The sequence below is a fragment of the Lithobates pipiens genome, unplaced genomic scaffold (assembly GCF_037356315.1).
Source record: "Lithobates pipiens isolate NorthernLeopardFrog02 unplaced genomic scaffold, aLitPip1_a1.2 Scaffold_8, whole genome shotgun sequence".
NCBI classification, from domain to species: Eukaryota; Metazoa; Chordata; class Amphibia; order Anura; family Ranidae; genus Lithobates; species Lithobates pipiens.
Genome location: NW_027507903.1, coordinates 431861127 through 433014559, shown reverse-complemented (window position 1 = coordinate 433014559; position 1153433 = coordinate 431861127). Strand labels below are relative to the sequence as shown.

The 1153433-nt window shown below is 43.4% G+C and overlaps 3 protein-coding genes across 6 annotated transcripts in view; 2 read left to right on the top strand and 1 right to left on the bottom strand.

Annotated features, from left to right (window-relative positions):
- FLT4 (fms related receptor tyrosine kinase 4) overlaps positions 1-351182 on the top strand; it is a 354612-nt gene extending 3430 nt beyond the window's left edge. Inside the window, exons 2-30 of the mRNA XM_077474315.1 lie at positions 155777-155873; positions 190316-190587; positions 191134-191243; positions 194372-194534; positions 195725-195864; positions 207122-207293; positions 209656-209773; positions 213771-213946; positions 221434-221596; positions 228419-228560; positions 246494-246602; positions 247112-247471; positions 249958-250104; positions 253164-253295; positions 260257-260363; positions 263777-263912; positions 268000-268104; positions 271334-271447; positions 297387-297475; positions 308022-308166; positions 309530-309624; positions 312943-313065; positions 318514-318625; positions 318746-318845; positions 325297-325402; positions 327479-327618; positions 336849-336969; positions 344534-344619; positions 345806-351182. Coding sequence (XP_077330441.1) covers positions 155777-155873; positions 190316-190587; positions 191134-191243; positions 194372-194534; positions 195725-195864; positions 207122-207293; positions 209656-209773; positions 213771-213946; positions 221434-221596; positions 228419-228560; positions 246494-246602; positions 247112-247471; positions 249958-250104; positions 253164-253295; positions 260257-260363; positions 263777-263912; positions 268000-268104; positions 271334-271447; positions 297387-297475; positions 308022-308166; positions 309530-309624; positions 312943-313065; positions 318514-318625; positions 318746-318845; positions 325297-325402; positions 327479-327618; positions 336849-336969; positions 344534-344619; positions 345806-346025 — 4100 coding nt within the window. The 3' untranslated portion in view covers positions 346026-351182. The remainder of the gene's footprint in view (positions 1-155776; positions 155874-190315; positions 190588-191133; positions 191244-194371; positions 194535-195724; positions 195865-207121; positions 207294-209655; positions 209774-213770; positions 213947-221433; positions 221597-228418; positions 228561-246493; positions 246603-247111; positions 247472-249957; positions 250105-253163; positions 253296-260256; positions 260364-263776; positions 263913-267999; positions 268105-271333; positions 271448-297386; positions 297476-308021; positions 308167-309529; positions 309625-312942; positions 313066-318513; positions 318626-318745; positions 318846-325296; positions 325403-327478; positions 327619-336848; positions 336970-344533; positions 344620-345805) is intronic.
- A 93564-nt stretch (positions 351183-444746) lies between these two features.
- RNF130 (ring finger protein 130) lies at positions 444747-997603 on the top strand. Of its 4 annotated transcripts, none has more exons than XM_077474313.1 (9): positions 444748-445582; positions 588067-588261; positions 684004-684254; positions 757485-757556; positions 811908-811990; positions 844542-844638; positions 906786-906990; positions 916282-916375; positions 996817-997603. In XM_077474313.1, the coding sequence occupies exons 1-9, from the start codon at positions 445345-445347 to the stop codon at positions 996818-996820; spliced, it is 1239 nt and encodes a 412-aa protein (XP_077330439.1). In that variant the 5' UTR covers positions 444748-445344; the 3' UTR covers positions 996821-997603. The 4 variants fall into 4 exon arrangements, with proteins under 4 accessions (XP_077330440.1, XP_077330439.1, XP_077330437.1 ...); XM_077474311.1 differs by lacking the exon at positions 996817-997603 and adding an exon at positions 942604-942818; XM_077474314.1 differs by lacking the exons at positions 916282-916375; positions 996817-997603 and adding an exon at positions 942604-942818 and having other exon boundaries at positions 444747-445582.
- A 34758-nt stretch (positions 997604-1032361) lies between these two features.
- On the bottom strand, positions 1032362-1141908 carry LOC143964527 (parathyroid hormone/parathyroid hormone-related peptide receptor-like). The gene is made up of 13 exons (XM_077474304.1): positions 1141814-1141908; positions 1094120-1094240; positions 1092715-1092819; positions 1092477-1092601; positions 1092229-1092323; positions 1091912-1092083; positions 1083249-1083402; positions 1060075-1060135; positions 1054862-1054928; positions 1049150-1049244; positions 1046514-1046655; positions 1044641-1044682; positions 1032362-1034279 (listed from the first exon to the last, which is right to left on the bottom strand). The coding sequence occupies exons 1-13, from the start codon at positions 1141901-1141903 to the stop codon at positions 1033980-1033982; spliced, it is 1569 nt and encodes a 522-aa protein (XP_077330430.1). The 5' UTR covers positions 1141904-1141908; the 3' UTR covers positions 1032362-1033979.
- Between the last annotated feature and the right edge of the window lie 11525 nt (positions 1141909-1153433).

Here is a 1153433-nt window from a genome sequence, read left to right as displayed (position 1 = left end):
TACGAAAGGCAAATCCACTTTGCACTGAAAGTGCACTTGGAACTGCAGTTGTTCTAAATCTAAGGGGTAGAGCTGAAATGAGTGGAAGCTCTGCTGATTTTATCATCCAATCGTGTGCAAGCTAAAATTCTGTTTTTTTTTCCTTGCATGTCCCCCTTGGATCTACAGCGACTGCACTTCCAAGTGCACTTGCAGTGCAAAGTGGAGTTGCCTTTCGTAAATAACCCCCATTGGGGGTCTTTGATTACACATTTCTCAAAATTTTTCAATCTCTATCGTCTTTCTTTCTGAAGCTTCATAAAAATCTAATTTGTGATTTATCTATCTATCTATCTATCTATCTATCTATCTATCTATCTATCTATCTATCTATCTATCTATCTATCTATCTATCTATCTATCTCTCTATCTATCTATCTAACATAAAAAAAAATTAAATTATGATCAAATTGGCTTATAAATTTCGATCTCAGCAACGACCATTTTGAATCTTAGTAATGTTTACATGAAAATCTTTTGCTATACTCGATTCACACATTTATTTATTATACCCCTATTTGTCTTTACCAGACCTCAACATTTTTGTCAATCTGCTAGAAAATGTGTAATAAATTTTACATGGTCTTTACTTTGTGTTTGAATTCCAACCTGGGACCTATAAAGACAGCTGCTAACCCAACTACTGGGCATAATTAGGAAAGAAAACCCAACATCCCCAAACTCAATGAGTAGTAACCCCCAAGTTTACTGTGACTTTATTGGCAACTTATCTATAAAGTCCCAGTAAATATTTAAGGGTTACTACCTTTTTTCATCAAATGAAAATATGGCAAGGAATAAACTGTTCAGTATTCATTTTTCACAGGCTTGACATCGGTAGAATCAGATTTGTTGCTACATCACTATTTCGCTTTGAAATGTTCCTACAAGCAATCCATTCTGTCTCACACAGGGCAACCATTATATACCATATTACCAAAAGTACATGAACATTAATGGCATCCCAGTCTTAGTCCATAGAGTTCAATATTGAGTTGGCCCACCCTTCAATACTATAACAGCTTCAACACTTCTGGGTAGGCTATCCACAAGGTTTAGGAGTGTGTCTATGGGAATGTATGACCATTCTTCCAGAAGTGCATTTGTGAGGTCAGGCACTGATCTGGATGAGAAGGCCTGGCTCTCAGTCTCTGTACTGATTCATTCCAAAGGTATGAGGTTCAGGAGTCTGTGCTGACCAGTCAAGTTCCTCCACCCCAAACTTGCTTCTATGTCTTTATGAACCTTGCTTTGTGCACTGGTTCAAATCATTTGGTGGAGGGGGGATTATGGTGCGGGGTTGTTTTTCTGGGGTTGGGGTTGGCCCCTTAGTTCCAGTGAAGGGAACTCTTAAAGCATCAGCATACCAAGACATTTTGTACAATTTCATGCTCCCAACTTTTTGGGAATAGTTTTGGGATTGTCCCTTCCTGTTCCAACATGACTGTGCACCAGTGCACAAATATTCTCATAGACACCACACTCCTAAACCTTGTAGACAGCCTGCCCAGAAAAGTTGAAGATGTTATAGCTGCAAAGGACAGACCAACTCAATATTGAACCCTACGGACTAAGACTGGGATGAAATTAAAGTCCATGTGCGTGTAAAGGCAGACGCCCCAATACTTTTGATAATATAGTGTATCTACTACTATATGCAATCTCTTGCCGAAGAGATACTATTCTTGAGTAATGAAATGTATATTACACTGTTTACTACACAAATGACCTGTCTTGTCATGTAACAACTGTTACAGATCACTCTTAGTCAACATTGACACAGCCAGTTACTCTTGTCAAACCACCAGTGCTATCTCTTCTAACTATTCTACCCACTCTCAAGTCATATTATCAATCTGATCTCTATGGACTCTCTACCCTACAAAGGCATTTACAAGCTACAGTATGTTGTTACTAGCAGAGAGTGTATGTATTGTATGTAGTATACATACATATAGTACAGTGATGGCAAACATTGGCACCCCAGATTACCATGATTATCATTACCCATGATGCCCATGCACTCTGCAATGTAGTTGAACATCACGGGAAATGTAGTTCCAAAACATCTGGGGTGCCAAGTTTCGCCATCACTGATATAGTATATAATTAAGCCAATTAAGCAGTTGATCAAAGCACTACTAGTACTTCCTTTATTTACAAGTTGTGTGTTTTTGCTCATTTGCAGAACATTTGCTAAACATCTAATTTGCTAAACATAAAGCTGCATTTATCTTTTACATACTCTCTTTAATGATGTTCTTTCAGCACCTAGGAGGCTTATCCACATAGTGACAACAGATTACAGTACATGACTACATTGGGACCCAACAGCAAAATCATTTTGAAGTGTTTTGTTGAATTTATTGTAATATTTTTGAGCAGCAGATACATGGTATGGAAAACAAGAGTAACAAGTACAGCTACTGAAAAAGCACAAAAAATAATATTGTGTTATAACATAGCATTAGAGCTCCTTGAAGTTGTAGTTGCTCCCTGCCTCCAACAGTCAATACATATCTAAGGCCAGTATATTCTGACTGTGATACTACCCTCCATTATGTCCTTAGAATCCTAATTCAATTCTTATTACCTTCAAATTGTATCTAGTACATGAGTTCAGTAAAACAGAACATAAAAATGAGACAGTAATCCCCCGATCCAGGTGTTTTTTTGGGTAGAATAAGACTAAGAGGCCACTTTATAAAAGGGGGGGGGGGGGGGGTTGAGCTTGTTAAATGGACTGTAAACGTGGTTCTAAGGGTTCAAGGTTTTTTTTACCTTCACACATGAACCCTAATACTTCCTCCAGCGATGTGCATGAGAGCCTCGGCTGTCGGGGGACTCTCCCTCCTCATTGGCTGAGACAGAAGCGACAGCCAGTGAGCCAATGAAGAAAGAGAGGGCGCAGGGCCGATCCATTGCTCTATGTGTGAATGGACAAGCAGAACCATAGCTCGAGAGCGAACCTGATTGGGTGCTACCATTGCAAGCTGCTTGCTCTGGGGGCACTTGGCAGAAGGGAGGGGACCCAAGAAGAGGAGGATCGGGGCTGCTCTGTGCAAAATTTCTGCGTGGAGCAGGTAAGTATGACATGTTAATTGTTTTTTTTTTATTGTCTTTAATATTGCTTTAAGTCGCAAATTTATACAGGCATGCAGATGTCAGATCTCAGTAGAAACTTCAATCAGGTGGATTAGAACACCTGTCCCAATCTCTTTTTTTTCTTGAGCCAAGTAGCACATCAGCATTTGCTAACATTGCCCCCTTTCCTCTATATATCTAAAGGTGTTACAAAAGTAGCTTTGAAGGTTATGAAGTTAATGTGAGAGGAGGGTGATATGCCAGTCACACGCTGAAGACCATATTTAAAAGTCCAACTTCAGGAATTAGGCTACCCTATTCTTAAACTGCCCCCCCCCCCCCCAAAATGCATTCAAGTGTTACTAAACCCACAACAGTAAAATTAGTCAGTATAACGCATGCTTGTTATACTCACTGTGGAACCTAAGGGTTTAATCTTCTGCATTGTGTAAAAAGGGTGTTTGATCCTGTCTTCTCTGATTCTCCCCTTCTTTTACTGCCCCTAATCCGTCTGGTGATATTACAGAGCATTGGGGGCACTCTGCACATGCTCAGTTTAGGAAGCATTGCTAGATTTTTTGTTTTTGTTTTTGGGAGGGTGCATGTCATATGCACAGGGCCAATCATCACTGTCCAGACAGAGGATCAGGGGTCATACAGCCTCATATAGGACAGTCAGACGATAATGAAAACTCCTCCTACAAGCTTTAACCAGTGCTCGGCCAGGCACTGATGGAAGTCGCAAGACTGCTATAAAATGTTGATGAGAAAAGGGATTTAGCAGTTTATATTTACTAAAATAATTGCATTTCCATGTTCTGTGTACTGTGGGAGATCAGATATAGTGAATACAGGGTCCTTGGTTTAGTAACACGTTAATGCTTGTTAAGTCTAGAAGAGATGAAAAGGCTGTAATACTCATGTTACTCTCGGTCCAGCCAGCTCCAGCACACTCCTCTTTTCCCTCTAGTTAGTTTTCTGGGCTGTGGGTAGTTTTGCAGCATCTTCATGAACAATGCAGGGATATTAACCCTGCATTGTATGTGGAGAAGGCAGAAGTGCCACAGCAGCCAGGAGTGCCTTAGAGAAGAGGCTTCACAGGACTGTTCACACCACTGGAGGAAGAAATGAGGCAAGGATTACTGTATTTATCGGCGTATAACACACACAGGCGTATAAAACGCACATTCATTTTACGAGGGATTCAGGAAAAATTTTTAATTTTAAAGAGGGAACTTTGAAACAAAATAAGAGTCAGTGCCTATCTGCAGCCTCACAAGTGCCATCAATGCAGCCTCATCAGTCCACATCAATGCAGCCTCACCATTGCCATAAATGCAGCAGCCTCACCATTGCCCTCAATGCAGCAGCCTCATCATTGCCATCAATGCAGCCTGATCAATGCCCATCTGCAGTCTCACAAGTGTCATCAATGCAGCCTCATCAGTCCACATCAATGCAGCCTCACCATTGCCCTCAATGCAGCAGCCTCACCATTGCCCTCAATGCAGCAGCCTCATCATTGCCATCAATGCAGCCTGATCAATGCCCATCTGCAGTCTCACAAGTGTCATCAATGCAGCCTCATCAGTCCACATCAATGCAGCCTCATCATTAGCCTCAATGCAACAGCCTCCAAATTGCCTTCAATGCAGTAGCATTACCATTGCTATCAATTCAGCAGCCTCACCATTGCCATTAATGAAGCAGCCTCACCATTGCCATCAGTGCAGCCTGAGCAATGCCCATCTGCAGTCTCACAAGTGCCATCAATGCAGCCTCATCAGTCCACATCAATGTAGCCTCACCTTTGTCATCAATGCAGCAGCCTCAACACTGCCCTCAATGCAACAGCCTCACCATTGCCTTCAATGCAGCATCCTTACCATTGCCATCAATGCAGCAGTCTCACCATTGGTATCAATGAAGCAGCCTCACCATTGCTATCAGTGCAGCCTGATCGATGCCCATCTGCAGCCTAGAGGCGACAGGGAGGGGGGCGGGACAAGCACAGACAGATTACATACAGTGAGAATCTCCTATGATAGACAGAACAGTGGTCCAATGGCGGCCCAGGAGACGGGACTTCCTATTATAGTGGCTGCCAAGTAAACAGAAGATTCTCAGTGTATATAATCTGACGGCGCTCGTCCCGCCCCTCTCCCTGCTCCCTCCGAGGCAGATAAAATTGAAGTATTGGCGTATAACATGCACCTGCTATTTGCACCCGATTTTCATGGTGAAAAAGTGAGTGTTAGTACTTTATACTCCTGCAACCCTCGACTGAATGAGCAGTTAACCCTTTGCAGTGGGGGAAGAGTAGATTTAATTAATGGAGTTAGGCTTTAAGGAATGTAAGATGTGAATTGTTAAGGATACTGGCAAATTTCTGATTACATTAAGTTGTGCATTTGGCTTTTAACTTCAGTAAAGAATTAGAATTGTTTTTTTCAAGGCTGCTGCTAGACTTTGTCTGCCACAAGCACAACATTTGCCATTTACTGATAGTTGGAGAACATATCAATTTTAGCATGGATTTGGGCTATCTAAGGATCTATTTTTTTTTTTTATAGGAAATCAAAATAGTGAGGTGAGAAGGCAAAACAGTTCAGTCCAGAATCCTATTGCTATTGGGCAGGACCACCAAATATGCTTAATTTTACCATCAGAATCAAAGACACTGAAACCTGTCATAGAGGAATAGGGATGAAAGTGTGGAGGTGGGCTATTCTGATGGAGACTCAATATCATCTCTACATAACCTTATAGGCAAATTCTATACTAGTTGTATGAAAGAGCATTTAGAAATTAAAATCCATATTAATACCCAGTCTTCAATGAGGGCCTAAGAATGGTTTGAGAGATAGGATGGGGAGTTCAACTGTGAATAAAGAAGGAATATTAAGTCTTCTAGTCACATATGTTCAAAGAATGGTTAGCAGAATCCCTGCAACCCATTAGAGAGGAAAGTCAGTGGCAAATTTGAATACATCTTAAGAATTCTGTGGCAGAAGGGTGTGCCAGATCTGTAATAGTTTCCCAAGTGTCGGGTTTGTGGGAGTGGAGGTGTTAAGCTGTGTAAAAGTTATGTGATAGCCACCATTTAAAGCAGTATTAATCCCAAAACCCCAAAATGTCATATATTGCAGTTTACCAATCATTACATGTGGTGACTGCATTTGTGTTCTGTTCTAAGTGATTTTCCCTGGTGATCTGGCCATTAACACACCTATATTCACATACCCCCACTCTGGATGAAGGAGCACAGGTGCCTCTTTGGACAGCAGCATTGTTAAACTGGAGGGAGGGGGTGTTAGATGCCCTAGCATTTAACATGCCCCACACTTTATAAGCAGTTACAGCAACATTTTATTTCTTTTGAAATAAACGTTTTACATAAAAGCTGACCATTAAAAGGACCTCTGTCTGTGGTAAATGGTTTGTCTCATCCCTGTAACTGCTATGTATACAGAAGAGCTTGTTCAGTGGAAAAAGAACAGGCTAATTGGCCAGATTACCGAGTGAAAATAAGGGAAAGAAAGCCTAAAAGGAAAAATGAATACCGCCACCACATCTAAAAATTGGTAAGCTGCAATATAATAAACATTTGCTTTTGTATTTAAAACCACTTTAAAGACAGGATTGGAGGTATGAATTTCGGAGGGATCCAGGTGATAGAGGCATGTGCTATGGCTGATCCATAGAAGGTTTTGTAGTTTATCTAAAGAGGTGGTTTGGTTTTGACATGTATTATGGGCTGCTTAAAAAAATATTTTGATATAGTTGGGACAGCCAAACCGCAACTGATGATGTTCTTAAACATTGTTTGTCTGGAAATTATAGAGTGATTTTGATGCAAAATGTAGGATAAAGTATAGCTTTGTATTAATTGGGCGGCGATGTGGGCACAGATATTAGGAGTGTATGAAAGTAATCTAGCAGTTTGGGGAGGATAGCCATTTAGTAGCATAAATGGGGCCAAACAAGGGGTTTCTATGGGATTCCAAAATATTTAGGGTTTCTCAAATTCAACAAAAGCAAGGATAATCATTTTTTTGTGTTTAGGGAATTATAAGTAGAGGTAAGTTTAGTGGCGTGGTAATCTAGGGTAGTGTGTGCCCAGGCTTGGAACTTGGATTGGTTAAGTTGAAAGACAGAGATAAAAGACAGGTTATCTTTAGTTTGGAAAAGGGATGAGAATGTAATATTGTTTGGGAAAGGGTAAGTAAAATATTGGATGATGTCCCAAAGAATGAAAAACGCTTGGGACAGAGCTAAGCAGAGAATAAAGATAACTGTAAGCGCAAAGAAAGTGTAACTGTAAACATATAAGTGGGCGGATAGGGCAAATAGTTGTGTTTGTCCATAAAAGATCAATACTGTATGATGATTGGTGGCTGCTGTCCTCAGAGAAAGCCAGCTCTGTACACAGGTTAAGAAAAAGGGAGAACACAGGAAGCGCCATCACATGTTGCAAGGGGTCCGCTGTAGATCCAGTGGCCACCAGGAAGTTGGCCGGAACCAGCGTGGAATGCAAGGAAATGACGCCACCGGAAGTGGAGAAGCAGGTGGCGCTTCCTGTGTTGTCCCTTTTTCTTACACTCTGTCAGTAGCTCACTGGCAGAGATCACCATAAGTGCAGAGCTGGCTTGTGTATATATATATATATTTTTATAAATGGAAAACCGTTTTACACTATCCAGAGCCTTCTTTTATTTTATTTCCTGCGGATGGAGAGAGGCTAGCAAACCACAAAAGTTCCAAGAGGGGAAGGGGGATTCTGTGGGTTCATAAATGTGTGTAGGACCTCTGTGGATGCAAGATCTTACCATCTGGTGAGTAAGCAGTTTGATGGTTTGGTTGAGGTCAAAGTTAATATATGTCTGAGATCTGTTAGCACTAGCAGTTCCTCTGGATAGTGGACCGGACATATTACACTAATAGTACATTAGAGTATATATTCTACTAAGTTTTTAGTGCAATTTAAGTTTAATATAATGAACTGTATATTTTGCTCCTTTTTTGCTAGATGCTTTTTATGTGTTAGCACAGTTTATTGATTGGTTTATTGAAGTAAAATACAGTACACAAAGATATAAATTTTATCATGTATATTAGCTACTTCTATGAGCTTGATATTTGGATTTTCGAGGATCAACATAGCAAGTGGTTTAAGGATAATAAATAATAATAAATAATACAATTGATGGAGGAAAACGGGCAATCATGCCTGGTGCCTGTTTCTCTGGGAAGGAATTGTGGGGGGGCTGAGGATGATCCTGCATATGAAACTTTGGCAGTGGGAAAGGTATAACAGGCTCAGACTCTAGAGAAGAATTGACATCTTTAATTTTATTAAAAGTGGTGGTAATCACAGGAGAAGGTATGAAAATCTAGTTGTATGTTTAGTGAAAGAAGAAAGCCTGGTCTTTGATGTAAAGTATAGATAAGGGCAAGGATTTTTGCAAACAACTTAATGTCAGAATAAAGAAAATGGAAGTGGGATTGGCTGTAAGTATGTTGTTAGGGCTTCCAATTTTAATAGGGTGGGGGATAGGGAGTATTCGAGGTGCCTTGCTAGGAGAGGTCCTGGTTTTGTGGCTGAAAAGTAGAATTTTTCATGAGCAGAGTTCTTTTTCACTTTTGTCATTTCAAGTAAATTGAATTCAGTCTGAGTAGCCTCAGGGTGGTTTTTGAGGTTTGGAGATGGTGAAAGTTTAAATGTTTTCTCTTGGTCTGCTAAGAGAGAAGTTTGATGTTGGATGGCCTTTGTTTTTTCTTAGCACAGCTATGGTGATATTGGCTCCTCTCAGGCAGGGGCGGACTGACCATTGGACCACTCGGGCACTTCCGGAGGGCCTCATGCCACTAGGGGGCCCCATCAGGGTTGCCAGCCTCAGTAAAACAAGGGAAAGTATGTAAAAATCTGTGTTTTTTTTTACATCTGTCTCTCAAATGTCCCTTACCGACATCCTTTTTGATCTAAAAATCCCGAGATTATAGCTGCCCCACCTCTCCAGTACCTTCTCAGCCAATAGAAACATGTCTGTGTATACTGTGTGATTGTATACTGTGTGTGTTTGTGTATACTGTGTGGCCCCATAATGTCGTATTGCCTGGGGGCCCCATAATCTCTTATTGCCCGGGGGCCCTATAAGTTTTCAGTCCGTCCCGGCTCTCAGGGTTGCTTTATGATCTACCCAGACAATAATAGGGGAGTTGCTGGTTGCAGAATTGTTTTGGAAATAGGACATGAGATCATCTTGCAGATAAAACATCTGAAATTGCGTGTGAAGACCAGAGTTTGTCGCTACTGGACTCATCCATTAATTGCGCAGCGCAGGATATTTTTCCAACATGTATGTACAGCTAGTGGTGTATTGAAATGGATCGTGGGCTCATTAGGGGTATATACAGTGGTGTGAAAAAGTGTTTGCCCCCTTCCTCATTTCCTGTTCCTTTGCATGTTTGTCACACTTAAGTGTTTCGGAACATCAAACCAATTTAAACAATAGTCAAGGACAACACAAGTAAACACAAAATGCAATTTGTAAATGAAGGTGTTTATTATTAAAGGTGAAAAAAAATCCAAACCATCATGGCCCTGTGTGAAAAAGTGATTGCCCCCCTTGTTAAAACATACTATAACTGTGGTTGTCCACACCTGAGTTCAATTTCTCTAGCCACACCCAGGCCTGATTATTGCCACACCTGTTCACAATCAAGGCATCACTTAAATAGGAGCTGCTTGACACAGTAAGGTCCACCAGAAGATCCTTAAAAGCTACACATCATGCCGAGACCCAAAGAAATTCAGGAACAATTGAGAAAGAAAGTAATTGAGATCTATCAGTCTGGAAAGGGTTATAAAGCCATTTCCAAAGCTTTGGGAATCCAGCGAACCACAGTGAGAGCCATTATCCACAAATGGTGAAGACATGGAACAGTGGTGAACCTTCCCAGGAGTGGCCGGCCGCCCAAAATTACCCCAAGAGCGCAGCGACGACTCATCCAAGAGGTCAGAAAAGACCCCACAACAACGTCCAAAGAACTGCAGGCCTCACTTGCCTCAGTTAAGGTCAGCGTTCATGCCTCCACCATCAGGAAAAGACTGGGCAAAAATGGCCTGCATGGCAGAGTTCCAAGGAGAAAACCACTGCTGAGCAAAAAGAACATCAAAGCTTGTCTCAATTTCTCCACAACACATCTTGATGATCCCCAAGACTTTTGGGACAACATTCTGTGGACCGATGAGACAAAAGTGGAACTCTTTGGAAGGTGTGTGTCCAAGTATATCTGGCGTAGAAGGAACACTGCATTTCATAAAAAGAACATTATACCAACAGTAAAATATGGTGGTGGTAGTGTAATGGTCTGGGGCTGTTTTGCTGCTTCAGGACCTGGAAGACTTGCAGTGATAAAAGGAACTATGAATTCTGCTGTCTACCAAGAGATCCTGAAGGAGAATGTCCGACCATCTGTTCGTGTACTCAAGCTGAAACGAACTTGGGTTCTGCAGCAGGACAATGATCCTAAACACACCAGCAAGTCCACCACCGAATGGCTGAAGAAAAACAAAATGAAGACTTTGGAGTGGCCTAGCCAAAGTCCTGACCTGAATCCTATTGAGATGTTGTGGTATGACCTTAAAAAGGCCGTTCATGCTCGAAAACCCTCTAATGTAACTGAATTAGGACAATTCTGCAAAGATGAGTGGGCCAAAATTCCTCCAGGACGCTGTAAAAGCCTCATTGCACGTTATCGCAAATGCTTTGTTGCAGTTGTTGCTGCTAAGGGTGGCCCAACCAGTTATTAGGTTTAGGGGGCAATCACTTTTTCACACAGGGCCATGATGGTTTAGAATATTTTTCACCTTTAATAATAAACACCTTCATTTACAAATTGCATTTTGTGTTTACTTGTGTTGTCCTTGACTATTGTTTAAATTGGTTTGATGTTCCGAAACACTTAAGTGTGACTAACATGCAAAGGAACAGGAAATGAGGAAGGGGGCAAACACTTTTTCACACCACTGTAAATGGTCTATGAAGCATTGTAAGCAATTGCAAGTTTTTTTTTTTTAAATTGTGGTTTTTCATCATTTGCTATAATTTTTAAGTTTTGTAATGTGAAAATCAAATAGGGCAACTTCAAAAACACTTCTAAACTAAAACGAAAGACACGTTTGGCGTCTGAAACGTCAGAAACGTCTGCGTCTGAACTCATTTTTTTGCCTTCAAAGAAAAGCCTCTAAACGCAACTGCCTAAAAACGACATAAAATTAACCTGTGTACGTGTACGCATAAGATAACATTGGATGAGTTCAGGGGCAGCTGAAAAAAGCATCCAACTGCCTCCAAACGTCTGTTTACCAACAGCAGTGTACATGAGGCCTTACTGTTCTATCTTTATCCCCAAGCACATTTGCAGACATTTGGATCTGTCCATCTTACGATGGAAAATCATCCCCGATGTTTAGACACTCATTATTAGTCCAAAAATGTCACCGAGCAAGATCAACTAGACTCTGGCTCCCCCCTACAAGAGATTACCTACAACTCTCTTAATGCATTTAGGCAAGGGACTAAGAACAAACAGAGGAACCAATATCTGCAATTTATTTTCAGATTATTAGCTCTACAGAACTAAAATCTCCTTAATACTGAGCATCTGGATGACATTTCACACAGACTTTACTCTCAGGATATATGAAAAATACCGCTGCTAATAAGTTAAAAAAAGAAATTGCATTAGAGCATCAAACAGAACTTATCACTTACCAGATGTTCACACAACACTCCCGAGGGACTGTAGCTTATGTTATTTTGTGGATAGCCTGTGCTATATCATGGGTTTCACTGTGGCTTTGCAGCACTGTCTAAATATATGCTGTACACTGTGCTTTCAAGTCTTGGCTGTAAGGTGCCTAGTAAAGATGGAAAGCAGTACATAGTCTTGTCCACTAGTGGGCGACAAGTGCAGCATCCATGAATTTCAGGCTGTCAAACAAACGAGAGCACTTTAGTATTATGATAACGTTTGTTTGTGTTGAGGACCCCAGCTACTTTACAAATAGGTCCTTGTTTAATACAATTTGTATTATGTATAATACAAAATGCACTATTTAACTTTTTCTTTAGCATTATTACAGATTTTTATTTGTTACGCACAACAGGTTAGTTTTCCGTTTATTTTTTTTTTAGTTACATTACATATTGACATAATTATTTTTATGTTCTGTTTCTTAGATTGTTATTCTAGTTTTAAATGCTAAAGGATGGCTGTATTTTTGCTCTTAAAGCCTAACTCCAGCCATTGTTTTGTCTTTGTGTTTTTTTGTTATCTATAGGTAGATACAAAACACCAATTAATGCAGATGTGTAAAATTTAAATTAAAAAATTATTAAATGTATTTTTGAATACAACTAGAGTGAGTACCTGAATTTTATTTGATTTTCACCTCTTGTAATCCTTGTTTACAGTAGAACTTTGGAAAAGAACTAGGGGCCAAACAACTGGGCTGCTTGCAAATAAGATGACAATAAATGTGTTGATAGGAAACATATCCAGTGTCGTGCACCCCTACTTGCATTTTTGTCAAACATGATGTGCAGGACCCCTTACAGCTGCTGCTTCTCCATTGACTACACAGACTGGCTGCACACATCTCCAGGCCAGAGCCATTGATAAGGGGTAGCATCTGCCCTCTTGTATGGAGCCCAGACCCATAAATTCAATAGGGGGGCTCAGAGCAGCAGGAGTGGGTGCAATTACTGGAACCATTCCCCTTATGGCCCTCCCTGTGTTTACAATGCTTCAGTTTGTAAACAAATAGGGAGCTTCTGTACAGAGCACTACATGTTCTTCACTCTGCAGAAAGAAAAAAAACATGACTGAGGGCTTATTCAATCACAGGTATTCTGGTTGTATGTATGAGTGGTTTGTTCATGCATCTGCAGCTGTCTGTTAGACTTGGTTTACTGTTCCTGTCAGCTAGGCTGTATAGGACTTCATGATTTCTAACAGCTGCCATGCTCCAGATGATAAAAAGAATGCCTCTTCTTGCTGTACTGGCTCCTGCCCCCATGTGAATGAGCCATCAACAGCCTTACCCTCTTCTATCAGCATGATCTTGCATGCAAATACTTGGATATGTGGTTGCCACCATACAGCTGCAGCCTATCTGGATTGTATGCAAACCCCTATGCTCTTTGGCACACAAGTATACAATTTTATGGAGGTTGTACAGTCCTCTGAACCCCTGTGAATTAACCCTAAACAGTTTTCATATATATTTGTTTTTATCTCTCTAATGCCGCGTACACACGATCAGAATTTCGGCCAGCAAAAGACCGATGAGAGCTTTTCATCGGAAAATGCGACCGTGTGTATGCTCCATTGGAATTTAGCTTGCCGAATTCCCAGCAGCAAAAATTTGATAGCATGTTCTGAATTTTCCTGATGGAAAAACGTTCTATCGGAAATTCCGATAATGTGTATGCAATTCCGACGTGCAAAAACTCACGTATGCTCAGATTCAACTACGAGATGGAAGCTATTGGCTACTAGGTATTGAACTTCCTTTTTCTAGTCCCGTCGTACGTGTTGTACGTCACCTTGTTCTTGGCCGTTGGAATTTGGTGTGACCACGTGTAAGCAAGACAGTTTGAGAGGAATTCCATTGGAATTTCCGATGGGAAAACCATCAGACCTTTTTCGACGAGAATTCTGATCGTGTGTACGCAGCATAACAGTGGCGGCTGGTGCTAAAAATGTTGGGGGGGGGGGGGGGGGTGCAAGCAAACTGATAAATTCTGAAAAAAAACCATCAATTGCAGCCTCACTGTGTCCATCATATGCAGTCACTGTGCCCCATAAAATGCACTCACTGTGTCATCAATTGCAGCCTCTGTACCCATCATATACAGCCTGTGGGCATCATACATCCTCTGTGCCCATCATATGTAGTCTTTGTGCCCATCTTATGTAGCATGTGCCCATCATATGATGCCTGTGCCTGTCATATACAGCTTTTGCCCATCATATACAGCATGTGCCCATCATATGCAGCATGTGCCCGTCATATGCAGCTTCTGCCCATCATATGCAGCCTGTGCCTGTCATATGCAGCTTCTGCCCACCATATGCAGCCCGTGCCCATCTTATGCAGCCTGTGCCCAACATATGCAGCCACTGTGACCCCCCCCCCCCAACCCGCTCGTCCGCCATCAGACTGGAACTTACCCCATGTACTGGAAATGGAGCGAGTACAAAGAAGGGCAACTAAGCTAATAAAGGGTCTGGAGGATATTAGTTATGAAGAAAGGTTGCGAGCACTGAACTTATTCTCTTTGGAGAAGAGACGCTTGAGAGGGGATATGATTTCAATTTATAAATACCGTACTGGTGATCCCACAATAGGGATAAAACTTTTTTGCAGAAGTTAGTTTAACAAGACTCGTGGCCACTCATTAAAATTAGAAGAAAAAAGGTTTAATCTCAAACTACGTAGAGGGTTCTTTACTGTAAGAGTGGCAAGGATGTGAAATTCCCTTCCACAGGCGGTGGTTTCAGCGGGGAGCATTGATGGTTTCAAAAAACAATTAGATAAGCACCTGAACGACCGAAACATACAGGGATATACAATGTAATACTGACATATGATCACACACATAGGTTGAACTTGTGTCTTTTTTCAACCTCACCTACTATGTAACTATGTAACCATAACAAATGCTCAGATATTTAGATTCTTTAGCTGAAACCCATAAGCGCACTGACATATTCTGTATATGTTGGCTGTTGTTGCATGGTGGCTGCAGAATCACAATGATTCAAGACCCAAAATCTAATATCTAAAATGGATAAACAAAAGCTAGTTCACAAGAGATTTTTCAATAATTGCTAGCAGTAGTATAACATTTTTGGATATGGTTTCTCTATATTACAGCAATTCTATACTCAAAAATCCCTCTTCATTCACTAGTGTACTATGCAAAGAATAAAACAATATTATGACCACACCTACGTGTTCTTGTCTGAGCCAGTACTGAGGGTGTTCTGGGCAGGAAAAGGGGGGTGTTTATTTCAACAAAACCAGCATGTGGAGATATTCCCATCGGAATTTTGGAGAGAAATAATAAGCCAGTCAGCTGTTTAATACTCTCCCCTTTTGTTGATGGAAAAATTCCCTCCAGGCTAGGCAAAAACATTGCAAGGATTTTAGCAATTTTAATTTCTTACCTGTGCCTGCTCTGTAAACAGGCCCTTTCAGTAACCTCCGCAGAAAGCTCTTATTGCTATACATATAGGGGCTCATTTATAATGGAAAAGGGATATTGCAACCAGCTCTCTGCTATTGCATACTCGCTATTTAAAAAGTTCAGGCCATAGTATGCAGCCTAGGGTATCTAATGGAGTTGTCTCTGCTTAATGCAGCAGAGACCACTCCATTATCAGAGGAGATATGGTCCGGTTACTTTGACAGGTGATGTGACATTCTGTTTTTCTATTTTTTATACACTTCTTTTTTTATACACCTCTTCATTCATAACTATGGCCCTCTACCTGCTTTAGAGTCATAAAGCCAGTTTCTGACCAAACAGCCGCTTCATCCAATCCAAATGGCTGTCAAAATACAGCAGCAGATTTGTCCATCAGTGGTGTATAGCGTGGATAGAGGAATCCGTTTTCATCACATGTTGAATCTCCCATCAGGGGTGGATCCAGGGGGGGGGGGCAACAGGGCAATTGCCCGCCCCCCAAAATATCACACTGACTGACATGATTTCATTGTCAGTCACTTGCAGGCTGCAGTGCTGCTATGCCCGAGTCTCTCTCTCTGTCTCATTAGAGATCAGCAGCGCAGGGAGAGAGACTCTGGTGTGTTACATGGTGCCGCTGGACCAGGAGGAGCTAGTAGGTGGGTGGAGCTGAGCCGTTGGCTTGGCAACCCTGCACTCATTGCTAGCGCCTGGGCCGCCTGGCGTCTAGCAATGAGTTATGTCATTGAGTCAGTCACGTGACTTACATCGGACTCAGAGTCTCAGACTCAGAGCCAACATGACAGGAGCTGCCTGGAGGAGCGGCACTGTGTGGCAGAGGCAGAGCGCCAGCAATCTTCCTTCTATGCGTCCGCCCCTGAGTGTGTTGGCCCCTCCCACCTGCAGAACCTCCTCCCTCCATCTTGTCCATACACATCCCAATCACTCACACTGAATGCAGGCCTCCGCCTCTGACATCAGGAAAGTGAAGTGGCAAGTGACAATCGGCAACAAATCACAGGTGACATGGCAAGTGGCAATCTGTATCTGGTGGCAGGTGACGTGGCAAGTGACAATCCGCAACATGTGGCAAGTGACGTGGCAAGTGACAATCTGCAATGTGTGGCAGGTGACGTGGCAAGTGACAGTCGCAACGTGTGGCAGGTGACGTGGCAAGTGACAGTCGCAACATGTGGCAGGTGACGTTGGCAAGTGACAATCCGCATCTGGTGGCAGGTGGCATGGCAAGTGACAATCTGCAATGTGTGGCAGGTGATGTGGCAAGTGACAGTCCGCAACGTGTGGCAGGTGACGTGGCAAGTGACAGTCTGCAACATGTGGCAGGTGACGTGGCAAGTGACAATCCGCATCTGGTGGCAGGTGGCGTGGCAAGTAACAGTTCGCAACGTGTGGCATGGTGAGTGACGATCTGCAACTGGTGGCAGGTGACACACTCGGGGCTCTCACTGATTCTGCATTATGGTGAGTTGAACCATTTCATTTTATAGAACATTCTATATAACAATGTAATAATAGAAATAATGCACTTCCAACATCCTGACACCATATTAACCATGGTGCCGGGATGATTGAATCGCTAACACCAGCCATGTCCCCAATAAATTTCCTGCAAAAAAAATTCCTGGCAGTGCCCCTCCCGAGAGTAGACTCTGGATCTGCCCGTCTCCCATTCGTATATGTTGTCACGTTGTGCATTAGAGGGACATCTTTTTTGAATGGGAGGAATCTGTATGATTGGTCAAATGTACAAAACTTTTGCCAAGTAAAAAAAAAACTCCTATAAAGGTATTTCATTTGTGTATTTACCTGTTTGACTGCAGTGCGGTTGTAACTTTTTATGCTACAGTTACAGGGACCTTTTAGTATCACCTTTAGTGATAGGTAATTTTTGCGAAAAAAAATATACAAGCTCATTCCCTGATTTAATTTTCATGTATAGGAATTGTAGAGATTGTAATATAGTAATACTATGAATGTAATATGCTTGCTACATTCCATTGAAAAACAGCAGGAATTTAATTGAAAATATTTTTTGACCAGAATGATCACCAGAATGAAAATTAACTATTAAAGTAAACAAGACAAAAAAGGGATAGTAAATTAACAAAAGGAATACATGAAAAAACAATAGTAAATTGAAATCTGTATAGCATTAAACTATTTATTTTACTCCAAAGGTTACAGAATGGTAGCGCCATTCAAAGCAGTTATTGTTCCCTGCAAGGGGCCATTACCTAAATCCTTACCACTAGGGTTTAGATTTTGACTAAATTATTTATCTACAAATTTACAGTCTTCTCCACCATTCATTGTTTTTTCATTTGGTTTATTAAACTGCTTGGATTAAATTGGCTGAAAAAAAATCTATTGTTTTTTTTTTTTCTTTATTTTGAGGGTGTGTTTTTTTTTTGTTTGTGTTTTTTATTTTATTTAGGATCATTTTGTATATTTCAATACTTCTTTTTTTTAAAGATTTTAAACATATAGCAAGACAGAATGGTACAAAACAGTGATACATTATTCCAAGTTTCATATTAAAAATTATTTCTAAATTGTTACAAAATCACCCTCCTCAAAAATAAAACAATTATGATCATCTATCTTGTATGGATATGTCTCCAGAGTTTTAAATATCAGTTCAAAGTTCAGTGGTTCTTGAGGGTGTCAAAAGGAGGTGGGTGGGAGAGATCACCTAGATTTCTACCATTCCTCGATTAGAATTGTTGGTAAGCAAAAATAAGAAGTCAGAGTTAAAGAATAGGGGAGAGTTGGGAGTTATAGAGGTTTTTAAAAAGGATAATGAGAGACGGGTGGGGGGGGGGGGGGATTAGAGTGGAAGGTTAGAGTTAGGGTTGGGTCCTCGTCAGTTTTCGTTATTTCATTTGGTGTTCTATGTGTTTTTATTTGTCTTTTTTTTTTTCTGTGCAAAAAATTCAAATATTCAGGTAAAGGAGAAGTCCCTTTTGACCCAGATGCAAGCAGGTCTTTTTCCATAACCCTCAGGAACCATTTATAAAACCCATTGCAGTCTTAACAACTACCTTCATTTCTTCTTTCCCATTAATTCCAATGCAATTTGCTGGAATGTAAGGTCTCATTATCACTTATCCATACTTTACCTAACCACACTCTAGGTTAAAATTCAGGAGGTAGTCAACTAACCCATCATTATGCTTTTTGGACTGTGGTGAGAAACCCACAAAACAACACAGTAATAGTATACAAGCTCCATGCCTATAGTGTTCCAGATGGGATTCAAACTTGGAACAGAGTTCCTTCCTACCATCTGCAGATGACTAATACAGAGCCAGAAGTAAAATTATGCAATTTGGCTTTAAAAGGCAATTCCTGATCTTTTTTTTTTTAATGATATATTATGTTTTTGAAAAAGGAATGGGTTCTTGCGGCGTACCCAAGAAAAAGGACATGGAGGTCATATGATGCCCCCATGAGATGAAATGTGCATCTCATGGGGGCATCATATGACCTCTATATGATGCCCCCATGAGATAAAGTGTGCATCCCATTTCAAAGATAAAGCTCTGCAATGCCACATGGGGAGCATAATAAATGTACTTCATGACCTTGGAGGCAATAGCGTGAAAAAAGAAAAACATTTCAAGTGCTCCTTGCAAAGTGGTTTTCCCTTTAATTCCAGCAAGTACAGGCTGTGCCTGTGCATTAATATTACATTTGAGTTTGAGCAGTGCACTCCATATTATCCCTATGCTTCCTGGCGAGTATTATATTGCAGAGTTTTGTGAGTCATTGAATCCCATCTTGTTCGTCATGTCTTGATATATACACCCTAGGCTGCAATGCATTCTGAGTCATTCGCGGCCATATGGATTACACAAAGGTTCTCTTTGTCCATGAATGCCTTTCTGGTTTGGAATTCTATAGTGTAATGTCATGAGTAATATTGGATGCCATATTTTCCTAGGTCATACAATAAAATGCAAACCACAGAATATTGTCTAATTGGGGTGCCTGCATTTTATATAGAAATTGGTTTATGAAAAAGTCTTATATTCAAAATCATTCTTGATTATATTTTGTTTATTCAGTTCTACTCAGTCTTTGCTGTATGTTTGATTTAGTGCATATTTTTGAAATAGTGGGACCATTGTTTTTCGAGATTATTTAGCACTACCAAAAAAGTTGGCATGCATGTAACCCATAGCAACCAGATATGTGTTCAGGTAAGTCAGATCATTGAATGATTAATTTTGATTGGTTGCAAGAAGATTTTGCACTTTACAGAAAGCGATTTGTCTTGCAAAGGGCTTGTGTCGATGGCACCCATCAGTTTGAGACACTTCAGAGATCATTCAGAATTCAGATGCATATCATCATAGACTTAAATAGGAGTGCAAAACCCTCTTAAGGCAAACAAAAGCCAATTGGCATAGGTCCTAAATATGGTCATTTGTAAATAATTTTTCTTTTTTGTTTTTGAATAGAGTAGAGAAGAATTATAATCCCTGTCAGTTTTTAATTGCTATCTGTGCCATCTGTATCTCTTTGCTTTTCCTGGTAACTGGACACTGTCACTGAAACAAAGGGTAATGGCAAATTCAAACTACCAACAAAACAAGGGGTAAGGGTAAATCTGTCAATGAGAATGCCTATTCTGGTGATAACTGTCTAAGTGGAGTACTCCCCTAATTTTGTGGTAATTTATTTTTACTTCTTGTTGCATTTCTGAGACAGGAAGTGAAGGGAAATCTCCCAATGCAATGGAAAGAGCTTGTAGTTTAGGGCTCTCCTACAACTCATAGACCAAATTCGATAGCTGCTGCAGCTACAACAGATGGTACCATTGTGAACAAACAATGCAAAGTTACATAAAATGCAACTTTTTGAGGGAATTAAGTACCCATTGGACACAAAACAAAAAATACATTTACGAGGGTATTAGCTCTTCCTAAGATGAAATACATAGCTCGATTTATGGCCAATTCCTGCTGAAAACACCACCCGACTCAAAGGTGGGAAATTATCTGCCAAAGGCCGCTTTCACACAGGGCTGTCCGTATTTAGCATCCGCTTGCTCAGCGGAGATCGCTCCGTTGATGCCCGCTGACCTGACGGATGACAAGTCCGTCTCTGCACTCTATGTGGGGATTGGATAATGGACCGCCTGTCCATTTTCATCCGATGCGATCTGCCTGACGGATGGAAAATAGGGTTTCCATCCGCCTGGATTTTTCGGAGCGGATCAGATTGAGGCGGATCGGATTTCAGCGGACATGTCATCGCTGACATCGGTCGCTCCATAGAGCTGTATGGAGTGACCATTCAGATCCGCCTAAAAAACTGACAGGTGGATCTGAACGGTCCGCACATGTGAAAGGGGCCAAACAGCCACTACATCCCATCAGATTCAGTCACTGATTCAGGCAGTTTAGCATGGATGAGGGAATCTTGTATAGCTAGCTTAATCCAAAATAGATTAAAAAAAACTTTTGTCTGCACACACAGCTTAAATCAGTTAGTCATTGGTGCTGAAACTATGGGCATCACCCAGGTCTGCCAGGTACCCAGATAGCAAGCAATTGAGCTGCAAGTTTGAAAATGACTTTCTAAGCTATTGCTTCAAAAGACATTAAAAGGTCTGCAGTCACCAGTGATACACCTCCATCCCTATATACATATGCAACAAAAGAGAGATCCGCCCTGGGACTTTAAATGAGGTGGTCACAGTTAGCCACTGAGTAACAACTGTTTCCCCCCAAAATAAGACCTAGCGTTATTGTTGGTGATGGCTGCAATATAAGCGCTGCCCCCCAAATAAGCCCTACCCTGAAAATAAAACGTGCAAGGACTTTAACTAGGGCTTATTTGGGGGGTAGGGCTTATATTGCAGCCATCACCGACAATCAAGCTAGGTCTTATTTTTGGGAAAACAGGGTATATATATATATATATACACACCATCATCATATTACAATTCAAATACAGTTGTGCTCAAAAGTTTGCATACCCTGGCAGAAATTGTGACATTTTGGTATTAATATGGAAAATATGACTGATTATGCCAAAAAACAGTCTTTTTATTAAGGATAGCAATCACATGAAGTTATGTATACAGTGATCTCTAATGATCGACTTCTGTCAGATAGGCATGTCCACACATGGTTTGTAATTCAGCCTGATGTCCTAAGTCCTAAAACATATAACAATGCTATCAAGGACCTATAAGACCAACATCATGAGATGTACAGGACTGATATAGGACTGACATGGTGGGATTTATAGGAATGACAGCGTAAGACTTATAGGACTGATATCAAATGACTTATAAGACTAATAAAATAAGATGTATAGGACTAAAATCATATGACTTCTAGTGCTGACATCAGAAGATGTTTGGGACCAACATGTTAAGACTAAAGGGACTAATAACAATTTAGTATTTGTAGGACTGACATCATAAGGCATATAGCATTAATTTCAAAGGACTTGTAAGACTAACATAATATGATGTATAGGAATGATGTCATAGAACTGACATTATAGGAGTAAGAGGACTGACATCATAAGACTTATAGAACTGACATCATAGGATTAAGTCCAGGCTCCATTCAAGTTTTATAAAGCTATGCTGGCAGACACAATTTAGTTCTGATGTTAATTAGGAACAATTCCATATTGAGCAGCTGCTTGAAACTCTAAAAAAGAGACTCTAGAATGTATCTTTTAATTATCTAACTATTTAAGGGATACAGAAAAACATTTGTTTAACATTTACAAATATGTTTCTTCTCTAATATGTGGTCAGATTATGCTGCATTTATATACAGTTTATACCTAATTATAATCAAAAAGTCATTGTATAACTTCATAAGAGACCACTCAGACATCATTATATTATTTGCTTACATTACCAGTGTCAGTGTGTATTATTTTTAAGAAAATAACACAGGTATTTTGGTTTATACAGCATAGCAATCAAAATCGCTCAAGCAAATTAAATAGGGTAAATGAGAGGTTCTGAATTCAGTATGGTAAAACATTGCGGTAGCCTGTAACTAAACACAGCCCCTAGTCTACCCTGTACCATGCTAAATACACTCTTTTGTCCCCAGTGCCAGTGGAAGGCTGAGCAATCTTCATGACAGCTGTGAGTATTGGTTATAGGACAGTGATGGTGAACCTTGGCACCCCAGATGTTTTGGAACTACATTTCCCATGATCCTCAACTATACTGCAGAGTGCATGAGCATCATGGGAAATGTAGTTCCAAAACATCTGGGGTGCCAAGGTTCACCATCACTGTTATAGGATAATAAGAGCTGATGTTCTAAACAGTGGATATTTGATAAATTCGTAATACTTAGTTTAAAGCTCATTCATTTTATTTCAAGTATTTACTATATGTACATTCACTTACGTGGAAACGGTCATACCTGCCAAAGGATTTGTATTTTTATCCATCCACCTTGGAGATTTTCATAACTCTGCCTACTTGCTACTGCAGTTAGGCAACACAACTAGGTCAACTTCGAGCACACAGACTTTGATTGGACAGTGAAGGAGCAGCAACAGACTAATGGGGTCATCTCTCTGTTCTCTCTTGTCAGAAAATAAGAAATCGGGACACCTGATTGGCCCTAAGTACTGCCCTACCCTGTATGAGTGCTCCATTGGTATGACAAAGGGCTACAATCAGGTCAAATCCAGGTATTTACACTAGTTGTATTTCAAAAACATTTAAAGTTTTTTTTCTAATACATACTTAAAGTTGGCGTATAAGGGTGGTGTCACGCACCTGAAGGCTGAGCCTGACGTGCAGAGGTAAGGCCTCTTATACAACCCCGGCTCAGGGACCACGATGTTGTAACAGTGGCAGCAAGAGCGTGGTGGTGTATGCGTGCCTGGATCATCTTCCGTATGGTGGATGTGTCATCAGGGTGGACCAGAAGGTTAAACAACAGGCGTTGGCAGGCCAGCAGATTCCAGGCTGTTGGCAGCAGGCAGCAGGGACCAGGCAGGCGTATGCAGAGAAGAAGAGACACAGGATGCGTGGTCAGGAAAGCTGGGTTGGTAACAAATGATCAGATGTAATGATCAGACGGCAGGCAAAAAGTAGTCAGGGTACAAGCAGAGATCATCAACGTTAGTTCAGGAAGATGAGCAAGAGACAGGAAGCAAAGTCCAGATACAGGCCAGGGTCAAGGTAGAAGAGATTCAATGGAGTCAGAGGCAAGCCGGGTCAAACACAAGAATAACAGGATCAGGTTTCAGGAACACAGGTACTGTACAGTTGCAGATCAGACAGCAAAGCATTAGTGCAACTGCTGCACTTTTACCATGCCTTGAAAAAGTATTCATACCTCTTTACATTTTCCACACTTTGTTACCTTACAACCAAAAACTTAAATGTATTTTATTGGGATTTTATGTGATAGACCAACACAAAGTGACACATAATTGTGGAGTGGAAGGAAAATCATAAATGGTTTTCACATTTTTTTACAAATATATGTCTGAAAAGTGTGGCATGCATTTGTATTCAACCCCCCCAGAGTAAATACTTTGTAGAACCACCTTCTGCTGCATTTACAGCTGCAGGTCTTTTTGGGTATCTCTCCACCAGGTTTGCACATTTAGAGTGTGACATTTTTGCCCATTATTCTTTGCAAAATAGCTCAAGCTCTGTCATATTGGATGGAGAACATCTGTGAACAGCAATGTTCAACTCTTGCCACAGATTCTCAATTAGATTTAGGTCTGGACTTTGACTGGCCCATTCTAACACATGGATATGCTTTGATCTAAACCATTCCATTGTAGCTCTGGCTGTATGTTTAGAGTCATTATAATGCTGGAAGGTGAACCTCCGCCCCAGTCTAATTTTATTTTTTTACTCTAACAGGGGTTCTTCTAAGATTGCCCTGTATTTGGCTCCATCCATCTTCCCATCAACTCTGACCAACTTCCCTGTCCCTGCTGAAGAAAAGCATCTCCACAACATGATGCTGTCACCACATTTCACAGAGGGGATGGTGTGTTCAGGGTGATATGCAGTGTTAATTTTCCACCACACATACTGTAGCGTTTTGCTTTTAGGCCAAAAAGTTCAATTTTGGTCTCATCTGACCAGAGCACCTTCTTCCACATGTTTGCTATGTCCCCCAAATGGCTTCTCCTAAAATACACTTGGGACTTCTTATGGCTTTCTCTCAACAATGGTTTTCTTCTTGCCACTCTTCCATAAAGGCCATATTTGCAGAGTCACAACTAATAGTTGTCTCTGCAGCTCCTTCAGAGTTACCATGGGCCCCTTGGCTGCTTCTCTGAATAATGCTCTCCTTGCCTGGCCTTTCAGTTTAGGTAGAGAGCCATGTCTTGGTAGGTTTTCCGTTGTGCCATTGTCAGGTCACCTTGAGGCGAGGTGACAGATGCACACCGTAGGGATCAGGAGTGCACCGCAAGGTTGTGGACCCGACAGCTGACTGCTGCGGATGGGAGACAGGTCCCACCGGGTTTAGAGCATAAGATTCCCTGGGGCGCGGAGTCTAAGAGCCAGCAGGTGTTCACCAGAGCCTCGAGTGGTGAGGATGGACTTGGCTGCAACTGGCTCCAGGTCGCGACCCCCAGGGTCCCTCAGCTCACACCCACAGTAGGCAACAGGAGGATAAGGATGGTGAGGGACAAAGCCAAGGTCGGGGCCACAAGCAGACAGAAATAGTCAGGGACACGCCAAAAGGTCAGGATCACAGCAAACAGGGATAGTCAAGACACGCCAAAGTCGGTAACGGAACAACAGAAGAGCACACGGCAGATAACAGGAAGCCAAACACACAAAGGAATACACAATGGTTGATCAGCACTGATGGCCTGCAGTGCACAGGTTAATATAGGGCTCCCTGATAGGGCCTGGGGTGGAGCCATGCTTAGAGGAGAGGTTATAAAAACCACCAGGTGGAAGTGGCTGGCCTCTTAGTCTGAACACATGAGGGGAGGTAAGCAAACACAGGAAGATCACTGCATAACCATGACAGCCATAATCTTTCCATTTTTGGATTATGGATTGAACAGTGCTTCATGAGACATTCAGAGCTTGGGATATTTTTTTTTATAACCTAACCCTGCATTAAACTTCTCCACAACTTTATCCCTGACCTGTCTGATGTGTTCCTTGGCCTGTTTGTTCTGTTTGTTCACTAAGGTCCTCTAACAAACCTCTGAGGGCTTCACGGAACAGCTGTATTTATACAGCGATTACATTACACACTGGTGGACACTATTTAATAATTATGTGACTTCTGAAGGCAATTGGTTCCCCTAGATTTTAGTTAGGGGTATCAGAGTAATGAATACAAAATACACACTTTTCAGATATTTATTTGTAAAAAAAAATTAAAAAACATGTATCATTTTTCTTTCACTTCACAGTGGTCACATTTGCTTAGATGCTACAGTAAATCTGAGTTATGAATATTTGTGTTTCATTTAACCAACCAGTAGAAGGTTTATTACCGCTGGTGAATGCGGGGGGAGTATGAATATTTAGGGAGGACCATGTGAGCCCTCTTTTCCCGCCAGGCTGTGGCCTGGGGAGGGTGCATGTGATGTGAGCTGCTTTTTCAGGCATGCCTGCCTGAAGATGCCTATGTGCGAATGTGTTTGTAGCGGTCCTGGTCTGGATGCAAGTTGGAGTCCTAGTTGGTGCTGGTTAATACTCCTACAAAAGATTTGGCAATGGATGGAGCCCCAGTTGGTGCAGGTTGACTCTCCTGAAGAGAAGATATGGTTGCTTCTAAAGACTGCTGATACCTCTGAAAAGGTACGGGTTGCCGGTTCCAGCTTATAGGCCCTTTTATTTGTACTAGAGTTTATTGTTGAAGTCTAAGTTTTCAGGTTGGTAATGGTGTTTTGAATGTTCTTTCCCTTCTCTCCTTGGAATTTGAGTCAGTAAACTATTCACATCTAAAAGGGACTGCCACCCATCTGTTCACTTTTTCCTCTAGTGCCTTAGAGCTACATCCTGAGGTGAATTGTCAGCCCTCTCCATCTTTAGGGGTACTGTACCTACCTCCAGGGGTCAGTGGGCGCTACATCAGAAAATAGTGTCTAAATATGAGGCATGTGTATTCCTATTTGAATCTTGGTGTGTCTTGTGTCTTTCTTACAGATCTGTGCAGTAATCCAGCGTGATCTTTATGGTGGAAATTATAAGCTTTTACTATAAGCAAATAATTCCATGCGCTAATAAGCACAATCAAATCTTGACTGCAATGATCTGCTGCTTTTATTTATACTGTAAACATGAATAACAAAGGTGGCTTCAAAATCAGCCAATCAGACACTTGTATTCTTTCAAAAGAACCAATCACACACGTATATATTCAAATAGAATTCCAGTAATGGCATGTGCAGATGGTCGTGTGCAGAGCCATGTGACCAGCTTCTTGTGAGACACAAAGTGTCTCACAATTTAAGCACTACTTACAGGGCTCTGAACATGATCGTGTGCACATTCCCACCGCTACCAATGATGCGAGCCGTACTCTATCATTGCTCGGTGGGCCATGGTTTTTGTATGGTTATGCTATTGTTCCCATGTGCACAGATCCATTTGCTAGGATCGTTAATGCAATCGCAACACAACACCCACCCTCCCCCTTTTCCTGGCTCTGATCATAAGCCCCTCATGCACCCGAGGCAGTGACCAGGAGTGCCCATTCATTAAATCAGCCCTATGCAGTGCACCACACTGCACTGTACATGTGTTGTGGTGGGCTGTGGTACATCATGAGAATTGCTGTATTGTGCAATGCATTGAGGTGTAAAATGAAAGGCACTGCAATGCAATGAGTTTGAGAAAGCTCTAAAAATACTGGGTCATTTTTAACTAAGATCAGCATGGCAAGCACCTACTCTTCTGTGCCAAAAAAAAAACAGTGCCAGGATGCTGGGACCCAAACTCACTTTACTTAATATTATAAAATTTTGCTTCCAAGAAGCTGAATGTCTCCCTCATATACAGTATCCCATAAATAAAAATTATTTGCTTCATAAGTTGCTGCCATGATGCTGATTTACTAGCCTATTATTTCCTCACAGACCTTGCTTCAGTACTATCTAGGGAGTGTGCTTCCTGTTATCTCTTATATTACCTTGTACATGAAATGTACAAATCGTGTGCCGAGTATTACGTTATTCCTGTTTACACGCGTCCATGATTTTGTGCCCTTTGTTCTCTTAGCTGAGTTCTTTCTCATTGTTTTCAACAGTATAAGTGCATTGTGTTACAGCATACCTCTATTGCCTTTATAAACTCAAGAAAAATAGCTAAACACACATTAAAATTGCATATATGAGAATTGTGTTACGTGCAAAAATGTTATTTATTATTTTTTTATGCCTTTTAGGTTCCCTGAGCATGAGATCTAGTTTGCCTTAGACCATAGATGGATGAGAGGACTATGTGATGAGGGGGACTCTGACTATGTGATGGGGGGGGGGGGGGCTGACTATGTAATGTGGGGGACTCTGACTATGTGATGGGAGGATTTTATATGAAGTTAATTTCATCAAGGTAGTTGTGCACATTGTCCTAGGCTCAGGTCTCCCATTAATAAGTCACATTTCCTCTTTTCTACATTTTAGTCTGGGGTATCCTTGAGATTTTGCATACTTTTAAAGGTTACTGAGACTTAAAAGGTAAGAAGTGCTGCTTTAGACTAATAGTGTGTCTTATGCTAGTGAAACTCACTTTTTGCCCTCTCCCTTCTCCTCCGACAGCCCACTCACCATGAAGGCGGGTACAGTCTCTACTCCTCACTGCAGGTGGTGCTCGACTGAAGCGACTACGCAGAAGGGGAAGAAAGTTGTGGGGAACTTGGTTCTTCTATGACTTCCTATGGTCACAAGGAGACTGCTGGCGCCCCATGTAACTTCAGTGGCCATCTTGGGTCAGACAGAGTCTATTTAAGACTCCTGTTCCTGGGTTTTGCGTGCTTTATGCGAGTGGCTAGTGTAGGGACAGGTTACCTGTCTGGTAGGGACAGTGCTTAGAAGTAGGGAAAGGTTATTATTATTATTATACATGATTTATATAGCGCCAACAGTTTTCGCAGCGCTTTACAATGTATAAGGGGGGACAACACAATTACAGTACAATACAAAAGGTACAGGAGAGCCCTGCTCGTAGAGCTTACATTCTAAAGGGAGGGGGTGGTGGTACAAAAGGTAATAGCTGCAGAGAATGATTTGATAGGGGTGGCCCGGGGACAGTTGTTAGGTGGGTGTGGGATAGGCTTCCCTGAATAAATTAGTTTTCAGGGATCTCCAAAATGTGGACAGGGTAGGGGCTGATCGGACAGACTGGGGCAGGGAGTTCCAGAGAATGGGAGAAGCTCTTGAGAAGTCTTGAAGGCGAGCATGAGAGGAGGTAACAAGGGAGCTAGAAAGCAGGAGGTCCTGGGAGGAGCAGAGGGGAAAGGTTCTGAAGAAGTAGGGACAGTGCAAGTACTATGTCTACCTCGCTTCAGGTGTGGACCGGCTAGGATGGATGCTACTCCTCATTACAGATGCTGTTGGCATCTTTCAAGCCTACAGAACACTGTTACAATTCATACGTGGCTCCGGACGGTCGTGCCTTCTTGCAGGGCATAGTTGTATTGTGTCGGACATTCATTCAATATATTGCTATTGCCTGTGTTTACTGCCCGCCACACTACGCTGCACCTTGTTTAAAAGCATATCTCCGGCTTCTGCCCACAGAGTAGAAACTCTGCATGCATGATTTCAACTTTCAGCTGACATGTGACATCCCAGTGCAATCAGAAAATCAGTAATTAGTGGGGGGTTTGGCAACTTAACCTGGACTGCCTGTGTGAAAGAGGACTAACAGAGTCACAGAAGCAGTAAGAATCCGACAAAACCAAATATTGGGTGCTGTGAAAACAACGATGCCTACAGATGCTGGCTTTTATATCAGCAGCAAAAAAAATGGCTTTTCATTAACTTTACAGTGCAAGAATAGAATAATTCCTGACATGTCACATTAAAGCAATAGAATGATTTTTCACAACAACTCCAACTTTATAGTTAAATACAACCCCTGAATTCAAATCATTGATTTTGCATAGGCTAATATGTCATCAGTGTTTTGCAGATGAGAGAAAACATTTCTCCTCTTCTCCATTGACAAGACTGCTTTGTTACATAAAGTGAGAGGCTGCAGCAGCAGTTGATCTGTCTTATGCCGCGTACACACGACCGGACTTTTCGAGGGACTAGGTAGGACAGTCTTCCCGACTGACTTTTGGCGGAGTTCCGACAGACTTACCGAATGAACGGACTTGGCCACATACAATCACACCAAAGTCTGATAGATTCGAACGTGATGACGTACGACCGGACTAGAATAAGTAAGTTCATAGCCAGTAGCCAATAGCTGCCCTAGCGTCTGTTTTTGTCCGTCGGACTAGCATACACACGAACGGATTTCTCGGTCCGGCGGAGATCCGGTGGAAAAATTTAAAACATGTTCTATTTCTAAAGTCCGCTGGATTTTTGGCAAGCAAAGGTCCGATGGAGCCTACACATGGTTGAATTGTACGCAGCATTAGAGATTTGCTAACACAGCCAATTAATGCACAGACACCAGGATTTATATGACCGCTTCATATATGAGCTGGCATATCAGTGCAAGAAGTAGATAGTGACTCTGGATGATTCCTTGACAATGATGGTGCTGTCCTTCTGAAGAGATAAGCAGTTGAAAGCACAATCAGGGGAGAGTACTCTGATCTCTGCAAGAGGTAAAAAAAATAACTGGAAGTGTTCCATTTACACGTTACCTTCCATGCATGCACTTAAAGCAGTAACCAAACATGTGTGGCAACTGCATAATGTGCAATGCATCGCATACTAGCACATTATGAAATACTTTACCTTAGAATGAAGCCCTCCACCGGGCATTGCCATCGCTGACAGGGCTTCCATCTTCCCCCAGTCTTTCTTCTGGGTTCGCCGGCTCCAGCTGTATGAGTGCCCGGAGCTGTGATGACGTCACTCAGCTTTGGCACAAAGCTCTGAATGTCCAGTACGGTATGCCGGACCTTCAAAACGCATTGGTCGAAGAAGTCACCAGGTTGCATCCAGGGTGAAAATCTTCTAAATGGTGCATGTTTAGGAGATTTTCATTTTACCTACGGGTAAGACTAATTATAGGCTTACCGGTAGGTAAAAATCACAAAGCGGACTTTACTACAGCTTTAACATAATCATTTATCCCATGCTAGATCCACTTTAAGTCCATATGTACATAATGTGTGCTATAATAGATTCTGTTCCAGAAGCATGATACTTTACACATCCTTTGCTCTACACACTGAATGAGTTAATGGAACAATGTATTGTAACCGGTTCCATTCCTCATCATATGCTCAGCTCTGTGACCTGTTTGTATTGTTTGTTTCTGATATGTGCTGCAGCCATAACATTGGTGGGCTGCACACAGCATTATATAATATTTACCTATCGGGCAAAGGGTTAACTGTGATGCATTAGGTAATATGGTGTGGGGGGGAGGGGGTCCCGTGCCAGGCTGACCATCCCTGATTTTTATTGGTGGAGGTCATGCCTAGTGCATGAGAAAAGAAAAATTGGCAGCTGGAGCGGATGTCCTGACCCCCCCTCCCCCTTTCTTCCTGCCACCCCTCTATCCCAGTGCTTTATTTAGCCCTCCTAATGGACAGGAGGAATCAGACAGCGGAATCTGTCACTGCCTGATAACAGATCAGGGACCCTTCTCTGACAGAGGGACACATAAGCTTTCAGTTTGTTAGCTATTTTTTATAGTCTGTGTAGACTTCAGCACTTGTTTGTATCCATTTGTAAACAACAAACTTAGTTAAAGGGTCAGTCCACCTAAACTGGCATTGTATGTCTTGGTAGATGCTACTGGGTTTGATTATACGCTTCAAATATCTTAAAGTAGTCATACAAGGCTTGATTTTTTTTTGTTCAGCCTGTTGACTGAAGGAGGAAAAAAATAAATAAAAAATCGGTAAATTCCTTTACCCACAATAAGCAGTGTAGATGGAGAAATCTCTACTGCCGACTATTGTATTTAGGCAGCCGTGGCACCCACAGCTGATTACGTAGTTTTGGGGCCAAACAGTGACTGCATCTGATGCAAGCAATGTTCAGCTGATCATTTTCCACCTAATCTTAGATTCATTCCTTTTTGGCCCCTGATAAGAAAAAGGCTTAAGCCCCATACACACTATCAGATTTTCTGCTGATTTTTGTCTTTAGATTTACCAAAACCATGTAGTGCAAGGGCCTGCCTGATTGCATACATATTGAAACTGCTAAGGTTTGACCTCATATTATATGGTTTTGGTCAGTGGCGGAACTACCGCCATAGCGACCCATGCAGGCGCTATGGGGCCCGCAGTCGCGTGGGGCCCGCAAGTGGCATACTAACTGGGGGTGGGGGGTGGTCCGCACTGGGTGGCACACGCTGCGGGGATGTCAGACGGCGTATGAAACAGTGACAATGGGCAGACTTGGTAGCAGCAGTGGCAATGTGTGCAGGGAGATCCCAGCTCAGGTGGACTGAACCATCAGGCATAAATATAGGGATGTCGGCTGTACTTGACACAATGCTGTGCATTACGTTCTAACAGCCCAGCGAGTACAACTCCCCCCCACCCCCTCCACAGAAATGGAAGAGGCTGCATCGGCTCTGCTCCCTCTCTCCCTCCCCTCTGTGTCCATCCAAGCTCCGTGCAGCCGTGTGCTGTGTCTGAAAGGAATGTGGGGGCGGGAGCGTTTACAAAAGTAGCCGACAGCTACAGAAGCTAGTGTGAACATCCTGGGAACATCCAAGTGAGTTTGCAGCACTATCACTGTGTCTGGACTCTGCCCTCTCTCTCCCAAATCTTTCTCTCCCCCTCTTTCCTCTGTTGTCCTTCAGCAGAATCTTTCATTAACTCTATCCAAAACATTTTCTTTTAACCAGCCGATACTAATAGATGGCCACATCATGTTCCTTTAGCCATGTTTTTCACTAGTGCAATCACAGACATTGCATGTGATTCGCACCACATTGCTGTGCAAATCACATGCAATGTCTGTGCAATGCAAGTTTAGCCATACAAACTGTATGGCTGAAATCATTGCATTCTCTCCAAAATGGTGCAGGACCCTTTTTTGGTCTGCACTGGAATCGGATCGCATGGGTGTTCACACCTATGCGATCCCATGCCTGCACCATTTCACAGTTCGCACTGTGATCTGCAAACTGATCTGGGGATGTGAGTAACTTTACATTGACCCCCGTAGCAGCTTGCAAAGGGCAGTGTGAACCTCCAGAAAACGACATGCAATGCAGGAGTCCGCACTAGAATCGCGCTGATTCCTGCATTGCATATATGTGAACCAGGACTCGAGTTGATTCACACTGATGCACTGTGGTTCAGTTGCAGTGATGGTGTATACAGATTTTTCCCGCATTTAACTCCATTTCCACTACAGTCCCACAGACTTCTATTAGGTTACACATTTTGACAACATTTTCTGAAAGCGCACCAAATGTCCGCTATACTGCAACTTTGGTGTGCTTTCAGAAAACACAGTAACATTATACAAACTAATAGAAGTCTGTGGGACTGCAGCTAAAAATGGGGATAAAATGCAGAAAAAACTGCGTGTACCCCAGAACTGCGAAAAACTCCAGGACAGCAATGTGAACTCAAAGGCTGCAGGGTGCTGAGTAATATAAAGGGGTCCAGAGATGCTGTGTAATGTAAAGGGGTCCAGAGGTGCAGGGTGCTGTGTAATGTAAAGGGGTCCAGAGGTGCAGGGTGCTGTGTAATGTAAAGGGGTCCAGATGTTCAGGGAGTTGTGTAATGTAAAGGGGTCTAGAGGTGCAGGGGGTTGGGTAATGTAAAGTGGTCCAGTGGTGCAGGGGTTCTGTAATGTAAAGGGGTGCAGGGGGTTGTGTAATGTAAAGGGGTCCAGTGGTGCAGGGGGTTGGGTAATGTAAAGTGGTCCAGTGGTGCAGGGGGTTATTTGATGTAAAGGGGTCCAGAGGTGCAGGGGGGCTGTGTAATGTAAAGGGGTCCAGTTTTGGCGAGGGGGTACAAAGTAGTGACAAAGAGATATTGGGGGATGCAGAGGTATGCGGGGGCACAGGGGGTTGTTTTTACATTTTAAAGTGGGGGGGGTGCCAGATATAGGATCTGCCCTGGGTGCCAAATGCTCTTGGTACCCCCCCCCAGGGCCCGGTGAGGATGAGGAATGTAAGTTTACAGTTAAGCCTCCCAGGCCCTGCGAGTCCGGCCATGTCCTGACACACGCAGCCGCATACAGCAGGAGCAGAGAGCAGAGTGGGTCAGGCAGAACGCTTGAGAGCGCCTGTGAAGGGACATCGTTTTCAGCACATGAGGAGGCTCTGGAGTCTGAACAGGAGGTAGGAAAGGAGTGGGAGACTATCATCTTTTTTTTGTGGGGGGGAGGGCCCAGTACAACATTTTGCTATGGGGCCCTGTGATTTCTAGTTACGCCCCTGGTTTTGGTAAATCTGAAGGAAAAAATCAGCAGAAAATCTGATAGTGTGTATGGGGCTTAAGACTCGCTGACTATAAGGCTACACAGCTACACGTATATGACCCTAAAAAGGTTCTAGACTTGGCCTCATAATTGTGGTTCCTTTCATATTTCGCTCACTGACATAGCTAAAATATTTGGCCTTTCATCAGCAATTTACTGTATATGCATCACTCTTTATACATACTTGGAAAGCATTAATCCAGAGGGGAAAAAGTGGAAAGGAGGAATCAAGGTGAGGGTGTGGTAACTACAGGGATATTCCTGGCAAAATATACCACAATTAATTCCAAATATAATAAATCCAATTACAGGACAGAGTCTGTTGTATTGGTGACTATAAACAAGGTTTATTTCTGACCAAACAAAAAGGAATTTTTAGCTGTTATTGTCTACTTACACAACAGAGCACAATCCAAGAGTACTGAGTGTTACTGCATACTTACACAACAGAGCCCTTGAGTACTAGGTATACAGTAACCCCCTTTACAGAGGAGGGACTATTATTCCATCACATTTTATGACAACATCCTATGGTTGAAAGTGAAAATTGTGGATCATAGTCGAGACAACAGTTAAAGCCTAACTCAGGCAAAAACCTTTTTTTTAGTTTTGGATGGGAAGAGTAAAACCTTCTACCAAGTCACTGACTATCCGGTCTCAGTTGACCTTGCCTTTTTTCTGCTACACCTATCTGATATCCCTGTTAAGACTTAGCCCTTGTACACACGGTCGGACATTCCGATGGAAAATGTACGATCGGACCATGTTGTCGGATAATCCGACCATGTGTGGGCTCCATTGGACTGTTTCCGTTGGAATATCTGACTGACAAAGTTTTAGAGCTGGGCTATTAAATTTTCCAACAACATGATCCGATCAGACTTTGTTCAATCGTTTGTAGAGAATTTCGATCGGACAAAGTGCCACGCATGCTCAGATCAAATTCCTAGACCAGAGCTATTGGCTACTAGCCTGAACGTAGCCCCGTCGTAACGAAAAAACGTCATCACGTTCAGAACGATCGGATTTTGTTGTTGGAATGTCCGACCGTGTGTACAAGGGCTAACAAGAAATAAGTCCTATGCCATCTGCTTAACATAGGCAAATCCTGCATTTCATTGGGATGGAAAGACCCACACCCCCCTACTATCTCATTGTGGTTCAACAAGGTGGTGGACATAAACACATTGGAAGACCTGGTGCTTTCTGACCTGAATAGACGAAAGCTATACTCTAAGGCCGCGTACACACGCGGGGACTGTTCGCCCAACTTTGTCCGCTGAACAGTGTTTCGGCGGACAGTCCGCTCGTGTGTGGGCTTTCAGCGGACAGTTTCAGCGAACAGTCCGCTGAACAAGGTTTTTCGGAAATTCCGAAAAACTGTCCGCTGAAACTTTGTTTCAGCGAACAGTCCCCTCGTGTGTAGGCTTGTTCGTCAAACTAAGTTCCGCGCATGCTCAGAAAGGATTTACACGCCGAAAGTTATAATGCAGTGTATAGGACGTCGTATTTTTCGTCCCGTCGTACGTGCCATTCACGTCATCGCGCACGGTTTCAGCAAACTGTTCGTTCGTCGTGTGTGGCCATGTCCGTCCATGCTAATTTTGAGCGGACTGTTTGCTGAAACTGTTTGACGGACAAAGTTGGGCGAACAGTCCCCGCGTGTGTACGCGGCCTAAGATATGGGTCTACTGGAATATGTTTGTTTTTTCCAAGGGCAAGGCTCTTTTTAAAACTGGTTCTGTTGACTGTTTTTTTCACCAACCTTTTCCCCGTCCATATAATACCAGTATTGCACTGTTTTGACCCTTTCCCCTCCCCTAGTTTCCCCATCTTCCGTCCCCCTTTTTTCTCTTTTCTTTTCTTGCTTCGCTCTTTTGCTGCCACCCATCCTCTTCTGTTAAAATAAAAAAGAGATGTCTTACCCGTGTCTGAGTCAAGGTTCAGCATTTGGGCAGTCTGACTGTGTAGGGCAATCAATAATAAATCTAGCCTGTGTCTTTTCCATATGTGACTTCTATGGTGTAATTTTTCTTATTTTACTGTTTGGCCCTTTTCGGATACTGTTTGTTGTATACCTAATTTCTAAATGATATATTTGAAAATATAAAATTTCTACAAAATTTTCATTGCTGCTTGTGACCAGGGTGGGGAAGTTTCACATTGCTTGCTGTCCATGTGACAGCAGAACAAGAAATGAGGGGAGTAAAACAATAATAAACTAGCAGACATTCTAACCCATACAAATTTTACTGAAGAAAAGTGTTTTGTTTACATCTTTACCTTAATTGGAGAAATTTCCTATCTTCTCCTGATGGGACAATGGTAAATCTCAACAAGTGGGACTAACAACAAAGAAAAGAAACTCAATAGGTTTTCCATTCCTTCTACACACACAAAACTGAAAAGAAGCTTTGGTTGGATTTATGCACCATTCAAACATTTTCTTCAATGAGTTGTTTAGCTACTGCTTTCGTTTTCTCATTCAGAGAAAGGCATTATGCAAGTTTTCCATTCCAAGTGGAACATTTTGCATAAAGGCATGTAAAGAGTCATAACATAGTATCCCAAGAATTGTTTCAACTTTGTCAAGGTAGATAAACATGTCATGCTTAAGGGCTCATACACACCATAAGATAATCAGGCAAAAATGTTTGTCCGAGGAACGATCGTACGATTTTCTGATAGCTTGTACACAACTTCCGACAGCCGATTATGACTTTCTGAATGAAACTCCAAAATTTTTCTCGTACGGGAACAAAACAAACTATTTTCGTATGAGAAAAATCAGTAACGAAAGGCTGCGAATGATCAGAAACAATAAACAACATAAACAGCCTTCGTCCTATTAGAATTTTTTGTACATTATTTCCGACTTTCTGTGAAACAATGAGGAAAATTGGATGATCTTTACCCCCACGCCCCCCCCCCCCCCACTTTAGTCTTTTGCGGTATCTTCATAGTTTGCTGTGCAATCAAAACAAACAAAATGTGAGCACATCCACTGTATTTACTGTGAATTTTTACTCTTATCTGCAATAGAGGTGAGGGGTGAGGGGGTCCAATACGTCAAAATAGCAGGGGAGCAAAGAGTTATAGTGATTGGTAGAGTGGAAATGGAATGGGATTTGGGGGAGGGGGTAAGTTATTAGAAATGGGGCTCTCATGGAAGGGATACCAGAATATGTAAGTAAAATGCATAACAACTCTGGCTTAAAGGTGTCCAAGTGGTAATGATCGACCCTTGGTTGCTATAATTTTTAGCAATTGGTTAGGGAATCAGACTGTGTGGCATTTGTTTTTTAATAACAAGGTGTTAATTAATCCATTCTTTTACTCAATAAAGGGTAGGAGAATTGAAGGGGTCTTTACTGCATGATTTGATAGGTGATAGATTCAAGGTCAAAAACATTTGATTTTGCCATGATGCATGTGGTGCTTTAATGAAAACCTTTAATAAAGATCTTCCCCCTCTATCATGCTGATTATTATTATTTAAGGTACTTATATAGCCCCGTCAATTTACGCAGCACTTTACATATACATTGTACATTCACATCGGTCCCTACCCTAAAGGAGCTTGGAATCTAAGGTCCCTAACTCACGTTCATATACTAGGGCCAATTTAGACAGAAGCCAATTAACCTACCAGCATGTCTTTGGAGTGTGGGAGGAAACCGCAGTACCCAGAGGAAACCCACGCAGGCACAGGGAGAACATGCAAACTCCAGGCAGGTAGTGTCGTGGTTGGGACTTAAACCAGCAACCCTTTTTACTGCTAGGTGAGAATGCTACCCACTACACCACTGTACCACCCACATCCATTGGCTCCAGCCTGTATGCAGAACTCTGATTTGCATGCTTGCTCCAGTAAGCTTCCCTTAAAGTGTGGAAGCCAGGAACTGCCAGACAACTAGCATTGTCGGAAGCAGATCAGCGATTGCAGCCCACATATTTCTCTCTGTATTGGTTTCCTTTTAGTAAATGTCATCAGAAGGATGACATACTGCTGACTTTAGTCACAGGACTGCCTTACGGATCCCATGCCATCTCCCTCATGCCTGGATGAGGGTCTTAGACACCTGGAGAGTCACCCCCCATACACACAGATAAGCTTGATTTTCATTTTTATCTTGTGAGTGTACTACATACCTTGCGATTAAAACTATGCGCTAATACTGCACTGAGGTGGCACTTCCTATGTTTTCCCCTCCTTCTTAATAGCACTCGATAGACTTATATAGGGGCCATCTCCTGATACAGTAGGTGGCCTCCATAGAGTCTTCCAGGTGTGGTCAAGAGAAAGAAGATTTCGCCCCCTCAGGTGTTAAAGTTTACTGGGACCTATGGTTGTCCAATTCAGGTCAGTTTAGTTCAGAGAATAGGAAGCAAAGAACAATGGTATTTTATATGAAATAAAAGCTTTCCTTTGTAGGAAAGGACTACGTTATGTAAATAATGTATTTATCCCTGTGTTTATAATATAATTATCTTTTATGACACTACTGTTTTTTTGCAGAGAACAGTGGAAGTGGTTGATATTTTATTACAACTGAATGCAATCCTATTTAAATACTCATCTTGAAAAAAATGATCGTACATTTTCTGAAATGCTGACCTATTACAAACTCCCACGCATAAATACATACACAGACATGTTTAAAGATGATACCTAAAGAAATCCTGTCTCGGAAGCTATGGAGCAGCTGAGAAATTCCAGAATAATTCCCGAAACATCACTAGTGAGAAGGCAGCAGGCAGGAAGGACAGATATCTTAATACTTGGAAGGAAGTATAGGGAGAATATATATATATATATATATATATATATATATATATATATATATATATATATATATATATATATATATAGAGAGAGAGAGAGAGACAGAGAGACAGAGAGAGAGAGAGAGAGAGAGAGAGAGAGAGAGACTAAAACCTCTTTTAGCCTTATAACCTTTTACTATGACATTTTGGCCTAAAAGTCATATGTAAAGTGCATTGACCCATAGCAACCAATTAGGCATCATGTTGTATTGTTCTGACTTCACTAAACTGGTAAAACATGTTCTTGATTGGATTCTATAGGGAACTAGATATCACTGTTCTTGGCAATATCTTATTAAGTAATCCCCTAGACCTTTATGGTAATCGCTTTTGACTTTACAAATGTGCAGCTGCGTTCCATAAAATACTGCAAAGTATCAATGACTGCTGACAATTTTCAGAAGGCTAGCATACAGATGCAGGATGGATTTCCTTAATATATGTGTCTCCTATGGATAATAAGATTCTATAATTATTGTACCTTTGCTAATCACAGTTTACACTGACAGCTCTATTCATCACCAGAGACATATTTGCTAAGCCAAAGTTGGCTCAAAATGGACTCTATGAATCTTTTATAAATAACAAGCTGGATTCTTCCAACTCCGATGGATTTACCTAACCTGTGTGATAAACTATACTAAAAAGTTTATACAACATAAAATAGGTGTATTAGCCTTTTATTTACCAATCATGTAAAAAATTGAATCATCAATGAATCTCCCCTAAGCAGTCAATAATATTCCAATGGTGTCATGGCTCTTTTTTATAATCTAAGGGAATTCCTCTTTGCAACTTAAACTCAATCAGTGTATTGCTATGCTAAATGTGTCCTAGCCACCCTACATTGTATAGGAAAATTACCATGTTGTCCCACTCCCCCAGCTAAATATACATTTAGAATCATATCAGTAAAAAAGGGGAGGGAGGGGTAATGTGGCGCTATCCAGGGAAAACTCTATACTAAATGCCCAAAAAAATATATATAATTAGCAATCAAAGTAGGCTATTTAAAAATCATTATTATCGTAGGCTATTTAAAAATAGAATCATATGTTTTCTTTTTCCAGTGATGAAACTTGGATTGTTTGATAATTTGGTAACAATAGAAGCTGCTGGAATAAAAAATGGGCAAGCATAGGAGTGCCAGAGCAGTGGTGTTATTAGTTACCCTGTGAGCTCAAGTGGAATAGGAGACCAAAGTTTGACACTGTGAGGGATAGCTTTGTAAAAGCACCACAAGCTTGCATATTAATTCAAAAACACCAGAGGCTTGCAATATACATCTTTTAAAAATTTTAAAGCCTGGCACCATTCCTTCAGACAGAGAAGTTATTTATTTAATGATACTGGGACTGCCATTACGCTTTTAACACTTGTAGCAGTTAGTTATACTCATTTGGACTTGTTCTGTAATGTTGAAGATGTGTCATAGCTTTTCCAAGCCACTCTTCATAAGTGAAGTGGCTTGGATAAGCCTTGACACATCTTCAACATTACAGAACACGTCGAAATTATTGTAACTAACCGCTACAAGCTTTGAAAATGTAATGGCAGCCCCAGCATCATTAAATACAATGCTGGCACTCAGAAGCTACAGTTCATTGAGGGAACCATGAATGCCATTATGTACTGAGGCATACTGAATCAGATCATGATCCCCTCCCTTCAAAAATTGTGCCGTAGGGCAGTATTTCAACATGATAACGACCCCAAACACACCTCCAAGACGACCACTGCCTTGCTAAAGAAGCTGAGGGAATGTTGATGGACTGGCCAAGCATGTCTCCAGGCCTAAACCCTATTGAGCATCTATGGGCCACCTTAAACGGAAGGTGGGGGAGCGCAAGGTCTCTAACATCAACCAGCTTTGTGATGTCATCATGGAGGAATGGAAGAGGACACCAGTGGCATCCTGTGAAGCTCTGGTGAACTCAATGCCCAAGAGGGTTAAGGCAGTGCTGGAGAATAATGGTGGCCACACAAAATATTGACACTTTGGGCCCAATACATTTTCACTTAGGGGTGTAGTCACTTTTTCTGCCCAAGAGGCAGTGCTGGAAAATAAAGGTAGCCACACAAAATATTGAAATTTTTGGCCCAATTTGGACATTTTCACGTAGGGGTGTACACACTTCAGTTGCCAGCGGTTTAGATGTTAATGGCTGTGTGTTGAGTTATTTTGAGGGGACAGCAAATTTACACTGTTAAACAAGCTGCACACTAACTACTTTACATTGTAACAAAGTGTCATTTATTCAGTGTTGTCACATGAAAAGGTATAATAAAATATGTATAAACATGTGAGGAATGTACTCACTTTTGTGAGATACTGTATATAGACCTGCTTTTATAGGTTTAGAAGTGACAGAGTTTGGCTGGGCTATGTTTACTGACATCAGGGAGGTATTTTTTTCTAAAACCTTTAAATAATCAAACTAAAAGATACATAGTTAAATTCCGTTTATAAGAAATTGAGAGATAGACAGATAGTCAGCTAGAGCAGTGTTTCTCAACCCTTTTTCAGTCAAGGCACCCTTTAAAATTATGGAAAATCTCATGGCACCCTTTACAATTATAGACAGTCTCAATGTACCGCATAGGCCGCCCAATATTAGAGGGGATTTCTTCTTGCAAAGCAATTACACTTTTACACACAAATACCAACTAGTATTCCAGTGTTTCTCCTCTTCCTCAGTGCTGATGGAGAAGGGCAGGGTACGGTCAAAAATGAAGGGAGAGGGGAGAAAGTAAAAGCCCCAAAGGGTGGTCCTTGGCTCTAAATGAGAAGAGGGAACTAGCAGCAGTTTAACCTGATATAATCTTTATTCAAAGGTAAATTTAGGAAAAAATATAGTAGGCAAAATGGCAGGAACAATAGGTAATTGCACACAATGGAAAGATAAAAAGGACTATGTTGTCAAACTTAAACACATGCTCATGAGCTCAGCCAATGCCAAGACCATCCGTGCATGTCATGAATGTGGCATGTATACCGTCACATTTCACCTACTGGTACCGTAGGTTTCTTCAGGTTAGGGCCAAACAAGGATGCTGTGCAGGCGATCAACACCCTTCTTATAAACACTGAGGACATCACTGGTTGATAGGACACCAGTGGCTGGAAGGTTGAAATGGTGCTTATTAAAAACCTCTGGCTTTGTGTTACTCAAAGGCAGTCTTGATCCACCTGCTGGCTTGGATACATTTTTGGGCACTTTGCCAAGGCAAACCTCACTGTTCCCAATAAGATAACCCAGGCACAGGACAGCTCTGACATTTCTGACATGATCAAAACACTTCCGATGGTTTGAAACGGAACAAAAGGGAGCAAAAAAGAAAAGATCATTGTTAGGGTTCACATACACTTTACCCTTTACATAGTCTCTCACATAGCTAAAGTGTTGGAAAGGTTCTTATGGTATGTATGATCCCCTTTAATTTATAGTGATTTAATATATCTATGGTTAATCCTGTAGTAGATTTAGATACTTAGTATGTACATGCTTACTTTAAAGTTTTTTTTCTGTTGAGAAAAAAAATGCTTTGCATAAGGGCGTCTGTCACATTTTATACAGCGGGACAGTCTTGCTGTATGTCTGGCACTCAGAAAGTAGTACCGTGAAATTACTTCAAGCCTCCTTTGGAGGTGGATGGCAAGGCTTGCCTGCTCTCAGCTTCCTGTAGAGGATAACACCAGTTTCCAAGATGTAATGGATCTTTATTAAAGAGGAGAATTTGGCTTGCAGTCGCTCCCTGGGCAGATTGGCTGGCACAGAGGGATTTCATCAGTAGGCTTAGATTGCAGAATGTGAAATAAGATCTCACTGTAGACAATGTAGACTGAATGTGAATTTGAGGCCTCAGCAGCTGCACACAGCTAGGGTATTAAACAAGATGGAGGTCGTACTGTCAGGACATTTCAGTCTAGCCAAGATCACAGGTGGTGTTTTATTTTTGGGAAAGTTTTGCTATTCTATTCTCCTTCACAGTATCACATACAGTAGTCTAAAGCACAGATTTTATTAAACTAAAGAAACGTCTACTATTATATTTAGACTTCTAGTTGTGAATTCCTTTAAGAAAATACAAATTCTGAGATTTGTGTGAACAAAACAGCATTCCTAGCTTTCCTAAATACTAGATTGTGTCTTCCAGAAAGACTGAGAATCATTTTTATTTGTTATAAATAAGTGTAAAGAATTAGAATTTGTCCTCTGAAATAATAATTACCTGTATTCCAACAAGCAATTTCAATTGTTAGAGTGGACCTAGCATCTCATATATTAGATCTATTAGATATATATTATATATCTCATATAAGTCAGTAGCCCATGAAAAGATTAAATGGGAAAAAAAACAGCTTTTTGCTGCAATACTCACCTTTAACTCAGGGCAGTCTCCTGTTGAGCTTTTTCTTCACTACTAGATGTCCTCAGTCTTCAAGGTGGAAGGACTGCCTATCTCATTCATTCAACCCTTAGCTCAGTGCACAGGCCGTCATACACTCACCCCCTAGGGTGGCGTCATCACGTTGTCTGGGTACAAAAGATTACTGCACTGAACAATTTATGCGAATGTCATCCCAAGTAAAAAATGTCTACATCCTTTGCTGGAGAAGAGGAGAAACCCATGACATCATCAGATCAACCAGAAGACCTTTGGGGAGAAGCATCAACATATACATATATATTTTTATAAAGTCAGGGAGGGGGGGGGGGTGCATGCTAAGTGTTGTGTGCAAAACCTACCGCACGCTATCAGTTGTTTTTTTTTCCCAGTGGGTTGAATGAAAAAAAAGTGACAGCTCCTAACAATCCGATCTCCCCCACTGAGCTATTGTTTTTTGACAGGGGAACGCCTGCAGCCCCCCCCCCCCCCGCCAGAACACTTCGGTCAGCGTTCTGCAGCAGGTCAGCTGCTGGTTTTCCAGCATGCTCGTTCAAAAAACTGGCCAATCCGGCTGCCATACACACAGGTCAAATGTTAGCCAGTTTGCTGGACAATTCTAGTTGGTAGGGATTCTTGGTTGCTGCGGTTTCGGCCCTCTGCATGCCTAGAGTTGGTGTTTGGCACAGGAGATCCTCCACATGGAGTCGGCAAGGAGCCATCTGACCGTCTACTTCCGGTTTCCAGCTGGCTATGGACTTCCGGTTCACAGCAGTGGTATGGGGGCTACGAGATGGTACAAAGTCCGAGCTGACTAGCTGTGGTGGTAATGTGTGGGGCACGTACACCAACACAGAGCAGCCCTTGCTGCTGCCTCTCACTTGTGCTACAAAATGACAGTATTGACTAATTTTGGGGAAGATGAGGAAATTATTATTCCTGCCTGCAGCAGATTGATGACATAATCTCAGCCTAGGCAAGGTCATTTTTCTAAAGCTCAGGGACTACTTTTATGCCGAAAGGTACATCATGTTTTGAAAAGTATAACTGTTGCTGTGCATTGTAACATAAAATTAATGAGGGGTAGAGTTTAACACCAGAAGCTTGAAGGAAAGAAATTAACTGTATAGTTTCTATGACACATTTGCTATATGTTGTGTGAATTGTCAGTAGCAATACTGTCTTTTTCTTTTCATGCACAGTCCCATAAATGTTTTTAGAGTGAAGTAAATTGGCAGGAGTCAAAGCTTAGACCCAGTAAGTTGCAAGATTCCTAACACATGCAATGTGATGAAATCATCATTTTGCAGAGTATAATTATTCTATTATGTTTCACAGACTTAGTTACGGTTGTGAGCCTGCAAACACTGTACTTCATTTTACTAACTTGAAGACATCCCTCGCCGTCTCTTTGAGCTAATAATCTAGTCTACAGTAACATTCTAACAATTGCATAGAACACATCAATTTAATTTAAAAAAAAAAAAAAGAAAAAGAAATACAAGTTGTTCAGATATAAAACATTTGTAGTTAGTTTTTCCTTCACTTAGCATATGGTTAGGGAAAGAATTTGTGTGGAATCTTATATTCCTTTTCCATCTTGATGATCGGTTGTATTGTGGATGAGAGTGATACATTGACCTGCGTGTAGCTGTCATCTATAAGTTGTGTTTAAAGGTGCAACTGGCAGCAAAAATCCTTACCTTCTTAAACTTTCAAATTATTCATCAACACACAGGTTTTTGTTTTTCAAGCCAACCCTGTACTGCATTTTAAAGCCCGTCTCCCAGTACCTCCTACCATACCCACACAGAACAAAAATACAACTGATTTTATCTAACGTGCATTTTCTGCAGTGCCACTGCCACCCAGACCCACCAACCTTATTGCCTTCCCTTGTTTTGAGACATGATGACTTTGGCATTTAAAGTCTTCGGACCTTGTAAGAACCTCTCTGGTGGATTCTTCAACATCATGTCCGCATTTAGCTTTATTAGGTAGAAAAGCCTCTTTATTACACATTTTCACTGCTGCCTGACACTTCCCGATTTCATGAATCAAAAATAAACTGCGCTAAAATAGAAATGTGAATAATTGACAATGAAAGTCTACATGCGTACAAAGCAAGAAAGCCCATATAGTGACGTGATATCTGAAGGATCCCTTAATCGTGGCTAATTTCACCAAAAAATCGTGACAGTTCAGAGAAACACCTCCACCTTCTATTACGGATTTCTAAGCCCTTGTACACACGGTCGGACATGATGACGTTATTTTGTTACGACAGGACTACCTTCAGGCTAGTAGCCAATAGCTTTGGTCTAGGAATTTGATCTGAGCATGCGTGGCACTTTGTCCGATCGGAATTCTCTACAAACGATCAGACAAAGTCCGATTGGATCATGTTGTTGGAAAATTTTATAGCCCGGCTCTAAAACTTTGTCAGTCGGATATTCCGACGGAAACAGTCCGATGGAGCCCACACACAGTCGGATTATCCGACAACACGGTTCGATCGGACATTTTCCGTCGGAATGTCCGACCGTGTGTACAAGGGCTAAGACACTTGTAGCTTTATACCCAGCCAGGGCATTTTATCATCCAGGGAGATCGCGCTATTAAGCCTCCACCTCCCAATGGACTCGATCACAGAGGGGTTCCAAGATAAGATAAAGCCTCCATAGTGTAAAATATCACCAGTAAAAATGTCTTGGCAGAAAAAGGAGAAATCAATACTCAAATTCAAGCTTGGAAGATGGATACCTGAACCACCTTTTTGTTTCTGTGGGGCAGGCCTTTGGGCACAATGTACACCACTCTGGAGTGGAGGGGTAATGTAGGTTCCATCCACCTTTCAGTCCTCGCCTTGGTTGGGAGATGACAGATAAGTGAACAATAGGTAGGCTGTATCACACCCGTCCAAGCTCACACCCGTCTGACTAATAGAACATGGCTGAGCTCCAACAACTGCCATCCTTTTGTTCAGAGAGCGCCCTTACTGCTCTCTGAGGCAAACTCACTAGACAGGGGAATGGTAGCTGACAAGGTTTTACCAGTTAGGAAGCCGGTCAAGGAAAGTCAAGCCCCAATAACAATGTGAAACTAAATCAAGAAGGGATGCAAAATAAAATTCTCTGGCTAATAAAGGTAGCAGCTTGCACCTTGCGATATGTAATGTTTGTTAAAAACTTAAAGGTAATGTAAAGTCTCAAAATGTTTCACTTTAATGCATTCTATGCATTAAGGTGAAAAACCTTTTTTGCTTCAGAACCCCCCTTTTTCTTACCTGAGCCCATTCATTCCAGCGCCATGCATGAGCCCAGAAACTCCAGTTGCTGGCTCTCATCTCATTGGACAGATTGATAGCAGCGGGAGCCATTGGCTCCCGCTGCTGTCAATCAAACCCAGTGACACTGGAGTGGGGGGGTGGGGCCGAGTCCCGCTGTCTGTGTCAATAGACGCAGCAGCAGGAGTAGAGAGCGCACCTGCATGGGTGTCCCCAGGGAAAGAGGCTTTCCATGGGGGCACCCGATGAATGGGAGGAGCCAGTAGCATGCCAGGGCACCCCAGAGGAGGAGAATCGGATGTGCAAAAGCCTTGTACGGAGCAGGTAAGTATAACATGTTTGTTATTTTTATTTTTTAAAATTCAAACCTTTAAAACTTCTTTAAAGATAAAAGTTTAAAATTGAATATGGGTTCACTTTAACCTGAAAAATGGAAAATAATGCAACCATCACAGCTAAGGACTGGTGAGCTGAAAGAGATTTCATTTATGTTCTCGAGTTATATCTTTTTATCATAAAATAACATGCTTGGCAAAAGCTTTGCTAGATTCAAAATAGCAACCAGTTAGGAAAAAAAGTGTTTTCTAATGAGTGCCAGGCAGCTCCACATTGTTGAAAATCAGACAGGGGCCTGCCTTAGAATAATTAATGAAAGCTTGTGAGTGTCCAAGAAGTATAAATATTCTCAGGAAGGTATATTTAAATTAAATTCCATCAAAATGGCCACATTCACTAAATCCATCTAAAACCTTGTTAATGGCCTCTTTATGCTGCTTTTGAGAGTAATAAAATAAAACTTGTAAATGTTTGTTCTTATAAATAGAATAGGCTTTCATCATACCATTTCTTAAAACATGCAGCACTTTAAAGCTATACTTTGAAATACAATATATACATATCTGCTATTCCATAAGGAATACTGTGGTTTTAACATTGTTGCCCTGCCGTAGAAAGCAAACCAGTCTAAACAATTAGTGCAATACACTCAACCTACTTTCTTTGATTCCTTGTTCTAAATATACTGTCATAATACATATTATTGAGGTTAGATGGTAGACCTTTAATACCCAACCATCCCCTAGAGATGAGAGAACTTTTAGAAACGTATTGTGCCCGTACTTTGCTGAATTCTCCATTCATGGAGCTTTATGGACTTTGATGATGTTCTAGAGACATCAAGTTTGGGTAGCAGCATTGGGGTAGCAACAACTAGTTGGAGCATAACAGGCACGTTTTTTTTTCAGAATGTCTTAAACAGCAGAAATTGGGAAGATTGACCTTACCAGCATAATTGTGCTGATAGGCAGATATGGATTGATGTTGAGAAGCTTGAGTGGTCTGCACAGAGCTCCTTGGGGGTGAATTGGAACACTGATTGTTAGTCAGGTCCACTTGTCCAACATTGCATTGGTTGCTCAACTTACAAATGCTCTTCTGCTGCTGTCTTCACCATCTGACAATCATCTCTTCATTGGATGCACCAGTCAAACTCCACTGTCTCTTCAAGGTAGGTTTGTGGCAAGCCATGGCTGTGGGATTCAGGTAGGCACACCTCTGGAGTGGGGGAGAGAGGACTATTTTAGCTTGGGACAGTAAAGATAAGTAAAACTGGGCATACACTGAGCAAACTTAAACTGTTCCTGATCAACCAGCCAAAATTTGCTTTGTGGGTGGCTCTGTCAGAACCCTCCTATCCTGCATCCTTAAACTACAAAATCAAAGAAGTTAAGTTGGGTACACACGGGCTGAAAATCATCAGAAAATGGTCAGTTCAGCAGGGACTGCCCAACTTTTGGCTTGTGTCTGTTCTGCAGAAGCCAGTATCGAAACCGCTTCTATCGAATGGGCATGCTGTAAAACCAACATCCGATCAGCACTGACAACAAATGGCTGCGAGCACAGATCAGTATGTACAGCAGGGAAGATAACTGCACTAACATCACTTGTGTTAGTACAGCGATCTCTTATTTTTTTTTTCATTCAGCCCACTGGATTGAACAAAATAAAATGTCTAGTGTATACCCTTCCTTAGGTTGAAAAGGGGCAGAATCCAATCAGATGCATCCATTGTTTGGTTATTCTGACAACCCCTGATGCCAATAGCTAGCAAGGGAGTTTCATTATTATGTGTCATATACCACTATTTCACAAAAGTGAGTACACCCCTCAGATTTTTGTAAATATTTTATTATATCTTTTCATGTGACAACACTGAAGAAATTACACTTTGCTAATATGAAAAGTAGTGAGTGTACAGCTTGTATAACAGTGTCAATTTGCTGTCCCCTCAAAATAACTCAACACACAGCCATTAACATCTAAACCGCTGGCAACTGAAGTGTGTACACCCCTACGTGAAAATGTCCAAATTGGGCCAAAAATTTCAATATTTTGTGTGGCTACCTTTATTTTCCAGCACTGCCTCTTGGGCATGGAGTTCACCAGAGCTTCACAGGTTGACACTTCCACTGCTTCATGATGACATCACGTATCTGGTGGATGTTAGAGACCTTGTGCTCCTCCACCTTCTGTTTACGGATGCCCCACAGATGCTCAATAGGGTTTAGGTCTGGAGACATACTCGGCCAGTCCATCGCCTTTACCCTCAGCTTCTTTAGCAAGGCAGTGGTCATCTTGGAGGTGTGTTTGGGGTCATTATCATGTTGGAATACTGACCTGCAGCCCAGTCTCCAAATGGAGGGTATCATGCTCTGCTTCAGTATGTCACAGTACATGTTGGCATTCATGGTTCCCTCAATGAACTGTAGCTCCCCAGTGCTGACAGCTCATGCAGCCCTTGATCATTATACTCCCAACACCATGCTTGACTACAGGCAAGACACACTTGTCTTTGTACTCCTTGTTGCAGCCACACATGCTTAACACCATCTGAACCAAATAATAATAATACGTTTTATCTTGGTCTCATCAGACAACAGGATATGGTTTCAGTAATCCATGTTCTTAGTCTGCTTGTCTTCAGCAAACAGTTTGCGGCTTTAATGTGCATCATCTTTAGAAGAGGCTTCCTTCTGGGACGACAGCCATGCAGACTAATTTGATGTAGTGTGCAGTGTATGGTCTAAGCACTAGCAGGCTGACCCCCTGCTGGCAGCATTAATATGTCTATTTCCCAAAGACAACCTCTGGATATAACACTGAGCATGTGCAATCAACTTCTTTGGTCGACCATGATGAGGTCTGTTCTGAGTGGAACCTGTCCTGTTAAACCACTGTATGGTCGTGGCCACCGTGCTGCAGCTCAGTTTCAGAGTCTTGGCAATCTTCTTATAGCCTAGGCCATCTTTATGTAGAGTAACAATTCTTTTTTTCAGATCCTCAGAGAGTTCTATGCCATGATGTGCTATGTTAAACTCCCAGTAACCAGTATGAGAGCGATAACACCAAATTTAACACACCTGCTCCCCATTCACACCTGAGACCTTGTAACACTAACGAGTCACATTACACCGGGGAGGGAAAATGGCTAATTGGGCCCAATTTGAAAATTTTCCCTTAGGGGTGTACTCACTTTTGTTGCCAGCGGTTTAGACATTAATGGCTGTGTGTTGAGTTATTTTGAGGGGACGGATAATTTACACTGTTATACAAGCTGTACACTCACACTTTACATTGTAGAAAAGTGTAATTTCTTCAGTGTTGTCAGATGAAAAGATAGAATAAAATATTTACAAAAATGTGAGGGGTGTACTCACTTTTGTGAGATACTGTAGCATGAATGGATGGAGGAATCTAGGATTATTTTTTCATTCATCCTGCAAAAAAATCTATTAGTTTACGGCCAGTTTAAGTAAGGAAAGCACTTATTTTTTGAGGCAGCAGTTAAAATGCTGATTTGCTTACTGATAGGAACAGCTCAACGGAGGCAAAACTTTGGAAGTTCCCTCATCATTATGAAAAATGTTCAGCTATGTGCCAGAAACGTACAGTGATTTAGTTATTGCGTCTGGCTAGTTGATTTAGTTTTAATTATATTTATAAATAAAATAAAGTAAAAAAAAACATCAAACAAGAGTTTAATTTCCCTTGTCTCCTTTGTTGTATGTCACAGAGAGTGCAAAGGGGAAAGGTTGTTTACAGCGCGCTACTCCCATTGTCATAGGAGTCAAAACAGGCAAATGTTAGCTTTGTGCATGATTGCCGATTGATAGGTGAGCCAACTACACTGCAAAGACTGTTTACAATATCAGCTCTAAAAGTGAGGGGGGAAGCGCCTCATTACATCTCTAATCAGGGACAGTAATGAGAGGAAGATCAAAATCAAAAAAGCTTTCGTAGAAGACAATCAGTTTACGGATTCACCTTCCTGTGATTCTTTCTCTACACCCTCCTACTTACTGGAGAGTGGTGGGATGTGACAAATTTTACTATGTCTCCTTGTGCGATCTCTGTAAAATATCAGTTTGCAATAAAAAAAAGAAAAAACAAAAAGGGAACCATTGTTTTGTCTATGGCCTGAAGCTGAACTCCAAGCAGAATTAAGGCCCGAGCCTCTTTCTGAGATTTGTTGTTTACAAGTTAAAAAAATTTTTTTTTGCTAGAAAATTACTTAGAACCCCCAAACATTATACATTTTTTTTCCCTAACACCCTAGAGAATAAAATGGCGGTCATTACAATACTTTCTGTCACATCGTATTTGCGCAGTGGTCTTCCAAACGCACTTTTTTGGGAAAAAAATTCACTTTTTTGAATTAAAAAATAAGACAACAGTAAATTTAGCCCAATTTTTTTTTCATATTGTGAAAGATAATGTTACGCTGAGTAAATTGATACCTTCAAAATTGCACCCGCTCGTGGAATGGTGACAAACTTTTACCCTTAGAAATCTCCATAGGCACTAGAATTATTGCTCTTGCTCTACTGATCGCAGCGATACCTGACATGTGTGGTTTGAACACCGTGTTCATATGCGGGCGCTACTCACGTATGCCTTTCGCTTCAGGGAGGGATGGGGCATGTTACCTTTTGTTTTTGATTTTTACACTGTTTTAAAAAAAAAAAAATGGTGTCACTTTTATTCCTATTACAAGGAATGTAAACATCCCTTGTAATCGAAAAAAAGCATGACAGATCCTCTTAAATATAAGATATGGGGTCAAAAAAGACCTCAGAACTCATATTTACACTAAAGCTAAATAATTTTTTTTAAACTGTCATTTAAAAAAATGTCTCTTTAAGAGTTTCCGCCACTTCCATCCTGCAATGTTATGGAGACGGGGTGGGGGCCTTCATCCCCTCACTCGTCTCCATGCCCAGCAAGGGTGAAGATCTGATTGCCTCTGCCGCTGCCGCCGCCTCCGGTTAGCAGCGGAGGGCACCAGTGCACAGCGGGAGGGGGAGCCCTCTCCTGCCACCGATAAAATGGATCTTGTGGTAAATCCTCTGCAGAGACCACTTTTATCTGAAACCGGACCGCTCACTGAAGAAGAGGATACCGGTGATATGGCAGCTAGCTGCTGCCATAACAATGATATTCCTCTTCAAATTACCGATGTATAACGATGGTGTGGCGTCCGGAAGTGGTTAAAAGACTCAAGTTTTAATTTTTTTACTTTGATGCAAACAGAGTAAGTTTGTGAATTTGACCTGGTATCAACATGTGCAAATCCACTTGTACAGCAGAGCCCATGCTGGGAGAGAGAGAAGCAGCACAAGGAGTCAATCAGTTGTGCTGCAGTGTTCATGTGCTAACACGGACCATGCTGGAAGAATACCAGATCTACTGGCAGGATGAACAAATAATAAAGGGTGGCAGAAGATGGATCGAAATTCAGACACTTCAGCAGGGACTGGCCAAATTTCAATCCATCTATGCCCTTGTACACACGGTCGGACATTCCGACAACAAAATCCGTCGGATTTTGTCCGAAACGTGTGTTGCATACACACGGTCGGACAAAGTTGTCGGAAAATCCGATCGTACGTAACGTGACAACGTTATTTCGTTACGACGGGACTACGTTCAGGCTAGCAGCCAATAGCTTTGGTCTAGGAATTTGATCTGAGCATGCGTGGCACTTTGTCCGATCGGAATTCTCTACACACAATCGGACAAAGTCCGATCGGATCATGTTGTCGGAAAGTTTTATAGCCCAGCTCTAAAACTTTGTCCGTTGGATATTCTGACGGAAACAGTCCGATGGAGCCCACACACAGTCGGATTATCCGACAACACGGTCCGATCGGACATTTTCCGTCGGAATGTCCGACCGTGTGTACAAGGGCTAAGAATGTTCTCACTTGAGAAATGTTACTCTAAAGATCAACGTCCCTTGAACAGGAATGTTGGAAAATTTTCATTTGGTCAGCGCCTGCAGCCAATGGACCGCAACGCTGATCAGTGTATCTGACAGCGGAAACGTCCCCGATGTCAGAATACTGTAGCAAAGCACGCAGGATTCCTCCATTGTGTGGATGGGGGAATCCCTTTATTTTTCCGTCATTCTACTGACCGATCCAAAAAATGATCCGTCCACGTCCAGCCTCATGCTAGTGACAGCCAGCAACATATATATAATCATTATATTTATATCAGTGTATTTTCCGTATGCCAAATTGACAATGCCATCATACATGTTTTATGTGTTGTTGTGCCAGCTGTGGCTAATCAGTGACAGTGTCTAATAATATCTGATAGCATGTCTCAAAATAATCAAGCATGTGTGTCAATATTCGAAGTAAAAAATTGTTCTAAAACGTACATCCTTACCACAGCCGTGTAAATACTGTAACGAGGAGGGGCAGATAGCGAATAGCACCGCAGGAGGGAGAGAAGAGGTAGATATGTATGGACAGATAGCACACCACTATCATTCAATACATGAATGAATTGTCATGCAAATCTTTTATTTATTTGGCTAAACAAGCATGCACATTGGCGTATTTTCCCCTGTTCACCAATCCTTGTAGGCTCAATTCACAAAGTCAACAAACCAGGATAAGTATGCTTACTAAAAAAAAAAAAAAAAAAAATGTGTTCATTTTTTTGTGACAGATAGAGTTTTCTTTTGGTGGTATTTAATCAACAATGTTTTTTTTGTTTTGTTTTTTATGAAAAAAAGACCAAAAATGTAAAAAAAAATTAAAACAATTCGTAGCTTCTGTTATAATGTTTTGTAAATAATAAATTATTCTCCTGCACTGATGTGTGCTGATGAGACAGCACTGATGGGCACTGATAGGCTGCACTGATGGGCACTGATGACATGGCACTGAAGGGTACTGATGGGTTGATACTGATAGGCAGCACAGATGGACACTGATAGGCGGCACTGATGGGCCCTGATAGGCAGCACTTATGGACACTGATGGCCGGTGTTGTATCGAATACTGTCCCCCGTCAGATAGTGTCTGCCCTGTACTGCACTTGCAAAGTATGGAGGACAAGGAGACGCCAAAGGTCTCCGAAGATGAACGGCGCCTGCGCACTGAGTCCAGGTTCATCTTCAGAGACTTTCAGAGTCTCCTTGTCCTGCGTATTGCGCAAGCGATATGCCTACACAGTACAAGGCGGACACTATCCGATGGGGGGGACAGTTTTTGGCAGAACACTGGCACTGATGAGCAGGTATAGATGGGCCCTGAAAGGCAGCACTGACTGGCATCACTGATGGTCAATGACTGACATCAATAATGGGTGCTGATTGGCATCACTGCTCGGCACAGTGCCCTGATTATCTGTCCAGATCTCCCCTGTGAGGATACACCACTGACTGGCTCTCCTATCTTCACATGTTGTCAGTGTGAGGAAAGGAATGCCAATGACTGGACCTCCTTGTTTACATGTAATCAGCTGTGATGGGACACAGCTGATCACATAGGTAAAGAGCCTTGTCATCGGCTCTTTACTAAGATTGGGGATGCACCGTGTCCCAGGGAAAGAGCTACCATCGATTGCCACGCTGACTTCATATTAAGGAATGAGAGAGCCGCTGCCCAGCTGCCAATTGACAATATGACAGGCAATCAATTATTAGATGTGGTGGCTGCATTAGTTATCTTTTTTTTTGTCTTTTTTCCCTGTTGATCTGACCAGTAATACACCTATAGGGCAGCAGCATTGTCAGTCTGTGGGGAGGGAAGTGTTAGAGGCATTGGCAGATTTAGATACACTAACAAATTGAAGCCAAACTCAAGCTCACACTACAGTTACAGCAACAAGTTTTTTTTCTTGTGCAATAAAGATTTTACATGGATAAACAAAAGCTGATCATTGTAAGCACCCCTGTAAGTGGAAAATGGTTTGTCTTAACATGCTTAACTGATACATTTGCAGGACAGCTTGTTCTGTTGAAAAGCTACAAATTTAAGGGTCATACACACGTTGAGAATATCTGACGATTAATCGTCCGCTTTTTTTTTTGGTAGTCTCCATATCGAAAATATGGTTACTCAATTTGCAGGAGGCATGTATATCCTTATAGATAATCACTATGGCTGTAGTTTAGCAAGAATGAGAGTGAGTTTTCATCAACTTTTATAATAATAAATAACAATAATAATAATAAAAACTTTTTATTATAAATTCAGTATTCCATTCCATTTGTTTAGATGTTGCATTCATTATTTTGCATAATTCGTAACTTCGGGTAAATTCATATTCGTTACATTCACTAACAGCCAAATTGGAAATTAAATCCAAATGCCTATGTGTTAATAGTTAGTTATTATTAGTTTGTTAGTCAGTTATTCTGTTGAATTATCGTATTTTTCTTCTTATTTTTTGAATTTACGAATTGCGATCATAACGAATGACCTGAAAAACGAAAAAAAAAAACGAATTAAACAAAAGTAAAAATGAATGAATTTTTTGGCATTACACATGTCTATATTGTAGTGTATTTGTAGTGTATTTACAGATGAAAACTGTACTGATTAACCACTAGTTGACCAGTCGCCGTCATTATACTGCGGCAGGTCGGCTCGTTCCCACAAATCGACATAGCTGTACATCGGCTCTTTAAACAGCTATAGCAGGCATGCACGTAGCTGCCGGGCGCGATGCGCGTGGCTGGCGGGCGCAATGTCTGCTGGCCACCCGCGATCATGAGCACGAGAGCCAGAATGGGGATTTGTGTGTGTAAACGTACAAATCCCCATTCTGACAGGAGAGGAGAGATAGATCATCTGTTCCTACTAATTAGTCTCCTTTTCTAGTCAGTCCCATCCCCCCACAGTTAGAAACACAATTGAAGGAACACAGTTAACCCCTTGATTGCCCCCTAGTGTTAACCCCTTCCTTAACAGTGACATTTACACAGTAATCATTGCATGTTTATCGCACTGCTGTATAAATGTCAGTGGTTCCAAAAATGTGACAAACGTGTCTGATCTGTCTGCTGTAGTGTCACAGTCCCACTAAAAATCGCAGTTCGCCACCATTACTAGTAAAACAAAAAAATAATAAGAATGCCATAAATCTATTCCCTATTTTATAGACGCTATAACTTTTGCGCAAACCAATCAATATATGCTTATTGTGTTTTTTTTTACCAAAAATATGTAGAAGAATATATATTGGCCTAAACTAATGAAGACATTTCTTTGTTTTTTTGGATATTTATTATAGCAAAAAGTTTAAAATATTGTTTTTTTTTTTCCGCAAAAAATAAAGACCGCAGAGGTGATCAAATACCACCAAAAGAAAGCTCTATTTGTGGGAAAACAACGACATCAATCTTGTTTGGGTACAGCGTTGCACGATTGCGCAATATTCAGTTAAAACGACGCAGTGCCTTATCACAAAATTAATGCGCCAGACAGTGCCCATAACAGTGCCAATTAATGCTAATAACAGTTTCCCCCTAATGGTGCCCCAGCCATCACATCGAATGCCCCATACACACCATCGGACTTTCCAACAACAAAACTGTGGATTTTTGTTCGAAGGATGTTGGCTCCAACTTGTCTTGCATACACATGATCACACAAATGTTGTCCAACAATTACAAACGTAGAGACGTACAAGACGTACGTGATATCTCCATTATGAACGCTAGTTTTACAAGACCGAGTGCGTCCGGCTCGTAACTAAATTCCGAGCATGCATGGAATTTTGTGCGACAGACTTGTGTACACACGATCGTAAAGTCCGACAACAAAATTTTGTTGGTGGAAAATTTGGGAACCTGCTACCCAACATTTGTTGGCAGAAAGTCTGACAACAAATGTTAGATGGAGCATACACGCGGTCGGACTTTCCGCCAACAAGCTCACATCCAACATGTTGTCGGAAAATCCAATCGTGTGTACAGAGCATTAGAATTGGTAAGCTGCAATATAATGCTTTTTGGTATAATACCGCTTTAAGAATCAAATTCACTGCAAACTTTTTCAGTTGCTAATTTGGCTCAGTGTATGACTTACAGATGTCTTTCTGAAAACCACAGTATTTTTACAATCTGACTTTAATCACGCAAAAGAAATTGTGTGTATATAATGAATATCTCTGCTGTTTTGGCAGGACAAATACATTATTACCGCTCACCCCTTGAATTCAGCTGTCTAAAGGACCTACCTGGTATTTGACACACCCCGGCAAACACTGGATCTTGGTATGGGACCATGTCAGGGTTAGCTTGGATGCACAGCGATGTTTGTTGAGGGCTTCCGCTTGACTTTCTCTGTTCTAGAAAACAAGTCAAACATCAGATGCTCCCAGCACAGCACCCCATGCTTCTGACTAGCTGACACATAAATAGAACTCAGTGGGATATAGGCTACCATCAAACAATGGTGTCCTGATCCTGTTTTGTATCGTAAGTTTGCCTTTATGCATAACAGACCTGCTGTATTTTAAGCCAAGGAATTCTATAAACAAATGTAATTAAAAGCCAGATCTATTTATAGGAATTGACAATTCACGTTCTATAATCCCCTAAAGAATTATAATTTTTTTACTGTAGATGTTTTCTCAGTAATGCCTTATACACACGACTGGTCTTTCCGACGGACTTTCGGCGGACTTCCGACTGACTTTCCGAACTAACAGACTTGGACACACACAATCACTTCAAAGTCCGATGGATTTGACCGTGATGACGTACGACCAGACTAGAATAAGGAAGTTCATAGCCAGAAGCCAATACCTGCCCTAGCGTCGGTTTTCATCCGTCGGACTAGCATACAGACAAACTGATCTTTCGACCAGACTCGAGTCCGTCAGAAAGATTAGAAACATGTTCTAAATCTAAAGTCCGTCTGATTTTTCGACAGCAAAGGTCCAAGGAAGCCCACACACTATAGAATTGTCCGACGGATTCGTTCCGCCGGACCTTTGCTGTCGAAAAGTCCGGCCGTGTTTACACGGCATAAGAATTAGTTCCTACTCCTAGGGTTAGTGTTACCAGATTTGTTTTTCGCTTTACCCAGATACATAGGTGAGATATTGATAAGTGATGTCATCTCTATTGTCAATACGATGTGATATTGCAACCAATATGTTACTGGTCTCAGAAATTTGTCTAATGTCCCATCCCCTTTGTGTCAGGCTCCATTCACACTTGAGCTGAATTTCTTTGGCCATTTTTAATGGCTTTTTTTGTGTTTGTACAAGCGTTTTTTTGCAGATGTTTTTTTTTTTTTTTTTTTAATGGAGCCCTAGTTACTAGCGGAAAAATTGAATATGTGCATTTGTGCATTTTTACTGCATTTTGCAGGCATTCCCATTGAAGTTTATTGGAGTCAAAAATTCTTGAAGCTTATAGCTCAAAAGAAGTTCATGTGCTTTTTTAAGCTACAAGCTTCAAGGTGTGAACAGGCACAATTGAAAACCATGGGATTTTGGATGTTTGGTATTTTACACCTTCAGGCTGGGTTTACAATTATGTCATATGTCAAAATCCTCTAATCTCTTTTTTCTGTAATATTCTGTGGAATTTTTCAAGCTTTTCAATCTAAAGATTCTTAATGTATTTATGAATACAATATACATTTTACATTTATGTGTCTATATACACCATTTTTACATATCAACTTCTGGCTATCATTTATTAATCATATTTATTAATATTATTATCGTCATCATTAAGATCATGATTACAGCCATTATATTACTATGTGCATTATCTAGCTGTAAGTTGAATCTATTTACTAACTGATATACTCATCTTTTTTTTGTCTGTTCTTATAATTTGTCTGCATTAAGTCCCTTCACTTACAAAAACCCTTTCTTAGATCTAGAATGTACTTTATGCGACATATCTGTCACATAAGTCAGCGCCTAGAGGCGATTCAGTTCGCATTGTGCGCTATACAAGTATTTCATTCATTCATTCATAAGTAGCTAAAAATACATCTTAGCCCTTGTACACACGGTCGGAGATTCCGACGGAATGTGTCCGATCGGAACGTTTTGTCGGATAATCCGACTGTGTGTGGTCTCCATCTGACTGTTTCCATCGGAGTATCCGACGGACCAAGTTTTCCAAGTTGTCGGTAAAATTTTCCAACAACATGATCCAATCAGACCTTGTCCGATCATGTGTAGAGAATTCCGATGGGACAAAGTGCCACGCATGCTCAGATCCAACTCCTACACCAAAGCTATCGGCTACTAGCCTGAACGTAGTCCCGTCGTAACGAAATAACGTCATCACGTTCTGAACGATCGGATTTTCCGACAACTTTGTCCGACCATGTGTATGCAACAGTTTCGGACAAAATCCGTCGGAAAAAATCAGACGGACAAAATCCGACGCATTTGGTTGTCGGAATGTCCGACCGTGTGTACAAGGGCTTATGTTATGTTTTGTTGTAACTACAACATGAAGAGGCTGTCGGGGCCCTTCAGAGTAACCCTCTAGTCTAAAGGGTGATCTCCGGCCTAGGGCTCGGGTACTGGTGCGTTCCTCCAGAACACATAGAGGAATACTGTCCTGGATGCACGGGAGCAGGTGTGAGGATAGTGGGAGTCAGCACATCCAGGAGTTCTGCAGTCTGGGAGGACTGTGCGCAGTAGCCAGGAGGGCTAGTGAGAGAGGCAGCTGCAGCCAGGCCGGCTGGTAGTGCCTGAAGAAGTGGTTCTGGGATCAGTAGCCACAGGTATATAAGCTGGACACTGAACTTTGCTACACTACCAAAGCGGCCATGGTACCTGCCTGTAAAGGGCTTTTGCTTCAAAATCTGACTGTTGTATTTTTGTTGGATTAACTATCAGTGTGCAAGCTGGGATATCTGCAAGCAAGTGTGCCGGAGGAAGCAGTGGCGTGTAAATAGGGTGTATATATGAAAGTTGTCCCTCAAGAGTTGTTCTAAGTCAAGTGGGCATCCCATCACAGTTTTCAGGCAGGAAGGTATCGTGAGATATGTAGTCCTTGAAAATTGAAAGTAAACGGCAGAGAAGAATTGATTGTTTAGTCTTTGGGAGTAACTCCTGTAGGAAACTTATAAGAAGATTGGAGCCTTCTATTGTTTACCTCTCCTTCTGAAAATGCTCAAAGCCTGGCTGCCACGCTAACCAAATATTGTTAGTCTGATCTGAGAAGTTGACCAGGACCAATCATCCATATTAAGGGCTCCGATTTCACTGTGTTGCATGCTTTTCTTTAAGTCAGTGGCTTAAAATGTGTTGAAGACAGAGGATCAGAGTTAAAGCCAGGCAACTAGCAAATAGGTCATCAATGGCAGCAACCAAGTTTCACTCAGTACGGGTTTTCTTTAAAATTTGGCATGAAGGAACCCCTTTATATAGTTATTTACTGGTCCAAGTGTTTTTTGGAAACAAAGAAAAGGTTGCTTTGCATTAAGCAAGCCATTTTTCTCTTGTATTTTTATTAGGTCAGTCCAAGCACTGCTTTCAAGGCCAACGGCTTTCACATTCTTGTGCCAGTTGTTTAAATAAACATGCACAACCAAAGAAAAAATAATAAATATGTAATGTCGAAATATATAAACTGTCACACATGCTGCTACGGAATCAGGTGTTTCCTTTGAAACACAGATTTTAACCTCTTCCCGCCCGCCCTATAGCCGAATGACAGCTATAGAGCAGGTGCTTTCGTCCGGGAGGCCGTTCCTGGATGTCCTGGTGTTTACTTCCGCAATGCGCGCCGCCACGGGCGCACATCGGGGAAGTTTTGTGGAGACAGAGACAGGCAAACACAGATCGCTGTAAACGGCCAATCACAGCGGCCGTTTACAGCGCGATCGGCGTGTCCAATGTGAGATGATCTCATATGTAAACATATGAGATCATCTCTCAGCGCCGCTCTCCCTCCTCACACAGACAGCGTGTGAGAGGGGAGAGATGAACTTCTCCAGCGGCCGTGGGAAAATAAAAAAATAAATAAAAAAAAGTGCCATCCGCCCCAGTGCCATGCTCCCCCAGTGTCATCCTCCCCCAGTGCCATCCTGCCCCAGTGCCATCCTGCCCCAGTGCCATCCGCCCCAGTGCCATCCACCCCAGTGCTACCTGCCCCCAGTGCCACCTGTTAGTGCTATCTGTCCCCAGTGCCACCTGTTAGTGCTATCTGTCCCCAGTGCCACCTGTTGTCAGTGCCATTTGTCCCCAGTGCCATCTGTCATCAGTGCCACGTATAAGTGCCATCTGTCATCAGTGCCACATAGTGCCATCTGTCATCAGTGCCACATATTAGTGCCATCTGTCATCAGTGCCACGTATCTGTGCCATTTGTCATCAGTGCCACCTGTCAGTGTCACGTGCCATCTGTTGTCAGTGTCACGTGTCATCATAGCCACTTATCAGTGCCATCTGTCATCAGTGTCACGCGTCATCGGTGCCACGTATTAGTGCCATCTGTCATCAGTGCCATGTATTAGTGCCACGTATTAGTGCCATCTGTCATCAGTGCCACGTACTAGTGCCACGTGTCATCAGTGCCACGTATAAGTGCCACGTGTCATCAGTGCCACATATAAGTGCCATATGTCATCATTGCCACGTATCAGTGCCATCTGTCATCAGTGCCACGTGTCATTGTCCTGGTGCTCCAGGGCCTTCAAAAGTGTAATATGTAGCCAACAAGTAAGCCCTTGTACACACGGTCAGAGAATCCGTCGGAATGTGTCCTATCGGACCGTGTTGTTGGATAATCCGACTGTGTGTGGTATGTATCGGACTGATTCCATCGGAATATCCGTCAGACCCAATTTTCCAACATGTTGGAAATATTTCCCGACCAACTGGTTCGATCGGACATACTCCGATCATGTGTAGAGAATTTTGATCGGACTAAGTGCCACGCATGCTCAGATCAAATTCCTACATCAAAGCTATTGGCTACTAGCCTGAACGTAGTCCCATCGTAACGAAATTACGTCATCACGTTCTGAATGATCGTATTTTTCGACAACTTAGTCCGACCGTGTGTATGCAACAGTTTCGGACAAGATCCGACGGACAAAATCCGACAGACAAAATCCGACGGATTTGGTTGTGGAAATCTCCGTGTGTACAGGGGCTTAGAGATGTTATTTTTTGCTCCTAGAACACATGATGGCACTCCCTGCATGTTGGGCCTCTCTATGTGGCCAGGCTGTGAAAAAGTCCCACACATGTGGTATTGTAATACTCAGAAGGAGTAGCAGAATTTTTTGGGGGGTGTCATTTGTGGTATACACATGCCATGTGAGAGAAATAACCTATTACAATGACAATTTTGTGTAAAAAAATTAAAAAAATTAAAAATCTTAATTTTGCAAAGAATTGTGGGAAAAAAATGACAACATCAAAAAGCTCACCATGCCTCTTACTAAATACCTTGGAATGTCTACTTTCCAAAAAGGGGTCATTTGGGGGGTATTTGTACTTTCCTGACTTGTTCGGGTCACAAGAAGCGAGATAGGCCACCAGTACATCAGATGTGATCAATTTTGTGCGATTTGCACCACAGCTTGTAGACTCTCTAACTTTCACAAAGACCAAATAATATCCACTAATTTGGGTTATTTTTACCAAAGATATGTAGCAGTGTAAATTGTGGCCAAAATTTATGAAGAAAAATTAATAATTAGTATAATTTTGTCACAGAAACAAAGAAATATGCATGTTTTTCAAAATTTTCGGTCTTTTTTCATTTATAGCGCAAAAAATAAAAACCCCAGAGGTGATCAAATACCACCAAAAGAAAGCTCTATTTGTGGGAAAGAAGGGACAAAAAATTCATTTGGGTACAGTGTTGCATGACTGAGTAATTGTCATTCAAAGTGTGAGAGCACCGAAAGCTGAAAATTAGTCTGGGCAGGAAGGGTGTTTAAGTGCCCAGTAAGCAAGTGGTTAAATTATCTAGCAACTGTAGAACAGTATTCATGGAATTGCCTCCTAGGAATTTATTTTAAAATGCAAAATTTGAAATATGACAGTTCAGTCAGATGGAGAAGCCTGCAGACCGATCCTAAGTTCAATGTCAGAACAACAAGTCAAACAAATGCCTTTCACAATATTTACTGCCGTACAACTGTTTAGACAAAGGCAGGATAACACCTCTAGGATGGGTCTTGGTCTTGTTTCTTTGGATTACCATTTGTCTTGGCAGGTCCCCAAGCCTGAGGCTTCCCCAGACTGTAATTCTGTCTGGTCACATCAGCTGTCATTAACCCCATGCTGAGAGCAGCTTAGATATTTTCCTGCTGACATTCAGCCCAGTGGAGAGCTGGGATGTAGGAGAGCTGGGATGTAGCAAAGCTGGACCAGAAATTGGAACGGACAGTACAAGCCCAGTTTCCACAAAATAAACAGCCACTGCTGGGCCAAGTTTAGGGAATTAATTACTTGTCCAATTTGCTAGAGGCTCGGCATTCTAACTGCTTCCCCAATGGCCAATTGTCTGTCTTTGATTTCACAGAGTTCGCACCATGTATGACATTTTTGAATATTTGTCAGATACTTTCTTTTTTCAGGTCTCCTTTTTTTTTACAGCCAACAGAGTCTCAGATGAGCTGCATGGCAGGTTGCCGCCCTTATGTTTTTCACTAACACTCTATTCAGAACCGCTGTTGAAAGTAAAACCTATATTTCTTAGGGAGATGACAGCCAGATTTTCTTACAAGAACATTTGCGTTTGGGAGCCAAACCTCAGTTGTCCATATTTTTATGAAGATAAAAAGTGTTTGTAATAAATGAGAAATCTGTAATACGCATATTTTAGAGCACATTGTTTGTATGGTTTGCAAAAAAAAGGAAAAAATAAGTAAAATATTGCATATTACAAATTACTCTGCAAGGAACATACTTTACGTGATTTTAATATAATTTATTTCAGTGGGCATGGAAGTATTAAAACATATGGGTTACAGAAAACCATATTCCACAGCCTGCATTTAAAGTGCCTGTCTTAACTATAACCTATATTAGTGCAAATAAGAAAAGTATCACAGTCATACTCAATTTTCTCTGTCACAATTGCACTAATACGACTACAATCACCTCACCTATAACACCTGTATTAGAGGATTCGTAGACCAGATTCCTTTTTGGGCAATGTTTCTGCTTTTCTTGCATCCCTATTTGTCCAATCACAATCTGTAGGCTATTCATAGACAATGGGACATTTAAGGGGTATAATAATCATTAAACAGGTAGAAAGGTAATACAATTTACAGAATTCTGTGCAGTTCACTGTGGAACGAGCACACAACTCTACATATGTAGGAGGCCGGTAGTAATGTATTTCCTGAAGCCTGTGCTGTGTAATATCCTTTCTCTCTCTCTGCTTCCTGAATCACCAGTCATATTCAGACTTCCAAGTCACACTTAAATCAGCATGCCTAGACAGAAAACTGAAGTACGCATTACATAGGCTATCATCCCTAATGTATCTTATACGACAACTATACTTTTAGTGAATATGTCCTTTAATGACTTTTCCCACTGCCCTGACAGCAGCCCACCTGGATTAATACTCACCTTCCTCCCTAATGCAGCAAACATTTGTACAACATGGTCCTGCACAGCTCCTCTTCATGTTGTTCGTGCACATTGCAGCCCTCTTCATTCCTATGGGTAAGTCGTATTCATGGCAATCTCCAGTGGTTTCTTGGAGTATGGCTTACCTAAAGGAAAAAACAGGGCCATGGCTTGCATGTGTTGTATGAAGAGTTACCATGACACCATCTGCCTGGAGTTTGCATGTTCTCTCTGTGCCTACGTGGGTTTCCTCCGGGTACTCCAGTTTCCTCCCACACTCTAAAGACATGCTGGTAAGTTAATTGGCTCCTGTCTAAATTGGCCCTAGTATATGTATAAATGTGTGTTTGGGACCTTAGGTTGTAAGCTCCTTGAGGGTAGGGACTGGTGATGTGACTGTACAATGTATATGTAAAGAGCTGCGTAAATTGACAGCGCTATATAAGTAACTGAAATAAATAAAAAATAAATAAGAGGAGCTATCGGGCACCATGTCAGAGGAAAGATCACTGGATCACAGAGGTAGTTAAGTACCTCTAATGTTTATGGTTTAATTTTCCTTTATAACTGGAGTGTACCTAATTGTGGCATTCTCAGCTAAGGTGATCTGACCAGCTACAGATCTTCCCACAAAGCTACATCAAAGCTGTTCTGAGTACATTTGCTGTAAGACCTTGAGTAGCCCTAAGAATTCTGAAATCACCCATAAAGAATATATGATATGAATCTATGGTAAGATAAAATTATATCTGACATGGCCTGCCTTGTCAGAGGGCAGATGGGACTAAAGAAGGGGTAGTATTCTATCTTTATTCTCTTTATGCATTCATTAGGTTTGAAAATGAAAAATAAAGAAAGAATTGCTACAAGTTTTCAGTCCTTTTGCAGAAATCTTTCACTCCTTTATCCAGCTTTGATTTTGTAGTTATTTCAAGACTTCTAAAACAGCAATTTTCCTAGCAGAACCTTGGTCACTAGCGAGGAGGCAGAAATGAAATGAAATGACATCTAGGTTCAGGCAGTGAGAAAGTGATGCCCTAGGAGAGGGTGAGTTAAGATTTATTGAGACATGGGTGTGGACAGAGTGAGATCAAGTTGTGGTCAATTTAAGTGAAAACTGTTCTGACATACAAGCTATGATCAGAAGGAAAACACAAATGCCTGTGTACACTAGCCATAAATGTATGTGGCTATCAGCATCATGCAGATGTTCTCCTCAAATATGTTTAGGGCTCTTGGTCATCCATTGTTTTTCCTGCTTTTCACATACCCAGCATAGCTAAGCAAATTCGTGGTCATTGCGATCTAACACACTTACATCGTGACACAATGTAAGTCACATAAGTGAATTTTGTGACACAATGGAGTCACGTGTCCTTTTTTTCACTGGTGCAGGCAACCCAAAAACGCACCAGAAACGCACAGCAAATACATCTGAAACACAGCAAAATTGCAGTAAAAATACACAAGTAATTTTCCTACAGGGCAGTGTGAAAGTACCTTCAGATTTCCTGGTACTGTCCCAGTATTCATGAGTTAATGTACAGGCATACCCCACTTGTAAGTACACAATGGGGTTTATTTACTAAAGCTGGAAGGAGCAAAATCAGGCTCACTTCTGCATAGAAACCAATGAGCTTCCAGGTTTTATTACCAAAGCTTAATTGAACAAGCTGGGTTTAGAAGCTCATTGGTTTCTATGCAGAAGTGAGTCTGATTTTGCACTTTCCAGCTTTAGTAAATAAACACCAATGTGTACTTAAAAGTGGGGTATGCCTGGATATGCCAAGGCATTTCTGCTGTACATGCACTTTTCACAATGTTTGAACCCTTTAAATACAGAAAACACATAATTATTATCTGCCAGAAATGCATTCAGCTTCCTGTTTTCCTACAGTGCCTTACTAGATTAAAATAGCAAGAAATGGTGTCTGCTCTGCCCAGTTGTTTATTGGTAACCTACAAAGTCAATAATCCTCAATTTTTTCATCTTCAAATCACGGGCAGGGGATGGGGGTGGGTGTTTTGTAGTTCAAGATAAGGGAGGTAATGGGGGGGGGGGGGTGAGGGAATTAAACCTGAAATAACACAGGTAGCCCTTGTACACACAGTCGGAGATTCTGACAACCAAATCCGTCGGATTTTGTCCGTCGGATTTTGTCAGACGGATCTTGTCCAAAACTGTTGCATACACACGGTCGGACAAAGTTGTCGGAAAATCCGATCTTTCAGAACGTGATGGCGTAATTTCGTTACGATGGGACTACGTTCAGGCTAGTAGCCAATAGCTTTGATGTAGAAATTTGATCTGAGCATGCGTGGCACTTTGTCCGATCGGAATTCTCTACACATGATCGGAGTATGTCCGATCGGAGCATTTTGTCGGAAAATATTTCCGGCAAGTTGGAAAATTTGGTCCGACGGATATTCCGATGGAAACAGTCCGATGCAGACCACACACAGTCGGAATATCCGACAAAACGCTCTGATCGGACACATTCCATCGGAATCTCTGATCGTGTGTACAAGGGCGTAGAGTGAACAGCACAGCTCTAAATTTCTGGTATTTTTTGATATGGAACGGATATAGCAAAATAAATATATTCAACAGACCAAAAGAGAGCAAATAATGAATAAACGTTGTCTGCTTTTAATTGTGAGTTGAACATTGTTGAGTTTAGTAGAATGGCATTATGGTTTGTTTTTTTCTTGGAAATGTTTGGCAAAAGTTGGATTCTCTTAAAGGTTTAAATTAGTTTGTCCTATGTAATGTTGGCAAGTTGACTATTTTCTGCTGGAATTGGCTGGCAAAAAACGCTCTTTATTTCAGTCTTGGGAGGTACATGTGTATGCTTTTTTGCATTACCGCTATAGATACAGATGTGTATAATCTATGTAGTGCAAATCCCAGTTCTATCTTGTTGACCAAGAAACACCTGTTATGATCTTGCATTTAACATCATAGATAATGACCAGAATATGATAATAATTAGGGGCAACAGAGTGATATGTAGTGAGAGTCGAGCTTGCCATCCGTTACCTCATTGGACTTAATTCTTCTCTCTTACCTCAATGTGCTTCTGATTTTGTCATACAGGTTAGATTAATGTCCCCTGAAACAAAAAGGCAAGAGATATTAAACTTCTAACTGTGTTACAGTGATTTATATTTTAGTCCTTATTCCTTGTACCTTATCATCTGGATATCCCCCAAGGTAACAGGGTCTAGCTGAAAGCATTCATAAGTTCAGTAAAAAGAAAGCCTAATCTGTCACTGAAAAATGTCATTCAACACTAAAAGCAGAAAATATACTGTGCTTCAAGCACAGAAAATGCTGAGATGTGAGGCCATGAACCTGCAGATTTAGGTTTTAGAATTAAACCTTAAAGCAAAAGTTACTGTTTCCACATTTTTGTAATCTGGTACATGTTTCCTGTACAATAGCCATTGTCTCACTTATATTTATGCAAAGGGTACCGCAGGGCCGGGACAAGGGGTGGGCAGGAGGGACGGCTGCCCCTGGCACAATGGTTTATTGCAGGGGTAGGGGGCACCCTAACCCTAACCCTAAGGGAAAGGGGGGGCGCAGTTTGGCATCTTTGCCCTGGGCGCTGGAAGACCTTGTCCCGCCACTGGGTACAAGTGCTTGTTTGATCAACTCCTATGTTGAAAAGGATCACCAAGCATGCTGACAGTGCAACAGTACGGCTACGTGAAATGACACTAATGGGGTGTTTAAGGCCACTTACCATTGTAGCATAATGGCCCTTTGCTCACCATGTTCAAGTGCAGGTGTGGGGTCCTTTAACTCCTTTCCCTGCAATCCTCTTGGTTCCTACAATCCTCTGGACTCCTGGACCCAATAAGTGAATATAAGTGTCCATGGTTTTTCCACTCAGCTGCTCAGAGAGACCATAGCTGATGAGGCAGAAGTTAATGGGCATGTGATCTGCACCAAGGTGTATGGTTCTCCACTATAAGTCCCAGTGTGCAGGCAGCCAGGCAGGAGCCTGATTAAGTGCAGCTTCTGCGGAAGACCTAGCACTGCAGAGAGTACTGTGCCAATTGCTACTAGAGTACTGTGTTTCAAGTTGGGTGGTCTTGTGTCTTCTGTAGCCTGCCTGTGGTACCATCCCAGAGATCCCTCCAGCTGTGTACCCTCTTCTACCTCAGATGCTAGAAAAAAAATATTCAGCATAATAGAAATACCATATGTTTAGGATTACATGAGGATTAACAAATACCACAAATATATTCTCAGGTTTATATGTGTTATAAATACAGTGTTAAATACAGGGGCGTAACTAGAAATCACAGAGCCCAATAGAAAAATGTTGTATGGGCCCCCCCCTCACCCTCACCCAGGGGAGGATCCAGAGTCTAGTCTTGGGAGGGGCACTGCCAGAAAATTAGTTTTTTTTTTTGGGAGAAATTTATCGGGGCAATGGCTGATGTTGGCACTTCAATAATCACAGCACCATGGTTGTTTTGGTGTCAGGATGATTGAAACACATTATTTATATTATTACATTGTTATAGAAAATGAAATAGTTCAACTCACCATAATGCAGAATCAGTGGGAGCCCCGAGTGTATGTGTTGCCATCGTCGCCTGCCACCAGATGCAGATTGTCACTTGTCACAAGTTGCGCATGGTCACTTGCCACGTCACCTGCCACCAGATACAAATTGTCACACATTGCAGATTGTCCATTTGCCATTTCACCTGCCACAAGTTGCGGATTGTCACTTGCAGATTGTCACTTGTCACAAGTTGCGCATGGTCACTTGCCACGTCACCTGCCACCAGATGCAAATTGTCACGTGTCACGCGTTGCAGATTGTCCATTTCCCACGTCACCTGCCACAAGTTGCGGATTGTCACTTGCCACATCACCTGCCACACGTTGCAAATTGTGCACTATCATCTACCACATATTGTGTATTGTCGACTTCCCACATCACCTGCCACAAGTTGCAAATTGTCACTTGCCACACGTTGCAAATTATCCACTTGCCACGTCACCTGCCACCCATTGCCGATTGTCCACTTGCCATGTCACCTGCCACCCATTGTGGATTGTCCACTTGCCACATCACCTGCCCCAATTTGCGGATTGTCCACTTGCCACGTCCCCTGCCACACATTGTGGATTGTCCACTTGCCACATCACCTGCCATACATTGTGGATTGTCCACTTGCCACATCGCCTGCCACACAATGCGGATTGTCCACTTGCCCCATTACCTGCTACACATTGCGGATTGTCCACTTGCCACGTCACCTGCCACATGTTGCGGATTGTCCACTTGCCACATCCCCTGCCACACATTCTGCATTGTCCACTTGCCACATTACCTGCCACACCTTGCAGATTGTCCACTTGCCACGTCACCTGCCACAAGTTGCAAACTGTCCACTTGCCACGTCACCTGCCACACGTTGCGGATTGTCCACTTGCCACATCACCTGCCACAAGTTGCAGATTGTCACTTTCCTGCTAAGGTGGGGAATGGGGATTGTCACCTCTGTTTCCCAGTCTGAGATGATGTAAATTCTCTGCTGCCTGCACAGTGAGTGAGGGTAGAACTGCCAGGAAGCAGGGCGGGCGCCGGGCGGTGAGAGATAATGTCATCTCTCTGTTCCGCCACCTGCTGATTGGCTACCCACCTAGCCTCCCAGCTGGCAGCTACCCCCGCTGCCGGGCCACCCAGCTGCGTCCACTCGTACAGTCAGTGTGACTGTACGAGCGACGAGCGGACGGGCGCTTGGTGGCTCACCCGCCACCTGCTCACCAGGCCCTCCTTGGCTACAGGCCCCATAGTGCCCATGTTATGGGGCCTGCAGGTCAACTTCTTTAAAGCTACAGGCACTGTACTAGGGGCATAATCTTAAACTTCATATTAAATGGAACTCTCTTGACGTGTTCAAAGTTGCATCCACTTATGAAAGAGCAGATGAGGGAATACGTAGGACAAAACATAGGGAAAAACAAAATATGAGCTCCCAAAGGGATGGCTATAATGGAAAGAAGCACAGCCCATATTGCTATAGCAAATAACTACCACAGTAATGGTGAAAAACACTGGCAGCATGCTTGGTGTTGAAGAAATTTTGAAGATGGTGTCTTTCAAAGGCCTCAGAAAGAAGCTGCAGTGAGTGAAGTTTTGATGAGCCCCCTATCAAGAATAAATAGGTCTCTAGAGCATTCCTAATTTATAATTGCTCTTCTGACACAGTCTGAGCCCCTACACTTGAGACCTTAGAATAGTCGCATGAGCTCTATGGCTGCAGTTACACTCTTGCACAAGATTTAAACTGTGCACATGCAGGTCTGAGGTCCTTGGAATTTGTATTGGTGATTGTAGGATGATGGTTGATGGGGGCTCTAAAACTGTGAAATAAAGCATTTTTATTTGGGGTGGTGAGGATCTATTGTTGGGGCCAGAATGCAATGTCAAAAAAGTTGCCAGAAAAAAATGTTCTCACCAGATTAAATTCCTTTAGAGAGCTATTGAATTTTGTTTTCATCAGTAACGTTCAAATGTATCACCTGGTCTGGTTAACTTAGCGGCAGTTCCAAAAAAAGTCATCTGCTTTCTTATCCACTATTTCATTTGTGTGAGACTTGGGGGTTTATGTATTCATCTTTTACAATGTTTTTAAAGGTTCACACATTTTTTAAATTGTATTTAATTTGTATCTTGGAAGAAAAGTTGCGTGAATTTTGGGTGAAAACATTGGTAGCCCACTTGTGTTTTGTTATGTTAGATTTACTAACATTTCTTTACCTTTTATATTTTATCATTAAACCTTATTCTTATCATAGCTTAATTGTGTTGACGTTTTCAGCTTACCATAGGTGATGTGTAGGGATGGGCTTGATATTTAAGTCAAACATAAGTTTGACTCGAACATCAGCATGTCCGCCCGCTGCAGAGCGCCTCATAATGCACTGCAAGATAATTGCATTGACGGCTGCTGATTGGCCAAAGCATGTACCTGACCTGGGCCAGGGTCATCCGGTTATGTCAGCAGGTGGCCCCACCCTTGCCAATATAGCAGCTGTCAAAGTCAAAAGACAACATTCATTTTTTTCTATTTTACGGGTCCGTCGTGCAGCATGATTGACGATGGATTTACATAGCGGGACCCTTTTTTTTTCTGTTTTAATAAAGGAATTGTCAAAAACTGTTTCTTGTGGATTTTACTTTTTTACACTTGTTTGGGAGAATGGGTAGGGGTGCAATGTACCTAATACCCATTCACATGGGGGGGGGGGGGACCGGGATCCTGGGGATCTTCCAGATTCTGGTAAGTCCCCTGCCCGCAGACCCTGACAACCACCGGTCAGGGTTGTCGGGAAGAGGCCCTTGTCCTCATCAACATAGGGACAAGGTGCTCTGGGGTGGGGTAGCGCAGAGCCCCCACTGCTTCAAAGCACCCACCCCCCCATGTTGAGGAAATGGGGCCTGTTATGGTTCAGGAGGGGGGGCACTTGCTTGTCCCCCCCATCCTAACCTCCAGGCTGCTTGCTCGGATAAGGGTCTGTTATGGATTTTGGGCGGACCCCACGGCAATTTTTTTTATTTTAGAGTCCCCTTAAAAAATACATACCAGACCCAAAGGGCCTGGTATGGACTGGGGGAGGGACCCCATGCCGTTTTTTCATTTATATTGCCAAGAGCCGGCAATACATTACAGCAACAAGTTGAATGGGAGTACACACAGGGATGATTACTGAAGTCACACTGTATTTGGTAATCATGCACAATGCATTTTACATCAGCCTCAGGTGAAAAGTATTCTGTATGAGGAAGCCTGTAAACTTCCAGAACCACAAATTGTAGGTGCAGAATATAAGGGAAGGTGACATCATTTAAAAAAAGTGTAAGGTAAATGTGTGAGGGCAAATGAATTTAGGAATATGAGTGGAATGTATTTATGATTTATTTTTTCTTCTAGTGTAAAGCAGTTTCAAGAACTAAAAATAAATCCTCATACCTAGTTGTCACTCAAAAAGCATGATTAAATAATTAAAAGCATACAAAAAAATCAAAACCACACATGAATCAAACAAAAAAAAAGGAAAGAAAGGTCTAAAAGAAAATCCGTATGTGAAATCCTGATTTTATTACATATCAAACATATCAAAAATAAACTGTGAATCTACTACAAAATAATCAATCATTTCACAGTCTATTGTGATATGTTGAATTTTCATACAGATTGTATATTATATCATTGTTGCCTTTATTTTGTCAGATTTTTTTTAAACAATGTTCATTGTATTTACTTGTAATTATTGCTTATTTTGACCATTCAGGGAAAAGCAATACATTTGTATTAATGTCCCTCTACCCTGGAGCACATACTTACTTTTCTCTCACTCTTGTACTTTTATGTTAAGCTGCTGAGAGCAAACTAATTACCAGGGACTTTCTGATATGGAGGAGCATATGACTCACTAATGTAACAATGCTGGTGCTTGGCGATTGGTCCAGGCCTGTCACATGGTGGCAGGAGAGTGTATGTACAGTACAACAAACATATGACCTTTGCTCTGCATATGACATTAGTTAAAGCATAAAGAAACCAAAAATGAGATATATTGCAGCTTACCAATCCTTAGATGTGGTGGCTTCATTAGTTTTCTTTTTTTAGGCGTTTTTTAGTATTAGAGTGCCTCCACTCTGGATGGAGGAGTACAGGAGCCATCTTCAGACATCACCATTGTCAGACTGGACGGAGGGAAGTGTTATGCCCCATACACACGGTCAGACTTTTCGACGGCAAATGTGCGATAGGAGCTTGTTGTCAGGAAACACCGACCATGTGTAGGCTCCATTGGACGGTTTCCATCGGAATTTCCGTCGCACAAAAGTTGAGATCTGGTTCTCAAATTTTCCGACAACAAAATCCATTTGCATAAATTCCGATCGTGTGAAGACAATTCGGAAACACAAAGTGCCATGCTTGCTCAGGATCAAGCAGAAGAACAGCACTGGCTATTGAACTTCATTTTTCTTGGCTCGTCATACGTGTTGTACGTCACCGCGTTCTTGACATTTGCAATTTCCAACCAACTTTGTGCGACCGTGTTTATGGAAGACAAGTTTGAGCCAACATCCGTCGGTAAAAAAAACCAGGGTATTTTGTTGTCGGAATGTCCGATAGTGTATACGGGGCATTAGATGTACTGGCAGATTAAGGCCGCGTACACACGGGCGGACTGTATGGCCAACTTAGTCCGTCAGACAATCCGACAGACAGTCCGTCCTACTTTCGAATGAATGGACTTGACCACACACGATGAACAAACAGTCCGTTGAAAGCTTGCACGATGACGCGTACAGCACGTACGACGGGACTAGAAATCGGAAGTCCAATGCACAGCAATGCAACCTTTCGCCGTGTAAATCCTTTCTGAGCATGCGCCATACTTAGTCCGTCCAACTAGCCTACTCACGAGCGGACTGTCCGCTGAAACCAAAGTTGGACAGACAATATTACGGAAATTCCGAAATACTTAGTCCGCCAGACTGCACGCTGAAAAAGTCCGCTGAAGCCCACACACGAGCGGACTGTCCGCTGAAATGTGTTTCGGCGGACTAAGTTGGACGGACAGTCCTCTCGTGTGTACGCGGCTTAAGATACACTTCAGTTAACAGTTTATAAGCAGTTACAGCAAACTGTTTTTTTTTTTCCTTTTTCGATAAAGGTTTTACATAAATAAATAAAAGCACCCGTCAGTGTTAAATTCTTTGTCTCAAAGCTGTAAATAATACATTTGCAGGAAAGCTTGTTCTATTGAACAACAACAAACTTATTGGAAGGATTAAAATGTGAACATAAAATAAAGACAGACTAAAAAAGAATACTAATGCAGCATCAAATTTAAGAACCGGGAAGCTGCAATATAATAAATGTTGGGTTTAATACTGTTTTAAAGAACCTTACATGCATTACATTGTTTCTCAAATAACATGTATTGGTATACAGTATAACGCTTTAATAATCCTTAGTCAACCTTAACCAGCCCTCATTAACACCTTCCTCCCCTTCTCCACTTAGCTATTATTTTTCTGTAGTTTTCTTTTTATATATATATATATTTTGTATTTCATTTTTTATGCATTTTGTTTGTTACTTTTATCCATGTTGCATAACAAGAAAATGTGCAAAATTGAAAGAAAAAAAAAGCTTTGCCAAGCTTTGTACCAGAAACATAATTTTAGTGTTCTTTTAAACAGGATAATTTAAAGGAAAAAAGTGAATACTTTTTATCAATGGTAATTTTTTAAACTAATACTAATCAAGCTTAAAAGAGTTGTAAAGGCAGAAGTTTTTTTTATCTTAATGCATTATATGCATTAAGATAAAAAACCTTCTGTGTGCAGCAGCCTCCCTCAGCCCCCCTTAATACTTACCTGAGCCCCCTCTCTGTCCAGTGATATCCATGAATCCCTTTTCCGTGTTGTCCGGGACCCTCCCTCCTGACACAGCAGCAGTGTCATTGGCTCCCGCAACTGTCAATCAAAGTCAGTTAGGGAATCAGGGGAGGTAGAGGGAGGGGCAAAACGACAGATCCTTGTCTGATTGGACACACGGAGCTACAGCTCGGCTCGGGTGCCCCCATAGCAAGCTTCTTGCGGTGGGGGCACTCAACAGGAGGAAGGGGCCAGGAGCACTGAAGAGGGACCCGAGAAGAGGTGGAACTGGGCTGCCCTGTGCCAAACCAACTGCATAGAGCAGGTAAATATAACATGCTTGTTAAAAAAAATAAGAGACTTTACAATCACTTTAAAGCAACGCATTTTCTAACCATTGTGTCTCTGATAGCCTTTAACCATTTTAGCTCTGGACAAGAGCATTTCTTACATTTCAACTAGGAGTCTGTTTAAGCCATTAAATTATCATTACATAAGATAACACAATAATACACATATCTTTTTTTATTATTTTTTTGAGGAGGGGGGTCGAACTTTCTCATGGCAGTATTGTTTTGGAAAAATAAATAGTTTTTTATATAAAATGATTTTTTTTTTTTGTTATTGTGTATAAATTCCATAAAACAACATTGCCATAAGTTAAACCCCCCAAAAAACAATGTTTTTATTATTAAGTTATATTATGTAATGATACATCTATGGCCAACTAAAAAGACTCACCATTGAAATGTAAAAATTGCTCTAGTCCATAATGGGTATACAGGTGTGCTAGCTGAAATAGTTAAAGGATATCACCGACGTAATTTACAATGTCTCAGATTTCCACCATTCGGAGAAATTACTTTTCCAATACATTTCTTTGTTCATCCTCTGGTCACAGGATGTGTCTGCTTTATCACGTTTACTGGAGAAATGGCAATTCATTGTGACATCTCACCAACTAATGTGGCATTGGGGAGACCATGATACGCATGAGAGTGTGAAGATTGAGATATATTTATGGAGGTTAAGCAGAACATGTGGCTCTCCTTATCATAATCTTCAAAATGTCTAGACAATACTATTTTTTTTTTCTCTTTGACAAGTATAAAATAGAGAAATTTTAGACTAAATTTGGGCAGCCTGTAGAGTAATAAGTTCACACTGCCTGTGTTATTTATGTGTCCATTGACCTGCAATAAAACATGCACAGGAATTTTACCCACTTGAGTAGCCTAATCATACGTCATCAGAAAGACTTTGATGTTCTCACAGATATCAAAATGCTACTTTATTTTATCTAACAAATCACTTTTGGTCAGATAATTTTTTTATTTATTTTTTTAGCAGAATGAGATGATATTTTTGGCCAGAAAAGTTTAGGTATCTATCAAAGAGTTGTTAAAGAAGGTTTATTCTAGACCTCCTCTAGGTACAATTAATTTGACCACACTCATTTTAGTTTTCCTTTAGCAGTTTTGCTGCGCTTTTTGAACAGGCCGCAGTCTACTGGGTCCTGTGAAGTGTCCCAGAAGGCTGTGGAGGAAGGAGGGGGGGCGAACTTCCAGCTCAGTTCTCCATGGCAATCTGAGCTGGAAGTGGGAGCAGGGGCACCTGTAAAAAACGGGTACCCACCAAATGTGTCAGCAGACAAGTGGTGGTTACCCTTTTGAGTGGCGCTCCACTTTAAATCATAATTGCATCACTATGTTTGAGGTGATTATAACCGTATTAGTGCATTAGCAACAAAAACAATTGAGTACCATCTGTGATACTTTTCTACATTTTCAGGACAAGCTTTTGGGGTGTACCTCCTTCGAGGTCCAAGAAGTATTCAGTTAATTTACTTGCATCAGTATTAATTTATTAATCTTGTGTAGTTCTACAGTCTTGTCAATTAGGAAATGTTCAGATATTCGCATTGTCATCTAGTTTCTTAAAGACTTAGTAGGTATAGAGGACTAAGATGGGACAGGGTGAGTTCGCACTATGTATCCTGTTTGCATTAATATCCTGTAAGTGTATTCTATGTAAAGCAAGCCATATATTATGCAACTTTCTTTCCTTCAGCCACAGATTGAAGGAAAGAAAATCACTTGGGAATTCCTCCCACTGCATTATTGTAGTCTGACAGCAGGAGGTTTCCCCACTGTCAGAATACAATGATCACTGACAGTGGCTATAGCTGCTGACAGCGATCACACAAAAAAACCTAAACGTCTGATCGTCTTCAGTACCACCAGCGTTCCCATAGATGGACCAAAGTTTGGCCGGTTCCTGCTGAATTTTGATGGTCGGCCTTACTCTGAACAACCAAATTAAATAATAAGATAAAAAAAGAAAAATGATTGAAAGCTGTGTAAATTCCTAGGGCTGCCCATACATGTTCCAGTCTAATTGTACCATTTGTGTAAAATGTATTTTAAATTATAGTAGAAATGTACCTAAACAATGCAATCACTATACAATGGATAATATGCAGTCAAGTAGGTCCTGAGACTACGTATTAAATCTGAAGAAGATATTACAGTTTATCATTAGCTTTAGGCAATCATAGTATGTGTATGCTGCCATAAACTGATTTCCCTGGACATACAAGACAAGTGTACTTGGAATACTTATACCAAGTTCCATGCACTATTAGAGGAAATGCAGCCTTAATAAAGAGTCATTTTTCATTTGTGTCAGCTCTAGGTGCAATAAACTGTATCATCCAGATTCTGATTGATTTCTATGTGTTACCTCATTTACAAATTAGGATTCTTTATTGAGTAAGGCCAATTTAATCCCTTGGTATGTTATCATCAAGCATGTAATTCTAGGTGTATCTTGTATAATAAAACAATTGTCCAGAGTTAATTCTATCTTTCTATCTATATTCTATCTATAATTAATACTGCGAAGTACAATGACATCACTCCTCATGGATTTTGTAGAATAATAATTCTTTAAGTCAGTTTGAAATTGAGTTTTTCCCTTGACATCGTCACGTAAAGAGCTCATGGTCCACCGGGACATTTGTGCTTACTCTGCGTCAGAAAAATAAACTAATGTTGGCTTCATCCATACAGGTCATCCATTGCATTTCTACAAGACTTGGTGACACAGTTATATGCATACAATGATGTTGTAATGGTAACGTGACTCTTGACTAATCTCTCTTGAATCTGTGATGCCTCTTAAGACCAAATCATGCTAATTGTAGCAGAACATTTCAGGGCTTTTGCTTACGTGATTGATCTTATATGCTGCGTGATGTGAAATCTATATGTATTACAGAGGTAATTGCATAAAGACTGGGAAAGGTTTTATATTCTCTAACTGCTTTGTTTTGTCTGAAGACGCCAGGTGTTCCAAAAAAAAAGACACTCACACAAATGTAAAGTTATTTGACAAGCTTCTTCCTGAGCACCGTTCTGAACCAAAGAAGAACAGGGATATATTTCAGCATCACGTACACAGCAATATTTCACTCTTTAAGGCTAAATGCCAGGTAATATCTAACGTGAACATTTGTATTTACCAAAGCGATTTTTAATTCCCTCCAGCCACCTTTTTGATTCATGCATCTCTGCCAGACTGCACAGCCCGGAGACGGATACCGCTTTCTCTGTTACAATTAAAGAATAACTAAACCTAAGACAAAAATTTCTTGCCTAGGCTTTAATACTATTCAAATAGTAATATTTTTAATAATTTTTTTTTAAAGATCCATTTTTATTACTTACCTTTTTGTTCCATGAAATTTGCATGGCCGTTCTCGTGGCAGCTTTTTCTCTCGGTGGGTTCATGCACCTCAAGTCCCTACTGAGGACCTTAGTCTGCAGTGTGGGTGAACGTTGTCACAAGGAGAAGTGTCTTACTGGCAGGATCACGAAGTGAAATAAAGGAAAAAGTAAACACATAGTAAAGGAAAACAAATGCAACAATCTCATCTGTGGACTGGTACTCTGCAACATATTAAATGTTTTTTCTTTTTTTAGTATTTTTGTTGGGGGGAGGGGGGAAGTTAGATATACTTTAAAGCAAAAATTCAGCCAAAATTAGCAAAGATAAAAAGCACTATCCCATTAGGGCTCTATTCACAGTGTTGCATTGCGTACATTGTGTTAAAGCAGATAACTAATTGTAGAAAAAGGTGCATGAAGCATTTCCGGCAGCTCACAGCAATACCCTGCAAGTGTAATGCGCATTACCGAAGTGTAACAGTATGACCCCTGGCAAAAAAATAAAGAGCACAAAACCAGATTTTGCTTCAATATTCTACTTAGGGCACACTGGGGCGGCGGTGTGTCAGCAGTAAAGCGCCACTAGTTTTTGTGACGCTTTACCATCGTTTTAGCAGCACTTTTTGGCATTTCGTGCTTTTAACCCCCGCTTGTGGGTGAAAAGGGTTAAAAGTGCACGCAAAGGGCCACTGCCAAAGCACTTTTCAGGTGCTCCGGCAGCGCTGCCCATTGATTTCAATGGCAGGGGCTTTTTAGGAGCGGTGTGTACACTGCTTCCGCAATGCCCCAAAGTTGCTGCTGGCAGGACTTTTTATCCTGTCCTGCAAGCACACCGCTCCAGTGTCAAAGCATTCACACTGGAGCTGCAGGGGAGGCATTTTTCAGGCTCTTTACAGGCACTATTTTTAGCCCTTTAGCTCCTAAAAAAATGCCTCAGTAGGAAATTAGCCTTAAATCCAGAGATTTCCAACTCGGTACTTTTTTCTGCCACTAGATATCCGCAGTCTGAAAGCCAGCATTATTCAACCCTTTTCCACTAAGCCCAGGTGATCCTGGACCTGCCCTAACCTGTGACTGAACAATAAAAGGAGAAGCAGCTCAGTGATGAGCTTATCTCTCTCTCGCTTTCATTTTTCCTCCTATCAGCATGCTTTTTGTCAGCACAGAAACTGATTGGTTCCTTGTGCTTCTTCTTCCTCTAACACTCCAGCTCTGCTATACTAGGACTGCAAAAGGCTGATACTAGGTCAAATATAGGTAATTACACCACCCACATGTAATATTTTTTTTTTGATTACAGAGCTCCATAGTTAACAATTCTGCTTAGTCTTCTCTCTCCTCTTCCCAGCATGCCCCTTGTTAACACATGTACATATACAACAGGGTTTAATTGATTCCTAATGCTGGCCCTTCCCTCTCCCATGCTGATGTGTGCAAATAGTGACAGCAGGTTGATATCTAGACAGATACAGGCACTTATTGTATGCTAGCTAACTTTAAGAATACAGTCATTTATTTAAACAGAACTCACGTGATATCTCTTATATCTTACTGGAGTTATTGTTTAAATTGACTCACTCGCCAATGTGAAAAATTAAAAAAAACACACCCTGCAAAATTAAAAATGCATGCTTAACTGTTGTCACTGTGTCACCTGTGGAAAAACGTTGACTGTATTTGACCCATGTGACGTGATATAATTAAACCTTGTTTATTTAGGATTTACAAAGAGAGTGCTGGTGACTTCTTTCCCTGCATTGCTTACCTGTCCCGACACCTGTGTCTTGGATATATCTATATAGAGACTTGTAGTCTAAGAATGCTCACTTTATCCACTGCTTGGTGCCAGGATGAGACCACCTACAGCAAACTGGAGAGACTCCAAACAAGTGGTGACATTATACATCAACATTCAGGTCTTTGTATGTTAATAAAACATTAGCTCTTTGACTTTATTGCAACATTTCAAAACCATGCTCTAACCCTTTATTAAACTAGGCACTCCTAGCCATGGCTTGGATTGTTGGTTTATTGTTTTGTACAGTGGATTCTATGCAATAAAGCGAAAGCGCTAATACCTTTAAAGTAAAATAAATGGACAAAGACCTGTGTGTGGTTGGATTAGATATCATCTATATATTTAATTCCAAAAACTAAACTTGAAGTTATTAGGTACAGTATCTCACAAAAGTGAGTACACCCCTCAAATTTTTGTAAATATTTTATTATATCTTTTAATGTGAGAACACTGTAGAAATTACACTTTGCTACAGTGTAAAGTACTGAGTATACAGCTTGTATAATAGTGTACATTTTTTATCCCCTCAAAATAACTTAATACACAGCCATTAATGTCTAAACCTCTGGCAACAACAGTGAGTACACCCCTAAATGAAAATGTCCAAATTGGACCCAAAAGTGTCAATATTTTGTGTGGCCGCCATTATTTTCCAGCACTGCCTTAACCCTCTTGTGCACGGAGTACAAGAGAGATTCACAGGTTGCCAATGGATTCCTCTTCCACTCCTCCATGATGACATCACAAAGCTGATGGATGTTAGAGACCTTGCGCTCCTCCACCTTCCATTTGAGGATGCCCCACAGATGCTCAATAGGGGTTTGGTCTGGAGACATACTTGTCCAGTCCATCACTTTTACCCTTAGCTTTACCCTCAGTTCTTTTATACTGTGAAATACTGAAGCAGAGCATGATCCCCTCCCTACGGAGACTGGGCTGCAGGGCAGTATTCCAACACGATAACGACTCCAAACACACCTCTAAGATGACCACTACTTTGCTAAAAAAGCTGAGTGTAATAGTGATGGACTGGCCAAGCATGTCTCCAGACCTAAACCCTATTGAGCATCTGTGGGGCATCCTCAAACAGAAGGTGGAGGAGCGCAAGGTCTTTAACATTCACTGGCTCTGTGATGTCATCATGGAGGAGTGGAAGAAGACTCCAGTGGAAACCTGTAAAGCTCTGGTGAACTCCATGCCCAAGAGGGTTAAGGCAGTGCTGGAAAATATAGATGACCACACAAAATATTGACACTTTGGGCCCAAATTAGACATTTTCACTTAGGTACTCACTTTTGTTGCCAGCGGTTTAGACATTAATGGCTGTGTGTTGAGTTATTTTGAAGGGACAGCAAATTTACACTGTTATACAAGCTGTACACTCACTACTTTACATTGTAGCAAAGTGTCATATCTTTTCATGTGACAACACTGAAGAAATAATAAAATATTTACAAAAATGTACAGGGGTGTACTCACTTTTGCTAGATACTGTATATAGTCTTTGAAGACATTTATATGTGACAAATGAAACTGCAGTTGAAAAAAAAAAGCTGCCCTGGAAATTATGTGAGAATTTTGGCCACTGTGGACTAAGGAAGCTATGAACAGTATTTCCCCCCTAGCATGCCACATAATGAGTGCTCACCGGCAAGACGTCAAAACCAGACACACAATCAATGACTTCAGACAGGAGATCCCCTCAACGGCTGAACTTCTCCTGACCTTCATTAAACTAAATACTTCAACATACAATTGCAGGGAAAATAAATAAATACACAAACACATAAAGGAATTCATCCATAATACTTGAGGGGAAAGAGGTGAGGTAGCTGTGACCTGTACCCTGGGCAGAAAATTAATTACGAAATTCTTTGCAGTTCCTCGTTAGAAGGGCAGGAGGGAGACAAGATGGATAGATTCAAAGACAGACAGGAGAATGCTGGGAAGTGAAAGGCGGACATGGGACGAAAGTTAATAGTTCAATATTTCCTAGTAACCTTAAGAGAGATAATAATGCCTATTCACTGGTGCTATGTTATAGATGATGTTGTCAATTAATTGCTATCTGTGCTTTGACCTGTGAGCAATGTCAGCATGTCACAATTTATTATCAGATTTGTCTGTGCATATGCCATGTAACACCAGAGAGTGGGAACTAGCAAAATACAAATAATAAATCATGTTAAGTTCACTATAGTGGCCAAGGACAAATGGCAGGTTTTGACTGTTCTTTTCACCTGGCATGCACAATCACTATTTAATATAGCTAAAGGCATTTATGTGGCATAAATTCCATAAATAAATCCAGTGCAGACAGAGAATGCAAAAAACCTATAGTCAAAAATACCTTGGAAATAGGTTATGCAGGTCATTCTCAGGCTGACGGATGACCAGATGCCAGATGATCCAGAGGCGTTTCTTCTTCACCTGACAAGTCAATAAAACGCTATAAACGATTACTTCTAATACATTTGCTGAATGCAGCTAAATCTTGTATCCCAATTTATTGGAAACAAATGAAACCTCCACCACTCAAGTTTTACACGTTTTATGAACACTAAACCATGGAGAAAATTATGGTGGCAGCTAATTCTAGAGAAAAACAATTTCAAAAGTCTTGGTTTGATTGGATCATGTTCACTTACTCTATGAACTATTGCTTCCTAATGAATAAAAACTATCTGAGGCTACTCGCAATTGGGCCTTCTTACTGACCCGGCTCAGCACTCCCTAAGGATCTCACCTGCAGATCTCTTTTCTCCCCATCCTCTAAATCAGTGGCCATCAACCCTGTCCTCAGGGCCCACTAACAGGCCAGGTTTTATGTATTACCTTGGGGAGATGCAGACTAAAATACTGCAATCACTGAGCAGCAAATAATATCACCTGTGATGTTATCTTGCAAGCCTGGCCTGTTAGTGGGCCCTGAGGACATGGTTGATGACCACTGCTCTGAATTATACTCTCTCCCCTACCTTTTATTTTTTGTTTAATATTTTTTTATTCCGGTCCCCTATAAAGATATCTAGATTTTACATCTTTAGATTGAATCATTTTAGCCCACTGTAGGCTGAGCAACAATCAGGGTAGGTTGCCTACCTAGTCTGTTGTTTCCCGATGTCCAATTTGACAGTATTCGCAGAAATACCTAATACTGCAATGATGCCCGAATCTAGTGCTCAGTTGTGATTGACTATTGTATATCATGCAGTTCCAGGATGGTATAGGTCAATAAATATATTGTCAAAGTTCATGTCTGCTTGGCTGTACCCTTAAAAAAACTGAAAATAAAGAATTAAAATGAAAAAAACTTTAAGTGGCTAACTAAAAGCTTTCGGCACATCAAGGCTTCTTCTTCAGGTATTAAGACAAACAAAAATGACAAAATACATAAATAACTAATGTATTCATTTACTGGAGAAGGAGATTTAGAGGTCCAAAAGCTTGTATTTTTTATATTTTAATTAGTATTTATCCATGGCTGACATAGTATGTCATCTTTTTGTTTGCTTGATCCAAAAACAAGACTTAGTTCTTATTTTAAGCACAGTGAGCAGTCATGAAAATCTTTCCATAGCCCAGTGGCCAACAGCACTTTCTGAACCAATGGTGTACATCACATGGAAAGCCTACATTTCAATTTGCATGCAACTCTTTCAGACCTTTTAGCTACATATCTGGTTGTTAGTGTTCCTCTAAAGCAGAAATTGAGTTATTGTTTGTGAACTCATGTAGGGAGGAGCAGATGGGCTGAACGAAGAGATGCTCAGATTTTAGCTTGTTAGGCAAAGGAGACAGAGAGAAAATCAATCTACTCCCCCATCTACACTAAATATTGTGTGTGGAGGAATCTTCATTGTCTCACAGCTTTAATTTCGACTGATTTAGCAGGAATAGGCCACAACTTCAGCCATCTATGAGGGCCTTGAGGCACTTTAGCTACATATCTGGTTGTTAGTGTTTCTCTAAAGCAGGAGTTGACTTATTGTTTGTGAGCTCACGTAGGGAGGAGCAGATGGACTGAAAGAAGAGTTGCCATAGATGCTCAGATTTGAGCTGGTTAGCCTATAGAAGACAAAGAGAAAGTCACTTTATTCTACCATCTACACTAAATATTGTGTGTGGAGGAATCTTCATTGTACTCACAACTCTAATGTTAACTGATTAAACAGGAATAGGCCAGAACTTCAGCCATCTATGTGGGACTTGAGGCACTTCTGCCAGCTTTCGGAGGATGCTTGACTTGCCAACAGGGCCAATTAGATTAATTATTTTGCTCTCTTTGTTGTTTTATCTTATGATATATTTCTCAGTTCACAAACAGAAATATTGATTAAAAGTGGAATTATATTTCACATAAAATGGGCATTTGTTGATGGAAATTTTGGGCACAGCGTGACTGTATGTTCGGATTACACACGATTTAATGTGCTCCCCCATGACTTCTATTAGAGCATGCATTTACTAAAAGCTAATCAAAGATGTAGCATGCAGAACTTTGATGCGCTTTCATGAAAACACACGGTCTAACTGAAGTCATTGGGAGCACACCTAAATGTGAGGGTAAACCATGCATACAATCATGCTGCACCCAAACCACAGCACACCAGTGTGAACCCACTCTTATTTTATTTTCATCTTAAACATTTAATTTACTTTCTCTACATAACAGACATTTCCTTGGTACAAATAGCTATCACCATTATGAAGCTACCAGTATTTTTATGAGAGATAACTTATATATTATTCTTTGCAAATTGACTTTTACATACAAACCACCCAATAAAAACTATTAAAATAACCTTTTAAGTAAATGTGCCATGATGTGTTTGGTTAAAGTATAACTAAAGGCAACAGTTTTTGATAGGGTGTATAGGGATTAGAACACCTGTCAGTTTTTATTGCTGTCTGATCCCCATTGGGCAGACTCATCCTCTCTATGTGTCTTGTTTATCATTATCAGCAAGACTGAAAGTAAAAGAAGAATCCAAATTTTAGGTTGTTAACTGAACAGTAATAGAGAGGAAATGTTCCAATGGGGGCACTTGTTCTGGTAACCCTGGTGACAACCAGGGATTTTGTCACTTCCAGTTTTGGCTATGGGACAGGAGGTGTAGGAAAATCTCTCCAATGAGATACAGTCGGCAAAAAAAACAAACTTAAAAGGATTAAAGCCCTCTCTTACTCTATTAAAAAATAACAAAAAAGTTTTGCCTTTTGTTCTACTTTAATTGAACAATTTGTTTCTGATCTTAAAAAATCAAAGAAGACATGGTATGATCAGTGGGAGAACTACCAGGATCGCCCCTGCAACTGGGCCCTGCTGTTCCCCCACTGTGGGGAGCCCCTGGACGGCCAAATAGTGCTAGGGTTTGGACAGACTCAGGGGGCGTAATGGCCGCGTGGTAACGTTTCTAGGAGGAGGAGGATAGGTCAGCACACACCAATCCTGCAGCCACTCTCTGGCTGCACTCCCATTCAGCTCTCCATCAGGTGGAGCCCGCCCCCCTGCCAAGCGAATGTCTCCATTGCCGGCACCATTTTGTTTAAGTCTGCCCATATACACAGAGTGGAGTTGGTTTTCAATGAAATGGTGCCCAAAACTACAACTATGGGACAAATGTTATTTAAGAATGAGATAAATTACACTGAACAGGTGGGTGATATGAAGAAGGGGAGTGGGAGAGCTGGGAGGAGAAGAGAAGAGGATCAAAGATCAAAGCCAAGGTCTGCCTGAGCCTTTCCTACACCCGAGTAATGAAGGAGTGGAGGTCAGTTTGACAGCTCCAGCCAAGGCATACAGAGTTTATTGGGGGGGTCACTGTGGTCACCAGAGCCCCCTCCACCCTTTACCTCAAAGTCTGAAGGATTCCCCCAGTGCAAGTGGAGAACTCTGTGGACCCTGATGTAAAGAGGAACTCTGATGTAAAAGGGAATGCTGCGGACCATGATGCAATGGGCAACGCTGTAGACTCTGATGTAACAGGATGGGCCACCTTACATCAGAGTTTCCCTTTACACTTGAGTTCACAGCATTCACCCTTACATTATGATACACAGTATTCCCCCTTACATCATGGTACGCAGCGTTCCCCCCTTTCATCATGGTCCGCAGCATTCCCTCTTACATTAGGGTCTGCAGAGTTCTACCTTATAATGTAAGGGGGAACCCTGCAGACTCTGGTGTAACGGGGAACTCTGATGTAAAGGGGAATGCTGCAGACCATGATGTAAGGAGAACCATGGTCACCGGAGCCCCCCTTACATTACAGTCTGCAGCGTTCCCCTTTATATCATGGTCCACCACATTTCCCTTTACATCAGAGTTCCCCTTTACATCAGGATCCACAGAATTCTCCTCTTCATTAGGGTAAACTGTAAGGAAGAACCCTACAGACTCTGATGGAAGTGAGAACTTTGTGGACTGTGATAAAGGGGAATTGTGAAATCTGATGTAAAGCGGAATTCTGCAGACCCTGATGTAAAGGGGAACTCTGACGTAAAGGGGAACTGGGAAATAAGGGTGGGGGTGTCACGGGGGGCCCTTCATGCTTTATTGCACCGGGGCCCAAAGTTTTTAGTTATGCCTCTGGGTATGATAACTACAACATGCATTATGCTTGGAAAGCTTTTGCAATCAGTGGTTTTCTGCAGGTAATCACTGAACAACCGTGTATATGAAATAACTATAGCTGGAACAGGTCCGCCTTAATTATACATTTTATCATATATATTGAGATGATATACTGTAGCTATTTAAAAACTGTCTATCAGGAAATATACTGTAAATATACATTATATGCTGCTTATATTATATACTGTACATTATATACTGTACATATACGCACATTGTATATAATATTTTACACTATGCTCATTGCACAGCTGTCAATAAATAATCCAGTTGCCAAAGATGTAAGATGTATTGTTGCCCATACCACCCAACATAATGTATATCAATTTCAGTTTTTTTGGTGCAAGTCATATAATTACTTTCAGCACTATATTTGTGTCCTTCAATTGTTATCTTTCTAATTATAATACCCAAAATTCAAAATGTTATGTTTTCTTGTTTGGAAAGTTAAATTATGCACTTAAACTCAATTTTCTTAAAAATACATTTTCATAAACAAGTAAGTTAAAATCTTTACGTCAGAGTGGGAACAGCAGATGATCTCTGTTATGTGCATAATTCCATGTCTTAGTTTACTAAGCATATTTATTGCCTATTTAGGCAATTTTATGATATGGAAGAGTTTGTTTACTGTATTATGCCAGTTGCCCAGTGCTCATGAAGTGTCCTTTTTGTAACACACGAGGCCTTGTCTCCTGAATACACAGTCCAGCAACATCCTACACCCACACCCCTGGCTTGTTTAGCTGTGTTGGCTTGCTGATCTCCTCTACTTCCTGCTCTTGAGATAGAGGATGGCTCAGCCATCTGTGCTCTCTACTTCCTCACAGAGACTAACAAGCTTAGGATTGCTTCCGCTCTGCCGCTGGTGGTCGAAGAGCCCTTTGCCAGAGACACGCATGGATCACAATGAGGGAAGCTGTGTCTGTATTTTCCCTTCCTTTGGAAAGCCCATCAAGTTCACCATGCTGCTTTTACAGTAAAGGGTGTAAGGACATGTCAGGCATTCTTGTGGAGTCAGGGTGATATGAGTCAAGTCAAGATTACAAGCTCAAGGTCCATTTTTTAAGAGAAGCTGAATTCAAGAAGCTATGGGATCTTGCTGAGTTTCTTGTGTTTATTTATTTTATTTTTCACCATTTTAAAACTTTTTTGTTTTACAAAATGCAATTTTATCCTTTTTTTAAAAAAAAATGAATTTTCCTTTTTTTTGCTGTTTGTGTCCTTTCAGGTAGAATTTCCTTAACTTTTTGTCCCAGAGATAAAGCAGGAAATAAAAGGAGACCTTTCCAGAAAGAGGGAATATCCTCTCTTAGACAGCCATCACCCTAACAGGTTTTTCCTGTTGTAAGATTTCCCCACAACTCCTTTTCCTGTGACAACTGATACATTTTGAATTTCCCATCAACATTCTACCTAGATTTTAAAATGGAACTTCACCCTTGGGTTTCATTTTGCATTTATTGCCCTTTTGCCTTTTTGCTTGGTTATGCTCAAGTAACAAGCCTACATGTCCAGCAAAGATCCTGCTATGATCTGTCACTCCTCTACCCGCACCACCATCTTTTTTCCTTATGTCAATGGGAGATGACTGTCTCTTTCAGGTTTTTAAAGCTGGCCTCCTGATGACATGCTTCTGGGCCCACCCTCCTCCAGCCGCTCTCTGTAAACTCCTTGGATTTCTGACTTTCCTTGGAGGGTGCGGGAACAGAGTAAATGTCAGGCAAGAATGACAAGGGGCAGGTTGGAGCAAGAAATAATAAAAAAAAATGGTAAATAAACAAAAAATGCTTCTTAGATTGTGGAAGGAGGTGGTTCCAAAGATGCTTTTTAGGAGTGAAGGTCCTCTTTAAGTTTACATTAGACTAGCTACTTTAATCCATTAAAAAGCTGAGCACCCCTCAACTTCAAATGTAAACAAATGTGGATTTCCCTCACATCGGAAAGATATCCTTCACTTCTTATTGTGTCTACAGGATAGGAAGTGAAGGAAAATTGCCCTAAAGAGGCACAAAAAAGCACAAACCTGACAACACTTTTATCACTTTTCTACTCTATCCAAAATAAAAAATGTATGTGTCACTGGAAGGCCGATGGTTCTGTGTCAAAAACAGCTCTCTGTCCCCACTAATGATTGGTAGCCAGCAGGATGGGCACCAAATCATGTGTCCATTAAGACTGCCAAACACAATGGTCACAATGATTGCCAATCCTTCTCAGCCCCCGGGCAATCAGAATCTTTTAAAGATATACAGTTAAGGCATTGTTTTAGAGCACATGTGTCAAACACAAGGCCTAATCCAGCCCTCCAGGCCTTGTCATATGGCCCTCGCACCCAGTTGTGCAGCTGGAACTTCTCCACTTCTCACCCTCCGCTCCCATCTGTTTTTACAGCTTTGCTCTCAGAGGCTCCCAGATCTAACAGATCCCTGCACGCACTCGCGGTAGGGTCAGATCTCCAGAATCTGAGGGAGAGAACAGAGCCTCCTACACAGGGAGGTACTAGAGCCAGGCAATGTAGGGGAGAGAGATGTGAGGAAGCTTTGGCAGGGTTGGGACATTTTCTATAGCACACCCCTAAACCCTGCACTCTGTACATAGCACACCCCTGAAACCTCTACATATTGCACTCCTGAATCCTTCACTCTGCACATAGTGCACCCCTGAAACTTGTATGTAATGCACTTCTGAACTTTGCATTTTGTACTTAACACACCCACCACCCTGCAATCTGTACATAGCGCACCCCAGATACAACCAGCCCTTTGAGGACAACACCACCACCGATGCGGCCCATGATAAAATTGAGTTTTTACACCCCTGTTTTAAAGGGTAGTTATGTTTAGAGTTTATGGAAATGTTAAGTGTTAGGTAGGACTTTAGTGCAGGGAATAGGTTTTTAAGTAAGTATTAGGGATGAGCCGAACACCCCCCGGTTCGGTTCGCACCAGAACTTTCGAACGGACCCCACGTTCATTACGAACGTTAGAACCCCATTGAAGTCTTTGGGACTCGAACGTTCGAAATGGAAAGTGCTAATTTTAACGGCTAATATGCAAGATATTGTCCTAAAAAGGGTTTGGGGACCTGACTCCTGCCTCAGGGGACATGGGTCAATGCAAAAAAAAGTTTTAAAAACGTCCGTTTTGGCGGGAGCACTGATTTTAATGACGATTAAAGTGAAAAAAAAAGGTGAAATATTCCTTTAAATATGGTGCCTGGGGGGTGTCTGTAGTATGCCTGTGAAGTGCCACGTGTTTCCCGTGTTTAGAACAGTCCCTGCACAAAATGACATTAAACGGAAATAACACCATTTAAAACTGCTTGCGGTTTTAATGTTATATCTGGTTCCTGCAATATGGTTGAAAATCATTGAGAAAAATGGCATGGGTAGCCCTCCCTGCCCATTACCAGCCTATTTGGGTCTTGTACGCATATTAAGGGGAACCCTGTACCCATATTAAAAAAAGGAAATGCGTGTGGCCCCCAGGCCCTATATACTCAGAACAGCAGTATACAGGCGGTGCAAACAAGACAGGGACTGTGTAGGTTTGTTGTGTTAAGTTGAATCTGTTTGTAATTTTCAACTGGTACATTTTTAAAGTGTAGCTCCAGTCAAAAAAACTATTTTTAAGCTTTTTGGAAAACATAGCGAAGGGTTATCACCCCTGTATAATTTGTTTTGTCGTCCATCTTTTTTCATCTCACTTGCTGCTGTCTCCTTGCGTTTGCAAGTAGGAGATGTTTGTAAGTTGGATGTTTGAAAGTAGGGGCCTGCCCTATATGCTCTGCAGAAATGGCGGAACAAGGTGTTGGTTTTGCCACAACATTGTAAGCCCTCAAAGTGACTCTTGGTGGGCGCTGGAGCGCCCTGCTGTGAACGATTATATCAAGAATTGTAATTACATGCCATTGTTGAACAGTGGTAGAAAAATTGACCTTTGGTGGTTGTGGTGCTGGTGCCACAACACTATAAGTCCTCACCGTTACTCTGGGTGGGCATAGGAAGGGGCCCTCCTGTGAAATATTATATCAAGAATTGTAATTACATGTCCCTGTTAAACAGGGGCAGAAAAAATTGGCCTTAGGCACTGCTGCTGGTGCCACCACACTGCAACCTCTTCCATATACTCTATTTTTTTTTGCTGGAATTAGCCCTGCTGCAAAGCATTGCATCAAAAATTGTACTTAAACGCCCCTGTAAAACAGGGGCAGAAAAATTGGGCCTTAGGCACTGGTGCTGGTGCCACCACACTGCAACCTCTGCCATATACTCTAGTTTTATTGCAGGAATTAGCCCTGCTGCAAAGCATTGCATCAAAAATTGTAATTAAACGCCCCTGTTAAACAGGGGCAGAAAAATTGGGCCTTAGGCACTGGTGCTGGTGCCACCACACTGCAACCTCTGCCATATACTCTAGTTTTATTGCAGGAATTAGCCCTGCTGCAAAGCATTGCATCAAAAATTGTAATTAAACGCCCCTGTTAAACAGGGGCAGAAAAATTGGGCCTTAGGCACTGGTGCTGGTGCCACCACACTGCAACCTCTGCCATATACTCTAGTTTTATTGCAGGAATTAGCCCTGCTGCAAAGCATTGCATCAAAAATTGTAATTAAACGCCCCTGTTAAACAGGGGCAGAAAAATTGGGCCTTAGGCACTGGTGCTGGTGCCACCACACTGCAACCTCTGCCATATACTCTAGTTTTATTGCAGGAATTAGCCCTGCTGCAAAGCATTGCATCAAAAATTGTAATTAAACGCCCCTGTTAAACAGGGGCAGAAAAATTGGGCCTTAGGCACTGGTGCTGGTGCCACCACACTGCAACCTCTGCCATATACTCTAGTTTTATTGCAGGAATTAGCCCTGCTGCAAAGCATTGCATCAAAAATTGTAATTAAACGCCCCTGTTAAACAGGGGCAGAAAAATTGGGCTGCTGGCATCACCCAGAACCAAAAATGTTCTTCCAACATATCAGCGGAGGAGGAAGAGGATAGACAATCAACATAACAGGACAGTCACTCAGCATCAGCATAGACAGTCTTGAAGGGATGTGGTATTTCAAAAAAAAATATTCGGTTACATCAGCTTCAGGTGCTTGGTAGCTGTGGGTGATCCAAGACTGATTCATCTTGATGAAGGTCAGTCGATCAACTGCTTCGGTGGACAGGCGCACCCTGTGATCGGTAACAAAGCCACCAGCAGCACTGAAGGTGCGTTCCGAAAGAACGCTGGATGCAGGACAGGCCAGTAGCTCAATTGCATACTGTGCAAGCTCTGGCCAGTGATCCATCCTCAAGACCCAGTAAGCCAGATGATTTTCGGTGGGAAAGGTGTCCAAGTCTGACCTTGCCCCTAGGTATTCCTGCACCATGTAAATTAGACGCTGGCGATGGGTGCTGGAACCAATCATACCTTGGGGCTGTGGACTAAAAAATTGTCTGAAAGCATCAGTCAGACGGCCACCTTCTCCACCGCTCCTTCTGACGATGCCTCAGCAACACGTTGTCCAGGACCAGGAGTTTGTAACCTCCCAGTCTCTGGGAACGCGTTGCACAGAGCTTTCTGCAAGGCCTCCCGGAGATGTCTCATCCTCTGCTCCCTCTGCGATGGCAAGATAAGGTCGGCAACCTTACCCTTGTACCGTGGATCAAGGAGAGTGGCCAGCCAGTAATGGTCCCTCTCCTTGATCCGAAGAATACGAGGATCCTTCCGCAGGCTTTGCAGGATCAGGGAGGCCATGCAGCTTAGGTTAGCTGAGGCATTCGGTCCGGAGTCCTCTGGGTCACTAAGGACAACATGATCCGCAGCTACCTCCTCCCAGCCACGTACAAGTCCACGTGTTTCTTGGGACTGTAAATCATCCCTATAAGACTGCTGCTGCTGATGCTGATGCTGAGTGCCAGCCTCCACCTCCATGCTGACACAATCATCCTCCTCCTCCTCTTCCTCCTCCTCATCCTCTTCCTGTGTGATGGGTGGCACAGCAGGAACACTGTCTGGATAAAGGGGGCCTTGAGAGGCAAGGAAGTCCTCCTCTTCCTGCCTCTGTTCTGCCTCAAGTGCCCTGCCCATTATTCCACGCAGCGTATGCTCCAAGAGGTGGACAAGAGGTACAGTGTCACTGATGCATGCACTGTCACTGCTCACCATCCTTGTGGCCTCCTCAAACGGTGACAGGACAGTGCATGCATCCCTGATCATGCCCCACTGGCGTGGTGAGAAAAAACCAAGCTCCCCTGACCCTGTCCTGGTGCCGTAGTCGCACATGTACTCATTGATGGCCCTCTGCTGCGTGTGCAGCCGCTGCAGCATGGCCAATGTTGAGTTCCATCTGGTGGGCATGTCACATATAAGGCGGTTCTTGGGCAGGTTCAACTCCTTTTGGAGCTCAGCCAGACGAGCACAGGCATTAAATGATCGGCGGAAATGCACACAGACTTTCCTGGCCTGCTTCAGGACATCATGTAAGCCGGGGTACCTGCCCAAGAACCGCTGCACCACCAGGTTAAGGACGTGAGCTACACAGGGCACATGGGTCAGTTGTCCCTGTCGGAGGGCGGAGAGGAGGTTGGTGCCATTGTCGCAAACCACCATTCCTGGCTTAAGCTGGCGTGGCGTCAACCACCTCTTGGCCTGCCCCTGCAGATCTGACAAAACATCCGCCCCAGTGTGGCTCCTGTCCCCCAAACAAACCAGCGCAAGCACGGCATGGCATCGTTTTGCCTGCGTACTTGCGTAGCCCCTGGAGCGCCTACGGAGCACCGCTGGTTCTGAGGACAGAGCACTGGAAGAGGCCATGGATGAAGAAGAAGAGGAGGGGGTGGAGGAGAGAGGTGTGTCACAACCAATAGTAGCATTTTGGAGGCGTGGTGGCGGAACAACCTCCAACACTACTGCACCTTGTCCTGCATCCTTCCCAGCAGCCAGAAGAGTGACCCAATGGGCTGTGAAAGACAGGTAACGTCCCTGTCCATGCCTGCTGGACCATGAGTCAGCGGTAATATGCACCTTACCGCTGACCGCCCTGTCCAGCGAGGCAAGGACATTGCCTTCCACATGCCGGTAGAGAGCCGAAATCGCCTTCCGTGAGAAAAAGTGGCGTTTGGGGACCTGCCACTGAGGAACCGCACATTGTACAAACTCACGGAAGGGGGCTGAGTCTACCAACTGAAAAGGCAGCAGTTGAAGTGCTAGCAATTTAGCCAAGCTAGCATTCAACCGCTGGGCATGTGGATGGCTGGGAGTAAACTTCTTCCGCCGGTCCAGCAGCTGGGGCAGGGACATTTGCCTGCTATAATCGGACGTGGGTGTACCACTAGCAGAGTTCCCGGAAGCACTTGGCTGTGACACACCTAATTCTACACCTTCATTCCTCTCAGAGCAGGTTTCAGAGAGGACTGAAGGTCTAGTGGGGTTGGAGATGCCAGCTGATGAGGAGCAAGGAGAGGTCCGCTTTGTTCTTTGGTGTGGGTCTTTGAGGTACGCTTGCCAACGAGCTGCATGGCAGGTCAACATATGTCTGGTCAAGCATGTGGTGCCCAAGCGGCTGATGTTTTGGCCACGTGAGATACGCTTGAGACATATGTTGCAAATAGCAGCGGTGCGATCTGATGCACTCGTCTCAAAAAAGGCCCACACCAAAGAACTTTTAGAATAACGCGCAGAGGAAGCGCTCTGCGCAGGCGGAGCTCTGCGGTGTGATTCAGTCGGTGTGCTGCCCCTAAGCTGGCCCCCGGAGGGCATCCTGCCTCGTTGGACATGTGCCTCCTCCTCCTCCTCCTCCTCCTCCCTCCTTCCAGGCACCCACGTGGAGTCAGTGTCCTCATCATCCCCTCCCTCTTCATCGCTGTAGCAAACCTGGCAGTATACTGCAGCTTGTGGAACATGACTGCCAGATTGCTGTCCTTCTTGAGCATCCCCTCTCTCTGCGCTCACGCTACTGCCTTCCTCTAGCTGAGTGTCATCATCAGAGCCCACCAAACACTGGGCATCCTCCTGGAGCATGTACCCAACACTGTGCTCAAAGAGTTCAGGAGACTCCTCAGGAGGACGTGGTGGGTCTAGGGAAGGAGTCACTGATGATGACATTGAGAGGAGGGAAGACGATGCGTTGGCAGCTGCTTTGCTACTACCCTGAGACTGGGTGAGAGAAGATGAGGAGGATGAAGAGGGCTTGGTCATCCACTCTACCAAGTCGTTGGCATGTTGCGGTTCAACATGTCCAGCTGCAGAAAAGAAGGACAAGCATGTCCCATGGCCACGTGCTGATGACAATGCACCGCGTCCACGACCAGCACTGTTGTCTCTAGACACAGAGCCTGCTTGCCCTCTTTTATCGGCTCGCGCCTGTCTGCCTCTCCTTGCTGGCCTTCCAGACATGGTAATGGCCTGAAGGGAGTTGGGTAAAACAGTAGTTGGGTAGTTTATATTGTGCTGGAGGCACACAACACCCACTAACTCCTGCAGATGCCTTTTTTATAGAACAGCAGAGATAAAGGGGTATATACAGATGTATACTGTGCTATGCTGGAGGCACACACAACTTCCAATAACTCCTGCAGATGGCAATTGGGCTCAAATAGAGAACAGCTATGTAGGTGGATTATAGCGGTATGTACTGGGTACAGAGCACGCAGACAGCACGCACTATCTCCTAACACTACTGACTGCAAGCTCTATTATTAAAGATGGATCACTAGCTATATAGGTGAGGTGAATATCACGGTGTATACTGCGGTCAGGGCACGCAGACAATAACCAGAAAACAGCAGAGATAAAGGGGTATATACAGATGTATACTGTGCTGTGCTGGAGGCACACACAACTTCCAATAACTCCTGCAGATGGCAATTGGGCTCAAATAGAGAACAGCTATGTAGGTGGATTATAGCGGTATGTACTGGGTACAGAGCACGCAGACAGCACGCACTATCTCCTAACACTACTGACTGCAAGCTCTATTATTAAAGATAGATCACTAGCTATATAGGTAAGGTGAATATAGTGGTGTATACTGCGGTCAGGGCACAGACAATAACCACTACACAACAGCAAGATAGGAAATCAGCCAAAAACGATCGGTGTGTACTGTGTTGAAGGTACACAGAACACCCACTGCTTCAGATGCCAAAACACTACACGAGGCCGCCTCAAAGGCGGCCTTATATAGTGTGGGGCGTGCACTACACAGCCTGAGCTATGATTGGCCACAGGCAGGATGCCTGTGGCCAATCATGGCTCTCCTCGCTGCTGGCGCTGCGATTGGCCAAGCATGCGGGGTCACAGTGCATGCTTGGCCAATCATGAGCCAGCAATGCACTGCGCCATCGCAGTGCATTGTGGGCCGTGCGCGCCACATGAATTTTGACGCGAACGGACCAAGAGTTCGGATTTCGCCGAACGTACGAACAGCCAATGTTCGAGTCGAACGTACGTTCGACTCGAACACGAAGCTCATCCCTAGTAAGTATTATGGGAACTGCAGCAAACCACCAAGTAGCAACAAGAACAAATGTATCTCTCTACACAATATCACAACAATGTCAAAAATGTAATGTCAGCTCTTCGATGGGAAAAAAATCTAGTTTACTTGGAATCCTGTCATACACATGTGGGAAAAAAAGAAGCTGCCAATAAACCATATGCTATCCATGTTGTGGCAAGCTCCAGCATCACAAGGCTACTAATGACTGTTCCTAAAGCAGGTCCAACGCTACAACAAAAAATACTTTTATGGGCCTGTTTGTGTATTAGCAATTTTCTCATATTCAGGAACAGATACAAAAATAAAAATGACTGAAACCTATAGCCCTGCTGAAACATTTTATCTAGACCAACATTCTGTTTTTAATATGACCTTATTACTTAGAATATGCAATAATGTTTATGCTCATAAGGAAAAATACAGGCATACCCCACTTTTAAGGCCTCATGCACACGGACGTTTTTACAGCCGCTTTTTTGAGCGTTTTTTGCAGCTTAAAAACACCTGTCCATGTTAGTCTATGGCTTCATGCCCACCTAGGCGTTTTTGAGCTGCAAATGCATAGGCGTTTTTAAGCTGTAGAAAAAAAACAGGACCAGTGCGTTCCGTGGCGCGGAGCTAGAGCTGTAAAAACGCGAATCGTGGTAAAACGCGCATAAACGCGTAACATATTTTCTTTGTTTTCTGAGTGCTATAGCCAGGAGATGTGTTTCTTTAAAAAACGCTACTTAACGCTAACGATAAAAACGTGCAAAAATGTGCAAAAACGCCAATGCAAACCCGGTAAAAATCGAGTTTTTAACGCCGATTTTTCCAGGCGTCAGAGCTAGCTTTGCAGCCAGTTTTTTAAAACGTCCGTGTGCATGAGCACTAAGTATGCAATGGGGTTTATTTACTAGCTGGAAAGTGCAAAATCAGGCTCCCTTCTGCATAGAAACCAATGAGCTTCTAACCCCAGCTTGTTCAATTAAGCTTTGGTAATAAAACCTGGAAGCTCATTGGTTTCTATGTAGAAGTGAGCCTGATTTTGCACTTTCCAGCTTTAGTAAATAAACCCCATTGCGTACTTAAAATTGGGGTATGTCTGTAATTGACTGTTAAAACATTGTTTACCTTCTTTCTTTGCCCAACAAAGTTGTACTTATGGTAAAAAGAACTGTAGTGCTATTGGTGCTGTTCTTCAATAAATATTGGATACCAGATGACCAACTGCTGCATTACAAATGACCTAAGTACTCTAAAATGGTAATAAGAGGGTAATAAGATTCCAGGTACTTTCAGTGTCAGGGGTAGTTTTTTACTCAAGGTGAAAAAAGGATGGGCATCAGCTACTTTAGTAAGTTCAAAACAAGAACTGTGAATAGACAAACAGGAAGCATCTGAAATACATAACAGCTCTCTCAGCATGCATCACTAGGCCCCCCCAAGGCTAACTGATTGGCTAGGTCAGGGATATGCAATTAGCGGACCTCCAGCTGTTGCAAAACTACAAGTCCCATCATGCTCAACCTCTGGGTGTCATGCTTGTGGCTGTCAGAGTCTCGATATGCCTCATGGGACTTGTAGTTCTGCAACAGCTGGAGGTCCGCTAATTGCATATCCCTGGGCTAGGTCATTAAATATTCATAACACAGAATACCACCTCTCCAGCACAACCTGCTGGACCATGCTCAAACAGCAAGTGGCAGGGAAAATTACACCCTATGCTGATCACTGCTCAGGTACAAATAAGCTGACTACAGCCCTCTGCTTCTTACAAAAGCACAAAAATACAAAAAGGAATTTAGCAAAAATACGACATCCCTACAGTTGCGATGCAGGGAATGTTCTGCCAGTTATGGTGAAGATTTGATTTTTTTGGGCATAGTTTGAAGTTGTAGTTTACTAACGTATGTTTACTGCCCATTCAGGGATAGTCAAATTCCAACATGGAAGAACTAGTTTATTGTATTATGTGCCAGTCCTCAGCAGCCCAGCCCTGTGTCCCCTTGGCATTCACTAGACCTTGTTTCCCATTTCTAGTTTTGCAAGCATATTTTTAGAAAGCAGCATTTGTGGATACGGTATGTGCACAGTCTCTGTTGCACTGAAATGCTCTGATTAAATGTATGGTTGTGTCCTTAACTTACATAGTAAACCTGTTGTCATTGAAAAGCTGGCACTTCTATTACTGAATGTTTGTTTTGAGTCATCTTTGGAAGCAGAACTTCAACCAAAATACCCAGATACAGATTATTAGGCCATTAAAAGATAAAATAAAAAATCAGCTTTTTCTGCAATATTTGCCTTTGGCCAGAGTTGTCCACGCAGTGCTTCATTTCCACCAATAGATGTGCTCAGTCTGAAGGCCATCATCATTCAACCCACTTCCTCTGAGACGTTAGTATTATATATATAATTAAAAGAATTAGTATTTCATCATTATTATAATCATCCTCTGAGCCCAGGCTGTCATTGACTTGTCCAAGCCTGTGACTGGACAGCGGTGGGAGAGGCAGTACCGATGAGCTCATCTCTTTCTCCTCCTATGATCATGTTTCTTGTCAGCATATTAGCTGATTGGCTCTTTGTGCTGTTTCTTCCTCTCACACTCCAGCTGTGCTGTACAAGGACTGTGAGAGGCTAACACCACGTCAAATTCAGGTACTTACACTACTTGTATGTACCAAAATGAATTTAATGATGTATTAATGAATACAGCACTGAATTCATTTGTGTCTTTTACATGTGCTTTGAGATCAGCTTTAAAATAACCACTAATAATGTAGCCAAACAAATGACAGCAGAGACTCACCAATCACTGTATTTCCAAGCAATGGGGGACTTGAAGGCTCTGGTAATTACAGTGTTCACTTCTCAAGTCTTATACAATATCTGCCTAAAGTTCAGATTTAAAATGCCTACTGAAATGTGGCCATAACCAATCACACTATTCTTAAGCAATGGAGGTCTGGCAGGATGTGAAAATGCAGAGCATACTCAAAACAATATTTATCCAGACCTACCTGTTTCTTATCATTGTGTTTTTAGGATCTTGAAAGCAAAATACAAAAATGAAAGTGATCGTAAAGAAGGTTTTTTTTTACCTTACTGCATTTTATGGGGCTCGGGAGTGAGCACACAGGAATGCCTAGATAGCAAGTGGCTTGCTATGGGGGCATTTGGAGGGGGGAAGGAACATGAAGCGCAAGTGGGGGACCCGAGATAAAGAGGATGGGGGCTGCTCCGAGCAGGTAAGTATGCCATGTTTGCTATTTTAATAATATAAAAAAAAAAAACTTTACAAACACTTGAACAAATGTATTAACCGTAGATAAAGTAAAATGAAAATAGGATGAACTGATCCCAGTCTTTACAGCAGATGCCCACAGGCAAAACCCTTATTCACAGCCTCACAGATATATTTTATTGGCTTGCAATAGTGTGGGATCTGACACTGAATTAAGCTGCCGAGACAGCTGGAAATGGATGCGTAATTTAGTCACAGCTTATGACTAGGGTCAATTTACATCTTAATTTGAAACACATAACTTGTGCTCCTGTAATATTGAAAATGAGATTTTGTAAATAAAATGGTCATGCTGATGGATTATGCTACCAGAATTTAAGTGTGGCACAGTTGATAATGATTTTGTTACACAGTGGTTTCATTAGAAAAAACATATGTCTATCAGACTTAACGTAATTGTAAAGTCTTGGGTTTTGTTTTTTTAAATAACAGACATGTTATACTTACCTGCTCTGTGCAGTAGTTGTGCTCAAAGCAGCCTTGATCCTCTTCTTCTGGGGTCCGCCACTGCCTCTCCTGGCTCTAGCCCCCAGCTGAGTGCCCCCATAGCAAGCCACTTGCTGTGGGGGCACTTGAGTGTCCATAAGACACTGGCTCTGACTGACAGCAGCAGGAGCCAACCTACAAACAGCACTGCATGTGGCACAGTAATTCTATAGAAGACCTGCAGAATCTCAATACGGGCAATAGAAGCATTTAGACATGTTTTGTTCCTGGCACAGTTCTCAGTAAAAGTGGTGGGCTCAGTGTGGCAAGGAAAAATCTTCCACATTCTATGGTGGGGAGTGTCACTTAGCCGAGTCCGTCAGACAATTTGATCATGTGTGTGCTCCAGCGGACTCTTTCTTCCCCAGTTCCTGTTGGGAAGACCACTCATCTGTATGCTGGTCCGACGTACCAACTACGACACAACGGCAACTACAGCACCTGCCCGCGAGAATGTTTCCAGCGAGATCGTGCTAGTTTTCGGCTACAGGGTACTGTACACCAGGCCCTTAGGTCTGTTATGGATTTTAAGGGTAACCCCCTATGCCGAAAAAACGGAGTGGGGTCCCCCCAAAATCAATACCAGACCCTTACCCGAGCATGCAGCCCGGCCGGTCAGGACGAGCGAGCACCCCTCCCGAACCGTACCAGGCTGCATTCCCTCAACATGGGGGGTGGGTCCTTTGGGGAAGGGGCGGCCCCCCCACCCCAAAGCACCTTGTCCCCATGTTGATGAGGACAAGGGCCTCTTCCCGACAACCCTGACCATTGGTTGTCGGGGTCTGTGGGCGGGGGGCTTATTGGAATCCGGGAGCCCCATTTAACAAGGGGGCCCCCAGATCCCGGCCTCCCACCCTATGTGAATGAGTATGGGGCACATCGTACCCCTACCCATTCACCTGGGGGGAAAAGTGTCAATAAAAAAACACACAGGTTTTTAAAGTAGTTTATTAGGCAGCTCCAGGGGTCTTTTTCCGACATCGGGGGTCTTCTTCCAACTTCTCCGTGCTTTTTGGTTCTTCTCGCCGGGCTCCTCCGCTATCTTCTGGTCTTTTGCCACTCTTTTGCTAGTGGAGGAGCCCGGATTTCTCCTTCGTCATCGCCGGGTACGATGTATCCCATACTCATTCATAAAGGGTGGGGGGGCCAAGATCTGGGGGCTCCCTTATTAAAGGGGGCTCCCAGATTACGATAAGTCCCCTGCCCACAGACCCCGACAACCAACGGCCATGGTTGTCGGGAAGAGGCCCTTATCCTCATCGCCCCCCCTCCTGAACCGTGCCAGGCCACAGGCCCTCAACATGGGGACAAGGTGCTTTGGGGTGAGGGCCACAGGGCGCCCCCTTTCCCCAAAGCACCCACCCCCCCATGTTGAAGGGCATGCAGCCTGGTACGGTTCAGGAGGGGGGGGCTCACTCTTCCCCACCCCCTTTCCTGGCCAGCCGGGCTGCGTGCTAGGAAAAGGGTCTGGTATGGATTTTGGGGGGACCCCATGCCGTTTTTTCGGAGTAGGGAGTTACCCTTAAAATCCATACCAGATGACGGGGCTTGCAAGGTATCAATCTCGCAGATGAAAGCGGCAAGATTGACTTCTTTCTCCAGTCCCGTCGTACCTTTAGTCCGTATGTAGGCAAGTCCGTTCATTTTGAAAGTCCATAGGACCTCCACCAAAAGTCCGACGGGAAGTCCGTCGGACCTAGTCCGCCGGAAAGTACATTCGTGTGTGTGCAAGTCTGCTCGTTTGTAAAGTCCGGCGGACCTCCGCTGCAAAGTCCGGCGGATTGTCCGCTGGACCAAGTCTGACGGAAAGTCAGATCGTGTGTAAGCAGGATTAATGTGTTGGAGTACTGTGCAAAATGAATGCAGGGCTTCAATGCATAGATGTAAATAAGTCCTTAGCCACTGCTTTGATAAAGGTCAACTCCTCCAAACTGTTGTACTTTTTTATAATGTCATTTTCTTACTATAATGACATGACTGCAAGAAAATTTGATTATATGCGGGTGTATCCCAGGATGAGATAAATATCCCCACTTGAATTCCCAGTTCTACTTAACCTGTTACCGTCCATGTACCACATATGTGCAGCAGTAAAGGGGTGTGTTATGTGTCATGGGGTGTTGAGCGCGTGCTGAGAGCGTGCTCACTGACAACTCTCAGCCTACACATAATAATGATCACTAGCCAGTGAAATGGGCTCCTTAGCTTGTGACTAAAACCCCTTCCCCCATATCCTTTTCTCCACACTGGAGAAGTCTGTTAAAAAAAGTGGCAAAATAAATACAGATAAATAGTTAACCACTTGCTTACTGGGCACTTAAACACCCTTCCTGCCCAGACCAATTTTCAGCTTTCGGTGCTCTCACAATTTGAATGACAATTACTCAGTCATGCAACACTGTACCCAAATGAATTTTTTGACTTTTTTTTCCCACAAATAGAGCTTTCTTTTGGTGGTATTTGATCACCTCTGGGGTTTTTATTTTTTGCGCTATAAATGAAAAAAGACCGAAAATTTTGAAAAAAAGCGCATATTTCTTTGTTTCTGTGACAGAATTATGCAAATTATTAATTTTTCTTCATAAATTTTGGCCACAATTTATACTGCTACATATCTTTGGTAAAAATAACCCAAATTTGTGGATATTATTTGGTCTTTGTGAAAGTTAGAGAGTCTGCAAGCTGTGGTGCGAATCGCACTAAATTGATCACATCTGATGTACTGGTGGCCTATCTCGCTTCTTGTGACCCGAACAAGTCAGGAAAGTACAAATACCTACCAAATGACCCCTTTTTGGAAAGTAGACATTCCAAGGTATTTAGTAAGAGGCATAGTGAGCTTTTTGATGTTGTAATTTTTTTCCCACAATTCTTTGCAAAATTAAGATTTTTCATTTTTTTTTTCTCCACAAAATTGTCATTGTAATAGGTTATTTCTCTCATGTGGCATGTGTATACCACAAATGACACCCCCCAAAAAATTCTGCTACTCCTCCTGAGTATTACAATACCACATGTGTGGGACTTTTTCACAGCCTGGCCACATAGAGAGGCCCAACATGCAGGTAGCGCCATCATGTGTTCTAGGAACATAAATTATACATCTAACTTGTTGACTATTTATTACACTTTTGAAGCACCAGGACAATGACATGTGACACTGATGACAGATGGCACTGATACCTGGCAATGATGACACTTATACGTGGCACTGATGACACGTGGCACTGATAACAGATGGCACTAATATGTGGCACTGATGACACGTGGCACTGATAACAGATGGCACTAATATGTGGCACTGATGACAGATGGCACTAATATGTGGCACTGATGACATGTGGCACTTATACGTGGCACTGATGACACGTGGCACTAATACGTGGCACTGATGACAGATGGCACTAATACGTGGCACTAATACGCGCCACCGATGACAGATGGCACTAATACATGGCACCGATGACGTGTGACACTGATGACAGATGGCACTGATTAGTGGCATTGATGACACGTGACACTGACAACAGATGGCACGTGACACTGACAGGTGGCACTGATGACAAATGGCACTGATACGTGGCACTGATGACAGGTGGCACTAATACATGGCACTGATGACAGATGGCACTATGTGGCACTGATGACACATGGCACTGATGACAGATGGCACTTATACGTGGCACTGATGACAGATGGCACTGGGGACAAATGGCACTGACAACAGGTGGCACTGGGGGCAGGTGGCACTGGGGGCAGGTAGCACTGGGGGCAGGTAGCACTGGGGTGGATGGCACTGGGGGAAGGTAGCACTGGGGTGGATGGCACTGGGGGCAGGTAGCACTGGGGTGGATGGCACTGGGGCGGATGGCACGGGGGAGGATGGCACTGCTGGGGGAGGATGGCACTGCTGGGGGAGGATGGCACTTTTTTTTTTTTACTTTTTTTTTTTTTTAACTCGAGGCAGAACGGCTGCTGCTGCAGCCGTTCATCTCTCCCCTCTCACACTGTCTGTGTGAGGAGGGAGAGCGGCGCTGAGAGATGATCTCATATGTTTACATATGAGATCATCTCCCATTGGACACGCCGATCACGCTGTAAACGGCCGCTGTGATTGGCCGTTTACAGCGATCTGTGTTTGCCTGTCCCCGGGGGACACGGCGAACACAGAACTTCTGCGATGCGCGCCCGCGGCGGCGCGCATCGCGGAAGTAAACATTAGGATGTCCAGGGACGGCCACCCGGACGAACGCGCCTGCTCTACGGCCGTCATTCGGCTATGGGGCGGGCGCGAGGTGGTTAAAGGGGTTGTAAACCTTTGTTTTGTTTTTTTTTTGTTTTGTTTTTTTGTTTTTAAATAACAAACATGTCATACTTACCTCCACTGTACAGTTTGTTTTGCACAGAGTGGCCCCGATCCTCAACTTCAGGGGTCCCCTGGCAGCGCTGGTAGCTCCTCCCCACATCGAGTGCCCATGTTGAAGAAGGCTCTCCTACTTCTGTGTACATTCACACAGAATGCAAGTCTAGGCCCCGCCCCCTGGCACCTGCATCATTGGATTTGATTGACAGCAGTGGGAGCCAATGGCTGTGCTGCTATCAATTTATCCAATCAAGAGCCGAGACAACAGGCAGAGAGGTAGAGCGCGTCTCTGCCGAGGCAACGAACGGGCTCAGTTGAGTAAAACGGGGGGCTGGTCAGAAGTTTTTTCACCTTAATGTATAGGATTACAACCCCTTTAAAATGAATGATTTTGGTTAGTGTCTGTAGGTGTGTTTTAGAGCTGGTTTAAACTTCCTGCACAGTAAAACAATGTGTTGTGTCAGTTCTGGCCAGCTGTACATTGTGCGCAGAGTACTGTTTACTTTTTTTTTTTAAACTTAACTGAAATGTCACAATGTAACATCTCATTCATTTCTATGTGCTGCAGCTCAGCTGTGGTACATAGAAACACAAGGAGAAACAGCTGCGGGTGAGTTTCCCATGTGGGATAGAAAAATGCAGACATGTTACAGATTTCTGCACCACACCGCAGCTCACCCAAAGGCTGCATTCAGTTATGAACGGACCCATAGAAAACAATTGCTTCATGTGTGAAGCCCTTGTTCACACCATGGTGCAGAGACGTCAGTTTTTCTGCATGGGTTCTGCAAGGGCTCAAAGAAAACAATGGTTCTCTATGTGCCCTGTTCACACCACAACATTTTTTTCTGCGCAGGAATGTGCAACGTGTATGCCGTTTTCTGCAAGAAAAAAAAACTGACATGAAGTCGACATTGGTGTGGACAGGGCACATAACCAATGCATGTGAAAACTCACTGAAACGCACATGAAAACTGATGTGAAACTGCTGTAGCTATACCCCTGTGGAGGTTGCTGAATCTTCCCTGGGCCTCCCTGTGATTATCCTGCAGCCAGACACTTGGGTATTTCCACATGACCACCCACACACTCTTCTGCTCATTATCCAATGACCAGTCTAGGGTGTTTGCTTTTTTGTATTTATTAGTAGAACTTGGATAGGAGAAGGGATTAGTGAGATACTCCAACTTGAACTATGCACAGATGAGGATAACTCTCACTTGGCCTCATTAAATTGAATTGAATAGCAGACTCACTGCTAAACCACACTACAGTTGTATGGGAAAAAAAGCCCTTTGCTTGCTCTGGCAGCAGACTCAATTAACTATAATTCTTCGGGGCACTCACCAGTATCCCCTTTGGCTGACACCTGTCCACTGACTTAACTAGCTTGAAGGGATGGCCCTCAAAGAACAGGCCCAGAGACGCAGATCTGTACTCACAGTAGCCAGGAACAGATCCTTCTAGACGCATCTCCCTCCTAGTCAGCTCTGCAGGACATCTCGATTGCAGCTTCTGTGGCTTGAGCCCTCAGGTCGGCCACCTGAGCCAACATGGCATCCTGTACAGAGGAGGGGCAACAGCCCCCTCCATCTGGGACCCCGCTCTCCAGCCGAAGCCCCCCGAGCACATGTGCTCCAGGCATATATACAGTCACCCAGCATGCCTTGAGGCACCTTCCTCTGCCAATAACCAGGGCTCTAACTATGCCTATGCCTACCTAGGAAGGTGCTACAATGCTGTAAACTGATGTCTCTGTAAGTGAAATCTACGCAGTTTTCCCATAATTTTTCATGCACGTATGGCGTGAACAAGCCTTTAGAGTCAAACTTTGCAAAAGTCAATGATTATTCAGTTGACTTTTGTTGAAGGAGCTGGGTGGAAATTTGTCAGCCACATAGTAAATACATCCAATCAGATGCAGCCACTGTAGCCACTGCCGCTGCTGGTGCAAGCTGCTGTCAGAGTACTATAGCCACAGATTTGTCTATATGGGTGGAGGGATAAATCTATAAGTGTATGGTCAGTGCAAGGCCAGCTTTAGTGATATATATATATATTTTTTTTTTTTTACAATTTTGGTCAGTTGATAAAAAAATGTAAATCAGGAGATATCCATTAACATTGAATGAAAGCTCAGATTGTCCTCAACAATACAGTGTATAATTCACCTGGATAAGCAAAGCAGTTGCAAAGATAAGTACAGTTTTATCAACATATGCAAAAGTTTCTGTCATTAAAGTGACACTACATTCTGGTTTAAAAAATATATTCAAGTATGTATTCTCAAAAAGTGTACCTGCTATTGCTCTCAGCCTCCTGCAAATCCCTTTTTTGGCTTCTGTGATCTGACTCCTGTTAAGAGGGGGGCTATGTTCATTCTCCTTTGTCCGATACCCATGGTCCTATTGTGTTCCTGAGATGGATAGTGTAGTGTGCATAAAGCAGTGCATATAACTGAATCTAACTGCACTACTCATTCTAAACAAAGGGTGAAGAGGAGAGGTTCATGTTACAAGGAGGCAGAAAAACACAGTAATGATTTTATTTAAAAAAAGTAGGACCATTAAACTCCCTGGCGGTATGATTATGTCAGATTTTTTATGCTAAAAGCAGTACAATTATTTTGCATGGAAATTTGGCGTTTTATATTGTAGGTCTGTAATTCTTAGCCCTTGTACACACGGTCGGAGATTCCGACGGAATGTGTCCGATCGGACCGTTTTGTCAGATATTTTCCAACTTGTTGGTAAAATTTTCCAACAAAATGCTCCGATCGGACATGCTCCGATCGGACATACTCCGATCATGTGTAGAGAATTCCGATCGGACAAAGTGCCACGCATGCTCAGATCAAATTCCTACACCAAAGCTATTGGCTACTAGCCTGAACGTAGTCCCGTCGTAACGAAATAACGTCATCACGTTCTGCACGATCGGATTTCATGACAATTTCGTCCGACCGTGTGTATACAACAGTTTCGGACAAAATCCGTTGGACAAAATCCGACGGATTTGGTTGTCGGAATCTCCGACCGTGTGTACAAGGGCTTAGGAATAACTCACTTAAATCTGTTCAAGCAAGAGCCTAGTAGATATCCCAGGTATGATAAAGTTTGAAACATGAAATCATAAATTATAATATAATAAATAACTATAAATAAGTATTACAAATAATAATATAATAATAATAAAAAATGATTCACTAATGTAATCAAATCAAAAACACTGAAATTTGCTCAGTTGTAGAATTGTCGTCACTTTCAGTATTTGATGACGGATTTCCCCACAAATCACTATCGCTCAGTTCTGCAAGTGATTCTAATTTATTATCACTGTTTTCTAGCTGGTCTAAAACCACTTTTGATGTAAAGGGACGGTTTTGGTTGTTATGGACAATCTCTAGTTTCCAGGCAGAAAGGACAGTATTTATAATATAAAACTGCATGCAGGGCGTTGGACAAACCACTAGGGACACAAGGGAGGTGAAATAAATTGATATGGTAATGTAATCTGTAAGATTAAAGTGTACTGTAAATGTAATGTTTTTTTTTACTTTTTGAATTTGGCGCCATTCTCTGTCCCCATGCGTCACAACACTCACAAGCTCGGCACTGTAATAGATCTGCCGGATGACAGCTCGCACACAGAGCGGGGAGACATCGCAGGATCCTGGGGACGAGGTAAGTAAGCTCTTCCTGGATCCTGTGATGCGATCCCAAGTGTGGCTCCGAGTTACCGCTTTTGGAACTGAAAATCCACCCCGAGGCCACACTCGGGAATATCGTCAGGGAGGTTAAGTAGTGGATGTGTATGGATTATTTTCAGAGAATAAGTATAACGTTTAGTGTTACTCTAACCCAGGCGTCTCCAAACTACAGCCCTCCAGTTGTTCAGGAACTATAATTCCCATCATGCCTAGTCATGGCTGTGAATATCAGAGTTTTACAATGCCTCATGGGACGTGTAGTTCCACAACAGCTGGAGGGACATAGTTTAGAGATGCCTGCTCTAAGGGATTAATGATAGAAGGTGGAGCTTTCTAAAAAATGATACCATTGCTATTGTGACATAAATTCTTGTAGACTTGCAAAGTTCTTAACAGGTCCACTTTAGGGATTACACTAGCAGCACACCAGTGTTGTCCTGTGGATCATTAGCATTTTGACCAACCACATGCAGACACAGTCAAAAAGCGATTTTTTTATGGCTTATTTATTACTGAGTTTCATGGTCTGCCTGAAAATCTGCTTTAATGTTTCTCTTTTAAAAAGTCTCCAAAGACAGCATAGTTACCGCCTAAATTATAGATTTGATTCTTTTAAACATGACTTTCAAATAGTGTTATCTTCAATGGATTTTAATTGGCATTGCTAATGTTTGGCTCAGCTCTGTGGAAGGAAAGTGAAAAGGCCTTTGGGACATAGACAGAGGGGAGCATCATTAGCTTAAACTCCATCCAGGGGATCTAGCAGATGGTGCTGACAGCAGTCTCTGAGAGGAGGTCTGCAGAGCGGCCCCAGTGACCTCTCCACTCCACATCCCTGATACAGGCCGTCTACCTCTGGCATGCAATGGCTCTGCTCTTCATGTGGTGAGGATGCAAAGAGAGAAGGCCATAGGGGAGGGGAAGCAGAGCAGAGTTAGTGGAAGGAAGGAAGGACATGGAGACCTAAACACAAAATGTCCGTCTGGCAGTTGTAGCAAAGGCGAGGGACCTTGCAACAAGAGGAGGACAGTGTGCAGGGAGGGTACGGAAGAAGAGCGAAAACCAACCACAGAAATAACAGGAAACTGCCTGAGGAGAGGACACAGCGAGTATCTGTCACTTCCTGTACAGGGAAAGTGGAAACCAAGGGGGTCTCTGCTGCAGTAAATGTAAATAACCTAGTATAGACAGATGTTTATCCAGATTTAGACAGATCAGCTTGTTGGCAGGAAGGTTCCAATTTAAGCCTCTTGCTATGTTGATTAACCCACAAAACACAGAAACCATTTTTCAAACACACAGGGTTCTTACTCATAGCAAATGTGACCACATACAAAACAAACAGACTTACAAATATGAAAGCTATGAAAAGTTTTAAGAAACAGCACAAGAGTTTTCTCACCATTTGGCCTGTGAAGGCCAGCTAGATTAGGAAATGCGTGTCCTAATTAACCTTTAGGGTCCATTTCCACCTACATGTTGGGGTAATGCATGCTTTACTGTAGAGCATGTTAATGCACCAGACATGCATAAGTGTGTTGTAGTGCCATTCACTCCCATGTGATGTAGTGCACTGTAATACATACATTACTATAAGTAGTGCCTTTCCATTTTCTGGTCTGTTTCTTCACTAGTAGTGTGTTGGAAGCCCATTGAAATGAATGGTGTCATTCTCTTCTCCCTGACGCTTCAGACTGTGTGTAGGCCCTCACTGCCCTCACATACATTGCAGGGCTGTTTTAGTGTGTTGGGAGGCCCACAAAAGTCAATGGGAGCACATCAAAATATATACTGTATGACATGCAGTTTGATTAGGGTTGCCACCTCATCCCTTTAAAACCAAGCACATATTAATTACACTTACATTTGACTCCCCCCCCCCTTTTTTTTTACATGAGCTTGATCTGATCCAGCGATGTGCGCAAGTGCAGCGACTCCCACAGCTGTTTCTCTCCTCATTGAACAGTTTGATAGCAGCCATTGGCTCCCACTGCTGTCAATCAAATCCTGTGGCACAGAAGCGTGGGAAGGGGCTGAGTCCTGCTGTTTATGTCAATGGAGGCCACAGCAAAAGGAGGGGCCTGGATCGCCGGCGGGGGAGCCCAGAAATAAAGGCCCGGGGCTGCTCTGTGCAAAAGCATTGCACAAAGCAGGTAAGTATAAATAGGTTTGTTATTTTAATACAAAAAAAAAAAAAAACCTTTAGAACCACTTTAAGGTGGTAATTAAATTCACTTAGTGTCTTACCTGTATTAAATTAGCCCCAGAACCTGTGTAATTTATATGTGTTCGATTTTACAGGGATGAGAGGCAGCCCTAAGTTTGATGTGCTGATAACAGACTGTTCACTCCAATTCCTACATTCAAAAATACACTGGAAATGCACATCCAATCATTTCAACACGTGTCATGACACATGACAATGACAATCTGTCTAATGTTACAAAAAGCACTTCTATGCAGACACAAGAAGTGACTCTGGCTTCTGAACATCTTCTAGATAGAGACAGGGTCACTACAACATAAACCTGGAAGTTTAATGACATGATGAAAAGGACTAATCCTAACCATACACTTTACAAAAAATTGGCCGCAATTTGGTCATTTAGACAGTTAGTTTATATATAGTACTTAGTTCCATGCAGCTAGGTGCTCCTGATGTCTAGTTATGAAGTTGGACCTGTATGGCAAACCTCACAACACAATGGATGGAGACAGATCCATCATAATTGCAGCTTGTCTAATCTCTGAACACTTTCCAGAGACAAGTGGAATGCAAAGGGAGAAGAATGTGTATATATCTTCTGTCTATGCATTGCTCTTTCCGCAGCTTGCCTCGGGAAAGTGCTCTAAGCTGAGACAAGCTGCATGAACGATGGACATATTTCCTTCCAAGCTGTTTTGCGGATTTGCTGTGCAGGGAGGGTAGGGAGACAGGGCAGACATTGTAACTAGACTTGGGAAGTCCACATGTACTTTATCCTATAGAGGGGGGGAAAAAATGTAAAAAAATTGTAATAGTTACCACGTACACTAATACATTAACAAAGCGTAAAGTTGTGCTTGGGCCCTAAAATTCAAGATTAGTTGTCTCCTAAGTCTCCCTATTAGTCATTTAGGCTGCCCATCACATTAGTGAACCAATAAGGAGATTTGAGAGCACTGGTCAAGCTCTGCATTTACAGTAAAAATTGAAATTTGCCTATATTTCTGAATCTGTTGTGCTTACAGAAGATTACCACTGCTTATGCACTTTTATCATCTGTTCAGTTTGAATTGCCCAGGTTTGTGACAGGTTTACTCTAATATATTATGAACAACAAGAAACAAAAAAAAACAAAAAATTTCTATTGTATCTATGTACGCAGACAGCTGTTTTCCCTCTCCGATTATGTCTCACTTTCTTGCTGGCCAAAAAGAGCTTTATCATTTTTCATGTTTTGAATACGAACGCTAAGATGCTTGTCAGACACATAGCCAACACTTGTGTAGCACGCGTTGTACCTCGCACACACACTCACATTTTTATTAGCGGCATGAGGTCTGTACATGTTAGAGACCAAATGACTACATTTTTCTAAAGCTAGCTCAAGTATTTGGCAATACATATATACTAATGAAAATGGGAGAAAATATCCATATCTTTCTGACACATAAAATGTGTGATTAGTTTGGTTACATATTGTATAATACTTCCAGGGCAGAAGAGAAACTGAAATAAAAGCAATTGTGTAGTGTTTGGTTGATGTGTCAGTTGTCTTAAAGTACACCTGTCGTAAAAGTATTAAGAAGGTTTGCTATCGCCGACCTTCTAAAAAAATTGTAGTTGTTTGGTTTGAGTATTTTTTAGAAGCTTAAATATCCACCTGGTGGTTTAAATTAAAAAAGTTTTAGCTACATTACTCAAGATGTCTTCAGCCTTACGGGCTGAATAATGCCTAGCATTAAGACAGAAAAATGTGTTTTGTTTTTTGGTTTCAGATATATTCATTATGTTACTAATTTTATTTCATTATGGAATTTGTTTCATTTGGTTTCATAATTCATTTAGTTTAGTTTTCTTTTTGTTAAATTTAGTTATGTTTCCTTTTAAATTTGTTTCATTCATTCATTTTACATTAATTACAACCTTTCAGAAGGATTAGAATTCGGATCGGTCAAATTCAAATTCTGGGCCAGGAAGCCGCGTCCTGAACAACCATGAGTCATCATCTGTCAGCGGGTTTCCCCACTGACAGATAAATGTAACGAAAACAATGCCGGCAATTGCCCGGCAATAGAAAAATGCTAAAAAAATGGTGTAGGGTCCCCCCCCCAGTCCATACCAGACTCTAAGGCAATATAAAAAAAATACAGCGTGGGGTCCGATGGCAGCTGGTGCTTTTTTGGGTAGGGAGTAAACAAACCCCCCTTTTTGTTTGGTCAGTCAAACCCCCCCGTCGCTCGGTCAATCGACAAACAGATCCCCCGTGCCGCTCACACGTCTGCCCATCAGTCCCACACTTACTCCGTCCAGGTCGCAGCCAGCTTTGGTGGCTTTACCCTGCGTCTCCTCTGTGCCTCCCTCCTGCTCCCGGTACCCTGCATGTAGATCAGGGTATCTACATGCAGGGCATGTACGACTGAACTCACACTGCACAGACATCGGATGTGATTGCCACCTGTGGTGCGGGAGCGTATCCGATGCGATATATGAGATCGCACATATGTGAACCTAAGCTGAAAAGTGTTTCCAGGTGCTCTGCCAGTGTACAGCTTGCCAGTTAAAATGTGAAGCAAGTTAACAGACTTAGACCCCTTTCACACTGGGGGCATTTTGCAGGCGCTTTAGCATTAAAAATAGCGCCTGTAAAATGCCATAAAACAGCTGCTCCATTCACTCCAGTGTGAAAGCCCAAGGGCTTTCACACTGGATTGGTGCGCTGGCAGGGCATCAGAAAAAGTCCTGCCAGCAACTTCTTTGGAGCGGTGAAGGAGCGGTGAACTCATCGCTCCTCCACCGCTCCTCCCCATTGATGGGCCAGCACTGCTATACTGCCGGAAAAACGCTGATGCAGGGGGGGGGGGGGGGTTGCGGATGGCTTTAACCCCTTTTCAGCCACTAGCGGGGGGTTAAAAGTGCCCTGCTAGTGGCCGAATAGCGCCGCTATAACGATGGTAAAATGGCGCTAAAAATAGCGTCGCTTTACCACTGATACCCTAGGCAGCACAGTGTGAAAGGGCTCTTCTAATTCAACACTGCTAAAGTTTTGTGGTATCCTTGCTATCTTAGCTGTCATGTGACCAGTATGTTGGCTATGATCACATTACAGCTGGAGGCTTCAGAAAAATGAAAGCATCAGGCTACAGTGTTCATCTGCGGTGTCATCTTTTTAATAGGGTAACTGCCAAATACAGTTTCATTATGAAAAATAATAAATCATTAAAAAAATATAGAAAAAATTCAATTAGATTTTTCCTTTGCTGGCCTATAATAAAAAACAGAGCAGTTAAACAGCATATTAAATAAAAAGCCTGATATGTTATTTAAAATAGGTCCAAAGATTGATTTATATTGTAAAGCGCTGCGTAAACTTTGGCGCTATATAAATCTTGAATAATAATAATAATAATTTAGTTTATGATCTTATTATCAAGGTAACTGATGCATACTTATGCTGCTGAGCACCAAGGTATCAATGACCATTGATAATGAAGGGGTTAAACCGTCACTCATTGACCTGCTCCCATAGTGGACCTTAGTTTACAGAAAAAGCTGTAGAGTTTTCCAGTTGGAATACTTACACATATTGCGAGTTTATTTAGTTTTGCAATGTTGCAGCTTATATAGCCTGCATATGTATGGGCTATAAAACTCTTTTTCTTTAAATCTCCCTTTAACATGACAGTTATCTGCATTAAGGTCTATGTTTATTGAAGTGCATAAACTGAACTCGTGTGCCTGTTTCCTGCTTAAGTGAGTGCAAATCTTTTCATCTATCCAATCACACATCCTTATTTCCAACCTGTCAGCCGTCCAGCTCTGTCTTCCATCTTGCTGCGGAGTGCGGAGGGGAACTGAGCCAAGGAATTCAATTAATTGGTGTATTTATTATACTTTTATCTTACTTTTAGTAGAAGATATATATACATACCACCATGTGAAATATGTGGTCTTCCAGTATACTGATTTTAGACTGGTTTGAGGGGCTAATGGGATCATTGCCTGAATGGCAGCTAAATACAGTAGATGTAAGTGGGAGAGTAGACTGGGAGATCTGAATGTCCCTGCTTCTTCTCCCTTGCACTTTGAAAGTGACATATATGAGGGAAAAACATGCATTTGGTCTACTGAGCCTAATCCATCATAGCTAATGATAAAAAAAAAATTGGATTCATAGGCACTTTTGATTTCCAGCGATAAAATAAATGGGCAGACTATATGAAAAGTAAATCAGTTACAATTTGATAGTGCTACCTAAATCAAGGCTTTGTCAGTGATAGGAAAAAGAGATGTACAGGTTGGGTGATCCATCAAGATATGTCCCAGTAGCAGTTGAATTGGTGAAGATGTATGTTCATTTTTTCATATGTGAACCTACCGTTGTCTGACAACATCAAAGGAACCCTTGCTTTGAAGTGGGCCTAGTGCCAAATATAATAGTTCATGGTAAAGCAGAATTTCAGGATAAAGCCAACTAATCATAAAAACACTTCCTACCCCCTCTTGTCACCTAGTCTGATGAACCTGTGTAAGAAAAATGTATATACTTACTGTACATATTTGCAGGTCATGTAATTTCTCATGTGTAAGCCAGCTACAACTGCAGGGGAGAGGAGAGAGTGCACCAACAACGGATGGTATTGTCTGAACAGAGAAATCACTCATAGGCTTACTACAGGCATACCCCACTTTTAAGTACACAATGGGGTTTATTTACTAAAGCTGGAAAGTGCAAAATCAGGCTCACTACTGCATAGAAACCAATGAGCTTCTAACCCCAGATTATTCAAATAAGCTTTGGTAATAAAACCTGGAATCTCATTGGTTTCTATGCAGAAGTGAGCCTGATTTTGCACTTTCCAGCTTTAGTAAATACACCCCATTGTGTACTTAAAAGGGGGGTATGCCTGTATGGGCCATTCATTTTTTGTCTACACTCCTTCCTCTCCCCTGCAGCCATAGCCAGATCACATGACTGGACCAGAACAGCCTGAAAATAGGTAAGTATACAGAACTTTTTTACACGGGTTAGCTAGAATAGATCATTGATGGCAAACCTTGGCATCCCAGATGTCTTGGAACTACATTTCCCATGATGCTCAACTACATTGCAGAGTGCTGGAGTATATGGGAAATGTAGTTCCAAAACATCTGGGGTGCCAAGGTTCGTCATTACTGGAATAGGTGTTAGGAGAGGGAAGGAGCATTTTTTAAGAATATTTAGCTTTACCCCGACTTTAAGTGCATGCATGTTAAACAGTGTGTAAGGTTAATACTTATGCCCTGTACACATGATCTTGTTGTCGGAAAATCTGATCGTGTGTGGCTTCATCTGACTTTTTCCGTCTGAATTTCCGACACATAAAGTTTGAGAACAGAATCTAAAATTTTCCAACAACAAAATCCGATCATTTAAATTCCGATCGTGTGTAGACAATTCCGACGGACAAAGTGCCACGCATGCTCAGAATAAATTACGAGACGAAAGCTATTGGCTACTGCCCTCTTTATAGTCCCGTCGTACGTGTTCTATGTCACTGTGTTCTGAACGATTGGATTTTCCGACAACTTTATATGACTGTGTGTATACAAGACAAGTTTGGGCCAAAATCCGTCAAAAGAATCAGACGGATTTTGTAGTCGGAATGTCCGACCGTGTGTACAGGGCATTCTAGGTATTAGTTATCTCTTAGAGATTACTGTACTTTCTCTGAAAAATCCCTAATTGTTTTGTCTAGAAGGCCAGAGCCATCTTTGTTCAGGTATCATTCTGAGTCAGTGTCTGGATAGAGAAGTGACTGTGTTCACAAATGTCTCAGACAGACCAGCTCCCCTGCAGCCTCTCCCCTTATGTTAACCTCCCTGGCGGTATGATTAGTTCTGGTTTTAGGTGCTGAAAGTGGTACAATTATTTTGCATGGAAATGTGGCATTTTATATTGTAGTCCTGCAATTCATAGGAATAACTCACTTAAATCTTTTCAAACCAAAGTCTAGCAGACATCCCGGGTATGATAAAGTTTATAATATAATAAATAATAATAACAATTATTCAATAATGTAATCAAATCCAAAAACACAGAAATTTGCTCATTTGCAGAATTGTCGCTGTCATTAGATTTTGTGTTTGATGACGAATTTCCCCACAAATCGCTATCGCTCAGTTCTGCAAGTGATTCTAATTTATTATCGCTGTTTTCTAGTTGGTCTAAAATCACTTTTGACATAAAGGGACACTTTCTGGTTGCTATGGACAATCTCCAAATTCCAGGCAGAAAAAAACTGTATTTATAATATAAAAGTGCATGCAGGGCATTGCACAGACCACTAGGGACAAAGGGTGTGTGTATTTTTTTATACAGTACTGCAATCTGTAAGATTACAGCACTGTGTGTGTTTTGTGTGGTTTTACTTTTTTTTAATTTGGCGCCGTTCTCCGCTCCCGTGCGCCATAACGTCGCAGGGAACGGAGCTTGGTGGCACTCAGGCACTGTGTGAATCGAGCGGAGGACAGCTCGATCACACAGCGCGGAGAACATCGCCGGATCCAGGGGACAAGGTAAGTAACTTCTCCCTGTATCCAGCGATACGATCCCGAGTCTGGCTCGGGGTTACCGCTTATGATAGTAAAATCCCAACCCGAGCCAGACTCGGGATAACCGCCAGGGAGGTTAAGGTTACTCTGCGTAAATGTATAAGGTCTCTTTCACTGTCAGTTTTTTAGGCGGACTCGATTGGACCATCCATTTTCCCTTTATGGAGTGGCGGGTGTTTATACCCACCGACATCCAATCCGATCCACTAAAAACAGAAGGATGGGGATTCATTCCCCATCTACAGTATGTAGCGGATCAGATGGCAGTCGGGTATAAATGGACAGGCGGTCTGTTTATATCTGGCCACCCATAGAGGAGAGCGGGCTGTGTCTGTGAAGTGTTCCGCTTCCTCCTGCAGAAAGCTGATGATATATATATATATATATATATATATATATATATATATATATATATTCATATACAGTATATATGTATGTAAAACATATGTAAAAACTGCTTATTATGTTAAGAGGTCTGCAAATCTGGTGAATGCACGGTAGAGTGGGAGAAGAAGGAGGTATTTATTATCAAAGTTGTCGTGAAACATTGGTTTATTGTGAATTATTGCACAGTGAATAGGAAAGAGGGACTTTTTGCTTGGAACACAGTTTACGGATTGTAGGAAACACTATGGGGGTTATTTACTAAAGGCAAATCCACTTTGCACTACAAGTGCACTTGGAAGTAAAGTCGCTGTCGATCCGAAGGGGGCATGCAAAGAAAGAAAAAAAACAGCATTTTAGCTTGCACATGATTGGATGATAAAATCAGCAGAGCTTCCCCTCATTTCAGAGCTTCCCCTCAGATTTAGAGCGACTGCACTTCCAAGTGCACTTGCAGTGCAAAGTAGAGTTGCCTTTCGTAAATAACCCCCTATATCACTTTATTTATGATATTTTGGGAGAACTTGAAATATGTTTGCTTTTGTGTTTCTTGCAGCACAGTAATATATTTAAGTTTCTGTTCATTTTATTTTTAAAAACGTCTTAATCACTTTTTGGATAGCTTTGCCCAGTTTGAATATATACATTTAATATCCAGAAGGATATTTGTGTTCAGCAGCTGGGGTGGTGCATATACATATGTTTGTGCAGGAGGTTCAAAATGTATTTCTTTTCTATTGGTTGTTGATCTCTCTGTTCAGGTCTATTACCTGTTTTAAATGATAATTAAACACTTTTTGTATGATATGATCTATATATGTAATAAATACATACTGTATGCAGTAAAACCTTGCTAGCATAATTTGTTCCAGAAACATGCTTGTAATCCAAAGCACTTGCATATCAAAGCAAATTTCCCCATAAGAAATCATAGAAGCTCAGAAGGTTCGTTCCACAACCATTTATTCATAAGTCCTTCAGTTTATAGTCCATATAAATAGATTATAGCCATGCGATAGGTTGTGTAACCATAAAATGTCCATCCACATATTGCAGCCTCCACAAGGGGATTAGAAGCAAAATCCAGCAGGAGCTACAGAGTATAAAAGAGAAGAGAGGCGCCTCCAAGTGTAGCAATATGGTTACATTTAATGAAAGTACAATATTTAGCAACTCACATGGTTGATGATTAAGAGGCACATCTAAGTATGCAGGGATCTGGTAGAGCTGCACGATTAATCATTAAAAAAAAATCTAGATCGCCAGTCTACCCCCCTCTCGTTTTTTTACACAGCAGTTTCCCAATTCAGTGCAGAGTTCTCTGCTTACAGCCAAATGTTGTCCAAAAAAAAACAAAAAACAGGCAGCCTGCCAAGTTTAGCTTAGGCAGAGATACAGAGAAATATTGTAACAATTTAGTTCTTTAGATCAAAGGGATGAACTTCAGTCTGTAAATGAAGTCAGTTTAACCACTTAAAGCGGACCTCCACCCTAAAGTAGAAGGTCCGCTCATCGGAAACCCTCCCTCCCTCCGGTGCCACAATTGGCACCTTTCAGGGGGCAGGGGGTGCAGATACCTGTATAATCCAGGTATCTGCACCCACTTCTGGGACAAGCTAGCTGCAGCTTACCTGTAGCTACACTGGATATCTCCTAAACCTGCGCGGTTTAGGAGATAACCCTGTATTTGCATGTGCCAACGTCAACGGCACATGCGCACTTAAGCAAATTGAAGCAACAGCACTGGAGCCACGATACATGGAAGTAACCCCCGGGAGTGAAGCCGGCTGCCAGAGCGGTGAGCGAGGATGGCTGTGGGGGCTTCGAACTCAGGTAAGTATTCCATAAGGAGCTAGTATGCTATGCATACTAGCTCCTTATGCCTTTGTCTTGCAGGTTTTTTTTTTTTTTTGGTTTTGTTTGGGCTTTACAACCACTTTATTAATACAATCCATATAATCCCTGGTGATACTCCAGGAATAGTCAATTTTTTTGGCACTTTCTGTTAAAAGATAAAGTTTTGTCCCTGGATGCCAAATGTGCTTCTGAATTATCACCCTATCACATAGGCTTCTGATGCAGAATGGAAGTGGACATTCCTACACACATTACACAGGCATGGTCCATAAATGTTATCAATTATGGAGAAATTATATCTAGCTATTACTGTAGCACATGTAGACAGAATGTGGCTGCAAAGAGGCTGCAGAAGATGAATAGCAATGAAATGCAACAAAGAATGAAAAAAGATGAAGCCAAATATTTTATTTGAAAATATGTCAATTGCTATTGAAACATAGGGGGTTATTTACGAAAGGCAAATCCACTTTGCACTACAAGTGCAAGCGTCTTTTCACCTATGCTCCAGTGGTCGCAGGTCCTCTTATATCATCAGGACCAATGCAGAGCTCGTAGCCCTGCATTGGACTTGTAGACACCAAGGAATAGTCCACTGCCAGAGCATAGAGCAGAGAGCAAGATTGCAGAGGAGCAGGGGGTCAAGTGCATAGAAAATGTTTTTTGTGGCCCTTTAAACCTAAATGAGCATTTAACCCTTGCAGTGCAGGGGTGGCCCCACTACAAGAGGATATCCCTCCTTTGCCCATGGATGTAAGTTGTCTGAATATGGAAAATGTTCTATAATGTTCGGAACACTAAAATAAACTGCATAACAATTACAGTTATGAGCTAAGTGTGGAAAGAGGAAGGGGGGCACCTTTATTAGAACATGGAAACTTTGGATAAACCCATCAAATGACTTTCATTTTCCCCACCTGCCAACATTTTTGACAGTGATGACGGACCGGAAAGCCTCCCGACATACAGCATTTCCTATTATTTATAATGCATTTCTGCTGAACAACAGTGGCTAAAATTATTGGCTGTTGTGCCTGTGTTTTCTTGTGAAATCTTTCAAACAAACAAGTTGTTTTAGCATTGTGGAAGTACACAAAGGATGTGATTTTATTTGTTTCTTTTTCTTTTGTTATTGTTTTTAACTGAATTGTGTTCACATGAAGGTCTTTTTTCTTGTCCCAATGGGTTCAGTTCACCGCTCAATAAAAGTTACTCCATTTGCATCACCATAACTTTGGCTGTTTTCTATTATTAGAAAAAATTGTCCCTGATTCATTAACAGGCCTGGACTGGCCATAGAGCACACCTGGTATTTGCCCAGTTGGCCTGGGGCCGCTAAGTCGCAAGTCCTGGCAGGAGCGGCATGTTGGTGACTGGGCCTCCCAGTGGGAGGTGGTTGAGGATCGAATGGGGCTGACGTTGGGTGCAGTCACAGCTCACCTCCCACTGTGTGGCCATGCCTGTGTCTCCTTTCCCGCTGCAGCATGAAGATTTGTGTTCTCTGCAGGGCCGTCTTTAAGGCAGGGCAAAAGGGGCAGCTGCCCTGGGCCCTGTCATTGTTGTGGGGCCCAAAGCAGCTGCCTCATACTTGCCAACTATCCAGGTTTAAATTCCCTTGTCCCTTGAAGTTGTATTCCTGTGCTGTGTCACAATATCTCAGTGTGAAGTGCTGGTACTAATGCTGCCCAGCTCTGCCCTATTGTTGTGTGCAGATGACTCACCTGCAGATCCTATGTTTACATGTAAATAACCGGCATTCATATGTAAATAGCGGTAACAATACCAAGTAAATAGCTGCGGCCAGCGGCATTGGTATGCAAATAAAGGCGGCATTCCTATGTATATCATGCTCCCCTGCTGTGAGGAAATGATGTGCTGTAACCTCTATCAACTAATCAGTGAGCTGTAATGGGTGATGTAACCTCTAGCAACTAGTCAGTAAGCAATGATGATATGCTGTAACTGCTGGCAGCCAATCTCAATTGCTGCCTGATCTGATACAGAAAACAGATTTTAAGTCTAGCTGCTATTTATTGTATGTCTCAGAGTAGGTGGAGAGGGAAATTGCATGGGGGGGGGGCCCCAAGAACATTTTTGCCCAGGGTCCAATCTATACTAAAGACGGCCCTGGTTCTCTGCAGCAACTGCGCAGGCTTTGGATTCAGGCAAAAGGAGCCAAGCGCTGAACTAAACCCAAAGAGGTAACTGAACTCAGTTAACTCCTTACATACCGAATGGTTGGGGGAGACACAGGCACGACACAAGCTCGAGCACCTTGACAGTCAAGCAGGGACACAGTCACGAGTCATCATTATTAACATTGGGGATACACGGGGATACGGGATTTCGCAACGGCTGCAGCCAGGTGAGGATGGAATGGGAATCTGTCAGTATTTGGGGGGGTTGGGGATGTGTCAGTGGGGGTTGGGGGTTTGTAGTTAAGGTGGGGGTAAGGGCAGTAGATAGGGGGGTTTTGTCAGTGAGGAGGTATTTTGGGAGGATGGCAGTTGGTGGGGTTTGCGTTGCAGTGCAGGGGACCTGCTCGGTCTAGAATGCCCGTGCCTGTTTTTTTGTTGCAGTCCAGGCCTGTTCATCAAAATGCAGTTTTGTGTAAAAAATGCCAAATAGTGCTTATAGCACAAATCTTCAGCTTGTTTTAATATGCTATCTAGCACCATTAAAAATAGGAAAGCAGTTTTCTCTACAATACTCACCTTGTCCCCAGTGCTGCATTGTTTTGACGTTGTTTTCTGAGTTGGATGACCCTCCACTATCATCCAGCCTACTTCCTGTGACTCCAAGAGTCAATCCAAATGTAGTCTCTACTCAAATTACTCCTAGACTAAGTGCCAATCATTACATGACCACTACAACGCCCAGGAAGTAGACCCATCCACCGCCACCACAGAGGAAGACATTTTGATGTCACTAGACTGGCCCGATGAGTACAGGAAAAATAAATGTTTTAATAGATCCTAAAGGGGCTTCAAAGAAGGGGTAGTGATAGTGGGGAATTCAGTGTTCCACTTTAGGGCGTGTTAAATTGACATATAACATTGATTTAGAAATCACTTTAGCATGCCTTAAGCCTGGGGTTCTCAACTCATCCTCAAGTACCCCCAACGGGCCATATTTTCAGGTTTTCCTTTACTTTGCACAGCTGCTTTAAATCAATATAAATGATATGGTATTGATAAGAGCTATCTAACGGAAGTTCCCAAAACATGGCCTGTTGGGGGTACTTACTGAGGCTGAGAACCACTGCCTTAAGCAACTTGATGCATCAGGGCTATTGCTGACCTCCTTAAATTGTTATTACTTTGGCGTCATCCTTATTCTGCTGCTTCAATACAGTAAGCTAATAGGCTGTTGGTTAATAGTGGTTCAGGATTGCAAACTCTCCAGTATGTACCACATAGTTAACCAGGGCCTGTAAACAACATTTAACCTAATGTAGATTCTTTTTTTTCTGTCTTACCTAATACAATTTTCATGGATCTATTCAGGTTTCTCATCAGACTTCACTGAACCTTATCGGATTGAAAGGGGAACAAAATTCAGATTATTAGGTCTTAGCCCTTGTACACACGGTCGGAGATTCCGACGGAATGTGTCCGATCGGACAGTTTTGTCGGATATTCCGACTGTGTGGGGTCTACATCGGACTGTTTCCATCGGAGTATCCGACGGACCAAGTTTTCCAACTTGTTGGTAAAATTTTCCGACAAAATGCTCCGAACGGGCATACTCCGATCATGTGTAGAGAATTCCGATCGGACAAAGTGCCACGCATGCTCAGATCAAATTAGTACACCAAAGCTATTGGCTACTAGTGTAAACTTAGTCCCGTCGTAACGAAATAACGTCATCACGTTGGATTTTCCGACAACTTTGTCTGACCGTGTGTATGCAACAGTTTTGGACAAAATCCGTCAGACAAAATCCGACGGACAAAATCCGACGGATTTGGTTGTCGGAATCTCTGACCGTGTGTACAAGGGCTTAGATTTTCAATCAATCTGAATATTTAGTAAAAAAAAAAAATAAAAAAACATAATTTTTAACAATTGACTAATAGGAGAACTGCTGCCTTAGAGGAGGTCAATAGGGAACTGCGGTACTTAACTATACTATAGCTTGTTCCTTCATACTATCTCACATTCCTTTACTAAAAGCTAAAGGCCAACATGTTGGCACCCTGACTAGTACTGTATTCTAGGATCTGGGCCTTGGCTCACACCATGACATTTTCTATATTTTTCTATAAGCTTTCTTTGGAAGTGATCCATTGATTTGTTGCCTTCTACCTAATATGGATTTAGCAAGTTCTGATCTGTATTTGTGATAAGCACATTATACGCACATTATACTTGCCCCCCTGGGGGAACCAAAGCACTGTATTATTTTGCTTTGACATCAGTGATTAAAAGCAGCGGGGTTTCTCAGTAAAGATACAGAGCTCTGCATTGCAGCTACCCAGTAAAGGCATTGGTTGACAGCATAGGTGTGCACAGCCTATTGCATTAGGGTGTGCACCCCAAAGTTCAAACATTATTACATGTGTGTGCTTGTGTGTATATATACTGATGGTGTCACCAGAGCAATGGAGGGTGTCAGTAGGTCAGAGATTGGTGTCAGTAGGGCAGTGGACAGTATCAATGGTTTTTATCTATTATTTTTTTACACTTTTCTTAGGAGCCCCGTTAGGGGGCTTTAGTGAAATACCATGGCTCTAAACAGGGGGAATCTGTGCCACACAGGGTGATTAGAGTGTACCTAGGCACACCTGGCACACCCTGTGAGCACGCCTATGGCTGACAGTGTGACTGGGAAAGGTCAGATGGCAAGGTACAATGAAGAAACATAAATGTGGTAGGGATTGGCAATATGTGCATGAACATTTGGTCAGTCCAATCCAATAAATCAGCAGAAAAATAACCTAGTGCACAAGGCACGGTATAACCCCTCTGGATTTTAAATGACAGACCAAATGTATAGTAAAAGATATATATTTATTGTTCACAGTATGGTGTAAGATTCAAATAAAATACAAATATCAAAAAAGTTTGTTGAGAAAAGTAGACTAACCCAGAATGTTTGTACAGGGCAGCTACATTTCATGTCTATCATGTTTTTAATGTCTACATCTCAACAATCGTTTTTGATATTTGTATGTTATTTGAAACTTACACCATACTGTGAACAATAAATATATATCTTTTACTATACATTTAAAATCCAGAGGGGTTATACCATGCCTTGTGCACTAGGTTCTTTTTCTGCTAATGAAGAAACATAAGGTGCCCTTGGGTATGAGATGATCAAAAAATTGACAGATAGAACAGCAATCTCATGTGTAAAGACATTTGCATACAGACCAGGGTCAACAAATTTAAATTGGTTGGACAGGTTAGAAAACCTAACCTAAGCGCTTTTATTTTATGTGGCATGTCCCGATACTTCTTTATAGGCTCAAAAGCCAATCCAAGTGCTCATTTCATGGCACACAAGCATCTGGCCTAAGGTTGACCAGATTTTGAAGCTATAGGGAAACAGAATGCATACCAATGCATACTAGAATGTAAAAAAAAGAAAAGAACAGAATGACCCTGAGGGTTTTGGAAGGAGTATGTGTATAAGGGTGGTTTTAGTATAAGGATTAGGATCATTGGGTAAAGGCATGTGCCTTAGCCAATGAAAGAGCTGTCTTTCAAAAAGAAACCATGAATAGTGTAAGATTTGTCTTTTTTGCATTTGTAACCTGCTAACTATTTGTTTGGTCTTTATAAACTACAGCAGTAAAGAATTTCAGAAAATAGATGTACTCCCCTCTATAAATGGACACTGCTGGACTGTTGTACAGAGCTGACCGGATAGAGACCATTGTAAATATTACATGTGGGTATTCTTGATGTGCATAAAGTACACACTGCATGTGCAGTAATAAGATGAGCCCAAGTGCCAACCACAGTGCCCACCCTTGATTTAGCATATTCATGCATAACTGGCAGCTTCTACAGCTCTTGTTACCTAAACAGATTTCTGTCAGAAGACTTTTGAGTACTATGAGTCACATAAACCATTCCACAGAGAGCTGTGTCATCTACCCACAACCATTTTCCCTTTAGTAGGAAGAGAACAGAAATAACTCTGGGGACACATAATTCAGTTTGTGGAGGACTGTACCGAAACTTCATGGTGGCCCAATTCTTGCCTTTTTAGAGGACTTTGTTACTGTTGTATATTGTGTGTATAATAATATGAATACAGCATTGTTTTTTTCCCTGGTGTGACAGGGATAGAGAAGCCCCGCTATAATAGGCACACTGATTTTCAAAATAGATTAAAATTAATATTCCACAAATTTCAAATAACTACTTTGTTCTAAGTATTATGGCCTTCCTCGCCTCTAGCTCATAACCAAGTAATCAAGGCTTAAAACTCTGTGATTGGTTGAGATGGAGATCGTGCTGTCACGGCCCTGCCTCTCCACCTTGTCCAATCAGAGAAATTAATTGAGAAAATGCAAAGCATTCATTGAATGGCACCTATGCCAAGCAAGCAACCCCCTTTGGTTATTTAGCAGCAGGGCAACCACCTGGCATGGGATCTGGAAAACAACAAGGACCTCTGTAATGGCGGCAGGTTTCTCAGGGATCCCACAGGTACAGTATGAATACATAATTACATTGGTCCAAGCTTGGGCAAGGTAACTATGCAAAAAAAAAACATACCTAGAATTTAGTTTAAAGTTAACCCAGAGTGAAGGACATGCTCCAAAATTTTTTTCACCTTTAAAATCTAAACAACAGCTAATAGTTATTTATGGCTTGCAACAGAGTTAAATTTGTCATAACTATTAGTGGATTATTGAGTTGCTTTTTCCTGCTCTTTTCACTCATTGAGCGGGAAGAGGACACACCTGCAGGAATCTTTCTGGCAAAATAATTTTTTAGGTCAACCTGTCATCCTCACCCTTCCAGTTCCTTTTACCTCACAGCTTTAGTAACTGCCATCTGCTAAGCCTAAGAAATCTAATAAAAACATTTTTTTTAAAAGTATACTGGAATATGAATGTCAGTCTTTGGCACAGCAGTCTACAACAGAGCATGCTTGTAAAACCACAAAACTAAGACAGGATTAATGATAAATGTCCATAAATCTAAACATATAAACAGCAAATAGTAGCATTTTAACAATAAAGAGATATAAAAAAAAAAGCATGTTGTCGAATAAATATGTAGGTAACGATTGCTAAACTGCTTCTGAAAATGTTAGCGTCCTTTCACACGGGCGGTCCGCCCGGCAGACTCCACTTTGCTCAGCGGGAAATCAATCCGCTGATCCCTGCTGAGCAGGCGGATGACAGGTCCATCTCCACTCACTGTGCAGAGACGGACCTGTCAGAATCCTGCTCTCCTCAATGGGGAGATCAGATAAAAATCAAACTCCTGGAAAATAGGGTCACCATCCATCTGGATTTTACAGACAGAAATGGATCGGATAGCAGCGAGTGTCAGGGGGCATGTCACCACTAACATCCGCCCCTCCATAGGGCTGAATGTGTCCGATCAGGTCCGCCTGAAAAGCTGACAGGCGGACCTGATTGGACAGCCCGTTTGAAAGGGGCCTTAGATTTTTAGTGTTTGTATATTAGGATGCATGTTGCAATCCATTTGTACCATGTCTATACAATATTCTTCAGAGTTACCAAAACTACAAAATGTGAGACCCTGCCTAAAAAATAAAAATCGAATTACCGTATTTATCAGTTTATAACACACACCGGCGTATAACATGCTCCCCAATTTAGGAGGGGCGTTTCAGGGGGAAAAAAACGTTGGTATTGGCAGGATCACCGTATTATAATTAAAGAACAAAAGGAAAAAAAATGCTGCCACCACATCTAAAGACTAGTAAACTGAAATGTATAAAATTTTTGTTCTAAGATATAGAGAGAAAACGTTTAGAGAGAATAGGGAGAGAACGTTTGATTTGCATACTTGCTGGCAGTGAGTGATTCAACAGTATCTTTGAAAAAGTGAAATATCAACCCAAGGTGGAGAGTAAAAACATGACACAAAAAGCAACTGTGTATATTTACCCCCAACAGCTAAATGAAGTTTATCTAAATGTCATCATCAAACTTGCTGTCTGATAAATACAGAAGACGGTATTTGTCATTTACAGTGGAGGCTGATGGTTTTTTTTGGGGTGGGGGGCGGCAAACAATCACCCCCCCGAGTTGGTTGGTGGCACCTCCCTGTTCCGTCAGGCCACTCCCCCCCCCCCCAGGGTCTTGTGGTCGTTCGATAATCCAGCACTTACCCCGTCTCAAATTCTAGGGGTGACAGGCGGGTGTCTCCTCCTCCTCTGAGCACAGAAATTCAGATCAATCACAGCTGCAGTAGTTTGAACCTAGCCTTATTTAAAGTGGTTGTATGCCCGACCAAAAAAATAAAAATAAAACCTGCAAGGCAAAGGCATAATGTGCTAGTATGCATCGCATACGTTCTCATTATTTTTTTATTATTATTATTATCATTATTATTATTTATTATCATTATATTATTTTATTACTATTTCTGACATCAGTGGCTGCATGCAAGGTGAATATCTCTTAAACCGTAAAGGTTTAGGAGATATTAATTTTGCCTACAGGTAATGCCGCGTACACACGACCGGACTTTTCGATGGACTAGGTCCGACGGTCTTCCCAATGGACTTTCCGAACAAATGGACTTGGCCATACTCAATCACACCAAATTCCGACGGATTCAAATATGATGACGTACGACTGGACTAGAATAAGGAAGTTCATAGCCAGTAGCCAATAGCTGCCCTAGTGTCGGTTTTCGTCCATCGGATTAGCATACAGATGAACATATTTTTCGACCGGACTCAAGTCCGTCGGAAAGATCTGAAACATGTTCCGTCTGATTTTTAGAAGCAAAGGTCCGATGAAGCCCACACACGATCGAAGCAGATTCAGTCCTGTCGGACCTAGTCCGTCGAAAAGTCCGGCCGTGTGTACGTGGCATAAGCCTTATTATAGGCTTACCTGTAGGTAAAAATCAAAATGCCAATTCAATATGTATATGTAAAATGAGCTTGATCTAAATAAGCTCATCAGTATATGTTAATATTTTAAAAACTTTAGTTTGTGTACTTCACGTTTCAAAACCATCGGCATGTAGCTATTACAGCTCTTCTGGGAAGGCTTTTCACAAGATTTTACAAAGTATCTCTGGGAGTTCTGCCCATTCAGCCAAAAAAGCATTTGCAAGGTCAGGTACTAATGTTGTAGGAGAAGACATGCTTCACAATAAGTGGTATCCCAGATCTGTGCCATGAGGTTGAGGTCAGAACTCTGTGCAAGCCACTCCAGTTCCTCCACACCAAACCCATCAAACCATGTCATAAAGGAGCTGGCTTTGTGCTCAGGGGCACAGTTAAGCTAGAACAGAAAAATAACTTCCCCAAACTGCAACCAGAAAGGTCAAGTGCACAATTGTCTTAAATATGTTTGTATGTTGTAGCATTAACTGTATCCTGCAATGGAAACCCCTGAACTCAACAATTTTGATTTGCGCATACTTTTTAACCGTATAATGTACAGTAAGGTGACCAGATTTTTAAAATGAAATCTGGGGACATATTTTTTTTTTTACTAGTAATGGCAGCAATCAGTGACTCATAGCGGGACTTCGATATTACAGTGGACAAACCGGACACTAATGCCGCGTACACATGACTGGTTTTCCCGTCAGAATAAACTCCAAACGTTTTTCCGACGGCGTTCCACTGAAACTGTCTTGCCTACACACGATCACACCAAAGTCCGACCGTCTAGAACTCGGTAACGTACAACATGTATGACGAGACTAGAAAAAGGAAGTTCAACAGCCAGTAGCCAATAGCTGCCGTCTAGTAGTTTCTTCAGAACATGCGTCATTTTTGGTCCGTCGGAACAGCATACAGACGAGTGGTTTTCCCGATAGGAATTGGTTCCATTGGAAATATTTAAAACATGTTCTATTTCTAGTTCCGTCAGAATTTTCTAAAAAAAAAAAGTCTGATGAGGCCCGATGTGCTAAAAATATGCACTGTCCCTGTACTAAGGGCAATCAATGGGTTAAATGTGTGCCAAACAAGTGTTTTCTCACTGTGGGGCAGGTGCTTTTACTAAGGGAAGACATTGATCCCTGTACCTGCTTTGCAGGAACACAGGATCAATGTCTTCCACACTGAAAGAATGGCAAACTGCCTTGTTTACATAGGCAGACCACTAGGCGAGTCCGCCTGATCCACTTATTGGCCCTGACACCCAGAATTGCAGGATCACATATATAAGTGATCCTGCGCAGCACGACCCCCCGTAGCAGTAAATCTGCTATCAGGCAATCGGCAACTGGTTAAGATCATCAACATTATGATAACTCACAGGCAGCAGGCACTCTATCATGGCTCTGGCTGGCTCTGTCACAGTGTGCCGCATAACATGGCTGCTGGGTACTGATTTTGTTAACTTCTGACCAATAAGCGCCTGCTGCCTGTGAGTTCTGATACCATCCATTATGCCATAGAGACAGACACACTGCGATGTAGTCTATTCACAGACACCCCCAAAGCACACCTGTGTTGAAGCCTTGAAGGCACTGGCAGCCACACGATTGGATCTGCTTCCTCTCTATTCCTGCTGCTGGACATCATCAGCTGAGCTCAGCTGCCTCTCTCTGCCCGTCGCCGTCTCCGCCGGCGTCGCAGCCTCTCAGGTCTCACTCTGCGGGCCCCGGGTACTACTGGGTGGGGAGGGGAGGAAAATTTCTCTGTCGGGAAAGGCAAGGAGATAAGCAAGCAGGCAACCGGCCGGGATTTGAGCCAAGGCAGAAGAAAATGTGAGCAAAGCTGAATTGGCGTGTGTCGGTAACTGAAGAAATAGTCCATCTGCTCTGACTAGCAAATCATCATCAGAAAGGGACACAGATAATGGAAAAAATACACCCCCTAAGCTAGGAGGAGTGGGGTGTGTAATTCAGATTTATTTATTTTTTTATTCTGCACTGACTGTCTTTGAAAATTGCCCCAGCTCCTGTTGAAGTCAAATCCGGGGACAAAACTGGGGACAGACTTGATCCGGGGACAGTGTCCTCAATCTGAGGACTGTCCCCTGAAACCGGGGACATCTGGTCACCCTAATGTACAGTATGTACATAAGGGCAGATATATCTGTTTGTTACCTACTCAATTTCTACTTCCTGGTTTCTTACCACATTGTAAGTCTGTGGCCACTTTCACCCTTTTTTTACAAAGCATTTACGTCTGCATTTTTATGTAGCACTAACCCCCGAAGGAGCTGCTGGTTATTTTTGGGCTTACCGTTACCTTCCGTTCTGCTTGTTGCATGTCTAGGGGATGTCCCGTGGTAGTTGGAAAAGGAAGTTCAGGTACTCTTAATGTGAAAGTCCAAAAATGGTAAAGAACTTGCTTACTTTGACTGCATCCAGAGAATAGCCATTCGCAGCTGGATGATCACTCAAGTTGGACAGTCCCTCTCTCACAAGGCCTAGCAGCCAGCAAGGTGCTTACTCAGGAACAACGTCGTTGTTGCAGAACGTGTAGGGAAACTAAGCTTTAGAACACTGGTAGGATACCTGGATCTTTCAGCCTCCTTGGTGATAGCCACAAGACCGGATTCTCTTGGTTACTTCAGCCCTTCCAGGCTCTTGTTAAGAAAACCAACCCATGCGTGGTGTTCTTCTAAAGAGTCCTCCCCTGGAATGTTTGAAGTACACTGGGTCTCTCCCCAACCGGAGACGGCACCCAACCATCTTGGAATCCTCCTTTAGTTTCCTTGCCTCTGGCTAGCCAGCCCCGAGACATTAAAGTCTACATTTAAAATTATTTTTTATGCATATTTTGGTGTTTGTTAAATTCACACTTTTTGTTTTATGCATTATGCAAAAATAGAGAGAACAATCTTAAATACAGATTTTTTTTAGGATACAACTACATTTAAAATGCACAAAACCCCATGATATCAGATCGCATAGCAGAAGGTGTCAGCAGACTCCGTAGGGCAGAATGGAGTGTCCAATCAGGTCCACATATATTGTATGCATTTTTGTGCATTAATCATTGATTTCAATGTGCCCAGCTAACCAGTAGACATGTGCAATTTATTTAGTTATTCAGCATATTCGTTCATTTGGAAGCATGCGAATGAACGAAAGACCCTTTGATGATCGAATACGAAAACAAATTGTCATAAAGTAGGAAAATCCGAAAGAAACAAAAATACAAAAGAACGAAAAACGATTCAACCTACAAGTTTAACTAATCGATTACATTCGGATAATTTATTTTCATATTTTCTATTATAATTAAATTATTAACTATAGTTTTTATTATTATTGTAACTATTATTTATTATTATAAACTACTAAAATTATAGGTAAAATGGCTAAAGTCAGTAATTATTCTATTCAGGTCTCTGTGTCATTGCAGCTAATTTGGCACAGATTAGATTTACATTTTTATTGGAATTTCGTTTCAAATTTGGCTGTTAGTGAACGTAATGAATACGAATACATCCGAAGTTATGAATTATCCGAAGTAATGAATGCTGCATCGGAACGAATACAAATGTATCCAAAGTTACAAATTATCCAAAGTAACAAATGCCGATCATAACGAATGATCTGATAAACAAAAAATAAATCAATAAATAAACAAAAACAGAACTAAACATATTTTTCGGTAGTGCACATGTCTACTAACCAGTATCAATACAAAAATGCTACATGTTCTTTATTTTTTTTTCTACAAAAGCTTCAGCACATAAAAGTGAACAAATCACAAAGTAGTTACTGATTTTCTGGCCATAATATACATTTTACAGCATGAAAACACTTAAAGGTGAACATGCCCTGTGAATTAACTGACTCAGTGAAAGTAATGCTCTCCAGAAACAGGATGGCTAATACAGTAGCCCATTTGATGATTCAGACTCAATGCTAAGAGTGAAATTAGGCTGCAGCAAAGTTTGGCTAAAAACCTCCAAGCAGAAAAGATCTGTCCCGACAGTATGTTGCAGGGAAGGTCCGCTGTAGGCAAAAGTATTGGGATGCCTGCCTTTACTCACACATTTATTGGCATCCCAGTCAGTGTGTAGGGTTCAATATTGAGTTGGCCCACCATTTTCATCTATAACAGCTTCAACTCTTCTAGGAAGGCTGTTCACAAAGTTTAGGAGTGTGTCTATGGGAATGTTTGAACATTCTTTAAGAAGTGCATTTGTGAGGTCAGGCACTGATGTGGACAAGAAGGCCTGGCTCACAGTCTCTAAACAGGTCTAAATCATCCCAAAGTTTTCTATCAGGTTGAGGTCAGGACTCTGTGCAGGCCAGTCAAGTTCCTCCGCCCCAAACTCACTCATCCATGTCTTTATAGACTTTGCTTTGTGCACTGGTCCAAATCATTTGGTGGAGAGGGGATTATGGTGTGGGGTTGTTTTTCAGGGGTTGGGCTCGGCCCCTTAGTTCCAGTGAAGGGAACTCTTAAGGCATCAGCATACCAAAACATTTTGGACAATTTCATTCTCCCAACTTTGTGGGAACAGTTTGGGGATGGCTCCTTCCTTTTCCAACATGACTGCCCACCAGTGCACAAAGCAAGGTCCATAAAGACATGATGGGCGAATTTGGGATGGAGGAACTTAACTGGTCTGCACAGAATAGGCAGCGAGAATTAGTAATGAGAAGCTGAGCAGTGAGGGGCCAGGCTGACAGTACAGTATAGAATGTTAGGAATTATTTTCCTCATCATGATTATATTCCTTCAAGCAACTTCCAGAGGATCACCTTGGAGACAAATCAGAAAACCTGTAGACCTCTACAAAACCACTGTTTGCCTTCCCTAAAACTGTTTTTGATGGGTTTTACACCTAGATTCATCACCAACGGATCTATTAAATCTTGCGTGACAAGTATTCGTATCTAATAACTTGATATGAAGAACCTCATTACCTCATACTGCCCTTTAGACTGACACGCAAATCAACTGTGCCTTCATCATTATAAAATATGCCTTTCTAAAGGCAGAGAGAGGTGTTAGCCACACGCTTGAAATTCTCTTCTAGCATTGGGAATTAATGAATCAGAATTTCATACACGGTCAACATCAACTGGATAGAGCCTCCATTGTTCTGGATGTGTACGTAATCTTTGATCATGCTAATGATCTTTCATCTAGAATGTTTTAATGGCCCCTGCGGGTTTGCTGTCAAACATCCATTCCCTGCCTCGTCCATAATCTACAAAGCGCAGGATAGAGAGGTTACAATAGTGTGTTTGACATTTTGACGTCACTGGGGTCCAGCCCTCCAAGCACGCAGGTTGAAGATTTTATCATGCTTCCTTTGGTACCAGCATTAAACTGTCTAAAGTTTAATATTTCAGGAGTTCTTTCCAGATAGCTTTATAAAGAAAACATTCCTAGGATTGCTGGGGTCCTGCGGTTTCTGATGCAGCAATGTGTCATTTATTTTTACATAGGGCTAAGGCTGACAATTATCTTTATATTGATTGTGTAGGAGCACTATTGTCATGAGAAACAAGTGTTTATTCTTAAAGGTGACATAAAAATCATAAATGAATGCAGCTCTGTAATCATCATTACTACATCAATAAATGTATTTTTAAATATAAGCAGTGTAAGTAGTCGAATCTGACCTAGTATCCACCTTTAGCGGTCCCTATACAGCAAAGCTGGAGTGGAAGTATAAGTGGAAGCACAGGGAATCAATCAGTTTATGTGCTGAAAAGAATCATGCTGATAGGACGAGAGAGCAGAGTGACAGAGAGCTGAGAACACCACTGTGCTGTTTCTCCTTTCATGGTCCAGTCACAGGCTGAGGGTGGGTCCAGGACCACCTGGGCTCAGAAGAAATGAGTTGAATGGTGCGAGCCTTCAGACTGAGGACATCTAGCAACAATAAACATATTGCAGGAATAAAAATACCGCAGGGCTATCTCCAGACTGACGTTGAATACTGCAGCAAACAAAAAAAGAGGGAGAGATGTAGGCCAATCTAGATACATGGTGCCTTACAACCAAAAAACAGAGTTCATATATATAGATAATAAATGAAAGTCATATAAAGTCCACAAATCACAAAAGTCCAATGTCTGATCGTCTGAGGCTATTCACTTCACTGGGTATATGGAGGGTTTACAACCACTTAAAGTCCTGCATGCTGCATCTCTGGCGTGCCGTCTCAAAAGTGCACCAAAAAGGCACCTCCTATTGAAATCAATGGGAACACATAAAAAATGTGCCATGGTGCATTTTTTGTGTCACGTGTCAATTTTTTCTCAGATGACCAGGGATGAAGATGCATGCAAAATGCATCTAAAACACAAATGCATTATGCTGAATTTCAAAGCAATACATTAAAAACCAGTAAGCAATATTAAAAAACACATACCATGTTTTTAAGCACACCCATGTAGACGAGCCCTTAGAGAGTTGTCACTGAGCAGGTGTCCCTACTGGAAAACGCCATCTTGTTCTGGTGAAAAATCAAAACTTTTGGATTTCTCTTCACTTTCTGTTCCAGTAATAATGGTAATCAGACTCCCAGAGAGTGTAAATTTACATGACAGGGACTCTAAGAGCAATAAGAGTATACCAGGGGTTCCCAACTTTCACAGTTTTGGCTGTGCATACAAGTTAACTCAAGTCAACACAGGGGCATGTCATGGAAGATAAGGGTAACCCATCTACAGAGAAGGAGGGCCTTTTGTGCTTTAGAGGAGTTTAGGAACCTCCCGGTTCCCTATAAGATGTACCAAAATATCAAATATTATTATTGTTATACAGGATTTATATAGTGCCAACAGTTTGTGCAGAGCTTTACATAATAAAGGTAGACTGTACAGCTACAATGCAATTCAATACAAGAGGAATTACAGGGCCCTGCTCATTACAGCTCACAATCTTAAAGGGAGGTTTAGCTGATACAAAAGGTAATATATGTGGGAGATGAACTAACAGAGAAAATAAAAGTTTGGTTGTTGGGTTGAGGAACAATAGGCTTTTCTAATGAGATGGGTTTTCAGGTAAGTGTAAAAGTGGATAGAGTAGGAGATAGACAGATTGGGGTAAGGAGTTCTAGAGGATGGGAGAGACTCTGGCAAGCATAGGAGGAGGTGATGAAGGAACTATAGAGCAGGAGGTCCGGGAGGAGCAAATAGCATGCTTTTTTGGTATTTTGAGACAAGGTTAGTGATGTAGATGGGGGCAGAGCTGTGAATGGTTTTATAAATTGTTATTATTTTGAATTTTATTTGTTGGGCGAGTGTAAGCCAATACAGGGATCGGCAAGGAAGGGTAGCATACACTGAACTGTTGGTAAGGTGGAAGAGCTTTACAGCGGCATTAATGATAGGCTTAATGATAGGCTGAAGGGGGGATAGCCTGGATGTACAGTGGTGTGAAAAAGTGTTTGCCCCCTTCCTCATTTCCTGTTCCTTTGCATGTTTGTCACACTTAAGTGTTTCGGAACATCAAACCAATTTAAACAATAGTCAAGGACAACACAAGTAAACACAAAATGCAATTTGTAAATGAAGGTGTTTATTATTAAAGGTGAAAAAAAATCCAAACCATCATGGCCCTGTGTGAAAAAGTGATTGCCCCCTAAACCTAATAACTGGTTGGGCCACCCTTAGCAGCAACAACTGCAACCAAGCGTTTGCAATAACGTGCAATGAGGCTTTTTACAGCATCCTGGAGCAATTTTGGCCCACTCATCTTTGCAGAATTGTCCTAATTCAGTTACATTAGAGGGTTTTCGAGCATGAACGGCCTTTTTAAGGTCATACCACAACATCTCAATAGGATTCAGGTCAGGACTTTGGCTAGGCCACTCCAAAGTCTTCATTTTGTTTTTCTTCAGCCATTCGGTGGTGGACTTGCTGGTGTGTTTAGGATCATTGTCCTGCTGCAGAACCCAAGTTCGTTTCAGCTTGAGTACACGAACAGATGGTCGGACATTCTCCTTCAGGATCTCTTGGTAGACAGCAGAATTCATAGTTCCTTTTATCACGGCAAGTCTTCCAGGTCCTGAAGCAGCAAAACAGCCCCAGACCATCACACTACCACCACCATATTTTACTGTTGGTATAATGTTCTTTTTATGAAATGCAGTGTTCCTTCTACGCCAGATATACTTGGACACACACCTTCCAAAGAGTTCCACTTTTGTCTCATCGGTCCACAGAATGTTGTCCCAAAAGTCTTGGGGATCATCAAGATGTGTTGTGGAGAAATTGAGACGAGCTTTGATGTTCTTTTTGCTCAGCAGTGGTTTTCTCCTTGGAACTCTGCCATGCAGGCCATTTTTGCCCAGTCTTTTCCTGATGGTGGCGGCATGAACGCTGACCTTAACTGAGGCAAGTGAGGCCTGCAGTTCCTTGGACGTTGTTGTGGGGTCTTTTGTGACCTCTTGGATGAGTCGTCGCTGCGCTCTTGGGGTAATTTTGAGCGGCTGGCCACTCCTGGGAAGGTTCACCACTGTTCCATGTCTTCGCCATTTGTGGATAATGGCTCTCACTGTGGTTCGCTGGCTTCCCAAAGCTTTGGAAATGGCTTTATAACCCTTTCCAGACTGATAGATCTCAATTACTTTCTTTCTCAATTGTTCCTGAATTTCTTTGGGTCTCGGCATGATGTGTAGCTTTTAAGGATCTTCTGGTGGACCTTACTGTGTCAAGCAGCTCCTATTTAAGTGATGCCTTGATTGTGAACAGGTGTGGCAATAATCAGGCCTGGGTGTGGCTAGAGAAATTGAACTCAGGTGTGGACAACCACAGTTATAGTATGTTTTAACAAGGGGGGCAATCACTTTTTCACACAGGGCCATGATGGTTTGGATTTTTTTTCACCTTTAATAATAAACACCTTCATTTACAAATTGCATTTTGTGTTTACTTGTGTTGTCCTTGACTATTGTTTAAATTGGTTTGATGTTCCGAAACACTTAAGTGTGACAAACATGCAAAGGAACAGGAAATGAGGAAGGGGGCAAACACTTTTTCACACCACTGTAAAGGTAAGCCAATGATGGAGTTTCAACCGTCAAGGCAAAAGTTAACCAGGGAGTGAATTAGAAGCTTTGTGGTGTCGTTAGTTAAGAAGTTATTTCTGGAGATGTTGTGGAGGTTGAGGTTACAAGATTTGGACAGTGACTGGATGTGGAGCTGAAAGGAGAGTTCAGAGTCCAGGATTACACCTAGCACGCTGGCACTTGGGAATTGACCAATAGGCATGCCATCTATCTTGACGAAGAAGGCAGGGAAAGGGGCACTTGGGGAAAGAAATATTAAAAGCTCAGTTTTTGATAGATTGAGTTTGAATAAGTGGTGTGACGTTCATTCTTATTCTAACCACTTTTAGATATATCTATTCCTTTCCATAAATTACCTTTGGATAACCCTCAGTTTTGCAGCATCCCTCCTAGACAAAGAGCCATCAAATGCTGAATATTTTTCTCCTGACCAAGTTGCACCCGAGGATCTACAAATATTTTGCTTTATTAAATGTTATTGCATTGGGGGGAGATTTCACTGAAAATGCTTTCATTTAGTTTTGTATCCACAGGGCACATATTTCTGCTTTACTGCTTGTCCTCCAAGGTCACCTTTTACAAACAGTCGTTAGCATTGTGCTTGTGTTGGGATAATACAGGTCTTGGAGGATTACTTAATGTCTATGGAACATGGACAAGAACGCAGAAGCTTCTTATTTGTGTCTCTAAAGCCTGAGATTACTTGCTTCCCTTTCATATTGTGTTCTAATGTCTGCTGTTCCATATGAATTATCTGCTCATTTCTTGGTTTGGCAGACCTAATAATTGTTTTCAGTTGTCTTTTTTAGTAGAAAAATGGCAACATACGAAAGAGCATATGAACATACAATATATGTTAGGTCAGTGACATACAGTAGCTAGATATTACAGTGCCTCAATGCTGAATTTAAAGAAGAACCTTCTGGTATTGAATCCTGTGCTGCCTTATGAGCCTGGATTGATATGTTCTAACCCTACTACCCACTGTAGAGAGGCAAGGCTGACGTTTAATGATAAACTCTAAAATCAAAGGGAAAACAACTACCGTGCTCTAGCTCTTGGTGGTTGCAGTTCCTATTGTACATTGTCACTGTTTGATATAAAATTGAAAATCACTGCATTCTAAATGTACCTTTGATCAAAGCAAATGTAAAAGTTCTGACTAGATGGTATCTGGTTCCCTACCATCTTTCAAACCTTTACTTGACTACACCACTATGCTTCAGGGGATGCCACTTATATGGTACCATGTATCACATATGGTGGGAATGTACTAGACTATGGAGATTCTGGAACATAGTCTTTGCCTTGCTAGGAAAGGTTACAGGAAGCCCAGTCACCACATATCACTCTATTGACGAGCCGCTATCTTGATACTGCTAGAAAGTATGTCCGGCATCAACATCAACCTTGATCGATTTGGACGTCGGTAAACATAAGTGCATTCTTGTAGGTCCAATGAGGAGTACAAAAAAGGAACGCAGTCTCTAGTGGTGAGGTCAAATTCATGGGAAGTGGGGTCCTGTAGCATTGGAGAGGAGGTGGGGTTAATCCACACGTAGTCTGCCATGGAGTGTGTCAGGAAATGTATATTCTTTATCCTCTTGGCAGCTAAGTTATCCATAGCCAGATCAAGAAAAAAGACTTCTTTACCCATTCATTTTCCAATGATTTTGATTATTCTTAACAAAAGACTTGCTAGCATAGTTATTTAATACCAGCAAACCTTTTGGGCTCACTACATGCATGTTGATCTTTAATTTTCTTGGTCTTCCCATTTCGCAAATCATTACAGCTCGTCTGTAATTCTCTTCGTTCTCGCCCCCCCCCCCCCCCTTTTCTTTTGCCTTTTTTTCTTTGTTCTCATTATTCCTTCATAGTTCCCTAATTCCTTTACTACTTGTTTCTTTGATCTATTGTCTTGGAATTTGTATAACGTGCTGATTGTGGCATTGTTATCTGCTGCAGATAGATGCTTTCTATTAATAATTGTAGTATCCTTCAAGTCAAAGCTGAGACTCTGTGGTTATGCTTGTGTATATAGTCTCTGAGTTGTATCTATTATTAATGTTGGAATGTCAGTAGATACTAGATGTAACAATGTTGACTGTATGTTCTTCCATGATCATCTTCTTTATTTAGTTTTTTTCGAGTTTTTTTTTTTATTTAAAATTCTCAGTAAAAAAATGTTGAAAGAAAAATTGAAAATCACTATAGTCATTGGCTGTAAATTGAACCTATCATTAAAATGTATACTTTAACCTCTTGACCACTTGGAAGATTTACCCCCCGTCATGAGCAGGCAATTTTTTGCAAATATGATTTTTTGCGTTATTTTAACTGACAATTGTACGCACATACATTTTTATTAATTTTTTCCCCACAAATAGAGCTTTCTTTTGGTGGTATTTAATCACCTCTGCATTTTTATTTTTTGCTCTATAAACAAAAAAGGACCATCAATTTAATAAAATAAAACAATATTTTCCACTTTCTGTTATAAAACACAAATAATAGAAAAAAAAATAAAAAAATCTAATTTCTTCATAAATTTAGGCCAATATCTATTCTGCTACATGTTTTTGGTAAAAAAAAAAATCCCAAAAAGTGTATATTGATTGGTTTACGCGAATGTTTTTGTGTCTCTACAAACTATGAGATATGTTTTTGAAATTTTTATTTGTATTTTTTATACTAGCAATGACGGCGATCGGCGACTTATAGCGGGACTGCGATATAGCGGTATTGTTTATATTGTGCATTGTGTGTGCTGCTTTCACTAGTACCTGCTTTGCAGAGACACAGGATAGGTCACTTCCACCGTGTCAGAACTGAAATATGCCCTGTTCACACAGGTATATCTAATTTCTCTGTGTGTTACTAATGATTGGCGGGTGCCAGAAATCCCCGGGATCTGCTCATTGGCTTCTGCTGTGAATCATCACAGCAGATGCAGCCCGCTGGAGGTGCACATGTGCCCCCTGCAGGTAGAAGTGCAGAATCCCATATATATATATATATATATATATATATATATATATATATATATATATATATACTGTGTGTGTATGTATATATATATATATATATATATATATCCTGATCCTGCCCACAGCTGCCACCCTGTAGCAGTAAAAGTGCTATAGGGCGATCAGCAAGTGGTTAAAGAATTCATGGGGGACAACTCAGTATCACCAGATCACATTTTTGGGGGGGCAAAAAGTACCATAAAAAACCTACTCCCAAGCAACATTATGAAAATAAAAGCCTAGTCCAGTGATGGCGAACCTTGGCACCCCAGATGTTTTGGAACTACATTTTCCATGATTCTCATTCACTCTGCAGTGTAGTTGAGCATCATGCGAAATGTAGTTCTAAAACATCTGGGGTGCCAAGGTTCACCATCACTGGCCTAGGCATTCTAGATCTCATAGTGTCTGGCTCAGTCAGTCAACACTCAACAGCATTGTTCGAAATTCACTTCCTTAAAGACTGCAAAGAGTCTATTAATAGCAATCTGAGAGACCCAATTTGGATGATAAAAGAAGTAATCTAGAAGCAGGGCCTGCATGTGTAATAATATACATATGTACTTACAAACTTTATATAGAAACAAGTTTAAAAAAAAAATCACACACAGAAAACCTTATTTATATTACAGAGACCTTATCAGGTCCTGAAACAAAGCCAAATTACACTCCTTTTCAGAAGAAGTAATAAATTCACCTCTCTGTTGGTCGACATCTTCCAACCAACCTCCATTCCAGTGTTGAGCATCATGGGAAATGTAGTTCTAAAACATCTGGGGTGCCAAGGCTCACCATCACTGGCCTAGGCATTCTAGATCTCATAGTGTCTGGCTCAGTCAGTCAACTCTCAAGAGCATTGAGGGAAATTCACTTCATTAACCACTTCAATACCAGGCACTTATACACCTTCCTGCCCAGACCAATTTTGAGCTTTCAGCGCTGTCGCACTTTGAATGACAATTGCGCGGTCATGCTACACTGTACCCAAATGAAATTTTTATCATTTTTTTTTCCCACAAATAGAGCTTTCTTTTGGTGGTATTTGATCACCTCTACGGTTTTTATTTTTTGCACTACAAATAAAAAAATATCGAAAATTTTGAAAAAAAATATGTTTTTTTGTTTGTTTCAAAACTTTGTAAATAAGTACATTTTCTCCTTGACTGATGGGCAATGATGTGGCACCAATGAAGTGGCACTGATGAGGAGGCATTGATGAACACTGATATGTGGCACTGATGGGCACTGATAGGCGGCACTGATGGGTGGCACTGATGGGCACTGATAGGCGGCACTGATAGGCGACACAGATGGGCACTGATAGGTTGCACAAATTGGCACTGATAGCTGGCACAGATTGGCATGGATGGGCGGCGCAGATGGGCATGGATAGGTGGCACAGATGGGCATGGATAGGCGGCACAGATGGGCATGGATAGGTGGCACAGATGGGCATGGATGGGCACTGATAGGTGGCACGGATGGGCACTGATAGGCGGCACAGGTGGGCACTGATAGGCGGCACAGGTGGGCACTCATAGGCGGCATTGTATTATGTTATACTGTACTAATGGATGCCAATCAGTGCCACACAAAAATGCATGCCAATCAGTGATGCCCAATGTGGGCACTGATTGGCATCCATTATGGGCACTGATTGGCATCCATTGTGGACACTGACTGGCATCCCTGGTGGTCTAGGGAGGATTACCTTTTCCCTGGTGGTCTGGTGGTGTCCTTGGTGGTCCAGTGTGGGCATTCTCGGGGGGGCTGTGCTGATAATCGATCAGCACAGACCCCCCCTGTCAGAGGAGCAGCCGATTGGCTCTCCTCTACTCACGTCTGACAGACGCGAGTGAGGAAAAGCCGATCACCGGCTCTTCCTATTTACACTGTGATCAGCCGTGATTGGACACGGCTGATCACGTGGTAAAGAGTCTCCGTCGAAGACTCTTTACCGAGATCGTAGTTGCGGGGTGTCAGACTGACACCCCGCAGCAAAGATCGCCGCGATGCGCGCCCCCGGGGACGCGCAGCGGCTCGAAATCCTGATCACGTCATATGACGTCCGATCAGGATTATGCAACCACTTTGCCACCGTCAATTGCCTATAGGGCGGGCGGCAAGGGGTTAAAGACTGCAATAGCAATCTGAGAGACCCAATTTGGATGATAAAAGAAGTCATCTAGAAGCAGGGCCTGCATGTGTAATAATATACATATGTACTTACAAACTTTATATAGTAGCAAGTTTTTTTTTTTAAATCACACGCAGATAAGCTTATTTATATTACAGAGACCCTGTCAGGTCCTGAAACAAAGCCAATTTACACTCCTTTTCAGAAGAAGTAATAAATGCACCTCTCTGGAGGTCAGCATCTTCCAACCAACCTCCATTCCAGTGCTGCATCCTAAATAGGACATCTTTTAGCCCTTGTACACATGGTCGGACATTCCGACCTCAAAATTTGTCTGATATTTTCAGACGGATTTTGTCCAAAACTGATGTTGCATACACACGGTCGTCAGTTGCCAGAAAAGCCGATCGTTCAGAACGTGATGACATTCGTTCGTTACGACGGGACTACGTTCAGGCTAGTAGCCAATAGCTTTGGTCTCGTAATTTGATCTGAGCATGCGTGGCACTTTGTCGGAATTCTCTACAAATAATCGGACAAAGTCCGATCGGATCATGTTGTCGGAAAATTTTATATCCAGCTCTCAAACTTTGTTGGTCGGACATTCCGACCGAAAAAGTCAGATGGAGCCCACACACGGTCGGGTTATCCGACAACACGGTCCGATCGGACATTTTCCGTCGGAATTTCCGACCATGTTTACAAGGGCTTAGTGTTTGTGTATGCTGTGGTTCCATTCTTTGACCCCATCTAACTGCTCTGTGCTGCAGTGACATAGAGGTTAAAGCAGGGGTCTTCAAACTATGGCCCTCCAGTTGTTCAGGAAATACAAGTCCCATTATGCCTAGTCATGTCTGTGAATGAGTTTTACAATGCCTCATGGGATGTGTAGTTCTTCAACAGCTGGAGAGCCATAGTTTGAAGATTCCTGGGTTAAAGGATAGAACCTCAGCACAGGGTGGGGGAAGACTTCATGTTGAATGCTGAAGAGGCTTATTGAGGCTGCTGCACTGGGCACAGAGGAATTGTAGGAGACCCTGGTCTTGACTGAGTTGAGTATACTCCTTCTTCTCTTGCAGGAGATTACCATTTGCATGTGTAGGGATCTGGCAGGGTCTATTTAACTTGATCTGTGTACATGTATAAAAAACATATTAAAACATTTTTCAATCTCCTCTGAAACTCTTGACATTTACATAGTGGAGAATTGCCACACTTTGCGCCAAATTTTCCTGATATCACTCACTGTAACCAATTCCCCTCTTAGCCTTTACAGATTTCCTGCGTGGAGGTGGATCGGTGGTTCATGTAAAGCAGCACAGCTTCTTTGTTAAAGCAGAATTCCATACAGACAATTTAAAACATGACAAATGTTAACGTTAACCCTGATAATCTCTTTCAATCCTTCAATTTTGCATGCTGCTACCATTGATGCATAAGAAAAATGATTTGGTTAATTTGGCTGCGTATAAATCCTTCATGTTTGTTTTCAACACATTTTCTGGGAAGCCCAAAAATTACAAGCTCACTTAAACTGTTTACAATAATTCAATCAGTATCGATCGGTAAAATAAGCAAAAATTAAAGTGAGTGAAAGAAATGCCCACTACTGCATACTGTGCATTGTATTTAGACTCTAAATGATGTATGGATCTGGGGGAGCTCAATGAGAAACGAATCTAATGTGGTACTGTACATATTAAAAGTTTTAATAAACATTAAATTGTATTTAAAGTATAAAAAAAGACACAACTTTTTTTTTTTTTTCATTTTAAAGTGGATCTTACCCCCCAAACAGAAAAATTTGATAGTGCATGCATTACTGTATGCCCATCAATAAACATCACATAAGCCTTTTCTTAGATAAAAACAAACTTTTTTTTCTTCAGAGCCAGGTTCCCCAGAGGTAGTGGTGATGTGGCCCGTCCCTACAGGTGTACCCTAAGAGGGTCACGTCATCACTGCCCTCCAGGCAGACCTAGCCCGATGATCCATGTGGGATCAGGGAGGGTTACTGAAGAATAAAAAAACCATGCAAGATTATGTAAGACGCATTAGATTTGGCGCATACACCGTGCATAATCTCTGGTGGCTTGGTGCTGAACAATATCATATGCTTCTATACCAGGTTGCTTCTATACATGAGATCAGGAGTGATGTCATTGGTGGACCTGTAAAAAAATAAAAAGAAGAAGCTGACCACAATGGAAATTTTGAAAATAAAGTCATAGGAGAGGAGGAAGGAGAAAAGTGAAAAGTGGCGCATTAGCATGAGAGATACAGAAACAATTGGTAATTTTATGTATATATACACAATACAATGATAAGGGTATTATCATATGGGGGGGGGGGCACTATAAACAGAGTGAAGGGGAATTATAGCCCCTGCCTGTTTTTTTGCCTTCTGTGCACCATTGGGGAGATGTCTCCATCACTTCCTGTCCCCATAGCCAAAACAGGAAGTAAGAAATATCTCCAAATTGAGGGAATTCCTGGTTGTCACCAGGGACCAGAACTAGTTTCCCAAATGGATGATTTCCCTTCTAATGCTTTTCTAGAAAACTGTAAAAAGAACAAATAGTGGGGGTGAATCTCCATAACAGGAATTCCGTCGGGAAAACCATCAGAGCTTTTTCCGACCAAAATTACGATCGTGTGTACGCAGCATAAGTGTATAAGCTAACATTTTCCGCCGAAAAAGTGATTTTTTTTTTAGTTTGCAGTTTAACCATTTTTAACCAGTGCCCAGAGCACTTTTTGCGATTCAGCACTGCACCGCTTTAACTGACAATTGCGTGGTCATGCGACGTGGCTGCCAAACAAATAGAGCTTTCTTTTGGTGGTATTTAATCACCTCTGTGGTTTTATTTTTTGCGCTATAAACAAAAAAATAGCGACAATTTTGAAAAAGGCGCATTATTTTTTACTTTTTGCTATAATAAATATCCCCAAAAAATATTAAAAAAAAAAACATTTTTTTTTCCTCAGTTTAGGCTGATACGTAAGGGAAAAATGTTTGATTCCACGCAGTGGAAATTTTAGGTACCAGCAGGAAACAAAGTTTAAATAAATGTGTGAAAATTAAATCAAATAAATAAAGAACTGCTGCCCCTACTGGTTACTTCCACCTGAGTGGGGTAAATGAATGAGAAAAAAATGAAAGTAGGTGTGGCACTGTTCATTTAAATTATCTTAAAATAATTGGTAATATAGTGTATAATGATGTGTCTAATACAATTAATTAGTGTATCTTATGAAATTCATGTATTAAAGCTCATACATACAAAAAAAATATATAAATATATAAAAATGCAGAAAATATAAAACTAAACAAAATTAACTCATAAGAAAAAAATGTCCATAAACATGTGAAAAAAAAGTGCAAAAATAATTACATGTCTCCAACACGAATAACCAATAATCCAATATTATTATAAAAAACAAATGATAAAGTTCATAGTCCCAATGATAATTTTGCTGGTGCTGATGCTTTGTGCTGGTGAAGGACCCCACCGCCCCCCCCCCCCCCCCGTTGCTCTATTTCCTCTTGAAGGGTGAACACAGCATACGTGGTTTTTTCGTGCTCCTATTGTGACTGCACTCACCAGAAATTACTCCCCCTCCAGGGGTATGAGACATTCACAGTTTTTGCCACTGTATAGCACTCTAGAAGTTGCCCACTCCTAGGTATCCTGGTAATATTTCACTTGTACACCATACAAAGGAGAGAAGGATCCCAATAGTGTAAAATTGTAAAAGACCTTGTTTATTTATCAAAAATGTGGAAATGTACTCACATTTACCATAAAACATAAAGGCATATACTGCTGATACTGTCGCCGACAACCAGAAATGACGCAGGAATGTCTGTTGACTCCGCTCTACTAGTTTCGTCATGCTGACGTCTGACGTATTCTTCTACATATTTTTGGTAAAAAAATCACAATAAGCGTTTATTAATTGGTTTGCACAAAAGTTATAGCGTCTACAAAATAGGGGATAGTTTTATAGCATTTTTATTGATCTTTTTTTCTTTTACTAGTAATGGTCGGCGATCAGCAATTTTTATTATAACTGTGACATTATGGTGGACATATCGGACAATTTTGACACATTTTTGGGACCATTGGCATTAATACAGTGATCAATGCTAAAAAATTGCATTGATTACTGTTAAAATGTCACTGGCAGTGAAGGGGTTAACCACTAGGTGGCACTGTAGGGGTTAAGTGTGTCCTAGGGAGTGATTCTAACTGTGGGGGAGGGGCTGTGTGTGACACATCACTGATCAGCGCTCCTGATTAAAGAGGAAGTAAACCCTGATGGGTGTACTTCCTCTTTCATTCCCTGCAAAGGTAAAGCATAATGGACTACTATGCATCGCATAGTAGCCCATTATGTGTCACTTACCTGACACAGGAGCCAGCGAAGTCACCGCTGTCCCCTGTAGTCCGGCGCATCCATCTTCTCTGTGGGTCTCGCCGTTCCGCCGCTGTCATTTGGCGAAGCCGCGATGATGTCACTCCCGCGCATGCGCACAGGAGCCGACACGCGCAGCATATCGTCGTTGACGGGTGCTGCGCAAAGTGCGTCTGCGCGCCGCTGTCTACAGGGCATGTGCCATAGACAGCGGTGCCTGTCTTTTCGGGAAATATCTCCTAAACCGTGTAGGTTTAGGAGATATTTCTTGGACCTATAATCTAGGCTTACCTGTAGGACAAAGAGAGAGCTGATAAGTGTTTGATTTTTTACCATAGATATGCTTTAAAGTAGACTTTCAAGCAAGGTCCGCTTATTTAGTATGACCATCTCCCTCTTGCTAAAACATTGCATTAACCGCTTCCCGACCACCCCACGCAGATATACTGTAGCAGAAGGGCATGTACAGGCAGATTAACATACCTGTACGTTGCCATTTAAGAGGCTGCTTGCGGGCGTGCTGCCGGGAGCTCCGTGACCTGCGATCGTCTCGGTGAGGCAGAATGAGGAGATGCTTGTTTACATTAGCATCTCCCCGTTCTTCCTCACCATGAGACGATCGCAGGTCACGGAGCTCCCGGCAGCACGCCCGCAAGCAGCCTCTTAAATGGCAACGTACAGGTATGTTTAGCAAGAGGGAGATGGTCATACTAAATAAGCGGACCTTGCTTGAAAGTCTACTTTAAAGCATATCTATGGTAAAAAATCAAACACTTATTTCTACATTGTATTTAAAATATTTTTAGTTTGTACACTTTTACACATATTTACTTCCTTGAATTTGGTGACATGTATTCACTGTGCCCTGTGAACAGGCACTGCTGTGTCACACATTTTACAGAGCTTGCCCCTTGAACTACAGAGGTGCTGAGAGGAGGAGTTTCAGGAGGCAGGTGAGTGCAGGAATCACTGCTTGCAGGCAGCAAGGTACCATGGGATATGTAGTCCTTAGACATTTAAAGTAAACAGCAGAGGAGAAGCTGCAAAGTATGTAGAAAATCCAAAATGTTGTGGAAAGAGATGACAGGCAGAACTTACAACATAAAAGGATATTTTTTTTTTCAAATATGCAAATATTTCAAATATAACTTTTGTCTATATCTTTATTACAATGCTGATGTTATAAAATGAAAAGTGTATGCTGTAGCTACTGTATATATTTTCTTTAAGCAGTTACACAGTGTAGTTGCAGTAGGCAATCCAGAGGCATAACTAGAACCTTCAGGGCCCCAATGCAAGAAACCATCAAGGGCCCCCTTCCTTCTATCTGAGCCCCAGGCTCCCAGTTCTGGGAGAGCGTTCATGGACATCCTCCTAGAACACTGCCTCCCGCATGCCCCCTGGGGCTCCTGTGTGTGCACCAAGGGAAATATGAAGCCCAGTAGGTGAATGATCAAATTCAGATGCTTCATTTCACAATTCCCACAGTGCACACATGAGGAGAGGGGTGGGAGAAGAAGAAGCAGATCGCCTCTCTCCTCTCCTACCCGTGCAAGGGAGGAGGGAGCTGGGCTGTTAGTGCAGGCTCTGGGCTGTATGAGAGAGACGCTCTCAGCCTAGGGCCCTGCAGCCAGCAACCACACGGGGGCTCATTAACAGTAGCGGAACTCCAGGGTACGGATGAAAGTGCAACCTTTGCGACCCTGGTAGTTCCATCACTGAGGTAAATACACATTTAATTTATTTTAGCAAAAACAGTGAAAAGCAAGCATGTAAAAATATAAAAGTCATATCTAAAATTATTTTTAGGTAAACACAGTAATAACTCAAATATGTGCTCACTTAAAATACATTATGCTTTTATTTTTAAGTTGCCTTACTTATATGACAAGATCTACAGTATGTTGCACTTCAAACATCACCTGACTGTATGTTTATTTTGCCATAATGGAATGATTTACATAATGTATATGTATTTCTATATACTGTATATATTAAGAAAAATTAGGTGATGTTTCAAAAGAGGATTTAAATGGTCATTGGAAACGTAATCAGACCAGGTGGCCACAGGAATGGCTTTCAAATGTAACAATATATGGTTTATGCTGAAAGTGGTTTTCAAAAGAATGTGAAATATTTTCGTGATGACAGCGAGAATTTCTGTGGTAAACTATTGGGAGCATTACAATAATCCCCAATTCGATCAGAAAATGCTTTGCTTTATTTGAAGTACTGTATATGTACATCTAATCATTAAAATCTCATATAAGCTTTAACAGGTAATGTAATTTCAAAAGCAATTTTTAATATGTTTATTTAAAAACGTAATTTGTGTGAATGGAGGAACCTGTTTGTTTTTCTTTTGTTTAGCCAGCGACCAAGCATGCATGTTTATGTGAATGAAGAAGGGAATAAGGACCATAGCCAGAAAGCTCTAGCACCAACCTATCATGGGGACAGTGGTAACTAGGCAAAAGCTATCCAGCATTAATCACTAAAAATACAAATATTAAAAATAATAGTAACAAAATGTGTCAGTTACCTGACAACCGGAAGTGACGTCAGATGTTGATGAAGCTGGTGAAGCACCATTTGCTCAGCCTGTATACTGTTATCCAGTGGCACTGGCGGCACTGGCAGCACTTTAGAATACTGAAACAGGAGTCGTTTGATGAAAGTTGTTTTTACAATATTATGATATGCAAAGTTCATTCTTTTACTTTAACATATATCTGTGGAGCAATGTGAGGTGAAGAATTGGTAGCCTATGAACTTGAAGAGTGGTGGTGGATCCCACAATAAAAAAAGCGATGGGTGCCAATCAGTAACATGAGAGGCATATTGGGTTGGTCAGTGCTTAACCAGAAGGGAGTGGTATGTTCACTACAGTCACGTGATGCTTGGAAAATACACTTAGTGGATATTGAGACAATTTTGGTTTATTATTGTCACCCATTCACGTGTGATGACACAGGGTGTTTTTTTATTATTATTATTATTATTACTGTCAATACTTTATTTATAATGATTAATGCTAGAAGACCTATTTATTTGAGCACAGCACCTCCTTGAATTGGGATGTATATTCTAATTTGGTATATGGGAACTTGTTTTAAGTTTTTAAGGTGGCAGCAGTGGATTTATTATTAATATTTTTCTAGTCTTACGCGTATATAGATTTTTTTTTTTGTGTCGCAGAGTTTACTATTTGGCTTAATTGGCCAAAAGTATTCAGGATAACCAATCGCCATTTCTGCTAAGATCTGTAAACTGATGATGTGTTATATCTGATGGTGCCCACAAAATTTAAAGCACTATTAAACACAAAAGCAAACATTTATTATATTGCAGCTCACAAATTCTAAGATGTGATGGCTGCATTTGTTTTGTTTCCAGGCTTTCTTTCTTCTATTTTCATCTGGAGATCCAGCCAGTAAGTCCGTCCTCTCGCATATTGTATCAGTTTACAGAGCTGAGACAAACTGTTTAACCACTTGAGATCCGCGCTATAGTCAATTGACGGCTACAGCGCGGATCTCCTTTTCCGGGACTACGTCTATTGACGTCATCCCGTGTACGAGCGGCCTGCGGCCTACGGCGCGCTCTGTGATCGGCGAGTCCATGAGACTCGCCTGATCACCGATCCGTGCAAGGGGTCGATCCCGACCCCTTATCACGTGATCAGCTGTCAGCCAATGACAGCTGATCAGGTGACATAACGGAGCCGGTAATCGGCTAGTATTCCTCCTCGCGCTGACAGCGCGAGGAGAAAAAAAAAAAGCCGATCACCGGCGGCCGTGATCGGGACATCAGTCCCGATCACGGCCAGCAATGCAAGCGCCCACCTGCCCCCTGCCAGTGCCCACCTGCTGTGCCACCCTAATAAAAAGTAAGTGCCCCCCGTCAGTGCCACCCAGCAGTGCCCATAGTGCCACCCAGCAGTGCCCACAGTGCCACCCAGCAGTGCCACCCACAGTGCCACCCACAGTGCCCACAATCTGCCTCAAAGGTGCTGCACCCCAGTGCCGCCCATCAGTGCCCAGCAGTGCCGCCCATCAGTGCCCAGCAGTGCCGCCCATCAGTGCCCAGCAGTGCCACCTTTCAGAGCCACCTATCAGTGCCACCTATCAGTGCCCATCAGTCCCATCTATCAGTGGTACCTATCAGTGCCCATCCGTGCCACCCATCCGAGCCACCCATCCGTGCCACCCATCCGTGCCATCTTATCTGTGCCCATCGGTGCCGCCTTATCTGTGCCTATCGGTGCCGCCTTATCTGTGCCTATTAGTGCCGCCTTAACTATGCCTATCAGTGCCCAGCAGTGCAGCCTATCAGTGCCCACCAATACAGCCTATCAGTGCCCACCAATGCAGCCCATCAGTGCCCACCAATGCAGCCTATCAGTGCCGCCTAATCAGCGCACTTCAATGAAGGAGAAAAATGACCCGTTTGCAAAATTTTATAACAAACTATTAAAACATGATTTTTTTTTTTTTGCATCTTTTTTTGTTTGTTTAGCAAAAAATAAAACTCCGAGCTGTAACTAAATACCACCAAAAGAAAGCTCTATTTGTGGGAAAAAAATGATAAAAATTTCATTTGGGTACAGTGTTGTATGCCCGCGCAATTGTCATTCAAAGTGCATCAGCGCTGAAAGCTGAAAATTGGTCTGGGACTGAGGGGGGTTTAAGTGCCCAGTAAGCAAGTGGTTAACAATAGCAGGGGTGTCTACAAGGATCAGCTTTTATTTATTTATGGAAAACTTTTATTCCAAATGGAAAAAGACAGTTTGCTGTAACTGAATTTAAAGCATGATCTGAAGTTTGGCTTCAATTTTTTAGTGTATTTAAATCTGCTACTACATCTAGCATACCCTCCCTCTAGTCTAACAATGCTGCTGTTTGCTGCACCCACCGCGTTCCTTCATCCAGAGTGGGGGTACTCTAAAGCAAGAGGCGTGTTAAAAAAAAGAAAACAAATGCAGCCACCACATCTAATGATTGGTAAACTGCAATATATTAAGTTTTTGGTTATGGGTTTAAAACTACTTTAAAATTAAGCATCAATGTGGCCAAAACAGGTAGGATCAAGCACTAATTATTTCAGGCCTATGGGTACCTTTCACTTCTCATTTTGGATCTTTGTGTTGAAATCACATAAAGGCTTATGATGGTGGATGGACCAGTACGTGAAACCTCATTAATCTCCATTAGCTTGCTAGCTGTCATTGCCAGGCAATTTACACGTAATCTGAACTAGCAATTAGGAGATTTTTTTTATATACAGCTATAACAAGATGTCGTCATTCTTGGCTCTAATATTCCAAGCCACCATTAACCAGTCAGTGACAAGTTCTTTAATTTCACAAGTGTCAGAATTTTTCTAACAGGAATGAAGTGTATTTAACATTCCCTTCTAAAAATGTATATAAGGCAAGAATTACATTATGTGCATGGAGATTGGCAACGGGCAGCCTAGAGAGCAGCTGGCTTTAATAGAAATTAAACCCAACTAATTTCTGAAGCGGTGTGTGGCAGAGCTACTAAATAGAGCCTTTTCATTAAACCATACCTGCCAAACCACGTATTCCCATGCTTGACTTAATAAATCTGCTTTGTATTGGTTGGCACTCTGTGTAAGTCTGGAAAACATCCATCCTTCTAGTCTATTGCCTGACTCATGTTAATGCCACATATTTCACAGGTGAGAGGCTTTTTGGCTTTTATCGCCGCCCTGTTGGCAACTAGGTTGTAAATCTATCTAAGCATAGGTGAATTTTTCCTATCCATTTCAGCATTCACTAGTCATAAATCCAAAGTACTGGCAAGCTAGATATTGTCATGCAATTATTTTTACTGGTGAAGCAGTTAAAGTCTTACTTTACCTTTCCTGACAAATTTGATTTAGCTGGGACTTGATACAATAAGCATTACCTAATTAATTTGGTTAAAGTATATGTAAACCCAGTAAAAAAAAAAAAAAAAAAAAAAAAAATCTTGTGCCATCTTTGACATGTCATTATGTAATTTTAAATGTAATTTCTCAATATTTTGAAACCTACAACCCTAACCTGTTTCCATTTAAAAAATATCAGGTGTCCATGAAGGCACGTCTTGTTATGGGGTGAGAATGCTGTGTCTCTGGTAGCTAATCACGAGTTATCAACCCATTACATGTGTTTCCAAAGGAGATTATAAGCGAACACGATGACACATATTGCACAGTCATGTTCCACTGCTATCACTATTAAGAAGCTTTTCTGGTTCAATAACATGAAGTCAGTATTGGAAAGGGAGATCAGCAGAACTGAAATGCAAAAAAAGTATTAAAAAGAGTTCAACACTGTATTTTATTAAATAATAAAACATCTGGCAATTACTTTAGAAAACAAAGTACTTTCTAGTTAGAATTGCATCTATTTAGTGCAATATAGGTGACAATTAAAGAGGTAGGAAAGTCCTTAAAGAACAAAAAAAGTCCACCTGCAAGTTAATGCTATATTGTGCTCGTATTCACGTTATGGCATACTTACCTTAAAACGAAGCCCTCCAGCAGTGCGCTATCACAGCTGCCAGGGCTACCATCTTCTTCCTTCTGGGTTCGCGGGCTCTGACTGTATGAATGACCGGGCCGCGATGATGCCACTCCCATGCATGTGTGTAGGAGTCACGGCCGCAGCATGGAGCTCTAAAGGTACACCATGGTTATGCTTTCCCTTTAGAGTACATGCACCAGTGACATCACTGACTGCATCCCGTGTGAATATCTCCTAAACAGTGCAAGTTTAGGAGATATTTACTGTACCTCCAGGTAAGCCTTATTATAAGCTTACCTGGAGGTACAAGATGAAAATTTACACATTCGAAACTGTGGAGTCAGTTAGCCTTTTAATAGCCCCCATTCATCTATATAAAACCTGGCAATAATGAGACATTCCGGGCCCATTATTTATGTATATTCAATTCTAAAATTTAAAAAAAATGCCATGGGGTCCCCCCCAAATCCATACCAGACCCTTATTTAAGCATGCAGTCCAGCATATCAGGAAAGGGAGGGGTCGAGGGAGCACCCCCCCTACTCCCCCACCTCCTGAACCATACTAGGCCGCTTGCTCTCAACAATAAAGGAACTGTCAAAAACTGTGTTTGTGTTTTTGTTTCTATGTGACGCTTTTTTTGATGAATGAGTAGGGGTACAATGTACTCATTCCCATAGGTGGGGCAGGATCTGGGGACCCTCTTGTCAAAAGGGCCTTCCAGATTCTGATAAGCCTCCAAACCGCAGACCCCCACAACCAAAGCTCAGGGTTGTGGGGCAAAGGTCCTTATTCCCATCAACATGGGGACAAGGTGCTTTGGGGTTGGGGGCATATCCCCCCTGCCCCAAAGCACCCTCCATGTTGTGGGTATGTGGTCTGGTATGGTTCAAGAGGGGGCACTCACTTGTCCTCTACCTTTCTGACCTGCCAGGCTGCATGCTAAGGGGTCTGGTATGAATTTGGGGGCGCTCCACACCATTTTTTTTTATTTTGGTGTGGGGTCCCCTCCAAATCTATACCGGACCCAAAGGGCCTGGTATGGATTGGGGGGATCCCATGCCATTTTTTTTTAAATTCAGCTGTCAACAAGGAACCCTGCTGACTCATCAGTTGTTAAGGACACAGCGGCTGGCTTCCTGGCTGACTCCTTAGCAACCAGATATATACAGTGTTTTTAAGGGAAAAAAACACTTGCATTTCTGGTGCGATTGCATTGAAGGCTATTACACGCAAAATGCAATCTGCTGTGGGAAAAAAGTCCCTGACTCTTTCCAAAAATACACCGTGTTCCATGGGAGACCATGTTAAATGGACTGTAGTGCGTTTTTGCAAAACTGAAAATGCAGAAAAAAGTGCATAGGTGTGAACGTAGGGTCAAACTGCCCCTTCTACCATTAAACTGCAAAATGCCTCCAGACTGACATGGACACCGGATGCATTTGTGAACACAGGCTAACTGATTAAAAAAACAAAAGTCATGGGCAAGTAAGGTATGCAGACTCAATATATTGCCAAGTTTTCTGTTAAAGGACTGTACATTTAAAAAAATATCATGGTATAAAGATACCAAAGATCTTAGAATTAATGGATGCAGAGACAGGTTCACTTTGAAACAGCAGGTCTATTGCATAGGGCTGCAAGTACATCATTAATCTACTTTACACTTCTGTTTTCCATCACTGAATACAACTGGCGTTGGTGTTGAAAGTTTCTCTCTGGTTCATTTAGCCAAAATCACACAAAATGACACATATTCAGAAAAGCCTGGGAAAAGTAATAAAAACACAGCCTGGGTGCCTTGATTTGGTAGACAAGAAAATTACTCTTCAACAGAGAAATCACATGTAATGGATGGAATAATTCCCTCTTCCATCCAACATACAATGTCTATTAGGCTTTCCAACAAGAGTCATTAGCATCAGACTACATTAGTTGCAACATTCAAAGCCTGTGCCACAGTGGTATTTTTGACGTGAAACATTCCCCAGGATTGCTGCCTAAATAAGAATACAACTTTGTTTAACTTTCTTAAAGATGTTGACACAGATGGGAGTTGGAGAGCTGTTTTACTGGTGAGGACGTAGCTGCTCAATTAGCAGATATAATTTGAAACATTAAAGCTTAATTTGAGAGATATGTTTGTTTGACTATTATGTTTTCTTTTTATGCCTCTTCTTAGATCTTGTAAGCGGATATATTTCGACCCCGCCTGTTCTTGACATTGTAACTGACGATCTTGTGATCAACGTGAATGACACATTAAGTATCACCTGCAGGTAAGACAGTATGGATGGGAAAAGACAGATTCTTGCTTTCATTCTACCATTGTTACATATTTTAGGTTAAAAAAAAGACACAAGTCCATCAAGTTCCACCAATAGAAAAATAAATAAACAGAATAAAGAAATAGAAAGCTTCCATATACAGAATCCTATACCTACAGTTGATCCAGGGGAAGGCAATCAGATATTCCTTGGATAAACAATCCCTGTTGCAATATTATATTGCATTAGGTCAAGGAAAGGAAAGCTGTGAATTGGCTGATACAAGTACCGTATATACTCGAGTATAGGCCGACCCGAATATAAGCCGAGGCCCCCAATTTACCCCCAAAAAAACTGGCAAACTTATTGACTCGTGTATAAGCCGAGGGTGAGACATGCCTGTCCATCCCTGTGTGTGTGTCCGTCCATCCCTGTGTGTCCGTCCATCCCTGTGTGTCCGTCCATCCCTGTGTGTCCGTCCATCCATCCCTGTGTGTGTGTGTGTCCATCCATCCATCCATCCCTGTGTGTGTGTGTCTCCATCCATCCATCCATCCATCCCTGTGTGTGTGTGTCTCCATCCATCCACCCATCCCTGTGTGTGTCTCCATCCATCCACCCATCCCTGTGTGTGTGTGTGTGTGTGTGTGTGTGTGTGTGTGTGTGTATATGTGTATGTGTATGTGTATGTGTGTGTGTGTGTGTGTGTGTGTGTGTGTGTGTGTGTGTGTGTGTGTGTGTGTGTGTGTGTCCAGCCTACCTTTGTCCCGAGCCTCCGTCCCGTGCCTTGCCTCCTTGCCTCCGTTCCGTCCCGTGCCGTGCCGTGCCTTGCCGTCGTGTCGTGCCTTGCCTTGCCTCCGTCCCGTCCCGTCCCGTCCCGTGCCGTGCCGTGCCTTGCCTTGCCTTGCCTTGCCTCCGTCCCGTGCCCTCTTCGGCGGCCATTGTAAAATTCAAAAGCCGCGCCTCCTCCTTCGCCTGTGATAGGCGGAACACTGAATTTCCCAGCAGCCTGTGTTCCGCCTATCACTGCCTTCGTATCATCCTCGTCCGTAGTACGAGGATGATACGATGTCCGTGATAGGCGGAACACAGGCTGCTGGGAAATTCAGTGTTCCGCCTATCACAGGCGAAGGCGGAGCCGGTGGCGCGGCTTTTGAATAGAATGGCCGCTGTCTGTCTGCTCGACACGCTGATCGAGCGGGCAGACAGCGATGACTCGAGTATAAGCCGAGGGGGGCACTTTCAGCCTCAAAAAAGAGGCTGAAAATCTCGGCTTATACTCGAGTATATACGGTAACATGGTCTAACCTTGTTTCAGTTACTGATGATATTTGAATTGTGCACATGCTTAAAAAAAACAGTGGTGGACAAAGCTAGCAAAAGCAAAAATAATTTTTTTTTTACCACCTTCTTTGGAAGACATTTATTCATTAAGAACAGCACAATGACTAAATGGTTAGCACTTCTACCTAGCAGTACTAAGTCATTTGTTTCAATTCCAACCACAACTCTACCTGCCTGGAGTTTTGCATGTTCTCCCTGTGCCTGCGTGGGTTAACTCCTACACTCCAAAGACATGTTGGTAGATTAATTGGCTCCCATCTAAATTGGCCCTAGTGTGTGTATGTATGAATGTGAGTTAGGGACCTTAGATTATAAGCTTCTTGAGGGCAGGGAATGATGTGAATGTGCAATATATATGTGTAAAGTGCTACAGAGTTGATGCTGCTATATAACTACCTGTTATAAAAAAAATTCTATCACACAGCAGGGCAATGGTAAGAAGCAGAGACTATATGTGCAACCGCTTTACTACAAGGTTACAGCTTGAGTCATAAATTTCTCCCAGCTACTTTAAAATAGGACTAGGACAAAATGAAATCTAATTCGGAGTACTTCTTAGGGGAGAAGTCTGGGATTGCAAAAAAATAAAAACACATACTCAACTCCATGCTGCAACGTCAGTGTGACATTGCAGCTGTCCCACACCAAGACTGCTTATCAATCAGCTCTTGGTCTACATGGAGTGAAGAACAGTGACTGTCAGTCAATGCTCTATGTTCTTCTCCTCCAAGCTAGGAAGGAGGTGGGCTTAGCTGAGTCCATCTCAAGGCTGCATGCTGAAAGGTGGGGCCAGCTGTCAATCCGGTGGACAGGTGGGTCTTCACATATTGTCGGGTTCCTTCCCAAACTTGGCGCAGCTCTGCCTTGTCAACTGATAGCAGACAATAGCCTGCTATCAACTGACTCTGGGTCATAGGAGTACAACAGTAAGTTGTATATAAACAACAGACAGTGGTCATGGGGGCTTTAGATGAGGCAAGTCATTTCATGAAATACAAATTGTGTAAAATAATAATTTATTGCATTTTCCATTACATGAACTCGATTTCAAACATGGTGCAGACTTATAAATTTAAAAAGCCAACATGGACACAATCAGTAGGTACATCAATTCAGCTTGTAGTAATATAGATAATATTTCATAAAAGGGTAAGTAGTAAATCTCATTTCATAGAAAGGCACATGGTAAATCTCAAAATTAAGCAAATAGTAGGTTGTAGAAGAAGATTTGGCTATACTTCTTTTTAAATTATACACCTGGTAAAAATGAAATTTATACAAGAAAGGCCAGCAATCCAAAATATTGTAGGGCAAACAGAAATTATTTTGCAAGGCACATGCCTTTGAAATGTTGCATCATTTTTTGCTTTCTGATGAAGTAAAAGAGTGTCATTACATATTTTTGGAGTGCAACTTTTCCTTACATCAATGTTGAGGATGGGACGTCACCCACAAACATTGAGATGAAAGGTGTGTATGGGGGCAGACCTTGGACACTATTGTGAAGAGTAGTAATCTGTCTCATCTACAGTGATAAATCTTTGCAAATTTCTCGCAGTTGACTTTCTGGGTTTACAGGCTTAGGGGTCGCAAATATGTTGTAAACGTGTGGCTGAGTCTACCAGAGGCAGAGAGGCAATCATATTTGCCTTTAACTGTGTCACTAATTTTTGTATAAATAGATAGATAGATAGATAGAAAGATAGATAGATAGATAGATAGATAGATAGATAGATAGATAGATAGATAGATAGATAGATAAATAGATAGATAGATAGATAGATAGATAGATAGATAGATAGATAGATAGATAGATAGATAGATAGATAGATAGATAGATAGATAGATAGATAGATACTGGTGAAGAGCAAGCTTTTTTGCCTTGAACTCTCTTATAGTCTATAATATCTACCTGGGTCAAAATGTAGACAGCCCTTCGTGTCATGCCCAGGTGGCATCATGAAAAAATGTAGGGTGTGTTCTGTATGATTTAGAGCCAATCAGTGAAGGTAGCACCTGCTGCCCAACAACACCTGGGTATTACAAACTAGGAGAATAATGGTTGGGACATCATGAAGATTGCCTCCATGTAACTTTCCGAATATTGAGAAGTGCTGAGCACTACTGTGACAACAGTATTTAAATGAAAGCAAATTGATCATGAAGAGATGTAATCATTGTACGTGTGGATAAAATGATTATTTCTGTCCCTTTATATAACACAGTTGTACTAACATTTTCCTTATATGGAAATCCACGTAATTTAAACCTTTTTACTTCTCTTTTTTTTGGAACACAAGCCCTTTGAAAGTTGACCCCATCCCTTAACCTGTTCCAAATTTCACAAAAAACAAAGCATTTTGAGCATAATGGATATTTTTGATACATTTTTCCTTCAACTCAACACCTGGCAAAGATTTATAAAAGCCCCTAAAGTGATATTACTGGCAGGTCAAGTACTACTTTTACATCTATCTATAAACAAATACCTCAATATGTGATTCTTGGGATATGTGAAATCATTTAGCAAGTGCCTTACATGAAATATGATCATCTGCTAATGTGTTTTGTCGGTTTTAGACCTTATCACTACAAAGTGCAATGACACTCTGTAACTCATATCAACCAAACAGAAACCAGCATTTGGCCTTTAAGAGAAGTCAGAAGAATCCCATTTCTATTGGTCACTGTGGTTTTATGTTATTGCCATGCTTCACAACTTGCCAGTATGTGTATCTAAACCCAAAAACAAAAATGAATATGTCACAGCTTCTTAGTCTCTACATTTGGTGGCTGCATTCATTTTATTTTTCTAATTTGGTTTCCTTTCTTTTCACCTATCCAGAGAATTGCACACTTCCTGTCCCTGGGTGAATATGCACATTACTCCACTGTATCTATGGAGGGAGCCATGGCTGTCACCCAGACAGGAGTTCACATATGTCTGCCTTCGTTTATCACACAATTACATTGGGGTTGGGAGATTAATAGTTTATAGAAAAGATAAAAAAAGTATAGTGTTTATGGCATCCAGTTCAGCTCACAAACGTTATGAGGGCATTTTTGGCAAGAATGACAGGTATTTTCTGTACCTGTTAAAATTTGTTTTTAAAAATCTGAAAACTGAAAATGAATGCAGCCACAAATAAGGATTGGTAAGCTGCAATAAATTACATTTAGGCCAGGTTCACACATATGTGAATTGCATGTGGGTTTACTTGCATACAATTCACATGACATGCAAGAGTGATCTGCTGTCAACGGAGCCAGTTCACACTTGTCCAGGGCAGCCACGGTCCAGATTGTGCATGTTGGGGTCAGGTTCAGGTGCGGATTCAGGCAAAAATTCGGACCTGAATTGCACCTGCATCGGTGAACAAGGACGCATCGGACCCCAGGCATGAACCCACAGACGCACAAATGTGAACTTGGCCTGATGCTCTTTTGTTTAAGTGTCATTTAATCAGTTTGGTACCAGTCGTTTTTTTACCCTTTTTTCCAGACTGCAGCAATTTTCTGAATTTAAAGAAGAACTGTAGGCAAAATGTTTTATTTCATTTTGGATAGGGTAGAGATATAATCCCATCAGATTTTTATTTTTTTCACCATCTATGTCTTATTTTGGAGATTGCCCTTCACTTCTTGTCCCATAGCCAAACTGGAAGTAAAAAGAAATCCCTCCAAACTAAGGGAAGCTCTTGGAAACCCCCAAGTCACCAGAACTAGGGTCCCAATTGGAACCTCTATTACTTTTCTGGGGACAACCTCAAAATTTTCCTAACTTTTACTTTCAATGATAATGGAAAACAGGACCAATCAACAGGGTAAATCTCCTTAACAGGGGCATAGACCCCACTCTAATCTATCCAAACTTTTTGAAAAAAATGTGCCTTTATTTATACTTTAGCTATGAACCTTTTGAAGGGCCAATACGGCATCTATCTAAAATATCTAAAGTTCTGCAATGTTTTACTAGTGCTGTTAATTCCAGTTTATGATGACACTAAAATGAATTCTCTGATGCAAAGCACAGTGAAGTTATTCACAAATTAAATTAATGAAAACATGTTATTGTGCTATTTTTTACCAACTATAAGGAAAAAACATACAGTAAACATAAAAATTGTATTAAATGAAAAATGTAAAGATGGCGCTCACATATATGAATACAATTTGAAAAACAGCACCTATTAATAAACAAATAATAGTGATTGATGCTCACATACATGTACTGTGAACTCATGAATAACATAAATGAAAAGGGAATGTCGTTAAGCAATATATTATATACTGTATACAGGTGTGGCTCATAAAATTAGACTATCATCAAAAAGTTAATTTATTTCAGTAGTTCAATTCAAAAAAGTGGAACGCAGCTATTTTATCATCTATCTATGATATATTTCAAACATTTCTGGCTTTTAATTTTGATGATTACGGCTTAAAGCTAGTGAAAACCCAAAGTTCAGTATCTCAGTAATATGAATATTACATAAGACCAATAAAAAAAGGATTTTTAATACAGAAATGTTGGTTTAGTGAAAAGTATGTTCATGTACAGTATAGTATGCAGTCAATACTTGGTTGGGGCTCCTTTTCCATGAATTACTGCATCAATGTGGCATGGCATGGATGCGATCCAACTGTGGCACTGCTGCCGTGGTATGGAAGCTCAGGCTGTTTTGATAGTACCCTTCAGCTCATCTGCATTATTGGGTCAGGTGTCTCTCATCTTCCTCTTGACAATACCCCACAGATTCTCTATGGAGTTTAGGTCAGGTGAGTTTGCTGGCCAATCAAGCACAGTGATACCATAATCATAAAATCAAGTATTGGTTCTGTTGACATTGTGGGCAGGTGCTAAGTCCTACTGAAAAATGAAATCCGCATCTCCATAAAGCTGGTAAGCAGAGGGAAGCATGAAGTGCTCTAGAATTTCCTAGTAGATGGCAGCGCTGACATTGGACTTGATAAAACACAGTGGACCAACACCAGCAGATGATATGGCTCCCCAAATCATCACTGACTGTGGAAACTTCACACTGGACCTCATGCAACTTGGGTTCTGTGCCTCTCCACTCTTCCCCCAGACTCTGAGACCTTGATTTCCAAATGAAATGCAAAATTTTCCACAGTCCTTGACAATTTGGAAAGCCATATCATCCCCAACCCAATAAATGAAATAGGATTAACTCCAGTTTAAAAAGGTGAAAGAAACATGTATTCAAACAATCCAAAATCAAAAAGGCAAATAAAATTTTTTATGAAATATGAAATACCCAAAAATACTAATCCTGCAAAAAGCAGAAATATTGTCGTATCCTAGATTGGTTCTGAAACATGAAGTATAATATGGGAGCTAGTTGCAGTGAGCACAACATGTATTGCAGCTGCAGCCGCTTCATTGGGAGCAAAGTGCAAGTGGGGGCAACATTGTGGAACTTTTATACAATGTATGGCCCCACAGAAATGGGAGTGAAAGCCATTCCATCTAAAAAATATGACCCAGAAGTGTTCCCCTTGTTGGTGCTGATTTGTTTTTTGAAGGTCTTTGTTGCTGTCTCATTAGGGGGATTTCCTCTCTATAATTGCCCTGGCCACCGAAGTCAATGCGAATGAAAATGAAGGTAGATCCAAAGGTTTGACTTAAGAGATGAAAACTTCAACAGTGGCCAATGGTTTCTATTACTGTGTCGATTTCTCTTACACTTGAAAAAAATATCCTCTCCCTTCCTGAGTCTGCAGGGCAAGAAGTGAAGGGAAATTTAATTAATCAGATACAAAGAACAAATTATTTTTAACTCCATTTCAACTCCATCCAAAGTGAAAAAAATAAGTTTTTGTTTTAGATATACTTTAACCACTTGACCACTGGGCACTTAAATACCCTTAATAACCAGACCAATTTTCAGCTTTTGGTGCTCTCACATTTTAAATGACAATTACTCAGTCATGCAACACTGTACCCATATGAAATTTTTGTCCTTTTTTTCACACAAATAGAGCTTTCTTTTGGTGGTATTTAATCACCGCTGGGTTTTTTATTTTTTGTGCTATAAAAGAAAAAAGACCGAAAATTCTGTAAAAAAAATTTTTTTTCTTTGTTTCTGTTATAAAATTTAGCAGATTAGTAATTTTTCTACATATCTTTGGTAAAAATAAGTACAAATTGTTGGATATTATTTGGTCTTTGGGAAAGTTATAGAGTCCACAAGCTATGGTGCCAATATCTGAAAATTGATCACACCTGAAGGACTGACGTTCTATTTCAATTCTTGAGACCCTAACATGCCATAAAAGTACAAATACCCCCAAATGACCCCTTTTTGGAAAGAAGACAATCCAAAGTATTTAGTAAGAGGCATGATGAGTTTTTTGAAGTTGTATTTTTTCCCACAATTCTTTGCAAAATCAAGATTTTTTTTCCTTTTTTTTTCACAAAATTGTCATATTATCAGTTTATTTCTCACACACAGCATATGCATACCACAAATTACACCCCAAAAAACATTCTGCTATTACTCCCGAGTACGGCGATACCACATGTGTGAGATTTTTACACAGCGTGGCCACATACAGAGGCCCAGCATGCAGGGAGCACCATCAGGCGTTCTGGAGCACCCAGGACATTGCTGACATTTCTCTACATGTAAAAATCATCATTTATTTGCTAGAAAATTACATAGAACCCCAAAACATTATATATTTTTTTAGCAAAGACCCTAGAGAATACAATGGTGGTTGTTGCAACTTTTTATCTCGCACGGTATTTGCGCAGCAATTTTTCAAACTTTTTTTTTGGAAAAAAAAGTTTTGTGCTTAAAAAAAAACAAACAGTAAAGTTAGCCCAATTTTTGCATAATGTGAAAGATGAAGTTATGCTGAGTAAATGGATACCTAACATGTCACCCTTCAAAATTGCACATGCTCGTGGAATGGCGCCAAACGTCGCTACTTAAAAATCCCCATAGGCAACGTTTTAACATTTTTTACTGGTTACATGTTTTGAGTTACAGAGGAGCTTAAAAAAAAAAACAGTAAAGTTAGCCCAATTTTTGCATAATGTGAAAGATGAAGTTATGTTGAGTAAATGTTTTGAGTTACAGAGGAGGTCTAGGGCTAAAATTAGGGCTAGAATTATTGCTCTCGCTCTAACGTTCACTCTAACGTTCGCGGCGATACCTCACATGTGTGGTTTGAACACCGTTTTCATATGTGGACGGGACTTATGTATGCGTTCGCTTCTGTATGCGAGCACATGGGGACTGGGGCGCTTTAAATTTATTTATTTTTTATTGTTCATTTTACTTTATTTATTTTAATTTGACATTTTTTTTCCCCAAAAATAAAATTTTTGATCACTTTTATTCCTATTACAAGGAATGTAAACATCCCTTGTAATAGGAATATGGCATGACAGGTCCTCTTTACAGTGAGATATGAGGTCAATAAGACCCTGCATCTCACCTCTAGGCTGGAAAGCCTGAAATAAAAAATAAAAAAGATTCTGGCTTGGATCGTATTGGCGAGTCGGTAGAAGCACCGGAGGGCAGCGAGGGGGGCGTCTATGGTTGGGTATTGCAGGGTATCACCGACTATGGCTGGGTATCTCCGAGTATGGCTGGGTATGGCAATTTATGGCAGGATATTGCAGAGTATTGCAGAGTATTGGCGGGGTATTGCAGAGGATTGGCGGGGTATTGCAGAGTATTGCAGAGTATTGGCGGGGTATTGCAGAGTATTGGCAGGTATTGCAGAGTATTGGCAGGTACTGCAGAGTATTGGCTGGTATTGCAGAGTATTGGCTGGTATTGCAGAGTATTGGCGGGTATTGCAGCGTATTGGCGGGTATTGCAGAGTATTGGCTGGTATTGCAGAGTATTGGCGGGTATTGCAGAGTATTGACGGGTATTGCAGAGTATTGGCGGGGTATTGCAGAGTATTGCAGAGTATTGGCGGGTACTGCAGAGTATTTGCTGGTATTGCAGAGTACTGGCAGGCATTGCAGAGTATTGGCTGGTATTGCAGAGTATTGGCGGGTATTGCAGAGTATTGGCTGGTATTGCAGAGTATTGGCGGGGTATTGCAGAGTATTGCAGAGTATTGGCGGGTATTGCAGAGTATTGGCTGGTATTGCAGAGTATTGGCGGGGTATTGCAGAGTATTGGCGGGTATTGCAGAGTATTGGCTGGTATTGCAGAGTATTGGCAGGGAATTGAGGGGTTAAATTCCGTGAGCAGCGATGTGGGCACTGCAGATGCAGCCCACAGCGCTGCTGATGCCGATCTCTTCCCCCTCCGCTGTACCAGTCGGTACAGAGAGGGGAGGGCGGTTTGTTTACAAGTGGTCACTCCGTCATTTGACGGAGCAATCACGTGGTAAACGGCCGCGATGAGCGGCCATTTACCATGATCCGTGATGCGCCTTGTCCACGGATGCTCTTGAGTGCAAGACCCAAGGGGACACGCGAGAGCAGAATTCTGGGAGGCCGTTAATTAACTGCCTCTCAGAGTTAAACAACCGCCCTGTAGCTGTTAATTGGCTATGGGCCGGTTGTTAAGTGGTTAATCTGTGAAACTATTCTAGGCTTTACTATATTCTGTACATCCTGGAGGCTTGCTACCCCAAGGTACCACAGCTGCAGATATTTACCTTACATTCATTCTTCTCCAACCTTGTCAGTCAGCAACCAGGAGCGAGGGAGAGTTAATAATGAGTGAAGTCACAACATTACTGTGTGGGGGGGTACCCAGCTACTTTTCACTTGGCTGACACTCAAAGCATACAGGTACTGTAATTTGCACAGATGGTGGCCTTATGCCTCTTCTTCCCATTTTCCTGGTCACCAGTTCTCACAATTAACAATTAACCTACCTGGAGTACCTGAGGTATTCACAAACGTGGGCCCATGTTTGATACATGGTTCAGAGGGAGGCTTTAATAATCTAGCCAACCAGCCAAGGCGCATGAATGTGTGGGCTCGGGTCACCTGATGCATGCTGCACCCTCAGGTTCACTCTCACCATCAGGTGGGGACTCCTTTTCCCCCTTTACCACCAACTCCAGAGCCAACCAGGTTTACATTAGTAAAACACAAAAGTCACTCCATTCGCCAGTAATAGACACTCTTCTTCATTAGATATTTACATAGATTTATATAGCTGCACTGAAATGCATTTACTTGCTTAAATCTGCAATTAGAACGTAACAGTCCAAATAAAAGCGTTAGTATTCTCCAAATATTGGTTTATGGTTAAGATCTATAGGCATTTGGATAGCTTGCGGCTTTAAGCAAAAGATGTTTGCACCTTCACACAGTTGTAGGCAGGTTGCCTACTGTGAGTTAACTAGTTCAGCTGCCCAAGTCAGGGAGAAGGAGTTAATGTTTCACTCCCTTCTTTGGACAAGTGTGTGGGCTTTTTGGGGTCAAGCCTCCTGTGTTTTACTTAAGGAGAGGGGTCCGGGTCCCCAAGAGCGGGAACTATCAATGAAGAAGGTTGCGGGAAGAATAATAAGCACTCATGGGGCCCACTATGTGCTGTTCCTGGGAGTAAGGTAAAAGAGGACACTGGACTGGTTGAGTGGGCACAAGCTAAGCGTGTCCCCCAATACAAAAATCTTCATTACAAGTGTGTAGTGACATGGGACAAGACATTTAACTAAGGAACCCTGTATATTACTGCTGCACACAGGTGGCTCATCTCTGAGTCAGGGAACTGCCTTAAAGTTTGATTTTTAACATGATTACAGGCCTTCAACTGGCCCCAGGCATTGGTGAGCATGCCTTCAGGTGAAGTATACTTCTATGCCCACTGGTGCAGTAGACCCTCTTGCACGGAAAAAAGGGGACACACTAAGTTCTCTCTCTCTCTTGCAGGCCTCTGCCCCAGCATCTCTGTCTTTACAGCCACATTCCTCATTCTCCTATTGCAAACTCCATATATGGGATCTTTCTCCAAGGTGGGGAGAGTGAACACCCGCCACAAGCTTTCTTTTTCTCTCTGTCTCTCTCCTAGAAGAGCTCTAAGCCCAAGCTCTACCCACTTTATAAAGGGAGACCCACATGACACTCCACCAGTGGCAAGTGCAACTCTTATGTGGACCTCTACTTGTCTACAACTTATTAGCAGCCAGGCAGTGTCCTATGGTGCGAAATTAAGTACATGATTCCCAATAATCAAACTGACTGGAGAAGAAACAAAGGGAAGGTAAATATGCAAAGTTGACGGAGACACTATTAAAGTAAGCTCATTGCGCTGCCCTGCATGGACAATGTACAGGTTTACTTTAAATGTTTAAGACTTTTTTTATTATTATTAAAAAAGTATGTTACCCAAAACTTTTCTTGACTTGCATGAATGAGAGAAACTAAAGCATTTTCTCCATTGTGCTGTGTTGACATTGATTTAATCATTACTATTTTAAAAGTCAACTGCTTCTGGGAAAGATTTGGATACGTTTATTTTTCTTTGTAACATTTTTTACCATAGAAGCCACATAGTTTAGCAGCCAAGGATCTAAAAAAAAAACTGCTCTTGGTAGTTGTGCCTGTTGCAGATGGTGGAAGCATATATATCTGCATCCACCAATCTATCTATCTATCTATCTATCTATCTATCTATCTATCTATCTATCTATCTATCTATCTATCTATCTATCTATCTATCTTTTATTCAGCAGATCCAGCTCAACTCTCCTGTTGGTTTATTGCAGTCATTTGGTGTTAATTCCTGACCACAGAAAGTGTGATAAATAAGAGTGTCACAAGTCTATGATTGGTCCAGTATAGATTTATGAATCTGTACCTGTATAAACTAATCAGTTATAACATAGAAACCCAGCTGCTGGTGATGCAACACGCCCTAGTGTTTCTAAATATGAAAACAATAAACCAGCACTACATTTAATAGCCTATTATAATTCTATAATATTGTAATAGGGGTTTTCACTATAATGTTTGCATAATGAATTAACTGTAAGGCTGATTTCTTATTTTTTATGAATCTGTACCTACTGATCTTTGATCAATTTTAATAAATCTATACTGGCTATCTCCGTGAACCCTTAAGCCCTGTACACACGGTCGGAGAATCTGTCGGAATGCGTCTTATCGGACCGTGTCGTCAGATAATCCGACTGTGTGTGGTATGCATCGGACTGATTCCATCCGAATCTCCGTCCGACCCAATTTTCCAACATGTTGGAAATATTTCCCGACCAACTGGGCCGGTCGGACCTAATCCGATCATGTGTATAGCATTTTGATCGGACCAAGTGCCACACATGCTCAGATAAAATTCCTACATCAAAGCTATTGGCTACTAGCCTGAATGTAGTCCCATCGTAACGAAATTACGTCATCACGTTCTGAAAGATCGGATTTTTCGCCAACTTGGCCCGACCGTGTGTATGCAACAGTTTCGGACACAATCCGTCGGACTAAATCCGACGGACAAAATCCGACGGATTTGGTTGGCAAAATCTCTGACCGTGTGTACAGGGGCTTAGAGCTGTATGGTAGGGAGCTGTGGAGATCACATCAGATCATGTAAAGCTGATGAATAGGGAACCCATTTCATTTATCTGTAATCAAACATCAGACCCTTTTCTTGCTTTTAACTAAAGTTGACCTAAAGCTTCGGAACCACCTTCCCCATGCTAACCTATGATCATAGAGAAAATAAATATCTGGGAATTAATTTCTTATACTCATTGGACAGCTGCTCCAGGTCTCTGTCAGTCCAGGGTCCAACTATGGTTGGAGGAGCTGTAACATTTTCACTTTTATAATTGAGAAACAGAAGAGCTTTTGAATGGCTGTTTTTCTCTCACCAACAAGTCTTTATGCCTAAAACATGTCTTATTAATAGTTACAAAACAATGAAAGGATACAGTTATCAATATATAGAACTGTAAGAAAGGAATATGTAAATGTTACATTGAAAATTACTTTTAGAGCTTGACAATAAATTATGTCAGACAATTTTGGTGAAAATTTTCTCCCATCCCCCTCCTGCTTGACTTTATTTTGTTACAATAGCCAAAAAATTGCAACACGAATCTCAAAAATGTAGTTCCAATAATTTATTATATTGAAAAATAAATAAAATAAAATTTGTATTAAATGATATGTCTAGATATGTTTACTGTTAATTCTAGGGATTTAGTTGGCATGTCTTGGTATTATTGCAAGGGTTCCCCTCTGGGTTAATTACATTTACATTAGTGTAAAATGCTAAACATAGAGGTTTTACATTTATCAGAAAACTGGTAAGCTCACCGATTTTGGTAGTAACTTGACATCCCTTAATTTTGTCAGAGCTCTATAGGTCAGCCTAACATACAGAGACATCAACCTGAGTATGAAACTCGTCTGACCTAAGAATTTTTTGGCTGTTTCTGCCCTCAACACCTTCTAATTCACTAATTTAGAATAAGAATAATTTAGAATAAGCATGCCAATTAGCATGTCAGTGTAAAGTCAGGACTCATGATCTACACACTTGGTCCCGGTGCGTGCTTCTCAAAGGGATAAATCATTTGGACTGACAGCTAGCAACTACATTTTCAGAAATACAGGTTAGCACTAGCAGCTTACATTCTCTCTGTGTAGGTTCCTGTTATTACTTTAATGATGGCACTGTAGCCAAAAGCTCCCTACACTCCCTCTTTTTGGGCATTATCATGAAATTGTCTTGCATATGTGCAATTTAAAGCTTATATATTTAAAATAGAACTCCATGCAAAAATAAATACCGTGTTTATTGGCGTATAACACTCACTTTTTCACCCTGAAAATTGGGTTCAAATGGTGTGTGCGTGTTATACGCCGATACTGAAATTTGGGCTGTTTAGGAGGGAATGGGGAGGAGCCATCAGATTACATACAGCGAGAATCTCCTGTTTACTCAGAGACATCTGTAATAGGAAGTCCCGTCTCCTGGGCCGGCATTGGACCTGTGTTCTGTCTATCATAGAACTTTGTATTAAAGAGGCTGCTGAGTAAACAGATTTGCGATGTATGTAATCTGACAGCACTCGTCCCGCCCCCATCCCTGTCCCTCCAAGGCAGCAGTAATCTGAGGTGAGGCTGCAGATGGGCACTGATCAGGCTGCATTTATGTCAAAGGTGAGGCTGCATATGGGCATTGATCAAGCTGCATTGGACAATTGTGAGGCTGCAGATGGCATTGATCAGGCTACAGATGGGCAATGGCGAGGCTGCATTGATGGGCACTGACCCTTATTTTGCTTCAAAGTTCCCCATTTAAAATTGAAGGTTTTTTTCCTGAAATTTCCCTCCTAAAATGAAGGCGCGTGTTATACGCCTGTGCGTGTTATGTGCCAATAAATATGGTAGTTAAAATATAAAATAAACAATTAAAGATAAACTAGCAAATCTGACCTTTTCTGCATTATTCACCTTGAGTCTAGAGATTTGCCCTGCAGTTACCCTGAAGACACGGCTGTATCTTTCAATGTCTAAGCTGAATTTGGACATCTACCTGCCCTGGGCACACAGGAGACATTATGCCCTTTTTTTTTTTACAAGCGCCAACCCTTTTGTCATGTGATTATTTCAGTAAAAATTACTGCAAAAATGTGTAAGTAAGTACATTTTACCTTTACAGAACAACAAATGAGCAAGGAGAGATGATTTCAGGTTTCTGAAACCATAAAAAAGTCTTCTGACTACTCCCAGCATCACTGTGCCCTTGTTTGCCTATAATTTCCATGCTGAATTCGACCACAAAGGAAAAAACTGATCACAGTTCATACATTTTAAAGCTTGGTGCTGCACCTTCTGACCTTGTTTCCCTAGGCACTGGCCCACAGCATAGTAAATACAGCTCCAGCAAGGGGTTAGCAGGGAGTATATGGGATGTATTTTAGTCAGCTGATATGCAGATTTGTAACAATATGTAATGTGTCCTGCGGGAACCTCCCTTCTTCACTACATGTCTGTAGAGAGTCAATGACTCCTGTCAAGGCTGGCAGAGAAGTACGGAGGTGAAGATTTTGGACCTTCAGACCTATATAAAGGCCCTCTAATATGGTAGCCTAAACTGTAGGCTCTATGCTAACTGAATTATATGCGTTATCTACATTCGTGAGCAGTTATAGTATTTTTTTTGTGAAAGTTATATCATTATCTTAAAAGTTATGTAACTTAATGTTCACAATTTTATAAAATGCATAATTATGAAGTTAATTAAAAGACCTTGTCAGTAAACATGAACTTCAGGTGCTCAGATTCTCCAAAACAGAGCCCTTGGCTTGCTAACTGCTTTCTGATCCTAGACTCAGGACCTAATATCCCAGAGAAAAAAAAAGAAAAACATTTCACTAATCATTTATGCCTGTCCAGGATCCAAGGTGGAGGGCACTGTTTTTCCAGCTCAGTAATAAATTGAATTTGAAAATGTTCCCAGTTTTCTTTGGAAGTATAACGCTAGATACACTAGGTATTGAAAAGTTTACTTTTTCGGAACTCATCAAGTGTGAGAATTAGTTCTGATTTCACTTTCCCCAATTTAAACAATATTCTCTTTAACGGCTTCATGGCTAGATGGTGGAAATAGCGTTGAATTTTTTTTCCAGACCATTGTTCAAAATGACAGCTCGAATTCAAGCTGGTGCTACGGTTTTGAGTTGAGCTGTAATTAATGTGTACAGTATATCTGGCTATTTTTACTTTTAAGTAGAAAAGCAATGGATTAGAACCTCTGTCTTTTTTTTAAATTACTGCCGCCTATGTCCCTGCTGGGGGATACATGTCCGTTCTCTGTATTTGTCCTAGTGGCCATTGTCATGGAGCCAAAAAGTGATGGAAGATCCAAATTGCCATGGTTGTCAATGGAACAAAGATAGAGGGCAAATCTTTCAAATCAGGTGCTTGTTCTGGTGACAGCTCTCACTGTTTCCTGCTTTGTCTTTGGAACAGAATGTGAGGAGAAATAGCCCCAAAAGAAAACAGACAGCAAAACAAAAATTAGCAAGGACTCTATCCCTTCCCTACTCTATCCAAAACTAAACATAACATTTTTGGATACACGTTAATTCTTTTTTTGCATATATGAAGATTTATTTGCTCCTAAGGAGTTGTTTTAGCTAATCTAAAGCATACTCGCAAAGAAAGTTATAAACCAGATTTTACATTTTAAATCCAATAAAATTTTATAATGTTGGAACACATCCATTGTGAAAAGGCAAGCCCAGCTCCATGTTCATGAAGCTAGGGAAACTTGCCCTAGGAATGTGGAATAGTCATCTGTATTACTAACTACTGTACTAAGGAACTACTATGCAAAGCGGGACATAATCAAAAAAATAAGCAAAAAAAAACTTTGAATGGTTAAAAAGTCACTATAGATACAAGTATTGTATATGAAAGTTGAAGACTGTAAGCAGTTTGGGAGTTGTTACGTAACAGTCAAAAAGTGTATGGATAATGCAAAATTATAAGGATATTTGAATAAAATAAATAAAATTGGCTGTAAGCTTCTTATCAATTTGTTGTTTGCTCCCCGAAGTGCAGAAAAAAAAACAAAGATGAACGCAACAAAAAATTCTCCAGCATTGGGCTCTATATTATATTTTAAAGCTACATGCCTAGTCAAAGTGACTCACCTCTGTAAGATGCAGTCCTATTGTAGTCAGTGGGAGTACCAACAATGTGATATGTATTGCAATTTTTTCCCCCCATAAGGTATTGCAAAATGTATAGGTATAGAGTAGACTTACTTGTGAGTTGCCCCCTAACCTCTCTGAACTCTGAAGTACATGCCCAGCTTCCTGCCATTGGTGGCATCTTGAAAACTCCCTTTCAAGATGTGGGTAAGGAGCAAATTACCAATGTGGGGAAACGCCCTAGTCAAGAAATGGGGGAATATTTACCTGACAGGAGGTGGGGGGTGAGCTCCCTGTCAGGTGGTGGGGCAAATACTCACTGTCATATATTAAGTAAGAGCTCCCAGTCAAGAGGTTGAAAAAGAGATCTCCATCAAACGGTTCAGGAAGAGCTCTCAAAAAGTAAGGAACAAGAGGTGATGAAGAGCTTCCTTACAAGAAATGGGCAAAGATCACTATGTAAAGAGGTGAGAGTAGGCCTCTATGTCGAGAAGTGGGGAAGGGCTTCCTGTCCAGAGGTCAAAAGAGAAGCTCCCTCTCAAAAGGTGGGGAGAGCTTTCTATCCAGAGATGGGGGAGAACTCGTTATCAAGTGTTGGGGGAGGATCTTCCTGCCTTGAGGTAGGGGAAGATCTCCCTATCAGGAGGTTGGGTAAGAGTTCCCTTTCAAGATGTGGGTGAATCACTCCTTATCAAGGTGGAGTAAGAACCCCCCTCCCTGTCAACTGAAGTTAAAAGAGCTCACTATTATAAGGGGGGGGGGCTCCCTGTTAAGAGTTGGGGAATGAGTTTACAGTTAGAAGGAAGGGGGGGGGAGTTCCCTATCAGGAGGTGGGAGAAAAGCTCCATGTCAAGAGGTGGGGGTAGAGCTCCCTTTCAAGAGTTGGAATGGGGGGACCCTATCCAGAGATGGGGGAAGAACTCCCTATCAAGAGGTAGAGGAAGAACTCACTATCAAGAAGCGGAGAGAGAGGAGCTCCCTGTCAAGAGGTGGGGGAAGAGCTCCCTGTCAAGAGGATCAGGAGGTGATCAATAACTTCCTGTAAATTGGTAGGGTAAGAGCTGTGTGACAAGAGGTAGGGAACTGCTTGTCAAGAGATGGGGAAAAGCTTCCTGTCAAGAAGTGAGGGGAGAGTAGCTCCCTGCCAAGATGTGGGAAAGAGCTTCATAACAAGAGGTTGGGGAAGAGCTCCCTGACCAATGGTGTAGGGGAAACTCCTTATCAAAAAACAGGGAAAAAGCTGCTTGTCAGGAGCCTGGAGAACTGCAAAAGTCAAGCAGGGGACTGAACCTGCACCTTTCCACACAAAATGGAAATATTAATTTATAAAAGGGCTCTTTGATAAGAGACATCTCAAAGAATCACTCTATTTATATAAAAATAATTCTGCTACAAACATAAAACACATTCATTTTATTTTTGACAAAAAAACCCTTACAAAATGCCAAGTGAAAACATATGGAACAATTTTGTGTTCCTTGGCAATACCCTGGAGCTGCTCATTATGGAAGTCAATGCTACCACAGTATAAATTCACATTAACAATACACTGAAAAACAATGACACGACAAAACAGAACATTGTAAATGCATTTTCTTTTTTTTGTTTATAAAATCCATTAGGGTTTTTGGATGGCATGTCTAAACCACAACAAGTTTAGAGTTCCAGAAGGCGGAAACCTTGGCAGCCATTGCAAGGCAAAGTGACAGAGAAAATGGAGCACTATATCTTTGTGTATTTATGCCTGGATTTACTGAATTATTTTAATTACTATAAAACCAAGGTCATTTTTAGGGGGAGCAGTGTTAAATAAAATATCCAACCTTACTCCTGATCTATGCATATATTAATGATATTTCTCCCCACACCTCTCTTCTGTGCTGTAATATCTTTGAGAAGATGGCATCTTGTGCTTTCAGTAAAAACTGAGCAAAAATGTAACAACTTAGATTTTTAAACAGAAATAGTAAAACACTTTTGTATATAGTAACATGCTCAGCAATTGGAAGCTGCCATTGGTGGCAAGGAGTGCAACGGCTCGGTGTGTTTTTGGCATAAGAATTTTCAAGCCATGTATGGGCAAGCTGGTTGTACAAGATCTATTGATTGACTTGTGTACAACTAATCTATCAGGTTTTCCCAAATGATCAGTGCTGCCAGCTATAGCTGGCAGCACTAATCATTTGGGAAAACCCGATATATTAACCTGATAGAATACAATACCACAGTGTGAAGGATCCCCCCATCTGTCTCAAATGTGTGGATTGGGGAATCAGATCTTTTTTTCTTTTCGTTTAACCAGGTCAATGATCAATGTATGGGCTGCTTAATGCCATGTACACACGTCGGACTTTCCAGCAGAAAAAGTCAGACGGAATCATTTCATCGGATATTCCGATCATATGTGGGCTTCATCTAACTTTTTTTTTTCAAAATTCTGATGGACCTAGAAATAGAACATGTTTTAAATCTTTCTGACGGAATCAGTTCCTGATGGGAAAACCGTTCATCTGTATGCTATTCCGATGGACCAAAAACTACGCAAGGGCAACTATTGGCTACTGGCTAATGAACTTCCCATTTCTAGTCCCGTCGTACGTAATCTCGTTCTAAACGAACAGACTTGGATGTGATCATGTGTAGGCAAGTCCGTTTCAGCGGAACTCCGAAGACCGCCAGAGTTTATTTTGATGGAAAAAACAGTCATGTGTACTTGGCATAACACTACCCTCTCCAGGCAGTGGTGCTGTCCAAGGGGGTTCCATTGCGCCTCAATAGGTAAAAGAGCCACCCTAAAACGGGAAAAGTGTTACTAGCCGGATCACCAAGTGAAAATAAAATGCTATAGCATTCTATGTTTTTGTTTTGGATTTGATACAGCTTTATCCAGTGGCTGGGTAAAGGGTATGCATATGGTTAATACATTGAAAATGTCTAGATGCAATGGGGAGATTTACTAAAACTGGTGCACACAGGATCTGGTGCAGCTGTGGACAGCAATCAATCAGCTTCTAACTTCAGCTTGTTCAATAAGGCCCCTTTCACACGGGGCGGATCAGTAATGATCTGCCCCGTGATGATCCACTCGCTCAGCGGGGATCGCTCCGTTGTCCCCGCTGAGCCGGCGGCGGACAGGGCGGTCTCCGCACACTGTGCAAGGACCGCCCTGTCAGCTCTCCGCTCTCCTCTATGGGGATCGGATGAGCACAGACCGTCTGTCCGTGTTCATCCGATCCGCTCTGCAGACGGATAGAAAAATAGGATTTTTGTGGATGCGGACACCCGCTATCCCATAGGGATGCATGTATGTCCGTATTTCATCCGCATGTATGAAAGGGGCCTAAGGCTTTGACAATAAAACCTAGAAGCTGGTTACTGTGCACAACTGCACCAGATTCTGTGTGCACCAGTCTTTCGCAAATCCCCTATTATGTCCTTGTATTTTACATGGGAAATATTTTATGTAAATAAAATTGATTATTAAATGATAGAAATTGGATTGGATTGTTTCTGTAAATTAATGACAACTTTATCCACTGGATACCCAGGCCAGTTATGACATTTCTCTCCTACGTGTAAAAATCATATATTTTTTGCTAGTAAATTACACAGAACCCCCAAACATTATATATGTTTTTTTTTTTTTTTAAGCAGAGACCATAGAGAATAAAATGGTAGTAGCAAATTTTTATCTGATGATGTTGCGCAGTAAATAGATACCTAACGTGTCAAAAATTGCGCACGCTCTTGGAATGGCGCCAAACTTCAGTACTTGAAAATCCCCATAGGTGACATTTTAATTTTTTTTACAGGTTACATGTTTTGATTTACAGAGGAGGTCTAGTGGTAGAATTATTGCTCCCGCTCACGTTCACGCTGATACATCAGATGAGTGGTTTTAATGCCGTTTTCTTTTTACTTATGCGTTCACTTCTGCGAGCAAGCACGTGGGGACAGGGGGCGCTTTACATTTTTTTATTTTTTTTGTTAATTTTACTTTCATTTTTCTAGTTTGATGCTTTCTTTTTAAAAAATTTTTTATCACATTTATTCCTATTTCTAATGTAAACATCCCATGTAATAGGTATAGTGCGTGACAGGTCCTCTTTACAGTGAGATCTGGGTTCAATAAGTCCCCAGATCTCACCTCTAGGCCTCTAGCCAAGGCGGCAGCATTTTTTCAAACGATCATAAAGACTCTGGGGACCATTTGGCCCACTGGAAATCTCTATGATCAACATCTGGCACCAGCAGATCCCTTCTCCGGCTCACCAATCGCACAGGTGAGTCGGTAGAACAGCGGGAGGGGCATTTTATAAACTCGATGCGCAAAGGCTTATGCGTAACAAATATGCCAAAGAAGCACTGCACGTTTAACACAGTATATATCTGTGCGTTACTGCACATTTAACGCAGTACATATAAGTGTGCTAGGGTATGTTTAATGCAGTATATATCAGTGCACATTTAGCGCCGTACATTTGAGTACGTTACTGCACATTTAACGCAGTATATTTTAGACTGTTACTGTACATTTAACACAGTAAATTTCAGTGTTAGTGCACATTTATCACAGTACATTGCAGTGCATCAGTGCAGTTTCACTGCAGTATATTGTAGTGTGTCAGTGGAGTGTGTCTGTATAGTAAGCACCAAACATCACTTTCCATTGATTAAAGTGCATCCCCGTACACATTTACACATCTTTATTACATTTTGTTAATAGGTGCCCCCCCCCATCATATCTGGGAAGCCAACAAGTAGAGGCAGGCTTTCCCATGGCACTGTGAGGGGGCCAGCAGCGTATGCATCCACTGGCAATGTTGGATGTGGTCCATCCTCAGGCAGGGCATCATTTCCTCTGTTTAGTTAGGTTGCCTGTGCCATCCAACCACAACATGCAGAGGAGGTGGTGGACTGGCTTACTACTAAACCATCATCATTCTCCTCATCCTCTGTCACCCAAGCAGAGACTAGTGCGCAGCCCACTGCAGCTGCCAGAGTGGCTTTTTATGCCTCCTTGTCCACAACTACTCCTGCCATAGTCCCAGCATCAAACATGGAGGAGTAAGCTGAGTTATTTGAACACAACATCAGCCACTTGCTCCTTGAGGATGCACAGCCATTACTTGATTCAGATTTTGGTTCTGAGGTTGAGAAAGGTAGGAACATGAGCCTACAGAGAGGCGAGAATACTAGTAAACAACAAATTGGCAGTCATGTTCCCCCAGCCACAGCATATTGCCAAGTTGTCTTCAGTGATAATGAGGATGGAGGGGATGATGATGAGGCTTCTGATGCAACTTGGGTACCGGATAGAGCAGAGGAGGGAAGTGAGGGTGAGGCACAGCTATCATGGAAGAGTAGAGAGCAGCCACCCTATTTCACCAGATTGTGGAGCTTTTATCTCCCGCCCCACGTCCCACAGATTATTTGTTTGAGCCTTTTTTAGAACATGTGCAGCTGATCGCACTGTTGCAATTTGCATATTTTGTCTCAAGAACACCAGGCGTGGCAAAAACACCAGCCATTTTGGTACCATATGTTTGACAAGGCATTTAACCTCCCACCACACAGCCCGTTGGCAAGAGCACCTGAAAGCCACACAAAAGGGAAGCAATTCTGCTCCTCCTCACTCCTCACCTTTCCAGTCTACCCCTGCTAAACCTCATGACCTTTCAGCAACTTCCGCTAACAGGGATGGTGGTATAGCGCAGGGTGTCCCAGGTACTTGAAGCACATCTGCCAGTAGCACATCACCAACTGTAAACTACAGCAGGGAAATTTCTCTGACCCATCTGCTGCAGCAAAAAAAAAAAATACAGCCACTGCCGCCCACATGCCCAGCATCTAAATTCAAGCTTGTCAAAGCTGCTGCTACTTTACAACTCCTACCTTTCGGTCCGGTGGATTCTGCCCCCTTCTGTGAATTTGCAGAAAGTGCTGTACCACAATGGCGGGTTTCCAGTCCCTATTTCTTTTTATAAATGGCTATTTCAGCTCTCTACGATCACGTGGAAGGCAATGTTGTGGCTTAATTGGGCAAGGCAGTCAGCCCCAAGGTCCACATTACTGCTGACACATGGTCCGGAACAATATAAAATATATTTTGTTCACAGCACACTGGGTAACTCTACTTGCAACTCGGAAGGATGCAGAACAGAGCTCAGTGTTGTACCCTAAGTGTCCAGGGGGCTATTCAATGAGTCAGGCTGAAAGGTGCCATGCAGTGCTTCAGCTGGTCTGTGTAAGGTATAGGAGCCACACCTAAGCAGAGATTCTGGCAGCTCTGCAGGGGCAGGCCCAGAGGTGGTTCATGCCACACCAGCTGAAGCCAGGAATGGTGGTGTGCAATCATGGCACAAACCTCCTGTCCACCCTTAGACAGGGAAAGCTGACACATTTGCCATGCCTGGCATATGTCCTCAATTTGGTGGTACAGCATTTTTTAGATAGGTACCCTAGTCCAAGGTTGGAAGATCAGCTGAAGCAGGCCAGAAGAGTCTGTAGCTATTTCAGGTGGTCATACACAGCCAATGCTCAGTTGACTGAAATTCAGCGGGAATTCTGTCTGCCCGTTAACCACTTGATTTGTGACATGCCCACCAGATGGAACTTGACTTTGGTAATGCTGCAGTGGCTGCACATGCAGCAGAGGATTGTCAACGAGTACCTGTGTGAGTAAGGCACAATGACAAGCTCAAGCCGGCTTGGCTTTTTTTCCCCACACCAATGGCTGCTGATAAAGGATGCATGCACTGTACTGTTGCCATTTGAGGAGGCCACAAGGATTATGAGCCGTCACAAAGCATACATCTGTGACACAATCCATGTTGTGTTCCTGCTGGAGCAGACTCTGCGTGGCATCATGGGCATGGCACTTGAGGAGTTGGAGGAGGAGTAAGATTCTTTCAGCTTTGGAGGCATTGAAGCAGAGCAAGACATACAGTACGTTACACTTAACGGATGGTTTTCCATCCCCAGAACCCTTGGGAGTAGTACGTGGCTGGGAGGAGGAAGTTCCAAATATTGTAATCCTCAGTGACCCTGAGGAGTCTGCTTGTCATGCCTCTGTAAACTTGAGTTGCATGGGCTACCTCATTGTTCAAAGCCTGCGAAAAAAGACCCGAGAATACGTGGCATCAAGGAGAAGGATCACTTTTTGGCAACCCTCCTTGACCACCATTACAAGGGGAAAGTCTCGGAACTCATCCCATCCCCACAGAGGGAGCACAAGATGAAATCTCTTGAGGACACCTTAAGGAGAAGTTTATGTAATGCCTTTCCCAACTCTGGTAGGTTACAGTCTGGTGGAAAACGTAATTTTGAGGCTTCTGTTGGTCAAAAAAAGAGCGGTGGAGAAGGGATGCCTTTCAATTTTTTTTTAGTTCTAGGCGCCCAGGGCTGTAAGCTTCCACATCCCATTGGCAGCATCTTCAGAATATGATGGGAGATTATCTAGGGGCGAAAACAGATATGGAAAGCTTTCCAGTTGGCAATCCACTGGGTAATTGGGTCATGAAAATAGACCATTGGCCAGAACTTGCCCAATATACAATAGAGCTGCTGGGCTGCCCTGCATCCAGCTTTCTTTCTGAATCGCCATTCAGTGCTGCCAGAGGTTTTGTGACAGATAAGAGAGCATGTCTTTCCATAGAATCCATGGACCGGCTGACATTTATCAAAATGAAACAGTCCTGGATTAGTAGCAGCTTTAAAGTCCCTGATGCCGAAGTGCTTTCTGGATCTCGAATCTCTGAAAGACTGTCTAGGCTGCCTAGCTTTATGGGTGTTTATTTCATCTGGAAGAAATGTTTTGGTGTTGGTTTCATGGGCACAATTAACACCCAAGGGCCAATTTTTATGCACCTGTTTGACAAGTGCATATCATTGCAATTTTTGACAGCAAGGCCAATTCTTGCTTTCATCAAGAGTACCTCTATATACCTCTATAGGGTTACAGTGTGATGGCACCACCAATGCTCCTCACCTGTTTGACAGGTGTATATTGTTGCAATTTTTGACAGCAAGGTCAATTCCTGCTTTCATCAAGAGTACCTCTATAGGGTTATGGTGTGAAGGCAGCACCAACACCCAAAGACAGATTTTTCCACACCTGTTACTTCTATCCAAAGTCTATGAAAGAGACGCCAGAATTTATCCAAAAATCTCTAATCTTGTTCCGAGTGCAATAAATTGTGGTATCATCACAGAGACTGTCTCCCCATGCCGTTGTTTATATAAATAAAGAAAGCTTAAATGGAAAATGTAATTTTTTTGGCTATATAATATTGCTGCAGCAGGCTCTACACACAGTACAGATGTGGCACATTACAGGCAGACTAAGCCCCCCTCCAGGCACTAAATTTAAAGGAATTTTTCATTTTTATTGTTATTTCTCCATTTGATGGTTTCACTTTAAGCATCAGTAAATCACTGCTCATTTAAAAATGATGTTTTTTACAAACTTTTTTTTTTTATTGATACAGTACATGTCCCTCAGGGCAGTACTCAGACCTACATAACCAGTGTATGCCCAGTTACTTGCATATAAGCCTTCAAAATAGTCACTTTTGATTTTTCCATCGGGTCCCATAGACTTCAATGGGGTTCTTTATTCAGTTACAAACTTTTGCAATATCCGAAAGTTCTGCCGCAAACTAAACAGGGGGTCATTCGACCCATGTCTAATAACTATGCATATACCATACCTATGGGATACCTTTATAAGCTGGATATTACTGTAGTAGGCACTGCTACTCCAGTGCTCTGCACTAGCTTTGGGGTCCCATGCCGAGTGAATGTTCTGCTCCACTATGAACACATTAGGTTGCCTGCTCAGCATGGGCACCATTGAGAGAATGCTTTACATTTTTTTAATGAATGCAAAGCATTCTGTAATTGGTTGAGGTGAAGAGTATGACATCACCACCCCGCATCTCCACCACGTCCAATCAGTGAATGCTTTGCATTCATTAAAGAACCCTGAAGTTAGGGGAGATCACTGAAGTAGCAGTGCCTACTACACTGATTTTCAGCTTCTAGAGGGATCCCATGGGCATGGTATATGGATAGTCCAAGCTGCACCATTGTGAAAAATGGCATGCCTGGAATTCTTCTTTAACCACATGCCAACCAGCACCCGATGATGTACGTCGGCACAATGGCTGGGAAAATGGGTGTACCGGTATGTCCCTTTTAAATCGCGGCATTGTGGGCATGTCGTGACCATGCCTGTGGGTCCCACAGACTTGATGTCCAACGGGGGCCCATGATCGTGTCACAGAGCGGCAGAACAAAGCATTTCCCTGTTCTGGCAAGTGACATGACAGGGATCTACTGCTCCCTGTCATCGGGAGCAGTGATCGCTGTCATGTCAGTGGTAGCCCATTGCCCACACAGTTAGAATCACTCCCTAGGACACACTTAACCCCTTGATCGCCTCTAGTGTTTATCACTGATCACTGTATAAATGACAATGGTCCCAATATAGTGTCAAAAGTGTCTGATGTGTCCACCATAATGTCGCAGTCACAATAAAAAATCGCAGATCACTGCCATTACTAATAAAAACATAATTATAATAAAAATGCCATAAATATATCCCCTATTTTGTAGACACGATAACTTTTGTGCAAACCAATCAATATAAGCCTATTGGGATTTATTTTTATTTTTTTTACCAAAAATATGTAGGAGAATACATATTGGCCTAAAATGAGAAAGAAATTAGTTTTTTTTATATATTTTTGGGGGATATTTATTATAGCAAAAAGTAACAAATATTACTTTTTTTTTTCAAAATTGTCGCTCTTTTTTGGTTTATAGTGCAAAAAAAAAAAATGCCGAAGTGATCAAATGCCACCAAAAGAAAGCTATATTTGTGGGAAAAAAATGACATAAATTTTTCTTTGGGTGCAACGTCGCACTACCACGCAATTGTCAAAGCGACGCAGTGCCGTATCGCAAAAAGTGCTCTGGTCGGGAAAGGGGTAAATCCTTCCTGGGCTGAAGTGGTTAAAGGTGCTTCAGGCTAAAGATTTTACTACAGTCACACAGACACATACTCTAAGGCCAGTTTAGATCAAATTTGATAACGTCCCAGTGTGTTTTTAGAGTGTGGCATAAAATCACTGAAAATAATCCACATACACACATACAAACTCCATGCAGTGTTCTGACTTAGCCACCATGTTACCCTTCAGAGGTGACATGCTATCTACATATTTTCCTTCATATAAACCCCCTCTTTTATGCTGCAGTGGAAAGAGAGAGTGATCTGAAGTGAACTTTTTTGAAAATTGGCACATTTACAGAAGAAAGCCCCGAGTTCAAATAGCTTCGCCTTTCATTCCACAGACTCTGTCAGTCACTAAGTGCATTATTCATACAATGTCTGCGATTCACACGTAACCTATTCCAGCATCTTGCTTGTTATTGAAGGTGGGAACCCTTAGCTGGAGTCGAGGGACCTTATTATATTCATTCCTAATCTAGGGTGGCTGTCGATATTGTTTTTCTCCCCACTAAGGAACTTCAGTGGAAGTAAGCCAATCGTCTCATCTCTCCCCTCTGTTTTCCGATTCAAATTTGATGCCTATAATGCTTTCTCCTGCTTCTATAATTAAATTCAGCTGCACCATGCGATATCATAACTGCAGACCACCCCTAAAAAGACTGGATTACATTAACCCTCTTTACTGTGAAATCAGTATGGTGCAGGTGCCGTATGGAGATAACGAATGTTCATCCAGCAGAAAAAATAGGATTCCAACCTGCATGGGGGGGATATTTTTTCTTATTTTTAGGAAAATATGTAGCCTGTGATTCAGTCGTGAATTTGGAACCGCAAAGTCCTGATTCAGCATATAGTCTTGGTGTGAGATCAGCTTGAGTTCCGAGAACATTTTCATTGCTGGCGAGGAATGATCGGGCTGCTGCGGACAACACTGGATCAGCTACTTTTCTCTGAATGTTTTCTCTGTATGTCAATTCCCTCTAAGGTCATTAAAAGTGAGATGAAGAGTGAATGTGAAATGAGGAATTGTTATTAATTTGATAGGATTTTACATGCCTTATAAAGTGATATATCACATGGTATTGAAGTTTTGACTCTAATGGGTTCATGCCATAAGGAAAGCACAAAGTAGAATATCAAAAAGGTGCCACTGAAAGCTGTAATAAACAAATGTCCTAAATGTACAAAATAAAGAGCTCTTATACAAAATGTACCTCTAGTACCCTACTCCTGTGCCCCAGAACAAAGGTTATTTATTTTTAATTACTGCTTAAAATATTATGTCTTTCAGTGTTTGTAATCAAACTATCAAACTATAGATTTAAAAAGTACATAATAGAACAGGATGTGACAAAAGAAAGGCTACATCTTATAACGAAACAGTATTGTCAGTTAGCGGAGCCATATTCCCCATGCAGTTATTCTCAGTGTGAGGCTTTCAACACAAAAAAGTCCCTGAAAGTCCCCGCTCATTTAGTGAGCACCCCCTCTCCCCTCTCTCATCTTTAATTCCTTGGTCAGATTTGTAAATAGAAATATATATATATATATATATATATATATATATATATATCAGGGATATGCAATAAGCGGACCTCCAGCTGTTGCAAAACTACAAGTCCCATCATGCCTCTGCCTCTGGGTGTCATGCTTGTGGCTGTCAGAGTCTCGCTATGCCTCATAGGACTTGTAGTTCTGCAACAGCTGGAGGTCCGCTAATTGCATAACCCTGATATATAGGATGGTGAAGGATGGTGACCTCGCATTTGCATATATAAAAATATAGGATGGTGAAGGATAGTGACCTCACATTTGTGTAGGCTACTGGACAGAAGTTGGAGTAAGGAAATATATATTTCCTTACTCCAACTTCTGTCCAGTTGCCTACACAAATGCGAGGTCACCATCCTTCCAATGAGATCCTGGAGGCAAACACTACTGCAATGTGCTGTAACATACACTTCCAAAATTATGGGTACTTGGAAGTTCAAAGGATCTCATTAGAAGAATGGTGATGTTTGTGCAGCAGATTAAGATGGGGGAGGAAACCTCACTGTATAGGTGTATCTAGCATATGGAGTGCAAGGTCCACTTTAATCACACTCCCCACTGTTATCCTAACACTCTCGACCTCTTCCCCAAAATAGAACCCCCTGAAGTGAAAACTTTGACCCTAGCACAAAGCTAACCTAATCTAACTTAAACAGTACTGCTGTGCACATACCTTCTCTGGCCTCAGTGAAATGAGCACCAAAAGATCATAGACCTGCACCTAAATGGCACAGCTATGATAAGCCCCTTTTAAAAAATCATGATCCGATGCAGCTGTAGTTTAAAGAGGACGTAAACTCTCCCACTCTGATGCTTCTCTTCATTTAGTCCATTATAGTAAGTAATTATCAGACTATAGCCACTATAATCCAGCCCAAATCGCATATTACATACTGTTTAAAGAAACTTTAAAAAACTTGTTTCCAGGGGTTAGGCAGCACCATCTTAAGTATTGTTTTCTTAGTCCACGGTAGAGTGTATTTACGCCCTTACATTGAGCACTTCCTGTACTGTTAACCAAGCCTCCTTCTCAAAGCAACGTTTCTATGGCAACCCTGCTTCCCTGTTCATAGCTGACTTGTTTTATTTCATAGTATTTACTTGTGCCGATGTCTAATGTTTCCCTTTGTCAGTCTTATCAGCTTCAGCTGATAAGACTGCAGTAATGGCCAAGTTTACACTGCATGTCATGTCACATGGTCACATGGTGTGTAAGAGGAAGCTCTGAATGATTCTGAAGTCTCCTGGGAGTTCAGGGGTGTGCAGTAGGAAGTCCTGATAACAGATAGATAAGCACATAGAGAATGTGCCGTAAATCAGGGGAGATCTGGGCATGCTCAGTGACTTCATTCTAAAGAACAAAAAGGATTACAACAATACTAAGCAAGTAAGGAGATATCTACAAGCAGTGTCCATTAGGGTTTTTTATGCTGATTTACATGGGACAAAGTTGTGGGGGAGGGTTTACAACCACTTTAAATATACAGCTTATAAAGCATGCAGTAATCTCATTCATGCCCATGAGCAACCGACTCTTCTGTAGCTCCTGAAGTTAAAGCTGAGCTACAGACAGATATAAGAACATAATTCAATGCTGTTGTGTATTCTTGCAATAATAATCCAGTTTACATACAATTAGCAAAAATCCTTGAATCTTACTTGATACTAGTCTCTTAAGCTGGCCATACATGGGTAAAATGTGTGGATGGAGAAATCAGGTCAGTATTTTGAATTCAACCCATGTCATTGTATTCTTACAGTGAGGAGACTTCCCTGCCATCAGACTACACTGATCAGTACTACAGTCTATAGCATACAGCTATGACTGAGCGAAAATATACCAACAGGGCAGTTAATTAGAAGTTCAACCACAATGGACACACATTTGTAGCTCCCCTTTTTATGTTTTGAATCATAGTTGACTTGTGAGCCTTAAAGGAGTTGTAAACCCTCAAGGTTTTTAACTTTAATGCATTCTATGTATTAAGGTGACAAACCTTCTGTAGTGCAACAGCCCCTCCAGAGCCCCCCTTTTACTTACCTGAACCCGATCATTCCAGCGACAAGGATGAGCCATTGGTTCTCGCTGCTGTTAATTAAATCCAGTAACACGGGATCCATGGGGGCACCAGGAGTGCCGCTGAGGGACCCCAGAAGAGGAGGATCGGGCCGCTCAGTGCAAAACCCTTGCACAGAGGAGGTAAGTATAACAAGTTTTTAATTAAAAAACAACAACTTTACAACCCCTTTAATTGGTTCATGGGTTTACTGCAGGCTTGTCAGGCTGGATGACTTGAAGAGGCAGGTCTCTGGTGCCTCCCCCTGGTTCTGGAAGTTTGGGGAGATTTCTAGAAGCTGGAGGACCTAGGCCTGGAGGGTTGATCTTTATACTTAGGGGAGCTTGGCCAATTCCCAGGCAGTAGGCCTGCTGGGTGGCTGAGCCAGACCTTAAATATAGATGAGTCATGCCAGCAGGAAAGTTGAGTGGAAGATGGAGTGCTGAGGAGCCTGTCGGTGGCCTTGGAGGGGAGCCCCTGGTCTTGGGGGGGGCTCTGCCTCAGGCTGGAGCTTGGGCTGGCTTGGTAAAATCCTGACAGCAGTGTGGTTTGAAAGGAATCTTCCCTAAGTAAGCAACGGGGAGCAGGGAGGACAGTGTGAGTAGACCAGCACTCTCAGTGATTTACGGGAGGAGAGACTGCTACATGTAGCAAGCCTTTCTGGAAGATAGCTTTGTGCTTAAGCTTTCCTTTCCCTTGCCCTGGGAGATCTTTGGAACAGCTGGGTGGGCTGGGGAAGAAGCAGCCAGATGGGCTTGTAGTTCCTGTAGTTAGTAGAGCTGCGATCAGTGTCTACAGTGGGGTTGGAGATACTCCGGTACGCAGCTTACAACACTTGTGTGCTACTTTCCAGAAGGCTGAGAGTTCCTAGTCCTTAAGGGGCTCTTGCATTTTTAATAATCAGAGACTGTCAGTGTTCAGGAGGGAAACAGTTTTGAAGAGTGTAAATAGGGAGGAAGCTGTCCCTGTTTTTATTACAACCAAGCTGGGCATCCCATAATTCCTATTTCCCATCCAAGTTATTACCACTAATAAAACAACAAAAAGAAAGCTCAAAGACTGTTCCTTGTGTCTGGAACAAAGTGGAAAATGCCTGCTGCCTGGCTGTACAAGAGTGGGGATCCCAGTCATCTGTAACCTCTGCAGGGGTAGTGCTACACATGAACCGAAATTTGGCTAGTCCCTTCTGAACCAGACAAATTTTCGATCCATGTATTGCCAGCTTTATTATTCCTTGCACAGCAGCACTTAGGCTCAATCCACACTAGTACAACTCCAAAGTTGCAAGATTTCCAGTGTGACTTTGGAGTGCAACTTTTATGCAACTTTATACTCTGTGGCACTGAAGACGCAAGATAGTCACATTCAAGTAGTGCAGGAACCCTTTTAATGTCTCTGTGACTTTAAGTTACATAGATTGGAATGGGTGCCATTGAACTCAATAGGCTGCAACTCATCAAGCAACTTTGTGTCCAAATTCGCATGACAAATCACTCTAGTGTGAATGGAGCTTAGACTGGAAGAGGGAGAGACAGCCCTAGGAACTAATCAGGCTTTGTTACATGCACAAGTGCTGATATAGAATATGCCAACAGGAGAAAAGAGCAGACAGTGCAGAGACAATCGCTTATCCATAAGCTGATGCTCTTCCATTGTCCAATCAGCAGGCTGTAGAAAGCAGGTGACAGCATTGCATTTGTTAACTCTAAGCCCTTGTACACACGGTCGGAGATTCAGACAGAATGTGTCCTATCGGACCGTTTTGTTGGATAATCCGACTGTGTGTGGACTCCATCGAACTGTTTCCATCGGAGTATCCGACGGACCAAGTTTTCCAACTTGTCCGTAAAATTTTCCGACAAAATGCTCCGATCGGACATACTCCGATCATGTGTAGCCTACTCCGAAGGACAAAGTGCCGCGCATGCTCAGATCAAATTCCTAGATCAAAGCTATTGGCTACTAGCCTGAACGTAGTCCCGGCGTAACGAAATAACGTCATCACGTTATGTACAATCAGATTTTCCGACAACTTTGTCCGACCGTGTGTATGCAACAGTTTCGGGCAAAATCCGTCGGACAAAATCCAACGAATTTGGTTGTCAGAATGTCCGACCGTGTGCACAAGGGCTTAGAGAGAAAGTAGTGTCACCTTTTTGGCTTTGCTTACTGGCAGAAGTATGTGAACCACAAAAGTTGAGGGACAGATTTTTTTTTTATACCACTGTAAGTTCAATTTTCCACAGCCACTGTTTAGATTTCATATAAAAAACGTAAAAGATAGAAAGGATACAGTGGGCCTTACAATTATAAGTACACTTGTCAATTAGGGTAGTAGAGGTCAGATCATTCACACAATGGCAGTGATTCAGTATCAAGCATGTATCCCATGACCCAATATACATTGTAAATAGAGATAGCTCAACTCATCCCACTATTTAGTGGTTAGTATCCTTTGGCAGTGGATACAAATCCTTAATAAAGAAGCTCGGGCAGCTGCTATCATAATGAAATTGGACTAAGAGAGGGATCAATGCTATAAGGCTTGCTCACTCTGTAGCATGCTCAACCCGGGGGGTCTCAGTCCACTTGTGCTATCCTATAAAATTGATGGACAGAATTTCAAATTCTTTTAAAGCTAAGGCTAATTTCACATGGATAGCAAGGGGGCAGTAAAAGCAAGTGGTTGATCAGCTTTTTTACCGCTTCCTGATTGCCCATCTAGAAGCGGACATTGTGCTGCCTGGGTGAATAAACATTGCTACACCCATGTGTCAATTTGAATCAGAAAGCCCAAGTTTGGCCTGTGGTACTGCCTGTCAAACTCTCTCATGTAAATGAATGGGACCATGATGCAACCACAAGCTAAACGCTTGGCCTGCAGTTGTAATGGGGTTCTACAATACAAAATCACCATTCAGCAGTAAAAAAATAAAATAATCTCCCCAAAAAAAAAAAAAAAACAAGCACCAAGAGGCAACAGTATTGTCTCCTGAACACAGTTTGCTTTTTGGGGGGTGGCAAACACTGCTGCTAGTGCGACCTGAGCCCAAGATAGTGCACACGTATGTATTTAACTGCTTGTCTGGAGTTCCGCTTTGTTGTAAACCTCTGTATAGCAGGTACCTAATGGCAGGAAGGTGACAGTAACCCTTGGCAGCTACTAAAAATAGTTTTTTTCTGTGATTTGACTTTGGTAACTTGAGTTATGAGATCTACGGGGCCTGGCACATCAGCATTGCTTTTTGTGTTCTTTTACTGAAAGGTTTCTAATATTTTTATCAAGGCACAAAACAATATACTTAGGTAAAGCTATATAAATAGTAATTGCCTTGGTTGATAAAATTTGCAAGGCTTCTAAAGATTTTTCAGCTTATGTGCAGCATAAAGTTTATGAACGCAAACAGTTCTTGTGGATAGTAGCTGATCAGGATGAAAAACTAGGTTTACTTACAGCATGACTGATATTTAAGGTTTGTGTGCATGCCAGTTTTTCAGCCACCTACAGGCATGCTATATCCTTTGGGACGTGAAGAGATCTCTGGATTTCCAGTTATTGCAGTCATTATCTATCTATCTATCTATCTATCTATCTATCTATCTATCTATCTATCTATCTATCTATCTATCTATCTATCTATCTATCTATCTATCTTGTATATATATATATATATATATATATATATATATTTATATTTATATATAAATTTGATCTTGTGAATGTTTAGCAAATATCACAATCACTGCTTTACAAATATATCTGTTAGTGTTAACTGCTTAGTTGTAATGTATGTCATTCCAGGCCATTAATGATTGACGTACTGACTGCAGCAGCATCTTTTTGTTTTATCTAGGGGACAGTTGCCCCTGCAGTGGTCGTGGCCAGGAGGTAGTATAGAATCCGATACAAAGGAAAAGGACTCAGAGTTGGAGCTGAGCAGCCCAAACAGCACTAGAAAGGTCATTGTAGAAGACTGTGAAGCTACGTCCAGTAAGCCATACTGCAAACTCTTCAAATTAACAGGATCCCTTGCTAGTGATTCAGGATCTTATTGCTGCCATTACAAATATATCAAAGCTAAAGTTAAAGGCGCCACTGCTGAAAGTGTTCATGTCTTTGTACAAGGTAAGACAAAAATATTTGAATGGTTTATTTCCCCTGGGTTCCCTGAGTGCAAGCAGGCTTTTGTAATTCTTCCTAAGTATAGGCAAGCTTCTCAGGATTTGTATGTAATATGTGATTCAGCACTATATGACACCAATCAGCTTATTATACGATTCAGGGCCTCTAGAAATGAGAGCATTATGAGAAGTCTAAATCATATCACCTTAATCTTTTGCTTGTCTCCATAATGGATATGGTGAGGGATAGTACCATAATTTAATCAGGTGGGAATTTTACGGCTGAAGTAGACCAGTGATATAAAAAAGAAAATAGTTGGCACTAACCACCTACATTTGTCCAACCCAAAATACCAGGTAGACAAACTTTGGACATACAGTAAGTAACAAAAATGTGAGCATGAAGGTGTCTACTCTGCCTTAAAAACACATCAAGCCTTCCAATGTTGTGCCTGGTTCTGACTTCCTTCTTTTTCTGAAACATTTAACTTTTGTGGACTGGAACTTCACCTTCCTGACACACATGCTTTTTTTTCCATTTTCATTTTAGATTGGGAACGGCCATTCATCAACCCAGTCGGAACTCTTTTAATAAATAAAAATACTACCAGAGTCCCATGTCAAGTGTCCATTCCAGACCTAAATGTCACTCTGAAAACGGTATGCAATAGTACATCTATCTGTCTGTTAACAACCTGAGAAAATAATAACCCTATTATTATAATCATGTCTTTATCTTTATGATTATAATCATCTGACATCAATGAATAGGTAAACTTTGAAATCACTTAGGCCAGATTCAGAAGTGTGTATTGTGATAATCAGCAGTATATCTGCAATGTACAGTATTGTACAAAACAAAAGTTTAGGTGTGCAATAAAATGGTAGTTAAGTTGTGTTGAGACCCCAATATCAAACTATGAATTATAAAGTGCAAATGCTGATGTACAAAAAAGCTATAATGATCATAGGTGAAGGTTCAATTTTTCATAAATCAATTATATCACAGAAAGTGCAAAGTGCAAGTCTAATCAAAAACACGCCATAATAAGTGTGATAAATAAATATATGTGCATATGACAGGGATGTAGTCAAAACAATATATCCATCAAACAAGCACTTAAATAAAGCCATAAAATTATAACAGAGTCCAAATAGTCCTTCTGGGTGCAATAAAAGTGCTCTTTTAGTGTTCTATATGAAATAGATCCCAGATAATCCACCACTTGATTTCCACCCGAGTGCAGGTGCAGACGAACAGGCTGCTTACCAGATCCTATGATCCCTGTGGAATCAAATTCTCTTAGAAGCTATCCCCTGTGAGTAAAGCCGCAGCTCACTCCTAGGCCAGTTCACAGATTTCCCGATGGTAGTAAGTCAATGCTCCAACTCAATGCCTTATGCCGCGTACACACGGGCGGACTGTATGGCGTACTTAGTCCGTTGAAACACATTTCAGCGGACAATCCGCTCGTGTGTGGGCTTCAGCGGACTTTTTCAGCGTGCAGTCTGGCGTACTAAGTATTTCGGATTTTTCGAAATTCGGTCCGTCGTACTTTGGTTTCAGCGGACAATCCGCTCGTCAGTAGGCTAGTTCGACGGACTAAGAATGGCGCATGCTCAGAAAGGATTTACACGGCAGAAGGGTGCTTTGCTGTGTATTGGACTTCCTATTTCTAGTCCCGTCGTACGTGCTGTACACGTCATCGTGCAAGCTTTCGACGGACTGTTTGTGCATCCGTGTGTGGTCAAGTCCGTTCAGTCGAAAGTATGACGGACTGTCCGTCGGATTGTATGATGGACTAAGTACGCCATACAGTCCGCCCGTGTGTACGCGGCCTTAGGATCATCGGTTGCCTTCTTCCAAAATCCTCTATTCAGTGAGGGAGTAACAAAGCTCACAAAATACCAGAGGACAGCTGGACACTGTCCTCCAACTTCCACTAGGTACTCTACAGCGGGCTCCCCAGAACGACTATTTTGACCCTGTTATCATTTTGTTACTATTTTTAAGTGCTTGTTTGATGGATATATTGTTTTGACTATATAGATTTATTTGTCCCAATTGTTGTGGTGTGTTTTTGATTAGAATTGCACTTTGCACTTTATGTGACATAATGTATTTATAAAAAATTGAACCTCACTATCATTATAGCTTTTTTTGCACATCAACATTTGCACTTTATAATTCATAGTTTAATATTTGAGTCTTTTATACCTGCAATCAATTGGACACAGCACAATTTTATTTATTATTGTTTATGTTTATGTAGTCCAGTGTTCAGCTACTTTTTATTGCAGCAGTCTTGATATTAGTAGCCAAGTGTGAGTCCCAATTTTTTTTTTCAGGTAAGGTGTGTTGAGAACTTATTTAAAATGAATGGGCTTCCTTACCATAATGCTAATGTTAATGATAATATGTCAACAGAATGCATTGTTATACACATGTAGGGCTAATGATTAAGCACTGATTCCAGTGTGAAACGTGTCTACCTGCTTGTCCCCCACTGTACTTGTTCCATCTGTCATTTGGTTTTAATGTTTATGCTGAATAAAGGGGATTGATGGAGAGCAGCCATCATGATCTTCCTTGGCTGCCATTATGCAGCATGCAAGCTGGGCTGGCACCTGACTTGAGGAGTTGTGAAGGGATCAGTAGAGCCTACTCACCTGGAGCAGTGAGTGATGACATGTATAACACAATAAAAATGTGTGAAGCGAACCTTAATTCTAATAGTCCCCTCTTGCTGCCCCTATACTCAATAATCTGTATATATACTATGTTGCATCAGGTGACACTCCTGTCCTTCTCTTATGTGACTGTTGTTCATAGGCCCCAATAGCACAAGTGTATGTCTTTTCCATTAGGACCTATACAGAACAGGTCACGCGTGTGCACAAGCACAAAGCCCCTGCTGACTCGAAGGAATACAGGATCCACACTGAGCGCAAATCGCCCTCTTATTAATGTTCAAGGGGAGGGAAGGCTGTTAGGCCTATGTGGTTTAGGCACAATCTTCTCAAGAGTTCACTGACTATTAAGCTCAAGAGATTGTAATCGTAAAGGCAAAGGGATTATCAGGATCAGAGTGTTTTCTATCTATTAGAGAAACTGTAATCTTTAATCATCTGATTGTAACCATCTCCTTACCAGCCATGTTTGTTTTTCCTATTGGTACAAAGTGACACATACTTTAGAAAAAATTGATTTGGATTGTTGGCATAGCAGAACATCATAGTTGTACATATGTTTTTTCATATGTTGCTCTTGGCATTGGGATCTCAGCTTGTTAGCTTTCAGAGGTGGTTCCAATAATCGGATCACTGGGATTAGGCACTCTGTGGGCATTTTTTTGTTAAAGGATTTTACAGCCCTTTTTAAAAATATAGGCATCTAGCTTTTTTTTTTTATTATTATTGGTTTTTGGGAATAGAGATGGGAAGCCTAGAACATGCTAGATTTTTATTGCTGCCTGTGTCCACTTACAAAATTTCACCTCATTAGCTGTTCCAGTTACCACTTGGAAATTGAGGAAAGTCTGCCGATTGGGACAAAAGACAGTTTCAACCCTTTTGCACTTCAACCTAAAAATAAATAAGTGTTGACTAGTGTTCCCCTTTAAAAACAATAATTAGGGGACAGGTGAATGGGAGAGCTAGAGAAAAACCAGAGTAATGAATAACATGAAATTCATCATTTTGCTTTAGTGGGAGTATCCAGTTAAAATGGTTGATAAAGCTCTTGATTTAAAACAACATTCATTTATCTATCATGTGTTTTATTTTAGCATACTTCTGTTATTATACCGGATGGCAAGAGTGTCTTATGGGACAACAAGGAAGGAATGTTGGTCCCTGCCGACTGGATAAGAGATGCTCTTATGGTACAATGTCTGACAATCATTGACAAGAAGGAATATTTGTCAAATTATTTCTTTGTCCATTTTATAGGTAGGAATTAAAGCAGTTTATGCAGATACCAGCTTCAGCCAAAACTGTTTATTTACTTTTGGATAGAGCAGGTTAGGGTTAGAACAACTGTCAACATATCAAAATGGTGTAGCGCTTTTTTTTTTTCACTTATACAAACATAATTGCTATTTAAATGTTACATCATTATTTTTCTATTAAACCAAATATTGATAAAAATTAATTATAATATAATTAAAGTCTCTTTAAATTCCTTGTGCAGTGCTTCTATTTTTTCAACACCAATATGTCCACATGAATCCTCCAAAATCATGTGTGACCACCACCAGTTGTGCTTTCACCTGGACTCCATGACCTTACATAACATACAGGGTCGCAAATAGCTTGTGTCCCCCAAACGTGGACTTATCTCACGTAACTTCATCAGGTAGAATATGGGGGGGGGGGGATTTAAGTTATGTGACCCTGTGACAAAATGTGTAGAAGCAGGGCTTGTTGGATGACATCACAACGTTCAGGATAGTGTGAAGGATTACACAGAAAACCACTAATGTATACAAGGAAGAGTGTATATGTTCTACGCTGGCTCTATTTATTGCATTCTAGCACCCTTGTAATGTGAGTGTTATTCTGCACATTGGGAATGAGTTAATAACATTTTAAAAGGATAAAGCGCTATTTTAGTATCTCTTTTATATATGTGCTGTTGAGTGCAGGAGAGAGCGGAAAATGCTTTAAAGCTTTAAAACATATTTCTCTTTTAACGATAAAATAAAATTTAATTTGCAACCATTACAAATATTTAATTCCTGTGACTCCAGCATAAGTAAATCAATAAATAGTCCTATAATTTGCACATTGCTTTTTATGCTGCCTTATTTCACAAGCCGTTTGATTTAGGCTTGGTTCACACTAAACACGAATGCAGCTGACAGCAGGGGACCGGTGCGTCCCTGTTCTCCGTTTCAGGGACAAGTCAGGCCCACATTTTTGCCTGAATTCGGACCTGAAATAAAGCCAAAGACACACAGGACCCCTGTGCAATCCGCTCTGCAGCCGCTCCAGAGATGTGTGAACTGGCTCCATTGAGAGCCAGTCACAATCTCATGTGATGCGAAGTGGATGCGGTGCAAATTCGCACTAGTGTGAACCCAGCTTAAATTTTTCTTGAATACTACAATATATTTATAAATCTTTACATTTATTTATAGGTTATCATTTCTATAAGATGTACCTGTCTCCTAAGGACACAGTGGAGCTGCTAGTAGGAGATCAACTTGTACTGAATTGTACTGTGATTGCTGAGTTTAATACTCCAGTCTACTTTACTTGGGATTACCCTGGCAAACAGGTAAAAAATATCTATATTTCTAAACTGCCACAATTAAGTTGTTATCCCTGATTAGTGAACTGTATTGTTTATGTATGTCTATATACTGTACATACACACACACACATATATAAATATACAGTAAACTTATATACAGTATTGTAACAAATGAGAGAGAAAAATGGCTATTAAAGTGGTTGTATGGTCATTTTTTTAACTTTTACCTACAGGAAAGCCTATAATAAGGCTTACCTGTAGGTAAAAAAAATATCTCCTAAACCTGTACGGTTTAGGAGATATTCCCCTCGGTATGCGCCGCTGACTGCAGCGGCGCATGCGCACAAGGGGGTTCTCTCCGTGAAAATCCGGCAGCGCTCGTGCGGCCGGACTGAAATCTCCCGCGCGCATGCGCGGGAGTGACGATATCGCGGCTCCGGCCACTCACAGCGCCGGAGCCGCGATACCCGGAAGAGACGCCGAGGGAGCATGTCGGCTCCCTCGGCGTGGATCGGGCCAGATGTCGGGGCCTCGTTCTAAGGTAAGTATTTCATAATGAGCTAGTATGCGGTGCATACTAGCTCATTATGCCTTTTGCTTTGCAGGTTTAAAAAAAAAAAAAAAAAAACATTGCGGGTTTACTACCGCTTTAATAAAAATCAAGCCCTAACCCATAAAACCCATAAAGCAATATATTTTCACATATCTGTAACAGAATTATCTGTCCAGTTATTTAAAGGTCAATAATGGGATATCAGATCACCAGCAAAGTTCACTGGTGTGGTCAAGACCTGGGATCAAAGTTAACCCCAAATAAATATACATGATAATAGAGTGACTAAACTATCAAATTAAAAGGAACTCATTCAGAATGAATGCTAGACCTTGGGTAAAATATGAAAATCAGATGCTCTGAAAGAGAACCACATAGATCGTGGTCAGACCCCAGAAGAAGTGGTATTCGGCTACAATAATACTGGAGCTCCTTTAGAGTATCTGTTGATAATGGATTAAGTGTTGGGACATCACTGGAGTTACACTCTCAGTGGCCACCCAGTCTAGGACACGGAAGGCAATGTTCCTGAGAAAAGACCAGCAGAAGTTGTAAGCAGCTATTGGGTTGCCATCACATGGCTGGAGTAGGGGGTAATTGGGCCATAGTGTGCAAATATGATGTACAAAGGAAAGAACTCATCCATCCAGAAAATAAGCTAGATAAATGCTAGTAAAATAAAAACAGATGCTACGTTTGCCATCTATTGCACAAGTGGTCCCATTTAACTGGCCCTTGTAGCACTATCTCTCTCACTGATACTTATGGGGCACTAATCCTCCCACTGACAACAATGATGGGACCTTATTTCTCAAGCACCATTAACCATTCTTCCCAATGGTACCAAAGATGTGGCACTTTTGCCCCCACTGAGACCAATGTTAGGGAACTACTTCTTCCTCTGAGACCAATATTGAGGTACTTTTTCTCCCCTTGAGACTAATGATGGGGTACTATTCTTTCCCTTGAGACCAATTCTGGGGCACTTTTTCTCCCCTTGAGACCAATGATGGGTACTATTCCTTCCCTTGAGACCAATTCTGGGGCACTTCTTCTACCTTTGAGACCAGTTGTGGGGTACTTCTCCATCATTAGAGACTAACGATGGGGTAATATTCGTCCCACTAACTTCAGCGATAATCACAGACACCAGGTCATTTTTTTCTCCCACTGATCAATAACCTTGGGTCGTATTTTTTTCTCCCACTGACCACCAACTTTGGGTCTATAGGAAAGTAAACTAGCTTTTTTGTTTATAAAGTTTTGGAACCCCTGTACTACATTAACTGCTGAAAAATACCAAGAGATATAGAACTGAGAGAAAACAAGGTAAGGGAATACAGATAAACAGATGCAGGAGGGTAAAGGAGAAAAAAACATAACTGAACAAAAGCACAATAACACCCCTGGCATGTTTAGAGAGTTTGCATATCCTGTTTTGTATCGAGAAAAGGCTAGTAATTCAGAAAGCAGTTAATGTTTCTTTTTCTAACTACTAGGCATGCTATGATGACTGGAATATTATACTGTCATTATAAAACAATCTGGTAATTTCCTGTGTACTGGTAAAAGTGAGCATAACATTTGACAAATGGAATATATTGAACACAATAGGGGTCATTTACTATAGCGCCGATAAATGATCCTGCAGTCCTGGAAAATAGCGCCAAATTAAGGCCAATTAAGACTTCAACTCTCAGAAACTGGGAGCTAATGCAAATTATTATTATTATTATACAGGATTTATATAGCGCCGACAGTTTACGCAGCGCTTTACAACATTAGGGTAGACATTACAATACAATACAATTCAAGACAGGGGGAGTCAGAGGGCCCTTCTCGTTAGAGCTTACAATCTAGGAGGAAATGGAAAGCAGCGCTATTGCCAGCAAACATGCTATCAGATCACATATGCGGGAATAGTGGATGTCAATGGGGCTCAAACCTGCGAAAATCCAAAGCACTCACTGAAGGCGTATATGCAAGTTCTTTGCCATAAGTGTATGGGGACCTGGGTCCTGCTCCAGGGGACATGTATCAATTGGGATTTTTTTTTTTAAAAACATCCGTTTTTTTCAGGAGCAGGGATTTAAATAATGCTTAAAGTGAAACAATAAATATTCAAAATTCCTTTAAATATCATGCCTGGGGGGTGTCCTTAATATGCCTGTAAAGTAACGCATTTTTCCCCGTATTTATTACTGTACCGCAGCAAAGTGACCTTTCTAAAGGAAAAATGTAATTAAAAATTGCTTGCAGTTGTAATGAATTGCCGGTTCCCTACAATATAGAGTAAAAATCATAGAAAAAAATGGCGTAGGTTCCCTCCACCAGTCTATATCAGGTCCTTCAAGTCTGGTATTGATATTAAGGGGAAGTCCACACCAATTCTTTAAAAAAATGGCGTAGGAGTCCCCCAAAAATCCATACCAGACCCTTATCCGAAAACACGCAACCTGGCAGGCCAGGAAGGGGGTGGGAATGAGCAAGCGCCCCCCCCCCCCGAAACATACCAGGCCACATGCCCTCAACATGGGGAGGGTGTTTTGTGGTCCCCCCAAAGCACCTTGTTCTCATGTTGATGGGGACAAGGGCCTCATCCCCACGACCCTTGCCCTGGGTCTGCGGGCGGGGGGCTTATTGGAATCTGGAAGCACCTTTTAACAAGGTGGCCCCCAGATCCCTCCCCCTATGTGAATGAGTAGGGGTTCACCAAAAAAGTAGTGAAATGTGACAAAAGACAATAGCTCTATTGCTGTATATATTTATAAAAATTGTCTTCTTCTTTCCCCCCGCTTCTTCCTCCGATCTTCCTTTGGTTTTCTCCTTCTTCCTCCAACTGCTTCTTTCCCCGCTTCTTCCTCCATCTTTCTCCGCTTCTTCCTCCAGTCTTCTCCATCTTCTTCCCCTGTTTCATCCTCCAGTCTTTCTCCTCCGCCGCTCCCGCGCCGCTCCCACCGCCGTTCCCGCCGCCGTTCCCACCACCGTTCCCATTGAACATTCAAAAAAAGAACATCCTCCGATGCTGCGATGGCGCTCATGATGATACTCCGAGACCCCATGACTCTGAGTCCCTTGTGACTTCAGCATCCGGGGCATGATTGGTCAGTGATGTCAAAAAGGGACGGAGTCTCCTATGTCATCTGGCGGCCATGCCCCATAGTTATATATGAAATGTGCGCTATGGAAGCAGACAGATCAGCTGGCCGCAGCGTCACGGGAGGGTCGTTGTTTTCATGTTCAGCGGGTCAGTGGCGGGAACGGCAGAGGCGAAAGACCGGGGGATGAAGTGGGGGAAGAAGAAGCCAGATGAAGATGGAGAAGACCAGAGGAAGAAGTGGAGGGAGATGGAGGAAGAAGCACCTGGAGGAAGAAGGAGAAAACCGAAGGAAGACCGGAGGAAGAAGTGGGGGAAAGAAGAAGACATTTTTAATAAAGGAATTGTCAAAAAACAGCTATTGTCTTTTGTCACATTTCACTGCTTTTTTAGGTGAATGGGTAGGGGTACAATGTACCCGATACCCATTCACAGATTCCGATAAGCCCCCACCCGCAGACCCCCACAACCTTCGGGCAAGGGTTGTGGGGATGAGGCCCTTGTTGATGGGGGGGACCTCAAAGCACCCTCCCCATGTTGAGGCCATGTGGCCTTGTATGGCTCAGGAGGGGGGATTTTGGGGACACCCCTACAAAATTTTTTTTATTTTGGCGCAGGGTTCCCCTTAAAATCCATACCAGGTCTGAAGGGCCTGGTATGCACTGGGGGGGGGGGGGAACCCTACGCCATTTTTTCTTGGTTTTTGAATAGCTGGATTTTTGGAATTCCACTCCATAATATTTTTGAATAATTACATACCATTGCATACATTTGAAAAGATAAAATTATGGAATAAACCAAACTGATGTGCATTCACTAATTATGCTGCAGAGTACAATGTATGTTTTCAGGAGGTGATACCATTGGTGGGATTCAAACCCATAGCTTGAACCTTTTGAAGGCAGCAGGGCATACCACTATACCATGGAGCTGAACACAATCATACATAGAAAATACCATTACTAATGTTTGATTGTTTTCATTGTATAGAATAATGTTTTGCATTTGAGGCATTGATATTATGGTACCAACCATGCTCATGTGCCATTGGCTACTGAGTAGAGATGAGCCGAGCACCCCTGGTTCGGTTGGCACCAGAACTTGCGAACAGGCAATTTGTGCGAACACCGTTAAAGTCTATGGGACACTAACATGAAAAATCAAAAGTGCTCATTTTAAAGTGCAGTGATTTTAGTAATACTTAAAGTGAAATAATAAAAATCGTAATGGAGTGTGGATTGAGTGACCTCAATAGATCCGGCACCTCATCCCTGATACACAATAAAAATGAAATATTCCTTCAAATATCGTGTCCTTAGTATGCCTGTAAAGCATATTTCCCATGTTTAGAACAGTACCGCAGTAAAATGACATTTCTATAGGAAAAAATGTCTTTTAAAACTGCTTGCGGCTGTAATGTATTGTCGGATCCCAGCAATATAGATAAAATATAGATACGAGGCCACTTGGGTCTGGTATGAATATTAAGGGGAACGCTGCATGAAAAAAAATTGCATGGGAATCCCCAAAAATCCATACCAGGCCCTTCATGTCTTGTATGGATATTAAGGGGAACCCTGCACTAAATTTTGAAAAAACAATGGCATGGGGGTCCCCCCAATCCATACTAGACCCTTATCCGAACACGCAACCTGGCAGGCTGCAGGAAAAGAGGGGGGACGAGAGAGAGCCCCCATCTCCTGAACTGTACCAGGCCACATGCCCTCAACATGGGGAGGGTGATTTGGGGTCCCCCCAAAACATCTTGTCCCCACGTTGATGAGGACAAGGGCCTTATCCCCACAACCCTTGCCTGGTGGTTGTGGGGGTCTACAGGTGGGGGGCTTATCGGAATCTGGAAGGGGCCCCCAGATCCCACCCCCTTATGTGAATGCGTATCGGGTACATTGTACCCCCACCCATTCACCCAAAAAAAAGCAGTGAAATGTGGCAATGTACCCAAGACCTTTTCACATAGGATCTGGGGGCTTTCCAGATTCCGATAAGCCCCCCGCCCACAGACCCCCACAACCACTGGGCAAGGGTTGTGGGGATGAGGCCCTTGTACCAACCAACATGGGCATAAGGTGTTTTGGGGGGACCCCCCTCTTTTCCTGTGGCCTGCTAGGTTGCGTGCTCAGATAAAGCCCCATACACACTATCAGATTTTATGCAGATTTTTTCCTTCAAATTTACCAAAACCATATAATATGAGGTCAAACCTTAGGAGTTTCAATTTGTATGCAATCAGGCAGGCCCTTGCACTACATGGTTTTGGTAAATATGAAGACAAAAATCAGCAGAAAATCTGATAGTGTGTATGGGGTGTTAAGCTCTTGTATGATTTTTGGGAGGGACCCCCCATGCCATTTTTTTTACTTTTGGCAGGGGGTCCCCTCCGGGTCCTTATAAGACCCGAAGAGCCTGGTATAGACCTGGGGGGGGGGGGGGGGAATGCAGTTTTTTAGTGTTTTTTTTTTTTTTGGCTGGCATTTTTCTTTTACTTTCAGTGGGGAAGCCACTGACAGCTTATGACTCATTGGTTGTCCTGGCCCCCCAGTTAGCAACCAGCTATATACCATTTTAAAATAAGAACCGCAAAACACATAAAAAATCGCATCACAAATGCAACAGTTGCATTTTTGATGCCGTTCCATTGAGATCTATTACACGCAAATCACATGAAAAAAGTCCCCGACCTTTTCCAAAAACGCACTGGCCGCAAACGGATGGATGAAATACGGACATACTGTCCGCATGTGTGAAAGGGGCCTAAGGGAATTTGATAAGAAACGGCGTCCATGGGATAGCAGCAGGTGAATTACAAAGACTTAGGCTTGATTCACACTTGGCATTTTGCAAATTTTCTCTGCAGAACGTGCTCCATAGGAAACCATGTTAAATGGGCTGTAATGCAAATCTGCAAAATGCAAAAAGCACTAAAAATGCATAGGTGTGAATCCAGCCAAAGGCCCAGTTTGACCTCTCGTTCACACTGACAGCGGGAGGAAATCATGTGAATTCAGCTGAACTTACACGATTTCATTCCTGCATGCCAGTTCCAACTGCATGGGGAATTCCAGAGACTATTAGATTATTTGGAAATAATAAAAAGCACAAAAAATTGTGACTCATTTTAAATTTGCATCAGCAATGGTATTGTTTGTGGTTTGTAAAGATGTGAGTTTTGGTAAAGATTGTTGCGAGATGGAGAGTAACAAGTGAAAGTGACAGAGAAAAATATATTTTACCAAAACATGAAAACATTAGCATTCTTAAAAAGAAAATAAATTAGGTAGAAGCAACAATTTTGCAACGAAAATTTATTTCTGAGAAAGATACATTATATCTCAACATTAAAATGATTTATTTGGGGAAGTTACAATTGCACCAATAGAATCAATGGTTAAAACTTAAATTGGACTATAATAGCGCAGATTTTCACTCCCAAAAAATTCTCTTTAACACAGCGCTCATTGTGGTATTTTCTATAGCGCCCTGTAAAAAAGACATTGGAGCTAAAATGAGAGCTATTTGCCAGCCTGAGCATGCCTAGTTGTACAAAAACAGGGAATGTATCTCTTCTCAGACTTTTAAGCACCTCAATACAGTGCACTTACACCCCCTTCCTGACCAGACCAATTTTCAGCTTTCAGCGCTCTCACAGTTTGAATGACAATTACTCAGTCATGCAACACTGTACCCATATGAAACTTGCGTTCTTTTTTCCACACAAATAGAGCTTTCTTTTAGTGGTATTTAATCACTAGTGTTTTTTTTTTCGTGCTATAAATAAAATAAAATTTTGTGAACAAAAATTGCTTTTTCTTTGTTTCTGTCATACATTTTTGCTAATTAATAATTTTTCTTCATAAATTTTGGCCAAAATTTATGGTGCTACATATCTTTGGTAAAAATAACCCACATTAGTGTATATTATTTGGTCTTTGTGAAAGTTAGAGAGTCTACAAACTATGGTGCCAATCACTGAAAATTAATCACATCTGATCAGGCCTTCAGTACATCAGGTGTATCTCATTTCTTGAGACACTAACAAGTCAGGAAAGTACAAATACCCCCCAAATGACCCCTTTTTAGAAAGTAGACATTCCAAGGTATTAAGTAAGTAGCATGGTAAGTTTTTTTAAGTTGTAATTTTTTCCCACAATTCTTTACAAAATGAAGATTCTTTTTATTATTATTATCTTTTTACAAAATTGTCATATTATCAGGTTATTTCTCACACACAGCATATGCATACAACAAATTACACCCCAAAATACATTCTGATACTCTTCCCGAGTATGGCGATACCACATGTGTGAGACTTTTACACAGCCTGGCCACATACAGAGCACCAACATGGAAGTAGTACCTTCAGGCGTTCTACAAGCAAAAATGACGCATCTCATTTCTCAACCACCTATTACACTTTTGAAGGCTCTGGAGTACCAGGACAATGGAATTTCCCATAAAATTACCCCATTTGGGAAAGCAAACACCCCAACGTATAATCTGTGAGGCATAATGAGTCTTTTGAACGGTTCATTTTTTTCAAAAGTTTTTTGAAAATGTGGAAAAAAATGAAAACGCATTTTTTTTTACACAAAGTTGTCAATTTATAAGATATTTCTAACACATAGCATGTATATAGCAAAAATTACACCCCAAAACACATTTTGCTACTCCTCCCGAGTATGGCGATACCACATGTGTAGGACTTTTACACAGCCTTGTCACATAGAGAGGCCGAACATTGAAGTAGTACCTTCAGGCGTTCTAGGAGCATAAACGACACATCTCATTTCATTCCTACCTATCACACTTTTGAAGATCCTGGAGCACCAGCACAATGGAATTACCCACAAAATGACCCCATTTTGTAAAGCAAACACCCCAACGTATAATCTGTGAGGCATAATGAGTCTTTTGAACGGTTCATTTTTTCCAGAAGTTTTTTGAAAATGTGGAAAAAAAATGAAAACGCATTTTTTTTTACACAAAGTTGTCAATTGATAAGATGTTTTCCCCATGACCCCATTTTGGAAAGCAAATACCCCGACGTATATATTCTATGAGGCATGGGCTGCAAATAGGTACTCGGGTACTCTGATGGGCTGCAGATAGGTACTCTGGAACTCTGATGGGCTGATGACAGGTACTTGAGTACTCTGATGGCCTGGTGATAGGTACTTGGGTACTATGATGGCCTGGTGACAGGTACTTGAGTACTCTGATGGCCTGATGACAGGTATTTGGGTACTCTGATGGCCTGGTGACAGGTACTCGGGTACTCTGATGGCCTGGTGACAGGTACTCGGGTACTCTGAAGGCCTGGTGACAGGTATTTGGGTACTCTGAAGGGTGGTGATAGGTGCTTAGGTACTCATATGGACTGTGACAGGTACTCGGGTGCTCAGATGAACTGTGACAGGTACTCAGATGAACTGTGACAGGTACTCGGGTACTCAGATGGACTGGGACGGGTACTCGGGTACTCTGATGGGCCGTAACAGGTACTCAGGTACTCTGATGGGCCGTGACAGGTACTCGGGTACTCTGATGGGCCGAAACAGGTACTCGGGTACTCTGATGGGCCGTGACAGGTACTCGGGTACTCTGATGGGCCGTGACAAGTACTCAGGTACTCTGATGGGCCGTGACAGGTACTCGGGTACTCTGATGGGCCGAAACAGGTACTCGGGTACTCTGATGGGCCGTGACAGGTACTCGGGTACTCTGATGGGCCGTGACAGGTACTCGGGTACTCAGATGGTCTGTGACAGGTACTCTGGTACTCAGATGGTCTGTGACAGGTACTCGGGTACTCTGATGGACTGTGACATGTACTCGGGTACTCTGATGGACTGTGAGTGACAGGTAATATGAGGGGTGGTGACAGGTCCTCTTTATTGGGGGGCAATCAGTGTGATTGGTGTACACTGTAGGTGGTAACGAGATGTTACCGTAATCTCCTCCTCACACATGATCGGTGTGTGAGGAGGAGAACCCGGTAACATCTCGTTACCGCAGTTTGTTTACATTTTAGTGATCAGCTGAGAAACGATCACAGCCGATCACGTGAGTAAACAGCCAGCCAATGGCTGTTTACCAGCGTCGGTGACGAGCAGTGTTCCCGGGAGCACGCCGCCACCGACGTGCGCGCGCGCCATGCACAGTGGGGGTGTGACCATCTGTGATCGGCCGTGACTTCATCACGGCCAATCACGTGGTAAACAGCCACAGCCAATGGCTGTTCACCCCCTTCGGTGGCGAGTGGTGTCTCCATGACTCGCCCCCACCGAAGAAACAGGGATGTGCGCGCACGATCGCGTGCATTCCCTGTTTAAATGGGAGGACGTCATATGACGCCCTCCTGCCACAATAGGTGCGCCGCCTGGCCGTCATTTGATGGCTGGCGGTCGGGAAGTAGTTAAAGATATTTCAGTGTAGAAATCACGTTTTCACACAGTGTAAAAGCAGATTATCTTGAAATAATATACTGCATATTTCAGTACCATTTAGACAATTATATCATGCTCTAAACATTATTTCCATGTGCACTACTCCAGGTTTTAGCAGAGTAAGGGTTTGGGCACTATTTGGTTTCAGGGAACTATAGTAAATTCAATTTTGGGAGTATTTTTTTTACTAGCTCTATAGTGAATACAGTTTTAGCGCTAATTAGTGCTAATTTCCAGTAATTTGTGCTAATTAGCACTGCAGCGCTATAGTAAATGACCCCCATAATTTTGAACAATTCAGAACCCAAAATGTTCTTGAAGGAAACCTATAATTTTGAGAAATGTGTAGGCTGCCATGGTTGACCTTATTAAAATGTCAGTTGTATAGCAATATCTGACTTCTATACTTTATATATCTCTGACCTGTAATGAGCATGCAACTTGTAAAATTTAAGACGGATTTCCTGAATTGCATAATTGTGTGTTAAAGCTATTGGATCAACATGACAACCAGATAATTAGCAATTTCAGAAGGCAAGGCCAAGAGTAATGTTATTTGTTTTTTCTTTAACCACAGCAAAAAAAAATACCAGTTAATCCTGGCAGAAATCTTGTGAGCTAATAGCTGTCTGTGCTCTCTTCCTGAACTGCAATTTCTCTTGGGTGAAAAAACATTTCCTCAATATTTTATGGAGAAGAATAGATGGAAAGTACTGTCCAAGAGTGACAACACTGATCCTCCACAAATCGGCCATTGTGTGAAACTTGTCACACAGAACAGAAAGTGTGTTACTGGTGGGATTAGAAGGTGAAAATAAAGGAATAAAAGACAAAAAAAAAAAAAAAAAAAGCTCGCACAACCACAATCACATGTATCATACTGCCTTGCCGCAATTGCAGTTTTAGGGGGAAGGGGCAGTGGTCAAGGGGCAATAAAGCCATGGCTCAACCACCTACTCCACCCATGTGAACAGGGCTGTGATATATGAAGCAGAAGGTTTGATCTGAGCTGCCAATGAAAACCTTTATCTCTATAAAACAAGGACAGCTACAGTTTTAGTAGTTACTGTGGACAACCTTTCTTCTTTTTACATGTTTTAAAGTAAACTTAATTTTGATATGCTTTAATCACAAATAAGAAATTAATGCTGCTTGTAATCCTTTCAGATCAATCGCCCTGTAATAGAGCAGTCCGATCGTCGCCCCCAGAATGACCACACAGAAATGTACAGCACTCTTATCCTGCCTGAAGTAACTCAATCAGACCTCGGGAAGTATGTGTGTCATGCAATAAATGAGAATTGGCACCACCAGGAGAGCAACGAGGTCATTGTGCACGGTACAGAATGAATGGGACAGTGAACAGTGCGGGTTATTATGTAGTCGTATTGTAGCTAAATTACTGCAGAAAGAAGCTCCAAGGGATCAAGCTTGGAGAGCATTTAAAAAATGTTTTATGTTATATTTACCCAACATAACAAAAAAAAACATTATCTGGCAGGTAGGCTTCTTCTGCTTTAAAAGTGTCTGCCTTACTTGCCACCAACATTTTTTGAATTTATACAGGCGGAGATTTACTAAAACTGGGGAGTTCAAAATCTGGTGCAGCTGTGCATGGTGGCCAATCAGCTTCTAACTTCAGCTTGTTCAATTAAGCTTTGACAAAAAAACCTGGAAGCTGATTGGGTTCTAAGCAGAGCTGTACCAGATTCTGCTCTCTCCAGTTTTAGTAAATGAACCCCACAGAGTTCATTTGGCATGCCTTTGATGCCATGATAAAGAAATTCCAGTGCACATGTGCTGGAGTTCTGGTATGACCAATCAAGATGGCCAAAGTCACCCAAAATGGAAAAAGACCATGCATCTGTAGATCTGAAGCTTGAGAAGTTTCTGTTTTAGCAACTGTATTATAGGGATTATGAAGATTTTTCTCTAATCCATTTTAGATTTTTTTTTTCTTTGGAAGTTAACCATGCAGGTATTGTTGACTATGGATAGTGAATAAATCAAATGGAGTTGTCTCCAGAAAAGTGATAGAGGGGAAATCTTCCAAGGTGAACGCTGGGGGGCTCAAAGGGTTTCCCTTAATTTTCAGGGATTTCCTTATAGTTCCTGTTTTGGCTACGGGACAGGAAATGAAGGGAAATCTCCCCAGTGGGACATGGATGGCAAAATAAAAATTGAATAAACCTTACTATATCCAAAATTAAGAAAAATTAAGTTTTGCCTATAATTCTACTTTAACCTTTACATCCATTAATTGTCAGTGCAACTCAGTTTATACGGGGCACTAGTGTGATTTTTGTTCTAGAACTCTGTAAATCCAAATTGTTGGCAACTACTTGTGTCTCCACGTGTTTTCAGCTTCTGGATATCTCCAAAATTATTTTACCTTTCTTGGTGATGAAAAGTAGGGACTGCAACATAGAGTCATGTGACATAAACCCCTGTGTGTCCACTACAAGTTCCTCTGGTGTGTTATTTCAGTGATAGGCAAATATTTATTAGGTTAAGATATGTTTAATTTACAAACATTTCCTAACTTAAAATTTGATTAGCATATGTGTTAAATTAGTATGATAATTAGATACACTCATAAATACCCATGGCTCTGTGGAATGGCCAGTGGGACACACTTGGCTGTCTGGAATGTTGACTGCAATGTGTGTGTGGTTGATCTGGTTATTGTCCTAATGTCCTTGGTCTGCTACAGTACACTCGCAATGACTTGTAAAGCAAACATGAATTATTCATTGATAATATCATAATTATTCATTCATAATATTGTACTTTGGCTGACCATACATTTTCTAAACTCTGCACTGAACGCTCAAATAGATAAGGTTCTTGCATCTTGTTAATTAATGTTTTGCTATTGAATTATATACAGTTAGCCACAGGAAGTATGTTATATAGTTATATTATCTGTATACGCTACATTTACATGTATCTATTCATGTACAAAGTACCAGAGAAGATGATGGTGCTATTTATTGAACAACATAATAATTAATCATCATGATAGGTGACTAGTTGTGTCAAGCTTGAGATTTTCTTTTTTCCTAAATCCCAGACAGAATAAAAAATAACAATATTTGTACTATATAATAATTTAATCATTATTAAAGATTATCTTCAAGAAATGTAAAGCAATATTTAAGTTACACATATTTCTATGTAGTTCTTCTTAAGATCTGCTGCTTTAATCGCTTTGTTAGAATCATTGGTCCATGTCGCCAACACAGTTCTGGTCCCTGGCTCCACTTTTGGTACTCAAGAGATCCCCTTAGACGTTCTATTGGTTTAACTGTCTTAATTCAAAAAATACAGAACAGAGTTTTGGCAAAGGATTGTATTGGCAGCAAGTGCTGATTTTATAGTGGGAGATCTTAAGAAGTAAGTATAATTGGCAACTGCACTTCTGCAACTTTATAGTTTCTGAAACTGTATTTTACAGTTTGATAACATATCCAAACCTGAGTTCACTTGCTTAGCACAGTGCTGTCAGTCAGACACTGTAAACATCACTACTAGAAGGAGGATTATAGCGTGATAAGTCCACATTTAGTATACTAAATATATTTAAACTGTGGATTTATCTACTTGTCTTTAGTTCAACCTTAGTCTTTTGTGGGGTGTTTATTTACAGAAAAGTTAGACTTTGATTTCTCACTTGCTGTTTACTTTCTTTTCCTACATAGAAAATCCTTTTATCTCTGTGGAAACAAAGGAGGACACACTCATTGAAGCCACAGCTGGCGACAAGATGGCAAAACTGCCAGTGAAACTCACTGCCTATCCAACTCCAACATTTCAGTGGTATAATCAAAAATTATTTTTATTTACTTCTTTGCCAAAAATATGTCCGCCCACTATTACTGGCTAAAATACAGTATTCTCATTCAAGGGATGTACATTTCTTTAAAAGCTCTCACCCCCATTGTTGTAAACCAGTTTTGAGCATTCTGTAAGGACCAATTGCTTAGTGTTGTCTTTGAAATGAAGGGAGTGTTTGCAGCCTAATAACTAATAATGTAATAACAGTATTCAGTATGTTTACTTTTTTCAAATCTTTATATTGTTCTCCATGTTTGCATTCAGGCTAAACTATCCCAAAAAAAAGGGCTTTGACAAACACTGCTGGGCTATTTGAGATGTTACTTCAACATCTTATAACTAAGCTACTGAACTCGAGCTTAAATTAAAATATTATTTAAATTCCCCACGTCATTTACCTCTAATACACACCTGTTCTACAGAACTGCACTCCAATAAAGTCCTCTGTGAGATCCAGTGCCCCTTCTTTTCCTGGGTGTATGATGCCCAATGTCCACTTCCTGTGAACCTAGACTATCATGGACATGGGTGGAAAGGTTATTTTTACTAACCTTAAATGTCAAAATGTCATGGTCCGAAGCTATATACACATGAATATGTTTTATGAAGAGAAGATTTTTTATTTTACCTACAAATATAATTTCAGTGTTTGTTTAGTTTAGTTGCTTGTATTTGGATTGATAGTACCGTCTTCTTGTATACAGTATTTTGGAGACCAAATTGATGACATTGGCATCCCTAAGTTTCCATGTGCGCTCAGATGTCGCAGTCATTTTGTCTCACATGCCCTAGTGGGCTTCCCATTTATTATATGTTACAGAAAAAGGGACAGAAGAACCGAGGCTCTTCCTAGCCCAGCTGCAAGACAGTTTGGAAGCAAAAAATGACATCTTGGCACAATAGCCCTGAGACATAAATTAATTGAAAAGACAAGGGGTGATTCACGTCTCTGAGACCTACCCAAATTTTAAATATTTGTTTTTACTGGACTAACCCCTTACCTCTTACCATCATCAGTCTGCTTATTTTCATTCACCAGCACAATGTGCTGCACTATATTAATAAATGCCCCTCCTTGGAGAGGCTCCAGCCCACACTTGGGATTCTCAATTCCTGCCTTCACTGACAGCTCCACTCTTCACTGACAATGGGGAACCAGTCAGAGTGATTCCTATAGATATCTATCTATAGATATAGATAGATATCTATATATCTAAATCTATGTATCTATATAGTGTGACGATCCGGGGTGATTAGGTTCAAGTGGTGCATGCACTTTTCCAGAAACGTGCCACTCCAGACTGTGTTTTTAGGGCATGGCAGCCCACTTTTATTTAAAGGAAACAAAAAAGTTCAAACAATAATCTTCCCTCTCAGGGGGTTCCACCATCACTGTATAACCAAACGATAGCCTCCTGGCTTACTCACTGTCAACTTCGTGCTGTTTTGGTAACAGGCTACACCTGTCTGCTTCAAACGTACACACAGACTGCCACATGCAGTCTTAGTCTTGTACACACGGTCGGACATTCCGACAAGAAAATCCGTCGGATTTTGTCTGACGGATTTTGTCCGAAACTTGGGTTGCATACACACGGTCGGACAAAGTTGTCGGAAAATCCGATCATTCAGAACTTGATGACGTTATTTCATTAGGACGGGACTAAGTTCAGGCTAGTAGCCAATAGCTTTGGTCTAGGAATTTGATCTGAGCATGCGTGGCACTTTGTCCGAATGGAATTCTCTACACATGATCAGACAAAGTCCGATCGGATCACGTTGTCGGAAAGTTTTATAGCCCGATGGAGCCCACACACTGTCGGATTATCCGACAACACAGTCCGATCGGACATTTTCCATCGGAATGTCCGACCGTGTGTACAAGGGCTTAGACTCCGAGACCTTCTGTCTCTTTCTCCTGGAGCCGTCTCCTACTGGAACCCTCCTGACCAGATTGCCTGTCTGCTGGGCGGAGCTTTCTCCAAGTCTGAGCACTGACTTCTTTTCCTGGCATGTTTATGAACCCAGTCCACAGGTGTTTAATTTGTATTCCTGCCAAAATCAGGCATATACTGCTTATATGTACCTGTGAGATGGGGTCGCATCTCCACAATAGTTATAGATATCTATATCTATATAGATATAGATATCTATATAGATATATATATGTTATTATGTTAGGTATGACAAAATAAGCCGACAGAAACTTGAAGGTGATGGTATTCATCTGTTTAGTACTTTAATTATCAGATATTTCAGTAAAAACAAAAATAATGAATTATGGAAAACATAGAAAAATATTAAATTGTGTATTTAATTTAACAGCATACCATTTAGAAGACTTATATGTCTTTACAATATATATACTTACAGTCAATTAAACATGAGTGCTCTCCTCCAGCAGATTCCACTCTGCTCCATAATACAAAATGCCAAAAACCAGCGTTGCACTCCAAGATGTTTAATTAGGAAAAGTTATTTTCCACACATTATGGTACATAAGAGCCTATTTGAGGAAGAGAATTTTGGGCATTCCTGCCCTTCATCCCTTCATCTTAATGCTTCTAAATTTGGCTTGGGCTTCTAGGCATTAATGAACTCAGGTCACAAAAGGGTTAAAGCTGCAGTTCAATGCACAACCCTTTGCTGTAGTTTTACTCAGTAGATGTGCTGTTTGATGTACTTTGTTTTGCTGACATAACATTTGAGCTAAATAGCTACAATTTTTTTTTTTTTGCATTATAGATATTATTTTGCTGTCTATTCTTTCTATATGTTAAAGGGAAACTCCTAAACTATATTATTGCATGGCATATACAGTAGTTACACAAATGATTTTTAACTTAACATTTAAAGAAAGAAAAATTACCTTTCCATCTCAATCAGTGGAGGCTGTGATTTTCTAAAAATGTTCAGAAATGTCACTTCCTTACAGCATGGGTAACCTGGAGGTGATCTATAGACCCTTGTGTACATAATACTATCAGGGATTTCACTTCCTTGTTTAATTGGCACAATGATTTCCCAGAAGACTGAGATACAAATAACATTTCAGACATTCTCTGCAGTAGTTTCATAATAGGTGAAAATAGGTGAAAAATGATGCAGACACTGCAGCTTACAATATTGAGATTGCTCAGATTGTTATAATGAAGGCATGCTCTCCTATTCAGAAACAGGGGGATTTATTTACTGAAACTGGAGAGTGCAAAATCTCATGCAGCTCTGCATATAAACCAACAAGCTTCTATTTATTTTTGTCAAAGCTTAATTGAACAAGCAGTGGTTAGAAGCTGGCTACCATACACAGCTGAACCCGATTTTGCACGCTCCAGTTTTAGTAAATCAACCCCAGTATGACAAAGGACATGGGAAACAAACATCAGTTTCTTTAGAACAGAGAACTTGCAAAAAAGTTTGATTTTACCAGGGATTGTTTTTCTAGTACTTTAAATTAATTTCAGGCAAGGTGCAGTACTTAAAGTAGAGCAAGTCATAACCACCAATAAGTAAAAAAAAAAAAAAAAAAAAAAAAAAAGACGAAGATTAAACAAAATAAACCACATACACATAATTGAATAGATAAATAAACACCCTCTAAATCAAGAAGAATACAGGAGCAGATTTCTTTCATTTCAGCAGCCCAAAACTTTGGTGGTAAAATTGGTCATTTTGTGGCAAAATCTATTTAACCTGAATTACTGTGCTCATACCCAGCTGCAATATATCACTTCATGCCTGTGCCTTTATACCATTTTATGGAGAAAATACCAGGGTCTTTTTGAGCATTTAATGATCGCCTATTCCTTGGAACAAGGAGTTTGACTAATGCTATTATTATATTGACTTATTTACTTCTTAGTTTAGGTAGATTTGAAATCAGCTGGCAAGTAAATGGAAATTGACCAAAAGCCAAGTTGTAAACGTTTGTAAAATATGCTGAGCACAATAGGAATTTTACCTCCATTTCCTTTTACAGGTTTAAAGATGGGAAGCCAATAACATCTAGCAGCACTTACGGAAAGTATGGCCAGTCTCTTCGCTTTTTGCAGATCAGGGAAGTGGTAGAACAGGATGCTGGAAGTTACACTTTGGTGCTGAAGAATAAGCAGGCTGAATTAATGGAGCAGGTCACTTTACAATTTGCAGTGAATGGTAAGTGGATGGTCAAACAAAGAAAACATCTTAAACCCTATGAACAGTTTTAAGCCAAGTACAACTTTTCTTAGGTTGGGAAGAAATGTTCAACTTTTTAAATTCTTCTAGATCGCATATGTTTTAACAGGGATTCATTCAAGGATTCAAGGACACGTCTAATCTCTTCTGAGCCACCATGAAAAATGTGTACCACAGCTGCACAACACCCCCTCAATAACAACACAGCATAACATCATCTGCAAATGCAAAAGCCTATTCCAGCAACAGTCATGCCATAATAGAAATTCCTTTGGTATAATGATGGGATAATGACAGGAATTCTTATATGTGGACCATAACTGGATTCAACTCAACCATAGGCTTCATAGCAATGGTCCTGTTGTTGCATTAAGCCCCATACACACGGTCGGACTTGTACAAACTTTTCCGTGGACTTTTGTACAAAGTGTGTTGTCCACAAGTTTGTATTGCATACACACGGTCGGACTTTTTGACAACAAACACGAACGTGGTGACGTCACAACGTACTGACGCCGCTTCAAAAGAGGACGTTCAATGACTCCAGCGCCACCTTTGGTCAACTTCTGTATTGTAGTCTGATCGTTTGCAATGGTTCTGAGCATGCGTGTTTGTACCTTGTACAAAAGTCCGATGCTTTTGCGTACACACGGTAGGACTTTGCTCCATCGGACTTTTGTTGCCAGAAAGTTTGTCCGTTCGCAGAGCCAACAAAAGTCCGATGAAAACAGAAAAAGTTTGTCCGATGGAGCATACACACAGTCGGATGTTGCTCCAAAACAGCTAATTTGCATGTTTGTTGTCAAAAAGTCCGACCGTGTGTACGGGCCTTTAGAGTATATGTGTTACCTTGTGGGCAGTGTTGGTGTCACAGAATGCCTGTTTACTGAAAGATATATAGCATTCTGTAGATACTCTGAGGGAGATTTACCAAAACTGTAGCACAGGAAATCTGTGCCTAGTAACCAATTAGCTACTAGGTGTTATTTTCACCACTGAATTTAGAAGCTGATTGGTTACTATGAACAGCTGCACCAGATTCTATGGGCTCCCCAGTTTTAGTAAATATCCCCCTCTGTCTTTCTATGTCACATTAAAAAGAAAAATCTGATCAATGCTTAATGTGTAGAAGGAATTCACAATGGTAAATGTTGTAGATGAAAATAGGACTGAGATAGGTTATAAATACAATTCACATAACGTATTTTACTTTTCCAACTTACAGCACAAAATGTATTTGAAAAATGTTGCCATTCTTCCAGATTCCATAGCAACTTGTGTTTACCAGTGAAGTCGAAATAACACAGCTTAAAGTATATGAACTAGCTAATAAGATTTTCATGTGATATGAAAACAAATATCACATTTGTTAGTGAACAATTTTCATGGGTGAACTAACTTTTTGGTAATGCTCCAATATTACCATCATTCTTCAAGGTCTTAGCTGCATCCATTCCTTATACAAACTTAGTATTTGATTATATGCAGATGTTAAGGTCATTGTCCACAACTGTAGAATCTCAGTGTTTGACCTTGAGTGCTAAGGGGTTTAGTGTAATCTCAGGGTCCCGAAGCACAGAGCTATAATCATGGGTTCACCCAGAGTCTTCAAGAGACTCACACAGAAACTTCATATATGCTTTGGTTGGGTGGAGGATGAAGCTCTGCTGATGCTGGTGTTCTTCAAGATAGTTTGGAAAATGAAGTAAAGTAAAATCAAATACATGTTTTGCAAAGTATAGTATATACTCTTAAGATCACCTCTACAGCTATAAGACAGGTTTTTGGTAGTACCACTAGGAGGACTGAAACATGATTTCATGACTTTTGAAGGACTTATAAAATAAACCAAATGATGTTTATGTTTGCCTGAAGTTGTCCCTAAAGTGTTACTGTAGGAGAAATTCCTCACATCTTATGAAGCTGCTTTGTGGTTCATGGAGTAAAAGCCCAAACAAAATAATTTTTTGTTGTTTTGGATAGAGTCGGGAAGAGTTAATGTTTGTCTTCTTGTAATTTCTGTATATGACTCCATTGGAGAGATTTTCTTTCACTTCATGTCCTTCTTACTCTTACTAGAAATGTGGTTGAGGTTGCGACCAGAGATGAGCTTTTATTTGTTCTGAACCAGGTTTGTGCTTGAGTCTGAAAGTCAGCTGCCATTCCTGGACATAGTGTACACTAATGTACACAAAAGGAGGAGGGATGGTCATGACATCATTGACCTAATAAGACAATGTGGACATATTAGTCACTGACGTCACGAGCATCCCCGTCCTCTTGTGTATGTCAGTTATGGGCTGGGAAATCCTCTGTCTGGGGCTCATCGGTCCAAGAATGACAGCTGACTTCCCGATTCAGACCTGAACACATTTTGGAGCAAACACAAGGCTATCCCTAGTTGTGACTGAGTAAGTAAAATACAGTACACTAATAAGTACAGTGTTGTTCGTGTCCCCATTGGTGGTTTCAACCTTAGCTTCCTCTTTAGACAGGAAGTAGGCGATAATGTCTCCAAAAGTGATATATATGGCAATAAAAGCCTAACAAAGGCTCTAACCATTCAATAGTCTGTTCAAAACAAAGTAAAATATTTTGGCTGGAGATGGGTTTTAATGTAAAAATAATCATTCTGAATAGTTAATGTGGATACCTTTTTAAGAAAATCCTTGCTGGTTATAAATTTGACAATTTCGATGGATGTTTTGGAGACTTCCACCTATTTGTTTCTCAGGTGATTGAATTAGTGAAAGAAAATGGTTGGCAGTCAAAAGGCATTTTCCAGTTGCAGTTTCTTCACCCATTTTGTTTAGTCGGTAACTAAATGGAAAACGGAAAATAAATGTAATCATGACTAATAGAAGTCTGGTAGAAAGTTGTAAAACTGCCCACAAAACAAGCAAATTACCTCCATTAGACTACAGTAGAATTGGTATATGAAGCAGCAGGTCTGTGTCTAAAGGCTGCAGAAGTTGACAGCAGGTGTCTTCATAGGCACAAGTTTATGCTTTATAGGGATGAATGGAGGAATCCGACTCAATTCTTCCATTTACTGTATCTGTGTGAAATGTAGCGTTGCGCCTAGGCACTGGTCCACAGATTACTGTGCCTAGCAGAAAGCTAGACAATGTAAAAAGAGGCCCACAGGTCTGGTTTAAGTATGTACACACCTCTGCCACATAGTACAGGAACACAGGATGATCATGCTGTTATTTTCTGGTTCTGTTTATTGCTTCTTGGTCCTTCACCCTACTAACTGAAGAGAAATGATGATGCTGAATCATCGTCCAGTAATCAGTCTGGAGCTGGAGAAGTGACTAGGAAGCTGCATTGCTGAACCAGCAAATAGAACACAGTTCACATCTGTTGTTTTTAGTGTGGTACATTTAACAGAAATCTTGCTTGGAGCATTTCCATGGTAGATCTGCTTTAATAAAGATTAATTCTACTGGCTGCTTTTCACATCACTATTTACCCTGTTCTATCTTACCCAAAAAGCATGATTCACTATAACGCGCAGTCTTGTAATTTAGGACTTCACATGTTGTCAAACTAAAGGTTCCATAGTAGATAAAGTGCAGATCTAATATAATGACAACGGATCATACGATAGGTTAAGAAAGGTGAGATGATCTCACCACTGTTCATAAAATTGAAGCATAACTAGTTGGATATAATACATCTGAACAATTGGTTAAAAATAAAGTCCTTTAAAACCAAGTCCAAGCTATTTAGAATGCAGTTCTCCTCGGTGCTCCATGATAAGGTAACAAACAAGTGAAGAAATCTGTGATGTTAGATCTAATCGGATAGTCAGACAAGCCAGAAAGTCAAGAAGCCAGAGATCAGTGTCAGTGAAGGAATGTCAGTCAAGCAAGTCTTTAACAGGAACGCAGGCGATAGTCGTTGTGATGGTGACCAAGGCAAAGGCAGAGATCATCTGGGCTGTTGCCATCTAGTAGAATTTAATGAATAAGCAAGTAATACGATTTAATAATTAGATAGTAATAATATTATATAAAAAGCTAGAGGAGTAAATCCACAGGAACACCACCAGAAAAATATAAAAAATTACAAAAATTATTCAGTAAAAAATTATTCAGTAATTAAAAAAATAAAGATTTTTGAAATAAAAATAAAAAATGTAAAAAGGATAACGAAATAAAAATCAGATCAGGCATTATTAATAGATCAGTTTATGTCCTAATCAACATTCAAGCTAAAAGGGACATACGATTTCATATCAAAAATCTGTCGGGTCTCAAGCCTCAATTTAGATCTCACCATGTTACTCCCCCTCCAATTGGGTGGGATCCCATCCAGGGCATAAACTTAAATTCCCTATTTGCTGTGACAAGGCCAAAGCACTCCTGTGTATGCTGGCTGTATATACAAACTAGAAAGTGGTATCAACACACCTGCATTAGTTACAACACTGTGATAGTCATCATTCAATGCAGAAACTTTAAGGGTAAAGTGCATTTTTTTTCTGACCCCATCTGCAGACCTCACCTAACACACCCTCCCCCTCCACAAATGCATAATTACCTTCATCTAACAAATGCAGATCTGCTGTTTGTTTACATCCAGCTCTGCAGGTTTTCATTGCACCTGAACATCACAGCCCTATAGACTTTTTTGAGACTATGTTTTGAGGCCAGATACGGTCCCATAGAGGGGTTGTAATGCACAGGCACAGCCATGAAAATTAAGACTTGCAGAGCTGGATGTCAACAAACACTAACCTTTAGTATGCATCTGTGGAGTGTAGGAAGTTAGATTAGGTAACAGAAAGAAAACATAAAGGAATATGCACTGTGTTTTAAAGTGTACCTATCTGTTAAGTGAAAACATAAAGTGGACTTAAAGCCAAAAGTTTTCTTTTTAGTTTTTGATAGAGTGGTGGAGTGTTAGAACCTCTGTCAGGTTTGTGTTGCTGTCTGTGTCCCTGCTGGGGAGTTTCACCCTCTCTATACTGTATGTCCTACTGAGCATTGTCACAAGGAATGAAAGTGAGTGGAAAATCCAAAATGGTGAGCTGTCCAGAACAGGAATTGAGTGGAACTCTTCCAATGGGAACATTTGTTTTATGGACAACTGTGTAAAGAGAGGATTTCCCTCACTTGAAGTGTATTCATCTCATTTTCCTTTGGCTATTTGTCTATATTAGCCAATAAAGGATATCACTTAAAGGATATGTAAGCCCAACCATTAATATACCATATAAGCCTTTAACATGTTAAAGCCTAACTCCAGGAATCAGACAAAATCTACTTCTGCAGCGCCACCCCCCCCCCCCTTTCCCCAACAAGCGGCCATCACCAAACTGTTTCCACAAAGTTGGGACCATAAATATGTCCAAAATGTCTTGGTATGCTGATGCCTTAAGAGTTCCCTTCACTGGAACTAAGGGGCCAAGCCCAACCCCTGAAAAAACAACCCCACACCATAATCCCCCGTCCACCAAATGATTTGAACTAGTGCACAAAGCAAGGTCCATAAAGACATGGATGAGCGAGTTTGGGGTGGTGAAACTTGACTTGCCTGCACAAGTCCTGGCCTCTGGAAGAGTGGTCAAACATCCACATAAACACACTCCTAAACCTTGTGGACAGCCTTCCCAGAAATTTAAATCTGTTATAGCTGCAAAGGGTCGGCCAACTCAAAATTAAACACTACGGACTAAAACTGGGATGTCATTAAAGTTCATGTACGTGTAAAGGCAGGCATCCCAATACATTTGACAATATAGTGTATGTAGACGGGCAATGGCTGCAAACTGGCCACAGTAGATGAGCAACACTATTATACAGCAAAAGATAAAAAAGTGAAAACAAATATTTTATTTTAAAAATGGCACAATGATTGATTAAACTAATCGTATTCAATTGGGGTTTATATCTACCTTAAACTCTACATTTTCCACACCTGTATTCAAAAGACAAACCACTTTTTGTTTATTTTCAGATACATATTGAGGTTTTCTAGGAAACTTCATGTTTTTCGTCTAACGATTCCCTAGTGAACTTGTGTAATGTATGTGTTCTCCATCACCCCCTAGCTCCGTCGTGCCTTGTGACACATGTTTCTGATCATATCCGCTAAGGGACATCTGATGTTAGACATTACACCTTTTTGTTTTTGCTTGACTGTGCATCATAATAAAAGGGCTATTGCAATTGTCAGCTTTGAAGAAAAAAAACATATCATTGTAAATTTGTTCCGACATTAAAACATTTTTCCAAAGTGCTAAGGTTTTATTCCGACATGCAGCAATTGAGCCATTGTGAAGCTCTGGCTTCTACTTCAATTGCAGCAATTATTAATTACAGAAATGCTATTGTAAAACATGAACATTTTGTAGTAAATGTCATTCAAGCTTTGCATGTATCTTGTGAAACTGGCTGAATTTCCCAATAAAGTGTGAAATGTAGCTGAATCTAGGATGTTGACTGATTACCTAAAAAGCTGTCAGGTGACACATGATGCTGCAATGTTTAAACAGGAAATAGTGGTGTCACCTGCCTAGCTTTTCAGTGTAGAAGATCACAAGATTGACAAGTAGAATTACTAACTCTAAATTACTAAGGATTACTAAAAAGGTGAAGCAGTTCATATATATGGCATTTAATCTGAAGGGAAATTTTAGACCAAAGGTTCTGAGCCCCTTTATTGAGTTACACAAGCCTTTTGGATATCTCTGCAATGGGGTATTTAAACTCATATTTGTCTTTAACAAAGTTACATTGTTTTCTGGTTAGAGGTGGCAGTTCAACAATAGATTTTACTTACTTGGAGTTAATCTGTACTGGGTTCTGCATGATTTGTCCTCAGTTATGCTGGCCATACACAGCTCAAATTTAGCAGATTCCTGCTGAAAATATGAGCTGCAATTGGCTCTGTTGGCACCACCCAACCTAACAAACTTCAATCCAAAAAGAAAACAAAAGAGCCACACTTAAAATGATCTACTGAACAGTGACTGCATCCAATCAGGTACAGTCACTGTCCAGGTATTCCCGAAAGCCGCAGGAACTCCCTCCCCATTGGCTGAAACTGTTCAGCTATCCTTGCACTGCCAAGCATGTAGACCTCACAAAAATAAATCTGCATACACCTATGATTTGCTTAGCTTAAGCAAGACAGTATTCCCCCATCCACGGTAATCAGTATGTATTCTGACAGCCGTGGGAGCTGCCTGCTCCTGATAGGCTGTTGTCACATTTTGAGAACGTTCTGCCCTGGCTCCTTCAATTTTCAGATTGGAATTTGTGGAGCTGAGTGGTTTTGAGATAGGGCCCTAGCTTCGAGCTGTGTTTGGCCAGCGTTACTTTACTCCGTGTAATGTAGAGTACATAATGCAGTTATCTTAATTAATAACTGCCTGGTGCCTGCATTTATAATCAAATGGCTTTTAACTATATACTTTTTTTATATTTTTTGTTAACAAATAATATCTGTTATAGTTCCCCCACAGATCCACGAGAAAGAAACGTCATCTCCAAATATCTATGCTCAAGGTAGCCGACATGTCTTGACCTGCACAGTATTTGGGGTTCCTGCTCCTACATCCATCCAGTGGCAGTGGCGACCATGGACACCATGCAGGGTGCACAGCCGACGCAGTGTGTATGTTACTATGGATTGCTAAATAGTACTGTTAACACCAGAGTTGTTAAAGCATTTTTTAAATCCTTTGCAGTGTGTTTTGCTCTGCACTGCAGGGGTTAATGCTTAGGTCCAAGATGATGCTAAAAACAAGTTTTTCTTACCTGATCCTCTGCTCCCGACAGTTGACACTCTCCTCTACTACCTCTACTAGGCTTGGGCAGTGGACTGTTCCTTGGTGTCCTTATGTCCAGTGCAGGATTGTGGGCTCTGCATTGGTCCTAATGATCTCAGAGGGCATCCAACTGCTAGAGCAAAACAGAAGAAGAGGCTGCAGGGACCGGCCTTACAACCCAGAGGAGTCTGCAGTATCAGGTAAGTAGTATTTAACCCTTGCAGTGCAGTAGCAGCCCCTAGATTTCAACTTTAATGCATAATTTTACTTACTGACAAATCTAATTTGCACACAGGAGAGTAACTAGAAATCACAAAGCCCAATAACAAAATGTTTATGTGGGCCCACCTCACTAGTTGGCCTAATTGACAGGGACAAGGGTAAATAGTGGCAGGTAAAGGTTGTGGCTTAATTGCAGCAGATAAGGAACTAGAGACTCTTGCTTTTTCATAAAGAAGTGGCTAAGTGGTAGGAAGGAACATCTCAAACATACACTCTGAGCTATGACCAGCTTTGTCACCCTGAGCCTATAGCGCTGAGTAGAGGGCTTCCACCTAGAATGTAACCCTCTGAAATGTTTTTCTCTGCCAGCAGGACTCTGATTTCACCTTTTGGTCTCTAGGCTTATCTGAGAACATCTCATAAATCCTTCTCCAGGAGTCCAATTAATTCAGAATCTTTCCACAGGGCTTAGGGAAAGGTAGATTTACTACCTTTTTTCAGCGTGATTACATAATTCACAGTTCACTCAAAGCCTGATCTTCCATTCCCTTCAATTACAAATTAGTTCACCACAGGTTTCTTTAGATCAGCCATTCTCAACTAGAGTTCCATGAAAACCTAGGGTTCCTCCAGAGGTTGCTAAAGGTTCCTTGAGGAGTGGCTGACTGGCCTCCCATATGACAGTGCTTGAATAGTTATAGGATCAACACCACTTGGCAAAGTCAGCGGCATGACACGAAGTATCATTTTAGCCATATGGAAGGGTGGTATTCTTAACACTGTACTTGGCATTTTTGCCATTGACCCCCGATAAATTAGATTTAATAAGAGTTCTTTGAAGTGTGACATTAATATAAGGAGTTCCGTTGGGGTAAAAATATAGGGAAAGATGGTTTTAGATGTAATTTAAGACACACATCTGAAATCTCAGAGACTTTTACTGGAACTCTTTAAATGCAGTAGCATAATATTTTCATGATCACAGATCAAGCTCACAAAGTTGCAGTTATAACAAGGACTCTTGAACCAGGTACTCTCAAAACACAGGCACTCTTACAACAGGTGCACTCAATTTTTCAGCAGTTCACCAGACTCTCAGTGATAAGACACTCCATGGCCATAGGAAATATAACGTAGGGACACTCTTTAAATAATTATAATGGGCATAGTAAAGTAGGGATATGTTTTGGAGAAAATATGTTAATAGTTTTCTTTGGTTTTGTCAGTAACAGAATACCATTTTCTTTTCTGGTATCTTTTCTAATAGTTTTCCATAAACATTTACTTAGAAAGTCAAATAAACAGTGACAGATAAGAAATAAATATAGCTTGCAGCAAAAAAGAGGATAAATGGAATAGCTGGAAAGTACTAAAAAGCAGACAATTGGAGGAAAAAATACTCAGATTTCCAAATGGATATATTACAGACTCAGCTATCACTTTCTTGGATTTCCCCCTTATACTGCCAAATACTACTACACCTGTTTTGCTGACAAAGTCCCATTTTCCCAACTATTTAAAGTTGACTTAGGACCAGTTTTTTTTTGTGTTAAAGTATAAGTCCGGTCTAAACCTGATCTTAAACCTGCTCCAACCCCATTATAGGTCCTATACTAACTAGATGTGTATACCTATTCCCTGGGCACCGGTCACATGATCTCCCCAGTGGCCAGCTTCAGGAGAGAGGAGAGATTGCTGACAACAGCTACAATACCTGAACAGTGACATCACTCATTGGCTTACTATGTAAACAGCAGAAAGAGGGTGCCTGGGTCCATGTGGTAGTTAAAGCAAGTAACACTTTATTCAGATACAGATTATTCAGATCCCCCCCCCGTTATTCATCCCTTATAATCCACCTGATAGCTGCCAGTAGGCACTGACTCACACACTATCTGACAGTTCTGTGTGATATATTGCTCATAGGCTTACTATGGGGCATCTGTCGTCGGCTGTTACTACTCTACCCTGAAGCTGGTACTGGGTGCCGATCATTTGATTGGACCAGTGTGCCCAGTGAATAGGTAAGTATACACATCTTCTTCACGACTTTCACTTTAAATCTTTACATGCTACATAATACTTTTTTTGTTAGAAAAACATTATTAGGTTCATACAAACATACAGGTTCCAGAACTAAACAAATATCCAAATACCTTCATTACATATGTTTACAACATTACAAACACTCTACCGATATTCCATTCCAATTAAAAATTATTAAAGTTGATACCCGCCATTCCAATTCTACATAATAAGTTTAACATGTAGGCTCCATTCACACAGGTTTTTTTGTCATGCTGCAAATCCCAGTCGCAAGAATCCACTGATTCTTGATTCTGGGATTGACAGCTGCACGCAGATAGCAGCGGCCTCTGAATCTGTACACTACAATAACAGGTTGTCGGTGTCCAGCTGCAAATACTGTTGGTAATCATTGGTTGTGCAAACAGACACTAAGGGTCGGTTCACACAGGGGCAACACGACTTTCAACACGACTTTTGGAGCCAACTTGGACATGACTTGGAGCGACTTACAACACAACTTTAAGTCGCCCCAGGCCAGGCGACTTTTGCCGTGGCCAATCAGAGAATGAGCTCTCAAGGGGGAACTCCACGCAAAATAAAAAAAAAGAAAACCCAGCATGGGTTCCCCCTCTGAGAGCATACCAGGTCCTTAGGTCTGGTATGGATTTTAAGGGGAACACCCCTACGCTGAAAAAATGGAGTGGGGCCCCCCCCAGATCCATACCAGACCCTTATTCGAGCACGCTACCCCCCCCCTCTTGAGCCGTACCAGGCCGTGTGCCCTCAACATGGGGGATGCCTTGGGGAAGGGGAGGCCGCGCGGCCTCCCCACCCCAAAGCACCTTGTCCCCATGTTGAAGAGGACAAGGGCCTCTTCCTGTCAACCCTGGCCGATGGTTGTTGGGGTCTGCGGGCGGGGGGGCTTATCGGAATCTGGGAGCCCCCTTTAATAAGGGGGCCCCCAGATCCCGGCCCCCCACCCTATGTGAATGAGTATGGGGTACAATGTACCCCTACCCATTCACCTGTAAAAAAAAAAACACAACACAAAAGGTTTAAAATAGTTTATTGCACAGTTCCGGGGGTCTTCTTCCGTCTTCGGGGGTCTTCTTGCAGGATTCCTCCTCTATCTTCTGCTAGCTCTTTTACTAGCGGAGGAGCCCGGCTTTCTTCTTCGCTGCCGCCCTCTTCTTCTGACTTCGGGGGTCTTGTCCCCCTCTTCGGGGGTCTTGTCCCCCCTCTTCGGTTCTTCTTGCCGGGCAACCGCGCCTTCTTCTAGCTCTTTTACAAGCGGTGGCCCGGTCTTCTGTCGCCGCTGATGCTGTCTTCTGTTCTTCTCTTCAGGAGATGTTACCTCGTTGCTGTCTCCGGTCACAATGACAGACTGACGTGTGGCGACTTATATAGGGACAACACCGGATGATGTCCCTGCCCATTAGAGGATGCTGAAACTGTGACATCATAATGGGCGGAACAGAAGACAGCAACAGCGGCGACAGAAGACCGGGCCAAAAATGTTTCATAAATTTGGCGTTGAGTTCCCTCTTGAGAGCTGATAATTCTGTGAGAGTCGCCTCCGTATAGATGGAGATCCAACTTGGAGGCGACCTCCATTGAAATCAATGGGTACCGGTCACCTACAAGTCGGATTGAAGTAGTACAGGAACCTTTTCTGAAGTCGGAGCGACTTCAGTAGTGTGCATTAAGACGGCTCTCATTCACTTGCATTGATTTTTACATGTAGCGCGACTTGAGGCGACAAGGGGTGACCTGAAGTCGGATCTGAGTTGCCCCTGTGTGAACGGACCCTAATAGCTGTGGCCTCTAACAGCCTGTCATTGTGGTGTACACACTCAGGGGCTGCTGCTATGCACATGTAGCTGTCAATCACAGCAACAGGAAACAGTAGATTCTTGCCGCTGGGATTTGCAGCATGGCTAAATGCTGTAAATTACCTCTCAGAGATCACAGTACTCCTACCGACAATGTCTTTATCGTGCCAGAAGGCATCATCCAGTGTCAGCATCCACTGGTCGTCCGATTCTCTTCTTCTCCCACAGGCATTCAGTGTTAGCAGGAGGAAAATGGAGGGGATCGGTTTCTCTACATTCCACCCTCTGCCACCTCTCCTATCCAGGTCCTGTTGCTCCCCTGTATGCTCTCCTGCCCTGCTGCGTGCTCGCCCCCTGTCCCCACACAGCGATGCCAGCTTCCCCCTTCCCCCCATACCGATCACTGACTCTATCCCTTCATAACTGAAGCATGAATTTCTGTGAAGCTTTCGTTCTGTGCAGCACAGGCTGCAGAGATTGAGGGCTGTCCTCAATCTCCTTTCTATGTCTCAGAGATGCAACATCAGAGGTTTCTTCAGATCCCTGCTATTTCCCCAAAGCCCCCCCAGTGGGACTCCTACAAAACTGTAAAAATAATAAAATAAAATAAAATTGTAAAATAAAAATTAAATTAAATAAATAAATAAAATAACAAATATAAACAACTATTGATACCAGTAGCTACCAGGGTTGCAAAGGTCGAACTTGTGACTGGGGTCTGCCATTCTGCCTCCGGGCTCAGAGGGAAGGATCCCAGCCGGGGGTCAGAGGGGCTCTTCATTGTTTCTTACACTGGAGCCTTGATGGTTCTAGGTACACCTCTGATTTGTAAGATGCTAAGACATTGGAAAGAAGGGGATAACTATATGAAAGATGCATCTTTATGCTCCAAAAGGTGCAAGTGATAATTGGGGGGAAAGGGAAAAAGTGGCCCCCAGCTGCCCCTCCTGTGTATAATAGGATATGGGAGGCTAACCTAATGGCACTTGGACACCCTTGCAACAACCTGTGCAGCTTCAGCTATTACTCCTTTGCTTATACAGGCTCCATGGTTGATTAGACCCAGTCACTAAATTTTCTATGGCTTTCCCATTCACATAACCTGTATATAATAGCTGAAATATATATACAGTACATTTGCTTTTTACATGTCATTATAGTGTTAAAGTAATGCACATACATGTATAATCCATCTACTCTGGTTATGCTGTCGCTGTTTATCATAAAGATGGAGACACATCTCAGACACTGCAATTTGTCAATGATGTCATTGTCCAGCCTCCTATTTATTATCTCTTCTAACAATACCATGGTGGCAATGTCTACCTTATTACTATTATAAACCATCTTAAGTACCTCCTTATTACTATTATAAACTATCTTAAGTTCCTCCCCTTCGCCTTAACTTTCATCAGAGGCATCCTAACACAGACTGGTAGTACTAAGTAAGAACAGAGGGGTGTTGTCTGACCAGGTCTGTTAGATCACAGATTGCACTAGTCTCTGTGGTCAAACTCACATGCCCATTGGACTGTGTAGTTATCTTTAAAACACTGGTTGGCTGTTGTAACCGGTAGGTGGAGGTAAGACAGTTACGATGGGGGTTGTTAGTACAGTTCCCATCTGACTAAATATCCATTTCCATTACAGTGAAGGTGTACTATTGTTTCCAATATTGTTTGTGTGCATAAGCAAGGTCCAAAATGGTAACAAGGCAAATCTGACATTTGCCAAAAGGGCTGGTGTTTCTGACTGGTCTTCCCTGTGTATGTTGAACATGTTGAACCATCAGCATTTTGGCCCTGCAAAGGCACTAGTAAACCCATCCATAAAACAGTTTAATTTCCATCACGTGCCGGAAATGTAACACTCCCATTGGTTATGCGCTCAACCAAGCTGTCAAACCATCCAATAGCTGGTGTCATAACTGATCACATGTAGAGCATCATGGCAGTTGTTGATTAAACAAAGGCAAAGATGGCAGCTTCCTTGGCTGAAAATGATAGGAGGGTTTACTTACACTTTAATAGCCATGTAATGTTGGGTGGAGCTCAAAACAGATGTTACATCTATCTGTCTGTCTTTAGCACACTGTTGCAAACTGTTCCAAACTGGCCCTTCAGGGAATATTCAGCAGGCATAAGGAACACATGCTGAGGGGGTTTCTTATGAAATGTTTAGATTCAAGGCTGATAACAAAATTAAAGCTGAAATTCAAGGTGAATAAATTTACAAGTAAGCCCCAGATGATGACCAAGGTGCCTCTGAGCACATAATTCTATTGTAAAAAATCTGAAGATTGAGGCATGTATTAAAAAATATAGTACACTGAGAAGGGGTGGAGCACATACTAGTCCTGATTATTTAAATTTCTGTACACCTTATCAGTGAGTCCCGTAATAAGTTTTTGATTTTTTGAGGCTTTTGGGTTGTTACATGTTTATTTAAAATGCATATTGTGCTTGCAGGAGTTATATCTTAACAGGTAACAATTTATGGGTTAGATTAACTGAATTTCAACAATGTATTTCAGTGTGTTTACCATGTTATAAATCATATATTCTCTTGGGTATTTCCACCATACAGAGCCCGTCAAAGGTCATCTCGTAGACATCAACGTGACCGAATGCCTGAGTGCAAAGACTGGAAGAACGTGACTTTGGATGGGGATGTAAACAGCATTGAAAGCATAGAGACTTGGAGCGAGTTTGTGGAGGGGCGGAATAAGGTATCCAGACAGCCTTGGGGTGATATTCCCTGATTGCATTGCACTTCCTAAAGTCATCCTGGCAGGAACAATCATGTATTATTGGGGAAGTCAATTATCCACAATACAGCAACATAAGCGCCTGCACTCAATCTATTTTTCAATCAAGGAAATGCCCAAAAAAAATGTCATAGAAGAAAGAAGAAACACTACAGGGGTAATTTTCCTGGGTTAAAAGTGCAGTTCTAATTGAAGCATTACATTTAATCCTTCACAATATGAAAGTGCTATTCAAGCATAACAAATATTGGATGGTGCACAAATCTGAATATAATAGCAACTCAATGCCAGAATGAATCTAATGTAGCTAGGAAGATATCAATTAGACATAAAATGACAACAATAATTTGAATACAATAATAATAATGATAATCTGTACACATTGTAAATCCTTAAAACAAAATTAGTTTCTTAGAAAAAATTTATAAATAGGCCCTGTACTGAGTACATTTAATTTATTCTCCATGGTAATCAGATAAATATCAATAATACATATAGAGCTAGTAATACCATGTATACTACTACATCAAATTATTATTTCTGTACTTGTTGATATTAATAGAATTCTCTACAATTTTTTTATATTTAATGATAAATCTCACACTATGCATTCAGGGACTTTATAAAGGGACTTTATAAAGAGAGAGCAGATATTGTTTAATGTGTTCCATTTTATTCTGCTCAGCCATGCACACCATAGTCTGCATTTTATGACAATTCATAAAATGCAAGTTAAAGTTTTGGACTTGAGGTAGCTCTCCTTTTAGCGCAACAGAGAAAATTCCGTGATTAGACGTGGGCTGATCATGTAAAACTGGTCATACATGGAACAAAATTTGGCCGGTTCAGCAGGGACTGGCTGAATTTTGATCCATGTATGGGCACTCTGGTTATACACAAGTCAATTTATGTACAACCAGCCTGTCTGGTTTTTCCCAAGCGATTAGTATCGCTGGCCATAGCCAGTAACACTGATCATTGTGTTCTGCCGGCAGGGAAGGCTCCCCGCTAAAGAACACAATAGTGCTGCTGGGGGGGGGGGGGGGGGGTAATTGAGCAATTTGCTTGGGTGGAAGGAGAGAAAATTGCATAATCTATTGCCTGCTTAAATGTGACTTTGATGGGTGACATGACCTGACTCCTCAACTTTTTTTTTTTCAACTCCTCCTCCCATCTATTATTACTGCGCTATGCCATCTTTAAACTTTCTAAGCCACTGGGCTTAAGAAATGTGCATTTTTTTTCAACACATGAGCAAAATTAACCACTGAACTGTTCACCAAAGAGGTTTTTTTTTGTCTTAAAATACACTAGTACTTTCATTATTCTATGGAAATTCTTGAAATCTTAAAGAGCAGACTAAAATATGTAATAGTATAAAGGTTTTGGATCTGTTATGGATCATAAGGAAGAACTGACATTTTTATGTGCATATTCTTGTTCATTTACCCAACATTACAAATACCAAAAGATGGCATAGTTCATTTATTTTATTATTTGTTAATCTAAATTTAAAAAACAGTGAGAAATAGTATTTCCCTTTCTGAAGCAAATGTATTAAATTGCTTGGGGTGTATAGCTTTTGCTTATTCCTGATCAAAACTGTTGATACATACCATTTTCTAACCAAGCTAATGGTATAAATAGACAAAGGGGATTTTAGGCAGACTTTTGAATATTCTGGAATGCTCTAGGTCAGTGATGGCGAACCTTGGCACCCCAGATGTTTTGGAACTACATCTCCCATGATGCTCAGCTACACTGCAGAGTGCAGGAGCATCATGGGAAATGTAGTTTCAAAGCATCTGGGGTGCCAAGGTTAGCCATCACTGGTCTAGGCTTTAGGCATAAATGAAGTAAAGAGGGTATACCTCCATGATCTAATTCAGTCCAAATATAATTGATACATGTCATGCCTTATTTCATGCCTGTGTATCTGTAATAAGATATCAAGCAGAAGCAGAATGAGTACAATTAGCCCTTGCAGACTTGACCTTTCTAGGAGAGTTTCCCTTAACCACTTTAAGACCAGGCCTCTTTTTTAGATGTGGTGTTTACAAGTTAAAAACTGTTTCTTTTGCTAGAAATTTTTTTTACATTTTCTTTCTCTAGCATCCTAGAGAATAATATGACGGTCATTGCAATACTTTCTGTCACACCGTATTTGCGCAGCAGTCTTACAAGCGGACTTTTAAAAAAATAAATCAACTTTTTTGAATTAAAAAATAAGACAACAGTAAAGTTAGCCCAATTTTATTTTTATATTGTGAAAGATAATGTTACGCCATGTAAATTGATACTCAATGTGTCACGCTTCAAAATTGCGCCCACTCGTGGAATGGTGACAAACTTTTACCCTTAAAAATCTCCATAGGCGACATTTAAAAAATTCTACTGGTTGCGTGTATTGCATTACAGAGGAGGTTTAGGGCTAGAATTATTGCTCTCACTCTACCGATCATGTTGATACCTAAAATGTGTGGTTTGAACACTGTTTTCATATGCGGGTGCTACTCATGTATGTGTTCGTTTCTGCACGCGAGCTTGGTGGGACAGGGCACATTTAAAAATGTTTTCTTTCTTTTATTATTTATTTTAACTTTTTATTTTTAAACTGTTTAAAAAATAAAAGTGTCACTTTTATTCAATGTAAACATCCCTTGTAATAGAAAAAAGCATGACAGGACCTCTTAAATATGAGATCTGGGGTCAAAAAGACCTCACATCTCATATTTACACTCTGCGGTTGGCAAGTGGTTAAGGTACAACATGAACAATGGAGTTTAATGGATCTTTAATGAGAAATCCAAGGGCAGTTCTGTATTGACTATTAGACATTGGTGTTCAACTAACAGGATCCCTAGGCTGCAGTGTCATTTCGCATAAGGGGTGCATATATAGCCTTCTACTACCCCATTACAGGGGATGACACAGGGGATTCCTTGTTTGTCCCTTTTTGCCAGTTAACTTAACTTAAAGTATATGTCATGAGTCTGCAGTAATGTTCATATCTGCCTACCTCTCTGTTGTGTTCAGCCTGTTGACCTGTCTACTTAAGTAATCTTCCCTCAAGCATAGCGCCACCCCAGCCTCTAACAGGGAACACTATATTAACCTGTGCACTGCAGCCAAGCCTAGCTGATTAATATTGTGTATTTGGCTTCCTGTGTGCTTCTTGCCGTGTGCTCTATGTCTGATTCTGTTTACCGTCCTTGGTTTGTTCTTGACTATCCTTGTCTGCTTCATACCCTGACCTTTGGTGTGTTCTTTGTCTACCCCTGCCTGCTCGTTGCCCCTACCTTTTGGCTTATATCTTGACTATCCCTTGTTGTCCCGGTCAGCTGCTCCCTCTCTATCCGCCAGTAGCCTACCGTGAGCATGAGCTGGGAGACCCTGGGGGCCATGACCTGGAGCCAGATGTCCTGTTACCTCTTAACACCCTCACACTACACTCATTACTATAATACTACTACTCATTTGTATCCATGTTTTAACAGTTTGAAAATCGAATATATATATATCATGGAAATCTATCTTATGTAAATAACAAGAAATGTCTGAATTGTATTATATATCTCTCCATTATTAATGTGTGCACCTAATTTTTCCAGATTTTTTTTTGTATAAAAATATCAGGGACCGTATCTGTATTTAGCATAAGGGTTCTGTCACATTTAGTTACACCTCTTACCATGAGTTTCTGGATAACAAATACTGTATGCATTGTATATTTTGTAACAGCATATACAGTGCCAAAATCAAGGCAGATTTACTTTCACTAAAAGTGACATTTTGGACATTCACTTTCTCAAAGCTATAATGATGTGTTTCAGCACCTATTAACAAATGGCCCTATAATTAGATCCTTGTGTCGTTAAAGTGAAGGTTTTCCCTTTGGTAAAGAAAGTTCCACAGCCTGCAATGAGACCCGTTTCCTGTCAGGATACACTGCAATGTCTGTATGTTGTGTTGTCAACATCTTGCAAACAGTGTGACCTATACTAACATTTGTAAAATCTGTTGACCTTTGCATGTGTTCCCTGGTGAGTTCTGGCATTGAATAGATTTCCTTGGAGTAATTACCTGCTTTCAGAGCTTAAAATTAGAAAAAAAAACAGTCACTAAAATTTAGCCACGCTAGTTAACCTCCTACTTCCTTTACTCACTTCCGTTAGAAGACCACGCCTTCATATAGCAGCTTTCCTGTTTTCTGTCACACATCTGTTCCCTTCAGAAGAAACAGGTTATTGTTGAAAGGACAGGGATGAAATGTCTTCTCAGTTCAAACTATAATTCCTAAATAGCATGCCCAAATTATACCTAGAAACTGAGTCAGGAGATCATGGCACTCTTCCTCTTTGGAACCAAGAGTTAAATGGCTCATGGATTCCCAGCACCTTACTAGAGGTGTTTAGAGTTTATTTGTATCAATTAACAAATATGAAAGAAAAACAGAAGAGGAATCCAAATCAAAATCAATATTTGGTGTGACCACTCTTTGCCTGTAAAACAGCATCTATTATTCTATGTACACTTACACACAGCTTTTGAAGAAACTCCGCAGGTAGGTTGTTCCAAACATCTTGGACAATAAACCACAGATCTTCTGTGGATTTAGGCTGCCTCAAATCCTTCTGTCTCTTCATGTAATCCTGATGTAAGGCTCGCTGATGATGAAATCATCGCTCTGTGGGGGCCAAACCATCACCTCCAGGACTCCTTGTTCTTCTTTACACAGGAGATAGTTCTTAATGCCTTTGGCTGCATGTTTAGGGTTATTGTCCTGCTGCAGAATAAATTTAGGGCCAATTGCCCTCCTCTGTGATGGTATGGCACGATGGATAATTAGCTGCCAGTATTTGTCAGCATGGAGGACACCATCTTGACCAAATCTCCAACTCCATTTGCAGAAATGCAACCCTAGACTTGCAAGGAACCGTCCCCATGCTTCACTGTTGCCTGCAGACACTCGTTATTGTACTGCTTTTTTTTCAATCCTTTGTGAACAACCTGCTTCCTGCTGCAGCCAAATATTTAAAATTTTGTCTCATCAGTACAGAGCACCTGCTGCCATTTTTCTGCACCCCAGATCCTATGTTTTCGTGCATAGCTGAAATGCTTTGCTTGGTTTCCACATCAAAGGTATGGCCATTTGGCCTCAATTCTTCCATAAAGACCACTTCTGGCCAGACTTCTCTGGACAGTAGGTGGGTGTACCTGGGTCCCATTGGTTTTTGGTTAGTTCTGTGCTGATGTCACTGTTAGACATCCTTAGATGTTAAAGGGAAGTAAGCATGATGTGTCTTTCAGCTGCTGCACTAAGTTTTCCAACCACTGTGTCTATGGTCCTCAACATTGCCGTTTCTTTGTGCTTCTTCAAAAGAGCTTAAACAGCACATCTTTAAACCCCAGTCTGCGTTTGAAATTTTTGCCTGGGAGAGACCTTACTGATGTAGTATAACTACCTTGTGTCTTGTTGCTGTGCTCAGTCTTGCCATATGATATGACTTGTGACATGAAGCTGTCTTTCGCAAACTCACATAAGTAGCAGAGTTTAGCTGTTCCTCGTCCAGTTTTAGGCCTCCTGGACAGCTGTTTCTACAGTGCCTTGCACAGGGCTTTTTTTCTCTGAGAATAGGTGCTGGAACTTCTGCTTTTTGACTCATCCCTTGTATCCACCCATACCTACCTCTGATCTCCATTGCTTGGTTCCATCCCCTACCCAACTCCCAGTACCGCCCTTTTAGAGAATACAGAACCAAGTATAATTTTGTGATTATGGAATTTGTTAATGATGATAAGAAAAGCAGTAAAATAGATGCCCTGCAGTTAGCAACAGTAGACCCCCCCCCCCCCCCCAACAACAGCGGACCACCCGCAGCAAAATACCCAGTCAGCAACGACTGATCTCTTTGCAGCCAACATCAATAGACTCTCCAGCAGCTAGCAACAACGAACCCCCTGGCCAACAGTACATTCCTCTCAGGAACAATTGACGCCCCAGCAACATAAGACCCAACTTTAGCAACAATAGATCTCCACAACAGCAACAATAGACCATCTTGATAAATATATCACCTCCAATAACAACTGATCCCCCTGCTGCCAGCTTCTATAGACTTTCCAGGACACTCCAGCACCCCTTGCCATTACATACAATGTTGGAGGTGCTAAAACTGCATTCCCCCGCGTTCCTGCTAAAAAAAAGCCCTGACCTGGCTTTTTACCTATTTTGTTACATTACAGCCTTTAGTTAATTTTTTTTAATCTGAATTATATGTGATGGATCAGAACACAATAGTCTAAGTTGGTGAAGTAAAGTTAGAATAATATATACATAAAACTATTTTTCAGAAATCAAAAACTGATAATTGGCATGTGCGTATGTATTCACCCCCCTTGTTATAAAGCCCATAAAAAGCTCTGGTGCAACCAATTACCTTCAGAAGTCACATAATTAGTAAAATGATGTCCACCTGTGTGCAATCTAAGTGTCACATGATCTGTCATTACATACACACCTTTTTGAAAGGCCCCAGAGGCTACAACATCTAAGCAAGAGGCACCATTAACCAAACACTGCCATGAAAACCAAGGAACTCTCCAAACAAGTAAGGGACAATGTTGCTGAGAAGTAAAAGTCAGAGTTAGTTTATAAAAAAAAATCCAAATCATTAATGATCCCTGGGAGCACCACCAAATCTATCATAACCAAATGGAAAGAACATGGCACAACAGAAAACCCGCCAAGAGACAGCCACACACCAAAACTCACTGACCGGGCCAGGAGGGCATTTATCAGAGAAGCAGCACACCGACCTAAGGTAACCCTAGAGGATCTGCAGCAGAGACTGGAATATCTGTACATAGGACGAAAATAAGCCGTATGCTCCATAGAGTTGGGCTTTATGGCAGACTGACCAGAAGAAAGCCATTACTTTCAGCAAAAAACAAAATGGCACATTTTGAATTTGTGAAAAAGCATGTGGGAGACTCCCAAAATGTATGGAGGAAGGTGCTCTGGTCTGATGACCCCAAACACACTGCTAAAGCAACACTTGAGTGGTTTAAGGGGGAACGGAATGTGTTGGAATGGCCTAGTCAAAGTCCAGACCTCAATCCAATGGAAAATCTGTGGTCAGACTTAAAGATTGCTGCTCACAATTGCAAACCATACAAATTGAAAAAGCTGGAGCAGTTTTGTAAGGAGGAATGGATAAATCCCAGTGGTAAGATGTGGCAAGCTCATAGAGACTTATCCAAAGCGACTTGGAGCGGTGATAGCTACAAAAGGTGGCTCTACAAAGTATTGACTTTATGGGGGTGAATAGTTATGCACATTGACTTTTTTCTGTTATTTTGTCCTATTTGTTGTTTGCTTCAGATGGCCGCCATTTTTACACACAAAAAACAATATGATAGGGGTGAATGGGCCGATTAGTCTGCCTCTTTGATTCCCCCTTTACTTTCCTTCTTTACCCATTGGGAACTTGATCCGTTTTTTGCAACCTGAGCTCAGGGGATACTAAAGAGTATCCATCACGGACTTACTTGTGTTCACTTACGCCTCAAGAATTTTTACTAAAAACACTGAAGATTTAAACTTTATGAGTTTTGTGTAATCAATCGTACCAATTTCCTCCTTTGGAAACGGTGATCTCCCTATTTGGGACACACTTTTACGAAGGAATAATTTAGAACATTATTATCAGCTCCTGAAGAAGTGTCATCGTAGACACGAAACATGTAGAGCACCAAAAATATATGTAATCGTTGACTGTATGATTGATATCCTTGATCCCTCATTTGTATAGATATATATTTTGTTTTTCTTTTTCCCTTTTGGAAATTTGAAATGGATTTTACTATGTTTGATAGGATGTCAATTAGGTCTTAAATGTGTAGTTTTAAGGAGGAAACATGTTCCCTTTTTTTTGTGTAAAAAGGAAATTGAACTTTTCCCTGTTCTTTTTAAATTGTCTTTCTTTTTTTTTTTTTTAAATAAATAGAAATAATTCTTTTTGAATATACTGGTTGTGTTCACAACTTTCTTTATGCCTAAAAAGTCCAATTGAACCCACATTTTTTCTGAGGTCTTTTTATGTGAAGGTTCTTTTATTCCTTTTTTTATTTTTCTTCCTTACTCCCCCTTCTCCCTGTCAATATTTATATTCACAAAGTGATAACTAGGACGCGGCATTTTTTCTATCAGTGTATCCACAGACACCACCCTGTGATAGATACACACTTGTTCAATTTTTAAAAATGTGTGTATATATATATATATATATATATATATATATATATATATATATATATATACTGTATATGAAAACAGAGCATTGGTCCATGAGAGAGTCAAACAAGAAAATGCAAAGTGAAGCTTTAACCTACAAGCCATACAAAAACATGTGTATACAGTCTAGTCAAGTCTAGTCTAGTCTAGTCAAGTGATTCTCAACCAGGGTTCTGTGAAACCCTATGGTTCCGTCAGAGAGTGCTAGTGGTCCCTTCAGTTGTGGCTGATTGACCTTCTATCTGCTGGTGCTTGCATAGTTCCAGGTCCAATGCCACTTAACAGAGGCAGCAGAATGACACAAGCCATCTTTTTTAGCTATCTGTAAGGGTGGCTTTCTGACCATTCTGTAAGGGGGGCACATTTCCCAATGACCAACAATGTAAGGGGCATTCCTCCCACTGACTCCTGGTGAATTCCTTTGAGCAGGTGTTCCCTGGGACCAGAAATTCAGTTTCAAAGGTTTCTCTGGGGTTAAAAAAGTTGGGAAAGGCTGGTCTAGTTGGTGACAGTTTGTGGCATACTAACCATGTAATAGATTATACAGTGGTGTGAAAAAGTGTTTGCCCCCTTCCTCATTTCCTGTTCCTTTGCATGTTTGTCACACTTAAGTGTTTCGGAACATCAAACCAATTTAAACAATAGTCAAGGACAACACAAGTAAACACAAAATGCAATTTGTAAATGAAGGTGTTTCTTATTAAAGGTGAAAAAAAATCCAAACCATCATGGCCCTGTGTGAAAAAGTGATTGCCCCCTAAACCTAATAACTGGTTGGGCCACCCTTAGCAGCAACAACTGCAACCAAGCGTTTGCGATAACGTGCAATGAGGCTTTTACAGCGTCCTGGAGGAATTTTGGCCCACTCATCTTTGCAGAATTGTCCTAATTCAGTTACATTAGAGGGTTTTCGAGCATGAACAGCCTTTTTAAGGTCATACCACAACATCTCAATAGGATTCAGGTCAGGACTTTGGCTAGGCCACTCCAAAGTCTTCATTTTGTTTTTCTTCAGCCATTCGGGGGTGGACTTGCTGGTGTGTTTAGGATCATTGTCCTGCTGCAGAACCCAAGTTCATTTCAGCTTGAGTACACGAACAGATGGTCGGACATTCTCCTTCAGGATCTCTTGGTAGACAGCAGAATTCATAGTTCCTTTTATCACGGCAAGTCTTCCAGGTCCTGAAGCAGCAAAACAGCCCCAGACCATCACACTACCACCACCATATTTTACTGTTGGTATAATGTTCTTTTTATGAAATGCAGTGTTCCTTCTATGCCAGATATACTTGGACACACACCTTCCAAAGAGTTCCACTTTTGTCTCATCGGTCCACAGAATGTTGTCCCAAAAGTCTTGGGGATCATCAAGATGTGTTGTGGAGAAATTGAGACGAGCTTTGATGTTCTTTTTGCTCAGCAGTGGTTTTCTCCTTGGAACTCTGCCATGCAGGCCATTTTTGCCCAGTCTTTTCCTGATGGTGGAGGCATGAACGCTGACCTTAACTGAGGCAAGTGAGGCCTGCAGTTCCTTGGACGTTGTTGTGGGGTCTTTTGTGACCTCTTGGATGAGTCGTCGCTGCACTCTTGGGGTAATTTTGGGCGGCCGGCCACTCCTGGGAAGGTTCACCACTGTTCCATGTCTTCGCCATTTGTGGATAATGGCTCTCACTGTGGTTCGCTGGATTCCCAAAGCTTTGGAAATGGCTTTATAACCCTTTCCAGACTGATAGATCTCAATTACTTTCTTTCTCAATTGTTCCTGAATTTCTTTGGGTCTCGGCATGATGTGTAGCTTTTAAGGATCTTCTGGTGGACCTTACTGTGTCAAGCAGCTCCTATTTAAGTGATGCCTTGATTGTGAACAGGTGTGGCAATAATCAGGCCTGGGTGTGGCTATAGAAATTGAACTCAGGTGTGGACAACCACAGTTATAGTATGTTTTAACAAGGGGGGCAATCACTTTTTCACACAGGGCCATGATGGTTTGGATTTTTTTTCACCTTTAATAATAAACACCTTCATTTACAAATTGCATTTTGTGTTTACTTGTGTTGTCCTTGACTATTGTTTAAATTGGTTTGATGTTCCGAAATACTTAAGTGTGACAAACATGCAAAGGAACAGGAAATGAGGAAGGGGGCAAACACTTTTTCACACCACTGTATATCCTGGTTAAAGTTGGTTCTCTCTTAGCCCCTGTACACACGGTCGGAGATTTCGACAACCAAATCCGTCGGATTTTGTCCGTCGGATTTTGCCCGTCGGATCTTGTCCGAAACTGTTGCATACACACGGTCGGACTAAGTTGTCGAAAAATCCGATCATTCAGAACGTGATGACGTAATTTCGTTACGATGGGACTACGTTCAGGCTAGTAGCCAATAGCTTTGATGTAGGAATTTGATCTGAGCATGCGTGGCACTTGGTCGGATCAAAATTCTCTACACATGATCGGAGTATGTCCAATTGAACCAGTTGGTCGGAAAATATTTGCAACATGTTGGAAAATTGGGTCCGACGGATATTCCGACGGAATCAGTCCGATGCATACCACACACAGTTGGATTATCCGACAACACGGTCCGATAGGACACATTCCGACGGATTCTCCGACCGTGTGTACAAGGGCTTAGGGTGTATTGTACGTATGCCAATTCATTTGTTTATTTATTGTTATTGTCATGGTCTTTGCCATGGTAAAAAGCTTTTAGCCCAAGGACCATGTGTCAAACTCTGACATTTTCGTCAAGCCCTGAAGCTAGCCGCATGCGACTGGCTGAAATATACAGCTGCTGTACACTCCTCTACCAAGCTGTACCCCGCTTTCAGGGGCATATGGAATGCAGAACTTCCTTGGCATATGTCCTTGAACGCCTATGTTCCTAAATGCATGTACCCATTAATACAGCTGCAGCCACAGTTTATTTGAGCCTGTCATAGACTTTGACAGTCTGTTGACAGAGGAGCTGGACATTGCACCTGTGCCTCCTGGACATTTAAAAACACTGGTATTATTTGGTATCTGCATGTGAACCATGTGCATGTAGTCTAAATGGGTAACTGCAACTGCAACTTTAACCCGCTTTCTCTACAGGGTGACAGAAACCTTCTACATAAAAGAAAGAGAAGCGCAACTTAGTCCAATATGCCTTTAATTAAAGCGGCGTTCCAGCCTGGGTGAAAAAAAAAATAGCTGCTGACTTTTAATATAAGGATACTAACCTGTCAAGGGACCTCACAATGTCGGCACCCGAACCTGACCCGTCCAGCAGCTCCAGCTGCAGGCACTGGCATCCTTACTAAGGGAAACAGGAAGCGAAGTCCTGCGGCTTCACAGCCTGTTTCCTACTGCGCATGCAAGGGGAGTCTTCTGGGACCTTTTTGTCTCCCAAAAGGCAGCGGAGGGAAGAGGGAGGAGGGGCCGGATGTTTTGTAGATTGCCAGCACAACGATGCAGCGATCTTACGTGGAAGTGGGAGCAGATACCTGGTTTTGACAGACACCCCCCCCCCCCCCAAAGGTGGAAAATGTGGCAGCTGAGGGGGGGGGGGGAGGGTGCGAACAAGCAGAGCTTCCACTTTTGGATGGAACTCAATTTTAAGTAAACATAAACACACACACAAGAGTATTGCACTAACAAGGAAAAAATGCATCTTAAAAACTGTCTTCCACAACCACTAGAGGCACGGCAGCCCATCTCTGGTATAGCTTCACGAGTGTTGAGCAGGAAACCCATCTCCAGTGTAAGATCTGGCTGTCACTGTTAGAAACTGTCACAAACCGCCATCTATGCTTACAGATGGTCCGATGAGGGATGAAAACCCCTTTCTTTTAAGTTTTGAATACAGATAGTTTGGAACCGCTTGTTGGACAGTTTAAGGGATAGCTGCATACACCCTGGCACATCCTTATTGTTTCCTGTTTGGAGTCTATGCTGTACATTGGCTATACCCAGGGGCGGGCTGGGCCGGGGGGCAGGGTGGCAATTTCCCCTTAGGCTGTCCTAACAATATACGTATAATGGCCGGCGGCCACCGCACACGATTTTTTTTCTTTTTGGGTCAGAGCAGGGGCTGTCAGCTGTGGCAGAGGAAACTCAAGAAGAGGCACTCGCTTATGTAGTGGAGGCGGCTCTTTTCCCATACCTCCAGTCGGTTGCGCTCACCCTAATCCACTGACAGTGGAGTGAGAGCCAACCTGTCAGCTCGTGTGAGGGATTTCCCCCCCCCCCTCCTCCTCTCCTCCGAGACTGAGTCCGAACACTTCAGCATGTGTGAGTGGCCGCCCACTCTGTTCCCTCCCCTGCTTCCTCATTGGTAGAGGGAGGGAGCCCATCAGCCAAGCCTCCAGCAGCTGCAAAGCATCGTGGGACATGTAGTCCCTATTGCCGGTGGCCCAATAGCAATTCCTGGGCGCAAAAAATTCCCTAGCCTGTCCACAGAAAGAGGACAAACGAGGGACTGCGGGGGAGCAGACTGTCACCCCATGAGGCTGATCCTGAGGATAGAGCAGAGATAATGTAAGTTTTTTTGTGAATGTGTTTTTTTTATTTTTTATTAAAAGGTCTTACACTATGAAGATTTCTCACTTCTTTCCCATTGTTTCAAGCTGGGAGCTGATATTATTAACCCCTTCATGCCTAAACAACAAAATCTTTTGTTAGAAAATTGGTTAGCACCCCCAAACATTATATATATATATATATATATATATATATATATATATATATATATATATATATATATTTTTTTTTTTTTTTTTTATTCTAGACCCTAGAGAATAAAATGGCAATTGTTGCAATATTTTATGTCACACTGTATTTATGTAGCTGTTTTTCAAATACAATTTTTTTGGAAGAAATGCACTTTCATTAATTTACCACTTCAATACCGGGCATTTTCATCCCTTTCTGCCCAGGTCAATTTTCATTGTGCGGTCATGCAACGTTGCACCCAAATAAATTTTTACCCACAAATAGAGCTTTCTTTTGGTGGTATTTGATCACTTTTGCGGTTTTTATTATTTGCGCTTTAAACAAAAAAAAGAGTGCCAACTTTAACCACTTCAGCCCCGTCCCATTTTGCTGGCCAAAGACCAGACCACTTTTTGCGATTCGGCACTGTGTCGCTTTAACTGACAATTGCGCGGTCGTGCGACGTGGCTCCTAAACAAAATTGACGTCCTTTTTTTTTACCACAAATAGAGCTTTCTTTTGGTGGTATTTGATCACCCCTGCGGTTTATATTTTTTGCGCTATAAACAAAAAAAGAGCGACAAGTTTGAAAAAAAACGCATTATTTTTTACTTTTTGTTACAATAAATATCCCCCAAAAATATATAAAAAAACTTTTTTTTCCCTCAGTTTAGGCTGATACATATTCTTCTACATATTTTTGGTAAAAAAAAAAATCACAATAAGCGATTATTGATTGGTTTGCGCAAAACTTATAGCGTTTACAAATAGGGGATGGTTTTATGGCATTTTTATTAATAATTATTTTTTTTACTAGTAATGGCGGCGATCAGCAATCTTTATTGTGGCTGCGACATTATGGCGGACACATCGGACATTTTTGGCCAATGTGTAATTTTCGATATATTTTTTGTAAAAAAAATTGCGATAAGCAGCAATAAGTTATAGCGTCTACAAAATAGGTTATTGATTTATGGAATTTTTTTTTTCTTTTTACTAGTAATGCTGCAATTTTTATTGTGACTGTGACATTGCGGTGGACAGATCGGACACTTTTGACACTATTTTGGGACCAGTGAATTTTATACAGCGATCAGTGCTATAAAAATGCACTGATTACTGTATAAATATCACTGGCAGGGAAGGGGTTAATAGTAGGGGGTAATACAGGGGTTGAATGTGTTACCTAGGGAATGATTCTAACTGTGGGGGGGGTGGGACTGACTAGGGAGGAGACCGGTCCTATATACTAGGAACACACGATCTGTCTCCTCTCCCCTGACAGGACGTGGATCTGTGTATTTACACACACAGATCCACATTCCTGCCCTGTCATGAGTGATTGCGGGTGCCCGGCAGACATCGCAGCAACCGGGTACATGCATCGGCTCCTCGGTGACGTGTACCTCAGTGTACCGCCAGGAAGCCAAGGATGTCCTATGATAAAGAGCACACTGGTGACATCAATCATAGAACCTGGTCCAGGAGGCAGGACTTTGTATGACAGAAGCCGCACTGGGTAAGCGGGAGATCTCCGCTCTGTGTTATCCAGCAGCTTTTCTCTCTCTAATCCCCATGCACTGAACAGACTGCATTGATGGGCTATGGTGAGGCTGCATTGATGGGCACTGACAAGGCTGAGCTGATGGGCACTGGTGAGGCTGCATTGATGGGCACTGATGAGGCTGCGTTGATAGACACTAGTGAGGCTGCATTGATGGGCATTGGTGAGGCTGCATTGATGGGCACTGGTGATGGTGAGCTGATTCGTGGATTAATGGGCCACTTGACTAGACTTGCCCCCCAGGCCTAAGGCTGCCAGCCCTCCCCTGGCTATACCCCAATGCGTATGAGGGATATATTGGATTTTGGTTTGATAGAAACCTTCTACCTGCAGAATTGTCACTGCAGGCAGGAACACTATTGGCAAAAATATTGTATTTATGTAGCATTTTCCCTGGCTTCCAAGGGCTGGATTGTGACCCCCAGAGCCAGGGAGAATTGACATTTCTTCTTCAGGGTGCAGGTTTATAGGCATAGTGGGTGTGGTGCAAGGTGAAAAGATTGGGCGCCAGTCACTTTTTGTAAAAATGAACAAAGAGAGTTTTATTTCTCTGAAGAGGAACAGTGGGAGTGAGGGTTAGGGCTCAAGACACCCTTAGGCAAATGCAATAGCAATTAGGCAAACTCTGTAGACAAAATAGAACTCGGCAGACAGCAATACAGATAAAAAGACCTTTAAGCCAAATGCAGCAATCTGTATCTTGTAGCAACTGCTGTCTCCTATAGCAACAGCTTCTCTCACTGTAGATCTTCCAGCTTAACTCACAGTATCCCACTGTAGATCCTTAAGCTCAGCACGCCATCCCTCTCTAGACCTCTTGGACTCTCAGCTACCTGCTGGATCCCTCGAGCTTCACCCACAGCTAACCGCAGTACTTATCTTCAAGCTTTACTTACAGCTACCCTCTGTAGTCCTTCAAGTTTTACTCACAGCTACCCGCTGTATTCCTGAGTGAGTCTCCCCTGGCTTCGGGCTTAACCTTTGCTGCTCCTCCTTTGTGGAACCCTGAACTACTGGGTAGACCTAGCAACCAGTAAGACTCCTAAATGCGCCTTGGGCTTCCGACCTAGCAGCCAGGAGCTGTTTGACACACATCCACCTAGGCCACAGCCCTGGGCGGGAAGAACCATGATCACCTGATCACCTATCCCAGCATGCACAGTGGTCAAAACAAACTCCTGCTGATTGGCTGAGACAACTTATTTACCCATAACCTGAATTTACTGTAATTCACCATCCTAATGCCAAAGGCAAGAGTGCCACCTATTTACAGAAGAGAGAGACCACCAAATAACCTCAGACTTATTACAGAAATCAGTGGATCAAACTATCAATTAGCCAGGCTGGTTACCACCTAGCACAACTAGATAGGTATTAGCAGCCCTGTTTAGGACCAGGGTGCTACATTTATAAAGCTGAACTCGAGGATAGACAAATATTGTCTAAATACAAGAGGCACAATCTTGGTGTGCTTTCTGAATTTCTTCCAGATCTGAGCAGTAATTCAGTATGAAACTTTGCCTCTGTGTAGTAGTTTCCTGTAATAAAGACCGGTCACTGCTGTTCTTTCACCTTGTGCAGGGTGACTGGTCTCATGTGTACCTCCTCCTCTAGATTTTTGTGACAGCCACAAGCATGACACCCAGAGGCATGATGGGACTTGTAGTTATGTAACAGCTGTAGGTCCGCTAATTGCATATTCCTGCATATCCCTGCTCTAAAGTGTCTGTACAGCACAGTGGTGAGGTCACTGCTACTTTTACAGGGTAATATCTGAGTTTTTGGAGTTTGGTGCACACAAAGTGGATTTATTTATTTTTTGGCTATTGAGGAATATATTTAAATGAAAATGTATGAGTTCAGCTTTAACCGCTTCTGGACCAGCCGCCGCAGTGTTACTGCAGCAGGCTGGCTCCCCTGCATTACGTTACTGTACATGATCTCGTAGGGTCTAGATAGCAGGCGCGCCCTCTGCACAGCGGGGGTGCCGATGCTTGTGGACGATGGCTGTTCTGTTCTGACAGGAGTGACAGATTGTGTGTTCCTATTAGCTAGGAACCACGTTCTGTCACATCCTGTAGTTAGTCACTCCCCCTTCAGTTAGAATCACCTCCCAGGGAACACAGTTAACACCTTCACGTCCCCTAGTGTTAACCCCTTCACTGCCAGTGACATTTTTACAGTAATCAATGCATTTTTAATTGCACTGATCACTATATTAATGCCAATGGTTCCAAAAATGTGTCAAAATGTGTCCGCCATAATGTTGCAGTCATGATAAAAATCGCAGATCACTGCCATTACTAGTAAAAACAAATAATAATAATAAAAATGCTATAAATCTATCCCCTATTTTGTAGACCGGGGATATATTAGCGGACCTCCAGCTGTTGCAGAACTACAAGTCCCATGAGGCATAGCAAGACTCTGACAGCCACAATCATGACACCCAGAGGCAGAGGCGTGATGAGACTTGTAGTTTTGCAACAGCTGGAGGTCCGCTAATTGCATATGCCTTTTGTAGATGGTATAATTTTTGCGCAAACCAATCAAAATACGCTTATTGCAATTTTTTTACCAAAAATATGTAGAAGAATACATTTCGACCTAAACTTAGGAAAAAAATGTTTTTCATATATTTTTGGCATACATATTATATCAAACAGTACAAATAATGTGTTTTGTTTTTTTTAAATTTTCGCTCTTTTTTTGTTTATAAATATATAAATAAAAACCTCAGAAGCAATCAAATACTACCAAAAGAAAGCGCTTTATTATAGCACAAAGTTAAAAATATTGATTTTTTTTTTTCAAATTTGTTGCGCAAAAAATAAAAACCGCAGAGGTGATCAAATACCACCAAAAGAAAGCTATATTTGTGGGAAAAAAGGACGTCAATTTTGTTTGGGTACAACGTTGCACGACCGCGCAACTGTCAGTTAAAGCGACGCAGTGCAGAATCACAAAAAGTGCTCTGGTCAGGAAGGGGGTGAATTCTTCCGGGGTTGAAGTGGTTAAAGAGGGGTGTATCTTAAGACAGAAATTGATGAAAGAAAAGGGGTATTGAAGAATGGAGAACTTATTCCATTTACCAAACAGATTTTTCTGACAACTTTAATCTATTTGCAAAGATCAATATTTTATATGATTCATTTGTAGACAAGCAACTAACTCAAAAATGCACGTTTCTTAGATGACTTAGGTTCTTGATTAGCCTAAGCAAGGATCTAATTGGTTTTCTACGGATTTCACTTTATATTTGTACAGTTTTTAGGAAGGGAGAATTGGAAGAAATGTTTTTGTCTATTTAGTAGCAATACTCTCTTTCCATATTTCAGACTGTGAGCAAGCTGGTGATACAGAAAGCAAACCTATCAATCATGTACAAATGTTCAGCTTTCAACAAAGCGGGGAGAGATGAGAGACTCGTCTACTTCTATGTAACAAGTAAGTCACAATGGAAATGGTTTAAAAACACAGCAATCATGCAGAGTTATTATTATTCCCTCTAAAGGTGACCTAAATGTGTAAATTCCCCAGTTAAATATGAGCTTTTCTACCGTTAAACTCGTCAGTAAGCTTTCATGATGTCAGCTGTAAAATCCTCTTTTGGTTTTACTGTGCATGTAATTTAAAGGAAAACTGCACTTAGATAAATAACAACATGACTTCCATGGCTGGTCTCCCTATATAAACACAGAACACCAATTGTTTTTATAGCAATTGTAAAGAGGTTTCAAAGTCCATATACTGTATATTCTTTTTAATCAAATGTGTTTGCCAAATGGCATTATTACCTGCATACATCACTGAGTAACCAAACATTGATGGCCTCAAAGCAGGTTCATGGTCTGCTGTGGTTATATTTACACCTTTATTTAGGTTCATTTAGGTGGTTGATTTACTTATAGCATTATTAACATCCTTGCTAACAATGACAAATGTCTTCTTCACAGCAATCCCAGATGGCTTCCGTATTAATCCCCAGCCTTCCCAGGAGCCAATAGAAGGACAGAATCTCAGTCTGAGCTGCCATGCAGATAATTACACCTATGAGAACCTGCAGTGGTATCGGCTTAACTTACTCACTCTACATGATGCTGACGGGAACCCACTTGTCCTGGAATGTAAGAACGTGCATCAGTATGCTGCCCGTATGAAAGGAGAGCTGAGGCAACAGTCAGGAACCAATACTGCAGCACTGGTACTCAATATCCCCAACATATCCTTGGAAGATGAAGGTGATTATGTTTGTGAGGTCCAGAACCGAAAAACACGGGAGAAACACTGTCAGAAGAAATATATTTCAGTACTTTGTGAGTATCAAAATTTGGCTTGATGCCCATTGGTAGATGTTGGGGTTCTTTGTTTATAGCTGAAATAGATGCAGTAAAAACCGCATGTAGTAACAGACATAGTGAAGGTGTGGAGTAAAACAAATACATTTTAGAATTACATCTAGTAAGGAACAAAATAGAAAATGTATAAATAAATTGACTGGTAAATCCTTCTATGCAAAGAATTTTAAAAATAAATAATATCAACAATTGTTTATATATATAATTGGATGATACTGGGACCACCGAATAGAGAGTCTTCAACCTTAGATCCACAAAAAATTATAAAAAGTAATAATATCATCAAATAATAACATGAAATGATGACAACTTCAGCTGGAACCTGGGGTGTTGTGTGAGAAGATGAGACTACATTGTGTAGGAAGAAGTGGTTGGTACAGGTCTGGGACCTGAGATCAACTGCGGAAGAGAACCTACTGGTGCTGTAAATGATAAATACAAAGTTAGGTTGGTGAAGAAACTTCATAAAATAGAAATGGTGGGAATGGGCTGCTTTCATTCTCAAGCCATGCAATATTGTTAGAAGACATATGAAGCAGTCTTTTCTAACCATGGAAAAGATAGACCACAAATATTAGTTCATATACACCATGTATACCCATTCATGTATGCCAAATTTACCAACTGAATAATGTGTGAAATTAATCAATTACTGCCACTAAAATAAACTGCCTATTCTATTCACCATATTTTGGTATGAAGATTACTCCAATGCCCTGTACACACAATAGGATTTTCCGACAACAAAATCCATGGGATTTTTTCCGACAGATGTTGACTCAAACTTGTCTATTGTCGGAAAATTTGAGAACCAGATCTCAAATTTTGTGTGACAGAAATTCCTATGGAAAATGTGTGATGGAGTCTACATACGGTCGGAATTTCCGACAACAAGGTCCTATCACACATTTTCCATCGGAAAATCCTGTTGTGTGTACGGGGCATTACCGTGTGATCAAGTAAAATCGCAGTAGAAGTTGTTTTGTGTTTGTTTTGTAAATTAGTTGGACAAGGGGCGTTCTGGCTTTCATTGCACATTTTCATTAAAACTGATTTAGCATACAATTGGTTGCATACAATTAACTATAACAGTAACTATATGAACTGATGACTACATTTTTTAGGTTCATTTTGCACACATTCATTTTGGTTTCTTACTAGCTTCTTGTTTGCATGTTAGTCCACTAAGTTTATTTTTAAAGTGTAAGTACTTTAAACCCTCCTATCATTTTCAGCCAAGGAAACTGCCATCTTGACTTCTCTTTAATCTTCAACTGCCATGATGGCATGATATCAAACATGTGATCAGCTATGACACCAGCCATTGTATGGTTTGACAGTTTGATTAAGAGCACAACCAATGTGACAGTTACATTCCCGGCACGTTCTGGAAATGTAATCTTTTTTTAAATTGTTAAATCAATGGGTTTACTTACACTTTAATGACAAGGCATTCCAACTGCTTCCCCTGATTGGTTGATAAGAAGTAGAGATACTTAAATAGCAGCTAATCCACTGGACCCAGTTAAAATTTTCTAAAATGTTTGAGACCCCTTGCACACTGAGGGCTTTCACACTGGAGTAGTGCGCTGGAAGTGCGCTGGAAGGACGCTAAAAAAAGTCCTGCTAGCAGCATCTTTGGAGCGGTGAAGGAGCGGTGTATACACCACTCCTTCACCACTCCTGACCATTGAAATCAATGGGGCAACTTGGCTATACCGCAGGCATAGGGCTGCTGCAGCAGCGCTTTGCGGTGGTTTTAACCCTTTCCCGCCACTAGCGGGAGGGTAAAAGTGCCTGGCTAGCAGCCGAATATTGCTGCAAAATGTACGGCAAAACGCTGCTAAAAATAGCAGTGCTTTACCGCCGACGCACCCACCGCCCCAGTGTGAAGGGGGCCTTACATTGCTTGTTTAAATGTGCCAATGGAAAGCAACATATATACCATCTTGAACCTTTGTAAAAAGAGGCAGAATGTAGAAAGGCCAGCATTATTATATACCTCTTTTTTTGTAAACCACAACCACTGATGCATATTTCAAAGGCACACCGGCCCTATTTGTCAGGAGCTACATCTTATATTCTTCACAGAGTCTTTAAGTGGCCCACCACCAGTCACATGAAGTTTAGAGGCAAAAGGCCCGTGTGAGTGATAGATACAAGCCAGCTGTTTGTCCTTCAATGTAAGTCTGAGGATTCAAGAAGAAACAACTCAGTAAAAATAACATTGCTGCTCAGAGGTTTACTTTGCCCCTCTAGTTAGTTGCCAATTCCCAACCCTGGAGAGCTAGTAAGGGGTCTTTTTTTACCAATATGCAAAGTAATAAGATACCACTTCATTTAAATGGTCTGTTATATACAGTGTATGATGGTAACGGGGTGGGGATGTACCATAAAAAAAATATGATGCACATCTTTAATAAAGCACTGCATTTCCATTGCAGCACAGGAAGCTCCACACATGCGGTTTGATCTCAATGACAAGATTGTGAATGTCAGTGACTCCATGGAGATGCACTGTAAGGCTGATGGCACCCCCAACCCCAGCATTCTCTGGTACAAAAACAACAAGCTGATTGAACAGGTCTCAGGTATGTACTGTTGTTACACTTGCATCTCAGTACTTTCAGATGAATGAGAGTGTGATGACAAGATGGTGGTAAACCAATTACTTTCTTCTTGAAACAACAGTACTAGGATTATTTACTATGGCAAATATGAATGTACAAAAAGCAGCAAGCTACAGAAAATAAAAATCAGTTGTCTTTCATGGGTCTAAGAGCCTTCTTACCACCACCTTGAAGGGGAACAGTGTTTTGCTAATGCAGGCCAAAGCAGCAAGTTCATTTTAATGCTACTCCCAGCAGCACATTACTTCACTCCTACACTGCTCCAAGTCTCTCTAGTCAGAGCTTATGCAGGGCCAAGGGCTGTCTGCCTGCCCTCATGTGACAGCCCTGGGCCAATCACCAAAGAAGTGTTAGTCACCTGCTTCCCCATACACTAAAGTACCAGGTATTTCTATTGATCCCAATGGCTGAATGGAGTTCTAGAAGAGTGAATGAAAGGTGAGAATGTGCTGCTAGGAATAGGTACATTACAGTCAATCGTAATTATATTAAGGCCTTGTACCAGTCTGGCCTTTTATTGGTTGTGGATTGCTCCCTAATTTTCTACTGTTTTAAACTGTTCTAATATTTGTATTTTTTTATGATGTAATAAAATTAATATTTTTCTTAAATTTGCTTTCTATGTGAGTTGTTTGGCACCGTAATAATCCCTCTTTTTTCGGCCTCCCATTTTTTATTACTGTCAATCTGTTGTTTTGCCCTGTGTGGGAAAAACACAGGTTTGCTTTAAACCCCTTACTACAGATTTGTTCCAGGCTTTGGAAATATGTTAGTTTTGTGGCAAATTATATTTTATATATATATAATGTGTACAGTAATGCTGCTTACACACAAGCGGAATGTCCGACAGAAAAAGTCTGATGGAAGCTTTCCATCGTATATTCCATTTGTGTGTATGCCTCATCTGACTTTTTTTTTTTCGAAAAATCTGCTGGACCTAGAAATAGGACATGTTTTAAATATTTCCAACGGATCCAATTCCTATCAGGGAAACAGATCAGTGGTGTGCCTTGTCTATGTAGGCACACCGCTGCTCCATGTCTCCTGTGAGTGATCAGTGGGTTGCGGCGGCCATCATGGTCTCCAGACCCGCTGATTGGCTCCCACTGTGTCCAATCACTGCGTGCACAAATTCACGTACAGGTATGTGAATTTGCGCAACCGGGCCATCCTGCCACAGTATATGTACGGTGGGCGATCAAGGACACTAGATGGAGCTGATATTAAATGCTTGTTTCCTGTGATCATTGGCCCCTTGGCATTTTCTCAATTTACATTCAATTCACATTCAATATTGCTCACATTCCTTTTAGATTCTAAGGCTATAACGTGCAGGGCCCTCTAATTCCTCCTGTATTGAATTCTATTGTAACTGTACTGTCTGCTCTCGTGTTGTAAAGCGCTGGCACTATAGAGATCCTGTATATTCATAATAATTTATGCAAAAGAACAACATTTTTCGTAAGCACATCTGTAGGTGTGATTTTTATGTAACATGACAGACTGGTAAAGTGCAAGTTCAAAGCTCCTCTTTTAGTTTAGTTTAGGAAAAAATATTTTCCCTTTTAATATCATATTTGTGTAAATTACTAGTGTAGCATTGTAAGACGCTTCAAAAAAGGGTGAGCCCACCCAGTTGTGTGGCAATTGCAAATTAATATTCATGATTGTCAGACTGATTCCCCTCCCTGCCAATCAGGAAGTGGGTCGTGAGACCCGTTTCCCGACTGGCCGAAAGGAGAGGCAATCCTACTGCCCGCCTAAGAGAAGGAGGGAAGAGACGCAGGGGAAGCCACACCACCGTGGAGCCAAGGAAGGAGGAGACTCCACCCGCTACCCGCTGTCCACAACCCGGAGAACCTAGATGGGGTAAGTGCAGGGTGCGACCAACTTGGGGGGGGTGCGGGAGACTAGACCTATAGACCAGACGCTGCTGCCCACCCCCCCCAAAAAAATATACCACCAGCCGCCACTTACTCTCACAATGTGTTTGTTAGGACCTGGAGATAAAAAAATGTTTATTCATACCGGAATTTATTTTTATGTATACATTATTTTTTATTTTTTTCTACAGTTTTTTCATCAAGTTGGAGTAGCATCTGATCAGAGTGTATCATATCCAGCCTCCTTCCCTCATGTATATTTGCAGCAACATATTTTTGTAATATTGAACTATTTGCTGTTATTATCAAGCAGCAGGTCACTATTACAGTAATTTGGTGCTTCATAGAGGGACCCCGTCATCCAAACCCAGCTTATACATAGAAATCCTGATTTTAGACATTTTGTCATAAGTGTGCCCACCAAATCACAAATTCAAATAATTGTAGTTTCAGAGTAAGATCGTTACAAATATGGTAAGCCCAAACTAATCAATGAAGCTGATTATTTTATCACAGCATTCTAATTATCACCATTAGCTTGTAGTACAAGCGCTGAACCCAATCATAACCTTGTGTCCACATAAGCCACGCAGTACTTAGAAATGGTGTTGGTACTCATTATGTATAAATGGTAGCTGGAGGTAAAGTGGTTAAACTGAAGTTTAGTTATTATAAGTTGCTATGCTTTTAACTATTAAAAGTTTTTTTGCATTGCCATGACAGCCAACTATAAATCGCTTTTTATGAATACATGAGCACTCAAGGTGGAATCTTAATGATTACTGGGAATTACTGCACGTCATTATTTTTTTGCTTCAAAGCAGAATTAAACCCATTGATTTTACTGTTTCCCAAAACATTTACATTCAAGGCATGTTGTCAATAAGAACTGCCACAGTTGCTTGTGCTGTCAATCATTTGTCAAATGACTGGTGTCCTAACTGATCATGTGCAGCAGCATGGTAACTGCACATCAAACAGAGGATAAGATGGCAGCTTCCTTTTCTGTAAAGGATAGGAGGGTTTAATTCTGCTTATAGGCCTCAAATGTTGGAGTACTATCGCAATAATCTTATTTTGTATTATATATTTTTTACATGTATTCATTTACTATATGTGAATTTTGTATCTGCCCAGGTATAGTCTTGGCGGAGCATAACACAACACTGAGCATCGCGCGAGTCAGAGAAGAAGATGCTGGCTCGTATCTTTGTACAGCCTGTAACGGAAAGGGATGTGTGAATTCCTCAGCCAGCGTGTCTGTTGAAGGTGTTATTAAAAGTCCATTATATTCAGTTACTTTATCTTATTCTGAACTTAAGTTATGTGTTTGCATCAAAAGAATATGGACTGTGTGATCCCCCACCCACTGTCTTTCCATCTCTCATGAATCAGACATCTCCGGCCATTCATTCTCAGGGAGGGTAGAGAGGATCTGGTTATTTACCGTTTATTTCCATTTTTCACCTTTGTTCACTTGTTATTTTATTTTTTTTCAAAATTCCATCTCCCCTATGTACCAATATAGCATTAATGTACTTATTTTGCAAAAATAAAACTGCTTTCCATTTATTCTACACACACTTACCTTGCTGTAGTCAAAGCCGTTTTAAAACACTGCTCGATTACTTCTGCCTTACTTCCTGGACAGACTTTAGGTCATGACACAGTAAAGAGTGGACCAGCTGAGGGCAGATGATGCAGGGTGTGTGCTAATGAGATCGGCTGGTCAACTTCTTCCTGTGTCATGACCTAAAGTCTGTTCAGGAAGTAAGGCAGAAGTAAAGAAGCAGTGTTTTCAAACAGCTATGAAGAGAGTGAGGTAAGCCTGTGTAGAATTAATACAAAGCTGTTTTATTTTTGCTAAATAAGTACATTAATGCTATATTGGTACATAGGGGAGCTGAAATTTAGAAAAAAGTGAACAAGGGTGAACTTATCCTTTAAGATCAATGGTAAAAAAAGCTTATAGCATTTTTATGATTTTTTTTTTGTTGCCATTTATTTAAACACTCTAAAATGCCACACATGCTATTTCTTGAAGTGATGCCGTATTTTAGTAGTGAAAACTTGCAGTATTTTAATGCCTGTGTCCTTAACAACCAGGGAATAGCTGGCTGTTAAGGAGCCAGCACCCGTCAGCATCCTTAACAGCCTCCTTAACAGCCAGTAAATAGCTGGTTGGTAAAAAGTCGACACCCACCACATATTTAACAACCATGACATATCTATTGTCGGTGGTATACCTTGCCGACAGCAGAATGTAAACAAAAGAAGCTAGCATTATTTTTTTTTTTTTTAAAACAGCGTTTGGTCACCCCACAATCCATACCAGGCCCTTATCTGATCATGCAGCTCGGCAGGCAAAGAAAGGAGGGTGATGAGCAAGCGCCTCCCCTCCCCAAACCACACCAGGCCATATGCCCTCAACTTTGGGGGGGTGATTTGGGGGGTACCCAAAGGACAAGGGCCGCTTCCCCCCAATCCTGGCCCCCAGACCCCAGCCCCCTGCATTTGAATTAGTACAATGTACCCATACTCATTTACCAAAAAAAGACCAAAGTAAAGCTCAGAACCACTTTTTGACAAGTCCTTTATTAACAAAATGTAAAAAAAAAAAATGTTACCAAAGTAAATTCAGTATCAATCACGATTAATACTGCCTGCCGCAGGAAAACAAAAAACTATCTGTACCCATCACTTCCCCAAAGCATCCCCCCCTCAAATGTTGAGGGTATGTGGCCTGGTATGGTTCAGAAGGGGCGGAGCCGCTTGCTCTTTCTCTTTCCCCTCCCCCCATTGCCTGGTGTGCTGGCCTGCATGCTCATATAAGGGTCTGGTATGCATTTTTTTTTTTTTTAATGCCAGCTCTTTTTTTGTTTACATTCTGAGTCATGGTTGTCACGGTGGGTGCCGACTCCTTAACCACCAACCATTTACTGGCTGCTCATTAAAAAACATGAAAAAACAGCTAAAGTTTCATACATTCCCTAAATATTGCATGGCTGGACAATAATATTTATTGTACGCATTTATTTATTTCCTTTAGTGAATTGACTTTCACGCTGTGTTATGTGATATTTACCAAGCGTTTTCCACTTTTGAGGTAAATACCGCATAAAGGGATAGTGAATTGCCATTTTCAGTATTCTGTGCTATTTTCTGGAGAAATCTGTTACATGACCCAAATATTTCATGCAATAAGATTTTGTGAATTGAGCCCACTATCCCTAGCAGAAGCACAGACAGTAATAAAAACTTGACAAGGGTTCTACTCTTCCCTCTCTACTCTAAAATTAAGAAAAAATAATGCCTTTAGTTATACTTTAATTGTTAATTCCATAATACATGGAAAATGCACACCCAAATATATGAAGGTGATTAACAAAGTGAATTACATTTGTTTTGTGGCCTTAATATTGACACCAAATTAACAATGTTATAACACTGTGGTGTTCTATGTGGTGTTGTACCAGCGTGCCAAATTGAGTAGAAAATTATGTGCAATGCCTAATTAAACACTTGTATGCCATTACTACATTAAATTAATTGCTTTTAGCTAGTTATAAAACATCTATCTTCAATTAAGCAATCATCTTATGTAAAAGTGGAAGAGCTATGAATATACATATTTCCACTTCATGTGACACATTAATAAAGTGGCGTGCGCTACCTTTATTAGTTTGCACATCAATCTGCATATAGAACTTGGCATATTTCTCTGTGCACCAGTCTTTGATTCCCCCAATATTCAAATATTTCTATAATTTCGTTATAGATTTTGTCAGCTCTATATTTAGAGATCATGCTGTCTTTGTACCCATGAATCCAACCTTTCATAGAGGTTTCATTGTTTTTGTCACCCCCCAACTGCAGTATGCTTGCGGAAGGGCAAACAGTTTCTGATCTATTGGGGTTGATTTACAAAATGCAAATAAACTGTGCACTTTGCAAGTTCAGAGCTCCAGAGCTTAAAAAAAAACATAATGTTTGCATGCACATGATTAGATGATGGAAGTCAGTGGAGCTTCTGCATATTTACTAAGCTCTGGAACAAATGCATTTGCAGAGTACAACTACACTTTGCAAAGTTCACAGTCTTTTTGTCTTTAGTAAATCCACCCCAATAGAGTCTTGCTATCCCTTCTCAGTAACCCCTACAACACTTCTGCTCTGGGTTGCCTGCTTGACTTTCAACAAGTGTCCAAAGGTACCCATGCAAGCATAATTAGTAAATATAAGTTGTGATCATTGTGCTTTAAAGGTATCTTTCAGGTCAGGCTCTTGGGAGATGTGGTTATTGCAGAACGGAGAAGTAATAAGGCAGTCAGTAAAACAATAAAATTGTGTTAGGTGTCATGTTTTTGGTCTCTAGGTTGGTTATTGAGGAACAAAGAGAAACAAAAGATTGTCTCAACCAAGGGTTTATTAAAGATTATTGAAGGTAGCAGGTTTACCCAAAGCTTTTTGGGGGGAATTACTTCCCCCTTCAACAGGGCTACTGGGCGTGTACTGATTCAGTGGGAGGTAATTCATTCATTCATAGTCAGGCTAAAATAGACACAAGTCCACCTTGTTCAACCAATAAAAGGGAAAAAAGAAATGCATTGGAAAAACCTGTTACCTTCAATAAACCCCCAACTGAGATGATTTTTGTTACCAGGCACTTCTCTGTAACCAACCAAGTGTCTCCTGCTGAAACATCCTCGCTGTTGTACCAGAGAGGCAGAAACCCGAGCCCATAACAGAGTCTACTGCCATTGCCCTTCCATTGGATATCATACCCTGGAAGGAAATCCTATTCCGTAAACATATCCATCATTGCCAAACTTTGGATCTATCCAACTTTGGAGCTGTCATCCACACACACCAGATGTTTTTGCTCTAGAAATTTTTAATCTTATTTGTATACATTTTTTTTAATACAATACAAAGATTTACAAGGATAGCACTAAACTGGACCTGTCACACACCTTGGCTATTCAAACAGAGCATATGGCAGTAGATCCAGATTCATTAACTGAGGAAGCATAAATTATTAGCAGGTTTTGACTTTTCATGTGGAAGTCAACATTTACCCTACCCTCCCACAAGCTAAGCCTTCCAGTTGGTGGTTTAATGTCATGGGCAGGCTCACTTAACCAATTAGTAAGGCTTGTAAGGTTGGATTAGGTTGACTTTTATAAGAAAACTTGAGAGTTGCATATATATTAAAGAGTATATATTTCTGAATCTTCTTGTATAATCTATCTATCATTAAACGTGCTCTGTACTTAAATCATTTTTAAAGACAGTCACCAAATTTTCATAGAAAACTTTAACATATTAATGTGATTTTATGTTTTTATATTTATATTTTATATTTTATTTTATATTGTTACATCTGCAGCTTTCATTAAAATAAAACTTGTCACATACGCTTCTGATTGAGACTACAAAATGATCAGTCTATAATTTTAATGGTAGATTTATTTTTACAGTGAGAGACAGAACAACAACAAAAATATCCAGAAAAACCCATTTCAAAAAAGTTATAAATTGATTTGCATTTTAATGAGTGAAATAAGTATTTGACCCCTTCGCAAAACATAACTTAGTACTTGCTGGCAAAACCCTTGTTGGCAATCACAGAGGTCAGATGTTTCTAATAGTTGCCCAAGATTTGACAGTACATGGCCCCGTTAATCGTCCCTTTGAATAAGTAAAGTTGCCCTGTCTCCTTAGCAGAAAAACACCCCCAGAGCCTAATGTTCCCACCTCCTTTTTTGAAGTGGTAATGGTGTTCTTGGGGTCATAGGCAGTATTCCTCCTCCTCCAAACATGGCGAGTTGAGTTGATGCCAAAGAGCTCGATTTTGGTCTCATCTGACCACAATACTTTCACCTAGTTCTCCTCTGAATCATTCAGATGTTCAGATGGGCCTGTACATGTGCTTTCGTGAGCAAGGGGACCTTGCATGCGCTGCAGGATTTCAGTCCTTCACGATATAGTGTGCTACCAATTGTTTTCTTGGTGACTATGGTCCCAGGTGCTTTGAGATCATTACAAAATCCGCCCGTGTAGTGCTGGGCTAATTCCTCACCATTTTCATGATCATTGAAACTCTACGAGGTGAGATCCTGCATGGAGCCCCAGACCGAGAGAGATTGACAGATTTTTGGTGTTTCTTCTATTTGCAAATAATCACACCAACTGTTGTCACCCTCTCAAACTGCTTGGCGATAGTCATGTAGTCCATTCCAGCCTTGTGTAGGTCTACAATCTTGTCCCTGACATCCTTGGCCAGCTCTTTGGTCTTGGCCGTGGTAGAGAGATTGGAATCTGATTGGTTGCTTTTGTGGACAGGTGTCTTTTATACAGGTAACAAGCTGAGATTATGAGCACTCCCTTTAAGAGAGTGCTCCTAATCTCAGCTCATTACCTGTATAGAAGACACCTGGGTGCCAGAAATCTTTCTGATTGATAGGGGATCAAATTGGTATTTACCTTATTAAAATGCAAATCAATTTATAACCTTTTTGAAATGCGTTTTTTTCTGGATATTTTTGTTGTTATTCTGTCTTAAACTGTTAAAATAAACATACCATTAAAATTATGAATGATCATTTCTTTAGCAGTGGGCAAACGTACAAAATCAGCAGGGGATCAAATACCTTTTTTCCTCACTGTAATCCATCCATTGGTGTCACCATCAGGGAACTCCCCCTAGAAAATGTGACTGCAGGAACAAAAGATTAAAAAAAGCTTGTTTAAAAAAAACAGCAATTATGACACACAAGGGTTGATTTACTAAAAAAATTATTTTACTATTTACTTTGCAAATAGTCTATGCATGTTGCACATGCAGTTGTACTCTTCAAAGTGCAAATGCTTACAGGGGTTGTAAACCATTGTGTTTTTTCACCTTAATGCATAGAAAAAATATCTGGCAGTCACTGGCCCCCCAGCCCCCCCCCCCATTTTACTTACCTGGGCCCCTTCATCTTCTCGGTGGGGACGCACTGTTCCTCTCTTCACGGAGTCCCAGCTCTTGATTGGATAGATTGATAACAGCGCAGCCATTGGCTCCCGCTGCTGTCAATCAAATCCAATGACGCGGGCGCCGGGGGGGGCAGGGCCGAGTCTGGCATTCATGTCTGTGGGCGCAAATGCTGGACTCAGGAGCGCCACTGCAAGGTAACCCCCTCAGGAGAGCACTTCTCCTAGGGGGTTATCTGATGCAGGGCGGAGCCACGAGAGCAACCGGGGGACCCCAGAAAAGAATGTGCAGGGCCACTCTGTGCAAAACGAGCTGCACAGTAGAGGTAAGTAGGACATGTTTGTTATTTAAGCAAAATAAAAGAACGATCCTTTACAATCACTTTAAGAGCTTAGTAAATTAGGCGAAGCTTCACTATGCAAAGAAGACCCAATAGCTTGCAAGAAAAATAAAAAAAGCAGCATTTTTGCTTGCACATGATTGGATGATGGAAGTCTGCAGAGCCTTACCTCATTTGCTAAACTCTGGAGCAATGGCACTAGCAAAGTGCACAGTCTAGTTGCCTTTAGTAAATCAACCCCACAGTGTTTAAGCAAATTAAAGGTGATTTATTTAGGTTTACACCTACTTAAGGAAGAATTTATATATTCCAGACAAGCAGGAAAAGCACTTTAAAGGAAGCCCTCATTCACATTTGTAGCAAAAGAAGAAATCCATCTTTAGGACTCATTCACATCATGTTTAATGACCTGTATCAATCTGCAAAGATCAACACAAGCTCACTGCTAGGACATGCTTTGTGCCATGCTCACACCACTTGACCCCACATAGTGTACTTGCTAGTAACAATGTATCACCATTCTAACAACACAACGCACCATCCCTAACCACCTGCACCTGAGAAACTCAAGCCTGCATAGTAAAACAGCTTGCATATGGTCTGGTGTAAACAGGCCCTGGAGTGTTTGTTGTGTTCTTTGAGAATCTCTGAGGATGAACTAATTCACAGTACAAGCAGCTAGAGAGGTTAGTGATGGCTTGTGTTAAAGCCATTTACTGCTTGTTAAGCATATTCAAATACTTCAATGTGCAAAGTCTGAGCACAGGTGCACTTTAAATCACCACTACTTCTGCACTCTTCCATAATATTCTCAGTTTGATTGCCTGGGTTTGTGACACGTTTATTTTAACACTGTTACAAAACAGTCTTGTTGGGTAGGTCATCATTTCCTCTTCACTCTCTTGTTTCAGGATCTGATGACAGGACTAATGTTGAGATAGTGATTCTGATTGGCACTGGAGTCATTGCTGTCTTCTTCTGGATCCTCCTTATCCTTATATTCTGCAACATCAAGAGGGTATGTAGGTGATACGGGGACATTGGCTAGTATAAAAGTATCTATTGTAACTGGAAACTGAATGAATTGCCATATTTTATTTACATTTTTCGTTATTGTATGATTACCATATCCACTATGCATTATGTTTTTTTTTTCCCTAGTTAGAAACAATAACCCTTCTACATAATAAACTAAGTATGGTATTGGCGTAATTATATCTGAATGTTCTTTCTAAGGCCGCGTACACACGGGCGGACTGTCTGACGGACTTGGTCCGCTGAAACGTGTTTCAGCAGACAATCCGCTCGTGTGTGGGCTTCAGCGGACTTTTTCAGCGGACAGTCTGGCGGACTAAGGCCGCGTACACACGGGCGGACTGTCTGACGGACTTGGTCCGCTGAAACGTGTTTCAGTGGACAATCCGCTCGTGTGTGGGCTTCAGCTGACTTTTTCAGCGGACAGTCTGGCGGACTAAGTCTTTCGGAATTTCCGTAATATTGTCCGTCCAAACTTGGTTTCAGCGGACAGTCCGCTCGTGAGTAGGCTAGTTCGACGGACTAAGTATGGCGCATGCTCAGAAAGGATTTACACGGCCGAAGGTTGCATTGCAGTGTATTGGACGTCGTATTTCTAGTCCCGTCGTACGTGCTGTACACGTCATCGCGCAAGCTTTCAGCGGACTGTCTGTTCGTCGTGTGTGGTCAAGTCCGTTCATTCAAAAGTAGGACGGACTGTCTGTCGGATTGTCTGACGGACTTAGTTGGACGGATAGTCCGCCCGTGTGTACGCGGCCTAAGTTTTATGGATGAAGGTTAACTTGCCCAACTATTGCACTGGGACAATCAGAGTAGTAGGAACAGATTTCAGGGACAGTCCTTATTTTAACAGAGCTGTCTCTGGCAGCAAAACCCCTGGAATTATGTGTTTCTGTCAACTGCAAAGAACAGATTACTTTTTTATGTATAAACATTGGCATGTCCATATCATTAAATGTTTGCCATATGTGTTGCCTCTATAGCTGTTATACCATAATAGCAAAGGAGACTGAATACCTTACTGCTTCATTTTTTTAAATGAAGTCAATTGAATACATAATTGTTTGCTTTACCATTGTGCTAATGTAACATTTTGGAAGTGTTACTAGTTATTTCCTCATGATGCTAATGAAATTAATGCTCAGCATTTTTTTTCTTGAAGAAGATAGGGCATATAATTCAAGCCTGAAATTAAATTGTCACAAAACCCACATAAAAAAAAAATATCAATAAATGGTGTATTACATGCTGTTCATACTCACTCGGTCACTATGAAATTTGTTTTCTGCAAAAATCCTGGCTGATCCCGCAGTTCTCTATCTCCACCTTCTGTTCATGTCCCCAATTCAGCTAGGGATTTTGCAGAGCTGTGTTGGCATTATCTCCCTATCACATCAGAGTAGCCCATGTGACTATAGAATCACACATGTGGGTGTACACACATGTGGGTGTACACACAGTGGTAAATGACAGCCCACTCCATCCCTCCTTCATCATGCACAGCCAAACATAATGGGGTAGAACCTTACATGTAGATTGGTGGAGGCTTCACCTCCCTGTTATTCCAAGAGTTTCCAAACTATGGTCCTCCAGTTGTTCAGGAACTACAATTCCCATCTTGCCTAGTCATGTTTGTGAATTTCAGTGTTTTTTAATACCTCATGGACGTTCAGTTCTGCAACAGCTGGGTGGCTGTAGTTTGGAGATCCCTGTTCTAACTCATGGGCTGGAAGATTGTGACACAGCCTGTGACTGACAGAAATCTTCCCACACCATGTTATTGCCAAAAAAAATATTAAAGACTTGATTTCAAACAGATGACAATTTAAAAAAGTTTATTGACATTAATTATTTATTTTTACTCCATATTCCAAAAGCAATTTTTTTGTTTTTGTTTGAATGTGTGACTAGCAGCAGAGGACTAGAAGCTCCTCCTGCTTACGTTTCCCTGCAGACAGGCTGGGAAAGAGCTTAATCACATGACAGCTGTATATTGATTAGGAATAAGGTATTTCAATTTTTTTAAATAATTACAGTTCCATCATCCAAATACAGAAGGAGAGGGGACAGTGTAAATTAAACAGTGTGTGTTTAGTATCGCATTAAGCTGGTTTCACACAGTTTTATTTTTCTTTGTACAGAAATTCTGAATAATTATTTGTCAGAACATTTTTTTTGCCATCATTGAGTCAACTAATTTCATTTGAAAGCCCTTATAAAATTTCATCCAGACCTGCTGTTTGAATGGAATCCTTGACATAATAAACAGGTTTCATTACAATATGTGCAACTTTTTCTGAAAGTACCGTAAACGGTAAAACCACATTCACAGTTGAAATTTTGTTTGTTTGAGAAAAAATTCTGCACCTTCAAATTCTCTCATCGCTATGGTCAAAAACAAACATTGATTTGACCCCATTACCAATAGAAATTCAAACAAATGTTCTGAACATAAAACAAATTCAAACTAAATTCTAATGCTTTATGGCCAGCTACTGTATGTTTAATTTAGTGGATGAAGGACTCACCCCAGCCCTGCCAGGACATTGTATCCTGACAGTGGGCCCTGCTGCATGCAGAACACACTGATCAACCAAAGGTTTTCTAGTTTCAAAGTTTTACTTTAAAGAGAACCTGTGGCCAGACAATAGACAATAAAATATTCACATAGTCTTAATGATTTCTAAGGGCTTTTTTCAATTTTTCTGACCATTTTTACATATACGTTACACCCATATATGTGTACCATAAAACATGGTCACATTCCACAGCCCCCAACCTCAAACTGTCCCCCTCCATTATCTAAATTTCAGGGTTCTTCTCCCCGCAGCACCCTGTGATTTTTTTATCTGTTAGCATGGCTTCACCCACAAAGACATATCATCCAATTCACAGATCCAGTCACATGTACAGATCTGTAAATGGAAGACTACAAGTCCCATCTGCTACCACAGTAGAGAGCCTCATAGGTATCAATGGAGTACAAGTGCAGTGACATCACCGCTCTCGTAGTCTATTGATCACTTCCTTCAGCTACATAACCAAAGTTCTGTAACAAACTTGGGGCTGGAGGAAGTGTCTGCACATGTTATCTTATTTTTCAATATGGGTACATCTAGTTTTTTTTTTTTTTTTTTTTTTGCTTTTAACAAGCAGCAAATGAGCTTTAAAACAAGTCCTCATTGGCCTCTGTACCTGCAGGCACTGTACAATAAATTCACAGCAGAAGCACTGAAGTTCTTCCAGTCCAGTCTTCTCAGCGCACCTTGCTCAGTTCTAAAGCAGCTTAATTGGAGCAATAGAGAATCCACATGCACACACAATACACACAGATATTAAACATACAAAACTTACTTGTCTATAAAAAATGCATGTAATTTGTTCTTTTATTTTTAGCCCAGCCACAGTGAGATAAAGACAGGTTATCTGTCTATTATTATGGATCCTGGTGAGGTGCCCTTGGAGGAGCAATGTGAATATCTACCTTATGACTCCAGCAAATGGGAGTTTCCTCGGGATAGGCTGAGACTTGGTGAGACATATTATTTTCACTCTCCTCCTTAATACACACCCAGCCCAACTCAAATAATTGTGCCACATATGAGTGTCCATTGGGAATGATGTCTAAAACGGGGGGAGGCAAATAAACTGAACATGTACAAAGGTGTATCGTAGACCACTAGGGCCCATTTAGAAGTATGTGCGTGCGTATTGTGATGTGTTAATGCACATTTCCTTTATGTGTTGACGTGCTTTTTTGATGTACACTGACTTGTATTTTCTTTCTTTTTTTTTTTATCAAATATTTTTTATTGAAAATTTTCTCCATCTTATACAACAGTACAAAAATGCATTTTCCCCCTGCCTCCCCCTGCCTCCCCCCCCCCCCTTCTCCTCACTCCCTCCTCAAAATCCTCATAATCCCACTACTCTTTCACACCCCTCACTTGTTGCCATCTTTTGTTCATCCCACCCCCACCCCCCCCATCCAATCCTGTCTCCATCTCCATATAACTGGGATTACTCCGCCTCTAACCATAATTTACACAATCTCTCATATTTCTTAATATTTCCCCTCTTACTATATGTCAATTTTTCCTTCCATATCGTATCTTTCATAACTTTCTTCCACGTTTGCTTGCCACTTCTGTGCAGTCAGCTTTCTTGCTTGAAACAGACATCTAGTTATTGCGGCCCGAATGTCTCCTGAAAAAACATTCCTTTCTATAAGCCCCAAAACACACGTCTTAGCCTCTATGTCTAAAGATGTCCCAAATACAGAATTTATTTTATTAACTATTTGCCTCCAATATATCTGTTTAATTTGGGGCATCTCCAGACCATATACACCAAATCTCCCTTTACAGCCTCGCACCTTGGGCATTTTGCATCTAGTCTTCTTCCAAACATAAAAATAAACAATTTCAGTGGCATGTAGTATGATCTGTGTACCAAAAATAAGTGGGATACAATCTGTGAGGGTGATAATGAGACCGTGGGCCCCAATGACAGTATTCAACTCCATTGCTCCTCAGTTATTTGTCCTATAGCATCCTCCCATTTACCCCTATTAGGAAGTCCTACACCCCCCCCCCCCCCCCCCCCACAGTTCTGCCTTACTTATACATCAAAACATATTGGAAATTAGCCCTTTAGAGATCCTAGCATTAAACACCTTTCAAAGAGAGGGCATCTCAGTTCACTCTAATGTTCGCCCTCTAAACTATGTGTCCAGGGCATGTCAGACCTACAGGTACCTGTAAAAGATTCAGAAAACCCATTATAGCCACAGGGCCTTAACAATTTCCTAGTTCTTTACCATCAGTTATACTGTAGGACACCTGGAGCAAAAAGAGTCTGCCTCAACTGCCTCCACTACTGTATCATGACTAGTTTCTACCAATGCCAATCCCCCTCCTACCTCCCCCCCCCCACTGGCAGGTTACTTCCTCTCATATTTTGCATTTGTGCCAATAAATAATTTCTCGGATTTGGTAATGCTAGCCCTCCTTCCTCTCTCGGTAGCTACAAAGTTTGCAGGCGGATTCTGGCCAAACCGTTTTTCCAAATCAGCTCTCTAAAAATACTATAAATATATTTGAACCAGTGCTTTGGAACCCAAACTGGGAAGTTATGCAACAGGTACAAGATCTGTGGCATCCAAACCATTTTAACTAAATTACCGACCAGCTACCGAGAGAGGAAGCCTACTCCAAACACGGCTTTTCAGCTTTAGTTTTTTCATAAGTGGGACTATATTGCTAGCTATATATTGTCTTGGGTCTCTTATTATATTAATACCTAAGTACTTAATTGAGGTATCTGTTGGTGGCAGAGACTCATTAAGAGAATCTATTGGCAAAAGTACAGATTTTTGCTGCTCCCAAGGAGGTCTACGTATCCCCCAGAAACAGCAACACGTTGTCCGGTTATAACAAGACCTTCTCTTCTCCCGTTGCCCTCCTGAATCCCTGTACGTTCGGGGAAGATCTTAAAGCAATGGCCAGTGGCTCTATCACAGGGGCTAAGAGCAGGGGCGATAATGGTCACCCCTGTCTCATCCCCCTCACCAACTGGAACCACTTAGAGCACTCTCCATTTATTCTCAATTTGGCCCTGGGTGCCTCATATAATATTCTATTCCATTTAATTCCATTTAATAAAATTAGGGACCAATTGAAATTACGCTAATACTTGCCAGTGATATTGCCATTCAAGGCTGTCAAAGGCCTTAACCGTGTCCAGTGACAAGATAGCACTTGTACCCTCATTTTATGTTGGTAACTGGAGGTTTAAATATGCCACTAACACCTTTGCTAAAAATATTTACTTAACATAAAAGGGATATTGGCCTATAAGATGCTACTTCAAGTTGATTTTTCCCCTCCTTTGGCAATACAATAATTGTTGCTTCTGTCATAGATGGCGGTAGTCCCCCCCCCCCCCCCCCGGCCGCCCAATTGAGTACTTCCAGTAGTTTTGGAAGCAATATGCCTCCATACCGCTTGTATATTTCTATTGGCAGGCCGTCTGGCTTTCTGGTTTGCCATGGATACTGTTGCACTTTGTAGCACTTCTATTGTTATTGGGGCCTCCAATCCCTCTTTATCCTCTTTGGAGAGTGATGGGATCCTCAACCTTCTAAAAAAAATCCCACATCTCACCCTCTACATTTACCTGTGATGTACTGTACAGGTTTTCGTAATCATTTTTAACTGCATTCACTATTACAGATCTGGTGAATCTGCCCCCCTCAACCAAAAAAGCCGGTATGATGATAGATGAGGGTGCATTTGCCTATTAAGGCCAGGATGCATTCCACTCGTTCTCCCTCCCAAAAAAAAGCGTTGTTTTTGAAATAGCCTCTTATTTTCTGCTTTCATCAAGACCTGTTTATTATATTCTTCCTGTTTCTCCGAACATTCTTTATGCCTTTCTAGGGTCGAGTCCTCCATGTACCGTGATTCCGCTACTCTCCCTCTCTCCCCAGCAATGATCTCTTTTGCCCTTGTTTGTTTCTTAATATATGAGAATTGCTGTATCAGCATGCCATGAAGGAATGCCTTTAGGGTATCCCAGATCACTCCCAACAGAGCTGACTCCGCATTTATTTCTACAAATTCCTCTAGGCCGGCTGCTATTTTTTCTGAATTCTCCATTAGCTCCAGCCAAAAGGTGTTTATTTTCCAGTCCCTCCTACTATAACTATTCCTGATTTTTATTGAAAAAAACACAGGTGAGTGGTCTGAAAGACCTCTCTGTTCATAATTTACATCCTCTATCATATTCAAAGCCTTTCCATTACATAACACAAGGTCAATTCTGGATAATGTGGAGTGTGAGCAACAGGAGTACAGTATTACCTCAGGATTCCACTTCCTCCAAAGATCCACAAGCCCTGTCTCCCCACAAAATTGGAGGAGTGGCCTGCTAGGTATAATGGACATAGTTACATAGTTAGTAAGGTTGAATAAAGACACCAGACCATCCAGTTCAACCTGAGTGTGTGTCTATAATTGTCCCTATCCCCGTACATTGCACACTCAAGGCACAGGGACAGGAGTCTTTTCTACACATAACGAGTTGTCGTTAGGATCACCTTCTTATATTGACAAGACTAATCTGTGCACCACATGAGCACATACTGTAGCCAGTCCATAATATGATCGTTATTTGTTTTATTGGCTTAGAATTAGACAGGTTTTAATTAGTTAGAACACATTTTTTATTGCCTGGTGCAAAGCACCAGGTCCTCATATATCAAATGTCAGTGAAAAGAACCAGGATCGGTATTGGCTCAAATCTAATAATCATATTCAAACCTGCCATAGAAAATGTAAGCTAGAATCTAAAAGTTTAAACTCCATTGATTTCTGTAGGAAATAACAACCAGTGGTACGTGAGGCCTATATGTGTGAAACCAGGAGAGCAATTGTACCGTAGATGAAATGCTAATTGTTTTTTTATTACTGCCAAAAGTAGAGTGGGCCAGTTCTGCAAATCAAAGGTTACCAGTAACAACTCTCTTTTAGCAGCTCTAATACAACATTTACAAGTAAAAAATAAATTACAGTCATGCGTGCCTTGTTTTAATATATATATTTTATTTTATTTTCTAGGTAAAGTACTAGGACATGGTGCTTTTGGTAAAGTGGTTGAAGCATCAGCTTTTGGCATCAGTAAAAGTAGCAGCTGCGAGACAGTGGCAGTCAAGATGCTAAAAGGTGAGTGTTGTATGGGTCTCACTGATGGTCAAGCTTGGCCTCAAATCCATAACCCAATGATTCCAGTGACTACTAGAAACGCCATGTAGCAGTTTGGTAGTACTATAAATCAAGAGATCACTGGGGTGCCCCTAATGTGTAAAGTGTTTAAAGAGCACACAGGTCCTGAAGGGGAAGCAGGCCCGCACTGTGCCCTCAATTTACACGTTAGGGGTTCGATTTGAGAAGTGTGCCCCATCATGTCACTTGCAGTTGCAGCTTAAAGGAGATCCATGCATGCTGGCACAACACCTACACTGTAAAGAACACAGGTGCAGTGCCAACATTACGCTGTGTGGGCATGTAATATGTACGTACAGTGGATGAGCAGGCCAGGCTTTTACTTACCAATCCCAACAAATGATTTTAAAATAATAAAAGGTTTTAGAAAACCAAGTTCTTTTCAATCATTTAATAGTATACAGTCTAGGCATATACATCTGGGCATAAATGGTTTGTTTATGTAAAAGTAACGGATTCCTCCATTCACACAAGTGGAGTTGTGTATACTGACAGTGGCTGTTGCTGCTATCAGAGTAAACTGACCAGTAGCTGCAGCCAATTGGCTACAGCCATTGATTGACAAAAGTTATCCAGTGTGTCTATTCAACCGAAGTCTAATGATCAACTTCTGTCGAACTGGTAGGACTACACACAGATCAAAATTCAGCCAGTCACTGCTGAACTGAATGAATTATGGTCCAAGGCAGTGGTTTCCAAACTGCCGCCCTTTGCTTGTTTTTATCTGGCACTTCGGGCATTATTCCCCCCACCGTCAGAAACAGTGGGGCATAGTTCTTGACACTGACAATAGGGCACTATTGTTAACACTGACATCAATGATGGGGCACTATTCCGTCCACTGATACCGATGATGGGGCACTATTCCTTCCACTGACACCAATGATGGGGGAGTATTACTTCCCATAATACCATGGATGAGGCATTGTTGACTTCCAATGACTCCAGGACATTTTCTTCTCCAACTGGCCACAGTTCGGCTCCCTTAAAGTTTGAAGGACAGTAAACTGTCCCTTTGTTTATAAAGTTGGAGATCACTGATCTAAGGGATTAGGGTCACAGGTATTTATTGGATGCAAATCAATGTCCAGTACTGATAGCACATATCCTCTCACAAGAGTGGATAGGGGGCCGCTAAACAATAATCTTGCACACAGGCTCACTGCATTTGTAAAACACTGCAAGGGGTGCATGTGGAAGACTAGCACTATTTACTGAACAATATTCTGTCCACGTTGCCCATCTGATTATAAAGCAGGACAGTAGAGTAACTGTCATGTTTCAGATAAGACCAGAACTGTGCGGACTGCAACAGAGGAAACCCAAATGTGTATAAGTGAAATATAATGATTTATTAAGGAAAGTGAATAATATAAATACAACCACACAGTGCAATAAATCAACCAACAGAGACCCCCCAAACAACAACAGACAGATATGTACAATAAATGGGAAATACCAGGATCGTAAACGATAGGCAGGCCAGGGTCATGCACATAGGATCAGTAGATAAACAAGGGCAGTCCAGAATCAGAGACACAAGCCAGGCCAAGGTCATACACGGCGAGATCAGCAGATGGGGTAAGGAACACAGGACAGGGAGAGGATGGACGGATCAGACTGCAGGACAGGGATGATGGTAACAGGTGGGACAGGGTAGGGACCAGGACAGGGAAACAGGATGAGAACCACGGGTCACAGGTTCAGGGCGCAGGAACAGGTTCAGAATCAGGCTCAGGATCACAAGGACAATACCAAGGCAAACATATGAGTGCTTGCCAGCTATTTATAGGCCTGTGATTGGCCTCAAGTGACACCTGATTGCAGGAGGTGCTGCCTGCTCCATACTGCCAGGATCCATCCGCTGGTGGACGCCAGTACTGCAGCCCAAAGATGATATAACATCAGCAGGGAAAAGCTCTCCTGACAGCTCAAAACTGACAGGAGACACCTGCTGGTGGACCTCAGTACTGCACTCCAAAAGACAGATATTATCAGCGGATGGAACATTTCCTGACAGTAACAAAGCATTATGGTAGAATCATATGAGTGAGAAAAGTCCAGAGCAATTAGTTGGGTGTTCAGTTTTCTTATCTAATAATAAACCCCCCCCCCCCCCCCCCCGTGTTTTATAGCAAGAGATGAACAATAAATATTATCAGGCTTATTCAATAAATAGTGTAAGTAGTTAAGTGCAAAATGCAACGTGCAAAATCACAAAGCCACCAACCAGAATTAAAATTACTGAAACCCTTTGCGCTGTCAAGGGATTGAAGAGTGTCATAGATGCTCTTTAGACTTCCAGCATGCTTCTGCATGACAAATTACAGTGCTTGTGACATATTCATGTACCTGTTGGAAACAAGTACATGAATTTGTGGCAAGCACCATGTGCAGAGGCGCACTGGGGCTTAAGTGTCCATAGAGACACTCCATCCTCCGTGCAGCTAAGCTCCCTCCCCACCTTCAACTGTCACACAGAAAGGGCATTGGATGGGGAATTTTGTAGCTGGGTGGGTAGTGGTGGATTTTCAGAGACACTAGTTCCCCATCAAGTCTGCACCCTTTGTGAATAGACAGCCCCTTTGGCTATAGAACCTACCCACTGCCTGCTGACGAAGAACTAATGTCTCAGCTTCTCCATCAGGCTCTGCCCACTGTCAGCATTACCTAGGAGGCTATTGGCTATGAATCCAACAGCATTCTTAACAACCAGTGATAGGTAGGAAGCGGAAGAGAAAATGGAGGCAAATATGCCACTCTGCTACATAGCGTACAGAGACAGACACTCTTCCTGTCTCTGTATGCCAACTTATAGTTAATCTTAATTATCTCCAGTTTCCTTATCTAGCAACTGTAGGTATTTTTTCTTTTGGGCCATACCGACAAAAAATTATCATTGGGGCTTTATCAAATTCATGTGCTTTGCATTTTTATTCATTATACCCAATGATGTAACACATTGATCTGTGCTGTTAATGAAAATTTGCCCTTTTTAGACTAATGGTACCTAATTAAAAAATTAGTTTTCCGAATACTAGATTCCATTCCAGGTTTTTTTTGGGCTAATGGGTATCACATTCACAATTCTTTTTGCCTTTCATTTTTGCCATAATTATTTGTTTGTTCATTCTGGTCTAATACGAAACATTCATTTTTTTTTCTTTAGAGGGAGCCACTGCCAGTGAGCACAAAGCTTTGATGTCAGAATTGAAGATTCTCATCCACATTGGAAACCACCTAAATGTTGTGAATTTACTGGGAGCCTGCACGAAATCCAATGGTGAGTGATTATAAAGAACACGTATTTCCCTATCACCAAAGTGACTGTTTATGATTCATCAATTTATTTAGGTTTTACTTCTCATAAAGACATGCTTGCATTGCAGATTATACAATAATAAATTATATTCAAACATCTGTTAAAAAAATAGCCAAATGCTGAAGAGACTGTTTTTTTTAACATTTTATAGAAAGGAAAAATGCTCCCCTTGTTATATTTACTTTACTTCTAAAGTATTTTTTTAGATAAATGTCTAAATCTTTAGATAAATATTCACTTGTGAAAGAAAAAAGGCCTGGCATTGAGCCTGTTGCTTTTAGCATTGCTGTGACACTACAGATCTCGTTTAATTTAAAGCTGAACTCCAGGCTTTTCTTTCAACCCTTCACAGTTGTACAGGCCCACCTCCTATAATTGCTTACTCTGAATTCACTTCACACTGTGAGCTTCTCACAGTATGCATTAGAAGCTGCAGAAAGAAAGATAGAGCCTGCCTCATTCCCTGGCTGGAGGACGTCCAGCATCATCTAGAGCAGTGGTTCTCACACTTTCAAGTTTATTAGGGAGCTGGGGCTACAAGTTGATTAGAGCATCAGACATTTTAGAGACTGTTCCAGGCCTCCCTACAGCCATTTGCAAAGTGGTCTGGAGGAATGTTTCTTCAGACTTACCAACAGGCAGAAAGATCTGGCATGGATGGCAATCCAAGGGGGGTTGCCACTCAGGACATTCATGCATGCCAGAAACCTGTGCAGATACAGGCACTGCCCTTTTTGTATCATCCAGGAGGAAACTGCTTTGCATGTTTTCTGGGAGTGCCCCTTTGCACAGGACCTGTTGAGGGCCTTGGAATCAGAACTTAAAAACTTTGTTTCACAGACTGCAATCACACACTTTGGTGTGTTGAACGGACTCTTCTGTGGTACTCATTCACAGGAGGATATTGACAGTGCCTGGCGGGTGCTGTGTTGCTTTAAGGACGCTGTCTGGTGCACCAGAAAGTGCCTCATCCACCAGCGGGAGACGATGTCCATCGAGGACTGTCGCAGACTGGTCCACAGTCTGCTCAGAGACTATCACTTGATGGACTTTAAGGAGGAAGGGGAGGTCTGAAGATTTCCCCTCCCCCTCCCCCCTTATGTATCGTTTGGCAGTTCAGTAAAGCTTCGGGCCTGTGAACTCTTAGCCCCCCCCCCCCCCCCCCACACACCTGTTGCTCATTGAAATGGCATTTGATTTGACAGCATATGCTTGGAACCGTACTGTTATGTAGTGTATGTATGCGCTGCGTCGCAGTACAGAGTGCAATGTACCCTGTTTAAAGTATTTGTTTTTTGTATATTTTTTTGCAAAATAAAGTATACGTTTTCAATCAAAAAGTGGTTCTCAACCTCGGTTCTCAAGTTCCCCCAACAGGCCATGTTTGCAGGCTTTCCTTTATCTTGCACAGGTGCTTTAAATCAGAGTCAATGGATTGGTATTTTGAACAGCTATTTTATCTAAGAGAAATCTAAGAGAAATTCCCAAAACATGTCCTGTTGGGAGTACTTGAGGACTGAGGTTGAGAACCACTTATCTAGAGCTTTCCTCCCCAGTCTGAATGAAATAAAGCAGCTCAGCAGCATATGTGGGCATTACCTAATACAGTTTACATGTAAATGCAACCTGCCTAGGAACACCCATTCCTCCAGACTAAAGGCTCCAGACTAAGGCTGGGTTCACACCGCTGCGGGGGGAGAACCGGATGTGATTCGCACAGCAAATCACATCCGATCTCCGTAGCACTGCGAGTTCAGCCATACAGATAGTATGGCTGAACTCGCAGCTGTCCCGCAGCAAACTCGCACAGGACCCTTTTTTGGGTCCGCAACGGAATCGGATCGCATGGGGGTTCACACCATGCGATCCGATTCCTGTGCGAGTCGGCAGATCGCACTGCGATATGCCGACGGATCTGGGGGTGTCATTAACATAACATTGACACCCCCAGCCGTCCGCATAGGGCAGTGTGAACTGCCGGCGGGAGGTGAGCGATGCGGGAAAACGCCGCGGATTCGCGGCGTTCCCGCATCGCAATAGTGTGAACCTAGCCTAAAGGTTTTTTGATATTTTCATAACTTTTCCCAAGAGCCAGCCCACTGCTTGCATCAGGGGTGATGCAATGAGGCCTTTTAAGAGGAGTATCAAGCCAGGGTGTAAAATTAGGTATGTAATGAAAGCAGAAAGGTTCAACTTCAGCTTTAACCACCTCAGCCTCGGAAGAATTTACCCCCTTCCTGACCAGGCCATTTTTTGCAATATGTCGCTGTGTCGCTTTAACTGAAAATTGCGTGGTTGTACGACACTGTATCCAAACAAAATCTACCGTATTTTCCGGCGTATAAGACGACCTTTTACACTTAAAAAAACTGGGCAAAAAGGAGGGGTCGTCTTTTACGCCGGGTCAGCTGCTGGGATGCCTTCTGGATGTGCGGTAATACTGTATGTAGCTTCGGCTACATACAGTATATACCGCTGAGCCAATCCCAGTGAGCGATGTATTCAAATGAATACAGAGCCTGCTCGGATTGGAGTAACAACCTCTGCCAATCCGAGCAGGCTACACACAGTAGGCTGATGATGTTACAGCCTCTGCCAATCCAAGCAGGCTTTGTATTTATTAAAATAATACATTGCTCGCCGTGATTGGCTCCAGCAGCAGCAAGAAGGAAGAAGGAAATGTCTCCAGCAAGAACGAAGAAGAGGGATATGAAGCGTCGGAAGCCTTGGAATGGGGGGGTCGTCTTAAACGGTGAGTACGGGCAAAACATTTTAAAAACCTGTACAATTAGGGGGTCGTCTTATATGCCGGGTCGTCTTATACACCGGCAAATACGGTACGTCCTTTTTTCCCCATAAATGGTGCTTTCTTTTGGTGGTATTTGATCACCTCTGCGTTTTTGCGCTATAAACAAAAGAAGAGCAACAATTTTGAAAAAACACAATATCTTAAAATTTTTGCTATAATAAATATCTCAAATGTAATTTAAAAAAAAACACATTTTTTCCTCAGTTTAAGCCGATGGGTATTCTTCTACATATTTTTGGTAAAAAAAAAAATCGCAATAACCATATATTGATTGGTTTGCACAAAAGTTGTACTGTCTAAAAAATAGGGGATAGATTTATGGCATTTTTTTTTTTAATAGTAAAAACTATAAAAATGCACTGATTACTGTATCAATGTCACTGGCAGGGAAGGGGTTAACACTAGGGGGCGATCAGGGGGCTAACTGTGTTTCCTGGGTGTGTTCTAACTGTGGTGGGGATGCGACTAACTAGGGGGGGAGAACTGATCATTATTCATACTTAATATGAACACACAATCTGTCTCCTCTCCCCTGAGAGAACTGGGATTTGTGTATCTACACACACAGATCCTGGTTCTCGCTCTGTCATGGGACACGTTGCATGTGTGCACGCTGCCTACAGTGTCTTAAAGAGCCGACGTATAGCTACGACAGTTTGCCTAGGGGAGCCAACATGGCGCAGTATAACTGTGGCAGCTGGTCAGGAACTGGTTAAAGTGTGCCCCAGGCTAAAACCTTTTTCTTTCTAGATTTGAATAGAATGTTGTTGTTGTTGTTAAGGAGGTCCCCTTACTTCCTGCCTGATAAAATGTTGTCAGCAGGACAGGAAGTGAGGAAAAACCTCTCTAACAGAGTCACGGGTATCAGTTAAAACCTGATTGGGGTTCTAAACATTTTCTCTATTCTATCCAAAGCTAGAAAAATGTTTTGACCTAAAATGCACCTTAATAATATAAATAATTATATAAATAATAAAAGTTATAACTTTGCTGATCCTGTGTGTGCATTACTGATTTTTTGGCACATTAATGAGGAAGTGTTAAATTAGGAACAATTACCTACAAATCTAAATAATTATAGATGACAGGTGTATGTAAACACTTTAGCTGTTATGAGCTTTTAGCCAGACCCAGATATCTGTTATTTCCACATACCTAATGGAATTCCTTGGATTTTTTTCCTAAAAAAAAAAGGAAATTGGTATCTTTGGTACCAGCATTCATTTTAATGAGGTATCAGTATAAGTACACTGTGTTCTGCCAGTCATTCACCTCAGATAACCCTTTTCAGCTGTTTCAGAGATGAATTTGTTAACCAATTAGAATTCCATATTTTTAGGGTTATTTGAGCATTTTACAAGGTTTGTCAAGTCTTGTTCCATCATTATGACTGTTATATTGTCTGTGTTACACTTGACCCTACTACTGTACACAGGGCAACATGACTACCTGCTGATTCTCCATTTGAAATGCAGAAGTCCCTCTAATATTGCTGTGGGCTCTGAGCTGATGCACGCTTTAGTATAATATATTACCATATAAACAGTAGTTGCCACTCCTCCCTGTCAGTTATACAGTAAGGGAATTGCACTCTCCAAAATGGCTGCCAAAGCGAAGGATGTAGTTTAAAGAATTACATTCTTTCTCTTTCCTTATCAAGCCTACATTGGAGGAAACATATTCTTCTAGTAGGAATATGCACACTGCAATGTAAGCTGCCAAACGCATAGCTCCCAACTGTCCCTGATTTTGTGGGACTGTCCCTGATTTGGAGCAATGTCCCTCTGTCCCTCATTCCTCCTCATTTGTCCTTCATTTTGGTCTGATCTATATAGTTATATACAAAATGCAATTTTTATCTATCAAGAAGTGTTTTCCAGTGCTAAACCATTCATCTGATTTCTAAATTGCTGCATTTGTAAATTCCAAAAGCCAATATAAAGGAATAGTAGTGGTAAAAAAAAGCACTTGTGGGTTGAACCAATCTTTTATTTTTTGTACGATTCTCCTTTAAGGGGGCGTGACAAAAGGTGTGTCCTATGCCTTCATACTTTTGCTGATAGGTGTCCCTCATTCCCATCTCAAAAAGTTGGGAGCTATGCAAACAGCAGAAAGCTGTTTTACTTTGAAGACAAGAGGTATCTCTTGTATGCAAATATGTTGCGTTCAGATGCATAATGTGTAGAAACTACCTGAGTTTCCCAAATTAAAATTAAAAAAAGTTGTATTGACTTAGAATTGGTATTATAGTGGTTCTAATGCAGATCATGTTTTTACCTTGATGCATTCCCTGCATAAAGGTAAAAAATGTTCCAGTGGACATATCACTTCCTCATACCCCCAACCCTTACCTGAGTCCTATCTCGATCCAGTGCTGTGCCCATCTGTAGTGACACTGGTTTCTCTCTCTCACCTCCATTGGCTCCTGCTGCTATCAATCAAATCTTGTGATCAGTGTGCATTGGGTGGAGCTGAGGTGTGCTGCGTGTGTCTATATATGTGCACAGTACAACCTTAGAGTAAGCCTGCAGGTGTGCCCCCATAAGGAAGGGGCTTCCTATGGTGGCCCGCTGAGAAGAGAAGGACCCTGGAGCGATGCAGGGGCGCTCTGTGCAAAACAATTATAGTGGGGGGAAAAAAGTATTTGATCTCCTGCTGATTTTGTACGTTTACCCACTGACAAAGAAATGATCAGTCTATAATTTTAATGGTAATGGAAAGATATCTTTCCAATAGTCTATTAGGGATGGAGCAGCTACTTTTCCCATTATATAATTGCTACTCTTTGTTTATAATTTTAATGGTAGGTTTATTTTACAGTGAAAGACATAATAACAAGAAAAACATCTAGAAAAAAGCATTTAAAAAAAGTTATAAATTGATTTGCATTTTAATTAGTGAAATAAGTATTTTACCCCTTTGTAAAACATGACTTAGTACTTGGTGGCAAAACCCTTGTTGGCAATTACAGAGGTCAGACGTTTCTTGTAGTTGGCCATCAGGTTTGCACATATCCCAGGAGGGATTTTGTCCCACTTCTTTGCAGATCCTCTCCAAGTCATTAAGGTTTCAAGGTTGACATTTGGTAACTCAAACCTACAGCTCCCCCGCATATTTTCTATGGGATTAATGTGCTTCTTCTTCAGCCACTCCTTTGTTGCCTTGGCCATATGCTTTCGGTCATTTTCATGTTGGAAAACCCATCCACGACCCATTGTCAATGCCCTGGCTGAGGGAACCATCATCCCTTTGATGTGGCAAAGTTGTACTGTCCCCTTAGCAGAAAAACACCCCTAAAGCATAATGTTTCCACCTCCATGTTTGGCAGTGGGGATGGTGTTCTTGGGGTCATAGGCAGCATTCTTCCTCTTCCAAACATGTTAAGTTGAGTTGATGTCAAAAAGCTTGATTTTGGTCTTATCTCCTCTGAATCATTCAGATATTCATTAGCAAACTTCAGACGGTACATGTGCTTTCTTGAGCAGGGGGACCTTGTGGGCACTGCACGATTTCAGTCCTTCACAGCGTAGTGTGTTACCAGTTGTTTTCTTGGTGACTATGGTCCCAACTGCCTTCAGATAATTGACAAGATTCCCCCGTGTTGTTCTGGGCTGAATCTTCTCCACGAAGTGAGATATTGCATGGAGCCCCAGACAGAGAGAGATTAATGATTTTTTTGTGTTTCTCCCATTTGCATAATCGCACCAATTGTTGTCACCCATTTGCCAAGCTGCTTGGCGATGGTCTTGTAGCCCATTCCAGCCTTGTGACTTCCTGGGACAGCTCTTTGGTCTTGGCCATGGTGGAAAGATTGGAATCTGATTGATTGATTGCTTCTGTGGACAGAAGCAATCTGAGCTAACAAACACAGGTAACAATCTCTCCCTTTAAGAGAGTTCTCCTAATCCTGGCTCGTTACCTGTACAGAAGACACCTGGAAGTCAGAAATCTTGCTGGTTGACAGGGGATCAAATACATATTTTACTCATTAAAATGCAAATCAATTTATAACTTTTTTGAAATGCGGTTTTCTTGATTTTTTTGTTGTTATTGTGTCTCTCACTGTTAAAATAAACCTACCATTAAAATGATAGACTGATAATTTATTTGTCAGTGGGCAAATGTACAAAATCAGCAGGGGATCAAATACTTTTTTTCCCTTACTGTACGTTTTTTTTTTTAAAGTTAAATGTAAAAGAGATGGACTTTTGGAGCTATTGGCTGGTGTTGTTCAAAGAGGATGCCTGAATACCTGGGCGATAGCGGGTTAAGTGGGTCTGTAAAAAGTTAGGCAGCTACACTGGTGTTGCCTCATAGCTTGCTACAGTGGTGTGGGTAATTGGGATCCTGAATACAAAGAAAAGGGTAAACTTAGGTCAGAAGTTGGTGGTGGTTAAGGGAATAGGTCATTCTCCTGCCACTGAAGATAGGACCCCTCGAAGAACACAAGTCAGGTAACCTGAGCCCCCATACCTCACTGGCCCTAGGTGCTCAAGTGGTGTTGGAGTGATGGCGTACTGGGGTTTTGAACTTGCTATCCCTACACAGAGAAGCAAACAGGATGGGTCTGCGTGGGCTTTGGGGTTTTTACAGTATAGAGAAGGGGCCCCTGGAAAGCCCTGTCTACACAACTGATGTGTAAATGTTGGTCTTGAATAATTCATTCACGCAACTAGGGCTCAAGTCCTGCGGGAATGCATGGGAACGGAGTTCCTGTACTTTTTCCACAACAGGAACTCAATTTCTGTTAGCAGCCACGTCCTGCAAGACTTTGAAGTATGCGAGCTATGTGGCAGGTGCTACACCAGCAGCCGCCGACACAGCTCACAATAGTAAGTGCCGCACACCTGACCATTCAGGCATTGCCAGTAGGGGGCCCCATGACAGCTTCTGCTTCAATCTACTTGTCAATCACAGCTAGCTGACAGGTAGATCAGGTCCCTGCTGCTAAGAGATTGTATTTAGTCAGACCTCTTGTGATGTGCTCCTCCCCTCCGGCCCCTCCTGATTTTCTGTCTCCTCATTCCCCCTCCCCCCAGTCTCCTGCATACTTGCTCTGTGTGTCCCGCTGAATCCTCCTCCTCTATCTTCAGTGCCATATGATGAGAGAACCCAGAGGAGGAGCACAGCTATTCGGCTCACAGGACATGCAGGGAGAGAGGTAAGCTGAGGGAGGAATATCAGTTTGCGGTGGTAAGCTGAGCACAATACCTGGCAAAGTTTAATGCCAGGAGGGAAGTTTATGTGGAAATATGTGAAGGGTTGGAATAGCAGCGAGTGTGTGTTGGAGCCCTGCAGAGTTTGCATCCTCCCAATGTAACATACATCTCCTAAGCAGGAACATATCACTATCTCCCCAAGCATTCTGTCCAGATAATGTGCAGTTAATTTATGACCTTTCCGTTTAACCCTATGTTATCCAAACTCTATATACATATTAAAATTCCCCAATAAAGATCAGAACATGATGTTCACATTTGCATGGAAGCACAATTGAATGAATGCTGATTATTCAGAGAATTACCGTATTTATGTTTATTGAGGATTGTTTTTTTTTATGTACTAACAGTTAAGCTTCATACACACAGTACAATACACTTTTGAAGCGTTCGTGCATATGAGCGTATCATTTTTTATTTTTTTGGTGGGCGAGTGGATCTTGTGTGGGAGTTCCCACACTTTTTTCCCCAGGTCTTGACCCCTGCATGCAACCATTGTGCATGTGCAGAATTTTCTCTGCCTTCAATCAGGAGGTATAATGTGTAATCATTCGGCACACTATTGTTTACACATCAATCCTAAACCATAGTTCCCAACTGTTCCTGATTTTGAGGGACTGTCCCTAGTTTGGAACAAAGTCCCTCAGTCACCCTTTCGTCCTCATTTGTCCCTCTGTCTGATCTATATAGTTATATATATAATTTACTTTTTAGCTTTCAAAAAGTGTTTCCCAGTGCTAAACTTTTCATCCAATTTCTACATTGCTGTATTTGTAAATGTCAAAAGCCAGTATAAAGGAAAAGTAGTGGTAAAAAAAAAAAAAGCACTTGTGGGTATATCTAATCATTTTTTTTTATATATAATTCTCTATTAAGGGGCGTGGCAGGGATATTTGTCCTATGCTTACATAAATTTGCTAATAGGTGTCCCTCATTAAACAAATGTGTTATCCCGCTCTACCTAAAAATTATGTACAACTGGGCTAATATTGGGTGGCCTTATCCAACCTAATTATGTTCCCACAAAGTGAAGTGAATAAAAAGTGCAAATGCGCCTATATCCTCTGTGCTGTATGTATAAAACCATTAACATAGAAACTTTATATCAAGACTTACATATCATTAAAGTGTTTTTGCATGTATAACTTCCTCCAACCAAAATTTCAGTGCAAAACGAATAAAACATAATCCTTAAAAAAAGTCCTTAACCTTTCAAAACCATATAGTGCAGCTCATTTAGTGGTTCTCAACAAACTGATCCAGATGACAGGTGCTAGTGCTTGCATTTATTAAGTGACTCCACAGCAATAGGATCCAAATAAAAAGTGCTGGTGCTTCGGTGATTCCCAACCACCTTCCAAACTATGAGTTCACCTTGACTTATGACCTCTCTTGCTAGTTCAAATCATGCAGTCCCCTATGCTGGGGTGAGCAATCTTAGGCCGCGTACACACGGCCGGACTGTCTGACGGACTTGGTCCTCTGAAACGTGTTTCAGCGGACAGTCCGCTCATGTGTGGGCTTCAGCGGACTTTTTCAGCGGACAGTCTGGCGGACTAAGTCTTTCGGAATTTCCGTAATATTGTCCGTCCAACTTTGGTTTCAGCGGACAGTCCGCTCGTGTGTAGGCAAGTTGGACGGACTAAGTATGGCGCATGCTCAGAAAGGATTTACACGGCCGAAGGTTGCATTGCAGTGTATTGGATGTCGTATTTCTAGTCCCGTCGTACGTGCTGTACACGTCATCGCGCAAGCTTTCAGCGGACTGTCTGTTCATCGTGTGTGGTCAAGTCCGTTCATTCAAAAGTAGGACGGACTGTCTGTCGGATTGTCTGATGGACTTAGGCCGCGTACACACGGGCGGATTGTCTGCCCAACTAAGTTCGTCAGACAATCCGACAGACAGTCCGTTCAAAATTTGAATGAACGGACTTGACCACACACGATGAGCAGACAGTCCGCTGAAAGCGTGCGTGATGACGTGTACAGCACGTACGACAGGACTAGAAAAACGACGTCCTATACACTGCAATGCAACTTTCGGCCGTGTAAATCCTTTCTGAGCATGCGCCATACTTAGTCCGTCCAACTTGCCTACACACGAGCGGACTGTCCGCTGAAACCAAGTTTGGACGGACAAAACCAAGTTTGAACGGACAAAATTACGGAAATTCCGTAAGACTTTGTTCGTCAGACAGTCCGCTGAAAAAGTCCGCTGAAGCCCACACACGAGCGGATTGTCCGCTGAAACACGGTTCAGCGGACTAAGTTGGACAGACAATCCGCCCGTGTGTACGCGGCCTTAGTTGGCCAGACAGTCCGCCCGTGTGTACGCGGCCTTAGACTCCACTGTCCTCTTCCATCTCTTTTTCTCTCTTCTGGTGTTCCAACTCTCTGTTGGCAATCGTGTTTATGGCCCTTCAAATTTGCTCTTTCTTTTCCTTATAGTGGCTCATGCAAGAAAAGGTATCCTCATAGTGCAGTATTTCATAAAAAACAATATTTACTAAAATGTAGTAACCTACATTGCAGTAAAAGATTTTAAACTTCTAAAACTGACAGCAGGGCTGAAAGGCTCCTGCGTCATTTCTGGCTCCACTTACCCCACGCATATCATCACGGTCACATAACTTTCTCAAGAGTATAGGTGTCCCTCTTTCCCATTTCAAAAAGTTGGCAGGTATGCCGAAACAGTGGGTTGCATTTCAGTAAATTTGGGGTATACCCGTATGAGTTCAGATGCAGTACAGACAACTTTTTATGTAAAACCTGTGTGCATGATCCCTATTGAAAGCTCATCCAGACCCTACATCTTAAAGTGGTTGTAAACCCTGTACAACCACTTTTACCTACAAGTAAGCCTATATTAAGACTTACCTGTATGTACTGTAAATATCTCCTAAATCTGTACAGTCTAGGAGATACTTACCATATACGCTTGCGCCAACTTAATCGGCACATGCGCACAGAAGAAAGGGCACGATCGTGCCATTTCTAAAGGGCTTGTGCCATGACTAGCGGCTCCCGTGCACTCCCGGCTGCCTGCGCTCCTGCGCGGGAGTGATGTTGTGGGGTGAAGATGGATGCTTCCAGACAGCAGGGGCAGCGGTGACATTGCGATGCCCACTAGCCCATTATGCTTTTACTTTGTAAGGGAAAAAGAGGAAGTAAAACCCATCAGGGTTTACGTTCTCTTTGATGCTTAATATGTATTTGCATCAGAAATCTTGTCAATTAAGTATTGGGGAGATATATGAAGGAGAAGGAGTCTATGTTGGCGGGCCTTGGGCTTGTGTCGATGGCATCAGTTTGAGAAGAGTTTGAGAAGACAGGTGCCCTTCTGACCTGCTGCCGCCAGGTTTTACATTTTTTTTAATACTGGTATGGGAATGCAAAATCTATTTGAAGCATACAAAAGCCTGTCACCACAGGCCGAAACTGCCTTGTGGCTCATTTGTTCAGTATGTACAAAGCACGATAATATAGGCTTTTGCAGAGTTTTAAATGCTAGGATCTGAGATTTACCTTCCTAGTAAGGCATCAAAACACAAACAAATGAAGTTCAAGGTCATATTATTAGTTTTCCAGATTTTTACTTAAATTCTCCACTATGCATGTCACTAGACTTATTTCCACATTCCTTTATCCTGCTATACACATTTTCGAATAGCTGCTTGACCTTAGCTCAGAATGTGGCACCCATTGATTTAAAATGACAGACTGACATATCTGTGTGCCAGCTCCAATTTGCAGTCAGATTTATTGCGTGTTCACAGAAGCAACATTCTGGGAATTCTTCAGATAACACAGATAAAATACATCATGGTCTGGCAAATTGGATTGAATTGCAAGGCTGCAAAGTGAAATATTATTTATTCCTCTCACTGTCAATGTTTCATTGTGTTAAATTACACAGGTGTTGAGTCGTTTATTGTATCTTAAATCTATCCGTAACTGTTCACTATTACATGAGCTGAGACATTTTAATGATTTTATAGACACATGCAGAAAAACTGTTTATCTCATTAAAGAAGAGGATATGGTTGATGTCTTAGAACATATATATATATATATATATATATATATATATATATATATATATATATATATATATATATATATATATATATATATATATATATATAGATTTCTTTTCAAGTGCAAGATGCTGGTTTTGATTTGGTAAGTAAAAAAGGGGCAGGCAGAAGCAGCATAAATATCCAATCAGTTGTGCTGCATTGCAAGCATGCTCATAGGAGGGGGGGGCATAGTGACCGAGAAATGAGCTCATTAGTGTGCTGTTTCCCACATTCACTATCCTATCACATTCTGGGGGGTGGAGATGAGATCTATAAATCTACCCAAACAGCAGCAGAAACTGATTAGGTCTCCTGCCCTGCCAGACAGGTCACTGCTGTGTGGCAGAGCCATGTAAATCTGAGAACTGGATTGACAGAAATACAAATCGTTTGGCAGGTATTTTATTTTTGTACATGCTTTTATTTTGTGTATTTAGCTGTTAGCTTGGCATTCAGCTCTAAAGCCCAATCTCTGATGGGTCTAGAGACAGTGACAAAAAACATTTATTTAGAAACAGTGGCAGCTGGAGCTATATATATATATATATATATATATATATATATATATATATATATATATATATATATATATATATAACCCCACCCCCTCGGTCGCTCGCTTGCTCATTCGCCAGCCAGCCCGCAGGCGGCTTCCCTGGCTTTTCCTTGTGGCCAATCTGGTCAAGCACGAAGACAATAGTGAATATTGATTTGCTAATGTCACACAGGGGGGTGCCCCCGAGCCCAACCTTTTTGAAGCCAATTAGAGCCTCAGGCTCTAATCATGTGCTTCTTAAAAAAAAAAAAAATAATAATCCCATTGAAATCCATGTGTCTGGCGCCACTCATGGAGATCAGGGGCCGGGCACATTGGAGTGGCTGCCGCTGTTTAGAATACAGCTGAGGGGTGGAAAGTGGGGATGGCCTGTAATGTTGCTAAGGGCACTGGGTACTGCTTGGACATTTTTTCTGTCTTTTTCCTGTGTATACTTTAATATAGAGGCGGTGAGATCAAACAAATATTTTGCTGTTTTTAACACAGCGATAAATAGGTATCTTTGCTTGTCTATCTATTTTATCTCCCGACCTGGCACAGCACAGCAATCAGCTGTACTACCTGGGCATCAGCAGCCCACAGTACTTGGCACTAGGGGCCTTTCCCTCCCTCTCCACAGCAGCGAAGGCTGTAAGTGCCCCTCTGGGGACACTTTGTACTATACATGGTGGATCTGAAGGACAAGAGAAGGACATGGTTTGATGGCCTCACTAGGTCAGACTCAACCCATGGCTCCAAGGAGTGGTAGTTTAACTCCATAGGGCCCCAGTACCCTCTGTTCAGACAATTAGCCCTAGTTGGATCCCCTACCTGATGTAAGAAACACCTTGAATGGCTATTCTGTGAAGGTAAATGTCTGTTTGGCCCCTCCTTGTATAAGCATTTATTAGTTTGTTATGTGGTCCTGTTGGTGTTGTTTGCTGTGTTGCCCAGCCCTCAGCTGGACTACTTTTAGACATCCCATAGAAAAAACTAAAGACTCTGAGGTTGATTTACTGAAGGCAAACAGACTGTACCCTTTGAAAAGTGCAGTCGTACTCTGCAAGTGCAGTTGCTCCAGAGCTTAGGAAGTGAGGTAATGCTTTATTTTGCAAAGAATACCCAACCACTTGCAAAGAAAATAACAAAATAGCATTTTTGCTTGCACATGATTGGATAATGGAAGTCAGCAAAGCTTCTGCTCATTTACTAAGCTCTATAGCAACTGTTCTTACAGAGTGCAACTGCACTTTGCAAAGTGCACAGTCTATTTAACTTTAGTAAATCACCCTGTCTGTGTCTCATACTGTACGATTAACAACTTGACGTCCAAGCTATAGCCAAATGACGGCAACAGCGTGGACCTGAATTTCTGGGAGGCCATCATAGGACGTCCTCCCCCTTGCACGCTCCCCGCGCACCACCTGCAGGGGGTACGCGCTATAATCACCCAGTCATCAAGACTCTGGCGATCCCGGCCCCCGATCACGTGATTAGCTGTCAGCCAATGACAGCTGATCACGTGTGAATAAATAAAAGCTTGGTAATTGTTTTTATTTTCCTCCGACTTATGTTCAAGGGACATCGGTCCCGAAGAGGAAGGAGAGACATCTGCCTCCTTTGTGCCAATCAGTACACCCTGCCAGTGCCACCTGCCATTGCCACCTGCCAGTGCCACCTATCAATGCCCATGAGTGCCACCTATCAATGCACACAAGTGCCAACAATCAATGCCCACCAGTGGTGCCTATCAGTGCCCAACACTGCCACCTATCAGTGCCACATATTAGTGCTACTTCTCAGTGCCCACCAATGCCACCTATCAATGCCCTTCAGTGCCCACCAGTGCCACCTACCAGTTCCATCTATCAGTGCCCACCAGTGCCGTCCTATCGGTGCCCATTAGTGTAGCCCATCGGTGCCCATCAGTGCGGCATCATCAGCGTACATCAATGAAGGAGAAAAATCACCTGTTTGCAAAATTTTATAACAAAATATAAAAAAAAATGTATATATATTTAATTTTTTTTAATTCGGTCTGTTTAATTTTTTAACAAAAAATGAAAACTGCAGAGGTGATCAAATACCACCAAAAGAAAGCTCTATTTGTGGGGAAAAAAATGATAAAAATGGCATTTGAGTACAGTGTTGAATGACCGTGCGATTTGTCATTCCAAGTGCGACAGCGCTGAAAGCTGAAAATTGGTCTGGGCAGGAGGTGAGAAGTGCCCAGTAAGCAAGTGGTTAAGAAAATATTATTTTTAATCTTACCAGTTTTTTTTTTTCTTGCTAGTGTCCAATTATCTGAATGTAGCTCCATATAACCCATGATAAAAAAAAAACTAAACATCTGCTTACTAATGAATGTTCTATTTACAGTATCGAATCTGTCCGACCTTTAGAAGACAGTGACATTAAACTTCAAAGCAACCATTTCAATATAATAAAATCCACAACAGGAATTTGATGCTTATACATACCTGTCCACTCTCACTATTGATGTTTATTTCTAATGGGTGGGTCCAGTAAACAATAATGAAACAATAGAGGAGCGCCAGCTGTCAAGGGTTCTGCTCTTACACAACCTTGATCTGTTCCCCAAGCACAGTCATAGCATAGTCCAGCAAGAGTCTAGCTGCTTTCTACTGAGCCTCTATAATATAAAAGATAGAGAATCCAGTAGAATGAAATGTACATAAATTTAAAGAGTAACTCTGCCCAGAGAAGCATGTTCTCCCTGTGCCCGCATGGGTCTCCCCCAGGCACTCCAGCTTCCTCCCATGCTCCAAAGACATGCTGGTAGGCCAATTGGCCTCTGTCTAAATTGGCCCTAGTATAGGAATGTGAGTTAGGGACCTTGGATTGTAAGCTCCTTGAGGGTAGGGACTGATGTGAATGTACAATGTATATGAAAAGCACTGCATAAATTGGTGGTGCTATATAAGTACCTTAAATAATAATAATAGTACAGCCTTCTGGGAAAATCAGTAAGCCAATCTCAGAAGCAGGAAATTAAATTTCTTGGGAGGTACTGTACACTGTCTACAGAAAGCCATAATGCATTGCATTTTATAGAAAATTACAGTGCTGCAGGTTTGAAAAAGAAAGGTAATTTTTTAACCACTTGCCGACCGCCGCACGACGATATACGTCGACAGAATGGCACGGGCAGGCATATGGGCGTATATATACGTCCCTGCCTTCCCGCGGGTGGGGGGCCCCGGTGCCTGCGGCGGTCGGTATTCGTTCGGGAGCGATCCGGGATGAGGGGGCGGCCATTCATTCATGGCCACCCCCTCGCGATCGCTCCCGACGAATAGAAATGCTCCGTGACATCACTTCCTCTCCTGTAATGTAAACACAGGAGAGGAAGTGATGTAATCTCTCCTCCGTGTCGGTATTTTTCGTTCCGACACCGAGGAGAGAGGATCGGTGAGTTGCACCAACACGACACTACACAGTAGAACATGCCAGGCACACTCACACCCCCCCGATCACCCCCCCCAATTACCCCTGCCCCCCAGTCACAGTGACACCAATGTCATTTTTTTTTTTTTTTTTTTGCATTGGTGTCATTTGTGACTGTAATAACTGATAGGGCAGTTAGGGTTAGCCCCCTTTAGTTCTAATGTACCCCCCCTAACCCCCCCAATAAAGGTTTAACCCCGTGATCACCCCCCGTCGCCAGTGTCACTAAGGCTGGGTTCACATTGCAGCGGTTTATGAGAACGAATGTGATTCGCACCGCACTGCAGTGCAAATCACATCCGATCTCTGTGCGATTCGAGTTCAGCCATACAGATAGTATGGCTTAATTTGCGTCGCACCCGCCGCACCCGCCGCAAATTCGCACGGACCCTTTTTTTGGTCCGCAGCAGTATCGGATCGCATGGGTGTTCACACCATGCGATCCGAGTTTGCAGATCGCACTGCGATATGCGAACTGATCTGGGGGTGTCATTAACATTTCACTGACACTCCCAGCAGTTCGCATAGGGCAGTGTGAACTGCCGCCGGGAGGCATGCGATGCGGGAACCCGCCGCGGATTCGTGGCGTTCCTGCATCGCTCCAGTGTGAACCCAGCCTAATAAGTGATCATTTTTCTGATCGCTGTATTAGTGTCACAGGTGACGCTAGTTAGGCAGGTAGGTATTTAGGTTCGCCGCAGCTTTTTATAGCGCCAGGGACCCCCATATACTACCGCATAAAGCCCCCTGATTGCCCCCTAGTTAACCCTTTCACCAGTGATCACCATATAACTGTTACAGGTGACGCTGGTTGGTTAGTTATTTTTTTATAGTTTCAGGGCACCCGCCATTTATTACCTAATAAAGGTTTAACCCCCTGATCACCCGGCGGGTGTCATTTGTGACTGTAATAACTGTTAGGGCAGTTAGGGTTAGCCCCCTTTAGTTCTAAGGTACCCCCCTAACCCCCCCAATAAAGGTTTAACCCCGTGATCACCCCCCGTCGCCAGTGTCACTAAGGCTGGGTTCACATTGCAGCGGTTTATGAGAACGGATGTGATTCGCACCGCACTGCAGTGCAAATCACATCCGATCTCTGTGCGATTCGAGTTCAGCCATACAGATAGTATGGCTGAATTCGCGCCGCACCCGCCGCAAATTCGAACGGGACCCTTTTTTTGGTCCGCAGCAGAATCGGATCGCATGGGTGTTCACACCATGCGATCCGAGTTTGCAGATCGCACTGCGATATGCGAACTGATCTGGGGGTGTCATTAACATTTCACTGACACTCCCAGCAGTTCGCATAGGGCAGTGTGAACTGCCGCCAGGAGGCATGCGATGCGGGAACCCGCCGCGGATTCGTGGCGTTCCCGCATCGCTCCAGTGTGAACCCAGCCTAATAAGCGATAGTTTTTCTGATCGCTGTATTAGTGTCACAGGTGACGCTAGTTAGGCAGGTAGGTATTTAGGTTCGCCGCAGCTTTTTATAGCGCCAGGGACCCCCATATACTATCGCATAAAGCCCCCTGATTGCCCCCTAGTTAACCCTTTCACCAGTGATCACCATATAACTGTTACAGGTGACGCTGGTTGGTTAGTTATTTTTTTATAGTTTCAGGGCACCCGCCATTTATTACCTAGTCTCACTAGTGTACCCCTAAATTTAGGGGTGTCTACTTTCCAAAATGGGGTCATTTGGGGGGGGTTTGTGCCATCTTGGCATTTTATGGCCTTCAAAACTGTAACGCCCTTAGAAAGCCTGAAGGCGGTGCTTGGTTTTCGGGGCCCCGTACGCGGCTAGGCTCCCAAAAAGTCCCACATATGTGGTATCCCCGTACTCAGGAGAAGCAGCAGAATTTATTTTGGGGTGTCATTTCACATATGCCCATGGCATGCGTGAGCAATATATCATTTAGTGACAACTTTGTGAAAAAAAAAAAAAAAGTTTGTAATTTTCCCGCAACTTGTGGCAAAATATAAAATATTCCATGGACTCAACATGCCTCTCAGCAAATAGCTTGGGGTGTCTACTTTCTAAAATGGGGTCATTTGTGGGGGTTTTGTGCCATCTTGGCATTTTATGGCCTTCAAAACTGTAACAGGTAGTGAGGAGTGAAGTCAAATATTTACGCCCTTAGAAAACCTGAAGGCGGTTCTTGGCTTTCGGGGCCCCGTACGCGGCTAGGCTCCCAAAAAATCCCACACATGTGGTATCCCCGTACTCAGGAGAAGCAGCAGAATTTATTTTGGGGTGTCATTTCACATATGCCCATGGCATGTGTGAGCAATATATCATTTAGTGACAACTTTGTGAAAAAAAAAGAAAAAAAAATTAAAGTTTGTAATATTCCCGCAACTTGTGGCAAAATATAAAATATTCCATGGACTCAACATGCCTCTCAGCAAATAGCTTGGGGTGTCTACTTTCTAAAATGGGGTCATTTGTGGGGGTTTTGTGCCATCTTGGCATTTTATGGCCTTCAAAACTGTAATAGGTAGTGAGAAGTGAAATCAAAAATTTACGCCCTTAGAAAGCCTGAAGGCGGTGCTTGGATTTCGGGGCCCCGTACGCGGCTAGGCTCCCAAAAAGTCCCACATATGGGGTATCCCCGTACTCAGGAGAAGCAGCAGAATTTATTTTGGGGTGTCATTTCACATATGCCCATAGCATGTGTGAGCAATATATCATTTAGTGACAACTTTGTGTAAAAAAAAATATATATATATTTTTTTGTCATTATTCAATCGCTTGAGGCAAAAAAATAAAATATTCAATGGGCTCAACATGCCACTTATCAATTTCCTTAGGGGGTCTAATTTCCAAAATGGGGTCATTTGGGGGGGTTTTGTACTGCCCTGCCATTTTAGCACCTCAAGAAATGAGATAGGCAGTCGTAAACTAAAAGCTGCGTAAATTCCAGAAAACGTACCTTAGTTTGTAGATGTGACAACTTTTGCGCAAACCAATAAATATACAGTTATTGACTTTTTTTTTACCAAAGACATGTGGCTGAATACATTTTGGCCTAAATGTATGACTAAAATTGAGTTTATTGGATTTTTCTAATAACAAAAAGTAGAAAATATCATTTTTTTTCAAAATTTGCGGTCTTTTTACGTTTATATCGCAAAAAATAAAAATCGCAGAGGCAATCAAATACCATCAAAAGAAAGCTCTATTTGTGGGAAGAAAAGGACGCAAATTTTGTTTGGGTACAACATTGCATGACCGCGCAATTACCAGTTAAAGCAGCGCAGTGCCAAATTGTAAAAAGACCTCTGGTCATTGACCAGCAAAATGGTCCGGTCTGAAAGTGGTTAATATCCAGTTAAAATATTTTCTTCCCCATGAAAGTAAAGTTAAGCCCCATACACATGGGCCGGATGTCAGGAGACATTGGCCGGTTAAAAAAAAAACTGGCCAACATTCGGCCTGTATGTATGCCACCCTGTCCAACAGAAGCTGGCAGATTGGCCGGCTTCTGTCGGACGAGCATGCTGGAAAACCGGCAGCCGACCGACTCCTTATCAGCACTCTTCTCTTTTTTTTTGTTTGTTTAACCCAAAAAAAACTCATGGTGTGTACCAGGCTTTACCCTTTAATCGGTTCCTGAATGGCTCCCCTGTGCAAAACCCCGTACCCGCATGGGGAGAAGCCGGCAACTCAATTTTCCAAAAGTAGTACATTTTATTGTTACTGGTGGGGTGCAGATAATACAAGGGTTTACGCATTTCAGTGTGTAGCCCTACTCATAGCCTTGGCTATGATAACTATGATTAAGGCTACATGCCGAAACACGTAAGCCCTTGTATTCCATTACCGGCTTCTCCCTTTGTACGTTGTGTCCTGGTGTAAGGAAGACACCATAAGCCAGCACACCGACTGCTCACAGTCCAGGGAATCATACAGGATATTGCCTTCTTCTCTACATACTAGAGACCTACCATGGTCAGAAGGAAATACGGAATGGCAGCCTATGTATTTCTTTTAAAGTTTTCATTAAGTAACTAAAATACATGGCATTCTGAGATCTACAGCTTACAGTTACAAAACTACAGGTTGGCAATCTCAGTCTTATTTACAGATATTAAGAATGGGTTCTGACTCATCCTAAAGTTATTGTGATTCAGAGAAGGACATTTAATTTGAGAATATTACTTGGGGGGCAATTTCTCTCGGAATTTCTCTCGCTGTGAGGATGAATTTGGAGTTGCATACATGGCTAATGTGTTAGTCATCCCTAAATATGAATATGTTGATGCCTCTAAGATAAAACTATAACCTGATAAAAGAGGCAGCTGTGTGTGATAACTCATTTGAATCTTACCTCATAGACAAACTTTCTCCTCAGGGAGTTCCTATTCTGTCTGTATAGGATATTGTGTTGCACAACTGATTACGTTAGGGCTAAAGGCAAGCAGAATTTTATAATGTGTCAAAGCACCAGTATTCTGAAGAGTTTTGGGTAAAAAGTTTCTCTGACAATCGGTACTATGTTTTCTTAAAGTGGAAGTAAACTCCCCTATCGTTTTCAGCCAAGGAAGCTGCCATCTTTGCCTCTGTTTAATCTTCAACTGCTATGGTGCTGCACATGTGATTCGTTATGACACCAGCCATTGGATGGTTTGATAGTTTGGCTGAGAGCACAGCCAATGTGCAGTTAGCATTCCCGGCATGCCTTTTTTTTTTTAACTGTTTAAATCGATGGGTTTACTTCCACTTTAAAGCAGAACTAAACCCTTTAAAGCTCACCCATTCCTCCCTCCTAGTGAATTGATATGCACAGGTTCCCTCACTAGTGGTGACTTCTTCTCCCTGGCTTTTTAAGAGTTTGAGATCTTTGGTCATCTTGATTGCCCAGGCGGGATAATATTACTTACTTCTATCAGCAACAAGGCATACCAAAAATGTACACTGAGTTGCAACTCAGTTTACAATCTAGGGCATCCTGCAAGCAAGTAGGTGAGAAGCCTTTTTTGGAGGAGACATGTTCACTTCCCACTTGCAAGTTTTTTAATTTAGGGCAAAGTTCAACTTTAATTCATTCTATGAAGATGCAAACTATTGTTAAAGATACAATGCAAATTTTTAATCCTGGAGGCTCTTTTGCTCCTGAAATAGATAGATTGGCTACTGTAGATGACAGTAATGTCATGAAGTTTGGCTGAATGTGAAAATCTCCCAGGATTTCGCTAAACTAGCAATTCATATCTCCAATAGCTAGTATTATTTAGCCGCATTCAACTTGTTTTGTAATTTTGAAGACATTTGCCAATAATCCAAGTAGTTTCCTTAGCTCTAATGAGTGTCCGGAACATACTCAATGTATGAATGTATAACCATGCAGGTAACTCAATCATCTTCATCCAACCACCATGAAATTGATCAAGAACATGAGAGTTGTCAACATTTGTGAAACCATCCTGTTCTAATTACATAATTCAATCTTGGGTTTACACAAAGTTTCACACCACCTGTCAGGTTCCCGGACAATCAGCATAAGCCTTAGAAAATTCCATTGTGATTTGAGTAAGGTGACTGAGTTACCAGCATGCTTATACATGCTGAGGTATGTTCCTGACAATCATTAGAACTGAAGAAACCACCTATATGATTGGCAAACGTTTACAGAACATGTCTACTTGAATGTAACTAATTGCTACTGGCTATAATGTGACCTGAAGAAATGAAAACCTTCACAGCTAGTTTGCCGATAGTTCTGCAAGATGATTAAATCATGGTATTGTGCAATCTTGGAACTTTGACTACTAAGTCTTGTTACTGAAAATCTATCTTGGTAGCAGCTCACATTAACACCACTGTGATACAAAGAAAACCATTTCATGAGATTTTAGTAGCTCAACTGAGCCATTAAAAAAATCTTCTATGTATCTGTATCCATAAGTGACAAATATCCTAGCAGTTAGGGCCATTTTAGATCTAATTTTCTGATATTACAGTAGTTGATTGCTGTCAGGCAGGGTATTAGGATTTTAAAACATCTAAGCACACAATTACCTCACCTGCCAATGTATTTTATATTTAAGAAATTACTTCTTATAACCAGAAAGATCTGAACTTTGTTTGGAGAAGAGGATAGCCAACTCTTTTATGTAGTATTATCCTGTATGCCCCTAAAGTAGACCCATATAAAGTTGATCCAATTCACACAGGATATTCCTAGAAAGAAGAATGTGACAGTTCAGCAGTCAAATCAGAATAAAGTCAAAAGACCTTACCTCTTCTAAGCTTAAATGTAATTAATATCCCCATTAGAAAGCTGTACCAACTGAAACAGTTGACTCCTTTTATTATTTTAATGGGAGTCTTGTTGTGGTACAGTTTTTGCTGTAAAAAGATGTGCTTGTTGGATGCCTACCACTGTGTTAATGTACACAGAAATTTGTGGAAGCTGCAGCTTACATGTCCTGCTCTTGTCAGTGACAACAGATCAGACATGCTTTCTTTAGTATGAAGACTTGCATGGAAAGTTTTTTAGATTGTAAATTACCAATCAAAAGGACCTTTTCCTAAGTCCAGAATTTTACTGATCACACAAGTAATAGGTTGCCTACCCCCAATGTCCTACACTAGGATCAAATAAACACATTTAAATACACCATACCAACATTTAAGAAGAATGTAATTAGACCAAAGAAGCACTGATAATTTCAAGGTATAGCATAACTGCACAGAATTTTTATGTATTGTAAGGAAATTACAGTTTAGAACCGTGGGAATTGCCATTGCTAAATAGTTTCTTTGGCAGGTGCATTATCCAAGGCGTCATTCTCACTATGGCTTAACCACTCAGTGATTCACTGTCCTAGAACAAGCAAATTCAAGACTTAAAATTCAATTACCCACATAGTTGTTTCATATCAGTGGCTCATGAGGAACTAAAACCAGGTTCAGAATGAAACTCCAAAAACTGACTGTCAAAAACAAGAAAATAATGCCAGTCTGCCTCACCGATTTATTGCCTGTGGGTGCTCACATACAAGGTCATAAATAACCCGAGGTACAGATACCAAGCATTACAGGCTTCCAGAGTAGGCCTATGTTGTTTCATGGGTTTCCTCCAGCAGCCAAAGTGCACCAGTTGGAGGTTATTAGGAAAATATGTCTAGTCATGACATTTCTTGACAACTGCCACTTTGGTTTCCAGCTTCATTTGACACTAAGCTAAAAACAAAGGGACCACATTATACTTAAGATCTTTCATCACTCTCACCTTACTCCTGCCAAGTTATATAAAATAGGGTTGTCCCTCGACGCTGACTGTTTTAGAGGATGTGGCCAAACTGCTGACTTCACACATTGCTTCTGGATCTGTTCCCTGGTCTGGGACTTCTGGACAGATGTGGGTTCCTTTATTTCCTCCACACTGAGTCTGCCAAACATTATGAATCCCTAGAACTGCCTTCTGGGCATTTTTGGTGACCTGTTTATCCCCTCTAATGCTAAGAAATTATGCTGCATCCTATATTTTTATGCAAAAAAGTCAATTTTACTAACAGGGAAGGGATTGCAGTTCCCCACAAAACGATGTAAAATGGTGAGCTGCGCTAAAAAAATTGAAAGGTTTATCTATATCTAGAAAACTTTGAAAAGCCAAGGACAAATAGCTTGACTATATGGTGAATATATTATACCCCTATCCACAAGGGTTCATATGGATGAAAATATAAATGATCAGTGACTGAAAATCATAATACATTAAGTGCATATATAAATTAAATATAATACATAATTAAATATATTGGTTAAATAAATAAATTGATTGTTAATATAAAAAATGGGAATTAAATCTATTCAAATGTGAAAAAAAAACTGAAAAAAAAAAAACTATTACACTGGTGACAAATCACGTGAGCTGACCTCACCAGGTGTGATCTAACAAAAAATCCATAAATAAATGAATAAATATTTTTTTTTTTAAATATACAGACATGATTGTAACAAAAATTGAATTTCATTCAGTATATGAACAAAAAGAAAAAGTGAATCCACTCAAGTCCCATAAATAGCGACAAGCCAAAATAGTAGTGAAGCGTCCAAAGTGAAATGAAAAACTTACACCCAACGTCACTTTGTGTAGATAGGAATCCAATGCAGCACCTCCACCAATGAGTAATAAAGCCGCTTACCAGAGTATAAGTATTAAGTGAGATCAAAAAGACATATATATGGATAGTCAAGATGAGCCGTCACAGGAACCACATCAAACTCTCCTCAACAGTGATTCGATTGAGCGGTAGTGCCCCAATTCATGCAGAAAGACAAGAGGACACTCGCATAGCGTAAAAACCCTTATTTAATTCATTAATAAAGTAAAAACAAATACACTCACATGCTTAAAGAATTTCTAGACAGTTTTCAAAAAAATTGGGCCGGCCGGCTCTCGGCTACCGCCCGCACTTCCGGGTCTGGCGTAGAACGCGGTGACGTCAGCACGCCGCTCCTACTGAGATCTTACTCTCTGGTAAGCGGCTTTATTACTCATTGGTGGAGGTGCTGCATTGAATTCCTATCTACACAAAGTGACGTTGGGTGTCAGTTTTTCATTTCACTTTGGACGCTTCACTACTATTTTGGCTTGTCACTATTTATGGGACTTGAGTGGATTAACTTTTTCTTTTTGTTCATATACTGAATGAAATTCAATTTTTGTTACAATCATGTCTGTATATATATATATATTTTTTTTTTAAATGTAATTTATTTATTTACGGATTTTTTGATAGATCACACCTGGTGAGGTCAGCTCACGTGATTTGTCACCAGTGTAGTCGTTTTTTTTTTTTTTTTCACATTTGAATAGATTTCATTCACTTTTTTTTATATTAACAATCAATTTATTTATTTAACCAATATATTTAATTATGTATTGTATTTAATTTATATATGCACTTAATGTATTATGATTTTCAGTCACTGATCATTTATATTTTCATCCATATGAACCCTTGTGGATAGGGGTCTAATATAATCACCATATAGTCAAGATATTTGTCCTTGGTGTTTCAAAGTTTTCTAGATATAGATAAACTTTTTCATTTTTTTAGCGCAGCTCACCATTTTACATAGTTTTTAGTATCGGAGTATTACAATTTGAGTTGCTGCTTATAGGGGTTTTTTTTGAATAGCGCAGTTTACTTTTTTTACCAGTTCCCCACAAAAACCCTATGGCTGAAACTAATCAATGACTCTTTACCATTTTATAAACTCACATTTGAGACTCGTAGAAGAGCTAAAACATTTCATAAAATCTGGGGCAGATGGCTGGCTAGCCCTCTGACTCTCATCCCAGTGTCACCGCGCTATCATTCTTTGATTGTGCCAACCACCCTACTCATTTCATCTACTATATACTTGAACCACAACACTGTTGACTGCATAGTTCATGGTAAACCACATAGTTAATAACCACAAGAGACATGTGTGATGATAATTGCATTTTATTGTTTGTTATTCATTGCTGGTTGACGGTATAGCCTTTTTTTCCGTGCACTGCATTAGGCAATATGTTATTTTTTCTTGTATGTATAATTGTCTTTAAAATCAATAAACATATCTTAAAAAAATACTTTAACAAAGTTCAGAAAATGTGAAAGATGTTAACACAGCACTAAAATGTGAAACAGAGAAAAAAATTATTCATTTCTGGGCTATAAGGCAATAAGCAGTGTTGCACCATTCCGCTTTGCATAAACTTCATGTGCCTAATTATATCTATGCATCAATTTATTCAGTCATTATAACAATATTATATGCATATTTCAGGACCACTGATGGTTATTGTAGAATTTTGCAAGTATGGAAATCTGTCCAATTATCTGAGGACCAAGAGAGATGGATTCATTCCCTATCGGGTACGTAGACACACCCTCCCACTGTCCTTCTTGTCATCCATCACATTGTCCATTGCCGTTCCTCATTCATCTTCCACGACTTGCTTCTGTTTATGTAGCATCTGTTTTCCATTCAGGAAATGGGGAAATACATTACTAGCTGGCATGGGAAGTTTAATTAAATAATTAAATACTTAAGATCCCATGCATCTTTCAAAATTCCTCTGCCACTAGCAGGCCTGTACCTTGTTGCTACCAATAATGTACAGTACTAACAATTAATATCCAAGTGATGGCAAAATAATGAAGGTGACCTATAGTTAAACAAAAGTGCTTTTTTTTTTTTTTTTTTTACATTTAATCTCTCTTTACTAAGATTTTCTTATAACAAAGTTACAAAAAAAGACATAGAGCATAAGACACTGATCCATATACACGATCAATATAATATCAGCAAAACTACATTGTGAATACTGATATAGAAAACATAACAAAAGAAACACGTGCAAAAATTCCAGAACAGGGCAAATAACAATCAAGCCCAGCTAGCTCTTCAGTGTGTGTAAGGAAGCAGTGAGAGTATATACAAATCTATATGTGAAAAACCATTAGAAAGTTCATATACCCAGGCAACAAAGGGCAGTAAAGAATATACAGTAAAAGCTTAGAATGCGAGTAGCGTGGTTTACAAGTGTTTGACAATACAAACTGTTTTAACCACTTGCTTACTGGGCACTTAAACCCCCCTCATGCCCAGACCAATTTTCAGCTTTCAGCGCTGATGCACTTTGAATGACAATTGCGCGGGCATACAACACTGTACCCAAATGAAATTTTTATCATTTTTTTTCCCACAAATAGAGCTTTCTTTTGGTGGTATTTAATTACAGCTGGGAGTTTTATTTTTTGCTAAACAAACAAAAAAAGATGCAAAAAAAAATCACGTTTAATAGTTTGTTATAAAATTTTGCAAACAGGTAATTTTTCTCCTTCATTGAAGTGCGCTGATGAGGCGGCACTGATAGGCTGCACTGGTGGGCACTGATAGGCTGCATTGGTGGGCACTGATAGGCTGCATTGGTGGGCACTGATAGGCTGCACTGGTGGGCACTGATAGGCATAGTTAAGGCGGCACTAATAGGCACAGATAAGGCGGCACCGATGGGCACAGATAAGGCGGCACTGATGGGCAAAGATGGGCACAGATAAGATGGCACGGATGGGTGGCACAGATGGGTGGCACTAAGGGGCACTGATAGGTACCACTGATAGATGGGACTGATGGGCACTGATAGGTGGCTCTGATAGGTGGCACTGCTGGGCACTGATGGGTGGCACTGCTGGGCACTGGTAGATGACACTGATGGGCACAGATATGTGGCACTGGGGTGCAGCACCTTAGTTGAGGCAGATTGTGGGCACTGCTGGGTGACACTGTGGGCACTGCTGGGTGGCACTGCTGGGTGGCACTGTGGGCACTGCTGGGTGGCACTATGGGCACTGCTGGGTGGCACTGACAGTGGGGTCACATTTTTTATTGATGTGGCAAAGCAGGGGGCAGGTGGGCACTGGCAGGGGGCAGGTGGGCACTGGCAGGGCTGGCCGTGATCGGGCCGCCGGTGATCGGCTCTTTTTTTTATATAATATATATAATATAATAATAGCCGATTACCGGCTCCGTTGTATAACATGATCAGCTGTCATTGGCTGACAGCTGATCACATGATAAGGGGTCGGGATCAACCCCTTGCTCGGATCGGTGATCAGGCAAGTCTCATAGACTCGCCGATCACAGAGCGTGCCGCGCGTGCCCCTCAAGGGGCGCGCAGGCCGCTCGTGCACGGGACGACGTCAATAGACGTCGTCCCGGCAAAGGAGATCCGCGCTGTAGCCGTCATTCGGCTATAGCGCGGGTCTCAAGTGGTTAAAAAAAAAAATCCTGGCTCGGTTTGTGAGCGCTGTCTCAAGCAGGATTCAAGGCTCTGTTGTGTGCAGTACCACATTTGGTCAGAGGTGCGGGGGCGCTGGGGATGCTCAGAGACACTCTGAGACATTTGGAGACATTCGGAAATACTCAGAAACACTCTGAGTGTCTCCGAGCTTCTTCAAGTGTTTACAAGTGTATCCGGGGGTCCCCCACCTCTGGCCACATGCGGTACTGCATAGACAAGCAGTGGCTGTGGAACAAATTATCTGCATTTCAATTGATTCCTATGGGGAAACTCGCTTTGATATACGAGTGCTTTGGATTACAAGCATTCTTCTGAAACAGATTATGCTTGTAATCCAAGGTACTACTGTATAGCGCCTTGAGAAAGTATTCATACCCCTTGACATTTTCCACATTTTGCCATGTTCCAACCAAAAACGTAAATGTATTTTATTGGGATTTTATGTGATAGACCAACACAAAATTGCACATAATTGTGAAGTGGAAGGAAAATGAGAAATGTTTTTCAATTTTTTTTACAAGTAAATATCTGAATGTGTGGTGAGCATGTGTATTCAGCCCCCGTGAGTCAATACTTTGTAGAACCACCTTTCATTGCAATTACAGCTGCAAGTATTTTTGGGGATGTCTCTACCAGCTTTGCACATCTAGAGAGTGAATTTTTTGCCCATTCTTCTTTGCAAAATAGCTCAAGCTCTGTCAGATTGGATGGATAGCGCCTGTGAACAGCAATTTTCATGTCTTGCCAGATTCTCAATTGGATTTAGGTCTGGACTTTGACTAAGCAATTCTAACACATGAATATGCTTTGATCTAAACCATTCCATTTTAGCTCTGGCTGTATGTTTAGGGTCATTGTCCTGCTGGAAGGTGAACTCCTGCCCCAATCTCAAGTCTTTTGCACACTCAAACAGGTTTTCTTCTAAGATTGCCCTGAATTTGGCTCCATCCATCTTCCCATCAACTCTGACCAACCTCCCTGTCCCTGCTGAAGAAGAGCATCCCCACAACATGATGCTGCCACCACCATGTTTCACGGTGGGGACGGTGTGTTCAGGGTGATGTGCAGTGTTAGTTTTTCGCCACACATAGCGTTTTGCTTTTAGGCCAAAAAGTTAAATTTTGGCCTCATCTGACCAAAGCACCTTCTTCCACATGTTTGCTGTATCCCCCACATGGCTTCTTGTGAACTGCAAACAGGGTTTCGTATGATTTTTTTTCAACAATGGCTTTGTTCTTGCCACTCTTCCATAAAGGCCAGATTTGTGGAGTGCACAACTAATAGTTGTCCTGTTGACAGATTCTCCCACCTGAGCTGTGGATCTCTGCAGCTCTTCCAGAGTTACCATGGGCCTCTTGGCTGCTTCTCTGATTAATGTTCTCCTTGCCCAGCCTGTCAGTTGAGGTGGATGGCCATGTCTTGGTATTTTTGCAGTTGTGTCATACTCTTTCCATTTTCAGATGATGGATTGAACAGTGAGATGTTCAAAGCTTTCTATATTTTTTTTATAACCTAACCCTGCTTTAAACTTCTCCACAACTTTATCCCTGACCTTTTTGGTGTGTTCCTTGACCTTCATGATGCTGTTTGTTCACTAAGGTTCTCTAACAAACCTCAGAGAGCTTCACAGAACAGCTGCATTTATATTGAGAATAAATAACACACATGTGGACTCTATTTACTAATTAGGTGACTTCTGATGGCAATTGATTCCGCTAGATTTTTGTTAGGGGTAGCAGAGTAATGGTTGCTGAATACAAATGCACACCACACTTTCCACATATTTATTTGTAAAAAAATGTTAAAAAAAACATTTAGCATTTTCCTTCCACTTCACAATTATGTGCCACTTTGTGTTGGTCAATCACATAAAATCCCAATAAAATACATTTACATTTTTTGGTTTTAAAAGGACAAAATGTTACAAGGGGTATGAATAGTTTTTCAAGGCACTGTATATAAGGAAAGGGTCACTGGCATATAAGGCCACTAGGTTATTATTCTAATTAACAATAAATATTATATTTTATATATATTTCTTTGTATGTGTTGGGGGTCTGTTAAAGTCCCATATAGGGTTTTTTTCTTTTTTGATCAATAACTGGTGTCGAGCATTGGACAATTCCAGCATAATATGTGGATACCAAGATCATTTATGGGACAATTCCAGAAGAGAGATCCGTTTTAACAACTCTTGAGTCTGAAAAGAGCGAGAGTTCTTAAGTCTCGTACCATGCTTAAAAAAAAAAAAGACGCTCTCTAAGCACACATTTCAAAGCCTCCATTGAGTGGGTATGGGGGTGTCATCATGCTAGTGATCTATGACAACATTACTTTTTTTGTTTTATTTTTCAGCCCTTTAAAATTAAAAGAAAATACTCCATTCACATTACCGAATGCAGGCCCAATGCAATGACAAACTGAAATTCAATGTTTGCAGTAAAACCATTTCATGCCAAAATGCTGAATTGCTGTGCACTGGGTGAAAATGGAATGTTCTGCTTTTATACAGAGCACAATGTGCTTCAGCATGCATTAAAGTTGAACTCCATGTATGGTTTATATTGCATAGTTACATTGTAGGTATATATCTTCTATACTTGGTCAATCCATGTGGAAGTAGGGAGTCCTTGTAGTAGTCCAGGAGGAGAGGTCACTACAGAGACTCACATTGGTAACAATCTAAGAAAATGTGACACGGGAATGCTGTTGTCAGCCCCTATAGGTATTGAGAGAAGCAGAAAAGTGCTAATGTAAATGGAGGGTTCCACTTTGTATACCCACGTGATATGGCTGTGAATACTAATGCCACGTACACACGATCGGACTATCCGGCGGACTTGGTCCAGCGGATCAGAGTCCGCCGGACAATCCGCCTGTGTGTGGGCTCCGGTGGACTTAGAAAGAAGTTTTGACTCAAAATTGTCAATTGTCAAAATCCGCCCGTATGTGTGCTAGTCCGCCGGACTTTTGAAAAGAAAGGACTTGTCAAACACACGGAGAAAAGTCCATTCATTTTGAACGTGACTCCAGATAGACGGAACTAGTGAAGGAATTCAATGTTGCCGCCTCCATCGGCTACCCGGATCGTGTGAGAAGCCTATAGGACGCAATAGAACTGCCAGGACATACTTATGATGAGCATGACTCCCACTTATATCTTGATGAATCAATTGAACCCACTTTGGAAGCCCAAGCTTCCATGAACCTACCCTTGCCTGTGACGGACAGTGAAAGAGATGCAGCACACCGATTTCCAATAAGGAAGATAACTAGTGGCAAAAGGAGAAAACTGCAGTGGCATTTTGAAGGCTTGTTGGTTTTATACGTTTGGTGAGTGCATCATAAGGGCATCATGCAATCCATAAGGGGTTGTCTTTGGTTCCACAAGTGGTGATCTATATGGTGGAAGCTGTGTTTCAATCACAAAGCGAGTGGATAGAACAAAGCACCCTGCTCTCTGGACACTGAACTGAACTTTTACTTAAACGCATGTTTTGAAAAAAATGTGCATGCGCTGCTATACATAAAAAGTGGACTTTTATTTTATTTTGAGTTACAGGTTTTGTGTATTTTTTATATGAGATTGACACCTCGCTAGCCCCGTCACCTGGTATGGATTTAAAGGGGAACCCCTACACACCAAAAAAGGCGTGGGGTCCCCCCACAGTCCACATCAGACCCTTATCCAAGCACACAGCCCGGCCGGTCTGGAAAGAGGGTGGGGACGAGCGAGCAGGCCCCCTCTCCTGAGCCGTACCAGGCCCCGTGCCCTCAACATGGGAGGTGGGTGCTTTGGGGAAGGGGGGCGCCCTGCGGCCACCCCACCCCACCCCAAAGCACCTTGTCCCCATGTTGATGAGGACAAGGGCCTCTTCCCGACAACCCTGGCCGTTGGTTGTCGGGGTCTGCGAGCGGGGGGCTTATCAGAATCCGGGAGCCCCCTTTAATAAGGGGGCCCCCAGATTCCAGCCCCCTAACCTATGTGAATGAGTATGGGGTACATGGTACCCCTACTCATTCACCTGGGGAAAAAAGTGTACATAAAAAAACACAACACAGGCTTTTAAAATACATTATTAACAGCTTCGGGGGTCTTCTCTTCTTCCCTCTTCGGGGGTCTTCTCGCCAGACTCCTCCGCTATCTTCTGCTAGCTCTTTTACTAGCGGAGGAGCCTGGCTTTCTCCTTCGTCATCGCCCCCGCCGTTCGGGGGTCTAGTTACAACTTCGGAGGTCTTGTCCCGCTCTTCGGGGGTCTTGTTCTGCTCTTCGGTTCTTCTTGCCGGGCCTCTGCTTTCTTCAATATGTTTGGTAAAAAAATTGCAAAAAACGTAAATTGATTGGTTTGTGCAAATGTTATAGCGTCTACAAACTATGGGAAAGATTTATGGCATTTTTATTACTAGTAATGGCGGTGATCTGCAATTTTTTGTGATATTGCGACATTGTGGCAGACAGATCGGACACTTTTGACACATTTTTGGGAACATTGACATTTATACAGTGATCAGAGCTATAAAAATTCACTGATTACTGTGTAAATGTCACTGCTAGGGAAGGGGTTAACACTAGGGGGTGATCAAGGGGTTAAATGTGTGTTCCCTGGATGTGTTCTAACTGTATGGGGATAGGACTGACTGGGGGAGGAGACATATTGTTGTTCCTACTTTGTAGGAACAAATGATATGTCTCCTCTCCCATGACAGAACAGTAAGCAAACAAATCCCCATACTAGCTCTCTTGCCCGCGATTGCAAATGGCTGGTGGCGATCGCGCCTACTGGCCACACGCATGGGTCCCCCACTGTGCTGCAGGCTTGTGCACGTGCCTCCGGCAGCTCTTAAAGGGCATACCCATACGTTGTTTTGCCCAGCGGAGCCATTCTGCCGACATATATTGGCGTGAGCTAGTCAGCTATCGGTTAATAACAGTATAATTGCATATATAGTTCAAGTGTTGCTGCATGAGGCATATTCCCAGATAGCAAGCAATTGTGCTGCAAGTTTAAAAGTGACTTGCTAAGAAATTGCTAGACTTGCCAGACTTCAAAAGTTTGCTGCACAATTGAAGCAAGTCTGCTGTGCATGACTCCAGATCAGCTTTCTTTGCAAACATTTTGCAAGTCTGCTGCAAACTCTGGTTCGGTTAAATTGTGCAATAGTCATCAATTTTCATGCTGTAGACTTGCAGAGCTCTTGCTTTAGACTCACCACTGCAACTTTGCTCTTGCTAGAGACTTGCCACGCAAATTTGCTACAAAGTGCTCTGCAAGTGTACAACATGCCAGTGAAAATGTGCAGCAAGGTAACAGACTTACAGTTCAACACTGCCACAAATTTGTGTGAAGTTATCTTTGCTATCAGCTATGATTAAGCACTGTTTGTAGTGTGAAACGCATCAGCTCCTCTGTCCGTTCTGCTGTGGCATGTATTTTTGTTTTCGTTTTTGAATAAAAGGCAATTTTTTTGGAGTGCGGCTGTCCAGAACTACTTCCTATCTTTGCTATCTGGGTTATCAGCGCATGCTCAGCTGTATGAGAGAAGTAGGAGATCACAGTACAGTTTTCACAAGTCGTGCCTCAATCTGGAGCCTTAATTTCCACATTGAGGTTAACAAAAAAAAATTGCCCCAAGCTAGATACTGTACAGTGGTGTGAAAAAGTGTTTGCCCCTTCCTCATTTCCTGTTCCTTTGCATGTTTGTCACCCTTAAGTGTTTCGGAACATCAAACCAATTTAAACAATAGTCAAGGACAACACAAGTAAACACAAAATGCAATTTGTAAATGAAGGTTTTTATTATTAAAGGTGAAAAAAAATCCAAACCATCATGGCCCTGTGTGAAAAAGTGATTGCCCCCTAAACCTAATAACTGGTTGGGCCACCCTTAGCAGCAACAACTGCAACCAAGCGTTTGCGATAACGTGCAATGAGGCTTTTACAGTGTCCTGGAGGAATTTTGTCCCACTCATCTTTGCAGAATTGTCCTAATTCAGTTACATTAGAGGGTTTTCGAGCATGAACGGCCTTTTTAAGGTCATACCACAACATCTCAATAGGATTCAGGTCAGAACTTTGGCTAGGCCACTCCAAAGTCTTCATTTTGTTTTTCTTCAGCCATTCGGTGGTAGACTTGCTGGTGTGTTTAGGATCATTGTCCTGCTGCAGAACCCAAGTTCGTTTCAGCTTGAATACACGAACAGATGGTCGGACATTCTCCTTCAGGATCTCTTGGTAGACAGCAGAATTCATAGTTCCTTTTATCACGGCAAGTCTTCCAGGTCCTGAAGCAGCAAAACAGCCCCAGACCATCACACTACCACCACCATATTTTACTGTTGGTATAATGTTCTTTTTATGAAATGCAGTGTTCCTTCTACGCCAGATATACTTGGACACACACCTTCCAAAGAGTTCCACTTTTGTCTCATCGGTCCACAGAATGTTGTCCCAAAAGTCTTGGGGATCATCAAGATGTGTTGTGGAGAAATTGAGACGAGCTTTGATGTTCTTTTTGCTCAGCAGTGGTTTTCTCCTTGGAACTCTGCCATGCAGGCCATTTTTGCCCAGTCTTTTCCTGATGGTGGAGGCATGAACGCTGACCTTAACTGAGGCAAGTGAGGCCTGCAGTTCCTTGGACGTTGTTGTGGGGTCTTTTGTGACCTCTTGGATGAGTCGTCGCTGCGCTCTTGGGGTAATTTTGGGCGGCCTGCCACTCCTGGGAAGGTTCACCACTGTTCCATGTCTTCGCCATTTGTGGATAATGGCTCTCACTGTGGTTCGCTGTATTCCCAAAGCTTTGGAAATGGCTTTATAACCCTTTCCAGACTGATAGATCTCAATTACTTTCTTTCTCAATTGTTCCTGAATTTCTTTGGGTCTCGGCATGATGTGTAGCTTTTAAGGATCTTCTGGTGGACCTTACTGTGTCAAGCAGCTCCTATTTAAGTGATGCCTTGATTGTGAACAGGTGTGGCAATAATCAGGCCTGGGTGTGGCTAGAGAAATTGAACTCAGGTGTGGACAACCACAGTTATAGTATGTTTTAACAAGGGGGGCAATCACTTTTTCACACAGGGCCATGATGGTTTGGATTTTTTTCACCTTTAATAATAAACACCTTCATTTACAAATTGCATTTTGTGTTTACTTGTGTTGTCCTTGACTATTGTTTAAATTGGTTTGATGTTCCGAAACACTTAAGTGTGACAAACATGCAAAGGAACAGGAAATGAGGCAGGGGGCAAACACTTTTTCACACCACTGTATATACATTGCAAGACTGCTATTGCACTTGGAGAGAGAAAGTTCTAGGTGCCAGAGCTTAGCTGCTATATGCATGTGACTACTCTCAATTGTGTAACTAGAAACATTGCATCCCCCAAGCATCCTTAAAAGGCAGCCTTTGCAGGTTTGTCACCAAAGAATAAAGTGGTATTAAATCCAAAACCAAACATGTAATATATTGCAACTAACCAATCATTAGATGTGGTGGCTGTACTATTTTGCTTTTTTCCCGCCATTTTTTCCCAGTGATCTGGTCAGTAACACGCCCCCTCAAATAGTGTGCCCCCACTCTGGTTGAAGGCGTACATGGGGCACATTTAGGCAGCAGTGGGGAGAGTGATGAAGTAGCAGATTTAGATACACTAATAAATTCAAGCCAAACTCCAGCTAACACTTTATATGCAGTTGCAGCAAACATTTACATAAATAAAACTGATTATGGTAAACACCCCTGCCCGTGTTGACTGGTTTGCCTCATCCCTGTAACTGATACATCTGTAAGAAAGCTTGTTATGTTGAAAAACTGACTTACTAGCCAGATCACCAGTTAATAATAGAAGCAACAAAGCCTAAACAATTTATGTAGCCATCACATCTAAGCCCACGTACACACGGTCGGAGATTTTGCCAACCAAATCCGTCGGATTTTGCCCGTCGGATTTAGTCCGATGGATTGTGTCCGAAACTGTTGCATACACACGGTCGGGCCCAGTTGTCAAAAAATCCGATCTTTCAGAACGTGATGACGTAATTTTGTTACGATGGGACTACATTCAGGCTAGTAGCCAATAGCTTTGATGTAGGAATTTGATCTGAGCATGCGTGGCACTTGGTCCGATCAAAATGCTCTACACATGATCGGATTAGGTCCGTTCGGCCCAGTTGGTCGGGAAATATTTCCAACATGTTGGAAAATTGGGTCGGACGGAGATTCGGACGGAATCAGTCCGATGCATACCACACACAGTCGGATTATCTGACGACACGGTTCGATAAGACTCATTCCGACAGATTCTCCGACCGTGTGTACAAGGGCTAAGAATTAGTAATCTGCAAAAAAATAAAGGTTTGCTTTTGGGTTTAATAATGCTTTAAATCCCCAGTGTGAGACATTGTGAGTTTTGACAGAATTTGTAAGAAAATGAAGAAAGGTGAATACTTTCTATACAACTCCAATATCATTACCATTGCTGTGATTTTCAAGACAAGCTCTTTGGCTGCTCTCAGCAACTCTTACCGAAATGTATGGAACTTTCTCTTTTCATTATCAGTGAGTCTGTGCCACTTACATGTTTAACAAGCTGCTAATTGTCCTTATATACTTTGCAGGAAAGATCTCCACGGTCACGCAGTCAGGTCCGTTCAATGGTGGAAGCTGTAATAGCTGACAGGATAAGCAGAGAAGGAATCAATGAAGGAGCCGTTTTTGGCAGGATGCTAATGACCAAAGATCAGAGTCAGAGGAATCCAGAGTGTAAGCATTACCACAAAACACTCCTAAGAATTAGGGCAGGTAGTGTGGTACTGGTTAGATATCTTCACAACATTTATCTGGTTGAAATAGCAGGGTATGCCTATCTGAAAATATGTATTCCTCAGGTTTGGGTCCAGTAGCGGCTATTTTTTTGTTTGGTGGCACCTCAAACTCCCCCCCCCCCCCCGGGCTGTCTGCCGGTCTACCTGCACTTACCCCATCAGAGGCGGGGATCAGTGGGCACATCTGGGAATGGTGGGCACACAGCTGGCACATCGGGCAGGGGATCAGGCTTCGGCAGGCATCTGGCAGCGTCTTCTGTATGCTCTTCTCTTCTGAGATCATGGCAGCTTCCACCGTGCATCTCCTCCACTCCTCCTAGGCATCCAATAGGATCGCCTGACCTTTCAGCCAATTGGGAAATGGGCATCAGACCCGTACTCCCCGATTGGTGGAGAGGCAATTCAGTGTTAGAAAAGCAAGCGTTCATTTGCTTTTCTAACACACCTAGGCACAATGCTCTGCGATCCCAGTCCACCCTATGGTGTAAAAAACACCCCCCCCCCCCCCCCCGCCGCTATAATTTATGCAACCAGTGTCCTGAAATGGGCCGGATGCATGAATAGGGGGTGGATAGATTCATGCTATGGATGAATCTATCCATTAACCATATAGGGGGTGAGCCCTTAATGGATGGGCCGTTCCTGGTTGGGTCAAACTTTACATTGAAAAATATGTCAAAGCAATATGGGTTCAATGTGCAGAAATGTGCTCACTGATATTAATGCCACATCACCAGCTGAAAGAACTGGGCCAAGGTATAGGCAGGAATGACAACTGCCTTTGAGGAGACAATACATCCATTCCTCTTGCTATGCTTCCCTTTACCCACTGGAGTTCCTCTGAAATTGTTGGATTAAAGCAGCGTTTCTCAACTCCAGTCCTCAAGGCGCCCCAACAGGTCATGTTTTCAGGATTTCCCTCAGATGGAATGGCTGTGGTAATTACTAAGGCAGTGAAACTGATCAAATCACCTGTGCAACATAATGGAAAGCCTGAAAACAGGACCTGTTGGGGCTCCTTGAGGACTGGAGTTGAGAAACACTGGATTAAAGAGCTCAACTTATACATGGCCTCGTGTAATAATTCAGTTCAAAAATAATTATCACTATGTTTTCTTCTGTGCTGACATGATAGCTTAGCAAAGGATAAAACATTCTGCCAGTATCTCCTGTGACTGTAACCTCAGCCACAAACTGAGATTACTAGAAATACTTTTTATGGGATATAAATTTTCTATAGCATAGGCAAAAAACATTTTCCAGACTATTTCACAATTATTTTTAAACGTGTTTTTATGCAGTGAAAGATTTGTGGCATTGTCCACTCACCATGGAAGATCTGATTTGCTACAGTTTCCAAGTGGCCCGTGGTATGGAATTCTTGTCATCCAGAAAGGTAATGGGACTGAAGTTTTTTCTTTACAAAAGGCTTTTATTGTCTTTAGAACATACACAAGCCAATGGGATGACACCTACAAACCATACAGAATGTATGCATACATGGGAGTTGCAAACATAACATTGCTGTAGTTTCGTACAACAAAGAGAGTAAGTAAATCCAGAACTTCACAAAAAGCAAATCTACACTCTGAGTGGAGTGTTGATGCTAAGGTTAGCTGAAATATCAGGCCAAAGATGGAATAGCAATACCACAGTAAGAACACAAAAAAAAAAGAAACAGAAAAGAGCTGAAAACTCAAAAAAGTTTTTTAAGACCAGTACAAACATATATTTATATATTATACTGTGTATATATATATATATATATATATATATATATAAATGCAGCTTGTTAAAATTCTGATTCATATAAATGTAAGGCATTGAAAAGATGAGATGCCCAAGTGTAGGATTTTAATATAGGCTATGAGTTTGCTAATCCATCCACAATTATAGCTTCATAGTTCATTTGTTAAAAAAAATAAACAACAACAATAGAATGGGTCTAAGGCCATTTTGGGACACAACTAAATAAATGTATTAATATGTGGGGCATTCCTAACAGTCCCTCCTCGTGTCTAAATATGGATACTCGAATTGCCTTGATGTATTAACAATGCATTCATGTGCTATATGGAACTATACAATCTGCAAATATTACATAAACTAGTGATGACCCCCTGACACATGTACTAGCGGCCACCTTCATGCGCACCCCAATAGCACTTAATGCTATTCTTCTCCTTACCACGACATCATAAAAACTACAGAGACCAGTGAAGAAAACGTAATTGTACAGTGTTTTATTAAATATATGAGTCACATCAACTGAAAATCATAAGGTAGCCTACTGACATTTATCTGTGGAAGAAACTGCACCAAATGTAAGCAGCCATGAGATATAAACAAAGGAAGTATACCAACTCTGACTTATATATTTAACAATGTATATATTTAATTTAGTGGAATGATAAGAAAAAAATGACAAGAACACTTTAAATTTATTGTGGACATTTGATTTTGGTACAATATGTTAATGTGTTATTTGTATACATTTTTAAATTTTGATGTAACATTATATATATATATATATATATATATATATATATATATATATATATATATATATATATATTCCCAAAGCACCACTTTTTTTTTATTATTATTTCTTTACTTTAATTTTCCTCCCAGTATAACCCAACCCTTCTGCATCTACTGAAGACCACCTATATTTGTTAGCAAACTATATCTCAGTCACGTAATGAAACCTACGGTATCATGTTTGTTTCCCCTCTTTGAGGTACACATATTGGCGCTGCTGGGTCACTTGGTTTGTGTTTATATCCTAAAAATATTACTTTTCAAATGGATCTAATAGTACGCTCAGTTGCAGCAGCAATTTTGTGGTCTAAACAAATAGTAACTATTATAAATTCAGCCTTGGATCACAAAGAACTAGTGAGTCTGCCAATTTCAGAGATAAAATTTGCACAGGTGCCTTTATTAAATGCATCCTTCATTTTGGCAATTTAACCATTGTGAATTTATGGGCACACGCAAATATCTGTTGTTTTCACAGAGTTAGAACAATTTCCTAAACTTTTTCCTTTCAGAAAATTAATATGTCCATATTTGTTTCTTTGGCACAAATGTGAGATATCAGCCATGTATTCTATAGTCATTCCCCCCAGATAACCTCTGCAGGCTGTTTCCAAAGATATTTTTTTTCTTTTGTGCTAAATAGTTGAAAGGGAAGTCCATACAGATTATCAAATTAATATACTAATTTGACTGTCTAGGCAGATACAACTTTTTTCTGTCCTCGGATGAACTCATTATGCATCTGGGAATTCAGGGAAAGGTTTGTCTAGAACCGTACATAACTTCTAGTGAAGGTATCTGTAGAAATCTATCTTTCTAGAATTACATAACTGATAGATAAAGATCTTGTTTTTCCTAAATTCTAATGTGATTTCAAACATATTCGGTCAGATAACATCCTTTTAAGATGCAACAGTGACATCTTGTGGACAAATTTTAGTACAACGTGTGGTCATATCCAGATTTGTTCTCAAAACTTTCTTTGAATGTTTGTAATATTATTATTATTCTACATGATTCATATAGCGCAGACAGTTTAGGGCAGTCAGTACATTTACAATACTATTCCATACAGGAGGAATGGGGGGGGCTCTTTAGTAGGCATTAGGAGCAATGGGCAGAAACCCAGCACCATCAATAAGGTGTTTTTCTAAATCAAAAGGCTGAAAGAATAATTAAGGCTGGTTGCTATGGATTACTGCACTTTGTTCTTTAACTCGCTGTGTAAGCTTGTAAATATTAACAATACAGCACATTTTGTTTGTTGTAATGTATTAGTATATTTCTCCAGGTACTTGGAAATAATTGTAGACTGCCATAAAACATTAAAACTGGTTGAGCTAATACCCAAACAGCTAATTTACTGTTAAGTAATAGTAATAAATAAAAGTGTGCAAATAAGGACTTACTATGGTCCAAATAAGGACAATTGCATCATGACGCAGCACAACCAATGCCATGGCATCACTTAATTTTAAGCAAACTCTTATTGCTGCACACTAGTCAATGAGTGTAGGGGCCTGGGCTCTAAAATTGACTGCAATAATTAATGGAAAAGGCTACTGAGAGATGTCTTTACCAGTTCACTTTAAGGCCAGCAGAACCTGAAATAATATGCTAATTCTGAAAACAGTTTTTCAGAGAATATCAGCTGTGGAGAAGATCTGAAATCTTTGCAGTTAGTGAGGAAGATCTCTTTAAAATAGCACACTGGCTGAGTGGTTAGCAATTTTGCCTTGCAGCACTGGAGTCCCTGGTTTGAATACCAGTCAGGACACTACCTGCATGGCATTTGCATGTTCTTCATGTGTTTGTGCGGGTTTACATCTACTCCAATTTATTCCCGCATTTCAAAGATATTCTGGTTGGTAAACTGCCCCTAGTATGTGTATGCATGTGGGATAGAAACCTTAGATTGTAAGCTCCTTGAGGACTGATGCAAATGTAAACCACTGCATAAATTGCTGGTGCTATATAAATATCGGTAATAAGAATAAAGTCGATTTTTCTCGAGAATTGCTGTTATAGATTTGCACGGGAGTCTGGTTGAATTCAGCAAGATTCATACATTGGTCAAAGATTTATTTATTTTACATTTGCATCTGTTTTAAAATACAAGGTAAAAATATGATGTATAACCCATTTGTAAGCTTTGTTATTTTTTTTCTTGCAGTGCATCCACAGAGATTTGGCTGCCAGAAACATACTCTTATCTGAGAATAATGTTGTAAAAATTTGTGACTTTGGTCTGGCCAGAGATATTTATAAAGATCCGGATTATGTCAGGAAAGGAAGTGTAAGTCTTACAAGTCAAAGTTTGATAAATACACAAAATACAAATGAGAAATGAGAAATACTCAGCCGAAATGTTTGTTTGGGAAGTTAAAGGATAGGTATTGTAGCAGAAATAGGAGACTACACTTACTGACTTCTTATGGCCCGTACACATGAGCAGAATTTCCGTCCGGAAAATCTTGGATATTTTTTCCGACGGAATTCCGCTCAAGCTTGGCTTGCATACACATGGTCACACAAAAGTTCTCTGAACTTTCGACCGTCAAGAACGCGGTGACGTACAACACTATGACCAGCCGAGAAAATTAAGTTCAATGCTTCAGAGCATGCATCGAATTGTTTCCAAGCATGCGTAGGAATTTTGCATGTCAGAATTGCTACAGACGATCGGAATTTCTGATTGCAACTTTTTCTGACCGAAAAATAGAGAACCCACTCTCAATCTTTTGCTGGCAGGAATTCCGACAGCAAAAGTCCGATGTAGCATACACACGGTCGCATTTTCCAACCAAAAGCTCTCATCGGTCTTTTGCTGGCCGAATTTCCAATCGTGTGTATGGGACATTAGACATTTTTCCCAGCTTTCATGCACAACCCCTGTCTTTACCTAATTTACATTTCTGGTAAGTGTCACAAAAAAGGTTAAAGACTTTACTCAGAGGTGACATACTGCATGCTTACTGCATTTCATTGAGTTAAAGCCTTGCTTAGGGAAACATGAAGCTGACATTGCTTTTTGTTTTTCTGGAAATGTAGGTTTCCTGGCTGTAATGCCTACATTCTTAATTTTTTTTTAATTAGACCATTTTTGTTGAGGTTTTATAGATTTCCTCTCTCCCTTCACCTCGAAAAAAACATTTTACAGTAGTGCAATTCATGATAACAACCAGCAACAGATATGATTTCACATGTTTGTTATAGCCTTTTACAGGAATTGCTATTGGAAACGATCCCATTGCAGATAAGAGTGCATAGAAGCAAACATATTTTTCATGTTGCGTTCAGTGGACTTTCTTACTTAAATACTTTGTCACTGTTATGGAACGCTTATACAGCTAAAGACGCCAAATTTACATTTCCTTTCATGGATTACAAACTAGTTCCAGATCAGTGACCAAGAAAGAAGTGAAGCTCATTTGTAAACTCTCATAAACCTGGGTAGGTCTGACTGAGCACAGATGAAAAAATAGGCAACTGAAATTATGTGTTTTTCCTATAATTAATAAGCCTAGTTTGCTCCCAAATTTCATAAGACTTTGCGTTGACAATTGAAACAACATAACTAGAGTGAGCAATAGGAGGGTTTTGGAACAGAGGCCAAGCTTACGTTTCACAGGACAAGATTGATTAACAAAGCTGCGGGTGCTGAAATCTCTGCATCTATTGATCATTTTGACAGTTAATTTTCACCTCTGCTTCTGCATATTTTCATGATTTGCTCAGTTGAAATTGTCTGAGTTTGTGACAGGTTTATTAAAAGGATTAAAACCATGTGATCAACCATATGAGACCTAGACAACTATCATTTAAGGAGGAACGTTACCTTACATCATGTTTTCTTCTAATTATACAAGTACCAAAGGTACAGTACCCTTTGGTCATGTCCATTATGTTATACACATGAACCTCAAAGGAGTCAAGGCAGCCTGTTCACGTCCCTTCAGTGAAAAGCACTTATGTCGTACAAAGGGCTTCATTAGTGAGTGATGGCATGAAAAGCTGCGTCCTGCTGTGAAAACTGCAACATTTTTTGCATAGGAACATTGATGCAGAATCTATCTAGGCATATATTTATTTGTGTAATAAAATTCCAAATCTAATGTGGAATATTTAGGGTGCAACATGAAGCATGGTCATAGTCTGCAGCCTTACAGAAAGCTTTTCCCCACCAGTTCCTGTTAAATTACAAATCCATTTGGATGTGCATGACTTCACCTGCAAAGCCTCCTCATTCATTTACAGGAATCTGTAAAGTAAAAATCAGTCACATATGCCATTGCGGCAGAGGAACATGTAGTTCTCAATGGAGCGGGTGCAGTGGGTGACACCACCAAACATGTAGTCCATTAACATTTCCTCCAGCCTTGTAGTTGGAGGTTCATACTTCGATATAGACCATTAATTGCAGAAAAAGTCTGCAGGAGCAGAGCATTGCATCTGCATATATATTGATCACAGTTGCAATTTTTTTTCAGGCTCCTATACAAAAATGCTAATTTTTGGTCGTTCGACTAATATTTTTTTTTTAGAAGGTTGGATTTTCCTTAAAGCACATGCACCAAGAAGATTAACCTACGGTGCATATTTGGTAAATGTCACATTCAATGCTTTAGAAATATGCCCCTTAAAATGAATCTACAGCTGTTTTATTCAACTTCTGAATAGAATGGAAAGGGTGGAAAGTAGACCTCTTTCAGGTTTTTGTTACTGTTTTTGTCCCCACTGGAGAGATTCACTCTTTGTGTCCTGGTGACCACTGTCTCAAGAACAGAAAGTGATGGGAAATCCAAATTTTACAGCTGGCGATGAAACAAGAGAAGAGAGGAAAAGAAGGAATTTCTCATCACTTCCTTTTCTTTGAAATACACAGTTTTTGCTTGCTTGTTGACAGTCTTGCTGGCATAGTTGCATTAAGAGTAATAGAAGGGCAGAATTACTTACATGTCCTGGGGAAAATGCTGCTCTAATCTCCCTGCAGTGTTGGCCACAGGTCTGGAGGCCCTTGTTCATGGGATAGAGAAGGGAAGGATAAGCCATACCGGAATCTCACACTCCTCAGCAAAGGTCATATGGACAAGCCTAGACATATATACAAGTGAAGAGTATTAAAGAGAGCCTGGAGCAACATTTTCACCAGGCAAAGACGTGGCAAGTGTTTCAGACTATGTAGATCTGCTTTAAAAAATGTTACAGTATTTATGACCACCTCCAAATACTTATATGTAGAGCCTCAGTCATTTCAGGCCTTCGATGACTCTGTATAAGTTGGTGAAAGCTGCAGTAATAAATCTATTCCAAGATGAAAGAAGTCAGGTTCCTGATTACCACTAATGACTTGATTGTAGAAAAAGATCAGTACTGGATGTCATAGTCGGCTCACAGATGTCCAATCTCAAAGTTCTTTATTCTGAACTTTAGCAAAGTTCCCAGGGCACAGAAGGAATATGTTACAGATGTATATGGTATGTGTTGTATTACAGGCCAAACACTGTTCTCAGCAAAAAGCTATCTATAAGGGTCATTAATCAAAATGCTATAATATATACAGGCGGTTTTTTATCTAACTGGCATCACATCACAATTAGAGGTCGTTAAGCATTTTTTTTGTCATATTAACAATAACCTGGAACTGCTGTGAGGGTGAAGGATCCAAAAAGTACAACAAATTATATATCAGGAACATCGTGATTGATTAATTTTATATTTAATGACAAGGTTAGTTATACCCTTTAGAATTATCCAATTCACATTCAGTTTGATTGAATGATGAAATAAACCATTTGTTCCTGATGCCTAGCAACATCTATATATGAAATAGATTTTAGTTATCATGTACTTTTTCTTCTTTAAGTTAATAATATCAGCATTCCAGTATAAAAAGGGTGCTACTATTTAGTAAACTAAATATATATAAATGGAATATATGTTTAAAGTATGCTATACTAGGTGCAGGTCCATTTTAATAAATAACATCTCTGCATTCCAGTGCATTTATTCTGCATAGCTTTGGCCACTCGGCACAGGACCCAGCAGCTAGTTAAGACCACTGTAGTAGCAATGTCTACTTCAATGATTCCCTATTTTCCACAGGGATCCCACAGGTATGGCCCCTACATGCTTACATTGATCCAACCTGGACCAATGTAACGATGTAAAAAATCCCCATTCCTAGACATGTGCAAAAGGAAAAAATTTGTTTAGTTTCGTTTCGTTTTAATTAGTTAATTCATTAATTTCGTTTAGTTATATTCGTTAACTTCCTTAAATTCGTTTTCGGATTTCGTTTAGTTTTCTACCGAATTCGAAAAATCGCCCACATTCGAAAATATTTCAACCAAATTTGAAAATATTTCTACCGGATTCGAAATGATTTCAACATGATTCGACATTATTTCAACCACATTCGAAAATATTTTGTGACCCGAATTTAGGGCCATGTATCTCGGGGTCACTAGAAACTCCAAATTTGGATTTGTTGTAGTGTTAGTACTATTGTGTTTGCATACCAAATTTGGGGTTTTTAGCTATAAGTGACCCCGAGATATGTGGCCCTAAAGTCGGGTCACAAAATATTTTCGAATGCGGTTGAAATAATGTTGAATAATGTTGCAATCATTTCGAATGTAGTTGAAATAATGTCGAATCATGTTGAAATAATTTCGAATGCATTCAAGAAAAGGCAACAATGGTTGCCTATATGTTTATGTCACTACAAGTTTTTTTTAAAGCTGAACTCAAAACAGCTAAATAGATGGAATATTTATATGAGAGCTTTATACCTGAACACATACAGTATATGAGAGCTTTAAACCTGTCAATGGATTTTTATTTTTTGTCCATCGGGTCCTGGGATTTAAACTCTGCCACAAAGCACAGCACTGTCTAGCAGGGGAGTAGACCCAATCTTTCTCTGCAGCAGTTTTACTTTTATTTAAGGTCACTTCCCAACCCCATCTCTGCTTTTTCCTCCTATCAGCATGCTCGCTGCACTGCAACACACCTGATTGACTCTTTGTTCTATTTCTCCAACCTCCCCCCTAATCTCTGCTAAAGGTTGATACCAAGTCACATTTAAGGCCTGTACACATGTGCCAGATATTGGCCGGCGACCACTATCGGCTGCTCTAACAGAACCCGTCTGACATTCGACCTGTCTGCCAGCCTGTCTGACAGAAGGCTTCTCTGGAACGGGCATGCTGGAAAAACAGCATCTGCATTCGATCAGTGCTGGTAGCCAATTGCTGCAAGCACCGATGGGTTCTGGTGGGGGGGGGGGGGCAGTACCCCCATCAGAACATAATACCTCAGTGGGGAGATCGCTGTACTAACATCAGATAGGTAGTACAACAAGCTCCTCGGTTTTTCTTTCATTCAGCTCGCTGGGTTGAACTAAAAAAAAACTGATAGTGTGTACCAGGCCCTAGGTACCTACGTTGCTTACATAAAAAAAAAAGTATATTTAATGATGTATTATATTTACAGAGATGCATTCATTTGTATCTTCTGTACCTGCTTGGAGTCCAGTTTTAAGGTTATCATTCCCTTCCAATGCACTTTCAAAAGACTGTATATTCTTTTTAAAAGAAAGACTGATTTTGAATGGTAATGACAGTATTAGGCGTTTATAATAATGCATAAATTCATAAATAACAGCAAAAACCTTAAACTTAAATTTGATATTCCATAAGGCTGACTTTAATAAATGCTAATTTATTACAATACCCCCCAGGCACGTTTACCTCTGAAGTGGATGGCGCCGGAAAGTATTTTTGATAAGGTTTACACGGCACAGAGTGACGTCTGGTCTTTTGGAGTGCTGCTCTGGGAAATATTCTCACTCGGTAAGTAAGCAATGAGAACTGTTTTATATCAAGTGTTGAATTTTCAAAAGCAACTGAAAGCTCAGATACCTAAACAGAACACAGTACACCAAACGTAATGTTTTCATGCTGTACCCCCAGGTGCCTCCCCTTATCCTGGTGTACAAATCAACGAGGAGTTCTGCCAAAGACTGAAGGATGGAACGCGCATGAGGGCCCCAGAATATGCCACAACTGACATGTACGTCTTGATACTTAAAGTGATATTAGTCTTTTTTTTTTCAACAAACATGTTATACTTACCTGCTCTGTGTAATGGTTTTGCACAGAGCAGCCCGCATCCTCTTCTTCTCGGGTCCGGTGCTCCTAGCAAGTACCCCCCACAGCAAGTGCTGCGCTATGTAAACATAACACATGTAAACCTTGTAAATGCACACAGATCGATGTGAATATATATGAAAGAAGTCTGAATGAAAGGACACTAACAAATATCAAAGTGCAAAGTATGTATAAAGTGCAAAGTGCAAGAAATTGTATTAACTAATAAAGTTCAAATAAATGTGAAAAGGAGTCCACTCTAGATCCCATTGGTGTTCATCCAGATCACTGTGGATAGCAGTCCAGAGTGTGATTATCCACCACCAAAGGAGGGTAAACATGCTTACCAGAGAACGTGGACTCAAATACCAGCGGCACTGATTCATACTGTACTCCTGGAAGTTAAAGGCATTGGCTGTCATAAAGCTCATAATGGTGTTGGTATTTATGGGTCCCTTGCACACAGTAATCATAATTTACTGTTGTTTTTACTCAGGAACATGTGATGCTCATGTTATGTTGGGTATAGACAATTAAAGGTGTGCAAGCATACGGACGAGTATAAACAAGTAAAATTCCTCTCCATTGCCAGTATCGTTATATGCATACTTATACTCACGTAAACATAGTAAACACGCAAGTAAATTACTGCACTCAAATGAAAATGTTTCTATTTTTGTTTTACTGCTTTGTACTCAGTGCTGTATTACTGATCTTTTACCCAGCTGTGTGCAACGTCCCATAGGCAACTCATTTCATTTTAAATCAGTAAACCACTCAGCAGTTTTTACTCCTGTGTATAAGAGGCCTAATTGCAGGAACCTCAGTGATTCACCCTACTGGCATCTACACAATGTTGAAATACCAGACCTTTCAATTTATATGTACAGTATATGAAATGTAACAAGCAAATATGAAACTTTCTGGTAATATCAGGCACTGGTATGCCTCATCCAGTCACCTACATGTTTCTACTGACCAGTAAGGGCTGCCTACTATAGTGACAGTCCAATAGGAATGTACAGGAGGTGGAAGGGCCAATGCTGAGTACTACTGGAAACTGTTAAACTTGTTCATTATAGCACCCTGAGATTTGGGGCAACTAAGTGCACCCAAGTGTAGGTGGTGCTCTATGCCTTTGTAATAATAATGGTATAATGGTATCCTATACCAGGCAGGTGCTCAAAGGTTTACACTAAAGCAGGGGCATTAAATTAAAATTCACGGAAGTCTGATCAGTACATTTTTCTTCCAGCAGAGGTCCGAATTGCATTTTTATCCATTGACTCAGGTCCTTCACATCACAGCCCACTCTCCTCTTATATCACAATCCTGTTCTTACATCAGAGTCCTCTAAAGTGTTCTGTTCCCCCTTTTCACATCACCCCCCCCCCCCCCCCACAGCAGTGTACTCTGCCGCTCTCACATCACCCCCATAGTAGTTTATTCTGCCCCTCTCCCATCACCCCCCACAGTAATGTCCTCTTCCCTCCCCGGTATTGTCCTCTGCCCCCTTCATATCACTCACCCCTTTGCATTGCCCCTGCAAGTGCACTGCACCCCTACACCCCCCCCCCAGCAGTGCTCTCTGCCCTTTACATCACCCCCCCAACAGTAGAAATGTCTGCCCCGTTTACTTCATCTCTACCCCCCAGTAGCCCTTTCTGCCCCCTTCACTCCCACCATTACACACAGTAGCGTGCCATGCCCTTTTACATCACACCTCCCCCCCCCCCCCAGTAGTCCTTTATGCCCCCTGGGTCCTGATGGGACAGTGATTCAGTCCAAATCCGGGCTGCGGCCTGCCATTTAGTGATGCTTGCTTTAAAGCGTAACTAAACCCAAGAACAAAAATGTATCGGTCGGTGGCTCTCGCTCTCTCTGTGGAGGTGGCGGCGGTGGCGGGATTTACCTCAGCGTGACAGTGGCGGAACGGAAACGCTTTAAGAAGGGAGCATGAAAGTTGGAGATATCAGCAGAGCCTATTAAGGGGACAAGGAACGTGCTATTTGCAAGCTCGTATGATATCCTTAAAAAAGAGATCTTGGCAGCTGGTAAGCCTCACTGAATTTGGTGGTGGATAAACCTTTCTCCTCTGGGTGCACCTGCTACATGCGTGAAGGGTGGTTTTGTAGTCACTGAAAAGGGACTGAGATTCATCATCCTATCCATCTTTCATCTTCTTCGGACTGTTTATATATTTGAAAATTATCGTTTCACTGAACTTTTTTGCACTATTTTGCAACATTGAGATTTTTGCAAAAAATAGGAAAGATTATGTCACTTTATAATTCAGTTTTTTTATAAATTTTAGCGCAGCTGTTTTCTTTAAGATTATTGTATATTGTGTGTGTCTCACATAGGGTTGCAGCAAGAACTTATCATCATTATTATTTTTTGTTTCATTAACACTTGATTATTTCTAATTTCAACACTTTTTTGGCCAGCGCTGTTTTTCAACGGGTTTTTATACTTGGATTGCGGCTTCCCATTCTAGATGTGGTGGCTTCATTAAATTTTTTTATTTTCAGAACATCTTGATCTTGACACAAGTGCAGTGTACTTGTTACTTCCTTTGAGCTGAACAGAAAATAAAAATAATCTTTATATTGTAAATCAATAAACTCACCCTCATCACCCATGTAATGGAGATAAAAAGAAGAAGACAGGTTTGTAGTCCATCCTAGGTGACAACCACAGCTTCCTCCACATATACAGTGGGGGAGTGAGAATGTTACTAGCAGGATCTCAAAGGGGGGAAAAAATAAGGGGGCAACTAATGCAGCCACCACTACATCTGGTATATGCAACTTCATCTTTTGCATCAATTATATAGATTCGAAGCATGTCAAGTCAAAAAATTGTGAGCCCCTCTGAAGCAGTGCCAAACCGATGACTTTGCTGTAGGCATTGCTTTCAAAACTCTTACGGGTCATCAATTTAGAATTAGCTGTGAATAATGGTCTTATGCCCCATACACACGATTGGAAATTCGATCAGCAAAAGACCAATGAGAGTTTTGGTCGGAAAATGCGACCGTGTATATGCTCCGTTGGACTTTTGCTGGCGGAATTCCAGCCAGAACAAGATTGAGAGCAGGTTCTCAATTTTTCGATTGGAAAAAGTTCCGATCGGAAATTCCAATCGCCTGTACCAATTCCGACGTGCAAAATTCCAACGCATGCTCGGAAACAATTTGACGCATGCTCGGAACCATTGAACTTCATTTTCTCGGCTCGTCATATTGTTGTACGTCACTGTGCTCTTGACGGCCGAAAGTTCAGAGAATTTTTGTGTGACCGTGTGTATGCAAGCCAAGCTTAAGCTGAATTCTGTCTGAAAAACCAAGTTTTTTCTGATGGAAAATCCGCTCGTGTGTACAGGGCATTAGAATTATTGCTCTCACTCCAGCGTGCATGGCAATATGTAACATGCATAGCGCAATCAATGTTTACATACATAGGCATCTTCAATGTATGCATTTATGTTCTGTTATGTATGGGAGAGAGAGCTTTCATTTTTGTGTGAATGGACCCCTAAAATGTTATCTATAACAACTGGGTGACATGTTTCCAGTAAAACAAAAATTTATTTAAAAAGTCAGTTTCTACTTTCACATCTTTTTGCCGCTGGTCAGAAATATTTTCCTTTTGATAACAATCAAATTTGTTTTCAGTTGGCAACGTTTGAGACAATTGACAGCTACAAAACATGCCACAGAAGTATTTGTAGTGTTCCTGGCCAGCGTTCAAAGAACCCCCTTGGTGACCAGGAATCGGGTTCAAATAAGCTGTTGTAATGCCAATCCTGCTGCTTTATAATACTCTGTGCTGGGAGGTTCCTTATCACACGGGACACTTTTGAGATAGACATCCCCGGCAGACACTTTTCATAGTGTTAGCCAGCACTCATTTCCTGGGAAAAATCTACATCTGGAAAAAGAAATAAATTCTGTTTTTCTTTTGACAATAAAGAGGCCCTGATGTTTGATATTAGTCTGAGCAATGAAGACAGGAACTTTATAAAAAAAAAGCCAAACCTTTTTTAAGCACGCATTGAACTAAAAGTCTCAGCATGCAGTCTAAAATATTGCTAATAAAAGGTTAAAGGCCTCTCTAAACTAATTTTAGACACAGAGATAGGCTTTAAAGTGGTTGTAAACCATTACAAACCACTTTGACTTACAGGTAAGAATAGATTAAGGCTTACCTGTAGGTCCAAGAAATATCTCCTAAATTACACGGTTTAGGAGATATTTGCAAAAAGACATGCACCGCTGTCTACGGCGCATGCGTCGCAGACAGCAGAGCGCAGGCGCACTGAGCATGCCGCTGCTAACGGCTATATGCCGTTAGTGGTGGCTCCCGTGCGCATGCACGGCAGTGACATAATCGCTGCTCCAGCACTGTGAGTGGCCGGAGCAGCCATACCCGGAAGAAGATGGACACTTTGCGCTACAGGGGACAGCAGTGACATCGCTGGCTCCTGTGTCAGGTAAGTGACACATAATGGGCTACTATGCGATATTCTTTACCTTTGCAGGGAGACAAAGAGGAAGTAAACCCATCAGGGTTTACTTCCTCTTTAAGTGACCTATTTAAACTATAGGACTTGATCTCAAACCGGTCTGTCTTAAAGTGATTGTAAATGATCACCTTGTAAAAAAAAAACATTCAATTTAAATTGATATTAAAGATTGATTGATATTAAAGGCAAAACATTTTTGTATAGCTATAAAAAATACATTATAAATACTTTTTCCCCCTTTTTTATAAGTGATCACATTCCCTCTGTTCCTTCTGTTCTCAGCTGCATAAGAGCTAGGTGGAGGAAAAGCAACAGCACACTGAGCTTTCCAGTAAATGGCTGTGCAGCAGGGGCGTGTCAGTCACATAAAGAAAGCAATACTAAGACAACAGGATACCTTCTCATAGAATTACATGGTACAGCAGCCACATATCAGGAATATGACATTTTGGGGTAACAAAAACTTTAAGCAACATGAATTCTAATTGATCCCATGTTCCCCCATGTATCAAGGTTGCAGAAACAGTTGCCTAAAACAGTTCCCCCAGCTCAAATCTTCCCCCTCTCCCACCAAATCACTCCTTCCAATACAGATACATCCATTGGCACATGTTTTAAATTGGATCCACTCTTTACAGATTATTGGTAGCCCAAGATTCCTCCTAGGCTTCCTTTCTGGCCCTCTATTTTTCTAAAAAGAAAGTTAGGCCGCGTACACACGCGCGGACTGTTCGCCCAACCTTGTTCGTCAAACAGTTTGACAAACAGCCCGCTCAAAATTAGCATGAACGGACTTGACCACACACGATGAACGAACAGTCCGCTGAAACCGTGCGCGATGACGTGAACGGCACGTACGACAGGACTAGAAAACGACGTCCTATACACTGCAATGCAACCTTCGGCGTGTAAATCCTTTCTGAGTATGCGCGGAACTTAGTTTGACGAACAAGCCTACACACGAGCGGACTGTCCGCTCAAACCAAGTTTCAGCGGACAGTTTTACGGAAATTCCGAAAAACTTTGTTCGTCAGACTGTCCGCTGAAACTGTCCGCTGAAGCCCACACACGAGCGGACTGTCCGCTGAAACACTGTTCAGCGGACAAAGTTGGGCGAACAGTCCGCCCGTGTGTACGCGGCCTTACGCCTTTGGCGTACTATAGAAGATCTCATTAAAAAAAATGTATGACTACTATGGCCTAGACCTCCGACTTGTGTTACCTGTGGGTTTTTCTTTGTATCCTGAGCAATTCTTCTGCCAGTTATGGCTGAAATCTTTCTTGATCTACCTGACCATGGCTTGGTACCAAGAGATCCCCAAATTTTCCACTTCTTACATGATTAAACAGTACTGAGTGGCATATTTAAGGCTTTGGATATCTTTTTACATCCTTTTCCATCTTTTTAAAGTTTCATTACTATGTTACGCAGGTCTTTTGACTGTTCATTTCTACCTCCTCATGGCTCAATGTCTAGCCTGCTTAGTGCATCCATGTGAGAGCTAACAAACTCATTGACTATTTTTACACAGACACCAATTGTGATTTAAAAAGCCACAAATGTGGGACATGAACCTTTAAATAAAATACTTTTTTGGCATGATCAGTTAATGCCAACATTTCACAATTTCTACAAGGGTATGCAAACTTTTGAGCACAATTGTATATGTCTGAAATAAATGTTATTTATTTATATATATTTTTTTATATTTTTCTTGGGGAATAGCACTGCACATATGCTGATGTTGACTATTACATAAATATTGCATCCAGAGTATTTAATTTGTTCAATTAGGAGCCTTTCCAAGATGTTCTTATGTAAATATCTGCATTTGTGTTTCATACAGCTATCGTATCATGTTGAGTTGTTGGTATGGGGATCCTAAGGAAAGGCCAATATTTACCGACTTAGTGGAAATCCTGGGTGACCTGCTGCAAGAGAATGTCCAGCAGGTATGTTTAAACTGAGTGTATACTTGTCTGTCTCCCCAACATTCCAGTTTAAGGTTTAATTTTGGGTCATAAATGTTGGTTGGGCCCTCCATCTTGTTTGCCCATGAACTTTTATTTTCTGTGGTATTCATCATATTACATTGGTAGCCAGTGGCCTATACGGCACACCCTTTAATAGCCACCCTGCCATATCAATGAACTTCCCTTTTGTCTGTGGCAATGCTATCACAGCTGATCCTCTGCCTGGTGCATTGGAACTCTTATTGCATATGTTCCCCCGGCATCCTGAGTGGTCCTCCTATACCTTCTGGAAGCCACCAAAGGTGACTATTTTTGTCAGTTTGTTGGGAAGCTCCAGCATGTAAACTGGCAGCTCCCCCCCCCCCCCCCCCCCCGGGCTGAAGAATGTTACAGGAGCTGCCCATCGATGCAATCTCTGCCTCCACCAAAAACTATTGTTTATTCATTAATAATATTAGGTATTAGTAAAGTGATAAAAAGGTATATTATATTTACTTGTTTGAAACTTTTTTTAAACTTCTTTAGTTGCTTTCTGGCCCACGCCAAAATTATCTCATACATCCCAGGAGTCTTCATTGGCATTTTGTTTTCATCTGGAGGAGGGGAGGAGGGGCTTTGTCGGCTAGGCAAACATCCCTGCATGCCTGAGCTAAGGACATATAGATTCCAGGAAGTACTGTAAACTAATTGTAGCGCTATATGTTTAAATTTAGTTTTTGCCTAAAACTGTAATGAGTTTTGGGACTAATTGTGCAAAATTGTACTTTGGCATCAGTTTGGCTGGGCTGTATGGAAGTTCTGCCTGGTCATAGGTGGGGTTGTACACCTGTGGGAGGCTATAGAACGCAGTCTGGTTGGACGCATTGGGTACCAATCTCTGTCTCGGAACCAATCAGTGGGAGTTCGTCTCACTGCGTAATCCGGGAAGGGGTACTTAAGGTGCCAAAGTCACGTGGTTCGGGGTTCCGGTCCAGAAGCTGTTGCTGACTCCATGGTCCTGGTCCTCCTGACCAGCCCCCAGGGGACCTGGCCTGGGGTTCGGATCCATCCGTTTCTGAGCCTAGGAACTGGCTAGTTTGAGGCACAGTAACTAGGAGGATTCTAAGGTGTTACGGTGCCGTCTCGGTTTTGGAGAGGTCCAGCAAAACTGCATGCGACCAGGGGAGGACTCTTCGGTAAGAGAGCCACGCACAAGGCTGGCTGCTCGGTAACAGCCTGGAAGCTGAGCTGCCATGGACATTGATTGAATCCACAATTCTTACGGTGAAAGATTCTGGTACAGTAAGAAAAGTTCCTACTTCTACCCTTCCAGTTGTAACTAAGTTTCCAAGTTTCCAACCAAGTCTGCGTGAGAGACTTTGAAAAGCTAGAACCTGTTGGCTGCTAAACCCAAAACTTAAGGATTTATCCAACAGTTAAAGAGTCCAGTTGCGATCGGCTGTTCCCTGGATGGTGTACATAGAGAGAGACTTTATTTGAAATCAGCAGTTCCAAGCACCTGAGCTAAACTCTACCCTGATACCCTCTATTCCCAACTTAGAGACTGAGTCTTATGCTAAATAAAAATCCTAACATGGAATTCAAGTGTCGGTCTCTACAGTTACTGGGTTACAAACCCTGGGAACCCCTAGACAAGGACAATGAGTACGAGCTGGAGGAGGTAATCGGTAAGCCCAGTAAAATTCAGCAGCTCCATTGGGGGTATCATCTGCCCTTACTCAACATGGCCACAGCTAAAAATGTTAGAGGGTGCTTTTTAAAGTAATTTCTCAACAAAATAGTGTTTTCAGTTTGTGGTGCTCAGACACAGTTTAGTTCTGGTTTACTGCAGCAGAGAAAAGTCAAATCAGCGATCTGGCTGTGTAACTCTCAGGAATGGATGGACAGAAACACAAATCCTCCTGCAGTTCAGACAGATACAGTATATGTATTTCAGCTGTGTATTTAGCTATTTACCTGGAGTTTTAACCATATTTGTAAACCCATAAAGGTATAGTCAAAAAGAGTAAATATTGTATAGCAGGCATATTAATGGTTCCTAACTGCCTCCCAAAGGAAGGAAAGGACTACATCCCTCTCAACGACTCACAGAGTTTAGAAGAGATGGACTCATCGCAAGCTCCTATCTGCCCACAACACAATTCTGATGAGGAAGAGTGTGACATGAGACTGCACTGCCATAACCTGGCTGTAAGGTGAGCCTGTTACAGCAGAAAAATGCTCCTTCATTAACAATGTGTTTTGAAGAAAGATATATTATAGCATCCAGTTATATCCTATCTTTAAATTCTCCAAACATGTAAACATAAGAGGACAGTTGATTTTCACTCTAAGGCACAGCTGCAGATTGCACATGGGATGTCTATTGTGCCTAAAGCCCCATACACACTATCAGATTTTCTGCTGATTTTTGTCTTTAGATTTACCAAAACCATGTAGTGCAAGGGCCTGCCTGATTGTATACAAATTGAAACTCCTAAGGTTTGACCTCATATTATATGGTTTTGGTAAATCTGAAGGAAAAACTCAGCAGAAAATCTGTGTATGGGGCTTAAGGCCTATTTCACACAGGTTTCAGCTTGTATAAGAGCAGTGTGAACAGCAAGTTTTTACAAAGCATTTGCAGAGCTTTTAGCAAGCTTTGTTAAATCTTCTAAAGTACCACTCAGCTCCAGTTTGCAAATGCTGAACAATGATCTTAATGGGAGTGCTGATTGTCACTTTAGCTGCTTGCTGACCTGCTCACAGTAAATGTACTGCGAGCAGGCGACAGCTGCAAGTGCCACTACAAACCAGTACATGGCGCTCCCCCTGGGGCACGCAGTGGCTCGATCCCATGACTGCTATGTCCAGTGGACACATCAGATCGCGACGCTCAGTACCCAGTAGAGCTGCACAATTCTGGAAAAAAATGAGAATCACGATTCTTTTGCTTGGAATAAAGATCACAATTCTCTCACAATTCTCAAAAAAAATATGTATTTATCTGTGAAGGTAGATGTCAAGTCACTGTGTTTTTTTGTACATCATTTTTTTACCATGTCACATTATAGGATGGTTTATGCCTTTAACCACTTCCCACCCGGCCAATGCATATATACGGCCGGGTGGGAGCCGTCTACTCCTGATAGGCCGTTCAGGAACGTCCTTCAGGAGTAGCGGGATCGCGCGCACGCGCGCTCGCGCAGCGGCGCGATCCCGATGTGCTCGTGTCACCCGGACACGGCACATCTCAGATCGGCAGGAGGGCTCTGTGATTGGCCCTCCTGATCACATGACGGCCGTGTCCAATCACGGCCGTCATGTGATGTAAACAAACAGCCGGTTGCTAGGCAATCGGCTCTCCTCTCCTCACACGGAAGTCACCGCTGAGGAGAGGAGAGCAGAACGCTGCAGCCGGCTGATGATCAGTGAGTATGGGCTGCTTTTTACAGCTTTTTACTCACTGATCATCAGTGTAGTGTAAACACACAACACACCACACAGTACAAACACAGTCCCCACATATGTCCCCAAAACACACATGTCCCCAAAACATACATGTCCCCAAATAATAAAAACACATGTCCCTAATAATAAAAACATGTCCCCCACATATGTCCCACTAAAATCACATGTCCCAATGATTATCTGCACACATATGTACGTGATCACCTGCACACATATGTACATGATCATTTGCGTACATATGTCTGTGATCACACAAACCAATTATTATACACTTAACGGAATTTTTTTTACCAAAAACATGTAGCAGAATACATTTTGGCTTAAATTTATGACAAAATTTGATTTTATTGGATTTCTTTTCAAATAGAAAAAAGAAAATATTGTTTTTTTTCCAAATTTCCGCTATTTGTGCGCTTATATCGCAAAAAAAAAAAAAACGGAGTCGTGAATAAATAACACCAAAATAAAGCTCTATTTGTGCGAACAAAATGATAACAATTTCATTTGGGTACAGTGTAGCATGACCGCGCAATTGTCACTGAAAGCGCTAGAGCGCTGAAAGCCGAAAATTGGTCTGGGAAGGAAGGGGGCGAAAGTGCCCTGTATTGTAGTGGTTAAGCACTTTAGCCTAATAAGTGGAGTTTAGCATCTGCTGACTGTTTGTAGTCAGCTGTACTTTACACCTATCCACCGTTATATACAAAGGGCCTGAGCAATCACCCCTTAGCCTAAGGTAGTGCCACCACACCCCATATTCCTTAAAATATGTCATTGCTAAGTTCGTATTACCTAAAGCCTGCTTCTGTGAAGTTTCCCCGTCACACTGTGTGCACACTGCGCAGCCACTGCAGTGTTTTCCTGCTCTCCGACTAAGCGACAGCGTGGTTCTGCCCATGCACAGGCATCCACCACAGCGCATCACTCTCTGCTCTGCTGACGACTGATGTCAGTTCCTGTTGCTGACATCAGATCCGATATCGGCGCCATCAGCGACATGCGTTCCACGCTGGTTTCTGACTGCTTCTCCTCCGATCCCTCCAGTCCAGGCTACATCCCAAAAATTTGAGGCAATCCAGGCTGGAGATCGTGCGGGGGGGGGGGGGGGGGTGAATAGAGATCGCGATTCTATGTACGATTAATCGTGCAGCTCTAGTACCCAGACACTGTGAGCAGCCGGAGTATCATGTAATCACTATGATTGATCATAACGATCAGATAATTACAATGTAAACAAAACAGCCATGAATGGCTTCCATTCATGACTGTTTTGCTTACTGTTGTGATGCTGTGATTGACCTACAGCTATCACATGGTACCTGGGCCAATTACAGCGCCCTGTACCATGTGTTTAGCTGTAGTCAATCACAGCATGTCATCAGTAAGCAAGCTGACATGAATGGAAAGTCATTCACGACAGTTACTGTAACTATTGCTTATAAAAGTGATCAATAATAGTGCAAAAATAAAAATTCTGATCACCCCTCCAGAGTAGTACAGTGTCACTATGATGACAGAATGAAAAAAAGTGGTAACTTTTTTTCAACTGGTTAGACATTAATGGCTGTGTGTTGAGTTATTTTGAGGTGACAGCAAATTTACACAGTTATACAAGCTGTACACTCACTACTTTACATTGTAGCAAAGTGTAATTTCTTCAGTGTTGTCATATGAAAATATTTACAAAAATGTGAGGTGTGTGCTCACTTTGTGAGGTACTGTGTGTATATGTATATATATATATATATATATATATATATATATTAGGGCTGTCACTGATTAAAATTTTCGTGTTCAATTAAACAATTTTTTTAATCGATTAATCGACTAATTTCGATTAATTATAACGCACATACAGATCCAACTACTTTTAGCTGATCTCCTTGCATTGCAACTCTGCATTAGTCAGTGGTAAATGTGGTATACACTATATACAATCACCCGACACTAGTTAGTTTCCACAATCCATGACTTAACTTCACAGTTCACACAAATATGTTTTAAATTCAAACTGTAGCACTGACATAAGTCATTTTTTTTCCACAGTAGCGTGACAATCCCTCCACCTCCGGTCTAATTAATCACTCTCTCCTGATGGCATGGACCCCTGTGCAAACAGGTGGTCATGCAAGCGGGTATCAAAAAGGTTAACACGGACCATAAACTTCTCTCACGTCTCCTTAGATCTCAGCAAGGATGCCAGGTTATGGGTAGAAAGAAAAGATCTAAGTGCTCACCGCTTAAGTATAATATTTAATTTTTGTGTTCAAACACAAACTACTCAAATAAAGATAATAAAAACACAGCATGTAAAGCCAACAATCGTGAGGAGAATTCTGAATTCTCCTGGGAATTTAAAAATATAAGTCTTGAATGGTGGATAATGGAACCTGATACCACTTTTCGTGCAAAAATAGTTAGAGACTATCAGAAGTCTGCACTGGTCCTGTATATATATATATATATATATATATATATATATATATATATATATATACACACACACACACACACAACACACATGTATTTATATGCACACACACATTCATGCACTATATACACTCTAAACAAATGGTTTGCTGAATAAAAGAAATAAATAAAGTGATATTAAAAAACATGTCATACTTACCATCTCTGTACAAAGTTCCTCTTCTCAGGTCCCCCACTTGTGCTCCTGGCTCTTCCCCCCTGCTGAGTGCCCCCATAGAAAGCCACTTGTGTGTCCATAAGACACATAGAATGGGGCTTGCCCTCGCTCCCTGTTCCCTCCTCACTGGCTGCGAAGGACAGCAGCTGGAGCCAATGAAGAGTCAGAGAACTGGGAGAGCAGCTGCTCTCGTTCACATTGCTGGATCGAGGTCGGGTTCAAATAAGTATTTAGGGGGGCTGGGGGAGGGAAGCATAGAATGCATGAAGGTAAAAAACCATCAGCCTTTAAAATCAATTTAAGGCAACATTTTGCATTCAGCCTTTTAATTAAATTACATTTTAAAACTTACATTACCAAAACTAAAAATTTTTGTTTTAGGTCGAAAACCAGTACTGTAAGTTATTCTAACCTAACATTGTGGGTTTTCCCAATAAAAAATAGTTATGAAAACTTAAATTACACAAGTCATTTGAATTTAGAATTTTATGTTGGGTTAGCAAAATGTTGCCTTATTTATTACATGCATTTATATAGCACTGAAAATGTACACAGTGCTTTACATAATTTCACAATGGTCCCTGCCCTCAAGGTGCTTAAAATGTAAAGTTCCTATATCACATACTGTATATTTGCAAATAACTCTACCAGAAAGGTTTTTGGGGAGTGGAAGAAACCTCACGCAAGCACAAGGAGAACATGCAAGCTTCGTGCAGGCAGTGGCCTGGCCAAGATTCAAACTGAGGACCCCATTCTGCAAGGCAGAAGTGATAGCCACTACTAGCATGGATGCAGAAATTTTATTTTTGACAGGTCTGTATTGCTACCAATAAAAAAAAAGTTATGTCTTTATTACCATATACAACCAAATTTGCATTACCTATAAAAATGCATCACTATTGTGAATAGTGAATACATTTACAGCAAAATATATAAATCGGTAGAGTTTAAGCTACCTTAATTTTTTTCTTTGTTGTAAAATTTCCTTTTTTGTATGGAGTGAGAATTTAGCCTTTTTTAGCATTGGTATTGCTAAGGTAAAATTTCTTACATATGGTAATAAAGAAATAACTTTTTATTTAGGCTGCTTTCACACTGGGGCGGGAGCAGCGTCGGCGGTAAAGTGCCGCTATTTTTAGCGGCGCTTTACTGTCGTTTTAGCGGCGGTCTGCGGGCGCTAGTGGGGTGGTTTTAACCCCCGCTAGCGGCCGAAAAAGGGTTAAACCCGCCCACAAAGCGCCGCTGCAGCGGCGCTTTGCCGGCGGTATTGCCGCGGTGTCCCATTGATTTCAATGGGTAGGAGCGGTTAGTGTATTCACCGCTCCTTCACCGCTCCAAAGATGCGGCTAGCAGGACTTTTTTCACCATCCTGCCAGCGCATCGCTCCAGTGTGAAAGCCCTCCGGCTTTCACACTGGAGTGAAAGGGGCCGTTTTTTTTCAGGCGCTACACAGGCGCTATTTTTAGCGCTGTAACGCCTGAATACCGCCCCAGTGTGAAAGTAGCCTTAGTGTAGCAATACAATACATACTAGAAGTGCTTGAATGAAAGTGAAGGCTAAGTGGCTTAGCAGTTATCACTGCTGGTCCTCTGTTCGTATCCCAGCCAAAACACTATCTGCACAGAGTTTGCATGTTCTGTCCATGTGCTTCTGTGGGTTTCCTTCTGCACTCCAAAGACCTCACTGGTAGGTTAATTGGTATATGTATGCAAGCCAGGAGCCTTAAATTGTAAGCTCCTTGACAGCAGAGATGAGAATGTAGGGCCCTGTGTAAAAGATGCATGTCTATAATAAATAAGGGGACGTTTTGCTAACACAACATAAAATTCTAAATTTATATGACTAAATTTAAAGTGTTTGTTACCCCAACATTTCATATTCTTGAATCTTGATATGTGTGTGTGTTGTATCATGCATTTATGTTAAAAAGTATTCTGTTTTCTTTGTATTTGTTCCTTTGTGCAAAATACCTGGTGATGCTACCAGTTTTCCTGCTTTCCTATTTCAAACTGACCACACTAGGAATAGAAGCACATCCATCCCAACGTGGTCAGTTTTTTGGCTGTGCTCCTGCCTCTCCTCTGATGGCCAAGACTTGTCTTGGCATCCCCTGCACAACTCTTCACTGGGAAGTTCAGTGTGCCGTTGTTTCTCTGGTGACACACACACATACCTCTCCAAGTTCCTTAGGCCTCATGCACACGGACGTTTTTACAGCTGCTTTTTTGAGCGTTTTTTGCAGCTTAAAAACGCCTGTCCATGTTAGTCTATGGCTTCATGCCCACCTAGGCGTTTTTGAGCTGCAAATGGCATAGGCGTTTTTAAGCTGTAAAAAAAACCCAGGACCAGTGCGTTCCGTGGTGCAGAGCTAGAGCTGTAAAAATGCGAATCGCGGAAAAACGCGCACAAACACGCATAAACGCGTAACATATTTTCTTTGTTTTCTGAGTGCTATAGCCAAGAGATGTGTTTCTTTAAAAACGCTACTTAACGCTAACGCTAAAAAACGCGCAAAAACGCCAATGCAAAACGCGGTAAAAATCGCGTTTTTAACACCGATTTTTCCAGGCGTCGGAGCTAGCTTCAGCCAGTTTTTTAAAACGTCCATGTGCATGAGCACTTATGCAGCTAAGAATAGAGGTCATGTGATAACCTATGAAAAAGAAAGAAAAAAAATATTATTAGAAATGCAAATATTTGTGTATATATATCAACAAAAAAAAAGAAAAAAAAATTATATATATATAGTATATGTAACTTATATGTCATATGTAAGGACAAAGTTACTACTAAATCAGTAGGCTTATAACTAAAATTTAAATGGTACAACAGCATGTTTTTGAAGATAGCCCTCAATACTATTGTAGCTTTACCCCCAGCAGGGGCCATTTTAACTGGTTCTCCCTCAAACAGTTCAGAGGCCATCACCCACCCAAGCAACAGTTTATTCCCTCCAATAAACAGTATGCATTTTTGTGATTGTTGATAAAACTTTTAACAGGAGAGGGGTTAGGAACATGGGATATGCTAAAACGGTTAGCAATTGGCTGTTAGAGGATTCTTCTTCCCTGAATATCGAACAGTCTAAGGCCTCACAGCTGAGGGCCATAATGCAGGTCTATTTGGCATCTGTTACCCTGCACCACTGCACAGCTTTTGGTACCCAGTACAATCTCAGGGACACTGCATAGTACTGAAGGGCACGTTTCTCTAAGCTCACAGTCCTAGACATTGCGGAGGACAGGGACATAGCCCGTTTTTGAGACCCTATGAGAGCAATGTCAGTCCAAGCAACCTCTGGGAACTATATCCCAAAATCACACAGTTACCAGGAATTAATTCATGGTCCATGCTCACAAGTCCCCAGGGCAGCTGCCACCTTCAAGCTTCCTCTGGACACAACTCAATCAGCGAGACAGTCCATCTCTAGACCAGATCTTTTTGGTGAAGTCCTGCAATAATTTCCAGATCACCTCCAGGTCTCAGCTCTGCCACCGCTGAGACCTCACAGAACAGCATCACAGTCCACGGGCTCTCACAGTGCAATAGCTCCCTGAGGCTTAGAACTCTCCTCCCTGGGTAAAGACAATCTCTCCAGGGCTCCAGACTACATATCAGCTTCCAAAACCAACTCAGGAGACCACCCCAGGGATTGGCTAGACCCTTATCAATATTTAGGCATTTTTTTCCCTCCCTAAGCTCTAGAAGCCTCTTCTAGGGGCAGGGGGAAGCAATCAAACTCCCAGACTGTGAAAACCTGAAGAGACCAAAACAAACAAACAATCGCTACTCCCTTTATTACAGAAGCAACCAAAAAACAAATGTACCTAGCATCCTACACTAGGAGGATGCTACATCCCCCTTTCTAAAAATAGGTCCTGTCCTTAACCGGTTCCCGACCAGCGCACGACGATGTACGTCGACAGAATAGCACGGGCAGGCATATTGGCGTACAGGTACGTCCAATCTTCAATGCCGCCCTGCCATCTGGAGCGCGCCGCCGGCGGCGCGCTCCCGCGCTGGTCGGGACCCCCGTGAGTCCGGTCGCGGTACCCACGGACTCGATCGCCGCGGGCATCCCCCGCGATCGTCTCACGGGACGGCTGAATGGAGGAAATGCCGTGTAAACAGCATTTCTCCATTCTGCCTAGCAACTAGTGACGCTGATCTCTGCTCCATGTGATTGGAGCAGAGATCAGTGTTCACTAAATGAAAGCCCAGCCCCCAACAGTTAGTAACACACCCCTAGGAACACTTAACCCCTACACTGCCACCCACTGGTTAACCCCTTCACTGCCAGTGTCATTTACACAGGAATCACTGCATTTATATAGCAGTGATTACTGTATAAATGACAATGGTCCCAAAAATGTGTCAAAAATGTCCGATGGGTCCCCCACAATGTCGCAGTCACAATCAAAATCGCTGATCGCCGCCATTACTAGTAAAAAAAAAAATAATAAAAAATTATTAATAAAAATGCTATAAAACTATCCCTATTTTGTAAACGCTATAACTTTCGCGCAAACCAATCAATAATCGCTTATTGCGATTTTTTTTACCAAAAATATGTAGAACAATACGTATCAGCCTAAACTGAGGGAAAAAATGTTTTTTTATATATTTTTGGGGGATATTTATTATAACAAAAAGTAAAAAATAATGTGTTTTTTTCAAAATTGTCGCTCTATTTTTGTTTATAGCGCAAAAAATAAAAACCACAGGGGTGATCAAATACCACCAAAATAAAGCTCTATTTGTGGGAAAAAAGGGACGTCAATTTTGTTTGGGAGCCACGTCGCACGACCGCGCAATTGTCAGTTAAAGCGACGCAGTGCCGATCGCAAAAAGTGGTCTGGTCTTTGACCAGCAAAATGGTCCGGTCTGTAAGTGGTTAAGGGGCCAAGTTACACAACAAAAAATGCTCTTGTATCCCATGACAAAATAAAGGATGGGGAGAGAGAGAAATAACAGTCAATAGCCTGCAGCATTGATCAGTATAGTCTGACAGCAGAGAAGTCCAGCCGACTCCTCTGCTGTCAGAATACAATGACACAGCAGGGAGGTTTCCCACGTCCACCTCAAATGTGTGGATGGGGGAATGCACTGTATGGCAAACTTCATTCCTTAAATGTAGAACATGTTTTTAGAAAAATTTGATAAAATTTTGCTCAGTCTACCCCTTTATGATAATTTTGACTGTAGACTAGATTGTGGTGCTTGTCTATGATGCAGATTACATTGAAGTTTTATCATTGCATTGTTGCAACTTATTGTACTGTAATAGTCAATCTGACACAACATTGCTTCTTTTGTATTTTGTCTACACAGATATTACAACTGTGTTTCCTTTCCTGGCTGCTTTACTGGGGGCAACCAGATCCGCTGCCCGTCAAGACTGAAAACATTTGAAGAATTTCCAATGACACACATGGCACACAAAGGGCACCCGGTAAGTTTAGTCTGAGTTCATTTAGTCCAAACCATGGGCATAGACAAATAGTGCTGCAGCTCGAGTACTGGCATGCAACCATGCTCTCCTTCAGCTATCAACTGCCTAGTTTTACCAGGTTTTAAATATCATATGCATACAGAAATGGAGCCACGAAAGAGATAGAACATCGGGAGGCTTTATTCCAAACAGCACATACAGTAGCAACTAAATTCCTTGATGTATTTTGTGCTTCATCATAAGGCCATTAGCTTTATCACTAAGTGCAACAGCCTGAATCGAGTCAAGGCATCTGGTTTCTACTGTCTGGGCTGTTTAGAATAAAGCCTTGTTCATTGTCTCTTTCGTGGACTTCATTTCTGTTTCTCTATGGGTTCATATAGTACTGACCAGTACAATATTTCTGGAGAGGAGAGCTGTACACATTAACAGCCAAATCTGAAAATGCTTGCTATAGAACTTTTAGAAATAGTCTTTAATAGGATGATTTGTTTAATGAATTAAAAGTAACTGTTGATGCAACATTTGTATTATGTATCATAATTTAATAAAGGTGAATATGCAGATTTGTAGATGCTCCCTGTAGTGCTTATAGAATGAGAGCACTGCACATTGATAGTGGTTTCAGAATAAGCCATGTTAGGGCATTATTGTGCTAATTATTCATCACTGGTTTGAGGTGTCTCCTAGAACTGCACAGGAATCATAGGAGCAGTAAAGTGCATTCTTTATATAAGATACTTCCACTTTACCGGATCACTTTAACAGATCCCCGTGGATGTCCTAATAAATTCACTAAAACTTCACAGTACACAGGGAAGGGAGAAAAATAATGACCCTCACAACACTGTGCTTTTGAAATACAGTCTTTAACCACTTGCAGACCGGACCATTTTGCTGGTCAAAGACCAGACCACTTTTTGCGATTCGGCACTGCGTCGCTTTAACTGACAATTGCGCGGTCGTGCGACGTGGCTCCCAAACAAAATTGACGTCCTTTTTTTCCCACAAATAGAGCTTTATTTTGGTGGTATTTGATCACCCCTGCGGTTTTTATTTTTTGCGCTATAAACAAAAATAGAGCGACAATTTTGAAAAAAACGCATTATTTTTTACTTTTTGTTATAATAAATATCCCCCAAAATATATAAAAAAACATTTTTTTCCCTCAGTTTAGGCAGATACGTATTCTTCTACATATTTTTGGTAAAAAAAATCGCAATAAGCGATCATTGATTGGTTTGCGCAAAAGTTATAGCGTTTACAAAATAGGGATAGTTTTATAGCATTTTTATTAATAATTTTTTATAATTTTTTTTTTACTAGTAATGGTGGCGATCAGCGATTTTTATTGTGACTGCGACATTGTGGGGGACCCATCGGACATTTTTGACACATTTTTGGGACCATTGTCATTTATACAGTAATCACTGCTATATAAATGCAGTGATTCCTGTGTAAATGACACTGGCAGTGAAAGGGTTAACCAGTGGGTGGCAGTGTAGGAGTTAAGTGTTCCTAGGGGTGTGTTACTAACTGTGGGGGGGTTGGGCTTTCATTTAGTGAACACTGATCTCTGCTCCAATCACATGGAGCAGAGATCAGCGTCACTAGTTGCTAGGCAGAATGGAGAAATGTTGTTTACACAGCGTTTCCTCCATTCGGCCGCTCCGTGAGACGATCGCGGGGATGCCCGCGGCGATCGAGTCCGCGGGTCCCGCGACCGGACTCACGGGGGTCCAGACCAGCGGCGCGCTCCTGATGGCAGGGCGGCATTGAATATTGGACGTACATGTACGCCAATATGCCTGCCCGTGCCATTCTGTCGACGTACATCGTCGTGCGCTGGTCGGGAAGTGGTTAACCACTTGACCATTGGGCACTTAAACCCCCTTCCTAACCAGACCAATTTTCAGCTTTCGGTGCACTCACAATTTGAATGACAATTACTCAGTCATGCAACACTGTACCCATATGAAATGTTTGTCCTTTTTTCACACAAATAGAGTGGTGGTATTTAATCACCGCTGGGTTTTTTATTTTCTGCGCTATAAATCAAAAAAGACTGAAAATTAGTTTAAAAAAAATAAATTCTTTGTTTCTGTTAAAATTTATTGCAGAGTATTGGCAGAGTATTGGCAGAGTATTGATAGAGTATTGGCAGAGTATTGGCAGAGTATTGCATAGTAACATAGTTACATAGTTACATAGTAACATAGTATTTCAGAATATTTCAGTGTTGCAGAGTTTTGGCAGAGTATTGCAGAGTATTGCACAGTGTTGCAGAGTATTGACAGAGTATTGCCCAGTGTTGCAGGGTATTGCACAGTGTTGCAGAGTATTGGTAGAGTATTGCACAGTGTTGCATAGTATTGGCAGAATATTGCACAGTATGGGCAGCAGAGTAATGCAGAGTATTTTCACTGAGCAGCGCTGTGGGCACTACACATGCAGCCCACAGCGCTGCTGCCATCTCTCCCCCTCTCCCCTCACACTGTACCGATCGGTACAGAGAGGGGAGGGAGGAACTGGCATCATGACATGACACAGGTTTGTTTACAAGTGATCGCTCTGTCATTTGATGGCGAGATCATGTGGTAAACGGCCGCTACCAGCAGCGACCTGTAGTGTACCTGTAGCTGTACCTTTAGTGTACCTGCAGTGCTACACTGTCTGTTGGCCTCTCAAGGCTTGCAAAGTAATGCACATAGGGCACATCCCTGTTCCACCTCATCTCCGGTACCCTTAACTAGTGGACACCCGTCTCTCGCCTGGAAGTGCCTAGCTGCCATCCATCTTAAATGGTAGCTCGCCTGGCCCCCTAAAACATAAGAGTGACCCCCAGATACAGATGAGGTGTGTTGCACTCCATCTGAAAGAAAGAACCAAACCACTGGATAACCCCCACACCACCATGAATACTCGCCCAGCATGATAACTTCTCCCCCCCCATTTTCCACGATTAATCAGCCACCAGAGAGGGCGAATGTAACTACTGAATCTTCTGGAGTCCCGTCTTCCAATTCACTCAACAGCCGCCTCATCCTACCCTTACTGAGCAGCCTCTGTGGCCGCCCCCGATACGGAAGGATTGCGGGCATACCGTCTTACATCAAACAAGCTGCCCATAGACCCCTCCAAAAATTGTCTATAAACAGAAACTTGGACAACGGATACCCATCCCTATGCCACAGCACCGCCTCCCGAGCGGGTGAACCTCCAAGAAACTGTCTCACCGGCCCTCACCGGAAAACAGTGGAACCTGGCAAGGGAAACATTTGCACCCATGCACCCTAGCCCTCCTGGTCCGCCTTTGACCGGTGCCGCAATACACTCCACCTGTCCTTATTACCAGAACACGTCCTGTACCCAAATATCCCCCCTCTTAAACTTCCTAGCCGTACTGACCCCTTCGTTAATCCGAAATGCCCCCAAAAAGACAGTGAAAAACCGACTTGAATAAAGCAAATTCGTAGCTGTATGAACACAACGATCCCAGCCCTGCAAAATTGGCCTACAAATTAACAAAGACCACAGGCCGCCTAACATCCTTGTGGTTTTTTTTTCCCCATTTTATTTTTGTTGACCTCCTGATATCCTTTTACTGCTTGTCCAACCAAAAAGCTGTTGTAACATCCACCCCACCCTGTAACTTACAGGAAAACGCTAAGTCCGCCAGCTTCTTCTCTATAGCGGACACCGACACCCTGCTCTGTGTTCCTTGAGACAAAATAAAGGACCCTCATCCTTACCTCCGACTGCACCTGATCCACCCACGCTAGCCGCCACACCTACCACCATTCCTGCCATAACTTGGCTCTCCCTGTAACCTCACTCACCGACCTCCTGATCCATCCCATGCCGGCTCCAATAAAAATCTCCCACAGCCAACCCGTGCCAAGGAACCCCCTATTGCTCGGTTGCTGGTGCCAGCCCTCTGAATCTATCCCACTGAAACAAGTCACTGAGTCTGCTAGCATATTTTCTATCCCAGGGAGGTGCACCTCATATAGAAAGATATTCAATTGTAGGCAGCAAAGCACCCTGTGGAGCAACAGCCTTAAACCAGGTTGGGACAAACTGAGATGCGGTTAATGATTTGAACCACTCCCATGTTGTCACAATTCAACTTCATTTTCAATTTTCAAATGACTCACCCCAGATTTCCAAGGCCAGCACTACCAGAAGAAGTGCCAGAATAACCATGTGACCTAGAAAACCCCTGTCTAACCTGGAACCCGGCCAAAGTGCCGCACGCAAACACCCTGGTAGAAAGCCCCATAAGCTGATGACACTGCAGCATCCATAAAAAGTTCCAATTTAAAGTAGCTCACCCACCCCGACATACAAACTGATCTTCCATCATACTCTACGGAAATGTGTACCACACTCTCTAGTCCTCCCGATGTTTCTGATTCAGATGGAGAAAGTGTGTAGAGGACTTAACTCCTGCTGTAGCAGCCACTAACCAGCAGCAAAAAACCCAGCCCATGGGATAATGCGACATGCAAAATTAACTTACCCAATGGGGAATGTAGCTTTAAGCTGTAACTTGCGCATTACCAATGTCCCACAGGTCTGTGCCTTGAGGGCCACCAATGTATCCTCCAGCAACCGACACTCCCTAGTGTCCGAAACGCTCACTATACCTAAAACAAACTAAACATGGTAGTAGGGCCTTACTTCATGCCCTCCGCCAAGGGAATACCAACTCTGCCCTAAATGCGCTGCACTATAGACTACCCCACACACTGTAGCAAAAGGAGGCCCCACGCACAGAAATCATCCAATTAATGGATGACAGAATTCAACCCTGATAGTTCTCAGACCACCCATTCCACAAAGGAACTGAACATCCTGAATAACGCACAAGAAACTGAGCACCCATGGGTAAGCAACGATCTACGAAAAATTCATCCTGCCAGCAGCACCCCAGCAGGCGTAAACTGTCCAGGTGTACATGGAGCAAACGAAAAAGGATTCAATATCTGCGTCCGCCCTCAGAGCCCCGTTTCCATAGCGAAGAACAATGGATAAAGTAAAACTTGTGTGTTCCTACAGGCAAAATCACTAAATCTGGCCAAGGCTTCACCTCGAACGGCCCACCCCTGCGACCCCCGCTATCTCCTTACCCAGCTGTACAGAGACCACCCCTGGATGTTGTAAAGTGGAATGCCAATACCGTGACACAGGCGTAGCCGCACTCAGGGAAACAAGGGATCCTAACCCTACAAGAACCCCCCTCCCCTGCAGCAACCATACAGCCTCATGGTCCAGATACCTGATTAAGAAAGGTTGCAGCCTTACCGGCACTTCCCCTCTCCTTTGGCAACTCGCGGCACATCCCTTGCCCTCTTTTTTAAGAAAACCTTGGTACCCAGGAGGAGAACCTCCACGCTCTGAAGCACTCGTGAATAAAAACGACAGACGCTCGCAAACTTGTAATTGCCCTTGTCGTACTGCCCACATAAAAACCCCACGCTTAGTGGCCGGTTGCCCAGGGGAGGATACACCACCGCCCCCCCCCCCCCCCCACTGGTTTGGAGCCCACACTAAGGACATGAGCCGCAGGGGCTGATGTCTTAGTGTCCCCGCCGAAGGAAAGGAGGAAAGGACGGATGGCCTCTCACTGCCGAAACTGTGCATCGTACCTCAGCCAAACAGATCCCCCATCTACTCTATGGGCCTCCCCAACCGCTGTCATATATCAACAGAGTTCTTTTAATTATGACACTCGCCATAATAGAAAATTTCAGCCATCTTGGCTTTTACCCAAAATAAATGGGCAGCAAACCTGCTGGTGGAGCACTTCATGAAAGCGATACTTAGACTACGCCTTCCCAAGACAAATAGGTTCCCCCAATGAGACCTGGCAGTAGTCCTCAATTTTCTAGCAAATCCTCCCCGTACTCCAAACAGAAGACTGTTCATTATGGAATATCACCTAAAAAAGGGCTTTCCTATTAGCCATAACTTCGGAGGGGAAGGGTGTCGGAACTCCAAGAATTTGGGGCAGCAGAACCTTATTCCATGTTTTTCCCAGACAGGGTTGTACTGAGACCATTGGATCATTTTGTCCAAAAAGTGGCATTGATATTTCATATCTCCAGTGAATGGGTGCTTCCAGCCTTCCCAGCGGAATCAGATGCTGATCTGCACGAGTTGGACATTCCAAAAGTCCTCAAAGCCTATCTCCAGGCTACTTGTACAGTCAGACGTTCTGACAAACTTTTTTATCATCATGAAAATTTAAAGGGAAAGAGGCCTCGGCCAGAACAATCTTGGCCTGGATAGTAAAAAATATTCACCGGGCATATAGAGCCGGGAAAGATCCTCCAGAGGTGTTTAGAGCTCACTCAACCAGGGCGATGTCGTCTTTTTGGGCGGCACGGACAGGATTGTCTCTGGAGACAGTCTGCAAAGAGACTAGCTGGTCATCACATCATACGTTCTTAAAACACTATAGGGTGGATCCAGCAGCTCTTACTACAGTAGAGTTTTTGGAGAAAAACCATCCAAGCTTTGATATTCATTGTCAAATAAAGACTAAGTTTGTAGCATTAACCCCCCCCCCCCCCCTCTCAAAATCTCATTATGTATCATATGTATGCTGCCATGTTTGGTGTCAGGAAAATGGAAAATTGTATCAAATACTTACCATGATTTTCCTTTTCTGGCACCAATACATGGCAGCATACGAACCCTCCCTCTGATCTTTGTGCTTTATATGGATAATGGGGAAGGTAGCTCTCAGTCAGACTTTTATAGAGCTAAACAGGTCCTGTGGGTGGATATAGGGGTGGAGCTATATCACATGTATGCTGCGATGTATTGGCATCAGAAAAGGAAAATTACGGTAAGTATTTGATACAATTTTCAATTTTAGTATCAGCCAGCCAGCACCAGGGTTGAATTTGCAGGGCCCGCTAGTCCTGGACAAATTATCAGCTGCTTGAATTCCGCTCATAGATTATTTTCACTACAGGGGATTACATGACTTTAAATCCCTTGCCAGACTCATAGGAATCCACAATTTTCTTTCGGAGGGCCTTAGAGAGCTCTTTTAATCTTGGTCTGATGATACCACGCACGTCAATTGCAAAGAGAACACCAGTTCCTAGGAGTCTGCAATCATTGTTACCTAATCTGGAACACTTGATTCTAGTTTCATTTGAAATTTGCTAAATGTGGGGTTGCACTTATTTTTTTTCCTTTGACAAATCTGTATTCTCTTTAATTTAGAAAGTGAAAAAATCATGTCAATGTTATGTGTCACTCGTATAAGTATATCACCTTTGAATGAAGATCTAATGTTTATCTGTTCAAATATGTTGAAAAGGGGAACAATTTTTTATGAGGTGTTCCTACTTTTTCCCATGACTGTCTATATAACAATAAAATACTGTATGTCAGCCTCCATGTACGTATCAGGCTGTAACAGAATCCATTCAAAGGTGAGCTGGTTCTAACACTGAAGAACACTTGCTAGCTTTGTCGTTTAATAACTATTAACCCATTATTATTAATATTCATCATATTCTTTTCATGTTATTTATGTAAACAGGACAATCAGACTGACAGTGGGATGGTACTGGCTTCAGAAGAACTGGAGAGGATAGAGAACAGACACAGGACAGAAGGGGGATTCAGGTATTTGACACACACAATGTCACCCAGATCATGCTAGCGCATTTTTGCATAATTATATATTCAGAATTTTTATTCAGTTAATGAATGCCAACGTGTTGAGATATCACATAGCATAAAATTTTAACTGAGGGGGGGACACTTTGGCTTATCTCCCAACTGTCCCTAGGGACTGTCCCTCATTCATAACAATGCCCCCCCCCCCCCCCCCAATATGTAAGCAGATGTAAACTCTTTGAGCATAAACTAACTCCGCCAACAAATGTTTATTTGATTTTTAATAGTGTGGGGAAAATTGAAACTTCTGTCAGGTGCTTATTGACATGTATGTGCCTGCTGGAAAGAATTTCACTCACTTCCTATTAGGACAGGAAGCAATGGGAAGTCTCCCCGACAAGAACACATTTTTAGTAGAATGGGAAAGGATAAGAATTTTTGCTGGTGTTTTATTTTCAGTCTGTTCCTTCCTGTCCCCGGTGGCAACTGAATCCCCTACTTCGTGTAGGGTGTCACAGGGAATGAAAGCAAGGGGGCAAGCTCTGGAACGGAGGTAGAGACAAAAATAAAAACATGACAACATTTTTATTATTTCCCACTATGTTCCCCTTAATGTGATAAAGATTAAAAATGAATACTGTAATATGTACTTTTACCTGGCATTTATTGACTAAAGGGGTCTCCAAACTTTCTAAAAAAAAGGGCCAGTTTATTGTCCTTCAGACATTAGGGGGCTGGACTGTGGCCATTGGGAGTAGTAAAGGTCCCAGCGTCAGTGGGAAAAAACAATGCCCCATCATTGGTGTCCATGGGGGAATTGTATCCCATTATTAGTGTCATTGGGAGGAATTGGGCCCCATTGTTGGTGTCATTGGGAGGAATTGTGTCCCATCATTGGTGTCATTGGGAGGAATTGTGCCCTATCATTGGTGTCAGTGAGGTGGATTATGCCCCAATGCTGGTATTAGTGGATGAAATAGTGGCCAAAGGGCCAATTAGAAAGCACATCTGGCCCCTGGGCCCCAGTTTGGAGAGCACTGGTCTAAACAACAGATGGCTGCTACAGTGGAATAGTTGGTAAGGGTAAAATTTCCTTAAACCTGAGACTCATGAAATATAGTCTTATTCAGTATAGTGTAATAGGTATCATTCTGACATTTTCTTCAACGTATTTATTTTTTCTTTTTTGCAGCAGTAAAAGTTCCCATAGAAACAAGGATATAGCTTCAGGCTGTTCATCCCCCCAGGACCGGAGTCACCCCTCATACCCATCTTATAGTGGAGGGCAGACATTTTATAACAGTGAATATGGAGAGCTGTCAGAACACTCAGAAGGGGACAGCTTCACTCCCCCTGGAGGCTCTGCCAGTCCCAGAATCCTCCATGCCTCCTTCTTCTCCGATGAAAACTGAATCTCCTCAGAGGCCTTTTTCTACTCATCATACTCAGCAGTAAACACCAAATGGATGACTGTTTGCCCTATAAATGCCACAGATGTCTGGACAATTCTGATTTGTTACAAAGGAACAGAAACTGGAGACTGAACTATAACAAAACCTATACTATAGACAAATGATCACAATTTAAACCAATAGAAGACTGTAATACTTGTCCTCTTCTTACAGATTTTCTAGGATTCTCCAAGGAAAACACACTTGCTAATATTTACGTTCAACTTCTCCGTATAATGTCTGATGTACAGTTTGTTCTAAAATGGACTTATTAAGCCACAAATATCTATCATCACCCAAAAATAGGTCCAATGCTGATCATTTACCTTGTAGAAAAACATCTATTTCAAAGAAGCCTTTCCAGAGACCAACAATGGGGCTGCCATTACAGACTTTTAGTTCTGCAAATGCTAGCTGCTGGGAACTAGGAAGCCAGTAAGGACCTTTTCACACCAGCAGCCACATCAAACTAAAGTATGCTGGTATGTGCTGGGAGGAAACGTTGTCGCTGTCAGAACTTTTTTGAAATGTCTAAAGTGATATTTCATTAAGGTCTATTGGCCTCAGAGCAGTACGATGCCATGTATTGTTCTGCAGCACACTGCGCTGAAAAAAGTACTGTATGCCATCATTTTCTCAGCACACACCACTGTGGTGTGAACTACCCCCATATGGAACAAGGTTTTTTTACCTTGTCTTGTGTTGGGACTATGCTTGTTTTTTCACGCACGTCTTCCCTAGATCTAAACTTCAGTGACTCAGGATCCCCCAACTGGAGGTCTTGGCTCTGCATCTATCACTTCCATTATGAAGGCAAGCACATGAGTCTCAATATTCCTGTTGCGTTCTTAATAATATAAAAATAAACAAGACTATAATGGCAGATGAAGTTCCTATACATAGCTACTACAATGCAAACAATTTCCATAACTTCAGTCACATTTCTGATGTGCAGGGAAACAAATATTAGACATTTTTTTATTAACCACGTATTGTTTGTGTTTGTCAAAATGGTAGTTCTCTAACCTCCATCAGTATTAGGTGACTAATAATTTCTCTAATGGATGGTTTAGATCAGGGGTAGCCAACCTGGGGCCCTCCAGCTGTTGTGAAACTACATTTCCCATGAGGCATTGCAAGGATGGCATTTACAATTACTCCCAGATGCATGATGGGACTTGCAGTTCTGGAACAGCTAGAGGGCGCCAGGTTGCTTACCACTAGTTTAGGACAACTTGGGATGGGAGAAGCTGAGAAGTCAGCTGCAGAGATTTTTTTGGTTACCTTACTGAAAAAGTGAGAGATAGGCTAATATATTCTTGGGTTCATTGAAGCATACCTAAAACCAAAAACCTAAGCCTAAAATCAAAAATGTAATATATTTCAGCTTACTGGTCCCTAGGCTGTATTCATTTCAATTTTCAGTCTAGGAATATTTTTAGCAAGTAAATAAAATCCCAGTTGATCTTTCCAGAATGCAGTGTCCTTGTCTCATCCTGTAAACCAAAAAAGAAACCACAAACATCTTTATCTTCATTGTGTAAACTACTAGCCCCATCAATTCACCATGTGATGGAGATAAACAAGGGCGGACATATTTGAAGGCCAGCCTTTGTGACAACTATTGGTCTTTCCATTGATACAATAGAGAAATGAGTGTAGCCACAATGGGGATGATTTCCTAAGACGGCTTTCACACCAAGCCGCCCATAGCGTCGGTGGTAAAACGTCGCTATTTCTAGCAGCGTTTTACAGGCGGATTTGCAGCGCATTTCGGCCGCTAGTGGGGCACTTTTACCAAGAAAGGGTTAAAACAGCCCGCAATACGCCGCAATAGCGGCGTTTTGCCGGCGATATTGCAGCGCTGCCCCATTGATTTCAATGGGGAGCAGCGGTGGAGGAGCGGTAAACACGCCGCACCTTCACTGCTCCAAATAAGCTGCTGGCAGGACTTTTCCTGACGTCCTGCCAGTACACCGCTCCAGTGTAGAAGCACTCAAGCTTTCACACTGGAAACAATGGAGCAGCAGTTTAAGGGCAGATTCAGGCGCTATTTCTAACGCTATAGCGCCTGCAAAACGCCCTCGGTGTGAAAGGGATCTAAAGCTGGAGCACTCAGAATCTAGTGCGGCTGTGCATGGTAGCCAATCAGTTTCTAATTAGCTGCACTAGATTTTGCACTCTTCAGTTTCAGTAAATAAACCCCAATGTTAGAAAGTGACAGGATGTATTTCGCAGGATGACCAGGTGAAGATAAAAGGAAAAAAAAGGAAAAATTAAAATGAATGCAGCCACTTCATTAACTGCTTAAGGACCAGCCACTGCAGTTGTACTGCAGCAATGTGTCTCAATCCTGCAAATTGCTGTATGTCAGCTCTTACATAGTGAATTGTGGGCACATGCGTGCCCACTGACCAGTGGGGGAGCCAATCAGCGGGTGGGGCGGACTTGACATCAGCCAGCCACCCACAGTGACAGAACAGGGATCTGCCTGTGTAGGCAAATCTCCGTTCTGACAGGGGAGATCACACAGATCCTGCCTTTCTGCTATGCAGGAAAACGGATCTGTGTGTTTCCCCAGTCCGACAGTCCCCCATACAGTTAGAACACACAAACAGGGAACACATTTAACCCTTTGATTGCCCCTGATGTTAACCCTTTCCCTGCCACTGTCATTAGTACAATAAGAGTGCATACTTTTAGCATTGATTACTGTAATAATGTCACTGGTTCCCAAAAAAGGGTAAAGATGTCAGTTAGGTGTCCGATCTGTCCGTCCCAATGTCGCAGTCCCACTAAAAGTCACTAATCGCCACCATACTAGTAAAAAGAAAAAAGAATAATAAAAATGCCATAAATCTATCTACCTATTTTGTAGATGCGATAACTTTTGAGCAAACCAATCAATATACGCTTATTGCAAAATTTTTTTACCAAATTTGTATAGAAGAATACTTATTGGCCTAAACTGATGAAGAAATTCGTTTTCTTTTTTTTTTTTTGGAATATTTATTATAGCAAAAAGTAAAAAATATAGTTTTTCTTTAAAAATTGTCGCTCTTTTTTTGTTTATAGCACAAAAAATTAAAACTGCAGAGGTAATCAAATGCCACCAAAAGGAAGCTCTATTTGTGGGAAAAAAGGACGTCAAATGTGTTTGGGTACAGTGTTGCATGACTGCGCAATTGTCAGTTAAAGGGACACAGTACCGTATCGCAAAAAATGTCCTGGTCATTAAGGGGGGAAATCATCCGGTCCTTAAGTGGTTAAGGACTGGTATGCCTCGATGTATTTAATTTTTTTGGGAGGGTTTATATATGTTTTACCTAAATGGGAGTCTCTCTTCCAATACAGGAAGGTTGACGCATCTGTTTATTTAAAAGGCCTGGTTCACACTAGTGCGATTTCAGATGACTTGACTTTTCAGATTCAGGTGACTTGAGTTGCACAGAATCGCACAACAATGGAAATCACATTATTTTCAGTGTTGTTGATGTAACATCAATGCAGCACAGAATTTTCTTGGAAAAGGGTCCTGTGCAATTCCAGCAGGATTCTGCCCCCATTGAATATGCAAACCATAACCATGTAGCTTCCAAGTTGCATCACATAATCAAACTGAAAGATCAAAATCTGATCACAGCAGTGCAAACCTAACCTAAAAGTATTGATTGTTTGCATGTCCTATACAAAGATAGTTTCAGTTTTAAGTTGGTACTTCTCCTTTAACAGCATAGAAAGCAACATGTTCAAAAAGTAGAAACGTTAGTTAAAAAAATGAACAATAGACTTTGTTAAATAAAAATCCCAATAACTGTCAAAGTGGAAATATCTAGTGATTTATTACATATCAGTACAATTGTACAGGGGATAATAATACTAAAATAATAATTGAATAAAGTAAGTAATGGATACTGATAGCCCATACAATGGGGGACATTCACAGATTGTGTGCTGTTTGCACAATTTCAGTCCTGCCTGTATTTCCGTCTGAGATATCTATTACCAACAAGCAAAATTGTATACTTTTTACCACTTTGTAAGGTCAATAACAAAAGTAAACAGTTTAAGAAAGCACATACGTTGTCTAGTGTTCTGAATGAACAAGATTGATAAATGCCTTTCAGTATGTGCAATCCTTCTATAAACACACAGCTAACACTGCCATGACTTTTAAAATAGAGGTACTTTTTGAAACCTGAAAAAATAATGCCATTTTAGTAAGGACAGATCAGTAAGAGGTCCCTGAGGATATTATAAAAATCTGAACCTAAGCCAAACTTTTTATTTAATTGTGGATAGAGTAGGGAAAGGTTACAGACTGTGTCTAAAAAATTTTTTTTGCAAATCTTTAGTGCAAGTAAGAAATTCGTCTTTACTAACCATTGAACATTGAAAGACGCATATAGATTCAGCAAAAAAAAGTTTAGTTCTGTCGATCATTTATGTCTCATTAATGTTGGATTCTGTATAATTAAGAAGGTGTGAACTGTATAGGAGGGTGCTATATTTTTGTCTATTTGGGCCACCTAACTGCAATGGGCAGGTGACCTGTCACTGAAAAGCTGTGGTTTCCTTATGTATACAGTACAAAGCACCGTTTACACAGATCTCCCAATACTTTGCTGTAAACTGCGGTCAAGAGGAAGATTTGTAATATCTAATTTCCTGCTCAGACATAAAGTAAAGCCTGGATATATGTTTACTCCACTTCATTCAAGGTGAAATTGAAATAAATAATGAACAATGTTCCATTGACAGAAGTCCAAACAGTGCTGCCTGTAAATGCAGTAAAAGAGCCCGAAAAGAAGGCTCATAATTGTCTTAGCTAATATTGTACAATACCATTGTTTTGGAAGACCACAACGGTTGACTTGGATACCCTGTTGTAAGGAATATGAATGGTGGACCATGTCACATTACTGTCATTCATCCCTGAAAGACAAAACTATACAATGCTGTGCCATCTACTTACTTTGTGCACCAACTGAGCCCTTTCCAAAGTGAAGTCTTCTGACCATGGACTGTTACTCCTATGTACTATGCAAAACTGATACATGTTCTGTTTTGATATAATATATACCTTTATATAAAAATATATATTAGTATACAATATAATGTCCTGTTTTCCCATGTCCTTTGTGCCTTTAAGTTTCTATGATGAAATTGTGTGTGAGCCTGGATACGATATTAAAGCCCAGCTCCAGCCATTACCTTCTATAGAGTAGATAGGAGTTAGAGCCTTTGTCAAGCTTGTATTGCTGGCATTGTCCTTGTTCAAGTGATTGCCCATTGCTTAATGTTCTCCTGACACAGGGTGTCACCAGGACAGCAAGTGAGGGTTTATTCTCTCTACAGTCGCCTACCCTAGGAATAAGGACAGCTATAAAAACATGGCAGAAGATTTAACCATTCTCTGCTCTACTAAAAAGGTGTTTATAATTGTTTGTGTTTTTGTTCCTGTTATTACTGTTATGTCCAATTATAGGGGCCCAGGAAGTAAGGGTAAATCTCCTCAACAGGACACAAACACCCGACAAAGGCATTATAAGTTCCACATTCTAGCAAAAAAAAAAAAGATATAGTTGTTGGTAGTATTTAAACCTTAAAGTGGATGTAAACCCACTCTCATCCTTTCTAAACTACTGCCATAGGAGTTATCTAGAAGGCTATACATGCCTCCTGCATGTGAGGGTTTATTCTCTCTACAGTCGCCTACCCTAGGAATAAGGACAGCTATAAAAACATGGCAGAAGATTTAACCATTCTCCACTCAACTAAAAAGGTGTTTATAATTGTTTGTGTTTTTGTTCCTGTTATTACTGTTATGTCCAAATATAGGGGCCCAGGAAGTAAGGGTAAATCTCCCCAACAGGACACAAACACCCGACAAAGGCATTATAAGTTCCACATTCTATCAAAAAAAAAGATATAGTTGTTGGTAGTATTTAAACCTTAAAGTGGATGTAAACCCACTCTCATCCTTTCTAAACTACTGCCATAGGAGTTATCTAAGAAGGCTATACACGCCTCCTGCATGTATCCCTACCTGTCAAATGTCTCCTCTCTGTCTGTTATGAGATCTGAAAAACTGCAGATTCTGTGGGTGGGTCTGTTGTCTGGAGCTCGGTGGGTTGCGTCGTGATGTCAGTAGACTCCCCGCCCACCTCTACACTCCCCTTATCAACATGCATTTTTTCCTGTGTATTTCTTACACTGAACTTCTGCTATGATCTCTAACATATAGTGAAAAGAGAGGAAAGTAGCGACATGACTTCAGCATGCCCAATTATGCTGAGTTGTGGAACATCCAATCCTAGCAGAGCAGCAGAAGAAAGGAGTGGGAGGGAAATAAAAAAATAATGCACGTCTCTTAGGCTAGTGCACGAGATATGTAAATCACCTGTCACTGGAGGATTTGACAAAGTTTTTCTCTGTTTGTCAAGATTTAACTCACTGAACAATAAAAGAGGATTGCTCAGAGCTGGATTAACTCTTTGTGGCAAGACTGGGTTCAAATGATAGGAAATCTTATACTCTACATTATGACATCGAACAAAAAAAAAAAAAATTCGGGTTTACATCCACTTTAACATAAATGCAATGTAAACATGATGTTTGAGGTATGCATGGTTAAAGCAACTTATGTTACTTACTGATATATACTATATTGTCAAAAGTAGTGGGATGCCTACCTTTACATGTACATGAACTTTAATAGCACCCCAGTCTTAGTCCATAGGCCCACCCTTTGCTGTTATAACAGTTTCAGCTCTTGTGGGAAGGCTGTCCACAAGGTTTAGGAGTGTGTCTATGGGAAGAATGTTTGACCATTCTTCCAGAAGCGCATTTGTGAGGGCAGGCACTGATGTTGGATGAGAAGACCTGGTTTGCAGTCTCCGCTCTAATTCATCCCAAATGCGTTCTTTTGGGTTGAGATCAGGACTCTGTGCAGGCCAGTCAAGTTCCTCCACCCCAAACCCCCTCATCCGTGTCTTTTTGGACCTTGCTGGTGATTGCTGGGGCTTTTGTCTTCCTCTGGATCAACTGTGGGTATGGGATTGTACGATTTTTTCCCCCACTTTTATTGGTTAAACTCGATGGACTTGGGTCTTTTTTCAAAAAGACTATGTAAATTGTGATGGGATGGTGACTATAAAGACCTAGCTTGATGGCATAGGCAGGCAATTGGCCAGTATGGAATGTGTTACATTAAGCAGCTTGATGTGCAGATGGTAGCTGGCAACCCTACTGTTCTAGGCCATGGCCTGTGTTGGCTATGCAGAAATTGCCCTGGTAATACCTTACCCTGACAAACTATAATCAAAGATCCAAAGATCCTGAAAATGCTCTAGGAAAGTTTTGAAAGTTTTATAAACAGCCTTTAATGCAATACAGCCTTAACCATAGGGGATTCCTAACTTGAACAACTGAAATCAAGATCTGCATCTGCAGTGCTGGCTGCTGATGGAGGTCTCCCTGGGAGCATGGAAGGAAATAACATCCAAGCGAACATAAATGCAAAAACCTTACAGGTATGGGGGTTATGGGCAATCTAACTGCCCCTAGAATTCCATATAAAATCACTGCTTTTACATCATATTAGGTGTCATATTTATCTGTGTCATGACATATAACATGGTGTTAAAACAACTAAAGTCAATGAGAACTCTGGGAAGTCTGTATGGGTGCTGAAGCTTCACATTCATCTGCAGAAGGCTATGGAGTGTGAAACGTGAATCTTTTATTCTAAAGCTTTGTGCATTTGAAAATGGGTATGGACTCAGGCGAACCTTTCATAGGTCCACCCAGGAGAAGAATACACAACTCACGTGCCACATGTTGCACATAAATTCCTTAGGCTGACATTACCTTCTATACAAAAGGGTACATAAAATCATAGTACCATTCAACATTCGGCCCATTCAACATTCAAAATTCGGGGTGTAAAAAAGCTTGGCTCGAATCAGCATCAGGCACTAGGTTGTGGAAAAGTCTTGCTCCTATCAGCATCAGCTACTGAGGGTATGGAAAACCCTGGCTTGAATTAGTATTAGTCACTGAGGGTGTGGAAAAGTCTGGCTTCAATTAGCTTCAGGCACGGATAGGTCCAATCAGCATTAGCCACTGAAGGGTGGAAAACCCTGGCTCCAATCAGCATTAGCCACTCAGGGGTGGAAAACCCTACCTCGAGATGATTTGCATGTATTAATTGCTATGATGTTCCTCCTGCATCACCATGCAGACTGTTGCTCCTCCTCTGCTTAACTCCCGCATGCTATTGCTTCCAGGCATTCCCCATCCATTACCGTGTAAGGGATGAGGACATCACTCTTGGCCGTGTAAGGGTGATGTTCCCAGAACTCCTCTCTTCCTGCACAAATCGTATATTGAAGTAAAGTAATGTCACATATTTTTCTGAAAGTTAGAAGGACCCACTCTGAATAAATTCTTTAATCTGGCTCTGATTGCTCGCAGCTACTAGGGTAAAGGCCTGCAGCACCTCTTCGCGGAGGCCTAGTAGTTTAAAAGCACATGTTGGATGATGGACTACTGTTCCCAGGCAGCCCAGCTTGCAAATCCTGTGCCCTCAAGCCACATCAATTTGACACATATCCCCACAGTCTCTCCTCTCATCCATGACACCCCATCATTGACCGTGTAATGATGAAGACTTTGCTGTTGACCATGTAAAAGCAAAGTTCCCTCACAGACTTCCTGCCACATCCAGCCCTCTACTGTGGTACACTCACCAACCTTTCTCTGCCCTGAGACCTTGATGGAGAACTTGACTGGATCATATGTTCCCACAGCTTCACCTGCCCCCCTGCTCCAGGAGTTCTTTACCAATGGCCGTGTAATGGTAAAGACATTTCCAATGACTGTGTAATGGCAAAGTTCCTTCACAGCTCTCCCTGGGCCTCCTCCCACGATTGGCGCACCCCCCCCCAGATGGGGGTGCCCTCCTGCTGCTGTCTAGTATTCCATCCTCCACTTCACTCAGCCGACAACTCTCCCCAGTGGCATATTATCTCAGCTTATACAGGAGGCCCACCCCCTGCCAATACCAGGTGGGGATTGGTCAGGGCTCCTTCATGAGCTGCCTGCCACTCCAGTTCCAGGCCCTGCCCCTGTTCTCCCTGGAAGCAGGGGAGGCGCTCCAGGACTAGAGAACAGGAAGCCACACCCACTGCTGCTCTAACCACTCCCAGACCCTTAGACCAAAACAGTCAGGCCAAGCTTGCAGCATAGGCCTGACTAAATGTGCCTGTGCTGACAACCTCCTAGTAAAAATCCTATTACTAGCACCTACCTTCTGGTAGAGGGTGCTACATTCACCCCAAAGCAAAATCACAGCTGTCCTCAGCTGTGGAAAATAAATTTCCAAAAATACCTCCTGGGCCCAGGAATAAAGGCATTCCATATAATTCGGTTGGATGGGGGTATAAAAGTACAAAAATAGAATATATACAATCTGATCATATATTTACATTGCACATTTTATACACACATCCTAACTACAGGTCCCTGTAGCTAAATACATACAAGTGAAGGCAGAGCACTGCTCCCTTAGGAGGAATACTCTGCCTACCACAGGTCTTCATCTGTTCTGTTCCCACGGTGGAGATGAACAGCCATCACATCCCTGGTGTTCCTAAAAGAAGACAAACAACACACAATCTATCTCTACAACAGTTCACCAAGTAGAGGGGGGGTTATAATCCTCCACATGGTGAAAGAAAGTAAATTTTTCTTCAAACTTTACCAGGGGTGGCATGCTGTTCTCTGTTTTACTGTCGCTCCTGCAAGAGGGATCTAAGGGGACCCCCTGCTGAGTACAGTCAAAACAGATATGCCAATGGTCAAAAAGAAAAAACCTTCTAGTTGCTCCTGGTTGGAGGGGCCCCTCCTGAAAGTTAAGTAGCAAAAGGTTTGACAGGGACAGTGCACCCTTGTGTCCATGATCTCTTGTCCTCCTATCAGGCACCCTGGGTGGCGGGGGCAAAAAGCTGTCCCTGCAAAAATGTTGAAATTGTCATTAGAGAAAACCACACAGACCCTGCCCTGTCCTTGTAGTCCTGGTGGCTGGTTCCATGTGGGCAGCACATAACAGCAGTCCTCCCTACACAAAAAAACATGGATCCAGCAAACTGAGTCCGAGTGGCTCCTGGTAGGCCGACCCGCCTTTATGACCAAGACTCGGTCTTTGTGGATTGCACGGCCCAAACTCCATTCTTGCTTGATGTCCTTAAACCGGGTCCAGGCATCACTCTCTGGTACCCAGAGTGGCTTGGGGATGTACAAAAATTCCCAAACCATGTCATCCTCCCACTGCCCCGTGAGACCTTTATGATGTCCATGGTCTGGGCTGGGACATAGGGGTAATCTAAGCCCCACTCCAAGGAGACCCTCCTGCTGGCAATGTGAAAGTCGGGTAAATCTTTAAGTTTTTCTGTTTCCGGCAGGACACAGGCATCTGGGGCCTTGATCACCCATTGCCTGTATGTGGGTGCCCTGGTCTGGGTAGTGGATGGCTGATTGGCTTGTACTGGGGACTGTGGTTCCTCCATTGCATTGGATGGGGTATCAACGGATGGGGAATCTCCGGTCTCCCACTCTTCCTCACTAGAGCCCTCCTCGGGGGAAGACCAGGAAAACAGATTCTCTACTGACCCAAATCTCTTCAGCACTCTGGGTAAACCCCAGTCTATGACCCGGCCCTCGCTAACCTCATCCAGCTCACCTGAAGGTTTTCCCTCCTGCAGCATGGGCTCCCTCCGGATGGGCACAGCAAGGGTCTTACTTGGAGCTGGCTCTTCAGGGATATCAACCAGAGGCCGCACACTGACTCCTGCAGCCTCTGGCCCTTGGCCAGGCCACAGGTCTCCACAGCAGTCTCTTTCTCCCATATGTCCCGGAAATCTGAAGTGGACATGCCTGATGGTCATTCTTCTGCAACACTGGCAGGTGATCTTTGGCCCTCTCCGGCCTTCTGAATCCTGCGGTTGCAGCATGCCTAGTCCTGTGAGTGGATGGATGTTATAATACCTTGACTCCCACTGCACCGTCCCTAAGCGGGTTACTGGCTCCCCATAATGACAGCACCGGTCCCAGGCATTGATTCCAATCGTAGGTAGGTGGCACGTGGGGCACAGCATGCATAACCACACCACTCCTCCGATCACCCCCAAAGTGAGTCCTCCACAGAGCTCCAATCGGATGCCAGTATCGACTAGCACCCAGTCCTGCATCTTAGGTAGTCGCTGTACAGCGGGGATCCTCTGATCACCCTCCACCATCTTCCTCCGCCTCATGTCTGGTGCACAGCACGCTGAGCTATTTTCTGTACTCGGCTAACACGCTCGTTGGTTAAGTGTGCGAGGACCTGTAAGCAGGCTTCAGACAGTGTGCGCTGTAGTGACACCTGGTGGCAGGCGCTGATTTATTATGGGCATTGTCCAGGTTTAGTTTTAAAACTGCACCACGGAAGCTGGAACTGAAGGCAGGCAAACTATACAGCAATAACCATTAACATAGTAAACCAGTGATGGCGAACCTTGGCACCCCAGATGCTTTGGAACTACATTTCCCATGATTCTCAACAACACTGCAGAGTGCAATGAGCATCATGGGAAATGTAGTTCCAAAACATCTGGGGTGCCAAGGTTTGCCATCACTGTAGTAAACTCTCCTCTGTGATATCCTACTGTGTGGGACTCACCATGCAGCATCCCGTCAAAGACACTCCCTCATTGCATACCATTACTAGGGGCAACAGTAGACATCCACAACTCCTTTCACTGTGTTAAACAGGATTAATAAAGTCAAACATTTTTTTGTTCTCTGCAATGCAGTGTACAATGCCCGCGCCATGCAGAGCGCTGGATATATTTGTAATCCGGGGTGCAATCGCCACGGGTGATAGCACATGGTTACAGTCACTGTTTGCAGGGCTTATCACGGTGGTGAGTGTCCATTAGGACAACTGAATGCAGGGTGTGATGGCAGCACTGATCCTGGACGGTTGCTATGAACAACAGCATTTGGCGACAAGTTTGAATTTGGTTGCTATGGTCAACGGCATGTTGCAAAAGTCAATTTTGAGAGCAAACACAGTCTTTTCCTCATTGTATCCCAAACTTGGCAAAACAGGTAAAGTCCCCCCTGGCTTTTAGCGTTTGCTAGGGGCAACGGCCAGCAGGTTAACGGTGAAGGCGGATCTCGGTGGGACTTCCAAATGTAGTAGTGTAGTTGCCACTAGTAACAGACATCCAACAAATCACCCCACTGCCAGACTCCCATACATCACTTGCAGAGACAATGAACAGTCTTTTGCTGGTTTTGTTTTTGTTTATTAGGGGGTACAACTTGGTTGGGGAAAAGGGTATATGGGATGCCCATAAGATAGTTGATTTGCCATCATACTTTAAAGATTTCACACACTAGAACATAGTTAGAGCCAGAAGAGATGATGTGCATGTATTAATTGCTATGATCTTCATCCTGCATCACCATGCAGACTGTTGCTCCTCCTCTGCTTAACTCCCACAGACTATTGCTTCCTGGCATTCCCCATCCATTACCGTGTAAGGCATGAGGACATCACTCTTGACCGTGTAAAGGTGATGTTCCCAGAACTCCTCTCCTCCTGCACAAATCTTATATTGAAGTAAAGTAACGTCACATCTTCTTCTGAAAACTAGAAGGACCCACTCTGAATAAATCATTTAAGCTTGCTCTGATTACTAGGCCAGAGGCCTGCAGTGCCTCTCCCCAGAGGCCTAATAGTTTAAAAGCACATGTTGGATGATGAACTACTGTTCCCAGCCCAGCTTGCAATTCCTGTGGACTCCCCATCATTGACCGTGTAATGATGAAGACTTTGCTGATGTCCGTGTAAAAGCAAAGTTCCCTCACAGACTTCCTGGCACATCCTGCCCTCCACTATGGTACACTCACCAACCTTTCTCTGCCTTGAGTCCTTGATGGAGAACTTGACAGAACCATACGTTCCGACAGCTTCACCTGCCCCTCTGCTCCAGGAGTTCTTTACCAATGACCATGTAATGGTAAAGACATTGCCAATGACTGTGTAATGGCAAAGTTCCTTCACAGCTCTCCCTGGGCCTCCTCCTGCAATCGGCGCACTCCCCCCTCCTGCTGCTGTCTAGTATTCCAACCTTCACTTCACTCAGCCGACAACTCTCCCCAGTGGCATGTTACCTCAGCTTATATAGGAGGCCCACCCCCTGCCAATACCAGTTGGGGATTGGTCAGGGCTCCCACATGAGCTGCCTGCCACTCCAGTTCCAGGCTCTATCCCTCTTCCAGAATGCCCTGCCCCGAGACTAGAGCACAGGTGGCCACACCCACTGCTACTCTAACCCCTCCCAGCCCCTCAGATCAAAACAGTCAGGCCTAGCTTGCAGCATAGGCCTGGCTAAATTTGCCTGTGCTGACAGTCTCTTAGTAAAAATCCTATTACTAGCACCTACATATTGGTAGATGGTGCTACATATAATTTTAGTCTTCTTTAAACAAAAATGTTCAAAAATGTCCCCCGATAACATGACAGAAACACTGCCTGATTTTATTGCATGGGGTTATATTAGGGTTGCCACCTGTCCAGGATTCACCCGGACAGTTCGGGTTTGGAATCATGTGTCCGGGTTTCAGACTGCCTGAAACCCGGACACATTATTTAGACTGGGCTATGGCTTCCCAGCAGGGTTGCTGCATGCAGTTGTCTAAGCTGAGAGTGTCAGGGTTCTCAGGTCACCCCTTACATCAGAGTTCCCCTTTACACCAGAGGTCACAGTGTTTCCCCTTACATCAGAGTCCTCTCCATACATCAGAGTTCTATGTGTTACCCCTTAAATCATGGTTCCCAGAGCATCCCTTACTCCCCAGAGTTCTCCCTTACATCAGAGTCTGCAGAGTCCCCCTTATAGTGAAAGGGAACTCTGCGAGTTCAGATGTAAAAGGGGGCCCTTGTTATTAACTTCATATGATTAGAAATGTTATTTAATAGCAAAATATATGTATAAAAACAAATTGCTGTGTGCCGCTAAAGTGTTCGGGTTTGACTTGAAGAAAAAGTGGCAACCCTAGGTTATATCTCCATGGGGCATAAAATAAAGCAAAATTATCTAAATGGCTGAAACTATCGCTTTCACCCAGTGGAAAAGCTTTGTGAAGCAAGCACTAAAACTGATAATGCCTAAAACTTTTTCCTCTTTGATAAAGCATATTAATATGCAATAGCTAGAGAGGCTAGTGTAAGGCATAAAATAAAATAAATCACCACTTGTGAATTAAGCTTGAGTTATTTCTAAATCATAACTTCCATCAAAGCTAAAAAAGAAGTGTACTGTGTGTGACTTTTCCGCCGGATAGTTTGATCGTGTGTACGCGGCATAAATGAAGCTTTTTAACCAATTTCCAATGACGTTTTTTTTTATTTCTTGTTCATTTTTTTTATTGAATAAAAAAAAAAAAGTAAGGTATACAAAACAAAGTCTATTGGACATACCCAGGCTTCAGGAAACAAACAACAAAACAAGCCCACAAAACTTACATAACTGGAAACCAAAACCTTACTTGATACTACTCGTATGCGCCAAGCAGATGTCAGGAGAAAACTCTCCTACAGTATACTGAACTAATCAATATCAAATAATAAGACGCAGGTCAGTACTAATCATGGGGACATTGCCGTTAAGACGACAGTATCCAATGGCACCTCTTAAGCCAGCCATAGACAGCTTGGATCTCAGGAACCGGCCGTGATTCAAACCATGTACGGGCAGGCTGAATGTACCATAGTTGATCAATCGATCAGCTTGGGGCGTGGGTACAACTAGCTTGTCGGGTTTTAAATGTGATTATTGCTAGTGGCTGTTATAGCTGCTAGCAGTAATCACAGTGTTCTCCCGGAGGGGGGTGCATGTGTGTGGGAAGAACGCAATGGCTCCGCAGAAAAGATTTCCCCATCAACACTTACCCGTGGTTGCAGCAAAGAAAATCGCTCTGTTTATGGGCAGCCTTAGAGATACACTGTGAACAAACAATGGAACAATAGTTTGGGGCATCCCCACTCTTTCTCAAGTTCAAAAGTGTAGGCAATACTAGTAAATCATTAAAATACTGAAAGACAGGAAACACATCATTGGTTCAAATACAAACTATCCAATGAAAATCATATACAAGGTAACAAAACCATTAAACATTTAAAGTGACATAAACAGCTAATTTCACCTTTTTGTAAAATAAAAAATAAATAAATGCACATGATTTTGTAGGTAAAAAAATGTGCATTTATTATTTTTTACACTAAGAAGAAACCAACTTCTGTGCACTGAAGTCCATGAAGAATACAACTTTGTAGCCAGAGAAAGCAGGCTGATATCCCTGTGGCTCTCACGAATCAACCTGGAGCAGTAAGCTGATAAATGTATACTTGAGTCCGCAAAGAGCGTTTAGAATAAATGACCACAAGATGGTGCTAAAGAGTATAAATTGTTTTACAGCACCCTGTATCAAAGGGAATATATGTCCAATCATTGAATAAAAGCGTTTATTTAAGCAACAATAAAATCCATATCCATAATCATCAGGATGTATACACAAGCAAAGAGGCAAAAAATAGCAGTGGCTATGGCAGATTGTCATATCAGCCAAATCAATAGAGGATGAAACCATCTGGATCTCATCATAAGGGCTTCTGATGGTAATCCAATGTTGTGGGACTCGGCCCAGTGCTGGATTACCATAATTTTCATGCTGGTATGACCTGATTTACTGTAGAGGGTGGATACGTTCATTCTCGATGGTTCCACTGTATGTAGGAACATATCCACCCTCTTTTGCTTGCTCCTGAGATAGACTATGGGCTATGGAATTTGTAGTATGCATAAAACAGCGCACTGTTCCTTCTAAACTAGTGATGGCGAACCTTGGCACCCCAGATGTTTTGAAACTATATTTCCCACGATGCTCAGCTACATTACAGAGTGCATGAGCATCATGGGAAATGTAGTTCCAAAACATCTGGGGTGCCAAGGTTCACCATCACTGTAAGATCTAAACAAACAAAAATTAGCTTATAACGTGCATTGGTCAAACCAATGCAGCCACCAAGAATTCAAACACAGGGCCATAGAGCCCATAGTGTCCTTCCCAATGTGCTTGCAAATCCTGATTGGCAGCCCACAGATTCTGCAGCGCCCATACTTAACCCATTCACTGGCCAACCCGGAGTTGAGATGGAAAACGAGAGTTAGACTTACCGGTAACTCTGTTTCTAGGAGTCGTCCAGGACAGCACTAGAGAGATAGGCTCCACCTCCAGAGGCAGGAAACACAATCCAGATCTTTAAAGGGCGGTCTCCGTCCCTTCCCCTTCAGTCTTGTAACCGAAAACTTCCCCGGAAACGGCTTCTGTAACGACAAAAACACTTGTCCAGCATTATAACAGCATATAGGGAGGGAATCCATGCTGTCCTGGACGACTTCTAGAAACAGAGTTACCGGTAAGTCTAACTCTCGTTTTCTCTAGTCATCTGTCCAGGACAGCACTAGAGAGGATCAACAAGAACTTACCAGATTAGGGGGGGACTACCGCTTGAAGGACCTTTCTCCCAAACGCCTGGTCTTGCGCTGAGATAAGGTCCAATCTGTAATGCTTCATAAACGTCGAGTAGCTTGACCAAGTTGCTGCTCGACAAATTTGTTCTGGTGTTGCTCCAGCTCGCTCTGCCCATGAGGTCGATAGTGCCCGTGTGGAGTGAGCCATGGGGGAAAAAGGACATTCCATTTTCATTCCTTTGTAGGCTTCTACAATAGCTTGTTTGATCCACCTTGCAATTGTATTTTTTGAAGCTTGTGACCCCAATTTTTTACCCGCATGTAAAACAAATAATGCATCTGATTTTCTGATGCTTTTTGACATCTCCAGATACTGTAAGACACAGGCTCTCACGTCCAGTTGGTTAAACTCTACCTCCTTAGGATTAGTGGGGGACCCACAGAACGAAGGTAAAACAATTTCCTGTGTTCTATGGAACTTTGTTACTACTTTGGGCAAAAACCCAGGGTCCGTGCGCAACACCAGCCTATCTTCAAAAATTTGTAAAAACGCTCTTTCACCGAAAGTGCCTGAAGCTCGCTAATGCGTCTGGCTGTGGAAATAGCCACTAGGAACACTGTTTTAAGCGTGATCCATTTCAAGGAAAGTTCTTCTTCCCGAGACTTTTTTACCCATCCCTGTAACACAATTGACAGGTCCCATTTGGGTAAAATTTTGAAAGGAACAGGTTTAATCCTGGTCAACCCCTTAAAAAACCTGCTGACTAGCGGGTCTACCGCCAGAGGTTGATCCAAAAAAACAGACAGGGCCGCAATTTGTACCTTTAAGGTACTGATGGCCAGTCCCTTATCCACACCGTCTTGTAAAAACTCCAAGACTGTCGGGATACTTATAGACACCTTTTTAGTGTCCAACCATGAACAAAAAACCTTCCAATACTTAACATAAATTGCTTGGGTTACTTTCTTTCTACTAGAAAGGAGTGTTTTAATTACCCTATCCGAGAGCCCCTTAGACTTCAAGAGACTCTCTTCAGATGCCAGGCCGATAACTTTAGGGTCTGTATTTCTGGCAACAGAACTGGACCCTGGGACAGCAGATCCTCTCTCTCGGGCAGTATGAGGGGAGGCTCGTCTGTCAGGCCCAGCAGCATTGAGAACCATGGTCTCTTCGGCCAATACGGAACCACCAGTATCAATGTGGTCCCCTCCTGCAAAAACTTCCTCAGGACTAGAGGAATTAGCTTGAATGGGGGGAAGGCGTAGCAAGTGCGAAACGCCCAGTTTTGTGCCAAAGCGTCTATCCCTTTTGCCCCTGCCTCCCTCTTTAGGGAGAAGTATACTGGGACCTGGGTGTTCGCTTTCCTGGCGAACAAGTATACCTCCGGAAGACCCCATTTGCGCACTATCAGCTGGAAACTCTCCCTGTTCAGTGACCATTCTGATTCGTACACCCGGTGTCGACTCAGAAAGTCTGCCAGGTGGTTGTCCACCCCCTTTAGATGGACCGCTGAAACCGATTTTAGGTTTTCTTCTGCCCAATGCATGATCGTACTTGTTAGCTTGATCAAGGACGGGCATCTTGTTCCTCCCTGCTTGTTTAGGTAGGAAACCGCCACTAGATTGTCCGAGAGGACCTGTACATGGTGGTCCTTCAGATCTCTGGCAAACGCCTTTAAGGCTTCCCAGATTGCCTGCAACTCCCTCCAATTGGCCAACCTCTGGGACTGTGTCTTCCCCCAGCATCCTTGGGCTACTTTCAACCCCAAGTGGGCCCCCCAGCCCCAAGCACTGGCATCCATGGTAATGCGAACAGACACTGGAGGAGACCACCATAGACCCCGTACTAGGTTCTCCTCCCTCTTCCACCACCAAAGAGACCTTCTGGTCTTTGAGGATAGATGGATAGTCCCGTCCAGGGATTCTTGTGTCCCGTCCCAGCTGTTCAGGATATTGTCCTGAAGGCACCTGAGATGAGCTCTTGCCCAGGGAACTGCAGGGATTGTTGCCACTAACAGGCCCAACCCTGCCATAGCTGATCGGATGGAAATTGTCCGATTGGACTGCAAAAAGGTTACCATCTCTTTCACCTTTTCTACTTTTTCCCCTGTGAGGAAGACTTTCTGTGACACTGAATCTACCAGAAAACCTGGATACTGTATGGCCTATGTTGGTATCAAGTGTGACTTTTCTTCGTTTACCAACCACCCCAGCCTTTTTAGGCAAGAGATGGCTACCCTCAGATCTCCCTGCAGTTGGAGCTTTGAGGGGGCGAAGAATAAAAGGTCGTCCAAGTATAGTATGACAGCGATCCCTTTCAACCTTAGGGGGGCCAACGCTTCTGCCAGGACCTTGGTAAATATCCTGGGAGAAGAAGACAGACCGAATGGCAGAGCCCTGAATTGCAGGTATCGAATCTGTCCTCCCCAAAGAATCGCTATCCTCAAATACTTTTGAGAGTCTTCTCGAATCTGGATGTGTAGATACGCGTCCCTTAGATCGAGAGAGGCCATGAAACAATTTGGAGGGAGTACTGATCTCACTGTAAAAATTGTTTCCATTTCTTGTAAGTTACCCACTTGTTCAGTAACTTCAGATTCAAAATCAACCGGAATTTGCCTGACGGTTTCTTCACTACAAACACGTGCGAATAGAAACCGTGTTTTATTTCTTGTGATGGGACTGGCACTAGAACCCTCCGGTCTATTAAATCGCCAATTTGCGACAGCGAAGCTGTCGCTTTCTGGGGATCCTTGGGAGGCTTGGTCAGACACATCCTTGTAGGTGGGATGTGCTTGAACTGTATTTTGTAACCCTCCCTGATGATCCTCAAAATAAAATAATTTGGGGTAGTCTTTTGCCACTGTGGGAGGAACTGCCCCAGTCTTCCCCCCACAGGAACCAAGTCACTGGGATTTAGTGTTTTTTTTAGAAGAGGAAAAGAGATTGCCTTTCTGTTTTCCTCCCACCCACTGTTTCTTAGGGGTTGACTCTTTAGAGGCCTGTCCTTGTGACTGTCCCTGCCTTTGAGGATGAAAAAAGCGTTTACCTGTAGTCTTTTTGGGTTTGACAGGAAAGGCCTTCTTCTTGTCCGCAGTACGGTCCAGGACTTTCTCAAGATCCTGTCCGAACAAGAGGTTTCCCTCAAAGGGGATGCCACATAACCTCACTTTTGAAGCCGAGTCTCCTGACCAAGACTTCAACCAAAGTGCCCTGCGAGATGAATTTACGAGGGCAGCGGTCCTGGCTGACAATTTAACAGACTCCGCAGAGGCATCTGCTATATAACCTGCTGCTTTATGTAGCATAGGAAGGGAATCCAGAATTTCCTTTCTGGAGGTCCCCCCTTCCAAATGGCCTTGTAATTGTTCCAGCCAGACCTCCAAGTTGCGAGCCACTATTGTTGTGGCCATTGCAGGTTTTAAATTAGTCATGGTTACTTCCCATGACCTCTTCAGCAGTACCTCCATCCTTTTATCTATGGGTTCCTTAAGAACACCCATGTCCTCAAAGGCGAGGTCTGTTGATTTCGCACACTGGGAAAAAGCTGCGTCTACCTTGGGCACTTTGTTCCAAACACAAGAGGGGTCCTCACTGAAGGGGAATCTCCGCTTCATACTTTTAGGAAAAAATAGCTTTTTCTCTGGCTCCTCCCACTCTTTCTTAATCGAATCTATCAGTGTGCTATGAACCGGAAAGACCCTAACTGAATCTGTCTTTAGGGTTTGATACATCCGGTCATGCAAGGACAGGGAGACTGGCTCTTCTCTAATTTTGAGCGTCTCATAAATCACCCCCAATAAGGCATCAACCTCCTCGAGTGAGAGCCTGTATCTGGGAGAGCTTGACCCTTGAACAGGAACATCTCTGGATGATGCCGCCTCACTTAGGCCATCCATAGAATCAAATTCCTCTTCCACTGATTCGTCACCTTCCACTGGGGTGGAAGCAGGGGGAACTGCAGCTGGTTTTGGGGTTTCAAGGTTCGCTAACATCGCTTTGATGGACTCCTTTTTTTTTTTCTGTACTCCAGAAATAAAATCCTTACAAGCTCCCGTAGCTTCCTTATAGACCAATTTGTCTATGCATGATTTGCAAAGGGGCTTAGACCATCCTTCTTTTAATTTACTCATACATGAAGGACATCTCTTCTTCCCCCCTGACCTCTCTGGTTCTTTGGCAGAGCCTAAGGCAAGAGAAGGAGAGAAGAAGGAAGGGAAAAACAGACAAGCTAACATCAGCGAAACCTTAGCAAAAATAGGACGCCTTCACCGAACACCTATGTGCACCCCACCAACCGCTAACAGGATTCGCAAGACTCTTTAGTCCGGATCCTGTTTGAGAGAGGGAGGGAGGAAAAACACACCTGGACCATTTCAGAATGCCTTTGCATTGATTAGTCCATCACTCCCCCCCCCCTCTCTCCCAGCCCTGTAGGTACAAGACACCTCTGTGTTTGCCTACCTGAGCTGGTTCGGCTCCACTGCCACTCTCCACTGCATCCATATTCGATCGGAATCTTGCCTAACCGCCTGGAGGCTTTTCCCTTTGTAAGAGATGCAGCACGAACATTATGTGGCCGGGGCTTTTTAAAATAGCCGCCAAGGTCCCGAACGTCCACGCTCACCGCGCGACCCGGAACCGGTAGTGGATTGCCGGAAGTCCTCTATCCTCCTCCTGCGTTCCACAGGCCGGAACTCAATGCCTGTGCCCGCCTATGTGAACCTATCGTCAGGCGGGGAAACGACAGCCCTCCCCGGGCTTCAGAAGGAGAACGCCGGTTCGTAGCTGCTGTCAACCTGACCGGAGGACTTCAGATGTCTGTTACCAACAACAGGTACCCAGAACTCTTTCCCCGTCTCTTATGGGCAATCCCACCGTCAGGGGAAGGAGAGCTTCTGATCCAGCCTCCTTCTCCGGTGGAGGAAACACAAAGACTGAAGGGGAAGGGACGGAGACCGCCCTTTAAAGATCTGGATTGTGTTTCCTGCCTCTGGAGGTGGAGCCTATCTCTCTAGTGCTGTCCTGGACAGACGACTAGAGAAACAGTAGATTTAACGCTCCTTGTTTTTTTTAGCTGTTTATCAAGGAAGATCTGTACAAAGCAATTTATATGCCAATCAATATATCACCGCAAACCCAAATTTGACCCTTGCCAGACAATTTGCAAGGTAACTTATCACGGTTTTCGAATTTAAAACTTTTCTGGGCCTATCCCTCAACATGGGCATTACTAAAAAGAATTTGTTTTCATATTGGTCATATGCCCATGTTCTCTGTTGCCATGGCCAGGGCTAGATATGATCAAATATTGCTCTTTATGCACTTCAGTGACAATGAACTCTGTCGTCCTCGGAGTGACCCTGGATATGATCGGCAAAATTCCGCCCCTCCTAAATCACTTGAACCAAAAATTTGCAGCCTTGTATACGCTCTAACAAGCTGTCTGTGTAGACGAGTCCCTGATTACGTTTTCTGGCCCGCTTGCTTTCAAAAAGGTGGTCAGCGCGGTGCAGTTTCCAATATGGCAGTTCAGGTTCTGCCACTCAAGTCTCAAATCGAAGAGTGGTTCCGTCTGAACAGTATATAGTGCGATGAGTCAGTGCGTCGCCCGTGCCCCAGGACAATGTCAGAGTGTGACGAAATGCTCGTCGGGAGGAGTGGAGTGCTTACGAGCTGTGTACCTTAGTGGATGGGTGCTCGCTTGCCGGCGGGCTTTTATCATTCTTGCAAGTTTATCTCTTACTATGTGTAACTTTTCAATCTTTAACCACTTTCAGACCGGACCATTTTGCTGGTAAATGACCAGAGGTCTTTTTACACTTTGGCACTGCGCTGCTTTAACTGGTAATTGCGCGGTCATGCAATGTTGTACCCAAACAAAATTTGCGTCTTTTCTTCCCACAAATAGAGCTTTCTTTTGATGGTATTTGATTGCCTCTGCGATTTTTATTTTTTGCGATATAAACGTAAAAAGACCGCAAATTTTGAAAAAAAATGATATTTTCTACTTTTTGTTATTAGAAAAATCCAATAAACTCAATTTTAGTCATACATTTAGGCCAAAATGTATTCAGCCACATGTCTTTGGTAAAAAAAAAGTCAATAATTGTATATTTATTGGTTTGCGCAAAAGTTGTCACATCTACAAACTAAGGTACGTTTTCTGGAATTTACGCAGCTTTTAGTTTACGACTGCCTATCTCATTTCTTGAGGTGCTAAAATGACAGGGCAGTACAAAACCCCCCCAAATGACCCCATTTTGGAAAGTAGACCCCCTAAGGAAATTGATAAGAGGCATGTTGAGCCCATTGAATATTTTATTTTTTTGCCTCAAGCGATTGAATAATGACAAAAAAAAATTTTTTTTTTTTTTTTTACACAAAGTTGTCACTAAATGATATATTGCTCACACATGCTATGGGCGTATGTGAAATGACACCCCAAAATAAATTCTGCTGCTTCTCCTGAGTACGGGGATACCACATATGTGGGACTTTTTGGGAGCCTAGCCGCGTACAGGGCCCCGAAAACCAAGCACCGCCTTCAGGCTTTCTAAGGGCGTAAATTTTTGATTTCACGCCTCACTACCTATTACAGTTTTGAAGGCCATAAAATGCCAAGATGGCACAAAACCCCCACAAATGACCCCATTTTAGAAAGTAGACACCCCAAGCTATTTGCTGAGAGGCATGTTGAGTCCATGGAATATTTTATATTTTGCCACAAGTTGCAGGAAAATTACAAACTTTTTTTTTTTTTTTTTTTTTTTCACAAAGTTGTCACTAAATGATATATTGCTCATGCATGCCATGGGCATATGTGAAATGACACCCCAAAATAAATTCTGCTGCTTCTCCTGAGTACGGGGATACCACATATGTGGGACTTTTTGGGAGCCTAGCCGCGTACGGGGCCCCGAAAACCAAGCACCGCCTTCAGGCTTTCTAAGGGCGTAATTTTTTGAGTTCACTTCTCACTACCTATTACAGTTTTGAAGGCCATAAAATGCCAAGATGGCACAAAACCCCCACAAATGACCCCATTTTAGAAAGTAGACACCCCAAGCTATTTGCTGAGAGGCATGTTGAGTCCATGGAATATTTTATATTTTGCCACAAGTTGCGGGAAAATTACAAACTTTTTTTTTTTTTCACAAAGTTGTCACTAAATGATATATTGCTCACGCATGCCATGGGCATATGTGAAATGACACCCCAAAATAAATTCTGCTGCTTCTCCTGAGTACGGGGATACCACATATGTGGGACTTTTTGGGAGCCTAGCCGCGTACGGGGCCCCAAAAACCAAGCACCGCCTTCAGGCTTTCTAAGGGCGTTACAGTTTTGAAGGCCATAAAATGCCAAGATGGCACAAACCCCCCCCCCCCAAATGACCCCATTTTAGAAAGTAGACACCCCTAAATTTAGGGGTACACTAGTGAGACTAGGTAATAAATGGCGGGTGCCCTGAAACTATAAAAAAATAACTAACCAACCAGCGTCACCTGTAACAGTTATATGGTGATCACTGGTGAAAGGGTTAACTAGGGGGCAATCAGGGGGCTTTATGCGGTAGTATATGGGGGTCCCTGGCGCTATAAAAAGCTGCGGCGAACCTAAATACCTACCTGCCTAACTAGCGTCACCTGTGACACTAATACAGCGATCAGAAAAACGATCGCTTATTAGGCTGGGTTCACACTGGAGCGATGCGGGAACGCCACGAATGCGCGGCGGGTTCCCGCATCGCATGCCTCCCGGCGGCAGTTCACACTGCCCTATGCGAACTGCTGGGAGTGTCAGTGAAATGTTAATGACACCCCCAGATCAGTTCGCATATCGCAGTGCGATCTGCAAACTTGGATCGCATGGTGTGAACACCCATGCGATCCGATTCTGCTGCGGACCAAAAAAAGGGTCCCGTGCGAGTTTGCGGCGGGTGCGGCGGGTGCGACACGAATTCAGCCATACTATCTGTATAGCTGAACTCGAATCGCACAGAGATCGGATGTGATTTGCACTGCAGTGCGGTGCGAATCACATCCGTTCTCATAAACCGCTGCAATGTGAACCCAGCCTTAGTGACACTGGCGACGGGGGGTGATCACGGGGTTAAACCTTTATTGGGGGGGTTAGGGGGGTACCTTAGAACTAAAGGGGGCTAACCCTAACTGCCCTAACAGTTATTAGTCACAAATGACACCTGCCGGGTGATCAGGGGGTTAAACCTTTATTAGGTAATAAATGGCGGGTGCCCTGAAACTATAAAAAAATAACTAACCAACCAGCGTCACCTGTAACAGTTATATGGTGATCACTGGTGAAAGGGTTAACTAGGGGGCAATCAGGGGGCTTTATGCGGTAGTATATGGGGGTCCCTAGCGCTATAAAAAGCTGCGGCGAACCTAAATACCTACCTGCCTAACTAGCGTCACCTGTGACACTAATACGGCGATCAGAAAAATGATCGCTTATTAGGCTGGGTTCACACTGGAGCGATGCGGAAACGCCGCGAATCCGCGGCGGGTTCCCGCATCGCATGCCTCCCGGCGGCAGTTCACACTGCCCTATGCGAACTGCTGGGAGTGTCAGTGAAATGTTACTGACACCCCCAGATCAGTTCGCATATCGCAGTGCGATCTGCAAACTCGGATCGCATGGTGTGAACACCCATGCGATCCGATTCTGCTGCGGGCCAAAAAAAGGGTCCCGTGCGAATTTGCGGCGGGTGCGGCGGGTGTGGCGGGTGCGGCGGGTGCGGCGAATGGCTGAACTCGAATCGCACAGAGATCGGATGTGATTTGCACTGCAGTGCGGTGCGAATCACATTCGTTCTCATAAACCGCTGCAATGTGAACCCAGCCTTAGTGACACTGGCGACGGGGGGTGATCACGGGGTTAAACCTTTATTGGGGGGGTTAGGGGGGTACATTAGAACTAAAGGGGGCTAACCCTAACTGCCCTAACAGTTATTACAGTCACAAATGACACCAATGCAAAAAAAAAAAAAAAAAAAAAAAAAAAATGACATTGGTGTCACTGTGACTGGGGGGGCAGGGGTAATTGGGGGGGTGATCGGGGGGTAAAGGGGGGGTGTGAGTGTGCCTGGCATGTTCTACTGTGTGTGGGATGTGTTGGTGCAACTCACTGATCCGCTCTCCTCCGTGTCGGAACGAAAAATACCGACACGGAGGAGAGAATACATCACTTCCTCTCCTGTGTTTACATTACAGGAGAGGAAGTGATGTCACCGGGGATTTCCATTCGTCGGGAGCGATCGCGAGGGGGTGGCCATGAATGAATGGCCGTCCCCTCGTCCGGGATCGCTCCCGAACGAAAACCGACCGCCGCAGGCACCGGGCGGGGGCCCGATCGGGCCCCCGACCCGCGGGAGGCAAATCACGTACATGTACGTGCTTATGCCTGCCCGTGCCATTCTGCCGACGTACATCGGCGTGAGGCGGTCGGCAAGTGGTTAATAAATGTTCCTATTACGATTTACACTATAGCTACTTTTTATTCTGGGTTACCTTCTGGTCCTCATTCGTGACCATTGAATGATTGAGTCTCCCTGGCTGTTTGCTCTGTGTTCCTGCTCCACTATATCAAGTATTTGGGAGCCACAATTTTCATTCCTTTTGGACCAAGGCCCTGGCGGGGTTTACAGCCACAAGCCCATGTTAGCTTGCTTCTGGTAAGCACACATTTTATGTGATGGAGGTGCACGAGTTCATGGTGTTGTCACAAGTTATATCAAGACTTTACGCATGTGGCTATGTTTTATGGACTCATTTATATTATTAACGTTGTGGTGTTGGAAGCAATTCCAAAATGTATGCACACTGTTTGCACTTTTTGGGTTGTATGTATTTATGGTTATAACACATTATTTCTCATTTAGCGCAGCTCCAATTTATTATTTTTATTTTCTTATGTACTATACAAAGCGTCAGGAAGAAGTGGATCCTTCCTAGAATTCCAGGAAGAGGTCATCACAATCCTTTTGTATACAGAAGGTGCTGTGGTCCAATTTACCAATCCAGATGCAGTGAGCCGCCTGCATAAGAAGCATTATCCGGATGTCCTCCCTGGTACACCCACCCAAAGGACACCCCAAAAATGATGTTGTGTCTGTAGAAAATGCGGATATAGGCATGACACCTGCTATTTTTGTCCCTCCTGTCCTGGCCAAACTGGTCTCTGCGTCCAGGACTGTTTTTGTCGCTACCACACACTAGTGGATTATTGGTATAGGGTACAGTACGGCACAGTCTAGGGCACACATTCACACAGGGTATCAAAAGATGTTAGATGGCTATCGCATTTTTAGAGACCCTAGCCTGGAGCATTTAAAGTTTTTTATAGTTACAAAAAAAGTGTAAAAAAAAAGAAAGAAAAAAAAACCCTTAAAAAAATAAAGTCAAAAATAGTTGTCATTTTATTTTATTGTTCTTACTGTTTTACTGTGTTGTATACTATAGTGCTATACTGCAATGTTTTATTGTTGCTGTGTTTTATCGTTAACCAGTGTTTGCTTAGCAGGTATGCCATTCTACTGTTTCCCTGTACTGTATACTATACTGCTATATCCATAGGAGCAAGCCTATTTTATACACTTGTTTACAGGTTAAAATCTTTATTTTGCTAGAAAATTACTTTCTAGAACCCTCAAACATTATACATTTTTTGGGGGGGAAAAAATACACCTTTTTTAATCAAAAAACAAGAAAACAGTAAATTTAGCCCAATTTTTTCTATAGTGTAAAATATAATGTTAGTAAATTGATACCCAACATGTTATGCATCAAAATTGCGCCCGCTCGTGGAATGGCAACAAACTTTGACACTTAAAAATCTCAAAAGGGGACGTTTAAAAATTTCTACAGTTTACCAGTTTTGAGTTACAGAGGAGGTATTTAGCTCTCGCTCTAATGATCACGGTGATACCTCACATGTGTGGTTTGAACACTGTTTACATATGTGGGAGCGACTTACATATGCGTTCACTTCTATGCGCGAGCACGGAGGGGCGGGGCACTTTCAATTTTTTTTTCTTATTTATTTTACTTTTTATTTTTACACTGTCCCTTTGCAAAAATGTTTTTGGATCACTTTCATTCCTATTACAAGGGATGTTTACAAGTGAAAAAAGCATGACAGGACCTCTTTAACCACTTACAGACTGGTAGACCAGGCCATTTTTTGCGATACAGCACTGCGTCACTTTAACTGACAATTGTGTGGTCGTGTGACGTTGTACCCAAACAAAATTGATGTCCTTTTTTCCCACAAATAGAGCTTTCTTTTGGCGGTATTCGATTACGCCTCTGGTATTTCTTTTTTGCGCTATAGACCAAAAAAGCAACAATTTTGAAAAAAAAATATTTTTTTACTTTTTGCTATAATAAATATACCAAAAAAAAAAACAAATGTCTTCCTCGGTTTAGGTCAATATGTATTCTTCTATATATTTTTGGTAAAAAAAAAAATCACAATAAGCGTATATTTATTGATTTGCGCAAAAGTTATAGCGTCTACAAAATAGGGAAAGATTTATGGCATTTTTATTATTTATTTTTTACTAGTCAGCGATCACTGGCAGGGAAGGGGTTAACACTAGGGGCAATAAAGGGGTTAAATGTGTTCCCTGGGAGGTGTTTCTAACTGTGGTTGGATGGGACTGACTGAGCTTGAAGAAAAAGGGGCAACCCTAGAGGAGGAGAGAGAAGGCTGTTCCTAATCACTAGGAACAGCAGATCTCTCTCTCTCCTCTAGGGTTGCCCTTTTTTCTTCAAGCCAAACACTTTAGCGGCGCACAGCAAAAACATTTTTTGTTAATATAAACTATAGGATTGTAACAGACCTAGAACACCTTTGGGTGCTCCAAAGAGAATATTAATGTGGCATACATAGTGCCCTCTCAACCTCCTATCAAGCCCTGTTCTGAGCCACATTCCTGTGTATTGTGTCTGGGTTTCATATGGACTGAGACACAAGATTCAAAACCCAAACTGTCCAGATGAATCCCGGACAGGCGGCAACCCTACTCTCCTCCCTTGTAAGAATGGGGATCTGTCTGTTTTGTCTGTCCATTCTGGCTCTCTTTCCCGTGATTGCAGATGGCCGGCGGACATCGCTGGCCACCGGACACGCATATCGATCACCCCTGGGCTCCCACGATCGCTCGGGGCACACGGAGAACTGGGATCTGCGTTTGTAAATACACAGTTTCCAGTTCTCTGAGGGGCGAAGTGACAGATCGTTTGTTCATACAGAGTATGAACAGCGCTCCCCCCTTCAGTTAGAACACACACTAGGGAACACATTAATGCTTTGATTGCCCCCTAGTGGTTAACCCCTTCACTGCCAGTGACATTTTTACAGTAATCAATGCAGTTTTATAGCACTGATCGTGTAAAAATGGCAATGGTCCCAAAAATGTGTCAAAATTGTCCGACATGTCCGCCATAATGTCACAGTCCCAATAAAAATCGCAGATCGCTGCCATTACTAGTAAAAAAAAAAAAATTCATAATAACAATAGCAGAAAACTATCCCCTATTTTGTAGACGCTAAAACTTTTGCACAAACCAATCAATATAGGCTTATTGCAGGTTTTTTTTTACCAAAAATATGTAGAATATATATCAGCCTAAACTGAGGAAAAAAATAGTTTTTTTTAATATATTTTTGGGGATATTTATTACAGCAAAAAGTAAAAATGATTGTGTTTTTTTCAAAATTGTCACTCTTTTTTTGTTTATAGCGCAAGAAATAAAAACCGCAGAGGTGATCAAGTACCACCAAAAGAAAGCTCTATTTGCAAGACCGTCAGTTTGTCAGTTAAAGCGACACAGTGCTGAATCGCAAAAAGTGCTCTGGTCAGGAAGGGGGTAAAATCTTCCAGGGCTGAAGCAGTTAAAGCAATAAAAAATTGTAAAAAGTTTTTGTTTTTTTCAATAATAAAAATTGTCCCTTTAAGGCCGTTGGGCGGAAGTGACATTTGACGTTGCTCCGGTCCTCCAAGGTCATAGAGTCAAGTGGGGGCCATCATGCCCTCACTCGACTTCCTGACCATCAGGCCACAGGACTGGAACGTCTCCGCTGCTTCCAACGGCTCTGGTAAGTGGCAGAGACCACAGGGACACGGCAGGAGGGGGGGCACCTCTCCTGCCATCCATAAAAGTGATCTTGCGGTGAATGCGCCGTGGAGACCACTTTTATCTTAAATCAGACTGCCTGCTGTGGAGAAAAATACTGGGGTTATGGCAGCTATCTGCTGCCATAACAACGGTATTTAACGTCAAAATACCGATGAATATCCACGGTGGTGCGGTCCATAAGTGGATATTGTAAAGTTTTATTGTTACTGTGGTTTATTGTTAACCATTGTTTGCCTTACAGGTATGCCATTCAGCTGCAGCACTGATCTGTTTATTCTGACAGCAACAGGGTTTGTACTCACAATATGTAAATCAGTGACTCCAGAGCTGTAGGAGGTGATTTCACCACCGCAGTTAAAAAAAAAGAGCATTTATGGCGAAACATAGGGGCTGGGGTAGACAGAGGGTAGATCACCCCTATGCTTCGCCATATATTTTTTACTCTTTTTTAGGCACAGATTGCAAAAAAAAGAGTTGTTTTATTGAGTTAATGTTTTATTATCACTGTGTTTTATTGGTAACCGTTGTTTGCTTTGCAGGTATGCCATTCAGCTGCAGCATTGATCTGTTTATTCTGACAGCAACAGGGTTTGCTTTCAGTATACTTAAATCAGTAACTACAGTGCTGTAGGAGGTGATGTCACCATTTTGTATGGTAGACATTCCAGGGGGTTTCTAGATGTCGCCAAAGAAACATGTCAAGGAGAGGCCACCCCATATAGAAGCATCATAGAGCATGTCTCCTTGATGCAGGATCGAATCGCAGCTGTCCTACCCCTGGTGCAAGAACATATGGTGCGAGCCCAGCAGGAGGCCCAGAGAAGGGTCTATGACCGGGGGTCCAAGGTCCGTACTTTCAGCCCCGGGGACAGAGTATTAGTACTGGTTCACACGTTGGAAAGTAAGTTTCTAGCCAAGTGGCAGGGTCCCTTTGAGGTTGTCGAAAGGGTGGGGGAAGTAAACTACAAAGTCTACCAGCCAGGGAAAAGGAAACCACACCAAATTTACCATGTGAATCTCTTAAAACCCTGGAAGGACAGAGAGACGCTACTGGCCACATCTACGCCTCTAACAGACCGAGTACTGGTGACACCTGACGTTCCCATAGCAGATACCTTGTCCATGGCACCACAAAGTGACGTTAAGGCGTTTTTGTGCATAAAAATAGAGACTTTTTCTCCCCCTTACCCGGACTGACCAACATGATCCAACATGACATAGTGACGGAACCAGGGGTTAGCGTAAATGTAAAACCGTATAAAATCCCAGAGGCCAGGCGAGAGGCAGTTTCAAAGGAAATACAAAATATGTTAGAGTTGGACGTGATAGAAGAATCCCACAGTGAGTGGGTCGAGCCCCATAGTGCTGGTGCCAAAACCTGAAACTCAACAGTGTGTCCAAGTTCGATGTGTACCCGACGCCCGGGTCGACGAACTCGTGGACAGGTTAGGACAGGCTCACTACATAACGACCCTAGACCTAACAAAAGGCTATTGGCAAATACCGCTAACTGAATCGGCCAAGGAGAAGACTGCCTTTTCCACTCCTGAGGGCTCGTTTCAGTATAAGCGGATGCCTTTCGGTCTGCACGGAGCCCCTGTATCATTCCAGAGAATGATGGACGATGCCTTGAGACCACACCATATGCATCTGCGTATTTTGGACGATGTAGTCATCCACAGCCTAGATTGGGAATTGCACCTACCCCATGTACAAGTGGTGATAGATTCCCTTAGGGAAGCAGGTCTCACGGCTAACCCCAAAAAATGTGCCATAGGCCTGGAGGAGGCCAAATACCTTGGGTACATTATTGGCCGGGGAGTGGTCAAGCCGCAGACCAATAAGGTTGAGGTAATTCAAAAATGGCCCCAACCGATCAATAAAAAACAAGTGAGGGCCTTCCTGGGCATTACGGGGTATTACACAACTTTGCCACCATGGCCGCCCATCTGACCGACCTGAGGAAGGGTAGAGGGTCGGTCATGGTTAAGTGGAATCCCGAAGCCGAGGAGGCATTTCAGAATTTAAAGCAGGCCCTTTGTGGGCTACCAGTACTAGTGGCCCCGGACTTCAGCAAGTAGTTTGTTGTACAGACGGATGCTTCTGAGGTGGGCCTAGGGGCTGTACTGTCACAGAACAGGGATGGTGAGGAGCACCCAGTTGTATACCTGAGTTGGAAGCTGAACAAGAACGAAAAGAACTATGCCATTGTAGAAAAGGATTGTCTCACCATTAAATGGGCCTTAGACTCCCTTAGGTATTACCTACTGGGGAGGTTGTTTAAACTGGTCACCGACCATGCTCCCCTAAAGTGGATGTGTGACAATAGGGAGAAAAATGCCCGTGTGACAAGGTGGTTCCTGGCTTTACAGCCCTTTCAGTTTACGGTGGAGCACAGGCCGGGAAAATTCCAAAATAACGCAGATGCCCTCTCTCGCGTGCACTGTACGGTTGGGTCAAGTGCTCAGCCACAGGGGCTTGAGCAGAGGGGGAGGATATGTGGCGGGAGGAGAGGTGAGATACACGACAATAGGTACATTTCACCTTGCATTTGTTCCGTTGTAAGGGACTGAACTGGAATCCGGTCCGGTTTTTCCAGCCTTTCCGGATGTTTGGGTCCACTGGAGTCCATAGTCAGCTGGACTTTAAATATCCAGAAAGAGAGCACAGCAGGGCTCTGGTTTTGAGACTCAGGAAGGAACCTGAGTGAGAGGAGCTCTGGCTGTTGGACTAAGAAAGGTTTGCTTTTCCATATGTTTTGTGGGTGACGGGGACTAGCCCCGCACTGTATAAAGAGGAGACTATTTGTTTAGTTAATGCCGGATGGCAAGGATTTAATTTACTGTTTGTTTGTTTTTACTTTGCAAACCTCCTGCACTCCTGCAAATAAACCTGGTATCCACCAGATTTTTAAGAAAGTGCCTGTTTGCTGACTGTCACTCAGAAAAGGAGATCCCCTCGAGCTAACTCTCCCACAGTATATATATATATATATATATATATATATATATATATATATATATTAAAATGCATAAAATGGCAAAATTTTTCTTACACCCCCCCCCCCCAAATTCCCCCTTTTTGGAAAGGAGGCACCCCAAGCTATTTGCTGAGAGGCATGTTGAGTCCATGGAATATTTTATGTTTTGTCACATGTTTCTTTAAAATAACGAAACATTTTTTTTTTTTTTTTTTTACACAACTGTGGGTGGATGGGACTGACTGGAGGAGGAGAGAGATGGCTGTTCCTAATCACTAGGAACAGCAGATCTCTCTCTCCTCTAGGGTTGCCCCTTTTTCTTCAAGCCAAACTGAACACTTTAATGGCGCAAAGCAAAAACATTTTTTGTTAATATAAACTATAGGATTGTAACAGACCTACAGTAGGACACCTTTGAGCGCTCCAAAGAGAATAGTAACGTGGCAGGCAACCAGCCATTCACCTGACAAATCACTTGCAGAATAGTAATGTGGCATGCAACCAGCCATTCACCTGACAAATCACTCGCTGAAATCCTGAAATCCCCGTCAATCCCGAGACTACACTCAACAACCCCCCACCCCCCTGTCCTTGGCAAAATTGTCCCTGAATGCCAGTTTGGAAATTTAGTCATCCTAATATACCCATGGTATTTGTCAGTAATATATAATTTCAGTGACAACTTTGTGTAAAAATGTTTTCTTTTTGCGATTTTTCAATCACTTGTGACAATAAAATAAAATATTCAATGGGCTTAATATGCCTCTTAGAAAATTCCTTTTGGTGTCTACATTCCAAAAAGAGGTAATTTGGGGGGCTTTAGTAATTCCCTGCCATTTTAGCACCTCAAGAAATGAGATAGGCAGTCATAAACTAAAAGCTGCGTAAATTCCGGTAAATAAATAACAAAAAGTAGGAAATATTATTTTTTTCAAAATGTTTGGTCTTTTTTTCATTTATATTGCCAAAAATAAAAATCCCAGTGGTGATCAAATACCTCCAAAAAAAAACTCTATTTGTGGGGATAAAAAGGACCTACTTTCTTGGGGGTACAGCATTGCATGAATGCTTAATTACCAGTTAAAGCAGCATAGTGCCAAAATGCAAAAAATGGTCTGGTCAAGAAGGGGGTGAAACCTTCCGGAGGTCAAGTGGTTAAAATACTTCAACAGACACAACTGTCGGTAGTTGGTGACCAAGCTAACAAGATCAATAATGCCACTAGCATTACAAACTGCCGTGTTACTTTTCTCTCCGTCTTCTCCAGAGGAAAAATATCCCTATGATAAAAAGCAAAGCATTGCTTTCAAAAGGAAGCATCATTTATCTATTTATAGAGATATATATTGGCATGTTTAGCTTATTAAATTATTATTACAATATATACTGTATTATATCAGCTTCCTTTATTAAAACATTTAATTTTTTTGTGATAATATATGATGTTGGTCTGAGTTAGGAACTTGGTGTCCAACCAATGCTATAGGGCAGACTGGTCTGCATCTTCATACTATAGTTGTATGTTCTGTTTGTACCACTAGATGGTGTTATGGCATTAAATGTGTAATAGGCAATCTCCTAAGTCATATTCATCATATACATGTAATCAAAGACTTGTTGCTTAAAATGATTAAAAAAAATAGTAGCCTGTAAACTCATCTAATAGAACTCCATCTGAAATGCTGCATTTAGTCTTAAGAAGAGTTAGGCTTCATTTATATTTGAAGTTTGGGGTGGTAAAAACTGATGGCTGAGACACATTTTTACCACCACTAACCCCATCCTCGAGGCTGCAAAAAAGCTGCATAGGTGGTCATACGGTGGTATGCGCAGCACTACAATTTTTATTCTATGCATTTATTTCCTGTCCTTTAATATTGTTTGCTTTATTCTGGGTTGGCAAAGATTACCCCCCCCTCCCCAATCATGTTTGCTGGACAGTACAACCTGCTTACTGTGACACATTCAATTAAATATGGCAGCGTTGCAATCATACTGTATTGCCTGCAGTGGTGGTGCAGGATTTTGGAGGTTAAGCGATATAACATTTCCTTGCCGTCTGTCAAATGCCCACTGAAATACCATCCACCGTAAAGCTAGTGTTGCAAGTACATGCTAAAGAGTCCCTCTTCTGACTCCCATTGTTGTGAAGCGACTATCCCTTGTGAGTCCTCTATGCCTGGCCTGTATAAGATATAATCACTGAGGACAATCCTCATCAGATAGTTTGAACTCACCAAATACCAATTACATCCACAAGATGCTTTTATTCTGAATATCAGGTTACAGCAGATGGCAGGATACAAACAGATGAATAAGTTGTAGTATTTATGCGGTCAAAAGATGATATTGTCTGAGCTTACAATGTAGAATACATGTGCCCTGCTACATGAGGCTTGTTACTGCATTGATGACACAGGAAGTACAAACACAGCAAGAAGGGCGGAGCATTACCTACAAAGGAAGTGTGTCATAACATAAGGGAAAAACAAACTTGAGAAACGGGTGCATTACCACAAAAGGCCACTAGATGGCAGCATGTGAACTAAATATAAACGTCCATAGCAAAATGGTTAGGAAAACAATCTATATAAATTTTATGCCCCGTTGAGGCAGCACACTCCCCGTCTGGCATGGTAAATGCCACTATATACATCAGAACGGTAGTGATGCAACTGGAAATAACAACAGTGTAATTTGCTGGATGTCTTGAAGACCTGAAAGACATAACAAGAGCATGCATATAATGCAATAACAATAACTCTTCAGGCGTCACAGTGGTGTAGATGTTAGTACTCTCACCTAGCAATAAAAAGGGTCGCTGGTTTGAATCCCAACCATGACAATACCTGCCTGGAGTTTGCATGTTCTCCCTGTGCCTGCATGGGTTTCCCCTGGGTACTTTGTTTTCCACACTCCAAAGACAAGCTGGTGGGTTAAATGGCTTCGGACCAAAATTGGCACTAGTGTGTGAATGTGGGTTGGGGGCCTCGCATTGTGGGCTCTTTGAGGGTAGGGACTGATGTAAGTGTGCAATGCATGTGTAAATTGATCTTGCTATATGGGTACCTTAACCACTACAGCCCCGGACCAATAAACACCTTAAGGACCAGAGGTCTTTTTCCAATTTCGCACTGCGCTGCTTTAACTGGTAATTGCGCGGTCATGCAATATTGCACCCAAACGAAATTTGCGTCCTTTTCTTCCCACAAATAGAGCTTTCTTTTGATGGTATTTGATTGCCTCTGCAATTTTTATTTTTTGCGATATAAATGGAAAAAGAGCGAAAATTTTGAAAATAAGAAAAATCGAATAAACTAAATTTTAGTCATACATTGAGGGCAAAATTTATTCAGCCACATGTCTTTAGTAAAAAAAATGTCAATAAGCGTTTTATATTTTTGGTTCAAAAGTTATAGCGTCTACAAACTAGAGTACATTTTCTGGAATTTACACAGCTTTTAATTTATGACTGCCTATCTCATTTCTTGAGGTGCTAAAATGGCAGGGCAGTACAACCCCCCCCCCCCAAATGACCCCATTTTGGAAAGTAGACACCCCAAGGAAATTGCTGATGGGTATGTTGAGCCCATTGAATATTTTTTTTTTGTCCTAAGGGATTGAATAATGACAAAAAAAATAAAAATTTACAAAAAGTTGTCACTAAATGATATATTGCTCACACATGCCATGGTTATATGTGGAATTGCACCCCAAAATATATTCCGCTACTTCTCCCGAGTATGGGGATACCACATGTGTGGGACTTTTTGGGAGTCTAGTCGTGCACGGCACCCCGAAAACCAATCACCACCTTCAGGATTTCTAAGGGTGCAAATTTTTGATTTCACTCCTCACTACCTATCACAGTTTCGAAGGCCATAAAATGCCAAAATAGCACAAAACCCCCCAAAATGACCCCATTTTGGAAAGTAGACACCCCAAGCTATTTACTGAGAGGCATGTTGAGTCCATGGAATATTTTATATTTTGCCACAAGTTGCGGGAATATTACAAACTTTTTTTTTTTTGCACAAAGTTGTCACTAAATGATATATTGCTCACACATGCTATGGGCATATGTGAAATGACACCCCAAAATACATTCTGCTGCTTCTCCTGAGTACAGGGATACCACATGTGTGGGACTTTTTGGGAGCCTAGCCGCGTACGGGACCCCTAAATCCAAGCACCGAATTCAGGATTTCTAAGGGCATACATTTTTTATTTTACTCCTCACTACCTATCACTACCTATCACAGTTTTGAAGGCCATAAAATGCCAAGATGGCACAAAACCCCCCAAATGACCCCATTTTGGAAAGTAGACACCCCAAGCTATTTGCTGAGGGCCATGTTGAGACCATTGAATATTTTTCTTTTGTCCTAAGGGATTGAATAATGACAAAAAATGTAAAAAACATTTTTTTTACAAAAAGTTGTCACTAAATGATATATTGCTCACACATGCCATGGTTATATGTGGAATTGCACCCCAAAATATATTCCGCTACTTCTCCCGAGTATGGGGATACCACATGTGTGGGACTTTTTGGGAGTCTAGTCGCGCACGGCACCCCGAAAACCAATCATCACCTTCAGGATTTCTAAGGGTGCAAATTTTTGATTTCACTCCTCACTACCTATCACAGTTTCGAAGGCCATAAAATGCCAAAATAGCACAAAACCCCCCAAAATGACCCCATTTTGGAAAGTAGACACCCCAAGCTATTTACTGAGAGGCATGTTGAGTCCGTGGAATATTTAATATTTTGCCACAAGTTGCGGGAATATTACAAACTTTTTTTTTTTGCACAAAGTTGTCACTTAATGATATATTGCTCACACATACTATGGGCATAAGTCAAATTACACCCCAAAATAAATTCTGCTGCTTCTCCCGAGTACGGGGATACCACATGTGGGGGACTTTTTGGGAGCCTAGCCATGTACGGGACCCCAAAAACCAAGCACTGCCTTCCGGATTTAAATATAAAATGCTACCAAAAAACTGTTAGCGATCGCAGGGATCAGGCCTGACTCTGCGATCGCTGCAGTTATGTGTTTAGTGTTTTGTAAGTGACAGTGATCGATCGATACTGCACTTGGGTGGGCTGGGCAGAGGGGCAAAACGCAGGTGCTAGCAGGTATCTGGGCTGATCCCGCTAACAATGCGTTTTTTTGGAACCCTGAACTGCTGGGGACGCTAGTATAGATCTGATCAGATCAGATATTGATCTGTTCAGATTCTATACCACTACAGGAGGTTTATGCTTTGCGTTTGGGTATTAGCGGTACTGGCACTAACCTAGCGCTGCCTGGGGCGACGCAGACCCTGACCCTTAAACCTAATTGATATCACCCGCCGGGTGATCAGGGGGTTAAACCTTTATTGGGTAATAAATGGGGGGTGCCCCGATGCTATAAAAAGCAAACTAACCAGAGTCACCCGTAACACTTATACGGTGATCAGTGGTGAAAGGGTTAACTAGGGGCAATCAGGGGGTTAAAACCATTATTGGGTAGTATATCGGGGTACCTAGCGCTATAAAAACCTGGCGGTGAACCTAAAAAAATAACTAGCTACCTAGCGACAGTAGCGACACTGATGCAGCGATCAGAAAAATGATCGCTTAGTGACACTGGCAAAAGGGGGTGAAAGGGTTAACTAGGGGCAATCAGGGGGTTAAAACCATTATTGGGTAGTATATCGGGGTACCTAGCGATATAAAAACCTGGCGGTGAACCTAAAAAAATAACTAGCTACCTAGCGACAGTAGCGACACTGATGCAGCGATCAGAAAAATGATCGCTTAGTGACACTGGCAAAAGGGGGTGAAAGGGTTAACTCTAGAGGCAATCAGGGGGTTAAATCTTTATTGGGGGGTGATAGGGGGCTACCCTGGACCTAACACTAACTGCCCTGATAGTTTTAACTGTTACAACTGACACTGAATGCATTTATCAGTAAAGAAATGATCAATGCAATCAGTGACACTGTGACTGTGGGGGGAGGGGGGGCGGGGGGGGCGATCGGGGGGGGGTTTGTGTACCTATGTGTACCTATGTGTCAGTGTAGTGTTTTGGTGCACTTACTTTTAGTCTTCTCCTCGTAGTCCGGTCAAAAAGACCGCCCCTAGGAGAATGACATCACTTCCTCCTTCCTGTGTAAACAATATACAGTGGGAGGAAGCTCGTCATTGGCCAGGAGCGATCCAGAGGGGGTGGCCAGAAACCAACGGCCATCCCCTCATCACGGATCGCTCCTGGAGGGAAACGGACCGCCGTATCCAGCGGGAGGGGGCCCGATCAGACCCCCCACCCGCTGGAAGGCAGGCACGTACATCTACGTGCTTGTGCCTGCCTGTGCCATTGCGATGATGTATAATCGCAATACGGCGGTCCTTAAGTGGTTAAACGAAATAATATAATAGATGAGCATCTTAATGAGATGCAATGTATAGGGATAATTGAAGACACGCACACTCACTCAGGATGGACTGGTGTCTTTATTCAACCTTACTAAATATGTAACTCTTAATATAAGGCTTCAAGTTATGTAAAATTAAAGTTCAAGACACTTTCTTCTTGAAGTCACAGGTAGGATCAGGCAGCAGTGGCGGAACTACCGCCATAGCAACCCATGCAAGCGATATGGGCCCGCAGCCGAGTGGGGCCCGCAGCCGAGTGGGGCCCACAGCCGAGGCATCTCTCTAATTAGGCAATTAGGCTACTTGAAGAGCCGCCTCTGCTGAAAAATGTCGCTGCGGCGTTAAGCTCCGGCCAGCAGCAGGTTGCCTGTGATCTCCACAGCCAAGCAGTGGAGAGAGGGATCGGAGCGTGGCTGCCTTGGGGAGGAGGCGGGGCCAGTGCTGTGTTGTCTTAGGGAGGAGAAGGGGAGGAGATTCCAGCAGTCTGGGCACAATTCCCTCTGCTCCGGAGACACAGATCACGCCCCCCCCCCCCCCCCCCAGCCATCACCCCCCCACCACTGGAGTGCTCAGCGGAGCGCTCCTCGCACACCCCGGAGGAGGCATCTGGCTGAAAAGGAGAGGAAGGTACCGCGGAGGGGGCCTCACGAGCGCTGTATGGAGCCGATCTGCCAGAAGGGAAGGTAGGAAAGAAGAGGTGTCTGGGCTGCCCCTCTCTGGGGCTGCCAATCAGTGCTGGTAGGGGGGGGATAAGGGGCTCCAGCTGCAGAGAGCGGCAAAGCTACCACCATACCACAACCTTTTCTGCAGCCAGCGACCACCAACATTTTTTTTATTAGAGAGAGCCACCCCCCATACATTTTCCTGCAGCATCCCTCAGCCACAGCCAGACTGATCTTTATATCCATCCCTGCCCCATCCCCCCCACTCCATTCCTCCTAATCATGTGTCATTAACAGTAAGGGCAGCTCAGTCTTGTGTCAGTGTCCCAGTGTGTCCCCCTGTGATTGGCAGCCCCTGACCCCTCCCTTCACCCTGCCTTTAACTATGCCCTGCCCCTGCCTATGCAAGACTCCACTGGGGGTGGATTGGGACGGATGCTCCGCATCCTGTGCTGGCACTGCCTGCTGATTGGCTTCTCCGCTGCTACCTCCCACACTGACACCAGCACCAAGATAGAGAGCACCGACACCAGCACCGATATAGAGAGCACTGACACCAGCACTGAGATAGAGAGCACTGACACCAGCACCGAGATAGAGAGCACGGACACCAGCAAAAAGATAAAGAACCCTGACACCAGCACCGAGATAGAGAGCACGGACACCAGCACCGAGATAGAGAGCACGGACACCAGCACCGAGATAGAGAGCACGGACACCAGCACCGAGATAGAGAGCACGGACACCAGCACCGAGATAGAGAGCACGGACACCAGCACCGAGATAGAGGACACTGATACCAGCACAGAGATAGAGGGCACTGACACTAGCACTGAAATAGAGAGTACTGACACTAGCACTGAGATAGAGAGCACTGATACCAGCACCGAGATAGAGAGCACCGACACCAGCACCGAGATAGAGGACACTGACACCAGCACCGAGATAGAGAACACTGATACCAGCACAGAGATATAGAGCACTGACACCAGCACTGAGATAGAGAGCACTGACACTAGCACTGAGATAGAGAGTACTGACACCAGCACCGAGATAGAGAGCACTAACCCCAGTACTGAGATAGAGAGCACTGACCCCAGTACTGAGATAGAGGACACTGACACCAGCACTGAGATAGAGAGCACTGACACCAGCACCGAGATAGAGAACACCAACACCAGCACCGAGATAGAGACCACCGACACCAGCACCGAGATAGAGAGCACTGACCCCAGCATTGAGATAAGGGAGCTCTGACACCAGCACTTTAAAGCTCTTAATATATGTAAATTTATACAGTTATTTTTTTATTAATTTTTTATCGCTTGAATTATTTTTCCCATTATGGGCGTGAGTAGGGCCTCATGTCTAGGTTTTGCCTAAGGCCTCACAAAGCCTAGAGCCGTCTCTGGGGCCTGGTGAGGATGAGGAATGTAAATTTACTGTTAAGCCTCCTGGGCCCCGCGAGTCCAGCCGTGTCCCGACACACGCAGCCACATGCAGCAGAGAGCAGAGTGGGCGGGGCAGAATGCTCAAGTGCGCCTGTGAAGGGGCATCATTTTCGGCCCATGAGGAGGGTCTGGAGTCTGGAGAGGTGGTAGGAAGGGAGGGGGAGACTGTCATCTGTTTTGCTATTTTTGTGAAGAAAGTGGTTGCTATATTTTTTCATTAGGATAATTTCGGCACAAAGAGAGGGGGAGCAATGTCAGGTTCAAGGGTGCAGAATTCTGAGACTTTTTTAGAGAGATTTAACATCACTTTCTGCCCTGCTGAAGATTTTTTTACAGACAGGAAGTGCGGGGAAATTATTTGAATGGAGCCTGGATTGACATACAAACCTAACTAAAGTCCTTATCCTTCCCTAATCCATGCAAAACTTTTTTGACTTTATTTACACTACATTGTACTGAATGTAACCGGTAGATTTTATTGGCAGTGTTTTTGTTTTGTTGTTCGAAATTAATATAAGCTGTTGCCTGGGTACTGTGCCACATGAGTGTGGTAATCTGTTGTTCAATGGCATTAGTTCATTTTTTTGGGGGGGGGGGGGGGGCCCATACAACATTTTGCTATGGGGCCCTATGATTTCTAGTTACGCCCCTGTCAGGCAGCGTAGGCAAACCAATTCATTCTCCAAAGGGTAAGTGCAGAATAAGTTATGTGATAGTTCTGATGAAAGTCTTTACAGTCCCTTGTCTTGAAACCTTCACCTCCACCTTACGTACCTTACCATCATCACAAGGAACGTTCTTTACAATAAGTCCCATGGGCCATTTCGATTCTTTCAGCTTGCTGGTTCTTAAGTAGAACAAGATCTCCAACTTGTATGTTAGGGTTCAGCCGTTACCATTTCCTGCGTCCTTGCAGAGTAGAAAGATAGTCCATCTCCCAACGATTCCAGAAGCAGTTGGTGAGGTGTTGTACTCACTTCCACTGGTCATAGCACAGATTTCCTGCTTTAAAGTTTCCAGGTGGAACAGGAAGAGACCCAAGCTTCTGGTTAAGAAGAGTAGCTGGAGTAAGGATAGTTGGGGTCTCTGAATATTTGTCAGCAGGGGCGGACTGACCATGACACCAAGGGGCCCCATCAGGGTTGCCAGCCTCAATAAAACCAGGGACAGTATGTAAAAATCTGTGTTTTTTTTAAAGATCCCAAGATTATAGCTGCCCCATCTCTCCACTACCTTTTCAGTGTGTGTATGTGTATTGTGTGTGTGTATACGGTGTGTGTATATTGTGTGTCTGTGTGTGTATACTGTGGGGCCATAATCTATTGCCCGGGGGCCCCTTAATCTTCTCCTATTGCCCGGGAGCCCCATGATCTCCTATTGCCCGGGGGCCCCATGAGTTTTCAGTCCACCATGTTTGTCAGGTTCTAGAAGACTGAAGACATCAGCTGTGGTTTCTTCTGGATGATCCAGCAGGAATTCAGGACCTGTTATCCAAGAAGAATTTACAAAGACATTTGCAGACACTGGCCTGGTGGCATGATCTGCAGGGTTAATTTCAGATGGAACATAATGCCATTGTTCAGATTTAGATGATTTCCTGATTCTTTCTACATGGTTTCTGAAACGTTTAGTCTGGTTGTAGATGTAGCCTGTAACAACGTTGCTGTCTATGTAGAATCTGATGTAATCTGAATGTCTAGCTCACGCAGTATGAAATCTGCTATTTCTACAGCTAGCACAAAGTTCAAGCTTGGGAATCGTGTGTTCAGGCTTAGGTGCTAATTTAGCTTTCCCAAACAAAAACCCTATGTGGGCTTGATTAGAAGAGTCTCTTACCTTGAGGTAGGCAACAGCTGCTATGGCCTCAGTAGATGCATCTGAGAAGATGGGAATCTCTTTCCTCTGACTTGTGGCAAGGGAGGCAGAAGTGTAGCTGCGTGGTATACGGATTCCATCTAAGGCATGTAGAGATTGTTTTCAGGACTCCCACTTTGAAAGCTGGTCTATTGGTAGTGGAGCATCCCAATCTTTAACAGTCTCTGAGAGCTGTCTAAGTAAGGATTTACCTTGTATGGTAATGGGAGCTACGAATCCCAATGGATCCTATAGGCTGTTTACCACTGACAGAACACCACTTTGGTAAATGGCTTGTCTGCAGAGCTGACTTGAAAACCAAAAGTGTCTTTTAATAAGTCCCACCGTAGGTCCAGACTTCTTTGTACAGGTGGTATGTCCATTCCCAGATTCAAGTCTTTAAACCCTGGGGCATGATTGCCAGGTTGAAAGGCTTTCATAACAGCAACACTATTTGAGGCAATCTTGTGTAGTCTGAGGTTAGCCTCGGAATGAATACCTTGTGTCCTTTGGAGCAGGTCTATGGCTTCTTCGTCTGAAGGTAAAGATTTAAGTCCATTGTCCACATAGAAGTCTCTCTCGACGAAGTGTCGAGCATCAATGCCATACTCCTTTTCTCCGTCAAGGGCAGTCCTTCATAAACTGTATGTTGCAACAGCGGGTAAGGGACTATTTCCAAAAACATGTACCTTCATGCGGTATTCAATCATCTCATTGTCCATGATGTTTTCACAGTGCCACAGAAATCTTAGGAGATTCCTATGGTCTTCACACACAGTGAAGCAATGAAACATTTGTTTAATGTCAGCAGTTATGGCAACTGGCTCTCTTCTAAACCTCATAAGTACACCTACAAGTTTGTTGGTTAGGTTTGGACCAGTGAGAAGAACAATGTTCAGGGATACGCCTTGATGCTTGGCACTGGAGTCAAATACTACCCTGATTTGTTTTGGCTTACGTGGATGATACACTCCGAACAAAAAGGCAGGTACCAGCACTAATCGTGTCTTTTTTCAGTTGGTGGAGCTGGTTCAGTGTGATCATTGTCAAAGATCCTTTTCATAAATGTGATGAAATGGTCCTTTTGGGCCTGTTCTTTAGTGTTCGATGAAGTGAGTTGAATCTGGATAGAGCCTGTTCACGATTGTTTGGGATTTTAACCCTTGCAGCACGAAGAGGTAATTGTGCAACCCAGATGTTAGACTTATCCTGGAAGAATTCATCCATTATTTTGATGAACTCTCTGTCTTCAACTGACAAGGCTATTTTGTTGTCATCGCTTGTAGGACAAAACACTGTGGTATCTAGGTTGTCATCACAAAGGTTAGGAGTGACATTGGGTACTTGGATGATGTCAGGAGGCTTATCTTTTACTTCGTAACGGCAAGGGCACTGTTTGAAGTGGGATGCACGTCCGTTTCATAACATGTAAATTTTGAAGGAGTGGATCTCGGATAACGTACGCGTTCTATCCAAGCATATGTTGCCCACGATTACCCAGCCTAGATTGAGTTTTTCTGCGTAAGGGGCATCATGAGGTCCATTGTACTGCTTGCGTACTTTGTGTACTCTAAGAATGTCTCTTTATAGCAAGATCAAGATTTCAGCATTTATGTCCATTGCAGGAATTTCATTAACAAGGTGCCTCAAGCGAGGATGGTGATATGTAGCCTCTGGAGTAGGAATTTCTTCGCTTTCGTCTGGTATCCAGTCACACTCAACTAATGTTGGTAGGGGTATGCCCTCTGCCTTATTGATATGAGAGACCATGAACCCATCGGCCCTTCTACCGAAGGTATCTTCAGGACCAGAACACGTTCTGAGAGTATACGGTGATGTCCCTTTATCCCAAAGAATTTAGGCTTAACCCAGGATCTGTTGCTCTGTTCATCTATTATGGCATACATCCTAATAGCTTCCTCGGGTTGACCCTTTGGGTACAACTTGACTAGGCATATCTTAGCACAGCATTTGTGATCTAAGCCTTCTCTATAGACTTCTGTGCATAAAGAAGAAACTTTAGCTGTGGCTGCAGCATGACCTTGTTGCTCCCCACCATGACTTGAGACAGTACTGGTGGTAGGAAGCTGCTGTGGGCCCAGATGCATAGCTGTAACATGTCTGTCGCTACTGCATTCTGTGCACTTGATGACAACTTTACAGTCTTTAGAAAAATGTCCATAACAAGCACAGCGCATGTAGCATAATCCAAGTTTCTGAAGGATCTCCCTGCTCTCTTGTTAAGTCTTTGCCCTAAGCCCACTACATTTCTTTAGGGTGTGAGGCTTCTTGTGAATAGGGCACTGACAATTAAGGTCTTTATCTCTGTCACCGTAATCACTCTGGTGAGCGGGAGAGGATACAGGTGGTGAGATGTCTGTCCTTTTAACAGATATTGCTCTATTAAAGTCTCTACGTTTAGCTGCTATGTTATCATACCTTGATGAAGATGATGATGATGAAGCAGGCAAGTTGGATTCTGTGAAGCTGAAGCTGGGATCGTTTCTCGTCCAGGCTTGATCACTGATGAACTTGCAAAAATATGCGAATGGAGGAAAAGATACGTTATAATCTCTTTTGTACCTTGAGCCTTGTTGTGCCCATTTCTCTTGCAGGCCGTATGGCAATTTAGAAACCACTGGATTAACACGATGAGCAGTGTCCAGGAAGCTTAGTCCAGGTAGTCGTGGGTCTTGGAGCTTGCGATTGTCTTTGTTCCTTATTTTTGGGAAGTTTTGCAGTCTCTTAAATAGAGCGCTTTCTATGGCTTTAGAGCTACCATAGGCTTGCTCAAGCCTTGCCCATGCAGCAACAAGACCTGCATCTGGGTGGTCAACATGCACTGTTCTGAGTCTTTTAACACAATCTGCAGATTCTGGCCCCAGCCACTTTATGAGCAAATCAAGTTCCTACTTGGTAGTAAGGTTGAGATCAGCAATGGCAGCTTTGAAGGTTGGTCTCCAGGCTCTGTAGCTCTCCGGGCAGTCATCAAACCTTGAGAAGGTAGTGTTAATGAGCTCACTGCGTACCATATATCTGGCAAAATCATTTAAGTCTGGTCTCTCGCTCTTCGGTGCCAAAGTAACTTGTGGAACCCCTTGGGTGTGAGAGTTCTCTGGTGAAGTAGAGTGAGGTTTGCCAGGATGAATGATGTTGCAAGAGTCTATAACTGTGGTGTAGTCATTAAGGCTTGTGCTGGCTGTGGCTTGAGCTCTGACTTGTCATTGGAAGTCACCTTGTTGTCAGCAAGAGGTGACGCGGTTTTCTGCATAGATGCATTTGTGTTGTAGACTTGAAGAGGTTTTGGAGCTGAGAGGTCTATGTGTTGAAAGTCAGAACAGTGTTGTTAGTAAGATGTACAGGAGATAACTCTGTATCATTGCAAACATTATGCTTTAGCACATATTCACTGGTGCGTTCATCTGGGTCTTGCAGTTCCACTAGGATGGACCAGTCTGAGTTAGCACTTTCACCCAACGCTTGTTCGAGGACTCTCAGCCTTGCTAGAGCAACTGCTTCCTCCTTTTGCCATTTGCAGAATCTTTCATTCGGAATCTGCCTCTGCTTGTTGAGCTTTCATCTTTGTCTTGTGTATCTTTAATTGGGAATCTGCCTCAGCTTGCTGAGCTTTCATCTTTGCCCTTTGTGTCCTTAATTGGGAATCTGCCTCTGCTTGTTGAGCTTCCATCCTTGCCTTTTGTATCTTTACTTGGGAATCTGCCTATGCTTGTTGAGCTTCCATCTTTGCCTTTTGTGTTTTCTATTTCTGCTGCCTTTCTGGTAAAGGAGCTTCGCACTTTATTTGCTTCCAGACTTGCATGGGCCTGTATTAGCTTGTCTTAATGTTGAACTTCTAGAGTGAGAGGATCTAGAAGAACATGCAGTGTGCTTGGTTGATGTGGATCTGGGAGATCCAGTCTCCTGCAGTTGAGCTCTGCCTTACACTGGGCATTTTGCACTAAGAGATCCCTTTGTTGGTTTAGTGCATCAGCCCTGGTCAGTTCTGCTGAAGAGTCCTCTATATTACAACCCTGCAAGAAAGCTGTTTATTTTGCAAACAGCCACTAGTAGCGTTCATACATGGCAGATAAGCGATTTATAAAGTCTCTTAGTTCAGCTGGTTGATCATTTAAGTGTGACAAAACTGACATGCAGTGTGAAGTTCTGTCCCATAAGTCTGACAGGTTGCTGGAGAACTCATCTCTAGTGACTTCTGGCTTCATAGTTTTCTCTGAGTTTCTGTGTAGGTTTTATTCTATGTTTGGGTTCGGGACTATCTGCAGAATATGCTCCCTGTACATCTGTAGGTTCAGAGGCATGATGAATCTGCATTGGTTCAGCCAAAAAAGGGTACTCAGAGTCTTGTCTAGACATTTTTGCAAGAAATGGTACTGTCTCTTTAAGAAGATGAATAGCAGCTTAGACAGGTGGGGTAGCACAGTTCAATGTAGAGAAACAGTTTTTAACATTCGCATGATGTGCAGTAAACTCGTGCGACCATGTGCTTCACAAGTTGGTGGAGGGCACTGAGCTTGATTGTAGATCAGGCGCACACATATATACAGAAGGCTGTGGGAAGTCCTATTCACCTTTTGACTATTCTGACTCCGATTGTTGTGAAGCGACCATCCCTTGTGAGACCTCTATGCTCTATGTCACTGAGGACAATCCTCATCAAATAGTTTAAACTCACCAAATGCCGATTCCATCCACAAGATGCTTTTATTCTGAACATCGGGTTACAGCAGATGACAGGATACAAACAGATGAATAGGTTGTAGTATTTATGCAGTCAAAAGATGATATTGTGTGTAGTTTACAATGTAGAATACATGTGCCATGTGAGACATGAGGCTTGTTACTGCATTGATGACACAGGAAGTAAAAACAAAGGAAGAAGGGCGGAGCATTACATACAAAGGAAGTATGTCATAACATAAGGGAAAAACAAACTTAAGAAACAGGTGCATTACCCCAAAAGGTCCCTAGATGGCAGCATGTGAACTAAATATAAACGTCCAAAGAAAATGGTTAGAAAAACAATCTATATAAATTCTATGCCCCATTGGGGCAGCACAGTCCCTAGCGGGGAGATCGCCATCAACTTTCTTCTAGGATGGTTGCAACAGAGTCCTTATTGTATTCAAGTTGTTGAATGAAATTAGGCACCAGTAACCTTCTGAAAATATTAGTTATCTGCAAAAAAAAAAATAATTAATTTAAAAAACTGTTTATATTCTTGACAAGCAGTAAATGAACTTTGAAGCAGTAAAAGCAGTAAATGCAAAGTGATACATTTTCCCCTGAGACATAGCCTTAAAGAAATCTATGGTGCGTTAACCACAGATGAGTAGCTTGATGGATAGCTTATTATACTTAATGTGCACAAGTAGCACCTGCACTGTACTGATATGGTATACAATCATTGTAAAAATACTAAATAAATAAAGTACATGCATAGCCACAGCACAGTACAGTAAATGTCATCAAACAGGGAATGCTTACCAAAAGGCCCATTGCTCTTTTGAGGCTTTTTTGTAGTTGGGACCCAGCATGAAGGGCTGCAAGGGTCTACATTATTGCAGCAACTTTAAATGGGAATAATAGATGAGAAAATTACTGTAGGACACTACACTACCCAAGCAAGTTCTGGTAAATTGTACGCAGCTTTTACAGTAGGGTTAAATTGGAATGCACTTATTTAGCAGATATTGCAAACGCAAGTTGACTGCAAATTATCTGATTATCTTATTTTGAAGTGAATCACAAATGTATTTTCTTGTATATATTAATTTTTGTAAATATACAGTTAGTATTCAAAGTCAAGAAGAAATCAAAAGTAAAAGGTTAAGCATAGAATCAGAGCCATAGATAATTTCTCTTTCTGGGGGGAGGTTTCAGGCACCTAGATGGGAAAATAAGGTGGTACAGCAAATTGTAGGTCACAGTACAGGATCAGAAGTGTGAAATGCACAGAGTACAGGGGTCATGAGTGATCAGGGGATCATAAAACACAGAGTGTAGGAGGGGTCAGGAGTGTGTAATGCACAGAGTTCAGGGGTCAGGAATGTGTAATGCAGGGGTACATAATGCACAGAGTGCAGGGGTGGGGAGAGCACAACACACAGAGTGCAGGAGGGGTCAGTGGCGTGTAATGTACATAGTTCTGGGGCAGGAGTGTGTAATGCACAGAGTGCAGGGGTCAGGAATGTGTAACACACAGAGCACAGTGATCAGAAAAAAGTAATGCACAGTGTACAGTTCAGGTAAGAGTAATGCACAGAGTGCACAGGTCAGGTAAGAGTAGGGTTGCCATCTGTCCGGGATTCACCCGGACAGTTCGGGTTTTGAATCATGTGTACGGGTTTCAGTCCACCTGAAACCCGGACACAATATTCAGACAGGAATGTGGCTCAGAACAGGGCCCCATAGGAGGGTGAGGGGGCACTATGCATGCCACATTACTATTCTCTTTGGAGCGCCCAAAGGTGTCCCGGGTCTGTTACAATCCTATAGTGCAGGGATATGCAATTAGTGGACCTCCAGTTGTTGCAGAACTACAAGTCCCATGAGGCATAGCAAGACTCTGACAGTCACAAGCATGACACCCAGAGGCAGAGGCATCATGGGACTTGTAGTTTTGCAACAGCTGGAGGTCCGCTAGTTGCATATCCCTGCTATAGTGTATGCTAAAAAAATATATATTTTTGCTGTGCGTCGCTAAAGTGTCCGGGTTTGGCTTGAAGAAAAAGTGGCAAACCTAGGTAAGAGTAATGCACAGGTCAGGTAAGAGTAACACACAGGCTATAAGGTTCAGGAGAGTATAAGAGCCGGTTCACACAGCGGGCGATGCGAGGCGACACGACTCGCCTCGCCTCGCTCTCGCAAGTCGCCCCCGTTCTGTACAATGGAACCGTTCTGAGAGGAGCGACTCGAGTCGCTCCGACTCAGAAAAAAGGTTCCTGTACTACTTTTGGGCGACCTCGGGGCGACTTGCATTGACTTCTATACAGAAGTCATCTGCAAGTTGCCGCTGAGGTCGCGGCAGGTCGCGGCGAGGCAAGTCGGAGTCGCCTCGCCTCGCCTGCAGTGTGAACCGGCCCTAAGGCACAGAGCTCAGGGGTCAGGAGTAGGTAAATCTCAGGGGTCAGTAGTCTGTAATGCACAGAGTGCAGTGATCAGGAGAGGGTAATGCATAGGTCAGGAATATGTATTGCACAGAGTGCAGAGGTCAGGAGACCAACACACAGTAATACAGACTCTGGCCTGCATAATAATGACTCTTCAGCCAATTCCCGGTCAGAGAAGGGAGTGACCTGCGGTAGGCCAAAACTGGTATACACTGCCTTGAAAAAGTATTCATACCCCTTGAAATTTTCCACATTTTGACATGTTACAACCAAAAACGTAAATGTATTTTTTGGGGGTTTTATGTGATAGACCAACACAAAGTGGTACATACAGTAATTGTGAAGTGGAAGAAAAATGATAAATGGTTTTAACAATTTTTTTTTTACACATAAATATCAGAAAAATGTGGCGTGCTTATGTATTCAGCCTTCAGAAGTTATCCAATTAGTAAATAGAGTCCACCTGTGTGTAATTTATTCTCAGTATAAATACAGCTGTTTGGAGAAGCCCTCAGAGGTTTGTTATAGAACCTTAGTAAGCAAACAGCATCATGAAGGCCAAGGCAGACAGGACAGGACAGGTCAGGGATAAAGTTGTGTGGTTAGGTTATAAAATAAATATCCTACGCTTTGAACATCTCACGGAGCACTGTTCAATTCATCATCCATACATGGAAAGAGTATGGCACAACTACAAACCTACTAAGACATGGCTGTCCACCTAAACTGACAAGCCGGGCAAGGAGAGCATTATTCAGAGAAGCAGCCAAGAGGCCCATGGTAACTCTAGAGGGGCTGCAGAGATCCACAGCTCAGGTGGGAGAATCTGTCCACAGGACAACTATTAGTCGTGCATTCCACAAATCTGGCAAGAAGAAAGCCATTGTTGAAAGAAAGTCATAAGAAGTCCAGTTTGCAGTTTGCGAGAAGCCATGTGGTAGACATGGCAAACATGTGGAAGAAGGTGTTCTGGTCAGATGAGATCAAAATGTAGCTTTTTGGCTTGCCGTCCAGGAGCTGTGTGTCCCAGTGTATGTTTTTTTTTTTTATATACCTTATTTCAGAGCACCGCTCCCGCGACCGACTGCCTCTCTCCTCTCCAGGTCTGACAGCTACAGTGGGCGGGGCTGAGAATCCCCCGCTGACGCCAGCCAGGAGGAGAGAGACAATCTGAAATAAGATATATAATATAGCAGTGTATTTTTTCAAAAAACCACATCAGTTTACAGGGGGGGGAGGGGCAGAACCAGGCACTGTGCTGCATAACATGCTTTAAAGGAACAGGATTTTTTTTTTTTTTTAGAATTACAAACGGTGCATCATAGTGAAGAATCCAGTTATGTTTTAATTTTAGCATGGCTCCAACCACACAACCATGCCATCCAAAGTTTACCACCAGAATTGCAAGTAGAGTTGCCACCTCATCCCTTTAAACCCAAGCACATATGAATTACACAGGTTCTGAGGCTAATTTCATGCTGATAAGGCACCAAGTGAGTTTAATTATCACCTTAATCATCCACAGAACCTGTGTAATTAATATGTGTTCGGTTTTAAAGGGATGAGGTGGCAACCCTAATTGCAAGTCCCATCTGCTGCTGTGGAGAGGGACTCAGCAGAGTGCTGACAACAGGGCAGTTGCACCACTTCAATTGTAGTGTGGCCACACTTCCTCTAGCCCACAGGTGTCAAACTGGCAGCCCTCCAGCTGTTGCAGAAGCAGCTCATCAGTGCAGCTTATCAGTGCCCATTAGTGCAGCTCATCAGTGCCAATCCATAATTTGTAGAGCTTGACTTGTAGTTTTGTTAGCTGTTTTTTTTTTTTAAGACTGGGTTCACACTGCAGCGGTGATGAGATCGGATGTGATTAGCACCGCACTGCAGTGCAAATCACATCCGATCTCTGTGCGATGCGAGTTCAGCCATACAGATAGTATGGCTGAATTTGCATCGCATCCAGCCCAAACTCGCACAGGACCCTTTTTTTGGTCTGCAGCAGAATCGGATCGCATGGGTGTTCACACCATGCGATCCGATTGCTGTCCAAGTTTGCAGATCGCACTCCGATATGCGAACTGATCTGGGGGTGTCATTAAGTTTTCACTGACACTCCCAGCACTTCGCATAGGGCAGTGTGAACTGCCGCCAGGAGGCATGCGATGCTGAAACCCGCAGCGGATTCACAGCGTTCCCGCATCGCAGCAGTGTGAACCCAGCCTTAAGGTTATCTGAAAGATGGATTTCAAATCTTTTGACAGTGCGCAGTTTCAGTGCTTGCCATAGGCGCCATTTTCACTACATACGCCTTGCATTGTAAGGCTGATAGTTACAAGCATGACTCCCACAGGCAGAGGCATGATGGGACTTGAAGTTCCACAACAGATGGAGGGCCGCTAGTTTGATACCCCTGCATCTTACCCCATAAAAACTGAAGGGCTGCACTTCTGTCTGGACCTAGGGATGGGGCTAAACACTGCAAGAGCCTGTGTATTGCACCTGCAATGCACTAAATACAGGTACAGTGCTTTGCAGACTTATATGCAAAAAAGTAGTAAATGCATATTGATCATAACATCAACGTTGCTGCGTTTGCTACCTTTTTGCAAAAGAGTGTCTGCCTTTAATAAATGTCTGATGTTCTTATGATCAGTGGCGTATCCAGGGTATGGCACATATGGCAAGTGCCATGGGAGCCACATGAAGGGGTGCTTGTGAGTGGCTGGTAGGGTGCCCGCATGTGTGTGTCCCTGGCGGATTGCGATCCTGTCCCGCAATGGACATGTCTGTCCTGGGCACCTTCATTCAGGGACAATGCAGTGTCCCGGAATGAAATAGTGGACACAGCCAGTGCAGCCACCCTATTAACCACATTTGCAGAACTGTGCCCCCTACTACTCCAATTGCAGACTCAGACCAAACAGTGGAATGACTTACCGCTATAGCTTATGGGATGAGCCAATGTCCTTAAAATTATATATCTGCCTAAACTGCTGTATGTCATGACTAATTCCCCTTGCAAAATCCATAAATCCATTTTTAAGAGCATAGACTCTATCTGCACCACCCTCCTTTGGAATGGACGACCCTCTAGAGTTGCACTAGAGACACTTCGTCACCCGTCCCACCTGGCAGGGTTAGATTTCCCCGACTTCTACCTCTACTAACAGGCATCTCAATTAGTTAATATCCATGACTGGCTACACCCCGACTCGAATAAGGCGTGTACAACTACCGAAGTTTCCTCGTTTGAAACACTACATAACATAATATACCACAGATGCACGCCACCGGGACCTGGAATGTCTATCATACATACTTCTCTCGATTTGTTTAAAACAGTGACAGTCAAACGTACCTCTGACTCTTGGTTGGCCTCTCCCAATAGTCCACTCTGGTATAACCCTGCGCTTAAGGAACTAAACTCCCTACCTGACCCTAAACGATGGACATCTAAGGGGATAAAATACCTATGCCATATATACAGTCCTCAGGGTTTCAAATCCTTCTCCCAGATGAGATTAGACTTCGATTTGCCACGTACCTATCTATTCTATTACTACCAACTCGGACATGCTGTACGAGCACAGTTTGGCTCCTTAGCAAGTCCCCTAGAGACCCCTGACTTGGAAAAGCTCCTAAGAGCTACAGACCAGACAAAACTTGTATCTACCTATTACTCAGCCCTAGTGAAAAACTCTAATCCTAGGTTCAGGGTAGCACAACAGAAATGGGACTCCTTAGACATCCCTATCACAGAAGAAGACTGGTCTTAATTCTGACACCTTTAAGAACTTGGTTATCTCTTCCAGAGATAAGATAATTCAACTCAAGGTATTTCACCAATCACACCCTACTCCAGTTAAAATTTAAAAAAAATGGCATATCCTCCTTGGCCGAATGCTTTTGAAAATGTAGACACATAGCTGACTCCCTCCACTGCTTCTGGACTTGTCCTATAGTACAGAACTTCTGGGTGAACAACATAGGCGCCTTTCTCTCCTCAGCACTGGGTCTCCCCAATATACTTAACCCCAAGAACTGTCCATTTTGTTATGCTGGAAGAAGCCTGAGGCTACCTCTTTAGCTTACTGGAAGGGCATAGTCAATAAGGCATTACCATTCTATAAAGCCAAGTATTTGAGTAGGGGTTGCCTCAAAAATTTTGAAACGGTATGGCTATGCTGTCTTTCAGCCAACGAGACTCTGAATTAAAAGTTTTAAGGCATATATTAATGTTTCTACTACTATCTGTATGTAGACTGGTATGATCTGATGTGCCCCTTAAGCCTCATACACACGATAGGACTTTGTACAAACTTTCCCTTGGATTTTTGTACAAAGGGCGTCGGCCCTGAACTTGTATTGCATACACACAGCAGGACTTTTTCAGCCAACTTTCACCAAATCACGTGGTTTTTCTGCTCTTTACCGCCACCTTTGGTCAACTTCTGTATTGTCGCCTGATCTTTTGCATTGGTTTTGAGCATGCCTGTTTGTACTTTGTACAAAAGTCCTATGGTTTTCTGTACACACGATCAGACTTTGCTCCATCGGACTTTTGTTGCCAGAAAGTTTGTCCGTTCGCTCAGCCAACAAAAGTCCGATGAAAACCAAAAAAGTTTGTCCGATGGAGCGTACACACGGTCGGATGTTGCTCCAAAACAGCTAATTTGCATGTTTGTTGTCAAAAAGTCTGATCGTGTGTATGGGCCTTTACACTTCCTATCCTATACTGGTATCCGGTCAATACTAGTATAGTTACTACAATTTTGCCAATAGGGTTACCAGCCTGGCTGGTGCTCCTGCACTTTGGGGAAAGGGGGAGAGTGGGGGAAGCGGAGGGAGGGGGCGGGGGTTTGAAAGGTTGTTTTTGTTTTTTTTGTACTGTCTGTACTGTTATAAAATGTGAATAAAACAAATTTTCCAAAAAAGGAGGATCCTTTGTATTATATGATAATGTAATGGTATACTCAAGGTAAACACGTTGTAGTTTTCAAAAGAGCAAACTCTCTTCCACAACAAATAACACAGATTATTACACCTACTTAGTCTCAGTGGGACGGTGGTTAATGTCCTGTGCTTAATGAATGCCAGATGTTCCTATGATACTAGCACTATGCCTGGCTGTGTCTTAATGCTGATAAAAGCACCAGTGTCTGTCTAACACTGGAACATGTAGCTGTGTGTTGCTGATAATATGCGGTAACAACTTCCTACAACTAAAAATGTCTGGCTTTTCATAAAAGACGACTTCTTAAAGAAGAATTGTCTTTTTTTTTCTAATGCATGTGAAAAAAGATCTGTTGAATGAGAATAATCATTTTAGCGTGTGTCAGGTTACATGACCGCATTGCAGTAACATATGTTAAGTGTGTTGGCAAGCTGCAGTGAGCTTCATTTGAATTTCACTCCAACGTAGTAAGACAACACACCTGTGCTGCAGCACTTGGCAGTGCACTAATATGCGTTCCTAATGCGCACTAATATGCCTTCTCGAAGGTGGAATAGGTGCAGTTTTAGCTGCGCTTGTTTGGACTGGCAGTCCATTTTAAATGAATAGGCCAATGCCTAACGTAACAAGTGTTAGCACAGTTCCATTACTGGACTATGGAGATGTGAAGTGGCTGTAAAGGCAGAAGGTTTTTTATCTTAATGCATTAAGATAAAAAGTCTTCTGTGTGCAGCAGCCCCCTAATACTTACCTGAGCCCCATCTTGATCCAACGATGTTACATAAGAGACTTGGCTGTCCGGGACTCTCCCTCCTCATTGGCTGAGACAACAGCGAAGCACCATTGGCTCCCGTTGCAATCAAAGTCAGTGAGCCAACGACGACGCTTTGTTCCAGAAAAAAAGAAATTGTTATCATTTAGAAAAATTACAGTAAAGGTCATTTTTAGCTACAGCAACACTAGTTCTTTTAAAACAGTTTTTTTTAAAACTATTTGTTTGTAGTTTGCATAGAAAATAAAATCGTTTTAGAACTTGATAATGCCAAAGTATTATGTGTCCCAAAACAGGCTGTTTGCTTTCTGCATTGCTGGTCCTTCTATCATTGCAGATTTCCCAATCACAGCTGATTGACATATGGTGTGTCTGATTAAAACTAATAGACTCTCTGCAGCATCTAAAGCTATGAAATGCTCACAATACTCCTGGTAGCCAAAGACCACATGACATTTTTTTCTAATCAATCACATCTTGTTGATTATGAAAGCAAGTCTGTCACAAACATGCACAATTCAACCCAATCATGCATAACCAGAGGTTCAGTTTAGTGAAAGCCAGGCCCAAGTCAAAAAAATCAGTAGACACAGATCTATAGGCAACTGAAATTATACACAAATCTCCACTTTTAGACCTCATACACACTATCTATACAACTTTTGTTGTCTGGTTTCCTTTAGATTTACTAAAACCATGTAGTGCAAGGGCCTGCCTGATTGCATTCAAATTTAAACTCTTAGGCCGCGTACACACGCGGGGACTGTTCGCTCAACTTTGTCCGTCAAACAGTTTCAGCGGACAGTCCGCTCAAAATTAGCATGGACGGACTTGCCCACACACGACGAACGAACAGTCCGCTGAAACCGTGCGCGATGACGTGAACGGCACGTACGACGGGACTAGAAAACGACGTCCTATACACTGCAATGCAAACTTCGGCGTGTAAATCCTTTCTGAGCATGCGCGGAACTTAGTTTGACGAACAAGCCTACACACGAGGGGACTGTTCGCTGAAACAAAGTTTCAGCGGACAGTTTTTCGGAATTTCCGAAAAACTTTGTTCAGCAGACTGTCCGCTGAAACTGTCCACTGAAAGCCCACACACGAGCGGACTGTCCGCCGAAACACTGTTCAGCGGACAAAGTTGAGCGAACAGTCCCCGCGTGTGTACGCGGCCTTAAGGTTTGACCTCATATTATATGGTTTTGGTAAATCTAACTTACATTTAAATGCCCATCAATGCAGCCTTATCAGTGTAATTTGCAGCCTTCCATTGCAGCCTTCTCAGTCATTTGCAGCCTTCCATTGCAGCTTTCTCATTCAATTGCAGCCTTGTCAGTCACTTTCAGCCTTGCATTTAGCCTTGTCAGTCATTTGCAGTCTTGTCTGTGGCTTTGCCATTTAAAAATGGTGCTGCGGAGATACAGAGCGGATGTCCTGTGTATCTGGGCGGCCCTCGGTAGTGCTCGGCCGCTCTCGGCGGCTTTCGGCTATTTTCGGCTGCACTCGGCTGTTCTCGGCTATTTTCAGCTGTTCTCAGCTATTTTCGGCCACACTCGGCCGTTCTCGTGGCTTTCGGAAAGCCGAAAGCCTCCGAGTGCGGCCGAAAATAGCCAAGAACAGCCGAAGATAGCTGAGAACGGCCGAAGATAGCTGAGAACGGCCGAAGATAGCTGAGAACGGAAGAAAGGGTTAAAAATAGTGGGGGGTCGGCGTATAACACGCACCCCAGATTTCCCCCTGATTTTAGGGGGAAAAAGGTGCATGTTATACGCCGATAAATACGGTATTTAATTTGATTTGGCCATGTTTGTCACAGGTTTATTTAATACTCTTTTTTTTTATTCTTTCAAGAGTGCTAGTCAGCTTACATTATAACCTTGTGTAATTCAATGCCACATCAATGCCTGTGTAGAAAAGAGAGGTAAAACCTTGGAATCCCTGCAAAGCATGTTCTTGTTTCCCATTGTGTCAAGCAGATGCATCCATCGGTCACTATAAGACCCCTTTCACACCACACCGCCCATAGCATCGGCGGTAAAACGCTGCTATTTTTAGCGACGTTTTACCGCCGGATTTGCGGCACATTTTGGCCGCTAGCGGGGCGCTTTTACCCCCCGCGGGCTTTCACACTACAGACAATGGTGCAGCTTTTTTGGGCGGATTTCAGGCGCTATTTATAACGCTATAGCGCCTGCAAAACGCCCTGGTGTGAAAGGGTTCTAAAAAAATTGAAAATGTGGCTGAAAGATATTAAAATTAACTAATGAATCTTCATTAATGAAAAATTGTCCTGTGATTTACAATATAGTCCCAATCCTTTTAAATCTTGTGCTCCACACCGATCTTTTGCGTAAATCATCACAAGTTCCGCACACCCTCGCCACGATCTGCTCACCTGTTGTTTTGACATAAGAAAAATAGTTCAGGATACGCCTTCACCTTTTAGGCATGATTCACACTTATGTAGGTTGCAGTTTGCATATTGATGTAAATCGATGCAAGGTGGAGTCCTTTTTTCCAACAGAAAACAGGGCAGCCCATGCAGCAGAGTATATGATAAAGCCTCTCTCTAAATTTTCATCAAGCCACTCCCTGAGCAACATTTATTCAGGTTCTGTTTTCAATCCGGTAAGGTAAGGGAGCCCAATGAGGTTCTCATTTATTGCCACAGTTGTACTTGGAGTTCTTAATGAGTACTCCTAAGTACTCAAACACTACTCGTTTGGCTCTAAGGATTTCCAATGTTTTTGAACCCACTCATTGGGCTTTCTTTATGATGAATGGAGTATGCCCTCTCATTTTGTGTACCATGTTGTTAAAGGCCCACACAATATCACCCATGCATTGAGGCCAACGATCCCTGTGCCCTTGCTGCGGAGTGCAGATCATATCCAGCAAGATTCAATTGAAGTACTCAAATGCACCATTCCCTTGTGAATGATAGGGATTAGTGCATGACTTCCTGATCTCACAACTCTGTTAAGACTTTGGACTCAATGTCAGGGCCTTGACCCAACAGGGATTTCTTTGGTTGCCCATATGGTTGCACCACATGCATCTAGTAACGTTTAGCCATAGTGACAACTGTCTGGTCCCGTGTAGGGACCACAATGTGAAACTTAATGAAAACTGATCCATAAATACTAGAGTATATCAATACCCCATGGTCGATTCAGCCATTGTCTGGAAATTCCTAGTTAGTAATCCAAATGATTCAGAAACTTGCGAAGGTGTGGTGTTCTCTCCTGACTTCATTGTCCCCTTGGGGAGTCCACAGTTCTGACACACTTGACAGGCTCAATGTACCCAGTCCCCGAACCCAGGGCAGTAGAAGTATCGGCTAGCATAAGCATTCCCACCATCTGCACCAAAATGCCAATTGGTGTTGTGTAGGACTTGACAGACCCCTAGGGCGGTGGTCTGCGGGATCACCATTTGGAAGATGCCCATCTGTTCTGTGGGAATACATGTACAACACTTCGTCCTGCACCTCAAGCTGGTCCCACTGCCAGAGCAACTATCTGGCAGTACCTGAAAGCAGTGGCGGCTGGTGAAGTTTTAAGATGGGTGGGCGCCAGACCCCGCCCTTCCTTTTTGACCCCTCCCACTTTTCACAAGCCATTGTGGTACAGCACATTGTGTGAATTCACGGAAGGGGGCAGAATCCACCAGGCTGAAAGGCAGAAGTTGGAGAGCCAACAGCTTTGACAAGCTTGCATTTAGACGCTGGGCATGTGGGTGGTAGAGACTGTTTTTTTTCTGCTGCAGCAGATTGGGCAGAGAAATTTGCCGTCTACAGTCTTCAGCTGGTGGTGTGCTTTTGACAGATGTGCTGCTAGGACCTGGGACACCCTGTGATATACCATCATCTCTGTCAGTGGAGGCTGCTGAGAGGTAATGACTTGGTATAGCAGGGGTAGACTGAAGTGGGTAAGGAGGGGGAGGAGGAGGGACAGATTTGTGCCCCTTTTGTGTGGCTTTTAGGTGCTCTGTTTTTAGACATTAAATGTCTTGTTAAACATGTGGTACCCGCGCGACATTCCCACTTTTGATAATGATGATTGGGATGACATGTGGGACTTCCCTTTTAGATCCCTGGTCTCCCTGAGAGATCGGCTAATACAGTTCAAGATGGTCCACCGAGCATATTTCACCCCATACAGATTGCACAAAAAGAACCCTGCCTCCCCCCCAGGGTGTTGGCATTGTGGGACAATGCCGGGGGACTTCACTCATATTTTTTGGACCTGCCCAGCCATTGTCGACTATTGGAAGTAGATACTAAGGGTCATAACACAGGTCACCTCCATATCGCTCCAACCCTCTATAGAAATTTGCATACTGGGCCTGATAGATCATGTAATTCCCACTGTGGCGCGGCGCACTCTGGTTGGGCTACTTCTCATCTACGCCTGCAAGGCCATAGCCCTCAGCTGGCGTAAGCCAACTCCTCCTCCTCTCTCCCTGTGGAAAAAATTGGTCAACGGCAGCCTGCCTCTTTACAAAGACTGCTATCTTAATAGGGGTTGCCCGCAAAAATATGACAAGGTCTGGTCCAACTGGCTGGCAGACGCTTCCACAGCCTCAGACCCTCAGCCTACTTAACACATTATCTTCTGTTAATGAATAGGAATCTGCACCAGTGAAAATGTCGTATATCTGAGTAGCATGTTTTAGTTCCAAGCTGTCCTGCTGCACATGGTGACAGCTCTCTGTGGCCGTTGAGATGCCTTAAATTCTCTGACATATTTTATATAACGAACTGCCTTATATTATAACTCTGTACACGCCACGCCTGTAACTCTTGTCGTGACCAATGTATGTGTGTTTTTTTTTTTTTTTGGTTTGCTTGTTGCTTGTTTACTGTCTAAATCTCAATAAACAGATTTGCAAAAAAAAAAAAAAACATGTGGTACCCAAATGTCTGGTGTTTTTGCCACGTTTGATGTGCCTGAGACACAGTTTGCAGATAGCAACAGTGCAATCTGCTGCAGATGTGCTGAAAAAGGCCCAGACAGCTGAGCTTTGGGGAATGGGCCGGGAGATAACAGCTGCATAATGTGATGGAATAGGGTGGCTGCTCTCTACTCTCTCTTGATGTCAGTCTCCTTGGGGTTGTGACATCTAATCTTCAGTTTCCTCCTCTGCTCTATCTGGCACCCAAGTCGCATCAGTGACCTCATCATCATAATCATCTCCATCTCCTCCATCATCATCATTACCACTAGAGACAACTTGGCAATACACTGCGGCTGGGGGAACATAAATGCCAATTTGTCTACCGGTGTTCTCCCCTCTCATGTTCCTGTCACCCTCAACCTCAGAACCAACATCTGAATCCAGTAATGGCTGGGCATCATCAAGGAGCAAGTGGCTGATGCTGTGGTCAAACAACTCAGTTGACTCCTCCATGGCTGATGTTGGGGCCATGGCAGGAATAGATGTGGACAAGGAAGCAAGTTTATCCACTCTGGCAACTGCAGGGGACTGCGCAATTGTCTCTGCTTGCATGATAGAGGATGAGGAAGGTTAATGTAGCACCCTCTACCATAGGTAGGTGCTAGAGTGAGGATTTTTTTGCAAGGGCAGGCAGGTAAATTTAGGCAGGCCTATGCTTTAGGCTAGGCCTGCTTGTTTTGATCTGGGGGGCAGGGAGAGGTTAGTGCAGCAGTGGGTGTGACCACCTGTGCTTCAGTTCTGAGGTGCCTCCCCTACTTCCAGGAAAGAATGTTCTGGAAGGGGGGCAGGGCCTAGAACTGGAGTGGCAGGAAGCTCATGTGAGGAGCCCTGACCAATCCCCAACTGGAATTGGCAGGGGGAATGCCTCCCATATAAGCTGAGGTAACAGGCCACTGGGGGGAATTGTCGGCCAGGAGAATGAAGTGCTAGGCAGCAGCAGGTGCCCCATCCCCATCTGGGGGGGTTGCGAGGCCTAGCGGAGGAGCCCGGGAGAGCTGGGAAGGAGCTTCATCTTTACACGGTCATAAATGAAGGAGCCTCATCCTTACACGGTCTTGGATGAAGTGTTCTGGAACAGAGGAGTTGGAGAAGCTGCTGGAACGTATGTCCAGTTAAAATTCTCCATCATGGACACGGGGCAGGAGAAGGTCGATGAGTGGACCACAGTGGAGTTCTGGATGAGGCATGCCAGGGGAGCTGGGTGCGAGACCAGAAAGACTATGGGGAGAGTGTCAAATCATTTTGACCCGAGGGCGCAGGATTTGCAGGCCAGACTAGCTGGGAACAGTAGTCCATTAATCAGCACATGCTACTAACTTATTAGGTTGTCAGAGAAGGGTACTGCAGACAAATCCTAGCCAGCAACTGAGACTGTTCAGAGTGGTCTCTTTTGTCAACAGATGATGATGTGACAGGAAGAATAATGATCTACAGTGGAAGTTTGTGCAGGAGGGTGGAAGTCCTGGGAGCAAGAGTCTGCGGCAGATACACAGAGGAGGAGTAAATAGTCTGCATGGTGTTATACAGGGGAAGTGACTGTAGATAATATGTGTACATTACTACTTTATGGCTCAACCTCTCTTTCTAATTCATAAATATGATGACAAAGCATTTGTTCTATGGGCATCCCATATTTTCTTTCCCCCAACCAAGTTATATCCCCCAATAAACAAACAAAAACAACGCAAATGACTGTTCAATGTCTCAGAAGGGATAGATGGAGGTTTGGCGGCATGGTGACATGGTGGATGTTAGTTGCTAGTAGCACTACATTTACTGAGCCAGTCCACCACCTCCACTGCATGCTGTAGCTGGATAGCACGAGCAAACTCACTAAAGAGGAAATTATGCCCTGCCTGAGGACTGACCACCACGTCTACCTTTGCCTGTGGACATATGTGTTGTTGGCCCCCTTACAGTGCCAAGGGAACGTCTGCCTCTCCTTGTTATCCTCACAGACATTATTGGGAGGGAGGGGGCAGTGCTTATAAGCAAATGTAAAGAAGAAGTGGAAATCTGTATGCACTTTAATGTAAAGTGGTGTTTGGTGCATTTTAATTTGAGTACTCACATTACACAAACACGCTCCATGCATACACTATAATATACTGCAATATAATGCGCCAAACGTACAGTGACGCACAGAACTATATGGCATTAAACTTGTAACACACACAGAATTAAATGGCGTTAAACATGCAGTAACGCACACAGAAGTAGATGGCGTTAAACTTGCAGTAACGCATAGAAACATAAATGACCTTAAACTTACAGTAATGCGCACAGAAGTAAATGGCGTTAAACTTGCAGTAACGCACAAAACAATATGGCATTAAACTGGCAGTAACACACAAAGAACTATATGGCGTTAAACTGGCAGTAACACACACAGAACTATGTAGCGGCCACAACCTTTGCTGTGCGGCCTTGACTTATTGGGCTTACCAGTTACCTTCTCTTGGCCTGCTCTTCCACGTCTAGGGGTTCCCAGGGTTGATACCCAACAACTTGAATGCTGACACAGATGAAGTCCTCTTTAAAGGGTTTTATTTTGCAATATTAACTTCCAAACAACATAGTCTTTTTGGGAACAGAGGGCACGGGTGAAGAACTCAGGCACCTTGAACTGCAGGTCTAGCAAAGTCTCTAATTCCACCCAGAGAGTAGCCACTCACAGCTGGGTACTTCAAGGCTTAACAGATCTCTAGCCAAAGATCATGGCAGTCAGCACAATGACTCAAAACTTGAAAGAGTCCTGTGAACGTGGACAAGTTGTAACCAAAGGCGAACATGAACCTTTTCCTCAGTACCTGGAATGTTTCCCGTCTCCTCAATGGTACTGGAAAAGCGTGAAAATGTCCTTCCCAACTCAGTAACCAGGCACTTCCCAGGATGCCACTTGCTGGCCCTCCTCCAAAGAGTCCTCCCCTGGTCACTTCCACAAGCTGTGGTGCCTCTCCAAGCCGAGAGCACACCCGGACACCTTGAATCCTCCCTCAGTTACTGCGCCTCAGACCAGCCGGGTCCGAGACTTGGGAACAGACAGATCCCTACCCCAGACCAGACGGGTCTATCAGGGGCCTTCCACAGGAACATGTTGCGGGGTGTCGAACAACCTGTGACCAAGACCCCTCACGGGGCTACCCCAGTCCTGGAACCAGAACAGACCATACGGGTCTCGCAAACTCCTCCCCCCAAACACGTGACCCACACCTCTTAAGCGGGCCCCGGCACTCCCACTGATTCCGAGAAGGCTGATACCTAAACATCCAACCAGACCTGGTTCTGGCCTGTCATGTGCACCTCACCGTTCACATGACCAGGCAGAACTTCCAAACACAGCCTGGCCAGACTGGTGTTAAGGCCTACCTACTCAATTAACCCTGAGAACCCCTACTGTTCTGAGGCAAAAACTACATTTACATGCGTAGGACATTTTGTCCAAAATGTCATCCGCTACAACTATATGGCGTTAAACTGGCAGTAACGCACACAGAAGTAAATGGCGTTAAACTGGCAGTAATGCAATCAAATAGACGGTGTTCAACCGTCACTACACTGACGCTATCTGAACTGTTCCTACTCTAGCTATACACTAATTTCAAGATTACTGACACAATCTCACTACACTACACTAAAGCTATCTGAGCTGTCCCTACTCTACACTAATGTATGTATGAATGACACGCAATCTCACCTCACTACAGTGAAACTATCTGAGCTGTCCTTACTCTAGCTGCACACTATGCAAAGCTGAATGCTGGTCCTCCTCACTGTACTCACAGTATCCCTAGACTGACACTAAACTAATGTTCTACACTGACAATTGAAGCAAAATAGCACAGTATAACACACTAACTAATAGCACTGAACAGAGCCCTGTTCTAGCTTTCTCCATGCCAAAATCACACTGAAAATGGCTGCCATTGAAAGTATACTTTTGTACTATAGGACGGGAATGAGCCATGATTGGATAAAGTCATGATGACAGTGTCCAATCATGACTCTGACAGTGGTCTGTGCCCTGATTGGCTGAAGCTTTGACTGCTTCAGCCAGTCAGGGCTTGCAATGCACAGTTCAGCGCCGCAATGCTTTGTGGTTGGTTTATACATTGGCAGAAGGGCACTTACAGGCAGATTAACGTATCTGTATGTTGCCCTTCAAGAAGCGGTTTGCAGCCTCCGTGAGCGTGATCACGAGTCACGCAAACTTGATGTCCGTGGGGATGCCCGCGATCGTCTTACGGAGAGGAAGAATGGGGAAATGCTGTTGTAAACAAGCTCCCCGTTCTGCCTACTGACACTGATTACAGCTCCCCCCCCCCCCCCCCACAGTTAGAATCACTCCCTCCACTTAACCCCTACAGTGCCACCTAGTGGTTAACCCCTTCACTGCCAATCACATTTACACAGTAATCAATGTATTTTTAATTGCACTGATCGCTGTATAAATGTGAATGGTCCCAAAATCATGCCAAAATTGTCTGCCATAATGTCGCAGTCATGATAAAAATTTCTGATCATCGCCATTACTAGTAAAAAAAAAAAAATTATAAAAATTCCATAAAATGAGATGCTATTACTTTTGCGCAAACCAATCAATAAACGCTTATTGGGATTTTTTTTTACCAAAAATATGTAGAAGAATACGCATCGGCCTAAACTGAGGAAAAAAAACATTTTTGGGATATTTTGTGGGGATATTTATTATAGCAAAAAGTAAAAAAAAAAGTGTTTTTTTTTTCAAAAATTGTCGCTATTTTTGTGTTTATAGCGCAAAAAATAAAAACCGCAGAGGTGATCAAATACCACCAAAAGAAATCTCTATTTGTGGGGAAAAAAAGCACATCAATTTTGTTTGGGAGCCATGTCACACGACCACGCAATTGTCAGTTAAAACGGCACACTGCTGAATCGCAAAAAGTGCTCTGGTCTTTGGGCAGCCAAATGGTCCAGGGCTTAAGTGGTTAAATGGGTGATCCCACATATAATCCCAATCTTCCCCCTAGATATCTGTGATTTTTCTCTCCAACTGTTTCCAGCATCTGGATACTGCTGGAGGTATTTTTTTTAAATAGAGATTTGTATGTTGCTGATAATGGTTTAAGTAAATCCTCATCTGACAAAAGATCTTCGAGGGCTGAATGGAGATACTCTACCTTTCAGCTACAGAACTGCGCCTAAAATGCGTGGCACAGCTGCAGCTAGTGAAAGAAGTACGAGTTAGGTAAGCTGTCTTGCCTTCAATTGATTGAAAGTTATGAGATCACCCTCCCTGGTGATGTCTACCAACCTTAACTCCACTACTGGCCCAAATCATGGGATCCGGCAGGGAGCAAAATGAGGGAGGTTTGGATTCATCCATAGGTGGGCCGAGGGTGTAACTCCAACATAACTGGGAAATACCAGGGTTGTGATAACTTCACAAGCTCTGATAGTCACTTTCATTGACTTTCATGGGCTGGATTTCGGGCCACTATATAATGCAAGCCGTAGAGTCTCATAGGACCCCAATTGCGCTGCTTTCAGTACTGTGGCAGAGTCCCTGTCATCCGCCAACACCGAACGCTGAGTAAAAACTATCTGACCAGCCAGGTGCCACCCACCCACCCCCCACCCCTGCCCCCAGGGTTCCTGAATAGCTTATAATAGTTAACATAAAAACGCAGACTGCAGTCTTTCTCCCAGACTTTTGCTTTCCTAAAAAATCCCACTCTGGATCATATTGCGCAGCAAGTCTTTGACTTCTTGACACAAGGCTGGGAGAATATTTCTGTATCGCTTACGAGCTGGAGTTGCGCCACCAGTATGAATAAAATCATCCAGGGCCTTCATTCACCAATAGCTCTCAGGCCCTTTTGTGAACACATGTTTCTCTAGCAACTGCTATAATAGATGCTGTTGCTCGGGACTAAACTCTTGATTAGGCAGGTCTAGCTGTGACCACCAACAGCTGTTAGTGCTGGAAATCTTCTAGCCAATCCATGCGCCTGGGCCCCTAATCTACGGCAGGAACAGGGAAACTGGTCAGAGTTGATGGGAAGATGCATGGAGCCAAACACAGGGCAATCTGTCAGAAACCATGAATCAGGCTGAGACAGAAGTACAGTTAAATCTCACTTGTTTAATAATAATAAAAAAAGGTAAACAGAGTAAACGTAGTCAAAACATAGCCAGAGTTGAGGAACCGGAATGGATAGTCAGACAAGACAAAACGTCAGGGAGCCAGAGATGAGCGTAGAAGAACAGCAAGCAGGATCTGGAGCCAGAAGGAATGTCAGCCAAGCAAGTCTTTAACAGGAACACAGGAGAGCATCTCTAGAGATGTGACCAAGGCGAAGGCAGAGATCATCTGGGCTGGGCGGCTTAAGTAGGCAGGACTGACGAGGAGGATATCATCAACAGGTGAGTCACTGTGGAGAAATAGGAGCTGGCAATTAACCGACAGCTGAGTGGCCAGCTCAGACAGTACACCCTCCTCAATGACCCCTCCCCCTCAAAGGACCACCAGGCTTGAGGGGAAAACGTCTATGGAAATCACGGAGGAGGACAGGGGCATGTACATCCGAGGATGAAACCCAAGAGCGTTCCTCCGGACTTTACCATTTCCAATGCACCAGGTACTGTATGCGCTCACGGAACCTACGGGAGTCAACAGTGGACTGTACTTCATACTCCTCATGGTTCTAAACCTGTACAGAGTGAGGACGTGGAACCAACGTGGTAAAGTTGTTGCAGACCAAAGGTTTTAATAAGGAGGCATGAAATACATTTGAGATACACATATTAGAAGGAAGGTCTAATGCGTAAGACCCATTAAACCGAGGTGCAAACTTCAGAGAGGGAACACAAAGTCAGAGGTTGCAAGATGACAGCCAGACCCTGTCCCCAACCTGGCAGGAAGGCGCAGGCAGGCGTCTGTGGTCAGCATGGAGTCTGTACCTAGAATTTGCATGTCACAAAGCCTCCTAGACATGTGCCCAAGTGGAACAAAGACCTTGGAGATGCTCCTCTAACACAGGAATACTCTGCGGGACAAATGAATCAGGCAACATGTAAGTTGTTTTTTTTTTACATTACTGAATGGTAGTTTTACATTGTTGGACTATGCTGCTACTGGAAGCGAGTTTGGCTTGCAGTTGCAGAGTGGCCCCATTGAAATCAATCAAGCAGAGAAATGCAAATTTGAAAAAATAACAGTACAGTTTTTGGGGTTCATCATTTCCACCAATGGGGTCGCAATGGACCCCCAAAAGGTCAAAGCCATCCAGGAATGGCCAGCTCCCGTGTACAAGAAAGGGGTCCAACGATCCACCGGTTTCTCTAATTTCTATCAGAGATTCATTGCCGGATTCTCGTCCATTGTAGCTCCTATTACCCAGCTAACACGGTCGTTTCCACTGGCCCCGGAGGCCCAAGAAGCCTTCCTCAAGCTAAAGACCTTGTTCTTGTCTGATCCAATCCTACAGCATCCAGATCCTGCCTTGCCCTTCATACTTGAAGTGGATGCCTCCGAAACAGCCACCAGAGCTATTCTTTCCCAGAGGCAGGGGCCCAAGGCTCTCTTACACCCAATAGCTTTCGCTTCCCGGAAGTCCTCCAGAGAGGAATTATGATGTGGGTGATAGGGAATTGCTAGCTATAAAATTTGCTGTTGAGGAGTGGAAGTATTTGCTGGAAGGGGCAGCCCATCCTGTCATGATCTGGACCGATCACAAGAACCTGGAATATCTTAGGACGGTCAAACATTTAAAACCCAGGCAAGCCCGATGGGCCCTCTTCTTTTCCAGATTTAATTTTCATATTGCCTATAGACCCGGTTCAAAAAACGGTAAAGCGGATGCACTCTCTCGGATGTTTAACAAGGCCGCCCAGGAGACTGAACCCAGTACCATCCTATCCCCACAAAACTTCTGTCTAATTACCCAGGCCGATCTCATGTCCACCATCAAAGCATCCTCCAACCACCATCCCGACCTTGAAGAACTTTCCTTGGAGAGACGTGATAACTTACTCTGTGCCGGAAATAAAATCTTTGTTCCATCTGAAGTAAGGCCCTTGATCCTCAGGACTTTTCATGACCATAAATTAGCCGGTCACTTTGGGTCTCTAAAGTCTGGGGAACTCGTCTCTCGCTCTTTTTGGTGGCCAGGCTGGAAGCGGGACTGTAGAGAGTATGCTTCTTCCTGTATCCCATGCCAACGCAGCAAAGGATCCAATGCCAATTCATGGGGTCTGCTTAAACCCTTGTCTATTCCTCAAAGGCCTTGGGCAGAGGTCTCCATGGACTTTATTGTAGACTTGCCCCCATCGGGGGGATTCACTACCATCCTTGTCATCATTGACTGGCTCTCCAAGATGGCACATTTCATACCCATGTTGGGGACTCCCTCAGCTTCAACCACTGCCGATGTCTTTCTCAAAGAAATTGTTAGACTCCATGGTGTCCCCAAAAGCATCACCGCAGACAGAGGTGTCCAGGTTACTTCTAAGTTCTGGAGAGAGCTGTGTAAATCCCTGGAAATTAAAGTGTGCCTCTCTTCTGCATACCACCCTCAGAGTAACGGCCAGACGGAGAGGACTAAACAAACCTTGGAGCAATATCTCCGTTACCTTTGTTCCGAGTCCCAGGATGATTGGTCTGGCATACGCTGAATTCGCATATAACAACTCTGTTCATACTGCTACTAAACAGACACCCTTTGGGCTAATTTTGGTTTACACCCCTCGTTTCTTCCAGGATCCCTTTCTGAGGCCTCCGTTCCTGCGGTGCAAGACCGCATTGCTTCTGTACAATCAAATTTTCTAAAAATACAGGAGACTATGCAAAAGGCCCAGGATGGGTACAGCAAATATTAAAATAAAGGTAGGAAGGAAAATCCAGCTTTTAAAATTGATGAAGAGGTTTGGCTGTCATCCGTGAACCTTAAATTGCCTATTCCGTCACGAAAACTGGGGCCTAAATTCATTGGTCATTGGTTTCAGAATCAAGAGGATGGTTAACCCCGTAGCTTTTGCCGGACAGAGAAAAGTCACCTCCTCCACCAGTTCTTATTGATTGTGAAACCGAGTTCGAAGTAGAGAAGATCCTGTGTTGCAGGAAGGTGGGCAGACAACTCCAGTATCTGATTAAATGGAAGGAGTATCCCACTGTCCAGAGGCCACCCCTCGAGGGGGGGCACTGTCAGGGGTTCAGGCCATCCAGGCGCCTCAGCCGTGTCCCTGCGCGCATACGTGGTGGAATGGCGCTCCGGCGCATGCACGGTTTGGCACACGCACATGCGCACTGGCGCACGTTTAGCATCCCCCTGGCGGCCTATAAAAGCTGCTCTGGCGCACACATCAATTGCTGGTTTGTCTTCAGCTCCTGTTACCTGAAAACCTGTTTGTGCATCTGATTACCCATTGTGACCCGGATTATTCTTTGACGCTGCTGCTTATCTCCTGGACTTGACCCTCGGCTTTGTTATACGGTCTCTGCTTCTCTCCAGTGTTTGACCTTCTGCCTGTGACCCGGACTTGCCTCTTGTCACCTGCCCTGACCCACGGCCTGTGACCTGGACTTGCTTGTGTCTCCCTAAGACACCTTACATGAGCCTGTGCCTGTATCTAGGACTATCAGTGTTTGACCCCCAGCCAGGTGTTCCGCCCTCTACAACTACCAGCCAGTTGCTACAGAAGGAGTCCATCTCTACCCGACCTTCACGCAAGGCTTCCCCTGCCTCCTGGGTTGCCTGTGCCTCTTGCTCCCTGTATCACCTCCAGGGGGCGAAATGCGCTTAGTCGCAAGGGTGAACCGCTCTCGGCATCTCAGCCTCAGTAAGTAATTCTCTGATAACATGTAACCTGTAAAAAAGTTTAAAGCGTTGTTTATGGAGATTTTTAAGTACTAAAGTTTATATATATATATATATATATATATATATATATATATATATATATATATATATATATACGAAACAGTTTCTTTCCACAAAAAAACCCGTTTGAAAAATTGTTGCGAAATACAGTGTAATATAAAAAGTTGCAAAGACCACCATTTTATTCCATAAAACAATATATATAATGTTTTGGAGTTCTGAGTAATTTTCAAAAAAAAATTATGATTATTACATGTAGGAAAGAAGTGTCAGAATTTGCCTGGGTGGTAAGGGGTTAATTACCATCAGTAAGTAATATACAAATAATAATTACGTATTGTTTTTAAGGTAATTTGCTAAATTTTCAAAAACTGTACTCAAGCAGGTACTCAAGCAGGTGGCTTAACGAACAAATTACTGAAGTTTGAAGTTATAACTTCCAACCAGTAATTTCACAGTAAATAGTGGTAAAACTCGCAAAGGAGGAAGAGAGGAAAAAATGCCTCCAATAGTGTAGTATGTCAAAACACTCACGATATTTAGTATTTAGTCCCCTGATGAAGTCACGTGGATGATGTAACGTGTAGGGAGTGGCCGGAAGTGGATGTAGATCGAACACCGGAAGTGACGTGAGAACGGCATGATAACGCCACATTGTTATTTTTTATGCTTTCAATTCGTATTTTTAATGTAAGAGTCCAAGCTTTTATACTTACTTATACTACACTATTGGAGGCATTTTTTCCTCTCTTTTTTCCTCTCTTCCTCCTTTGCCAGTTTTACCGCCATTGGAGTATACAGGTAAAGATACGGGGTGTCTGTGCAGTCATTATACATATAAACAGAAGACGCCCTGGTGGTTGATATTGGAATAGGATTTGGGGGAACAGAAAAGGCCATCCATATGATTCTAATGCTGACGCTACATGGATTGGAGATGAGAGTTCTCTGAGCTCATTCTTTGATTGCGTATACATATTTTCCTACTGAAACGGACCTGTGGGCAGCTCAGTATATATGGACTCTTATATATATTTAACCACTTAGTGTCTTTAAGCCATTTTCCAGTTTTTTAGCCATGTGGGTTCTGGACTTTCATTTGTTTTTTTTGGTTAATCTGTTTTTGGATTTCACAATATATAACATATTTCATTTGCTAAAATCATTTAAGTAAATTTTTTTCCTCATTAATCAGTTCCCGACCGGCGCACGACGATGTACGTCGGCAGAATGGCACAGGCAGGCATATTGGCGTACAGGTACATCCATTTCTATATGCCATCCTGTCATCACGTGCGCGCTGGCGCCGGTGCGCTCGCATGCCGGTCGGGACCCCCGTGAGTCCGCTCGCGGGTCCCGCGGACTCGATACCCGCGATTGTCTCATGGGGAGGCTGAACGGGGAGATGCTGTTGTAAACAGCATCTCCCTGTTCTGCCTAGCAACAAGTGACACTGATCTCTGCTCCATGTGATTGGAGCAGAGATCAGCGTTCACTAACACAAAGCCCAGCCCCCACAGTTAGTAACACGCCCCTAGGAACACTTAACCCCTACACTGCCACCCCCTGGTTAACCCCTTCACTGCCAGTGTCATTTACACAGGAATCAGTGCATTTGTATAGCAGTAATTGCTGTATAAATGACAATGGTCCCAAAAATGTGTCAAAAATGTCCGATGTGTCCGCCATAATGTCGCAGTCACAATAAAAATCGCTGATCGCCGCCATTACTAGTAAAATAAAATTATTTATAAAAATGACAAAAAACTATCCCCTATTTTGTAAACGCTATAACTTTTGTGCAAACTAATCAATAATCGCTTATTGCGATTTTTTTTACCAAAAATATGTAGAAGAATATGTATCAGCCTAAACTGAGGGAAAACTGCTCTATTTTCTTTTATAGCGCAAAAAATAAAAACCGCAGGGGGTGATCAAATACCACCAAAAGAAAGCTCTATTTGTGGAAAAAAAGGACATCAATTTTGTTTGGGAGCCACGTCGCAACGACTGCGCAATTGTCAGTTAAAGCGACGCAGTGCAGTATCGCAAAAAGTGGTCTGGTCTTAAGCCAGCAAAATGGTCTGGTCTGAAAGTGGTTAATGTACACACAGCACCCTATATTGACATAAAAACACAGAATTGTTGATGTTTTTGCAGATTTATTAAAAAAGAAAAACTGAAATATCACATGGTCCTCAGTATTCAGACCCTTTGCTGTGACACTGATATATTTAACTCAGGTGCTGATCATCCTTGAGAATACCTTGGCGTACAGGTATGTCCATTTTAATATGCCGCCCTGCCATTGGAATAAAGGTGCGCTAGCGTGCTGGTCGGGACCCCCATGAGTCCGGTCGCGGGTCCCGCAGACTCGATCGGCGCAGGGATACCCGCAATCGTCTCACGGGGTGGCTGAACGGGGAGCAACTGCATCTCCCCGTTCTGCCTAGCAACAAGTGACGCTGATCTCTGCTCCATGTGATTGGAGCAGAGATCAGTGTTCAATAACGCAAAGCCCAGCCCCCCACAGTTAGTAACACGCCCCTAGGAACACTTAACCCCTACACTGCCACCCCCTGGTTATCCCCTTCACTGCCAGTGTCATTTACACAGGAATCACTGCATTTGTATAGCACTGATTGCTGTATAAATGACAATGGTCCCAAAAATGTGTCAAACAAGTCCGATATGTCGCAGTCACAATAAAAATCGCTGATCGCCGCCATTACTAGTAAAAAAAAAATGCCATAAAACTATCCCCTATTTTGTAAACGCTATAACTTTTGCGCAAACCAATCAATAATCGCTTATTGCGATTTTTTTTACCAAAAATATGTAGAAGAATACGTATCGGCCTAAACTGAGAAAAAAAATGTTTTTTATATATATATATGTTTTTTATATATTTTTGGGGGATATTTATTATAGCAAAAAGTTTTAAAAAAAAAATTTTTTTTTCTAAATTGTCACTCTATTTTTGTTTATAGCGCAAAAAATAAAAACCACAGGGGTGATCAAATACCACCAAAAGAAAGCTCTATTTGTGGGGAAAAAAGGACGTCAATCGCGCAATTGTCAGTTAAAACGACGAGGTGCCGAATCGCAAAAAGTGGTCTGGTCTTAAGCCAGCAAAATGGTCCGGTCTGAAAGTGGTTAAACTGATTGGACTTGATTAGAAAAGCCACACACCTGTCTATATAAGACCTTACAGCTCACAGCGCATGTCAGAGCAAATGAGAATCATGGAGGTCAAAGGAACTGCCTGAAGAGCTCAGAGACAGAATTGTGGCAAGGCACAGATCTGGTCAAGGTTACAAAAAAATTTCTGCTGCACTTAAGGTTCCTAAGAGCACAGTGGCCGCCATAATCCTTAAATTGAAGACGTTTGGGATGACCAGAACCCTTCCTAGAGCTGGCCGTCTGGCAAAACTGAGCTATCGGGGGAGAAAAGCCTTGGTGAGAGAGGTAAAGATCACTGTAGCCGAGCTCCAGAGATGCAGTTGAAAGATGGGAGAAAGTTGTAGAAAGTCAACCATCACTGCAGTCGGGGCTTTATGGCAGAGTGGCCCGACGGAAGCTTCTCCTCAGTGTAAGACACATGAAAGCCTGCATGGAGTTTGCTAAAAAAAACACCTGAAGGACTCCTAGATGGTGAGAAATAAGATTCTCTGGTCTGATGAGACCAAGATAGAACTTTTCAACCTTAATTCTAAGCGATATGTGTGGAGAAAACCAGGCACTGCTCATCACCTGTCCAATACAGTCCCAACAGTGAAGCATGGTGGTGGCAGCATCATGCTGTGGGGGTATTTTTCAGCTGCAGGGACAGGACGACTGGTTGCAATCGAGGGAAAGTTTAATGCGGCCAAGTACAGGGATATCCTGAATGAAAACCTTGTCCAGAGTGCTCAGGACCTCAGACTGGGCCGAAGGTTTACCTTCCAACAAGACACTAACCCTAAGCACACAGCTAAAATAACGAAGGAGTGGCTTCACAACAACTCCGTGACTGTTCTTGAATGGCCCAGCCAGAGCCCTGTCTTAAACCCATTTGAGCATCTCTGGAGAGACCTAAAAATGGCTGTCTACCAACGTTTACCATCCAACCAGACAGAACTGGAGAGGATCTGCAAGGAGGAATGGCAGAAGATCCCGAAATCCAGATGTGAAAAACTTGTTGCATCTTTCCCAAAAAGACTCATGGCTGTATTAGATCAAAAGGGTGCTTCTACTAAATACTGAGCAAAGGGTCTGAATACTTAGGACCACGTGATATTTCATTGCGGTCTACATGTATATAGGAGTGTAATGAGGACCTGTCATGGCTCTATACATGTAGATAGGAGAATAAAGGGGTCCTGTCATGGCCCTATACATGTTTAAAGGAGTATAAAGAGGACATGTCATGGCTATATACATGTATAAAGGAGTATAAAGAGGACCTGTCATGGCTCTATACATGTATATAGGAAAATAAAAACAACCTGTCATGGCACTATACATGTATAGGAGTATAACAATGACATGTTATCACTCTATACATGTATGTAGGAGTATAAAGAGAACCTGTCAGGGCTCTATAGGTATACAGGGGTATAAAGAGGACCTGTCATGGCGGTCTACATGTATATAGGAGTATAAAGAGGACCAGTCATGGCTCTATACATGTATATAGTAGTATAAAGAAGACCAATCATGGCTCTATACATGTATATAGGAGTATAAAGAGGGCCGGTCATGACGGTCAACATTTATATAGGAGTATAAAGAGGACCAGTCATGGCTCTATACATGTAGATAGGAGAATAAAGAGGACCTGTCATGGCTCTATACATGTATAGGAGTATAAAGAGGACCTGTCATTGCTCTATACATGTATTAAGGAGTAGTGATGGACGAACTTCCGACGGGACGTTTCGCGAACGCGGACCGCGAACGCGGCCGATAGTTCGCAAACCGGAGCGTTCGCGGCGGGCCCCATTAACTTCAATGGGAGGTGAACTTCGCAAACCTACAGGTCAAATTTGCAGCCACAAAATAATTAATAGCTGTGCAAACATAGTCCCACCACATGGCCAATGACATAACACATGTATGAGGTGAATCTGGGATCGACAACTACAAGCATTCTTTTTTATATGGGAAATTGTTGTGACAATTCAGGACTGTGGAGTGCATGAAGGCAATGGAGGAGAGGGAAGGTCAGGGACCAGGGTAGGCAAAGAAGAGGGTGCAGGAGATGATCACCAGCAGCGTGACATACAGCAATGACACCTGCACCGTGATAGAGTCATCTGACAACAGCACCGTGATAGAGAGCACTGACATCAGCAGCGTGACATAAAGCACTAACACCAGCACTGTGATATACAACACTGACAGCAGCACCGTGATAGAGAGCACTGACATCAGCAGCGTGACATAAAGCACTAACACCAGCACCGTGATATACAGCACTGACAGCAGCACCGTGATAAAGAGCACTGACATCAGCAGCATGACATAAAGCACTAACACCAGCACCATGATATACAGCACTGACAGCAGCACCGTGATAGAGAGCACTGACATCAGCAGCGTGACATACAGCAATGACACCTGCACCGTGATAGAGTCATCTGACAACAGCACCGTGATAGAGAGCACTGACATCACAGCGTGACATAAAGCACTAACACCAGCACCGTGAAATGCAGCACTGACAGCAGCACCGTGATAGAGAGCACTGACATCAGCAGCGTGACATACAGCAATGACACCTGCACCGTGATAGAGTCACCTGACAACAGCACCGTGATAGAGAGCACTGATATCAGCAGCGTGACATAAAGCACTAACACCAGCACCGTGATAAACAGCACTGACAGCAGCACCGTGATAGAGAGAACTGACATCAGCATCGTGATATACAGCACTGACACCTGCACCATAAGCAGCCCCAGGAGGAAGTCAGCATAGCACAGGGATGGTGGGAGCCCCTCATAATGAGCATAGTACAGGGATGGTGGGAGCCCCTCATAATGAGCATAGCACAGGGATAGTGGGAGCCCCTCATAATGAGCATAGCACAGGGATGGTGGGAGCCCCTCATAATAAGCAGCCCCAGGAGGATGTCAGCATAGCACAGGGATGGTGGGAGCCCCTCATAATAAGCAGCCCCAGTAGAAATATGACACCACTCAACCTCTTCAAACAGGAGGGTACGGGCATATAGTACGGTGTGCTTTTTTTGGACAAGGAAGTGAGCTAAATGAAGAAAGAAGGTCTCTGTGGTCTACTGGTCACATGTGTTGAATTCCTCCAAGATCCATGCCTCATTCATTTTTAGAAATGTGAGGTAGTTAACACTGTCGGGAGCTAGGCGAGTACGCTTATCGGTCACGATCCCCCCTGCTGCGCTGAACGTCCTTTCGGACAGGACACTGGATGAGGGGCAAGCCAACAGTTCGATTGCAAATTGGGCAAGCTCTGGCCAGAGGTCAAGCCTGCCCACCCAGTAGTCCAGGGGTTCATCACTCCTCAGAGCGTCCACATCAGCCGTTAATCCGATGTAGTCGGACACCTGACGGTCTAGGCCTTCCCTGATGCTGGATCCGGATGACACCTGTCGATGGGTCGGCTGAAAGAATGACCTCATATCCGAAGTCACCAACACATCTTCAAACCGGCCTCTTCTTGCAGGCGCTGTTGGATTGGTACCCGCAACTCCTTCTCTGGGAGTGGGAATTGCTCCTCTGCCAGCGCACGCAAAAGCAGAATGCAGCATTTCTCGAAGCAAGGCCTGGAAGTGCTGCATTCTGACAGCCCTCTGTGACGGCGGTAACATTTCCGCTTGTACCGGGGGTCTAAGTACGTTGCCACCCAGTACTGGTCCTTGACCCTTATGCTTTTTATAAGGGGGTCCCTATTAAAACACTGGAGCATGAAGGCCCCCATTTGCACTAAACTGGAAGCGGTGTGGTGGCCTGGCTCCTGCTCATCATCCAGGATAATGTTGTCCTTTTCATTCTCCTCTCCCCACCCACGCACAACAGGGATCCCAGAAATGTTTAAATCATGCACTTCTTGCTCCTCCTCATCCTCCTCTGACTCCTCTTCAGACTCCTGTTGTTGACTTGTCTCAGATAGAGTAGCCCCCCCTGGGAATTCATCCAGCATTGCGACTTCCTCATCTTCCCGCTCCTGCTCCTCCACAGCTTGATCAATGACACGACGCAATGCACGCTCCATAAAGAAGGCATAAGGTACCATGTCACTGATGGCGCCATGGCTGCGACTGACCAGTTTGGTGATCTCCTCAAATGGGCGCAGAAGTCTGCATGCGTCGCTCATGAGCAGCCACTGGCGCGGTGAAAAAAAACCCAGCTCCCCAGAACCGGTTCTGTCGCAGAGTTCATACAGGTAGACGTTAACTGCACGTTTCTGCTCGAGCAGCCTATCAAGCATATAGAAGGTTGAGTTCCATCGCGTCGGGCAATCGCAAATAAGACGTCTGACTGGCAGATTGTGTCGCCGCTGAATGTCAGCAAGGCGAGCCATGGCCGTGTAAGCTCTTCTGAAATGGGCCGAGATTTTCCTTGCCTGCCGCAAGATGTCCTGGAGCCCAGGGTATTTGACAAGGAATCGCTGCACGACCAAGTTTAAGACATGTGCCATGCATGGCACGTGCGTGATTTTGCCCTGTTTCAATGCGCTAAGCAGATTGGCACCGTTGTCACACACCACTTTACCAACTGTCAAATTGAGCAGTGTTAGCCACTGATCTGCCTGTGAACGCAAAGCTGAAAGGAGTGCCGGGCCAGTGTGGCTCTTGGCTTCCAGGCACAACAGACGCAGCACAGCATGGCAATGTCTCACCTGGCATGTTGAATAGGTTCTGGGGAGCTTGGGCGGCGCAGCGGAAGAGACGCTAGCAGCGGAAAAGGAGGAGTCAGCCGAGGAGGAGAGGGAGGAGGATGGAGTAGGAGGAGGAGGAGAAGAAGAGTCAGGACTGCATGCAATCCGTGGCAGTAAAACCAAATCTACACGGGTGCCACGGGTTACATGCTTGACGGCCGTCAGAAGGTTCACCCAGAGGGCAGTAAAAGTGATATATCTTCCCTGCCCGTGTTTGCTAGACCACGCGTCTGTGGTCAGATGTATCTTGGCACCGACACTGTGTGCCAGAGATACATTCACTTGCCGCTGAACATGGCCATATAGCTCTGGGATGCCCTTCTGTGAGAAATACTTCCTTCCTGGGACCTTCCATTGTGGTGTTCCAATGGCCACAAATTTGCGAAAGGCCTCCGAGTTCACCAGTTTATATGGCAGTAGTTGGCGGGCTATGAGTTCTGACAAGCCAGCCGTCAACCGTTGGGCAAGAGGGTTATCCGGCATCATCATTTTTTTACGCTCGAACATTAGGCCCACGGAAGCCTGCCTTTTTGCAGAAAAACGTGAGCTTGGCGTGATGGAAAGTGGAGTGGAGGACAATTGTGAGGAGAGAGGAGAAGGAGAAGTAGAAGACGAGGCTGGACGGTGAGAGCCTGCAGTGTGGCTTTGTGTGTTCCGTTGCTCCCACTCGGCTCGGTGATGGCTGCTCATGTGCCTTCTTAAGGCGGTCATCCCTAGGTGAGTGTTGGGCTTACCGCGACTAATGCGTTGACTGCAAAGATTGCAGATGGCAACGCTATTGTCAGCAGCGGACACGTTAAAAAAAGCCCACACTGCGGAGCCATGTGCCGGTGTCCTGGGAGCGCCAGATGTGACCGTACATGGTCGATGACTCGCTCCTGATACATTTGCAGTCTGCTTTGTCCCTCCTGTGCAATGTAAGTTATTCATGCTTCTCCTCCCTATCTGCTGGTCCATATCTCCCTCTGAACTCCCCTCCTCTTCCTCTCTTGTGGGCACCCACGTGACATCACTAGACACATCATCATCAACGTCACCTTCCCCACCGCTATAAATAGAGATCTCGGAGTAGGCAGCAACACTGGGGACCAACCTCCTCCTTGGGCTGATCTGGGTACTGTCGTCAGACTGCTGAGTAGCGGTTGTTGCTACCTCCTCTTCCTGATCCAATGCCAAGAGTGGCTGCGCATCAGAAATGTCCTCTTGATATGGATCGGAAAATAATTCCTGTGACTCAAGCGGAAGGTATGTGGTGGTGGTGTTGTTGGTGGTAGTGTCTTTGGGGGTGCACATAGCAGAGAGTGAAGAAGAGGGTGCAGATCAAGAGGATGAGGAGGGTGCAGAAGAGTAAGGCTGAGCGAGCCACTCAACCAAGTCTGGTGCGTCCTTTAAAGTAATTGAACGCACCTTCTGCAACTTCCCACTTTGGCTCAAGCCTGTTGCTCCTGCCCTACCCCTACCACCCCTGCGGAAGGGCCTGCCTCTTCCTCTGCCTGTCATTTTTTAAATGACCCTGTGACAAAACTCACAGTCCCTATACCGATGAAGGACTGCTGCAGTATAGGGCAGCGGTCAGTCAGCAGTAGTGCACCTCAACCCTATGTATTGTGGACCTATACCAGTCCTTATAGAATGGCAGACTGTACCTCACTCAACCCTATGTACTGTTGTACCCTTTAACGTACCAGTCCTTATAAGGACCTTTGTGAAACAAGTAGGTTGTGTGTGAGTGATTAGCAGACTGTACGTCAGTCCCTATACCGATGAAGGACTGCTGCAGTATAGGGCAGCGGTCAGCAGTAGTGCACCTCAACCCTATGTATTGTGGACCTATACCAGTCCTTATAGAATAGCAGACTGTACCTCACTCAACCCTATGTACTATAGCACCCTACACCAGGTTATTACCAGTCCTTATAAAGGACCTTTGTGGAACAAGTAGGTTGTGAATGATTAGCAGACTGCAGCAGAAGGGCAGCAGTCAAGTATAATATTCTTTCTATATTTGGAAGAAAGAATATTATACGTGTACAAGCCTATTACCATACCACTGATACCAGTCCTGAAAATAACCTTTGTGGACCTAATATATTAACAGCTACTGATTAAACTGACCCTCACTGCCTCACACACTGCTTCCTGCCTGTCCCTATATAAACTGACAAAACAGAGGCTGCTGGAACAATAACTGGTTACTGGAATAGCACTTTTGTGGACCTGATAGTAACAGCTAATGATTAAACTGACTCTTCCTGCAGCAGACACCGTCCTGTCCCTTTCTCTATACTGACAAAAGACACTCAGGCTGCTGCAACAATCAGTAGCACAGCAAACCTATATACACCTAACACCTATACCAGTCCTGAAAAGAACTTTTGTGTACCAAATAGCTAGCGATTTGGGTCACTGCAATCTCTCCCTGCTCCACACAGCAACCTCTCCCTATAGTGACAGAAGAAAGAATGTAAAATGGCCGCCGGATCGGGTGTATTTATAAGTTAAGGGGAATGTCCAAGTGTCCAAGTGCTGTAATGTCTCAATTGGCTGTCCTGTACCCCATGATGGATGTGTCATCATAGGTCAAATAGGAAAACACGGAAGTCCGCCGGGCTTTTGGTGCTCTCACATTTTGAATGACAATTACTTAGTCATACAACCCTGTACCCATATGAAATTTTTGTCCTTTTTTTCACACAAATAGAGCTTTCTTTTGGTGGTATTTAATCACTGTTGGGTTTTTTATTTTTTGCGCTATAAAAGAAAAAAGTCTGTAAAAAAAGGAATTTTTCTTTATTTCCCTTATAAAAATTTAGCAAATTAGTAATTTTTCTTCATAAATTTTGCCCAAAATTTATACTGCTACATATCTTTGGTAAATATAAGTACAAATTGGTGTATATTATTTGGTCTTTGTGAAAGCTAGAGTCCACAAGCTATGGTGCCATTATCTGAAAATTGATCACACCTAAAATACTGATGGCCTATCTCATTTCTTGAGACCCTAACATGCCATAAAAGTACAAATACCCCCCAAAAGACACCTTTTTGGAAAGAAGACATTCCAAGGTATTTAGAAAGAGGCATGTTGAGTTTTTTTGTAAGTTGTAATTTTTTTCCACAATTCTTTGCAAAAATCAAGATTTTGTTTTCTTTTTCACAAAATTGTCATATTAGCAGGTTATTTCTCACACACAGCATATGCATACCACAAATTACACCTCAAAACACATTCTGCTATTACTCTCGAGTATGGCGATACCACATGTGTGAGACTTTTACACATGCTTTTGTAGACCCTAAAGAATACAATGGTGGTCGTTGCAACTTTTTATTTCCCATGGTATTTGCGCTGCAATTTTTCAAATGCATTTTTTTGGGAAACAAAAAACTGTTTTATTCTTTAACCACTTCAATACAGGGCACTTTCACCCCCTTCCTTCCCAGCCCAATTTTCAGCTTTCAGCGCTCTAGCGCTTTCAGTGACAATTGCGCGGTCATGCTACACTGTACCCAAATGAAATTGTTATCATTTTGTTCGCACAAATAGAGCTTTATTTTGGTGTTATTTATTCACGACTCCGTTTTTTTTTTTTTGCGATATAAGCGCAAAAAAAGCGGAAATTTGGGAAAAAAACAATATTTTCTTTTTTCTATTTGAAAAGAAATCCAATAAAATCAAATTTTGTCATAAATTTAAGCCAAAATATATTCTGCTACATGTTTTTGGTAAAAAAAATTCCGTTAAGTGTATAATAATTGGTTTGTGTGATCACGGACATATGTACGCAAATGATCATGTACATATGTGTGCAGGTGATCACGTACATATGTGTGCAGATAATCATTGGGACATGTGATTTTAGTGGGACATATGTGGGGGACATGTTTTTATTATTAGGGACATGTGTTTTTATTATTTGGGGACATGTATGTTTTGGGGACATGTGTGTTTTGGGGACATATGTGGGGACTGTGTTTTCACTGTGTGGTGTGTTGTGTGTTTACACTACACTGATGATCAGTGAGTAAAAAGCTGTGAAAAGCAGCCCATACTCACTGATCATCAGCCGGCTGCAGCGTTCTGCTCTCCTCTTCTCAGCGGTGACTTCCGTGTGAGGAGAGGAGAGCCGATTGCCTAGCAACCGGCTGTTTGTTTACATCACATGACGGCCGTGATTGGACACGGCCGTCATGTGATCAGGAGGGCCAATCACAGAGCCCTCCTGCCGATCTGAGATGTGCCGTGTCCGGGTGACACGAGCACATCGGGATCGCGCCGCTGCGCGGGCGCGCGCGCGCGCGATCCCGCTGCTCCTGAAGGACGTTCCTGAACGTCCTATCAGGAGCAGGCGGCTCCCACCCGGCCGTATATATACATTGGCCGGGTGGGAAGTGGTTAAAAAAAATAAAAAAGGTAAAGTTAGCCCAATGTTTTTTTCATAATGTGAAAGATGAAGTTACGCTGAGTAAACAGATACCTAACATGTAACCCTTCAAAATTGCACACATTCGTGGAATGGTTCCAAACTTCGCTACTTAAAAATCCCCATAGGCAACGCTTACAATTTTTTACTGGTTACATGTTTTGAGTTACAGAGGATGTCTAGGGGCAGTATTATTGCTTTCACTCTAACGTTTGCAGTGATATCTCACATGTGTGGTTTGAACTCCATTTTCATTTGTGGGCAGGACTTATGTATGCGTTCGCTTCTACATGCGAGCACACGGGGACAGGGGCGCTTTAAAACATTTTTTTTTTTGTTCATTTTACTTTATTTATTTTATTTTGACACTTTTTTTCCCAAAAATAAATTTTTTGATCACTATCCCTCAGTAATCCCTTGTAATAGGAATATGGCATGACAGGTCCTCTTTACACTGAGATATGGGGTCAATAAGACCTCACATCTCACCTCTAGGCTGGGAAGCCTGAAATAAATAAAAAAACGAACCTGGCTTCGATCATAGCGGTGAGTCGGTAGAAGCACCGGAGGGCGGCGGAAGGGGGGGGGCATCCCCTCTTGCCTCCCATAAGAGCGATCAAGCAGTGGAACAGCAGATATGATCATTCTTATGGTGTAGGGAATCGCTGGCTGAAAAAGCTGATATCTGAATGATGCCTGTAGCTGCAGGCATCATTCAGATATCCCTGCACAAAGTCAAGGACGGCATATGACAGCCGGCGGGTGGGAAGTGGTTAAAACTAGGGATGCACCGATAACGATACTTGGCATTTACGGAGGTATCGGTACTTGTGAAAATGCACTGATACCAGAAACTGATACCGGAAGTGACGTCAGCTTGGGCGAAGCTCGGGAATAGGATAAGGTTGCAGCCTCTCCACACGGCGGTGAGTGCTGCTTCCCTCGTGACGTGTTTTGCTGCTGCTGCGCCTGTTACATGGCTGCCTCACATGGTGAGCGTCCTCCTTACACCATGTCCCCTCATGGCCTAATGTCTTGTGTTGTGAGTTGACTTAGGTACTGTATTGTTCTTGCTTCTCCTCATGCCTAAACATTGTGAACTTGCAATGTATATGTCATTGATGACATTGACATTATTTTTTATATAACATGTTCTGTGCAATTTGTGCTTTAACAGTTTTGTGACCAGTAAATAAACATGTTTTCTTTCATAATGCCTTTTGACTGCATTTCAATTCTTCATATTATGGCAAAAATTTGTAATTTTTCATTATTTAAAAAAAACAAAATGGTAATATGACCAAAATCAGGTATAGGTAATTGGTATCGGCGAGTACATGATGTCAAGTATCGGTACTCATACTCCTTGTCAAAAAAGTAGCATCAATGCATCCCTAGTTAAAACGCATTTTTTTTAACACAAAGTTGTCCATTTATACAATATTTCTAACACATAGCATGTACATACCAAAAATGACCCCCCAAAATAGATTCTCCTACTCCTCCTGAGTACGGCGATACCACATGTGTGAGACCTCCACAGCCTGGCCACATACAGAGGCCGAGTACAGCCGAGTATGGCTGAGCATGACATGACGCCGGTTTATTTACAAGTGATCGCTCCGTCATTTGACAAAGCGATCACGTGGTAAACAGCTGCTATCAGACCTGTCATTGCTCTATACATGTATATAGGGGTAGAAAGAGAACCTATCATTGTTCGATACATGTAAAGGAATATAAAGAGGACCTGTCATGGCTCTACACATGTTTATAGGAGTATAAAGGGGACCTGTCAGAGCTCTATACATGTATAAAGGAGTATAAAGAGGACTCGTCATGGCACTATACATGTATATAGGAGTATAAAGAGGACCTGTCATGGCTCTATACACGAATGTAGGAGTATAAAGGGGACCAGTCATGGCAGTGTACATGTATAGGAGTATAAAGAGGACCTGTCATGGCTCTATACACGTATGTAGGAGTATAAAGGGGACCAGTCATGACGGTCTACATGGATAGGAGTATAATGAGGACCTTTCATGGTTGTTTACATGTATAGGAGTATAAAGAGGACCTGTCATTGCTCTATACATATATATATAGGGGTAGAAAGAGAACCTGTCATGGCTCTATACATGTATATAGAAGTATAAAGAGGACCTGCCATGGCTCTATACATGTATGTAGGAGTACAAAGAGGACCAGTTCATGGCTCTATACATGTATATAGGAGTAAAAATAAAAAGATGTGTCAGGGCTCTATACATGTATATAAGAGTATAAAATGACCTGTGTGTATAGCCGGCGGCTGCTATGTCCACCAGCCACCCATGATCTTTCCAAAGAGAGCCAGAATTGGGATCTGTCAATGTAAACAGACAGATCCCCATTCTGACAGGGGAGGAGAGACAGATCTGCTGTTCCTAGTGATTAGGAACAGCAATCTCTCTACTCCTCCAGTCAGCCATACCCCCCCACAGTTAGAAACACCTCCCAGGGAACACATTTAACCCCTTGATCGCCCCCTAATGTTAACCCCCTGCTGTGTCCCAGAGTGAAAGCTGGCAGTAGAGAGACAAAGTATTCTCTCTGCTAACCGCAGCTGCACAGTGAGTGCGGAACGGCAGTGATGCAGGGCAGGCGGTGAGAGATGATGTCATCTCTCTGCTCCCCCACTCGTCGGCTTGCTGAATGGCCAGCAAGGCCGCTCACCTGCCAACTGGCCCGCCCGCTCACTCACCCGCTGACACCCCCGGGCAGCGAGCATTTTGCCCACACACAGCGCTCCTGTCACCTCTAACAGCAGCAGCGCTGGGCTCCTCACAGTTTTCCCACTGTGAGGAGCCCGGCGCTGCTGCTGTCAAAGGTGACAGGAGCGCTGCGTGCAGGCAGAACACTCGCTGCCCAGGGAGCGGGTGGAATGGGCTGGCTGGTGGGCGGGTGGCAGTTCTGCCACTGCTCTTGAGCGGCAGTTTGCCACCCCCCGAAAGTGCCGCTCTGGACCTATAGTCCCACCGGGTCTCATGGTGGGGCCCGGCCCTGGCTGGGCCTCACTCTGAATAAGTCCTAACATTTTCCTAGTAGCCATTTGCAGGTGGGGGTGTGCAGTCCCCCCATGCCCTGTACACACTGTCGGACATTCCGACGACAAAACCCGTCAGATTTTTTCAGATGGATTTTTGCCCAAACTTGTCTTGCATACACACGGTCCCACAGTTGTTGGAAAATCCGATCGCTCAGAACGAGGTGACATAAATCACGTACGACGGGACTATAAAGAGGCCAGTAGCTTTTTGTCTCGTAATTTATTTTGAGCATGCGTGGCACTTTGTCCATCAGAATTGTCTACACACAATCGTAATTTAAACGATCGTATTTTGTTTTCGGAAAATTTTAGGTCCAGATCTCAAACTTTGTGTGTCAGAAATTCTGATGGAAAAAGTCAGATGGAGCCCACACACGATCGGATTTTCCGACAACACGATCCGATCGCACATTTTCCGTTGGAAAGTCTGACCGTGTGTACAGGGCATTAGTTTTCAGTCTAACACTCCATCGTTCAGATCTTCCATCCAACAACTCCTCCCACAACAGGCTGACCATGGGTATATATAGAAGGCCTGCCCCCTGCCAATCTTAGCTGGGCATTGGTCGGGGCTCCCAAATACACCCCATTTCACTCCAGCCCTCTGCCCTCCCTCCTTCCCAGAACCTTCTGGAAACAGAGGAGGCGCCAGAGAGATAAAGTACATGTCAGTCACCTGCTGCTACACTAAGCCACTGCCCTGCCCGAGATCAAAAACAAACAGGCCTAGCTCACAGCTAGGCCTACCTAAATTTACCTGCACTGGCAGTAGTGAGTACACACAAAATAAATACTAAGGTAGAGGGTGCTACATGCTTATTAACAGAAAGTTAGAGAAGCATTTATATTTCTATAAAGTAAAAAATAGAATAAACTGTGGTTATTAGATACCAGCAAAATAAAGTCCCTATCTGTCTCAAGAAAATGCTATAAAATGTATTTGTGTACAGTATCATAGCACTAATAATGGAAAAATGGTCTGGTGATGGAGGGGTATGAAAAGATGACACTGAAGTAGTTAATTCCATGAAATGTTATGTACAGTACTCTGTATGGTAGATGATACTGAAAACAACAAAATGTGGTTAGGGCCTGTTTTTTATTTTACATCAAATCCCACAGAAATATAGCTTTTTCTTTTTAGTTAACTCATGATTTTAGGATTTAGGTGAAGAGGTATGAGAAGAAAACCATCCCTTTCATCGCCCCTTTCACACGGGCGGATATAATTCAACGTTTAGTTGCGGATAGATCAAGTTATCTACCACAGCTAAACTCAGACAATGCTTTCCTATGGTCCCATTTACACACTTAGCAATGGTTTCATTACATGGGTTTGGTGCGGTTAGAAAAAATAGATTTGACTGCGTCCAGGACTGATTTATTGCAGCTATCTGCATATAACTGCAGGTAATCTCAGTGTACTATTTATCCTGCGGATAGCAGCAGCAACAAGGAAATAAAAACAACAGGAAGCACATCAGAAATGGCAAGAATGTTCCAATGCAGCTAAACGCAGCCACATGTAAACGCACGTAAACGCAGCTAATCACAATGTACAACTGCAAGTGATCGCTGTGCCTGGAGTCTTGGAATTTCAAAATAACAAAACATGCTTTAAACAGCGTCAGAAAAGCCGCCCATGTGAAAGAGGCCTTAAGCTCTTGCTGACCTTATAACACAGTCAGACCACCGCAGATACCAGGGCCGTCTTTAATATTGACTGGACCCTGGGCAAAAAATTTCTTGGGTCCCCCCATCCATGTAGTTTTGCTCTCTACCTGCTCTGAGACATACAATAAATAGCAGCTAGACTCAAAATCCGTTTGCTGAATCAGAACAGGCAGCGATTGCGATTGGTTGCTAGAGGTTACAGCACACATTACAGCTCATTGATTAGTTGCTAGAGGTTGCAGCACATGATTTCTGCGTGTTGATTGGTTGCTAGAGATTTCTATACATCAACACTGCTCACTGGTTGCTAGAGGTTACTGCACATCATTACTGCTTACTGATTGGCTGCTAGAGGTTACAGCACATCATCTCCTCACTGCCTGCACACCATGGACTGAGGAGATGGGGGGACCCATTATTAGACAGAAAACTCCTATGGATCCTAGGGCTCCTGGGATCAGTGGCAGTGCTGGGGGGAGGGGAGGGTGTGATCAATGGCACTGTTAATTTTTTTTTACCGACTACCAATATAAAGAGGAGTTTCAACACTGGCCATCAATGTAATATGGGTTTATACTGACCAGTAATGTAATAGGGGTTTACACTGACCACTAATATAATAGAAGCATTCACAGCAATCACCAATGTAAGGAGGGATTTACACTGAATGAAAGGATTCTACACCAAGCCCCAATGTAATGAGAAGATGTACACTGACCACCAATGTAACTGAGACATTTAGTCTGCGTTCACATGTGTGTGTTTCGGGAATGCATGCAAAATCGCTTTCCTGACACCCAGAAATGTGCTGTCCTTTAGCAGATACACAGCAGTGCCATAAATTGTTAATGACACCCTCAGGCATCTGCTGACATGTGTCTTGGCACCGTGTGATTTTGGAAAAGGGTATGGGCCTTTCTTTCACATTTGTGGTGCATAGAGTAGCCCATTGAAATACTTGGGCTGCTCTACATATGACCTACATCTTTATCCACCCTGTCAGTACAGCTTTGCATCCTAAAACCCATGCTAACCTCTGCACCCCAAACCTCCTCCATCCTCTCCACTCCAATCCACTTCCCCTTTAACTCTACCTGCTTCCTCTGCTCACCTTTGCACCCACCTTCCTTACCTCTACACATCCCCTCCTTGCTCACCTGTGCACACCAAACTGTAATTCCTTCTCCGCCTACCTCTGCACACCCCACACTACCCCCCCCCCCCCCCCACACTAATTTGCTTACCTTTGCAGATCATGCTGATGGTAGGCTTAATGACCACAGTTGTTCAGTGGGCAGCATTCAGTATAGGTGATAGTGGATATGACCTCAGGGGGGCATACCACTTCTATTTACATATGAATGCTGCCCATCCCCCGCTATTTACATATAAATGCCTACACTATTTACATAGCAATGCCAGCATTTAGATGTAAACACAGGGTCTGCAGGTGAGTCATCGGTACACAACAATAAGGCAGAGCTGGGCGCCATTAGTAACAGAACTTCACACTGAGATATCAGGACGCCGCATGGGACTAAAACCTCAAGGGATGAGGGAATTTAAACTGGGATCGTTGGCAAGTATAAGGCAGCTGCTTTGGGCCCCACAACAATCACAGGGCCCAGGGCAACTGCCCCTTTTGACCTGCCTTAAATACGGTCCCGGCAGATACACACCTACAGCAGACTGAGCTTGTCTGCTAAGAGTGTGCTCACAGCGCGTCCCCCACACACTGACTGCTTTCAGTCACAGCTTCTGATTGAGAACCAGTGGGACAGGCTTCCGGTCATATGACCACTGTGAGAGCCAAATACAGAGGTCACATGATACAGAATCTGCGCTGCAGGCTTACCAGGCATTAAAGCCCACTTAAAGGTCCACCGAGGGGATGGTGTTAGGGGTTAATCAAATGGCATTTAGTGTGATACCAAAACATAGAAATCTAGATCTGTGATATATCAAACATAATTTTGGAATATCTAACCACCAAAGAAGTTATAAGACCCCTTTCACACTGGGGGCGTTTTTCAGGCGCTATAGCGTTAAAAATAGTGCCTGCAAACCGCCCTAAAACAGCTGCTCCTTTCACACTGGAGCGGTGTGCTGGCAGGGCGTCAGAAAAAGTCCTACCAGCAACTTCTTTGGAGCGGTGAAGGAGCGGTGAACCCACCGCTCCTTCCCATTGAAATCAATGGGGCAGCGCTGCTTTACCGCCGGCAAAACGCCTCTGTGGCAACCTTTTGGGGGTGGATTTGACCCCTTTTCAGCCGCTAGCAGGGGGCTAAAACCGCCTTGCTAGTGGTCGAATAGTGCCGCTTTACCGCTGACACCCTAGGCGCACAGTGTGAAAGGGCTCTAAGGATTCGTAAGATTTAGTAGATTTTGTGATGTCGCATTGGTGATGTTTCAGAGTAAGTTACAATACAAACAGTACTGCAAATTGCTCCTATTAATATCGTATAGCAAAAAACGTTGTCAGACATATCACATTACATTAAGTTGACCAGAGTTTCAAAATGAAATCCAAGGCCACACCCCTTGGTAATGGGGGTGGGGCAGAGGCGAAGTAGGGGACAGGGTTAATAGCAGCTCAGGTAGCATGAAACGTCAAATGGTGAGTGTGGCCAAATTGTGCTATTTAGTGGGATGGGCTTAAAAGGGTACGTTTAAATAAAACTTGAACCTACTCGGGGTAGGGAGTGTGTAACGTACAGTGGGCAGAGGTCAGGAGTAAATAACACATGGAGTGCAGGGATTAGAAGTGGGGATCACACAGAATGCAGAGGTCAGGAGTGGATAAAGCGAGATTAGACATTGATTTAGACATGTGCACTGAAGAAAAATTTGTGTGTTTTCGTTTCATTTGTTTGTTTGTTTTTCGTAAATTCAAAAATTAAAAAAATCTGTCAATTCAAAAATTCTTAAATTCGTAATTTGTACATTTTCGTAAATTAGAAAATTTGGAATTCATAAATTTGAACATTTGGAATTCATAAATTTGTGAATTCGAAAAGTCGTAAATTTGTAAATTCAAAAATTCGGAATTCTAAAGTACATAAATTTGAAAATCCGTAAATTTGAAAATTCGGAATTTGTAAATTCGTAGATTTGAAAATTCGGAAATCCGAAAATAAAAAAGGAAAATCCAAAATTTTGAAAGAACGAAAACCCCAAAATTCAATATAATAACTAACTAACTAATAATAACTAACTATTAAATTATAGGTATTGGAATTTCCTTTCAAATTTATATCTGCCATCCCAAACTACAACTCCCAAGATTCTCAGCACTCTGCTCCCCCTGCTGACCAGAGGAGAATTGTGAAGCATAAAATGCATATTTCAGGGAGAGAAGAATGAAAGGCAAGTCTCCATATCCATATTGATGCAGCCCAGCACCTGGCTAGATGACAGGGGCCAGCACTCTCCAATTTAGAAGACCCAAATTTTACTGATGGGGGACAGAGGGCTATTAACTGCAAGGCAAAGTTTACTGGCACTTTCCCAGACTGAGCAAAAAGTCAATTTGACTTGCGTTAGCCACCATACCTACCAAAAGTGCACTACAGGCCAACAAATTGGTTGCCTTAAGACCCCTTTCACACTGAATCGTTTTGCAGGCACTATTGCGCTAAAAATAGCACCTGCAAACCAACCTGAAACAGTCGCCGCTGTCTCACACTGGAGCGGTGCGCTGGCAGGACGTTAAAAAAAGTCCTGCTAGCCTAGCAGCATCTTTGGAACGGTGAAGGAGCAGTGTATACACCGCTCCTTCACCACTCCTGCCCATTGAAATCAATGGGGCAGTGCGGCTATACAGCCGGCAAAGCGCCTCTGCAGATAAATAGCGCAGCAAATCTGACGGTAAAGTGCCGCTAAAAATAGTGGCGCTTTACTGCTGACGCATCTCCCGCCCCAGTGTGAAAGGGGCCTTAGACCCTTTTCACTCACCGCTCCTCCATCACTGCTCCCCATTGAAATCAATGGGGCTGCGCTGCGATACTGCTCTGGCTGCGTTTTGCAGGCAGATTTAACCCCTTTTTGGCTGCTAGAGGGGGGTTAAAACCACCCCATTAACGGCCGAATAGCAACGCTAAAACAACAGTAAAACGGCGCTAAAATTACCGCTGCTTTACCGCTGATGCCCTAGGCAGGTCGGTGTGAAAGGGGTCTTAGAAAGGAGCAGTTAACTACAGTAGAGCTTTAGCCCCACAGAACAAATAGGCCATAGACATACCACCCAACTTTTTTATCTGGAAATAATGGACACCAATTAGCAAAAGTATATAGGCCTAGGGCACACCCCCTGCCACACCACCTTAATGGAGAATTATACAAAAAAAAGAAGATTAATTAAACTCAGAAGTGCTTTTTTTTGCCACTACTATTCCTTTATATTGGCTTTTGAAATTTACAAATGCAACAATTTAAAAATGGAATGAAAGGTTTAGCGCTGGGAAACACTTTTTGAAAGATAAGTAGTGCGTTTTATATATAACTATACAGATCAGACCAAAATGAGGGACAAATGAGGAGGGACAGTGGGACTTTGTTCCAAATCAGGGACAGTCCCTCATAATCAGGGGCAGTTGGGAGCTATGCATAGTGGATGCTCTGCAACTTAGTAAAACTGGAACTATGCAACAAAATAGGGGTGTGTGGTCCCCGGGAAGTGAGTACATAGATTAGGAACTCATGGCAAAAGCACAAGCATAATAACCCATTGTACCCATTGTAGAGGGATCCAATGCACCTTCGGTAATATCTTGATTATCCTTGAGGCCACAAGAGCACCTACATGTATTGTCAGTCCCATGCACTTACAAGATGAAAAGGGTCCAGTACTCTCCAATTTGACAAGCCTGGATGTTATTGAGGGGGACAGGGGGCCTAATAACTAAAAGGCGAAGTTTACTGGGATGTCCCCAGAGTGAACAAACTGTCAAATTAACTTGGGTTAGCCAGCTTACTGACCAAAAGTTTGACAAATTGGCTGCCTTTAAAAAAAGAAGTATAACAGTAATGCCCTGTACACACGGTCAGAAATTCCGACGGAAAAGGACCGATCGGATTATTTTGTCAGAAAATCCAATCATGTGTGGGTTCTATTGGACTTTTTCTGTCGGAAAAAAATTTGAGAACAGGATCTAAAATTTTCCGTCAAAAAAAATCTGATCTGACTTTTTCCGATCGTTTGTAGACAAATCTGTCAGACAAAGTGCCACGCATGCTCAGATCAAATTACTAGACCAAAGCTATTGGCTACTAGCCTCCACGTAGTCCCGTCATATGCAACGAACGTCACCACGTTCCGAGCGATCAGATTTTCTGACAACTTTGTTGGACCATTTTTGGAAAAAATCAGTTGGAAAAATCAGATGGATTTTGTGGTCGGAATGTCCGACCGTGTGCACAGGTCATAAGGCAGAACCTGCAGACAGTGTTAATTTTGATTTTGTTCTAATCATAGACTTTGTGATCTATAGACATAGATCTACAGTTGTGTCAGTACCATGTGCCAAGTCGGGGTGCTGAGAGGGCTCGCCTGGTAACTAAGTGCACCGCACCCCTGAAAGTGGTACAGGGAATGCAGTGCCCAAAGAAGCACAGGTTTGCCAGTTGCTGTGGTCGGATGAGCTGATCACAGAAAGGTAGCTGGAACAGGCAAGATGCACTGTAGGGCAAGGTGTGCTGGGGTGCCACAAGGTGAACTTGGCAGCAGAGCAGACCGGAAAGAGAATCAGGAGCCAGGCCAAGGGTCATACACGGTAGATTAGTCAGTATCAGGTTCAGGTAGCAGATCTGGATCAAGCCGGCGTCATACACAGTTAGACAGGTAGTAGCGGAGTCGGTGAGCAAAGCCGAACACAATGGAGAAGACAGGAGCAGAGTCGGAAGTATAAGCAAGAGGTCAAACCAGGAGATCAGGATAAGCAGGTCAAGGCAAGCCAGGTCGGTAATGGGTGGTCAAGAATCTGGATACACAGGAGCACAGGAAATACCGGGGAGCTGACGATTATCCAGCAATCTAGAAGTCTCAGCGACAGGTTTATATAGGCCAGTGGGCACCAGCATCTGTCATGTTGTGCGCATGCTATTGCGCCAGCGTGCGCCAGTTAGTGCTGTTGTGTATCTGCCTGAGCCTGTTCGTGCCGTCGTGCATCGGCGTGCACCGATGCACACGGGGGACCGCTAGATGTGGCCATGATAAGTGCTGGTAATATTTCCAGTTCTGCGGCCATTTCCCTGACAAATAGTTTTTAGTCCTTTTAGTTGACTAAAATCTAATGGGTTTAGATAAAATGTAATGCATTATTTAAAGCGGACCTTCAGTCATTTTTTCATCTTTCCATCTATTAAATCTTTTACCCTTGTTGTTTTAACTTTAGATAAATTAGTAAAATATTTATTTTCTGCCAGTAAATGCCTTATACAGCCAACTTCCTCTTGTCTTGTCATTAGCCTAGGCTTAAGGGGTTGTAAACCCTCGTATTTTTTCACCTTAATGTATCCTATGCATCAAGGTGAAAAAACATCTGGCAGTCACGCCCCCCCCCCCCCCCCGCGCGTTTTACTTACTTTGGAAGTAAGTAAAACTAGTTTACTTAGACTGGAACTTCACCTGGCGGAGACGCGCTCTTCCTTTGCCTCAGCTCTTGATTGGATAGATTGATAGCAGTGCTGCTGTCAATGAAATCTAATGCTGTGGGCGTGGGAGGGGGGGGGCGAGTTGGCATTTTTGTCTATGGAAGCAAATGCTGGACTCAGGAGCGCAATCGCAAGGTAACCCCCCAGGGAGCGCTCCTCCTAGAGGGTTATCTGATAAGAGGAGGAGCTGTGTGAGTCGCCGAGGGACTCCAGAAGTCAGTGTGTGATGGGCCACTCTGTGCAAAACAAACTGCACAGTGGAGGTAAGTATGATATGTTTGTTATTTAAAAAAAAAAAAGAAAAAAAAAAGCTAACCTTTAAAAATCACTTTATGTAAACATCATAGGTCTCAACTGTCCCTGATTTGGAGGGACTGTCCCTGATTTAGAGCAATGTCTGTCTGTCCCTCATTCCTCCTCATTTGTCCCTCATTTTGGTCTGATCCATATAGTTGTATATAACATTCACTTTTTATCTTTCAAAAAGTGTTTTCCAGGGCTAAACCTTTCATCTGATTTCTAAATTGCTGAATTTGTACATTTTGAAAGCCAATATAAAGAAATAGTAGTGGTTAAAAAAAAGCCCTTGTGGATCGAATTAACCTTTTTTTTTGGTTAATTCTCCTTAACCACTTAAGGACCGCCGCATGCCAATGTACGTCATCACAATGGCATGTACAGGCACAAACACGTACATGTACGTGCTTGCCTTCCAGCTGGTGGGGGATCCGATCGGACCCCCTCCCGCTGGATGCGGCGGTCCGTTTCGCTTCAGGAGCGATCCGGGATGAGGGGATGGCCGTTGGTTTCTGGCCATCCCCTCTCGATCACTCCTGGCGAATGAGAAGCTTCCTACCACTGTGTATAGTAAACACAGGCAGGGTGGAAGTGATGTCATTCTCCTCGGGGCAGTCTTATTGACCGGACTACGAGGAGAGCACACAGTAAGTGTGCACCAACACTACACTAACACATAGGCACACACAGGCACACAAACCCCCCCCCCCCCGATCGCCCCCCGATCCCACCCCCAATCACAGTGTCACTGATTGCAGCGATCATTTATTTTCTGATCACTGCATTCAATGTCAGTTGTGACAGTAAAAACTGTAAGGGCAGTTAGTGTTAGGTCCAGGGTAGCCCCCTACCACCCCCCAATAAATGTTTAACCCCCTGAATGCCCCTAGAGTTAACCCTTTCACCCCCTTTTGCCAGTGTCACTAAGCGATAATTTTTCTGATCGCTGCATTAGTGTCGCTAGTGTAGCTAGGTAGCTAGTTATTTTTTTAGGTTCACCGCCATGTTTTTATAGTGCTAGGTACCCTGATATACTACCCAATAATGGTTTTAACCCCCTGATTGCCCCTAGTTAACCCTTTCACTCCCTTTTGCCAGTGTCACTAAGCGATCATTTTTCTGATCGCTGCATTAGTGTCACTAATGTCACTAGGTAGCTAGTTATTTTTTTAGGTTCACCGCCAGGTTTTTATAGTGCTAGGTACCCCGATATACTACCCAATAATTGTTTTAACCCCCTGATTACCCCTAGTTAACCCTTTCACTCCCTTTTGCCAGTGTCACTAAGCGATCATTTTTCTGATCGCTGCATTAGTGTCACTAGTGTCACTAGGTAGCTAGTTATTTTTTTAGGTTCACCGCCAGGTTTTTATAGCGCTAGGTACCCCGATATACTACCCAATTATGGTTTTAACCCCCTGATTGCCCCTAGTTAACCCTTTCACCAGCGATCACAGTATAAGTGTCACTGGTGACGCTGGTTAGCCAGTTAGTTATTTAGGTTCCCCGTCAGGTTTTTATATAGCGCCATGGACCCCCATATACTACCTAATAAAAATTTGAACCCCCTGATTGCCCCTAGTTAACCCTTTCACCAGTGATCACTGTATAAGTGTTACGGGTGACTCTGGTTAGTTTGCTTTTTATAGCATCAGGGCACCCACCATTTATTGCCCAATAAAGGTTTAACCCCCTGATCACCCGGCGGGTGATATCAATTAGGTTTTAGGGTCAGGGTCTGCGTCGCCCCAGGCAGCGCTAGGTTAGTGCCAGTACCGCTAACATCCACGCGCAAAGCATACACCTCCCGTAGTGGTATAGAATCTGAACAGATCAATATCTGATCAGATCTATACTAGCGTCCCCAGCAGTTTAGGGTTCCAAAAAAACGCATTGTTAGCAGGATCAGCCCAGATACCTGCTAGCACCTGCGTTTTGCCCCTCCGCCCAAGTGCAGTATCGATCGATCACTGTCACTTACAAAACACTAAACACATAACTGCAGCGTTCGCAGAGTCAGGCCTGATCCCTGCGATCGCTAACAGTTTTTTTTGGTAGCGTTTTATATTTAAATCTGGAAGGCAGTGCTTGGTTTTCGGGGTCCCGTACATGGCTAGGCTCCCAAAAAGTCCCCCACATGTGGTATCCCCGTACTCGGGAGAAGCAGCAGAATTTATTTTGGGGTGTAATTTGACTTATGCCCATAGCATGTGTGAGCAATATATCATTTAGTGACAACTTTGTGCAAAAAAAAAAAAAATTGTAATATTCCTGCAACTTGTGGCAAAATATAAAATATTTCATGGACTCAACATGCCTCTCAGTAAATAGCTTGGGGTGTCTACTTTCCAAAATGGGGTCATTTGGGGGGGTTTTGTGCTATTTTGGCATTTTATGGCCTTAGAAACTGTGATAGGTAGTGAGGAGTGAAATCAAAAATTTGCACCCTTAGAAACCCTGAAGGCAGTGATTGGTTTTCGGGGTCCCGTGCGCAGCTAGACTCCCAAAAAGTCCCACATATGCGGTATCCTCATACTCAGGAGAAGCAGCAGAATATATTTTGGGGTGCAATTCTACATATAACTATGGCATGTGTGAGCAATATATCATTTAGTGACAACTTTTTGTAAACTTTTTTTTTTTTGTGTCATTATTCAATCACTTGGGACAAAAAAAAAATATTCAATGGGCTCAACATGCCCCTCAGCAATTTCCTTGGGGTGTCTACTTTCCAAAATGGGGTCATTTGGGGGGGGTTGTACTGCCCTGCCATTTTAGCACCTCAAGAAATGAGATAGGCAGTCGTAAATTAAAAGCTGTGTAAATTCCAGAAAATGTACTCTAGTTTGTAGACGCTATAACTTTTGCGCAAACCAATAAATATACGCTTATTGACATTTTTTTTACTAAAGAGATGTGGCTGAATAAATTTTGCCCTAAATGTATGACTAAAATTGAGTTTATTCGATTTTTCTTATAACAAAAAGTAGAAAATATATTTTTTTCTCAAAATTTTCAGTCTTTTTCCATTTATATCGCAAAAAAATAAAAATCGCAGAGGCAATCAAATACCATCAAAAGAAAGCTCTATTTGTGGTAAGAAAAGGACGCAAATTTAGTTTGGGTACAACATTGCATGACCGCGCAATTACCAGTTAAAGCAGTGCAGTGCGAAATTGTAAAAAGACCTCTGGTCCTAAGGCTGAAAATTGGTCCGGGGCTGAAGTGGTTAAAGGAGGTGCCTACATACATTTGGCAGTAGTTGTCCCTCATTCCCATCTCAAAATGTTGGTAGGTATGGAGAACATGCTCAGCTCTCTCTCTAACTCTAGTGGAGTTTGCCAGGAAGAGGAGGGGGAGGGGGGGTGAGTCATAAGAGGGCAAATGAGAGCTGCAGGGCTGCAGAGCTTTAGGTGTGCCTATGTGTAAATCCAGGAAGTGAACAGGCAGCAGTTTCAGCTGCCCACAGTTAAAATGGATTCAGCCAGCCTCAGTGGAGGGAGATTTCTGCAGCATATTTGACAAGTACAGAATCACAGTATATATAAAATAATATGCAAAGTAGTTGGAGGGAAGCTTCACACTGGCAAAGATCTTTGTATTACATATTATGTGAGCAGACTGCAGTTCCTCTTTAAAAAACAAAACAAGCAAACATAAAAAAAAAACTTTGAACTCTGCAGTCTGCACACCCCGTCTGCTGCCACTGACAGGTCACACAGTAGCGCGCATGCGCGAAATCCGCCGCTTGACAGGAGCGGGCGGTGCGTCCGGGGTGCCGATCACGTGAAGGGGCGTGGTGTGGGCGGGCCGTCCCGTCTCCTCTGTCTAGCTCTGCCTTCTTCCTTGAGTCTGCTTGCGCCGGCGACGGCAGCAGCAGCAGTTCCGGGCTTTCCGCTGCGCCGTTCGCAGTCCTCCTCCTGTCCTGGGTGACCGGACACTGACACGGAGCCCGCAGTACAGCACAGGAAACTTCCAGCTCGGTGCGCTGTGTACTGCTGCATTCCGAGTGCCTGGGGCACACCGAGGAGAGTCTCATTGTGTGCCAGCTGTGGGGGGCATCTGGACCGTCACCCCGGGCAACCGCAGCATCAGCACCAGGGACAGCTCCCCCCTCTAGGCACATCCTGGATGGGGGTGGTGTGATCACTCTGGGCTATGGTGGGGGGGAGGATCAGGACTACAACTCCCATCTGCCCATGTCCTGTACTGCTCCTTTAAGTCACTTGTGTTCCCATCCTGAGCTCCAGGACTAGCCCCAGTCCCTGATCTATGATGTAACATTGCCTGGACAGGCTCTGGATCCTCACCCACAAAGGATCGACCTTTTACACAGTTGCACGATTATTTTTAATTTTTTAATTTTTTTTTGTACCAATAGGATCGTTTTGTTTTTTTTGTTTTTTAATCGGCCACGTTTCGAATAAATAAAAAGCAATGACTGGGAGCCGGTGGCTGCGCTATCTGAACTGTTTGCCTTTGCTGGTCCTGTTGCCTTGCTCGGTGGTCCGGGGCGGCTCGGAGACCACCAGCGTGGATTATTACAATGCCATTGTGAATGTGACAGCACAGGAGCCGGGCAACAAACCCGTGCTGGATGGTGGTCGCTACGGGCTGGACTCCCCCGTCACCGAAGCCAAAGGGATCATTGTGACACCGGTCAACCTCCAAGGAGGTATTTGTCTTACCATTGCTTATTTTGTATCGCTTCGCGATGTCTGCTTTTGTCTGGAGGGTTACGCTGCCAACTAAAAGTGTGCGCGCCAAAAAAACTTTTTAGTTATGATTAGGGAAAAGGTAAAAGCTTTTTTGGGGCTTTTTTTTGTTCTTCTTTTCAGAGTTTGTCCCCATGAAGAGATATCCTTTTATTTCCTGTTCAAGAGATGAAGCAGGAAGTCCTTATAAAGCTTCTTTGGCAGAGATATGCAATTAGCGGACCTCCAGCTGTTGCAAAACTACAAGTCCCATAATGCCTCTGCCTCTGGGTGTCATGCTTGTGGCTGTCATTCTTGATATGCCTCATGGGAATTGTAGTTCGGCAACAGCTGGAGGTCCACTAATTGCATATCCCTGGTCTATGGTTAGTATCACATGCGTGTGGGAAGGCGTGTAAATCTCACTCATTCAGGCACCTGCAGGCAAAAAGTGGGGGGGCAATCCTTTTCAATGGCACCTCCCACACATTTGAAAATGCAGCGCATGTACGTGTAGTGACGGTTTTGAAAAGGAGCAGGGGACTTTTTTTTTTTTTTTTTTCTCCCCCATAGGTACAGCAGATCATTTAAGTGACTGGACTTCTGTGCCCGTGCAAACATGGCCCGCACCAATCACATAGGTGTAGATTTAGCCTAAGGCCTGATTCACACCTATGCAGTTTTAGTGCATTTTGCAGATTTTCACTACAGATCGTGTTCCATAGGAAACAATGTTAAATGGACTGTAGTGCAAATCTTCAAAATGCACTAAAACTGCATAGGTGTGAATCAGACAGGCCTCTGCATTACATTGTTGAAGGTAAATCTAATGCCGCATACACACGATCTGAGTTTTTGTTGGAAAAATCTTGGATGGTCTTTCCAACGGAATTCCGCTCAAGCTTGGCTTGCATACAAACGGTCACACAACAGTTCTCTGAACTTTCGACCGTTGAGAACGTGGTGACGTACAACACTTAAGACGAGCCGAGAAAATTAAGTTCACTGTTTCCGAGTATGCGTCAAATTGTTTCCGAGCATGAGTAGGAATTTTTCGCATTGGAATTGCTACAGACGATCGGAATTTCCGATCTGAACTTTTTCCATCGGAAAAATAGAGAACCTGCTCTCAATCTTTCGCCGGCAGAAATTCCGCTAGCAAAAGTCCGATGGAGCATACACGCGGTCGGAATAATCGTCCAAAAGCTCTTATCGGACTTTTGCTGGCGGGATTTCCGATCGTGTGTACAGGGCTTAAAGGAAATGGAACAACAAAGGTTGTATAGTGTGTATCCAACTTAAGGGCTTGTGGGGTCCACTTAGATTAGTAGGGGGATCCATGAGCAGATCCCCTGCAGAATCAGAGCTAAATGGGACAGATTTCAGGTTGTTGACATTCAGTTTGTGTCCGGTGGACCCGGGCAAACCCATGATGGCTCTAAGGCGGCTGGATGTAAACAGACTTGACTGTTTACATCAGGCTAACTTTGATCCATCCAGAAAAACAGTAAAGGACGCAGTCCTTTTATTTAAAATTTTTTCTAGACCTGGACATACTCAGAGGTAGTCCGTTTTACATCCACTTGTCCATAAAGCTGCATTCACACCTGGGCATTTTTGGATTGTAGCAGAATCGCTGAAATCTCAAAATGCACCGTGATCGCAAAACATAGGTTCCAATGCCATTCTTTTCAATGCCACCTGAAACACAGTGCGGTTTTACAGTGTAATTTATCATGGCAAATCGTAATGTGTAAAGCTTGTCACTCAAAAGAAGCGCATGCCCCTTTTTGGGGCAGCAAGCTTCACGTGATGTGTTTTGTCCTGTGATAAATCACGAGACAATCACGACAAAACCGCATTTTAGGTGCCATTGAGACTAATGGCACCAGGACCTGTATTTTGCGATTTGGAGTGCATTTCGGGTTCTCATTAATTCTGCCACAATCCCACAACGTCCAGGTTCTTTGAAGTTGCTACGACTTGAAGTTGCACAGATATGAACGATACTCATTGGGAATCCTGGGGTACCACTTGTCATGCAACTTTGCAGTCCTAAGTCACACAAGTGTGAAAGGAGCCTTAAGTCCCATACACACCATCAGATTTTCTGCAGATTATTTTTTTCCTTCAGATTCACCAAAACCACATAATATGAGGTCAAACCTTAGGAGTTTCAATGTGTATGCAATCAGGCAGGCCCTTCTACTACATGGTTTTGGTAAATCTGAAGACAAAAATCAGCAGAAAATCTGATGGTGTGTATGGGACTTGAGGCTTCTTTCGCACTTGTGTGACTTAGGACTGCAAAGTTTGCATGACAAGTGGTACCCCAGGATTTCCAATGAGTATTGTTCATATCTGTGCTACTTCAAGTCACAGCAACTTCAAAGAAGTTCCTGCACTGCTTTGGTCTGACTTTGATGCAACTAGGGGTCCATAGACCTCAACATTATACAGGCATTGCTTCAAGTCGCATCAAAGGCGTTTGACTTTCAGATTGTACAAGTGTGAAAGGGGCCTAAAGCTCCATGAAGCTTCCGATCGGATCCACCTGTCAGGCCTGATCAGAAAGTCTGTGTGAAAGGGCCCTCCGGGACACGAGTTTAGAGCACCATATGCGCATTGGGTGTACATTTTTAACTTTATCGAAGTGTCACAAGACCGTACCTCATCCAACTATGCGTCACAGTGCATTGCAACCTGTTGCATTGTGTAAAAACGCATGCAAGTTGCACACGTATGCTATGGGCGGCACATACGTAGAAAACAATCTGATCAGCGCAGCTTAAGCGTTTAGATGTTCCCACTGGAAGAATTCCCCTTGCGTCTTGTTCTGGTGACAACTGTGACAATATTAATTTCCCATAGCTTTACATCTCAGAGATCAGTGGTCACTAGAGAAAATAGAGAGGGATGAGTCTTCTTAGTAAGGGCCCTGTAACACTGATCCGTTTTTTTTTTTTTTTAAATGCATGAAAAAAAAAATCACTTTAAATCCTATGGAACTCTTTACATCGGTCAGTATTGTTTCAGTTACGTTTTTAAAAGTCCTGCTTGCTGCATTTTTTCAGCATGCACTTCCCCATTGAAATAGATGGAGAATGCATCAAAAACGCACCTGCGGTTGCATTTTTGGTGTTTTTCGAGTTGTAGAAAACGTACCAAAAATGCAGCAAAAAGCGGTAAAAACATAGTAACTGATAACTAAATAAGGTTTGGCTGTGTATACTCTAAAATCATAGATACACTATATTGGTATATGCTGCATGTAATAAAATATATATCTGTGTGTGTATGTATATGTAATTATTTTTTCTGCAATGGCTACACTAAAATCATAGATGTATATTGGTTTGCCCATAGCCAAAACTTTATTTATTTTTTTTTATTTTTTTTTTTTGAGTTTTGTATGGAACAAGGTACATCAGACAGCCAATTGAGAACGGGCCAGTTAAGATTCCAGCACACTATAAAAATGTATGTCAACAATCTTCTATTTAATTCTGCGCAAGCTCTTAGAGCTGCATGAGACAGCAGCAGCACTCGACCATTGTTTCAATATATACAGAAACCATAAATCTGGTTACACAATATTTAAAAAAAAAAAGCCCATAAAGGTTAGATTTTGTTAATGAAATAATAAAAAATAAATAATAATTAAAAATGTATTTGAAATATTTTTTTTTTTTTTTATTATTATTATTTTTTTTTTTTTGTGTAGACCAGATTTCCGACTTTCATATACTGTGCATCAAAACAATTGTTGAGTGCCGCTACTGCCTTATGCAGCTTAACATTTTTCTTGTACAGATTTGAATCGAAGAGCGTTGACATCATCCTTCTTTCCTTCCTTTTTTTTTTTTTTTTTTTTTTGTGCTGAGATCGTAACTGGCCCTTTTCTCAATAGGCTGTCTGTGACATACATTATGTGACTGTCACAAGTGGGGCTGAAATAGTTCACGTTTGGTGCATGAACCCTAGATTTTTGAGGGGGGGGGAGATCTCCTTGCCGAAACAAATATTTTATTTTAAATAGTCTCTGCATCGACTTTACACTGGTATCGCTTAAGCGCACGTGTTATTGGGACATTAGTAGACACCCCAGGCGCCAAGCTTTTCTTGGGGGGAGAAACAATAGAGATCATCCAGGGGGGAAAAAAAATAGCTTAGTAACTATTTTAGTAACGGTTAGCCGGGGGTGTACGCTTTTACACAGACGTGAAATTGGCTGAGTTAAGCAGCAGTTATGAACCTCTAGATATGGAGTACAAGCCTTTTCCCACTGCATTGCCCCCATTATGTCTGGCAGACGGAGCTGTCTAGTCTTGAAAGATAATTAAGGCTGACTAGAAATATCAGACTTTATGATAAAATATTGCCATGAGCAGTGATGTATATTAACCTATAGCAACCAATAGGATTTCTCCATGCATCAGACCTGAGCTGTCAAAGATGATGCTGTGGGTCACTGCACTATACGTATTGTTCTTTGTATAATTAATGTCCTTTGTTAATGGTCTCATAGAGTAGGCTAAAATCAACTACATTCATAAAAAAATAAAATTGTATTATATATATATATATATATATATATATATATATATATATATATATATATATATATATATATAATTCGGTTCTCTAATTCATGGAGTTTGGCGAAGATCCAGAGCAATGAGGTCATTTCTTTATGGCCATCTCGGAGAAGGCACGGATCTATGTACAATGTGTGTCATCATCTACAAAGTTACCAGTCAGGATTTGTCGCCGTATTTGGTGACTATGCTGAAGACGGTGCTGGCCACCAGAGACTTATTTCGCATTCTTGTTTAAATTAGATAATAAGCTTGCTTTACTGCAATTGAGGATTTTATGCTTCTCAGTGGCATTTCTAGTGTAATTCTAGCCCTGATTTACTTTTCTTATATTTGTTGGAACATTTTATCGCTGTACTTTGCGTTCATCTGTTTTGGGACCACCCGGGACCCCTGGTACAACTTCTGTTTGGCTTTGTGTTGGGCATGGGTGGTCATGCAAAGCTCAGATAAATAGGATTAAAAAGCACTTGTAAGTGTCTGAAGCAGATGGTATTTTGCTTAAGAAATGTCTGAAATGTGTTAATATTTCTGTGACCGTTTGAAGGATTGCACTTTTTAATACGAAGTCGCTTAAAATACTCTCGTCATCAGGGGTGGACTGACCATTCAGACCCTTTGCCATGCCACTAAGGGGCCCCATCAGGGTTGCCAGCCTCAATTAAAGCAAGGACAGTGTGTAAATCTGTGGTGTGTGTGTGTTTTTTTTTTTTTTTTTTTTTTTTTTTTTTTTTTTAAATCCCAAGATTATAGCTGCCCTGCCTCTCCAGTACCTTTTTTTCAGTGTGTGTGGATTGAGATCTAATGGCTGTGGAGGCCATTGGAGTACAGTGACCTCCATTGTGATGTTCCAGAAACCAGTTTGAGATGATTTGAGCTTTGTAATATGGTGCATTATCCTGCTGGAAGTACCCATCAGAAGATGGGTACACTGTAGTCATGGTCAGCATCAATACTCAGGTAGGCCTTGGCATTTAAACGATGCTCCGTTGGTACTAAGGGGCCCAAAGTGTCCCAAGAAAATATCCCCCACACCATTACACCACCACCACCACCAGCCTGAACCGTTGATACAAGGCAGGATAGATCCATGCTTTTATTTGTTCACGCCAAATTCTGAACGTCGCAGCTGAAATTGAGACCATATTTCCAATCTTCTATTGTCCAATTTTGGTCAGCGTGTGCGAATTGTAGCCTCATTTTCTTGTTCTTAGCTGAGAGGAGTGGCACCCGATGTGATCTTTTGCTGCTGTAGCCCACCTGCTTCAAGGTTCGATGTGTTGTGCATTCAGAGATGATATTCTGTATACCTTTGTTCTAAGAAGAGGTTATTTGAGTTACTGTTGCTCTTCTATTATCACAAACCAGTCTGCCCATTCTCCTCTGACATAAACAAGACATTTTCATCCACATAACTGCCGCTCACTGGATATTTTCTCTTTTTCCGTCCATTTTCTGTAAACTCTAGAGATGGTTGTGCGTGAAAATCCAAGTAGATCAGCAGTTTTTGTAATACTCAGACCAGCCCTGTCAACAACCATGCTACATTCAAGGTCACTTAAATCCCCATTCTGATACTCGTTCGCAAGTCGTCCTCACCATGTCTAGATGCATAAAATGCATTGAGTTTCTGCCATGTGATTGCTTGGTAACACAAATTGCTAATCAGCCAATCGAACAGGTGTATCTAATAAAGTGGCTGGTGAGTGTATAGCCTTATCATTTAATACAAGGGGAACAGCCTCCCAATATGCCAGAGTTCCATCAGGACTTGAATCAGGCAAACCAATGTTTTGTCAGCCATGTGCCAGAACTCGTGGGTGCTGGCTGTCAGAATCTAGTAGCTGCCAGCTGGAGATTCATCCATCCAGGGGCTGATGGGGGGGAAATCTATAGATTTTTCTTGTTTAGCCCAGCGTGTATGGGCAGCTTAAGTTTGGGAATTTAGGCTTGAACCAAGCTCTGATTGATAAAGGTACTCTCCCCTATCTACTTTTTAGCTGAATGATTCATAAGATGCTTTGCAAAAGCCTTTCTCAGAGATGAATAGTGTAAGTTAAACCTGAAGTTTAGGTATGGTAATGTTTACATTGGTTCAGTTTGAACCATTGTAAGAATGTTTGTGCTATATCTGTTGGATCCCTTCTAGAGCCAGGGTGTCAAACTCTATTTCATCATAGGCTGTATCAGCAGTATGGTTGCCCTCAAAGGGCCAGTTGTATCTGGGGCGAGCACAGAGTGCAGGTTTCTGGGGCGCCCTGTGCACAAAGTGCAAGGTTCAGGGTTGCGCTGTGCAACTGAAAAGGCCTGGTGGGCCGGATGTGGCGTTTGGGCCTTCTGTTTGAATTATGCGCTCTAGAGCGTGTAAATCACTGTAGTAGACACCAATACTGCAGTGCTCTCCACTACCTCCTGGGCCCTCTGCTGAGTGCTGCCCCACTGCAGCAAGAAACTACAAGGGGTTGCTCACTCAAAACAGGCATTATTTAGGGCAGTGATGGCGAACCTTGGCACCCCAGATGTTTTGGAACTACATTTCCCATGATGCTCATCCACTCTGCAGTGTACTTGAGCAACATGGGAAATGTAGTTCCAAAACATCTGGGGTGCCAAGGTTCGCCATCACTGATTTAGGGAACGCTTTGCGTTTTTTCAATGTATGGAAAGTGTTCTCAGATTGGACGAGGTGGAGGGGCAGTGCAGTGATGTCACCATCTCCACCTTATGTAGTAAGATGACACTTTGCAATTATTGAGAAAAGGCTAAATGTTCTCTGAATGGCGCATATGCTGAGCAGGTGACCTCCTGTGTTCAGAAGCAGGGCTCGGCGTAGGACCCGGAAGCTAGTGGCATTTACAGTAGTAAGGAAGATTACTACAGTGATTCCCAGCTTCTAGCCAGATCCCATCGGTATGACATATCCTGTAAACCTACATGTTGTTTCATGGGATGCATTAAGGTGAAAAACACCTGTCAGTGACTGCCCCCCCCCCCCCCCCCCCATTTTACTTGCCCGAGCCCAAGAACTTGACCCACGGGGACACACTGCCCGGGGCTCTTGGCTCTTAATTGGCTAGGTTGATAGCAGCACCGCCATTGGCTCCCACTGCTGTCAATCAAATCCAATGACCCGGGGGCGGGGCCAAGTCTGCATTCGGCATCTATGGATGCCAAATGCTGATCTCGGGAGTGCGGCAGCAAGGTAAACCCTGGGAGAAGTCCAGGGGGTTATCTGATGTTCCGATGTATGGAAGAGCTGCGAGAGCCACAGAGGGACCCCAGAAGAGCAGGTTTGGGGCCACTCTGTGCAAAACGAGCTTCACAATGGAGGTAAGTATGATATGTTATAATATTATATATTTTTTTTTATTTAAACGAACCCTTATGCCGCGTACACACGACCGGTTTTCCCGTCGGAATAAACTCCGAAGGTTTTTCTGACGGAGTTCCTCTGAAACTGTCGTGCGTACACACGATCACACCAAAGTCTGATCGTTAAGAACTCTGTGACGTACAGCATGTGTGACGGGACTAGAAAACGAAAGTTCAATAGCCAATAGTCTCCGTCTCGTACTTTCTTCAGAGCATGCGTCGTTTTTGGTCCGTCGGAACAGCATACAGACGAGCGGTTTTCCCGATAGAACATGTTTTAAATATTTCCAACGGAACCAATTCCTATTACTAGGTCTGCCAGAATTTTTTTTTTTTTTTTTTTTTTTTTTTTTTTTTTTTACGAAAAGTCCGATGAGGCAGACACATGATCGGAATATACGATGAAAAGCTTCCGTAGGACTTTTTCTTGTACACGGCATTACAGTCACTTTAAACCTCAGCTTTAACCCCTTCCCGCCGAGCGTACGCAGATCTGCGTACTCGGCTTCCGGGGGGTATACCGGGATGATGCCCGCACCTGCAGGCATCATCCCGGTACCGTTTTTTACAGCGGGCGATTGGCTTTCCAGCCATAACAACCGATACGGCTAAAAGCCGCTCGGCTGTTATGCTGGAGGAGCGGGAGGGGACGTCCCCCCCCCTCCCGCCGCCTCTCGCCGCTGTTACCGGTGCTCCCGCTCGATCGGGAGCACCGATTCCCTGTCCGACGCCTCCGGCTGCTGCGGAGGAACTGGAACGAAGCCGTAATCGGCTTCGTTCCAGTCTCCTCATCGTAAACACGGAAGCGACGTCATGACGTCACTTCCCGTTTACTCGGCTGCCAATGGCGCCGGTTTTAAAAAAATATCCGGTATTCAGAATCGCCGTTTTCGGCGATCTGAATACATTGAAGTGTAAAGGAGGGGTGGGGGGGTCTTTTAGACCCCCGATCCCTCCATAAAGAGTACCTGTCACCACCTATTACTGTCACAAGGGATGTTTACATTCCTTGTGACAGCAATAAAAGTGATCATTTTTTTTTTTTTTTTTTAAAACAATTTAGTCGTTTTAAAATAAATAAAATAAATAAAAAAATAAAAAAAAATTTTTCAAAGCACCCGCCGTCCCCGCGAGCTCGCGAAGCAAAGAAAACGCATACGGAAGTCGCGCCCGTGTATGTAAACGGTGTTCAAATCACACATGTGAGGTATCGCCGCGATCGTCAGAGCGAGAGCAATAATTCTAGCAGTAGACCTCCTCTGTAACGCTAACCTGGTAACCGTAAAAAAATTTTAAAGCGTCGCCTATTGAGATTTTTAGGTACCGTACTTTGTCGTCAATCTACAAGTGCGCGCAATTATAAAGTGTGACATGTTTGGTATCTATTTACTCGGCGTAACATTATCTTTCACATTACGCAAAAAAATTGGGCTAATTTTACTGTTTTTTGTTTTTTTTTTATTCATGAAAGTGTCCCTTTTCCCAAAAAGTTGCGTTTAAAACACCACTGCGCAAATACCGTGTGACATAAAATATTGCAACAATCGCCGTTTTATTCTCTAGAGCCTCTGCTAAAAAAATATATATAATGTTTGGGGGTTCCAAGTAATTTTCTAGCAAAAAATATGGATTTTAACTTGTAAACACCAAATTCCAAAAATAGGCTTAGTCATGAAAGGATTAAAATAATGATCTGGAAATACATTTTTGTCCTTTGTAGAAATAATGTGGCCCTTTTTTTAGTTCCACTCAAGCCTACTGTTTGCTTTTGAGTTGGACATACCTGTCCTAGAGGGAGCTGTGAGCAGAAAATGAACAGGTTTTATCAAGAAGACAAAAATTTATTGTTCTTATGCAAACTGCCAAGATGCCAGAACCTACTGCAACGTTTTATGCAAAATCTTAGATTGGGTTCAGGTTAGTGTTCCTCTCCAGAGTTTAGGGTACATCTTTCTTATTCGAGATATTTTTTTTTTAATTACTATTTTAAGGGGTTCTGTGTGAGATTAAAGAGCAATCCAAAAAACTGGTGAAAGCAATCAAAAAATATATTAAATAAACTCTACAATTATATTAAAATCGGAATGTTTTCCCAGACTATCTGGTTAATCCACAGTGCTGGTGCAGAAGGGCATGCCTGCAATTTTCATGTAGGTTACCCATAGACTTTCTATTATGTCCCATGTTTTTGGTGTGCTTTCAGAAAACCCACCAAAGTTGTGGGATATAATAGAAAGTCTATGGGAAACCATGGGTAACCTACACGAAAACCACGGGTACACTACACTGCACTGCACCCACCCTATGGCCAAACTGCAGTGGCAGTGTGAAAGGGTCCTCTAAAAAAAATTGGTAGAATTTTATATTTACTGTAGCCTGTGCTTTTTGTTTTTTATGTTCTTTTCCTGCATCCTCATTCACATTCAGACTTTCAGGGCAGGTCTCAATCTTATCGGTAGCTGTGAAAAAATACTAAAGCTAGTGATTGTCCAGACAGAAAACCAAGTTAGTCCCCCATCCACTCTGAAGAGCGTAGGTAGAGAAGTCTCCACTGCCAGCTATTGTGTTCAGGCAGTCGTGGCACCCAACGGATGCCTGAATACAGTGGTGCTACTGGACAGTCACTGTATCTAATAGGAAGCAGTAATTGTTTGGCTGACAATTTTTCCACATGGCTCAATCAGTTTTAAGGCTCAGTTCACACTATTGCGACTTGTCATGCGAATTTGGACACATAATATTTCATGACAAGTCGCAACCATTGATTTCCATGGCACTTGTTACAAACTATGCAACTTGGAAAAGGTCCCTGCACTACTTTCTTGCGACTTGATTGCCACAGAGAGTGCAAAGTTGCACTCCAAATAGCGCAAGTTTGGAGTCACACTTATGTGAACCGAATCTTAAAGTCAGCAGCTACAAATACTGTAGCTGCTGACTTTTAATATAAGGACACTTGCTTGTCCTGGAATCCCGCGATGTTGGCACCCGAAGCGGACTCGTCCATTGGCTTTGGCTGCAGGTGCCGGCATCCTTATTAATTGGCTGATTTGACGGGAATTGGCCACATTTTTAGTTTTCTATGGCCAACCTTGGTACTGGCCTATTGTACTTCCGACTTTCTGTGTAGGAGAAAGATGATGTTGGTGAAGTCCCGCAACATGTGCGTTTCAGGATCCCAAGATTGTGAAAACAAGCAGATGGAAAAACGTAAAAAAACGTAGGATTGCCGCTCTAGAGTTTTTTATACAATTGTGTCAGTTTAAGTGTGTGAACCAATAATAAAAAAAAAAGAAAAAAAATTACCCAAAATATACATTAAAAAGTCGAGGTTAGTCACCATTATGGTGAAAAAAGCATTCTTGATGGCCAGATATTCCAAACGTCAAAGTGTCTCACCACCTTGAATGAATGTACAGGACTCTTGCTGGATCATGTGGACTCCTTTTTATGTATAAAAAGAGCTTGAGCATCAGTGCGTCATCCATAAGGGAGCATAAGCCGCCTCAAGGTTTCCATGTTCAATCTCCAGATCAGCTCATCCAAAGAGCAGGATATTTATCCATAACTTATAAAAAGAGCCAGGGATACGAACAGTGTAAAACTATAAATAAAACCTTTTTATTGTAAAGTAAAAATCGCTCATGTTGGTAAAAAAAAAAAATCACAAGTGGTGCTTTGTAAAAATCCAGTCCTGGGAATCTGACTATTCACTTTCTGGTTGTGGCGCGTGGTGACGTCACTGCCATAGCTCCGCCCCCAAGGATCCTAATATTACTTACAAAAGTAAGTGGGACAGACTGCTAGACTGCAGCAAAATCTACAGGAAAAACAAAAGTACTGAAGAACTAGGCTCCATATGTATGCTATGCTATGAGCGTTCAGAACTGTTTAAAGGGACGCTGGGGTGGGCATGAGGGGTTAAGGTTCATTTTAACGATTATATATGTTTTACATTTTGGTAAGGGCTAAGGTTCAGGGTTCAGTTGGAACTAAACCCATAGATTTAACCGTTTAAAAAAAAAGTTACATTCACGACATGTGCCACATTGGTAACTGCCACATTGGTTGTGCTCTCATCCAAACTGTCAAACGGTTGGTATCGTAACTGACCACATGTGCAGCACCATTTGAAGCTCAAACAGAGGCCAAGATGGCAGCTTCCTTGGCTGAAAACGATAGGAGGGTTTAGTTCTGCTTTTAAAGGTGAACTCTAGGGAGTGGCTGGTATATGTATGTTTTACCGGGCCCTTCCTTGTCTTAATGAATAGTCGGTGATCCGTACCAATTACTGACTCTGTTCATTTATAACTTATGCATAGTAAACTCTGTTTACTATTCTTCAGTTTGTAAATGAACAGGAAGCTCCGTACAGAGCTATTATTCCATTCATTCTGTGCAGCTGAAACTGTGTCCTCAATCTCTGGTGAAAGGTGAAACATCAATAGTCTGTTTAGATCCCTGATATTTCACCAAAAGCCCCACAACGAGGCTCCTAAAAAATGAAAACAATTTAAAATAAATTGGTAAAGAATTTAAACTACTGACACCAGGGGCGGAACTACCAGGGTCACACTTGCAACCGGGCCTGGAAGTTCTGCCACTGTAGAAAGGGATCCTGGTCAGGTTAGTCTCTGGGAGGACCTCAGGTTTCCTTAAAAGAGAAGGTGTGTGTGTGTGTGTGTGTGTGTGTGTGTGTGTGTGTGTGTGTGTGTGTGTGTGTGTGTGTGTGTGTGTGTTTTTTTTTTTTTTTTTTTTTTATTATTTCAGATTTATAGGTGGATGCTGCATCTGTCCCCCAACACATCTGCACTGAAAAACAAGCGATCGAACATTGCCGATCGCAAAAACATGAACCTGTTACTATGGGAAGAGGCAGGGCATGTTAAAGATTCATTCTGCTTTCTGTGTATGAGATTGTACAACCTTTGTGTAATTCTATAGGTATTAGCTTTATAAAATGGATTTATGGTACAGCCTATTTTGCCATGTGTATGCCTTCCTTTTTTTACCCTTTTTATCAGCTGCTAAGGATGTGTTTTATGTCCTTGGCTTGTATACTTGCTCTGTGCTTCATCTATCTATCTGGCTCATGTGTTGTTGTGCTGACACAATCCCTATACGGAATGCCTTCTCCATCTTGTTTACATTCTTTCCATATTCCCAGTGGACATAGATTCCCAGTGCAACATTCTGTTCCTGGTTTCATGTAACCATGGGTCTTGTGTCATTGATATCCACAGCAAGTTTTTCATATGAAGTATTGGCCTCTTTTCAGCTTGTTACCAATAATCGAATAACACGTAATAGGTAAATGTCTGTAACATTTGGTATTTTGTACACCACAACCAACTGACTTATTATTTGAGCTTCTTTTGACAAAATAGGAGTAAATGATTAAGGAATTGATGGGCAGCACTGCTGGGCACTAAAGGGCACCACTAACTGGCACTGGTTGGTGGCACTAATGGGCACTGATTGGCACTGCTGCAGCTTTCCTGTAATCAGGGCACTGATGATCAGTGTCCTGATTACCTTCCCTGTTCTCCCCTGCAAGATGCCGCTGATCGTCTCTCCTTGCCAAACACTCTGTCAGTGTGAGGCGAGGAGAGACATTTTACAGCACTTCCGCGTTTGCATGTGACCAGCTGTGAGTGGACACAGTCGATCACATGGTAAAAAGCAGCGTTAGCGGCTCTTTAGAGAGATCAGGTTTGCATTGTGTCCTAGCAACATGGCACACTGCACGCCCGTTCTGGTGCACCATCATATAATGTCCACCCAGAACAAGAGCCACACTGTCCCTCTGTCATTTTGATGGTGGGCAGGCAGCAAGTGGTTAAAGAGGAACCTCACCCAAACGAATTTAAAAAAAAATAAGACCCTGTTAACGTTAAAAAATTAAATAGTGAAAATACGTGTTAAACTGGTTGTAAACCTCAGACATGAAATATGAACAAAGTACATTTTCCTGTATAGTGTGTGTTTTTGTCTCAATGCAGAGCACTAAATGTAATTTCTGTCTATATAAATAAAAAATCCTGCAAGCTACCCTAAAAAAGGACCTAAGCTACAATTGGCATTAGGTGCGATTAAAACAATCGGTATGAAAGCGGATCAAGTGCCTATACACAGCTGCTATGCATCAATCAAAATCTCATAATGTGTGAAAACCTGTGTAAAAATAGCAAAGAAAATGCAGCGCTATGCTACAACAGTACTGGGGTACTGTTAAAATAATAAATATATATAATTATAATTATACACGCAACGGAAATTTGTAAATCAAGTAAGTTCACAGTGAAAAAAATCCTTCCGTTGGTAATCCAGATATTAAAGTGCATACATGCAATGATATTCCATAACATGACTTGTCAAGAAAAAATCCAGTTCCAATAAGAAGGTGACTTTGTACACGTTCTTCCGTCCGCGTGACTGAGTTCACCTCCCAAGCAGTGTGACCGCACAACTAAGTTTGGTCCACATAAGCTGTTGAACCACTCCTGGGCTCTGAATAAAGATATTTTCAGCAGGATCCCACGGTTAAATCCACAGAGAATATCATTTTGTTGGTGCTTCCAGCGGCCCAAACTATATAAAACGTAAAATGGTAAAAATCCTCCAAATCCTATGTGTGCCAGTAGTTTGCTCAAACGAGCATGAGACTGTCTCCTCCACCGTCCTGGCTCCTTGCCTACACGTGACGACACAGGGCTAATCATGTGTCTTCATCAGGGGCATCGATAATTTGTCTGCTGCCTCATTCCTCTCTATCTGTCAATTTTGATGAGTTTTTTTTCACAATTCGAAGGGAAAATGTGTACCCAAAAAATGAAACTGCAACTGTGAACTAAGCGTTTGGCTTGTGGTTTGCTTCCATTGACCTCAATGAGCAAGTTCGAAAGGCGGTGCAACCTGAATCAAAAATGTGTACAGTCCTGACAGGCTGCCATGTTGGGTGGGCAGTTGGGAGGGGGGGGGGGCAGTAAAACTAGGACTTGGCGGCCTGATTTTAATGAATGGACTGATATTCATTGTGAAATGTTTGCGTAGTCCTCTGTCAGCTTTTCCTCTTCTGCCAGGGATATTAAAGCATATGTCCAACCAAACCCTTTTTGTTTAAAAAAAAAAAAAATATATATAATCTCATACTTACCTCCACTGTGCAGTTCATTTTCATAGTCATAGTTTCATAGTTTGTTAGGTTGAATAAAGACACCAGTTCATCCTGAGTGAGTGTCTACAATTGTCCCTACCTGTACATTGCACACTCACATTGGTCCCTGACCTCAAGGAGCCCACAATCCAAGGTCCCCATTCATATACGAGGGCCAATTTTGGACAGAAGTCAAATAACCTACCTGCATGTCTTTGGATTGTGGGAGGAAACTGGAGTACCCAGAGGAAAGCCACGCAGGCACAGGGAGAACATGCAAACTCCAGGCAGGTAGTGTCATGGTTGGGATTTGAACCAGCAACCTTCTTTTTTTTTTTTTAACAAAGTGGAACCAGCAACCTTCTTACTGCAAGGTGAGAGTGCTAACCACTACACCACTGTGCTGCCCTGTATATTTTGTATAGAGTTGCCCCGAACCTGCTCTTCTGGGGCTCTCGCGGCTCCTCCCCACATCAGATAACCCCCTGGGAGAAGAAATTGCAAAGCTTTCTGGGGTCCCCCGCTTACGGCTCCTACTGGAAACCCCTTAGAAGAAGTGCTCTCCCAGGGGGTTACTGTGCGGGCACGCTCCCAAGTCCAGCATTTGCGTCTATAGGCACAGAATGCCAGACTCGGCCTCTGCATCCATGTCATTAAATTTTGAGAGCCAAATGCTGTGCTGCTATCAATCTATCCAAGAGCCGAGAACCCCGCGACCAAGAGATAGAGCTCTTCCCCAGCGGGGGAACGAACTGGCTCAGGGGAGTAAAATGGGGGGGCTGCTGAGTGACGGAAGATTTTTTTTTACCTTAATGCATAGGATGCATTTGGGTGAAAAAAACACAAGGGTTTACATTTACAAACCCTTTTTAAAGTGTTTGTAATGTCTAGGTGACTTCTACCTTAATGTATTCCCTGCATTAGGATAAAAAAAATACCCTATTACTTGTTCCCCTCACTCCTCCCTAAACACTTACCTGATACCACTAACGATCCAGTGCTATCCCTACTGGCACCCTCCCCTATCCTCTCTTCCTGGATTCACAGGACACACTTCGAGCAGTGGGAGCCATAGACAGCTGCAGTTGTCAGTCAAATCCTGTGAGAGGGGAGCAGGGGGTGTGGCTGAGCCACAGTGTGTGTGTGTGTCTATGGACACACCTAGCTCGGGATCGCACCCACACGAGTACCCCCATTCCACACAGGTGTTCAGGAGATTTCTTCTGAATTATTGCATTTCATTTTATGTTTACTGAGAGGCAGCTTATAATGAGCCGAATGCTCTGCAAACTGCCAGCCAAGTGTTTATGAATGATTATGAATGGTTGAGTTTGACAGGTATTGCTGCCTGTCAACTTGGCATATTGTGTTCGTTTTGCCACGTCCCAGACACAAAAGCGTTGGGGCTACAGCAGAGTAGTGAGTAGTGGCTCAGCCACATGTTTTGACCGTCCTCCAGCCACTCGTCTATAATAGGGCTAAGGCTCAGTTCCCATATATGCAAATTGGCTGCATTTTGAACAGCACCCAATTTGCATTAAGTGTAAATTAACTGGTGTCTATGGAGCCAGTCCATATATATGTGGTGCAGTGGCAGTGCAAAGTCCTGTGCGTTTTCTGAGCACTGTGGTGCAATTCAGATGCAAATTCCAGGCTCATTGTCTTCTATGGGAACGCATCTAAATCATACATCTGATCAGTTTTGAAAATGTATTTGATCCAAAAAAACAAAAACAAAAAAATGGCGTAGTGGTCTTCTCCCGCCCCCCAAATCCATACTCATTCACACACATAGGGGAGGTCCGGGATCTTGAGGCAGAGGCCCTTGACCCCATCAGAGCCCACCTGCCCCAAAGGTCCCCCCATCCATGTTGTGGGCATGTGGTCTGGTATGGTTCAGGATGGGGGGAGCTCGCTCTTCTAATACCCCCCCCCCCCACCCTGCATGTTCAGATAAGGGTCCGGAGAGTGTGTGTGTGTGTGTGTGTGTGTTTTATTTATTTTTTTGTTTAAGGCATGGGGTTCCCTTTTAAAATCTGTCCCAGACCCTGGTATGGATTGAGGGGGACCCCCACGCCGTATTTATGTATTTTTCACTTTTTTTTTTACCTGTCAGTGGCTGATGAGTCATCCGTTAAGGATGTGGCAGCTGGCTTCCCAGCCTGCTCCTTAGAGTGGTGTTCTACTCCACTTCAAGTTTATTACAAGTTAGCAGCTACAAAAAGTGTAGCTACTGACTTTTTAATAAACCGACACTTGCCTTTCCTACGGTCCAGCCATGCGGCCGCTTGAAGCCTCGCTCCTCTTCCCTCTCCTTTCCGTGGCACTGGCATTGCACGTGTGGGCACCTAGCTGTGACAGCTTGCGACTTCACAGCCGGGTGAGCACTGCAGATTCGCGAGTTACACTGCATTTTCTTGGTGGCCGGGCAATCTTCTGGGACCTGTGAAGTGTCCCAGAAGATTACAGTGAGGTAAGCGGCGAGAGCCGAAGTGGGAGCTAGATACTATTGGCTTTCACAACCGGACGGCTGGTGAAATACCGTCGGAGCTCTGGGAACACACGACTCCACAAACAGGCCCGGACTGGGATAAAAAATAGGCCCGGGCATTTTGCATTGAGCAGCCCATGACATGTTAACTGGCCCCTTCCCCACTCTCCTCCCTGACAGATCCCCTGAGAGGGAGAGGGGGAACCCATCAGGGGAGAGGCAGAGAACACAGGGAGGAAGAGGAGAGCACAGGGGGGCAGCATAGAGCATAGGGGGAGGTGGAGAGCACAGTGGGGCATTGGAGAGCATGTGGGGAGGTGGAGAGCACAGGGAGGGCGGCAGAGAGCACAGGGAGGGCGGCAGGCAGAGAGCACAGGGAGGCTGGCGGAGAGCATGGGGGCGGCGGAGAGCATGGGGGCAGGGGAGGTGGAGACCATGGGGGGGTGGCAGATGGCATGGGGGGGATGTCAAATGGCATGGGGGGGATGGCAGAGAGCATGGGGGGATGCAGAGAGCATGGGGGGGAGGTGGAGAGTATGGCAGAGAGCATGGGGGTGGTGGAAACTATGGGGGGATGGCAGGGAGCATGGGGGGATGGCAGAGAACATGGCAGGGTGGCAGAGAGTATGGGTGTGGTGGAGAGACCAGGGGAAGCAGCAGAGAGAAGCAGGACAGGAGGAGCGGTGGGGGCGGCTGCATATAGAAGAATAATTATCTCCATCTTCCTCCTGCAGTCTCTGAATGCTTCTCCTCTCCCTCTTGCAGGCATTCTGCTACTGCAGGAGGAAGATGGAGAGCACAGGGAGGGCGGCAGAGAGCATGGGGGCGGCTGCGGAGAGCATGGGGGCGGCTGCGGAGAGCATGGGGGCGGCTGCGGAGAGCATGGGGGCGGCTGCAGAGAGCACGGGGGGATGGCGGAGAGCACGGGGGGATGGCAGAGAGCATGGGGGGGAGAGCATAGGGGGAGGTGGAGACCATGGGGGGGGGTGGCGGAGAGCACGGGGGGATGGCGGAGAGCACGGGGGGATGGCGGAGAGCACGGGGGGATGGCGGAGAGCACGGGGGGGAGAGCATAGGGGGAGGTGGAGACCATGGGGGGGTGGCAGATGGCATGGGGGGATGTCAAATGGCATGGGGGGATGGCAGAGAGCATGGGGGGATGCAGAGAGCATGGGGGGGAGGTGGAGAGTATGGCAGAGAGCATGGGGGGAGGTGGAAACTATGGGGGGATGGCAGGGAGCATGGGGGGATGGCAGAGAACATGGCAGGGTGGCAGAGAGTATGGGTGCGGTGGAGAGACCAGGGGAAGCAGCAGAGAGAAGCAGGACAGGAGGAGCGGTGGGGGCGGCTGCATATAGAAGAATAATTATCTCCATCTTCCTCCTGCAGTCTCTGAATGCTTCTCCTCTCCCTCTTGCAGGCATTCCGCTACTGCAGGAGGAAGATGGAGAGCACAGGGAGGGCGGCAGAGAGCACAGGGAGGCTGGCGGAGAGCACGGGGGCGGCTGCGGAGAGCACGGGGGCGGCTGCGGAGAGCACGGGGGCGGCTGCGGAGAGCACGGGGGGATGGCAGAGAGCATGGGGGGGAGAGCATAGGGGGAGGTGGAGACCATGGGGGGGTGGCGGAGAGCACGGGGGGATGGCGGAGAGCACGGGGGGATGGCGGAGAGCACGGGGGGATGGCGGAGAGCACGGGGGGATGGCGGAGAGCACGGGGGGATGGCGGAGAGCACGGGGGGATGGCAGAGAGCATGGGGGGGAGAGCATAGGGGGAGGTGGAGACCATGGGGGGGTGGCAGATGGCATGGGGGGATGTCAAATGGCATGGGGGGGATGGCAGAGAGCATGGGGGGATGCAGAGAGCATGGGGGGGAGGTGGAGAGTATGGCAGAGAGCATGGGGGGAGGTGGAAGCTATGGGGGGATGGCAGGGAGCATGGGGGGATGGCAGAGAACATGGCAGGGTGGCAGAGAGTATGTGTGCGGTGGAGAGACCAGGGGAAGCAGCAGAGAGAAGCAGGACAGGAGGAGCGGTGGGGGCGGCTGCATATAGAAGAATAATTATCTCCATCTTCCTCCTGCAGTCTCTGAATGCTTCTCCTCTCCCTCTTGCAGGCATTCCGCTACTGCAGGAGGAAGATGGAGAGCACAGGGAGGGCGGCAGAGAGCACAGGGAGGCTGGCGGAGAGCACGGGGGCGGCTGCGGAGAGCACGGGGGCGGCTGCGGAGAGCACGGGGGCGGCTGCGGAGAGCACGGGGGCGGCTGCGGAGAGCACGGGGGCGGCTGCAGAGAGCACGGGGGGGGGATGACGGAGAGCACGGGGGGGGGATGACGGAGAGCACGGGGGGGGGGGTGGCGGAGAGCACGGGGGGGGGGGTGGCGGAGAGCACGGGGGGGGATGGCAGAGAGCACGGGGGGGAGAGCATAGGGGGAGGTGGAGACCATGGGGGGGATGTCAAATGGCATGGGGGGGATGGCAGAGAGCATGGGGGGGAGGTGGAGAGTATGGCAGAGAGCATGGGGGGATGGCAGGGAGCATGGAGGGATGGCAGAGAACATGGCAGGGTGGCAGAGAGTATGGGTGCGGTGGAGAGACCAGGGGAAGCAGCAGAGAGAAGCAGGACAGGAGGAGCGGTGGGGGCGGCTGCATATAGAAGAATAATTATCTCCATCTTCCTCCTGCAGTCTCTGAATGCTTCTCCTCTCCCTCTTGCAGGCATTCCGCTACTGCAGGAGGAAGATGGAGAGAATTATTCTTCTATATGCAGCCGCCCCCACCCCTCCTCCTATGCAGTTTACAAGGGGGCTGAACTCACAGTTTTTCTGGCACTTCTGAAGGTGTCTGCTCTGGCTCCTCCCAGGCACTGACGGCTGACCTATACGGGCGGCTGCGCAGCCACTGGCCGCCGAAGGCGTCTCTTCTAGCTCCTCCCCCCGGCGCCGATGGCTGAGCAGGCGGCCGCGGAGAGGCTGGATGAGCCCCGCAAGGACATGCAGCCTGGCAGCCCCGGCGGCCGCGGCCCACCGGGCAAGTGCCCGGTTTGCCCTATGGCCAATCCGGGCCTGTCCACAAACAAGATGAGGTCAAAACATGTTTGGTTTATTCAGGGAAATCCTGAGCTCATCTGTCAAAACTAGGTACCAGCTTCCCCCCCCCCCCCCCTAAAAAAAAAAAATGACATTCTAAATGTGGCATGTAAGGGGGCAAGGAGTGCTTAAAGCGTACGTTCCACTTTTGGGTGGAACTCTGCTTTAACAACCAGCTTATGTTAAAGATGCAGGTGGATGCTGGCTTTAATAAAATCACATCTGAGCCACATCTAAAATCGAAGCTGGACCGCTGAACAGCTGCTTTGGAAATTTGCAGTGGAAATTGAGGGGAAATTTGCACTGACGTGTGAACCTAGCTTTAGGGGTTACAAAGGTAGCTTGAAGCAGAAGGTCAAGTCAACTGCAGGTCATTTGCACCTGTTGGTGAATTCTGAGTGATCGTAGAAGTGTATCACACTGATATCAAAAACACCATAATCAAAACACCCTCAAGGCCTGTTGACATGAGAATCCCCAGAATACAACCCTTCTGCATTCTTTTTTATTTCTAGCTGAATGCGGGCTCCTTGGGTAGTTTTCTGGGTCATATAGCACTATTGAGCAGCTACACAATCTTATTTACAAGGTCACTCAGAAGGCTGCCGTCTAAGTCTAGACAAGTGGTGCCAGTCTCTTGGCCCTTTATACACGTTGGAAGTGTAGCAGAAAACGGTGTACATCAGCTGCTTTGCCTGCACTCTATAGGGATAAAATGTCAGCTGGCAGATAGAATTTATTATGGTAATAAAATAGAATTTGCTAGTGGAATATCATTTTTATGAAGCTCAAATCCTAAGATGACTCCTCTAGGACATGGACAAAACATGTGATTGGATGTAATTCCTGTTATACGTCAATATGGATTGAGTGCGTTCACACAGAAAAAATCCATGTTGGCTTTATTAATTGTGCTGCCTTTATACACTGTGCTATGGAACAACGCACAACTATATCCACAGAAGGTAGGGGGCTAGAAAGTCTTTGCTTTTCACAGTATGTATTCTGGGCTGGGTGTAAAGCTATGCCTTGACGTGTGAAGCGCACCAGCCCACTGTATAGTTATTTACCAGTGTGGATTTCTCTGTCGTTCTACTACTTCAGGGATAAGCCTCCCCTATGGATACAGGGGCTAAAACCCAGAAGTTCGATGATAATTACCGTATATACTCGAGTATAGGCCGACCCGAATATAAGCCGAGGCCCCCAATTTACCCCCAAAAAACTGGAAAACTTATTGACTCGTGTATAAGCCGAGGGTGAGACATGGCTGTCCATCCCTGTGTGTCCGTCCATCCCTGTGTGTGTGTCCGTCCATCCATCCCTGTGTGTGTGTCCATCCATCCATCCATCCATCCATCCCTGTGTGTGTGTCCGTCCATCCATCCCTGTGTGTGTATCCATCCATCCATCCATCCATCCCTGTGTGTGTGTGTGTGTGTGTGTGTATTCATCCATCCATCCATCCCTGTGTGTGTGTGTGTGTGTATCCATCCATCCATCCATCCATCCCTGTGTGTGTGTGTGTGTGTGTGTGTGTGTGTGTGTCCGTGCAGCCTTGTGTGTGTGTCCAGCCTACCTGTGTCCCAAGCCTCCGTCCCGAGCCGCCGTCGTCCCGAGCCTCCTCCGTCCCGTGCCTCCTCCGTCCCGTGCCTCCTCCGTCCCGTGCCTCCTCCGTCCCGTGCCTCCTCCGTCCCGTGTCGTGCCGATGGATCGCCGCTCCAGGATCGCCGCTCTTCTCGGCGGCCATTCTACAATTCAAAAGCCGCGCCTCCGCCTCCGCCTGTGATAGGCGGAACACTCAATTTCCCAGCAGCCTGTGTTCCGCCTATCACGGACATCCTCTCATACTCGTCCGTAGTATGAGAATGAGCGGATGTCCGTGATAGGCGGAACACTGACTGCTGGGAAATTCAGTGTTCCGCCTATCACAGGCGGAGGCGGAGAAGGAGGCGCGGCTTTTGAATTTTAATGTCCGCCGTCTGTCTGCTCGATACGCTGATCGAGCAGTCAGACAGCGGTGACTCGAGTATAAGCCGAGGGGGCACTTTCAGCCTCAAAAAAGAGGCTGAAAATCTCGGCTTATACTCGAGTATATACGGTAGTTAGAATTATTTTTATGAAAGCTGCACAAAGAGCCAGCCACCCAAACTAGAAGACCTAAAGCACACACATACATTTGAAAAAGGACAGTTGTACTAAGATATTTGCAGAATGCAATTGCTGACGTTCTTCTTAAAATGCTGGTTGCCTGGCTGTCTTAGGCAGCCCATACAGTATTCAATTTTTTTTTTTTATGGTTGAAAGAAACCTGATTCCGCCGTTCATACAGTCAATGTGGATGGGGGAATCCTTCCTGCTGAATTATTGTATTTCTGCCAACAGAATACACTGATCAGTGCTGTCGGCTATAGTCTGCAGCACTGATCGATCGGGGAAAAAAAACCAACAGGCTTGTCCCTGATGACCCAGCTGAATTTTGATCGGTACGGCCGGTTTTACTGATTCTTAGTACAGATTTCCTATAAGTGTAAGGCTGCTTTTACACATCAGCATTTTCATCAGTTTTTCTTCAGTTTTTGCATTAACTGCTCCTCCTCAGGTGGAGGTCATATGACGTCTTCGAGTTGAAGTGGTTAAATCTGAATGAGGTCTGCAGCTGCCGGCAATTCCCTACAACATAAAAACAATCAAAGCAGCTGTTCAGTCACTTGTTTGTTTGTTTGTTTTTACAGGCAGCGGGAGGGGACTTCCCCCTCCCGCTGCCCCCCGGTGCTTCTAGCTGCTCACCCGTGCGATCTGCGAGCCATAGAATGAATCGTCTGGTGGTGGCCAATTTACTATAGAGAATGCCGCAAACCAGATGGTCTCCAGCAGTCTCTATGGCCTTCGGAGGCTGGGCGCAATGTTATGACATCATGTCCGATGTAAAAACTGCCGTTGGCTCCGCTGGGAAGCTGAGATCATTTTATTTTTGGTTTTCCATCCTAAAGGCGAGATCTTGGGACTTAGAACCCAGATCTCGCTATAAAGAGGACCTGTCGTAGTTAAGTAATTATAGTTAGTAAGGTTGAATAAAGACACTGGTCCATCCAGTTCAACCTGAGTGAGTGTCTACAATTGTCCCCATCCCTGTACATTGTACACTCACATTGGTCCCTACACCCTCAAAGAGCCCACAATACAAGGTCCCCAGTCATATACTAGGGCCAATTTTGGACAGAAGCCAGTTTGACCTAAGGCTCGATTCACATCTATGCATGTTGCTTTTGAGCGTTTTTGCAGTGCTTTTTGCGGTGCTTGTCACGTTTTTGGACACGCGTTTTTACCGTGATTTTGCCGCGTTTTTTTTTTCCTTCTTTTTTTTACACTGTGGTAGCTTAGCAACCAGATATATACAGTGAAAAAATGAAAGAAAAAAAACGCAAAATCGCAGTAAAAAAGCAGTACTTGTGTTTTTGATGCAGGTCCAATGACTTCTATTACATGCAAAACGCTGCATTTTGCATGAAAAAAAGTCCCCGACCCTTTCCAAAAACGCAGAGGCACAAAAATGCATTGATGTGAACATGTTCCATAGGAACCCATGTTAAAAAGTTTCCTTGCATTGCTGCAAAATGCATCAAAAAACGCGCTAGTGTGAATCAAGCCTCACAGCATGTCTTTGCAATGTGGGAGGAAACCAGAATACCCAGAGGAAACCCACGCAGGCACATGAAGAACATGCAAACTTCAGTCAGGTAGTGTTGTGGTTGGGATTTGAACCATTTTACTGCTAGGCAAGAGTGCTAACCACTACACCACTGTGCCGCCCAAAGTTTGGTGCAATTCCATGTGTGTGCGCAATTTTAAAGCGTGACATGTTGGGTATCTATTTACTCGACTAAACATAATTTTTCACATTCTATAAGAAAATCAGGCTAACTTTAGTGGTTTGAAACGCGTTTCAAAAATTGCTGCGCAAATACAGAGTGTCATAAAAAGTTGCAAGTTGAGTTTTGTGTGACTCTTTAACCTGCGAAACAGTGTGAATGTCTTTGAATTGATAGGGAATAAACAGTAGTAAACCTATGGGAGATCCACCAGTAAATGTGTGAATTATCCTGCCCCGGCGGAAAGAGAGCAACAAAATAATTGTAACAAAGGTAGCTGAGGCCTCCTGAATATTTAATAGAATCCCACACTGACAAGGTTAAGGGGTATGAGACCTAACGAGGGAAGAATTCCGATGAGAGGGGCATTGGATGAACTAAAATATCTAGAAATATCCACAATGCGGTATCAGATTCAAAATGTAGTTGAATTAATAATGCTATTTAAGTGACTTTATAGTAGTGGGGTTGATGTTGGGTACTCCCATCTCACCCTTCAGCTTAGAAATATATAGGATAATTTTATTGAGCCTTGGTTTAATAGAACTCCATACAAATGTCAGTATCTGCTACTAGAGGGACCAAAGTATATGGGAGGGGATGTTCAAAAGGGAAAGCAGTATAAGCAAAAATGAAATTTTAATCGTATGGATATAACCAAACCATGAGATCTGTGTGCTCCCAAAACATTAATAGATATCCTAGTAGGGTTTATTAGCTTTTGTAGGAATTATAGGTAGATACAAGTGTGATACCCAAGTAAGACGTAGGGGTCTACTGAAAGGGACAATGCAGTTGTAGAGGTTACTTGATGGGTAATGTTGCGTGTATTACATTTTGAGTAGTTAACATAGTTCTGAAGGAGTGCAGACCTCGAGAGGTGTGTACGTATGTTGGGGAGATAATTATGCAGAGGTTTTGTATAGTAAGATGCTTTATGATGGACACCACAAGAATATCCAAATTTTGCCTAACATATTCTGCCAGTTGTTTAAGGGCCATAATAAACTGTAGGGGAGGCCAGGGGCAATCCTGCCTTGCCCCTCATATTGAGAAAGGGGGGGAGATTCAAGTTATGATACCTGTTGGTCACCAACAGTGGGTCATAGATGGGGTTAATCCATGTCATAAAGTCATTCCCTAACCCCAATGTTGTATAACTCCTATGCAGATAAGATTACAATAGTGTACCTAATGCTTTACGCATACAGTGCCTTGCGAAAGTATTCGGCCCCCTTGAACTTTTCAACCTTTTGCCACATTTCAGGCTTCAAACATAAAGATATAAAATGTTTATTTTTTGTGAAGAATCACCAACAAGTGGGACACAATTGTGAAGTGGAACGAAATCTATTGGATTTTTTAAACTTTTTTAACTAATAAAAAAAATGAAAAGTGGGGCGTGCAAAATTATTCGGCCCCCTTGCGCTAATACTTTGTAGAGCCACCTTTTGCTGCGATTACAGCTGCAAGTCGCTTGGGGTATGTCTCTATCAGTTTTGCACATCGAGAGACTGAAATTCTTGCCCATTCTTCCTTGCAAAACAGCTGGAGCTCAGTGAGGTTGGATGGAGAGCGTTTGTGAACAGCAGTTTTCAGCTCTTTCCACAGATTCTTGATTTGGATTCAGGTCTGGACTTTGACTTGGCCATTCTAACACCTGGATACGTTTATTTGTGAACCATTCCTTTGTAGATTTTGCTGTATGTTTGGGATCATTGTCTTGTTGGAAGATAAATCTCCATCCCAGTTTCAGGTCTTTTGCAGACTCCAAAAAGTTTTCATCCAGAATGGTCCTGTATTTGGCTGCATCCATCCTCCCCTCAATTTTAACCATCTTCCCTGTCCCTGCTGAAGAAAAGCAGGCCCAAACCATGATGCTGCCACCACCATGTTTGACAGTGGGGATGGTGTGTTGAGGGTGATGAGCTGTGTTGCTTTTACGCCAAACATATCGTTTTGCATTGTGGGCAAAAAGTTAGATTTTGGTTTCATCTGACCAGAGCACCTTCTTCCACATGTTTGGTGTGTCTCCCAGGTGGCTTGTGGCAAACTTTAGACGAGACTTTTTATGGATATCTTTGAGAAATGGCTTTCTTCTTGCCACTCTTCCATAAAGGCCAGATTTGTGCAGTGTACGACTGATTGTTGTCCTATGGACAAACTCTCCCACCTCAGCTGTAGTTCTCTGCAGTTCATCCAGAGTGATCATGGGCCTCTTGGCTGCATCTCTGATCAGTCTTCTCCTTGTCTGAGCTGAAAGTTTAGAGGGACGGCCAGGTCTTTGTAGATATGCAGTGGTCTGATACTCCTTCCATTTCAAAATGATCGCTTGCACAGTGCTCCTTGGGATGTTTAAAGCTTGGGAAATCTTTTTGTATCCAAATCCGGCTTTAAACTTCTCCACAACAGTATTACGAACCTGCCTGGTGTGTTCCTTGGTCTTCAAGGTTTGCTCTCTGTGCTTTCAACAGAACCCTGAGTCTATCACAGAGCAGGTGCATTTATACAGAGACTTGATTACACACAGGTGGATTCTATTTATCACCATCAGTCATTTAGGACAAGATTGGATCATTCAGAGATCCTCGCTGAACTTCTGGAGTGAGTTTGCTGCACTGAAAGTAAAGGGGCCGAATAATTTTGCTCGCACCACTTTTCAGTTTTTTATTTGCTAAAAAAGTTAAAATTATCCAATAGATTTCGTTTCCACTTCACAATTGTGTCCCACTTGTTGGTGATTCTTCACAAAAAATTTAAATTTTATATCTTTATGTTTGAAGCCTGAAATGTAGCAAAAAGTTGAAAAGTTCAAGGGGGCCGAATACTTTTGCAAGGCACTCCAAAGACATGCAGGTAGGTTAATTGGCTTCTGTCCAAAATTGGCCCTAGTATATGAATGGGGACCTTAGATTGTGGGCTCCTTGAGGGTAGGGACCGATGTGAGTGTGCAATGTACAGGGATAGGGTTGGACACTCACTCAGGTTGAACTGGATAGACTGGTGTCTTTATTCAACCTTACTAACTATATGGTAAGCAGCACTATATGGTATCTAGGGAGAGAAACATCATTTCTTGAGATCATTGATAAGCCCGGTCATTTAGAAAGCTAGATGAATATATAAAAAAAATTTTTCCTAACTATAATCAAAAAACAATATACAAAATCATTGTATATGTTTTGAAAATCCAACTAGAACAGCTAAAGTGTATCTGGAAGCAACACAGGTTTTGTATATTTTCTCTCCTGTACATGGGCCTTGATATAAATATAACTGTGCATTGAACAGCTATAATGGAATGTTGGTTGATGCTGTGTTATTAGGATTCAGAGCTAGTCTGGATAATGACACAGTGTCTGTCCTTTAGCGTTTGGTAGATGTGACTGTGTGTGAAGACAGTGATTACAAATGCGATGTACGTCATTTAAAAATGATTCCGCTTAATTGGTTTATGTGATCCTTTCCCTTTTTTTTTTAAACATTTTTTTTTTTTTTTTTTTACACTATAACTTGCATGGAAGGTTTTAAATCCCCCACACTGTTTCTGCTGCAAAGATCAAGACCCAAGAGATTAGAATTACAAAAAAGATGTCTAAATTCCCTTAGAGGAAAGCTTGTAGACCAACAATATATCCAGGAATTGACGTGCCCGGCCGTGAAATGCCTGGGAGAGGTCACAAATGATAGTCGCTGTTTTTCAGACTCCTGTGGGCTTAAAGGATGATGCGATGCAATGATCAGTGATCAGTGATGGCGTGCAAAGTGTAGCAACCAACGGCAGCTAATTAGATTTTACCAAAGTCAAGTGAATGAAAGATTGGTTGCTTGCTACCCGTAACTACATTCGGCTTCTTTGAGGTATTGTATAAACCCATTCGTTTGTATGTGACCGCTTGAGGAAGTTGGTTTTGTGCGTCAAGGTCATTATGTTATCCGACACAGATTTGGCAAACTTCCTCGACAATTTGTTCAATGTACAGAATGACTGAAGCATTTTCTAATATCAAGCATCATTTTTTTTTTTCCCACATTAGAAGTTATTTTTCACAGACCATTGTTGGCTATCACTATTATTAAAGTGTATGTATAGAGAAAACGTGTTTTTTTTTTTTTTTTCATTTTGTATAGAATAGGAAAGGATTGAATTTCCTGTTGGGTTATTTTTTGTTATCTGTGTGCCTTTCAAGAAATTTCCCTTCATATTCTGTCTTGTACACCAAACAAGAAGTTAGAAAAAAATCTCCCAATTGAACTTGTATGCCTATCTTGGAGAGATGTTCCCTTTTAGGCCCCTTGTAGGGTGTGCATCCCTTGCAGTGTTTTAGTGCGTCTGGGAGGGACAGGTACAACATTCAGATGCGATACTTGCAGCCTGTCAAAGTCTGACAGGCTGCGGCTGGGCAGGGCTGAACGCTTTACCGAGAGATACGAACGCTCCCTACCTCCCTAAATGCATAGGGCCCTAAACAAAAGTACCGTATTCAGCTGCAGCCTGCTAAAGGGTTTGACATCCTTCAGGCAGCAGGGCTGGATGCTGCACCTGTTCCTCGAAGTGCATAGAAGCTAGACGCCCCTGTGTGCAAGGGGCCTTATCCCTTGTTCTGAGGACAACTCATATTTTTTTGATTTCCTTTCATGTTCCTTCTCAATGACAGTGGTCTCCAGTACAAATAGGAGATTAAAGCTCCCCAATTAATATACAGACAGCCATAAAAAGTTTATAGAGGGTCCAGTCCTTCCACACTGTATCAGGTGTTCTGCAATGTTCACGTGCTATCAAACGTTATGACAGAAGTAGAAGAGGTGCACAGCCCTGGATCAAATGAGGGCTCAGGTAAGTAAAAGGGCAGATGAGGGGCCTAAACATTTTTACCTGCAAGGAATACATTAAGGTAAAAAAAGGTTTAGGCTTTAGAACTGCTTTAAGCCACGCTCTTCTGGTTCTGAAGCACAGCGAGTTGACCACCTGATTATTCCATGGTTGCTGGGTGACCCCAAGACTTGGGCTTTTAGTCCCCCCCCCCCCCCCACAGAAGATCCAGCCCAAGGGTCAGTCAAAGCATTGTTCAAGGCCCTGGGGTTTTCATCTGATGATCCTGTGCTGCATCTGTTCACACGAAGCAGACTTTTATGGAACTTTTATCACCAGAACCCTGACAAATCTGTTCCAAGAGGTCCAGAACCCCATCTCAGAAGTTGAGTAAGATCAGGTCAGGAGCATGTAGCTGCTGGTATGTGTAACGCATGCTTCAAGCTCTCTGTTTGTATTCCCTATTCCTGTGCATGCTAGATTGGATTCTCTTGTTGACGACCTGGGATATTGACTGACCACTCTGCTTGTCTGCCAACTGCAAGTGCCTGTTCGCTCTGCTCAGTTCAAGTATCAGTTCACTTTGCTCAGTTTGCGCCTGCTTTGGCGTAATGTGTATAAGTTCAGGGCAAAGAACACAGAAGCCAGCTTATAGTGCCTGACCACCTACGCTAAGAGCAGGCGTGACAGCAGGGCGGTGTAAATCCCAGTAATGAATGGAGATAAGTATAAGTACTTTGTCAGATAAAATTGCTCCCATGTACTGTGTGTACAGTGGGTCAAAAAAGTATTTAGCCACCAGTTGTACAAGTTCTCCCACTTAAAAAGATGAGAGAGAGAGGCCTGTAATTGTCATCATGTATACCTCAACTATGAGAGACAAAATGTGGAAACAAATCCAGACAATCACATTATCTGATTTTTGAAAGAATTTATTTGCAAATTATGGTGGAAGATAAGTATTTGGTCAATATCAAAAGTTAATCTCAGTACTTTGTTATATATCCTTTGTTGGCAATGATAGAGGTCAAACGTTTTCTGTAATGCCGCGTACACACGATCGAATTGTCTGGCGTACTTTGTCCGACATACAATCCGGCGGCTAGTCTGGCGGACTTTCTACTGAACGGACTTGGCCACACACGGACACACAAATTCCGACGTACAGCACGTACGACGGGACTAGAAAAGAAGTTCAATAGCCAGTAGCCAATAGCTTCCTTTTTCGTACTTGCTTCTGAGCATGCGTCATTCTTAGTCCGTCGTACTAGCATACTGACGAACGTATTGTTCCGCTGAAACCCAAGTCCGACGGGAAGATTGGAGTGCAAAAATACTTCCTTAGTCCGCTGGACTTCACGCTGGAAAAGTCCGCTGAAGCCCACACACGATCGAATTGTCCGCTGAAATGCGTTTCGGCGGACTAAGTACGCCGGACAATCTGATCGTGTGTACGCGGCATTAGTCTTCACAAGGTTGTCACACATAGTTGCTGGTATGTTGGCCCATTCCTCCATGCAGATCTCCTCTAGATCAGTTATGTTTTGGGGCTGTCGCTGGGCAGTACAAACTTTCAACTCTCTCCAAAGTTTTTCTATGGGGTTTAGATCTGGAGACTGGCTAGGCCACTCCAGGACCTTGAAATGGTTCTTACGAAGCCACTCCTTTATTGCCCGGGCAGTGTGTTTGGGATCATTATCATGCTGAAAGACCCGGCCACGTTTCATCTTCAATGCCCTTGCTGATGGGAGGAGATTTGCACTCAAAATCTTAGGATACATGGTCTCATTCATTCTTTCATGTACACAGATCAGTCATCCTGTTGCCTTTGCAGAGAAACGGTCTCAAAGCATGATGTTGCCACCCCCATGCTTAACAGTAGGTATGGTGTTCTTTGGTTGCAACTCGGCATTCTCTCTCCTCCAAACACGAGTTGTGTTCCTACCAAACAGTTCTACTTTGGTTTCATCTGACCATATGACATTCTCCCAATCCTCTTCTGGATCATCCAAATGCTCTCTAGCAGACCTCACACGGGCCTGGACATGTACTGGCATAAGCAGGGGGACACGTCTGGCACTGCAGAATCTGAGTCCCTGGCTGCGTAGTGTGCTACTGATGGTAGCCTTCGTTACGTTGGTCCCAGCTCTCTGCAGGTCATTTGCTAGGTCCCCCCGTGTTGGTTCTGGGATTTTTGCTTACCGTTCTTGTGATCATTTTGACCCCACTGGGTGAGATCTTGCGTGGATCCCCAGATCGAGGGAGATTATCAGTGGTCTTGTATGTCTTCCATTTTCTAATTCTTGCTCCCACAGTTGATTTCTTCACACCAAGCTGCTTGCCTATTGCAGATTCAGTCTTCCCAGCCTGGTGCAGGTCTACAAATTTGTTTCTGGTGTCCTTCGACAGCTCTTTGGTCTTCGCTATAGTGGAGTTTGGAGTGCGACTGTTTGAGGTTGTGGACAGGTGTCTTTTATACTGATAACAAGTTCAAAAGGTGCCATTAATACAGGTAATGAGTGGAGGACAGAGGAGCCTCCTAAAGAAGATACAGGTCTGTCAGAGCCAGAAATATAGCTTGTTTGTAGGTGACCAAAGACTTATTTTCCACCATAATTTGCAAATTCTTAAAAAAATCAGACAATGTGATTTTGTCTGGATTTGTTTCCACATTTTGTCTCTCATAGTTGAGGTATACCTATGATGACAATTGCAGGCCTCTCTCATCTTTTTAAATGGGAGAACTTGCACAATTGGTGGCTGACTAAATTCTTTTTTGACCCACTGTATTTCACCCTTGTATATGGCTGTTTAATTGGAGTTCAGCTTTAGGCTACATTGTTTCATTTTCAAATAGGGTTTTTCCATTTTCAAAGCATGTCTTGATTTTTTTTTTTTTTTCGAATGTCTACGTCTCACTCGAATCTACATCAGAATGGATGATGTCCGTTACTTTAGATGAGTGCTGGGTCCAGCGATTTCATGCTGGATAGAAAACGCCACAGTCAACTGTGCACCTTGTAGTCTCTGCTCTACAGCACTGCTGTAAGTTCTAAATCTATATATCAAACAGGTTCACTTTAACGGTTAACATTTCTATGGTGGGAAAAATTATTTGGCAATTTTCAACTTACATTTTTTAAGGTTCTTTTCTTTTAACATTAGTTAAATAAACTCGAAGGCCGAGGGTTATATTTGCAGAACTTTGAATTGGAAGCAGGCCATGAGAAGGGAATCTAAACTATGCTGTGTAAATGAATAAACAAGGAAGAAACAGTTTGGATTGTCTAGAGAGGAAGTCAATGTATTACTCCCCCTGTATAAAGTCGCTGTCGGATCAGATCAGTGCCAACTCTGTTGTAAGCGTGAGGGCTCATTCATGCCTGCAGCATTGAGCAGAGTTGCCCAATGCAAGAGTAAAGCAAATTACCTTGAATTGCCTTGAAAAAGTATTCATACCCCTTGACGTTTTCCACATTTTGTCATGTTGCATCCAAAAACGTAAATGTATTTTATTGGGATTTTATGTGATGCACCAACACAAATGACACATAATTGTGAAGTGGAAGGAAAATCGTAAATGGGTTTTCTACATGTTTACAAATCTGTGAAAAGTGACGTGCATTTGTATTACGCCCCCTGAGTTAATACTTTGTAGAACCACCTTTCGCTGCTTTTACAGCTGCAGGTCTTTTTGGGGATGTTTCTACCAGCTTTGCACATCTAGAGTGACATTTTTGCTTTCTTTGCAAAATAGCTCAAGCTCTGTTAGATTGGATGGAGAGTGTCTGTGAACAGCAATTTTCAAGTATTGCCACAGATTCTCAGCTGGATTTAGGTCTGGACTTTGACTAGGCCTTTCTAACACATGGATATACTTTTGATCTAAATCATTCCATTGTAGCTCTGGCTGTATGTTTAGGGTAATTGTCCAGCTGGAATGTGAGCCTCCACCTCAGTCAAGCCTTTTGCAGTCTAACAGGTTTTCTTCTAAGATTGCCCTGTATTTGGCTCCAACTATCTTCCCATCAACTCTGACCAGCTTCCCTGCCACCACCATGTTTAATGGGATAGTATGTTCAGGGTGATGTGCAGCGTTATACCCTGTACACATGGTCGGAAATTCCAATGGACTTTTTCCGTTTGAAGCTCAGACGGAAAAAGTTTGAGAGCTGGATCTAAAATTTTCTGATAGCAAAATCCGATCAGACTTTTTCTGATTGTTTGTAGAGAATTCCGACGGACAAAGTGCCACGCATGCTCAGAATAAATTACGAGATTGAAGCTATTGGCTACTGCCTTCTACGTAGTCCCGTAATGAACATCGCAATGAACGTCGCCGCATTCAGAACGATCAGATTTTCCGACAACTTTGTCCGACCGCGTGTATGCAGCACAAGTTTCGGCCAAAATCCATGGGAAAAAAATCAGACTAATTTTGTGGTCGGAATGTCCGACTGTGTGTACAGGGCATTTGTTTTTTGCCACACATAGCGTTTTGCTTTTGGGCCAAAAAGGAAGCGCCTTCTTCATGTGTGCTGTGTCCCCCATATGGCTTCTCGCAAACAGGACTTCTATTGGCTTTCGTTCAACAATGGCTTCCTTCTTGCCACTCTTCCATAAAGGCCATATTTGTGGGGTGCACGACTAATAGTTGTCCTGTGGACAGATTCTCCCACTTGAGCTGTGACTCTCTGCCGCTCCTCCAGAGTTACCATGGGCCTCTTGACGGCTCTGATTAATGCTATCCATGCCTGGATTGTCAGTTTATGACATATGCAGGGCTCGACAAAACCCGGGAGCCAGGTCGCATTGGCGACTAGAATTAGCGACTGGCGCCTGGGGCAGCACAGCTGGGGGTATCCTGTCTCCGTGGACCCCCCCAGCATGATTGCGTCGGGCCGCGCCGCCGGCGGCCGGTAATTGAGCCCCCGGCTTTGAGGCCTTCTGTGATGCTATTCCCTTCTGTGATCGTATTCCTTCTGGAATCTGGCGCCCTCTTGTGTTGGCCGTTGGAATTACAACCATTAATGCCAATGGATCTCCTTCCATTTACTTAGAACACCTAAACATTACACATATATATCTATATCTATATATATATATCTATATATATAGATATATATATATATATATATATATATATATATATTATACACACACACACACACACTTTTTTTTTTCTTTTTTATTCTAACACCCTAAAGAGTAAAATGGTGGTCGTTGCAATAATGTCTGTCACACCATATTTGCACAGCGTACTTACAAGCGCACTTTTTTTGGGGAAAAAATTATTTATTTAATAAAAAAAAATAAGACAACAGTAAAGTTAGCCCAATTTTTTTTTATATTGTGAAAGATAATGTTACGCCGAGTAAATTGATACCCAACATGTCATGCTTCAAAATTGCGCCCGCTCATGGAATGGCGACAAACTTTTACCCTTTAAAATCTCCATAGGCGACGTTTAAAAAATTCTACAGGTTGCACGTTTTGAGTTACAGAGAAGGTCTAGGGCTAGAATTATTGCTCTTACTCTACCGATCGCAGCGATACCTCACATGTGGTTTGAACATTGCTTTCATATATGCGTTCGCTTCTGCACGCATGCTTGGCTGGACAGGGCGCATTTAAAAAATTTTTTTTTTACTTATTTTAACTTTTATTTTTATTTTTTTTCACTGTTCTTTTAAAAAAAAAGTGTGTCACTTTTATTCCTATTACAAGGAATGTAAAAATCCCTTGTAATAGAAAAAAGCATGACAGGTCCTCTTATACAGTGGTGTGAAAAAGTGTTTGCCCCCTTCCTTATTTCCTGTTCCTTTGCATGTTTGTCACACTTAAGTGTTTCGGAACATCAAACCAATTTAAACAATAGTCAAGGACAACACAAGTAAACACAAAATGCAATTTGTAAATGAAGGTGTTTATTATTAAAGGTGAAAAAAAATCCAAACCATCATGGCCCTGTGTGAAAAAGTGATTGCCCCCTAAACCTAATAACTGGTTGGGCCACCCTTAGCAGCAACAACTGCAACCAAGCGTTTGCGATAACGTGCAATGAGGCTTTTACAGCGTCCTGGAGGAATTTTGGCCCACTCATCTTTGCAGGATTGTCCTAATTCAGTTACATTAGAGGGTTTTCGAGCATGAACGGCCTTTTTAAGGTCATACCACAACATCTCAATAGGATTCAGGTCAGGACTTTGGCTAGGCCACTCCAAAGTCTTCATTTTGTTTTTCTTCAGCCATTCGGTGGTGGACTTGCTGGTGTGTTTAGGATCATTGTCCTGCTGCAGAACCCAAGTTCGTTTCAGCTTGAGTACACGAACAGATGGTCGGACATTCTCCTTCAGGATCTCTTGGTAGACAGCAGAATTCATAGTTCCTTTTATCACGGCAAGTCTTCCAGGTCCTGAAGCAGCAAAACAGCCCCAGACCATCACACTACCACCACCATATTTTACTGTTGGTATAATGTTCTTTTTATGAAATGCAGTGTTCCTTCTACGCCAGATATACTTGGACACACACCTTCCAAAGAGTTCCACTTTTGTCTCATCGGTCCACAGAATGTTGTCCCAAAAGTCTTGGGGATCATCAAGATGTGTTGTGGAGAAATTGAGACGAGCTTTGATGTTCTTTTTGCTCAGCAGTGGTTTTCTCCTTGGAACTCTGCCATGCAGGCCATTTTTGCCCAGTCTTTTCCTGATGGTGGAGGCATGAACGCTGACCTTAACTGAGGCAAGTGAGGCCTGCAGTTCCTTGGACGTTGTTGTGGGGTCTTTTGTGACCTGTCAGGGAAATAGCCGCAGTATCACGAGGTACGTTCGTGTTAACGCGCGTCGGCGCCTACGTAAGCGCAAGGTAGTTTCCAGACGAACGACCGACGCTACGTCTAACCGGGCGGGCATACGCGGTGATGCCACGAATACACAACGTACTCAACGTAGACGTACGATCGCTCCAACGCGCTCACGACGTGACCCGGTCATCTCGTCCATTTAAACGATCGCCTGACACTCCCGCATTGCTGGATTATCGTCAGCTCTCCTGTGAACCTGTACCCGTGCTTCCTGTTTTCCGATCTCCAGTGTACCGACCCGGCTTGCTTGACCTGCTCCTGTTGTTCTCCTGGCTTGTACCCGACGTTCCTAATCCGCTTCCTGCACCTGATCCCGGCCTGTTTGACTATTCTCTGGACTTCCGCTGCTTATTCTCGGACTTCCTAGCACAGTTGCCCATCTAGGCCTGCTTACTCCGTACTTGGCCTCTGCTGCTGCTACCTGGCAACCTGTGCTACTGTGGGCACTGCATCCCTGTGTCAACTTCAGGGTTGTGCTGCGCTCGGCCGCAAGGGGAGCCCTCTCAGCATTTCGGCCTCACTCCTGACTCTTGGATGAGTCGTCGCTGCGCTCTTGGGGTAATTTTGGGCGGCCGGCCACTCCTGGGAAGGTTCACCACTGTTCCATGTCTTCGCCATTTGTGGATAATGGCTCTCACTGTGGTTCGCTGGCTTCCCAAAGCTTTGGAAATGGCTTTATAACCCTTTCCAGACTGATAGATCTCAATTACTTTCTTTCTCAATTGTTCCTGAATTTCTTTGGGTCTCGGCATGATGTGTAGCTTTTAAGGATCTTCTGGTGGACCTTACTGTGTCAAGCAGCTCCTATTTAAGTGATGCCTTGATTGTGAACAGGTGTGGCAATAATCAGGCCTGGGTGTGGCTAGAGAAATTGAACTCAGGTGTGGACAACCACAGTTATAGTATGTTTTAACAAGGGGGGCAATAACTTTTTCACACAGGGCCATGATGGTTTGGATTTTTTTTCACCTTTAATAATAATAATAAACGCCTTCATTTACAAATTGCATTTTGTGTTTACTTGTGTTGTCCTTGACTATTGTTTAAATTGGTTTGATGTTCCGAAACACTTAAGTGTGACAAACATGCAAAGGAACAGGAAATGAGGAATGGGGGCAAACACTTTTTCACACCACTGTATATGAGATATGGGGTCAGAGAGACCTCACATCTCATATTTACACTAAAATGCAATTTAAAAAAAAATCGTCATTTGAAAAAAAAACTAATAAAATGTCCCTCTAAGAGCTATGAGCAATGACTTGGAGGCAGGTGGGGGGGCTGGAGGCGCTATCTCCCCCTCACTCGTCTCCATGTCAGGCCAGGGACAGGTCCAGATCGCTGTCACGGACCTGGCTCCTAACTTTTTTAGCTGGCTCCTAGATTCCAAGCAAATTTGTCAACCCCTGACATATGTGTCTTTGGTAGGTTTACAGTTGTGCCATATTCTTTCTGTTTTCCGATGATGGATTAAACAGTGCTCCGTGAGATGTTAAAAGCTTGGGACTTTTTCTTTTTTTATAACCTAACCCTGCTTTAAACTTCACAATTTTATCCCTGACCTCTCTGATGTGTTTCTTGGCCTTTGTGATGCTGTTTGTTCACTAAGGTTCTCTAACAAACCTCTGTTTTATGCTGAGATTAAATTACACACAAGTGGACACCATTTACTAATTAGGTGTCTTCTGAAGGCAATTGGTTCCACTAGATTTTAGTTGGGTATCAGAGAAAAGGGGAGTGAATACAAATGCATGCCACACTTTTTTCAGGTATTTATTTGTAAAAAATTTTGTAAAACAATTTATTTTCCTTCCACTTCACAATTATGTGTTGGCCTATTACATAAAATCCCGCTAAAATACATTTAGGTTTTTGGTTGTAATATGACAAAATGTGGAAAATTTTCAAGGGGTATGAATACTTTTTTAAGGCACTGTATAAGGTTCATCTTTCCAAAGAAAAATATCCATAAGCCATATGTCATAGAGGAGGGGTCCCAAACCACCGGGCTGTGGCCTCTCTGCAGCCAGACCGGCGGGCAGCATGAGAGAGCCAACGAGCCAGCGGGTGGGCAGATGAGAGTGCAGGGAGATGACATCTCTCACCTCCCTCCCTGCATCACCACTGTTCTGCCTTCACTGTGCAGCTGTGGGCAGCAAAGAGCGTACATCATCTCTCACTACCTGCCCTCTCTCTGAGACTCAGCCAATGCACATGTGTTGCATCTGGTGGCAGGCGAAGTGGCAAGTGACAAGCTGCCTCTGAAGGCAGGTGACGTGACAAACTGCATCTGGTGGCATGTGATTTGGCATGCTGCATCTAGTGGCAGGTGACAACCTGCATCTGGTGGAAAGGGATAAGCTGTATCTGGTGGCAGGCGACATGCAAGTGATAAGCGGCCTCTGAAGGCAGGTGACGTGACAAGCTGCATCTGGTGACAGATGATGTGGCACACTGCATTTGGTGACAAGTGAAAAGCTGCGTCTGGTGGCAGGTGATGTGGCATGCTGTGTCTGGTGGCAAGAGACCAAGCTGCATCTGGGGATAGGTGATGTGGCAAGTGACAAGCTGCATTTGGTGGTAGGCGATGGTGGCAAGTGACATGCTTAGGGCTCCCACTGGTCCTGAATTATGATGAGTTGAACTATTTAATTTTATATTACAATGTAATAATAGAAATAATGCTCTTGAATCATCCTGACACCATCTCAATCACCAGCCATTGCCCCGACAAATTGCCAGCGAAAAAACCCGCATTGACACCCCCACCCCAGGCCTTGGCATAATTTTCTTCCATGCAGCCGGTCCCTGGTGCCAAAAAGGTTGGGGACCGTTGTCATAGAGGACCGAACACTGACTTCACAGGAAAAAATAGGCAGTAATCCTTTTTTTGTTTGAAAAGAAGGTATTGCTTTACAATGTTTTTGTCTGGTACTGTTGTGCCTTTTTAGCGCTAGCCTTATGTTTGAATTGTTCGATATTTGTTTTAGTCTGCAAGATTCTAGCATATGACAGTATAGCAAGCTTCCATCAGAATTTCATATAGAGGGAGCTGTAAGATTTAATCTTGCTCCAGGTATCATTTCCTCTCTGAATGTTATTCTGCAGTCTGTGCCCAGTGATTATGTAGAGTTATATAGCCAATGAGTCACACAAAAAAATACACATTTATATTATTTACATTTTAATGTGTGTTTTTTTTTTTTTTTCCAATAACCGTTTTATTCAAAGTATTGTCAGTTTATGTGCATTGCATAGTCATTATATTATAACTTTGGCATTCTTTCTCATTTTACACGACTATATTACTTCTCAAACACATATTTCCTGTTTTTCTAGTCACTGTGTTCTCGCCTGATCAAATCAGGTTAGATTGACTGACTAATACACACGAGTCAATATCAAACAAACACTGTAAATCGCTTAATAAATTAGAAACATGAGTCTCAAGAAAACTCTTAGTAAAAGAGGGAAAAATGGAGAGAACAGAAAAGAGAGGGAAGAGAGGATGGGGGGGGAAAGGAGGGAAGGGTTGGGCTGTCGTCAAATTGGGTCGGGCTCTGGATTCTGTTGTTCCTCCTGGCGGTGCCACAGCTCCCAGACCAAATTAAGTGCATCCAGCCGGTCCTGGATTCTGGCTGTCAATCTCTCCATTAGCTCGACATCTTTAATCCTAGCCTATAAGGCTTCTTCTGGGGGATCGACGTTTCCAGTTCAGCGCCACCAGGCAGCACGCTGCCGTAAGGACATGCCTAACTAGTTTCTTATGCGGGGCTGGGACTTTCAATGGCATAAGGCCCAATAGAAAAAAATTGGGGGTGACGGGGACCACTCTTTCTAGAAGGCGGGCCAGCAACTGCTGGACTGTGTTCCAAAAAGGGACTATCTGCGAGCATTCCCAGTAGATGTGGAATAATGTACCTCAAGCTCCTAAACAACGCCAGCAGCGGTCTGAACTGGTCGGGTAAATGGCATGCAGTACATCTAGTGTCTAGTGTCATGTACCAAAAATATAGGACTTTATAGGCATTTTCCTTATATAATGTACATATCAAGCTCTTGGGCGCCTGGGTCCATATGGCCCTCCATTGATCTAGGGGTATCTCCTCCTCCAATACCTTCTCCCACTTAAGCATATAGGCATGTTTGCCCATCTTTTCAACAGGCCTCGTGTTTAGCATTTTATATATGTCAGAGATCTGACCTCTCTGGACATTGCCCGCCAGGATGAGGTTCTCAAATGGGGTTGGAGGGGAGAATTGTAAATTTGGGGCAAATGTCAGGGCATAGTGGCGGGTTTGGAGATGCACGTAGAACGCCTGTCTTGGTAAACCATGTTTGGCCTGTATATCTACGAATGACAGCAATTTGCGCGTACGTGGATCAACCAAGCTTCCATAGTGGAATAGGTTTCTCGAGGTCCAGGGGGAGGACATCTGATGCATTAGGCTATCTGGCATTTTGGGATTGCAATCGAAGGAGGTCAGGAGAGAGCTGTTCGATGACAGTTTATGCTGTAACTTCAGCTTAAGCCACAACCTCCTGAGCTGTATCATTGGGCCCAGTAAACGTGAGATGTCTACCTCTGCGTTCCATAGCAAATTGTTAGGGTGTATATTGGCTAACCATAGTTTCTTTTTCATTCCACTTGTAAGAGCAGAACGTAAACCAGGAAGTTATCGCCTTTAGTTGCGCTGCTTGATAATACTTAATAAGCTTAGGAAAGGCCAGGCCATCATCTGTCCGCCTGGAGTACCGAACGCAGGATCCCATGTCTTTTGTAGTTCCAATTGTATTTGCAGTAGGTCAGTTTGTAAATTTTCTCAATTGGCCGCATGGGACTGGGATGGGTAGGGTTTGAAATAAATATAGAAGTTTCAGGAGGATCATCATTTTTACTGCTGCAATCTGCCCTAAAAGGGAAATGTGATGCTTCTTCCATTGCTGGAGGAGGGTCCTGATTTTACGGAAGAATGGGGGGTAATTTTCCTGGTTGAGGGTCGAGAATTTGGGGGTGATGTTTGTCCCCAGGTACTTTAGAGCACTGACTTTCCAGCTGTAGGAGAAGTTGGCTTTCAGGTGTTCTATCTCCCTGTTGGAGGAATTAAGTGGAAGGGCCTCCGATTTGGACGCATTCATTTTATATCCCGACAGGGCTCCAAATCTATCTTGTTCCGCATGAAGATTTGGAAGGGAGATTCTGGGTTGGGCTAAGGAGAGAATTATGTAGTCTGCAAATGGGGAGATTTTAAACTCTAACCGCTATGCCCTTAATGTTCACGTTTTTCCGGATGATCGCCGCTAGGGGCTCAACACAAAGTGCAAAGATCAGGGGAGAGAGTGTGCACCCCTGTCTGGTGCCATTTCTCACCGACAGGGGAGCAGAGAGAGCAAAGGGAGCTTTAACCTGGAAGGAGGGGTTCGAGTAAAGGTGTTGGATGGCTCTAAATAAGGGTCCCCTAAATCCAGTGTGGCGAACAGGAAGGTCCGCCCCAGGCGATCAAACGCCTTTTCAGCATCCAGGCTGAGCAACAGAGATTGTTTGCCCTCCCTGTTCGCCACTTCCACCAGGTCAATCATTTTCCGAGTGTTATCCCCCGCCTGCCTGAGGGGCACAAATCCCACCTGGTCCTTATGAATAAGGGAGGGCAAGACCACATTCAGCCAAAGTGAGAGCAGCTTGGTAAATATTTTATGTCTGAATTTAAGAGGGCAATAGGTCTATAGTTGGCACATAAGGAAGGGTCCTTTTTCCGGTTTGAGGATCTCCGTGATGAAGGACCGTTGCATATCCCCTGGGATCGAGGTGTCATGTAGGAAGGCATTAAATAGTTTACACATGTGGGGGAGTAGTTGAGGAAGAAATTCTTTGTAGTACTCATAGGGGAATCCATCCGGGCCTGGGGCTTTATGAGTAGGGAGAGATTTAATGGTGAGCTCTAGCTCCTCTACTGTAATCGGTGCGTTTAGGGATTCCAGATCCACAGAATGAAGTCGGGTTATCCCACTGTCCTCAAGATATTGTTGTATTCTTTTAGTAGGATCGGGGGGGGGGGTTACGGGGGGTTACTGGGGATCTCAGGGTTGTTATATAGGGCCTTGTAATATTCCACAGAGGGTTGAGCTATTTCCTGTGGGTGTGAAATCAGGCAACCTGAACTGTTCCTAATCTGATGTGGAGTCGACAACTGGGTGCCATTGCGCAATTTTCTGGCCAGAAGGAGTGAGCCTTGTTACCCTTTATCGTAGAATAGCTGTTTCAATTTAATTAAGGCTTTCTCGACTCGGCCCAGAGCCATGTCACCCAGTGTCGCTCACAGGGAGGTGATTTGGGCATGTCTTGTAAATGCTTCTCCAGACCTCTAAGTTCCTTCTCGGCCTGTGTCTTCATAGCCTGTGTGTTTTTTTTTTTTTTTTTTTTTTTCTTGGCTGAGGTCAGGGCTATGCACTTACCCCTCAATACCGCCTTATGGGCCTCCCATAATGTGGAGATGGAGACATCCCCGGTATTGTTTTACTCTAGATAATGTTTTAATGTGGAAGTTAGTTCAGTTTTTGAGGGAAGGTGTTGGAGCAGAAATGTGTTTAGGCGCCAGTTATAGGGTTTACGGGTAATAGTGCCTAAATCAAGTGATATTACTACCGGGGCATGGTCCGACCAGGAGATCGGCAAAATCTGAGCGGTGCGAGTCAGGCGTAGGGTGGCGTTGTTAACGAAGATGTAGTCTATTTGGGAATGCGTGCGGTGGGGGGCTGAGTAGAAAGTGTACTTTTTGGTACTGGAGCAAAGCTAACCTTGGCACTCTGTAACCAGTCCCAATACATTTGTTTGCTGCCCAACAAAGCTGTATTATGCACTTGCCAGTATGGTGTTAAATGTGGTGGTGCCAGTAGCCAGGCTGGTGAAAGCAAGAGGACCATGAAGGACAGGAGGCGGAGTGTTTCAGGAGGTGTAGCATATGTACATTTTTTACCTCCCATCCTCTTAATGGCTGGTGAGCACTGGATGATGCAGAGGAAGTTGCATTGTCATTTGTGAACACAGAAGCCAGCAGAGAAAGTCTTGCACCATCCATTTACTCTGCAGCTCTGACTGTTGGTATTGTCTAATGCAGAGCATGGCAGAAGAAGCAAGTAGTGGAAGACTTCCTCTGCAGGCTTTTGTCTTTGCAAGTGGCAGCAGTCACTTGGTGAGTTGTGACATTGCTCCCTTTCCCCCCACATGATGTTCATGGAGGAGTAATGGACCCATGCAACCAGACTGCAATCCATGCTGGCCTTTTCTTGGAGGCAATAACAGTCAGCGAAGACCAGCCAGTCCTGATTTCACCCACGAAGAGTCAGTAAAGGACTTCTACTGCTACATGTATATGTAAAGATCGTTGCTAGATCTGGCTGACAACGCGTGTTTCTGGCAAGCATCGTTTCATACTTTTTAGTTGGCCATACTCTCTGGCGTTATCAGGAAATTGCAACCACCACTTGTTTGTTTGAATTGATCAATGCAACATTTTATTTAATTTTTTTATGGAAACAAGGGGAAAAAACATATTAGAAATACTTGATTTGCTTGGTTGTTTTTATGGTTTTAATGTGCGGGTTGCTGCGTACACAGGAACAGACTTTCTGGCAGTCTAGGTCCGACTGACTTTCCGACTGAAAGGACTTGGCCACACACAATCGCACCAAAGTCCGACAGATTTGAACGTGATGATGTACGACCGGACTAGAATAAGGAAGTTCTTAGTCAGTAGCCAATAGCTGCCCTAGCGTCGGTTTTTGTCCATCGGACTAGCATACAGACGAACAGATTTCTTAATACCGTAGGAACTGGGTCCGACAGAAAAATTTGAAATGTGGTCTATTTCTAAAGTCCGTCAGATTTTTGGACAGCAAAGGTCCGATGGAGCCCACACACGATCGAACCTTTGCTGTCAAAGTCCGATCGTGTGCACGTGTAGTTTTGAAGGTGATGTTGGCCCTGAAAGAATTCAGGCCAACCAGCCGCACAGAAAAACTTACTTACTAAGCTTTGCATTCATGTGACCACTTCAAAAAAGTGTTAAAATGGGTATTTAACCGGTTTCCGACCAGCGCACGCCAATGTACATCGGCAGAATGGCACGGGCAGGCATATTGTCGTACAGGTACGTCCAATCTTTATTGCCGCCCTGCCATCGCGATGCCGGTCAGGACCCCCATGAGTCCGGTCGCGGGTCCCGCGGACTCTATCACCGCGGGCATACCCACGATCGTCTCACGGGGCGGCTGAACAGAGAAATGCTGTTGTAAACAGCATTTCCCCATTCTGCCTAGCAACTAGTGACGCTGATCTCTGCTCCATGTGATTGGAGCAGAGATCAGTGTTCACTAAATGAAAGCCCAGCCCCCCCCCCAGTTAGTAACACACCCCTAGGAACACTTAACCCCTTCACTGCCACCCCCTGGTTAACCCCTTCACTGCCAGTGTAATTTACGCAGGAATCACTGCATTTATATAGCAGTGATTGCTGTATAAATGACAATGGTCCCAAAAATGTCCGATGTGTCCGCCATAATGTCGCAGTCATGGTAAAAATCACTGATAGCCGCCATTACTAGTAAACAAAAAAAATTTAGAAAAATGCCATAAAACTATCCCATATTTTGTAAACGCTATAACTTTTGTGCAAACCAATCAATAATCGCTTATTGCGTTTTTTTTTTTTTTTTTTTCAAAAATATGTAGAAGAATACGTATAGGCCTAAACTGAGGGAAAAAATGTTTTTTATATATATTTTTGGGGGATATTTATTATAACAAAAAGTAAAAAATGCGTTGTTTTTTTTTTTTTTTTTGTCTCTCTATTTTTGTTTATAGCGCAAAAAATAAAAACCGCAGGGGTGATCAAATACCACCAAAAGAAAGCTCTATTTGTGGGAAAAATAGACGTCAATTTTGTTTGGGAGCCACGTCGCATGACCATGCAATTGTCAGTTAAAGCGCTGCAGTGCCAAATCGCAAAAAGTGGTCTGGTCTTTGACCAGCAAAATGGTCCGGGGCTGAAGTGGTTAACATTGAAATGTATTAGTAAATATATAAATAAAATATAAGTGGGGACGCAACATTTAAACAGTGGATAATTGTACCGCCCTTCCTTCTACTGTATATTGGTACAATGATCTTTTAGCTGCCCACCCCCCCAGTAATGTAAAAGATAATACGAAGTTAAAGTTATAATTTGTGACAATGTGGTATGGTAGCTTTGTTTTCCACTGAAAAGGAACCAGCTTCTAATTGGCAAGCATACTCCATTTCCCCGATGGGATTCCTGTGGCACACAGCACAAGTATGAGGAGGGATTTTCCCCTCCGACAAGGAAAGTTACACTTCTTAACACCTGCAAACCCTCATAGGGTCTGACTTTTTTTTTTTCTTTTTTTTTTTTCTAAATTAAAAGAAAAATGAAAATGGGTAAAAAGCATGTTCAAACACATTTGTCAGCTTCTGACACCCCAAATAAACTGCACGTCCACCGTTTCCATAAAAGAAAACCTCCTTTTTTTAAATTTTAGGCTGGGTTCACACTGCTGCGGGGGGAGATCCGGATGTGATTCGCACAGCAAATCACATCCGATCTCCGTAGCACTGCGAGTTCAGCCATACAGATAGTATGGCTGAACTCGCAGCTGTCCCGCAGCAAACTCGCACAGGACCCTTTTTTGGGTCCGCAACGGAATCGGATCGCATGGGGGTTCACACCATGCGATCCGATTCCTGTGCGAGTCGGCAGATCGCACTGCGATATGCCGACGGATCTGGGGGTGTCATTAACATAACATTGACACCCCCAGCCGTCCGCATAGGGCAGTGTGAACTGCCGGCGGGAGGTGAGCGATGCGGGAAAACGCCGCGGATTCGCGGCGTTCCCGCATCGCAATAGTGTGAACCTAGCCTAAAAGTGGATTTGTGTCCTGTAACTGACAGGCCTTCTTGTAGCCTGAGTACCAGTGAATGTACTTTGGAATAAATAATTCTATAATGTTAGGCTAGATCTGTGCTATGACCCAGCAGCTTGGGGTATTTATTTTGCCCAGGGCCCATAAGGTAACAACTTGCATGGCCCCATCCATTGCACTAAGATTGAGAATAAGGCTTATTTTACATTAGTCCATCTCCAAAGTCCCATAATTTTCAGCACAACTTTGATGTGATTTTTGGTGCGACTTTGATTTGACTTGCTATGGGAACGACTATATTAGATAACTGCAGCTGAACGCAACTGCACAGAAACGCACATAAACGCAGGTAATTGCACTGTACAAATGCAGCTGATCGCTGTGCCTGGAGTCTTGAATTTCACAGAAAAAAAAATAAACATGCTAAACTGCGGCAGAACAGCCGTCCGTGTGAAAGGGGCCTAAAGCCCTTCATTTTTGGATTTGTGATGGAAGTGAGATATGCAGATATCTTCTGTTTTAAGATGGCTGTAATGCGTCTCACACTGGTTTAGTGGAGGGTGTTTGGTTTGTTTTAGTGTAGCTCATGGTAACCTGTCTGGATATACTTTCCATGGAATGCAGAAATAATAATAAATACCTGGGAGAGCGAATTTATATGCTATATGTTCATGAAGACCATTTAGATAGAGTTGGAAAGAGCTAAGCTGGGTATAAAGTGCTAAAATTTGGTTGGTTCAGCAGGAACCAGGCACATTTTGGTACGTGTACTGCTGAGAGAGAGAGAGACTGTGGTGTGATTTTTCTGCCTGTAGCTCTAATATGCTACACAGTCAAAAGCCTATTCATTTCAAAGGCCCCTGTTCACACCTAAATGTTCAAAACTTCTAAAATGCATGTAATACACTTCTAAAACCACTCTACAACGCTCAAATAAAATTGCCTTCTTCTGCTCAGGTGTGAATTCAGCCTTAGGCAGATTGGAGGCAGATTAGCCCCATAGATTTCAATAGGAACGCCTGGAAAAACTCTCAACATGAGCATTTTGTTGCATGTTTTCAGGCAAAACAGCAACTCTACACCCCTAATCTTCTCCCCCCCCCCCCCCCCCAGTGCTTTCTATTGGCTAAAATAAAAACGCCTGAAGCTTGAATACACTTGTAAAACGCTTGCAGAACTCTCAAATGCCTGAAAACCGCTCTGCTCAGGTGTGAACAAGTCTAATGGCCCGTACACACACACACACACACACACAATCCGAATATCGTACGAAAACGGTCGTTCGAGGAAGGATCGTTCGATTTTTGGATCGTGTATACACTACTTTCAACAGCCAATCATGACCATTCATCTGATTATTATTCGATCAGACATACATGGAAATTTTCCTCGTACGATTCCAGATCGTACGACTTTTCGTTTAGTCAGTATAGTTGTCCGAAAACACAATAAAAATACATTACAACACATGACATCACTTCCTATTTATTTATTTTTTTTCTATCAAATGAGAATTTTCATGACTTTATTTAGCTATTCAATTTCTACTGCGATTATTAACCGAAAGCGGTCGTACGATCAGTCGTGCGATATTCGGTTCGTGTGTACGGGGCATATATTGGCAGACGGATGTAAACAGGTGTGCTTCTGTTTACATCTGAGTCTGTCCAGGTCTGGCAAAAAAAAAAAAATCAAAGATCTGCTTTTTTTTTTTTTTTCCCCCATTTATCTGGACCTAAGCAATCCTGATGGATCCATATAAATGGACACAAACTGTTTTCATCTGGCCGCACGTAAAACATTGGTCTGTAAAGTTCCATGCCATGAACAGATTCTCCCAGTTTTAACATTCATAAAAAGCTGAACGGGGACAGATGTTATAGAAGTTCCATTCACCTCATTCTGATTTGATTCAGAAGGGCATCTGTTGATGAACCTATTGTTGAATGGGTTTGGTGGCACCTATATGTGAAAAGAACGTTACACACTAGACTAGGATTACAAAAAAAACAATGATTAACAATGCCATAAAACTATCCCCTATTTTGTAGACGCTATAACTTTTGCGCAAACCAATCAATATACGCTTATTGCATTTTTTTTTTTTTTTTAACAAAAATATGTAGAATACATATTTGCCTAAGCTGAGGAAAAAAATTTGATATATATATATATATTGTTTATTATATATTTAGAGGATATTTATTATAGCAAAAAGTTTTTTTTTTTTTGTTTATAGCGCAAAAAATAAAAACCGCAGATGATCAAATCCCACCAAAAGAAAGCTCTATTTGTAGGGAAAAAAAGGATGTCAATTTTGTTTGGGTGCAACATCGCATGACTGCGTGATTGTCCAGTTAAAGTGACGCAGTGCCGAATTGCAAAAAGTGCTCTGGTCAGGAAGGGGGTAAAATCTTCCGGGGCTGAAGCGGTTAATGAGTCAATGTCAATGCTGTGTATATAGATGGGGGGGGGGGGGGGGGTTAGGGGGGATACAAAAAATAATGAAGTTGTGCACTATGTGTCCAGAACTGATGATAATGTTAGGAATTAATAACCTGGGTTTAGCTGGGTAAGGGCATGTATGGAAACCCTGCAGCAGATGGTTACCTTTGTCCTCATATATTATAGTCATCTTATCGGTAAATAATTGAACCCGTGAGAGCTGGTGTGCGCTATATCCAGTTTAAAGCAGTATACTGGAAGATTGGTGTGGCAGCAGTTCATTAGAACAGGTACTTTGCAGATACTGTCAATGTGCAGCTATGCTGGTGACAGCATGATTGACTTGCTGTGGTTATGCAACACCGATAACCTGTACGATGGTATGTACACATAGGAGCTGCAGGATAATCAAAGGCACTAGCAGCAAACCTTTAATATTAACCCTCCGCATGGTTTGTGCTTTACAATGTTTTAGCCACCATAAGTGTATTTACCACCATTCATGCCACTTCCATGATGGCGCCCCCTGAGCTCTTATATTGTGAGGATCATCACATTACACGCTATCCAAAACCTGTGTGTTTTGCACAGTGATGAGATCTTAAATCGCCATTAACCACTTGCTTACTGGGCACTTAAACCCCCTCAGTCCCAGACCAATTTTCAGCTTTCAGCGCTGATGCACTTTGAATGACAATTGCGCGGGCATACAACACTGTACCCAAATGAAATTTCTATCATTTTTTTCCCACAAATAGAGCTTTCTTTTGGTGGTATTTAGTTACAGCTCGGAGTTTTATTTTTTGCTAAACAAACAAAAAAAGATGCAAAAAAAAAAAAAAAAAAAATCATGTTTTAATAGTTTGTTATAAAATTTTGCAAACTGGTCATTTTTCTCCTTCATTGAAGTGCGCTGATAAGGCGGCACTGATAGGCTGCATTGGTGGGCACTGATGGGCTGCATTGGTGGGCACTGATAGGCTGCATTGGTGGGCACTGATAGGCTGCACTTGTGGGCACTGATAGGCATAGTTAAGGCGGCACTAATAGGCACAGATAAGGCGGCACCGATGGGCACAGATAAGGCGGCACTGATGGGCAAAGATGGGCACAGATAAGATGGCACGGATGGGTGGCACGGATAAGTGGCATGGATGGGTGGCACGGATGGGCACTGATAGGTACCACAGATAGATGGGACTGATGGGCACTGATAGGTGGCACTGATAGGTGGCTCTGATAGGTGGCACTGCTGGGCACTGATGGGCGGCACTGCTGGGCACTGATGGGCGGCACTGCTGGGCACTGATGGGCGGCACTGGGGTGCAGCACCTTTGAGGCAGATTGGGTGGCACTGTGGGTGGCACTGTGGGTGGCACTGTGGGTGGCACTGTGGGGTGGCACTGTGGGCATTATGGGCACAGACGGGGGGCACTTACTTTTACTTTGTTATTTTTCAGGATGGCACTGCGGGAGGCAGGTGGGCACTGGCAGGTGGCATGTGGTGCCTTTCATTGCTGGCCGTGATCGGGACTGATGTCCCGATCACGGCCGCCGGTGATCGGCTTTTTTTTTTCTCCAGCGCGAGGAGGAATAATAGCCGATTACCGGCTCCGTTCTATCACATGATCAGCTGTCATTGGCTGACAGCTGATCACGTGATAAGGGGTCGGGATCGACCCCTTACACGGATCGGTGATCAGGCGAGTCTCACGGACTCGCCGATCACAGAGCGCGCCGCGCGCGCCCCTCAGGGGGCGCGCAGGCCGCTCGTAACCAGGACGACGTCAATAGACGTAGTCCTGGAAATCTAGGTCCGCGCTAATGCCGTCATTCGGCAATAGCGCGGTACCCAAGTGGTTAAAGTAAGATTGTGCTTTGTCTATGGAGGGCAATGCAAGAAGTTCATTTTTTTTTTTTTTTTTTTTTTTTTATGGTTTTGAACTGGCATTAAAAAGGAACTGCAGGCAATTACCGTATTTTCCGGCGTATAAGACGACCTTTTACACTTAAAAAAACTGAGCAAAAAGGAGGGGTCGTCTTATACGCCGGGTCAGCTGCTGGGATGCCTTCTGGATGTCCGATAATACTGTATGTAGCTTCGGCTACATACAGTATATACCACTGAACCAATCCCAGTGAGCGATGTATTCAAATGAATACAGAGCCTGCTCGGATTTGAGTAGCAATCTCTGCCAATCCGAGCAGGCTACACACAGTAGCCTGCTCCGATTGGCTTTGAGATTGAGGCGCGTGCTGATGATGTAACAGCCTCCGCCAATCCCAGCAGGCTTTGTATTCATTAATAGAATACATTGCTCGCCGTGATTGGCTCCAGCACCAGCAAGAAGGAAGAAGGAAATGGCTCCAGCAAGAACGAAGAAGAGGGATATGAAGCGTTGGAAGCCTCGGAATGGGGGGTCGTCTTAAACGGTGAGTACGGGCAAAACATTTTAAAAACCTGCACAGTTAGGGGGTCGTCTTATATGCCGGGTCGTCTTATATGCCGGCAAATACGGTACTTTCCAAAAACACCACATGTTCCTCATAATCTGTACTCTTCATATTTAAAAAAATAAATAAAAAATGTCCCTTTTCTTGCATATTCTGTTCCTGTATTCGCCCGTTTTAACTTTGAGCAAAGGAAGCCCTGGCCGCTCTTTTCTTGGTCTTTTGTTCTTGCGCACTAAGCACATCGCTTCCAACCCTATGTATACTAATTGCTATAGCAGCAGCAGCAAACTTCTTCTGTGGCAGCCATAGCAACTTGTACACAAAGGGCAGGAGGCGCATGCCCTGTAAGTCGCGGTAGCATATGCGCAATAAGGAGAAAGTGCTTTCAGCCCTCTCGGTACATGTCGCTATAGCAGCGGAAGTTCGCTGCTGCTCAGTGGCGTAACTAGAACCTTCAGGCCCAATGCAAGAAACCATGAAGGGCCCCCCTGAACCCCAGCCAGGGCCCTTCCCTTCGAGTCTGGCGGTGGAACTCCAGGGCGTGGTCACAGGTATGACCTTTGTGAGCCCTGTAGTTCCATCACTGGTATCATTAGTTTTTTTTTTTTTATAATTTTTTTTAATTCTTAGGTGCCCCATTGGGGGACTGTCCCTAGGCAGGATGGGGTCCCTGTCCCCAGAAGAGATGAGGTCCTTTTCTCCAGGGCAGATGAAGTTACTGCCCCCAGATGAGAAGGGGTCCCGGTCCCCAGGGGAGGTGGGGGTCCCTGTCCCCATGTAAGAAGGGGTCTCTGTCACAAGGGGGAGAGGGAGAAGGTATGTAATGGTGTGTGGGGGATGGGGTCCTCTCACTCACCATGACCAAGCTGTAGGCCGCGCACTCATCCATGTTGGCCTGGGCTCCATCCAGTGTGCTGGATGGGCGATCAGCATATCTCCCAGAAAGACCTTTCATCATCTGTGTATGACGGGGGAGGAGGGGGGCTGGCAGACAAGCCTGCAGTTTCCTCCGGGGAGCCGGCTCTCATAGGGTAGTGCAGTGTGGGCCGGACTCTGGCCGGGGAGAACAGATATCGGACTGAGCGGCAATGCATGGAGCAGGATAGGGGTACTCTGAGGAGCCGGCTGAGGACACAGGTCATGCGGGGAATGCACAACTAAAGAGCAGCCAGTGCGATAGTCGAGCATGGAGCTCTGCTAGTCACTCTCCACCTCCTAGCTGCCTATGCTGCTGCTGGCCGTATGTAGAGGGGGCTGCATGGGCCCCCTGCATCACAGGGCCCGGTTGCGGTCGCGACTGCTGCACCCCCTATAGTTACGCCCCTGCTGCTGCTATGGGTAACTACTGTATACACACAGGGCAGGAAAGCCATGGGACACATGCAGATATGAGCAGGATATATTTAATAAATCTATAATAATTTTAAATGACAGATGGGTCTCCACCTGTCTCCTCCTATCTGCGCCCTCACACAGCCCTCCTTTTACCCTCCCCTAACCTCCTGGACTCTGTTCTGCCCTCCACGGCTCTCCTCTGCCCACCTGCAGCCCTCCTTGACTCTCCTCTGCCCACCAGCAGCCCTCCTTGACTCTCCTCTGCCCACCAGCAGCCCTCCTTGACTCTCCTCTGCCCACCAGCAGCCCTCCTTGACTCTCCTCTGCCCACCAGCAGCCCTCCTTGACTCTCCTATGCCCACCAGCAGCCCTCCTCAACTCTCCTCTGCCCATCTGCAGCCCTCTTTGACTCTCCTTTGCCCTCTTTGACTCTCCTTTGCCCTCTTTGACTCTCCTTTGCCCTCTTTGACTCTCCTTTGCCCTCTTTGACTCTCCTTTGCCCTCTTTGACTCTCCTTTGCCCTCCTTGACTCTCCTTTGCCCTCCTCCAGCCTTCCTCGACTCTCCTTTGCCCTCCCCCAGCCTTCCTCGACTCTCCTTTTGCCCTCCTCCAGCCCTCCTCGACTCTCCTTTGCCCTCCTCCAGCCTTCCTCGACTCTCCTTTGCCCTCCTCCAGCCTTCCTCGACTCTCCTTTGCCCTCCTCCAGCCCTCCTCGACTCTCCTTTGCCCTCCTCCAGCCCTCCTCGACTCTCCTTTGCCCTCCTCCAGCCCTCCTCGACTCTCTCCTTTGCCCTCCTCGACTCTCCTTTGCCCTCCTCCAGCCTTCCTCGACTCTCCTTTGCCCTCCTCCAGCCTTCCTCGACTCTCCTTTGCCCTCCTCGACTCTCCTTTGCCCTCCTCGACTCTCCTTTGCCCTCCTCGACTCTCCTTTGCCCTCCTCGACTCTCCTTTGCCCTCCTCGACTCTCCTTTGCCCTCCTCGACCTCTCCTTTGCCCTCCTCCAGCCCTCCTCGACTCTCCTTTGCCCTCCTCCAGCCCTCCTCGACTCTCTTTTTTTTTTTTTGCCCTCCTCCAGCCCTTCCTGAGTTTTGTCCTCCTCTGGCTCTCCTTTGCCCTCGGCCCTCCTCCAGCCTCCTCCTCTGGCTCTCCTCTGCCCTCCAGCCTCCTCCTCTGGCTCTCCTCTGCCCTCCGGCCCTCCTCCAGCCTCCTCCTCTGGCTCTCCTCTGCCCTCCGGCCCTCCTCCAGCCTCCTTCTCTGGCTCTCCTCTGCCCTCCGGCCCTCCTCCAGCCTCCTCCTCTGGCTCTCCTCGCCCTCCGGCCCTCCTCCAGCCTCCTCCTCTGGCTCTCCTCTGCCCTCCGGCCCTCCTCCAGCCTCCTCCTTCCTCTCTGCCCTCCGGCCCTCCTCCAGCCTCCTCCTCTGGCTTCCTCTGCCCTCCTCCAGCCTCCTCCTCTGGCTTTCCTCTGCCCTCCGGCCCTCCTCCTCTGGCTCTCCTCCAGTCGCCTCCTCTGGCTTTCCTCTGCCCTCCTCCTCTGGCTCTCCTCGGCCCTCCTCCTCTGGATCTCCTCCTCCTCTGGCTCTCCTCTGCCCTCCGGCCCTCCTCCAGTCGCCTTCTCTGGGCTCTCCTCCAGCCTCCTCCTCTGGCTCTCTTCTGCCCTCGGCCCTCCTCCTCCTCTGGATCTCCTCTGCCCTCCTCCTCCAGCCTCCTCCTCTGGCTTTCTTTGCCCTCTGCCCTCCTCCTCTGGCTCTCCTCTGCCCTCCTCCTCTGGCTCTCCTCTGCCCTCCTCCTCCTCTGGCTCTCCTCTGCCCCCCTCCTTCTCTGCCCTCCTTCTCTGCCCTCCTCTGGCTCTCCTCTGCCCTCCTCCTCCTCTGGCTCTCCTCCTCTGGCTCTCCTCTGCCCTCCTCCTCCTCTGCCCTCCTCCTCCGGGCTCTCCTCTGCCCTCCCTCCTCCTCTGCCCTCCTCCTCCAGCCTCCTTCTCCTGGATCTCCTCTGCCCTCCTCCTCCAGCCTCCTTCTCCTGGAGCTTTATCTCCTTTTGCCCTCCTCCTCCTGGATCTCCTCTGCCCTCCTCCTCCTCCTCCTCCTCCTCCTCCTCCTCCTCCTCCTCCTCCTCCTCCTCCTCCTCCTCCTCCTCCTCCTTGATCTCCTTCTCCTCCTCCTCCTCCTCCTCCTCCTTGATCTCCTCCTCCTCCTCCTCCTCCTTGATCTCCTCCTCCTCCTCCTCCTCCTCCTCCTCCTCCTCCTCCTCCTCCTCCTGGCTCTCCTCTGCCCTCCTCCTCCTCCTCCTGGCTCTCCTCTGCCTTCCTCCTCCTCCTCCTCCTCCTGGCTCTCCTCTGCCCTCCTCCTCCTCCTCCTCCTCCTCCTGGCTCTCCTCTGCCCTCCTCCTCCTCCTCCTCCTCCTGGCTCTCCTCTGCCCTCCTCCTCCTCCTCCTGGCTCTCCTCTGCCCTCCTCCTCCTCCTCCTGGCTCTCCTCTGCCCTCCTCCTCCTCCTCCTGGCTCTCCTCTGCCCTCCTCCTCCTCCTCCTGGCTCTCCTCTGCCCTCCTCCTCCCTCCTCCTGGCTCTCCTCTGCCCTCCTCCTCCTCCTCCTGGCTCTTCTCTGCCCTCCTCCTCCTCCTCCTGGCTCTCCTCTGCCCTCCTCTCCTCCTCCTGCTCTCCTCTGCCCTCCTCCTCCTCCTCCTCCTCCTCCTCCTCCTCCTGGCTCTCCTCTGCCCTCCTCCTCCTCCTCCTCCTCTGGCTCTCCTCTGCCCTCCTCCTCCTCCTCCTCCTCCCTGGCTCTCCTCTGCCCTCCTCCTCCTGGCTCTCCTCTGCCCTCCTCCTCCTCCTCCTGTCTCTCCTCTGCCCTCCTCCTCCTCCTCCTGGCTCTCCTCTGCCCTCCTCCTCCTCCTCCTAGCTCTCCTCTGCCCTCCTCCTCCTGGCTCTCCTCCCAGCCCTCCTTCTCCAGCCTCCTCTGGCTCTCCTCCCTGGTTGCAATTTCTCACAAGAGCAAAAAAAACCCCAATGACTCCTGGGATTAGCAACAATTGTATTCCAGTAGTCATGGGGACTGCAGCAGCCTATGTCATTCACTTAGGCGAATGGCGTACATAGAAACAGGAAAACCATTCAAACAGACATTTACTGGCACCAAAATGTAGTTTCTTTAGGCAAAGACAGTTGAGGAGCAGACCGTTTTATACTAGAACAAGTGCAAAAAAATGACTTAAAGTCCCCATTCACAGCTGTCCGATTTTGCGTGCCTTACCTAATGTGCAATAAGGGGTACCGAGCAATTTTATTTATTTTTTCGCTCAGTCTATGGCTGGCCTTACACTTGAATGTCGGCAACTTTTCTTGTTTACATTTTGAGGCTTGAGTGACTTTGTTTTAGCCAATAGAAAATTCGTTTTGGCTGTTACGTGGGAAAAGTGTGTGTGTGTGTGTGTGTGTGTGTGTGTTTTTGTTTTTTTCCAGGAATCCTGAGGAAGTCTATCAGAGCCAAAAAAACACGCAACCTCCCCCCAAATAAGCTTCTGTACTTTTTTCAGCACAGTACTCAGATGTGTATGGACACAGAATAACATGCCCTTCGATTCACCCAGGTGTTTTATTATTTATTTTATTATTATTTTATTTTATTTATAGGCGAATGAATAATGCATGAAAATGATTATGGTACATAAAAAAAATAAAAAATGCAGAAGCACAAGTATGAACCTAGCTTAAAATGTTAACGCTTATGAGAGTTTAGTGGTTGGGGTAAACTCTTGAGGACTGATTTACTAAAGGAATAGAGACTGTTCAGTAATGTTTCCTAAGCTTAGTAAATAACAGAATGTTTGATTAACCTCAAACAACCAAACATGTGCTAGCAAAAATCTTTTTTTTTTTTTTTTTCTTTGTACAATGTTGTAAAGTCCTTGGTGCAGACATAGTAGTCATAGAAGCAAAGCATTAAAAAAAATAAAAAAAAATAAAATAAAGGTTTGTTTACACGTGTGGCTAAGGGGAAGGTACAACTAGGCTGTTGCGTTGACGTTTTACTGCCCACCTGAACGAGGGCAGGCAGCCACTCGTGGCCTGATGCTGCGCTTCGTGGCTGCAGCAAAAATGAAAAAGCATGTCACGTTGGTGGGCGTTATTGCAGTTGAATGCAACCCACGCAAGTCTATTGGGGCCAAGTTTCAACTGACCAGCAACTGTCGCAATGCACGCAATTGCATAGTTATTACTATAAATAGACACCAGTTTGTCCAGTTCAACATACGTGTGTGTGTGTTTTTTATGTCCATATAATTTTCAATATCCCTCTTCAATGTGTTTTAAGAACCACATCTAAAAATTGCAGTGCGGTGGTTCAACATTTTACAGAATTTAATTTAAAGTGATTGTAAACTTCTACCCCATACCCAGTGAAGTGACAAGCCTCCGGTTATCCCCCGAGATTAAGCAAAACCTTCTACATAAGTTGTACCTGCTTATCTGCAGTCCTCTTCTCTTTCTCTACATCTTTTCAAAGTCCTGGATTTATAAAGCTTGTCTGAGTTTTCATTAAAAAAAAAAGGGGGCAGAGAGCAGAAGTAACACTCTGCAGAGCTCAGTGAGGAGGGCTCTTAAAGCTGATTGGAGGGAAGAGACAGACCCATCTCCACACAGGAACAGAGCTGAAGCTGTCAACCTGCTGGAGCTCCGTCCCCTGTCACTTTTTTTTATTTTCTCTTGGTGTCAGGAAAACGTGTCAGACGTGACTTGTGGTCATAGCAGGGGAAGGAAGCAATGGATAGAAATGACACTTAGTGCTCTGGATTGAGACAAGTACACACTATAGAGGGCTATGCTTTGTTCATAATTCATGTCTGAGGTTTATAATCACTTTAAGTGGCGAGTAGGCGACACATCGCTCAAAAGAGTTCTATCAAGGGTTGCCACAGGTGTGAATGAGCCCTAGGACTGGGTTCACCCCACTGTGCTGTGGTAACGTGCCTGTTACTGCAATGCACAATATGTGCATCATTACTCTTTCAAAATTACTATTAAAAAAATAGCTTCAAAAATACAAAATTATCTCAATTTACTGGAAGTTGAGTAGGTTTATAAAAAAGAGCTATAGAAATATCTAAGAGTATTACTAAAGGGATGTTGGAGGACATGCGAGAAACACGCATTTTATTTATTTTTTTTCCCTAACCTTGGCCTGACCATGAACAAATACACATTATCGTAACTCTTTCATACATCACAAGTACAACCTTACCTGATGAAAATGACCCTTGCCTCCATTTGAGTCCAAGTACAGTGTGATCTTTGGGATTGGATTATTAGCATGGAGAATGTTCACTTTGCAATGTAAAGGATAGTAATATGCCAAAACCGTGTTCATCTTTATTACCCAATTATATGTGCGAAGAAAAATGTATTTTTTTCTGTACATTGGTAGACTAATGCTGGCCATATACTAGCTGAAAAATCATTCGAAAATCTGTCATTTGGACCATTTGTTCATTATTTTTTATTTATTTATTGTTTTGTCCAGTTAATGGGCAAATCAGTTTTAGCTTTTTAGAGTCAAAAAATCTAAGGAAACCGGTTGAAAAATTTCTACCAAACTATAAATTGAAAGGTTACGGTGTTTCTCGCCTGTTTTAAAAACTGAACTGGTTTGCACTGCTCATATGTGACAAAACGGACAAAAAAAAATCCATTCATGTCCATTTAACGATTTATCGATCAAAACTTGGTAATTTCATAGTTGCATAGTAGGTGAGGTTGAAAAAAGACAAGTCCATCAAGTCCAACCTATGTGTGTGATTTATATGTCAGTATTACATTGTATATCCCTGTATGTTGTGGTTGTTCAAGTGCTTATCTAATAGTTTCTTGAAACTATCGATGCTCCCCGCTGAGACCACCGCCTGTGGAAGGGAATTCCACATCCTTGCCACTCTTACAGTAAAGAACCCTCTCTGTAGTTTAAGGTTAAACCTCTTTTCTTCTAATTTTAATGAGTGGCCACGTATCTTGTTAAACTCCCTTCACCAGTATGGTATTTGTATATTGAAATCATATCCCCTCTCAATCGTCTCTTCTCCAGAGAGAATAAGTTCAGTGCTCGCAACCTTTCCTCATAACTAATATCCTCCAGACCCTTTATTAGCTTTGTTGCCCTTCTTTCTACTCGCTCCATTTCCATTACATCCTTTTGAGGACTGGTGCCCAGTACTGGACAGCATACTCCAGGTGCGGCTGGACCAGAGTCTTGTAGAGCGGGAGAATTACCGATTTATCCCTGGAATTAATCCCTTTTTTTTATGCATGCCAATTTTCCTGTTTGCTTTGTTAGCAGCAGCTTGGCATTGCATGCCATTGCTGAGCCTATCATCAGCTAGGACCCCCAGGTCCTTTTCCATCCTAGATCCCCCCCCCCCAGTGTATAGATTGCATTCATATTTTTTCAACCCAAATGCATTATTTTACATTTTTCGAAATTGAACCTCATTTGCCATGTAGTTGCCCACCCCATTCATTTGTTCAGATCTTTTTGTTCAGATGTGCGTTTGTTTGTTTGTTTTTTTGCAAGGTTTCCACATCCTGTGGAGAAGTTATTGCCCTGCTTGGCTTGCTATCGCCCGCATGATGGCACTATCATTTACTCTCATGGCTGAGTGTTTGTGATTCGAAAAAAAGGGTTCAAACGATTTCTCATATACTGTATGGCCAGCATAATGGCTTAAAAAGACTGTGTTATCCTATAAACAGTGATGACATTTAGGCCTCATGCACACCGGATGTTTTGCTCTCCTAGAAGTCCTTCATCCTGGCAGCAGCCTTTTGGCTGAAAAAAACCCCCCTAAGGCCGCGTACACACGGGCGGACTGTTCGCCCAACTTTGTTTGTCAAACAGTTTCGGCAAACAGTCCGCTCAAAATTAGCATGGACGGACATGGCCACACACGGAACTTTTTGAGCGGACTGTTTCAGCGAACTGTTTGCCAAACAGTTCGCTCAACTTTTGAAATGAACGGACTCGCCCACGTAAGGCGGAGGCAAGTCCGCCCATTTGGAGCGCGTGTACAGGTAGGCGGGGCCCGCGAAGGAGACGTCGCGGGCACCGCCGCCTGGAATGGACTTAAAGGGGAACCCCAACGCCGAAAAAAATCGGCGTGGGGGTTCCCCCAAAGTCCACAACAGACCCTTGTCCGAGCACGCTACCCGGCCGGCCAGGAAAGGGGGGCGAGCGAGCGCGCCCCCCCTCCTGAGCCGTACCAGGCCGCGTGCCCTCAACATGGGGGGGTGCCTTGGGGAAGGGGGGGCCGCGCGGCCCCCCCACCCCAAAGCACCTTGTCCCCATGTTGATGAGGACAAGGGCCTCTTCCCGACAACCCTGGCCGTTGGTTGTCGGGGTCTGCGGGCGGGGGGCTTATCGGAATCCGGGAGCCCCCTTTAAGAAGGGGGCCCCCGGATACCGGCCCCCCACCCTATGTGAATGAGTATGGGGTACAATGTACCCCTACCCATTCACCTGTGAAATAAAGTACAAAAAAAAAACACAGAGAAAAAATATTTTATTGCACAGCTCCGGGGGTCTTCCGTCTTCGGGGGTCTTCTCGCCGGACTCCTCCGCTATCTTCGTGTAGCTCTTTTACTAGCGGAGGAGCCCGGCTTTCTTCCTCCCCGCCGCCGGCCTCTTCTCCCGACTTCGGGGGTCTTGTCCCCCTCTTCGGTTCTTCTGCCGGGCCACCGCGCCTTCTTGTAGCTCTTTTGCAGGCGGTGGCCCGGTCTTCTGTCGCCGCTGCCTTCCGTTCTTCTGTCGCCGCCTTCGGTTCTTCTGCCGGGCCACCGCGCCTTCTTGTAGCTCTTTTACAGGCGGTGGCCCGGTCTTCTGTCGCCGCTGTCGCCGCCTTCCGTTCTTCTTCTTCTTCTTCTTGTTCTTCTTCTTCTTCCCCAGGAGATGTTGACACGTCGCTCTCTCCGGCCGGAATGCCAGAGCCTCCCTGCGCTGCCACTTATATAGTGCCAATGGGGCGGTGTCACATGGTATATGTCACATGGGTTGGTCACATGGGTTGATGTCACATGGGGACTATGACATCGTAAGGGGGCGGGGTCACCATGTGACCAACCCATGTGACATATACCATGTGACACCGCCCCATTGTCACTATATAAGTGACCGCACAGCGCGGCTCTGGCATTCCGGCCGGAGAGAGCGACGTGTCAACATCTCCTGGGGAAGAAGAAGAAGAACAAGAAGAAGAAGAAGAAGAACGGAAGGCGGCGACGGCGACAGCGACAGCGGCGACAGAAGACCGGGCCACCGCCTGTAAAAGAGCTACAAGAAGGCGCGGTGGCCCGGCAGAAGAACCGAAGGCGGCGACAGAAGAACGGAAGGCAGCGGCGACAGAAGACCGGGCCACCGCCTGTAAAAGAGCTACAAGAAGGCGCGGTGGCCCGGCAGAAGAACCGAAGAGGGGGACAAGACCCCCGAAGTCGGGAGAAGAGGCCGGCGGCGGGGAGGAAGAAAGCCGGGCTCCTCCGCTAGTAAAAGAGCTACACGAAGATAGCGGAGGAGTCCGGCGAGAAGACCCCCGAAGACGGAAGACCCCCGGAGCTGTGCAATAAAATATTTTTTCTCTGTGTTGTGTTTTTTTTGTACTTTATTTCACAGGTGAATGGGTAGGGGTACATTGTACCCCATACTCATTCACATAGGGTGGGGGGCCGGTATCCGGGGGCCCCCTTCTTAAAGGGGGCTCCCGGATTCCGATAAGCCCCCCGCCCGCAGACCCCGACAACCAACGGCCAGGGTTGTCGGGAAGAGGCCCTTGTCCTCATCAACATGGGGACAAGGTGCTTTGGGGTGGGGGGGCCGCGCGGCCCCCCCTTCCCCAAGGCACCCCCCCATGTTGAGGGCACGCGGCCTGGTACGGCTCAGGAGGGGGGGCGCGCTCGCTCGCCCCCCTTTCCTGGCCGGCCGGGTAGCGTGCTCGGACAAGGGTCTGTTGTGGACTTTGGGGGAACCCCCACGCCGATTTTTTTCGGCGTTGGGGTTCCCCTTTAAGCCCATTCCAGGCGGCGGAGCCCGCGACGTCTCCGTCGCGGGCCCCGCCTACCTTCACACGCGCTTGAAATGAGCAGACTTTCCTCCGAGCGGGAACAGTTTGCTCATTTCGAAAGTAGCCTACACACGGGCGGACTGTTCGCTCAAACACAGTTTCAGCGGACAGTTTTTCGGAATTTCCGAAAGACTTTGTCCGTCAAACTGTCCGCTGAAACTGTCCGCTGAAAGCCCACACACGAGCGGACTGTCCGCCCAAACACTGTTCAGCGGACAAGGTTGGGCGAACAGTCCGCCCGTGTGTACGCGGCCTAATGCTTGTAAATGTCTAAAGCTTTTACAAGCATTTAGGCACATTTACCGGTGTCAAACAATTGGGAGTTAATTTCATTGGCCAGAGTAATAATTTATTCTGCCCATTGAAATGAATTAACACTCAAGCGCTAAACATGCTTAGCGTTAACCAGCGTTTTTTTTTCTGCCAAAATTCTGCTGCTCCTGCATGCACTGGCAGTGTTTTTATTTTTTATTTTTTTCCTGCCTATAAAAGCCACTGCCTCCTAAACACTCTGTGTGCATTGACACACAAGGGTTTGATTTACTAAAGGCAACTAGACTGTGCACTTTTCAAAGTGCAATTGCTCCAGAGCTTCGTAGTGGAAACTTCTCTTTGTAAAGAATACCCAATCGCATGCAAGGACAATAAAAAAAAAAAACAGCATTTCTGCTTGCACATGATTGGAGGAGGGAAGTCAGCAGAGCTTCTGCTCATTTACTAAGCTGTGGAGCAACCCCTATAGGCTAACATGGAGGGGCATTTGGAAGCAGGAAAAAAAAAGCCTGACGCCAATAAAAGCAGCAGTAAAAACGTCCGGTTTGCATCGGGCATTAATGGTCCATGTGGCCTCTTGCTCTATGCTACATGGCTCAATTTTTTTTTTTCTTATTCATCCCACTGAGCAGCGTAGAGGGAGGAGTCTCTATGGCTGGTTATTGTATTTGGGCAGTCATGGAACCTGCAGCTACCTGAATACTATGGTGCCGCTGAACAGTGTTTACATCTGTGGGGATGCAGTCCCTGCTCGGCAGACAGTTTTCTACCTGGATGAGTCCATTTTTAAATTTGACTTTTGTAGAGCTGGGTGGTGCTTAAAGGCCCCCCCACAGCTTGAATATCAGCTGTGTTAGCAGGAACCGGACAAAATTTGAGCCGTCTAAGTCCGGCTCAGGCATTTACAAGTATGAAAGTCAAAAATGATTTCTGGTAATCTCTGCTATAATAAAATAGGAGCTCACTAAAACCGCATCGCACTTTTCCGTCTGTGCAGAAAACGGTCTTCCAGCTCTAGGCTATTTCCTACTTTTATGTAGATCAGAACTGTTCATGTGCAAGGATGAAATAAGTTTGCAAAGCAAATGTGTGGAAGAAACGTGTAATTTATTCACAAAGTGGTGTGTACTAGAGATGTGCAGGACAGAAAAAATTTTTTAGTTTTAAGATTCTTTCATTACGTTAATTTAAATTTTTGGAATTTGTTTTGTATATTTGAATTTCGGAAGACCGCTATATTTGTTCTAATTTATTCTATTCTGTTCTGTTATCCTAGTCTATTATTTATTTTTGTTCTATTATATTTAATTCTATTTCTATATTCTATTTCTTTAATTTCTATTGTATTCTTTTCTATTGTATTCTTTTCTATTCTGTGCCATTTCTTTCTATTCTATTTGTTCTATTGTTTTATTCTATTTTATGTTCATTTATTTTATATTCTATTCTCTTCAATTATTTTTTATTCTATCATGTTATTCTATTCTTCTCATCAAAAATGCAACGCACTGCAGCAAATATGCATATATGTTTTTGCTGCATTTTTACAATGAAGCAGTGTGAAAGCAGCCCAAGTAGGAATCATTACCTCTTTCTAAAATGTATTCCTTACTTTATTGCAATTAATGTTCGAATTTGGATAATTCATTATTGTGTTACGTTATTTCATTTTATTTATTTTGGTTTCGTTAAAATGTGTTTACTATTGTTAATCTGAACAACGGCCAAATTTTGTATTGTAAAAGTGTGGGGGCACTGGGGTCAGTGCATCAGCATTGCACACACACCAGCCGCTGCAATAATAGATTTATGTACCTGTTTCTGACATTTGTCACACAAACTGACACCAGAATACTTATTGGTGTTTACAAAACTGCCAATGGATTCTGAGGGTACATGTTTTAAAGTAAATCTGTGTCCAATCGATGGTTCTTCAAATATTTACATTTTTAATGAGTATTAGTGCAAGCCCTAACTGACCCCTGTAGCTGCAAGTACTGTGCAATATTAATCCTTAAACTGCACAATAGCAGCTCTAAAGTTTGTTTTCTGAGACAGTTTAGTTTAACACAAAGCAGGAGTTCTAGGAGGCAGAGCAGAGGTAGAGCATTGTTACAACTTGGTTTTGCTGTTCACTTGTGTGTACTATGGAGAAATTCTTCCCCAAACTACAGAAGATCAGTGAAGGCTTGTTTACGGTTTGACAGAAAAGAAGTGAGCTGGCCCTTTTTTTCAGTGAAGACAGCTTTGCAGTTATTGCTGCCATTTCCATTGTCTTGGATTCTTCTTTTGGACTCCTCTTCCTTTTTTTGGTCATTGAGCAGCTGCTAATGATGCAACTTCTGTATCTGCACACTAGAGTTGCATCATCGCTTTGCTTGGACAAAGTCTGCCACTTTTTTCAGATGCCGTTACTGTGTACTGCACATGTAGTGAAGGCAGTGTACATTTTAAACATTTTGTAGCATACTTTAGGGGGGCCCAGCGGGAGTAAACAATGCCTATCTTTGGTATTAGTGGGAGAAATAGTGTCATTGGGAGGAATAGCGCCCCATCGTATTGTTGGTGTCAGTGGAAGGAATAGTGCCCCGTCATCCATGTCAGTAAGAGGAATAGTACCCCATCATCCGTGTCAGTAAGAGGAATAGTGCCCCATTGTTGGTGTTAGTGGGAGGAATAGTGCCCCATTGTTGGTGTTAGTGGGAGGAATAGTGCCCCATCAGATCATTGGTGTCAGTGGAATGAATAGTGCCCCATTGTATCGTTGGTGTTGGTGGAAGGAATAGTGCTCCATCTTTGGTGTTGGTGGAAGGAATAGTGCTCCATCTTTGGTGTTGGTGGAAGGAATAGTGCTCCATCGTTGGCGTTGGTGGAAGGAATAGTGCTCCATCGTTGGCGTTGGTGGAAGGAATAGTGCTCCATCGTTGGTGTTGGTGGAAGGAAAAATGCTCCATCGTTGGTGTCGGTGGAAGGAATAGTGCTCCATCGTTGGTGTCGGTGGAAGGAATAGTGCTCCATCGTTGGTGTCAGTGGAAGGAATAGTGCTCCATCGTTGGTGTCGGTGGAAGGAATAGTGCTCCATCGTTGGTGTCGGTGGAAGGAATAGTGCTCCATCGTTGGTGTCGGTGGAAGGAATAGTGCTCCATCGTTGGTGTCCGTGGAAGGAATAGTGCTCCATCGTTGGTGTTGATGGAAGGCATAGTGGCCTATTGTTGAGGTCAGTGGCTTTCCGAGGGGGCACCCAATGAAGGGGAGGTGCGCTGTGGGGCATACCAGAAGAGGACGATTAGGGCTGCTCTGTGCAAAACCCTTGCACAGAGCAGGAAAGCATAACATATTTTTTTTTTTCCCTTTTTGTTTTTTATAAAATAACAAACACTTTAAGGGCAAGATAAAGGAAAGGAAAGGGCTGCAGTTTGAAGACCACTGCTGTAAAATACTAGTCGTCTGGCCACCTCTGGCAGTCAGGGAAGTCCAATCGGATGAAGTCATAGTGTGCTTTATTATGATCAGGGACTCAAAGTACTGAAGCCATTGGATTAACATGACAGCCAAGTAACTAACAAACAAACGCTTCACCCCCCATATTTTTCTTATTTGTTTATTTTAATGTAGTAAAATTCTAGTGACCATAACTGTGTCCTGTTCCGTCTGCTCGCTCATGTCGCAGTGCCTCGTTTGCTGTTTGGTAGTGGCAGAGTTAACATGTTTTTTATGACTAGACTAAGCTTTTTTTCACAGTACATAGTAGTGGCCTGGTTTTTTTTTTTTTTTTCTTTGCAGGCCTGTGAAAACACATTTTCAGGCCCCTGGTGAGAAAAGAATTTCCTCTGCAGAAGCTGAGGTGTTTAGTTTATTTTCCTATGCTGGAAAAAATGTCTGCAGTACATAATGTGCGACCTGTTTATTACAGCATAAGGAAGGAGTGGAAAATTTGGATAAAAGTAGGTGGCAGAGAGCCTGTGCTCCATTTTATTCTTGTATCAGGGGAGGACGGGAAGGCCGCACTGTAGTCTGTGTTTTTATAACCATCACCTACTACTAGAGCTGAAAGTCTGACTGATAAGGATGCAGCACAGACTTCACAATTCTTACCCTGTCATAACGATCATATGTTTCTGTAGTTCCAGCTCTAGGCCAGTACTGAACTTTACGTCCATCATTACTATGCACGATTATCAATAGGGCACTTGTCGGCATTACCAGATGACATTATTGTTGGTTTCAGTGAATTAAACTTATAAACGTTATAAACAATGCTACCCAGAGCGCTATCATTTGACCTAAAGCTCTGGTTACTACTAGGAGCATTGAGGGTGTTTTCCATCATTAGGCCTTGTTCACACAGGGCATATCAATGTCTACCCCTCATGATTCGTTGCTGTCGTGTCGTGCCGTATTTACACACATGGGGATGCACAAGTGTTGTGCTCATCTCCATGCAGGCAGTCTATTGATGTCAATTGGGACCCAGTGGCTGTACAGACAGACGCTGCTCCCAACCCGAGTTCCGTGCGGTTGGTCATCCCTGAACGCAACCAGCGTGTGCATTTGGGGCCATGCAACCAAACCAAAAACGCCATCCAGCGCTCAATCCCAGGACTTCCCCAAACAGGACTATGATGGTTAATGGTTTCAGCTAAGCAGCCCTCCTCGGACCAGGTAGTCCTTCAAACTCTGCAAAAAAAATATACACAAGAGGGCCCAAAGGCCTAGTGAATTACCTCAAAAACCATTGATTAAAGGCACATAACAGTGTTATACTCACATCCCGTGTGAATGAAGCTTGAGGCTTCAGAGTCTGTGTTTTTCATACAGATAGCCCTTCCTGGTAGATTTGTAGTCAGAGAAGTACCCTTTCACACTGGTGCCACAGGTATAGTGGTGTAAAAAAAAAAAAAGTGTCACTGTCACCATAGGGTAATTTTTTAAAACTGGGTCACCTGTAAAAAGTGGGGGCTATGTATTTTCGCTCCTCAACCGCTGCAAGATTATTCACTTCTGGGTGTATAGAGTACCTTCTCCCTGTCAATCTGCTGTGGTTCCTCCTGACAGTTTGTGTGTGATAATAACGGAACACGTGAGCTGGTGGGAGGAACCACAGCGGCCGGTGGGAGAAACAGCCATTCGCCTCATAAGTCAAATAGCAGCTGGAGAACAAAGATGCAACGGCTTTTCATACACAGGCCACCAAAAAGCTAAGTATATAAAAAAGCTTATTTTACAGGGGACCTATTTTGTAAAAGTGACCCTGTGGTGATCTACACTCAGTACCCCATGGCAAAGTGAAAGCCGAATTCAAGAAATGTCTGTGAATTTATTAACCAATTTAATATTGGACACTTTCAACCCCTTCCTGCACAGACAAATTTTCAGCTTTCAGTGCTGTTGCACTTTGAATTTCAATTGTGCGGCCATGCAACACTGTACCCTTTTTGACGACTTTTTTTTTTTTCTTTTTCGGATAGAGATCTTTAGGTGGTATTTAATCACCACTAGGTTTTTTTCTTTTTTGCTAAACAAATGGAAAAAAGACCGAAACATTTTGGGGGAAAGAAAATGTTTTCTTTCTGTTTTATAAAATTTTGCAAAAAAGTAAATTTTCTTCACTGATGTGTCCTGAGGCTTCAATGATGGGCACTGATCAGGCTGTACTGATGAGGCGGAATTGGTAGGAAGCATTGATAGATTCAGTGGAAACAATCTGATAGACTTACTGCTTATTGGCAATCAATTCCTCACACAGAGTGTGAGGAAAAGACTGCCAATAACTGGTAAGTAAGGTTACATGTGATCAGCTGTGATTGGACACAGCTGATCACGTGGTAAAGGGCCACTGTGAGCTGCCTTATATCCTCCATCTGTGTCCGATTGACACAGTGATCGCAGAGCCATCCCGATGCGCATGCACCAGGCGTGTTCTGGGAGAATGTTCATGGATGCCTTCCCCGAACAAGAGACATGCGCTGTAACCATCTTTTGACTATAGCACGGTATTAAGGTGGTTAAAAGAAAAAAACTGATATCTCACATGTACTTAAGTATTCAGAATCTTTACTCAATACTTTTGATGAAGCACCTTTGGCATCAATTACAGCCAGGTCTTTTTGGCTATGACATGACAAGCTATGCACACCCGGATTGGGGGATTTTTTACCGTTCTTCTTTGCAAATCCTCTAAAGCTCGATCAGATAGGATGGGGACGGTTGGTGAACAGCCATTTTCAGGTCTCTCCAGAGATGTTCAACAAGGTTCAAGTCAGGGCACTGGCTGGGCTACTCCTAGGGCATTCACAGAGTAGTCCCTAAGCCACTCCTGTGTTGTCTTGGCTGTGTGCTTCGTTTGTCATGTTGAAAAGTGAATCTTCGGCCCAGTCTGAGGTCCTGAGCATTATGGAACAGGTTTTCATTTGAGGATATCTCTGTACTTTGCTCCATTCTGCTTTTCCTCAACCCTGACCAGTCTCTCAGTCCCTGCTGCTGAAAAATGCCCCCAGAGCATGATGCTGCCACCACCATGCTTCACTGTTGGAATCCCTGCTTTGCTACATCCATCATTTTGAGAGCAGAGAGAAAACAACTGAAGGCTTGGGCATGTAAAGGCAATTTGGACCACATACATTTTGTATAAAAATATATATTTTATTTGTACATGCATAAAAATTTTCAAAAACAAAACACACAAGCTAAAAACATGTAGTCACACGTTTAAAATATGGGCCACAATGACCCAAGTATTCCGTAGGATGTTTGTTACTCCATATCAGGTGAGTGAGCCCCGTGCGTAAATGCGTTTAGTTGGATTTCTTCATAAGGACACGCAAAGGGATGATGTAAAAGGAGACAGGTCTCGATTGCCTGGATGAGAATACACATGCATACAAAAAATCTCCCCAGGCTGGCACCGGAGCAGCAGGCTAAGCCAGATGGTCTACAACCCCCAGTTTAATATAAGCATAAATTTGATATTCCAAAGTTTTGGGTAAAAAAAAAAAAAAAAAAAAAAATCTTCCACCATCTAGCCAGATGGCATATAACTTAGAATCCCACCAAGACATACACAAATACTTCTGAAAACATCAGGGGGAGAACAAGCACTATAGTAGATAGCACAACATCAAGTAAAAAAAAAAATGCGGTTGGGTGGTAATATGTGCCTTCAGACACAGCACGGCCAGTCCATGCTGTTTACAGGTAATCCTGGGAGATACTGTAGGCAAATGTTTTACACTGAGGGGCTCCATCTAGCCACTTGCCATGAAGTCAAGATCGGTGGAGGGCTGCAATGATGGCTGTCCTTCTGGAACTTTGTCCTATCTCCACACAGCATCTGTCAAACTCCATCAATGTGACCATTGGGTTCTTGGTCACCTCTCTTAGGCTTCATGCACACGAGACGCAAATGCAAACGCTGCTGGACACATGTTGAAACCGGCGTTTAGCCGCGATTTTTACCGCGATTTAGCGGCGTTTTACCGCGTTTGCGTCTAGAAGCGTTTAGTTAAGCTAACATCATAGACCCTCCCCAGCTCAAAAATTAACTATTTCAGCAATTTTGTGAGACCAGAGTGAGTAGCAGCAGCTGTGAGAGCTGCAGTGTACTTGTATTTAGCGTGTCACTTGCCACGGCACCTGCCACAAGTTGTGGATTGTCCACTTGCCACGTGACTTGCCACATCACCTGCCACGTCACTTGCCATGTCATCTGCCACAAGTTGTGGATTGTCCAACTGCCACGTCACCTGCCACAAGTTGTGGATTGTCCACTTGCCACGTGACTTGCCACATCACCTGCCACATCACTTGCCACGTCACCTGCCACAAGTTTTGGATTGTCCATTTGCCACGTCACTTGCCACGTCACTTGCCACGTCACTTGCCACAAGTTGGGGATTGTCCACTTGCCACATCACCTGCCACGTCACCTGTCACAAGTTGTGGATTGTCCACTTGCCACATCATTTGCCACCTGCCATGCCACTTGCCACAAGCTGTGCATTGTCCACTTGCCACGTCACTTGCCACGTCACCTGCCACGTCACTTGCCACGTCACCTGCCACAAGTTTTGGATTGTCCACTTGCCACGTCACTTGCCACGTCAGCTGCCACGTCACTTGCCACAAGATGTGGATTGTCCACTTGTCACATCACTTGCCACATCACCTGCCACGTCACCTGCCACAAGTTGTGGATTGTCCACTTGCCACGTCACTTGCCACGTCACTTGCCACATCACCTGCCACGTCACTTGCCACGAGATGTGGATTGTCCACTTGCCACGTCACTTGCCACGTCACCTGCCACAAGTTGTTGATTTTCCACTTGCCACGTCACCTGCCTGGTCACTTGCCGCGTCACCTGCCAGGTCACTTGCCACGTCACCTGCCACAAGTTGTGGATTGTCCACTTTCCACGTCACTTGCCACAAGTTGTGGATTGTCCACTTGCCACATCACTTGCCATGTCACTTGCCACAAGTTGTGGATTGTCCACTTGCCACGTCACTTGCCACCTGCCATGTCACTTGCCACAAGTTGTGGATTGTCCACTTGCAATTGCAATTGTTTAAAATATTTTTCTAATGGTTTTTCATCATTTTCAATCATTTTTGAGATTTTTAATGTAAAAAAAAAGGTCACCTTTAAAAACGCATATAAACGCAAACGCGGCTAAACGCGGTAGCAGCGTTTTGCCGCGTTTTGCGTCTGAAACGTGGAAATTTTTGCTTCTGAACGCATTTTTTTGCTTCTGGAAAAATGAGATTAAACGCAACTGCATAAAAACGGAAAAAAACGAGACTGTGTGCATGGACACATAGGATAACATTGAATGAGTTCAGGGGCAGTTGAAAAAACTGTCCAACTGCATCTGAACGCGCGTTTAACTGCGTCTCGTGTGCATGAGGCCTTACTAAGGCCCTTCTTTCCTGATTGCTCAGTTTGGCCCCGAAAAACAGCTCTTGGAAAGGTCCTGTTTGTGCCAAACTTTTTCTATTCAAGAATTATGGAGGCCACTGTGCTCTTGTGAACCTTCAGTGCAACAGAATTTTATTTAAATTTTTTATTTTTTATTTTTTTGTATCCTTCCCCAGATCTGTGCCTTGCAATAATCCAGTATCTAAGCTTTCCAGACAGTTCCTTTTCACCTTAGACCTTTGCTCTGATACATTATACATTGTTAGCTGTGAGAGCTTTTCTAGAGAGGTGTGTGTGCCTTTCCAAATCGTGTCCAATCAATTTACATCATTTTATCACAGTTGGACTCCAATCAAGGTGTAGAAACATCTTGGCAACCATTAGGAGAAATGCGAGGCACCTGGCCTAAATTTCAAGTGTTGCAAAGGGTCAGAATACTTAAAGCTGGCTATACACCATACAATTTTTTTTTCATTCAATTTCCTTTAGATTTACCTTCAACTGTGTAGTACAAGGGCCGGCCTGATTGCACACAAATTTGAAAGTGTTTAGATCTGACCTCATATTATATGGTTTTGGTAAATCTAAAGGAAATCTATAGAAGAAAATTGTATAATGTATGGCCAGCCTAAGCCAATGTGATATTTCAGTTTTTTCCTTTTTTCCTTTTTCATACATTTGCAAACAATTATAACGTTCTGTTTTCACTTTGTCATTATGGGGTACTGGGTGTAGATTAATGAGAAAAAGATAAAAATAATTAAACAACAACTGGCTGTCATGTGCCTGCTCCTTGCTGAGCAGACCGATGCGGACTACGGACAAAGCCTGTGTGAAACCAGCCTAAAGCAAGAACGTATAAAGGCTTTTAAAGAGGAAGTAAACCCTGATGAGTTTACTTCCTCTTTGATTCCCTGCAAAGGTAAAGCATAATGGACTACTATGCATCGCATAGTAGTCCATTATGTGCCACTTACCTGACATAGGAGCCAGCGAAGTTACCGCTGTCTCCTGTAGTCCGGAGCATCCATCTTCTTGGTGGGTCTCGCTGCTCCGGCGCTGTGATTCGCCGGAGCCGTGATGATGTCACTCCCGCGCATATGCACGGGAGCCGACACTCGCGGCATATCGCAGCGATCTTTGGCCTGCCCCAGTGCGCCTGTGCACCGCTGACAGCGGTGGCTGTCTTCAGGTAAATATCTCCTAAACCGTATAGGTTTAGGAGATCTTTCTTAGACCTAGAGGTAAGCCTTAATCTAGGCTTACCTGTAGATCAAAGTGGTTTGTAAGGGTTTACAACCACTTTAAAGCATTGCCTGTGCACAATTTTAGGCACCATAGATAGTCACCATTTCACAAACGCAAGCAATCTTGACATGTTTACTATCTATTTACTCAACTGTATTTTTGGACTGCAACATAACATAAGTGAAGGGGGTCTGAATACTTTATGAAATCGCTGTAATTCTGTGCAGTCGGGGGCAGCCAGACCGCGCTTCCTGCTTAGTGGTGTTATACAGCGATTGTGCTTTATGATTTCTCTCTCGCATTGCTCAGATGGATGGAAATTAATACATTCACTGAATGAATTTATCTTATGAGTTGTTCTTATGTGATGTCAGATACAGAGATACTCTATATATTTTCAAAAGTATTGGGACGCCTGCCTTTACATGCACATTGACTTTAATTGCAGTCTTAGTCTGTAGGGTTCAATATTGAGTTGGTCCAACCTTTGCAGCTATAACCGTGTCAACTCTTCTGGGAAGGTTGTATACATGGTTTAGGAGTGTCTCTATGGGAATGTTTGACCATTCTTTCAGAAGTGCATTTGTGAGGTCAGGCACTTATGTGGACGAGAAGGCCTGGCTTGCAGTCTCCGCTCCAATTCATCCCAAAGGTGTTCTATCAGGTTGAGGTCAGGACACTAGGAGCATAAAATTGTCCAAAATGAGGGTGAATATAAATCAAGGATTTTAAACAATTTCTTTTAAAAATCTGATTATATATATATATATATATATATATATATATATATATATATATATATATATATATATATATATATATATATATATATATATATATATAAAAGATTTATTATTTTAATAAAATGCTTCTGGAGTACAAATCTATTTAAAGATGGTTTTTCTATTTGAGCTACATTTATAATTTTGTTTATTTAGCATGAAATGGAGCTTAGTTATATAGCATGAGGCTGTATATTCTGCAATATTTCCATTTTTGATAAACTCATTTAGTGAATCCAAGCTCTGCAAAATGAGCTAACATGCACTGCATTGATGTATTCACACAATTTCACAGTAGACATGTAGTAAAACAAAGTTCAGGAATTTTCCTTTGTTTTTCAAATCTATGTACACTACAAACTGCATGACTGAATTGGTTCTGATATCGCTGTTTTACTAACCTGACCACTTATTATTCTAAATAAAAAAAAAACGTAATTTTGTTTGCAAATATTAGAGTATAGCTATCAGCAAGAATTAGTCCTTGCATTTAAAAAGCACCTATCATTTCAGATCCATCATGGCAGTGCCTGTTAGCGGGCATCGACTTACCTGCTACTGCCACGTCCCTCGCCATGTTGTGTCACTGCTGCATCACCAGCTATCTCATTAAAGTGAATGGGACTGTCGATGGGTCTACAGCGGTTCAGAGGAGGAACTGCTGTGGAACAGAGATGACTTGCTTTTAAAAAAATTATGATTTAAATCAAGCCTTTTTACTAGTGATTTAAATCATGATTAAAATTTTAGTTGATTTAAATCAAATCCACCCTGACTGGAACTAAGGGGCCAAGCCCAAGCCCTGAAAAACAACCCCACACCATAATCCCCCGTCCAACTAGTGATTTGGACCAATGTACAAACCAAGGTCCATGAAGACATGGATGAGCGAGTTTGGGGTGGTGGAACTTGACTGGCCTGTACAGAGTCCTGACCTCAACCTGATAGCCAACATCAGTATCTGACCTCACAAATGCGCTTCCGGTAGAATAGTCACATTTTCCCATAGACTCACTCCTAAACCTTGTGGATAGACTTCCCAGAAGAGTTGAAGCTGTTCTAGCTGCAAAACGTGGGCCAACTCAATATTGAACCCTATGGGCGATGACTGGGATGCCATTAAATTTAATGTGCGTGTAAAGGCAGGTGTCCCAATACTTTTGGTAATCTAATGTAGCTTCAAAATGGTAACTAGACAAATCTGTATTAGGAATGCAAATGTGAGAATTTAGGGAAGAGAAAATGGTCCGCAAAAAAACTATAGTGAACTAAACGCATCAATTTGTTGGTTTCCCAAAACCATTCAAATTCAAGGCATACCTTGAATCAAGGTAAATAACGGTCACAGTTGCTTGTGCTATCAGTGAACCTGTCAAGCCATAAAATGGTTAGTGCCATAACTGATCACATGTGCAGCACCATTGCAACTGCATATCAATAGCGGCAAGGATGGCATCTGCCTTGGCTGTTACGGATAGGAAGATTTAAAGGGGTCGTAAACCATCATGGTTTTTCACCTCCATGCATTCTATGCATGGAGGTGAAAAACTTCTTCTTGCAGTGCAGCAGCCCCCCAGTGCCCCCGTTTTTACTTACCTGAACCCTCTATTTTAGGTGCTGGGGATGAGCACACCAGCTCTAGCCAGTGTCCTGATTGGCTAGATTGATTGCAGCAGGAGCCAATGGCTCCTGCTGCAAACAATGCCGAGTCCGGCATTCGTGTCTATGGACGCCAAATGCTGGACTCGGGAGCACACCTGCAAGGTAAACGAGCTGCGCGGTGGAGGCAAAGTATATGTTTGTTATTTAATAAAAAATCCTTTAATCGCTTTAATTCAACTTTAAGATTAGGTCTTGTAGACATAGAAATGGTGATACCTGATTTACATTTCCTGCACTGACAGCATGGCCCAGGAATGTCTGCTTTTTCTCTATAGTCATAGCCAATAATCCTGCTGATGCCATGACAGGTGTGGGCATCTCTGTACTTGTACAAATACTGATTTTTCCAAAAGTTGGTATATCTGTGGGTACTTTTGTAGCTCTGATTCTCAGGGGAAAGAGACTAAAGATTGATTTGGCATGGTGCCTGCTGTAAAGCTGCATCCTTCTATGCGACTTGAATGCGATTTATAGGTTTTCTTTATTGTCTTCTTATAGGAAGATCTTCTCTATTATGTTCAAGTGATTGTGTGTTTTCTTTAAAGCAAAAAGCTGCATTGTTAATACGGTATGTAGCATATGTGAAATGCTGCTATAGCATCGGTGAGAATTGAGAAGACCAAACTGCTTATTCATGTTGTTAGTACTTAAGTGGTTTTCCTCTTCATAGAAGCTTTTATTTTCTTGGCACATCAAGTTAAAGAACATGCAGATCTGTCTCATTGTTAGAACACCAACAATACCTTCTGAAGTGTGTGCCATGCATGTATAGACAATTACAATTATGTCTCTGAATTGGATTGTGAAGCTGCAAAGGGGCTTATATCTCAACTGCCCGGCATTTGTAGAAAGCCAAAGGCCTCGTTTTACAGCTCTTCATCATTTAGGGATCATGCACACAGGCGCTGTTAGGGGAATTTGACTTGTTTTTTTTAACTGCCTTCAAAAGCCCCTTCATGTTAGCCTATGTGTCCATGCACACATAAACTGCCAGAGGCGTTTGGAGGCATAAGCGTTTAAGAAAACGATAAGCTGTACTTCTAGGAGCAGTAAAAACGAGCAATGCCAGAAAACTCTTTTAAGGCCCCTTTCACACATGCGTACAGTAAGTCCGTATTTCATCCATCCGTTTGCCGATGAAATACGGACATACATGCATCCCTATGGGATAGCGGGTGTCTGCGGATGAACATCCGCAGACACTCGCTATCGTCCGCCTCCGCCATTGTCCGATTCTGCAGACGGAGGAAAATCCTATTTTTCTATCCGTCTGCACAGCGGATCGGATGAACACGGACAGAAGGTCCGTGCTCATCCGATTCCCCCATAGAGGAGAGCGGAGAGCTGACAGGGCCCTGTTATCCTCCGGCTCAGCTGGGACAATGGAGCGATCCCCGCTGAGCAAGCGGATCATCACGGGGCAGATCATTACTGATCCGTCCCGGATGAAAGGGGCCTAACTGCGGCAACATGTGTCAAGCCATGTTTGACATTTTTAGGAGTTTTTAAATTATAGGGAATGTTGATGAAAAAACACCAGAAAAAGCGCAATAACGCTAATGTAAAAACGCAGCTGCTGTAGCTCTGGTGTTTTTTAAAATGTCCTATGTGCATGAGCCCTTAAAGGGAAACTAGACTACATACTTATGCCCCATTCCCACTTAGAGAAAGGGTAGTTTAGGCAATTTAGAGGCATTTTTTGCTCACGCAACTTAATAGTACAAAAGCAGAATTGTGCAATTTTGGCCCCATAGAATTTGACAGGATCATGTCAAGGTGTGTGGGTTTTTTTTATTATTTTTTGCTCTACTTCTAGAGTTATACGACAGGTAGAGCTACACGATTAATTATTAAAAAATCGTGATCTCAATTCAACTCCCCCTCACGATCTTAATTCAGCATTTCCACAATTCAATACTAAATGTAAATGGTGCAGAGCTGTTCTCTGCTTAGAGCTGTCAAAGAAAATAAATAAAAAACTGGCAAATGTTAATCCACATTCCTCAGCGTGAGAGATAGAGAAGAGATACAATGTATTGATTTAGATCAAAGGGATGAACTTCGGTCTGTAAATGAGGGCCATATACCACTTAAAGATTAAGGCCCCTTTCACATGTGCGGACCGTTCAGATCCACCTGTTAGTTTTTTCAGGCGGATCTGAACGGTTGCTCCATTCATCTCTATGGAGCAACGGATGTCAGCGGGGACAAAATCCCCAGCCCCACAAAATCCAGACAGATGGATGTCCTATTTTCCATCCGTCTAACATATTGGATGAAAACGGACAGGCGGTCTGTAATTATCCGATTACCCCCCCCCCCCCCCCCCCATCCCCACCCATAGAGGACAGCAGTCTCTCTGATAGGTCCATCCCTGCACAGTGTGCAGAGACAGACTTGTCATCCGCCGGCTCAGCGGGGAGCAACTCTCCGCTGAGCATGCGCTGGCTAAATACGGATCCGCAGGTCTGAAAGGGGCCTAAGTCTTTTTCTGACACTTACAAGTTACAATCAGTATTTTTTACTAGAAAATTACTTGGAACCCCTAAACCTTATGATTTTTATTTATTTTTTTATTTTTAGCAGAAACCCTAAATAACAAAATGGTGGATGTTGAAACATTTTATGTAACGCTATATTTGCACAGCGGTCTTTCAAATGCAATTTTTTGGGATAAAATACATTTCAATAAATTAATAAAAACGAATCGGGAAAGTTAGGTAAATTTTTTTTTTTTGTATAATGTGAAAGATGATGTTATGCCACGAGAATCGTGATCTTTATTCTAGGCAAAAAAAAAATTGTGATTCTCATTTCATCCAAAATTGTGCAGCCCTAACAACGAGATGTTAAGCCACATAATGCCCGTTGAGAATGAGACTCTTGGGTGTTGTCACCTTTCAGGAATCGTGCAACAAAACGCTCTGCTGTGAATAGAGGCTTACAGTTCCTTTTGGCTATAAATGTGAAAGTGGTTGGTTTATTGTGAATCTTAACATTAAAGCCGTAGTAAACACTGGATGTTGATTTTTACCTAAAAGTAAGCTTATAATGAAGCTTACCTGTAGGTTAAATGAATATCTCCTAAACATGCACCGCTTAGGAGATATTTGCTTGGTTGGTAGCCAGTGACGTAACCGCGGCACTCTAAAAAATGGCATACCATTCCTTCAGAGGTCTGTGCTGCAGCCGTGACTCATTGCGTCTTGGCCATTCAAGTGCCTGCAGCCCGCAAACCCGGAAGGAAGACCAGGTGAAGATGGAAGCCTCTGCAGCGGTGATGGCACGCTGCTGGAGGGCTTCATTTCAGGGTAAGTCTTTCATAATGTGCTTGTATGCAATGCATACTAGCAGATTATGCATCTACCTTGCAGGGAGAAAGTTGTTTTTTTTTTTTTTTTTTTTTTAAGAAGTGTGTGTGTGTGTGTGTGTGTGTGTGTGTGTGTGTGGCAATGGATGAATACTTGCCTATTCTGTAGCTTCTCCAGTCTGATCTATTCCCAGGCTAAGATGTCAGCACCGACTGCAGTGTTTAGGAGAGGCAGCCAACAGAAGCCCCATAGGAAGTCTCTGGGTAATGTCACTTCCCAGGCATTTCCCAGCCATTGTTGGCTTTCTCCTGCACACAGAGGGCAATGCTGGGGACTGGACCAGAGTGGCTTTTAAATAGGTATAGTGATCTTTTCCTTATAGGGTTAGATAGATTAGGTACACAATGTGGGTGGGAGAAGGTTTAGAGCATATCATGTACTTCAACTTTATATATAATGTTTAAAACGGGGAACAGCAAGAAAAAATGTCATGTCAACAATCACTTTTATGCAAATGTTACAATAAACTCAAAGTGCACTTGCTGAAAATAAAAGGTAAGCTTTATCTAATGTTGACCAATTTACCTGCCCTCATCACCCAGTGTCCTATAACGTACACTGATTAAAAGTGTAATACTTTACCTATTAGAAGCAGCTGAACCCAGGAGGCCTGGGAACCTTTGGCCTGGGAAGCAAACACAACCAGCTGGCCCTACCATGGTAGGGACACAGTTAGAGAAAGCAAACCACTCATAGTGCCTCATTAACTGGTTATAGCTGGGTGTACCTAAAGGACATGGTTATTTGTCGCACCTTTTTGTGTCTTCACCACAGCATCATTCAATTTATGGCTCTTGGGAATTGGTCAGATGACATGCATAGGAGGTTGGTCCTGGAAAGCTTCTCTGTCTTCTAGATGCTGGGGTTGCAGACTGAACAAGGGGGGGCAAGTAGCAATATAATGCCCAGCATATGTCCCACTTGGATTAATATCTGAATTAAGTATGTAGGTACTCGGGGCCACCAGCCCAACATGTTATTTGTACTGTCCCAGGGTTGGGGGGCAAAATGCTCCTTGCATAGCCACAGTTCAAGAAGCTGGCAGTGTTTAATTTTCCATAAAAAAAAAAAAAAAAATCTGATTGAATGATCTAAGGCCTCATGCACATGGACATTTATTAGATCCAAAGTCATCAAGCATAAAATCCCCAGCATTTTCTCATACCTGGGGAGCCGCAGGTGCCGAATAAAAGCCAATACAAGAAAATTGACTGTACGCAGCGGTACTGGTGTAAACATAGATTGCTTCTGCATTAGGGATGCACCGAATGGGTTTTTTGGTGCCGAAACCGATACCGAAAATGAAAAATACACTAGGCCGAAAACCGAAATCGATACCGAAACAGCACCGATACCGAAAATGACTGTTTTTAAAAAATATTTTTATACAGGAGATGGCCAGAGACTGGGGACATGGTACAGGAGATGGTCAGAGACTGGGCACATGGTACAGGAGATGGTCAGAGACTGGGGACATGGTACAGGAGATGGTCAGAGACTGGGGACATGGTACAGGAGATGGTCAGAGACTGGGGACATGGTACAGGAGATGGTCAGAGACTGGGGACATGGTACAGGAGATGGTCAGAGACTGGGGACATGGTACAGGAGATGGTCAGAGACTGGGGACGTGGTACAGGAGATGGACATAGACAGGGGACGTGGTACAGGAGATGGACATAGACAGGGGACGTGGTACAGGAGATGGTCATAGACAGGGGACGTGGTACAGGAGATGGTCAGAGACAGGGGACGTGGTACAGGAGATGGTCAGAGACAGGGGACGTGGTACAGGAGATGGTCAGAGACAGGGGACGTGGTACAGGAGATGGTCAGAGACAGGGGACGTGGTACAGGAGATGGTCAGAGACAGGGGACGTGGTACAGGAGATGGTCAGAGACAGGGGACGTGGTACAGGAGATGGTCAGAGACAGGGGACGTGGTACAGGAGATGGTCAGAGACAGGGGACGTGGTACAGGAGATGGTCAGAGACAGGGGACGTGCTACAGGAGATGGTCAGAGACAGGGGACGTGCTACAGGAGATGGTCAGAGACAGGGGACGTGCTACAGGAGATGGTCAGAGACAGGGGACGTGCTACAGGAGATGGTCAGAGACAGGGGACGTGGTACAGGAGATGGTCAGAGACAGGGGACGTGGTACAGGAGATGGTCAGAGACTGCGGACGTGGTACAGGAGATGGTCAGAAATTGCACACATGATACATGACACATGATACAATTGATACAATGCAGCCAGCCAGTGTGTCCCCTGTTGCAGCCAGCCAGTGTGTCCCCCTCATAGCAGCCAGCCAGTGTGTCCCCTCACATAGCAGCCAGCCAGTGTGTCCCCTCACATAGCAGCCAGCCAGTGTGTCCCCTCACATAGCAGCCAGCCAGTGTGTCCCCTCACATAGCAGCCAGCCAGTGTGTCCCCTCACATAGCAGCCAGCCAGTGTGTCCCCTCACATAGCAGCCAGCCAGTGTGTCCCCTCACATAGCAGCCAGCCAGTGTGTCCCCTCATAGCAGCTAACCTGTGAAGAGAAGAGGAGGAGAGTCGCCTCCGTCGCCTGTTTGATCACAGCAGGGGAACATCACAGCTTTCAGTTCAATAGCTGTGTGTTCCCGGCCGCGCGCCGTCACGTACAGCCCCTCCCCCTTGTCAGGGCACTTTGATAGACAGATCATCCGTCCAATCCTACGGGTGATCTGTCTATCAAAGTGCCCTGACAAGGGGGAGGGGCTTACGTGATGGCGCGCGGCCGGGAATACATAACTATTGAACTGAAAGCTGTGATGTTCCCGCGCTGTGATCAAACAGGCGGCGGAAACGGCTCTCCCGCACTATATAGATATAGCTTTTCATGATGGGCGCACCAGGGGCGGGGGGCGGAGCCCCGCCCCCTGCCCTGGCCCCGCCCCATTTTCGGCTCCATTGTCGGCCGTTTTTCTCTTTCGGCAAATTGCCGAAAAGGGCATTTTCGGCCGATATGTTTCGGCGGCCGAAATTTCGGTGCATCCCTATTCTGCATTGCTATTTACCCATGCATGTGAGTGCAGCATATTTCCCCAGACATGCCACTTTTGTGTTTGGAGAAATACGTTGTACAATCATGTGCTGTTTGACATTGATGGAGGAATCTATTAGACTGGTTGCACATACGGCATCTAGCTGCTGTTCTTTCAATCCTGGAATTTTAGATCACCTGGAAGGTACAGGTACAGTGTCCAGCTCCGCTTTCTGCAGCCTGTCAAAGTCTGCGACAAGCTGAAATATGCTGCGGCTGGACGGGACTGTACGCTGTACCATGCAATACTGGCCTTTAGTGTAGGGTGACCAGACATCGCCAGACTGAGGACACTCCCTAAACCAAGTCTGTCCCCGGTTTTGTCCCCGAATTCAGGGGCAGCGCCAGATATTTATTCTACCTGTAAATCCTGTACTGATGCCAGGAAGCTGGGGACTTTATTTTTTTTTTCCTGTGGAGGGATATAGCAGCATATTTGCTGCCTTCTCAACCAATAGTGCTGAACCCGCCCTGTTCTCAAGCCCTCCTTTGAGTTCTCCGATGCACAGAGGAGAGGACATGTTGGCAGCTAGATTGGAGGGAGAGGAGAGAGCATGTCAGCCCAGCCTGCTACTCTACAGGGGATGTTAAAGAACAGAGTAATTTTCTGCAGGGAGTGAGTTTTCCCCACACTTGATCTAAAGAGAGAGGGGAACAACTTCTGTTGGCATGAAGAGTACATGCTTGTTTCTGCAGTGTGGCATAGTGGAAGTTAATAGGGCAGCTCCATAGAACAAGACCATCCAGGCTGTATTCTGACACCAGCAAGGGTTTTGGTAAAGCTCCTCCATGGGGCAGAGCACACACATCCTGCATTACTTTCTGCCAACACAAAGTTCAAGGCTCTTACAGACTTTGACAGGGAGAAAAGAATGCTGGATCTCTGTGTGTTCTGTCTGTCCATCCATATATCTATTTGCTTCCCTTATCTTTGACATAAACATTTCTGGTGTCACAATACAAGATAAATAGATTGAAAAACAGTTGTGTCCTCTGTTGTTCTAATGCTGTTACCTACTCTTTAGAAACAAGCCAGGTCTCTTGGCTTAAATACAGCAGCATACAACCATTCATGTCACTGACAGTCTGTACACTGCACTTGGGCTGCCTGGATGAAGGAAATTCAACTGCAATTGTACAGAATGAGCTCAGCCACCCATGTGCAAGAGACATGAATCTCAATAAAAGTAATGTGAACTTTCCCTCCTCATGTCATTCAATCTATTCAAGAAAATCAGACAATTCGTAACTGTGCAATCCATGTAGTACACTCCTGAGCCCTGCACTCTGTCCGTAGTACACTCCTGAGCCCTGCACTCTGTCCGTAGTACACTCCTGAGCCCTGCACTCTGTCCGTAGTACACGCCTGAGCCCTGCACTCTGTCCGTAGTACACTCCTGAGCCCTGCACTCTGTCCGTAGTACACGCCTGAGCCCTGCACTCTGTCCGTAGTACACTCCTGAACCCTGCATGTAGCATCCCCCTGAGCCCTGCACTCTGCATGTAGCATCCTCCTGAAGACAGGTGGCTGAGTCCATTCTGTGTAATTGAAGTTGAATTTCCTCCATCCTTGCTGCACAGGTGCAGTGTACTAAGACACTACATGGGGGTGCTGGTATAGGACTGTACATTGGCACTCCTAACAGAAAATAGGTAAAAGCAATAATTAGTCGCTTCTGGTGATTTTCACCTATTTTATAACAATATTGTGCCAATTTGCTTGGAGATGCTGTATTTGTACTTTTTTCAATTTCAGATACTACAAAGTAAAAGCCCCTCAACAAGATGACCTTTCATATAACGGTTTGATTTTAGTCACCTGTGTCAAGTAACATGTCACTTTTCTGTTTAGACCCGAGCAAATCCCATTGCTAGTCTTAGGACTCTAGCGATTATTTAACCAAATTGATTGCATCACTGTAACCTCAGATTACGCTACACATTAACTATATTGGCTGATTCCTTATCTGTGCTGATAAAATATTGACTTTTGCAAGCAGGCTTCTTGGAAACATACAGCAAAGTTTTATATTAAATAACATATTTTCTTAGACAGTCAATGAGGAAGCATCAGCTGCGTGGTGAAATTTCACAACATAAAATGTTTCTGTTCCTTCAAAAGTAAGGCCTCATTCACATGGGCGTACTACAGTGTACACCCAAGAGAAGGCAGAGTTTGTCCCCATGGGGATGCACAGAAGTATTTGATGGCTGTCTGGTGTGGGTGCACGGTGCTGAATGCACACTGTCCGCGTGTGGGGCCATGCCAGTTAACGGATGTAATCCAAGTGGCAGTGGCTGTGTCCATTCAGCTGCTGCGTTCTTGCTGACCTCAATGGGACTGCCAGCATGGAATGCACGCATACACCTGTGTATCCCCATGCAGGTAAATGCAGCCCTTGCACAGGTGTATGCTGTGGTACGCCTCTGTGAGTGAGGCCTAATTTTCAATATTTTAAAATATGAAGTTTGTTAAATTTAGCTATTGCCATTTGTGCCATTGGACTCCTCGTTATAGAGTGACAGTGCTCTGACAGTTATGATTAAAGCGGGAGTCCGCCATTTTTTTTTTTTTTAAAGCCAGCAGCTACAAATACTGCAGCTGCTGACTTTTAAAATAATGACACTTACCCGCCCAGCGCGCCCGCGATGTCGGCACCCGAAGCCGATCTCTCGATCGTCTCTCGGGTGCTGCCGCCGCCATCTTGGGTATGGGAATCAGGAAGTGGAGCCTTTCGGCTTCATTTCCCGGTTCCCTACTGCGCATGCGCGAGTCGCGCTGCGCAATAAGGATGGTCCCCGCTGTCTCTGGGATCCGTGTGTTTCCCAGCCGGCAGCGGGGGACCTTCAGAAAGGGGCGTAGATTCTGCGGAAAGGGGCGTACCTACTGCAGAATCTACGCCGGAAGTGGATGCAGATACCTGTACTGTACAGGTACCTGCACCCCCCTCCCCCCTGAAAGGTGACATTTGTGGTGCCGGAGGGGGGGAGGGTTCCAATGAGCGGAAGGTCCACTTTAGGGTGGACCTCCGCTTTAAGCACAGTACTGTGTAAAACGCGTCAACATCTCTCGTCTTTGGTGGTTTATGTATGTTGACAAATAAAGTGATTGCTTTTTGGATGGCAGCTCGCCATCAGTGGTGTGTGGCAACTTTTGTTTCCTTGTACTCAGTGGCGAGCCAGGTGGTCACCGGCAAGTGAGAGCTGCCAGGACTATTACCTGTCCCTTTCCTAGAGCAGTGCTCTGTTCTATAGGATTTACATCTACTTTAAATCACTCAACAAGCTGAATACTTGTTTGGGATTGTTCATATGGCTATAGCATTGTAGCACCTGTTCAACGTTACTGTGTGAAGGATGAGTCTCAGAACCAGAGGGCTGCATTTTGGAGTCTTTTCAGGCAGATTGATGACAGATTGTGCAAAGCTCTGTTTCTTCTCATGCCCCTCACCCCCGTGTCACCAATACAGGACACCAGGGCGGATGTGTTTTCCTATTTGGGTTGTGGTCCCTATAAGGGAGACATTTTTAGTGCTCAAGGGCTCTCACTCAAGCAGGGTGAGGGGTTCGGGGTAGTCCGTTGGAGGGGAGAGGACTGATTCAGTATTCTCTGGATTGAGAAATCTTCATTTGGGAACCGGAATCTGGAATTTCATTGGGACCTTTGGGTGGGAAAGAACCTCCAAACCATGGTTACAGGGACTTTAGTCCTGAAGATGTTACCCACCTACAAAGGAGGCCCGGAAAGGCAGCCGGAAGGAATCAGCACCTGTTGATGAGGTGGAGTGTGAGGCAGATCAGAGCTGTGGTTGTGTGATCTATCTGGCGACTGAGGAACTGTTTACCAAGCTTCTGCGGCCTTGCAGCACATCGAAACAAGCGAGATTCCTGGTGTGGGATTTGTATAATGGTGGTGACCCATCATGTTTTCCATTATACCAGAATTTGGACTGTTTGCTTGATTTTTTGAAGATTGTAGATTGACTTCTGTTCAAGCACAGTGGTCATACAGTGATCGAAATTTAACAGCGCCTTGCCGAACCGGCAGCATTTTGATCCTTATATGGTCTGCTTAAATACAAATATAGTCAAATTGTTCAGTGCCCATTTTATTTGATTTTAAAATGTAATATAAAAAGTATTCAATTCAAGAAACCCAATATTTTGAAGCACATTATTTTCACACTTAAGAATGGTATTTTCCTTTTATAGTATAAGTTTAAGTATTGAAAATACTAGTAATTACTGGAGTGTATTACTCCCCTCACAATGCTGCCATTAGTTGAGGGTATTGATAACCTATGTTTAACACAACCATTTTACATTCTTTATCAGACTAGTCATTACGCTTAATGTAGAAATCCATTTGGAACGCTAGAGGTTCCACTTTACCGGAATCCAAAGAAGGGTATTAGTAGGTCATTATTCACTATGGCAAAATGTGCATAGTTAACAGATAATTCAGCTTTACTTTTTATTTGCCTTATAAATGCTGCCAGAGCATCCGATATTGGTTTTCTTATAAATATGACCATTAAGGGGTCAGTTATTAAGCAGGTCTTTGGTTTCCGGGATAAAATGACTACCAGAATGGGTTAGAGGGGGATGGGAAAGAAGTATGGTGAAAGATACATTTTTGCCCAAAGTGGGGTTTTATAGTCCATCTCTGATTTAAAGTGATTGATTGTAAACTCTCGGATTTTTTTTTAATTCTATAAAAATAACAAACGTGTTCAACTTACCTGCTCTGTGCAGTGGTTTTGCACAGAGCAGCCCAGATGCTCCTCTTCTCGGTTTCCCCCGCTGGGGCTCCCCTGTTGAGTGCCCCCACAGCAAGCAGCTTGCTATGGGGGCACCTGAGCCGAGCTGCAGATCCGTGTATCCATTCAGACATGGAGCCGCGGTTCGGCCCCACCCCCTCTCTCCCATGGACATCAGAGCCGCTTGAAGACATTGATGAATCAAGAGGGGGCTCAAGTAAGTATTAGGGGAGCAGAGGAGGGCTGCTGCGCACAGAAGGCTTTTTATCTTAATGCATAGAATGCACCAAGATAAAAAAAAAACTGACTTTACAACCACGTTAAAGAAAAACGCTGCAAGGGTTAAATGCTTGCTTAGGTCTAATGGTCTGCAAAAAAAAGCTGCTTTTCTCTCTTTCCCAATTATCACGCATTCTCCTCTTATCCCCTACTCTCTGGCAGTGGACTGTTCCTCATAATCCTCCCATCCAATACAGGGCTATGGGCTCTGCATTGAACCTGATCATGTCATAGGACCCATGAATGTTGGAGTATAAGGAAGAGGAAGCTGCAGGCATCGGTCTTACAGCCTGTAGATAAATGATCATTTACTCTTGCTGTGGGGCAGTTTCACTGTAGGGGAGCATTTTCCTTTCCCCATAGTTGAGCCTAAAGTGGTTGTAAATTCTTGTTTTTATTTCTATTAAAATAACAAATATGTTGTACTTGCCTGCTCTGTGACAGTTTTACACAGGGCAGCCCAGATCCACCTCGTCTTAAGTCCCTGGGATCCTTCATTCTGTTGAGTGCCCCCACAGCAAGCAGCTTGCTATGGGGGCACCCGAACCGAGCTGCAGCTTGTGCATACATTCAGACACGGAGCTCTGCCCTGCCCCCTCTCTCTCCTGATTGGATCACTGAGTTTGATTGACAGCAGCGGGGACCAATGGTGCCGCTGCTGTGTCTCGGCCAATCAGGAGGGAGAGACGGCTGAGGCATTCGTGGACATTGCTGTATAGAGAGGGTGCTCAGGTAGCTATGGGGGGGGCTGCTGCACACAGAAGGCTTTCTATCTTAATGCATTAAGATAAAAATAAAACTTCTGCCTTCTACAACCCTTTTATTTTATTTTTCTTGAAGGAGAGTTTACATTCTCTATAGAACAGTCACCATTTGCATAGAGCCGTTGTTTATATTTGAATGCAAAGTACTAAATATCTTTATGCAATGAAAACTTATTCATAGTAAATGTGACCAATACATGACTCTCTAGGGTTGATTTACTAAAACTGGAGAGTGCAAAATCTGATGCAGTTTTTTTGTCAAAGTTTAATTGAACAATCTGAAGTTAGAAGCTGATTGGCTACCATGCACAGCTGCACCAGATGTTGCACTCTCCAGTTTTAGTAAATCAACCCCTCTGTAACCATAAATATAAAAAAATTCTAATAAAAATTACTGAAAGTCATATAGATGACATGGGTAAAATATAAATGTTGGCAAGGGAATGCTAATATTTAACTCCATGCTAGAGATGTGTGCTCTACTCATTGGTCTCCAGTCCTGCTAGTCACTAAGCTCATGTCCTGCTAGTCTTTATATAGTCTTTATACATTATCGCACAGCGAAGAGAAATTGCAGAAATATTCCGAGATATATGAAGTGAAGTGCGACAGATAATGAGCCACTATCTGTTCTAGATGATTTCATCAGAAGGTACCATGATGCTGAAATGCTCTGCTTGTTTCTAGAAGGCTACAACCCCAATTCCAAAAAAGTTAGGCCACTGTATAAAATCTACATAAGAATAGAACACAATGATTTGCAGATCTCAGTAATCCATATTTTATTCACAATCAAACATATCAAATGTTTAAAACGTATAATTTTAAGAAAAAAAAAATAGGTCATTTTGAAATTGAGGGCAGCAACACATCTCAAAAAAGTTGACTGTGCCATGTTTACCATGGTGTAGCATCCCCTCTTCTTTTTTTTTTTTTTTTTTTTTAACAACACTCTGCAAATGTCTGGGAACTAAGAGGCAGTTACTGGAGTTTTGGGAGAGGAACATTGTCCCATTTTTGCCTAATATGGGATTCTAACTGCTTAACAATCCTGGGTCTTCTTTGTGGTATATTTACTTTCGAAATGCACCAAATATTTTCAGATGGTGAAAGGTCTGGACTGCAGGTAGGCCAGTTAAGCACCCAGACTCTTCTACTACGAAGCCATGCTGTTGTCAATGCAGTATATGGTTTAGCATTGTCCTGCTGAAATATGGCCTTCCCTGAAAGACGTTGTCTGGATGGGAGCATATACTGTTCTAAAACCTGAATATATCTTTCAGCATTGGTGGTGCCTTTCCAGATGTGCAGGCTGCCCATCCCAGATGTACTAATACTGAGCACTGATGAGCCAGAAGGTCCCTCTCCTCTTTAATCCAGAGGACACAGGACCCATGGTTACCAAAGGAGGTCACATTTGGATTCTTCTGACCACAGAACAGTTTTCCACTTTGCAACAGACCATTTTAAATGAGCTTTGCCCCATATAAGACGGCAGCGTTTCTGGATCATGTTCAAATATGGTTTCTTATTTGAATTAAAGAGTTTTTTACCTTTTTGGTTGGCACAGTGAACTGTTCCCAGACTGTGGTTTTTGGAAGTATGCAGTGATGTCCATCACAGAATCATGTCTGTTTCTAATGCATTTTAATGCCATCTGAGGGCCCAAAGATCATGGGCATCCAGTATTGCTATTTCTCCAGATTGTCTTAATCTTTTGATTATATTTATGTACTGTAGATGATATATTTAAAGATTTGTAATACTACGTTGAGGAACATTATTCTGAAATTGTTCAACAATTTTTAAAAGCAGCATTTTCACAAATTGGTGAACCTTTGCCCATCTTTACTTCAGAGAAACTGACTCTCTAAGATGCTCTTCTTTTTTTTATGCACCATTATGTTACTGACCTGTTGCCAATTAACCCAATTAATCAAATTTAATGTTCTACCAGCTCTTCCTTGTTAGTACCACTTTCTTTTTGTTGCCCAATCCCAACATTTTATCCCAAAAAATAAATCAAAGTTTAGGCTTTACATATAGTTTAAACAACATAAATGGTCTGCATAAATACATTCCTTACATGCCAAATTATACACCAACCCTTAATTTAAAAAATAATAAAATGTACAAGATTGATCAGCACCCCTGTGGTTGTCAGTAAAGGAGCAGCAGTGCACTGATTAGGTCATTCCTAATGTTTTGTCTCCTGTAAGTACCAATTCATTTTTTTATATTATTGGACTTTAAGGTTGCTTTTTGCTTGGAGTGCAGCTTTAACTTTCTGTGCAGTCTATTTTCACTATTTATGGAATGCTCAGTTTCAGAACCTTTCAATAGCAAACAATAGCTTGTTTGTAGCATCTTCATAAATATATTCTGCGTCTTTTTAAATAGCCTGCAAGGTCAGAGATTAATGGATGTGTGCATTGCACTAATAGTTTTTCGTTTTTGTTTTTTTTCTCTCTCTTGTACGTGGCTGATTTTTATCTATATGAAATAGTGTTTTTAGAGCAAGCTCTGACCTCGGCTTGCACTCTAGGTTATATGAGTGGCTACTTGGTATTTGAAAATTCAGCTATACATAGTAAAGCGTCTACAGCTTAACTCACAGTTGAGATGCACGTGTGTGTGTGTGTGTGTGTATGTATGTATGTATGTATGTATGTATGTATATATAGCTGATCACAGATTAGGGTAAAGAGCCAATCACAGTGGCTCTTTAACATGTGACTAGCTGTGTCCATTCACAGCTGATCACAGTGTAAACAGGTTTTGCTGGTTATGGGCAATCCTCTGTGTGAGGAGAGAAGAGCCAATAACCAGCAATCCACACAGGGACATCTACACTGATAATCAGAGAGGGCACTGATCATCAGTGCCCACCAGTGCTGCCAATCGGTGCCTATCAGTGATGCTAATCAGTGCCTGCTCATCAGTTCCCATAAGCACATATCGGTGAAAGAGAAGAATTGCTTATTTACTAATTTACTAAATATTATAACCAAAACTAAAACTTTTTTTCACAATTTTTGGTTTGGTTGGCAAAAAAATAAAAAAAACCCAGAGGCGATTAACCGCTTAATAACCGGCCCATACCATACCCGAATGACGGCTACAGGGCGGTTGTTTAACTCTGGGAGGCCGTCATATGACGTCCTCCCAGAATTCCGCTCTCGTGCGCCCCCTGAGGCACGCACTCGAGAGCATCCGTGACCATCCGGATCCGGCTCATCGCGGCCGTTTACCACATGATCGCTCCGTGACGGAGTGATCACTTGTAAACAAACCGGCGTCATGTTATGACGCCGGTTCCTCCCTCCCCCTCTCTGTACCGATCGGTACAGCGGAGGGGGAAGAGATCGGTGTCAGCAGCGATGTGGGCTGCATCTGCAGTGCCCACATCGCTGCTCACCGAAAATTAACCCCTCAATTCCCTGCCATTACTCTGCAATACTCTGCAATGCCAGCTAATACTCTGCAATACCCTGCCATTACCCTGCAATACACTGCCATTACTCTGCAATACTCTGCAACACTCTGCAATACCCAGCAACACTCTGCAATGCTCTGCAACACCCGCCAATGCTCTGCAACACCCGCCAATACCCTGCAACACTCTGCAATGCTCTGCAACACCCGCCAATACCATGCAATGCTCTGCAACGCAATACTCTGCAATGCCATACTCTGAGATACCCAGCCATACTCTGAAAATACCCAGCCATAATCGGTGATACCCTGCAATACCCAGCCATGGACACCCCCCACCCCCCCCCCCCCCTCCTGCCGCCCTCCGGTGCGTCTACCGACTCGCCAATACGATCAAAACCAGAATCTTTTCTTTTTTTTCTTTTTTTTTTCAGGCTTCCCAGCTTAGAGGTGAGATGTGGGGTCTTATTGACCCCATATCTCACTGTAAAGAGGACCTGTCATGCCATATTCCTATTACAAGGGATGTTTACATTCCTTGTAATAGGAATAAAAGTGATCAAAAAATTTATTTTTGGGTAAAAAAATGTCAAACTAAAATAAATAATGTAAAATGAACAATAAATTTTTTATTTTTTTTTAAAGCGCCCCTGTCCCCATGTGCTCGCATGCAGAAGTGAACGCATACGTAAGTCCCGCCCACATATGAAAACGGTGTTCAAACCACATGTGTGAGGTATCGCTGCGAACGTTAGAGCGAGAGCAATAATTCTAGCCCTAGACCTCCTCTGTAACTCAAAACATATAACCAGTAAAAAAAAATTAAAACGTCGCCTTTGGGGATTTTTAAGTAGCGACGTTTGGCTCCATTCCACGAGCGTGTGCAATTTTGAAGAGTGACATGTTGGGTATCCATTTACTCAGTGTAACTTCATCTTTCACACTATGCAAAAATTGGGCTAACTTTACTGTGTTTTTTTTTTTTTTTTTTTTTTTTTTTTTTTTTTAAGCACAAAACATTTTTTTTCCCCAAAAAAAAGCATTCGAAAAATTGCTGCGCAAATACCGTGCGAGATAAAAAGTTGCAACGACCTTGATTGTATTCTTCAGGGTGTTTGCTAAAAAAACATATATAATGTTTTGGGGTTCTATGTAATTTTCTAGCAAATAAATGATGATTTTTACATGTAGGAGAGAAATGTCAGGATTGTTTTATAACAGAAACAAAGAAAAAATTCATTTTTTTACAGAATTTTCTGTATTTTTTCTTTTATAGCACAAAAAATAAAAAACCCAGCGGTGATTAAATGCCACCAAAAGAAAGCTCCATTTGTGTGAAAAAAAGGACAAAAATTTCATATAGGTCCAGTGTTGCATAACTGAGTAATTGTCATTCAAAATGTGAGAGCACCGAAAGCTGAAAATTGGTCTGGTTATTAAGGGTGTTTAAGTGCCCAGTGGTCAAGTGGTTAAATGCCACCAAAAGAAAGCTCTATCTGTCTCAAAAGCAATGACACATTTAATTTGGGTACAGTGTTGCATGACCGAGCTATTGTCATTCAAAGTGTGACATTACTGAAAGCTAAATTTTGCCTGGGAAGGGGGTGAAAGTGCCCAGTAGGCAAGTGGTTAAAAGCTCATCTTTCAGCTGTAAAAATTTTTGGTGTAACTTACATACATGTAATGGACAATAGTGATGGTCATCTCCATCTAGTGGCCAACGTGAACACTACTTAGTTCAGTGTTATCCCACTAGAGCGCAAAAGCAAGTTTCCTCCAAAAACCTGCTAAAGGGGGGGTCTCCAAGATTTCGAACGCCTAGGAGGCCTCCACAGAGTTTATTCCGGCACTGCACCTAACTTGTGAAGTCTTGTTTACCTGGGTGTACGTGCTTAAAGAGGAAGTAAACCCTGCATTGTATACTAGCCCATTATGTGGCACTTACCTGTAAACTAAGTCCACGTTGTCTCAGCAGGTAGGGTGTTCCAAATATATTGGAGAACTGACCACAGATCTTCTGTGGATATAAGTTGGCTCAAATCCTTCTGTCTGTTCGTGTAATCACAGACAGACTTGATGATGTTTCGATCAGGGCTTTGTGGGGGCCAAACCATCACTTCCAGGACTCCTTGTTCTTTACGCTGAAGATGGTTCTTAATGACAATGACTGTTGTCCTGCTGCAGAAAAAAAAATAGGCCAATCACACGCCTCCCTTATGGTATGGCATGATGTCAGTTGTCAAGGACAGTAGATGCAGCGGTCGGCCAAGGAAACTGACTGCAGCAGATGAAAGACACATCATGTCTTTTCCCTTCTACATCACAAGAATTGATGGTAAAGGGCAGTCACACCAAATATTGATTTGTGTCCATAGGAGGAGAGTCTCCACAAAGAGCGATTTAACAATCCTCATACATAAAACAGCATTCATGTATAATAATTAAATGGTGATGAGCATCAATTGAGTGAACTATATAACAGATCTGAAAACCAAGAAATTATGTTAATAGAAAAATGTCCATAGAAGGAGAAAATCCATGGAAAAGGATTCATCAGTTCCCCCTTAAAGGATCTCCAGCCAGAAAAAAATCCAACATTGAGGTGTGCATAAATGGCTTCTCTTCCACTGTGCAAAAGTCTTAATGAAAAGGAGGGGTTGTGTGACTCTGAATGAGGTGGGTTGGTATGACCAAAGAATTGGTCACTGTTGTAAAAATTATTTTATTGGTAAAAAATAAACATAACAAACCAAATGTTGGATAACAGTCACATAATGTATACGCAATGATATATAGGTTGTTACCTTGTTCAGTGTATCTATGATGCAGGGAAATGATCCTAATAGATAAAACCATTCTAAGATGCACATAATCACAATTCTGCTGGATAAAGCCATAATGGTATAAAATACCTTTTTAGAGAAATGGTTATTTTGGTGTATCTCGTAAGCCCGACGCATTTCATGTATCGAACATTCTTCATGGGCAGTTTGCGCCAAAATCTACAAACGATATATATAGATCGATCAATGGAGTACAGTGTGCATTGTTAAAAGGGATTAATGAACTAAAATGTAATATAAATGTATATGAATACATATGTATATAAGGTCCCCATTCAGCGATCTCCTGGCAGCACGTTTTCGCTAGAGGGCAATATATTTAGCCGTTATATATTACTCCATAAGGCGGGAGTTGCTCATTCAATTCATGGTTCATGCAGTTTGATCTTTTTATGTTTTTCATTTTAGACCCTACTGTTATGTTTTGTTTTTCCTTTCACCATGGATATGGTTTCTCTTTTTCCCTTTTCTTTTTCTTCTTCTTTTTCTTTTCCTTTCTTTGACTTTAGACATTCCACAACATATTGACACTTATGTTAATATTAGTGATTTTGGGTTCTAGTAACTCTTTAGTTATACTAATATATATATATATATATATATATATATATATATATATATATATATATATATATATATATATATATATATATATATATATATACACATTTTAATTCGTCTTAGAATCCATATCACTACACATCACTGGTGTGGATTATCACCAGCACATTTCACTGGGATTTCTTTGTGTGCCTGGCCTTCCCTCGTTGGGCTCTTCCCTCAGCTCCCGGACTTGACTTATTTTGTGGCCTGCAGCTACTGACCCCATGTGGTTTACACTTCATTGGCATGTGATTATCCATTGGGGATGAGTGATACTTTCTCTTCCCCCCCCATATGTATTCCCTCCCTTTTAACAATGCACACTGTACTCGATTAATCGATCTATATCTATTATTTCTTGTATTAATTTATATTTTGGTGCAAACTGCCCCTGAAGAGTGTTCGATGCATGAAACGCGTCGGACTTACGACATACACCAAAATAACAATTTCTCTAATAAGGTCTTTTATACCATTATGGTTTTATCCAGGTGATTATGTGCATCTTAGAATGGTTTTATCTAATAAGGATCAACGCCCTGCATCATATATAGGTTGTTACCTTGTTCACAATGTATGTGACTGTTACCTGAAATTCGGTTTATCATGTTATTTATTTTTTACAACGGTGACTGATCCTTTGGCCCCACCTTCCCACCTCATTCAAAGTCCCAAAACCCCTCCTTTTCATGCATTTAACAAGGAGGGAGACCTGCGTCTCATTTAAAGTCTCATTTAAAGTCCCAAACCCCCTTCTTTAAATCATATTAATGGCCAAGTAAGCTTGTTGCATCCAAATTAAGTCATTCCACCTTACCATCAACTCCCGGTATCGAGGTCACCATTGCATAAGAAACATACAGCAATGAAGTATGTAAAACCATGTGCACCTTTTATTTAATCCACAGCTTCAAATGGCAAAAAAGGGGGACCTTTCATTCCATAAAAAGTATACAGTAGGCTTACAGTTCTGATATTGTAAAAGGAAAGTGCTGAAACAGACCAGCAAAACCACACGAACAGACGCTAACACATGATTGGCTCAAAGGCAGGCCATTACTGACATGTTTCGTCAAAGTGACATTTTCGGGGAAAAGGCTGTCTATTCTTCGATGACGTCACTCTCGGACACTTTTAAGAACCAGATTTGATAATCAATAGAATTGGAATTTGGAAGGGAAATTGTATCTTAAAGAGGAAGTAAACCTTGATGAGTTTACTTCCTCTTTCATTCCCTGCAAAGGTAAAGCATAATGGACTACTATGCATCGCATAGTAGCCCATTATGTGTCACTTACCTGACACAGGAGCCAGCGAAGTCACCGCTGTCCCCTGTAGTCCGGCGCATCCATCTTCTCGGTGGGTCTCGCTGCTCCGCCGCTGTCATTCGGTGAAGCTGCGATGACGTCACTCCCGCGCATGCGCAGGGAGCCGCCACTCGCGGCATATCGCCGTAGACAGCAGTGCCTGTCTTTCGGCAAATATCTCCTGAACCGTGTAGATTTAGGTGATATTTCTTGGACCTACAGGTAAGCCTTAATCTAGGCTTACCTGTAGGTCAAAGTTGGTTGTAAGGGTTTACAACCACTTTAAGGCCAAATTTACATCTATGCTCATGTTAACATGTTAAAACACACTGGCATGCATTACTGCAGTGTACGTTAACGTGCGATATAACTTCATTGTCAGTCATTCTGAATGCCCCCCCCCCCCCGTATACAGTAAAAACAAATGCAACTACACTACAGCACACTACAGTTCATAGATGTAAATGCTCTGTGAATCGTGGTGCCTAAAATTACTACAAGGTTTCGTTTTGTGCTCCTGAGGTTTAGTAAGGGCCTGTTCAAAGTAAATCATCCCCAAATCCATTCCTTGTGGAAAACCAGCCCAAATACCAGATTTGAGTGCCTATACCTCTGAAGCTAAAGGACTGTGAGCATGCAGGGCCAATGGTTTGTCTTTATAAACCTGTATAATCAACATTGGGTTGAGATGGCAATGCGAAGGGGCCAAAAGAGGAGCACTCCTCCTCCAAATAAGATACCAACCAGTGCTAAAGGAAGTCTGGGCATGCCTCTGCTCCCATGAAGTAGTTAGGAATCCAGGGTTAGGAGGTGGCATGCTGTCATATTTTGGTTCAATCAACCAATTGATAAGTGGTGACAAAGGTAAGGATTTTCCATTCGCCTGGAAACCAAAGTGTGAGGACATGGAATGCTTGTTCTCCTCATATCTCAGTCTTCCTGTTTTTAGTATTTCTTCTTTTTTTTTTTTTTACTTTTTATTAACTGGTGAAACATTTTAAAATAGTTTTAGTTTTTCTGAAAAAGTGTTTATCTGCTACATTACATTAGCACTGCTGGCTCTGAGTGATAACTTGCATTTCCCCAGGTTGTTCTTAGCAAAAAGCTAAAGTGATGTTAACACCAAAGTTCTGATTTTTACACTTTGGAAAAAAGAAAATATCAGGAGATGAGTCATGTACTTTATTTAAGGCCAACTAAAAGCTTGTTATCTGAGCCAAGCTGCATATACAGTAATAAATACAGGGCTCACAAAATGGCGTTTCCTTCATTTTTGCACTGCAGCATGTTGTGGCGTAGTGGGTCGCAACTGACTGCTTTGACTAAACATGCAGTCCTTTTTCAGCACATACCAACACTATATATTGGTGTGAACTGACCTAAAAGGGCATAAGGCAAATAGCCTTGTCTATGCATTAGAAGAAAATAAACATTGTGGTGCTGAAACCCCTAAATTTACTGTCCACTGGGACAGGTACAGTAGTCTATGCCAGGATATACGCTGTACATACCATAGAAAAACATGTAGAAACTAGGAAATCCAGCATTAACTTGTAAAAATAGTTCAAACTTCAACATCCATCAAGACATAAAAGTATCCATCATATAATTGACGTGTTTCTTTCTGCCCCAGCCTTAGTGACTTATGGGCCGTACACACTTTAGAATTTTCTGACAACAAACGTTTGACGTGAGCTTGTTGTCGGAAAGTCTGACCGTGTGTATGCTCCATAGAACATTTTGTTGTCGGAATTTCCACCAACAAATGTTTGAGAGCAGTTTCCCAAATTTTCAGACAACAAGAATTGTCAGAAATTCCAATCCTGTGTACACAATTCTGATGCACAAAGTGCCACGCATGCTCGGAATCAAGCAGAAGAGCTGCACTGGCTATTGAACTTCATTTTTCTCAGCTCGTCGTACGTGTTGTACATCACCACGTTCTTGACGTTCGGGAATTTCCGACATTTGTGTGACCATGTGTACGCAAGACAAGTTTGAGCCAACATCCTTTGGAAAAAAATCCACAGTTTTGTTGGAGCAGAAACGTATCAATTCTTTTATATGATGGATACTTTTATATCTTGATGGATATTGAATAAAGCTTGAACCATTTTATCATCAGTCAAGTTGGTCCAGGATTTCCTAGTTTATATGTATTGGGATTGTGTTGGGCAAAGTTGGGAGGCCTGTTGACTACTAGAGAGTCAGGCCACTGCTTTGTCCTACTGTATGTGCTGGCAGCACAGGGTATTGGTGTAAAAAAAAAAAAAAACTGTACTGGTACGTGTGGCTGTACTACAGTAATAAAAAGGATTCATTTGGAATTTAAAGAAGGCCGCACACGATGATCTGAATATTACTGAAACCAAGACATCCATTAGCATAGTGACAGATATGTATCTGTTTTCAGCTGGGTGAATTTCCTGTCAAGGTCAGTGTTATGCATGCCACAGATCTGTTTGCTCGAAGTCTCGTACATTTTGTAACCGGTTTTAAACACATTTGAAAAAAAAAGGTGATCATGTTTATTTTTATAGATGTGTGATCAGATAAATAGACCAAATTAAAGCGGAACTAATCTCTCTCAATCAACATTTAGCTATTGTTAATCCTTATGCTACTAGCATTAGTAAATAGGAAGGCAGTGGTGGCTGCTCCATTAGGGGTGGAGGGCCCCCCTAATCCATCTGCCCGGCCCTTAATCTACATTCAGGGTGCCGGACGCATGGATTTGAAAGTTTTTTTTTTTTGTTTTTTTTTGAAGCACAGGATTAGAGCCCAAGGCTCTAATTTGCTTAAAAAAAAGGGTGGGTTCTGGGCGCGGAGCACTGTACCCCGAGCCCACCCAGTTGTGTGACAATAGCAAATTAATATTTGTCTTCCTGATTCTCCCAGCTAATCGGGAAGCGGGTCTTGAGACCCTATTGGCCGAGAGGAGAAGCGACCACATAGTTACATAGTTAGTAAGGTTGAATAAAGACACCAGTCCATCCAGTTCAACCTGAGTGAGTGTCTACAATTGTCCCTATCCCTGTACATTGCATGCTCACATCAGACCCTACCCTCAAGGAGCCCACAATCCAAGGTCCCCATTCATATACTAGGGCCAATTTTTGGACAGAAGACAATTTAGCCTACCTGCATGTCTTTGGAATGTGGGAGGAAACCGGAATACCCGGAGGAAACCCACGCAGGCACAGGGAGAACATGCAAACTCCAGGCAGGTAGTGTCGTGGTTGAGGATTCGAACCAGCGGCCCTTTTTACTGCTAGGTGAGAGTGCTACCCACTACACCACTGTGCCGCCGAGGAGTAGACGCCAATTAAATTGGTATAGAAACACCGAAATGTTGATAGAATAAAAAAAAAGCAAAATGGCTCTAGATGAATGTAAAATACACACACACACACACACACACACACACACACACACACACACACACACACACACACACAGGTTTTCACAGGTGCCCGTCTAGGCGATCCATGCAGCTGCCATCCAGGCAGCTCGACGCAACCACCCCCCCCTTTTGCCCGCAGCTATGTGGGACATATCACAGGTCCCAGGGAGGCTGTGGGACCATTCATAAAGCTCATAAAGCTCAGTGCAGCTGGGAGCCGACTGTCAATCTACAAGGAGTCACAGCCTGCTTCCCACAGCTGACCTGTCAGCGCCAGGGACCTGAAGACTGGTAAAGAACTGGCCCGGGTGAGAACAGCACTGGATCACTGGACTACTTTATTTGTAGCTGCCATATTTATTTTTGGGAGGGGGGACTGAACATCCTCTCCAACTCCATGCTTAGACCCCATTGTAACCAATCTTCTTCCACCTGGAGGCACTGGTGCTTTTTCCTTTTTCGCTGGCCTGGGCAATCCTCTGCTAATGTGCTGCTTCCATATACTAAAATTCCCCCTAGGCCAGGGGTGCTCAATCGGTGGCCCTCTGATGTCTGCCTGTCCATTTTCTTACTTATTGTGATTAAACAGTGGGTAAATATCCAACTGGGATTAGTCCCATGGAAATTGATCCAGATCAGGGCTGCTGATAAGGCAGTACAACTGGTCCCGTTTTACTGGGCCCAGACCTCATTAGCTAAATGGGGGCCCAGGGAAATGTTGGTGTTCATTTCTTCCTAAATTAATAAATGGATTTTTACTAAACCACACCCCTGCTCCTCCTTGTTTACCAGGGCTTAAATTACATTTCCCTGGGCCCCTTCATTTCAATAGAGGGTCCCAGGAAGTGGGACTTTTTAAACTTTTCAGGCATAGGGGGGGGTAAAGATGGTGTCGATGTTTCGCTGCGCCCCAGAGGGGATGGGTGGGGTGTAGGCCGGGTTGGGGGGCCCCTGTCAGGAAGGCTGTACAGAGCACCATGATTTTTATCTGCAGCCCTCATCCTGATTGTTTAACTGCTTGCCGACCAGACGCCGCAGTTGTACTGCAGCAACATGGCTCGGCTGTGCGAATCGCCGTCATATTACGTCTCTTCCAAATTTGCTCACTAGCCGATGCAATTGCCCAACGGTCGCAATCACCACCGGGCTCCCGCGATCGCTTGGGGCACACTGAGAATTGGGATCTGTGCGTGTAAGCATACAGTTTCAGGTTCTCTGAGGGGAGAAGAGACAGATTGTCTGTTCATACAGAGTATGAACAGCAATCTGTCATCTCCCCAACAGTGCCCCACCCCCTTCAGTTAGAGCACACACTAGGGAGCACAATTAACCCCTTGATCGCCCCTAGTGTTAGCCCATTCCCTGCCAGTGACATTTACACAGTAATCAATGCATTTTTATAGCACTGATCACTGTATACAGTAAATGCTAATGGTCCCAAAAATGTGTCAAAATTGTCCGTGTCCAACATAATGTTGCAGTCCCGATTTAAAAATGGCAGATCACCGCCATTGCTAGTAAAAAAAAAAATAATAATAAAAATGCCATAACTTGTATTTTGATGTTAGAACTTTTGCGCAAACCAATCAATATACACTTATTGGGATTTTTTTTACCAAAAATATATAGAAGAATACATATCGGCCTAAACTGAGGAAATAAATCGTTCGTTCTTTTATATATATATTTTTGAGGGATATTTATTATAGCAAAAAGTAAATATAGCTTTTTTTTTTCAAAATTTGTTGCTCTTTTGTTTATAGCGCAAAAATACATATTTTTTTGGGATATGTATTATACCAAAAATTTCAAAAGAAATTCTTCAAAGCGGTCAAATACCACCAAAAGAAAGCTCTATTTGTGGTAAAAAAAAGGACGTCCCTTTTGTTTGGGTGCAATGTCGCAGGACCGCACATTTGTCAGTTAAAGCGACTCAGTGCCGAATCGAAAAAAGTGCTCTGGTCGGGAAGGGGGTAACCACTTCAGCCCCAGAAAGTGGTTAACAAATTCACCCCCTGGAAGGGTTTGCCCCCTTAAAGACCAGGCCATTTTTTGCGATATGGCACTGCATCACTTTAACTGACAATTGCTTGGTCGTGCGACGCTGTACCAAAACAAAATTGCCGAAAAAAAATATGTATAAAAAAAAACAAATTTATTCATCAGTTTAGGCTGATGTATATTCTTCTACATATTTTTGGTAAAAAAAATTGCAATAGGAGTATATTGATTGGTTTGCGCAAAAGTTATCGTGTCTACAAACTATGGGATAGATTTAGGGACTTGTTGGACTTTTTATTTTTTTATTTTTTTTTTTAAAGTTCTCTAAAAATGCATTGATCAATGTAAAAATGACACTAGCAGGGAAGTGTTAAGTGTGTTCCTCAAGGTGTGTTGGAACTGTGGGGGGGGCTCACTGGGATATGACAGATCAATGTTCCCGATCATTGGGAACAGTAGATCTGACATGTCCCCTGTCAGAACGGGGCTCCGCCTTGTTTACACTGGCAGATCCCCGTTTTTTGCCTCTGTACTAGGTGATCATGGATCGCCGGTGGACAACAAGTCCAGCCGTCCTGCAGGCATGCTCCCGCAGCTGGAGCAGGGGCACGCCGCCAACAACTGCACCTGTGCGAGCCGCCGTAGAGGAATGGCGATTCATGCAACGCTGCCGACCTGCCGCAGTATATCTACGTGAGCTGGTCGGCAAGTGGTTAAATACTTCATTATGCTATTCAAAAACAAAGATTTCTGAACCATTTCATTTCATTGTGGCTTGTAACCAGTTACCAAATCACTTAAGTAGCCCTCACAGTTCAACAGGTTGAGCACCCCTGCCTTAGACCATGAAGCCCATTCATTCTTAGCATATTAATAATATTTTGGCCCTTCAAATAAGTTGTGTTGAAATGATTGGTATTAATGTGGAAATATTGTGGTTAAATCTTATGCAAACTACTGTATCTGTGTAGATGGAAATAGGGCATCATAATAAGGGGTTGGGTTTGGTAAGATTACTCAGTAGAAAAAAAGCATGGGGCTTCTCTTCAGTTCTGTGTACTATGAATAATATGATGAAGCATTTCCTCATTTCTCAGTACATGACAGCCTGTGTTGCATGTCACAATGCAAGGCTATTGAACTGTGTCAAAGAACACAAATAACAAAAGTAAATGTAATTAGTTGTGCTAAATTCTAGGTTGTAATTCTCTTCTCTTGACCCGGTTACCTGGTGTACTGTTGAACAATTAGACCTATGGATTTGGTTGTCAACACTTCTATATAAGATGCAAGATAGACAAAATGGTGGGTTGGGAGCTCTCTGCTCAGCCAGGGTCTGAAAACTGTCTAAATAAAAGGCCTGTTTACTGTCCTTCAAATCTTAGAAGGCTATACTGTGGCCAGTGTGACTGGAAAAAATCCTGGCATTAGCGGGAGTTAACAATGCCCCATTTTTGGTATCGGGGAAGAATAGCACCCCATAGTTGGCATCAATGTGAGAAAAAGTGCCCCATTGCAATCAATGAGGAAAAGCACCACATTGTTGGCATCAATGGGAAGAATAGCGCCTGATTGTTGGCATCAATGGGAGGAATTGCGCCCCATTGTTGGGCTCAATGGGAGGAATAGCACCCCATCATTGGCATTAACGGGGAATAGTGCCCTATTGTTGGCATCAGCGGCAGGATCTATACTCCACTGTTGCCGACAGTGGGGGAATAATGGTCCAAGGGCCAGATAAATGCAAGCCACAGTTTGGAGATTATTTCTCTAGCATTTACAAAAGAATGACTACATAGTTACCAAGGTTGAATAAAGACACCAGTCCATCCAGTTCAACCTGAATGCATACAATTTCTCTATCCCCATTCCCATATAGGGCTGTCAATTTACACAGCGCTCCACACATATATTGCACACTCATATCGGTCCCTCCAATCCAAGGTCCCCAACTCGCATTCATATACTAGGGCCAATTTTGGACAGAAGACAATTAACCTCCCAGCATACCTTTGGAGTGTAGGAGGAAACCCACGAAGGCACAGGGAGAACACGCAAACTCCAGGGAGGTAGTGTTGTGGTGGGATTTGAACCAGTGACCCTTTTTACTGCTAGGCGAGCGTGCTAACCACTATACCACTGTGCCACCCTAAATTGTACTTGCTCTCTAGCGTTAGTCTTGAAATGTATTTAGGTCATAACTTTATATGATAAATAATATCAACTGAGCTGACCAACTCCTACCATGCCCCAGGACCTTAAAAGATGCATTCGGAATGCAGAATTACCACTATTACCCACCTGAGCACCCAACCCTACACATATATTTCAATGGAGACTATAAAACTATGTACAGTAAATCTTGGACCTAGCCACATATTATATACATCAGGCAAGTTGAGGGATGAATTTGGTGATCGTTGCTCCAGTAATGTGAAAAAGGATAGAAGGGGGTCTTGATGCCTTCTGCTCTTTTTAAAACATCTGCCTGTCTATGGCAAGAATGTATATTGTGGGGATACTGGGCCCACTAACCGCTGCTTGGTGTGCTGAAAACCATTTCATCTTTGGCTCCTGCTATGGATCATATGGGGGCAGTTGTGTAAAGATGTAAGGGTTTGCGATTCATTATAATTACATTATACTAATAATGCAGGGCCACATTCAAAATGCAAACACTTCATACAGATTGGTCTTCTGTACTCTATTGTGACAGCCCCTGCCTACCATAGTATAAAGATCTACCTCGATACCTATGACCGAGGAAGAAAATCAAACCATAAGCTATTGAAAACCGCATTAGAAGTTTTGGGTGAACATATAAATTCATATACTTCCCGTCTTATCTAAACAGTATGATTCATTGTGACCTTTCATAACGTTAAAGGTCATGCTGGACGCAGTGCCTCTAACTTCAAAAAATTGAAAATGGGAAAGGGCCAATTAGCCTTACAGTAAAATGAGCTATTGTACATTTCATGTTACATTAATAATTTCCTGTAGCGATGCAAGATAAATGAGACACTTCATTGTGCTGTGTGTGCAAAGGTTCGCAGGGAATCATTTCATTGTATGCAAAATATGAAAAAAAAAACTAGGGATATAAAGCAGTAGAGATTAAATTGGAAAAGTCGGTTGCATGTATAAGTCTCTGCCCATGTGAACTTAATACTTAAGCCATAGGTAGTGTCTGGCAAGCTTTGTATATGCAAGGATTCCAACTGTGTGATCCGACCTGTATAGTTCCCTGCTTTATCCTTAACCATCTTAGAGAAGTGTTTCTACTCTTCCTATTGTAAATTGTATTATAAACCCAAAAGGAAAAGTGGGACTATCTTTTAGTTTGGAGAACAGAGGTCTCACTGGGTGGCCAAATGTTAACACTCTGCACACTACTGTATGGCGTTATGGACTTTTAACAGACTTTTCTTTTATAAAAAAAAAAAAAAATTAACAAAAACAGGATTCTTGGTGTCCTTTATTGGAATACATGTTCAAGCGAGCTAATTGCATCAAAGTGATCCCCCCCTGGTCATCCTGTTTGCAAGTAAGTATTTGACATTTTGCAAAGTAGAGTAAAGACTGGCCAGAGAGGGATCGCTTAAACACAGATGGACTTTGTAAAAGTCTCACCATCAGAGTGTCTGAGGGAGATGAGAAGATAGGTGGCCTAACATTCAAGCTATTTTCACTTTGGCAACCCTGAAACCCAAGGCATATTTTAATTTACCGGTGTGTAGTGACTTCATTTCCTGAAGCTAAGCTGTACCACATTCCCTCCTACCTTCCATTGGTTGCTATCTGTCAGTGAGGTGCAGTAAAAAAAACAATAATGCTGTAGGGAAATCCAAAGATGATGGAGCAGAGTTTGATTCAGGAGCTGAAGTCGCTGCTTGCACCACAAGATCTCTCAGAACCCTCAGGAAGACATGAAAGGGCACATGCCAGAATGTCTAGAGGTCTACTATTCTTGTCTGGGGTAGTTTTTTAGTACAACAAAATGTTTGCTTTTATGTTTGCTTTAAAGGAGACGTACAGCCAAAGCTTGTTTGGTTGTGCTTCACCTGTGGATCACAGCAGTGCAGTTCGCTCTGCACTCCTGTGACCGGTTTTCAGAAGACAGCGGGCAGAAGCTCACTGTCAGCTGATGTCACAGAGCCAGTCCAGGCTCAGGAAAGATCACGACCATGCAGTCGGGATCTGCCCATATGCCTAGACCAGCACCCAGGTCAGCCCCAAGTGAGTGCGGCAGACAGAGCAGAGAGCTGGTGACTGACAGTCAAACTGACTGATACCAATAATGAGGCCCTATTACTTCTCCTACTCACCAGAGGCACCATGTCATTGTCTTACTCCCTCTGACCACCAAGCCTGAGGTGTGGTTTAATCCCACCGACACTGGGACATTTTCAACTCCCACAGGCCACACTCCAGCCCCCTAAAGTCTTAAGGACAGCAATCTGGCCCCTTGTTAAAGTCTGAAGACCCCTGGTATAGAAGAACTGTTGGTTTAACAATGACCTCTACTGAGTAATATGTCATGTGGTATCCTTGTATAAAAAAAAAAAACTTGCACACTAGCGATTGCCGTGCGTCAACATCCTGATATTCAAGGCATTACTGTCGGTCAGCACCAATACAAACTTATATGCATATGACCTCTTGATATAAATTACCAATCTCCTTGTCTCTATACCATCCCTTATTCAGACATCTGAAGAATTTGACGCAGTGGGCAATTTAAAGGTGCATTATGATAGTACGAACTCACTGAATATCTCCTTATCTCAAATTTCTGTAACTCCCCTTTTGATGTAACTTTGCTTTTAAATGGCAACATACAGCGATCAAATACTTAGGCATAAAAATCCCATCTTTATTGCCCGACATAGCAGACCTTAACTTTACGCCACTTCTCCAAATGGTGTGTACCTGTCTTAAATCCTATGACAAACCACATATCTTGTTTTTTAACATCAATCCCATCAAAATGGACATCTTACCAAAGTTACTGTACACTTTTCAGGCCATTCCTGTTCCGTGCAGAGGTGGGGTGGCTCTTCCCCATTTTTCCCTATATATTTGCATGCCGCTTCTTTACTCAGAGTGGTCGACTGGTATCGTTGCCACTCCACTAAGGTGTTGACTCGTTTGAAGAATGATCTTATTTCCTCAGACCTAACCTCCTTACCCTGGTTAGAACCTGATCAGAGACCCCCAAGAGACTTACTACCCCTCATGGTGTGCACTAATCTATGTAAGGGAGTATTCCACACTTGCAAATGCTTACTCTCTTCCAGACCAAGTCCCATACCTTGTTGTTTGGCCTAGCATCTTTTCCCCCTACTGTGACAAGTTCTAAGATTCTCCAGTGGCATCGCAGAGACAGTCTTCTATTGAGCCATACCTTGACTGTCCAAACTCTTATTGCATTCACACAGATACTCCAATCTTGCCATATCTCATCTCGTGCATGGTTGGAATATACACAGTTGAAACATTATGTAGGTACCCAGTCCTCTACGGATCTCTTGACGCAACCTTATACGGATTTTAAAGTACTGCTATCCCAATCCTCTAGACTGGACCACACACTTTTGCAGATTTACCAGTTCTTGCTGAGGGAGTCTTATCCGAACCCACCCATTCTTTCGAAACGGGAGCAGGAATTGCAAATATCGGCGGATGATGTGAAGTGGGACAAAATATTCTACATCCTCTCATGCGCAAGAGCGTAATTACCAGTTCTTATCCAGCTTTTACCACTGCCCTATACTTTTACATAAAATTGATCCATCTATACCTGATACTTGCTGGCGGTGTTTGCAAGAACTTGGCACCATGACTCATATTTGGGGCACCTGTCTGAAAATTGTCCCGTTTTGGGATAAAATATTACAATTGTTTAAAAAATTGGTGGGAGACAAAATCCCAAATAAACTTCATGTTACAGTGCTATCGGTGTTGGCAAGCTCTTACAGACAAATTAAGAGAAACCTAGTTAGGCACATCACCACAGCGACTAATTCTGCGATAGCCAGACAGTGGTGCCAGGTAGAGGCTCCATCATTGGCTGAATGGGCCTGTGAGTTGGACAGAATTTAGCTCATGGAACTTATGATCGCATGGGGTGAGGATAAATCGGAATCGCACAAACTTATGTGAATCATTTGGTCTAATTTCAGATATTCTTCAAACTTTGACTACTTTATCTCCAATATTGTTTGAGGTTCGTCGTTGTTCCAGGATTCTCCCATGGTATTTCCCCCCCATTTAAATTTCTTCCTTTTCTGCTTCTCTTATTTCTTCCCTTCTTTTTACAAATTGTATTACTTTTCCTGTACTTTGAAATAAAGTTAGCATTTTTGTGATGCCCCATTGTGCTCCTCGCTATGTTTCTTGTTGAAATTACTACTCCTATGTCCTATCAGATACTTTTCAGCGTATTCACCCAAAACTGTTTTGGTTCTACAATGCTTGTTGCTCACCCTACAGTACATGTACGAGCCCAGATGCATCAGTTCAATCATAATTTGTATTTGCATAGCACACTTGTATTTTCTATTAATTCTTAATAAAAAAAAAAGATTAAACATAAAATGCTTACACACAGTGATAGGTATTCATTGATGTATTGATCAACCATAACAGTCAGCTTTGCATCATATATGTTTAGTTGTCGATTTAGGTCTTCAATATGATGATAAATAGGGTAACTTTAATTGTTATTACTTAACGGTTTTCCACTGTTTTCACTGATAACACTGATAATCAGCAACTTGTAGGCAGAATGGGTTACAATACTTGCATTAGACTTTTCCTTTGATGGTTTTTCTTTTCTTTGACTTATTAAATTTGACTGCAAACTCCCAAAATGAATAGGTATGTTGCATGAAATCTGCTTAGATATGAGGTTTCCTGACTAGGCAATCAATTTGCATGCTGAGGCTCTAATGGTTTACGCATAATAAAAGTGCTATGAGTACAAGAAGAAAGGTCCTATAAAACATTGTCAGCCTGTAGAACACACACAGAATGCTTTTTAATGCTATGTATAGAAGCTGGACTGCTGTCATGTTATCATCTGGAGATATCGGTCACTAAAATTGTAATCTACAGTAAGTTCTCTTCTTGCTATTGATTAGATCAGCTTAGGTATATTCACATTTTATAAGAATGGTCAGTTGACCTTTCCAGATTTAACCACCTGAGGCACTGGTGGCAAAATCTAAAATCATAGCAGAAAAAAAGTCAACAATTAAAACAATGACAGAGGTAAAAATTGGTAAACAAACAGAACAGATCCAGACGTGCTGGTAGAATCTTCAGCATCTAAAACTTCTAATTGCATCTCATCCGCAAATTCTGCTTAGCGCTGTACCCCCCACACCTGACCGCTATGTCAGTAGTGTGGCATTTCAGACCTGCATGGCGTTAGAATAGTTGGGGGGGACCCATTGCATCATGAGATGTTGAAAATTATTGAACTCTGCAAGAATGAAGTTTTGATTTCCAGTGAAGTACTGGTAAGTATATTTAAATGTCTAGTGCATAGTGTGTGCATTTGAGGCATACGTCAGTGCTTTACACAAACCCCAGTGCACAGCCGCATACAGCCACCTCTATTGCATCACCATGGCCTGCAGATACCAGAAATGTTGTTATGCAGGCTTTGCTGCATGTTGTGTGACCCCTGTAGGGTTGTGTGGATGAAGCTTGAGGTTGCAGCTTTTTTTTACTATCTTGTAAGCAAAAACAGAGTCTCTAAAAGGGTACAAGTATACAAACCTAGCCCCAGATAAGCTTAGGCAAAAATCGCATTATTTTGCCTACATAATTCATACACCTATTCATTTGTGTGTCTTTGTGATTTAAAGAGACAACACACAATTTATTTTTTTCAATTTATGTTCATTTTTCATATCACACAAGGAGTACAAAGCAGTGACATCTCATCTCCTTATTTTCCTATTGCAAAATAAAAACCTACCAAACCAAATGCAAGTGATAAAAAATGACCACTCCCTGCACATCTCTTCTTGACTACTGCAACCCCTTCCTCATTGGATTACCATTACATAGGCTACCCCTCCTTCAGTCCATCAGGAATGCTGCTGCCAGGCTCAACCGCTCAGTGTCTGCTGCCCCTCTCTGCCAATCCCTCCACTGGTTTCGCTCAACCATTGAATTATTTCAAAATACTAAAATCAATTTACAAGGCCATCCACAAGTTTGGCCTCCAGCTACATTACTAACCTTGTCTCCATTAGACATGGGCGCCGTTAAAAAAATTGTTTTGTTTCATTCCGTACAAAAAAAAAATCGTAATTCGTATACGAAAGTCAATTCGGATTCATACGAAATACGAATTTTCATTAGATTTGTACATTTTTGTAGAAATAACGAAAGTTCGTTATGATGAATTTATGGTTATGAGGGGTTCCCACCATCCCTGTGCTGTGCTGACTTCCTCTGATTGGTGAACAAAACACCAGTCATGTTTCTGTTCATTTGGATCCGAAATTCGTTAACGAAACTTCATATTTCGTATGACATTCGTAAGCATAGAAATTCTCATAGGGTTCCCAATATCCTTGTGCTGAGTTCCCAGGTCTGTACACCTGGTGTGTGACCATTATGAGGAGTTCCCACCATCCCTGTGCTGAGTTCCCGGGTCTGAGTGTACACCCGCTGTGCCCATTATGAGGGGTTCCCACCATCCCTGTGCTGTACTGACTTCCTCTGATTGGTGAACAAAACACCAGTCGTGTTTCTGTTAATTTAGATCCGAAATTCTGAAATTTTGGATGAAATTCGTAAGCATAGAAATTCCCATAGGGTTCCCACCATCCCTGTGCTGACTTCCTGGGTTTTTAACTTTTAGGTTCGTTCACTTTTTTTTTTAATTACGAATTTTCGTTATGAATTTGGATCCAAAATTCGTAAACAAAATTTTCGGAATTCGTATGCATAAAAATTTGTATTTCGGATTCATACGAATTTTCGTTTCATACGAAACTAATCTCACAAGTCTAGTCTCCATATACCAACCTAATTATTGTCTTCGTTCCGCCCAAGACCTCCTGCTTTCTAACTCCCTTGTCCGCTTATCGAAAGCTCACCAGAACATTTCCTGAGCCTCTCCCATCCTATGGAACTCCCTACACCAATCTGTCCAACCATCTCTTACTCTGTTTGCTTTTAGACAATCCCTGAAGACCTTCCGCTTCAGAGAAGTCTATTCTACCCCCACCTAACAACTGTACTTTTATTTTCTCCATCAGCTCACCCCCCCACAGTTATTACCTTTTGGTTCACTTGACTTCCCTCTTAGATTGTAAGCTCTAATGAGCAGGGCGTTCTTTTTCCTCCTGTATTGAATTGTATTGTAACTGTACTGTCTGCCCTCATGTTGTAAAGTGCTGCACAAACTATTGGCTCTATATAAATCATGTATAATAATGATGGATACACTGCTGTATTTGTCTTAACAATAACCAAAAACATAGGGCTGAAACCACCATAGCGGTTTTCTGACCGTGCACAATTATTTTCAGATTCTTGCATCATGCCAGGTTTTCTTTAAAGGAAAAAATCAGCCAAGCAGCAACATTGAAAGTTCACAGTTAAAATCTCTAAATAATTTATGTTTAAAGTCATCTATATACCAAAGTGAAGTAAGAGCCTGCACCATTGTCCTTTTGACACTGAGCATTTCAAAGTCTGACGTTAACAGTAACATATTATTTGGACTAATGTTTTGTTTTTTTTTCTCCCTGGATTAAATGTAGAGCTTTATTTAGAGTGGATGTAAACCCACTCTCATCATTTCTAAATGACTTCCATAGTCCTGATCTATAAGGATATACATGCCTCCTGCATATACCCTTACCTGTCAAATATCTCCCCTTTAGCTGTTTGGAGCCCTTCAATACTTCGGATTCTGTGGGCAGGTCTGTTGTCCAGGGCTCAGAGGATGGAGTTGTGATGTCAGTAGACTCCCCACCCACCTCTACACTCCCCTTGGCCAGGTATCGATATTTCTTACACTGAACTTCTGCTGTTCTCGTGGATTATGCCCTGTGATCACTAACATCCAGTCAAAATCCAGGAAAGTCGCCACATGACGTCAGCATGCCCAATCATGCTGAGGTTTGGAGGAGCCAATCCTGGGAGAGCTGGAGAAGAAAGGAGGGAGAATGTAAAGTACACAGAATGCCTCTCACACTCCGGCATGAGATAAGAAAATCACCTGTCAGTCACAGCAAGGGGGAAGAATGGACACCTATTTCTCTGTGTCTGTTTTATCTTACTGAAGAAGGAGAAGAGGATTGCTCAGAGCTGAAACAAATTTTGTGGCAAGACTGGACACAGATGAAATTACATCATCTGCTGTAACAGACAGTCTTAATAAAAAAAAAAAAATGGAGGTTTACATCCACTCTATGTTCACACTTCTGTGGTTGCAGGACTGTGTGTAAATCGCGCGCTTTCCCACAGCAAAAATGCACTTGGGGGCAAGGGGGACAGTAGCCATTAATTCTTAATGATACCCCCATGCACTGAAAACTGCAGCACTTGTTTCTATGCTGGGAACCACATAGCACTATGCAGTTTCTTTGCAGCAGCTATTTTAGAAAGTGCAGGAGCCTCTTCCCTGCAGTTTTTGTAGGTACAGCAGCCCATTCAGATGAATGGACTGGTGTGCCCACGCAAACATGGGTTGTAGGCACCTTTTTATAGTGTGAACCTAGCCTTAAAGCGGGCCTTAACTGTTGAAGCTATGCCCAAAAATAATAAGCAGAGGATGAAGGACTATGTATCAGCATTGCCTGTAGGCTCCCTAAAGTTGATCTTTTTCATATGACTAACTTTCCAAGCCTATTTCTGCATCGTGTTTCTGTGTGGAGGTAGCCATCTTGTAAGAGGAACATGAATTTAGTTCCTCATGTCATAGCTGCCACCTATGATGTCTAATGACTAACAGAATAATAATCAAGTAGCAGCTGAAGAGGGTCAGAAACAGGGATGAGCCTGACTAATGCTAGCTGCCCTAGCGTCGGTTTTAGTCCGTTGGACGAATGGATTGTGCGCTAATAGCCGAGTCCGCTGGACAAATTTGAAGCCAGTCTTTTATTTTTAGGTCCGCCTGACTTTTGGGAAGAAAGTCCGCTGGATCCCACACAAGATCGAATTGTCCGACGGACTCTGGTCCGCCAGAAAGTCAGATTGTGTGTATGCGGCATTAGAGATTAGCTGCATTGCTAGTCCAGTGAGCTACATGCGGAAGGATCTCCAACATGTAGCTGCATGTATAAAAAGGGGTGGGATGCTTGTGACTTCATTGACCACATATGGCATTGGCATTATCGTATTATGACCACATGGGCATATTGGGTCAATAATGTCAGTCACCCCTGCCGCTTTGCCACATGCAGCTGCGGAGTGGGGAATCTCCTGCCTGAAACTCAATAGGTTGTCAGAGATGCGACCATGTGACAGCTTCCTGTGGTATTGGGCTTACTAGGTTTGCACTATTCAGAAACTGATCCACAGAATGAATGAAGCAGAAGCATGCAGATGCTTGTCTGCAAGTCCCCATGGACAGATTTCTCTTCAGCAAGGAGAACCATGAGCAGCACAATAGTGGCAACACCATATCTCACTCCAGACATTGTGAGGCTAGCAGTCAGAGGCACAGTGCCTTAGATGACCTAACACTGTAGATGTACAGATGTGAGGCTCAAGGCTCAGAAAGTGCACTGTTATGTTTAGGGGGGAATTGGAGCTGAAAGGTAAACATTTAAGATTTAAGGGTACTGCTTAGACACATAACATTTTTAGATGTATCCCATTGGATTCAGGTCCTCTTTAGAAAGGGTTTCGTTGGCAACACACAAACATACTGGGCACTTCTAAAGCCTGGTACACATTTTTTGTTCTTCAACCCAATGGGCTGAATGAAAAAAAGACTGAGGTGCTCAGGAGGAGCTGCTGTACTAACTGTGTGCCCAAAACTACAACCCCCCCCCCCCCCCGCCAGGAGACACAGGTCAGCGTTTTTCAGCCATTGTCTGAAAGCCCTTATTGGATGCTGATCAGCAGACTTTTTTTAGTTGTGCCATTCATCCGGCTTCTGTTTGACCAGCTGCCGTACACACGGGGTGAATGTTGGCTGGTTTCTATTGAACCAGCCGTTACTGACTGGTATTAGGGCCGTGCTTAGGCCCATATGTATGGGACTTAAGGGGGGTCTATGCATTAAGATCAAAAGCCTTTTGTATGCAGCAGCCCCCCTAATACTTATCTGAGGTCTGAATGGTCACAGGGAGCTGTGTCTCAGCTGGGGTGCCCCCATAGCAAGCTGCTTGCTGTGTTGGCAGTCAACAGGAGGAAGGGGCCTGGAGAGCCGAAGAGGGACCAAGGTAGAGGAGGATCAGGGCTGTGTAAAACTACTGCACAGAGCAGGGAAGTATAACATGTTTGTTATTTTTACAAAAATTAGACTTCGCAATCTTTTTAAGGGTTTCGATTCTTCACTGTTATTACATTGTTCCACACCTCCACTGGAGTCGCTGGTGCCACATCTTCTAGCCTTTGTACCCAGGAATAACACATGGTAATGCAATTATAGGGGACAAAAGAGTACGGTAGTTTACATATTTTTAGGATCTATGGAGAACCGAGTCACACAGAGGGCAGCCAATGGCACGTTACCTGTGCTGAGCTACCTCATGTTGCTTACTAAATGCTTTTTATGCAGCTTGTATATTTAATGCTCGTCTTTGTCAGTCTCCCCATAATAATAAAAAAAAAAAACTCTAATATATAGGTTTCTTACAGGCCTCTGTAATGTAAATATAATGGCAAATTTGTATTAAAACTGTCAGCAATAATTGTGTTATACATCAGTCCCAGCCCTTCAAATGTTTTCTTAGATAATTTTGGAAAGTTCTATCTTAATGTACACTAGGAAGGATGCTGTTTTATTGTTATTGCTTATCTTGTTTCCTGTACGACAGCAATGTTCTAAAACCTGCTGGCTGTTGCTGCAGAATGTTCATTAAAGCAAGTCGAGAATGAAGAATTAGAACGGTGGACAAGTGACTAATAATCTTGCCACGTCGCTTTAAAGAATTGATAGTTTGTCTGGGGCGTATTGGGAGATCAGACCGATTGTGCAAATGTTGTATCTGTTTCATTCCATGGCCAGGCTAGTAGAGAGATGGATGTTTTTGAAGATTTTTTTGAAAGTGCTACCATCGAAAATTGTTGGATGTTTACTTGCAGCTTTTTGGTTCTGTGTTTTACTGATTGTTAAGCCTTGAACACGCGCTCGGACTTTCGGACGGGAATTTTGTAATGACAGGCTGTTGGCAGAAAATCCGACCATTTGTATGCGCCATCGGACAATTGTTGTTGGATTTTCCACGGACAAATGTTGGATGGCAGGTGTTAAAATTTTCCGTGGACAAATGTCTGTTGATGGATTTTCTGAGCGTGTGAACACAAGTCTGTCAGACCAAAGTCCAAAGTACAAACACACATGCTCGGAAGCAAGGAGGAGCCAGAAGCGGTCGGTCTTGTAAACTAGCGTTCATAATGGAGAATTTAACATTTGTGACGTGGCAAATTATGATATCTCCAAATACAGCACACATTCTCTTCTTTAATGGATTAATAATGAAGCTGTTTTGCTGGTGATACTCATGGAGTTATTGCAAACACATTTTCAAAGGCTTTTTTTTTCTTTTCTAGTGATGTCAAGAATAATTTGCTTTGCATTTTTATTTTTTGTGCAAGTTACCGCAACACCATTACCCTGTAGTTTATAAGATCAAAGCTACAACTATGTTGGTGTCCCTTGTCAATTTTACATTGTATTTTTTTTTTTTTTATGAAACTGTCATTTGAAGTAAAACACATAGCCAAGTATTATTCTCCACAATTATTTTTATTGTGCATTTAAAAAGAAAACAAATAAAATTAATCATGCTATCTGCAAATAGAACTTAACCAAAAAGTGCATTCTATGCATCCAAAAATATATAAAATATACCAACTCAAATCATTATTCTACCAAAAAATAATGTCAAAGCAATAACTCCAAGGCCAATAATAAATAACACGTTATCTCCTCCAATTCTGCAACATGGCTGGTTGACGAACGGCCGTTCAGAAACAAACTGAAATGTGCGAAAAGAAAAGTGCAATTCAACACTTGCCAAACTTCTACTAACACGAAATTAGCAGGAGCAGCCCAAAGGGTGGTGCTAAAGAGCTGAAAAATAACGTAGTACGTCACTACATTCATATTTGTTGGCCGACAATTCCTTGCCGTTTGTATGCAAGACAAGTTTGGGCCAACACCCTTCGGACATAAGTCCACGGTTTTGTTGGCCAACAATCCGATCATGTGTACGAGACTTTAAAGGTCAGTTCTGGTCAACTAGTTGAGTCAATCATTGAACTAATAATTCAGGAAACGCAGCAGAAAATTTGCCATGTTTGCATAAATCTGAGCTCTAAAGAATTTAGCACAACCAGTTTAGCAGGATATGTCACAATTCTGTTTTGTTCATCTTTTTTCTTGCGCTGCACTGTTTGTAGGTAGTGACTCCAGTTCAAACACCGGAACTGAAACTATGGGACATCTTGGTGTGCATTTTCTTATGTTTTTGATTTAGGACTTTCAGAAATGTCAAATTTTCTGTAGGGACATCTGATTTGTAAAAGTCATATGCCAGAATGAAAATCAGTTTCAATACAAAATGTTCTTGTTGGACTGGCGTAATCTTCTAAAGAGTACTAGTATGAAAGTTTTAGGATAAATTTTTGGGCAACATTTGAAAAGCACCCGTGAGATACTTGCTGTATTCTATAATTGTGAAATAATTCAGCTGTGCCAAAACTTGAAAATTGACTCAGTTTACATTATTATTGCTTTGCATAATCCTCTCCGAACAGAGTTTTACAGACTCTGTAGGAGGCCAGTAGGAGTGTATTTGCCGTAGTTTATGCCGTGTAACTTAATTTCTCTCTGCATCCTAATTCTAAAATGACATTCAAATTTTCAAGCAGGTTTAAATTTAATTGGTTGTTCTAAAAAGCTGTCTAGAACTGACGTTTTCTTAATGCGAGAGGCAGCAAGGATGTCGTCCTATCATCAATAACAGATGCATTCCAGTATCACCAGATTACTGACAATTGGGAAAGACTAAGCCCCCGTACACACGGTCGGAGATTCCAGCAACCAAATCCTTCGGATTAATTCAGACGGATTAATTCCAGAAGAGGTCCAGAAGTGATGTTGCATACACACGGTCGGACACCGTTGTCGGAAAATCCGATTGTACATAACGTGATGACGTTATTTCGTTACGACGGGACTACGTTCAGGCTAGTAGCCAATAGCTTTGGTCTAGGAATTTGATCTGAGCATGCGTGGCACTTTGTCCGTCGGAAGTAGGCTACACATGAACGGAGTATGTCCGATCGGAGCATTTTGTCGGAAAATTTTACCGGCAAGTTGGAAAAGTTGGTCCGTCGGATATTCCGACGGAAACAGTCCGATGCAGACCACACACAGTCGGAATATCCGACAAAACGGTCCGATAGGAAATATTCCGTCTGAATCTCCGACCGAGTGTACAAGGGCTAAGACTGTATAGAAATGTTTGGATGAAAAAATGAAGTTCTGAGATGGTAGGCTCTTCTCCCTGTAAAGATTTCTTCTAATTTGGGCTCCTTTGTACTCTAGCCAACTCAAAGTTGTGAAATTTTCAGTGCAACCTTAAAGTCTGACTTTGTGATGAAGTGACTTTTGATAAGGCTTTTATGCCACGTACACACGATCAGATTTTCCGATGGGAAATGTTGGATGTCAGGCTGTTGGCGGAAAATCCGACCTTGTGTATGCTCCATCGGACAGTTGTCAGACTTTCCGCCAACAAATGTTGGCTAGCATGTTCTCAAATTTTCCGCCAACAAATGTGTGTCGTCAGACTTACCGATCGTGTGTACACAAGTCTGTCAGACAAAAGTACAAAGTACAAACACGCATGCTCGGAATCCAGGACAAGCCGGAAGCGCTGTAAAACTATCGTTTGTAATGGAGATATGGCTTGCCGTACGTCACTACGTTTGTAATTGTTGGCCAACATTTGTGTGACCGTGTGTATACAAGACAAGTTGGCGCCAACACCCTTCGAACAAAATTCCACGGTTTTGTTGCCGGAAAGTCCGCTCGTGTGTACGAGGCATTCCACTCTCTGGCACTGAAATTGTGTCAAAGTCAGATAAAAGTAGTACAGGACCTTTTCTGAAGTCACACCAACTTTAGTTTCAAATGGAACAGCTCTCATATACATACATGGTATTTCACATGTCCTGTGACTTTGGGTCTCACAAGTTGATCCTAAGCAACACAAGTGTGAAAGAAGACTTAGCTGTTGTAAGCCTTTTTAGTATTTAAGTCTAACCTTTGGAGATAGCAGCAGGCTCAAGAGGTCTCTGTAGATACTTGAATTTGTCTCCCAGGTTCTATAGGAACCCCTGACTGAGGCGCTTACTATACAAACTTCCACTCTGAGCTCCATTGTTGGAGCTCTGACATATCTTTCCCCATTGGTGAGAGCCTTACTTGTTTAGAGGGGCTCAGCACAGTGTATTGGATGGTGCAGGGGGATCCTGGCAAAACGTTGGCCTTTTATATGGAAGTGGCTATGTCATTTTGCGTTGCATAAGTGTTCCAGGGTGCTCTGAAAATAGAAAAAAAAGATAAAAAATAGATTAAAAAAATGCATGCAAAAATCCCTTGGAGACACTTTTATCATTTTAGTCTCATGTTCACGTTCAGTACATGTATATGAGCTCTAACGTTCTAATGAATAAGGCTCTTTGGGTTTTGTTTTTTTTTGTTTTTTAGCATATTAAGTTGACTTTCACAAAGATATGGAAGGCCAGTGACTGATGTAGTCTAATGATGTAAAAAAAATATGCTCTCATGAAAATGCTAATGTGTGTGACTATATAATTTACCCAACTTCCGATAGTTTAGTACTTGATTCTGTCTTCTGTATATATTTATCTGCTATAGTGCTGCTTTCAGAATTTTTTTTAACCATGCTGACTTGCCATTTTACTGTAATAAATGCAGACTACAGAGTTCAAGATAAACTTTACAGGATGACCGCAGTGTCTTTGCAGATGTGCAACCGCGCACACTCCCTGCACTAAACCTTGGCTATATTGTAGCTCATTTTACTGTATAACTGCAACTATAATTGCCCGCTATTGTCTCCACAGAAATGTCAGATTCAAGGGTGAGTTTTGCTTCAAGTACGAGACTAGAGACAATATGGCATGCGTCTTAACCAGAGACGCAATGGCCATACAGCAAAATACTGGGTCACAGGCAAGTGCATTGCTTCCAATTGGGACTGTTTGCAATAGGGCACCATGCTTATTGAAATAGTTCATCTTGTATACATATTCAAGCTTTTTTTATTATAATTTATGAAAATGTCTTGAAAATGGTAATGTTCTGTTAAATGCTTGGAAAACCAAAAATACGTGTTAGGCTTAGTTTACACTGGTATTAAGAGCAGGCGTTTGAGAGGCGTTTGACAGGCGTTAAAAATGCCCCTTAAACGCCTATGCACAAGATATAATAGACAGCACATTGTGCTGTTCACACTAAGTGTTAGCGTTGTGTCGCTTCAAAATTGAAGCCTCATGTCGAGTCTGGAGGCGTTTTGGAGTCTTTCAATGCCTCCCATTCAAGTCTACAGTAAAGCTCCGCCAACGCTCTGGCAGGTGTTTTTGGAGCGGCATTTGTGCGGTTGCAGTGCGTTTTAAAATAAGTCCCTTCCATTGTGAAGCAGTTTTAACGCTTCTCGAACGCTATGAAACCGTGCATAGGGTGTTTAGGGAGCGTTTAACGCTTGTAAAACACCCCATTCTAAAGCTCATTGACGGCTGTCTGACGCTCATACTAACGCCATACAAATGCTATAGGAGCGTTTGCTGAGCGTCAGTAATTGAGTCAAGTGTGAACAAGCCCTAATGCCCCGTACACACGATCCGAAAATCGAACGACAGATCATCCATTTATTTTTGCATGCTAGTCGTATATTGAACCTGAAGAGTTTACTAAAGTTACGAAAATTCTCGTACGTCAGAATAAAAAAATCGGGAAGTGATGTAATTAAACTAAAATCGCACAAAAAATTTTCGTGCATGTCGGATAAAATATCGGATGAACTGCCATGATCTCGGCTCTCGAAAGCTCTGTACCAACGATCCGATTATCGTATAATCTCGCCCAAAGCTGTTTTTTTTTCATCCGATTTTCAGATCGTGTGTACGGGCCATAAGGGTGTTTGAAAAACACTTACGAACCACTTCTGGACTCTTGTAAATGCAACCAAATGAAGTCTAACGCATGTCTAGCATTTTCAGCTTCTGAATTTCAGCAGACTCTTATGCCCTGTACATGCGGTCGGACTTTGACGGAAAATGTGCGATCGGATCGTGTTGTCGGAAAATCCGATCGTGTGTGGGCTCCATCGGACTTTTGCCATCGGAATTTCCAACACAAACTTTGAGAGCTGGATCTAAAATTTTCCGACAACAAAATCCGATCGTTTAAATTCCGATTGTGTGTATACAATACGTACGTGTTCTACGTCACCTCCTTCTGAATGATTGGATTTTCTGACAACTTTGTGCGACCATGTGTATGCAAGACAAGTTTGGGCCAAAATCCGTCAGAAAAAATCAGACGGATTTTGACGTCGGAATGTACGACTGTGTGTACAGGGCATTAAACAGCATTAATATAGACAGCAGGGTGTGTTGACTTTTTTTTATTTTACAGGGTTATAGCTTTCAAAACTGCCATCTGCATTCACCAGTTTCTTTAAAGGAAATCTGTCAGGACATAAATATGGGAGCTAACATTGTATGACTTGCTCCAGGGTTGTCCTCTTTACCCTTCCTATACTACATGCCAATGATCTGGAAGAAGCATTTGGAGATCAGGTGTATATGCGTGTGCCCGGTCCGTGACTAAGTTTATATAGAACCAAGGTACTGGTTCAAGTCATAACGTAGATATTTGCCAGCACACCAAGGATCGGCACAAAGTGGCATCCAAACGGGTAGTTTATTGCACGATCACAACACAAGGAAGGTGCAACGTTTCGGAGTCACGCAGGACCCCTTTGTCAGGCATGTGATGTCAAATGCCTGACGAAGGGGTCCTACGTGACTCCAAACCATTGCACTCTTCTTGTGTTGTGACCGTGCAGTAAACTACCTGTTTGGACGCCACTTTGTGCCGATCCTTGGTTTGCTGGCAAATATCTACCAGTATCCAGTTGGTTGTTGCTGCAGCACCCAAACCTTGAGAGCTTATACCAGGAACGTGTGCGATGGGAATATGAAGTATTACCTGTAATATAAGTCCCATCTAAGTATCCTTATACATTTTTGCATGTGGGACTGTGGATTTCTTGAGCAACCCTGCCCCCCTGTTGTGATCACCCCTGGATATGCTAGAGGTGAGGCAATCTCCAAGTCTCTGGAAAGAACGCAGACGTGCAACTTATAGTTCTTGTAGGGGCTGCAGCATTTTCTCAGCTCGACAAGATGGGAGGCTTTTTGGTCCACAAAGCAGATCAAATTGTCATAAGAGGTAGTGTGGGGTAGCATCAGTAGGTCAACCCAATGGGGCAGATTGCTTAAATCTGAGAAACTGTAATCTCCCCTTTCCCTATGCTAAAGGAAAAATCAGTGGAGTCGTAGTGATCACCCGCATCCAATTCGCAGAAGGGTGAACCTGGCCTTCATTTTTGGAGCAGTGTTTAAACTGCTAAATTCCTTTATTTTTTTATTTTTTTTATCAGCAGTATATAGCAGTCTTGCGACTTCTGTCAATGTCTGGCCGAGCACTGGTTAAAGCTTGTAGGAGGAGTTTTCATTCTCCTCTGACTGTCCTATGAGGCTGCATGACCCCTGATCCTCTGCCATTTTGTTTTTTCAGTTCACTGCCTTTTGGGCAGCCTTGGTGCATAAAACCTGTAAGTGTGCCATTTAATGAATAGTAATTGACTATACATGGAAAACCTGTGGCACTGAAATTCTAGCCAGGAATTATTGCTAGCTGGTGTGGGAAGCAAGCTCTTGTCAATGTCACAAGGACAGTAGTTCAAGCTGCTACGTAAGTAACACTGCAACACAGACTGTACAAGCTGTTTGTTCCTAGCGAAATAATATGCACCTTGGTTCTAACTGTCTGGAGGCTTGTTCAAGGGGCGCATAAAACGTGTTTAATCGCTGTTCAGTGGATTTGTTCTGGTATGTACGCTTGAAAGAAACACAGCGCTCCAAGCATGATGCATTCACTGTTATGATTTGCAAAACGGTGCGAAAGACGGAAAGATTATGGTGCTGTGCCTTGTTGGTTGTTCTGCCCGTTATTTGAAGTGGGCCTATTTTTAAGATCCGCAGTGCACAAGAATCAACGTGGCACGTTATCAAATCCCGTTAAACAGATCTCTTAATTTTAATGAATAAATGACATATTGCACCCAATCTTTCTCATATGATCTAAAGCCTAATTAAAGATCTTATTCCTCTCAGTATTCAATAGTATATAGAAAGGAGCGCCTGGGATCCAGTAAATGTGAGTTTGAAAGTGGGTTTAAAGATGTTTTATTGAAGGTAGCAACAAGTAAAATCAAGCCAACCTATTTCAGGGAACATAGACCCCCCCCCCCCTTTCTTTAGGGCTATTTAAAGTGATTGATTGTGAAGGTTTGTTTCTTGTTTAAATAACAAACATGCTATACTTGCCTGCTCGGAACAACCCCGATCCTCTTCTTCTGGGGTGCCCCGGTGGTGCTCCTGGTTCCTCTTCTTTATCAAGTGCCCTCATGGAGGGCTGCTTTCCTTGGGGGCACCTGTGCGCTCACGAGTCCCACTGCTGCATCTGTTGACATAAACAGTAGGACTTGCCATCTTGTCACTGGATTTGATTAACAGCAGCATTGACTCCCACTGCTATCAATCTATCTATATTACAACCCCTTTAACAAACAAAAGGGTACACAAGAACCTATATATAGATTTTAAAGTATAAATATGTAGAAATGGAAAGGTGGCAGCTAAAAAACATCCTTTAGACTGGCAAAAATCTTATAAAATTAAAATACAATAAAATAAATATCCTGTGAGAGCTGTATGGGGAAAAAAAAAAATATATATATATGTGTGTATATGTATGTATGTGTGTGTGTATGTGTGTATGTGTGTGTGTGTATATATGTGTGTATATATATATATATATATATATATATATATATATATATATATATATATATATATATATATAATATATATATATATATACACACACACATATATGTCCTGAATATAACCAGATGGTATAATTGCGTATCGATACATAAACATGTTGCCAAATGAAATATGGAAATAAAAATAAATTCAGTATAGAATGCTAATTCTTAAAATCTCCAGGTAAGATATATATATATATATATATATATATATATATATATATATATATATATATAAAAATTTTACCCTAACCCTTCGATCGTCCCACATCACCATCACCAGTGGTGCCATTCCGTGTCTGTTGGTAATAATTCCTTGTTTTTGGGAATGTCTGCCAGGAAAATTGAAGTGCACTAACTACCCCCAAAGGATCATCCCAGATAGCTGCAATGATCTGAAAGACACAAATACAAAGATTCTCTAAATCAGTGATGGCGAACCTTGGTGTAGTGTGTTTTGTGTGTGTGTGTGTGTGTGTGTGTGTATATGTATGTATGTGAGATAGTGTAGTTTATATATATATATATATATATATATATATATATATATATATATATATATATATATATATATATATATATATATATATATATATATAAATATACACACGCAAAACACACTACATGCACTCTGCAGTATAGTTGAGCATCATGGGAAATGTAGTTCCAAAACATCTGGGGTGCCAAGGTTCGCCATCACTGGTCTAGATCATTGTCATGTAACAATGGTTACTGAATAATTTTTTATTTTATTTTTTTTTTTATTTTTTTATAATTTTTTTTTAGCAGCCTGCCTCACATGGTGCATAGGTCCCAACATCAAATTACTCTGTTTAAATGAAAATCATTAAAGGCTTGAAAACATCTGTTGATGGATTTTTGTATATGATACAAAGTTACACATTCCCAATTCTTACAGAAGCCAGTTACCATGGCAATGATTTTATATATTCTTGTTAAAAACTGATAATTCTCTCTAGGCTGGATAAAATATGTAAAGACAGTCTAATGTTCTTCTTAACCGCTTCAGCCCTGGAAGGATTTACCCCCTTCCTGACCAGAGTACTTTTTTGCGATACGGCACTGCGTTGCTTTAACTGACAATTGCGCAGTCGTGCAACGTTGCACCCAAACAAAATTTAAGCCCCCCTCCCCCCCCCCCACAAATAGAGCTTTCTTTTTGTGGTATTTGATCACCTCTGCGTTTTTTTTTTGTTTTTTTTTGCACTATAAACAAAAAAAGAGCGACAATTATGAAAAAAAAGCAATATTTTTAACTTTTTGCTATAATAAATATCCCCAAAAAATATATAAAGAACAAACAATTTTTTTCCTTAGTTTAGGCCGATATTCTTCTACATATTTTTGGTAAAAAAAAATCGCAATAAGCATATATATTGATTGGTTTGCACAAAAGTTATACCATTGACAAAATAGGGGATAAATTTATGGCATTTTTATTATTCATTTTTTTTATTAGTAATGGCGGCGATCTGCGATTTGTATCGTGACTGCGACATTATGGTGGATACATTGAACACTTTTGACACTATTTTGGGACCGTTGTCATTTATACAGCAATTGGTGCTATAAAAATGCACTGATTACTGTGTAAATGACACTGGCAGGGAAGGGTTTAAACACTAGGGGGCGATCAAGGGGTTAAGTGTGTCCTACCGTGCGAGTCTTACTGTGTGGGGGGGGCGGGGGCTACCTAGGGCATGACGGCGATCACTGCTCCTGATGATGGGGAGCAGTAGATCCCTGTCGTGACGCAAGGCAGAACGGGGAAATGCAATGCAAAAACATAGGCATTTCCCCGTTCTGCCGCTCCCTGACGTGATTGGCGGACATAGAGTCCACGGAACACGTGGCGGGCATACCTGCGCAGTCGTGCCATTGTGCCAATGTATATCATCGGCAAATGGCAAAGAAGACAAGCAAGGCTTTTCTGTTCTTCGTATTTTAAAAGAAATCTCCACCCAAAACTAGTTTACCCCATACATACTTATGTCCAAAACCCAAACTTTTCATTAGTTTAGTTCCTACTTCAATTTCAGGTCTTTGAGTTCAGAAGGGAGTCGAATACCCCATCATTATGTGACCAGGCTTTTCATTTAAGCTGCCCATTGTCTCATTGGATTTTGAGGTTGGTGTTGGCCTATGGGTACCCATAACAGATCTAAAATGAACAAGTCACTTGGCTTGCATTTTCTCCACAGCTGATAGGTACATGCGTTGGCAAAGCTGCAGCAATGAGGATTATGCTTCAGTGATATATTCCAGATTAGTAGTTGTCAAATTGTAATTTTTGTGGCTGCATATGTAGCTCTGATCCTTACTAAATTTAGACAGATTAATATAAGCAAAAGTACAAAACTTAGTAAGTGTTCTGTATAAAAGAAAAATGAAAATGAACACAACTACCAACAAGGTAAATAGTTTGCTTTTTTATAATGCCACCCGACTATTGTATAAAAAGTACAAAGGGCACCCAATGGGGGCAGAATGGTTCCACCTTAACTCGGCCATCTTAAAACACAAAAATATGCCATTTTATAGAAATGCTGTTCCGTCGGTCAGATTAGGAGCCAGTTAGGTCTTATACATGCACATGATTGTGAGCGATGATCTCAATCCGCTGTTTTCCTAAATGTCCATTTACAGGCTAGGGACAGGTAGCTTACCTCGCTATACTGTTTAACTGTAATAGAGAGAAGTCTGGTCAGTAACGTGTCCCTTATTATTATTTTTGCTACAGATACTTGTATAGCGCTGTCAATTTACGCAGCATTTTACATATACAGAATACTGTACATTCACATCAGTTCTTACCCTTAAAGTGTTACTAAAACCACAGCAGTAAAATCAGTCTGTATATGCAGTAAAGCATGCTTGTTATCCATGCTTGTTATACTCACTGTGGAACATAAGGTGCAAATACGGTTTGATCCTGTCTTCTCTGATCCTCCCCCTTCCACTGTCCCCAATCCATCTCCTGATGGTAAAGAGCCTTGGGGGCTCTCTGCACATGCTCAGTTTGTTGTGTATTGCCTTTTTTTTTTACATGTGATAAGCACAGGGCCATTCAGCACTGTCCAGACAGAGTCAGGAGTCATGCAGCCTCATAGGACTGAAGTGAATGAAAATCCCTTCTACAAGCTTTAACCAGACAATGATAGAAGTCACAAGATTGCTATATACTGCTGATGAGAAAAGGTATTTAGCAGTTTCTATTTACTAAAATAAGTGCATTTTCATTGTTCTGTGTTGTGTGGGAGGCCAGATATAGTAGATGCAGGGTCCTAGGTTTAGTAAAACTTTAAGGAGCTTACAATCTAAGGTCTTTAAAGCGGGGTTCCACTGCCTCCGTTGATTTTTTTTTTTTTTTTTTTTTTTTTTTTTTGGGGACATTAAAAATAAATTTCTGGTTTAAATAAGTTACTCACGTGTTCCGTTTTTTATTCATTTTACTTTCTTTTTCTCTGTTAAAGACGTCTTTTAAAGACGAGACCCATCGCTTTCATCTTGCCTGTGGGCATGTGAAGCCCGCAGGCATTCTCTTCCTGGATTCTCTGACGCGGATCTCCCAGCATGCAGCAGCCGTTGTAGTTACGATCTCGCGCATGCGCAGTAGGTAATATCGGAGCGCCATCAACAGCTTAGGTTGCCATCACAACGGGCGGCGTCGTGGGAAGTCCCGCCCCGTTGTGATGGCAACTTAGATAAACGAATCCAAGAAGAAATCGCCGCACAGACTCCTGGGAACAATCAGAAAAGATCCCAGGAGACTGTGCGGTTCGAGGAAATGACGAGCTAGCCGCAAAACCCCGCCCATATCCGCAATCCCCAGATTAAGGAAGTGGGGAAATGAAAAAGAAAAAACAAGGTACAGTTCAAATAAGAAAAAAAATAATGTTCCGTTTTATAATTAGAACAGCTGTTTATTCAATCTGAGCTATTGTGTATAAATCAGGTGGAGCTCCGCTTTAACTCGCATTCATACATCCACATACTAAGAACAATTTTATTTTTTGGCAGAAACCATGAATCAGACTGAGTACAGTTAAATCTCGCTTGAATAATATATATATATATATATATATATATATATATATATATATATATAAATAAATAATAATATAATAATAAAAAAAGAAGGTAAACAAAGTAAAACTAGTCAAAACATAGCCAGAGCTCAGGAACCGGATCGGATAGTCATAGTCAAGCCAAAATGTCAGGGAGCCAGAGATGAGCGTAGTAGAACAGCAACCAGGATCTGGAGCCAGAAGGAATGTCAGCCAAGCAAGTCTTTAACAGGAACGCATGAGATTTTTTCTTGTGAAGTGACCAAAGCGAAGGTAGAGATCATCTGGGATGGACGCCTAGTAGGCAGGACTGGCTAGAATATCAACGGGTGAGTCACTGTGGAGAGATAGGAGGTGGCAATTAGCCGACAGCTGAGTGGCCAGCTTAGAGAAAGAAGGGCTGAGCCCAGCCCTGACAATTTTAGACCGGATACAATTAACCTGCTTCTTTCTCGAATAGTTGTCAATCTCAGGATGGGTTGGGGGGGGGGGGGGGGGTATTTTTTGTTTGTTTTTTTAATTTATTTTCACCTGGTAATCCTGCTAATTGCATAATTCCTTTCTCTGGGTGGCTACATTTACTACTGCACAGTGTCTGTTGAGGCATCCATGGTGTTAGACAGACAAACCAAACAGTTTTAGCGCCTTGTAAGGCCTGATTCACAACAATGCGTTTTTAGTGTTTTTTGCATTTTGCAGATTTGTACTACAGAATGTGTTCCATAGGAAGCCATATTAAATGGACTGTAGTGCAAATCTGAAAAATGCAAAAAGCACAAAAAAATGCATAGGTGTGAATCGGGCCTAATACTGCCTTGGTGAAAACTTAAAGTCCATTGCCATGATTGATCCAGATATCGGTAGTCATTTAGAAGGGCTGCCTCAGATTGACCACTGGGATAGTGGCGAGAAACGTATAAGAACAAAACCATGACAAGGAGCTTCTGAAATGACATGCGAGTGTCATATATACACATGTGATTAAACCTCAAAGGACTTAGGGTCCTTTCACACGGGGCGGATCAGTTCTGATCCGCCCCGTGGATATCCGTTTGCTCAGCGGGGATCACTCCGCCGATCCCCGCTGAGCAGGGAGATGACAGCTCCGTCTCTGCACACTGCGCAGGGACGGATCTGTCACAGCGCCGCTCTCCCCTATGGGAGATCGGATGACGACGGACCGCAGTGCCCGTCGTCATCCGATCCGATCCGCAGACGGATGGAAAAATAGCTTTTTCCTCCGTTACACTTTTTCGGATCGGAGCGGGTCGGATGTCAGCGGACATGTCACCGCTGACATCCGACGCTCCATAGAGCTCTATGGAGCACCCGTTCAGGTCCGCCTGAAAAACTGACAGGCGGGCCTGAACGGGACATCAGTGTGAAAGAGGCCTTACTGTCACTAAAATCAGAAGCCCAGAGGACAGTGTATCCATTAAAATAGTCTTGGTTTATTCCATACATGGTTAAAAAAACGACGGTGGTCATCAGTTGATGACCAACCCCATTCCACAGGCATGCAGGATATGCTGGGTTACCTATGAGGACCGTGGGAGCCGTGTGTGACATTCTCGCTGGCCGTGGCAACGAAGCGGACAGATTAACGTCTCCGGATGTAGACGTCACTGGAACCGGCATGGTTCCATGGTGTGTCCCAGCCTGAGTGTCCACCACCACAGACTTCCTGGTTCTCGATATGTCACTTCCGGTGACGTGAATCCACCTACCTCCTTGCAGGAGCTGGTGAAAGTGGGATCTCCCTTGCCAGGGGCGTAACTATAGGGGGTGCAGCAGTCGCGACCGCAACCAGGCCCTGTGCTGCAGGGGGCCCATGCAGCCCCCTCTACATATGGTCGGCAGCAGCATAAGCAGCTAGGGGTACCAGTGCACCATGCACATGGGTGGCTGAAGGTGGAGGGTGACTAGCAGAGCTCCATGCTCGACTATTGCACTGGCTGCTCTTTAGTTATGCATTCCCCGCATGACCTGTGTCCTTGGCCAGCTCCTCAGAGTACCCCTCTCCTGCTCCATGCATTGCCGCTCAGTCTGATGTCTGTTCTCCCCAGCCAGATGGGGCACCTAAAAAAAATAATAAAAAATAATAAAAAAAAAACTACTGATGCCAGTGGTGGAACTACAGGGCTCACAAAGGTCATACCTGTGACCACGCCCTGGAGTTCCACCGCCAGACTTGGAGGGAAGGGCCCTGGCTGGGGTTCAGGGGGGCCCTTCATGGTTTCTTGCATCGGGGCCCTAAAGGTTCTAGTTACGCCACTGTCCCTTGCTGTTATTTTCTGAGCCGATTATATGAGAAGTCAAATCTTTGGCATTCTGCAGGATACTTTTGGTGGACTAAACCTTTGACTATGAATGTTTGTTTGACCCGATACACACAAGGCATCTCTTTAGCCTCTCTGAACACCAGAACACCAGAACGCCTGGTAGAAAAAAAAACAGTATAAGCTGCATATTGTACCCGCACTTGGGCAAGTCTAGGCGCTTCTAGCATTTCGGCATTAACACATTCTATAGTAGAAAGTTAATTTCTTCTTGCCAGTGGAATGCATTAACACTTAAGGCCTCATGCACAGGAGACGCAGATGAAACCTCTGTTAAAAAAAAGCTGAAACGCGTGTTTAGAAACGCGCGTTTTGCCGCGTTTGCATGCCGCGTTTAGACGCGTTTAGACGCGTTTGCGTTTAAACGCGTTTATAAAGATAACATCATGTAGACCCTCCCCAAGCTCTCAAAGCATTTTTTTTAACTATTTCTGCTATTTTGATCAGAGTGAGCAGCAGCAGCATAGAGAGCAGTTGTACACTTGCATTTGCCGTGTCACTTGCCACGGCACCTGCCACAAGTTGTGGATTGTCCACTTGCCACGTCACTTGCCACAAGTTGGGGATTGTCCACTTGCCACATCACCTGCCACAAATTGTGGATTGTCCACTTGCCACGTCACTTGCCACATCACCTGCCACGTCACTTGCCATGAGATGTGGATTGTCCACTTTCCACGTCATCTGCCATGCCACCTGCCACAAGCTGTGGATTGTCCACTTGCCACGTCACCAGCCACATCACCTGCCACAAGTTGTGGATTGTCCACTTGCCACGTGACTTGCCACATCACCTGCCACGTCACTTGCCACATCACCTGCCACAAGTTGTGGATTGTCTACTTGCCGCGTCACTTGCCACATCACCTGCCACGTCACCTGCCACAAGTTGTGGATTGTTCACTTGCCACGTCACCTGCCACAAGTTGTGGATTGTCCACTTGCCACAAGCTGTGGATTGTCCACTTGCCACATCACTTGCCACGTCACCTGCCACGTCACTTGCCACGAGATGTGGATTGTCCACTTTCCACGTCATCTGCCATGCCACCTGCCACAAGCTGTGGATTGTCCACTTTCCACGTCACCAGCCACATCACCTGCCACAAGTTGTGGATTGTCCACTTGCCACGTGACTTGCCAAAACCACCTGCCACGTCACTTGCCACATCACCTGCCACAAGTTGTGGATTGTCTACTTGCCGCGTCACTTGCCACATCACCTGCCACGTCACTTGCCACGTCACCTGCCACAAGTTATGGATTGTTCACTTGCCACGTCACCTGCCACGTCACCTGCCACAAGTTGTGGATTGTCCACTTGCCACGTCACTTGCCACAAGCTGTGGATTGTCCACTTGCCACATCACTTGCCACATCACCTGCCACGTCACTTGCCACGTCACCTGCCACAAGTTTTGGATTGTCCACTTGCCACGTCACTTGTCACATCACTTGTCACGTCACTTGCCACGTCAGCTGCCACGTCACTTGCCACATCACCTGCCACGTCACCTGCCACAAGTTGTGGATTGTCCACTTGCCACGTCACTTGCCACATCACCTGCCACGTCACTTGCCACGAGATGTGGATTGTCCACTTGCCATGTCACTTGCCACGTCACCTGCCACGTCACTTGCCACAAGATGTGGATTGTCCACTTGTCACATCACCTGCCACATCACTTGCCACATCACCTGCCACGTCACCCGCCACAAGTTGTGGATTGTCCACTTGCCACGTCACTTGCCACATCACCTGCCACGTCACTTGCCACAAGATGTGGATTGTCCACTTTCCACGTCGCCTGCCATGCCACCTGCCACAAGTTGTCGATTGTCCACTTACCACGTCACCAGCCACATCACCTGCCACAAGTTGTGGATTGTCCACTTGCCACACCACTTTCCACGTCACCTGCCACAAGATGTGGATTGTCCACTTGCCACGTCCCCAGCCACATCACCTGCCACAAGTTGTGGATTGTCCACTTGCCACGTCCCTTGCCACGTCCCCTGCCACGTCACCTGCCACAAGTGGATTGTCCACTTGCCACATCACCTGCCACAAGTTGTGGATTGTCCACTTGCCACGTCACCTGACACAAGTTGTGGATTGTCCACTCGCCACGTCACTTGCCACATCCCCTGCCACAAGTGGATTGTCCACTTGCCACATCACTTGCCCCATCACCTGCCACAAGTGGATTGTCCACTTGCCACGTCACTTGCCACGTCACCTGCCACAAGTTATGGATTGTCCACTTGCCACGTCACATGCCAGTCACCTGCCACAAGTTGTTGATTTTCCACTTGCCACGTCACCTGCCAAGTCACTTGCTGCGTCACCTGCCAGGTCACTTGCCACGTCACCTGCCACAAGTTGTGGATTGTCCACTTTCCACGTCACTTGCCACTTCACCTGCCACTTCACCTGCCACGTCACTTGCCACAAGTTGTGGATTGTCCACTTGCCACATCACTTGCCACCTGCCATGTCACTTGCCACAAGTTGTGGATTGTCCACTTGCCACGTCACTTGCCACAAGTTGTGGATTGTCCACTTGCAATTGCAATTGTTTAAAATATTTTTCTAATGGTTTTTCATCATTTGCAATCATTTTTGAGATTTTTAATGTAAAAAAAAAGGTCACCTTTAAAAACGCATATAAACGCAAAAAAAAGCTGAAACGCGTGTTTAGAAACGCGCGTTTTGCCGCGTTTGCATGCCGCGTTTAGACGCGTTTAGACGCGTTTGCGTTTAAACGCGTTTATAAAGATAACATCATGTAGACCCTCCCCAAGCTCTCAAAGCATTTTTTTTTAACTATTTCTGCTATTTTGATCAGAGTGAGCAGCAGCAGCATAGAGAGCAGTTGTACACTTGCATTTGCCGTGTCACTTGCCACGGCACCTGCCACAAGTTGTGGATTGTCCACTTGCCACGTCACTTGCCACAAGTTGGGGATTGTCCACTTGCCACATCACCTGCCACAAATTGTGGATTGTCCACTTGCCACGTCACTTGCCACATCACCTGCCACGTCACTTGCCATGAGATGTGGATTGTCCACTTTCCACGTCATCTGCCATGCCACCTGCCACAAGCTGTGGATTGTCCACTTGCCACGTCACCAGCCACATCACCTGCCACAAGTTGTGGATTGTCCACTTGCCACGTGACTTGCCACATCACCTGCCACGTCACTTGCCACATCACCTGCCACAAGTTGTGGATTGTCTACTTGCCGCGTCACTTGCCACATCACCTGCCACGTCACCTGCCACAAGTTGTGGATTGTTCACTTGCCACGTCACCTGCCACAAGTTGTGGATTGTCCACTTGCCACAAGCTGTGGATTGTCCACTTGCCACATCACTTGCCACGTCACCTGCCACGTCACTTGCCACGAGATGTGGATTGTCCACTTTCCACGTCATCTGCCATGCCACCTGCCACAAGCTGTGGATTGTCCACTTTCCACGTCACCAGCCACATCACCTGCCACAAGTTGTGGATTGTCCACTTGCCACGTGACTTGCCAAAACCACCTGCCACGTCACTTGCCACATCACCTGCCACAAGTTGTGGATTGTCTACTTGCCGCGTCACTTGCCACATCACCTGCCACGTCACTTGCCACGTCACCTGCCACAAGTTATGGATTGTTCACTTGCCACGTCACCTGCCACGTCACCTGCCACAAGTTGTGGATTGTCCACTTGCCACGTCACTTGCCACAAGCTGTGGATTGTCCACTTGCCACATCACTTGCCACATCACCTGCCACGTCACTTGCCACGTCACCTGCCACAAGTTTTGGATTGTCCACTTGCCACGTCACTTGCCACGTCACTTGTCACATCACTTGTCACATTACTTGTCACGTCACTTGCCACGTCAGCTGCCACGTCACTTGCCACATCACCTGCCACGTCACCTGCCACAAGTTGTGGATTGTCCACTTGCCACGTCACTTGCCACATCACCTGCCACGTCACTTGCCACGAGATGTGGATTGTCCACTTGCCATGTCACTTGCCACGTCACCTGCCACGTCACTTGCCACAAGATGTGGATTGTCCACTTGTCACATCACCTGCCACATCACTTGCCACATCACCTGCCACGTCACCCGCCACAAGTTGTGGATTGTCCACTTGCCACGTCACTTGCCACATCACCTGCCACGTCACTTGCCACAAGATGTGGATTGTCCACTTTCCACGTCACCTGCCATGCCACCTGCCACAAGTTGTCGATTGTCCACTTACCACGTCACCAGCCACATCACCTGCCACAAGTTGTGGATTGTCCACTTGCCACACCACTTTCCACGTCACCTGCCACAAGATGTGGATTGTCCACTTGCCACGTCCCCAGCCACATCACCTGCCACAAGTTGTGGATTGTCCACTTGCCACGTCCCTTGCCACGTCCCCTGCCACGTCACCTGCCACAAGTGGATTGTCCACTTGCCACATCACCTGCCACAAGTTGTGGATTGTCCACTTGCCACGTCACCTGACACAAGTTGTGAATTGTCCACTCGCCACGTCACTTGCCACATCCCCTGCCACAAGTGGATTGTCCACTTGCCACATCACTTGCCCCATCACCGGCCACAAGTGGATTGTCCACTTGCCACGTCACTTGCCACGTCACCTGCCACAAGTTATGGATTGTCCACTTGCCACGTCACATGCCAGTCACCTGCCACAAGTTGTTGATTTTCCACTTGCCACGTCACCTGCCAAGTCACTTGCTGCGTCACCTGCCAGGTCACTTGCCACGTCACCTGCCACAAGTTGTGGATTGTCCACTTTCCACGTCACTTGCCACTTCACCTGCCACTTCACCTGCCACGTCACTTGCCACAAGTTGTGGATTGTCCACTTGCCACATCACTTGCCACCTGCCATGTCACTTGCCACAAGTTGTGGATTGTCCACTTGCCACGTCACTTGCCACAAGTTGTGGATTGTCCACTTGCAATTGCAATTGTTTAAAATATTTTTCTAATGGTTTTTCATCATTTGCAATCATTTTTGAGATTTTTAATGTAAAAAAAAAGGTCACCTTTAAAAACGCATATAAACGCAAATGCGGCTAAACGCGGGTGCCGCGTTTAGCCGCGTTTTGCGTCTGAAACGCAGAAATTTTTGTTTCTGAACGCATTTTTTTGCTTCTGGAAAAACGAGATTAAACGCAACTGCATATAAACGGAAAAAAACGAGACTGTGTGCATGGAAACATAGGATAACATTGAATGAGTTCAGGTGCAGTTGAAAAAACTGTCCAACTGCATCTGAACGCGCGTTTAACTGCGTCTCGTGTGCATGAGGCCTAAATGCTAGACACGTCTAGCGTTTTGGTGTGTCTAGACATATGTAGGCATGTCTAGCATTTTTTCTACTCTTCAGCTTCTCTCCTGAATGAACCTTTTGGTTCCAAAAATGTGTGGAGGAGCTGGACCAGCACACACAGTATTCATTCACCCCCAGAACAGCAGATAGTTATGACGTGGCAACAGGAAGCAGAAACTGTAGAAGTGCCAAAGAATCGACTCTTCCTGGAGTGGCTGAATTGCCTAGAACATTCAATGGTTTTCATATTTCTACAAACTATGTCAGTCATAGGTAACTTTGTCTCTTTTTTTTAGGAAATGCTGCTAATGAAGCTGCCGTGGTAATTTTCTGTAATGAGCATCAAGTGGCATTGTAGAATTGACAAGCAGTTTTTAAGATCATTTAGAAAATTGGAGATTTGCTAATTAGCCTTATCATTTCTGGAGAGCAAATAGATTATGGAGAGGCAAGCAAGAGTGACTGAAGTTCTGGTAGGAAGAGGACAGGGTGGATTAATGTCAGATCATCTTGTTCACCAATTGTGTCAGATAACATGGCCTTGACTGATCCCTTGAGAAATAATGGTCGACAATGTCCTACATAGTTTTCGAATATGCCTTATTTCGAGAAGTGTCGCACTTCAGAAATGATCAATGCAGCTTGCCGGTTTCCGACATATACTGAGGTGCTTTGTATAAATTAGACTTTTATGCATGCTGAATGCCTGTCAGTTAAAGTGAACCTGCGTCCAGTCTATGGACATGCCAAATATTTAAACATTGTTAATGTAGAACTATGGCCTGTCATTAAAAAATATATTTAAAGTAGAATTTACTGGCAGTCTCACCAGGTATTTGTGGGACTTTTCAGAGAAAACTAAGTGCAGGTACACTTTTATAATCAAGAAACGTACAGCCAAAGCGTGAAGCCTACTGTCAGCTGATGTCACAGAGCTGGTCCAGGCTCAGGCAAGATCGTGACCATATGGACAGGTTCTGCCCCCTTGCCTGGATCCACACTTGGCTCGGCCAAGAGCTGGTCCAGGCTCAGGCAAGATCGCGACCATATGGACGGTTTCTGCCCCCTTGCCTGGATCCACACTTGGCTCGGCCTCTCAGCGAGCTGCTGAGAGCCTGATCCAGCTGCTCCTGCCCCTTCAACAGCCCAGCGCTCCAGTGAGTGAGGAGGGGGCAGATCAGAGAGCGGTGTCCAACAGTCAGCAGCTCTCTGCTCAGGGAGCTCTGAGAACCGATTGATCGGTGGTCCTCAGTCTTAGAGCCAGCATGGGACAGATGCAGCATCGAACTGATGCTGCATCCATTTAGGCAAGTATGATTCTTAAAAAAAATAAAAATAAAACATCTCTTTTAAAGTCAAATTCTAGTCTAAACCTAGCTGCTTTTAAAATATCTCCCTCCTCCAAACTAACACCTATGTTGACTAACCTGTGTAAAAAAGTATATACTGGCTAACCTCCTGTGTCAGCCAGCAGTGGCTGCAGGGGAGAGGAGAGAGCAATCAAGAACATCTGGGAAAGCCTGGAGTGGTGACCTCACCCAAAGGCTGCCATGTCCCAGATGTTGTTGAAACTCCGTTCTCTCCCATGTAGCCACCACTGGCTGGCACAGGGGAGCCGGATCATGTGAATGGACCAGAGCGAACTGAAAATATAAAGTATATGCTTCTTTTTTACACAGATTAGTCAGCATAAGTGTTAGGAGGATGGCGATGACATTATTAAAACTAGTTAGGTTTAAGCTGGAATTCTACCATAAATTAGTTGTACAGTCAGAAGGTTTTATCTTCATGCATTCTATGTGCAGCAGCTGACCCAGCACACCATAATACTAACCTGAGCCTAATCTCTGTCCAGCGACGTCCACGAGTGTCTCAGCCATCCGAGACTCTCCCTCCTGATTGGCTGAGACACAGCAGTTGCGCCATTGGCTCCCGCTGCTGTCAATCAAAGTCAGCCAATCAGGGGAGAGAGGGGTGGGGCCAGGCCGCAGCTTCATGTCTAAATGGACACAGGGAGCTGTAAGTCTGCTCAGGTGCCCCCATAGCAGGCTGCTTGCTGTGGGGGGCACTCGACGGGAGGGAGGGGCCAGGAGCACAGAAGAGGGAGCCAAGAAGAGGAGGATCTGGGCTGCTCTGTGCAAATCCTCTCCAACAGAGCAGGTAAGTATAACATGCTTGTTTTTATAAAAAAAAAAAAAAGAGGCTTTACAATCACTTTAATTATAAGTGCACCTACAGCTTTCTTTGCAAAGTCCCACAAATTCCTAGTGAGCCTGCCAGTGATGTCCATCTAAAGCTCCCACTTCAAGGGTGCATTTTTTGATAAAAAAATAAACAAAAACTCCCCACTCACCTCCTGTAGCTGCAAGCACTATGAGGTTATTCATATTCAAATTTACAGCGGAACTTCACTTTACATTAGTAAATGAATAGGAAGGTATATTATAGTTACTTGTTTTTTTGTTTTTTTTTACATTAATTCAGTTACTTCCTGGTTTCTAGGCCTAAACAAATGATGTCATACATCCCATGAGTCTTCTGCTGGGGAGGAGAGGCTTTCTGAGCTAAACACACCCTCCTGCCTGGCCTGCATGCCTGAGCTAAGGCAGATGGATTCCAGGAAGTAAATGCTCCATGATTCATATGCCCTTACTCAATATGGCCACAGCCAGAAATACTACGGTGGTGTTTTTTCAAAGTGATTTCTCCATAAAATAAAAGGTGGAGACATGCATGGATGGGGGAATTTGCTTTGAATATAAAACAAAATATTAGTGTTTTTTGTTTTGTGGCGCTCAGATGCAGTTTATTTCCAGTTTAACAGTAGAAGCCCTAAAGTCATTTAAATGGTTTTTCCAGCAGCCCAGTTCTCTCTATTGCTACCCTTTCCAGAACTCCAGCTCTGCATTTATATTAGAGATAAGAAGGCTGGAGGATGCTGGGCCTGCTGGGAGAGAAGAAGAGGGGTAGCTATGCTGGTGAGGGAACCACTTGTGCCTCTGCCCTATTCCTGTGGGTAAGCAGTATTCGGCAGAATATGGCTTAATAGGGGCCATTGTGTGTATGCACTCTAAGAAGAGGAGCCAACAGGGCTGTGTAGTGCCAGGCTAGGCTGCACAGTGACAGTTGCTGGAATGGGGAGAAAGCTTAGCAATTAGCATGGCATCTGCACCTTGGGGTTGGAGGGGTGTATTAAAGGACAAGTTCACTGAAAACTTGCCATTTAACACTATAGAACAACCATTAACTACATGCCGCCCGCGCTATAGCTGAAAGACAGCTACAGTATGGGCCTTAATTGGCGGGAGGGTGTCCATGGACGTCCTCCTAAGCAAGCACTGTCTGTGCGACCCTCTCTGTGATCAGCCGAGAGTCGGCTGATCAAAAATCTGAGTAGGGTCGATTCCGGCCCCTTACCATGTGATCAGCTGTCAGCCAATGATTCTGATCATCTGATGTAAACAGAAGCTCGGTAATCTGTATTTTTTTTTCCTCATGCTGTCAGCGTGAGGGGGGAAAAAAACGTTCACCAGCTTCTGTCAGAGGGATACGGGCCCCTTATACAGCCGTGGCTGCATTTTCTGTGCCCACCAGTGTGAGCTGCCAGTGCCTGCTGTGCAACCTACCAGGGCCTGCAGTGCCACCCATCAGTTACAAGGGTGCTGCCAATCAATGCCCATCAGTGCTGCCTATCCGTATCGCCTACCAGTGCCCATCAGTGATCATCAGTGCCACCTCTCAGTGCCCATTAGTGCTGCCTGTGTAGACATGGCTTTCCTTATAGGATCTAAACATTGCTGTGAGATGGAGATAAGAATACATCTGGGGCAGTGTTTTAGGCTGGTGGAGGGGGGGGGGGGGGGTGAGGTGGGGGGAGGAAGTAACCTAAGTTCACTTTGAAAGTGTACTTATCCTTTAACAACAAGCTGTCCCAGTGCAATGCCCCTGATTATGCCCTTGCAGACTCGCTGATGAACATAAGTTTCCAGCAGAAGCTGCTTTGCTGAAGTTTGCACACTCTTGAGCCAGAGGTCAGTTCTTCTCACTGACACATTTCAGCGCTAGTGAGCCCCTTATGCCAAGAAGCTGCCAGCGTGCCAGCTTGTTCTAATTTCTCTTGCCGCATGTTTCCGACTGAATGATGTTTTCTTTTTGTTTTGTTTTTATGCATACCAAGGACAGTTTTGATATTTGATCATCTTGCAGGTTGGCCAGTGATTATTTATTTACTACATGCAAACTAGAAGGAGAAGGGGGGGGGGGGACTGGTAATGTTGGTGTGTTAACGCCAGCATTCAGGCTGAAAATGAGAAATTGGCCAGAGACTGAGAGCAAGCGGCAGCTGCAGGTTGCACATGATCTGGATTTTAATGTGCTGTCATTATTTTGTACGTCCTAGTTCTAGTGTTTTCCGCTAGGCAAATTCGGGCAGGAGCATGACTAGTTTTGGAATCGCATTTTATTTTTTTCCCCATAGTGTCAATACCTACCCAGTGACTGATAAAAACAGCACAGGCAGCTGCCTAGGGCCCTAGACTTCAGGGGAAGCCCAAAGAGGTGCTAAAAATGTTCTGCACTTCAGTTCTCTTCATATTCAATTTCAGAGTTGCAAGTCTTATTCTTTTTTCAGAAATTGATCAGTAAGGGCAGCTTTTGTATTGGTCACTGTGAAGATTATGAAACGATAATGCACAATAGTATGCACACTTTCTGTTCCTGGAAGCATTGTTTCATGTGCCACAGGTCTAGAAGGCATTTGAGTGTACCACTGCATGAGACGCCAATTCACAATTTCAAGGCATAGTCAAATACATAATAATAATAATTACACCCATTTAAAAAAAAAAATTGCATTTATTTTTACTTTTGGGGCCTGCAAAGCATTGCAAAAAAACATTTGGTGTATTACAGAGACATTGCACCTGCAGGCTTCAACTCCCGCCCCAGGTCCATATCTTCAGTTATGGAGCTGGAAGAAGTATCAGTAGACTACGAGTGTGATGACATCATCACACTTGTGCTCCACTGCAAATCTCTGTGAATGGATGACATTTAGCCAGTAGCCAATAGCTTCCATCTCTTAGTTTAATCTGAACATGCGTGATTTTTGGCGCGTCAGAATTGCATACACACGATTGGAATTTCCGATAGAAAGTTTTTCCGTTGGGAAAATTGAGAACATGCCATCAATTTTTTGCTTGCGGGAATTCGGACAGCTAAATTCTGAAGGAGCATACACACGGTCGCATTTTCCAATGAAAAGCTCTCATCGGTCTTTTTCTGTCCGGAATTCCGATTGTGTGTACGCGGCATTAGAGTGTGTGTGTATATATGTGTGTGTGTGTGTGTGTAAATAAAATTAGAGCGGGCATGTGATCTGAAATATGATATAAAATTGCCATAAGGACCATAGACCAACGAGATTGGATAAAGCTCTCTTGGGTTACTTACAATCTGTAGAGCTGTGTGTGGGAAGTGCACTGCTGGGTGGGTACCCTCCAGCAGTGCACCTTTACAATCATTGTACTTTTTTGCAGCCACGAGCTTCATTAAAACGCCCTTTACTCTTAAAACAGAATTTCATTGCACGAATACCTTTTAAATGCCATTTTACTCTATACGTATATTTGAAATTAGTGTTGCACTGATACTAAGCATTTGCACTCGTGCAAATGCTCCAATACTAAAACCGATATCTTCAAGTCTGCAGATCAGTTCACATATGTACAAATTGGATGCATTTTGAACTGCATCCGATTCGCATGACGTGTGAACCTGCAGCCTTTTTAATGGCGTCAGTTCACATATGTGCGGTCTGGCTGCCAAGCGTTTTTCAAAAGAGTCCGGTACAATTTGGAGCACATTTCAGATGCTATTTCCGTTGTCATACACTTGGACAATTTGCACTTGAATCGCACCTGAACCACTGAACAAAGTCTCACTGGAGGGGGCTGAAATACTGATGTCAAAATCTGACCACACATATGTGAAACCGGGCTAAATGCATCCAAGGGCTAAATGGATATCGTAATTGGTATCAATGAGTACTTGAGAAAAAGTATCGGTATTTGTACTCTGTCTTAAAAAATTTGTAACGGTGAATCCCTATTTGCAACTTTGGGTATAAATCGCATGGACCAGAACCCAGGCAATTCTTGTAGTGCTACGTCCTGGGTACCGTAGCAATGACTCACTATGTCACCACACCGTTCTTACCCTTCAACATGACCCTGGTAATAAAGTACTATGGCACGTGCAAATTAAGGAGGGACACCAGAGGAGCTACAAAATGTTGGACAAAATGCGTTTTGGAATTAAAATGTAGCGCCTAGCAAATGAATGTGTTCAGGTCCATCATAATTTACTTAACCAGAGTTTTCCTTTAAATTTGTAGAAGGATGCAGATTTTGCGAAATACCTTGATGACAGAAACTTATGCTGTGGCATCCACAGTGGTTAGTCATGTTATGAAATATCTAGATATCTAATAATAATGTGATCTCTGCTAAGAGGAAAGGATCAGCCAGTCTCAGATCTTCCACTTCTTACAGAGATTGTTTGACTACATACCTAGGCATTTGGTCATGTGATCAGCTGCCGTAGGATACCAGAGACATGGTTTCTGCAGTGAACTTATCTATTGGCTTCTGTTACTTTATAAATCCTAAAGGATTTCTGTCATAGGAGGAACCTGGAAACTGTCCTTACTGGTTCCCCTTCTACAAATGCTAGTTGCCTGGCTGTCATACGAACAAACTTACTTAAAGGGGTTGTACACCCTTGTGGTTTTTCACCTTAATGCATTCTATGCATTAAGGTGAAAAACCACCTGTGATGCAGCTTCCCCCTAGAGCCCCCCTTTACTTACCTGAACCTGGTGTTTCCAGCGATGGGGATGAGCACACCAGCTGATGACTCAGGTCCTGATTGGATAGATTGACAGCAGCGCAGCCATTGACTTCCGCTGCTGTCAATTAAATCCAATGCCATGGGGGGGTTTAAGTCTTGCTGTCTGTCAATAGAGCAGCTCTCCAACAGGGCACTCGAGAAGAGGAGGAGCCATGAGTGCCACTGAGGGACACCAGAAGAGGAGGATCGGGGCCACTCTGTGCAAAACCAACTTCTTTTATTTAGGTTATAGGTCATGAACAGAAATGCAAAAAAGGGTATTTGCTATGGGGATTGTGGTCATGAGTGGGTGGTTCCATTATTACGGACAGGACTGCCCAGAAATTAGTTGTGTTTTGGGCAGGACCACCCGGAAAGTGGACGTGATCTGCGCTGGGTGGGTGTATCCCCTGTGGCCCAAGGCTGGGGGTGACAGTGTCCCAGGCACTGGGATGAAGATATTGGCAAGAATGTTGTCATGACAAAAATATGTAGACTGCAACTGCTGACCGTTTTTTAGAATGCTGGTTAACAGGCTGTTGGCTGACCCATCAGCTTTTGTACTTTGAGTCTCTAGTACAGAAGTATAATCGGGTGAGTTGGAGGAGATCAAATGTCCTGATCTGCATACTTGTATCAGGTTAGTGACTTAAAGAACTGACACAACAGTGTCCACTTGACAGGCAACTGGCAGTTTTACGAGGAAGTCCGCAATGGCTGCCTCCATGTTTCTCCTATCAAAGGGTAACAAAGCAGGGTGATCAGGTTGCAAGGGACTACTATAGGTACTATTTAGTACCTTTTTCAGTGAATATCAACACGTGTATTTTATATATATATATATATATATATATATATATATATATATATATATATATATATATATGTATATATATATAATATATAATATACACACACATTTGCCTAGCTTTCTTCTTAATACATTTTTTTTTTTTTTTTCTGTGAAGTTGCTGTTTGCCTGAATTTCAAATAGCCAATATTTCCTAAGTGGCCATGTTGTCATTTGACAGTTAATTGAATATCCGAACATCAAATAGCGATGCAAATCGGCTCTTTAGTCATTGCTGCCCATAACATTATTTTCGCTTTAATCACAATTAAAGAACACGCTACAAAAGGGAGGAAGAGACGTTCTTTCTTCTCGGTCACCGAATCAGCGTGGTATAATTGCAAAGTGATTTCTAGATATTTTTCTGCGTTTTCTCTAAGGTGATGGATGAGCAGCAGGTTGGAAGAACAAAGAGCTTCATTACACTTGCTGAAATGTTTGTTTATATAAAAGTGCATTTTTTTTTTTTTTAATAGTCTGCAAGGCTTGATTTTTATTCAACACAGAAATAAGACGTTTAAATTACTCCTTGAAAAATGCAATATGGGGGTCTGTTTACAGACTGACCATGAAATAATAAAGCAATCCTCTCCTGGCAGACTCTCGAGAAAAACAGTGAGATCTTTTTTATTAAGATGGGAACAAAATTGCTGAGGTGTTTTTTTTTTTGTTTTTTTTTTTGGATAGAAACAATGCACATAAAACTGGAAATGAAATGTATCTGTGTGAATGGGCCCATAATATACTATACAAATATGTTCAGACCAGTATACATCAGTGGGGGGGACGCTGGAGGGGTACACATATCTTTTACAGGAAATGTCCACATTTTCAACCTTTCAGTAATAGAGATTTTTCAGATTTTTAATTTTTTTGCCAGACTTGGCTAGCTGCTTTGATATGAAACAGACAGACATCCCAAGGCCACACATTCTCAGGCTACAAAGAAGGCTATTTTTCTCCAAAAAAGCTTTTGCCCAAGTGCTTCCTTGTTGTTCCATATGCCAAGGATGCATATTTACCGGAGACAAAAATGCATGTTTGTAGACCATTGTAAGTCAGATCCCTGCTTTTTCCTCCAATGCATGGCCTGCTGCTGTTGGAGGTCTGCAGGCACTGAGGATGTGAGATTGAGAAGGGATAGAAAGCACGTTTTTATTTAGAGTAAGAGGTCTACTTTAAACTGACTGAATATTTGAATTTGATGTGTTTTATCTAGATTAAGTATAAAGGTAATGTGTCTGCATGTGAAAACAAAAACAATTTTTTTTTTAGTTTTTTACCCAATTATCGTAAATAACAGCGTTTTGATTTTCTGCCATTTTTTTCCCCTCTGCCTAGCTCCAGATCGACAAGGTTGTGACTCTCATATTCGTTTTCCTGTGCCTCCTAACACCAAGCATTGGATTGCACTTCTACAGCGTGGGAACTGTACCTTTAAAGAAAAGATTCTTCGAGCCGCATCCCACAATGCTACAGCTGTGGTCATCTACAACAATAATTCTAATGAAGATACTGTGACCATGACACATCCAGGTATATTGAGATTATTAATGCATGCTTGGTAAGCCTAAAAGTAGATCTGTATATTGATGACTTAACACTATAGGATGTTGGTTCCTTTCCTTTATGGTAACACAGTATGTATATTTTATGCATCAGTCCTGCAACATGCAAAAGGACTATAGAAAGGCTGACGTTGTTTACTGACAATAAGTGAGGAGACCTCACCATCTGGTCTTAATGCACTTACATTTATGCAACAGAACAATATTATTTTTGACATGGCCACTGGTTAAGATATTTGCTTTGTTTCTCTCTTAAAGAGCCCTTTATGTCAAATCTCCTGATCCAGTTATACTCAATATCCCAGCACCCCCTGCTTCTTCTCTTTTGTGTCAGCAAAATAACCAACATAACTTACACAGGGTTGATGCTATGACCCTAAGTCAGGGATCTCCAAACTACGGCCCTCCAGCTGTTGCGGAACTACACGTCCCATGAGGCATTATAAAACTTTGACATTCGCAGGCATGACGGGAATTGTAGTTCCTGAACAGAGGGCCGTAGTTTGGAGACCCCTGCCCTAAGTCATATAACAATTTTTGGGCATTGCGAACAGAGTCTCAGGCCTGAGCACTGCAACATGGGAGGGGATCACATACCCCCCCCCCCCCCCATACCTGAAAGCACTGGGTTTATTTTGTGGTAGCTGCTATACAGAAAGGAGCAGTGAGGAAGTGCTGCAAAGGTAAGTAAAGCCATTTTTTGTTTGGAAGGCAGGGGGGTTTGTATAACTGTGGACCTTCAGGCCTTACCCCATGCAAGGCCTGACTTGTATCTGATCCTCTGTAACAATTGTTGAATTTTGGTACTCGGATGGGCTCCTGAGGTATCTATAGACATGTAAAGATTATTACACATTTTCCAACTAATTTGAAAATTACCGTGAGCATTGATGGGTGATTTTTCACAGCCGAAAGCACTAGTCATCCTTCCCCATGGTAGTCATAGCCAGCCTGAGTTTCATATCAGCCCAATGCATTGGGAACACAACTGGACTTATTATGGACCCTCTAAGTTCTATAACAGGGATATGCACCAGTTGTTGCAAAACTAGTCCCATCATGCCTCTGCCTCTGGGCATCATGCTTGTGGCTGTCAGAGTCTTGCTATGCCTCATGGGACTTGTAGTTCTGCAACAGCTGGAGGTCCACTAATTGCATATCCCTGGTCTATAAACTCAGGCTGCCTATAGGCTCATCTTTGACAGCAGCTGCCAACTTTTGCTGTTTGTTTTTCACCAGACACTTTCTTATTCCACCCCCACCGCCCCATCAGTCACGCCCCCCACCCCCACCACCGCCTTTTTTTGGTGGTTGTGATAATCTTATCTCAGAGTTACCAGCTGTCATGATACAATAATAATTGGACATGGTTTTAAAGCTGAACTCCAGGCAGATTTTAAAGTCTTCAATACCGCTCTGCATTACCAAATAAATGGATTACACTTATTTTTTATTTTTTTATAAAAGCAAGTGCTGTGAGAACAGAATTTGACATATCAGCTTATTGCAGTCCCCCTCCAGCAGGGGTGCTCAACCTGAGCCCTCTGATGTGGCCCACAACCTCAAACAAGGGAAGCGCATACCTGGGGTTGGCAACCCATTGATCTCGATTTGGGCTTTGCCGACCCACCATCCAAAAGCTTCAGGGTGCAGTGAGCCAGCGCCGGCAGCAGAAGCAGCAGGCGTCCGTGGAGGAAGCAGGTACCGCATAAGCCAATGCTTCCTCTGTAGCGCTAGCTGCTGTCACAGGAGGAGTGATACAAAATACACTCCTTTCTAGCAGCCTGGAGAGAAATGCCAGCAGCAGCTGCAAGTGGAAAAGAAGATCAGTGTAACAAACGTCACATACACTGCGCATTGCAATGTGCATATTCGCACCTATAGAAGGGATAACGACTATTAGGTTTCTTTCACACTGACCTGCGGGTGCAGCACTGCAGGTTCCCGTAGGTTACACTGAATCATAATCTTCTATTCTACAGCTTTGGTGCGCTTTCTGAATACGCACCTCACCCGCAAGATGTGATAGAAGTTTATTGCAAAGCGCAGCTCACCCGGTGGAAAGCCACTAAGCTGCGCCACCTATGTAAAAAGTGACCCAAGACAATGTTTCACACGAGTTTCATGTACGCTTTCTTTTTGTTATTGTGATTTAAATGGTGGGTAAACATCAGGGAAATAAGCCTGATTGTTGTTTAAAATCTAATTCAGCTATTCATAATTAAAAAAAAATTAAATTCTGAACCATTTCATTTCATTGTGGTCCGGGACCAGTTACTGAATCACTTAAAGTGGATGTAAACCCTCACTTATACCCAGTGAAGTGAATGGCCTCAGATGATACACAGACATGAAACAAATCTCTCTACAAGTTTTTTACACGTATATCTGCTGTCTTCAAATTGCTATATTCTTTAGAAAGTGCACATCCTGTTAGAGATTTTGTCTTTCTGTTTAGCACTGGGAGTGGATTATTGGCATACAGCCAAGACAGCTGATTGGAGGAAAGGCATACATAGGCAAAGGAAGGAAGGAATGTGCAGAGCTGTGCCATGACAAGACAAGCTCTCTGCTAATCACACATTTCAGGCTGGTTTTATCTCGGTTGAGGGGGAGCGTGTCATAAGTTGTGCTGATAACAGAGGAACAGAGCAGCAGAAACACACGGGACTTGGTACTTTGGAGAGAGATAATAAAACACTAGAAATACATGTGCCCAGGTCAAATTTCAGGAATCAGGTTTACATCCACTTTAAAGTAATATTAAAGGCAATTTTTTTTTAGCCCCTTCCTCCTGTCGAGTGCCCCCAGAGCAAGCAGCTTGCAATGGAGGCATCCAAACAGACTTGCCCCTAAGCCGCTGCTCTGCCTGTCTGCCCTTTTTCTCCTCATTGGATTACCGGCTGTGATAGACGGCAGCGGGAGCCAATGGCTGTCTCAGCCAATGAAGGAGAGTCCCTAGAGAGACGATGCTCTTGTGCACTTCGCTGGATTGAAAGGGGGGGGGGGTCACAGGGAAGGTTTTTTACTTTCATGTATAGAATGCATGAGGGTAAAAAAAACTTCAGCCTTTAGAACCACTTCAAGTGGCCCTTGCTTTTCAAAAGGTTGAGTACCTCTGCTCTATAGAAATGCTAAGAGAAGGAGAGGCAGCACTGGCAGGAGTCAGTCAGTTGTGCTGATGGACTAAAACAATATGGTTAAAGTAGGAGGGGGCAGAATGTCTGCTTCATCAGTCTGATGCTTCTCTTTTTACTGTCCAGACACAGGACATGTTGATGTTTATTAAATGCAGCAGAGGACAATTGGGGCCTGACAGACAGGGCTGTGCTGTGAATAAATCCTTTGGCACGTTAAACTCTCATTTATGCTTCTCATCTGTGCATTTAGCCTTTTGCCTGAGGTCCAACTTTAAAGGGAATATATATTCTTATATAAGAGATTAGGAAATAATTTTATCAATGGAATGTTTCTCCTTTTATCCAATGTGTATCTACATATGATTTGTGATTTATATGTTCACATGGGGGAGCAACCATATTTTCTCATTACATTACTAAGGTTCTACTTCCTGCTTTGCAGTTGTGCTTTAATCCTTAATCCCTTCATGCCTAAGGCCCCTTTCACACTTGTGTGACTTGGGACTGCATAGTTGAATGACAAGTCATCCAATGAGTACCATTCATATCTGTGCGACTTAAAGTCGCACCAACTTTAAAGTAGTCCCTGTACTGCTTTGGACTGACATTGATGCAAGTTGAGGTCCATTGACCTCAAGTTTACACAGGCATTCCCAAAATCGCGGCCGTGAAATCTCACAACTTTCAAGTCACGGCAGAGTGAAAGGGGCCTTAGCCTTTTTCTGACACTTCTTGCTTACAAGTTAAAATCAGTATTTTTTGCTAGAAAATGACTTGAAACCCCCAAACATTACATATAATTTTTTTTAGCACTTAGAGAAAAAAATGCAGATGGTTTCAATATTTTATGTCGCACTGTATTTGAGCAGTAGTCTTTCAAACGCAATTTGGAAAAAAATACACTTTTATGAGTTAAAAAAACACACACTGGTGGTCTTTTCCATATGTAGTATGCAGACTATGGGTTAGAGCAGGGGTCTCCGAACTGTGGCCCTCCAGTTGTTCAGGAACTACAATTCCCATCATGCCTACCAATGTCTGTGAATGTCAGAGTTTTACAATGCCTCACGGGACGTGTAGTTCCACAACTGCAGGGCCATAGTTTGGAGATCCCTGGGTTAGAGTATATATCCTTCTCTGTAACAACATACTCCACACCAACATCAAAAGGGATCCTTACCAAACCGATTGCAGAATTGTTCCGCCTAGAAGGCCAGCTGGCCTTGCATCTTTTTACTGCAACTAAGTTGACCATAACGAGGGCTTGGAAAACTCCTCTACTCAGCTTTGAAGCAGTTAAGAATCATATGAACGATATCTTGGTAAGCGAGAAGCGGACCACATTAGCCTCAGATGCACACAAGCTATTTCATGGCAACTGTGGAATGCATATATCCAACCTTCCAGATTTGATAACAAGTTTCTTTCAATTTAGCTACTGTCCGGCGAACACCCCATAGGACTCTTCTTCTCTTTCTTTTCCTCCTAGTGCTCTCTCTCTTTTTTTTTTTTTTGAACCTCCTTTATCTTTCTATTTCTCAGTTTTCGTATCCAGTTTTTCTTTGTGCATGCTTACTTTTAGGCTTAATGTATAAAGGATGTTTTTACAACCTCTCCTGAACGATTTAACTTGACAGATAGTAACCCACAGTTAAAATGCCCGTTTTGGTGTGTTTATGTGTTACGTTTAGCGGCGTTTTGCTGCGTTTGTGTTTTAGAAGCATTTGAAAAAAAATAAGCAAAAATGAAAAACGCCTGTGAACGAAACGCAGCTAAAAACGAGTTACCTTGAAATGCCTCTAAAGTCAGCATCTGAGCAAATTTTTTTGCTTTCCAAAAAAGTCCTCTAAACTCAACTGCCTAGAAACAACTATAAACGACCCTGTGTACACGTACTGATAAGATAACAGAGGAGAGTTCAGGAGCCGTTGAAAAAAATGCCCAACTGCTCCTAAACATCCGTTTAGCAGCAGCAGTGTACATGAGGCCTTCATTCCACCAGGCTTTAGGGCATGGCTTGGGTGTGGATGGTTACAGTGATCACATCCTTCTAACAATATATTGTATACTTGCCCGTACGGACATCCAATGTTGACATGTTTGAAAGTTTTGCGATCCTTAACCGCTTGCCGACCGGCGCCTGTATATTTACGTCTTTACGTCAGCAGAATGACACGGCTGGGCAAAGTAACATACCCGTGCATTACCTTGAATTTCCTGCCATGCACGTATGAACTCCGTGACCGTGCCCGCGGGACCAAGCATCTCCCCGTTCCCGTTCTGCCTAGTGACCGGACACTGATCAGCTCTCCCTGTCGGGAGCAGTGATCAGTGTCGTGTCACTGCTAGCCCATCCCCCAGACAGTTAGAAACACGCCCCAGGACACACTTAACCCCTCCCCGCCCCCTAGTGGTTATCCCCTTCACTGCCAGTGAAATTTTTACAGTAATCAATGCAATTTTATAGCATTGATCGCTGTATTAATGCCAATGGTCCCAAAAATGTGTCAAAATAGTCTGACGTGTCTGCTATAATGTCGCAGTCATCATAAAAATCGCTGAATGTCACCATTACTAGTAAAAAAAAAAATTAATAATAAAAATGCCATAAATCTATCCCCTATTTTGTAGACGCTATAACGTTTGCGCAAACCAATCAATAAACGTTTATTGCGTTTTTTTAACCAAAAATATGTCAAAGAATACGTATCGGCCTAAACTGAGGAAAAAAAACCTTTTTTTTAATATATTTTTTGGGGATATTTATTATAGCAAAAAGTAAAAAAGAATGCATTTTTTTTTTCTAAATTGTCGCTTTTTTTTTGTATATAGCGCAAAAAATACGTAGATTTTGCTTGGGTACAACATCGCACGACTGCGCAATTGTCAGTTAAAGCAATGCAGCGCCAAATCGCAAAAAGTGCTCTGGTCAGGAAGGGGGTAAATCCTTCCGGGGCTGAAGTGGCTAATTATGCCCGGATGTCTGTGCTTTAGTTCATCATGCAACTTTATTACTATGATAAGTTGAACTTGGAAGTTATAGAATTTTTTTTGTTTTATCCCTTTGTTAGGATTGCCATATATAATGTAACCATCTCAATGTTAACCTAATCTGTCTGAATTATTTTTCAAATAAAAGCCCTTGTAAAAGAATACAGTCCTCTCCCAGTATGGGTGATTTGCTATCTTAACAGTTGCTAAGCAGTGAGACAGCATGACTGTGTTGGATAATCTGCTTTTCCTCTAGGGCCTTTTCTACAAATCTCCTACATTTAAATCAAAAATAAGAAAGAGGAAGCATGTAAAAACTCAAATCAGCAATTACTGCAACAATAATAACGCAACCTATATGATCCCTGAAATTGTATTACATGTGTTCCTTTATTCTGCAGCAGCTCTTTGTATTTCCCCTGCTGATTTGCACCAGGTCGGCATAGACTTGAATGGGAGCTACTGTTCTCTGTTACACCGTGTGGAAAAATACTATCAACGTCCACACACTTCCAACTCGTGAGACAGGAGTATAGTGAAGCTGGCCATACACGTAATTATTTTAGTAGACACTAAATAGTATGAATGGATGAATCCCACTGCTGATTATTGTATTTTGACAGCCGGCATTTGCAGCTGTCAGATTACTTGAACAATGGATATCGGCTGATTGGCTGCAGACACTGTTTGGTCAAATTTTTCCACCTGCTTTTTTGATTCAACTGAATATTTTAAATGAGAAAACAAACGAAAATGCCATAGACAGGAAATTATGGGGCTCTTAACTTAATATTTTTTTACATAACCCTTAAAGGGAATCTGCAAATAACTGATTTCACTAGGTTTTAATGAGATATTTGCACCACCGGGTTAGGTACTTTTGCTCTCTCCTCTTGCGATAACGGCTTCAGCTGTTTCAGGTTTGAATGGTGCTTTCTCCAGACTGCATGTTTTAGGCCGCGTACACACGGGCGGACTGTTCGCCCAACCTTGTCCGCTGAACAGTGTTTGGGCGGACAGTCCGCTCGTGTGTGGGCTTTCAGCGGACAGTTTCAGCGGACAGTTGGACGGACAATGTCTTTCGGAAATTCCGAAAAACTGTCCGCTGAAACTGTGTTTGAGCGAACAGTCCGCCCGTGTGTGGGCTTGTCCGCTGTACTTTCGAAATGAGCGGACTGTTCCCGCTCGGAAAGTCCGCCCATTTCGAGCGCGTGTACAGGTAGGCGGGGCCCGCGAAGGAGACGTCGCGGGCTCCGCCGCCTGGAATGGGCTTAAAGGGGAACCCCAACGCCGAAAAAAATCGGCGTGGGGGTTCCCCCCAAGTCCACACCAGACCCTTGTCCGAGCACGCTACCCGGCCGGCCAGGAAAGGGGGGCGAGCGAGCGCGCCCCCCCTCCTGAGCCGTACCAGGCCGCGTGCCCTCAACATGGGGGGGTGCCTTGGGGAAGGGGGGGGCCGCGCGGCCCCCCCACCCCAAAGCACCTTGTCCCCATGTTGATGAGGACAAGGGCCTCTTCCCGACAACCCTGGCCGTTGGTTGTCGGGGTCTGCGGGCGGGGGGCTTATCGGAATCCGGGAGCCCCCTTTAAGAAGGGGGCCCCCGGATACCGGCCCCCCACCCTATGTGAATGAGTATGGGGTACAATGTACCCCTACCCATTCACCTGTGAAATAAAGTACAAATAAAAACACAACACAGGGGGAAAAAATATTTTATTGCACAGCCGGGGGTCTTCCGTCTTCGGGGGTCTTCTCGCCGGACTCCTCCGCTATGTGTGTGTAGCTCTTTTGCCAGCGGAGGAGTCCGGCTTTCTTCCTCCCCGCCGCCGGCCTCTTCTCCCGACTTCGGGGGTCTTGTCCCCCTCTTCGGTTCTTCTGCCGGGCCACCGCGCCTGGTCCGGTGGCCCGGTCTTCTGTCGCCGTCTTCCGTTCTTCTGTCGCCGCCTTCGGTTCTTCTGCCGGGCCACCGCGCCTTCTTGTAGCTCTTTTACAGGCGGTGGCCCGGTCTTCTGTCGCCGTCGCCGCCTTCCGTTCGTGTTCTTCTTCTTGTTCTTCTTGTTCTTCTCCTGGAGATGTTGACTCGACGAGCTCTCCGGCCGGAATGCCGGGGACGCGCTGTGCGGTCACTTATATAGTGACAATGGGGCGGGGTCACATGGTATATGTCACATGGGTTGGTCACATGGGTTGATGTCACATGGGGACTATGACATCGTAAGGGGGCGGGGTCACCATGTGACATCAACCCATGTGACATATACCATGTGACCCCGCCCCATTGTCACTATATAAGTCACAGCGCAGGGCGGCTCTGGCATTCCGGCCGGAGGGAGCGACGTGTCAACATCGCCTGGAGAAGAACAAGAAGAACAAGAACGGAAGGCGGCGACGGCGACAGAAGACCGGGCCACCGCCTGTAAAAGAGCTACAAGAAGGCGCGGTGGCCCGGCAGAAGAACCGAAGGCGGCGACAGAAGAACGGAAGACGGCGACAGAAGACCGGGCCACCGGACCAGGCGCGGTGGCCCGGCAGAAGAACCGAAGAGGGGGACAAGACCCCCGAAGTCGGGAGAAGAGGCCGGCGGCGGGGAGGAAGAAAGCCGGACTCCTCCGCTAGCAAAAGAGCTACACACACATAGCGGAGGAGTCCGGCGAGAAGACCCCCGAAGACCCCCGGAGCTGTGCAATAAAATATTTTTTCTCTGTGTTGTGTTTTTTATTGTACTTTAGTTCACAGGTGAATGGGTAGGGGTACATTGTACCCCATACTCATTCACATAGGGTGGGGGGCCGGTATCCGGGGGCCCCCTTCTTAAAGGGGGCTCCCGGATTCCGATAAGCCCCCCGCCCGCAGACCCCGACAACCAACGGCCAGGGTTGTCGGGAAGAGGCCCTTGTCCTCATCAACATGGGGACAAGGTGCTTTGGGGTGGGGGGGCCGCGCGGCCCCCCCCTTCCCCAAGGCACCCCCCCATGTTGAGGGCACGCGGCCTGGTACGGCTCAGGAGGGGGGGCGCGCTCGCTCGCCCCCCTTTCCTGGCCGGCCGGGTAGCGTGCTCGGACAAGGGTCTGGTGTGGACTTGGGGGGAACCCCCACGCCGATTTTTTTCGGCGTTGGGGTTCCCCTTTAAGCCCATTCCAGGCGGCGGAGCCCGCGACGTCTCCTTCGCGGGCCCCGCCTACCTGTACACGCGCTCGAAATGGGCGGACTTGCCTCCGCCTTACGTGGGCGAGTCCGTTCATTTCAAAAGTTGAGCGAACTGTTTGCCCAACCTTGTTCGTCAAACAGTCCGCTCGTGTGTGGGCAAGTCCGCTCATGCAAATTTTGAGCGGACTGTTTGATGAAACTGTTTGCCGAACAAGGTTGGGCGAACAGTCCGCGCGTGTGTACGCGGCCTTAGGCTCCATGCACACTGAAGCTCAAAAAAAGCTTTTTCTGGACGCCAGATCGCTGGCAGAAAACGCTGGTTGAAAAACGTGCTTTTAACAGCGTTTTGTACTTGCGTTTATGAGCGTTTTATAGCGTTTTTAATAAAAATACACAGAGGACACGCCAAAAATCCCACAGTGCATTCCAAACTCCCACAATGCATTGAAAAAATAGAACGCCAAACACTAACGCATGTTTATGAGCGTTTATGAGCGTTTATGAGCGTTTATGCGCGTTTATCTGCGTTTGTCTTTTTTTGGCGGTGAAAACCAGCACTTTGAACACGAATTTCTGGCATTCAGAAAAAAGCCCATAAACTCCACTGCTCATTAAAGCTAAAAAACGTCCATGTGTGCATGGACACATAGGCTAACATAGAGTGGAGTTTATGGACTTTAAAAAAAAAAAATGCCTAAACTCCAATAAACTGCAGTTTATGAGCTCCAGTGTGTATCGAGCCATAGCTCTTTCCATAGATGTTCAGTAGGATTCAGATTGGTGCTCACGGAAGATCAGTTAGATAGTAAGGTTGAATAAAGACACCAGTCCATCCAGTTAAACCTGAGTGAGTGTGGGTGCGTGTTTACAATTGTCCTTATCCCTGTACATTGTGTCTCCACTTCAAGATAGTCCAGTGTTTTTGTTCTTACCATTATAGGGTGTTTTTAGCTGTGTTTTTCGAGACATCCTGTTGGTGGACCCTTGACCTGTAACACAGACAGAGCATTCATACACTGTGCAGTATATATCGCTCCATATTTTCTTGATAGTCTTGACATTTCATTGTTCCCTGCACAGATTCATGGTACACCCATGCCAGACACAGCAAAGCAGCTCTCAAAACCTAACCAAGCCGCCTCCATGTTTCACAGTGGGTACAGTGTTTAAGCTTTATTCTTTTCATCTGTGAACCAAGAGCTGATGTGATTTGCCAAAAAAGTTCTGGTTTTGTCTTGTGTCCAAAAGACATTCTCCCAGAAGCATTGTGATTTGTGAATATGCATTTTAACTAACTCAAAAGGTTTCTTTTTTTTTTTTTTTTTCCTTCGGCAGTGAAGTCCTCCTTTTTTATTTATTTATTTATTTATTTTTTTTGAGCCCAAAAAGCAATGGATGATGTGATCAGACACTAATGTATCTTAACTTTGGAGTTCAGTTTGTGTCTCTTTGAAAGTTTTCATTTGGCCCATCATTTATGCTACACTCCCATGGACCTTAACCACTTCAGTACAGGGCACTTTCTCCCCCTTCCTACTCACACTTTCAGTGACAATTACTCAGTCATGCAATACTGTACCCAAACAATTTTTTTTTCACACAAATAGAGCTTTCTTTTGGTGGTATTTAATCACCACTGCGTTTTTTATTTTTTGCGCTATAAACAAAAAAAATAGCGACAATTTTGAAAAAAAAATTTTGCAATATAAGTACATTTTGTTCATTGGGGGCAAAATGTATACTGCTACATATCTTTGGTTAAAAAAATAAAAATAGTATATATTATTATTTGGTCTGTGTGAAAATTATAGAGTCTACAAGCTATGGTGCAAATCATTAAAAATTGATCACACCTGATGTATTGATGGCCTATCTCATTTCATTTCAATGTCAGGACAGTACAAATACCCCCAAAATTACCATTTTTTGCAAAGTAGACAGTTCAGTGTATTTAGTAAGGCGGATGGCGAGTTTTTTTGAAGTTTTAATTTTTTCCCACGATTTTTGAATAAATTTAAGAAATTACATTTTGTTTTGTTTTTCACACAAAATTGTCATAAGTTATTTCTCACACACAGCATATGCATACTTGCAGTTACACCCCAAAATACATTCTTATACTCCTTGAGTATGGCGATACCACATGTGTGAGACTTTTTCACAGCCTGGCCACAGAGAGGTCCAACATGCAGGGAGCACCATCAGGTGTTCTAATTTCATTCCTACATCTTATACTTTAAGGTCCTGGACCAGCAGGACAGTGCTATTGCTCACAAAATGACCCAATTTTGGAAAGCAGACACTCCACATATATTCTATGGGGCATAATTTGTTTCCCACAAGTTTTTGGAAAATGTGGAAAGAAAATTAAAACACTTTTTTTTTTTTTTTTTTACACAAAGTAGTCCATTTATAAGATTTTTCTAACTCATAGCATGTACATAGCAAAAAATGACACCCCAAAATACATTCTGCTACTCCTACTGCGTATGACGATACCACATGTGAGACTTTTACACAGCCTGGTCACATACAGTGGCCCAACATCCAAGTAGCACCTTCAGGCATTCTAGGAGCATAAATTACACATCCAATTTCGTTCCTACCCATCACACTTTTGAAGGTTCTGCAGCACCAGGACAATTGAATTTCCTACAAAATGACCCCATTTTGGAAAACAAGCCCCCCAATGTATATTCTATGAGGCATGGGCTGCAGATAGGTACTCGGGTACATTTATGGCCTGCATATAGGTACTCTGATGGGCTGCAGATAGGTACTTAGGTATTCTGATGTAATGTATACTGTGGAAAAGGAAGTACACCAGGTATTGCCCCCTGCAGCACAAATTACTTCTTGTTGGTGTTTGGTGTAACTGTTCACAAATCTCTGGTATCGACTTGTTTGTGGGTTTTCTTTCACAAACTACCCTTCTAAAATTCCGCATCACATTTCAAGGCATGTTCAAAACCATCCTTTTCATTTTGGACCAATCCTTGCTAGTGTGTTTCATTATATTGTCTTGTTGAAAGACCTATAGTTCATTCATAAAGTATTCAGACCCACTTTTTTTCAATTTTGTTATGTTGCAGCCTGATACCATAGTTGTTTCAATTCATTTTTTTTTTCTCATTAATCTAAACTCAGTACCCCATAATGTGAAAACAGAACTTTAGAAATGTCTGTGACTTTATTAACTGCTTTAGCCCCGGAAGATTTTACCCCCTTCCTGACGAGACCACTTTTTGCGTTTCGGCACTGTATCAGTCTAACTGACAATTGCGCGGTCGTGTGATGTTGCACCCAAACAAAATTGAAGTCCTTTTTTTCCCACAAATAGAGCTTTCTTTTGGTGGTATTTGATCACCTCTGCGGTTTAAATTTTTTGTGATATAAACAAAAAAGAGCGCACATTTTTGAAAAAAAGCAATATTTTTTACTATAATAAATATCCCCCAAAAATATTTTTTAAAAAAACGTTTTTCCCTCCGTTTAGGCTAATATGTATTTTTCTACATATTTTTGGTTAAAAAAATCGCAATAAAGGTATATTGATTGGTTGCACAAAAGTTATAGTGTTTACAAAATAGGGGATAGTTTGATGGCATTTTTATTATTATTTACTAGTAATGGCGGCGATGTGCGATTTTTGGTACTGCGACATTATGGCGGACACGTGGGAAAATTTACGCATTTTTGGGGCCATTGGCATTTTTACATGGATCATGGCTATAAAAATGCATTGATTATTGTGTAAATGTCACTGGCAGTGAAGGGGTTAACAGTAGTGGGCGATCAAGGGGTTAATGTGTGCCTCGAGCGATCGTGGGAGCCCAGCAGGCACTCGCACCGGCTCCATGGGCGAGCAGGGGGCACGCATGCGCCGCCGTGGGCAAAAATAGAAGCGACGTAACATGACGGCAATTCACGTAGCCGAACCATGTTGCCGCAGTACAACTGCGTAGGCTGATCGGCAAGCGGTTAAAAAGAATAAACTGAAATGGCAATTACACTTAAGTATTCAGACCCTGTACTTTGTTGAAGCAGCTTTGGCAGCAATTACAGATTTGAGAATTTATGGGTATGATGCGAGAAGCTTTGCACACCTGGATTGGGAGATTTTCTGCCGTTTTTGTTCTTTTGCAAATCCTCTCAAGCTCAGTCAGGTTGGATGGGGATCATCAGTGGACAGCCATTTTCAGGTCTCTCCAGAGAAGTTCAATAGGGTTCAAGGGCTCTGGCTGGGCTTCTAGGACATTCAGAGTTTTACCTAAGCCACTCCTGAGTTGTCTTGGCTGTGTTTATTAGAATCATTGTCATTTTGAAAGGTGAACTTTTCAGCCCAGTCTAAGGTCCTGAACACTGGATATCTCAGTATTTTGCTCCATTCAGCTTCCCTTCAACCCTGACCAGTCTCCCAGCTCCTGCGGCTGGAAAACACAACCACCACCATACTTCACTATTGGAATGTATTGGGCAGGTGATGAGTGGTGCCTGGTTTCCTCCAGACATATCATTTAGAATTGAGGTCAAACCGTTCAATCTTGGGTTCATCAAACTAGAGAATCTTGTTCCTCAGTCTGAGAGTCCTTCGGGTGCTTTTTTACAAACTCCAAGTGGGCTTTCATGTGTTTTGCACTAAGGAGATGCTTCCGTCTAGCCATTCTGCCATAAAGCCCAGATCAGTGTAGAGCTGCAGTGATGGTTGTCCTTCTGGAGCTTTGTCCCATCTCAACACAGGCTCTTTGGAGCTTAGTCAGGGTGAATATGGGGTTCTTGGTCACCTCTCACTAAGGCCGTTTCCCCCCAGATTGCTCAGTTTGGCCAGAAGGACCAGCTCTTGGAAGAGTCTTGGTTGTGCCAAACTTCTTCCATTTGAAAATAATGGAGGTCACTGTGCTCTTGGGAACCTTCCATACACCAGCAAATTTCTCATTATGGGGTACTGAGTGTAGATTAATGAGAAAAAAATAATTAGAAAAACTGTAGTATCGGTGCAAAATAACAAAATTTAAAAAAGTGAAGGGGGTTCGAATACACTGTATTTTTGGGTCAGCTTAATGAATAGGATGAAACTATGCTGACTTTCATCTTCCAATCGTGTGCAGACAAAAATGCAGTTTTTTATTCTCCATGCATATGGTTGGATATTCTTTGCTAAGTGAAACTTCACCATGTTCACTAAGCTCTGGGTTAAATCTCCTTGCAAAGTGAATGGCCTATTTGACCCAATCACGGCAAGCTGCTTAGACCTTGGTTCAACAAAGCACCCCCAAACTATAACAATTACACCATCATGCTTCAGTTGTTTTGAAGACCATCTCTTAAAGTCTGTCTTTGGTCTGCACCAAACATGTATGTTACATAGTTACATAGTAGGTGAGGTTGAAAAAAGACACAAGTCCATCAAGTCCAACCTGTGTGTGATTATATGTCAGTGTTACGTTGTATATCCCTATATGTTGTGGTTGTTTAGGTGCTTTATCTAATAGTTTTTGAAACTATCAATGCCCCCCGCTGATACCACCGTCTGTGGAAGGGAATTCCACATCCTTGCCGCTCTTGCTATAAAGAACCCTCTACGTAGTTAAGGTTAAACCTCTTTTCTTCTAATTTTAATGAGTGGCCATGTGTCTTGTTAACTCTCTTTTGCAAAAAAGTTGTATCCCTATTGTGGGGTCACCAGTACGGTATTTGTAAATTGAAATCATATCCCCTCTTAAGCGAATAAGTTCAGTGCTCGCAAACTTTCCTAACTAACATCCTCCAGACTCTTTATTAGCTTTGTTGCCCTTTTTTTGTACTTTCAATTTCCAGTACATCCTCCCTGACGACTGGTGCCCAGAACTGGACAGCAAACTCTAGGTGCGGCTGGACCAGAGTCCTGTAGAGCAGGATAATTATTATTTTATCTCTGGAATTGATCCCCTTTTTAATGCATGTCAATATTCTTTTTGCTTTGTTAGCAGCAACTTGGCATTGCATGCTATTGCTGAGCCTATCATCTACTAGGACACTAGGAACTCTCTCCAGTTCCAACACATCCTTCCTGAGGATTGGTGACCAGAACGGGGCCGATGCAGATGCAGCCGAGTTTTATAAAATGGCAGAATAATAATCATCTTATCTCTCTGGAGTAAATTCCCTTTTTAATGCATGCTAATATTCTGCTGGCTTTTGTAGCCGTATCGTGACACTGCATGCTTTTGCCCCCCAAGTGTATTCCCTTCCAATTTTTAATGTTAAACTTAATTTGCCATGTAGTAGTCCACTTCATTAATTTATTCAGGTCGTTTGGAAAAGTTTCAATATCCTGCTCTGGTGTTATTGCCCTGCATATTTGTGTCATCAGAAAACGCTGAAATCAAGCTAGTTATCCCATCCTCTATATCATTTATAAATACATTAAACAGAATTGGTCCCAGGACAGAGCCCTGGGGTACCCCACTAACCACTCTAGACCATTCTGAGTATATGTTATTTATCACAACCCTTTGGACACAACCCCGTAGTCCATTTTCTATCAGGTACATACCCTATGGTCCAGTCCTACAGACCTCAGCTTGTAGATTAAGCATTTGTGGGGGACTGTATCAAATGCGTTTGCAAAATCCAGATGTACCACATCCACTGGCCTACCTTTGTCCAGATAGCCGCTCACTTCCTCATAGAATGTTAATAGGTTGGTTTGGCAAGAGCGACCTTCTGTCAACCCATGCTAATTTCTACTAATTATACTGTTTTCATTAGCAAATTATTGGATATGGTCCCTTATCATCCCTTCAGTTTACAAACTACCGACAATAGACCGATAGGCCTATAGTTCACAGTAATAGATCTCTGCCATTTTTATGGGCTTTTCGACAATCAGCTGGTACCAATCCTGTCAGTATGTTGTCCATGCATATTAGGAATAGCAGTCTGTCTATAACCTGACTGAGTTCTTTAAGGACTCTCGTGTGTAAACCATCTTGTCCCAGTGACTTTATGTTGAGCTTCTCTAATCCTTTCGGGATTCAAGCCTCTGTTGGCGACATGGGTGGATCCTGTGATGCGTTGTCTTGGTTGGTATACCCCCTCCTTTTCCTGTGTGAAGACTGAGGAGAAGAAAACATTTGGCATAGCTGCCTTCTCCTTGTCATCTGTAACAATCTTCCCTTCCTCATCCTTTATGGGGCCTATGTGTTCCGTCCTCCCCTTTTCCTGTTAATATATTAAAAAAATTTCTTGGGATTATTTTCACTCTTCTCCGCTGTGTCTCTCATATTCTTTTTAAGCTGCCCTAAATGCGAGCTAAATGCGTTCTTACACCTCACATTCATCAATCCACAGCAAATTGTTCCAGAAGAATATATGTTTCCCAAGCAAACCTTGCGCTATAGTTTTTTCGACAGCAAAGGCTTCTTTTAGCATCAAATGGTCAACTCCTGGGCTGGGTTTGCTGGGCCATCCTGAACAAATTTCAGTTGTTTCAAGTCTTTGCCACTTGTAGATTATTTTTTTTACACTGAAATTATTGATTTTAAATAATTTGGCAAGCTTTTTCATTCTGACTCATAGGCATCCAGAACTGTGTGCAGCAGCCTCCCCAGCACCCCCTTATTACTTACCTGAGCACCTTTCCTATCCAGCGATATCCACAAGTGTCTAAGCCATCCGGGACACTCTTCCTGATTGGCTGAGAGACAGCAGCAGCGCCGTTGGTGCCAAATCACTGTCAGCCAATCAGGGGAGAGAGGGGGAGGGGCCCGGTTATGGCTCCGTGTCTGAATGGACATACAGAGCCTGACTCGATTCGGGTGCCGCCATAGCAAGCTGCTCCACAGAAGGGAGGGGCCAGGAGCAGCAAAGAGGGACCGAGAATGGGAGGATCCGGGCTGCTCTGTGCAAAACCAACTGCACAGAGGGAGTAAGTATAACATGTTTTTTAAAAAACAAAACAAAAAAAACCAAAAACGTTTCAATCACTTTAAGTAGGACAGGTTTCTACCTGCATAATTCCTAAGGAGGATCCAATCATTGGCACGTTCATTGGAACGCTAGATGCCAATTTCTTAGATTTAAATGGTGGTAAATGTTGGGGTGTTCTTATTTTTTCCACATAACAAATCTACATTTTTGTTCAATTACATTGTGGAAATGAATACACCATGATCATTTTATGTGTATTTATTTATTTATTTATTTTTTTGGTATACCAGCTTTAGCTGTAATCATTGTTTAAGTTAAAGAGGAAGTAAACCCTGATGGGTTTACTTCCTCTTTTTTTCCCTGCAAAGGTAAAGCATAATGGACTACTATGCATCGCATAGTAGCTCATTATGTGTCACTTACCTGACACAGGAGCCAGCGAAGTCGCCGCTGTCACCTGTAGTCCGCCGCATCCATCTTGGTTGTGGCGTCTCTCGCAGCTCCGACGAATGACAGCGGAGAAGCCGCGATGACGTCACTCCCGCGCATGCGCACGGGAGTCGCGTCTCGGAGCTCCGACGCTGCCATTCGCCGGAGCCGCGATGACGTCACTCCCGCGCATGCGCACGGGAGTAGACAAATTTGGCAAATCCATTCTTGGACTTGCCGCATTTAGTGCGCCTGCGCGCCGCTGTCTACGGCGCATGCGCCGTAGACAGCGGTGCCCATTTTCGGGCAAATATCTCCTAAACCATATAGGTTTAGGAGATATTACTTGGACCTACAGGTAAGCCTTAATCTAGGCTTACCTGTAGGTCAAAGTTGTTTGGAAGGGTTTACTTCCATTTTAATAACTAATGTTTGCCTGTTCAAATATGTTGAAAAAGTTAATTATTCCCATGGAGTTTACTTACTTTTTCGCATGCCTGTATGTGTGGCAGATACTTTTTAGTCCATGGGTGCCATTTCAGCTCATTTGTGAGTGATGGAAAACTCAATAGTACTTGAATAGGGTAGCTTAGGAGTAAGAAGAAGCATGTCTATATATTGAAGATAAAATTAGATGCCAGACAACAGCAGCAGAGGACTGTAATTGCTTCAGAAAGATTGTCATATTTATAAATGTATATTGATGTCCTCCCTTTCATATGAGCTCAGTGATCTACCTTCTTACCACTTTACCACTGACTTCTTCATTGTGCATGGCATTCTTAACTGCATTCACTCATGGGAAGTTGTTTGTGTCTTATCAGGAAAATGATTACATAGATGCTGAGCTAAGCTTTCTTCCTGAGAGTGGGACTATAATGCTTTGATCTGAAAGAGTTTAGCTAAATGTAAATAATCTTATCCATATGTGTGTTAATATCTAAGCATAAGTTCAGGCTGAGTGTTCGATCGTTCGGCGGACAGCCGAACAAACAGGTCGTTCGACCGTTTGTTAGGCCCCACAAACCGACCACAGTGCATTGCAAGCCCTGATTGGAAGCAGTGAAAGCTTCAGCCAATCAGGGCACAGAGCACTGTCAGAGTCATGATTGGACACTGTCAGTTTAGTGTAGTGAGACCATGTCAGTAGTCTTGACATTAATGTATAGCTAAAGTAGGAACAGTTCAGATAGCATCAGTGTAGTCATGGTTGAACACTGTATATTTGACTTGATTGCGTCACTGCGGGTTTAACGCCATTTACTTCTGTCTGTGTTACTGCCAGTTTACCACCATATAGTTTTGCATGTGTAACTGCCAGTTTAAAGCCATATCGTTGTGTGCGTTACTGTACATTTGGCGCATTATATTGCAGTATGCTGTAGTGTATCGTGGAGTGTGAGTACTCAAATTAAAGTGCACCAAACACCTATTTTACATTGACAAACCACGCCGATATATACGTCCTAACTTTGAAGAGGGATATCTTTGTTATGGCAGCAGCTAGCTGCCATAACCCGGGTATCCTCTTCTATGGCGGGTGGTCCGGTTTCCAATAATAGTGGTCTCTGTGGTGGATTTCCCGTCCAGGGCTGTCTGCTTCCACATCCCATAGGCAGCTTCTGCATCACATGGTGGACGATTACCTCGGGGCCAAAACGGAGATGGAGAACTTTCCAGCAGACGATCCACTGCTGGAAAGCTGTGGATCAGATCCACTGACTTACTGGGTCATGAGAATAGACCACTGGCCAGAACTTGCCCAGTATGCTATTGAGTTGTTGGGCTGCCCTGCATCCAGCGTGCTTTCAGAACGGGCATTCAGTGCTGCAGGAGGTTTTGTTAATGATCATAGCACGCGTCTGTCTATAAACTCCGTGAACCATTTGACTTTTATAAAAATGAATCAGTCCTGGATTACCGGCTATGAAGCCCCTGATGCCGATGTCACTGATTAAGTCTTTTTGGGATGTGGACTCTGTAGGACTTCGAGGCTTTGAGGGGGTTCAATAATTTCATCTGGATGAATGTTTTTGGTATAGGTTTCATGGGCACAATTAACACCCAAAGACCAATTTTTCTCCACCTGTTTAACAGGTGCATATCATTGCAATTTTTTACAGCAAGGCCATTTCTTGCTTTCCTCAAGAGTAACTCTATAGGGTTACGGTGGGAAGGTGCCACCGACACCCAATGACCAATTTGTACGCACCCGTTACTTCTATCCAAAGTCAAAGTGACACCAAAATGTATCCAAAAAAAGCTTGAATCTTGTTCACGGTGCCCTACATTGTGGCCTCATCATACACACTGGCTACCCAGCTGTTGCTGAGCAAAATAAAGGCAGCTTGCAGGGAAAATGTCATTTTTTTGGGGGGCTTTTTTAATGCAATTCTTGCTGCAGCAGATTTTAGACATGGTACGGATCTGCCACTTTACAGGTAGACTAATTCCCCCCCCCCCTGACACTATATTGGAAGGAATTTTTCATTTTTATGCTTTCACTTTAAAAAAATTAAAATAAATCACAGCTCATTTAAAAATGACGTTTTTCACAAATAATTTTTTTTATTGATACATGTCCCCCAGGGCAGGACCCAGACCACTATAACCATTGTATGGACAATTACTTGCATATAAGCCTTCAAAATGGGCACATTTTTAACGTTCGGGTCCCACTTAGTTTAATGGGGTTTGATATTCGGGTCCGAACTTTTGTGGTGTTCGAAAGTTCTGGTGTGTACCCGATCCCTACTGGTGACCCCTTGGAGACAGTTTTACCAGACAAGAAGTTAGGGAAACTCTCCCAAAAGCAATGCATACATAGGTAAAATATATTTTTTTAATTCAGTTAAGTAGGGGAAGGTAGAACCTCTGTTACCTTTTTAAATGTTGTCTGACCCCCTGTTGTAGATTTTTTTCCACACTTCCTGTCTGGTTTCATCAGGGCAGAAAGTTGGGGGAAATCTTTCTAAAGCTGGAAATACACTATTTAAATTCTGTCTGGTTTCTGATGAACTGGCTGAAATTATCTTCCGCTGGAGGTCCTGACCACCCTACTGCCAGATATAGTAATCTTGTTCCCAATATCCAATATTTTTTTTTTTGAAGAAGCCAGACAGAATTTTTTTCAGCAAAACAGTGATTGCATCAGATAAGATGTAGCTACTGTTCGGGTGTTCTGGCAGCCACTGCTGCCAGATCTCCGAATATAACATAAGCAGCAAGAGATTGCTTCTTCAGAAGAATTGACATTTACTACAAGACCAGCTGAATGACTGAAAAACAACATTAAAGCAGTAGTAAACTACCACAAATATGAAAAATAAAGTTGGGCCCTCTGCAGGTTTCAGTCATAATGTACTAATATGCATCTCATACTAGCACATTATGACAAGCTTACCTGCACAAGGTGCCCTCCAGCACAGCGCTGTCACGGCTGCCTGGTGGTTCCATCTTCCCTGGGTCTTCCTTCTGGGTTTGCAGGCTCCAGCTGTATGAATAACCAGAATGGCAATGATGTCACTTACCGACACCCTTTTGGTCTAAAAATTCCCGAGATTATAGCTGCCCCACCTCTCCAGTACCTTCTTCGCCAATATAAACATGTCTGTGTATACTGTGTGATTGTATACTGTGTGTGTGTTTGTATGTGGCCCCATAATCTGATTGCCTGGGGCACCATAATCTCCTATTGCCCGGGGGCCCCATAAGTTGTCAGTCTGCCCCTGCAGGTGCCGGTGACGTCACCGGCTGCATCCCATGTGAATGTCTTCTAAACAGTGCAAGTGTAGGAGATAGTCACTGTACCTCCAGGTAAGCCTTATTATAGGCTTACCTGGAGGTACAAGTTAAAAAGTGTCTATAAAGGTGAATACTTAATTTCATGCTTAAACTTTGCAGCTTCTCATTAGACATAAGTGCTGGGACAAAGTCATTGTCCAAGGATATGGCTGGAGGCAGAAAGGTGGCACTGGAGGCTGTAAAGCAGAACTAGGAAGAATGGTGTCATCTGCCTGGGTAATGAATGTGGCAGGAGTTGGGAGTGACAAGACTCGCTGGCCTGAAACGTACAACCGTGACATAAAGTTCTGTTGGGAATTTTTTTTTTTTGTCTTTGCTGTGTATTTTTATGTGCAAACCAAGTGTAGAAATAGATTTGCAGTCCATCATATTTTTTTTTCAGCCCACTCACATATTATTACCAATTTTCTTAGTTAAAATGCATATGCACATAACAGAACTGAAAACTTGCTCATGTGTACGTAGCCGATTTTTGTATGTATTCAAATGTTCTTTTTCTTCAGTGGTTTTCTTTTTGTGTTGTGATGGGCATAGTGCATACTCTAGTAGTGTGGTTGCTGGACTTACTCTATTCTGTTCATGTACAAAATTTTAGGCCACCGGCAGAAACAAATTCAGCAGCTTCTGCAGACAAGACCTTGGGGGATAGGTTAATGATTGAACAAAACTATGCAGCCTGCTAAAATGTTTCAAATGTGCAGTGGGACTTGAGCGGTACTGACAGCAAGCCTCATTGTCAGTCCCCGAGAGAACTCCAACCACCAGTCAGTGCGTCCAGCATTCAGTCATATATTAAAGGGCCTGTGTGCCCTAATTACATTGTTTTCCTAATTCAGCCTATGTAAAAGACCTGCTATCTCCATTTGTAGATAAATACTGTACAACATTCAAGAGTTTCTCAGAACCTATGAGGTTTAAATTCAAATTATTATAATAGAGAGTGATACTGCTAACAAATAGCTGACTTTCTATACAATAATCTTATTCTATAGAAGAAAAAGCATCTGACTTAAAGCGGAGGTCCACCCTAAAGTGGACCTTCCGCTCATCGGAACCCTCCCCCCCTCCGGTGCCACAATCGGCACCTTTCAGGGGGGAGGGGGGTGCAGTTACCTGGATAATCCAGGTAACTGCACCCACTTCCGGTATAGCTCTCTGCGGAAAGGGGCGTAACGTACGCCCCTTTCCGCAAGTGCCCGCCCCTTCCCGCAAGTGCCCAGCTGCCTGCTGGGAAACACACAGATCCCAGAGGCAGCGGGGAGCGTCCTTATTGCGCAGCGCGATTCGCGCATGCGCAGTAGGGAACCGGGAAATGAAGCCGAAAGGCTCCATTTCCTGATTCCCATACCCAAGATGGCGGCGGCAGGACCCGACAGGCGACCTAGAGATCGGCTTTGGGTGCCGACATCGCGGGCGCGCTGGACAGGTAAGTGTCACTATTTTAAAAGTCAGCAGCTGCAGTATTTGTAGCTGCTGGCTTTTAAAAAAAAAAAAACGCGGAGTCCCGGTGGACTCCCGCTTTAATTTTATTGTTGGAAAAATTGGAAAAAAAAAACGCACTAGATAGCATAAAAAAGAAAATAAGAAAAAAAAAAAAAGGAAAAAACAACAGAAAATAAATAAAGCAGCTGATAAAACTGTGAGATACACATATGTACAGATATAAAGTTCAATGTAGCAGCACTATAAAAAATAAAGTAAAACAATAAAAAATAGTAAATGACCCAAAACAGTGATTGTGTGTGAACCACAACACATAACGTGTGGTAACAAAGAAAATTATTAAACAGTCCATAAAAAGCACATCAATGTAGATTCTTCACCTCTCAAAGACAATGCACCTCCACCACATAGAATGTGCACTTACCAAAAGGCAAGCTCTGATGCCTGTGGCTAAAATACCCAACCAGGGCCTCTGTCCGGAGGGGTGTTGAATAGCCACAGGTATTGCTTGTGAAGAAACTTGAGCTAAGCACCAAACGACCAGGGAGACTCCAACAACAAACCACCAGGGGGATAAGTCAGGCGTTACCCAGAAATGTAAAAAGTCTCCCCATAGTGTAAAACGTACCAAAAAGGTTTAATAAATAAAATTGCACTTACAGAAGTGATGTTTAAAAACGGTCAAGAAAAAACAGCAAAATTACTCATTTGTGGGTATTTGCTTGATTTTACAGCAGGGATATTGAATTTAAAATTCATGGAGGTCTGGTCTGAAAAACGTTCTTACAGCCGTGGTCCCAATCGCATGTTTGTGCAACAACTCAGATCCTTGACATCACAGCCCCCTCCGCTTATATCCAAATCCCATTCTTACATCTGTGCCGTCAGTTCCCCCCTCCATATCACAATCTTACCTCTTTACAACTCTCATGTCACATCAGTTTCCTCTTTACAGCAGTGTTCTCAGCCCACCCCCCCCCCCTCCCATCACCCCCACCCCCTCATCCCCTTCGCAGTAGTCTTCTTAATCCCCTTCATATTATGCCCCCCCAACAGTGGTTTCCTTTTACCCTCCCACAGTAGTGCGTCCCTTTGCCCCCTTCACCCCCCCCCCCACATCAGGGTCTTCCACTGAACCCCTCCCCCCTTCCTTTGCCTACACATCAGTGTCCTCATCTGCCTCTCTTCACCACCCTGCGTCATAGCAACCAATCACCTGCCAGTTAGCTTGAAAGGTTAACTTGGGGGAGTTCCAGCTTCTGCCTTTTTGTCCAGTGTACCTACACCTCCCACCCTCTGCTCCGCTGTGAAAATGACCATGCGGTGGGTTGGGGAAAGAGCAAGCTCCTAAGTGGTGACCAATATAGGACAGTGACTTTGTCTAAATCCGGACTGTGGTCTGCCATTTAGTGATGCCTATTATAAAGGCTTTGGCTAGACGAAAGAGCAGTGTGCAGAGTCTATAGCTGTGAAACTTGTGTAACAGAATCTTACTCTTACAGGCCTCATGCTTAGCCTTGGTGCATAAAACTGCTGTTTTAGGCTGGGTTCACACCGCTGCAGCAGCGAGAACCAGATGTGATTCGCACTGCAGTGCAAATCACATCCGATCTCTGTGCGATGCGAGTTCAGCCATACAGATAGTATGGCTGAATTCTCATCGCACCCGCCGCAAACTCGCACGAGACCCTTTTTTTGGTCCGCAGCAGAATCGGATCACGTGGGTGTTCACACCATGCGATCCGATTCCTGTCCGAGTTTGTAGATCGCACTGCGATATGCGAACTGATCTGGGGGTGTCATTAAGGTTTCACTGACACTCCCAGCAGTCCGCATAGGGCAGTGTGAACTGCCGGCGGGAGGCATGCGATGCGGGAAAACGCCACGGATTTGCGGCGTTCCCGCATCGCTCCAGTGTGAACCCAGCCTTAAGTGCAAGTGGAAGGTACAGGTGCACAGTCCAGCTCTGCTAATTATAATTCTGAAAGGCTGAAACTGCTGCGGTTGGATAACACACCAAGTGGCACTTACATTTAGATCAATATGCATACAGGGAGGAATGCGCAGGACGCAAGCAGTCTGTATTCCTGGCATTCATCTATGGGCACATACTGTCTTAAATGTAAGTAGCACTAGCTGCACTTTCCAACTTCGTCCTACTGCAGCAGCTTTTAGCCTCACATAGTTTTTCAGGCTGCTGGCAGGGGGGCCGGACATTTCACCTGTGCCTTCCATCTGTACAAGAATGCCAGGATCTTGTGCCATTGCCCAGTTTGCATGAGGCCCTTCACTCTACTTCTGCCTTCTGTGTAATGTAGCATTAAGGCCCCTTTGACACGTGTGTGACTTGTCCTGCGACTTGGGACTGCAAAGCCACATCCCATGATTTCCAATGAGTACTATTCATATCTGTGTGACTTTAAGTCGCACCAACTTCAAAGTAGTCCCTGTACTGATAGACCTCAAGTTTACACAGGCATTCCCTGAAATAGCAGCAAAATCATGTGAAGAGGGCCTAAGGAGAACCTTGCCCTTTGTTTTACTGTACGTCTATTATCAGGCTTTTACATATGAACTTGTGAAAGTCACTATACAGACCATCTACACGTGCCAAGCTAGTTGCTTATTTGTAGAATGAAATGATGTGTTGAAATTCAGCTTGCTTAAGGTTGTAAAAAATGTAAAAATGGAATACAACTTGTGCATGTATATTGATTATGTTTTTCCTTCTACGATGTGTACTGTATATGATGGCTAGGCATGAATGGACCTGGCTCATTTCATGGATATTTGTTTATCTGTAAAGCCAACTTCTTAGATTTAATTTAAAGTGACTCATGCCTTTCCTCTTACTATGCTTTCTAACAGTACCTGCTCATAACAGCTGTTATAAGCTACATATATAGCAGCTGTCAAAACCCTATGTAAAAATAAATGTTTCCCTTTAAAAGTTCAATTTTCAGTTCTTTGTTCAGTCAGCCTGAAAACACTGGCATCATTTCCCTATTTCACACGTTGGCTGGCATTTTTTTTTTTTTTAATGGCTGACTTATATTCATGGCCAAAAATATTGGCACCCCTGCATTTGTCAGATAATGCACCACTTCACCTAGAAACATGTTTGCAGTTACAAGTGTTTAGGCATTCTCATGTTTATTTATTTTGTTTGTATAGGTATGACTCAAAGTTGAGAAGCAAAAAAGCCAAATCTGACACATTCCATGCAAAATACCAGAAACAGACTGGACAATATTATTGCCACCTTCTCAAAATTGTAAAAAAAAAAAAAAAATGCATTTCCAAGTTGGTGATGCTCCTGTAACTTGTAATTGAAGTCGCCTGTATCAATTAACACGTGCTGACATTATAGAAATCACACCTGCAACCAGTTAAATTGGTGAAAAACTGACTCTACCTTTCTGTTGTGTGTCTGTGTGCCACACGGAGCATGGAGAAGAGAAAGACCCCCTTTCACACTAAGGCAGGTTTCAGGCATTTTAGCGCTAGAAATATCGCCTGTAAAACTGCCTCCCATGCTGCCTGAATGTGAAAGCCAGAGTGCGTTCACACTGGGGCAGTGCACTTGTGGGACATTAGAAAAAGCCCTGCAAGCAGCATCTTTGGGGAGGTTTGGGAGTGCTGTATACTGCACTCCCAAAATGCCCTGCCCATTGAAATGAGTGTGCAGCACTTCCGAAGTGCCTGAAAAGCGTTTTGGAAGCACTGCAACATGGGCGATTTTAACCCCTCCTTCGGCCACTAGCGGGGGTTAAAAGTGCGCTGCTAGTGGCTAAAAAGCAATGCTTAAATGATGCTTAAATTATGCTAAAGTGCCGCAAAAACGAACAGTGCTTTAGCACGAACGCTCGGGCAGCCCCAGTGTAAAAGTAGCCAAAGAACAGCAAAGAATTGTCTGAGGATTTGGGAACAAAAATTGCGGTAAAACATGAACATGGTTACAAGTCCATCTCCAGAAATTTTTATATTCCTATGTCCACTGTGTGCAACATTGTCACAAAGTTTACAGCCCATGGCACTGTAGCTAATCTCCCTGGACGTGGACAAAAGAGAAAAATTGATTAAATATTGCAACAAAGGATTGTTCGAATCTTGTATAAAGAACCTCAATCAACTTCCAGACAAATTCAAGCTGACCTTCAGGCACAGGATACAACTGTGTCAGCTTACACTACACATTGCCAATGAAAAGGAACACCATGGTAGGAAACTCAGGAGGACCCCACTGCTGACACATAAAAAAAACCAGATTGGAGTTTGCCAAAACTTAACTGAGGAAGCCAAAATCCTTTTGGCAGAATGTGCTGTGGACAGACAAAACACAATTATCGTTTTTTGGTAAAGCCCATCATTCTACTGTTATCAGAAAAAGAAATGAGGCCTTTAGATAAGAATACAGTCAAACATGGTGGAGGTTCATTGATGATTTGGGGTTGCTTTGCTGCATTATGCACTGGATGTCTTGACCGTGTGCATGGCTATATGAAATCTGAAGACCACCAAAGATTTCTGGGGTGCAATATAGGGCCCAGTTTTAGAAAGTTGGATCATCTGTCAGAGGCTATGGGTCTTATGGCAGGACAGTGACTCAAAGCACACATCAAAAAGTACCCAAAAATGGTTTCAGACAAAGTGCTGGAGAGTACTGAACTGGCCAGCAATGAATCTGGATCTAAATCCTATAGGGCACCTGTGGAGAGATCTCCAAAGAACAGTTGGGAAAAGAAACCCAATCTGAGAGACCCAGAGCAGTTGGTGAAAGAAGAATGGTCTAAAATTCCAGTAAAGGGATGCAAGAAACTCATTGATGGTTACATAAAGCAATTGATTTCAGTTATTTTTTCCAAGGAGTTTGAAATTGAGGGTGCCAATAATTTTGTCCAGTCCAATTTTTAGAGTTTTGACTGTGTGTATCTCTATATATATATATATATATCACTGACAGCGTGGAATCCTTGTGAGAACAAAGAGCTGCTAACCTTGCCACTCTGTCTTGTGTTACAATGTTTTTTTTTTCCTTTGTGAACATTCACAAGCCTTGATGTAAAGCTGTAATGGAAGGAATTCGGGAGCTGCCATTGGTGTTCCAGAATAGTGATGAACTAGGTTCCAAAACCAGAAGGCTCTGCATTTTCACAGTTCTTGGATTTAAATCTAGCAGTAATAAAAATTTCATATTTAAAATTATATAATTGTTCAGCTTTTCTGCTTTAGAAAAAACAGGTATTAATAGTCTTATAGCGGGTTTAACCAAAGCCAAGGCAGACCTGTATCTGCTCTAGGGCCCAGCAGCACGGGGGTGGTGCATGAAGGAGAAAACAAGTCAGAAAGATGCCCATCTGGCAGTATAATGATCTTCTAGGTAGCAGTAACATATGGCAGACCGTTCTAAAGAAATGAATGGTTGTAGTCCGGACACCTGGGACAGATAACTGTAACAGCAATTAGAGTGCTTCAGTGTTGGTCATTATTTTAGAATGGCACAAGGTCCATGATGGTATAATCTGAAGCTCAGAGTGGCAGATGGCTCTTTTTACAATTTTGCCTTAAGACCCAGTGATTTACATTCATTGTCGTGATGTTGAATTACAATAATACTCTTTGTGACCTTTGTGCGCACTCGTATATGACCACAGAAGTGCACTTTGTGGTTTCAGCACCATGATGAGCGCACTTATTGCATTTCTTATCCCTTCCAATGGAAATAGACTTTTTGTAGGGAACAATAAAAGACATTTGAATGAATGTGATCCACTTACATAAAACTTCCACTAAGATCTGTTTGCATCTAAATTGGTCATGAGTCATATATTGCAGTTTTAGAAAACCCACAACCTTTCTGCAAAACAAAAAAACTGTGTGTGTGTGTGTGTGTGTGTGTGTGTGTGTGTATATATGTGTGTGTCAAAAAAAAAAAAAATAGCGACTTGCTATTGGGGTCACTGGTCCTGGGGGAGGGGCCAAGAGCTCTGGCAGGGGACGCGAGAAGAGGAGGATTGGGGCTGCTCTGTGCAAAACCACTGCACAGAGAGCACGTAAGTATAACTTTTTTTTTTTTTTTAAGGCGATCCTTTAACCACTTCAGCCCGGTAAATAAAAAACCCGCAATAAGCAAATATTGATTGGTTTGCACAAAAGTTATAGCGTCTCCAAAATAGGGGCTAGATTTAGGGCATTTTTATTATTTATTTATGGCAGTGATCTGCGATTTTTAGCAGGACTGCAACGGACAGATCGGAAATCTAGCTGACATTTAAAAAAAAATTTTTTTGGGGAACCTGTGATATTACAGTGATCAGTGCTAAAATATGCACTGGCAGGTATGGGCTGCCCCTGACAGAACGGAGATCTGCCTTGTTTACTTTGGTAGATGTTTGTTCTGTGTCTGCGGGGAATTATCGCGGGCGGCTGGCAGCATGGAGTCCGCCGAACCTGCTGATTGGCTCTCCCACTGGCCAATCGGCACACAAGCAACGCATGTGCCCGCAGAATGCTGTGTACGAGCCCAGCGTACACCTATGGCAATCCGCGCAGCCAAGCCAACCTGCTGCAGTATAATTGCGGTGGCTGGTCGGCAAGTGGTTAACACCACTTTAAGATCCCATATACATTGCGTGTTTAGCCCCGTTCAATGAGGCTCCAGTGTTTGTGCAGGTGAAGGGCACAGGTGCACCATCCAGACCTGCTGCTGACAGCCTGTCAGACTTTGAGAAGTGAACAGCTGCTGCAGCTGGACGACATACCTAGCGGTACTAACGTTTAGGGAATTATGTGCTCTGGGGAGAACACCAAGAATGCAAGAAGTCTGCATTTCAGGCATTTGTCTCTGAGGGCTTAATACCATAAACATGCATACCTCTAGGTGCACCATCCAGCTCTATTCAGCTGCAGCAACTGTCAGCCTCTGTGCCCTTTACCAGCACATTAACATGGGAGCCTCATGCACCAGGGCTAAATGCCCAGTGTGCATGTGGTCTTTTCACCTTTATGCATTAAGGTGAAAAAACACCTGGCAGTGACCGTGGCCCCCCAGCCCCCCCCCCCTATTTTACTTACCTGAGCCCTGGAACTTGACCTGGCAGGGACGTGCTGTTTCTCTGCTTGAGGTTCTCGGCTCTTGATTGGATAGATTGATAGAAGCGCAGCCATTGGCTCCCGCGGCTGTCAATCAAATCCAATGACGCGGGCGCCAGGGGGCAGGGCCGAGTTTTGCATTTGGCCTCTACGGATGCCAAATGCTGGACTGGGGAGCTCCCCCACAAGGTAATCCCCCAGAAGAGCAGGTTCGGGGGCACTATGCAAAACGAGCTGCACAGCGGAGGCAAGTATGATATGTTGGTTGTTTAAAAAAAAAAAAAAAAAAAACCCTTAGTCACTTTAAATATCAATTTCCGTGGGAAAAAAAAGTCGGGTATTAAAAAAGAAGACTGTAGTAAAAAAATAACTCGTGCATCTTATTAAATGCAGCCAAGTGTATTGGAAAAGCCTAAATATCTGCATAACAGAAGCAGGTAAAGTTTAAGCGTTTGTGTGCAATAAAATCAGCGGTTTATTTTAACAATCATCAGCATTAGTGATGTCAAGCCAAACAAGGCATATGATGCAGCTGTACATGTTTTTACACATGTATATCACTGTATGATGGATTGCCTTTTTTCCGCTGTCTCGCCCTGACACTCTCTGACAAATAAAAACAAAAGAGAGAGTGCTAAATAATTAACAGCGAGTGGGAGACTGCAAAGGACATGCACAGCCCCAGTGCTCTATAAAGACAAGCACGCATTGTCTAAACACTTCTGTGCCACTGCAGAGGGAGCCTGGTGCATTCAGCCCCTGTGCTGCTGCCAAGACCTACGCCTTATATAGTGCTGCAGCATCACACTACATAGTCCCACTAATGGAAGGAATGGACAGTTGATTACTAGAGTAATATGCATTTCCAGTTATTTAAAGGCTGGTGTAGACTGTTTCACTCATTCATAATCTCATAATAGATGTTCATCAGTATGTAAACTGATTATGAATAGTAAGGAGCCAAAGATGGGCAGCTCTCTATCCAAGAATCAGAAGCAGTGAGAGATTGGACTTGCTGCCATCTTTGTTACAAATAATAATAATATAAAAATTCTAAAAGTAAAAAATCTTTGGGGGGTAAAATTTTTTTTTTTTTTTTTTTTTCTGAATTTCTTACATACATCTTTGTGTAAAGGACCAATGCTATCTTTCTTTCTTGTTGTTCCTATACTTTCTTAATGATCGTTTGACACTCATACTTTGCTCAATTATTGAAAGTGAAGCCGGTTATTACAGGTGCCCCAATGTTTTTGTGTGCAGAGGACATTGAAGCTCAAACACTAAATGTATGTTATTAAAATAAATATATATATATATATATATATATATATATATATATATATAAGGATCTAATTTGGTACACCAGTTTTAAATTTAACAAAAAAAAATTGTGCATATAAATATACAGAAATCAGCATACATGAGTACACCCCAACAGATTTGGCAGATAACCTTTACTTTCCTTTCAGAATCAACAATTTCTATGGGACACTATACTACAAATGAAGGCCATTGATTGCAACCAAGATTTGCTAATTTGCACACACAACAAAGTATTTTTCTTAACAAATTCATTCAAGACCATGCTGCGAAAATGAATACACCCCAATTAAAGTCTTAAGCCTCATACACACGATCTGAATTTCTGCCAGCAAAAGTGGGTTGTGAGCTTTCGGTCAGAAATTCCGACCGTGTGTATGCTCCATCCGACTTTTGCTGGCAGAATTCCAGACAGCAAAAGATTGCGAGCAGGTTCCCTATTTTTCTGTCGGAAAAAGTTCAAATCGCAAATTTAGATAGTCTGTAGAAATTCTGACGCGCAAAATTCAGACGCATGCTCGAAAACCGTTCAACGCATGCTCGGAAGCATTGAACTTCATTTTCTCGGCTTGTCGTAGTGTTGTACGTCTTGACGGTCAAAAGTTCAGAGAACTGTGTGTATGACTGTGTGTATGCAAGCCAAGCTTGAGTGGAATTCCATCGGAAAAACCATCCAAGTTTTTTCCGACTGAAAATCTGCTCGCGTGTATGGGGCATAAAGAAATATAGCTAAATTTTAGACAACAAAATCCTAATTAACAAGAATTCAACTACAGATGAGTCTAATTATTCATTAAACAGGTGTCCAGCAGACAGTTGATTATCCCTTTCATGACTAAGCCTATTTTTGGAATTTGGTGTTTACAAGTTAAAATCCATATTTTTTGCTAGAAAATTACTTGGAACCTCCAAACATTATATATATTTTTTTAGCAGAGACTCTAGAGAATAAAACGGCGATTGTTGCAATATTTTATGTCACACGATATTTGTGCAGCGGTGTTTTAAACGCAACTTTTTGGGAAAAGGGACACTTTCATGAAAAAAATAAAAAAAAAACAGTAAAATTAGCCCAATTTTTTTGCGTAATGTGAAAGATAATGTTACGCCGAGTAAATAGATACCAAACATGTCACACTTTATAATTGCGCGCACTTGTAGATTGACGACAAAGTACGGTACCTAAAAATCTCAATAAGCGACGCTTTAAAAATTTTTTTACGGTTACCGGGTTAGCGTTACAGAGGAGGTCTAGTGCTAGAATTATTGCTCTCGCGGCGATACCTCACATGTGTGATTTGAACACCGTTTACATACGCGAGCGCGACTTCCGTATGCGTTTTCTTTGCTTTGCGAGCTCGCGGGGACGGCGGGCGCTTTAAAAAAATTTTTTTATTTTATTTATTTTAAAATGACTAAATTGTTTAAAAAAAAAAAAATTGATCACTTTTATTGCTGTCACAAGGAATGTAAACATCCCTTGTGACAGTAATAGGTGGTGACAGGTCCTCTTTATGGAGGGATCGGGGGTCTAAAAGACCCCCCACCCCTCCTTTACACTTCAATGTATTCAGATCGCCGAAAACGGCGATTCTGAATACCGGATATTTTTTTAAAACCGGCGCCATTGGCAGCCGAGTAAACGGGAAGTGACATCATGACGTCGCTTCCGTGTTTACGATGAGGAGACTGGAACGAAGCCGATTACGGCTTCGTTCCAGTTCCTCCGCAGCAGCCGGAGGCGTCGGATTGCGAATCGGTGCTCCCGATCGAGCGGGAGCACCGGTAACAGCGGCGAGAGGCGGCGGGAGGGGGGGACGTCCCCTCCCGCTCCTCCGGCATAAAAGCCGAGCGGCTTTTAGCCGCATCGGTTGTTATGCCTGGATAGCCAATCGCCTGCTGCAAAAAACGGTACCAGGATAATGCCTGCAGGTGCGGGCATCATCCTGGTATAACCCCCGGAAGCCGAGTACGCAGATCTGCGTACGCTCGGCGGGAAAGGGTTATAAAAGGACGTTGCTTAACAAAGAAAATCCCTTCACATTTCATGCTGTCAGCAATGGCACCTCATGGAAGAGAAATGTCACAAGGCCTGAGAAAAGAAAAAAATGTCTTTACACAAGAAAGGTGAAGGCTACAAAAAGATCAGAAAAGCTTTACGTCAGTCAGAATACTGTAGCAAAAGTGATACAAAAATTTTACAAAAATGGAACTGCAACCATCTCACAGAGATGTCCAGGCCGTCCATGGAAGGTAACAACTCGACAAGAGTGTCTTCTGATGAGAAGGGTTTAATAAAATCGCCATGCAAGTTCACTGCAGTTAGCTAAAGTAGTGTTTCAAAACTCCAGTCCTCAAGGCGCCCCAACAGGTCATGTTTTCAGGCTCTCCATTATTTTGCACAGGTGATTTGATCAGTTTCACTGCCTTAGTAATTACCACAGCCATTTCATCTGAGGGAAATCCTGAAATTGTGACCTGTTGGGGCGCCTTGAGGACCGGAGTTGAGAAACACTGAGCTAAAGAAGTAGAAAGCCAAACCAGGGTGATTGTTTCCCATGACACAATAGGGCGTCCACTGCAGAGGAATGGTATGCATGGGTGTAGGAAGCCTCTCCTGAAGCCTCTCCTAAAGCCCATGCACTAAAAAAGCCAGCACAGTATTTGTCATTAGTGATGGACGAACGTTTCGCCCGGCGGTCGTTTCGCGGCGAATTTCCGACTTTCGCCGTCCGCGGGTTCGAACGCCTTTTTCCGTCGTTCGCCCCGGCGGACTTACGTGTTTAATGTATACAAGAACTTTAACCTTTCGTGACACGTTTATCATGTGTTACAGGACAACCAATTGAGACATGACAGCTCATGGACACTTGGACATTCCCCCTAACCTATAAATACACCCGATCCGGTGGCCATTTTACATTCTTTCTTCTGTCACTGTAGGGAAAGGATCCTGTGTGGAGTAGGGACAGAGAAAACGCTAGCTATTTGGTACACAAAAGTTCTTTTCAGGACTGGTATAGGTGTTAGGTCAGCAGCCTGAGTTTCTTTTGTCAGTTTAGATAAAGGGACAGAGCGCTGTATGCTGCTATTTTAGGGACAGCTCAGCCAGATTAGTCTTTCTTCATCATCATCATCATCATCATCATTAGCTGTTACTATCAGGTCCACAAAAGAGCTATTCCAGCTAATCGTTCCAGCCTACTCTTTTTTGCCAATTTGTATAGGGACAGGCAGGAAGCAGTGTGTCAGGCAGTGAGGATAATTTTAAAGACTTGCTGTTACTATTAGTTCCACAAAGGTTCTTTTCAGGACTGGTATCAGTGGTACGGTAATAGGCTTGTACACGTATAATATTCTTTCTTCCAAATATAGAAAGAATATTATACTTGACTGCTGCCCTTCTGCTGCAGTCTGCTAATCATTCACAACTCACTTGTTCCACAAAGCTCTTTATCAGGACTGGTAACTTGGTCTGTCTAGGGTGCTACGGTACATAGGCTTGGGTGCGGTACAGTCTGCTGTTCTGTAAGGACCGCTATCGGTCCACAATACATAGGGTTGCCGTGCACTACTGCTGACCGCTGCCCTATACTGCAGCAGTCCTTCAGCGGTATAGGGACTGACGCACAGTCTGCTAAACACTAATACACAACCTGCTTGGTCCACAAAAGTTCTTATAAGGACTGGTAACTTGGTATAGGGTGCTACGGTACATAGGCCTGAGTGCGTTACAGTCTGCTGTTCTGTAAGGACCGCTATCGGTCCACAATACATAGGGTTGACGTGCACTACTGCTGACCGCTGCCCTATACTGCAGCAGTCCTTCAGCGGTATAGGGACTGACGCACAGTCTGCTAAACACTAACACACAACCTGCTTGGTCCACAAAAGTTTTTATAAGGACTGGTAACTTGGTATAGGGTGCTACGGTACATAGGCCTGAGTGCAGTACAGTCTGCTGTTCTGTAAGGACTGCTATCGGTCCACAATACATAGGGTTGCCGTGCACTACTGCTGACCGCTGCCCTATACTGCAGCAGTCCTTCAGCGGTATAGGGACTGACGCACAGTCTGCTAAACACTAATACACAACCTGCTTGGTCCACAAAAGTTCTTATAAGGACTGGTAACTTGGTATAGGGTGCTACGGTACATAGGCCTGAGTGCGTTACAGTCTGCTGTTCTGTAAGGACCGCTATCGGTCCACAATACATAGGGTTGACGTGCACTACTGCTGACCGCTGCCCTATACTGCAGCAGTCCTTCAGCGGTATAGGGACTGACGCACAGTCTGCTAAACACTAATACACAACCTGCTTGGTCCACAAAAGTTCTTATAAGGACTGGTAACTTGGTATAGGGTGCTACGGTACATAGGCCTGAGTGCGTTACAGTCTGCTGTTCTGTAAGGACCGCTATCGGTCCACAATACATAGGGTTGACGTGCACTACTGCTGACCGCTGCCCTATACTGCAGCAGTCCTTCAGCGGTATAGGGACTGACGCACAGTCTGCTAAACACTAACACACAACCTGCTTGGTCCACAAAAGTTTTTATAAGGACTGGTAACTTGGTATAGGGTGCTACGGTACATAGGCCTGAGTGCAGTACAGTCTGCTGTTCTGTAAGGACTGCTATCGGTCCACAATACATAGGGTTGACGTGCACTACTGCTGACCGCTGCCCTATACTGCAGCAGTCCTTCAGCGGTATAGGGACTGACGCACAGTCTGCTAAACACTAACACACAACCTGCTTGGTCCACAAAAGTTTTTATAAGGACTGGTAACTTGGTATAGGGTGCTACGGTACATAGGCCTGAGTGCAGTACAGTCTGCTGTTCTGTAAGGACTGCTATCGGTCCACAATACATAGGGTTGACGTGCACTACTGCTGACCGCTGCCCTATACTGCAGCAGTCCTTCAGCGGTATAGGGACTGACGCACAGTCTGCTAAACACTAACACACAACCTGCTTGGTCCACAAAAGTTTTTATAAGGACTGGTAACTTGGTATAGGGTGCTACGGTACATAGGCCTGAGTGCAGTACAGTCTGCTGTTCTGTAAGGACCGCTATCGGTCCACAATACATAGGGTTGCCGTGCACTACTGCTGACCGCTGCCCTATACTGCAGCAGTCCTTCATTGGTATAGGGACTGACGTACAGTCTGCTAATCACTAACACACAACCTGCTTGGTCCACAAAAGTTCTTATAAGGACTGGTAACTTGGTATAGGGTGCTACGGTACATAGGCCTGAGTGCGTTACAGTCTGCTGTTCTGTAAGGACCGCTATCGGTCCACAATACATAGGGTTGCCGTGCACTACTGCTGACCGCTGCCCTATACTGCAGCAGTCCTTCAGCGGTATAGGGACTGACGCACAGTCTGCTAAACACTAACACACAACCTGCTTGGTCCACAAAAGTTTTTATAAGGACTGGTAACTTGGTATAGGGTGCTACGGTACATAGGCCTGAGTGCAGTACAGTCTGCTGTTCTGTAAGGACCGCTATCGGTCCACAATACATAGGGTTGACGTGCACTACTGCTGACCGCTGCCCTATACTGCAGCAGTCCTTCAGCGGTATAGGGACTAAGAGTTTTGTCACAGGGTGATTTAAAAAATGACAGGCAGAGGAAGAGGCAGGCCCTTCCGCAGGGGTGGTAGGGGTAGGGCAGGAGCAACAGCCTTGAGCCAAAGTGGGAAGTTGCAGAAGGTGCGTTCAATTACTTTAAAGGACGCACCAGACTTGGTTGAGTGGCTCACTCAGCCTTATTCTTCTGCACCCTCCTCATCCTCTCGATCTGCACCCTCTTCTTCACTCTCTGCTATGTGCACCCCCAAAGACACTACCACCAACAACACCACCACCACCACATACCTTCCGCTTGAGTGCAAATGGGGGCCTTCATGCTCCAGTGTTTTAATAGGGACCCCCGTATAAAAAGCATGAGGGTCAAGGACCAGTACTGGGTGGCAACGTACTTAGATCCCCGGTACAAACACAAAATGGCGGAAATGTTACCGCCGTCGCAGAGGGCTGTCAGAATGCAGCACTTCCAGGCCTTGCTTCGAGAAATGCTGCATTCTGCTTTTGCGTGCGCTGGCAGAGGAGCAATTCCCACTCCCAGAGAAGGATTTGCGGGTACCAATCCAACAGCGCCTGCAAGAAGAGGCCGGTTTGAAGATGTGTTGGTGACTTCGGATATGAGGTCATTCTTTCAGCCGACCCATCGACAGGTGTCATCCGGATCCAGCATCAGGGAACGCCTAGACCGTCAGGTGTCCGACTACATTGGGTTAACGGCCGATGTGGACGCTCTGAGAAGTGATGAACCCCTAGACTACTGGGTGGGCAGGCTTGACCTCTGGCCAGAGCTTGCCCAATTTGCAATCGAACTGTTGGCTTGCCCCTCATCCAGTGTCCTGTCCGAAAGGACGTTCAGCGCAGCAGGGGGGATTGTGACCGATAAGCGTACTCGCCTAGCTCACGACAGTGTTAACTACCTCACATTTCTAAAAATGAATGAGGCATGGATCTCGGAGGAATTCAACACATGTGATCAGTAGACCATGTATATGTCTATAAACAATTTTTGGAATCAAGCACACAGACCTTCTTAATTCATTTGGCTCACTTCCCTGACCCAAAAAAGCACACCGTACTATATGCCCCTACCCTCCTCTTTGAAGAGGTTGAGCGGTGTCATATTTCTACTGGGGCTGCTTATTATGAGGGGTTCCCACCATCCCTGTGCTGTGCTGACTTCCTCCTGGGGGTTCTTATTATGAGGGGCTCCCACCATCCCTGTGCTGTGCTGACTTCCTCCTGGGGGTTCTTATTATGAGGGGATCACACCATCCCTGTGCTGTGCTGACTTCCTCCTGGGGCTGCTTACGGTGCTGCTGTCAGCGCTGTATGTCACGGAGCTGCTGTCAGCGCTGTATGTCACGGAGCTGCTGTCAGCGCTGTATGTCACGGAGCTGCTGTCAGCGCTGTATGTCACGGAGCTGCTGTCAGCGCTGTATGTCACGGAGCTGCTGTCAGCGCTGTATGTCACGGAGCTGCTGTCAGCGCTGTATGTCACGGAGCTGCTGTCAGCGCTGTATGTCACGGAGCTGCTGTCAGCGCTGTATGTCACGGAGCTGCTGTCAGCGCTGTATGTCACGGAGCTGCTGTCAGCGCTGTATGTCACGGAGCTGCTGTCAGCGCTGTATGTCACGGAGCTGCTGTCAGCGCTGTATGTCACGGAGCTGCTGTCAGCGCTGTATGTCACGGAGCTGCTGTCAGCGCTGTATGTCACGGAGCTGCTGTCAGCGCTGTATGTCACGGAGCTGCTGTCAGCGCTGTATGTCACGGTGCTGCTGTCAGCGCTGTATGTCACGGAGCTGCTGTCAGCGCTGTATGTCACGGAGCTGCTGTCAGCGCTGTATGTCACGGAGCTGCTGTCAGCGCTGTATGTCACGGAGCTGCTGTCAGCGCTGTATGTCACGGAGCTGCTGTCAGCGCTGTATGTCACGGTGCTGATGTCAGTGCTCTGTATTACGGTGCTGCTGTCAGTGCTCTGTATCTCCTGCACCCTCTTGTTTGCCTACCCTGGTCCCTGACCTTCCCTCTCCTCCATTGCCTTCATTAGCTCCATAGTCCTGAATTGTCAGAACAATTTCCCAAATAAAAAAAAAATGCTTGTAGTTATCGATCCCAAATTCACCTCATACATGTATTATGCTATTGTCCAGGTGGTGGGACTACGTGCTACCCCCTAATAATTACCCCGTGGCCGCAAATTCGACCTAAAGGTTTGCGAAATTCGCCTCCCATTGAAGTCAATGGAGCCCGCGGCGAACGGTCGTTTTCGCGAACGTTTGTGTCCGTTCGCGTTTCGCGTTCGCGAAACGTCCCGTCGGAAGTTCGTCCATCACTATTTGTCATAGCCCATGCCCTGACTTCTGGGACTCTGTACTCTGGAGTGATGAGACGAAGATAAATGTTTTTGCAAATGATGGCTTCAAAACTGAAATGAATACACACCCCTTTTGAAAAGTACAATTTTAATCAATATCTCAATGAACACAGGAATTCATGGTGGCAGTGTCCTGTGGGGCTGCATGAGTGCTGCCGGTGTAAAGCTGCAGTGCTGCATTTCATTGATGGTATTATGAATTCACAGATGTACTGCTCTATATTGAAAAAGAAGATGCTACCATTACTCTGTGCCCTTGGTCGTTGTGTGTTTTGAATCATTGTCATGTTGGAAAAGTGCACATCTAAGGCCAATGTTGCATTTCTTAAGAAGAACAGGGTGTAAGTGATTCGGTGCCCAAGTATGTATCCTGATTTGAACATCTTTGGGGAATTCTGAAGAGACAAGTTGAGCATTATTCCCCATCCAGCATCTATTCTAGGCTCTAAAAGAGGCCGATCTTGAAGAATGAAAAAAGATAGATGTTGCAATATGTTGCCAACTTGTTCATTCCATGCCTAGAAGACTTGGTGCTGTCCTTACAAATCATGGATGTCATACAAAATACTAAATGTAGTAGTTTTTATTGTGTGGTGTATTCATTTTTGCATCAACTAATTTTGAGTAAAACTTAAGATTTTGTAAGTTATATTCTTAACCTTCATCTAATGAGCTAAACTAATGTTCTATTAAACTGTTTTGGCAAATTGTTGGAAATTGTTCCTGTGTTCATTGAGATATTGATTAAAAATCTTACTTTTCAAAAGGGGTGTATTCATTTATGCTGAGCACTGTCTATATGTATGTGTGTGTGTGTGTGTGTTTTTCTCTTTTTTTAATATTACCATTGTATCTAACAATTACAGTATTACAGAGGCACACTGTTAATGACAATGTCACTTTTAAGTGACACTTTTGGGTTGCATGTGATTACTTTGCCATAGATGACATAACGATCACATGTCGGGAATTGCCCTGATTGGATTCTGATCATAGTGGGGACTGAATCTGTCACTGACAGGTTAAAAGCTGATTGCAAAGTGGCAGGTGGTATTTACCAAAGGCATAATTTTTATTAATGTATCCCCAGCATGGGGTATTGTGGTAGGAATTGTTTAGTTGATCATTACAGGTTCACTTTTAAGCAATGCACACTTATTTGTTGAAATGCTTACACTTTGCTTCTCTGTGGCTGCAGCAGGTCTTCCATGCTTCTGGTTGTGTGTAGAATACCTGCTAATTCTTGCATACTGTGGTTCAACCTGCTTTTCCATAGCACTATACTGCATGTGGTGGGAATAACAGGTGCTTGACCCACCTGAAGGTTCTCATACCTGGTACAGCTGCGAAGAAGCAAAGCAAACAGGCCAACTGAAAGGTAAGTATAGAACCTCATATTTTTTAGGGTGTATATTGCTTACAAGTGCCCCTGTGGTGACCTGTACTTTGTCCATATTTTTTCTTTCATCATGTGGTCTGTTTGTAGCTAAAAATTAGCTGGGACTTCAGTTATGGGTGGCTTGTTTATAGCCCCACCTGTTGGCAGCAAGTGGTAAGTTTGAAAATATTTACCCATAATATTTTACATTTAGCTGATATAAATGTATAAAAATGTTTTTTCATTACTGGTAGAGAAGATCTAAATAGCAGCCATTAAAAGGCTTGTGTGAAATAGTTAGTTGTCTTCTACAGCACAGCCTGGCCAAAGAAAATGAGAAGGTTCTCCAGGTCGGCAAGCATTTTTATCTTGTGGGTATTGTAGAACGCACTGTTCTGCCATATAATTGTTTTTCAATCCTTTCTCCTGACGGGTCCACTTTATGTTGTATCTAATGTTGGTCAAATAACATGCTTTAAGTTCTATCTGCCGGACGCGTACAGGGAACAGATGGCCTTTGGCGAGGATACAAAGCCTGACTTCATAGGGCATCATAAGGGGTCACTTGGCAACTGCTGGGATACATGTATTTCAAGGTGACATTTTCTGCTTAGATTCTGAGACCTGTCAGCAGAAAATGAAATCGTACTGTGCTGGGGTTTTTTTTTTCTTGTTTATAGCCAGTGCAAAAGTAATAATTTGGAGACAGTCAGAATTATTAGATTTGTGGTTTAAATATGCTGAGGTTTTATTTCAGTACTTATTGGCATGATGGCTGAGTAGTTGGAAGGAATTTTCTCCATGGAATTTGGTCCACCTGTGTTTAGGTAGTATGGTAGACCACCTCAGCAGGGGTAGAGGTACCGGGGATGCACTTCCTTTAATTGATTTTATTCATTCACTAGGGGCAGTCATTTTATATGGCTGGTTGATTAGTTGATTGATTATTTAAAACAAATTGATATTGCGTTGTTAAAGTTTTTAGGTTTTAACAGTTCAAATAATGAAACCACCGACAGTTCTGTTAGTTTGCCTCAAAGGAAGACTTGAAATGTTGCTAGGCCACCTACGATCCTTGGATGTTGTCATGGTGCACTAATCTTCGCTTAATAAACTTTGTCTTTTGTTTGTTCCTGGGAACTCGTAGCAGTTTCAGGATTTATATAGCTGGAAAACCCTGCTGGGATAACCTCTGTAATTCTTTACGCGTGAATGTCTGAAAGGAATGGGTTATCTGAATATATTAGGTTTATTATGGTTTGTGCAAAAAAAAAAAAAAAAAATAATTAAATGGCTTTTCAGAGAAATATGACAAATTGTATAGTTGTTTCATTTTTTGCCATTTTTAGTCAAAAGGTGGAACTCTGTTGAACACAGCAGGAGTGTTGTGAAGGATCTTTCTTTAGCTGTTTTGATAAAATATTGTTCTGAATAGCAAACACATTCCTCCCTTTCTCCTAGATTGGAACATCTTAAAGTGTTACTAAACCCACAACAGTAAAATCAGTCTGTATATGTAGTAATGCATGCTTGTTATACTCACTGTGGAACCTAAGGGGTTAATCCTCTGCATTGTGTAAAAGGGCTGTTTGATCCTGTATTCTGTGATTTCCCCCCCCCCCCCCCCCCTTTCTTCCACTGACTCCAGAACATGTCTGGATAATACAGAACCTTTGGAGTCAGGCTGCACATGCTCAGTTTGGTGTGTATTGCTAGAGAGTTTTTTTTGTTTCTTGGGAGAGTGCATGTGATCAGCACATGGGCAGTCAGCACTGTCCGGACAGAGGGTCAGGGGTCCTGGATCCTGATAGGACAGCTCAGTGCAGTATGAAAACTCCTACAAGCTTTACCCGAAACTGATAGAAGTTACAAGAGTGATATATACTGCTGATGAGAAAGGTTATTTAGCTGTATATATTTACTAAAATAATTGCATTTCCATGTTCTATGTACTGTGGGAGACCCGATATAGTGACTACAGGGGCCTGGGTTTAGTAACACTTTAACCAGTCAAAATGTACAGATTTACAAGATACATGCAGCTCTTTTATCTTGGCTTGGTAAAGCAAGCAACTTTACAAATGTGATTTATTATCTCTGCTCTTTTTCTATACTTTGAGGGCTGTCAGGCCCATGCCAGTGTAAAAAAAATACTTTTTTTTTACATTATGGGGAGATTTACTAAAACGGGTGCACACAGAATCTGGCACAACTGCTGCATGATAGCCAATCAACTTCTAACTTCAGCCTGTTCAGTTAACCACTTAAGGACCGAGCCTCTTTTTGAGATGTGGTGTTTACAAGTTTAAGTTAAAAAACTTTTTTTTTGCTAGAAAATTACTTGGAACCCCCAAACATTATATATTTTTTTCTAACTTTCCAGAGAATAAAATGGCGGTCATTGCAATACTTTCTGTCACACTGTATTTGCGCAGAGGTCTTGCATGCGCACTTTTTTTTTGGAAAAAATACACTTTTTTGAATAAAAAAATAAGACAACGGTAAAGTTAGCCCAACTTTTTGTTATATTGTGAAAGGTAATGTTATGTAGAGTAAATTGATACCCAACATATCACGTTTCAAAATTGTGCACGCTTGTGGAATGGCGACAAACTTTTACCCTTAATCTCCATAAGCAAAGCTTAAAAGATTCTACAGGTTGCATGTTTTAAGTTAGAGGAGGTCTAGAGCTAGAATTATTGCTCTCGCTCTACTGATCGCGATGATACCTCACGTGTGGTTTAAACACCGTTTTCATATGCGTTCGCTTCTGCACGCAAGCTCGGTGGGATGGGACACGTTTACATTTTTTTATTTATTTTAGCTTTTATTTTTACACTGTTAATAAAATAATGCCACTTTTATTCCTATTACAATGTAAGCTCCCGCCGCTGATAAGTGATCTCGCGAAGAATCCGCCGCAGAGACCACTCTTATCAGAAAAAAGACTGTTGGCTGAAGAAGAGGATACTGGGGTTATGGCAGCTAGCTGCTGCCATAACAACGATATCCCCCTTCAAGTAATGATGTATATCGGCGTGCGGCGGTCCAGAAGTGATTAAGCTTTGACAATAAGCCCTGGTTCACATTGAAATCTTGCTACTTTACTTGAAGTAGCACATATTCTAAGTAGCAAATCAGCGCAATTTCAGGTGCTGCTTGGCTGACATATGTGACACTTCATGCAAAAATGTGTATGCAAGTTGCACCTGAAATCGAAAAAATAGTGCAGGAACCTTTTTTTTCAAATTGGTGCGGCACCACAAAATCAGAAGTCACACCGATTTTAATGGTTCCATTGCCGACAATAGGGTGCCACTTGTCATGTGATTTGGAACTGTCAAATCTCATAACAAGTTGCACCGGTGTAAATGGGGGGCTAAAATCTTGAAGCTGCTTGGTTACTATGGATAACTGCACCAGATTCTGTGTGCACCAGTTTTAGTAACTCTCCCCCTATATTTCCAGTAGAGAACAACTTCACGTCAAAAGAGAGCTGACATTAACAATAAATGCATCTGCCCACATAATATTTTGATTCAATTTCTATACTGCACTTCACTGATGTAAGCACAGAGGTAACCGATTACAGACTGCTCGAAGAACGCAGTCCCTATAGGAATTTAGGTGAAGTGACATGTCTTCACGTTTCAGTCAAAGTCCTAGAGCAAGTCTGCTGTAAATGAGTGTCAGAGCTACTTATATTATACCTGTCCTAGGTCAGCATTGATATTAAAACCTAAATTTGACAGGTGGGAAACTGGCATTCTCATTGGAGAGTCTGGTAATAGTCCCCTTAAAGTAGTTGTAAAGTCATAAGGTTTTTTTACATGAATGTATTATTCTATGCATTAAAGTGGAGGTCCACCCTAAAGTGGAGCTTCCGCTCATTGGAACCCTCCCCCCTCCCTCCGGCGCCACAATTGGCACTTTTCAGGGGGGAGGGGGGTGCAGGTACCTGTTGCTTGCTTCTTGTCTGGTAAAAAGCCTAGGCTTTTTACCAGACAAGAAGCAGGAAGCGGTCTGTAAAAGGTATTTACTGGCAGAAAAAAATGTTTTACTATCCAAAGTTAAAACAACAAGGACAGAAGATTTAATAAATGGAAAGATGAAACAATGACTGAAGGTCCGCTTTAAGGCAAGTGTGAAGTATGCTTTCAAAAATATATATTTGAATTGTTTATTTTCATCAATTTAAACAATACAATTTGAGCGATCAGAAGAAAAAGCTAAATCGAATCAATATTTGGTGTGACTCCCCTTCGGCTTCAATCCAGCATAAATTTTTACACTTGCTTACTTTGTACACTTGCACAAAGTCAGGGATTTTTGTAGCATTAGAATGAAGTGTATGTTTAACCAATTCTACCAAGCAGGTACTAATGATCATCAGTTTTATATGTAGGTTGAAACAGTCATTAAATTAAACAGAAATACTGTAGCTGTGTAGGAGGCTTAAAACCTGGCTGAGGAACAGCCAAACTCTGCTACTAAAGTGAGGTTGTGGAAGACTGTTTCATGCCACAGGTCTTACTATGGCGAGACTGAGGACAGCAACAGGACTCAAGGTAGTTATACTGCATCAGCAAGGTCTTTCCCAGGAAAAGATTTAAAAGCAGACTGGGGTTTTATGATGTGCTGTTCAAACTGTTTTGAAGAAGCACAAAGAAACGGGCAATGTTGAGGACTGTAGACGCAATGGTCGGCCAAGGAAACTTAAAAGGTGCAAGAGTAAAAGATTATATTTGCAAAGATCCTTGGTATCCCTGGAAATATTAAAATAGCCAAAGATTGTTAACAGTATTGTTATCCAGTAATTTTGAACAGCTGTTGGGGATATAATGTGCAGTAATACTTCACTACTTGGCATATGTGTTTTAGGCAATTACCATAGTTTGTACAGAAACGATCTGGTAAACATATTGTTTATAACCTTTCCATTTGGGTTTCATTATCCATGTATAACAGCATTTTAGGGTGTATAATACTTGTATACAGTTGGCATTAACTCATTTAAACTAATGCCCAAGGATGGAGAACATCTCCCATTTCCTTGAGAACGCTAGTAACGAGCTGATGTAAAGGAAAATTTAATTTGATTGTTGTTTGGTAAACAAGCCACATCATTGTTTCCATTCTATAAAATCTGTAACCAGAAGATTTATTCCAATCACAAATCCTCCTGGCTTCTTTAGTCTGGCACCTTCCCAGAAAATGTTTCTTTAGCTTAAAAGCGGGCGAGCGTGCGAGAAAAAAAGGAGTTGATGTTCTACGAAGCATTTTAGGAATGCTTGGAAGAGGGTTGCCTTCAGTTCACTGCTTCGCATATCCTGATTGCTGAACATACATTGTACGCAGTGAAAGATGTTTCTATACCAAAGCAACATTGAAGCTATAGTATAGATCGGTGATGGCGAACCTTGGCACCCCAGATGTTTTGGAACAACATTTCCCAGGATTCTCAACTACATTGCAGAGTGCATGAGCATCAAGGGAAATGTAGTTCCAAAACATCTGGGGTGCCAAGGTTCTCCATCACTGGTATAGATGTTGCTGTGCTCTACACAATGTAGACACAGGTTTTGACCTTATACGTCTTTCGGATTTTGCCCCTTTGCATCCGAAAGCTAAGGACTGTTGGATTGCTTGCTCTGTTTATCGCCAGTGTTAAGCTCAGCTCCTACCAAATGTTTTATTGCTTAAACAGAGTGGGGATGAGTTACCAGAGTGAGTTGATTTTAGAGTTATCTTGTCATTGTTGAGGGAATTCTAACTTCCTGTTAGTTGACAGGTGTCAGACATAACAGGATATGGGAGAAACCTTCTTCAAGTGGAGATAGACAGCAGTTTAAAAATATGTTCATACATTTCTTAGGTCTATTAAAGTGGACCTACCATACCAAATGGAAGGTCAATGTTAATCCACCCCCCATAAGTGGCTTTTAAAACTGTATGCCAGGAAAAAAAATACTTTCCTCCGCCCCAGGGTGGAATGGGTAACATCACTGTGGAGAATTTACTCCAGCCCTTTGCAAGAGTGTGCTGGCGTGGGATTTTGAGCTCCCACAAATGGATTTTGAAAGCTGTTTGCATTAGGGGGCATGGGGCTTAAAAATAAAGACGCAGACCATCATTTTGTCATGGAAGGTCCACTTTAAAAATTGAAATAAAAACAAAACAGTTCTGGTTGTAGTTGAGGCTAACTCTATGCAGCTATAAAACAATTGAATCTATGTGTGTCTCGTGTGATTTTCTGCATTGTAGAACGGAAGCCAGTCAGGTTCTCTGTATTGCACAATGCTGTTCGTTTTTGTTCCTGAACTTGTAGAGCAACGACCTTATTAGCCCTTGTACACACGGTTGGAGATTCCGACAACCAAATCCGTCGGAGTAATTCCGACGGATTAATTCCGAAAGAGGTCCGGAAGTCATGTTGCATACACATGGTCGGACAAAGTTGTTGGAAAATCCGATTGTACATAACGTGATGACGTTATTTCTTTACGACGGGACTACGTTCAGGCTAGTAGCCAATAGCTTTGGTCTAGGAATTTGATCTGAGCATGCGTGGCACTTTGTCCATCGGAGTAGGCTACACATGATTGGAGTATGTCCGATCGGAGCATTTTGTCTGAAAATTTTACCCGGAAGTTGGAAAAGTTGGTCCGTCGGATATTCAGACGGAAACAGTCCGATGGAGACCACACACAGTCGGAATATCCGACAAAATGGTCCGATAGGATACATTCCGTCAGAATCTCCGACCTTGTGTACAAGGGCTGAGAGTGTTCATTGTCCAGTCAGCAGACTGGGGTGGGCTAGTGACCAAGCTGATATTGCAGATTATTTCAGATAGATTTGAAACTAAAATACAAAGTAGGTTTTACATTCCAACCACGACACTACCTGCCTGGAGTTTGCATGTTCTCCCTGTGCCTGCGTGGGTTTCCTCCATGTACTTTGGTTTCCTCCCACACTCCAAAGACATGCTGATAGGTTAATTGGCTTCTTTCCAAAATTGGCCCTAGTGTATGAATGTGACCTTGGATTGTGGGCTCCTTGAGGGTAGGGACTGATGTGAGTGTGCAATGTGTGTGTAAATTGATGGTGCTATATGGGTACCTTTAAATAATAATGTAATAGATGAGCATCTTAATGAGATGCAGGGTACAGGGATAATTGTAGACACGCACACTCATTCAGATTGAACTGGCTGGACTGGTGTATTTATTCAACCTTACTATGTAACTACATGACTGCTCCACTGAAATATAACGTGTGAGTCAAGCACACGGACACATTATTATCCAAGTTATGTGGTTTTTCCAGCTTTTCCTTTTCCTTGTCCAAATCGCTTCAGTCTGTTTATTTGGCATCAAGCAGTTTACGTCCCCAGACTTGGACAGTTCCATGAGCTTGGTCCATGACGTCAGCCAGATCATAGCCTCTCTATGAATGAGTGAAGGGAAGCACGGGTCATACGTCAGCACTGATATGTGTATATTTTTCAAATTTGTTTCACTCAGGAGTTCCAAATATCAAGTCCAAACAAGTCAAATCAGATAACACTCTAAATTGTTCATACAAACCTTGCATAACATTTATATGATTTTACAGTTCTGTAGCTGCCGGTTAAAAAAAAAAAAATTTCAGCTGTACTGCTTACGTAACTTTACACAATCGCTTTTTACAGTGTGTGCGGGAACACTTAAAGGATAACTAAAAGAACCAAAACGTTTCATAAACTATAGGGAAAATTGCACCCATGAGCGCTACAAATCACTATCTACTGTGTAATAAATATATCACACACCTCTTTGTATTACATACAATAAAATTACAGCTCTGTCCTTAAAATTAAAGCACACAAATTCCGGGTACCGCCACTCTCACTTCTAAAGCTGGTGATGGTAATTTGGTAATTCTTATTAAAATACAGTTGTGGTCAAAAGCTTGCATACCCTTGGAGAATTGGTAATATACATTATGTACCATTTTTTTTTTTTTAAAGAAAACATGAGTGAGCAGGCAAAACACATTTCTTTTATTTCTTATGGGATTCATATTCAACTGTAGGTCATAACAGAATGGCACAATCATAAAACAAAACATGGCAACAAGTAAACAAATGAACTGACCCCTGTTCAAAAATCTGCATACCCTTAGGCCGCGTACACACGCGCGGACTGTTCGCCCAACTTTGTCCGTCCAACAGTTTCGGCAAACAGTCCGCTCAAACTTAGCATGGACGGACATGGCCACACACGACGGACGAACAGTTTGCTGAAACCGTGCGCGATGACGTGAACGGCACGTACGACGGGACGAAAAATACGACGTCCTATACACTGCATTATAGCTTTCGGCGTGAAAATCCTTTCTGAGCATGCGCGAGACTTAGTTGGCCGAACAAGCCTACACACGAGCGAACAGTCCGCTGAAACCTTGTTTCAGCGGACAGTTTTTCGGAATTTCCGTAAGACCTTGTTCGTCCAACTGTCCGCTGAAACTGTCCGCTGAAGCCCCACACACGAGCGGACTGTCCGCCCAAACACTGTTCAGCGGACAAGGTTGGGCGAACAGTCCGCGCGTGTGTACGCGGCCTTAGTTCTTAATACTGTGTATTGCCCCCTTTAGCATCAGTGACAGGGTGCAGTCTTTTGTTATAGTTGTCTTAGGCCCCAAATTCTTGCAGGTGTTATAGCTGCCCATTCATCTTGGCAAAATGCTTCCAGGTCATGCAAAGTCTTTGGTCATCTTGCATGAACCGCACATTTGAGATCTCCCCTCAGAGTGGCTCGATGATATTAAGGCCGGTGACTGTGATGGCCACTCCAGAATCTTCACCTTTTTCTGCTGTAACCACTGGAGGATCAGTTTGTCCGCGTGCTTAGGGTCATTGTCGTGCTGGAAAGTGCAATGCAGAGGAATGCAAATTATATGCCAGTATTTTCTGGTAACATGCTGCATTCATATTGCCTCAATTTTTACAAGATTCCCTGTGCCTTTAGAGCTCACCCCCCCCCCCCCCCCCCAATAAAAAAATTAAATCAGTGAGCCACCGCCATGCTTCACAGTGTGGATGGTATTCTTGTCACTATATGCCTTGTTGACTCCTCTTCAAACATGGCACTTAATAATAATAATTGTGACCATAAAGCTCTATTGTGGTCTTGTCACTCCAGATTACAGTGTGTCAGGGTGTTTTTAGGCATATTGTTACCAGGCTTTTTTCTGGCATTGGCACAGCAAAGGTTTCTTTGTGGAAACTCGACCATTAAGCATATTTTTGTTCAAGTATCGTCGTATTGTGCTCCTTGAAACAATGCAGCTCATTTTTGTTCAAGTATCGTCGGATCTTTCTACTTGTAGCCTCTTTCTCCTGAGGTTACCTGTAGGTTACGCTTTGTATCCCAAACAATTCTTCTGGCAGTTGTGGCTGCAATCTTTCTTGGTCTACCTGACCTTGACTTGGTATCAAGAGATTCCCAAATTTTCCACTTTTAATAAGTGATTGAACCGTACTAACTGGCATATTCAAGGCTTTGGATATCTTTTTATTGTTCAAGTATTTTATTGGAGATAAAAACAGAATGCAGAGAACATGTCACAGTAACATTTTGTGATAAGAGGATCAGTACAGTTGAAATACAATTAACATGTCCCGGAGAGATTTGTGACATTAAGATTGGTACAATCATACACCTTTAAACAGAAGAGAAACCAATCTTGACAATAGTGCAGTTAGTGCACCGTGGAGAGCAATTGCTTTAGACTAAGAGTGGTTCAGGTTTGTTGGGACAATGACACCCCAGCCATGGGGGTGTGCCCAGTAGAACTGCGTAACATAATTTGAACCGTAATATATGTAGGCCGGGGAAGAAGGGCCTGTGTTTACTGTCTCCCGCCCAAGTGTTGGAGTTGACTTGTGTTGTATAGTAGATGGCAGTCCGGGGAATGATTGGGTATGAGGTTTGTTATTTGTTATGATAAACCACAAGAATGGAGAGAGAGAGAGACGTGAGAAGATATTAATTACAGAGGAGAGGTTAGAGGTGAAGGATCGTGATGGGGTAGAAGAAAGAATAGGGGAGGGCATAGCAATCCCTGGGGGAGACTGGGTCATCTAGGGTGTGTTGCGTATAGTGCTCCTAGCTTGTACGCGAGAGCTTCTATGGAAGTAAGTGAATTGTCAAAGTTGAAGGGCAAGTAACGTTCAACCGAAGGACTCTGGAGTATGTCATATTTAGGGATCCTATCCAACAGTACAGCTTCTATTTTGGCATGAATCATAGCTTGCGTAATTCTGTTTTGGCCCGCTAGAACACAGAGGGTGGGGGTTTTCCAGACTCTCGTTTAGATATCTTTTTATATCCTCTTCCACCTTTTATAAGATTCCAATACTTTGCTACACTGATCTTTTGACCGTTCTTTTTTTTTTTCCATGTGAGAGCTAACAAACGTATTGATCATTCATACACAGACACTAATTGCAATTTAAAAAGCCACAGATGTTGGAAATTGACCTTTTAATTGACATTTTAATCTGCGTGTGCCACCTTATGTGTCTGTACCAAGACCCAGCATTCCAGGGTATGTCAACTTTTTATCAGGGCCATTTGGGTGATTTCTATTTATCAATATGATTTAAACAGGAGCCAAATTACCATTTGATAATAAATGGCTTCATATGATCACTATCCATAAATAAAAGACAGTTTTTTTTACATGATCAGTCATATTTTCAATAGCAATGCCAAAATGTCACTAATTCTTCCAGGGTATGCAACCTATTGAGCAATACTGTATCACTATTAATCTAATCGTTGTCATATAATTTGCGAAATGTTCTCTTTGATAAATATTAATGCCATTTCTCCACCAGTACCTCTTTCCTGTTTGGTCACAATTAATGCTACTATAATTTATCTCACAGACAGTAATCCTCACTCGGTGATAAAAGCAGCATATCCTGTATGTGTAAACCCCAGTTGTCCATTCTCTATCCTTAAGATCCCTTTCACACTGAAGGCGTTTTTCAGGCGCTTTAGCGCTAAAAATAGCGCCTGTAAATCGCCTGAAAAAAGCCTCATCTGAAATAATAGCGTGAAAGCCCGAAGGCTTTCACACTGGGGAGCAGCGTTGGCAGGATGTCGAAAAAAGTCCTGCAAGCAGCTCCTTTGCAGCGCTTTAGGAGCCGTGGATACACTGCTCCTAAAGCGCCCCTGCCTATTGAGATCAATAGGCAGCACCGCTGAAGCGACTGCAAAGCATCCTGGCAGCAGCGCTTTGTGGGTGCTTTTAACCCTTTATTCAGCCGCTGGCGGGGGGTTAAAAGCTTTACCACCGATGCACTGACAGTGTGAAAGGGCTGTTAGAGGCAAAATCATTACCTGTTTTAGACACCATTCCACTGACTTAGACCGCATGCAATACATGTGTATTTCATACCACTTAATATGCATATGGACCTATATGTGCACAAATAACCTTTGTATTGGCCAGCGATCTAGTGCGGTCGATAACTAGTTTCTCAGCAATATCCATGTATCATGCATTTTCTTTACATATGTATGCATAAACTGTGTGTGTAATATTTTTGCTTTTCGCACCTACGTGGTCTTATATTGTGCCTGTGTCTCCAAATGTCCACCGTCGTGTCATTTAAGCAGAGATGCTTTATTGAATGAATGCAATTTACAGTATCAATGAAGGCAATGACATTTTCAAACAAGTTTGAAAAACTTGGTGAGCACTAAGAAGCACTTCTTACACTCAGTAGTATTTAATATTGCCCCCCCCCAGGATAGCCCTAAAGCATGATCCTTGTTTAAGGATTGTAAGAGATGAAAACGCATAGCATGATATCTTTTGTTAGTTATAATTCTTGCTTTTAAAAAAATCCAGATACATAAACAACTGGATGTCTTATTGTTCCTAATTGCTTTACTATACACTTAAAACAGGCCATAGAAAGAATATTGCTTGATTCCCCTATCAACACAGTCAGTGTTGGTGGGAGAATCCCTCCCACAGTGCTATTGTGCTCTGCCAACTGGGAGCCTTCCCTGCTGACAGAGCTCAATGATCACTGCTGGTGGCTTTACAGTTGTTGTCAGCAGTGATTGCATGTAAAAAAAACTCTGATGGGCTGGTTGTACTGAAGTCGATTGATGAATTGACTTCAGTACAACCAGCCTGTGCATAGAGGGATCAAATCTTGGCTGGTCCCTGCTGAACCGGCCAAGATTCGATCCATCTGGGGCCAGCTTAAAGTAAGCTTCAAGTGAGCGATTAAGGTGGAATTGTTGTGGGAACTAAAGGTTCAATATTTGTTCAATCAATCAGAAATCAATCCATCCCCCCATTCTTGCTAACAGCATGTATAGAAGAATCTTCCCTACTGACTGTTGTATTTGGATGGCCATGGCAAAATGTTGCTTGTTGCAACATTTGGAGAACAAGATTTTGTTGGCACCCAGATTTGGTCCCCAACTTCTTCAATATGCAGAAGTTAGATGTTCATTTTCGAGTATGGGTGGTGGGGGACTTGTTAGTAAGTGTGGAGTAAAGCGGTAAAATCTGGCCAGGGGCACGGAGGTCCTGCAGACACACTTGTTCATAACAAGTGGAGAGGTGAGTGAGATCTAGGGTAATTTGACTATTTGTGAGAGGAAATGCTTGGCTTGCAAATACCTATGCTTCCTCTTTAACGTTAAAGGTAGAATAGGTTATTGTAATTTTTTATGTCCTTATTCGAGTCCCCTGTCTTTTATTCCAGAAGTAGTAAGATTTGTCTTTTGTTATTTTCTATATCTTTGCCAATGCACAGAAGTCCTATATTACTGGGATGGCTTAGTTGACCCAATTACTGTAAATCGTGGCCTCCCAATACAAAATGTGCTGCAGAGTTTTAAATGTTAGTGCATCTGCGATTTCAATTTTCTCTTAAGGCTCATTGAAACTCTGAAGCGTAATCCATGTTAACGTGGTTAAAAGAATAGCATTCCTCATATCGCAAGTAAAGGTTCACAGGTTACAGATGAAATGGTTGGCTTAGACTGGTACACTATGCCTGAAAAAAAAATATTGAAATACCGATTGGGAAGGCCTACATTTTAATTTATTGCTGGAGTGTACCATTAAACAAACTTTTACTGTAAATGTTTATCTAAATCTAGGTCTAGACCTCTTTGACCTTTCCTGTAACCCTATCCAAGAAGACCTCAAAGAGAGCAGATCAACTAATGTATAATTGGTTGTTTTGCCATTTCCATCTGAGCAAGTAGATTTTCCCGTGACTTAAATCTGGTTTTCCTATCCAGTCTTCAGCAGGAACTATGAGATGACATTAATTGAATTTGGTTCTTTTGTTTCCAGATGTAGCGGAGGAGTGTGGGAGGGAGAGGCATGGCTGGAAATAGAAAGAGGCCAACATCATGCAGATAAAAATATACTGTACACAAGAGGGATTTCAGCTTTCCTGAGACATGCGCCCGTTCCATACATCAAATGAAATGTGAACAACAGGGAAAGAATAGGAACAAGTACCAGCGATACACACCCCTGGAGTTCTTTTCATCCATCTGGTGTTCTTAACATGCATAAGCCTTCATGTCCTTGCTATCATGCAGCAATGGGAATGCTTTATTCTTTTCTAAAACACATCATCTCCTTTGTAATAAATTTGGTTTTGTTAGAGTAGTGAGTTGATAAAGTTTTTACATAACATACATTACTTATTTTATGTCATTATGCCTTATAAAGATTTTCTGAATCTAATGGTAATCTTCCATTATACTTTCATTATCTGTAAATGTTTGTATAGACACAGTGGGGGAGATTTTCTAAAACTATTGCACTCATTCACATTGCTATGATTTGGCATGCCAAATCCGAGCCTATTGCCGGCAATGCCACTGTCTGTATCGGTGTGACGTCGACTTTGCTGCAGTGCACCGATTTCCAAAAGTAGTTTCTGCACTACTTTTGGCGACTTTGGGGGTGATTTCAATAGACATCTGTTCATGAACCCGCATATATATCTGTCAAATCGCCCCCACAGCCCCCCGACTGAAATGCCGTTTTGAAATCGTGCGAGTTCAGCTTAACTCGCATGATTTCAAACCCACCCTCAGTGTGGACGAGGGCTAAAACCTGGACGTTGATTGGTTTCTCTGCAGAGCTGCACCATTTTTTGCATGCTTCAGATTTAGAAAAATAACCCCTGCAGTTTTCTATGCCGATCGTTCTCGCATGGCATGGTCAATTTTAATTTCCTACCCACTACTCTGTTTCGCATAGTTTCACATTTCCATCCACATCGTCATTAAAGGAAAAAGCATGTGAACCTCTAACATCTTCAAAATGGGGTCATTAGAGTCAGGTATTTCAAGCAAACCGCTGTTCTGATCATTTCAATTAGATGTATGATGTGCCCTGTTACTTAAAAAATGCACAATTTTAGATAAAAGTCAAAAAGGTTTTTAACGTTTAGGCTTTCATATTTTATAGTGCCTTTTTTATTATTAAACTATGTTGATGCAGAATGTCTCACAACTTCTGTTCTAACAGGCACTGTTGCTAATGACCTCAGTTGTCCTGCTTTTGACTTTTTGCAAAAAATGTATTGTTTTCTTAGGACTCCTATTTGCATCATTTTATAAAATACGGCACTCCGTATTATGGATTTAAGAAAAAAGTCTGCAGTAAATGGAATCTGTTTCATTATTAGAACTGTACTGTTATGCAGTGGAGGAGAACTGATGTGGTTGAGAGTATTTGTGGGCTTCTGTATAGTCCACTTTTCATTACAATAGCAGGGTTTACTGCGGTGCCCACACAATGCTGTTCTTGGTTTCCTTTGTTTGTGTCTATATATACCTGTTTCATGAAGGTTAAGAAAATTTGGTTACTGATACAGATCCAGGTTGCTGTGTTTAAATGCCGCAGCTGGTTTGACTACCAACCAACACTGCCTATAGATATAGTGAGACAAATTATAGTGTGTTTTCCTAATCCCGGCCCTCTATCCAATTTTCAAACCAACACCCTCTTTCTACTGGCAGCAGCCACAATCCACACGCTTTAATGTCTATTCTCCTGCCCTCCTCCTTTCTCATTTGCTCTCTGGAATCCCGCCTCTGTCTGTAACAAACTCAAAGTAACATGTAGGGAAATATGTGCAGCACTCAAAATTGTGTCCATAAAAATGGAAACATAAAATATCTAATAAATATTCTAATCCAAATAATAGAAATCACACAATAATGCAAAGCATGTGCAAAATGAACAAAACCAAAATCAAATGTTGCTAATGGTGCTGTTGAAACACAGTAAATTAAGGGACCAAGTCCATGTGTTAACCACAAGAGTAAAAAAAGAAAAGTTCTTTAAAGCGGTAGTTAACCCGCTGATAAGTTTTTTGTTTTTTTCAGATCTGCAAGGGAAAAGGCATAATGAGCTAGTATGCACCGCATACTAGCTCAATATGAAATATTTACCTTAGACATGTTCCCTCGGCGTGTCTTCCGGATATCGCAGCTCCGTCGATGTGAGTGGCCGGAGCAGCGATATCGTCACTCCCGCGCATGCCGGGCATATGAAATGATGTCACATAGGGTGCGATGGTAGGCAACTCCAAATTATGGGACCAGACGAGACCAACGACCAGTGGCAGATAGCCAAAGCACATCCATGTGAAGATAATGGAAGTATGGCCAGGGATGAAAAGATGTAAAATATGGAGGAAAAGAAAAACTGGTGCGCCACATGGTGCAAATCAACCACAGTGTAACAAACTCACCTCTGACCTTTATATCTCCAACTCTTTAAAGTGACTGTAAAGCTTCATGTTTTTTTTTTTTAAATAACAAACATGTTCTACTTACCTCCACTGTGCAGTTAGTTTTGCATAGTGTGGTCCCGAGAAGCGTTCTCCCGGGGGTCACCTTGCGGGCGTGCTCCCGAGTCCAGCATTTGTGTCCATAAACACAAATGCCGGACTCAGCCCCGGCGCCTGCATCACTAGACTTGATTGACAGCAGTAGGAGCCAATGGCTGTGTGCTGCTATCTATCCAATCAAGAGCTGGGACCCCATGCAGAGAGAGAGAGTGCTTCTCCGCCGAGGGGATGAAGGGGTTCAGGTAAGTAAAATGGGTGGCTAGGGGGGCTGGTCACTGCCAGAAGTTTTTTCACCTTAATGCATAGGATGCATTAAGGTGAAAAAACACAAGGGTTTACAACCCCTTTAAACCTACTTGCTGTTACTGGCTTCAAGATTCTTCTTCTCTAGCTACCCTCTGTCCTGGTAACCTCCATTGAACTCACTCAGCCGGACGCAGTGGATGAAAGTGAGAGGGTGTTGGAATCCTACACCTCCCTCTCTATCTCTACTCTCTTTTGAAGCTCACTGTGATAATTTTTTTTCTCCAGTTTCTGAGGATTGCTATGATGTATCAGCCTCTGGGAATGGTGGTTTATTTTGTTGGTAACCTTTCTGCCGAAATACCCTACTTATTTTTCTCTAAATTACCCAATATTATTATTATTATTGGTGACTTTAGTTTTCTTTAACATCACTTTAACCGTCAACTTTTGCATCCACTCCTCCTTCCTCTTTTTGTAAAAATCCCTCAAATTCTGTCTTCGAACCCCCTCTCTATGTATACATCCTCCTTTGGGGTATCGTCAGCACAGAGATGGTATTGGAAGCCATCAACCAACCAATCTATCTCTCTTCTCCTTTAGCACACCTTTTACAGATCACTAATTTAGTGTATGGAAGTCGCACCAATTCCTAAAACGAATGCCCCATACACACAATCAGAAATTCTGCCAGCAAAAGTCGGATGTGAGCTTTTGGTCAGAAATTTCGACCGTGTATATGCTCCATCTGACTTTTGCTGGCAGAATTCCAGCCAGCAAAAGATTGAGAGCAGGTTCTGTATTTTTCGGTCGGAAAAAAGTTCCTATCTGAAAATGCGTTCGTCTGTATGCAATTCAGATGCGCAAAAAATCCTGCATGTTCGGAAACAATTCAGCGCATGCTCGGAAGCATTGAGCTTAATTTTCTCGGCTCGTCATAGTGTTGTACGTCACCGTGTTCTTGACGGTCGAAAGTTCAGAGAACTTTTGTGTGACCGTGTGTATGCAAGCCAAGTTTGAGCGGAATTCCGTTGGAAAAACCATCCAAGTTTTTTCCGACTCAAAATCTGCTCGCGTGTAGGGGGCATAAAGAAATATAGATACATTTTAGACAACAAAATCCTAATTAACAAGAATTCAATTTTTTTTCTGACGAAATCTCTGATCGTGTGTACAGGCATTAGTTTCTCCTTAGGCCACCTTAACGTATAACTAAATGCAAAACTTTTTCTATAGAGCAGAGAGTGATTAGAACCCCTTTTCAGCTTTTTATTGTGGTCTGTGTCCCTGTTGGCGAGATTCACCCTCCATATTTTTGAAGTTTACCCATATTTAAAATGTAAGTAAAAGAAAATCCCTAATAATTTTTTTTTTTCCCTAGAACAATAATAGAGGACACAATTTCTGGTGATCTTGGTGTTATCCAGGGATTCCATCACTCTTACAGCCTGATGTGGCTATGAGACAGGAAGTAAAGGGAAATCTCCCCTATGAGAAATAAATGACGCAAAAAAATGGCAGGAATTATAATCCTCCCCTACTGTGTCCAAAAAAAAAAAAAAAACTTTAGTTCTACTTTAATATTTTTATTTTGTTGTATATTTATTGTATCTGTATTGCCTCCCTTTGTATATGTAAAGCGCTGTGCAAACTGTTGGCACTGTATACATCCTCTGTGTAATCTTAAACCCTAACTAAATGGCATTTAGTTTGCTAAAGCATTATGGATCATAAATAATTACCATTTTTAAAATTGAATACTTTTCATCTTTTGTTGCATCTCAGTGCTGAAGATCTCCTGCAGCCTCTTCCTGTCTACATGCATTCTTTTTTTTTTTTTTTTATAAATTCTTTATTTTTTAATACCATTCATTACAATCACATCGTGTCATCTTAATACATCTTAGGCAATTAGGTCTACATGCATTCTAAATTTGCAGATTTTAAAAAGCTTAGAAATTACTTCTAAATTGCAATAAAAGTTAAAATAAACTTGTGCCCAAATAAAGCACACCAATGAATGAATAACACAATAAAAGGAGCTAGAGGTGTCGGGGTGCTTTGTTTTTAGGGTCCTTTCACACTGATCCATTTATCCTGTGTTTTTACCTTGAAAAATGAAAAATGTTTCCCTTTAAATCCTATGTGACGTTTCACACTAATGCGCTATTGGTGCGGTGCATCTTGAAAAGTCCAGAATGATGTATCTCTTGTGTGCGTCCCACGTGATTTTGGTGCGTTTTGAATCACATGTCCATTTTTCACAGGTGTAGGCTGCGCGCAGGAAACTTGTCTAAAACGCATCGAAAACACAGCAAAATCGCAGTAAAAATGCATTTTTTTTCTACAGTTTTGCCACAGAGCAGTGTGAAGGGGGATTAAAGCTTGTTAGGAATGTGTTGATATTTTAATGCCCATAGTCTGGATATGTGCACGTCAAAGTTTATATAAGATTTAATATTTGGGTTTCCATACACTTTTTAATGGGAGATAACTTAATCAGTTAGTTTCTGATACCAAACGATCTAAATGTAAAACCTAACTGTGGCCTTATCAGATTGTTGATGTCTCTTTAAATAACATGATGGCTTCATGTTCCTCCAGCCTGCTTTGAACATTTAAGTCTTCCTTTCAAAATGTCATCCGTAAGATGTCCCTGTGCTTCATAATTTATAATACAAGTCATAAATAAGTCATTTTTATTGAATGCCCCCTCATCTTTATAGTACACTAGAGATTAATTTACTTGATCTGAAGATTTACTGCAATAGACCTGGCCTCTTTGTCTAGCCTGTTGTCATTTTTTAATCCTTATTTGATTTTTTATTTATTTTTTGTTCTATTCGTGCTAAAACTTTTAAATATATTATTTTACACATAATTATAAAATAGTATAAAGATACATTTAAATGTATGAGGTAAAAATTAAAGTGTACCTATTCCATCTACTACAGATACTCTCTAGTGCTAGCTATGTGACCAGTACCAAGGCAGTAGTCCTTTGTTCTGTGCTGAAGGAGCTTAGGAGGTTAGTTGGGAAACGGAAGGCACCAATCAGTGGCAGGTAGTGTCATGGTTCTGATTCACACCGGGGCCCCTAGTGCTGTTAGGCAGAAGTGCTAACCACTTAGCCACTGTGCTGCCGAATTTGGATTGGATGACCCTCCCCTTCACCAGAAACCACAAATTGCTTAAGCATTTTGCTTAATCATGGACTTCCGTGAAACCCTGGAGCAGCTTTTCTCCAGGCTGTGTAAATTTTGAGATTAAAGTGGTTGTAAACCTCTGAAATTAAAAATGGACAAAGCATATCCTCATATAGTGTGTATTTCCCCAGCCCATTGCACCTTGTATGGTTCCTGTCTGCTCTCGCCTTCCTCTGCTAGCTGAGTCAAATCTGACAGTTTTTACTGACACCAAGCAATCCTTGGTGACACCTGACACCCCTCTAGGATACAGCAGGTGATTAGCAGCCTCAGATGTGCATGCTTCCCAGTGGGACTGTGTAAAATAGGGGGAGTGTGTCCTTTCCCTCCACTCAGGTCTCAGATTACACTCGGCTCTGTGCTGTGCAATGTGTGAGGTCAGATCCCCACCCTCTGCTTTCTGGAAGCCAAGAAATATCATCTAAATAATGTACTTCATAAGGTTGTAGAGGTGGAAAAGCTGCAGATAAACAGGTACAGCATATGCATCAGGATTTAATTAATCACTGTTTATCGCATGAGGCTAGTCATTTCAGTGGGTTTATGTAAGGTTTTATTATCACTTTAAGGTAGTAGAGAAGAGAGAACTTATTTTGACAAAAGGTTCACTTCAGGTGCACAATTTTCATGTTTAACTGCATATACAATTAAACCAAAGGAAAATTTTGCAAATAGTATTCATTTTCCTATTGTGCATCCATCGGGCCTCGTGAAGATGTTCAAATCTTGCTTCTTGTTACCATGGAGAAGACTCATAACAGTGCTCAAATCTTGGAAATCAATAGGCATTTTCCAAAGTAAAACTATCTGTTTCCTTTTGTTTCTGTCCCCATTGGCTGTTGTTTCATAGCACATCTAAATCATGTCAAAGTAATTTTATGACCATAGATGAACTTGAAATTTTGCCATGCGGTAAGGCAGTACAAAATAGAAGCATTGGGGTTCATTAACTAAAATTGGTAGCCAATCAGATTCTATCATCAGCTTCTTCAATTAAAGGGGTTGTAAAGTCAGGAGGCATTCTATGCATTAATTTAAAAAGCCTTCTGTGTGCAGAATAATACTTACCTGAGCCCTATCTCTGTCCAGCCATGTCCTAGAGTGTCTCATCTGTCCGAACCTCTCCCTCCTGATTGGGTATACTCAGCCAATCAGGAGAGAGAGGGGGTGGGTCCGGGACACGGCTCCGTATCTGAAAGGACACAAGGAGCTGTGGGGGCACTCGGCAGGAGGGAGGGGCCAGGAGCACAGAAGAGGCACCCGAGAAGAGGAAGATCTGGTCTCCTCTGTGAAAAACCATTACACAGAGCAGGTAAGTATACCATGTTTGTTTGTTATTTATATATATATATATATATATATATATATATATATATATATATATATATATATATATATATATATATATAAAAAGACGAGACTTTGACAGAAAAAAAAAAACTGAAAGCTGATTGGTTTCTATGCAGAGCCACACCAGATTTTGCACTCTCCCATAAATCAACCCCAATGAGAAAAAATTGCAATGAGCCTGCAACTTGATTCATGATCATCCACTCTGTTTCCCGATTTATTCTGTGCCACTCATAAGTAGCACTGTGCCAAAGCAAATCGTACCCATGACCCCTTCTTGAGTTCTCATTCACAAAACAATGTAGAAATTAATCTGAGGTACTTTGACTGCATTTGAACCAACATGAATAGCAAGGTGCAGGCCAAAGGTCAATATACCCATAATTCAGCATGCTGGACTTTTCCAGACATCCTGCAACACCTTACTAGGAACAGACCTTGAAAAGAATAGATCTCTTATGTCTGTGCTTCATGTCTATGGTGAAAACTTCCTCCAAAATACTTGACAGGGCATCTTGGTTGGGACAAGCCTTTTATTCTGCATGATTTAAAGCGGATTCCCACCCATATAAAAGTCAGCAGCTTCAAAAAGTGTAGCTGCTGACTTTTAATAATTGGACACTCGCCTATCCCACTGTCCAGCGATGCAAGTGAAGCCCCGTCTTCTTTGCCCCTCCTTTCCTCGGTGCCGGCATTGTGACTGTGGGCGCCCGGCTCTGGCTTCACAGCTGGGTGCACGCACTGCACATGCGCAAACCGGGCTACGCGCTGTGATTTGGCCGGGCAATCTTCTGGGACTGGGAGCCCCGGGAGGAAGTGGGAGCTGGATGCCCCTAAAAAGAGGGTATCTGCTCCCCCCCCCAAAAAAAATGACATGCCAAATGTGATGTGTCAGAGGGTCACCTTCACTTAAAGTGGAAGTTCTATTTTTTGGTGGAATGCCGCTTTAAGAGAAAATCCGTCTTGGCTCTTTGCCCAATTGTTGTAGCTGCCCAGGATTGCAGATGCAGAGGGTTACAAATACATACATAACCTACAGCAGGTCCTTTCGTAGATGAGAAGCAGCTGAATTGACCCTAGAAATGTACCTGATTCTGCCAAAAATTGGCTTTGATTTGTATCAGTTAGCGCCATAGAAATAAAATGGCTGTCTGAAACATAATGGTTTCTTTGTGACTCTTTGTCTGTCTCTCTCTAAGGTTATTGATAAAAGATCAGCATATGTCACATGCTGTCCACAAACTGTCTGTTCTGTTTTTCCATGACACCAAGCACATTGCCTGTCTCTAGTTTGGTTTAAGGGGAATTAACCACTTGCCGACCAGCAGTGTAGCATACACAGCTGGCCGACGGCTTTGGGGAACTTCCTGGTTTACAGGCACATGCCACCTGCCTCTCATGCTGTGGTTGGACAAAGCACAAGTTTGTCAGCAGGCTTGCAGCTAATGATTTTGGCTGTGAACCTACTGATGGCTGTGGCCAACCACAGCACAGGGACATGCAGTGGTGTGAAAAAGTGTTTGCCCCCTTCCTCATTTCCTGTTCCTTTGCATGTTTGTCACACTTAAGTGTTTCGGAACATCAAACCAATTTAAACAATAGTCAAGGACAACACAAGTAAACACAAAATGCAATTTGTAAATGAAGGTGTTTATTATTAAAGGTGAAAAAAAATCCAAACCATCATGGCCCTGTGTGAAAAAGTGATTGCCCCCTAAACCTAATGGGCCACCCTTAGCAGCAACAACTGCAACCAAGCATTTGCGATAACGTGCAATGAGGCTTTTACAGCGTCCTGGAGGAATTTTGGCCCACTCATCTTTGCAGAATTGTCCTAATTCAGTTACATTAGAGGGTTTTCGAGCATGAACGGCCTTTTTAAGGTCATACCACAACATCTCAATAGGATTCAGGTCAGGACTTTGGCTAGGCCACTCCAAAGTCTTCATTTTGTTTTTCTTCAGCCATTCGGTGGTGGACTTGCTGGTGTGTTTAGGATCATTGTCCTGCTGCAGAACCCAAGTTCGTTTCAGCTTGAGTACACGAACAGATGGTCGGACATTCTCCTTCAGGATCTCTTGGTAGACAGCAGAATTCATAGTTCCTTTTATCACGGCAAGTCTTCCAGGTCCTGAAGCAGCAAAACAGCCCCAGACCATCACACTACCACCACCATATTTTACTGTTGGTATAATGTTTTTTTTATGAAATGCAGTGTTCCTTCTACGCCAGATATACTTGGACACACACCTTCCAAAGAGTTCCACTTTTGTCTCATCGGTCCACAGAATGTTGTCCCAAAAGTCTTGGGGATCATCAAGATGTGTTGTGGAGAAATTGAGATGAGCTTTGATGTTCTTTTTGCTCAGCAGTGGTTTTCTTCTTGGAACTCTGCCATGCAGGCCATTTTTGCCCAGTCTTTTCCTGATGGTGGAGGCATGAACGCTGACCTTAACTGAGGCAAGTGAGGCCTGCAGTTCCTTGGACGTTGTTGTGGGGTCTTTTGTGACCTCTTGGATGAGTCGTCGCTGCGCTCTTGGGGTAATTTTGGGCGGCCGGCCACTCCTGGGAAGGTTCACCACTGTTCCATGTCTTCGCCATTTGTGGATAATGGCTCTCACTGTGGTTCGCTGGATTCCCAAAGTTTTGGAAATGGCTTTATAACCCTTTCCAGACTGATAGATCTCAATTACTTTCTTTCTCAATTGTTCCTGAATTTCTTTGGGTCTCGGCATGATGTGTAGCTTTTAAGGATCTTCTGGTGGACCTTACTGTGTCAAGCAGCTCCTATTTAAGTGATGCCTTGATTGTGAACAGGTGTGGCAATAATCAGGCCTGGGTGTGGCTAGAGAAATTGAACTCAGGTGTGGACAACCACAGTTATAGTATGTTTTAACAAGGGGGGCAATCACTTTTTCACACAGGGCCATGATGGTTTGGATTTTTTTTCACCTTTTTAATAATAAACACCTTCATTTACAAATTGCATTTTGTGTTTACTTGTGTTGTCCTTGACTATTGTTTAAATTGGTTTGATGTTCCGAAACACTTAAGTGTGACAAACATGCAAAGGAACAGGAAATTAGGAAGGGGGCAAACACTTTTTCACACCACTGTATGTGTTTTAGTAAATTCACAACATAGATCTGGCTGCTTCTGCTTCCTGATCTTTTACCATTCGTAGCTGAGATCAGGAAGCAAAGCCAGCCAAGTCTGTTAGTAAAATTGGCACACATACACTTGTTAGGCACACAGTTAACCCTTTGATTGCCCACCTGATCACCCCCGTCACCCAGTCATTAGTACAGTGACAGTGTACAGTCTTATCACTAGTGATTAGTGTCACTAGCGACGTCACTGTCCCTCCCAGGCAGTGTCAGTTAGCATCAATACCTGATTGCCTTCCATAGTATCGCAGCCACACTGTGTGTCAGAAAGTCAGAGCTGCATTAAAAGCTGCAAAAAGTGTGTGTACTGTGACCCCCTCTCTTCGGAGACTGGGCCACAGGGCAGTATTCCAACATAATGACCCCAAACAAGCCTTCAAGATGACCATTGTCTAGCTATAGAAGCTCAGGGTAAAGGTGATGGACTGGCCAAGCATGTCTCCAGACCTAAACCCTATTGAGCATCTGTGGGGCATCCTTAAACGGAAGGTGGAGCACGCAATGTCTCTTACATCTACCAGCTCCGTGATGTTGTCATGAAGGAATGGAAAAGGACTCCAGTGGCAACCTGTAAAGCTCTGGTGAACTCCATGCCCAAGAGGGTTAAGGCAGTGCTGGAAAATAATGGTGGCCACACAAAATATTGACACTTTGGGCCCAATTTGGACATTTTGACTTAGGGGTGTACCCACTTTTGTTGCCAGCGGTTTAGCCATTAATGACTGCATGTTGAGTTATTTTAAGGGGACAGCAAACTTACACTGTTTTATACAAGCTACTCACAACATTGTAGTAAAGTGCCATTTCTTTAGTGTTGTCACCTGAAAAGATAGAATAAAATATTTACAAAAATGTGACGGGTGTACTCACTTTTGTCAGATTATAGACCTGTGTGTGTGTGTGTGTGTGTGTATATATATATATATATATATATATATATATATATATAATCATAGTTTGTAAACACTATAACTTTCACACAAACCAATTAAAATACACTTCTAGCCTGTGTACATGGTCGGACTTTCCGACGACAAAATCTGTCGGATTTTTTCCGACGGAATTTGGCCCAAACTTGTTTTGCATACACACGGTCACACAAAGTTGTCAGAAAATCCGATCGTTCCAAACGCGGTGACATACAACACTTACAGCGGGACTATAATTGGGCCAGTAGCCAATAGATTTCATCTCGTAATTTATTCTGAGTATGCGTGGCACTTTGCTTGTAGGAATTGTCTACACATGATCGGAATTTAAACGATCGGATTCTGTTGTCGGAAAATTTTAGATCCAGCTCTTAAACTTTGTGTCGGAAATTTCGACGGAAAAAGTCAGATGGAGCCCACACACGATCAGATTTCCGTCAACACGATCCGATCATACATTTTCCGTCGGAAAGTCCGACTGTGTGTACAGGGCATTATTGGGATTTTTTTTTTCTTTCTATTTACCAAAGACAAGTAGCAGAATACTTTCTGTCCTAAATTTTTGAAGGAATTCGATTTTGTTTGATATGTTTTATAACAAAGTAGATTCTGGCATTTCTCACCTACAAGTAAAAATCATAACTTTGCTAGAAAATTATTAAAAGCTGCTGTTACACCGAGTAAATAAATACCCAACATGTCACGCTTAAAATGAATTATGCTAGTAAAATGGCGCCAAACTACGGTACTTTAAAATCTCCTATAGGCGACGCTTTAAACATTTTTACAGGCTATCAGTTTAAAGTTACAGAAGAAGTCCTGAGGCTAGAATTATTGCTATCCCTTTAAAGTTTGCGGCGAAACATTACATTTGCAGTGAGAACAACCTTTACATATGTGTGTGCGACCTATGTATACATTCACTTCTGCGCACGAGCACAAGGGGACGGGGTGCTTTAAAAAAAAAAAATGCTTTGTTTTTTATACTGTCCCTTTAATTTTTATTTGATTGCTTTTATTCCTATCACAAAAAATGTAAACATCCCTTGTAATAGAAAGTCATGACAGGCCCTCCTTATGGAGACATCTGGAGTTTATAAGACCCCAGATCTCTCATCCATCCTGGAAAGCAAGAGATCAATAAAAAAACTTTGATCTCTTCTTTCCAGAAAATAAAATGTCAGTGTTTTACATCTGCCAGAGTCTGAAGTGACATCATGACAACGTTTTCGGCCTCCCAGGATCATAGTGATGGCCAGGGATCATCCGATCCCTGACCAGCTTTGTAGTAACCCGCCACTGCCATTGTATCAGATCCCAGGCTCCCTGATCACACAGGAGAGCCCCGAGAGGTGCCTGGGGGTGGGGGGGGAGGGGAGAGGGAACGTTTCCTCCTCCTGCCTGTAAAAGCAATCCAGGGGCTAATCTGCCACTAGGATGAATTTTACATTGTAGGGAATCCCTGGCTGAAAAGAAAGATACCGGGATGATGCCTGATCCTGATATCTCCACTTCAAGGACATCATTTGTTGTTGTATAGGTAGAAAGTGGTTAAAACATGAAAGACGTGACCTGAAAAATACTTGCCTTACCTCCCAGCTTTCAGCTGCTTCCTGTAGGTATTGGTGATGTTACTGGGGGATCCTGAGAAAAATGAGGACCCCAAATCTCACAAGAAGACAATCCAGTACTGTGAGGGAGCATATTCTCATTGTATTTGGGATGACCAGCTTTCCCAGGAACCTGTGAGAAGGCCCAATGTCTTCACCCTTACCTAGGTGAGCCCACAGAAAGGGGTAATCGCTAACTCCATAGGATGATGATGACATAGCACTCACATAAGATCCCTTAGTCTGCTTCTCAGTCTTACATACTGCCACTCTGCTCTTGCTGTCATTCTTCCTGGAAACTTCATCTGGTGGTGTCTCCTGGTGACGTCAGCCTATTTAAGCTGTTAATGGGGCCTTTCCTGAAGTTTTCTTCTCTCCATCTCAGCAATCATACATATGGAGCAGTTCGTAAACAAGACAACACTGAATGTTGTAAAGCCATTTATTAAAACTGCTTTTAAAATTGTGCCACTTGTAAATGTTTAGCATGTTTTATCCTGTACAGACTTCATCAGGTGATCCTCTCTCTCTGTATAGGAGCAGTTCTCACAATGACCACCAGTGTAAAGATGCACCTTTCCTACTGACCATCAATGTAAGGGAGGAGCATGTAAAAATGATCCATACTGAGTGTCAAATATTCTAGGTACGCAGAATTCGTTACTGCAGTACTTTATTATTATACAGTCAACTTACTGTTCACAGTAATGCCACATTAGTTGTAGGTATAATAAGAGGTTCCTTAAGCACAGTGGATTTCAAGGGTTCCTTCCTGGTTAAAGGGTTGGGAATGGCTGGTCTAGAAAAGAGATATTGGTTGTGTATGCCTGAGAAAACATGGTGCTGTTCAAGCAGTAATAAATAACAGGAAGTGTTAACACTAAGGCCCCTTTCACATGGGCATCATCCACACCCTCACAAAACAGAATACAGTTAAAACCTAAGCATTTTATATCATTATGCTTGCATAAAAAACAGTAGAGAAAACAAACTTTTTCAGTTTCTAATCACAGACCTAAACGGACATGGATGTAAACTGATGTTTACTGATGCTCATTAGTATATATCTGCACACCCATTGGAATACATTACTGTCCATTTTCTGTCCACAAAGATAAGGGGTGAAAAATAAGAGCGCCCATGCGAAAGGGGCTTTACACATTGCTTAGTATAACGTAGTCAGGTGCAGGGCTACAGGAATATGGTGGAGACTTTGCCTTTTATTCTTCTCTCCCTGTACTGAGATACTGTTACTGATGTTATCCTGCACCATTCTCCTCTGGCCAGCAAGGGGAGAGCTAAAGCCAAGCAAGTCCATAGATGTCTATGCAGAATGCTGAGAATCCTAGGAATTGTCATTTGGGATGGCAGCCATATAATGGGACCCAAAGACTCTTTGGACTACAGATTTCAGTGGGCACTGTACAGTGGATAGCGGATCTTTGTTAAACTGCCCAGGGAAAGTTCTTCCTCTTTGCCCTAAGGAGAGCAGAGCACCTTTATCACCGCTATTCACCTGCCAGCGTAGATGTGAGGCTGAGAGGGAGTACACCCAGGGGCAGTGCAGTACTGCCCATATCACAGTACCTGCACTGCTGCAACAGGGAGACTGGTGAGAGGGCTGTTTGTCCATTGCTAATACTGCTAGCAGGGATTAAGAGCAGGACAAAAAGTGTTCCCAATCCATACCGCACCTCCACTGTACTTATTACAAACGGGTTGCACCTATACCAGCCCTATACTGCCAAAATTATTACTGCATTGGAACCACATTTACCTTGCGCCCGTGCCGAGACTATACCCTACCTATACCGCGTGCATTTTAACTGGGATTGTAATTAAATGTGAATACACTCCTAAAGGGCCCCAACAATAGCCTGCAGAAGAACATCTGAAAAGACTGCCTCTCCCATAATAATTATTCTGCAAGCCACCTTTGTTCCCCTGCCCTTTCCACAACCATCCTCTTCTTTTGGACAGTGCATACGCAGTCATTCTAGGATTGGCATTGCCACCATAAATATGCTCTGGCAGTACAATTCAGGCACTCTGTAGATAAAACTTTACTACTGCTCACTGCTGCACCTGAGGTAGCCTTGCTACGGTTTATGCTACTCTGGACGCCAGATGTGTGCTAAATTGTGTTATCACCATTGTTAATCCATTTTATGTTTGACAATATATTAAGTTTGCCTTTCCTGCCTGGTTTGGTGCCTGTTTTCTTTGATATAGCACTACTAATTGGTATGAAGTATTACTTTCAGCAAATTCCAGTGATATTGTACATTTGTTCACGCAACCTGTTGTGTCAGAGGGCTGAGGTTCTTGAAAAGGCTGAGGCAGAGAACAGAGGACACATCATATCCAGCAGCGTGGGTAGTGCTACGATAGAAAAAAAAAAAATCTGATGGTAGGTCCCCTTTAAAAACATTGCAGATGTGATATTTCATACTTCACAGGTTCATTGTAATTGTTGGCAGGTTGAGTACAAGTGCCTTTTTTTCTCCTCTTATTAAAACAGCCCTGTGTGAATGAATTCCAAATAGTCTACCGTCTGTGTGAATAGAGAACACACTCATCAGCTCCATGCATAGGAAAACGTCAAGAATTCCAGACTGGGTGATAGGAAGATGCAGCAGGTCGTCCTCTGTGAAATGGCTGCATGCTGTAGCAGGCTTTCTCTGATAATTCAATCTCAGTGATCTGTGGAGAGGCTGGTGATTATTTTTCATCATTCCTACTGCCAGAACTGCTGTTTGCTTTTTCTTCTGTGTCTGTGCATTTCACAGTCATCTGTCAGGACCGTAGGGTGTACTTACTGTTCTTTGTGCAGTCAGAATAAGTGTGGCTGTTTTACAGCAGTGTGGGCTACATGGCACAGCGATTAGTATTGTGGTTTTACTGCACAGAAGGGCCTTATTTGATAAGGGATTTTAGGGTAAGGGGCATTCAGAAAGAAGATTTACATTTTTTGTTTAGGATCCATTTACGCAGGGCAGACTTGTTGCTACACCATGTATATCATGCATTAGCCTTAAAGTGGAACTCCAGAAATTATTACTATTATTATTATTTTTTTTTTTTTTACATTTGTAGTATCCAAACGACCTCTTATGATGAGTGTTCCATGTGTGAATGTCACAGCATTGAGTAAAACTAATACTTACATTCATCCCCTGCAACTACTTTAATGGCTGAACTTCTGGCACTGTAAATCACGGGTCTGTCTCATACAGTAAAGAAGACCGTCACTTGCTCCCCCGCTTACTCCATTCATAAAATGTTTTGTATTCTTTTAACAGAATACAAGGTGTTTTGTGATTGGAGAAAGGAAGAGTAATGAATGTATGACTTTTCCTGCACCGCATACTAGCTCATTATGAAATACAGTACTTACCTTAGATTGAAGCCCCTGTATCGCAGCCCGGTCCACGCAGAGAGAGCTGACATCTTGCCCTCTGAAAAAGTCCAGAGAATCACAAGAGAGATATACACCACCGCTCAAAGGCAGGTCCTGGGAACTCAGAGATAATTGCTCCAGGTGAAGGGATCCGCGTGCGAGCCTCAACATGCAGATAATGTGGATAATGACAGAACTCTGGACGGCCGCACTCCAATGCTAAAACGATGCTTTATTCAAATAATATTTAGGACACAGCAAATGACATCACCGCAAAAATGCTAACCACTGACGCGTTTTGCACTCAGGCCAGTGCTTACTCATAGATGGATGGATGGACCAGCTATGAGTAAGCACTAGCCTTAGTGTGAAACGTGTCAGCTGTTAGCATCTTTTGCTGTGATGTCATTTGCTGTGTCCTAAATATTTGAATAAAGCATTATTTTAGCTTTGGAGTGCGGCCATCCAGAGTTCTGTCATTATCCACATCATCTTACCCTCTGCGTTTTCTTCCGGGTTCGCAGCTCCGGCACTGTGAGTGGCTGGAGCTGCGATGACATCACTCTCGCGCATGCGCACGGGAGTCTTCTTCCCGGCAAGGTCCAGTATCATCTGCCGGACCTTCAGCCAGGCATTCAGAGCACATGCGCCACTGACATCAGTGGCTGAATGCAAAGGGAATATCTCCTAAACCGTGCAGGTTTAAAAGATATTAATTTTACCTACAGGTAAGCCTTATTATATTATATTATATTTTATAGATAAATATGACAAATTAGGGTATACAACCACTTTAAAGTTATTGTAATGTCTCCTGTTTTTTCTTTTCTATAAAAATAACAAACATGTTATACTTACCTGTTTTGTGCAGTGGATTTGCACAGAGCAACCCAGATCCTCCTCCTCCTCTAGGGTGCCTCTTCTGTGCTCCTGGCCCCTTCTTCCTGTTGAGTGCCCCCACAGCAAGCAGGTTGCTGTGGGGGCACCCGACTTGAGTCACAGTTCCTTGTGTCCATTCAAACACAGAGCTGTGGACTGGTCCTGCCCACCTCTCTTCTAATTGGCTAGCTGACTTTGACAGCAATGGGAGCCAATGGCAGCCAATCAGGAGGGAGAGTCTAGGACAGAGATGGGGCTCAGTTAAGTATGAGGAGGGCTGTTGCCCACAGAAGGCTTTTTATCTTAATGCATAGAATGCATTAGGACAAAACATCATCGGACTTTACAACCCCTATAAAGTGACCTGGTCACTTGCAAACACCAGCCCTAAAAAAATAAAAATTAAAAAAATATCATAACCTATCTGCTAGTCCATGTCATTAAATTGTGGCTTAAGTCCCCCCCCCCCCCCCCCAGACTTTACAGGTGTCCCACAGTTCCACACAGTTCTGTATGCAGCTGTTCACATGCAATGACTCAAACGATTACATGTACCTAGGGACATATGAGCAGCCCTGTACACAGACAGCAGCCAGGACTACTTGTTTGTCAGGTACGTTTCTCCAGATCATCACTCCATGTGTATTACATGTGAACAGCTGTGGAGCTATCATTGATATGTATAGCTCAGCGGCCCCAGATCATTGCAAACACCTGGCCATACCTGCCACAGAAATACAATGATCTTGGCAGTGTATGGCCTCGGATGTGTAGATAATTGCCAAATGTTGAATAATACAGAACATGTACAAGACTACTGACACAAGTATACACTAATGGGATATGAGAAAGAAGGTTTACATACACTTTAATTGCAAAATATTATTTGACATTCATGAATTGATGCAGTCTACGCAGTCAAGCGAGAAACTAATAGACCTAAAACATCAGATGGCAGAGACGGATACAACTGTGCATCGCTTTCAGATTGATGAAAACAATTATAATTATTCATTGAACAACAATCTTCTTCAGGTCAATACTTTACATTGCAGGGATTGTGGGAAATGGCATTTCAGATCCTTGTAGATTTTAGGGTCATGTAGACGTAGCCTGACAATTCTTTCATCTAAATCTAGTGGTATTTCATGGAGTGATAACGTGTTAAAGGTCTGCGCATACACATTGAGACTGTGCCAATGCCCTTGCTGAACTTCCTCTAGTGAACTCGGCTAAAACACAGCTTTTACCTGGGAGAACCTCCTGGTAATTTCTACTCCTGGCCATCAATGTCTGTGAAACCTGCACTGAGACTAATATGAGTGCTGCCATTTCTGACTTCTGATAATGCAAGTTGCCTGACTGCCTCTGGCTCCAATACTTTCCTAATCACTTACCCAGATTAATAATGCATATTATGAAATTAGGTCTCCAGGTGTATAGCTTGCTTAAGGTCAGTGATTGAGAAAGTATAGAAGCCATTGAATTGGCATGAAAGCCAGACATGTAACAATTCAGAAGGAAGTCAGCTGTGGAAGCTAGATTAAAGTGGAACCCTACTCCCCTCAATTTTGTAGTGTCCCGGAGGTCCTTCATCGCCTAGCTGATATCTTTGACTATTCGTCTTTTGGATATCGATCTTCGGTTGTTTTGATTGCCTGGGCTGAAATTCGTTTCAGTTCATTCATCTTGGCACGTGCTGAAATTGTTGGGCTCCAGTGCGGACAGGCAGGTAAGAAACTTTTATGCCGAAGAGACATATAGTATGTCTCTTGGGCACTAAAAAAACCTTCCTTTTTTTTTTTATTAAAGTTCCAATTTAAAGTGACACTAAACTCTGGTTTAAAAAAAAAGTCTATTTAAAGTGGAGGGCCACCCCCAAAAAAATAAAAAAATGCATTCATAATCTTAAAAAAAAGTTAAATAATTTTTCACTTACCTGAAACTGCTGTTGCTAGGCAGTCTTCCTAATCTGTCTCTTCCTATTCCGTGGCACTTCCTCCTCTTCGGTGAGCAGCCCCGTTGCCTTCTGGGACGTTTTTATGTCCCAGAAAACATTGGGGCCATTCACGAAGCACTGCGCGACTCGCGCATGCGCAGTAGGAAACGGGCAGTAAAGCCGCACGGCTTCGCTGCCTGTTTCCCTTCATTAAGATGGAGGAGCCAGCAGCCGATCTGATGGACGGATCGGCCTCCGGGCGGCCGACATTGCGGGATCACTGGACAGGTAAGTGTCCTTATTAAAAGTCAGCAGCTACAGTGTTTGTAGCTGCTGACTTTGAAAAAAAAATGTATTGGCCGGGACGCCCCTTTATGTATTCTTAACTCAAGAAAGTACCTTCTATTGTTCTTGGCTTCCTCTAAATCGCCATATTTCTCCATATGTTCTTGCTCGTGCCATTGTAAATAGGAATGTGGCCACCCTCTCTTTCTCTATCCCAAGAAGGACTAGATTCTATGGCAGGGGTTGGTAATCTGGGGGCCGTTCAACTGTTGCGGAATCACAAGTCCCATCATGCCTCTGGGAATGATTGTAACTGACAACCTTGTGATGCCTCATGGGAAATGTAGTTGCACAACAGCTTGAGGGCTACTGGTTGCCTACCCCCGGATTATGGACTATGGGATTTGTAGTATGCATAGGGCAGTGCACATGACCACAACTAATGTGCACTGCTCATTTCAAACAAACAGAAGCGGGTTGGAAACCGGGAGATTCAGGAGCAATGGAAGCAGAAATGAAAAAGAATGACAAAGCTATTGAATTGATGTGTATGCATGATTTTTGAAAACAGTGGATATCATTTTGTGCTGCATTAATTCTCATAGCACACTTGTCCTTTTTCTCCCTTTATAACGAGGCTTTATTTTGTTTTAAAGAATATAGCTCTAGGGACAAATTAGAATTCCAATGTCCTTTCCTTATTGCAGTGAATACTTGCCTCCTGAATATTTGTGTCAACCCAACAACCATGTTTGTCTTTGCCATAGGTTTTCTTTACCTGTCTCACTCTGCCTGACTGATGCCTTTCTTTTTGCTATATGTTTGCACAGAATAATATTCAACCAATTAAATGCAGGGAGAAGACAGCCTACTACATAGTAATGGCCCATAATTCATAATTTAGTAGAACTGAGGTCTTGAAGATGAACTGATCTCAGCTACTCAAGCTCTAGCAGCAGTGCTGATGAACTGGAGATTAGTGAAATGTCTTGCACATAAATCATGCAGTTATCCTTGTTTGCTTAAATTGCATTAATTGTCCAGTATTCATTCTCTGCACGCCATCCCGGTTTAGTAAATCCCACCACTTGAAACCTTCAAATTAATAAAGTCTTTCTAGAACATCTTCACCTAGATGCAGTTGGCAAATATTTTTGATATGGATTTTAACTAGCCATAGTTTTATTGTCACAGAATGTTATTTTTATTTCCGTATACATTGAGGTTGGGTAAGGATGATGCATTCAAACAAAGTCAGATCTGCAACATAAAGCTATCATCGTACATCATTCTTTCTCACCCTAGGTAGGTTTCTAGTTACCCTTGATAGGTGTTCCTTGGCAATGAACAATTTCTTACTCTAAAATAAGTATTGCCACCAATACTCATTTTAGCTATTTGAAAGGAGGGCATTTTTTTTCCCCTGGCTACCAATACAAGAAGCATTCTTTCTACTTACCATAAATGCAATGGGGGGCCTTCTTTTAATCGCCACCACTCTAAAGGGGCACCTTTCCCACTGACCACAAGTCTAAAGAAGCCCTTCTCCCAGAAGCTTAAGGGACAGAATAACTTTAAAATGGGTCAGACTTCCGAACAAGTGTGACAGCAAATCCCAGTGATCGTGTCGTGTGACTGGGCAGCCCATATAATGGAAGCCTCCAGCGTTAGGAACCTCCTGCTGACTGGATAAGGTTTAAAAAGTATATGGTTTTTGTTTATGTCTCAGTTAAAAATCTCAGCCACCGCACACCATACAAATACAAGCCCAGTGTGCAATATGTGATAATGACCTCAGCCTAACAACATCCACACCCCTCCACCCCAACATGTTTCGCCCCCTCCTATGGTCTTGGTCATGGAGGTGAAGATATCCCTGTGGTAGGAAGGGTATATATTGCATCATGGGCCTCTGTGGTGATTAACAAGCAACAAGTGAAGACTAAAGAGGGAGGGAAGAAGGGAGAACTAGGAGCGCTGCACAGAATAAAAAATAGAAATAGATTTGCAAAGCTAGCAGCCACTTCTGGTCTTCTTCATGGGTGACAAAAAAATATATTGTGTTGGCATGGAATTTAAAACACATGCGACTCCCAACCTTTAAAAAAAAAAAAAAAAATGGAAAATTTTAAGTCCCTTTTTCTAAAATGAAAACAAAGTTAAAAAAAAGAATAAAAATAAAGAGCTACCAAAACTATATAGAAAAAGTCATAAAAGGTTATCAACAACAAAGGATACCCTGTAAAGAACTCCAAATAAGCTCTCCCACCCATTTAAAAAAAGATTTATGTTTAAAGGCCTTGCTTGTTAAACAACCAGGCTGCTGGCTATACAAATCCATTTCTATTTTTTATTTTGTACAGCGTTCCTAGTTCTCCTCCTTCTCTCTCTCTCTCCCCCTCTTCAGTCTTCACCTGTTGCTTATTAATTTATTACCTCCATGACTAAGCCCATGAATGGGGTGAAATGTGTGGGGGCATTGCCTGGATGAAGTTAGACTGAGACTGTTATCACCTGTTACACGCTGGGCTTGTATGGGGTGCGGTGGCTGAGATTTTTCTCTCCTTGTTCTGCAGATTACATGGAGTCAGGGTGGACTTCTTGCCTGATCTGCACCCTCAGTGGAATACATCCAATGGGGGACATAGATCCTGGAGCGGAGATCCTACTTCCGGGGTTGGCAACCCCTCGATCACGAGCTACCTGTCGATCGCAGGAAGCTGACAGGTAAATCTTGATCAGGGCTATGCCGATGCTTCCCCTATCTCCACCGAAGTTGCTCTCCCCTCCCTAGCAGAGAGGAGCGAGAGGCAAAGCTGTGCTGGTTGGAGGGCAGGACCGGGAGCTGCCTTAGTTGACTTTGCAAGTTAACTAGTAGGTAATTGGTTGCTAGGCAGTCCTAGCAACCAATCATCAGCTTGTTAACATAAAAAGTTAACTAAAGCAACTCCTCGTCCCGCCCTCCATTCAGCACCGTGCAGCCTCTCAACTCCTCTGTGGTGTACACATGCTGTAAGGTAGGAGAGGACTATCCACAGCTGTGTGTTGGGAGTATTGCATTGGAGGCACTTTGCGTGCGGTACATGAACAAAGCCAGATATGAAGTATAAGACCCCTTTCATATTGAGGCATTTTTCAGGCGCTTTTTGGATAAAAATAGAGACTGTAAAGCACCCGCAAAAACGGCTTCCCTACAGTCTCCGTGTGTAAGCCAGAGTGCTTTCATAGTGAGGCGATGCGCTGGCAGGACATTAAAAAATCTCCTGCAAGCAGCATCTTTGGATCGGTGTATACACTGCTTCTAATGCGCCCCTGCCCAACCCGCAATGGGCAGCACTGCCGGAAACGTCAATTTGTGGGTTGTTTTAACACTTTTTTTTGCCCACTAGCGGGTGTTAAAAGCGGCCCGCTATCGGCCGAAAACCTCCACAAAAGGACGGCAAAACGCAGCTAAAAATAGCTGTGCTTTACCGCCGATGCCCCAGTGTGAAAGCAGCCTAAACCTTTATTTTGATAAATATACACAACTTGTAAACAAGTATACATCGCATGGCATTTACAGTACTGCTATCATGTGGAAGATAAGCTGGTATGTAAAACATCTATACAATAAAAACAAGACTTTAATCAGTATGGGATGGCATGAACCAATATTGCTCTATATAGAAAACCATTGAACAGGCACAATTAGCACATAAAGTCAATCATATTTGAAATGCATGTATCCATCCTTTTTAAAGCTCGCCGCATTTCGGTGATTATGTGTATGTATATGTATATATATATATATGTGTATATGTATATATGTGTGTATGTATATGTATATATATATATATATATAATGAATGAACCGCCTGCATGGTCTAGTATTCACCCCAATGACGGGGGGGGAGCAAAAGAAGCCAGGAGGGAGGGGAGTAATTGGGTTTAGGTCTGCTTTAAGTTAAAATTCCAGTTCTTCATAGAAGAAAGCAGTTCTCTTTTGTTGCTTATAAACATTACAAGGAGCAGCCAACTGAATTGTAAAATCTTTACCCTTTTTCTCTTTAGTAGATGTTGAGACAGCATACTGAGACTTTTTAGGAGTTCCTAGAAGCAAGGGACTGCCTGCTGTGATCATATGATCCATCTTGCAGTTGTAATAAAAGAAACAAGACATCCTTGGAGTTTATCATCCTTGGTCTGTATATCATTAAAGGTGAAAAGCTCATCTAAAGATAATGCTGGGGATGTCTAAAATTTGACATAATTTTATGTCATACAACCTGGTAGAGAACCGGACTGAATTGCAGGGCGGGGGAATATGCGTTGGGGGGGGGGGTCAGCTCCAGAGAGAAGTAGAGTCACGTAGCATCAGTATTATTTTTTATGTTAAGAATTCCCAGGCTAGTTCTAAAAACAAAATAAGCAGACTTTGGCTTTAAGCCACGTTTTGGGAGCTAGGTTGTGAAAAGCATCAACCAGCAGTACCAACAGATGATGTAATCTAATTCCGGCTACTGAATAGGTAACTGTGTGCCGAGTCATCCGTACTGTTTTATTGGTGCATGAAAATTGGAAGCTGTGGAGGCAGGGATCAAAATGTCAGTAAAGAGTTTTTTTGTGACTCCGTTTCTGAAAGGAAGGAGTTTAATAGACTACACAATAGCCATGTGCTAAAACACTTTTAACTTTTTAAGCTGCATATAATTAAGATGGTAATAAAGAAAATATACAGTATAACAAAATGCGTCCTTTTTTTTTTTTTTTTGTCTGAATGAGGCATTTTAAACAATACTAATCTGAGGCTCTCCTTTTAAGGGTTAATAATCGTTCTACTTCAACCACCGTCAATCTACAAAATAGCTCCTGATAATTCAAAATTAACTCCGCTGTACTTAATGGAGCAGTTAATATTTGGAGCCAGGCTTTTACTTCCACAGCCGAATTGGCACACAGAATGTAATCTTCAAAAGCTTTTTGTACAATTATGTGATGATGGTAACATTACAAATCCTCGCTATATACGGTTCAGATACATTTTTTTTTTTTTTTTTTTTACTTCTCGATCTTAATCTGTTATGCTTAAAAGAAAATGTGCCAGCCATGATGTATAAGGATTTGTACATGCAGGCACACTACAGATGTGAATCCATCAACAGTAAAATGTGTTCTGTTCTGAATGTCAGCAGGGGACCCTCCAGGGGGGCAACTCACATGGGCAGCCTTAAAGTGGTAGTAAACCGTGGCTGGTTAAAAAAAAAAAAAAAAAACACCTGTAAGGCAATTGCAAATGCATCCCGTACTAGCACATTATGAAATGCTTCCATTGGAACAAAGCTTTCCAGCGGTGTGTTGTCACCGCTGAGAGAGCTGACAACTTCCCCCGGTCTTTCGTCCAGGTTCGTGCGCTATTTGGTCGGAGCCGCAATGACGTCACTCCATTGCATGTGTACGGGAGCCCTCGGTTTCCAGCACGAACCTCTGAAGGTCCAGCAAGGTGTGCCAGGCCTTCAGAGCACAAATCCTGGTGAGGTCACCAGGTGCATCTAGGGTGAATATCTCCTAAAGGTAAGCCTCATTATAGGCTTACCTGTAGGTAAAGATCACAATGCGGGCTTTACTACTGCTTTAAGGCAAGAACTGAGCACCCCTTGTGGTTGATTTACTAAAAGCAAATAAGCTATTCACTTTGCAAGGGAATGTTCCATAGAGCTTTGTGAATGCAGTGACATTTCACTTTGCAAACAATACCCAATCTCATATAGGGAAAAAAAACGATGCATTTTCTCTTGCACATGATTGGATGATAGAATTCAGCAAAGCTTTACCTCATTCCCTAAACTCTGGGTAAACTTCACTTGTTAAGAATATGCTTGGTTTGCTTTTAGTAAATCAACCCAAATATAAAAGTAAAAAGCGCCAACCCACAAGTGTATTAATCCTATAAAGGCAGCTGCCCCTTTAAGTGTAATGAACACTACAATATATATTTAAAATAATAAAGATAGGAGCGACCCTTTTAAATCACACATACTGTATTTATTGGCATATAACACACACTTTTTCACCCTGAAAATCGGGTGCAAATAGTGTGTGCGTGTTATATGCCGATACTGCAATGGGGGGGGGGGCGGGACGAGCGCCATCAGATTACATACAGCGAGAATCTCCTGTTAACTCAGCGGCCTCTGTAATAGCCCTCTCCTGGGCAGGCATTGGACCACTGTTCTGTCTATCATAGAAGCCGGTCCAGGAGGCGGGACTTTGTATCAAAGATGCCAGCACGTAAACAGGAGATTCTCGCTGTATGTAATCTGACACTGCTCGTCCCTTCCCCCTCCCTATCCCCTCCGAGGCAGCAGTAATCTGAGGTGAGGCTGCAGATGAGCATTGATCAGGCCACGTTCATGGCAATGATGAGACAGCAGATGGACATTGATCAAGCTGCATTAATGGGCACTTGTGAGGCTGCAGATGGCATTGATCAGGCTGCAGATGGCATTGATCAGGCTGCAGATGGCATTGATCAGGCTGCAGATGGCATTGATCAGGCTGCAGATGGCATTGATCAGGCTGCAGATGGCATTGATCAGGCTGCAGATGGCATTGATCAGGCTGCAGATGAACAGTGGTGAGGCTGCAGATGAACAGTGGTGAGGCTGCATTGATGGGCACTGACCCTTTATTTTGCTTCAAAAGTTCTTTATTTAAAATTTAAGTTTTTTTCCTGAAACTTCCCTCCTAAAATGAAGGTGCGTGTTATATGTCGATAAAGAGGGTTTATAAAAAAACAAGAAGAATTTGGAATTAAAACAGAACACCCATAGATTTTATAGCACAATAATACCAAACCGTGCTAATAATCAGATAATGTCCATATTATGTGAAATAACTCCTAAAACAACCAATGTCCGTAATCTATGCAGATGTCCCCAATCACCGTGCCTTTAGAAATTTTACTAGGTGATAGATAAACATGTGATCTACCAGATGAAAAAAGATTGGTTAAAAATATATATTTTTTGTGTTGGTGTCAATGCTCAGAAGGACAAAAAGAGGGGTGAATCTGCTTATTGTGGACACAGACAGCAATAAAAACTTCACAATTGTAAACCCTCACATATACCCGGTGAAGTGAACAGCCTCAGATGATACACAGAGATTAAACAAATCTCCTTACATAGGTATTACATGTATATCTGCTTTCTAGACTCTTTACAAAGTGCACAGATAATTTTCTTCCTGTTTCAGCACTGGGAGGGGAATCTGGGCATACACTCTGTGACAGCTGATTGGAGGAAAAGGACACCCCCCCCCCCCCCTCCACATAGGCAGAGGAATGAAGAAGCTTCCAGTGCTGTGCTGTGAATAGACAAGCTCTCTCTGCGTATCTGTCTCTAAGTTCCCTCCCCAACACAAATTTTCAGCTGCTTTTATCTCCTGTGTCAGAGAGCTTGTCAGAAGTTATCTTGCTGATAACAGAGCTGATAACGGAGCAGTAGAAAGACACAGGATTTAGGGCTTTGGAGAGAGATAAGTAAACACTGCAGATATATGTGCCCAGGTCAGATTTCATGATTGGGGTTTACATCCACTTCAAGCTTCCAAGCCTGGTAAATTTGGTTAGCATTCCTTACAAACATCAAGTGTCCCCTTTTAAGCCCTGTGCTAGACCAATAACCATAGCAAGATTACAGTTCTGTATTTAACGTAAATTAGGGAAATTACTTGATTTTTCAAGTTTGAGATTCGACCATGATTGGGCTGATTTATAGTTGCAGATATCTGTGAATATTTATTACAAGTACTTGCATAGCACTGTCAATTTACACAGGGCTTTACAAATATATTGTACATTCACATCAGTCCTTGCCCTCAAGGAGCTTACAATCGAAGGTCCCTAACTCACATGCACACATACACATTTAAGGGCCAATTTACCTAACAGTATATCTTTGGGGAGTGGGAGGAAACCAGAGTACCCAGAGGAAACTTACGCAGGTACAGGGAGAACATGCAAACTCGAGGCAGGTAGTGCTGTGGTTGGGATAAACTGTATAAACAAATTAGTCCCCCCCCCCCCAGATGATACCTTTCATTCCATTGGCAGGTGACTCCATTGCTGAAGGGTCACACGCTTGTAGACCCCCTCCGTACACGGATACCAGCTTGGTTGCCTGGGCAAGTTTAAAGACAGGACACACAAAAAATGTCTATATAAACTCAATTATACAACTCCTACAGGCAAAGCTCTTGCTCAAGATCAAGAATATTTGTATCAGGACCTGTAGGTGACCTTCTAAACTTTTAAATATCGGCCTAGATGTCTGGCTGTGTCAACCTGTTGTTTGGTGCCAATTGTTTGTTTTTCTCTATTTTGAACAAAAAAATAAAAAATACAATCAGATGAGTGGATTAGAGCCAAATGGACTAGGCGAATAGCCAATGGATTTTGTATTTTATCTATTCCCTTATGTCTATTCAGAGATTTTGGAAATGGTACTTTTGACTGTGACTATAGAGACCTGTTCAGTTGTTCAAGTGGACCATGTGTTGGGTGCTGGATTATTTTTTAAATCTTCTTTCAAAAAATTGGGCAACATAATGTGCTATAAATTGCCATCATTGGTCATTTAAAAAGTAAGACCATGCTACTTTATTCATGTATAGTGTAAGTTTGTTAAAGATTTAGGCTATATGAAATATACGATATATCACAGTTGTAAGAGGAGTCTAGTAGGCAAAGGGATTGATTTTCTGAAGGCAAATCCACTGTGCACTACAAGTGCAGTCGCTGTAGATCTGAGGGGAAGATCTGAAATGAGTGGAAGCTCTGCTGATTTCTATCATCCAATCATGTTCAAGAAGAAATGCTATTTTATTTTACTTGCATGTCCCCCTCAGATCTACAGTGACTGTGCTTCCAAGGGCACTTGCAGTGAACAGTGGCTTTGACTTTAGTAAATAAACCCCAAAGGCACCTCATACCTTGTTTCCCTGAAAATAAAACCTTGAAAATGAGACCTAGTGTTATTTTCCAGGAGGGCTGCAATATAAGCCCTACCTCCGAAAATAAGCCCTAGTTTAAAATGCTTGTAAAATCCTATAATCCACTCTATTATAGTACTCTATAATGTACAATGTGTGTGTTTCTGTAATATAATTGCCTGGAAGAGAGCTCTGGCGGGTCACAGACTCGCAGAGTGGCGCTATAAAGGAAAGTATTTTGCACAATTATATTAAAGAAAACACACATTGTACTACTGTAATATAGTAAATTATTGGATTTTACAAGCATTTTAACTCTGTTATCACTGGGGATTCTTGACAGGCAGGGAAAGAGAGGGGCCAGAGAAGACAGCACATGGTAAGACCTACCCTGAAAATAAGCCCTACTGTGTCTTTTGTTGCCAAAATTAATCTAAGACCCAGGCTTATTTTCAGGGAAAACACGGTCGTTTCTTCAACTGTCTTTTGGACAGATGAAACCTTTACTGTCAGCTTACAAGCGGAGTAGTAAATGTAGCATTCCTTCAGGCAGATGAAATGGTCCAGAGCCACAGGAAACATCAAAAAGAGAAAGTGACATTAGAATTTGTCATAGTGCCACTGAGCATGCCTAAGATTTTGAACCTGTAGTATCGGTTGTCCCAAGTATCCGTTTTAAAAGTCAAAAGACTTCAAAGGTAAAAACACTGCCACTTTGTCATCCATTATAAAGGAAAGGTAGGTACTACGGATAAACCTATCCATAATTGGAGGATACAATTTTTTTTCACCTGGTGACCCTACCAGTAACACGTTTTCTGTCTTAGGATGATAACGCTCACTCACCACACTGTCTATGGAGGAGCAGCATTGTTACTCTTGGATGGGAAGCCTTAGAATACGGGGAATGTGTTCTGTAGTCCTGTCTGATGTAATTCATTTGGTTTCTAAAAAAATCAGCATTGCATTGTAAAATGTAGTATTCCAGTAATGGTACATTACAATATTACATTAATGTAATGTTCTATGTTTACTTTTTTTTTTTCTTCCTACATTTTATGTCACAGATCTGTTCCAGCTGTACAGATTTAGTGCAAAGATACTGTACCATTATGCAACGTTATATTCTATCCATTAGGAATGTGTTTTCAAAGCTCAGGCATGAAGCCTATTGACCGAAAATGGGCATGTAATCTGCCATATCTTATTATTGAATATTAAACACTTCACATACTGCTCTTCAGTCACACTTCCTTTGGGAAACTGTAGGAGAATGTCTTCTCAAAGCAAAATACATTGAGATTTAATTTGCACTTGTCAGTCAACTTTACTTCTATTGGTGTACTGAATCTTTCACTATTTATGAATAAGATATATAATAAACGTTTTAAAATAACGCTTATCGGCTATTAAAGCAGTGCTTCAGTAACAGTGCAGGAATTTTTTGTTTTTTTATGTATTAGGTATTCTATTTTTATTTCCTTAAATTTTGAAATATATATACAGTGCATTCATAAAGTATTCATACCCCCTTCACTTTTTCCAATGTTGATATGTTGCAGCCTGATACAACAGTTGATCAAATTCTTTTTTTTTTTTTTCCCCTCAATAATCTACACTCAGTACCTCATAATGATGAAGTGAAAACAGAATTTTAGAAATGTTTGCAAATGTATGACAAAGGAAAAACTGAAATATCACATTGGCTCAAGTATTCAGACCCTTTGCAACAACACTTGAAATTTAGCTCAGGTGCCTCCCATTTCTCTTGATCATTCTTAAGATATTGCAACATAACAGAATTGAAATACTTTATGAATTCTCTATAGTGTGTGTATGTTTGTTTGTGTGTGTGTGTGTGTGTGTGTGTGTATGTGTAGATATATATATATATATATATACAGTGGTGTGAAAAAGTGTTTGCCCCCTTCCTCATTTCCTGTTCCTTTGCATGTTTGTCACACTTAAGTGTTTCGGAACATCAAACCAATTTAAACAATAGTCAAGGACAACACAAGTAAACACAAAGTGCAATTTGTAAATGAAGTAGTTTATTATTAAAGGTGAAAAAAAATCCAAACCATCATGGCCCTGTGTGAAAAAGTGATTGCCCCCCTTGTTAAAACATACTATAACTGTGGTTGTCCACACCTGAGTTCAATTTCTCTAGCCACACCCAGGCCTGATTATTGCCACACCTGTTCACAATCAAGGCATCACTTAAATAGGAGCTGCTTGACACAGTAAGGTCCACCAGAAGATCCTTAAAAGCTACACATCATGCCGAGACCCAAAGAAATTCAGGAACATTTGAGAAAGAAAGTAATTGAGATCTATCAGTCTGGAAAGGGTTATAAAGCCATTTCCAAAGCTTTGGGAATCCAGCGAACCACAGTGAGAGCCATTATCCACAAATGGCGAAGACATGGAACAGTGGTGAACCTTCCCAGGAGTGGCCGGCCGCCCAAAATTACCCCAAGAGCGCAGCGACGACTCATCCAAGAGGTCACAAAAGACCCCACAACAACGTCCAAGGAACTGCAGGCCTCACTTGCCTCAGTTAAGGTCAGCGTTCATGCCTCCACCATCAGGAAAAGACTGGGCAAAAATGGCCTGCATGGCAGAGTTCCAAGGAGAAAACCACTGCTGAGCAAAAAGAACATCAAAGCTCGTCTCAATTTCTCCACAACACATCTTGATGATCCCCCAAGACTTTTGGGACAACATTCTGTGGACCGATGAGACAAAAGTGGAACTCTTTGGAAGGTGTGTGTCCAAGTATATCTGGCGTAGAAGAAACACTGCATTTCATAAAAAGAACATTATACCAACAGTAAAATATGGTGGTGGTAGTGTGATGGTCTGGGGCTGTTTTGCTGCTTCAGGACCTGGAAGACTTGCCGTGATAAAAGGAACTATGAATTCTGCTGTCTACCAAGAGATCCTGAAGGAGAATGTCCGACCATCTGTTCGTGTACTCAAGCTGAAACGAACTTGGGTTCTGCAGCAGGACAATGATCCTAAACACACCAGCAAGTCCACCACCGAATGGCTGAAGAAAAGCAAAATGAAGACTTTGGAGTGGCCTAGCCAAAGTCCTGACCTGAATCCTATTGAGATGTTGTGGTATGACCTTAAAAAGGCCGTTCATGCTCGAAAACCCTCTAATGTAACTGAATTAGGACAATTCTGCAAAGATGAGTGGGCCAAAATTCCTCCAGGACGCTGTAAAAGCCTCATTGCACGTTATCGCAAACGCTTGGTTGCAGTTGTTGCTGCTAAGGGTGGCCCAACCAGTTATTAGGTTTAGGGGGCAATCACTTTTTCACACAGGGCCATGATGGTTTGGATTTTTTTTTCACCTTTAATAATAAACACCTTAATTTACATATTGCATTTTGTGTTTACTTGTGTTGTCCTTGACTATTGTTTAAATTGGTTTGATGTTCCGAAACACTTAAGTGTGACAAACATGCAAAGGAACAGGAAATGAGGAAGGGGGCAAACACTTTTTCACACCACTGTGTGTATATATATATATATATATATATATATATATATATATATTAAACAGTATTTCACAAAAGTGAGTACACCCCTCACATTTTTGTAAATATTTTATTCTATCTTTTCATGTGATGACACTTTGCTAAAATGTAAAGTAGTGAGTGTACAGCTTGTACAAAGGTGTAAATGTGCTGTCTCCTCAAAATAACTCAACACACAGCCATTAATGTCTAAACCGCTGGCAGCAAAAGTGAGTACACCCCTAAGTGAAAATGTCCAAATTGGGCCCAATTATCAATTTTGTGTTAAATGTGGTGTTATCACTCTCTCTCTAATACTGGTCACTGGAAGTTCAACATGGAACCTCATGGCAAAAAAACTCTGAGGATCTGAAAAAATATTTGTTGCTCTACATAAAGATGGCCTAGGCTATAAGAAGATTGCCAAGACCCTGAAAATGAGCTGCAGCATGGTGGCCAAGACTATACAGCAGTTTAACAGGACAGGTTCCACTTAGAACAGGCCTCCTCATGGTCAACTAAAGAAGTTGAGTGCATATGCTCAGCGACATATCAAGAGGTTGTCTTTGGGAAATAGACTTATGAGTGCTGCCAGCATTGCTGCAGAGGTTAAAGGGGTGGGAGCTCAGCCTGTCAGTGCTCAGACCATACGCTGCACACTGCATCAAATTTGTCTGCATGGCTGTTGTCCCAGAAGGAAGGCTGTTGTCCCTCTCCTAAAGATGATGCACAAGAAAGCCTTCAAATGGTTTGCTGAAGACAAGCAGACTAAGGACATGGATTACTGGAACCATGTCCTGCGGTCTGATGAGACCAAGATAAACGTATTTGGTTCAGATGGAGTCAAGCGCATGTGGCGGCAACCAGGTGAGGAGTACAAAGACAAGTGTGTCTTGCCTTACAGTCAGGCATGGTGGTGGGAGTGTCATGGTCTGGGGCTGCATGAGTGCTGCTGGCACTGGGGAGCTACAGCTCATTAAGGGAACTATAAATGCCAACATGCAGGGGCGTACCAAGCAGGGGGCAGGGGGGGGCGTTCTGCCCCAGGTGCCACACATTGAGGGGGGTGTAAGTGGCTGGGTGCAATTGCTATGGGGTTCACTCTGCACTCAGACAGTCTGACATAATCCTGAAGGGAATCCCTGGCTCTGGCTGCTCTGTTTTTTGTGAGTTTTTTGTGAGCTGGAACACCCCCAGCACTGCGGCCGAAATAGTATTGTCTAGTTTCTGTTTTCCCCTGCTAGCTCCACCCACCACTGCTGAGCAGCTGAGCTGAGTGTGTCATCATTCAGCGCAGGGGTGGTTGCTGTTACACACTGTGTCCACATCATCTTCCAGAGTCTAAACCTCCCTAGCTGAAGCTGAGAGCCGAGGTGAGCTGGTGATAGGGGATGTGTGAGCTGTTAGAAGACGTTGGAGGAGTGTGTCTGTCCTGCCATCCTTACTGTGCTGGCCTGTCATAGAAGGGGGGGGGTTGCTGTGTAGTAGGTATAGTGTAGCTGACCTGATGGGGGGGGGGGTGCAGAATCCAGGTGTGGGCTATGTACAGGTTGCAGAATGCAGGCGTGTGCTATGTACAGGTTGCAGAATGCAGGCGTGTGCTGTATACAGGTTGCAGAATCCAGATTTGTGCTATATACAGGTAGCAGAATACAGGCATGTGCTATGTACAGGTTGCAGAATGCAGGCGTGTGCTATGTACAGGTTGCAGAATGCAGGCGTGTGCTATGTACAGGTTGCAGAATGCAGGCGTGTGCTATGTACAGGTTGCAGAATGCAGGCGTGTGCTATGTACAGGTTGCAGAATGCAGGCGTGTGCTATGTACAGGTTGCAGAATGCAGGCGTGTGCTATGTACAGGTTGCAGAATGCAGGCGTGTGCTATGTACAGGTTGCAGAATGCAGGCGTGTGCTATGTACAGGTTGCAGAATGCAGGCGTGTGCTATGTACAGGTTGCAGAATGCAGGCGTGTGCTATGTACAGGTTGCAGAATGCAGGCGTGTGCTATGTACAGGTTGCAGAATGCAGGCGTGTGCTATGTACAGGTTGCAGAATGCAGGCGTGTGCTGTATACAGGTTGCAGAATCCAGGCGTGTGCTGTATACAGGTTGCAGAATCCAGATTTGTGCTATATACAGGTTGCAGAATGCAGGTGTGTGCTATGTACAGGTTGCAGAATCCAGGCGTGTGCTGTATACAGGTTGCAGAATGCAGGCGTGTGCTATGTACAGGTTGCAGAATGCAGGCGTGTGCTATGTACAGGTTGCAGAATGCAGGCGTGTGCTATGTACAGGTTGCAGAATGCAGGCGTGTGCTATGTACAGGTTGCAGAATGCATGTGTGTGCTGTATATTGCTGTGTGTCTACCACCCACCTATAGTAGCTGAGCTGTGATCTTACCTGGTAAGGGGGGGGGTGGTGTTGCTGTGTTCACAAACCAGGTATAGAGTAGATGAGCTGGTCTGATAAAGGGGGGACTTACACCCACATCTTGCAGCCATCAGATTCATCCAGCAAGCAGCAGGTCACAGCGGCATCTTGCTATCTTCCCTGCGGCCATCAGATCCCATTCACGGTCCAGCAAGCAACACGCCTTGTCAGAAGGTCAGTTCCCAAATCTGAATCAAATCATCAATGCCAATGCTGTCCCCAGAGACAGATCCGATCCAGAGATCGCCATACAGTGGGATATCTGGATCAGATCTGTCCCTGAGGACAGTAGACATGGGCCATACTTTGTATTGTCAGCTGTATCACTCTGTCTCCCTCATAGCAGCTCCAGTCCAGCTCTCCACTTTCTGGACCGCGGCACAATCTGTCCAAAAATGTGGCATCTGCTCACACCTGAGTGACTGACACCTCTGTCCTTTCCCGTCTATTGTCACTGGCTACCATGGATGAACATCATCGGCTGTTATAACAAGGAGCGGGAGGGGACGTCCCCATCCCCCCACAGCTCCGCCCAGGTCTCCCATCCCACCCGCAGACTTGAGCCACCAGCCAGCTGGCCAGAGACCCGAACAAAGCCGAATTTGCCTTTGATCAGGTCTCCGATGTAGAAAACTGGAAGCGACAGCACAGTGTCACTTCCGGTTTACTCGGTAGCCAACAGCGCCATTTAAAATAGAAAGCAGAATTAAAAAACACTGATCTTGGCAGAGGAGGGTGTTTTTTTGTGGGTGTTTTTACAGTTGGGGGGGGGGGTGCCAGATATAGGATGGGCCCTGGGTGCCAAATGCTGTAGGTACGCCCCTGCCAACATGTACTGTGACATACTGAAGCAGAGCATGATCTCCTCCCTTCGGAGACTGGGCCGTAAGCCAGTATTCCAACATAATGACCCCAAACACATCTCCATGACGACCACTGCCTACTAAAGAAGCTGAGGGTAAAGGTGATGGACTGGTCAAGCATGTCTCCAGACCTAACGGAAGGTGGAGGAGCGCAAGGTATCTAACATCTGCCGACTCCATGATGTCATCATGGAGGAGTTAAAAAGGACTCCACTGGCAATCTGTGAAGCTCTGGTGAACTTCATGCCCAAGAGGGTTAAGGTAGAGCTGGAAAACACTTACACTGTTATACAAGCTGTACACTCACTACATTACATTGTAGCAAAGTGTCATTTCTTCGGTGTTGTCACATGAAAAGGTTTAATAAAATATATACAAAAATGTGAAGGTATACTCACTTTTGTGAGATAGTGTTTATACAGTTGTGCTTATAAGTTTACATACTCTGGCAGAATTTGATTTCTTGGCCATTTTTCAGAGAATATGAATAACGCAAAAACATTTCTTTCACTCATGGTTAGTGTTTGGCTGAAGCCATTTATTATCAATCAACTGTGTTAACTCTTTTTAAATCATAATGGCAACAGAAACTACCCAAATGACCCTGATTAAAATTTTACATACCCTGGTGATTTTGACCTGATAACATGCACACAAGTTAGCACAAAGGGGTTTGAGCCTAGGTTCACACTACTCCGATGAGATGTACTGCGAATTTGATCAAATTTTTTTGCCCTGTGGGAGGTACGAATTTGCCTTGCATTTTCAGATGAACAGGTGCGTGTTTACTACAAATTTACGGAAAATTTTCAGGAGGCAGACAGTGAACAATTCTCAGAGATGTGAACTGTTTACCGCAAGTTCAATTGAAACCTTTGAAGAATAAATTCGCACTGCACCATAGGAAATTGCATCGCACTTGCAGTCAACACGCACAGGACCCTCTTTTTTTTCACACCAAATTTGCAACGCATAGATGTGAACCAAAGCCATGGAATACTATGCTTTTTACATGACTTGTGAATCTGTGTGTTCCTAAACGCATCTAACCTGCTGTAAATTCGGATCAGTGTGAACCCAGGCTGAATGGCTATTAAAGGTAACCATCCTCACCTGTGATCTGTTAGCTTGTAATTAGTCTTTGTGTATTAAAGGTCAATGGTTTCTGGACTCCTGACAGACCCTTGCATCTTTCATCCAGGTCTGCACTGACGTTTCTGGATTCTGAGTCATGGGGAAAGCAAAAGAATTGTCAAATGATCTGGGGGAAAAGGTAGTTGAACTGTATAAAACAGGAAAGGGCTAGAAAAAGATATCCAAAGAATTCAGAATGTCAATCTGCAGTGTTTAAACTCTAATCAAGAAATGGAAAATGAGGGGTTCTGTTGAAACCAAACCACGGTCAGGTAGACCAACTAAAATTTCAGCCACAACTGCCAGGAAATTTGTTCAGGATGATCAACTTCGAAGTCACCGGACTCCTCACCCCTTCCCTTCATTAGCAGATGGAGGCACTTGGGGAAGGGGGGAAGGAGTCCAGTGACACCGATGTCCGTGAAGTCACCGGATCTCCGACAGAACTCCCTGATGACCCCGAAGCCGGTGGAGAGGTGAGTACCGATCAAAAAAAAAACAAAAACGATGAATCGAGGAATTGATCTTTAATTTCCACAGCCCATATATATGTATGTGTGTGTGTGTGTGTGTGTGTGTATATGTATGTGTGTGTGTGTGTGTGTGTGTGTGTGTGTATATATATATATATATATAGAGATAATCTATATCCCACAGTTGTGCTCAAAAGTTTGCATACCCTGGCAGAAATTGTGAAATGTTGCCATTTATATTGAAAATATGACTAATCATAGCAAAGAACTGTCTTTTATTCAAGGATAGTTATGACCTGAAGCCATTTATTATCACATAGTTTTTTGGCTCCTTTTAAAATCATAATAACAGAAATCACTCAAATGGCCCTGATGAAAAGTTTACATAGCTCTCACATGGATGCACTAAGCAGGCTAGATACTAAGCCATGGGAAACATAAAAGAACAGTACAAAGACCTGTGTACAAACAGAATATAAGAGTCTTGCGAGCTACCTACTGAGAGTAAAAAGTTATATGGACAGCTGCTTGCACTAATCCCGTCCCATATAGCCGCGTAATAGCATAAAAAAAATAATAAATATTTGCTGCGCTATCTACCTGTTTTTCTGCTATCACAGCAGTAATAAAGAATGAATGAAGTGTCAATAGTGCTATATACTGTGCAAAATCTAATTCATAACTGAAAAATTATAAAAGTACTATAGTATCCTTGTGATATATAAAATTATTCAAGATCTCACACATCAAACTAATAAAATAAAATTGTTAAAACCAGGTTTGTTACAATGGATCCTGAATAAATAAGTAATAAAGTAAAGTGCTATAGTGCATACAAACTGTGATGTCCTGACCATATATCACATGGATCAGTATAAAGAAATAGCAGAACAAGTTCTTATCAAACATAAATCTGTGAATCCATTGATAGAAGCGATCAAAAACCATGTTGCGCACTCTGTGCACTCTGGTGCTCCTCACCCTTAGGTAATAGTCACTCAGCTCTGAGCATGTGACCTCACATTTTAAGCTTGGTCAAACAACGCATATGAATCGCCTCTGGATTCTAAGCCCTGCCTCCTCCCCATGTCGATACAGGGAAATACATTCCCCCGAGCAAGATACGTCATTTCCCTGTATCAACACGTGTTGGGGAGGGGTCAGGAAGGTGCAGGCGGCAGCGGGTCTTTCTCACAGTGGAGAAACCTATGGCCTCAACAAGTTCCCAGTGCTTTAAAGCTTTGAACAGAGGAGTGCACTGGCGCACCAGACCCGCATGAGTACCCCAGACTGGGGCTTTTTTGTATATTAAATTGGTGTTATGAAACAATATTACACTATCAAGCCTTTTTTTTTCCTACTGTTTTACATATGAAGAGACAGCGTTATTGAGTTGCTTAGGATTCCGCAGTTAACTTAGAATCCAGAGATGATTCATATACCTGGTTTGACCTAGCTTAAATGTGAGGTCACACGCTCAGATGTGAGGTGCTACTACCTAAGGGTGGGGAGCACCAGAGTGTAGACACTGCAACATGGTTTTTGATCACTTCTATCAATGGATTCACAGATTTATGTTTGATAAGAACTTGTTCTGCTATTTCTTTATACTGATCCATGTGATATATGGTCAGGTCATCACAGTTTGTATGCACTATAGCACTTTACTTTTCACTTTTATTTATTCCGGATCTAATTAACCTGCTTTTAACTATTTTACTCTATTAATTTGATGTGTGAGGTCTTGAATGGTTTGATATATCACTATAGTATTTTTATAATTTTTCAGTTATGTTATGAATTTGATTTTGCACAGTTGAGTATCACGTAGCAGTATTGACACTTTATTCATTCTTTATTACTGCTGCGATAGCAGTACAACGGGTAGATAGCGCGGCACATATTTCTTTTTTTTTATAAAAGACCTGCGTAACAAGGTAATGAAACTTTACAAAGATGAAAAAGCATATAAAAAGATATCCAAAGCCTTAAATATGGCAGGCAGTACTGTTCAATCACTTAATGAGAAGTGGAAAATTTGGGGATCTCTTGATACCAAGCCAAGGTCAGGTAAATCAAGAAAGATTTCAGCCACAACTGAAACAGGAATTGTTCGGCATACAAAGAAAAACCCACAGGTAACCTAAAGAGAAATACAGGCTGCTCTGGAAAAAGATGGTGTGGTTGTTTTTAACCACTTCCCACCCGGCCAATGCACATATACGGCCGGGTGGGAGCCGCCTACTCCTGATATGACGTTCAGGAACGTCATTCAGGAGTAGCGGGATCGCGCGCACGCCCGCGCAGCGGCGCGATCCCGATGCGCCCGTGTCACCCGGACACGGCGCATCTCAGATCGGCAGGAGGGCTCTGTGATTGGCCCTCCTGATCACATGACGGCCGTGTCCAATCACGGCCGTCATGTGATGTAAACAAACAGCCGGTTGCTAGGCAATCGGCTCCTCCTCTCCTCACACAGAAGTCATCGCTGTGGAGAGGAGAGCAGATCGCTGCAGCCGGCTGCTGATCAGTGAGTATGGGCTGCTTTTTACAGCTTTTTACTCACTGATCACCAGTCTAGTGTACACAGTAAACACACCACACAGTAAACACATCACACAGTATAAACACAATGTCCCCACACATGTCCCCAAAACATACATGTCCCCAAATAATAAAAACACATGTCCCTAATAATAAAAACATGTCCCCCACATATGTCCCACTAAAATCACATGTCCCAATGATTATCTGCACACATATGTACGTGATCACCTGCACACATATGTACATGATCATTTGCGTACATATGTCCGTGATCACACAAACCAATTATTATACACTTAACGGATTTTTTTTTACCAAAAACATGTAGCAGAATACATTTTGGCTTAAATTTATGACAAAATTTGATTTTATTGGATTTTTATTGAAGTAGAAAAAAGAAAATAGTTTTTTTTTTCCAAATTTCCGCTTTTTTGCGCTTATGTCGTGAATAAATACCACCAAAATAAAGCTCTATTTGTGCGAACAAAATGATAAAAATTTCATTTGGGTACAGTGTAGCATGACCGCACAATTGTCACTGAAAGCGCTAGAGCGCTGAAAGCTGAAAATTGGGCTGGGAAGGAAGGGGGCGAAAGTGCCCTGTATTGAAGTGGTTAAGGAGCACCATACGATGATACTTGAATGAAAAAGAGCTACATGGTCAAGTTTTATTGCACAAGTTTCACAAAAAAGCCTGGTTACAATATGCCCAACAACACCTTGACATGCCTCATTGGGCTTTTTTGTGGCATTGGAGCAGTAAAGGCTTCTTTCTGGCAGCTCAACCAGGCAGCTCTTTTTTGTTCAAGTATCGTTGAACTGTGCTCCTTAAAAACAACTACACTGTCTTTTTGGAGAGAAGCCTATATTTCTCCTGAGGTTACCTATGGGTTTTTCTTTGTATCCTGAGCGATTCTTCCACCAGTTGTGGCTGCAATGTTTCTTGGTCTACCTGACCTTTGCTTGATATCAAAAGAGCCCCAAATTTTGCACTTTTTAATAAGGGATTAAACAGTACAGACTGGCATATTCAAGGCTTTGGGTATCTTTTTATATCCTTTTCCTTTATAAAGTTCTATTACTTTGTTACGCAGGTCTTTTGAGTGTTCTTTTCTACCTCCTCATGGCTCAGTGTCTAGCCTGCTTAGGGCATCCAAGTGAGAGCTAACAAACTCATTGACTATTTATACAAAGACACGAATTGTGATTTTAAAAAGCCACAATGTGAGAAATTAACCTTTCAATTGCTATTTTAACCTGTGTGTGTCACCTTGTGTGTCTGTACCAAGGCCAAACATTCCAGGGTATGTAAACTTTTTATCAGGGCAATTTGGGGGATTTCTGTTATAATCATTTAAAAAAGATCCAAAAACCTGTGTGATAATAAATTGCTTTATGTGATCATTATCCTTAAATAAAAGATAAAATTTTTCGCACGATCATTCATATTTTCAATATTATGCCAAAATGTCACAATTTCTGCCAGGCTATGCAAACTTTTGAGATCAACTGCGTGTGTGTGTGTGTAAACACTATATTACCAAAAGTATTGGGATGCCTGCATTTACACACACGTGAACTTTAATGGCATCCCAGTCTTAGTCCGTAGGGTTTAATACTGAGTTGGCCCACCCTTTGTAGCTTTAACTCTTCTGGGAAGGCTGTCCACAAGGTTTATCTAAGAGTGTGTCTATGGGAATGTTTGACCATTCTTCCAGAAGTGCATTTGTGAGGTCAGGCACTGATGTGGACAAGAAGGCCTGTCTCGCATTCTCTGCTCTAATTCCAAAAATGTTTTATCGGGTTGAGGTCAGGACTCTCAAGTTCCTCCACCCCAAACTCGCTCATCCATGTCTTTATTGACCTTTGTTTTGTGCACTGGCCCAAATTATTTGGTGGAGGGGGAATTATGGTGTAGGGTTGTTTTTCAGGGGTTGTATATGGCCCCTTAGTTCCAGTGAACGTAAATCTTAAGGCGCCAGCATACCAAGACATTTTGGGCAATTCCATGCTCCCAACTTTGTAGGAACCAGTGCACAAAGTCCATAAAAACATGGATGATTAAATAACTCCAGGTAAATACTTTTTTTAATCTCCTTCTTTAATCTGTGTCCATCAGTGCTGCTTTGACCTGCTGAAGATGTTATATCAAAACTGTACTGTTAGTTAAAATAAATATCACAGGATAGTGAATTTCTCAACTTTTTATCTCTTCCTATTACAGGAACAGGAGACATCGTTGCCATCATGATCTCCGAGTCCACAGGACGGGAAATATTGAGTTACGTGGAAAGGAACATCTCTGTCCTCATGGCTATTGCTGTTGGATCACGTAGCCCAAACAGGAGCTTTAGTCGTGGCTCTTTGGTCTTTGTCTCTATCTCATTCATCGTTTTGATGATCATATCTTCGGCTTGGTTAATTTTTTACTTCATACAGAAGATCAGATATACAAGTGCCCGAGATCGAAATCAGGTAAACTCTGACATTTAAATTTAGTCTGAGCTGGTATTGTTTTATATTTTAGATCAAGACCTATGTTACACTGTTGTTCATATTAATGGTGGCAACCTGCAGTTGATGAGATCACTAAGAATGCATTCACCCACTCTTCTAGTTCAGTCCCCAGCAAGCAAAGCTGGAAGAGTGTCATTCAAACACTGCTACTTCTCTGGCTAGTGAGGGAACATTGTCAAACTAACATATGGCTGGTTTGGGCATCAAGGAGCAATGCTGTAGGATCAGTTGAATGTTCACTATAGCAATTCTCCTGGTCCGAGTGGCCACCAGTAACAGGACTACTAATGTGACATAGCCCCTAAGAGAGATTTGTCAAACATAATCTGGAAGTTCAACAGGCCATTTCACGTGGCCCTTACACTCAAGGCTTTTTTTTTTTCAGCCGCAACGTGGTGGAACTCTATTATGTCACCTCTGGCTCTCGCCCTCTGCTGCACACTGTCACCTGTAAACACAGAAGCCTTCTGTGTTTACAAGGACAGCTTTGCTCTAAGTGGCTCTCACAGATCCCTGCCTGCCCTACACTCACAGCAGAGGCCAGGGAGATGATGGGGCATCAGGTCTTTGACCCTGGGTGCACAGATGACCACTAATGATCTCCCTGCAAGTGAGAGAGAAAGAGAGGCTGAGCTGCCTACACTGCCACTGCCAGGAGTTACTAGAGCTGGGCCGGGCAGGTGAGACACGAGGAGGCTTTTTATTGGAGGGGGGGTGTGAGGTCTACGAAGGAAGATGTGTGCAGAGGTGAGGGGTGGCAAGAGTGGTGCAGAGATCAGCCAAGGAGGGGTGATGTGGATATAGCACACCCTAAACCCTGAACTCTATATGTAGCACACTCTTCAACACTGCAGGGTACCCCAGAAACCGTACTCTGTACATAGCGCACCCCTAAACTCTGTACGTAGATCAACCCTAACGTCCCCACATAACGCACTGCTGATATTTACTGCCCTTTTTAGATCCTCCCAGTGTGCAATTTGTCCACATCCACAGTGTGATGTGGTTCTGTGTGGGGGGGGGGGGGGGCGGGCGCATGGTTGAGTTCCTGCACTTATTCTCTGAGAAAAAAAGCCCTGGATACTGAAGAGTGCAAAATCAGGTGCTCAATGTCACCTGTAAACACAGAAGCTTCTGTGTTTACAAGGACAGCTTTGCTCTCAGTGGCTCTCGCAGATCCCTGCCTGCCCTGCACTCACAGCGGAGATCAGGGAGATTATGGGGCATCACAGGATAGGTCTTTGACCCTGGGTGCACAGATGCCCACTAATGATTTCCCTGCAAGTGAGAGAGGCGGCGCTGCTTACAGGAGGTACTAGAGCTGGGCCCGCCATGTGAGACACGAGGAAGCTTTTTATTGGGGGAGGGGGGGGGGAGTGAGGGCTACGAAGGGAGATGTGTGCAGAGGTGGGGGATGGTAAGAATAGTGCAGAGAACAGCCGAGGAGTGGCGGAGGTGAGATGTGGACATAGCATACCCTAAACCCTGCATTCTGTATGTAGCACACTTTTTAACCCTGCACTTTGTACACAGCGCACCCCTGAACATTGCAGAGTACCCCTGAAACTATACTCTGTACATAACGTACCCATAAACTCTGTACGTAGATCAACCCTAACGCACGCCTGATATTTACTGCCCTTAATGTCTGTTACTGTAGTTTTATTACAAATGGTCTTTACACACTGTTTCTTAGAAAACCATAGGCTTTCTTACTCGCTTGCCAATCTTTGATGGTTGGAGGATGCACAGAGGCAAGAAATGGCGGGGGTAAAAAGTGATCTTTCTTCAGTTGCCGCTTAAAAGTAATATATTCTTGATTATTCTCAGTGATATTGTTTCAGATATACGGTACTTATTTATAAAAGAGATCATACATATGGGCAGTTATTTTTACGCAGTACAGTACAGAAGCTCTGTTTCCTGGCTTGCAGTCCTACACATTGGTTCTGCTTTACTCCTCCTTCCTACTATGAAAGTTAACATACTGAAAACCATACATTCTCTGTGTGGCTGATTATTTATTAAACAGAGTGCATTGTGTCAAAAAAAATGCCGATAGTAGTTAATTCACAAATCTCTAAATTTTATACAATACAAATATGGATTATTATACATGGGGAAATATGTCTGTTACATAAAAAAATTCTTGCCCCTATTTTCCCTTTTCTTGAAACTCTGACAGTTGCCTGTTGTAGGCTGGGTGTATTGTCTTTCATGCCCACCTCCCTGAGTGGTGTTGGTAAAGTATAAAATATCTTCCCAAACCTTATTTTCTGATTCATTCTGATAATAATGCCATCTTTATCAATACAAAAGGGAAAATTACCTTTCTTGTTAACGCTGGCTTGTTTTATAATACTGGACTGTTCCCATTCTGTTTTGCAAAACTAGAATAAAAACATTCAAAGATCAAGAAACTTGATTTTGAGAATTTGAGATTTGTAGAAATGCGAGAAATACTAGTTGTCTGGCTGTCATGCTATGGCTTTGGCTTCATTAATTTGTCACTGGCATAAGGTACGAACCCACTATAAGAAAATCGGTCAAATGGTCGTCCGGGTTTTCCCAATATTTCACAGCAAGTCGGAACTCAAAATGGAAATAATGTATGAAATTTTTCATACGACAAAGCCTTTTTTGTTTGTTTCTGATCATGTGTTGTCTTTCGTATGTTTTTTTTTTTTTTTTCTCGTATGAAAACCACAAAAACAATACACCTTAAACAAAAATTTTCATTCTGTTAACGTACAAGAAAAGATTTGGCATCGGAAATTTTTGTTTGGAAAGTCTGAAGCAGATGTCGAAAGTTGTGTACACACTACACGAAAATCTAATGATCATGCCTCATACGGAATATTTCTTCTGATTCTCATAGTGTCTACATAGTGTGTACAGTAATAATGAATTCTGACCTTTTTTCTCTGACTTTTTTGCTTCATGACTGTTTCGGGTCTGTGAAGCACTGAGGAAAATCACAGTCAGACAACTATCAATGTAAGTCTATATGGATAAAATTAATCTGAATCCAATTTAATTAAATGGTGAAAGGGCTCATCAGTAGTAGGGTGTTACTGATTTGTCGGTTAGGACGGGATACCCCCAAAGCAAATAAATCACTGGAATGTAGGAAAGGGGGTTGGGATAAAGGGATATCCCAAGAAAGCAATGAGGAGAATCCACCATGGTGTATCATTGAAAATGTCTAACAAGCTTTATTGATCTTTAAATAGTATGTTAACTTAAAACCCACTAAAAATTACAGAAATAACATTTAATGTAGAGTAGTTTTCCCAAATACCCAACAATAAAACGAAGCACACACATACAAGTGGATAACGTTGTCACAAAATGGTGCCAGGACTTAAAACTCCAAGCACACTGCATATGCACACCCAGTAAACAATGTTATTCTATGGTGCTGCTTTAGTATTAAGCCCAAAAATAGTGTATGTGTATATATATATATATATAGTGTGTGTGTGTGTGTGTGTGTGTGTGTGTGTGTGTGTGTATATATATATATATATATATATATATATATATATATATATATATATATATATATATATATATATATATATATTATACTCTCATGGCTAGATATCCATTAAATATTGGGACCAGTTTCCGTTAGTTGATGGAAAGCATGGAGAGTTGATAAATTAAAGTTGAAGCAAAGAGATATGATAGTAGTAGTTTTAGGCTGATCGAATGTAATACATTAGTAGTTGTAAACTGATCAAATGTAAGGCATAGATAAACATCCTGGATCTAAGATGCAGTAGTAGTAATAGGCTGATCGAATGTTATGCAAAGATGAGCATCCCGGATCTGAGACAGGGCGATCACAAAATGAGATGAACAAGTCCTTTAAGCACAGTGATTCATGCAATACTGCAAATATAGTTAGGCCCAATAACACAGCTTATAGGTGCACGGTATATTTACGTATATCTCAGTGATCATTTTATTGGTAAAGGGGAACGGGTATGGGAAGGGTGGCAAACACATGATACATCCCAGAGGCTCTCACCACTCCATTGTAGTGTCTAAGTCCTTTTCCATTCAGTCCGATTCGTGCCTCCCCAGGAATCACTGAGATGAAGGTGAATGCTGCTGTAATGAATCTGCCACAATACAACATGGTGGATTCGCCTTATTGCTTTCTTGGGATGTCTCTTTATCCCAACCCCCTTTCCTACATTCCAGTGATTTTATTTGCTTTGGCGGTATCCTGTCCTAACCAACGAATCAGTAACACCCTACTACTGGTTGAGCCCTCTCACCATTTAATTAAATTGGATTCAGATTAATTTTATCCGTATATTCTGTTGACCCCTGATCCTCTTTGGATCACCTGCATTTGGATCCTCTTGACTACTCTGGCTTCATTGAAATAGTATGTTTTATTCCCTGTCTATAACCACATTAGACGAAAGTGTAAATTGATTAAAAGACTGTGTGCGGATATGGCATTTGTGATTGGTGATGAGTTTGATGATGAGATTAAAGCTGCATTTAATTTAGAAACAGTAGACACTGAGTCATAGGAACCAAGCCACATTAAACCATTATTTAAGGAACATGAGAAACACATTATTGGATCATTAAACCGTAAATGGAATATCCTTTCATTAGAATACTATATTAGCAATAAAACAATTCCACGCGGTCTAAGGAACGAGTGGTGCCTGGCACCCACTTACAAATGGAGAGATTTCTTGATAAATGGCAGCAACAATGTATTGATCATGGGTTGAGGGTCATGAGGCTTATTGTTGAGGAAGAAAAGCTACAATTAGAGACACTACAAACACAGATTGCTGGAAGCATGAAACAAGAATGAACCCCTCAAAGAAAAACCTGAATTTGATAAACTGAATGATCTCATTAAAGCGGGACTGTACTGGGGAAAAAAATATTAAAAGCCAGCAGCTATAAATACTACAGCTGCTGACTTTTAATAAATGGACACTCACCTATCCCGGGGTCCAGCGATGCCGAGGCCGATCGATCTCTCGGCTGCTGCCGCCACCATTCTAGGTGAGGGAATCAGGAAGTGAAGCGAATCGGCTTCACTTCCCGGTTCCCTACTGCGCATGCGCGAGTCGCGCAGCGCAATAGGAATTGTCCGCGCTGTCTCTGGGACCCGTGTGTGTCCCAGCAGACAGCGCGGCAGGACAGGAAGAGGCGTAGACTCCCGTGGGAGTCTATGCCCGGAAGTGGGTGTAAATACCTGTCTTTGACAGGTATCTCCACCCCCCACCCCCCTGAAAGGTGCCAATTGTGACACCGGAGGGGGGGGGGGTTCTGATTGGCGGAAGTTCCACTTTAGAGTGGAACCCCGCTTTAAGAAAGAAATTGACAGGACCCAGAAAAATCTCAAACTGACCAAACAGTCTAAATTCAAAAGAGATTTTAACGACTAGGCTAGGAGTGAGATCTTCAAGCTTACTCCTAGAGGCAGCTGGAGTAGATCTCGGCAAAGCAGATTTCCCTCACAATATGGTACGAGCGGAGGTACCCAATCCTCTGGAAATGAGGATGAGTCACACCACTCTGACTTTTTTTAGAGAAGGACCTGCAGGATCAGATGGACCTCACCCAAACCAAGGGAGTATTAAAAGAAGGCAGAGTAGACACAAAAGAAGGAAGAAGGGGGGAAAAAGAAAATGGAAGCAGAGAGAAAGAAGGTACCTGGTAAAAACAAACCGGATGACCACCAGGAGTCATATTTGCACTATATTTGCAGTATTGCATGAATCGCTGTGCTTAAAGACCTTGTTCATCTCATTTTGTAATCAACCTGTCAGATCCAGGATCCTCATCTATACATAACATTCGATCAGCCTATTACTACTACTATATCTTAGATCCGGGACGTTTATCTATGCATTACATTCGGTCAGCCTACAACTACTAATGCATTACATATGATTAACCTACAACTACTATCATAACTCATAACATACTGGTCCCAAAATTTAAATCTTTAATGGATATCTAGCCATGAGCATATTAGCATATCCAGGTTCTATATCATCCATGTGAGAAATATATATATATATGTGTGTGTGTGTGTGTGTATATATATATATATACATATAGATACACACACACACATTTATATATATATATATATATATATATATGAGAGAGAGAGACCATAGAATAACATTGGTTACTGGGTGTGCATGGGGTTTTAAGTTCTGGCGCCATTTTGTAACAATATTGTCCACTTGTGCTTGTGTATTTCTTTTTATTGTTGTGTATTTGGGAAAACTACTCCACAATAGCCGTGATAGGTCGACAACAAAAATGTAAATATACATCAAACAATTTCTGCATATTGCTTTGGTTATAATCATTTTGATTTTCTTTTGTAAAGGAATTTTTTACTCTTGCAATTTGTTTGATTTTATATACCCGGTTTCCCCTAAAATAAGACCTAATGTGATTGTCGGTGATAGCTGCAATAAAAGCCCTACCCCCCAAATAAGCCCTAGCTAAAGTCCTTGTAGGTCTTCTTTTCAGGGTAGGGCTTATTTTTGAGGAAACAGAGTAGGGCTTATTTGGGTGGTAGGGCTTATATTGCAGCCAACACCGACAATCACGCTAGGTCTTATTTTAGGGGAAACAGGGTAGTATTATATGGTATGGTTTTGGATCGGATGTATCATATGGACACCCAAGGCGCTTACTTTGTTGGTTCCAACAGGTGGCGCCATATCAGTTGTTCTTCTGATCTATCTTTATCTAACCATTTCCTCTATGGAGGTAAAAGGTGTTTGAGCATTTTTTTTCTGCTCCTATTCTCCGCATTGTGGTGAAAATTCTGTCACCAATGGACCACTGTAGGTTTTTCCAACTTTGGGCAGGAAATGTATAGGGCATTGATCGTAAGATCTCTACTAAATTTCCAGTGCCTTTTGGCTCTCGCCACTTCACTACTCCTGATGACGTCGGACGTCCCTTCCGGTGGGGCCGGATATGACGTTCAGCTTTACAGGTGTCCTTAATTCATTTTGGTGCCATTGATTTGGTGCCAGATGAATTTGAGAGGGATATAAAGGGAGGCATTCACCATTCATTCCCTGTCTGGTCCTCGTGAGGATAAGAACCTAGGAGGTGCACTCCTGTGACGAATATGGAATTTGGATTACTGATCGTTTTTTTTTTTTTTTACCCTATGCTTTTTGTTTTGACACAGTTTTTGAATCTGTGCTTATTTGATTTAAGGAACTTCTGGCATATCAATGCCAAGGCCTTCAGGGAATATAATCTTTCCTGTTGGCTCCCTCTTTGACATGGATTTGAAGTTATCCTTCTATTCCATGGATTCCGTTGGGCATTTTTAAGGTAGGCAATTCCTTCTAAACCAATGTATCTCGCATTTAATCATAGAGGAACTTTTCCATAGATATTTTTTATCTTTATCCATACAGATGGACCTATGGTATATCCCCCTAGCATATCTATCCCTCTCTGATACTCCACTTTAATCCATTATATCCATCCATACTAAGGGTGTTGTTTAATTTATTGAATACACAGGTTAGACCCCTTTCACACCACACCGCACCTTGCGTCGGCGGTAAAACGCCGCTATTTTTAGCGGCGTTTTACCGCCGGATTTGCGGCGCATTTCGGCCGCTAGCGCGGCGCTTTTACCCCCGCTAGCGGCCGCGAAAGGGTTAAAACCGCCGGCAATACAGCGCTGCCCCATTGATTTCAATGGGCAGCAGCGGTGGAGGAGCGGTAAACACACCGCTCCTTCACCGCTCCAAAGAAGCTGCTGGCAGGACTTTTTTCTGACGTCCTGCCAGCGCACCGCTGTAGTGTGAAAACCCTCGGGGCTTTCACACTACAAACAATGGTGCAGCTTCTTTAGGGCGTTTTGCAGGCGCTATTTCTAACACTATAGCGCCTGCAAAACGCCCTGGTGTGAAAGGGGTCTTAGTGTCCAGATTAGTGCATTAATTGTGTTTTATTCTCTGTTCAAGTTTGCAATGCCATTTAAATATTTTTGTACTCATTTTGTATTTTCTACGGTTATTGTCATTTTTTTGAAATATGTATTTTCTATTGTAGTGATCATCTTATATACAATGCCTGCTGTAAACTATCTCCTGAAGAAGTCATAAAAGGCAAAACGTATTGATCGAATATATGAATGTTATATGTATTCAATTTAAAATTTGAATCTATTAAATGTATATTTTTTTCTATATTTTTGTTTCGTATGCGCTTAAAAAGTCCCAAAACCTTTCTATACATATTCAAGGGATGTGGTGCTATAACAATCTTTCAACATCCTAGCTCTAAAACCTTTTTCTCTTCTATGATATAGGGTGGCAAACACCCCAAATGTATGGAGTTTGTTGAAATGTATTATTTTCAAATCTTTTTGTAATTATTTACTTTCCTATTATAATTTTTTGTCTTGTACAATGGCAACCTATAGAGGTTTAGGCTTTGAGGGTCTGATGGATAAAATCCATATAGCACAAGGAGCCTCCTTTGGATGTATAACTTTGGAACGCTTCTTTATGGGTCTTAGGAGACTATTGGAGAAATAGGCCCGTATGATCTGGAATAAGAAATACTTTTTAAAAATATATTGAAGATAAAATAGTCCCATGGGGTTTGGGAGTGCAAATTTTTCCGAATCTATTCAAGGTCGAGTCAGAATTTAAAACCAAGTGGGAAAGCAATCTCCAGTCTTGTTCATTTACGATGATGAACTCTTTGTCAGCATTACTCCAAGGAGATTGAAACCTTGGATATAGAAATGTAAAAGTTATATACAGACAATAGTTGTTTATTGGCTGACTCCACCTTCAGAGATTCGTAAATTGCCCTGGAAAAACATCTCAAAGTATTTGTAGCTGATATTTTGAAAACTAAAGATAAGTATTACCGACAGGCAGACAGGCTTATGAAACAAACTCAGCTTATAGATGGTCATCTGAGGGAGGTGGACGTAAAAGGAAACCTTTCTTTCGTTCATTGACGGACACAGCATCTTCATCTTGACCTTAGGGTTATATCATCCCTTTAGGAGAGGACTATACAGAACATGTTAAAAAACGCAAAACTGCACAGTATCGCCCAGCGGGGCGGTCCTACTGGCTACAAGCCCACACACTGCATCCAGCAGCTCAGTTTTTCTCCCTTGTGTAGGAGAAGGACCTGGCTCCCAGTAGGACCTTTTGTTCCTGGGAATTTTTTTCTTTTTTCTGCATTTTTTAAATCCTGTGATCTACAATCAACAGCTGGGCTGGGTGACAGGCTGAATATATATAGATCCTGGTAGTTTCCCCAGCCTGGTCATCGAGCACGAGCAGACCTTAGCTATGTGCTGGGTCGGCTACCACATGCCCCGTCTGATCCAGGGGCGGCCGGTGAGCTATATGCTCCGGGGGAAACGCATATGACTGGCTACTGCTGTCCTTGTTGCAGTGTGCCGTGGCCGACAGCCGCCCCTACTGCTCGGGTGATGGGTCTGTCTGTGGAATGCGTCTAGCAGTCCCTACAGGAGGGGTAAGTATGGTTCCACCTGTCTCGGCAGGATGGAGCAGCTGGGCAATCCCTGGGAGGTCGACTAGGGGGTCTCTCACTCTCCTTTTCTTCTCTCCCCGTCCCTTCCCTCATCCCCATGCTATGGGCTGCTGTGTGACTGGGCACATGGGGGTGCAGTGCACCTACCTGGCCGGTGGTCCTCTGGGGGGCTCCAGGTCCTGGCAGGGGGCTGTGCTGGGTGTTGAGGGTCCGCTCGTCCTCTTCCCTGTTTCTGGGCCACGGTGGGGTATTTGTGGTGTATGTCATGTGGGGAGGCCGCCGCTCGCTCCATGGCCATTTTCCTGAGGCCGTGGCCATTTTTCTATAGCCACAGCCAGTTTTTTTCCTTTCGGCCATTTTCTGGTGCCCTCAGACGTTTTTTTCTGAGGCGGCCATTTTCTAGTAGCCGCCGATTTTTTGCCTCTAGCGCTGGGTGCTTGTTTCCTTCTAGAACAGCGCCCTTTTACACAGAACACCTTGTGGGTGACACAGGGGTGAGCGGACAGCAGCAGTAGTACCTAGATCAGGGTGGTGAGTCCTGTGGGAGGCCCCTCTGTCTGTGGCAGCTAGGAGGGTGGACATGTTGTGTGACTTGCCTCAGGTCCCTAAGTGGTGACAGGTGAGTGTGGGTCAGCATGGCGTCGGAAGCTACGCTTCTTCCCCTGACATCCCTGTAACGGCAACCAGTTTCTCTGCACCTGCGGTGACTATGGATGCTATGTCGGTGGTCCTAGAGGCCTTTGTTGCCAGAGTGGAAGCGGCGTGCGTGCACAAGGGGGTAAAACACGCCCCCTCCACCCACCATCTTCTAGGGAAATCTCTGATTGAGGCTCAGACCCCACTGTGGCAGGCGGCCCCTATTCTGACATGTCAGAGAATGCGGACCAGGACCAAGACGACGATGAGAATGACTCGGTGTCCAGGTCAGTGCAGGAAAAGGCGCTTGTAGGAGCACTGCGGGATGCCCTAAAGATGGAGGATATGTCTACAGAGGTGTCAGTCCCTTTCGGGTCCCACAAGCCAGCCCACACGGCTAAGGTGTTTCCTTACCCAAATTATTATAAGATTATTTACCAGGAGTGGGGAAAACTGCAGCGGGCCTTTTCAGTTCCAAAATGCATGACAGTGCGTTACCCCTTTGAGGAGAGTTTCCTGAAGAAATGGACATCTCCAATTGTGGACCCTCCGGTATGCAGGTTAAATAAGGTAACCACAATTCCGGTGGAAGGGACCCTTGCTTTCAAGGACCCTGCCGACTGGAGGGCCGAGGCGGTTGCCCGGTCCGTGTTTACGGTGTTGGGGTCAGCATTGCGGCCAGTGTTAGCCAGGGCCTTGGTGTCACAGACGCTTATTGAATGGGCTAAATTGTTGCACCATGAGTTGGAGAAGCAACAGACTTCCCCGGTCTGCGTGGAGCTTGCGGACCAGATGGTGCAGGGCCTTAAGTATGTCTGTGACATGTGTGCCTTAGATACGACCCCCTTGCTCTCTAGAGCCTCAGTATCAGCAGCAGTGCTATGTCGCCTGATTTGGCTGAAATGCTGGTCTGTGGACCAGGCATCTAAGAAAGCACTGGCAGACCTGCCCTTCCAGGGAGAGAGGCTATTTGGAGCCTCACTGGATGACATTATTAGGAATGTTACTGGGGGTACCTCCTTTTCCACTCCGAAGTGGATTTTTCATCCGCCCGGGTCGGCAGGTAAGCGTTCCCAGTCTGACTAGGTGGCCACAAAAGCGTCCCTGGTTTCGCAAGCTGAACAAGCCTGCAAGCAAATCTGTTACAGCATGAAGGTTTACCCTCGCCCGACTCTTGGGTGGGGGGTCGCCTTCGGAAGTTTGCAGCTCGGTGGACCTCCCTACTTTCCGACCAGTGGGACTGCAAACTGGTTTGATCAGGATACAAGATAGTTTCTTTCTTGTCCGCCAAACAAATTTTTTTTTCCCTCCAACCATCATCTTTTTCTGGCTCGTCGGGAGGCTCTGTTCGGAGCAGTACAGGACCTGCTGCTGTGTGGGGTGATAGTGCCGGTACCGATGCCGGAAAGGTTTCAGGGATTCTACTCCGGACCGTCCGGACCTGGATCTCAAGGCTCTCAAACGGCTTTGTGAAACTACCAAGGTTCAGGATGGAATCAGTTCACTCAGTGGTCGCATTCCATCAGGGGGATTCTCTGGCATCCCTGGACATCAAGGACGCATACTTGCATGTCCCCATATGCATCAAGTATCAGAGGTTTCTGCGATTTGTGGTCAGGGGTGAGCGCTACCAATTTGTAGCTTTTCCTTTTGGCCTGGTGTCGGCACCGAGGGTCTCCACCAAGGCGCTATCCCCAATTTTTTGGCTCTGCTAAGGCAGCGAGTGATCGCAATCGTGGGTTGCCTGGATGAACTCCTCCTAAGGGCAGCTTCTGCCTCAGAATTAAGGGAAGATGTGGCAATCACCATGCAAACTCTTTGGGAGTTTGGTTGGGTACTGACAGAGCAGCGCATGCCAGCTCTGTCAGCCGTGTACATTCCGGGCGTATAAAACTGGCAAGCGGACTACCCAAGTCGTCAGATGCCGGACCAGAGGGAATGGTTGCTACATCCGGATGTATTTCGGCTCCTTTGCCTAAGGTGGGGCACGCCAGATGTGGCTCCCCTGGCTTCTCAACTCATAGTTTCCAGCATCCTGCTGCTTTTGCAACAAGGAGGGGGATCAGAAACTTGCCTTAACTGCCGTTAAGGGGCAGATATCCGCTTTGGCTGTCTTTTTTCAGTGACCCTTGGCGACTCATTCATTGGTGAGTATGTATGTTCAGGGGGTTCGACATGTGGCCCCTCCGGTTGGACCACCGCTGCGTCGATGGGGATTTGAATCTGGTGCTCTCGGTGCTTCAGAAACCGCCGTTTGAAAACATTAGGGAGATCCCCAAGGGTGGATAGGATGTCCAAAATGTGAAGAAAATAAGGCAACATTAGCACACTTTTGGTATTGTCCATTATATAATCATTTTTGGAAGTATTGGTTTATGCATCTAAAATCTGTGGTTATGGCATTCGGGAAGAGCCAGTGATAGTTTTGTTTAGCTATTGGGAGACGGTGCCAATGGCTCAGTCAGAAAAATATAGTACAAAATGGGTCTACATTTGTATAATAACAGCAAGAAGGCGCATACTTAAAGAACGGCTAAACCCATTGCCCCTGACTTTGGAACGGGTACAGATAGATATAAAGGGGGGGGGGGGTCGGCAACCCATTGATTGCGGGCTACCTGTCAGCCGCCAACAGGTGACAATTAAACCGCAAAGACATCCCGCAGTTGCAACCCATTTCTTGCTCTAGAGCAGTGCATGCACACACTTGCACAATCCAGGCTGCAGAGGCAGTCCATGCCCCTTGCATACAAACGGCTGCGGGATGGGGAAAGCCTCCGGAATAGCTTGGGCGGGTTCAGGCTCTTCTAAAAACACGCCTGAGCTCTTCGCAGTGGTATTGCGCATCCCTCGCCAGTGGCCCTCCTCCTCGATGCACGAATACCATGTGGGATGGTGAGAGAGGATTGCCGGGAGAAATCAGCACCGCTGTACTTTCCCTGCACCACTCTGCATTAAGAACTTCTCTGCTCTCCAAGCGCTCCTGACATCCCCAATCCCATACTCTCCTGACACCCCAGCCTTCCTGATCCCCCCCCCCCCCAATACCATACCCTCCGGACATCCCAGCCCTCCTAAGCCCCCCCAATACCATACCATCCTGACACCCCAGCCCCCCAGATCCCCCCCCAATACCATACCATCCTGACACCCCAGCCCCCCAGATCCCCCCCGATACCATACCCTTCTGACACCCCCAGCCCTCCTGATTCCCCCCCCATACCATACCCTCCTGACACAAACCAGCCCTCCTGATTCCCCCCAATACCATACACTCCTGAGTCCTGATACCCCAGCCCTCCTGATTCCTCCCCCCGAATACCATACCCTCCTGACACCCCAGCCCTCCTGACACCCCAGCCCTCCTGATCGCTCCCCCCCCCAATACCCCCCCAATACCATACCCTCCTGACACCCCAGTGCCATGCCCTCTTGATACCTCAGCCCTCCTGATACCCCTGTACTGTGCCCTCCATATTTCCCAGTACCATACTCTCCTGACCCCCCAGTACCGTGCCCACCCAGACCCCCCTGTTCCTTGCCCTCCTAACCTCCTTGTACCCTTCCCCTACCATACATACTACTGACCCCTGTACACCGCCCTACATCCTACCGACCTCTTTACGCCGCCCCTCATCCTACTGACCTCTATATGCCACCCTACATGCTCTCAACCTCAGAACACCTCCCTACCTACTACTGACCTCTGTACACTGCCCTACAGCCCACTGACCTCTCTACACTGCCCTACATCCTACTGACCTCTGTATGCTGCCCTACATCTTACTGACCTCTGTACACTGCCCTACCTACTACTGACCTCTGTACACTGCCCTACATATTACTGACCTATGTACACTGCTGTACCCAATACTGACCTCTGTACACCGCCTTGCAAACTACTAACCTCTGTACACCGCCCTACAATCTACTTGCACTGGCCAGAAATCAGAGCAGATTGCCAGGCCAGAAATTTTTCCAGAAAATCAACCTGCAGTACCAGATGTTCTGCTTTCATGATGAACTCTGGCATCAGATTTGCCGGCGGGTAACCAGTTACTCCCCAGGCATGAAAAAAAATGTGAATGAAAGTGAATTCCGTGTTTTTCACTGAAGCTAACTTTTAATGTAGGCTCAGTTTATATTTTTACAGTGACATTAGTTTTAGTAGATTTTCTAGGTTTTTATTGCTGTCTTTACATTTTATTGGGGGCTTGCTAGTTAATTTCTTTAAAAAAAAAAAAAAAAGGGGTGGGGGAGGGGCACTGCACCCCAGTGATCTTTGATCTCTCCAATATTGTCCAGGTAGATCTCCATATTTCAAAGGTTGCCTACCCAGATATAAAGCATTTGCTTTATTTTGAAAATCCATCAATTAAATAGGTGATGGGGGAGCAAAAGTCAAAGAAAATGAATCAATGATGGGCTCTATATATGGAGAAATCTCTAACCGCACAGGGAAAAAGCCATTTTATCACCTAATAGGGTGTATACAAACTGTAAAATATATAAAAAAAAAAAAAATTTTATTTATTTATTTATAATGACAAACTCAAAACCTTCCTTTTATCTCTGCAGATACTCTTTCCACCTCTTCCAGGTTTTCAGCCAGGACTTTTAGGCCTCACCGGCAGACTTTTGGTGGGGAGTTTTATGTAATGAATATTGTTGTCTGCCTTTGTTAGTGCATTTAGGGTCCCTCTTGATGGAGTTTCTGAAGTAACATAAACAGATGCCACATTGGCTGTGTGGTCAATTGATTCAAGTCTTTGCAACCTGAACATTTTTATTACAGTCTTGTCCAATTGTGATGGTTGGGTTGCTGGAGGCCTCTGCAAAGGTACGCGTTTTCTAGTCTTCCTCGTATTTGCAAAAATGGCGCTGTTTGCCGTGGTCAGATATGCTGCAGCTCACGTTCTATGCTGTCTGTTTCATTGTGAGCCAAGTCTCTCCGCTTCACTGTATATGTTTTATCTGTGTTTTATCTTCTTGCCTGGAGTTCAACGTTAGCGAAAACATATACTGAAGAGGCTTGGAGATTGCCATTGATGTTCTGTCCTTATAAATCCACTAGTTTCTGGCTGTCATGATATCCCTGTTGCTTCAGTACTTTCTAAGTAACTGACTTGGTAATGAAAAAAATACATTGGTCCGGAAGTCAGATGCGAAGCTTTACTATTGTATTATATTGGCATTAATAATTAAGAAAATATATTACTGTTTACCATTTGAAAAAGCCGTCTTTACTAAATCAGCCATTAACATGACATAGGTTTTATGAAGTGGCTGGTTTAAGTGGTTAATGTATGTTATAGTACCTCTGTGCTTTTGATTCATTTATTTTTCTTTTCAGCTGCATTAAAAGTGCGAACGATGGCTCTATAGAAATCATTAATAATAATCGTAATTTGAACAGATTTACAACTATTATTTCACTATCTAGTAATATTTTTTTCCATTGATGTATAGCACTATTAATTATAGCGTTATAGTTTTTCTTCCTTTTTTGTAATCGGTCTCCATTTCATCTCTGCTTACTTTATAAAAAACAGAAAACATACTAAGGATGCAATTATAAAGGTGGAGGTACTGGTAGGGAGCAGGTAGGGAGCTTAAAGTAGTCATTAGCTGGGTAAAGTTCACTATTTGACCAGAGAGAAGATAGCAGGAGAGGTAGATGCATAGAGATGCTAAAAAGTGTTGTCATTCCCCTATGTCTGGTCAAGCTATGGTTTTAGAATATGTGCTTTACAGCAGTATTCATTTGGAGGAAAATATTTCCGTCATCATTTTCAGCAGCTGCATGTTTTAAGTGGTGAAAACTAAACGAAAATAAAACTAAAATTAAGTCAATTTACGAAAACTGATGAAAATCAATTCCACTATTCAGTCTACTAAAATCTAATGGGTTTAGTGAAATTGTAATGCATTATTTAAGCATTTCTCTAGAATTGCCAAACTCCTTATATACTCCTGGAGTAAAAATCTAATAACATGTTATTATTTATGGTATTAAGGCTTGAACATGCACTAAAGACCAATTTAGCCGTTGTGATATAGAACGTCTTTATAAATAAAAAAAAAAGCTTCATAAACAAACAAAAATATTCCTTTTTATATATAAAAAAAACAAAAACAACAAAAAAACTCTATTTGCTGTAATGCAGGGAGTACACAGGGAAGGGTGCATTATACTTTGGGGATTGGAAGGTGACCTGTAAGTTGGGATGGGGAAGTTATGGGAGTGAGGGAGTGCACAGGGCAGGGTGCATTATACTTTGTGATGGGGGGGGGGGGGGGGGTGGACCTGCAAGTTGGTATGGGAAAGTAAATGGGAGGGCACAAAGCAGGGTGCATTATACTTTGGGGATTGGAAGGTGACTTTTAAGTTGGGATAGGGGAGTGAGAGAGTGCACAGGGCAGGGTGCATTATGCTTTGGGGATTGGAAGGTGACCTGTAAGTTGGGATGGGGAAGTAAATGGGAGTGAGGGAGTGCACATGGCAAGGTGCATTGTACTTTGTGATGGTGGGGGGGGGGGGGGGGACCTACAAGTTGGGATGGGAAAGTAAATGGGAGTGCACAAAGCAGGGTGCATTATACTGTGGGGATGGGCAAGTAAATGGGAGTGAGGGAGTGCACAGGGCAGAGAACAGGTCTGGTGAGGCTGTTATTTTACACAGTACTAAGCACTGCTACCTTGCTGGGAGGGGAAACACTTACCACATCACTTTCAGACACATGAATATGAGAGAGGAGTTCCTCCTCTGTGGTTTGCAGGGCATAGTTCCAGAACCTCCAGGTAGCAGGCAGACAAAGGCAGCCTGCGCCTCTCAGCCAATAGAGCTTGCCTATACAGTCAGAAGCTGGGGATTTAACAGACAAGTGGAGCTCCAAGGAAGTTCAGGTGAGTACTGGAGATTTACTAGTCAACTAAAATACGACTAAAACATTTCAGATGACTAAAACTAAGATGGCATTGTAGTCAAAAGACTGACTCAAATGGAACCGAAATTTGACATCAAAATTGACAGGGCTTTACAGTTAAAACCGCTACCTTTATACTTCTTTTAAGGCCTCATGCCCACTGAACATTAAAATAACGTTCTAAAAACGCCAGTAGCTTTGCAGTGAGTTTTTCAACGTTTTTGCTATAGTGTTTTATTAGCGTTTTTATTTTATTTTTTCAATGGATCAAAACGTCAAACGCTGGTGAGCCAGGTTTTTGAGCATTTATCTGCCTCTATCAGTGTTTTTTGACGTTAGAGCGTTTTTACAGCTGAAAATAGCTGAAAACCCCTCTCAGAACCACTAGTTTTGGGGTTATTTTTAAAGCCAAAAAATGGCCATTACCAGAAATAAAGTGTGAGTAATCTGTGTGCGGTTTACAGTAGAAATCCTCAGTCCTCTTCCCCAGATAACCTTGCAGCAGTGAGCCTCTGGTGCTGTGGGGGTTAATAGCAGCAGCTGTGTCTGTGATGGAAACTTGTCAAAAGTATCACCTATGACCACCCTTTCCACCCTGTTCTCCATTCATAGCACTCGTACTATAGGTTCCTATGATGCAACATGCTCCATAATTGGAGAAGTGATTCACTGCCTGTCCTCCAATCACTGAATGCTTTGTATTGTGGGAACCTATAATACTGGAGCTATAAATGGTAAACCTCTAACTAGTGCCTTCAAAGGTACAGCCACTAATATTAACCTCCGCACCACTGGAGAAGTGAGGCATTCTACTGTAAACAGCAGCTTTCATTGCTGGTAGGCAATGTCCTTGGTACTTAAAAAAAAAAGTTTCATGCATAACTCTGTGCTTGATCACCCTAATTGCTTGTGCCGCAGGCGCATCCACCAGAGAACCCATGTATTAAAAAGAAAATGTGAATACATACCTTTTTTTTTATTTTTTCCTGGTTTCTCTGGTGCTGTCTGGTGACATTACAGCTTCATATATATCCACCCTCAGCCTTTTTATTTTCCCGTCCACAGGTGATGAAACGCGTTAGTGCAGGGTCGGCCTGGTCATGTTTGGACCATAGTCTGATTGAGTGATGAGGAGAATGTAGTGTGTGTGAGCTACAATCATTGGTGGGACCCGTGGGTGAGAGATGCTGGTTTCCTGCACACATCTCCGATCTGCAACAGCATTGTGGGTTGATATATTCGGTTGTATCTGATGTAGATCATAACCCCAATATATGTCAGTGCATCACTTTTGAGTTTCAGTAAATTATAGAGTTGGAATAATATTACGATGTGTGGATGTTTGTTTTATGTTTGCATGCATTGTTTGAGATATAGGAAAAGGAAAAGACAGTGAAGAGAGGAGAAAAGAGACACAAGGAAAATCCTGTTGAAAAATGATCTGAAAATCTAAAGCTCTCTTGGGCTCATAATTGTTTATGTATAAGAGAAACGCTGGATCTGTTTTTATGGTTTATGTTGAGGAATAAAAATATATTTAATTACGTTTTGGCATATGATATTGAAGGAGATGCGCTTTATGTTATTGATGTAAATTTGGGTGGTGTTATGCTTTTTCAAAGCAGCATTCTTGGCCTGGCTCACACCTGTGCATTTTGCAGCACATAAAAACATGTTTGTCATGAAAATACATTGGGGTTGATTTACTAAAGGCAAATCCACTTTTCACTACAAATGCACTGAAAGTGCAGTTGGAAATACAGTCGCTGTAGATCTGAGGGGAAGCTCTGAAATGAAGGGAAGCTCTGCTGATTTTATCATCCAATCATGTACAAGCAAAAATGCAGTTTATTTTCCTTGCATGTCCCCCTCAGATCTACAACGATTGCACTTCCAAGTGCATTTGTAGTGCAAAGTGGATTTGCCTTCAGTAAATAACCCCATTATGTCCAATGAGGCCGTTCGAATCAGCGTGCTGTGTTGCACTCCATTGTAAAAAATGAGACATGTCTGATATTTTGTGCATTTATTTGCGTTTTTTTGGCCAACTAAAGTCTATGGAAGCGCGTGAGAATTAAAGTAACACTCATGGAAATGCATGAAAAAAGACAAGTTAAAAAACGCATCTAAATGACACTAAAAGTGCATGTTAAAGAACATAAACAAAACACAAGGTAAAATGCATGACAGTGGAAGTGGAGAGATGTGAACCCAGTCTAAGGTGAGCAAAATAGAAAAACGGCGTGGATTATTGTGATTATAGGTTTATAAGACAAGCACTTAGAGCAGGGATAGGCAACCTCGGTCCTCCAGCTGTTGTGAAACTTCAACTCCCATCATGCCTCTGTCTCTAGGAGTAATGCCTGTGATTGTCAGGGTCTTGCAATGTCTCATGGAACTTGTAGTTTCATAACATCTGGAGAGCCAAGGTTGCCTACCCCTGTCTTAGAGCCTGTTGACAGTAGCCATGGTAGTAGTCTATTTGCACAATAACATGCATTGCTTTATGCAGCCTATTTATTTACTTGAGCTGCCATCACTCAAAATGAATGGCCAGATATGTGCCATTTGTGCCAGATACTTCAGCCAACCCTTTGACTTGACTCTACTTTACTTAAAGTGAAACATTATGTAGGGAAAAAAAAGGCAAACAGGCAAAATTCCATTATCTACCTGTATGCCCTGTACACTGAGCTGTGCATGCGCAGCTCAGTGTACAAATTTCAGAAATGCAGATGCACAGGAGTGATGCCATGAAAATGGCTGAAGATCGGTACCCAGAAGCTGATTTGGCTGAAGATGACTGCAGTCGGTGGGGAGCTCGGGGAGACAGCAGTGCTGGATAGAAGTGGATTATAGTTCCACTGTAAACAATGTAGCCTTATCAGATCTCTGCCCCAGCCTTTGTTTGGACAACAAAGGAGCAGTAATAGTTTGAAAAGGTTATCTTTTTTTCTCTATTTCTCTTGAGCATGTTCCTTGTCAGCACATATAGGTGTCCGTTTATGAAGCAGTGATTAGTGGAGATCCAGAGGATCGCCGCTGATCACAGCCCATAAACAGTTTATAAACCAGAGATAATCGGGGGAGAAGTGTTTGAACTTGTTCTCCCGCCGATTATCTCCACACACTGAGAATCCTCATAGAATGACACAGCAATGGCCAGTTTATGAAGCTGGGATCTCAGCGCTTCACTGGCGATCTGTGTCAGAATTCACACTCCCTGATTCACCAGCTCAGAGGTGGAGAACCCGGGGAGTGAAGAGAGAATGTGGGGGGATCTGAGGGGGAAAGAGGAAGATAATTAACTTCCTTATGCCTCGTTCAGACCCCCCAACACTGTAACCATGTCCCCCTGTCATAGTTATGTGTGTGTGTGTGTGTATATATATATGTGTATATATAATGTCTGTGTGTGTATACATGTATATATGATGTAGGGGGACGCTTTATTTCACTAACATTAATCACACCGTGTGTCATTGTATTGAGCTGTGATAATTTATCACTGCTTAATAAATTGACATCTCTGTGTATCGGTGAATTTCTAGTACTGTAATCTCGTAAAGTCTCACGAGATTCCAGTATTAGGGGCCGTTCTCCAGTGTTAGAAGCGTTTGTAGATCGCTTCACTTCTCCAAGGGTGAAGCAATCTACTCCGCTTCATAAAGTGGCATACAGAGGAGAAAGATCTCCTCTGTGAATGCCGGAGAATGAAGCAGTGAATAGATTTCACTGCTTCATAAAAGGACACCATAATTACAGTAAAACCTAAGTGTTGCACTATAGGGGATTATAGGCGGCTATTCAGGTATTTGTTGCAATTAAAATACATTTTATCATAAACAGCCAGTACTCCATACTCCTACTACTTGACCTCTCTGTGGCCTTTGATACTATTGACCACCCACTCCTCCTCAATAAACTCCATTCCCTTGGCCTCACAGATTCTGCTCTATCCTGGTTCTCTGCTTATTTATCACAGCGCTCCTTCACTGTCACCTACAACTGTCTCCTCCTCTCCATTGCCCCTTTCTGTGGGGTTCCCCCAAGGCTCTGTTCTTGGACCCCTTCTCTTCTCTATCCACACCTCCTCCCTTGGTCACTTGATAACCACCCATGGCTTCCATAACCACTTATATGCTGATGACACCCAAATCTATCTGTCTACTCCTCACCTCACTCCTTCAGTCTCCTCTCGCATTACTGACTTACTAACTGACATATCAGCATGGATGTCGCACCACTTACTTAAACTAAATCACTCTAAAACTGAGCTATTAATATTCCCCCCGCCCGTGCCCCCCTCCATGAATTTTCTATCAACAATGCAACCATCAGGCCCTCCCCTCACGCTAGGGTACTGGCTGTAATCCTAGACTCTGACTTGTCATTTCAGACCCAAGTCCAATCGTTGTCAAGTTTGTAGACTTCACCTCCGTAACGTCTCTAAAATTCGCCCCTTTTTAACAAATGAAACCAACAAGCTCCTCATTTACTCCCTTATTATCTCTCGGCTTGACTATTGCAACTTCCTTCTCATTGGCCTGCCTCTCCATCCCCCCTTCAGTCTATCATGAATGCTGCCAACCCTCTCCTCCAATCCCTACACTGGTTACCAATCACCCAGCGAATTAAATTCAAAATACTAACCACAACATACAAAGCCATTCACAACTCTGCCCGAGCTACATCACCAATCTCGTCTCTAAATATCACCCAAATCCTCTCCGCTCTTCTCAAGACCTCCTACTTTCAAGCTCTCTCGTCTCCTCCTCCCATGCTTGTCTCCAGGATTTCTCCAGAGCCTCTCCCATCCTCTGGAACGCACTACCTCCACTGCTACAAATACTGTAGCTGCTGACTTTTAAGGACACTTACCTGTCCGTGGATCCAGCAATGTCCTCAGCCAAGCGGATTCTTCAATTTTCTGTGGGTGCAGGCACCGGCATCTTGGGTAAGGGTTTCCTACTGTGCATGCACAAGCTGCACTGCGCTTTGTGAATGTCATGTGTCCCAGAAGGCTGTGTGGGGGTAGGAGGAGCGGGGGGCTGAACTTTCACACAGATTGCCGCAGCAATCTGACCAGAAGCAGGAGCGGGTACCTGTCAAAACCAGGTACCAGCTCCTTCTCAAAAAGTGCCAATGTGGCAGAGGAGGGGGGTGAGGATACACACAAGCATAAATTCCCCTTTTGGGTAATGTTCCACTTTAATATATTAATTTAAAAAAATGACATACCTACATTCACAGGTATTTTTACCATATTCCTGAAATTGAGTTTTAAATTTCCAGCTTTGTTCCTTCTGTATGGTTTTAAAAATAAATCCACTTTATCTGTGTCTAAAATGGTCTCATAGCATAATCCCAATGCAATTTTGAAAATGTGCCTATGACTCAAGGTGCATAAACTTAAGGGTAAATGTTCTTGTTTCAACTGCATCTGCTATGCCTTTAATTTGGGAACATTTTCTGTGGGTTAATTTAGGCCTGGTTCACACCTATGCATTTTTTTGTGCGTTTCAGTTTTGCAGAAACACACAGACTATTTATCATGGTTTCCTATGGATGTAGTTCACATCTGTGCATTTTATGGAAAGGGCCAGGGATTATTTTGTGGTTTTTGGTTCCATAGACTTCAATGGATCAAAAATGTTTGGGTGTGTATGTGTATATGCAACGGGTAAAATAAGTATTTAACACGTCACCATTTTTACCTTAGAGACTCCATTTTACTTTGTTATACACATAGAGTTCTCCCATAAAGTTTTCTTTGCTCCAGCTACATTCTCATGGGAATAACTGAGATAGAATTCATGACATCCAGGCATACAGCCAGGAGTTACCTTGGTTGCTAAGCATAGTTGTGTATTTTGTTTCAGCCAATTGACATGTGATCTAAGCTTATCTCTTAACAATACAAAAGTCTTTGTCAGTAAAGCCTGCCATAGATGGTGCGATTTTCTAAAGAAAATCACTTGATTCTCAACGCAGCCAGTGTTGATGGGGGAATTCCTCCCGCGTGAGCTATTGAGTTGACCTGGCGAGGGCGGCAGGGGTGAGGGGGAGTTGTCCCTGCTCGGAGAACACTATGATTATTGCTAGCCGCTGGCAATAACCGCATGAAAAATCTGACATGTTGGTTGTACCCAAGTTGATCGATCGATCAACTTTGGTATAATCAGCCTGCCCGTACATGGTTTGAATCTCAGCCGGTCCCTGCTGAACTGGTCAAGATTTGAACCATCTATGGCCGGCTTTATAGAATGAACAAGAATACTTTCTACCACCATTGTGTATGTGGATTCTCCCTGTGTACACCAGTATTGGGCATATTTTGGATATATTCTTAATTCTCCTATATGCTGATCGCCAGAGAAAGCAAAGTGACAGAGATGAGCTCATCCTGCTGGCTCAAGCCCACTGTTGGCTGACTTCACAGAGCCAGACCAGTCTCGGGAAAGATCGCAAACCATACAGTCGGGATCCACCCACAACCCTGGACTGACACCTGGCTCAGCCTCTCTGCGAGCTGCTGAGAGCCTGAGCCAGCCGCTCCTGCCCCCTCCACAGCCCAGCCCTCCAGTGGGAGGGGGGGGGGCAGAGCAAACAGTGATGACTGACAGTCACCAGCTCTCTACTCACAGGGATCAAAACTCCTCAGTCTTAGAGCCGGTGGGGGACAGATGCAGCATCCACCTAGGTAAGTATGATACTAAAAAAAAAAAAAATCTGTACGCTGAACTTTTCTTTCAACTTGTTCAATTCACATTTCTCTTAGGCTACTTTCACACTGGTGTGGGTGGGTGAAGCGGCGCTATTTTTAGTGGCTCTTTACCGTCGTCTTAGCAGCACTATTAGGCCGTTAGCTGGGCAGTGTTAAAAGGGTTTGGCGCCGCTGCCCAATTGATTTCAATGGGCAGGGGTGCCTTAGAAGCGGTGTATACACTGCTCCTACAGCGCTGCATAGATGCTGCTTGCAGGACTTTTTATCGTCCTGCAAGCGCACCACTCCAGTGTGAAAGCACTCAGACTTTAACACTGGAGAGACAGGAAAGGCTCTTTACAGGCACTTTGCAGGCACTATTTTTAGCGATGTAGCGCCTGTAAAGCACCCCAGTGTGAAAGTAGCCTTCAGATGCCCAATGTAGATGTAAACCTATCTTTACGCTTTAGATTGAAGTGGTTGCAAACCTCCGATATCAAAGCTAAACAAAGTACAGATTTATATAGTGTTTACTTGCCTTTCCCCAGAGCGCTAAGTGTCCTTTCTGTCTGTTGCCTTGTTCCTATCAGCATGATAAGTTTTCCTGACACCAAAAGAAAAATGGTGACAGGGCAGGGAGAATACAGCATTTTGACAGCCTCAGCTCTTTTCCTGTGTGCTGTGTGGAGGGAGGTGTGTCCCTTCTGTCCAATCCGCTCTCAGAGCTCTTGTAACTCCAGCTCTCAGCCCCCTGCTTTGTGAATCTGTGAAAAATGATTTTCATCTCTCCATTTTACAAGGCTGTACAGGACAGATGGCTGCAAATAAATGGGTATAACTTGTGTAGGAGGATTTGTTTCTTCTCAGTGTATCACTATGGCCGCGTACACACGGGCGGACTGTTCGCCCAACTTTGTCCGCTGAACAGTGTTTCAGCGGACAGTCCGCTCGTGTGTGGGCTTCAGCGGACAGTTTCAGCGGACAGTCTGACGAACAAAGTTTTTCGGAATTCCCGTAAGACAGTCCGCTGAAACTTGGTTTGAGCGGACAGTCCGCTCGTGTGTAGGCTTGTTCGTCAAACTAAGTTCCGCGCATGCTCAGAAAGGATTTACACGCCGAAGGTTGCATTGCAGTGTATAGGACGTAGTTTTTCTAGTCCCGTCGTACGTGCCGTTCACGTCATCGCGCACGCTTTCAGCGGACTGTTCGTTCATCGTGTGTGGTCAAGTCCGCTCATGCAAATTTTGAGCGGACTGTTTGTCGGATTGTTTGACAAACTAAGTTGGGCGAACAGTCCGCCCGTGTGTACGCGGCCTAAGGGTTTACAGCCACCTTAATTTCTTAACTAACAAACTAACACAAGGTGAAACACATCTAACCACAAGAAGAAATCTCCAGCTTTAGTGTGCTGCCAGTCCTTATCTATTTTTATTTGTTGATGTTTTATTCACTCTGTAAAATTTTATGGTCATCTAACCATATTCTGTGATTAGAAATTCTGACAAATGCTCCACTTTCTTGTACTAGTGTAACGGGCAGGAATTTTCAGGCAAATTTTCCCCAGTTGAGGGGGTCACGGATGAGAATAAAGACGCAACAGAAACAAAGACAAACCTAAAGTTTAGCTTTTTCCTACTTCAAATAACTAATCCTACCCCCCGAAAAGTGGTCTGATGTGGTTTGCTTTTTTAGAAGTGGTTAGCAGGCATTTAGAAGGTGGAGACGTGAAAGTACTGCCTTCTGAATGGCTTTTTTATTTTTTGTTTAAAGCTGAACAAGGATTTTGCATGGAAATACTATGCTGCAACCACATACCAAATGCTTGCAGCATGCTCCGATTGATGTCAGGGGGCGAGTTTGACAGGTGGTGCCACCTTTCAAACTCACCACACCAAGTTAAAAATGCTGTGCAACAAGCTCTTCCGCTTCCCATGTTAGGTTTAGTTGGGGAAGTGTTAAAGTAGAACTATAGGCAAAATGTTTGTTTTTGTTTTTTTCAATAGAGCAAAAGAGGGTTATAACTCCTGCCAGATATTTATTTTTTTGCCATCTGTGTCCCATTGGGGAGATTTCCCTTCACTTCTTGGCCCATAGCCAAACAGGAAGTGAGAGGGAATCATTGCAAATTAAGGGAATTCCTTTGGGGACCCCCCAGGACACCAGAACTAGTGTCCCCATTGGACCATTTCCCCATTTTTCTGGGGACAACAGAAAATTTGGGATTTTCTTTTACTTTCACTTTCAGTCATAATGGTAAACAGGACAATTGGAGAGGGTGAATCTCCTTAGCAGGAGCAAAGACCACAATAAAAAAAACAGTTCTAATCCCTCTGCAGAAGTCCACAAGTTTTGCCTTTTATTATGGAAACCTTCTGTCAAATTTTTATTTCTGTGTCTGTCCCCATTGGAAAGCTTCACCCCTTCATCCCTCTTCTCTGTTTCAGGGGCGAATCGGGTACAAACTTTTGCCTGAATTCAGACTTGAAACTTAGCCAAAGATAAACAGGACCCTTCTGCGCAGCCGCCCTGGAGATATGTGAACCGGCTTCATAGAGAGGCGGTCACAGTCACCTGTCATGCAAATTGGACACGAGGAAACCCCCGCATTCCAAATCGCATAAGTGTGAACCCAGCCTAAGAGTGGAAATTGCTTTTTCTTTGGGAGCTTTCCTTTCACTTCCTGTTATATCTCTGGGACAGGAAGGAAAGGAAAATTTCCTCAATGGTATGCAGATATAAAAAAGTATCCTGGAAACATTGCAACTTTAACTAAAGTTCAGATAACACTTCACACATTGGGGTAGACATGTGACATTTGTGTTTTCTGTATGTAACATTTAGGAGCCTGCAATAGGTCTGGAAATATGTGGGAATCTTTTTCCTGCATTACACAAAAGGGATTTTCACTAGCGTTAGCGTTCTGCGGTGGATCTCTTATCAGAGGGAATTTGACAGGTGGTGAGGTGACATTTTATCTCCTCTTCACGGCCGGTTTTAACCCCCTAAAAGCCCACACCAATGTGCTGCAACTGCATGCATTGCACATCACAGCTGAGGCATATGTACCGCCCACCCGCTGCCTTTGCAGCTCAAAGATGGGTTCACACATATGCGACTACGGTTTACAGTCTGGAGTCTGGTGTGTTTTCTGTTCACCGGTTCAGGTGCAAATTTTTACCACAGCCACCCCGACCCGAAAATGTGTGAACCAGGTTCATTAAAAGCCGGTCACGTTTACATGTTATGCAAATTGAATGCGGTTTTTGCATACATGTAAACTCAAGTGTTTTGTGGAAAGAAGGGTGGTAAAAACAAGGCTCGATGTGTTTACTGCCCCCAAGGGTAAAAAAGGCCCTAGATCACCAGATTAGAAGTGGGGTGAGCGGGCACATACAGCTAGCCTGGCCAGGTAGACTGCATATATTTTAAAGCCGCCTTTAATTGGCGATATTTAGTAATTAGTGCAGCTCCTCCTTTTCTAACAGGATCAGGTTTTTAATTGGGCTCAATTTCTTTAACTTTCCCAGAGCAGCAGTTTACCTTCCTTTTCGATTATTTAAAAAAAAAAAAAAAAAGTTTTATACCAAAATAACTTGTCTTTCAAGTGTGTCTAAACAGCCTTGACTTGTTCTAGGGAGCGCTGGAATTTGAGGTGGAATTTTTATTCCTAGAAGGGTACGCATAACTATGTCTTCCTCTACCGTTCCCTCAAGGAACAAATGTGCACTGTCTGCCAAGCTGTGCTTATTGGCAGCATCGATTGAAGGCTAACTGTGCAAATACGCAAAGCTAAAATCAAAACATTTGAATGTTTTTAAACATTAAGAATCTGTAAAAAATAAAAAAACACTTTTTTTTTTTTTTTTTACCTATTCAGATATTTAAAGGTCAACACCACCTCAAAACGGATATTTCAGTTTTGTATGTCTGCAGGCATGTTGAATCACCTGCTGGTTCCTTGTATCTTTCTGAGACTGATATTCCCACCAGAATGCCTGCCTCCTTCTAGCTGCTGCAGCCATAATGATGTTTTGTCCGCCCCAAGGTTCTTTTCATAATGTGGAATAAACAGCGAAGGGATCCAGCTGCGACAGAGCGGTACCTTCTTTATGTCCTTGTAGGAAGGAGGCTAAGCTGGACAAAATTAGTTGACATTTACTGTAGGAAGTTAAAGGGATATAAAAACGCAGCTTTTTTTTTTTTTTACAATTTATGATATTGAGCAGAGGACTTTGGCTAGGTTCTTACCTAGGCGTTTTTCTGTGCATTTGTAGATTTGCAGAAACACATTGCAATCTATTTAACACTATGCGTAACGTTCACATCTATGACGTTTCCACCAGTGCGTTTTTTTTGGAAAGGTGCATGGATTTTTTTTACTCTCAGCACAGTACATTTTTGGCTCCATAGACTTCAATAGAATTGCATCAAAGATGCATGAAAAGCTCATGTACATGTGTTTTTGGTGCGTTTTTTATTTATTTTACAGGTACTTATATAGCGTTGTCAATTTACGGAGAGCTTTACATATTTTTATTTTTTTATATATTCACATCCGTCCCTGCCATCCCTGCCCTCAAACAGCTTACAATCCAAGGTCCCTAAAGCCTAGTACACACAGGCCGAAATGTCAGACGACATAGGCCAGTTCAATAAAAAAAACAGCCAACATTCGGCCTGTGTGTATGGCAGCTGGTCTGACAAAAGCCAGTTTCTGACACACAGGCAGGCTGAAAAACCAGCAACTGACTGACTGACTGGCTCCCGATCAGTTCTGTCAGTCAATGACTGAACGCGATGACCAGAGAGATGCCCCCCCCCTTTCAGAACACAATAGCTCAGTGGGGGAGATTGGATTGTTAGCACAGCGGCTTCGACCAGAGCTGTTGGCTTAAAAAGACTAGTGATGTTTACCAGGCTTAACTCACATTCATACATACACATACTAGGACCAATATAGACAAGAGCCTATTGAACTACCAGCATGTCTTTGAAGGGTGGGAGGAAACTGGAGTACCCAGAGGAAACCCACGCAGGTACCGGGAGAACATGCAAACTCCAGACAGGTAGTGCCATGGTTGGGATGCGAACAGACGACCCTTGTGCTGCTAGGCAGAAGTGCTGCCCACTTGGACACTGGGCTGTTTTTGGTGTGTTTCCTGCGTGACAACAGACACCACTTCTTAGCAAATATTAACACATCTCAAAAACACGAAACAATAAAAATGCATAAAAAACACATTAAAAGCACACTTGAAAAATTGTGCACACACAGAACCCAGAGGAATGACCATGACATAACAAGAAAGAATGACATTACAATGGTCACACATGCATGATGGTGCTAGGAGTGATGGGAAATCTAGTCCCAAGGAAGGTAATCGGGAATCACTTGTTTGCATGCTCCCATGCCTGAAGTCGAGGAAAGACGCACAGAAGAATCTGTGCCAGTAAAGTTAATTGAATGTGTTTGCTGGCATTGTTTATAATAATCATTAATTGTCTAATAAATCACTCAAGGGGTGATGTATTTGTAATTAATAAAAAGGAGGCTTTAATGATTAGGAGGACCAATGTAGGCCTTCACAAAATTACTGTTGTAAATACTGTTTGAATGGACTACATTGCACAAATTCCCCCCAAAAAATATATAAAATAAAAAAAAATAACCCTGCTGTTTAAACATTAAGCAGTTTTTACTCTCCTGCTATTGAAACATTTACTTGCTTTCTGGCAATCATCTCATTGGGCTAGAGCAGTGGTCCCCAAACTGCGGCCAGCAGGCCAAATGTGCCTTTTGCTTGGCTTTAGCCAATCCTTGGGTCACTGTTCCTTCAAATGATGTGAGGTATTATTCCTCCATTGACACCAACAATAAGACATTATTCCTCCCACTGACACCAACAATATTCCATCTGCTCACACTAATGATGGGGATATATTCCTTCTGCTGACACTAATGGTGGGACATAATTCCTCCCCTGATATAAACAATTGGGCACTATTCCTCCCACTGACAGCAATGATGGGGCACTATTCCTCCCATTGACACCAATAATTGGGCACTATTCCTCCCACTGACATCAATTATGGGTGGGGGGGCACTATTCTTCCCACTAACACCAATGATGGAGAGCACTACTCCTCCCACTGACATTAATAAAGGGGCACTATTCCTCCCACTGACACCAATGATGGGGCACTGTTCTTCCCACTGACACCAATGATGGGGCACTGTTCTTCCCACTGACACCAATGATGGGGCACTGTTCTTCCCACTGACACCAATGATGGGGGGCACTTTTCCTCCCACTGACACCAATGATTGGGGGGGCACTATTACTCCCACGGATACCAATGATGGGGCACTATTGCTTCCACTGTCACCAATGATGGGACACTATTCCTCCCACTAACAGTAATGATGGGGGGGGCACTATTCTACCCACGTATACCAATGATGGGGACCACTATTCTTCCCACTGATACCAATGATGGGGGGCCACTATTCCTCCCACTGACACCAATGATAGGCCACTATTCCTCCCACTTTTTGTTTAGAAAGTTTGATGACCCCTTAGTAGAGCCATTTGAGACACTTTTAGCAGCTCCCCCATACTAATAATATAGCTGGGGCTAGAAACTGATTGCTAAACAAATAGCTCCTGATGGAGTAAGCTACACAAGTAGCACCTTTAGCTAATACAGTATTTGTGCACGATTGGAGTACTGTGCGATTGTGCAAGATTGATCACTACTAAATGCTACTCGTGTAGCTTACGCGATAGGGAGCCATTTCTTTCATCTGTTTAGTATTAGTAGCAGGAAATTACAATTGTAATTATGATGAGGTCATGGTCAGGCACAAGTGTATGCATTAAATAATGCAATAGATGTTCCCGTTTTGCTCTTTTATCGCATGATGTAATGGATGGGCTGGCCGCAGACACAACAGTTTCACAGGGGGCAGAATTTGGACTGCTAATTAGCAGATTTTTCATTGTGAGAAAATAACTGTGTTAATTGCTTTTATTTAGTGCTTTTAAGTAGCACACATATTTCATAATTAATGCACATACTACATCTGTATACTGATAGAAATGTGGAGGCCACCATATCTGACTACGACTTCTTAAAGTGGAACTACATGTCATCTAAACACCACAATCTAAAAATACCATTAATTTCATTTTTAATATTCAAAGCAAACTCACCCATCCATCCATATCTCCATGTTTTATTTTGTTGATTATTTACTTTAAACCCCCCTCCTCCTAGCATTTCTGGCCGTGGCCATGTTGATTAAAGGCAGATGATTCATGTAGCATGTACTTCCTTTAATCCACCTGACCTTAGCTCAGGCATGCATGCAGGAGAGGGGGTTCTTAGCTGAGAAATCCCTTCTTCCTCCCTACTGAAGACTCCTGGGATATATGACATAATTTGCCTATTCTAAGGAACCAACTGAAGAAATGTAAAAAAAAGTTTAAGACAGGCAAATAGTAAAGTAAATCATATCTATTTACTAACGCTAGCAGCATAAGGCTTCATGTACACAGGATGTTGTTTAACTCTTCCTGAACGACTTAACTTGGGCAGTGTAGTGGTGTAGTGGTTAGCACTCTCACCTAGCAGTAAAAAGGGTCACTGGTTCAAATCCCAACCACGACACTACCTGCCTGGAGTTTGCATGTTCTCCCTGTGCCTGTGTGGGTTTCCTCCGGGTACTCCGGTTTCCTCCCACACTCCAAAGACATGCAGGTAGGTTAATTGGCTTCTGTCCAAAATTGGCCCTAGTATATGAATACTACCTTGGATTGTGGGCTCCTTGAGGGTAGGGACTGATGTGAGTGTGCGTTGTACAGGGACTAGGGACAATTGTAGACACTCACTCAGGTTAACCTGGATGGACTGGTGTCTTTATTCAACCTTACTAACTACGTAACTTGACAACTAGAAAACGGCGTCAGTTTAGCCACGTTTACATGTCGCGTTTAGCCATGTTTGCGTCTAGAAGCATTTGTAAAAAAAAAAAAAAGTCTGTAAATGAAATGCTGCCAAATGCAGTTAACGCGTTTAGCAGTGTTTACAAGCTGTTACAAGTATTTGGTGTTTCAAATGCATCTGAACCCATTTTTTTGTGTTCATTCAACTGACAATTGCACGGTCATGCAGCGCTGTACCCAAAATTTTTTTCCCCCACAAATGTAGCTTTCTTTTGGTGGTATGTGATCACCACTGCATGTTTTTTTTGTTTTGTTTTTGTTTTTTTAAACCCAAAAAAAAACTACACTTTGAAAAAAATAAAAAAATTAACTTTTTGCTATAAAACACACCCATTAAGAAAATGTAATACATCAAATGTCTTCATAAATTTAGGTCAATATGTATTTTGCTACATATTTTTGCTAAAAAAATCCCAATAAGAGTATATTGATTGGTTTGCACAAACGTTATAGTGTCTACAGACTATGGTGAATATATTGGAATTTTTTATTTTATTTTTATATATATATATATATATATATATATATATATATATGTGTGTGTGTATATATATATATATATATATATATATATATATATGTATATATATATACTAGTAATGGCAGTGATCAGAGACTTATAGCGGGACTGTGTTATTGCGGTGGACAGTCGGACACAGCCCACGTTCACACTTAGGGCAAGTTTCAAACCGGCATTTAAGTCCGACTTTGGAGGCGATTTGACAGACATCTGTTCATGCCCAGATGTCTATTGAAATCGCCCCCAAAGTCACCAAAAGTAGGGCAGAAACTACTTTTGGGAATCGGTGCGGCGCCACAAAGTCTGTGTCCCACCGATTCGGACGGTGCTATTGCCGGCAATAGGCTCCAGTTTGGCAGATCGGCCCAATGTGCAAGTGGGCTAACTGACACTTTGTGGGAACCAGTGACACTAATACAGTGATCAGTGCTAAAAATATGCACTGTCATTGTACTAATGACACTGGCTGGGAAGGGGTTAAACATCTAGGGCGATCAAAGGGTTAACTGTGTGGCTAGAGAGTGTTTTAACGTATAATGTGTGCTGCTTTTTACTCAGGGAAGTGATGGTTTTCATTCCCTGCTTTGCAGGGACACAAAATTCATCCCCTCAGAACGGAACTCTGCTTTGTTTACATAGACAGATCTCCGTTCTGTGTCTCTGCCTGACGATTGGTGGGTGCCGGTAGACATCCAGTTCTCTCTGTACTGGTTTCATTCAAAGCTCTGATCCAGCCAAAACCTCTGTGGAGGGAATGGTGATAATCTTTGTTATGTTTATATTGAGGGGATTTTCCCCTAACTTTCTATAGTATTGTAAAATAGAAAATAAGGGGAAATCTCCTTAGCGGGAACACCCCGCAATAAAAACCACAAAAGGATTTAACTTTTCTCAAATATGTCCAAACAAAAAAAAAGCACGTTGCCATGCTAATCTTTTTTCTTTTAATATTGTTCTAATTATACACATTCAGCTGGGAAACCACATTTGGCCATAATTATTATTTGGCCAAACACAGGCTGTGTTTCCTCCAAGGTAGTACAATGTTGTCATCATGCTTTGATGCTCATTTCATCTGTGGGGAGCTCAGCCAAGTATACTTTGAGTAAAAACAGAATATTTTCTTGGTGGATTGCCCTGTAATTTGTTTTTTGCAGCATTTATTTAGCAAGTTAATACACTCGTAGGTATCATACGGAGAACTATAATATAGGCAGAAATACAATCATGAAAATAGAAAACAGCAAGCAGTTATAATAACCAACATTATTTTTCAATAATCCTAAAATATTAAATAGGGAGCACTAATTGAAATTTAGTTTGCCATTAATAGTATTTTGCCATATACAACCATATTTTGTACCCGAGCCAACTGAGTGGGAGCCATAAAAGTATGACTGTTCTACTACCTGGATACAGAGGATGGTCTTCTAACATATGGGGGTATATGATAAGTGCATGCCTTTCGGAAAGAATGGCACCACATTGCACCAACTCATTTAAGGTGCGTTGCCAAGCATTACAGTAATGCATATGTTACAGCAGTGAGATGGTTGAATAGGGCCCTTAGTGTAAGCTTCTTAGGTTTGGCTAAAGAAGAAGCACGAATGTGGTCCTTTTTTAAAATACAAATGTATTTTAGATCAATTCTTGCTACAGACTTTCCAATTTGGCTCAACAGCTTAGGCTCAAAACTGTTAACATTTGCATTCTTGCATGCGATTCACGTGCGGATCAAAATCACCAGCCATGTGACGATGAGTTCCCAAGGACAAAACAGTACTGTTCATTAAATAGCCCACTAATTACATGGAAGAAACTTTTACTTTACCTATCTAGAACTAAAGCTGGTCATACACCTATAGATTATCTGCAGATTTTCTATGGTTAGATGGAAAAAGTGCAACAGATTTCTTCATGTATGCTAAACTGTGGGGATGGAGGAATCTCCCAGTGGGCCAAGCTTCAGTATCTTGCTAGTCACCCCCACTGGCTCTCAACCTAAACAATGTCTGCACCCAATCAGAATGTTCAGGTATTGTGAGAGCCAGCAGGGTTGACTAACAAGATATGGAAGCTTGGGCCAGTGGGAGATTCTTCCATCCACACAGTTCAGCATAGATGGAGGAATCTGTTCCACTTTTTCCACCAGGCCATAGAAAATCTGCAGATAATCTATAAGTGTATGGCCAGCCTAAGTCACAGAGCATCTTACTTACTTGCCCTAACCTAGAGGCCAGCATCCATCATGATTGACGATGGATCTACACCAGGGACATTGTCTTTTTTGTTTTTTAATAAAGGACTTGTCAAAAACTGTGTAATTTTATTTATCTTTTGGTAATTTTTTGATGTAGGGGTACAATGTTCCCCCAAACTCATTCACATTAGCGTCTGGAATCTGGGGGCACCTAGATTTTGATGAGGCACCCCCAAAATCACTGGGCCATGTTAAGGGCATGTGGCCTGGTGTGGTTCAGGACAGGGAGGGCCGCTTGCTCGTCCCCCTCTTCTTTCCTGGCCTGCCAGGCTTCACGCTTGGATAAGGGTCTTGTATAGATTTTTCAGAGTGGCCCCACACCATTTTTTTTTTTTTTTTTTTTTTTTTTTTAATATTGATGTAGGATTCTCCTTAAAATTGAAATCAGACCTTGGATTGGGGAGTGGGACCCACACGTCTTCTTTTTTTTTTTTTTTTCTTCTCCCCCTCAATTTCTTATTGCCAGCAATTGTTTTGTTTACATTTAGCTGTCGGCGAGTAACCCTGCTGACAGCTGATGACTGATCTGTTGTTAAGGAGGCCGGTGGTGCCACTTCTTGACACTACTGAATATAGCTTACACACTGTGCTAAACGCCAGCAAAAAATGTCAAAATATTAGCGTTTTATCTATTTTTTTTTTTTTTAAGCAGTTGTTAGCTTCTAGTGTGCATGAAGCCTTAAAAGACAAACGCAGGTATTTCGCTACAAATATGCACATATGGCAGATGTACTAGAGGATGTGTTTTTTCTCATGTTTTCCTTAAAATATGGGCCTTGTTTGTTCAGTAATAAATTGTATCTAAAAATGCATCATTGTTTTCCTTTGAAAACTAATCAGCTGGCACACTTCAAAAGAACAGCAGGGAAATATCTCCAGCTTAATGTACAGCACTAAAGTGCGCAACGAAGCAAGCTTTCCCCTTCGAAAAAAAAAAAAAAATTAAATACATGTCGCTCATTAGACAAGTTTCTATGTGAGAAACGACCTTTCTTTTTTCCCTGACTGTTTTCTAAAGGTCAGGCGAAACTTGATGAAATTTTTATGCGCTGAAAAAGCTTCAGCAGATGAATGTTTAATGAGGAGGTGGCAGCCTTCGAGATTCTCAGTTTGAAATGCTCAGATGTTGTAAAGGAGAAGACGCAGCTATTACCTAGCAATAAAAAGGCCTCCATTTGATATACTTAAAGTTGAATACCTTGCAAGCAAATTTTGATTTTTCCTTTATCCAGTTGTAGATAGAGCCAATACGTTTATATCCTTTGGATTGTAAAATATGATGTGATCCATTATACTCCTATTGCTATTTTGGTGAAGGTATGCCCTTTTTTTTTTTTTTTTTGGTCAAGTGTGGGCATACCCATGAAGATCTATAGATTCCCTTATCCAAGCATAACCCTGGGTTCGCACTGATGCGAATTTACAGGTTTGATGTGTTTAGGAACACACAGATTCGCAGGTCATGTAAAAAGCATAGTATTCCATGGCTTTGGTTCACATTTATGCATTGCGTGCGAGTTGGCTGGGGATGCAATGCGAATTCCTATGGTGCAGTGCGAATTTTATCTTCATAGGCTTCAATAGAACTTGCGGTAAACTCGCAGAACATGGTTCACATCTCTGCGAATTGTTCCCGGTCTGCCTCCTGAAATTTGCAGTAAAATTGAGGTAAAATCATAGTAAAATTCACACCTGTCTACCTCAAAACACAAGGCAAATTCGCACCTCACACAGGACAAAAAAATGGATCAAATTCTTTCTCCGTACATCGCATTGCAGTAGTATGAACCTAGGCCAATAGTGTGGATGGACAATTCACCCGCTACAGGCTATTGTATTCTGATTGCTACCACTTGTGGCTGTCTGAACAGTGGCTGCAGCTGATTGGATGCATTCACGATTTGGCCAATTTTTTGTCTGCCCGGCTTCTTCCAATTTTCTCAGGTCGAAGCGTTTCAAGTTGGGTGGTGTCAACAGGGTGATCTGTATCTTTAAATTTGAGCCATGGTGGGTTGATGACTTGTGTCATGAAATAGCAGAGTTTAGAAGGAAGTGAAGGAAACCAGCTAGTATACATTTTGGTGTATTGTATGGATATACAATAAAGTGATATTTCCTTCAAAGAAGCAGATGTGCATTGAGATGGCAGTATGGTATATGTCAACCTTGTTCTGGTCCTAGGCTGCTACTTCTCTGATCATGAGAAACAATTTACTGAAATAGATGATCAACTCTTGGATGGCATGCCCCCCATAGCAGCTTGCTTTCGGGGAGGGGGGGCACTTGAGTCGCATCACAGCTCCCTGCGTCCATTCAGAGACAGAGCCCTTGTTTGGCCCCACCCCCTATCTCTCCTGATTGGCAAACTGACTTGGGAGCCAGTCTGACTTCCACTGGGAGCCAATGGCGCTACTGCTGTGTCTCAGCCACTCAGGGGAAGAGTCCTGGACGGCCGAGGCAATCATAGACATCGCTGGATAAAGATGGGGCTCAGGTGAGTATTGGGGGGGGGGGGGGTGCTGCACACAGAAGGTTTTTTAGCTTAATGCATAGAATGTATTTTTAAGATTAAAAAAAACCTTCGCCCTTTACAGTGATATTAACGTCTTCTTCTTTTTTTGTTTTGTTTTTCTTGTTTAACCACTCCCCACCCAGCCTATAGCAGATTAACAGCAGGTAAGTGGTTATGTTATCCTGATTGAGCATCATATGACGTCCAGCAGGATAACGTGCCAACCCACGGGGGTGCGCAGTGGGCTGGTCTCGAGTGTGGCGTGTCAGTCTGACGCGCTGCATCTCTGATTGTGGTAAGAAGCCTCTGGCAGAGGTTTCTTACTACGTGATCAGCTGTGACTAATCACAGCTGACCATCTCGTGAACCAGGAAGTGGTGGTAAACATTCCTCGGTTCATGTTGCCAGGGAGAGCGGCTCTCCCTGTCGGGGGGGGGGGGGTCTGTGCTGATAATCAGCACATTGATTATCAGCACAGCCCCCATCAGATGTGCCCATCACCTGCCAATCAATACCCAACAGCTGCCATTCAGTGCCCCCTCAAAAAAATCTGTGCCCATCACAGTGCCAATTAATGCCCAGCAGTAACACCTCATCAGTGCTGCCCATCAGTGCCACATATCAGTGCCACCTTATCAGTGCCAACTCATCAGTGCCGCCTCATCATAGCCCGTCAGTGAAGGAGAAAACAAAATTTTATGACCGAAAGGAAAAGAAAAGAAAACCTTTTTTTTCTCAAAAATGTTGGTCTTTTTTAGTTTGTTTAGCAAAAAATAAAAACCCCAGAGGTGATGAAATACCTCCAAAAGAAAACTCTATTTGTGGGAAGAAAATTTAAAAAATTTAGTTTGGATACAGTGTTAAATGACCGCTCAATTGACATTTAAAGTGCAACAGCGCTGAAAGCTGGAAATTGTCCTGGGGAGGAAGGGGTGAAAGTGCCTGGTATTGAAGTGGTTAAAAATAACAAACCTGTCATACTTGCCTGCACTGTGTTATTGGTTTTGCACAGAGCAGCCCAGATCCTCCTCTTCTCGGATTCCTCACAGATGCTCCTGCCGAGTTACCCCATAGCAAGCTGCTTACACTCGAGACACAGACCATTCAGACATGGAGCCACAGCTCGGCCATGCCCCCTCTCTCTCTCTTTATTGGCTCACTGATCTTGATTGACAGCAGCAGGAGCAAGAGTCTCAGGACAGGTGAGGCTCTCGTACATTGTTGGATCGAGATGTGGCTTAGGAAAGTATTAGGGGAGCTGAGGGGGGCTGCTACACACAGAATGTTTTTTATCGTATTGCATAGAATGCAAGAATGTTTTTTATCGTATTGCATAGAATGCAGTACGATAAAAAAAACTTGCTTTTTGAACCACTTTAAGCTCTGGCAACAAAACCCAGAAACTGATTAATTTTTTGCTGAGCTGCACCCGATTTTGTCCAGTTTTAGTAAATAGTCCCCTTTGCAGCTAAATCTGTGAAATTGGTAGACATTTAAAAAAATTTTTAGCCATTTGAAATGACACTTCACTAAAATGTAAAGTAGTGAGTGCACATCTTGTATAACAGTGTCAATTTGTTGTCCCCTCAAAATAACTCCACATACAGGCATTAATGTCTAAACCGCTGGCAACAAAAGTGAGTACACCACTAAGAAAAAATGTCCAAATTGGGCCCAAAGTGTCAATATATTGTGTGGCCACCATTATTTTCCAGCACTGCCTTAACCCTTGTCAGATACTCACCAAAGCCGAAGTGCTGAGAGCGGCTTCCCTTGCAGCTGGGTGCACAGTACCCCTGAGGGTGGAACAGTGGGTACAGGGCACGGAGAGGCACGGGTTGCCAGCAGGTGACTAGTATGCAGCAGGTCTTCTGAAGGAAGAGATGCCCGTGCAGAAGATCTTGGAACTGGTAGAAGTAAATGCCTGCCAGGGGTTCTAACACCTGGAGTGAAGGCCGAGGGTCAAACACAGGTAACAGTCCGTGAGACAGAGGATATTCCAGAGACAGGCCGATGGTCAAACACAGGTATCAGTCCGTGAGATAAAGGATATTCCAAAGGCAGGCCGAGGGTCAAACACAGGTATCAGTCCGTGAGACAAAGGATATTCCAGAGGCAGGCCGAGGGTCAAGCACAGGTAACAGTCCGTGAGCCAGCAAGGCTAAGTGCAGAAAGTCCGTTTAACAAGCCAGGGGTCAGATCAGGAGAGAATCAGAGTAGTCTTCAAGCAATCCGGGTCACAACAGGAAATGGTAAACAGGAAACAGGAACACAGGTGAGCTGAGGAGACAAACCAGCACAGACACATAGCAAATGGTTGCCTTTTATAGGCCTGCCAGAGTGATCAGGTGATGTGCAAACCCGCCGTATCGTGCACCCGTGTGCGCTTCTGTGCTGGTCTACCACGCAGGCCCACAGGGAAGCACCGACGTTGAAGTCTGTTGATCCTCTGACAACCCTCTTGGGCATGGAGTTCCTCAGAGCTTCACAGGTTGCCACTGGAGTCCTCTTTCACTCCTCCATGATGACATTGTGGAGCTGGTGGATGTTAGAGACCTTGCGCTCCTCCACCTTTCATTTGAGGATGCCCCACAGATGCTCAATAGGGTTTAGCCCTGGAGACATGCTTGTCCAATCTATCACCTTTACCCTCAATTTCTTTAATAAGGCAGTGGTCATCTTGGAGGTGTGTTTGGGGTCGTTATCATGTTAGAATACTGCCATGCGGCCCAGTCTCCAAAGGGAGGGGATCATGCTCTGCTTCAGTATGTCACAGTATATGTTGGCATTCATGGTCCCCTCAATGAACTGCAGCTCCCTAGTGACGGTTGCACTCATGCAGCCCCAGACCATGACATTCCCACCACCATGCTTGACTGCAGGCAAGATACACTTGTCTTTGTACTCCTCACCTGGTTGCTGCAACACACGCTTGACACCATCTGAAGCAAAAAAGATTATCTTGGTCTCATCAGACCACAGGAAAAAAATATAATGTACTATTGTGCATGTGCCATGGATATCTTACGAACCCACAGTATAAAACATAAATAAGTATGCAAATATTCATACAAATGTAAAATTATATATGTGCGATAAATGACAAATGCTGATCCTAGATAAGGATACAACAAAAGGTGACCAAGTGCTTGTGAAGAGCAATCAAAACCCTGCAGTGTTAATTTTGTTTTCCTCGTTAATGTACACACAGCACCCCATATTGACAAAAAAACACTGAATTGTTGACATTTTTGTAGATTTATTAAAACATCACATCAAAATTGAAATATCACATGGTCCTAAGTATTCAGACCCTTTGCTGTGACACTCATATTTAACTCGGGTGCTGTCCATTTCTTGTGATCACCCTTGAGATGGTTCTACACCTTCGAGTCCAGCTGTGTTTGATTATACCGATTGGACCTGATTAGGAAAGCCACACACCTGTCTATATAAGACCATACAGCTCCTCACAGTGCATGTCAGAGCACATGAGAATCATGAGGTCAAAGGAACTGCCTGAAGAGCTCAGAGACAGAACTGTGGCAAGGCATAGATCTGGCCAAGGTTACTAAAAATGTCTGCTGCACTTAAAGCGGGATTCCACCCTAAAGTGGAACCTCCGCTGATCGGATCCCTCCCCCCCTCCAGTGTCACAATTGACACCTTTCAGGGGGGAGGGGGGTGGAGATACCTGTCAAAGACAGGTATTTACACCCACTTCCGGGCATAAACTCCCACGGGAGTCTACGCCATTTCCTGTCCTGCCGCGCTGTCTGCTGGGACACACACGGGTCCCAGTGACAGCGCGGAGATTTCCTATTGCGCTGCGCGAGTCGCGCATGTGCAGTAGGGAACCGGGAAGTGAAGCCGATTCGCTTCACTTCCTGATTCCCCCACCTAGAATGGTGGCGGCAGCAGCCGAGGGCCGAGCGATCGATCGGCCTCGGCTGCCGGCATCGCTGGAACCCGGGACAGGTGAGTGTCCATTTATTAAAAGTCAGCAGCTGTAGTATTTATAGCTGCTGGCTTTTAATATTTTTTTTTTTTGGTGGAATCCCTCTTTAAGGTTCCTAAGAGCACAGTGGCCTCCATAATCCTTAAATAGAAGATGTTTGGGATGACCAGAACCCTTCCTAGAGCTGGCCGCCCGGCCAAACTGAGCTATCGGGGGAGAAGAGCCTTGGTGAGAGAGGTAAAGAAGAACCCAAAGATCACTGTGGCAGAGCTCCAGAGATGCAGTAGGGAGAAAGTTATAGAAAGTCAATCATCACTGCAGCCTCCACCAGCCAGGGCTTTATGGCAGAGTGGCCCGACGGAAGCCTCTCCTCAGTGCAAGACACATAAAAGACTTGCTAAAAAAAAAAAACACCTGAAGGACTCCAAGATGGTGATAAATAAGATTCTCTGGTCTGATGAGCCCAAGATAGAACTTTTTGGACATAATTCTAAGCGGTATGTGTGAAGAAAACCAGGCACTGCTCATCACCTGTCCAATACAGTTCCAACAGTGAAGCATGGTGGTGGTGGCAGCATGCTGTGGGGGTGTTTTTCAGCTGCAGGGACAGGACGACTGGTGGCAATCGAGGGAAAGATGAATGCCGCCAAGTACAGGGATATCCTGGACGAAAACCTTCTCCAGAGTGCTCAGGACCTCAGACTGGCCCAAAGGTTTACCTTCCAACAAGACAACGACCCTAAGAACACAGATAAAATAAAGGAGTGGTTTCACAACAACTCCATGACTGTTCTTGAATGGCCCGGCCAGAGTCCTGACTTAAACCCAATTGAGCATCTCTGGAGAGACCTAAAAATGGCTGTCCACCAATGTTTACCATCCAACCTGACAGAACTGGAGAGGATCTGCAAGGAGGAATGGCAGAGGATCCCCAAATCCAGGTGTGAAAAACTTGTTGCATCTTTCCCAAAAAGACTCATGGATGCATTCGATCAAACGGGTGCTTCTACTAAATACTGAGCAAAGGGCCGGAATACTTAGGACCATGTGATATTTCAGTTTTTTCTTTTTCAATAAATCTGCAAAAATGTCAACAATTCTGTGTTTTTCTGTCAATATGGGGTGCTATATGTACAATAATGAGTAAAAAAAAAAATTGACTTAAATGATTTTAGCAAATGGCTGCAACATAACAAAGAGTGAACAATTTAAGGGGGTCTGAATACTTTCCATCCCCACTGTATATATTTGCTTATTTAGTATATATTTGAGTGATACTGAATTTTTTTTTCTATTTTGGTGATCGCTCAACTTCTACATTGCCACCCTCTCTGCCCATGCTTTATTTGCCCACTGTGAGGTAACCATGATGAACTTCCTCTTTCCTTCCCAACTTTCCTCCCCAAATGACCCTGTTTGGTGGCTTGCAGGGCACCTCTAGCAGGGTGATTGACAGCAGCTTCTTCTTCCTCTTCCTCTTCTTCCTCTTCTTCCTCTTCCTCCTCTTCTTCCTCTTCCTCTTCCTCTTCCTCCTCCTCCTCCTTCCTCCTCCTCCTCCTTCCTCCTCCTCCTCCTCCTCCTCCTCCTCCTCCTCCTCCTCCTCCTTCCTCTTCCTTCCTTCCTTCCTTCCTTCCTTCCTTCCTTCCTTCCTTCCTTCCTTCCTTCCTTCCTTCCTTCCTTCCTTCCTTCCTTCCTTCCTTCCTTCCTTCCTTCCTTCCTTCCTTCCTCCTCCTCCTCCTCCTCCTCCTCCTCCTTCCTTCCCCTCCTCCTCCTCCTCCTCCTCCTCCTTCCTTCCCCTCCTCCTCCTCCTCCTTCCTTCCTTCCCCTCCTCCTCCTTCCTTCCTTCCTTCCTTCCCCTCCTCCTCCTTCCTTCCTTCCTTCCTTCCTCCTCCTCCTCCTCCTCCTCCTCCTCCTCTTCCTTCCTTCCTTCCTTCCTTCCTTCCTTCCTTCCTTCCTTCCTTCCTTCCTTCCTTCCTTCCTTCCTTCCTTCCTTCCTTCCTTCCTTCCTTCCTTCCTTCTTCCTCCTTCCTTCCTTCTTCCTCCTCTTCCTCCTCCTTCTTCCTCCTCCTCCTTCCTCCTCCTCCTCCTCCTCCTCCTTCTTCCTCTTCTTCCTCCTCCTCCTTCTTCCTCTTCTTCTTCCTCTTCTTCCCCAGCTAGCCCCTCCACAAGCCAGCAAAGTGTGCTATGTAGGATTTCTACCCGGGGAGAAGGAACCACTGTCAATCACCCTACTAGAACTGCTCCACAAGCTGATGAAGAGGGTCATTTGGGGCGATTCACCAGCTGAGTTATTGATGGCTGATCCTGAATTAATGTCAGCAGGTAGTGTCACAGGTTTCCTCTCATCTCCACCCACTGATCACACAGTGCAGTGTTGGACTAAACTAGGGATATAAAGTGATCACAATGTACAGTAGCCCCTAAAAAGGTGGTTTTATTTTATGGTTTACATATGATCAAACTGGTTAAACAATGGTTTTACACAAATGACATGATTGTAAAGGAAAAAGAATTAGGAGAGGCAACAAAAATAGCTATTGCAGATTATCTAACTAAAAAGATCTTGTTTGTGGAAGCCATTCTGGCTTTGAGTAGGCATCAGTATTATAATTCATTATATTCAGTTTTGCTGAAGCAGTGCATTACTTATTTATTGTGTCCAATTGTTAATTGATTTCTCTTAATTACCATCCCATTTCCTCTTCTGCAGCTGTGTTGGGGCAAATCTGTGCTCATAATTGCAGTATGTTAATTACTCAATGGTTTAGCAAAATCTGTAGAGGCATTTATTTTCTGATTGGAGGTTAATAGCTAACATTCCAATGCAGAAATTTCCTTATACTCCCAAAGAACAGATTCTTTTATTTACAGTTACTGTTCATTTTAACAATCTACAGGCAAATAGATAATTAGGCCTCGTGTACACTGCTGTTGGTAAACGGATGTTCAGAGGCAGTTGGATGCTTTTTTCAGCTGCCCCTGAACTCATCCAATGTTATCGTATGTGTACATGTACACAGATTCGTTTAATGTCGTTTTTAGACAGTTGTGTTTTAGAGGCTTTTCTTTGAAGGCAAAAAAATGAGTTCAGACACCGACATTTCCGATGTTTCAGACACCAAGCGCGCCTAAACGCGGTACCGTTTTGTTTTTGTTTTGTTTACAAACGTTTTTAAAGGTGCCCTGTGTTTTGTAATGTAAAAAAAAAAACAATTAAAAATGATAACATTTTTTAAAAACTTGTAATTGCTTGCAATGCTTCATAGACCATTTATATACCCGTAATGAGCCCATGATCCAATCCAATACACCACTAGCATTGCCGTTAGCCAAAGTAGAATTTGACCTATATGTTAGATTTGAACCAGATAACCCCACCGTTGAGCTTGACCCCCAACTTGATCAAACATAGTTGCATTAAATGTAATATCTGGCTTTTTTTTATTTCCTCACATATGCTCATTATGGGATCCATAGTAAAAGCACTGAAATTGAGGTACCGTATATACTCGAGTATAGGCCGACCCGAATATAAGCCGAGGCCCCCAATTTACCCCCAAAAAAACTGGCAAACTTATTGACTCGTGTATAAGCCGAGGGTGAGACATGCCTGTCCATCCCTGTGTGTGTGTCCGTCCATCCCTGTGTGTCCGTCCATCCCTGTGTGTCCGTCCATCCATCCCTGTGTGTGTGTGTGTCCATCCATCCATCCATCCCTGTGTGTGTGTGTCTCCATCCATCCATCCATCCATCCCTGTGTGTGTGTGTCTCCATCCATCCATCCCTGTGTGTGTGTGTCTCCATCCATCCATCCATCCATCCCTGTGTGTGTGTGTCTCCATCCATCCATCCCTGTGTGTGTGTGTGTGTGTGTGTGTGTGTGTGTGTCCAGCCTACCTGTGTCCCGAGCCTTTGTCCCGAGCCTCCGTCCCGTGCCTTGCCTCCTTGCCTCCGTCCCGTGCCGTGCCTTGCCGCCGTGCCTTGCCTCCGTCCCGTGTCGTGCCTTGCCTTGCCTCCGTCCCGTCCCGTCCCGTGCCGTGCCTTGCCTTGCCTCCGTCCCGTGCCCTCTTCGTCGGCGCCTCGGCGGCCATTGTAAAATTCAAAAGCCTCCGCCTTCGCCTGTGATAGGCGGAACACTGAATTTCCCAGCAGCCTGTGTTCCGCCTATCACGGACATCGTATCATCCTCGTCCGTAGTACGAGGATGATACGATGTCCGTGATAGGCGGAACACAGGCTGCTGGGAAATTCAGTGTTCCGCCTATCACAGGCGAAGGCGGAGCCGGAGGCGCGGCTTTTGAATGATAGAATGGCCGCTGTCTGTCTGCTCGACACGCTGATCGAGCGGGCAGACAGCGATGACTCGAGTATAAGCCGAGGGGGGCACTTTCAGCCTCAAAAAAGAGGCTGAAAATCTCGGCTTATACTCGAGTATATACGGTAGATACAAGTACACTGCTGCTCTCTCAGTTGCTGCTACTCACTCTGATCTCACAGAATGGCTGAAATAGTTAAATAATACAGTTTTTTGTGCTTTGAGAGGGTCTTAAGATGCTTTCTTAAAAAAGCGCTCCTAGACGCGAACGCGAATAAACGTGGACGTTTTTAAACACAGGTTTAAAGCTGCCAAAAAATCGTTCGTTCCCGTGTACATTAGGCCTGAGGGCTGATTCACACCAGCAACCACACTGTTTGTATGGACACTGGTTTGCAATGGGTACTATAGCTAGAGATCTGAATTGCATCACACGGTTTTGTTTTTTGTTAGAATCTCATTGAAATTTCACAAGTGACATTTCATTAGATTCTGTTCTCCACAGAAGGGTTGGTATGCTGTGGTCTACATTGTAATGCTCTCCACTCATACAACGGCATGAACTGATACCATAGGAAACCAGGCAAATTGAATTGTCTTTGTGTTGGTACTGCGCTGGTCAACACTGCCCAGCACATCCCAATGCAAATGGTTGGAATAGTAACTCCACTTTTGTGGGGGGAAAAAATGGCAAATAAAGAAAAAATAATATAGCATATACAGTTGCAACACAAGTCATATTGTAATTGAATGTTATTAAAAATGACTTTTCCTTTTCAGTCTGCAGCTGCTCTAATTTTCTGTAAATGCAATATGGCTACCCGGAGTTGTTCTGTACACAGAATGTGTACTGGGCACACCCCATCAAACTATGTATGAATCATTGATGTCGACTTCTGGGGCTTCTGGTACGGATCCAGTCGGATGATGCCATGGCGGTGGTCTATGTCAATCACCAGGGCAGAGTGAAGAGTGTTGGCAGCCCTGGCTGTAGCCAGCAACCTCCAGTGGGCCTTGTTTCGGCCCTCTCCACCGTATGCATTCTAGGAGTCGAAAAATGGCAAAAATGGCAGACGGTTGCTTCAGTCGGCTAGTGTTGGTCCATGGAGTGGTCCCTTCACCAGTAGGTGTTTCATCGGATATGTCTCCATTGGGTCACCCCCGAGGTAGACCTGTTGGTGTCCCGGCTTAACAGAATGTTACTGAGGTTTATGGCAAGGTCACGGCTCCTCCGGTGGACACAGCAGATGCTCTGGTGTCCCTGTGGTGCCGGTATAGTCGAATGTACACCTCTCCTCCTCAAGATTCTGCCGCGGCTTTTGAGCAGGATCGAGGCTGAAGGGAGTCCAGCCATTCTAATGGGCCCGGATGGTCTTGTCAGGCTTGGTATGCCGCCTGGTGCGCTTGGTCACTGACATCCCTTGGTGACTGCCTCTCAGGGAGGTTCTACTGTCCCAAGGTCTTCCATCCTCCAGTCACTGGTTTTGAAGGCCTGGCTGTTATGAGCCAGGTGTGGAATTTAACACTGTTGAAGGCTAGGAAGCCTTCCTCTGGGAAGATTTACCACTGGATATGGATAACATACATACCCTGGTGTGAGGTGATTGCCATTTACCCTTGTTCTTTCTCGATGGCTCAGATTTCAATCTTCCTTCATGGGGGGGGGGTGTTTAGAGCAGAACTTGGCCTTGAGTACCATCAAGGGCCAGGTGTCGGCCTTGGCGGTTTCTTCGGCTTCCCCTGGTCTTGCACTCCCTGGTGGGTACTCTTAATCAAGGGGTTTGACATCTGCCTCACTTCTACCACTGTGGGATCTACTCTGGGTGCGTTCGGTTCTACAGGAGCCTCCCATTGGAAATATTCACGAGGATCCTCTGCTTGTTCTGTCTCAGAAGGTGTTTTTTTTTTTTGGTTGCTATCACCTCTGCTCGGAAAGTGTCGGAACTGTAGGTGTTACCATGTCATACTTCTTACCTGGGGATCCACGAATATGAAGTAGTTCTTTGCCCTTATCTGTGTTTCCTTTTGACTAAGGATGTTGTATTGCCTTCCATGTGTCCCTGGTCAAAATGTCCTAACGCACCCTTACCTTACTGGATGTGTTCGGGTGATCCGGGTGTATTTGGCAGTCACGGGGCCTTTTCGGAGATCAGACTAACTGTGATCATGAACGGATCAAAAAAGGGGCGAGGTGAATGTTTTTTCTCAACAAAAGTGGAGTTAGGCTTTAACCACTTGCCATCCGTGCTATAGCCAAAAGATGGCTACAGCGCGCACTTAATTTTCCAGGGAGGGCGTTCCTGGACGTCCTCCCATGCTTGAGCGGCCTGCGTGCCCACTGCAGGGCGCGCTCTGTGATCCGCAAATCTGAGACTCGTCTGACCCATTATCAGCCAATATAAATAACGTATGTATGAGACGTGTTTAAAATTTGCAGCTTGATAGTGGCATATAGTTGGGAGTGAGCTTTTTAAGGCTCGCAGGATTTTTTATTTTTTTTTGCCATTATCAGCCAATAACAGTTGATCATGTGATGTAAACAGAGCCGGTCATCGGTTATTTTTCCTCCTCATGCAAAGAAAAGCCTATCGTCTGCGGCTGCGAGAGGGACATCGGTCTGGATCGTGGAGGTACTTACCAGTGCCAACCAGCACCACCTACCAGTGGCCACAGTGCCGCCTATAAATTAAACAGTGCTGCCTATGAATACCACCTACCAGTGCCCATCAGTGCCACCTACCAGTGCCACCCATCAGGGCCCATAAGTGTCATCTTATCTGTGCCCATCAGTGCAGCCCATGAATGCCCATCAGAGCTCATCAGTGCAGCCTCATCAGTGAATATCAATGAAGGAGCCCCCAGTGCCTCCTATCAATGCCCACAGTGCCGCCTATAAATTGGTTCGTAATTACCAGTGCTGCCTATGAATATCACCTACCAGTGCCCATCAGTGCCACCCATCAGTGTCATCTTATCTGTGCCTCTGAGTGTTGCCTTATCTGTGCCCATCAGTGCAGCCCATCAATGCCCATCAGTGTAGCCTCATCAGCGAATATCAGTGAAGGAGAAAAATGACCTGTTTGCAAAATTTTATAACAAACTATGAAACGTGTTTTTTTTTTTTTTTTTTTTTTTATATCTGTCTTTTTGTTTGTTTAGCAAAAAATAAAAACCCAAATGGTGATTAAATACCACCAAAAGAAAGCTGTGAAAAAAATTATAAAAATTTCATTTGAGTACAGTGAAGCATGACTGCGCAATTGTGATTCAAAGTTTGACAGCGCTGAAAGCTGAAAATTGGTCTGGGCAGGAGGGGGGTTTAAGTGCCCAGTAAGCAAGAGGTTAAATGTAGTAATGCATTATTTTTAAAAAATCATTACATGGGTTATATATGCAGCTAGCAGATAACACATGCAAGTACACAAGAAAACCTATAAAGCACTGTATTTTATTAAATATAGATGTCCATATGTCCTTTATAGAAACCAGTGTCACTTATGCCATGTCCACACAATCAAATTGTCCGGCATACTTAGTCCGCCGAAACGCATTTCACCGGACAGTTGGATCGTGTGTGGGCTTCAGCTGACTTTTCCAGCGTAAAGTCCGGTGGACTTAAAGTATTTTTGCAGTCCAATCTTTCCGCCGGACTTGGGTTTCAGCGGACAATACGTTCGTCAGTATGCTAGTCCGGCGGACTAACAATGACGCATGCTCAGAAGCAAGTACGAAAAGGAAGCTACTGGCTATTGAACTTCCTTTTTCTAGTCCCGTCGTACGTGCTGTACGTCATCGCGCTAGCAAACGCCGGACTTTCTGTGTGTCCGTGTGTGGCCAAGTCCGTTCGGTAGAAAGTCCGCCGGACAATTCGCTTGTGTGTACGCGACATTATAATTAATGAGTAATTAAACTCTGGAGGTTGTGCCCAAAAAAGGCAGACAGAGACCATGGGACTAGTCATCACTAGTCCTGAGCTTTCTCCCATTACTGACTTACCATGCCTTATTCTGTACTGTGTCTGTGTTGTGGTAGCTATCTCGGCAGAGGCAGGGTTTTTCTTCCTCATGTCGGAGCCTCCAGCAAGAACAGTGACTAGCACAGTGGTGACATAGCCAAACATAACTCCAAATTTTATGGGACTAGCAAATAAAAGCAGCTGTGCCATAGATCTCACACTGCAGATATAAAGCTATGAGGTTGTAGGCAAATGCCTACCCTAGGCCAGTGTTTCTCAACCAGGGTCTCGCGGCAATTTAGAGTGACATTTGGGTTCTGTTTGGGTACTGTGGGCATGAGACCCAGTTTTTTGAGGGAACTCTGGCATGAAAGGTGTACATCTGACATGATGGGGACCTCTAACATGAAGGGGTAGGCTCTTATGTGATGAGGGACCTCTATTGTGATGGGAGGTTTCTGATGTGAAGTTAATGTCATCAAGGTGGTTGTGTGCATCATCCCATGTCAGGTTTCTCATTGAAAAGGTACATATGTTTTTTACATTTTAGGTTGGGATGATTCAAGATTTTGCATAATATTAAAGGGTTCTGGGACTGAAAAAAGGTTGAGAAACACTACCTAGGCACACCCCTATACCAGGAAGTGCAGTGCTTTTTCAAAACAATGAAGCGGTTGATTTTTCAGGCACAACTAACATTTCTAGATAATTCATTTTACATAGAATTTTTTTTTTTTTTACGTTGATTGTAAAGTCTTTTTATTATTATATTTTTTTTTTTTTAATAATAAACCTGTTTATACTTTGTGCAATGGAATTGCACAGAGCAGCTCTGAACCTCCTCTTCTGGGGTCTCCCGCTGGTGCTCTGAGCCTCTCCTCTTTTGTGTCTGCCCCCATAGCAAGCCGCATGCTAAGGGGACAGATGCTCAGGCTACCTCCCAAGCCAGACTGTGTGTCCATGCTCAGGCTCAGTTCCACCTTGCTCCCTCCTTGCTGGATTTGATTGACAGCAGCAGGAGTCAATGGCTTCTGCTGCGATCAGCAAGGCCTGTGAGACCAGGAAGAAAGGGAGAGAAAACCTGCATCTAATACAACGCTGGATCGATAAAGGATTTGGGTAAGCGTTAGGGAGGATGGGGACAGGCAGTGCAAAGTTTTTTGCCTTAATGCAGAGAATGCATTAAAATAACAATCCTTTAGTGTTTAGATACACTTAAATAAATAAACTTGTATAAATGTCCAAAAGCAAGATGAATGTAAACTCCATTGTTGCCACTGTAAAATGGTTTTAGTGCCCACTAACGTTTAGAAAGGTACTTGGCAAAAGTCTGTGACTCCTTAAAAATAAAAAGAAGGGCTTAATATGGTCAGTGGTCCAGGACTTGGTGAACATCATCCTATTCATTACTCCCTCGGAAGGCTTGTATGTGGCAGAGCAGCCACAGGTGGTCATGGAATATTAGTCCCTCTACATATAGTTGTGGGGGACACTGGAATCTTTTTGACATATATAACGGTGGCGTTTATTTTTTATTGGCATTTATATTCTGTAATTGGAAGTTTTTCTCGCATACAGTGGTGTAAAAGAATTGTTCAACATTTTAAAAGTTTCTTTGCTTAGTTCTCAGGCTCACTAGTACTTGTGCATCTATATATTTAATTAAAAGCACAAACCTTATGTTGTCTAGTATTGTTTTTGGAGTTAGCAGCTATTTTGTTCTTGCTTTTATACTTTTGCGTTAAATAAGTGCAGTGTTTTAGGGTGACCTACTTTGGCTTGTTGTATAGCAGACAACTACAGTAGGTGCCGCCGATATTGTGTTTCCAGCGCGATACTGTCGCGCTGGTTCCCGGCGACAGGCTTCTCTAACCAGCGCGATCCCGTTGCGCTGGTTCTCGCGCTGGCTGCAATAGGAAAATGTAATTTTCCTATAGTAGCGAGAGAGCGCCGATAATGTCGCCTCACTCATGAAGCCTGCATGCCTTCTCAGGGGCATACCAGGCCCTTAGGTCCGGTAGGGATTTTAAGGGGAATCCCCTATACCGGAAAAAAACGGCTTAGGGTCCCCCTCAAAATCCATACCAGACCCCTATCCGAGCATGCAGCCCGACCGGTCAGGAAAGGGGCTGGGGACGAGCGAGCGACCCACCCCCCCTCCTGAGCCATACCAGGCCACGTGCCCTCAACATGGGGGGTGCCTTGGGGATGGGGGGACGCGTGCCCCCCCACCCCGAAGCACCTTGTCCCCATGTTGATGAGGACAAGGGCCTCTTCCTGACAACCCTGGCCGTTGGTTGTCGGGGTCTGCGGGCGGGGGGGTTATCGGAATCCGGGAGCCCCCTTTAATAGGGGGGCCCCTGGATAGCAGCCCCCCACCCTATGTGAATTAGTATGGTGTACAATGTACCCCTACCCATTCACCTGTGAAAAAATGTAAAAAAAAAAAACACAACACACAAGGGTTAAAATGGTTTATTGCACAGCTCTTCCGTCTTCAGGGGTCTTCTCGCCGGACTCCTCCGCTATCTTCTGCTAGCTCTTTTACTAGCGGAGGAGCCCGGCTTTCTTCATCGCCGCCCTCTTCTTCTGACTTCGGGGGGGTCTTGTCCCCCTCTTCGGTTCTTCTTGCCGGGCCACCGCTTCTTCTTCCAGCTCTTTTACTAGCAGTGGCCCAGTCTTCTGTCGCCGCCGTCTGACAAAGTTTGAGAACTGGATCTAAAATTTTCTGACAAAATCCGATTGTTTAAATTCTGATCGTGTGTAGACAATTCCGACGGACAAAGTGCCACACATACTCAGAATAAATTGAGAGACGAAAGCTATTGGCTACTGGCCCGTATGCTAGACAAGTATTGACCAAAATCCGTCGTGAAAGATGAGACTGATTTTGTCGTCTGAAAGTCCGAACGTGTGTACAGGGCATAAGACTTGTGCACAAGCTTTTCTCAAGTTATTCTGACCAATCAAGAAGTTGTACTAGATATGAACTATCCAGTGGCTAATTAATTATATTGTTTGAATACCATCCTTGTGAACAAATAGAAGGGCAGTTTATTAATGTTTGACAAGACACACTGAAAACTTTACTGTGCGGGAGTTTACAAAAGCATCATAGTTGTCAAAGTCTTACCTTTCTATAACCTTATTGTACCTGCCCATTCTAGTTTGAGTGGTACATGAGGGTCTAACAGCTTGTTGGTAGGGATGAGCTTCGTGTTCGAGTCGAACATACGTTCGACTCGAACATCGGCTGTTCGCCCGTTCGGCGAATTCCGAACATTATGGGCCGTTTGCATCAAATTCGTGTGGCGCTCACGGCCCACAATGCACTGCGATGGCGCAGTGCATTGTTGGCTCATGATTGGCCAAGCATGCACTGTGACCCCGCATGCTTGGCCAATCACAGCGCCAGCAGCGAGGAGAGCCATGATTGGCCACAGGCAGGATGCCTGTGGCCAATCATAGCTCAGGCTGTGTAGTACACGCCCCACACTATATAAGGCCGCCAGCGCGGCGGCCTTGTGTAGTGTGTTGGCGTCTGAAGCAGTTAGTGGGTGTTCTGTGTACCTTCAACACAGTATACACCGATCGTTATCGGCCGATTTTTCGATCTTGCTCTTCTGTAGTGGTTGTTGTCTGCGTGCCCTGACCGCAGTATACACCGCTATATTCACCTATATAGCTAGTGATATATCTATCTTTTATAATAGAGCTTGCAGTCAGTGTTAGGAGCTTGTGCGTGCGGTCTGCGTGCTCTGTACCCAGTACACACCGCTATATCCACCTACATAGCTCTTCTCTATTTGAGCCATCTGCCATCTGCAGGAGTTATTGGAAGTTGTGTGTGCTGGAGCACAGCACAGTATACATCTGTATTTACCCTTTATTGCTGGTGTTCTATAATAAAGGCATCTGCAGGAGTTAGTGGGTGTTGTGTGCCTCCAGCACAATATACACCTGTATCTACCCTTTATTGCTGTTCTCTAATAGAGCCATCTGCAGGGCTTAGTGGGTGTTGTGTGCCTCCAGTACAGTATACCCCTTTATCTACCCTTTATTGCTGGTGTTCTATAATAAAGGCATCTGCAGGAGTTAGTGGGTGTTGTGTGCCTCCAGCACAATATACACTACCCAATTGCTGTTTTACCCAACTCCCTTCAGGCCATTACCATGTCTGGAAGGCCAGCAAGGAGAGGCAGACAGGCGCGAGCCGATAAGAGGGCAAGCAGGCTCTGTGTCTAGAGACAACAGTGCTGGTCGTGGACGCGGTGCATCGTCATCATCAGCACGTGGCCATGGGACACGCTTGTCCTTCTTTTCGGCAGCTAGACATGTTGAGCCGCAACATGCCAACGACTTGGTAGAGTGGATGACCAAGCCATCTTCATCCTCCTCATCCTCTCTCACCCAGTCTCAGGGTACTAGCAAAGCAGCTGCCAACGCATCGTCTTCCCTCGTCTCAATGTCATCATCAGTGACTTCTTCCCTAGACCCACCACATCCTCCTGAGGAGTCTCCTGAACTCTTTGAGCACAGTGTTGGGTACATGCTCCAGGAGGATGCCCAGTGTTTTGTAGGCTCTGATGATGATACTCAGCTAGAGGAAGGCAGTAGCGTGAATGCAGAGAGAGGGGATGCTCAAGAAGGACAGCAATCTGGCAGTCATGTTCCACAAGCTGCAGCATACTGCCAGGTTTGCTACAGCGATGAAGAGGGAGGGGATGATGAGGGCACTGACTCCACGTGGGTGCTGGTAGGAGAGAGGAGGAGGAGGAGGCACATGTCCAACGAGGCAGGATGCCCTCCGGGGGCCAGCTTAGGGGCAGCACACCGACTGAATCACACCGCAGAGCAGGGGTTGACAAATTTGCTTTGAATTTAGGAGCCAGTTAAAAAAGTTAGGAGCCAGTTTTTTTTTCAGCTCCTGGGGTAAGGCCACTCATTTTCACCCCCTATCCCTAACTCACAATGGAGCACCCAGTCAATAACTCCATTGAAACGCTGTTACATCAGGGGTATGGGCTGACCAGAAAGAGTAAGGCTGGCAACAGATGGAACTGGCCGGCACTGGCAGGTGGCACTGGTTGCCACAGGAAGGCACGTGGAACTGCCAGATGGCACCGACGGGTGACACTAGTTGGCATTGGCAGGTGACACTGGTTTGGAACTGGCAGGTGACACTGGTTTGGAACTGGCAGGTGACACTGGTTTGGAACTGGCAGATGGCACTATTGGCACTGGCAGGTGGCCCTGGTTGGTGATGGCAGGTGGCCCTGGTTGGTGATGGCAGGTGGCCCTGGTTGGCGATGGCACTAGTTGTCACTGGCAGATGGCACTGATTGGCGGTGGCACTGGTTGGTGTTGGCAGGTGGCACTGATTGGTGGTGGCATTGGTAGGTGGTGGCAGGTGGCACTGGTAGGTAGCACTGGTTGGCGGTGGCACTGATTGGTGGTGACAGGTGGCACTGACTGGCGGTGACAGGTGGCACTGGTAGGTGGCACTGATTGGCACTGGGTGGTGGCAGGTGGCACTGGTTGCCGCTGGCAGGTGGCACTGGTTGGCACTGGCACTGATTGGCGGTGGCAGGTGGCACTGATTGGTGGTGGCAGGTGGCACTGATTGGCAGTGGCACTGATTGGCGCTGGCAGGTGGCACTGGTTGGTTGGAGGTGGTATTGATTGGAGGTAGCACTGGTTGGCACTGATTGGTGGCAGGTGGCACTGATTGGCACTGGCAGGTTTCACACGGAGCACTCTGTTACTGAAATGTAACAGAGGAGCTGGCGGGACCCTGCCGGGGTGTGAAACTGACAAGTAACAGAGAGGTGGATATGTCAGATTTCAGCCTGATGTTGGGGTGGGCGGGACCCGGCCGGGGTGGGCGGGACTCAGCAGATATCAAACACCAGCCAACGATTGGGCTGTTTAAGAAAAGGGGTGGGCCACATACATGTAGCGGCCCGCCCAGATCCCATTGGCTGGTGTTTGATAGCTTGCTGGGTCCCGCCCCCACCCCGGCCGGGTCCCGCCCACCCCGGCCGGGTCCCGCCCACCCTGACATCAGGCTGACAGATCCTCCTCTCTCCATTGCGTGTCAGTTTCACACACAGCGAGGTGCTGCAGAGTGTGGAGGAGGGAAGAGGACGGCAGTCAGTGCTTCCAGGCACTCTGCTAGCAGTACACCCACGTCCAATTATAGCAGGCAAATGTCCCTGCCCCAGCTGCTGGACCGGTGAAAGAAGTTCACTCCCAGCCATCCACATGCCCAGCGGTTGAATGCTAGCTTGGCTAAATTGCTAGCACTTCAACTGCTGCCTTTTCAGTTGGTAGATTTGGCCCCCTTCCGTGAGTTTGTACAATGTGCGGTTCCTCAGTGGCAGGTCCCCAAACGCCACTTCTCACGGAAGGCAATTCCGGCCCTCTACCGGCATGTGGAAGGCAATGTCCTTGCCTCGCTGGACAGGGCGGTCAGCGGTAAGGTGCATATTACCACTGACTCATGGTCCAGCAGGCATGGACAGGGACGTTACCTGTCTTTCACGGCCCATTGGGTCACTCTTCTGGCAGCTGGGAAGGATGCAGGACAAGGTGCAGTAGTGTTGGAGGTTGTTCCGCCACCACGCCTCCAAAATGCTACTATTGGTTGTGACACACCTCTCTCCTCCACCCCCTCCTCTTCTTCTTCCTCCATGGCCTCTTCCAGTGCTCTGTCCTCAGAACCAGCGGTGCTCCGTAGGCGTTCCAGGGGCTACGCAAGTACGCAGGCAAAACGATGCCATGCCGTGCTTGCGCTGGTTTGTTTGGGGGACAGGAGCCACACTAGGGCGGATGTTTTGTCAGCTCTGCAGGGGCAGGCCGAGAGGTGGTTGACGCCACGCCAGCTTAAGCCAGGAATGGTGGTTTGCGACAATGGCACCAACCTCCTCTCCGCCCTCCGACAGGGACAACTGACCTATGTGCCCTGTGTAGCTCACGTCCTTAACCTGGTGGTGCAGCGGTTCTTGGGCAGGTACCCGGGCTTACAGGATGTCCTGAAGCAGGCCAGGAAAATCTGTGTGCATTTCCGACGATCATTTAATGCCTGTGCTCGGCTGGCTGAGCTCCAAAAGGAGTTGAACCTGCCCAAGAACCGCCTTATATGTGACATGCCCACCAGGTGGAACTCAACGTTGGCCATGCTGCAGCGGCTGCACACGCAGCAGAGGGCCATCAATGAGTACCTGTGCAACTACGGCACCAGGACAGGGTCAGGGGAGCTCGGTTTTTTCACGCCAGTGGGGCATGATCAGCAATGCATGCACTGTCCTGTCACCGTTTGAGGAGGCCACAAGGATGGTGAGCAGTGACAGTGCATGCATCAGTGACACTGTACCTCTTGTCCACCTCTTGGAGCATACGCTGTGTGGAATAATGGACAGGGCACTTGAGGCAGAACAGAGGCAGGAAGAGGAGGACTTCCTTGCCTCTCAAGGCCCCCCTTTATCCATACATTGTTCCTGCTGTGCCACCCATCACACAGGAAGAGGATGAGGAGGAGGAAGAGGAGAAGGAGGATGATTGTGTCAGCATGGAGGTGGAGGCTGGCACTCGGCAGCAGCAGCAGTCTTGTAGGGATGATTTACAGTCCCAAGAAACCCGTGGACTTGTACGTGGCTGGGAGGAGGTAGCTGCGGATCATGTTGTCCTTAGTGACCCAGAGGACTCCGGACCGAATGCCTCAGCTAAACTACGCTGCATGGCCTCCCTGATCCTGCAAAGCCTGCGGAAGGATCCTCTTATTCTTCGGATCAAGGAGAGGGACCATTACTGGCTGGCCACTCTCCTTGATCCACGGTACAAGGGTAAGGTTGCTGACCTTATCTTGCCATCGCAGAGGGAGCAGAGGATGAGACATCTCCGGGAGGCCTTGCAGAAAGGTTTGTGCAACGCGTTCCCAGAGACTGGGAGGTTACAAACTCCTGGTTCTGGACAACGTGTTGCTGAGGCATCGGTCAGAAGGAGCGGTGGAGAAGGTGGCCGTCTGACTGATGCTTTCAGACAATTTTTTAGTCCGCAGCCCCAAGGTATGATCGGTTCCAGCAACCATCGCCAGCGTCTGATTTACATGGTGCAGGAATACCTAGGGGCAAGGTCAGACTTGGACACCTTTCCCACCGAAAATCCTCTGGCTTACTGGGTCTTGAGGATGGATCACTGGCCAGAGCACAGTATGCAATTGAGCTACTGACCTGTCCTGCATCCAGCGTTCTTTCGGAACGCACCTTCAGTGCTGCTGGTGGCTTTGTTACCGATCACAGGGTGCGCCTGTCCACCGAATCAGTTGATCGACTGACCTTCATCAAGATGAATCAGTCTTGGATAACCCACAGCTACCAAGCACCTGAAGCTGATGTAACCGAATAATTTTTTTTGAAATATCACATCCCTTCAAGACTGCCTATGCTGATGCTGAGTGACTGTCCTGTTATGTTGATTGTCTATCCTCTTCCTCCTCTGCTGATATGTTGGAAGAACATTTCTGGTTCTGGGTGATGCCATATTAGCCGTTAAAATTAGCACTTTTAATTTCGAACGTTCGAGTCCCATAGACTTCAATGGGGTTGTAAAGTTCGTACGAATTTGGGGTCCGTTCGAAAGTTCTGGTGCGAACAGAACCGGGGGGTGTTCGGCTCATCCCTACTTGTTGGCTGTGCTTTACGTGCTATAAAAGTTAATGTGTGAATAGCTACAGTGTGCCAGATCATTTTTAGGACAATCTTTGGCCTTCCACTGCCTGATAGACATTTGTTTGCTTCAAGCTTATTTTGTGTTCCCATACAAATCCATGGAATGCAAAACGTGCTTGAAGCAGGTTGAATGCAGGTCAAAAGGAGCTAAAATTAATTCTTAATGAACTTAGAAGGATGTATCGGTCAGTTAATTCCAAATCTTCTTGAAAGCATGCATTGATCACTAAATTCTGAACGATCTTAGATGCATGCACCAATCAATGAAATGTGAACAATCTTTCTCACTTCATTTTGACTCATTCCCTCAGAAGAAGACCTCTACTGTTAATGGTCGAAATGCGTCAGTCTCTCCAGTATGACTATATATACCTATATCATGCTATGTTTTCCATGTATATACACAGCTGTATTATGATGTACCTGTAATAGCCTCACCTACAGAGCTCATGTTTTAATATAATCAGTGCCTTTGTACATGATTACTTTTTTCCATAAATTTATACTTTTTTTAATCTACTTTTGAATTTTTTGCTGCAATACAAAACCCCATTGGGGGAACCTTTCCAAATTATATTTGAAATGTGAACAATCTTTGTAGCATGCACCAATGAATTACGAATGACTTTAGAAGCATGCAACAATCAATGAAATGTGAATGATTTTAGAAGCATGCACCAATCAATCTAATGTAAACTATCTTGGACGCGTACACCAATCAATCAAATGTGAACAATCTTAGAGGCATGCACCAATCAATTGTGAACGATCTTAAAAGCATGCATCGGTAAAATAATTCCGAATGATCTTAGAAGCATGAATTAGTCAATGAATTCTAAATGATCTTAGACACTTGCAAAGATCATCAAACTGTAAATGATCTTGGGGGCATGCACCAGTGAATGATTTGTGAATGTTCTTAGAGGCATGCATTGGTCAGTGAATTCTGAATTCTTTTAGAGCCATGCATCAGTCAGTGATTATTTTTCAGTGGCATGCATCAGTCAGTGAATTTATAACTATTGTAGAGGCATGCATCGTCCATTTAATGCTGATTTAATTTAGATGCATGCATCAGTCAGTGAATTCTGAATGATCTTAGAGGCATGCTTTGGTCAATTAATTCTAAATGATCAGCAGAATTTTAAAGAGGAAGACGTACCATGCTAATAAGCCCACATCTTATGTTATTCATGAACACACATCTTTTTTAGCAAAATTACTTTTTGAGTGCATATAATGAAAAATAACACAAAAAACAATGTTAAGACCATATAAATATTTTGCAATAAAGCAAGGTTCACATATTCAATAACATAATTCTTGTTACATAACTGGTCCACATGAGACCTCAACACATTTCAAACACCCTATTCTACAGAAGCACATGTGAACACAATATAAATGAATTCTTGTAAAAACAATAAGCATTAAATCATCATCCTACAACAACATCCTTATGAACCAGCTCACATAAGGCAGAGGGGAGCATTTCATGCACCACAGGTCACTAAGCGACACCAAAAGTACCGCCCACTCAAATTGTATGTGTTAGCTAAGATTTAAACCCTGCTAGAAAAAAACAATATATAGGGGATAACATCTAATATTCATCAAGTAAATGTACTTAAATGTCCAGATCAGCCCAAATGGTAAAATTGGCAAAATTATTATATTGATTAGTTGCCCATAGAAGAGGTTGCCCGCCAAGAGGCATCTTAGAGGCATGCATCGGTCAATGAATTCTGAATGATCTTAGGAGCATGCATCGGTCAATGAATTCTGAATGATCTTAGGAGCATGCATCGGTCAATGAATTCTGAATGATCTTAGGAACATGCATCGGTCAATGAATTCTGAATGATCTTAGCATGCATCGGTCAATGAATTCGGAATGATCTTAGGAGCATGCATCGGTCAATGAGTTCTGAATTATCTTAGGAGCATGCATCGGTCAATGAATTCTGAATGATCTTAGGAGCATGCATCGGTCAATGAATTCGGAATGATCTTAGGAGCATGCATCGGTCAATGAATTCGGAATGATCTTAGGAGCATGCATCGGTCAATGAATTCTGAATCATCTTCAAGGCATGCATCCATCAGTGAATACTAAATGATATTAAACGCATCTCAAACGGATGTCATTGATACAAACTTTAACCATTTGCCAATCTGGTGATTGTCAAATGGTTAACAAACCTTCTCTATATTCCACTGCAAGTTGAAGGTTGAGTTGGATTCTTTGTGGAAAATAAGTGATTTATGGTTTTAGCTGTGTTATGCCTTATGCCTTACTACACCATGTCTTAGGCCGCGTACACACGCGGGGACTGTTCGCCCAACTTTGTTCGTCAAACAGTTTGAGCGGACAGTCCGCTCAAAATTAGCATGGACGGACTTGGCCACACACGACGAACGAACAGTCCGCTGAAACCATGCGCGATGACGTGAACAGCACGTACGACGGGACTAGAAAACGACGTCCTATACACTGCAATGCAACCTTCGGCGTGTAAATCCTTTCTGAGTATGCGCGGAACTTAGTTTGACGAACAAGCCTACACACGAGCGGACTGTCCGCTCAAACCAAGTTTCAGCGGACAGTTTTACGGAAATTCCGAAAAACTTTGTTCGTCAGACTGTCCGCTGAAACTGTCCGCTGAAGCCCACACACGAGCGGACTGTCCGCTGAAACACTGTTCAGCGGACAAAGTTGGGCGAACAGTCTGCGCGTGTGTACGCGGCCTCACTCTGCCGGTTCACAATTTCTATATCATTGATGTTCTGTAAAGTGTAGGTGTCACTACTCCATTCCCTGTACTGTGAGCAATTAAAAGTTGGGCAGTGATCCATTTAATTGACAATAATTACACTACCTGGCCTCATACATTAAAAGCATATCTTGAAAGTCACTTTTCAGGACCTTTTGTTCAGTAAAAAATATTTTTAGCCTTGCCAATTCTTTAATGAACCATTCACCTTGTATATCTCCCTTCCTCCCCAGTAGATAGTTTTACATTGGCATCACTTTCTTGTCCCTAAGCTCTTCAATGTGCATTGTACAAAATCAATGGAAAAACAGTAGATGGGGTTTGGAGTGCTATTCCCTGAGGGTCCCCTGCTGCTAATATCAATATCAGAAACCAAGCATCTTCCAAGTTCCATATCAATATAAAATTAGCTGGTCTCTTTCCAGAAGGGATTGTGTGCTGCTGTGAGGCAGAAACCTGAACCTTTCCTTCCTTCCCTCCTAGTATTTTGTCTTTTGGATCATTAGAGTTGCCTGGCCAAAAGCCTTTTCTTAACCTTCATGTATTTTTATGACATTATTTGTGCAATGGAGACAAAAAGGTGAATAATATTAGTACTCAGCAAAAGACAAGTGTAGCAATAGAGAACAGCAGGGTTTGACTTCCAACACTCCAATCACAGCAGCAAAACATATTTTTTTCAAGAAATTATAATAGTTTCTTCCTGTCTGTCAAATGATTTATATTCCTCTGCAAGCCCTTCCTTTGTTTGACCTGTGTTCTTCATGATCGATGGTCGCTTCCCTCCAGATCTGATGCTACCCATGCACTTGGCAATTTTTAGACAATTGCAACCATTTTCAACCGTTGTGCGGTAAATAAAAAAGACCAATTGATCAAGAACCTATTAAAAATTTAGATCATGTTATAGTTTCAATAGAAATGGGTTCCATTGGGCTGTTCAGTCATTTATGTATGGTGAAACTGATTGAAGTTGAAACATTTGTACAGTGAGGGAAAAAAGTATTTGATCCCCTGCTGATTTTGTACATTTGCCCACTGACAAAAAAAATGATCATTATATAATTTTAATGGTAATGTTGTAAAGCGCTGCATAAACTGTTGGCACTATATAAATCCTGTATAATAATAATGGTAGGTTTATTTTAACAGTGAGATAGAGAATAAAAACAAATATCCAGAAAAACACATTTCAAAAAAATTATAAATTGATTTACATTTTAATGAGTGAAATAAGTATTTGATCCCCTATCAGTCAGCAAGATTTCTAGTTCCCAGGTGTCTTCAATACAGGTAATGAGCTGAGATTAGGAGAACTCTCTTAAAGGAAGTGCTCCTAAACTCTGCTTGTTACCTGTATAAAAGACACCTGTTCACGGAAGCAATCAGATTCTAAATTCTCCACCATGGCCCAGACCAAAGAGCTGTCCAAGGATGTCAGGAACAAGATTTTAGACCTACACAAGGCTGGAATGGGCTACAAGCAGCTTGGTGAGAGGGTGATAGCAGTTGGTGCGATTATTTGCAAATGGAAGGAACACAAAATAACTGTCAATCTCCCTTGGTCTGGGCCTCCATGCAAGATCTCACCTTGTGGAGTTTCAATGATCATAAGAACGGTGAGGAATCAGCCCAGAACTACACAGGAGAATCTTGTCATAATCTCAAGGCAGCGGGGACCATAGTCACCAAGAAAACAATTGGTAACACACTACTCCATGAAGGCCTGAAATCCTGCAGCGCCCACAAGGCCCTCCTGCTCATAAAAGCACATGTACAGGCCCATCTGAAGGTTGCTAATGAACATCTGAATGATTCAGAGAAGAACTGGCTGAAAGTGTTTTGGTCAGATGAGACCAAAATCAAGCTCTTTGGCATCAACTCAACTTGCTGTGTTTGGAGGAGGAGGGCTGTCTGTGACCCCAAGAACACCATCCCCATATCAAACATGGAATTAGAAACGTTATGCTTTGGGGGTGTTTTTCTGCTAAGGGACAGAACAACCATCACCGCCTCAAAGGGGCCATGTACAGTCAAATCTTGGGCAAGGAACTCCTTCCCTTAGCCAGGACATTAAAAATGGGTCATGGATGGGTATTCTAGCATGACAACGACCAAGTCAACAAAGGAGTGACTCCAGAAAAAGCACACTAAGGTCATGGAGTGGCCTAGACAGTCTCCAGACCCTTAATCCCATAGAAAATATGTGGAGGGAGCTGAAGGTTCGAGTTACCAAATGTCAGCCTCGAAACCTTAATTTATTGGAGAGGATGCACAAAGGGGAGTGGGACATAATCCCTCCTGAGATGTGTGCAAATTTGGTGGCCAAAACATCTGACCTCTGTGATTGTCAACAAGGGTTTTTGCCACCAAGTTTTAAGTCATATTTTGCGAAGGGATCAAATACTTAATTCACTCATTAAAATGCAAATCAATTTACGACTTTTTTGAAATGCGTTTTTCGGGATTTTTTTTTCTTGTTCTGTCTCTCACTGTTAAAATAAACCTACCATTGAAATTATAGACATTTCCTTGTCAGTGGGCAAATGTACAAAATCAGCAGGGGATCAAAATCTTTTTTCCTCACTGTATGGCGAGCATAACACAGAATAGGAGCTTAGAGTTTTCTGGCTGCATGCTTTTTCCAGGTCAGTGACTCACTAGGTAGTTATGCCCAGGGCCCTCACCTTTTAAAGTGAATGTATAGTGTGTAGACTTTTAGAGAATGCACCAATATATCACCACCAAAATTTATCCCCAAAAATAGGGTTATTGGCCCTTTACAGATAGAAAAAAAAGGTGCCAATAAGAGCCACCAAAAAATGCCTGAAAACTTGCCTTGACTTTCTTAGGTCATGTGATTCAAAAACCGGATAAAAAAAATGCAACACTTTTTTTTTTATGCGTTTTGCAATGAAAGCACAATGGACCAGTGTGAAGACACTCAGTAGATATAAAAAGTCTACACACCCCTGTTAAAATGTCAGGTTTCTGTGATAAAAAATGAGACAAAGAGAAATAATTTCAGAACTTTTTTCACCTTTAATGTGACCTATAAACTGTACAACTCAATTGAAAAACAAACTGAAATCTTTTAGCAGGGGGGAAGTAAAAATTAAAAAACTAAAATAATGTGGTTGCATGAGTGTGCACACCATCTTATAATTGAGGATGTAGCTGTGTACAGAATTAAACCCTGATGGGTTTACTTCCTCTTTGATTCCCTGCAAAGGTAAAGCATAATGGACTACTATCATCACTATATCACTACATCGCATAGTAGTCCATTATGTGTCACTTACCTGACACAGGAGCCAGCGAAGTCACTGCTTTCCCCTGTAGTCCATCTTCTCGGTGGGTCTCGCTGCTCCGCCGCTGTCATTCGGCAAAGCCGCGATTACGTCACTCCCACGCATGCGCACGGGAGCCGCCACTCGCGAAATATTGCCGTTGACAGTGGCGCACTCAGTGCACCTGCGCACCGCTGTCTATGGCGCATGCGTCGTAGACAGTGGTGCCTGTCTTTCGGGAAACATCTCCTAAACCGTGTAGGTTTAGGAGATATTTCTTGGACCTACAGGTAAGCCTTAATCTAGGCTTACCTGTAGGTCAAAGTTGGTTGTAAGGGTTTACAACCACTTAAGCAATCACATTCAAACTCATGTTATATAGGAGTCAGTACACACCTGCCATTATTTAAAGTGACTCTGATAAACCCCAAATAAAGTTCAACTGTTCTAGTAGGTCTTTCCTGACATTTCCTTAGTCGCATCCTACAGCAAAAGCCATGGTCCGAAGAGAGCTTCCAAAGCATCAGAGGGATCTCATTGTTAAAAGGTATCAGTTGGGAGAAGGGTATAAAATAATTTCCAAGGCATTAGATGTACCATGGAACACAATGAAGACAGTTTTTTCTTCAGGTGGAGAAAATATGGCACAACAATGACATTACCAAGAACTGGACGACCCTCCAAAATTGATAAGAAGAAAACTGGTCAGGAAGGCTGCCAAGAGGCCTACAGGAAAGTACTACCTGTGTGGTACATGTGACAACAATCTCCCAGTATTCTTCATATGTCTGGGCTATGGGTTAGAGTGGCATGTCCGAAGCCTTTTCTTATGAAGAAAAACATCCAAGCCTGGCTAGATTTTGCAAAAACACATCTGAAGTCTCCCAAAAGCATATGGGAAAATGTGTTATGGTCTGATAAAACCAAGGTTGAACTTTTTTATAAAAATAGCGCCGCTTTACCGCCGGCGCCGCTCCCGCACCAGTATGAAAGGGGCCTAAGAGCGCCAGACCAAAAATAGATGAGAGTCCAGGATAATGTTTATTGTTGATAAATAGGTCATAAAAACAACCAGTTGATATTTTCTTGCCATCCCTTTTCTGCATAAGAGGAAAAAAGTGACGAAAAAGATCAACTGGTTGTTTTGACCTGTTGGCGTTCCCATTAAGGGACGCCTTACTGTGTGAAGCTGCATAACCAGAGCTATTGAGCCTGTTTGAACTTTTCTTTCTTTTGCACAAGCAAGTTTGAAAGTTCCCAATGCCTCTTTAAATATGATGTTCTGGAGTTTATCAAGCTGTATCAGGGATTCCTCCCTCAGAAGAGAGTTCAGAAGATAGTTTGAGTCAGATAAACAGAGCCACAAAGTAGTCAGTATCTTCTGTGCTGTCCCTTCAGCTTACTCATAGTGCTCTGCAAATCCTTTGTCTTCTACTATTTCTGTTTACTTAACTGTAACAAGGACTTTATTGTAGATGGGTATATTAATTTGTTGTGTATTTAATGCACACATCAAAAAGCACGTCAAAAAGAGTACTGAACTGGCCAGCAATGAGTCCGTATCTAAATCCTATAGAGCAGTTGTCATCAACCCTGTCCTCAGGGCCCACTAACAGGCCAGGTTTGCAAGATAACTGAAATACATCACAGGTGATGTCATTTGCTGATCAGTGATTGCAGTATTCTAGTCTGCATCTCCCCAAGGTAATAAAAAAAAAAAAACCTGGCCCATTAGTGGGCCCTGAGGAAAGGGTTGATGACCACTGCTGTAGAGCACCTGTGGAGAGATCTGAAAAGAGCAGTTGGGAAAAGGAACCCTTCCAATCTGAGAGACCTGGAGCGGTTGGTCGAAAGAACAGTGGTCCAAAATTCCAGTAGAGAGGTGTAAAACTCATTGATGATTACATAAAGCGATTGATTTCAGTTATTTTTTCCAAGGGGTGTGCTACCAAATGTTAAATTGAGGGTGCCAATAGTTTTGTCTAGACCTTTTTTGGAGTTTTGCATGGAATATGTCAGATTTGGCCTTTTGTTTCTCTACTTTTTTGTGTACTACCAATACAAACAAAAGATAAAATAAACATGAAAATGCCTAAACATTTTGTAATTGAAACAATTTTCTGGGTGAAGTGGTGCATTATCTGTCAGAAATGCAAGGGTGCCAATATTTTGGCCACGACTGTACGTTACAAAAATAAATAAATAGGGCATGCATCCTTTAGGGCAGCGGTGCCCAACCTTTTGAAGAGCAAGGGCCACTTAAGTGAATTGGTAACTGGTTGCGGGCCACAATTAGCGGTGCGGGAGGATAACAGGTCCGTGACCACAGACACAGCCCTCTCTATTCTATGGGTCCTCTGATCCAATATGATTTGCCCAGACGGAAAGGGCAGACCCCTTTCTGTTTTTTTTTTTTTTTTTTTTTTTTAGGTAGGCGGGTGTAAAGAGACAAGTCCGTTTACAACTGCTGCTCCATAGAGGTGAATAGTAAGTCCGATTGGGTCGGACCAATCATGTGAAAGGGGCCTAAGGCTGCTTTCACACTGATGCGCTGCGATTTGCCCAAAGCGCAGGTGGAGTGCAGTGAACCTATGGATTTTCTGCGGGTTAGTTGCACTTTGCCATAAACTTCTATTACCGCAGGTAATAACAGAAGTCTATGGCTCAATGCAGATAACCCGCAGCTGCACTGCACCTGTGGATCAGTTTGAAAGAAGCCCATTAACCACTCCAAAACGGATATAACCATATATACTGTGAATTTAGTAGTAAACTTACCTTTAATAACCATCTTCCATTCTGGTATCGCTGGCTGTTGCTGTCCCAGGCGGAGTGCATTTGATATCACTCTGCCTGTGACAGGAGTGGGCACCATACAGGAAGCATTGGCTTATGTGGCTCTGCTCCGCAGCCACTTGCTTCCACTACCAGTGGCTTCATTCACAAAACTGCTGCTCTGGGATGGCTGGTCGGCAACCCGTGATCTGGGCTTGCCAACCTGCCATCTTAGAGCAGGAGGTCGAGGGCCACATCAGAGGGCTCTGCGGGCCACTGATTGGGCACCCCTGCTTTAGGGTGAATTTTGCTTCAAATATGCATGTTAACTTACGGTAACAGTGAATCCAGCCTTGAAGTTTGCCATATACTGTTGTGGATCCTGTTCGTTGAATCAGATAAACTCAGCCGGGGCAATTTCCTTGAATATAGATGAAGCCTTTCTCACAGAGCATAACTCAATGAACTAACTAGGGGTGACCTTCATTACCTTTGATAGGACACACTAGTGTTTTGGCTTTTTTCTGTGGTACACACGATTTCATCTACAAGCCGATCTTTAAGCCAGACTACAGATTGATCTTTTTGCCTCTTTAAACCTTTGTGACTTTTTCTTTATTGAAGACCATTTTTCAAAGTAATAACAAAGAATAACTTTGTTCTGAGATCCCCTGGTGTTTGAATGTCAGGATGATCTAAACAGCCTCTCTATAATATCTTGCCAGATGGAAGTTTTAGTGGACATTAACAGATGGACAGGAAAACAAAGTGTGAAAAATGAGTGCTGGTTGTCAATGGGGGCATTTAGAGTTGATTGGCCGAGTTTAGAACAATACTATCGGTTTTCAATGAATTTATATTTGATTGCCATTTCTACACATTCTGTAGAAAAAGATCAAAACTAAAATAAGTTCCATATACATTGTCTACAGGCCAAGAGCAAACCATCCAAAATTTGCCAAGCTATCCAGTTGCTTCCTTTTAAAAAAAATTTAGGATTAAAAAATGCCCAGAAATGTGTCCAATTTTTTATGGATATAAATAGATTGGAGTGTGTGGGCAGTTTTGGTTGAAGCATGAAGGCATTTGCCCCTCCCAGGTCTAAAACAAAATCTGTGCTCATTCTGTGTACAGTAATACCTAATCTTATACATTTTTGTAGGAGGTTTTGGCTAATCCCGGCACTTGAATGTCGCACCAAGTATTATAGGCTCTCAGGTTGTACCTGGTTTAGTCACCACTTGTTATAGACCCATTTGATTTGCCTCAGTTGGACACAAAGCATTGTTGTACCTGGACTGGACACTATATTTTAGGGGTTTCCTTGTTTTTACTATATTGTAAACCAAATATTAGGGGTTCCCTTGTTGTACCTGGGTTGCATACATATTATTATAGGCCCGCTTGTTGTACCTGGGGTGGATACCAATTATTATAGGCTGCGTTGTTATACCTTTGTTGGAAACCAAGTATTATAGGCTCCTTTGGGTTGGACACCAATTATTATAGGCTTCCTTGTTGTGCCTGGGTTGGACATTATTGTAGGCCTGCTTTTTGTGCCTGGGTTGGGCACCAAATATTAGTGGTCCCCTTGTTGTACACTGGTTAGACAAAGTATTATAAACCCGCTTGTACTTGGGTTGGACATTATTGTAGGCCCCCTTGTTAAACCTGGGTTGAGCACCAAATATTAGGGGGTTCCCTGGTTGTATCTTGATCAAACGCAAGATAGACCTGCTTGTTGTATCTGGTTTGGACATTTTTGTGGGCACCTTGTTTTATCTGGGTTGGGCACCAACTATTAGGGGCCCCCTTATTGTACCTTGGTTACACACAATGTATTATAGACCTGCTTGCTGTTCCTGGTTTGGACATCATTGTAGGTCTCCTTGTTGTACCTGGTTTGGACACCAAACTTTAGGAGTCCTCTTGTTCTTGGTTAGACACCAAAGTATTATAGACCTACTTGTTGTACTTAGGTTTGACACACATTTTGATTTACTAAAACTGGACTGTGCATGGGGGCCAATCCAATTCTAACTTCAGCTTGTTCAGTTAGGCCGCGTACACACGGGCGGACTGTTCGCCCAACCTTGTCCGCTGAACAGTGTTTGGGCGGACAGTCCGCTCGTGTGTGGGCTTTCAGCGGACAGTTTCAGCGGACAGTTGGACGGACAAAGTCTTTCGGAAATTCCGAAAAACTGTCCGCTGAAACTGTGTTTGAGCTAACAGTCCGCCCGTGTGTGGGCTTGTCCGCTGTACTTTCGAAATGAGCGGACTGTTCCCGCTCGGAAAGTCCGCCCATTTCGAGCGCGTGTACAGGTAGGCGGGGCCCGCGAAGGAGACGTCGCGGGCTCCGCCGCCTGGAATGGGCTTAAAGGGGAACCCCAACGCCGAAAAAAATCGGCGTGGGGGTTCCCCCCAAGTCCACACCAGACCCTTGTCCGAGCACGCTACCCGGCCGGCCAGGAAAGGGGGGCGAGCGAGCGCGCCCCCCCTCCTGAGCCGTACCAGGCCGCGTGCCCTCAACATGGGGGGTGCCTTGGGGAAGGGGGGGCCGCGCGGCCCCCCCACCCCAAAGCACCTTGTCCCCATGTTGATGAGGACAAGGGCCTCTTCCCGACAACCCTGGCCGTTGGTTGTCGGGGTCTGCGGGCGGGGGGCTTATCGGAATCCGGGAGCCCCCTTTAAGAAGGGGGCCCCCGGATACCGGCCCCCCACCCTATGTGAATGAGTATGGGGTACAATGTACCCCTACCCATTCACCTGTGAACTAAAGTACAATAAAAAACACAACACAGAGAAAAAATATTTTATTGCACAGCTCCGGGGGTCTTCGGGGGTCTTCTCGCCGGACTCCTCCGCTATGTGTGTGTAGCTCTTTTGCTAGCGGAGGAGTCCGGCTTTCTTCCTCCCCGCCGCCGGCCTCTTCTCCCGACTTCGGGGGTCTTCGGTTCTTCTGCCGGGCCACCGCGCCTGGTCCGGTGGCCCGGTCTTCTGTCGCCGTCTTCCGTTCTTCTGTCGCCGCCTTCGGTTCTTCTGCCGGGCCACCGCGCCTTCTTGTAGCTCTTTTACAGGCGGTGGCCCGGTCTTCTGTCGCCGCTGTCGTCGCCGCCGCCTTCCGTTCTTGTTCTTCTTCTTGTTCTTCTTCTTCTTCTTCTCCTGGAGATGTTGACTCGACGATCTCTCCGGCCGGAATGCCAGAGCCGCGCTGTGCGGTCACTTATATAGTGACAATGGGGCGGTGTCACATGGTATATGTCACATGGGTTGGTCACATGGGTTGATGTCACATGGGGACTATGACATCGTAAGGGGGCGGGGTCACCATGTGACCAACCCATGTGACATATACCATGTGACACCGCCCCATTGTCACTATATAAGTGACCGCACAGCGCGGCTCTGGCATTCCGGCCGGAGAGATCGTCGAGTCAACATCTCCAGGAGAAGAAGAAGAAGAACAAGAAGAAGAACAAGAACGGAAGGCGGCGGCGACGACAGCGGCGACAGAAGACCGGGCCACCGCCTGTAAAAGAGCTACAAGAAGGCGCGGTGGCCCGGCAGAAGAACCGAAGGCGGCGACAGAAGAACGGAAGACGGCGACAGAAGACCGGGCCACCGGACCAGGCGCGGTGGCCCGGCAGAAGAACCGAAGACCCCCGAAGTCGGGAGAAGAGGCCGGCGGCGGGGAGGAAGAAAGCCGGACTCCTCCGCTAGCAAAAGAGCTACACACACATAGCGGAGGAGTCCGGCGAGAAGACCCCCGAAGACCCCCGGAGCTGTGCAATAAAATATTTTTTCTCTGTGTTGTGTTTTTTATTGTACTTTAGTTCACAGGTGAATGGGTAGGGGTACATTGTACCCCATACTCATTCACATAGGGTGGGGGGCCGGTATCCGGGGGCCCCCTTCTTAAAGGGGGCTCCCGGATTCCGATAAGCCCCCCGCCCGCAGACCCCGACAACCAACGGCCAGGGTTGTCGGGAAGAGGCCCTTGTCCTCATCAACATGGGGACAAGGTGCTTTGGGGTGGGGGGGCCGCGCGGCCCCCCCTTCCCCAAGGCACCCCCCATGTTGAGGGCACGCGGCCTGGTACGGCTCAGGAGGGGGGGCGCGCTCGCTCGCCCCCCTTTCCTGGCCGGCCGGGTAGCGTGCTCGGACAAGGGTCTGGTGTGGACTTGGGGGGAACCCCCACGCCGATTTTTTTCGGCGTTGGGGTTCCCCTTTAAGCCCATTCCAGGCGGCGGAGCCCGCGACGTCTCCTTCGCGGGCCCCGCCTACCTGTACACGCGCTCGAAATGGGCGGATTTGCCTCCTCCTTACGTGGGCGAGTCCGTTCATTTCAAAAGTTGAGCGAACTGTTTGCCCAACCTTGTTCGTCAAACAGTCCGCTCGTGTGTGGGCAAGTCCGCTCATGCAAATTTTGAGCGGACTGTTTGATGAAACTGTTTGCCGAACAAGGTTGGGCGAACAGTCCGCCCGTGTGTACGCGGCCTTAGGCTTCGACAAAAAACCTGGAAGCTGATTGGTTTCTGTGCAGAGCTGCACCCATTTTAGTAAATCAAACCCAAAGTATCAAAAGCCCCTTGTTGTACCTGGGTTGGGCACCAATTATTATTAGGGGTGCACTGAATGGAAATTTTGGTGCCGAAACTGAAAATGAAGGATGTACTAGGCTGAAAACGATAATGAAAATTACAGTTTTTAAAAAATATTTATATATTTATATATAATTGTATTATATTCAACTTTTTAATTAACATCATCATATTAAATTAATATGAATTTGTTGGCAATTATTGGCATCTTTAGTGCAAGAAAGGTGGAGAAAAATGCAGTCTGCAGTCTCTTACCATCTCTTGTATCATGTCCTCAGTCTCTAACCATCTCTTGTCATGTCTGCAATCTCTTACTTAAACTTAAAGCGGGGTTCCACCCTAAAGTGGAACCTCCGCTGATCGGAACCCTCCCCCCCTCCGGTGTCACAATTGGCACCTTACAGGGGGGAGGGTGGTGGAGATACCTGTCAAAGACAGGTATTTACACCCACTTCCGGACATAGACTCCCGTGGGAGTCTATGTCATTTCCTGCCCTGCCGCGCTGTCTGCTGGGACACACACTGGTCCCAGTGACAGCGCGGAGAATTCCTATTGTGCCGCGCGACTCGCGCATGCGCAGTAGGGAACCGGGAAGTGAAGCAGATTCGCTTCACTTCCTGATTCCCTTACCTAGAATGGTGACTGCAGCAGCCGAGAGCCGAGCGATCGGCCGACAGGTGAGTGTCCATTTATTAAAAGTCAGCAGCTGTAGTATTTATAGCTGCTGGCTTTTAATATTTTTTTTTTAGGTGGAATCCCTCTTTAAACACACTGCTAATAGTATTAGCAAAATTTCCATAAAAAAATTTGCACCTCTAGCTGACATGATACAAGAGATCAATTCAGCCTCACCAGTGCCCATCACATGCAGCCTACCTGTGCCCAGCAGCCTCACCAGTGGCCATCATATGCAGCCTGCCTGTGCCCAACAGCCTCACCAGTGCCGTCACGTGCAAGCGTGTAAGCCGCCTCTAATTCGCATAGGTGGGAACGGGGGCTTAATAGGGGTCACATTTTTCCACCTATCAATCATTTTTTCAAAGTCTGTTTTAAATAACCTATACACAGTTAATTATTACAAACTATATGCAAAGCAAGATGGTCAGCTCATTATGGCACACTTGTAGGACTATCATGTTATATTTTGTAGCATAGATAGTGTGGTTTTATTTGTTTCCTTCTTCTTCTTAGCATTGTTTTTTCTTTATTTTAACCTAGTAATTAGTGATGTGCTCAGGTATGTTTGGTTCACAGTCTGAGAGTTTATCAAAGAAAGTGTTTATTAAGCTTTAACAATCTTTTACTGCCATTGCCACTAATGCAGGAGTGAGGGGTTAACTTTCACTGCCACTGACCCCCCTGCATTGGTGGCATTGGCAGTGACATTTTTACCCTTCTGCATTTGTGGTCATGACAGTAATGGTTAACCTCCCTCCCAATGCCACAGACCTCTTTTGCCACAGCACGCTAAGCCTGGTAGGGGCCCCAGTTCATTACTTTGCCCAGGGGCCCATCAGGCTGTTAAGATGCCCTTGTAGATACAGTTTAGGAGAATGTGGAGAGAATAATAACTCTTGAAAAAGTGATTTTGTTGTGAGGTTTCTTTGGACAAATCCTTCTTCTATCTAGCTCAATTATTTTCTCAATATGTTTTTTACAGCGACGACTTGGAGACGCAGCGAAGAAGGCCATCGGCAAACTTACAACGAGGACGGTCAGGAAAGGAGATAAGGTGAGCAGTGTCACATGCATGTAATCAGAATGTCCTATCCAGTTCTCTTGATTGAGCAGATTGTAAAAGTAATCACTGGAACATGCAGATTTGATTTACATAGGAATTCATTGAAAGCTAGTCATTCCTGTTCTCTGTACAATTGTTTGTATAACCAGCATGATGACATGGAGTCCTTGTCTGTTTGCAATAGCATCCAATCTGATTTCAAGGCTTAATGCTGTGTCCGCTGTTGTTGCGTCTCAGTATGTCGGAGGTTTCCTGATTACCGGATTTTGATAGGAAGAAGTAGCAGGGGAGTGGGGGGGGGGGGGGGGTTGATAAAAAAAAAGTCCTGCCAGCTTTAATCTAAATCTGTGATGGTCACTGATATGACTTTTATAAAGAGGCTTACAAAAATTAAAGGGAACCTGTACTTTGCTCCATTTAGAGCAGAGTAACAGGTTTATATTTTAGTCAGCCTACTTTGCTTTGCTTCTGTTTATAATTGCCTTTCATTTCCTGCCCTGTTTGCCCATTCCTGTGACGTTAAAAAAGAATTCCAGGTGTGGCATTTTTTTTTGCATTGATCCAGCTTGGACCAATGTAACCATGCAAACACTGTACCTTGGTGATCCCTCCATAAGCTAGAAATCATTGTAGTCGGCATCACTAACAGTGATCCCCACTAGCATCCAGGTCCTGTGCCGAACAGCTGTCCTGCTGCATTCTGACCACAGGAGTTTGGATGTTAAGCATGGGCACTATTCACAGAATTCTTTGAATACAAAGGGTTCTCCGATTGAAGGAGGTGAAGGGCAGTGATGTCACATTTTCCACCTCAGCCAATCAGAGAACACGTTTCACTCATTGAGGATATGCAAAGCATTCTTTGAATGGTGCCAATGCTGAGCGGCCGACCTACTATGTTCAGAATGTAGCAGGGTAGTCATTCGGGAAGGGACCCAGAAGATCATTGAAGTAGCTGTGTCTACTATAGTGAATTCGAGCTTCTAGAGATTCCAGACCTGGAATTCTTTTTTTTTAAATACCATACCACTTCTTGGTATGGCAGAACATGTGACTCTCTCCCCTTCCACCTACAATGTCCACTAGCCACTCAACAGTCCTGAAATTAGCCACATGGGGGCCAGGTGATAGCCTTTAGCCCTTTGCTAAAGTTGACCAGATGATCTTTGTGGGTTACAAAAAGCTTTTAGCCTTGATTCACATCAGTGTGGCTTTGAAATTGCTCTACTTTAGTAGAGTGCTTTACTTCAGTGCAATTTAGACCTCCAATTTCATTCTAGCCTACAACTTAATTTAACAGAAGTCCATGCAAGTCACAATAAAATCGCAAAAAAGTAGTGCAGGTACCTTTTTTCAAAGTCACTGCAATCTGAGTTGCAACGATTTGAACAATTCCATAGCCGGCAATGGGGTGCGACTTGTCATGCGACTTTGAACTGTCAAATCGCATGACAAGTCGCACTGGTGTGAATCAGGGCTTAAGAGCTATTAAGGGATCCTGTTATTTTATTATAAATATGTCACTTTAAATGTGGAAAGTCAGACTTGACTAACTGTGTTGCTACAAAGACTTTGCCCTGTTTATTTACCACCTACTCTAAATTCTATAAGCTGTACCTGGTTATCGGAGAATAAGGGTAGTAGAATAGTTTACACTGCATTTAACCACTTCAGCCTCGGACCAATTTTCAGCCTAAGGACCAGAGGTCTTTTTACAATTTCGCACTGCACTGCTTTAACTGGTAATTGCGTGGTCATGCAATGTTGTACCCAATCCAAATTTGCGTCCTTTTCTTCCCACAAATAGAGCCTTCTTTTGATAGTATTTGATTGTCTCTGCGATTTAGTTTTTGCGATATAAATGGAAAAAGACCGAAAATTTTGAGAAAAAAATATATTTTCTACTTTTTGTTATAAGAAAAATCGAATAAACTCAATTTTAGTCATACATTTAGGGCAAAATTTATTCAGCCACATGTCTTTAGTAAAAAAAATGTCAATAAGCGTATATTTATTGGTTTGCGCAAAAGTTATAGCGTCTACAAACGAGTACATTTTCTGTAATTTACACAGCTTTTAATTTACGACTACCTATCTAATTTCTTGAGGTGCTAAAATGGCAGGGCAGTACAAACCCCCCCCCCCCCAAATGACCCCATTTTGGAAAGTAGACACCCCAAGGAAATTGCTGAGGGGCATGTTGAGCCCATTGAATATTTTTTTTTTTTTTTTGTCCCAAGTGATTGAATAATGACAAAAAAAAAAGTTTACAAAAAGTTGTCACTAAATGATATATTGCTCACACATGCCATAGTTATATGTGGAATTGCACCCCAAAATATATTCTGCTGCTTCTCCTGAGTACGGGGATACCACGTATGTGGGACTTTTTGGGAGTCTAGCCGCGTACGGCACCCCGAAATCCAATCACTGCCTTCAGGATTTCTAAGGGTGCAAATTTTTGATTTCACTCCTCACTACCTATCACAGTTTCGAAGGCCATAAAATGCCAAAATAACACAAACCCCCCCCCCCCCCAAATTACCCCATTTTGGAAAGAAGACACCCCAAGGAAATTGCTGAAGGGCATGTTGAGCCCATTGAATATTTTTTTTTTGTCCCAAGTGATTGAATAATGACACAAAAAAAAAAAGTTTACAAAAAGTTGTCACTAAATGATATATTGCTCACACATGCCATAGTTATATGTGGAATTGCACCCCAAAATACATTCTGCTGCTTCTCCTGAGTACGGGGATACCACATATGTGTTTTTTGGGAGTCTAGCCGCCACGGCACCCCGAAACCAATCACTGCCTTCAGGGTTTCTAAGGGTGCAAATTTTTGATTTCACTCCTCACTACCTATCACAGTTTCGAAGGCCATAAAATGCCAAAATAGCACAAAACCCCCCCAAATGACCCCATTTTGGAAAGTAGACATTCCAAGCTATTTACTGAGAGGCATGTTGAATCCATGAAATATTTTATATTTTGCCACAAGTTGCAGGAATATTACAATTTTTTTTTTTTTTGCACAAAGTTGTCACTAAATGATATATTGCTCACGCTATGGGCATAAGTCAAATTACACCCCAAAATAAATTCTGCTGCTTCTCCCGAGTACGGGGATACCACATGTGGGGGACTTTTTGGGAGCCTAGCCGCATACGGGACCCCGAAAACCAAGCACTGCCTTCCGGATTTAAATATAAAACGCTACCAAAAAAAACTGTTAGCGATCGCAGGGATCAGGCCTGACTCTGCGATCGCTGCAGTTATGTGTTTAGTGTTTTGTGACAGTGATCGATCGATACTGCACTTGGGTGGGGCTGGGCGGAGGGGCAAAACGCAGGTGCTAGCAAGTATCTGGGCTGATCCTGCTAACAATGCATTTTTTTGGAACCCTAAACTGCTGGGGACGCTAGTATAGATCTGATCAGATATTGATCTGTTCAGATTCTATACCACTACGGGAGGTTTATAATTTGAACGTGGGTGCTAGCGGTACTGGCACTAACCTATCGCTGCCTGGGGCGACGCAGACCCTGACCCTAAAACCTAATTGATCAGGGGGTTAAACCTTTATTGGGTAATAAATGGCGGGTGCCCTGATGCTATAAAAAGCAAACTAACCAGAGTCACCCGTGACACTTATACGGTGATCACTGGTGAAAGGGTTAACTAGGGGCAATCAGGGGGTTCAAATTTTTGTTAGGTAGTATATGGGGGTCCATGGCGCTATATAAAAACCTGACGGGGAACCTAAATAACTAACTGGCTAACCAGCATCACCAGTGACACTTATACAGTGATCGCTGGTGAAAGGGTTAACTAGGGGCAATCAGGTGAACCTAAAAAAATAACTAGCTACCTAGCGACACTAGTGACACTAATGCAGCGATCAGAAAAACGATTGCTTAGTGATACTGGCAAAAGGGGGTGAAAGGGTTAACTAGGGGCAATCAGGGGGTTAAAACCGTTATTGGGTAGTATATGGGTGTACCTAGCGCTATAAAAACCTGGCGGTGAACCTAAAAAAATGGCTACTTAGCGACACTAATGCAGCGATCAGAAAAATGATCACTTAGTGACACTGGCAAAAGGGGGTGAAAGGGTTAACTAGGGGCAATCAGGGGGTTAAAACCATTATTGGGTAGTATATGGGTGTACCTAGCGCTATAAAAACCTGGCGGTGGACCTAAAAAAATAACTAGCTACCTAGCGACACTAATGCAGCGATCAGAAAAATGATCGCTTAGTGACACTGGCAAAAGGGGGTAAAAGGGTTAACTCTAGGGGCAATCAGGGGGTTAAAACTATATTGGGGGGTGGTAGGGGGCTACCCTGGACCTAACACTAACTGCCCTGACAGTTTTTACTGTCACAACTGACACTGAATGCAGTGATCAGTAAATAAATGATCACTGCAATCAGTGACACTGTGACTGGGGGGGTGATCGGGGGGGGGGGGGGGGGTTGTGTGCCTGTGTGTGCCTATGTGTTAGTGTAGTGTTTGGTGCAGACTTACTGTGTGCTCTCCTCGTAGTCCGGTCAATAAGTCCGCCCCGAGGAGAATGACATCACTTCCTCCCTGCCTGTGTTTACTATACACAGTGGGAGGAAGCTTCTCATTCGCCAGGAGCGATCGAGAGGGGATGGCCAGAAACCAACGGCCATCCCCTCATCCCGGATCGCTCGTGCAGCGAAACGGACCGCCGCATCCAGCGGGAGGGGGTCCGATCGGACCCCCCACCCGCTGGAAGGCAAGCACGTACATGTACGTGCTTGTGCCTGTCGGTGCCATTGCACCGACGTACATTGCCATGCGGCGGTCCTTAAGTGGTTAAGATGGCCGACTTTTTAAGATGGCCAAACATATAAAATGGTCCTAGATCATTCCAATTTTGTGCCAAAATCTGTAGCAGAGAGCATGCAATACCTTTAACTAAGAAATCTGAACCCTCGCCTTGTAAGACAACTTAAATTAAGTTTAAAAGACAATGAAAGGCAAAACATTTGTGTGTGGGTGTAAATATGTATGTGTATGTGTGTATATATAATATACATGCGTGTATCTCTAGAAATATACAGTTGTGCTCATAAGTTTACATAAAACTTTTCTTTCACTCATGGTTAGTGTTTGGCTGAAGCCATTTATTATCAATCATCTGTGTTTACTCTTTTTAAATCATAAAAACAACAGAAACTACCCAAAATTACCCTGATCAAAAGTTTACATACCCCAGTTTTTAATACCGTGTATTGCCCCCTTTAACATGAATGGCAACTTGAAGTCTTTTGTGGTATTTGTGGATGAGGCACTTTATCATCTCAGATGGTAAAGCTGCCCATCCCTCTTGGCAAAAAGCCTCCAGTTCCTGTAAATTCTTGGGCTGTCTTGCATGAACTGTACGTTTGAGATCTCCCCAGAGTGGCTCAATAATATTGAGGTCAGGAGACTGCCATGGCCTCTCCAGAACCTTCACTTTATTCTGCTGTAGCCAATGACAAGTCAACTTGGCCTTGTGTTTTAGATCATTGTCATGTTGGAATGTCCAAGTATGTCCCATGCACAACTTCCTCGCTGATGAATGCAAATTTTCCTCCAGTATTTTTTGATAACATACTGCATTAATCTTTTCAACAATTTTGACCAAATTTCCTGTGCCTTTGTAGCTCACACATCCCCAAAACATCAGTGATCCACCTTTCACAGTAGGAATGGTGTATCTTTTATAATAGACCTTGTTGACTCCTCTTCAAATGTAGTGTTTATGGTTGTGACCAAAAAGCTAAATTTTGGTCTCATGACTCCAAATGACTTTGTGCCAGAATGTTTGAAATTGGTCTCTGTGCTGTCTGGCATATTGTAAGCGGGATACTTTGTGGCATTTGCGTAGTAATGGCTTTCTTCTGGCGAATCCACCATGCAGCCCATCTTTCTTCAATTGCCTCTTTATTGTGCATCTTGAAACAGCCACACCATGTTTTCAGAGTGTCCTGTATTTCACCTGAAGTTATTTGTGGGTTTTTCTTTGCATCCCAAACAATTTTCCTGGCAGTTGTGGCTGAAATTTTAGTTGGTCTACCTGACCGTGGTTTGGTTTCAACAGAACCCCTCATTTTCCACTTCTTGATTAGCGCTTGAATGCTGCTGATTGTCATTCTAATTCCTTGTATATCGTTTTATAACCCTTTCCTGTTTAATACAGTTCAACTACCTTTTCCCGCAGATCCTTTGACAATTCTTTTGCTTTTCCCATGACTCAGAATCCAGAAACGTCAGTGCAGCACTGGATAAAAGATGCAAGGGTATTTCAGGAGTCCAGAAACTCATGGACCTTTTACACACACACACACACACACACACACACACACACACACACACACACACACACACACACACTAATTATAAGCAAACAGATGACCGGTGAGGATGGTTACCATTAATAGCCATTCAAACCCCTTTGTGTCAACTTTTGTGCATGTTATCAGGCCAAAATCACCAGGATATGTAAACTTTTGATCAGGGTCATTTGGATAGTTTCTGTTGTGATTATGATTTAAAAAGAGTAAACACAGTTGACTGATATTAAATGGCTTCAGCCAAGCACTAACCAAGAATGAAAGAAAAGTTTTTGTGTTATCATTGATATTCTCTGAAAAATGGACACAAAATCATAAATTCTACCACAGTATGTAAACTTATGAGCACAACTGTGTGTGTGTGTGTGTGTGTGTGTGTGTGTGTGTATATATGATATGTATATGTATGTGTGTGTGTGTGTGTGTGTGTGTGTGTGTGTGTGTGTGTATATATATTTACCAAAACTAATTGGACAATTGAATCAAAAGCTGTTTCATGGCCAAGTGTGGGCTACTCCTTTGATATTCCTTCATCAATTAAGCAGGTAAAAGGTCTGGCGTTGATTTTAAGTGTGGTATTTGCATTTGGAATCTATTGCTGTGAACCAACATCAGGCGTTCAAAGGAGCTGTCCATGCAAGTGAAACAGGCCATTGTAAGGCTTCAAAAATGAAACGCATCCATCTGAGAGATGGCAGCAACATTAGGAGTGGCCAAATCAACAGTTTTGTCCATTCTGAGGAAAGAGTGAGCTCCGCAAGATAACAAGACCTTGATGTCCACAGAAGACCACACTGGTGGATGATCTAAGGATCCTCTTTATGGTAAAGAAAAACCCATTCACAACATCCAGACAAGTGAAGGACACTCTCCAGGAGGTGGGCGTATCATTGTCAAAGTCTACAATCAAGAGAAGACTTTACAAGAGCAAATACAGAGGGTTCACCACAAGATGCAAACCATTCATAAGCCTGAACAATAGAAGAGCCAGATTAGATTTTGCCAAATACCATCTAAAAAAGCCAGACCAGTTCTGGAAAAGCATTCTTTGGACAAATGAAACTAAGATTAATCTGTACCAGAACGACGGGAAGAAAAAAGTGCGGAGAAGACTTGGCAAAGCTCATGATCCAAAGCACACAATGTCATCTGTAAAAACAGTGGAGGCAGTGTGATGGCATGGCCCATGCATGGCTTCCAGTGGCACTGGGGCATTGGTATTTATTGATGATGTGACAGAGGCAGCTGGATGAATTATTTAGTGTTTAGAGATCTACTGTCAACCCAGATTCAGCCAAATGCAGCAAGGTTGATTGGACGGTGCTTTGCAGTGCAGATGGACAGTTATCTAAAACACACTGCAAAAGAAACCCAGGAGCTTTTGGAGGAAAAGTGGAATATTCTGCAATGGCAGAGTCAATCGCCTGATCTCAACTCAATTGAGCATGCATTTCACTTGCTGAAGGCAAAACTAAAGGCAGAAAGACCCACAAAGAACAACTGAAGACAGCTGCAGTTAGAGCCTGGCAAAGCAACAGAAAGGAGGAAACCCAGTATTTGGTAATGTCCACGAGTTCCAGACTTCAGGCAGTCATTGCCAATAAAGGAAGCAACAAAACATTAAAAATGAACATTTGTCTTTTGTTCATCGACGGACACAGCACCTCCTTAATCTTGACCATTGGGTTATATTGCCTCTGCAGGATTAGGACTAGGCAGAACAAAAAAACACCTAGCTACGCCCATGGGCTGTCCTCAGTCAGTATATAACCCCCTCTCTGCTGTAGGTATTCAGTTTTTTCTGTCTAGTCAGGAGTAAGGACCTAGCTCCTTGCTGGGATCTTTTGGTCCTAGCAAATTTAACTTTTTGTCTTTTTTTTATTTATTTTTTTATGCATTTTCTTCTGGGAGATCTGCAATCAACTGCCTGGCTGGGTGACGGGCTGGATAATCTAGATTCAGTGGTCTCCCCAGTCCAGCCAGCGAGCACATGCAGACCGCAGCTACGCGCTAGGTCGGCCACGACATAACCTCAACAGATGGAGGCTGGCACACGAGTTAAACGTCTCACAGGGTCGCATACGAACAGGCTCTGGTCTGAGTCACAGCAGTCCCTTGTCCTACATCCCCCCACTTCAGTGGCGAGGAGTTCTATCTTGAGGGTCCCCTGCACCATGGCACCTTTGTGTGGTTTGGGGTGGATGCGAGTACCCTCCAGGGATGGTCAAACCTGCCTGCAGGATCCCTCCTCCCATCCTAAAGTTCCCTGGTTAAACTGGGCTTCCCCTTCCCCCCACGGATTGGTGGGAGTCCCAGGGCAGGCAACAGAGACCCATGGGGGTCTCCCCTGCCATTTTCCCTTCTGGGTGGTCTGTGTTCTGCCCTGGTGGTATGGGTCTTAGTCTAGTGAGACACTAGAGACGGCCAGAACCTCATGGAGATGCCAGAGCTCCTCCTCTTCCTCCCCTATGCTTCTCTTCCTGTCCCAGGATATATGAAATGGACGCCGACATTAGTTTTGCTGGGTCAGAATTGCGGTGCTCCTCCGTTTGGTAGGGTGAGTCTTTGGGGGTCCTTGTGTATCTCCCTCTGCCCTGGCCATTGTGGTGTCCCTTAGCGGTGCCAAAGTTCCTTTGTACTACAGGGTCTTCTTCCTTATGGAGCCTCAGGGTCTCATCTCACGCACTGATCCCCTCATGGAGGTGGCAGGTACCTCGGAACCCCAGCTTCCCATGGTTGCGCTAACAGCAGTCCTTGAGTCATTAGTATGCCGGGTGGAAGTAGCGTGTGGGCAAAGACCCAACCTCCCCTTAGACGTGGCCCGTCCAGGGGGGTTTAATATCTCACCCCCGACCCGTCCGATAATGAGGATGAGTCCTCTGTGGTCTCAGCAGCGAGTGAAAAAGCGCTGGTGGACTCAGTTGTTACTGCGGTGCGGGAGATTTAAAAGATGAGGGATGTGTCTGACAGGGCCACAGACGTGGCTGTGTACTTTGGTATGCATAAGTCCCCTCATACACCAAGGGTGTCCTTATCTGCCTTATTTTGATAGGTTTACCAATAATAAATAGGAACAACCAAAACATTTCTCAGTACGCTACCCCTTTGAAGAATCACTTTTATTAAAGTGGACTACCCCACCAGTGGTGGACCCTCCTTTTTCCAGGTTGAAAAGAGCAACCATGATCCCAGTAGAGGAATTCCCATTCGTTAAGGACCCAGCTGACAGGAAAGCGCAGGCTGTGGCACGCAGCATGTTTACTATGGCTGGCTCGACATTGCATCCAGTCTTGGCCTCAGCCCTGGTGTCACAGACCCTAACTGAATGGGCCAAGTTTTTGCGCTAGGGTCTAGGTAGTGAGCAGGTTCCCGCTGCTTATGTTGATTTAGCGGACCAGTTGGTCCATGGATTGTGATGCAGCTCTTGTGCTGGATAACCTTTCTATTTCAGCGGTGGTGAGTAGATGTGTGCTGTGGCTTAAGAATTGGTCGGCAGACCAAGTCTCTAAAAAAGCTCTCGTTGATCTGCCTGTTTGGGGCTACCCTGGATGACATCATTAAGGGTGTCACAGGAGGAAAAAGTACCTTCCTGCCTCAATCTAGGAAAGGGAAGGAGCCCCATCGCAGATGGGGGCCTTCTTTCTCAGCCCATAAGACGGGGCTTGACAAAACCCGGGTGCCAGGTCGCATTTGCGACTAGAATTAGTGACCTGGCGCCTGGGGCAGCACAGCTGGGGGTATCCTTTCTCCGTGGACCCCCCCGGCGTGAGGCCTTCTGCGGTCCTATGATTCCTTCTGGAATCTGGCGCCCTCTTGTGGTGGCCGTTGGTATGACAACCAGCAATGCTAATGGAGCTTGCTCTGTCTGTTTTTTTTATTGCCTGCCTATCTCCTTCCCTTTATTTAGAACCCCCTAAACATTATATATATTTTTTATTCTAACACCCTAGAGAATAAAATGGTGGTTTTTGCAATACTGTCTGTCACACCGTATTTGCGCAGCGGACTTACAAGCGCACATTTTTGGGGAAAAATAATTTATTTAATAAAAAAAATAAGACAACAGTAAAGTTAGCCCAATTTTTTTTTATATTGTTAAAGATTATGTTACACCGAGTAAATTGATACTCAACATGTCACGCTTCAAAATTGCACCCGCACATGGAATGGCGACAAACTTTTACCCTTTAAAATCTCCATAGGCGACGTTTAAAACAATTCTACAGATTGCATGTTTTGAGTTACAGAGGAGGTCTAGGGCTAGAATTATTGCTCTCGCTCTACCGATCACGGCGATACCTCCTATGTGTGGTTTGAACACCGCTTTCATATGCAGGCGGGACAGGGCATGTTTAAAAAAACATTTTCTCTTTTTTATTTTTATTTTTTTCACTGTTCTTTAAAAAAAAATTGTGTCACTTTTATTCTTATTACAAGGAATGTAAAAATCTCTCGTAATAGAAAAAGCATGACAGGTCCTCTTAAATATGAGATCTGGGGTCTTCCCCTCACTCGTCTCCATGTCAGGCCAGGGACAGGTCCGGATCGCCATTACCGACCTGACTCCTAACTTTTTAAGCTGACTCCTAGATTCCAAGCAAATTTGTCAAGCCCTGCCATAAGAAATTCTTCCGGGCTCCTGGGACGGCAGATAAAGGAAACAGATTTCTCAAGTCTTCCCTGAGAAGTTCCAAGCAGTCTTGGTCTGGTAAGCGTAAAGCAGGCTTTTCCGGATCCACTGACAGGACTCCTTCAGCATGAAGGTCTGCCCTCACCAATTGCTGGGGTGGGGGGACATCTTCATTGGTTTCCAGATTCATGGACCTCCTTTGTGAGCTTCAAGGGGGTCCACGAATTGAATCTTTTGGCAGACAGAATTTGTCCACATCAGGGGGCCCTGTGTCTTCTTGTGTGGGTATAATTCCTGTAAAAGTTCAATTGACTACCCAAGGTCCCCTCTAGCCCTGTCCAGGAAATTGGGCTACCTGGGTCTGACACTGGAGTGAATGTTGACCAGGTTAGTAGTTTTTCTTCTAAAACTTCGGCCTCTTCAGCAGGTTCCTCTGGTAGACGCCGCAGTTGTCCTAGTGTCACTGCAGTGCCAATGCCTTCCGGTGGCCGTAAACGTCCCTTGGAAGCTACCTCTAAAAGAGGACCAGTTATACCAAGGGCTGAGCTTCCATCCTACTTTACAGTAACTGGTTTTAATGGGCTAGCCATTGAAAGCCAGGTACTGAGAGAGGTCTGTCCGGATCAGTGATTCCTACTATGGTGAAGGCGAGGAAGTCGACTTCTAGTAAGATATATTATCGTACGTGGAAAGTGTACATTTCTCGGTGTGATTTGCGTTCATCCTCGATCCTTTTCTGTGGCTAGGTTGTCTCTGTCTTCCATTTGAATGAGAATATTGTGTTGCTGTCCTTGTGTCCCAAGCCGGCTCATCCCAAGGAATTTGCTTTGCATACCTTGTATGTGTTTTGTGCGATTCGGGTGTATTTGGAATCCACTGAGTCCTTCTGGAGGTCAGACTCACACTTTTGGGTTACTCGAGTACCAAGGAAAGGGCTGGCTGCTTCTTCAGCTACCATCTCCAGATGTATCAAACAGACTATGACTCAGGCCTATTCTATTAAGGGTTGGGTTCCTCCTTTCCCTGTCACAGCGAATTCTATTTAGTACTTCTTGGGCCTTCCGTCATCAAGCGCCAATATCACAGGTTTGCAAGGCGGTCACTTGGTCGTCAGTGCATACCTTTACTAAATTAAATAAAGTAGATATTTTGGCATCTGCGGATGCTTCTTTTGGCCACAAGGTTTTGCAGGCTGCTGTTTAAAAGGGGGTTTCCCTCTTGAGGGGTGTTTTTTTCTTAAAACATTTTTTATTTGGGATGGGGATCCTGTGACCTGGTTAAGGCTCTTGTGGTTAGCCTTGGGTTATTTTGCCCACCCTTAATTTTTCTTTGGCACTGCTTTTGGACATCCCAGTGGTCAAGATTGAGGTGCTGTGTCTGTCAATGAATGACAGAGAAAATGGAATTTTTTGTACTTGCAATAAAATCCATTTAGACGGACGCAGCACCCACCCCCCTATGGAGTTTTTGATACTTCTATTACTGCTTGCTACTAAACTGAATACCTAAAGCAGGGAGGGGGTATTCTACTGACTGAGGACAGCCCATGGGTGTAGCCAAGTGTTTTTTTTTTGTTCTGCCTTGTCCTACTCCTGCAGAGGCGATATAACCCAATGGTCAAGATTAAGGAGGCACTGTATCCATCGATGAACTCGGAGAAATTGATTTTACGGTTAGTACAAAAAATCACACTTTTTTTATGAATATATTCATTTGTCCAATTACATTTTAGCCCCTGAAAATGGAGGAACTGTGTATAAAATGGTTGCAGTTCCTAAAATTTGTGCTTGATATTTATGTCCAACCCTTTGAATTAATGCTGAAAGTCCGCACGATGTAGACCTAACTGTATATAACATTTTTAACAACCGTATTTATCGGCGTATAACACGCGCTGGCATATAACACGCACCCCAAGTTTAGGAGGGAATTTAAAAGAAAAAAACTTTTAGGAGGGAAGTTTAAGGAAAAAAAACTTACATTTAAATGCCCATCAATGCAGCCTTATATAGAGCCGCTCCTGTCTCTCCAGTGTGAAAGCCTGAGTACTTTCACACTGGAGCGGTGCGCTGGCAGGACGCTAAAAAAGTCCTGCTAGCAGCATCTTTGGAGAGGTGAAGAAGTGGTGTATACACCGCTCCTGCCCATTGAACTGAATGGGCACTGCTGCTGAACCGCCGGCAAACGCGCTGCTGTCGGGGAGTCTCTTCACCACGACAAATTTCGGGCTGTTTGCCAAGATGGAGGACTCCAAACGTACATCTTCTAGCATCCAGGTTCAACATGAAGTTAGTTAACTTAGTTAACTGGCCATAACAAGAGATCCACTCGCATGCACAACAGATGCGTTGGTGACCCCTGTAGGATCAGTTCTCACTGATCTATGCATTTACCCCTATTCAGTTGCTGCCTCGACTTCTTTGCAGGATCAAGCTGGAAAGAAAACCGGTAATTCTGGTAGCACCAGCATGACCCAGAAGGTCATGGTATGCAGAAATCCTAGAGATGGCAGTGGAGGGTCCATAGTCCCTCCCAGTATGACCAGATCTGCTCTCACAGGGACCGATAGTCCATCCTACCTTACGGTCTCTAATTTTAACGGCTTGGCTATTGAAACCCACGTTCTGAAGAAATGTGGGCTTTCCGGGTCAGTTATCTCTACCCTGATTAATGCAAGGAAGCCAGCTTCCAGAACTATATGTTATAGGGTCTGGAGGGCTTATGTTTCCTGGTGTGAATCCAAGGGTAGGCACCCTCAGAGATATATCATAGGCAGAATTCTTGCCTTTCTACAATTAGGGGTAGAAATAAAATTGGCCTTGAGTATTATTAAAGGCCAAGTCTCAGCTTTATCTGTCTTATTTCAAAGACCGCTTGCTACACATTCTTTAGTCTGGGGTTTTATGCAAGGGGTGATGCGGCTTAATCCGCCAGTCAAACCTCCCTTGAACCCTTGGGACTTGAACTTCGTTTTGTCTGTGTTACAAAAAACAGCCATTTGAACGGATACAACATATTCCCTTAGTCCTTCTGACAACGAAGTTGGTACTTTTGGTTGCTATATCCTCAGCAAGGAGGGTTTCGGAATTGGCTGCTCTTTCTTGTAAAGAGCCATATTTGATTATTCATGAGGACTGGGTGGTGTTACACCCTCGTCCATTCTTTTTGCCAAAAGCGGTTTCAGGTTTTCACCTGAACTAAGATATTGTCCTGACATTTTTTTTTCCAAAACCATGTTCCAGGAAAGTCTTGATTTGGTGAGAGCAGTGAAATTCTAATTAAAGGCAACTGCTCATATTCGTAAGACTGAAGTCGTATTTAGTCTGTCAGAAAGGACAGGCAACGTCGAAATCCACCGTCGCTAAGTGTATTTGGCAAGTTATAATTCAAACTTAAGGGGTAAGATTCCCAAGTTAAGGCGCACTCTACTAGGTCGGTTAGTGCTTCTTGGGCAGTGCATCACCAGGCCCCCATGGTTCACATCTGTAAGGTTGCAACTTGGTCTTCTGTGCATACATTCACAAAATGTTATCAGGTGGATGTAAGGAGGTATGAGGATATAGCCTTTGGGTGCAGTGTTCTGCAGGCAGCAGTATAGGTCCTCAGGTCTGGGGGTACCTTCTGGGTTGTCTCCCTCCCCTCAAGTAGCATTGCTATTGGATATGCCATTAAGTTATTACGTCACCTGATGTACGATAAAGAAAATAGGATTTTTATAACAGCTTGCCTGTAAAATCTTTTTCTTGGTGTACATCATGGGACACAGAGGTCCCGCACCTCTTTTTGGGATTTAAGTATATTGCTTTGCTACAAAAATGGATGTGGGAGTGAACTTACTGGATTGAGTATACCAGTGCCCATCATCTGAAGGTGGCATATAACCCGTTAAGTTATTACTTAAAGAGGAAGTAAACCCTCTCTTTAAAAAAAAAAAAACACCCTGCAAGACAAAGGCATAATGAGCTAGTATGCCTAGCATACTAGCTCATTATGAATTACTTACCTGAGATCAAAGCCCCCAAAGCGCCCCCAAAGCGACCCTCATTTACCTCCTCCGCTGCTGACATGTTGACTCGGCGTGTCTTCCAGGTATCGCTGCTCCGGCGCTGTGACTGGCCGGAGCAGCGATGACGTCACTTCCGCAAGTGTGCACTGGTGCCGCCACTTACGGCAGATGTCTATGGCACATGCACTGTAGACATAAGTGCTGCTATTTATGCAAATATAAAGCTTTTAGGTTTGGGACATATTTCTTGCACCTACAGGTAAGACTTAATGTAGGCTTACCTGTAGGTTAAAGTGGTTGTAATGGGTTTACAACCACTTTAAGGCTCTGTGTCCCATGATGTACTCCAAAAAAAGGATTTCACAGGTAAGCTGTTATAAAAATCCTATTTTCTGTCTGCTGTCTTGTTCCTCTGCTATTTAAGCCTTAAACATTCTGAACTTTTAAAAGATGTAGAGAAGAGATGACTGCAGATAAACTAATGCAACTTACATAAGATTTGTTTCACCACTGTGTTTCACCTGAGGCCAGTCACTTCACTGGCTATATGTAAGGGTTTATAACCACCTTAATAAGTTAATAAATACTACCTAGTGTTCCTCTAGCTATTTTTGTTGGTGCAATGCATTTTCTAAATGACATCTGCTCTCCTTTGAGTAACAAATTGAAATGTCTAATCCAGGGATTCTGACGTGCCGCTACTAAAGGAAAATGAGGGTTAATGCTGTGCCATTTCCCACAGTTTAGATGGTGTTGTTGATGTCTGTGGGTTTTCTACATGAATTTTACATTGAAGCAGGTGACACTGTATACTGCTGAGCCGTATCTATGACCAAACAGTTCAGTAAATGCTTAGCAGGGTGATAAGATCAGGCTGGGCCCAGATCACATTTCACGAGAATTCATCTAAATATAGATGTCATGTCAACAGATTGTTAAAAGGAAATAAACTGTTGTAAAATGCCCCATATTCATTATGGCGGTCATAACCAAACTATCTGCTAGCAACTACATCCAGCTTTTGATCACAAAATTGACTGGACTGGTCAAGGTAATCTAGCACAAACTGTTCATATATTTAGAGTTACATGGCTGGGATGTTGGTAGGTCAACTTGACCTTTTTTAATTAATTTTGCAAACAAAGCCATGGTAAGTTGCTGCAAATTGGGATGCATATGGCCATTCTTGCAGTATTAAATGCAAACATCCTGCAAGAATGATATCGGCTCTATTAAAACATTGCTGTCACAAAAAAAAAAATTAAATGTCTGCTAGTTACTGTAGGTTCACAATTGTGTGTCTGCATACTTGTGTTGTCATAGGTTTTTGGGTGGCTCATTTCCATTCTGTACGGACAGTGGTAGAGCACCTTGCGGGGGGGGGGGGGGGGGGGGGGTTTTGCTCTTTATTACACAGTTACATTTTATTTACTTCTGTGCACCACATGGACTAGTGTATTGAGACTTTAGGAGGGCTCCAGCGGAAAAATGCAGCATAAGTGCACCTCTCAGCTCTGTTGTGCTGTGAATGTGGCACATAGAAAGCTATTGTTATCTGTGTGCCCTTGTAGAGACATAAATGTGAGCAAGCCATTAGGGAGGGGTCCCCAAACCCCTGACCACATGACAGGAGGTGAGCGTTGGCTGTGGTTTGGACAGGACTATCATAGACCGCAATTTCCGCTCACCTCCTACTGGGCAGAAATGCCACTTAGCTGCCCAGCCACCAATGTCATCCTGTCAGGATGGCAGGGCATGGGAGCAGCTGGTGATCTGCATAGAGAGTGGGAATCTTTTTTTCATATTAACAAGCGGGTAATCACCTGCTTTTTAACATGATAAATTGGGCAGCACCCTCCATCTGTCCAAATTTGCAGCTCCTCCACACGGGCTGATAACTGCCCTGCCAATGGTAGGACTGTGCAGGGAAGGCAGAGACCTAAAGGGGTTACTGTGATGTTGAAGAGGAAAGGGAGGCCATAACTGCGAGGGGATGTGATTGCTAGGGGTGGTGTAATGTAAAGCGGACTGCACTGTAAAGAGGCACTACAGTGCCCCTTTGCAGTGCAGTCCCTTTTATATCACAGTGCCCTGTTACAGTGAAGTTGCTGTTACATTAATTTAAAGGGGACTGCACTCTAAAGGGGCACTGTGATGAAAAGGGGACTGCACTATAAAGGGGAACTGTGATGAAAAGGAGACTACACTATAAAGGGGGCAGCTTTAAAGGGAGAACTGTGATTTAAAGAGGGACTGTGGAACACTGCAATGATTTAAAGGAGGGACTGTGCTGTAAAGGGGGGGGGGGGGTGTTAAGGGGTCTGGGGACCCACCACAGTCCCTGGAAAAATTAGCTGCCACTAAACTGGTCCCTGATGCCAAAACGTTTGGGGACTGCTGCATGAAGAGGGTGGGTTGGGACAAGAGCAATTAATTTGCCCAGAAGCATATTTTCTGGTATGTGTTTTTTCTAAACATGCACGTTCAGCTTGCTCACATGTGCATGCTTAACTGAGGGTGAGGATGTTGAAATGGTGTCAGACAGCTGCTTGTGTTGCTTGTCTATAGCAAGGTTTTTACATTTCTCTGACTGATCCTTCCCACTGTGGGGGACAAGCCTGAAAGTATCTGCTGCTCCTATTGTCACAAGATATTACTCTGATCTAGTTGAAAACAGTCAACGGCAGGGACCCGTGTGTTTCAACAACTGTAAACGAGGCTTGGGTTAAGCCATCACTTATTTTGATGTGCAGCTACATTGCAGTGGAGAACACTTCTTAAATTGTTAACCCAAAAAAGAACTACAGATCCTGGTCCCTTTAAAGCAGATTAAACAGCACAGTGTTTATCCTGTGTAATCTGGCCCCCTATAAACTGTATAAAATGTTCCTGATACTGCCACTTCCTGTATCCCCCGCTTTGCCCTGAACACGAAAATCAGGGCTGCTGAGCCCTGACCACCATGGTCAATGTATGTTCCTTCGTCATCCGCAGCCCTGCTCTCATCTCTCCCCCTCACCTCCATGCCTGTCAGCTCCGTGTTCTGTGTCTCTGTCTCCACCCCCCGCTACAGTTCATAAAAATAAAAACTTAGAAATGGTCGCTGCCAGGCCCTCTATTATAGCCTGGCATACCACACTATTATTCTTTTATACAAATGAGGGTTGTAAATACAGAACAGAACAGTGGCCCAATGTGGGCCCAGGAGGCGTGGCTGTGCGTGACTAAGTGCCGGGATACACAGGAGATTGTGGTGCTGTGTAATTCAGCGACACTCGCTACTCCTCTTCCCTCTGAGACATCAAGAATCGGCGTAGAACACACACACGATTTCCCAGGGGGAAAAGTGTGCGTTATACGCCGATAAATATGGTTCTTCAAGTCCAAGGTTTTGCCTATTACCTTGCCTGAAATGATAGCTTCTACCTTGCAAGAGGCCTTCCCTTTTACCTGGGCCAAGTTTTCCCTTAACCCCCCTGGCGGTATTCCCGAGTCTGACTCGGGGTGGATTTTTCATACCAAAAGCGGTATCCCCGAGTCAGACTCGGGACAGCGTCGCTGGATCCAGGAGGAGGTTTACTTACCTTCTCCTTCGGATCCAGCGTTGTCTCCCCGCTGTACGAGCGAGCCGTGTCTCGCTCGATGCATCACACCGCCGATCTCCGTGCCCTGCGAGCGTTGCGACGCACGGGGACGGAGATCGGCGCCAAATTCAAAAAGTGAAACAAACAGTATACATACAGTATAATGTAATCTTACAGATTACATTGCTGTATGTAAATATTTCACATCCCCGTTGTCCCTAGTGGTCTACCCAGTGTCCTGCATGCAGTTTTATATAATAAAAACTGTTCTTTATGCCTGGAAACTGGAGATTGTCCATAGCAACCAAAACTGTCACTGTACATCAAAAATGATTTTAGACCAGCTAGAAAACAGCGATAATAAATTAGAATCACTCGCAGAATTGAGGGATAGCGATTTGTGGGGAGATCCGTCATCAAATACTGAAAAGTAATGACAGTGACAATTCTGCAACTGAGCAAATTTCAGTGTTTTTGATTTGATTACATTATTGAATAATTTTTATTATTGTTATATTATTATTTGGTACAATTATTTATAATTATTTATTATATTATAATTTATGATTTAATTTTTCAAACTTTATCATACCCGGGATATCTGCTAGACTCTGGCTTGGACAGATTTAAGAGAGTTATTCCTAAGAATTGCAGGACTACAATATAAAACGCCAAATTTTCATGCAAAATAATGGTACCGCTTTTAGCACCTAAAATCCGAAATAATCGTACCGCCAGGGAGGTTAAAGGGGTGTTCCAGCCTTGGCAAAAAAAAAATGGAGTCAGCAGCTACAAATACTGTAGCTGATGTTAAATCAGGTTAGGGAGTCTCCAAACAAGACTCAACATTATCAGACCCCTATAATTCTACTAATTTCACTCCTCTTGACCCCTATGGTTAGGTCACTACTATATCTTCCCTACCTAGTATGATACCAGAGGGTCCACAGTACTACTTCACATCTAAGTGGAGTAAAGCTCTTCTTAGGGTGTATGTGGATACATATCTCGGCATCATACGAATCTGCTAATCTGACTATCTGATAACACTCTATTTCTTCCTTGGGGTCATCTTCCTCAGTTCTAACTGCCATTGTAGTAATCCTAGCATTTTACATTTAGCACACCTGGAAAAATAAACAAGCAATCCTATAACGATGATTCCTATGAGGACAAAATAAAAAATATCTGTTGAATCCATGAAAATTTACCTTTTCTAAACAAAGCGTAATCTGGGTTTGTCATATTTTCTATCATAATGCCACATTTTATACCTTTTTACCTTACTAAACAAGGGGATATTCCCAAGGGCTTTAAGCTGTATTTAGATTTTGTTTACATATCTTTCCATTTCTTAAACGTTTAGATAACACTTGCATTGCCTGGTCTAATTCCTTTTTGCTAGGCCCATCGGTGATATGCATTAGAAAAATCTTAATAGGCTTATGACTGGTCAAGGTTTCATCACGTTGCATACTTTCAAAAATCCAATACTGCACACATTTAATGCCCATATCCAACTCTGTCAGTCCGCCATGAAAATGAACATACACAGAGACCCAAACTGAGATGACATAAGCTTCAGTTGGAATTGGATCTGCTCTATTTTTAGTCCAACCTATAATAGTTTTGGTGTAATTTTTTTAACCACTGTCCATATCTGTCTGTCATTTCTGTCAGAGGACTTAATTTACTTGTGCCATTTTTGCTACACCTCCCTGCATCGAGAGAAAACATGGGCACTGCCATGACGGTACTGGATCAGACCAGCTAGATAAGACAGTCCATTTTTTTGGAACAAAAAAGGAGTAAACTGTTGCTTCTTATCTGGTTGATGAAGGTCATCATAGACTGAAAACTCTGTGTCTAAAACAAACGAGTGCATTACAAATTCTTAAAGAAGTCTCTCTCTCTCTCTCTCTCTCTCTCTCTCTCTCTCTCTCTCTCTCTCTCTCTCTCTCTCTCTCTCTCTCTCTCTCTCTCTCTCTCTCCTTTCTCTCTCTCTCTCTCTCTCTCTCCTTTCTCTCTCTCTCTCTCTCTCCTTTCTCTCTCTCTCTCTCTCCTTTCTCTCTCTCTCTCTCTCCTTTCTCTCTCTCTCTCTCTCCTTTCTCTCTCTCCTTTCTCTCTCTCCTTTCTCCCACGTTTATTAAAAGAAATAAACCATCCATCCAGAATTCCTACGCAGTGGTTTCAACTTTACAGCAATAATAACAAATGGAAAATACAGAGCCTCCTGGCATACTGTACATACATGCAGCCATGAGGACCAGGCCTTCCACCTCAGGTCTTTGTCACCCGCTGCTCTGACTTGGGTCTCTGGCTTCTCCCGGTGCACACCTGCACTCTCTGGCTTCTCCCTTGCAAGTTTGGACTCCTCAGGAGGGTGGAGCCCAAAACCATGGTCCTGATTCTACTATCAGGCTGTTGGAAACCATGAAATTAGACTGAGACAGAAGTACTGATCTCAGCCCTGGCATAGGCCCACACACACCTGAATCAGTGTGCTGGTGAGTCTCAAAACCCGGACCCAGGATTGAGGATTTCTACAAATTCCCCAGGATCCAGGTCCCAAAGTGGACTTTACTAAATAATGAAAAGCCAATTTCCTCCCAAGCAAGTAAATATACTGGAGCCCCTCAACCTGCCTGGTTCAGAATCCTGGACCCATACACTGGTGGGAAGAAGGAGGAGGGCCGACAGCAGCATCAAATTCTGTAATGAGGGAGCGGGTGGGGGGACCGACCCAATAGGTCTGTGTCTATGGACACATGCAGCGTGTCTTGGGATCAAGCATGCAGGTGTGGCAAACCGAGAAGAGGAGAAGCCTGTAGCCCCGGCAGGGGACCCTAGAAGAGGAGAATCGAGGCTGCTCTGTGCTAGGCCATTACACAAAGCAGGTATGTATGACCTGTTCATGATTTCAGGAAAAAAACGAAAGAAAAAACCTGTAGAAACAACTCTATTAGCCTATGTGTCCATGCCAATTTGGGTGTTTTACAGGCATATTTGAAGAGGTGCATTTACATGTTGAGAAACCCCATCACAAGCGCATTCTTGAGGAGCTTTTTGGCAGAAAAAATGCTTGATGCGCATAAATGCAGTGTTTAGGTGCACGTTGGTGTTTTAAAGTGTAAATTGATTATAGTGAAAAATGAGCAGAATGTTTTGGAGAAAAAATGCTTATAAACGTAAACCAGTGTGCAATATGACCCATTATAAGCATTTATTTTTATTTCTTTTTCAGGTGCCTAGTGTGCATAGACCCTTAAGCCCCATTCACACGGGCCGAATGTCAGACATTCAGCTCATGTGTATGTCAGTCTGTCGGACGAGCATGCTGGAAAACCAGCAGTCGACAAACTCCCGATCAGCGCTCTCAGCCAATAACAGAGTGCTGATCGGAGTATTCTGGCCATGTGAGGTGTGGGGGGGGCGTTAGGGGGGCTGTCCCCCTGTTAGAACATAACAGCTTAGCGGGGGAGATTGTTATACTAACTTTGGATGGTTAGTACAGTGGTTCCAACCGGTGCTGACATTTTTTTTTTTTTTCGTTCAGCCAGCTGGGTTGAACGGAAAAAAAACTATAGTGTATACCAGGCATTAGAGTGTATATGATTCCTTACAAAACATCTCCCATTTGCTCTCTTTTGGCCTGTTAAATATACTATTGAAGGTTTTTGGTTACATTGGTTTGATAAGTGCCAGAAATCCAGTGCTGTCCTGTGCACTCTACAATGTTTTCAGCCCTACATGACTAACCTAAATGAATAGCAGAACACGTTCTCTTTAAATAATGGAGGTAAGGAGAGGGAAGGGTTCTGTAGTCTTGTTCTAGGATTACAATGCTGTTCTTCCGTAGAAACAGTATGATGAGTGAGCATTGTCTCCCTAGTACTGGAAATGTGTTACTGGCAGCATCACCAGTTCGAAATGAAAGAAAATCCTTAAAAAAAAAAAACTTAATACGGGTACCAAATCTAAGGACTGATAAGCTGCAGAATGTTTGTGTGTCGTGACTGGCTATTATTGGCTATATACAACACCTAATTGACCGCTTGGGCTACCTTTTGTCCATTGTATGGGTATAAATTATGGGACCAAAAATGAGAACCCCCATTTTCACTGAGATCCCACACCCTTTTTCACAAATGTCCTTTTTTGTAAAAATCTGAACATAACTGTTCAGTTCAGATTCCCTTTTAGTGGAGCCATCTTAAGTTTTCAAGCAGCAATAGTGACTGCAGAGAGGTGTTAGATCTCGGCAGCCGTCCTTTTCAGTTTATTTTTACATATGGCACCAGAAAATCTCAGACAGAAGCCACACTTCATAGCTTTCAGAATCAACCTGTACTTGTTAGGTTTTTTTATTTTGAGTTTGACACATCTAAATATAGTGAAACATACTGAACGCAAGGAAAACATCAGCGTACTTCTTATGGGTTTGGAATAATTTAAGAATCTTGCTGCTGCTACTTCTCTCTTCCCGCTCTACACTTTTCACTGGATTTCTATCAATCTCAATAAACTTAGTTTTTATGGTTTACCTTCAAAACATTTTCCCACCAATACTTCTGACCTCAAAAACAATAAACTCCCCAAACCACAATCTCAGTTTCTCCACTGATCTACTTGTGTCCCACTTAGGCCTCATTCACACAAGCATACGCCCATGCATGGGCAATGTTTTCTCACACTGAGATGCCCAGGTGTTCCATGCATCCTGTGCAGGCAGTCCCATTCATGCCAATTGGGATACACAAGCTGCACGGACACAGCCGCTGCTCTCAGTTTGACAGCCGTGTGGGTGCAGGTCTCACAATTGTCTGTCGCTGCATCCGAATGAGCATCACCATGCAGGAAAACCTGGTCCTCACATGGTTGTATGGTAAAGTACTCCAATGTGAGTGAGGCCTTTAAAAAAACAAAAAAAACTTTGATAATAGCGTTTTTTTGTCGCAGCTTCTAGTAGCATTTTAGTAGCTTTAGAAGCGTTTGGGGGTGTTGAGGAGCATTGGTGCTTTATTCGTGTTTTTCAGCACATGAAGAAAAAAAACTGCTCGAAAAAAAAGCTAGTAGCATTTAGGAGCGTTTTTTTTTTCTGCTGGGGAAAAAAAATTCTACAAAACATTTTTTTTTTCCTGCTCCTAGACACTGAAGCCCAAAAAATGCTAATAGCGTAAAGTAGTATGCATGGACACATGCCAGCATTCTTTTTTACATTCAGCTTCCATCGGTTTTTAAGGATGCGGTGGCCGCCTGCTAACAACAGCTTTTGAAAAAATTTTGAAATGCCGAAGCAAAAATCCTATATCCTACGTTTTTTGCTCCTGCGTTTTTTTCAGCTGTTAAAGTGCATGAAGCCTGCCTGTGGAAAGAAATGTTGGAAAAAAGCCACTGCTTTAAAATATTACCCTTAAAATTAAAATTAAAAATTTTTTTTTGCATCAAAATATAAATTCTTAGGAAAAAAAAAAAAAAAAAAAAAAAAAAATATATATATATATATATATATATATGTGTATGTATGTATGTATGTATGTATATATATATATATATATATATATATATATATATATATATATATATATATATATATATATATATATATTCCACCATACCAATTGCCTTAAAAACAGGCAAAATTTGTCGTCTCTGCCTGCTGCGTAAGAATTTGGCTAAGATATCTCCAATACTATAATACAGTGGGTTCTTGCATTCCACTAAAAATTCTTTATAACAGATGATGCGTATAATAAAGCTGAAAGTACTTCTATAAATAAAGGTAGGCCGTGGCAAAGGAGCCAATTAGCGATGGAAGACCATCCAGATGATAGCCATGTTGTCTTATATACAGGACAATCAGTCACTATATTTGCTCACAGTCGTGTGAACTTCCCTGTAGTGCAGTCATAAAGGGGATTTCCCAATAACGATGGGTGTTTAAATCATTCCATCCATGTTAAGTCTAGCACCAATAGAGTGTCTCACAAAAGTGAGTACACCCCTCACATTTTTGTAAATATTTTATTATATCTTTTCGCCTAGGTTCACACTGAGCTGCGGGAATGTAGCCTTGCGAGTTCATCTGAACTCGTACAATTTCACTCCCGCATGTCAGTCGCGATTTCGGCCATGATTTCAGAGACATCTGTGCACAAATGTCAATGTAAATTGCACCGCAAAATCGGAAAAAGTAGTACAGAAACTACAGTTTGGAATCAGTGCGGCACCACAGATGTGGCGTCGCGCCAATTAGGACGGTGCCATTGATGCCAATTGTCGCTGATTTGTTGTGCGATTTGACATGTCAAATCGTATGTCAAAATGCTCCAGTGTGAACCAGGACTTCATTTGACAATGTAAAGTAATGAGTGTTCAGCTCTTACTCTCTCAAACTGGTCACTGAAAGTTCAACATGGCACCTAATGGCAAAGAACTCTCTGAGGATCTGAAAAAAAAATTTTTTTTTTGCTCTACATAAAGAGGGCCTAGGCTATAAGAAGATCGCCAAGACCCTGAAACTGAGCTGTAGCATGGTGGTCAAGACCATACAGTGGTTTAACAGGACAGGTTCGGCTCAGAACAGGCCTAGCCATGGTCGACCAAAGAAGTTGAGTGCACGTGCTCAGCGTCATATGCAGAGGTTGTCTTCGGGAAATAGACATATGAGTGCTGCCAGCATCGCTGCAAAGGTTGAAGGGGTGGGGTGTCAGCCTGTCAGTGCTTAGACCATACGATGCACACTTCATCAAATTGGTCTGCATGGCTGTCATCCCAGAAGGAAGCCTCTTCTAAAGATGATGCACAAGAAAGCCCGCAAACAGTTTACTGAAGACAAGCAGACCAAGGACATGGATTACTGGAACCATGTCCTGTGGTCTGATGAGACCAAGATAAATATATTTGGTTCAAATAGTGTCAAGCGTGTGTGGCAGCAACAAGGTGAGGAGTACAAAGACAAGTGTGTCTGGCCTACAGTCAAGCATGGTGGTGGGAGTGTCATGGTCTGGGCTGCATGAGTGCTGCTGACACTGGGGGGCTACACTTCATTGAGGGAACCTTGAATGCAGACATGCACTGTGATATACTGAAGCAGAGCATGATCCCCTCCCTTCAGGGACGGGGCCGCAGATCAGTATTCCAACATGACCACTGCCTTGCTAAAGAAGCTGAGGGTAAAAGCAATGGACTGGCCAAGCATGTCTCCAGACCTAAACCCTATTGAGCATCTGTGGGGTATCCTCAAGCAGAAGGTGGAGGAGCACAAAGTCTCTAACATCCACTAGCTTTGTGATGTCATCATGGAGGAGTGGAAGCAGGGTCGGTGCTACCACTAGGCAAACTAGGCACCCGCCTAGGGCTCCCTGCTGCCTAGGGTGCCCAGCCACTGGTGTGCCTACTCTCTTCTCTCTGCAGCAAGCAACTAAGTCTCAGCATCAGCACACAGCCACCGCTCTGTCCTCACATAGTGTCAGAGGCGCAGCAGCGACAGAGGACTGTATCTGTGTCCTGACTCCAGAATTAATGGAAGCAAGCAAACATTCATTGATGGGTGCTGGTAAGGCTGCATTTGATGGGCACTAGTGAGGCATCATTGATGGACACTGGTAAGGCTGCATTGATGGACGTTTGTGAAGTTGCATTTGATGGGCGCTGGTCAGGTTGCATTTGATGGGCGCTGGTCAGGTTGCATTTGATGGGCGCTGGTCAGGTTGCATTTGATGGGCGCTGGTCAGGTTGCATTTGATGGGCGCTGGCGAGGCTGCATTTGATGGGCGCTGGCGAGGCTGCATTTGATGAGCGTTGGTGAGGCTGCATAGATGGGCGCTGGTGGGCTGCATTTGATGGACACTTCATTAAAAAGTTTAGGTTTTCATGGGCAAAAGGGGTGGAGCCAGGGGGAGGTAGCAAAAATTTGATTTCGCCTAGGGTGTCAAAAATCCTTGCACCAGCCCTGAGTGGAAGAGGACTCCAGTGGCAACCTGTGAAGCTCTGGTGAGCGCCATGCCTAAGAGGGTTAAGGCAGTGCTACAAAATAATGGTGGCCACACAAAATATTCACACTTTGGGCGCAATTTGGACATTTTCACTTAGGGGTGTACTCACTTTTGTTGCCAGCAGTTTAGACATTAATGGCTGTGTGTTGAGTTATTATGAGGGGTCAGTAAATTTACACATTGTTATACAAGCTGTACACTCATTACTTTACGTTGTAGCAAAGTGTCATTTCTGCAGTGTTGTCACATGAAAAGATATAATACAATATTTACCAAAATGTGAGGGATCTCTTTTGTGAGATACTGTGTATTCCTGTAGGCCAGTTAGATCGAAATGCTGTATGTGTCAAGTCCATATCAGCTGGCCATATGGTTGGTCGAATTCCATGCAATTCCCACTGAATTGGCTGAAAGTCGAGCTGTGGATGGCCCTGTCAGCATTACCCAACTCAAGAAATCATTTTTTTCAATCGACTTTTGTCAAAGCAGCTGGGTGGAAAATTGTCAGCCAAACATTTTTGAGTATTCAGCAGCTGCACCATTCCCACCAGCTGTTGAATACAATTTCTGGCAGGGGGGATGTCTTCATCAACATTTTGAAGGCCCCTTCACTTTGGGATCACACGTGAACACAGCCATTCCCGTGCAGTTCTCACCGGTTTCCACTCAGTGTGTTTTGACAGCCCATTCATTTTAATGGGCTGCAGAACGCACCAGACTAAACATGTGCAAATCCCCCCTGCCAGAATATTGTATTTAGTAGCTGGTGATCTCTAAATCAATGTGTATGGCTAGCTTTACTGGAATGCATGATCCCATTGTAAAGTATCTATAGTATCGGAGAAATTTTAGCCTAGTTGTTAGGCAGAAATTGGAAAAGAGGCCATGACAGTGTGAGACTAAGATCAGGATTATGCTTCATATTTTTTTATTTTTTTTATTTAAAAATATTATTTATTGATACAATAACATCCATTTTTTAAAGGGGAAACATTTGAAGTGGCTTCTCTTTTCACCATTTCGTTTTCATGGTTATAATTATTTATGTACCTTGTCTGCCTCGTTCCTCTGCTATCAGCATGATTCACTTCTGACCAGTTTTCCTGACACCAAGAGAAAAAATGGTGACAGAGGAGGACACAGACGGTGAATAACAGCCTCTGTTCCTGTCTGCTGTGTAAAGTGGCCCTTCCCTCCAATCAGCTCTCAGAGCTCTCCTCACTGATAGAACTTCAGCTCTCTGCCCCCTGCTTTCAGAGCTGAGGGATTGCTGTGTGGGGAAAGATGGCTATAGATAAACAGGTACACCTTATGTAGGAGACTTGTTTCATATCTGTGTATTACCTGAGGCCAATAAATTCACTGGGTATATGTAAGGGTTTACAACTACTTTAAATTGTTTTTTTTTTTTTCTATTTTGTCCAAGGTTCCGCTTTAGGCATAAAGCATGTTTGCTTTTAAAGTGAATTTTCACTTAGTAAGTAAACGTCCCTTCTGTTTAGTGAATTAATTGGAACAAAGTTAAAATTCACTTTGCAATTAATGCAAACCATGTGCAATGGAAATTTAATAAAAGTAGCATTTTTGCTTGCATGTAAGTGGAGGATTAATTTCAACACAACTCCACCTTATTCACTAAGCTAAGTAGTCTTAAAAGCGTAAAGTTATGGTGACTTTATGTGCAAGCAAAAATCACGCATTTGGCGATAAATTCTTTCGAAAATTCGACCACGTATGGCCAGTCTTAGAGAATAGCTGGCTGCAGAAATTATAACCATTTTATCTTTTCTTTTTTCCATTTTTTATGAAAGTCAGGTTTTCCTTTAAATCCACTTTGAACTGGCAGATTGTATCATCCACCAGCTTCTTACATCTCTAATGGACACCTGTGGTGAGACCTCTGCAGCTATGTTCCCAGCTTCCTTCACCTGCTGAGTCTATTATGGCAGTTTCACTCTTGCTTTTGGATTCTTCATGTATTTTACATTAGGGAGAATGCAGCATGGGGAGTGAGACAGATCATACTTTACAGTAGGGAGATTCTTCAGCTGGAGACCCCGAAGAAATGGAAAAATAACGTTATATATTTGGACTGCCACAATCATTGGGCCAAACATTTTCCATGTATTTTTCAAAGAATTACAAAACAGATTTCAGGTTATTTTCTTTAGTTTGGTTCACCGCTACATGAAACATCGACAATACGTATTGGGTTGAGACTGGAATATATGGAAGTTGACACATTTTGATATGACACAAAGTTGTGGATTTTGTTTTGCCCTGCTTTCAGTTCAATTTATGACAACAGTTTAACAACTTGTCTACCAGACCGATTCTAACAGTTCTCTCCTTCATGTAAAAATATTTTTTTTGCTAGAAAACTACTTTGATCCTCCAAACGTTATATATATATATATTTTAGTTAAGAACCTAAAGAATAAAATCGTGAATGTTGCATATTTTTATATCACACAATATTTGTGCAGTAGTTTTTCAAATGCGTTTTTAAAAAAATACAATTTAATGAGTTTTAATGCACAAACGCACAATATAATACTCGGTTGTTTGGTAAAATAGAGAAGATGATGTTACATCAAGTAAATAGATATCTAAAATATCAGACTTTAACATTGCGTACGTCCATAGAACAGCACCAAACTACGGTACCTAAAATTCTTCATAGGCGATGTTTTAAAAGCCTTTACAGGTTGCCTGGTGCTAGAATTATTGCTCTCGCTATAATGTTTACAGTGATACCTCATGTATGATGTGAACATCATTAACATATGCATGCATGACTTATGTATGCATTTGCCTTTGCGAGCAAGGTGAGGGGGGACAGACAATTCTTTTTTCCATTTGCTCACAAGATTCATCATTTTTTTTGACTTTTTATGCACTTGGTTATGCACCAACAATGTGTATTTCATATGTTACGATGCATTGTGCTATAATTTAGGCTATATCACAGCTATCACGTCAGTGGAAATTGTTAGAGGTTTTAGGCTTTTTATATGGCTATATTCACCAACAACGGATTTGGTGTTAATCCAACAGCTGGTGCTTAATTGATTCACTTTCATTTTAACAAATATATCTTATTAGCTTACAATTAATCACTTCAGTGCCCCCTACCAATTTCTATTCCATCCACCTTGTGATTGGACAGTGAAATAAGATGCAGCAGGCTGAGGAGCCCATCTCCGCTTTCCACCAATATCAGTACATTACAAGTTTTAAAGCACATCTGATTGGTTCTTTTTGCTGCTTATTCATCTTACTCTCTGCAATCTGTTGTATAGGAACTGCAAGATGCTTATACCTAATCCGTTTCAGAATTGACAATACTCTGCCTTTTGAAATCTCCTATTTGGAAAGTGTGCTAAATTAGGGTTAAAGTTTAGGAAACTTTGCCAGTGTTAAAGCAAATCCATAACATCATAAGCAAGATCACGGTTTTATTTAACAGACTAAATCAATTGGTGAGGTTACTCCATACATTAATGCTGCTGTTATTAGCAGCAGAAAATCAATACTTTGGGCACCTTTTATTTTGAGCTTTAAGGCTGGATTCATACAATTGCAGTGCATTGATGCATGTTAACACTCTGTCATGCATTTCATAAAGGCAGCCTATTACGGCTGGGCTGCCAATGCATAGCAAGGGCTGTAAAAGTGCACATGACCCTTTTACTACCCCAGCACACTACAACGCACAACGTGTGTTGCATTTGGTTGCAGTATGGGTGCGTTGCTTGCTACTGTAGTGCCCTGTACACATGGTCAGTGTTAAAGGACCGTGGCATCTCAGGACCAGTGGTGTCTACTCTAATGAATGCTAGAAAACCTGTCACTAGGAAGATTTATCATAATGTCTGGAAGACTTATATTGCTTGGTGTGAAGCCAGAAAATGGCATCCTCGGAAATATGGGATTGGGAGAATTCTCTCTTTCCTACAGTCAGCTGTGGAAATTAAATTCGCTTTGAGTACAATCAGAGGTCAACTTTCGGCCTTATCAGTATTCTTTGAAAGACCTCCCATTCTGTGGTCCTAACCTTTATGCAGGGGACCACTCGCTTGTTTTCCCCCCATTAGTCACCTATGTGTCCTTGGGACTTGAACTTGGTGCGATGTGTGTGTGTTACAGAAACAACCATTTTAGCCTATCAAGGGAATTGCATTAGACTTGCTGTCATGCAAGCTAGCCTTCCTGATGGCCATCACCTTGGCTAGAAGGATGTCAGAGTTGGCGGCCCTTTCGTATAGGGAATCATACTTGATCCTTCACCATGACAGGGTTAAGTTACGACCTGTTCCATCCTTTTTGCCAAATCAGCACTTTATTTTGCATTTCTTTTTTTTCTCTGCCTCGTTCGGTGGAAGAGAGACGACTGCATTCTTTGAGCATTGTCTGGGCAGTCAAGGTTTATTTGTCTAGATCTGTGGAGATCCGAGGATCAGGCTTTTTTTTTGTTTTACCAAAAGGACCCAAGAAGGGGCAGGCAGCTTCCAAAGCTTCCGTTGTCAGTTGGGTCCGTCAATTGGTTATTCAGGCCCATGGTCTGAAACTTAAAGCTCCTCCCTTTAGGGTGAGAGTTCATTCTACAAGGAGTGTAGGAAACTCCTGGGCTTTTTCGCCATCAGGTATCTGTGGCTCAGATTTGTAAGGCTGCTACCTGGTCTTCAGTGCATACGTTCACAAAATGTTATCAAGTGGATGTTCAAGCAGCCGAGGATCCGGCTTTCAGCCACAGTGTACTGCGGGCTGCCGTATAAGTTCTGATGGCTATTGTTTGGCAGGGTGTCCCCCTCCCCTCAAGGCTATTGTTCTGGGATGTCCCAGCAGGTAATGAATATTAGTCTGACTCTGTGACTCATGATGTATGAAAAAGAAAATAGGATTTTTACGTCATGCTTACCTGTAAAATCCTTTTATTTGAGTACATCATGAGACACAGAGATCCCTCCCCTCTTTTTTTTTGTATTTAGTGCTTGCTACTAAACTAAAGTACTTCCTGTATGGGAGGGGTTATATAGGGGATCACTTCCTGTCTGCAGACCTTTGGTCTACCAGTGTCCATTCATCTAATGATGAAGTATAACCCAGCAGGTAATGAATATTAGCCTGACTCTGTGTCCCATGACTAAAAGAGAAGGATTTTACAAGCAAGTATGATGTAAAAATCCTATTATTTCCCACATTTGCCACATGCATAATTAATATTTCCTTAGTAAACTGCCTCATCTCCAGGAGCTTTTGATGACAGAATCCTCCTCAAAGGGAAACTGCAATGTTTTCAGTACATTTTATTTAATTTTAATTTTACATTCAGTAAGGTGTTTTTTTTTTTTTTGTTTTTTTTTTTTACTACATATACAATATAGAAAAGAGAACAGCAAGTGGGACTTTATATGAGGCAGTGACCCTGGCAAGGTCCAGTGCCTCCATCCCTATTAAGTTAAAAAGGGAGAGGGTGAAGTGGAACTTTAAATGAAGCATGCAGGTATAAAAATTCTAATTTATTAGTATATGCTGGTAATATAATACATAATGGTAATCATGACATATAATAAAAATTAATGTATATACATACACTGGAGGCAAGGAAGCCACATAATTTCAAACAGTTAATCACATAATATTGAACATAATCTGATAAGGGATGTAATGACTTAAGACATGGCATATAACATCTCTACGCGTTTCCTTAGCGAAGAGATGGGAGCCAAAATTGTGTGTGTGTGTGTGTGTGTGTGTGTGTATATATATATATATATATATATATATATATATAAAATTATTAATTATGTGTCATGATTACCATTATGTATTCTATTACCAGTATATACTAATTAGAATTTTTATACCTACGTGCTTCATTTAAAGTCCCACTTCCCGATTTTACCCCCCCCCCCCCCAATTTATATACAGCCACCCTGCTTCCAGGCTTGCTGTGCCGATTGACTTCCTGGACAGAGACATCAAATAATGAATGAACCACTCCCCTGACATATTCACTAAATTTCACTGTAAATGACAGCTATTGGCCTGTGTAAACTTTCTTTTTTTTTTTTTTCTTTAATCAAAGATGCAAAAGAGTCAGCGGAAAAACACATAGGAACGAGTCTTAAGTGCCTCCTGCTGGCTGAATTCGTTAATGCATAATATTCCAAAGGCAATATTTCATATTTTCATGAGCAAAATTTATATTTTTTACCCCGACCACAATAAATTAAGAAAATATAGAAACACGTTCTCCTGTCTGCGTAAGGAGATATTGTGTATGAAAAAGTTTGACATAATTGCACCACCACATAAGTAATGCAGTATAAAGATGCATACGTTGTATGTGGGGGATGTCAAAGAAGAAATGCTTTGTAAAAACTTTTCTTTGTTGTTAAGCTGTACTGCATAATTTTACACACTGGCATTTCTAAATAGTCATTGTTTTGTCATGTGCTCTGCAGCAACAAAAAAGTCTTAGGCCTCTTTCACACTGATGTCCCGTTCAGGCCCGCCTGTCAGTTTTTCAGGCGGACCTGAACGGGTGCTCCATAGAGGTCTATGGAGCGTCGGATGTCAGCGGTGACATGTCCGCTGACATCCGACCCGCTCCGATCCGAAAAAGTGTAACGGAGGAAAAAGCTATTTTTCCATCCGTCTGCGGATCGGATCGGATGACGACGGGCACTGCGGTCCACCTCTGATATCAGCCACAGAATTGCACTAGAAACTTCAAAAGTTACAATCACATCACAATGGTTGAGACATTATGTCCGCATAATTAGAGGAGTATTTAAAGGCAACCCAACAGGCCCATATCTTCGTTGCCAGTTCAGATTTACCACGGAGGGAGAGAGTCATGTCCTCCATGTAATAGGTGGTATCTACGTTGAGTAACCAACGTCGGAGCGTAGGGATCTTCCTCAGTTTCCAAAACTGTGGGATGAGGGTTTTCACGGCATTAAGAAGGTGGGGTGTAATTGACCTCTTATAAGGGCCTGTTGGCTTCCCTGTGCAGTGAAACAGAACATACCACGGGTCGTTAGGGACCTCCCAGCCCTGGATCTCTTTAATCCAGTATAGAATCGCCAGCCAGAATGGGCGGATCCTGGGGCAGTACCACCAAATATGAGCATGAGTAGCTTCCTCTCCGCACTCCCGCCAGCACAGTGGTGAGGACTGAGGAAAAAACCTGTGTAACACCACAGGCGTGTAGTGCCATCTGGTCAAAAGTTTATACGCCATTTCTGCCGCTTTAGAGGATCCGGAGGATGTATGTGCCAGGGTTAGAATTTGCGACGTCCGAGTCGGTGTAAGATCCGTGTGCAGTTCCCTTTCCCAGTATCGTAGAAATGCGGGAGTGCCAGTAGAAGTGAGGGACAGCAGAGCTTGATAAAAGAACGACACCGGCCTCTCAATTGGGCTGGTGTCGGCAAATGCGGTTTCCACAGGTGTAAGCTCCGCCAAGGAGCGTAAGGGTTTAGGGAGCAAGCGAACAAAGTCCAGCAGTTGATGGTGTTTCCAACGGTCCATATATGATATGGGTGAGTCACCCAGGATGGAAGAAAGTGACACAACGCCGGAGGGGTCGGCGACTTGATGCAGGTAGATGTTATTGCCCAGCCGCCAGGGATGAGTTTGGGGGTCTATATTACCAGGCGGGAAGAAATTGTGTCCCACCAAAGGCATCAGGGGGGAGTTATACGACCAGCCATGAGTCCTACAGATAGAGTCCCAGACCATCAAGGATGAATGCGTTAGCGGAGACGTAGTAGGCAAGAGAGTCCGGAATTTCCTCGGGATCCACATCATCGTGGAAAGTTCAGCACCACACAGGTCCGATTAGAGTAACCCAAAGTTTCGTATCTTTGCAATATTTCAAATCAGAGAGCCTAGTCAGCACAATGGATCTATAATACAGCTTAAAATCTGGCACTGCTAAGCCCCCCTTGCATTTAGGGCGAGAGAGGAGAGATCTAGGCAGTCGGGGACGTTTCCTATGCCATATATATCGATATACCATAGATGTCAAAGTAGTAAAGAAACCCACCGGTATCCCAAACGGGACCATCTGAAGCATGAAGAGCACCCTGGGCAGCAAATTCATCTTAACCAGCCCAATTCTGCCCAACCAAGAATGCCGTAGCTGGGACCACTTCTGGATATCTGACCTAAGTGTGTTAAGCAGGGGTATAAAGTTAGCACGGAAAAGGGACGACAGGGAGGGCGTGAGTTGAATACCTAAATATTTCATGGAGCTCATCTGCCAAGTAAAGGGAAAGTTCCGTTTCAGGTGGGACACCTGTCTGGCGGGGACAGAGATGTTTAACAGTTCCGATTTGGACATATTGATTTTAAAATTCGAGACCAGGCCATATGCCGAGAACTCAGACATGAGGTTGGGGAGGGTGATCAATGGTTGTTGTACATAAAACAATATATCATCAGCGTATGCTGCGTATTTGTGCTCCGTCTTGCCTACCGCTATGCCATGTATATTCGGGTTGTGCCTGATGAGAGAGAGGAAGGGTTCCAGGGAGATCGCAAACAGAATTGGCGAGAGTGGGCATCCCTGGCGGGTGCCATTGTATAAGGTAAAGGGGTCACTAAGGGTGCCATTAATCCGTATTTGAGCAGTGGGTGTTGGTACAACGCCGATATTTTAGAGCGCAGAGAGGGGCCAATACCTAGGTGCGTCAGCGTAGCCATAAGATAGTCCCAGTCCACCCTGTCAAACGCTTTCTCAGCATCCGTGGAGAGTAACAGGGTGGGCTGGGAAGTCCGCCGCACATACGCCATCAGTGAAAGTGTGCGAAGAGAGTTATCCCGCGCTTCCCTCCCAGGGATGAACCCCGTCTGGTCCCGCGAGATCCAATGAGGTATCAAGGGGAGCAGCCGGTTCGCTATGGCTTTAGCATAAATCTTTGCATCGATGTTCAAGAGCGAGATAGGATGGTAGCTCGCGCAATCACTGGGGTCTTTGCCCGCCTTGGGTAGAACCGTGATGTGGGCATGAGTGGTTTCCGAACGAAGGCCTCCGCCAGTCGAGGTCACGTTAGCGTAATCGGTTAAGTAAGGGAGTAATATGTCCGCGTACGCTCGATAATAGGACACCGTGAGGCCGTCAGGACCCGGGGCTTTACCACAGGCCATACTCTTCATGGCGCCCAGAAGCTCCGTTGCCGTAAACTCACTCTCCAAGGAAGCCAGGACCTCCGCAGAGAGCGTGGGGAGGGCGGCACGGGCCAGATAGTCCCGAATAAGGCGTCCCCGTGTATCTCCATCGCGGACGTCCTGGTGCACCTGATACAGCCGTTGATAAAAGTCCCGAAACGTACGGGCTATGCGGGGGGTGTCGAACACCAGGGCTCCCGAGGGGGTCTTAACTTTAGCAATGAACGCTGCGTTCTTACGCTGTCGCACCGAGTTGGCCAATAACCTACTGGGTTTATCCCCCCACTCATAAAATCGGTGAGCCACCAACCGAGAACGTCACTTTTGGTCCAGGTGAAGAAGGGACTTTAGGGTCTCCCGCTTCTCCGTCAGGGCATGGAAAAGGGCCGGGGTCTGGTTCAGTTTATGTTGGCGCTCCAAGCTTGCTATGTCACGCAGCAAGGTGGATTGGTGTAGCATGCGCTCCCTCTTTTTCCTAGATCCCAATTCCATCAACTTACCCCTAATGTACACTTTGTGGGCCTCCCACAACACTCCCGGTGAGACGTCAGGGCTCACATTAGTCTTAAAATAAAACTCTAAATGGTCACCCATCACCTTTTTATCCGCCTCCTCGGCTATCAGATCCTCATTCAATTTCCAATTAGTGGACTTCAGGGGTATGGACTCTACTTTAATGGTTAACGAGATCGGTGCGTGATCTGACAGGGGAGAGGAGTCAATGCTTGACTTCACGATAATTGGTAGGTGTTGATGATCAATGAAGCACAGATCAATTCTGGAATACGTTTGGTGTACGGAAGAATAGTAGGTAAAGTCCCTTTCCCGCGGGTGAGCGATTCTCCAGACATCCATCAACTGCAGGTCATGGAGACGTGAGCGAATAAACCTCAATCCTCTGCTGGATAAAGAGGAGCCACCCCTTGAGGTGTCCAGAGTAGGTTCCAGCGGAACATTAAAGTCGCCCGCCAGTAAGATGCATCCACGTGCAAAACTCCACAAGGAGCTGAGTGTGGAGGCAAAAAAACTCGCCTGATTCTTATTAGGGGAATACAAGGTGGCTAGAGTACACGGCATGCTGCCCAGGGTGCCCCGGAGAAACAGAAAACGTCCTGCAGGGTCGCTTAGTATATCGTCAAGTGTGAACGCGGTTCCCCCACGAATCCCAATGGCCACACCCTTTGCTTTAGGAATGTCGGAGAGGCTGTAGTACCATGTGGGGTACTTCGGTGAGTGTAGCCTAACTAGGGTCGTATGTGTGAGGTGGGTCTCCTGAAGGAAGACCACATCCCCCCGCAAGCGACCCAGCTCTCTATATAAATTGTGTCTCTTCCCCGGGGCGTGAAGGCCCCGCACATTAAAAGATACAAGGTTTACAGTGGCCATTAGGTCTCAGGAGGAGGAACCGCGAACACCAAAACACTATAATTGCCACACAGAGGCGGACCGCCGCCAAAGGGGGGGGAGGGGGACGGAGAAGGAGAAGGAGGTAGACCAGAGGGGGGAAAGGGAGAAGAAAAGGAAAGGATAGAGAAGCAAGAGAAGAAAAGACCCCACCGTAGTGGAGAAAACAAAATAAACCAGAAAAAACGCTGCCTGACAACAGCTAGTAGTGCACGCATTGCCATGCCGTGCGCGAGCGGGCCACATGTCCGCCACAGGGCCCCCGCGCCCCCCACCCCAACAGGGGCACGGACACCGGGGCCCCGCGCCGGGCAGCCCCCGCTCAAAAAGGGGGAGACGGGACTCGGGCAACTGGGCGCAAACCACACCTTGAAGGTCCGAAGCAGCACCCAGCAGCCCGGTGCCGACACCAACACATAAAAACAGAGAAATCACATCATCCAGTACGTAGTACAGTAAAACGTCTATATAAAAGAATACCCAACTAGGGCGGTAAAACATATAGGGGGGATACCGCAATCCATTCAGATGCAAAAAGCAAGGGAAGGGAGAGGGAAAAATAAAACGCCATTAAATAAAACATATGTAAAACACAGACAACACAAGCAGTTGACCCAGAACTAAAGAACAACTAGCAATGTCCACTGTCGGGTAGGAGCCCCCATTGAGGCGCCAAGGTGTGGGCCAAACAGCTAAGAACGTCCCACCCATGGCCCCGTAAGGACCAGAAGCCACCAGAAACAGTTCGCGGCCATGTACAACCAAGGTGGGGAAAACCTCACAACCTTGCGTAGGCGGTATTCCCCGCGAGTACAGCTCATCATCCAGAACAGGGAAGTAAGCGGCAGGGCAGTGTGCTGGTTCAAGGGCGGTATGCCATCCTGCCAGCCAGGCAGTTCCGGGACATTGACATTCATATCAGAGCAGAATCTGGGCAGGTCCTCCGGGAAGCGGAGTATCGCGGTCTTGCCATCCCTAGAAGCAATCGGGGCTGCAGGGAAGCCCCATTTATATTTAATGGACACCGCCCGAAGTAGTTCCGTGAGGGGGCGCAGAGCCCTGCGTCGATCCAAGGTTTCCTTCGCCAGATCCGGAAAGAAGGATAACATCGCCCCATCAAAGTCAAAAGGTGTAGCGCCCCTAGCCTTCTGCATAATCAGCTCCTTGTCGGGGTAATGATGGACCCGGCAGATGACGTCCCGTGGGAGGTCCGTAGTAATGTTGCGAGGTCGAAGCGCCCTATGCACCCGATCAATCTTTAAGGGGGCATCAGCTGCTCGGCCCAGAAGGCTGTTGAAAATGCCTCTGACGGACGGTAAAAGGTCGTCGTCCCCAGTCGCTTCGGGTAGACCCCGGATCCGAGCGTTATTACGTCTGTTACGATTCTCTTGGTCTTCGAGCTTGTAAACGGTCGTACGATGAGCAATGGCAAGTTGACGTGTAGTCGCCTGCAATGACCGAATAGCGTTCGCATGTCGATCTAGGCGTTGTTCCGATTCTTCGACTCGTAACAACACTTGAGAGAGATCCGATCGAACTGCGGAGACCTCCTTCTTAATGACCCGCTCGAGGTTCAGCAACATAGAGGCCGGGTCAGAGGTAGTAGGCAGGCCGCTCACCTTCGATGCCGCTCCGGCGGAAGGATGCAGGTCCACTTCATCGCCCGAGCCCGCCGAAGACTCAGGCGAGTGCGATCTCCGGTCCGGCCCCTCGCGGGAGGCGAGATCTACTCCACCACGCGGCTTGCGGCCTAGGTCATCCTGCTCCTCAGCATCGTCCGGTTCCACGGAGAGGAACCGCTTAATTGACCCTGTCGAGGCACCTTTCTTGGGGAGAGACTTGCCCGTCCGCCGGCCCATCGTCAGGCCGGCAAGAGAAGGTAATATTGGATGATTTTAGATGATTTTAGCGGTGTCGGCCCCGGAGCTCACAGAGCACACGTCCGCTCTAGTGCATCGCCAGGCCACGCCCCCCCCCTTAAATCTTATTCTTCTTTGCACTTTTCTGACTTCATTTTCTTTCCCAACTTAACAGATATGCTGTTTTTACCATCAAGCATGATGAGCTGTTTTTTTACATACTGCTTCCACACAGAGGGCATGGGTCCTTTTCTGCAGCAGTACCAAGGGAGAGGAGTTTATACTTGCAGTGGAGCACAATTCGACACAAAGCTAGCTTAATAAATTTGAACTCTTTTGGCTGAACATTCAAAGTGTTTGGATAATTTAATAACAAATTTCAATTGGGCTTCAATGTAAACTTCTAATTAAACCCCTAATTGGCATACTTGCTGCAGCTCAGGGATGTGGACTGATTTATTTCTCTCACACCAGGTTTCCTTTGTGTAAAGCCCTAGCACTGCATGGCGTGACCCTTTTGGATATAATTACTTTTTAACAGACTCTTCTTTAAAACCTTACTTCAAGCCACATTTTTTTTGTCAACTTTTTGACAGACTGAGAAAAGTCAAAACTTCTGTAGAATTTTTTTGCTTTCTTTGTCCCCACTTGGTAAATGTTCCCACCTTCTTTCAATGTCCCCACTGGAGAAGTCCAAATGAAAAAAAGCTCTTAGACCAGGGATATGCAATTAGCAGACCTCCAGCTGTTGCAGAACTACAAGTCCCATGAGGCATAGCAAGACTCTGACAGCCACAAACATGACACCCAAAGGCAGAGCATGATGGGACTTGTAGTTTTGCAGCAGCTGGAGGTCCGCTAATTGCATATCATGGTCTTAGACGATTACATCCGATGGCACCCACTTTTTTTTTTTTTTGTGGCCAAAGTCCAGCTAAGAAAAGATGCTATCATCCACTATTTGTTGAAATCTACAACTTGTCCCACGCCCTTGAACCCATTGGAGAGATATCCTATTGTTTTCAATTCCTAACAGCCTGCCACCTGGACAAGCATTGAGGGGAAAAAAACTCTTCGAGATACAGGCTGTAAAAAAAAAACTGATAGAGGTTTCTAATTCTTAGCTCACACTTTTTCCAAAAATAAAAAACGCTTTGGCTGAAATTTGGCTTTGCAGTATACATGCAATCATTGTTCTATTGGTAAACTGGCAATAGATGACACTTCCAGCTGCCCACTAGTGGTTTCTTCTTTTTGCCAGATTGCCTTGAAAGCTTGAAACACAGGATGCGTTCTTGTGAATATAGACGAACTTCAGCTTGGAATACCCTTGTCTGCATCGGTTGGTCAGTAGGCCTATCCATTACAACAGAGTGCAGGCCCGAATCACTTATTTCCCATATAGAAGAAGGTCCAGGTTTGGTGGCTCCAGGGGTCCTCTGACGAAAATTAATTAGCAAGTGCAAGCTCTGAATATGCATGGTATCGCCTTTGGGTGCTCATGACTAATGGTAAATTTGACTAGAGGTACACTAACCGCGTGTGTATTGTCTTATCTGGGTAAGATGTGTGCGTTCAGAATGAGCCCACGCACATACAACATAGAAGGAAGAAATATTAGCGCCAACGCCCATCATTCATCACTACAGCCCCATCAGATGACTAAATGAAATATCGACCGGCTGCTAATTTAGTTCCTGCCGTGGTTTCTGATGCCCTTGCCTTTGTACTTCACATTTGTCAATAACGCCACCTAATTTCATTGGAGAGCTTTTAGTTAACATGCAAAGGCTGAGCCAGTTGTCTGCAGAACAGTCTCTGCACCCTGCTGACAAAGTAGAGGCCTGCAGAGCAGCTGCCAGCATTACAGTACTGTTTCCAGGAACAGTGTGATGGAAACACAGTAGTCTCATTTCACAAGCCTGTTCTTTTGGAGACTGACATAGTTAAATTACTAATTGACACAGAAATGTAACCAAGAGAAGCAGATTGAGAATCTGCTCTTCAGAGCAGCCCATAGCTGCCAAAATGTTAAAATCATTTCCAGGAACACATTGCTACTGAAGTGATGCACCTAAGAAAGCTGTCCCTATAATAAAGTGAGTGCAGCGCTAATGTTTTCTAGATCTGCTTGACTTTTTATGATACTGCCCAGAGGTATAAGTAACTGGACCCTTGTGCAAAACTGAAAGTGGAATATTACTCAAGACATTAACAGGTTCACTCCTGGTTAGTTAAAGCGTTTAGTAAGCGCATCCATAAAACAGTTTCATTTACGGCACGTGCCGGAAATGTAACACTCCCATTTGTTGTGCTCTCAACCAAACTGTCAAACCATCTTAATGGCTGGTGTCCTAACTGTTTACATGTGCAGCATCACTGCAGTTGTAGATTAAACAGAGGCAAAGATGGCAGCTTCCTTAGCTGAAAACGATAGGAGGGTTTACTTACACTTTTAAGAATAGTCCCACTATTGCCATTGTAACAGCCTTCAACCTCTGTACCTGTAAAACTTGTGACCTCTCCGTAGTGCATCAATGCTGGTCACTCAACATTCTGCTGATCATGATATTCAATGATCTATCATAGTCCAGTAGTAAAACCTACTGCTGATCTGCTGCTACTTGTGGTTCCCCAGACCAGCAGGCAGTTTTTACTTGTAGTCCCACTCATTACCAGGCAACTGTTTCTTGTAGTCCCACAGACCAATATTTTACTTGTAGCTCGACAAACCTGACATGCAAAGCTTTTCTGGTTCTTACAGTTCCGCAACACAGGCTTTGATCGTAACTTGTTCCTGCACAGGACTGAGACGTTTAGGCATCAGCCAATCTCACTTGATGTTTAATAAAATCAGCTACACAGCTAGTCCCTGCCCAGTCTGGCTTTCTGTCTCTTAGTCATGCTGCAGCCAAGCAGAGCAGCACCCTTACTCTCTTTTTTGGGTTACAGCTAATCAGAAAGACTTTCTCCTCTTGCCTTGTCTGAATTCAGTGGAGCTCTTAGGTCGCTACCCAAGCGACCTTTTAGCATGCTAACTGTCAAGCCCTGTCCCTTTATAAAGCCTGCTTTCCTTAATTGATGCTTGTGTACCAACTTCTGCCTTTGTTCCCTGGGTATCCGAGTCGTCTACCTGCCCTGACCCTTGGCTTTATTCCTGGCAATTCGAATAAGCAATCTGCCTGACCCTTGTCTTTGTTCTTAAGTATCCAAGTTTGCTGTCCAAATCTGACCTTTGACTGGTACCTACCCTAATATTTCTCTTGTCTCTGAGTTCCTGGTCTTGAGTAGGATGAATATGGGGGTCATGACTTGGAATCAGCACACACTGAAGCCCATCTCCACCATCAGGTGAATACTGGGTCCCTTAGACTCCGTGCCTTGGGGAATCCTGTGTCATCTGCTCTTTTGAGGTATTGGCCTGTCAAAGTCCTCAGGCATGGTTTCATCTCCCAGGTCTGGTCTACCCCATAGTGTTCAGCTGTACCATGAACTCACTGTCAAATGACACCCCTTGGGTACCTCTTAGGACAGTACCTGCCCTGGACCAGTAACCAATACATTGGTACATGACTGTTTGGCATCATGGGAGATTCATTTTAATCAGAAACCATGATGGTTTAGGTCAGTTTTATTTTTTTATCTATTTTATACAGATAGACGTTTAATACTGAGCGCAACTATGACAGGATTCCTAGAGCACTTTGGGGTTTTTTCTGACAAGAGACCTGTCAACTGGTTTGTTTTGATGGCATCAGTTTACCATGCTTCTCAGGTCGTTCAAATTTTGTGGGTTTTTTACTCTCAGCTTGTATAATAATGCAGTTCCTGCTTGTAGCAAACAAAAGTCCATCAATAGAGGCCCTTACTTCCTGTGACACCATCTCCAGGCTTATAAAATTGTTGCAGAGACAGCTGTAGGGAGCTTAATGCCGCGTACACACGATTAAACAATCTGGTGGAAAAGTCCGCAGGACAATCCCCCCGTGTGTGGGCTCCGGTGGACTTTTTTTTTACACAAAAGTCCGGCGGACTAAGAAAGTAGTTTTGCACCAAAATATGTCCGCCGGACTCGCAGTCCGGAGGATAATACGGCCGTGTGTGTGCTAGTCCGCCGTACTTTTGAAATGAACAGATTTTTCCAACACAGAGAAAAGTCTGTTCATTTTGAACGCTGCTTCAGTTAACCGGGACTAGCGAAGAAAGCGTCGCTGGCCCCGTCACCTGGTAAGGAGTTAAAGGGGAAGCCGTACGCCGCAAAAACGGCGTGGGGGTCCCCCTTTAGGTCCATATCAGACCCTTATGCGAGCACGCTACCCGGCCGGCCAGGAAAGGGGGTGGGGACGAGCGAGCGCCCCCCCCCCCCCTCCTGATCCGTACCAGGCCGCGTGCCCTCAACATGGGGGAATGCTTTGGGGAAGGGGGGGCCCTGCGGCCCCCACCCCAAAGCACCTTGTCCCCATGTTGGTGAGAACAAGGGCCTCTTCCCGACAACCCTGGCTATTGGTTGTTGGGGTCTGTGGGCGGGGAGCTTATCGGAATCCGGGAGCCCCCTTTAATAAGGGGGCCCCCGGATACCGGCCCCCCACCCTATGTGAATAAGTATGGGGTACAATGTACCCCTACCCATTAACCTATGAAAAAAATGTAAATCGCAACACACAAGGGTTAAAAATAGTTTATTGCACAGCTCCAGGGGTCGTCTTCCGTCTTGGGGGGGTCTTCTCGCCGGACTCCTCCGCTATCTTCTGCTAGCTCTCTTACTAGCCGAGGAGCCCGGCTTTCTTCTTCATCGCCGACTTCTTCTTCCGACTTCGGGGGTCTTGTCCCCCTCTTCGGTTCTTCTTGCCGGGTCTCCGCGCCTTCTTCTAGCTCTTTCACAAGCGGTGGCCCGGTCTTCTATCGTCAATGTCGCCGCTGTCTTCGTCGTAGCCGCCTTCTGTTCTCTTCTTGAGCTGTTGCCTCGTCGCTGTCTCTGGCCACAATGACAGGCGTGCGGCGACTTATATAGGGACATCGCTGGATGATGTCCCCGCCCATTATTTATGACGTCACAGTCCCAGAGGATGCTGGGACTGTGACATCATAATGGGCGGGGACATCATCCGGCGATGTCCCTATATAAGTCGCTGCACGCCACGTGCCTGTCATTGTGGCCAGAGACAGCAACGAGGCAAAAGCTCAAGAAGAGAAGAACAGAAGGCGACGAAGACAGTGGCAACATCGGCCATAGAAGACCGGGCCACCGCTTGTAAAAGAGATAGAAGAAGGCGCAGAGGCCCGGCAAGAAGAACCGAAGAGGGGCACAAGACCCCCGAAGTCAGAAGAAGAGGGCGGCGATGAAGAAGAAAGCCGGGCTCCTCTGCTAGTAAAAGAGCTAGCAGAAGATAGCGGAGGAGTCCGGCAAGAAGACCCCCCCCAAGACTGAAGACGACCCCCGGAGCTGTGCAATAAGCTATTTTTAACCCTTGTGTGTTGTGTTTTTTTCACAGGTGAATGGGTAGGGGTACATTGTACCCCATACTCATTCACATAGGGTGGGGGGCCTGTATCCGGGGGCCCCCAGATTCCGATAAGCCCCCCGCCCACAGACTCTGACAACCAACGGCCAGGGTTGTCGGGAAGAGGCCCTTGTCCTCATCAACATGAGGACAAGGTGCTTTGGGGTGGGGGGGCTGCCATCTTGAGGGCACACAGCCTGGTACGGCTCAGGGGTCCCCACCCACTTTCCAGGCCAGTCCGGTAGCATGCTTGGAATAAGGGTCTGATATGGACCTAGAGGGGGACCCCTACGCCGTTTTTTCAGCGTAGGGCTTCCCATTTAACTCCATACCAGGTGACGGGGCCAGCGGCGCTTCCTTCGCTAGTCCTGGCTACCTGGAGCCGTGCTCAAAATGAATGGACTTTCCTCCGTGTGTGTGGGCAAGTCCGCTCATTTCAAAAGTACGGCGCCGGACCTAGTCCGCTGGAAAAGTCACACGTGTGGGCAGGTCTGCTCGTTCGGACAGTCCGGCGGACTTTACGGCGGTTTGTCCGCCAGACTAAGTCCGCCGGATAGTCTGATCGTGTGTACGCGGCATAAGACTCCTTGCCCTACAAAGTGGGCTGACAGGCTCTAGGATGTCAAGTCTGTGGCATTATTTTGCTGGGACAGAAATAAATGTATGCATGTGGAGTGGGCTGTTATGAAATATATATTTTTTGTCCTAACATACACTTTAAAGCGTTCAATCGCCGACTACAACTCACATTGCCACCCTCTAGAAGAGGGGTGGAGAAGTCATTACTCTGACTCATTCAGTTGTACGTCTAAATCTCAGCTCAAGCTTTTGCGCTCCGCAAACCTGTTTTTTTTAGAAATGCGAGTAATTAAAGCATGGATAACATGTGAACAAACCCCAGAGCTTCACCTTTTCTCTAAAAAAGAGAAATACAAAATATTTATATGCAATATTTCAAATTTACTTAACTAAAAATGTGTGTGTGTTTGTGTGTGTGTATGTGTATATATATATATATATATATATATATATATATATATATGTGTGTGTGTGTGTGTGTGTGTGTATATATATATATATATATATATATATATATATATATATATATATATATATACAGTGCCTTGCGAAAGTATTCTGCCCCCTTGAACTTTTCAACCTTTTGCCACATTTCAGGCTTCAAACATAAAGATATACAATTTGAATTTTTTGTGAAGAATCACCAACAAGTGGGACACAATTGTGAAGTGGAACGAAATCTATTGGATATTTTAAACTTTTTTAGCAAATAAAAAAACTGAAAAGTGGTGCGTGCAAAATTATTCGGCCCCTTTACTTTCAGTGCAGCAAACTCACTCCAGAAGTTCAGCGAGGATCTCTGAATGATCCAATGTTGTCCTAAATGACTGATGGTGATAAATAGAATCCACCTGTGTGTAATCAAGTCTCTGTATAAATGCACCTGCTCTGTGATAGTCTCAGGGTTCTGTTGAAAGCGCAGAGAGCATCATGAAGACCAAGGAACACACCAGGCAGGTCCGTAATATTGTTGTGGAGAAGTTTAAAGCCGGATTTGGATACAAAAAGATTTCCCAAGCTTTAAACATCCCAAGGAGCACTGTGCAAGCGATCAAATTGAAATGGAAGGAGTATCAGACCATCGCAAAAATACACAAGACCTGGCCGTCCCTCTAAACTTTCAGTTCAGACAAGGAGAAGACTGATCAGAGATGCAGCCAAGAGGCCCATGATCACTCTGGATGAACTGCAGAGAACTACAGCTGAGGTGGGAGAGTCTGTCCATAGGACAACAATCAGTCGTACACTGCACAAATCTGGCCTTTATGGAAGAGTGGCAAGAAGAAAGCCGTTTCTCAAAGAGATCCATAAAAAGTCTTGTCTAAAATTTGCCACAAGCCACCTGGGAGACACACCAAACATGTAGAAGAAGGTGCTCTGGTCAGTTGAAACCAAAATCGAACTTTTTGCCCACAATGCAAAACGATATGTTTGGCGTAAAAGCAACACAGCTCATCACCCTCAACACACCATCCCCACTGTCAAACATGGTGGTGGCAGCATCATGGTTTGGGCCTGCTTTTCTTCAGCAGGGACAGGGAAGATGGTTAAAATTGAGGGGAAGATGGATGCAGCCAAATACAGGACCATTCTGGATGAAAACCTGTTGGAGTCTGCAAAAGACCTGAAACTGGGACGGAGATTTATCTTCCAACAAGACAATGATCCCAAACATACAGCAAAATCCACAAAGGAATGGTTCACAAATAAAGGTATCCAGGTGTTAGAATGGCCAAGTCAAAGTCCAGACCTGAATCCAATCGAGAATCTGTGGAAAGAGCTGAAAACTGCTGTTAACAAACGCTCTCCATCCAGCCTCACTGAGCTCGAGCTGTTTTGCAAGGAAGAATGGGCAAGAATTTCAGTCTCTCGATGTGCAAAACTGATAGACATACCCCAAGCGACTTGCAGCTGTAATCGCAGCAAAAGGTGGCTCTACAAAGTATTAATTTTGCATGCCCCACTTTTCATTTTTTTATTAGTTAAAAAAGTTTCAAAAATCCAATAGATTTCGTTCCACTTCACAATTGTGTCCCACTTGTTGGTGATTCTTCACAAAAAAAATTTTTTTTATATCTTTATGTTTGAAGCCTGAAATGTGGCAAAAGGTTGAAAAGTTCAAGGGGGCCGAATACTTTCGCAAGGCACTGTATGTATATGTGTGTGTGTGTGTGTGTATATATGTGTGTATATATATATATATATATATATATATATATATATGTGTGTGTGTGTGTATATATATATATATATATATATATATATATATATATATTATATAGTGTGGCAGGGAGCTGGTTATATTACCTGCAGTATCAGAAGACACTCTGAAACATTGTTACAGTGAGACTGTCTCCCTCTAGTGCCAGCTAAGACTCTGTGCCATCACATCCTGCCAGCAGAGTGTTTACCACCAGGGAGCAAAGCATACAGGGAATTGTCCTAGGACTCAAGTTTCACATTCAGATTGAACTGTATAGAACTACAAGAGACAGCATGCTCTGCGGGAAAAGAATCCAAAGACGCCATCTTGCTGATCGGGGGATTTCAGACTACTAGAGGCAGGACAAGAGATTGGACCTTGGGGAGAGGGTCTGCCTCCCAGGTCAGTCCACCATGTGATTGCAGGCATCCACAGCCAGTCGGGACATCCAGCCTGTGGGAGGGGCATCCCAGGTGCATATCCAGACGCACCTGCAATGACGGTGTGAAGCATCCAGTGTGAGGTGACCAGTCAGGTCACTAGAAGAGCCTGCCTGTTCCAGGACGTTTCTTTGGGCCTTGACCGCCCATGCTGAGCCATCCATACTCAGCATACTCATCCATCCATCCATCCATGCTCACGCATCCATACTCGGCTTACTCATCCATCCATGCTCACCCATCCATACTCAGCCATCCATCCTCCTCTATACTCAGCATACTCATGCATCCATCAATGCTCAGCCATCCATCCTCAGCCATCCTATCCACCCCATCCATAATTAGCCGCACTCGGCCGTACCCAGCCGTACCCAGCCGTACTCGGCCGTACTCGGCCGTACCCAGCCGTACTCGGCCATACCCAGCCGTACTCGGCCATACTCAGCCGTACCCAGCCATCCCATCTGTACCCATCCATACTCAGTCATGCTCAGCCATCCCCATCCACAGCTCATCCATGCCACATCAGTTATCCATGCCACTACAGCGCCTCACAAAAGTGTAATAGTTAGTCCAATTCGATTTGAAACGTGTGTCTCTAGAACACCTGATGGTGCTCCCTGTATGTTGGGCCTCTGTATGTGGGCACGCTGTGTAAAAGTCTCACACATGTGGTATCTCTGTACTCAGGAGGAGTAGGAGAATCTATTTTGGGGTGTCTTTTTTGGTAAGTACATGCTATGTGTTAGAAATATTGTGTAAATGGACAACGTCGTGTAAAAAAAAATGCATTTTAATTTTCTTTACACGTTTTCAAAAAACTTTTTGGAAAAAATTTCATGTTCAAAAGACTCGATATGCCTCATGGATTATGCATTGAGTTGTTTTCTTTCCAAAATGGGGTAATTTTGGGGGCATTTCCATTGTCCTGGTGCTCCAGGGCCTTCAAAATTGTAAGAGTTAGTCAAGAAGTTATATGTGCAATTTATGCTCCAAGAACGCCTGATGGCGCTCCCTGCATGTTGGGCCTCTGTATGTGGCCACTCTGTGTTAAAGTCTCACACATGTGGTATCGCCATACTCAGTAGTAGCAAAATGTGTTTTGGGGTGTAATTTGTGCTATGCATATGCTGTGTGTGAGAAATACCAAAAAATAAAGCTGCGCTAAAACTTATAAAGTGGCAAAATGATATTGTGACATATTAAATTCTAATATCAAATACTAAACAGTGTATATAACCATAAAAATGTGCAAAAAAATACTCAAAAATTAAAACACATAAAAAGTCCAAAGAGGAAGAGAAACGCAAAGAAATAAATTCAGTCCATTGAAGTGACTCTTTACAACACCCTTCAGATGTATAGCAGGTGCGCCCAGAGAGAGAGGTTCATCCACCACCAAATTCAGTAAGGCTTACCAGCTGACGAGATCTCTTTTTAGGGAGATCATACAAGCTTGAAAACAAAACGATCGATCCTGGTCACTCCAATAGGTTCTGCTGGCGTCTCCAACTCCTATATCTCCTTCCTTTATTGTTCTGTACCTTCAGATCCCAGGAGAGGCTTGAATCTGGGTGGGTAGGTTCGGTAGGGGGGTGTAGTCTAATCCACGAGCATGGTGGCCTGGAGTCCGACCAAAAAAAAAAAAAAAAAAGAAATAACCTGCTAATATAACAATTTTGTGAAAAAAGAAAAGAAAATCTTAATTTTGAAAAGAATTGTGGGAAAAAAGTACAACTTCAAAAAACTCACCATGCCTCTTACTAAATACCTTGGAATGACTACTTTCCAAAAAGGGGTCATTTGGGGGATATTTTTACTTTCTTGGCTTGTTAGGGTCTCAAGAAATGATAGGCCAGGCCGTCAGTACTTCAGGTGTGATCAATTTTCAGAGATTGGCACCATAGCTTGTGGTCTCTATGACTTTCACAAAGACCAAATAATTTGGGTTATTTTTACTAAAGATATGTAGTGGTATACATTTTGGCCAAAATATATGAAGAAAAATTACTCTCTTGCAAAATTTTATAACAAACAAAGAAAAATGCATGTTTTTTACAGAATTTTCGGTCTTTTTTCTTTTATAGCGCAAAAAATAAAAAACCCAGCGATGATTACATACCACCAAAATAAAGCTCTATTTGTGTGAAAAGGACAAAAATGTCATATAGGTACAGTGTTGCATGACTGAGTAATTGTCATTCAAAATGTGAGAGCACAACAGCTGAAAATTGGTCTGGTTAGGAAGGGGGGTTTAAGTGCCCAGTGGTTAAAGAGGGTCATTCTTCTGCTCTTCTCCTGGCTGGACTCATAGAGCCACATTTGAGTAGAGATAACCAATCCAATATATAGTGTCATATTATGATTTTTTTTTTTTTTTTTTTGCGATTTTAAGTGTGTCTCTGCTCTTGGGGTTATTCTCAGGTTTGAAATCCCCTGAAAGCATCCAGAAATAGTATTGAGCTGTCTTGTTCGTAATCTCCGTTATTGCTCTCCAGTTGATTACGTAAATATATATATATATATATATATACTGTTACTTTCCCACAGAAATATTGCAATAAAGACAATGTTTTATCATAACGTGTGTGTTTCTCATTGGTCCTTACACTTAAACTATTGCAAAGTGTGCCAGAGGAGGCTGAGACTGTTATTGGGGTTGAGAGGCAGAGTACGCAACAATCATACCCCAGCGGTTCCTGCTGGGGTAGCGCTACATGTGTTTAAACAAAGTGTGAGGCATTGGCTTGCAGAATTGCAGATGGTGCAACCAGTATGTGTCACCTAGGTTTCTCACCTACATATGGAGAGGGGCTCCAGCACTTGTGATCGATATGGAAAAAACAAACCTTTTGTTTTCTCAGAAAAATAATAAGTTATGTTCTGGGTCTTGAAACCCAGAGGCTTTGAAGCACTCTGGGTGGGAAATGCCTCTATTTCTAGGTTAACGTGCTACCTAGTACCCAGAGCTCATTGTTAGTTTTTGCTGTGCACCAGCCTTTATATATGTGAGCTGATGGATGCTCAGGGCTCTCTTGCTCACTCTGCTGGTGTGAAGGCTGACTGCTGACAGAACAAAAAAGATGACAGAGAAAAAGGTACACATTTTAGGGGACCCATTCGAGGGAAACATGATAGTCGGGAACTAACCTGAGTTTACTTAGCAGCTCAAACATGCAGGTGTTTTTGTTTTATGCTATGGATTTGTTGTTCAAAGCTCTCCTACATTAAAACACAGTTTATTTGTTGCTTTGCTGAATAAAATTGCAGGACAAACCTTCTTGGACTTCTTGCCAAAACCCGTTGAGCCTGTCCCTCTTACAATATGTATAAAGTTAAATTGGGGTTTCTGCAAATGTCAAAGTTACAGTGCCTCAGTACTCTACATGCATGGATGGGAGAACAACACAGTGTCCAAACTAATGCAAAGTGTGGGGCTGTGGTGTGTTTTTGTGAGTAGAGAAAACTGTTACAGTAATTTTAAATGGGTATCTGGAGCTTGAAGGGTTCAAAGTGTCTTGAGTGGGGAACCCTATTTTCCATCCGTCTGGATGGGATCGGATGAAAATGGACAGGCGGTCCGTTTTCATCCAATCTCCCATAGAGAAGAGCGGGACTCTGACCGGTCTCTCTCCGCACAGTGAGTGGAGACTGACCTGTCATCTGCCTGCTCATTGGATCGATCCACCGCTGAGCAAGCGGAATCTGTATAACAGATAAGCCCATATGAAAATGACCCAAGCTCTCCCTTGCCTCTGAATCACAATCTATATTAGGATAGTGCTCCAGAAGCTACTGAAAGGTGGTGAGGAAATGATGCAACTTCTCATTGCCACTACACATTTTTGCTGCCCTCCAACCGCTGGTTTGAACGAGGCTTAAGAGAGATTATACACTCGAGAGACTGCACTACATGTTGGAGAGATTCCTGAACTGCAGGACTGAGAAAGTTAGGATGGCTGAGCGAGAGTTCAGGTGACAGAAAGAGTCCATAAGTCCCGGGATTCTCGGCTGAAAGCCTGGCAGACGCCGTACCCTGCCGGAAATAAATCTCCCGCTCGAATGTGCGGGAGTGATGATATCGCTGCGGATAAACTTATTTGGTTCAGATGGTTTCAAGCATGTGTGGCAGCAACCAGGTGAGAAGTACAAAAACAAGTGTGTCTTGCCTACAGTAAAGCAAGGAGGGCCACAGGGCGTATTCCAACATAACGATCCCAAACAAACCTTCAAGATGACCACTGCCTTGCTAAAGAAGCTGAGAGTAAAGGTGGTCTCCAGATCTAAACCCTATTGAGCATCTGTGGGCATCTTCAAATTGAAGGTGAAGGAGTGCAAGGTCTCTAACATCAACCAGCTCCATGATGTCGTCATGGAGGAGTGGAAGAGGACTCCAGTGGCAACCTGTGAAGCTCTGGTGAACTCCATGCCCAAGAGGGTTAAGTCAGTGCTGGAAAATAATGATGGCCACACAGAATATTCACACTTTGGGCCTAATTTGTACATTTTCACTTAGGGGTGTACTCACTTTTGTTGCCAGCGGTTTAGACATTAATGGCTGTGTGTTGAGTTATTTTGAGGGGACAGCAAATTTACAGTTAGGTCCGATCGGATTATATTGTCTGAAAATCCGATCGTGTGTGGACTCTATCGGACTTTTTCAGTCGGAAATCCTGATGGAAAAAATTTGAGAGCAGGATCTCAAATTTTCCGACAAAAAAATCAGATCAGACGTCTTCCGATCGTTTCTAGAGAATTCTGATCGGACAAAGTGCCACGCATGCTCAGATCAAATTGCGAGACCAAAGCTATTGGCTATTAGCCTCAACGTAGTCCCGCCAGAACGAACAAACGTACGTCCTCACGTACCGAACGATCGGATTTTCCGACAACTTTGTCCGACCGTGTGTATGCAACCCCAGTTTGGGAAAAAATCCGTCTGAAAAAAATCAGATGGATTTTGTGGTCGGAATTTCCGACTGTGTGTATGGGGGCTTATACAAGCTGTACACCCTCCCTACTTTACATTATATATATATATATATATATATATATATATATATATATATATATTACACAGATACTCATAATAGGCAAAGGTTAGAAGTTTTCAAAAAATATCTTTATTTTAATCTATGGAATTCAGCTTTAAGCCACTAGTGTTTAATAAAATGGGATATAGTGTGTTCTTTTCCAGTAAGCCTAATAAGCCAACTAGAGGCTCAAACATCAAATAACAGAATGGAAAATGGATGTGTATAAAGGAGAAAAGCTGCTTTATTCTGTGCAGAATGAGATGTAACCAACCAGCCGATAATTAGGTGGAGTAGGAGATATAGCTGGGTCTCCTGGCTTGATGGACTCGGGAGCACTTGTGTCCTCCCTCTGCATCTCCTGTTGTAATGCCTATGTGCTGCCGATTAACGCCAGGGCAGTCTTTTGCTGCCACAGGACACACTGCAAACTGACCTTGCTTTATTTGCTTAATTGGATAATGGAATGCTTTCGTTTTGAATTTTGCCAATTGATATGTTTATTAATTTATTCAACGCAACCCAATATTTTATGTTTTATCAAAGAATGTGCTATTATATTGTGTTTGTGTGCACTAAAATTTATTTTATTGTAGCCTAAAAACTAGCGCTTGGTAAACAGCTGCGCAATTGCAACTGCTGCTATTTTATTCTACAGATCCTCAGCTTTCAGAAAATATATAATTTATTTTTTTTGTTTTTTTTTGTTTTTTAGTAATTTGCTAGTAAAAAATGCTGATTTTAACATGTGAGCAAAGGGTTAACTTGGGGACAGTGTTCAGTAAAGCAGATCTCCAATCGTTTCTCTGTTTATTAAAAGTCAGCATCTACAAAAAGTGTACTTTTAATAAACACACACTTATCTGTCGCCCAAACCATCGATTCTCTCCCTTTCCTTTCCTTGGCCCTGGCATTTCAACTGTGGGCACCTGGCTTTGTCAGCTTGCGGCTTCACAGTACTTCTAGGCGATCCGAGCGGAAGTGGGAGTGGGTACCTGTCAAAACTAGGTACCTGATTCCCCCTCCCAAACAAAATTACATGCCAAATGTGGCAGGGGAGGGGGAAGGAGTACTTAAAGCAGAACCCCTTTTGGGTGGAGCTGCGCTTTAAGCCGATAGGTTCAAGTATTGTTTGGTTTAATTGAACACAAATTGTGAGGTACGTTATAGAAACATTTTATTCATTAGGCTACTATTACAATTCCAGAGCAATGAACAGTGCAATAATAAAACATATTAAAGTAAAAGGGTCATGTAAGCTTAATTAATAAAACATGTAAGAGTTTTTTGTTTTTTTGTTTTTTTTATGTAACAGAACTTATAGCCAACAGTTCCTTTTGTGAAAATTGCAAGTCACAAATAGTCAGAAGTGACTGCAGGTACAAGCTTTATGGGCGACACTACTAATTACATTGTTGACCTGGAACAAGAGCATACATAAAGAACCCACGTTTGTCATACTTCACTGGCTGTATGCTTGTTCCCAGTCAGTGCATGCTTGTAAGTGAGCCTACAGTATACTTTTTAACCAAGCCAGTTTTTTTTTCTTCCTGTACAGGAAACGGACCCCGATTTTGACCACTGTGCCGTCTGCATCGAGAGTTACAAGCAAAATGATATTGTTCGTGTGTTGCCATGCAAGTAAGTACCTTTTATAATTCCCTGCAGTACTGTTAATGGAGGTGAAGCTCAATGAGTCCGTAACATACAGGATAGGATTATATCAATGAGTGATTGACATTGTTTTGCTATGGTACTGTGTTATGCGGGATATGGAAGAGCTCAATTGCCTTAGTACTGAATTCAGCTGTATTTGTAGTAAGTACTGCAGTACATTGCAACGTGCATACAATAATATAGAGCTTCTGAGGAAAGAATTATGAATTATCCCCCCACCAGGTTTATAATATTTGCAGTTTTTTGCTGGGAACTCTCATGATCTCCTCTCATTGTGCTTCCATTGCTGTTGTCTGTCAGACTGAATTTGCTGATTGTGAGTTGTCCTATACAAGGGAGCAATTGAAACCATTGGCCCGGGGTTGGGGAAACGCAATCAGTGATCTCTTTCATGGTAGTGATTGTTTTATCTGGGCTAAAAAAAAGTGGCCCATCCAAGATGTGCCATGGTTCCACATTGTTTGATGAGAACGGTGAAGAGTTCCATAAAAAACATCTTTCAGCATCAGTTTCCTTTGCTGCTTTTTGCATTTGCTCACATGACATCCTTGAATTGCAAAACAAGTTAGTACTGGACATAGGTAGCTATATGATTCCAAGATTGTGTCACAGACTGCTGTTCCTGCCCTGGTCAATGTCTTAAGCAGTGTATATACACATTATTATTTTTTTCCCATTCAACCAGTGGGTTGAATGAAAAAAAAACTCACAGATTCACAAGCAAATTGAATGAAAAAATCTCCCCCTGCTGAGCTATTGTATTCTGACAGGAGGGACTACACCTCCCACCCCACCATCCAAATACACATATCAGCACCGCAGCCATTGCCACAACTTTAAAACACAGAATACTTTTGTCAGTAAGATCCTTCAGTATGGCTGTATGCAGTTACATTGTTCCTAGTTATCCCTGAGGACTGCAGACTCTTTGCTATTGAGAAAATGAGGGTAGATGTTCTGTAGTCCTAGGGTGACCACACTAGTTAGTTTGGTGCATGAGCATTGCCATCTTAGGACTGGAAGAGTGGTACTGGCAGGATCACCAGGTGGATATAATGGAAAAAGAGCCTGAAAAAATAAAATGAATGCAACACCAGATCTAATAACTAGTAAGCTGCAATATTTCATACTCTTCTTGGGTTTAGATATGCTTTATATTAGTATAGAAAAGAGATCTTATTTAAACACTTCCCCTCTCACACCTATGAAGCAGAGCAATTATTAAATTTCTGCCATCGACCTGTGTGTTCAGCAATCAATGTTAAGGGTTTGAATAGCCCTTTTAAGCGTAAGCTCATGTGGGAAGAGGCTCAAAGATTAAAAGGCGATGTCCTCTGTATTCAAGAAACTAATTTTTCAGCAACCAAACCTCCTAAGTGTTCTCACAAACTATATCCACATATTTTTTTTGCCAATGCGAGCACTAAGCACAACTGAGTCCTTATTGCAATTAAGAACACTATTGCATTTACCTTACATGAGGTTGTCACAGATCCCAATGGATGGTACATTATCTTAATATGCACAACGAATAACGTAATGTACACTGTTGTATCTGTATATGCCCCTAATCATCGGCAACTATTGTTTTTGAAAAACCTCCTTAAAGTCAAATCTTTATGAAGGGAAACTTCCTCCTGCTTGGAGACTTTAACTTAGTGAGTGATGCATCCGTAGATTGTTCCTCTTCTACATCTAGCCATAAATTAACTTTAAGAAACCTGTTACTTAATAAATCTATTTTTGATGTCTGGAGGTGCCACCACCCAGATGGAAAGGACTTTAAAAATGTTTTAGCCCCACATAGATCTTACTCTAGAATAGATCTCATATTTGCTGATCTCTCTTTACTTTATAAAAGTTAGTGAGGTGACCATTGGCAACATTACATGGTCGGACCATGCCCCTATAACAGTTGCACTTTCTGAACAACACAATGAAACACCCACATTGCTCTGGAGCAACAACACTCGTATTTTTGGTCGAACCTCTCATCAAGAGAAGGTTACCAAGCAGCCAGAGGAATTTTTCAATTTCAATAACACAGATGAATCTCCAGCATCTACTATCTGGTGTGCCCATAAGGCTTATGTTAGAGGTATACTATTGCAAATTGCTTCCAGGGATAAGAAACAGAGGGTACAAGCGACTAACTCCCTTCTTTCCAAAATGAAACACTTGGAGACCCAAAATAAATGATCAATAACCCATGCCCTTTTAGAGGAATTAAAGAAATTCAGATTAGAACTTAAACAACTTTTGGTATATGACCATGAAAAATGTCTCAAACACTTAGACTTCCTTTTGGAGACATCCTAATGCCACACTTACTAGGAGTTGTTAACAAAGCGGCATCCTGTTTTTTTTTTTTTTTTTTTTTACCTGCTGAAATGATTAGAGCCCTAATTGTTATGCTGCTCAAACCAGGGAAAGATCTTGACACCCCACAGAATTTTTTGACCAATATCCCTCCTAAATATGGATCTTAAGGTATGGGCAAAACTAATTGCAAATAGAATAGCGGAAGTAACACCAACTTTAATTGCCCTGCCCCTGACCAAATGGGATTTGTTAAAGAGGAAGTAAACGCTGATGAGTTTACTTTCTCTTTCATTCCCTGCAAAGGCAAAGCATAATGGACTACTATGCATCGCATAGTAGTCCATTATGTGTCACTTACCTGACACAGGAGCCAGCGAAGTCACCGCTGTCCCCTGTAGTCCGGCGCATCCATCTTCTCGGTGGGGTCTCGCTGCTTCGCAGCTGTCATTCGGCGAAGCCGTGATGACGTCACTCCCGCGCATGCGCACGGGAGCCGACGCGTGGCACGGGAGCCCGCGCTCAGTGCGCCTGCGCGCCGCTGTCTACAGCGCATGCGCCATAGACAGCAGTGCCTGTCTTTAGGCAAATATCTCCAAAACCGTGTAGGTTTAGGAGATATTTCTTGGACCTACAGGTAAGCCTTAATCTAGGCTTACCTGTAGGTCAAAGTGTGTTGTAAGGGTTTACAACCACTTTAAAGGTCGACAGGCACCTGATGGTACCTGTAGAGTTTAAATCCGCTCCGCTTACCTGAAAGCCAAAATATGCCAGTAGCCTTTCTAGCCTTAGAGGCTGAAAAGACTTTCGATAGGGTCCATTGGGGGTACCTAAAGGTGACATTTACCAAATTTGGAAATAATGTTTTTATTCATTCTGCTATTCTGGTGCTTTATACGAACCCACCAGCACAAGTTTTTGCATCATCGGTACTCTGACACCTTCAACTTTACAAATGGCACTGGTGATGGAACCATTGGCCGAATCCAGAGCCTCTAAATCCATAATGGGCATCTCAGTAGTGGGAAAATCCCATAAGATCTGCCTTTTTGCCGATGTTATATTGACACTTTCTCAACTAGAATCTTCTCTGCCTGGGGTATGCACGATGAGGCCTTTGGAGCAATATCCTACTACAAAATAAATGTTTCCAAATGCCCAGCTCTTACCATTAACCTTAACAGAAAAGATCGTTCTAGATTACAACCATTATTTCCTTGTAATTGGGAGTTGGATACAATCCAATACCTGGGGATTAATTTAACTGCTAAATCCAAGCTCCTCCTTGAAGCGAATTATAAAACGTTATTACACTCTGTGCAAGTTGAACTTTCTCAATTGAGTAAATGTGAAATTTCCTGGTTGTTGGGGCGCATTGCAACCTTAAAAATGGTAATCTTACCAAAAATCCTGTATATATTTAGAACAGTGCCTATACCAATCCCAGCTTGTTTCTTTAATATACTTAATGCCTCCCTTAATGCCTCCCTTCGATCATTTATTTGAAAAGGTACTAAAGCACGAGTCGCCTTTTCAACTCTGGTTAGATATAAATCTAAGGGTGGCATTGGAGTCCCCATATTTAGAGGTTACCATAGAGCAACCCTATTAGACCAAACTAAAGCATGGTTTGATCAAGCCAAAACAAAACAATGGATCTTCATTGAACAGGCTATGATACAAAATAGGAACCTCAAAGCACTCTTAATAGCATCAGCCACTAAACAATTAATTCACCTACAGGATCACCCCTCTATATCTGCATCCTTAGCAGCTTGGAAGGACCTCTTGGATATGAATAAATAACACATTCAAATACCAATAAGAGATATCCCACTACAGACTTTTGAATTCCTTATTCCAGGTTTATCAGTGAAAACATGGGTGTACCAAGGATATAGCACTTGGGTAGAGATCCCTGAAGATCATAAATGTAGAGATGTGTTTAAAATTTCTCAGGTTGAACATCTACAGGGCATTAGCTTTTGATAACATATCCATAGATAAACAATTATGGGAAATTTATAATAAAGATCTAACGCATAAAGGGGGCATATCACGCCTCTACTCTATACGTCAACAGGAATTTCCAATAAAACAAACATCCGCTATATTGAAATGGGAGAGAGATTTAGGACAATCATATACAGAACAAAAGTGGATTTAGGCTGTTAAATGTAGTCTGGGGGCCTCACACCATGTCTTGCATTGGGAAAATGTATTTCAAATCTTTTATAGATGGTACCTGACCCTGGTTCAATTATCCAAAATGTACAAAAATTCCTCACCAGACTGCTGGCATAAATGCAGGCAATCAGGTAATTTAATGCATATATTATGGCACTATAAATCGGTCACTAGCTTTTGGAAATCGATATTCAAACTAATTTCAACGATCTCTGGAATTATAACCCAACCCTCTCCGGAGCTAGCTTTATTGGGACTCTCCATAGACAATTTTCCATCTAATATGAGAATAGTGGTTCTACATATATTGATAGCGGTTAGACTAAGTATAATGTGTCATTAGAAAAAAGATATAGCACCCATGCTTAAAGAGGTTATATCCAGAGTAAAACTTCAATGTTCTTATGAATACTCCTTTGCTATCTCTCATGGCAATATAGAGAGGTTTTATCACTCTTGGGAAATATGATTAAATGTTTATAAACTAAACAATATCTCCTGATACTTTTGAAATATACTGTATCTAATAGGACTGAAAACATGGTGAGCTTTTATATGACTGGTGGAGACTTTATAATGATGTTTTTGTTTATATTGTTGTTTTTGTTTATACTGTTGTTATCATTGGGTATCTGTTATGTTATTTTATTAACCCCTACGAGGTATTCTTGGGCCTAGATCTACTTCATATTCTATAGGATTTAGACCTGGGCACAAGGGAGGGGAAATTCTTTATGCTAGAACTAATGCAAAACTGTTTTGAGACCATGTGATGCATTGTATTATACTGGATATGTGAGTGTAGTAGGAAATGTATCACCTCTTCATATATGATAGTAAGGTGCCCAATACCAACCTGCTACTTTGGACCCATGGATACCGTGTACATTTTAAGTCTATACAATATTGCATGTGTTGAAACTCAATAAAAATCCTAGTTAAAAATTTTTTTTTAAAAATTAAAATGGGCAGGCGCACACACATGAAATTGACTCTCACAGTGACACTGACTGCAGTGTACAGCAGGTCATATGATGATGACACCTCACTGACATGACACGTCCCCTCCTGAGTCAGTCTTACTCCACGCCAGGTGGTCTCTTCAGTCCACTCCAGTCCAAACAGCACTGAATTTCCCGCTCCCGGGTTGCCTTGCTCCGACCCTCAGACCAGCACATGAGGCTCCGCTTGGCTCCCTTGCACCTTGACATCACACGACACGCTCAGGCACCTCTCCCTTTGGCGCTGCAGCCCAAACACACTGTAGCAGGCACTTGGATGGTCTCAGTCAGCTCTGGACCGGATCTGCATATGCCCAGTTCCTAGCCGAGCACCCCAGCCATATTTTTAACTGACGACCTTTTCCTGTAAGGGGCCGGAAAAAAGTGTCGGTATTTTACTGGCTGCCAGTAAAAATACAGATGGTTGGCAACACTGTGCCGTTGATGGATGCTGTGAAGGAGCCTGATGTCCTCCCTACTGTATTAACTGCTGATATTAGGATGCCAGTAGCTGAAAGGTTGTAGTGGAGCTCAATGATAACCTGTGGCTTTGTGTAACTAAACTTTAGTCCCCTTTCACACTGGGGCAGTTTTCACGTGCTTTAGCGCTGGAAATGGCCTCTGCTAAGAAAACCGCCTCTCATTCGTTCCAGTGTGACTTTTCACACTTGGGTGGTGCGCTTGCAGGACAGGAAAAAAAGTCCTGCAAGCAGCATCTTTGGGGCGGGTGGGAGCACTGTATACAGCGCTCCCAAAATGCCCCTGCCCATTGGTCTGACTAGGCAGCGCTTTCAAAGCATCTTAAAAGCACTTTGAAAGTGCTGCAAAACAACCCCTTTTTTGGAGTTAAAGTCCGTTAGTGGCTGAAAAGCGACGCTAAAGTGGCTGCGGCCCCAGTGGTAACGGGTACTTCGGCTTCATCCATCCACTGCTTGTATACAATTTTTTAGGAAGGAAATCGGAATGCACCCTGGTTGCAAAAAGCTGCTATAGAGGGATATGCTTTGTTCACATGTCATAGCAGAGGTTTACAATAACTTTAAAAGGAAAATGTAAGTGATCTGTGGTGTTTTCAAACATTACAAAAGAGCCAGGACTCCCACAATGAAAATGATCTCAGGGTGAGTTTGAACATGAAAACATGAGCCCTGGAGGACATTTGGCCTTAATCTTTTATTTATTAATAAGCTAAAGGAAATTGGACCTTAAAGGGGCACACTGACCACCAAAACTATGGGGGAAAACGCCATTTAGTGTACTCATCACTGATCACCAGCATTTAAAGGGGCACACACCATTGACCACCAACAAAGGGGCACGCTCACCATTGACAACTACTATAAGGAGACACTAAGACCTAACTACTGAAATCTACATGTGCATTTTTTAATCACCTACCACCATATTGTAAACAGACAACATGGAGATGGACGTCTAATTCTGGAGTGCTGTTTATAAATGACACTGCAAAAATAAGTAGTCCTGACCCTTGCAGCCTGGCAGCTGCACTGCATACGCTGTGTCCTCAACAAAACAATTTGGGGGGGCCTATAGGGCTTTAAGCAATATGATACATTACGTCTTTGCATAATATAAGCTCTCTTTTCCTTTATATGGTAAAACATAAAAAACACAATGGTTATTAAATACTACCAAAAGTTCTTTCTGTCTCACAAAATGATATAAAATTAATTTAGAGTCCATGTTTAATGAGTAATTGTCAGTCAAACTGTCACAGCTCTGAAAACAAAAAAAAAAGGTCTGGTAATAAAGGGGTATACACAGGCTAGTACTCAAGTGGTTAAAGCAGAATTATATCTGCAGTACAGCTATACTTTTACTTTTCAAATACACCCCTTGTTTGACTTTAGCACAGCTGTGGTATTTGCTAGATAAAATTAGTAGGTCACCGATTGATTTCTCTTGTTGCCTGGAATTGCTGTTTACAGAGAGCTTATCTTGAATTCTACCATGCTACAATACATGCAGACAAGGTCACAGGAATCCAAGAAATAAGGTTTATGGATTATTTTAGCAATATTCAGTGAAGCTCGGTTCAGTCTATTTCACGGCCTTGATATCACTGCATTTCTCTTCAAAGAGAATGGCTATAATATATACATGGAACAAACTGTTTACATTCTCCTATCGTTCTGATATAAATCATTATTTTAGAGATCCGTAGTAGCATATACAAACCATTATTCCTTAACTGTCTTTAACAACATATATATCTGGTGTAGCTCTGCATAGAAACCAATCAGCTTGCAGGTTTTATTGCCAAAGCTTAACTGAACAAGCTGAAGTTAGAAGCTGATTGGTTTCTTTGCAGAGTTGCACCAGATTTTGAGTGCTCCAGTTTTAGTAAATCTGCCCCATAGTCAAGTATGAAAAAGCTTGTAAAAATACATGTACACAGTTCTTCCAGCTAGTAAAAAATGAATAGTGCTCTGCTCAACTCCTATCTGAAATTATACTTATGGGGATCTCTGTAAAATAAGGCAAACATCAGCATTATCAAATCACATTATTTTGAGTTAAAGAATTGCTGTATACTTATCCTTTTAGTCTACTCTCCCTGAACTAAAGGGACCCTCCAGCCCAGTGTTGCCAACCTTCGGTATTTTTATTAGCAGCCAGTAAAAAAAAACAGGCACTTTTCCCCCACCAGTAAATGCCAGTGACAGGAAAAGGTAGCCAGTAAAAAAACATGGCTGTGACGCTCGGCTCAGATGTGAGGGTGCAAAGTTCTGTTCCGGAGCTGGCTGAGACCATCCAAGTGCTTGCTACATTGTTTGGGGGCAGGTCTGGCGGAGGTGGTGCCTGAGTGTCATGCAATGCCATGGTGTCACAGAGCCTCGTGTGTCGGTCTGTGGGACAGGGGCAAGGCAGGACTGACTGTCGGGACTGTTAGTGTTGTTTGGACTGAAGGTACCACCTGGCATTGAGAGGGACTCTCACTGTGACTCAGGAGGGGACATGTCGTGAGGTGTCGTCATTATCTGTGCTACAGGTATCTACGAATACACGGCAGTAAACGTGAGAGTCAATTTCATGTGTGTACACCTGCCCATTCTAATTTCTTGTGAGCAGTGTTAATTTCATTAACGAAAAAGTTTTTGTCAACATTTTTGGCAGAGCCATTTTTACAGTGACCAAAATGAAAAGTACACCGCATTTTTGTCCACTGACGAAAACTATGCCGAAAATCAATTCTGTGTTCGTTGACAAACTAAATGAAAATGTGAGTCAAGGATGTTTACCCTTGGAACTTCCGGTTTCCACAGAGCCTCGCCTGCTTCCGCTGGATGCCCGGCATTTGTAGGAAGGAGGCTGTCCGAGCGGATGGTTAGGCCATCAATGGCTGTTATCTGCAGCCTGAAGGGGGATGTTCTATTAGGATGGAGGTGGCTGGGCTGTGTAGTTAGCCCTCTCACACCCTGCCATTGAGGTTGATGCTGTTTTTTCCGAAAGACGGAGTGCTCTGATCATAGTGATCCTACAAGGACTGTGGGCTCTCCATTGTCTGTGGACAGATTCGCACTTCAAACTGATAGAGGCCACTTGAAGGAGACCTGTTCCTTGTCAATAGGCTTCGCAGCTTGTCCACTACAGAAGAGCAGTACTCTGTCTGATCTGTGCAGGATTAACCCTTTTTCTGCCAGGGCTGTTTTTGCACCCATGCTTAAAAAAATATTTTAGGCCTGAATATTACATAACCCCCCCCCCCCCCCCCCAAAAAAAACATTATATATTTTCTGAAAGTGGACGAATTAATGTAAATGTGCACTGCATGGTGGCATCATCATGCAAAGTTTTTTTTTTTTTTTTTTCACATTATACTTGGTTTACCATAAAGACGTTATATAACGACTAAATCTGTGTCTGTAGTGCATGTTCAATAATAACTTATTAAATGTTTCGCTCCAGGTGTAAATAATGAGTTTGGAAATTGTAGAGAAATGCTTAAATAATACATTACAATTTAACTAAACCCATTCGATTTTAGTCTACTAAAATGTACAGGAAATTTTAGTCGACTAAATACTACTAAAACTATTGCAGATGACTAAAACTAAAATGATATTTTAGTCCAGACTAAAACTAAATCAATATTTCCTGCCAAAATTAACACTGCTACTGAGTCTTGTCCCTGAGCTACTTACTTGCTATAGCAAAAATAAAATGGCAAATATGTTATTTGCCTTAATATCTACCTTAAATCACATTGCTAATTGGATATTGTACTTGTTTGTTGCCCAAATACTGAAATTAAAACTGTAATTTTGTAACCCCCAAGGATAAAGTTAGAGCAATTACAAAAATCCAAGGAAGCAGAAGGCCTCGCTCTCCCTAACCCTTGGGTTTACTATCTGGCGGCTCAGGTGCAGCATATCTCTCGGGCTATGCCAGAAGACCTGGATATGGAGGATAGAAATCTACGCTCTGAACCCATTAGGGCCCTAATGTGCTATGTCACTGGCCTCGACAACGTACCCATGGGTATGGAGGCCTTGGCATATGCAGATGCCAATAAATGTTTTCCCACATACATCCTGAGCCCTCAGAGGTTTGTTAGAGAACCTTAGTGAACAAACAGCATCATGAAGGCCAAGGAACATACCAGGCAGGTCAGGGATAACGTTGTGGAGAAGTTTAAAGCAGGGTTAGGTTATAAAATAATATTCCAAGCTTTGAACATCTCACAGAGCACAGTTCAATCCATCATCCGAAAATTGAAAGAGTATGGCACAGCTGCAAACCTACCAAGACATGGCTGTCCACCTGAACTGACAGGCCGGGCAAGGAGAGCATTAGTCAGTAAAGCAGCCAAGAGGTCCATGGTATCTTTGGAGGAGCTGCAGAGATCCACAGCTCAGGTGGGTGAATCTGTCCACAGGGCAACTATTAGTCATGCATTAGAAAGCCATAAGAAGTCCAGTTTGCAATTTGCATGAAGCCATGTGGGGGACACAGCAAACATGTGGAAGAAGGTGCTTTAGTCAGATGAGACGTGTGTGGCGGAAAACTAACACTGCACATCAACCTGAACACACCATACCCACCGTGAAACATGTTTTGCAGATGCTTTCCTTCAGCAGGGACAGGGAAGCTAGTCAGTTGATGGGAAGATAAATGGAGCCAAATACAGGATAATCTTAGAAGAAAACCTGTTAGAGTCTGCAGAAGACTTGAGACTGGGGTGGAGGTTCACCTTCCAGCAGGACAATGACCCTAAAAATACAGCTACAATGGAACGGTTTAAATCAAAACACATACAGCATGTCACAATATTCAGTACACCCCTGACATGTTTGTAAATATATTGTTATATCACAACACTGAAGAAATTACACTTTGCTACAATGTCAAGTAGTGAGTGTACAGCTTGTATAACAGTGTAAGTGCTGTCCCCTCAAAATAACTCAACCCACGGCCATAATGTCTGGGGAAAAAAAAAAGGTCCAAATTGGGCCCAGAGTGTCAATATTTTGTGTGGCCACCATTATTTTCCAGCACTGCCTTAACCCTCTTGAGCATGGTGTTCACCAGAGCTTCACAGGTTGCCATTGGAGTCCTCTTCCACTCCTCCATGACTACATCACAGAGCTGATGGATGATAGAGACCTTGGGCTCCTCCACCGTCCGTTTGAGGATTCCCCACAGATGCTCAATAGAGTTAAGGTCTGGAGCCTTGGCCAGTCCATCACCTTTACCCTCATGCTTCTTTAGCAAGGCAGTGGTCATCTTGAAGGTGTGTTTGAGGTCGTTATCATGTTGGAATACTGCCTTGTGGCCAAGTTTCCGAAGGGAGAAGATCATGCTCTGCTTCAGCATGTCACAGTACATGTTGGCATTCATGGATCCCTCTATGACCTGTAGCTCCCCAGTTCCGGCAGCACACGCGCAGCCCCAGAGCATGCACTCCCACCACCGTGCTTGACTGTAGGCAAGACACACTTGTCTTTGCACTCCTCACCTGGTTGCTGCCACACACACGTGACACCTTCTGAACCAAATAAGTTTATCTTGGTCTCATCAGACCACAGGACATGGTTCCAGTAATCCATTTTCATAGTCTGCTTGTCTTCAGCAAACTGTTTGCGGGCTTTCTTGTGCATCATCTTTAGAAGAGGCTTCCTTCTGGGACGACAGCCATGTAGACCAATTTGATGCAGTGTGCGGAGTATGGTCTGAGCACTGACAGGCTGACCCCCTACCCCTTCAACCTCTGCAGCAATGCTGGCAGCACTCATACGTCTATTTCCCAAAGACAACCTCTGGATTTGACACTGAACACGTGCACTCAATTTCTTTGGTCAACCATGGCGAGGCCTGTTCTGAGTGGAACCTGTCCTGTTAAACCGCCGTATGGTCTTGACCACCGTGCTGCAGCTCAATTTCAGGGCTTGGCAATCTTCTTATAGCCTAGGCCATCTTTAATGCAGAGCAACAATTCTTTTTTTCAGATCCTCAGAGCGTTCTTTGCCACGAGGTGCCATGTTGAACTTCCAGTGACCAGTATGAGAGAGTGAGAGCGATAACACCAAATTTGACACGCCTGTTCCCCATTCACACCTGACACCTTGTAACACTAACGAGTCACATGACTCTGGGGAGGGAAAATGACGAATTGAGCCCAATCTGGACATTTTCAGTTAGGGGTGTACTAATGTTTGTTAGCGTTTTAGACATTAATGGCTGTGTGTTGTTATTTTGAGGGGACAGTAAATTTACACTGTTATACAAGCTGTACACTCACTACTTTACATTGTAGCAAAGTATAATTTCTTCAGTGTTGAAAAAGATATAATAAAATATTTACCAAAATGTGAGGGGTGTACTCACGTTTGTGAGATACTGTACATGTGTTAGAATGGCCTAGTCAAAGTTCAGACCTAAACCCAATTGAGAATCTGTGGCCAGACTTGAAAATTGCTGTTCAGACGCTCTCCATCCAATCTGACAGAGCTTGAGCTATTTTGCAAAGAAGAATGGGAAAAATGTCGCTCTCTAGATGTGCAAAACTGGCAGAGACATACCCAAAAAGACTTGCAGCTGTAATTGCAGCAAAAGGTGGTTCTACAAAGTAATGCTTTAGGGGGGCTGAATACAAATGCACGTCACACTTTTCATATATTTGTAAAACATTTTGAAAAACCATTCATTTATTATTTTCTTTCCACTTGACAATTATTTACCACTTTGTATTGTTCTATCACTTAAAATCCCAATAAAATACATTAAGTGTTTGGTTGTTACATGACAAAATGTTGAAAATTATGAATACTTTTTCAAGACACTGTAGTTGCTGTCAACAAAAAAAAAAGTAAAAACCACAATTGAGTAGTGAATCTAGCATTATGCCCCAACCTAAATCGGACACTGACCACAAAGTTTGAAACCTCTGCAGGCTCTGCACTGTACGGCACAGGCAGTATCATGATTGGAGAACCTCAGACTTCTGGGTGGTGGAACACTGAAAAGTCACCCCTCTTTCTGATATCCAGTACTTCAAGTAATAGAGTAATGTGCCCTGGAGTGTCTTGCTTGGCACTTCATTGAGGGAAATACTTTCCCCCAGTGGTATGAAAGATACTAATAACAGACGCTAGCCTGACAGGCTTGGAAGGAGTCCAGGATTCCTTGTTGGTAAAGGAGACCTGGTCGTCGGAGGAAGTCTGGTGCCTGATCAACGTTCTGGAGCTCAGGGCAATTTCGTTTGCCCTGCTACGTTGGAACACCGTGCTACTCTGACTGCCTGTCAGGGTTGAATCGGACAACACCATGGTGGAATACATCAGTCATCGAGCAGTACAAGGAGTCAGGCCACTTTCAGATACAGTATAGTAGAGCCTTTAAGATGTTACTTGTTTTCATTATTAACAGAGAACTGTTAAAGCTTTTATATTCAGCTAATATGTGCAAGGGCACTACAGCCAAACTTCTTAAGCTGTCAATGTCTGGATCCCGGAGAGTGGTCCCCCCATCCGGAGGTGTTTCAGGTACTGTATCTGTGGTGGGAAGTGCTGGCATACTGTAAATCTACTGGTGTCCAAGTTTAACACAAACTGGACAGGTACATATCCAGGAATCGGGCTCCTCATGCCTTGCCTCTGTAGTAAATGCCTACATGTCTCTGTGGGATCAGTTCAATCTGATTTATGCATTATTCCCTCTCAAATTCCTACCTCGCCTGCTTCATAAAATAGAGAGGAAAAGCATACCGGTGATTCTCATTTCATCAGGTTGGCCCAGGAGGGCATGCTACTCCGACACAGTCAGACTTTTAGCAAATTCTCCATGGGTAATACCAGATCATCCAGACCTTCTTCTTCATCTCCAGAACCCAACTCTGTGGGCTCACAATCTGGTATTGTTGGTCCTGTACCAAGGTGATCTCATCCTTTAATTTAAATCTGAGCATAGTGTTACTTTCCTTTCGTTATGCTTCTAGGTATCCAATGGAGATTGCTCTGGTTAGGGTTGTGCATATCTATCTTGCAGCCACGTCCTCAGTTTGTCAAACTGATGTTCAATTTGTGTTTCCTGAGGGTTCCAAGAAGGGACAGTTGTCTCTTATTCCACAATTGCCTTATGGATTCAGTGGATCATTACTTTGACCTGGGTGGGGGTAAGGTTCCCTCTGTCCTGTGAAGGTTCCCTCCAGTAAAGGTGGCATTGCTTTGTGGGCCTTTTTAGCATCAAGCCTTGGTTTCCCAGGTCTGTAGGGCTGCCATCTGGTCTGCCAGGTTCTACCAGGTGGATGTTCAGGCCTCAGTGAAAGCTGGCCTTGGTCAAAAAGTGCTTCAGTCAGCCCTGTAAGAGCCTTCTCTGTTAATCGTTTTCTTCTTAAGAGGTAAGTGAGCCTGTTAGCTGTTGCCTGCCCTTTAGTGGCATTGTGTTTGGACATCCCAATGATTTAAGAATTAACCCTTCTGTGTCCTGTGATGTACGATTAAGAAAATAGGATTGTTGACTTAATGTAAAATTTCTTTCTTGCAGCACATCACAGGATACAGGTCCCTTACCCTCCTCTGAATTTTCTTACTGACAAAAGTAAGACAGTGGTGAGAGTGGCATGAACTGTGCAGGGCTGAATCCAGCTTTACTATTTGGCAAGGTCCAAACACCTGGAGGTGAAACAAAACCCAGTGGTCTAAGAATTAACTTTCCGGTACCCTGGGATGTACTCCTAGAAATATAGATGAGCTCAGGCGTGTTCTCATGGTCCACGTGCTCAGCCCGCCAGTAAGTCGGCGCATCGCTGTGCTAATCACAGGCAGTGAGACATTGCCCCGATGTGCGGCTGCAGAGATCGGGCAGCCGATGTTGATTAAGAGAGTGAAGATCCATTTTAATATACAACCCTAATTCCAAAAAAAGTTAGCACGCTGTATAAAATCTGCATAAAAACAGAATGTAATCATTTTCAAATCTCACTAACCCATATTTTTTCACTATAGAAAAAAAGAAAACCTCAAATATTTACACTGAGAAAATGTACCATTTAAAAAAACAAAAAAACAGGGTCAGTTTGAAATTCATGGCAGCCACACGTCTCAGAAAAGTTGAGACAGGCCATGTTTACCATGGTGTAGCATCCTCCCTTCTTTCAACAACACTCTAAATGTCTGGGAACTGAGGAGACCAGTTGTTGGAGGTTTGGGAGAGGATTGTTGTCCCATTCTTGCCTGATATAGGATTCTAACTGCTCAACAGTCCTGGGTCTTTCTTCTTTGTTGTATTTTTCGTTTCAAGATGCACCAAATATTTTCAAAAGGTGAAAGGTCTGGAATGCGGGCAGGCCAGTTAAGAACCTGAAACTCTTCTACTATGAAGCAATGCTTTTGTCATAGATACAGTATGCAGTTTAGCATTGTCCTGCTGAAAACAGCAAGGCCTTCTCTGAAAAAGACATTGTCTGGATGGGAGCATATGCTGCTTTAAAACCCAGATATAGCTTTCAGCATTGATGGTGCCTTTCCAGATGTGCAAGTTATCCATGCCATACACACTATTGTATCCTCATACCATCAAAGATGCAGGCTTTTGAACTGAGTACTGATAACAAGCCAGAAGGTCCTTTTATTCTTTAGTCTGGATAAAGTGGCCCCCATGGTTGCAGTGTTAATTTAATCTACGAAAATATTGTCATAGTTTTCCTCTGCATGTTTTTAGTGACTAAAACTAAACGAAAATAAAATAAATTTTCAATTCAGATGAATAAAATACGACTAAACCTAAAATGACATTTTTACGACCAAAACCTAAATAAAAATGGGACGTCACAATTACCAGTGGTAAAAAAGCAATATTCTCTTGTTTACAAAACTTGGTTTTATTCCTAAGGCTCTTTTTACACTGGCATTGTCTGCTACTAGATCCTTCTGTTCAGCGAGGGATCTCTCCGCTGTTCCCCACTGAGCGGGGGGATAACAGGACCATGTCCGCTCCGCTTATGCAGAGCGGACATGGACACAGCCCGATTTCGTGTATGGACGGTTGGAAGTCAATGGACCACCTGTGGTCCATTGACACTCATCCCACCTACCAGATGGATAGGGAACGGATTCCCCCATCTGTCTGTTTTTAGCGCACAGGATCAGATGTCAGCAGGTGTCAACAGACATGTCAGTTGCCACCTGCCACTCCATAGAGGGCAATAGATTGTCTGATCAGGTCCACCTTAAAAATGGACAGGCGGACTTGATCGGTTCACCCTTAAGATGTTACTTGATACTTGTTTTTATTTTAAACGGAGAACTGTTAATGTTTTTATATTCATTGTGTGCAATGACAGACAATAGAGTTTACAGTTTTTTTGTTTTGCTATATTTCAAAGTTGCACTTCTGTTTGTCAAAAAGCAATATTTTTGTTTGTTTATGATACTGGAGATTTTAGTAGACAAAAATGTACTAGAGATGGTTTTTGTTTTAGTCAAACTAAAATCTCCAGTGCATTTTAGTCTACTAAAATAAGACTAAAACTAAAACTATTCCGATTACTTTTAGCCACAATACTATGACTAAAACTGAATGGAAATTTGATGTCAAACTTAACACTGCATGGTTTCCAAAAGAAATGTCAAATTTTGAGTCGTACAACCACAGAACCGGTTTCCACTTTGCAACAGACCATTGTAAATTAGTTTGGGCCTAGAGAAGACAGTGGCATTTGTGAAACATGCTCAGATATGGTTTCTTCTTTGCATGATAAAGCTTTACCTTGCATTTTTGGACGCCACGGCGAACTGTTCACAGACAGTGATTTTTAGAAGTATTACTGATCTCATGCAGTGATGTCTGTCACAGAATCATGCCTGTTTTTAATGCAGTGCCACCTGAGAGCCCTAAAATCATGGGTATTCAATATTGCGCGTCTGCCTTTTTTCTTGTGCACTGCGATTTCTCCAGATTCTCTGCATCTTTTGATGATATTATGGACTGTATATGATGATATATTAATTGTCTTTGCAATCTTGCATTGAGGAACATTATACTGAAATTGTTCAACAATTTTTAGATGTAGCTTTTCACAAATTGGTGAACCACTGAGACACTCTAATGCTCCCTTTAGGCTAGGTTCACATTGCAGCAATGTGGGAACGCCGCAAATCCGCGGCGGGTTCCTGCATCGCATACCTCCCGGCGGCAGTTCACACTGCCCTATGCGAACTGCTGGGAGTGTCAGTGAAATGTTAATGACACCCCCAGATCAGTTTGCATATCGCAGTGCGATCTGCAAACTCGGACAGGAATCGGATCGCATGGTGTGAACACCCATGCGATCCAATTCTGCTGCGGACCAAAAAAAGGGTCCTGTGCGAGTTTGGGCCGTGTGCGATGCGAATTCAGCCATACTATCTGTATGGCTGAACTCGCATTGCACAGAGATCGGATGTGATTTGCACTGCAGTGCGGTGCGAATCACATCCGTTCTCATAAACCGCTGCAGTGTGAACCCAGCCTTATACCCACTCATGGTATTCACCTGTTGCTAATTAGTTGCAAAAAGGTTCTTCCAGCTCTTCCTTGTTGGTACCACTTACTTTCCCAACTTTTCTGAGAGGTGTTGCTGTCATCAATTTCAAAGTTACCTTATTTTTTTTTCTTAAAATGGTACATTGTTTCCGTTATAGTATTGTATGTTTTCTATTTTCTCTTGTGAATAAAATACTGGTTTATGAGATTTGAAAATCATTTAATTCAGTTTTTATATAGATTTTACACACAGTCCCAAAATTTTTTGAATTGGGGTTGTGTTTGTTTGCAGGGAGTTCATGCAAGTTGCAGCAGAGACCTCAGATGTCTTCAGTCATTGTCATTCCAATACAGTGAATGTCGCTGGATTACTGTATACTTTTCCTAATCTAAAAGAATCAGATAAAACAATTGTTAGTTTTGCAAACTTTAGATTTGCATCAGTCTGCATTAAAGAGATTGTAAAGTCTAATATTTTATTTATTTTTTTAAATAACAAACATATACTTACCTCCTCTGTTCAGTTGGTTTTGCACAGAGCAGCCTGGATCCTCCTTTTATCGGATCCCTCTTTGCTGCTCCTTGCCCCTCCCTCCTATCTAGTGCCCCCGTAGCCAGCAGCTATCTATGGGGGCGCACGAGTGGAGTCAGAGCTCTGTGTATCCATTCAGACACAGAGCCCTGACCTGATCCCACCCCCTTTCTCCCCTGATGGGCTGACTGACTTTGATTAACAGCTGCGGAAGCCAATGGCGCCGCTGCTGTGTCTCAGCTGATCAGGAAAAGTGTCCCGGACGGCTTAAGCATTCGTGGACATCGCTGGAGAGAGAAGGGGTTCAGGTAATTAATTAGGGGGCTGGGGAGGATTCTACAAACAGAAGGTTTTTTTATCTTAATGCATTGAGATAAAAAAAAACTTTTGCCTTTACAACTCCTTTAAGACATGGGCTATTAGTGTTCCACTCAATATTCCTGTGCAATAAATTGTAAATTCTTAGATAAGTTCTTTGTGGGCAGAAGATTAAATCATTAGTAATTACATTTGCTGGGAGATATCTGTAGTCAAACTCAAGTATATTATAGGTGCACTGAAAAGCCTGTTTTAGGGCTGGTTCACAGTTGCGCGATGCCAGACATTGCATGTAATTTGCATGCACTGCTGTTCACATTACATGCGATGTCTGTGCGGTGCGATATAAGCCATACAGATAGTATGGCTGATATCACACCACCTTTGGTGCAAACACGCACAGGATCCTTTTTTCTGTTCGGACCAGAATCGGATCGCATGTGTGTTCACACATATGCAATCCGATTCATGTACGAACTGTCAGTTTGAAGTGTGATATGCGAGCTGAAATGGGGGTGTCTTTAACATATGACACTCCCCAGCAGTTCGCATATGGCAGTGTGAACTACCGTGCGTGTCGGGTCCGATGCGGGAACCACAGGGTTCTCGCATCGCACAAGTGCGAACTGGCACGTAAATTACATTTCCACTTTTGCAGTCAAATTAGAAAACCACACTCTGTCTGTTAAATGTTCCCATTCTCATGGCATGCCTAAATAAAAAATAAAAATAAAAAATCTCTTAGGAAAGGAGTGCGGAATCGGGGATTCTCTGATGTGGTCCGCGACCTACAGCATCAGCGTTGTGACTGAAGCCATCAGTGGAAGAAGCATAGACTAATTCTCTTTTGATTGACAGGTCGCCATAACAACGGTGTGGAAACCTGCTGCCGCCGCCATTACTGTGTTGCATGCAATCAACAAAGTACGTCACGCAGTGTCATTACTGCGCAGATGCGAGATTGGGATGTGCATGCTGGGTAGCCAGCTGCACCGAATCATGGAAAAATAGACGCAAGCGGGCTTCAGATGCCAAGAACTGCAATGGACTCTGCCTGCTTCCGAGATCATGTAATTTTTTTACAGATTAAAAAAAAAGCACACGTAATTACATTTGCAACAGTATCCAAATATCATTATTATTATTATACAAGATTTATATAGCACCAACAGTTTACACAGCATTTTACAATGTAGAGAGAGGACAGTTCAATTACAGTACAGCTCAATACAGAAGGGACAGGAGGGCCCTGCTCGTAGAGCAATACATTCTAAAGGGAGGGGGTGGTGGTACAAATGGTAATAGATGCGGGGAATGATTTGATGGGGGTGTGATGTACAATCTTTGCCAATCATAGGGGGGCTTTAAGAAGAAACCAGATTATGGTGACTGGAGCTCCGCTTTAATAAATATGCCCTAGCGCTATGGATCCAAAACAACAAAACAATTCCATGATTTTTTTCATACTGCAGGAAGAGTATCTTCATTCAGCTGATACTTAATGTGGAACTTCACTCTCTCAATCACCTTTGACTATTTTTAATCCTTCTTCAGCTAGTATTTGTAAATAGATTGGAAAGTATATCATATTTAGGCCTCTTTCACACTGATGTCCCGTTCAGGCCCGCCTGTCAGTTTTTCAGGCGGACCTGAACGGGTGCTCCATAGAGGTCTATGGAGCGTCGGATGTCAGCGGTGACATGTCCGCTGACATCCGACCCGCTCCGATCCGAAAAAGTGTAATGGAGGAAAAAGCTATTTTTCCATCCGTCTGCGGATCGGATCGGATGACGACGGGCACTGCGGTCCGTCGTCATCCGATCTCCCATAGGGGAGAGCGGCGCTGTGACAGGTCCGTCCCTGCGCAGTGTGCAGAGACGGAGCTGTCATCTCCCTGCTCAGCGGGGATCGGCGGAGTGATCCCCGCTGAGCAAACGGATATCCACGGGGCGGATCAGAACTGATCCGCCCCGTGTGAAAGGACCCTTACTTGTTTTATTTTTATTTTTATTTTGTTACTTCCTGGCTTTCATGCCTAGGCAAATGATGTCATACATCCCAGGAGGGGAGAAGGAGCTTTCTTAGCTAGGCACATCCTGCTTTCATGCCTGAGCTAAGGACAGATGGATTCTACATTAATCATCTGCCCTTATTCAAGATGGCAGGGCCAGAAATGCTGGGGGGGGAGGGGGTGTTTTCCAAATGATTTCTCTATAAAATAAAGCACAGAGATATGGATGGATGGGGGAGTTCACTTTGAATATTAAAAATAAATAAATAAATTTGCGTTTTTGGTTTGTGGTGCTCAGATGCAGTGTAGTTCCGCTTTAAACCATGCAGAGGTTGTATTGGTGATCTACAAATGAGCAAAGTTTTGGAAGCCTGCTCGCTACTTTAAGAGTAGCAACATTCTAGAAAGAGTCCAAGAACATTACAGAGAATCCAGTAATGCCTGCCATAGGCAAGATCTAAATTTCAGCTTCTCTGACAGAAGACTGGACAAGGTAAAAGGAATAGTAACTCATTACCAGCTAACTTGCCACTGCTTTCAGATGCACTAGAGAAGACAAGGAAGTACATCCTGTGCTTTGCCTGAAGGGAACTTAATAGAACAGAAATATAGGTGCTTACTTGCTTTTAAGGGTGTACATTCTAGGGGCATCATTATCATCTGTACATCGCTACTCACTGAGCCTCCGACCTTGAATAAAGTTTGCTGCCAGCTATACCTTTTAAAGTGGACTTTACAGTAAAATGCAAGGTCCACTTATTAGATGCAGACCCCCTCCTTCTGTAGATATTGCAATTTATTATTTAACCGCTTCCTGACCGCATCACACCGATATACGTCGGCAGAAGGGCACGTACAGGCAGAATCATGTACCCGTGCGTTGCCCACAGGAAGCTCCATGAGTCAGGTCGTGGTTCCCGTGGACTCTATCGCCGCGGGGATACCCGCAATCGCTTCATGGAGAGGAAGAACGGGAAGAAGCTATAGTAAACAAGCATCTCCCCATTCTTCTTAGCAACAAGTGACACTGATCTCTGCTCCCTGTGATTGACGCAGAGATCAGTGATGTGCACAACACAGCCACGCCCCCCACAGTTAGCAACACGCCCCTAGGGCACACTTAAACCCTACACTGCCACCTCCTGGTTAACCCCTTCAGTGCCAGTGTCATTTACACAGGAATCGGTGCATTTGTATAGCACTGATTTCTGTATAAATGACAATGGTCCCAAAAATGTGTCAAAAATGTCTGATGTGTCCGCCATAATGTCGCAGTCACAAAAAAAAATTGCTGATCGCCACCATTTAAAAAAAAAATAATATTAATAAAAATGCTATAAAACTATCCCCTATTTTGTTAACGCTATAACTTTTGCACAAACCAATCAATAATCGCTTATTGCGATTTTTTTTTTTCTTTTACCAAAACTATGTAGAAGAATATGTATCGGCCTAAACTGAGGACATTTATATATATATATATATATATATATATATATATATATATATATATATATATATTTGGGGGATATTTATTATAGCAAAAAGTAAAAAATAATGCTTTTTTTCAAAATTATCGCTCTTTTTTTGTTTATAGCGCAAAAAATAAACATCGCAGGGGTGATCAAATACCACCAAAAGAAAGCTCTATTTGTGGGGAAAAAGAATGTAAATATTGTTTGGGAGCCACGTCGCACGACCACGCAATTGTCAGTTAAAGCGATGCAGTGCTGAATCGCAAAAAGTGCTCTAGTCAGGAAGGGTAAATTCTTCCGGGGCTGAAGTGGTTAAAAAAAAATTGCCGAAAGGAAAAAATCTTGAATTTTTTTTTTTTTTTACAGTCTTACCTAACCCATATCTTCCACCAGTGCCACCCATGCAGCAGTAAAGCAATGCTCTTTCTTGCAATATCCTGGAGGATGAGCAGCTTGGATCTCAGCAGACAGTCTTGCACTGGACTGGAATGTCTTCTCATGCTGCTCTGCGATCCCCAGGCATCTTGCCCATAGAATTGTGTGACATCATGCCGTGCAATGTTGATGATAGAGATAACATGGAACTAAGCTCTCTTGGGGTCAGGGAGGGAGTGCAGTATGGACACTCGAACCTCGGTTCCTGACATGAACAGATTCACGTGCCCATCTCTGACATGAATCGGCACAACCACTTCCCCAACAAACTTTAAAGGAAGTCCCCAGAGTTTCCTAGAGGGTGTTAGCAAATTAAAGATGATCCAATTAGGGTTTAGAGTAGTGGTCTCCAAACTGCACCCTGGGGACCAGATGCAGCCCTTTTCTTGCCTTTATCAGGCCCTTGGGACACTATTACTCCCACTGATAGGAGACATTATTCTGCCAACTTATATCAACAATGGGGCACCATTTCTGCCACTGACACCATCCATTGGGCACTATTCCTCCCAGTGATACCAACATTGGGGCACTATTCGTCCCCCTAATACCAAATGTGGTGATATTTACTCCCACTGATGCCTGGAAAATTTCCATTCCTGCTGGCCACAGTTTGACCCCCTAAAGTGTGAAGGACAATAAACCGAACCATTGTTGAGAAAGTTTGGAGAGCCCTGATTTAGAGCAGCAGCAAAAGCTGCTTTCCTGATTTTTTTTTTTGTAATCTTTTTTTGAGCCATAAGACATTTGCAGTTTGAAATTCTTAGCAATGCATAAAAAAAGAAACAATCGTATCTCTAGTTATTTCTAGCATTTTATAAATCCCTGTACAGGCTTGCAAGTTGCAATGCTATGAAATGTGTGTAGAACATGCCAGCCCATTTCTTGAAGCAGAGAGTCGCAGGGTTCGAAGAAGCATGCTCTCTGCGGTAATGATTTCATGTCTGCTTTTATTAAATTATCTGTGGATGTTGAAGAACCTGGACAACAGCTCTGCTGATATGGATGTTAGAGATAAATACCAGCTATGGCTTTCTATCCTTTGCTCAGCATTCGAACCATACTTCTGAGTAATTACCAGCCTACCCCATGCTTCCCTAATTCCCTTTCCTTCTTTATTTCTAAACTAATCACAGTAATCAGCCTGCACGCGCTGGGTCCCTCTGCAGGGACTTAGGCTTAGTCCAGTATTACTGGCTGTGTGGACAATGAGCTTTCCCTGTAGAAACATATCTAAGAGCCAAGGGAGCAGCGAGAGGTGGATGGGGATGTTGTTTGTCTCGGCACTTTGTATTTCTTCATGATCTATTATGATATTATAGAAATGACAGCAATAAAACCGAGAGTGCAGGCCACCGTACAGCCACGGGTTTGTCTGGTCTGTTTGTTCTATACAAAGGAAAACGGAGGACGGTAGCGGTATGATTCATCATTTGTCCCACCTGGCTGCAAGGCTGGCGAGGGGAAAAAAGAGAATTTATACCAGCCTTTTGCTTGTCTCTATCTGCTCTATTACATTAAGTAAAGAGCAGAGTTTAAAGTACATTAAAGTCAAACTTCACTCAAATATGTAAAGGACATCTAAACCCAAGAAAAACCTATAATATATTGCAGCTTACCAGTCATTAGATGTGGCAGCTGCATTAGGTTTCTTTTTTCAAGCTTTATTTCCATTTTTATAAAGTTTTACTAAACCCAGGACCCTGAATTCACTATAGCTGGTCACCCACAGTACACAAAACATGGAAATGCAATTATTTTAGTAACTATAAACTGCTAAATACATTTTCTCATCAGCAGTACAGTGCCTTGAAAAAGTATTCATACCACTTGAAATTTTCCACATTTTGTCATGTTACAACCAAAAATGTAAATGTATTTTATTGGGATTTTATGTGATAGACCAACACAAAGTGGCACACAGTTGTGAAGTAGAAGGAAAATTATAAATGGTTTTCAATTTTTTTTTACAAATAAATATCTGAAAAGTGTGGGTTTCATTTGTATACAGCCCCATTGAGTCAATACTTTGTATAACCACCTTTCGCTGCAATTACAGCTGTAAGTCTTTTTGGGTATGTCTCTACCAGCTCTGCACATCTAAAGTGACATTTTTGCCCATTCTTCTTTGCAAATAGCTCAAGCTCTGTCTGATTGGATGGAGAATGTCTGTGAACAGCAATTTTCAAGTCTTGCCACAGATTCTCAATTGGATTTAGGACTGGGCCATTCTAACACATGAATATGCTTTGATCTAAACCATTCAATTGTAGCTCTGGCTGTATGTTTAGGATCGTTGTCCTGCTAGGTGAACCTCTGCTCCAAGATTGCCTTGTATTTGGCTCCATCCATCTTCCCATCAACTCTGACCAACTTCCATGTCCCTGCTGAAGAAAAGATGGTGTGTTCAGGAGGATGCACAGTGTTAGTTTTCCGCCACACATAACATTTTGCTTTTAGGACAGAAAGTTCAATTTTGGTCTTATTTGACCAGAGCACCTTCTTTCACATGTTTGCTGTGTCCCCCACATGGCTTCTCGCAAACTGCAAATGGGACTTCTTATGGCTTTCTTTCAACAGTGGCTTTCTTCTTGCCATTCTTTTAGAAACATCAGATTTGTAGAGTGCATGATTAATAGTCTTCCTGTGGACAGATTCTCCCACCTGAGCTGTGGATCTCTGCAGCTGCTCCAGAGTTACCATGGGCCTCTTGGCTGCTTCTCTGATGCTCTCTTTGCCCAGCCTGTCAGTTTAGGTGGACGACCATGTCTTGCTAGGTTTGCAGTTTTTGCCATACTGTTTTCTTTTTCAGATGATGGATCGAACAGTGCTCCATGAGATGTTCAAAGCTTGGTATATTTTTTTTATAACCTAACCCTTCTTTAAACTTCTCCACAACTTTATCCCTGACCTGTCTGGTGTGCTCCTTGGCCTTCATGATGCTGTTTGTTCACTAAGGTTCATTAATAAACCTCTGAGGGCTTCACAGAACAGCTGTATATATACTGAGATTAAATTACACACAGGAGAACTCTATTTACTAATTAGGTGACTTCTGAAAGGAAATTTCCATCACCTCTTTGGGATAAAGGGCTTACCAGGACACCCCCCCTAGTCAGGGAGGTCAAACATGGAGTACTCTGGCATCCCCCTCCGGAATGATCTGTGCACATCAGATGGTAGTCAGACAGCAATGACGTCAGGAAGTAATAATATGCAGGAAGGGAAAAAAAACTCATAGTGTAGTTTCTCTTATGGTGTTTTTCTTTAAATAAAAAAAGCTAAGATGCTGCATACATAACTTTGGAGAGAGTTCTCCAGTTGGAATACATATATGTTCCTTGCAAGAAAAAAAAACATACAGGCCTGTAGAATCAAATTGTGCATGCGCAGAACGTGTGTGCGTACCGTCCCAACACATACCACATACGCTAAACATATACACTAAGATTGGAGCCAACAGAGTTCAATCATCAATAAATTGCATCTATAACAAGTCCAGTCTACATATACAATTCAATGTTGATGTCAGTTTTACATCCATATTTTAAATTGAAGTAGAATGAAACGAACCTGTGGATACCTAATATTTGGTATCAAAGAAAAATCACAGTAAATCCAAATTTACATCCCTATCCTATGATTTAAGAAATCGGTGACATAGTACACTCTGACTTGACCTATAAATCCCAGATTTTTGCGAATTTGCGTGGGCATCCTCTAGCCTCATATGTCAACTTGTACAGTGGAAGTGCTTGGTTAACCACTTCAGCCCCGAAAGAATTTACCCCTTTCCTGACCAGAGCACTTTTTGCAATTCAGCACTGCATCCCTTTAACTGACAATTGTGCGGTCATGCGAAGTTGTACCCAAACAAATAGAGCTTTCTTTTGGTGGTATTTGATCGCCTCTGCGGTTTATATTTTTTGCGCTCTAAACAAAAAAGTGCCAAATTTGAAAAAAACACATAATTTTTTACTTTTTGCTATAATAAATATCCCCCAAAATTATATATATAAAAAAAAAATGTCCTCAGTTTAGGCCGATATGTATTCTTCTACATTTTTGTGGTTAAAAAAACCCGCAATAAGCGCATATTGATTGGTTTGCGCAAAAGTTATATCATCTACAAAATAGGGGATAGATTTATAGCATTTTTATTATTATTATTATTTTTTTTTTACTAGTAATGGTGGCGATCTGCAATTTTTATCGTGACTGCGACATTATGGCGGACACATTAGACAATTTTGACACATTTTTGGAACCATTGGCATTAATACAACGATCAGTGTGATTAAAAATGCAGAAGATACCTAGAGAAGAAGAACCTCCTGCCAAATATCCTCCGTCAACTCTGGTATATCAGAGCGCCATCGGTTCTCTGTGATTTGAGTCCTACTAGTTGTGGAATGAAGGAGAGACCTGTACAATGTAGACACCAGAGAGGTATCAGTCAGTAGACACTCTAAAGGGGAAGGTTGGCTATCAATTTTACAGAGTCCAAACTGTGCCGCATCGGTATGGTGTATCTGCATATAATGAAAGTAAGCTGTGGAAGGGAGACTAAAGTCTCTACCAAAATCTTCAAAGGATCGAAAGGTATTATCTAGACATGGATGTGAGATCAGTTTCACCCCAAGTTTGAACCAAAACCCGCCAGCCATTCTATGGAAAAACTCCCGTAGACATTGATTGCCCCACAATGGGGCATTGGGTGAGTATATGGTATGAGAACCGGAGGGCACTCATTTTGAAAACCTAAATATCTGCAATGTCATAGATAAAATACTAGTGCCTACCCTACACCTGGTAGATGGATGATGAATTTGATTCTGTAGCAATTCTAAAGAAGTGAGAATAGCTTCTTGTAAGGCTGTGCCCGTATTATTAGATTATGGGTAAAAACATCAATGGTTGTGCTGGCCACATAATAGATCTGTAGATTAGGAAGTGCCAGGCCCCCTTCCATAACTGGCAATTGTAATGTATTTTTAGCAATTCTGACTGCCCTTCCTCTCCAGATAAAATTGGTGATAATTGAGTCTATCTCTTTAAATTTGCTTTTGGGGATATATACTGGGAGTTATTGAGAATATAGAGGAAACGCGGAAAAAAATAATGTTTTAAATATTCTTCCCTGTAATGTCAGAGGGAGACTGGCCCATGTCTTTAGTGTATTCCGCAATTTACAGATGAGGGGATCCAAATCAATTTTAATATATGAAGAGATAGGTTGTATCAAAAGTTTTGGACTTTTTGCAAAGGACATGATGGAGATACCGTAATCGGGGCTGATTGATCCAACATAAATAAAAACCTGTCCCAGTTAACCTGGAAATTGGAGAATCGTCCAAATTCTTGGATAATCTTCAGCAAGGCGCGTAGTGAGGACTGATGGTCTGCCAGGTAGATCAGCATATCGTCCGCATAAAGGGACACCTTCTCTTCCAGACTCCCAATCGTCAGACCTACAATTGCCGAGCTAGATCTTATCAGGGCCGCAAGGGGTTCTATTGCCAGCGTTAATAGCAGTGGTAATAGAGGGCACCCCTGTCTAGTACCTCTCCTAATTTAAAAAGGAATCGGATATGATCACATTCACTCACAGTCTAGCCCTAGGTTGTACAATAGTTAAACCCATCGAATAAATGTGGCCCCTGAAATCGAACTTCGCCAAAACTTCCTGCAAATAAGGCCATTCGACTGAGTCACAGGCCTTATGAGCATCCAGAGCTAGAATAGCTCTGGATCCCATAGAGCCATGACTGGCTTGCATATTGGTGAAAATGCTACGGAGGTTGATTGATGTAGCTCAGCCAGGGATGAATCCCATCTGATCTACACCGATGATATTAGTAATAACTGTATTTAGTCTATGGGCAAGTATTTTAGCCAGAAATTTTACGTCAGAATTGATTAAGGAAACCGGTCGATATGATTCACAATGAAGCTTGTCTTGGTGGGGTTTGAGAATGAGGACAATGCCTCTGACATAGAGAGTGGTAACTGTCCCGTCTTCAAGGTCCTAGTCGAGTATAACATGGGGTAAAATGCAACAAAGGCCTCCCCTATCTCCCCATTTTATTCCACCAATACACCATCCAAGTTCTTAATTCTAGGGATGTTACACAGCTGATGGTCAGGTCTTGAGAGATTCAAAGAGTCGCTGGTTCTAATATAACAACTTCTTCTGGGTGTGTTCCAGGAGCAATAAGTCTGAATCTCTGGCATTATGTAGCCAGACAGCGTGGGTGTGAGGAGCAGGGGATGCTGAGTAAGAAACCACCGCCTCCCAAAGTTCCCCATCTGAGCCCACCAGTTTAGCCTGTGGAGCCTTACGGGCCTGGCCGATAGCCGCAGTGAAGGAGCCATGCATGGTGGCCTTAAAGATGTCCCAGACCACGGGAATGGAGGCAATCTGGGTATTAGTAACCCAAAAAGATTTCATGTTGAACATCGTCCTGGGAAGATATTTGATATCATATACCATATTAAGCATATCAGAGGAAAGCAAGCCTAAGTCCATATGAGATAATGTACCATGAGAATAAGAGTAGCATGAGGATTCCCTCACATCCGCATGTTTCGATCTCCATGCTTCCACTAAGTCAAATTGAGACAGAAATGAGCCTAACGGAGTATGAGGGTAGTGTGGAGCACCGAAACCTGTCAAGGGAGTTATCGAGGACTGTATTGTAGTCCCCAGCGAATAATAGTGGGCCTTCAGCAATCTCTAAGACTGCCCCATCACACGATCAAAGAATTGTTTCGTGAATATCGATGGGATATGTAGGCTGGTCACTGTATAAGGTTTACCGAGTAGTTCTAGTACAATAATCACTAAACATCCATTGGGATCTAGCTTAATATGTTTAATAGTTACCGTAACTAATTTGGCCGTTAGAATAGAGGTGCCCCGGGCATAAGTGGAATATGTAGCGTAAATGGCATACGCTATTTTGGCCCTTTTAAGAGCCATAACTCTGGATCCATGCAAATGGGTTTCCTGGAGAAGGCTCACATGCGGATTGTTTCCACGCCAGATATTCAAACATTAGTGATCGTTTCACTTTGGAGTTACGCCCCCTAATGTTCTAAGAAATCAAGCGTAACTTGCATATACCAATTTGTGTACAATATTAGTGAAGGATAATCGCTGTAAAATGATAAAGGCAACCACAGTATAAAGATCTGTAACCCTAGTATGGTAGGGGGTGGCATAATCAGCATATCTAGGATAGAGAGTAATGATTCACTTGTAGACGTTGACTGGATCTAAAAGCAGCCAGGTAGGCCAGAAAAAAATAGCAAGAACAAAAGTAACAGCCAAAGACAATTAAAACAACCCTAACCTTCCCAGCCCTCAACCCCAAACACTTGATGGCTTTGTTCCCATAACCAAAACTGCAAATCAGGGGGGACGTGGTGCAAACGGCAAGCCGCGTCGGACGAGGAAGGGTCTGCGTTGACAAAGTTCCATCCGTACCCACAATAAAGAAGGTATCAAGCAACCCGAGCTCTACATGACCATTCTGAAGTCTGTGTCAGGATGCAAACACAATAGCAACTTCCCTATCCATCCAGCAGCAATGGCGTCAAGATAGTAGACATCAGGGTGCATAGTAGGCTCTTCAGCCCCTCCGGTAAGAGGTAATGAGGTGAAAGCATGAAGGCGTTTGTCCTCTCTGTAGTTAGTCAAATGGAGTACCATAAATGAAAAAAACTAAAATGTTGTAGGAGAAAAGGCACTTTCAATGAGGAAGAGAACGTGGGTTTTGCGTTGTGTCATGAGGTCCCAGGGTATCTAACCAGTGAGATGCATCTTTTGAATCAGTGAAGAAATAGGCTTTGCCCTGGTGAATAATCCTTAGGTATGCAGGATAGAGCATGCTGTATGGCAGTTGTAGATATTGCAGCCTCCGTTTTAATAGCCAGGAAGGTAGCTCTCTGTTTTTGCGTAGCCACAGAGAAATCTGGGAATATAGTGATCCCGTGCCATTAAAGGATATACAGCCTTTTTCTCTAGCAAAGACCGCTTCCCGATCTCTTAAGTGCAGGAGTTTGATAAGCATAGCACGAGGGGGTGCCCCAGATTGTAGGGGACGTAGGGGAACTCTGTGCACTCGTTCTATGGCGAATAATGGAGATAAAGTGGAGGCGCCAAAGGTGGCTGTCAGCCATTGTTCCATGAAGGCCTCAGGGGCCTTGCCCTCTGACCCCTCTGGAAATCCCAGGAAACACAAGTGATTATTCCTCGAGTGATACTCTAAATTCATTAGCTTATCAATGGTAGATTCCTGAGTTTGATGCAATTTCCTGACTGAGGCCTGAAGAGGACGAGTTTCATCCTCTAAATCTCCAATGTGTTGCTCTGCATTTGTCACTTGTGACGGAGATTGTGCATCCATTTTTAGTCCATCGTGCTTGTTCCAAGTAATTTATTCACTAAAGAACAAAGTCAGAATTAGTATGACCGCTCTAGAAACTGCACCTTTAAAGCAGGTCAGCCTTGGCAGCCTTGTATATGTCTATCCTCCCAGCATACGCTACACATTTTCTTTTGGCCTTGTGGGATCCGAAGTATAATAATTAAACTAAAACAGTGTAAAGGAAGTCTTGGTATGAATTATTTTGCCTGTGGGTATCTCAGTAGTTAAAGTTGAACTCCATGTTATAGCTGGGTTCTTGGGTCAATTTAGACCAAACATGCTATTATTGTGGAGCTTTCTCTTTCTGAGGGTTTCCTGTAGCTTATATGTATGTATGACTATGGTGGAGTCATTACATTATAAGCTCTTTCAGGTAAGAGCTCCAATGTCAATGATATAAATATGATGGAAAATGGGACTTGTAGCATTGAGTTAGAAATCTGTGCTTTAGCTGCTGTAATGTGGAAGTAAGCAACCTGTGAATTACAATCTTTATGGAGATTGTTGGATCATCAGACTGCTTGAAAAGTAAAAAGAGCCTTGAAATGATTGTATAGATTGTCCATCTGCTATAGATAATACAATTGTAAGCTCAGGGAGCAGGTTAAGTAGGTAGGCCCCCAAACGTGCCGTCTCAGAAGTTTCTTTACTGCCATTTCCCACCGCAGTAGACTTCACCTCTGATCTTTTTTGAGAGAAGGATACTATTCTTATACATACAACATTATATGCCCTCTGGTTAATGACCCTTGCTTGAGATTAGGTTTACGTCATCTGCCTGATGAATTGTACATGCTTTGCAGCCACCAACCTTCCTTTTATATCTGATATATTATCAGCTTGCAGAATTGTACACAATAACTAAAATCATGTTGCCTATCCTTTTTATATCTGGTTTAAATCTTTTAATCTAATTTGACAACATATCTGGGTCATCTGCCCTACTCAACCTCATTTATTATTTACTAGATGGTTTATATCTCCGGCCTGCTGAACTGTACATAATTGTACATACTTTGTGTGCTATTACACACCCATGCTTGATATCTGGTCCACATCTCGTGTCTAAAGAATTCTACATACATTATGCACTGATGTTTCTGAACACCCTTGTGTGTGATATCTAGTTTTCATCTTTTGGCTGCTGCATTGTACAGGCGGACTGCACTCTTGTTACTGACCTATGCCTAATGTTTAGTTTATCTCCTAATTGATGAATGGCCAAGCTTGTCAATAAATATTTAACAAGCTAATTAAACATTACTAACTGGACTGGTTTGGTACAACATATGTAAGGTTGTAATATATTGTAATGGTTCTCTTTCTCTCCCTGTCAGCTTGCATTTATAAACCCTTTATAGCAGGGGGTCTCCAAACTCTTCAAACAAAGGACTAGTTTACTCTTCTTCAGACTTTAGTGGGGCAGGGTTGTGGCTAGTGAGGGCAAAAAATGTCCTGGGCCCAGCATCAGTGAAAATAAACATTGCCTCAGGGTTGGTGGTCAGTAGGAGGAGGAATAGTGTCCCAGCATTGGTATCAGTGGAAGAAATCGTGCCAAATTGTTGGTGTCAGTGGGAAGAATAGTGTCCCAAAGGCTGGATAAAAGATAGCAAAGGACCACATCCTGCCCTTGAGCCGCAGTTTGGTGACCACTGCTTCATAGGCTAATACAAGGAAACATGCAATACTTTTTACAAAATAGATTTTCAGAAGCTTTAGTTTCCTAAAGTAGATCTCCACCTCTTTTGGTTTACATACTCTTGACCTAAGAACAAAAAGCGTAAGGATTATATTTCATCTAATTATATGTTCTCTTGCAGGCATGTCTTCCACAAGGTGTGTGTGGATCCGTGGCTCAGCGAGCACTGCACCTGCCCAATGTGCAAGTTAAACATTTTAAAGGCTCTAGGAATAGTGGTAAGTAATGCCCTGTTTATATATAATGTGTGTGTTATTTTAGAAAATAAATATTTTAATTCCCATCAGCCAGGCATCTATAGCACAGACAGGTCCTTGAACTCCACTGCGAGGTAGCATAGCTTGAAAAAGAATACACCCCCAGTCTTATGACTGGACAATGAATCAGCAGCAGCACACCAATGAGTTCCTCATTTTGCTCTTTTTTCCTATCGGCACATATGTACTTCAGCAGAACCTGATTTGTCTCCTAGTACTTACCATCCCACACAGTCATACTGTAGAGGGGATTAGTGTGTGCCGATGATGGTTACATTTAAAAATACATATGTTATTTTAATGAACACATAATTGCATTGATTTGTTTATTGTTTTATATCTATCTAGGGTTCACATTTAATTGTATATCTGGGCAGAATAAAAAAATATATGTAGTAAATCATTGAAATGAACATTTTCCCTTGTTTTTGTCTCTTGCAAGTATAGGAAAGTACCTGTTGATTTGCCGGAAAGCCCCTAGCTTCCTGTTTGAGCTGACAAGGCTGTACTGAAATCCCAATCAGTGTTGTCAGCTCTGCCAAATTTTTGTCTCCTTGACTACAGAACGACCTCCCTTTGCATATCACCATAGCATAATTGGCAGGTTTTCTGTATAGGTTAACTATTTTTCTAGGCCAAACATTAGTACCGTAACTGTTTAGCAATTGTTGTGATTCAAATACCTTGGTTCAACTTTACACACTTATGGTTCTGCTGTTGCTTTCGTGATCAACCCCCCCCCCCCCCCCGCTAATCCTTCATATCATTACTGTATCGTTTAATTCGTTGAGGTCCACAGAACCTAAGCGAGTCAGCTCAAAACAGGAAGCGACTGTGCAGAGCTTACTATTGCACAGCCGGATGTAATGTATCAATGAGGCAGGAAGTGATTATTGATTAGATACTGGCTGGCGACATGAGCAAAGAATGAATACCATAAAAGTCTTCAAAAGGTATTCCCAAAAACGACCGCTTATAAAACTGGGATTGGGCTTTAAAGCAGAGTTCCACCCAAAAATGGAACTTCCGCTTCAAGGGAGGTGACCCCCTGACATGCCACATGTGGCATGGAATTTTTTTTTTCAGAGGGTCATAGCTCCCACTTCCTCCCGGTGCACCGTTGCATCGGAAGGGAGATTCCCACATCCCTTTTGGAAATCATCTGGGACCCATCACAGGTCCCAGATGATTGCCCAGCCAGTCATGGCGTGCAGCTCACACATGCGCAGTGGGGGCCCGGCTGTGAAGCCACAGCCGGGCACCCACACTTAGAAATGCCAGCACCGCAGAGAGGAGGGGGAGACAAGCGGGGCTTCAATCCCCCGTGTTGCTGGACCCTGGTACTGGTAAGTGTCTGATTATTAAAAGTCAGCAGGTGCAGTATTTGTAGCTGCTGACTTTCATTTTTTCTTTTTTTATCAGAACTCCGCTTTAAGCGGTATATATCGTTGTGTTGCATTTGATATAAAATATAATTTTTCTATAAGATTCGTAGCATTCTGATTTCACAGAATTTCTCAAACAGATGCTGATGGATACGATGGGAATATAGATACTATTGTTGTATTCTGTTGGCAGTTTGAGAACAGTCTATTGTGTCTATAGCTACAGTAAACCGGTAAGAGAGTGCCTTTCAAACTGAAGCTACTGAGATGTAGGTTAGTTGGTTGTTAAGGTAACAAAGTTTGTAGCCATTGTGAACAAGCTGACATATAAAAGGATTTATGATGTCTTAACCACTTCAATACAGGGCACTTATACACCTTTCCTACCCAGACCAATTTTCAGCCTTTAGCGCTCTCACACATTGAATGCCAATTACTCAGTCATGCAACACTGTACCCAAACAAAATTTGTATAATTTTTTTCATACAAATAGAGCTTTATTTTGGGGGTATTTAACCACTTGACCACTGGGCAATTAAACACCCTTAATAACCAGACCAATTTTCAGCTTTCGGTGCTCACATTTTGAATGACAATTACTCAGTCATGCAACACTGTACCCATATGAACTTTTTGTCTTTTTTTTCACACAAATAGAGCTTTCCTTTGGTGGTATTTAATCACCGCTGTGTTTTTTATTTTTTGTGCTATAAAAGAAAAAAGACCGAAAATTCGGTAAAAAAAAATGAATTTTTCTTTGTTTCTGTTATAAAATTTAGCAGATTAGTAATTTTTCTTAAATTTTGGCCAAAATTTATACTATTACATATCTTTGGTAAAAATAAGTACAAATTGGTGTATATTATTTGGTCTTTGTGAAAGTTAGAGAATCCACAAGCTATGGTGCCAATATCTGATCACACCTGAAGTACTGACGGCCTATCTAATTTCTTGAGACCCTAACAAGCCATAAAAGTACAAATACCGTCCAAATGGCCCCTTTTTGGAAATAAGACATTCCAAGGTATGTTAGTAAGAGGCATGATGAGTTTTTTGAAGTTGTCATTTTTCCCACAATTCTTTGCAAAATCAAGATTTATTTTTATTTTTCACAAAATTGTCATGTTATATGGTTATTTCTCACACACAGCATATGCATACCACAAATTACACCACAAAACACATTCTGCTATTACTCCCGAGTATGGCGATACCACATGTGTGAGACTTTTACACAGCTTGGCCACATACAGAGGCCCAACATGCAGGGAGCACCAGCAGGCGTTCTGGAGCACCAAAGGCCAATACTGACATTTCTCTCCTACATGTAAAAATCATCATTTATTTGCTAGAAAATTACATAGAACCCCAAAACATATATATATATATATATATATATATATATATATATATATATATATATATATATATATATATATATATATATACAGTGGTGTGAAAAAGTGTTTGCCCCCTTCCTCATTTCCTGTTCCTTTGCATGTTTGTCACACTTAAGTGTTTCGGAACATCAAACCAATTTAAACAATAGTCAAGGACAACACAAGTAAACACAAAATGCAATTTGTAAATGAAGGTGTTTATTATTAAAGGTGAAAAAAATCCAAACCATCATGGCCCTGTGTGAAAAAGTGATTGCCCCCTAAACCTAATAACTGGTTGGGCCACCCTTAGCAGCAACAACTGCAACCAAGCGTTTGCGATAACGTGCAATGAGGCTTTTACAGCATCCTGGAGGAATTTTGGCCCACTCATCTTTGCAGAATTGTCCTAATTCAGTTACATTAGAGGGTTTTCGAGCATGAACGGCCTTTTTAAGGTCATACCACAACATCTCAATAGGATTCAGGTCAGGACTTTGGCTAGGCCACTCCAAAGTCTTCATTTTGTTTTTCTTCAGCCATTCGGTGGTGGACTTGCTGGTGTGTTTAGGATCATTGTCCTGCTGCAGAACCCAAGTTCGTTTCAGCTTTAGTACACAAACAGATGGTCAGACATTCTCCTTCAGGATCTCTTGGTAGACAGCAGAATTCATAGTTCCTTTTATCACGGCAAGTCTTCCAGGTCCTGAAGCAGCAAAACAGCCCCAGACCATCACACTACCACCACCATATTTTACTGTTGGTATAATGTTCTTTTTTATGAAATGCAGTGTTCCTTCTACGCCAGATATACTTGGACACACACCTTCCAAAGAGTTCCACTTTTGTCTCATCGGTCCACAGAATGTTGTCCCAAAAGTCTTGGGGATCATCAAGATGTGTTGTGGAGAAATTGAGACGAGCTTTGATGTTCTTTTTGCTCAGCAGTGGTTTTCTCCTTGGAACTCTGCCATGCAGGCCATTTTTGCCCAGTCTTTTCCTGATGGTGGAGGCATGAACCCTGACCTTAACTGAGGCAAGTGAGGCCTGCAGTTCCTTGGACGTTGTTGTGGGGTCTTTTGTGACCTCTTGGATGAGTCGTCGCTGCGCTCTTGGGGTAATTTTGGGCGGCCGGCCACTCCTGGGAAGGTTCACCACTGTTCCATGTCTTCGCCATTTGTGGATAATGGCTCTCACTGTGGTTCACTGGATTCCCAAAGCTTTGGAAATGGCTTTATAACCCTTTCCAGACTGATAGATCTCAATTACTTTCTTTCTCAATTGTTCCTGAATTTCTTTGGGTCTCGGCATGATGTGTAGCTTTTAAGGATCTTCTGGTGGACCTTACTGTGTCAAGCAGCTCCTATTTAAGTGATGCCTTGATTGTGAACAGGTGTGGCAATAATCAGGCCTGGGTGTGGCTAGAGAAATTGAACTCAGGTGTGGACAACCACAGTTATAGTATGTTTTAACAAGGGGGGCAATCACTTTTTCACACAGGGCCATGATGGTTTGGATTTTTTTTCACCTTTAATAATAAACACCTTCATTTACAAATTGCATTTTGTGTTTACTTGTGTTGTCCTTGACTATTGTTTAAATTGGTTTGATGTTCCGAAACACTTAAGTGTGACAAACATGCAAAGGAACAGGAAATGAGGAAGGGGGCAAACACTTTTTCACACCACTGTGTATATATATATATATATATAATTTTAGCAAAGACCCTAGAGAATACAATGGTGGTCGTTGCAACTTTTTATCTCGCACGGTATTTGCGCAGCAATTTTTCAACCGCTATTTTTTGGGGAAAAAAACAGTAAAGTTAGCCCAATGTTTTTGCATAATGTGAAAGATGAAGTTATGCCGCGTAAATAAATACCTAACATGTCACCCTTAAAAATTGCACACGCTCGTGGAATGGCGCCAAATGTCACTACTTAAAAATCCCCATAGGCAACACTTTAAAAAAAATTTTACTGGTCACATGTTTTGAGTTTTCAGAAATCCCCGCACAAAGTCAAGGATGTCATATGACGGCCAGCGAGCGGGAAGTGGTTAAAATGCATTTTTTTTAACACAAAGTTGTCCATTTTTGGTCCAGGTATTGCTGGGTATTGCAGATTATTGCTGGGTATTGCAACGTATTGGCAGGGCATTGCTGGGCATTGCAGAGTATTGGCAGGGCATTGCTCGGTATTGCAGACTATTGGCAGGGCATTACTGGGTATTGCAGCATATTGGCAGGGAATTGTGGGGTTAATTGTCGGTGAGCAGCGCTGTGGGCACTGCTGTGGGCACTGCAGATCCAGCCCACAGCGCTGCTGACACTGATCTCTCCCCTCTCACTGTACCGATCGGTACAGAGAGGGGAGGAAGGAACCGGCATCATAACATGACGCCGGTTTGTTTACAAGTGATCTCTCCGTCATTTGACGGAGCGATCACGTGTTAAACAGCCGCTATGAGCGGCCATTTACCATGATCGGTGATGCTCAGGGGGCGCGTGAGAGCAGAATTCTGGGAGGACGTCATTTGATGGCCTCCCAGAGTTAAGCAACCGCCATGTAGCCATCATTCGGCTATGGGCCGGTTGTTAAGTGGTCACTTATTTTTTGTGACACAAAAAAGAGCAAAAGTTTCTATGATAAAATTTTGCAAATAAGTGCCTTTTGTTCATAAATTTGGGCCAAAATTTATACTGCTACTACATCTCTGGTAAAAATAACCCAAATGAGTGTGTATTATTTGGTCTGTGTGAAAGTTATAGAGTCTACAAGCTATGGTGCAAAACATTTAAAATTGATCACACCTGATGTACTGACAGCCTATCTCATTTCTTGAGGCCCTGAAATGTCAGGAAAGTACAAATACCCCCCAAATTACCCCTTTTTGAAAAGTAGACAGCCCAAGGTATTTAGTAAGAGGCATGGTGAGTTTTTTGAAGTTGTAATTTTTTCCCACATTTCTTGGGAAAATTTAAGAAAATTTCTTTTTTTTTTTTTCACAAAATTGTCATAATAAGTTATTTCTCACACACAGCATATGCATACTTCCAATTACGCCCCAAAATACATTCTGCTATTCCTCCTGAGTATGGCAATACCACATGTTTGAGACTTTTACACAGCCAGTCCACATACAGAGGTCCAACATTTAAGTAGTACCTTTAGGCATTCTAGGAGCATGAATTACACATCTCATCTCATTTCATTCCTACCTATCACACTTTTTTGAAGTTCCTGGAGCACCAGGACAGTGGAATTAACAAAAAAATGACCCCATTTTGGAAAGCAAACACTCCAACGTATATTCTTTGAGGCATAAGCTGCAGATAGGTACTCGGGTACTCTGATGGGCTGCAGATAGGTACTCGGGTAACCTGATGAGCTGCAGATAGGTACTTGGGGTACTCTGATGGGCTGGTGACAGGTACTCTGGTACTCCGATGGGCTGATGACAGGTATTCAGGTACTCGTGTACTCAAATGGGCTGTGACAGATACTCGGGTACTCAGATGGGCTGGTGACTGGTACTCGGGTACTCAGATGGCTGATGACGGGTACTAAGATGGCTGGTGACAGGTACTAAGATGGCTGGTGACGGGTACTCAGGTGGGTGGTGACGGGTACTCAGGTGGGTGGTGACGGGTACTCAGGTGGGCTGTGACGGGTACTCGGGTACTCAGATGAACTGTGACCTATAGTCAGGTACTCAGATGGACTTTGACAGGTACTCAGGTACTCTGATGGACTTTGACAGGTGCTCAGTTACTCTGATGGACTTTGACAGGTACTCGGTGACAGTTATTTAGGTGAGCTGTAACAGGTACTCATATGGAGTGTGACAGGTACTTGGGTACTTTGATGGCTGGTGACACTACTTTGATGGCTGATGACAGGTCCTCTTTATTGGGGGGGGGGGGTGCAATTAGTGTGTTTGGTGTACACTGTAAGCGGTAATGAGCTGTTTCCGCAATCTCCTTCTCACACACAATCGGTGTGTAAGAAGGAGAACCCGGTGACATCTCGTTACCGCTGTTTGTTGACATTCTGGGACCGGCTGTAATTGGACACAGCTGGTGATGTGGTAGAGAGCCAATTTCATTGGCTTTTTACCACAATCAGGGTTGGGCTGTGTCAGGGTGACAAGCCTAATCCACGATCGCCGCTCTGTGTGCACTAGGGACACAAACAAGCACAAGTGCATGTGATCCGCTGTGATTGGACAAAGCCGGTCACATGATAAAGAGAAATTTTTATTATTGGCTCTTTACATGGATTTGGGATGGGCTGTGTCCGAGGGACACACCTCATCCCCAATCGCCACAGCGAGAAGCCAAAGACATCATATGACGCTCGCCCAGGATGGGAGATCCCATCTGCGGATGCCATTTGACTATGGGCCGGTAGTGAAGCTGTTAAACATGGGCCATTTCATCATGCATTAGAACCAAGGACAGCCTGTAAGACTAGGAGACTTCAACATGGATTAACACCAAAAGACTCCCATCTGTAATTGGCGAACAAGAAGGTGCCTGATCTCCAGAAGCCTCGTCAACGGAGATTATGAACACCGTAACTGGAGCGAAGTAACTTTTAAGTGTATTTACATACCATAGGCTGTTACCATAGACTGTTACATACCATAGGCAGTTTATTTGCTAGGCATTTTGCTTGTTATAAATATCTGTCAGTCTTGTATTGTATTCCTATTATTGTAATAGTTTTGTATGTACAGCATTTTTGTATAGTAAAAGCACATTTACACACTGCAGAAGTCTCAGCTTCCTTGCTTATACCACAAAGAAACCTTGCTAGATAGACGCAAGAAAAACAATCGTTTAGCTGGAGCATCTGACCCGAGTGGGCAATTTTAGTTCTACTGGAGAAGAAAAAGAGAAAAACTAAATTTTGGTTATATAATTTTCAAACTTCTGAAGAAAACAGTTTGAAAACATACCTTTTGTTAAAGTGGTTGTAAGCCCTCACATATACCCAGTGAAGTGACTAGCCTCCGGGATTAAACTATATATATATTAAATTATCCTACATAAGTTGTACCTGTTTATCTGCTGTATTCTCTTCTATACTTCCGTACCAAGTCCAGTTTGTTTAAGCTTGTGTGAGATTTCAGAAAAAAAGAGGGTGGAGAGCTGAAGTTGCACTCTGCAGAGCTCTGTGAGGCGAGCTCTCGGATTTGATTGGTTGAAGAGACACCCCCCTCCCCTGCACATTGGAATAGAGCTGAGGCTGTCAATCAGTTGGAGGTCCCTCCCCTGTCACTATTTTTTCTCTTGGTGTCAGGAAAACTTGTGAGAAGAGATTTATGTTGATAGGAATGAAGCAGCAGACAGAAATGACAGTGCTTTTAATTGAGACAAGTACACATTGTAGGCGGATTTGCTTTGTTCATATTTAATTTCTGAGGTTTAGAATCGCTTTAAAGTATAACTAAAAACATATTGCTGTCTGTTTCCCCGTTAAGGACAGTCACCCTCTCTAATTGTTATGTTTACCATTATCAATAAAAGTAAAAGAAAATCCCAAATTGTGGGTTGTCCCCAGAAAAGTAATAGAGGGGAAATCTTCCAACGGGGACACTAGTCCTGGTGACCTGGGGTCCCCAAGGAATTCCCTTAATTTTTAGGGTGTCAGGTCACCTAGAGGCGAGATGACAGATGTAGGGATCAGGAGTGCACCGCAAGGTTGTGGACCCTACGGCTGACTGCTGCGGACGGGAGACAGGTCCCACCGGGGTTAGAGCATAAGATTCCCTGGGGCGCGGAGTCCAAGAGCCAGCAGGTGTTCACCAGAGCCTCGAGTGGTGAGGATGGACTTGGCTGCAACTGGCTCCAGGTCGCGACCCCCAGGGTCCCCCAGCTCACACCCACAGTAGGCAACAGGAGGATAGGGATGGTGAGGGACAAAGCCAAGGTCGGGGCCACAAGCAAACAAATATTCAGGAACACGCCAAAAGGTCAGGATCACAGGCAAACAGGGATAGTCAAAGACACGCCAAAGTCGGTAACGGAACAACAGAAGAGCACACGGCAGGTAACAGAAAGCCAAACACACAAAGGAATACACAATGGTTGATCAGCACTGATGGCCTGCAGTGCACATGTTAATATAGGGCTCCCTGATAGGGCCTGGGGTGGAGCCATGCTTAGGGGAGAGGTTATAAAAACCACCAGGTGGAAGTGGCTGGCCTCTTAGTCTGAACACATGAGGGGAGGTAAGCAAACACAGGAAGATCACTGCATAACCATGACAGTACCCTCCCTCTTACGAGGCCTCCCCCTCCCCCACCTGGGTCCAGGCTTAAAGGGAAACTCCAGATGGAACCTCCTTAACAGACAGGGAGCAAAGACCTCAGATGCAGTGATCCAAGACCTCTCCTCAGGGCCCAACCCTTTTCCAAAGTACGAGGTACTTAAGAATGCCTTTACGGAGCCGGGAATCCAAAACTTGACTAACCTCGTATTTTAGATTATCCTCAGAGACCGAAACAGAGGTAGGGAGAGGACGAGAGGACTTGAGGACTAAAGGCTTTTTAGGAATGGGTAAGGGCATGAGAAGATCAGGAGTCTGAGCAGGGTCCCCCACACCCTTAAAGATGAGCTGGGCATCCATAACAGGACCACCAGACTGGGCAGAGGTCAGTGGATCCCTGAGGTCAGGTTGGTTAGAAAGTGACATGTCACAAGCTGCAACACAAACAGAATGCAGAGAACCCTGAGAAAAAGATTGAAAACCCCTCCTGGCCAAATGAGGTATTCTATCCAAAGGACGGATTGAGTCTCTTAAACGGGTTTGAACGGACATAGCAGTAGGGTGAGGCCAGGTCAAACGAAGGTGCTGAACAAGAAGCAGGAAGCTCATTGGACATGGGCTGGACTGGCATAACTGGTGCAGAGGTCGACTGAATAGTATTGTCAGGTGTAGCGACCATCTCAATCGCATCACAGGGCATAGCAACTGTGGAACTTGCAGACAAGTTAGCCTGGCTGTGTGTCCAAGGGAGATTAGGGACAGACAAAGGTAAATGGTTATGCGAACTGGAGTGAATGATCGACTCAGGTTCATAGGTGGGCCCCTCATCCAGAGTACCACATGACCTAGAGAGTGCCTCAGTCCGACTATTGCAGGACACATCCCAGAGATCGCTATATACAGCGGGAAGAGCAGAAGATCCTGGGATGGTGGTAACAGGAAGTTTCTCCTTTGGGGTACCCTTGAGTAGGCAGGAAGAGGAACAGGAGGAACCCCGAGCCAGGATCTGTCCAGCAGACCAGTCAATGTGTGGAGAATGGAGCCGTAACCAAGGAAGACCTAATATGATAGGAGATGAAGCCTTAGGTAAGACAAGGAAGGATATCCACTCCTGGTGGAGTTTCCCTACTGACATCTTAACAGGAAGAGTCTGAAAGCGGATAGGGCCCCCTGGGAGAACCATGCCATCAATCGCCAAGACCACCAGTGGCGTTGTAAGGGGCAAAAGGGTAAGTCTCATGGAGGATGCAGTTTACCAATCCATGAAATTGGCAGCGGCTCCGGAATCCGGATGTGCTGAGACCGAACGAGAGGAAGCACCAACATGAAGCAACACAGAAAGGAGAAGACGAGAAGGTGAAGGTGATATTTCAGGGTCTAATACTCCACCTTCCAGATGTATTAGCCCTGAGCGTTTTCCAGACGAAGAGAACAAGTGTCAAGGAAATGACCTTTGGCCCCACAATAGAGGCATAGGCCCAGAGTTCTGCGCCTAGCACGTTCTTCGGGAGATAATTTAGTCCAGCCCAACTGCATAGGTTTCTCGGTAGGCAGGGGGTGTTCCTCGGATCGAAGAGAAGGGACTGGGGGCTCAGGCTGCCTCAAGAACGGGGAGTGCTGGCGTCTTTTTTTTTTCAAGGGCCCTCTCCTGAAAGCGAATATTGATCTGGTTACACAAGGTGATGACACTGTCCAGATCAGCAGGAAGGGATCTTCCTGCTAATTAATCCTTCACTCTATCAGAGAGGCCATGTAAAAAGGTTGCAACTAGGGCCTCATTATTCCAGCTCAATTCAGCTGTGAGTATACGGAACTGAAGAGCATACTGACCCACAGACGCAGACTCTTGACGGAGACGTAAAAGAGCGCTAGCCGCTGAGGAGACACGACCCGGTTCCTCGAAGGTATTCCGAAAAAGTTTCAAGAAATCAGACAGGCTAGAATCCACAGGATCATTCAGTTCCCACAGAGGGGCGGCCCAAGCTAACACCTCGCCGGACAGGAGGGATATGATATATGCGACTTTTGCCCGATCGAACAGGAAGTTTTGGGGCTGAAGCTCAAAATGAATTGTGCACTGGCTAAGGAACCCCCTGCAAGCCTTGGAGTCCCCAGAGAAATGGGACGGAGCTGGCAGTAATAATGTATGCGTGGATGCGACTGGTGCGATAGGTGCAGCTGCTGACTGTACTTGAGGCTGCAGGTTCGGGGTTCCCAAGGAAGCCTGTAGCTGCTCGAAGCGGGAAGCCAGATCTTGAAGGAATCGCATCACCTGGGTCTGATGCGATTCTTGGGTCTCAAGTCTGCGAACTAAGCCCTGCAACGGATCATCTGCAGGAAGTGGCACGTCAGCCGGGTCCATGGCTGATCAAACTGTCAGGTCACCTTGAGGCGAGGTGACAGATGCACACCGTAGGGATCAGGAGTGCACCGCAAGGTTGTGGACCCTACGGCTGACTGCTGCGGACGTGAGACAGGTCCCACCGTGGTTAGAGCGTAAGATTGCCTGGGGCGCGGAGTCTAAGAGCCAGCAGGTGTTCACCAGAGCCTCGAGTGGTGAGGATGGACTTGGCTGCAACTGACTCCAGGTCGCGACCCCCAGGGTCCCCCAACTCACACCCACAGTAGGCAAAAGGAGGATAGGGATGGTGAGGGACAAAGCCAAGATCGGGGCCACAAGCAGACAGAAATAGTCAGGAACACGCCAAAAGGTCAGGATCACAGGCAAACAGGGATAGTCAAAGACACGCCAAAGTCGGTAACGGAACAACAGAAGAGCACACGGCAGGCAACAGAAAGCCAAACACACAAAGGAATACACAATGGTTGATCAGCACTGATGGCCTGCAGTGCACAGGTTAATATAGGGCTCCCTGATAGGGCCTGGGGTGGAGCCATGCTTAGAGGAGAGGTTATAAAAACCACCAGGTGGAAGTGGCTGGCCTCTTATTCTGAACACATGAGGGGAGGTAAGCAAACACAGGAAGATCACTGCATAACCATGACATAGGGATTTCCTCTCACTTGAAGTGAAGGTAAATCTCGTCAATGGGATACAGATGGCTAAAAAAAATATCTAACAGGGGTTATAAACCTCCCTTGTTCCATTTAAAATTTAAAAAAAGGTTTTGCCTATAGTTCTACTTTAAGTTAGAAGCTAAAAAGAAACTGAAAGACCTTTAGTTGACTAAAGCACTCTGTATCAAATAATAACTTTTTTATTTTTATTTTAATCAAATCCTGTTTACACCTTTTCTTTATTGCTTGTGGCATTCCAGCACTGTATGCTCTCCACAATGTAATTTCTCGGATTGGTTTTCCTGATATGCAATATGCATCAGCATGGGGGCTTGTGGTTTCCATTGTAAACCAGTGTGACAGTAGGGCAAAGCAGGATAAAAACTGGGGGACAGAGTGTTGTGCCTGAACAAAGTTCCTTTATAGCAGGATCACCAGCCATTATTGTAATGAAAGCTTCAGATTTAAAGATAATGAAATAAAAATTACATGTCAAAGTGTAGCCATTGTATGTTTGGTTATACTTCTCATGTGGTTGACAGAAGTGTGCTTAGTTCTGCACTCATGTGGCCCATAATCAGCCAACAGGCTAAAGTCCACTGTTGGCTGATATCACAGAGCCATCCAGCCTCTCGATGTATCCAGACAATAATGTCGGGCTCCACCCAGATGCCTGACCGGCAGCTGGCTCAACCTCTCAGCGCACCACTAAATTCTTGAGCCAGCACCTCCTGACCCAACCACAGCCTGTTAGTGGTCAGGTGATTGCTCAGTTCTCAGACCTAGACCCAGCGGGGAGACCGCTCCAGCATCGGATACACTCAAGAGAGAGCCTGCATCATCTGCCCCAATAGCAAGCAGATTTCTATGGGGACAGACACAGAAGTGACGGAACTGACAGTGCTGGTGGAGGACCCCAGAAGTAGAGATTTAGGGCCGCTCTATGCCATATCATTGCACAGAGCAGATGAGTATATAATGTGTGTGTTTTGTCAATATTAATTGTGAGAAAGCATTAAAAGAAAGTACTCCTATGGGGTACGATTTGGGAGATATATTAAAATGAAACCTTCCTACTGCCTTAAGAACTCTTTCAAACTAACCACTGCATAACCCACGCCTCATTTGACCTTGCACATGTTTTATAAGCAGCATAGGACGGTAAGTGCTTATCTGACTAATGAAGCTTAAGATGAGGAACAATAGGTGAATGTAGCGGCTGGGACTGGCAGAATCAAACATTAGTGCCGGTCTAGCAGCAAAGGCCTTTCACTGTTTTTGAAGTACGCCTGAGACCTGTTGAAGCTTGGTGCTTAAGCAGAGAATTATACTGCACGCCTTCCTAGGATGGCAGTTATGGACAAGTTGTTTCAAGCTAAGATTAATTGTCATCTTTGCATGTGCCCTGAAGGATTCCAATCTCTTCTGCACTTATGCACAAAAAAAAGGAGACCAGTAATTGGATACTATTGTAATTATTGTTGCAGTGATTCTGGTGCTTGGATGGCAAACCTAGAGAACATTAAGGACTTGTTGTGTCAGGGTGGTGAGGGTTTGTGCTTTGCATAATTACAACACAAGGTATTACTTACCTTCATGCTTTTTTACCTTTATTAAAATGTTGCATAGTGACATTTCACTCAAGTCTATGCATAGCAGTGTGATGTGACCCCCTGCATTGTGGTGGTATGCAGTGCAATGAGTTGTGTTGCGTAAAAACACAAAGATACTGCATGTTTATGCAGCGCACACGATCACACATGTATGGTGTGAACAGGGCACATAGAAAACACCCTTTTTCAGTTCATATCAATGCAGATCATCCTGTATGGTTTTTCTGAGCCCAAAAGTAAAGCTGTACTTTTGATAATCGGGGCAAAAATTACCTTCCTGTAGCACCAGCTGACCTTCTCCACGGCCCTCTTTGTCTGCTGGAGCCCAGGGTGTGGGGGTACATATGACTCACCTTTTCCTGCCCTTGATGCACTGTGTTCAGCCTGGTCACCCTGATGATTCATACACTACACTGACCTTAAATGTGAGGGAACAGTTCAGTGACCACCATTGTAAGTAGGTGCCCATGTTACTGCTGACGTTTTCTAATTTCTCAAGTAGAACCTACTAGGGGAATTTACACTGACCACATATATAAGGGGGGCATATACATTGACCACATACAGTATATATTGAGAGTGTTTACACTGATTGCATGTAGTATTTAAGAGGGGCAATTACACTGTCCACATATGTAATAGGAGAGTTTACATTGACCACATACACCGATAAGCCATAACTTTATGACCACCCATGTAACATTGAGTAGATCCCCCTTTGCCATCAAAACAGCCCTGACCTGTCAAGGCATTGGCAGCACTAGAGAGTATGCTGACACCAAACTGTCAGTAGCAGATCCTTTAAGACCTGTAAGTTGCAAAGTGAGGCCTCCATGGATCAGATGTGTTATTTCAGCACATTCCACAGATGCTTGTTTGTACTGAGTTCTGGAAAATTTGGAGGCCAAGTCAACACCTCAAACTTGTGTTCCTAAAACCATTCTTGAACTATTATTGCAGTGTAGCAGGGCGCATTATCCTGCTGAAAGACGCCACTGTCATCAGGGAGTATGGTTTCCATGAAGGTGTACTTGGTCAGCAACACTGTTTAGTAGGAGTGTGCATCTTCACTGGTCTCACAATTCGATTTGATTATGATTATCCTGTCAACAAATCGTTTCGATCCCACGATGCATCACGATTAATGCCCATGTTTTTTTTCCAAAAATTCAGTCAGTAGAACTCCATTTTTTTCATACATCATGGGACACAGAGTTAGGCTAATATTGATTACCTACTGGGTTATACTTCATCTCCAGGTGAATGGACACTGGTAGACCAAAGGTGTTTAGACAGAAAGTGATCCCCTATATAACCCCTCCCATACAGGTAGCACTTCCATTTTTTTACCAGTGTCTGCAAGGTGGATGGCACGGCTGTTTGAGCTCTCTGAGCTCCAGGTCTCTAGTTCCACAAACGGTTCTTAAATAAATCAAGGGATTGACCAGTGATATCCATTTGACACGGGCTTTATATGCATAGGTAAATGGTACCCGATACTTGTAAAATCCTTTTCTTTGAGTACCTCATGGGACACAGAGATCTCTTCCCTCCATTTGAGGATTCAGTGCTTGCTACAAAACTGAAGTACTCCTGTATTGGAGGGGTTATATAGGGGATCACTTCCTGTCTAAAGACCTTTGGTTTACCAGTATCCATTCACCTGGAGAGGAAGTATAACCCAGTAGGTAATGAATATTAGCATAACTGTGTCCCATGATGTATGAAAAAGAAAAGGATTTTACAGGTAAATATGATGAAAAAATAAAAAAATTTTTATTTTCATTTGCTCAGCGACATAATTTGGGGAGGGTAATTCTCATAATATCCCAAAAGAGGGCTACAAGTTATTCACTTTCAGTTCATTACAGAAAACAAAGGGGCATTCTTTACATCTAAAGGAAAAACATGCTTCTTTGCCATGAGAGCTGTGAAAATGCGGAATAGACTGACTCTCTCACAAACTGGTTCTGAGCTGCTCAGTAGATTGTTTTAACAAAGACCTGAAATGCATTCCTGTCCTAAATGCACAAAATATACATTGCCTTGCAAAAGTATTCACCTCCCTTGGCTTTTTGCCCGTTTGGTTGCATTACAGCCTTTGGTTTAATGTTTTTTTTTAATCTGAATTATATATGTTGGATCAGAACACAGTCTAAGTTGATAAAGTAAAATTTGAAAAATATATACATAGAATGGATAATCAGCATGTGCATATGGATTCACCCCCTTTGTTATGAAGCTCATGAAAAGCTCTGGTAGAACCAGTTACCTTCAGAAGTCACAAGTGATGTCCACCTGTGTGCAATCTAAGTGTCACATGATCTGTCATTACATATACACACCTTTTTGAAAGGCCCCAGAGGCTGCAACACCTTAGCAAGAGGCGCCACTAACCAAACACTGCCATGAAGACCAAGGAACTCCAAACAAGTAAGGGACAATGTTGAGAAGTACAAGGCAGGGTTAAGTTATAAAAAAAAATATCCAAATCTTTGCTGATCCCTAGGAGCACAAACCTATCATAACCAAATGGAAAGAACATGGCACAACAGCAAACCTACCAAAAGATGGCCGCACACCAAAACTCACAGACCGGGCAAAGAGGGCATTAATCAGAGAGGCAGCACAGGGACCTAAGGTAACCCTGGAGGAGCTGCAGAGGTCCACAGCAGAGACTGGAGTATCTGTACACAGGCTTGTCGCGACAGGACAGGCAAAACAAGCAATTGCTTGGGGCTCCTCTTCCTTCCTCCTGCAGTCTGCGCGGTACAGGAGATTCAGTTTCCTGTTCCCGGCAGGACTGACAGGAAGTGCACACACTGAGTGCTCACTTCCTTTCAGTTCGGCCAGGAACAGAAAACTGGATCTCATGCTATGCAGTACGCGGTAGGGAGGGGGTTAAAATGAACAGGGGGGGAGTAGTAAGGGGGGAGACATTCATCGAGACCCATTCAGTAATAAAAATATGGTAGCTTGCTGACCATAATAAAAACAATTAACATAGCTTTCTTTCCACTTTCTGTATCGCTATGCTGTGATTCCTGTAGGCTTTGCGTGAATGTGGGGGAGGGGGGGGAAGGAGGTTGGGGAGGCTGCCTGTCAGAAACCATGAATCAGGCTGAGACAGAAGTACAATTAAATCACACTTGTTTATTAATAAAAATGTAAATAAAAAATGCGTAGTCAAGCATAGCCAGAGTCCAGTAACCAGAACGGGTAGTCAGCTAGTCCAGAAATCAGGGATTCAAGTAGAGCACAGCAAGCAGGATAAAGAGCCAGAAGGGATGTCAGTAATCCAGTCTTTAAACAAACCGCAGGAGATGGTTTCTAGTGATGTGACCAAGGCGAAAGCAGAGGTGAAGTGAGCTGGAATGCTTTAAGTAGGCAGGTCAGACGAGCATCATCAGGAACAGCTGGTAACCGTGGAGAGAGAAGAAAGCTGGCAATTGGCCAACAGCTGAGCGGCCAGCCCAGAGAAGGAAGGACTAAGCCAGCCCTGACAGTACCCCCTCCTCAATGACCCCTTTCCCTCGGAGGGCCACTGGGCTTGAGGGGAAACAGTCTATGGAACTTGCGGAGGAGGACAGGGGCATGCATGTCAGAGGATGAAACCCAGGAGCGTTCCTCCGCACTGTACCCCTTCCAATGCACCAGGTACTGTATGCGCCCACGGTTCCTACGGGAGTCAACAATGGATTGTACCTCATACTCCTCATGGTTCTCAACCTGAATAGGGTGAGGACGTGACACAGAGGTGGTAAATCGGTTACAGACCAATGGTTTCAATAAGGAGACATGAAACACATTTGAGATGCGCATACTAGGAGGAAGGTCCAACGCGTAAGCCACTGTGTTAATCCTGCGAAGGATACGGAAAGGCCCAATAAACCGAGGTGCAAACTTCAGTGAATGAACACGAAGCCGGAGAATCCAAGATGACAGCCAGACCGTGTCCCCAACCTGGTCGGAAGGTGCAGGCAGGCATCTGCGGTCAGCATGGAGTCTGAACCTATCATTAGCATGACACAAAGCCTTCTGGACTTGGACTTGTACCCAGGTGTAACGAAGACCACGGAGATGCTCCTCTAATGCAGGAATACTCTGTGGAACAAACGAGTCAGGCAACATGGAAGGTTGGAAACCATAATTCGCCATAAATGGAGACAATCGGGAGGCAGAATTCAAGGCACTGTTGTGAGCAAACTCTGCCCAAGGTAATAGGTCAGACCAGTTGTTATGATGGGCAGAAATATAGCAACGTAGGAAGGACCGATTTGGCTCGTTCTGTGGCCCCATTAGACTGCGGGTGATATGCAGAAGAGAACGCAAGCTGGATTCCCAACTGTGCACAAAAGACTCTTGAACCGGGAGACAAACGGACTGCTCCTATCTGAGACAATCACCTTGGGTAGCCCATGTAAGCGAAAGATCTCTCAAGCAAAAATGGAAGCCAGTTCCTTAGAGGTGGGCAACTTCTTAAGTGGATTGGATGACACATCTTTGAGAACCGGTCAACCACCAAAGGATAACAGTGTTGCCTTGGGATTGATTCTTAATTATAGGTTATTGGCGCTACCTCCACCCAATTGGTTTCAATAAAACTATTACTTTCCTCCAACCCTTTATGTCTATCTGCTTAATCTGTCCCCAAGGGCTCCGTGAGTAAAACCCGTGTTCCGTATTTGGTCTCAGCTGCACCCTATTTTTTACCACTTAGTACTCAAACCAAAAGTGATTACACACCACTCAGTATCGCCTCTACTAAGTGGACCAATACCGCTTATTTTTTTGTATTATTTTACGTACAAGTTCATTAATACCCAAGTGATTCAAATATATAAAAAAAAACTTTCTACCATAAAGGCCAGAGGCCAAGGCCAGCTAGACAAAAAACAAAAAACGAAAAGGAAAACAGAAAAGACCCCAAAGGTCAAAAGAAAAACTTAAAATACTTCACAGTGCAACGACCCCTCCCTAGAGTTGGGAAGAGAACCTACCTCCAATTTTTATACAACAGTGTTGCCTTGGGAGTTGGGCAAATTCACAATGAAATCCATAGACAGGTGAGTCCAGGCCCACGTACATACGGTCGGAGATTTTGCCAACCAAATCCGTCGGATTTTGCCTGTCGGATTTAGTCCGACGGATTGTGTCCGAAACTGTTGCATACACACGGTCGGGCCAAGTTGGCGAAAAATTTTCTTTTTTTGTTTGAGTGGGACAGTAAAAGCAGTATTCAAAGGAAGATGTGGGTATAAACATTCTCCTCCTTTGTCAGCTTGTGATATATAACTCACTATGGAAACTACGCTATGGATTTTTCGCCCGGAGAGTGCGTGTGTTTTTTATATTTTTTTATTTATTTATTTTAATTTTTTTTGTTTTTTTTGTGTTTATGTCTGTGTGTATGTTTGTAAATACTTGTGTCTAAAGGATGGTTAGGTAGTATATATGATAGTGGCAAGTAAGAATAAGAGAAAAATATAAAAAGTTGTTTTGCACGGATCAATTGAAATAAATAGGAAAACGAGAATATGATGTATTAGCGGCATAAGGAAACAAAACTGTAAAATATAAAACTGATATTGTAACTTGGTCTGTTATAACTTGTAATATGTCAAATAAAGAAATAAACAATAAAAAAAAAGTTGGCGAAAAATCTGATCTTTCAGAACGTAATGACGTAATTTCGTTACAATGGGACTACATTCAGGCTAGTAACCAATAGCTTTGATGTAGGAATTTGATCTGAGCATGCGTGGCACTTGGTCCGATGAAAATGCTCTACACATGATCGGATTAGGTCCGTCCGGCCCAGTTGGTCGGGAAATATTTCCAACATGTTGAAAAATTGGGTCGGACGGAGATTCGGACGGAATCAGTCCGATGCATATCACACAGTCGGATTATCTGACGACACGGTCCGATAAGACTCATTCCGACAGATTCTCCGACCGTGTGTACAAGGGCCAGGGCCTCTCCATTGGGTATGGGTTGTAGGAGGCCCACTGGAAGTTGTCGTGGAGTCTTACTCTAAGCACACACGGGACAGGCAGCTACGAAGGCAGTAACATCAGCCCATAGAATAGGCCACCAGATGGACCAACTGCGTCATTGCATCTCGCCTACAGCCGTTTATGACGCAGTTGGTCCATTTGGACCAAGTGGGGATTGTCCCCACGCATGAAGCTAGGGATAGCACAATTAAGGCTTTGAATTTAATTCAATATGTAAATCATAGGAAGTTGCCAAGTATCTTTGTCAATACATATGCAGAAAAGGCCTTCGATGGGGTCAATTGGCCCTTTATGTTAGGAGTCTTAAAACAAATGGGCCTTGGGGACCAAATGTTGGACTGGATAGCAGGAATATATTCAAAGCCTCAAGCATTGGTGAAGGTCAATGGGATAAAATAAAAATTTCCCAATATCTAATGGGACGCGTCAGGGATGTCCCCTGTCGCCTCTTTTATTTGCGTTGTCATTGGAACCTTTGTTAAATAGAATTAGACAGAACCCCGATATTAAAGGCATTCCCTTAGCGGATCAGGAATATAAACTTTCAGCATATGCAGATGATTTATTATATTCACTTTCTAGTCCACAAATATCACTACCCAATTTACTGGGGGAAATAGAGCGTTACGGAGCTCTGTCTAATTTTAAAATAAACTATAGTAAGTCGGAGGCGATGGGGATATCACTGGAGGGTTCCATTCAAAAAAATTTGGAGGACAATTTCAAGTTTAAATGGACAGCTATAGCGCTGAACTATTTAGGGATAAAGATTCCACCTAACTTAATGGAAGCATACGCATTGAACTTTCCACCTTTATTAAGGGAAATCAGCATAACGTTGAATGAATGGAGCAAATCCTCACACTCCTGGTTTGGGAGAAGTAACATCTTGAAAATGAACATAGTCCCTAAGTTTCTTTATTTATTCCAGGCACTACCAACCCGGATTCCACTTGCCTTTTTTAGTAAAATCCGAACAATTTTTATAAAGTTTATATGGGCAAGCAAGCGTCCTAGGATTAATAGGAAGCTGTTAACACTGCCTAAAGAGGCGGGTGGAATTGCAGCACCAGATTTATACAAATACTACCAGGCTACTCAGCTTGCTAGAATTGTGGACTGGTGCTGTCATAGAGACAGTAAAAGGTGGGTAGCTATGGAACAACAAGTAAGCCCCATTCCTTTAGATAGAGCCATGTGGTGTGGCACGGCTATACCTCCTATATTAAGAGCCCATCCTTTAATAGGACCTACGCTTCAGATGGGAGCTAAAGCCGTACGGATCCCTAGAATCTTAACAGCAAAATCTCCTTTATCTCCCATTCTTGGGAATCCACATTTCCTGCCCGGCCTGGAACTAGGAGTATTTAGAAACTTAAGAGAGAAGGGATGTTTTCAGGCATCACATTTCTTGAGGTCTAAAAAATGTCCATCAATAGAAATGTTAATGCAATCAGGAGGACAATATGAACTACCCCTTTGGCAGGCGTTACAGGTTAAACATTTTTTGGATACTTTGGGATCGACTGAGGATTATGATCGGCCACTTACTAAGTTTGAAGGATATTGTGAGGAGGAGTCCCTTTCCCATATTATTTCTAAGATATATGCTTTATTAATTTCTCCTTTAGAGGATATTGATATAATGAGTTTAGATAAATGGGAAAGGGATCTCGGACAAACCTTTACCTCGGCCCAACGTCAGAAAATCATACATTTGACTTTTAAATCATCTAGATGTGTCAAGATACAGGAATTACATTACAAAGTATTAATGCGTTGGTATTATACTCCATCACAAATGCATAATTTCTTTCCAGAGTCATCAGATAGATGTTGGAGGTGCGGTAAGGAGAGAGGCACTATTGCCCATATTTTTTGGTACTGCCCAGTAATTAGACAGTTTTGGGAAGAGGTTCGGAAAATCTCTCAACTGTTTACTGAATATTATCTTGAGGAAGACCCGGCCTTTTTTCTATTACAATGTACACATATTCCATCAGAGAGATATAAGAACTCAATGTTATGTCATCTGGTGAATGCAGCTAAAAGCTGCATCACCAGTTGCTGGAAGGAAACAGGGGCACCGCGTATTTTGCAGTGGTTAAACAAAGTAAGGAAAATTGGGATCATGGAGAATTTGATCCCTATGCCTCTGGAGGAAAGGGAATCTATAGTGCAAGTCTGGGCCCCATGGGAAATATTTTTACAGTCAGAGGAGGGGGAAGAGGTTGATTGGAGAGGAAGCTGAGGATTAGACTAACAGGTTGAGTGATGTGAACCTTACCCTTTGGTGGGCGGGGTCGGTTTCCTCCCCTTCTCTCCCTCTTCCCTATCCTCTCACTGCTCCCTCTTTCCCCTCCCCTCCCCTTTTAAATTTTTTATTTTTTTTTCCTCTCCCTTAAAAAGGGAGAAGGAAGAGGCCCGCTATGGGGAACTGATATTGTAATGATATTGTATTGATATTGTATTGATATCGTATTGATATTGTTTTGTTTGTAAAAATGGCAAGAATATATTGTGTTGTTTTCTTATTGCTGTTGTTTAATGGAATATGTGGCTATCAGAAAGTGTTTTGTATATGTAATTATCATTAACTTACGTTTTGTATCTTTGCAAAGAAATAAAGAATAAAAAAAAAAAAATAGGCCACCAGAATTGTTGGGAAATGGCCCAAATGAGTTGATTCTTCCCAGGATGGCCAGCTGCCTTGGGAGAAGGGTAAGTCTGGAGCACAGCAGTACAGAGACTCTCGGGGACAAAGCAGCGGTCACAAGGTTTATCAGGAGGAGCATGAACCTGAGCAGCAAGAATTTTGTCACCCAAAGGAGAAGTAAGACTGGTGCGAACCGTAGCCAAGATACTATCAGGAGGAATTATAGGAACCGGAACCGACTCCGACTTGGAAGTGGAGGAAAATTGTCATTACAAGGCATCAGCCCTTACATTCTTAGTACCGGGTAAGAATGAGACAATGTAATTAAAGCTCAACAAGAAAAGAGCCCATTGCGCCCTTCTAGGAGAGAGTCGCTTAGCCTCAGAGAAGAATGTAAGATTCTTATGGTCAGTAAGAATAAGCGCAGGCACAGTGGTACCTTCAAGGAGATGTCTCCATTCTTTCGGGGCTAAAATGATCACCAACAGCTCTCTGTCACCAATCTCATAATTGCACTCAGCAGATGACAATTTCTTGGAACAGTAGCCACACTGATGCATAGCGCTCTCAGAGTTAGGACGTTGAGACCGAAGGGCGCCAACTCCAGTCTCAGAAGCATCAACTTCTAGGCTAAAAGGCAACATAGGATCAGGATGTGCCAACACAGGAGCAGAAACAAAAGGCAGCCTTGAGAGTCTCAAAGGCCTTAATGGACTCCGGAGACTAACTCTGTGGGTTACCGTCCTTTCTGGTCATATCAGTCAGGGGCTTGACCAGAGACGAGAAGTTACGAATAAACTTCCAATAGTAATTGGCAAAGCCCAGGAAACGCTACAGAGGATGTAAACCCACGGGTCGAGGACACTGTAGGACTGCCGAAAGTTTCTCTGGGTCCATCGAAAAACCAGCAGTGGAAATGACATAGCCCAGGAATGTAACTTGTTCACGATGGAACTAGCACTTCTCCAGTTTACAATAGAGATTGTTCTCTCTTAGTTTCTGAAGCAGACGACAGACATCTGTGTGGTGGCTCTCCAGGGACTTGGAAAATATGAGGATATCATCGTGATAAACCACCACACAACTGCAACAAATCTCGGAGGACATCGTTAATAAATTCCTGGAAAACTGCCAGGGCGTTACAAAGGCCAAAAGGCATTACCAGGCAATCATAATGGCCTGTTCTGGTATTAAATGCAGTTTTCCACTCGTCGCCCGCCTTAATGCGCACGAGATTATATGCCCCTCTCAAGTCAAGCTTCATGAAAACCGTTGCTCCCTTGAGGCGGTCAAATAACTCTGTAATCAATGGAATCGGGTAGGCATTCTTAATCATGACACGATTGAGACCCCTATAATCTATACAAGGTCTCAGTTCACCACTCTTCTTTTTCACAAAGAAGAAACCAGCACCAGCAAGAGACGAGGATTTATGCATGAAACCTCGAGAAAGTGTGTCAGCAACATACTCCTCCATGGCCCTATCCTCCAAGACTGACAAAGGGTAAACCCAGCCACGAGGAGGTATGGCACCAGGTTGAAGGTCAGTTGCGCAGTCATAAGACCGGTGCGGAGGCAAACTACCAGCTTGAACTTTATCAAAGACATCGCTAAAATCACGGTACTCCTCCGGCAGGGAGGGGAGTGAATAGGTGCACAGGACCTTGGATACCTTCAGGAAGCATGTCTCACTGCATTGTGGTGACCAGGAGAGAACCTCAGCACGGAGCCAATCAAAACAGGGGTTGTGCCTCTGTAATCAAGGATAACCAATAACCAGTGGAAACCTGGGTGAGGAAATAACTTGAAATTGGATTATCTCATGGTGAAGAGCCCCTACGGCCATGGACAGCGGAACCGTCTCATGAGTCACATGGGCAGGCTGTAAAGGTCTCCCATCAAGTGCCTCAATGCCAAGTGGAGTGTCACGCAGCTGCAGCGGAATCGAGTGCTGCGAAACAAATGCAGCATCAATGAACAGGCCTGCAGCCCCAGAGTCGATTAGAGCCTGTATCTCGATGGATGACTCAGCCCAAGAAAGGGTGACCAAAACCAGGGGCTTATTCTTCTGGATAACTGGGGACAAAACAACGCCACCTAAGGTCTGTCCATGACAGGACCTCAAGGTTTGGGCGTTCCCTGGAGGGGTAGGACAAGACTTCAAAAAGTGACCTGCCTGGCCACAATAAAGGTACAATCTCTCCCTCCTCCTAAAGGCTCTCTCATCTCGGGCGACACAGTGGTGTAGTGGTTAGCACTTTCACCTAGCAGTAAGAAGGGTTGCTGGTTTGAATCCCAACCATGACGCTACCTGCCTGGAGTTTGCATGTTCTCTCTGTGCCTGTGTGGGTTTCTTCTGGGTACTCCAGTTTCCTCCCACAATCCAAAGACATGCAGGTAGGTTAATTGGCTTCTGTCCAAAATTGGCCCTAGTATATGAATGGGGACCTTGGATTGTGGGCTCCTTGAGGGTAGGGACCGATGTGAGTCTGCAATGTACAGGGATAGGGACAATTGTAGACACTCACTCAGGTTGAACTGGATGGACTGGTGTCTTTATTCAACCTTACTAACTATGAAACTACTATGAAACTATCTCATCAGAGAGACGCGTGAAGCCCAGGTGCATGGGTTCATCTTCACAGACCAACTCGGTACCAGGAGGCATGGGAGGTGAGGGAGGCGTGGGTGGGACTACAAAGCTTGGAGGCAAAAGTACAGGAGGCTTCTGCAAGCGCTTCTTAAGAGAAAGTCTTTCTCTGAGTCTGGAGTCAATGAGGATGGCAAGCGAGATCAAGCTCTCCAGCTCAGTGGGTATATCTCGGGCTGCTATGTCATCCTTGATGGAATCTGAGAGACCATGAGAAAAAGCAGCCATGAGGTCCTCATTGTTCCAAGCAACCTCTGCTGCCATAGTACGGAATTCAATGGTGTAGTCGGCAACAGTTCTCGTACTCTGATGGACATGAGGCACTTGACAGCAGAAGCGGAGCACGCGGGAACGTCAAAAACCCTTTTAAAGGAGGCCACAAACTGGGGGTAACTCAAAACAGGTTTTTGCGTCTCCCATAGAGGGTTAGTCCAGGCCAAGGGTCTCTCAGAAAGCAAAGATATCATGAAACCTACTTTGCTTCTGTCCGTAGGAAACGCCTGGGGCAGCATCTCAAAGTATATCTCAACCTGATTGAGAAACCCTCTGCATTAAACTGGATCACCCCCAAATCGCTGGGGAAGCGGAGCAGAACCAGACATACCTCTTATAGAGGTAATACTCGAGGCGGGTGCCTGCACAGAGACTGGCGCAGCAGCAGGGATGGCCTGTGACTCAGGTTGTACCGGAGCAGCCACCGTGGGGAATCCAGGTGAGCCGTGCGATTCAGGAGCATTTGTAACGCCATGGCAAACTGATCCATGTGGTGGTCTTACTCATCCAATATGGAAAAAATATTACCAACAAGTGGATTGACTGTATCTTCTGAATTAATGGCCTTTGCCTACTGTGAGAAACCATGAATCAGGCTGAGACAGAAGTACAATTAAATCACACTTGTTTATTAATAAAAATAAAAAGGTAAATAGAAAAAGCGTAGTCCAGCATAGCAAGTCCAGTAACCAGATCAGGTAGTCAGCCAGGCCAGAAGTCATGGATCCAAGTAGAGCACAGCAAGCAGGATAAGGAGCCAGAAGGGATGTCAGCAATCCAGTCTTTAAACAAACCACAGGAGATGGTTTCTAGTGATGTGACCAAGGCGAAGGCAGAGGTGAAATGAGCTGGAAGGCTTTAAGTAGGCAGGTCAGACGAGCATCATCAGGAACAGCTGGTAACTGTGGAGAGAGAAGAGAGCTGGCAATTGGCCAACAGCTGAGCTGCCAGCCCAGAGAAGGAAGGGCTAAGCCAGCCCTGACACTGCCATGTCCATTTTGCTTGGGGCCCCCACATTCCTTCAAACGGCCCTGTCTGTACATAGGACAACAATAAGCCGTACACTCCATAGAGTTGGGCTTTATGGCAAAGTGGCTAGAAGAAAGCCATTACTTTCAGCTAAAAACAAAATGACATGAAATGACATGAAAAGGCATGTGAGAGACTCCCAAAATGTATGGAGGAAGGTGATTTGGTCTGATGAGACTAAATGAACTTTTTGGCCATCAAAGAAAATGCTATGTCTGGCACAAACCCAACACATCACATCACCCAAAGAACACCATCCCTACAGTGAAACATGGTGGTGGCTGCATCATGCTTTTGGGATGTTTTTCAGCAGTCACGACTGGGAAACTGGTCAGAGTCGAGGGAAAGATGGATGGTGGTATATACAGGGATATTCTTGAGCAAAACCTGTACAACTCTGTGTGATTTGAGACTAGGATGGAGGTTCACCTTCCAGCAGGACAGTGACCCCAAACACACTGCTAAAGCTACACTTGAGTGGTTTAAGTGGAAACATATAAATGTGTTGGAATGACCTAGTCAAAGTCCAGACCTCATTCCAATAGAAAATCTGTGGTTGGAGCTGGAGCAATTTTGCAAGGAGAAATGGGCAAAAATCCCAGTGGTACAATGTGGCAAGCTCATAGAGACCTATCCAAAGCAACTTGGAGCTGTGATAGCCACAAAAGGTGGCTCTATAAACTATTGACTTTAGGGGGGGTGAATAGTTATGCACATTGACTTTTTCTGTTATTTTGTCCTATTTGTTGTTAGCTTCACAATAAAAAAAAAAATCTTCAAAGTTGTGGGCACGTTCTGTAAATTAAATGATGCAAATCCTCAAACAATCCATGTTAATTCCAGGTTGTGAGGCAACAAAACACAAAAAATGCCAAGGAGGTTGAGTACTTTTGCAAGCCACTGTAAGTGATAGTGACAGAGGGATGGTGGGGGGGGGGGGGTGGTTCAGACAGAAGGATGGTGGTGGGGGCATGGGATCAGGCAGAAGGATGGTGGTGGGGGCATGGGATCAGGCAGAAGGATGGTGGTGGGGGCATGGGATCAGGCAGAAGGATGGTGGTGGGGGGCATGGGATCAGGCAGAGGGAGGGATGGTGGGATGGATGGGATCAGTGGCAGAGGGATGGTTGTGGGATGGATGGTGTCAGGGGCAGAGGGATGGTGGTGGGGGATTTGATCAGGGTCAGAGGGATGGTGATGGAGGGGGGGGTGAAATCGGGGGTGGGGTGGGATCAGTGACACTGGCACTCACCTGCTCTGTGTGAGTCGATGACCACTCCTCCATGCTCAGTGTGTCTTTGCCTCTCTTCTCTCTTCTGGTGCCTCCAGTAATGCCTCTCCTAATGTGGGGTCTCCTTGAGCTCCTCCCCCACATCAGCTGACTTTCTGGTCCAGTGTCCATCTCGCTGCATACTGCGGTGGGCGGGAAAGGGGGGAGCTTTAGTCACCAGGCAACATGACTTCATCGGTGATCAATTCGACCGACTCTCCGCATCGATGCAGAATTGAAAACGTGCAATGCAGCAATTTATTTCAACACTCCTACGGTTTAGGTAGGTGGTATGTGTCAAGTAACACCCACATGAATGTCAGGACCCCAGAAAATTGCCCAAAGCATCACACTGCCTCTGCCGGCTTGTTTTTCTCCCATACTGAATCCTGGTGCCATCTCTTCCCCAGGTAAGAGATGAACATGCACCCGGCCATCCACATGATGTAAAAAAAAAAAAAACATGTTTCATCAGACCAGGCCACCTTTTCCATTGCTCCGTGGTCCAGTTCTGATGGTCACTTGCCCATTGTCGGTGCTTTTCATCCTGACTGGTCTGCCACTACAGCCCCATACATAACAAACTGCGATGCCCATTTTTTTCTGCCTTTAACACATCAACTACAGGAGCAACATGTTCACTTGCTATTTAATATATCCCACCAACTTTCAGATGCCATTGTAACAGGATAATCAATGCTATTCACTTAACCCAGTGATTCTCAACCAGGGTTCCGTGGAACCCTAGAGTTCCTCCAAAGGTTGCTAGGGGTTCCATCAGCATTGGCAATTTCTGCCACTCAGATAACTTCCCACTGACACCATTGATCTGTTTAGCCATCTGTAAGGAGGTCATTCTTCCCAATGACCACAAGTATAAGGACCATTCTTCCCACGGGCCATCACACTATTGTATCACGAGTTGCAGATCTCTCATTCTTAGCAGTGGTTCCCCGAGACCAGAGAACTATTTCAAGGGTTCCTTTGTGTTGAAAAGGTTGAGAAAGGCCTACTTAACCTGTTAGTGGTCAAGTTATGACTGATTGTTGTGCATGTAACTGTATGAGTGTTTATCAGTAATGTCATGGGGACATTTTACCCACCACCAATGTACCAAGCTACTTTTAATGAACGCTAGTATAATTAGGACAATGACTGCCAATGCACTAGGGCACGCACATGGACCACCAAGGTAACATAACAGGCATTTACACTGACCATGAATGTAACAGAGGCATTTACCATGTTTACTAATGTAGCAGAGGCATTTACAGTAACAGGTAATAAAATTACTGATGCACCCTCTTCTACGTTACATACTTTGGACTCCTACACATAAGTTCTATGCTATATATTGTATGCTGCAGACTAGTGACTTCTGTAGATCCTGGATGATGCTACATAATTTGGAGTGCAGTTTGCACATTGGGCTGTACATTCAATGCTGCTCCACGCTGTATACTGTGCTACAAATTATAGACCCCATACATCTAAACATCATTGTGTTGTCTTTAATGGATAAAATGTTTTAGTACCTTTAGGATGTTTTTTTTAGGTATTAGGGCGGCACAGTGGTGTAGTCAGGGCAGCACAGTGGTGTAGTGGTTAGCACTCTCACCTAGCAGTAAAAAGGGTCGCTGGTTTGAATCCCAACCACGACACTACCTGCCTGGAGTTTGCATGCTCTCCCTGTGCCTGCGTGGGTTTCCTCCGGGTACTCCGGTTTCCTCCCACACTCCAAAGACATGCAGGTAGGTTAATTGGCTTCTGTCCCAAATTGGCCCTAGTATATGAATAAGGACCTTGGATTGTTGGATCCTTGAGGGTAGGGACTGATGTGAGTGTGCATTGTACAGGGATAGGGACAATTGTAGAAACTCACTCAGGTTGAACTGGATGGACTAGTGTCTTTATTCAACCTTACTAACTATGTAACTATGTATTCCTCCCAGCTCATTAAATTGCCATTTTCTCAGAGCTCCGAACTGCACTGTGATCCTTCAACTATCCTGTTAAGCCCCAGGCTTGGAATTTTGTCAATCACCTGCCTTGGGAATACATTGGGCACAGAACCATGGTGAAATACGGACCGAGTATCAAGGTAACACCCGCAGAGAAGCTCTCTCGCTTAGCCCACGATCCAAGCCAAGATGGCGCCCAGTCGGCTGCAGCGTAACGCAGCTCTCCAGCTTCGGATGGCTGCCTGTGTATGGAGGGGGACTGGTTAGAACCATCTGACCATTTAGAGAATCCCCTGCCCTCGCTGGGGCAGGGTGGCTCCAGTGCCCAGGTAAGAGAACCAACACTCACACAGATAATACACAATTAAGAGCTGCCATGCAACACTATCAACCCAGAACGATGCCATAAGGGTAGACTTTTCCATACAGAAAGATGATGTGCACAAGATTAGACACAGCGTCACCAACGCTAAACAGCATATTAGTGTGGTGGAGGATGATCTCAACCCACTGGTGGTGTGGGACATGGCGGCGCACCACAAGTCACAGGAGGCCAAGCTGGAGGATATTAAGGATCGGCTCCGAAGGAATAACCTCAGATTTCTAGGATTCCCAGGGATCAGAGGGCAAACGCCCTGAGAAATTCTTGCTATCCTGGCTAAAGCAGACCATTGAAAATTAATGCTTTTCCCACCTGTTCGCCATAGAACGGGCCCATAGAGTCCCCCTGAAGGCCTCCCCACTGGGTAGAAACAATACTGCATAAGGCCTGCACCATGCCTGAATTGATGTACATCAATAACCGATTTACCATCTTTCCAGATTTTTCTGCAGCTACACAGAAGCAACGTGCGGCCTTTCAAAGTGTGAAGCAGTCCCTGAGAGAAAACGCAGCTTGCCGTATAGTATGCTTTATCCTGCCAGGCTGAGAGTGGTGCACAAAGGTAAAACACAATTGTTCACTTCTCCTAAAGAGGCAAACCACTGGATGGAATCATTGGGGCCTGCATAACCTGACCAATCATCTTTTTTGGGCCAGCATGCCCACATGCAGCTTGGAGGGGACCCTCCAGGCTGATGGATTCATGATGACAACCACTGTGCATATTTTACTTCCAGTTTAAATGATCCTTGCATGTTCTGCAATCAACATGTTCCACTTGTTGCTCTGCTGACTACCACATATTCACCCTTGATCTTCCTGTTCGGCTGAGCTGGGAGGCATACCCCCCTGTAGGGCGACTTTATTTACTGATTAAGTGTTGGGGTGAAAGCCCGTGAGGTATTCTGGGCTACAGGCAGAGTAGGGGGGATGGGACTCGGGATCCTCTGTTCTAGATCACTGTTTCTTAATTTCTTTTTGTATGTTTTTTTTTTTTTTATTAAAAGGGTTTGTGCACCTTATAATCCTGCCAACAGTTACCTTACTGAATATGTGTGTGTTTCCCACTGCAGCCCCCAGATGGGGGAAAGGAGTTGTTTGCTCTGTGCCCAGCTAGGACGTGCACTCTCATACTTCCACAAGAATTTGTTTCAATCTTAAGCTTTGAATACTTATCATATCACCCATGCAGACGCGTAATCTACTGTCCTGGAATGTGAGGGGTCTCAATTCCAAAATTAGGCGGGCCCTAGTCTATACCCCCTTCCCACCGAGCGTACACAGATATGCAGCCTCGGCTTTCGGGGGTTATACCAGGATGATGCCCTCAGCTGCAGGCATCATCCCAGTACTGTTTTTTTAGAATGGGCGATCGGCTTTCCAGGGATAACAACCGATGTGGCTAAAAGCCGCTCGCTTGTTATCCCGGAGGAGCCACTCTGACAGGTCCTTCCATCCCACCGGGAGACCCAATCCTCGATCCGCCACTTCCAACGGACAGACTGGCACGAAGCCAGAAATTGTGTCCGCTGTAAGCTCACTCAACCCAAACAAGACACTAGGATTGCATGGCTTTCCGGTTGAGTGGTGCAGCACCTATACAGAAAGTCTGACACCTAAACTGCTAGAGGTTAATAGGAACGCCTTTTCACAGGGTATACTTCATGAATCTTTGAGAGGACCTCTTATTGTTCCTAAGCCGCACAAGGACCATGACCTTTGCAAATCGTATAGGCTTATATCTCTAATTAATATTGATGCAAAAATACTAGCTAAACTCTTGGCCAAACTGATTGAATAAAGTGATTGCTTCTGTTATCCATCCTGATCAGACAGGTTTTATACCGGCAAGGTCGACGGCCATGAACCTTCGTCACCTCTTCACTATTATACAATTGGAAGGTCCCAATCCACACACCCGGGTGGTGGAGTCATTGGACACCCATAAAGCATTTGATTCTATTGAATGGCCATAATTAATAGCGGTCGGGCATCTCGGATTGGGTCCCAACTTCATTGCCTGGGTGCAACTACTGTATGCCAAACCAATGGGCCCGACTGAGGGTTAATCATATTATTACGGATACCTTTGAAATAGCTAGGGGCACTCGGCAGGGGTGCCTACTGTCGGCTCTGTTTGCCAACGCTGTAAAACCTTTAGCGGCCCTCCTAAGAGCAGATGAAGGAGTAAAGGGATTTTGCACTGGAGGAAAAACTCACTCAATGCTGATGACATGCTCATCTATTTAGCAGAGGCAGAGTGGTCCCTTCCTACTGCTTTAGATAGGATCTCCAGGTTCGGCGATATTCAGGATTTAAAATGAACTGGAATAAGCCCATAGTTTTCCCCTTTAGCTCCGAGTATACTCCTAGGATGTCCCCGGATGTCCCACTGCAGGTGGTCTCTCTCTTTCGATACTCTTTCGATACAGCTACCACTGAACACATACATACCCAATAATCTACCTCCCTTGCTTTTGCACCTAAGGGAAAGTTTACAGGATGAACTGGAATAAGCTGCCTTTCAGCCTCCTGGGAAGAATCAACATGTTCAAAATGATTTATCTCGCCAGATTTCTGTACCTGTTCTGGTATGCTCCAATTTATATCCCTAAGAAGATGTTCACAGGAATTAACAAGATACTCTCTTCTTTTCTTTGGGGCCCTAAATCAGCTAGAGTGTCCTTAGATACATTAAATTTAGTAATTTACCAATACGAGCGAGAGGTCTAGCATTACCAAACCTGCAGTGTTACTACTTAGCATCCCAGTTGACGCACGTCCATTGGTGGGGTTTTCCAAAAATGGACAATGCCACGGTGGCCATCATGGAGCAGGTATCTTAAAACTTTTATATAGAAAGTTGGGGGGCACCAGCCTAAACACCTCCCCAAATGCCCCTTTATGGCACAACCCTCAGCTCAGCGAAATTGACGAGATCCCAGATGGAGCAAGTTTGGCAAACGATGGAGTCAAATGCGCTAATCAACTGTTTAGGGACAAGACCCTTAGATCTTTCACAGACTTAAAGGCCGAATATAAGATACCAAATACGTTTTTCTTCCGCTACCTACAGCTGCGTCATGCAACAGTACAGTTTGGTGGGGGGGGGGAGGTAGAGCTTTCCCCTTCTAGTATGGAAAAACTAATATCTGAGACAAACTATTACAGTTTAACTACTTACACAGAATATAGTAGAAAGATTCTGGAAGGCGATCTTGAAATACCTGGAGCATACCCTAGCTCTTTCCAACATCTATTTTCCAGCCAGGTGTCTGTTGGGAGACCTGGAGGAAGAAGAGATATCTAACTCACAGAAAACCCTACTGAGAATGCGCTTTTATTATGCCAAGAAAGCATTGGCCCTCAGATGGAAGAATCCGATCTCTCCATTTCTTCAAAATTGGGTGGATCTTATTACAAAGCACCAATGTGTAAATTGACCTAAGCAGCTAGAGGTTGCCCTAAGAAGTTTGAGAAAGTGTGGGCGGGATGGATAAAATATGTATCAGGAGACATTGAGGTATGATAACAAAGGGTGGTAGTGGGAATGAGAGGACTATAAACATACTGCATATGTGACCTCACAGACATAGACCTAGAATATGAAGTTTTAGTGTGCATATGGTGTAACAAGTAAGGAACACGAACTAAGGCTAATGTTGTAATAGTTCTACTTTATTGATAAGACACAGTAGATATGATATGATGCACATATTATGAACATATGCTACAGAGTTATGTTCGCTGTTAATGTTATGCTACATGTGTATAAGCACTGAGTAAAGTAATTTTACATTATTTTTGAAAAACTGAATAAAATGTACCCTTTAAAAAAAAAGGGTTTAAGTAGGTCAGCCAAGGCAGAGTCCTTGCTAGCTCCTTGAATCTCTTGGTGCGCTGGTGCTGCCTTAACCCAGGGAACATGCAGAAGACAAGACGATGAGTGTAATATGGTATTTTTAGTACAAGAGAGAAACCACCAGGGACATACAACACGGCACATCATAGACACGAGTACAATTGCTTCACTTGCTGGCAGATAATTTCTCTATAACAGTGTTGCTGCTGTAGAGCCTGTATGCTTAACTGCAGGCCAACTTCAGGGCACAACTGCTTGCAGTGACAAAACAGTCTCTGCGGTACACAAGTAACAAGACGTCTCTGCTCTAGGATAGTGGCAGTTTTTACCGGCATAGAACTAAGAGATCGTACGGCACACTGTTCCAGCACAAAGATTTGGATAATTGTGCTGTTCACATAGGATAAAGAGGTCTTTGACAAGAGGAATCCAGCTGTCTGCCCAGGCCACAATACTGCAGCATTAAACACTTTTCTTGCGTTTCTACTGCCCTTGCAGTTGGCCCTTATGGAGGAACTTCCAATACTCAGCTCGCACATACAGTGCCTTGCGAAAGTATTCGGCCCCCTTGAACTTTTCAACCTTTTGCCACATTTCAGGCTTCAAACATAAAGATATAAAATTTAAATTTTTTGTGAAGAATCACCAACAAGTGGGACACAATTGTGAAGTGGAGCGAAATCTATTGGATATTTTAAACTTTTTTAGCAAATAAAAAACTGAAAAGTGGTGCGTGCAAAATTATTCGGGCCCCTTTACTTTCAGTGCAGCAAACTCACTCCAGAAGTTCAGCGAGGATCTCTGAATGATCCAATGTTGTCCTAAATGACTGATGGTGATAAATAGAATCCACCTGTGTCTAATCAAGTCTCTGTATAAATGCACCTGCTCTGTGATAGTCTCAGGGTTCTGTTAAAAGCGCAGAGAGCATCATGAAGACCAAGGAACACACCAGGCAGGTCCGTAATACTGTTGTGGAGAAGTTTAAAGCCGGATTTGGATACAAAAAGATTTCCCAAGCTTTAAACATCCCAAGGAGCACTGTGCAAGCGATCATTTTGAAATGGAAGGAGTATCAGACCACTGCAAATCTACCAAGACCTGGCCGTCCCTCTAAACTTTCAGCTCAGACAAGAAGACTGAACAGAGATGCAGCCAAGAGGCCCATGATCACTCTGGATGAACTGCAGAGAACTACAGCTGAGGTGGGAGAGTTTGTCGTACACTGCACAAATCTGGCCTTTATAGAAGAGTGGCAAGAAGAAAGCCATTTCTCAAAGATATCCATAAAAAGTCTCATCTAAAGTTTGCCACAAGCCACCTGGGAGACACACCAAACATGTGGAAGAAGGTGCTCTGGTCAGATGAAACCAAAATCGAACTTTTTGCCCACAATGCAAAACGATATGTTTGGCGTAAAAGCAACACAGCTCATCACCCTCAACACACCATCCCCACTGTCAAACATGGTGGTTGCAGCATCATGGTTTGGGCCTGCTTTTCTTCAGCAGGGACAGGGAAGATGGTTAAAATTGAGGGGAGGATGGATGCAGCCAAATACAGGACCATTCTGGATGAAAACCTGTTGGAGTCTGCAAAAGACCTGAAACTGGGACGGAGATTTATCTTCCAACAAGACAATGATCCCAAACATACAGCAAAATCTACAAAGGAATGGTTCACAAATAAACGTATCCAGGTGTTAGAATGGCCAAGTCAAAGTCCAGACCTGAATCCAATCGAGAATCTGTGGAAAGAGCTGAAAACTGCTGTTCACAAACGCTCTCCATCCAACCTCACTGAGCTCGAGCTGTTTTGCAAGGAAGAATGGGCAAGAATTTCAGTCTCTCGATGTGCAAAACTGATAGAGACATACCCCAAGCGACTTGCAGCTGTAATCGCAGCAAAAGGTGGCTCTACAAAGTATTAACGCAAAGGGGCCGAATAATTTTGCACGCCCCACTTTTCATTTTTTTATTAGTTAAAAAAGTTTAAAAAATCCAATAGATTTCGTTCCACTTCACAATTGTGTCCCACTTGTTGGTGATTCTTCACAAAAAAGAAAAATGTTATATCTTTGTTTGAAGCCTGAAATGTGGCAAAAGGTTGAAAAGTTCAAGGGGGGCGAATACTTTCGCAAGGCACTGTAGCTGGCCAATGTGGCATGGCATTCTGTTCTAAAAAGCACATATGGACTCATCTGCATACTGTGTATGTTAACTTTAACAACTTATTTTCTCCCTTTTCATCTGTAAATATTTTGATGCAACTGTTTTATATCTGTTTAATACGTGTAAAAAAAAAATAGCTGTTAATCTTGTCAGAAATCCAGAGAGACAAAGCAGAACGGCCTGCACGGGGAGGTACTAGAGTTGGGCCAGGTGGGAGAGATGCAAGGAAGCTATGGAGGGGGAGGTGATTGGGGTTGAAGTTGCATACTGCCCAGCACACCCCTGAACTCTGCACTCTGTACATAAAACACTCCAGAACCTGGACTCTGTGCATAAGGCACCCCTGGAACTGCACTCTATATATAGCGCACCCTTGAACTCAGCACTCTGTACATAGTGCACTCCTGAACTCTGCACTCTGTACGTAGCGCACTCCTGAACTCTGCACTCTGTACGTAGCGCACTCCTGAACTCTGCACTCTGTACGTAGCGCACTCCTGAACTCTGCACTCTGTACGTAGCGCACTCCTGAACTCTGCACGCTGTACGTAGCGCACTCCTGAACTCTGTACGTAGCGCACACAAGGTACAATTGGGGCTTTGAGGGCAATTATACTGCTGTTGTGGCCCTTGAGTTTGGCACCCCTGCTGTATTGAGTGGGCAATGCTGCCCTGAAATATCAGTGTCATCAGCCGTGCCCAGTTAACTTCTGTGAACTACAGAACCCTCCTGCCAGGTTATAGAGATAAGGAAAGGGGTGTTCTGTAGTCCTGATGCACTTTCCATCTTAAGGTGTTAAACATAATATAGTGAGGGAGCATTGTCACCTTAAGACAGGAAGGGTTTTTCTGGCAGGATCACTGGGTGAAGAAAAAAAAGAAAAACAATTTCATCCAGCACATGTAAGAACTGGTAAGCTGGTAAAATAGAGGGGAAATCTTCCATTGGGAACACTTTTTCTGGTGACAGCTGCCTAGGAGCAGATTTACCACCCTTTTGAAGGCCTTTCCTCTCTCTTCCCATTGTGTCTGCAGAGCAGAAAGTGAATGGATCACAGATGGCAAATAAACTGTTAGGGGTTTAACATCACCTAATCTACCCAAAATGAAAAAAGTTGGATCTCTGAGTTTTTATGTGCATAGCTGAAATGCCAACAAAAGGTCACTAAATAAAGAAGGATAAAAAAGGGAAGAAAAGGTAATAAAATACAATACTACATTACCACTATAAAACTACAGATATTAGGCAATGGTATCTTTAGTTTATTGCCTGTACATTGCACCCTGTATCTTTGTGTGCCAGTATTGCAGGTACAGGCGTACATACCGTATATACTCGAGTATAGGCCGACCCGAATATAAGCCGAGGCCCCCAATTTACCCCCAAAAAACTGGAAAACTTATTGACTCGTGTATAAGCCGAGGGTGAGACATGGCTGTCCATCCCTGTGTGTCCGTCCATCCCTGTGTGTGTGTCCGTCCATCCATCCCTGTGTGTGTGTCCATCCATCCATCCATCCATCCCTGTGTGTGTGTCTGTCCATCCATCCCTGTGTGTGTATCCATCCATCCATCCATCCCTGTGTGTGTGTGTGTGTGTGTGTGTGTGTGTGTGTGTGTGTGTGTGTATTCATCCATCCATCCATCCCTGTGTGTGTGTGTGTGTGTATCCATCCATCCATCCATCCATCCCTGTTTGTGTGTGTGTGTGTGTGTGTATCCATCCATCCATCCATCCGTGTGTGTGTGTGTGTGTGTGTGTGTGTGTGTGTGTGTGTGTGTGTGTGTGTGTCCGTGCAGCCTTGTGTGTGTGTCCAGCCTACCTGTGTCCCAAGCCTCCGTCCCGAGCCGCCGTCGTCCCGAGCCTCCTCTGTCCCGTGCCTCCTCTGTCCCGTGCCTCCTCTGTCCCGTGCCTCCTCTGTCCCGTGCCTCCTCTGTCCCGTGCCTCCTCCGTCCCGTGCCTCCTCCGTCCCGTGTCGTGCCGATGGATCGCCGCTCCAGGATCGCCGCTCTTCTCGGCGGCCATTCTACAATTCAAAAGCCGCGCCTCCTTCTCCGCCTCCGCCTGTGATAGGCGGAACACTCAATTTCCCAGCAGCCTGTGTTCCGCCTATCACGGACATCCTCTCATACTCGTCCGTAGTATGAGAATGAACGGATGTCCGTGATAGGCGGAACACTGACTGCTGGGAAATTCAGTGTTCCGCCTATCACAGGCGGAGGCGGAGAAGGAGGCGCGGCTTTTGAATTTTAATGTCCGCCGTCTGTCTGCTCGATACGCTGATCGAGCAGTCAGACAGCGGTGACTCGAGTATAAGCCGAGGGGGCACTTTCAGCCTCAAAAAAGAGGCTGAAAATCTCGGCTTATACTCGAGTATATACGGTAATTATATCTGCGCCCTGCCTTTCTCTTCAATGCCCTATGTGATACCTCAGTAAGGCACTGCTTATTATTACATTCTTGCTGCCTTCCCCAGCTTTGATGTGTGTGTGAGATAGTTTAAATACTCTTATCCTTTGCAAAGCTCATCCAAGGCACTCTATAAATAGAATGGCTTTTAGCAGGCAACTGATTGGCCTTACGGGGAAACAGAGAAATGGATGTGGAGTGGATATTAGAAATTGGCTCTAATGTGCAGACGAAGGCTGAAGCTTCTGCAACATAAAAAACACGCAGCAGATTCTCAACCATTATTTAACTGATCAAAATTATAATGAATAAGTGGCACGCATATATAATGAATAATGTACCCCCTACTGTAAATTATTAGTATCTACCAAGGTCTTAAATGTACGATGCTGCAGGCTTAGGCTTCATGTACACATTTTTACAACCTATCCTGAACGATTTAACTTAACAGCTAGTAATCCATGTTTAGCCTGTCCATTTTGCCGCATTTACATGCCACGTTTTGCAGCATTTAGCAGCGTTTTGTTGTGTTTTGCTGTGTTTAGCCACGTTTTTCGTTTAGAAATGTTATTTTTTATCTTTTCAAAATAGACAAAAATTAAAATAGCCTGTAAACAAAATGTGGCTAAACGTGAGTTGCCGCGTTTAGAAGCGTTTGGCGCTTGAAATGCCTCTAAACTCAGCTTCTGAACCCATTTTTTTGCATTCCAAAAAAAACCTCTAAACTCAACTGCCTAGAAACAGCTATAATGCCGCGTACACACGACCGGACTTTCCGGCAGACTAGGTCCGACGGAATCAGTCCGTCGGACATTCCAATGTCCGATGTACCTATAAATAGAACATGCTTCAAATCTGTCCGACTGACTCAATTCCTATCGGGAAAACCGTTCGTTGCATGCTGGTCCGATGGATCAAACACACGCAAGGGAAGCTATTGGCTATTAAACTTCCCTTTTTAGTTCCGTCTTGCGTCCTCAAGTTCAAAATGAACGGACCTTCAAACGGACTTAGTCTGTTCATGTATGGGCAAGTCCGTTCGATCGGAAGTCCAGCAGAATTCCGTTGAAAGTCCGTCGGACCTAGTCTGCCGGAAAGTCCGGTTGTGTGTACGTGACATTAGGCTACATGCACACGGACGTTAAAAAAATTACTGTAAAGCTAGTACAGATGCCAGGAAAAAAGCTGCGTTAAAACCGCAATTTTTTTCGTGTTTTGCATTGAATTCAATGCGCATTAAACCACACTAACTTTCAGCTAAGTTTCTCTGTCTCTATTCAAAAATCTGTGGTTCCTTATGGGAGCCCATTGATTTGAATAGAGGTCAAGCTGCAAGTCAGATCAAGATGATCCAACTTGCGGTGCGACTTGTGAGCTGAGAATCTTGATGGGAACCCCACAAAAATAAAAATGTGCATGTGGTTCCCCCAAGACGATACAAGACCCTTCGGTCTGGTATGGATCTTAAGGGGAACCCCCACACCAAAAAAAAATGGCGTGGGGGTTCCCCCAAGATCCTAACCAGACCTTCATCCAAGCATGCAGCCCAGTAGGTCAGGAAAGGGGGGGCGAGCGTGCCCCCCCCCCTCCTGGACCATACCAAGCCACATGTGACCAAGACCACACATGCTCGGAAGCTACAGAATACATTACAATACAATATATTACATCACTTCCGAAGTTGTATTCTGTCATTTGAGAATTTTTGTAACTATAGTAACCTATTGTTTTTCGATATGAGACTAGCATGCAAAAAAAAATGGTCAATCATTCGTCTGATAATTTTATTGCGTGTACTAGGCATAAGCTATGACTCTGGTGACTGGTGGTTCACAGTACTTACTCCAGGTGGCTAATCAGAGCTGTGGGGAGTATAAGAAAATATACGTATAAGCTGCTGGGGAGCGTTAAGCAGGCCATACATAGGTCGAATTCCGAAAGATTTTATTTACGAAAATCGTAATGAAATTTCTTTTAATCAAATTTCATACCATTAGTGGGCTGCAGCAACAGTTGATTTTCATGCAGCCATCAAATTTGAGTAATCGGACATGTGGGAAATTTTTGGAAAAACAAACTCATTTCTAAATCAATGATTGGAGAATTGCGCGTGAAATATAATCGAAAAAGAAATGTGAATGAGCTTGTGAACCTGAAAGAAAAGCAGATTCCCAGCCACAAAAATTCTTTGCTATTGCAAAATGAGGTGAAATCGAAGGCTTGGTTGGTCAAATTTCGAAATCAATGGTGGCATCATCGGATCACAAAATGCACAAAATTTATGATTTTTGAAAGAAAATTTGTTCGGAATTCGACCTTTGCTTGACCAGCTTTAAAGCTTTCATACGCACAGACTATTTTAGCCATTTTTTTATGCCTAGCAGTAAATCTCCTGTCACTTTCCCATGCCTGAGAGACAGGGCTGGACTGGGACAGAAATTCGGCCCTGGACGTCATCCAGACCGGCCCACTTACGTTTTGAGTGTCCCATCAGCACCCACTTACATCAGATTCTCATCAGCAGCCCCCTTACTTCAGAGTCCTATCACCAGCTCTTTACATCAGAGTCCCACCACCAGTTCCTTACATCAGAGTCCCACCACCAGTTCCTTACATCAGAGTCCCACCACCAGTTCCTTACATCAGAGTCCCACCACCAGTTCCTTACATCAGAGTCCCACCACCAGTTCCTTACATCAGAGTCCCACCACCAGCTCCTTACATCAGAGTCCCACCACCAGCTCCTTACATCAGAGTCCCACCACCAGCTCCTTACATCAGAGTCCCACCACCAGCTCCTTACATCAGAGTCCCACCACCAGCTCCTTACATCAGAGTCCCACCACCAGCTCCTTACATCAGAGTCCCACCACCAGCTCCTTACATCAGAGTCCCACCACCAGCTCCTTACATCAGAGTCCCACCACCAGCTCCTTACATCAGAGTCCCACCACCAGCTCCTTACATCACAGTCCCACCACCAGCTCCTTACATCACAGTCCCACCACCAGCTCCTTACATCAGAGTCCCACCACCAGCTCCTTACATCAGAGTCCCACCACCAGCTCCTTACATCAGAGTCCCACCACCAGCTCCTTACATCAGAGTCCCACCACCAGCTCCTTACATCAGAGTCCCACCACCAGCTCCTTACATCAGAGTCCCACCACCAGCTCCTTACATCAGAGTCCCACCACCAGCTCCTTACATCAGAGTCCCACCACCAGCTCCTTACATCAGAGTCCCACCACCAGCTCCTTACATCAGAGTCCCACCACCAGCTCCTTACATCAGAGTGTCCCCCTCCCACATGTACTCACGGTTCTAAAGGCAGCCTCTCTTCTTCCTCTCTCCAGTCATGTGATAACAAGCGATAGGGGAGAGAGGAAGGAAAGTCTGCTGAACGTGTCTATCTCCCCCTGCAGGCTGGAGGGAGCAGAAAGCCTAATGCTCTCTCCAGCATATCTCGGAGACTGCTCCTCCTGACAGGAGTGAAATCGCGATCACTCACTGTCAGAGAGGAGCGGCTCCAGGACTGCACCAGACCGGCCCACTGAGCCATCGGCCCACCGGGAATCTCCCGGTAGTCCCGATGGCCAGTACATGCCTGCTGAGAGATGCAAGTGGTGCATACAGACTGGCATAAAAGTGAATGGATATAAGTGGTGGTAGTCTTGTAAAACATGAGTGCTTATTTGCATCTGATGGGCAGACAAACAAAACTAGGTAAATGCTGCCAACTACTGGGCAAACATCCATGTGAAAATAGGTTTTTTTATTTTTAAAGAAACTCATACCCATGAGGAAAACCCTGATCCAAATTATTCAATAGCTAGGCTGGATTCACACCATTATTTTCTGGTAACGTGTGTTGTGATAATGCATAGTACAGGCATTGGTGTGCCCCCGAGGCCTTTTATTTTGACTGGCACTCCAGCTTATTATGGAAAAGCTACCATGCATTGCCAAGCCTAACCCTGAAAAAGGGTCAGGTTTCTGCTATGCTGGGATGTTTGCTGCCCTAATGTAATATGTGGACATGTGTGAACCCTTTGCCTTAAAGTGGAAGTAAACCCACTTTTTTAACTTTTACCTACAGGAAAGCCTATAATAAGGCTTACCTGTAGGTAAAAAAAATATCTCCTAAACCTGTACGGTTTAGGAGATATTCCCCTCGGTATGCGCCGCTGACTGCAGCGGCGCATGCGCACAAGGGGGTTCTCTCCGCGAAAATCCGGCAGCGCTCGTCCGGCCGGATTTAAATCTCCCGCGCGCATGCGCGGGAGTGACGATATCGCGGCTCCGGCCACTCACAGCGCCGGAGCCGCGATACCCGGAAGAGACGCCGAGGGAGCATGTCGGCTTCCTCGGCGTGGATCGGGCGAGATGTCGGGGCCTCGTTCTAAGGTAAGTATTTCATAATGAGCTAGTATGCGGTGCATACTAGCTCATTATGCCTTTTGCTTTGCAGGTTTTTAAAAAAAAAAAAAAAAAATGCGGGTTTACTACCGCTTTAATGACTCATTGACCCGGAACAAGCAGGAAGCAGGTAAATCCAGAGCAAAGACAGAACACATCTGCATACTCAAAGTATTGAAGCCTCTGGATTAGCAGGAAAATTTACATCTTCTGAAGAAGTAGGCCTTGCTTGTGAGATCTGTGGTAGCCAGAATAGGAGATAGCTGTACAGATTGTGGTATGTAGTTCCAGAGGATAGAAAAGGCTCTGGAGAATCCCTTGAAGAGAGCACATCAGAAGATGCTGTTCATACAGACACAGTTTACAGGCACCGAGTAGAGGGAGGAGGAAGTAGAACTCATTCTAAACTAAATTAACATCTCATTTACACTTGTGCTTGTATTTTTACATGTATTTTGCTGTATTGACAAATATTGCATTTATATTTATTGGGCCTGAACACAGTTTTGCCAAAAAAGTACCACCTTGAAGAATTCCAGGTATGGCATTTTATACATCGTGTGACAAACAGCCCCTGTCAGTTGTAGATGGAGCGTATCTGCCGCAGAGGATTTTTAGGTTCCCAAGATAAATGGGTGGCAGTGTATGTTTTGTAGCAGGATGAGCACAACTTTTTCTCCACCTGGAGTATAATTTGCCCTGTTCTGTGTTAGAGGAATTAAACCCTGATGGTTTTTACTTCCTTTCTTTTTCGCTGCAATGTAAAAGCATAATGTGCTAGTATGGATCACATACTAGCACATTATGTGACACTTGCCTGCCATCGAAGCCCACACTGTCCCCACTGGAAGCCGCATCTATGTTCGCCCTTGTTTATTCTGGGACTGCAACTGGCCGGAGCTGCGTGGCATCATTCTGGCAGGGCCATTATGTCACAGAGCATGCGCCAATTACATCATCGGCGCAGTACAAACTAAATATCTCCTAAACAGCGCATGTTTAGAAGATATTTACAGTAGCTATAGGTAATTCTTATTCTAGGCTTACCTATAGTTACAACTTGAAAATAGAGGTTTACAACCTCTTTAACTACTTGCCGACTGGCTCACGCGATATACGTCCGCAGAATGGCACCGCTGGGCAAACCACCATACCCATATGGTGGCTCCTTTTAAGAGCCGTAGTAGACTGGCACGATCCCTGCCGGCCGGTGATCGCAGGCACGAGAGCCAGAACGGGGATTTGTGTGTGTGTGTGTGTAAACACAAATCCTTTTTCTGACAGTGGAGGAAAGACAGATCTTCTGTTCCTGCTAAGTCGGAACAACGATCTGGCTCCTCTTCTAGTCAGTCCTATCCCCTCACAATTAGGGAACACATTTAACCCCTTGATTGCCCCCTAGTGTTAACCCCTTCCCTGCCGGTGACATTTACATAGTATACCCTGCATTTGACATCACTGCCCTGCCTCTTCTTCTTGTTTAGACATAGAAAACTTTGCATTGTTTGAGAAAATGCAAAGCATTCTCCAAATGTCACCCATGTAGTCTGACCTAGTTCCCATGTTCACAATGAAGCATGGGATGAAGCAGGGAAGCCACTTGACACAGGACCCAGAGGCAAATGGAAATTACTAGAGTAGCAGTGTCTACTACAGTGACTTTCAGCTTCTGGAAGGATCACACAGGTATTGAATTTGCTTAGTTTTAGTTATTGTCATGGCCAGGGGACCAGTAACTATAGCAGTAGAGAGGCTCCAAGCAGGTCACCCTGGGTGCGGTGTCTAAGCCCTTACCCATATTTACCAGAGCTCCTGATGGTGGAGATGGGTTTTGCTGCAGGTTAGTAACAGGTTGTGGTCCTCGGGTTCAACCCCAAAAAAGGGTGAGCAAGCCGGGGTCCAGTAGCAGATCTAGCAGGTAGGAATCAAGCAGACGTGTAGTCAATAAACAAGCCAAAGGTTAGTAACAAGTGGTTTCAGGTTGGGATCACATGGAAGTATAGTCAAGGAACAAGCTAAAGGTTGACACCAAATGGTTGCAGGTTGGGATCAAAGCAGAAGCGTAGTCTAGCCAAAGATTAGTAACGAGTGGTAGTGGAGGGGACAGCTGCAAGTATGCAAAGGAGCAAGATATCGGCTCAAGTGAGCCCAATAATCTGGCAAACAGGAAGTGCAGAGACATGACTTTAATCAGGAAGTTCATGGGAGGAGCAAAGGGTTCAAGGTTCAAGAGAAACAAGACACAAAGCAAAGATGTCTGAGGAATCAGGCAGGGAGCTGCCCAGTATCTCGGATGGCTCAGCAAGAAGAGACACCATCAGATACAGCAGAGGCTACAGGTTCAGACCTGGGTCCGGACAGTTACACTGGTTGAAGATGGACCAATACAACTATCTAAAATGCTATACCTGGAATTCTTCTGGGTTTTTTTTGTTGTTTTTTAGCCCACTGCAAGGTAATACATGTATAGTCTTTATTGTAAGATGCTGAGAGTCAGGTGAGCTTGTTTTGTCCATTTGTGCACATTAGTGTGCCATGAAAAATAACTGGTAGTGCACCGTGTCTGGCATACACCACACAATGTTGTACTGCCCCTCAACACACATAACATAGTACAGCCCACATGCAGTAGCATAAAGTGGGCCAAAATTTCTGTCTGTGATAAAATATGTGAGAAAATCCTTCTTGTAATGTACCCACAATGTTTAAGGCTTTTATGGGATCACATTACCACTTATCGGTATTATATAAATGACAGCACTGTCTATGAATACGAATCTGTGCCAGAGATGGACATGCTATAAAATGAGGTTAAAGCTCGATGAATTCTAATTTAAGAAATGACAATGCATTGTATATTAAATAGCAAGCCATTGAGAACAGCTATTGTAATATTGCTGGAAGTGCTGGTCTCTGGAGGAGAGCATTGCCTGAGGCACACGCTGTAAAGAAACATGCCCAAGGTCACCGCGAGAAATGACAGCGGAATACATATTGAGATGGGTGATTGAGATCAGCGTACACTGACAGTCACATATCTGCTACTCCTGAATTGCTACAGAGCCTGAAATGTTTTCTGTTTGAATTGCAATCAAAAATCTAAAACTCAAAATGATATGTCTATATCACTTGAGAATTTGTCTATCATTTCTCATTTATTTATCGATCTGTCTATGTGCAGGGGCGTACCAACAGGTTGGCAAGACTGGCGCCCGTCAGGGGCACAGGCCGAGAGGCGGTGCAAATTGGCACTGTACTACTGCTCTTCTAAGTTGTTCTTGTTCATTAAGTTCAGCCATTGGCATAGAGTGGGGGGGCGGGGGGGGCATGACACCGGGCGCAACGTTGGGGGGGGGGGGGGGGGTGGCGAAATCCTGCACCAGTTTGTGTCACTTTGCCTCAATTCTCTGAATTTCCATTAACTGTGTCCCCTGCATTCCGGCCGCCATGTTGCGGCAGCATGCACCCTGTGATTGGGTGAAATGCGGTCATGTGCTGTGGTGAAAATTAAATGGTTAATCCTGTTATGTAATGTATTCCTCAGGGCTTTCAGCATGTAAGGGGTTAAATGATGAATCCTACTAGGTATTTGGCATGTCGAATGCCCTGAGGGATAGCGTGGGTGCTGCATTCATGGCACTACGGTGGGTGCTGCATTCATGGTACTGGTGATGCTGCATTGATGGGCACTGACCCTTATTTTGCTTCACAGTTCTTTATTCAAAATTTAAGATTTTTTTTTAAACTTCCCTTTTAAAGTAATCTGACTACTATATTTATATGCAATATCTTTTTTTCAAAAGTCAAAACAATTGAAAAGGGACTGTATAGCCTAAACATTATCTTTAATGGATATATACAATTAAAAATTAAAGGAAATTGATATAAAAAACAACTGAAATTCTAACTCTTTAATGAAGAGGTGGTGTCAGGGGGGCGCGGGGTTGCGCTGATACAGATTCTCGCCAAGGGCGCTGGAGATCCTTTGTGTCTATCCCTTTCTTATAAAATAACTATGAAGGTAGTAGTCATGGTTGTCCCTAATGCTTTGACATGGTATGGTAGTGACAAAGGCCCTTCTCCAGTATGACAAAAATCCTGCAATCTGATTTAAAAACCTCAGTCAACAAGTAGGATGGTAAGGTGATTTAAAGCTTATTCAGGTGGGTGAATGAGGGCAGATAAGTTGCTGTGTTCAGAGGTGGCTAAACACTGTATCTGGACTGAGCAACACTCTATGGCCACATACAAGGTGGACGATTGGCTTTGGCCAGTTTGCAGCTAATCTGCACCTATGGCTAGTCATAGTCTCTAAATGTAAATGTTAGGGTGGGCGGCTACATGTAAAGAGCAGTGGTGCCTGCCATTGATTTTATAGGGTAAAAAATGTGACCACACAGATCTATCCATGACTGTTCGCACACACAGTGTGCATTGAGGTAAATGAACTGCAAGCAAAAATCGCAGATGTTGTTTTACAGTGTTTGATGTGTGTTTGAAGTGCACATCAAATGCAGGTCAGCAGGTTCTGATTGCCTTCAATAGTTCAGTGTGGATGACAGTTCTGAGACTACGTTTGACCTTCTTTTTGTTGTGTCTCTTTAGTCACAGCAGGTCCTGTTGAAATGCACTAATAAACATAGCCTTTTACTGTGTTTTTCACAAAAACAACTTTGCATTTGAATACAAAAGACCGTGTTTGCAACAACACCATCTACGGAAGTCCCTGAAAGCCTATAGCTTCATACACACTACTAGTTATTTTTTTCCTTCAACACAGCAGGTTGAATGAAAAAAAAACTGACAGCTCAGGTTGGAGCCGCTGTACTAACAATTATATTTTAGTACATCGATCACCCCTGCTGAACTATTGTGTTCTGACGGGAGTGGCCCTCCCCACCGGAAAACTCTGATCAGCGCTCTTAGCCATTGACCAAGAGGCAGTTGGCAAATCTTTTTCGGTCAAGACCCCTCAACAGAAGCTGACCAAGGGTCAGACCGGTTGCTGTACGCACGGCTGAATGACGGACCCAGACATTTTTTATTGAACCAGCCAATGCTGCCCAAAATTTGGCCTGTGTGTACTAGACATAAGTGTTGCTAAATCAAAAGCATAAAAATCAGCAAAAAGGAAATAACTTGGAGTTAGTAGGATATATGCCTTGTGGTGATGATTTTTCTTTTAAGAAAAATCTTCCTCTGTCCTACCACCAGGGGTCAATTATTGGGAACTCACCCAAGATTCCCCTCACTGTGTCCATCAATGCAGACTCACTCTGCCCCTGAAATGAAGCCCCGCTCTGCCCCTGAAATGAAGCCCCGCTGTGCCCATCAAATGCAGACTCACCTGTGCCCATCAAATGCAGACTCACCTGTGCCCATCAAATGCAGACTCACCTGTGCCTAGATTATACACCTTGTGCATCTCCCTCTGTGTTATGGAGTTTTGGTCTTTAATGTTCGGTGGCCGGTCACTGTAACAAAGTCCCACCTCCTAGAACGGCAGCAGCTCCTATGATAGACGGAACACTGATCCAATGGTGGGAAATGTAATCAGTGTTCTGTCTATCGCAGGAGCTGGTCTAGAAGGCAGGCCACCGAACATTGCAGTGTGTGAGGTACACAAGAGGAGAAGGAGGGAGGGGAGGACTCTGCACCCAGCCACAGTGCAAAGCGGCCCCAGGGCAGACGGCCTACCAGGAAATTTCCCAGTATCCTTGTAGGCCAGTCCGACCTTGCTGCTAACGGGAACTGCTGTGAAAAAAGTACAGGAACGCAGTTTCCATGTGTTCCTGCAAGATTCAAGCCTGCCTACCACCCCCTACAACTAGAGGATTAATACAGCTACAGCTTTTGTAAATGACATAGGATCTATGAATGAAGGGGCGGAGCTATCAGTCATCCAATTGTCCCCATTAATAGACCCTGTGCCATTCAAAGCGGATCTGGCGACAAAAAGCTCCTAACAGCTTTATGCCATGTGCACACGACCGGACTTTCCAGCAGATTAGGTCCGACGATCTTCCCAACAGACATTTCAGCGGAGTTCCGACGGACTTTCCGAATGAACAGACTTGGCCACACACAATCACACCAAAGTCCGACTGATTCAAACGTGATGACGTACGACCAGACTAGAATAAGGAAGTTCATAGCCAGTAACCAATAGCTGCCCTAGCGTTGGTTTTCGTCTGTCGGACTAGCATACAGACAAATGGATTTTTCTACCGGAATCAAGTCCGTCGGAAAGATTTGAAACGTGTTCTAAATCTAAAGTGCGTCTGGTTTTTAGATAGCAAAGGTCCGATGAAGCCCACACACGATCGAATTGTCTGGTGGATTCGTTCCGTTGGACATTTGCTGTCAAAGTCCGGTCGTGTGTACACGGCATTAGTTGTATTGACACCCACCACAACAGAAGATTGTGGTGGTGGAGGAGATATGGAATGTATGAAGATTTCTCCTAAAAGAAGAATCGGCACAAGAGGCACATCATAGTAACTGTCCCTTGTGCTGATTTTCATGTAATGTAATAATTCTAGTGACAACTCAAAATGTTGGGCTTTCCCTCTTTCAGTTCCAGTTACAACAGTTTCCACGACAAATAAAGAGTGAAACTTCTCAGTGGCGGACTTAAACAGCCATAAAACAACTGACATAGATTCTAACCCCCAACACTTTGTCTAAAACAAAAAAAAAAGTTTTTCCTTTAATTACTTTATATATTGGGTATGTGGCTCTATATATTGGGTATGTGGCTCTTGGGTATGTATCTCTTCAGTGCCACACACCCAAGCCTCAAGAGTGAAGCAGCACCTGCAGCAAAGTCCAAAGACACTATTGTAATGCTAGCTCACATTATACCCAAGTTAGAGAAAAATGTAGATACAGAGTGAAGGAATACATATTGTAAAAGTCTCAGGTGATTTTAATGGCCTCAGTAGTTTTTTTTAGATAGAATAAACAACACTTTCAAGATAAAAGCGGAGTTCCACCCAAAAGTGGAACTTCCTCTTTAAGCACTACTTGCCCTCATTTTTTTTAGGGGAGGGGGGAGGAGTGCGTACCTGGTTTTGACAAGAACTTCCTGTCCCACTTCCTCCTTCCATTGCTTGGCTGCGACTCCACTCTCCCTAGGCAGCCCCCCCTCTCGGCAATCTTCTGGGACACATCACATGTCCCAGAAGATTGCCTGAATGAATGAAATACTTGTATAGCGCACAATGCGAACTGAATCGCCTCTAGGCGCTGTGGCGAGCTTTGATCATCTGCTAAAAGAGGAAGGTCTTGAGTTTTTTCCTAAAAGCCAGGTGATTTTCTTCCAGGCGGATGTTGATTGGTAGAGCATTCCATAGCCGAGGCCCTTGGACAGCGAATCTCCGATCACCCTTGGATTTATACCGGGCTTTGGGCACGAGGAGGAGGTTTTTGTTGGCTGATCGAAGACTGCGGTTTGGTGTGTAATGATTTATTTTCTCCATTAGGTATTGCGGAGCTTCTCTATGCACGCATTTGTGGGTGAGGCAAAGGGTCTTGAACGTGATCCGATTTTTTACGGTTAGCCAATGTAAGCTCCTCAGTGAAGGAGAAATGGATTCCCAGGGTTTTTTTCCTGTTATCAGCCTTGCCGCCGTGTTTTGGATCAGTTGTAATCGCGCAAGTTGATATTGTGGTAATCCTATGTAAAGCGAGTTTGCGTAGTCCAGTCGTGAATTAATGATTGTTCCAACTACCACTGCTTTGTCATTCTTTGGGATAAAAGGGATGAGTCTGCGAAGCATGCACAGCAGATGGTGAGATCGACTGACTACAGATCCTATTTGCGCATCCATTGACATTTGTGCGTCTAAAATAACCCCGAGACTCTTCGCTTTGGTCTTTGGGGAGATAGTCTGCCCAAAGACGGTTGGTGGAGACCAGGAGGTTTTGGTTGCGGGCTTATGATTTAGGTGTAAGATAAGAAGCTCTGTCTTTGATTGGTTCAGCTGGAGGGAGTTGGTGGTCATCCAGTCCTCTATTGATTTGAGGCAGTTTTCAAGTTGTTGTTGGTGATCTTTTTTTCCATTGATCCGGAAATAAAGTTGTGTGTCGTCAGCGTAAGAGTGGAAGCAGAGATCTGAACATCTGATGATTTGAAGGAGTGGGCGAATGTAAATGTTGAAGAGAACGGGTGACAACGGAGAGCCTTGAGGGACTCCGCAGGTGACTGCCCGAGTTTCAGAGAGGAATTTTCCTAGTTTCACTGTCTGTGACCGATTTCTTAGGAAGGTGTTGTTTCTGTTCCATGACCCGGGCGGAAGCCTGATTGCAGCGGGTCCAGGAGTTTGTGAGTATCCAGGTGAAGTTGTAGCTGATGTACTACAGCTTTCTCCATGATCTTAGAAATGGTGTTGAGGCTTGTAATCGGCCTACGGTTGTTTGGATCCTGAGGGTCCAGGTTTGGTTTCTTGAGTAGAGGTTTGACAATGCCTTGTTTGAGGATGCTGGGAACAATCCCTTCGTGGAATGATTGGTTTATGAGGTGGGTTATGGTTGGAGCCACGATGTCGGAGCATTCTTTCAGTAGTTTTGTGGGGATGATGTCAATAGGTGAGGTACTGTCACGCAGTTTATTAATGATGTTTTTTGCGGTGTCTACGGTAATTGGGGATAGTGAAAATTTTGGCGGTTGCGGTATGTTGGTGCGGACATCCTCTTTATGTATTTGCTGGCTGAGGTTGGATGTTTTCTTCTGACAAATTGTTTCCCTGATGGTTTTGACTTTATCGATGAAAAAATCCGACAGTTTGTCACAGTAATCCTGGGATTCGCTTTCTGGGGGTTCTAGGCACACCGGATTCATTGATTGATTAACCAGTTTAAACAGTTCCCGTGGTTGGTTTGCGGCCGTTGAGATTGTATATGAGAAGTGGTCCTTTTTGGCTTTGAAGATTGCTTTCCGATAATTCTCTGTCAGACCTTTGTAGTTAAATAGGTTTTCTTCGGTGGGATTTCTTCTCCATGTTCTTTCCGCTCTTCTGCGTTCTTGCTTTAGTACGGAGAGGGAGCTATTAAACCATCCAGCATTTTTCTTCCTGATGAGAGCCCTGCGTTTTGGTGCTACCGAGTCTGCTGATTGCAGTAATGCCTTGTTCAGGGAGTTGAGTGTTTCCTCCGTAGAGTGGTTTAAGGTTATTGTAGATATTTTTTTGGACAGAGTGGTTTTGAAGGCTTCGGAGTACAGTTTTTTTATGCGATCTGGTCCAGTGCGTTGTTACAGGTTTCCGTTTTGCGTTGGTGATGTTGGTAGCGATTTTGAATTTGATGGCGTGGTGATCCGTCCATGGCAGAGTTATGTTGTTGAGTATGTTGACGTCGATGTTCTGTTTGAAAATGAGGTCCAGGGTGTGTCCTGACCCATGCGTGGGAGTCTTTATCAGTTGCTGTAGACCCAGTTCTTCTAGTTGATTGATGCAGGCAGTCGCGATGGGGTCTTTAGGCTCGTTTGCCCAAAGGTTGAAATCTCAGAGTGCCAGGAAATTTTTGAATTTTAGGGTGTGCATTGCAAAGGATTCCGTGAGGGGTGAAAGAAGATTGGACTTTGGTCCCGGTGGTCTGTAGCACAGTAGAATATGAGTGGTGTCATGGGGTGTTGGTTGAAAATGTAGCGTCAGGGTTTCCATAAAAGACACTGGGTTCTGAGATGATGGTTTAGTGAGATCAAGGTGACCTTTAAAGATCACTGCTAGGCCTCCTCCTTTTTTCCCTATCCGTGGTTCGGTTAGGATCCTGTAGTTTTCCGGCACCAATTCGGTGAGGATGGTGTTTCAGTCAGAGGTTAACCAGCTTTCGGTGATGAAGAGGCAGTCTACATTGTTCTCGATGATGAAGTCGTGTACTTCCAGTCTATGTTTGACTGCAGACCTGGCGTTAATCAAGGCGCAATCTAATTGTAGTGGTCGAGTAGATGTCTTCCTGTGGTTGGGAGCTGGTTGTCGTCCGGTTTTTAATAGTTGTTCTCTTTGAAGTATTTTTTGTATGGAAGATGGCAATGTGGTGTTGATGTTCCTTAGTCTGTGCAGAACTTCAGCTGAGTATTTGAAGTAGCACATGGTTTGTGGGTGCTGTTGATGGTACTATGGGCCTAAGATGATGATCCTGATCAGGGTATTGATCCTGAGGTGGGGCTAGGTATCAGACTTGCCGCCGTGCTTGAGGCTATTAGCGCGCAAGTTGATCAGGGGATGCCTATATGGATGCGGAAGGAGTTGTTGTATTCGGTTGCTGGCTGTTCCAGCTGCCTTTACTTAAGGTTGAGGTCTCCGCTTAGAAAAGAAGTCTGGCTGTGATCTGGAATAGTCGTCCTAGGATAGCGTAAAAAATGGAAAGGAGGCCGGAGGTAGGGGTATGCTAACCTATGGTTGTTCCAGAGGAAGGCGAAAAACCCCCTGACAGTAGCAGCCAAACGCACCAGTGGGGCAAAAATTCCTTCCTGACCCCCGTAGGCGGTCGGACGGAGTCCCTGGAACAATCACTGGGGGGGGGGAGTGGAGGTGCGAGCTTACCTGGCTGCGGTTGTCCCCTTTAAACACTCTGGTTCCGGTGAATCTGGCTTGCTATCAGCCTGACGTTTCTGGAAAGCTGTCTGGTTGCCCCTTGCAGTGGGATCTTTAAAATGGAGGGGAGGATGGAGGTTAGAGACTCCTGTCTTAACTCCTGTTTTCAACTCCTGGTTGTTAACTCTCCACTTTAGTTCAAAAAATCCACTTGTGTTCAGAAAATCCACATGCAAGCCACAATCAGGGAGCAAGCTCAAGGGGGAGTTTGTATAACTACCTTTATACACCTGTGAACAATTAACCCCTCCCCTAATTTGGCAGGAAGAAAGAGGGGAACACTAGGAGAGCGCAGCACGCAAGCTATCACAGGTGGGTGCCCACAGTATTAATGACGGTGAGGGGAAGAGGAGCGAGGCTTTGGACTGCCGCATCACTAGATCTTGGGAAAGGTGAGTGTCTGTTAATTAAAAGTCAGCTGCTACACTTTTTGTAGCTGCCGACTTACCACATAAGAGCTAGCCTCGTTTTGAGATTTGGGTGTTTACAAGTTTAAAAAAGGTTTTTTTTGCTAGAAAATTACTTAGAACCCCCAAACATTATATATTGTTTTTTTCTAACACCCTAGAGAATAAAATGGCGGTCATTGCAATACTTTTTTTCGCACCGTATTTCCTCAGGGGTCTTACAAGTGAACTTTTATTTTTTTGGAAAAAAAATCCCTTTTATTTAGACAACAGTAAAGTTAGCCCAATTTTTTTTATATTGTGAAAGATAATGTTACGCCGAGTAAATTGATACCCAACAAGGGATGTAAACATCTATTGTAATAGAAAAAAGCATGACAGGTCCTCTTAAATATGAGATCTGGGGTCAAAAAATCCTCAGATTTCATATTTGGGCTTAAATGCAAAAAAAAAGTTTGTCATTTTAAAAAATTACAACAAACAAATGGCCCTTTAAGACGTATGGGCGGAGCTGATGTTTTGATGTTGATTCCGCCCTCCTATGGTATGGAAACGGGTGGGGGCCATCACTCGTCTCCATACCTAAGACATGACATGGCAAGCCCCGATCGCCTCTGCCGCTGGGCACCTCTAACGCTACCAATAACGGTGAACTCACGCCAAATTTGCTGCAGAGACCACCATTATCGTAAACACGACCAGCTCCTGAAAAGATAGATTCCCCGGTTGTGGCAGCAGCTGCTGCCGTTACCGAGATATCCATCTTTAAAGTGCTGACGTATATGTACAGGAGCCGGTCGGTAAGTGGTTAATAAACTTACAAAACAGTGAAACTCCACTTTAAAAGGCCAGGTCATCCTAAAGGATAATTCCACGTTTGTTGCTTTCCTGCCATTAGCTTTTGTTTGTATTAGTTAATATTTTTTTTGTTGCTTACATTTCTATTTATGCAGTGGTAAATATAAATAACCCACTATATAGTTAGGCCTCGTTCACAGGAACTGTCCATTCAGGTCCGCCTGTCAGTTTTTTAGGCGGACCTGAATGGACGCTCCATAGACCTCTGTGGAGTGTCAGATGTCAGCCGGGACATGTCCGCTGACATCCGGCCCGCTCCGATCCGAAAAAGTGTGATGGAGGAAAAAGCTACTTTTCCATCTGTCTGAGAATTGGATGGGGTGATTACGGACTCTACGGTCCGTCCTCATCCTATCCCCCCATAGGGGAGAGTGGCGCTCTGACAGGTCCGTCCCTGCATAGTGTGCAGAGTCGGACCTGTCATCTTCCTGCTCAGCGGGCATCGAATGAATGAATAATTTGTATAGCGCTCAAAGCGAACTGAATCGCATCAAGGCGCTGTGCTGAGCTTTGTTGTCCAGCTTCTAGAAGAGGAAGGTCTTGAGTTTTTTTCTGAAGACCTGGAGGTTTTCTTCCAAGCGGATGTTGGTTGGTAAAGCGTTCCATAGCCGTGGTCCTTGGACAGCGAATCTCCGTTCCCCCTTAGATTTGTACCGAGATTTGGGAACGAGGAGGAGGTTTTTGTTAGAGGATCGAAGATTGCGGTTGGGCGTGTAGTGTTTTAATTTCTCGAATAGGTATTGAGGAGCGTCTCCATGCACGCGTTTGAGGGTGAGGCAGAGGGTCTTGAATGTGATCCGATTCTTTACGGTTAGCCAGTGTAGGTTCCTCAGGGTAGAGGAGATTGATTCCCAGGGTTTTTTACCTATCGGCCTTGCCACCGTGTTTTGTACAAGTTGTAAGCAACTACCACTGCTTTGTCCTTCTGTGGGATGAATGGGATTAGTCTACGTAGTAGACGGAGCGATCCCCCACTGAGCAGAGCGGGCTCCGTACACAGATGCATCCGTGTGAAGGAGCCTTTAGGAAAAAGAATATCTAAATCACTCTGAGAATAACAGAAGAGAGATGTACTATTAGAGGTTGAATCTGATACACCTCATCAGACTGAGAGATCAAAATTTTTAGTTAACCACTTGACAACCATGCTATAGCTGAAAGGTCGGCTACAGCATGGTCATCTACTTCTGGGAGGGCATCTATTGATCTCCTTTCAGAACTTTGCCCCCAGGGTGTGCTCTGTGATCACTGTATCATTGGACATTGCTGAGCACAGATCGCAGTAAAGGGCAAATCGCAGCGGCCCTTTACCATATGTTCAGCTGTGTCCAATCACAGCTGATACCATGTAAACACCTCATCAGTGCAGCCTCATCGGCACATATCAGTGAACAAGAGAAATTACTTATTTGTAAAATTGTATAACAAAAATTAAAACTTTTTTTTATTTCAGTCTTTTTTCGTTGTTTATGAAAAACCCAGTGGTGATTAAATACCACCAAAAGAAAGTTCTACCTGTCTTAAAAAAAAAAAAAAAAAAAAAAAATTCACATGGGTACAGTGCCGAATGCAATTATCATTCAAAGTGCAACAGTACTGAAAGCTGAAAATTAGCTTGGTTAGGATGGGGGTGAAAGTGCCCAGTAGGCAAGCGGTTAAACAAAAAAAAGACCTAAAACACTGTTTTGCTGATAATATAATATGCATGACAGAGTCTATTGTCCTAGGCAGGTAGCTTGATACGCCTGCTGTGACCAAGACATTTAGTAGCAGCAGCATGTTTTTTGCATCACCTGTCATGATGGGGTTAAAAAGCAAAAATCAGCCTTTATAGAACAAAAAACAGATAATCACTAATATAAGGTTTTCAGTCATACTGTGAAATAGTGAAGGTTTTTTTTATATATATATATATACATGCACACACACAGTATCTCACAAAGGTGAGTACACCCCTCACATTTTTGTAAATATTTTATTATACCTTTTCATTTGACTAAACTGCTGAAAAGTGAGTAAGTACATCTCAAAGTGAAAATGTAAAAAATTGGGCCCAAAGTGTCAATATTTTTTGTGGCCACCAATATTTTCCAGCACTACCTTAACCCTCTTGGGCATGGAGTTCACCAGAGCTTCACAGGTTGCCACTGGAGTCCTCTTCCACTACTCCTCCATGACGATATCACAGAGCTGGTGGATGTTAGAGACCTTGCGATCCTCCACCTTCCATTTGAGGATGCCCCACAGATGCTCAATAGGGTTTAGGTCAGGAGACATGCTTGGCCAGTCCACCAACTTTAGCCTCAGCTTGTTTAGTAAGGCAGTGGTCATCGTGTCTTTGGGTTCATTATCATGTTGGAATACTGCCCTGTGGCCCAGTCTCCGAAAGGAGGACATCATGCTCTGCTTCAGTATGTCACAGTACATGTTGGCATTCATGGTTCTCTTAATGAACTGTAGCTCTCCGGTGCCGGAAGCACTCATTCGGCTCCCGACCATGACACTCCCACCACCATGCTTGACTGTAGGCAAGACACACTTGTCTTTGTACTCCTCACCTGAATGCTGCTAAACACTCTTGACACTATCTGAACCAAATAAGTTTATCTTGGTCTCATTAGACCACAGGACATGGTTTCAGTAATCCATATTCTTAGGCTTCAACAAACTATGTGGGCTTTCTTGCGCATCATCTTTAGAAGGGGCTTCCATCTGGGACAACGGCAAAGCAGACCGATTTGATGCAGTGTGCAGCTTATGGTCTGGGACGACAGCCATGCAGACCAATTTGATGCAGTGTGCAGCATATGGTCTGAGCACTGACAGGCTAACCCCCCACCTCTTCAACCTCTGCAGCAATGCTGAAAGCACTCTTACATCTATTTCCCAAAGACAGACCCTGGATATGACACTGAGCACATGAACCGCAACTTCTTTGGTCCACCACGGCGAGGCCTGTTCTGGGGGGAACCTGTCCTGTTAAACCGCTGTATGGTCTTGGCCACCATGCTGCAGCTCAGTTTCAGGGCTTGGCAATCTTCTTATAGCCTAGGCCAGGGATATGCAATTAGCGGACCTCCAGCTGTTGCAAAACTACAAGTCCCATCATGCCTCTGCCTCTAGGTGTCATTGTTGTGGCTGTCAGTCTTGCTATGCCTCATAGGACTTGTAGTTCTGCAACAGCTGAAGGTCCGCTAATTGCATAACCCTGGCCTAGGCCATCGTTATGTAGAAAAGTGAAAATAATTGTAAACAGCCTTTTGGCTTTTTTGTATGTTTTACTCCTCCTATTAAATAGAATTATGCTATAGATCGCTATTGTGTTTTCCATATATCTCATGTCTAAACTCCGGGGAGGAAGTTTTTTTTTAATTTCCACTCCTCATATGTGAGCAGGCATTATCCTGCCAAAGCGGTATTTGACTTTCTTTTTAAGTAAAGAGGTCAAATTTATCTGGTAAGCAGATCCATTATTCAGCACACGTTGGGTGTCGTTTATGGTGTGGTTGGTGAAGGATTTTCCACTACTTCGTTGCAAGATTGTTTTACACAGAAGAATTTTCGTTTTATTCAGACTACTATGAACTGATTGTTTTGGACTACTAATCTTTATTGCTACAATTGTTTGAGTCTATCGTGTCATCAATTTATTTATTGTGGGTTTTTTACACTGTGCACATGTGCATTATTATTCAGGTTTATATTGTTGCTTTTGAATCAATTAGCCACTTCATAGCATCCTCTATATATCACACATCTTTATGTAGAGCAATAATTTTAATTTTTATTTTAGATCCTCAGTTGTTTGCCATGAAGTGCCATGTTGAACTTTCAGTGACCAATATGAAAGAGTGAGAGCTATAACACCAAATTTAACACACCTGCTCCCAATTCATACCTGAGACCTTGTAACACTAACAAGTCACATGACACCGGGGAGGGAAAATGGCTAATTGGGCCCAATTTTGACATTTTCACTTAGGGCTGTACCCACTTTTGTTGCCAGCGGTTTAGACATTAATGGCTGTGGTGTTGTTTTGACGGCACAGCAAATTTACATTGTTATACAAGCTGTACACTCACTACTTTACATTGTAGCAAAATGTAATTTCTTCAGTGTTGTCACATGAAAATATATAATAAAATTCAGCCTATCAGTGCCCATCGGTGTAGCCTCACCTGTGCACATCAGTGATTAAAAAAAATGGCCTGTTTGCAAAATTGTATACCAAACTATAGGAAAATATTTTTTATTTTTGTTTTTTCAAAATTTACAGTCTTTTTTTGTTCTTTTTTTAAACCCAGTGGTGATTAAATACCAGCAAAAGAAAGCTCTATTTGTGTGACAAAAATGATAAAAATTTTATATGGGTACCCCACGCAGTTGTCATTCAAAGTGCTAAAAGCTGAACATTGGACTGGGCAGGAGGGGGGTAAAAGTGCCCGGTAGACAAGTGGTTACCTAGGAGTCAGACATGAAGCTATATATAGGGTAATGGGGGGGGATATAAATCTTTTAAATTAACAACTTCAATACAGGGCACTTACCCCTTTCCCCTCTTCCTGCCCAAGCCAATTTTCAGCTTTCGGCGCTGTCGGTGTTTAATTGACGCGGTCATGCTACTCTTTACCCAAACAACATTTTTATTATTTTCTTCCCATAAATAGGGCATTCTTTTGGTGGTATTTGAGCACCTCTGCAGGTTTTTATTTTTTGATAAACAAATAAAAAAGACTAAAATTTTGAAGAAAAAAGATTTTCTTAGTTTCTGTTATAAAACTTATGTTTTCTCCTTCACTGATGGGCACGGAGGAAGCTGCACTAATGGGCATTGATAAGGTGGCACTGATGAGCGTGGATGAGGTGGCATTGATAGGCAGCACTGATGGGCACTGATAAGTGGCACTGATATGCGGAACAGATGGGCACTCATAGGTGGCACTGATTGGTACTTATGGGTGGCACTGAGGGGTGCTGATAGGCGGCACTGATGGGCACCAATAGGTGGACACTAATGGGCATGGATGAGCACTGATAGGCGGCACTGATGGACATTGAAGAGTGGCACTGACTGACACTTAGATGACACTGATTTATCATCAATGATTAGAAGGCACTGGCAGGTATTGCTAGTGGGCACTGATTGGCATTATGTGTGGGTTTACAGTGTTTAGATACACTATGAGACCTAAGCCCTTGTACACACGATCGGAGATTCCGACAACCAAATCCGTCGGAGTAATTCCGATGGATTAATTCCGGAAGTGATGTTGCATACACACGGTCGGACTAAGTTGTTGGAAAATTCGATTGTACATCACGTGATGACGTTATTTCGTTACGATGGGACTACGTTCAGGCTAGTAGCCAATAGCTTTGGTCTAGGAATTTGATCTGAGCATGCATGGCACTTTGTCCATCGGAGTATGTCCGATCGGAGCATTTTGTCGGAAAATATTTCCGGCAAGTTGGAAAACTTGGTCCGACGGAAACAGTCCGATGCAGACCACACACAGTCGGAATATCCGACAAAACGCTCCGATCGGACACATTCCGGCAGAATCTCCGATCGTGTGTACAAGGGCTAAGTCTTTTCTTGATGTTATTGACATGTTCGCCAATACACACACCCAGGGGTCTAGAGGTCCTCCCAATGTACTGGAGTCCACTCCAGCATATAGACCACCCCTTTGTGTTATTTTGCCCCTCCTGGGACAGACCTGCTCTGGTGTTAAGGAGCCCTCTTCATTATACCCTAAGATCCCTCTTTTCAGTATAAGTGCCGGTTCACACAGGAGCGACTTGTCCAGACGACTTCGCCGCCTGACAAGTCGCGCTCCGTTCTGTACTATGGAACCGTTCTAATAGGAGCGACTCAAGTTGCTCCAACTTAGAAAAAAGGTGTCTGTACTATTTTTGGGGCGACTTCAGGCGACTTGCATTGACTTCTATACAGGAGTCGTTTTGCAAGTCGCCGCTGATCGTGTGCAGGTCACGTCTGTGAGTCGCGCTGCAAGTCGTGCCGCCCCTGTGTGAACCGAGCCTAAAGGAGCCCTCTTCCTTATACCCTGATATTGGTGTTATGGATCTCTCTCTCGCTCTTTCTCTCTCACTCTCCCCCTCTTTTGCTATCACTGGGGAATCTCTTATTGGTCCAAACTGCACAATAATATATTTCTCATGAAAATGATTGGATGGAACTCAGGCCCTCCTTGATGTAATTGCCATCTCCCTTTGCTATTTGTACATTCATAAGTCTTTTTAATCTGCCATCACACCTGGGCATTTGGATAAGTAGTCAACCAACATAGCTTATGAAAGCTCTATGACCCCACCGAGATGCACAATCCAACTGGACAAACAGGTGATCTTCAAACCGAATTGCGATCAGTGTGTGGCTGTCTCTGCTTTTGTTTGATTGACTTCTGTTGAAGAGACATATTGGAAAATATTCCTCGATCAGCACCTGCAGCCAGTCAGCTGTAGCTGCTGATCAGTGTATTCTGACAGCAAAAGGTGCTGTTGTCAGTATACAGATTCCTCCACCCACCAAGTTTGTGTGTGAACGAATGTGTTGCTGAATGAACAGTGCATGGCCAGCTTTAGGCTAACCATACATAATTTGCTTTCTCTTTTTCAGTACATGGACTGAACCAGAGAAGATCAGTTGATTCCCCCATCCATGAAAAATCTCCCTGGTCAGCAACGACACCTATAGTAGCCCGAATATCCGAACAGTGACTGGATCTAAAATAATGCAGTCATTGTTTGGCAATAATTTTCCACCTGCTCTTCAATAGTGCCAGCCATGTATGGCCAGCTTTAGCTTTCATTTTGGTTTTATTAAAAGGCATAACTTACCAGCGGCAATAAAAGATTATGATTAGTCTGATTTACATCAAAGATCTTTACTTAGCCTGTGGTCTCTGATCTTTGTATGCTTAATAACCTAATGATATCCTTACACTTTCCAGAAGGGAAACAGTTTGCTATTTATAGTTTTCTATGTATATATTTTGACAGAACAATGTACAAAGTGCAGTAAGCCTTCACATCAGTCGGCAATCATCTCTCATCGCTGTGACTGCTGAAAGGTGACACCTGATTGGTTTTATTGCTGTACTTTTGTATGTATTCATAACAGTTTACAATTCCCTCTTACAGGAGAATTGTAATTCTGATTAAAAAAAACCTTTCTAAAATCAGGTTATGCGCATTTAAATGTGAGATGTTGCCCTAGGTGTTTAAAATGTAATACTGACCAGATGGGACAGGAGGGACATTTGTTTGACAAATGCTTAATTTCCTGCTACAGGCACTGTGCTTTCTCCTCTGCGGAATACATCCAAAAACAGACACAGTTAAAGAGCTATTCTCAATGCATATTTATGACTGACGGTTTTGCCTGGAGTGCTCTTTTAAATAGGCACATAAACATTTCTAATGTAACCTATTTCTTTTGTTTATTTTTCAGACTAATGTGCCATGCAGTGAGAATGTAGCATTCGATGTAGAGCGACTCACCAGGAGTCAGCCAAGCACACGGGGATCTGCACCAAGTGACCCAGTGGACGAAGGATCGTTGATTCTGGAATCACTGCGCTCTTCGGCGATATCTCAGCTGCCGCATGAAGGAGAGATCACTCCAAGGACAGGAGAAATCAATATAGCTGTGACAAGTAAGTTTGAGGGACAAGAAGAGTGTAAATGCCCCATCCTCTTGTGTTATTCTTTTTTCATTTTTTGTTTATTAATTTTAATTGCAGACACTCCACGGACTGAGGATGTTCTCCTCACAGTCCTATGCATAATAAGCATCTGATGTTTTGTATTAAACTTAACATATTTAATACCAAGATCAAAATCCAATATATTGCATTATATCAGTCCTCAGATGTGGTGGCTGCATTCATTTTCAGTTTTCATATTGGGAATATTTACATTAAGTACATAAATCACCTGTTGATCTTGGTGAAAATTCAGTTTCCTTGTCAATTCCCCGTGAACGTAAAATACATTATTATTATACAGGTTTTATATAGCGCCAACAGTTTGCGCAGCACTTTACAACATTATTATTATTATTATTATACAGGGTTTATTTAGCTCGGTTTGCATAGCACTTTACAATACAATCCAAAGGGACAGAGAATTTATACTCCAAAAGTATAAAAAATCGAAAGGACACACAAAAAGATATCTTTGTGTATGCCACTAGTCCTATGAATTCACTATGTAATGGAGAGGAACAAAAGCAGATGTGTTTGAAATTCAGCCTGTGTAACCACTTCAGTACAGGGCATTTTCACCCCCTTCCTGCCCAGGCCAATTTTCAGCTTTCAGCGCTGTAACATTTTGAATGACAATTGCATGCTCATGCAACACTGTACCCAAATTAAATTTTTATCATTTTTTTTTTTCCCACAAATGGAGCTTTCTTTTGGTGGTATTTAATCACATCTGCGTTTTTTATTTTTTCCGAAAAAAAACAAAAAAGAGAGCGACAGTTTTGAAAAAAAAAAACACAATATTTTTTAACTTTTTGCTATAATAAGTTTTCCAAATTAAAGGAAAAAAAAACAACAATTTTTTTCCTTAGTTTAGGTTGATATGTAGTAGTCTACATATTTTTGGTAAAAAAAAAATTGCAACAAGCGTGTATTGATTGGTTTGCGCAAAAGTTATAGTGTCTACAAAATAGGGGATAGATTTATGGCATTTTTTTATTATGATTTTTTTGTTTTTTTTTACTAGTAATAGCGATCTGCGATTTTTTTTTTTTTTTTTTTTTTTTTTTTTTTAATCGTGATTGCGCCAGACAGATTGGACACTTTGACACTATTTTGGGACGATTTTTCTATAAATATGCACTGATTACTGTATAAATGTCACTGGCAGGAAAGGAGTTAACACTAGGGGGCAATCAAGGGGTTAACTGTTTTACCTAGGGAGTGATTCAAACTGTGGGGTGAGGGAACTGACTAGGGGAGGAGACCGATCGGTGTTCCTATATACTAGGAACACACGATCTGTCTCCTCTCCATTTACAGGACATGGATCTATGTGTTTACACACACAGATCCACGTTCCTGTTCTGTCACCAGCAATCGGACATCATGGCCACCAGGCAAACGCATTGGCTCCCGAGTGACGCGAAGGTGCACGCGCCCCCTATATCGCTGGGTAGCGAAGCACATCATATGATGCCCACCTGGAGAAGGACAGAGTGTTTCTGCGGACATCATATGACAATGGGCGGGTAGGGAAGTAGTTAATAACCATGTCTGCCCCTTCCCTATAGATAGAATAGGGAAATGAGTGGACTGGAAGCATATTTTTTGCGGTATCGCTGGGTGAAAAAAAAGCTTGAAAAAAGAAACCAAATGCAGTAATCACATCTATGGACTGGTAAGTGGCAATATACTACAGTTTTTGGGTTTAGGTATAATAAAATAAAGGTAGATGCTGTCTCCTTTTCCCCCCAAATCCCCTCCTCTCATATTAATGCTTTTCCTTCTCAATGGCTGATTGCTACTTGACTAGTACTGGTTATATTATGAAATAGCTTTTTCTCTTATCTCAGGGTAAATGTCTGGATACTTCATGAGTGACCCATTTTGTCTCTCAATATTGATCCTTTTAGGTGTCTATAATAGTTTTATAACTGCATTACCATGTGTTGCTAAAATACAAGTTGTATCCTCTGTGTTATTTACATGTAAAACGCTGCGAATGTTTCAATAAATTCTTTCTGTTAAGAAAGAAAAAAAAAAGGGTAGATGCTGTGCTTGGCTGAGTATTTAAAATTTTGGAATATTTTGTCTGTAAAAATGTAACTTTCAATGTCATCTTATCATACACATTGCTATATGGAGAAGAATATTCATTTGTTTCCTAATGACCGAGCTCTGCCAATTGTCTATAATATCTTTTTGTTGTTGTTGTCTTAATCTGGGGATGTAAAGGAAACTATTAAATGTTGAACATTTTGATACCCTGAAATAACTGACCTTAATTCTGGATTGTAGACCCGAATGTCAGGGCAAAATGAAAAAAAATATATACACACAATACATCTTTATCTACAGTTGTCCCATGTTTGTCATTTAAAATGGCTGCAAGTTAAAAAAAAGAGAAAAAAAAGGGGGGGTTAAAAAAACAAAATTACATGTAATATACAGGTTAAACAGAAAACAAATAGAGCTTCTGGAATTTCAGCGCGTTTCATCAGAGAGGAGCTAAACAGGTCTGTTAAAACATTTTAACTTAATTGCTTAATGCAGCGTTAGCAGACTGGTACATTCATCAATCAGGGGGATTCATGGGTTGCTCAGATCATTACCAACAACTTCCACACTTACATGCACCGCCCCACAATCTTTGGTGTGATTGCAAACTAAAATCTAATAAGCGTAGACCACTACGTTTTTAGCATCAACAAAACAGAACATACAAGTGAACTGCTTGCACACACATCCAGATGTCTTGGATCTTCTTAACAAATTATAAATTACATCTAACGCCAGGCGATCACCTTTTCTGTCATAACCCCTTTACAATCATTAATGGTAAAAAAAAAAAAAGCCTCATATTGCCTGTCTTTCAAGAAAATCTTATGCTAGATTCCAACAGAGGCTTGTCACGTGATAAAATGCCTTGTAATTTGAGGAAGTACGTTTGGGTGAAAGGGTATGATTTTCAGGCAGAGTCGGATCTGTGAATGTGTCTGAACTCAAATTCTTCTGTCCAGATGACGAAAACCCAAAGCAGAATATTCTGTAGGAAAGGCAAGTCTGACAAGACTCAAGTAAGCATCCATTTGTATAATGTGGGAGAGGTTGAGGAGTTACGTTCTTCACTTTAACCAGAACTTTGTATAAGAAATGAATTTCCACTCCTGAGATGGAAGAGAAAGATCTGATCTGCTAGAATTTGTCCTCAATTTTAAAGACTATAGCACAACCTGCCTTATGATGGAAACCTGCAGTGCAGCCTGCTTCCTTGACTTCACCAGGAATAGCACTTGTGGACCTGAGAACAAGGACAACAAGAAGCCACATGTTTGTATTAATCATTTGTTTAAGCAGCATATTTGATCATGATCATATGGAAACTTGGAGAAAAAAAAAAGAAGTTACTAAGTGGCATAAATACTTGTAAATTAGCCTGGATCGCCCCTAAAGTGGAAAGACACGATGTGGACAATGTGGATTGCTTTGCTGTTTCACGTCTCTGTAAAACAGTTGTATATCAGGAGGCCTGGATCTGATGTCACTCAGGCTGGCTTCCACCTAGAAAATTTGATTTCAGCCCTGTATAGAACTTGCTTCCTGCAGTAGTGATGCACAAGAGGTTTATTCCTGAGAATGTGACTGATTGGTCAAAGCCCAACTCCAGAAAAACATGAAACCTAAGTGCATTGTGCATCAGTTACTTTACTCCTTAGTCTTGATTCCAAACGGCTCTTCCAAAGCCTCCCTGCAGAGTAATGGATCAAAGCCACAGTTTCCTCTATGAGCAAGGCTGATATCCTACCCTTGGGACCAAGCATTTTTCCCTGCTTGTTTACTTCTTTGGCACTAGTCTCCTCACTGCACCCAAGAGTTATTTTGCTTCTGGAGCCTATGAGATTAGACCTGGCCACTGGGTTGCCTCCACCAATAAGAGGTGTGCACATCAAGCAGGCAGTGATGTGGACACCAGTAAAAGGACCCCAGGAAGTAAATAGAAGAGGAGAGGACTGTATTGCAACCATGGCTTCAGTTAAGTAAAATGGGATTTTGGATAGGTTTTTTTTTTTTTTTCATACCAGTGGTTAATTGGAGGGAGGGGTGGGAGGGGGTTCCAAATATCCTCCAGTTAGACTTTAAATGTTGCAAACTGTGAACCTTCCATTAATTAAGTTTCTGTTCTTTATTCTGTATGCCCATGTAGTTCCAGTAATGACTATGCCATATTTTGACTTGCTTGGCTTCTTGTCAACTGCACTTTTCTTCACAGTGTTTCCCGATAGTGCCAGCATTGATTCAGACTCTGTGCCCTCAGACTTGGCATCCCATTATTAAAAATTAAATTATGTGGATCAATAGATATCATCAATGACCCATATTAGGGTTTTCGCTAATATGTGTTTGAAGGCTTATAACACAGAGTGATTTTTTTTTTTGTTTTTTTTTTTGCCATTTTGATGCTAAATTATTAACAAATAAAATAAGACTGTTTGGGTAATTAATTATGTGTGTTTGTTTCATACATGTGTGTGTTTTTTTTTAATTCTAAAAGAAAGACATAACTTTATATTTTTAATAGACTGTGTAATCACATATAGTTCAACTTCAAACCCAAATGTGCATTTGTTTATCTTGCAAAACCTTAAAGGAAACCTATACTAAGAGAAACATGTAGGCTTCCATCGCTGGCCTCAACTCTAAAATGCTAGATTCTTGGTTGTCATGTAATGCAGTCGTTCAATAACATCTGACTCGTTGATCCAAACTACTTTGGCTACACAAATTGCATGTATGAAGCTTATTTATCTCCGTTCATATTTCCTTTAAATATGTGAATATTAAAGTGAACATTCTAATTGTGGAAATATACATAATTTTTATTTTTTTGCAAGAGTGTACAATTTGAACCTAGCACATCATTGATTATAACCATTTAGAGGCCAGCCTTCCATTTCTATGGAGAACGTTTAGTTTTTTTCTTCGCTTTAGAATATTTAATGCTACCTGCCAAAAATTGCACATGACAGATGTGGATAGTGGAGTCGGAGACACATCCAAGGCTGCAGTTGATAGAAATAGATCCTTAATATGAAGTTTATATTGTACCCTTTAAAACATAGTTTAACAACCTGTATATTACAGTATGGTAGTTTTGACACTTTTTAACAACTTGGTAAATGTCAAGCTTGCCCTTTAAGATCATTTACAATAATGCTTAGTACATAAAATCTGGCATTTTAATAAATCAAGCCCTTTAATTCTTTAATTTAATTCTTTGGCTGCATTGTGAAAGACAATGTCTGGGCATGACCAGCCACCAACATGGCCTCTTCTGTTTATTTTACTGCCTTGTGGTTGAATGCAGAGTTTCACTGTGTTGGCAGTAATCAGTGCCAATCTTTTGGTGTTTTTTCCCTTGTCGATATGAATAGAGTGGAGTGTACCAGGTGACATAGATAAATTACTCTACAGCTGTTGCAGTGGCCTAGATAGAAAAATGAATTAAAGGAGTGTTGAAGTGTGTAATAAGGCCTGTATTGGACTTGGCTTTGTATCACACTGTGGTGACTGATTACAGCGCATTTAACGCTAGACAAATATTAGCAGGAAGCAGTTTGTTTCTGAGCTGAAGATATTTTTCAAGTTAATATTCCAAAAAGATGTACAGTTACTTGTCAACACAGCATCTGTTTTACCCTGGTGTGACACCCATTTAGTGAGTTAGATCAACACAGTTCGTACATTGCTGCAACGTACCTTTCAGTTTTTTAAATAGGTTGTTTACAGGTCTTTACCTGTAGTTTCTATATCCTGCCTATATAGTTTTACATGTCAGTATATATCAGATCTACCAATTGTTTGCATTGTTCCTGCATTTTATAGCTCAGGAAGCTCAAGCAAATTAGCATCTGTTCTGCTTTCAATCAAAAGACTTCCAGCAAAAACACATCACTGATCATTAGAGGTCGACCGATATGGGTTTTTCTCTGGCCGATGCCGATATTTAGAAATCATGGCGGCCGATAGCCGATATATGATGCTGATTTTTTTGGGCCGATATGTTAGGCCGATTTTATTTTATTTATTTATTTTTAATCCCCCTTGATCTAACACACCTTTCCCACTGGGGCGTTTTTTAAGGCGCTTTTGGGCTAAAAATAGCGCCTGTAAAGTGCCTGCAAAATGGCTCCCCTGCAGTCTGTGTGAAAGACAGAGTGCTTTCACACTGAGGCGATGCGCTAGCAGGATCTTAAAAAAAAAAGTCCTGCAAGCAGCACGTTTGGAGTGGTGTATACCGCTCCTCCACCACTCCTGCCCATTGATATGAATGGGCACCACTGCCGAAGCGCATGCAATGCGATTTGGCAGCGGTGCTTCATGGGCGCATTTAACCTCTTCCTTGGCCGCTAGCTGGGTTATATGTGCCCCACTAGCAGCCAAATAGCACCGCTAAAATGATGGTAAAGAGCCGCTAAAACTTGCGTTTTACCATCAACGTCTGCCCGCTCCAGTGTGAAAGCAGCCTTCATAAGTGATACAGAAAATTTCTTACACTTAAAGCGGAGGTCCACCCTAAAATGGACCTTCCGCTCATCGGATTCCTCCCCCCCTCCGGCGCCACAATCGGCACCTTTCAGGGGGGAGGGGGGTGCAGTTACCTGGATAATCCAGGTAACTGCACCCACTTCCGGGCTAGCTCTCTGCGGAAAGGGGCGTACATTACGCCCCTTTCCGCAAGTGCCCGTCCCCTTCCGCAAGTGCCCCGCTGCCTGCTGGGAAACACACAGATCCCAGAGGCAGCAGGGACCGTCCTCATTGCGCAGCGCGGCTAGCGCATGCGCAGTAGGGAACCGGGAAATTAAGCCGAAAGGCTCCATTTCCTGATTCCCATACCCAAGATGGCGGCGGCAGCACTCGAGTGTCGATCTAGAGATCGGCTTCGGGTGCCGACATCGCGGGCGCGCTGGACAGGTAAGTGTCACTATTTTAAAAGTCAGCAGCTGCAGTATTTGTAGCTGCTGGCTTTTAAAAAAAAAAAGAAACGCGGAGTCCCGGCGGACTCCCGCTTTAAACATTTATTAAACAAAACAAACCTCCAATCAGTTTACTTGTATGTATGATCTAGATAAAAAAAAAAAAACCTATATATTAAATAAAAACGGGTACTCAAAACTTTTGGACAAAAAAAAAAAAAAAATGGGCTAACTTTACTGTTTTTATTTTATTTTTATTTTTTAAATGGTGTATTTTTTTCCCAAAAAAATGCATTTGAAAGACCTCTGTGCAAATGCCGTGTGACATAAAATATTGCAACAACCGCTATTTTATTCCCTAGGATCTCTGCTAAAAAAATATATATAATTTTTGGGGGGTCTAAGTGATTTTCTGGCAGAAAATACAGGATTTTTACTTGTAAGCAACAAGTGTCAGAAAAGATTTAGTCTTTAAATGGTTAAACTGAGAACTTCTACACAGAGATGACTTCATTCATTGAAGTGTAAACATTGTATCATTTAGTTCTTTTCTTGGCAGTCTGCCCAGAGAGGAGGAAAGTGTTGCTATGACGACTCAGGCAACTCACACTGACTTCTTACAGAAGTCACACTGTAGAATCGGCTTTTTATCAACACAATCAGCCGATGCCGATTATTTAAAAAACGGCAAATATCGGCCGATATATCGGCCGGCCGATATATCGGTCGACCTCTACTGATCATCTCACCCACCAGGAATAAATGAACACTGCTGGTCTAGCTTTATAGCAGATCCATACTGGTTGATCAAAACTGCAGATAACAAAAACCGGGGCTCAGATATGTAACTCATTTTGAATGTCTGCTTTATTTTGCTTAACTGAAAAGTATAAGGGTCCATTCACATTTATGTGTTGCAGCAATGCCCTCTAGAATATGAGCATTAACATGTGTTACCACAATGCATGCCAGTGCACCTGCTCTTTGTGCCATGTGTAGCCATGCTGTTGATTGTGAATGGCATCTCCAAAGTACTACAGTACACAATGCACCACAACACGCATACTGGCAAAAAGGGTCATATCTGTTTTTTCTTCCGTTGTAGAACATTGGCAGCCCATTCGTAATAAATGAGTTGCCATAACACAACATACGATAATGCGTGTAAAAGCACAATGGCTTGCTTTAGTATGTGCACAGGCACTAAAGGTTTTCATTCAGTGTTATTCTTTTATTGTTTATAAACCTATATTTCATTTTTATATTATTTATATAAAAACTTTTGTAATTTATTTAGAATTCGACCTTTACTACAAAGGACGTTTGTTATTCAGTTTGAAAACTATGTTGGGCTTTCTAAAAGGAAAGCCCAGCATTTCCTGCTTGCTTGGAAACACATTTTGTATGACTAAATCAGATGGTACATTTTCTGCTAGAGTGAGAGAAGGGGTGTGTGAAATCTCTATAAATACTTCTGCAGTACTAATTGTTAAAAATTGCTTGCTGTCAAAATATTACAATACATGTATGCTACAAATGCTCAACTCCACATTCCTGCAGCTTCCTGTTATCTCTGAAAAGAGGTGAAAGTTGTTCATACACAACAATGTTCACGTGCTAGGTATCCGTTTTTTTTTTTTTGTTTATATATATTTATATATATATATATATATATATATATATGTACAATTGCCTATTTTTGCTCACTGACTAACACTTCAATCAGAAAGAATGCACCATGGAGATAAGGGAAGACTTGCTTTCAAGTGGCAACTCATGCTCCAGTGAAATGCTATGTTGTAGACTTGTTATATTTTCATATAATTGGTGATTTTTGTAAATATTCTTTTGCCATGTTTTTTTGTTGAACCTGCTGTTTAAACTGGTAGAAATGTTTCAATTGTTTACCTGTCCTACCCTCGCTGACCTGATGGAATGTTTCTTAATGGCTTTTTCTGTACTGTGCCAAGTAAGATCACTGTTTGTCTTCATTCAGCACTAATTCTTGTCTGATCTGTCCTGAGTCCTGCGATTCTATATGGATATATAACTGTTTTCTGCTAACTCTCCTCTTTTCTCTCTCTCCTGTAAGTAACTATACTAATCTTGGCTTTCCATCTTGGTCGGTCAGCTCAGTCCTGTGGCGTGGCCCCCCGAAAACTTCTCTCCTCCTTGTTCCCTTTGGCCTTTTTGGGCTTAGGATATGTTGGCCTTGCTGCTGAAATTGCTGTCAAGAGTGACTCCCTCCCATTTCCTTTGTCAACAGAAGAATGGTTCATTATTGCCAGTTTTGGTCTCCTCAGCGCCCTAACGCTGTGCTACATGATCATCAAAGCCACAGCTAGCTTATACGCCACTGAGTAAGTAACAATGCATTTTCTGTTCTCTAAATACGCTGTTTACTGCAAAGACTTTAAAAAGCAGCCAAGATTTCATAGTATGTAACACATAAAGCAGACTTTGTTCGAAAGACCACATTCAGAGAACTCTGTGCTTTTTTTTTTTTTTTGCATACTTGACAGGAGAGGAGGGTTGAGACTCTGCTCCGTGATTGGTTTACAGACAAGATGGTAGTGTGGAAATATTTAACACTGTAAAAGAGTCTTGTTTCCTCGAAGTGATCTTTGACCTTCAGTTGCACTGTAAACACTGCAAAGTTAATCAGAAAATCTTTCAGGCTAGAGTTGTATTCTTTACAAGCTCTTTTGGCGTAGTTATGCTTGAGTTTTATTTATCAGTAAAATGAGCAGCAAAGCCATTTGGAAGCAATTATATTTGTTTTATAACATATTTTGCTGCTGTTTTGAAACCTAACCTACAGTGCCTTGAAAAAGTATCCATACTCCTTGAAACTTTTCACATTTTGTCATGTTACAACCAAAACAGAAATGTATTTTATTGGGATTTTATGTGATAGACCAACACAAAGTGTCACATAATTGTGAAGTGAAAGGAAAATGATAAATAGTTTTCAACATTTTTTTACAAATATGTGAAAAGTGTGGCGTGCATTTGTATTCAGCGACTCTGAGTCAATACTTTGTAGAACCACCTTTTGCTGCAATTACAGCTGCAAGTCTGTTTGGGGGATGTCTCTACCAGCTTTGCACATCTAGAGAGTGACATCTTTGCCCATTCTTCTTTGTATAATAGCGCAAGATCAGTCAGACTGGATGGAGAGCTTCTGTGAACAGCAATTTTCAAGTCTTGCCACAGAGTCTGAATTGTGTATAGGTCTGGACTTTGACTGGGCCATTCCAACACATGAATATGATTTGACAGCTCTGGCTGTATGTTTAGGGACGTTGTGAAAGGTGAACCTCTGCCCCAGTCTCAGGTCTTTTGCAGACTCTAACAGATTTTCTTCTCAGATTGTCCTGTATTTGGCTCCATCCATCTTCCTATCAACTCTGACCAGCTTCCATATCCCTGCTGAAGAAAAGCATCCCCTCAGCATGATGTTGCCACCACCATGTTTCACAGTGTGGATGGTGTGTTCGGGGTGATGTGCAGTGTTAATTTTCCGCCACACATATCGTTTTGCTTTTAGGCCAAAAAGTTCAATTTTGGTATCCCCAGACCAAAGCACCTTCTTCCACGTTTGCTGTGTCCCCTACATGGCTTCTCGCAAACTGCAAATGGGAATTCTTATGGCTTTCTTTCAACGTCTTTCTGGCCACTCTTCAATAAAGGCCAGATTTGTGAGGTACATGACTAATAGTTGTCCTGTGGACAGATTCTACCACCTGAGCTGTGGATCTCTGCAGCTCCTCCAGAGTCACCATTGGCCCCTTGACTGCATCTCTGCTTAATTAAGGGCGCACTGGCACCGCCCCCTCCTTCCAGGCCACCCCCTATATGATTAATAGATTCATGCTCTATCCGCAGCCACCCCCTATTCTTGCATCCAGCCCCTTTCAGGGCGACAGGCACAGGAATTAGTGGCAGGGGTGTTTTTTTGAAGCACCTGATTAGAGCCATAGACGTGGAGTGGTTTCAAGGTGATTTGTAGCGCAGAGTATTGCACTCGGAGCCCACCCAGGTGCGTTTAACGCAAATGAATATTCGCTTTTCTAACACTGAATTGCCTCTCCGCCAATCAGGAAGATCGGGTCTGATACCTGTTTCCCGATTGGCTGAAAGGTCAGGCGGTCCTATTGGACACTTAGGAGGAGGGAGATGCACGGCGGAAGCAGCCATGATCCACACTACAGGAAGAGGAAGAAAGCTGCCGGACACGCTGCCCGCCCGCTTCCTAGACGGGAGAGGTGTGGGGCTTTGATGTCTCAACTGTGCTCCAGGGGGGCAGTTGCCGCCACTGCCAGCCTCCTGACCTTGGCTGTTTGCCACCCCCCAAAAGAAAAAAACACAAGCAGCCACTGACTTTTTTTTTATATCCTAACCCTGCTTTAACCGCTTCAGCCCCAGAAGATTTTACCCCCTTCCTTACCAGAGCACTTTTTGTGATAAGGCACTGCGTTGATTTAACTGACAATTGTGAGGTCATGCAATGTCGCTCCCAAACAAAATTGGTGTCCTTTTTTCCCCACAAATGGCTTTCTTTTGGTTTGTATTTGATCACCCCTGCCGCTTTTATTTTTTGTGCTATGATCAAAAAAAGGGCATACATTCTGAAAAAAACACATTATTTTTTACATTTTACTATAATAAATATCCCCCAAAAATATATAAAAAAAACATTTTTTCCTCAGTTTAGGCCGATACGTATTCTTCTACATATTTTTGGTGAAAAAAATCGCAATAAGCGTTTGATTGGTTTGCGCAAAAGTTATAGCATTTACAAAATAGGGGATAGTTTTATGGCATTTTTATTAATAATTTTTTTTTTACCAGTAATGGTGGCGATCTGCGTCGTCATGGCGGACACATCGGACATTTTTTGAATTCTTTTTATACCATTGCCATTTATACAGCAATGAGTGCTATACAAATGCACTGATTCCTGTGTAAATGACACTGCCAGTGAAGGGGTTTACCACTAGGGGGTAGGGTAAGGGTTAAGTGTGTCCTGGGGAGTGTTTCTAACCTTTTGGGGATGTGGCTGTGTGTGACACTTCACTGATCTCTGCTCCCGATCACAGGGAGCAGAGATCAGTGACACTGTCACTAGGCAGAACAGGGGGATGCTTGTTTTCATTAGCATCTCCCCGTTCTTCCTCCCCATGCGACGTTTGCGGGTATCCCCACGGTGATTGAGTCCACAGGACCCGCGACCCGACTCATGGAGGTCCCAGCCGCCGCGCTCCCCGCCGGCGGCGTGCACGCAATGGCACGGCGGCAAATTTAAAGGGACAGCTGTATTTATATGGAGATTAAATTACACACAGGTGGACTCTATTTACTAATTAGGTGACTTCTGAATGCAATTGGTTGCACTAGATTTTAGTTAGAGGTATCAGAGTAAAGGGGGCTGAATAAAAATGCATGCCACACTTTTCAGATATTTATTGGTAAAGAATTTTGAAAACCATTTATCATGTTCCTTCAACTTCACAATTATGTGCCACTTTGGTCTATCATATAAAATCCCAATAAAATACATTTACGTTTTTTTTAACAGAAAAGTTTTTTATTTAACGCTTAAGAATAACAGTACAGTCAAAGTTCGGCATTTGATAATGTTTGTTACAGTGTCAATTTAAGCGCTCCATAGCAGAAGTTAACATCCTACAAATCCTTGCTGACCACCTTACTAACATTCCTCTACCGGTGAAGAATCCAAACCATGTTCCCTTCTAGGTCCCGTCCTCCATTTCGTAGGGTATTCAATCTCTTCCCCCATGGGGGTATGTATCCCCTGCCCATCAGCTGTTTGTATTCTATTCCTTACCCGATGTGGTCGGGTGACACTCGGAGCGAGGTGGGGGCAACTAGCACCCAACCGAGACAGGGAGGGAATCCTTCAGTTGGTCCCCCTCCTCTCCGGCCCCTCACGCGCTCGCATCCACCCAGGCCGACCATACCTTGTCAAATTTATCCGGGCATTGTCTACTCTCATAGGTAAGTTTGTAAAGGGGTAATACTGAATTAACAGCCTTTTGCCAGGAATTCAGTGTAGGGGGTTCGGCTGACTTCCAGTGTATCATTATCTCTCTCCTAGCATAAAATAGTGAGAAGGTGATGCAGAGGTTTGCATATCTGTCTCCCTCAACCTCCCCCAAGTAGCTCAGCAGGAGCACCATTGGTTCCTTTGGTACATGTGTATCCAGCAAATCACTAAATTTCCCTGCAACCTGTTCCCAGTCGGCCTGTATTTTGGGACAGGCCCACACCATATGCCAAAATGTGCCTACTTCTGTATGACATCTGGGGCAGGAGGGGTCTAAGTTCGGGTATATGTTAGCCATTCTGTGCGGGCTGTAGTACTCCCTATGTATGAACTTCAGCTGGATAAATCTGTCTTTGGCTGCTATCATAGATGGGATAAAGGTTGATATACAGTCTTCCCATTCATCCTCTCCCAGTGCTGGGATGTCCATCCTCCATTTGTCCATAGTGCGTGTAGGTTCGGTATCATATGCTACCATCAGGTATAGGTAAAGAGTGGAAAGAGGTTTTCCCATTGCGCTGGATATGATACATTTATGTTTTTGGTTGCAACATGACAAAATGTAGAAAATTTCAGGGGGTGTGAATACTTTTTCAAGGCACTGTATCCTTTATAAATATCAGTGCCAATGCTTTGTACTACTACTTAGTAACCTGTACAAAATTTTACATCTGCCATCCCAAACTCCTCTTCATCCTATTTCACAAGTGTTTTTTCACCCACTCAACTTCGCAAAAACGTATTTCCTAGTAGGAGGCAGCAATAATAATGCCTTGCTTGCCTCTGTGAACCTAGTCTACACTGTTTCTTGTAAATAGGATTTCACTGGGACTTCCAAGGGAAATTATCCAATCTGATGCACACAAGAAGACAGGTATGCAGGAGATATAAATTCTAGAAACCTGCATAGATCTGATTCTATAGAGCTCCAAATTGGCCCATTACCAGCACCCACCAGTCATTTTAGAACCCATTATAAGCACAATCTGACCTGTTTACAGTGCTTTGTCCTGCAACCCTACCTTTGTGAGTTACTAAACCCTGGACCCTGCATTCGCTATATCTGGTCTCCCACAGTACACAAAACATGGAAATTGAATTATTTTAGTAAATATAAACTGCTTTGTCATGGGCAGTATATAGCAGTCTTATGACTTCTATAAGTGTCTGGCTATATCTTATAGTTGGAGTTTTCATTCTTCTCTGACCGTCCTATGAGGCTGCATGACCCCTGTCTGGACAGTGCTAATTCACCCTGTTCTGATCACATGCACCTTCCTAAGTAAAAAAAAAAAAAAACACTTTAGCAGGGATGAGCTTTATGTTCGAGTCGAACTCATGTTCGACTCGAACATTGGCTGTTTGCCAGTTCGCCGAACAGCGAACAATTTTGGGTTGTTCGCAGCAAATTCGAAAGCTGCGGGACACCCTTTAAAAGTCTATGGGAGAAATCAAAAGTGCTAATTTTAAAGGCTTATTTGCATGGTATTGTCAAAAAAAATGTTTGGGGACCCGGGTCCTGCCCCAGGGGACATGTATCAATGTAAAACTTTTTTTAAAAACTAATGTTTTTTCGGGAGCAGTGATTTTAATAATGCTTAAAGTGAAACAATAAAAGTGTAAATATTCCTTTTATTACATAAACGGGTAAACTCGCCCCCCTCTGACATCATGGGGAAAGCCATAGAAAAGTCCCTGTGTGTCAGAAAAGGGCAGGGTCACCGGATGGCCCCGCCCTCCGTTATTTAAAGCGGGAGTCCACCGGGACTCCGCGTTTTTTTTTTTTTTTTTTTAAAAGCCAGCAGCTACAAATACTGCAGCTGCTGACTTTTAAATAGTGACACTTACCTGTCCAGCGTGCCCGCGATGTCGGCACCCGAAGCCGATCGCTCGCTCGGCTGCCGGGTCCCGCCGCCATCTTGGGTATGGGAATCAGGAAATGGAGCCTTTCGGCTTCATTTCCCGGTTCCCTACTGCGCATGCGCAAGCCGCGCGGCGCAATCCGGACGGTCCCCGCTGCCTCTGGGAGCTGTGTGTTTCCCAGCAGGCAGCGGGGCACTTGCTGAAGGGGGCGGGCGCTTGCGGAACGTACGCCCCGTTCCGCAGAGAGCTAGCCCGGAAGTGGGTGCAGTTACCTGGATTATCCAGGTAACTGCACCCCCCTCCTCCCTGAAAGGTGCCGATTGTGGCGCCGGAGGGGGGGGGATTCCGATGAGCGGAGGTCCATTTTAGGGTGGACCTCCGCTTTAAGAAGTGTCAGAAGAATTGAAGCGTCACACAGCTGAAGACTCCCGCTGAGGCGGATCGTGCGGATGGAGCGGAGAAGAAGCCGGAGCAAGATGCGGGGCGAGAAGAGAGGAGGACGAAGATGATGGAGAAGAAGAAGTTGGAGGAACAAGAAGAACACCGAAGGAAGACCAGAAGAAAGAAGATGAAAGAAGAAGCGGAAAGAAGAAGAAATTAATAAAGGACTTGTCAAAACCCGTCTCGTGTTTAACCTTTTTGTCACTTTTTTTTATGAAATGGTAGGAGTACATTTGTACCCCATTACCAATTCACACAGGGAGGGCGGGATCTGGGGGTCCCCTTGTTAAAGGGGGCTTCCAGATTCTGATAAGCCCCCCGTCTGCAGACCTCCACAACTGCCGTGCAAAGGTTGTGGGGGATGAGGCCCTTCTCTCTATCAACATGGGGACAAGGTGCTTTGGAGCTACCCCAAAGCGCCCTCCCAATGTTGAGGGCATGTGGCCTGGTACGGTTCGGGGGGGCACTCTCTCGTCCCCCTCCCTCTTATCCTGTGGCCTGCCAGGTTGTGTGCACGGATAAGGGTCTGGTATGGATTTTTGAGGGGACCCCCACGCCATTTCTTTTTTTTTTTTTTTTTTTTTTGGTTCGGGGTTCCTCTGTGGGGAAATCCCCATGCCATTTTTATCAATGAACTTTTATGTGTATTGCGGACTGACAATTCATTGTAGCCGCAAGTAGTTTTAAATTACTTTTTTTCCTTTAGAAATGTAATTTTGCTGTCAGACGGTTCTAAACACTGGAAACGTGCCCCTTTACAGGCATACTATAGACAGCCCCCGGGTACGAAATTTAAAGGAATATTATACTTTTATTGTTTCACTTTAAGCATTATTAAAATCACTGCTCCCGAAAAAAAACGTCCGTTTTTTAAAACTTTTTTTTGCACTGATGCGTATCCCCTGGGGCAGGACCCATGTCCTCAAACACTTTTTATGAAAATACCATGCATATAAGCCTTTAAAATGATAAATTTTGATTATTCATGCTCGCGTCCCATAGACTTTAACAGTGTTCACGTGTTCGAACAAATTTTTTGCCTGTTCGCTTGTTCTGGTGCGAACCGAACAGAGGGGTGTTAGGCTCATCCCTACTCTCTAGGAATACATACCAAACTCTATCAGGAGATGGATTTAGGACAGTGAAGATAGGATCAAACAGCCTTTATACACAATGCACAGGATTAACCTCTTAGGTTCAGTGAGTATAACAAGCATGCTTTACTGCATTTACAGACTGATTTTACTGTTGTGGGTTTAGTAACACTTTAGGCCCATGGCATCTTGAGAACAAAGCTGCCCTATTACAAGACTTCTGCATATTGTGATAGACGACACAGAGACACTGCCCATTTATAGAAAGAGGTTGGCCAGTTACAGAGAGAAGCTTAGCAGTTACAGGAAGACTGACCAGTTACAGAGGAGGATTGCCCAGCTCTAGAGAGAGAAATTTGTCTGCGCTGTCTAATCTCCTGCAACCTGCCATCATACCGGGAGTGCACTTACTGAAGAATGTGCTCTGTTACTTCTCCTCTTAGGTGTCGTCTATCACCCCTCTCTGGCATCCTGTTTCATTAAAAGAGAAGTATGGGATTCATAAAAATAAATTAAACTCACCTCAGTGGATGCAGCTTTGATCTGATGCTGCATCTGTCCCCTGCTGACTGTAACACTGAGAACTGAAGGATCAAACACTGCTGATCACTCAGCTTTCAGTCTTCAGCCTGCGGAGAGCTGGTGATTGTCAGTCTTCAGCCTGCGGAGAGCTGGTGATTGTCATTCTCCAGCTCTCTGTTCTGCCCCTCCAGCGCTCACTGGGCTGTGAAGAGGGTGGGAGTGGCTGGCTCAGATTCTCAGTGACTCCGGATCTTTTCAGATTGGCTCTGTGAGGAACAAACTACACTCCTGTGATCCAAAGGAGTAGTACAGCCACAAAAGGTTTGGCTTTATTTCTCCTTTCATTACACCAATTAAAAACTTAAAATGGTTGTAAACGTCAAACATTGACATGACATGAACAGACATGAACACAGCATATCCCTCTATAGTGTGTCTCAGTTAAGAACACAAAGTGTTATTTCTGCTGGCTGCCTCATTCCTCTGCCATCAGCATGAATCACTTCTGAAAGGTTTTCCAGATAAAAAGAGAAACAAATGTGTCAGGGAGGAGATCTCCAGCACACCGCCTATGATTGACAGCCTCAGCTTTGTTCCTCTGTGAAGGGGGAGGTGTCTCTTCCTTCCAATCAGCTCTCAAAGCTCTCCTTTACTGAGCTCTCCAGTGTGTAAATTCAGCTCTCCACCTCCTTTTTTTTTGACATGACATGAACAGACATGAACACAGCATATCCCTCTATAGTGTGTCTCAGTTAAGAACACAAAGTGTTATTTCTGCTGGCTGCCTCATTCCTCTGCCATCAGCATGAATCACTTCTGAAAGGTTTTCCAGATAAAAAGAGAAACAAATGTGTCAGGGAGGAGATCTCCAGCACACCGCCTATGATTGACAGCCTCAGCTTTGTTCCTCTGTGAAGGGGGAGGTGTCTCTTCCTTCCAATCAGCTCTCAAAGCTCTCCTTTACTGAGCTCTCCAGTGTGTAAATTCAGCTCTCCACCTCCTTTTTTTTTTTTTTTTCCCCTTCTGACAGCTTAGACACACTTTATAAATTCTGGACTTTAAATGGATGTAGAGAAGAGAAGATAAACAGGTCCAACCTATGTAGGAGGATTTGTTTCAGCTCTGTGTATCACCCGAGACCAGTTTAAATTAAAGACCTTTGTGCAGGAACCTACATAAACTAATTAAGTCAATCAGATTCAGACATCTAGGGGATATGTAAGTCTGATTGGTGACTTAAGTACTGACTTTTATGTACTAAAGTTTTCTGTATAGGATAAAGAGCAAGGAGCAGTTGTGACTTAGGCAGGCCTTACATGGTGCGAATTTCTTTCCTGCAACCACTGGTCGCAGGAAAGAATTTTGCACCATTCCCCCATCAACCTAGACAGTGCTGACAGGGAAATTCCTCCTGCCGAACAATTGTCTGCACCCGGTGGGGGAGAAGGCAGGGGGAAGACGGTGATTATCGTTGAGGCTAGAGCAGCTGCTAGCAATAATCGCAAGAGAATCCGGCAGGCTGGTTGTACCCAAGTTGATCGATTAACTTGGTACATTCGGCCTGCCCATACATGATTTGAATCTGTGCCATTTCCTGTATTCGATTATAACTTGGCAACGGTAAAGAATTGTGAAATGTGTCAGATATTTTATCTTTGACTCCATTTGCTGTATGAACGGTTTTCCATTCAATAAAGACATTATCTTGGAGTGTGGCTATCCGGATTTCTTCAGCCGAGATTCAAACAGTGTTTGACCGGCCTTAGAATATCTATCTTTAATATCAAGAAGGGGGTTCTCAGATCACCAGATTACCCGTGAGAAACAGTGGGGTGGGTAGGTGCAACAAAGCAATACTTGGGTGAAAAAACGAACTACTGAGCATTTAGGATGCACTCTCAGTATGCATTTAGTTTCCAATTCTAACGGGATTGTAACTTTAATGATGAGACTTGGAGAGAAAATCTTTTGCCCCGTACACACGATTGGACTTTCCGACAACAAAACCATGTATTTTTGTTTGAAGGATGTTGGCTTCAACTTGTTTTGCATACACACGGTCACACAAATGTTGGCCAACAATTACAAGCATAGTGACGTACAAGACGTATGTGATCTCTCTATTACGAACACTAGTTATATCTCCGCCTTGTACTTGATTCCGAGCAGGCGTGGACTTGTGTACACACGACCAGAAAGTCTGACAACAAACATTTGTTGGCAGAAAATTCAAGAACCTGCTAGTCAACATTTGTTGGCGGAAAGTCCGACAATGTTCGAAGGAGCATACACATGGTCGGACTTTCCGCCAACAAGCTCACGTTCAACATTTGTTGTCGGAAAATCCGATTGTATGTACAGGACATAAGAGATATGCCGCGTGCACACGATTAGAGTTTTTGGCGGAAAAATCTTGGATGGTTTTTCCAACGGAATTCCGCTCAAGCTTGCATTGCAAACACAAGGTAACATAAAAGTTCTGTGAACTTTCGTCCGTCAAGAATGCAGTGACGTACAACACTACGACCAGCCAAGAAAATGAAGTTCAATGCATCGGAGCATGCGTCAAATTGTTTCCGAGCATGCGTAGGAATTTGCTACAGATGATCGGAATTTCCGATCGGAAATTTTTCCGTCTGAAAAATGGAGAACCTGCTCTCAATCTTTTGCTGGTGAAATTCAGCAAAAACCTGATGGAGCATACACACAGTCGGAATTTCCGACCAAAAGCTCTCATCAGACTTTTGCTGGCAGGATTTACGATCGTGTGCAGGGGGCTATAGAAATGATACACATGACTCCTCCTAACCTGCATTGTTCTTACTAACAGGGTTTGCTACAATTCTCCTTAAATTAAACAAATCATGCTTTCTCCATTGATGTCACTAATCCCCAGTAAAACAAATACTGGTTCACTGCACAAAAATATTGGTTTAGCCTAAGGAATGCCTGTGTTATACAGCCACACAAACAATGTGCAGGTTATTTCATTATTTCTCTTTATTTCAAAGTTCCCCATGTTTGGATTAAAGTAAACAGGAGCAGAATCTGTATTTTGAGAACATCATTTATATTCAGATTACTCTACTTCTGTAAATGCTGGCGCTGCATGATATGTACTTTTTGCTATAAACACATTCTTATGGAAATGACCTCCTGCACAGCTGTATTCAAACCACTAAGAAGGTTCTCATTGAGGCATGTGCATTTTCTATATTAATGCTCCCTCCCTAGTGGCAACACTGTGGCTTAATTTTCCTCAGTGTCTGTCATTTAAGAGTTATGATCCTTGCCGGCCTACGACGCTTATGATAAATTAGAGCAAGTCCATCAGACCTATTATATTCGAGGATCAATACACTGCACTCAGAACGAGAACTTATTCACTGCATACACTGTAATGAAATGAGCTGTCCGTACAGATAAGAGCTTTGTTGTCAGTAAAGCCGTTTAAGAGGTATCATAAATGTTGAATATGCTTGATGCCGGCTTAACTTCTCTGTTATACTGCCTGGGGTGAGCATGTTTAACATTATATTGGCAGGGCGTGACAGCAGCCATTTTGTGAGCTGAACCAGTTTTATGTTCATGAAGTATATCGTCACTCTGGGTGGTAAATTCCACAGACAGTATGCCTCTAATTCAGACCTTCAGACCATGTTTTCCTTAAAGGATTGGTGCGTTTTTAGTAAAAATTGACTAGTCTTCCCTCCTCAGCACATTTAACCTATCCTAGAACCCCCCCCCCCCATGTAACTGCGTAGTCTAAACTTGTAGTACCTACAGCTTTTGTTGACTGCTAAGCACCCAGCCATCTTTGACCAGAACATCACAAGGCTAGAGATGTTTTGCAGTAAAAAAAATAGAGAGAGTCCACTATCAAGGAGTCTGGTGTTTGCCTGCCAACATCCCTCAATAGTAACAAAAAAGGTTTGACCCCCGGTAGACGAAACACCAATGGGACTTTAATGGCAAACGAAACACCACTTAGTATAAAAATATAACAATTTATTTGGAGTATAAAATCATGTAGCAAAAACCATAGTACAAAAACACATATTACATAAAAGAAAAAATGGAGTGTTGCACAGACATCAAGGTAAGTAGTAGATGTAAGCTGATATTTTCTCTATTCACCCAACACGTTTCAGGTATATAACCTTTCTTCAGGGGTATTATTTAAAGCGATAATTCAATTGTTTTGTCACCTTGGCTGTATAGGTAAGTAGAGCCAAATGGTGCTATTTGCAGAGAATGTGTTGTGGTGTCAGCCGGACAGACAGGTGTGTGTGCATCAGGGTAATGAGCCCAAAAGTGCCCCATGGAGGTCCCCTAAAAAGGTCCGTCACTCATGAGTGCCCCAGCAGATAATGGGTACTGGATATTAGCATAGATGATAAGGTCCTGTCGCCCAAAAGATAGGCAGTTTTGGTTCAGGGCCACCATCGCAAAAGGTGCCATTCCTGTGTGTTGATACGCTAGACAGACCAGTCCTGGGCTCTGCAACTTGCAGTGTGTTGAGGTACACAAACCAACTATCCATGAAAATACTTGGTTTACATACTAAATAGTATTGTAAAAAATACAGAGTAGTAGCCCCCATAATTACCACATTAAGTTTTCAGACCTAAGAATTAAAGTGTGGATATTTTTCATTGGTAGATTCTCCGAGTGACCAAAGCGAAGTTATTTGTTTGGGTGGACTAAAAGTTTCTTTATTCCTGCCTGTTTTTTTTTTTTTTATGTTCATCAAGCACATGGTTTATGATGGTACAGAATTTTACATTGTTGTAGAAAACATAATATAGCCTTAAAGTGATTTCCCTTCCTACTTAAAACATGGAAATAGAGAAATGGTCAATCAAAGCTATCAAAACTCAAAACACATTGAAATAAAAAAACATTGAACATTCAAGCAAAAAAGATAGGGATAGATGAAGGGGCTAGAGTGAGATACATACGGGTCAGGAAGAAGAGAAAAATAGGCAATACTTTCTACCACTGGAAGGGACCGAAAGGTTAATCCTAACATGCTAAAAGATGATTACCTACAGTTAAGTAGGTAAATTGATGCCCCTCATTTCCATTTCTGCTTCCATCTTAAGGTAAAGATCTTCGTCATCATTGAAGGGTTAGTTCAAATTTATAAATAACTACCTATGCAGGTTTGTTGATAAAAAAAAAAACTATGCAGCTCTTACTAAAGTTGAAGAATGCCTTTTGCTAAGGGTGTAGGTAATTTACATACCTTCCAAAGCCTGACTGGAATTCTCCCAGGACGTTGCTAGATCATTACTAAATGAGGCCTAGTCATTATTGCTTACCTCCACCATCACAGGAGTAGGAAACAATTAGGCCCGAGCATAAGTTCGGGCCGAACTTTGGTTGTTCGGACGTTCGGCAAACAACGAACATTATGCGGTGTTCGCAGAAAATTCAAAAGCAGCGGAACCCCGTTAAAGTCTATGGGACACTAACAAGAAAAAACGAAAGTGCTAATTTTAAAGGCTTATATGCAAGTTATTGTCATAAAAAGTGTTTGGGGACCTGTGTCCTGTCCCAGTGGACATGTAGCAATGCAAAAAAAGTTTTACAAACGGCTGTTTTTTAAGGGAGCAGTGATTTTAATAATGCTTAAAGTGAAACAATAAAAATGAAATAATCCTTTAAATATCGTGCCTGGGGGTTGTCTATAGTATACCTGTAAAGTGGCACAATTTTCCCGTGTTTAGAACAGTACCACAGCAAAATAACATTTCTAAAGGAAAAAAATGTAATTTAAACCGTAACTGTAATGAATTGTTGGATCCCAGCAATATAAATAAAACTCATTACCATACCATACCTCCATACCAGGCTCTTCAGGTCTGGTATGGATATTAAGGGGAACCCTGCGCCAAAAAAAAATGGCATAGGGATCCCCCCAAAATCCATACCAGACCTGAAGGGTCTGGTATGGATTTTAGGAGGAACCCTGCGCCAAAATAAAAAAAGGCGTAGGGATCCCCCACAAAATCCATACCAGACCCTTATCCGAGCACGCAAACTGGCAGGCCTCAGGAAAAGAGGGGGAGATGAAAGAACACCCCCCCTCCTGACCCGTACCAGGCCACATGCCCTCAACATGGAAAGGGTGCTTTGGCGTAGCCCCCCAAAGCATCTTATCCTCATGTTGATGGGGACAAGGGCCTCATCCCCACAACCCTTGCCCAGTAATTGTGGGGGTCTGCAGGTGGGGGGCTTATCAGAATCTGGAAGCCCCCTTTAACAAGGGGACCCCCAGATTCTGGCCTCACCCCTATGTGAATTGGTAACTGATACATTGCAACCCTACCATTTCACAAAAAAGTGTCAAAAATAGTAAAAAAGACAGGAGACACTTTGGGACAAGTCCTTTATTAAAACAAAATTAAAAATGTCCCACGATGTAGATCCATCTCACACCGCCCAACAAGCCGAAAAAAGCCGCGACAGCTCAGCCTTCATGGGAGGCTCCCACCGAGTGATGCTTCTTCTCGATGACAGCTGTTATATAGCCAAAGGTGGGGCCACTCTGTGACGTAAACGGGCGACCCCGCCTTCCTCTGATGTCACGTGTGGCCCCGCCCTCAGCTATATAACTAACAGCTGTCACCAAGAAGAAGCTTGACTCGGCGGGAGCCTCCCATGGAGGTGGAGCTGGTGTGGCTTTTTTCAGTCCATCGGGCGGTGTGAGATGGATCTATATCGGGGGACATTTTATTTATTTTTTTAATAAAGGACCTGTTCCAAAGTGTCTCCTGTCTTTTTTACTATTTTTTACACTCTTTTGTGAAATGGGAGGGGTACAATGTGCCTGTTACCAATTCACATGGGGGGGAGGCCGGGATCTGGGGGTCCCCTTGTTAAAGGGGGCTTCCCTATTCCGATAAGCCCCATGCCCGCAGACCCCCACAACCACTGGGCAAGGGTTGTGGGGACAGGGCCCTTGTCCCCATCAACATGGGGACAAGATGCTTTGAGGGGGGACCCCAAAGCATCCTCCCCATGTTGAGGTCATGTGGCCTGGTACGGTTCGGGGGGAGGGGCCCTCTTTTCCTGCGGCCTGCCAGGCTGCATGCTCAGATAAGGGTCTGGCATGGATTTTGGGGGGACCCTATGCCACTTTTTTAAATTTTGGCGCATGGTTCCCCTTAAAATTCATACCCGTCCTGAAGGGTTTTATCTATATTGCCGAGACCCGACAATTCATTACTACCACGATCAGTTTTAAATGACTTTAGAAATGTCATTTTGCTTTGGTACTGTTCTAAACATGGAAAAACTGCGCCACTTTACAGGCATACTATAGACACCCTCCAGGCACAACATTTAAATGAAAAATTTTCATTTTTATTGTTTCACTTTAAGCATTGTTAAAATCACTGCTCCCAAAAAAACTGCAGACTTTTTTTGCATTGATACATGGCCCCTGGGGCAGGACCCGGGTCCCCAAACACTTTTTATAACAATAACTTACATATAAGTCTTTAAAATTAGCACTTTTGATTTTTCATGTTCGTGTCCCATAGACTTTAACGGTGTTCGTGTGTTTGTCCGAATTTTTTGCCTGTTCGCAAGTTCAGGTGCGAACCGAACCGGTGGGGGTGTTCGGCTCATTCTTACACAGGAGTAAGCTTTTTCTCTGATTCAGACCCCCTCGCATGTGTCTGCTCTCCCCTGATGCTGTAGCTCTGAGCTCAGCGTTTGAGAGCTCAATTCTTTGATGGTGGAGGTGAGCAGTAATGACTAGGCCTCACTTAGCAATGTCCTGGGAGTATTCTAGATAGGCTTCCAAAAAGGTATGTAAATGACCCACACCTATAGCAAGGGCATTATTCAACTTTAGTCAGAGTTGCTCAGTTTGTTTTCATCTACAGGCATCCCTGCATACACAGGTTTTTGTTAAATGTGAACTAACCCTTTAACATACATACTTAAGCAACAACATGAGCACACATAGTGGAAGGGCTATTTAAAGAAACAATTGTTAAGGTAAAGAGGGGGTTCTTTCTGTCTAACCATCATGTAATATCTATGGCCATATTAGGGTATTTCTGTGGCCAGGCTATGGACATTTCAGGTATTTACAAAATGGCAGATGGGTATACTATAAAGTTTTACTGTGGTCTGGCTATGGAATGCAAATACTTAGATACTCTTAACTAGCATTAAATGAGCTTTAACATAAGCTACTGACTGATCTTCGTAGCTGCAGGCACTATGGAACAATTTATCCTTAAATTCAAAGCAAAAAGTTAAAGTAAAAAAAAGTCAAGTTCTTCAATCCTCTTAGAGGCTCAGCTTGATCTGCCCTCCTCTGAGCACCCACAGTTTACTCTCAAGAATAGAAGGCTAAAAGGTTGTGGAGTAATTTCTGGGAGGAAAAGCTGAGCTCTTGGAATAAAGACTTCAGTATAAAACTTCAATATTTCTGCGGTTAAAGTTTGAAGATAAATTTCTCCACAGTGCCTGCAGCTACAGAGGTCAATGATGGCCTGTTACAAAGGCTCATTGACATGGCCACACATGGCTCACGGCTGTACACTACCCAAAACAGTGCATTTCTTAGGTGGATGCAACAAAGTGATTACATTCAGCTTTGGACTGGAAGCCTACACAGATGAAGGCCAGGCTGACAATATCTGTGACTGCTCGCATTTATTTGCTCAAAGAGTGATTACATGCTGCTAAGCACAGATCTGTATGCAGATTAGACTGAACCTAGTACTGCTCATTTTGTCCCTAATCACAGCTAATTGATCCATGTGAAATTACTTGCAGACAGCTGTGGAGCCTCTCAGCCTATCATTGATTTGTACAGGTGCTGCCAAATGCAAACACCTGTTTGTACTTTCTGCACGACCCTGTCGTGGTATATGGCCACAAACGGCTGTGTTTATGAGCCCATTTACTGCTTGTAAAGAATATTTAAGTATTTGAATTCCTTAGCCTTACCAAAGATACTCGTAAAGCTTTCCCACATGCCTTACTTTCATTTGAAAAAAGCAACGTATGTAGCCCTAAGGTAACTATGAAGAATTTACTGCAGATAAGATGCAGCACATATCTTAATGTTTATGAATACTTTAAGATCCCTTTCACACTGAGGTGTTATAGCGCTAAAAATGGCGCTTCCAAAGCACCTGTAAAGTGCCTCTCTTCTTACTCCAATGTGAAAACCTGAGGGGTTTCACACTGGAGCTGTCCGCTGGCAAGATGTAAAAAAAAAGTCCTGCTAGCAGCTTCTTTGAGGCACTTTAGGAGCGGTGTATACATTGCTCCTAAAGCGCCCCTGCCCGCCGCTAGTGCCCTGCTAGCCAAAAGCACCACTAAAACAACTGTAAAAATAGCGGCGCTTTACTGCCGACGCCCGGGCGCTGAAAGTGTGAAAGGGCTCTAAGAGAAGCAGAAAATTGCATACTAAGACAGAAGAGGATTATAAGAAGAGGATTATAAAATGTTTGTTCCCACAGGCCATAGAAAGTACCATAAGGGATCATATTCTCTGTGTGCAACTGTCCAGCAAGAGGCCTTCCAGTGACATACATCAATGGTCTGCTTGGGAAAATAAATAAAACATGAGAGTCTTTTGAAGGATTCTGTTTACAGAGCTATTTTTGTTTCGGTATAGTTGCCAACTGCACAAATTTTATCGGACAATTGTAGGTGTTCAAGATCTTTCCCTGGGAATTACTGTCCATAAAAAACATTTCTGTTTTTTTTGTTTTTTTCTAAGCTGACCAACTGTACCACACTCATTGACTGCATTTTAGAATAAATATACATTTTACTTTTCTTTATAGAGAGATAAAAAAAAAAAAAATATATATATATATATATATATATATATATATATGTATATATATATATGTATATGTATGTATAATCTATACAGTACAGTACAATGTGCAAACGGTTTAGGAAGGTGTGAAAAATGCTGTAAATTAAAAATGCTTTCAGAAATAGAAGTGTTAATAATTTTTTTTTATCAATTAACAAAATGAAAAGTAAATGAACAGAAGAGAAATCCAAATCAAATCAATAATTGGTTCCTTCAAAACAGCCCTTTGTCTTCAAAACAGCATCAATTCTTCTAGGTATATTTGCATACAGTTTTTGAAGGAACTTGGCAGGTAGGTCAAACATCTTAGAAAACTAACCACAGATCTTTTGTGGATGTAGGTTGCTTCAAATCATTTGGTGTCCTCATTCAATACCAGACTGACTTGATGATACAGGGATCAGGGCTCTGTAGGGGCCAAACCATCACTTTAACCCATTCCCGCCAAGCGTACACAGATGTGCGCACTCGGCTTTCGGGGTTATATCGGGATGATGCCTGCAGGCATCATCCTGGTACAGTTGTTTAGAGCGGGCAATCTGCTATCCAAGGATAACAACCAATGCGGCTAAAAGCCGCTCAGCTGTTATCCCGTAGTAGCGGGAGGGGACCCCCCGCTCTTAACGGGGCCTCCCTGTGCCACGGGAGACCCAATCAACAATCCGCCGCTTCTGCCAGGTAGGGACAGACTGGAATGAAGCCGGAAAATGGCTTTGTTACAGCCTCCTGATTGTACACACGGAAACAACATCATGACGTCACTTCGTGTTTACTAGGCTGCCAATGGCGCCGGTTTAAAAAAAATACACAGTATTCAGTATTGCCGATAACGGCAATCTGAATACTTTGAAGTCCAAAGGAGGGATTGGAGGTCTTTTAGACCTCCGATCCCTCCATAAAGAGTACCTGTCACCACCTATTACTGTCACAAGAGATATTTACATTCCTTGTGACGGCAATACAAGTGATACTTTTTTTTTTTTCTTTTAAACACAACATAATATAAAAATAAATAAGATTTTTTTTTTTTTTTTAAGTGCCCCGTCCCCACGAGCTCGCACAGCAAAGAAAACGCATACGGGAAGTCACGCCCGCATATGTACACGGTGTTCAAATTACACATGTGAGGTATCGCGGCGATCTTCAGAGCGAGAGCAATAATTCTAGCACTAGACCTCCTCTGTAACCTGATAACTGTAAAAAAAAGATTGAATGCATCGCCTATGGAGATTTTTAGGTACTGTGGTTTGTCGTCATTCCACGAGTGCATGCAATTATAAAGCGTGACATGTTTGGTATCTATTTACTCGGCCTAACATCATCTTTCACATTATACAAAAAAAATGGGCTAACTTTACCGTTTCCTTTTCTCTTATATTCCCCGACCGACACAGCTCCTCTCTGTAACAAAACGGATTGTTAGCCCTATCACTAGGAGATACTAGGCAGAGTTGTAATACAACACTTCAGAACTCTTAGTTCCCGCCCAGGGGGGCGGTCCCTCAGGCTACAATCCCCCACACTTTGCACCAGCAGCCTCAGTACATCTACAAGCAGTATAACGTAAAGAGAAAAAGGAGGGGCGGGTGCTGTGTCAGTCGGTGAATTACAGAGAAAAGGATTTTACGGTGAGTACAAAAAATCCTATATTTTTTTTTTTAATCCATGAAAGTGTCCCTTTTCCCAAAAAGTTGCGTTTAAAACACTGCTGCACAAATACCGTGTGACATAAAATATTGCAACAATCGCTATTTTATTCTCTAGATTCTCTGCTAAAAATATATATATAATGTTTGGGGGCTCTAAGAAATTTTTTAGCAAAAAATACGGATTTTAACTTGTAAAAACCAAATGTCAGAAATGGGCTTAGTCATGAAAGGCAAAAATAAATAGGATGCGCTAAACCAATAACACACAAAATAAATGTTATAAACTCGCATGTGCATTGAGCCGCACGGGCCACATCAAAGTGGACAGAGCAACTCACAAGCACAAAGGGCTACTCTGTGATAAACTAAGTATATATGTTAGACAATACATCTAAACTTAAATACCGGTACCCACAGTGAATGAAATATGCAGTGGTGATTGTGAATAATAAATTGCAAATTAGCACAAAAATAAATGCAAAATCTATATGCAAAAGTCATGTAATTAGTCATGAAAGGGTTAAGAACTCCTTGTTCTTTACACTGAAGATAGTTCTTAATGACATTGGCTCTGTTTGGTTTTGTTCGTCCTGCTGCAGAATACATTTGTCACAGTGCAATTGCCAGATTCGCATGGGTCTAAACACCCGTGCTATTCAGGTGCAGGGAAAGAAAAGGGTCCTGCGGAGCCATACAAAATGTATGGCTCAAATCGCACTGCACAGACATCGTATGTGATGTGCACAGGAATGGGGAGTGATTCCTGTGCGAATCAGTGTTTTTCATAACCAGTGTGAACCTAGGCTCCGTGTGGCATACATTGCTAAATTTCTAGAGTTAAAAACTTGTTTAACTGCTTGCCAATCACTGCAGGACGATGAACATCGGAAGTATGGCACAGCTGCGCAAATAGGGGTACTCGTACGTCCCTCTGTCAATGCTGGCTAGCGGGCACGCACATGTCGCCAGTGGTTCCCGCAGACTCGATGTCCACTGGTGGCCTGTGAACATGACACAGAGAGGCAGAATGGGGAGATACCTATGTAAACAAGGCATTTCCCACCTAGTGACATGACAGGGATCTACTGCTCCTAGTGATCAGGAACAGTGATCTCTGTCATGTTCTAGTGAGCCCATCCCCCTACAGTTAGAACACACTGAGGGAACACACTTAACCCCTTGATCGCCCCCTAGTGTTTAACCCCTTCCCTGCCAGTGACATTTATACAGTAATCAGTGGCTATTTTTAGCTCTGATCGCTGTATAAATGTCAATGGTCCCAAAAGTGTCCGCCTGGCAACATATGTCATTCATTTGCCAATTAATAGATAATTAGAACTACTTGGAGAGGTAAAATGCTATACATGGATGGACACAAATTGAATCAAAACCTTAATGCACTCCTTTGACCCATAAGAAAAGCATGGCCTATAAAGTTTTGACCATACTTTTCTTTTAAAAGAAAGAAATACATAAAGTATTCTGAATACTATTTTTACAGGCAATAAAGGAGTTGTAAAGGCAGAAGTTTGTTTTTATCTTAATGCATTCTATGCATTAAAATAAAAAAACCTTCTGTGTGTAGCAACCTCCCCAACACCCCCTAATTACTTATCTGAGCCCCATTTCTCTCCAGCGATGTCCACGAGTGTCTAAGCTGTCCGGGACAATCCTCCTAATTGGCTGAGACACAGCAGTGGTGCCATTGGCTCCCACGGCTGTCAATCAAAGTCAGTCAGCCACTCGGGAGAGAGGGGTCGGGCCTCAGTTTCTGACTGGATACATGGAGGGAAGGGCCAGGAGCAGCAAAGAGGGACCCGAGAAGAGGAGGATCCAGGCTGCTCCTTTTAAAAAGGAGCCTTTACAATCACTTTAACAATATAAAGTTGCCAGAATATAGTATTTGTACAGGGCACAGGCAGAGTATTCATACACCATAGGTTATAGACGTGTACCTTCAACCCATGGAGTTTGAATATTCGGCCTGTGTCCTTTACTATACCCCAAGATATGAAATTTACAGGAAAGTAAAAATACCTTCTTTTTTTTTTGTTACAGTGGTCCTTTAAGTCTTGTTACTGGTTCCTTATGAGTGGATTGAGCAGGGTTTGGACACCTGCCAAGATGCTAAAGATGTCCAGGGCCTTAGTATGAGGCCTTTACACCACACCAACTGAATACAGTACATAACAGACCTCATTTGAACCAAGATAGTTTCTCTATACCTATACTTCTAAAATTTGAGAATTCACTGGTGTGAAGGAGTCATACCTCCCCATTGTTATCACCTGCCCCTGCTGAATTCTCCATAACAATATGCAGAAAAATAGATTAAAGTGACAATGCTGCTTAGTAAAACTCCTGTCCCAGAGGACAGATGTCTCATCGGTTGGCTGCATATCACATTTTCTCAGTAAAGTACATTTAGTTTTGAAACCTAAGTAGCATAAAATACGGTAATTATTAAACATTTTAATTTTGGAGTTTGCCTTGATCACTTTAGCTAAATCAAGAGCTATTAATCTCCCAGGGAGGATAGGTGACAGAGACACAAACTGTTTCAATATACCTGCTATTCAGTCCCATTAATTAGCTTTAAGGGCAGCCCCCTGTCTTGGTTGCAATTATGGTAAATTGCAGGTTTCCTCTTCAGAAAAATAACTTTACTTATATTTTTAAATTAGTTGCTTATAGTAGAACTTACATGATCTTTTTTTCTATGTGCTATTCTTTTTAAAAGTTTCTGTCCGGTTCTTAGTCTAACTGTGCGCAGGCTGTGCCGGTTAATTTCAGGTATGTGGGTGACCCCTGTGCCCACCGGGACCTGTGAAGTCTTGCAGAAGTCTTCAGTTTATCCACTTTCCCTTTTAGAAATATAACCATTTCCAGTCCCGCACACACAGATAGAGCTAAAGGGATACACATCCAAAGGAATGCCTATCCTCCTCTACAGTGGTTTTTGACAAGTCAGTGTGGCTATGGCTCTGTGTGCCTCCTAGGAATGGCTCCACATGAATATGTAGTTCTAAATGGGAGCTTTCACAAAGTGAAGACTTCAGCAAGATTCCATGGGTTCTGGTGGGCACAGGGGGTATCCACATGTCTGATTAAAGTTAGTGGATCAAGAAGGAAGAAGGATGTTTATAAAAGAATAGCAAGAATATGCAAATCCTTTTATAAACATAAAATAAGTATCTTTAATATCACTTTATTTGTAGGCTTTCTACGTTCCCTAAAGCAGCAACTGAGCAGTGAGTGAATTATTCTATTACGTTTGGTGAAAGTCCCATGTTCCTCCCTTTAGGTGCGTGTGCATCTGAGGCCTAATGAGGCAAACGTAAATTACATATGTCATCTGAACATATTATTCTTGTATATAAATTAAAAATAACTTTTACTGGTATAGCCACAACATTTAGAAATGCACTCTTAATTAGGAAGGGTTAAATCTCTTCTGCATTAACCTTGGCTTGTTTTCCCTGCTCACCGAAATTCTCTATTTACTGGTCTGATGGCTTGTACCTTGTATAATATAAATCTCTTCTGACATGTTTAAAACAAAAAAATCCCTTACCCTATTCTAAAACTCCCTCTGGTGCCTATACTTACCTGAACACTGATTATCATGCCCCCCACCCCCATGAGATATGCTGGGCTATGGTGATTGGCTGCTCATGCTCCACATGCTGCTTTGGAAGGCAGTCGATGTGTCCCCATGCTACCTTTAAAACTAGAAGTTCCATGATTTTTTTTACACTTTTTTTTTTCTCTGAGTTCGTCAGAGACTGTGATTTGATTGTTGGTCCACACTTATTACAGGGCATTTTTCATGGAATCCTATCCTTAGAGAAACGTGAGGGTGGACATTGCTAATCTCTCTAAAACTTCTAGTTGCTTCGCTGTTGTGCTGTTCTTCATGTCGTTTTCAATACTTTGACACTAATTTGGAACAAGTGTACAGATTAGAATTTCTAACTTTCCAGCTCAGTGACTCTAGTAGCCCTCAATAAAAAAGCTGTAGAAGCGCTTAAAATATTATTACATTATATTATATTATTATAGTGCTTGACCTCTAGGTTAGAGTTGTTATATGTTTTTGCACATTTTGCACTCTTTTAATGTTACTGCAGCTTGATGAATCAGGGCCAGTGGGTCAGGGTAATAGCCAGTCAAATGGCAAGTTCAGGAGGGGGCGGCTATTAGCAGGCTTTATTTAAAGCAGAAGTACAGCCAAAGCTTTTTTGGCTGTACTTCTCCTGTGAATCACAGAAGTACAGTTAGTTCAGTTAGTACAGTTAGGCCTGCACTCCTGTGACCTGTTTTCAGCAGACAGCGGGCTGAAATCCACTGTCTGCTGATGTGACAGTGCCGGTCCAAGCTTGGGCAAGATTGCGACAATAGAGGATCTGCCCAAATGCCTGGACTGACACCCAGCTCAGCCTCTTGGCGAGCTGCTGAGAGCCTGAGACGGCCGCACCCGCCCCTCCACAGCCCATCGCTCCAGTGAGTGAGGAGGGGCAGAGCAGAGAGCCAGTGACTGACAATCACCAGCTCTCCGCTTAGCTGTGAGAACAGAGCATTCTGTGGTGTTAGATTGCTTGGTTCTTAATCTTAGAGGCGCCGGGGGACAGATGCAGTAAAAAAAGAAAAAAAAAGAAAGAAAACCCCATACTTCTCTTTTAACCTGGCCAGTCCAGGCACAGTGATCCTTCTCTTCCCAGTGCTTACACTATCAGTACAATTCTGAAAAGGTCCATATCTGCCTAAAGGGTTAATATTTTCAGTGAGCACCCATTTTGATTCATTGCTATGATTTATTTTGCTAGTAGTATTTTTTTATATGACTTGTAAATTTTGACATTCTGCTCTCCCATAATTTGTCTGTCCCATTAAATTAAGAGATTTGTAGATTGGCCACTATCATCATTTTTGTATTAACAACCATAGAGATAACAGCCATACAGGGAGTTTATGTTCTCAATTTCTGTCAATGTTTTAAAAATCGAATTTTCACACTGACGGATCAATCGGGGGTCCACTTGTCAGTTCTTCAGAATGAATGGATCAGCCGTAGCTCTCTATTGAGCGGAGGATGTCAGCGAACATGTATCCCCCGACATCTGATCCAGTCCACTAAGAACAGACGGAGGTCCATTCTCCATCCATCTGGATCCATCCATCTGGCAGATCAAATGACAGATGGATACAAACAGGCACCCCATAGGGAACGGCAGGCTGTGTCTGCGTCCGTTCTGCATAGCGGAGCAGACACGGACATGTCATGTGCCTGCTCAGCAGGGATCAGCAGAGAGATCCCCCCACTGAGCAGGCGAATCTGCTTGAAGGAATCTTCCCCATCTGAAAGTTTGCAAAACAGTTACAACCACAAGACAGACAAACAATACAATGCATCAGCACAAGCAGTACAACTCAAAGTATTATAGTATACATTTCCATCACAAGCAATGCATATCATTACAAGATACAATCATGTTATTTCTAGTAATAACCAGTCTCCATGCTAGATTGTGTAAAATTAGCAGAACAATAACAGCCATAACTATAGATCATAAAAGGCACTTTCCCCAAGAGAGCTTGTCAAGGGTTCCAATGTACATTGAGTCATGACAATCCCAGATAATGCACATGGTAAATACATACTACTATTAATCAGATACCTTGGACATATTGTTTACCCAACCCCCCCCCCCCCCCCGCCCCCCATACACTTTATCAAATTTACAGTAGCTGGTGGTACACCTGTGCTGGCATAAGTAGCTTTATATAAAGGTCAAGATTATCTCAAAATGTTTCCACAAAAAAAACACAGAAAATGTTTGTTACCTTTAAATAGACATATACAGTACATTTGCATCTATAGGGTAAGCTAACACAATTGAGTTAGAGCTCACTGGTCACTTATCTTCACAGCACTAAGGGTTTGTGCATATGAAAATTTCAGCATAAGTTTTGGAAAAGGTTGAGTCGATTCCTCAAAGCCACAACAGTGTACACGCTTCCACATTTTCTGGGTCAGAAATTTTAAATTAACTTGACCCTGCAAATATTTAAAGTGGCAAAATATCGACTTTAATCATTGTACACAAGCCTGCTAAGGATTTGTCCACTAACCATTTTTTCACTACCTGAAGAAGGAACAAACTGCTGGAAATGTTTTTAGGTCTCCAGTAGGGATGCACCGATACCATTTATTTTTTTACTAGAGTACCAATACTCATTGGAACATTTGTTCATCCCTTTGATCTGCAGATGAAGAAAAATAAACAATGGGGGTTGATTTACTAAAGGAAAATCCACTTTGCACTACAAGTGCACTTGGAAGTGCAATCGCTGTAGATCTGAGGGGAAGATCTGAAATGAGGGGAAGCTCTGCTGATTTTATCATCCAATCATGTGCAACCTAAAATGCTGTTTTTTATTTTTCTTGCATGTCCCCCTCAGATCTACAGAAACTGCACTTCCAAGTGCACTTGTAGTGCAAAGTGGATTTGTCTTTAGTAAATAACCCCCCATGTTTATTTTTATTTTAGTGTTTCAGCGGCTGAGCAATGTTGTTAATAAACATTTCCGGCTGCTTTTTTTTTTTTTTGACATCTCCAATTACCGGACTTCTTTAACACTTCAGCTGTCAATAGGGGAGACCCACTAACAGCTCAAAAAACTAAGCCTGAAAGTATCGGTTTCAGGTATCGGTGTATTTGCATGAGTACCAATACTTGGTGCAAAGTATTAGTGCAGATACAAGTATCGGTGCAATCCTAGTCTCCAGCAGCTGTGATACTTCAAGATTTAAGAGCTCCTGAACATTGTCATAGGGTTCTGCCATTATATAACATTCAGTATCACTTTTTATGTATTACTTCTTAAGGAAGAGGCAGTCTCCATAAGAAATGGGAAGTTAGCAGGTATTTAGAACTCGGCTTAGAATAGAAATATAATTTACACATGGAATGACACTTTAAACTTATTCAATACATAATAGAGGATATGCGTTCTAAAGTTTCTCTATATTTTTTCATACATTCTCTCGCTCCTAACACATCTTTTTTTTGTGCTCACCTTCCAGAGCGGAATGGTCATGAAGTGGCGTTTACTGAAACTGAAGAGGACAAGGAAAGCTTTTCTTCTTCACACTTCGTTTAACAAAGTACAAATGAACTCCCTTTTTTTAATAAGACTATTTTTCATTTTTTCTGTGGTGTTACTTTAGTGCCAAAGCTTCATTAAACATGTAAATTGATAATTAAAGCAGTATAATAAAACATAAGGTTTTTGGTTGAATTGATTTTGTTATTTCTCGCCGCTCTTCACGGTCGACAAGAAAGAACAGTGTTCCTTTTATGGAAACTGAGTTTGGGGTTAGACGATTCCAGATAATTGGACCCAGTACAGAGGGAAGCTGGGCCACCCTCAAGTTTTCCCAGAAGCCTCTGCAGATTGTGCAATCAAGTGGTTCGCCATAATACCTAGTTCTCAGTCCCTCTGTCATTCAGATGAGTCATTGTCATGTTAACTAAAGCACACCATCCCTGGTAATCTTGGTCTGGGTATTTAAGTAAAAAAAAACCTCTGTTCACAAAAGGATTAAAGGAAGTCAAATAAAAATAAAAAAATCGACTGAACAAACCCCTGTTCCTATTGAAATCTTACAACATTTTTGTCGAGGGTGAATGACAATCTACAGATGGAACACCGGATTGCTGCCCTTATGGACAAAATGGAGGGACACAATACATGCTGGCTTTATTGGAATATGTTTCACTTCTTGGATCAGTATTTATCTTTTTCCTAAATGAGGTTATTCCTTGCATCGGTATCAACTGCGCGTACTGTTGACCCTGTCATGGTCATCCCCCCTTTTTCTTTTTTTTTTTGCGGTTTCGTCAACCTTACCTGGTCACTTTGAGGTGTCTACTTTTCTACCCCCCCCCCCCCCAAATTATTGAAACATGCCACCTGGTATGCACTGACCACAGGATATGACTGCAATGAGGTATAGGAATATTTTGTGCCTCACTATACATGTTCAGTGATCGACCGCTACCGTCTTGTAGTTGTGTACCTGTAGTTTGTTTCATCTTTCTGGTATGTACATTATCCATAGTCTCCTACATGTCACCAACTACATCACAGTACTTTGTATTCCTGTGTGAGTATTTAGCTTCCCAGGCTTTAGTTGCTGTATATTGATGTGGCGTGAGTATGGACATTCCATTTGTATAAATACAGGCAGTTGACTGATGTTTTTGACCAAGAACATAATGTCATGTCAAACTATTGTGTGTTGTTGCATACCTTTTGAAAAAATAAAAAATAAATCACACAATATGTACTATTATATCACATTACATTTTTTTATACTGCAGTTAAGAAAAATTCCTTTGCATGGGAAGTTCACCATCTTGCCTCCAAAAAGAGATTCTTATGTCACACACTAGAGGGCACTTTTGGGACATTTGTTATGTGGATATTTCTATATCTTAACAAGCATTTAAAGGGAAAATGTGTCAATGCAAATGTATCCAAAATTTGTGTATGCTAGTTCCATATAATTTGTGTTTTTTAAATGGAAACAAATATGTTTACTTGTTATGTAGTCTACAATGTGTTTTTTTTATTTTTTTTTAATATTATTTAGCATTGTTTGTTAAAAACTAATATGTTGATGCTGGCGGTAGTAACGTTTTTACACTTTCATCATAATCAGAAGAATCAATAATTTCTATCTTATTAATAAAGGCCACTGGATAGCAATAAAATTAAAGCCCCAGTCAGAAAGAATCCCAGTGGATATATGAATTACAAACATTGGCACCCCAAGGACTGAATATTGACTTTGATTTAAAGAGGAAGTAAACGTTCATCTTTAAATTTTACCTATAGGTAAGCCTATATTTGGGCTTACCTATCGGTAGTGTAAAAATCTCGTAAACGTTCACCGTTTAGAGGATATTTACTGTCCTAGCAGCCAGTTACGTCACTGGCGCATGTGCTCTGAAGGAACGGCCCCTTGCATCGTTTCTTCAGAACAGTGTACCATGACCGGCGTCTCCCACAGAAGTGAAGTCATTGCGGCTCCAGCCAGTCACAGAGCCGGAGCCGTGAACCTGGAAAGAAGACCAGGTATACATGGATGCCATCTCCAGTGATGACATTGCATCACTGGAAGGCTTGGTTTTCAGGTAAGTTTGAAATAATGTGCTAGTATGCACACAAATGTGCTAGTTATGCCTTTGCCTTGCAGGTAGGGCAACATTAAAAAGAGTGCAAAAAATAAAAAGTGTACAACCGCTTTTAAATTGCTTTAGAAATTACTTTTAAGGATCTATATAGGAAGAGTGCAATATGATATTTATCCACTGGGGATAGTAGGGCAAATTTGTATGATTGTATGCTTATATGCTTGTTTGCTTTTATAATCCGTGTGTTAATATAATAATTTTTATAGTATCTTCGTGGTTGAGAGAATACGTTCAGTTTTGACGTTCAAAATTTTTATTCATTTCAGCATAGAAAAAACAGCAGCATGGCAACAATATCATATTGTCTAAAACAACACGCATAGCATAATTCCAGAACACAGGAGTGTAGTTGCAAAAGTACAAGAGATCGATGTTTAATACCAAGAACCATTAACTGGAACCCAAAAAGGCATGGTAGTGCATATTGAAGCTCTTGGTACTGCTATTGAGCATGCTACAAGAAAGGGGAAGGAAAACTTTCCAAGAAGGCCACAACTGCTGGACACTATGGTTGAATTCAGTAAATTTTATTATAGAAAAAGCACCATAATTATAAAGAACAACAATAGCAATTCCGATGTAAACCTTTCAAAGCAAACCTTAAAAAGACAATGTTAAAAGAGGACTCATAGCTGCACATGCATCCATTCAACCAGTCACACTAATAACTTCAGGGATATGGAAAATGATTATAGTAAAGGTTACAAAAAACTTCTTATAAATTCAAAAAAATCTTATTTCCATTATGATCCCGGGTTTCAATTTAGGCCAGAAAAAAAGTATATAGCTGGATAGCTGTTGATGCACTTCAGCAGGTAAGGTATTCCCAGAGCTGCCCTATAATCAGGTACTATGTGTTGCAGTCCAGAGGTAACTGGAAGTCCTTACAACCAAGGGCTTGTCTAATTTACCTATCTGCAGCATTGGTGGCTGACTTATACATGCTACAATGTCCAGGAGTGAGCTGTGGGGATCAGCCTTTGGTGAGCAATATTGAATATAATGATCATTCGTCCGTGGAGTGGAGGATGGGGAGGGAGGATATAAACAGAGGGAGGACAGAAAAATGCCAGTCAGTAGACTCTGTATAGTTAAACAGGCAAAGATACTCTCACCAGTGCTTCCTCAGACCTCCACCCATCCCTCAGGATTGAGCTCCACTCTACGGGTCACCAGGGAATATCCAGAGGTTTCTTGTTCACTCACTGAATGAGGCATCGTCCCCGCCTCCGCTAAACTTTCAAAAGCGTCACTCTGCTGCCGCTTCACTATGCTGCTCAGGCTATAAGCTGCAATCCCATGATTGTCATGGACGTGCTCATGTCACACTTATGCGCTTCGTTAGCCAATAGTTGTCAACTTCTTCTGAGAGAGGAGGAGTTAGAGATGCTAGCTTAAATATCTGCACTGTATATTGCAGTACCTAATTTCGGCTACTAGATGTCACCCATACAATCTCCTCAATTAAACATTCAATACAAAAACAGATTAACACGTCATTGAGTAGACTTAGCTCACATTTAAAACAGGATAGGGAAAAAGGTTTGATGTTTGTAATTTAAACAGAAAGTAGGTAAATGGACTCGAATATCAATTTTAATTAAGGGAAGAATTCAGAACAGGAAAGCAGGAGAATTAAATAGAGAGCTTATCAAAAAGAAGAATTATCCAGAAGGGGTCAGAGGATAAATGTTTTTATTTTTTATTTTATATCCAATTTTTTAAGCTTCCAAAATGGTTTCAAATTTCATTTGTTATTAAGGCCTTGTGGAATTAAAGAACCTAAACTATACATATACATTTTTCTTTTTTTGTAAAAGGATAGTGTCAGTCACCTCTTCTCATAGGCAGATTTAAAACATAGATGCCTTTCACCTTTAACTCCTTAGGGTCACCCTTATGAAACTGTGCAAAGTGGAACGACAGAGGGCGCTTATCCCTTTTCTTAATACTTCCGATGTGTTCATCAATTCTTACACAGAGTTTTCTTTTAGTTTTCCCAATGTAAATTTTATTACATGGACAACTAAGCATGTATATTACTCAAGTTGTAGAGCAGTTCACAAATGTCTTCATTTTATATTATTTCGCACTGTCAGAATTGGTGAACACCGATTTTGTGCACATTTACAGATATTGCAATGCCGAATGTGTGCATGCCTGCTGTAGGTGTTAAATATTTCAGCCAATTTTTCATCTTTGTCCTCTGATACTCAAAGTGTACTAATGTGTCATTCAGATTCTGTGCCTTTCTTGCTGTCATAAGGGGTCTCAAGTCAACAATGTCGGAAATAAGGGGATTCGAGCACCTCTGCACTGCAACACATAGTATTTAACCACTTGCTTACTGGGCACTTAAACACCCTTCCTGCCCAGACCAATTTTCAGCTTTCGGTGCTCTGTCATACACTGTACTCAAATTAATTTTTTGTCCTTTTTTTTCCCACAAATAGAGCTTTCTTTTGGTGGTATTTGATCACCTCTGGGGTTTTTATTTTTTGCGCTATAAATGAAAAAAGACCGAAAATTTTGAAAAGAAACGCATATTTCTTTGTTTCTGTGACAAAATTATGCAAATTATTAATTTTTCTTCATAAATTTTGGCCACAATTTATTCTGCTACATATCTTTGGTAAAAATAACCCAAATTAGTGGATATTATTTGGTCTTTGTGAAAGTTAGAGAGTCTACAAGCTGTGGTACGAATCGCACAAAATTTATCACATCTGATGTACTGGTGGCCTATCTCGCTTCTTGTGACCCGAACAAGTCAGGAAAGTACAAATACCCCCAAATGACCCCTTTTTGGAAAGTAGACATTCCAAGGTATTTAGTAAGAGGCATAGTGAGGTTTTTGATGTTGTAATTTTTTTCCCACAATTCTTTGCAAAATTAAGATTTATTATTTATTTTTTTTCTCCACAAAATTGTCATTGTAATAGGTTATTTTTCTCACAGGGCATGTGTATACCACAAATGACACCCCCAAAAAAATTCTGCTACTCCTCCTGAGTATTACAATACCACATGTGTGGGACTTTTTCACAGCCTGGCCACATAGAGAGGCCCAACATGCAGGGAGCGCCATCATGTGTTCTAGGAGCATAAATTACACATCTAACTTGTTGACTACTTATTACACTTTTGAAATACCAGGACAATGACACGTGACACTGATGACAGATGGCACTGATACGTGGCAATGATGACACTTATACGTGGCACTGATGACACGTGGCACTGATGACAGATGGCACTAATATGTGGCACTGATGACAGATGGCACTAATATGTGGCACTGATGACACGTGGAACTATTACATGGCACTGATGACACGTGGCACTAATACGTGGCACTGATGACGCGTGACACTGATGACAGATGGCACTGATAAGTGGCATTGATGACACGTGACACTGACAACAGATGGCACGTGACACTGACAGGTGGCACTGATGACAAATGGCACTGATGACAGATGGCACTAATACGTGGCACTGATGACAGATGGCACTAATACGTGGCACTGATGACAGATGGCACTATGTGGCACTGATGGCACGTGGCACTGATGACAGATGGCTCTTATACGTGGCACTGATGACAGATGGCACTGGGGACAAATGGCACTGACAACAGGTGGCACTGGGGACAGATAGCACTAACAGGTGGCACTGGGGGCAGGGTGGCACTGGGGCAGGATGGCACTGGGGGAGAATGGCACTTTTTTTTTTACACTTTTTTTTTTTTTACACTGACGGCCACTGCAGCCATTCATCTCTCCCCTCTCACACGCTGTCTGTGTGAGGAGGGAGAGCGGCGCTGAGAGAGGATCTCATAAACATATGAGATCATCTCCCATTGGACACACCGATCGTGCTGTAAACGGCCGCTGTGATTGGCCGATTACAGCGATCTGTGTTTGCCTGTCCCCGGGGGACACGGCGAACACAGAACTTCCGCGATGCGCGCCCGCAGCGGCGCGCATTGCGGAAGTAAACAACAGGACGTCCAGGGACGGCCACCCGGACGAAAGCGCCTGCTCTACGGCCGTCATTCGGCTATAGGGCGGGCGCGAGGTGGTTAATTATAGGGCAGCTCTGGGAATACTTTACCTGCTTAATTGCATCAACATCTATCCAGCAACTAGATATATGCTCTTTTTCTGGCCTAAATTGAAACTCAGGATTGAATTGGAAATACGATGGTGATATAAGAAGTTTTTTGTAACGTTTACTATAATCATTTTCCATATCCCTGAAGTTTTTAGTGTGACTGGTGGGGAACTTCACTCTCTCAGGCAACATTGACTATTTTAAATCCTTATGCTGCTAGCATTAGTAAATAGGAAAGTGTATTATATTTAATTGTTTTAAACCTTTTTCTTACATTTCATACATCCCAGGTGTCTTCAGGAGGGTAGGAGGGGTTTCTTAGCAAACCACAACCCCCTGCCTGAATGCCTGAGCTATGGGATGATGAATTCCATGAAGTAAATGCTACATGAATAATCTGCCCTTGCTCAAGATGGCCACAACCAGAAATGCTACAGGGTTTTTTTCAGAGTTATTTCTTAGTAAAATAAAGCATTGAGATATGGCTAGATGGGCAACTTTTCTTTAAATATTATAAAATGTATTAATTGAATTAATTAATTTGTGTTTTTAGTCTGTGCTGTTCAGATGCCATGTAGTCCTGCTTGAATGTGTTGTACTGGGTTTTTTTTTTTGTACGGATTGGCCCCATTGCACTTTATGAAGTGAAAAGTTCACATTAAGTACAGAGCACTTTATGTATGCATTTATTAATATACAGTATGTATTTGCATTACTGATATAGTTAAAGCGGAGTTCCGGACACATTTTACACTTCCCATCCTGCATTACTCTTTTACATGCTAATAACGATTTGGCTATTTTTTTTCGGTTCCTTTACTGTATTTATCCTGAAAAATCTCCTCTCTTCCTATTTGCGCCGTGGTCACCTACGTCATTTCCTGCTTTGCATTGGCTCCTGGAAGATGAGTGTTATCAATCCCAAGAGTCAATGCTCAGCGCCGGCTCCTAGCAAGCATTGCATTATTTCCAAACTGGAGCTGTGAGGCTCGCTTGTGACACACTGCACAAGTGCGAGAACGGGAGACGCATGCTGGGTAGCCAACATGCACTGAATCCCAGAAGAAAAGGGCGGCTTCAGATACCAAGACTGGATATGGGCATTCTGTACAGGAGAATAATAAGGTAAGTGAAACATGTTGCACAAAAATTAAATGGGTGACAGTTCACCGGATAACATAGTGTAAATACACAAGCCCTAACTATACTAGGGGTGTTTAAGAAAAAAACTCTGCTTTAAGTAGATATAATAGTACCACACTTAATTGGGTAAACTAATACAATCTCACAATGCATTGGGTTATGTGAATGAGCAGTGGAGCAGTTGGATTGACAGGGGTCTCCCCTGCCAATTCACATTGTAGTAATATGAGTTCTGTTGATGGCAGAAAGAGGGGAAGGAGACGAGTGGACGTTACAAATATTTTCTGAAGCACAGAGACAACAGATCAATGATGGGGGGTGGTACCTGATGACACTAAACTTTATCTTTAATATTTAACCTTAATTTAGAAATATGTATATTAAAAGTAATGCATTTTAAAGTGTATGCTTAGTTCTGGAAATCGCCACAATAGGATACAAATAAAATTCGTTTTTAACTTCTATTAAAAAGTTCTAAAAACTAAAAAAAATTACTTCAGATATACCTTATTGGCTTTCTAATTTGTACAGATATAACTCTTCCCTGGTGCCCATCAATTGTCAATGGCATTTGGTGACATCAGTAGGGTATAACTGAGAACAGGCCAATTTATTGATGTATGAATCCACTCCAGCCACTCCTCTCCCTAATGACAGATAGTCCTTACATAGGTAATTGGTTGCAAGGTACTCTTTGGACACCTTTTACACCCAGTCTTATCCTTCACATAGATTTGCAAAAGTTTTTTTTTTTTAGCTTACAAGTAGCTAGGACATTACAGCACCACAACCATTCTTTCCCATTTTACCCACAATGCATTATAAAACTGCAACTTGCCGATAAAAAAAAACTTTATTCTGTATTTTAATTTTAGTTGACTAAAGATTGACTGATTCCTAGGATCCAACTGTACTTTGAGTAATGGCTTGAAAACCTAAGCCTGCAGAAATTGGCACCTTAGTTTTTTTTTCACCTTGGGTGATCTGTCCTTACCTTTCTTGCATGAGTAATCAGTAACCATACCCCTGTCAAAATGGATCTCCGTATCTCCCCATGGTGAGGCAGCAGTATTAACCATCGTTTATTGTGCTCATTTTTTGTACATACAAAGTAAATATGAACAATCAGAGTAATAATGTACAGAAAATTACAGTAGCCAATCAAATGTTGGCTTGTTGCAGTGGTTTATTGCACTTTGAAGAATGCTCTGAATAAGCAAAGCCTAGTTGTCTGTTTTAATAATTTTTACATTCCCTGGTAATCCTGTTACAAATAACTTTATGGAATGAGGTGTTTAATCATCTCTCCTAATCCCAGAGGCCAATGGGCGCTTCTGGTTTAGCAAATAACAGAACTTCTGTTTTTTGATGATCTTGAGAAAGTAAAAACTGGTGGAGCTTTCAGTGAGCAATCTTGGCACAGTCAGCTGGCACAAAGCTAAAGTGTATTGATTTTTTTTTCCTCTAAGTAAACTTCGATATACTGTCCATGTCATAAAGCTTTAGTGTGCATCATCTTTACATAACAGCACTTTCCAAAACTCTCTGAGGTGAGTTGCCTGACACAGCCCTTTTTCCATATGATAGGCAAAACTCTGTGCTTATAGCTACCCTTTAAAGGTCCAGGATTTTTCACTTAGCCACTAGCGGCCTTTTTACTGTGGCAGGTAGGCCTCGCTCTGTCAGATCACATGTATCTACGTGATCTAGCATTTCCTGGTAGGGGGTGCGTGAGCGCCGCCCTGTCTGTGCTGTCATTCACTACAGTGCAAGTTGGTCAACAGGTCCTGGCCAATAATTTATGGCCAGGACCTGCTGATTGGCTTAGCGAATCACAGTATTGAGTCCTGTGTTTACTAGCACAGGGCTCTGTACACAGAGTAGCAATGTGGTTGTCGCTGCCACAGTGTGATCAGCCACATTGATTAGTAAAAGCAGCACATATTGCACACATTAGACTTGGTACACAGTTAAACCCTGGATTGCCCCTAGATGTTAACCCCTTCCCAGACAGTGTCATTAGTACAGTGACAGTGTATACTATTAGCACTGATCACTGTATTGGTGTCACTGGTGATGTCAGTGTCAATCAGTTCCCACCCCGTGTAAGGGTTAAATTGCCCACCTCACTATCACAGTCCCACTCTAAATCACTGATCATCGCCATTACTAGTAGACATGTGCAGAGTAAAATATTACATTTTCGTAATTTTGTTTTCGTCCGAAAAATTAATTTATTTAGATACTCCCAAAATTCGTTTTTATTTATTTCGTTTTTCGTTCAAAAATTGCATTCGTCCGAAAATCCACATGAATTACGGTCGAATCTGTCTTTGAAGGCTTATGGTGTCTGTCGAATGTATAAAGAAGATTCGACGGAGCTAGTATACAACATACTTCGTGTGAACTTTAGAACCCTATTAAAGTCTATGGGACTCCAACATTCAAAATCTAAAGTGCTGTAATTTTAAAGGCTAATATGCAAGTTACTGTCCTAAAAAGTGTTTGGGGACCCGGGTCCTGCCCCAGGGGACATGTATCAATGCAAAAAAAAGTTTTAAAAACGGAAGTTTTTTGGGGAGCAGTGATTTTAATAATGATTAAAGTGAAACAATAAAAGTGTAATATTCCTTTAAATTTCGTACCTGGGGGGTGTCTATAGTATGCCTGTGAATGGGGCGCATGTTTCTGGTGCTTAGAACTGTCCCTGCACAAAGTGTCATTTATGCAGGAAAAAAAGTCCTTTAAAATCACTCGCAGCTATTATGAATTGTCGGCTCTGTAATACAGAGAACGCTCATTGAAAGTCATTGATAAAATAAATAAATAAAGCGTGGGGGTCCCCCAAATTCAATTACCAGGCCATTCAGGTCTGGTATGGATATTAAGGGGAACCCTGCGTCAAATAAAAAAAAATTTACATGGGGTTCCCCCTAAATATCCATACCAGACCCTTTAGGTCTGGTATGGATATTAAGGGGAACCCCGCATCAAATTTTAAAAATATTGACGTGGGGTCCCCCTAAAAATCCATACCAGACCCTTTATCCGAGCATGCAACCTGGCAGGCTGCAGGAAAAGGGGGGGACGAGAGAGCGCCCCCCTCCCTCCTGAACCGTACCAGGCCACATGCCCTCAACATTGGGAGGATGCTTTGGGGGTCTGTGACCCCTCAAAGCACCTTGTCCCCATGTTGATGAGGACAAGGGCCTCATCCCCACAACCCTGGTGGGTGGTTGTGGGGGTCTGCGGGCGGGGGGCTTATCAGAATCTGGAAGCCCCCTTTAACAAGATGACCCCCAGATCCCGCCCCCCCTGTTTGAAATGGTAAAGGGGTACAAAAGTACCCCTACCATTTCACAAAAAAAGTGTAAAAAATAGTTAAATAAGACAAACACACTTTTGAAAAATTCCTTTATTAAAAATAAAAAAAAATTTAAAAAGATTCCAGCGGTGGTAATCCACTCTTGCTATCCAGCGACGGATGATCGTCTTTCCGGGGTCCAGCGATGGCTGATCTGATCCAGCACAGAAAATCCATCCATCTTCTGTCTCCACAGAGGAGACACTGCGGGATCTGGGGGTCCCCTTGTTAAAGGGGGCTTCCAGATTCTGATAAGCCCCCTGCCCGCAGACCCCAACAACCACCGGCCACAGACCCCCAAAGCATCCTCCCAATGTTGAGGACATGTGGCCTGGTACGGTTCAGGAGGGAGGGGGGCACTCTCGTCCCCCCTCTTTCCTGCGGCCTGCCAGGTTGCATGCTCGGATAAAGGGTCTGGTATGGATTTTTAGGGGGACCCCCACGTAAAAAAAAATTTAAATTTGATGCAGGGTTCCCCTTAATATCCATACCAGACCTGAAGGGCCTGGTAATTGAATTTGGGGGACCCCCACGCTTTTTTATTTATTTTATTTATTTTATCAATGACTTTCAATGAGTGTTCTCTGTATTACGGAGCCAACAATTCATAATAGCTGCAAATGATTTTAAAGGACTTTTTTCCTGCATAAATGACACTTTGTGCAGGGACTGTTCTAAGCACCAGAAACATGCGCCCTTTCACAGGCATACTATAGAAACCCCCCCAGGTGCGAAATTTAAAGGAATATTACACTTTTATTGTTTCACTTAAATCATTATTAAAATCACTGCTCCCGAAAAAACGGCCGTTTTTAAAACTTTTTTTTTGCATTTATACATGTCCCCTGGGGCAGGACCCGGGTCCCCAAACACTTTTTGGGACAGTAACTTGCAGAATCTTTTCTCTGTCAAATCTTTTTTCTCTGTCGAATATTTTCTCTATATAATCTTGGACTAATAGAGGTAAGGTTAGGCACATTCGACCACAGGTTCTATAGACACAGATTGCTATTGTCAGAGTCACGTAGAATCTCCTATTCTATATCGAACTGTTGTAACAACGAAAACAAAAATAAAGCATTTATTTATGTTGGATCTTTCGTTTTTCGGATTCTGTGCTTTCGTTATCGTTTGTCAAAACGAAAACGAAAATACCTGAAATTCGGACGAAAATGCATTCGGACGAAAACGAATGCACATGTCTAATTACTAGTATAAAAAAAAAATCCAGTGTGCATACCATAGTTTGTAGATGCTATAACCTTCCCGCAAACCAATCTATATACACTTATTGATATTTTTACCATCAACGTGTAGCAGACTACTACCTACAGTTGTCCCATGCAGGCAGGGCACAGGGAGATGAGATGGACTCGTCACTTTCACCCACACCTATATCCAATCTGCTTCAGTCAGCAACTGAAACCAAGGGTTTCATATGCCAGTTCTATCACATGCTCCTAATGGAACACTTGAGGGCCTATCCTAAAAAGGCAATGATACACAGGGAGTCAGATGTAGAAGCCTTGACAGGTGACCAGTGGGAGGAGGCTTTTGAAATCATAAATTTATGTTCCCTTAATGTTTTACAAAAGATAGCACAACTGTACACCCCAGTGAAACTCTACAGGATGGGCAGACTTCCTGACTCATTGTGTGGTAGATGCAGGAGAGCACTGGGGGATCTCATTCATCCCCTGTGGGGGATCCTCTCCACGCTTAAGAGTGATCCAGGTGAATGTCCCCCTGAATTCCATTCACTGTTTACTTGGAATCCTTGAAGAATTGAGAATGGCCTTCTCCAGAGCCCTATTTCAGGTTAGAAAGGTAATTTTGCTGGGCTGGAAATCCACGACTCTCCTATCGGTAAAAATCTGTCTGACACTTATGGGAAAGATGCTGCTTTTGGAGCTAGATAGATTATATATATCTCTCAACATAGGGGTTGATTCAATAAATTTAAGAAACTCTGGTCTCCATGGCTTGATGTCCCAGGGCTGGCCCAAAGGGAACTTGTTCTAATGAGGGTACTGCAGGGTCCTTTGGGTTGAGGGTACTAAAGACTCCTGGAAGTGCTGGGGGTATGTAAGTGATGCTTGGCCACACATAGGCCCTAAAGTTTTGGATACCCACTGTCCGTCGAGTGGTGTGCCCGAATAGGGAAGATTTCAGAGGTGGCAATATGTACAGTGCCTTGCGAAAGTATCCAGCCCCCTTGATCTTTTCAACCTTTTGCCACATTTCAGGCTTCAAACATAAAGATATAACATTTTTATTTTTTGTGAAGAATCACCAACAAGTGGGACACAATTGTGAAGTGGAACGAAATCTATTGGATTTTTGAAACTTTTTTAACTAATAAAAAAATGAAAAGTGGGGCGTGCAAAATTATTAGGCCCCCTTGCGTTAATACTTTGTAGAGCCACCTTTTGCTGCGATTACAGCTGCAAGTCGCTTGGGGTATGTCTCTATCAGTTTTGCACATCGAGAGACTGAAATTCTTGCCCTTGCAAAACAGCTCGAGCTCAGTGAGGTTGGATGGAGAGCGTTTGTGAACAGCAGTTTTCAGCTCTTTCCACAGATTCTTCAGGTCTGGACTTTGACTTGGCCATTCTAACACCTGGCTACGTTTATTTGTGAACCATTCCTTTGTAGGTTTTGCTGTGTGTTTGGGATCATTGTCTTGTTGGAAGATAAATCTCCGTCCCAGTTTCAGGTCTTTTGCAGGCTCCAACAGGTTTTCATCCAGAATAGTCCTGTATTTGGCTGCATCTATCTTTCCCTCAATTTTAACCATCTTCCCTGTCCCTGCTGAAGAAAAGCAGGCCCAAACCATGATGCTGCCACCACCATGTTTGACAGTGGGGATGAGCTGTGTTGCTTTTACGCCAAACATATCGTTTTGCATTGTGGGCAAAAAGTTCGATTTTGGTTTCATCTGACCAGAGCACCTTCTTCTACATGTTTGGTGTGTCTCCCAGGTGGCTTGTGGCAAACTTTAGATGAGACTTTTTATGGATATCTTTGAGAAATGGCTTTCTTCTTGCCACTCTTATAAAGGCCAGATTTGTGCAGTGTACGACTGATTGTTGTCCTATGGACAAACTCTCCCACCTCAGCTGTAGTTCTCTGCAGTTCATCCAGAGTGATCATGGGCCTCTTGGCTGCATCTCTGATCAGTCTTCTTGTCTGAGCTGAAAGTTTAGAGGGACGGCTAGGTCTTGGTAGATTTGCAGTGGTCTGATACTCCTTCCATTTCAAAATGATCGCTTGCACAGTGCTCCATGGGATGTTTAAAGCTTGGGAAATCTTTTTGTATCCAAATCCGGCTTTAAACTTCTCCACAACAGTATTACGGACCTGCCTGGTGTGTTCCTTGGTCTTCATGATGCTCTCTGCGCTTTCAACAAAACCCTGAGACTATCACAGAGCAGGTTCATTTATACAGAGACTTGATTAGACACAGGTGGATTCTATTTATCACCATCAGTCATTTAAGACAACATTGGATCATTCAGAGATCCTCGCTGAACTTCTGGAGTGAGTTTGCTGCACTGAAAGTAAAGGGGCCGAATCATTTTGCACGCACCACTTTTCAGTTTTTTATTTGCTAAAAAAGTTTCAAATATGCAATAGATTTCGTTCCACTTCACAATTGTGTCCCACTTGTTGGTGATTCTTCACAAAAAATAAAAATTGTATATCTTTGTTTGAAGCCTGAAATGTGGCAAAAGGTTGAAAAGTTCAAGGGGGCCGAATACTTTCGCAAGGCACTGTATAACATTGTAAGTTGTAGATGTAACCTGCTCATGTATGTATCAGACTTGCTTGAACTGTGATTTGTTCATAGATATGTTTATTGGTATTTTGGAATGGGGGCCGAGAATGTCTTATGTACTTATCTCTTTATACCCTTTGTACCTGGTGTTTTCTAAATAAAAACTTTGATTAAAAAAAAAAACGTGTAGCATAATACATTTTGGCCTAAATTTATTAAGATTTTTTTCTATTGAATGTGTTTTATAGAAGAAAGTAAAACATATTTTTATTTTTGTATCAAAATGTAGAAAACCCAGTGTTGATCAAATACCACCAACAGCTTGATTTGTGTGAAAAAAAATTATATAAATTTAATTTGCGTACAGTGTTGCATGGCCGCAAAATTACCAGTTAAAGTAGCGCAGCGCCGCATAGCAAAAAATATCCTGGTCTCAAAGGGGGTAAAATCTTCCGGGGCTTTAATGGTTAAACACTGGTTCCCACATCAGTATGTGCAATAGTATGAGTCCGCAGAACAAGTAGGGATCCTTGAAACTGGGGTGTTTGTAATCCCCCGCCGACCACAGCCTTTAGAGATTATGCGCAGTGGACTGCTGTACTATGTAACTGAACCCAGGGAAAGTGACATTTCTTATGGCATCTCTTGTTCTTCTATTGTTTTTTCCTGCTCTTGTCATCTCTTGTTCTTTGTCATTTGACATCACATCAGACAACAAAGTGCAGAAGACATATGGTGTAGTGTGTCTGCCCTGCACTCTACTAATGTTTGGTGTGTCCACCCTTTGCCTTCAAAACAACATCAATCCCTTATTTCTTCTAGGTACACTTGCATACAGTTTTGAAGGAACTTGGCTGGTAGGTTGTTCCAAACATCTTGGAGAACCAACCACAGATCTTCTGTGGATGTATGTTGCCTAAAATCCTTCTGTCTCTTCATGTAATCTCAGACAGATCTGATGGTGAGATCAGGGCTCTGTAGAGGCCAAACTATCACTTCCAGGACTGCTTGTTCTTCTTTACACTGAAGAGAATTCTTAGAGGAGCTTCAGTCTTCCCCCAAAAAATTAAGTCTGCAGCTACAAATTCTGTAGCTGCTTATTTTTAATATATAGTCACGTATCTGTCTGGGGGTCCAACGCTGTCCTCACCTGAGCCAGTTCTGTGCTTTGGATCCCTAGCACCAGCATCTTAACCAAGAGAAACTGACTTTGAAGCCTTGCTTCCCACTACACTGTGCGAGCGCTTTGTGAATGGTCCCACAGTCTTCTGGGACCAAAACACATTGAAGCTATAGTTATATAATGGATATGGGCCGAAAGTGCACACACTCAGGTTTAATTTGAGGGTAGGAACGTTTGCATCGGGAAGGATTTAGGAATTCCAGCTCTTAAGAAAAGCCACCCCCGCTCTTTTTTTTCAAGGAACCATGGCCAGGTATGGGCTACTCTTTCGTTATTTCTTCATCAGTTAAGCAGGTAAAAGGTCTAGAGTTGATTCTAAGTGTGGTATTTGCATTTTGGAATCTATTGCTATATGCGTTCAAAGGAACTGTTCATGTGTCAGGAACCATGAATCAGACTGAGACAGAAGTGCAGTAAAAATCACACTATTTAATAAAATTGGTAACATGGTACTGTTAGGTGTGACCTCAACAAGTCACCTATTTGTCAGGTTATGTTACCGTTTCCCAATTGTTAGTTAGAGTTCTTATCCAAGCAAAGAGACACGGAGATATTATTCAGTATTTCTGCTCAGAAGTCCGTCGTTAACTCTGACTGTCTCTGACTGACTGTGGCTCTGAGGCTTCTTTATTACATCTTTTATAGACAGAAAAGAGCAAACATCAGCAAATGTAAAAAAAAAAACATTTTCAAAGTAAAGACAATTCTCCGGGTGTTATCAGCTGATAAGACAATCTTCTGGGCGTAGACTGCTTTTTAGGGCTGATGCGGCCTCTTCTTGATGAGTACGTGACAATAGATGACGAATCCTTATTTTACAGAGAAGGATAGAAAAATACAAGTATTTAGTAAGACATAAGGTCAACCATTTTGTTTTGACACCCCTTAATCCTTACATTTCCCCCTTTGACATCACCCCTCCCTCTTGCCCTGGGTCCACCTGAACAAGTTCTAGTCGGCCTATATCCAGAGTACTCTCCCTGACCGCGAGTTGTCAGAGGGGTATACACCCATCCCCCTGGACAGTACCAACATCTAAAATTCAGGAAGAGTGGCTTTTCTGACAGATGGGTGATGTCAAGAAACTAAATCCACCTATCTTCACAAAAGTTCCATCTTTTCCGCATCATTTACCTTGGCTTTCTTGCAAAAGCACATGAGCAGTTTAAAGCATGCATAAAAGAAAAATACGAATAAGAGCACCACTATAATCGTCATTGCTGCCTTCTTAACCCAAGAGAATAACCCTGAGAAACTAAAAGTTCCACCAAACGGATCCCAGTCGCGACCAATATTTCGGGCCTTCTCTTGTAAATTCTTTACTTCCGTACGGTGTTGTGCAATGATGTCATAATAATCAGGTACCTCAATGCTGGTGTTATGTATCCAAGTACAGCACTCATAGTCCTCAGTAGTTTCACAGAGTCCTGTCAGTGCTGCACTCATACTTTCAATTGCTAATTCATGTAATTCTAATTGTTGTCTGATGGCTCTGGTCTCCAGATTTAACTTAGTAATGTCATCAGAGTTTTTCTCCAAAACATCATTAATAATTCCTGTATAGTTATTTAGTCGTTTCATTAAGTCTATACCCCATCCTGTCCAGGACGGGAACCAAGCCCATGCCATGTCCTTCTTCAGGAATATTTCTCTTTTACTACGATACCTGAGGGGATATCTAGGATGCATGCTAGCTTCTAATAGGTGATCACCTCGTTCATCACCTACTACTCCCATTACTGGTACTAAACTTGCGAGGTAGCACCATCCCTGAGCTCTTCTAGGTATCCAAGTATAACATTTATCCTCACAACAGATGTATATATTGTTTCCCAGTGCTACTGATCTTGAACTGATATCATTTCTATAACGAGAGGTGTATCCATAGAGGGATAAGTTGGATACTAACCACCTGGTGTTGTTGTCTGAAATATTACCGAGGAACTCAGCTAACGATTGGTGTGTGTGGGTTATACTAGGGTAGAAGACCGTGTTTTTCCCAGGAGTAGCTTTTGGTATGAAAATGGACAAATTAAACTTGCTGTCTTGGCATTCTCCATTTCCTCCCGTTGTGTTCCCTAGGTTGAAACACCAATCAGGGGAAAAGGCGAGACCATTTGACTTAAACATTACTGTCTCACTGGTATTTGTTTTAATTATGTTAATGCTACTGTTAGCAAGATCAGTATAGTTTATAGGAACTGCCATCAGTGGTATACTTGCTGTGCTGGGGTGTAATTTGCTACAAATCCAACATTTCTCATATCCTGACTTCTGGGCATAAGCATATTTAAACTTCAGTAATAACATTTTTTTAGAAAATCCTTCATCCTTGTGTATTTTATTCTGTGAGGTAACCAAACTATTAGCCAGAATTACTGAAACAATAAAAAGATACATGTTGTCATTTGCCAACTGGCTCCTTTTTACAATGAGAAGCGTGGATCCAGGTAGGTTTCCCTTCCAATTTCACTGAGGTTGCTGTAATCAATAGCACCTGGAAAGGACCTTCAAACCTTGGTTCCAGTGTCTTTCTGGTATGTTTCTTTACATACACATAGTCTCCTGGTTGTAGATCGTGAGTACCTGTGACAGAATTAGGGTCTGGAAGAGAAGAATACACACTCTTGTGGATTTTAGTCAGACGCTGTTGCAACTGTATTACATACGTAGTTAAACTATCACATTGTAATTGCATACTTTGAGGAAAATATAAACCTAATCTAGGTGCACTTCCAAACAGTATTTCATATGGGGATAACCCTGTTTTTCCTGTTGGGGTGTACCTAATAGAGAACAAAGCTAAGGGTAGGCACTCAGGCCATGGTTTATTTAACTCTTGCATAGCTTTTTGTATTTTCAGCTTGATTGTACCATTTACTCTTTCTACTGATCCTGAACTCTGTGGGTGGTAAGGAGTATGAAAACTTTGTTGAACCCCTAACATTGCCATCACATTTTGCATTATTTCTCCCGTGAAATGTGTCCCCCTATCTGATTCTATTGTTTCTGGGAGACCAAACCTAGGTATCAGCTCAGTAATCAGTTTCTTGGCGGTGGCTTTTGCCGTAGCTGATTTCACAGGATAACTTTCGGGCCAGCCTGAAAATAGGCAGATGCACACGAGAACAAATTCAAAGGGGCCGCTCTTAGGCATTTGTATGTAGTCAATCTGCAGTCTCTGAAAGGGATATTGGGCCCGGACCTGATGTTTACGTGGGGTTTTCACTCTCTGTCCTGGGTTATTAATCAGACAGATTTGGCATGCAGCACAGTAGTTCCTTGCAGTACTACTGAATCCAGGGGCTAGCCATCCTTGGCTTACAATCCTATACATAGAATTGGAGCTGACATGAGTGGGTAAGTGAACAGCCGCTGCCATTGCTGGGTATAGAGAAGCGGGTAGACATATTTTGTCTCCTTCTCTCCATACATTGTCAAGGCCTGGTGCAGCTCCCTCCTTAACCCAACGGTCCTTCTCAATAGCCCCTGCTTGTTCCTGTAGTTCCATTAGCTGCTGCCATGTGGTTTCGGGCATACTCACCTGTACCGTGGCTAAGGTCTCAGGGCTTACTTCCCCTAGAGCTGCCTTCTTTGCAGTTAAATCTGCAAATGCGTTTCCTTTTGCCTCAGTTGTTTTTGCGCTCGTGTGTGCCGCTATCTTCATGATGGCTACTCTTATAACCTTTTGAAGATTGTTCAGGACTCTTTTGATTCCTTCACCATGTTTAACAGGTGTGCCTGCTGCTGTAAGGTAACCTCTAGCTTTCCATATGTGGCCATAATCATGTGCCACACCGTAGGCGTATGCGGAATCAGTGTAAATGTTCCCTTCTTGTCCCTCCAAGTGTTCTAGGGCTTTCTCTAGAGCGGTTAGTTCCGCTTCTTGTGCCGACATGTGTACTGGTAGTGACTTTGCCTCAATTACCTGTGTGTCCGTTACCACAGCATAACCTGTGTGATATTTACCTTTGTCATCGGCAAATCTACTACCATCTATGTACAGTGTGTGTTCTGCATTTGTAATGGGTATGTCTGTGACATGTGGGAACCCCGTGGTTTCTTGTTCCATAAGTTGAAAACAATCGTGTTCATCAGATGTTATGTCATGAAATGAAAGTGTGTCAGAATCCTGAGTATCTTGTGCTGTGTCTACACCATTATCATCATTACTCCCCCCTGTCAAATCTGTCTGTAATGGTAAAAGCTGTGCTAAGTTAAAAGAAGTGCATCACTGAAAGGTAACATTGGGGGGTAGGAGCAAAGTGCATTGTAGACGCAGCTGCCTTGCCATTGATATGTGGTTTGGCTGGACCTGTGATAAGATGGCGTGTATGTCATGTGTGGTATGTACCACTACAGGATTGTCTAAGACAATTTCTGAGGATTTGTCAATGATAATTGACACTGCTGCGACTGCTCGTACACAGGACGGTGATCCTCTAGAGACAGGATCGAGAGCCGCCGAGAAGTATGCTACCGGCCTTTGTTTGATGTGTTGTTGTGTCAACACCCCTGTTGCGTGTCCCGTGATTTCAGCAATGTACAAATGAAATGTTTTGGTATAATCAGGGATCCCGATCGCAGGTGCCGAAATTAGTAACCTTTTTAAGGTGCTAAAAGATTCATGACCTGCTTCTGTGAGTACATAGGGTACTATTTTCAAGCAATCATATAATGGCTGCATCAGAGAACTGGCATGTGGTATCCATTGTCTACAATATGACACCATTCCCAGAAACATACGAAGTTGCTTAAAATTGCGTGGGATATTCATTTGTCTTATGGCCTGGACTCGGTCTTCAGTGAGATGTCGAGTACCCTGGGATATACAGTGGCCCAAAAAGACAACCTTTTTCTGACATACCTGTAACTTAGTTCTATTCACCTTGCACCCTTTTTCAGCCAGGAATTGTAACAATGAGAGAGTGGCTTTTAAACAAGTATCGTTATCCGGACAACATAACAATAGGTCATCTACATATTGCAACAATACACAAGTGTCAGGCGGTTGCCATTCCCCCTATTTTTACTTTTTAAGGTTTAGTCAGTCAGTGGGGCATCGGACAAAAGACCGTCATAACCACTTATGGGTATGGTGTCACGGGACGTCATGTGTGGAGGGACTACTGAATCAGACAACAGACTGCGTGACGCTCCTGTGTCAACCAAACAAGGAATATGTTTACCTTCCACCTTCATCAACATGTGGAGCATTTTGTTCTCTGATTCAGCTAGGACTGGGGCAAGTCATGCGGTCGGATCGTCCCTATCATTGGTACGCCTCTGTCTGTAGTCCCTCGTGTCTCTGTCCGTGTTTCCTTCCTGTTCGTCTTTTATCCTTTTCCTACAGTCTCTTTTTATATGTCCCACCTTGTTGCAGTAATAACAGGTAAGAGGTTTACGGGAGGAATTCCCTCCTTCATTGACCCGGGCAACAGTGTTAACTCCCGGTGTCCTTCTGGGTTTAGTTTCTGCTAAATCAGCCTCTATGCCTTGTGCTTTCTGCAACAATGTTCCTCTGTCCCGTATGGCTCTCCATTCGGGAGTACATGCCTTCAGTTTGTCACCTACTTGGGGTACTAGTCCTTCCATAAACTGTCGATTGAAAGCCCTAATGGTGACGGGTAAGGCTAAATCTAGACCTTCGTCAGCCATCATGCTTTCCATGTTGAGGTAAAATTCTGTAACAGTCTGACCTGGGGCCTGTTTTATGGGCGCTGTCGAACCCCTTTCCTGCTGTTTCCCTTGGCAAAATTCTCGTAACTGAGCAATAAACAGGGGTCTAGAGTCTATATGACGGGGATGTATTCCTGGTGGATCTGCCGCTGGATCCCCTTGTGGTCTAAGTGGGGTAAGTTTAGTCATGAATTGATTAAACATTGTTAGTGTCATTTTATGTCTACATATATCTTCCCCATCTTGCCAAGTTGCTTCATGTGTGTCTAGTAATTGTGTCACGAATCTACAGAATGCGGCAGGTTTTGCTACGGGATCAGGAGCATTCTGTATTAATGCCATAAGAGTGTCAGCCGACCAAGGTGTCCATGTCCTCAGAACGACTTGTCGGGTCACTGTAGGTGGCTGTCCTGCTTGACCCGCATTTGGATTATTTACTTGTATTACCCTAGTCCGACTATGGACTGGAGCTACGGGCTCTGGTCTTTGAGCGCCGCAATGTACACATTCCTGTGCCCAGTCTGTATTCTGGGTACCGCATACTCGGCATACCCATCCTCTTCCTCTTAAGGAAGGATAAAGTTTTGGTCTTTCATTACCTGGTGTGGTAGTGTTATAAGGAGGTGGAGTATCTCCCGTATTTACCCTATCGCCGGGAGCAGAAGGAAGACTTTTGTGTCGGACCTTCATATCCCATCCACCCTTTTCCTGACAATACTCCCATCCCTCCTCTTTAGCCCTGTTGGAAACCTTAATTAAACATTGTATTTGTGATACCCATCTGTTCTGCAATATCTCTCCCTGTCTGTCTTTCTTTATTTCTTCCCAACCTTCTACACTTAATCCATTTTCTCCATCCATCCCCAATTTCTTGAGAATCCTATTTGTGCCCTGTGCCTTATCCTTCCCATACAACATTGTAATTATGTCTTTAACAGCATAACATTTCTGAGATTCCTCCTGGGGTTTACCATGTGTCTGGCCCATTTTGACAGTCCTGCCTAGGTGGCGTTTGGATCACTTACTAAGTGTCTCGTTGCCTTCTCCTCCTAGGGTGCCAAAATACTAAAAACCTCTCCTAGATGAGATTTCTGAAATTGAATTACCTTATATGCTAGCCAACTGACAAATATTATGACCAGACTGACGGCTACAACATATACAAGCATTCCCTTTTGGTGGCCAAACACATATGACTAGGTCTCCGGGACTTTGTGGAGACCTTATTTCCGTCCCATTACCATGGAATCTCTCAGCATTCGTTTCTTATTCCTGCTTTATCGAGGCAGTCAGGACTTATACTTTCAACCCGTTTTTAGGCTCATGAATCAAAAAGCGTATATCAAACTTAAGTGTCGGACCCCCAAAGTACTCTTACGAGTTAAGGGCGCATTCCGTTACCCATTGGGATGATATATGTTTCAATTCACACCATACAAACAGGGCTTATCTCATTCACAACAGACAGATGACAAGTAGACAGACAAGAAACAACGGTAACATAAGCCAAAATATTAAGTTCAAGACCCGCTTACTACAGAGGTTGGTGTTTACCTGAAGAACAATTCAGACAGATCAGGTGGGCACAAATCTAAGAAGCACAGAGTTTATAAGAAAATAAAGCTTTTCTTACCTGCGCAGGATTTGTCTGTGGTTCTTGATGTGCCCGACCATTTCGTTCCGTCCTTATGTTCGTTCGCCTCTTGTAGTTTCTTCAGCGAGTCCCTATTCGCGGCGCCAGAAATGTTAGGTGTGACCTCAACAAGTCACCTATTTGTCAGGTTATGTTACCGTTTCCCAATTGTTAGTTAGAGTTCTTATCCAAGCAAAGAGACACGGAGATATTATTCAGTATTTCTGCTCAGAAGTCCGTCGTTAACTCTGACTGTCTCTGACTGACTGTGGCTCTGAGGCTTCTTTATTACATCTTTTATAGACAGAAAAGAGCAAACATCAGCAAATGTAAAAAAAACAACATTTTCAAAGTAAAGACAATTCTCCGGGTGTTATCAGCTGATAAGACAATCTTCTGGGCGTAGACTGCTTTTTAGGGCTGATGCGGCCTCTTCTTGATGAGTACGTGACAATAGATGACGAATCCTTATTTTACAGAGAAGGATAGAAAAATACAAGTATTTAGTAAGACATAAGGTCAACCATTTTGTTTTGACACCCCTTAATCCTTACAGTACGTAGTCAAAACATGGCCAGAGTTCAGTAACCAGGACGAGTAGTCAGAACAAGCCAGAGAAACAGGAGTCCAGATATAAGCGAAGTCTGGGGCAGCAAACAGGATATGGAACCAGAAGGGAAGTCAGCCAAGCAAAAGTCTTTCATAGGAAAACACAGCAGAGAGAGTCCGGATGTGTTGACCAAGTCAAAGGAACTGAAGATCTGATCCAAGGAGTTGTATAACCAGCAGCTTTGGCTGACGGGCAGGAAATGAAGACCAGGTAAGTCACTGTGAAAGGAAGAGACTTTAGCAATTAACCAACAGCTGAGCACAAAGCTCTGAAAAGGAAGGGCTGATCCCAGCCCTGACACCATGCAAGTGAAATGGGCCATTGTAAGGCTTCAAAAACAAAACAAATCCATCAAAGAGATCGCAGAAACATTAGGAGTGGCCAAATCAACAATTTGGTACATTCTGGGGAAAGAAGAATGCACTGGTGAGCTCAGCAATATAAAAAGGCCTGGACATCCACGGAAGACAACAGTGGTGGATGAGCGCAGGATCCTCTGGTAAAAAAAAAAAAAAAACCCATTCACAACATCCAGACGAGTGTAGAACACCATTGTCAAAGTCTACAATCAAGAGAAGACTTCATGAGAGCAATTACAGAGGGTTCACCACAAGGTGCAAACCATTCATAAGCCTGAAGAATATAAAAGCCAGACCAGTTCTGGAAAAGCATTCTTTGGATGGATAAAACTAAGATTAATCTGTACCAGAAGGACAGGAAGAAAGTGTGGAAAAGGCTTGGAACAGCTTATGATCCAAAGCACACACAGCAGTGTGATGGAATGGGCATGCTTGGCTTCCAGTGGCACTGGGTCATTTGTGTTTATTGATGATGTGACAGAAGCAGCCGGGTGAATTCTGCAGTGTTTCAAGATATACTGTCAGCCCAGACTCAGCCAAATGCAGCAAAGTTGATTGGATGGCGCTTCACAGTACTGCAAAAGCAACCCAGAAGCTTTTGAAGGAAAAAAATTGAATATTCTGCAGTGGCCAAGTCGCCTGATCTCAACCCAATTGAGCATGCATTTCACTTGCTGAAGGCAAAACTAAAGGCAGAAAGACCCACAAAGAACAACTGAAGACAGCTGCAGTTAGAGCCTGGCAAAGCATCAGAAAGGAGGAAACCCCCTCTTTGGTAATGTCCATGGGTTCCAGACTTCAGGCAGTCATTGCCAGTAAAGGATTCTCAACAAAATTATAAAAATTAACATTTTATTTATGATCATCAAGTCATTTGTCCAATTACATTTGAGCCCCCCTAAAAATGGGGGGACTGTGTATAGAAATGATTGCAGTTCCTAAAATTTGTACTTGATATTCATGTTCAACCACTTGAATTAAAGCTAAAAGTCTGCACTTAAAATTCAAATTAATTTTATTCTGGTTGCATACAGAGCCAAAAGTATGAAAATTGTGCCTGTGTCCAAATATATATGAACCCAACTGTAGTTAAGTGGCTTAGCCTTGTTTCTATATCCTATGCATGCCTTGGTGCATGGGATCTCCGAGCATTCAAGCTACAAAATGCTCTATTCTGGCAGTGTAATTTTTATTTAGACCCATGGAGCAGAATAAAATGAATGGGAACTAGTTAAAAATTTGGTTTAAAGATAAGATCTATAGACATAAAATTAAAGTCTCAACCTATGGCTACTCACCGACCTCGCCAGCGAGCTCCTGTCTGAGGGTAAGAATCAACCTGACAGGTTAGAATAGCTGCCCTAGTCCCTATTGATTTCTAGTTGTGGCACGTGTCCCTCCCCAATGAGCATAGCACCTAAAGTACAATTGGATCATGCATGCCTTTTATATGTCAATGGGTACCCTTAAGAGGGACCTCAAAATGGCAGATTTGCTCTCTTATAAGGGACATCTATACATCTTAGTTATGTCTAAAAAGTACCCATAAAAATTTACTTTTGTCTTAAAGTGGTTCTAAAGGCAGAATTCTATGCATTAAGATAAAAAGCCCCCTGTGTGCAGCAGCTCCTCTCAGCCCCCCTAATACTTACCTGTGCCCCACCTTGATCCAGCGATGTTGCATGACAGACTTGGCTGTCCAGGACTCTCCCTCCTAAATTGGGTGAGACACAGCAGTGGGTGCCATTGGCTCCTGCTGCTGTCAATCAGTCAGTGAGCCAATAAAGAGAGAGGGAACGGGACCAAGCCACCACTCTGTGTCGGAATAGACGCACACAGCAGCGGCTTAGCTTGGGTACCCCAATAGCAAGCTGCTTGTTGTGGGGGCACTCAGCAGGAGGGAGGGGCCAGAAGCACCAGCAAGAGACCTGAAAAGAGGAAGATCTGGGCTGCAATGTGCAAAACCACTAGACAGAGTAGGTAAGTATGACATGTTTGTTATTTTTAACCAAAAAATAAATAAAAATTAAGACTTTAGTTTCACTTTAAATACCTCCTGAAAAATAGCAGTGCACCTCCCTTTCCTGGGAACTACTGTACTATAGCTTTATAGCTGTATATCTGGACTACAGGATCATCCCAAGCACCGTACCTCTTACTGCTAGTCAAATAAGATTTGGAGTGGGATTTGGTGATGTCATTACTGTGCTGATGACTGTTCTCATTGCTGGAGAGAAAGCCGCAGAGCAAGGATCTCCCTGTTTCATCCTGTCATTTTCTGCATCTGTCTTGCTGCTTCTTAAATATGCCCCCACCAGTGATGTAAGTTTTAACCCTTCGTTGGCCTTAAAGTGTTTTATTACCGCACTTAGAAGTGCCGTCTTTCAAAATTCAATTTTCACGATAGCAAAGTCCAATATTACCTACCTAGGAATTAAAATGGGGAAACTCCCTTCCTCTCTTTACCACCTGAACTACCCCCCCCCCCCTTTGCCAAAATCACTCAGGAATTAGAAAACTGGATGGATCTGCCCCTCTCGCTCCTGGGAAGATGCCATTTAGTGAAAATGGTCAGTTTTGCACGCCTGCTGTACCCTCTCCAGACGATACCTCTACTTATAAGACACAAAGATTCCAAAATTTTGAACTCTGCGACATCAAAATTTATATGGCGAAAACAAGCGACCACGCATAGCCTTCTCAAAACTCCATCTTCCCAGGACAAGGGCGGTATTAGTCTCCCAAACCTCGGAATGTATAACCTTGCTTGTCTTTTGAGGGTGGGCCTGGACTGGATAACCCAAAAATCCCAATGCTCTAACTATCAGCTGGAGGCTGAAATGATCCACCCCTACTCCCTAACAGCTCTTCTTCACTGTAAGTGGAAATCTCTACCATCAACACAACCTTCTGTTAAGAGATACCGCTATCGCCTGGAGGGAGGCGAGGAAAAGCCTCCGACTCTCCCCCTTCTCAAAATTCCTGCCGATACAGGGTAGCCCGAGTTTTTCTCCGGGACTGGAACACCAGCCTTATGATTTGTGGCGACAAAGGGGTCTCACTACTTTCTTCTCCCTTTGTGATCCTGAATCTGGTCGAGCAATACCATTCCGTTCCCTAGCCGCCAAATTTTCTCTCACCGATGCATCAGCCTTCCACTATGGCCAATGTCTTAGTTTTCTTCATAAAACCTGCAGAGATAAATCCACGAGATTTACATTGTCATTCCTTGAGACACTCATACATAAGGACTCCTACAAAATTTCCGACATTTACAAGCCTCTTCTTTTAAAAACAACACCTTCTCTAGATTCATCCTCAGTGTCCAATTGGGCAAAAGACTTCCCGGATGTTGACATAGTGAACAAGATCCTTCAAGGCCTAAACTCTGTGTACAACTTGGTTCCAAACGAATCTTGGAGGGAAACCCAGCTGAAAATCGCTCATCGAGCGCATATCCCCTTCCTCCCGTCCACCCACCAAGTTCAGCCTCGTCTTCGTTATGCCCTTTGTGCCACCAACCTAAGCCTTCTCTCACGCACCGTTACTGGACTTGCACTTTTATCTCTGCTTTTTGGGACCAAATCCTGGCATACATATTTCAGATTACGTTGCTTAAGCTTCCTAAAGACCCGCTACTGCTTATCTTTGGGCACTGGGATCCTACACTACCTTGGTCAACCGCTCTCAGCACACAAGGAATGGGCCTTGATCTGCCTCCTGCTAGCAAGGAGAGCCATACTAGCCAACTGGACTTCTACTTCCAAACCCTCTGTCTCCCAGGTCAACAGAGATCTCCTGCAGCTTCTATTCCATGGCAAACGCAACACCAATCTGGCCCACAAGAAAGCCAAACAGCGCTTCCACAGCAGATGGAACTCTTTTTCATTGTATCGCAGCTCACTCCACAAGAACGAGCTCACCTTGATGAACACTCCTTTGTCTACAATGGACCTTTGCCAACTACAACCCTCTCTACTACCGGATAGCTACCTACAACAGGACTGCGGACTGGGCCCCCCCCCCCTCTCTCCACTTCGAGGTATACTCCCCCGCCTTATCGGCAGGACATAATTCTCTGGGGCTCTTCCTGCCCTTCGATTGCACTCCTCCATATCTAGCCTGGGTCCTCCCCCATCACAGCTTTCATTTTGATTTGTATTATACCCTGTTCTCTTTCTGAGGTTAGCACAGTGCCTTATTATCAGATCCATCCAGTCAAAGCTTCCTCATATCCTTCTATTTGAAAGGGAGAGGGGTACTCTCCGTTCTTGGTTTGTGATACTTGTGCTCATGCACCAATATGTGATCTATTTTGTTATTCTATCTAACTTGTATATTATACGAAAATCCTTTTGTACTTGCTGGCTATATCATTCTGTAATGCACTCCTTTTCAATAAAATTTTATAAAAAAAAAAAAGAAGTGCCGTCTTCTCTGCTTTGTATAATTTATGCTGTGATTGGAGTGGAGTTTGTTAAAGATATTTGTATCAGAATTTAGTCAAGTGATCTTGTTTGAAGGGTAATACGAGAGCATGGTAATGTCATTACTGATATCTCAATTTTCTTTGGTGAAACAGATGATCAATAAGGCACCTTTCTAACTTTTTCCTTTATTCATCCTTTCACGGCCTGTCACCCTTGATCAAACAAGGCTCGGTACAGCTCGCAATTACCAGAGGAATTTTATCTGGCAGAAGATAGAAGCTGTAAATGACTTTAGGTATATGAATGACTTTGTGAATGTCCTCTCTACCTTCTAGAAGTGATGTGTGCAAGTCTTTCTTTCTTGGTAGGTTCATGAGAGCAGCTGCTTAGATCCACAGCTCTGGCTCTATACTCTCATCCTGCAGGCATTCTTTGTCCAAACTTCAGCCAAAAGGCACCAAATCCTTCCTAAGGATGGCATGAAACTGATACAGGCATGATGGTGAACAAATATGGGCCGCCCACGCCCCAGTCCATGGCAAAACAGCTAACTAAGTACCGCAGGCAAGATGGTCCCAATGCCTCAGCCATGCATGAAGCCACGCTGCAACCTTCCCTTACCTTAGCGCAGCTCTCTACATAAGGGGTGGGTGACTCTCTGCCTAACTTTAACCTTTCGCACCCAGGCTGACCACCTAACACCTCGACTTCCCTACATGCTCAGGGGAATGAAATTCACAAGGCCCCTCATCAGATGAGCCCACCCCGGCTGAGATCATGCTGTCTATAGACTGTAAGGCCTTCCTCCACAGTTCAAATGGAAAGCATCCATATTGATTCCTCCCTACTGAAGCAGGATGTGTAAAACCTGTGGGAGAGGAGGGGGGGGCGGAAGAACGTATCGGCTCCCTGGAGGACACAGTGCTGCACCCCTGAGCTGCTACTGTACGCACGGCTACATATGAGCTGGTGACCCTCAGAGCCATGTCGGATGATCTGGAGAACTGTTCTCGCAGGAACAACCTCTAATTTGTGGGGTTCCCGGAATGCTCTGATGATTCACGCCCTGAACGATTCCTCCATTCATGGCTGTGGGATGTTTATGGGATGGAGGTGCTATCCCATGCCTTTGAACGTGCACACTACACTCCCTCTGCGTCCCCCTCCCTTGAGGGCCCCTCCAAGATCCCTGGTTGCTAAAATCCTCAATTTTCGAGACAAAATTTAATGGCAACCATATCTCCATATACCCTGACTTCTCAGCTGAAGTTTAACACCAACGCATATCCTTTGTGGCTGTGAAAGACTGACTCTGCACTGAAGGCCTTCTTTATGCAATGCTCTTCCCTGTTAAGCTGAGGATCATCCATGAGGGTAAAGCTAACTTCTGCTCCTGTCAAAAAGAAGCCATGGCCTGATTGGATGATCGCTTTGGAAAACTGCCCAGACAATGCCGCAATTGATGCTTTCTGAAGTTCCTTTAGTTCTCCCTACTTCTCTGCCTATCCTTCCTGCTACATACTGGAGCATCTAAGGGATTTCTCATAACTCTGATTAGCACCTAAACCCATACTGCTGTGGATTTTCTGTGGAATGTACTTTTGCTATCCCTTCCTACGAGATGCTCTACATTGCCCCTGCTGCAGATCTGATAGTTGCCTTAGCCAGTTCTACCACTTACTCTCCCTAAAGTTCGCTCCTGTTTTGCCTTTTCGTGACTTTTGCTGTTTGTGCCTTATATTACAGGTAAAGCCCATATCCTACAGGATGGACGCATACACCTTTCTTGAGAGCCTTACCGGACCTTCTACCTCCCAATACCAATAGGTAGTGAGGCCTCAGGTTATTCTTTCTCTCATAACTGTTGCTGGGGGTTTCTTTCTGTTCAAGGCACCAAAGCTCACTATATTTGGGATGATGGAGCAGGGTTGGGGGGGTTATTGTTTTTTTCTCTAAGCCCTTCTAACGCTCTGGTTGCTGAGAATGACTGGACCTTAAGATTTTTCTCTGTTGTTTTTATGTCCCTTTTGGATGCTCCTCCTCTCATGATACTGCACTTTCACCCCAGATTCTACTATACGCAATGTCATATTGCATTTTTGTGGCCCTCCCTATGCTGCTTTGTTGTGTATAGTTTCTTATGGCTAAAGTGGTTCCTTGTACTCTCCTTTCCTAAAAAATATAAACCCCCATATTATCTGTCTTCATGAGACCCACCTTACCAATTCCAAACTGCGGTTCCTTAAGCGTCCTTAAGAGTACCACGCCACCCATACTACCTATTCCCACAGGGTTTCTATCCTGCTAGCGAAGTTCATCCCAACAGAAATTCTGATGGTGAAGACAGACTCTGATGGGAGATTCAATATAATTACTATCTGTATTGTCTCCACGGTATTGTATATGTCCCTCCTCCATTTTCCCCAGACTTACTCTCTGACGTGTCCCTTTTATTACTATCTAGATCCCCTGGTCCCCTACTGTATGTTGGGAACTTTAATGCTATACTTGACCCTTCCATGGACCGCTTGAGGAGTGGGGCAGGCCCTATCCCTCATTTGTTGACTGGACTCAAGTGTATGGCCTTACAGAGATGTATGGCGTTGGAAGCACCCAGATGAGTATCACTTCTCCTGCCACTCTGACTCCTTACACACCATGTCTCGCATAGATATGGAATTTACCTCTGATGTGCTCCCTATTGTTTAGGCAGTCTCCTATCTACCCAGAGGGGTATGTTGTCATGCCCCTCTTTCTGTGGATCTCCTCCTCCTGCCGAGTGCAGGCCCTCACATCTGGCATTTAAACTGATGCTCTGGTAGTTCCATGGAGCCAGTATTCCCTGGTTTATGCTTTCCCCCCAATCCCTCTCCTTCCACATTTGTTGCGCAGGATTCGGAGAGAGGGGGTTCCAGTCATTCTGGTGGCACCAGCCTGGCCCAGAAGGCCCTGGTTCCCGGAGATTGTGAGACTGACAATAAACGGGCCATGGACGCTTCCACGTTGCCCCATTCTACTGCCTCAAGGTCCTATATTCCACCCCAATTTACAGTCTCTAAATTTGATGGCATGGCTATAGAAGCCAGGGTGTTAAAGGACCGTGGCATCTCGGGACCAGTGGTATCTACCCTAGTGAATGCTAGAAAAGCTGTCACTAGGAAGATCTATCATAAGGTCTGGAAGACTTATATTGCTTGGTGTGAAGCCAAAAAATGTCATCCTCGGACATACATGATTGAGAGAATTCTCTCTTTTCTACAGTCAGCTGTGGCAATCAAATTGGCTTTGAGTACAATCAGATGTCAAGTTTCGGCCCTAGCAGTATTCTCCCAAAGGCCTTTAGCCTCCCATTCACTGCTCTGAACCTTTATGTAGGGGGTAACTCGCTTGCTTCCCCCCATTAGGTCATCTATGTGTCCTGGGGACTTGAACTTATTGCTGCTTTTGTGTTACAGAAACAACCATTTGAACTATCAAGGAAATTCCATTAGACTTGCTATCATGCAAGCTAGCCTTCCTGATGGCTGTCAGAAAAGGTTCCACCCACTGATGATACTGTCTGACATTTGGCATGCAGTATTGTGGTCCACCAGCAGGTGTTTCCTGGCAGTCTGGAACTGACAGTGAAGCCTTCTCCTGTTGATATTATGTGATTCTTGGGCCACAGTACTGGCGTCCACCAGCAGGTGGTTCCTGGCAGTGTGGGGCCGACGTCATCTCCTTCAACCAGGCATCACCTGAGTGATTGCAGGAGGTGTGTATAAGTACCCGGCAGACATACTGATGCCTTGCTTGGGTATCTTTCATGCGCCCTGACCCTGAATCTGTGAAACTCTGTATCTGCATCTGCACTTGTACCTGTGTACCTGATCCGGTTCCTGTCTGTTACCTGGACCTTGAGCCTTGTACCTCTACTTGTCCCTTCTGTGAACCATCCATCCTCTCCTTGTCCTGTTTGTCTTCCTTTTCCCCAGCTGCTGATCTCCCGTTGATGACCCTGGCCTGGCCCTGTTTATGATTCTGGTATTCCCCTTTACTTGTATATATTTGTCTGTTGTGATTTGTGGGTTTCTATTAGTGCTTGGTTGGTTGCACATTGTAGTATATTGGAGGTGGTTGTATTTATTCTCTTATCTTAATAAATCATGTATTTTCAGCTTACCTGCGTTTGTTCCTCTGTTGCTATCCACAGCTCTGGTCACACCTGATACTTGACAATGGCTATCAACTCGGCTATAAGGCTGTCGGAGTTGGAGGTCCTTGAATGCAGGGAACCGTACTTGATCCTTCACCACATCAGGGTAGTGTTACGACCTGTTCCATCCTTTTTGCCAAAAGTGGTGTCGGCCTTTCATTTAAATCATGACATTATTTTGCCTTCTTTTTACTCTCAGCCTCGTTAGGTGGAAGACAGACGACTGCACTCCTTGGACGTTAAGGTTTATTTGTCTAGATCTCCGGAGATCCGAGAATTAGACTCCATTTTTGTTTTTCCAAAAGGACCCAAGAAAGGGCAGGCAGCTTCCACAGCTTCCATTGCCAATTGGGTCCGTCAATTGGTCATTGAGGCCTATGGTCTGAAACTTAAAGCTCCTCCCTTTAGGGTAAGAGCTCATTCTACCAGGGGTGTAGGAACCTCCTGGGCTTTTCGCCATCAGGTAAGATTTGTAAGGCTGCTACCTGGTCTTCAGTGCACATGTTCACAAAATTTTATCAAGTGGATGTTCGAGCAACTGAGTATTCAGATTTTTGGCCGCAGTGTACTGCGGGCTGCCGTATAAGTTCTGATGGCTTTTTTGGCAGGGCGTCTCCCTCCCCTCAAGACTAGTGTTCTGGGATGTCCCAGCAAGTAATAAATATTAGCCTAACTCTGTGTCCCATGATGTATGAAAAAGAAAATAGGATTTTTTCTTCATACCTACCTGTAAAATTATTTTCTTTGAGTACATCATGGGACACAGAGATCCCTCCCCTATTTTTTTGAGGATTCAGGGCTTGCTATAAAACTCAAGTGCTTCCTATGTGGGAGGGGTTATATAGGGGATCACTCCCTGTCTAAAGACTTTTGGTCTACCTGTGTCCATTAAGGATGAGCTCCGGCGTGTTCATACAGCCCACGTGCAGAGCCCGCCAGGAAGTTGGCACTGCGCTGAGCTAACCACAGGCAGTAAGACATTGTCCCGATGCGGGCTGCAGAGATCGGGAAATGTCTCGCTGCCTGTGATTAGCGCAGCGCAGTGCCGACTTTCTGGCAGGCTTTGCACGTGGGCTGTGCAAACACGCCGGAGCTCATCCTTATGGCTTGTACACACTTTCGGAAGTTCAGACCGAAAAGGTCTGATCGGATTATATTGTTGGAAAATCCGATCGTGTGTAAGCTCTATTGGACTTTTTCCTTTGGAAATTCCAAAGGAAAAAAATTGAGAGCAGGATCTCAAATTTTCCGACAAAAAAATCCGATCTGACTTTTTCTGATCGTTTGTAGAGAATTACGATCGGACAATTGCCACGCATGCTCAGATCAAATTACGAGACCAAAGCTATTGGCTACTAGCCTCAATGTAGTCTCGTCGTAACGAACGAACGTCGTCATTGTCCGACCGTGTGTATGCAACACCAGTTTAGAACAAAATCCGTCAGAAAAAATCCGACGGATTTTGTGGTCGGAATGTCTGACCGTGTATACAAGGCATTAGTGTCCATTCACCTGGAGATGAAGTATAACCCAGAAGGTAAAGAATATTAGCCTGACTGTGTGTCCCATGATGTACTCAAAGAAAAGGATTTTATAGGTAAGTATGACAAAAAAACTAATTTTTTCTGTATGTATGTTTGTTAAAAAATGTAATAAAAATATCTTTTAAAAAAAGTCCTCCTTTCTTGGACAAAGCAGTTGAGTATTGTGCATGATACCCGATTCTTACTGACCTTTCACTTCAGTCTTTTATTCATTAATCATTACGAATTACAGCTGTGATGTATAGACCTCCAATGATGTATGGGCCAAAGAAGCCACTTAATGACATGATGTAATGCATTTGAGTGAGGAATAAATAGGCTGCATGGGGAAATTAATCATTAAACTTCCAGTTGTGAGACACATCCGATATATAGTTTATAGGTGCACTCCTGTATGAAGACATCATCTGCATTTTCCCTGTATATCTCATCTGCTAGGATACAATTTATGGATTTGTATAATTCAAGTTCCATAAGCCAGGTACAGATATATTGCAGCCCAACCACTATACTGCAGATTACCTAATCATATATTATTACAGGTATTTATACAGCGCAGTCTTTTTACACAGTACTTTACACATATTGTACATTGACATCACTCACTGGTCATAAGAAGCTTACAATCTAATGTCCATACCTCACATGCATACATACACATACTAGGGCCAATGTAGCCAGGAGCTAGTTAACCTACGGGCATGGTAGGAAACCTACATCAGCACAGAACATGCAAACACCTTGCAAGTACTATAGTGGTTGGGATTGAAATCATCAACCCTAGTACTTTAAGGGAGGACTGCTAACCACTATGCCATTTTCCTATAATCCTCTGACCCTAAGCTATGCAGCTCACAGTGGGTTCCCTTGGTTAATGTCTCATCTCCCCAGGATATTTGATATCCAAATGCAACTTCCATTCTAGAGATGAGTCTCAGTTTATACAAGCACATAATCCTGCTTGTTGACCCACTGTCTAGGGTTAACAGTCAACCTGGTATGTTAGAAAAACTGTCTTAGGCCTCATGCACACAAGACGCTGTTAAACACGCATTCAGAGGCAGTTGGACACTTTTTTCAACTGCTTCTGAACTCATTCAATGTTATCCTATGTGTCCATGTACACAGTCTCGTTTTTTGCTGTTTTTATACAGTGGCGTTTAAGCTCGTTTTTTCAGAAGCAAAAAAATGGGTTCAGATGCAAAAGTTTTCCACGTTTCAGACGCAAACCGCTGATACCGCGTTTTGCCGCGTTTTCGTTTTATAAGCGTTTTTAAAGATGACCTTTTTTTTTACATTAAAAATCTCAAAAATTATGGCAAATGATGAAAAACCATTAAAAAATATTTTAAACAATTGCAATTGCAAGTGGGCAATCCACAACTTGTGGCAAGTGACATGGCAGGTGGCAAGTGATGTGGCAAGTGGACAATCCACAACTTGTGGCAAGTGGACAATCCACAACTTGTGGCAGGTGAAGTGGCAAGTGACGTGGCAAGTGGACAATCCACAACTTGTGGCAGGTGAAGTGGCAAGTGGACAATCCACAACTTGTGGCAGGTGACATGGCAAGTTATGTGGCAGGTGATGTGGCAAGTGACATGGCAATTGGCAATCCACAACTTGTGGCAGGTGACGTGGCAAGTGGACAATCCACAACTTGTGCCAAGTGATGTGGTAGGTGACGTGGCAAGTGGACAATCCACAACTTGTGGCAGGTGACGTGGCAAGTGACGTGACAAGTGGACAATCCACAACTTGAGGCAGGTGATGTGGCAAGTGGACAATCCACAACTTGTGGCAGGTGACGTGGCAAGTGGACAATCCACAACTTGTGGCAGGTGACATGGCAAGTGGACAATCCACAACTTGTGGCAGGTGACGTGGCAAGTGGACAATCCACAACTTGTGGTAGGTGACATGGCAAGTGACGTGGCAGGTGACCTGGCAGAAGATGTGGCAAGTGGACAATCCACAACTTGTGGCAGGTGACGTGGCAAGTCACATGGCAAGGGGACAATCCACAACTTGTGGCAGGTGACGTAACAAGTGATGTGGCAGGTGATGTGGCAAGTGGACAATCCACAACTTGTGGCAAGTGGACAATCCACAACTTGTGGCAGGTGACGTGGCACGTGGACAATCCACAACTTGTGGCAGGTGACGTGGCAAGTGGACAATCCACAACTTGTGGCAAGTGATGTGACAAGTGGAAAATCCCCAACTTGTGGCAGGTGACATGGCAGATGACGTGGCAAGTGGACAATCCACAACTTGTGGCAAGTGACGTGTCAGGTGAGGTGGCAAGTGATGTGGCAGGTGACGTGGCAAGTGGACAATCCACAACTTGTGGCAGGTGATGTGACAAGTGGAAAATCCCCAACTTGTGGCAGGTGACATGGCAGATGACGTGGCAAGTGGACAATCCACAACTTGTGGCAAGTGACGTGTCAGGTGAGGTGGCAAGTGATGTGGCAGGTGACGTGGCAAGTGGACAATCCACAACTTGTGGCAGGTGATGTGGCAAGTGAATACGCTAAATACAAGTACACTGCTGCTCTAACAGCTGCTGCTACTCCCTAAACTAAACGCTTCTAGACGCAAACGTGGTAAAACGCCACTAAATCGCGGTAAAAATCACGGTAAAACGGGCGTTTCTAACCGCCGGTTTCAGCTTTTAAAAACATGTGTCCAGCAGAGTTTGCACCGGCATCTCGTGTGCATGAGGCCTTAGTCACACTTACTTTTTCAGTGTTGGCGACAATTGCCAGTTTTGCTCATGTCCTACTCTACTGCCACATCATTGTAGAGCAGTTGGATCATGCATGAAAACTCACTTCCCTCCCGGATATAAGTGTAACTATGTCTTATCTCTGCTGCCAGAGATATATTCACTTGCCGCTGAACATGGCCATATAGCTCTGGGATGCCCTTCTCTGAGAAATACTTCCTTCCTGGGACCTTCCATTGTGGTGTTCCAATGGCCACAAATTTGCGAAAGGCCTCCGAGTCCACCAGTTTATATGGCAGTAGTTGGCGGGCTATCAGTTCTGACAAGCCAGCCGTCAACCGTTGGGCAAGAGGGTTATCCGGCGTCATCATTTTTTTACGCTCGAACATTAGGCCCACGGAAGCCTGTCTTTTTGCAGAAAAACGTTAGCTTGGCGTGATGGAAGGTGGAGTGGAGGACAATTGTGAGGAGAGAGGAGAAGGAGAAGTAGAAGACGAGGCTGGATGGTGAGAGCCTGCAGTGTGGCTTTGTGTGTTCCGTTGCTCCCACTCGACGCGGTGATGGCTGCTCATGTGCCTTCTTAAGGCGGTCGTCCCTAGGTGAGTGTTGGGCTTACCGCGACTAATGCGTTGACTGCAAAGATTGCAGATGGCAACGCTATTGTCAGCAGTGGACACGTTAAAAAAAGCCCACACTGCGGAGCCATGTGCCAGTTTCCTGGGAGCGCCAGATGTGACCGTACATGGTCAATGACTCGCTCCTGATACATTTGCAGTCTGCTTTGTCCCTCCTGTGCAATGCAAGTTATTCCTGCTTCTCCTCCCTATCTGCTGGTCCATATCTCCCTCTGAACTCCCCTCCTCTTCCTCTCTTGTGGGCACCCACGTGACATCACTAGACACGTCATCATCAACGTCACCTTCCCCACCGCTATAAGTAGAGATCTCGGAGTAGGCAGCAACACCGGGGACCAACCTCCTCCTTGGGCTGATCTGGGTACTGTCGTCAGACTGCTGAGTAGCGGTTGTTGCTACCTCCTCTTCCTGATCCAATGCCAAGAGTGGCTGCGCATCAGAAATGTCCTCTTGATATGGATCGGAAAATAATTCCTGTGACTCAAGCGGAAGGTATGTGGTGGTGGTGGTGGTGGTGGTGTTGTTGGTGGTAGTGTCTTTGGGGGTGCACATAGCAGAGAGTGAAGAAGAGGGTGCAGATCGAGAGGATGAGGAGGGTGCAGAAGAGTAAGGCTGAGCGAGCCACTCAACCAAGTCTGGTGCGTCCTTTAAAGTAATTGAACGCACCTTCTGCAACTTCCCACTTTGGCTCAAGCCTGTTGCTCCTGCCCTACCCCTACCACCCCTGCGGAAGGGCCTGCCTCTTCCTCTGCCTGTCATTTTTTAAATGACCCTGTGACAAAACTCTCAGTCCCTATACCGATGAAGGACTGCTGCAGTATAGGGCAGCGGTCAGTCAGCAGTAGTGCACCTCAACCCTATGTATTGTGGACCTATACCAGTCCTTATAGAATGGCAAACTGTACCTCACTCAACCCTATGTCCTGTAGTACCCTATACCTTACCAGTCCTTATAAGGACCTTTGTGGAACAAGTAGGTTGTGTGTGAGTGATTAGCAGACTGTACGTCAGTCCCTATACCGATGAAGGACTGCTGCAGTATAGGGCAGCGGTCAGCAGTAGTGCACCTCAACCCTATGTATTGTGGACCTATACCAGTCCTTGTAGAATAGCAGACTGTACCTCACTCAACCCTATGTACTGTAGCACCCTAGACAGACCAAGTTACCAGTCCTTATAAGGACCTTTGTGGAACAAGTAGGTTGTGTGTGAGTGATTAGCAGACTGTACGTCAGTCCCTATACCGATGAAGGACTGCTGCAGTATAGGGCAGCGGTCAGCAGTAGTGCACCTCAACCCTATGTATTGTGGACCTATACCAGTCCTTGTAGAATAGCAGACTGTACCTCACTCAACCCTATGTACTGTAGCACCCTAGACAGACCAAGTTACCAGTCCTTATAAGGACCTTTGTGGAACAAGTAGGTTGTGTGTGACTGATTAGCAGACTGTACGTCAGTCCCTATACTGATAAAGGACTGCTGCAGTATAGGGCAGCGGTCAGCAGTAGTGCACCTCAACCCTATGTATTGTGGACCTATACCAGTCCTTATAGAATAGCAGACTGTACCTCACTCAACCCTATGTACTATAGCAGGTTATCACCAGTCCTTATAAAGCAGGGGTCATCAACCCCCGGTCCCCGGCCCACTACCGGGCCGTGGCCCTTCTGCAGGTGGGCCGCGGGTGCGGGCGGCCGCAAGACACATGCTGGGCTCCGGGTATGAAAGCGCTGGGTGGATGGAAGAAGCGAGTGGGCAGGCAAGCAGAGATGATATCTCTCTCCGCCCCCTCTGCATCACCTGTCTTCCGCCCTCAAAGCCAGTCTGTGTCAGAGGTGCAGCGGGGAGCAGAGAGATGACATCATCTCATACTGCCTGCCCCGCATCGCCGCTCTCCCCCGGCTCCTCGTGTGTGAAAACTTATTCTGATTCCTTGTTCAGCGGCGCAGATTGCCTGCCCCCCAGACAGCTAATCAGGGATGGCAGAAGGGTGGAGCCAGAGACTGAGAGCCGAAGGAGTCCCGGACCCTCCCTCTGCCTGATGAGACCAGTTGCAGCATGAGGAGAGAGACACCCTGCAACATCCAGAGGGGCGATCTCACAGAGATGTGACATCATCAATGACAGGTGAGCTGTGTGTGGAAGTACAGGTGAGGTGTGCTGGGACCTGTAGTTCACCCCCTCAGCTGTCTGCCTGACATACCACAAGGGGCACTCCACTCACTCCGCATCTGGTGACAGGCAACGTGGCAGGTGGCAATCCACATCTTGTGGCAGGCAGTGTGGCAGGTGACATTCCGCTTCTAGTGACAGGCAGCGTGGCAAGTGACTATGCACATCTAGTAGCAGGCGACAGTAGTAAGTGACACACTCAAGGCTCCCACTGATTCTACAGTATGGCGAGTTGAACTATTTCATTTATTACTGCAATGTAATAATAGAAATAATACGGTTCAATCACCCTGACACCATATCAAGCATGGTGCCGTGATGATTGAATCACTAACACCAGCCATTGCCCGTGAAAAATCCCCCCCCAGGCCTTGGCACAATTTTCATCCACACAGCCGGTCCCCAGTGCCAAAAAGGTTGGGGACCACTGTTATAAAGGACCTTTGTGGAACAAGTAGGTTGTGAATGATTAGCAGACTGCAGCAGAAGGGCAGCAGTCAAGAATAATATTCTTTCTATATTTGGAAGAAAGAATATTATACGTGTACAAGCCTATTACCATACCACTGATACCAGTCCTGAAAAGAACCTTTGTGGACCTGATATAGTAACAGCTACTAATTAAACTGACCCTCACTGCCTCACACACTGCTTCCTGCCTGTCCCTATATAAACTGACAATAGAGAGGCTGCTGGAACAATAACTGGTTACTGGAATAGCACTTTTGTGGACCTGATAGTAACAGCTAATGATTAAACTGACTCTCCCTGCAGCACACACCGTCCTGTCCCTTCCTCTAAACTGACAAAAGACACTCAGGCTGCTGCAACAATCAGTAGCACAGCAAACCTATATCCTGAACTACACCTAACACCTATACCAGTCCTGAAAAGAACTTTTGTGTACCAAATAGCTAGCGATTTGGGTCACTGCAATCTCTCCCTGCTCCACACAGCAACCTCTCCCTATAGTGACAGAAAGAATGTAAAATGGCCGCTGGATCGGGTGTATTTATAAGTTAGGGGGAATGTCCAAGTGTCCATGTGCTGTAATGTCTCAATTGGCTGTCCTGTACCCCATGATGGATGTGTCATCATAGGTCAAAGTTCTTTTACACAGTAAACACGGAAGTCCGCCGGGCGAACTGCGCCAATAGTCCGCCGAACGGGCGGACCGCGAACAGCCGAAATTCGCCGCGAAACGACCGCCGGGCGAACTGTTCGGCCATCACTATACAAGAATAAAGATCAGTGAAGTCAGCATGGCAAATTTATCTGGGCTATCCAGTTGTATAAATATGCTGCAAAGTGATATGCTACATCTAACTTTACCAGGAAAGCCACACTTCTGTCTTTAATATTTATTACAGGTACTTGTAAATTTTACGCACCGCTTTACACATATATTTTACAATCACATCAGCCCCTGACCTCCAGGAGCTTAAAATCTAAGGTCCCTAACTAACATCATTAAATACACACAATTTAGACAGGAGCCAATTAACCTACTAGCATGTCTTTGGAGTGTGGGCAGAAACTGGAGTACTCGGAGGAAACCCACGCAGGCACAGGGAGAGCATGCAAACTCCAGGCAGGTAGTGCCATGGTTGGGATTTGAACCGACGACCATAGTGCTGCTACTGTTGTTCTCTAATGTTTTGAGTTAATTTTCACTATTGCTGTGTTATCTACTTCTAAATGAAAATCCATATAACCTTTTTGTAAAAGAAAATTGATACATAGAAATATAAGCATTTCTTGTTGAAATACTGTTACGTGCTCTGTTGGCTCCCTTTGTGTAATCAGACATGGTAATTCATGTTGACATGTCCACTTTAGCAGAATATTTAATACTGTAGGAGGAGCTCTAGCTCTATACACGGGATTCATTATTTTAGCTGCGGTTATTTTTATCAGGTTGTGTAATGTGAGGTTAATGGCACAACAGAGTAATCTCAAGCTCTGCTTTTCAGACCAAAAGACCAAAGAGCTCCATTAAGATCCTGATCAAATCAGCTGCTGATGGAAGAGAAACCCAATCTCTTCAAACCATGTTCAATGTAACGAGAGACCCCTCAGTGGGATTAAAAGTCCACTTATTACCGCTTGACATGTTATATCCTGCCCTGATGATTTTTATCTTGCTGACTGTATATTGCAAACATTGTACAATGCTTTTACATGATTGTGAAGGGAATAACAAACACTTGATCATCAGGTACGGTCATGCAAAAGTTTGGGTGCCCCTTTCAATATTGCATGTTTTGTGTATTTTCCAAGTTACCCGCTTGCTGACCGGCTCACGGCGATATACGTTGGTAGAAGGGCACGTACAGGCAGATTAACGTACCTGTACATTGCCCTTTAAGATGTGGTTTGCAGGCGCACGCTGCGACCTCCGTGAATGTGATCGGGTGTCATGCGGACTCTATGTCCGCGGGGATACCCGCGATCGTCTCACGGAGAGGAAGAACAGGGAAATACTGATGTAAACGAGCATTTCCCCGTTCTGCCTAGTGACGGGACACTGATCACCGCTCCCTGTAATCAGAAGTGTTGATCAGTGTCATGTGATACATAGCCCCTCGCCCCCACAGTTAGAATCACATTTAAACAATAATCAATGCATTTTTAATCGCACTGATCGCTATATAAATGTGAATGGTCTCAAAATAGCGCCAAAAGTGTTCGCTTTGTCCGCCATAATGTCGCAGTCATGATAAAAATCGCTGATCGTCGACATTACTAGTAAAAAAAATATTAATAAAAATGTCATAAAACTATCCCCTATTTTGTAGATGTTATAACTTTTACGCAAACCAGTCAATAAATGCTTATTGCTATTTTTTTTTACCAAAAATATGTAGAATACTTATTGGCCTAAACTGAGGAAAAACATTTTCATATATATTTTTTGGAGATATTTAAGCAAAAGGCAAAAAATTATGCGTTTTTTTCAAAATTGTCGCTATTTTTTGTTTATAGCACAAAGAATAAAAATGCAGAGGTGATCAAATACCACCAAAAGAAAGCTTTATTTGTGGGGAAAAAAAGGACATCAATTTTGTTTGGGAGCCTCGTCGTACAACCATGCAATTGCCAGTTAAAGCGACGTAGTGCCGAATCGCAAAAAACGCTCTGGTCTTTTGCCAGCCAAATGGTCTGGGGCTTAAGTGGTTAAATGTTAAAGTGTTAGTTAAGCCCACTTTTTTATTTTATTTTTTTAAAGAGGCCCCCGGGTGGGTTATACCATAATGTGCTAGTATGCGCCGCATATATCAGGGTTCTGTGCCTTCGGCTGTTTGAATGGCCTGAGCTGTGATGATGTGCATGGGAGTTACATCGTCGTGGCACAGATCTGGCGCTGAGCTCCGCATGAGCAGCTCATTGTACATGACAGCTGTCAGGCAGGAGGGAGCATTTATGGCAGAAGAGACCAATATGGCCTCTTCTGTCATAAATACCCTGCCTGTCAGCAAGTTCTGCAAAAATTACGTTTACTACCGCTTTAAGCTAAACCCTAGGCAAACTGCTAAGCACACATCTGAAATACATATGTGAAAGCTACTAACTGCTAAGTGATTTAGAATAGACAAGTAATGGAGCATCAGAGGAGCTCTTCTCTCTGCCATTCTGTTTATTTCCTGCTGTTTTCAACTTTCAACAAAGTATTTGTTCCCCTGCTGATTTTGTACGTTTACCCACTAACAAAGAAATAATCAGTCTATAATTTTAATGGAAGGTTTATTTTAACAGTGAGAGACGGAATAAAAACAACTAAATCCAGAAAAATGCATTTAAAAAAAAAGGATATAAATTGATTTGCATTTAAATGAGTGAAATAAGTATTTGACCCCTTCGCAAAACATGACTTAGTACTTGGTGGCAAAACCCTTGTTGGCAATCACACAATGATTGCTTCGGTGGACATGCGTCTTTTATATAGGTAACAAGCTAAGATTAGGAGCACTCACTTTGAGAGTGCTCTTAATAATAGCTTGTTACCTGTATGTAGAAGATACCTGGGAGCAAGAAATCTTGCTGATTGATAGAGGATCACATACTTATTTCACTCATTAAAATGCAAATCAATTTATAACTTTTGTTTAAATGTGTTTTACTGGATATTTTTGTTGTTCTGTCTCTCGCTGTTAAAATAAAATTGCCATTAAAATTATAGATTGATCATTTCTTTGTCAGTGGGCAAAATGTACAAAACCAGCAGGGGATCAAATGCCTTTTCCCTCAATGTAACGGACTCCTTATGATGTCCTCTCACAGTGTGAGCTCTACTGTACAGGGGATTACAACGTGCTGATCAAATTCTAGTACTTACAGTGCTTGCAATAAAACAACTATCTGTAATGACTGGGAGCAAGGAATATCTCAATATGCCTCACTTATTATTCTGGCCAGTGATAAGTTGATATAACTAAAATTCGTGCACAGAATTTACTACACCACCCAAAGAATACACCATGTTAGTTTTCATATCTCAGTTTCTTGTAACAGTGTCATTTTGAGGATGGGACCTTCATACCTATGGTCTGGAGCTGCCCAACCTTTCAGTCCTACTAGTGACTGGTAGTCTTAGCAGCTGTCCTGGGAACTCGATTGGGCTTGGACCCACTTATCCTCCTACTAACAATGACCCAACTATACCTAAATACCGCAAACTGCTTGTCTTTTATGCAGCATATTATGTGAGGTAGGGAATTTTTCTTATATGGCTACTCTATTCGCAGCTACTTCTGGACCCATAGTAGAATCAGGGGCCAACAAGACTGCTAACATTCCCAACCTGCCATACAAATTAAAGTAGCATTTCTATTTTATTATCCCCCTTAGTAGTACCATTTTGATTTCTTAACCAGCATTCTGTAGTGAGTTACACCTCAGCAGGGTTCAACGCAGTTTTGGGAACCAGTTTATGGCGCTTAAGAATGCTGCAGGAACACACAACTGGCACATTTCTGACACTCTTCTATACACAGACATGTGCACAGGAATGCCACGGGTAGGCATATGGTGCTTGCATGTTTTGGCACTTTCCTGGCTCTTGACTAGCACAGGTAGCAATGGAGTACTATATATACTTTGCAGTGTGGCTCACTATCGCCACATCTACTAAATGTATACTTCATTTTTTTTTTTTTATAGCTGTGTTTATTGGCTGGCAGTGTTTCGATCCACTGAGCACTATATGCATGTTAACTTGACCACATAACACAGTGGTTCTCAACCCAACTCTCAGGGACCTATAAACTGGTCCTGTATTTCAGATGTCTTACACAATCACTGGTGAACATACTTTACATTATAATCAATCAATAAAACTTTGCAGCTACCTTGAGTTATAGAGGAAGCCATTGGTGACCTCTCCTGAAAATAACTAGTTACCGGGCGGTAATCTAATCCATGGATTTAAATGGAATTGGAGTTCCAACTACAGGCTGACTTGCTTGATTTGCAGACTCAGACCGTATAAACACCACAAGCTTCCAAGCAACTAATAATTAATCATATTCATCAATGACATACTGTATTTTTTCAGCACATATTTCCTCCAAAACAAAGAAAATAGACCGTTTATTGGGTCTGTTTACCCTAAATAAAAACAACTTTGTGTTGATAAATAAAAATCATTATATGCAGTATGCCGATTAACTTAGAAGGCATTCCTTCTCCCCAGCTGTCATTGCTGTCACTGGTAGGGGAAGCAGCGATACAGCAGGTAAACACCACCCCCTCAATGAACTTGGGGGGGAGTTAAGAAATGAAAAATAAAACGGTAATGGGAAAATCCCCTCTCCTTATTGGTCAGATGCTCTGGGTGAGTGGCAAAAGTTCATGTGGGTGGGCACAATGTGATTTGTAGCCTTAAAAATCTAAATCCAAAAAAGAACATTCATTTGCATGGATTGCCAAAATGCACCTTCCTTGGTAGTCATGCTAATACAGAGGCTTCACAACATTAATCTGCTTATCAGGAGTTCTGACTTAATTTGCTGTGGTCAGTGATGTAGAACAATGTTTCTCAACTCCAGTCCTCAGCTGGTCAGGTTTTCAATAGTTCCCTCTGATGAAACGGCTGGTAATTACTAATGCCCGGCCATAAACGGTATCGTAACTAAGAATTTTCATACAAATTTCGCACCATTAATGGACAAAGGATCCAACAGCCAGGGAACTAGCATCTCCACAATGCAGTTGGTAATGACAGCCTATGCATTTCTCCTATGACAAAAGGGAAAAAAAACAGTCCAAAGCTCTGCAATCATGTTGTATATTAGCGTGGAGCTGTCTGCTCCCCAAACCAGGTCAGAGAGGATAATGAAAGCTAATTTTTAGCTCATTATACAACAATGGAGAGCTTAGCCTTACGCTTTTTGTATCTAGTGCAATTTCATGTTGTTGTTATTGTTCTGTAATCCGCATAATAGCATTTAGATATCAAGTGGCCTACGGAGAGAGAGAGAAAAAGGGCTAAAACTACAAATTGAATCATGTCATTCTGGTGAATTGAAACAGATGGTGCAGCATGGAGCCTTCTTCTCATAATCAGAATGACCTCTGTATGTGCATCGTTGTGGTTTGGAACACTGACCTGTAATACGGTACGGCAGTGGAGGGGGAGGGGAGGTGGGTTATTCCAGCAAAGGAAGCTTTAATGGATTCTGAAAATGTCAAATTAAAGCAGAACTACACTGTATCTGAGCACCTCAAACCAAAAATGCTATTCAAATCCTTTGTAATATTCAAATTGATATTAAAGCAAATGTAATATTCAAAAAAACGAACCCATCCATCCATGTCTCCATGATATATTTAGTTGAGAAATCACTTTGAAAAGCACCCCTTAGCATTTGTTGTCATGGCCATCATGAGTATGGGTAGATGATTCATGTGGCATTTACTTCCTGGAATCCATCTGCACTTAGCTTCTGCAGGCAGGAGGGTGTCTTTAGCTAAGAAAAACCCTCCTCCTCTCCTGAAGACTCCTGTGTATATTTGCCTAGGCCAGAAACCAAGAAGTGACTGAAGAAATGTAAAAAAAAAAAAAAAAAAAAAAAACCTTAAAACAAGTAAATATGATATGCTCTCCTATATACTGGTATTTACTAATGCTAGCAGCATAAGAATGAAAAAAAGTCCATGTTGATTGAGAGTGAAATTCCTCTTTAACCACTTCAATACAGAGCACTTTCGCCCCCTTCCCTCCCAGCCCAATTTTCAGCTTTCATCGCTCTAGCGCTTTCAGTGACAATTGCGCGGTCATGCTACACTGTACCCAAATGAAATTTTTATCATTTTGTTCGCACAAATAGAGCTTTATTTTGGTGTTATTTATTCACGACTCCGTTTTTTACTTTTTGCGATATAAGCGCAAAAAAAGCGGAAATTTGGAAAAAAAACAATATTTTCTTTTTTCTATTTTAAAAGTAATCCAATAAAATCAAATTTTGTCATAAATTTAAGCCAAAATGTATTCTGCTACATGTTTTTGGTAAAAAAAATTCCGTTAAGTGTATAATAATTGGTTTGTGTGATCACGGACATATGTACGCAAATGATCATGTACATATGTGTGCAGGTGATCACGTACATATGTGTGCAGATAATCATTGGGACATGTGATTTTAGTGGGACATATGTGGGGGACATGTTTTTATTATTAGGGATATGTGTATTTATTATTTGGGGACATGTATGTTTTGGGGACATGTGTGGGGACATTGTGTTTATACTGTGTGGTGTGTTTACACTGTGTGGTGATTTGTGTTTACACTAGACTGGTGATCAGTGAGTAAAAAGCTGTAAAAAACAGCTCATACTCACTGATCATCAGCCGGCTGCAGCGATCTGCTCTCCTCTCCTCAGCGATGACTTCTGTGTGAGGAGAGGAGGAGCCGATTGTCTAGCAACCGGCTGTTTGTTTACATCACATGATGGCCGTGATTGGACACGGCCATCATGTGATCAGGAGGGCCAATCACAGAGCCCTCCTGCCGATCTGAGATGCGCCGTGTCTGGGTGACACGGGCGCATCGGGATTGCGCCGCTGCGCGGGCACGCACGCGCGCGATCCCGCTCCTTCTGATGGATGTTCCTGAACGTCCTATCAGAAGTAGACGGCTCCCACCCGGCCGTATATGTGTATTGGCCGGGTGGGAAGTGGTTAAAAATATATTATATGTCAATTCAATCACTAAAATCTCATATTGGCTTTTATTTCATAAGTGTTTTTCTGCTTGTTTTTTAATGTGCAGCTGTCATCATGGCCCCGATCTAGGGGGGTGCCTGGGTGGGCTGCGCCCCCCAGATGTTAGTTGCCCCCCCATCCAATATTCCTAATAAATAACCCCTGAACTCTGCATCATGTACTTCTGACCCCTGAACTCTAGCTCACTTACTACTGGCCCCTGAACTATGCCTTATCTACTACGGATCTCTGAACTCTGCCTAACTTACTACTGAACCTTTGCATCCTTTGCTACTGAACCCTTGCACCCTGTGCCCCTTTGATCGACAGATAATATGCAGTGTAATGAGAGCCACCCCAGAAATTTGCACTTTCTTTTTCACAGGCAGGAGAGCCCAACTTATGATCTTGCACACAGGCCCACTGTGTTCAGAAAACAGCCTAATAGCCAGCCTTTTTAAGCACATTCCAAAGACTCCATCTTGCAATTTGAGAGAGCTTAACCCCACCCCCCTGAAAAAAATATATCTATGGCCCTGAGTGTGTAAGTGGCTGCTATGTTGCCATTCTGACCTGTGAAGTTCCATGGTCAGAATACAGTACCCAGCTACACACTCTCTGCTGTGGTTGTATGTGAAGGAATCCGATCTCAGCTATGTGCTGTGTGGGGCAGAAGAGATCTGCTAACTGTGCCCAGGCTGTGTGCAGTGTATGGATGGGAGAAGGAGCTCAGCTGAGTGCCCTGCCAGCAGTGACCCCTGTCCTCTGCCTTGCCAGTAATGACCCTTGTCCTCCACCCTGTTAACCTCTATACTCAGCTCTAATGACCCCTGTACACTGTCTTGCTCACCCCACGCACTGCCCTTCTGACCCCTGTCCTCTGCCCCGCTGATCCAATACACTGAACTTCAGACTCCTGTCCTTCACTTTGGTGACCCCTATGCACTGCGCTACAAATAAATGACCCCTTTATACTGCCCTACAAACTGCTGACCCTATCCCCTGCCCCCTGACATTTTTTATTGCACCCCACATGAGACAGGGTGAATCTGCTTTTTTTGGTGGTATTTGATGACATCTGCTTTTTTTTTTTTGCGCTATAAACCAAAAAAGAGCGTCAAATTGTAAAAAAAATTTGTACTTTTTTGCTATAATATCCAAAAAAAGTAAAAAAAATAAATATCTTCATCAGTTTAGACAGATATATATCCTACATATTTTTTGTAAAAAAAATCGCATTAATTGTATATTGATATGGTTGTGCAAAAGTTATAGGGGATAGATTTATGTCTTTTTTTTTTTTTTTTTTTTACTAGTAATGGCGGCGATCTGCAATTTTTATCGGGATTGAGACATTGCAGCGGACAAATCGGACACTTTGACACTTTTTTGGGACCATTGACATTTATACAGCAATCAGTGCTATAAATAGTCACTGATTACTGTATAAATGTCAATGGCAGGAAAGGGGTTAACACTAGGGGGCGATCAAGGGGTTAACCGCGTTCCCTATGTGTGTTCTAACTGTGGGGGAATGTGGCTGACTAGAGGAGGAGAGAGATCGTTGTTCCTACTTGGTAGGAACACACATCTGTCTCCTCTCCCCTGACAGAACCAGGATTTGTGTGTTTACACACGCAGAACCTGGTTCTCGCTCTGTCATGAGCAATCGTGGGTGCCCAGCGGTCATCGGGTCTGCTGGGCACACGCATCGGCTCCGGGAACACCGCTACAGTGTCTTAAAGAGCCGAAGTACAGCTAAACTGGCTCATGCAGGGGAGCCAACCTTCCGCAGTATAACTGCGGCTGTTAGTCAGGAAGGGGTTAATGGTACCCCAAACATGGTGTGTTTTTTGCACATTTGATGCTCAGTGTAAAGATTTGGGTACATGAGCTTCTTTGGCGCACTTGTGCTTAGGCAGCCTATTCAAGTGAATGGTTTTTCCTATGTGCAATGCATAGAAATGTGCAAAAACTGCGCTAAAGCATATACTTGTGTGAGTGAGCTTGAAAAAAGACAATAGTCCATCTAGTTCAACCAAAAGAGAAAAAAAAGATGCAAACAAAAAAGAAAAGTCTGGTATCACCAGTGACACACCCTCCTCCCTAATAGTACAACGACAAACATCCCCTGGTCTCCATATCCATTTTACTATTGGTCCAGTTTGGCTCACATATGTAATCATGTATTTAACAATATATTTTTTACATTTACTTTGCTACTTTAGCAACACTTGACACATACATTTGTTATAGCTGACACTTGAATGGACAATATAAGACCTCTAGGATTGCACATCTTCACCCATGCTATGTCTGCCTCACAGTTGTTCCCTGGCAGGGCTGTGGTTGGTGCTGCTGCTGTCAGTGAATTCAGCAATTGGCACTCTGGCTTTGCCAATTGGGGAGTTTAGGGTCTTCCATTCCAAGCCCCTCTTACCACTTGCAAAAATATTCATTGTGTTCTACATCTTTTTTGTATGTTTTATTATTCTCATTTTAGATGCATCACACATGCATCCACCCCTGAAGAAGCAAGTTATGCCTCATGAAACGTGTCGGTTTCTTAGATGCTCATGTATATTATATGTTATTCTCAATGCATTATTGTAACTTTTAACCATGTGGAATATTTTATCGGCTCAGCAACTGTCTATGCTATTCATGTATGTACAACCATTTTTAGAATAAATGTTCAGACTGTGTTTATTTCTGTTATTTTCATTGGCCAACTGTGCTCACCTCATTTAAAGTCCCAGGTCGATTTCTGTGTTTTTTGTTGAAAAAAAAGATATTGAAAACACCCATATACACAATTCTATATCTACAGTTTGAGTTAAGATGGTCATACACTGGTCGAAATGCGTTGTTGGTCCCTGAATTTCAATCAATGTTGCCTCCCCCACGAAACAATTATTGAAATATTATGACTGGTTTGCAAATTAAAATTACACATATTATACATAACAAGTAATTTTTGCAGAATTACTAAATATACTTAAAAGGAAACCTAAAGCCCCATGCACACTGGGCATAAAAATTGCTGCTTATACAGGTGTTAGGCATTTTTGTTCAGCCTGTAGAATCTTCTCTGTGTTAGCCTATGTGTCCATGCACATGTGGTCATTTACAGGCATAGTTGTAGAGGAGCGTTTACAGGCTAAAAAAAAACAAAAAACAGCAAAAGTGCATTTTTGAGAGGATCTTTCGGGCAGAATAAATTTTTGATGCTCCTAAATGTTTTATTTATGCACGTCAAGCATTTTTAAGTGTAAATAATTTGGGGAAAAAAGGCTTATAAATCCAAATGCACCTAAACGCTCTTAAACAAGTGTACAATACGCTCCATAGAAGTGCCTTTTATGCTCCTTTTTTCTGCCAGCAGTTCTGGCATTTTTTTCTGCTGCCTAGTTTGCATGGACCCTTACTGTGTAAAAATGTGTCAGTATTGGAATGTTAAAGAATATGTAAACCCAACATTTCATATTCCTGATACTGTATGTGCCTGCTGTACCATGTACTTGTATGAAAAAAAGTATTCTCTTCTCTTTGTATTGCTTCTTTTGTGTGAAATCCCTGGCGTTCCTGCCAGTCCTTCTTTCCTACTACAAACTGACCACACTAAGCAAGAGAACACACTGTGGTCAGTTCTCTAACTATGCAGGTAGCTCTGTGTCCTCTCCTCCAGTGATCCGACTTGTCCCGACACCCTTCCCCCAAAGCCATTCACTCAGAAGCTTATGCCGCGTACACACGAGCGGACTGTATGGCATACTTAGTTCGTCATACAATCCGACGGACAGTCCGTCGTACTTTCCACTGAACGGACTTGACCACACACGGATGCACAAACAGTCCGTCGAAAGCTTACTCGATGACGTGTACAGCACGTATGACGGGACTAGAAATAGGAAGTCCAAGACACAGCAAAGCACCCTTCCGCCGTGTAAATCCTTTCTGGGCATGCGCCATTCTAAGTCTATCGAACTAGCATACTGACGACCGTACTGTCCGCTGAAACCAAAGTACGACGGACAGAATTTCGAAAAAAACGAAATACTTAGTACGCCAGACTGCACGCTGAAAAAGTCCGCTGAAGCCCACACACGAGCGGATTGTCCACTGAAATGTGTTTCGACTGACTAAGTACGCCATACAGTCCGCTCGTGTGTACGCGGCATTAGTGTGTGTCTGTTTCTCCTCCCCCCAGCTCCTATGCAGCTGAGCACAGAGGGAATATGATCACTTACAAAAATGGGGAAGAAAAGTGTTGTTTTTTTTTGTGTTGTTTTTTTACTCTATATACAAACTATATTTTAAGCTGAATGGGTTAAATCTATATACAAATTATATTTTAAACTGAATGGGTTGTTTTACAAGGCGATGATTTCCATACACTTTAAGTAAATCAGTTCAAAAAAATCTACTAATAGCTTTGTTACAGAAAGCAATCAATTGTCCTGTTATGTTATTTATTGTGCGCTTATTATATGTAAAGCGACTGTAGACCAGCTCCTTTTTGTACGTTGTAATTGTGCACCATCTAGTGTCTGAAAATGGATAAAGCATGCCTGTATATGTAGTATCGCTATTATTCATAATATTACAGTCAGTACTTTATTTTCATACATATTTCATTACACAGAGCTATTTGAGTCATGCCATATATGTGTGTGTGTAGATTTATATTATACTAATATTTTCTGTAGAAAAAAAATAAAAATAAGGAAGTGTAAAGGGTTTAACAATGGGGTTATAGTATGTAAAAAACAGAACTTACTCAAAAGAGCTTACAATCTAAAATGTGTTGTCATAAATGTAGGGTATACGGTATTCAGATCTGCTGAGCTGCCATTGTTGACTTGCTTTTAAAGGTGTAAGCTCCCAAACTGTCATCCTTGACAGTGGTAGCTTCCATATGTCTATCCTTACTTGTTCCCTTTAATGGTATCACACCTCCCTGTGTAGTAATTTTCCATATTTCCCAATGGAATTTGTAATACTCTCCCAGTATATATGAAATGCTTAAAGGGAACCTGCCACAAAGGTGGACAACTCAAACTGAACATATGGTGATATGGTATCTTCAATAAAAACTGCATGTTTTAGCTATAAAAGTACTTTAAAGTTTCTATAATGAATGAAGCCCACACTATGAAAGAGTGGCAGGTACTAATTGCATTTTTAGATTGTGACTGTAAAACATAGCTGTTTCTATAAAAAATGGTTCCATTCCTATCTTCCCAATCCATGACCTTGTTTATATGAGTATGTGAACACTTTAAATCCCCAATATCTGGAACAAATAAGCTGGTTACATATTTAAAGGAAGGCATGCTGTCCCTTTTTAAGTTAGAACTATTTGTACATCTCCCTTCCAGTGTTTTCTGAAACCATCACATTTGTCCTTACTGTCTGTGGTAGGTTACTCTAGGTAGCATTATCTATCTTACATCATGTGGTTACAGGAACAATGGCATGTAGACAAGACCCATATTTTTGTAAGTGTGATGTGACTAAGGAGAGCAGAGAGTATTAGTGGTTTTATCAATGGTGTCTTGAAATGAATCCATTGCCTTGTCCCTTCTCTAGGTAGATACTAGTGTGGGTAATAACAGGGTTGCCATTTTCAGCCAAGAGAACATTTTAAAAAATGCTGTGAAAGCCTCAAACAGTGCACAGTACAGCCCAGTTATCTCAAAATTCTGAATGGTAGGATTTATTTCTTGAAGAAAGGTATCGATAAATCAAGCATTCAATCATGATCCAGCCGCCCCCTAAGTGCGCCTCAATATATATGCTTATCTCTCCTTATGGGCTGCAGAAACTTTTTTGTAGAACTGGCATAACCTACTGTAAAAGAAAAGTTGTACAAAGAAAATATGGCTGCTGTGATGGCTGGTCTTCCCTGAAATGCTGGTTGCCTGACATGTTGATCCTGTAGCTTCAATATTTTGAGCATTGTCCTTGAACAAGTATGCAGGTCACCACTTATGACTTCTCAACATCTTTCTAATCCTGTATTCTTTTTCCACGTCATTGACTCCAAAAGTTAGCAATACGAGGACAGAAAGCTGTGGGAGATGAGATCCCCTCCTTGTTACTATGTACAGGGACCCAAGTCAAAAATGACTTTAATCATGTTCATGTGTAATTCTCCTTTCAAACTAATAGCAGACAAGATATAGTGTACATTATATTTTCATGTGTGTTGATATTTGTTTTTGGTTATTTTAGCTGTCTCTGTGTTTGTATTCCAGGTAGCCTCTTCTTTCATCGAAATTCGCTGTCCCCACGGAGCATTGGATACGAAACAGAGCTGTCCACTATTGAGCCCTCTCTTGACATCTATGACGAGAACAAAACCTGAGCCATCTTCTTCACCAGCCATTTTATCCGCAGCCCCTCTACCTCTTCCTGTATTTCCTTACGCCCTATCTAATCTCCCCATTGTACGTTAACTCGTGCTGCCCTGTCGTGTGTCTGTGTCTGAACTGAAGAGTCGAACAATAGAAAGCACAGTATCCCGTCCCCTCCCGCCAATGGAACAAGCTGCTGCATAGTAGACTACAAGCTCCGGAGGAAGCACAAAGGAGGACAAACTAACCACTTCTATATCTCCTGCTATCAGTGTGTCAGAACTCCTAAGGAATACCTTTAGTGATATTTTTATTACAGTAGAACAGAAACTGCTGCCAAACTTCTGATTAAGGGCCCATGGTTGTCTACATGTCTCATTACTTGCTATCGGTGAATTAAAAAAAAAAACATTCATACAGCAGATATTGTTCCATGTCTGCATTGAATTTTCCTTCTTGAGGGCTAATCCTTGTTTGCCTTTGGAGTGTTCTCAACTAATGGCGTCAAAGACTTTCTCCTAGCCACAGACTTGCTTCTCCATTCATGTCATACAATGGTTATAGCTACTTCTTGGACATGAGGGTTATGGGAACATTGGTCTTAATATCTACTTTGCTTTTCTGGTTGTCATATTGGTGACAAACATTGTATGTAAGCACAAAATTAAAAAATTAAAAAAATTAAAAATGATCTCTCCATTAACATTACACTTAAAAAGAAAAGTATGCCACTGGGAATATCATTTTTCACTAGATGCTGGATTTGTCTCTATATTAGGCTGGATTCACACCTATGCATTTTTAGTGCTTTTTGCAGATTTGCACTACAGAACGTGTTCCATAGGAAACCATGTTAAATGGACTAGTGCAAATCTGCAAAATGCAAAAAGCACTAAAAATGCATAGGTGTGAATCCAGCCTTAGAGTTAAACACATTCATCTATTTCTAGGAGTCAAGGCAATATTGCACTGTGAATATCGTTTAATTAAGCCAGAAGACACTTCAGCACTGGGAGAGGTTTAGGTATATTAACTTATCCGGGGTTATTGTAGTGCAGCCATTACCTTCATATTGTGATACGGTTTAGGATTACACAGTGCAAGATGAAGACCCTAAATGTTTTAGAGCCACCATGCTACATGCAATAGCTTTTCTACAGTAGTGGAGCTTTTCTGTAGGTCTAGTTAATTGGACAACACCGATATTTATATATATGACTATTGGCATCGAGCTCTAGTTGTCCTAGTAAACTAGGACTTGGCTTACGAAACATGTCGACTTCTTCAGGCTTTATTTATGCCTATGCCCAAGAATGAAAAGTGTGACAACACAGAAAAATCTAATATCTCAGTTATCAGCTTTGAACTGTCATTTTTATTTAAATGTAAGGGGCAATTTTGGCCCATATAAGCAGTGGCATCACTAGGGTTGGCATCACCTGATGTGGAAAACCATGGTGTCACCCCCCCCCCCCCCAGCTACTAGCTACCCTAGGAGTAGATGCTGCCCACAAAAAAAGGAACAAATGATCTGGTCCAGTTTGTTAAAAAAAGGATTTAGGGATGGGGACTGGAGTTTGAGAAATTTCAGCAGGAAGGTCATTTTGAGGAGCTTTATGCTACATACCAGAGTCATTGGCATTGCATTTGTGCATTAATTGCTGGAACACTGGGTATAGATAAAATAGCAGGAGAGCTCTCCACAGACCGTAATGCCAAGATACTTAAAATAGGATACCCAAGTCAGGGGAGTAGGGTTTCTCGGAAACGAGGGAAACTGCACAGAATTACCCAGGTTGACCTTAATACTTGAGATACTGCCAAATATAGCAATAACCTCAAGGGTTGCTGAAAGAGAAGTAGCTGCATCTCACAAATATAATAATGTGTCATCAGCTTAGAGAGATACCTTCTCTACTAAAGATCCCACGAGACACCGTGCACCACTTCAGAAGAGCGTAGTAGAATAGCCAGATAATACAGCCTTAGGCACAGGGGACATCCCTATCTAGTTCCTTGCTGCAGGGGGAAAGTCTATGTGGCAAATTTATTTTCAGTCAGTGGAGCCGTGTCCTGTTACATTGTTGGTCAGTCAGTAAAGTGCATGCTTACATTGCTGGTCAGTGGTAGAAATTGCCTTAAAATTGGTGGTCAGTGGAGAAGTGTCCCCTAACATTGTGGTACACAAATGGGTTGGGGATGGCACTGTTCCTAAGAGTTCTTTAGATTTCTGATGGTGTGATAGACAGAAACTAGGTCTTGAGACTTCCTATAGCAAGTAGGCTACTCATAATTTACATGTGCCTGATGCCTGCGGGGGAGTCCTGGGTGAGAAATTGAAGTGTAAAAAAGAATGGAGTGCCAAAAATATCAGTCTCTACCATGGTCATATATGTAATATTTATATTAGAGGTTATTACCAAACTCTAATAACAATTGTTTTGTATCTGACTGTCACCCACTCATCTTTTTGGTGCTGTATACATTCGGTGCTCTTATACGTTTCAAACTCTTACATTGGCAGTCACAATTGTTCCACTTTTCTTGGTGGTCAGTGGGGGAAGACCCCCCTTAAACTGGTGGTTAGTGTGAGGAAGAATGCGCCCTGACATTGGTTCTCTGTGGAAAGGATAACTAGTGGTTTAATAGAGGAAGAATGCTTTTTATAATAGGAGCCAGTGGGAAGAAAGCCCTTCATAGCAGTGGTCATTGGGAAGAATGCCATTGTAAATTGGTGGTCAGTGGGGAAGTGTCGTCCTACATTGGGGTAGACCAGCCTTTCTCAATCAAGGTGCCACCTGAGTCCTCAGGGGTGCTGCAGTACCTTAGTACAGAAAGGCACCTAGATCTGACTGAGCTCCCGCTCCTTCTCTAAAAATCGGCACATCGGGAGCTCAGTCGGGACAGTTATACGCAGAACAGAGGAAAGGGAAAATGTCTTCAATAGTCCTGAGCTTTCCTTCTCTCCCTACAAGGCAGTATGTGACAGTTCAGTACCTGACAGCGAGTGCTGGTACAGAACTGCATATTTAAAAATGCTGTGTAAGGCCCCTTTTACATGGATGAACCGATCAGGTCCGCCTGGCAGTTTTTCAGGTGCACCCAATTGGACTATCCATTGCTCTCTATGTAGCGACTGATGTCAACGGACATGTGTCGACATCCAACCCTGTCTGCTAAAAACAAATAAATGGGGATCCGTTCCCCATCCGTCTGGCGGATCAGCTCAGGTGACAGTCGGATGGAATTGGACGGACAGTCCGTTTCTATCTGACAGCCCATAGAGGACAGCAGGTTGTCTGTCTCCACTTCGCATTAGCAGAACGGACACGGACCTGTCATCTGCCTGCTCAGTGATGATCAGTGGAGAGATCCCCTGCTGAGCAGGTAGATCCGCTGGCAGACTCCGCCAGTGTGAAAGGGGTCTAAAAACGAATGGAGTACCAAAGCAATAATTTTCTAACAGGGCCTGATATGAAATACTAATTTTTATTAGTGGTTGGTAACCAACCGCTAATAACAATTATGTTGTATCAGACCATGTTACCCACTCATCTTTTTGGTCCTGCATTCTCTTATTCAAACAACTCAAGCTATTACACTGGCAATCACTGCTGTTCCCTTTACCTTGGCCAGTGGGAGAAGGCCTCTCTTATACTGGTGGTTAATGTCAGGAAGAATGCCCCACCATTGGTACTCTCTGGAAGGGATAACTCATTACATTGGTGGTACATTAGATGAAGAATGCTTTTTAGAATAGTAGGCAGTGGGAAGACTAGCAACTTACAATGGTGGTGAGTGGGTTCAATGCTCTTTACATCCCTTACGTTGTGGCAAGTGGAAAGTATGCCCTTTACATTGGTGGTTAATGGGTAGAATGCCATTTTAAATTCGTGGTCAGTGGAGAGTGTCCTACATTGGGGTAGACCGGCCCTTCTCAACCTGGGTGCACCTTAAAGTCCTCAGGGATGCTGCAGCATCTTTGTACAGAAAGGCATTCAGATCTGAGCAGTCAGGACAGTTACAATATGTGCAGAACAGAGGAAGTGGGAAGTGTCTTCCAGAGTTCTGAGCTCTCCGACTCTCCCTACAGGAGTGTAGCAGTACCTGGCAGCAAGTGCTGGTACAGTACTACAGATTTTAAAAAGGCTATGTGTATGTATATGTATGCATGTTTGTGTGTATATTTACAGTATGCATGTCCCAATCTCACGTGTGAAGAAGTCTTTGGTTCACATATGTGCTCTGTGGAAAAAATAACACATTGGTGGTATATTGCAGAAAGAATGCCTTTTATCTTGGGGGCCAGTGGGAAGAATGCCCCTTACAGTAGTTACACTGATGCTGAGTGGCTAGAATGCCTTACATCTGTGAGGAAAAATTGGAAGAATATGCTTTACATTGGTGGTTAGTGGGTAGTATGCCTCTTTCATTGGAGGTGTGCCCCATTCAATCTGTGGTCAAATTGGAAAGAATGTTTCTCACCTCAACTTCCAGGACGGCAACACATGAGAGATGATAGGCTCCTCCTTACAGGAAACACAATCAGTTTATAGCTATTAAAAGGCCCCACCTTTCCCCTTGTCCCTTAGTATTGACTGAGTTTCTCCTACAGCGAAACGTTTATTATTTTTCTCTGACCAGTAGACTAAAAAAAGAGTCAGACGGTACCCCTGTGAGCCAGGTTCAGGAATGCTGGTGAGCGCTGCACTAACCTGCCGCTTCAAGCTTCTCACAGGTTGCCCAAGGGTTTGATGCAGGCGGTACAGGCATTTTTTAAGGTTCCCTCACTGTTGCACGTTACTCAGCAGCTGGGGTCTCCTCCCATCCTCCCCTGTGTACAGCGGGCACCATTTTGTTGGAGCTCAGAGGAAGTAAGACACCAGAGAGAGGACACTTGTGCACTCCAAGACTCACTCTGAAACCGGGACGGGAGTTAAAGCATGGAGGAGACACCGGACCCACATGTCTGTGGAGGCTGAAGGTTCCCTGTCTTATGCCAGGACTCGGCGAGCTGCAAGAAGCAAAAATTCTATTACCCACCTCATGGAAAAGGAAGATGGCAAGGCAGCACAGGTGGCTGCAGACAAGAGCAAGTCAGGGCCCAGTAAGTGTATTTTGCCTATTATGCAGCGTGACATCAGCTTTTAGTTGTCCATAAGAAACCCCTAGGCTCTCACCTCTGAAGAAGGGGGCCTGCAGCCATTACTGAAGGGGGCCAGAAGAGTGATGTTGCCTTAGCTCCTCTTCTCTTGCAGACTCCCCATGCGGATATCAGGAGGTCTCTGACAAACCACCTTCTACATCCGCTAGCACTAGTGGCAGTAAAGAGTGCGATAACTGCAGAGAGAGATTATCTAAATCCCACACCAAGCACTGGCTGCGAACAAGGCCTCAGGTCTAATGAAAGATTTTCTGAAATCTGTTCAAAACGGAGATGCTGGCCACTATACAATCTTTTTACATCTCTACAGCTGCTCCTCAGGCGACAGATCCCCCCCTAAAAAAGGTCTCTCCTCTCAGGAGAGCGTTCTCTCCAGACCATGGCCAAGTGTTTTTTTACCAAACTCTCAGGGCCTTCCTCCAGCTCAGGCTAGGGAAGAGGAAGAGCTAGAAGAAGCAGAAAGCCAGGCGAAATCTGAGCCCAGTTCAGAGGAGGAGACTGATATGGGCCTGGATAGTGACGTGGAAGGTGTCAAACTAAACAGACATCTCTTTGGTCTAGAGAAGGGATATGCAATTAGTGGGCCTTCAGCTGTTACAAAGCTACAAGTCCCATCATGCCTCTGCCTCTGGGTGTCATGCTTGTGGCTGTCAGTCTTGCTATGCCTCATGGGACTTATAGTCTGCAACAGCTGGAGGTCCACTAATTGCATATCCCTGGTCTAGAGGACTTGGAGGGACTCCTTCAAGCAATTTATGCCACTGAAGAGATCCCTGAACCAACTAAAGAAACCTTGGCACGAGATAGAATGTATAGGGGGTGGGTTAAAAAACAGTCAAGGGTGTTTCCACCAATCCCTGAAGCATTTTGTGCTTTGTGAAGGACAGTCTCCTGAGAGGCGCTTGGTCAAACCTAAAACATGGAAGAAAAGATTCCCCTTCAAAGAGGAGGAAGCGGAAAAATTCCTAAAGGTCCTTAATTTGGACACCGCTCTCTCCCAGATGACAAAAAGGTCTGACCTCTCCTTTGAGGACACAAGGAACATCCGAGATGCTATGGATTGCAAATCTGAATCCCTGTTGAAAAAGGTGTGGGAGGCTAATTCCTCCACTATAACGCCAGCATTAGCATCCACCTGCATTGCCAGGAATGCAGAATTCTGGATAGGGAGGCTTAATAAGCACCTCTCACAGGGTAATAAGTCCCAAGAAGTTCTGTATTCCCTCTCAGTAATAGGGAAGGCTGTAGCCTTCCTGGCAGATGCAGCCGTGGATGGAGTAAAAGCATCAGCCAAGACATGCACCTTTATTAACTCAGCCAGGAGAGCCATTTGGTTTAAAGCCTGGGAAGGGGACCTCACTTCAAAGGCTCACTTTGTGGTCACCCTTTCGGAGGGTCCCTACTGTTTGGGCCAGATCCCAGTGAAAGGCAAGAAATTTTCTGTCAAACCCAAAAGGGAAAGGTAGAGAATTTTTTTTCAAGGCCCCTTGGGACAAAATCAGCAAAAAGCTAAGAAAGAACCCAGCAGGAAGTGAAGTTGCTGCAGAGGTAGGCAAAAAGGAAATTTGTTCTTTCCTGCCCAAAACACCAAAGATTCCAAGTGACGCCAGAATCAAGGTTTCAATTCATTCCCCAGCGGGAGGAAATTTCAGACAGTCCATACATTATTCAGCTGATCAAGGAAGGCTACCGCCCCCGCTGATGATTACAGTAACGCATCCTCCCAAGGATGCCTTAAAAAGAAAGCCCTAATAGAAGGTATTCGGAACTGGTGGAGCAGCAGGTAGTAGTACCAGAACCAAAAAGCCAACAATATCAAGGCTTTTACTCCCATATTTTCATGGTACTCAAACCATCAGGGAAGTACCACCTTATCATAAACCTCAGGAACTTAGACAAATTCCTAGAAAACAAGAGGATTTCCATGGAGAGTATTTATTCTGTGTGAAAAAAAACTGCTAAAAAGACCTCTTTATGACCACTCTGGATTTCAGGGATACAGTTTTGCATGTCCCGATAAACCCGGAACACCAGGCATTCCTGAGATTCGTGGTGGTAACCCAGAAAGGGTGTCTCCATTGGCAATTCAGGGCCCTCCCATTAGGGCTAGCAGCCAGCCCAAGGATCTTCATAAAGATCCTTGCTGAAGCAGTGGCCAATCTGCATCTCCAGGGAATAGCGCTAATACCCTATCTTGATGACCTGCTCATCTTTGCTCCGACAGCCGCTCAGGTAGAAAAAGATACCCAAAGGGCAGTTTCAGTCCTGCAGAAGTTGTGCTGGCTGGTGAGTGGAAAAATCATCCCTGGAACAAGCTCAGGTCTAAACCTACCTAGGCTAACAGGTAGATTGACAGGCCCAAAAGCTCTTCCTCCCAATGGAGAAGGTAGATAAACTAGTCACAGCCGTCAGAAGGCTAGTAGGCACCCCCATGTGTTCCAGGGGAGATATTCTCAGGGTCCTGGGACTCATGTCAGCCAGCATCTCAGCAGTCGCTTGGGCACAATTTCATTCCAGAGACCTTAAATTTTTCCACCTTTCCTCTTGCGACAAACGTAACGAATCCCTAGACAAAAATTTAATCATAACCCCTCAGGTAAAATCTTCCCTGGAGTGGTGGTTAGTCCCAGAAAATCTGGAAAAATGCAGACCGTGGGGTCAGTGTGATTCACAGAAGCTCACCACGGACGCAAGTGCCCGGGGTGGGGGGGCCACCTAGAAAAAGCCAAAGCACAGGGCACCTGGGACAAGGAGCAGCGAGATCCTCTTCCTATCTCAGGGAGCTCAAAGCAGGGGCCAAAGCCTTAAAGGCCTTCAAAGGCAGAGTCTTAGGCAAAGAAATCCAGATTTGCTCAGACAATGCCACAGCTGTAGCCTACCTAAACCACCAGGGGGAACCAGGTCCAAAGCCCTTCTAGACCTAGTAAAAGAGATTTTGAGCTGGGCCGAGCACAGGGTACTCTCGCTGTCAGTAGTCTACATACAGGGGATGGACAATCGGGAAGCAGACTTTTTCAGCCGCCAACCTGTCAGACAGGGAGACTGGGAACTGAACCCCAAGGTATTCCAGGCATTAGTCCAAAAATTTGGCTGTCCAGAAATGGACCTTTGCTAGTTTCAAGAACAGAAAGGTAAAGAAGTTCTTCCCCCTCTCTCAGGGAAGAATCAGAGGGCCTGGATGCCCTAGCCCAGGAATGGAAGTTACAGTTGGCTTACGCCTTCCCTTCACTTTCACTGATTCCTTGAGTCATTCAAAAACTCAGCCGGTCCTTGGGCCGCTACCGCCTGGTTGCTCCATGGTGGCCAAGGAGGGCGTGGTTTGCAACCTTGAAAGCGCTGTCGGTTGCGCCTCCCTGGAAGCTCCCGGACCTTCCGCTCCTACTCTCTCAGGATCCAGTGTTGCAGCCCAATCCAGAGTTTTCCATCTGACCACCTGGTTAGTGAGCACCAGATCCTCAGAGGTGAAGGCTGCTCAAACAGACTGATAGACATTCTGAGCAGGAAACCCGTAACCAGAAAAATATACTTTAAAGTATGTAAAACCTTTTAGACTTGGTGTAAACAAAAACAGGTTGTTTCCACCACGATCCCCATAATCAGAGTTTCTTATGGATGGGGTAGAGAAGGGTGTGGCAGTCAACACTCTTCAAGTACAAATGACTGTGCTTTGTTTTCCTTAATGCTGGGTTAGCAAAGGAACCCTTAGTTAAAAGGTTTTTGGTGGCCAGAGATAGGGCTTCCTTGGTCATGAAAGATAGGTTCTCCCCTTGGGTCCTAACCAGGGTTCTAGAGGCATTATTATTATGAACCCTTACAAATTGTTCTTCTTAAATTCTTAAGTTTAAAATTAGCCTTCCTGCTGGCATTTACCACAGAAGGGTAGGACACCTACAGGGTCTTTCCGTTAAAGAACCTTTTTTGATGATCCTGCCAGATAGGATCACACTCAGACCAGATCCTTTATATCTGCCCAAGGTGTCATCAGTCTTCCATAGGACAAAGGTAATAAACCTACCATCCTTTTGGACAATCCTAAAAAAGAGGGGGGGGGGGGGAGAGATTCCATTGCTTAGATGTAAGGAGATGCCTCCTGTCTAACCTAGAAAGGGTTAAGGAGTTTAGGAGATCCAATCACCTCCTAATCCTCTTCTCTGGACCAAGGAAGGGACTTCAGGCCTCAGAACCCTCAGTCTCTAGGTGGATAAGGCAAGCCATTTCTGTAGCATATGAAAGATTGGATATCCCTGCACCAGCAATGTTGAAAGCACACTCAACTAGCGCCCTGGCAACCTCCTGGAGCCAAAAAAGCAGAGTCCTCCTGAGAGCAAATTTGTATCGCAGCCACCTGGTCCAGCCAAGACACCTCCCTGAAGCACTACCAAGTGGCAGTCCTAGCGCAGCAAGACCTAGCCTTCAGTCAAAAGGTGCTACAGGCAGTGGTCCCACCCTAAGGTAGGCCTGGGGATTACTTGATTATCCTCTCATGTGTTGCTGTCCTTGAAAGTGAACCTTCCAGGACAGCAGGCCTATTTCCCACCCTGGTTTGGGTGGAGGAAAGAGTGTATACAATAGGTGGTAAGTGCCTAAGTGTCTAAAGACCCCTTGTGAATCAGGTTGGAGAACTACTTTACAACTGAGGGACAAGGGGGAAAGAGGGGCCTTTTAACAGTTGTAAACTGATTGTGTTTCCTGTAGGGAGGAGCCTATCATCTCTCATGTGTTGCCATCCTGGAAGGTTCATAGAAGCTGTAAGTAACCGTTGTTTTTTTGAGCCCACACAATGTCAGTAAGTCACCACTTCCAAATCACTGCAGCACATGCCCTCATATAAATCCCACTCCAACCTTACCGCCCTCACCCTCGTACTACTAATTTCTGGCCCTCCTCCAGCTAACTCTCACCGTCAGAATTGTCGGCCTACTTTCTCCGACAGTAGCTCCCACTCTTTTATCCAAAATCCCCTGATTCCACAAGTCAGCCCCCCTCTTGTGTGCCCTCTGGAATGCCTGCTCAGTCTATAACAAACTTGCCTGTCAGTGACCTTATCCTTTCCAATTCCTTCAATCTACTTGCTATTACCAAAGCCTGGCTCCAGTAATATGACACTGCCTCTTCAACTGCCCTCTTCCATGGTGGCCTCCTCTGGACTTACCCAGACCCAGCGGACAAAAAGGGGGCGTCTCCTCTCCCCACAAAGCACCCCAGTGTCATGCTTTCTTGACAACTTCTTTGCATGGTTACTCTACTTTCTCTCCTCTGAAGTACCCATCATCCTCTGAGACATTTACATTCCAATCAATATTAACAACACCTCAGCCACTTCTCAACTACTCAACTTAACCTCCTCTTTTAACCTAACACAATGGACACAAACCACTACTCACTCCAATGGCAACACTCTCAACCTCGTATTCTCTCACCTCTGCATTCCTTGTAACCTCTCCAACACCCCTTTTCCTCTCTCTACGATCACAACCTTATCCGTTTCACTCTGCCAGTCTCCTACCTCCCAAGCCACCACCCTGCAAACAGTTACCTTCGCCCACCTCAGCCCTTCCCCAGCTCATTCTACTTTTAACTGCCTTCATGTTAAAATTGCACTCCTGTCCTGCTCAGACCCGGCCACTTCCATCTACAATAACATTCTCTCATCCTCCCTGGACACACTTTCTCCCCTCTCTACGTGCAGAAGCAGGCCTCGCCTGCTACAACCCTAGCAAACAGACAACACTAGAAGTCTCAAGAGACGCAGCCAAGCTCTTGAGCGAGCCTGGCGTAAAAATTAATCCCTACAAGACTTCCCCCTTTACGAATCTACTCTTCTCAAATACAACTTCTGCCTCCACGCTGCTAAACAAACTTACTACAGAAAACTTACTACAGCATTCTCATCAGAACCCTATCATCCAAACCCTGTCAACTATTTTCTACCTTTTTTTTCCTTACTGCCCAGGAGATTGCCAATCATTTCAAAAACAATCAACGCAATTCATGATGAGATATCAGCTTCCGAGGAACTGAGAAAGTTGCCAAACTCCTTTCTGCGGCCCACCTCACCACCTGTACCCTGTACCCTGGACCCTGTCCCCTCACAATTACTGCGGCCACCTTCCTGCTCTATCCTAAACTCTTTAACCCACATCTTCAACCTCTCCCTCTCTTCCGGCACCTTTCTCTCCCCACTCAAACACGCACGGTTTACCCATATACTTTAAAAACCCTCACTGGTCCCCACCTGTTTGAATAACTTAAGACCCATCTCCTTGCTCCCATTTGCCTCTAATCTTCTTGAACACCTTGTCCACAACTGTATGAGCTGCTACCTCACTGACAACAACCTTCTCAATCCCCTACAGTTCGGCTTTCACCCACCACATTCCACCGAAACTGCCCTACTAAAACTCACCAATAACTTACTAACTGCTAAAACCAACGGTTAATACTACAAAATTATACTACTGGATCTTTCTGCTGCCTTTGACACAACTGACCACCCACTCCTCAACAAACTCTATGCCTTTGGCCTCCATGACTCTGATCTTCCCTGATTCTCCTAGCTATCTCAGTGCACCTTGTGTCACGTACAACACCGTCTCCTCACCTCCTCTTCCTCTTTCGGATAGGGTGCCCCAAATCCCTGTCCTTGGGCCCCTCCTATTCTCTCTCTATACCTCTTCCCTGGGCCAGTTGATAATCTCCCATGGCTTCCAATACCACCTCTATGCTGACGGCACCAAGATCTATCTCTCGAGTCCTCAACTCGCCACTTTAACCTCCTCGCATATACAAACTTACTAAGCAACATATCAGTATGGATGTCACACCACTTCCTCAAACTCAATCTTTCTAAAACGGAGTTTGTAGTATTTCCTCCTCCCTGATCCCCTCCCCATGACATTGAGCTCAACGACACAACCATTGGTCTCTCCACACATCAGATACTGGTATGAAAAATATACCGGACTAAACAGCACTACCACTTTCAGCCCAAACATACTTTAAAAAAATGCTGTGAAAGTAATTGCACATTAAAAAAACAGCTGTCGCAAAGCCTGGATGATGCAATTATTTTAAAGGAAAGGTAACCATAGAGAGGAGTCAGACATACATGCATCATCCAGCAGTCCTCAGACAATCCGCTTCAAAGTGCTGCATATACACAGGGATGAGCTTTATGTTCGAGTCAAACTCATGTTTGACTCGAACATTGGCAGTTTGCCGAACAGTGAACAATTTTGGGTGTTCGCGGCAAATTCGAAAGCTGCGGAACACCCTTTAAAAGTCTATGGGAGAAACCAAAAGTGCTAATTTTAAAGGCTTATATGCATGGTATTGTCATAAAAAGTGTTTGGGGACCTGGGTCCAGCCCCAGGGGACATGCATCAATGCAAAAAAAAGTTTTAAAAACAGACGTTTTTTCGGGAGCAGTGATTTTAATAATGCTTAAACTGAAACAATAAAAGTGTAATATTCCTTTAAATTTCATACCGGGGGGTGTCTATAGTATGCCTGTAAAGGGACACATGTTTCCCGTGTTTAGAACAGTCTGACAGCAAAATTACATTTCTAAAGGAAAAAAGTCATTTAAAACTACTCGCAGCTACAATGAATTGTTGGTCCGCAATACGCATAAAAGTTCATTGATAAAAATGGCATTGGGTTTTCCCCACAGGGGAACCCGGAACCAAAATTTTTAAAAAAAACATTCGTGGGGGCCCCCCTAAATTGCATAGCAGGCCCTTCAGGTCTGGTATGGATATTAAGGGGAACCCCGCACCAAAAGTTTTAAAAAAATGGCGTGGGGTCCCCCTAAAAATCCATACCAGACCCTTATCCGAGCACGCAACCTGTCAGGCCGCAGGAAAAGAGGGGGGACGAGAGAGCGCCCCCTCCTCCTGAACCGTACCAGGCCACATGCTCTCAACATTGGGAGGGGGCTTTGGGGTAGCCCTCCAAAGCACCTTGTCCCCATGTTGATGGGGAGAAGGGCTTCATCCACACAACCCTTGCCCACTGCTTGTGGGGGTCTGCGGGCGGGGGCCTTATCGGAATCATGGAATCCCCTTTAACAAGGGGACCCCGAGATCCCGGCCCCCTCCCTGTGTGAATTGGTAATGGGGTACAAATGTACCCCTACCATTTCACAAAAAAAGTGACAAAAAGGTTAAAAAACACAAGAGACGGTTTTTTACCTTTTTTGACCTTAATTAAAGTCCTTTATTAATTTCTTCTTCTTTCCGCTTCTTCTTTCATCTTCTTTCTTCTGGTCTTCCTTCGGTGTTCTTCTTGTTCCTCCATCTTCTTCCGTTCTTCTCGTCCTGCATCTGACTCCGGCTTCTTCTCCACTCTGTCTGCATGATCCGCCTCAGTGGAAGTCTTCAGCCATGTGATGCTTCGATTCTTCTGACACTTCTTAAATAATGGAGGGCGGGGCCTCCCGGTGACCCCATGAGAAGAGTGGAGGAAGATGGAGAAGAAATAGTTGGAGGAACAAGAAGAACACCGAAGGAAGACCAGAAGAAAGAAGATGAAAGAAGAAGGGGGGCCGGGATCTGAGGGTCCCCTTGTTAAAGGTGGCTTCCAGATTCCGATAAGCCCCCCGCCCGCAGAACTCCACAACCACTGGGCAAGGGTTGTGGGGATGAGGCCCTTCTCCCCATCAACATGGGGACAAGGTGTTTTGAGGGGCTACCCCAAAGCACCCTCCCAATTTCGAGGGCATGTGGCCTGGTACGGTTCAGGAGGGGGGGCGCTCTCTCATCCCCCCTCTTTTCCTGCAGCCTTCCAGGTTGCGTGCTCAGATAAGGGTCTAATGGATTTTTGGGGGGACCCCACACCATTTTTTTTTTTTAAAATTGGTGCGGTGTTCCCTTTAAAATCCACACCAGACCTAAAGGGCCTGGTATGGATTTTGAGGGGGATGCCCACGACATTTTAAAAAAAAATTTGGTTTGGGGTTCCCCTTAATATCCATACCAGACCTGAAGGGCCGTGAGTAGTTTTAAATGATTTTATTTCTTTAGAAATATAATTTTGCTTTCAGACTGTTCTAAACATGGCAAACATGTGCCCCTTTACAGGCATACTATAGACACCCCCCAGGTACGAAATTTAAAGGAATATTACACTTTTGTTTCACTTTAAGCATTATTAAAATCACTGCTCCTGAAAAAACTGCCATTTTTAAAATGTTTTTTTGCATTGATACATGTCCCCTGGGGCAGGACCCAGGTCCCCAAACACTTTTTATAACAATACCATGCATAGACTTTAATGGTGTTCGCGTGTTCAAACACATTTTTTGCCTGTTCGCATGTTCTGGTGCGAACCAAACGGGGGGTGTTCGGCTCATCGCTACATATACAGTATATGTATTCTCAGTTTAGGAAAGCTGATTAACCTTCTCTTTAAAGTATATCTAAACAGAAAAACGAAAATTCAATATATTTCAGCTTACAAATCCTTAGATGTGATGGATGCATTGGTGTTCTTTCAGGCTTTTTTCTCCTTTACTTTTACCTGGTGATCCTACTTGTTAAAAAGGAAGTAAACCCTGGTGTGTTTTTCTTCCCTGCAAAGTAAAGGCATACTAGCCCATTATGTGACACTTACCTGCAAACTAAGCCTGCATTATCCCCGCTGAAAGCCGCATCCATCTTTGCCCGTCTTCCCTCCGGGGCCGCAGACTCCGGTTCTGGGACTGGCCGGAGCTGTGTGTCGTTACTCACGCACATGCATGTGGGAGCCGCCGGTCACGGCCCACTCGCCTGAAGAAATGGCACATGGACATGGGGTGTTCTGTAGTTCACAAAATATAGCTTAGAAGACTGTTAACATTATCCACTTAAGGACCAAGCCTATTTCTGATACTTGTTTACAAGTTAAAATCAGTATTTTTTGCTCGAATATTACTTAGAATCCCCAAACATTATATATATTTTCTTTAAGCAAAGACTCCAGAGAATAAAATGGAGATCGTTGCAATGCTTTGTCACGCCGTATTTGCGCAGTGGTCTTCCAATCGCAATTTTTTGGAAAAAATACACTTTTTTGAATAAAAAAATAGAAAACAGTAAGGTTAGCCCATTTTTTTCTCTAATCTGAAACATAATGTTACGCTGAGTAAATTGATATCTAACTTGCCATGCTTTAAAATTGCACACGCTTGTGGAATGGCAACAAACTATGGTACTTAAAAATCTCCATAGACGTTGCTTTAAACATTTCTACAGTTTACCAGTTTAGAGTTACGGAGGAGGCTTTGGGCCAAAACCTATTGCTCTTGCTCTAACTATATGTGGGGGGCGACTTGTGTATGCGCTTGCTTCTGGGTGCGAGCTCGGAGGGATGGGGCGCTTTAAGTCTATTTAATTTTTTTCCTTTTTTTTTTCTTTTTTGTATATGAGGTGAAACAAATGTCATTGTAAAAAAAGAGAGAGACCAATAATTCCACAGTAGTGCACTAAATTAATCTACAAATCTCCTAAATATTAGCATTGTACAATGATCCATACATAATGAAAAGTGTCCATTTAGCATATCCAAAAAATAGATATATGCTCCAACATATGCAAATCAATATTGTAATACAGTCCAACTTAAAGTGAGGAAAAGACAGTGAAACAAAATCTCTTTGATCCACCAAAATCCTTCACCAAAGTAATGTGTGCCAATTCCACTCCCTTAAAAATAAAGCTCACCAGATGCTTTTGCCATTCACTCTTGCAGGGCTGGTGCAAGGATTTTTGGCACCCTAGGCGAAACCTAATTTTGCCGCCCCCATTGGCTCCGCCCCTCACTGAGACTTTTGCGGCGTCTCTTCACCCATTTCTTCAGCCGTGGTCCACAGGCCTGTACCTGTGCCTCTGGACCCAGCCCGAAAACAAATAGTGGATGGCACCGGCTTGCTTAATCAAGCCAGCTGTGGTCCACAAGCTAGGGCAGTATACAGACATGCTAACTGTATAATTGCCTGTCTGTACGAGTATACAGATACACTTACCATGCTTTACAGGCACCTACTAAAAATAATAATAAATGCACATTTTTGTACCTTTTTGTATGCAAAAAGATCTTAATTTCTTAATTTTTTTTACAAAGGTGGACTTGAACCTCCACACCTCAAATCACCCCAATTTCTTTATTTTCAAATTTCAGATCACCACAATTCTTCCATCTTCACACGTCAGATCACTCCATCACTTTATCACCCTGAATGCTTGTTCCCCTCTGCACCCCTCCTCTGCATCTCTGTTCCCCTCAAACCCCCCACACACATATCAGTCCCTCTCACACACACACACACACACAATCTACCCCTCTGTATCCCCCTGCACGTCTTTCCCCCACCACACATACACACACCTGTTACCCCTCTGTACCCCCACTGCACGTCTCCCCCCCACACACTCACCTGTTACCCCTCTGTACCCCCTGCAAGTCTGCCCCCCCCACACAAACATCTGTTACCCCTCTGTACCCCCTGCAAGTCTGCCCCCCCACACACACACCTGTTGTCTTTCTGTACCCCCCTGCACGTCTGTCCCCACACACACACACCTGTTACCCCTCTGTACCCCCCTGCATGTCTCCCCCCCACACACACACACACACCTGTTACCCCTCTGTACCCCTTGCACGTGTGTCTCCTCCCTCCTCCCCCACACGCGCGTGCACACACACCTGTTATCCCTCTGTAGCCCCCTGCACGTCTCTCCCCCCAGACACAAACAATCTGTTACCCCTCTGTAACCCCCCCTGCACGCCTGTTCCCCCCCCCCACACACACCTGTTACCCCTCTGTACCCCCCTGCACATCTGTCCCCTGTCCTCACACATCCGTTCCCCCTCTGTACCTCCCTGCACGTCTGTTCCTCTCACCCCCCACACATCTGTTCCTCCTATGTACCCCCCCGCACATCTGTCTGTCTGCCCCCCCCCCCCCACACACACACACACACACACACACACACACACACATCTGTTCCCCCTCTGTACCCCCCTCCACATACACAAACACACACCTGTTCCCCCTACGTACCCCCCCCCCCCCACACACACACACACACCTCTGTTCCCCCTACGTACCCCGCTGAACGTCTGTTCCTAACCCCCCTCACACACACACACACACACACAGTGAAATACACTATAAACTTGACAGAGTACATTTTTTATTTCATGTGATTGCAGGCTGCAGCACTAAGCATGCTGCCTGAGCTTCCACTATACCTGAGCCAGCGGCGGTGATGGCTTTACTCCAGGAGAGCGGCTCTGCTGCCTGCCTGTTCTTCCATGATAGATGCCCGAGCGGCCAGGAGGAGGGGGAGCGGATATCGGCAAGCCCAGAGTTACATGCCATCTCATCCGCCCTAGCCAGTTCCACCGATCATGCTGCACTTCCGGACCGGCCGGCTGTCTCCCCTCACCTTCTCACTGCCGCTGCTAGGGCGGCACTGCAGGCTGGGGACAGAGCGGTCCGGGATGTCTTCACAGGCGCAATCGTCCTCTAGCCTGGCGGCTGGCGCCAAGAGGCAGCATGTTTTTAAAAAATGACAATCCTGGAGATTAATAATCCGAATCACTGCGTGTGGCTGGGGATCCGTATTTTGCCGCCCCCCCTACCCTGGTGCCCTAGGCAGCCGCCTGACCCGCCTATTGCTGGCGCCGGCCCTGCACTCTTGTGTCTGGCAAATATTGCCTTATATATTATCGAAGAGCCGCTTGTACACGCCAGTCTCCATCCAGATCAATAAAGACTCTCTCCACATGTGGGGATAGAAATTAAGACAGAGCCTCCAATAGTGTAAAAACACCTTAATGCAGCGGTGCCCAACCTTTTGAAGAGCGAGGGCCACTTAAGCGACTTGGTAACCGGTCGCGGGCCACGGTGAGCAGAGCAGGCGGATGACAGGTCCGTGCAGAGTGGACACGGACACAGACCACTCTACTCTATGGGGCTGCCGATCCGCCCTGACGGCGAATAATTTTGGAGGTAGGTAGTTGTAAAAGGACACAAACCTGTTTACATCTGCCGTTTCATAGAGGTGAATGGAGGGTCTGATTGAGTTGGATCGATTGTGTGAAAGGAGCCTTTCACACGAATGCAGCGCAGTGTACCTGTGTCTTTCCTGCGGGTTAGCTACACTTTGCCATAGACTTCTATTATATCCTGCAGGTGTGGTGCACTTTCTGAAAGCTCACCAAACCCACAGGTAATAACAGAAGTCTATGCCTCAGTGCAGGTAACCTGAAGGTGCACTGCACCTGTGGGTCAGTATGAAAGCAGCCCAGTAACCACTGTGCAGATATGCCCATATATACACTGCAATTTTAGTAATAAACTGACCTTTAATAACGGTCTCCCATTCAGGTATCACCAGCTGTTGCTGTCCCCGGCAGAGTGCATTTGGTATCACTCCACCTGTGGCAAGAGACGGCGCTATACAGGAAGCATCAGCTTATACAGCTCTGCTCCACAGCTGCTTGCTCTGCCGGCTTTATTAGCAACACAGGTGCTCTGGGATGGCGGGTCTGCAACCCATGATCTGGGCTTGCCAATCTGCCATCCCACAGAAGGAGGTTGCGGGCCACATCAGAGGGCTCCGCGGGTCACCTGTGGCCCCCGGGCCACTGGTTGGGCACCCCTGCCTTTAAGGTAATCGGTTTATTAAAAGTAATGCACTTACATCATAAAAGATTCAAAATTGCCTTGTTAAAATTCCAAATGTGCCAGGTGTTGCAATCTCCTCATAGCTTCCTTCATACACGTGGAGTCACCGTCTCAGTGTTGCTGTGTAGCTATGCCCAGGCGCGCTTCGTCGCTTCGGACTCCGTCACCCCCTGTGTTTTATGTTGATCATTTCAGAATGCTAATATTTACAAGATTTGTAGATTAATTTATTGCACTACTGTGGAATTATTTGTCTCTCTCTCTTTTTTTGACATTTGTTTAACCCCATTTGCATGTTTATTGAATATTAAGTGGCAGCTGTTTTTCATTAGCGCAGTGTGCACACATTAATTTTACTTTTTATTTTTACACTGTCCCTTTAAAAAAAATGTTTTTGATTACTTGTATTCCTATTACAAGGAATGTAAACATCCCTTGTAATAGAAATAAGCAGGACAGGGAAAAAAAAGACCCCAGATCTTATATTTACAATTAAAAGCAATAAAAGAAAAGTAATTTTTTATTTGTCATTAAAAAAATGGTCCTTTAAGGCCGGAGGGCGGAAGTGATGTCTGATGTTGCTCTGGTCCTCCATGGGTATAGAGTCGAGTGGGTACCATCTTGCCCTCACTCGACTTCCTGCCCATCAGGGCACTGGACCCAAACGCCCATAAAAGTGATCCTGTGGCGATTCCATCGCTGGGTCCACTTTTATGTGAAAGAGGCTCACTCGCCGTGAATAAATATACCAGGGCTATAGCAGCCATCTGCTGCCATCACAACGGTATAAAATGTCAAAGTAGCAACGTACATCCATGATGGGTGGTCCGGAAGTGGTTAATAATTCAGTTCAATGCACAGTTGAAGAGTTAAAAGGATACCGAATCAACAAGTATACTTGTGTATTTGTTAAAAATGGCTTGCAAAACGAAAACGAATGCTGTTACCACATGACTGGTAAGCTACAATACATTACATTTTTATTATTGGGTTAGTCATATTTGGAAACCTCTACTGAAAAAGTCTTATGGAGGTCGCTATTGCTGACTTACCCCTCTGAAAATGCTAGTTTCCTGGCTCACATACTGAACAGAAAAGAAATTATGCAGATTTTAATTTAGCTTTTTCTTTAATTTTATGAAACTGAGCAATTGTGCCTAATGTTGACAAGCTACGACATTCTGAATTTGAAAGAATCTGATTAAGGGTCCATGCACACTCTCTTAAGAAATGCTGCTTCTAGAGGAGTTCAGAGGCAGGGACCTTTAGGCTCCTTTCACACTTGTGCTACTCCAATTTTGTCGTGATTTTGCAGCCGCGATTTTGACAAGACTATGGATCCGACTTTGCCCCACGACTTGAAGTACGACTTCAATGAGCAGGGATGCGACTTTGATTACCAAATAATTAGGGGGAAATCCACGCCAATTTTTTTTATAAAGAAAACAACGGCATGGGTTCCCCCTTCATGAGCATACCTGGTCCTTCGGTCTGGTATGGATTTTAAGGGGAACCCCCACATTAAAAAAAACAGCATGGGGTCCCCCCCAAAATCCATACTAGACCCTTTTCCGAGCACCAGATGACAGGTCTTTCTCTGCACACTGCTCAGGGACGGACCTGTCACAGCGCTGCTCTCCCCTGGTATGGCTCAGGAGGGGGGGCACTCGCTCTTCCCCACCCCCTTTCCTGACCCATACCAGGCTGCATGCCCTCAACATGGGGTGCTTTGAGGCAGGGGGGCTCTGCCAGTTTTTCAGGCGGACCTGAACAGTTGCTCCATAGAGGTCTATGGAGCGTCGGATGTCAGCGGTGACAAGTCCGCTGACATCCGACCCGCTCCGATCTGAAAAAGTGTGACGGAGGAAAAATCAATTTTTCCATCCGTTGTCGGACCGGATCAGGTGACGACGGACACTGCGGTCTGTCATCACCTGATTTCCCATAGGGGAGAGTGGCGCTGTGACAGGTCCGTCCCTGAGCAGTGTGCAGAGAAAGACCTGTCATCTTCCTGCTCAACGGAGATTGCTCCGGCGATCCCCGCTGAGCAAGCGGATATCCACGGGGCGGATCAGCACTGACCGCCCCGTGTGAAAGGACCCTTTGTCCGTTCGTGTGTGGCCAAGTCCATTCGTTCAGAAACAACTCCGCCGAAAGTCCGTCGGGAAGACCGTTGGTCCTAGTCTGCCGGAAAGTCCGGTTGTGTGTACGTGGCATTATTCATTTATGTTAAACCAGGGGTCTCAAACTGGTGGCCCTCCAGCTGTTGCAAAACTACAAGTCCCACAAGGCATTTTGAGGCTGACAGTTACAAGCATGACTCTCATAGGCAGAGGCATGATGGGACTTATAGTTTAGCAACAGCTGGAGGGTCACCAGTTTGAGACCCCTGTGTTAAACCCTTATCCCAAAAGACAAAAACAGTTGCTCTAACTGCTTAAAAAGTGTTAACTGGAGTTCGACTTTAGTTTGTTAGCCAAGTCCATCTTAAGTATGCCATACATGGGTCAAATTCTGAAAAAAAAATCTAATGATTATCGTAATTAAGAATTTTCATTCAAGTTTCACACCATTAGTGGGCTGCAGCAACGGCAGATTTCCGTGTGGCCATTGGATTTGAATGATTGGGCACGTTGGAAATTTTTGGAAGAACAATCAAATTTTTCATCAATGATGGAAGAATCATGCAAGAAATATAATCAAAAATATTTTATTTTTTTTGTGAACTGGAAAACGGAAAATTCCTATCAAAATACTTACCGTAATTTTCCTTTCCTGATGGACTCCATGGCAGCAACGTGTGGGTTAAGTCCCGCCTCCACTACCCTATAGGACACTACTCCCATAAATCTTTGCTCCCTGCCCATGGCCGTGTTCGATAACTAGCCTACTCCAGCCATTTTGGGAGGGAACTCCTGCTGCCATGGAGTCCATCAGGAAAGGAAAATTACGGTAAGTATTTTGATAGGAATTTTCCGTTTTCCTGACAGACTCCATGGCAGCAACGTGTGGGAAATAACTCGCCAAACACACTCGGGTGGGCAAAAAATGCTGAACAAAAATGTATTTAACACTGTCCACCGACAGCACCTTTAAACCAAAATCAACAGAAGATAAACTGGCAGGTTCAACACAATAGTGAGCCATAAATGTATGAATGGATGACCAAGAGGCAGCCTTGCAGATAACCTCAGGAGCCACATGACGTGAAGCTGCCCAAGAAGTAGAGAGACTTCTCGTGGAATGTGCCGTAACCCCCTCAGGAGGAGCCAAGCCCTTCTCATTATAAGCCCACTGGATCGCCTGAACCACCCACGTGGAGATGGATCTGACCGAAGCCCTAAGGCCTTTGCTTTTACCATGAAAAAGAACAAAAAGATAATCTGATTGCCGGAAAGAAGCTGTCGCCTCCAGGTACCGTTTCAGGATAACTCCCATGTCGAGAGGATGAAGATCTTGACTCCCAGCAGAATTAAAGGTAGGAAGGGTAATGTCCTGATTTTCGTGAAAGACTGAGGTAATCTTTGGGTTCGAACCCAGCATTGGCACTAGGACCACTCTGTCAGGGAAGAATGTGAGGAAAGGTTCCTTTGATCCTAAAGACTGAATCTCAGAGACTCTTTTTGCTGAGGATATGGCTACCAAAAAAGATGTCATTAGGGACAATTCTTTGACTGAAAGTGTTCTGTCCAGATGAGAGAAGAAGTCGAGAACTAGCGGTAAATCCCACTTGGGGAACCTAGGTTTCCTCTGTGGTCTAAGTCTAATTGCTCCTTTAAAAAATTGCTGAACCAAGGGATGTTTAGCCCAGGATACTCCAGAAAAGGCCGAAATTGCCGAGACTTGCACACGAAGAGCGCTGACAGATAGGGGAATGTCTAGTCCGGACTGTAAGAAAACCAGAACATCCTGAACCGTCAAATTACCACTGGAGCAAGACCTGGAAGACAAGTGACTTGTGAATCTAGACCAAATCCTCTCATACACCTGGTTGGTACTTTTCCTCCTTGCACTCATGAGAGTAGGAATGGCCTCCTTTGGACAACCCAGAGCCTCTAACCTTCCCCTCTCAAAAACCAGACCCTCAGACATAGATGGGCTGGACAGGGATGGAGCTTCGAGCCCTGGGATAGAAGATCGGGTCTGAGAGGTAAGGGAATCGGATCTCTGACACTGAGGAGCATTAGAAGCGGAAACCATGGCCTGTTGGGCCAATAAGGTATTACAGCTATCACCTCTACTGCTTCTGTTTTGAGTCTCCGCAGGAACTGTAGAATAATAGGAGTTGGAGGAAAGGCGTAAGCTTTGTTGAACCACCATCGATCCGTCAGAGCATCCACTCCATAGGCCTGAGGATCACGAAACCTGGAATAATACCTCGCCAGTTTCTTGTTGCAAGGGGAGGCAAATAGGTCGACCTCTGGGGAGAACCACAACGTTAGAATCCACCTGAAAACTTCTTCGTGAAGGGACCATTCGTTGTTGTCCAGACTGACCCGAGACAGAAAATCCGCTTGGACGTTCTGCGTTCCTGGAACATAAGTTGCTGTAATGTTGACCAGGTTCTTCTGAGCCCAAGACATGATTGGCTCTACCTCCTGAAGAAGGGACAGACTCCGAGTACCTCCTTGTCTCCTTATATATGCCACTGCTGTTGTGTTGTCTAGTCTGAGTAGGACCGAGGTTCCTGAGACCAGATGACGAAAGGCTAGGAGCGCCTGGAAGGCTGCCCTCAATTCTAGAATATTCGACACCATCCTCCTGGAAGGAAAGTCCCAGGTGCCCTGTGCTACTTCCGTCAAACAGTGGGCGCCCCAGCCCCTGTTGCTGGCATCCGAAGTTATTGTTACCCATGAGATGGGGAGAATGGAATGGCAATTGAATAGGTTCTCCTTCCGAAGCCACCAGAGCAGAGAGATTCTCATTGAAGATGTGATCCGGATAGGTTGCGTCTTGTTGCCTAGCCATTGGTGAAGAAACCCTTTTTGGAACGGTCTCATCTTCCATTGGGCCCACTTCACCATTGGAATCGTGGCCACCATGGTGCCAATAATTCTCAGGCACTGTAGAGCTGGAAGATGGGAGGCTGAGAGGGCCGGACGAATTCTGTCTCGAATTACCACTACTTTCTCTTCGGGTAATGAGATGGTACCCTTCACTGTGTTGAAGAGTGCGCCTAGGAAACAAGAGACTGGGAAGGAATTAACTGACTCTTTTCTAGATTCAGGATCCAACCGAACTCTTGAAGAGTGGAGATAACCTGACCCTTGTGCAATAACAGACGGTCTCTGTCCTGGGCTAGCAGCAGAAGATCGTCCAAATAGTGGTGAAGACGAATTCCCTTGGTTCTCAATAGAGCCACTACGGCCAACAACACCTTTGAGAACACTCGGGGGGACGTTGAAAGTCCGAACGGGAGACATACGAACTGGAGATGTAGTTTTCCTACTGAAAATCGCAGAAACTGCTGAAAATCTTCTGCCACAGGGACATGAAAGTAAGCGTCCTTTAGGTCTATTGAAATCATCCAGTCGCCTGACTGGACTGACTGTTGTATTGTAGACAAGGTTTCCATCTTGAACCTTTCCTTCTTGATAAAACGATTCAGATGTGTAAGGTCTATGACTGGTCTCCAAGAACCGTTTTTCTTTTGGACCATAAAAAGAGGAGAATAAATTCCTCTCCCTCGTTGATCGTCTGGCACGGGTACGGCAGCGCCTTGAGCCAATAAAGATTTCACGTAGGCCAACAAGATCTGCCTTTTTTCTTCTGTGGCTGGAAATGAAGTGGGAACATACTTTAGTCTTGGGGACCTGCTGAAGGTCCAAGAATGGTCTGAAGAGACCGTTCTGACGGTCCAGAAGTCCTGGATTGAGGCCGCCCAGACATGCCGAAAATGTAGAAGACGAGCCCCCACCTGGCCTATCTGAGCGGGCCCAATCTCAAAAAGATTTGGTTGGTTCCCTCTCTCCTGTCGCACTGCTCTTGGCGGATTTCTTGAAGGATGACTGCCTTGATTTCCATGATCTGGAATATTCCCGACCCGGTCTATAGCTACGGGCCTCCCTGGCCTGCTCTTGATACTGCTTTTTAGGAAAAAATTTCCTCTGGCTTTTTAAACGTCTATCCTGAGGAAGAAACCCCGACTTACCACCAGTGGCCCGGGTTATGGCATTATCTAATTTATTCCCAAAAAGGGAAGAACCCTCGAAAGGGATACGGCACCACACCTGTTTAGATGCTGGATCAGCCAGCCAGGGAGGGAGCCAAAGGGCCAGTTTGGCGGTTACAGCTGAAAGCATGACCCGGGACACTAGGCGGATGATGTCAATCGAAGCCTCCCCCAGAAAAGCCGAAGCAAGCCGTAACTCCTGGATAGGAGAGTTTTTAGTGACTTCATCCGAAATGTTTCTGAGAGTATCATCCACACCGTCCGTCCAGACTTCCATGGCTTTGGACATTGCCGCTAAAGCCAATGCTGGCTTGCATGCCATACCAGCAGTGAGGTAGACTCTCTTTAAATCAGAATCAATCCGCCTATCTAAGGCATCCTTGAATGAAACTGTATCCTCCAATGGAAGGGTCACATGTTTTACTAGTCTCATCACAGCTGCATCCACGAGTGGAGCTGATTCCAGATACTTGACCTCATCCTCCTTAAAGGGATATAACCTTAGGACTTTTGAGAGCATACTATTCTCTTTCTCAACTTTACTCCATTCATCCGTGATGACCTCACCAAGTTCAGACAGGAATGGAAAGTTAAGACGCTCCCTTTAAAGTTGCTTGAAATACTTCCTTTGTTTGGAAGGATTAGCCACCTCATCTTCCCAGTTCAAACCCTCTCTGATGGCCTTCACCAAGGGGGAAAGTAAGGCAAAGTCAAACCCCACACAGGGACTATCTTCCTCAGATTCACTGTCTGAAGCAGCAGCTGAATGGTGGATTGTTAAAGAGGACTCCCAGAGCTCTTGAGCATGCGACTCCCTGACTGGTGACTGAGGTGATTCTGACTGAGGCACAGGGGTCTGATTGGCCCCGATCCCCTTGAGGGATTCTTTCACCACTTTTTCCACAAGGGATCTTAGTTGCTGGTCCGTACCCCCCTCTCTCACTAGAGGCTTTGGAAAAGCAGAGGTCACACAGGGATTTCCCAATAGGAACTTGCGATCTGCATCCCCAGCAAGTATTAATAACAGAGTGGCTGGAATGAGCCCTGGAGGAGCGAGATCGATCCTCGCTATGGCGCCCAGATCTTGAGGGTGAGCCGTGATGTTTAGACTTAGAATATGAGTGCCGGTGGTAAGACTTAGAAGAATCGCTTCCTCTGTGCGTTGAGCTGCGTTGCTGTTCTGATCTAGATGGGCTAAGACAGAGATAGAAGAGACATACAGATAAGGAAAGATAACCCACTGACTAATACCGGACCCCTCCCCCCCCCTTACTTCCCCCCCCCCCTTACTTCCCCCCCAGACAGTACCTGAGGTGAGTCCATATCTCTAGGGGTTTCCATAAATGCTGCAAAGACATATAAGTAAAGCTGAGGGCACCATACACACACACACACGCCCACCCCCTTCTTCCCAGAAGGCCACCTACCTCCACAGCAGAAAACCTGGACAAGGGGAAGTCACGTAATAACCTGCAAGCATTCCCAAAGCTTGCAGGCTATTTTCTAAGTTTAAATAAGGCGCCTTAATGACGTCATCACCGCGTCCTGTGCACCGCTACTGCGCATGCGCGAATAGCGTCATTTTGCCGCTATCGCGCATGCGCGAACCAAGCCTCGATCCTGTGCCGTACGCGCGCATGCGCAGAGCGAACGTATCAACGAAGACCAGGAAGTGAGCGGCGGCTGGAACGCAGGCTAATCCGACCGCCATGCCTATACCCACATACACAGAAAAACGAATGGAAAATGAAGGAGAAAAGGCAAGGAACAAACACAAACTGCTGCCATGAAAAAGAGGAACAATCTTACCGCTCCCACACGATCGTCTCCAGGCCGAAGGTAAGCCCAATACATACCGGACTTCTCAGGGCAAAATAGGTCACCTGCTATTTAGCTGGGCTATCCGACCGAATGCGCAGCCTGCCTGCCAGTGGCTAGGCTCCTGGCTTTCCTCCAGCGCTTATATCCAAATGCCCACTCCATACCCTGCTAGTAGCTAGGGCTTAACGGAGTTATTCGACAATTGCATCCACAGTCGCTATTCGGCCAAACCAACAACGGAATCATGTGGGAGCAATCTTCAGGTAGAAAGACCGTAATGGGTCCTACGGAGGAGGACAAAAAAAGAACACGGCCATGGGCAGGGAGCAAAGATTTATGGGAGTAGTGTCCTATAGGGTAGTGGAGGCGGGACTTAACCCACACGTTGCTGCCATGGAGTCTGTCAGGAAAAGAAGATTCGAAGCCACGAAAAAAAAAATCTGTAGCAACATAAGGCTTGGTTGGTTGAGTTTCAAAATCAATGGTGGCATCGTATCACAAAACGCATGAAATTTTGGATTTTCAAAAGAAAATTTCAGAAAAGGTTCAGCATTCGACCCGTGTATGACCTGCATAAATCTGCTAGTCCAGCCAACATTCCCCCCCACCTGACAATCCTGGCTAGGTCAGCAGGTGAAAATAAAGAATAAAAATCCTAAAAAAAAAAAACGAATACATCCACCATATTTGGGGATTGGTAAACTGCAATATATGACAATTTTGTTTTTGGCTTTAACCCTAATATCCAAAATCACTTGGTAATTATTGACAGGGTCATAGATATTTTTTTTTCTGGGGGGGGTTCAGGTCTTTCAAACTTAAAGGCATCTTTTACACTTTAATGTTGGGGGAGGTACGGTAAAAACATGTGACAGCAAAGTGGGTCCATGAGGCTTTGCGATGCAGCGCAGCAAAAATTATCCCCATTCAAATGCATAGAACGCAATGCACACAGTTGTGGTGCGGTAGTGTACTCATTAGTACAGCAAGCTCCTCCTAAGCACCCTACTTTTTTTTTCGTTTAGCCTGTTGGGTTGAACTAAAAAAAACTTACCATGTGAACCAGGCTTTGGTTCTCATTCATATGTTCTAAATGGCCATGGAATGGCAACTATACCATGAATACCTACAGCCAGGATCCCAGATGTTCCAATTTTTGTCAGCTGCTCAGCCTGTTCACCTGAGTGATGGTCTGAAAAGAGCCACTGCTGTTAACATGTATCTGTGCATCCAGCGGTCCCCATGTTTAAGTTTTGGGGGACAACACATTAGGGTGTGGCATGGCCGGAACCCGGGCTGAGGTCTCTCCCATTACTACTACATTACCATAGGACTCCGTAATTGTGCGGCCCCAGGGATTTTTTTTTCTCTCTTCGGTGACTACAGGAGCTGGGACGAGCTCCATCCCTTGCCGGCACTCCTGCAGCACATTCGGTATCATCTACATTACTCCCCACATCGATTTAGCCTGAGTGACACACTAACTAACCATGGGTCACAGTGGTTACCTGCTGTTACAGACAAATTTCTGACCTTGGATGCTGAGAGATTTTATCCAAGGGCAAAAATGTATCCCTACCTGAAGGTCACCATTGGATGTGCAGATACATGTATATACATGTTTACAGCAGCAGACAGCCTTGGTTTTTTTCAGCCCATCATTCAGGCATACAGGCTGAGCAGATATTGGAACATCTGAGATCCAGGGTGCAGGTATTTGCAGTATACTTCCTGCACCATGGTCATGTAGGATGTATGAATGAGACCCAAGAATGGATTTTAACCACTTGCCGTCCGCCCTATAACAAATAGACGGTGGCAAAGTGGTTGCATAATCCTGACCCGACGTCATATGACGTGATCAGGATTATGAGCCGCTGCGCGCCCCCGGGGGCGCGCATTGCGGTGATCGTTGTTGCGGGGTGTCAGTCTGACACCTGGCAACTACGATCTCGGTAAAGAGTCTCCGACGGAGACTCTTTACCACGTGATCAGCCGTGTCCAATCAAGGCTGATCACAGTGTAAATAGAAAAAGCCGGTGATCGGCTTTTCCTCACTCGCGTCTGTCAGACGCGAGTAGAGGAGAGCCGATCGGCTGCTCCTCTGACAGGGGGGGTCTGTGCTGATCGATTATCAGCACAGCCCCCCCGAGGATGCCCACACTGGACCACCAGGGACGCCACCAGACCACCAGGGATGCCCAGGACAAGGTATGCCACCCTAGACCACCAGGCATTCCAGTCAGTGCCACAATGGATGCCAATCAGTGCCCATAATGGATGCCAATCAGTGCCCACAATGGGCATCACTGATTGGCATGCATTATTGATTGGCACTGATTGGCATCCATTAGTACAATATATTATAATACAATGCCGCCTATCAGTTCCCATCTGTGCCTCCTATCAGTGCCTATCCATGCCACCTATCAGTGCCCATCCATGCCCACCTGTGCCGCCTACCCATGCCCACCTGTGCCGCCTACCCATGCCCACCTGTGCCGACTAACCCATGCCCACCTGTGCCACCTATCCATGCCCATCCATGCCAATCCGTGCCAGCTATCAGTGCCAATTTGTGCCACCTATCAGTGCCCATCCGTGTCGCCCATCAGTACCACCCATCAGTGCCGCCTATCAGTGCCACATATCGGTGTCCATCAATGCCACCTCATCAGTGCCACTTCATTGGTGCCACCTCATCGGTGCCCATCAGTGCCGCCTTATTGCCCATCAGTGTAACCCCATCAGTGCCCATCAGTGAAGGAGAAAATGTACTTATTTGCAATGTTTTTTTCAAAATTTTCGGTATTTTTTTATTTGTTTAGCAAAAAATAAAAACCGCAGAGGTGATCAAATACCACCAAAAGAAAGCTCTATTTGTGGGAAAAAAATGATAAAAATTTCATTTGGGTACAGTGTAGCATGACCGCGCAATTGTCATTCAAAATGCTACAGCGCTAAAAGCTCAAAATTGGTCTGGGCAGGAAGGTGTTTAAGTGCCTGGTATTGAAGTGGTTAACTAACTTTACTGTGCAAGTTGAGCAGGTGCAATGGGCAACATATGGTAGGCAGTAACTTCAGTGATTTATTTATACCTTAAAAAACTGTGTCCTAAGAAATTTTATGAAATGTTTTAAGAGATGGAATAAAAAAAATATTGTGCACTGCCTACCACAGGAAGGTGCCCTTTGCACCTGGTCAATATGGTTGGCTTTTATTCAGTCTTAATGTGGTAAATCCAGCTTTTGAACTTGTACCTACCACTAAGCCTATAATAACACTTATCTGTAGGTACAGTGAATATCACCTAAACTTGTGATGTTTAGGAGATATTTACATGGAAAGCAGCCGGTGATGTCACCGGTTCATGCTCTATGCAGGGACAGCATACCACTTGATTGTACTATTCCTGAGGAGGAGTGGAGTTCATTCTGCACTTATGCAACCCATTTTTAGCTGACAGCCAGCTATAGCCCGCTATCAGCTGACATCGTTCAGCAGGTCCAGGCTGTGGAAAGATCCTAAGTTTAAAGTCAGGATTCACCCAGATGCCTGGACCAGTAGCTAGCTCAGCCTCTCAGTGAGCCACAGAGACCCTGAGCCAGCCGCTCCTGCTCCCTCCACAGCCTGGCATTCCAGTGAGCTTGGGGGGGCTAGAGCCAGGGACTGACAGTCACCACTCTTTTGCTCACTGAAGGCTGAGAACTGAGTGATCAGTGGTCTTTGATCACTCTGTTGTTGGTCTTAGAAACAGCTGGGGACAGATGCAACATAGGTAAGTATATATATATATATATATATATATATATATATATATATATATATATATATATATATATATAGTTTTTATTTTTTTTATTTTTTTAAGCATCTCTTTTTAAAAAAATCCCCATCTCCCTCCTAAGAACCCTCCCTCCCCAAGCAAAGATTCCCACTGTAAAATATCTCCCTGCCTCAAATATCCCCCCAAAATTAAACCCCCCTGTCTCTAAACTGACCCCCCCAAAGCAAAAATATCTCCCACAGTCAACACCCTCTCCCCCAGCAAAGCTTCCTAATTTTGAATAAAATCTCCCTTCATCCAATCAAACTCCCTCCCAGAAGCAAATCCCTGCCATTAACTATCCCCTGTAAACTTCTCTACAAGAACCCCCCCCCCTGTCCAAAACAACCCCCCCTTTCCTTAATCCCCCATCAAAAGAAAGTCCAGCAGACTGTAATCCTTACTTCTTCCTTCCTAAAACAGAAAATTGATGCCTCCCCACTTACCAGACCTCAGATTCAGCACGGCACAGAAGTATGAAAACTTCTGCATTCTCAGTCTCCCTTCGGCCGTGTCATATGATACTTTGAGGAGGAGTCTAGGAGTTCCCTCAACCATGCAATGTCACTTGCCGACATCTGAGACCTCGCAGTAATTTCATGCTTTTCAGGGGACCCCTTATTAAACTAAGGGGATGGGGCACAATAGAAGGGGGGCTGGCTGCTGCACTCTGAAACTTGATTGCTTCTACTGTGCTGATGCTGCGGCTAAACATTTTGCCAGGATGCTCTTGGGGGGTTTGAATACCACTGCCCCCCCCCCCCCCCCCGTTATCTATGACCTTGGTTATTGGTCAAGTAAACATCCCCAAAAATCCAACTTTCTGAAAGAAGAATGTAACAAATATTATTGATGCACATGTCAGTTTGTATCTTAGCCCTTGTACACACGATCGGAGATTCCGACAACCAAATCCGTCTGATTTTGTCCAAAACTGTTGTATACACGCGGTCGGACGAAGTTGTTGGAAAATCAGATCGTTCAGAACGTGATGACGTTATTTCGTTACGACGGGACTACGTTCAGGCTAGTAGCCAATAGCTTTGATGTAGGAATTTGATCTGAGCATGCGTGGCACTTTGTCTGATCAGAATTCTTTACACATGATCGGAGTATGTCCGATCGGAGCATTTTGTCGAAAAATATTTCCGGCAAGTTGGAAAATTTGGTCCGACGGAAACAGTCCGATGCATACCACACACAGTCGGAATATGCAACAAAACGCTCCGATCAGACACATTCCATCGGAATCTCCGATCGTGTGTACAAGGGCTTAGTGTTACTAAAAATAACTTTCCACTTCAACTTTTTCTTACTTGCAACCATGTCACCCACAGAGTGACTTTTAGCTGATTCAGCATAAATCAGCCAAAATTCAATGCGTGTATGGCCAACTTAACATAAATATAGAAAAAATGTTGTAATGCTGAAGATGCGCATAGGCTTTCTGGTGGGAACTAAACTAAAGGAACCATGCCCAAGCTGCCAGTATAGTTTTCCCATAGGAATAAATGCTGCTATGGTAAACAAAGGCAGTATGAATTGGCATTTCTCAGGAGAAAAGCTTTGTGGCTTTGAGCAGGGCTGTATAGTGAAGGTCGCTAAATTTGGGCTGAAAATAACAATTTCACAAAGTGGGCAGCACTCAGGTCAGTGGGAACTCAAGTTTTCCAAGGTTGGCTGTTATTGGTGCCATCACAAAGCTTGTGTAGCAAGGTGTAATAAATTGTCCAACAGTTCAACAGTTGGACTTTTAATCTATACATGTATGGCAAGCTTTACTCTCGCTCAGATGTTCTAATTTCTTCTCCTGCAGGACTGATAAAACTAGGTTAATAATAAATAGGTTGCTGAAAAAGGCCCCAGCCACAGCTATGATTTGTAACATACCAGCTTTCTTGTTTATTCAACACTGTAACCACAGAGTTTGCACTAAGAAAGTGTGGAATACAACCTTCTGCAGCTACAAACTTCTCCATTTCCATCTGAATGCTACATGCCGCTGCTTAAAGTGACATATGAAAAATGAACAAACTATTGTTTTACATCTTACTAAAAATTACTTCTTCAATCACTGGTTTACAAAGGAAAGGACATTTTTGATGTTTCTTAAAGTAACCCTGTCACTAAACAAAATAACCCTCCAACAGTCCTGGATCTAACAGGACTTTCCTGGAATTTGCTTAAAATCCTAGGGTTCTGCAGACCTGGCTAGTGTCTTGCCAGGTGTCAGAGCACTTGTGCCAGCTCACAATCACAGCATCTGTGCTGCCATTTTTGGATGGAGTGATCTCCTGGCTTACAGTGACTGCATAGTTCTGGCACTGATGTCTTGGGATGTCAACCAGAGATGTAGCAGCTTGGAGCATTTCCCTCCCCACTGACACCAATAGTAAGTGTAGTGGGGGTAGTGTGTGTGGAAGGAGGGGCAGGGGGAATTCCACCACCGACACCAATGATAGAGATTTTTTGAATGATAGGCCTAGGGATGGGGGAACATGGAAGAGAGTGTTTGCTACCAGCACCAATGCCAGGGATGTGGAGGCCTCTCACTGACAACGGTAAAGGGGTTCCTACTGAACATATTCCTCCCACAGATATGGTTGAATCATTTTGCCCCCACTGACTCAAACTTTGGGACTTTGGGACATTCTTCTTGCACTTACTACTGACACTGGGGGATTATTGTTCCCTCTGAACAACACCAGATGCCATAGATGTTGACACCGGAGCATTGTTCTTTCTGCTGACCAATAAAGCTGAATCATTCTTCCTTCCATGGACCAACACCACCAGGGCATTCCTCTTCTCACTGACCACTGTTGCCAGTTTATTCATCTCTACTGATGTTCAGAGCCAGGTAATCCTGCCTTATACTGACCAGTTAAACCAGTACATTCTTGTTATCATAGACGCTGATGCCAGAGCATCCTTCTTCTCGTTGACTGCCAGTGGCAGGGCATTCTTCCTCCCACTGTCTGTCGTGGGAGAGCATTCTTGTTTGCACTGACTGCTGGTGGCAGTGCATTTCTCTCCCACTGACCAACAATGCTGGGGCATTTTTCCTGCCACAGACCTGTGTGAAGAGAGCATTTCTATAGAAAAAAACAGTTTTAACTTGTAAAAAAAATTGAGCATATGGCACATTTAAAGGCACTTCCATTAAAGTCTATGGGGCCAAAAGCATCCGAATGTGCTCAGAAAAAAGGTTGCACTTTTTTAAATGTAGAACGTAGGATGGCAGAGAATACAAGTGTGAACAGGGGGGATGATTTACTAAAGGCAAATCCACTATGCACTACAAGTGCACTTGGAAGTGCAGTCGCTGTAGATCTGAGGGGAAGATCTGAAATGAGAGGAAGCTCTGCTGATTTTATCATCCAATCATGTGTAAGCAAAAATACAGTTTTTTTATTTTCCTTGCATGTCTCCTTCAGATCTACAGGGACTGCAATTCCAAGTGCACTTCTAGTGCACAATGCATTCGCCTTTAGTAAATAAACCCCTGGGACAAATAGAATAGGATTCTGCATGTTGAGCCTAATCAGACTTAGGGAAACAAGCATAAAAATGCTTAAAGTGGTTATAAAGACATGAAATGTGAACAAAGCACGTCCTTCTATACTGTATACTTTTATCAATCCAAAGTACTGAGTGTGATTTCTCTCTGCTATCCAGTTTCTCTGCTATCTGCATGAGTTATTTCTGACAGGTTTTCCCAACTCTAAGGCCCCTTTCACACACACGTCCGTTTTGACGGACTTAGCTTGCCCCACAGGGATCGATCCGTTGATCCCCGCTGAGCCGGAGGATGACAGGTCCGTCTCTGCTCACTGTGCAGGGATGGACCTGTCAGAGCTCCGCTCTCCTCTATGGGGAATCGGATGAAAACAAACCGTCTGCCCGTTTTCATCTGATCCGCCAGACAGATGAAAAATAAGGTTTCCACCCATCTGGATTCAGCGGATCGGATTTTAGCGGACATGTCACCGCTGACATCCGTTGCTCCATAGACCTGCATGGAACGTCCGTTCAGGTCCACATAAAAAACTGACAGGCGGACCTGAATGGTCTGCATGTGTGAAGGGGGCCTAAGGGATAAAAAGGTAAAGGAGGATGTAGAGCTCCGGCACACAACCTGTGATTGATATCCTCATCTCTGCATAATTCCTGTTTGCTCAGTTGAGAGGGGGGGGGGGGTTTCTCTTCCCTCCAATCAGATCTCAGAACACTTCTCACTGAGCTGTACAGTGTGTAACTTGCATTCCTTGCCTCTGGCTGTAGATAAACATGTACAACCTATGTAGGAGGATTGGTGTGTATCAATGGAGGTGAGTCACTTCACTGGATGTAAGTAAGGAGGGCGGGGACAGCTGGACAGATTGGAGTATGCAGCTCCAACTCTCATATGTTCTGTGCTGCCTGTCAAAGACACCTCAGAACAAAAAATTGATCATGCCTAATTAACAAGGAGGCATCCTTTTTTTTTTTTAATTAGGAGCAGCATTTCCTTCATTTTTTTTTCTGTTCAAAAGAGAGGTACAAGATTGTGCAATAAGTTAGCAAAATGACAGTTCTCTTTGACAATCTGTGATCAGCAACAGGATTCCTCCTGCAGCAAAGGGAACAACATACCTGTGCTGTTCACTGGCTGATATCAGCCTTTCATTCCATGCAGTGAACCATTTTAGGCTAAAGAAAGGCTGACTGCTGAATGTCATTTCTTATTACAATGTCCATATTTCTAAACTGTACTTTTTTTTCCCATAAATCAAACACATTAAACACAGGTTTCCATGGGCAGTTGTGTTTATAAAAAAAATTGCAGCAATAGACAGGGCTTGCAAGTATAAAATATTTAGCAATAAGCTTTTCATATGTACTACAGAGCATGCAAGTTTACAATATAAGACAGGTGCTGATAAAATATTGATCTGCTGATTTCCACATCTTAATATAAAGACAAGTCTTAACAATCCATTCAATTTGTTTGCAATCAGACAGGTCCCTGCACTTCCCAGTTGTTGGCAGATCTAAAGGAGATTGTACAGTCAGATTGTAAAGTGTATGGCCAGCTTAAGACACAATGCAGGGGACACAATAAAATGAACGAAGAACTTGCATTACATTGTGGGATGTGTGAGGTATGCCTGAGCTTAGGGCAAAGATATTGTTTGTATATTGTGTGCACCCCCGATAAAGGGGTTCCTTGGGTATGCAGCAGAAGAGATAAACAAAATATCTCGTCACAGCACACTCTTTTATTACGTCCGCATTGTAATAACAATACAAACAATAGTTCTTTTTTTCACAAGCCAATATAAGCTTATTACTTCCACATTGTGAGTGCTTGCTGTCTGCTGGTCATCTCTTTCCATACCTTCCTGGATTCCCTGCATGCTTTGCAGATGCTCCTCAACTGTTTATTTCATATTCTAAGGACTACATATCCCATGGTACCTTGCTGCCTGCAAGCAGTGATTTCTGTAGTGACTCCACCTCCTGAAACCCCTCCCATCAGCACCTCTGTAGGCCAGAAGGCAGGCTGTGTGAAATGTGTAACACAGCAGTGTCTACTCACAGGGCATAGTAAATATGAGTCACAGAACCCAAGTAAATGTGTGAGAATTTTTACAAAATAAGTTCACAGATTTCAAGATCATTCAGATTAATATAGCATGAGTAGGCTAGAAATAATTGAAATATATTGTGGAAATATATGATTTTTACATCTTGACAATAGATAGGCCTTAAAGCAGAAGCATATGATGACATCCTCCACAGCCTTTTATCACCCAGCTTATACTGGCTGTCCAACTGACCATAATGTTAAAGTACAACTCCACTTTTCATCTAAAAAATCCTAGCTGCACCCCCACCCCACAATTCTTATCTAACCTAAACCTCCAATCCTGGCATGAACCTACCACTCCCTGGTGGCATCCTTCTGTTGTGTTTACATCCTTGATGCAGACATCTCCTCCAGTGCTGGCCACATCTGTGCAGTAATCCTCCGAAGATATGAATGGACATAATCCTTAAAACGCTAGGTGTACGGCCCCATTAAAGTCTGTGGGTGGTTACTGTGCAGGCGTGGCTGGCACTGGAGGGGATTTCTGCATCAAGTATGTGAACACTACAGGGGGCCACCACAGACAGGTAAGTATGTGCTGATGGTTGTGGGGGAAAGGGAGCTTTAAAAGTTAAATTTGTTTTGGAGCCTTGGGTGGGGGGTGTTGAGCGCTTTTGTAAAAAAAAAAAATAATAATAATAATTTTTTCAATTAAAATTATAGACACTGTAGAGATCCGCTTTAAGTGATTTTACATAGAAGGTCTAAGTCCTTTCAGTTTCCAGCCATTTCCGTATAAAATAAATGAGGTTATTCAGACATCTATAAAAAGCGACCTCAGGGGTAAGTATCTGCTCCACAGGGGAGCTCAGTGTTCTCTCTGCAATTACCAGCTTGCAGAGGGCTGTTGTCAGAGGCTACGGTGCCAGAGAAATACCCAGGCACATAGGCAGTGGAGTGAACTGGTAATGGCAGCGGTTTTCCCCTGGCTGCCATGCTCAGGCACACGCTGTTGGAGGTATGGGACAGGACTCCTCCATAGTGACAGCTGCCTCCAGTGCTGGTCATACGGGACTTCTGCTTCAGATCATGGGATAAGTTTCTGCGAAACCAAAATTTACGCACCTCTGCCTGCACCTATAGTAAGAGGAAATGTTAGGGATTTGTTTGTTATAGGTATTTACAGTACTGTGCAAACATTTTAAACAGGTGTGAAAAAATGATGTCAATTAAGAATTCTTTTAGAATTAGAAGTGTTAATTGTTTATTACCTTTCCATTTTGATCATTGGTAAAAAATAAACAGAAGAGAAATCCAAAACAAATCAAAATTTGGTGTGACCACCCTTTGCCTTCAAAACAGCATCAATTCTGCTAGTTAAACTTGCACACCGTTATTGGAGGAATTTCGACAGGTTGTTCCAAACATCCTGGAGATTAACCAAAGATCTTCTGTGGGTGTAGGCTGCTTTGACTATGAGAAATACAGGCAGATATTTATCTATTATGTCATATCATTAGAGAGACGTGGTTGGCTCAAATGTATTCTGCAGCAGGACAACGATCCCAAACATACAGCCAATGTCATTAGGAACTATATTCAGTGTAAAGAAGAACAAGTCTTGGAAGTGATGGTTTGGCCCCCACAAAGCCCTGATCTCAACATCAAGTCTGTCTGGGATTACATGAAGAGACTGATGGATCTGGGGTTAGCTCTCCGAGATGTTTGGAACAACCTACCTGTCAAGTTCCTTCAAAAACTGTGTGCATGTTTACAGCTTAGACCAATGTATATACCATACCTGGCTGATGCCACTGGAAGCTGGAAATAACTGAAGTAGACATTACTACTCCAGTAATCACTTGCTTCCAGGTCTCACATGGAGCAACGGTCAACCTCCTGTGTTCACAATGCAGGACAGCAGTCACTCGGCATGGGACCCAGAAGCAAGTGGAGATCACTAGAGTAGCTGTGTTTAATTTGGGAAACAAAAAATCTAAAAATGAATAAGGTTTAATAAAATAAAATTATCACACTAGCCTGCATTGTACAATACTGTGCATACTAATGTGTCAGACACTAAAAAAGAAGACTACAGGGAGGGCACATGGTGATGCTATTTCATATTCCAGGATGTTGGCTGGAGTCTGTAAGGGCCGGTTCACACTGCAGGCGCGGCGAGGCCTCTCCGACTTGCCTCGCCGCGACCTGCGGCGACCTCAGCGGCGACTTGCAGAGGACTTCTGTATAGAAGTCAATGCAAGTCGCCCCCGAAGTCGCCCAGAAGTAGTACAGGAACCTTTTTTCTGAGTCGGAGCGACTCGAGTCGCTCCTCTCAGAACGGTTCCATTGTACAGAACGGGGGCGACTTGCGGGAGCAAGGCGAGGCGAGTAGTGTCGCCTCGCATCGCCCGCTGTGTGAACCGGCCCTTAGACTAGCCTTATACAGTTTGATTTCACTTGTTCAGGCTGCATGAAGCCTGCTGTATTCTAATTCAATCTTATTTTATCCAATAGAAAAGTTAAGAAAGAAGAGTTAAACATTACAAACAATGACAAGATACACCAACAGTGGGCATCGTGTGTTACAGATAAAAGGATTCAAAGCATGTATATAAAGCCTACCAGGAAACCTTTTGTGATAGCAATCCTTGTTTGAAAAAAATAAAAATAAAGCATATAAGCTAAAGTACCCTTCATCCTCAGTTCAGTTAAAGGGATCAAGGCTGCCCCTTGCGCAGAGCATCAGACGAAATTATATAAAAATCTATATGAAAAATATTACATAGGGTTCTCACATCGAGTCAGTAACAATAGATAAGTCAAAGCCATGGTACAGTGGCTTGATGGATTCCTAGGGGTGTATTGAAATATAGAGAAAAGAAAAAGGAGCAGGGGTATATAAGAGGGGGCATAGAGATAGGGGACAAGGATCACTCTATCATGGTCCCAGGGCGACGTCATGCAGGCCATGTTCAGTCCAGGAGATAAACTCAGAGGAGTATCGGAACATGGACCATGAGGTCCAGGTGAGAGCAAACTGTTTGTTTTTACCACATTCCTCTGCCAACAGACGTTCCAGGTCCCTTATGCGGTCCACTTCCGTAGCCCAATCCCCCAGGGAAGGCATGACTGTCGATCTCCAATGACAGGGAATCACTACTCTGGCCGCCGCCAGGAAGTGTCGTAATATATCTTTTTTGATGGATTTGAACGTACCAGGGAGTATAGATAAGGGAGCCACCTCATGTGAGGGGTGTATAGAGGTCGCCATCAGCTTGCAGTAAAGTTTGAATATCTGTCGCCAATACCCTCACACAGGTGGGCATTCCCACCATATGTGAAGCATGGTTCCCTGGGAGCTAAGACACCGCCAGCAGGTATCTGGTACTTCCGGGTTGAAATGGTTTATAGTCGATGGGCATCTGTACCATCTCGTTAGCAGTTTAAATCCCTTTTCCTGGGTCTTAGTGGCGAGGGATATTTTGCGAGTCAGGATAAAACATTTTTGCCAGTCAATAGGGGAGATAGGGTGTTGTAGTTCTGTCTCCCAGGCCACCGTAAACGGAGGGAGGTCAGGGGAGGAGATATTGAGCAAGAGGGAGTAAAGTTGAGATACCACATGTGCTGGAGGTTCTGCCTTCAAGATCAGTTCCTCAAATCCTGTCGGTTCCTCAAGGATGTCTGGAATGGATGGGAAAGTCCGGATGTAGGAGGTAGTCTGTTGTCTCCGAAGCCACTGCATGGGATGTTGGGAGGTCAGACCGGTAGGGGTATCTGTCCTTAAATTGGGGTCTGCCCGAAGGACTTGGGCAAGTCCCCTATGGTCTTCTTTTTGCCATGGTCCGAATTTTGATACACACATAGCTGGCGGAAAGGCCGAGGTCCCAAAGGAGGGAGTCATAGGCCCCATGTATTTCGATAAGCTCCTTCTGGTCAGCATACGATCCCAAATCTGGATTGTGTGAGGGGTTAAGGTCGTGGGGGGGGCCTGACCCCCCCCTGGACCGTGGGCAAGGTCCATGGGAGAGCGGAGAGTTCTATTGGGTTCATGTAACTTTCCAACTGAACCCAAAGCTTGGTTGAAGAGTGGTGGAACTAGGTAGTATGCGAGTGAGCACTGCTGCTTTATGGTATAGGGAGGCGTCCAGGGCTCCGCCCCCTCCCAAACCCTTGGACAAGATAATGTTTAATACCGTATTCTGGGACGGGCATTATTCCAAATAAATAATAAAATAGTCGAGAGTCTTTGTATGTCCGACTTAGGCATGGATATGTTAAGAATTTCTGATTTATTGTAATTTACTTTGAAGTTGCTAACTGCTCCAAATTTCTGGAACTCCTGCAATACTGAGGGTAAGGATGTGCGTGGGTGAGTCATGTACATGAGCAGATCATCTGCGAATAGGGCAAGTTTAGTATGGGTGGGCCCGACTGTTTTGCCTTGGATAGAAGGATTGTTACGTAGAGCCATAGCCAAATGTTCCATAGTGAGAGGAGAGGGGACAATGGGCACCCCTGACGTATCCCGTTAGAGATAGAAAAGGCTGGAGATAATCAACCATTCAGTCTAATCCTAGCAGATGGAAAAGAGTAAAGGGACATTATTCTCGCTATCATATTAGTTCACAAGCCTATTTGTTGCAGGGATAATCAGAGGAACTGCCAGTCTACTCGGTCGAATGCCTTCTCCTCATCGACTGTTAAGAGGCATAGTGGAATATAATATAATATAATTAATATATAATTAGTTAGAAGAAGGGTCTTTGGAGTATTGTCCCTAGCCTCCCGGCCGCTCACAAAGTAGACCTGGTCTAACTGTATCATCCTAGGCAACAATGGTTGTAATCTATTGGCTAGGATTTTAGCAAAGACTTTCAGATTGACACCAATCAAGGATATCGGCCTATAGTTTGCACAGAGAGCAGTGTCTTTGTCCAGTTTCGGGATGAGGCATATGTGGGCCTCGAGTGTTTGTGGAGGGAACTTAGAGCCCTCTATCAAGGAGCTGAACATCTTAGTTAGAAAGGGTGTGAGAAGGGTGGCAAAAAGTTTATAAAACTTAGGAGTGAAGCCGTCGGGCCTGGGCTCTTCCACTTGGCGTACCCGCTTTGGCTTTGGCAACTTTGTCCTCTGTGATAGGGGTTTCCAGGTCAGCAATGGTGTCACCATCTAAAGTAGGGACCGAGTTTCCAAGACATAGGATAGTTGGTCTTCCATCTCGGTAGAAGGAGAACCTGTTTGTCGAGCCATAGGGATATTGTACAGGGATTGATAGAAGTCCCTGGATTCCTCAGCCATCTTAGAGGGCGAGGAGACCAATTCCCCCCGTGCCCCCCGAATATGGGGCACAAAAGTGGAAGATACTTTCGAATGCAGGGATCGAGCCAATGACCTACCACATTTATCCTTATTTAGTGATGGATTGCACGCTTATCTGAATATGTGCGTGTGGAGGTCTCATAAAGTTCTCTGAGTTGTGATTGCACCTTAGAAACATCTCATCTCGGATTCATGTCAATGGATTTTTACCTTACTCTAAAGATAAAGGAAGCATATACTCATGTTTTATGTAAGTCTGGTGTCACAAAGTGCTGCCGTGCCAGTGTCTGAATGTGAGAAATTTCAGTGCAGGTACTCGCCCTATTTATGGTCATGAAGAGGAACAGCTTCCGGAGGCCAGTTTTGGACCTTGTGCACCTGAGACAATTTTCAGCAAGGGAGAAGTTGAAGGTAGAAGCATTGTTCCTGATTCATAGGGGGTACAGCCAGATGACTGGCTTGTTTCCCATAGTCCTAAGATGCTTACATTCATGTGCCCATTATAGAAGACCTGTGTAAGTTCCTTTGGTTTGCTGTAGGTCAAGACCATCTCCAGCTTCAGCCATTCAGGCTTTCAACATTGCTCTGTGTGTTTTCAGGGTCTTATTGGTTGTTATGGTCTTTATCAAAACAAGGAGCATACACCTGCATAGTTACGTGGATGTCCTTCTACTGTCCCAAAACAAAGGGCAGCTGCTGGAGCCCAGAGCTCAGGTCTTTTCAATGCTCCTCAAATTCACTGGCAGTTGAATCTGGGAAAGAGTCACCTAGAGCCCATCCAGTCTCTTGCGTGCCACGGGGCTCAGTTCAATATAATCAAGAGGACCATTGCCTTGACTCCGAATCCCGATTTACTGGAACAGAATACTCCTGGCCCTGTCTTCTTCCCACCTGTGTGCCTTTCAGTGTCTAAAATGATTGGCACTATGGTGTCTCTGGTACCAAGGGTCAAGTGGAAGCTGGAGAAGGTGGCCCTTCTGGAAGGGGTTTCTCCAGCAGTGGAAGCCAGGAAGCAGTATTCAGGTTATGTAGATGACCAGTCATGAGACAAGTCATGAGAGTGAGTCCCCTGGCAGCTGCAATGGTAAAAAGGGCTCATTTGTCATTCCATTGCCCCATTTCCTGGTTCACAATCACATCTGATGCTAGCAATATGTAATGAAGAGGCTTGCTGCCTGCTGGGGATAGCTTAAGGCAGGCGGGACTGTCAATTTCACAAGATTGCATTGAACATTCTGAGGTTACGAGCAGCCTTCTGCACTCTACAGGCCTTTCACCATATAATGAAGGTAGTGTTAGTGCTCTAGGGTTAGTCAACACTACGGCAGTCTCTTACGTTAAAAGACAAGGGGGACTCGCAGCCTGTTCTCTATTACAGGAAGCAGAGCCAATTATGTCTTGGGCTCAGAAGAATCAAGCCTACATCTCAGCGGCTTATGTCCCCAGAGTCCAAAATATTCTAGTAGACTTTCTTTCCTCCAGTCATGGTTTTCTACAAAGACTCCAAACAGAGGTTGTGGAGGTAGTGGCAGTGATGCCTTATTGGCCAATTAGGCCATGGTTTCCCTTGCTAGCACAGTTCAGCTTTTGGAACCCAGTGCACCTTCTCCTCATGTCATGAAAAGGTCCACCCGTTGGTGGCGCTGTTGATCTCTTGGATTTCAGTACCAGTGTCCACCAGCGGGTGTCTTCTAACACCCAGGGCCTGTAATAAGAGGACCTACCTCCTGGTGGCACTATTGGATCCTTGGACTGTAGTACCGGCGCCCACCAGCGGGTGTACTCCGGCAGTGTGGAGCAGACAGCACCTTCTGCGCTCAGCTGTTACGTGAGGGTAATCATTGGTAGTCTTATAAATACCCGGCAAGCCCTAACATGCTTGCCTTGGTATCGCTCTCTCCATGGAACCTGAACCTTGGAACCTGAACCTGAACCTTGGAACCTGAACCTTGGAACCTGAACCTTGGAACCTGAACCTTGGAACCTGAACCTTGGAACCTGAACCTTGGAACCTGAACCTTGGAACCTGAACCTTGTATCTACCTGACCTGTTCCTTCCCGAATTCTGAGCCCATCCTGGATCTGTCCCTCTTGTCTCCTGCCACCTAGATCCCTGCTCTGCAGCCCATCCATCCGTCCTTACCCATCTACTGATTCCCTGGTGTATGACCTCGGCCTGGCTTTCGTTGATGTCTCTGGTAGTTCCCATTTATTGTATATATATTACTTGTTGTTGTGGTTGGTAGCGCACTGTTTGTTTTCACTTTCCTTTTATTTATAATAAACACTTTTGTTATTTCACTCACATGCGTTTTGGGTTTCCTCTGTGCAGTCCACACAGTCTGGTCTAATCATTCCCTGATAGTATACCAAGGCTATCCCTGACCAGACGTGGCTGCATTGAGGAACCATCCTGACCTGTTAGTCTGCCAATATGGATTTCAATGAAATCATGTATTATTCTCTGCTGGCAGAAGAGGATGGTGAATATTGTCGCCAGCTTCTAAAAAGGTGGTCTAGTGACCGGCTGATGGAGACCATCCAATCAGCTCATTCCCTGGTGGATCAGGGCTACATGTCATTTGAGGATGTTCAGCCCTTAATCCAATTATGTGCAGAGCCAGCCCTGTCATGTTATTCCAAAGTAAGTGGTGATTTTTCTCCCCCCTTCAATTTGGGCCAAGTTGTATCTTTGGTATGGTTGTTAGAGGATGATCCAGCCTATTTCATGGAATGTTATTCCTCTTGTCCACAGCAGGTGCTGTCTGATTACATCCATTCAGTGCAATCTCTGGTTAGTCAGGCTGTGTGTGAATCAGCGTTTGTTCAACCTGTGCTACAGGCATGGTCAGATCTCCTACATTTAGCCAAGCCACAACATTCCAGCCCTGTCATTAATCACCTGCCTTCCCAAGTATCTATCTCCTCATTGCCTATGGCAACCTCAGTTACAGCCCAGTCTACCCCACTTCCTACCAAATACTACTATCCTGTCACCAAGTGTAGCACCTATCCTGCCTGCAACCCACCTGCCTCTTCTCCTCCACCTGTAACAATCCCACAGAACCCTCCTCCTGCCACTGTTCCTTGGTCTTCCTTTTGCCCAGACACTTTCTTTTCTTACAGCCCTGCACCTACATACAAAGCTGCAGTGGCTAAGTCAAAAAAGAAACGAAAGTTCTTTCCGACCCGTACAATCCAGCTAGTAACCCAACCCGCCTCCGCACCAACCAACCTGGTCCAGCCTGCATGCATGCCAGTTGTACCCGGTGGCCCACCTAAGCCTGACGTCCCAGTTCCAGCTACCCAGCCTGACGTCCCAGTTCCAGCTACCCAGCCTGACGTCCCAGTTCCAGCTACCCAGCCTGACGTTCCAGTTCCAGCTATCCAGCCTGATGTCCCAGCTACCCAGCCTGATGTCCCAGCTACCCAGCCTGACGTCCCCCCTGCCCAGCTCGACGACCCGGTGATTGTTGCCCAGCTCGACGATTCGGTGATTGCTGCCCAGCTCAAAGACCCGGAGCCTGCTGTCTGCCCGGATGTGCCCGCTGTCTGCCCGGATGTGCCCACTGTCTGCCCGGATGTGCCTGCTGTCCGGTTTGAAGTACCCAGTACCCAGCTTGACTAGCCCTCATCCGTGGTGTGGTTTGAGGCCATTAACTTTGGACAATTACACCTAGTTGGAGCGTCCGGAGGCCGCTCCTTTGAGGGGGGTACTGTCATGAAAAGGTCCACCCGTTGGTGGCGCTGTTGATCTCTTGGATTGCAGTACCAGTGTCCACCAGCAGGTGTCTTCTAACACCCAGGGCCTGTAATAAGAGGACCTACCTCCTGGTGGCACTATTGGATCCTTGGACTGTAGTACCGGCGCCCACCAGCGGGTGTACTCCGGCAGTGTGGAGCAGACAGCACCTTCTGCGCTCAGCTGTTACATGAGGGTAATCAACGGTAGTCTTATAAATACCCGGCAAGCCCTAACATGCTTGCCTTGGTATCGCTCTCTCCATGTGCCCTGAACCTTGGAACCTGAACCTTGGAACCTGAACCTGGACCTTGTATCTACCTGACCTGTTCCTTCCCGATTCTGAGCCCATCCTGGACCTGTCCCTCTTGTCTCCTGCTACCTAGATCCCTGCTCTGCAGCCCATCCATCCGTCCTTACCCATCTACTGATTCCCTGGTGTATGACCTCGGCCTGGCTTTCGTTGATGTCTCTGGCAGTTCCCATTTATTGTATATATATTACTTGTTGTTGTGGTTGGTAGTGCACTGTTTGTTTTCACTTTCCTTTTATTTATAATAAACACTTTTGTTATTTCACTCACATGCGTTTTGGGTTTCCTCTGTGCAGTCCACACAGTCTGGTCTAATCATTCCCTGATACCTCAGGCCAGACCTTCTGTCACTGGGTGCAATTCTACCTCTATGTCCAGCACTGTTGCATCTGATGGCCTGTTTTTTTGACATTGGGAGTCCTCGACTGCTTCTCCAGAATCATCTCCACTACCTTGAATACTAGAAGAATGAACGCAAACAAAGTTTACGGGAGAATCTGGTCCAAGTTGGTTCAAATACATTTTTGCTGCTGGCAGATCATGTAGTGACTTAGAAATTCGAAATATTCTAGGTTTCCTCCAGTTGGATATAGCTCTGGCTCTATCGGTCAGCTCCCTCGGAGTTCAAGTGTCAGCTTTATCTGCCTTTACAGGGCATCTTTTCCTGTCCAACAATTCTTCAAGGGAGTAGCTAGCCTCAGACCTCGGAGTAAGCAGAGGTTTTCCACATGGAGTCTCCCTCTTGTTCTCAACTCCCCCTTGGGAATTGGAGTGGAGTATTCTAGGACTCTCCGTTAAAGGCCTCGCCTTTAAGTTAAAGTTTGCCTTTTTCCTGGCCATCATGTCGGCATAAAAAGCCTTAGAGATTGATCCACTGGACATGGAGAACTTTTCTTACATTCTTTCCAGTTGGAGCGGTGCTGTTACCTATGCTTGACTCAATTCCCAAGGGTGCATGAGTCTTTCATGGGAGCCAAGAAATTGTTCTGCCAACCTTAGAGATTTAACTTGCATCCTTTATACGTGGCAGATGGCACGCTGTGGCTTAGTTGGTTAAAGTGCAAGTCTAGTAGACAGGGAATCCTGAGTTGAGTGCCTTCCTTCAGTTCTAGGAATCCCTCAGATATTGTGAAGTTATATCTACAAAGCTACAACTTTCTTCAGGCTTCTGAACGCCCGTTCATTCTTTTGCCAGAAAGGACAGAGAAATGTGCTTCATCTAGGATGATTGTGGCATGGATTGCCTAGGCAATCCAACAGGCTCACAGAGCCAAGAGCTTGGCTCCTTTTGAGGTAGTGTCTGCTCACTCGACCAGGAGTAGGTCTACACCTTAGGCAGCATCGCAGCATGTGGTTCCCAAGGTAGTCTGTAGGGCGGCTTTGTCGTCCTTAATACATTTATGGCTCATTATTGTGTAGAGTCTGCTTCCTTATCCTCTGTTTATTTTGGCTTGCAGGCCCTGTCTGTTGACAGTACAAATTAAAGCCTTTGGGTTAGCATTGCTGGACCCCTTGGGTGTATGGCGAGTTAGTCCCCATACGTATGCTGCCATGGAGTCTGTCAGGAAAAATGAAAATTTCCTATCAAATACTTACCGTAATTTTCCTTTCCTGATGGACTCCAAGGCAGCAGGAGTCCCCCGACCATGTCTTGAGGAGGCTAGTTACAGAATGCGGCCTCTGGATCAGAGAAAAGGCTTATGGGAGTGGGGTCCTATAGGAGGTAGGATTAACCCATAGGTATGCTGCCATGGAGTCCATCAGGAAAGGAAAATTACAGTAAGTATTTGATAGGAAATTTTCCGTTATAATGGGGCATATAAGGATGACCATAGACGAGTAATTTTTTTTTTTTTTTTTTTTCAACCAGTAAATTGACTCGATTCCCCCATCCACTTAATCAACTTGTGTACAACCAGCTTGCCCATACATGGATCGAAATTTGGCCGGCTCAGAAGGAGGTTTTGATCCAATATGGCCGGCTTAAGAGGATATTTTTGGCAGAACAGGTCCATGGTTGTTGAAAGTATCATGAAGCCCACTGAAATTTTAAAACCAACAAAAAAATGCTTATTAATATATAGATATATATATATGCAAGTTGCACAACAGGCCTCTTACCTCTCCATTGCAGAAACAATAGATAATGGCCACAAAGAACCCCTAGGAATGGAAAACAGGAAACATCATGTGATGTGATCTTATGGGGAACCACTGAAATGAACAGGAGTGCAAAGTACACACAAGTAAATGCTACAGTCCAAATTCATTCTATAGTAGTTCAAAGTAAGATTTCCTTGGGATCTCTTTATTTATGCAACACACGCACACACACTCACTCTGGGATTAATATAGGTGGAAATTAATTAACCCAATTAATGTTTTTTTGTTTGCAGGTGAAAACGGGAACACTCAGGAAAGTCACACCAATGTGGCGGTACATAGAAACACATTTTTTGGTTTCTAGTTTTGGATAGTGTTCATGGCTTTGTTAGGTTTTTTCTCCCTGTCTGTGTCTCCACCTGGGAGATTCACCCTCTCTATTTGTCTTGGTGATGACCCTGGGACAGATAGTGCAGCGATATCCAAAATTTAACCTCTGCTATCTCAATAGGAATAGGGAAACCGCAAGGGAAACGTTCCACTGTAGACACAGATTCCAGTGACAACAGTCTTAAGCTGGCCATACATGGATCAAAATTTGACCGGGTCAGCAGGGAACCACTGAATTTCAATACATGTATGGGCAGGGAGGTTGTACAAAAGTCAATCTATCAATCGACTTCTGTACTGTATAACCGCCCAGACGGAAGTCTCCTTGCTGTCAAATTACAATTATGGGGAGGATTCCCCCACCCAGATCAAGTGTGTGGATGGGGAAATCAAATCAGTTTTTTTTGTTCAAACTGCTGGTTTAACAGCTTACTTATGGGCACTTAAACCCGCCTCCTGTCCAGACCAATTTTCAGCTTTCAGCGCTGTCGCACTTTGGATGACAATCGCACTGTACCCAAATTTGTTTTTATTTTCTCCTTCATTGATGTACGCTGTTGAGACGGCACTGATGGGTGGCAGCGATGGGCATGGATGGGTGGTAATAATGGGCACTGATCGGTTACACAGAGAGGTAGCACTGATTGGCGCCACTGGTGGGCATTGATAGGTTGCACTTGTGGGCATTGATAGGTGGCACTCATGGGCATTGATAGGTGGCACTGATGGGCACTGGCAGGTGGCAATGGCAGGGGGTACTTGTGTGCACAGATGAGGCATAATTGCCTCTTCCTCTTCGGGACCGATGACCCTTGCAGATGAGCGTGAGGAGAAAAAAACAATTACCAAGCTTTTGTTTACATCATGTGATCAGCTGTCATTGGCTGATCACATGTTAAAGGGCCAGGACCGGCCCCTTACTCGGATCGGTGATCACCCGAATCTCAGTGACTCCCGGAAATTAAGGTCCGCTCTGTGGCAGTCAATTGGCTATAGCGTGGACGTCAAGTGGTTAATGAAAAAACTGTAATTTATGGGTTGCTTTAGATGGAAATCCTGCTCCCACTTGGTAGAGATTTCCTTTCAATTCTGGTTGTGTCTTTAAGACAGAAAAAAACTATTTGCCAAAACAGAAGAAAAAAGTTGACAGTGATTTTAACCCTTCCTTGTTGTATCTGAAACTTAAAAAAAAAAAAAAATCAAACTTTTAAGCAGTCCACATTGCAGAAGTGCATGCTCCTTGTAATTGAGATCCTCAGCTTTCAAAAGATCCCACAAGAAGGCTGAATGCCATCACCTTTAATTAGGTGAACACACCAGAAACTAGATGCCAAGTATTCTTTTCCCTTTTTCTCCCAATAATATATCTGTTTTAGGTTTAAATTAGACATTTTTATTCCAGGGGTGGGGGCTAGGAAAAAGGCAGGCCTTTCGTGCACAGGTTTCTTTAAAGATACTTTTAAGAAATTTGGCAAAATCAGTAATGGAAACCCCTTTTTACCTGGGAAGAGTTAAAGAACATTTCATAATGCATCTGGATCTGCCATAGCAACCCCGTCACCTCTGTATAAGGGATGGCCATGAAGACAACGTAATGTACCCCAAAGAGCGGCATCAAGACCAGGGTGGATTTCAGAAGTTTCCTGTATAGAAGATGGAGATATGTTTATTAGCAAATACGCACTTTGTAAAATGACTGTAAAGATACATAAAATAAATACATAATGCAAGGGTCAATGCAGAATAGGATGAGTCATTTACACAGGAGAAGACTTTAATTAAACTTATCCTGAAACAAAATATATGATATATACAATACTGCAGTTGTTGGTACACTTTCTTCATAGAGATGTGGAGATCTTGGGTCTGAAGTTCAACTCCAAACAAAATTTTTTTTTAAGGATGGACTAGGTAGGGAAAACTTACAACCCTTCTCACTTTTTTTTGTTGCTCTCCGCTTCCCCATTCAGGAAAATCCCCTTTACTTCTTGTCATTTTGATGGGGATCATATAGAACAGGAAATGGTGGAAATCTATCCAACAGAAACAGTAATAAAAGCAAATTTGAATGGAATGTGAAAGGCTTAGAACTATTTAGGCTGTTGTTGTTATCTACAGTATATCCCCAGGGGAGACACAGGCAGCATTTATAACTGGACAGATTCCAACCTTTCTTCACTTCACTCCAAAAACAAACACATTTTGGCTGGATTTGAGCTGCACTGAGTTTGTGTTTATTGGAGTTCATTCTGGGTGCTCCCATTTCTTTTCACAATTCAAAAATATACCGAAAAGTTTTTGACTGCTGTTTAACCACTTCAATACCAGGCACTTTCAACCTCTTCTTGCCCAGGCCAATTTTCAGTGCTGTCACATTTTGAATGACAATTGCACGGTCATGCAACACTGTACACATATGTAATTTTTTTAAAAGAGGTTTCTTTCATGCGGCTTGCGTGCCCCCTGTGGGGCGTGCGCTCTGTGATCAGCGAGTCTGAGACTCTCTGGATCACAGATCGAAGTAAGGGGTTGATCCTGACCCCTTACCACGTGATCAGCTGTCAGCCAATGACAGCTGATCACGTGATGTAAACAGAGCTGGTAATCGGCTATTTTTCCTCCTCACACTATCAGAGAGAAAAAAAAGCCGATCACCAGCGGCTGTCAGAGTGACATGAGTCCCAATCAAGGAGAACAGCCGCCAGCTCATCTGTGCCCGCCTGTGCCACCTGCCAGTGCTGCCTACCAGTGCCCACCAGCACCACCCATCAGTGCCCACAGTGCCACCTATCAATGTCACCAATTAGTGCTTCATCAACAGTGCTGCCCATCAGTGTCACCTACCAGTGCCCATCAGTGTCACCTATCAGTGCCATCTATCAGTGGTACCTATCAGTAACACCTACCCTGTTTCCCAAAAATAAGACCTAGCGTGATTGTCGGTGATGGCTGAAATATAAGCCCTACCCCCTAAATAATCCCTAGTTAAAGTCCTTGTAGGTCTTATTTTCAGGGTAGGGATTATTTTTGGGGAAACAGGGTAGGGTTTATTTGGGGGGGTAGGGCTTATATTGCAGCCATCACCGACAATCACACTAGGTCTTATTTTCGGGGAAACAGGGTATCAGTGCCCATCAGTGCCACCGTAGGCCATCCCTTAGACCTGAGACCACCATCCAGCACTGTGCAGCATTACAGGCCTCCTCTGACCACCACCCAGAACACTGCATGCATTTCTGGCCTCCACAGACCACCGTCCAGAGCACTGTGCAACATTTCAGGCCTCTTCAGACCACCGTCCAGAGCATTGCATGCATTACAGGCTTCCTCAGACCACCATCCAGAACACTGCATGCAATACTGGCCTCCTCAGACCACCGTCCAGAGCACTGTGCAACATTACAGGCCTCCTCAGACGGCCACCCAGAGCACTGTGCAACATTGCAGGCCTCCTCAGACCAGCCAGAGCGGCTAAACCTGTATCTGTGAGTTTGTTCAAACCTTAATACCATAAATAACATATTAGAATTTTTTACTCCAGGGGTATATAATACGTTTGGAAATTCTAGAGAAATGCTTAAATAATGCATTCCAAATTAACTAAACCCATTCGATTTTAGTTGGATAAAATGATTTTAGTTGACTACAAATGTAGGGCATTTTAGTCGACTAAAATGTAAGGCATTTTAGCCAACTAAAATTTAGGGCATTTTAGTCAAATAAAATGTACTGCAGATTTAGTTGACTAAATACGACTAAAACTAAAACAATTGCAGATGACTAAAATGGATCTAAAACTAAAATAGCATTTTAGTCAAAAGACTAAAGCTGGCCATACAAATTTTCTTTAGATTTACCTTCAACTATGTAGCACAAGGGCTTGCCTGATTGCATACAAATTAAAAGTGTTTAGGTTTGACCTACTATTGTATGGTTTTGGTAAATCAAGGAAATTGTATAATGTATGGCCAGCCTTAGACTAAGACTAAAACTAAATTGAAATTTGCTGCCAAAATGAACTCTGCTGCCAAAAAGCTCATACACAGTAGGTGGGGGGTATATATAGAGTATCCATAAATACTTATATATAGATATACTCCCTGTATAAATAAAAAAGAGCATGTTTCATCCACTCACCCATATTGCTGTCGTGGGTCAAGTTTTCCAGTTGTAGTCTCCCACAGTTTTGATGCTAGAACTCTGACAATGTTGAGAAAAAAGAAGAAATTGATCTAGAAAGAGAAAGACAGTTTGTATTTCTTGACTCAGAATGCTGGAAGTATAACCTTGAGCCTGGGTACTACAGGTGCCAAATACATGCGATACAGTTGTATGGCTGAACTCACATTGGATTCGCACAGAAAATAGTGCAGGTTCTTGTTTTTCCCAGCAGTAGATTCGGATTGCATGGATGTTCTCACCTATGCGATCCAATTCCTGTGTGAGTTCACAGTTTGCACTAAACTGGGGGTGTCATGTTGTGAATGACACCCACAGCGGTTCACAGAAGGCAGTGTGAACTGCCTGCGGAAGAGGAGCGATGTGGGAACCAGCGCTGGTAATCGCACTGCTTCCCGCATCGCACTAATGTGAACCCAGGGTGAGGCTGCATTCATACCTGAATGTCTCAAAGTCATGCGTTTTACTGAGATTTTGTCGCGTTTACCGCAGTTTTACCACGTTTTTGTCGCAATTTTATTCAGGTCACCAATGTAAAAGGCCGAAAAATGCCTTTAATCTGCTCCAAAGAAACTCATGTTCTTTTTTGAGCTTAGAGCGTTTTTCAGGGATTTTGCTTCAGGTAACAAAACGCTCAGATGTTAACAGGTGCCATTAAAATGAATGGGTTTTTGCTGGTTGGGGGCGTTTTTGAGGTGTTTTTTTGGGGGTGTTTTAGGAGCATTTTATGAGCTGAAAATGCTCAGGTGTGAATGCAGCCTCCATCAGAACATCTACAGGCAGCTGTCCCTTTTGTCATGAAAATTGGAGGAATAAAAATTGTGTTGCCCAAAGCTTTACATCAAAGAGAAAAAAATGGAAGCTATTTTTCGTAAACACCGCGTGACAAATATACAGAGGACTACCTTTGGCGATCTTTCTCAAAACTGCTAGTCGCCTGGCTAATATGTGGAGCCAGTGGCATCGGTCCTTTTTCTGAGCTACTTACCCGGAACAAGTATAGAGACCAAAAGTGTGAGAGAATAATTTTTATTAGAAGCAAGCATTGACAGCCCCCATTTTGTTCTCACACAGATGTTTCCTTTAAAACATTATGAAAATAAAGTAAAACTAGACTGGGCAGAGGTATCTTATTAAGGCCCCTATAAACGGATCAAATTTTGTCCAAATTGGCCAAAATTCAAGCCGCGAATGGCCCTGCAAGCAGCGCCACCATATTGGATGTGGGATGACTGTGACTTCCTGATGACTCATAGCCAGCTCTCGTGGGTGGAATTGTGCGGTGCTGTGAGAGTGGTCCTGCAGCCTCCTGGGAAGTGTAATGTGACCCAAGGGGCTGTGAGCATTAGAGAGTAGGCAATATTAATGTCATCCTCACCTAGGTGGGGATTGAAGTTGGAGTGGGTACATATCAAAAAAAGGTACATGTTCCCTAAAAAAAGTTTGAAAATTAGGTGCTGGGGGGAGGTAGAGGATATAGTGGGGAAGATAATTATTTGATCCCCTGCAGATTTTGTTAATTTACCCACTTACAAAGAAATGAGTGGTCTATAATTTTTATCATAGGTGTATTTTAAATGATTGAGGCAGAAAATCAACCAAAAATCCAGAAAAAAAAACACATAAAACACATAAAACAAATGCTATAAATTAGGTTGCAGTTCTGTGAGTAAAATAATTATTTGATCCCCAAGCAAAACATAGTTACATAGTTAGTAAGGTCAAATAAAGACACCAGTCCATCCTGAGTGAGTGTCTACAATTGTCCCTATCCCTGTACATTGCACACTCACATCAGTCCCTACCTGCAAGGATCCAACAATACAAGGTCCCCATTCATATACTAGGGCCAATTTGGGACAGAAGCCAATTACCTACCTGCAAGTCTTTGGAGTGTGCGAGGAAACCGGAGTACCCGGAGGAAACTCATGCAGGCACAGGGAGAACATGCAAACTCCAGGCAGGTAGTGTCGTGGTTGGGATTCAAACCAGCAACCCTTTTTACTGCTAGGTGAGAGTGCTAACCACTACACCACTGTGCCGCCCATGACTTAGTACTTGGTGGAGAGACCCTTGTTGGCAAGCTTAAAGGTAAGACGTTTCTTGTAGTTGGTGACCAGGTTTGCACAAATTTCAGGAGGAATTTTGGTCCAGTTCTTCTATACAGATCTTCTCTAAATTCTTAAGGTTCTTTGGCTGTCTCTTGGCAACTCAGAGTTTCAGCACCCTCCATGAATTTTCTATAGGAATAAGGTGTGGAGACTGACTAGGCCACTCCATGACCTTAATGTGCTTTTTTCTTGAGCCACTCCTGTGTTGTCTTGACGGTATATTTTGGGTCATTGTCATGCTGAAAGACCCATCCACGATCCATCGTCAGTGTTCTGTCAGAGGGAAGAAGGCTCTCATCCAAGATTTTACAACACACAATACAATTTACATTAATTTATGGGGGGAGCTGAAACTTTGAGTTGCCAAGTAACAGTCAAGAAACCGTAAAGTGGTTGTATACCCCCAATGCGGAAGATGTATCTATAGGTAAGCCTATAATAAGGCTTACCTATAGGTACATAGAGAAAAATTGATTGCTGTGCCCTGGGGTGGCAATCAAACACCCAGAGTAGACAAGTGCCACATCCTAATAAATTGAGAAAATTTAAGGATAGGAAAAATGGACTTTAACAACACGTATAGAAAAATATAACAAATTTTAATAGTTCACATACATTATATACATATACAATGCGCATTTGATCAAAACACAATTGGATATTTAATACAAGACAAAGGACCCATTGATTAACCCAAGAAAAGGATGCTGCTTGTAAACTTCCTGTGGAGCTATACTTAGTATACATCAAAAAAAGCCCACACTGAGATATGGCATTTGTTTGGGTGTTCAAAGATCCTTGAAGCGTTAAAAAATGCTCAACATGTTTCACGACTGGAGTTGTCTCTTCTTCAGGAGCTTCTGTATCTCTAATTAGAAAAATCGATTGCAATTAAAATCAGATATACACACTTTAATATAGAGTTGTTGTGGTATATATACATATGCATAACCATATATGTAAGTTATATGAACTCACCACAAATGGTGTTGAAGAAAATCTAACCTGTATGGTTAAATATAAACAAATTTCTTTCCCAGCTGAGGTTATTCTTAGCAATGTTACTTACAGCATGGAGAACATGCATGTTACATTGGTTATTGTATTACGTTTTCCTTTCCCTTGCCGCTTTTAGGGATGCAGCTGCTGTTACCCATATAACCACTGGGATGCGATGCTAGCCAGACAGCACCAGGTACAATGGGATATTCGGCCGCCCAAGCCGGTGTCATGTCCCGCTCACCTCAGAGAGGGAAGGAGCAGAGGACCCTGTTTACCTGCGGCAACTATGGAGACTCTGTCCTCTCACATCTCCTGTTACTTCCGCGATTGCTCCACTGGGCAGGCACTGGACTCGCTTTGGCCATCCAGTGCGCACATGCCATTTGGTGCATGGGTGGTGTACGGGCGGCCGGTATTGTGTCGAATACTGTCCCCCGTCAGATAGTGTCCGTCCTGTACTGCGCTTGCGGAGGACAAGGAGACGCTGAAAGTCTCCAAAGATGAATGGCGCCTGCGCACTGAGTCCAGGTTCAAGCCCCACCATCCAAGAGGCCTTGCCCAACGCGTGGTGAGCGAAGGAGCCCTGTTACTAGGTGCTGTTTTACATCATCTACCGTATGTCCACTTGCATGGGGGGGGGCTTGAACCTTGACTCAGGGCAGAAGGTACTACCAAGTGCGCAGGCACCGCCCATCTTCGGAGACTTTCGGCGTTTCCTTGTCCTCTGTACTGTGCAAGTGCTGCGCCTGGGGGGACAGTTATTGGCAGAACACCGGTCCAAAGTGATGTCAGGCACCGTCTGGCGTCACTTAGACAGGGTGCATATAACAGCGAGGTAGGACCTCCCGATCCCCAGGTGCTCTGAGGGATGGAGGTGTCCAGCCTCTCCTCACACACGTACTTACCAATTACTCCAGAGGTGGGATCAGTAGCAGAGACACATTCTTTTTGCAGGTATGTTTGTCTATGGGATAGTTTAGATCCCTCAATAGGACCACTTATATGCTTGGGTGCCTTTCTTCTCTGTATTTAATGGTTGCATCTATTCTGTTTATGTCTATAGGGCAAACCCTACCAGTATTACCTATTGAGTTTATGGTCACCCAAGCCGGTCCATTGAGGCACATTACTTAGCGATCACAGGCAGGTAGTATTCTTTGTTTGTTTATTCATGTGTATATATATATTTATATCCAACCCAATTATTTAAATTCCAAATGAAACCATTCACATTCAATATTAATAACTTTAAATGCATTAGCGTATAATTTTATATATATGTCTACAAGTATATTCATAACTTAATATTAAAATATAAGCCAAATTTAACATATGTGTCTTTAATAGATCCTAATATGAATGGTTTCAATAACTTTTGGGAATATGATCAATAACCCATAAACATACCCTATATTTTTTACAGAGACTACAGTCTTCTATACAAAGTCTCTACAGTGCCTACAGGCAGTTTTGGAAATGATATTGCAGTAATTATGTAAGTACGGCATTGCTCATTGTCGCAATTGTCGCATATGCCAAACAAAATAAAAGCTAGTTCAGTCAATATGTATATATTTATAATTTTAGCTACCTGATGCACCTCCATATCTCAATTCATATCCTGGTTTTGCTGTTTTTGTTGTGCTTGGTGCCAGATCCCGTTTTCTCCCTCTCCCCTCCACTAGGAGAGGTGTTTTGGTCAGTAGTTGTCTTCCACTGGTAGGCGTGGGCGTTAAGATCTTCTTCAACACAATTTGTGGTGAGTGCATATAACTTACGTATATGGTTATGCATATGTATATATACCACAACAACTATGTATTAAAGTGTTATATCTTATTCCAATTGCACTCTATTTCTCTAATTAGAGATACAGAAGCTCCTGAAGAAGCGACAACTCCAGTCGTGAAACATGTTGAGCATTTTCAAGGATCTTTGAACACCCAAGCAGCGAATGCCATATCTCAGTGTGAGCTTTTTCTGATGTATACTACTAAGTATAGCTCCATAAGAAGTATACAAGCAACATCCTTTTCTCGGGTTAATCAATGGGTCCTTAAAGTCAATATTTCCTATCCTTCAATTTACCTATAGGTACTGTAAATATCTCTTAAATGTGTGCCGTTTAGGAGATATTTACCTTGTAGTGCACCGATGATCGGAGTATGCGCTGTGAAGAAACGGCCCTCCATGCTATTTCTTCACTAGCAATTACCGTGACTGGCGGCTCCCCCATGCACACAAGGGAGTGATGGGGAGTGATGTAACGTGACTCCAGGCCAGTCACAGAGCCGGAGTCCGCGGCCCCAGAAGAAAGAGGGTCGAACATGGATGCGGCCACCAGTGGGGACAACGCAGGCTTCGTTTGCAGGTAAGTGACATTTTGCAGGGGAAAAAAGAGTAAGAAAACCCCATTAGGGTTTTACACAGCTGCCCATTCCCTATATTTTTAGATAAACAAGAAATAAACTGGAATTGTTTGGTAATTTGACTTGCATGGGATGCATATTTTTTTTCCCATTTGTTCCTGACATCACAGCAATATGTTTCCTCTTACCAAAGTTGCAGCTAGAATTGGTGTCTGGTAAATCCACTTCATGTGGCCAGCACTCAGATCCCAGCACCTTGGGAAAGAGGGAGATCAGAGAGTAAGTAATATTTAAAGGATATCTAAACCCAAGATCAAAAATGTAATATATTGCAGGCTAGCAGGCCTTAGATATTCAGGCTTAGTACATTTTCTGAAGGTGCAGAAAATACCTTTTGATCTTGCATTAATCCAAGTGCCTATAACTTTCTGTGCACTGAACTGAACTTTCAGTGTTATCAATTTCCCCACTGTCTCCTGTGAACTACAAAACTTATCCTCCCTATGTAAAGGACATAAGAAGAGATGTTTGCAGTTTTAATTAGGAGAGAAGCCTAGGGAGACAACACTGCTCCACCACACAGAGAGAGGGTGCTTCTTATGCCGCGTACACACGACCGGACTTTCTGTCAGAAAAGGTCTGACGGTCTTCCCGACTTAACTAAGTCGGACTTTCGACTTAGTTACGAAGGACTTCCGAATGAACAGACTTGCCCACACACGAACAGACTAAAGTCCGTTCAAAAGTCTGTTAAGCCGCGTACACACGGGCGGACTGTCTGGCCAACTTAGTCCGTCAGACAATCCGACGGACAGTCCGCCATACTTTCGAATGAACGGACTTGCCCACACACGGCACTTTTTGAGCGGACTAATACGGCGCACTAAGTCCGCCGTACTATCCGCCCTACTTTTGAAATGAACGGACTCGCCCACACACGCGGAGGAAAGTCCGCTCATTTCGAGCGCGTCTCCAGGTGTGCGGGGCCCGCGAAGGAGACGTCGCTGGCCCCGCCGCCTGGTATGGACTTAAAGGGGAACCCCAACGCCGAAAAAAATCGGCGTGGGGGTCCCCCCCAAGTCCACAACAGACCCTTGTCCGAGCACGATACCCGGCCGGCCAGGAAAGGGGGGGTGAGCGAGCGCCCCCCCTGAGCCGTACCAGGCCGCGTGCCCTCAACATGGGGGGGTGCCTTGGGGAAAGGGGGGGCCGCGCGGCCCCCCCACCCCAAAGCACCTTGTCCCCATGTTGATGAGGACAAGGGCCTCTTTCCGACAACCCTGGTCGTTGGTTGTCGGGGTCTGCGGGCGGGGGGCTTATCGGAATCCGGGAGCCCCCTTTAATAAGGGGGCCCCCGGATACCGGCCCCCCACCCTATGTGAATGAGTATGGGGTACAATGTACCCCTACCCATTCACCTGTAAAATAAAAGTACAAAAAAAAAACACAACACACGAGATAAAATACTTTATTGCACAGCTCCGGGGGTCTTCCGTCTTCGGGGGTCTTCTCACCGGACTCCTCCGCTATCTTCTTGTAGCTCTTTTGCTAGCGGAGGAGTCCGGCTTTCTTCCTCGCCGCCGGCCTCTTCTCCCGACTTCAGGGGTCTTGTCCCCCTCTTTGGTTCTTCTGCCGGGCCACCGCGCCTTCTTCTAGCTCTTTTACAGGCGGTGGCCCGGTCTTCTGTCGCCGCCGCCGCCGCCTGTTCTTCTGCTTCTTCTTCTTCTTCTTCTCCTGGAGATGTTGCCTTGACGCTCTCCGCTGCCACTTATATAGGGACAAGGGGCGGTGTCACATGGCTTTATGTCACATGGGTTGGTCACATGGGTTGATGTCACATGGGGACTATGACATCGTAAGGGGGTGGGGTCACCATGTGACACCAACCCATGTGACATAAAGCCATGTGACACCGCCCCTTGTCCCTATATAAGTGGCAGCGGAGCGCGTCCCTGGCATTCCGGCCGGAGAGAGCGTCGAGGCAACATCTCCAGGAGAAGAAGAAGAAGAAGAAGAACGGGCGGCGGCGACAGAAGACCGGGCCACCGCCTGTAAAAGAGCTAGAAGAAGGAGCGGTGGCCCGGCAGAAGAACCGAAGAGGGGGACAAGACCCCCGAAGTCGGAAGAAGAGGCCGCGGCGAGGAAGAAAGCCGGACTCCTCCGCTAGCAAAAGAGCTACAAGAAGATAGCGGAGGAGTCCGGCGAGAAGACCCCCGAAGACGGAAGACCCCCGGAGCTGTGCAATAAAGTATTTTATCTCGTGTGTTGTGTTTTTTTTTTGTACTTTTATTTTACAGGTGAATGGGTAGGGGTACATTGTACCCCATACTCATTCACATAGGGTGGAGGGCCGGTATCCGGGGGCCCCCTTATTAAAGGGGGCTCCCGGATTCCGATAAGCCCCCCGCCCGCAGACCCCGACAACCAACGGCCAGGGTTGTCGGGAAGAGGCCCTTGTCCTCATCAACATGGGGACAAGGTGCTTTGGGGTGGGGGGGCCGCGCGGCCCCCCCTTTCCCCAAGGCACCCCCCCATGTTGAGGGCACGCGGCCTGGTACGGCTCAGGGGGGGCGCTCGCTCGCCCCCCTTTTCCTGGCCGGCCGGGTAGCGTGCTCGGACAAGGGTCTGTTGTGGACTTGGGGGGACCCCCACGCCGATTTTTTTCGGCGTTGGGGTTCCCCTTTAAGTCCATACCAGGCGGCGGGGCCAGCGACGTCTCCTTCGCGGGCCCCGCCTACCTGGAGACCCGCTCGAAATGAGCGGACTTTTCTCCGGGCGGGAAAAGTCCGCTCATTTCAAAAGTACGGCGGACTGGCACACACACGGGCGGATTGTCCGCCGAAATGCGAGTCCAGCGGACAGTATTTTGAACATTCTGAAATACTTAGTCCGCCAGACTGCACGCTGAAAAAGTCCGCTGAAGCCCACACACGAGCGGACTGTCCGCTGAAATGTGTTTCGGCGGACTAAGTAGGCCAGACAGTCCGCCCGTGTGTACGCGGCTTTAGTTTTGAACGTGGTGATGTACGATGTTACTAGAAAAGGAAGTTCAATAGCCTGTAGGCAATAGCTGCCCTTGCGTCGTATTTGGTCCCTCGGACCAGCATACAGACGAACGGTTTTCCCGATAGGAATTGAGTCCATCGGACAGATTTGAAACATGTTCTATTTCTAGGCCCGTCTGAATTTTTTAAAGAAAAATGATTGGATTATCCCACACACAATCGGACTATCCGACGGAATGATTTAGTCGGACCTATTCTGCCGGAAAGTCAGGTCGTGTGTACGCAACATTAGGCTACTTTCACACTGAGGCCGTTTCAGGCATTTTAGCACTAAAAATAGCACCTGTAAAGCTCCTGAAAACTGCCTCCCATGCCACCCCAATGTAAAAGCCAGAGTGCTTTCACACTGGGGCGGTATACAGCGCTCCTACACTGCCCCTGCCCATTGAAATGAACGAGCAGCACTTCGGAAGAGCAGCAAAAAGGCGCGGTTTTAACCCTTCCATCGGCTGCTAGTGGGGGTTAAGGACACCCCGCTAGCGGACGAAAAGCGCTGCTAAAACAATGGTAAAGCGCTACTAAAACGAGCGGCGCTTTGCCGCCAACATGCCCGCGGCTGCAGTGTGAAAGCAACCTTACTACAGGAAGCATGCTACTGACAGGATCACTTATAAAATAAAATAAAGGAGCAAAAAAATCTAAAAAGAAATTCAGGATTCATTAAAAACACCTAGGTGGATGCAGCATCAATCTGATGCATCTGCCCCCCACCGGCCCTAAGACCAAGAATTGAGCGATCAAACACCTCTGATCGCTCAGGTCTTGGTATCCATCAATCTCTGGAGCTCCGGGTTGTAGAGGCTGAGCCAGCTCACGGTCCAGGCATCTGGGTGGATCAAAACCATATGGTCCGCATCTTTTCAGAGCCTGGACCGGATCTGTGGCAACAGCCGACAGCCGAAGGCTTTAGCACTCTGTTGGTTGAAAATGGGTCACAAGAGCGCAGAATGAACTGCACTCCTGTGATCCATAGGAGAAGTAGTTTATAGTGCAAACAAAAAACGCAGAGGTGATCAAATACCACCAAAAGAAATCTCTATTTGTGGGAAAAAAAGGACATCAATTTTGTTTGGGAGCCACGTCGCACGACCGCGCAATTGTCAGTTAAAGCGACGCAGTGCCGAATCGCAAAAAGTGGTCTGGTCTTAAGCCAGCAAAATGGTCCGGTCTGAAAGTGGTTAAATAAAGCATTCACCGCATCTAAAGACTGTTAAGCTGCAATGTACTATTTTTTGTTTTTTTATTTAGACACGCTTGAATATTAAGGTTAACATTGTTAAAGAAGTGCAATGCATGAAAGTGTCAGAGTATTTTCTCATCCATTGTGGTTATGTAGTTTTGTGCATGGCTGCTATGGGGATTTTTTATTTATTTTTCTTGGGGGTTTAGCAGGTTTTTGCCCTGAAACTAACATTTTCTAATTCTAATGCCATGCTATTAGGTCCCCGTTATTTTGCTTTGTTTCTGTGGGACTTAATAAAAGTCTTTTAACTGAAATTAGCAACAATTTTTGAGTCTCTCTGATTGTTGGGGTGCCCCCAAACATCTAGCATTCAGCCACTTGTTGAAGGATATAACAAAACTAATACCTGAGCGTGATTATCCCTTCTCAGCAGTGCCGGGACAAGGTCATCCAGTGCCCAGGGCAAAGATGCCAAACTGCGCCCCCCTTTCCCTTAGGGTTAGGGTCAGGGTGCCCCCTACCCCTGCAATAAACCATTGCGCCAGGGGCAGCTGTCCCTCCTGTCCACCCCTTGTCCCGGCCCTGCTTCTCAGTCTCTCATAGTGGATCAAATCTGAATCAGGAAAGAAAAACTCTTCCCCTATGATACAACAGAATCCTGGGAGTTTTGTTGTCAGTCAGACAAGTGCAGAGGGTGAGCTCTGGTGTATTATAGTTTGTGAGGGCACTAAGCTCCAGGCTGTATATTGGCTGCCCCTACATTATATGAAGGTAAAAGTGATATTTATACACATTTTATGATTTTACCAGATCCTCATGGTAAAACTGCATTTGCATTTCCAACATACCAAAGTTATTAAAGTACAATTGTCTTTTTCTAGAAATGCTAGCTTCCTGGCTGTTCTGACTCGCATTAATACTTTGAATCACCGTCCTGAGACAGATGTACAGATCTCCTGATTCAGACAAAAGTCAGAATTGCATCTCTGCATACCTATTTCAGGCCAGTGGCTTGAAGTAATAGTAAATCAACATGAGAGCCGGGTAGCTAGAACTTCAAGAAGAGATCAGTCATGGCAGCCTCCAAATTTTACTTATGACTGCACTTTAAAGGGAAAGGGGAAAGTGAGATGACATCACATATGGTACTTACTGTGTATCTGCAAGAGACACCCGTACACTTGCCCACACAGAGACAAATACTGCAGGGAGTCCTGAAAAAGGTAAATACATATACATTGTTTAAAAAAAAAGACCATAGGAAACATATGTTTAAATTCATTTTTAAATGTGCAGTTCACTTTTTACTGGAGTCCTATACCAACAGAGAACATTATACACAGAGGTATCCACTGACATTTGTTATTACCTTATATCTACTCTGTTATACTGTTAAGCTAGCCATACGCCAGAATTACAGAATTTCTTGTGAATTACATGGCAATAACCAGTCACTTAGGGATTAATAAACGAGCAATAATGAGCACCAAAAGTATTTGTGATCATCAGTCACAGAGATTTCTAAGCACACTTAAAAAACCTACAACTAGATTATTTTGCGCCCTAGGCAAGACCAGCTACTAGCACCCCCCAAGCCCCTCCCCCCAAAAAAATAAAACTTCAAAATTAATTCAATAATTCTAGCACCAAAACTCCTACATAGCAGTAACTGATGATCTGTAGGGGCTTTGCATATGAGCGCCCATGAAACGTTGTAAGACTTCAGTACGCTATATTTTCATAGGCAATGCTTTAAAAGCCCCCACAGGTCATCAGTTTAGCGTTATGCAGGGGTTCTGATGCTACAACTATTGCTCTCATTTCGGCGTGTTCGGTGATACATAACATGTGTAGGTCAATCACAGGTGCCAAAGCGCATGCATCTTTGTATATATGTGTGTGTCTGGGGGGGACTCTAATGCCGCGTACACACGATCAGAATTCTGGACAGAAAAAGACAGATGAGAGCTTTTCATCGGAAAATGCGACTGTGTATATGCTCCATCGGAATTTAGCTGTCCAAATTTCTGCCAGCCAAAAATTGATAGCATGTTCTCAATTTTCCCGACAGAAAAACTTTCTATTGGAAGTTCCGATCGTGTGTATGCAATTCAGACACGCCAAAACTCACGCATGCTCAGATTCAACTATGAGATGGAAGCTATTGGCTACTGGCTATTGAACTTCCTTTTTCTAGTCCTGTTGTATGTGTTGTATGTCGCCGCGTTCTAAACGATCGGAATTTGGTGGGACCGTGTGTAGGCAAGACAGCTTGAGCGGAATTCCGTTGGGAAAACCATCAGAGCTTTTTCCGACGAGAATTGCGATTGTGTGTACGCGACCAATAGCCCCCTATGTAATAGCATATTGGTGACAGGTACTTTTTATTAGACATTCAGGCTATATCAGACCCTGAATGTCTCCTCTGTGCTCCAGATGGTGTTCCATCAGCTGCTTCCCTGAGCACAACTCCAGTTGAATGGCAGCACCGGTTCAGGAAGTGACGTCATACGCTTTATTTCCTGGTCTTTGCTCAGGAGGGAGGCTTAGCAGACAGATGTCCATGGAGCTCCCGCCGTCATTCCTGCCCCCCCCCCCCATGACCACACCAGGCCGCAGGTGGAATAGTGGAGCCCCGTAAATATGGTGGGGGGTGGCACATTGTGGAAGTCATTGACGGCTTAAAGGCCACTTGTATGGCTTCCACACTGAAAGCCAATAGTCGGCTTTACTGAAGTATACACACTCCTGGCCGGTATAGCAGTTGGGAGTGTGTTAATCAACACAGTGCTGCACCACTGGCTTGTGCTGGCAGCGGCCCTCTGGAAACCAGCTGCCATGGCTGCGCCCTAGTCAGCTGCCTAGTTTGCCTAGTGGTAGCACTGGCCCTGCCTACAACCTATTAAAGGAAACCTGTACTGAGGGAAATATACAGGCTGCCATTGCTCTTAAAAATGCTAATTGTCTGTCTACAGTGCTTTCTTACACCCCATACACAATTTGTATGGAATCGGGCAGGCCCTTGCACTTCATAGTTTTGGTAAATCTGAAGACAAAAATCTTCTGAAAATCTAATAGTGTGTATGGGGCTTAAATCTCTGCCATGAAACCAACATGCAGCCTTAATGTGCATATTTTCTTAGTGTAAATGACTCAAAAAGTACTAAAGTAATCGGATCAGTATGGCTGACAGGCAACTGGCATTTTTTAGAAGAAGTTAGTAATAGCAGTTACTATATATCACTCTGTAAAGGTGTCCCATTGGGCAAAAAATCTCTCCAACGTGACAGACCATTGTCTTCAGAACTGGTGTCCCTATTGGATTATTTCACATTACCTTTTCTTACCTTTTCTTACAATGACTGTAAAATGTTTTTTTTTACACCATTGTCACCAGGAAAAAGAGAGGGTGTCTTCTAAACAGTGGACAGGCAGCTTTAGCCATATTTGTAAAGGGGGACATCCCCTTGGGTATATAGTGTTTCTAGTTACCTGCATAGATTCTCTATAGCAGGGGTGGGATGACAACTCATGGGGCCCCCAGGCAATAGGAGATCATGGGGCCCCCAGTGCCTCTGCCCACACTCAAGCCCCACTTACATATTGCACTACCCACATTACATGCATTCTTCACAGAACAGGGGTGAGAGAGAGAGAGGGGGGTAAGAGAGAGAGGGGGGGGTGAGAGAGAGAGAGAGAGGGGGTAAGAGAGAGAGGGGGTGTGCGAGAGTGGGTAAGAGAGAGAGGGGCGGTGAGAGAGAGGAAAAGAGAGGGGGTGATGGAAAGAGGGGTGATAGGGATAAAGAGGAGTGTAAAGAGAGGGGTGAGGGAGAGAGGGAGAGGGTGAGAAAGAGGAGGGTGAGAGAGAGAGGGATATGTGTCAGCAGCACACTAAGGAAACTATTCAACAGTATCCGCAACAAACGTATCCTCAACTTCCTGACACAACACAATGTCCAAAGCAGAAATCAGGCAGGGTTCATGCCCAACCATTGCACCAAAGACCACACCGCCTCTCATCAAGAACCATGTCCACAATACAAAACATGGGAATATATTCGCCTGCTTTGTGGACTTTAAGAAGCTCTTTGACTCCCAGCCACCCAGGCCTTGTGGCACCCAGGCCTGTTCTTCTAACTATTGGAAAGTGGAATGTAAGGAAAAGGGGGAAAACTGTTTTAAGCCTCCCTTGCTTCATGGGATTGCGGCAGTGGGATTTCTAGTATGCCCTCAGGTTAAAAAAATCAGGCAGTTTAAGGGGATTGTAGTGTAGAATTGAAAAAGATCCCCTCACGTTTTAAAAATTGCAGGAAGACTTCCCATTGGTCCTTTTACTCTGCGTAGGTCAGGTGACTACAGTATTTGGGCAGTTTAGGGGACTTTCTGTGTGCATTTTCAAATAAAAAGAGGGGTTGCGAGCCCCAGAGGTTCAGTCACCTCAGTAGCAACAGCTGTGGTATTCAGGGAGTCTCTCCTCAGAGCAAACAGCGCTACTAAGGCTGAAGAAGATATCCTGTCGGAGGTGCCTCATCGAAAGAGCCGGAGAAGAAGCGGGGGATAACTGGACCTAAAGATGCCTCGACCTGCTTCGATCTGCGGATCAAGTCACAGCCGAAGTTCTTGGAGCCGTCGTCGGCAGGGCTGCCTCTACCGCAACAGCCACCACAGACATCGCCGCCGGTGACACAGCCTCTGCCATGGATGCTACACCCAGGGGCCCGATCAGAGCAGCCGAGATTCTGGAAGAAGAAGTTCAGAGCCGAGCAGTGGTTTTGGAAGAAGATGATGCTCCATCCACAAAGGAAGTTTTTGGTCGGCGGTCAGCTCAATGTATCACTTCCCTTCCAGCAAGGAGGCCAGCAAAGAGGTGGCGCTACAGTAGTGAGTGTTACTCCCCCTCACCGCCCTCACTGTCTCTTCCCATAGTGCCAGGGGCCCCCCTCAGCACAAGGGTTGGCACGACTGGAAGCAGGTGGGGGAGTGCAACACAAGAAGGAGTCTAGCAAGAATAGCGCTGCCCAGGTCACAGGGGGCTCTGGAAAAGAGAGGATCCCAGCCAGCATGTCAAGCCCCTCTGGAGGTCAGGCAGCATCCCCAAGGACATCCTATCCTGGTGGTCTGCAAGTCAAGGGATCAACAGGCATGTTGCTGCTGCTGCTGCTGTACCTGGCACTGGTGAGTCAGAACTGTTAGGGAATTGAATGCAGTTAGAGAGAGTTCAGAGGTTTATTTAACTGCTTCTGTGTTGAATAATACTGCTCCTTTGGCTGCAATCTCATCTGCTAGTGAGGGAAACGTGGCCACGGTTTGGGCACCATCTAGTGGAGTCAATGCTAACTCTCAGGTTTTTTCCTTGGCAAGTTCCCAGCTTTCTTTTACAGCTGATATTATTCCTGTACAGAACACTAATGTTCCTGAAGGAAGGAAGTGTTGCCATGTATCTTGTTTCCTCTAATTTTTTATTTATCCACCGGCATCAAGGAGAGGAATTTTTGGATATATTATCATTACTCCCCTCGTCGAAAGAGTTTCTTCAGAAGTCAGGTGGGAGAGATGATAAATCTGAAGAGGATAGAAGACGGCTGATTAACAAAACTTTTAACAATTGGTTGCAAGCCTTTTTTTTTTTTATTTGCTAGCTTCCTATGCATGAATGTTAGAAACCATGAATCTGACTGAGACAGAAGTACAGTTAAATCACACTTGTTTAACAATAATAAAAAAAGGTAAACAGAGTAAACGTTTTCTTGTTAAAAAAAAAAACTGAGTAAATGTAGTCAAAACATAGCCAGAGTTCAGGAAATGGAACGGATAGTCAGACAAGCCAAAACGTCAGGAAGCCAGAAGGAATGTCAACCAAGCAAGTCTTTAATAGGAACACAGGAGAGCATTTCTAGAGATGTGAACAAGGCGAAGGCAGAGATCATCTGGACTAGATGGCTTAAAGCGGTTCTGCACTCACTTTTAAAAGTTGATGTCGGCATACAGTATTCTGGCCAGGATTTGAACTGAGGGCCCTAGCACTAAAAAGCAGAAGTAGGGGGGCGTGGCCTGACGCGAATGGCGACGGACGCTTAATTGTGTGCTCCTGATGCTTGCAGAGCTATCCGTCGCCATCCACACACCAGAGCGCAAAATACCTGCCTAGGCTACCTCGGCCAGCTTGCTAGAGCCCGCTGCAGTGTCCCGGATGGATATTGCGGCGTTCATCGGTCCGCGGACTCCGGGGATTTGCCGCATTGTTATTCTCCAGCCGCCGCCATCTTTCTTCCCCGAGGCCTCCCGGAGAAACCTTGGCCCTGTCGTCTGGAGAGGTAAGGGGCCTTCATCGGTCTCCCCCCATCACTCACCCTCCTGCCTGGATCCCTCCGGTGGCGTTCCTTTGATTCTGGGTCACTCGGGGAGGCTGCGGCCGGCTCCGGCCTAGTGCGGCCTAGCAAGGCCTACGAATCCTCGGTGTTTCCTGCGGCTACCGCCCGGGATCGCGCTCCGCGGCCGCTCCGGCCTACCACCGCGGCCGAGGGTTCTGAAATCATACCGGCGACGTGGACCAGCTATGGCTGAGTAGGAGCACGTTTTTCTGGAGCGCCCGGTCGCCTCTCGACCACCCCGACTATTTCAGTGCCTTCCAGAGCACTATGCACTCCGCTAAGAAGAAGGGAGCCAAGCGGAACAACAGGCTATTTAAATCAGCATCTCAAACCCCGACCTCCGGAGAGATTAGCCGGTTATTTCACCGCCAGCAATTTCCATCCCCGGAGACCAAGATGGCGGCGACTCGCACGGAGGAGGAGAGCGTGTCCCCGGGTCCAGCACCATACTCGCATATAGAGCACATGCCGGCAGATTGCTATCGGGATTTTCCGCCGGACCTCCGCCCCATGGGCGACGAACTGAGGCAGGCTACCGTGCCGACAGGCGGAGTGGACGCTGAACTGCGCATGCTGCTCCAAGCGTTACCGACGAAGGCGGACATAACAGCTCTGATAGGGACTGTGGAGGCGGCGCACCGCAAAGAGATGGCGGCAGTTAAAGCAGATGTATCGGCGCTTAATTCCAGGGTGGAGGCGGGGGAGACCTCTCTGGCTGCGTTTGAACAGCGTGTAGCGGCGGTGGAGAGACTCCAGGAGGCACACGCAGAGACTCTGGTGGCACAACAACTCCACTTGGAGGAAATGGAGGACAGGAGTCGCAGGAACAACCTGCGACTCCGGGGCCTACCTGAGGCTACAGGCCCTGAAGACTTGCAGGATACCGTGCTAGCTATCTTCCGCGCTATAGAAGGCATCGATCTCCCGGACCGGGTGGGGATCGACCGGATCCACAGAGCGCTAGGCCCTAAACCTACGGACCCCCTGCGGCCCCGCGACGTTATCTGCAGGATCCACCACTATCCTCATAAGGAACAAATCCTACGCAAAGCCTGGGGCGCCGGGGACCTGAAGTTCGATGGGGCGACCATTAAGATCCTCCCAGACCTCTCCTGCCCCACCCTGCAAAGACGGGCCATGCTGAGGCCGCTGCTTGACCTTGCTCGCAGAAGAAACATAACTTACCGCTGGGGATATCCACTATCAGTGACATTTAAGAAGGATCAGAGCTCGTTTACTTTGCAGAAACCTGAATCCCTGCCTGCCCTATTTACCTTTCTTGATGCAGAGCCGGTGAGGATGCCTGACTGGCTGGCTTTCCTTCCACGAGCCCAAGGACAACCGAGTATGTCTGGACAAGGAGCTGAGGTGCCTCCCGGATTACAAAGAGGTCGTCGCCGACCTAGAGCGGTCTCTCAGGAGGATGTACGTGAATCTTGATCTGTCTCCCGGGTGCAGACGCCCAACTTCATGTGACCGTAATCTGATGATCCCAACCCCAGGTTTGGAACTCACCTGCTAAGTTAAGTTTTTGTTTATTTTCTTTGCCCCTACATTTCCAGCTACCTTTGCACCTTGACTGTCACCTGGCTCCCTCATGGCCCTCTGACACCACCCCTCTTTATTTTCTTCTCTTTTTTGTGGGCCACCCGTCCCGAGGGGTTGAACGATCCTACCTACGTTTTACCAGCCCCCCCCCCCCCCGGGAAATTGTGAGGAGCTACGCCCCCACCCCTCGGTTGACTTACCTGTCTTGCTGAATCTGCCTTGCCCGACTGCCGCGGGAAACCCCCTCTCAGTTACGGCTAGAACACTCCACGCTCCAGCGCCTGCCCGGGGAGGACACCCTTTGCCACCGTTTGATGTGTGGGGAATTGCGTTACTGGGTCACCTGCCGAGAAGTCCCCCCATTGATACAACAGCCCTGAGAGTCGCAGTCATGTGAACCCCTCGGCCGGACATACGGACGTGCAGCCTGGACGGATGGGGGATGGGTTTGATATGACTGCACGGTCGGAGCCCTGATGACATGGGGGTCCTGGGGACACGGGCATCTACTGGATTACAGGTGCATTAAGGGACTCTGCCGCAGTTTTGTGTTTAGTTGCGGATTAGGGGCAGGCTACCAGGACGTTGGGCCCCACTTGGTTGGATGTTTGTCCTGTATTGTGAGCCGATCTATCTGACGCTCAGCAGGCTTTTCGGGTATACCTGGGGAGGGTTGGCAGTCTCTTACATAGCCTGGAAGATACAGGATACACAGCCCTCTTGCTGCGGCACTTTCTACATTTGGGGCCAGGTGTCTACCGAAAAGCAGGTATGAGGGGGAAGCATACCGTGGGGAATAAGAACACCTGTTTAGTTCACTTTTTTCGGTTTTTATGTTTTTGTTGTCTCCTTTTTTCTGGTTTGGGGGTTATCCCTGTTGCAATATTATTGGAGTGATACACATTTTTTATTTTTATGATATGTCGGGGTGGGGAGGAGTGACTGGGCGCTCTCTTTTTGAGCCCTGTCCTACCTCTCTCCCAAATAGGTTGGTATATGTCGCTGGGTTCTGCCATACGGCCCGCAAGCGACATATGCAAATAATATACTGTGCGAGGGACAAGGTGTTAGACTTTGTCCCATCTTCATGACTCTCTTTCTCTTTCTTCTTTAACGTTTTTTTCCTTTTCTTTCTGGTATCTGTTTAAACCTTCTGTTTCCTTCCCATCTCTTCCCTTACCCTTTCCTTCCCGGTCCTTCCCGCCACCCGCCCTCCCCCCCCCCCCCCCCCCGGGTTCCCTATGGCGTTCGACGGACTTAAAGTGATGTCCCTAAACGTTAAAGGTCTCAACACGCCAGAGAAGAGGCGTATTTTATTAGATGATTTAAAACGGTCCCATGTAGATGTAGCTTTTCTCCAGGAGACCCACTTTAAGGATAATAAGCTACCTTATTTACTAAATAAGCTTTTCCCGATAGCCTATCATTCTACAAACCCAACGGCTAAGTCCAAGGGACTCTCCATACTGATATCCAGTAGGGTTCCCTGGAAATGCCAGAGCTACAATCTGGACCCCTCGGGACGGTTTGTCTTCCTTAAGGGTACGGTAGGCCTCACGCAGCTTACACTGGCAGTGATATATGCCCCCAATGGCCATCAGGCCACATTCCTGGAAGAGACTTTAGAGCGTCTTCAAGACTTTAGAGAGGGTCAGTTGATTATAGAGGGAGACTTTAATGCCCCATTGACTCCCTCAGTAGACACTTCCTCTGGAAGGACCTCCATCCCCCTAGGCCAACTAAAGCGTATGTCTAAGACGTTCCATAAATCACAGCTGATAGACGTTTGACGTCTGCAGCAGTCGGGAGAGCGTGACTATACCTACTATTCCTCTGTGCACCAGGTGTACACTAGGATAGACTACTTCCTGATCCCCCATGCACAACTGCATGCCATTGAACACACATCTATTGGAAATAGGACTTGGTCTGACCATGCACCCATATTTTTGACATACCGTATATCTGATCACGCCCCTTCCGGACATCGATTCTGGCGTCTGAATGAGAGCCTCCTGCAGACACCGGAAGTGCTGGCAGAAGTGTCTAGGGAACTGCATTGTTACTTCCAGGAGAATGCCCGACCTGATTGCGCACCTGGGATTTTGTGGGAGGCTCACAAAACAGTGATTAGGGGGATCCTTATTAAGCATGGGGCCCGAATCAAACGGGAACGTACCCAACAACTTACCCAACTCCTACAGAAACTTGCCGCTGCTGAGGCCAAACATAAGCATATTCCCACACTGTCCTCGGAGTCTGACTTGACAACCTTACGGAAACAGATCAACGATCTCCTCCACTACAGAGCTAAGGCACATTTACAGATCTGCCATAGAACGACATATGAATCAGGGGACAAGTGCGGAAAATTGTTGGCAAGAATGGTCAGAGACTTAAAACTTTCCACATACATTCCTCACATTAAAGTGGCTGTATACTCAATTTTTTAACTTTTACCTACAGGAAAGCCTATAATAAGGCTTACCTGTAGGTAAAAAAAATATCTCCTAAACCTGTACGGTTTAGGAGATATTCTCCTCGGTATGCGCTGCTGACTGCAGCGGCGCATGCGCACAAGGGGATTCTTGGCCTGAAAATCCGGCAGTGGCCGGCCGGCCGGAATGAAATCTCCCGCGCGCATGCGCGGGAGTGACGATATCGCGGCTCCGGCCACTCACAGCGCCGGAGCCGCGATACCCGGAAGAAACGCATACTAGCTCATTATGCCTTTTGCTTTGCAGGTGTTTAAAAAAAAAAATTGCGGGTTTACTACCGCTTTAACATGACGGGGGGGCGACAGGGCAGTCCTACCCACACTTATCACATGGGAGTTTCACTCTTTCTACTCCACCCTGTACAATTTGCCTCCGGTGACAGCGCCCCAATCAGAAATGGAAGAATACGTTGCGACCTCTCAAATGCCGTCTCTCTCGCCTGACACGCAAAGAATCTTAGACTCTCCCATAACTTTATCAGAACTCCAAACTGCCATAAAGTCCCTGAAACCTGGGAAAGCACCAGGTCCTGACGGTTATACCTTACAATATTACAGAACCCTATTCCCAGTATTGGACCCCCAACTACTTACGGTTTTTAATGCCATGGGGTCGGGAGGAACATTCGCCTCCGCTACCCTGGGTGCCCATGTCTCTGTGATCCCTAAGGAGGGGAAAGACCCGGCGTCCTGTGGCAGTTATAGACCTATATCGCTGCTGAATGTGGATCTTAAACTATTCACCAAAATACTGGCTACTCGGCTGGCATCGCATCTCCAGCAACTTATCCACCTAGATCAAGTGGGTTTTGTCCCGTTGAGGGAGGCTAGAGACAGTACCACCAAAGTGCTGAATTTGTTACATATTGTGAAATCGAAGAAGATCCCGTGTCTATTTTTAAACACTGATGCCGAAAAGGTGTTTGACTGGGTTAACTAGTCGTTTATGTTCACAGTACTTCGACATATAGGACTGGGGGAGGTGATGCTGAGCCGCATAGCTAGTATATATAGTAATCCTACAGCCCAGGTGAAGGCAAAAGGTGTACTATCAGAACCTTTTAAGATCACCAATGGGACGAGACAGGGCTGCCCATTGCCCCCCCTGCTTTTCGCTCTGTCCTTGGAACCGTTTTTAGCCAAGATCAGACTGAACCCTGATATACAAGGGGTGGCAATTGGCCAACTGCAATGTAAGCTGTCAGCCTATGCAGACGATATGCTCTTCTCCATCACTAACCCGATTATTTCCCTACCGAACCTCCTTAGTGCATTCGAGACATACGGGAAACTCTCTAACCTTAGGATTAACTTTATTAAATCTGAAGCAATGGGAATATCTATTCTGACACGTTCCCTCTCGGTGTTACAATCCACCTTCCGATTTAGATGGATGTCCTCTGCCTTGACCTACCTGGGCACGAAAATCCCAACTGACCTGTCTCGCATCTATGACTATAACTTTCCCCCATTGTTAATGAAGATCAGGACACTGCTAGACACATGGCATAAGGGACTACACTCATGGTTTGGGAGATGCAATCTACTAGAAATGAGTGTGCTGCCCAAATTGTTATACCTCTTTCAGGCTCTCCCGATCAGAATACCTCCCACATATTTTAAACAGGTGCAGACTCTGTTTACCCAAATTGTCTGGGCATACAAGAAGCCACGCATACCACGTGCCCAACTTTCTGTGCCAAAACACTATGGGGGACTGGCACTCCCCGATGTTAGGAGATACTACCAAGCAATACACTTAGGTAGAGTCGTGGACTGGGGGCGACATCAAGAATTGAAACTATGGGCACAGATAGAACAACAGCAGGTAAACATTCCCTTGCGCTCTGCGCTATGGTGTGGTGACTCCCTCCCCCCTCAGATGAAATCGCATCCTTTGATAGGGAACACTCTGACGCAATGTCTTCAGGCGACGCTTCAAAACTCCCTGACTACCAAAACATCTCCCTTGACCCCGATTCTAGGTAACCACCGTTTCCCCCCTGGGAATTCACCTACACGATTTCAGACGCTGAGGGACTCAGATTGTGTAACGGCTGCACGATTCATGTGGCGAGGTAGGTGGCCATTGTTAACGGAGCTAACCGATCCCGCGTGCTCATTCCAGCTCTCTTTCTGGGACGCAGTACAGATACACCATTTTCTTCAAAGCATCCCCAATCCCCAGTCTTACACAAGACCGCTGACCTCATACGAGGAATTCCTCACGGGCACGGAACCAATTTCTCGGGTCCTCTCTAAAATGTATTTGACACTAAATACACCTGCCCACCCGCCGAGCCTAGCGTGCATAGACAAGTGGGAGGCAGAGCTTCAATGCACCTTTACTGCAGTCCAGAAACAAAATATAATTGACCATTCTCTTAAAACGTCGCTGACATGACACGGTGGTATCTTACACCTAGTCGCCTACACGCCATTTTCCCAGACACATCTGCACATTGCTGGCGATGTCATTAGGAAAGGGGGTCCATGTTACATATGTTTTGGTCCTGCCCTAAGTTGACGCCTTTCTGGACTGCGGTACGCAAGGTGTTTCAAACATTTACTGACCTGCTGATTCCCAACGACCCGGCGTTCTTTCTATTCCATGTATCCATCCTGCCCCCCAGAAGATATAAGAGATCTATACTGCGACATTTGACTAACGCAGCCAAGTCCTGTATTCCCCTACTTTGGAAACAAGACTGTCCTCCAACCGTAGCAATGTGGTTGAGGAGGGTAGAAGACATGAATAAAATGGAAGACTTAGTGCTGACAGCACAGCACAGACAGGACACCTACAGGAAAACCTGGTCTCTCTGCAATATGTTCATACTCTCAGATGAAGGAAAGTCCCTGCTTGCGACTTGAGCTGTTGTGATTATACAGACACTAGGCAGTATACGGCGGTTCCAACCCCATGGACATGTATCTCAGTCGAACGCCTCCCATTGTCCCTCCACATCCCCCTTCTCTCCCGATCCTCCCCCCTTCCCCTGTAACTTACCTTTCTTTCTTCTCTCATTCTTTTCTGGTAGCGATATGTCGGCCTATCTTGTTTAGACCTTGGCTGTACCAACGGACTGAGCCTCAGGGGTATATAGACCCGGGTTATATTTTCTTTCTTGTGCTGTTGGAATATGCACTGTATTTTATAACCTGTCAAGATGTGTGACTTGGAGGCTGCGACCTCCCTTTTTATGCTACCGCTGTATGTTAAACGGGCCCTTGCCCCATTGTTGAAAACGAATAAAATATATATTTGAAAAAAAAAAAAGTTGATGTCACTGCCTTTTAAATTCTCCAAATAGTGCTCTATGGACTTTTTTTTTTTATCGTACCGTGCAATCGGTGGCCCTGTAATTGTCCACATTCTCATGTCTCTGCGGCTGTGGGCAGCGATCTGGGGGGACCTGCATCATTTCCTGGGATTGCCGCACTGTCTCCTGGGATCTGGTGTTATTCATCGCAGGAGTCAGTGCGGTAGAGCCGACGCAAAATATCGCGTGATTTCACAGACCACATCACAACGGGGATGGGAACTTCCGAATGTGCCACCCGTTGTGGGTCTTTTTCAGCATTTGGACATAATTTTCGAGGCTTACAAAAATGTTGGGGGTACTGCTTGGTTTGTACACCCATCATTACAGTGGGGAACTAAGGATATTGGCCTATGGCTGAATCTTTTTCTTCCCCAGAGGCCAACAATTATCATACAAGCAGCTCCCCCAAACCAAGCATCACACTTCAATTATAGAAAAGGGGTCTGTTTTAACTTCAATGAAAACCACTGTAGATGGCCTAACTCGTGTAAGTACAGGCATGAGTGCACATTTTGTGCAGGTACTTACCTCATCTCCAAGTGTTTCAAGAAACTATCATCTTCAAACCAGTCGGCAGGTAAGGAATCCTTTTCTAAAGGTGGAGTTTCCGGTGAAACAGCAGGTAATTACAACTTGACTCAAGGAATTCCCAGACACACAGACAGCACATCTCCTGTTTAAAGGGGTTTTCTCCGTTTTTTTCTTTTTACCAAGTTTTAACGGGTCAGGGTACAAGATACATCACAATTTAAAATCAATAAATGATTTAGAAGCTATAGTTGTAGAAAAAATTTCTAGCAAAATTAGTTTGGGTAGGGTAGTTGGCTCATTTCGGTACCCCCTTTGCAGATTTTAGGATTTCCCCTTTAGGAATAGTCCCCAAAAAGGAACCAAACTCTTATCGGCTCATCCGTCATTTGTCATTCCCTTTGGGTGATTCCATAAATTACCAAATACAGGACCAGATTTTGTCTGTTTTGTATATTGCCTTTGAAGAAGCTTTGGTCATTAGGTCCGGGAGCTCTTTTGGCTAAAGCAGATGTGAAGGCTGCTTTCAGGCTGCTGCTTATGGACCCTGCATCATTTAATTCATTAGGCTTCTTCTTTCAGGGACATTTTCATTTGGACAAATGCCTGTCAATGGGTTGTTCTTTATCTTTTTATTTTGAATCCTTTGCCTCTTTCCTAGGATGGGTAGTTGCAAGGGTGGTGGTTGTGAATTCCCTGATCCTTTATTTGAATGAGGAGGACCTAGAAAAAGAAAATCATTCAAATACCTGTAGGGATTTATTGCTAGCATTTTTTTCAGTTTGCGAGGTGTTTGGGGTCCATTTAGCAATGGAAAAGACAGTCTTTCCGTCGGTTTCTTTGGATTTCTTGGGAATCACCATAGATATGGTAAATATTTAATTCAGGTTGCCAAGGGAAAAAATCATCAGGTTTACAGGTTGTATTATTTTGGTAATTAGAACGAAAAAAGTTACTTTTAAAGAAGTTCAGTCACTGCTGGGACAGTTGGCATTTGCTACCCGTATAATGCCTGTTGGGAAGATTTTTTCCTGGAGGCTTTATATGCCAATAGCTGGACTCAAGTCTCCATCAGCTCATGTAAGATTATCACATGACATATGGGAGGATTTAATCATTTGGTTAAGATTTCTGGAATACTTCAACGGCAGGGCAGTTTTAGCAAAGAGAATTTGTCACGGATTGTGGAATTCTGTCTTCAGACGGATTCTGCTGGGTCCCTTAGATTTGTGGTCATATGGAAAACACATTGGTGCGCTAAACTCTGGAATCCTGCCTGGAAGCTCAAGGGCTACTTAAAAAACAATGGGGGTTATTTACGAAAGGAAAATCCACTTTGCACTGCAAGTGTACTTGGAAGTACAGTCATTGTAAATCTGAGGGGAAGATCTGAAATGAGGGGAAGCTCTGCTGATTTTATCATCCAATCATGTGCAAGCTAAAATGCCTTTTTTAATTTTCCCTGCATGTCCCCCTCCGATCTACAGTGACTGCACTTCCAAGTGCACTTGTAGTGCAAAGTGGATTTGCCTTTCATAAATAACCCCCCCCCCCCCACGTTTTGATAGAACTATTGCCTATTTTGGTAGCAATTGAGCTTTGGGATGCTTATTTTAAAAACAGGCGAATCCTCTATAGTACAGACAATAAAGATGTTATGTATGCATTAAAATGCTTATCCTCAAAGTCTCCCTCAGTCATTGTTCTGCTGAGGCATTTCATTTTTAAATGTTTGAGTCGGAACATATGGATTAAAGCAAAATTTATACCCGCAGAACAAATGACTTGGCGGACGCTTTATCTCGTTTTCAGATGGAGCGTTTCACTTGCCTGTTGTCAAACGTGGATCCAGTGGGTTTGACTTGCCCGAAGTTCTTATGGAAACTCATTTGAAGAAGGTTTTAATCAATGTGCAGCACTCTATTGCCCCCTCCATTATGTCGGGATACCAATCAGCTTGGTGGTTATGGTCTTCATTTTTTCAAGAGCATGGTGTCGCTGATACCTCGGTTTACGAAGGTTTAGCTCTGTTATTTTTCAATAAACTTTTCAGTAAAAACTTCTCCTGGTCACATGTGAATAAAGTTTTTTCAGGAGTCTTTCTTTCTTAAATTGAACAATCTTCCTTCTCGTTTCAGTTTTTTCATGGTAAGGCCAGCATTGGAAGGCTATAAAAAATTAAATAAGGTTGCAGATTCTAGGGAGCCAATATCCACTGAGGTTCTGGGAAGGCTTTGCAAGGCTGCAGAGGCAGTTTTCTGCAGAGTTTGAAGTAACGTTATTTAAAACTGTATTTTCCATTGCATTCTTTGCTGCTCTAAGAATCTCAGAGCTGGTCCCTCCAGCTAAGCATAAAAAAGGGGGAATACAGTGGGAAGATGTGTTGGTAGGTGAGGCTACAGTTAAAATCTGTATTAGACAGTCAAAAACAGATCAAACTGGTAAAAGATCTTGGTTAGTATTAAATGTTTGTAGCAATTCACTGTTTTGCCCAGTGGCATTGATAAAAGATTACGTTAGGCATAGGCCAGTGGTTAAAGGGACGTTTTTCGTACATATTGACGGCTCCCCTTTAAGCAAATTTTAATTTTTACAGGTTTTCAAAAAGTGCAAGAATCTTTTAGGTTTGTACAATGTACGTCTGACATCACATTCTTTTAGAATAGGGGCAGCCACAAAGCAGCTAGACTAGGTCTCAGTGAAAGCTTAATCAAGAAAATAGGTAGATGGAAATCGGATCATTTCTTATTATATGTTCATCCTAACGCATTCATTTGAATAACTTCAGGTCCCCAGAAAATAGTCTGGATTATCGGACATTCATTCATGCATTGGGCCAGCAAGAGAGTGGACGAGAGAGTATATTCTAAGAACTTGGGTTTAGAACAGATTTCAAAGTGATGTGGCATGGAAAGTGTTGAATGGTTTGGTCAGAGTTATTTAGTGAGTTAGGTATTTTATATTTAAAGTGGCCAGCACCTGATATTTTAATCTTGCATTTAGAAGGTAATGATTTGGGGACGGTTAAAACCTTTGATCTAATGTTCACAATCAGGGACGATTTGTAAAGGTTCAATTTTTCATCCCCAGGGACAGTTCTGATCTTTTCAGAAATGATCCCTAGGTTGAAGTGATTCAATTCCGAATTCTTACACCCCTTAAGAAAGTGAGAAAAAGGGTTAACTGGGCAATACATACGTTTTTACGTTCTCTCGGGGGATTTTCTTATAGGTACACAAAATTAGAGGGTGGAATTCCAGGCTTGTATAGAAGGGATGGAGTCCATTTAATGGAAATAGGTTTGGACATTCTCAATGCTGGTCTAAGCACATGCATTGAAAAGGTTGTGGTTGTGGGGTATGTATGACAGGTGGTTTACCACCTGTCTTTTGGGAGATTCCCCTTTATTTGATTATATAGCTTGAGCCGTAGTGGTTGAGCTGTTTTACGTGTTCTAAAGTTTAACTTTTAATATTTATTTAATAACGCCAATATTAAAGGCTGCGGCCAAATATTTTTCCTGCTGACTGCTATCCCATGTAAGGAAAATGGGGGAAACAGTTTTAAGCCCCCCTTGCCTCATGGGATTGCTGCAGTGGGGTTTCTAGTATCCCCTCAGGTTAAAAAAATTGTGGGAAGATTTCCCATTGGCCCTTTGCCTCTGGAAAGGTCAGGTGACATTGTATCTGGGCAGTTTAAGGGGATTGTAGTGTAAAATTGAAAAAGATCCCCTCGAGTTTTAAAAATTGCGGGAAGACTTCCCATTGGTCCTTTTACTCTGGGTAGGTCAGATGACCACTGTATCGGGGAAGTTTAGGGGATTTTCTGTGTGGATTTTCAAATAAAAAGAGGAGTTCTGAGCCCCAGAGGTTCAGTCGCCTCAGTAGCAACAGCTGTGGTGTTCCCTCCCACCCTCCCTAAGTTGCGGCGTTTAACTTTATTATGTGGCTAGTGCCACCTTTCAAGGGGGACAGTTTATTTTATACAAAGTTAAACAAGTGATTTAAAGGTGTTAAGGTTATATGTTAAAAGTGGGGAGATTGCCCTTTATTTGATTATACAGCTTGAGCCGTAGTGGTTGAGCTGTTTTACGTGTTCTAAAGTTTAACTTTTAATATTTATTTATAAAAGCCAACAATAAAGGCCGCGGCCAAATATTTTTCCAATCAAAGGTATTGGTGTGTTTTTATTGTGTTCAAATTCTGCTGACTGCTATCCCATAGGAGGGAAATCATATGATCATATGATGTCATAAAGAGCTTATATGCAGAGAACAGCTGCAGCGTAAAGGTGAATGGAAAAAGAACAAAACACTTTCAACGGGCTTGTGTAGTTAGACAGGGCTGCAGCCTAACTCCAACACTCCTCAACATCTACATCAATGAACTGGCTGCAGCTCTAGAATCTTCCCCAGCACCTGGACTGACTCTACATGACACCAAGGTGAAGTTCCTGCTGTATGTGGATGACCTCCTACTTCTGTCACCAACAGAAAAAGGCCTACAAGATAGCCTGGAAGTGCTTGAGAAATAAAGTGCCACATGGGCACTACTTATAGCGGAGGTCCACCCTAAAATGGACCTCCGCTCATCGGAATCCCCCCCCCCTCCGGCGCCACAATCGTCACCTTTCAGGGGGGAGGGGGGTGCAGTTACCTGGATAATCCAGGTAACTGCACCCACTTCCGGGCTAGCTCTCTGCGGAACGGGGCGTACGTTCCGCAAGCGCCCGCCCCCTTCAGCAAGTGCCCCGCTGCCTGCTGGGAAACACACAGCTCCCAGAGGCAGCGGGGACCGTCCAGATTGCGCCGCGCGGCTCGCGCATGCGCAGTAGGGAACCGGGAAATGAAGCCGAAAGGCTCCATTTCCTGATTCCCATACCCAAGATGGCGGCGGGACCCGGCAGCCGAGCGAGCGATCGGCTTCGGGTGCCGACATCGCGGGCGCGCTGGACAGGTAAGTGTCACTATTTAAAAGTCAGCAGCTGCAGTATTTGTAGCTGCTGGCTTTTAAAAAAAAAAAAAAAAATGCGGAGTCCCGGTGGACTCCCGCTTTATCAACTCAAGCAAAACACAAACCATGGTCTTCCAAAGGAAAAATACAAAACAAACAAAGAGCCCTTCCTTTACAATAAAGCACAACTCCAGGCTTTTATAAAAAATCCCCTATTAGTACACCCCCCACACAAAACATTAAACAGTTATCACATTTGTCAAATTTCTTACCGTTTAAGAGATGTGACTGATTGAATTTTCAGGAAGTCAGTATTCTGATTTAAAAAATGCATCATCTTTTCTGGCAGGGAGGATCTCTTAGAACAGTGATTGCATCATATCCTTTTGTCTCTCTCTAAATGTAATCCGACTACATTTGCCACAAATCCTTGGGATGGGAGTGAATGTGGGAGGTACACTAGGCTTGTACATGTAAATATGAACTCGCCCACTTCAACATAAATCACACCCCTCATTCTGCAGCCAGCATGCAATACATAACACACGTTATGATAGGTTACAGCCTTATAAATGCAAAGCATTTTAATATAGATGCATGTTAATATAATATCAATTTAATGCATTTATTATAAAAAAAAATTTTTTATGAATAAATGTAATGCATTTAATATGTTTGCAAACCAGTGCAGCTTACCAGTGTCCGCTAGTGTCAAATGTCAGGGACCACCAGTGCTGCTTGTCAGGGACCACCATGTCAGGGGCCACCAGTCCCGAATGTCAGGGACCACCAGTCCAACTTGTCAGGGACCACCAGTGCTGCTTGTCAGGGACCACCATGTCAGGGACCACCAGTGCCTATTGTCAGGGACCCCCATGTCAGGGATCACCAGTGCTAAATGTCAGAGATCACCGGTGCCACTTGTCGGAGACCACCATGTCAAGGACCACCAGTGCTGAATGTCAGGGACCACCATGTCAGGTACCACCAGTGCCGCTTGTCAAGGACTACCATGTCAGGGACCACCAGTGCCTATTGTCAGGGACCCCCATGTCAGGGATCACCAGTGCTAAATGTCAGAGATCACCGGTGCCACTTGTCGGAGACCACCATGTCAGGGACCACCAGTGCTGAATGTCAGGGACCACCAGTGCCGCTTTTCAGGGACCACCATGTCAGGGACCACCAGACAGACCCTGAGCCTGTACAGACAGAGTGCCCACTGCCTGGAAATTGAATTAGGATGGCACAGACAGACCTACAAGCCCAGGAAGAGTAGACTGTGCCAGCAATGTGGCCAGGGAGTCCTGGAGCTTGAGGACCACTTCCTGCTACAATGCCTAAAGTGCTCTTCAGTGTGGGACACTCACTTCCAGAGACTCTGGGCTCTTATCCCGAACTTCTATAGAAATTATATGGAAGAGAAGGGAAAACTTCATATTCTGCTGGGAGAAGAGGAACTAATAGTGAAATTAACTGCACAATATGTGACCGCGTGTCACAGTATTGGTATTACCCATTACCAACCCCGCTTCCCATACAAACTCAACTGTTTTGGCAATGCTAAAATGTATTTGGTCCTGCCAATAAAGCTTTTTTGAATTTGAGAGGGGGGAGTGAGAGAGAGAGAGGGTGAGAGAAAGGGAGGTGGGGGTGAGAGAGGGGGTGAGAGAGAAGGTGACACGTACCTTGGAGGTGAGCCTCTCATGCAGAGGGAGACCTCTCATACAGCCCTGGTTCTGGGATCATTGGAGTTGGGACAGTGACCGTCAGAGCGCAGTGAGGTATGAGTGCTGCCTGCAGAGTTCACTTGGCTGGAGATGATGTCAGCTGACAGAGACAGGAACAGACTTTAGTGCTGTGGATGCAGGTGCGCAGAGGGGCAACAGATGCACACAGATGCAAGACAGCAGGCAGGAGCAAGGTCAGACTAGCCAGGTAATGCACAGAGGATCAATCAGGCAGAAGCGGCAGGCAGCGAATGGTCAAAGTTCAGGCAGGGTTGGTAACAGAAGATCAGGCAGACACTTAAACAAAGCAGGCTCAAGGAAAGTCAAAGGTCAGGACTGAAGACAGCAGCGAGGTCAGGAAGCTGGGTAAGTACTGGATCAGATGCGGGTTTCAGGATCAGGTCACAGAGTACGCTGCAGATCAAACAGCAAAGGATCAATGCAAAAGGAGCCCCTTTTAAGGCCACTGGGTGCCAAGTCAGCATCACTGTGCACACGTGCACGATCTCTGAGAGAGAGAAGGGTGAGTGAGAGAGAGGGGGGAGAGAAAGGTGATTGATAGAGGGGATAAGAGGGGGTGAAAGATGGGAGAGAGGGGGGTAGAAAGAGAAGGGATGAGTGGGAGGGGTGAGGGAGAGGGGGATGAGGGGGTTACAGAGAGAAAGGGGATGGGAGAAGAGATGTGAGAGATGGGTGGTGAAACAGGGGGGTGAGAGAGAGGAGGTGAGAGTAAAAGAGAGAAGTGGGAGGGGGTGAGAGAGAGAGGGGGTGAGAGAGGGCGGATAGAAAGAGGGGGTGAGAGAGAGAGGGATGAACGAGACGGGGTGAAAAAGAGAGGGGGAGAGAGAGAGGTGAGGGGGTGGATGAGAGAGAGAAAGGGGGGTGAGAGGAAGTGGGGGTTAGAGGGGGCGAGAAATAGCGAGGGGGTGAGTGAGGGAGAGGGGGGTGTGAGAGGGGATGTGAGAGAGAGAGATAGAAAGGGACGTGAGAAAGAGAGAAAGGGGGGTGAGACAGAGAGAGGGGTGGGTGGGAGAAAGAGGGGGAGAGGGGGTGGGGTAGAGAGAGACGATTAGAGGGGGAGAAAAAGAGAGAGGGGGTGAGAGAGAGAGGGGTGAGGGAGAGGGGGGTGGGAGAAAGAGGGGGTGAGAGAGAGAGGGGGGATAGAAAGGGGGTGAGAGAGAAGGGGGTGAGAGACCCTCTTTCTCTGCTCTGTACACCTAGAACTGTCCCTGCCTCCTGTGCCCCCAGTCCCTGTCTGTAGGTAGGTGCTTGTAATGCCTGGTACCTTCCATGCCAGCAGTAAGACATTCAGGATACCCACCAGCAGACAGGGCCTGTTCTCATTCTGGTGAGGATGGGGGTGCTGTGCTCCTTCCAGCGGATCCATTTGGTGTGACAGCCAGACTGTCCCGAGTAGTGGTCCCTGGCTACCTGCGCCTCCCGCACTTCCTCATCTTCTGGGCCCTTGTTTAGCCGCCCATGCTGCTCACCTCCCCCATGGCTTCATCCATGAGGCTGCCCATCCGCGTGAATTCAAAACCTTTGCTGCCACACTCCCCTCACCTGCCTCCACTGCACCTGGACTTTCCATGACCAGGCCCCTATAAGCCCTGGGCCCTCAGGCAGTGCACGACTGCCTGAATGGTCATGTCAATATTCCTATCACACACGTTGCTGCAAATGGCTCTTAGAATAGTGGGTGCTGCAACGATTACCATTACCATTATCGGTCATGTTCACCTCCCCTATTGGGTTGCTTGACATGTTCAATCATGGGACGTTGACAATAAGGGGATAAGAACGGTAAACTGTTAGCCATGCTGGTGGCTGAGCAACGGGTACAGACTAATATCCCTTGTATCAAGAACACTCAGGGTGACCTGTTGACAACCCCGACGGACATACTGGACACATTTGTGGAGTACTATAAGACTCTGTACGCACCCATTCCGACTTATGACATGGCGGAGTTGGACGGGGTGTTAGCATCGTTGCAGATCCCGAGGCTGTCTGAGGCGGATAGGGACTTTTTGGAGGCTGACATAACGACGGAAGAAATTGAAAAAGCTATTAGGTCCTTTCCTCCCCGTAAATCCCCAGGGCCCGACGGCTTCTGCATCGAGTGGTATAGACAGCATTTGGAAGAATTGGTTCCTAGACTTAACGTTTTGTATGTTTGTATGTTATTAATGTATTGAAAACTTTCAATAAAAATAAATTTATTAAAAAAAAAACATGTCAAACAACCCAATAGGGGAGGTGATCATAACCAATTACTCCTCCGCCGAGAGGCATATTGGACACATATGCTAGGCACAATGCAGCCTGGTGGTCTCAACACCAATCTATCTCTCACATGTTTCGTTGATGACAGATAATCTCTTTTTCATTTTTCTTCGTTGGCATATTTGTCCCTGATAAAAGCAATGATGTGACACCTGTACAATTCATATTGATGTCTAGTCTGGGCAGTGCTCGATTGGGTATAACACATACCATGTAACATATCTCTTATTCTCTTCTCCCTGGTACTCTTTTCCTTTCTGTTTCACACCCTATGCTCACCTGAGATATATGCTTAAACTAGCCGATTACCTTGGTTTCTCCAATAGGTTTTAAGCACTTAATGTGACAGTATGTTTATCAATGGCTCGCACATTATGGTATTTTTTACAGCCTTCAAGCTTACCCCATTGTTATGAGCATAGAGTGCATTAGGTTTCTCCTCTTTTGTCCTCATATCTATTTTTATTTATTCTTTGTATCTGCTACTTTTTCATTTTTTTTCTTTTTTCCTTTTCTTTTCATTCCCCCTTTTTCTTTCTTTCCCCCCTTTTTTTCCCCTTTCTTTTGTCTCCATCGTCTTTTATTTTTACTTCTCTCTTATTTTTTTTTTTTCTCTTATTATTATAACCCCCCCCCCCCCTTTTTTTCCACCCAATATAATTTTTTTGCCTGTGTTTGCCTTTTGTGCTTTATTATCTTTTTATTTTTTTCTCCTCCTTTTGTTTCTTCTTCATTTCCCCTTTTTTTCCCATTTGTTTATTTTTTATTTTTTGTTTTTTTTTAGGTTTACCTATTTATGGACCTTCCCAGTCCAGTGTTGTTCACCTAAGGTTGCTTGTTTTATAAAAACATTTGTTACTATTTACTAAACTTTGGTTTGGCCCACAACAATAGACCCAGTTTCTCATGTGGCCTCTGTGGCATCACAAACATGCAGAAAAATCATCCCAGTTTCTCATGTGGCCTCTGTGGTATCACAAACATGCAGAAAAAAGTCACTCTTTAAAAAATATCTACCACATTAAAAACTACCAGACACATTGCTCTCTTATACTGTATATCCCCTTGCAACTTCACCCCTGATCTCACCCCAGCCAATGATGGTGAGCGCCCAGAAGTAGCTGCGGTCGGACAGGTATGCCATGAAGATGAGGCTGTGGAGATAGAGACCTTCCACTAGGATCCAATAGTGGTTAGTGGCCAAGAAATACAGGAAGAGGGTGACCGTCACCTTGCAGCCAGCCTATGACAGAAGACAAACATGCTAATTTCTTTCAACAGGAGAAAAGAAAATGTGCATGGATTCAAAATAACCTTTTTTTCTGTTGTTAACGCAAAAGAAATAGCAACACTTGAATGCTACAAGCATCCCAAAAGTTATTTTCCTTCACATGTTATAGCTCAGTACCACGGTATATATTGTTCTAAAAAAAAATCTATACCAACCCATACTACCCCACTTGCACCTTATGTCAATTTCTTACTTTCCTGGGTGCCAAGTAACCTCAAAGATTATTAACAATCATTTATTTTCTTTTAATTGAAGTATACCTGTCATAAAATAAACACTAGGGGTGCCATTGCTGACCTTCTCTTAGGTTAGGGTTGAGTACTTTTGTAATCTCTAACCTGGAGCAAGTATTTACATAGGCAAAGTCAGAATAAACAAAGCCCTTATTTGCATACTTGTCCTAAGTCAGGGACTCATAGTATTAAAGCCAATGGATCAGAATAAGAGTTTAGCATTTAGTATTTTCAGAAGAAGATGTCAGCAGCAACAGATTCCATGTCCCATGATAGCTTTTCATTAAGGCTGCGTTCAAACTGATGCAAATTGCATGTGGTTTCGCACATCCAATTTGCATGATAGGAGACTATAACTGGCTCTCAATGGAGGCGGTTCATACAGCTCCGTGGTGGCCACGAAGCGGATTGCACAGAGGTCCTGTGTGTCTTTGGCCCCGTTTTAGGTCCAAATTTAGGCAAAAATTTGGGTCTGAAACAGAGAACAGGGATGCACTGAACCCCTGTTGTGAGCCACATCTGAAGACAGTGTGAACCCAGCCTTAAGGAAATGTTCAGCTTTCCTTGAAGATCTGTATATCATAATATTAGACCAGTACATAAATAGATCTTCCTATTCCATCAGTTTAGAGTTAACCATGAATGATGGCCCTAGAATTATTGCTCTCACTCCAGCATGCACGGCAATATGTAACACATGTAGCAGAACTGTTGTTTTTGTTTATAACTGCATCCAATGCATGCGTTTATGCATGTATGCATGTGCCGGGGGCTTTAAAAAAATGTGGGTTTTTATTTTTGTAGCCTATAATATAATGGTAGGACCACACTTGCCCTCAAGGTAAAGATTGGTGAATACATCACCAACATTAAGAAAGAGTTTAAAGTATAATTTCACCTTTTGTAACATGTGACATGTTACACTCATTCTCAGGGTGTAACATGTAACATGCTAAAAATGAGGGAGGAGAGCCGCTTTACATTCAAGCTGGCCATACCCTTTATGTTGTGTACCTGTGGATGCCACTGGCTGATTCACAGTCCCCTGACAAAATATGTTGCAACAAAATGCATTGGGTGGCATTTTTACTTACCGGTACATGCTGTTAAATATATTGGTTTTATTACTACACTATGTGGCCCTTTTTGTGATTTCCTCTGCTTTCTGTGGGTCCTATGAGTGATACTGACCTGGCAAGCTGAAGCACCCTGGATTTTTATTATCCAAAGGGCTATTAATGTCTATGATTTATAAGTAATTTGCTTCAGAAAGGAGTGTGTGTAGCAAGAATGGCTAAATAATCTAAGAGCCTCTAAATATTTAAAAAACTGTGAAATATAAATATGAAACCGGATGGTAACAACAGTATTTTGTTATTGGGCTGCAAGCACAACCTAAATTTATTTTCTTCTTCCTTCCTCCTTATAGAATATAAGATCTTGGGGGTTGCTCTCCGCCTACAGTCAGATCCCATTAGCGGTGGGAGGAAATTGTCTAACAAGAATTTAGAAACTACCTTGTATGTATTTATTTTCCTTTCTTGTTCCTTGTTACTTATTGACCTACCAGACATGAATACAATGTGATATGGAAATATCATATGCTGTAACTGTTGGAATTTATCAATACCAAAATCAATAAAAGCTTAAAGTTTAAAAAGAAAGGAGTGCGAGTACCTGGTGGTGTGGGCATAAAGAGCTGGCACCCTGAAATTGCTTTGGAATTCATTGGTGTACAGTACTTTGATGGACATTTGTTTTTCAGTTTGTATTTGTGATTTGATTGAAGCGCAACACTTTTATGAATATTTTATTGCACTTTACATTTGAAATTTTTAAAATTATTTTTACACTTTATTGTACACATGCTTTATGATTATTTGCACAGATTTCATGTAATGATTTCCCGTGCATAATTTACACTGAGCGCAAAGTTTTTATTTCAATTATTATTTCTGTCACAATTTTTTAAACGTTTTCTTTTTTTTACTGAACTTTATTGTTACCTACTGTATGGATCTGAATAAAGCTGATCAGTGTTTAAATCACTTCCACCTGAAAGCCAACAGTTAACTTGCAAGTACGCAAGTAAATACCCCACTGCTGCCAACTTAAGCCTTACAGCAAAAGGTTAAAGGCTGGCTTCACACCTATGCACTGTGGTAACAAGTAGTCAAACCATCAAATGGCTGATGTCATAACTGATCATGTGTGCAGAACCAAGGCGACTGCAGATAAAACAGAGCAAAGATGGCAGCTTCCTTGGCTGTAAAAAAATAGGAAAGTTTAGTCTTACTTTAAGGAGCTCTTGAAAAAGAGTGTCAGGTGATTTAAATTAGAATGCTATAGAATGGCTCAGGAATCAAGTATTTTGTACTCTGTAAAAATAGGATTTTTATATACAGCTTACCTGTAAAATCCTTTTCTTGAGAAGTACATCACGGGACACAGGAGCTTCCTTACATAGTGGGTTATATAGGCACCTCTGGTGATTGGACACTGGTTAACCCTCAATTAAGGAGAATTCCTCCCCTATATAACCCCTCCCATATGGGAGGCACCTCAGTTTTGTAGAAAAGCAATAAGAAACCACGTAAAACCCAAGAGGGGCGGGAGCTCTGTGTCCCGTGATGTACTTCTCAAGAAACGGATTTTACAGGTAAGCTGTATATAAAAATCCTATTTTCTTGATCATACATCACGGGACACAGGAGCTTCATTACATAGTGGGATGTCCCAAAGCAATGCTCAGTTTGAGGGGAGGGAGACACAGATCAGAAATATAGACAGCCATGGACCAGAGGATCTAAACCACAGTCTGCAGTACACTGCACCCAAAGGTGATATCCTCTTGCCCTCTGACATCCACCTGATAGAATCTAGTGAATGTGTGGACAGATGACCAAGTTGCAGCCTTACAGATCTGAGCCAGGGAGGCCTGGTGATGCACTGCCCAAGAAGCACCTACAGCCCTGGTTGAGTGCGCTTTCACTTGAAAAGGAGGAATATTCCCCTTTATACCATAGGCCTGAGAAATAACCTGTCTAATCCACCTTGAGAGAGTGGATTTTGATGCCGCTTGGCCCTTCCTAGGGCCTTCCGGCAAAATAAATAAGCAATCAATTCTTCTTATCTGAGCAGTTGCCTGAAGATAGGTACTGATTGCCCTTACCACATCTAAAGTGTGCAAAGATTCTTCTTCTGCGGACTGTGGATCCGGAAAAAAGGATGGTAGGATTACATCTTGATCCAAATGGAATCCCGAAACCACCTTAGGCAGAAAGGACCTGTTGGGACGCATTACCACCCGGTCCTTATGAATAATTATATACGGTTCCTTGCTGGAGAGAGCTGCTAGCTGTGACACTCTCCTAGCCGAGGAAATGGCTACCAAGAAAACCAATTTTTTAGTCAAAGAACTAACGAAGCCTGAAGCAAAGGTTCAAATGGTTGCCCCTGCAAAGAGGGAGAACCAAATTCAGGTTCCATGGGCATACCGGAGGTTTGACTGGCGGTCTTATCCACATGGCCCTCTGGATGAAAGCCCGCACCAGCGAATGTGATGCAAGTGGCTTCTGAAAAAACACTGACAAGGCCGAAATCTGCACCTTGATAGTGCTTACGGCCAAATTCATTTCTAGGCCTGACTGGAGAAAGGCCAAGATCCTGCTAATGACATACTTTCTAGGATGCCATTCCCTAAGTTCACACCAGGAAACATATGCCTTCCAGATTTTGTAGTAAATAAGCCTGGAAACCGGCTTTCTGGCATTGACCATAGTAGAAAGGACTGTCCCCGAAAGCCCACGATCCCTCAGAATGTGGGTCTCAGCAGCCAAACCGTCAAATTTAGACTGTAAAGCAGGATGGTAAATTGGACCCTGTGAGAGCAGATCTGGCCGGAGAGGAAGGATCCACGGCCTGCCTACTGCCAACTTCATGATCTCTGCGTACCAAGGTCGCCTGGGTCAAGCCGGGGCTACCAAAAGCACCCACTTTGTTTCCCTCTTGATTCTTCCCAGGAACCGTGACAGAAGCGGGCACGGGGGGGAAGGCATAAATTAGATTGTACTGATCCCAGGGACCTGTCAGAGCATCCGACCCCTGAGCAAGAACATCTCTTGTCCTTGACACGAATTTGTCCAGCTTTCTGTTGAATCTGGACGCAAACAGATCTACGTCTGGAGTACCAAACCTGCGACATATGTTCTGAAACACGTCGGGGTACAGAGCACATTCTCCTGGACACAACTGCTGGCGGCTCAGAAAATCCGCCTGCCGATTTTCCACTCCTGGAATGAAGACTGCAGAAAGGGATGGAACATGCCTTTCTGCCCAGGCAAGTATGCGATTCACCTCTTTTTGTGCAACCAGACTCACTCCTGGTGCCACCCTGGTGATTGATATAGGCCACAGCTGTGGCATTGTCTGACTGAACCCAAACAGGGAGACCCCGTAGTCTGTAAGACCCCTTTATGAGAGCCATATAAACTGCCCGGATCTCCAAGACATTTATGGGCAATAGCTTCTCGATCGCAGACCATTTCCCCTGCGAGCACGTCTCCTCCAACACTGCTCCCCAGCCTATCAGGCTGGCATCTGTCGTTATAATCTTCCATGGAAGAGGAAGAAAAGTTTTGCCTTTCAGCAAATTCTCAGTTTTTAACCACCAAATGAGACTCTTGCGTGTCCCTGGGGACAGACACATAGGAAGATCCAAGGCCTGGGGCTAACTGTTCCACGCCGCAAGGATGCATCTTTGCAGAGGCCTTGAGTGGAACTGGGCGAATGGAACGGCCTCGAAGGAGGCGACCATTTTCCCTAACAGTCTCATGCACAACCGAATGGGGAAGATCTTCTGCCCAGAATTAGGCGCACCAGACCCCCAATGGCCAAGGCCTTTGGCCTTGGTAGAAACACCCCGCCTTGAGCAGTGTCAATGACCATACCCAGGTACTCCAACCTGGTAGCAGGCTGTAGGGATGATTTTTCTAGGTTTATAATCCAACCTAGGCGTTCCAGGTGGTCTAGTGTTCTGGTAACACTGTGGTTCAGGAGCGCTACTGTTTTCTCTATGAGAAGCAAATCATCTAGATAAGCCATGACGGCTATACCCCGAGCTCTTAGGTTTGCCAAGAGAGGGTCTAGAATCTTTGTGAAGACTCAAGGAGCCGTAGTGAGCCCGATCGGCAAAGCCACAAATTGAAAATGGCGCCGCTCTACCGCGAACCTTAGATACTTTTGGTATGCAGAAAATATTGGCACATGAAGATATGCATCCTTGATATCTAGTGATGCCATAAACTCTCCCCCTTGCAGGGAGGAGACCACAGCACGGATTGACTGCATTCGGAAGGACCGGATGCGTAAAAAACGGTTCAGATCCTTCAGATCCAGGATAGGTCTGACACCTCCATTTGGCTTTGGAACGGTGAAGAGATTCGAGTAAAAGCCTGAACCCTGTTCTTTTGGGTCCACTTCTACTATCACCCCCTGGGATAGTAAGTGATCTAAGGCCAGGAATAGCGGTCTTTGCTTTACTGGATCCCTGGGGAATCCTTGACCTTAGAAAGAAGGTGGAATCTCCTGAAACTCTAGCTTGCAGCCCAGAGATACCGAGGAGACTACCCACTTGTCCCGGATCTCTTCCCGCCAGGCTTCTGCAAACTGCAGGAGCCCTCCCCCCACTCGGCCGTGCGGGGGCGCCCCTTCACAAGGAAGCTTTTGGGCTCTGCTTGGCAGGCTTTCGCCCCCAAGTCTTTTTTCGGCCCCTGGGCCCGGCCTTGAGCCTTTCCTGTAGAGGTAGGTTGGGAAGGCCATCGCCACTGCTTAGAGCTTGATGCTTCGGGAGAGAGAGAACGCCTAAATGATGGACGTTTGCTCCTTTTGATTGGAAGGAGAGTAGATTTACCCCCTGAAATTCTTTGGATGAACTTGTCTAATTCTTCTCCAAATAAACGTTCCCCCTTAAACGGGAACCCAATCAAATGCTTCTTGCATGATAGCTCAGCTGCCCAATTTTTTAGCCATATGGCCCTTCGCATGTGTACCAAAAGGAGAGACAAACGAGATGCTTGTTGGACAGAATCCAAAATCGCATCAATCATAAAACACAGAATTTGAGGTATTTCTGCATAGTTCTCCATTTCCTCACTGGGAAGGAGGCCAAGCATCTGCTTAACTTGTTCCTTGAGGAACTGACACAACCCCACGGCTGCGATTGTAGGTTGCATTACTGCGCCAGTCATGGAAAAGGAGGCTTTCAATAAGTTTTCCAGCTTCTTATCAGTCAGATCCTTAAATACCTGAGCATTATCCAAAGGACAGGTCAGGTTTCTATTCACGCAAGAAACAGCCGCCTCGACAGATGGGACCCCCCATTTCTTGGCAAAACTTTCCTCCGGAGGATAAAGCATAGAAAAACCTTTTAGGAGGAGCAAACAGTTTATCGGGATGTCCCCAATCCTCATACAACAATTTATCCATTAAGGGATGAATTGGAAAGGAAAAGGCAGTCTGTGGGATTTTCCTGACTCCCAGGGAAGAAACAGAAGACCTTTGCGACCTCAGCAGCAGGCATTCTGAATGTGGTACGCACCAATTCAGTATAATATTGCACCTGTTTTCTGAGCGCCTGGGAGGAGGGGACTCTCTCCTCTTCCTCTGATTCATCCGACTGCTCTTGATCCCTGTCCCAAAATAGGGATCTCTCCTCATTGTCAGAGGTGTCATCTGAAAGAGGAATCTCAGCAGAGGAAGCTGAAATAAAATTCATGATTCTCCCTTCAAAACCCTCCAATGTAGCCCTAAGGGAGTCCTCAGTGACATATACCGGAGCTGAAATATTAGGAGAGGCTGCAAAACCTGACAGGGGCACTGTCCCATCCTGTGAGGCTGGCTCCAGTCTTGCAGGGGGGGATGGTAACCTACAGGCATTTTTAAAACCCCTAGACCTAGGCGGTGATTTACTAGTGCCTTTGTTACCTCCCCCTGAGACCCTCTTATGAGGAGACATAGTCCTAAGCTACAAAGCAGAGGTACTAGTACAAAGTGCAATCACTGTTGTGCTCAAAGTCTCACAATAAATATATATATGCTTAAACTGCACAACCTGATGCTGAGTAGGTGTCTTAGGTTTGCCTGGATCCCATCCCTTAGGATGCTTACTGCCCACAGCTCCTGTGTCTCCACTTACAGCCCTCTGGCGCTCTGGGCTTTTTAAAATTGCCGCCTGGTGCCTGCGCAGTACAGCGCCGTGCATGCCAATGTGCACGGCTCGCAACCACACTCCCCCCCTCCGTTAGCACAGGAGCGCGCTTAGCGCGTGTGCACGAGGACCACCGAACGTCCAGGGGGTAAGGGGACCACCATCGGAGCTGCGCGGGACCCCTAGACTACGTGGGACCACTGTATTACCTTTATTGTGGCAGAGAGTGCAGTGGAAACGTGAGTCATCTGGAGGAACCAGGCTTCACTGAGCGTGTGTATCTGAAAGGCATGTAAGTATGCATCAGGCTGCTCTTACTCCTTCTAGGTAAGACATACAACTACTCAATGAAGAAATCCATAATATACATTTATATAGGATTAACTTCCCTTACCTGTCCTCGCCGCAGGAATTGCTGAAAACAGACAGATTCCAGCCTTCACCCATCACGGCGGGCAGAGTTGTGCCAACCTTCAGGATTTTTTGGGGTTCCTTCTCAGAGGAACCTCCTTCCTGGACCTTGTAAAAGACTCTGCCAGAAACTTTCGTGCCACTATGTAAATAGTACACCAAGTCTGGTTTTCCCAGAGCCCAGTCTTCCAATAGGAGAGGACTTACAGGCAAAACCTAGTTTCTTCGGATGACGAGGCCCGGGTACCATACCATCTTGGGAGTCAAAATATCGGCCCGAGATATGGATCCAGTTTGTTGTAGCCCTTAGGCCCCCACAGGGACCTGCACAGAGCTTTCTTCATAGCACATGTTTTACATGACCAACCACCATAGACACTGGCGAAAAAACTGAGGTGTCTCCCATACGGGAGGGGTTATATAGGGGAGGAATTCTCCTTAATTGAGGGTTAACCAGTGTCCAATCACCAGAGGTGCCTATATAACCCACTATGTAATGAAGCTCCTGTGTCCCGTGATGTATGATCAAGAAATAGGTCATGTTGATGGGAAGATCTTAGACAGATTTTCTTTTCAGTACTTACAACAACCACTTAGCATGCTGACTCACCCACTGTAGCTCTGATGCCTTAGCCAGTGCAATCTCTCCCATTTCATCATCTATTACCCCCTCATTCTCCCTGGAATAGAGCACTGCGTCTTTTAGGAATATGCTCCCTGCCCGGCAGATGAATGAAGTGAAGAGGTGGATGTGGATGTAATTCCGAGTACAATGTAAGCGCCTACAGACAATTAGAAATAAGAACAATAGAAACAATTCACAAACAGGTGTTAATGAAAGATGGCTATAACACAAAAAGTTATTTTTTAAATTGATATATAAATGGCTACAAGAAAGACTAATGGTTTTATAAGCTAATGTCTTACTTGAAGTAGCAGAGTATACAGAGGGCAATCAGAAGCGTAGCCAGAGAGACTGAATATCCAATAGTGTATATTAGCCGAAGACGTTCAAACACTTCCTGTAGAAAGATGCAATTTACTTATAATGTCTTCTGACCCACCCATGTATGTCTTGGTCACTATCAATTTTGTAAGCTAAATTTTAAAAGTACATCTAGCTTCTAATTGGCTGTTATTTATTATTTTGCCAGTTTTTTACAGTTGCTTCATACCTTCTCTTGGGTCCTTCTTCCAGGACTGACCAATGTGAGGCACTCACTGTAATTGGCCCAGGTCCTATTAACTCCCGGTGCCTGAAACCACATACCAGAAGAGCCACATTTTCTATGGGCAAATCCTGAAATCATTATCAAAAAAAGATATTTCAGAACGAGAAATTTGGATACGTGAAGAGCCTGATACTGTTGAGGTCACCATGTCTTTGCTCCCAACTATTTATGAAATAGTCACCTTGATGGTTGAAGTCATAGATGTGTTCTGGACAGGGAACTGAAACCAGCTGGTTGGGAGATCCTTGTGGCCAGCAGGTTATTCCATCCCATTGTGGAGGACACCCTTAAATAATAAGATATGCATATTGAGTATAGGTAAAAACATGGTTACATTCTGGCCCATTGGTTAGCAAAGCTGCAGAACCCAAGTTCTAATTTTGGTTACTAAGTCCCTGTCTTTATAGAACTTGATAAGGTTAGCATATCTTTCACCTATTCTTTAGTGAATAACTACTGTTAATGCAAGTATCCTTTAAATGACACCTCAGCAACCCCTGCAAGTCTTATAGTTACCTGTCCCCACTGCTCCATGATTTCTGTTGCTGCAGAGGTCTCTCGGCAGGACTTTTTTCTACCATACATGTGCAGAAAAAGCAACATTCATTGCTATAATTAGGTCCAGTTGGCTGGACAGTGAAAATTTGCATGGGGTGAAGTCAGGTGGAGGGGGTCATTTAATGGATAATTATATTAAAGCTACAGTTACCCTTTAACCTTTACTGTCAAATCTATTTCCACGCTAACCACTTTAAACACTAGCCACATGTCTGTTCACTCCCAATCAATTACCACCTTTAAATGGGCAGCTTTAAGCTTTGTGCCCAGCCAACAAAGGCCTGTTCTTTAATGCCCATGTCTAGTCAAAGCATTACCTATTATCAAGCCTAAACACTGAAGTTTTGCTTTCAAATATAAAATATTTCGAGTGTTGGTCCCATTCCTTGAGAAATATTTTACATATGTATAGGGGTGATTCCACTTCTGACTAAATAAAGATATGAGTACACAAAGGCATATATATTTCAATCGCCATTCTTTAACGTAAACCACAAGAAAATATGGAGGTTGCCATTGTTGACCTTCTGAAAATGCTTATTGATTTGCTGTTAGCATGGCCCTATGACTGTAATACATCCTGTGTGTCCTCCTGTGTGTGTGTCACTAATCCAATCCAAAATAAGAATGCAGATCAGGAAAAAAGAGGTCCTTATCTGTGTAGCTGTCCCAGGTCAGGGGATGTTCAATTCAGTTCAGCATTGACCAAAAGTATTAAAGCAAATTAGTCTTCATGACAGGCAAACAAGTAGCATGTTTAGAAGCAAAAGTATGAATAAAGAAAAAATATATAAAGAATAATAATCCCCACACTACTATATCCCCAAACCAACAAACTTATTTATAAAGATCTGCTAACAACCCCTCAACACAAAATTGAACAAACTAAATAATAGTGCTGTGCATAGTAGTTTACAAATAACTTCACAGTATGTTATGCTAATGGTTAAGTTGTGAGGTTGTTAGGTTGGGAATGGCAACTTCCTTTTTTCTCTTTGAATTTGCTTTCTTGGTAAGACAATATTAACCATTTGAAGAGTTCTGTTTCCATTGGGAATTGTGAGCCAACACCTGTGTCTGGCAGTGGCGCATTGCTTGGGACAGCAAGAAAATCTGTTCATCCTTGGTGATGACATCATCTTTGTCCACCTAGAGCAAGTAAATAAGTATTAATATACTGGAGATGACAGTCTTTTGGACAGTGACACTCTTCTCTACTTTTTAATTATTTTTAAATGGGAAACCATTGTTTGAATGATAAAATACACACATATTTGGAACACAAAGCTGATGAAAGTTGAGTATCCCATGTACATACGTTATGTACATGCCATGCAAGTCATAGGCACTGTATAGACTCTGGTTTGTCCCTGAGAGTGGTTTTAGAGAGCTGATTAGTAAGGGCTGCCTCCAAGTTGGTGCTGCAAGTGAGCAAATAAATAACACAAAACAATTTTCTATGCAAACACTCTGATATTACAATTGAAAAGTATTACATGCATGCACACTTGCAAAACTATGGGGTTGATTTAATAGAACTGGAGAGTGCAAAATCTTGTGCAGGTCTGCATAGAAACCAATCAACTTCAGGGATTTTTTTGAAAGCTTAATTGAACAAGCTGAAGTTAGAAGCTGATTGGCTGCCATGCACAGCTGCATCAGATTTTGCACTGTCCAGTTTTAGTAAACCAATCGCTATAGGTCTCATATCTTTTCCAATGCAGGGCCTGGGATTATTTATGACCACTTCGTTTCAGCTACACTGGCCGAACAGCTCAAAGGTCATAAGTGTAGCACTGACCTCCTAAGGAGCTGCTGATAGTTGATTGGGCCTGCACTCTGCCTCTGAACCTCCTTGGCACAACTGTATAGTAATGTTAGTGTAAGACCCAATGGTAAAGAGCAACACAATAATAACACAATGTAGAGTATCTGTCACTCCACCAGCTGTACCAACAGATTCAGAGAGTCTCACACCAATTATAGATTACCACATAAACGGTCTACTGAGAGAAATTTGTTCAATACATTAGACACAGCGATAATCCCAATATAAAGAATAAACATAATAACAATCAAAGTGTGGGTGAAACCCAAAACTCAATAGTCAATTGAGAAGCATATGCAGACAGGCAGAGGGTGGCTTATGCTCAATACGATAAACCACTTATATTGAACACCTTCCCACCACTACCTCAGAGCACATACACAATAGATCGCTATGCAATATCAGACACAATGCAGCAGGGTAATACAGTACCAATATCTATGTCATATACTCAAGGGCTCCCCCTAGGTTGTAATGCAGTTCTAAGAATGTATGTTGAGGTAATAATGCTTTATAGAAATAGTAACAATCTCGTATCCTCTTCTCTCTTCAGCTAGCTTATTAGACTGCAGTATTTGTAATCCAGGGAACAAGTAAATGGCAAGTTATAGTGGAAAAGATATGCAGGCAATTGTGTGCTTGGTTATATAAGGCACCTGTAGAACTTCTTTCATACTGGAGAATGCCACACAACATTAACCCTGTAGTGCAGAGAAACCGAGCTCTGAGATTTCATTGTACAAAGTCTATAAACAAGTGGGAGCGCTTCTGTGAGACCATAGGTCTCACCAGCCTTCTGGAACTAGTTTACAAAGCAATATATCAATCTGGGCAAGTGCCTGCTCACCACACAAGGCCCAGATGCTTGTATTGTTCCACCTGAGATATCTCAGTCCCACTCCTGGCTGTCACCGTCACCCCGTGCTGCTCTTTCAGAGGTCCAGTCACTGTGATGCAGGAAAGGTTAAGAAGTCTTGGGCTCTCCAGTCCAGCCACACGCTGATCCAGCACGCTGTGTTCTGGAATTCCTCAGAGGCCACACGACTCCGCTCCGCGCCACACAGGCCGCAGTCTTTCAATCGCACACCCACAGCTCCAGCAGGCAGGTCTTCAATGGCGTCCCAGCAAGAGATAGAAACATGCCACACCTGTCTTTTATATATCCTTACCCAGCAGGCTGTTCGGTGGCTTGGCCTTGTTGGTAGGTAAGTGGGCATTGTGGGTCTGTAGTTTGCTGATTGAGTTTTAACATAAGAGTCACTTCCTCCTTCACTACATCTCCCACAATGCTTTTCTTTCATGGCTTAATAAAACCAAACAAAAGTCTTAGTAACATTAACTCAAATGGACGCTAGAGGGAGCCAAACTCTTGTTTAAAGAACATCATATATTCACATAGTAGCAAAAACAAAGAGGTGGCACAAACTCCTGCGCCACATAAGTTTTCCACATCCTCTATTAGTATGCCATTATTCTCCAATATTTGTTTCCTGTGCGGATTTTCTGTGAAGGGATGATTACATCACTTCCCTCGGATGGTAGCACTGCCTTCATCCCCTCCCTCTAATGCTGATGAACAAACTATTCAAGATGGCATGTAGATAATGTGAAATATGGATAATGCAAAAGCTAAAACAGATTTCCTAGTATACATACATGTACAGGTTTTAACTTGCAGTTTTAGAGTGTTTGCATTAAAGATTGCTTAACAATAAATAAACAATAAAGGAGACCTTCATTCGTCTTTACTGCTTTATGTAATGTTGCTCCTTCCCCTTTTTCTAAAATGCTGGAGCTTCTACCCTTTTCACTTATGTGAGAATAATGTATTTGCCTGTAGGTTGCTGTGATACCCACATCAATGCATCCCAGGAGGGTTAACGTATTAAAGACCATACTGTGCATGTGCTGGGAATTATCACGCAGCAATCAGTAATCAGGGAGCCAGCAGAAAGTGACAGCTGGCTGTCAAACCGATGGCTTCAGCAAGTAAATGTAACACCCCCTCAATCCCAGTCTCCAATGTAGGTACCACTACTGTCTCTGTGTCAGCCCTCCATTGCTTGTTTTCATTGGCCCAGGGATGCCAAGCAGAAAACACTGCAACTGCACTGCAAATAAACCCAAAAACAGACACTGCTGAGACAACTCACCAGGATGTTTATATGCAGGTGCTGTCTTCTTTCTTCACTGCAGGTGGTGCTCAACCGCAGCGGCATTGAAGATGGAGGGGAAGTCAAGAGGAACATGGTTCCTTTATGGTTCTGATCCTGGGTCATTGGGGGAGATATCCAATTGAATACTGGTGCCCCATGTGACTCTGGAATCCATCTTGGGTCAGGCAGAGTCTATTTAAAACCTGGCTCCATGGCTAGGTGTGCATTTCTCATGTGGTAGTGTAGGGACAACTCACCTGTCTGTCAGGGACAGTAATTAGCAGCAGGAATAAGTTCCAAAAAGAGTAGAAGAGCAGGAACACTCCATCCTTACTGGAAGCCTCCCTGTTTGGGTTCAAACTGGCCAGGCTGCATTGAGACAGATGCTGTAGTTGTGCCTTACTGAAATGTAACTTTAACCACTTAACGACCGCTGCATGCCATTGTACGTCATCACAATGGCATGTACAGGCACAAGCGCGTACATGTACGTGCTTGCCTTCCAGCAGGTGGGGGGTGCGATCGGACCCCCTCCCGCTGGATGCGGCGGTCCGTTTCGCTTCAGGAGCGATCCTGGCGAATGAGAAGCTTCCTCCCACTGTGTATTGTATACACAGGCAGGGAGGAAGTGATGTCATTCTCCTCGGGGCGGTCTTTTAGACCGGACTACGAGGAGAAGACTAAAAGTAAGTGCACCAAACACTACACTGACACTTACTAACACACAGGCACACAACCCCCCCCCCCCCGATCACCCCCCGATGTCCCCCCGCCCCCCCTCCCTCCCCAGTCACAGTGTCACTGATTGCAGTGATCATTTATTTACTGATCACTGCATTCAGTGTCAGTTGTAAAAGGAAAAAGTGTCAGGGCAGTTAGTGTTAGGTCCAGGGTAGCCCCCTACCACCCCCAAATAAAGATTTAACCCCCTGATTGCCCTTAGAGTTAACCCTTTCACCCCCTTTTGGCAGTTTCACTTAGCGATCGTTTTTCTGATCGCTGCATTAGTGTCACTGGTGCCGCTAAGTAGCTAGTTATTTTTTTAGGTTCACCGCCAGGTTTTTATAGCGCTAGGTACCCTGATATACTACCCAATAATGGTTTTAACCCCCTGATTGCCCCTAATTAACCCTTTCACCCCCTTTTGCCAGTGTCACTAAGCGATAATTTTTCTGATCGCTGCAATTAGTGTCGCTAGTGTCGCTAGGTAGCTAGTTATTTTTTTAGGTTCACCGCCAGGTTTTTATAGCGCTAGGTACCCCGATATACTACCCAATAACGGTTTTAACCCCCTGATTGCCCCTAGTTAACCCTTTCACCCCCTTTTGCCAGTGTCACTAAGCGATCATTTTTCTGATCGCTGCATTAGTGTCGCTAGGTAGCTAGTTATTTTTTTAGGTTCACTGCCAGGTTTTTATAGCGCTAGGTACCCCGATATACTACCCAATAACGGTTTTAACCCCCTGATTGCCCCTAGTTAAACCTTTCACCCCCTTTTGCCAGTGTCACTAAGTGATCATTTTTCTGATCGCTGCATTAGTATCGCTAGTGTCGCTAGGTAGCTGGTTATTTTTTTAGGTTCACCGCCAGGTTTTTATAGCGCTAGGTACCCCGATATACTACCCAATAATGTTTTATTTTTATTTATTTTTTTTGTGAAAAGGAACGTTTATTGAGTATATAAAATACATAGGATGACAGTAACACATGTGGGGTGCAACCTGCACCAAATATACGGATAAAACAGCTGTTAACAATAGCATAGGCTGAGAAAACAGTTCTTTGCTTACAAGTTTAACAGTACATTAACAAAAGCAGTGCGGTGTGTTCAGAGAGAGGGGGAAGAGAGGACCTCAGAGATTGGGAGTCACAGGTAAATCCACAAAACAGCTTGAGCAAGGTTGCTCAGGGGGGGGAACATGGAACCATCATCTTGGGGCGGGGGCCCCACTTTCAGCTACAGGGGCAACAGGGCTCGCCGGGCCGACCCTGAGTAGGTTTAGGAGGCATACTAGCTACAGGTTACACTAGGCGGTACGTGTATCCGAATCCCCCACCCACTTATCCCATATCTTGGCAAACTTGCCCGGGCAGCCCCTATGCATATACAGCAATTTTTTATAGGGGAGAGTGGCGTTGACTGCCGCCTTCCATTGCCAGGCAGTGGGGGGTGTTGAGCTCAACCAGGTGCGGGCTATCTGCAGTCTGGCAAGATATAGAGTCTCCTGCAGGAAGGTAGTCAGAATCCTTGTCTCCTCAGGTACCAGGAGAATCCCCAGAAAACACTGGCGGGGGCAGAGCGTCAGTGGGGAGCCCATTTGGTCGTGGAGGAAGTCAACAACCTGTTTCCAGTAAGCCTGCAGCTCAGGACAGGACCAAAGGAGATGGTAGAACGTGGCCTGGGGATCACCACATTTAGGGCATGTCGGATCGTAGCCAGTTCTAAATTTGGACAGTCGCCCAGGGGTTAGATATGACCTGTGTAGCATGTAAAGGTGTGTAAGTCTGTCTGAGAGTTTAGGGGAAACCAACTTAGGGGTGTCTAGCGCATTTTCCCAGTCCGCGTCCTCGATAACCCCACCCAATAATGGTTTTAACCCCCTGATTGCCCCTAGTTAACCCTTTCACCCCCTTTTGCCAGTGTCACTAAGCGATCATTTTTCTGATCGCTGCATTAGTGTCACTAGTGTCGCTAGGTATCTAGTTATTTTTTTAGGTTCACCGCCAGGTTTTTATAGCACTAGGTACCCCCATATACTACCCAATAATGGTTTTAACCCCCTGATTGCCCCTAGTTAACCCTTTCACCAGCGATCACCGTATAAGTGTCACTGGTGACGCTGATTAGCCAGTTAGTTATTTAGGTTCCCCGTCAGGTTTTTATATAGCGCCAGGGACCCCCATATACTACCTTATAAAAATTTGAACCCCCTGATTGCCCCTAGTTAACCCTTTCACCGGTGATCCCCGTATAAGTGTTACGGGTGACTCTGGTTAGTTAGTTTGCTTTTTATAGCATCAGGGCACCCACCATTTATTACCCAATAAAGGTTTAACCCCCTGATCACCCGGCGGGTGACATCAATTAGGTTTTAGGGTCAGGGTCTGAGTCGCCCCAGGCTAGTGCCAGTACCGCTAACACCCACGCGCAAAGCATACACCTCCCGTAGTGGTATAGAATCTGAACAGATCAATATCTGATCTGATCAGATCTATACTAGCATCCCCAGCAGTTTAGGGTTCCAAAAAAACGCATTGTTAGCGGGATCAGCCCAGATACCTGCTAGCACCTGCGTTTTGCCCCTCCGCCCAGCCCACCCAAGTGCAGTATCAATTGATCACTGTCACTTACAAAACACTAAACACATAACTGCAGCGTTCGCAGAGTCAGGCCGATCCCTGCGATCGCTAACAGTTTTTTTTGGTAGCGTTTTATATTTAAATCCGGAAGGCAGTGCTTGGTTTTCGGGGTCCCGTACGTGGCTAGGCTCCCAAAAAGTCCCCCACATGTGGTATCCCCGTACTCGAGAGAAGCAGCAGAATTTATTTTGGGGTGTAATTTGACTTATGCCCATAGCATGTGTGAGCGATATATTATTTAGTGACAACTTTGTGCAAAAAAAAAATTTGTAATATTCCTGCAACTTGTGGCAAAATATAAAATATTTCATGGACTCAACATGCCTCTCAGTAAATAGCTTGGGGTGTCTACTTTCCAAAATGGGGTAATTTGGGGGGGGTTTTGTATAATTTTGGCATTTTATGGCCTTCGAAACTGTGATAGGTAGTGAGGAGTGAAATCAAAAATTTGCACCCTCAGAAACCCTGAAGGCAGTGATTGGTTTTCGGGGTGCCGCACGCAGCTAGACTCCCAAAAAGTCCCACATATGTGGTATCCCCGTACTCAGGAGAAGCAGCAGAATATATTTTGGGTTGCAATTCCAGATATAACTATGGCATGTGTGAGCAATATATCATTTAGTGACAACTTTTTGTAAACTTTTTTTTTGTTTTTTTTTTGTGTCATTATTCAATCACTTGGGACAAAAAAAAATATTCAATGGACTCAACATGCCCCTCAGCAATTTCCTTGAGGTGTCTACTTTCCAAAATGGGGTCATTTGGGGGTGTTTTGTGTTATTTTGGCATTTTATGGCCTTCGAAACTGTGATAGGTAGTGAGGAGTGAAATCAAAAATTTGCACCCTTAGAAATCCTGAAGGCAGTGATTGGATTTCGGGGTGCCGTACGCAGCTAGACTCCCAAAAAGTCCCACATGTGTGGTATCCCCGTATTCAAGAGAAGCAGCAGAATATATTTTGGGGTGCAATTCCACATATAACTATGGCATGTGTGAGCAATATATCATTTAGTGACAATTTTTTGTAAACTTTTTTTTTGTGTCATTATTCAATCACTTGGGACAAAAAAAAAAATATTCAGTGGGCTCAACATGCCCCTCAGCAATTTCCTTGGGGTGTCTACTTTCCAAAATGGGGTCATTTGGGGGGGGGGTTTGTACTGCCCTGCCATTTTAGCACCTCAAGAAATGAGATAGGCAGTCATAAATTAAAAGCTGTGTAAATTCCAGAAAATGTACTCTAGTTTGTAGACGCTATAACTTTTGCGCAAACCAATAAATATACGCTTATTGACATTTTTTTTACTAAAGACATGTGGCTGAATAAATTTTGCCCTAAATGTATGACTAAAATTTAGTTTATTCGATTTTTCTTATAACAAAAAGTAGAAAATATATTTTTTTCTCAAAATTTTCGGTCTTTTTCCATTTATATCGCAAAAAATAAAAATCGCAGAGGCAATCAAATACCATCAAAAGAAAGCTCTATTTGTGGGAAGAAAAGGACGCAAATTCCGTTTGGGTAGAACATTGCATGACCGCGCAATTACCAGTTAAAACAGTGCAGTGCAAAATTGTAAAAAGACCTCTGGTCCTTAGGCTGAAAATTGATCCGGGGCTGAAGTGGTTAATACAGTTCTGTTACTACAACTAGACTCTGAGTTTTTACTGCCGCTGCACCACACGTTGTGAGGGGGTTGTTATTGTAATACTGTATTTTTATGTTTTTTCTGAATATTATTGTAATACAATTGTAAAAAAAAAAAAAAGAGGACTAAATAATAAAAGGGATATTAACTTAACATAAATTGATTAAATACATTAGCAGATCAACCATGCTATTAAATAATTCAAACGCTAGCTAATGCCCTAATCTTATATTACAACCTAGAATGTAAACATTATAAACTATTTGTTAATTTACCTACATAATTTAATCTACAAACCTAAAACCACCTGATATATTTAACAATCTGAGGCACTGTAATCAAATACCCATCTATAATGGAGCAATGGAATATTCAATAAGGAGGACGTTTGAATGTTAGATGTATTTGTTAGTACACAGAGATATTTTCTGGCATGATAGAAACCTTTTGTGTTGGTGTAATTGCAGAATATGGAGGCAAAGTGTCTCCATGTATACTCTGCTGACACCCGCCATCCGTGTCACACAGAAATTCCCAGCGTAGCAGCAGGTGGCTTCAGGACAACCTGATCTCCCTTTCTGCTGTTCTAAGTGAGACATCTGCCTGTTTATACACAACTTTTTATTTTTTTCAATCAGATTTTATTTTATTTAAAAAAGTTTTAAAGACATAGACAAATAAATAAATTAAACAAAATACACCACCCAAGAAAAACAAAAAAAAACAGCCTACAAACAAATAGAGAATACCTAAAAGCCACCATAACAATAGATGAATAAATAGCATAATAATACTAGCCAACTTTGCACATGGGCTACGCTTTTAATATGATAAACCATACAGCTAAACCGACAAGAGCCTAAAGCCTGGTACACACCATCAGTTTGTTTTTTTCGGTCAACCCAGCTGGCTAAGCGAAAAAAACTGAAGAGCTCAGGAGGATATACTGTACTAACAATCCGATCAGCGGGCCTTTTTTGGTCATGCCTCTTTGAAAGAAGCCGAACATATGGCCAGCTTCTGTTGGAACAGCTGCCACACACACAGGCTGAATGTCGGCTGGTTTCTATTGAGACGCTCAAAACCGCCCGATATTTAGCCCATGTGTACGGCCCTTAAAGCCTAACTCAATACAAAGTTATGGTCTAGCCAAGGTGACCAAATTGCATCAAACTGCTTCAATGAGTTTCATAAGAAACACTTCTTAACATCAAACATGCAGGTGGATAGGGTCAGAGGGTGCAAGGAAATCCACTTTAGGGCTATTTGTCTTCGAGCCCTGAACAGCGGACGTGCAACAGTAATCTGCGCTGGTGACTTAAAGAGTAACTCCACTTTCGTGAGGAAAAAAATAGCAAAAAAAATAATAATAATATAGTGCATACAATTGTGAAACAAGTCATATTGTAATTGAATATTATTAAAAATGACCTTTCCTTTTCCATCTGCAGCCACTGTAATTTTCTGCCAATGCAGTGCAATATGGCTACCTGGAGTTGCTCTGTACACAGAATGTGTACTTACCACACCCCAAAATCATATTTCCTACTTGTGTGATTGGCTCACTAATTTTCCCAGAAGTCTGCCCTAAAATACAAGTTATATTTCAAGCATCCCCTGCACCAAAAATTTAATTTTTGGTGAGATACTCCCTGTAGGAACACGTCTAAAGGGATGCAAGCCCAGCAGATTTTCTTATTAAAGCCCTGTAGTTGTACAACTGAGAGATAATTAAGAAACCACTCCCATTAGACCCACTCACCACAGAGGCACAGAGGAACATACAGGATTTTTTCAGAGTAACAAAAGGTAGGAATCTGCAACAAATGTGGTTATAATCCTTGCAAAATGTACATAGATCACCCAGAGAGGATTTTTTTTTCTCAACAAAAGTGGAGTTCAGCTTTAAGCTTGGAGAAGTCCACATAGCACAATAAGCATGCAAGTGGATCCACTGGAAGGTTTCAAACTAAAAGCCCATTAAGTGTGCCCACAACCAGTGCTGGGACAAGGCCATTTGGTGACCAGGGCGAAGATGGCAAACTGCGCCCCCACTCCCCCTTTTTAAGAAAGAATCTATGTTGTTTCAAAACAAGAATATACTTATTATTATATTAAGGGACACTCTGATGAGCAAATTGTATGTTAAGGGACACCCTGATGGGCAGATTTTATATTAAGGGGCACTCTGATGGACACAACAAAGCGTGCCCCTTAACGTAAAATCTGCCCATCAGAGTGCCCCTTAATACAAAATGTCCATCAGTGTTGCTCTTAAAATAAAATATGCCCATCAGAGTGCCCCTTAACCTAAAATGTTTCCATCAGCATGGCCCTTAACATAAAATTAGGGTCACGCTGATGGGCACCTTTTATGTTAAGGGGCACGCTGATGGGCACATTTTATTTTAAGGGTCATGCTGATGGGTATATTTAGAAGGACACTTCACTTTGCCCCCCCCCCCACCTAGTAAATAGATCAGGGACCCCAAATTACCACAACTGGGACAGGTTAAGTAAGCTCTTAAGCCTATAGCGCACAAAAATTCAGGGGTCTTATACACCCTGTGTAAGATAAGTATCTGGATTAGCTGAGGGGAGGCTGAAACAAGCGGGAGAGCCAGAAGAATCTCTACCCAAACCTTATTCGGAACAGGCCCAATATTGTGTTCCTAATTTGCCTGGGAGGCAAAGGGAATTTATGAGTGGAGTTCTCTAAAGAGCTAAGTAGGTAGCTGAGATAAGGCTTTTGGTGGACATCGTCTGTACCACTCATTCCAATACTGGCACAGAGGAAAACAAAACTGGGGAAGAAGAAAACTGAGCATGCAGAGTGTGACATTGCTAAATATTTGTGAAACCACCTATGGTTCAAAGAAAATTCCCTTGTCAGCTGCTCAAATGATTTAGGTAGGTTGTAGTTGTGCAAGCATATGGACTCCTGCCTGCTCCCACCCCTGGAAGCCCTGCAAGGTGGATAACTCAGGAAAACTGTCATTGGCCGATATAGGGGTACATTTAGTGAGGAAAGCAACCCCCAAAAGTTTCTTAACAGCGACCCATACCTTGAGCATCAACCCCCAGGTGGGCATGTTTGTAAGAGCAGAGCCCTCAATAACCCCACCAGGGTATGTAGAGGTGAGCATCCCTGAAACAAGCAAGAAATTAAACAGTACAAGGTGCTAATTGGAGTCCCACCGCTGGCCTGAAAAAAAAAATAGATCAACGAATTAGAATGCTAATCCCCCAGCCTCTTTTGGATGCTGTAATATTTCCAGTTTAATATGAGGAATCTTGTTCTGTCAAATTACATTTCTAAATATACCATTAACCTTAACATAATTCTTCAGGGGAATCCAGACTTGGAAATTATGTAAGAGATATAAAAGCATCCATTTAATTTTTGTTAAATTAATGCGACCTATTACCAAAAAGGAGGAGCTTGCACCAGACATTACTTTGTATTTAAAACCTTGTCAACAATGGGACAACATTATCTGATATATATGTCTGCAGAGACGCTGTCATAGACACACCCAGATATCTGAGAGATGAAACTATTTTAAGATGCTCCAATGTAGGTGGTAATATATTGAGAAGGGGTTCAGTGGCAAGAACATAGACTTCTCCCAGTTAACAAACTTTCTATATATTTCAAAACTGCTGAAAAAGACAAGCAAAGATTAGATAAAATTAGAAGAATATTATCTGCATACAACATTACCTTTTCTTCCAAGTTTCCTCTGACCAGGCCAGCTACATTCGGAGAATCCCATAAAAGACAAGGCAAGGGTTCAATAGCGAAATAGCAGGGGCCACAGAGGGCACCCCTATCTGGTGCCACAAAAAACCTTAAAAGGGAAGCACTGCAGACAATGGACCCTAATGGAGGCCTTAGCGGCTGCATACAATAATTGGATCCGTTGACAAAAAGTGGGACCGAAACCAAATTTCTCTAAAATAGCCCATAGATATGGCCATTATATACAGTCAAAGGGCTTGATGGCATCCAAGGTCAAAAAAGGCACATTCCGTAGAGTTGATAACCGGTATCTGCATATTAAGTATGCTCGTCTAATGTTTACAATTGTAAACATATCTGCCATTAAGCCAGCTTGATCAGGATGAATAATATGTGTTATCATCTTTTTTAATCTATTACCTAAAACTTTGGCCAGTATTTTAACATAAGTTGGAAGTACAAAAATCAGTCTATACAATTCCGGTATAAGGGATAATTGCAGCCTTGACTATAATTGCAGCTTTGCACATTGATTCAGCAAGGTCACCCTCCAAAAAAGTGCATTAAACGTGTGGGGTAGGGCCGGCAACAGCACCCCACTATATGTCTTGTAGGTTTTAATTGGGATTCCATCTACTCCAGGTCCTTTGCCATTCGGAAAGCTTCCCACTACAACTTCCAATTCAGAATGGATAAAAGGGGCATTAAGAAATTGTTGAACTACCTGCGATAACATGGGAAGGGTAATAGTATCAAGATAGGTGGACAGCTCAATTGGGGTATATGCAGCCCGGGATGTAATTAATTCCTGATAAAAAGATTGCAAGATAGACAGAATAGAGCCTGATTAAATACTTACCTTCAAAGCCACTACAGATGCAGGATTAGATTGAGAGAGGACCAACTGTCTGCCCTGTCTGTCTACCTCTCCTAAGGTCCTCTCCCAAGTCATGTTTAAGAGTTTTATATTTCAGTCCCTAGCCGCCAGCAGTGAGTTCAATCTAATTTGAGAGACCTCCCATTCTGATTTATTATTTGAACTGGGGTCCAAAATATATTTGGCTTCCGCCGCAAAAATATCTGCCTTGTCTTGTTCCAGCTCTGTACGGGTGGATATTTTAATGACACTAAGGTTTGCTAAACTTGATTTGCTAAAAACAAGCAATGATACCAATTTGAGCACTACTTTTGGTAACCAGGCCATAAAATCTTGTGATAATAGGCATTCCTTGCAAAAAAAAAAAAAAATCTTGACAATCTGAAAAATCTATTTCCTGACAGACTCCATGGCAGCCTACGTATGGGTAATCCCACCCCCTCATACTTCATAGGACCCCTCTCCCATAAATCTTTGTCCCGAGCCAGAGGCCGGGTTCCTTTTTTGTCCTCCTCCTAGGACCAAGGTGAAGTCTTACCTTTTGTGAAGTTTTCCACGATCCTGGCAGTGTGCATGGCGATACTGTAGTTTCAGGTGGTGATCCTTTCTGGAGTTCAGCAATCCTAGCTATTAGCCGGTGGACACGGTGCCACAAAGAGCTTACTAGCCTGGCCATTGGCAGGCAAGCAGCAATATGGCCAAACATTCCAGCTATTAGTGGGAGGCCTTGTAAATGTCCTGGTTTAACAGCAGTTCCCAGTCCCAGGTCTGGTCAAGTCGTGCCGTGGTGGTAAAGTATCAAAATTTAAATTGCATCAGTATTTGTGTATCTGTGTGTCTGTCCTTTTCTTCTTCCCTGGCTCCGGTGGCTATGACCATGGCGGCTGGAACGCATCTGCGCTCCAGTCCACCGTTCCGGTGGTTTGCAGGTCCCCTCTGCGCAGCTGCGGGCTGTAAGTGCAACCGAGGCTTGGTCTGCGTGTGCATGGTATCAGCAAAGATGGCAGCTGTTGCGCATGGCCACCACCGGGCAACACTCCTGCGAGGAGTGGTGACGACATCAACGGTGACAGATTTAAATAACTGCCAAAGCAGCTTATTCTGCGGTTTCCCCCAGGCACTTTTGGCTTGCTGCTAAGGTAAGTGCCCATACTGCAGGCTCTCTGGCTGCTGGCTGATGGTTGCTAGCGTGTTCTCATATGAATTCTGATGAGTTCCTTGCAGTTTTCTGAGCTGTTCTGCCATGGATGTGTCACTGCCCCCCCCCCCCCTCCCTGTAGCCAACCCTTATGCTGCAGGTAAGATTGCTTCCTTTTTTTCCTGTTTAGTTTGGGTTCACTCAACCAGGAACGGTTAACCCTTTCTTTCCTCTCAGCCCTTCTAGGTCTGAACACCAACATATGGCACGCGAAGTTTAAGACCATCCTAGGTCACAACGCCATCACTCCTCTTCAAGTTCGACGCCATAGATCATCCTCTAGGTCTAGGTGCCACAGAGAAGGGCCCAAAACCACATCTGGGCACTACTCTCATCGCCATTCCAGCTGCTCTGAAAGGAAAGTTTTCTGAGAATGTGGGGCTCAGGTCCCTGAAGGCAAGTCGCTCTGTGAGCCATGCTATACTCGAGCCGTGAGAGAGAGGGGGTGGAGACAGATGGAATCACTGGTCAGACGGGTGGTCCGGGAGTCCCTAAGTAAACTGGACTCCAACCGTACCAACAATCCTACTGGGGATGATCTTGAGGCTCCGGGCACATCTCAGCCGAGCCACTCCTCAATTATAGTTATTATTTAAAGTACTCATATAGCGCCGTCAATTTATGCAGAGCTTTATATATACAGTATACATTCACATCAGTCTCTACCCTCAAGGAGCTTACAATAAGATCCCTAACTCACATTCATATACTAGGGCCAATTTAGACAGAAGACAATTAACCTAGCAGCATGTCTTTGGAGTGCGGGAGGAAACCAGAGTACCCAGAGGAAACCCACACAGGCACAGGGAGAACATGCAAACTCCAGGCAGGTAGTGTCATGGTTGAGATTCAGACCGACGACCCTTTTTACTGCTAGGCGAGCATGCTACCCACTACACCACTGTGCCGCCCAAGTGAAGCCTCAGACAGCGAGGCGGAGGTAGATGACCCCGGGTTTTGATTTTGTCTTAGTACCACCATTGGTCAAAACAGTCAAGGAAGCTTTGAGATGGGAAGAGCCAGTGGAGGCACCCTCCAAACAGAAGAAATATCTCAAACACCTCTAAAAGAACACCCTGACTTCCCCTTCTTGGGTGAACTTGGTGAAATTATTACAGACGAATGGGGTGGCATTGAGAGGAAGTATTCCTTGCTAACCAAAGTGGAAAAGATATACCCTTTCAAAAGTGAGGATGTGAAACATCTGGAGTCAGCTCCTACCATGGCACGTCACTCTCCCACTGGAGGATACAGTATCTTTAAGGATGGCTTGGAGAGAAAGATCGATACTGATCTCTAGCGGATTTACATTGCAACAGGTATGGCCTGTAAACTAGCCCTGGCCCTTGCGGCCTTATCCAAAGCTATGGAGGCCTGGATGAATGACGTGGATGCGTCCCTGAGAAGCTCCTCTGGAGAAGTGGCCAGGAGTTTGGCTGTACATGAGCTGAAGCTGGCATCAGCTTTTCTGGGGGAGGCTTCCCTTGACATAATTCGCTTGGTGGCATGGGTCATGCTCTCGTCCATCACAGTTAATTGTGCCTTGTGGCTGCGACCGTGGGTAGCCGTCTAAGCAGGTGGGGTGCAGGATTTCCTTTGAGGGCTCCTCTTTCTTTGGGTACAAATTAGACAGTGCATTAACTCGTGCCACGGGGGCAAGTCAGGATTCCTTCCCCAGGATCATCGCCTGCTAGGCCTGAAAATAACCCAGCCCAGGCAAGATTCGGATCGTGCGAGGGACACTCGCTGCTATAGACCTGGCCATTGAGTTCAGGAAGACCTGGAAGAGAAACCAGCCTTCATGCCAAAAGTTTTCAAAGGGAGCATTTTACAGTGGACGAGAAGTCTCTAAGTCCTTTTAATATTAGGCCATGAGCAATTCGGAGCTTGTATACTCTGCTTTCGGCTTATCTGGGCAGCCTCGATCAACGATTACTGGATTGTCAAAACAGTCTCCTCGGGTCACGCCTGGACATTCAACAGCTTACCTACACTCCGTTTTGTACCCCGCATCCTTGCCACACCCTGAAGGGAAAAAGCAAGTCCTTCTGTCCTATGTGGACTCTCTAGTGGCTCAGGGCGCCGCCGTACCAGTTCCGACTGGTGAAAGATTTCAAGGTGTCTACTTGCCCCTCTTCATGATTCCGAATAAGAACGGCTCCTGGAGACCAGTCAGATCTGACCCACTTGAATTCCTTCATCAGGAAAGAGAAATGGAGACACTATTCACAATCCATCAGGCAGTTCAGCCAGGCGACTGGTTCATGCTGTTCATAGATCTGAAGAATGCCTACTTCCATGTCCTGATAGCAGAAGAGTTGCAGAGATTTCTTCGCTTTGCTGTAGTCCACCTTCAGTTTACCAGTCTCCCATTTGTGTTTACGACATCGCCTCGTGTCTTGGCTGTCATGGATCTGATCAGGATAAGAAGTATTCGTCTGCATCACTATTTGGACGAACTGCTGTTACTATCTCAGAACAAGGAGCAGCTGTTAGTCCACAGAAGTCAGGTCATCTCCACTCTGCTCAAGTTTGGCTGGCTATTGAACAGGCAGAAAAGCCAATGGGGGTGAAGCCGGCGAACACCGTGTAAGGACTGCAGGGACAGAGCTCTCTCTGCAGGTTGTTAATTCTGTCGTGATCCTGTGAGCAAAACCCTTGAATTTTGACCTGGACTGTTGGGGTATGTGTGCAGGATCCTCACAGGCACCTCCAGGGATAGTGAAATACAAGCTACCATAGCTCAAAACCCTGGAAGAATGGCTGGCACGCTTTGGCTGGGGCTCCCAACATAGCGCCGGTGCACGGGAGGAGGAGGAGGAATGGCCACCGCTGCAGAGACATGTGGAGGCTGCTCAGCCAGCATTTCTACTACCAGACCAGGTGAGTCCCAGACCACAGAGGGATCATCCTTAATGCAGGGGGAGATCTTCAGATGGATGCTGGATGCCCAAATGCACAGAGCTGGCAGGGAGGTGGAGGAGGAAGAGGAACCATCCCTTACACAGATTATGGTGGCCATATAGGGCTGCCAGAACAAGTTGATTGATCACTTTGGAGAACTTAAATTGGAATTCTCATTCATGAAACATGATATGCAGAAGCTCAGAGAAAAGGCACAGGTTACAGACTACCATATTGCATATCTGGAGGACACTGTCAGACCTATGGACACTGCTTTTCAGGTGGTAAAGAAAACCCTCTCTGAGCATATTTTAAAAATGGTGGATATGGAGGATCGCATCAGAAGGAATAATATAGGAGCAGAGGGGAAACACCCTGAGGAGTTTTTAGAGGGGTGGCTCAAAGAACACATGGCTCCTGGTACATTTACTAACATGCATGTCATAGAACAGGCACATAGCGTCCGGGGTCGAGCACCACCAAAGGGAGCAATTCCCAGACCTATGATTGCAAAGATCCTGCATTTCCGTGATCAGGAGAATATTTTGAAAGGGGCCAGGATGGGGCCTGAATTGGAGTTCAATGGTTACCAGATTTCTATATATCCTGACTTCTCTGCTGCCACCCAGAAATAAAGAGCCTCTTTTCAGCAGGTGAAGAAGTGACTTAGAGATCTGAATTTGATCTACAGTATGCTGTACCCAGCTAAATTGTGCATTGTGGATAATGTAAAGATATATTTCTTCACAACTCCTACTGAGGCCTCAGGCTGATTGGATGCCCGGGTCACCCGAGGGGTTGGGAATTCTCCACGTGGCCCCTAGCGACCTTTGAAATTATAGCTGGGATTCTGGAAGAAGACTGTGGGAGCAGGGGGAGGTATGAGTGACTTCTCTATTTTTCTCCTTTTCTTATATTTTTTTTTGCTGGGATGATACCCTGTCTGGAACTCTGCTTTGTTGCCTTACTTCCCTGACAGTCCAGGGGATTGACTACTTTATTATGATGCTGTATCTGTGTGTTTTCTTGCTGCTCAAGATATCCTACTACATAGTGGGAGCCTGCGGACTGTTCTGTCTACTGCAAAAAGTGTCACGTACCTTTAAGCAGAGCCCGGAGTGCAGGAAGTGGCCTCTCGTAGACCTCTGACTCGAGAGACCCTGGTAGTGATGACAGGGGCTCAGGAGCACAGAGGGGCACAAGTGCCTGACTGGATAGCAGGTGGTAGAGGCAGAAGACCGTTGAAGGAGGAGGTGTATTGTAGTCCGGTGTCAGAATGCAGGCAAAGGTGAGATAAGGTTCAGCAGACAGCAGAAGGGTTCCTGTAGTCCAGCAATGGCATACAAGTGATTGCGGGAAGTGACAAACAACGGAGGGGTATTGTAGTCCAACAACGGATGCAGGTGCAATGGATAAGAGGAAGTGGAAGAGTCCAGTAGTCTGCAGCCAGAGGTAGAAGGCTACAAATGCAGAAGGAGTACAGCCAAATATTGCGGAGGACTGGGAGGTGTCCTGTAGTACAACAGCAAGCAACTTACAGTTGACGGATGGTGTAACAGTCCAGGTCAGGCACAGGCGGGCAGATCAGGTACAGAAACTGAATCCAGAAGAGTAGTCGGGTACAAAGCCAAAGTCGGGGGGCAGGCAGCAAACAGCAGAGTCGGGAACAAGCCGGGTTCGATACGGATCAGGATACAGGTACAGGTACAGGTTCAGGTTCAGATACGGATCACCAGGAAGCACAGGAACGCTGTTGATCAGGCAGCAAAGCAGTGAAGCATGGCTCTAGTTTAAATAGCGCTATTGGCGCCAATTTGCGTCAAACGGCCGCGCGCACCGCTGATCGCGGTAACGCTCCTGAAACTGGGCAAAAGATCTTCTGCGACTTTCGCCGCTCGGACGTCCGTGAGGAGGATCTTCCTGACATTGCCCCCCCCCAATGGGCAGCCTCCGGTTGCCCAACTGGGACATCTTACCTGGGTGAGATCTTTTAAATGCCAGAACCAACCTCTTGGCGTGGATGCCAGTCTCTGGTTCCCAGGAGTTCTCTTCTGGACCATACCCCTTCCACTTCACCAGATACTGGACCTGGTTGCGTCTCTTTCTGCAATCCAAAATTGCTTCTACTTCAAACTCTTCTTCACCATTAATAAGCACAGGTTCAGGAGGGCCCACGTTCCGATCAGTGAAGGGATCCTGGATTGAAGGTCTTAAGAGGGACACATGAAACACCGGGTGAATACACAGCGATTCTGGTAATTTCAGTTCATAAGCCACATTATTAATTTTCCTGGTGATTGGGAAAGGACCCACAAATTTTGGGCCCAGTTTTCTAGATGGGCATGTTAATTTTAGATTCAGAGTAGATAACCAAGCCAAATCTCCGGGTTTTAGATCGAGCTCCCCTCTCCTCTTTCTGTCAAAAACTGCTTTGTTGCGCTCTTGGGTTCTTGCCATCGTTTCTTGAAGCAACTTGTTATTGGTGCAGAAAAAGTTCAAGGTTTCTTGAGCTGCTGGAACCGTGCATTCTGGGATATTGGCTGATAAGAACTGAGGGTGAAAACCATAGTTCGCAAAGAAGGGAGATTGATTAGTTGCAGAATGAACAGAGTTATTGTAGGCAAACTCGGCAAGTGGTAAAAGGGATACCCAATCGTCTTGCGAAAAAGAAGAATAACAACGCAAATATTGCTCAAGGGTCTGGTTTGTTCGTTCGGTCTGGCCGTTGGTCTGGGGATGATAGGCAGAAGAAAACGAAAGATCAATTTTCAAGGACTTACATAAAGCTCTCCAAAATGTTGATGTAAATTGTACTCCACGATCGGAAACAATGTTCGCAGGTATACCGTGGAGTCTTACAATCTCCTTAATGAAGATCCTTGCGGTCTCAGGGGCAGAAGGTGTACCCTTCATGGGCAGAAAGTGAGCCATCTTGGACAATCTGTCGACCACCACAAGGATAGTGGTAAAGCCTTCTGACGGTGGTAGTTCTACAATAAAGTCTATGGAAATCATTTTCCAAGGTCTTTCCGGGATTGGGAGTGGTTTCAGCAACCCCCAGGCTTTGGCCTTGCTACTCTTGTTCTGGGTACAGGTAATGCAAGATTCTACATAAAGTTTACAGTCTCTTAGCAGCTGAGGCCACCAGAAGGTGCGTTGGAGAAGTTTGGCGGTCTTGTGTACCCCAAAATGACCGGCCAGCTTGTGGTCGTGGCAAGACTTAAGAACAGCAACCCGTAGTTGTTGGGGCACGTAGATCTTATTTTCATGCCATAACAAGTCATTGCTAGAGAGTAAGGTGGTGTTTGAGGGATGTGAAGCTGAAGATGAAGCCTGCTTAAGTTGGGATAGAAGATCTTCCTGGAGCATAAGGAAATTTCCGGGCGCAAGGATGGTGTCTGTGGGTTGAAGAACTTCGGGTTCGCTAAACATCCGGGATAGCGCGTCGGGTTTGGTGTTTTTTGATCCGGGCCTATAGGTAATGTGGAAGGAAAATCTTGTAAAGAAAAGTGCCCATCTGGCCTGACGCGGCTTCAGCCTCTTAGCAGTCTTCAAATACTCTAAGTTCTTGTGGTCAGTGTATACCAGAATGGGATGGGCTGCTCCCTCCAGGAGATAGCGCCATTCCTCAAGTGCAGCTTTGATAGCGAGTAGCTCCCTGTCCCCGACATCATAATTCCTTTCCGCTTCAGACAACTTACGTGAGAAGAACGCCACCGGATGCAATAAAGCCTTGGGGCCCTGTCTCTGAGAAAGGACTGCTCCCACTGCAACTTCAAATGCATCCACCTCAAGGATGTAGGGTAGCGCCGAATTAGGATGCTTCAGGACAAATGCTGACACAAATTGTTCTTTAAGGGAAGAAAATGCGGCCTGTGCCTCCGGAGTCCACTGGAACTTGATACCTTGTCTCGTTAATCTGGTGATTGGAGCGATGATTGTAGAAAATCCCTTGATGAATTTTCGATAAAAATTCGCAAACCCCACAAAGCGTTGAATTCCTCTCTTATCAGTAGGGGCTGGCCAGTCCAGGATGGCCGAAACTTTTTGCGGGTCCATCTTGATTCCATCCACCGAAATAATCAGCCCCAAAAACTGAATGCTGCGGCGTTCAAACTCGCACTTCTCAGGTTTTGCGTACAAGCCGTGTTGGCGAAGCCGAGTGAGAACCTTCTTAACGTGTTCCCTGTGAGCTGGCAGAGAGGGGGAGAAAATTAAGATGTCGTCCAGGTATACTATAACAAACAGGTCGAGAAAATCTCTAAAGATATCATTCACAAAATGCTGGAAAGTCGCAGGAGCGTTGCACAGCCCAAAGGGCATTACGAGATATTCAAAATGTCCGAAGCGGGTGCGGAAGGCAGTCTTCCATTCGTCCCCGCTTCGGATACGGACCAAATTATAGGCTCCGCGCAGATCCAGTTTTGTGAAGATACTAGCTGATCCAAGGCGCTGGAATAATTCGGGTACCAAAGGCAATGGGTACCGGTTCTTGACTGTAACTTTATTTAAGTCCCGGTAGTCAACACAAGGGCGAAGAGAATGGTCCTTCTTTTCTACAAAAAAGATTCCTGCCCCAGCTGGGGACGTAGAAGGACGTATGAACCCCTTTTTCAAATTGTCATCAATGTAAGTCCTGAGAGTCTCCAATTCCACTTCTGTTAAGGGAAATATTCTCCCGAAAGGGATTTCGGCTCCGGGAAGGATCTCAATTGGGCAATCGTAGGGTCTATGAGGGGGAAGTGTTTCTGCCCCCTTCTTGCTGAACACGTCCAAGAAGTCATGGTAGGCCTCAGGAACGTGCTGGCGCTTCTCAACGTCGGTCTCCATACACATTAAATGGGGTGAGACCTTAATTGATTCTTGGAAGCAGTGTTGACGACAATAGGGAGAGAAAAAGTGAATGTTTCCGGTGGACCAGTCTATTTGCGGGTTGTGTGCCCGGAGCCAGGGCATACCCAGTATGATAGGGAAAAGGGGAGATTCAATAATGTCCAGGCAGAGTTGTTCCTGATGGTTACCGGAAATAGTAGCAGTCAAAGGACATGTCTCCTGTGTCACCGGTCCTGATTTGATAGCTGACCCATCGGCAAGGTGTACAGACAACCCCTTCACCCTGGGCCGTAAGGGCACTTGGAACTTTTGGGCAAACGATAAGTCCATAAATCCACTGCACGCTCCAGAATCAACTATTGCGGGGACTTGAATGTTCCCTCCGGGTAGCTGAAGAGAGACGGGAACAGCCAGGTGAGTAGCATTACTAGGCACAGCAGGTAAAACAGGAGAAAATACAGAAGAATGCTTACGGAATTTGGCAGGACAGGATCTCACGTAATGTCCAGGTTCCCCACAGTAAAGACACAGATTGTTGAACTGCCGGCGTTGTCGTTCCTCGGTGGTGAGCGTTGGTCTAAGTAAGCCCAGTTGCATGGGTTCAGGCGTGTCAGCAGCAGGATGTGCAGGGGGATTAGGTACACGGGGTAACATCCAGACTGGTCGGGACGGCCCGGCAGTGCGTTCTGCTCTCCGTTCTCTCAAGCGTCTGTCTATCTGGATGGAGAGATTGATAAGGGCTTCAAGAGTTGCTGGAACACCCACCCGGGCCAATTCATCCTTTAGAGGTTCAGAGAGTCCCATGCGAAACTGGTATCGCAGAGCGGCATCGTTCCAGGTAGTATCGGAACTCCAGCGCCGAAATTCAGACGCATAGTCCTCTGCCGCTTTGCGGCCTTGCTGAAGAGAATATAAAGCTGCTTCCGCTGTGGCCGCCTGTTGAGGATCCTCATAGAGCAAACCCATTGCTTGAAAAAAGGTATTCAGGTTGTTAAGGCATGTTTCCTTTTGCTCCAAAAGGCGGTGGGCCCAAGCCTGGGGCTCACCCAGTAGGAGGGAGATAACAAAACCCACCTTAGTGGATTCTAGAGAGAAAGTTCTGGGTTGAAGTGCAAAAAACAGTTCACAGGCATTGCGAAAAGCTCTATACTTGCTGCGATTACCCGAAAACCTCTCCGGGGTTGGGACCTTGGGTTCAGGGGGCATCATAACCACTGATGGCGCAGAAGAAGTTCCCGACACGGTAGGGCCTGTGGTAGATAAGACCTGGACACGCTCTTCCAACCGAGAATAGCCTTCTTGTAGAGATTTAACAGCCTGGGTAAGTCCAGCAAGATGACGGCATAAATCATCCATGGCCGAATCTCCCTGCGTGGGCTCAGACATGGCTGCCTGATACTGTCACGTACCTTTAAGCAGAGCCCGGAGTGCAGGGAGTGGCCTCTCGTAGACCTCTGACTCGAGAGACCCTGGTAGTGATGACAGGGGCTCAGGAGCACAGAGGGGCACAAGTGCCTGACTGGATAGCAGGTGGTAGAGGCAGAAGACCGTTGAAGGAGGAGGTGTATTGTAGTCCGGTGTCAGAATGCAGGCAAAGGTGAGATAAGGTTCAGCAGACAGCAGAAGGGTTCCTGTAGTCCAGCAACGGCATACAAGTGATTGCGGGAAGTGACAAACAACGGAGGGGTATTGTAGTCCAGCAACGGATGCAGGTGCAATGGATAAGCGGAAGTGGAAGAGTCCAGTAGTCTGCAGCCAGAGGTAGAAGGCTACAAATGCAGAAGGAGTACAGCCAAATATTGCGGAGGACTGGGAGGTGTCCTGTAGTACAACAGCAAGCAACTTACAGTTGACGGATGGTGTAACAGTCCAGGTCAGGCACAGGCGGGCAGATCAGGTACAGAAACGGAATCCAGAAGAGTAGTCGGGTACAAAGCCAAAGTCGGGGGGCAGGCAGCAAACAGCAGAGTCGGGAACAAGCCGGGTTCGATACGGATCAGGATACAGGTACAGGTACAGGTTCAGGTTCAGATACGGATCACCAGGAAGCACAGGAACGCTGTTGATCAGGCAGCAAAGCAGTGAAGCATGGCTCCAGTTTAAATAGCGCTATTGGCGCCAATTTGCGTCAAACGGCCGCGCGCCCACCCGCGCACGCACACGTGCACGCGCACGCGCTCACCGCTGATCGCGGTAACGCTCCTGAAACTGGGCAAAAGATCTTCTGCGACTTTCGCCGCTCGGACGTCCGTGAGGAGGATCTTCCTGACAAAAAGGTTTTTTTTTTCCTTTTCTTGGGACTTGTTCCTCATGATGCTGGAGCCTTTGAAACTAATCTAAGTCTCTCATCGATTTATCCTTTCTCTTGGTTAAAGGTTATGGGATGAAAGTGCCTGGCAAGTTGGGGCTGGGTGCGGGGAGGGGGGTACTGCAGGGGTACCGATGCTCATGGCTGACGGTTGCAAATTCCTGTTCTGTTCTGTGAGGAGAGACAGATCCTGAGTTTCTAATAGCTAGGAATCATGATCTTTGTGTCCTCTAGGTCAATCCCCTTCCCCTAAACTGAGAAAAAATTACCGTATTTATCGGCGTATAACACGCACCCCAAGTTTAGGAGGGAATTTTGTGGAAAAAACTTTTAGGAGGGAAATGTAAGGAAAAATAACTTACATTTAGATGCCCATCAATGCAGCCTTATCAGTGTCCATCTGAAGACTCGTCAGCGTCATTTGCAGCCTTGTCATTGCAGCCTGTCCTCATTGCAGCCTCGTCATGCAGCCTGTCCTCATTGCAGCCTCGTCATGCAGCATGTCCTCATTGCAGCCTCGTCATTGCAGCCTTGTCATGCAGCTTGTCCATCTTAGTGCATTGTCCGCTTATTTTTTTTAAAAATGGCGCCGCTGAGATGTCCTGTGTATCTTGCCGGCACCCAGAAGTTCTCGTCGGCTTTTGGCCGCCTCGGCCCTTCTCGGCGGCTTTCGGCCACTCTCGGACCCCGGCGGCTTTCGCCCGCTCTTGGAAGGTCCGAGAGTGGCCAAAAGCCGCCGAGAAGGGCCGAGGTGGCCGAAAGCCGCCGAGAATGGCCGAGGCGGCCGAAAGCCGCCGAGAAGGTCCTAAGCGGCCAAAAGCCGACGAGAACTTCTGGGTGCCGGCAAGATACAATCTATCTACAATAGATGCCATCCTTGCCGAGGGGGGGGGGGCCTGGAAATGGTCAGGGGGGTGAAATATCTCCCTAGAGCACATTCTGACCATTCTCCCATGTTGCTGGATCTTAGCCTGGGGCCAAAACCAGAGATCCATCATTGGCAGATGGAAGCTTGTTGGCTGCTAGAGGAATATGTAAAGATTAAATGTAATGAAGCTATTAAGCTTCTCTGGACTGAAAACAGGAACACTGGGTCTGATCTCCTTCAGTGGGAGGCTTTTAAAGCCATGCTAATGTCGCGTACATACGACCGTTTTTTCCATCAGAATAAACTCTGGCAGTTTTTCCGATGGACTTCCCCTGAAACGGACTTGCCTACACACGATCACACCAAAGTACGATCGTTTAGAACGCTGTGGCTTACAACACGTACGATGGGACTAGAAAAGCGAAGTTTAATAGCCAGTAGGCAATAACTGCCCTTGCATCGTTTTTGGTCCATCGGAACAGCATACAGATGAACGTTTTTCCCGCTAGGAATTGATTCCGTAGAAAAGATTTAAAACGTGTTCTATTTCTAGGTCCGTCAGAATTTTCAGAAAAAAAAGCCCCCTGAAACCCACACACGATCGTAATATCCGATCAAATTATTCCGTCTGACTTTTTTCTGCCAGAAAGTCTGACCGTGTGTACACGGCATTGAAGGGGTGTTTATGGCAGAGGTGAGTGGGTTTAAAAAACACTTGGCCTCTAAGATACAGGACAGGGAAAAGGAAATATCCCTAGCGGAAGCAGAATACGTTAGTGGGCCAACACAAGGGGGATTGAGGACTTTACAGGACAAAACCAGGGAAAACCGTATTGCACTGAAGGACCAGACTGCTAAACTTTGAGTTTGGTGACAAGAATAGCAGATTTCTGGCATACTTAGCAAAACTGGAATATGTACCTGTATACATAATAAATGTGTATGATAGACAAAGAGCTGAGGTGTGTGACTCGACTGACATCCTGCAAGTCTTTACCCACTTTTACAGGGAGCTTTATCTATCGTGTGCCCCTGCTGAGGGGGGGGGGGGGATGCATTGGCTAGCTATCTAGACAAAATTGATTTACCTGTCCTAACAAATGAAGACAGTGCTGCTTTAGAAGCAGATATCACAGTGGAAGAGATAGGGGGGGAAATCTCTTCTTTTGCTCCTTGGAAGTCACCGGTTCTTGATGGTCTCCCCTCGGAGTAGTATCACAGTAGTATTTTGGGAGTAATTTGACACCTCTACTGCTACTAGTGTTTGCTAAGGGCAGATCGGATTGGTAGACTGCCACCCTCTATGAGAGAAGCCCTAGTTGTTTTGATTCATAAAGAGGGAAAGGATCCTCGGGAGTTTGACTGTTCGATCTCGTTAATGAACGAAGACACAAATATTTTAGCTACAATTTTTGCTCGGAGACTGCAAACAGTTATTCTAAAGTTAGTTAATGCGGATCAGACGGGATTTATACAGGGGAGGTGTGCTCAGAAGAATGTCAGATGACTTTTCGTGAACCTACAAACTGACCATGATAACTCCAGGACAATAGTGGTGACATCTTTAGATACCAAGAAGGCTTTTGATTAGGTCAAGTGGAATTATTTGTTCCGTCTTCTGGAAACTTTTGGTTTTGGGCCTGTATTTATTTCATGGATGAGATTACTGTATACAGAGGCGCTAGTTAGATTGCAGGTTAATGGAATTATTTCAGAGCCCTTTCCTTTTTTCCGTGGGACTTTTGGTCTGATCCAGGAGTTTGGAGATTTTTCTAGTTTCTGAATGAAAGTGATTGTAAGGGTTCCTTTTTTTTTTTTTTTTTTTCAAACAACAAGCATATCATACTTACCTCCACTATGCAGCTCGTTTTGCACAGAGTGGCCCCAAATCTGCTCTTCTGGGGTCCCCCAGCAGCTTTCTCCCCATATCAGATAACCCCCTAGGAGAAGCACTCTCCTGAGGGGGTTACCTTGCGGCTGCGCTCTCGAGTCCAGCATTTGGCATCCATAACCACTGAATGTATGACTCGGCCCAGCCCCCGCGGCACCCGCGTCATTGGATTTGACTGACAGCAGCGGAAGCCAATGGCTGCGCTGCTATCAATCTATTCAATCAAGAGCCGAGAACCTCGGGCAGATAGACATCACGTCCCCATAGTGTCAAGTTCCAGGGCTCAGGTAAGTAAAACGGGGTGGCCGGGGGGACAGTCACTGCCAGGTGTTTTTTCACCTTAATGTATAGGATGGTTTAAAACCCCTTTAACTGGTCTGAATCACCCCTATTACCCATTGATGAAACAGTGATGGTCCCTTCGGATTGCCCTATCCCTTTGTCCAAATCATTCAAATACTTGGAGGTGGTGGTTCAGCTCCCTATCTCTAGGTTCCAGGATCTTAATTTGATGCTCATTATAAGGACTTTTCAGGAGAGAGTACAGAAATGGCAGAATTTACGTCTAACGGTGATAGGTCAAATAAACTTGTTTAAAAAGATCTTTCTTCCTAAATTTCTGCATGTGTGCTCGAATTCTCCTGTTTACGTTTCGATTAAAATGTTTAAGAGCATAGACTCCATTGTAGTGGGATTTTTGTTGGGCCCCCCTGCCCCCAGAGTTTCTTTGGCTGTGCTTAAGTTACCCGTGACAATGGGGGGACTGGCCCTACCTGATTTGCGCTCCTATTTTTATGCGTCTCAACTGACCTTTTTACACTGGCGATGTTTTCCCCAGATTCCTAATGCCACTATTTTACTGGAATCGGCGGTCTACTTCCCAGGAAACTCTATTAAATATGGTGTTCAGGAGGGAACTACCGGGTAGGAAGGTGGGTTCTGTTATGGCACTCCCCTGGTAAGGTATTTCATGAATGTGCTCAGAGGATGGGTGATGAGCCCCTATGACTGTCCCTCCATAGCCCTCTGTGGTGCAACAAATCACTGAGAGAGTTCTTTAAATTGGAGGATGGATATAAATGGGCTAGATATGGTGTCAAGTATTTGCATCACATATATCAGGATAGTAGGTTGTCCTCCTTTGCTCAACTAAGGGAGCAGCTTGGCATACCCAGGACTTGGCATTTCAGATATGCTCAGCTGCATCATGCCGCTCTGACACAGAGTACAAAATAAAGAAAAAGGTCCTGATTGATCCTTATACAACTGAAAACATTTCCAGATACTATAGGGATGTGGGCCCTGAAACCCTGAATTGATTGCCAGGACTAGGTCTCGCTGGGTGGCCGTTGTACCGGAGTTGTCTGCGGAGCTGTGGCAGGAAGTTCTGGATACATATCTTGTCTCTGATATATCCTCCATGGATAGAATGATCTAGCTTAGATACCTCCACCAGATGTACTACACACCGGCCAGACTGTTTCAAATGCACAAAAGAGACTCTGCAGAGCGTCACTAATGTAAGGGGCAGAGGGAACTTTTATTCACATGGTCTGGGAATCCTCTAGGATATGTATCCTATGGTCCAGGGTGACTGAATTAATCTCTGATAACTTTGTCCGTCCTAACATATGTTCTCCCTTACATTGCCTCTTGGGTGTCTTTGCCCAAAAGGAGGTAAATGTACATATTAAGTTGTTCCCTAGGCTTCTATACTTTGGGGTGCGAAAACGTATCGCCCAAACATGGATTTATGACGAACAATTGACATTAGGGATATGGGTAAAGATAGTGAATGCTGACGTGCTTTTATATCGGAAGACGTATTAGGCCAGGGGTGCTCCCAAGAAGTTCAGGAAAGTATGGTTTAGGTGGGTTGACTCAAAGAATACATTGGAGGAGAATGGGGATCAGAGCAGGGAACAAAGTTAAGAGTGAGAGCGAGCTCGAGAGGTTACACTGGAGAGTGAGAGCATGAGTGCACTACACTGGTAATATGGAGATTGAGGAGGATTAGGGTGGCTGCACCCTATCCCACTAGCTATGGTCTGAGTTTCAATAGTGGGACGCCTAAAGTGGAAAGAGGGAGAGTAGTTAACCGCTATGGGAGGGGGAGTGGAGGTGACAGCTCTTCTCCCTAAAGGGATTGTTGGGGCTTGATTGTTCATTGTTCGGGGGTTTGTCTGTTTTTTTTTGTCTGCTGTTGGGATATCAATAATAAAAAAAGCCTGAATACTGTACGGGGGTATGGTTGGGATTCTACAATGTATGCTAACGCAATACTGGCATTGATATCCTTGACTGAATCACTGTGAATTTATTGCTACCGGTATGTATTACTTACCTGGTGTTTTGTATGTAACATTTGTGTCATTCTAAAAAAAACTTTTTTTATTTGAAAAAAAAAGAAGAAGAATAGGCAAAAGAGCCACCTAGAACCAACACAGTCCCTGATTTCCCTCGGGGCTCAATTTAATACATAAAGGAGCACCATCTCCTTGCCCTTGGTTAAAGTTCCGGTGATCCGGGACAGAGTACTTCCAGCAATGTTCTCCTCTCATCTCCGGGCCTCACAGTATCTGAAGAACATCAGCAACATGGTGGCCACAACGCCTATGGTGAATTGGGCACAGTGGAAAATGCAGCTTTTCCAGAAATGCTTCCTACAGCAATGGAACACAGGCTCACAACATCAGTCCATCCGAGTAACCTCGTCCATGCTGGCGAGCTTTCTTTGGTGGCTGCAGTGGAGAAACCTCCTCAACTGTCACTCCATCATGCCCATCTCCTGGATTACGATCACATCAGGCCTGGACCTTTCCTTATCAATCAGCTCCCTGCAAGTTCAGGTCACCACAATCTCTGCCTTCACCAGCGTATCCTGGGCTAGACACTCTCTGACTCGTCAGTTCTTCAGGGGAGCAATAAGACTCAGACCCCAAAGGAAACCAAGCTTCCCCAAATGGGATCTCCTGTGTGTCCTCTCAGGAAGAGAGGTGGAACACGCAGAACAATTCTGTATCAAGGAACCTTCTCTAAAAGTTGCCTTCTTGGTGGCCATCACATTGGCTAAGAGGATTTCTGAAATTAGCTCTCTGGAATGCAAGGAGCCATTTCTAACTTTTTTCCCTGATCTTGTAGTATTGATTCCTATGCTGGGTTAAAACCCCAAAGTATCATCTGTTTTTCATGAGATTCAGGAGATTGTCCTCCCGACGTTCAGATCGGCTGAAGACTCCAGTGTTCATCCTCTAGATCAGGGGTCTCCAAACTATGGCCCTCCAGTTGTTGAGGAACTACAATTCCCATCATGCCTAGTCAGGTCCGCTGCTACCACTAGGCGAAGTAGGCAGCCGCCTAGGGCGCACTACCACCTAGGGTGCAACCACGGCCTCTGTCCAGTGTGAGCTCAGCTCTCCTCTCCTGATCGCTCGCTCCCCCTGGTGTGCCGCCGGCGCCACCAATCCCCCATGTTTCCCGCTGAGCGCCCCGATGTGCTCACACGGGTTTATCTCACAGCGCCGCTCCGGGACTCCTTTGCTCCAGCCTGTCCCTGTGGAGCGGCGCTGTGTGTCTGGGCGGGGCTCGGCGGAGATGGGAGCATTGAGAGGTCTGTCAGCTGACCTCCCGCCCGGCAGGGACATCATGGAGCGGGTGGATGGCGCTGGCCTGGACCCGGCGGGGACATCGTGGAGGCGGAGCGGGTGGACGGCGCTGGTTTGGACTCCTGAACAATTCTGCACACCCAGTGCTGAGGGAGGCCCTGATGATGGTCGCTGAAGCATCAAAGAGCAGAGGTAAGGAGAAGGGTGGTTCTTCCCTGATCTAAATTGAGCTGTATAGAGGGGGTTTGTGTGTGAGTAATGCAGGAACTAGGAGTCAGGTAGGTCAATGTATGTGTCAGTGTATGTGTCAGTGTGAAGGTCAGTGTATGTGTCAGTGTGATGGTCAGTGTATGTGTCAGTGTATGTGTCAGTGTATGTGTCAGTGTGATGGCCAGTGTATGTGTCAGTGTATGTGTCAGTGTGATGGTCAGTGTATGTGTCAGTGTATGTGTCAGTGTGATGATCAGTGTATGTGTCAGTGTGATGGTCAGTGTATGTGTCAGTGTGATGGTCAGTGTATGTGTCAGTGTGATGGCCAGTGTCAGTGTATGTGTCAGTGTGATGGTCAGTGTAGGTGTCAGTGTGATGGTCAGTGTATGTGTCAGTGTGATGGTCAGTGTATGTGTCAGTGTGATGGTCAGTGTCAGTGTATGTGTCAGTGTGATGGTCAGTGTATGTGTCAGTGTATGTGTCAGTTTATGTGTCAGTGTGATGGTCAGTGTATGTGTCAGTGTCAGTGTATTTGTCAGTGTGATGGTCAGTGTCAATGTATGTGTCAGTGAGTGTGATGGCCAGTGTCAATGTATGTGTCAGTGTGATGGTCAGTGTAGGTGTCAGTGTGATGGTCAGTGTAGGTGTCAGTGTGATGGTCAGTGTATGTGTCAGTGTGATGGTCAGTGTAGGTGTCAGTGTGATGGTCAGTGTAGGTGTCAGTGTGATGGTCAGTGTAGGTGTCAGTGTCAATGTATGTGTCAGTGTGATGGTCAGCGTAGGTGTCAGTGTCAATGTATGTGTCAGTGTGATGGTCAGTGTAGGTGTCAGTGTGATGGTCAGTGTAATTGTCAGTGTAGGTGTCAGTGTAATTGTCAGTGTAGGTGTCAGGTGGGTTAGAGTAGGTGCCAGGTAGGTCGGTGTAATTATCAGGTAGGTCAGTGTAGGGGTCAGTGTGATGTGAGTAGTGCAGAAAGTAGGAGTCAGGTGGATTAGTGTATGTGTCAGGGGGTCAGTGTAGGGGTCAGATAGGTCACATGTGTAGCAAGGGCAGGGTAAAGTGGAGTCAGGGGCGCAGCCGGGGAGGGGGGGGGGGGTCTGGCAAAATTAGGTTTCGCCTAGGGTGTCAAAGATCCTTGCACCAGCCCTGTGCCTAGTCATGTCTGTGACTGTCAGAGTTTTACAATGCTTCATGGTATGTGTAGTTCCGCAACAGCTAGAGGGCCATAGTTTGGAGATCCCTGTTCTAGATGTTGGGGAAGCTTTGAGACAGAATCTTGAAACCACAGCCTCTTTTCGCCAGTCTGACCATCTGTTCATGGAAAAAACAAGGGATTGCGTGCCTCTTCCAGATCCTTTGTATCGTGGATTGTTCAGAGCATTCAGAGGGCCTATAAAGCTAAGGGCTTGACGCCTCCTGAGGCAGTGGCTGGTTAATTCGACCAGAAGCGTTACTACATAATGGGCGGCTTCCCAACACGTCGCCCCAGAAGTGATTTGCAAGGCGGCCTTGTGGTCTTCAATTAACACGTTTATGGCACACTACTGCGTCGAACCGGCCTCTTTGTCTTCTGTTAACTTTGGTTTACATACCCTGTCTGTTGACGGTGCCAATTAAACCTTTTCTTTTGTCCAGCATTTGTCCACCTGGATGTATATGGCTAGTTATTTCCCATACGTAGGCTGCCGTGGAGTCTGTCAGTAAAACTGAAAATTTCCTATCAAATACTTACCATAATTTTCCTTTCCTGATGGACTCCATGGCAGCAGGAGTTCCCTCCCATTGGCTGGAATAGGCTAAGTTATGGAACTCGGCCTGTGGCTCGGAACAAAGACTTATTGGAGAGGGGTCCCAGGAGGTATGAGGGGGCGGGATTAACCATACGTAGGCTGCCATGGAGCCATGGAGTCCATCAGGAAAATTACAGCAAGTATTTTATAGGAAATTTTCCCTTATCAGTATCCTTTTCAATGGAGAAATTTAGTGTTGAAAATATATTTATTGAACATTTCAAGTAAAAACAATAATAGACAGTAACCGTCATGAGGCAAATACAACAGTAACAGGAACAGTAATAGGACTACATTTATGAATGGACGGCTAACGACTATCAACCACAGTCGGTCCCGTCGGAAAGTTTGGAAAACAGGGAAAACAGCCTGTTCCCGATCCACAAGGCCACAGTAGGGAAAAAATACTCATGGGTTACTACATGAGACAACGTGTAATTAGCATTACGAAGAAGACAGAAAGAAAGAGAGAAAGAAAGGGAAGAGAGGAGCAAAAGAAAGAGGAACAGAGTGATACAGGAAAAAATGAATATCAAGATGAGAGGAGAGGGAAAAGGGGGGAAGGGGAAGGGATACGGGTAGGGGGGGAAGGGTAGGAGAGAGCCCACAGCGTCCCTATGCATTCAAAATTTGTTCCATTAAGGTGTCAGAGGAAGAGAAGCGGAGCCAGATCGACCATTGAGATATAAACTTGGTGTAAGTGTCATTGTCCAGTGCCAACATCTCCTCCATTCTCATGGTGTCATTCATAATGGATACCCACCGTGACAATGGGGGGGTAGTCGTCGTCTTCCAATAAGCAGGTATCAGCTGCCTAGCAGAGGACATAAAAAAAACGAAGCAATCTTTGTCTCTGCGATTTAATAGACCCGGGCAGTATTGAGAGTAATGCAGTTTTCGGAGAGATAGGAACTGGAGTATCAGCTAGAAGATTATAACATTCAAAAACCTGTGTCCAGAAGGGGTGGATCCTCTCACAGTCCCACCAGACATGTAGATAGGTTCCGACTGAGGCTTCACAGCGCCAGCAGGTGGCTGGCGTAGACGGGAAGATTTTGTGTAAAGTAGCAGGGTCTCTGTACCATCTGGACAGCAGCTTATAGTTCTTCTCTTGAGAGTAGCAGGAGATGGTCGACTTGTGTGTGAAGTGGAAAGAAGTTTGCCAGTCCGGCACAGAGATGTCTTCACCCAAATCCGCAGACCACAGCCTAGTATAAGGTGGGAGCTGATCATGCGCTAAAGTCTGTAGTAAGTTATATAAGGAGGATAGCAGGTGTTTGGGGGCTTCTGGGAGCGAGCACAATACCTCAAAGTCGGTAAGCTTGCGGTGTATTTGAGAGGAGGAGTGTAGGCGTTTGGTAAATGCGGACACCTGTAGGGCCGTGAGCCAATCTCCAGAGTCTTCAATGGAGAAATTTAAAAAAGCTTTCACTCTTGAACCTGCCTGCTCTGCATTTATCTTTCGACTGAATTTAAGAGAGGCTTGAGGTTGGTGCTGACACTGTGAGAGTCATTCGAGGACAGGTAGAAGTCACTCTCTGCTCTTCCTAATAAAACATCTATGGACACCCTAACAGGGATATGTTACTGTGTTATTTTAAGAAAAAAAAACAGCTTGCATAGCACTTTCTGACTATGAAGCTGGTATATTCTTTCAACACAAGGGAGATGATTAAAAAAAATAAAAACACTGAGAAAAAGAGAAACCCCCAAAATAAAAATGTAAATATTGCAGCTTATTAGTCCATAAATGTGATGGCTACATTCGTATAGCTTTTGTTAGCTTTTCTTCAGTCCTATTTCATTATTTTCACCTGATGATCCTACAAGTAACCCACTTCTGTCCTGGAGGGCCACCACGTTCATTCAATGTAATGTACTGATAGAGGGGTAGCATTGTCACCCTCATATACAATGCCTTAAAACAGTAATCATGCCCCTTGAAATTTTCCACATTTTGTCATGTTACAACCAAAAACATGAATGTATTTACTGGGATTTTATTTGATAGACCAACACAAAGCGAAAGGAATATGATAAATGCTTTTCAATTTTTTCAACAAATAAATATGTAAAAAGTGTGGCGTGCATTTGTATTCAGACCCCCTGAGTCCATACTTTGTAGAAACACCTTTTGCTGCAATTACATCTGCAAGTCTTACTGGGTATGTCTCTACCAGCTTTACACATCTAGAGAGTGACATTTTTGCCCATTCTTCTTTGCAAAATAGCTCAAGCTCTGTCAGATTGGATGGAGGGCATCTGTGAACAGCAATTTTCAAGTCTTGCCACGGATTCTCAATTGGATTTAGGTCTGGAGTTTGACTGGGCCATTCCAACACATGAATATGCTTTTATCTAAACCATTCCATTGTAGGTCTGGCTGTATGTTTAGGGTTATTGTCTTGCTGTAAGGTGAACCCAGTCTCAAATCTTTTGCAGACACCTGTCCCTGCTGAAGAAAAGCATCCTAACAACATGATGCTGTCACCAAAATGTTTCGTGGGGATGGGGTGTTCCAGGTGATGTGATGTGCTGTGTTAGTTTTCTGCCATGTTTTAAAGCCAAAAAGTTAAATTTTGGTCTCATCTGACCACAGCACCTTCTTCCACCTTCTTCCACATGTTTGCTGTGTCCCCCACATGGCTTCGTATGGCTTTCTTTCAACAATCGCTTCTTCTTGCCACTCTTCCATAAAGGCCAGATTCATGGAGTGCATGACTAATAGTTGTCCTGTGGACAGATTCTCCCACCTGAGCTGTGGATCTCTGCATCTCCTCCAGAGTTTTCAGAGGCCTCTTGGCTGCTTCTATGATTAATGCTCTCCTTGCCCAGCCTGTCAGTTTAGGTGGACCACCTTGATTTGGTAGGTGTGCAGTTGTGCCATACTCTTTCCATTTTCAGAAGATTGATTGAACAGTGCTCTGTGAGATGTTGAGATATTTTTTAAAACCTAACCCTGCTTTAAACTCCTCCACAACTTTATCCCTGCCCTGTCTGGTGTGTTCATTGGCCTTCATAATGCTGTTTGTTCACAAAGTTGCTCTAACAAACCTCTGAGGGCTTCACAGAACTGCTGTATTTATAATGAGATTAAATTATGCACAAGGGGGCTCTATTTACAAAATAGGTGACTTCTGAAGGCAATTGGTTCCACTAGATTTTAGTTAGGGGTCAGGCGGCTGAATACAAATGCACGCCACAATTTTCACATATTTATTTGTAAAAAAATGAAAACCATTTATCCTTTTCCTTCCACTTCACAATTATGTGCCACTTTGTGTTGCTATATCACATAAAATCTCAATAAAATACATTCATGTTTTTGGTTGTAACTTGACAAAATGTGGAAAATGTCAAGGGGTATAAATACTTTTTCAAGGCACTGTAGGATTATAGGATATTTCCCTATTAAATCTTCTGTATAACATGGGGAGGTGTTCTAGATAGCTGGGAACAATGCTAGTCAGCAGAGGCAGAGGGCACAGGAATGTATTCGCTCGCGAGACTGGCAGGGTCATTAGGTATCTTATTGCCCTTTCCAAACAAAAATAACAAAACACTTTCAATTATATATTTAACAGACCACAAAAGGAGAAATTAAAATGGAGCTTACACACAGTTCAGGACCGCCTGTCAGTTTTTCAGGCGGACCTGAACAGACACTCCACTCACCTCAATGGAGCAACGAATGTCAGCGGTGACATGGCCGCTGACATCCAGTCCGCTAAATGCAGACGGATGGAAACCTTATTTTCCATTCATCTGGCAGATCAGATGAAAATGGATAAGCGGTACGTTTTCATCCGATCTGCCATAGAGGAGAGCGGGTTCTGACAGGTCTGTCCCTGCACAGTGAGCAGAGACGGACCTGTCATCCGCCGGCTCAGCGGGGATCACTGGATCGATCTCTGCTGACCAAGCAGAGTCCCCCAAAACAGACAATAAGGTGTGAAAGAGCCCTAACTGTTATTTAGGAACCCTGAACCACTGCATGCATAATTCTTAAAGGCACTGTATTTTAAGTGCACCAACACAAAGTTTGGGCCCCACCAAATATCCCGCAGACTGTTGAGGGCAAGTTGCAAGGAGCCCATTTACTACTGGCTGCTGCCATGGTGATCCCCCATGGGTCTTTTCCTATCCAAGGACCCTCTTTGCAAGTTACAGTAGATCCAAATGTGCACTTTTGGAACATTTACTAACTGCTACCAGATAGATCAAATGTTCATTCATTCAGTGTCTTATCAGCATTTGATACCATTTATTGCTGCTCTCATTCTTTATCTGATGTACTTCTGTGGTATAACTGCTCATTGTGAGGTACTATAACATGATGCTTTCTAACTGTTAATCAATTAGAGCAACAAATTTTTCACTGGTTGATTCATCATTGCTGTCAGGGCTCTGCTCGTGCTTTGCGGGCGAATCTGCGTGCACGCATGCGCACACGCGCCGTTAGGCAATCCAATCATCGGCGTGTGTGTGCGCCAGTATGCACCTCAGGCGCATGCGTGCGTGCAATGGGCGCGTGTGTGCACTAGCGGGTTTGGAGCCAGTGGCCCTATTTAAAGGTACAGCTGCATTTGTTCAGTGCTGTTTGTCTGCAGCTTGTACCTGAGACTCCTGTTACCTGTTCATCTGATTGCTATTGCTGACCCGGCTTATGTCTGACTCTGCTGATCTCTCCTGCCCTGATCCCGGCCTGCCTGACTCTGTTTATGGATTGCCTATTTGATGTTGAACCTTTGCTAGCCTGTGACCTTGCCTTTGCCTGCCGTTACTGCCTGATTGCCTATCTGCTCCAACCCGGCTTGTCTGACCAACCCTCTGCTTCTTCCAAGTGTGCAGAGTCTATCCAGAATCCGCTGCCGCTGTTCCTGTGCCTTCTTCTACCCGGATTGCTGACCGTCCTCCTGCTCCGCCAGCTTCTGCCAGCTCTGCCAGCTTCTGCCAGCCTCTGCCAGTTTCTGCAGTTCCAGCCATCTGGAGGATCATCTCCACTGCCTGCATCAGCTGCTGCATCCAGCTCAGAAACTCCTACCCCACATATATATTATGCAATGAAAAGATGGGCTAACATAGCGTCATACTGTATAAAAAAGGCAATTTATTAAAAATAGAATAAAAAACTCACATTTGGAATAGTAGAAGAAAGCATGTATATAACAAAGAGCGATGCAAACAGGAGATCCACTGACGCGTTTTGACTCCACGGCCCCAGATAACGACCGTCAGAAAACGGGACTGCACATCTAATTGGATTCCTTTGGACTTTATAATTCACCATTTTCGTTTTTTGGACTTTGTTTATTGTGCAGTTATTATACTAGCACATTATTATACTAACACATTTTTCAGGAATGACTCCCATTTTGTCTTAATTTGGACTCACCTTCATTATGTGGTAATTCTTCTTTATTGATGTTTCTGTTCAATATTAACACCTTAATTTCTATCTAGTCACCATACTAGTACATTTTTTCACCACACCATACCAGCATATTTTTATAGGGACTGCACATCTAATTGGATTTCTTTGGACTTTATAATTCAATATTTTTGTTTTGTTTTTACTTTGTTTATTGTGCAGTTATTATACTAGCACATTATTATACTAGCACATTTTTTAGAAATTACTCTACTTTTTTCTGAGTTTGGACTCACGTTCCTTATGTATTAATCCTTATTTATCTGATGTGTTTCTGTTCAATATTAACACCCTAATTTTTATCTCTTACCTTATTTATGGTATATTCACCATGCTAGCACATTTTTCACCATACCTACATTTTTTTCAGAAATTTCACTTTTTCTTGGTTTGATTCACATTTCACCATGTATGAATCTCTGTTTATTTGATACATTTATGTTTAAGTCACATTTATACCATTTATTTATGCAAATTAGCTTTTTGCAACCTTAGCGCTGCACTTAAGGATCCACCCAGATGCCTGAAAGGACACCTGGTTCAGCCTCTCAGCGATCCACTGGGAGCCTGAGCCAGAACCTCGCATCCCCTCCATAGTCCAGCACTTCAGTGAGCGCTGGAAGGGCAGAGCAGAGAGCTGGAGACTCAGTCTCAGCTCTCTGCTCAGAGTGGAGGGGGAAAACTGAGCAATCAGCTGTGTTTTTTTTGTCACTCAGTTCTTACTGTAGAGATGGTGGGGGACAAATGTGGCATCAAATAGATGCTGCATCCACCTAGGTGAGTATAATTGTTTGTTTTTTATAATCCTGAACTTCTCTTTTAAGTCTTTAATGGAGAAGCTTGGGTTGTTCTTAGTCTTAGATGAATTTTGAAAAAATGAAAAGGATGGGAATGACACTTAATGTTGCTGCTTGTACTTTGAACCAGCCATTGTCCATGTTTTCTGAGTATTGTATGGTAATTGTGCTACAACTAGGTTAAAAACCATGCACAGTGTAACTAAAGGCTGTTACACACAGACCTAAATTTGGCTGGTTCAGCAGAAACTGCCCAGATTTCTCTGTGTGTGTATCACTGTCTGTTCAACAGAAGCTGGTAAAATGGTTATTCTGGAAAACCAGCATTTCAGCGCATGCAACCAATGGCTGCAGCGCTGATTGAATATTCTGATGGTGGAGGGGCTGCTGTCAGAATACAATAGTGCAGCAGGAGAGATCCCTGCATCCACATCACTTGTGTGGATGCAGGAATAAGTATTTTTGTTCCTTCAATCCTCTGGTTGAAGGAAAAAAAACTCTGCGTGTACCCTGCTTAAAGCGGTGTTCCGCCCACCGCTGCAAAAATTAAAAGTCCAGCGATGTTGGCACCGCAGCTGATGTTTCCATCAGCTGTCGGGTGCAGGGCGCCACCATTGCAGGTAAGGGAACCCGGCAGTGTAGCCTTACGGCTCCTGCTAATTCCCTTGCTTTTCTATTAAAAACTGACCACACTAGGCAGGAGAACACACATGGTCAGTTATCTAGCTATGCTGGGAACTCAGCCTGCTCTCCTCCAATGATCAGACTTGTCTTGACATGCCCCACAGCTGCCCTGCCCTGCACAGCTATTCATTGGGAAACTCAGTGTGCTGCTGTTTCTCCTCCACCAGTTCTTATGCAGCTGAGAACAGAGGGAATCCGATCACTTATAAAAGTGAAAAAAAAAAAAAAGATATTTATAATGCTTTTTCTATCTACTCACAAATGTTTTGTTTTTCATTTATATATTAATCTAAATGGGTTGTTTTACAAGGTGATGGTTTACAGGGTGCTGCAGGGTGCGGGTGCTACAGTATTTCACAAAAGTGAGTACACCCCTCAGATTTTTGTAAATATTTTATTATATATTTTCATAAGACAACACTGAAGAAATAACACTTTGCTACAATGTAAAGTAGTGAGTGTACAGCTTGTATAACAGTGTAAATTTCCTGTCCCCTCAAAATAACTCAACACACAGCCATTAATGTCTAAACCGCTGGCAACAAAAGTCAGTACACCTCTAAGGCCGCGTACACACGGGCGGACTGTTCGCCCAACTTTGTCCGCTGAACAGTGTTTCGGCGGACAGTCCGCTCGTGTGTGGGCTTCAGCGGACAGTTTTTCGGAATTTCTGTAAGACTGTCCGCTGAAACTTGATTTCAGCGGACAGTCCGCTCGTGTGTAGGCTTGTTCGACAAACTAAGTTTCGCGCATGCTCAGAAAGGATTTACACGGCGAAGGTTGCATTGCAGTGTATTGGACGTCGAATTTCTCGTCCCGTCGTACGTGCCGTTCACGTCATCGCGCACGCTTTCAGCGGACTGTTCGTTCATCGTGTGTGGTCAAGTCCGTTCATGCAAATTTTGAGCGGACTGTTTGTCGGATTGTTTGACGAACAAAGTTGGGCGAACAGTCCGCCCGTGTGTACGCGGCCTCAGTGAAAATGTCCAAATTGGGCCCAAAGTGTCAATATTTTATGTGGCCACCATTATTTTCCAGCACTGCCTTAACCCTCTTGGGCATGGAGTCCACCAGAGCTTCACAGGTTGTCACTAGAGTCCTCTTCCACTTCTCCATGATGACATAACAGAGCTGGTGGATATTAGGGACCTTGCGCTTCTCCACCTTCCATTTGAAGATGTTCCACAGATACTCGATAGGGTTTAGGTCTGGAGACATTCTTGGCCTTAGCTTCTTTAGCAAGGCAGTGGTCATCTTGGAGGTGTGTTTGGGGTCATTATCATGTTGGAATACTGCCCTGCGGCCCAGTCACAGGGAGGAGATCATGCTCTGCTTCAGTATGTCACAGTACATGCTGGCATTCATGGTCCCCTCAATAAACTGTAGCTCCCCAGTGCCGGCAGGAAACTCATGAAGCCCCAGACCATGACATTCCCACCACCATGCTTGACTGTAGGCAAGACACACTTGTCTTTGTACTCTCCACCTGGTTGTCGCCACACGCTTGACACTATCTGAACTAAATAAGTTTATCTAGGTCTCATCAGACCACAAGACATGGTTTCAGTAATCCATGTCCTTATTCTGCTTGTCTTCAGCAAACATTTGCAGGCTCTCTTGTGCATCATCATTAGAAGAGGCTTCCTTCTGGGATGACAGCCATGCAGACCAATTTGATGCAGTGTGCGGGGTATGGTCTGACCACTGACAGGCTGACCCCCCACCCCTTAAACCTCTGCAGCAATACTGACAGCACTCATATGTCTATTTCCCAAAGACAACCTCTGGATATGACGCTGAGCATGTGCACTCAACTTCTTTGGTCGACCATGGCGTAGCCTGTTCTGAGTGGAACCTGTCCTGTTAAACCACTGTATGGTCTTGGCCACCGTGCTGCAGCTCAGTTTCAGGGTCTTCTTATAGCCTAGGCCGGTGATGGCGAACCTTGGCACCCCAGATGTTTTGAAACTACATTTCCCATGATGCTCATGCACTCTGCAGTGTAGGTGAGCATCATGGGAAATGCAGTTCCAAAACATCTGGGGTGCCAAGGTTCGCCATCACCGGCCTAGGCCATCTTTATGTAGAGCAACAATTCTTTTTTTCAGATCCACATAGAGTTGTTTGCCATGAAGTGCCATGTCAAACTTCCAGTGACCAGTATGAGAGAGTGAGAGTGATAACACCAAATTTAACACACCTGCTCCCCATTCACACCTGAGGCCTTGTAACTCTAACGAGTCACATGACACCAGGGAGGGAAAAAGGCTAATTGGGCCCAATTTGGACATTTTCACAATGGGGTGGACTTGCTTTTCTTGCCAGCGGTTTATACATTAATGGCTGTGTGTTGAGTTACTTTGGCGGGGTCAGCAAATTTACACTGTTATACAAGCTATACACTCACTACTTTACAATTTAGCAAAGTGTCATTTCTTCAGTGTTGTCATATGAAAAGATATAATAAAATATTTACAAAAAATGTGACTCACTTTTGTGAGATACTGTATATATGGTATACTGCATTGCTCCCAACTGTCCCTGATTTCGAGGGACTGTCCCTGATTTGAAGCAATGTCCCTTTGTCCTTCATTCCTCCTTATTTGTCCCTCATTTTGGTATGATCTGTATAGATGTATATAAAATGCACTTTTTATCTATCAAAAAGTGTTTTCTGGCACTAAACCATTCATCTGATTTCTAAATTGCTGCATTTGTAAATTCCAAAAGCCAATATAAAGGAATAGTAGTAGTAAAAAAGCACTTGTGGGTTTAACCAATCTTGTTTTTTTGTACAATTCTCCTTTAGGGGGCGTGGCAAGGGGGTGTGTCCTATGCCTGCATACTTTTGCTGATAGGTGTCCCTCATTCCCATCTCAAAAAAGTTGTGAGGTATATATTCAGTCAGGCAAGCCCTCATATTTCATAGCTGTAAACCTAATGAAGATTGTACAATAAGACTGTAGCTTGTATGGCCAATTTTAGTCGTCAGCACTGATGTAGGAAGTGCATCGAGTACAAAATGTTCATCACAACTTTCATTCCTGTGTCCTTTCTAGAATTCCATGTTTGTCATGATTGCGTGTCCTTAGAAAACTGAGTTACATCAGCAAGGTCCAAAATAGATTAAATAGCTTGTACTGACCCTCCCTCTACAGACAGTCTGTGTTCTGCAGGTATGTGACACATTTCACACCTGAGTGCCATGGACGCCTCGTATCTGCCAGAATGTGATTTGGAACAATGCATCAGTGATACTATACAGAACATAGAGTGAGGTCTTCCCGGCAGAGAACAGACTTGAGCTGTGTAAATGTTTGTAGACAGTCAGTCTAAAAATGCAGAAGAGAACTGAGGAGTAGATGTGGGAATGTTTATGTAGATGTCAGCTGGCCTTATACATGGCAGTTACCAGCAGAGAACAGGCCAATACTAATTACCTATACAGGTGACTCTGATTTTCCTCTCCGATTCACATAGGCGTTCTCCGTAGTCCGCATCCACCTGCTCAGCAAGGTATCTCCCCGCTGAGCAGGAGGATGACAGGTCCGTGTACGCTCTGCTATGCTGTATTTCCAGCCGACGATCACCCAATCTGATCTGCTGTTTTTGGCAGAGAGGATCAGAATGGATCGAATTGGGTTGTGGTGGGGGTTGACCTGATCAGACAGCCCCTGTAAAACCAGCCTTAGGTTGGTCATAGATGGCAGGCTGTTGAAAAAAATCTAATGGATGTGGATGGACGAATCTCCCAGCTGTGTTACTGTATTCTGACAGCAAGGACTCCTCTGCTTTCATAATATACTGATCAGTCTGCAATCTGCTGCAGCTGGACGTTACACCAAGTGTTCCAGGCATCCATCCCTGGGCGTATACTGCCCTAAACATTGGTACCACTCATTGCACTGTGCAGCCACAGCAGCTTTCAGGCTCTCATATAGAGTTTTACAGGCAGCCAAAAGCAGGGATTGATGCTACAACAGCACCTTTCAGACAAAAACACTGGAATCTCAGGCATATGGGCTAAATGCCAAGTGTACATAAGGTCTTTTCTGCTTAGATGTAGCTCTGCAGCTACAGGATGGGGAGAATGAATCCTCCGGGCGGCAGTTTACCATAGAGCTGGCCAGGGACCAGATAGTCCCCGGCTATCTCTATGACCCTTGGAGGCTGAAAGTGATGTCAATACATCACTTCTGGCTCTGGTATAAGTAAACACTGCCATTTTTCTTGGTGGAAAGCCTGAGATTGATCTTTATTTTATTTTTTATTTTTATTTTTTTTCTCTTTTTTTTTTTTTTCTTTTAACGATCATATTTGTACACATATTCCTCTTATGCATTTCCGAGTAGTCCATTTTATTTCAGTTCTGCTGTTTGGGATTGTGTTAATATGTACTGTGACCAATATATAATGATATTTCAAAGAATATTTTGAAACTGGAAATGAAGAATACCCAGATTTGCCTTTTTTATTTAAATTCTCCTCTCTGTAAATTTCCAACATTGCAGTATGTTAAATAACTTCCCGTACAGACAAGTCATCGTCCCAGAGGGCTTTGTAGAGAAACTTTCCGTCAGACTTTTGATGTTGAAAAGTCTGCTCGTGTGTACGCGGCATAAGCAAAAAGTGTCAAAATAGGCTTGGTCTTCAAGTAGTTGCATTATAAACAATGGTTGTGTCTATCTACTAAATGCAAGAGAATGTAGGACATAGTGGTGAAAAATAGTATTTTCAATATGCAAAATAATTAAAAAAAAAATTATATATTTTTTACAGCCAATGTAATGGCTTAGCGGCTATGTTAGATGGAAAATTCTGACGCGTTAATTTTAGCACCAGAAAAATAATCTTTTACAAACATTTTTTTCAGATATTGAGTCCTCTTTGAAATCAGCTAGAAAGTCTATAAATGCTTTACACGGTCAAGGGATCAACAAAGATTGGTGCACAGAGATAAACGTGCCATCTTCTATTTTAGCATTTTACGTGCCAAATAAAAAAAAGCGTTGCGTGACAATTTGTTAATTGAGTGATAGTGGCGCTCTATCTGTCCAAACACATCCTCTTCTTCTTTGCCTACTGCGGTGCTCCTTGCTGTCTGCCCCTCCTCACTACAGTATTTATGTCACTGTGGTAATGGTGTACATTTTAGAACAATTTTTTAACTCAGAACATTGGCTCAAGTGTTATTTTGATGTAAGTTATCAGACATTAACAGACACTTTAGTATATGGTGCAACAACACATAGAACTTGTGTAATGGCATTGGTAATTTGCTGCATGGAAAATACGTTGATATTTACACTAAAATATGATGTATTCCATTTTGTGTATGTATATATATATATATATATATATATATATATATATATATATATATATATATATATATAGAGTTATATATATATAGAGTTTTATATATATATATATATATATATATATATATATATACACACATTGCTATGAAGTTTTCTCATACCCCTTGAAATTTTCCACATTTTGTCATGTTACAACCAAAAACGTAAAATGTATTTTTTGGGGATTTTATGTGATAGACCAGCACAAAGTGGCACATAATTGTGAAGTAGAAGAAAAATTATAAATGGTTTTCAATTTTTTTACAAATAATTATGTGAAAAGTGTGGCATGCATTTGTATTCAGCCCCCCTGAGTAAATACTTTGTATAACCACCTTTCGCTGCAATTACAGCTGCATGTCTTTTTGGGTATGTCTCTACCAGCATTGCACAAAGAGTGATATTTTTGCCCATTCTTCTTTGCAAAATAGCTCAAGCTCTGTCAGATTGGATGGAGAGCATCTGTGAACAGCAATTTCCAAGTTGAACCTCCACCCCAGTGTCAGGTCACCTGAGTACAGGTGACAGATGCACACCTTTGGAGTCAGGAGTGCACTGCTAAGGTAGTGGACTCTATGACTGACTGCTGTGGATGGAACTCTGTGGGGTTTAGGATGGCGGGTCCACTGGAGCACCAACACGGATCCCACTGGGACCTAGAGCATAAGATTCCCCAGGACGCAGAGTCTAAGAGCCAGCAGGTGCTCAAGAGAGCCTCTAGTGGTGAGGATAGACTGCGCTGCAACTGTCTCCAAGTTGTGGCCCCCAGGGTCTCCCAGCTCACGCTCATGGTAGGCTACAGGAGGATAGAGATGAAGCAGTAGCCCAGGGCAACAAGGGATAGTCAGGAGATAAGCCAAAGGTCGGGGCAACTAGCAGACAAGGATAGGACAGAAAACACGCCAAAGGTCAGGGTAAAAAGCAGGCAGGGATAGTCAAAGAAGAAGCCAAGATCGGTAACAGAGACAGATGTAGAGTACACAGCAAGCAGGAGACAGGAAACCAAACAAACAATATTGCTCAGCAAAGCAGGTTGGGAGAACACAGTGTTAAATAGTGGTTCCTGTTGAGGCTACGGTGGAGCCATACCGAGGGAAGATTACTTAACCATGCAGATGTGAGATTGCAGGCCCTAAGGCTGATACACAGACCAGGTAAGAGACAGACAGGGCATGGAAATATTACTGCAGAGTAATGACACCCAGTTTCAAGTCTTTTGCAGACTCTTATGCCCTGTACACACGTTCGGACATTCCGACGACAAAATCTGTCAGATTTTTTCCAACTGATTTTGGCCCAAACTTGTCTTGCATACACACGGTGGCACAAAGTTGTCAGAAAATCTGATTGTTCAGAACAAGGTGACGTAAACCACGTACGACGGGACTATAAAGAGGCCAGTAGTCAATAGCTTTTGTCTCACAATTTATTCTGAGCATGCGTGGCACTTTGTCCGTCGGAATTGTCTATCCAGCTCTCAAACTTTGTGTGTCGGAAATTCCGACGGAAAAAGTCCGATGCAGCCCACACACTATCGAATTTTCCGATGACACGATCCGATCGCACATTTTCCGTCTGAAAGTCCGTGTGTACAGGGCATAACAGGTTTTCTTCTAAGATTGCCTTGTATTTGGCTCCATCCATTTTCTCATCAACTCTGACCAGCGTCCCTGTCCCTGCTGAAGAAAAGCACCCCCACAACATGATGCTGTCACCACCATGTTTCACGGTGGGGATGGAGTGCTCAGGAAGATGTGCAATGTTCATTTTCCGACAACACATAGCGTTTTGCTTCTAGGCCAAAAAGTTCAATTTTGGTCTCATCTGACCAGAGTACCTTCTTCTACATGTTTGCTGTGTTCCCCACATGGCTTCTCGCAAACTGCAAACGGGACTTCTTATGGCTTTCTTTTAACAATGGCTTTCTTCTTGCTACTCTTCCACGAAGTTCAGATTTGTGGAGTGCACAAATAATAGTTGCCGTGTGGACAGATTCTCCCACCTGAGCTGTGGATCAGTCATGTCTTGGTAGGTTTGCAGTTGTGCCATACTCTTCCCATTTTCGGATGATGGATTGAACAGTGCTCCGTGAGATGTCCAAAGCTTGTGATATTTTATATAACCTAAACCTGCTTTAAACTTCTCCACAACTTTATCTCTGACCTATCTGGTGTGTTTCTTGATGTTCATGATGCTGTTTGGTTGTCTAACAAACCTCTGAGGGCTTCACAGAACAGCTGTAGTTATACTGTATTTATATACTTTATTTATAAAGAGATTAAATTACACCCATTTGGACTCTATTTACTAATTAGGTGACTTCTGAAGGCAATTAGTTCTACTAGATTTCAGTTAGGGGGTATCAGAGTAAAGGGGGCTGAATACAAATGCACTTTTCAGATATATACTTATAAAAAAAAATTGAAAACCATTTATTATTTTCCTTCCACTTCACAATCATGTGCCACTTTGTGTTGGTCCATCATGTAAACTCCCAATAAGATATATTTAATGTATGTGTTTTGGTTGTAACATGACAAAATGTGGAAAATTTAAAGGGGGTATAAATACTTTTTCAAGCCACTGTTTATAATATACACACACACACACCATATGTATATATAGATATATACTGTATATACACACACACAATATAAATTATATATATATATATATATATATATATATATATATATATATATATATATATATATATATATATATATATATATTAAAAAATACAAATAATAATAATAAAAATATAAAAGTGAAACTATAAATACAGGCTCTCCTCACTTAATGACCAGGTTCCCTTCCAACGACCAGGTCGTTAAACAAACGAGGGGCCACAAGTAATCCACATTTTAAACATTCTTATCTCCTGTACTGTACTGTATTGTGAAAAAAGGTCTAAACACAAAACCCCAGCTCAATAACGGTGTTTTAATTTGCATAAGTACAGAACACAAACAAAAATTCTGTACTGTACTATATAATGATGTATAGCGGGTCGTTAGGGTGGGGAGAGCTGATGGTAAGTCTGAGTGGTCATTAAACAGGTAAGTTGTTAAACGCGGAGTATCTGTATGCAAGAATAAGCCAGCCAGCCTATGATCTTCCAAATTAAAACATTTATGATCTACAAATATATGAAAATGTTCTGTCAAAAAAAATGAAAAATCACTGCACTGTTTCTCCTAGTTTGCTCCTTGTGCGAAGGCTGTACTCACCGCTGCCCAAGTTGGATACAGGAAGATAATCCAAAGAGTAAAAGACCTCATCACTGTCCAGTCAGTCTCCTCTATAGCAAGCAAAACCATATGGACACTTAACTGCACACTTTCAGCATGTCCTCACAGAGCATCCAGAGTGTCAGTATGCTGGACCCTCCCTGTATGCCGGAGGAAAACGCCCATCAATTTCCAGCTACATGCGATACTTTAGTTGTTTGCAAAGTGAAAAAAAACACTTCACAGTCACAGTACATCTGAAACAAGGAGCTGTAGCACTTTTGTATATTGGTCCCTAAATGAGATATTGCAGGTCATTTACCTAAAGCTTAGCACACATGTTACAATCTGATTGTACAATCTCCTTGTAGTGCAATGCCATGCCTGATTTGATACATATTTATTGGATAGTTTAGGAAGGTGCTCATATTACATTGTTTTGGTAAATTTAAAGTTGATTGTACAGAGATTGTATGGTCAGCTTATAATGTCTATGATGAGCCTACGTTACTCATGTTCATTCAGTGAGTCTACAGAATATAGGGCTGGCTGGGAGAGTTTAATGAACAGTCTGAATATTTATCATGCCCTAGCCAGTCCCTGAAGGGGAGTGCCCAGAAGGTGGCCGGGGGGGAGATCAATAGTCTGGATCCCTGGAGAGACTGTTCTTCCTTTTTCTGGGGGAGTTCTAAAGCCTCTGGGGCGACTTCATCACAGTGGGGCGTGACCGGATGTCGGTGTGAGAGGTTGAGGTGGGTCCAGGCCTCCCGCCCGCTCTAGCAGCTGACGTAGCTGAAGCGGTGAGGAGGGGGAGGAAGGAGGGGAAAGGAGACGCTGAGAAGCCGAGACGCCGTGACTCAGCGATACGGCCGTTTGGCAGAGAGCAAAGCAGCAGAGGGATGGTGGAGGAGTGTGGAAGCCACCGACAGCTCTCCTGCAGGGAACCATCGAACGCCGAACAGGTATCACGGTGAGAGAGGGATCGGCAGTGGAGGCGGGATAGAGCGGTACCCCCCTGGTTGAAGAAACTCTAGATCTGAGATATGACCAAGAAAAGGGGGGCGGAGGAGGCGATCATACACCAAACCAGACACCAAAAAAATGTGTGCAAACGGGAGAGGAGCAGCAGCAGGCTGCAATGGTAGTACAAACGACAGGGAGGAAGAGCCAGAGTTTGGTTACAGAAATACCTGGGAAATTTATAACCAAAACAGCAAAAACAGCAGTACCAATAGCCACTACAGCGGTAGTAAGCAGAACAGTGGAGGCACAGGAGCTTGTGATAAGTTCTCCCACAGAAATGGAAAATGGACAGGACATGGATATGGGTGCAGAGGCGGGTTTTACTGTAAGAGGAAAAGAGCCATCCCTAAAAGACATTTTATCTGCGATTAATACCTGTAAATTATCTCTGGATGACTTATCAGACCAACTAAAGCAGATAAGGGAAGATGTGTTAAATCTGAAAAATGAAATACAAAAAGTTGCTATCCGAACCATAGTTCTGGAGTGGAGAGTTAGTCAGGTGGAGGACGATTTGTACCCATTGAAACAGGAAATGCAAGTGATGAGGGGGCAATTGAATATGTGCATGGATAAAATGGACAATATGGAAAATAAGATACGCAGGAAAAACATTAGGGTACTAGGCCTCTCCGAGAAAAGTGAAGAAAATAATCCCATTGAATTTATGGAAACATGGATAAAAGATAAAGCTATCGAGATTTTTTGCGATCGAAAGGGCGTACAGAGTCCCCTTTAGGATTGTGGCCGGAAGAAGCCAGCCAAGACCCTTAATTATTCAACTCCTGTCCTATAGAGATAAGACAGTTATCCTTCAGAAAGCAAGAGAACTGAGTAACTTGGAGTATAAAGGGGTGAAGATTTCACTATATCCGGATTTTTCCCCCGAGTTGCAAAGACAGAGAGACAAATTTATAGATTGCAAAAGTGAATGCAATATCTCAAAGTGAATTACGCATTACTTTATCGGGCACGTTTGAGAGTAACAGCACAGGGGGAAACTAGATTCTTTAACAACCCAGAAGAAGTCACATCATGGTTGGAGAAAAATTAGTGTCAGATTCAACAGGGGGAAAAGATATGATATGAAGAAGATAGGAAGGAAGCTCAAATTGGATATAGATTGTGGACTGGACTGAAGGGGTGTTCCCCCCCCCCCTTTTTTTCAATTAATCCCTCTTAAGAAGCCATGGCCAAGAGGAGGGACTATGATGAGGAAGTTGGAGCATAGCCTCTCCTTACTCCTTTCACTTTTTTTTTTTATCTCTCCTTGCCGCAAGGGAAAAAATTGATTTGTTAATGAAGTAACGGGAGTGGGTGGAGAGGGAGGGCAGGTGGGAAGGATATATCACCCTGGGAGGAAAAAACGGTCACTATGGAAGCACCCTAGACGAGCCCCAAGTGGGGTGTGGGGGGGGGTGGGAGGGGGGAGAAGGGAAAGAAAAAAGGGGTGGGGGGGAATGTAGAAGCAAAAGGGAGGATTAATGTATGAATGATAGGGTGAGAAAGGTGGCTGTAAGGATGAGGGTAGGAAAAGGAAGGCACAGTAAAGGTTGGCAGAGTACACAGAAGAGTAAAATATTAAAACACAAAGACGATGCATGGAACAGAAATAAGAATTAATTTTGTTGGTAAAACATAAAGATGATGCACGGAACAGAAATAAGAATTAATTTTGTTGTTAATAAATGGACACTGAGAAACTGAGTTTAAATAAGGAACAGAGAAGCAATGTGGTAAATTTCATTAAAAGAGTTAAAATTCGTACATGGAACGTATGGGGGGTGGAAGTTCAAGTGAAGAGATGGGTAACTCTCTTTATGGGTAGCACGGGTGGGTATGGGATGCCTTGCCTGCAGGAGACCCATCTTGAAAAAGTCACAATCAGCATTTTAAAAGGTAGGAAATATAGGATACTATACTACTTTATGAATACCCCTTATTTAAGAGGGGTGAGTGTCCTGATAGTTCCGGGGATGGGTTTATCCTGCAGGCGGGGCATTATAGATGATAAAGGTAGATATGTGTTTCTTTTTTGGTGGGAAGGAAATTAAAGTATGTATGATTATCATTGTGTATATTCCTCCGTTAGTGAATGTAGAAATAATTTGTGTGGTCGAAACATTAGGGAGCACAGGAAAATAGTAGGGGGGAGAAAAAACTATAATATTGTCATGGTTATGCAGTGATCTTCCTGTGTTTGCTTACCTTCCCTCATGTCTTCAGACTAAGAAGCCAGCTACTTCCACCTGGTGGTTTTTATAACCTCTCCTCTAAGCATGGCTCCACCCCAGGCCCTTTCAGGGAGCCTATATAAACCTGTGCACTGCAGGGCTCAGTGCTGATCAACCATTGTGTATTCCTTTGTGTATTAGCTTCCTGTTTCCTGTCGCCTGCTCTGCTACTGATTTCCGTTACCGACCTTGGCGTGTTCTGACCATCCCTGCTTGCCTGTGACCCTGACCTATTGGCGTGTACCCGACTATTCTGTTCTGCTTGTGGCCCCGACCTTGGCTTTGTCCCTCACCATCCCTATCCTCCTGTTGCCTACTGTGGGTGTGAGCTGGGGGACCCTGGGGGTCGCGACCTGGAGCCAGTTGCAGCCAAGACCATCTTCACCACTCGAAGCTCTGGTGAACACCAGCTGGCTCTTAGACTCCGCGCCCCAGGGAATCTCACGCTCTATCCCCAGTGGGATCTGTCCCTGTCTGCAGCAGTCAGCCGTAGGGTCCACAACCTCGCGGTGCACTCTGCATCCCTACGGTGTGCACCTGTCACCTGACAGTTTGATCAGCCATGGACCCAGCTGACGTGCCGCTTCCTGCAGATGATCCATTGCAGAGCTTAGTTCGGCGACTTGAGACCCAAGAATCGCATCAGACGCAGGTGATGCAATTCCTTCAGGATTTGGCATCCCGTTTTGAACAGGTTCAGGCCTCATTAGGACCCCCAGTTCCACAACCTCAACCACTATCTGCGACTGTACCTATCGCACCAGTCGCATCCACGCATTCATTAGTACTGCCAGCCCCGTCCCGTTTCTCTGGGGACTCCAAGGCCTGCAGGGGCTTCCTCAGCCAATGCACAATTAATTTTGAACTTCAGCCCCAAAACTTCCTGTCCGATCGGGCAAAAGTCGCATATATCATATCCCTCCTGTCCGGCGAGGCGTTGGCTTGGGCCGCCCCTCTGTGGGAACTGAATGATCCAGTGGTTTCTAGCCTGTCTGATTTCTTGAAACTTTTTCGGAATATCTTCGAGGAACCAGGTCGTGTCTCCTCAGCGGCTAGCGCTCTTTTAAGTCTCCGTCAAGAGGCCGCTTCTGTGGGACAGTATGCTCTTCAGTTCCATATCCTCTCAGCTGAATTGAGCTGGAATAATGAGGCCCTAGTTGCAACCTTTTTACATGGCCTCTCTGATAGAGTGAAGGATGAATTAGCAGGAAGATCCCTTCCTGCTGATCTGGACAGTGTCATCGCCTTGTGTAACCAGATCGATATTCGCTTTCAGGAGAGGGCCCTGGAAAAAAGACGCCAGCACTCCCCGTTCTTTAGGCATCCTGAGTCCCCAGTCCCTTCTCCTCGATTCAAGGAGCACCCCCTGCCTACCGAGGAACCTATGCAGTTGGGCTGGACTAAGTTATCTCCCGAAGAACGCGCTAGGCGCAGAACTCTGGGCCTATGCCTCTATTGTGGGGCTAAAGGTCATTTCCGTGACACTTGTTCTCTTCGTCCGGAAAAACGCTCAGGGCTAATACATCTGGAAGGTGGAGTATTAGACCCTGAAATATCACCTTCACCGTCTCGTCTTCTCCTTTCTGTGTTGCTTCATGTCGGTGCTTCCTCTCGTTCGGTCTCAGCACATCTTGATTCCGGAGCCGCTGCCAATTTCATGGATTGGGAAACTGCATCCTCCATGAGACTTACCCTTTTGCCCCTTACAACACCATTGGTGGTCTTGGCGATTGATGGCACGGTTCTCCCAGGGGGTCCTATCCGCTTCCAGACTATTCCTGTTAAGATGTCAGTAGGGACACTCCACCAGGAGTGGATATCCTTCCTTGTCTTACCTAAGGCTTCATCTCCTATCATATTAGGTCTTCCTTGGTTTCGGCTCCATTCTCCACACGTTGACTGGTCTGCTGGACGGATCCTGGCTTAGGGTTCCTCCTGTTCCTCTTCCTGTCTACTCAAGGGTACCCCAAAGGAGAGACTTCCCGTTACCACCACCCCAGTATCTTCTGCTTTTCCTGCTGTATATGGCGATCTCTGGGACGCATCCTGCAATAGTCGGACTGGTGCACTCTCTGGGTCATGTGATACTCTGGATGAGGAGCCCACCTATGAACCTGAGTCGATCATTCGCTCCAGTTCGCATAACCATTTACCTCTGCCTGTCCCTAATCTCCCTTGGACGCACAGCCAGGCTAACTTGTCTGCGAGTTCCAGAGTCGCTATGCCTTGTGATGCGATTGAGATGGTCGCTACATCTGACAATACTAATCAGTCGGCCTCCACACCACTTACGCCAGTCCAGCCCATGCCCTATGAGCTTCCTGCTTCTTGTTCAGGACCTTCTGTGACCCAGTTTCACCCTACTACTACTATGTCCGTTCAAACCCATTTAAGAGGCTCAATCCATCTTTTGGATAGAATACCTCATTCGGCCAAGAGGGGTTTTCAATCTTTTTCTCAGGGTTCTGTTTGTGTTTCTGCTATCCAGCTTAAATCTTGCGACATGTCACCCTCTAACCAACCTGACCTCAGGGATCCACTGACCTCTGCCCAGTTTGGTGGTCCTGTGATGGATGCCCAACTCAACTTTAAGGGTGAGGGGGTCCCTGCTCAGACTCCTGATCTTCTCATGCCCTTACCCATTCCTAAAAAGCCTTTAGTCCTCAAGTCCTCTCGTCCTCTCCCTACCTCTGCTTTGGTTTCTGAGGATAATCTAAAATACGAGGTTAGTCAAGTTTTGGATTCCCGGCTCCGTAAAGGCATTCTTCAATACCTCGTACTTTGGAAAGGGTTGGGTCCTGAGGAGAGGTCTTGGATCACTGCATCTGAGGTCTTTGCTCCCTGTCTGTTAAGGAGGTTCCATCTGGAGTTTCCCTTTAAGCCTGGACCCAGGCAGGGAAGGGGGAGGCCTCGTAAGAGGGAGGGTACTGTCATGGTTATGCAGTGATCTTCCTGTGTTTGCTTACCTTCCCTCATGTCTTCAGACTAAGAAGCCAGCTACTTCCACCTGGTGGTTTTTATAACCTCTCCTCTAAGCATGGCTCCACCCCAGGCCCTATCAGGGAGCCTATATTAACCTGTGCACTGCAGGGCTCAGTGCTGATCAACCATTGTGTATTCCTTTGTGTATTAGCTTCCTGTTTCCTGTCGCCTGTCGTGTGCTCTGCTACTGATTTCCGTTACCGACCTTGGCGTGTTCTGACCATCCCTGCTTGCCTGTGACCCTGACCTATTGGCGTGTACCCGACTATTCTGTTCTGCTTGTGGCCCCGACCTTGGCTTTGTCCCTCACCATCCCTATCCTCCTGTTGCCTACTGTGGGTGTGAGCTGGGGGACCCTGGGGGTCGCGACCTGGAGCCAGTTGCAGCCAAGACCATCTTCACCACTCGAAGCTCTGGTGAACACCAGCTGGCTCTTAGACTCCGCGCCCCAGGGAATCTCACGCTCTATCCCCAGTGGGATCTGTCCCTGTCTGCAGCAGTCAGCCGTAGGGTCCACAACCTCGCGGTGCACTCTGCATCCCTACGGTGTGCACCTGTCACCTCGCCTCAAGGTGACCTGACAAATATACAGAGAGGATGCACAGAATGGAAAATAGAATTAATAGGTTTGGTAACAAATTGACACCAAGAAACTGAGTTAAAATAAGGAATTGAGAAGTAAAGGGGGAAATTTCACTAAAAGAGTAAAAATTTGTTCATGGAACGTACGGGGGGTGAAAGATTTCTTTTTTGTGGGAAGACAAAGTATGTGTGATTGCTAATGTGTATATCCCTCCGCCATTTAATGCAGAAATATTAGGTGAGCTGATGAGGTTTATAGTGGACAAGCCAGGGGTCCCAGTTATAATAGCAGGGGACTTTAATATGACGATGGACCAAAACATAGACAGGTTCCCACATAAGGTAGGTAGTAGGGAGGGACCCAGTGGGCTATTATTTCAATTTTGTGAAGAAACAGGTTTCGTGGATATATGGAGGAGGTGGAATCCCATGAAGAAACAGTATTCTTGTCATTCCAGGACGCACTCCTCCTTGTCCAGGATTGATCTGGTGCTATGTAATGAAGAGGCATTAGGGATAATGGAGAAGGTGGAGTACGATCCAAGGGGAATTTCAGACCACTCGCCGGTAACTTTCTCAATAAAAACGGGGAGAAGTCACAGTAGAAAGGAGTAAAGGTAAATCCCTTCTGGTTAGAGTTAATGGAGAATATGGAGGAAGTTAAAATTAGTTTGAAGGAATTTTGGAGTATAAATGTAGGATCCACGTCATCGGGAATAATGTGGGACACTTTGAAAGCCTTTCTCAGGGCGGTACTAATCAAAAAAATATCTCAGATTAAGAGAAAGGCAATAGCCAAAGAAATAGCAGCGAAAGAGAATGTAAGGGGGGCAGAAGAAAGGTATCTGAGGGCACCATCGGGGGGATAGTTATAGGGTGTGGGAGGAGAATCAAGCCGAATATAAGAGACTTATATGGGAGAAAGAGGAGAAGAAAAGGCTATTTCAGAGGCAGACCTTTTTTGGAGAGGGGGAACAGGTGGGGAAAGTTCTATCATGCTAAGGCAAATAGTTAATCTCCTATTTGTCAGGTCACCTTGAGGCGAGGTGACAGGTGCACACCGTAGGGATCAGGAGTGCACCGCAAGGTTGTGGACCCTGCGGCTGACTGCTGTAGATGGGGGACAGATCCCACTGGGGTTAGACCGTAAGATTCCCTGGGGCGCGGAGTCTAAGAGCCAGCCGGTGTTCACCAGCGCCTCTAGTGGTGAGGATGGACTTGGCTGCAACTGGCTCCAGGTCGTGACCCCCAGGGTCCCCCAGCTCACACCCACAGTAGGCAACAGGAGGATAGGGATGGTGAGGGACAAAGCCAAGGTCGGGGCCACAAGCAGACAAGGATAGTCGGGACACGACAAAAGGTCAGGATCACAGGCAAACAGGGATAGTCAAAAACACCCCAAAGTCGGTAACGGAAAACAGTAGAAGAGCACACGGCAGGAAACAGGAAGCTAACACACAAAGGAATACACAATGGTTGATCAGCACTGATGGCCTGCAGTGCACCGGTTAATATAGGGCTCCCTGATAGGGCCTGGGGCGGAGCCATGCTTAGAGGAGAGGTTATAAAAACCACCAGGTGGAAGTGGCTGGCCTCTAGTCTGAACACATGAGGGGAGGTAAGCAAACACAGGAAGATCACTGCATAACCATGACACTATTATACCAGCGATTCTGGATAGGGAAGGTAGTATAAAGAAATCAACCTCTGAGATAGCGGAAGAATTTAAAATATATTATGAGGAACTATATAAAGTCTCAAATCCCAATGTAGAAGGGGAAATGTGGGAATTCTTCGGGAAAATAACAGTACCTAAATTATCGAAGGAAGATAGGGAAGGTTTGGAGGCTCCATTGACTCTGGAGGAGTTGCAAAAAGTAACAGCAGAAATGGCAAATCAGAAAGCTCCAGGTCTGGATGGACTGCCAACAGAGATTTATAAAAAATTTGGGGAAATATTATTACCTGCTCTCCTGCAGGTGTTCAATGGAGCCTTTGATAATGGGAAGTTACCGTTATCAATGACTGAGGCCACAGTGGTGGTTTTGGCAAAAGAAGGGAAAAATCAGTAGGAGACCACGTCATATAGGCCTATCTCACTACTGTGCTCAGACATAAAAATCTTGGCAAAAGTATTAGCAACAAGAGTAAACAAAATAATCGCTAAATTGGTACATGTGGACCAGACGGGGTTTATCCCAGATAGGTCTACAAGTATGAATGTAAGGCGAACGTATTTAAATATGCAGATTCCATCAGCAAATGAAGGAAATAGAGCGGTTGTGTCCCTTGACGCGACTAAGGCTTTTGATAGCCTAGAGTGGGATTACCTAGGGAAGGTGTTAGCAGAATTCTAGTTTGGGCCGAGGTTTGCACAATGGATACAGGGCCAAGGGCAAAAGTGAGGATAAACGGAGAGTGCTCAGAGTGGTTCCATTTGGGGAGGGGGACAAGACAGGGGTGCCCATTGTCGCCCCTGCTTTTCGCCCTGGCACTGGAGCCATTAGCTATAGCCCTGAGAGAAGCGCAGGAGATACAGGGATTTAAAAGGGGTTATGAAGAGGAAAAGGTCGCTATGTACGTGGACGATGTGCTGCTGTTTCTGGGGAATACGGGGCCCTCATTGGTAGCAGCAATGACAATGATAAAAGAATTTGGATATTTCTCTGGACTTGAAATTAATTGGGAAAAAACAGTCCTCCTGCCAGTGGATCCCTTAAAAGATCCATTGCCAAAACAGGTATCCCAAATTAAAATAGTTAACCAAATGAAATATTTAGTGAGTGAATATGACACGAGACCCGAGGCAGTACATAACATGGAACTTAGTCCCACTTATGACAAAACGGAGGCGTAAAATTAGAGTATGGAAAAACCTCCCCCTATCAGTAGCTGGTAGGTGTAACCTAATTAAGATGGTGTGGATGCCTCAAATACTATATGTAATACACAACTCACCAGTCTGGATTCCAAAACATTGGTTTAAGAAAATAGAAAGCATGTTTAGAGAAGTAATATGGAAGAATGGAGTGGCAAGAATTTGCTTACAAGCGTTGCAAAGATCAAGGGAACTGTGAGGTTTGGCGGTTCCCTAATATGAGATACTACTTCTTGGCAACTCAATTACAGTATATGAAAGGAAGTAATTTAACGGTAGAAGAGGAGACAGGAAATAAGCTCCTGGTGAATGATACCCCGCATAATACAGTTGTGGAGGCAGTGGAGGCTGACTCATTTAGGTCCAGATGCCCAACAGTCCAACTGATGGTAAAATGCTGGGAGTCGGTAAAGGCAATGTTGGGATACAGCGGATACGCAGAATTTTTACCAGTTTGGGAAAATAAAAATCTAGTGGAAATTAGGAAAATGGGGAAAATAGAAGAATGGGATCGGAGGGGTATTCACTTCCTACCACAACTGTATAAGGAAGGGAGGTTGAAAACTTTTCAGGAACTAAAGGAAGAAAATGAAGTACCCGGTCGCACTTTTTTTAACTACATGCAAATTAAACATGCATTGGAGGTACAATTTAGAGGAAAGAAATTGGAATTGAGTAAGATGCCTGCACTTAGGAAAATCGTAAATAGTAAGACATCGAAAGAAGTCATTTCAGATATTTACGGTTATATAAAGGGAGCAGAACAAGAGGGAGAGATAGAGAGTGAAAAAAGAGTAAAGTGGGAGAGAGACGTGGGTCCAATGTCGGATGAACAGTGGGGGTGGGCTATGGCACTGGGGGCTAAAGTCTCATTATCCCCCTCACAAATTATATCTCAATTGTATTTGATACATAGGTCATATTAAACTCCTCTTAAATTGTTTAGGTTTGGGAGAAGACAGGATGCAGAATGCCAAAGATGCGGAGACAGAAGAGGGGACCTAATAACACATGTTATGGCGATGTCCAAGGTTTACAGATATAAACACTTTTTAGGAAATAGGGAATTGGGGATAAAAAATAAAAAATGCAAATAAGAGAACCTTCACATAAAAGACCTCAAAAGAAAAAATGTGGGTTCAATTGGACTTTTTAGGCATAAAAGGAGTTGTAGAGACAACCGATATATTCAAGAGAAATTATCTCTATTTATTATCAAAACAGATTATGTATAAAATATAGACAATCAAAATTTAAAATACAAACAAAAAAGTTTTTTCCCCTTATAAAGGCACATTTAAGTCCTAATTGATATCCTATCAAAGATAGTATAATCCACTCAAAATTTCCAAAAAGGAAAAAAGAAATACACATTTATATAAATATAAAGTAGAGGATATCAGGTATACAGTCGAAACTTAAATATGTTCTGGTGCTCTACATGTTTCGCGTTTATTGAGTAACGCTTCTTCAGGAGCTGATAACAGTATTATTCCTTCGTGGGTGTGTCCCAGGCGGGGAAACCAAGCCACAGAAAAAGGCAGGAAGGTTGACGAAGTTTCAAAAGGCAATTTTTTCCAAAAGAAGGTAAAAATTAAAAAATAAATAAAAATGTAGGTTTAAAGTTGGTGGGATCACTTCACATTGTGCTGAGCCCTAGGGCTTCAAACATACGATTTTGGTAAGTATTAGTATATGTGGGTGGCCGAGAGGCGTATGGTGGTAGATACTCTGGGTATCCCCTGAACTTTAAGTGAAGTGGTCCCTTCCAATAGTCGTAGCGAACCAATTTCCCGCTAAGTAAAAAAGAAGCAAGGGGGAACCTGGAAGGCAGCCTATTCAGCCTGTTCACCCCTATAGTACTTGTTGTTTACAATTTTAATGGCCGCTGTCCGATGTCCAAGGTTATACAGATATTGGA

Bases quoted from the DNA above. Each gene is read 5' to 3' on its own strand.
- LOC143964527 (XM_077474304.1), bottom strand. From the start codon at position 1,141,903: ATGGTTTTGCTTGCTATAGAGGAGACTGACTGGACAGTGATGAGGTCT. The intron at 1,092,084-1,092,228 runs GTAAGACATTAG...AATTGTCTGTAG, and splicing joins TGTATACTCTGCTACTTCAA to GCGCTTACATTGTACTCGGA. The intron at 1,044,683-1,046,513 runs GTAAAAAGGGGT...TTCCATTCCTAG, and splicing joins TGTTCTTTAACTCTTCCCAG to GGGTTCTTTGTGGCCATTAT.
- RNF130 (XM_077474312.1), top strand. From the start codon at position 445,345: ATGACTGGGAGCCGGTGGCTGCGCTATCTGAACTGTTTGCCTTTGCTG. The intron at 757,557-811,907 runs GTGAGCAGTGTC...CTTCCTGTACAG, and splicing joins CGGTCAGGAAAGGAGATAAG to GAAACGGACCCCGATTTTGA. The intron at 811,991-844,541 runs GTAAGTACCTTT...GTTCTCTTGCAG, and splicing joins GTTCGTGTGTTGCCATGCAA to GCATGTCTTCCACAAGGTGT.